General features: G+C 46.0%; 3 protein-coding genes across 21 annotated transcripts; all 3 read left to right on the top strand.

Annotated features, from left to right (window-relative positions):
- Nucleotides 1–344,324: 344,324 nt before the first annotated feature.
- RBM12 (RNA binding motif protein 12) lies at nt 344,325–421,311 on the top strand. Of its 4 annotated transcripts, none has more exons than XM_086932326.1 (4): nt 344,325–344,381; nt 362,420–362,518; nt 363,747–363,802; nt 414,241–421,311. In XM_086932326.1, the coding sequence occupies exon 4, from the start codon at nt 414,266–414,268 to the stop codon at nt 418,082–418,084; it is 3,819 nt and encodes a 1,272-aa protein (XP_086788452.1). In that variant the 5' UTR covers nt 344,325–344,381; nt 362,420–362,518; nt 363,747–363,802; nt 414,241–414,265; the 3' UTR covers nt 418,085–421,311. The 4 variants fall into 4 exon arrangements, with proteins under 4 accessions (XP_086788452.1, XP_086788450.1, XP_086788453.1 ...); XM_086932324.1 differs by having other exon boundaries at nt 363,715–363,802; XM_086932327.1 differs by lacking the exon at nt 362,420–362,518.
- CPNE1 (copine 1) lies at nt 344,325–1,006,896 on the top strand. Of its 16 annotated transcripts, none has more exons than XM_086932338.1 (19): nt 344,325–344,381; nt 362,420–362,518; nt 363,747–363,802; nt 628,481–628,538; nt 636,640–636,768; nt 673,911–674,090; nt 721,527–721,601; nt 736,789–736,860; nt 739,365–739,448; nt 770,682–770,771; nt 786,770–786,868; nt 789,568–789,654; nt 789,742–789,801; nt 801,292–801,425; nt 817,189–817,243; nt 817,323–817,374; nt 867,208–867,341; nt 945,741–945,977; nt 1,005,852–1,006,896. In XM_086932338.1, the coding sequence occupies exons 5-19, from the start codon at nt 636,640–636,642 to the stop codon at nt 1,005,963–1,005,965; spliced, it is 1,602 nt and encodes a 533-aa protein (XP_086788464.1). In that variant the 5' UTR covers nt 344,325–344,381; nt 362,420–362,518; nt 363,747–363,802; nt 628,481–628,538; the 3' UTR covers nt 1,005,966–1,006,896. The 16 variants fall into 16 exon arrangements, with proteins under 16 accessions (XP_086788464.1, XP_086788458.1, XP_086788456.1 ...); XM_086932332.1 differs by lacking the exon at nt 628,481–628,538 and adding an exon at nt 414,241–414,386; XM_086932330.1 differs by lacking the exon at nt 628,481–628,538 and adding an exon at nt 414,241–414,386 and having other exon boundaries at nt 363,715–363,802.
- Nucleotides 697,229–704,760, top strand: LOC147705873 (uncharacterized). Its single transcript, XM_086932344.1, has 5 exons — nt 697,229–697,324; nt 699,502–699,597; nt 700,430–700,525; nt 701,487–701,582; nt 702,850–704,760. The coding sequence occupies exon 5, from the start codon at nt 702,853–702,855 to the stop codon at nt 704,266–704,268; it is 1,416 nt and encodes a 471-aa protein (XP_086788470.1). The 5' UTR covers nt 697,229–697,324; nt 699,502–699,597; nt 700,430–700,525; nt 701,487–701,582; nt 702,850–702,852; the 3' UTR covers nt 704,269–704,760.
- Nucleotides 1,006,897–1,153,433: the final 146,537 nt, after the last annotated feature.

The raw sequence follows: 1,153,433 nt of genomic DNA, 5'->3' as shown, positions 1-1,153,433 counted from the left end.
CAAGAGGAAGACGCCCACTGACTTGGCCCAAGCCCTACAGGCCTGTCTCCCTCGAACCTGCGAAATCCTGGTGTGTCCTGCAGCCAGCAACCTCAAAAGCCCCAGAGGACCTGCCTACCTTCACTTCCAAAGACTGCTCATGTGAACACCGGAGACCGCAAATCCAGCCCACACTGTACCCGCCGAAACCGGCCCAAGCTAGAGTGGAAAAACACCACGAAGAGGTCACCCCGGCGAACCTGACCCAAGATCTGGCGACCCCTGACCTGCCTCCAGCCGACACCTGCAGCCTAAATCCAGAAGCCCCACTGACCGCGGCCCGAAGATCCGACCCCAAAACGCACCCCTGCACCCGACGTCCCACGGCCTTAGGTGCCCAAATCAACGGTGCCTAACCAACCCTTAACTTCCCAACTTACTTCTCGAGGTGGTGGTCGCACCCAGAAGTCCTTCTTCTCCCTGCCTGCAGTGCTTTTGCAAACCGGAGGTTCTCCATTGAAAACAACAGGGCGCCCGACGTCGAAACAGCACTCTGCACCCGGCCGCCTCTGTGCCACTGAGGGTGCACCTTTTGTGCTACTTTGTTTCCCCATTTGCCCTGACCTAAACCCTAGGAGCTTGCTCCCACAACCCAGTGGCCTGCTTTCCAGCAGCCACCAACCGGAGGCCCCCTATACCCCATTGGATAACATTGGGCCTCAACACTCTGCACCCGGCGGCCCTAGTGCCGCTGAGGGTGCAACAAGAGTGCATCACTGACCCTGGGGGACCCCTGAGTCTAACCCCAGAACCTTAACTTCCACAGTTGATAAAATACCTGTGAACCGATAACCTGTTTTTCCTCCATAGGATAACATTGACAATTTGCGTTTTGAAATCTAAAAGTACAATTCCTATTGCATTTTCAAACTGTTGTACAATCAGCAACTTATTACTGTAAAGTATTTAAAGCTTACCTGTGCCAGGCTTGGTTGGTTCAAAAAATAAAACAACAGTATATATTTTTATACAAAAACACTTGGCTTAGAGTTCAGTTCTTGAGTGTGTGAATTCATTTGCTGACTGAGTGTGTACATCAAATGCTTAACACTGTCCTCAGATACTGCCTTACTGCTCGACCACGAATAGAGAGTAAGGTTCTATCTAACTTTAACCTCTGCCTACCTCTGGGGTCACCCGGACTCCATACACACTATACCTGATTGATTGATTGAAATCCTTTATTCGGCATTACAACAACACCATAAAAGTACAGATTAAGAAATTCATAATAACATTTCATTAATAGATAAGATAAAAAGGTGAGTACATATGGAGCCAGTTTCCTACAATGCCCTTCACCTAATTTTTGTTGTTCTGCTGTCTAATTATATATAAAATATCCTATTTTTCTTTTTATTGGAGTGGAACTTTTATTCTGTCATGTTTGACTTATTGGCTGTTTTGGTACTGATACATGCTTTAGACTTGTTTTCCTCACTGCTCTGTACACAGCTTTTCGGGACTGAGCTATGGTTTGATTTAAGAAACCTAAGTGTTCCTGATCCATCAAGTTCCTGAAGGAAGCTGGACATGATCTGAATAAACAAAGAATAATTATGTTTTATCAGGTAAAGTGCAGTAAGAAACTGGCACAGAGGAAGGACAACCGGGGGTAAGACACAACAGTGGTGCAGGAGTCAAAAGCTGGTGCAAACTTGATCATAGCCCAAAAAGCTGGAACAATTTCCAACGTTGCCAGGCTATATCTGAAATGAGGCATCTTTTAATACTGTCTGTCAGCTGTGGCTTATAAGTAGGGCTCCTGGTTTTATGGTATTTATTTTTTTGACATTTCCGTCTGTATTTATTCATATTTCTCTTTTTTCTAATGTTATTTGTATTTATCCATATTTATTTGAGGTTTGGTGAGCAAATGAAGTTGAAACTAGTATATTTCCACGTTTTTTAACCAATAAATATGCATTCATATTTGAACGCCTGATAGGTGTCCAGTAATAGGAACACACACAGAAGATAAATCAATGCATTTATATGAAAACATGACATTTTTCGTATTAAGGTTGTGCATATCTACTGCTGTTTTAGCCTCTTTACTGAAATTCTGTTTTTTAACCCCTTATCTATTAATTTGCCCAGCTATTGGCCTGACAGGCATGACTGGCAGCATTTAGGATCTCTGGGGGGAAAAAAGCCAATTTCCATTTGTATCCATATTTAAAAATAAATATAGACAAGAAAATGCTTTTCTGTCTTTGGTTATCTGAAAAAATCAGCAAAAACGGAAAACAGGGAGCCTTACTCATAAGTAATAATGAAAGCAACATTGCACAGAAATCAAAGATGTTACCAGAGGGGAGCGTGGCTAGCAGCCAAACAAGATGCCCGCGTAGCCGAAGGGCTCCGAGGACAGTATAGTCCTTCACATTAATCCGAGCATTAATCCACGATTTATCAAGACTCTAGAGGCTTGAGCTGAGGTCCGGAGCCGAGCGGTGACGACCGGTAAAAATCCGGAAAGAAATTGAAGCCAGGAGACGGCAGTAACAGTACGTGACCAGTGGCGGCCTACCCCGGGAGTTGAAACCAGGGAGTAAAGTAGACGGAGGCCCGGAGACGAGGTGAGGGTGCGGCAGAGAGCAGCGACCAACAGGCCAGCACCGCAGGACACACGGCGCTGCGGCCAAAACAGATCACCGGGGAAGCGGAGATGACCAGAGCCGCGGACACAGACACGAGGCATTTGACGCGAATGTGATGGGACCCAGAGAAGCTGAGCGTAGATTGCACCTTGTCGAGCCGCCAAACCGACCGACCTGTGGAGACCTTCGGCGAGTGCCGTTTTGAAAATTAGCGTTGCACCCATACCGCAGGTGAAGAGGAGCGGTCTGCTGTCCCCACACGGCCTCGCAGTAATCAGTGGGGGAGGGGCGCAGTCGAAGAACGGGACACAGGCGCAGGGAGGCTCAGAAAGCTGTGACCGGGAGCCCAAAACTGCGGGAAACTACCATACTCACCAGCACCAGTGACACTGAGGCCCGAAACCCCCTGCGCCTGCAGGAGAGCTGAATAATTTGTGGGAGAGTTGCGCCCCCCCCCCCCTTCCCCACAAGAGGCGACATTCTGGCTGCAGGTTGCACCGGCTGGCAGTGCATGTGGTGAAAGCGAGAGAGGCGCTTCAGGCGGAACAGGTGCAGCCGGCTAAGGGCGGACATAAACAGCGAACTGGTACACACTGAGATCTCTTCTACGGGGAAGTGCACACATCCTGTCCCCACTACCTGAAGGGCAGGGGTCAATGTAACACCCTTCACACAGCCCATCATAAGATCATTACGCGAGGGAGAGGCTACCACTACATAGCAACCTGCCCGGTCCACCTTCGTTGGCGCCATGGCGGGAACGGGCGCACGGAACCAAATGACGCAAGCCAAGCTAGACAAATATGCCTACGATAAAGGTTCCCAGCCACAACCGGAGGGGCGCACATCCACGGGCAAAGGGGCGGACGGCGAGGGAACGAAGAAGACCGACATCACCCTACTACACGCGGACTTTCACAAGATGGCGGACAGGGTCAAGGAAGTGGAAATAGTCACCAAATCGCTAGTGGTGGGATACTTCGGAACTGCAGACAGCCATCTCCCGCTTAGAGACGGAAAACAAGCGACTCACGGATAAAACTCGACGACCAAGAAGGACGCTCGCGACCCAACAACGTACGCATTCTAGGTATTCCAGAGAATGAAGGCAAACAAGCAATGGACCTCTACGTGAAAGAACTAGTGAAGACGAGACTGCAACCCAAGGGACTCTCCAGCTTCTTCTCGGTGGAAAGAACTCATAGGGTCCCCGGTGGCAGGCCAAAACCGGGTGCACCCCCGAGACCAGTACACGCCAGATTGTTCAACTTCAGAGACAGGGATATAATCCTGCAAACGGCGGGAATCTCACCTTCAATACGGATTCAAAACTCCACCATTACCTTCTTTCCGGACTATACAGCAGCGGTCTCTCGGCGTAGACGAAGTTTTCTGGAGCTCAAAAAAATGTTGAGATCACAGGACCTGCCTTACTCCATGTTATTCCCCACAAAGCTCAGGGTAGTAGCTGACGGGAAAACATGGTTCTTTGAGACCCCAGAAGCAGCACACGACTGGCTCAAAGGATGGAGACCAGTGAGTAACGCCAGGCGTGGGAACAGGACGTACCGCCGCCGCGAGCGAGAGGAACTCAAGATGCCCAGAGGTTGAACACTCATCAGAACTGGTAGCGGAGGATGAACATCATGAATAGCGCCAACACACATGTGTCTCCCGGTACTTTCATTATGCATATGGACATTCACGGTCAAACCTGCATGGGACACTGGACTGAGGCGGGCCTTGGAGGGCAGGAAGAACTGCTGCTCCCATTGGACCCTTTACCCCTGACAAGCAAGTAACATGGTTGGGGATGGGAAGAAGCACTCTGCTAAGTTGGGGTGGCGGGCGGTTGTGAGTCCGTTTGGCAGGGAGGGAAGGAGGGACCAGGGGGGGGGGGGGGAGGGTAAAATTCGTAGATGATTTACTGTTGATATATTCACTGCTAAGTTGGGGATGCGGGCAGTTGCAAGTCCGTTCAGCAGAGAGACTGAGAGGGGGGGTGGAAGGGAGGGCGATGTTACTAGTTTCTGGTTCCTTGAGATTATAGCAGAATGCGGCAGCACAGACACATCATGCGCCCGGGTAATGGGCAGGTACATTAATGTCTTGACACAGCGGCGACTCCTCTTACCTAAACAAGTCACTCATGGCGCTAAACTCACAGCTTAATAACGCAAGTGCAACAACACAAGAGACCTCAGTGGCACCCCTACGGATTGTCACATGGAATGTAAGGGGATTAGGTGACAAAATAAAGAGGGGACTGGTACTCCAGGCCTTAAAAAGACAGGGCCCAGCACTAGTACTCTTACAAGAGACACACCTCACAGGACAAGCATGCAAGGCTCTAGACAGATTGGGCTACAAAATGGCAGCACACTCAGAATTCTCCTCGGGATCGAGGGGAACAGGTATTCTGGTAAAGAAAACCTCTCCACTCATAATCTTACAGAGTAAGGTAGATGACCAGGGTCGTTTTGCGGCGATACAGGAACAATGGGAGGGCAGACTCCTGAATATAATATCAGTCTATATACCGCCAGCGCTCTAATCAGTGGCACTGCCTGCACTGGGTGAGTTCATCCTATCCCTACCAGACGGAGACCTTATTATAGGAGGAGACTTCAATACAATAGTGGACACTAATGTAGACAGGTTCCCGGCTCAACCTCGGACGACCGGGCCTTCCTGGATCCAGGGCTTCCTAGAGGCAATGGGGCTGGTAGATGTTTGGAGACTCAGGCACCCTGCAGCTTGCCAGTACACATATCACTCTGCGGTATACAACAGTCTATCCCGAATAGATTACTTCCTGATGTTGGGCACTAGGCTGCAAAACATCGAGGAGGTGGAGATAAAGCCCAGGCGCACCTCGGATCACTCCCCGGTCCTACTAACTCTCTCTTGCCGGGAAAAAGCTCGTAGGAGGATATATCCTATCTACCCTAACTATCTTAAAATTCCCAGTATTAAGAAGGAACTCAAAAACGCAACCACACATTATTTTAAAGAAAACACAACATCAGTAGAATCACCGTCAATAGTCTGGGAAGCGTATAAGACAGTCCTTAGGGGACAAGCAATAGCCTCAATTACTGGATACAAGTGGGCACGACAGAGGGAGCTGGCTGAGTTGGAATTAGCCCTACAAGCAGCAGACACGGCACACATGGCAGACCCCACAACGGAAACGGCACAAACTGAGCGTACGTCAGCAACAATATAGGGACCACCTCAAAAACCAAACTGTCGAGAACATCACGGCAACAGCACACAAAATATACGATGTGGGAGTCAAAGCAGGTAAAATGATGGCTTGGTTGGACAAAAGAGGGGAGAGATCCAGGGGTATACAACAGCTTTGGACACAGGAGGGGACTCTCCTCACACATCCGGAAGAGATAGTACACACACTGGCAGAATATTTCAGAGAAGTCTACACTCCAAATCGAGAAATATCGGAGGCTGCTGCAATGGACTCACTCAGACACATAGAAATACAGATGCTTACACCTGCAGCAGCCTTAGAACTGGAGGCAGACCTAACGACTGAAGAAGTCCAAGCAGCAATCCGTTCGGTCCAGTCAGGAAAAGCCCTGGGCCCCAACGGAATTCCCAAAGAATGGTACAAGCTTATGACCGAGACGATTACACACCCCTGCTAGCAATGTATAACAAAAGTTTAGAAAATACGGACCACCCGAAGGATCAACGACTCGCTACAATAGTGGCGTTCCCAAAACCCAGTAAACCCCCAACAGAATGCACCTCCTACCGCCCAATCTCGCTGCTAAACACCGAAGCCAAAATTCTAGCGAAACTATTGGCGAATCGATTAATGCCCCACCTCCCACAGTTGATTCTCCCGGATCAGTCAGGTTTCATGCCTAATAGGAACACAGCCCTCAATCTTAGGCGCGTGCAAGGGGTGTTCGCACGGGCTTCGACATTATCAGAACCAACGGTGATACTTTCATTAGATGCGAAAATGGCGTTTGACATGGTGGAATGGCAATATCTGTTTGCTGTCCTGTCCCATATGGGTTTTGGTCCTAAATTTAGAGCTTGGATACGACTCTTGTACACAAACCCGTTGGCCCAAGTTACAGCTAACGGCTACACATCTCGTGAAATACGACTGGCAAGAGGGATGTGCCAGGGGTGTCCCCTGTCACCGTTGCTATTTGCAATGGTACTAGAACCATTGGCAACGTTAATTAGGGCAACCCCGCTTTTGAAAGGGGTCAGCTGGAAGGAGGGATGGGAAGACCGTCTCTCGCTTTATGCGGACAACATGTTAATATACCTGACAGACCCAGAACGCAGTATTCCAGAACTCCTTACAATTTGCGACACACTCAGGAGAGTGTCGGGGTACATAATAAATTGGTCCAAATCAGTACTCAACACTCTGAAAGGCCCAGAGCCCTCATTACACGGTGAATGCCTGCTTGTGCGAGCAGGGGACTCCTTCAAGTATTTAGGAATTCACATTACCAGGGAAGCGACGGACTTCTTTGCAAAGAATCTGGCTCCACCTCTGAAGCGTTTGAGGCGGGATGTCACACACTGGGCATCTCTGCCCCTGACACTTCTGGGGAGGGCAGCATTGTATAAAATGATGGCATTGCCAAGATTTCTTTACGCTCTTGACAATACGCCCTACCCGGTTCCATCCAGGTATTTCAAACAAATAGCAGCACAAGTCTCGACCCTTCTATGGGGCAACCGCCCAGCACGTATAGCGCAAATCAAGCTACATAGAGATTGGTATGACGGCAGCATAGCGCTACCCAAACTACAACTCTATTACTGGGCAGCACAACTTAAAACCCTCAATCACTGGATCCACGCACCCCAAGATGACCCAGCGTATAGGGTGGATAGGGCACAGTTGGATACAGACAACATACTAGCCGCGCTCTATAACAAGAGAATCGCCTCGAAACTGGAGGGGCCCACAAAACAAACGGTCGCTTTATGGTACACAGCACAAGCAAAACTAGGTTGGAAAGGGGTTATAACTAAACTTACCCCACTCTGGGACACCAGGGCTTTGGGACTCTTGAGGCGAAGTAAGGGCTTTGCACAGTGGGATAGTATTGGCATTTCCACAGTGGGGGACTTATGGGATAAAGGGACGGTGATCCCGTTCACCCAGCTTCAACAACAATATGAACTGGGCCCGACCCAAACTTATAGGTACATACAAATCAGGCATGCATTGTTAACAGCACTCCCACCAGACACTGATGTTCCGGAGGCATCCCCGCTAGAAGACCGTTTACTTACTGATTATATGTAAAAACGCTCTACATCACTCACGTATCGCAAGCTAATCAACAACTTACCGGACCCTACATCCACACTAAGGGCGAAGTGGGCGGCAGACATAGGGGACATGGACGATACAGAATGGATAGAGGCGCTGGCGTCACCTAAGGAAGTGGGAATTTCAGCCAAGCTCAGATTGGTGCAGCTTAAATCCTACATCATATATACTACACCAGAACCACCATACTACACAAGTTGCAAAGGACACAGCATCCATTTTGTCTTCGAGGGTGTGGGGAGGAAGGTACCTTCTTCCACACTATATGGGAATGCCCGGTTATAGTAGAATATTGGAGACAGGTGTTTCGTACTGTATCACAGACGTTGGAAGTATCCCTTCTGCCAGAGCCGAGAAAATGTCTCTAAAATATACGGGACCCCAATGATCTTACTCGCCTAGGGCAGACGTGGGTCCCGCTAAGCCTCATGATTGCTAATAGAGCTATAGCGCAGAAATGGGGTGTGGCAGACCCGCCCACATTAGCAACATGGTGTAGGTACATAAATCTGGCAATGATTACAGAGCGCTCAGTGTACGAAACCAGGGGTAACCCGCGCAAATGGAACAAAATCTGGTCATCCTGGAATATATTCCGAGGAGAAATATGTGAACCGTTGTCGGAATCTAGTACAGATAGTTCAGACGACGAAGTAGAAGAGGAAGAGGGGTCGGATTAGCTACGAGAAATTGTGTGACTGAAACCCAGAACATAATGTACTGCTGTGGAGGACAGAAATGTATACTCAAATGTGTTTTACTGTATGGATGTATAACTGCTGTCTAATAATTGTCATGATTGTCAAGACAAAGTTTGATTTAATAAAAACATTTTTAAAAAAAGATGTTACCAGAGTACATTCCTTCTGCCACAAATCTGCTTGCCACAGTATGCCATGAGAATTGCAAACATCGCTGCACAGAGAAGGCTGAAGCCTTGCACTAGGTTACTAATACTTGCATTACATGATATTTTAAAGGAACCTTGCTAAGAAGAGCAATTATACCCTCTCTTTAGAGTGAGATTAAAGAGCGTAATCCTAGGATAATATGACAATTAACCTTGAGCCGTCCATGGGGAGAAGTAGACTTTAGAAATCACCTTCAAGTTGAGATTCATGGAAATAAGGTACAGGCCGAAGTGTATGTTTAGCTCCGCTAGCTCAATCAGTGCACTCTTCTATACCAAAGCCATCTTATCTTTTTTTTAAATGTCAGTCTTAGTTCCATATCTCTTAAACTGAGACGTCAAACAGTTTACATAGTGTAAATTTTGGCCTTTTATTGTCTTCCTTTTTAGCCGAAGGCTAACTTTTTATTCATTTTATTACCGGTGGTCAAAAGCAGGTTTTAAGACCACGTGTGATGATCTACTGCGTCGGTTGAATCAGGATAGTCACCCCTCATTTTGACTCTCTCAAAGAAACATTTGCATGCCCTGTTCTCTAAAACAGCAACAGTTTTGAAAGACTCCAACAAACTGGAGGACCGCCGTCGTAGAGGAAATCTAAGACATGTTGGTTTGCCGGAAGGCTCTGAAAAAGACGTTAACTTGTGTGCAGAGGTCCAAGAATCCTGGATTCTGAAAATACTGGGTATAATTTATGAAAAATTACTGTCAATAGAGAGGGCACACAGAATCACCTCAGGGAAATTTGCAGAAAGGGTTACAAATTCCAGGAAAAACCTAAGACCAATGATCCCCAGACCCCTACGTTACTGGCTAACAGAGATTTAAAAAACCTACTTCAAATAAGGAAAGTGCAACATATCCAGTGGAATGACTCCAGAATCAACATTGCCCATGACTCTTGTAAAGAAACAGTTGCTCGCAGGAAAGGAGTTCTTGACCAACGGAACAGTTTAACTGACTTACTTATTGATTTCTCTTTTATTGGTCCTGCAAGATTTAACATAGTTCAGAAAGGAAAGTCAATAATTTTCAACTAAACGGTGGATCTTTGAGTTTATCTCACAATCTCACTTCAATCGGCTATTGAGACCTAATTGCTTTGCCGTCGGTATGCTTCTCATGCGTTCTCCATGTAAAACAGTGCTGTGCACCAGTGTCCTATGAAGGACGTAAAATTGACCTCTTAGGTTATTTTGAAGATGTCACAGAATTCAAAAACAGGCGCATTTATGGCAAATGTATGTTGCTGTACACAGATTAAACATACTTGGGTGGTTTCACCAAGGTATGTTTAAGATGATGCTATGCCCAGGTGCCAAAGAACAGGCCCTGGCCATTCGCGATTACACACATGTTGAAAATTGGCTTAACAATTATCCAAAAGTATTTTAGGAGAATTGGGAAAAATAAAAGGTTTCAAACATAAAATAAAGGTTAGAAATTATGCTACTTTAGTGAAACATAAAATCAGAGTGTACCTTTTAGCGTAAGGGAGGATTTAGAGAAAGAGCTGGTGTCAATCCACAAAAAGAGGAGTGATTGAGCCCATCGAATCCTTGGATTGGGCATCCCCCTTAGTCATAGCACGTAAGAAAAACAATGAATTGAGGATCTGCATTGACCTGCGCAGCCTGAACAAAGTCATCTGGGTGGACTCTCACCCCTTACCCAACATCTCTGAAATGCTGGGTGTAGTAGCTGGAGCAAAAATGTTCACAAAACTTGATCTAGCATCTGCATACCACCAGGTAGAATTAGACAGAGACTTGCATCATCTCATAGCATTTAACTCACCATCTGGCATGTTTAAATTTGGTCATATGCCATTTGGCCTAGCCTCAGCAGCTTCGGTCTTTCAAAAGCTCATTGTCAACCTACTCAAACGTATCCAAAACGTAGCAATCTTCCAGGAGGATGTTCTCATATTTGCTGCTAAGGACACGGTGTAGTGCTAAAACGCAAAAAATGCGTGTTCTTAAAAGATTCTGTGGAATATTTAGGTCACACAATCTCAAGCGCTGGGGTCACACCTGGACCAAATCTTGTCCAGGCTATAGCAGATGCCACTGCTCCTAAAGACAAAATTGGGGTGAAGTCCCTGCTAGGTCTGACCGAGATTTATTCACGATTCGCCCCATATCCAATTTACTTAAACATGAAACTGAGTTTGTGTGGGATGATGATTGTATTCAAGCATTTTCCTGGCTCAAAGAAAAACTGTGCACTGTCAAAGCCTTAAAACCGTTTGAACCCTCTGTGCCGTGCATTTTGACAGTGGATGCCAGTTAATATGGACTGGGTGCTGTTTTGACCCAGGAGCTAGGGCCCCAAGAACATACTATTGGCTTCGCTTCATGGGTGTTGAGGCACTCAGAATCACACTATTCTGTAATAGAAAAGGAACTACTGGCATGCTGGTGGGGTATTGAAAAGTTCAAGTGCTACTTGTGGGGCAGGAAATTTACTTTAAAAACTGACCACAAACCATTAGTCGCCATATTGGGGAACACCAACCACCACAACACCACGTCACGCATAGCCCACAAACTGCTTCAATTACATTTTGAAGTTATACACATTGCGGGTGGAAAGAACGTCCGTGCGGATGCTCTATAACGTTTGCCTCCTGCTCCCAATGCATCGGTTCTGGGCGAAGACCACGATGATGATGAGCATGAGGACTGCATAATTGCCAGTGTAGAGTTACAAAACGTGTGCTCGGTGACTGAAAGCAGCTGGTATGCTGCCATGGACTCTGATGAAACATTGAACGCTGTTAAACTATACATTACACAAGGGTGGCCAAGAGAAAAAAAAGTAGATCCTGATCTTCAGCCTTTTGTACAAATCAGCGATGAATTGTCCTTAGAAAATGACCTTGTCTTCAGGTTAGACAAAATAATTCCCCCGAACAGCATTAGGAAAACGCTGTTAAGTAAGGCCCACGAGGGACACCTGGGAGCCACTCTCACTAAACAGAGAATTAGAGAGTACTTTTGGTGGCCACAAATGGACAGAGACATTGACACTCTTACTCTAGTAATAGAATGCGCCATTTGTGCTACTAGCGATAGTTGTCTCCATATTGCTAATCCTCCTCTCACCCCAGTACCCCTTCCAGAAAACCCATGGGAGAAGTTGGGTATCGATGTTATTAGGACCATTCCACACCTTACCCCCTCAGAGCAAATTTGATATTGTCCTAGTAGACTATTATTCAAAATGACCCGAAGTCAAATTTGTACCAAAAGCTGACTCAAAAGCGATTGAGTTAATGAAATAAATCTTCATGAGGGAGGGGTTTCCCAAAACTATTATCTCAGACAATGGTGTACAGTTTGTCTCATCCGATGTTGAAGATTTTCTCAAAGATTCTTCCATCTCTCATCTGAAAAGCTCACTTTACCATCCCCAGACCAATGGGCTGGTGGAGAGACTCAACAGAGTCATAGGGGATTGTATAAGGTGGGCCATACAACATAACAGAGTCATACCTGCTGCCGCGAGAACTATGTTATGGTTTTACAGGACTACTCCCCACTCCTCCACGGGTGCCTCCCTGTTTGAATTGCTCAGAGGTAGGAAGCCATCCACCGAATTCACTCCTGCGTGGATGTCTAAATGGTTCAAAAAGAAAGAATCGTGCAAAGAGCTAGATGTAAGGGTTAGGAACAAAGTTATTGATGTGCAAAACAAGCAAAAAATGTATTTTGATCAAAGAAAACCGCCTCGGAGCGGAAGTTTGCTGTAGGTGACCTAGTGAAAATAAAGAAACAAAATTTTGTGAAGAAGGGGACGTCCAAACCTGTTGTCATTGACAAAGGAAGTGCTGTACGTGTCAGTGGGTGTAACTGGTGGAACATGAACAAGATTGTAAAAGTCAATGACGAATTTGGTGTGAGACCAAGTGTAAATACTGAGGTGGACTTGTCTCGTACTTCTGTATCTGAATACTGGGATGTTGATGCTTCAATGTGCCCTCTGGCTTCATCTAGGAGAAGTTCAAGAGTGAACAGATTGCCGGCCAGGTACAGGTGATCTCTTTCACTCTTTTTGCCTACCTATTTCAGGTTTTATCGTTGTTCTTCTTTTCTGCTTTCTTTCTCTCTCTCGCTCTCTCTTTCGTGCTCGCTCTTCCTCTCCATCTTTCCCGTCCCTCCTTCTTTTTCCTCTCCTCCAGTCCTTTTAGTAAAGGAGATATATGTAGTGTTCTTCCCTCGCGCGAGGACTGTGTTGTGCTTGTGCTCCTTACCTCGCGCTGCCAGTTGGCACGCGAGGAGCCGTTGTATTATGACAGTTTGGAATCCGAAAGTTGATGCCACCGCTCTTCGCCAGGCACGCAGGCTTTATGTAGCCTGTGGGAACTTTTTATCTTAACGAATAAACCAACTAAGCCACAACTCTTGCCACCTGTGATTACTACAATATGTTAATTACAGAAGATGGATTATGACTAAATCTATATTTGTTGTTGCATTCAAGGGATCTCTACAGTCTGACTCTGACCACTGCCTTGTTTTAGCACACTGACTCCCAGAGGAAGCTCACCAGAGGCAGAGAGCATAACCACACGCTCCAACAGCACTAGCGGCAAGTAGGGCCGTCGCCACACTTCCTGCACCAAGAGGCTCATTAATCAGCTTGCAGTCACCCGGTGCACGGGATGTACACCGGAGGCAGAGGGGCAGGACCACAAACCCTAACAGCATTAGCGGCAAGGAGGGCTGCTGCCGTACTTTCTGCGCCAGAAAGCGAATTAATCAGCCTGCATTCAACTGCTGCTACTAGGGATGCGCCCAGGTCGCTCCCGGACACGGCCTAGGGCCTGCCTGTGCCAGGAGAGGCTGGGCTCGGCCTCCCTCTTGGGTCTGGGATTCTGAGGAACTTGCCTGAAATTGGTGTTCCACACAGCGAGGTGATGTTTAATGCTTAGCTGCTAGGGAAAGAGCAAGAATGAAGGGGGCAGTGTTATCCCACGTCCCTTTATTTTTATTGATACTATGCTGGAAAGAGTTGTTGGGAATGCTTCCAATGAAATAGATCTAGCAGAGCGAAGATTAACATTGGACTTTTGGATGTTAACAACGCCATTGGTTGACGGTGAAAGCTTGGCCAGTAAAGCCAAGTCCAAGGAGGTAGAGTTTTTACAGACAAATGCCCTCTTTTCAAATACAAGCACAGTACTGGGTGTTTGTAGCAAGTCTAATTCATCACATCCTGCGATATTATCGGAGGACCCTTCCGCAGCCATTGCTGTAGCCGTAAAAAGAAATGGTCCCTGGTAAGCAGGCGACAGCAAAGAGGAAACAGCCAAGTCGAGCGGTTATTAATAACAACCAACTTCTTTCCTGTACAGTTCGTACCAGCCCCTCAGACTCATCCTCAACTATTGTCTCATACTCAAGCCCTGGGTAGTCAGGCTACCGATGGCTCATCCGCTGACTCTTCACTCCTTGAATTATTCTGTGCTAGATTTAGTAATATTCTTAATGAAAAACTCAAACCACTGCTGGAACTCCTGGATAGCCTGGAGAAGTGTTTGGGTGCAGTTAAAACTAGCCCACCAATAAAAATTTTACAAAAATAAAAATTTTACAAAAAAAAAAAACTAGCCCACCGCTGATGGTTGCTGGCAGAGGAGAGGGCCACACAGCTGACGACTTTCCCCCACAACCAACGTCCAGCGGGGTGTTTTCCAGTGGTCACGGTAGTCATTGAGTGAGACTGTGAGACGCCAATAAGCACTGCCTAATGTCACTGCCGGCCTTTTTCAGGTCACACCTGTCTGAGTGGGGGCTTAAGGATGAAATAAATGAGAGGCTAGGCTGCAGCCATGGAGGGAAGAGGTCACCGTGCTGCTGCCCCGCCCACACTGATAGAATTCTGCGCCTGCTCGGCGCGTTTCTATTGAACGGGCGGGGCTGTGACGGAACCACTCCGTCACAAGCTCAGCGCGCCCGTGACTCGTGACGAAGTGGTTCCATCACGAGCATGGCGGCGTCGTGCGGCCCCCGTAGGGCCGCGGCGGAATTACCGCCGTGGCCAAGGGGTTAAAGCACCCAAGCTGTTTTCAATCAGCGAGGCTGCACTGCGTCATCAGAGGGCAGTGATTTAGAGTGTTGAAACCACCGGGGGCGAGAGCTGAAATCAGGTAAGCCCTCTTAGTCCTGCGCCGGCCGGCACATTGGCACATGCGCTCCAGCACATGTGCCTGGTTATGCCTGACCCTCACACAGAGCGAGGGTCACAAGAGGAATGAATTTAAAGTTTTTAAAAATAAATAAGACATCGCAATTGAGGCCGAAATTGAAACGGGCGGACCCCGCCCGAATAAGCGAACCGCCACAAGGCCTTAGGCAATGCCGCCCAGGGCTTTTTTGCCTACAACATTTTGAGAATGAACATGTGGCTTGGAGGGTATCAAAGTTCTTGAAAAAGGTTCTTCAGAAAAGGAAAAGAATGATACTTTAGGAACTGTAGGCCATTTTTAACGAGGGGAAGTGGGTTCTGATACGTGTACCTATTTTATAAAGTGTAAATTTTTATGTTTTGCGAACTTGCAATTTTAGTGCCATTGTAATCAATGAATTTTAAGAATTTAATAATAATAATGGTAATGTTAATTTAATGTTTTTATGACTGTCATTATCATGGTCGATTAAAGCTTTTTGATTAATTGATTGATTGATTGATAACCGAAGATTTTTAAGTACTGTATTGTGGATTTTTATTGTTTTTGGTCTTGTCTTAAGTATATAAAAATATTGGATCTTTTTCTAAACTGGTGTGGTGTCCTTTTGTAGTGCTTACACTGTATTACTGTTGGTTATGTGCAAATGCTTTACACACTGCTTCTAAGATAAGCCTGACTGCTCGTGCCAAGCTACCAAGGGGGTGAGCAGGGGTTATTTTAGGCGTGTAACTCTCTTTTCCTGACTAGAGTGGTGGTCTCTGCCCAACTTTGGCACATGCCCTAGTTGACCAAAAATCCTATTTCTAACAATGCTTCTTTGGATAACTCCTTTTTACCACATTTGGCGACTGAGAACCTTCGCCCACCGACCGATGCACGCACCCACGCCGACCTGGATCCTTTCCTTTTCCTAACTTTTACAGCTTTGTTATTGCTTCGTTGTTTCGACCGCCTCCTGAGCCCTGATTGGATATGTGAATCAAGTGCTCGGGAAATGCTTTATCGTCATCAAAACCAGCGAAGGGTGTGTACCTTCTTCCACACCCTGATTGGTTCCTGCAGTCAGGCCCCTGGGAGGCGCTTTCATCCTATCGGAGACAACGAAGGGCGTCTTCCTCTGCCTGCACATCGATCGGCTCCACAAACCAGCACCTCCAATGAGAGCCCATTAAGGGTGTGTTTATTCCCTGCTTGCCGGTTGGTCACAGCTCAACCCAGCAACACGCTGTGAACCAGTTAAGGCAGGTCAGCAAGGGCAAGTCTCTCCTGAGGGCACCCTCCTCAACTCTCAGTTTATCCCTAAAACACGCTGTGAGCTGACTTTTGTGCTGTGCCTTTCCAGTTATACAGGTACTTTATTTACTTATTTACTAGCAAGCAAGCAAGCACATGTCTGGAAACAGTGCTTGGAGCTCCAAGGTACTGTCATTTTTCATTATTCTGAGCAACATTTGTTATAATACCTCAGTTTAATTAATATAATCTGTTCCCCACCAAATCACACAGCCCCCACCATTGTTATCTTCTCTTGGTAAAACCTCGGATTAAATGGGCACATTGGTTAAATCTTTTTGAAAATCATCTTGTAGCCATTGACGCGGCTGGTTATTCCCCAGAACGCAAATTAGCACTACTATATGGCAATATAGGACTTGCTGCACAACAAATTTTTGATAACCTTCCGCATGTAGTACGTCCTTGTGGCCAATCTGGGGATAGTCCTTGGAATGTTTACTTAGAATCTATTGAAAGGTTGCGTAACCAAGCATCATTTTAGAGAGACATAAATTTGTCAGAAGTAAACAACTTGCAGATGAAGGGACTGAGGAGTATGTTTCATCCCTTAGATTTTAGCTGCAACATGTGACTTTGGAGCAAATGTTGACATTTACATTCATGGTCAGTTCATTTTTAACTGTGTGTCAAGGAAAATTCAAGAACACCTCCTTAGCTGTCGCAACCCAACACTCTATGAAGTACTAGACATAGCTATGAATATTGCGAGGTCACTCATTTCATCAAAAGCATTAAACCCTGCACCTTTAGTCAATTCAGTTTCTGATACTTCATCAAACTTTGAAAGGGACAATTTGTCTGCGGTTTACTACAAGAGCAGATTCAATATGCAAAGAGTGTTTACCTAGAGATCCCAGTCATTTTGTTACTGTTGTGGCTCAAAGAATCACATAAACAAATTCGCAGCTTGCCCAGCCCTGGGTAAACGTTGCGAATCTTGCAAAAAAACAGGTTATTTTCAGGCAGTTTTCAGAAGTAGCAAGAATCCCTTAGGAATCAACAATGTGAAAAAAGAAATCAACGCTTGCACTGATTCCATCAGTAATGTACTTTAAACTATTGTATGTAACCTAGTATCTACAACAGTAAAAGGTCCCAATTGTGAAATTGTAATTGATGAACTTTCTTCACAGGTCATGGCGGCCTCTGGTTCACCAATCCCCATTCTGCGTGATTCAACATTCTGCGTGATTTAACATTCTTTGAATTATGGGGTAGTAACAAAGCGCTTCTCACAAAGGATGTCAGTCAATTGACTTTTGGAGGGAAACCTATTGATATGTTGGGGGTTTTCATGGCAGATGTACAGTGCCTAGGTAGAACAATACGAACCAAGGTTTATGTAGCCATCAAGGGTAAAAATATTGTTGGATGGCAGGGTCTAGCCAAGATGGGTATTTATCTGGTTCCTGGTTCTGATAACCCCATCAGGCTAGGAGAAATTCCAGTTACGGTGCGTACTGTAGAAGAATCATTGGACAGGATTGTAGACAAACACAAAGACCTTTTTGCAGACAAAATGGGCACTGTCGAAGGGTTTGTTGACCAGATTAAACTCTAACTTAAACCAAAACCTGTTGTACACAAGGTGGGTTCAATTCACCTCTCTGTTAGAGAAGAATTAAAACTACTTTTTAAAAATGTGTGTACCCAAGGCATAATAGAATCCACAGAATCATCACAGAGGATTGTTCCAATTTTAGTCACACGTGAAAAATCAGAGAGATTCGTCTATGTGCCAACTTGAGGTCTCTCAATGCCAACATTTTAATTGACTGCCATCCCCTCCCAAGAATCTAAGAGATCCTGGCCAATTTGGGGGTGCTATATAGTTTTCAGTCATTGATCTAAGATCTGCTTACCATCAAATTGCCTTGGATCCTGAGTCCTGGAAACTCACAGCTTTTATTACACCTTTTGGTGCTTTACAAGTACCTTAGACATCCCTTTGGACTGGTATTAGCTGCCAGTGTATTTCAGAAGCTCATGGATGTCTTATTTGCTGACATGCAGGGCTTGCAAACTTACCAGGATGACATCTTGATCTTTGCCAATTCATTGGAGGAGCATAATGTCATCTTGGAAAGCGTACTCTCCATCCTCACACTCAAAGGCATGACTGTTAGAAGAGATAAGTGCAAATTCGCTACACAAGAGCTGGAATACGTAGGGCACACCATTTCTGGGTCTCAGATTAAACCCAAATTATCCTTGATTAGTGCCATCAAAGATGCCAGTCCTCCTACAGATCGTGATGCACTTTGTTCATTTCTAGGGTTCACAAAATATTACGCAAGCTTTGTTTCAGGCTATGCCCAGGCAGTAGAACCACTTAGAATGCTGGTCAGGAAAGGTCAGAAATTTGAATGGTCTGATCAAATGCATAATGCTTTTGGCAAGGTCAAGGATTTGATTATACCAGTGTAGTGTAGTTCCTATATTCTCAAAAGGCTCTGCGGATTGGAATAGTGTATCCTGTAGTTTAGACGTAGGACTGAAGTCAACTAGGTCTCTACCGAATATACTAAACTTAATAGTGTGTGTGCCAACTAGCTCAGAGGTCACTAGAAACTTTCTCGAATAAACAAGAAGGGATTAGTTTCTGACAACCGCTTAAAACATGACAACTTTGTTTCCCAAGAATAAGAAATATATCTCTAGAGTCGTGGAAACAATAGATAGTTATTTCACTCAGTCAATCGTGCATGCTTCGTTTCACCAGAGGTGCAGAGAAATAGAGAGACTGGCGTTTTCAATAAAAAGGGTATTTATTGAACAGTCTTCTTTCTCAAGCATAAGAAATGAACTGCTGCAATTGTAATACTTGCTGTAAACTACAGAGCATATAATACGAAGAGTATTATAAAATAGTACTGTAAAAGCATGATATGGTTTCTAAGCCATAAGATACCTAAAATGCATAAAATACATACAGTGATAAATAATGACTAAAAGTACTCAACTGGTGCTTCTAAAATATGCCTCCCCCTGAGCTCAGTATCCAGCCAAGAGGTCGTCGCGACGGACCGAGCGGGGCCTCCTCCATTCCTGAGCAAGGTTCCAGGAGAGGTGAGGTACACTCCCTGTACAATTCGGATGTAAGAGACACCAGTTGATACAGAGGAAATCGAGAATTGATTTATACACTCATATCCTTTAATTGATTTATTTTTTCAGTTTTACAATGCAGTAGCAAACTTTGAGAACTGTGACCCTGGCGAAAGCCTTGGGATATAGTCCCTCTTGGCTGAAACATGTTGGTCCTGTATAGGCAGTTATAGGGTTAGACTGCTTTTTTTGCACTGTTTTTACTGAGGAAGAGTACAAGTTTCAATAAAGTTTCCTTCATTGATCTTCTACCCTCTTTTAACTCACTACACTTTTTAGTTGTTGCACTGCACTAGATCCCATCTTGATCTCAGTCTCATGGTCACTGCAATGATTGAGGGTGCGACCCAGATGAGTATGAGGAATGGATTAGTCTCGATGATCAAGAGGCACACCATCCCTATTCGGATGACCAAATGAGAATATTTGGTCTACATTCAATTTTGATGGGAATCCAATATTTCTCTGGATGGGTCTGATCAACAATCAAAGTGGGTCCAATTGGTGAAGTTTGTTTCCTAACACATTGAATGGTAGTAAGATTATTCTAATACCACAAGTACTAACTCACTTATGCAGGAGATTTGTGTAGATTTGGAGCACCAATAGCTCCTTTTTAGACCTCCAGTGTGTTTTTTGTTACTAGGTTTGCAGTTTAGGGGACTTCATTCTGGGTAGGTCTTTAAATATTTCCCTCAGACCCTTCTTCTCACCATAGGTTATTTAATAATTGCCCAGTCTTTATCAGATTACCCTTTCATCTTTGCTTGCCCATCAAATAAAGGAGATGGATTTCTGATACTCCATCCAACCTGGATTGGATCCTAACATAACATAACACGTAATTTGAATGCACACACTCACTCAAGTGTATTTCCGCGTTCAATAATAGATCTTCATTGTTACCACAACTTACTACTTATTATCACTAAGGGAACTCGCATCCCAAGCAATATATAGAAGCTCTTCCATTGCTGTCCCTTTGTTATACAGCCTAGAAGGTGATGAATCCTACTAGAATGATTATATTTCCAAGTTTTGGGGCCTGAAAGTCTGCAATATCACTTTTCATGTTAAAAGCCTTAGAGTGGATCCTCTACTTCCTCACCAGCCAAACCCAGAGAGTCAGGCTCCCACTTTCTCCTCGGAACAGATAGAGATCAGTTGCGGAGTCCCTCAAGGCTCCTCTCTGAGCCCCACCATCTTCAACATCTACATGGCCCCACTTACAGCCATCATCAGAAACCACAGACTCAACATCATCTCCTACGCCCACGACACCAAGCTGAATCCCTCCCTCACTGATGAACCTACAGTCGCCAAGAACAACTTCCACAAAGGGATGAAGACAGTAGCCGCCTGGATGAAGGGCAGCTGCCTCAAACTCAACTCCGACAAATTCAGTAGTCCTCATCCTGGGCTCCATTCCCTCTGCCTTGGACGACTCCTGGTGGCCCACAGCGCTCAGAACCCCCACCCACACCCATCGACCACACAAGCAACCAGGGCATCATCCTCGACTCCTTGCTCTCAATGAACCGTCAAATCAATGCTGTCTCATCCTCCTACTTCAACAATCTCTGCCTGCTTTGGAAGATTTTCAAGTTGATCACCACTGGGTGCAGGAGAACGGTCAACCAGGAGCACAACAGCAGCAAGCTTGACTACGGCAACACACTCTAAGCCAGCACCACTCAAAAACTACAAAAGAAATTTCAGAGCATCCAGAACGCCTACACCAGACTTATCCTGGACTTCCCCCGTCGAAGCCACATCTCCGGTCACCTGAGAGACGTACACTGGCTCCTGATCAACAAAATAATCACCTTCAAGCTCCTCACGCATGCCTACAAAGTTCATGGGTGTTTCCAGTATTTCTAATTTTAGGCCTAAACGTCTACCTTCCAAGAACTGAAAATAGATTCACTTCTACAAATTTTCACAAAGACCAATCCATATTTATGGTCTTTAGACATCAATTTAAGTCTGAATGTATACAAACCTAATTTGTGCTCTCCTACTCAACACTCAACACACAGTGGGTGAAGGCAAATTTCCTTTCTCTCTTCTGTCCAGCCAAGTCAAAATAACCCTTACTCAAGAAGCCAGATCTCGACCCATACCTCCAAAACTTCTGACAATTAAGGAAACTACCCTTCCTGGTAGAAAAAAACAGTTTAAAAAAGTGGCTGGACAACTGCTGATCCATATTTCCTCCGCAACATATTAAACAACGCCTAATGGGCACCCTTCAAATGCTAGACGTCCTCAAAATCATGGATGGATGTGAAGCATGCCTAGTTGGATCTGTTGTCAGTGTTGGACACCAGTATCACGCATTCTGCCTGAATATTTTTCCGCTCACGTGGGTATAGGACGGAAGGTGCTAAAGTGGCTTAAATACTTCCTGATGACAAGATCAAAATGTGTGGAACTCATATCATTCAAATCTTCCTCTAACCGATGATCTGTGGAGTACTGCAAGGTTCACTTCTATCTCTGCACCTATTTAACATCTGTCTGGACCCTGCCTGCGATAGTCAAAGGTCACAACTGTATCTCAAAGTCTCAAACTCATCAAATGTAACAGCCCTGAGAAAACGTCTTGGAGAAGCTAATTGACTGGCTGTCTGCTTCCCTCTAAAACTAAAGTCTAACAAAACCGAATTCTTACTTCTTTACCGCATCTTCTTCCCCAGACCAGTTAAAAATGGCTCAACATTATCTTTCCTCTTGGTATTACACCTTCGCTAGCTCCATTTGCTAATTCTGTAGGTTTAACCATTGATCTGTCTTTCTACCTGAATGAACTTGCAGATAAAGTGGTAAAACATATCAAATTCACCTTTTTAAGAACATTAGGGACACTATCTTCCTTCTGTCTTTAGATTAGCAATCTGAGTCCCAGATCTTTCCCACCTAGACTGGGACAATACTTTTCTAGTTGGGTTTCCAATAACCGCTATCATGCCTGTGTCTGATTTCTAATACAGAAACAAACTAATAACATCAACCAATCCTAACACAACTTTACTAGATACCTTTAGAAACACACACCAACTACAAATTAGCATGCATAACATGTAAGGCTCTGGGGGCTTGGCTAGAGCGCCGATGGTGGAGGTCGCCTGAGCATAGTGGGGTGACAGCAACACCGGCTGTCCGGGCGGCCGACAGCATTTGAGGACCATCCGAGCGAAGCCCATCGGAGACGCTGCCCGGTCTGGCCCCTGGAGCGCGAGTGACGCAGTGACGGGGAAAGCGGAGAGGGCCGACCGGAGCCCCATCGGACCCCTGATAGACTTGGCCTCCGCCGCTCTGAGACTCGAGCGAGCTGTTCCGCCCCTCCGGGCGCTGCGGGGCGATCTTGTGGTCCCCCGGGGGGACGCTTCCTGCGAAGCCCGTGTGGGAAGGTTGGCACTGGGCCCCGGGGGTGAATCTGCCCTGCCACAGCATATGGGCGCGTGCTGGGGGCCCACGCCGAAGGAGTGCCCTGAAGGGTGCGTCGAGACCGCTGTGGACACGCTGCAGGATTACTGGGTCCGGAGCAGAGGGCTGGAGGCCTGACGAAGCGGCGAGAGAGATCGGCCTGACCCTTGGGGCCTATGTGGGCCAACGTGGGAGACGGAGGAGGCCTGCAGCGCTAGAGACAACGGTGGAGGTGGAGCGAAGGGGCCGTGGTCCACTGCAGGTCGGTGACGGCCCTTCCCCCCCCTTTCCCCACCCGCCCGAGTCCAACCCATGGGGGATTGAAGTCATCCCACGCCTGGGCTCCCGACAGCGCAATCCGCCATAGGGACGATCCAGGAGGGCCCGGAACACGTGGTAATCAAGGTGGGCACCACTGCTAACCGGACCAAACACCCCCAATGGATCCTCCACGAACCCGGCGACAAGAAGTAGTAGATTCCGGATACGGCTGGGTGCGGAGTGGCTCGGGGTGGCGCTGTCCTGACTCGACGTCCCCGGAGCACGAGTGAAGTGACCTGGCGGTTGGACCCCCCACCGCTTTACCTGGAGCTGGCTAGAGGGAGGCCGTGGAGGAAACTTGTTGAAGTGCGCCGACTGACAATCTGAAGTGGGGCTTGTCGAGGCTTGGTTGCCGTTTCCCAACTGGCCGCTCGCCCGGATCAGCATCGGACGCCACGGATACCATGGGGAAGCCAAAAGGTGCCAAGGGCAGCGGCAGGCTACTTCGGATGCGGAGACGCCAGGCAAAGGGGACCAATTGGACCCGGAGACGTCGCGGGACCCGCACCTCCAACACCAATTAGACAAGATCCTGGCGGCGATAACGGATACAAGATCGGCGCTCCAACAGGATATAGCACAAGTCGCGACAAGCCTAGGATTGCTCAGGGCCGACCACGGTAAGCTCTCGGACAGAGTCAAGGAGGTGGAGAGCTCGGTTAGTACTCTGGAACCGGCGCAAAAATCACTCTCTGCTGCCATGAAAGATGTTTTGAACCGGATTGACGCACTGGAGAAGAGGGCAGAAGACGCGGAAGGCCGCAATAGATGGAACAACATCCGAATAGTGGGGCTGCCGGAAAACATTGAAGGTGGGGACATGGTTGGTTATCTGGAAGAGTGGCTCCGGACGGTGGTGGCGCCAGAGGGGCTATCCTCATTTTCCACCCTGGAACGAGCGCATAGGGTCCCATCCAGGCCGCCGCAGCAGGGCCGACCCCCACGCCCAGTGGTTGCGCGGCTGTTGCACTTCCGGGACAGAGACTTACTTCTTAACAATGCCAGACTGAACGGTCCCTTCCAGGTGGAGAACAGTAGAGTCAATATCTTCCCGGATTATACCTATGAGACCCAGCGCAAGAGAGCCTCTTTCCTAGCGATAAAGCGAGAACTGAGAAGCGAGAGTATACAGTACTCCTTACTGTTCCCGGCGAGGCTCCGAATAATACTGGACGGCACGACCAAATTTTTTTGACACCGCTGACGAAGCGTGTAGTTGGTTGGAACTATATAGAGCTGGCAAGGATGGCCCTGGATCACTTTTCCCAACGGGTCCAGAAGAGAGGCCGCGGCGGAGATCTAGGAGGATCTGAAATGGCCGTAGTAGACTTGGACGGCCCTCGGCTCTGGAGACAACGGCGGAACGGCGAGGGGTTTTGGAGGTGGTGTCCAGTATGTCGGGGTCTCAAGGAGGGCCCATAATGGAGGACACGGAGCCTGGCGGTGGGGAAGACCGCACGGACACAGAGGACTGTGAGACTGACAGTGTGCACCTGCCAACGATTACCCCGGAGACGGCAGAAGGACTGCTGGATGGACAAGGGTGATTCCGGGTGAGCCGATTTCAATAAAGGAACGAACAATGGGAGTGGGGGTGGTGTTTAACGGGGGGTGATTGCTAACCTGATGATGGAAGGGTTGAGGGGTAAGACCTGAAATGACACTGTGCTAATATGGCTCGATCGCACTTAAGTAGCTCGGGCACAAGGCGGCTTCCTGCCGGTGCTCGACCCCCAAATTGCCCTTAAGGCAAGCCTGCGGTGACTACCGTCAGGATAGTCTACGTTTCTATGGGGACAGTTTGGATGGGAACTAGATCACGATCTTTGGGTCCTGTTCTGGGGAGGGCGGGGGTGGAGGAGAGGGCTGGGGATGTTATGTTGTTGTTGGGGGGTGGGTACGCCATCGGTGCAGGGCAACTACAGTGTTTGGATCGCATAGAGCTCGGGTGGAGGAGAAGGAGCAGGACATTATGGGACAATGGTTGAACTATCTAACTTAAAATGTATTACCTGGAACGTGCGCGGGCTGCATACTATGTCGAGGCGACACAAGGTACATGCTTACTTAGTGCGCAGAGGAGTGCAAATAGCACTGTTGCAGGAAACACACCTCACGAAAGCAGAGGGACTGGCATTGCAGCACAGATGGAGGGGACAACTATACAACAGCACATACTCAGCTTATGCTTGAGGAGCGTTGATTTGGATAAGAGCTGGGGTCCCTCTCCAGGTGAAAAAACACACAGTAGATCCGGAAGGGCAGTTTGTGGCCATAGCGGGTAAATTGGGAGGTAAAGACATAAACATCTGCAGCATTTACGCGCCTAATGTTGACCAATTAGCCTTCTTCGCGACAATGTCGGGTTCCTTGGCCCACTATCTAGTGAGGCCACTCCTGATGGGAGGGGACTTTAACTGGGTGGTGGACATAGAGCTCGATAGATCGCACCTCCCTCTAGCGGATTCCCCAACATGCCGAATTGCCAAGGGTAGACTAGAATGGCAAACTAAATGGGGACTGACGGTCATCTGGCGAGCTCAACACCCGCACACCCAGGATTACTCTAATTTCTCGGGCATGCACGAATTACACGTGAGGCTGGATGGGATCTTGTGTTCTGCGGAGATGATACCCGCGGCCACAAGATCTGAATACTTGGCAAGGACGATCTCCGACCACAACCCTCTATTGGCCGACTTCAGGTGGTTCCCGGGCACCTCCTGTGTTCCAACCTGGAGATTGCGCCCTGAAATGTTAGAAGACCCAATATTCCGAAGGGAACTGGAAGAAAGGATCACTGATTATTTCACTGAGAATGAAGGCACGACTGAGGAGAGGGCAACAGAGTGGGACACCTTCAAGGTAGTAGTACGACTGCCAAGGTATACTCAAGCTCGCTCCCTCAGATCCAACAATCGTGTTCAGATTGTAGTTCCTAGAGCAAAAATAGTTCGGCTGGGAGGACAAACTTTTTCAGCCAATGTGGCGACACTTTGGAACTCCTTGCCCCCAGCTCTCCAACAGGCTCCCTCCGAATTATGTTTTAGGCGTTTGCTGAAAACCTGGCTATTTGCCCAACCGCGCTAGACGTCACCACTTCCAGTCCACATGGTCAGAACCTACCTTGTTCATCTAGCGCCGGGACACCTCCTTGAGAGGTAGCTGTTCGCGCTTTTACAAAATTCCGTATTATTATTATTATTATTATAGTGAGAGGCTATTGTATAGCTAAGAAGGAGGGGATGCGCAAGGTACTTCTGGAAGACCTCGAAAAGGCGGATCGTAAACTCCGGGAGCTGGAGCTCTTGCGACCCGGTCGCCCGGAGCTGCAACAGCAGACTGCAGCGGCGAAAGAAGCCATAGCGGTCGAAATGTAAAGACTGCGTAGTTTCGACTATAAGGCTTACTTGACCAGGTCGCTCATGGAGGGAGACAAGTCGGGAGCGTTGCTGGCTTGGTTAGCCAACCCCACGAGGCGCAGCTCTCCCACGGTCTCCATGCATGAATCTGGGGGCGTGGAGATCGATACCCAACCCGTAATTCTCCGCTGTTTCATGAACTACTATGAAGATCTCTATCAGAGTAGGCTGATAGCGGATACCGCTCCCATAGATAATTTTTTACGAGAGCTACCCATCCCTAAACTAGAACCCGAACAGGTGAAGGACTTGGGTAAAGATATAGAAATAGGGGAGATCCGTAGTGCCATAAAACTTATGGCACGCAACAAAACCCCAGGACTAGACGGGCTACAAGTAGAATTCTATGCTGCCTATGTGGACTTGTTGGCCCCACGACTACTGATAGTGTACAAAGAGGCGAAAAGGCTGGGGCATCTCCCGGGCACGATGCGCGAGGCGCTGGTGATCCCCCTGCTTAAACCAGACAAAGAGAGCAGTGACCCGGCGTCGTACAGACCATTATCGATGCTCTCAATAGATTACAAAATCTTAAGTAGTATCCTGGCGTCTAGACTACTGTAACACATGGGCACTCTAGTACATAAAGATCAGGCGGGGTTTATTCCCAAACGTAACACCACTATGAATATACGCCGACTAATTCGCCTGCTGAAGGAAGACCACGAGGCGGCCCTTCATCCCATGATACTGTCGATCAAACTGGTAAAGGCGTTTGATAGTCTGGAGTGGGAGTACCTTCGTAAGGCGCTCAGTTGCTACGGGGTAGGAGAGGGCTACTTGCGGTGGACAGCAGTGCTCTACGCTTCTGCGATGGCGAGGGTGAAGTCGGGCCCGCTAATCTCTCAGCAGTACCCGGTGGAGAGAGGAACGAGATAGGGCTGCTCGCTATCGCCATTGCTTTTTGCGCTGGCGGTGGAGCCCCTGGCATTGTCGATCCGCACCGGGGCCCACTACGGAGGGCTGAGGACCTTATCGGGCAACAGTTTATTTCCCTTTATGCCGACGACCTGTTGCTCTTCCTGGAGGATGCCGAGGGGGCCTTGGCTGGTGCCGATGCCGTACTAACTTTCTTTGGTGAAATATCAGGCCTCAGGGTGAACTGGTCAAAAACATGCCTATTCCCAGTTCGTAAGGGAGAACCCCAGCCCGACACACCCAGAGCAATTAGATTGGAACCCAGTTGCCTGAAGTATTTAGGGGTCTACATTTATCACAAACCAGCTGATGTACTGGAGGGTAATATCTCCCGTAGTATTAGAGCGCTGAAGGGCAGTATGTCCTTTTGGGCCACCCTTCCGCTGTCAGTGGCGGGACGAATTGCGCTGCTTAAGATGGTAGCGCTCCCCAGGCTACTTTATTATTTTAGGGCGCTCCCGATTTGGATCCCTCCCGCCATATTCTGGAACTTGAGGTCACTGTTCGTAGCTTTCCTCTGGGGATTATGCCGTCGCAGAGTGGCGCTTACGACTTTGATAAGACCTAAAGCGGAGGGGGGGCTGGCTGTCCCTGACTTCGAAGTGTACTACTTAGCAGCCCAACTGCAGGTCTACACTCAGGAAGTAGCACGGGAGTTCTGGGGTCCCTAGGAGGAGCGGGGACTGGGAAATACCTAGACACGTACTCTCTTACATCGCAATGCAGCAGAGATAGCCCTAAGGGACCTCACACAGGAAGAAAGTACTATTAGATCGTGCTGGAACCGCGCACAGCGTAGAGCAGGAGTAAACCACCCCTATACCCCTGAAATACCACTGGGAATGCTTACAGCATTACCGCATGGTGGGGATTGGTCGCAATTACAAACTTGGGAGGAAGCAGGAATACAATTAATAGGTGATCTATACGAGGACGGGGCGTTGCTGCCCTTCCAGGCAATCTCGGACCGCTTCGACATACCCAGGGGCGATTTTTTGTTACACGCGGCGATCACGAGGGCAATACAGGCGCATTGGAAGAGGGGACTTGAGGAACCGCAGACGACAATGGCATGCCAATATGTCATGATGGCAGCAGGAACGATTAAATCAGTGGCGTGTCTATATTTCAGGATGATTAACGAGAGACTGCCTCCGCTAGAGGCGCTCAAGGCCAAATGGGAAGCGGACATAGGGAGGGAAATTCCAGAGACCACATGGGCCCAGCTGATGCGCCGAACTTGGAAGAGCACGCGCAATGCGCGGTTCCAATTGGTCCACTTCTACATCCTACACCGGGCGTATCTGACCCCAGGAAAGATACAAAAATATTTTGCTTCAGATACTGCGGCCTGCCCTAGATGCCAGGCAAACGGTGCGGAACTGGGCCATATGTTATGGACTTGCCCTGGTCTGACCTCTTATTGGAAAATGATAGGAGATACTCTTAATGAGGTGACAGAACGAACACTGCAGTATGATATGGCAGCGGGGATCCTTCATTGGTTTCCGCATACCCCTAAAACGAAAATCACCAGCAAATTTATAGATATGGGATTGCTCTTAGCGAAACGGGAAATCACGCGACACTGGAAGGCACGAGTGGGTCCAACAGGCGCTAAATGGCGCAGTGAGTTCCTTAAATGGGCTGAGGGAGAGAGCACGTTGAGATATCAGCTAGCGCGGCGGCAGCAGAATGAAAAGGCACTGGAATCTGCGCAAGCATGGGAGGCTTTGGTACAGGCTTTACGCGACCACGACACGCAAAGTGACATAGACAATGAAGGCGACGAGCTGCCTACAACCCCGTAGCACGACAGGTGCAATGCATGTTGCCCCAACTGCTGAGAGAGAGACTCCTGCCTCATGCTTTCTGACATACCAATAATGCACCGATGGCTTCGTAAAAATTTCTTTAGGATCCGGGACTGATGGTTTGCTGCTAGACCTCAGGGGTAGTTTTGCTGGGTTGGTTGGGGTACAAGTTCTTTAAGAAAAGCAGACACAAACCGTTCTTCATAGTCGGTCATGACTAGCAATGCACAGTACACATGTACAACATGGGATTGATATTTGCCGCCCGACCTCCGGGTTGTGGGCTAAATGGTTGTGTAACCATGATACCATAGTCTTGTCGATACCAACGCTGATTGTACTGTGATCGACCAATGTATATCTGTGAATGACTATCTGCAATAAAAACATATTTACAAAAAACAACATGTAAGGCTCTGCCCTCTGGACTTCCTCATTATCACAAGAAGAAACCAGGAGAAAAAGACAGGCAAGTGGCAAATCCCACCTTCTCCTGGAAATCCTGAAAGAAAAGAAGAGCAAGCCTGCAGACCTATATTTAGGAAACAACTCAAAATTTATTTATTCAAGCACCTTCTACGAAATTAAAAAGTCTGTATCCTTCGCTTTACACCCCTCCCCTTACTAATATCTTAACTTTTTGTTTGATGGTACTACAGTTGGTGCTGTTTAACTCCTGGTTATCAGACTAAATCTATCTGCCTGTGTTATGCACTGTTTCATGCGCGCCAATTTTCCCATGGCTAAATCTGTGGTGTCTAAATCCCATAAATAAATATGTTATGTTATGTTATGTTATAACAATTTATTATGCGCACAGCGACTCCAGCAAAGGAGCATCCCGGCGCAGAGACACTAAGCAGTCATAACACAGCATGGAGATAGTGCTACAGAAAGTACTAAAAACAGGGAAGCTAAAATAGGAAGGTTTTTATGGCTCTACGAAACGACAGCAAGTCCTCTATCAGCCGAATTTCAACTGGGAGGGTGTTCGAGATTGACGCGGCTCTCGCCCTGAAGGAACGGCCCCCCATCCTGCTGAGCCTAAATCTGGGGACAACAGCACAGGCCTGCCCTTGAGATCGAAGATTGCGGGTAGGGACATAGAAGGAAATGGAGTTGGCCAGGATCTCGGGGCCTATGCCTCTAAGGATTTTGAAGGTCAGACACAAGACCTTGAAGAGAATACGCTTCCTAACCGGGAGCCAGTGCAGGGAGCGGATGACATGAGACACCGGGCAGGACTTAGGAAGTCCAACAATGGCTCTCGCCGCGGTGTTCTGCACCCGCTGCAGACGGGTTAACTCAGCCTGGTTGGCCCCCGCCAGCAAAGAGCTGGCGTAGTCCAGACGAGAGATGATGGTTGCCTGGACCACAAGCTGTCTGGTAGGGGCGTCGAAGAACTTAAGCACCGGCCTTAACCCTCTTAGGAGACCGAAGCAACAGGCTGCGATTTTTTTGGTGTGCCCTGTAAATGTAAGACCAGCGTCTAACCAGACCCCGAGGTTCTTCACCTCCGACACTGGGGTCGGAGTGGGGCCCAACTCCGAAGGCCACCACTGATCGCCCCAGAGCTCCACTCCCTTCCCGACAACCATAACCTCTGTTTTTGTGGCATTAAGCTGGAGACAGTTACCTGTCAACCAGCTGGCCACCGCCTTCAGTCCGGATTGAAACCTGGGGGCATCCTGTTCCGCATCCCCGCTGAGAGTAACCGCCAGCTGTGTGTCGTCGGCATATGAGACCATGGTTAGGCCCCACTGCCTTGCGACATCAGCCAGCGGTCTCTTGTAGAGATTGAACAGCGTGGGACTCAACGAGGATCCCTGCGGAACCCCCATGGCCAGAGGCTGGAACCTGGACTTGAAGGGAGGGATGGCAACACAGAAGGAGCGGTTGTCTAGGAAGGAGCGGAACCATTGCAGCGCCTGGCCGCCGATACCAATCTCCTCGAGCCGCCTAAGGAGGATGCTGTGCGATACAGTATCGAATGCGGCGCTGAGATCTAACAAAATCAGCGCCGCCGTCTGCCCAGCATCCAACCTTGCACGGAGATGTTCCACCATCACCAGAAGGGCAGTCTCCGTGCTGTGGCCAGCACGGAAGCCATTCTGTGTGGGATCGAGGGCATTGGACCGGGCTAAGTGTTCAGACAGGGCCAGATTGACATGGGCCTCTGTCAACTTAGCTGGCCAGGGCAGCAGCGAGATGGGACGGTAGCTTTCCGGCTTGGACGGGTCAAGAGATGGTTTTTTAATGATCGGAGACACCACCGCCTGCTTCCAGCTGATGGGAACGACCCCAGTCTCTAGGGAGAGATTGACAAGAGAGCGTATAGCCACGCGCCCCACAAAGGTCTGGTCTCGAAAGAGGGCAGGCCTCACTGGATCGGATGGGGACCCAGATTTAACTTGCGTAGCAAGTTTGTCAAACCCTTCCAAGGTGAGGGGGGGAAATGAGAGCAGAGCGGGCTGGTAAGATGTCTCCTTAGGGCTACCCCGCGCTATACCAGTGCTTGGGAAAGTCCGATATATAGACTGGACTTTTCCCAAGAAATAGGAAGCAAGGGATTCACAGTGTGTGACAGAGCTCTCAACCGTTGAGATAGACCGCTTAGACATAAGATCTTTCACCGCCTTGAAGATGGCCTTCGACGGGTTAGTGCTGTTCCGGAATTCCTCGGCATAAAATGCCGCTCGGGCACGACAAATGGCCCGGTGATAGATCTTGACGGACGCGACATATGTTGCTTTTAACTAAACAACCAAACAAACTTTGCTGGTTTGTGTTGACAGAAATGTAGTCCTTTGTGATCATGGGCAAATGGCATTGTTAAATGCTTCAAGGCCACGTTGAAGACTGCTTTGCAAGTTGCCAAGCTCACAGATACCCATGTGTTAAAGCCCAAGAGACTACACAGGCAACCCCCCCCCCACCCCGCCCCAGCAACATGAAAGGAAAATTCTCTGCCCTTGCTCACACACTGGGAGGGGATGGAGCCTACAGTCAGAGCATCAGAAGAAAAATAAGATGAATTAATTGAATGTAAAGTTTTTTTGCACAATTACTTAAAACCTTTTGCAATATATCTTACATCAATAAGAATGAAAAAACACGATTCCTTAAAATCTTTCACAGTGTATCTTACATCTAAAAAAGTTCCCATAAAATTGTAATCAGTTGCAGTTGTGACTAAAATGCTGTTAGTATTAAAAAAAAACATTATGTAAACATCGTTGTGACAGAGTTCCATGTTTCGTTGAAGCTATGCTTTAAACAAATTAACAACAAATCTGTTTTCTATTTAATGACTTGCTGCTATTCAAACTCCGCCGGTGTTGTCAGGACCTTCTTCTTCAATAAGTTTGGTGCACAGCGCGTCCATGTATCTCCTGAATGTGGCCAAGTCTGTCTGTAAAGTGCAAGAAAATAGAACCAAAACTGCTTCTTTCACTGTTAGAACTCCTTTGCATAGCCACATTGGCTTTAGCAGCTTCTGACGACACTGTAACAAGCCGGGGCAGCAGCACATCAAGTGTAGGAGGGATTCTGTTTTAAAAGTGCAAATTCTACAGTTGGTTATAAGATCAAGGGATTTCCATCCAGGATTTAATTCTTTGATTGGAAGGGGCACTAGTCTGGCCCACTGAATATTTTTTAAAGCCTTCCTTCCCAATGCTTGGCTTAGGTAGGGCTGTGTGTTATGGTCCATATATGTTGAGATCAGCCCAGAATGACCTCCTCTCATTTTGTAATGTGCTAGGTCTGTTTTACGTGATAGTTGGTTTGTTGAGTGCAATTTTGATAGCCGGGTAGTTTATGTCCTCTTGACCCCATTTCTGTATTGCCAGATCCAATGTTTCCACCGCTTTCTGCATATAGATTTGCCATGGGTTGGTTGTACCTCCATAGATGGGTTTTAGCATATTCACACTTCCAACGGGGGCCGTCAATGCTTGGTAATAGTATTTCGCCTGCATAACCAGGCATTCTTTTTTTTGTTGCACCAGACCAAATTCAGGCAAATCAGGCTGTTACAAGTATATTTTGGTAGTTTGAATTTGTGTTTGTACACCTGGCATTATGATTTTTTTAACATACTGTCCATTTTGCCAGGGAATGCCTGCTGTGCGTAACCCGCTATTGCCCTTATTTTATATTGTAGTACCTTTCTTATAGGGACTGTTGTTGGCCTGTGCATTTTATCGTGCACTTTTCTCGTAGTGTAAATTGTTGACCAGGGCCGGACTGGGAACCACAACCGGCCCTGGAAAAGTGCTCGTCCGACCAACCACCCCCCTCCCTACTCCGGGGGGTGGGGTTGGCCGTGCCGCCGAGCTCTTTTCCGGGTCCGGTTTTCGGCCGATTTTAGTACAGGGCCAATTTTGCAGCTATGCTACAAAAACGGCCCTGTAACAAAAACGGCCCCCAGGGTGCAAAAACCGTCCCCCACCCGTGCAGCGCACCAGGGGATTGCCCGGTGCCCACTATGGCCAGTCCGGCCCTGTTGTTTACTGTACTTTGGTATTCATTTTATGTAAATGTAAAGTCTCTTTTTCCACAACCGCTGAGCCAAGCACGAAGGTAATATAGGTTTTTCTGGTGAAGATTATCTCTCTACCCACTTTCCATTTAAGCAGTATTTTTTTGTGAAACGCCCGAAGATCATTATTTTGGTCTTGTATGAGTTTATTGTTAGTTAATTTGTCTCGTTGTAGGTGTTTAAGGCATTTAGATCCCTTTGTAGTCCAATTTTAGTGTGATCCTTCACCACTAGATCGTCTGCATATTGTAATATTTGAAACTTGTTAGCTCTGATTTTAGGGCTCGCAAGATGGGCATTATGGAGCATCTTACATAGGTCTGCTGTATATAGGTTAAAAAGTGTGGGGGCGAGAACGTATCCCTGTTTTAGGCACCGGTTTGTGGAGAACTTTTTGTTGTGTGTTATCTGCTAATTTGACTTTGATCCAAGTTTTACTGTATAACGAGATGATGGCATGGAGGAGCCCTGCTGGAATTTGCCAGTTGCGCAATTAGGTCCAGAGCTTGCATTGAGACACCCCATCGAAATCTGCCGAATAGTCTACAAAACAGGCAAAAACTTTTTTTATTTTTTATGTTTGCTTGCTGACTCGGATACGATAAGGCTACTATGTTATCGATTGGTGAGCAGCCTATATGAACCCTATTTGGTATAGGGGGATTTCATCATCTTCGATCCACCTATTCAACTCTGTTAATAGGGTGCTTGATTAGGCTTTCCCTTCGATGTCCAGGAGGGTGACCAATCTGTCGTTTTTTGGTTCTGTGTTGTTTCCTTTCTTGAGTATTGGTTGTAAGAAAGACCCACGTCATAAGCCTGGCACCTTCGTTTGCAATTGACATTCAGTGAATAGGTTGGATATAACTCTACCGAAGTATGCTGGGTCTTCTCTAAACATTGCTCCTGGTAGACCATTAGGTCAAAGGGCCCCGTTTTTTCTCATCTTTTTCATTGTTTTTTCAAAGGCGGGCTGTCTTGGTCTTTGAAAAGAAATGAAATGAAATGAAATGATATGAAAAGGGGTTTTATAAAGCGCTGCAGCTGCCCTGAGGCGTCCAGACGCTAAGACTAAAAAAGTGCCTTAAAAAGGAAAAGAACAAGGATCTAAGTTAATCAAAAAGAAAGGTCTTGAACTGTTTACGAAAGCTCAACAGATTGGGATTAGTTCTCAGAGGCAGGGGGAGAGTATTCCACAACTTAGAGGCGTTATAAGAGAAGGAACAACCTCCTGCTCTAGCTCTCTGAATTCTGGGAACCTTGGCCAAGAATGCAGAAGATGAGCGGAGAGTTTTGTTGGGTAAATAAGGTGAGATCAGGGAATTGCTAATTTCTGGACCCGATTTCCAAAAGGCCTGGTGAGCAATACACAACGATTTAAGCTTAACTCTCTCCCTAATGGGGAGCCAGTGCAGAGCTCTTAACCCAGGCTTTATTGGGTTTCTTCGTGAAATTCCAAGCAATGCTCGAGCTGCACAGTTTTGGGTTCGTTGAAGTTTTTGCAAACTATACTCTGTCACCCCAAGGTACAAGGCATTATTGAAATCAAGTCGGGATTGAATAAGGCCCTGTATGACTATCTGCCTGGCCTCAAAAGGAAGGAGTGGAAGAATCTTTTTATCATCCTAAGGAGGCCAAAGAAGGTTGACGCCACCTTGGTAGCCTGTGTGTTGAAGGTCAATGATTTATCTAACCATACCCCCAGACTTTTGATGTTATCTCTGGGAGTGGGAACTGTGCCCATGTTCGAAGGCCCCATGTCTTCTGATGTGGGCTCTGCTTCGTCGTTTGTACTCTCCATAGGACGTTCCTCTGTGCTACCAGGTTGAATGCAACCTTTGTTTTCTATGTTGATTGTGGAAATGATTCTCAGCCATGCATCAGCAGGGACAGAATTGTGCTGGTCTACTTTGCCATTTTCCAAACAAGCTATATATTGCCAGTGTTGTTTGTGTTTATAGGGCTTTGTTAGCTCATGGATCTTGATCCATTCTTCTCTAGTTTATTCTGTTTGAGTGTCCATAGCAGGTGTTTACGCTCAGTATTAAGTTATTTGTAATTGTCCCTGTTGTTTGCGTGCCAACAATCCTGTGAGATATTTTTGCCTTTTTTAAGTTACGTCTTATATCACTACATTTTATGTTATCATGCTGGATTTGTGTTGTGGATGTCACTTTTGGTTCAAAGTTTACATTGTCGTTTTTGCTGAGAGTTTTTTTCAAGGCAGAGGTCCATGCTCCCCAGTTTTCAACGCTGGGCTAGATACCAGGGTGATTTAAGGATTCGTTATTTACCATCAGCTATTAGTTGGTGGTAAATAACGAATACCTGTGTAAATGCAAATCTGTGCATTTACACCTGTGCCATGTGGCAGACATACATGCCCTTAGGGCATGTATGTGTGGCACATGTGCACACCAGCACTATTCAGGGGTGCAACAGGGTGTCAAAGTGCCACCCTGCCACCCTTGACTCTTTCCCAATTTTACCGAATCGGTATTTACCGATTCGGTAATTGACATTCATTCCTATGGGCCTCAAGGCCCATAGGAATGAATGGCAATTACCGAATCGGTAAATACCGATTCAGTAAATACCAAATCTTAATAATTTGGTATTTTTTACCGACTTTTTATCTACATTGCATTTACCGATTCGAAAATACCGAATCGGTAAAATTTGGTATTTTCGAATTGGTAAATTACAATTACCTACATATGGCCCATAGTCGATCCTCATGCAATTGTTGAATGTAGCTATTCCCGGTTGATTTGGGTCTGAGTTTTTGTATTTATTTTTTTAAAATTTATTTTAGAGTTCTCTATAGCGCGAACAAGACCCATAGGTATCAGAGCGCTTTACATTACATGAGGTAGGTTAGCGATAAAAACTTATATAGTATAAGGATTCATAAAGATAAGAGGTAGGTAATTATACAGCCTTAAGGAGATAATCATATATATATTTACAGTGACATGAGGTAGAGATTAGGTTACAGCTTGGTATCAATGTGTACCGACAGTCCTGGTTCATGGGTCTTATCGTACAGCAGTTATCTCCATTAACGCTGGTGACTTTCTCTCTACTTACAATGATGCTCTGTATTGGAGCATCTATGACTCAGTGTTAGTGATGAGTTGTCTTACCTATGTAAGGAACTTACTCATCAGGAAGATCTTTGCTCCCCTCGTAAATGTTGCTGTGTTTCGAATTTTCCTAATGTTTGGAGGGAGTGAGTTCCAGATTTTGGGGGCTGCTCCTGAGAAAGCTCTATCATAAGTTTTCTTCTTCCTGAAAATGGGTGATCTCAACAACAGCTCCTTGGCAATCCTCGCTAGTCTGCTTCCTCCTGATAATTCAATTTTCTGAGTGAGGTATCTTGGTGTATTGTAGAGGAGCGCTTTGTAGGTGATACATGCTATATTTAGCTGAATTCTGGCTACGTAAGATAGCCACTTTAATGCTTTCAGGTGAGGAGAGATATGGTTGAATTTCCTCGATCCGGTGATGAGTCTTGCCGCTGCATTGAGGCATGCTTTTAGTGGTGCTGTGGAGATTTTTGGTAGACCTGCTAAGGTAGTGCATCCATATTTAATCCTCAAGATAACTAAGGTTTGGACTGCCAGTTGGAGATCCGCCTTAGAGATGAATGGTTTCACTTTTCTAATGTAGTTCAAATGAAAGCAGGCACTTTTTGCCATTGATTTAATGTGGACTTTCATGTCTAGGTTCTCATCCAATGTAATTCCTAGTGATTTTGCTAAATTAACTAAAGTAGGGGTGCAATTTAGCGCTGTCACCAGTTTGTTCAATTCCTTCACTTCTGTATGGTTATTTGGGGGTGAAATTAGTAGGAACTCTGTTTTATGTGCATTAAGCTCCAGATGGTTGTTCGTTAGCCATTGCAATTACATTTTTAAGGCCTCCTTCATTAACTTGATGTCTTCCAGAGACGTGATCTTGATATATATTTGCGTGTCATCTGCATACATGTGATAGGATTTCTTTGAGTTTCAGAGAATTTCTGTAAGAGGTTCGACATACATGTTGAGCAGAGATGGAGATAATGTAGATCCTTGAGGGACTCCAATTGAGTTAGGGCAGGATGTTGAAAGTGATTGGTTGACCAGGAATCTTTGTGTTCTATTCTGAAGGAAGGATTCAAACCATTTCAGAACATTTCCAGACATTCCCATTCTGTCATGGAGCCTGGTCAGTAATGTTTCATGATTTATTGTGTCAAACGCAGATGACAGGTCCATGAGGATTAGTAGGCATGTTCGATTTTGGTCTAGGGCCTGTAGTGTGTCATCGACAATATGAAGGATCGCTGTTTATGTGCTGTGTCCTGTTCTGAATCCTGATTGGCAGTCGTCCAGTAGGGTGAAATTGGTGATGTGTTGGCTCAGTTGACCTTGCACTGTAGTGTAGTTCCTATTTTCCCAATAGGCCCTGCGCATTAGAATAACATAAACAGTAGTAGTATCGTCGTAGAAGTGCGGATCTTCCAGGCCTCTACTGACTATGCTAAACTTAATTGGGTTTGTTACCAACTAGCTCAGAGGTCACTGGACACTTTCTTCTCTGAATAGGAAGTGATCAGCTTCCCTGGTACAGACAAGAAGGGATTCAGTTTTCCAACAACCGTGCAACATGACAACTTTGCTCCTCAGATAAGAGTCAATCTCTAGGGTCGTGTGAAACAATAGACAGTTATTTTACTCAGTCAGTGGTTGTGCAGTTTACTTTCACAATATGTAGAGAATAGAGAGACGGGCGTTGTCAATAAAAGGTAACATTTATTGAACAGTCTTTCTTCTCGTACAAGAGAAATGAATTGCCACAATTGCAAGACTTGTTATTATAAAAAGTACGTACAGTAAGATAAGTATTGCGAAATAATACTGTAAAAGCATTGATATGGTTTCTTAGCCATATAATGGTTTAAAATGAATAAAACATATATACATTCATATATACATTAGGCTAAAATACTCAACTGGTGCTTCTAACTACGCCTACCCCAGTGTACCTGACCTAAGCCTAATACTTGGGAGGGGAGTAAGTAAGTAGCTTTAAGTTAAGTTGGTTTTGCCAAGGTTTGCTTCAAGAATTCTCTCTAAGGGTTTAGTCAACACCATACCTCTGGAATAGAATGATGGAGGTCTGGTATCTCCTACAGGGGGTCGATATCCCAGTCACCCGCAAGGGTAGACTAGAAACGCCGGAGCTGGATTTCTCTGCAGGAGAAAGACAGCATCTCTTCTCAGCGCGTCGAGGAGGAGGAGGAGGGGCAGCGTCCGCGGGCAGCTTGCATCTGCTGGGCTCTTGCAGGGGACGGCTGTTCAGCTCCCAAGTTCACCACACCATCGTTCGCTAGTTAGCAGCGATAGCAGTAGCGATAGCAGCTATGGTATCATCAGCATAACAGCAACTTCAGCAGCAGCGAGACAGCGTTTGCTTAAGACAACGTTGGTAATATTTATACCTGAAAGGTGCCTTGTTTGACGTAAGTTTTTGGACATAAGACGTCAATAAAGATGTCACTAGGAAGTGATCGTCTATCAGTGCTCATTAGAGTTCTATTACTAATCAAAACACAGCAAGCGGGGATTTCCAGGTTGCTGAGTTTTTATCTTGTTGAAGAACTCGGAGTGTTAATCTAGGAATCTCAGATAGTAACTTCTGCTATGTCATTGCACTAATTGGTTGCAAAGGAAGTGGCAGAGAAAGCGATTCTGAAATGTGGCTCTGTTCGTGTGAGGCCAGAGACGAGTTTCTGAATTTGCACTTGAACGGTTATGCCAATATAGGGAATAGATGGATTTATAGCCGAATAGGGGCATAAGGTCACAGTATCGATCAGGGTCCTAGATTAGAACGCGACACCCACTTCACGAATTCATGTCCATCAAATTACTAAAACTAGAGCAATAAGATGCATGTGTAACGTTGCCCACCCCAAAATACATATATGCATTTGAAATAGGCGCATTTGTAATACGTGAAAATTTAGGTACTGTACGTTTTTGAAGCATAGAAATCATTCAAAAATTATAGCATATGAAATCAATGAACGATTATGCAAAAAGAATTACACATGAAATATCTCTGAAACAGAAGAAGGGCGAGATAATTTCATCACATATAAATGCATTGCAGTAAAATTCTGCTAGAGGCTGGTGTAAAGTTATTATGTCTCCAGATGTATATAGAAATAGAAGTTGAAGCTTCTGTTCTTTATGAATAGTTTTACTTTAAGCCAAGAATTTTTCGTGCCAAAAAAGGGTGAATATTAAAAAGTGTTCAATTCAAAAGAATCCTTGCTTGAACGGGGAAATTAGAGTTCCAACGCTTTTAGCAGTTTTTGTTGTTCAAAACTGAAGGCCGAATTCAGAGTTCATGGAACGCTGTGTGTCAGAATGCTTCTCTAAAGTTATTGTTTCTGTTCGGGTGAAAACATCATATCAGACAGGCTCTCAAAGAATTGGTCTACAAAATCAGGTGACAGTTCGACCAAATTCGATAGTGCTGTAACTTGGCAGGTGTGAGAATGATTGCTGTCATCAAAGTCGGGATCAGCAATGCTCACAGAAGGTCGTACCTGGGTGATGTTGCTTTTGTCACTCGCTCCACTGTTACCACCTAGTCGTAGCACAGGAGTCTCAACGAATGCCGTCATCAGGATTGGTAGCCGCTGGGGACAACACAATGCGTGAGCCGTTATCGGACTTAGCAAAGTATCGATATCCATTGGTACTGCTGATGGAAGTGCAAGACAGATGTCCAACATGCATTCATCTCCGCATAGCATACATCGTAGTACAAGTAAGATGCAATTTTGCCATATCGGTCTGAATGAAAGGAACCAGGTCATGTTTAGATCTCTCAGCCTGGCCAATCCAAGGACTCTAGTTATTCTGTCCCGGTAGCGCATTGCTAGGATTGTTTCTTCCATTTCCATAGGAGTCATGTCTGAGCTGTGGCTTGCCATAACGAAGCAAGAGGGTAAAAAATAAAATCCCTGCTACAAGTCCCAAAAATAGGGGTATGCCGCCAAAAACAGAGTGGACAAAATTTGGAACGATTCCCAGAATTGCTCGAAATGGTGTTAGCAGTCCCATAAAAATCGTCTTAAATATACCTGGGATGCCTGTGGCACTAGACATGTTAAGGAGTTGGCTCAACATTTCTACGAAATGCACGGGCAATTTGTTGATAAAAGGTCATGAACCTCCGTAGCTGTCCTTGCAACTAGGAGATCATAAGTCTCTTTTGATGACGTTATGGGCACTGTTGTCTGCAAAAGCACAGACATCATTTTGCTTAAAGTATCAATTCGTATAGAATAGAGATTCAGACGAGGCCTGATGGGAGTCTCTATGTCTCCAGGCCCGCTCTGGAACAATGCTTGCATACAGCATTTGACCATGGAAGTTACGCTTACGAGATAACTTTTCCCTGGCACAAGGCCGCAACATCTGTGATCCGTTCTTAGAATGTAACTCCCATTCGCGAGTTGCATAAAGAAGGGCTCTATCTGTGTTGCAGGTGTGACAAGCTGGTGGCATGAAAGGTTGTTAGAATTACCTTCACAGGCTCCGTGTAAATTAATAGCCTGGCACAAAAGTATACCGCTTAGTGAACGTTTACAGTTTTCACCACTAAGAAATACATTTTTGTCGCTGTCACTATAGCATGAATGTGTGTATGGTAATTTCCATGCTGATTTTACATATCCTTTACCTAATCGTTCATACTGGCCAGTAGGTATGTATTCAAGGCACTTTTTAAATCGGAAAGTTGTTATCGGAATAGGGATAATTCCGTGTATTATCCATTCAATGACAGGACTCTCTGACATTGTCAATGGTAATCTCTCAAGTTTTTCGATGCTCAGGATTGTATAGTCTGCTCCTTTCTGTGCCAAACTGATTTGTTTATCAGTAAGGTTAAAAATGGAAAATAATGACGTTGTGTTGATTAAACGCCAAGGCACATAGCCTGATTTTGCAGCGTCCAGCCTAATTGTACAATAGAACGTAATTGTGACTGGCCATGCTGTAACATTAGCAAGTCTCTGTCTATTATATCAAAGGCAGAGGATACAATATTGTCCAACGAATTTATTCTGGAGGACAGAGTCATTAACCCATTGTCCACTACAGAAAGTGATTTTTCCAAATTAATACGATCAATTTCTCGTATTTTCTCTGCTGTTTCAATTTGTGTGACTTTCCAAGCCTCGTTGTATGCAGCATTGATACTGGTCGCTATGAAACGCTTTTGACACTGTTTGCGTGGTCCCATAACAAAATCGCGCAAATCAGCACCATCTTTAAGTAAAGACAAGTGTTGCTTAATTTCAGCCAGTGTGGATGATCCTAGCCATTCGAGTCAGAGTTTCCCTACACTGTATGTTGTTACTATCCCTGGATGTTGTCTCTGGGAGTATCTAGGGTCTTGTCTGGTCATTTTTAACCCCTGTGTTTTGTTCAGGAATCTATCTTGACAGTTGTTTGTGTCAGTAGGCCAGATTAACCACTTTTTCCAATCAGGATGTGATCTGTTAAAATGTAAAATTTTAGTTACGTCTATCTCAATATCTGTTGTTGCATTATCAGGTATTGGCTTCGGAATAGACGGTTTGTTTAGGTCTTTGATCTTAGCTAGGCCAAGACAGGATGTTTGGTGAATTGTGTCATTTAAAAACATCATTTGTTCTGGTATCATGCAGGTTCTGAATAGTGCTTCTAGACCTTGTACCTGCCAATCTTTCGTACCCCAAATGGTTTTTGTTTCAATGTTATTTTTCCAATAATCAAAACCAAATGTCATAATTTTTTCATAAAATGCTTCAGAATATATTAATTTAGTGTTTGTCAGCATTGTTTTCATTCCTGTTTTATCTAACAGTTTGTAATAAAACGTTTCTGCATCACTGGTGTTAAACCCTGAGAAGTACTTGAATTTCTCATAGAATGTTTTGGAACTGCTTTTAGGTGGTGTAGCACAATGTTCCCATTGATTATACTTAAAAACATTTCTAGGCTGTGCAGATTTATGCAAATAATGATCGCCATAATGTGTGTAACAGAACAACTGTTCATAACTAGACGAACCTTGTAAATAATCATGTTCTGTGAATCTAGCTGACATTACTAAATCAGACATCATGTCATTAATACGGTTAAAGTCCCAATCATCAGAGAATGTACTATGTTTTACAAAGTCACTTAAGGAAACCTTCAGTTGATGAGGATACTTCAGGATTTCGACCGGACCATAGATCTCATAGTCAGTTTTCTCCCAAACTACCCCACCAGGTATTGGAATGGCTGTGACATTTACTGTTGACAGTTCTCTTTTCTTCACGTGGGATGATCTGTGTGGTTTGAGGACTAGGTTGATGTTCTGACTTGCTGTGTCCATTGTACTATATTTCCCCTCAATTAATTTTCCCAAACAAAGTACCATGATGAGCCAAAGCAGGAGGAAAAATACACCTAGACCGAACCAGAACTCTAACCAAGGGGAAATAAGGTAGATTTCCTTCAGTTGATGAAAGAGTTCTGTTGCTTTTTCTTTAAAAGTCATTTTTGTTTCTGGCATCACTTCGGGGTTACTTTGATCCTCGGAAAAGTTGTCGAAGTCGATAAAATAACCAGAGGCAGTTCTGTCAATTGTTGGGATTGTTCTTTCAATCTGTCTTTCGGTAGCACTTTCTGATGCCACATTATTGTAGACTGGTGTTTCTTGACGAACTGTTTCAATCTGTGTCTCAAGTGGCACGAGTTCCATGGCATTATTGCATAGTCCTTCTCTGTGCACTGCAGGCTGATCGAATGTGATTAGTCTTTCAGTTTGAACCTCTTGGATTGTTGCAAGTTTGGGTATTCTGTTGTTTCTTGGGAGTCCACTGGGCCTACTGTTGATTATAGGCCACATGCTTGTGGTTTTACCAGGTCGATTGATGCAACTCTGTTCTCCTTTTTACCAGCAAGGGGCGGTAGTACAACTGATCTTGTTCCGGTGACTGCCAAGACAGGTACTGCTCTTCTGTAAGAAGGCCCAAATTCCTTCTTCACCGCGATTTTTTCTCTGACTAGATCCCCAATCTTTGGAATCCAGACAGGCCTTGCTGGGGCTGTTGCTTGTGGTGCCTCGTCAGTGGTATCTGGCTGTTGCTTTAACTTTATGTTGCTTAAGGATTTTCTTGTTTCATTCAAGTCCTGTAAAACAGCCAAACGATCTTTGATGTCAAAGTCTGTTTTCTTATCTTGTACCACTGATACTTGACTATCTAAGTCCTGAATTCTCATTCTAATTCCGAACAATAGTTTGTATGGGCTGAAACCTTTTAGAGAATTTCTTGGCAAATTGTTAAGGCTGGTTTGGACACTTATTAGATGTTTGACCCACCCAGCGCCTGAACCTAATACCTTCGCTGTTATAGATCGCTTTATGTCTCGGTTTTTTCTTTCTACCACACTATTCCCTTCGGGGTGCGACGGACAAGAATACCGCAACCCAATTCCCATGCTGGCCATGGCCTCCTTATAAGCTCGAGAGCTAAAAGCAGGACCCTGGTCAAAATGGAACGTGGCAATTGCGTATGTGCCGATAAAGACTCGCAGATCTTTTATAACCGTTCTGGCGTCAGCCGAGCGCTAGGGCCACATCCATATGAACCTCGTACAGGAGTCCACTGCTACCATGATATATCTATAGTTGCCGTCCCTTTGTAGGGGACCACAGTGGTCCAGGTAAACACATGCAAATGGTTTATCCGAGATGAGAAGGGGTGTCTGCGCTGGTCGTTTTACTGTTGATACTTTTATCCTTTGGCATATTTCGCATTCTAATACATACTTTTTAGTTTGTATTCTCAAGCGAGGCCACCAATATCTCTGTTTTAATAGTGATATTGTTGCGGAAACGCCAGCGTGTGCAGAAGCAAGCCCTTCGTGTGCCGCTTTGATTAGTCCTAACCTGTGTTCCATGTTTGGAATTACCCTATCCCCCACTCCAGGGATTCGAGCAAAAGGAACATTATTTGTATCTGTTGAATATAAGTACTTTTCTGGAAAGCCTTTTGGGAGTGTTTTCTTATCATTCTTTACTGAGGCACTGACAGCTTGTAGAATATCGCTGTCTATTTTTGTTTGTGACCGAGTTATCGCAACTACGGAAGCCGTTTGCACAGCTGCCTTCGCGGCTTCATCAGCCAATGAATTCCCTGCAACGTGAACGCCATCACGTTGATGACTCAGAGTGTGTATCACGTGAGTCTTTTGTAGTTCTTTCTGTAAAAGAACTACCTGTTCCCAAAGCATTTTATGCTTTATTGTGCCACCTTTTGCATCTTTGAAACCATTTTCCACCCAATTCTGCAAGTATTCATTATAAGATTGTACGCAATAATAAGAATCGCACACTATTAGTGTGGGGAATTCGCGATCGGTATTTTCTAGCGCCATCTTAAATGCTACCAATTCAGCTCGTTGAGCTGAGCAATCTCCTAGAGATTGTGTTTTAGTGACCATTGGTCTAAATTTTCCTTTGTGCCAACGACCTTTAACAATCGCGCACGCAGCACTATAGGCTTGTTTACCCCCAACTGCGGGTTGTGCTGATCCGTCAGTATATATAATACTTCCGTATTCTTCGATAGGCAGGATTTCAATTGGCAGAGGACATTCATATTCATATTGTAAAAATTCCTGTGTTTTTAAGTTAGGATCAAATTCGTAAACTACGTCTGTTGCAGCAAGAGAATTAACCCACTGAATCCATCTCGGATGCAAAGCTTTAGCATTAGGAATGCTTGTTTTAGTTACCGCTTCTAAAGCCGGTATTGGTGTTACGATTATTATTCTTTTACCTTGTGCTAGGGGCCTTTCTTTTGCTACAGCAGTCTGAACCGCAGTTTGAATTTTTTCCGTTGAACTGAATTTTATTTCAGCCTTTGTGTACAAATGTGATTTGTAAGCTATTGGTACCTTTTCTCCCTCATTAGAGGTTAGGTACGTGAATCCGCATCTTCCTGGGATGACTCGGATTACAAGATCGCATGTGTTGTCACATGTATCTAATTTTGTTTTAGCTAACATGTCTGTTTGCAGTGATGTCAACATTTCTGTGTGTTTTTGAGTCCAATTGATTTGTTTAAAATCAGGTTTAATTAGTTTGTAGAGAGGTTTAACCCTCTCTGCGTACTTTAGAATGTATGTTCTTCCGAAATTCAGAAAACCTAGTATGGATTGTAAATTCTTCAGCGTTTTTGGAGCTTGGAGTACAGCGCACTTCTCTAAGAAGTTGTCCGCTAGGCTTTTTCCTTCACTTGATAATTCGTATCCCAAGAATAGTACTGTCAGATGGGCAATTCGAGACTTTTTAAAGTTGAATTTGTAACCCTCTGCTGCGAACCCAAGTATAATGGTGTTCACTCTTTTCAAGTGAGTATCCAAGTCGCCGTCTGTGAGATAGATATCATCTACGTAAGATAATGCCTCATCATCATATATTTGTAGTAACTCTGTTACCCTAGCTGAGAATAGTCCTGTTCTTGAACCCCTGTAGGAGTCGACAGAAATTTTTCTGAGACCCCATTACGGAGAAAGCGGTCAAATACCTGCTTTCTGGTGCAATGTTTTGACCAAAGAAACCATTAGATATGTCTAATGTCGTTTTATATTTTTTCCTAACTATGTTATTCATTAGGGCTGCACTATGCAAGTTTTGTACTGCAAAAGTTTTGCAACATGCATTAAGGTGTCTGTAGTCCAAAACTAGACAATATGAATTGTCTGGCTTGGAGACAGGAAACAAAGGATTGTTCATTTGAGAGGTGCATGTTTCAATCACCCCCTGATATTCAAGTTGATCTAAGATCTCCCTGACTTGTTTTTTAGCTTCTTGCTTAATGGGATACTGCCGTTGGGCAGTTGGTTCATTTTTTAATTGGATTTTGTGAGGAGGTGAGTCCTCATCCCATCCTACATGATTTTTATATAATGCCGGTGCCTGGGCTACTGCCCATTTCCTGGCATAATTATTTTTTTTGTGAATCGGAATGTGATTCGAGAAGGCAGGCATAATCATTTCTTCGCCATGAGGGCACTCCCTGACAAACTCTGGGGGCCAATCTTTATCAGCTAACAGAATATCATAGCCTTTTGAGAGTTTATCCCAAAATAGACCCTTTATTTTCCTAGTCTTATCACCCTCTATACGCAATGTTATTTCATATATCTTATGGGGCTCGCTAAGTCTGGTGTCGGCAGTTTCAACCTGAATGTATTCATTCGTGTCCACTGTCTCCAGATGACTCATCAAGATCTTACGCGCTATACTGATTTCTGCTGCACTGTCTAGCATTGTCTGTGCCCACTCCCCGTTTTTCAACTGTGTCCTCAGTATTCTCGGCATGGTTGATTACTCTAATACTGGCTACCTTCTTTTTTGGAAATTGAGATTTTTTACTCTGAGCAGGTTCCTTGTCTTTGGACTTGGTGTGCTCTCCTGGGTCTGACCGTCCTCTTCTTTCCGATTTCTGCGAAAAAGATCGAGAGGGACGTGTATCAATACTTTGAGATCTATCAGGTTTTTTCAAATTATCCCTATTTCTAAGGTTATATCTTTTCTCAGAGGGCTCCCTCTGGGGAGACTGGTGTTCTCTAGTCGGAGTTCTGTCCCTCCGTCGAGGAGACCTTCCTCTGGACTGGAAAACTTTTTCCTTGGGAGTGGATTGTTTATTTCCATCCCAGCTCTTTTTAGGAGTGTTTAAATTATTTTTAATAAATAATTTTTCAGGGTTTTCGAGCAGTTGGGGCTTCACTGGTTTCCCACCCAAGCTGTCTCTACCTAATTCTTCATAGCATTTCTCTATGATTCTGGCAAGCTCAACTGGCTGATCTGTTATATCTGTTTCCTTCAACTTCTGGCGTATCGCCACAGATGCTGCTTCTCCCTTTATGTTGGCTAATAATATAGCCGAGACCTGCTTGAAGTCTTTCAGTAATTTCATACCAAGAGTTAAGGCAGGTTCTGGACCGTATTCATTTTGAATCTGTCTTAGTACATCTGGTATTACCGCCATAGACGGAACACCATGTGTTTTTGTGTAAATGGAAGCAAAGACTGTACCCCAAGTGTCACAGTCCTCCACGTGTGGTGCGATTCCCATAGGAAGGCAGATGGTCAAGATTCTGTGTTTCTCAATAGGGGTAGTATCCGGAAATACTGCCTCTATTTGAGTGATTTTTTGTGCTAACCAGAAAGGAATTTGTTCCCGTTTTATGGGTGTTTTACCAAGACATGACTGTATGTTCTGTGGTGTAATTTTATTAGTGTTCCCCTGATGAGGGGTCAGCTGTGGTATATTAACAGCTGGTTGGACTGTTGCAGTCCACATTACATATTGGACTAATTGCCTATGTATTTTTATAAGTGTTTTTAGCTGTACTAACAGCTCTTCTTTTGACATTTTTGCAATGTGGTGTGTAGCTGGCTAGAACCGGCCACGTTGCTCCTGGTCTACCTAGTGGACCGAGCCTGGTAATATGATCATTATGTTTTAGGGCGCCATTAAACCAGAGCAGGTGGTCTTGGAATTTTAGTGGGATTTCAGTCTCCTCGAAAGGAGCGTACTCATCCGGTGGTTTCTCTATTTTGTAATAGTGAGACTCTTTTGTTCTAGCCGCTGGAAAGTTTATCCATGAATAGAATACCTCTGTCTGCCGATATTCGTGTGCCTCTATCACGAAAATTACTGTACCACCTTGTGGTGTCAGTCCGTTTTCTATAAGTTTTAAAGTTATAGATTTTCTTAAATGGACCGGGATGTCGATAGCATCCGGGTCAGTCTGTAGGAGACTCGAGTCTTCCTCTATTAGTAGGGTTGCCAGCCTAGCTGCTTCCCTTTCTTCTTCACTGTCTGACATTTTATAAATGCAGGGTTTGCAGAGTAGGTCTCCAAGGAGACAAAGATTAGGTGCACAATATTTTGGAACACTGTATCCTTCAACGTTGAATAAACCAGAGCTTTACATAGGAATCTCTTCCTACTGAGTTCGGGCGGATTTTAACCTTTCACCCACTCCAGACGTCTATTGGAGTATTTACGGAAGAAAGGGGTCTGTGTGAAATATGCACGACTGAGTTACTCTAACGTCTTGCGTTAGTTTATCGCCTTACCAAACGTTGGGCGCCATGTAGTGTAGTTCCTATTTTCCCAATAGGCCCTGCGCATTGGAATAACATAAACAGTAGTATCGACGTAGAAGTGCGGATCTTCCAGGCCTCTACTGACTATGCTAAACTTAATTGGGTTTGTTACCAACTAGCTCAGAGGTCACTGGAAACTTTCTTCTCTGAATAGGAAGTGATCAGCTTCCCTGGTACAGACAAGAAGGGATTCAGTTTTCCAACAACCGTGCAACATGACAACTTTGCTCCTCAGATAAGAGCCAATCTCTAGGGTCGTGTGAAACAATAGACAGGTATTTTACTCAGTCAGTGGTTGTGCAGTTTACTTTCACAATATGTAGAGAATAGAGAGACGGGCGTTGTCTATAAAAGGTAACATTTATTGAACAGTCTTTCTTCTCGTACAAGAGAAATGAATTGCCACAATTGCAAGACTTGTTATTATAAAAAGTACGTACAGTAAGATAAGTATTGCAAAATAATACTGTAAAAGCATTGATATGGTTTCTTAGCCATATAATGGTTTAAAATGAATAAAACATATATACATTCATATATACATTAGGCTAAAATACTCAACTGGTGCTTCTAACTACGCCTACCCCAGTGTACCTGACCTAAGCCTAATACTTGGGAGGGGAGTAAGTAAGTAGCTTTAAGTTAAGTTGGTTTTGCCAAGGTTTGCTTCAAGAATTCTCTCTAAGGGTTTAGTCAACACCATACCTCTGGAACAGAATGGAGGTCTGGTATCTCCTTCAGGGGGTCGATATCCCAGTCACCCGCAAGGGTAGACTAGAAACGCCGGAGCTGGATTTCTCTGCAGGAGAAAGACAGCGTCTCTTCTCAGCGCGTCGAGGAGGAGGAGGAGGGGCAGCGTCCGCGGGCAGCTTGCATCTGCTGGGCTCTTGCAGGGGACAGCTGTTCAGCTCCCAAGTTCACCACACCATCGTTCGCTAGTTAGCAGCGATAGCAGTAGCGATAGCAGCTATGGTATCATCAGCATAACAGCAACTTCAGCAGCAGCGAGACAGCGTTTGCTTAAGGCAACGTTGGTAATATTTATACCTGAAAGGTGCCTTGTTTGACGTAAGTATTTGGACATAAGACGTCAATAAAGATGTCACTAGGAAGTGATCGTCTATCAGTGCTCATTAGAGTTCTATTACTAATCAAAACACAGCAAGCGGGGATTTCCAGGTTGCTGAGTTTTTATCTTGTTGAAGAACTCGGATTGTTAATCTAGGAATCTCAGATAGTAACTTCTGCTATGTCATTGCACTAATTGGTTGCAAAGGAAGTGGCAGAGAAAGCGATTCTGAAATGTGGCTCTGTTCGTGTGAGGCCAGAGACGAGTTTCTGAATATTGCACTTGAACGGTTATGCCAATATAGGGAATAAATGGATTTATAGCCGAATAGGGGCATAAGGTCACAGTATCGATCAGGGTCCTAGATTAGAACGCGACAGCACGCATTTCTCAATTAGTTTGGCAAGTATGGGATATTGGTCACTGGGTGAAAATTATTAGGATCTGCTGGGTCCGCTGTAGGTTTTTGGATGATGGGGACGACTTGACCTGTTTTTAGGCAATCTGGAAGGATCCCTTGGGATAGAGAGGCATTTATTATTTTCGTCCAAATTGGAATCACAATATGGCTGATTTCTTTTAGGCATTTTAAAGGGAGTGGGTCGTTGAAGTGGTTGCTAGGTTTGATATCGCAGAGCGTTTTGGCAATGGTATTCTGGTCATATAATTTGAAGGTATCCCATTGTGCCTTGTTTTTTGCACTATTATAGACCATTTTCGAAGTTGTATCGATCGTTGACGGTGGTTGGTTGGGGAGGTTGTCAGCTGCACTTCTGAGCTCTCTTTTAAGCGTGTTGGCCTTATCGGTGAAAAATGTTGAGAATTCTTCACAGCTTAGTTGCGTTTTTGTAGTCACTTGGGCTGATTTGGCCAGCTTATTGGATTGTTACTTTAAGATTTCGAATGGTTTCTGTGGTCTGTTTTTGGCGTTATCCAATTCTGATCTTATAAATTCCTTTTTGGAGTTGAGGATCTTTTTGTTGTATTTGTTTCGGATTTTTCTGAGGGATTTCAGTTTGGGGGATGATGGGTTTTGTCTCCATTTTTTTTCAGCAAGTCTCAGTTTCCGCCTGTCTTCATTCAGTGTCCCATTAAACCATGGATTTTTAACCTTCTCTGTGACTCTTTTCAGTTTTAGTGGCATGGTGGCGTGGACAATATTCGCTACTGATGTACTGTAGTGATATGTTAGATCATTCACATTCTGCAGGTTGTTAGGTGGATTTAGGTCCCTCTCACATCTTTCTACTAGTAGATCAATATTCAAATCTTTTGTATCTCGAGTCCATTTTTTAAGTTTGATAGGTTGTGTGGTCTTGTTCTTTTTCACTGTGGGTATCAGGAAGGTTATGGCATGGTGATCTGACCAGTCGCACGGAGCAATTGAGAGGATTGAAGTATCATTGTATCTTGATATTATCCAGTCTTTCTGAACTTGTTAAGTGCATCATGTCACTCGTCTTCGTTCCCAGGTGGTGCAGGTTGAAGTCCCCCGCAAATACTTTAGCCGGTAGCAAATATGTGCAAAACATTTCTTCTATTAAGGTGATCATGGATCTTCTAGCCTCCAATTTTGACTGTCCATGGACGTTTAGATTTACGTTTATTATAAGCATTGAAGATCTACTTTCCATGTCCGCTTTCCCCCCCTACTATGAGTGCCTGTAGCATATTTGAGGAAAGATAAGGCATCAGAAGAAAGATTAGATGAAGTCATGGAAAGAGAGCCAAGTTACCTTGTTAGTATCTCATACAAAACTGCCTCAACTCTTCAGCCTCAACTATACTTTGTACCTGACGTCCAAGAGTACATGCTAACTGTCTGCAGAAAAGCTTTCTTTGACTGTCAAGCCTCATTCTACAGAACTCATAATGGAGATCTGTGTGAGCTTCATTGAAAAGTGAAAATGGACACAAATGCCCTTCCATTAGCTATATCTCCTTCCGATTACGTTGTTTTTGGCTAATCCGGCCCTTTTCCCTTGCCCATCTTTTATTGGGTCTAATCAAGTCTAGCCTTTGCTCTGAGAGTGCTCTGGGTGAAAACTAATTTGGCGTCCTATCCCACTTGTCCTTTTTAGTTATTTATGTATTCAGAATGTGGGATGAGTAGGAGGAAGTTGAGGGAGTAAGTTAAAGGAGCATCATGAAAAACAAAAATTTGTAATGCAATTGGTCTTACATTTGCGAGAGTTAGAGCTATTGGCGTTGTAAATGACAATGTCTTTTACCTATGTGCTTTGGTTTGGAGTGTAGTGGATGCATTTGGTGTGGAGTGGAATTATGTGGGTTGTATTGGAATAGTTAGTTGTGGAATTCTGTGGTGGGGAGTATATTTGTGCAGTTGAAATATGCTGCATGGTGAATAGATAGGCGTGAAAGCTGCACGGAATAGATAGAAAGGACAGACAGGGATAGGTAGTTTGTTCAGAAAATGGTGAATTACCTCGAGACAGAAAAGCACAAAGAGTGTGTGAGAAGAGGGAAAAAAGGGAAAAAAGGGAGAACAGGCCAAAGACACATAAAGAGTGAGGGCCTGTGTACACAGAAGATACCGTAAGAAGAGGGTGAGAGTGTGGGCTTGAGAGACGAAAACCTTGAATAGGCACAGGAAATAAATGGTGCTTAGTATGTTTGAGCAGGCAGTATAGGAAAGAGATAGGGAGTGTAAGGGAGGAATGAGAGGGGGCATTAGGATTATGAGATGAGAGGGGTAGTGGCAGTGAGTGTGTGGAAGAGAGTCGACAGGGTTATTGGAAGTGCAAGGGAGAAGTGTGTTGGATTGGAATTGTGTGACATGGAATTGTGTGGCATGGAATTGCTTGGCGTTGTGTAGTGGAAATATGTGGGATATCCGTGACATTCCTTTGAATGTTGTTTCCTAGAATGACTACTTATAGTAAGTTATAAGGAAGAGCAATCATTCACTCTTGTTTCCCAAGCACCTTGTAGCATAGTGGTTTGCTTTGCATAATGTGAAAATAGCTCACCTAGAAAATATTTTCTCACGAGGCACCTCCCATAAGCCAATCAGGTCCAATGAAATAAATAAACCATGAACATCTTTGAAAGATTACATCTCTTTATTAAATATCACCTCAGACCCTATCACAGGAAAATGCTGCACTCATAGAAATACTCACACAAGAATTCCCTCTTGATGCAGTAAGTAATTTCATTGTCCAGCATCCATACATCAGGTAATGTCTGTGTGCTATTAAAGGTGGGGAAAATAATCTATAACAAACTATTTTGCAAGTACTATGTTGCTGTAATTTAATTTTAATCTCCAGGGGAGGTTTGTTAGAAAGCATGACATGATGTGACTCTACTGAGTCTGAGCAAAGGTCTCATGTTACAGTCGCAGCTGGTGCTGGGCAGACCAGTCTGGCAGGGGGAGGGTACCACAAGTACCAGAATGCAAGGGATTGGCTCACGTGGGCACGGGACAGCTCGAGGCGGAGTAGGGCATGAAGAGTGCAAGAAAAAAACAAGTTTTCAGACATCATCATTCATGATACTGCTCCAAAACTCACAGCTGGAAAGAAGCCCAACCAAAGGTTACAACACTGACCTAGTTAATGCCAAGTTGTGTTAAAGTCCAGTAACTCACACACAAGTGCAGTCCCATGTAAGTGCTAAAATACCTCTGCAATCAAATTCAACCTGCAGTCCTGAAGCAACAGAGACGTTGACTTATTTATCCGAGCTAAAATCTACAAGTAAGCTCTTTTAGAGGTGTTACCAACGTTTCAAATACAGCACGCAGGACCTACTTCAGTCCTGATCCCATTATTCCTAATTAGCATCTGTAGGGCTGACACCTGGCAAGTCTGAGGTTCCAACCCACAAGCAAAGCACATAAAAATGGCGCTTATTGCGACTCTACAGGTATAAGAGTAGATTATTTGACAGACTTGCACATTTACCATACTTTAAAAGATGCTTTCATGAGTGCAATCCATTTGTAATCCCTGGGTGTGGCCATGAGTCATATTTAATGGCAGCTGCTGAGCAGGAGGGATCTGCAGATAAATATCAAACAAAGAAGCCCGGATACTGGCATTCCTCAGTACACATGTCACGTTACAACAATTAGGTAAATTAGAGAGGATTTCCTGCACTCCAGCAGAAGGCGCAGCACTTGCCATCTCTTGTTGTTCAAAGTGCTGGGGTTTTTCATTATTTCTCAAGGTGTGGCTTTAGGCTCCGAATATATAGATTCACTTTGTGCTTCTTACTTTTTGAAATATAAAGGTTGGTGTACTGAATTGAATTTTGGATCAGGGCTACATAGTACACATTGAGGTAAGCCTTCACCGCTTGTTTTTAAAGAGTTTCACTTTTTTTTTTTAAAAACATGTTTTTATTGACATTTTGCATTTACAGTGACGTTTTGTATCATGTAGTGATTCATCACATATCCTTGCAGTTATAGCATAATGCATTGTTATTCGTATAGTTATTAGGCACGTTTCTTGTCACTATTGAGGCGTTTCTACAGAGAATTTCTGAACATAACTGTGGTGGAGAAAAACTGGGGGGTTCATGGAATCTTGGGTACAGGTGTTGTATGAGGTCGTAGGGAGGCATATGCCCCGGTGGATAGTGGTTCCGCGTGTTTCTAGAGGCAAAACGGTGGGGGGGGGGGGGCATAGTCGGTCCAGCTCTGGGGTCCGGCTGTCAATTGAGCCATATAACATAGCGCTTAGAAACTAATTACTTTCAATGTGTGCTGCAGGAGGGGGTCTGGTGTCCGTGTTCGCGGCCTGTATCTGCGATTGTGTGTCTTGTGGTGTACGAGGGTATTAAAGAGTTTCACTTTTACAACTTTTCAGCTGTAACACAAACATTAACATGTTCGTGCTTCAGGGTTGCAACTGAATATTGACATGAATGAGTGTATGGGTATCAAGAACAGAAGCATGGTTGAAAGAAGTCGGCTGTTATCAGTAACAGATATCTCTGTGAGTTTTGATTGCTATCAGGAAAGAATGAGTGAGGATGTGTTATCACTTCTGGGCTCATGAGGGAATGGTCCGTCATGGGCACCAGTGCTCCTGTGCTCATGACAGAATCATTCTGTCATGTGCACAAGTCCACAGAATTCCTCTGCTGCCAACTTCAGAGTTTTTCTTTGTTTGTTTTTTGGCCCAGAGTGGTGGAGAGAAACTTCCCCAACCTTATGAGGCATTGATGCACTGAAGTCATTGCATTGAAATTGAAACCGAAATTTAGTTTCAGTTTCAGTGTTTTGGTGCTCGTGCAGCTATCTCATACCCCGCGCACCAAAACACATGGGAGAGTTCTAATTGGAAAAGGGGAAATCTCTCCTTTCCAATGGTACCCCTACCTAGTTAATCCCTGCTGGGGAACACCCCAGTAGGGTGATCCCCAAGCAGGGATCCACCCACTAGCCACCAGGGGGCTGCAGGGCCGGACTGAGAACAGAAACCGGCCCAGGCAAACTGCTCAGCTGGCCCCCCCTGGGGTCAGGGGGAGTGCAGGTTAGCAGTTTGCGACAGCCGGTTTCGGCCGATTTTGTTACCGGGGGCCGACATTGCTGACCCCCGGTAACAAAAACGGCCCCCAAGGGCCCAAAACCGGCCCCACCCTAGCGGCCTACCGGGGAAACGCCCGGTGCCCGCTATGGCCAGTCCGGGCCTGGGGGGGAGTAGCCCCTTGGGCAAGGGCCTTTACAACCCCCATTCGGCACATGGAGTCTTTCTGCCCCCCTGGGGGGCAGACAGCAGCTTTGACACCAGGGATTTTATGTTTAGATCAAGGGTTGGAGCTGCCCAGAATTGACATGCTGGTGCCCCCACCCTTACCCTAAAAAAATGCCAGTCTTTCGGAAGTAGATGGGGGCAATAGCCCCTTATCGCCCATTTTTTTTTATACCTGGAGGGGGGCTGCCCAGGATGGGCATGCCAATGCCCCCACCACGAAGAAATTGCTTCGGCTTTCTCTAGGAGGCAGATTCGGGCATTAGCCCAAGATCTGCACCCCGGGGGGACATAATGCCCAATAAGTACCATGGATTCTATTTTTAAAATACATAGGTGGGAGGTGGCTGCCGAGAATGGGCATGCATGTCAATGCTCCCACCCTACCTAAAAAAATTGGCACAATCTTTCTGTCTCCCTTGGGAGGCAGATAGGGGCAGTAGATGCTGATCTGCCCTCCTGGGCGACAGAGGGCCCACTAGGCACCAGAGATTTTTTTAAATTATATTATACATAGGGGTGTGGGCTGCGCAAAATGGGCCTGCCAATGCCCCCAACCCCTAAAAGATTAGCCACAGTCTTTCTGCCTCCCCCGGGAGGCAGATGGGGGCAATACCCACTGATCAGCACCCTCGGAGACAGAGAGCAGCAGGGCTTTTTTATACGTAGGGGTGGGGGCTGCCCAGAATGGAAGTACCAATGCCCCCAAAAACAGCTACAGTCTTTCTGGCCCTCTTGGGGGAATACTGGGGCAATAGCTTCTGATCTGCCCCCACACCTCCGGGCAGCAGAAAGCCCATTAGGCACTGACCTTTTTTCTGCAATTTGCCTAGCTGTGTATTTTGGACCCTAGTGCAAACAGCACCTAAAAAAACCTAGCACACCTGTACATTTTTTAAAACTAGACACCCAGGGGAATCCAGGATGGGGCGATTTTTGGGTGCCTCCCACCAGGTTCTGTTAGCCAGAATCCCTTGCAAACCTCAAACTTTGTCAGAAAAAAACATTTTCCTCACATTTCTGTGATGGAAAGTTCTGGAATTTGCATGGATCCACAAACTTCCACCCACCCAGCATTCCCTACAAAAGTCTTGCGATATAAATTGTACCTCAGTTGTGTGGTTAGACCTAGTACCCCTAACAGGAAACGGCCCAAAACACAACATGGACACATCACATTTTTCCAGTAAAGCTAACCCTTTTTAGCAATGTGCCTAGCTGTAGATTTTGGACCTTAGCTCTGCCGGCACCTAAGGAAAACTAGCAAACCTATACATTTTGGAAAAATAGACAACCAAGGGAATCCAGGATGTGGGGATTTGTGTGGCTCCCACCAGGTTCTGTTACCCAGAATACCTCGGAAACCTCAAATTTTGTCATAAAAAACACATTTTCCTCACATTTCTGTGAAGGAAAGTTCTGGCATCTGCATGGATCCACAAACGTCTACCCACCCAGCATTCTCCACAAAGTCTTGCGATATAAATGGTACCTCACTTGGGTAGGTAGGCCTAGTACCCATGACAGAAAATGGCCCAAAACGGAATGGGGACACATCACATTCTTCCATTGAAAACTGACCCTTTTTCAACAAAGGGCCTAGCTGTGAATTTTTTATCCTAGCTTTTTTGGAACCTAAGGAACCATAGCAGACCTATACATTTTGGAAAACTAAATACCCGTGGGAATCCAGGATGTGGTGCCCTGTGTGGTTCTAACCAGATTCTGTTACTCAGAATCCCTTGCACACCTCAAACTTTGTCATAAAAAACACATTTTCCTCACATTTCTGTGATGGAAAGTTCTGGAATCTGCATGGATCCCCAAACTTCCACCTACGCAGCATACCCCACAAAATCTTGCGATATAAATGGAACCTCAATTGTGTGGGTAGGCCTAGTACCCATGACAGGAAATGGCCCAAAACGCAACGTGGACACATCACATTCTTCCATTGAAAACTGACCCTTTTTTTCCACAATGTGACTAGCTGTTGATTTTTGACCCTAGCTTTGCCGGAACCTAAGGAAACCTATCAAACCTACAAATGTTTGAAAACCAGACACCCAAGGGAATCCAGGATGTGGTGCCTTGTGTGTCTCTCACTAGGTTCTGTTACCCAGAATCCCTTGCAAACCTCAAACTTTGTGGAAAAAAACATTTTCCTCAAATTTCTGAGCTGGAAAGTTCTGGAATGTAAGGGGAGCGACAAATTACGCCACCCCAGTATTTCCCCAAATCTCCAGATAACAAGCATAACATGACTTTGCAGTTCGGGCTGGACTGTTCCTATGAGGCACAGGGTCAAGACTGATTTGCATATGGCCATGTATGAACTGGGGTGGTGTGGTGAGCAAAATAACGATGGATTAAACCCAGATCTGTGACTGGGGTGAATGTTCTGCCATTGTGCAACATTCCTCCCATCAATTGTTATTTTTGCATTTGTCACCCCGAGTGGGACGGGTATGCTCAGACATGAGACCCGTGCTCTCCATGCCACTGGAATCAAGCTATCCTGGCTGATGATGGCTGATAGCCAGAAACCGGTCCTAGGATGCTTGATTCCGGTCCAGGGAAGGCATGGCTTGGCAGTTCGGGCTGGACTGTTCCCATGAGGCACAGGGTCAAGGCTGATTTGCATATGGCAATGTCTGAACTGGGGTGGTGTGGTGAGCAAAATAACAATGGATTAAACCCAACTCTGTGACTGGGGGTGAATGTTTTGTCATTGTGCAACATTCCGTCCATCAATTGTTGTTTTTGCATTACTTAAATATGTGGCCTCCTGCTGCAAAATACTCGTAGTTTTGGGATCTTACTATCACTCAAATAAGATTTTAATAATACATTGAGTAGAAATAAGGGGCAACTCACAAGTTGGCTCAGGTTGTAAGAGTTAAGGGGGCAGATGTATCAAGGTAATTATTAATCGCAAACGCTGTGATTCGCAAAAAACAGCATTTGCGACAAAAAATTTGCAATTTAGAATGTATGAAGCAAAATGCATAGCAAAATTAAGGAATCGCAAAATTTGCGATTCCTTAATTTTGCGTAAGCATTTAAGGAATCGCAAATTGAGATTTCTTAAATGCTATGCATCAAGCATTTCAAATTAGCGATTTGCCCTTAAGAAATCGCAAATTACCACCAACTTGTAGTTGGTTGTAGTTTGCGAATTCTTTTACAAATGCACTTTTTGGCATTTGTTAAGGTGTCATGTGGCGCTCATACATGCCCTTAGGGCATGTATATGTGCCATATGCGCACACATGTAAATTTCAAGGGTGCAGCAGGGTGTCCTTAAGACACCCTTGCACCCTTGAAATTATTCTCAATTTGCGAGAAGCAAATTGCGAATCGCAAATTGAGAATAACTTCCCATTCCTTCCTATGGGCCTCCTGGCCCATAGAAATGAATGGGAAATTATTCCTTAATTGCGATTAGCAATTTGCTAATCGCATTTAAGGCATTTTAAGAAATCGCTAAAAAATAGCGAATTTTTACATACATACCATTTTGCAATTCTCAAATAGCGATTCTCAAAAAATTGCTATTTGAGAATCGCAAATAGGTATCTTGATACATCTGCGCCAACGTTTTGTAAGTTAAGTCATCAAAGTTAAACACACACACTTTCTCTTTAGTGTTAAATGCACAAGTCTCACACAATTGCAGACCATGAGCAGTCTGCGTGTTACAGGTTGTAATCATAGCAGTACTCAGAGGCGCAACTAGAGACAAATTCCGGGGGGGGGGGGGGGGGCTAAGGCTAAGAAAACATTTCGGGGGGGGGGCTGAATCTTTAAGCAATAGGCAGAGTGGAGCGGCAGGGGCTCTTAGAAAGGGTGAAACAACAGCAAGGCCTCATTAACATGCAAATGGTCTTTTAAAGACCTGTGAAGTGCTCGGGTGCGGCTGTGTGTGTGAATGAATGAATGAATGAAATATTATTTATAATGCGCAACTATGCCCAGTGGGCGTCAAGGCGCCTAAACCAAATAAAAAGCTGTTAGCAGACAGAAACAGAGCCTACTGGTATGCCTTAATAAAGAGCCAAGTTTTCAATGACTTCCTAAAGAGGTCGAGGGAAGGAAGTAGTTTGATTTCAAGGGGGAGTGAATTCCACATCAGAGGTGCCAATATGGAGAAAGCTTTGCTCCCCCATCTAGCCTTCTTGGCTCTGGGAATTACCAGTTGATTAAGCTCGCTGGATCGTAAACATCTGCTCGGAACATATCTGGTGAGTAATGAACCAAGGGCATCAGCCGAGCCTGCAGTTAAAGCCTTATATGTAAGGCAAAGGAGTTTAAAAGTGATCCTTGAGGGAATGGGGAGCCAATGGAGGTTCTTCCTCGCTAGGGTCATGGATGCCAACCAGGGCAAAGCGAGAGCGAACCGCGCTGCAGCGTTCTGTATGACCTGCAAGCGCTGAAGCAGGCCCTTGTTGGCCCCGGCGTATACTGAGTTGCAGTAATCAAGCCTTGAGCCAACAAGGGCAATCACCGCCTGTTTCCGTGCCTGTGGGGACAGATAGTGCACGATCCTTTTCAGGGTCTTGATGACACCCCAACAGGTCGCAACCGTTCTGTTAACCTGTAGCTCCATGGAGAGCTGGGTGTCAAAGATGACGCCTAGGTTCCTGGCAGATTTAGTAGGTATAGGGCAGCTACCTAAAGAAGGAGGCCACCAATCACCTGACCACATGTCCTGGTCCTTGCCAAAGACCAGGACCTCTGTCTTGTCCCCGTTCAACTTTAGGGAGTTGGAGACCATCCACTCTGCAACAAGTTGCATGCAGGCCCTAAAGTTAGAAGCAGTTTCACTAACAGAGTGGGTCAGGGATACCATAATCTGCGTGTCGTCAGCATACGACACTACCTCCATCCCCTGAGATCTTACCAGTCTTGCAAGGGGGGCCACGTAGATGTTGAACAGGGTCGGACTCAATGCCGACCCCTGTGGCACCCCACATTGCAAGGACTTAGCAGGGGAGAGGTATTCACCTAGCATGACACGCTGCTCTCGATGTTGTAAAAAGGAGCTCAGGAGGCTGAGCGCCGGTCCAACTACCCCTGCCTCCCTTAACCTAGATGCTAAAGTCAGGGGAGACAGGGTGTCGAAAGCTGCTGAAAGATCTAGCAGCACCAGTACGGTGGTGAGACCCAAATCTACTTTTCTGCGGATGTTATCCATGACTTTCGTCAAGGCAGACTCCGTGCTATGTAGCTTTCTGAAGCCATGTTGGGACCCGTCCAGGAAGCCAGAGGTGTCAAGGAAGTTTGAAAGATGGAAATTCAAATGGGTCTCCAACATCTTAGCAGGGGCTGGCAGCAGAGAGATGGGTCTGAAGTTCTTCAGCACTGCAGGGTCTAAGGTGGTCTTTTTCAGAAGCGGCTTTACGATGGCTCTCTTCCAGAGTGACGGAAAGATACCCTGTTCCAAGGCTCCATTCATTACCTCAAGCATCGGGGGAAGAATGATCTCTCTGCAGTTCTTAAGTACTTTAAGAGGCACTGGATCAAGAGGGGATGAAGATTTTGTTTTATCCAACAGGCTATTGAGATCTTCTACAGTAAGAGCCGGGAAGTGTTCAAGGGACTGAGGGGAGTCTTTATTCCAGGCTTCCAGTCGTGTAATTTGCGAGGAGTCCTCCGAACTGAGCAAGTTCCTCTGCGACTTTAGGGCTATGTAAATATCGTCTATCTTTTTGTAGAAAAAGTTCGATATGTCATCACATAGCTCCTGGGAAGCAACTACTGGGTCAGGAACCTGAAGAGAGCAAAGGGAGTCTACAATTTTGAAAAGCTCTTTGGAGGATGTTAGAGAACAGGTAAGGTTGGAAAAATAGTCCTGTTTTTCCTTAATGACTCTCTTTTTATACTCCCGTAGTAGACTCTTATAGCTTTCTCTATCTTTGTGATCCCAAGATTTACGCCAGCCACGTTCCTTCTGTCTACATTTTTGTCTGAGAAGCCTCAGATCGGCAGAGAACCAGGGTGCAGATGGCTTCTGTCTAGCTGCAGATTTCAAGGAGGGGGGGGCTAGTTCGTCAACGGCTCTGGTAATGGCATCAGTGAGATCTTGGGCCGATTCGTCCACCTTCTGCTGAGTTGGAATACTGATGTTACGAATAAAAGGGGCAAGAGCCTCCTTAGTGAAATTTTTGAAGCTCCTTTTAGATAGTTTTTTGCCAGTGCCCACCGTAACATCAGGGCAGGGAATGTCTAAAGACAGCGGGACTGCTAGATGGTCAGACCAGGTAATTGGTACCGGTAAACCGACTTCTAGTCTGGAATCGTTGGAAAAAATCCCGTCAAGGATGTGCCCCGCCTGGTGGGTCGGGTGGAGAACTAGTTGGACGAAATCACATGCCTCCAGGGAATTAAACAGAGAGGAAGTATCTTTTGAAGCAGAATCCTCTAAATGGAAATTAATATCGCCCAGAATGGTGAAGTGAGGTCTACCAAAATAGGGTTCTAAAATTCTGAAGAGTTCTGGGCAGAAGTTGGCTCTAGACCCAGGGGGCCTATAGAGTAGGATGCCGGAAAAGGAACTCACCGGAGTGTGCGCAATACAAAAGTATAGTGCCTCAAAGGGATCCGTAGCGACCGATAAGGGTTTTATTGTGCAGGAAAGAGTAGATTTAAAAAGAATGGCTATTCCACCTCCTCTACAACGTTCTCTATCTAACCTTAGGAAGGTGTATCCTTCAGGTATGGCCAAGAGCAAATCATGGCCAGCGGACTCAGAAGCCCAAGTTTCTGTAACAAAGACCCAGTCAGGATTCCTCAAACTGACAAAGTCATGAAATTCGATCCCATGTTTGATCAGAGAGCGAGCATTGACCAAAAAACCCTGTTTGGGTTGGGAGATATGACTGGTGGACTGAGAAGGGATAGTATGGATACGGGCCTGAATAGGACAAGTAAAAGAACTATTGCAAGAGGGACACAGACGGGCCCGGCTCAGGACCTCAGGTCTAAGCCGATGATGGCAACAGAGCGCAGGGGGTCTCAGGGAAAGAAGAGTACCATAAAGGTTCTCCAGTGGTGGGGGAGGATGCGTGCCAGAAAGCCCAGGGTCCAGCCCGTCCTGCAGCGCGTCCTCAGCGCGGACGGGCGCAGACGGGCTGAACTCTGGCGTAACTCCGGCGTCAGTCTGGCGTCCCCGCAGCGCGTATCCGCTGCGCGTCAGCATGGCTCTCTTAAGTATCCGCCTAGCGTCCTCCTGGCGACTAGAGCGCAATACCAGCCAATCAGCGCTAATGCTCGACCATCCCCATCCAAGATGGCGCTAAAAAACGGACCTGCGCCGGGAAGCGGACCCGCCAAACAGCGGTGAGTGTCCCAAAGTTAAATGCAAGTGAGGGCCAGGCGCTGTCAGCGCGAGTTAAAAACAGGGGATAATAACTGAAATCTCAAAGTAAATAAAAAACAAGGTAGTATTAAAAGCGAGCAGCAGCTCGGTTCCTGAGGTGCATTAAGCGCATGCACAGATCACCTGCCAGCTATAGAGGAAGAGCATGAGATTTACCTCTCTTAAATATCCGCCTAGCGTCCTCCTGGCGACTAGAGCGCAATACCAGCCAATCAGCGCTAATGCTCGACCATCCCCATCCAAGATGGCGCTAAAAAACGGACCTGCGCCGGGAAGCGGACCCGCCAAACAGCGGTGAGTGTCCCAAAGTTAAATGCAAGTGAGGGCCAGGCGCTGTCAGCGCGAGTTAAAAACAGGGGATAATAACTGAAATCTCAAAGTAAATAAAAAACAAGGTAGTATTAAAAGCGAGCAGCAGCTCGGTTCCTGAGGTGCATTAAGCGCATGCACAGATCACCTGCCAGCTATAGAGGAAGAGCATGAGATTTACCTCTCTTAAATATCCGCCTAGCGTCCTCCTGGCGACTAGAGCGCAATACCAGCCAATCAGCGCTAATGCTCGACCATCCCCATCCAAGATGGCGCTAAAAAACGGACCTGCGCCGGGAAGCGGACCCGCCAAACAGCGGTGAGTGTCCCAAAGTTAAATGCAAGTGAGGGCCAGGCGCTGTCAGCGCGAGTTAAAAACAGGGGATAATAACTGAAATCTCAAAGTAAATAAAAAACAAGGTAGTATTAAAAGCGAGCAGCAGCTCGGTTCCTGAGGTGCATTAAGCGCATGCACAGATCACCTGCCAGCTATAGAGGAAGAGCATGAGATTTACCTCTCTTAAATATCCGCCTAGCGTCCTCCTGGCGACTAGAGCGCAATACCAGCCAATCAGCGCTAATGCTCGACCATCCCCATCCAAGATGGCGCTAAAAAACGGACCTGCGCCGGGAAGCGGACCCGCCAAACAGCGGTGAGTGTCCCAAAGTTAAATGCAAGTGAGGGCCAGGCGCTGTCAGCGCGAGTTAAAAACAGGGGATAATAACTGAAATCTCAAAGTAAATAAAAAACAAGGTAGTATTAAAAGCGAGCAGCAGCTCGGTTCCTGAGGTGCATTAAGCGCATGCACAGATCACCTGCCAGCTATCTCGGCACTCGGGTAGCTGTCTCATCCCGGGCACACACAGCCACACAGGACGGGGGCGGGGCTGAAGCCCTTTGAGTCCAATGGGTGTTGCGTGCCTGGCAGTACTGATTCACCCTTTCAACCCCACAGTTGAAAGACTCACTTCACATCCCGAACGGTATTTTGCACATAAATAGGTGGTAAGAAAATGTCAGCTCAGTGAGCAGTCTGCAAGTCACTGTTTCGAATCCTTGTAGGGCAGCTTCTTCCTTTCGACAGCACAGTCAAGAGGCTGACTACAAAAGCATGTTGCACAATGGGAAGGTGACAACAATATATCTGACAGGAGCCTGTACATCACAAGTTATAACCCCAACAGATTCTCCCTTTCAACGTCCACGGTGGGGTAAATACGAGCAACTAAGGTGAGTGGGAACATGGTTACACTTTTTATTTACGAAGCTAAAAAAGCTTACACGTGGCAGAAAGTACTGTAAAAATATACCATTCTTTCTAAATAAGGAGCGCATAGCCCAGCTGCAATATATGATCTTGGCAACTCATTTTACGCTCAGCCGTGGTTTCTTATGTAACGTTATCTGCCTACATCGGTAAAGATTGGGGAAAGCAAAAAATCAACATAAAGAGCTTAAAAATCTGAAAATCAACAGTATATGAAGAGAGCAAGAAGATACATGGAGGCTAAAGCAGGAGGCGAGATGAAGAAAGGTGCAAAAGAAAAGGCGAGAAAGGAAGGACGAAAACTGATAAAATTAGATGAGAACATTTATTTCCGGCAGTTGTGCAATGCAATGCTTTTTTAAAAGTACCTGCTATTTACTTTGAAGAGAACAGGTTCAGAATATTTGAGAAATGTAGGAGAGAGGAAACCGGGTGGTGGCACTCTGATGATAAATGCACAAGGGGGTCTTGGGGAAGGGGCAGCCGACTGGAGGGAGGTTCCCCCTACCCCCCCCCCCCCCCCCGGCGATTTGGGAGGGGCTGTGGGGGTGGGGGCGGTTAGATGCAGGAGCGACGGCCATTTTGGGCTTTAGGCTGTTTTTGGCAGGTAGCCCAAGGGGAGCCCAAGCATAAATGCTTTGGGCTCCTGCTCCCAGCCACCATTTTAGGTTTGGTGACCTGATGGCTGGGAGCTTAGGCAGGATTTTTTTCTGTATTTGGGTTTTTAGCGCTAGTTTAATTAGCCTTTAGTGTGCATTAATTGAATTTCGACTTACTGTGGTCGTGGAGGATCATAGAGTGTTGGAAGCGCTTTGTTTGCTCTCTGAGGCTGGTAGAATGGACCTGGTGATCTCCGGGGGGGCGGCGCACCCTTCGTGCCAGGCCTCTGCTGGCGTCACTGCGGCTTGTACATCCCCCAAGAGGCGTCGGGCGTCCCCGGTGAGTGAGAGCGGCCAGTCCCGCATGAGGAAATCGGCCCGCCGGGTAATGGTCGCGATGAGGGCGGGGAGGCCTCTGTTATGTTGGGCGGGTCTGCGCAGTTTGAAGCGGAGAGCGGGATGCAGCTTTCGGCCTTTGGTAGTATTTCCTTTGATGCAGCCCGGCCCGTGAGCAATGCGTGGGGACGGGTGCATCTCATATTGAGGTCGTAAAGCGTGGGGGCCGGCGGGGGAGCAAGAAGCGAACTTCTTCTGCAGCTGCACCAAAATGTGTGAAGGAGCCTGGAGCTTGCGCGAGTGTGCGTGAGGGTGTTCTGGCGCTTGGGGAGGGGCGAAGCAGCTGGGAGGGGGGATTTGAGCTGAGGGGGTGTTTATCTGTGGCTCTGTGTAGCAGCGAGCAGGCTAATTCGGTAGAGGCGTCAGTGGGCTTGTTTACTGTCCCGCAGGGGAGTGTTCTTTCTCTAGCACCGGCCTCTCCTGCGGGTCTTAGTGATGTTGCACAACATTTTGAGGAGAATGAAGAGGGGGATTTAGCCAATGAGGGCAATGTTGGCAGTCCCTTACTGTTTTTGCCACCTGCATCATTTGGTGAGGGGGCATTATCAGTGGGGGGGAGCTCTAGGGGAAATGGTGAGTGGGCTCAGGTAGAGGGTGGAGGGATTGTAAAAAGGGGAGTTTCAGGTTTTGGTGCAGGGCAGGTTAGAGAGAGTTTTTCTTAAGTAATGGTGTTTTTATGAACACACCAGTGAGGGCACTCGTCATGTCTCCTGTTGGAAGTGTTTGGAGTTTTGTTCCTAGTTCATTTGTTGGGGTACAAGGGGATTTGGAGCCAGCAGCTGGTGGGGAGGCTTGGGAGGGATTGGATCATTTTCCTTCTTGGTCAGCAAGAGTTCGGACCGTGATGGGGTGGAACAGTATGATCGGAATGAGTATCTGGGGGGCCGGTTGGATTTCAGTGGGCCAGTTGGGAGGCAACATGGGGAGAGTGTTGTTTCTAGGGTGAGCAGGAGTTGGGGGTCAAGCTTCAGCGGTGCTAGGGTCTATGTTGGATTGGAGTGATGTTGATGAAAGGGGTCGCATTTACCAGTGGTGAGTACAGGCAGGATTGTGCAGTCAGGGCGGGTAAAAAGGCGGTCGGCGGGTCCAGTGGTGTCTAGTTGGCAGGGCCCAGAGTCCGTTTTTTCTATTAGGGGTCCCAGCACATCAGTCCAAACTTTTTCTTTTCACGATTCTGATCAGCGCGGCTCAACAGACTCGGTAGGGCGCGGTTCGGCCCAAATGCGCCGAGGTGAAGGGAGGGTAGAGCCTTGCGCGGCACTTTCCGTACCACCGAGGGATCCCGTTGTGGTCAGCACTCAAAGGACCGGCGCGACCTCGCTGGCCCCAACGATTAGCAGGTCTAGATGGTCTACCTTACCATCAGCTATGGAGCTTCAGAGTCAACCCTTGGGGGAGTACCGGTGGGTACAGTCGGCTCCCCCGCCAGGAGGACGCCCAGAGGCCATGGGGGCCAGTGTTGGTAATACGGGGTCTGGTAGGACCCGTGAGGTTGAATTTGATAATGGGGGCTTCAGGTGGTAGAGCCGATTTTGCTTGATTATGATGAAGACAGCCCTGAGGAAAGGGAATTGCAGGATATGGAGGGGGGAGGGGCTTCTCACGTATCTCATAGTGTTTTACAGGTTGCAGGAGTGGTACATCAGCCAAGAAACAGACAAGAGCACGGCCCCTTGGTGAGGGCTCCTCGGACAAGGGACAGCGTGGAATTATCAGCACGGCGGTCGTAGTCCACTAGAGCAGCCTGTTTAGAGCCAGGTGAGACAGCTCATACACAGGCCAAACCAAAAATGGTGTCTGTGGGGACTGGGGTAGAGGGGGTCGGGGGTGTCGGAGGGGAGACTGCTCAAAGGTAAATATGTTAAGGACACCGGAGTGGGCACTGAGGATGGAACTGTGGCATTGGGCAATAAGGTGGAGAGTGGGACTAATACTGATGCAGCCGGGGGAGTTAAAGAGCCACTTGATAGTAAGGAATTAAAAATTAAGAAACTGCCTTACATGGGGGTAACCAAGCTGTTGGGTGCTCATCTAATGTTGGCAACCAAGGAGCGCATATGGAATGGTGAGTATGTTGAGATATTGAAACTCCTGCACAGGGAGGTCAGGTCTAAGGAAGGTTCTAAGGAGGAGGAGTATGAATTGGCTAAGCGCCCTAAAGTGCCATTGACTATTGAGAACTGGACGGCAGCGTTTTTAATCTATGCAAGTGTATATTGGGAGAAATTCCCGGAGCGCAGCGTGTCTATATTTAAATATATGGATGTGATTCGGAAAGCGCAGATTACGGGAGGAGGTTATGCATGGGTGCAATATGATTAGGAGTTTCGGGCTCGGATGGCATGGGACCCAGAAGCAAAGTGGGGGGAGTTAGATACAGATTTATGGCAGCATACCATGGGAGCGGCTGCATGCGGCAAGACCATTTTTACAGCTAGCGGATTGCCGTTAATTTATCGGCCCTTTCAAGGGAAGCCCACCCAGTGTGGGGTGGGAAGTGGAACGGCTACACAGACTGGAATTGGGGCATGCTGAGATTTCAATAAAGGGCTATGCACAAGGGAGTATTGCAAGTACAGACACGAATGCTCCAAGTGTGGTAAGTGGCATCCCCTTGTTAGCTGTTGGGGAGCTAAATCGCAAGGAGGTCAGCAAGGGCATCAGGCAAGCGCAGGTCATGAATGATGTAATATGTGACATGATCAGCAGTGGATTGCGGGTGCGCGATATATAGTTAGTGCAACTAACTATATATGCAAATTTCAATGGTTTTGTGTGAGTAAAATAAGGTTTTGTAAATGCTAATTCCTAACTATATATGGTCTATAACCTATGGTTTTTTCAGTGAATATATATATATATATATATATATATATATATATATATATATATATATATATATATATATATATATATATATATATATATATATATATATATATATATATATATATATATATATATGTGATGTATATTTGTAGGGCGTCATAACTGTTTTTGAGTCATTGACATATTGTTTACAAATGTTGGTAAAAGATTTAAATGTTATATGTTGTCAGAATATGTCAATGTCATTAATGTGAAATGAAGTACAATGTTTGTTTGATATATATGTTGCTCTAAGAATAGGAGAATTTACTCAACAAAATGAGTAACAAAAGTACTGAAAAAATAGGGTAAATAAATAACCCAACCACAAAAAAGTATATAGTGTGGTTACTGTTTTCAAAAGAAATAGGATCCCAGGTTTTGTTTGCTGGACAGGGATTTCAATAGCAACTGGCTCACTGCGGGGTTAAGTGGGGAGGTTTCATGAGTAATACTAAGATCTTCTGTTTCCATCGTTATTTTGCTCACCACACCACCCCAGTTCAGACATGACCATATGCAAAGCAGTCTTGACCCTATGCCTCATTGGAACAGTCCAGCCCGAAATTCCAAGCCATGTCTTCCCTGGACCAGAATCAAGAATCCTAGGACCGGTTTCTTGCTATCAGCCATCATCAGCCAGGATAGCTTGACTCCAGTGACGTAGTGAGCACGGGACCCACGTCTGGGCATACCCTTCCCACATAGGGCAAACAGCAAAACGTACAAGGTGATGGACGGAATGTTGCACATTGGCAAAACATTCACCCCCAGTCACAGATCTGGGTTTAATCCATCGTTATTTTGCTCACCACGCCACCCCAGTTCTGACATGACCATATTCAAATCAGTCTTGACTCTGTGCCTCATGGGAACAGTCTAGCCCGAACTGCCAAGCCATGTCTTCCCTGGACCAGAATCAAGCATCCTAGCACTGATTTCTTGCTATCAGCCGTCATCAGCCAGGATAGCTTGACTCCAGCGCCGTAGTGAGCACGGGACCCACATCTTGGCATACCCTTCCCACATAGGGCAAACAGGATAGCTTGACTCTAGTGGTGTAGTGAGCAAAACATTCACCCCCAGTCACAGATCTGGGTTTAATCCATTGTTATTTTGCTCACCACACCACCCCAGTTCAGACATGACCATATGCAAAGCAGTCTTGACCCTATGCCTCATTGGAACAGTCCAGCCCGAAATTCCAAGCCATGTCTTCCCTGGACCAGAATCAAGAATCCTAGGACCGGTTTCTTGCTATCAGCCGTCATCAGCCAGGATAGCTTGACTCCAGCGCTGTAGTGAGCACGGGACCCACATCTTGGCATACCCTTCCCACATAGGGCAAACAGGATAGCTTGACTCTAGTGGTGTAGTGAGCAAAACATTCACCCCCAGTCACAGATCTGGGTTTAATCCATTGTTATTTTGCTCACCACACCACCCCAGTTCAGACATGACCATATGCAAAGCAGTCTTGACCCTATGCCTCATTGGAACAGTCCAGCCCGAAATTCCAAGCCATGTCTTCCCTGGACCAGAATCAAGAATCCTAGGACCGGTTTCTTGCTATCAGCCATCATCAGCCAGGATAGCTTGACTCCAGTGACGTAGTGAGCACGGGACCCACGTCTGGGCATACCCTTCCCACATAGGGCAAACAGCAAAACGTACAAGGTGATGGACGGAATGTTGCACATTGGCAAAACATTCACCCCCAGTCACAAATCTGGGTTTAATCCATCGTTATTTTGCTCACCACGCCACCCCAGTTCTGACATGACCATATGCAAATCAGTCTTGACTCTGTGCCTCATGGGAACAGTCTAGCCCGAACTGCCAAGCCATGTCTTCCCTGGACCAGAATCAAGCATCCTAGCACTGGTTTCTTGCTATCAGCCGTCATCAGCCAGGATAGCTTGACTCCAGCGCCATAGTGAGCACGGGACCCACATCTTGGCATACCCTTCCCACATAGGGCAAACAGGATAGCTTGACTCTAGTGGTGTAGTGAGCAAAACATTCACCCCCAGTCACAGATCTGGGTTTAATCCATTGTTATTTTGCTCACCACGCCACCCCAGTTCAGACATGGCCAGATGCAAAACAGTCTTGACCCTGTGCTTCATGGGAACAGTCCAGCCAAGCCATGTCTTCCCTGCACCAGAATCAAGCATCCTAGCACTGGTTTCTGGCTATCAGCCATCATCAGCCAGGATAGCTTGACTCCAGCGGTGTAGTGAGCACGGGACCCACGTTTGGGCATTCCCTTCCACATAGGGCAAACAGCAAAACAGACAAGGTGATGGATGGAATGTTGCACATTGGCAAAACATTCACCCCCAGTCACAGATCTGGGTTTAATCCATTGTTATTTTGCTCACCACGCCACCAAAACGCGTCTTTCCTTGAGCTGAATAAAACAACTTGATTGAGCCAGAACACGGCGTTGTCTTTCCTTTTTTACGAGGTGCTGCATATTTTAAACAGACCTTGTTCTGATGATCCAGGCAACGATGCACCCTCTGTTTTGGAGAAGCGGTGGCAGGTATCGGAGGTGATACAGTTAAGTCCGCCGCCCACCCCCCACCCCCGCACTGTGAACTTGGGAGTAGCAGGATTGCACTTTGTGGAAGGTGTATGACGTGCCTATGGATACCCAGAGCAAAATCCAGGTAGGAAACATCGGCGGAGACAGGGCGGGAAGAGGGGAGCCAGGAATAACTGTTTGTCTGCAAGCATAGTGCGGCGCAGAGTCTGGCGGTTTCTGGCTCCAGCATCGAACTGTAAATATCATTAAATCATGTCAGCTGCTGAAATGAAAGAGAGAGAGGAGGCTGCACTCTCAATTTTTGATGATACCGCTATTCCCGGAAAGCAAACAGGAACTAACATAAGTAAAGAAAAAATCTCAGATGTGACGGCGCGACTGAGGTGTTTAGAGAAACTTAAACGCAGTGAACTGGCCAAGTGGTGGGAATCAAAGTCCCTCCAGAGATATTTGGAGGTGAAAAGGATACCCCGTGGACTCCGTATTATGGTAGCCCCCACTTATGAAGACGCGAACCCCAACATGCTCGCCGAATGGGCGGAGAATAACCAAGAGTCGTCAGGCAGGAAGTTGGCGATCTTGATAAAATATGCAGATATAAATCGTGAAAAGATCATGCAACAAATTGCCCAGATTATAGATATGTTGGTGAAAGAGAGTGACCAAGAACCCATTGAAAAGGTTCTCAATGAAATGAAGGAACGCCTTAAAGAATTGGAGAAAACAATAAGAGAAAGAAAAGCACAAAAATTGTAGAGATCCGCCCTGAGGCTAAGAGATGTCTCCTGAACATCTGGGAGCCCATGGACCTGTCTCCAAAAGGGAAAATCTGGGTGACACTTGGGCAGATGGTGGCAAAGAGAAACATTGCTAGATTGTGGGGTGCCCCCAATCCACCGAAACTGATAGACTGGCAAAGCGACATGGATTGGTGCATGCTGTATGAAAAGACTGTATACGCAGCAAGAGGGTGCCCCTGAAAATGGGGAGAAGTATGGACAAGCTGGAATGAGTTTAGGGGAAACATATGCGAGCCTCCCCATGCCCCACAGACCGGCTCGGAAGACATAGACTGAATTGCTTTCCCTATGATTATAAACGTGAGAAATGTACAAATTGCAGATGTATTACTGGTGCTGTAACAGACTCAAGATTAATGTAACTTACTGGCCGTGTTTGTTTCACTACTTAATAAAAAAGAATTTAAAAAAAAGAAAAGCACAAAAATGTATGAGACAAAAACGACTACGAACGCGGACAGATATACACCTTTGCGAAGAAATTCGATAATCTGCGAAGACAACGGATGAACCCCAAGGGCCAAATGAGATCTGGAGGCCAGTCAGACCTCAGTAGTGTGCAGAGCTCAGAGGTCGACACAGATCTGGAGGAGGCACAAACTCGTCAAAGTGCAGGAATGGCGCCTTTTGTTATAGAAGAGTTTGCTTTTTTAGAGCAGGAGAGGCGATTCAACCAAGACTGCAAGTAACAAATGCCGACACACAAAGAGGAAGAGGCAGAGGCAACAAAGGCGGAAGAGGGCAAAGCAATGCCGGCGCAAGAAAGAAAAAATAGGAATGGAGCCGACCATCGGAGGAGAAGCTACTATAATTAATATGACCAACATTATTGTACTATCACAAAATGAAGAGAACATCCTTAAGCTAGGCCTATCATACTGCCCCCGGCAACATTTGATTATGTGAGAAGTAGAGTGGATGTTTTAAAACTAAAAAACTCATTAGGCAAAATAAATAGTCATATACAGCGCCAAACGTCACCTCAAAGGTTTTTCTTCAGTGGTCCAATTGTTTATTTAATTCGGGTGATGTTTAAATTCGGAAATATAGCGTGCAATTCGGTTCTAAATGAGAAAAAAATGAAGGGCTCAAAATTCTAGCAGCACTATTAATCAAGTCACGTTTTTAAGAAAGAGGTAAATAGCGAAAAATCCCCTTAAGCACAGGAACGCGTATCTTTACCAGTGCCTTGTTATTTACTGTCAGAGCATGCTATGTTCGGGTCAGTTTAGTTGACAATCTAATGAGACAAAAATGGCTTGGGTTAATTATAAAGTTTAGGAGAATGGTCTCAGTTTTAGTTTCTTAGGGCCGCGTATGGCGGATGTGGACATACCTTATTGGCAGCTAAAGACTTCGTGGATTCAGACCGCAGCGATTTCCAAAGAGTTATAATGTTGCCAAGGCGCTACTTTATAGTCGTGTTTGGAGCACGAAAGAGGACTTGAAGCCAAACTTATGGCCGCCATCTTAGACTAGTGCCATATTTGAGGCGCAAAGAAAGATTGGAAAGAGTTTAATTAGTGGCCGCCATCTTTAGCTAGTAGAGGATGCGTTGTTGTTGACAGTGAACCTACCATGGTTAAAACTATATACGAAACAATCAAAAACTACTTTATGACTGTATCCAATTTTGGCATAAATGTTTTATATTTGTAAATGGTTTCACATTCAGCCACAACTCATACAGTACTAATTCGTAGGAGATGGCTACAATTAGATGTTCATACCGAATTACAGCGTAAAAAAATATTAATAATGAAAAATATATAACATCAGTAAAGGGTGACATTGCTTGATTTTTTAAAGTATACTTACAATAAAGTATTTCTAGTACATTTACAATTTCAAAGAAAATAATTTTTGGGGAACAAAATCGGTACACTGCATAAACTTCCAATTAATATACCAATGTATAAAATATACAAAATATGAAAACATACATCGTCTTTATTATCAGACATGAACATATAGTCCGTACACTGTACAAACTTCCAATTAGTATGCTCATCAATAGAATATACAGAGTATACCAACATAAATTATCTTTATTATCCAACATGAATACATGAGATGTTTTCAAGCCTAGACAGTTTCAGCAGGGACCAAGATGTCATATTTATAGTCAAGACTTGAAGGTTTATGTGTTGTATCACCTAGGTGATATAAGATCACATCAGTTTCGATTACGACCTTTATTAGTACGAAGGCAAACATTGATGTTATTTATTTATTGTAGGCAGGCTAAGGCATGCCATTCAGTGGCAGTGTTCAGGCCCTGGTCTATGGTGTCTGCCATGCAAATCGGTTTGCCTTCCCTAAGGGTCAAGTTCCTGTAAACATTGTTTTGTCTCTTAGTGGGTTTAAAGACCTCAATCACCCACCAGATCATGTCATTTTCGATGTGTCCCAAGCGTAGATAGTGTTCCAATAGGGGGGCATTTTCTTTTTTACATCTTATCCTGGACTGGTGTTGGAGGATACGTTTCTTAATAGGCTGAATCATTTTGCCTATATAATGTAGATTGCATGGACATCTGATGCAATAAACCACGTTAGTGGTACTGGAGTTTGAAAAAGATTTTTTGTGAATTTCATATTTTTAATTTTGCAGGTCTTCGTTGTTTCAGTTGTATTACATGCCCTGCATGTATTACATTTATAATGACCAAGGATAGGAACCAATTGGCGCATGTTATCCACCATGTCTTTGCTGTCAATGTTATCATATGCATGGACCAGCCGGTCCTGCAAATTGGCACCTCTTTTAAAAGCAAACATTGGTTTTGGTATCAATTCTGGAACGGCTTAAAGTAACTTCCAATGTTTTAACAGACTTTTCTTGATGTTATTTGTGTTTTACCCAAATGTGGATACACACACAAGTTTTGGTTCTTTCGATCGTTCTTTTAGTAACCAACAGTGCGTCTTGGTCATTATACCAGGCATGTTTCATGTTCCTCTTGAGCAGTTTTGCTGGATAGGCTCTAGACCGAAGTTTGTCTTTCAATTTCTTCGCCTGTATTGATGTGTTTTATCTAGGAACCCGATTCAATATTGTGACCTTATGCCCCTCTACGGCTATAATCAATACATATCTCTATAATGGCATAATATTCAGAGACATATTTTCAGTAAATCGCCTCTGCAGTCCATGACACAGCAGAAGCTACTTCCTTAGATTCCTAGAGAGCACACCGAGTTCTTTCGACACACCAAACCCCCAGCAACCTGGGAAAGCCCCGCTTGCTTTGTTTTGATTTGTAATAGAACTCCTGCGAGCACTGTAAGAACGAATAGTTCTTAGTGACATCTTTATTGACGTCTTATGTCCACAACTTACGTCAAACTCGGCACCTTTCAGGTATAAATATACCAAAGTTGCCTTAAGCAAATACACGGTGGTGATTCTGGAGCAGAGCAGCTAATCTACTTTCCGAGAGCCCAGCAGAAGCGAGAAGCCCACGGACGCTACCCCTCCTGTTTGATGGGCTGAGAAAGACGCTGTCTTTTCTCCTGCCGAGAAAATCCAGCTCTGGCGTTTCCAGCCTACCCTTGCGGGTGACTGGAATAGCGAGGGAGATACCAGACCTCCTACATTCTATTCCCAAGGTACAGTGCTGAATAAACCCTTAGAGAGACTTCTTGAACAGATCCTTGGCAACAAACCTACTTAACTTAAATTGCTACTTACTTACTCCTTCCCACGTATTAGGCTTAGGTCAGGTACACCAGGGTAGGCGTATTTTAGAAGCACCAGTTAAGCACGTTAGCCTATGTATATATCTATATATATTCTATCCATTTTAAAGTGTCTTATGGCTAAGAAACCAAATCAATGCTTTTACAGTATTATTTCATAATACTCCTTTTACACGTACTTTACTTTATAACAAGTCTTGCAATTGTGGCAATTCATTTCTCTTGCATGAGAAGGAAGACTGCTCAATAAATAATATATTTTATTGAAAACGCCTGTCTCTCTATTCTCTGCACCCTGGTGAAACTAAGTATGCACATCTGACTGAGTGAAATAGCTGTCTATTGTTTCACACGACTCTAGAGATTGACTCTTATTCTGAGGGAGCAAAGTTGTCATGTTTATGCGGTTGTCGGAAGCTTAATCCCTTCTTGTCTGAGCCAGGGAAGCTGATCACTTCCTCTTCAGTCAAGAAAGTTTCCAGTGACCTCTGAGCTAGCTGGCGCAAACCTAAATTAAGTCTAACATAGTCAGTAGAGACCTAGAAGACCTCAGTCTTACGTCTAAACTGCTGTTTATGTTATTCCAATGCGCAGGGCCTATAGGGAAAATAGGAACTACACTACATGGCGCCCAACGCTTGGTAAGGCAATAAAACTAACGCAAGACGTTAGAGTAACTCCGTCGTGCTTTTTCACACAGACCCTTTCTCCCGTGAATACTCCAATAGACGTCTGGAGTGGGTGAAAGGTTAAAATCCGCCGGAACTTAGTAGGAAGAGATTCCTATGTAGAGTTTTTGGTTTAGTCAACGTTGAAGGATACAGTGTTGCAAAATATTGTGCACCTAATCTTTGTCTCCTTGAAACCTGATCTGCAACAAAAACCTTTCTGACAGCAAAAATGCCAGACAGTGATGATCATAGGGATGCTGCTATATTAGCAGCCCAACTAATGGAGGATGACACGAGTCTCCTACAGAATGACCGGAATGCTATTTTCATTTCGGTCAACATAAGAAAAACTATACCTTTAAAACTTATAGAAAACGAACTGACATCACGAGGTGGTACAGTCATTTTCGTGATAGAGGCACACGAATATCGGCAGACAGAGGTATTCTATTCATGGATATACTTTCCAGCGGCAAACGCTACAACACACGAGTTCCGCTATTACAAAATAGAGGAACCACCAGAAGAATATACTCCTTTCAAGGATATTGTTCTGGTTTAAAGGCGCCCTAAAACATAATGATCACATCACCAGGCTCGGTCCACTAGGTAGACCAGGAGCAACGTGGCCGGTTCTAGCCAGCTACACACCACATCCAGACATTGATAAAATGTCACGCGAAGAACGTTTAGCACAGCTAAAATTACTGATTAAAATTCACAGACAGTCCAATATGTAATGCGGACAGCAACAGTCCAACCAGCTGTTAATATTCCACAGCTGACCCCTCATCAGGGAAACACAAATAAAATTACACCACAGAACATACATTCATGTCTGGGAAAAACACCCGCAAAACGGGAACAAATTCCATTCTGGTTAGCACAGAAAATAACTCAAATAGAGGCAGTATTCCCGAATACTACCCCTATTGAGAAACACAGAATTCTGACTATTTGCCTTCCAATGGGGTCGCACCACATGTGGAGGACTGTGACACTTTGGGCACAGTCTTTGCTTCCATTTACACAAAAACCCATGGTGTTCCGTCCATGGCGGTAATACCAGATGTGTTAAAACAAATTCAGAATGAATACGGTCCAGAACCTGCTTTAACTCTTGGTATGAAATTACTGAAAGACTTCAAGCAGGTCTCGGCTATATTACTAGCCAACATAAAAGGAGAAGCAGCATCTGTAGCGATCCGCCAAAAATTGAAAGAAACAGATATAACAGATCAACCAATTGAGCTTGCCAGAATCATAGAGAAATGCTATGAAGAACTAGGTAGAGATAGTTTGGGTGGGAAACCAGTAAAACCCCAACTACTTGAAAATCCTGAAAAATTATTTATTAAAAATAATCTAAACACTCCTAAAAAGCTGGGATGGAAATAAACAATCCACTCCCAAAGAAAAAGATCTCCTCAGCGGAGAGAAAGAACTCCGAATCGAGAACACCAGTCTCCCCAAAGGGAGCCCTCTGAAAAAAGATACAACCTTAGAAATAGGGATATTTTGAAAAAGCCTGATAGATATCAAGATATTGATACACGTCCCTCTCGATCTTTTTCGCAGAAATCGGAAAGAAGAGGACGGTCAGAACACAGGGAAGAGCACGCCAAGTCCAAAGACAAGGAACCTGCTCAAAGTAAAAAATTACAATTTCCAAAAAAGAAGGTAGCCAGTCAGGCGCGGTGCGTCCATAGGGGCGTGGGGGCGTAGCCCCCCCGCCCGCCCGCAGCCGCCTGAAGCTCCCTCAGCAACGGCATTAAGTAAACTGAATCAGTTCAGTTTACTTAAGTTCAACTTCAAAGTAAAGACGCCAAGGCAGGCGGGACTCGGGGGAACTGACATTCCAATCATGTCAGTCAGCATGACATCACATCGCCCACCCCCTTCAGAGTCTGAAGGGGGTGGGCGGGGTGGCGTCATGTTGACTGACATGATGATGTCATGTCACCAGGGCAAGCAACACAAGTGCGCATGAGTGGGGATGGAGGGTACATTTTTTACCCGTCCCCACTCAGGCGCACTTGCGTTTGCACTTTTTTGCGCATGCCCATTAGGAGCCCTTTGGGCTCCTAATGGGCGTGCTCTGGGCAAAGAGAAACCTGTGCCCCAAGCGCCAGGATTGGCTGCCAGGGGCTGCCAGTCCCCATTCTTGCATGACGTGGGGCGCCAAGGGGTCGGTGAGCAGAGGTGGCATGGTCCCGGACCGGCGGTGACCTAGGTACGTTTAAAAAAAAAAAATTATATTTAATTCCCCCCACGCGACATCACCCTCTCTCCCCCCCGGCCGCTACTGCCGCCCTGTGATGACCGTAAGTGGTGCCTTTATTTTGGTACCCACCGTCGCATGTGAGGCTCGGGGGATACAATGTTCGTGTAAGAGCGCACCGTTTTCTCACTGATCCCTTGTTTTCTGATTTCAGCCACAAGATGCTTTTCTTTCGTATTTCACATCCGAGGTTATGAACCTGTCTTTAATTCTTCGTGATTGACGTGGGTGACGGGCAGCTGTCACATGAAGGCCCGACTCGACACGCCAAGAGAGCAGCTGAGCCGCAGCCAGGCTTTGGCTCGAGCCTTCGGTGTCTCGTTCACCCCATCTAGGGTCGGACTGTCTGCCTAGACATGCTGTGACCCTTGCAGAAGGGGCACCGAACTTGCACATCACAATGCCTTTAGCTCTGGGCATCTGAAAAGTAGTGCGTTTTTCTAGTATGAGCTGTGGCAGATTCGTTCTACACAACACTCTGGTAAGCCGAGTACCTCAACTGCCCCACAATCTTGATCTGAGAAAGACCTTCGCCCATCTTCGGTGTGTAAGCCCTGGGAAGGAGGCGCGCCTGGCTTGCATGCATAGGAATGTCACCCAGCTGGAGGAGCCCCTCTTGTATCTCCGAACACCCACCTGGAAGGGCCCCTCTTGTATATATATATATATATATATATATAGCGTTGTATGCCATGTGAGTGGTGTCGACGTGCTGTACTAGTACCTGTGAGGCAAAAGCTTTGGGTTTTGAGGCAGTCCGGGGGTCGGGACACGTCGTGTTAGGGGACGGTGGGGGCAATGCAGCCTGTGGAAGTTGATCATTTTAAAACACGTGCAGGGCAGGGTTTGTTCTGTTTACAAGCACAGTTGTACAAGTTAAGGCATCGCGCAAGTCTCAACATGTAAGGCTGCACTGTTAGGACCATGTTATGTCCCTTAGTTAGTTCAAGAACTATTTTCTTTTATTGTATTTCCAATTATTGTGTCTTTGGTATTTGGAATATGAATTGTAATTTACTTTTTAAATGAATTCTGATATGTGATTTTAATAACAGTGTTAATAAATATTGAATATGGACCTTTTGTAACCTCTCTTTGTGGATAATATTGTTTTTGTCAAGTGTTGCATTTAAGTGCATAGGTTGTTTTATTTCAATTGTTTTTTTATTTATGTCCCTTAGTTAGACCTTGCAAAAGCCCCTTGTAGGTTGTTAGAGCTCGCTTGCTCGCCATACTGCAGTACGACAATTTTACGCCCCGCCACTTTTAAAAGTCACCAGCCACCACTGTAGCCAGTATTAAAGTAATCAAACATGCCAAGGATACTGAGGACACAGCTGAAAAACGGAGAGTGGGCACAGAAAATGCTAGACAGCGCAGCAGAAATCAGCATAGCTCGCAAGATCCTGATGAATCATCTGGAGACAGTGGACATGAATGAAGACATTCAAGTGGAAACTGCAGATGCCAGAGGTAGCGAACCTCATAAAAATATACGAAATAACATTGCGTATAGAGGGAGATAAGACTAGGAAAATAAGGGGTCTGTTTTGGGATAACCTCTCAAAAGGTTATGACATCCTGTTAGCCGAGAAAGACTGGCCACCAGAGTTTGTAAGGGAGTGCCCTCATGGCGAAGAAATGATTATGCCTGCCTTCTCAAATCATATTCCAATTCACACTAAATATATATATGCAAGGAAATGGGCAGTAGCCGAAGCACCTGCACTATATAAGAATCATGTAGGATGGGATGAGGACTCTCCTCCTCACAAAATCCAGTTAAAATGTCAACCTACTGCACAAAGGCAGTACCCGATTAAGCAAGAAGCTAAAAAACAAGTCAGGGAGATTTTAGATCAACTTGAATACCAAGGGGTGATTGAAACATGCACCTCCCAAGTGCACAATCCTTTGTTTCCTGTCTCCAAACCAGACGATTCATATTGTCTAGTCTTGGACTACAGACACCTTAACTCATGTCGCAAAACATTTGCGGTACAAAATTCGCACAGTGCGGCACTAATGAATAACATAGTTCGCATAAAATACAAGACAACATTAGACATCTCTAATGGAATCTTTTGTCAAAATATTGCACCAGAAAGTAGGTACTTGACCGCTTTCTTAATAATGGGGTCACAGAAAAAATTTTGTAGACTCCCACAGGGGTTCAAGAACAGCCCAGGATTATTCTCAGCCAGAGTAACAGAGTTTCTACAAATGTATTGATGAGGCATGTATTGATGATGTATCTTATGTCGATGACATCTATCTCACAGACGACGACTTGGATACTCACTTGAAAAGAGTGAACACCATAATACTTGGGTTCGCAGTAGAGGGTTACAAATTCAACTTTAAAAAGTCACGAATTGCCCATCTAACGGTCCTATTTTTAGGTTATGAATTATCAAGTGAAGGCAAAAGCCTAGCAGATAACTTCTTAGAGAAGTGCGCTGTACTCCAAGCACCAAAGACGCTGAAGAACTTACAATCGATTCTAGGCTTCCTGAATTTCGGAAGAACTTACATTCTAAACTATGCAGAGAGAGTTAACCCTCTCTACGAATTAATAAAACCTGATTTTAAACCAATCAACTGGACTCAAAAACACACAGAAATTTTGAGATCACTGCAAACAGACATGTTAGCTAAAACAAAATTAGAAACACGTGACAATACACGCAACCTTGTAATCCGGGTCATCCCAGGAAGATGCGGATTCACGTACCTGACCTCTAATGAGTGAGAAACGGTACCAATAGCTTACAAATCACATTTGTACACAAAAGTAGAAAAAAATTCAGTCTTACAGAAAATACTGTAAAGGCAGTTCAAACTGCTGTAGCAAGAGAACGAGCCCGAGCCCAAGGCAAAAGAATAACTGTTTTCACAGCAGAATCAGCCTTCGAGGCACTATTCAGCCCAGTAAACCTAAAAACAGTGGCACTAGATCCGAAATGGATACAGTGGGAAAATTCTCTGGCGGCAGAAGACGTGACATACTATTTTGTCCCGAACATGAAAAAACGGAATGATTTAAAATATGAAGAAGAATATCCTCTGCCAATCGAAATTCTGCCTCTCCAACAATACTCTTGTATAATCTATACAGACAGATTTGTACAGCATTACAATGTAGATGATAAATCCTACAATGCAGCCTGCGCGATTGTTAAAGGTCGCTGGCTCTGGGGTAAATTCAGACCGAAAGTAACAAAAACTGAATCGCTGAGAAACTGTTTGGCTCAGCGAGCTGGAATCAGATCTTTAAAGATGGCCCTTGAAAATGCAGAACGTGAATTCCCGTCACTAATAGTGTGCGATTCGCATTTCTGCGTCAAATCTTACAATAATGATTTACAGAACTAGGTTCAAAATGATTACAAAGATGACACAGGTGCCACAATCAAACATAAAATGCTTTGGAAACAGGTAGTTCTTTTAAAGAAAGAACTACAAAAGACTCACGTGATACACACTCTGAGTCATCAACGTGATGGCGTTCACGTTGCATGGAATTCATTGGCTGATACAGCCACAGTGGAAGCAACTAAACCGGCTTCCGTAGCCACAAAAAAGTGTTCAGAAAAATACATAGACGTGGAAACCATGCTGGCGGTAAAAACGTCTTCAAAAGGCAACTGTGCAGCACTACCAGTGAACTATCCACTCAATTATACATACGTAATTGATGCAAACTCCGTTCCTTTTGCTCGAATCCCTGGAGTGGGGGATAGGGTAATTCCAAACACGAACCTGAGACTCTTATTAATAGCAGACACACACATGGGTGAAGGTCCAAGGCACAAACAGATGAAGGAATCTCTGACAGAATTACAATCAGAATACTGGTGGCCGGGGATGAGCCTGCAACATTATAAATTTGCAAAGAGCTGTCCAGACTGCAACAGAGACCGCAGTAATGAGCCAACCGGAGTAATGCCATGCCCATTTCTGTAGGTAGCATAGGGCTATCTACACATGAAATCCAGAGGCCTATTAATTACTTTTAAGACTATATTCACTTAAAAATGTGGCCCCAGCGCTCGGCTGACACCAGAACTGTTATAAAAGATTTGCGAGTCTTTATCGCCACATACGCAATTGCCATGCTTCATTCTGACCAGGGTCCTGCTTTTAGCTCTCGAGCTTAGAAGGAGGCCATGACCAGCATGGGCATTGGGTTGCGGTTCTCTTGTCCCTTCCATCCTGAGGGAAACGGGGTTGTGGAAAGAAAAAACCGAGACATAAAGCAATCTATAACGGCAAAGGTATTAGGTTCGGGTGATGGGTGGGTCCAGCATTTAACAAGTGTCCAACGTAGTCTTAATAACTTGCCAAGAAATTCTCTAAAAGGTTGCAGCCCGTACGAACTATTGTTCGGAACTAGAATGTATATTCAGGACTTAGATAGTCATGCTTCAGTGGTAAAAGATAAGAAAAAATGCTTTGACATCAAAGATCGCTTGGCTGTTTTATAGGACTTAAATGAAACAAGAAAAGCCCTGAGCAACATAAAGTTACAACAACAGCCAACAACCACTGAAGACACACCACCTGTCCCAGCAAGACCTGTCTGGATTCCAAAGATTGGGGATCTGGTCAGAGAGAAAATAGCGGTTAAGAAGGAATTTGGGCCTTCTTACAGAAAAGCAGTACCTGTCTTAGCAATCAACGGAACAAGATCAGTGGTACTACCGCCTCTTGCTGGTAAAAAGGAGAACCGAGTTGTATCAATCGACCTGGTAAAACCACAATCATGTGGCCAATAATAAGTAGTAGGCCCAGTGGACTCCCAAGAAATAGCAGAATACCAAAATTTGCTACAATCCAAGAGGTTCAAACTGAGAGATTAATCACATTTGATAAACCTGCAGTGAATAAAAAAGGTCTATACAACAACAATGTCATGCAACTTGTGCCTCTTGAAACCCAAATTGAAACAGTTCGTCATGAAACACCAGTCTACAATGATGTAGCATCAGAATGTGCTAATGAAAGGCACATTGAAAAAACAATTCCAACAATTGACAGAACTGCATCTGGTTACTTCATCAATTTCGATAACTTTTCTGAAGATCAAAGCGAGCCTGAAGTAACGCCAGCAAAAAATACTTTTAAAGACAAAGCAACAGAACTCTTTCATCAACTCAAAGAAGCATACCTAAATGCACCATTGATTGAACATTGGATTGTATCAGGGGTACTCATACTCCTACTATGCCTAATTTTAGTTTTAATTTAAGGAAAATGTATTACAGTACAATGGACACAGCAAGTCAGAACATCAACTTAGTTCTGAAGCCACACAAATCATCTCACATCAAGAAAAGAGAACTATCATCAGTGAATGTTACAGCCATTCCGATACCCGGCGGGGTAGTTTGGGACAAAACAGTTTACGAAATATATGGACCGGTCGAACTCTTGAAATATCCGCATCAGTTTAAGGTTTCATTAAGTGACTTTGTAAAACCAAGTACATTCTCTGATGATTGGGACTTTGAAAGCATAAATAATATGATGTCGGATTTAGTTTTGTCAGCAAAATTTACAGAACATGATTATTTGCAAGGTTCATCGAATTATGAACAGATGTATTGTTTTACCCATTATGCAGACCACTATTTGCATACATCTGATCAACCTAGAAATGTTTTTAAATATAACCAATATGAACATTGTGCTACTCCACCTAAAAGCAGTTCAAAAACATTCTATGAGAAATTCCAATACTTCTCAGGGTTTAACACAAGTGATGCAGAAACATTTTATTATAAACTGATAGATAAAACAGGGACAAAAACCATGCTGACAAATACCAAATTGATATACTCAGAAGCATTTTATGAAAAAATGATTACATTTGGTTTTGATTTCTGGAAAAACAACATTGAAACAAAAACCATCTGGGCTACAAAAGATTGGCAGGTACAAGGCCTAGAAGCATTATTTCGAGCCTGCATGATCCCAGAACAAATAATGTTCTTGAATGACACCATTCAACAAGCAACCTGTCTTGGCCTAGCCAAGATCAAAGACTTAAACAAACCGTCTATTCCAAAGCCAATACCTGATAACACAACCACAGATATTGAGATAGACGTATCACAGATTTTACATCAAAACAGATCACATCCTGATTGGAAAAAGTGGTTAATCTGGCCAACAGACACAAATAAATGTCAGATTCCTGAATAAAATACAGGGGTTAAAAATGACCAGACCAGACCCTAGATATTCCCAGAGACAACTTTCAGGGATAGTAACATCATACAGTGTAGGGAAACTATGTCTTGAAAGGTTACAAACATCTTACGAGGGTCACTGCTCTTCAACACAAATTATCTGGGCATTACTTTACCGTCACGCTGCTGCACGAGTCCTCCTGCCGCCGCCTTCACCATCACTGCGGCCGCTGAGCGGAGGAATCGCACTCCCTCCAACCCCTGCGGCGGGCGCAGGCTGCTCACGTCACCAGAGCGCCAGGAGGCGCTACAAAGGCTCTCAATACCCCGCTTCGCGGGACGCCGGGCGAAGCCCGGGCAAACGGAGGACAGTCTGAGACAGTCCAAGACTGACCGTGACTGGGCTGGGCCAGGTACTTTATCTGTCGTTGTTGAGGTCCGTCAGTGGCATTCTTATAGTAAGACTTACTGTTGCCAATCACTCTTGAGGCCCTTTTGTGCTTTCGTTCCATCGGCAATTGTTATTCTTTGTTTACCCTAGGGTTACTAGTGCAAGCTTGCTACCATTTCACTGTGTGCAACATGTCCAAACAAAAGTCTTCTTCTGTTTCTAATACTATGGACAATTACCTAGTGCAGGTAGTGAGTAAAATCAACAGCACGAGAAGGATATCACTGGGCTTGAGATTTCCACCTAGTACCCTCACACATAGTTCTCTGCCAGAATCAAACCTGGTAGAAGTTCCAATTCAGGTGTATAACAGCGACACTTCGGATATTGTGTTTCCCCCTGATGACAATTCCGAGCAAAACATACCTATTGCCGTTAATCTAGACAATGATTCCTTAGACCAGTCAAACATGATAATAGATAATTCCCCCTCCCCGTGTCCAAGCCTGTAACTAGAGCAGTTAGAGCATGTAGAAAGGGTCAGAGTAAACGTGGTGGGTTACGCTCTAGTAGGAAAAAGACTGCCTCTCCCCCCAAAAATATGGCTACAAAAGAGGCAATCGGGGAGCATGGTGGGAAGGAGATATTGGAGGATGATCAAACTAAAAATCTAGTGAGCATGATTGATTCCAAAATTAAATGCATTATTAAACCGTTGGTAGCTAAAATCGATCAGCTGACAGCAGAGGTAAACAGGCTAGGGGGACTCATAAACAAGTCTGTGGAGGAGGTGGGCAATACACCAATTTTAGCTTCAAACAGAGTTGTACAAACAGTGAATGTCCCAGGGGTTGGGCCAGAGAGTAGGGAAAAAGTGGTAATAAATCTTCCCCCTACCCAGCACCCAGTACCTAACGATGTGCAGGTAACAGCCAACGAAGACCCTCCACTAAAATCTGTTGGGACGGGTATAGAGAAAGGCCAGGTCCAACTCATTGTAGAGTCCTCGCCCCTTGTCCTGGTCTTGGTCAATGTGCCTCCCTTAAACCCGGGTCAAGTGGAATCTACATCCTCCCTGATTAGTAAAGCATTTCACTGGTTATCTAGTAACATGATGATATCCCCATGGGGTAAACAGCAGCTAGCTGGGGAAATTACTATGGCAAGAAGGGTGGACTGGATAGGGAATAGTGTGAAACAATTTAAAGGAGATTGTGTCGTTCTTCATTTTTTAAGTCCAGAAGTACTTCCTGAGGTCCTCAGAAATGTATTTCCTCCACAACGCAGGAGCACTGACATCACCCCGCTAACTCTAGATTTTTTCTATCGTAGAGTTAGCACAGGGAATCCAAGTATACTAAAGACAAAGTGGAACCTGGTGTCAAATAAGTGGGGCAGGGGTCCCCAATCCAGGGAATGGGGTATTAGTCTTGAAAACAGATTTGCAGCACTGTCAGATTTGAATGAATGCGATTGACTTGAGAGGGCAGACAGTGTAGTGTCAAATGAATTAGTTGAGCAAAAAAGAACAGATATTCCCACAGACGAGGGGATTGGTCCTATAAAAGCCATCTCCTCGACCCCTGGGAAATGGGTAGATGATCCAATTATTTTAATAAATAATAACAAGAATAAAAACTCTGAGCCACAGTCGGTCCTCACCTTGGCAGCACCATGTTTTGCTCCTGGTCTAGTAGCATCTTCACCCGAACTACTCAGTTATCACTATAATAATTTAGAATCAGAACCAGGGTTGGAGGATGAAACCCAAGGTACATTACCATCTCATGCCCCCCTAGGTTTAGTAGCAGATGAATTAGATGAGGCAGGGTTGTCTTTTCTTTCCTGGAACATTGCTGGAATTACTAGTAAATTGTCATCACCAGAATGGTGTAACTTTATAGATCAATTTGACACTCTACTGTTCCAGGAAACATGGTCAGTGACCCCAGTACATTATCTAGGGTATCTTAATTTCCAAACCCCAGCTACAAAAAATCCTAAGGGTCGCCCTTCAGGGGGCCTGATAATTTGGGTTCGCCACACATCAACCTAAGGTAACTCTGTATCCAAAAGAAGCGTGGAACAGTGGATATCTACCAAATAGGGGTGTGCTCCATCCCAACGGGACCAGTCAAAGAATACCTACATATTTACAATCGAACTTCAAGATTCTCCTTAGCCAAAACTTTCACAATGTTTATAGTGAATATAAACATCACAGGGTCGCTAGACTAGGTCATTCAACATACTGATTTAACCCATGTTCCATAGTCCTCCCTGTCCATATCCATCTATTTTCTTTAATGTTAGCAGACGATCTACATTGGTCCTTCTTTTTGAACCCTTTATGACCTCCAGTACAAACCATTTCATGTCTTTAGGGCAGTGTGATTGCTGCATAAAGTGTTCTACCAGTGGTGCTGTCAGTACCTTGCACCTAATACGTGATTGATGTTGAGGTATTCTCTTTTTCACTTCTTGTGTGGTTTTTCCAATGTATGTCAAACTGCAGGGACATTGTATACAGTAAATGACGTTCTTCGTCAGACAATTGGAATGGTGTTTCAAAATAACTTGCTTGCCATTTAGCATACAAGATTTTGTCACTGCAGTAGTATCACATGCTACACATTGTCCACATGGATAGTGACCCACAACCGGTGCCAACCCCCATTGGTTATGTATAGTATTGGCACAAGGCTCCCTATAGGTTTTTACCAGATGGTCGCGAAGGTTCCTCGCTCTCTTAAATGCAAATCTAGGGAAACTGAGCTGTGGCTCAACTTTCTGTATCAGATGCCAATTTTTTGATATGATTTTCTTAATCTGGTTAGATTCTGTACCAAAGGTAGTTACACAGGCAATGGCATTTTCAGCCTTATCCTTTCTCTTGTTCTCATCCAAAAGTGCTGTCCGATCAAGTCAAGTCAATAAGTCTTTATTGCGACACAAGTCATAAAAGACATTACAATAAAATAACAATCAATTAAAATATAGAACACTTCATACTTGTTACATCCAAATGTCCTAACGATCAGTAAAAAACAAGGATTAGCTATTTGATCGTACTTTAAACAGGGTGGTCTAGACAGAATTATTATGAAATAATAAATATAATATATCTTAAAAGGTTGAGTAAACCATTTAAAATTGTTATAAAGTTAAAAAACTAATACTTTCATTAAAAAAGGGCGGGATAGGGCGCTACAGTCTATTTTTGCTTAATTTTGTCTCTTTGTATGGCCCACATCCATTTAAAAAACTTTGCAAGTGCAATAACCATGCTATCGGAACAGTCAGTTCTTACAATCCTGAGTGCCTCAGTACCACTGTGGATACCTTTTTGTATGCATATAGGTTTAATCCATTTATGACGTGGAGCTTTATAAGCTGGACATATGAACAGTACATGTGCTAAGGTTTCTGAGTGGGCTGTGCAGAACGGACACTGATGGTGATCTTTACTACTTGACTATTTGCTTGTAAATGTATTAATAGGCAGAGTTCCTACCCTATATTGGTGAAATAGCTTTCTGTCATTAGGGATGGTGATGAGGTCCCAATATCGCTCATATTCAGGGATATGTTTGAGTTCCAGAAAAGCCTTGGTTAATGATGCATCAGTGTTTGATTGAAATTCCCTTTGGATGATGTTAGTCCAATACATCTCTTTAAGAGCCTTTCGTGATGGGAAGGTATTTTCTAATGGATTATCCCAAAGTTGCTCCATTTCCAGGGCTTTATATTGCGACTTGACCTGTTGGAACCATGGTATTTTACCCCCTGTGTCCATGTTTCTGGTTTCGAGAAGTGCCGAAGCATAATGTGTTAGTTTGGGCGTGACCCAAAGCCTCCTCCAGTAAGCCATTGGACGAAAACTCGCTATGTCCTTAATTTTCTGACATCCCAAATCCATATACAAAGGTATTAATGGTGTTGATTTGGGAAGTTTAGTTATCACCGCAAAAATTTGTTTTGTGCATTAGACAGAGCGGAAACATCAGTGACCCCCTATAATTCTGCCCCGTATAACATCGAAGCCCTGACTTTCGTGTCATATATTTTTAAAGCTGGGGCTAGTGGTTGGGTAGCTGATGATCTCAATTCTCTCAAAAGGACACCTGCTAACTGTGCATGTTTCACTGTCAGGTAGGTCATATGTGGCTTCCATTCCAGTCTGGATCCCAAAGTAATACCCAAGTAGCTGAAACTGTCTGTCTGTTCTAAAAGCTCATCATTCATGAATACCGTACCCCTCACTTTCTTGTGTCTATGCATAACCATGAATTTAGTTTTGGACACATTTATGATTAAGCCATGGTCTTTACAAAAGCCCTCAAAGCAACCAATAGCTTTTTGTAGCCCTTCCTGTGTTTTTGAAATTAAAAGGGTGTCGTCTGCAAACATTAGCAGGGGTATTGGGATGCCATTTTGTTTAGGTGCATCTGTATGGGCATCCTTAAAGTAATCAATAACCCTATTTATATATAATGTAAACAGAGTTGGTGCTAAAACGCACCCTTGTCTGACTCCCCTTTCGGTATTAAATTTGTCAGTGACCTGGGCCTGGTTACCCCACCTAACCTGTGCATAATTATCTTGGTGGAATTTGATAGGAATGCAAGAAGTTCTTGTGACATACCTTGATCAAAAAGCACTTGCCACAGCCTTGAACGTGGAACTAAGTCGAAGGCCGATTTCAAATCGACAAATGCTGCATAAAGAGTGCCCCCTCAAGGATAACCCACTTCCAATAAATATTTGAAAATCTAAAAACTTGGTCCACGGTACTGGTGAAGGGTCGAAAGCTGGCCTGTAGGGCTGATATAACCCTGGAATCTTCAACCCATTCCTGGATCCTGTGCAATACCAGCCTTGCCACTACCTTCTGGATGCATGCAATTAGACTAATTGGCCTGTAGTTTGCAGGGTCTGCGCGATCCCCTTTTTTAAAAATTGGAATAATCTCGGCTCCCCTCCAGACATCTGGGATCGGGGAGCCCTTGGAGATTGCGTTCGCCAGCAACTCTATGTATGGCACCCATACCTCTCTGCAATGGAGAAAAAGATCTGCCGGAATTTTATCCAGACTCGGGGCTCTTCCTCTCGGAATAGTGTTTAGAGCGTGCTCCACTTCACTACTACTGAACACTAACGGAGTGGTTCCTACACTGTTTGTTATAAGATCCAAACATTCCCCACTCACCCGTTCGGTGTTTGCAAACTGGGATTTAAAGTGTGATATCCATCTTTCGGGTGGAACTGAGTTTTCGGGCTGTGTTCTATCTGATCCCTTACCCCATTACACTAGGTTCCAGAATCCTATCATGTTTCTGGCCTTACATGCCTCATATAACTCTTCCCAGTATTTGTTATCCCAGCTTTTTTTGCCTCCTGCTGGGTTACTTTGTAGTGTCGCCTCGCATCACGTATACAGAGCCTATTCTTTGTTCTCACAGCCATTGCTAGAGATTTATATGCGGTTCTACATCTTTTGTCAGACCAAGATTCCTGTTTCTTTCTACCTTTGCGTGGACGATGACTTTTTTCCTTTGTAAAACATTTACCAAGATTTAAAAATAAAGTTGTGTGAATATTGACCACCCTGGTCTCGAAATCATTAGTAAGCATGCAACGTTGTAACTCACTAGTTGCATTTATGACCATTTCTTCCATTTCTGGGATGCATTGGCAATTATCCATGCATTGGACCTTGGACTAGAGGCAAAATAGATCTTTTTTTCTTACTACGTTTTATCTTATCAGATATATGATTTGTTCTAACGGGATCCTTTTTTTGGCTAATACAGCTAGTGGGGGGAGTAGGACTCAAGGGCTGCCCTGGAGAGACACATGGTGTGGGGGTACAGTCTCGCAGCAAGAGTGGAACGCTCTCAGGCAAGGTAAGATCTTCAATTCCAGTCTGCGTAGAATCTATGGCTGTTTTGTGTTTCATGTTTTCTAACGAGCGGCGGCGCTCCGCCCTTCGTTCTGCGAGCATAGTCTCTTTTTCTACATCATTAAGTACTTTGGTAAAATAGTTGTCAAGGGTGCCCTTTAGTGGTAAACCTCCCACCTTGTCTGTAGTTGTCTTTTCTGGACTCATACCTGTAGCAGCAGCAGCAGACATATCGATTTTCAGGGGGTTCAAAGTTGGATGCAAGAGAATGGGCCCAGCCCACCCTCAGTCGGCCTCGGACGGCCACAGACGGCCCGCCCTTTGCCCGGGCTTAGCCCGGCACGATCCGCACACGATTCGCGATGCGGGGCTGTCGCAAATTTAAAGCGCCTCCGAGCGCGGGACCAGCAGTGGCGGCTTCCGGTGTCCAGCAAAGCAGGCTGGTAGCTGTAGTCTCCCTCCACTCGGCGGCCGTTTAGGTGACTGACTACGGCGGCGGGAGGGAGACGAGAGTGACAGCGGGAGCGGTGCTCTGCAGCAGGGGCAAGAAACAGCAGGTAGGTTCCTCCTCCGAGATCCTATGAATATCCAGGAGGATTATCAACATTTTATGCACTTTTGGGAGCATATATATTGCCGGGACTGTCGGTGTCTTATTCGTGAGGAAAGCTGCTTCTTTTTCATTCAGCCATCCATTTTCCAAGTCTCGGCAATATATATGCTACCAAAAGTGCATAAAAATGTTGATAATCCTCCTGGACGCCCAATAGTTTCGGGATGCAATTCCATCCTTAAGCCACTTGCCCAGTACTCAGACTACTTCATCAGACCTTTTGCAATAAACCAACCCTCATATATAAGAGACACTACGGCGGTCATTAATACTATTGAAAATCATGAATTTGACCCCCTTACAGAATTATATTCAGTAGGTATATGACATTAAGACTACATGTTATCATAGTTTTTGGGTGAGTGAATATCTTTATCGGTGTGGTGATGAGCAAATATATTTCTCAATGGTACATATCCAACAAAGTTGAAAAAATAATATGCAGTGTATGTGACAGTTGTATATAAATAAGTATACATAAAACTCATTGATTGCATGAATGACTGTATAGATAACAGTATACTTGTAATAGTGATTTCATAACACACTAAGTATGAGTTACTGTCTATATAAATAAATAAAGTGCTATTTGTATAAGTGTGTAGCTGAGTAAATGTAAATAAGATACATTGTTTGCAAAAGTGAGTAGGATGACGGCATAACTGAATAGGATGTGTGCTGGTGTGTAATGTCAATATAGGTATATAGTTAATTAATTAGATGTGTGTGAATCTAGGAATCACTGAGTGGGTTTTTAGATACTTGTATTGCTGTATCAATGGATTCAAATACTGTACTCTGTATTTTACAGTGAGTGATTAAAGGTTATAGTAGTGTATGATGAGGTGTATCTGATTGTCACGTGGATGCTGTCATCAGTGATGTCATTTGAGATGTCATCAGTGATGTCACTGACCATGTCATGAATGATGCAATATTTGACATCATCACCAGTGGATTACGGGCGCGAGAGTTACAGTTAGTACAACTAACCATAAGGGAGGAATTTCAATGGTTTTGTATGAGTGAAATGTCCAGCTAACTAGAACACCCCTGAAACCTATGGTTTTTCAATGAATTTCTAAGGTTTTTCAAATTATTTATTTTTATTTATTTTTATTTAGGTTTTTATAGAGCGCGTAGTCACCCTCGAGTATCCCAGCGCTGAAACCTCGTACTCCTAAGGGGGGGGGGCGAAGGAAACTTCAAGTGGATCAGGGGAAAAGGAGGGTTTTCAGGGACTTCCTAAATCTTAGGAGGTTTGGTTCCGCTCTGAGGTTCGGGGGAAGAGCGTTCCATTTTCTGGCCGTGTTTACCGAGAATCTGCGACCACCAAAGCGGGTTTTCTTCACCCTAGGGACAACGATGAGGTTTCCCTGTTCAGACCGGAGCGCTCTAGGTGGTCTGTATGGGGTGATCCACGTGCTCAGAATGGGGGGTCCAACGTTGTGCAGGGTCTTGTGGGCCAGGCAGAGGGCCTTGAATGCGACTCTTTCCCTCACGGGGAGCCAGTGAAGTTTTCTCAACGCCGGTTTGGCCGATGTTCTTGATGGGGTGTTTGTGAGCAGACGAGCTGCGGCATTTTGGGTTTTTTGTAAAATCTGGTAGGTGGCTTCCGGCGCTCCGAGGTAGATAGCGTTGCTGTAATGTAATGATAATTCCTAACTACAACCTGCCTGAAACCTATGCTTTTTTCAGTGAATTTCAAAGGTTTTTTAAATAATAATTCCTAACTATATCCTGCCTGAAACGTATGGTTTTTTCAGTGAATTTCAAAGGTTTTATAAATGATAATTCCTAATTATAATGTTCATTAAGCATATCTGTTCTTTTTTATCTTTTTTAATTCTCTTCCCAATCTCAAACTAGTAAAAACTGCAAATATCACCACTCTTCAAATGATTCCTTCCGACAACAAAATCGCCACAAACCACTAAAAAAACAGGCAATAGCTCCACTTACCAGTAACAAATTAACATCAACATTTAACTGGTGTAAGGAGGTCAACTCTCTACTGCTTGAATTACACCCAACTCACACCCATATTTAAAGATGAATATGTGATAGAGGTACTAATTATGCACCTCCGACACCCAACAAAATCACATTACCATATCCTCTCACACGCACAATAGCTGAATGTTCAGAGATGTGGCAACCAACTATGTATAAGGGAGTAAATTTGCACATCAACAATAATTTACAGAATCCCAAGTGTACCCGTGATATGCTATGCACAACTCACTATAAAAACAAAAAACTTTTCCATGTGAAAATAAAGTATTGATAACTATAGTGTACTGCACAGTGGACCCAACCATATCATCCCAGACTCTGGGGAATATCTCAGTCATGTAGCTGTGTTGTCACCCCCCCTCTTTCGATTCGATTCAAAATCTTTATTCGGATTTCAGCAAATCCATAAAAGCACAGTTAAAATACAATTCAACATTTTTAGAAATTACAATAGATGTAATAAAGTGCATATCAATACAATTACAAAGTATCATATTTCTCATTATATATAAAGTGCAAAAGAGGTCAACAGTCATGGAAAGTGCAGATAAATCAGGGGCATTCCATAGTTTTACGTACATTAAAAATAACTTTTAAGAAAGTGCTTGTGCGGAATATAAGTTCATCATCCTCTAATTTTAGGAGCATTAAATAGGACTGATTCAAGGAGAGCGGTCTATGTTTTTTAAAATATGGGGCTAAAAACCATTTAATATATTTCATGTAAAACTTGCAATTAAAAAAGAAGTGTAAGTCATTTTGTTTACTGACTTCATCACAAGGACACGGAGTGTTTCCAAATGTGCTATGTCCCAAAGGGAAACAGAGTGAAAACTTAATAGTTCCGGCTCTCATTCGAAAAAGTAAGGATCTTTCCCAATTACACATTGGCAGTATCTGATACAATGGAAGTTGTTGTATAAATAAGCCATTGTTAGTATAGGACACAACAGTTTGTTTCCGCATCTCATCTGACAGTCTCTTTTCATTATAGGTGGCATATAGTTCAATTTGGACTTCCTTTTTATCAATACTCTTGATATGAGATGGGTTATCAAAGAGATTGCCTCTGCCTATGCTATACAAACTTTCCTGTATAGCACAAAGCCATGGGATCCTATTCCATTTATCACAGGCTAGGCACTCCCTCAGGATCTCAGGATATCCTGTGTTAAACTAGCATAGTCATTAGCCCAAATGGCCAGCCAGAATAGTGCAGGCCTTGCAGCAATAAAATCACTGATATACGGTATATTCAACTCTGAGTGACAAATGTACCCCGATGATGAAATGGGGGCCCCCAGCAGTTTCCTACAGAGCTGATTCTCTTCTCTTTGTAGTGTAGGGGTTTTTACTAACCCCCAGATTTCTGCGCCGTATGTTGCCACAGGAGTGCAATCAGCTCCTACCGTGATGGAATTTAGTTGTCTGGCACCAGGCCCACAGGACATAATAAATGATTTGTTAAAATTTACCTTAAGATTCAAGTTCCCCATATAATAAGAAAAATCCCTGACTAGTGCGCGTAGGGCATTAGGTGTTAATCCCATGAGCACAGCGTCATCCGCATACAAAAGACAGGGTAATAAACCTCCTTTAATTTTGGGAACATCTGTGGTGGCCCTCTTCAGGGAATTACTCAGGCCATTTATGTAAATAATAAATAACAGGGGTGCTAAAACGCACCCCTGCCTCACACCTCTTTCAACATTAATTGGCCCGGAAACTGTGCCCTCCATATCAATCCGTACCTGCACCTTTGTATCTTTATGCAGGTAGGCGAGGAGATGTACCAAGGGGGCATCTAGGCCGTAGGACAAAAGAGTCAACCACAATTTTGACCTATTTTCCAGGTCAAATGCGGACGATAAATCCATGAATGCAAGGTAAATGGGCGATGCCTTGGCTATGTTATATTTGCTTATTAAAAGATTTAAATTTAGGCATTGTTCGATAGTCCCAACCTTACATCTAAAACCCATTTGACAACGGTCTAGTACCCCCATTTCCTCGGCCCAGTCGTTAACTCTATTATACAATACCCTACCCAAGATTTTCAGCGTGTTGTCCAGGAGCGAAATGGGCCTATAATTTGCAGGGTCAGATCTTTCGCCCTTTTTATAAATAGGCACAATTATGCTCGTAGACCAGGTCGCAGGTATTGGGACAAACGGGAGACTATTAAAAGTGTTTACAAAAATCGGTCCCCAGAGTTCCGGCTTATGCTTAATTATATCTATTGGGAAGCCATCAGGCCCGGGTGCCTTATTACCAAGGCTCTGGTTAATGGCCACGGTGACTTCCCCCTAGGTAATTTCTAATGATTCCAGTGTTCCAGGGCAATAATCTCCTATGGCAGCTCCCGGGCTAGCGTATATTTTGGAAAAGTGTAATTCCCATTGCTCACTTGCTATAGTACAGCTTGTTGGGGTTAGCTGCTTACCCATGTCCCGCATCTTTTTAACAGCAGGCCAGAAAGTCGTGCTGCTCCCTATTGCAGCAGCAGTTGTTAGAGCCTCCCATTGCTCAGCTAATAAAGCTGCCTTCCTTGATCCTATAGCTGTTTTATAATTTTGTCTAGCAGCCCGTACATCCCTTATACTTCTCGGTTTACAGTTTAGAGCCTTACGAAGGGCTTTGTTAGCTGCTGAACAGTAACAATCGAACCACCTTGGCTCAGAGGCAGTCAATTTAGTGGGGACACTTAGGAGAGTTTTTATAATATAGCAGAGTGTTGCAAAATCTTTTACTATCCTCTGATGATTCCCATCAACAAGAGAACAGGAGTCGACTAGCGGGCCATGATTACTCATAATTGTGTTTATTATTTGACTACTATCTACCCCCCGCCATTTTAATCTTAAATTATTAGTCGAGGCCATAATATCCCTGGCTCCCAAAGTGCAAGCAAAGGCGTTGGAGGAACCTAGACCAATATTTACCTCCAAAGCGTTATGGTCCCCGAAGGCGTTCTCAAGAACCCCAGCCTTCGTGACTCTATCTATTAGGTCAGCAAGAAGGGGAGTAGGCTGGTCCAACATACGCAACTCCAATGTAAGAGTATAAATATGTAGCCTACGCTTTGGGCGTGGTTCACTTCTGCAAAGAGAAAAGACTCTGCCACAGCGAAGGTCCTCACCCTGCCACGTGGCTACCGCCATGACCACGTGCCTCCTCAATACAGGCCCATTACGAACTCAATGCCACAGCACCGTAGACTTATGTCTGCATCGACTACTGCCTTCGATCTACACTGCGGATAGCAGGGTTTACAACTTTAATTCAGCTTTGGATCTACACTACGGACAACATTGAATCAAGCCTTGCTTTCTTTAAGGTAGAGACAATTGTACTCTATGTCTTCCGATTTTGTAAAAGGATGTGACAAAAAGCATTCGTCTATAACTGTGCTGACTACTGCCTTCGATCTACACTGCGGACAGCAGGGTTCACAACTTGAATTCAGCTTTGGATCTACACTACAACAGCATTGAATCAAGCCTTGCTTTATTTAAGGTAGAGACAATTGTACTCTATGTCCTCCGATTTTGTAAAAGGATGTGACAAAAAGCATTCGTCTATAACTGTGCTGACTACTGCCTTCAATCTACGCGGCGGACAGCGGGGTTCACAATTTGAATTCAGCTTTGCATCTACACTATGGACAGCAATGAAGTTAGCATTAATTTATGTAAGGCAGAGACAATTTTGTTAAAGGATGCAACAAAAAGCATTCCTCAATGTCTGTACTGAGTACTGCCTTCAAATGTACACTGCGATCAACAGAGTTCACCACTTGATACCAGAAGCGCATCAGCACTACATACAACATTGAATTAATTCTCGATTTATTTAAGGCAGAGATGATTGTACTGTGTCCTCAGATTTTGTTAAGGTATGTGACAAAAAAGCATTCCTCGATGTCTGTGTCAACTGCTGCCTTTGATCTACACTGCGGACAGCAGGGTTCACAACTTGAATTCAGCTTTCCATCGACACTACGGACAGCATTCAAGTTAGCCCTGATTTATGTAAGGCAGAGACAATTGTACTGTATGTGTTCAGGTTTTGTTAAAAAAAGTGACAAAAATCATTTGTCGATATCTCTGCTGACTACTGCCTTCGATCTACAGTGCGGACAGTAGGGTTCACAACTTGAATTCAGCTTTGAATCTATACTACGAACAGCATGAAATTCAGCCTTGATTTTTTTAAGGTAGAGATAATTGTACTTTATGTCCTCAGGTTTTATTAAAAGATATGACAAAAAGAATTTCTTGATTTCAGTGATGACTACTGCCTTCGATCTACATTGTGAGGGCTCACAATTTAGATAGAATGGCGATTGTACATGACGCATTCCAGTAGGCAAGAGACATTATACCACTGCGACCCCCACGAAATACGAATCATCGCAGAATGCGCACACGCTGAGTTCTCTCGGTACCACTAACTGACTGCACCACAAGTCATCTCTCTGTAGCCTTATTAAGGCAGAATTCACTAGGCAAAAAACATTGCTCCGAGTGCAGCCCCCCTGCACTATGTATTATTGCAGGATACATACAAGCTCAGCGCCAAAGATACTACTTACTCAGTGCACCATAAATCATCGCAAAGAAGAGTGAACAGTTTTATGTCGGAATGGAATTCATGCAGAATCCAATTGACAAAACATATTACTCCAATTACTGTGCCCCCCCAACCACGCATCATCGCAGGATACGTACACGCTAAGCTCCAAAGGTACTAGTAATTCAGTGCCTGAAAAATCATTGTCACGTGGTGTTACTAAGACTGAATTCACAAGACAAAAAACATTACTATCAGTACAGCCTACCAGGAACACTCATCATTGCAGGCTCCACAGAACCTTGTTGTTTCAGGTACCACTAACTCAGTGCAAACCAAACTAAGTATAACACCTATCAAACCTATACAATATCCCTTTAGTATGTTTCCTTCAAAAACTTCTTTTATATCACTTATAGATTTAGTTGAATAATAAAATTCACGCTGAAAGTGCAGAGACACACTTAATGCCAGTCTACACTGCAGACAGCACAGGTCACAATTTGAACTATAATGTCCCTGAAACATACATATTTCAACAATGTATTCTATACAAGTTCTATCTTTCATTTCAATCATGATTACAGATGATGCAGTCCACGCTAAGATCTACACTGAGGACAACAGGGTTTACAACTTGAATTCAGCTTTGTATCTACACTATAGACAGTAGGGAATACAGCCTTGATTTACTTAATGCAGAGACAATTATACTCTTGTGGCACTGCTAGTATGCGCAAGCACCTTTAATCCCTGCATCCGGTGAACTATGTTTACAAAGAATGTAGAACACTGCGCCAAAATGTACCTCCACCACTGGCAATACCAAGTACCACTGGGGCATCACCTTCAACATGGCCACCAGACATAGGTCCCTATTTTGAGAAAGTTAGAATGCACTGCGTGAAATGCAATTGTTTAATTTGTTATGGGGAGCAATCAGTAGACCTAGTTTGCAGATCAATTGATAACCATCGATGGTAGTTTTTTTCCCCCTCAAAGTTCATGCAGTCCAGTATGCAACAGTCAATGTATGGAGTACAGACCGCTCAAACCACGCATCCTCGCAGAGTGAGCACACGCTGAGGACCAGATGTATCACTAACTCAGTGCACCATAAATAATCGCCACGTGGCCTTATTAAGGCAAAATTCAGTTGCCAAAAGACATTCTTACTAGTGCGTTCTGCCTGAACCACGCATCATTGCAGGCTCCACACAAACCGATCCTACTTTAGTGCACCACAACTCATGAACCCTTTACGATAGAATCTTCTGTGTATTTTTTCACATATAGTGCTTCTGCCTTTGCACAGCAGAAGTCATAAACCATTTATGATTGAATATCTGTGTATGATATCATGATTACTATTCTACTTGTTACCAACAGCAGCGTGATAAAATGGAGTCGAGCACACGTGCCCGTACCCACTTCAACTATCTATCTGTGTCTGTGTACTTATTATGTTTGTAAAATGCTGCTCCTGCGCCCTACCACATTATATTGTGCTGTAAACAGCGTAATGAAACCATCTTACCTCTGCCAATACCAAAAACTTCGATTATATAACTTTCTCTCGCTCATTCTACAAATACAAATACTGCAAAGAAACTGTATAGTCAATGTATAAATGTATATTAATTTCTTTTTCTTTTTTTTTTAGCATATTTATATAGCGCGAAGTTGACCTAAAACTATATCAACAATTTACATGACCACCGTATTTACAGTACATTTTCAGGCACGCGTTGATTACATCATTACTCTATAATAACAGGATGTGGACGTGACTCCATGCCTCGAACAATGATTTCCAGCACCAAGTTCGACAATATACCTGAATGACCACATACGTATATGTATTATCTGTCCTTCATGTGCCAAAAACTGCAACCTAAACCTTTCACAGCCCAGTATTACTACTGCTACAACACTCCACTGAATGTACAACAAACATTCATATTCGCAGAAATGCGTCATGTCCACCATCTTTTATGTGTGCATCTTTGGATGACTATAGGGTCAGTGATACCCCGTACCTTCCATGTTAGCCATATTGTGGGACTTTAAAGACATACTGATACGTTTGCGTGTAAGACCCGGGTGACGGCAGCACTACAACATGGACACCCAAATCAGTAGATTTTTCATATAGCGCACAACGGAACCACGCCCATAGCTCCGGAGTCATCATTCACAGCCTCGCGCAGCACTGGCATACGTCAGTCCAGCCCACTCCGCCTACGCTTCCAGGAAAACACAACAACAGTATGTACATGGCCCAGATTTCCATTATAGTGATTTCTTACTACCAGGTCTAGTTGTCAGAACGGCACACACACACTCCTTCATAGCTGGTATACATCCACACCACACCCATCCAGCAAATATGTCACTACACACGTGAACCTACCAATAAAAAAGACGGATCGCACATGCTCTACAAGCGCTGTAATGGCCCGTCCTAGTGGTTCAGATGCCTCATGTAGGCCCGAACCACTGAGCAGGGGGGCCCACCACTACGTGCATGGCCTCGTTGGTCACTGAGTTAGTGGTACCACAATGACTGAGCAGGTGATCAACCTGCAATGATGATGGGAGCACGAGTATGTCCTTTGACATAACTATATCAAGACTCAGCACCATATGTGAGACTTCTTGGTGGCAGAGCTGGACTGAATGATGTAGAAGGTGCAGTGTCCACGTAAAGGTGAGCAGTGAGGTCTGGGTGCGCAGCGGAGGGAGTAGATGGGGTGCAGCAGACTGTATACAAAAAGGCAACACAGCGATTTAGGCGTACGCAGTCCTGTATACCGAATCATATTGCATTTGTATTTTTTTTCCAATAGCAGGAACGTTTTTAAGGTCAAATGTCCGTTGCTCGTGATGACCGAAACCACGTATATCACTGCGCAGCACCTACTTTCACAACCGGATAAAAAACATAACTACTATATTAATTTTTCAAAAATCGAAGCCTATTAAACAAGTTGGAACTGTACAAATAGTTGTTTTTTTAAATGCGGGAGCGAAGGTGTGTGAAAGGGCGATGTAATTCTACTCCACATTGAGATAATCACAAATACCAATCCTAACATCTTTCTTTTACTATCTTTTAGATGTAGAGCTTCAGGGTGCATTATGTCCTGGGACGTGGTGAAAGATACACCGGTGACAGAAAGGTGAGCTGCGAATATTCTTTTCAGTCACTCTTTCACTTCCTCTCTCCTTTGATAAAGAAATGTCGCACAATATTATCTTCCTTTTTATCTAACAGGTTGTGTTTCACAAATTGGCGTCCCCCCCAACACCTCCAAAGCTCAACGTTCGAGGATTCTGCGATGATGCGTGGCCATCGTAACAACGTCTGAGAAGGCTGCTTTGACACGTGGTGCACCTTCTTTGAATCACGCCAATGGCACAAGGTGAGCAAAGAAACTTGTTTCCGAAACAACGAGAAGTCACCTGTGGGCGGAGAGAGTGGGTAGTGTGCAGTAGCTTGACTGCGTAGGAATGTACAATTACCACCGGGCAGTGAGAATAGATAGGTTGCAACAGTCTGAGGGGCAGATTTACAAGCTCCTTGTGCCACTTTTCTATCACTTTTAACATGGGAAAAGTGACGCAAAAGTGGCGCAAGGAGCTTGTAAATCTGCCCCTTAGTGCGCAAGAAAAGGCACTCACCTCCGGACTCTGAGAGCCAATGGGGTGCAACAGTCTGGGTACGCAGTAATGAGAACTCACCGCTATTCAGTGGGAGTGCATGGGGTATAGTACTTTGGGAGAAAAAGAGCGCACAGACACCTCCTTGCAGTGGAAGTTGATGTAATACAGTATCCCAAGTGTACAAAGACATAAAGCAGAAATATACTTGTGCAGTTGTATGTTTTTTGCTAATACTAACTCTATACTATCTTTCAAATCATTAAATTTGATGGTGCACTATGAACCAGCAGGTGCTTGGACACACAACGGAGGCAAAAAGGTGAGCTACGAAAATTTTCTCCAGTATTAACACTACCTCTCCTGCTCCATCTATTACTTTCTCTTTCTCACACTTTTAATGTAGTTTTTTCTCTCTCACTCTCTCTCACATTGTTTCTATTTCTCTTTTAAAGTTATGGACGCTGCTGTACAATCTGCCGATAAAAAAAATCGAGGCTGAATTTAATACAGTCTGCAGTGCAAAACCAAAGCAAAAATCAAGTTGTGAACTCTATTTGCCATAGTGTTTACACAAGGTAAGCAGAGCGGCCTAGATACACAATGCCTCCGATTAAATGCGTTTGAAATAAACAATATTGTCCTGCATAATGACGTGATCTCTCACCTAATTCTTTCTCATCTCTGAATCATTTTAAAAACCTGTTGGTCCATACTGTAAATCTGACGCACTAGGCACTTCCGTACAGACTTGTAAACAATGGGATTCTATCAATGTGAGTGGTAACTAATTGTATATGATTTTGTATATTCTCTAAACTCGTGGATACACTGCAATTTGAAAATCAGGCCTCTCTGCGAGTGGCAGAATGAGGGCAATGTGTGTTTTTAAAATACCCCTCACACACTATGAATCCCATAGTGTCATTCTCCCATCATTGGGGTCTTCCCATCCCTCTACGGGGTGGGGCGTGCTTCGACCTACGAGTGACGCGGGAGCACTCACATTGATAGAATCCCATTGTTTACAAGTCTAGTTCAGGAGGGCGATTCTATCATCTCCTCTACACTTCCCCAATTGATTGTTTGAACTTCCGTACAGACACCTCTTCAACGCGGGCCTATAAGTGAGGTGGAATGTATCAGGCACACTGCAGACGTGCAAATAACCAAATATTACCAAGTGTTACCTTAATTTGTGATCTTTGACCTCATTCAGTCACATCGATCTAATTTTAAACACTTATTTTCATTTTTGTTTTGCAAGTTACCTACCCTCCTTCTATTAGAGTTCATTTCATATTTTGTTTATTATATTGTTATGTTAAAGTTATGTTTCTAGTTATTTTTTCTATATTGTTATCTTGAAGTTACGTTTCAAGTTATTTATTGTTGTTTTAATAAAAGTTAATTTTAAAAAGTATAAACGTCTTCTTTTTCTGATAACATTTCACTATTATTTAGTGTGATAATCATATGCTTAGAAAAACATTAAACAATTAAAAATAGAAATGATGTTTATAACTAGATGTATAATACTGAGGCTAACTCTTTACCAGCTCTTTACCAGAGTCTGTAGCTGCGATTAACTGTTCCTATGGAAATTTTTAAAAACTCCAGCACAGCAACTGTTTGGATTAGCAACATTGTGTGGTGAACTTGTAACCTGTGTGCTCACTTAAGTGTTCCATGAACTGTTACTATGGTAACAGGCAGTAAGCAGTTTGGGGGTATAATTGAAAGGTACTGGCTGTACAGAAACCATTCTATTTACCCAGGATCCTCTACATGACAGATAGGAAAGCAAACTAAGACAGAACACTGTGTAGCAGATTTACAAGCCCATTGCACCACTTTCGCGTCACTTTTCCCATGTTAAAAGGGATGCAATAGTGATGCAAGGGACTTGTATGTACATTACGAGCAAAAGATGTACACAACTCTTCGAATTCTTTATCAATCATAATTAGACAGTGTTGATTCACAATGCACTTCACTAAATACTTTGTGCCTATTTGAATGGGAGACGGGATTGTCGACATTACAAAACTTAGGGGCATATTTACAAGAACGGCTTTAAAATTGTCGCCCCTTTAACGGCAGCAAACTACAACTAAAACAGCGATAATGGACTTCAAAATCCTTTGTTATCTTACAGGAAGAGTTTTACAACATTGCTGTTTGCTTGTAAACTTGGGAGCATATTATCAAGAACAGCATTAACATGTTCTGGTGTAAACCTGGGCTTCGTTTGGAATCCTCACGAATTCTCAAAAGCCTATTATCATTTCTGGGTAATTCTTCCTTGACCTGACGCGTTTCGAGTGTGATTCTCTTTCTCAAAGGTCACTTATAAGTATGCGTGTTACCCTGGGAGTTTTAAATCAAACTGATTGTCAGTTAAATTCTGCCCATTTGTAGGCCGTGCTTAGTGCTCACAATGATTCCTGGGATCTGTAGTCTTGACCCAGTGCAACTCGTTCCCTTTAGTAGGTCCTGCAATACCACCATACAGTTTAATAGCACGAGTTGCACTGGGACAAGACTACAGATCCCAGGAATCATTGTGAGCACTAAGCACGGCCTACAAATGGGCGGAATTTAACTGGCACTCAGTTTGATTTAAAACTCCCTGCGCAGCACGCATACTTACAAGTGACCTTTGAGAAAGATAATCACATTTGAAACGCATCAGATCAAGGACGAATTACCCAGAAATGAGGATGCCAGTTTCCTGCTCTGAAAATAAAAAACACCTGGTTTTCATCTGCTGTTGTGTGCGCTTCTGAAGTTTTTGGGCGTTTGTTGGAAAATATATATATATATATATATATAAAACAAACTCCCAACTGCTCTGGACGCAGTTCAAACGGGCGCAGACCTCCAAAGCAATCACTCCAGTTGAAGGATGAATCATCAGCCAGCACCAAAAAGTATGTTTTCAGCAGTGCATTTATTGAGCAGTAAGTGCAGAGCAAGTGCCCTCCATGACGCGTTTCGCACAACACAACACAAAGGTGGTGCCTCTCAAGTCAGTCAGGACACGAAGGTGATTGCGTTCAGTTATCAAGTTGATTTATTCACGGCAACGCCTTTCGAGCTGGACAGGTCTTTGTCAGGGCCTCATTTGAAAATTGTGCCCTATCGACCACAGAAATAACCTTAACAGTGAGAAACAGAAAAAATACTTTACAGAACATGATAGATGGGATGCTCAAGCACAATAATGAAATGAATAATATATCAATTTATACAAGGTGAATACCTGATGAACTTGAAAACATCAGGTTAACAAAACAACATGTAAAGTAAGGAATATCGAAATACATTCTGATGGATAACTCGTTTGAGATCCGCCAGATTTCTCACCAAAAAATGCCACACGGAAGATTGGTGTGCGAACTGAGGGCTCCTTGTAGAATACATCGGGTAAGTGTGGCGCCAACGGCAGATTAGACCTGACGGCCTCCAGCGCCTAGGGAGGACCCTTACGGGTGATTGTTCACGCTTGACAAATGAAGATTATTAATATGATCTGTCAGGGGAATCGGTGCTGTAGCCTATCGGCACGGGCAGATCCTGTTGTTTGGTTTCTTTTCGAACCAGTGTATGGAGTTGGGAACCAAGCATTGCACTTCTGCATGCATGCATCATCGCATAATTCCTTGAGGCTGATCTGATGGTGACTTCACACTCGGGCCATCCTTTCTCTTGGGGCCACGTGCGCTGTTCTCTGAAACTGTGGAGCAGATTTACAAGCCCCTTGCGCCACTTTTGCGTCACATTTAACATGGGAAAAGTCACGCAAAAGTGGCGCAAGGGGCTTGTAAATGTGCCCCTGTATGCTGTAAACCAGTGGCTGTGCTTTAAACCCAAAATACGTTTGTGACTCAATTTACTTCTATATGACGCTTTTGATAATTGCTTATGCAACTCGTGAGCAGGAAACACTCGGGTCCCAGAAGGAAGAACAGCAATAGATATATAGGTTTAGTGGTTCATACATTTTAAATTTCTGCTAACCCACATAATTGTAAAGGGCTGTGGTGGGCCCTAGGCCCTCATGCTGGCAGGCACTCACGCAGGACACACTGGAGGTCTGGTGCAACTGGCCCAGAGCACGTGCGCTCGGCCTCTTTTATTGGTACTGTGTCACATGACCTGTGACATCAGTGGTGGGTGGGTGTTCAGTGTGAATACAGGCTTCAGCACTAGACTGCTGACTTATGCTGGGCATTACATCCCTCCCCAAATTGGTTAAAAATTAACCCAAACAGAAAAAGTCCGAACACCTGTGGGGGGAAAATAACATTGGACTTGCGCTCTCAAAATGAGTCTCTTTGGCTGCTTGCAAGCCGCAGGCAGTATAGTTCTTGCGGTTTGGATTAACAGTTCTTGGTGGCACGGTTCACAGTTGTTCGGCGGGTTCATTCTTTGTCTGTGCTGTCTGTCCGCTGTTCTCAGCCCTGCATTTTGCTTTGCTCTCTTGGTGACAAATAGTTAAAGAGAGATGGATGACATGGTGGTTGTTCGTCTTCCGGCTTCTTCTCTCCATGCTGGGTGCGTGATGTTTCCGGGCAGGCTTCCGTGTGTTTCTTGGCAGGTGAAAAGAGTAGGTGCGAACATCCCTCTCACTAAGATGCCCCTCTCGCCGGTTTTCTTCTGCCACAAGATGTCCGGGAGGACCTCTTTGCCAGGTTTCCACTGGACTGGTGTTTTTGGTCGCGTTGCTCTACCATAGCCTTCGGGCCGTGAGCAGGGCGCTCCACGAGCCTCACCGATGTGTCCTAGTTCCACCTGAAGGTTGAGTTGTCGACTCTCTTCATTGCTCGCGAGGCTTTCATCCTCTTGGGTCCTGCAGACGTGCTTCAGTAGGTCTGTCTCTCGTGCGGGACTTGCTGCCACCAGAGTCCCTCGAGGTCTCTGGTTCTGGTTTGCCACGGGCTGGTGCGAGGTAGGTCAGGTCCTCAACTTCCAGAGGCTTGAGTAGTCCCGCCATCCAATCTTCCGCTCAAACCCCAGAGGTAGGTGTCGCCAACAGTCTATCTTGCTCTCTTCTGCGTTCGCCATGTGGATGGATGGCTCGTAGGTGGTTGTCTTTGGTCTGCGCTGCCGGTGCTCTTGCCAGGCTTGTCTTCCATTGCACTCAGGTGTTCCAGTGCCTGTCCCTTTTCTTCTTTTCGCAGGGGTGGCTACTTTCTTCTTTTCTTAGTGGCGGCGGCCACTCTGTTCTTTCTTCCCTCTTCTTAACCTGACAGTCGTGCCACTCTGATTACTTCTTCCTTCTTTTCTTCGTAGTGGTGGTGGCCACTCTGTTCCTTCTCCTTTCTTCTTTTCTTCCTTTCTTCGGTGGCGGCATGCCACTCCGATCTTTCTTCTTCTCTTCTCCTCGCGACGTACCCTGGTCCCCTTTTCTTCATCTTCTCTGGCCAGGCTTCCCCATGCAGCGCGCGCACTCTGCACGTGTCTTCCTGGTCTTGTCCTAGTTCTAGGACACTGTCTTCTTGTCACTCACTTCCAGGGTTGGCGTCACGACCTTCACATCTTCTTCCTGTAGCTTTCGTTAGTTTGTGTGGTTGAAGTTCGTGGGTCCAGGTCCTCGGACCGCGCCTTGTCCGAACTTCTTGGACCTCGTGTTGGTCCCTTCTGCCGCGGTCTGGCAGGTAAGATTCGTGGTGCTGAGCTTCTTGGTGCTTGGTGACCATGCTGAGTGGTCATGTTGCTGTTGTGCAGATTCTTCAATGCTACGGGTTGACTGCGCAACCATTTTCTTTTCATCGCAGTTGAGTTGCTTTGGTGCGCATCTGGGTGCGCTCTTCGTGTCTTCTTTGTGACTTGCTGCTTTGGGCTTGTGCTGTCCGCACTGCTGCGCATTTGCATCATGCGCTTTCGCACTTCCTGGTGCTGGGTTCTAGAACCATCGTTGGCTCATGTGGGGTGTTCTTACTTTCGCCATTCTGCTGCAGCGATGGCCTGTTGGCCACCAGGCATCGCTGTCTTCTCTTATGGCACGGCGTAGATGCTTCTGGAGGGTTGCGTCACCACTCCGTTGACGTTCTTCTGGTCTTGCTTCTTCTGTTTGGTTGTCGGTTGCGATTCTTTGGAATGTCCTGCGTGGAGATGCTGCGCTCCTGATGCGCTTCTGGGGCTTCATGCGCGGTTCTTAGGTTCTGTCGCATTCTTGTGCTTCTGGCGCGCTGCTGCGCCATTACCTTTTCTCTTCCTCGGCGGTGTGATGGCTTGTGTACTTCTTTGGATGTGACGGCGAGCAGGTTGCTGTCCTTCGTAGTGTTTTACTGCAGACCTTCCTTGTGCTTTGTGGCGCGTTCCTCTCTTCTTGCGAGTAACCACCTGCCAGCAGGTGGTTCTCTATCAGTCTCTAGGCAGGGGCGTAGGAGACACAAAATTTCTGGGGGGGGACAGGGACAACCTTTTGGACTTTCCAGTGCCCCGATTCAAATCGACCATTGTCTGGGAACCGTACACTCCGTTAAAAGAATGCAATCGCATAGTTTTGTAGTGGAACATTGATAAAGGCAGGCATGTAGTCACAGTTTGCAAGTATGCTTCGATTCACAAAGTAATTAGACCAAATGTGAAAAAACATGTTTTTGAATCTCACATCTTCATGCACATAGCAAACAAAGATGGGACGAAAAAGGAAGAATAAACTGAATGCTCTTACGACATGTGCATGATTGTGAGGGACTGTACATTTTAATTGTGAGGAAGCACATCTTTAACAACTGTCAAAATCAGCAACTGCACCAGTACATGGTGGACCGGATCCGACCTCTCCCCAAGTATTGGTAAAGAAGGCAAACTAGTGGGTCTGTACCAGAGTGCAACAAATGTCTCGTGGTAGTGCTGATCAGAAGAAGCAACATTATTCTGAGGGCCACAAGAAAGGTGGGGAGAAATGTAAAGAAAAGAGTCTTCTGAAGGTCCTCTGAAATCTTTCTCTGGGGGTAAGTCCCATTCCTCTTCCTACTCTAACAAGAAACCTTGGTGCTATTTGTGTAAGGAAAAAGGTAAAAGGGCAAAGGATGCTGATTGCTCTAAGTCTAGCACCAATACTGCTACTACTCCTCCTAAACCTCCTAGTGCCCCTAGCAATAGCACAGGTAGGGCCCCCATGAATTTAGCTGGGTTAACCTTGTGTACTAAAGTGGGCTCTGGCCTAGTCAGGACACCCACTCAGGCTGTTTTAGTCTGTGATGGAAGCACTGAGCTCACCATCCTCATTGTAAAGTCCCACTAACTTGGGCAAATACAGACAACGGCCTCTCATGAATGATCAGGAAGCTGTGACATACAGGGACACAAGGGCCAGTGTCACTATGGTGACAGAAAAATTTGTCTCTACTGAGCAGATTCTACTTGGACAGATTTACCAAGTGACCAATGCTAACAATAGCAGGACAGATCATTCCATGGCAGATGTCAATCTCAGCTGGGGAGGGGTCACTGGCCCAAAGAGAGTTGTGGCATCCCCGACCAACCTTTGTACTTTGTACTGGGCAATCATTTGGAAACTTCAGCTTGGTCTAAAGTAGAGTTCATGACTTATGTAGAAATGATGGGAATTTCAGCCAGTATATTTGCTGCCACTAGAGCTGCGGCCAAGAAGGTAGGCACTGTGGGAGCCCTGTATCCTGTAGAAATGGACCAGCCAGCTCCCAGGAAATGGAGCACCAAGGATAAAGATGTATCCTCCTGTCAGACTTACAATGAGAATCAGCCTCCTCAGGGAGATGTTCTCAGTACTTGTGAAGGAGCTGTACTAGAGGAGCTTGGGCCTGACATGGCAGAGCAACTAGGGTCAGGGGTCTTTCAAGGGAAGACTTCAGTCCGGAGCAGAAGGTCGGTTCCTCTCTTGAACAACTCAGTCATCAAGCTGCTGCTGAGGAAGCAGGACATTTCAGCAGGTCCAACAGGACTTATCAGGAAGAAGGGCTCCTGTTTTCTGTAAGTAGAGACCCCAAGCCTGGTGCTACCAGGATGTTGGCCATACCTATGAAGTTCGGGGGGTTCCTATTGACCCTGGCACACGACATTCCCCTTGCAGAACATCTTGGGCAAAGCAAGACTTGGCGCAAGCGTGTCTCTCACTTTCATTGGCCCCACATGCCTGAGGCACCAGGGAGTTTTGTCAGTCCTGTGTCACCTGCCAAGCAAGTGGTAAGTCAGGTGGCCCTACAAAGGCCCCCTTAATCCAACTGCCAGTGGTTAGGGTTCTCCATGAGAGGGTAGGGATAGACATTGCAGGTCCCTTAAACCCTCCAACTGAATCTCCAGATAGTTTTATCTGGATGTACGTTGTTACAACACATGCTTTTACAACGCATGCCTTTACGACACAACTTTTACAACGCAAGTCGTTACAACGACTTGCCTTGGGGGGTGCTGGATAGTGAATAGTTTAATTTACTATTCCAACTCCAGTCCCCGTGGATAGTAGGGAAGGTGTTGGATAGTAAATTAAAACTATTCCCTATCCTAGAGCGCCCCGCAGCGCAAGTCGTTGTAATGACTTGCGTTGTAATGGTTGCGTCGTTGTAAAAGTTGTGTTCTAAACGCTGTTCCCCGTTTTATCTTAGTGGCTGTAGACCATGCCACAAGATATTCAGAGGCTATTCCCCTTAGGGCCACTACAGCTCCTGCAGCGGCCAGGGCTCTCCTGGGAATCATTTTCTGAGTTGGGTTCCATAAGGAGGTCTTGTCAGATATAAGTACTAACTTCATGTCTAGTAACATCACTGCTATGTTGAAAGAGCGTGGTGTAAACTATAAGTTTTCCACACCTTACCATCCACAGGACAATGGAGTTGTTGAAAGATTCAACAAGACCCTCAAAGGTATGATCATGGGACTCCTAGAAAAGCTGAAGTGAAAATTGGATGTCTTACTAACTACCTGCTCTTTCCCTACAGAGAGGTTCCTCAGAAGGGGTGGGCTACAACCCATTTTAACTTCTGTTTGGACATCCAGTTAGGGGTTCATAATGTATGGTCAAAGAAGGATGGGAGCAACCTCTCAAGCCTCCTAAACACAGTAGACTATGTTCTGGGCCTGCGTTCTCACATGGCTGAGCATAAGAAGGTGGCCAGCAAATACCTTGAGGCCAGCCAGGAGCTTCAGAAAGCTTGACATGACCAAAAGGCTATACTTACTGTTTACCGGCCAGGACAGAAAGTGTGGGTGTTGTGACCTGTGGCCCCAGCAGCTCTCTAAGACAAGTGGAGTGGCCCCAAGTTGACCTAGGTACTCCTAGAAGTCCCCACAGGGTACTTTATGTGTTTCGCTCGAAACCTTTTGTTAACAGGGCCGAAATGAGCTTGCTCATGGCCACTGATGAGGGACAGGAGGAAGAGAGTGATCTTCTCCCTAATCTCCTCTCTCCGGACCCTGTTGACGGATCAGTTGAAGGAGTAGCATTGGCAGACAGCCTCACTGATCAACAGCAAGCTGATTGTAGACAGGTTCTCCGTTTTCTGGTCTCTTTTCTCTGACACCTGTCAAACCACCTGGTGTACCCATGAAGTGGACACAGGTGACAGCATGCCTGTGAAAAGTAAAATATACATACAGCCTGACCATGTCAGAGACTGCATCAGGACAGAGGTCCAAAAGATGCCAGAGTTGGGAGTCATTGAGGCTGGAGATAGCCCTTGTGCTAGTCTTGTAGTCCTTGTACCAAAATCTCATAGCAGGATGGTAAGAAAGAGATGAGTTTTTGTGATGACTATAGAGGTCTCAATACAGTCACTAGGGCTAATGTCCATCCAATTCCAAGGGCAAGTGAACTGATTGGAACTTTGGCCCCACCCAAATATCTCAGTACATTTGACCTGACTGCTGGTTATTTGCAAATCAGACTCAATGAGGATGACAAACCTAAAACAGCATTTTCAACCCCCAATGGACCTTATTAATTTATTGTGATGACTTTTGGTTTCAAAAATGCACCTACCACATTTCAGAGGCTTGTGAATAAAGTATTAACATGTCTGGAAGCTTATAGTGCAGCATATCTAGCATTTAGCTGTCAGAAGGCATTTGACAACCTGAAGCAAGCAATGTGCTCTGCTCCAATTCTGCAAAGTCTATACTACTCCAAACCATTCATTGTCCATATAGATGCTTCTGAGATAGGGATAGGTATAGTATTGTCACTATTTAATGCAGAGGGCTAGGATCAACCTCAGCTTTTATAAGCAGAAAGTTGACCACCAGGGAGAAACGTTGGTCGGCTATTGAGAGGGAGGCCATGCTGTGGACTGGACCTTGAAGAAGTTGAGGCCATACCTGTTTGGCACTCACTTCATTGTTCAGAAAGACCATACGCCCCTCTTATGGCTGAAACAGATGAAGGGTGAAAAACTAAAACTTTTGAGGAGGTCCATTTCCCTACAGGGGATGGACTTTTCAGTGGAACATAGACTTGGGAGTAACAATGTCAACAAAGATGGACTTTCCAGATATTTCCACTATGACAATGAAGTCTCAAATGGAAAAGGTTAGCCTCATCCTTATGTTTGGGGCAGGGGGTATAGGAAAGTGGGATCTGCTTTCATTGTTTTTTCCTGGGGTCAGTGTGTTTTGACTGTAGTCTGCTGGGATCCTACTAATCAGGATGCTAGCAACTGTGCTCTCTGCTCAAAATTGGTTCGCGCAAGTACTTTGGTACATCCACAATTGGCTACTGGTGTAACATTATACGTCGCTAGTATATGCCACTAAGGTATCCAGGACATAGGTACACCAGAGGCTCCAATGGGCTGCAGTATGTATTTTATCACATGTGGTAGACTTGACTACAGGCCTGCCCTTACAGCCTGTGTGAGATAGTACTTGCACCTCTCACAACAGTTATAAGTTCCTTATATCTGAGGTCACTGCACATAAAAATTATGTCACCCCTGTGGTAGGCAGGATGCTTGGTTCCAAATGTGAGGGTGCCCCTACATGAGAAAGACACCCCTACAGGCCCCGGAGTTGATTCTCCAGATTTTGGAAGAGCAATCAGCCATTTTAAGGTATATAGTGGACATCAGTTATTATGAGATGCCTAATTAAATAACGGCTGCACTGAACCGGGTCATGTTTTGTATCAAACGTGTTGGACTCATACCCCAACACTGACTCTGGTGCTAGAAGAGTGATCCCAAGTACTGGAGGCTCCTTAGATGACTTCCCTGTACTTCAAATAACAGCCTTTCAGGGTCTGCCAGCAACCTAGTGCTGCTGACCACAGACACGATTCTGGCCTCCTTCTCTTGGGCTGAACTTGAGCAAGGAATGGTAGAACAATTGGTTTCCTGTCACAGGGAGGTGTGACCACCTCCCAGACAGGACTTATTGTATTAGCCTGGGTTGGGGCGCTTGCCAGTGGCACCAGACTGCTTTGAAGGGCCATATTTCTGCCTGCCTTGCATACTTCTGTTTGAGACAGTCCAGGAACCCCTGGTTTCCACTCTGGTGCAAAACTGGACAAAGAAAAGGGAAGTATCCTCCCCTCTGTCCAGCCCTTCCTCTGGGAGGGAACCATCGAGTCGTTCCAACACTTTCCCTAGGGTACTTAAGGGTGCCCCCGTGGGTAGGTTCTCAGATTCTTCATGGAACAAGACTCACCTCTGAAACCAAGACACTCTTGTTCCGTTTGGGCACTTGGACTTCGTCGGACTTTGACTGGACCTGAGACTGCATCAAGGAAGGATCCTGCTGTTCCTGGTCTCACTGTTCTTCAAGTCTTCAGCGTCGTCTGTGTCGGTGCATCACTAAAGTTCTCCAGAAGGCCTATGGGCATCAAGGACATCCGAAGTAATCTCCCTTGGCATGAAGGAGTTACTCCACTGCATCTGCAGGCACCGCAACAAAGCTGACCGGTCTGCTGCTCCTGTCATCCAATGGACTTCCCGCGGTCCAGCAACACAGGTGGTAGTTCTACAGCCCCTAGAGGCCTGACCTGCCTTCTCTGCAATTTTCAGGACAGTATAGCTCATCAAAGATGTTGGGACCAAACTCATATGCACTGCGATGAATTGTGGTTGCCAAGGCTTGTTGGCTCTGCACTCCAGAGATATTTGGGCTGCAAGACGATTCACCCTCTAGTGCCTCATCCTTCAAAGATCAACACCCTCACTGCATCATCTGCACCGTGGGCCTCCATCTTTTGTGAGCTGCCTGAGGTCCTCTTGCAACTCCTGTGCCTTCGCCATGTGGGTCCTTTTGGGGGTCTTCCTTTGCTTCATTGGGCTCCCCTGCTTGCTCAGGACCTGATCTAACTCTCCTGCACTTGGTGAGTCGCTTGGATCTTACTGACCCCAATGTTTGCATCTTTTAGCTTTCCACGCCATTTGCTGCAACCAAGGCTTGTTGGTCCTCCCGCTAGACACCAACCACCTGAACACCGACACCCAATATGGGACAGCTCGTGCATGGCTCCTGGCCTTCCTCAGCATTTCCTGGTCCTCACAGCTGCAGAAACACGATCACCGTCTTCACTCTTGAACCTCCCACCATCGGTGGGAATTGTGTTTCTGTGCCTCCTGGTCACTTCTGAGTGGCATAGACTCTATCCCCTCTGCTTGCAGGTTCTCTTCTTCAAGAATCCATTATTGGATTCCACCAGACTCCTTCACATGCTTCTTCAGAGGGATCTTATTTGAAGTCTTCCTTTGTCGTCTACGGCAGGTTCCGACATCAATTTACCCCTATGCACCCGGCTTCCCTGGTGCAGGTAACCTGGTTCCTGGGGCATCCATGGGTGGCATGACTCTCCAACCTCCCGAACTTCAAAAGGGTTTCTTTGGGGTCTTCTTGGAAGTGTCCTTCTTCTGTAAAACTACAACCGTGACTTCTCCATTGACTTCCATCGGGCATGTTGCTGTGTTTCTACTCTGCACACAGCCCCTTGAGGTTCCTGGGTACTTACCTTGGGTAGTTCCTTGTGGCTCCATCTCCTATGAGTTTTCTGGTCCAAGTCCTGTTTTCCTTGAAGTTTGCATACCACTTTCTTCGCATATGGTTTGGTCTTCCCCTGGACACCAGTGTAGATTTGTGCTACTTACCTAATTATTTTGAAGTATTCTTGTGTGTATTGTTGCTATCTCTGGGTAGGAGATATTCCAATTTGTTAGTGATTGTGTTGCATAATAAATAGCCTTATTTTATTAATCATTGTGTGCTTCTTTTTCATCTAATCTACACTGTTGATTAATTGTGGTAAAACAAGCTGTTTTACACTCCTTCAAGATAAGCCTGAAGGCTTCTCTCCACAGCTACCTCTTTGAGACCTTCATAGGGTTATCAAAGACCACTAAAATCACCATAAGGGTTGCCTAAGCCAGCCTCCCACAACCGCCAACACCAGTTCTCTAATATACATCTCCCAACAGGGCACAAGTCCTAAAAAAAAAGTGGTGCACTTGAGGCCCAGCAGCTAGTGTAAGCAGCTTCTAAAAACAAGCCCGAGGGCCCTCGCAGGAGCAACCCTCAGATACAGGAGAGGAACAGCACTGGCCTTCACCAGAACGTCCATCACAGAAAATTGAGGCAAAGCACTGTGGCTGAAAACACAGCTCCTGTCTTTTGGTACGTACAAGCCTTCCTTGTCTTGCCTTTATTCATGTCTTTACGTTTTATTGTGAACAGTCTGCTTGTCATTGTTTTTACTTAACAGCCTGCCCCCTTTACACCGCTGTTCTGATCCATGCTGTCTAACTTTACAGTGGTAGACAGTCTGCCTGTGCCTATTTACACTGCTCTCCAGCTACCAGAGACCTATCAGTGTGTCATGGACCCCAGTGAAAGAAAGAAAATGGGCCCTTCAGGCCAGTGGGTCCCAGCAACCCTGTGTGCTGTGTACAGTGTGTGCTGTGTACAGTATGCCCTCATCTCTCGTTACACTACTCTTCTGGTGTACAGCCTACTTGTGTGTCTACACTGCTATCCCTTATATGCAGTCTATTCTTTGACCCTCTTTACACTGCTGTGGCTCGTCTTAATTTAGACTGCTGCTCTGGTCTGCCCTGTACCATTTTTCCGCTACTGTCATGGTGTGTACAGTCTGGTATGGACTTTTTTTATGCCACTTACATGCATATACAGACTGCCATCCGACAAATTCAAGTGGCCAGGATACCAGATGTGGCCTAACGTATAGAGCTTCTGAATTTCCAACTATGCACTCAGGTTAAAGTCCTGGCGTTGGCTCACTATGCTGTGACTCTGGGCAAAGCATTTAATTTCCCCAATGGCTCCGCTGCCATTTTGGTTGTTGTTGTGCTCATAGTGAACCCGCCCCGCCTCCCAGCTGAGCCGCCCTCCCACAGACTACTTCCAGCGCTCCATTACCTCTAAGCGCTGTGACTCGCTCTTAGCTCTCGAGCAGAGTGGTCGCTCCCCAGTGTGTGGTATCGTTGTGCAGCGCTTCCTCGTTATTCTTGCCTGCAATCTGCCTCACTTGCCGCTTTTTGGTCTGCTTGATTTAATTCAGCCGCTTTAGCTCTGTTTTCATTGTAATTATTATCTGCCAGTGTAACTTTGTGTTTGCGCGTTATCCCCCAGCGCTCCGCTGCCATTTTGGTTGTTGTTGTGCTCATAGTGAACCCGCCCCGCCTCCCAGCTGAGCCGCCCTCGCCCCTCCCCCTCCACCATCCATATATGACAGTTACTCCCGCGCGCAGCGTTCACGCACAGCGACCGCGCCCAATTCGCGCTGAAGGTGCGCCAAAGGTAAGCCCGTCTACGCCCGTCCGCGCCCAGCGCCAGACCCCCTGCCCCTCGCGCTGCCCAGCCCTCCCGCATTACCTACGATGCCACCACCCTCCTAGCCCTTAACCCCGGCCGTTCCCCCACCTGCGTCCAAGCCGCTCCTGGACACACCCATGGTCCTTTCTCATGCTACTCCTGCAAATTCATCGGTACCGTCACCAACTCCGCTTTGATCTCACCTAAGGTTCCCGACACCAACCACCTACAATGCATCCTTCTCAACACCCGATCGGTCCACAGGCACGCCATTGACTTATGGAATCTACTAGACACCATCTCCCCGGACGTCGCCTTCCTAACAGAAACATGGATGAACGCTTCCTCCGCCCCAGACATCACCATTGCCATCCCTGAAGAATATAAGATCACACGCAAGGACCGTACCGGCCACACAGGAGGAGGAATCGCTATTGTCCATAAAAAATCTATCCACATCTCAACCAGCTCTGACGTCAATCTCGCCAACTCTGAACACCTTCACTACCAGATCCACATCGACCCCAAGACCACACTCAGAGGCACCCTCCTCTACAGACCACCAGGACCCCGCGCAAAATTCAGTGAAGACATCACGCGCTCCCCTCCAAAGATTACATCCTTCTGGGAGACCTCAACTTTCACCTTGAAAAGAACAACGACCGCAACACCACCACCCTCTTGGACAACCTCGCCAACCTCGGACTTAAAACAACTGGTCACTTCCCCCACCCACATCGCAGGCCACACACTTGACCCTATCTTCACCTCCAGCAACCATGTCTCCTTCAGCCACACCACGGATCTCCTCTGGACTGACCACAGCTGCGTTCACTTCACCTACAACAAGCCGAAACCCATCAACCACCCCCAACCAACTCTGCAAAGAAACTGGAACAAAATCACCATCGACCAGATCTCCTCATCGCTCCTTCTAAACACCCCAGCCCACTCTTCTAACCCAGACCAAGCCGCCACCAACTTCACCCTATGGTTATCCAACAGCGCCGACATCCTAGCACCACTGAAAAAACGTCAAAGCAAACCTGGCAGCAAGAAGGCCTCATGGTTCAACGATGATCTTAAGAAGTCCAAGAAACTCTGCCGCTCCCTTGAAAAGGCCTGGAAAAAAGACCCAACCACTAGCACCAGGGACGCCTTCAAAAACGCCACCCGCACACACCACCAACTAATCCGAAAGGCCAAGAAATCAGCATTCAAGGATCGACTAGACAACAACGCTCACAACAGCAAGGAACTTTTCAACATCGTCAAGGAATTTACCAATCCCTCGGCCAACTCCAACGACATCACCCCCTCTCAAGCCCTCTGCGACTCCCTGGCTTTATTCTTCCACAACAAAATTGCAGACATCCACAACAGCTTCGACAACCAACCCGGAGACCAACCCACCCAACCATATGCTGAACATTCTCCCCCCTTGAACACCCTTAACGACTGGAACCCAATCTCCATTGAGGACACCATCCGCCTGATGAACTCCATCCACTCAGGATCCCCCACAGACCCATGTCCTCACCACATCTTCAACAAAGCAAACTCCGTCATAGCACCGCACCTCCGAGACGTCATCAACTGCTCCTTCAACTCCGCCACCTTCCCGGAAAGCTGGAAACACGCTGAACTCACCGCCCTTCTGAAAAAACCCACAGCGGACCCCACCAAACTCAAAAACCACCGCCCCATCTCGCTCCTTCCTTTCCCGGCCAAAGTCATCGAGAAAGCTGTCAACAACCAGCTCACCGCCTTCCTCGAAGCCAACAAATCCCTCGACTCCTCACAGTCTGGCTTCCGAGCAAAACACAGCACTGAGACCGCCCTCATCGCAGCAACAGACGACATTCGAACTCTACTGGACAATGGAGACACAGTCGCCCTCATCCTCCTCGACCTCTCTGCAGCCTTCGACACAGTCTGCCACAGCACCCTTTTACAACGCCTCAGAAACATCGGAATACAAGGAAAAGCACTTGAATGGATCACCTCGTTCCTCACCGGAAGAACCCAGAGAGTCCGCCTTCCACCATTCAAGTCCGAGGCCACTGAAGTCATCTGTGGCGTACCACAAGGATCCTCACTCAGTCCCACCCTCTTCAACGTATACATGAGCCCCCTCGCGGCAATCGCACGCCAACACAACCTCAACATCATCTCTTAAGCGGATGACACTCAACTAATCCTTTCTCTCACCAATGACCCCAGCACCGCCAAAACTAACCTACACGAAGGAATGAAAGAAGTTGCCGAATGGATGAAACACAGCCGTCTGAAACTGAACTCAGATAAAACAGAAGTCCTCATCTTAGGTACATCCCCCTCTGCGTGGGACGACTCTTGGTGGCCGGAAGCCCTTGGAAAAGCACCCATCCCGACAGACCACGCACGGAACCTAGGCGTTATCCTGGATTCTTCACTTTCAATGAACAGACAAGTCAGCGCCGTCTCCTCATCCTGCTTCAACATTCTTCGCATGCTCAAAAAAACATTTCGCTGGATCCCCACCGAAACAAGAAAAACAGTCACCCATGCTCTGGTCACGAGCCGACTGGACTACGGAAACACCCTCTACGCAGGTACTACCGCTAAACTCCAGAAAAAACTCCAACGAATCCAAAACGCCTCAGCCAGGATCATATTAGACATCCCGCGCAACGAACACATCTCTGGTCACCTGAAAAACCTCCACTGGCTACCCGTCAATAAGAGGATCACTTTCCGACTTCTAACCCACGCACACAAATCACTCTACGATGTCGGACCAGAAAGCCTCAACTCACGACTGTCCTTCTACACCCCCTCCCGCCAACTACGTTCTTCCAGCCAAGCCCTCGCCACTGTACCTCGCATCAACAAGACCACCATGGGAGGTAGATCCTTCTCATACCTGGCAGCTAAAACATGGAACTCACTCCCCACTTACCTTCGCCTTACCCAGAACCACCTAGCATTCAGAAAGCAACTTAAAACGTGGATGTTTGACAAGTAATCCTCCTCCCCTCCCTAAGCGCCTTGAGACCCTCTGGGTATGTAGTGCGCTATATAAATTCTTTGACTTGACTTGACTTGAATCTGACTCGTGTACTATAATCCAGTGTTCACATGAAGCACTGTGAGCCCCTTCGGCCAGGTTTGCGCAAAAAGAAAACTACAAAATTGGATAAAATGGTGGGTGGACACCCTGTGACATGTCTGAGTGCCCAGACTTCCCCCCGCAAGCCAGGACCTCTGTAATACAATCTAGGCTTTCTAGCCACCAGTAGCAGGCCTGCCACCCAGGCGTCGTCTAAGCAGGCAGACTGTTAGGCTATTAGGCAAAATGTTACTGCTAAGAAATCATAGCAACCGATCATATCCTCCCACTCAAGAAGCCACTCTCCATTCATATCACCACTGGGCATCTGTGCTCCTTTGCTTCGTGAAGGTCTGATACACAAGGGCCTAACCTGCTAATTCTTTGTCTTTGTGTCTTATAGAGCATCAGATGTCATTTTTTTGCATTTCATTCTAGAAGTCTCATTGGTTCAAGCACTGTGCACTAGCTGTGCTTCACGTAGCCTGTGTGCCGCACAATGCCTTTCAGCAGTGTGCGCCTAATGCATTCTGGGCACCTCTTCATATTCCTTTACTTTGTGTGACTCTAGCCCAAATAACTTTTTGCTTTCAGGAATGCAGTAAATAGCACATTGTACATCTCATGTGCTTAGAGCGCCATGAGTCTGAGTCCCTTAATAAGCATTACACCAGCATTGTTTTCCCGCATAACTAAAAATAAAAAAGTTTGTTGGGGCATCCAAAAAGATGGTCACACTAGGCGCAACCAACTCTAAAGTCGGCCCTGCAGTCAGCAATCAACAAACTACCTGTCTTGAACTGGAAATGCAGACTGCAAGCAGCGGTGGCAAGGGAGAGGTGTGAAAATATTCCCGTAGCTTTTGCGGCATAACAAAAGGGAAGGTCACAGGTCAAGTACAGGGCCATTAGCACGTCAAAGCACTCCAGCTTTGACATACCAATGGCCCTGCCACAGACAGGAGAGAGCGGGAAAATATTTTATCCCTCGTCCCCCCCACCCTTGTCCGCCGCGTCCCCCCCACTACAAAATCTAGGGGGGATATGTCCCCCGCGTCCCCCACACTTCCTACGCCCATGTCTCTAGGCAACGCTTGTGTGGGTGAATGTATTCCGGGATATCACGAGCTATTTCTTTCTTTTGGAGGCAGAATACGTGACATTGGGGTGGTCTTGCGCTTGGTCCGCTTCATGTTGGCTCCTTGCTGTGGTGACCTACTGCCACTGGGGTGTGTGTTGCACTCAGCTTTGGTCCGGACTGTGTCTCTCACAGCCCTTCTCCACTGTATGGGCTTGCTGATTTGGTTGCCCTTGTCGTCTTCACCGTATGCTAGCTAGTCAGGCTGCCGTCTGTTTTCGTTGAAGTTGCGGTTCCGCTCATTGGCCACTAGATGGCGCTGCTGTGTTTTGCATTGCACTGAAGCGCTCTGTACGGCCCCCAACAGCTTCTTACGAGCTGCGAGTCTTCTGCAGATTTTCCCTGAGCGGGCATGTCTTTGTGGCTGTTCTGCAACTTCCCCTTGAGGAGAGGGCATCTTTATGTCGCGGGACTTCTCACAGGGACTTTATGTCATTCCAGTAAGTTCTTCCCTGCATTTTGAGTGGTGGCACACAGGGCTTCCGTTGCTTTGCTGCATACGTTACTGGGCTACTTCTCTTTTGTGCTCTGCAGCGGCCTCTCGGACTCGTGCGCTGCGCGGGGGTGTGGAAGATATTGGGAAACAACAGTTCCTTGGTAGGGGGTTTGTCTACTGCGGGTCCTGCCTGCCGCTGGTATTCTTTCCTATGGCACTCGCTGGTTTTCCGTTTACCGCGGCAGCTTTCCTTAGTTCACACGCTGCTCGGGGGGAGGTTTTGCCAATGCCGCTCTACACAGCCGTAGGCCACCCGTGGTTTCTTCGCTTCTCCACCCCGCCTGCTTTTCACTTTCCGCTCTAACCTCCACCTCAGCGGCCTCCAGCAGTTCAGCGCTGCGCGGGGTAGGAATGTGCAGGGGTGTCACCGGGCACTGTTAAGCTTTGCTAGTACACATTGTCCACGTTTATTGCGGGTTGGCTCCGCTTTCTTTAATTAAGGGCCCGGTAGCTCTCTTCACGTTGTGGGCTTCTTTCCCCTCGGCCGCAGCAGCTTCAGTTACACCCTGCGCGGCGGGGGTCGCAGCAGGCAGGCCGCGGGTGGGCTCCGCGAGCCTTGATTCAATGACGGGGCAGTAGCGGCCGACACTGCTCGCACTTTTGGGGGCACAGTAAATGTTCGTGGTTCATAGCGGGTGGGCTCCACTTTAGGTGCTTTACAGTTCGGGGCTCACCTTCGGCCGATGGGCCTGTTCTTCCGCGGGTGGGCACCGCGATGGCTTCTTCGTCTTTCTCAGGGAACCGCCACGGCAGGGCGGACTATGGCAGGCTGGAGAGGTGCGGGGTGGGCTCTCGGTCACCTCGTCCTTCTTCTCCAGGCCCGGGGCTCGACACACGCCCCACGGGCCTCTCGGCGGCCGGATCGATTCTTCGCAGGGGGTGCTCTCAGGCGAGAAGCATTCTCTTCCCCTTTTCCTTCTTGTTTTCCATTTAGCTGGCACGCATGGGCACAGCTAAACCCTCGTCGCCAATGTAAAGGGCTGTGGTGGGCCCTAGGCCCTCATGCTGGCAGGCACTCACGCAGGACACACTGGAGGTCTGGTGCAACTGGCCCAGAGCACGTGCGCTCGGCCTCTTTTATTGGTACTGTGTCACATGACCTGTGACATCAGTGGTGGGTGGGTGTTCAGTGTGAATACAGGCTTCAGCACTAGACTGCTGACTTATGCTGGGCATTACAATAATGTCCCTTGAGAATTACATCGAGGTAGGAAGAGTACCTCGCGGCCTCAGGATTCTAATCACTCCCACATATAGAATCCCAACCCCAAATTACTTAAGGAATGGTCGTCACTTATGGCAGCAACTTGTAAAAAAATGTTGGGAATGGGCTTGTTGTCCAAATATGCATCTTTAGAATTAGAGCAAGTGGTGGATGAGCTAGCCAAGCTCAAATCTATTTTAGAACAACAGGAAGAGAAAACGTTAAAAGAATTTCTGGTACATATGGAAAAATGATTTGTTTTACGTGATAAACAGGATTATGGGCAAGGAAGGATTCTCTCGTTTGAGCGCAGGTTTGAGGATGCCTTATGTCAGTACAAACAAGTCGGAGCTCTGAGGCAACAAGAATTGTCCAGTTCCGAATTGGGCTCAGACAACTACTCGGATCTGGATGAACGAAATCTGCAAGGGCGCAGGGAATCCTTTTCTTTCAAACCCCTTGATGAATATAGTTTTTTTTACAGCGAAATCAGACAGTGAGAGGCCGTCCGCCAAGAGGAAGGGGAGGAAGAGGAGAGTCCAAAAAAACAGGGAAAAGACACAAAGAGGGGCAGGAAGCAAAAAAAGAAACAACGCCTTATGGGAAAACAGCAAGGCAGACCAAACGAAAATGAAGGGTGAGACTACTCTGACTGCGGTCAACCTCTCTTCCCACCTTCTGACACCACAAGAGAAATCTGTGTTGGAATTGGGACTAACATTTTGTCCAACTGCAAACCTGGACTATCGCAGAACCAGGGTTGACACTTTCTTGTTCATTTGTAAGCTGAAGTTGGAGACGGTTTTCCTTCAGAATCCGAAAAAATCTAAAAGATCATTGGATTCTGCACTAGCCCTCACACATAACACCACTTCCCAGGATCTGTCATTAGGAGCCATAAGAAGGCTTTCCACTTTGGTCGAGTTGGGAGGCGATTCCAGTAATTGGGCCACGGAGAGGGAGCTGTTAGCATCTATGGATTTGGAACTAGACAGAGTTACCGAAACCCCATTTAGACCCAAATCCCTATGCAATCATGTCACACCACACATTATGATTGATAGCTTCTATGAGGTTGTCGTCAGGGATTTACATTGGATTTGGTGTAAGACCAGACAGTTACGCCAACAGCCGAGCAAAGGACAGAGAGAAGCCCTTAAAACGCTGAGGGACGATCATAATGTGGTCATAAAACCTTCAGACAAGGGTGGAAACGTGGTTCTATGGGATGTCACCAAATACACAAAGGAAGCAAGTAGGGTAATTTAGGAAATTATGAAAGAACAACTATGCAGATGTACCATCAAGCTTTTTGATTAAAAGGACAACTTAACCAGTCTAGTTCAGTTCAGTTTTAAACTTTATTCGGTTATCAGATAAGAACAACCATAAAAGTACAGATAAATCATCACATTTCAAAATATCCTTAAAAACACAATTGAATTAAAACAAAGATAAAAATATGCTCGTCTTATTTCAATTCATTTAGGTGATCCTTTTTCGGAATCTAAAAACAGATTTAAAATATACAGACAAAGATGCGACAGTTAAAATATTATCTAATCTTTGTAATTCTAAAAAAGCAGGGCGACACTGATTACATTCCATGATCTTCAATAAAGGCACAATCCATCTTCTCCTGGGATTTGTGTAAAATCTACAGAAAAAAAGAATATGAATGTCTGACTGCTCAGACAGATCATCACAAGGGCACTTAATAAGTTGTTTACACCAGGTATTCATAACAGGGAAGCTGAGGGATCTAAATAACAGATTTAACCTAAAACGCGTCAATAAGAACCTTACAAAATCACTCATTGGTAATCTGATATAAGGTTGCATGTAGTCTGAGGTCGATATTAATTGATGTGCGACCACAGTTTTTTTTTACATTTCTGTACTAATTCTGAGGTCGCCCAAATACCTCATACATATACCTTAGAGGATTTTCCTAGGAACATGGCTCATACTTGTGGGATCATCATAATATTCCCGGTGGCCTATGTTTGAAAGAAACATCATTACATAGCTTAGCCACCCCACCTTACTAACATTATCTAGGCTCATTGCGTCCCTTAAGATAGAACGATTAAAGGCGCATTCGTCAGTGGTCCAGACCCTGTGCCACAAAATAACCGGAGCGACCTTAATAATATCTTCTAAGTAAGGCTCCCCTAGCTCAGCGTGGCAAACATAAGTTGATACACTGTCTGGAACTGCTAAGAGGAATTTCAAGAAGGTGTTCTCCTCCACCTGCAATGGTTTCGCGTTTACATACCCCCATAATCCTGCGCCGTATATGGCAACTTCCACACAGGTCGCTCTGTACACAGTTAAAAGCTCCCCAATTGTTTTTTTGCCCATCCTTCTACTAAAAGTTTTCAAAGCCATTATAGATTTACAAAACAACAGGCTCCTAGTTTGTATTGCATCATTCCATCGACCTGATTGGTCAAATAGAACTCTGAGGTATGGGAAAGTAGGGGTATGCTCAAGTGGTCCTGAGCCACCATATATTGTTTTTTCCTTTTTGTGTTGCCCACGGCCATAAGTCATACTAAAGGTTTTGGTATGATTAGTTTTCAGGTCTAAGTTGATCATGAAGCCTGTGAAAGTGTTAACCATCTTTTGCATGGCCAGTGGTGTCCTGGCCATCAAGACCGCGTCGTCAGCGTATAAGAGCGCCGGGACGGACCTTTTGCCGACAAGCGGCATGTCCCTACACTCCTCTAACAATAATCTTTCGAGATCATTAATATAGATTGTAAAAAGAAAAGGAGCGAGGTGCAGCCTTGCCGCACTCCTCTTGTGATAGTAAAAGAATCAGTGCACTCTCCATTTTTCCCGTACCTGACTCGAGCAGTAACCCCTGCATAAAGTTCCCTGAGGAAATTAATTATGTTTTTCTCTACCCCTAGGTTCTAAAGAACCAGCCATAGTTTAGAGTTGGTGATGCAGTCAAAAGCTGACGTTAAGTCAACAAAGGTTAAAAACATGCGACCGCCCTTGGCTTTAGCGTATTTTTCTAAAAGTATGTGCAAATTAAGACATTGGTCAATGGTGCCCAGGCCTTTCCTAAAGCAGTATTGAAGTTCGCTGATTATTGAATGTTCATCAGCCCAGGATTGCAATCTGTTTAAAATTACTCGGCCAAAAATCTTGATGGTAGAATCCAATAGTGAAATAGGGCGATAGCATTGGCAGTTCGATCTATCGCCCTTTTTGAATATTGGAACAATAATTGACTCACACCATGAGGGTAGCAAGCCATTAGAGCAGGATGTGTTGAAGAGCTGGGTAAGCAGCGGCCCCCAAAGATCCATGTTGCTCTTATAAAGATCAACTGGAACGCCGTCAGGGCCTGGAGCTTTACCTCCTGCGCTTTATTTTATGCTCACATTTACTTCATTCAGAGCGATACCCAATTCCAATTTAATCCTAGTCCGTGCCGTTTCTGTCCTCACGGCATCCTGAATAGGAACTTGGTCCTGATCACTCTTGGCACAATACAATTCTTCATAATGTTTTACCCACTCAGTGTCAGAGATGGCTATTTCTACCCTGGCCTTTGTTTTATCAGTAAAAAGAGGCACATTTACTACTTTCCAGAAGGCCGCCAAATCTTTGCTCTGGGATGCCTCACACAATGCGTCCCATGCTTCTTTTTTGATGGTATCTTTCCTCTTCTTCAGGGTTTTCTTATAGTCCTTCCTTAAATCCTTAATGAGGTTAATATCTCTTGTAGAGGCATTTAAGGCAAGCTTAAGTTTGGTATAACTCTTAGTGCAGACTGTGTCAACCCAGCTCTATGAATTCTCCTTAAATTTTTTTGTCTCTACCCAAATACTATTTTTAATGTGTTCGGCAATAATCCTAAAATTTGTGATAACTACAAGATCACCCGCATTCTCATCAAGACAAGCTTGGATACTAAAATGACATTTCTTTATTAGTTTAATCAAAAAATCTTCGGGTACCACTTTGCTCCATTTTAGAGTGTAACCATTCTGGCGACTCAGGGCAATATTCCGTACGTGCTCACTTGGTGCACATATCTTGGACCGATCTTTGCCTAGCTTTACGATCTCCAAACTTAAGGGGAAGTGGTCACTTAAAGGATTATCTAGAGTTTTGAACACTTGAACCTCTCCGCCATATCTGGCTGAAATCAATACAAAATCTATGGTGGTATAGGCACCTTGGCATTAAATGTAGGGTGAAATGGGACATCACTACAGCAGATTCTTTTCGCAAAGCCCAAATCTCAAGTAAAGATTATCTCATTTAAATCGTCCCCGCAGGTGGTATGTTCAAAATGACTTAAGCTGGTCACCTTATCCACCATTAAGCCACAGGTACCTTTTTCCCCACGTTTACACAAGGAGCAATTGAAGTCCCCGCCCCAGATGACGCAAACTGCTTTTGTTCTTCCTTCCAGCAAACATTTAATGTCATTACCCAGGGTTTTAAATGTTTCTTCCATAGCTTCCACCAATACATTATTATAAAAGTTGACAATGATCATATGAAGGTCTGAATCGATGACTATCCTAATTATGTGATAATACCTGTTATTAAAGACCATCTCGATCTTGCGACACTTAAACAAGTTCGACTCGTAGGTACACTGTCCCCCTTTAGCCCTACCATGTAGTGAGCTGATTGCCGGTGAATGAAAAGTCTTGAAACCACACAGAAGTAAAGCCTCTATCGACCATGTCTCTTGTAGGCTTACTATGTCGTACTCATTAACCAGATTTACCCAATTGCAATTAGACATTTTTGATTTTAAGCCTGCGATGTTCCAGAACATTATTGACCATATTCCCTTTATGTTTGTGGCATCCACTAAGGTAATGGGTCCAGGAATATCTACTTCATCTACTGTCAGTATATTCACATCATTACCACTGTTGGTCATAATACCTACACATTCCTTGTCAATTTCCCCTGAGCTTGTTCTGCCCAACTATTTCGGGCTCCTTTGATTACCTTTCCCTGAATCAGGCTTTCATTTACAGCAGGGGGGACCGAGTTAACACTATGATAACTAAGCCCCAGTCAGTCCACCCCCTCCAGTCCTTGGAGCGTATCAAAACGATTAAACAAGGGAATGCGGAACTCATTTCTATATGCAGTGATTGGACCTCTTTGATGCATTTCTCTCACATTTAACGGAGCGAAGGACGGGTCAAAAAAAGAGCATGGGTAAAAATAGCTCAAATCAAGACTTTGAATACCACCATCACCTCTATGATCTTGCCAATCACAGATATGCCTTACCACCCTTGTGTCTCTAAAATTTACAATGATACAGTCTCCTCTTAGCTCCTTCACTCTGTGGCCTATCCAACTCACCCTTCGCACAAATAAAATTTCTGCGTGAGTGTTACCCGGGAGTGGTCTATTATTATTAAGCCAAAAAGTAACCTTATTTTTCAATTCACTATGGGTTTCTATTTTACCATTATGAATCTCAGGAACCCCTGTCAATATCATCGTATAAGGGGCTGAGTCAGGCGGTAAATCAATACGAGGGTGCTTAATTTTTTGTTTATCAGCACTTCTAATTCCCTTTTCTATGTTTGTTATTTCCCCAACCCGCTCCGGTGCTACAAAGTCCTTTCCGACTTCCCCCCAGTCTCTTTTGCTCCTTCTGTGGTGGTTGGCTTTGCCCTTTCTACCTCTTTCCTAGTCTTATTGCAGTTTGCTTTTTGTGACCCATTCACTGTATTTGATGTTAAAGGGGCTGTATCTGATGTGATATTATTGGTCTCATGAGCTGTTCTAATTTGTGATGCAGAGCCGGAATTCTGCATACTGGAGGCAAGATTTTCCAATGTATACGAGTTAGCTGTGGCAACCCGTTCTAACTTCCCCAGATTCTCATTTATTACTTGTATTCTTTCAAGTAAAGGTAGCATTAATGACTTCATTATCTGCTCTACTTGTTCCATGAAGCCTTCAGGTATTTGTGATGTTAAGGAGAGTCGCTGAGATGACTGTGAGGTAGGAATGTTTGGGGCTTTAATGGGAAATCGTGGAGGTGCACTATTTAATAATGATTGGGTAGATGTAGCTTGATTCCCCCCTTTGTTGGTTATTTTAATTACTTTCTGGCATTTTCCCTTTTGCAATCCTCCCCCGCGCTTCCTTTTACCAGTTGGTGCTGGGCCTGTTGCTTGTTTTTTAGATTGTAAGTCAGTTGAGACATTGGGAGTACTCATTTCTGAAGGCCTATTTTCTGCTGATAGAGTGCTTTCTTTTGAGGTATTAACTGAAGCACAAACAATAGGCCCAGCAGACCCAATACTCACTTCCGACAGACTGTCACCATTAGATATCTGGGTACATGGCTGATCGGTGTTATAGCTGACATAATAGTGGCCAGCGAAGATCGCTTAGAGTATAGAGGTTCTAATGATAATCGCCTTTCAGTAAGGGCTATTTCATGCTCTAAGATTACTGCAGCTCTAGTTATGAATTGGTCCAAGGTCCCAGTAACGGTCCCCCCAATATGGCCTGGCGAAGCCTTCCTCCCCTTCCCTGATCGTAGCGCCATTTCCCTAAATGTTAAGTGACTTTATCTTATCAAGATTATCTGGAAGCTAGTAATAACAGCGGGATAACTGTAGCCAGATCAAAATACATGCAGTAGTCCAGAAACAATAAATAAAAGTCTCACTTTGGTAACAACACGTTAGGGGGGTGGCCCAGCCCAGCCTCCGCCAGCCTGCGCCGGCCTTAAACGGCCCGCCCTTGTCCCGGGCTTCTCCCGGCGCACAAGAAGTTATGTAGTTAGCTGTGGGCGGCTGTGGGCGGGCCTCGGGCGCAGGTGATGGGAATGCACAGGCTCCTGGGACTTCGAGTCCTTCGGGAGCACTCTCCTCTTACCCCTGGCAATATCCAAGGTAGCCAGAAACATATATGGAGAGTAAGGGATTGCGTCCGTGGATATTGGACGGGGAATACTCCTGAACCCCTGATCATGAATTGCAAAGAACAAATGAAGGAGTATTACCAGATGAGAGGGATGAAGGCTTTCCAAACGTGGAATCAGTGTTCCTTGTTAGTAAACCCCTCACTCACCACCTAGTGGTGACTTGCTTCATCATCGGGGTCCACCCGAGTGGCCTAGCGTCACTTGGGTGTGCTTCGACACCTGAGTTGCAGTGGAGCAGGTTGTGAAGTGTGGATGCAAACAAAAAAAGTTAGAGTGTTAAAAATTGTCCTGGTTTATAACTTTGTATAAGAATTTTAATAAAAAAGCAACTGGACAATATTAAAATGGAGGTGAGATACTGGAAGGGGAGTTACGACCTACGTATCTCAATTATGTGTTGGTCAACATGTTTCTACCAATAGGGGTGATCCCCGGTATTCATCAGGACCAATAAAAGGAAGTGGGAGGTGTGGGTCCCCTAAAAGACGCACCCTGTCCTAAATCCTTTGTCATCCAGAGGAAAAAGTATTCCAATGGGAAGAAACTCCTAAAAATGTAGGGTGTCAGTAAAAAACATGTGGAGAGAAAAAGAAAGGAAAGGAAGTGATTACTATCCTGTAACGTAGTGCAGACTCTTAGTGCATTTTATTGTGCAATCGTACTTACATACCACGGTGGTGTTTGGAAAGAGTGCCTTCTGGAGTTGAGGATGTGCCTTCTGGGGTAGTAGAAGCGTGCTCTTAACGTGGGGGTGAACGCTTCATTGGAGGTTATTAGAAGGCTATAAAAATACTGATTGCTGATACTCTAAGTGCGTGCTAAAATAGCATGCAAGGGGACTATATTTAGTCAAATGGGCTTTTGTGCGCATTTCTTAAGGAAGGAAGAGTTGTGAACTATGCCAAATGACTGCTACTTTTGGCAGGTGAGCTGGAAAATGTCCTATTGGGACTAGTGGCGCTTAAGATTAGAGACAATCTAGACTCACAAACACATAACATGAAGGTTGTCACAAGACGTGACATGTCAGAGGGCAGGCTTACTAGAGGAGTTTTCCTGTTAGGCTTCAACGAGCAGGGGGTAGGTGCTTCACGTAGTACAACATATTCTAAGTAAAAAGATGCATATGCTCATGGATAGGTATACGGAAGCAAACCTAGGTTGTGGCTTGTGGTGGGAAGACAGTTAGATAACTGTCATGGGTAGTATCCTGTGTGGGAGGAAAGGTTACTTACAGTTGGCTGTCGTGGAGAGAGGCTGTTCACCTACGTCTACCGTCCACCGCTCGGCTATGAGAAATGGATGAGCGTGGTTGTTATTTAACTACTAGCTAGCTTCCGGGTGTGGTCAGGTGACCGCTACGGAGACCCGTGAGGGAATGAGTTGTCATAGAGACAGGATGATGCTGCGCATGCGTGGTGTTAGATCTATCAGGGATTACAAATGTAATTACTGCGCATATACTGTGTGGAACTCTGGGAAGGAACGTGGATTGTAGGTACAGTAGTCCTATTTGAGTACAGAGCCCCACGGGTGAAGCAAGTCACCACTAGGTGGTGAGTGAGGGTTTACTAACAAGGAACACCGATTCCACGTTTGGAAAGCCTTCATCCCTCTCATCGGGTAATACTCCTTCATTTGTTCTTTGCAATATCCAAGGTAGGCCTCAGTATCTGCAGAGTCCTCTACAGCGCTCAACAGTGCTCTTCTCTCTCCCCCAGCACTGTTAGCAAAGAAGCGTCAAAGTCCTTAAAAGCGAAGCGGCACCCACGCAGCGTGTGCCGCGAGAAATTATGTAGTGGCTGTGGGCGGCTGTGGGCGGGCCTCTGGCACAGGTGATGGGAATGCAAAGGCTCCTGGGACTTCGAGTCCTTCGGGACCGCTCTCCTCTCACCCTCGGCAATATCCAAGGTAGGCAGCAGTAGCAGCAGAGTCCTCTACAGCGCTCAAAAGCGCACTTCTCTCTCCCCCAGCACTGTTAGCAAAGAAGCGTCAAAGTCCTTAACAGCGATGCAGCACCCCAGTCTAGTTAAATCTTGTTATCAATGTGAATATTAGCTGCATTTTCTCCACCATGGAGCGTGTGGTTAATTAAGCCTCTTGTGGAAATATAAACATGGTGGAGAGCCTCATTCCTTAATAACAAGACTACTTGCTTTTTGTCAAATACCTTAGCTGTAAACGTGTTTGACATCCAGTAGCATTCAAAGTATATATTTTGTAATATCTTTTTTTTACACTTGTTAGTCTACAGTCTGATGGTGTTCTGGCTGTGGGTGTGCTGAGAACCACTAGAAATAGTGAGCTTATTTTGAAAATAAAGTGGTGTTACTGGTCAAGATGGGTTAGAAAATTATGCCGCTGTTTTTGAAGACTGCGAGGTCGCAGGAGAAGCTAATAGAGTTTTATCTGCATGGGTGTGGAGTGGTCATATTTCTTCAGAGCCCCAAATAAGGCATGCCGCGGGGCATATAGGGTGCCCTTAAGGGGAGCCAGTTTAAAGTTTGCGAGGCCATAGAGCATGGTGTTGACACCATCCAGATGCGAGAGAACCACCATTTTGAAGTAGGTTTCTGGAAGAAACTGTTGCTCTTTCTTTAAGAAAGAGAGCAGGTATCAGCATTCTGTGTTTTTTTGGCAATATGCTCCTTGAGAGTGAGTGAGATTCGTGACGAGGCTGAAAGTGACTTGGCTTTCAGTAAAAGTTGCGAAGTTCGAAGCCTTCATGGATAATGTTAATGAGCGAGTGTTATACTTTTTCTTGTTAGTTGTTCTTGGCAAATAACAGGAATTCTGTCTTGGTTGGGCCTGTGAGTTGAAACATTCTGAAAATATTGCATTTTTGCCCAAGTTGGAAATTTAATTCTGATGAGAGCAGGAGTAAAACTTTGTCCAGGGTAGAAAAAGCCCACTCACCTTAAAAGAAATGGCAGTGTGCCGCAAAAGAAATTTCTCGATGGAAAGAAATGTTTTAATAGCAAGAAAATTTGCTGTTGCAGTTCAGACTCTGAACAAATGTGTGTATTTCTTCATACAGAAATGGAATTAACAAAAATGTGCTACCAGTCTGATTTCAATGCCTACTTATGTAAACGTTTGTGAATTCCAGAAAGTCTTTACTCTGAACCAATGCAAGATTGATGTGGGTACGCTTCCATCACTTGTTTACTAAAAAAAAGAAAAAAACTTTTTGTACAGGTTGCCCATGCTGTTTCCCTAATAATTTGGGGAGACACATCGCCTAAGAGGATAGGCGCAACGTTTGGGGGCTGATTGAAGGACTCTGCAGGACTCTGAGGCCCAGGAGACCGCGGGGCCAACACCGGAAGTGAAGTTCCGTCCCCACATCACCGGGGCTTTAACTACTGCTCGCGCCTCCCGCTTTGCGGGAGACGCATCGCCTAAGAGGATAGGCGCAACGTTTGGGGGCTGATTGAAGGACTCTGCAGGACTCTGAGGCCCAGGAGACCGCGGGGCCAACACCGGCAGTGAAGCTCCGCCCCCACATCGTCATATCCTTATAAGCACCAAAGGTTTACCGCCACGCGGGACACGCGCGGGCGGCGCCGGGCTGGGGCCGTCCAAGGACGTACAAGGACGGGACTGGCCACCCCCTTTCTTCTGCTGAGGACAATACCAAGGTGAAGACAACCCATAAAAAGGTACTGTTATTTGGAATTAATTCCCCCGGGCAAAAAACGCACTACAACAGCAGCTTACTCTGCAACTTTGAGGGAGCTAGACTATTCGATTGGGCTCTTGTTGCTTAACTCTATCCCTACCCAGTACTATTGACCCCCTCAGAATGAGTAAAGTGGGGAAAAAAACACAAACCCCAGCAGTTACACGACCAAACACTAGACTGCAAGCGGCAGCACCACAGCCCCTTCCCAGCTTAACAGCAATCAATAAGATGCTACAAAAAATTATTGGGGTTGTGGTCACAGCAATCGAAAATACTGAGAGAAGGTTATCAATAACACCCACTCTATGTTTGCAAAGCCAGGAGGGTGACTGCTCAGTTATTGCAACGGATATCCCGGATCAAAACTCCTACTTAACATCGTCCTATGTACAACTGCCCTCTGGACAGGTGTCTATAGAGACCCCTGTAGTTGTAGAGGATTCACCTATTGTTTTGACTCCCTCCTTCCCTAGGGAAACCCCCACAGTAGGCAAACCACGTCCCAGGAGAAAGAAAGAGAGCCTCCCCAAAAAATTGGGCAAAAAGAACTTGACTAATCACAACCTGGTGACCCCAATAGCTAACACAGCGCATCAGAACTAAGGAATTCCGTGCTGGGTCACTAACATGGTGGCTGACTTGCAAGCATGTCTGGAGCGGACTATTGTTACCCATATTAAACCTTTGGTGTCAAAGCTTGACAGGTTATCCTCTATGCTAAATTATAAGGGAGCAGGGATAACAAAGCCAGTAAATCCCCTGGGAAACTCTGCATCCTTATCTGATTCTGACTGTGGTGGCATGCCCAAAAGTACGTCTAGTGACAGGGTTGCTTTATCAAAAAACACCTCAAAACAGACTAAAAACCCAGTAGCACCAATAACTAATACTGAGTCTACACAGGTTTTACCTCCACTCCCACCTAATAGAAACACACACGGCCAAACCCAATTGACAGTGGGAAACTCCACTGCCAACTCTGATAAAAACTGATTTGAAGCTAAAGGAGGGTAAAAATGAAAGTAAAACTAGTACTCTAACGATCAGGAATGTAAATCCCAAAGCCTCTTCCTGCCGGTTACCAACCATTAATCTACCCCCAGAAGCACAACCATAGGTGGTAGCCCTTACAGGAGTTCCAGTCTAAAGTGATGGGAAAAGAGAAAAGGAGATTGACCTGAAAAATAAGTGCATCCAATGGTTAAGCACAAACAGACCCCTACCCCCAAATGTCTCAGGGGAAATACTGGCAGTTAGAAGAATAGGCTGTATAGGGACCTAAAACAGTGTCAGGAGATGTTGTAATAATACATTTTAGGGACACCTCCGCTGTGGACTACATCTGTAATGCCCCTTTCGCAGATCAAATTCCCAAATATGCCCCTTACATTTGTCATTTTTTTACCCTACCCCCAATTTTAGATTAACTCACCCCAACGGGACTCACTACAATAGGAGAATTCATCCACAACCAGACAGAATGCAATACAGGCCGACATTTGGGGAGGACTTGTTTCCACATAATCCTACACACCTCCTTCAACCCCATTGGAATAGGTTTAGCATGCTGGAGGAGGTAGATTGACTCAAATCGAGGGGGAACTCCCCACCACAAACTACAAATGAAGAGCCCTTTGGGAGATGGGCCGTGGAGGAAAAGGTTACATTCACCTCCATTGGGGATGACTCAACATTTTATTCTTTGAGGAAGGAGGGTACCAGAGAAAAGGGGAACCTGGATACCCCCCTTGTAAATGGAGGGAGGGTAGCACTAGGTTCTGATAAAGCAGTGGAAGGTTGTTTAAAAATAATTTCCTGGAACATAGCCGGGCTAAAAAACAAACTGCTCACACCAGAGTGAATGAATGAATGAATAAAATTTATAACGCGTAAACAATAACCCGAAGGCATCAAGGCGCCTAACAGAACAGATAAAAATAAGAGTGGCATTCTTTCATGGCTGCTCACGATATCTGCCTGATGCAGGAGACCTGGGCAATGGAGGAGAGCAAAAGCCCGGTCTTTGCAACTTATGACATTCTTGCAGTATCTACAGGTAGAGGCCGCCCTTCGGGCGGACTTTCAATATGGATAGGCACCCACTTGGGCATCCAGGCAAAACAAATGCAAACTAACTCCCTAGACGTCCAGTGTGTCCTATTAACTCCTCAAAGTAACTCACAAGTAGCTATAATAAACATCTACTCAAGGCCATTTAAAAAGTGGCAGGAATCAAACACAATTAAAGCACTCGATCACTTTATCCAAGGTTTGGACCCCTCTATTGCGATAATTTTGGGTGGTGATTTCAACTGCCAGTTCGAGCCTCTGTGTAGTATGGAGTTTCGTGAACAAGATGAGGTAGACTTACTCTGGCGTATTCCAGACCCCAAGATCACTCCAGTTAGGGCATGGACACCATTGATGCTCCAGATAAAATCTCTCTCCCTTGCAACGTCTATGCGGGCGTGCAATGGGAGACTAGATCCCGACTGTCCAGGGGTAGTCACCTATAATAGGGCAAACCAATCCTCCATCATTGATTACATCATGATGGAGGCAAAACATTGGGATAGGCTGAAAGAATTCATGGTTGTACCAAGGCATGATAGTGACCATAATGTCTTGGTCTTAACCCTCAAGCCTGGGTCCTTTGGTCTTACAAATCCAGTCCCAGATCCTGCCATGGTGATGACAACTCTCACGGTAACAAACAATAGGAAAAGGATCAAATGGCCCCACTTTGCCAATTCTCCCACTAGCCTCGCAAAAATATACCAGATTGCAATTCCCCGCATAAGCGAGATGGACGAACCGGCCCTTTGCCGGCAACCCGTAGAAATACATACGCAATTAGCTATGACACTAAGGGAGGTGCTCTACCCAGTTAGTAGAAACAAACTAAGCACCCCTAGGTCGCACCCCTGGTTTGACTGCACCTGTAAGAAAGTAAAGAGGGATCTCCTTGCAGCAATAAAATCTAAAGATATTCCATTGAGCAGGGCAACTAGACTGAGGTACAAAAAGGAGATCATCAGGAGCAAGAGAGAGTGGGAGGAAGCTAGGTGGGAAGAGCTGAGACAAGCGCTCCTTTTAAAGGATGCCAAATCATTTTGGGCTATAATTAATGCTGGTACAATAGGGGGGGGGGAGGTTAATTTCCCGGACATAGCTCTCTCAGTATGGGAGGCACACTTCGCAGCTCTTTACACAAGCCCGGAGACTGGTGCTAATGTGTATCAAAGACAGGCCCAGATGTCAGGAGTAGATAGGACCCTTCGGACCTCCCCGGCCCTAGACCCCCGCACGAGTATCGACTGTCGGGGGCCTCGGGCTTGTGTCGTCGGAGGGGCCAGTTGGATGATCGGGAGAGGACTTCCTCTCGAAACCTAGAGAGTATTTCGCTCAAGGAAGTGGAGTCTGCTATCGAAAGATTGCTCCCAAATAAAGCCCCAGGCCTCGATAAATTACCTGGCGACCTCTTTCGCTCCCAGCCCAAAATTTGGACTCCGTATCTTGTAGTCTTGTTTAGTGCGATCCTTTGGGGTTCCAAGTTACCGGAAACTTGGTTGGGAGCTGAGATCGTCCCCATTTATAAGAAGGGCTGCCCATTATCTCCGTCCAACTACAGGCCCATTAGTCTTTTCAAGCCCTGATCTTTGGACTGGGTAAGAGTGGTCTGCTTAATTCAGACACTCTGTTCATCACCACCCCCTTTTTTGAATCGTTTTTGGCCACTATAGGTGTGGCAGGGTATACTCAGACATGAGTCCCTTGCTCACTGCACCATCAGGATTCAAGCAAGCCGGGCCGACGACGGCTGAAATGCCAGAAACCGGTCCCCGGAAGCTTGTCTCCTTTCCGGTGAAGAATTGGCTTGGTAGTTTGGTCTGCCCTGTTCCCATGATGCACTGGGCCAGGGACAGACTCATTTGGATATAGCCAGGTTCTGAGCTGGGATGGTGCAGTGAGCTAAATAACGGTGATGGATCAAGCCCTGATCTTTGGACTGGGTAAGAGTGGTCTGCGTAATTCAGACACTCTGTTCATCACCACCTTCTTTTTGGAATCGTTTTTGGCCACTATAGGTCTGGCAGGGTATACTCAGACATGAGTCCCTTGCTCACTGCACCATCAGGATTCAAGCAAGCCGGGCCGACGACGGCTGAAATGCCAGAAACCGGTCCCCGGAAGCTTGTCTCCTTTCCGGTGAAGAATTGGCTTGGTAGTTTGGTCTGCCCTGTTCCCATGATGCACTGGGCCAGGGACAGACTAATTTGCATATAGCCAGGTTCTGAGCTGGGATGGTGCAGTGAGCGAAATAAAGGTGATGGATCAAGCCCTGATCTTTGGACTGGGTAAGAGTGGTCTGCTTAATTCAGACACTCTGTTCATCACCACCCCCTTTTTTGAATCGTTTTTGGCCACTATAGGTGTGGCAGGGTATACTCAGACATGAGTCCCTTGCTCACTGCACCATCAGGATTCAAGCAAGCCGGGCCGACGACGGCTGAAATGCCAGAAACCGGTCCCCGGAAGCTTGTCTCCTTTCCGGTGAAGAATTGGCTTGGTAGTTTGGTCTGCCCTGTTCCCATGATGCACTGGGCCAGGGACAGACTCATTTGGATATAGCCAGGTTCTGAGCTGGGATGGTGCAGTGAGCTAAATAACGGTGATGGATCAAGCCCTGATCTTTGGACTGGGTAATAGTGGTCTGCTTAATTCAGACACTCTGTTCATCACCACCCCCTTTTTTGAATCGTTTTTGGCCACTATAGGTGTGGCAGGGTATACTCAGACATGAGTCCCTTGCTCACTGCACCATCGTGATTCAAGCAAGCCGGGCCGACGGCGGCTGAAATGCCAGAAACCGGTCCCCGGAAGCTTGTCTCCTTTCCGGTGAAGAATTGGCTTGGTAGTTTGGTCTGCCCTGTTCCCATGATGCACTGGGCCAGGGACAGACTCATTTGCATATAGCCAGGTTCTGAGCTGGGATGGTGCAGTGAGCTAAATAACGGTGATGGATCAAGCCCTGATCTTTGGACTGGGTAAGAGTGGTCTGCTTAATTCAGACACTCTGTTCATCACCACCTTCTTTTTGGAATCGTTTTTGGCCACTATAGGTGTGGCAGGGTATACTCAGACATGAGTCCCTTGCTCACTGCACCATCAGGATTCAAGCAAGCCGGGCCGACGATGGCTGAAATGCCAGAAACCGGTCCCCGGAAGCTTGTCTCCTTTCCGGTGAAGAATTGGCTTGGTAGTTTGGTCTGCCCTGTTCCCATGATGCACTGGGCCAGGGACAGACTAATTTGCATATAGCCAGGTTCTGAGCTGGGATGGTGCAGTGAGCGAAATAAAGGTGATTGATCAAGCCCTGATCTTTGGACTGGGTAAGAGTGGTCTGCTTAATTCAGACACTCTGTTCATCACCACCCCCTTTTTTGAATCGTTTTTGGCCACTATAGGTGTGGCAGGGTATACTCAGACATGAGTCCCTTGCTCACTGCACCATCAGGATTCAAGCAAGCCGGGCCGACGACGGCTGAAATGCCAGAAACCGGTCCCCGGAAGCTTGTCTCCTTTCCGGTGAAGAATTGGCTTGGTAGTTTGGTCTGCCCTGTTCCCATGATGCACTGGGCCAGGGACAGACTAATTTGGATATAGCCAGGTTCTGAGCTGGGATGGTGCAGTGAGCTAAAAAACGGTGATGGATCAAGCCCTGATCTTTGGACTGGGTAAGAGTGGTCTGCTTAATTCAGACACTCTGTTCATCACCACCCCCTTTTTTGAATCGTTTTTGGCCACTATAGGTGTGGCAGGGTATACTCAGACATGAGTCCCTTGCTCACTGCACCATCAGGATTCAAGCAAGCCGGGCCGACGACGGCTGAAATGCCAGAAACCGGTCCCCGGAAGCTTGTCTCCTTTCCGGTGAAGAATTAGCTTGGTAGTTTGGTCTGCCCTGTTCCCATGATGCACTGGGCCAGGGGCAGATTCATTTGCATATAGCCAGGTTCTGAGCTGGGATGGTGCAGTGAGCTAAATAACGGTGATGGATCAAGCCCTGATCTTTGGAATGGATAAGAGTGGTCTGCTTAATTCAGACACTCTGTTCATCACCACCCCCTTTTTTGAACCATTAGTCTTTTAGACACAACGCAAAAACTAATGGGCCGGATTCTACTGGATAGAATATTGGGATGGATAGAGGAACATAAAATACTGACCGCCCTCCAAGCCGGATTTAGATCTGGCATCTCGACCCTGGACCAGATTTTTAGGCTGCAGGTCCTTTTCTGGAAAACTGCAAGAGTAGAGGGTGGCAGCCTCTACCTTATTTTTGTGGACCTGCGGGCCGCCTTCGATCTTGTGCCCAGGGAGAAATTATGGAGGTTACTCGAAGAACTAGGCCTCCCGCCCTACTTACTAGATGTCTTGATTCGACTCCATGCAGGGAATTTCGCCCAGGTCAGGTGTGGAAGGAATGGAGAACTCTCTGCCCGCTTCCCTGTAACTAGGGGTGTATGCCAGGGTTGCGCCCTGGCCCCTACACTCTTCAGCCTCTACGTTAATGGCTTGATAGATGAATTGGATGGAGTCAGGGATAACGATGCCCCGAGATTGGCTACTGGATGGGTGCCCGCTCTGATGTTCGCGGATGACACCTTGTTGTTAACATCAATGGGCATCCAGCGGGTTCTGGATGGGTTTTCAACCTTCTGTGCCGCAAGGGGATTGGAGGTAAACTTGGATAAAACCAAGTTTATGGTTTTCAATCCTCCAAGGCACACCTGCCTGAACCCTGTCTTGAATGGCACCCCGCTTGAGCGGGTGAAAACCTTTGTTTACCTAGGTGCCACGCTAACTGAAGATTTTGACTGGGGTCATCAGGTGTCTAGATCCGCCCTGAGACTTTCACAGATTACAGGGGGATTGGGAAATTCCACAAAACTTCACTATTTAAACCAGTCGCCCCTGTTCTTGAAACTTACAGAGCTCAGACCAGGTCAGCAGCTATGTACGGTGCAGAACTCTGGGGACATAAGACCGCACTGAGTCTTCTAAAGGTTGAGCAAGCTTTCATGAGAAATCTGGTAGGCCTACCCCAAAGCACCCCTCTCATACAGTTGCGGCTAGATATGGGCCTTGAGTCCATCAAAGATCTGATAGCCGCACGACCCCTGCTCTACTGGAGAAGGCTCTGGACTACCGGAGCTTGTTGATTACAGAGCGGAATTATCAGCAGTCTGGGGGCAGCTCAAGAACAAAAATATACCCTGGTTATCCCATGTCAAGGTCCTTCTCTACCAAATCGGCTTGCCGCAACTGTGGGAGTCCCCGGGGGAGAGCTGTCCAAGATTTCAGAGGTCAGAGCTGCTGGCTATTTTGAGAAACCATAGCCTTAACATGTTACACTGCTCGACAACCCTGGGCAGGCTATCAACTAAATTTTTGCAGGTGAAAATTGCACCCAAGAGGGAGGAATTTCTAGATCTAGTGCAGCCTCCTCTTGCGGGAAAATTATATGCCCAACTGAGGCACGGCTGCTTGCCCATTAGGGTGCTGACCTCTAAATGGACTAACTCAAATGAGGGAACCTGCCCAGCCTGTAATAATGGTACAGACAGAAGATATTGTGCATGTCCTGTGCTTCTGCTCGGCGTATAGCAAAATACGGAAATGCTGGTTGGCTCCACTGTGCAGAAACTTGGGACTTAGACAATGTGCACAGGCTTGTAGAGTTTTAACATATGATACCTCCCCTCCTATTGTTTTTGCTGTTTCCCGCTTCCTACATGGTATGTGGCGTAGAAGGACCACCTTTTTGACAAGGACCTAACTGGAGCAATCCCCCTTTATTTCTTTTTTTCTCTCCCTTTTGATAACTTGCTGTTTAATAACTTTTTAACTTCTTGTATTTATGGATTTTATTACTGTGCTTGTATGTATTTTATCTGCACTTTTATGGTCAACGACCGAAATAAAGTTATCAAATGAATGAATGAATAATTTGGTACTGTTTCTCTGTTCTTTTTTTGTTCAATAGTAGAATGCATCAAACAAGTTTTACTAAATGGTGCTTTACAGAAAGATGTTACCCATAAAATTGCTCAGCAGTTTGGCAAAACTTCTAATAGTCTGTTTTTTTTCAGATTGCGAAAAGTGTTTAGGTACACCTTACTTTGAAAATAATTACCAATCTTGCTTCCATTCTTCTGAATGAATTTTCATATAATCAAGTATTTATCTAGGAACAATAGAAATAGCCACTAATTGTTAAGTTTTGCAAATGTGTACTTTAGTTTAATACTGTAACCACTATTGGAAATGCAGGCTGAGATTACATATTACTTCATTTTCCTAAAGTGCTCATCTAATTGTAAAGGTTCTGCAATAATGAACCACTAATACAATTTTGAACATATTTTACAAATGGAAGCATATGTTGCCAGAACAGTAGACAATCCTATTTCCCACAGTCATACCCTGCTGCTGTAAACTTGCAGTCAGAGGGTTTGTGCTGCATGAGATTTGGCCTGCTTGTCCAGAGGACAAAATGAACATGAAAACGTTCAGTGAGCCGCCGCCCGTCCCCTCAAACCCATGCAATATATCCTAATCGTGGTGGGACGAATTCTGCATCCCTAGTAAAAGAGGGTTTAAAAGATTAGTTTAAAACAGCAGCTCTCCCTACCATTCATTATAAAGATATTGTGAGTCTCAGAGGAGTTCTGTGACCATGTAGATGACTGTGTCCGAATGCAGAGTTCCTTTATAAGTTAATGGAGGTGACTAGCAACACTCTTAACCCCTTCCACGCTCATGACGAGCTGGGCTCGTCATGGTGTAGCCTCCTCGCACGCTCATGACGAGCCCAGCTCGTCATGTAACATGGGTTTTTTAAAATCTCAGCATACGGCCGTAATTACCATCGCGCCCATGAGGTTAACTTACAGCAAGAGGGTATTGTACTCTTTATAATACATGGTCACACCATCACTCTTCCCACAAGCTATTTAAAGTCCTTGGTGTCTTTCTCTTTCGTGTGAAAGGGTCTGTATGGTTGCAGACATGAAGAACGAAAGTGGAATCTGGTGTAAAATAAAACACACCAAAGTTAGTAGTGTCTTGCAAATAGAATCAGTTTAATGTGAGGCAGTTTAAAAATAATGTAGTTTAGAATGTGTAGAAACATACATAGTTCAAGTTCAAGTTCAGATATTTGTATAGCGCACTACTCACCCAGAGGGTCTCAAGGTGCTTGGGTGAAGGTGGGTGCATATAGATTTAGCCTTTCCTGTAATAACCCATTAAATCTAAAAAAAAAAACATTCTCACAGGTTTCAAGAAACTTTTGACTATGATATGGAAATTGGACAGAGTTTATAGGTCTCGCCTGCTAGTCTGCATGTGCTGTCTTGCAAGATTTATCACCTTACAGTAGGCTTAGATCCCGCTCTTTGCTAGGCATTGGCTTATTTCATTTTCACACACATTACTTGCTTCTTATTCTTTAGCTTATTTCTTTTACTTCCTCTTTGTGGGTTTGTCCTGGAACAAGGACACATTATTTGTGCCCTTCCACTGCTCATTTTTCAGGCGCTAATATATTTTTTCTTTTTCTTTGAGCATGTTTTTAGCTATTTTCCTCCTGCATCCCTCCTCCCCTGGCACACCCGTATTGCTTTTTCTGCTTCTGCGCTTTGTGTGATGTACTCGCCTTCATGCTTATCCCCCATTTTTAGGTCTCGCCTAGCGTTGCAGTGCATGCGCTGCACGCTTGGCGAGATTTATTCTTAACAAGGACTTTCAGAAGAGGGCTTTAAGCCCCGCCCCTCATTTCCATTGGCTGGCGTCACCGTTTATGCTAAACGGTGGCCTGTCATTGGAAATGAGTGTTTTTGGTTCACGTCCTTTGGCTCCCGATCCGGACTCCTTTGCCTGCTTTGCTGCTGTCGCAAAGCACTTTCTTGTCTTCATGGGGCCATGTGTTTCTAATTAGAAACACATGGCCCCATAAAGACAAGAGAAAAATGCTTGTTTTGAAGGCAAACTTTTGGCAGTGTGTAAAGGGGCGACAGGGGCAGGAGTAACTGAGTCAGAGGCTTTGATTAAGGATTTGAGAGAAGGCTTTATTTTTATATATGCTTTCCGTCTCCGGCTGGTAAGTCTTTCACGTGCAAAAGCTGCAGGGTCCGTCTTGATGGTCTTCGGGGATGCCAGAGTGGTGAGCCAAGGTTTAAAGGTGGGTTACTCCGTCAAGACCGGAAAGCAAAAGAAAGAATAGAGACCGGTATTAGGGGGGAATGTCCGGGTTTTGAGGATTGCGGGGGCCTGGAGTGAGGGAAACCAAGTGACTGAGTGCTTTCTACACGTTAAGTTGCTGTGCTCAAGTGCTCGTGAGGAGGAAAGGGTTTCCAGAGACTGTACACGGATTTACAACTATGTACATGGGGGCTTATGCAAGGCAGGCTGGTTGCGCAGTTCCACCCAACCCGCCACTTTGCCCCGTAATTGTTCAAGCCACACTCCTCCCTTGGGAGTGTGGCGAGGCGACTCGTAAAGTCATTGGCCTCCTGGCTTGCGGGAACGCCTCTGATGTCGTGAGCCAAGTCGGTCTCGTCCTCTTCCTCCTGGGTCTTCTGTTCTTCTCTCCTTCTCCGCTCACCGCCGTTTTCTTCTTCCTCCGGGGAAAAGCCGTCCGCCGATTTCCTGGTTCCTTCTTCTTTTGACAGAGCTGGCGTGATGACGTTCATCAGGGGTGGAGTCTCGTTGGGTTGGATTCCCCAATTAAAGGAACCTTGTCCTTTTTTCTCACCGTAGCTCCATAGGGGCTCTTTATCCTGTTGCCAGTCGTCGTCGAGATCCGGATTGTCATGCTGGTGAGAGGGGATAGAAGCTGGTGGAGGAGGACAACTGACCACCAGTCGCGTAGATGGTCCTGTCCCTCCAAGGAACGTCCCTCCCCGCCACACAGTGGCAAGCTCATTCTCTCTGCCTTGATCCATCGATGCAGCGTGCAAATGCATTTCCATCACCAGGGAAGCCATTGAAGAAAGAAACAATACAGGGAAGGAGAAGAGACAAAAAGCCATAGTGATGGTTCAAGGGGATGCTGTGGCTGGTTATATAGTGATGTTTTGCTGCTGCGAGGTGCTGCAAGGGAGATCAAAAGAATGAAATGGCATAAAGGAGTGGGGGTTCATTTAGTGCTGCGACGCTTCCTGTAGCCGCTGTATGAAAGAGAATCACAATGAGTGGACAGGGTGGATTTGGGCAGCCCTGTGAAGCCATCACTCTGGGCTATGAAAAAGAGAGCTGAATGAGTGGACACGGTGTTGTCGAGGGTTATGTAGCGTTGCATTGTTGCCTCTGTGTGCTGTAAGAAAGAGCAGCGTCAGAGTCTACTTGATAGAGCGAGAGGATTGTTTAGCACTGCAATGCCATCACCAGGTGCTGTAAAAGACGAGAGAGGAGACTGATCGACCTTACTCTCTCCGTCTGGCAAGAATACGTGCCTTTCGCTTCCCCATCCCTTTTCTGTGTGCCTCTTCTAAACTGGTGTGCAGAGCTCTGCTGGCCCCGCTTCCGGCTCTGAGCGCTAGAAATAATTTTTAATACACAGACCGTACAAATGCAATGAGGGTATGTGGGAACAGGACGTGGTACCCACAGCCAAGCCCCCGGGTTCCTTGCCTTCACACACCCTCTCCAAATTATATGTCTTTCAAAGTTGCAAGTGCCTCGGTAGGGTGTGAGCCAAAGGGCACTCTGTGGTTTTAGTTGTTGTAGCTGTGAGTTGTTAATCTCATGGCTTCTCAGACACAGAGGTGTTTCTATTAAGCAACATTTAGAAGACATATTTAATACTCTCTGGCTGCACATTTAGCAGCACTCTCTACGGGTACAGACAGTAGGGACCAGGAACGGACCAGTCTGGGAAAAATACAAGTAGCAAATGGTTCTATAAAATGATCATGTGTTCAACCTGATAGGCGCTGCGATTCTTAACACTTTCATCGATTTCATTGAGTTTGGGGTTGGGGCCGCATATTTAATTGACATCTAAAGGGTCTGTGTGGCTCATAGAGGGCGTCTGTCACCCTCATCCACTTCCGGGAGACCCGTGACCAGAAGGCAGGTGCCTTGTAGCCAACCTCAGAGGCTGCCTTGAGTGCAGGCACTCGGACTCCCTCCCGGGAGCTCGTGGGGTGGTGCTGTCACCCCCAAAGGCCCCTAGGCCTTTGGGGGTCTGCCTCTATCAGACCAGCTTCTAGAGAAGCAGATGGGGATGCTTCTCACTTGCCCATGTGCACAATGTCCATACGAGTATGCGTTGGGCGCCTGAGGGTTGTAGATGCATCTGACCCCTCGTCCCCTATCCTTTCTCTTTTATCTCCTTATCCACCCGCAAGGCCATTTACTCCCCGCTTTTCCTGCATTTTTCAATTTTTTCAACAAAAAAAGTCCCCATTTTTTTGATTTGTATTCATTGATTGCTTTTCGGAACAAGATAACATTACAGTTCAGCTACTTGTCACCCCGCCCCCCACCCACCCCCCTAAACAAAGAGAGGGGTGTATCCAATATATTGGGGGGTTATATCTGTGACAGCCTTCCTTTCGCAGACTTCTTTTGAAACACGATGCCTGGCTCTCGTGGTCTACCCTTCCTTTAGTTCACTTGCCTCCTCGTTTCATCTGTCTCTACCGTCTTCTTCTGAACTTATTCCACTGCTGTTTTTTTCCTCTGTGTGGTCTTTTCTCTGTTCCCTGCTCTCAGTTTAGGGCCATGGATGTGGACAAAAGTCTACAGCTGCTCGAAAAGTTGTACTTCTCTTTGTTTCTTCCTGTTTTTCATTTTTACATTTTGCTCACTTTTTCTACTCTTTTTATGGAACAAATTATAGAAGGTGCATGTGTGTGGTTACGATTTTAGATTTCTCCTTAGCAAAACTCGTAGTTTGATTCCAACCCCACGGTCGTAATCCGTCTTGGCTCCCGGCTCCAGCGCTGCTCGGGAGCTTCATTTGGCGGTTCCCCAGTGGCCCGGGGGCTGTTTCCAACATGCCTCGGAAGCGGAAGGTGCGACGTTCAGCTGGAGAGCGCTTAGATACTTCAGAAGATGCAGGATCGTCCCTGGCGCGACCTCGGGGGGGATCTCGTGTTTGTGAAGCAAAATGGCGGCTGCCGGCGGCTTTGTTCACTGGATCCTGTCGTGCCAGCGGAGGTTGCCACCTGAAGACCTTGGCCTCCCATGTTACACCAGCACTAGAGGTGAGCCGGGCCCCACCGCAACTAACGGGGCGCCCTAGCTGCTCTCCTCAGAGAAGCGCTCCAGTCTGCTCTGCCCCGGGGCTTGCCTGACCCCAAAATGGCAGCGCCTTAGGGACATCGGTGACAGACTTTGAAGCTCGCGATCGGCTGCTGCCTAAGCATAGCCTGAAGAGCTCTCCTCCTGATCCCTCCTCCTGTGCCTCCTCTTGTGCCCATCCAGCGTCGGCGTTGCTGAGGCTCCTCCAGTTGGCCCCAGATGATGTCTGTTGGCTTTGTGGCGTGTTCTCCCCTCCTCCCGGGACTGCCTCCCGTTCTGTGAACAGCTGTTTTGGCGCCTGTGGTCTTTCTTCCCTGACTCCTGGTATCCGGATTGAACTCCTCTGCCCCAGCTCCTCATGGACGATGAGGCTGTGACTTTGCCGCGGACTGCCTTTCTCCCCCCGGACTTGCCCTCTTCCTGGACTTTTGGACCTGGACCTCTGAGTTACCCGCCATTTTCTTTTTATGACTCGCTTCTTCTTCTACCTTTCTCCTCCGCCACTTTAGCGATCTGTGGCCTCCCCCTCTGTCCTAACGACCTTTCTATTGTCTCTCCTGCTGCCTCTGACACACTCCTCGCTGTCTTACTCATTACTATCTGCTTCCCTCTCTGGTTTGTCTCACTTTCCTGCCCTTCTATGTCCCTCCCTTGGTGCTGTGACTGCCTCCCCCCTCTGACCCCACCTAATGGAACTCTGCTTTTCTGTATATAGAGATAACTCTAATCACTAGTACATGCAGTAGACCTTTGTAGTCTCTACCATTCCTATGTGACTCTCATGGACTTCTTTACTTTTTCTTTTGTCCTGGCCGCCATTTTACTGCTGCTCTCTGCCGTTTTTCTCTGGACCCCGACCCGCCATCTTGTCCATTCCCTCGTCTTGTACCCTTCTCCCTCGTTTCCCCCTTGACGATCCTCAAATGTTTCTTCCCTTTTCTGTTTTGCCTTTTCTCCATACCCTTGAATCCCTCCCACCCTCCCTTGGGGCTGTGACTGCATCCCCCCTCTGACCCCACTTAATGGAACGCTGCCTGAGAAAATCTACTATGTGTGTATATATATGTATATAGAGATAACTCTAATCACTAGTATATGCAGTAGACCTTTGTACTCTCTACCATTCCTATGTGACTCTTAGAGTATATCCATTTGTATCCCTTCCCTATGTATATAGAGATAACTTTAATCACTAGTATATGCAGTAGACCGTTGTGCTCTCTACCATTCCTATGTGACTCTTAGAGTATATCCACTTGTATCCCTTCCCCATGTATATAGAGATAACTCTAATCACTAGTATATGCGGTTGACCTTTGTACTACCTACCATTCCTATGTGACTCTTAGAGTATATCCAGTCATATCCCTTCCCTATGTATATAGAGATAACTCTAATCACTAGTATATGCAGTAGACCTTTGTACTATCTACCATTCCTATGTGACTCTTAGAGTATATCCATTTGTATCTCCTCCTTGTGTGACTTTACATCTTGTACATTTGCAATTTTTTCTGTTTGTATCCTTTATGTAACGCATGTAATCCTAAGTCCTTATGTTTCTCAACTTGTTCTTATGTAAAGCGCTCTGACACCATCGGGTAAAGTTCGCGCTATATAAAATCGCATAAATAAATAAATAAAATTGAGTTGAGAGCTACGAATAGACAAATAAAGTAACAAAAGTGATGGTTTTATGTATTTAACGCATGTATGAGATAGATGATTGAATGTGACAAAAGGTGTAAGGACTGAAAGGACTTTAAAGATGTAAAATCGTCGCTCATGCATTCTAAAGGAAGACTGTTCGAAGAGGAATTACCACGTAAACAGCCCATTGAGTGACAGTGACACTAAAATACTGATGTGGGTGGGTCCAAGGTGTGATTGACAAGTTTCTAGCCAATGACTGAAGAGGGCTCACAGAAGAAAGAGAATGGCTTGAAGTGGGTCACCCATCGCACTTTGTGTATGGAGTAGAAGAAGGGGCTTCACCGGACCTAAGGGCAAGCATTTGTGGTACAATGGGTCTCGCATTTGTGCGAGTTTGGGCTGTTGGCATTGTAAGTGACAGAGCCTCTTATTTATGTTTTAAAAATGAAGGCAAAAATTGGGGGCATTGTTATTTGCAATGTCGGTGGCTCGGGCTCGCGTGGGTGCGAGGCCTATTGCGTTTCAAATGCTTCTTCTAGCTTGTGTGCTGCTCCCCCAGCTTCATGTTGTGCTGTCCCATTCTTTCCCCTGCTCCACATTACTCTCATTTAGCTTCTCCCAACCACATCCCCCATATTGCGAAAACCAACTGTCCATCCATCTTTGTGGCTTCTTCTGCCTTTTGTGATTCTAACTCTCCTCCCCATGTTGCTTCTACCAACCCCCCCCCCTATTTATTTACTGATCTAACTCAGACCGGTAAACAGAAAGAAACCGTGGCATTTTGTAGGCACTCACCTACCAAAAAACTGTTTTTAGCTGTGCTGCCCAGCATCGATAGCATGGCTAAAACCATCAGCAAAGCCAGTAGGGCCCAAAACCGATGTATTAGTTTTGCCAGTGCTTGTTTTATAGAGGGATTTCAGGCTCACATGTGTTATCAGCCAAATGTGGGCCTCTCTTATCCTAGTGTTGGTCATCAAGGCATGAAGAGCTTTGCTTTTTGTTCTTAAAAGGAATAGCCAACAATCGAAGCATTACTTAAAATGGCGATAAATCAGTGTGTGTAGACTTGTACTGCGCTTTTATTTTCCTATGAAAGTAAACTGCATTTTTCATTCGTAGTGATATGTTAGTGAAAAAACGTTCCTGGGTCGCCTAAGTTGATCATTTTATCAACCACCGTATGACGTTAATATAGAAATTATTATTTTTCTGATTTGTGAAGGTGTTTTGCCTCACGTTGTAATGCAAGTGTTTTGCTGTTATTTGATTTTCATTTTGAGTATTTTTCCCTATTAATTTTGTATTGGAAATGTAGTAGGGGCAGTATATATATTTTGTTATTTGTTATATATTTTTAGTTGTTTTTGGTTAATTAAATTATACTGCTCAGCCATGAGCAACTCCTGTTGGTGGACGCCAGGGAGACTTTGTAATCGAGGACAATTAGTCCTTTTAAATGTTAGGTCTGCTGTGCAAGCAGTTATTTTTCTATCCAAATCCCTTTCTACCATTTCATAAGGGTAATGTGTGGTTAAGTCAAATGTGCAAGTTGTTCAGATCCTGTATAATTAAGTAATGCTAAGAGAGTCCTGTTCGGGCATATGCTGTAATGAAATGAATGTGCTCCAAGCTCAACTGAAATTTCAACATAAAGATCCCATAGTAAAATTGTTTGTTAAATTACTTTAGCTGAATGTAACAGTCTGTACCTAACTTTAATGCTCCCAGATCGCTCTTTCATCACATGCAGATAAGTGCAGCCTCATGCTTCATAATAATGGCCCGAAAATCAAATGTTTGCTTCTCTCTTAGAAAATATGGCCTGCCACTGTTCTTTTGTTTTCTGTACAGAGTCCACTTTATTATGCATGGTTTTCTAGCAACGTATTCTTAAAATGGCTTGCTGCATTGAACGCAAAAACCACAGTTGATGGACAGAATGCAGACCATTGTCATACATTCACCCCAGTACAGAGATCTGGGCCTAAATCCATCGTTTCTTTTTAACTCCACCCCCCCAGTTCAGACGGGCTGGACTGTTCCCATGAGGCACAGGGTTAAGGCTGATTTGCATATGGCCATGTCTGAACTGGTGTGGTGTGGAGTGCAAAAAAACGATGGATTTAGGCCCAGATCTCTGTACTGGGGTGAATGTATGACATTGTTCTGCATTCTGTCCATCAACTGTTGTTTTGCTGTTTGTCACCCCGAGTGGGATGGGTATGCTCAGACTTGAGTCCCATGCTCTCCACACAAAGCATGGGCGGATTTTGCGGATCCACGATCTGCGGATTCGCGGATCCGCAAAATCCGCGAATTTGCGGATTCGTGGATTTTGCGGATTTTCTTAATGGGGGGTCTTCTGTGTGGCCTTGACACCGCTCACGATTGTTTTTGGGCTGATGAATGAATCACTGAATTTTAGCTTCAACTAGTTCCAGCGACCATGTGTGTGTTACTATGCAATCACCCCAAAGGGCGCAGGGGTCCCTTGAGTGAGCTGTCCATCATAGTGGGTAAATGGCGGGAAGACGGTGCACACCGCGAGTGTGTGAGCGGGGCCAAACGGGCGGGGCTTCCATGCGAGTTCACATGCCTCTTGTGTGTATAAGAGGTCAGAGACCGATCAGAGCAGCAGATCAAGAGAAATAAGCTCCTGGTCACAGGAATAGCACGAGGATTGCGCTCGTGAAAGTCAAGGATGCAAAGGCCTCTATCCAGCATCACAGCTGATTTTCGACTATAGATTTGGGAGGAAGGCACACCTGCCCAGCCTCGACGACGCTCCCTTGAGTGAGCTGTCCATCCATCATATTCCTTTAACTATTTTAGGATGGCGCCGGCAAGCTGCCAGCGCCATCCTAAAATAGTTACTAAATTAGCTTCACTAATAGATAAAATAAAGCAGGTGCTCGAGCACCTGCTTTATTTTATCTTTTAGTGTTTCCTGTGCTTCCTGTTGAAGCTAACTTAGTAACTATTTTAGGATGGCGCTGGCAGCTTGCCGGCACCATCCTAAAGTAGTTACAACAACTTCAAGCTTGAAGGCTTGAACTTTTGCCCCCGAATCTGCCGCTCGCGGATTCGCGGATTTTCGGTAAATTCGCAGGAGTTCGCGGATTGCGGATTTACCGAAAATCCGCGAAATCCGCGAGCGGAACGGATTTTGCGCTCACGCTTACTCCACACCACTGGAGTCAAGCTATCCTGGCTGATGACGGCTGATAGCAAGAAACCAGTGCAAGGATGCTTGATTCTGGTCCTGGGAAGACATGGCTTGGCAGTTCGGGCTGGACTGTTCCCATGAGGCACATGGTCAGACTGATTTGCATATGGCCATGTCTGAACTGGGGTGGCTGAGTGAGCTAAAGAATGGTGATGGATTAAACCCAGATCAGTTGACTGGGGGTGAGTGTTTAATTTGCTCAAACGCTCCGTCCATCATCCCCTTTTGTTTCGCTTTGTTCGCCCTAAGTTGGCAGGGTATGCTCAGACGTGAGTCCCTTGCTCACTTGGCCACTGGATTCAAGATAGCCTGGCTGATGAGGATTATGAATCCGAAACCGGTCCCAGGATGCTTGTTTCCGGGGAAGTTAATCCTCCAACTTAAAACACGCCATGGGGCACGTTTGCACAGTAGTGAAGGGAGGGGGCGGGGCCTGAGTTCACATATGTGCAAACACGTCCTCTGGCGCGGTTTAAGTTGGTGACTTAATTCATTTTCAATACTGGGGGTCCCTGGGGGGCCAACTAGCCCACCAGGTACCTCAAGTAAGCGCCACGGAGCTGCATTGCAGAGTGTTGTAAAAAGGGGCGTGGCCTCAGAACACCTCTCTGCAAAGCAGCCCCTGGAGCATACTAGAGGTACTTGGTGGACTAGTTGGCACCCAGGGGACCTCAGGATTCAAGGGCGCTAAATCATGCAACTTAAAACGCGCCACAGGACGTGTTTGCACACATGTCACCTCAGGCCCCGCCCCCTTCCTTCACCACTGTACAAATATTCCTGTAAAATCAGTCGATTTACGAATTCTGATTACTCACCTGTTATCAGGAGAGAACTCAGTGCAGCATCTTTTAGCCCAGCATACCCTGAAAAGTAATTCTAAGCATACTTACAGTAACTTGTATTTCCTTCCATACGGATCCATTGTGTGGTTTTCAGCAGAAAAGTTTCTAAGTGTTGATTTTTGAAACGTACAAATATTCCTGTAAAATCAGCCAAACTACGAATTCCGATTTACTCACCTGTTATTAGGAGAGAACCCAGTGCTGCATCTTTTAGCCCAGCACTGACCCTGAAAAGTAATTCTAAGCATACTTACCAGTAACTTGTATTTCCTTCCTTAGGAATCCATTGTGTGGTTTTCACAAGAAAAGTTTCTAAGTGTCTATTTTCACAAACTAAAAATATTCCTTAAAAATTGCCTGTATGACTTAAACGCATTCTTTCGACTGTTTACAGGAGATGCACCCGTGCTGGAACCAGGATCCACCACTGAGTAAGAAAAAGTTAACACTACTTACCTGATAAGTGAATTTCCTCCCATAGGATAACATTGGTGATTCTATGTGAAAAAGTTTCTAAGTGTTATCTTTTAAAATACAATAAAATTCCTTAAAAATCACTACTGTTACCAAAACGCTTTTACTCAACTGTTTACGGGTGATGTCTCAGGACTGAATTTAGGGTCCAGTCCTGTGGTTAGAAAAGTAATCCAAAAAGCAATTAATTACATTTAACTAGAAATTCACATTGACCTCAATTTTGCATTGTGTTTGAAATTGAGTTGCCCATTGCAACAACTGTAACTACTGTACTTAAAAGTCTATTGCGTATTTGCAAACTATTTAAACTAAAGTAATCCATTCTGAGAAAGTATATTTTGTAATGTAATGTATATAGTAATTATAAAGTAATTTAAAAAATAAAATATCTAAAAATAAACTGTTTAAAAAAATGTAAAAAATCAGTATAAAAAAATAGAAATAACAATAAATACATTTAAAAATTGTCATTTACAAAACCTTTGAAATTCACTGAAAAAACATAGGTTTCAGACATGTTATAGATAGAAATTAGCATTTAAAAAACCTTAGAAATTCACTGAAAAAACCATAGGTTTTAGGGATGTTATAGTTAGTTGGACATTTCACTCGTACAAAACCATTGAAATTCACACGTTATAGTTAGTTGTACTAACTCAATCAACAAAGCTTTATTCGAGGATTATACTCATAAAAGCACAAACATACATTTAAAATACATCATTTTTCAAAAAGAAATTATTTCCTGACTGTACAATAGGTATTAAAACGGTTATACAAACATACATTTATGATACATGAATAAAAAATAATTATTTCCTGATTGTACAATAAGTGTTAAAACGGTTGTCCAAACATAAACAACAATCAAAAAATCTTTGATGCATAATTGGACAGAAGCCACAAGAAATACCCCTCTCAATTTGCTTTAAATGATTGCCCTCCGTCTGATAGACCATTCCCACCCCAAGTACTTTGCTGTTGCTATAACAACAGGCATATCGGTAGAAGTACAAAATATTCGTAAGGCATCAACACCCCTGAGTATCCCTAGGTTTCTACAGAGAGGGGCTAGCCAGACTTTTCTCGGGATAGTATAAACTTTACATAAAAATAGAAAGTGGCCTATGCTTTCTTTTGCTGCACCGCAGGCTGAGCAGCAAGAGGTGGAGGAGCTCCTCCACCTACCTGTCAGTGATCTCAAGGGAAGGGCACCTGATCTTAACTGGAAGAAGAGCTTCCTATCCCCAGGATTAGTGATGCTGTCCCAATATGGTTCCAAGGCAGGATATAGTTTAATTACCACGAACCGTCCCGTCATGGAATCGGATCTGGTTCTACTCCAAAGTCTTCCAGCTACCCAATCCCAATATAAATCTTTAATCATAGCTTTACTTGGGAATTGTTCCCCAGAGGGGTTGTCCCATAGGTTTAGAAGGCCAAGATCGCCCAAGGCAGTCCTAAGATTTTTTAGCCAAACTATCTTATGGAAGGTATCAGCATTAATTATGGCTGAGAACCCCTCTGCATAATGCCGGATCTCCAGAGTAGTCCAGAGGCGTCTCCACTAGAGAATTGGACGCAACCTCGCTAGGTCACCAACTGATCTTCTCCCTAGATCCAGACCGAGTGGAATTAATGGTGTACTCTGCGGGAGTCCAGTAATTCCCCTCAGAAACCTATTCTCAGATATCTGCAAAGGGAGGAGCTTCCCAAAGCCCCATAGCTCAGCCCCGTAGAGGGCGGACCCAAGAGCCTTGGCGTCATATACTGCCAAGACTGGTTTTATGGGCTTGGACTTGGATTTTTTATGTTCCACCCGGAGTGCCCCCGAGATCTGTTGGTGCCTCAGGACTGCCTTTTCTATATGCTGCGACCATCTTGAGTCATTCACAATCTGTATCCCAAGATAGGTAAATGCAGTAACCACCTCTAGCTGGCAGTTGTTCAGAAATATTCTTGGCCGGGGTCTACGTTTTGGTGCAAAGGCCATCAGCTTAGTCTTACCCACGTTCACCTCCAGGCCATGCTCCCCGCAAAAGAGATCAAAAATTTTCAAGGCTCTCTGCAGACCCGCTGGAGTCTTGGATAAAATTAGCGTATCGTCGGCGAACATCAGGATCGGAATCCTGAGGCCCGCCAACGAAGGCGCGTCTACACTAGCATCCAGCATCTGAGCCACTATCCCATTGATGAATAGGGAGAAAAGCAGGGGAGCCATTGCACACCCCTGTCGCACTCCACGTTCGATCGGGAAGTCAACAGAGGATTCACCATTTATTCCCCATTGCACTTTGGCAAAATTACACTCATGTAGTCTCATTATCAGAGTGAGTAGCTCTGCCGGAAGACCCATTTCGCTCAGAACTGCCCAGAGCTTTCTCCTTGGGACCAGGTCGAAGGCAGCCCGCAGGTCGACAAAAGCAACATACAGGCTGCCCTCGCCAAGCACCACCGTCCCCCACTGTAACAGAACAAAGCGAAACACCTGGTCAACTGTTCTAGTCGGCCGCCGAAAACCAGCCTGTTAAGGGGACAGGGCATTGTTCTCGTCAACCCAATCCATCAATTTGTTTACCACCATCCTCCCTACCACTTTTTGGATAGTGGCGATCAGGCTTATCGGCCTGTAATTACCCGGAAGAGACCGATCCCCTTTTTTATATATGGGTATGATAATAGTTCCCCTCCACAAATCGGGGACAGCCGTTCCCTTCGCAATAGCATTTCCCAAGAGGAATATATATCTAACCCACCTCTCTTTATCATTGATAAAAACATCTGAAGGTATACCATCTAAACCCGGGGGCCCTTCCCCCGGGGGCAGTGCATATTGCAATTTCAGTTTCTTTGAGGGTGAATAGATTTCCAATGGGAAATACAGCTGCAATTGCCTCCACATCCCTGAACTGTACAGTCTCAGCGTACTGGGGTTTAAAGTAATCAACCCAAGTGCCCTTAGCGACGTTGTTATCGCGTTTGTCTGGAGTTCCGCCTCTACCCCACTTGACGATATTCCAGAATAACCTGGAATCCTTGGCCCCCGAAGCCTCCTTGAGTTCGGACCAGTGTTGTTCATCCCATGTTTTTTTTGCTAAAGATAGGCTGGCCTTATAATACTTCCTAGCGCCACTAATCACTGCCCTATCCCTAGTCTGTATTGCTCTGCCCAAACTTAACCTGGCTTCCCTGCACTGATGATTAAACCACCTAGCTAATTTTGGTGGTTGTTTACTGTTTGCCTTGCGGGTCCTCAGGAAGTGCGGTTTTAGGAGGGAGAAGAATTTGTCATGTATATCGGTTATTTCCCTAGACCCTGGAATTATTGAGTTTGCATCCTCCATTGCGGTGATTGCTGTGTCCACCTCAGAAGTTATGAATGCCATAGATTCTACATTAGCCAATACACTCGGCCAGTTTAGTCTGCGCATATCATTAGCCATAACAGGCAGTGGACCGTCAATCGGTTGGAGATTCCCTGTTGAGACCGCCCACCAGTTATGAGTCACACAGAGAGGGTTATGGTCACTCTCCAATCTGCCCTTAATTTCCATATCACATACCAACGGCCACAAGTTTAGGCTACAAAGGACATAATCAATCCGACTACGGCTACGGCCATTGTCGAATGTACATGCACCTCCCATATCACTCTTCGTTCGCCCATTTAGAGCTCTTAGTCCCTGTTCCAGACAGATGGCATTAAGTTGTATTATGTATTTTGTCCACCGCCTGACCGGGGCCAGATTTAACATTGGAATGCCCCATTGCGTGTCTTCCTCTCGCCCCAAGGGATCATCGGAGCTATCTAACAGTTCGAAGTTCCTGTTTAGATCACCAGCTACTACAACTTTGTTTCCCAAGGACTGCTTTTCCAGGGAAGTGGACAAAACCTCTAGGGTGGGTGAGTTCCCTATGATGCTTCCCCTGGCATAGATATTATAAATGTCTAGCCCACCCCAGTGATCTGATACCATTCTTATCATTTGGATATCCTTGCAGCCCAAGTCCACCAATTTAATTGTTGTGTGTAGGCATTGCCGTGCCCAAATTGTGAGACCTCCCATAGGTCGGCCCTTACCACCTCTACTAGCCGGAATTGCAAAGTTTAAATAGCCAGGAAAGAATATAGGGTCGCAGGCCCATGTCTCTTGAAATAGACTTACATCAAACCCATTGATGAAGTCTATCCAGTTTTGGGATTCCAGCTTGTTACTCAACCCCGCGATGTTCCATGAGACCATCTTGCCTGTAGAGTAACCATCTACAGGATCTACTACTAAAGGGGGCGCCCCAGAGTGGCATGATAGAGTTACAGCATGCCCCTCCCCATCTGAATTGTTGTCCTCGTTGTTGTTCACAACCACCTGAGTCCCAGCAATATTAGTTATATTTGCATCCTCATTTTCGAATACCCCATGAATTGGGATAAACTCCCCACACACTGCCACAAGATTCACGGTTTCCAGATTAGTACTAGTTTTAGTTGGCTCAACATTTTCAATTGGCAATAAATTTGATTTTAATTTCCCACACATATCCCAAGGGTTCATACTTTCCCAATTATTCATAATGTAATTGAAATTAAATTCATCATAGCCCGAACCCTGGTAATTTTTTACATTTGGTCAATTAACCCACCCCGGATCAGCCATCAACTCAAAACGATTATACGTTGGTACATTATAATAGTTTCCCTGTTGGCAAGGTACAATGATAGGGACAGATCCTGGAGAGGGGAAATTATAATGACAACCTGCTTCAGGGGCTATGCCAAATAGGCTGCCTGCTGGTCTAGGGTAGAAGAATGTTAGGTCAACAACACCAATCCCAGCACTCTTTGTGCCCAAATGTTGCCTTGTAATTAAGCGTACCACATTAGAATATTTAACATGAATAACTATGCAATCCCCCTCCAAACGCTTAGTAGTACAACCTACCCAGTCAGTCCTTCTTACTCCAATAATCAACCCATCCACTTCCCTGGGCAATGGTCTGTTGATCCTTAACCAGTGCATAACGTTAGTGAGAATGGCAACAAAAGGGTAGCAATCCGGAGGTAAATTCATAGGTGGTATCCTACGGGGCACTCTCGTGGGTAGTGTATCGTGGAGACTAGGGGCAGGAACAACAGGGTTGATTGTTGAGGTGCTCAGTGGGACTTGGGGGTTATTCGGCACAGGATTTCCAATTTTGGATCTATCTTTGGCACCCGTAGCCGCAGTGGCAAGGCACTTTTTGGGTTGAGAAATATTATTACTTGAGTGGTCTGATGAGTGGGAATCAGTCTTAGGGATTTGTCCCATTGATTGTGGCTTCTTTATGATAGTAACTACAGGGGAGAGGGGCACAGCGACAGATACGCTGGTTGCCGGCCCGCTCGGTTTTTGATAGTTGTTACCATCCCCCGTCCTAAGATGATTCTTAATCAGAGATTTGGCGGAGAAAAAATTATCAAGGGTAGCCTGCTCGAAATGGTCTAGTCGATCGGCTAATCTTTTGATTCGTTCTCCAATAGGAGTCAGCAAGGACCTCAGCAATTTCTCCAACTGTGGGAGCAGGGGTAGAGCAGGAGGTGAAATCTCTGCCAATCCACTCGCTAAAGGGTTATTAGACTTAAATATCGGACTAGCCGGAATGACTCCATCGTTGGCAGTCTCGACCCCATCAGGGCCAGCCCCCTTAGGCTCACAAGGAGTACACAAACCAGTTCCGAGTTTCCTTATTTTCTTGGGATGTTTGGGAAGACAACTCTTCCTTGTGGCAGTGCATCTTTTTATTTTTATACACAATTTATTAGATACCACATGAAGTGGTGCTATCGAATGGGCAGTGTTTTCCTCACTAATGGGTGAATCAGTTGGTATAGTGGGCAAAACAGGAGCCTTACTAGTCATATCGACCGCCACAGGGATTTTAGTCCTCGGGCCAGGTGACTTGGAAGAGGTATGAGGCTTTTCAATTACCACTGGCAGGTTTAAGGATGACAGAGGGGGAACCAATGCTGGAAAACCCAAAGGCGGCCTTTACTCCAAGGGGATTTTAAGGAGTTCAATAGATAGCCTACGCTCAGCGCGTCGCTCCGCCAATGAAATCTCTTTGTCGATGTCTCGAGTAGCCCGATTAAAATATTTATCTAGGGGACCCATAGTTGTTAGTCTCGCCACAGACTGGAGGGGACTCTGGGCAGGGGTAGTTGAGGGGGAGGGCATTCTTTATCGGCAATACAAATAAAAACAATATAAACCCTGAACAAGATTTCGCATAACACAGGGGCAAACTGTGATAATGGACCATAGGTTAAATAGAACAAAATGACAGTAGGGCTTACTAATTAATACAGTGTCCATATAGCAATAGTGCAGTGACAGAGAATGGGCCCAGCCCAGCCTCCTGCAGCCCCTGACGGCCACAGACGGTCCCGCCCTTGTCCCGACGCCCTCCCGCGCAGCGGTGATATGTCTTACTTTTATTGGATTTGGACCAGTTGGAGGTGGGCTTTTACTGGCGTCCGATGCTCAGGGGGCGTGGCTAGCAGGGAGAGCAGGCCAGGTGTTTTAGATTGGCCAGCAGGGACTCCTGGGAGATGGAGTCCCCGCACTTGCTCGCAGCCCTGCTCTGCCCCTTTACACCCTGATGAGGATCACAAGTGAAGCCAAAGTCCTTTCCTCGATGCGGGACCCGCGAAGCGGGTACTGCGAGTCGTTGCGCTGCAGAAGTCCAGAAAGCAAATTCCCCAGGTTTGGGGATCCAGGGACGCACAGAGCAACCCAGCAGAAGGATTCACGGCACAAGAAACACAGAAGCAGAGGTACTAACTATAACTCGCGCACCCTCAATCCACTGCTGATGATGTCACATATTACATCATTCATGAAATGGTCAGTGACATCACTGATGATATCACTGATGACACATCATCGGCATGGACATTCCACCAGTGCCACAAATAACTTATAGGAAAGCTAGGTCCCTTAGAGACAAACTGGTGCACAGCCATCTGGATAATCTGGCTGCCAAACCTAACACTCTAGCCGAAATGAAAGGCTTTTTCCAGTGTGGAAATTGCAAGGCCTGTGCCTTTAGCAAGAGAGTGTTGGGTTTTGAGGTTCCAGGACTGAAAGAACGGAAAACCATAAATAAGTTCATAACATGCCAAACAACACATGTAGTTTATTGTCTAACTTTCCCCTGCAAACTAAAATACATAGGAAGCACCAAACATTGTGTTAAAGTAAAAGTCTTGGAACACATGCGGGCGATTGTAAACAAGGACATGAGCTACCCAGTGGTAGGACACTTTGCCATCAAACATCAAAGTAATAAAGATCTACTCCAATTTTTTGGACTAAACCATGTACCCCAGCATGTGAGAGGAGGGGATAAGGTACTGAAACTTAAAAGATAGGAATCTAGATTCATAATAGATTTACAAACTAAGAGTCCTAAAGGTCTAAACAGCGGAGAGGAACTGGCAGTTCACCTAGGGAGCTAGGATATTCCAGTCTTACAGCCATCCTTTAGACATGTCTAATAACATGTGTTTTTCAGAAATTTGGCAATAGGAGCGATGTGCCGATAGACGGCGTAATTTGAGAGGTCAATAGGCGGTTCCAGACATAGGAATAGCCATTTGCCGATCCACGGCTAGATCTTGAGTAAGTGATGTGCATGAAAGCCGTCTGTTGCATTAATATTATGCAAGTTTGGATAACGTAAATATAGTTGTATATTGTGGAAATAGCGATGTATATATAATTTATTTGTATATTGTATATTGAGGCTTTTTCACATTACAAGATGACGCTCACCATGCAATAATGGTGAGTAGTCCTACCTCACTTTTGCATCTGTCACTCGTGGTTTTAAATAAACGCTGCCTCAGTTCACATGTTGTAAACACACTAAAGAAGGGAGAAACCCGAAACACGTTTGTGAAGCGTTGAAAATAAACTAACATCTGATAACAATCCCGCGAGTGCTGCTACTTTCTTCCCGGCTGGGAGAGGGTGTTTTGGAGCAGGATATTGACATGGAGCACCACCGTGCAAGCGGCACCCACCTACGAGTGTTCCATTGTTGGAAAGGCGCAGAGGAGCGAGAATCTATTTCAATGGAGGCACCGCCCTGGATGTGGATCCGGCGACGAAGCAGGCAATACGGAGAAACCCCGGACAGCTGTCAACAAGAAATTGATTCAGAAGACAGTCGGGTAAGCCGCATGCCTTTCTACGCCGCATACTCATTTAAACAAGAACTATTCAGGGCTAGGTGAGGGGACGTTATCAGATACAGTTTGAACTTTGACGGAGACTGGGACCGGTACTCCTTTGCTAAACACCAATATGTTTAGCGAATCAGCGCGTGAGGAGGCAGCCGCTGACATGTTTAAAAAGAAAAAGAATGGCGCAACACGTATCCATACCGCAGAAAGTTCTACGAACGAGAGATACAAAAGTGGTGGGAGGCAAACTCTCTCCAAAACTACATGGAAGTGGAGAGAGTCCCACGCAGTCTGCGCATCTACACTGAGCCCGCTTACGAGAACCCAGACCCTCGTTTATTGGAAGAGTGGACCAAACACACTGCCTCATACTGCAAAGGAAGCCTTGAATTATTTGTGAAATTCGCCTGGAGCAATAGAGCAAAGACCTTAGATGAAATACAAGCATTGGAGAATGAGATTACTGGTAATGCAGACAAAAGCAAACAGGAGGAATTAAGGGAGAAAATGAAAAAAAGACTGCAACAGTACGAGATAAAAATTCGCCAAAGGAAAGAAGAAACATTTGATTGTGATGAGAAGGATTACTCTATGGGGCGGATATTAACATTTGCTAAAAAGTTTGATGGTCCCAGAAAGGAACTATTGAAGAAAAAGTAAAACCCAATGCAAACACCAACAAGGATTTAAACCTCAGAATCTGAGGCAACCGAAAATGAACTTTCCGTAGAAGACACGGCTGGCCCCTCAGGGAATCAGAAGAAAACTCCTTTTCACAAGGAATTCGACTTAATCCGGCTGTCATGGCTGAGGAGGGAAAAGACCAAACCCCCGAACAGGACAACGGCAAACAAGAAGAGGTGGTTGGAAAAGGAAAGGGAAGAGGCAACATACCAGCAAGAGTGACCAGAAACAAGAGGGGAGGCAGGTGGGGAACGAGATGGACACCCTTAGGATAGACCTCTTTAAATTCACTAGAAAACTTAAGCTGCACAAATATTTCAAAATGAAACCAACAATCAAAGAAACTAGACAAATGAAAGGAAAGATCAAAGAAACTGATTTATTGCCCTTAGATGACCTGACGACCCTTGAATTATTAGAAGAACTGAGACAAGGAGAAGAAATACTTGAAGATCCTAATAAAGATACAATGACCCAAAGAACCAGAAATTTGGGAATTGACCAAGAGGCCCCGTGCAGTGACTTTAAACCTGCTTTCCAATTCCTGCCGCAAATGCCCCAGGATGCAATCGACATCTTTTCGGAGGCATTAATTAAAGACCTAGTAAAATTCAGTGAAAAAGGAAGCCAAAGAACCAGGAAAGGGAATTTGACAAAAGCTCAGTCAACAGCTTTAAAGGGGCTACAAAAGGATCCACTAATTTATCAGACATGGAAGTGGATTTCCTGTAGATCAAATTGAGTTTCTTCCCCACTGTATCTCCAATGACAGGATCCCCTGTCACCAGGTTCCAGTTACGGGAGAAGATCTTCTAATCTCTTTGAATTGTCGATTGTATGTGACAATGACCCCGGGTTGCTCTGATGGGATTTCCTCATAATTACATCTTCAGATGCTCTAGATGTGAGGGCCTGTGTTCTGATAATGTTATTTGAACGATTTATTGCTTTCTGTATGGTGGCCTCTGAATAACCTCTAGCCAGAAAACGCCGTTTACTCGCTTCCTGGGCTTTAGAGCATTCCAATTCAGTACTACAGATCCTTTTGATGCGCAGCATCTCCCCAAAGGGGATGCTGCGTATCAGACGGTGGGGGTGCTGACTGGCCGCATGTAGGACAGTATTACCTGCCGTCGGCTTCCTGTGTAGTCTTGTAGCCATCCCACTATTATCTGCATATATCTCTATGTCAAGAAAAAAGGCAGAAGTTTTACTGATTGTGGATGTGAACTCTAAGTTTAAATCATTGATGTCTAGTTGTTCCACAAAAGATTGAGCCTCCTGTAAGGATCCCTGCCAGATCAGGAACAGGTCATCTATATATTGTAGATTATAGGGGGACATGCTTTTGCATGGTTGTTAGGTGTTGTCCCATGAGGACCTGTTCCTCCCACCAACCAATGTGCAAGCACGCTAGGCTAGGGGAAAAACAGGCCTCCATAGCTACCCCCCTGACCTGTTGATATACCTGGTTGTTGAATAGAAAATAGTTTTGCTCTAAACAAATCCTGATCATAGATAACAACATTTTGTTATAAACAGAGAAATTAATGGCACGTTTGTTTAAGTAGAAGTTGACTGCCTTAATTCCATCATTGTGTCTTATAGAGGTGTATAGTGAAGATACATCTAATGTGATGAGCAAACACTCAGAATTCCACCTCACATTCTGCAATTTACGATTAAAATCCGATGAGTCCTGTACATATGATTTCAAACTTTTAACACTGTCCTGCAAGAAATATATATATATATCATTACCACCTCTTCCTCTGCTTGAAGAATTGGAGTCGCACTTCACTAGGCTCACGCACACTTGTTTATTTAATTACAGATTTGGCAGTCCTGACGTGTTTCGTTGATCACTCAACTTTTTCAAAGGTGTGCCGCACGCTGTCTCCCAGTTACGGTCCTACAACAAATGCCGTTTTAATTTCAAAACCTTTGTTGGGTTGTCCCTCTGGTGGGTGGGTTCTAATCCCGGCATGCTGGAACCTGTAGTCCTTGTAAGTAGGGAGTTTAGAACCCTCTGGTGGGTGGTGCATTTTAAAATTTTATTCTCAGTGTCCCCGTGTTGTTGAGCCGATGTGCCCCGTTTCAGTCCCTTTGCAGGATGAATCAGGAGTCATACCGGAGCCAGTCTCCGGTGGCAGCCACTTCCCCTTATCCGCTTCTGCGAGGTAACAAATTCGGTTCTTGTCAGGGAAAATAAAGGCGCTCTCGCTGACTGTGCATAACTCCCGCGGCTGAACCACGCCGTTTGAATATCATTACCACCTCTTCCTCTGCTTGAAAAATTGGAGTCGCACTTCACTGGGCTCACACACACTTGTTTATGTAATTACAGATTTGGCATATATATATATATATATATATAGTTCAGCTCCAACTCTTCAGGAAATCCCAAATTTCTGAAATTTTGTCTGTACAATAATATCTTCCTGTTCCAAACACAGTATGATAGGCAAAAGAGCGGGACGGCGATGGGAACCCTTTTTCCCCCCGAGGTACGCAAATTTATTTGTCGGCTGGTGGGAGAAGCAGGTGGCCTGGGCCGACGAGAATCAGCAATGGTCTCATCAATAATTGTGTGGCACCGTTATATTGACGACCATTTTATTCTTTGGAAAGGTCCTAAACCGGACGCAGAAGCATACATTCAACAGTTGAACAATAATGATGTTAATTTACACTTCAGTGGTACCATCAGTGACAGAGAGGTCGATTTTTTGGATCTAAAAGTTTTCATCCAGGATGACAAAATATGCACATCTTTATTTCGAAAAGTGACTGCTGGGAATTCTACCTTAGAAGCCAGCAGTTGTCATCCGAAACCTCTTATCAGCAGTATCCCATATGGGGAGTTACTGCGGTTAAAGAGGAACTGCACACTTGAAACAGATTTTGAAAGTGTAGCACATGAGTCCATGAAAAGATTTAGATCAAGAGGGTATTCAGATGGTACACTAAAACTAGCCTATGATAGAGTCCTCAAAATTCCAAGACAAAGCCTATTTAAAGAACAGAGTAGAGCTAGCAATACAGAGGATCACACTCCTCGTTTTATTACAACTTTTTCGAGAGATTCACCGCTCATCCATTGAACTATTGTTCGTAATTGGAACATTTTAAAAAGTGAAGGAGTAATTGGAAAGGATCTATCATGTTACCCTAAAATCACCTACAGAAGAAATAGATCACTGAAAGATCTCCTTGTACATAGTCATTTTGACTCTGTACCCAGGACACCAGACTTGGGAACCTTACAGGGTTTTTCCCATGTTAACACTGTAAAGCCTGTAAAGCTAGTCCCTAAGTCATTTCCTATCAAATACCAGGAACAACCAGAGTCAGACGCATAAACAAATTTTTGACTTGCACAAGTCCATTCTGTGTTTATTGCTTAGAGTGTCCGTGCAAACTTCAGTACATTGGAAGTTCAATTCATCCAGTAAAAAAACAGATACTCGAGCATGCCAGAACCATCCAACATAATGACCCGAACTACCCCGTTGCAAGACACTTCGCTCAAAAACAACAGAGGGACCGAAACCTTTTAAAGTTCTTTTGTCTAGATCAAGTTCCCATTAAAGGGGTGGTAACAGAGAGTTACAATTGCGGAGATTGAAATCTAGATTTATTATTGATCTCCAAACCAAGACCCCGTGAGGGCTTAACACTGAAGAGGAATTAGCCATACACTTAGGATCATGATCAGACATAACTTGCTCTACAGTATTTTTCAATTGCTAAAATTAATGTGAATCGATTCGAATCATAAACAGTACAATGAAATTTATAATTGTTAACTGATAACTATTTATTTTGAAATCATGTATGGTCAGAAATTGGTACATAAAAAATGGCCATGCAGGGCTTAATAACTTTCTGTTGTTAAAATGTAATGGTCATCACAACAATGTGGTAGAAATGTATTTAATTGTAACACACTCTAAGATGGCCGCTGCAATCACATAATGACCTGTAATCCTTCTTGAATGTTAATTACTGAGAGGATGTGACATCGTTTTGAATTACGAGTGTAACTTTATTTAAGAATGTTAAAACACACTAGACAAATGGCAGTAGAAAAAAGCGCGATGCTGAAACGCGTCCTGTTTTTTGTTGGTACACGAGAATAAACCGTAGAAATCTGAGCCTTGGAGTGCGACCCATTCTTTTACTGCTGTAAGAGAAAAACCGAGCGATAATATATATATATATATATATATATATATATATATATATATATATATATATATATATTTCAGCTCCAACTCTTCAGGGAATCCCAAAGGAAGACAGCACTCGTGGGGGCATGTTCCGTCAATTTATTAAACAGAACGCTGGCACTCAGTAAACAGACGTGTTTCGGCAACGGCCTGCATCTATGTTTACTGAAAGGGCCGAGAACCATGTTATTTAAACAAAGCACTTCTGTTAACAACACAAAGGAAGGACTGCCGCGCAATCATGACATAGCTCCAAAAGCACAACTTGGGAGTGCCATTTTGAAATGTCCGCACTGCATGATTGAACATCCTGTTAAATAGAAAATAAAACACACATGATGTTTAAATTACCTCAACCAAAACTTTAAGTTACACGACGATAAATATATAACCACTATTGACGTTGTACATTGAAAATTCATTAATCGCGCCGGTAATCATGAAAAAATAGACCTGGCAGGCAAAAAATGTAGGAAACAGTTCATACACTATATACAATACAAGAAGAAGAAAAGCAAAAGGTAAAAAAAGTAAAATAAAGAAAAAGAGAAAAAGGAAACCATCATGTAAACAATATAACATCCTGTCATTATGTACACCCTGTCATTATATACACAAGCTGCTAGTAGGTACCAATCCATCATTCTCCTAAATGGATCGCAAGCTCCTCACTACTGTTGAGCCCCTGCAGTACCTTTGTCTGAAGGTCAATTATAAAACGTGACTCCAACCTCCTTAGCCTCAGTATCCTGTCCCTACCCCGTGGGTTGCTTGGCACATGGTCAAGGCAGACGTAGCTAAGTAAATCCCTGTTGCGGTGATGTTTCTTATCAAAATGCCGCGCAACTGGGTAAGCCTCATCCCCATTCGCTATTGCCAGCATATGTTCCAATATCCTGATTTTAGTAGGATGGATCGGGCTGCCTTCGTAACGCAGGCCGCACAGGCAAGTGAGACAATACACCGTATAGGGGGCGGTGCAAGTCAGAAACTTCTTGATGCTTCTCCGAGTACCTACTGAAGGAATTTCATAAGAAAGGACCCTCTTGCTTCCCCATCAGGCCTTCCATTTCCCACAGGAGAAAAATCCATTCATCGACCCAAAGGCCGATTCTGGAGTATCCACAAGATGACTATGGACAATGTCATTTTTCAATGATCTTGCCTTCCTGAACGTAACAAGGGGGTTGGATGGAAGATCCCTCCCTATTACATTATCAGTCTGCAAAATGTGACAGTTTTTTCTCATGATTTTTTTCAAATCATTTGCATTCCTCGAATAAGTGGTTATGAGGCGAAATTTACTATCGCCTTTCTTTGGGTCAATGGTCTGCTCATCCTTGCTCCCCAAGAGCCCTTCTCTCTCCAGAGAATTGGCCCTACTGTACGCCTCATTTAGGACTTGCTGGTTATATCCACATATCTTAAAGCGCCTAATGCTGTCCCCAGCAGCCACCTGAAATTCTTTATCATCTGAGCTATTCCTCTTAATTCTGAGTAGGTCCCCATATGGGATACTTCTCCCCAGATTAATCGGATGACTGCTGAAGGCATGCAGGACAGAATTACCTGCAGTCGCCTTCCGATAAATCCTAGTATTCAGGTGCCCTCCTTCCACATAGATGTTAATATCAAGATAATTCACTGATTCAGAGCTCACTTCTCCTGTGAACTTTAAATTGACATCATTTTTATTCAGGACCCAAATGAAGTCCAGAGATGTCTCTGATGACCCATTCCAAACAATGAACAGGTCAGAGATAAAACGGTACCAGCCAACCACCCAGTCAGTCAACTCTTTGTTAGCTACACCCCAGGCCACCTGCTCCTCCCACCAGCCCACAAACAAGTTTGAGTAGCTGGGGGCGAAGCAGGTGCCCATGGCTGTACCTGAGATCTGTCTAAACATCTGTGTTTGAAAGTGAAAAATGTTGTTATACAAGCAAAATTTAGCAAATTCCGATATCAAACAACTGTGTTCCATACACTTCAAAGGACGCTTATCCAAGAAGTATTTCATGGCCATCAGGCCGTCTTGGTGTGCTATGGAAGTATACAAGCTTGTAATGTCAAGGACCATCAGTTTATAGCCTTCTTCCCACTGTATAGACGCGATATGGCCCAGCAGATCATTAGTGTCTCTGATGTACGATTTCAAAACTTTAACATGAGGTAGAAGAAAGAAGTCCACATAAATCGACATTTGTTCAGTCAAGCTTACTTGCGAGGCCACTATGGGCCTCCCAGGTGGTTCCAACTTATTCTTGTGCACCTTTGGCAGATGTAATGGGTGTTTCTGCTGCCGTTTGCACGTGTATCTTCGTCCATAAGCTCCTTTCTTGGATTATAATATTTTCTAGAAAAGGTCAAAACTCTCCCCTGGGCATAATCATCTTTGTCCCGATCAAATTTACTCTGTTTCCGTTGTTTGATTTTCTCTTCATATGATTTCAATCGTTTTTTTGTTTGTTCCTTAAATTCTTGTATTCTTGTTTGATTTTCCTCCTTTTTCAGCATGTCCTCCATTTCCTTAATGTCATGAAGAGCCTTGTCTCGGTCACTCCAAGCAGATTTCACCAAAATATGCAGCATCCCTCTACATGACTGTGCAGTGTGCCCCGCCCATTCATCCAATAACAGAGGGTCTGGGGATTCATAAGCCTGTTATTCCGATGCCGACCAGCCCAACACCGCAGGAGTGAAGAACGTCCCAATCCTCTACCCTTGCTGTGACCCCCAACACCCGCGATCAAAACGGGTGATGGAGAACACGACACCGGGAGAAGGTGGGTAAAAAAACAAGGGAACCCAAGGTCTTGGGGAACACAGCTCGTCTCCTCTGGTTTCTTGGCAGCTGACAACTTGACTCAGACGAGACCGCTATAAATGAAAAAAGGGGACAAGATTAAACACACCCCTACTAATATTACCGGTGCCAAGTACACACACGAACCACCGACCTCCCTGCTTACCCCAGTTAACAAACGGGAGTGGCCTGATACGAAACAGGATTTCTTCCACCGCAATCGTAATGGTTGTTTCTTGCGTAACCCCAGACCAACCACGCCCCCTCGGGAAACACCGACAATGTCAAAGGGGGTGGAATACACAATCATAAGACAAAAAGGGACAGGGGAAAAAAGGCATCAAGGGAATTCGAAAGACACCTAAAAAAACCCTGGAATCTAAAAAGAACACGAAGGTAGCACAAAAAACGGCCGTTTTTCAGCTCCTTCAGGAAACCACCCAAACAACGTACAACAAGATGGTTTGGATACAAAAAAGGGGTAAATAACGGGACGATAGAACTCATAGGAAACACAGCTGCGAATCCCAGAACGTCACCGAAGATCAAAAATAGGTCCCCAATAAGGGTTCAGTAATGCCCAATGGAATAAGAAACAGGGTAATAGGGAAAAAAGGGGATCAACACCCAGCACTTGAAAAGACCGCTGGAACAGAGCTCGAAGGAAAGGGAACAAGGTAGAACAACAGGAACAGGAAACACACGGCAAGGGACCATAGTAGAAACCAAGCACCTGTTTCCTGTTGGCAGCCTCCTTTTAAAGCGAGCCCTAGGGAGCATCCATAAATTTGCATATGCACTTGGCACTTTAAGCTAAAACCAATGAACGGGGAACTAGACAGAAGGCACCAGGCCCCCCTGAACCCCAACAGTACCCCCCCCCCTGAAAGCCTTCATACTGGCCTAGGTTTCCCAGGGTGCAGGCGATGAAACAGACGAACCAACCGGGCACCATGCACCCTACTCGCCGGAACCCAAGAACGGTCCTCTGGGGGATAACCCATCCAGTCAATAAGGTAATACAGCCGTCCCTTCATCCGCTTGGAATCCAATACAGTTTTAACCTCGTACTCCACGTTATCATCAATCAACACAGGAGGAGGAGGTGGCAACTCTTGAGATGTGATGACATACGGTTTCAACAAAGAGGTATGAAAGACAGGATGAATACTATACTCAGCCGGTAAAGTCAACCTAATCGCAACTGGATTCACCACCTTCTGGGCAGGAAAGGGACCCACAAACCGAGGCTGTAACTTTCTTGGACCCGGCAACTTCAGATTCTTCGTTGCTAGCCAAACCCTATACCCAACTGCATACAGAGGAGCTGGCCGTCTATGCCTGTCTGTCTGTACCTTCATGGCCTTCTTGGACTCAATTAGTTGCTGTTGGGCTTTCTTCCAGATTTCAATCAAACCCCTACTCAGGGAATCCACTGCTGGCACCCTCTCAGATGGCTGAATAGGAATTGTCTTGGGATGGAACCCCATCGTACAATAAAACGGTGACATGCCTAGAGCTGAGTGCATGCTGTTATTATATGCGAACTCAGCCACAGGAAGAGCTTGTACCCAACTGCCCGTCAGTGACGTTAGCAAACAGCGCAAATACTGCTCCATACTTTGATTGGTGCGTTCTGTTTGCTTTGTGGATGGTAAGCTGTTGATAAACGTACCTCCATCTTTAATGACCGACACAGGGCAGTCCAAAAATGTGAAACAAACTGTGCCCCTCTATCTGAAACGATGGCAGTAGGCACCCCATGCAATCGGATCACTTGGGCCATAAACACATCAGCCAATTCTCTGGACGTAGGTAACCCTGGCAAGGGAACGAAGTGTGCCGTTTTAGTGAATAGATCCACTGCAACTAAAATGGCCGTAAACCATGAATCGAGCGGCAAATCGGTCACAAAGTCCATACTGACCGTATGCCAGGGGGAGGGAGGCACTGGCAAAGGGTGCAACAACCCAGATGGAGACATGTGCGAGGACTTACTAACAGCACACACCGGGCAAGAGGCCACAAATACCTGTACATCATGGGCCAGAGATTTCCACCAAAACCAACGCATACACAGCTCTTTGGTCTTATTGACCCCAGGATGCCCAACCAAGGACGATGAATGACAATATGTAAGAACCAGTGTACGCAACTCAGGGGGCACAAACAACTTCTTTGCCTGATACAATAACCCATCCTTTAACGTAAACCCAGGTTCCGACAGCCACGGAGCCAGATCCAACTGTTTCATTTCATCCTGCACTTTAACCATAAAGTCATCTATGGAGGCACAACCAACGATCTTATCACTGGGGATCGTAAAACGAGACTCCTCTGCCCTCCCACCCTGTGACGGATCCGCATAAATCCGAGATAATGCATCAGACTTTCCCTGTTGAGCAGCTGGCCTATACGTGATGGTAAAATCGTATTCATTAAAATATAGCACCCATCTAATTTGTCTGGGATAAGCATGGGCGGAAAATCCGTTCCGCTTGGGGATTTTGCGGATTTTCGGTAAATTTGCAATCCGCGAACTCTCGCGAATGTACCGAAAATCCGCAAATTCGCACGCAGCGGATTTTTTTTCTTGGTGATACAATATTGCGGCGTGCGGCGTTCACTTACCGTCATTCAGCGTTTGCCGAGTTGTTTTTCTCGATATTTTGCGAGTGCTGCGCCATTTTGGATCTTGCTGCGGGATCCCGCGGGAGTTTGGCGACACATCGCGAGAGTTCGCAATTGCGAACATGTAGGTGCGGCGGGCAGCAACAATCTCGCACTCGCGAAATTACAAAATTTGCAATTCTGCACAAGAAATCCACTAGCAAGCAGCATAGACCTTCTGAAAATGATGATTTTTATCAGAATAACTCCTCAGGTTGACATTTGCCTGCACTTTTTTGGATTTGAGGGTTTTTGACTTTCTTTGGATCACTTTTGGATTAGAAATCAACTTTCACAAGTAAGTTTGTTTGGGGCATTACAGTTGCTGTTCTGCAGAAAAACGAGTTTTGCAAAACTGAAAGCACTCAGCAGGTGCAAAAGTTCACTCATCATTAGTAACCATTCCCTGTAGTACTTCCTGAGGGGCCCCTCCAGAGTTCAGTTGCCTATGTTTGTTAGGGGCATTACAGTTGCTGTTCTGCAGAAAAACGAGTTTTGCAAAACTGAAAGCACTCAGCAGGTGCAAAAGTTCAAACTCATCATTAGTAACCATTCCCTGTAGTGCTTCCTGACTGGGGCCCCTCCAGAGTTCAGTTGCTAGTTGCAACAATTCTATGACCCTGCTCTGACCCTCACAGCAGGCTCATAGAATAGCTACAAGTAGGCCACAAAGGTCCTGGAAAAAAAAATTGCACTGCAACAGAAAACAAATTACAGATAAGGAAGCAGGTGCCAGACTGGAATTTTAAAACAGTGACACATTAATAAATCAGCCCCAAATTAATTCATGTCAGTTGAAGCAGGACAGGTGTGCTTGCTTTTCACCCCCATAATCTACAGTGATGAACCAGAGGGTGGCATTGATGTACCAGAGGGTGGCATGGGTGAAACAGGGTGGCAGTGGTGAAACAGAGGGTGCTGTGAACCTGTGATGATGAACCAGACGTAGAAACAACATAGTCGCGACCGTTGCGAGCCGACAAGTACGTCCGCAATTGCGAACTGGTACAAAACCCTCGCGAACTGGCAGAAACCCTTGTGAACACAAAAAAAATCCGCAAATTCGTGAGAATTCGCGGATTTTGCGGATTGCGAGTTCGCAAATACGCAAATTCGCGAACGCCAGATTTGCTAAATTCGCCCATGCTTAGTCTGGGAGTCAAAGCCCTGGCGGACCGGAAGAACTCCAAGTTCTTATGATCCATATAGATAGTAATGTGGTGACGAGCCCCCCAAAGGTAATGGCGCCATTCCTCAAAAGACAGCTTTATGGCCAATAACTCCCTCTCGGCTACCGTATAATTCTGCTCAGCCGGTAGTAGTTTCTTTGAAAAGAACGCAATTGGATGTATCAATCCAGATTCACTGTCACGCTGAGACAACACGCCCCCAACTGCTAGCTGGGACGCATCCGACTCTACATAAAACGGAAGGGTAGGATCAGAATGCATCAACACAGGAGCAGATGTAAAAAGCCTGATTAAACGTTCCAAAGCCAACTGTGCTGCAGGTGTCCAATCAAACACCACTCCCTTCTTCAACAATGATGTCATAGGCGAAACAATATCAGAGAAATGACAGATAAAACGCCTGTAGAAGTTGGCGAAACCAAGTAGCACCTGTACATCCTTAACACATGTGGGTGTGGGCCAGTTGACAATAGCTTCAATCTTCCGGGGATCCATCTTAATACCATCCGCAGAAATCAAGAATCCCAAAAACTCAACATGTGTCGCACCAAATGTGCATTTATCCAGCTTGACAAATAAACGGTGTTCCAACAACTTAGACAAAACCTGCGAAACATGAGCATCATGTTCCTCAAAGGACTGGGAAAAAACCAAAATGTCATCAATGTAAACAATCACAATGATATCCAAAAACTCACGCAAAACCTCATTAATAAAAAACTGAAAAGCAGCAGGGGCGTTACACAAACCAAAAGGCATAACACAATACTCAAGCAAACCAAACTTGGTACGGAACACCGTTTTCCATTCGTCGCCCTCTCGGACGCGAACGAGATGGTAAGCACCTCTTAAATCAAGCTTTGTGAACACCTTGGCATGTCGCAGCTGATCTAACAACACCGGTATGAGAGGTAATGGGTACTTGTTCTTTATTGTGACTTTATTCAACGCTCTGTAGTCCACGCAAGCGCGAAGATCACCCTCCTTCTTCGGTATAAAAAATATGGAGGATGATACAGGCGAAGAAGAAGGTCGGATAAACGCATTCTTTAACATCTCATCTAAATATTGCCGTAGATGTTTCTCCTCCGGCTCCGACAACGCATAAACCCTACTACAGGGCAATATGGCCCCCAGAACCAAATCAATACAGCAATCAAAAGCCCTGTGTGGTGGCAAAACACACGCCTGATCCTTATCAAACACCTCCTTGTATGCCACAAACGAAGGAGGCAAACTGTTCTGAACGCAATCACTCGCTGCACAAGACAACGGAGACACCCAATCAGTCGCCTCACAATAACAGTGAAGAAGGCAATACTCCGAATCGAGCGTGACCAACCTCAGCGCCCAATTGATTCTGGGATTATGGGCCTGTAACCAGGGCACCCCGAGTACCACCCCAAAAGCTGGTGCGGCTATCAGATCGAAACAGACTGTCTCAGAATGCCCATTATCGAATGTCATCAACAGAGGTTCGGTTTGTCGAACAATCGACCCAGAGGTTAGCTCTGTGCCGTCAATAGCCCTCACAGGTTCAGTTTGTCTTTTCATCACACACAGAACCATCAACTTCTCGGCCAACCTGATATCCATAAACTTCCCTGTGGCCCCACAATCTAATAACACCGACAAGGAAGCTATACCAGTAGATGATTAAGCGAAGCAAGCCGACACCGTGAAATGATGCGGGACTTTTTGAACCGCCCCTTGTACATCATATGGATTACAATATTCACTCTCAAGGACAGAAGGCCTCTCACACCCCCTTCCCACGAAAGCCAGAGCCTTATTCACCGGTATCTGGGACGATTTCACTGGACACTCTCGAGCGAAGTGGCCACCCCTCCCACAGTACAAACACAACTGCAACAACCGCCTCCGCTCCTTTTCCTCCTTGGATAAGGGACCCCGCACCCCACCCAATGGCATAGGTTCGGGATCGGTCTTCAAACCCTCATTTTCAGATATTTCTCTCTTGGTTACAGTTGTCTTTGGGGGTTGAAACCTGATCTTTTCCCCTTTTCTTTCACTCATTCGATGGTTGAGTTTTACAACCAAATCGATTAACTCAACACAATCTTCGGGGGTGTCTACAACCTGTGAGACAGTATCTTTCAAGTCCTCGCACAAGCCCTGATAAAATAAAGAGGTTCTCTTTGCCATGGGCCATTGTGTCTCTGCTACTAAGCGATTAAAGGTAGCCACATAACCCAGAAAATCCTGCTGTAGCTTTAACAATTCAACATCGCTTGCCTGCATGAACGCATGCTTAGCAAACAGACTATGCATCTGGAGCTTGAAGGCCGGAAAACTACTTAACACAGCGTCATTGTTTTTGACTAAGGGGACCGCCCAACCAGCAGCAGTACCCGAAAGATATGACATCACAAACGCTACCTTAGTAGTATTGTCAGGAAAAGCGGTTGGTCGACACATGAAGTGCAAATGGCACTGGTTCATAAAGATAGCATATCTGCTACTGTCCCCGGAAAACCTCTCTGGAGCTGCTAGAGGCACCGGCACAGGAGTGTTCACTGTAACAGACAAAGGAGAAGGAGACCCACTCTGCCCCCCACTCCTCTCATATTTAAATGTGGCTGGTTGAATCAAGGGGGGCCTAGCCTTTACTGAGGGATCCCTCCCTCTTCTCTTGGTGCTTTCCTTCACCTCACTCAGTGTCACCCGTAACTCATGATTCTCCTGACGCAGGGATTGGACTTCCCCCTGCATGAGTTCTAAGACCTGCATAAATTCCCGCATAGAAGAAGCCCCCCCGCTGCCTCCTCAACCATTCTTCACTCAGGCAGCATATTAATTCGTGGGCTTGGTTTTCTGTTCTGATGCCGACCAGCCCAACACCGCAGGAGTGAAGAACGTCCCAATCCTCTACCCTCGCCGTGAACCCCAACACCTGTGATCAAAACGGCTGGTGGAGAACACCACACCGGGAGAAGGTGGGTAACAAAATAAGGGAACCCAAGGTCTTGGGGAACACAGCTCGTCTCCTCTGGCTTCTTGGCAGCTGACAACTTGACTCAGACGAGACCGCTATAAATGAAAAAAGGGGAGAATATTAAACACACCCCTACTAATATTACCAGTGCCAAGTACACACATGAACCACCGACCTCCCTGCTTACCCCAGTTAACAAACGGGAGTGGCCTGATACGAAACAGGATTTCTTCCACCGCAATCGTATTGGTTGTTTCTTGCGTGACCCCAGACCAACCACGCCCCCTCGGGAAACACCGAGAATGTCAAAGGGGGTGGAATACACAATCATAAGACAAAATGGGACAGGGGAAAAAGGCATCAAGGGAATTCGAAAGACACCTAAAAAAAACCTGGAATCTAAAAAGAACACGAAGGTAGCACAAAAAACGGCCGTTTTTCAGCTTCTTCGTGAAACCACCCAAACAACGTACAACAAGATGGTTTGGATGCAAAAAAGGGCTAAAAAACGGGACGCTAGAACTCATAGGAAACGCAGCCGCGAATCCCAGACGTCACAAAAGATCAAAAACAGGTCCCCAATAAGGGTTCAGTAATGCCCAATGGAATAAGAAACAGGGAAATAGGGAAAAAAGGGGATCAACACCCAGCACTTGAAAAGACCGCTGGAACAGAGCTCGAAGGAAAGGGAACAAGGTAGAAGGGAACAAGGTAGAACAACAGGAACAGGAAACACACGGCAAGGGACCATAGTAGAAACCAAGCACCTGTTTCCTGTTGGCAGCCACCTTTTAAAGCGAGCCCTAGGGAGCATCCATAAATTTGCATATGCACTTGGCACTTTAAGCTAAAACCAATGAACGGGGAACTAGACAGAAGGCACCAGGCCCCCCTGAACCCCAACACCTGTATTGTATTGTATTGTATTGTCATTTATATAGCGCGGTTGCTGCCCAATGGGCGTACAGTATAAGTTCTAAGTCCCCTGGTGACCCTATTGACTTCAATGTAGTTCTGTAGTGTTTTTGAGTGAGTATATATATATATATATACTAGGTGATCAAGGCCGCTTGGACGGCCGTAACGTGTCTTGACAATGTGGGATTAAAACAAAATAATGCTAGAGCACAAGTTGGTCTACACCTGTGATTTTCGTGCCTAAACGAAAGAATGTGCGAGTTGTTGCATATATATATATATATATATATATATATATATATATATAGATATAGCTGTAAAGCGGAATAAAGCATCTTACTTTGGATTGATTCACGGTGTCAGCGCCTTCTTTGAAACAAAAGTTTGGACTGGTACTTGATATTCAGGATTCACCCTCCTGGGAATCCTCACGCTGACCCTCCTCGTTTTGGCTGCGCTGTGTTACCAGGAATCGAGTGGTTTTCGCTTTCTAGAAGAAAGATACACAGCACCCCCCGAAACCGACATCTGGGACCTGAATACACTGGTTACTTGCACGGAGCTGCTCTGCCGGGATTCTGCGATCTCTGGAGGGTAATTGCATTCTTCAGGTAAGACGGTGAGTGCAGTGTGTAACAGTAAGCAGGCCACGCAGGGGTTTATGGGAGAGGTAGTCCCATAGTGCAAGACTAACACGGGCAGTGAATTTACAAAGTGACATTTTCAAATTCCGATTATGGCAGAGGAGTGGGTTAAGGAACAAGAAGAGGCAGCTCTGGACATTTTTAATGATGCAGACACAACCGCATCAGCCGCAATGAGATCCACAACCCAGAACTCTGAGCCTGTACTGGATGATGTGAAAAAATTAACAATGGAACTAGAGAAACTGCGCAAAAGAGAAGTCTCTAAATGGTGGGAGTGCAAATCTCTGAAAAGGTATCTGGATGTGGGGCGAGTGCCTAGAGGACTCAGGTTCCTAGTATCCCCCAAGATTGAAAACACAGACACGGCAATGTTACAAGACTGGGCAGATAACAGCGCGCAGTCGTCGCAAAATATGTTGAATATCCTAATCAAATATGCGGCCAGTGACAGAGAAAAAATCTTACAGAGAATAGCGGAAATTTACAAGGAACTAGAATCACGAGAAAACCAGGAAGAGATACAAAAAATAATGAAAGAAATTAAAGCAAAGGTAACAAAATATGGAATAAAAGAGAGGAAAGTGATAAAGTTCCAAAGAGATAGAAATGATTACCTAAATAGAAGAATATACACGTTTGAGAAGACATTTGACAATATAAGACTCCAATAACTGTCAGTAACGGCGAGCAATCCAACTACAAATGTAGAACAGAGCGAAACAGAATGGAGCTCGGAGTTAGAATTAGACGTGGAAAGCAATGTAAGTGGCAACATGAGAGGCCGAGTACCCACCCCAATGCAGGAATTTTCTTTTTTATGCATGGAGCGTATGACGACCCTTCGCCCACGACTGCCACGCCAGGAGTGGGTAAAAGGAAAACAACAGAATCAAAAACAAAAAGCAGATGCAGAAAAAACAGACGCTGGGGAAAAAAACAGCACAAAAACAAACAAAGGGACAATACAGACTAAACAGACGCCGATAAATAAAAGCATTAACATTGATAACACAGTAATCAATCTGACTAACATGGAACTAACAACAAAAGAAAGAAAAATGTTATCGCTTGGACTTACATATTGCACGCAAACTAACTTTGACTACGCACAAACAAGGATCAACCTGCTCCAGTTTGTGCGCAAACTAAAATTGCAAAAATATTTCATCAACACGAATAAAAAGAGCATGGAAACACCAAAAGGCATAGAACAGTTTGGGGCTCTGACCACAGCTGACATGGGGATACTCAGAGACATGACAGTTTTGGAGCAAGAGAATCTAATAAGCCAAATCTCTCCAAGTGAGGGAGCTGCAAGATCAGAATTGGATATATATCAAACCATATGCACACCATTCAAGCCCAAATCGGTTTTCTTGCCTATGTTACCAAAGGAAAGCCTGGATCTTTTCGCTGACAATGTGATTAAGGACTTAAAAACACTGTCACTCCTGAGCACCAGGGACTTTACCACTCACAACCATAACCAAAGAGTGGAGTACAACAACTTAATTTTAAAAATACAAGCAAGACCAGACATCGCAGTGAGGTGGTCGGATAAAGGGGGAAACATAGACCTGTGGCCACTCACACTGTACAATAACGAGGCACTCTCACAACTACAGGACCAGGAATGCTACAATCGAATCAGCCCAACACATATTGTGGGGATCCAGGAAAAGTACCACAATGAACTACATCGCTGGAAAGGAATGGGCCTCATCAGCAAGCCAGAGTTTGACTTTCTCAAAAATGACTACCCCAGAACCCCCCTACTATACTTGATACCTAAGGTGCACAAGAACGCAGAACAGCCTCCCGGGAGACCAATAATTTCGGCCATAGGGAGCCTGTTCGAAAATACAAGTATTTTCATTGACCACTTTTTACAACCTCTAGTGCGTAAATTAACAGCTTTCATAAGAGACAGTGGGGACTTTATGCGCAAAATGTATGATTTTGATTGGAGCGAAGATTATCCATTCATGACCCTTGATGTGCAATCATTGTACACTAGTATCAGACACAATGATGGGCTAAGAGCTCTGCAACACTATTTAGGCAGAAGACCAATATCCTTACACCAACACACCTGTATGTTACTAGAGATGACCGCATGGTGTCTTAAAAATAACACATTTATCTTCAACAGGCTACATTACAAACAAACACAAGGTTCAGCCATGGGTACTTGTTACTCCCCCAGCTATGCTAATTTGCATATGGGCTGGTGGGAGGAGCAGGTATTGGGGGTCAAACATCAACAGCAAATGACAAACAATGTGGTAGTTTACAAAAGGTTAATAGATGATATTTTTATTCTATGGAAAGGGTCAAGTGAGAGTGCAAAACCCTTTGCATCAGAGATTAATGAGAACTCCTTGAACATAAGCCCTTACCATCGATGATGTACAAACACTTCATTTGGTTCATGAATTGGCTGGGGTGGAGAGATTGATTGAAGACCCGTATATCAACCTTGCTAATACTGACATTGATTTAGAAATGGGTGCTAATACAAGTTTTAAACCCAATCAGTATTTATACCACAAATTAACAATGACGCCATCAGCTGTTTTGAAAAAAGTATGATTAATGAGTTGCAGAAACTTGAGGCACACACATCTTATGCGAGATCTAATTTGACTAAATCTCATAAAGTTGCACTGAAGGAATTGGAGACTAATACTAACATATTCATTAAGAAATCAGATAAAGGCGTCAACGTCGTGATTTGGCCATTGCATATTTATCTCAAAGAAGGCAATAAACAACTGTCCGATAAGGACAGATATTGTATTTCCTCTAAAGAGTGAAGTCAGGCTCCCAGGTGGATCCCTGCCCTCCCAGGGTTTTCAAGCTGGCTATGTCAGGGATAGAGGAGGATGTTCTTACTCTTCTAAACAGGTCACTGGAGACTGGACAGGTCCCGATCACTCTCAAAGAGGCCCGTCAGATTCTGCTGCTTAAGAAGCCTGGGGCGGATGTCAAAAATTTAAAGAACTTTAGGCCTATTTCCCAACTACCTTTTTTAGCTAAGGTTTTGGAGCAGCATCTTCTGACGCACCTCTCGAAACATCTGGAGACAAATGATCTGTTAGAGCTGAATTAGGCTGGCTTCCGGGCATATCACAGCACAGAGTTGGTGATGCTGTCCATTTTGGATGAATTAAGATGCAGAGCAGACAAAAAGACCCCCGGTGCCCTGGTGCTGCTTGACCTCTCCGCGGCATTTGACACGGTGTGTCATAGTAAATTGCTGACGCGTTTGAGAGATCTGGGCATCGGGGGGGACCGCACTAGGCTGGCTAACTTCATTCCTGCAGGAAAGATCGCAGAGGGTTCAGTTGTCAGACCTAGTATCAACTGTAGCGGCTATTACCTGTGGAGTTCCGCAAGGTTCCCCTCTCTCACCACTCCTATTTAATATTTATTTGCAGCCACTGATTTCAGCTCTTAATCAGATGGAATGTCAGATATACAACTATGCCGACGACACACAGATTGTCATTCAAATCGAGGATTCGCCAGGAGCGCAAGCCAGGCTGCACAACATCTTAAAATACACGATTAACTGGATGTCCGCCAACTCCTTGAAGATTAATCCAGATAAAACCGAGGTGCTGCCTATTACCATCTCTGGCAACCCTTGGAACAATCGTTTCTGGCCCAAGGAGTTCGGCAGAACTCCAGTACCGGCAGTCGTGGTGAAAAGTCTGGGCATCCACATTGATGGCGAAGTGTAGCTCACTGGTTAGAGCAGGCAGACCCTGAAGCAGAGGTCAGACCCGGGACCAGGGTTCAATTCCCGACGCGGCAGGGTCTTGAGCTCAAATGTCCATGGACTCGATAATTCTCGCTTCGGTGCCTGACCTAATCATGGGTTCACACTCTGCAACTCTGGGCATTAAGCTTGCTTAATCTCCACAACGGCCCCCCCGCGGCGGGATGCCTGGCTTTCACCTTGGGGATGCCCTGTAGGGGCTATCTCACAGGGAAAAAGCCAGGACGGGTTCCCAAGGCAAGCGCGGAGATACTCCTTCGGGGGTCGATTCAGGCGCTATATAAGAAACATAATAATAATAATAATAATAATAATAATAATAATGGCAATCTGTCTATGAAGAAGCAAGTGTCAGTGGTGGGCACATGTGTCGGCTTTCTTAGGCAACTTCGGAAAATCTCCCAACTGTTGTCTTTCTCTACTTTGAGGAGCGCGGTGTCCGCTATGATCTTAGGACAGCTGGATTGCGGTAACGCTCTTTATGTAGGGTTTCCCCAGCAACAACTTTCAAGACTGCAAACAGTTATGAACGATGCAGCCAGATTGATCTTTAAGAAGCCCAGGAGTACACATGCTTCGCCCCTCCTGCGCCAACTACAATGGCTCCCTATCAGACAGAGAGCAATGTTTAAAGGTCTGTGTATTTCACACAAGGCAGTATATGGCAATGCGCCCAGTTATATTAAAGCCCGACTGTCTTGCTACACTCCTGGTAGGGCGTTACGCTCATCAGAGGCTACTCTTTTGGTCAGCCCACGTTTCCGCCTGTCCACTTTGGCCGGACGTGCTTTTTCGACTATGCTTCCTGCAGTGTGGAATAAATTGCCATCTAACCCCCGCAAGGAGTCTAATCTATTGCCGTTTCGTCGGATGCTAAAAACGGTGCTCTTTCAAGAAGCATGGGGCGTGATGCAAGTTGGTTGCCTGTCTTGTAATGTCCGGTGTTTACCTTGAACAAGCGCTTAGAGACCCCCGGGTGATAACGCGCTATACAAATTGAAATAAATAAATAAAGGGGAATACGATAAAACTGTCAAAGAAGTGTTTGCAAAATTGACAGGATGGAAAGATAGAAATCTGTTGAGTCAAAATGAATTCTAATTTTTAGTGTGTAAGGATCCCAAAATTCCAGTACTGTATCTCCTCCCCAAGATTCACAAAAACACCACAAAACCACCAGGGAGACCTATAGTGTCAACACGGTACTGCGTGCTCGGCAACACATCTAGTTATGTGGATAATTTTTTGTAGCCGTTGGTCCAAGCACTACCATCTTTTGTGAAAGATACTAGTGATTTTTTAAGATCTATCAAAAACATTAGGTGGGATGATAATTATTTGCTTATGAGTATGGATGTCAGCAGTCTCTACACATGCATCCCCCAAGATCTGGTTATTTCAGCATGTAGGTTTTTCTTGAAAAACAGATCCTTATAGTTTCTTTCCCACACCAATATGATTCTTGACATGATCCAGTTATGCCTGAGCAATAACTTCTTTCTATTTGACAACAAAATGTACAGACAAATCCAGGGAGCGGCGATGGGAACCTGGTTCGCCCCTAGCTTTGCAGGATTGTACCCCGGCTGGTGGGAGGAGCAGGTTGTCAATAAGACCAGACAATTTTCTGACCAAGTCGTCCTCTGTTTGAGGTACATCAACAATATATTTTATGTCTGGAAAGGTACTGAGGTACAGACATGTGAGTTTGTTGATGTTCTCAATCAAAATGATCTGAACCTGCATTTTACATGTGAAACCAGTAAGAGCACTATTGAATTTCTTGATCTCAAACTTGAGATCAATGACAATAAAATCAGCAGCAGGTTGTTCAGAAAGGCGACGCCAGGCAATAGTCTGCTGCACGCCAGCAGTTGCCACCCTAAAAACCTTATTCGCAGCATTCCCTTAGGCGAACTATTGAGAGCCAAGAGGAATTGCAGCACGGATGAGAGTTAACAAAATGAAAAAATGTTTATGAGCAATAGATTCCTGGCACGTGGATACAACAAAACTCTCATTACAGTAGCCACTGATAAAGTTGAGAAACTTAACAGGGAGGAGTTATTGTTTCACGATGATACTATTAATGGAGAGAATAAAGAGCCAATTAGGTTCATCACCAAATACAACAGCCAAGCCTGGGAGGTCAGAAAGAGTCTAAAAAAGTTTTGGGAGGTGCTCAGAAATTATGTTGACCTGAGAGAATATGTGGGGGAATATACGTCTCTCACATTCAGAAAACCACTATCATTACGAGAAAGTTTGAGCTGGAATATGCTGCCAGGCAATCTGAAACATAATGATATTCAGGGGTTTTTCACATGTAATCAATGTAAGGCTTGTAGGTTCAGTACTAGATGTAAATCAATCAAACTCTGCAACGACAAGGCTACCTTTACGATAAAAAAACATGTTAACTACAACACTGAATATGCAGTTTATGCATTAAGGTACCCATGCAACAGACTTTATATCGGTAGCACCATCATTAAAGGAAAAAAGAGTGTTAGAACATCTCAGGGCAATAAAGAAAAAAATGACAAAACGTATCCTGTCGCCCGACACTTTAGTGAGCATCACAACCAAAATGCTAACCTTCTAAGATTCTGTGTCCTCAACTGTGTTCCATCTAGGTCAAGGGGTGGGGAATAGAACCATAGAACTTAGGAGGTTAGAATTTAGAATGATTTTCAAATACAACACTCTAGTACCTAAGGGGCTCAATCTTGATGAGGAAATGTCCGTACATTTATGATGTTCTCTTGTTTATGAATCTATGTATATTTGGTCTCCTGCACTGTCTTTTAAGATTTTGTATTCAGTTTGAATTTTGGTTGGTGCACTTTTTAATTGGTTTTAATAGCATCTTTGTTTTTTACAGATGATGAGTGGGTATGATGAGAAGCATGAATTTGAATTTTCTTGCACATTCTGACTGGTTGAATACAATATTTTGGCTCACTTGAGCATGACCTCTTTATGATTTATTTCTGACAAGGTGTCAGTATGCATGTTTTCTGCCGCTGTAGACAACATTGGCCCACTTGGGGCGTTAAGTTTGTCATTCATTTGATTATGTATTTGACCACATGATTCATTGTTGATTTAGCTCACTAGGGCTTAATAACATATGCCTATAGAAGTATGTAGGTTTCATTAGTTTGGAAACCATACACAAATGATTCTAGCCCACTAGGGCATGACTAAAGCAATGCACTATGTATAATATTCATTGAACAGCAATACTGATTCAAGCGCTCATTAGTTTCTGGCTGCCTATATTTGTATTTTGCACTAATACTTATTAAGGGATACATTGTGATCGGTGGTCAATAGAATGTATAATTGAACTTTACAGGGTTTTGAAACATATGCGAAGGTGAACTTCCATGTAACACAACAGCGCAATAATGGAGCGTTTTTAGGGCTCGGGCCTACGTCACACTGCGTAGCAGTGTGGGTGGAGCCCAAGAGTCATTTTCTGAGGGTCCCCGAAAACCTACCTAACAAATTCCTGGATGCTCGTGATTTTTCGTCCTTATTTTTGCCAGCTGCATGGCAATTGGGCTTTGCGTGCGTGTGTTTTTAGAAGAGAGCACGCAATAGGCCATAGGCGGTAGAGTAGCTCTGCCTATGGCATATTGTGTGCGGTCACGCGCACCAGAAGGCCGTATTTCTTCAATTACCAGCTGTCAGGGGCTGCGGTAATTGAAGACAGATGCTGGGCGCACTTTTCTTTTTTTAATCCATTTCACGGAGCTCTCCCTGTCAGCGCCTCTTCTCTGTGTGTACGCTTTCTCCATCGCTGGTGTGCTGCGCATGCCCTGGAAACATTTTAATAATGGCCCTTAGTTCAGCATTCCAGTTTTGTGTCTGAAATTAACGTTTTAAAGTTTAATTTATGCCTGTCAACAAATAATGACCGCGGATGAGAGCCGGCTCGTAATGCAGGGTACTCGGTTTCAAGGTGTTGCCATGGAAACTGTGCTTTATTGCATTTTCTCCACTTGATTTAGGATATTTGACAATCACAGCAACTATGTGCTTGTCTTCCCAAATTACGATATTTTAAAACACAAGGGGTCGGCTGGGAAAATCAGATTGCGTCTCTCAGTAGCTGTGAAAAAAAACCCCAGACACAATGACTGTATTTTGTTTAACACAGACCTTTTGTGAGACGCTTATGTCTCAGAAGGTGCCGGAGAGTTGGAAAATGTAATCAGTGGCCTTCCTGGCAATGGTTTGTCCTGCCTGTACCTGTGTTTATTGTGCCATCTATCTTTTATGATCACTGGGACTTTAGCTTGAAACAGCATTTTCTTTAACTGGAGGCATGTTTCCTCTACGCTGTTTATTGCGTGGGAAACATTGCTCCGTAAAGCTGCCCTACATTTCCAATTGAGCAGAGGCCTGTAACCGAATACAGCAACAGCATGTCTGTGTTTATTCAGGATGGAGAGTAAAAAATACCCCTGCTCATGTAACATTAATCACTTCGCTGGTGTTCAGCTGAGGTCCCGGGGCGTCCCAGTAGTGGCGCAGGTCTGGCTTTTATTAGAGCAGTCTACACAAAACCATCGAAAAATGCCTGCTCAGCAGTTCACGTCTACTGCCACACATGGTACCCGCTGGGAACACTGCTTTTTAGACAGCATCAGCACACATATGATGCTTACACAACTGCTCCCTTCTATCAGAGGAGCAGAGGCCGATGTACCCCACCGCAGACGCCACCCCCCAAAGTCAGCAGGGCCCACTTCGTATATTCTTCTTTACTCACAGACACAACAAAGATACGTGCTTTTAGATGCAGATCACATACCTACAGTCACCCAGGACGCAGACTGACAGACACGTACTCTTACACATACATGCACATGGACCGACAAACATACAATCACGCATACGCAAAAAATCAACACATATCCAGACACATAAACACAGTTCAACATGCATGATGCATATATGCAGATGTGTACATAGGCAACACACAGATGCACATTTACACATAAACAGCACACATGCACACAGTCACAGACAACACACCGGCACACACTTACAGACAGACTGGGGAGTGCGGAGTGACAGTGAGTGCAGAGTGAGTGCGAGAGTGACAGTGAGTGCAGAGTGAGTGCGAGAGTGTCAGTGAGTGCAGAGTGAGTGCAGAGTAACAGTGAGTGCAGAGTGAGTGCAGAATGACAGTGAGCGCAGAGTGACAGTGAGTGCAGAGTGAGTGCGAGTGACAGTGAGTGCAGAGTGAGTGCGAGTGACAGTGGGTGCAGAGTGAGTGTGAGTGCAGACTGAGTGCAGAGTGAGTGTGTGCAGAGTGAGTGCGAGAGCGACAGTGAGTGCAGAGTGAGTGCGAGAGTGACAGTGAGTGCAGAGTGAGTGCGAGAGTGTCACGCCTGCCAGTTCTCCGATCGGATCGCGCTGTACATCACGGATGGCCGACATGAAACATGCATGTGCGAGGGGAACGGACTAGAGCCAAAAGCCTGACTTCCCCCAACTCTGGGCTTCGCGTTCTAGTGTTTCAGTGTTTCCGATTGAACACGTCACTTCCGTAGTAGCCATTTCCGTTGTGTCTGAGCCGTCCGTGCTACGGCATCCTCTGCTCCCTAGCTCTTTTCCTGATCCTGTTTTGAAGTCGGCTGCTTTCCAAGCGGTCCTTGGCTGTTTTGTCTAGTACACGTGCTGGTGTATCATATTCGCCCCCCGTCCTCCTGAGTCCCATATCGGAACTTCATTTACTTTCCAGCAGTGGACGGAACCGATTTAAGAATCTTTCTCCCTCCTGAGCCGGCTGTCTTCTCTCCGGTCCTGATGGGGTCCTTGGCCTGGGTTTTGCGGTTCAGCCCGTCGGCCGGGCACTCTTTGTTCCGCCGGCCGGCCGGACTTGCGGATTGTAGGCATGGGATCGCTCTGAGGGATTGTGGGAGTTGTTGTCCACCAGGACCTTTATCCCCTTTTTTTTGTTTTTTTATTTGGACTCACTGGCGTCTTGTTGGAGGCTGGCAATCGTTACAGTGCATGGGCATGAAGAACGGGTAAAGCGCTATTAGCGCCACATTTCTTACTATTACCCTGCAACAACATTGTGAATTCTTATATTTGGTTTATTACATTTACAGATGAGATATAGATCATTCATATTGCCTCAATCTTGACAGTCAGAACCCCTATCTATTGCACTGCATGGTAAGAGATTATATTTACAGTTCTTGCATACTCTTTAAGCAACCAAAAGGTATAACGTCCTTTACTATTGTAGATAGGCGTTGAGTCTGCAAACATTTGCTGGTTCAGTATTGCGGCATATGTCATTTCAATCAGTATACTGATGAACCCTCTCACTGTCTTTTAGGTAAGAATAGGAGTCTTGGGTTGCAATGATTGTTATCTATCTGTTGTTGATTTGCATTAATCTAACCCATTCCTTTTAGTGCCTGTCTCCACCCTGAGGGATACCAGCCCGAAGAGTCCTGTTTTCTTCCCTGCCTTTCCTTGTGTTGTTCCCTCCTTTCCCTCCATACCACCATTGTGTTCTAGTGCTTGATAGACGCAATAGGTGCAGGGGGGGAAAGGGCTGGTCTTGTCAGCGGTTCCTGGCACTTCTGTGGAAACGACGCTTGGATCCTTACAGAACGCGAAGCCTGAGTTGTTATTTCCACCCGAGTGCCATGACCCAAGTAACGTTGGAAGATTTGGCCAATATGTTGGGGAATCTCCAATTACAGACCCAAGCCTTGGCCACTAGAGTGGATGCTCTACAGAGAGAGAGACAGAGAGACACTACTGGGGGAGGAGCAGTTCCCAGCGCTTCTGCCCCGATGATACATATCTCTACTCCCCAGACAGTCCCTTTAGCCCCTCCAGAGCGTTTTTTTGGTGATACTTCCAAATTTGCGGCTTTTATCAGCCAATGTCAGTTACACTTTATGTGTAAGGCTAGCTGCTTTCCAACCGATCAGTCCAAGGTGGCTTTTGTTATATCATACTTGGGAGGGTCAGCCGCCAATTGGGCAATACCTTTAATAGAGAGGAATGACCCTCTGTTACAGGACTACACTACCTTTAGGGGTGAGTTAAAGAAACTCTTTGACAGACATACATTCACACATTCCGCAGATTCTGAGGTATTGTCCCTAAAACAAGGAAATAAAGACCTTTCAGCTTATATTACCACATTCCAAAGATTAGTAGCAGAAGCAGGGTGGCCAGATGAAAAACGCAGTGCCCTGTTCTATCGGGGGTTGCGTGACGACCTCAAAGATGCTTTGTCCCAGGTAGTAGATCCGCCGGACAGTTGTCCGGAGCTTATTGATTTTGTTGTAAAACTGGACCACCGTATACACGAGAGAAAGAGAGAAAGAGGGCGCTCAAAGTACAAACCTTACGTGACTCAAAAAAGAACAGAAGTTGAGAAACCCTTAGATGAGGCAGAACCAATGCAGATAGGGACAATAAAGGGTCAGTTAAGCTCAGAGGAAAGGCGAAGAGATAATAAGCTATGTCTTTATTGTGGTAAAAATGGCCATTTTCTGAGAACTTGTCCCATTAAACCCACTCAACCTAAGAAAGAGGGAAACTAGAGAGCCCGACACCTTGTGAGGCTGAGGTTTCGGGTAGTTCCGGTTTAATAGTCTCTTCCCTTGATATAAAGTCGGATCTGCCGAGTCATTTCTTTGTACCTGCCCGCTTAACTTATGGTAATCGAACCGTCGATGTCCACATTATGCTGGATTCTGGTGCGACGGGTAATTTTATGGACAAGGCTTGGGCAGTTCAACATTTCATAGAACTAAAACCCAAAGAAGCTTGGGAAAGGGTCACTACAATCGATGGCAGTCTGTTAAACTCAGGACCCATAACCCATGAAACTGCAAGACTACACTTAGGTCTATTACAAGGACATCAAGAACACTTAACGTTTGATCTCATACAGTCCCCTCAGTTCCCTGTTTTACTTGGACTGCCCTGGCTTCGCACACATAACCCTCATGTAGATTGGATTAAGAACACCCTAGAGTTCAAATCAGAGAGTTTTAAGGAACATATGGTAGGGGTCATGTGTGAAAAGGAGGCAGACGACATTTTAATCCCCTCTGAAATGTCTGCATTGCCTACAGAGTATTCTGAGTATCAGGCTATTTTTGACGAGGTGGAAGCCACGAGTATCCCACCTCATAGACCATACGATTGCCGCATTGATATCCAGGTCGGGCTAAAATACCATGTAGCAGAATATATTTACTCACGCAGAAAGAGAACCTGTATTTACGAGAGTATCTCGATAACATGCTCAGGATCGGATTCATTCGACCCTCTCGTTCTCCTGCCTCTTCTTCTCTCTTCTTTATACCGAAACGAGAGGGAGGTTTGAGGTGCTGCATTGATTACAGGGCTTTAAATGGAGTTACCATTAAGAACAGATACCCTCTTCCTTTGATTTCCTCCCTCCTTGACCAAGTAAAGAATGCCACCGTTTTCACCAAATTAGATCTAAGAGGGGCCTACCATCTGGTGAGAGTCAGGGAGGGAGACGAATGGAAGACGGCCTTTTGTACCAAATATGGTCTATATGAGTATCTTGTGATGCAGTTTGGGCTCTGTAACGCCCCTGCAGTGTTTCAGTACTTCATCAACGAGGTGTGAAGAGAGTTCTTGGATGACTGTGTCATCGCATACATTGATGATTTACTCATATTCTCTCCCTCCATAGAAAAACACAAGGGACATGTTCGAAAAGGTTTTTCAGAAGCTGAATGACAATACCCTCTATTGCAAATTAGAGAAGTGTTTGTTTCATGTTTCTGAGGTAGCATTTCTTGGTTTCATTGTATCCTCTACCGGGTTACGTATGGATCCTAAAAAGGTACAAGCAGTTCATAGATGGCCTACCCCAAGGTGCGTAAAGGAGGTACAGAGCCTTTTGTGGTTTGCTAACTTTTATCGTCGTTTTATCGACGGTTTCTCAAAGGTAGTAGTCCCTATTACTGCCTTGCTAAAGAAGGGAGTCCCATTCCGACGGTCCCAAGAAGCGGACAAAGCTTTCACAGCTTTGAAGGAGGCGTTCACTCAAGCCCCTATCTTACGGCATCCTGATCCACAGTATCCTTATCTGGTGGAAGCGGACGCTTCCGAAGTGGCAGTGGGAGGTGTGCTTTCCCAAGCAGATCCAGAGACAGGGATATATCATCCGGTGGCTTTCTTTTCACATAAACTCAGCCCAGCTAAGATAAATTCTTGCATCGGAGACAAAGAATTACTGGCCATCAAAAAGGCCTTTGAAGAGTGGAGGCTGTATCTGTTGGGGGCTAATCATACGGTGACTGTGTTGACGGATCACCGTAACCTGCAGTTCTTGAAATCCGCTAGAGCGCTGTCTATGAGACAGCTTAGGTGGACCCAGTTCTTTAGTGATTATGATTTTATCATCATGTACAGGGCAGGGCGCAAGAATGGCAAAGCAGACGCTTTGTCTCGGTTGGGAAGATCAGTTCGGAAGAAGAGTTCACAGACAGAGTAAGGAGAGAACAGGGGTCAGAGAAGATGAAGGAAATCACACAAACTCATGAGGCCATTATGGTGGGGGAATTCTACTATGTTAATTGTGGACTGGTTCTTCCCTCTGCCGAGTTACAAAGCGTAGCACTCGACTGGTGTCATTCCCATCAGCTAGCTGGACATCCGGGATACAAGAAGACCATAGAAACATTGAGGAGGTATTTCTGGTGGCCCGGGATGGGAAAGGACACTAAGATTTACATTCAGATGTGTTACGTCTGTGCCCAGAGCAAGGTCTCCCACCAAAACCCAGTGGGATTGCTACATCCCTTACCTACCCCTCCGAGTCCATGGCACACAGTTTCCTTGGACTTTATAGTGGAATTGCCCCTCACAGTCAAGGGTCACAATACATTATTGGTAGTGGTTGACACGTTTACAATGTTGGCACATTTCATACCATTGACAGGACTCCCCACTGCTAAAACATGAGCCGCAGTCTTTTTACAACAAGTGGTTAGGTTACATGGGCTTCCTTCTGTTTTAATAACAGACAGAGGCACCCAATTCGTTTCCAGATTCTGGCAAGGCATGTGTGCTCCCTTATCCATTGACGTGAGGCTTTCATCCGGTCATCACCCCCAGACGGATGGACAGACAGAGAGGGTCAACCAATGTTTCGAACAATACATCAGAAGTCAGGCACTACGGACAGTAACAGAGTGGGATGAATTGGTTTGGTTGGCAGAAATGGCGTATAATACCAGTCATCATGCATCCATGGATTTCACTCCCTTCTTCTGTACTTATGGGTATCATCCAAGACTCATCCCTAACTTCTCCTCCACGATCCCTTCCACATCCCTTTGCTCCACCCCAGCAGCCAGTGATCTCATACAAGAAATACAACGCAACCATGAGCTCGCACAACACAATTTGGAGCAGGCTAAGACCAAGTACAAGAAAGGAGCTGATCTCCATAGACGTCAAGAGCTCCAGTATGTACAGGGAGACGTTGTATGGCTATCATCCAAACACATAAACATGAAGGGAGCCTGTAAATTCAAACCACGATATATAGGCCCGTATAAATCCTGTTGCCATGAAGCTAGACCTCCCCACATCCATGAGAATACATCCTGTATTCCACGTATCACTACTCAAATCTGTAGAACCTTGCACTAGGTTACCAGTTTCTTCCCTGCCTTTCCTTGTTTTGTTCCCTCCTTTCCCTCCATACCACCATTGTGTTCTAGTGCTTGTTAGAAGTAATAGGTGCAGGGGGAAGGGCTGGTCTTGTCAGCGGTTCCTGGCACTCCTGTGGAAACTACGCTTGGATCCTTACAGAGAGTGACAGTGAGAGTGCAGAGTGACAGTGAGTGCAGAGTGAGTGCAGAGTGACAGTGAGTGCAGAGTGAGTGTGAGTGACAGTGAGTGCAGAGTGAGTGTGAGTGCAGACTGAGTGCCGAGTGAGTGTGTGCAGAGTGAGTGCGAGAGCGACAGTGAGTGCAGAGTGAGTGCAAGAGTGACAGTGAGTGCAGAGTAAGTGCGAGAGTGACAGTGAGTGCAGAGTGAGTGCGAGAGTGACAGTGAGTGCAGAGGGAGTGCGAAAGTGACAGTGAGAGTGCAGAGTGACAGTGAGTGCGTGCGAGAGTGACAGTGAGTGCAGAGTGAGTGCGAGAGTGACAGTGAGTGCAGAGTGAGTGCGAGAGTGACAGTGAGAATGCAGAGTAACAGTGAGTGCAGAGTGAGTGCAGAGTGACAGTGAGTGCAGAGTGACAGTGAGTGCAGAGTGAGTGCAGAGTATTGTGGTATACTTTTATAGCGCAAACCTGTCACCACCAAGGGCATCCTGGCGCTTTGACTCATGATCCGGCAAAATTCAGCAGCTCAACCAATCCTGGGAAAGAGGTAAGTTTTCAGCGCCTTTCTAAAGGCTAAAAGATCCTCAAGACTTCTCAGGGAAATGGGCAGAGAGTTCCAGAGTTTGGCCGCCGCCACTCTGAACGAACGGCCACCCATCCTCACTCTCTGGAAGCGCGGGACTATAAGTAACCTGGATGAAGAGGAGCGTAGAGCTCGGGATGGAAGATACCAGGCAAACATTCGCCGCAATGGAATTGGGCCCAGACCATGAATAGCCCTGAACACAATACACGCTGCTTTATAGCGGACGCGTAGGTGAACCGGCAGCCAATGAAGTTCCTGTAGCGCTGCCGTAGAAGAGCTATGGTAGGGGCGGGAAAGGCGAGTTTGGCAGCCAGATTTTGCACCCTTTGAAGCTTGCCCAGAAGTGTTACCGGGGCCTCCAGAAGTAGTGCGTTGCAATAGTCGGCCGACTTAGGATGGTACTTCGCACTACTTCTGGTCTGGCTTGCTCAGGGAGGAGGGGTAAAACCTTGCGCAGCATACGGATCAACATCATGCACGTTGAGGTGGTCTTATTTACGTGCAGATCTAGCTGCAGGTTGGGCCCAAAAGTGACGCCCAGATTACGTGCCGATTGTGCGGCTGACACGTCTCTGAAAAGGACGGGGGCCAGAAGTCGTCTGGGAGATCTCGGGGAACTCGGTCATTGGAGCAGTACAGGACCTCTGTCTTGGTTCCATTGAACTGTAACGAGTTCAAACGGAGCCATTCCGCTGTAGCCTGCATGCACCGGTGGAAAATCTCCACTGGGACTGCATCCTGTCCCTCCAGCGAAAAGACCAGCTGGGTATCATCCGCATAATTAAATGCGGAGATCCCAAAAGATTTAATAAGCTGGACTAGAGGGCGGAGGTAGATATTAAAGAGTATAGGGCTGATGGCTGAGCCCTGAGGCGCAGAGTGAGTGCGAAAGTGAGTACAGAGTGAGTGCATTTTTTGATGTTCTGTGGTCACTACACGGCAGTAAGGACGAAATACCTGATCCCTATTTTAAAAGAGGCAGGGTTCATCCAGGTAAAGCCAGCACTCCAGTTTTTACAGTTATTGCAGACCCCTAGGATTATGTTCCATGTTGCCAGTTTCCTAGTGGGGGCTGTTAGGATCAAGAAGAGGAAGATGACCAATAATTCTCCTAACATGGTTCTTTAGTGGATGAAATTAAATACTGTTAAATACTGTTTATATTATAGGGAATGCTTACTTTATGAAATTGATATGTGTAAATGCAATATGTATGTGATTATGTTGTCCTACCTAACTGACCTCTTTTTATAGTATTTTAATGTATTTTAACATGTATTTATAAAGGAAAATATTTTTATACCTTTTTTGTAAATATATAGATTGTGTAAATTAATCATGATTTTATTCTGTATCAATTATGTCTCTTTGATTGTGTGAATATTTGTATAGTGCTATTGTCTTTTTATGATATTGATTTATCGAAATAAAGTATTTTGACTGACTGAATGACTGACTTTCGAGAGTGACTGAGTGCAGAGTGAGTGTGAGATTAGTGAGTGCAGAGTAGAGTGAGTGCGAGTGACAGTGAGTGCAGAGTGAGTGCGAGAGTGACAGTGAGTGCAGAGTGAGTGTGAGTGCAGAGTGAGTGTGAGTGCAGAGTGAGTACAAGAGCAACAGTGAGTGCAGAGTGAGGGCGAGAGCGACAGCGAGTGCGAGAGCGAGAGTGAGTGCAGAGTGAGTGCAGAGTGAGAGTGAGTGCAAAGTGAGAATGAGTGCAGAGTGAGAGTGAGTGCAAAGTGAGTGCAAAGTGAGTCCAGAATGAGTGTAGAGTAAGAGTGAGTGCAGAGTGAGAGTGAGTGCAGAGTGAGTGAGTGCAGAGTGAGTGCAGAATAAGTGCAGACTGAGAGTGAGTGCAGAATAAGAGAGAGTGCAGAGTGAGTGCAGAGTGCAGAGTGACTGCAGAGTGAGAGTGAGTGAGTGCAGAGTGTGAGTGAGTGCAGAGTGTGTGCAGAATGAGTGCAGAGTGAGGGCAGAGTGCTGAGTGCAAAGTGAGTGCAGAGGCAGAGTGAGTGCAGAGTGAGTGCAGGTGCACAGTGAGTGAGTGCAGAGTGAGTGCAGGTGCTGAGTGCAGAGAGATTGAGTGCAGAAAGAGTGCAGAGTACAGAGTGAGTGCAGAGTCAGTGCAGAGTCAGTGCACAGTGAGTGCAGGTGCAGAGTGAGTGCAGAGTGAGTGTGAGTACAGAGTGAATGCAGAGTGAGTGCAGAATGAGTGTGAGTGCAGAGTGAGTGTAGAGTGAGTGCAGGTGCAGAGTGAGTGCAGAGTGAGTACAGGTGCAGAGTGAGTGCAGAGTGAGTGCGAGTGCAGAATGACTGCAGAGTGAGTGTGTCTGCAGAGTGACAGTGAGTGCAGAGTAGAGTGAGTGCGAGTGACAGTGAGTGCAAAGTGAGTGCGAAAGCGACAGTGAGAGCGAGAGTGAGTGCAGAGTGAGTGCAGAATGAGAGTGAGTGCAGAGTGAGAGTAAGTGCAGAGTGAGAGTGAGAGTGAGTGCAGAGTGAGAGTGAGTGCAGAGTGAGAGTGAGTGCAGAGTGTGAGTGAGTGCAGAGTGACAGAAGTGAGTGCAGAATAAGTGCAGAGTGAAAGTGAGTGCAGAGTGACAGTGAGTGCAGAGTGAGTTAGTGCAGAGTGAGTGCAGAATGAGAGTGAGTGCAGAGTGAGAGTGAGTGCAGAGTGAGTGCAGAGTGAGTCCAGAATTAGAGTGAGTGCAGAGTGAGAGTGAGTGCAGAGTGAGAGTGAATGCAAAGTGAGTGCAGAGTGAGTCCAGAATGAGCGTAGTGTAAGAGTGAGTGCAGAGTGAGAGTGAGTGCAGAGTGAGTGAGTACAGAGTGAGTGCAGAATAAGTGCAGAGTGAGTGCAGAGTGCTGAGTGCAGAGTGAGTGCAGAGTGAGTGCAGGTGCACAGTGAGTGAGTGAGTGCAGAGTGAGTGCAGGTGCAGAGTGCAGAGAGATTGAGTGCAGAAAGAGTGCAGAGTACAGAGTCAGTGCAGAGTCAGTGCACAGTGAGTGCAGGTGCAGAGTGAGTGTGAGTGCAGAGTGAGTGCAGAGTGAGTGCAGAATGAGTGTGAGTGCAGAGTGAGTGTAGAGTGAGTGCAGGTGCAGAGTGAGTACAGGTGCAGAGTGCGTGCGAGTGCAGAATGACTGCAGAGTGAGTGTGACTGCAGAGTGACTGCAGCGTAAGTGTGACTGCAGAGTGATTGCAGAGTGAGTGTGACTGGAGAGTGAGTGTAGAGTGAGTGCAGGTGCAGAGTGAGTGCAGAGTGAGTGCAGGTGCAGAGTGAGTACGAGTGCAATATGACTGCAGAGTTAGTGTGACTGCAGAGTGACTGCAGCGTGAGTATGACTGCAGAGTGAGTGTGACTGGAGAGTGACTGCAGAGTGAGTGTGACTGCAGACTGACTGCAGAGTGAGTGTGACTGCAGAGTAACAGTGACTGCAGAGTGACAGTGACTGCAGTGTGTGAGTGTGCAGGGTAAACAGTGTGTGAGTGTGCAGGGTGCACAGTGTGTGAGTGTGCAGGATGAAGTGTGTGATTTTGCAGGGTGAACAGTGTGAGTGTGCAGGGTGAGCAGTGTGTGAGTGTGTAGGGGCAGTGTGTGAGTGTGCAGGAAATGAACATTCAAACTAATTCCACCACACACATACATAACACCGCACACACACATACACCACACACACCACTCTCTCACCACCACACACTCATCACCACTCACCACCACACACTCACTACCACACACTCACCCTCACAGACTCACCCCCACAGACTCACCACCACACACTCACCACCACACACTCACCACCACACACCACCAGCTGTCAGTGCACGCTTTCACCAGGCACAAACACCACCAGCCATCAATGCACACTTTCACCAAGCACAAACACCACCAGGCGTCAGTGCAGGCTTCCACAGTGCACACTTTCACCAGTCACACACAACACCAGCCGTCAGTGCACTCTTTCACCAAACAAACACACCACCAGCCATCTTTGCACGCTTTTACCAGGCCCACACACCACCAGCCATCCGTGCACGCTTCCACCAGGCACACACACCTCCAGCCGGCAGTGCACGCTTCCACCAAGCACACACACCACCAGCCATCAGTGCACATTTTCTACAGGCGCACACACACCACCAGCCATCAGTACACACATCAATTGTTAACGCATCCACAATTAACTATTGTAGCAATCGCAGTATGGTGCACTTTACTTTAACAAAAACCACAGTTGATGGACAGAATGCAGAACAATGTCATACATTCACCCCAGTACAGAGATCTGGGCCCAAATCCATCGTTTTTTTGCACTCCACACCACCCCTGTTCAGACATGACCATATGCAAATCAGTCTGACCCTGTGCCTCATGGGAACAGTCCAGCCCGAACTGCCAAGCCATGCCTTCCCTGGACCGGAAATAAGCTTCCGAGGACCGGTTTCTGGCATTCCAGCCGTCTTCAGCCCGGCTTGCTTGAATCCAGTGGTGTGGAGTGCATGGGACTCACGTCTGAGCATACCCAACTGTGGTTTTTGCACTTTACTTTTAAACATACTCATCTAAAGCACAGCATGCCACCATTGCTACAATTCCAATCCAACCCACATAATTTCACTACACACCACATGCATGCATTCCATAACACATGGCGAAAAGACATTGCCATTTACAATGCCATTAGCTCAAACTTAAATAAATCAGAGACCTATTGCATTTCTAATGCTTGTTTGCTTCTAATGCTGTTATAATTGATTGTGAGGTATTAGCCTTTTATCAACATGCTTTTGAATGATTACGTGTGCTTTGATTAATGCCACTACAACTTTATTAGATAAGATGATGAGCAACAATATTTTTGCTATGTTAATTGCAAGTAACTAGCACTGGTGCTTTAAATGAAACTGACGATGCACTTTTTCTTGCCCGTGACAAAGGAGTAAAGTAAACTCCAAAACGCGTCGAACCTAGTGTTGTCAATAAATACGCTTCTGAATTGTGGCCACGGCTCCTTTGTTTGTTTCCTGCTTTAATCGACGAGCCACGCATTGGATTTGAGGTGGATGTATATATATATATATCCTCGCTCCACCTGCACCAACTCACGCACTCTTGAATGGGTGCTGTCATGCGGGGGGTGCTCCCGCCAATATTGCGCAACTCGTCTCTTCTCTTCATGTAGAAAAGACACAGCACTCACGGGGGAGAGTCAGTAGATTTTATTTTCGACTCTCAAATGCACCAGACGTGTTTCGGCAGTCGCCTTCCTCGATGGTACGAGGGCGCGCCAGAAACGGCCATTTTTAATATTTACATCGTGACCACACTTCCTGTTTGTCCAACATAGACATCAACATAGGACCAATGCATGTATTCAATGGTGGCGCCATCAGTAAGATATACTTAATAAATCAGTTATACAATCAATTTTACCCAAAAAAACATCCATTTAGACACTTATTTACACATTTATTCTTCCATCGACCTTTAGATATACATATAAAAAAAATATATATATTTTTCAGAAAGACACACATTCACTGGATGATGTCATCAGTGATGTCATCAGGGATGTCATCAGTGATGTCATGAGTGATGTCACTGACCATGTCATGAGTGATATAATATGTGACGTCATCAGCAGTGCATTGCGGGCGAGCAAGTTATAGTTAGCTGAGCTAACTATAGCAGAGGAATTTCTAAGGTTTTGTGTGAGAGAAATGTTCAGCTAACTATAACGTGTGAAACCTATGGTTTTTCAATGAATTTGCATGGTTTTTTAAATGCTATTTCCTAACTATAAAACTATAACGTGTGTGAAACCTATGTTTTTTTCAGTGAATTTCATAGGTTTTGTAAATGATATTTTACTAATGTATTAATTATTATGTCTTTCTTTTTATACTAATTTCCTATATTTCTAATATAAATATTTATATTTATTTTATTTTTAGGTTATATTTCATATTCTTATTATAAAATAATAACAAAACTAAATTGCAAAGTAGTTTTAGGATGAATTATTACATGACGTCGGTTGCAAGTATAACACAGCTCCAGCAATTCTCTTGGGGCCCTTTGCTCACAATGCTGTATCAATCCTTACACCTGCTTGAAGCATGTGCAAGGTTTTGACGCATCATAAGCTCAAAAGTCACTGAATAAAATGTTATACATTTCACTCAGTCACTTTTAGGAGGCCTTGCTGCACCCCCTTCTGCACAAGAAACCCTCTTCCGGTGCAGCGCTTCACAATGTAATACACCCCCCAGATGCATCACATTGTTAATACCACACACCATGGCACATCTTTTGCACCACTGCTGTGTCACAAAAGTGACACAACGGCTGTGTAAAAGAGGCACAAGGGGATTGTAAATCCACCCCTAAGACATACAAATTTATCCAGGCACTTTCACCAGCATATGATACATTCAAGTGCTTCGGACATACTACAGTATACTATAGATAAACACCTTACAGATTTATGCTGTAGCAGTTCCTTATAGTTCTGCACTTTCACATTCTCCATACACTAGTAACATATTCATTCATTTATTTATGAACTACACATTCATTCTGACAAACATTTACACACTAACATAGAAATATAGTTCTTTCTTTGACCAGTGAAGGTAGTTCTAAAAAGAACTGTTTTTTTGTTTTGTATTTTTTTTTGCGTTTTCTCAACAAATTCCAAGCGGAACAAAAGAATGAAAAAAAGAACAACTAATGTCGAGGACAGTAATGATCCTGCATCCTACGATTCATCAAGTCTATAGACTGTTCCCCATAACATAAAATGTTATCGCAATAAATGCATAGAATTTTAACTTTAGCAAAGTCAGAATCAATATGTGGGTGTGGACTGCTTGCTGAAAATCCTGCTGCCGCAGTTGATGTGCTTGGTGTAGCAGCAGGTGGGTTCTCGTGCAACGTCCGTCTTGCAGCTCGAGCAAAGTACTTGGGGTGCAAATTCTTTACGCGGCGCACCATATTTGCTGTGCCAAAGGAGTATTTTTTACATGGATCACCCCTTGAAAGAGTTGTTTCGCAAATTTTACAGGTTACTTTTGGAGCATTAACCTTTTTTTGACCTTCAGGAAAAGTGAAAAACTTCCAAATTAGAGCTTCTTTCCTCTTCTTTGGAGGTTCTTCAGGAATGAAATCTCCCTCTGAAGAACTGCTGGAAGATGACTCCATTGCTGTTATTATTGTGATCTTCCTTCTATTTGAGAAGATTCTCAGAACAAATGTTTCTTCTTAGAAAGTCAAAGTCGAATAATTATATTGGGACGGAACTTTCAACAGTTGCAATAGGAAAAGTTATGAACCAATCAAATCCCTACTTTTTAAGTCACATGGCTTTGCGTACGCTTATGATGCGCTTGCGCAACTCTTTCAATATGAGTACGCATGATGTTCTACCGCGATTTGTGTCATTCTTTTTAAAAGTAATATATGATTATTACAAGTATTAAAAAAATTCATAGTTATCCCAAATGTCTGCCCTTAGTATATACATTAAATACATACATGTTTTAAACCAAGTAGAAACATTGCCCTCTTTCGCATACAGAACGCTGTACATGACGTCACACCGAAGCTTTAATGCGACGCGTAACGTCAAAGCATATTCGTACTGAATGCGCGGGTACACGCTGAGTATGATAAGCAGTACAAACTATGGTGCGATCACCTTTCAGTGACAAATCAGAGCTCAGGGTGCGCTAAGGAGAATGATTAGAAGTGCTGACTCATTGCAGATCCGATACTAGGCCTGCCTCTGCGTACATTATAACACCGCCCCCATCTCTCTCTGTTGTTAATTGTTAGTACACACACTCATACTTGCACATGCGCGGTGCACGCCCGCCCACACTACACACATGCCACCACCAAGCATGCTTGCTATCATTTCGCTTGGAAACCAATACATTAGTCAATATGATAACCCCCGGGGCCATCATTCTTGCAGACTGCGAAAACTCGAATATCGGCCCAGGGCTTAGTTTGGTCAGCCCCCGCGGTTCCAATATAATGCGGGCACTGACGTGAGCACGCTTTCTTTTGCCTGCCTCTGCTGCGATGACACACAGACTGTCGAAAACACCCCAGACTCCGCGAAACCACAGCCTTTCAAGACACGACAAAAGACGACAAAAACAAAGGTAAGAGAAGACGTCACAACATCAGCCTCCACTGTAGATTGTATATGCATAATACTATTTTTTTATCCTTCATATGGCTTTCCTACCCCTCAATGGTTTTAAATTGTACTTACATAATTGAAATATTTCTTTATAAGTCACGAGGTCCTATACACCTCTAAGCTTAAAAATTGTGCGTGCATACATTTCTGTGTCGTATTTCTGTACTACGCCATGTGCTTAGGCCTCTATTATTATTAATTGTGCGTCCATGATAGTTTTTTTTTCTGCGTCACAAGGTCGTCCCAGGCCTCTATTAACTTATTGATCTTCCTTTGTTTGCTGGAGCTGCAACAGTCTTAACTACGGAATATTAGGAACCCACATTAAAATTAACTTTTGATAGTAGTTACGCAACTCAGTTTACGATGACTAATCAAAATGTCCTTTTGTTTCCTTCAGCAAACATTGTTCAGAAGCAACCACGGCCTATCGATCAACAGCAATGGAATTCTCTGCAACTTATTGAATATACTTTGACGTATAGAAGCAGAGTTCAAGTGGAGTGGTGAACTCCGGTGGCCGCACTCTTTATACAAGGAAAGCACAGCAGCCTAGATCTACAAAGTCTTCATAGGAATGCATTAGAAATAAGTCGCCTTAATGGGCGTCAGTAACGCAGTAGGCACTACCATATAGACACCACTTGAACGCGGCACTATAATAACTGAAATATACCAGGTACACTGCACTCGTAAAACTGTAGTGTTAGCTTTATTTGTGAAACGAGAGAGGGCCATATTATCAAGCCTGGGCGACAAAATTATCGCCACTTTATCGGCAGGAAAGTGGCAATAATGGGTTTGATAATATGCTCTATGGAATTCCAATCGAAGCTCATGTTAGATGTGAAGGACATCCGACATGAGCTTCGATTGGAATTCCATAGAGCATATTATCAAACCCATTATCACCACTTTAGCGACACTTTCCTGCTGATAAAGTGGCGATAATTTTGTCGCCCAGACTTGATATTATGCCCCAGAGTGCGTACTGTACAGCAGCTTCTTTTTAAATTCTATCATTACCTTCGAGCAGTGACAACAGATAGGTTACAACAGTCTGACAAACAGATCTACAACCTTATTACGCCACTTTTGAGTCACTTTTAACATGGTTAAAGTGATGCAAGGAAAAAATCTCAACTCCAGACTCTGCGACACAGTTTTAATGTTGTTTTCTCTCTCACTCTCTGTGACATAATTTCTCATTCTCTTTCTCTCTTAAACTTAAACACTACTGTCTGCTTAAGCATGTAGAAGAATTGTTGAAATCAAGTTGTCAATCCAACTGCCTGAAGTGTTTGGCCGCAAGGTTTATACAACGGTAAGCACAGAGGCCTAGATCTACAAATCCTCCATAGGAATACATTAGAAATAATTCGGCATAAAGGGTGTTAGTAACGCAGTAGGCACTTCCATATAGACACCACTTGAATGCGGCACTATAACAAGTAAAATGTACCAGGTACATTGCACTCGTAAAACAGTAGTGTAACTTTTATTTATGAAATGAGAGAGAGCCATATTATCAAACCTTGGCAACAAAATTATCGCCACTTTATCGCAGAAAATTGCCGTTAAAGTGGCCATAATAGGTTTGATAATATGCTCTATGGAATTCCAATCGAAGCTCATGTTAGATGTGAAGGACATCTAACATGAGCTTCGATTAGAATTCCATAGAGCATATTATCAAACCCATTATCGCCAGTTTAGCAACACTTTCCTGTCAATATAGTGGCGATAATTGTGTTGCCCAGGCTTGATATTATGGCCCAGAGTTTTAATGTTTTCTCTCTCTCTCACTCTCTGACATCATTTCTCTTTCTCTCTTAAACTTAGACACTGCGGTCTGCTTGGACGTGTAGAAGAATTGTTGAAGTGAAGTTGTAAAGTCTACTTCCTTATGTGTTTTGCCGCAAGGTTTATACAACGGTAAGCACAGAGGCCTAGATCTACAAATCCTTTATAGGAATGCTTTCGAAATAATTCGGCATAACGGGCATTAGTAACGCAGTAGGCACTTCCATATAGACACCACTTGAACCCGGCACTATAACAAGTAAAATTTACCAGGTACACTGCACTCGTAAAACTGTAGTGTTAGCTTTATTTGTGAAACGAGAGAGGGCCATATTACCAAACCTTGGCGACAAAATTATCGCCACTTTACGGGCAGCAAACTGCTGCTAAAGTGGCTATAATGGGTTTGATCTATAATTACCGCCGAGCAATGACAACTGATAGGTTACAACAGTCTGACAAACAGATCCACAACCTTATTACGCCACTTTTGAGTTTTGAGTCACTGTGAGGAAGTACTCACCGATACGGTCCCGTGGGCCGATAATATCCAACGGACTTCAAAGACAACAACACCCGATCCGGATCCATGTCGTCTTTTCCTCTCCCTACAGAAAGCTGAGAGGCAGAACCCGGATGAGGACGGCGGCAACCCCGGAAGTGGAAAACGGGGTCCAATGAAAGCGAAGCACTGCGTGGACAGAGGCAGGTTTTGGAACAAAGGAGAAGAGTGGGAGAAGACGTCGGGTGAGGTGACGCTAGCAGAGAAGTGGAACCGGAACCGAGAAGACTGCGAGGAGAAACCCAGGAGCGGAGAAACCCAGGACGAGGAAGCGGAAGAGCCCTGGAGTGAGGAGTGGTGGATCCCACCGGAGGATGCTGAAGAGCGGCCGCGGACCAAGGAAAGTTTGCGGCAGGAGTCGGAGCCTTCGGGGGAACACCATTTGATTCCAAAGACGAAGAGCCAGGACCATTGCCAAATACTGAAGAGGATTCCCAGGAAGAAGACTATTGTGACGCCTGAACATCTGTTTTACCTGACCCTACACTTGTTCAAAATAAACCTTTGCCTGTTCGCAAACTTATTCAGCCTCCTCGCCTGTATATTAGACCCGCACTCCCACAGTCACTTTAATGTTTAAAGTATTTTATTGAAAGAGTACACAGATAAGAAAGGCATTCAAGCAATGACATTTGTGCTGTAACCCCAGGAGCCCATCTTCAAGATAATGCTACGTGTCCCGCAAATGCAGTAGAGGCTGCGTGAGCTCCGTTTCCATCCACATCACATTAAATAACACCCAGAGGTAGAAATGAAGTCTCTGTACCCTTTCCCCTTTAAAGAAACAGTTCCCCCCCAACTACCCCCACCCCCCCTTGCCCCACTACCCCCCTCCCAGTACCCCGTCCAGTGTCTTATCTAGCTAAACCTTCTGAGCTCAGCCCACACCCCTATCCCCTAGCCCTATCCAGCCTGTGGTTATTAAGCGGTGAAGTCCAGCGGCGGTGTCAGTCTCAAGAGCCTCAGGTACCTCGGACAGGTTAGTTCCCTGAACTCAGTGGCCAGTAGTGCATGAAAGGGCTGCCACAACTCCTCGAATTGATCTACTTCCCCGGCCATCATCAGTGATAATTTCTCCATGCCCAGGACATGCCATAATCTATGTAGCCATCCCGTGATGGATGGAACAGTGGTAGTCCGCCAGTGTATTAGAATGTTCTGAACGGCGGAGCCCAGTGCTATAGCAATTTGTCTACCCCTGTGAGATTTTAGTGGATACATCAGCCCGTTAGGCAAGTCCAACAGGACGTATGCTGGGAAGCGGGGCAACTCTATCTCAAAGTGGGTGTCGATCTCATCTAGCACCTCCTTCCAATAAAGGCTCAACAACGGGCACTCCCACAGGACATGTGTCAGTGTACCAGGTTGCCCACACTCCCGCCAACAGGTATTATCAATATGTCTATCCATCTCATGCAACCGCTCCGGAGTGTAATACCAGTATGTAGACACTTTAGTGAATGTTTCAGTCAGTCCTATATGGTATGCAGAGTGTTGTGCGCGGTATGAAATCTGGTCCCACTCTTTAGGGCTCAGTGTTCTTCCCAGCTCCCTGTTCCAGCGTTCCCTACCTGGGCTATGAAAGTGTGTGGGGGGAGGCTGTAACATTTTATAAAGATCCGTGATGAGCTTAGTATCCGAGGCTCGCGTCACTAACCACTTCTCGTACGGCAATAATTTCCTGTCTGCCAGCTCACGCACCTGTAGCGCATCCTATTTGTCTCAGCCAAACCATACTCCTTCTTGAGAGTCTGGAAAGGGAGAACTCCGTCCGGCCCGTACACATGGAAGAGGGTCCTGCAACCGGCAGCACGCCAGTGTGCAAAAGCTCCCTGGGTAATCCCCGGCGTGAAGTCCGGGTTGTCTGCAATAGGTGTGAACGGAGAGGGGAACGTGGTAAGCTCATGTGCATTGCTAGTAGCATCCCACACCCTCAGCGGAACCCGCATTACAAAAGACGTGTAGAGATTCGGGGGGCGATGAGCCCTACACAGAAAGGGCACCTCTTGTAAGGGACGGCCCGCCACCGCCTGATCCTGGAACAACCAGTGCTTGTCCGACTCCCATCGGATCCATTCGACCAGGTATCTCAGCTGCGCCGCTTGAAAATATTTGCGTAAATCTGGGACCCCCAGTCCCCCCGATTCCGGTGCCAACGTAGAGAGAACCCTCCTCATCCTAGGCTTGCGGCCTTGCCAAATAAAACGGGACAGAGCCGACTGTGTCTGCTTGAGCCAGCCTTTAGGCGGCTGCAACGGTAGGGCCCGGAATAGATATAAGATCTGTGGGAGGACCGTCATTTTAACCGCTGCCACTCTCCCGAGCCACGATATCAAGCCCTTACTCCACCTTCCCAGTTCCTCCTTAATCTTTCCAGTCAAAGCCGTATAATTGGCTGTCACCATGGCCTGCAATGTGGGTGCCAACAGGATACCCAAGTACTGGACCTGGTGGGCCGACCATTGCATGGGGAAGAGGCCCTGCAACTCCCGTCGTGTTGCAGGAGTCAGGGAGATGTCCAGTGCTGTTGATTTACCCATATTCATTTTGAATCCAGCCACCTGTGAAAAAGCTTCCAATTTGTCAATGCACGCAGGCAGAGCACGCCTCGGCTCCTCTAACGTCAGAATCACATCGTCCGCATAGAGGCTGACCGTGTGAATATATCCTCCCATCCTCACTCCAATCGCGTCCGGGTTCTGCCGGATTCTCTGGGCGAAGGGCTCCATGTTCATAGTGAAAAGGAGTGGGGACAGTGGGCAGCCCTGTCTGGTGCCCCGTTCAATGCAAAACCTTTGAGAGCTACAGCCATTCACCCGCACCACCGCCGACGGGAACCGGTAGCAATTAAAAACCAGGGTGCGAAATTTTTCACCAATGCCCATCCTCGCCATAACCCGTTCCAAATTGGGCCAGTGCACCCGGTCGAACGCCTTTTCAGCATCAACCGATAGGAGCATTCTTTCTCCAGGAATCCGGGAAGCCTTCTCCAGAATATGTACTACCCTCTTGGTGTTATCCACTGTCTGTCTCTCGGGGACAAAGCCAGCCTGGTCCGACTCCACCAGACCCGGCAAATGGAACGCTAGGCGCGCCGCCAGAATTCCCGTATAAAGTTTTAAATCCACGTTCAAAAGGGAGATCGGACGGTACGAGCTGCATTGGGTTCGGTCCTTCCCTGGTTTAAGTATGACCGATACTGTGGCCTGCAGGAGATACGGTGGGATCGCCCCTGGTTCGGAGAAGGAATTAAACCATTTAGTCAGTATAGGGGCCAACGTGGCGCTGAACGTCCTGTAGAAGAACGCTGTGTAGCCGTCCGGGCCAGGGGCCTTACCATGTTTAAGCCTGGAGATGGCAGCAATCACCTCCTCGACCCATTTCTCCCTTTCGAGATATTCCGTTTGAGATGTTTCTAGGGACGGAAGGGTGACTGAGTCCAGGTAGTCCTCCGACTCCTGCGCCATCAGGCTCTCCCCAGTGTATAATTCCACATAAAAGCGACGGAAGGCCTCGGCTATCTGAACATCCTCCGCGACCAGCCCGTCATTTTCAGTAAGCGTGCTGAACTCTGTCTCTAGATATCACTATGATTATACTTGCAATTTTCTCAGAAACTATTAAACGGATTTACACCATTTAACAGAAAGCACAATCTGCGAACAGAACTCTACCTCTCTGCCAAATTTCGTGTAATTCTGTTCAGCCGTTCGGGCTGTAGCCCTGGCTAAAGGTCCCTATGAAAAATAGCATGGGGAAAACACGTTTTGGGACCCCCTTTTTTCTTGGCCCCCCACTTGACGAATCACCCCCAAACTTTCAGGGAATGAGCGGAACCGAGCAGGCCATTTTCTTGGAGAAATTCACGTAGATTCGTCCACCAGCGCCAAAGTTATTCTAAATAGAATGTTGTGGATTTCCTATGGAAACTAGGTCCTAACTATAACTAGCTACTGGCGACCGCCAGTAGGAAATATATATTAGAGTATATATGAATGAATGAAATTATTTGTAGAGCGCACGATGGCCAAAACGGCTTCCTGGCGCTGAGAGCTCTAAAGAACAGAACAGACAGGGCCAGGAGGTTTAGCGAGGGTAGGCCAGGGCAAACAGAAAAGTTTTGAGCGCTTTACGGAAGTGTGAAAAAATAGGGATAGAACGCATAGAGAGAGGAAGGGAGTTCCAGAACCGGGGTGCAAGAACAGAAAATCTAGTTCCACCAGTGCGAGATTTGTGGAAACGGGGAACAGTGAGGAGGGCAGAAGAGGATGAACGGAGAGTGCGGGCAGGGGTGTGAAGGGAAATCAGAGAATTGATGAAAGCCGGTGCAGAGTGATCAAGGGTCCGATAAACAAGGCACCCTAGCTTGAACAAAGATCTCTGCAGGATGGGTAACCAGTGGAGGGATTTGAGGACAGGAGTGATGTGATGGGTTTTGGGCAAGTGAAAGATGAGACGGGCAGCCTGATTTTGGATAGCTTGAAGGCGGCGGGTTTCGTAGGCAGGAATGCCTGCGAACAAGCTATTGCCATAATCAAGGCGGGAAGTGATGAGGGCAGAAATAATGATTTTAAGAGAGTCAAGAGAAAAGAAGCGGGAGATTTTCCGGATCATCCGGAGGGAGAGGAAACAGGAGGACACCACGGCACTGACCTGGCCATGCATGGACAGGTCCTGACTGACCTTGATTCCCAATGTTTTGACGGAGGGAACCGGGGTGGGAGGGGGGCCAAGAATAGGGGGCCAGAAGGCGGGGGACCAAGGGCTGGATGAGCCGCCAGTCAGGACAAGCTCAGTCTTATCTGGATTGAGCTTGAGGTGGCAGTCAGGACAAGCTCAGTCTTATCTGGATTGAGCTTGAGGTGGTTGGCGCTCATCCACCCAGAAATAAAGACCATGGTGGAGTGGAAGAAAGATAGGGAGTGAGAAGAAGAAGAAAGATCAAAGACGAGCTGGAGGTCATCTGCGTAGTTATACACAGAGACCCCCAGCTCAAGGAGGGAAGAGATAAGAGGATGGATGTAAAGATTGAAAAGAAGGGGAGAAAGGGAGGAGCCTTGGGGGACCCCACAGGGCACCGGGAGGGGGAGAGCGGAAAAGCCGGGGAGGTGAACAGCTTGAGAACGTCCTGTCAAAAAGGACGTGATCCAAGAAAGGGCAGGGCCTCGTATGCCCGCTGCGCTGACACGGTCCAAAAGAATGTTATGGTCGACCGTGTCAAACGCAGCGGAGAGGTCGAGGAGAATCAAAGCTTGGGGAGAGTTGACGTCGGCCTTGGCTTTGAGCTCGTCAAGGACGGCTAGCACCACGGTTTCGGTCGAATGACCCGAGCGGAAACCTGCTTGGTGAGAAGCAAGGAGTTGGTTCTGTTCGACATAAGAAGAGAGACAGGAGGTGACGTAAGATTCCAGAATTTTAGCAAGATAGGGAAGAAGAGAGATGGGTCTGAAGTTAGAAGGGAGAGAAGGATCAAGACCAGGTTTTTTAAGAATGGGGGAAACAATAGCAGATTTAAATGAAGAAGGGACCAATCCGGTGGAAAAAGAGGCATTGAGGAGGGAAAGAGGGGTAGCAGGACAGGAAGAGAAGAGAGTTTTAAGAATGCGGGCAGGGGCACAGTCAGTGGGAGAGCCAGACTTGGTTTTAGTGAGCAGAGCTAAGAAAGAGTCCAAAGAGATGGACGGGAAAGAGGAAAAGGAAGATTTGGGCGCAGAGGGGACAGAGAGAAGTGGAGTAAAAGGAGTAACAGAAATGTTGGATTTAATTTTAACAATCTTCTCGATAAAGAAGTTGTTTAACGAAGAGCAGAGGGCCTGGGAGGGAGTAAAGTGAGGGCAAGCACGATCAGAGGTGGCCAAATTGTTGACCAAGGAGAAAATTTCTTTGGATTTGTTGGCCGAAAGAGTTACTTGTTTGGAGAAATACTTGGTCTTTGTGGCCAGAATGGCCTTCTTGTACTCTTTAAGAAGAGATTTGTATTTGGCCTTGAGGTCGGGGCAGTAGCTACGGCGCCAAAGGCGCTCCGAGCGTCTAAGTTCCAATTTGAGGATCTTGAGCTCCGAGTTAAACCAACGGTGAGCCTCATGAGGGCGAATGGACTTGACTAACTTGAGGGGGGCTACTAAATCGCATGCAGAAGATAGCCAGTTGCCAACTGCAGCGGCCTGTGAGTCAAGAGAAATGCCAGTAAGGTCGGGGGGAGAAGAATCAAGGGAGTGAGAGAGGGAAGACAAGTCAGCACGATTCCAGCTACGTGAGAAAACATTCTTGGGACGAGGGGGTTTGTAAGGGGGACCAATGTTGATGGTGAAGGAAATGAGAAAATGATCGGACCAGGTACAAGGGAGGATGCTGGGGGGGGAAACTATGTCCTGGGATGACCAGACTTGGTCCAGAATGTGTCCAAGATTGTGGGTAGGGACCAGTACATGAGACTTAAGGTTGAGACATGAGAGAGTGGCCGTGAAGTCCTTGGACGCTGAGTCCTCCCTGGGGTCGCCAGGCCAGTAATTAAAGTCACCTAGCCGGAGGACAGAGGAGTTGTTAACTACAAGCGTAGCGAGGAGTTCCTGCAGGGAGGCCACAAACAGGGGCATGCTCAGGGGAGGGCGATAGACAAGGACGACAGTGAGAGGTGCGGAAAGATTAGAGGAGCGGGCGACCAGAAAGTCCACCCCAGCTATAGATGATTGGGAAAGAAGCTGGAATTGAATAGTAGATCGAACAATCATAGCGACACCCCCCGGTCTTGCCCACGGGGCGGTCAGCCCGGAGGGCATAATAAGAATCGGGGAGGATGGCAAGAATGTCAGGGAGAGAAGCCTCAGAAAACCAAGTTTCCGTTAAGAACAGAATATCTGGGGAGTCAGTGGTTAGAAGGTTAAACAGTTCAAGTTGGTGCTTGCCTGCCGAGCGAGTGTTGAGGAGATAGGCAGAAGCAGTGTGAGGGGGTGATGAGGGTCCAGTGAGGGGAGATCCGGAGTCCAGCACAGGCAAGGGAGGAGTGGGGCGTGGAGACACAACACGGTCTGAGTGGGGGACATAGATATTTAATGCAACAAGATGCTGCATGAGGGTATGGGGAAGAGGCCCATCAGCGGAGCAAGCGAGGAGTTGTGCAGGCGTGTATGACAACGAAGGGGCAGGGGGTGTGGCCCCTGGTCCCGGCCCGTCGCGGACGGGCGCAGACGGGCTTAACTTAGGCGCAACTTCGGCGCGCCTTCGTCGCGCCCGCTGCGCTCGTCCGCTGCGCGGCCGGGATAGTAGTGCCATAAGTAGGGGACCAGAAGTAGCAGGGCGTGGCAGGGGGTGGAGGGACAGAGGAGCTGCCCCGCCAACCAGAGAGCAGCCCAAGATGGTCGCCACGCCCGTCCCCGCCCTCGTGACCTGCCCGTCAGAGGGGGAGGGAACGCTCAGCGTGGGGCGCTCTGGCGGCGGCAGACAAGGGAATCCCAAGAGGACAAGGGGTGCGCGATGTCCTCAGCGCAGCCCCTGAAGCAATGAGGCAAGTGAATAAAAGTGTCCAGGCACTGATTAAAAGTAAAGTTGCGCCGCGCCTCGGCAGCGTTGTTGCTCCCGGCGAAGCCTCGGGAGGTCTGGCAGTTCAATAGAGCTAGGGCGGGACTCGCCCGACAGGAAGAAATTGCCAGGGGGGGAGGGACAGAGGAGCTGCCCCGCCAACCAGAGAGCAGCCCAAGATGGTCGCCACGCCCGTCCCCGCCCTCGTGACCTGCCCGTCAGAGGGGGAGGGAACGCTCAGCGTGGGGCGCTCTGGCGGCGGCAGACAAGGGAATCCCAAGAGGACAAGGGGTGCGCGATGTCCTCAGCGCAGCCCCTGAAGCAATGAGGCAAGTGAATAAAAGTGTCCAGGCACTGATTAAAAGTAAAGTTGCGCCGCGCCTCGGCAGCGTTGTTGCTCCCGGCGAAGCCTCGGGAGGTCTGGCAGTTCAATAGAGCTAGGGCGGGACTCGCCCGACAGGAAGAAATTGCCAGGGGGGGAGGGACAGAGGAGCTGCCCCGCCAACCAGAGAGCAGCCCAAGATGGTCGCCACGCCCGTCCCCGCCCTCGTGACCTGCCCGTCAGAGGGGGAGGGAACGCTCAGCGTGGGGCGCTCTGGCGGCGGCAGACAAGGGAATCCCAAGAGGACAAGGGGTGCGCGATGTCCTCAGCGCAGCCCCTGAAGCAATGAGGCAAGTGAATAAAAGTGTCCAGGCACTGATTAAAAGTAAAGTTGCGCCGCGCCTCGGCAGCGTTGTTGCTCCCGGCGAAGCCTCGGGAGGTCTGGCAGTTCAATAGAGCTATATATATATACACACATTCCTCTGGTGTGCTTCGCACCCCCACGAAAAAAAACACCTTTTTTAAGGGGTGGGGAGGGATCGCCTCATGTCGATTTTCTTTTATATTTATAAAAAATATATATCATCTCCTTGAGGGAGCAAAACAGCATTCTTTTTTTAAATGTGTGCCCCCGAGAGAGGGGGAGTCGACTTGTTACCATGAGGGTCATCCTCCCTCCCAACAAAGATCTCTGGTGATCTAGTGGCTTCCTGATTGTGGATTCCCAGCACAACCACGATCCACAGCTAGGAAACAGTTTCAGGCCTTATTTGAAAGGGGAGACTCTCCTCTTTCATACAAACCTCCATGAAACCTGAGGAGGCCATTTTCTGCTCTTTTTGCCCACCGTAGTGGAGGGAGCGCTTATCTGCTCCTTCCTCCAGCACAGTTGGGGAAACTGTGGTCAGCACCCTGACGTCACAGATGGGTGGTGGGACGGCGAGGGTTTATGGGGAAGTAATTCTGTGTCACCCCAGCGCTTTTCTTTAAATAATAGACTCCTCTAGTGCTCAAACTGGAGGATCCCTGAATACATCCCCCCATCCCCAGATGCAACACCAACAATGGGGAGGGTGTGCGTGTGTGGGGATAAGGGCTGGTCTGGGAACCAAAACCAGCCCTGGCAAGGAGCTCGGCTGGCCCCGCTGGGAGTGGCCGAGCTGTTTGTCAGGGCCGGTTTCGGACGATTTTGTTACTGAGGTCGATTTTGCAGCTATGCTGCAAAAACGACCCTGTAACAAAAACGGCCCCCAGGGGCCCAAAATAGCCCCCGCCCCACCCTGGCGGCCCACCGGGAAACGCCTAGTGCCCGCTATGGCCAATCCGGCCCTGGTGGGAGTGTGCGGGTGTCAGCCATTGACCAACACCACACTGAAGGGATTAATATCGCCAGTTTCCATAGTTTGCTTTTGCACTACACGTTCTACTCCGTAAAAGTCTTTAAACCACAAAGAGACAAAGTTCCCATTGGTTAGATGACAGATCACACTGCTCTAATTGCACACTCTTGTAGTCTGTAGGAAAATCGTCCTAATGCTTCGTTATTCCAAATACAAATCAACAAAATTGACAATTATGCCGAAATATTCCAACATAATTAATCATTAACAGGGGCTGGGCTATCCAGTGTCTTCTCCTAACTGTCCAGGCAGCCAGAATATCCAGGCAGCCAGAATATAACTGGCCACTGCCATATAAATCGCTAGATAATCGTTCTATAGCAAAGTGGACGTGCTTTAGTGCAAGTTACAGTTGAGAACTGCTTAAACGATGGTACAAGCCATTAGGAGTGTAAATACTTATTTTTTTGTACAAAACAGAAAAAGGTGTGTTAATGTACTCTCGTCCTCCAAATTTACCATCACAGTGATCGGTCCCAAATCGGTTGGTAGCAAACTTACCCAAATATACTCTGGTAGGCAAAGTGCCCAAGCGGAACTCTAAATACAAAGGATGGCATGCATCAGGGGAAATTTCATTACGATATTTTTCCATATTCAATGTGTTAAGGTCTGGGCCTGCCAATGCGCTTGCGCATTGCTGGCGAGACATATAGAGGGACACCAGCAAATCCTACCAAGAGGTTTTTGGAGTGCGGATTGCGCCCAGTGCATGTGAGGCATTCAAGCGCGAAGCTTCGCCAGCGCGTGCTCGGCCTCACTTCCAGCTCCCCCTCTTACTTTTGTTATCGCTCACACCCCATATGCTCGTTCCCTCCCAGACTTCAAAGGAACGCCGCTCCCCTGCTCCCCCGCCCCCCCCCCCCCCCAGCAATGCCGAGAGCTTGTTCCTCTTTCTAGCCATTTCTGTCCCACTCTAATTATCTATGGCTTTCCCTGTCGGCCTCTGCCTCTCCTTGCCTATGCCCATGTGTGTCTGTCTTTGCATGTACGTCAGTTCCTGTTTTTGTCTACCTCCTTCTAAACTCTGCCTCCATGCCCCTGCCTGTCTCTTTCTTTCTCTGACTCTGTAGGTCTCTGCCAACTCTGTATCTGCAAATCTGTTATTTCCTTCTCTGTTTTTGCATCTGTCTGTTGCTGTTGGGATCTTTCTATGGCTGATTGTTAGTTTCTGTCTCTGTTGTACTTGTCTGATTCTGCTTATCTCATTCGGCCTTGTCTGGCTCTTTCTATGCCTCTGTCTGTCACCATCTCTCTGCCAACCATTCCCTGTCTCTCTCTCTGTCTTTGCCTCCATTTCTGCATGTTTGTCACTTTCTCACTCTGTCTTCCTCTGTTACAGCCTTCCTGTCGCCGCCTGCCTCTGTCTCTTAGTTCTTTTAGTGTGCGGCCCTGCCTGGGTATCTTTGCTTCTGTCGGCCTCTGTCTCTCCATGGCCGTCACCCCCCTCTCTCCGCCCTGTCACGGGTCTCTAAGCTCCGTCTCGTGCCCATTAGCGCCAGGCTCGACTAGAAGGACACCTGGGCCTTTGATGGCGCCTGATGGCGGCGGAGATACCGGGCCCGTATCTGCGGCTCTGACATTCACAGCTATCTGTGCTCCCTCCATCACTGGAGCGCATCTCCCCTAATCCCTTCAGCCTGGCGGCGCTGCTCCCCGGCTACCTTGTCGCACTTTCATACCTCTCTTTCCTCTGCAGTCACTTTCATCTCTCTTCCTTCCTCTGCCCCTGATGGTTCTTTCTCCTCCGTCGGCTGTTCCTTACCCCAGTTTCCCTTCCTCCTCTCCTCTCCTCTCCTATTTCTTTATCTAAGCCCCTTGTATTCTCTTCTCCACCTCTCCATCACTCCTTTCCTTTCTTCCACCATAAATTACCCTTCCCCCGGCGCTCTCCTTCCAGCTTCTATCCCTCCCTTCTCCCCGCCTCACCCCTTCTTCATATTGGTGTCTCTTTTCCGCCTCTCTATCTCCACACCATGTCTCCTCTTCCTTCTTCCGCTCCCATCCTGTCTCATTCTATTTTCCCCTCACCACCTCTTGTTTCTTGTGCTGATGGAACTCCCTCACAATCCTTCTTGGCTGCTTTCTCCTTTTCCTTATTTTCCTCCTTTCTCTCCCTTACTTTCCCTTCTCCCCATCCTTTCTGCCATTGTTTCTTCTTATCTTGTTCCTTCTTTCTTTGAAATGTATAATTTCTTCCTCCGCTGATAGGTTATCTTTCTTTGAATGAAATTCTCAGTTCGAAAAGCGTGGTTACCTCAGCCTCAAACCAAGCTCCTCATATATTGCTGATCATTTTAAGGTTGCATCCCCCATCAGATCTACTGCCCAATCTTCCAGCAATATGAGGATATTTTAATTCTGACGCAATTTTTTTCTCTTTTCAGTGTACAAATGGTAAAATATATAGCCTTACAAACCATCTTTTAAGCAGCCTCCTTTGACTCCTCTTCGTGCTTTTCATAGCAAGTCTGTATGCTTGCATTAAAAAATAGTAATCATATAGCACGTTTCTCATGTATTCTCTGTCACCCTGAGATTTTCTTCAGTCTCATGTAGTCATTGGTTCATCCAGCATTTTGAGACTTGCCATTTCTTACCACATTCAACACCCTACTCCTTGTTACCGCCTCCATCAAATTCTTTTGTACATATTATTTTATAGTTTACTATCGAATGTTTTTGCCTTTTCTTTTCCCACTATCTCTTGTCTGTCCCCGTCTTCGTTTCTTTCCCCTTCTTTTTTTTTCAGTTTAGTAAAGTTTTATTTTGTTTAAGAATAAAAGTACAGCATAATATAACAGCATGACAAAAATCAGAACCAATATGGAAGAACAATGAGAGATAGATGGAGAGGAAAAATGGTTCAGATAAAATATGAAAAGGAAGAAAATGGAAGAAAGAGAGAAAGAGAAGAAAAGAAAAGAAAAAAGAGGGGAAGAGAGAAAGAGGGAGGGAGGGTTAGGGAGGGGGATAAGAGGATAGGAAGGTAGAGAAAGGCAGCCAGGTAAGGTCAGACTTAATTTTTAAAGTGACAGAAGAAGAAGAAGCAATTGCAATTCTGTGCTCATCACATATGAAATTCCACCATGTATGCACAGACAATTTAGTATTATCCTTCCAACAAGACAAAATTACTTTGAAAGCAGTTGCAATGAAAAGATCAAATAATTTAGCACTATATGAATGTAAGTCTAGAACATCAGATAGGGAACCTAAAAAAACGTGTAGCGATGAGAATGGTTCAGAAAAATGAAAAATATGCATGCAATAATCCCAGACTGAGCTCCAAAAGGTAAGAACAGAGGGGCAATCAAACAAGAGGTGTTTGAGTGTGCCAGGGTGAGAAGAACAGGACCAACAAAGGGGGAGGATGAAGGGGAGAATTTAGTTATGCTTACAGGGGTAATAAGAGCTCTATGGTATAGAAAAAAAAGTGATTGAGTAATTCGAGCTGAAATCGAAGTCTTAAACAATTTACATCATAAGCGATCCCAAACATCAACAGATAACGAGAAAGATAAATCAGTTTCCCAAACAATTTCAGTAATGGTTTTAGGTCTAAGACCAACATTATCTAATAATAGTTTATAAATTAGAGCAGCTTTGGGGATTTGTTGAGTAAACAAAGGATATAGAGGAGTAGAAGGAGTAAGGGAAGGAAGGAGATCAAAAGTAGGAAGGGTAGATAAATGAGATAAAATGGCAGAAGTAATAATGTCATATTCTTTGCGAAAATGTACAGGTAAATCAAACATGGTTTGCATTACAGAAAATGAAATAATGGAGGAATCAGAGAAAAATTGGTATACAAACATAATATCCTTTTCTTTCCAATACTTGAAATAAAAAGATTTACCCTTGTACTTAAGATATTTGTTATACCATACACTAGAGGAGAGAAAACATTGTAAGGGGGATGAATCTTTCGAGAATACCGTGTGCAGTAGAGTATGTGAGTATTTCAGTACAGGGTGAGTAGTCATGAATGAACAATTTGACATAAAAAGAGATTGTTGGAAAGTAAAATCTTTTAACAAGGATCGTTCCACTTCAATCCATCTGGGCAGAGGGGTATCATTGAAATTGAAAGCCAATGAGAAAGCTTGTTTTATTAAAAAGGCAGAGTGGTATGACTGAAAGTCAGGAAAGCGAACCCCACCTTCAGATTTCGGGCGTATAAGTTTATGTAAAGCAATACGAGGTCTTTTATTATTCCACAGAAATTTGGAGCAGATGGAGTTCAGCCGGTTGAAATATAATTTAGGGATTTTCACAGGGAGCATGGAGACAGTGTACAAAATATGTGGGGAAATCATCATTTTAATAGTGTCTAAACAACCCCACCATGAAAGGAAAAGGGGAGACCATGATTGAAGAAGTGATTGAATTTTTTGAGTAAGAGAGGTAAAGGTCAGTTTAAGTGTTTCACCTAAGGTAGAGGAGAACCAAATACCCAAGTATTTAATCTTGGAGGGACACCAGGCAAAATCAGTTGATGCAAACATATATTGGTAACAGGATGAGTTTAAGGGTAGGACCTCTGTTTTAGAGAGATTAAGCTTATAGCCAGAAACAGAGGAGTATAAGCGGACTTCTTCTAAAAATGGAGGAAGGGAAGAAACAGGATTAGCCATGTAAACCAGGACATCATCGGCATAGGCCGAAATTTTTGTCTCAATCGATGACAATTTGAACCCATTAATTAAGGGGTTAGAGCGGATTTTAATGAGGAAGGGTTCAAGGCAAAGAATAAAAAGTAAAGGGGAAAGGGGGCAGCCTTGTCTCGTTCCTCTGGATAAGGGAAAAAAATTTGAGAATTGATTATTAACAAAAACACTTGCACGAGGAGCAGAATATAGTAGTTTAACTAAAGAAATGAAAGAGGGACCAAACCCAAACCATTGTAATGATTTAAACATGAAATTCCAATTAATACGGTCAAACGCTTTCTCAGCGTCCAGGGATAAGGCAGCTAGGGGGGCTTTAAATCGTTTACTGTGTGAAATAATATTGGCAAAAACACGGGCATTGTCAGCAGCAAGTCTACCTTTCACAAAACCAACCTGATCAGTGCTGATTAGCAGAGGGATAAGGGATTCAAGGCGGGCCGCTAAAATTTTGGCAAAAATTTTACAATCGTAATTAATGAGGGAGATGGGACGAAAGTTTTTACAAAGGGAATGGTCTTTGTCAGGCTTGGGGATTATGATTATTAGGGCATCCAAAAAGGATCCAGAGGCTTTGGCATTAGTAATAAAGGAGTTGAAAAGTTGTAAAAGATGAGGAACAAAAATAGAGTGCATGGTGGAGTAAAATTCAATTGGGAGACCATCTGGGCCAGGGGCTTTCGATTTCTTTAGGGAAGTAATTGCCTTGAGAATTTCCTGAGGAGTAATTTCAGTTTCTAGTTGAAGGAATTCAGTAGGGAGAGATGGGGGAGGGGGTAGGTCTTTGAAAAAACGGGAGAAGTCATCATCATCAGGATGTGTATCATCAGTATATAGGAGTTTATAGTAGTTATGGAATACTTGTGCAATATCCTCATCAGAAGAAACCAGTGTGTTGGTTACTTCGTTGAGAATGGGGCCAATTGATTTTCGTTCAGATTTAATTTTGAGATAATTTGCTAGCATTTTTCCGGCTTTATTCTGACCCCCATGAAATTTAGATTTAATCTTCAAAAGGGTGTTACAAGCTTCAACCGTGGCAATTTGATTGAGGTCAGATTTGGCTTTGATAAGTTGGAGGATAGCGTCAGGATTCTTGGAAGAAAAGTAAGAGTGTTCTAGGGTCTTGATGTTGGAGAGTTGGGCGATATATTTAGCGCGGTTGAGTTTCTTTTTTTTAGATACATAAGAAATTGTGAAACCACGTAAGGCAGCTTTAAAGGCATCCCAATTATTCGAAACTGACGTGTCATTAGGTAAATTGAGGGAAAAGTATTCAGAGATGAAATCTTTAACTTTAGACATAAAAACAGAATCGGAGAGAAGGAAAGTGTTAAATTTCCATCGATTAAAAGAGGAGGAGGTTTGGGTTAGGTCAAAAGTGGCATAAACAGGTGCATGGTCCGACAAAAAAATAGAACCAATTTCGGACTTCTGAATCGCAGGGAGAAGGGATTTGCTGACTAGAATATAGTCGATTCTGGACCTGGTGTGGTGAACATTGGAGTAAAATATATATTCGAGTGAGTTCGGATTGCATGTTTCCACACATCGAAAAGGGGACGCGAGGCAATGGCTGATTGAAAGGATTTATGTGTCTTATCAGGCTGGAATTTGGAGGAAGATAGTCTATCTGAAAAGGGATCTAACCATTGGTTAAGGTCACCAGCTATGATAATGTTAGGGCAGTCAATGGAGGAGATGAGGATTTTGATGTCAGACCAAAATTTAGGATCTGGTCGGACAGGCCCATAAATATTTAGGAGCACCATCGTTTTGTTTTGTATAACCACTTTTGACATAACCCAGCGACCTTCATCATCCGATTGAGAAGAGAGAATTTGAACATCCAAACCTTTACGAAATAGTATAGCAACACCACCTTTTTTATCAACAGCAGGAGAAAATACAACTTGACCCACCCAAGCCCTCTTAAGTTTCAACGATTCAACATCTGTACAATGAGTCTCTTGGAGAAAAGCAATCTGAGCATTTAACTTGGATAAGTGGGACAGTACCTTTTGACGTTTAACAGGGTTTCCAAGACCACGGACATTCCACGTTACAAAATTACACATGATGGGAGGCAAGGTAGGAGAATAACATCTGGGTCCAATACACTGCGGGTGAACAACTACAAGGAGAGACAGTGGAGACAAACATGTTAGAAATGAGAATCAAATACAGAATATGAACAAAGGCAAGGAAAATCGGATAAAGATAGAGAAACAGTAGACGAATGAGCATTTCAAGCATAAGGAAAAGAGAAGGGGAGCAATGAAAAGTACGGGAGGTAACAAGAAGAAAGAAAGATAGGTATACAAAAAAGAGCACGGAACATAAATGAACAAGGGGAAAACATGCATGGCCTGTGAAAAGAAGAAAAAGAGAAGAAAGAAAAAAAAGGAGAAAGATAACAAACAGATCAGGGCAAAGAAGCCAGATCTGAGAGAAAAGAGAATACCGAGACATTAGGAGCATGGAGACGCCGGCGAAGGCGCCAACCCCACAGAGCGAGGAAAACGCGGGAATATAGATAGTAGATAAACAAAAAGAAGAGAAGTCGTAGTAAAGAATTACAGGGAGGAGATCAGGACAAGGCCACAACAGTCGTCAAGACATAAGATAAGTGAATGCAGGAAATAGAAAAGAATTATTTTCAGTCATTGGTGTCCATAGTGGAAGCAGAAGCAGAGACTTTTTGGAGATACTCTCGAAGCTTCAGAGGATCATCAAATGTGCGGGAACGACCATTGTGAGTTATTTTGCAGAGACAATGATGTAGGATTCCATATTGAATGTTCAAGTCCCTCATACGTGGTCGCAGATTGAGGAACTCCTTGCGACGTGCATTTGTGGCGTTTGATAAGTCCTGGGCAATAAAGATGGTATGGCCCGACCAAATGAGGCGACGTTTTAGTCTTGCAGCTTTAAGAACAGTCATCAATTCGGTGAATTCAAGAAAAAGCAGGATAATACCTCTAGGTTTGGTCGGGTTGGACGTGGGACGGCCCAAACGGTGAGCACGCTGTATGTTTAGAGGAGTAGATTCTGGTTGGAGTTCCAAAAGTTCATAGAGGAATTTGCGGACGAAGGACACCATGTCGGCCCCCTCAAGGGACTCCGGAACACCATAAATACGGAGGTTATTCCTCCTGTTACGATTTTCAAGGTCCTCTGTGTGAAGTTTCAACTGCTGTATCTCCTTTTCAAGAATAGGAATTTTCGTAGATACATCCTGGACGTCACTGATGCGTTGATCTAGTTGCAGAACTTTGTTCTCCATGACAACCCATCGATCTTCTATCTGCTTGAGCTTCTCGTTAGTTGCCAACATAAATGGTTGTAAGCCACAAACCTCTTCTAGAATGGAATCCAGCACAGGGTTCGGAGAGGTGCGAATTGGAGATGGAGGGTCATTCTTAAGGCGTTTCGGTTTGGTACCGGTGACAGACGATCTCGCATGACCCGCGTCCTGAGACATGATGCCAGCAGAGGGGCAAACTAGGAGGACCGCAGGGATGGAAGCCACATCGCAATAGCCAAAAAGTTGAGACCCTATATGTATAGCTAGAAGAGGCGCTGGAAGGAAGAGGTCCTATAAGAGGTAATAAGGAGCAATGGAGAAGCAATACCTCAAACTCACAGGACGTGCGTCGAAATAGAGCGAAAATCAATTCAATACGCAGTCAAAAAAACCATCCAGGAATATGGCAGTATAGAAACAGCAAAGCGTCCATAGTAAATGAGACCCAAGGGGATCAATTGATATTCCACAGAGGATTGTGAGCAGATGAGAGGAAGTTGTTAAACATTGCGCCGGAAACACCACAAAATGGCCGCCGCTATGCAGTATTAATATAATTAGAAGCTATGAAGAGAACTGTAGCGCCAAAAGTCATGGAGGTAGAGTAGGAGCATAATGGGTGTTCCCTACAACATACCTTATCAGAATATGTCCATTGGTTGCAGCAGGAGGACAATAAACGGCTGTTGAGGCGGCAAAGATGAAAGGAAAAACGGAACGCGAGCTCGGCGGCACAAAATGGCAGCCGCTCGCGTCCCGCAGCAGTCGAGGAATATTCAGCGGTAAAAGTTGTTGATAGCGGCAATTAGGAGAGCCGCTGCATCGCGCAACACACGGGGACCATGTTCCGCCGTGCAGGGATGCGTTTTGCTGGTCTCCGTATGCGAGGAAAGTATCGGGAAAACAGCTGCAATTCCCGCGTCGTCACGGAGCTCACGGAGGCAGCGCCATTACTCGCCGGCGCGTAACTTCTTTCCCCTTCTTATTTCGATTTTGCTGCAAAGAAATTTGCTCCAGGGCACCAACTTTCCTGCATGTTTCTTCAGAGCAGCAGGTCAAACCCATAACTTTTTTAGGATCATATTTCAAAATGTGTGCTGTAAAAACTCATTTTGGATCATTTACCAAAAAAAGGACATTCTCGTGGTAATCTTCAGGCCCTAACTGGAGGCGCTCAAGCTCGTTGCCCGCATGGACTAACATGGTAAAATCTGGGGTTCCAATTCTTTACCAGGCTATGTTTAGCTGTCAAGTCTTGCGAAATAAATTAAAACAGCACGGATGCTGACTTTTTTTTGCTGGTGCACTCTTATAACACGTAATCGCGGTTATACTTCAGTTAAGTGCTTATCTGGATAAACGGAGTATTACACAGGTCATATATTATTTTATAGTTTACTATCGAATGTTTTTGCCTTTTCTTTTCCCAATAACTCTGGTCTGCCCCCGTACCCCCCGTCTTCGTTTCTTTCCCCTTCTTATTCTTTCCCTCATTTTAGCATTTAGCACTTGCCCATGCTTAGTGTTCCTTGTTTGGTGAAGAGCTCGGTTACGTCACAGAGCTCTCTCCTTGCAGCTTGCAGACATACTGCCTGTTGCGCCCTCCCTGCCCGTCCTACTCACATTCCCTTTGCCGCGGCATCAGACCTCAAAGCAATCAGCTCCCAAGCCGCTGCCTCCCATCAGACTTCAAAGGAATGTGCTCCCGCGCCCCCGCCACAGCAAACACAGCCTCAACCTTACTTTCCCATTTGGTGTACTCTAACACTGTTCTCATGATGTTTCCGTTGTTGTGATGTGGTGGTGTGTGCACTGAACAGTCTTGGTTGCTGCAATGCCCGTTCGTATATTGCTCCCACTCGCTTTTCTGTGAACCATCCCTTTTACGATCTGTCACAGTGCATCCCTGATCTATTGCGTCCCAAGCCGCTCCCCCGCCCCCCTCCGAGAGCTTCAAATGCACAACAATTGTCGTGCTTTCACTCGCTCCCTTTCTCCTCCCACGCCACATAATTACACTGCACTCAATGCAACATACACTCCAAATACCACTCAGTGCCACATAATTACACACCACACAATTACACTCTACTGAATACAACATACACTACACACAATACCACTCAGTGCCACATAATTATATGCTACATAATTACACTGCACTCAATGCAACATACACTCCAGATACCACTCAGTGCCACATAATTACACTGCACTCAATGCAACATACACTCCAGATACCACTCAGTGCCACATAATTACACTGCACTCAATGCAACATACACTCCAAATACCACTCAGTGCCACACAATTACACACCACATAATTACACTACACTCAATGCAACATACACACCAAAACCCACTCAGTGCCACACAATTACCCGCCACATAATTACACAGCTCTCAATGCAACATACAGTCCAAATACCACTCAGTGCCACATAGTTATTTGCAACGCTCGCAGCCGTGGGGGGTGCCGCTCGCAGCCGTGGGGCAAAGTGGATTGTGACCCTGTTTACTTTGCTTTTTAACTCCTGGGACATTTCATTTTAAACAAACATTGCCGGACCTTCGCTGATTTAGGGACAGAGGACCAGAGGAACTGTTGCCGAACTTACTGTGGTAGCGGGACTGCGAGGACCAGCAGTTTGTGCGGGAGCACATCGGCCGCACCTGGGTCCTCTTCCCGCCCCCTTTTGCCCATTATATAGTCAATCACTGACCCGCGTACCGCGGGAAGCGCGCCGGGCGAATCCCGGGCCAAGGGCGGGCCCCGTTTTAGCCCGTTTGAGCACGGTTGAGACCGGACCGGGCCATTCCCCTTGGCTCCTCTCTTTCACCACCTCCTCTTTATTCCGTTCCCGCTTTAAGGATCATGGCTACAAGAGAGACGAGGAGCAAAACCCTACAGGCTGGTGCCCATCCAACAGGTACTCTGGACAAATATTTCGTCAAAGCTGGTTCTTTTTTAACTGATGAAATTTCTATACTGGAAAGACGTATTTCTCAAGAGATTGAATGGGTTAGAAGATCTACCATAGGTACAATAGCGCATGCTAGATCTCCCGTGAATGGACACGATCAAACGGACAATGAAAGACGGGGCAATGGGGCGATAGGCTCGTCCGCTATATCAATTGCGACTTCGCTACAGAGGGATAACGAACCCCTAGGCACTGAACACAAATGACCATTAACCCCACCCCCTGCCCAATTGCATCTTACCCCTCCCTCTCCCTCCATCGCACCAATACTCCAATTAATGAAACTCCCAACGCTAGAGAGAGTCATCTAAAACGGGGAGTCAGGGAAGGAGCAGTACCTAAAAGGAAGATAGGGGCCCAAAATCCAGTGGGTCGCAAGGCAAAAGTTCCTAAGCATAATACCCTGAGGGAGGCTAACACCTTGGAACACAGTGAAACTGCACCCCTACCCCCTAATGACACCACGATAGCATCCCTAAACACTCCACCTATGCGAGTTTCCGAGCAGGTAATTTCTGGTCTAACAACCAGGGAAGGAGGTGCTATCACCATCGCCAATATTGGCGCCTTCCTGAATTCACTTCTTAGCCCCTTAGAAGCCCGTCTAACTAGGATCGAAGCTAGGCTGTCATCTATAGAAAAAACATCAGCATTAATTGTTGACGGTCTCAAAACAGATAACAAGGCTGGCAGGGGGTGGGGCACATCCAATAATAAGAGGGGGCTAACAACTGTAAGTTCTACCAAGGATGGTACAATAGTCTCAAACAACTCACAGCCACAGCCGCTTACCATTCACCCTGTTACCTCCCTCCCGAAGGAAGGTGCAACTATAATCATTCCTCCTGAGTCTAACACTAAATCTAAGCAGGGTGTGGTTGATAAAAACAAATAAGATCATGTCTATCGACCTCCCCCCAGAGGCTAGCCCATTTGTAGTTATCCTTGCAGGCACACCGGAACTAAAACCAGAGATTAAAGAATCTGTCGCCTCACTAAAAAATAAAGGGGGTAATTGGCTCAGCCTAAACAGACTCCTTCCCCTAGGAGTAGCGAGTGAGGTACTTATGGTAAGAAGAGTCCCCTGGCTAGGTAACACAAAGAAATCTATTAAAGGGGATTGTGTCCTAATAAATTTCAGGGACCCTAGGACCGTATCTCACATATGTGGGTGGCCATATCGTGATCTGGGAACATCCATCCAGTCCTTACCCCTATCCTTCTTTTACCCCCCTTGGTGTAACACTCCGGAGGAGGAGGGCTGGGATTCAGTTCCCATGAGAGGCAGAGGTCAAGGAAGCCGGGAGAGAGGGGCATTCTACCGTCCGATAGCGCAGGAGACCAACTATCCCACACTGTATAACAGGTTTAGCTGTCTGGACATGATTGATTGACTCCACCCATCAAGGAGGGGGTTGATCCATCACCTACACAGGGTAGAACAGGCGGGGAAGACTACCCCTCCTAGTCGAAGCATCTCTCACACCCCAGGGATTAAGTCCCGTGTAGTATTACAGCACGACAATGAAACTCACTCTCCTACACTTGGGTCATCATCCAGAGATATGCAATTTTCAGCTAGACGGGGATTTAATCCATAATGTAACGTTGCCAGCTAGCTTAATCGGCCAGGAGAGCTCCCCATTTTCCTCTTCCAATCCCGAACAACCTGGGCCACTATCTCGAAATATACAATCCTCAGCTAGAATGGGGGTACCAAACCTAACTCCATCACTGCTGATTAACCCTTTCGGCCAGGGGGCTAATTCAAGTTCCAATTCTTATCCCAAATCAGCTTCGGTAAAGATACTCTCTTGGAACCTGGCCGGTCTGGGAAACAAGCTCTATTCAACAGATTGGAGCACATTCATAGATCTAAAAGATATATGTATGTTCCAAGAAACCTGGACAAGAGAGGAACACACCCGCCCTGGTTTTGCAGTATTTTCCATCCCTGCACGATGGGGGGGGGCAGGGGGCGTCCCTCTGGCGGCCTCGCCACCTGGGTGGCAACCCACCTGGGTTGCAAGGCAATATCTTATCCCACAGCTTCCGAGGACGTCCAGTGCGTCCTCTTGGAATGGTCTAATTCCATTAAACTTGCAGTAGTAAATGTCTACTCTAGCTGGTAAACATCACCAGAGAGTCAAGTACCATTGAGGAACTTTCCACTTTCCTCAATGACATCCCCAAGGATATGCCTTTTGTGGTGGGGGGCGACTTGAACTGCCACTTTGAGCCACTCTCGGGATTACTAGATGGACCGATAATGGAGGAGGATGCGCTCTGGCTAGTGCCTCCCACGGCGGCTCCTCCCCCCAGAGCTTGGACACCTTTGGCAGTTCAGATCACCGCCATAACCCTCAAACACGCTATTAGGGCTTGTAATGGGCATCTGAATTCCGATATCTTCCCTAAATGTACATACAACAAAGTTGGGATGGAGTCGAGATTGGACTATATTCTAGTCCAACTGTCCTCCTGGTCCAAAATCAAGGACTTTAGGGTGATAGAAAGGGACGACAGTGACCACAATGCGCTTGAATTAGAATACTTTCTCCCTGGTCTAGCCAATGAACAAAGGGCTGGTGAAGACGCGAGAGCTATAGGGTTGTGCCTGACAAATAACAGACGCAGAGTGAGGTGGGAAAAACTAGCCGCTAACCCTGGAAAAGTTTCAAAGTTGTATCGCTATGTTATCCCCATACTAGAAAAGGTGTGCGCACTAGTGGTACAATCTAATGTCCCTGAGACGCATAAAAAACTCTGGTCCGCTCACGAGGACCTTATCAAGAATACTGCTGAAGTCCTCTTTGCCACAGCAAAAACTGGGGGCAGCATGCACCAATGCCCAAAGTGGTACAACGCTGCCTGCCGAAAGGCTAAAGCAGATCTAATGATTTCCTTAAAGCAGGGTAACAATAGATCCGCAATACAGGCAAAGAGAAGGGACTACAAGCGCCTGACCACTCATGCCAAAGCAGAATGGGACCAGGAGAAATGGGAGAATCTCACCGTCACACTAGCAGTAAGGGACTCCCGCAAATTCTGGCGAATTGTAAACAAGGGGTCCGGTGAGCTACTCTCGGCTATCGAACCTAATATCTCAGCCAGGGTTTGGCAAGAACACTTTCAAGCCCTTTACACGGGAGCTGAGGCGGATCTAGACGGGGCCATAACTAATCTACTGTCAAACAGCGGTCCGCATCCAGAAGGGAACCTTTTTGTAGAGGAAGAGGTCCGGGCTGCTATCTCAGGGCTGGCATCTGGCAAAGCTCCAGGCCTGGATGGGCTCCCGTGCGACCTCTTCAAACAAGAGCTAGACGTATAGGCTCCCTATCTCCTGACGATCTTTAATGCTGTATTGGGGGGCATGGAGGTGCCCTGTACTTGGCTGGGTGCAGAGATTGTCCCTATATATAAGAAGGGCTCTCCTCTGCTCCCAGCCAACTACAGGCCCATCAGTCTCATCAATATGCCACAGAAGCTATTCGGGAGACTGATACTAGATCGCCTCCAAGATTGGATTGAAGAGTTTTCTATTCTGAGCCCTTACCAGGCGGTAAGGGCTCAGACCTGCGGTCTTTGTAGACCTGCGTGCCGCCTTCGATTTGGTGCCAAGACATAAACTGTGGTCTGTGCTGGCGGAGATGGGCATTCCATCCGACATCCTGAATATCTTGATAAGACTTCATCAAGAAAACTTTGCAAGGGTTAGGTGTGGCAGGAATGGGATCCTCTCACCAAGATTCCCCGTTGGCAGAGGGGTGAGACAGGGCTGTGTGCTTGCACCTACCCTGTTTTGCCACTTTGTCAACGGGGTAATCGCCCATCTAACCAGGATTAAGGGCATCTACGCCCAAGGCTCAATGGCAGCAGGGTGCCCGCTATCATGTTTGCGGACGACACCCTGCTGCTGTCCAAATCCCTGACGGGGATACAACGAGTCCTGGACGGTTTTGTGGAATTTTGTGGGGAGCGGGGGCTGGGGATCAATGCTTTGAAAACCAAGTATATGATCTTCAACCCCCCATCCTCAACTCGCCCCAACCCAATTATAGGCACATCGAGATTAGAGAGGGTCCACACATTCGAGTATCTAGGGGTGACCCTCAATCAAAACATGACCTGGGACACTCACTGAACAAAGGCCAACCTTAAATTGGCGCAGCTCACAGGTGGTATCGCCAGGATATCAAATAGAGCGACCTACAAACCCCTCGGCCAGCGCTTGAGATATATAAAATGCAGGCGTGGGGGGCAGTCATACATGGCGGAGAATTGTGGGGGTATACACCGGCATTAAATCTGATGATTACAGAAAACAAGTTCATCAGGCAGCTGGCAGCTTTACCTTCCAGCACCCCGCTCCTCCCCTTAGACTCGATTTGGGGCTTAGATCAATAGAGGAAGAATTGGGTTTAAAACCATTATCATTTTGGCGGCGACTTTGGACTACTCCAGAGCTCTTGTCATATAGGATGGAGTTGAATGAGATCTTAAGCTTGCCAAATGCAAATAAAACTCCATGGTTAAAATATATAAAAACTACATGCGAGAACCTGGGAAGGCCTGAGCTATGGTCAGACTCTGAAAATGCTTGTAGCAAGGTTACACGCAAGCATTTATCCAGGGAATATTATGATTTAAAATTAAATACTTCACTAGGGAACGTGCGGTTGGGGTCCTTATCTAGGCCATTTATTCAATTTAAAGACTCTTATCTTTTTGAACATGCCCTAGATGACATTTTCCCAACCTTGACTAGGAAATTCTTTTTACAGTGGAGGTATGGCAATCGTCCCCTTAGAGCATTTACAAGTTCTTGGCCTCCCTCTCCCTCCGCTGAGCAATGTCCCGCATGTCCATCCCAAGTAGAAAATGAAATACACGTTGCATTTTTCTGTAAAGCTTATAAAAAACCGAGAAAGTATTGGCTTCTTCCTCTCCTTAAAAACCTAGGTTTCAGGCAATGCATCCCAGCCTATAGAATACTAAAAACGGACTTATCACCCCCAACTGTGTTTGCGATAGCCAAATTCTTAACTGCTATGTAGCACACGCATACTCGCTACATACAGAACTCTTTTATAGACTCGGTACTGGCCTCATAATTACTTTTTGTACAGACCAGGTCAATTGGAATGATTTGTAATGGCTTTTACCATTCCCTAGAAATGTGATTTTCCATAGTATGTAGCTGTCGGATTTGCACCCTGCACTAGCACTTTTAAACCTGTACAACAAGATGACAATTGTAATTATCCCTTTTAACTTCTTTTTTATGTATATGTATCATATCATGAATGTTTTAAATCAATGATGTATGTCTTTTATGATCCAAGTGATCGAAATAAAGATTGAAATTAATGAATATATGCAACATAATTACACTTCACTCAATGCAACATACACTCCAAATACCACTCAGTGCCACATAATTACACACCACATAATTAAACTCTACTGAATGCAACACACACTTCACACAATACCACTCAGTGCCACATAATTATATGCTACATAATTACACTGCACTCACTGCAACATACACTCCAAACAATACCACTCAGTGCCACATAATTACACGCCACACAATTACACTCTACTGAATACAACATACACTACACACAATACCACTCAGTGCCACATAATTATATGCTACATATTTACACTGCGCTCAACGCAACATACACTCCAAATACCACTCAATGCCACATAATTACATGCCACATAATTACACTGCACTCAATGCAACATACATTCCAAATACCACTCAGTACCACATAATTACACTGCACTCAATGCAACATACACTCCAAATCCCACTCAGTGCCACATAATTACACGCCACATAATTACACAGCTCTCAATGCAACATACACTCCAAATCCCACTCAGTGCCACATAATTACACGCCACATAATTACACAGCTCTCAATGCAACATGCACTCCAAATACCACTCAGTGCCACATAATTACACACCACATAATTACACTCTACTGAATGCAACACACACTTCACACAATACCACTCAGTGCCACATAATTATATGCTACATAATTACACTGCACTCAATGCAACATACACTCCAAACAATAACACTCAGTGCCACATAATTACACGCCACACAATTACACTCTACTGAATACAACATACACTACACACAATACCACGCAGTGCCACATAATTATATGCTACATAATTACACTGAGCTCAACGCAACATACACTCCAAATACCACTCAGTGCCACATAATTACACGCCACATAATTACACTGCACTCAATGCAACATACACTCCAAATACCACTCAGTGCCACATTACACATCCCATAGTGACACTGCACTCAATGTAACATACACTCCAAATACCACTCAGTGCCACATAATTACACACCACATAATTACACTGCACTCAATGCAACATACACTCCAAATACCACTCAGTGTCACATAATTACACGCCACGGAGGCGGGGCTTGCAGCCGGCAAAAATGGTCGCAGCCTAGTGAGGCTCCCGACCCCCTGCCCGCTAATCCGCCCTTTTATCCTTCAGCAGACCTGGGATCCCCACCAAACCTCGGGGGGAACCCAGAGAAAGCTCCTGTGCCTTCTCCGGGTCTAGAAAGCGACTAGCTGCAGCCGCGGAGAAGGGACGACCTGGAGACGGAGCTCCGCTCTCCCGGAGCATAAGATGGCGGCGATCCCGTAACTTGCGAAGTGCCGCTTCACACTTAGCCGGCCAGCCCGCCCCTGAGGATTGCCAGCGGGGACTACTCTGCTGTGTGGTGCAGACCGGAGGACTACGCGACTGCAGCGGGACCCCTCATTCGGAGCCCTGCCTACCGCCGCTTCGCAACCCCAGCGAGGCCCCTCCCCCCCCCCCCCCCCCCGCCTGGAGCGGATCAGCCCGACACCCCGGCTACGGAGGCCTGCGGCGGCCGGAGGCGCGGTGAGTGAATAACGCTGCCATCCCCGGCCCCCCCCGGTCATCTGGACGCCTCGGGACCGCGGGGGCACAGGCCACGAGTGGCGGCCCTGTCGTGGGTCCGCGAACACCGCCCCTCCCCACCCGTGCATATATTGACTAGGGGACACAGTCTTTGATGGCCTGGAGTGCCTGGAGACAGGGGAGTGCGGGCAAACGTCAGACATTGGACTGCCTAAGGGGTGCGAGCCACCGGCGTGGCTCACTGGAGCTAGAACCTGCTAAAACGCGACGAGGCCCCCATCTGAGATCCCAGGGCTGGCCCTACTGACGGAGCAACGCCTGTGGGGCGCCTAAGACCCTCTGCCTTGCGCCTGATCTCCACCCATCATTACAGGGGCCCGAGCCACCCCAGTGGGGACAACAGGGAACTGGCAGTACTGTGGGTCGCTCTGAGGGAGCCCCCCCTTTGTCCCAGCCTCCGGAGTTTGAGTGCCAGAGAAGACACATAGGCTTGCACGCCTGGACCGCTGCCTTGCCCCCTGTACACACCACCTCGGGCGCTTCCCACTAGTAGGAGAGCGTTGAGGCCGACATTCTCTAGCAGCCACGAGGAGTACTTTGGGGTACGACGCTGGGTGTTGTCTGCGAGGAGCGACAAGAGGAGGAGAGCTCGATACCCGGGAAGCTTGGGAGATCGGAGGTCCTGAACGTGAGTCTGTCACTACTCCTGTGTTTACCGACCTATTGGCCCCTACTATCTACGAGCGACTTACCTTTGCTGGGACGAGCGCCAATCATCGCTCTCAGCGCTGCACTGCCCTGGTCTGTGAATAATAGCCCAAGATGGGGAAACCTAGAGGCCCGAAGGGAGAGGGGGGCGCTGGCACGGAGGCTCCGGACGACACATCGCCGACCCCACCGGATCTCCAGCAGATGCAGGACCGGATTCTAGAAGCCATCACCGCCACAAAAGACGCCCTGCACCAAGACACAGCACAAGTAGCCACGAGCTTTGGGCTCTTGTGGGCGGATCATGGCAAACTATCGGACAGAGTGAAAACTACGGAATTGGCCCTGAAGGAGCTGGTACCTGCACACAAATCAGTCGAAGGACGGCTAACGGACGCTCTGGACAGAATACAGGCCCTCGAGCGGCGAGCAGAGGATGCGGAAAACCGTAGCAGACGCAACAACGTGCGCCTTGTGGGCCTTCCGGAAAATAAAGAAGGCCAGGACATTGTGGGCTACCTGACCACTTGGCTACAGAAAGACGTGGCACCTGAGGGACTCTCCCCCTTCTTTACCATCGAAAGGGCTCACCGGGTACCAGCCAAACCACCCAGTCCGGGACAATCGCCCCGGCCTGTCGTAATTAAGCTGCTACACTACAAGGACAGGGACTGGTTGCTGCAGAGAGCGAGAACGGCGGGCCCCTTCCAAGTGGACAATTGTAGCGTGACGCTGTTCCCGGATTACACCTTTGAGACCCAAAAACTTTGTGCCTCTTTCTTATCCATCAAAAAGGAACTGAGGACAGAGGGCCTGCAGTACTCGCTACTTTTTACGGCCAGGCTGCAGGTGATAGTGGACGAGAAATCCCTGTTTTTTCCTTCTTCAGCGGAGGCGTGGGCCTGGTGGGACACATACAAAGCCGGAACGGATGGAGCACGTATGAGAGAGGAGGATGCGCGGCTGCAGCATCCACTGCGAAGATCTCGGAGGGTGAGGGGCCGTAAACGGAAGACTGGAAAACCAACGGTCTCGCAGACGGAGAGCGAACGGAAGGCTGCACTACAGGCGGTAATTGACGTGTCGGGTGCTGTTCTGACTCAATCGGATCGAGCCTCGGGGTCTGAGGCTCGAGCAATTGACTCTGAAACGGAACTATCGGAATTTGGCGGCGCAAAGGGCCCGGAGGTCACGCCGCAAACGTCGGGAGAGATTGTTGAAGGCTGAGGAGGCTCTGTCAACCCGGTACTACCCTTTGCTGGCGGGACTTGGCTGATCTACAGGCCGGCGAAGGCAGATCTTGGACGATAATGTTGTGAGTAACACTATTTTGAGGGCAGGGGGATGGGAACGGAGGTCCCAAAAACCCGTAGCCGACCCGCGCCTCTTAAGGCCCATAAGGCCTCCGCAGTGCAGACTGCGGATTAGTAGGGTAGTTGGGCAAGGTTGCCCGCACATGGTTTGGGTGGGAGTGACTCTAGCACAGTTAGGTCCTGTCCTGGGGGAGGGAGGGGAACCCAAGGCAGTTGGGGTCGCCAGAGGTACAGTTGTGGGAGGGGGGAGGGGAGTTGTTGTTACGGCGGGGAGGGAATGTGTCATCATGAGTGATCGGGGGAACAGACATAAGGCACAGAACCACGCTATGTGGAACAATGACTAATGTGGGATCGATAAAATGTGTGACTTGGAACGTGAGGGGGCTGCACACCATGTCCAGACGACACAAGATACACACCTATCTGGTTCGCGGAGGGGTTCATATAGCACTGCTGCAAGAGACACACTTGACGAAACAGGAGGGGATAGCGCTGCAGCGTAGATGGAGGGGACACTTGTTAAATACTACATATTCGGCATTCGCTAGGGGAGCCTTGATTTGGGTAAGGGCGGGCACCCCGTTCCAAGTTACTCGACAGGTGGTGGATCCGGAAGGAAGGTTTGTGGCAGTGGAGGGTATCCTTAGAGGGCGTCACATAGTGCTTTGCAGCGTGTATGCGCCCAATGTGGACCAGGCTGCGTATTATGCGCGGCTCTCCGGGACATTGGCTAGTTATCTAGCAGGCCCTGTTCTGTTGGGGGGAGACCATAATTCAGTAATTGATGTTGACCTGGACAGATCACACCCCCCGCTCCACGCTTCCCCAGTACGCAGACTGGCGAAATGCAGATTGGACTGGCAGGGACAATGGGGGTTAACTGATGCTTGGCGCACGCAACACCCACTAGAGCGAGATTACTCATTCCACTCTGGTCTCCACGACCTCCACGTTCGTATAGACGCCTTTTTATGCTCTCCGATGGTGCTCCCTGCGGTCGCCCGTACTGAATACCTAGCGCGTATGATCTCGGACCATAACCCTTTATTACTAACGCTCGACTGGATGACTGACATCTCTAAGGTCCCGACGTGGCAGCTTCGCCCGGATACGTTGGATGACCCGCCGTTCCGCGAGGCCCTGGGGGACAGAATTGAGCAGTATTTCGCGGAGAACGAAGGGTCCACCAATTCCAGAGCCACGGAATGGGACGCCCTTAAGGTGGTGGTCCGCGGGCATTGCATTGGAAAATTTGCGGGGGCCCGCAGGACATTGTTAGATGACTTGGACAGGGCGGAACGCAAGCTGCGCGAGATTGAACGTGCGCGCCTGGACCGGCCTGACCTCCAGGAAGATCTCTGTGCAGCAAGAGAGGCGATGGCAGCAGAACTGGAACGGCTCCGCAGTTATGACTACAAGGCGTATTTGGTGAAAACGCACGCTGAAGGAGATAAAGCGGGAAATCTGCTGGCTTGGCTGGCCAACCCCACCAGTCACCCGATTCTGGCCATCTCAGATGGAGAAGGCAACATGTGCACCACGCAACTGGCGATCCTGAGTAGCTTCAGGACCTATTATGAACAACTATATAGGTGCGACCTCGGCGATAAGGAGAGGGATGTAGCTGCTTTCCTAGAGGACCTACAGCTGCCGCGTTTAGACCAAGACCAGGCGAAAGCCTTGGGAGGCCCAATAGAATTAACGGAAATCAGAGGGGCGATAAAGCATATGGCCCGAAATAAAACCCCGGGCCTGGACGGATTGCCGATCGAATTCTATGGGCGATATATCGAACAACTAGGCCCGCGACTTCAAATTATTTATGCTGAAGCTAAGCTTAAGGGACGGCTACCGTCCTCAATGCGTGAAGCATTGAGGATCCCCCTATTGAAACCGAGGAGAGAGAGCACTAGTACTGCATCCTACCGACCGCTATCAATGCTGACCACCGATTATAAAATCCTGAGCACGGTGTTAGCGAACAGGCTGTTACAGCACATGCAGACTCTGGTCCATGCTGACCAGTCCGGGTTCATCCCCAAGCGAAACACCAGTCACAATATTAGGAGACTGACCCGTCTGTTGTGCAGCCCCTCACCAGAGGCGAGGGCTCCCTTGGTATTGGCAGTGGATATAGAGAAGGCGTTTGATAGTCTGGAATGGGACTACCTTTATAGAGTACTGCGGTCCTTTGGGCTCGGGGAGGACTACATACGATGGACGACAGTAATATATACTGAGGCGAAAGCGAGGGTGAGGGTGGGCACCCTGATATCGGATCAATTTGAAGTGCTTCGTGGCACCAGGCAGGGCTGCGCGCTATCTCCACTGCTGTTTGCCCTAGCGATAGAACCTCTAGCGGCGATGGCTAGAAGGGGCGCTTACTATGGGGGACTGGCCCACAGCGGGGCTTACCATTTCATCTCGCTGTACGCGGATGACCTCCTTCTTTTCCTGGAAGATGCCGACGAGGCGCTGTCGGGGGCGGAACAGCTCCTGGAACGCTTTGGAGAGATATCAGGCCTGAGAGTTAACTGGGCCAAGACCTGCCTGTTTCCTCTGCGTAAGCACGAGACCCAGCCCTTCCTCCGGCCTTTACTTAGATGAGAACCCAGTTGCCTGGAATACCTAGGTGTGCATGTCTCCCATGAAGAGGTGGACATGCTGGAAGGGAACGTCGGCCGATGCATACGAGCCCTGAGGGGCAATATGTCCTTCTGGGCCACTCTCCCGCTGTCGGTCACAGGCCGCATATCACTGCTCAAGATGATAGCCTTGCCCCGACTGTTGTATTACTTCCGGACCCTGCCTATTTGGGTCCCTGCCGCGTTTTCCCGACAGCTGCGAACAATGACTATCGCCTTCCTGTGGGGCACGGGTAGGCGGAGGGTGGCACTGTCTACGCTGATCCGCCCGAAGGATGAGGGCGGCCTGGCTGTCCCAGATTTTGAGCTCTATTACTTAGCGGCCCAGCTCCAAACCCTAACGCAAGAAATAGCGAGGGTCTACCGCAGCCCAGAACAGTTCAGAGACAGCGGCATCCCCAGACATGTGCTTGCCTTCATTGCCCTGAGGCAGAGGTTGCCATTGAGAGACCTGACCGTAGAGGAGCGAACTCTCCGCTTGTGCTGGAACCGCTCGGCGAAACGCGCGGGGACTAAATGTCCATATGCGCCCGAGATCCCCCTCGTCATGGTGACGGCGCTCCCGCATGGGGGAGACTGGTCACACTTACAGGGCTGGGAGGAGGCGGGGCTGCAAGTGGTGGGAGACTTGTTTGAGGATGGGGCATTGGTCCCATATCAGACGCTACAGGAACGCTTCGACCTCCCACGAGGCGACTATTTATTGCATGCGGCAGTGGTGCGAGCTATACAGGGACATTGGGGCATGGGGCTCACAGAGCCGCCGGTAGCCCAGGCCTGCCAGTACATTATGATGTCGGCAGGCACTTACAAGGCAGTTACATGCTTATACTCGAGGATGCTGAGGGAAACACTGCAGCCGCTGACTACTCTGAAGACCAAATGGGAATCAGATTTGCAGATGGAGATCCCGGATACCACGTGGTTGCAACTGGTGGGACGAGCTAGAAAGAGCACGAGGAACGCTTGTTTCCAGCTCATTCATTTCTATATCCTCCACAGAGCCTACCTTACCCCGGGCAACATACAGAAATACTTTGGAGCGGAGGAGGCCGCCTGCCCACGCTGCAATACAATGGGGGCGGATCTAACTCACATGCTCAGAGAATGCCCCCACCTGAAGAGCTACTGGAGAGAGGTCGGCGACACCTTGAATGAGGCCGCGGATAGAGTCCTCCAATATACTACAGCGGTCAGCATTCTGCACTGGTTTCCGCACACGCCAAAAAATAAGATGTCGAGTAGGTTCGTTGACATGGGTCTCCTCTTAGCCAAACGAGAACTGACAAGGGGATGGAAATCCAAAACGAGCCCGACACACCGCAGATGGCTCGCTGAGTTTCTAAAGTGGGCGGCGAGCGAGAGCACGGTTAGATACCAGTTGGCACGCAGGAGGGCAGACGAGCGGGCCCTGGAGGCAGCTATGGAGTGGGAACTCTTAGTGCAAGCACTGCGAGATAGCGCAATAGAGGAGGAGGAGGATGAACGGGAAGGGGCGACTGCTGCCACTGATGATCACGGGACAACAGCACCAACACCAATCACACACACACAGTAGATAACTACAGACATCTGATTGCAATCATACAGCCTGATCCCTAACCGGGAACGATTGGTGACACTAGGGAGGGAGGGCGAGCTTTTGTGGGGGGGGGGGGAGGGATCCCTTACCAGTACAATCATTGGGATGTTTAGTTGTAGATACAACGGGTGGGATGGACTTGGGAAAAAATTTAAAGCAGACAGTGGAACCCCCCCATGCACTGTACAGTGACCTCCGACTGTGAAGATTGCACCGTCCTGTGACTTTGCCGCCCGACTTCCGGGATGTGGGCTGAACGGCTGTGTATGCAGAATGCGGACTTACAATTGAAGGGGGCCTTCCATACTGATGACAATTATGCGATTGATATATTCTGTGATTTGATCTGCAATAAAAATTGTTTACAAAAAAAAAAATTACACGCCACATAATTACACTGTACTCAATGCAACATACACTCCAAATACCACTCAGTGCCACATAATTACACGCCACATAGTTACACTGCACTCAATCCAACATACACTCAAAATACCACTCAGTGCCACATAATTACACACCACATAATTACACTTCACTCAATGCAACATACACTCCAAATACCACTCAGTGCCACATAATTACACACCACATAATTAAACTCTACTGAATGCAACACACACTTCACACAATACCACTCAGTGCCACATAATTATATGCTACATAATTACACTGCACTCACTGCAACATACACTCCAAACAATACCAGTCAGTGCCACATAATTACACGCCACACAATTACACTCTACTGAATACAACATACACTACACACAATACCACTCAGTGCCACATAATTATATGCTACATAATTACACTGCGCTTAACGCAACATACACTCCAAATACCACTCAGTGCCACATAATTACATGCCACATAATTACACTGCACTCAACACAACATACACTCCAAATACCACTCAGTGCCACACAATTACCACAATTACACACCACATAATACACTATACTCAATGCAACATACACTCCAAATCCCACTCAGTGCCACATAATTACACGCCACATAATTACACAGCTCTCAATGCAACATACACTCCAAATACCACTCAGTGCCACATAGTTATATGCAACATAATTACACTGCACTCAATGCAACATGCACTCCAAATACCACTAAGTGCCACATAATTACACACCACATAATTACACTCTACTGAATGCAACACACACTTCACACAATACCACTCAGTGCCACATAATTATATGCTACATAATTACACTGCACTCAATGCAACATACACTCCAAACAATAACACTCAGTGCCACATAATTACACGCCACACAATTACACTCTACTGAATACAACATACCCTACACACAATACCACGCAGTGCCACATAATTATAAGCTACATAATTACACTGAGCTCAACGCAACATACACTCCAAATACCACTCAGTGCCACATAATTACACGCCACATAATTACACTGCACTCAATGCAACATACACTCCAAATACCACTCAGTGCCACATTACACATCACATAGTGACACTGCACTCAATGCAACATACACTCCAAATACCACTCAGTGCCACATTACACATCCCATAGTGACACTGCAGTCAATGTAACATACACTCCAAATACCACTCAGTGCCACATAATTACACGCCACATAATTACACTGCACTCAATGCAACATACACTCCAAATACCACTCAGTGTCACATAATTACACGCCACATAATTACACTGCACTCAATGCAACATACACTCCAAATACCACTCAGTGCCACATAATTACACGCCACATAGTTACACTGCACTCAATCCAACATACACTCAAAATACCACTCAGTGCCACATAATTACACACCACATAATTACACTGCTCTCAATGCAACATACACTCCAAATACCACTCAGTGCCACATTACACATCACATAGTGACACTGCACTCAATGTAACATACACTCCAAATACCACTCAGTGCAACATAATTACAGGCCACATAATTACACTGCACTCAATGCAACATACACTCCAAATACCACTCAGTGTCACATAATTACACGCCACATAATTACACCACTCAATGCAACATACACTCCAAATACCACTCAGTGCCACATAATTACACGCCACATAGTTACACTGCACTCAATCCAACATACACTCAAATTACCACTCAGTGCCACATAATTACACGCCACATAATTACACTGCACTCAATGCAACATACACTCCAAATACCACTCAGTGCCACATAATTACACGCCACATAGTTACACTGCACTCAATCCAACATACACTCAAAATACCACTCAGTGCCACATAATTACACACCACATAATTACACTGCTCTCAATGCAACATACACTCCAAATACCACTCAGTGCCACATAATTACACACCACATAATTACACTATCTATCTATCGCCCTCACTCTATCTATCTATCTATCTATCTATCTATCTATCTATCTATCTATATCTATCTATCTATCTATCTATCTATCTATCTATCTATCTATCACCTCACTCCATCTATCTATCTCCCTCACTCTATCGCCCTCTATCTATCTATCTATCTATCTATCTATCTATCTATCTATCTATCTATCTATCTATCTATCCATCACCCTCACTCCATCTATCTATCGCCCTCACTCTATCTATCGCCCTCCCTCTAGCTATCTATCGCACTCCCTTTATCTATCGCCCTCCCTCTAGCTATCTATCGCCCTCCCTCTATCTATCGCACTCACTCCATCTATCGCATCACCACAGCATCACTCAGCACCACCACAGCATCACTCAGGGGCACCACAACATCACTATGCACTACCACAGCATCACTGAACGCCACAGCATCACTCATCGCCACCACAATATCACTCAGCGCCACCACAGCATCAATCTGTGCAACCATTCAACAACAACTGGTTCAAATATGTTCTCTCAATGTTTCAAGCTTTATTACAAATGTCACAAAAAGATGTTAATATTTCACTTCTGTTCTTGGATTTTCGTCACAATAAAATACACTGAACATAATCTTTACAAAAGTTATTTACAAAAGTTTAAGCTATTGCCATTATAAATTACATTAACTTTTATTTAAGTATTAATTATTAAAAGAAAATAAAAGCCATTGTTATTTGTAATATCAATACATCTAAGTCACATAAATACAACACATATTGCATTACAAATGCTATAGGTGTCACATTTGCGAACGTTACAACTATTGGCATTGTAAATGACAAAGCTATTAAATTCTCTATTTTCAAAACCAACACATAAATAAAAAATGTGTCATTTACAATACCAATAGCTCAAACTTTCCTAATGCGAGACCTATTGCATTGCAAATGCTTGTTTTACTTGCAAGTAATTAACAGTCAATGGAGGAATTGGGCCTATCCATTGCGGAACTTCAACTTCCAACTCATTCAGGTGTCGTTTACCAGTCGTTGATGAAGTCAGAGTTCACTCAGGCATCTCTTAACATAGCCAGGGCTTATGCTGGAAGTTGTCTGGTGTCCATGCTTCCGTAACCACTTTCACGTTTAACGCCCCACGGCTGTTACAATATAAACATAGCCAGTACAAGACAGCTGCTAGGGCAATAGTGTCTGACATAGGCACCAAACCCCATTCTAGATATAGTGGAAAAAGTGGATTGCCTGGACCCAAGTTGAAAAGGAATTTCAGAAATTAATTTTATGTTTTTTGCAATTGATTGCTGTCACTGTATCCCCAGAGCTCTGTGATATATACTGCTCCTGCTACTGCTTTTGCCGGTAAACTTGTAAGATGGCATTCAGGGCATGACAGACGATTTTATATTTAATTCGCTGGATGTCATTTGCTTGGCGCTGCAAGGTATTGGTTGCCTTTTCAATATGGTCACGCCAACTCAGTTTGTTGGTAAAACGAATACCCAAGTAGATGCAGCTCTTCATGGTTTCTAGCACCTGAACCGCTAACCTTGCAGATTTTCTTGAGGGCGGAGCAGTTCAAACTTTTGTGAACCACTGCTATAGATTGATAACGCATACTTTTTATCTGCTATTTTATGTTTTTCTCTTTTTAGCTTATTGTTTCAGAAGGTTAAATATACCGGATTCCACTTCTATGACCGTAGCCCATTATAATTTCTGGGTTTAATAAAAATGTGGTCACTACAATAAAGCAGTATTACAATGTCGTTGTGGGAGAGCCACTGAAAACTCGAGCCTGAAGCCTGGCTCAGCTCAAGGGCCTGTTGGAACCTCGAGCCCATACAAGCCTGCAATATTTCATGTGACTTCTGCATGCCTTCCTTTATCCATGAAATGTCATTACAGCCAGAGCTGCCGATTGTGGCCGATAGGGTTGAGTCTGGGTGGGCAGTAAGTCAAGATCATGCAGATCATGGTTTCAAAGTGCCCCTTTATTCTTCCTCCAGGTTCACCCATGGCATGTAGCGACTCACTGGCATGAAGGTTGAACCTCAATTCACTCTTGCCATTTGAACCTTCTTCCAGCCTTCGCCCCCCTGTGCGAGTCAGAAATCAAATCATTACAATGGACTATACAAACATCAATATCCCCTAAGAACAGTCTCATGCTACATCCCCTCCCCCATATATTTTTTAACCCCCCCCCCAAAAAAAATAAACGAAAATAACTCACTTTAAAAAACTATTCTAATACACAACCCCTAAATCCTGTAAATGGACACTTAATACTTTACAAAGGTATTGAACCTTTTGGGAATTTTTAGGACTCTGTGACTAGTCTCCTCTCTCATGCCAGAGACCCCTGAACCAGACCCACTAGAACTTGCAGCACTTATTCCAACCCTCTGTCTGACACAGTTCTGCTTGTCCAATCCTAATCCTCCGAACCGCACTGTGAGAAGTTAGCCTGGCAATAGATGTCCACTAGTTCTAGTGGGCACCTTGCACTAGTCTATTCGACCCTTATTGATGGTGGTTGTAAAGTCAACTTATAGAAAGCTATCCTAGTGGTAGCATGAACCAGCGTGCTTCAGGCTAAGACTTCAGTAGGCGAGTTAAGCAAGTTGTTTTACCTTATATAATCACATGAATACCAAATGAAAGGACACCACACAAGGTATATATCAAATATATATGTATTTAATCTAAACACAACCCCTCTACACTCTTTATGAGGTCAGAGGTAAAAATACAATACAAGTCACACAGTTAATATACGATAAGTTGCACAGTATACATTTTGCCCTAGGGGCCTCACAAACCATATACTAAGAAAGTGGTATAAGTACCACGTGAGAGTTAGAAAGCAGGCCTAGGGCCTATAGAATCGCTGGGGCTTCACTAAACAACCAAAGGTTAGGAAGTAGGAGACCCACGGGAGCCACGTGCAGTGTCTAAACACAGGCGTGGGTTCCCATTGACTTTCTATGGGGTTCGTAAAAGTTACAAAGTTACAGTTTAAGGACACTTCCGGATGGACTAGGATGGAACCCTTTTAAACTAGGACACTTCGAGAGTCAAGACCCACGGGAGCACCGGAGTACTCGTGTTACCTCACCCAGGGAAGCTTGGTGCATACGTGTCTTTTTGTGTCGGGTTTCGTTGTCGTTTTCTATGAAGAGCTGCAAAGAAGTGCTGCAGGCGACCAAAGGAAAAGTGTCCGGGTGGATCCAAGGGTGGATCGGAGATGTGAAGAACCTGAAAGCAGAGGGGACAGAGTCTGGGTCACTAGCCAGTGACCAGGAAGGAACCAGGAAGGAACCAGGTGATGTCGGGTGCTTTAAGGTGAGGAAGGTGAGTTTGTCTCTTCAGCCACGAGGTCCAGGAGGCATCGACGATGAACAGGAGCTGGATTCAAACTGTCCGACAATGGATCTACATGACTGCAGCTTCGGTATCCGGATTGGACCCAACAAGCATTGGCAACCTCAACCCATGCAGGATGTCAAGATTGGCTCTGTTGCAGACCAGCAAGGTCTGTGGCGCTTCTTCTTTTTAGGGAAGCTGGAGCAAGCCTCGAGCAACCATGATCGCAAGTTAGATTCAAGATGGCATCTTCAGGGGGCTCACTAGCTAACCGGCAAGGAACCGGGAAGACATGTCAAGCACAAATGTAAAAGCGGGGCCCACGGGACACTCGCGGAGTGTGGGGGCCTGAGCTTTAAAGTGCAAATGGTGCTTGGGGCTGGGGCTTCTCGTACCCCAATGCACAACTTACTGAGGCTTCAGGAAAGGAGTGCAGGTAGCAAAATGCAGGATGTCCAAGATGTCGAGTCCCACGTCTCTCATGTCCACCACGGGTCTCAGCTTTGCTGTGGATGTGGATCGGAGGTCAGAGAAGTCCAGAAGTCCAGTTCTTGAGTCACAGAGTCTTCGGGTTCCGACAAGAGCCTTGGAACTGCAGACTGGCAAAGTTGTTGTTGGTGCCTGTTTGCACAGGGTGGTCACTCCTTGACCACAAGGGGGATGTCTTCCGACTTCCAGTCAGAATGGAATGTCAAAGGTCCAAGGTATGTCTTTCAAAGATTTGTCCAGGATAATCTAAAGTCCCAGAGACACAGCTCCTATTCCAATACTAAGAAAGGGGGCTGGATTACCTGACTAGGTCTCTCCTATGGGTGGACCTGAGAAGGGGGTGGTTACACCCCTTTCCCTTTGTCCAGTTTCGCGCCAGAGCTGGGGCTGGAGTGCCCCAGCAACTGGTTTGAACCGAGCTATGCATGGAGCACCTTGTGTGCCCCAGGCAGTGTCTAGATGCATGCACTGAATGCAGCCCTCCCTGCCCCAATACACAAAACCCCTGTCTGGGGAGGTGCAGGCACCCCTCTGGACAGGAAACCTACTGTCCAGGCCTCACCTGCCGGAGTTTTGTCCAGCAACAGGAGGTCAGACTCGTGTCTGTGGCAGCAGCATCCATTTTGTGATGCTGAGGCTCTGTTTAACTTTAACCAGGTAAAGCAGTAACTTACATGTCTTTTCCCTCTAGAAGGGTGGAATGCTACCCCTGCCACCAGAATTGGTGGGGGGGGGTAGTATTCCAAAGTGTTTGACACCTTACACGACATGTTTTGATAAAGCCAAACCAAAGTTAGCATTAACCGCGAGGATTATAATGCACTTAAGAGAATATGGTATGGCTATGTCCTAGAACAGTTATAAGGAGATGGTTATAAGGAGATGGTTCCGAAAGCTGTAGAGGGGCTCAGCTCATGCCAGAGCAGCCTCTCACATAAAACCAAGCACTCTGCCTCCAGGATTGTCGAGGCCTACCATAGGAGTGGCTTATCGGTGTATATGTGTCTATATGTAAAGGTAGATATAGGTATACTATATCTAAGTAAGGGGTGATTACACCACCTTACCCAGGCTGTGTGAACAGACCTGTGGTGTCAGTTTGGAAGGCAAACCAGGGGTGGCATAATACATGCTGCAGCCAGTGGTAGGCCTAGGATGCACCTATGCCCTGGGTACCTAGGGTTACACTATACAGGGGCTCACAAGGGTGACCCAGTAACCAATCTGGTATGCACCTAAAGTGCATGGTATCAATTTAGAGAGAGAACAGCTAAGCTGAGGGTCTGATTAGCAGGCCCACAGCCACACTAAAGTCGAAAAACCAGAGAATCACAGCAAAAGGTGGGGGTGACCATAGGAAGCAGACCCTACTCTCCTACACAACCCCGCCCCCCCTAAACGCAGGGACATTAAACTAACCTTGACAAGTTGAGTCTTCATGTTCTAAGTGGAAATATCTGGAGAGTCCATCTGCATTGGCATGGTCAGTCCCAGGTCATGTTCCACTGTAAAGTCCATCCCCTGTAGGGAAATGAACCACCTAAGCAGTTTGGGATTTTCATCCTTCATCTGATTTAGCCACAAGAGGGGCGTATGGTCTGTCTGAATCATGAAGTGAGTACCAAACAAGTATGGCATCAGCTTCTTCAGGGCCCAAACCACAGCAAAGGCCTCCCTCTCAATAGCTGACCAATGTTTCTCTCTAGGGGTCAGCCTTCTGCTAATAAAAGCTACTGGCTGGTCTTGACCATCTTTATTCAGTTGTGAAAGCACAGCACCTACCCCCAACTCAGAAGCATCTATTTGGACAATGAATTCTTTAGAGTAGTCTGGACTTTGCTGAATAGGAGCAGTGCACATGGCCTGCTTCAGGTCATCAAATGCCTTTTGACAGCTTACTGTCCACTGAACTTTCTTTGGCATGTTCTTGGAAGTTAAGGCATTCAGGGGTGTCACTATGGAACAATATGTGATTAATCAAAGAGGACTAGCTTAAGTTGACCAAAGTGTTACAGTACTCAAATTATTTCTGTCACGGGCACCTTGTTGGTGTATTCATGAAGCACTCACCCACCACCCTAGTTGGTGGCATGCTTCATCATCGGGCCCACCTAGTGACACCTAGTATGTCCCGGGTGTGCTACGATGCCTGGTTACAGCGGAGATGGTATATTGCTAAGAGTGCAGTGAGGTTGGGTGAGTTGTGATTTAAAATGGCTTGGTGGTGGTCCCAGTACCCGAGGGTAAATAAAATTTTAATAACTGGGCCGTCACCAGCGGTTAAAAGTAAGGCTACAGGACGCGTGAGGGTGGCGAGTTACTGCCCCCTGCGTCCTTCAGATGGTCGACATGTTTCAGCCAGTGCCTTAGAGTATTCTGGCTTTCCTCAGGACCGTTTTTTAAAAAGGTGTGGTGTAATAAAACAGACTTAGTGTTGTGGTACAGACTAAGGCGTTTTTCTATATGTGAGAGGGGGATTCCCTTCTCATGCATACCTGTACAAACAAACATTAAGAACAAGGACAAAACATTTACAGAGAGAGTCAGTAGTCAATTTAGACATATGGTCAACAATGCTTAGGTGGTTAGTAAACTGACCAATCATTTCATCACCCAGGGACACACTCCCAATGACCTGACCTGGACCATCATCGAACAGCTACCGGAACTGGCAGTGGATAATGAGAAGAAATTACTCAGCAAGGAACAACGTTGGATATATCGCCTATCCACCCAAACCAATGGCCTCAACGACGCCATACCGTGGAATTCAGTCACACCCTAGACCTACACTAGTCACAATTACCTCGCCTGTGTACAGTGGTCAGTCCCCCGTGCCATAGTCCCTCTGTACATAGACATTACTTTTAACAGGCAGACTGTCCCCAGTGTCCACTTCATGAGTGCACCAGGTAGTCTGACTTGGAGTCAGAGAAAACATATGTCTGTAGGACTGTAGAACGTGTCTGCAGTCCTGCTGCTGTTGATCAGTGAGGCTGCCTGCCAAGGCTACACCATCAACTGAACCATCCTCAGGGTTCTGAGAAAGCAGGTCTGGGAGAGGGTCACTCTCTTCCTCCTGTCCCTCATCTGTAGCCATGAGCAAGCCCATGTCTGCCCTATCAACATATGGTTTCAATCTGTTGACATGAAGCACCCTGTGTGGGCTCCTGGTAGTTCCAAGATCAACCAAAGAGGTGACTTCTCCCTTCTGCTCAAAAATAGTGTGGGGTCCACTCCACTTGTCTTGGAGAGATGCTGAGCCACAGGATCCAACACCCACACTTTCTGTCCTGGCTGGTAAACAGTCAGCACAGCCTTTTGGTCATGCCAGGCCTTTTGCAATTCCTGACTAGCCTCAAGGTTTTTAGATGCCTTTTTCTTGCCATCCTGGAGCGGAGACCAAATACATAATCCACAATGTCCTGTTTGGGAGGTTTGAGAGTTAACTCCCATCCCTCCTTCACCAGACACAGGGGTCCTCTTACAGGATGCTTAAACAGAAGTTCAAAATGGATGTAGCCAACCCCCTTCTGTGGGACCTCTCTGTTAGCAAACAAAAGGCAGGGCAGCAGGATGTCCCATCTCCACCTAAGCTTTTCAGGGAGACCCTTAATCATGCTCTTTAAGGTCTTGTTGAATCTCTTAACTAGACCATTGCACTGTGGATGATTGGGTGTGGTGAACTTGTAGTTCACTCCACACTCCTTCCACATAGCAGTCAAATATCTTGACATAAAGTTTGAACCTCTGTCTGAGACAACCTCCTTCGGAAAAACAACTCTTGAGAAAACTCCCAGGAGGGCTCTTGCCACAACAGGTGCTGTTGTGGTCCTTAGGGGAATAGCTTCTGGATATCTGGTGGCATGATCCACTATCACCAGAATAAATCTGTGTCCAGAGGCTGTTTGAGGATCCGTTGGTCCAACAATGTCAATCCCAACACGTTCAAAGGGAACACCCACTACAGGTAGTGGTATTAGGGGGGCCTTTGTGGTGCCACCTGATTTGCCACTGGCTTGGCAGGTGACACAGGAGCGACAAAACTCCTTGGTATCTTCTGACATGTGAGGCCAGTGAAAGTGAGGAACACGCCTGTCCCAAGTCTTGTTCTGGCCAAGATGTCCTGCAAGGGGAATATCATGGGCTAGTGTGAGAAGGAAGCCCCTGAATGCCAAAGGTATGACTAATCTCCTGGAAGCTCCAGACTTGGGGTCTCTAGCCTCTGAATACAGGAGCCCATCATCCCAATATGGATCCCACTAGCATTCCCAGCAGCCTCAGCAGCAGCTTGCTATCTGAGGGGCAGTCTAACTGCACCTACCTCAGATCTGCTCTGGGGGGGTCCCCCTTTCCCAAGTAACTCAACCTGATCAGGCTCAAGCTCTTCTAGGACAGTTCCCTCCTGGGTCTCACTATCAGCTTCCTGTGAATGCTGATCCTCTTCCTGAGGCAAGCGGGAAGGCACTGCTTTAACCCTACTGCTTCTCCTCCTGGTAGGCAACTGGTCCATTGTTCCAGAATCCAGTGCCAGTTCAGTGTTGCTATTTTTGACCTGTGACCTAGTCACAGCAAAGACATGTGCTGATATCCCTAACATTTCTGCATGGGTCCTATACTCCACTTCAGCCCAAGCTGAAGTCTCCAGGTCATTTCCAAGCAAGCATTCTACAGGGAGGTCTGAGCTAAGCACAACCTTTTTGAGGCCAGTTACCCCTCCCCAGGAGAAATTAACAATTGCCATACTGTGAGTTGTAGTGACATTGCTAGCATTGGTCACTAGGTAATTTTCACCTGGTATGACCTGTCCAGGGTCCACAACGCCAGGTGACACCATTGTGACACTAGCACATGTGTCCCTGTAGGCCTGAGCCACTTTGTAATTAATTAAATGAGTTTGTCTGTACTTGCCCAAGTAATTGGGTCTCACAGTAGAGGACATGGCTATGTCCTCATCACAGATAAAAACAGCTTGAGTTGGTATTCTGACTGGGCCAGAATCCATCTCAGTTCTCAGGGTTAACCCTACTACACCCTTCTGTTGAGAACCACCACTTGGAGCTGGACTAGGGGGGGGGGCAGTTGCCTTAGGGGCAATGGTGGCTGGAGCTGTCTCCTTCTTGGTGCAATCACTGGTCCAGTGAGTATTACTTTTACAACATTTGCACCATGGTTTCTTTGGGCCTTCTTACTTCTTAGATTGGTGGGAACCCCCACCATTAGAAGCTTTTTGGGGACCTTGAGAATACTTTTGGTCTTTTGCTTTCTCCCCACCCTTTTGGTCTTGCTTCTTCTGATCACCACCTTGGTTCTGTACCTTCTGCTTCACCCTGGTTCTGACCCATTTGTCTGCCTTCTTTCCCAATTCTTGGTCAGATCAGAGTCAACCAGGTGCTGATGCAATAACTGGTTCTGACAGTTGTTAAGGATTTGTTCTCTCTTAATCAAATTATACAATCCTGTATAGTCAGTGACTTTACTGCCCAGTAACCAGCCCTCCAGAGCCTTAGTTGCACAATCTACAAAATCAGTCCAGTCCTGAGTCTGTGTCTTTTGGGTATCCCTGAACAGCAACCTGTACTGCTCAGTGGTTAGGCCAAATCCATCTATCAGAGCACTCTTCAGGACATAGCAATTGTCAGCATCCTGTTTATTAATCTGTCAGGAACTTATCTCTGCCTTTATCTGAAAAGGAGAGCCACAAGATTGCTGCCCACTGACTTTGGGGAACCTGATGTACTTTGCAAGCCCTCTCCAAAGCAGTTATCCATTTGTGGATGTCATCCCCAATCTGATAGGGTGGGACAATCGTGTTCAGGCTTCTATGGTCATGAGACCTTTCCCTATCTCTATGAATTCTGCTGCCACCACTGGGCTCTAGCCCACTTACCTTTTCCTCTCTTTCAAGAGCCAGGGTCTCTTTTGCAAGGGCAATTTCTTGCCTCTTGACCCTAAGCTTGACTTCTTTCATCCTAGCTTTGTGCTCTCTCCTCTGAGAGGAAGTCATCCTCCTCAGAGCAGAGGCACTGAACCCTACTGAGGAATCAGAACCACTGGACAGTGATCTGCGCCTTCTGTTTCCACTGTTAGGCCTATTTGGAAGGTTAGGGGGGCCTACCATGGCCCTCTGCACCTCCAGACAGTCCTGTGTTGCCCAGGTCAGTGTCATCAACTGCATCCTGGTCATCATCCTCATCAGAGACCAATGGATCTTCTCCAGTGGTATTTCCCTCTGTTGAGAGATGCCCCCCTCTCTACCCATTGGTTACCTGGGTCTGATGCATTCTCTACATCATGAGCCACTAAGATATCTACCAGGTGGTTAAAGGTTGAACTCTGTCCTTGTCTCAACTTTCTGACTGCACACAGGCTTCTCAGTTCATGAAAAGTGAATGAGTCATACTTAGAAGGCACCCTCTGGGTTACTTCTTGAAGAGGTCCATTAGGGCCTGCTTCCAAGGACATTTTCTAGTGAGGTGTGGTGTGTGCACCTACCTACACTAAATGGTTTCCTACTAGAACCTCTCTAAGAGTTGTAGTCAGGGTGTGCTAAGCCCTTACCACCTACAACTACTAAGTTCAGTAGAACTTATGTATGTAAGACTTGATGTAAATGTACCTACAGGTACCTTGATATGATCTTTCAGATGCTATTACAAGATTATTCGGTAAAACAAATTGCAAGCTCTTATCCCAACCGCTGCACACCAATGTGAGAAGTTAGCCTGGCAAATGATGTCCACTAGTTCTAGTGGGTACCTTGCACCAGTCTAATCGACCCTTATTGATGGTGGTTGTAAAGTCAACCTTATAGAAAGCTATCCTAGTGGTAGCATGAACCAGCAGTCTTGAGGGTAAGAGTTCAGTAGGCAGTTAAGCAAGTTGTTTTACTATATATAATCCCTTGAATACCAAATAAAAGAACACTACACAAGGTATATATCAAATATATATGTATTTCTCCTCAGGAGATGACGACGCAGGGACTCCATCCATGCATCCTCTGGTAGCGGCGATAAACGAGATGGAGCAGGAGGCAGACAAAGAGATCGGGGTCTCCCAAGGCGACCTCCACGACTCTCATTCTTGAAGCTGGGACTGTCGGGACTATGGAGGGACTGGCTCTTGTCCGGTCTGCATGCAAGTAGACACATTCCCCCCTTATCCCCTTTGGGTTACTGTTCTTTGGGGTAGCTTGCTCTCCTATAGACAGCTACAGCTGAGGGGATCGCAGCACGTCCCTGGGAATTTTGTCCTGGGACTAGCTGGCTAGGGGGGTTTTGGGGTGGGTGACGGACCGCCTCTGCCCGTAAGTCCTGTAAGTAGCTGTAGGCTGAGATGGGGCGGACGGGGGGAGGAGGTGGGGTGGGGGGAGTTGGGGTAAGGGACAACAGTTTGATGTTTGGGGTTCAGAGGGGAAAGGCAGGTGATGTTTTCCGTTCTCCTGTGGGAGGGGGGAGTTGGGGAGGGACAGGATTGTTTGCAGCATGTCTCACTACTCACATATGCCTACGAACTGACTGCCCTGTGCATTCACCCCTTACATACCACCGGCCTCGAGATAGGAACCGCTGATGACAAGCTCAATGGGGTAGGAACAGACCACGGGTGGGGTTAGGATCCTCACATGGAACGTTAACGGCCTTGGCTGTAAGATTAAACAGGGGTTAGTGCATAACTCGGTGAAGAGGGCTGGGGCTGACGTTATACTACTCCAAGAAACACACATGCAGGGCACCAAATGCGCCTTCCTCGCTAGGCGACAGTACAGAGTCCTCGCACATGCAATGTTCACATCAGGATCAAGGGGAGTAGCAATTTTGATTAGGAAGCACCCGCCATTTCAGGTGACCCAGACATGGTTAGATCCCCAGGGGACGTGTGTAGGAGTGAGTGGACACTGGAGGAGACAGGAATACACGTTTCTGTCGGTCTATGCACCACCCAAACTTCAGGCTGCCACACTCAGAGCTATCACTGACATCCTCTTACAAACATCGGACACGGTCCAAGTACTAGGGGTGACTTTAACGATGTCATGAAACCAGCGATGGACAGGTCGGGAGACAGAGATAGGGCTACGACACCCACCTTGCTAGCAAGGACAATGGCGGCCCTGGGACTGGTGGATACTTGGAGGTGGCTCCATCCGGAGGCACGAGTCTATTTGTTCTTCTCTGGGGGTATAAAGTATACTCCTGGCTAGATTATATATTTATGGCCCAATAGGAACAGCAGGTCACTGACACGGTTGAATACCAGGCGTGGGGCGTCTCGGACCATTCAGCGCTTTTGGCTAGGATAGGGGGCGAGGGAGAACACAAGATGCGCCATGTGGCGTCTAGTGAACTTGCAAAATGGAGTCATTTTACGCAGTCTACGGGCTGACGTGAAAGTGTATGTCGCGGAGAATGAGGGGACAGTCTCCTCCCAGGTAATGTTGTGGGAAGCACTTAAGCGGTCCTGAGGGACAGAGCTCAGAATAGGATAGCAGCGGTAAGGAGGAAGGAGGGGGAAGAGGCTCGACGGCTGGAAACCCAGATTCTAGCCTTGGAACAGAAACATTAGATTGAGAGGGATCAGGGGGCCCTCAGACAACTCTTGGACGTTCAACACCAATATAGACATCTGGTAACAGGGGAGGCATGGCGCAGGCCCTGGCGACGCTCCACCGTCTATACAAAGTTTGTGATAAGTCCGGGAGACTGCTGGCATGGCTTAGTAGAAAAGAAAGAGATGCGAGGTGGATGGAGAAGGTAGGGGACGGGCAGGGAGGCTGGATACGGACGGACGAACGTATAGCGGAGTCTTTTGCGAAATACTACCGAGCCTTCTATGAGGCTAGAGATCTGGGGTCGCAGGAGGACGCGCTGCAATACATGAGCCATATTGAGCTCCTGAACCTTGCGTTGGACGCAGATATTACGATTGACGAAGTTCGGGAGACCCTGGGTAAACTCCGGGCGGGGAAATCGCCAGGCCCCAATGGTTTCTCGGCGGAATTTTTCAAGAAAACGGCTGACCTATTGTCCCGCCATTTATTGGGCCTCTTCGAGGACGCAGTGGCAGAGGGTGAGTTGCCGCTGGATTTGCGTCAAGCAATTATTGTCCCAATATACAAGGAGGGTAAACCCCCTGAGGATTGCGCATCGTATAGGCCCATCTCGCTCTTAAATGTGGAGGCGAAACTCCTTGCAACGATCTTGGCTCTCCGCCTCCGGGGGGTGATCATGGGCCTGGGGCACTTGGACCAAACCGGTTTTCTACCGGATAGGGCGACCAGATACAACCTTAGACGGACACATAACTGGCTAATGGAAGTTTGTCATAGGGAGGAGCCACACTTGTTTTTGTCACTCGACGCAGAAAAAGCGTTTGATGCCGTACATTGGTCCTTTTTAGAAGGAGTGTTGATTCGATTCGGCTTTGGTCCCAAGTATAGGCAGTGGGTGAGACTGCTCTACACCGATCCCAGGGCAAGGGTGAGGGTCAACGAGGTGCTGTTGGAGGACTTCCCCATACGGCGGGGCACCAGGCAAGGGTGCCCCTTGTCTCCGTTGCTATTTGCACTGACCATAGAGGTGATGGCTTGCGCGGTCCGACAAAATGTGGAAATCAGGGGGTGCCGACTGATGCAGGGAGACACACTAGAGGAGAAGAGCTCCTTATATGCAGACAATGTTCTCCTGTATGTCTCCCATCCGGCTAGTACGATCCCAGCGATGTTTACTGAACTAGCACGGTACGGTGCCAGAGCTGGTTACCAGATAAACTGGCATAAATTGATTCTCTATAATCCCACAGGGGATGGAAGGTGGCCCACTCTTCCGGGGAGGCTTCAGACGACTGGAGAGGGTATTGTGTATTTAGGGATTTTTATAACGATGGACAGCACACTGTCCTACGTCAGGAATGTCAAACGCGTACTGAATAACTTTGCAGAGGATGCGGTAAGGTGGCAACTGCTCCCGCTTACACTGCTGGGCCGCGCGGCCATGTTTAAAATGATATCGCTTCCTAGATTTCTATACGCTTTCCAGAATGAGTATTTTCCCCTCAAGCAACGGGTCTTCCAAGTTATTCATGCGGAGTTGAGGGCCTTCCTGTGGCTGGGAAAAAAGCCCCGGATAGCATTACCGACTCTACAGAGACATCAATATGACGGGGGAATATCGCTGCCTAACATAGAAGCGTATTACTGGGCAGAACACCTGGCCCCTATAAATGAGGGGATATATGCCTCGGCATCCCATCCCACTTATGCATTAGAGCGACACGCGATGGAGAGACACACATTCTTACACTACCTATACGGCGGCAAGGGGGGCAACAGATTGCTTCCACCCACAAGAGTCACGCTGGGGGCCTGGACAAGGGCAACAACGGTCACAGGGTGGAGTGGTAAACCGACAAAGCAAACCCCCCTATGGAAATGTGCCTGGCTAAAAGTACTGAATAAGTTGAAGGGCTTCCGGCACTGGGATGTCATAGGCATCTCTACGTTAGGCGATGTGATGAATAAGGGTGAATTGCAGTCATTTGCAGCATTGCGAAAGGAATATGGGCTCCACCACACGCAACAATATAAGTACATGCAATTGAAACATGCCTGGAGGGCGAAGAGAGCTTTGACAGAGACACTTCCTGAGTATGCCCCGTTGGAGGGACGTCTTCTACAAGAACTCATCCTAATAGGGCAGTATCTCTGACCTATAGTACGATAATGAATAACCTGCCGGATGGCCTGGGGAAACTTAGGGCCATATGGTAACGAGACGTGGGGGAAATGGATGAAGTGGATTGGGGCACGGTCCTGATGCACCCGAGGGAAGTAGCCATTAAATCACGCTTAAGGCTCATCCAATTCAATGTCCTCCCCAGAACCTACTTTGATAGGGCTCGAATGCATAGAATAGGGAGGGCGACTGAACCATGCTGCCTGCGGTGTGGGCATGAGGAGGGAGACTTCTTCCACACACTCTGGTCTTGCACGAGTATACAAGTCTTCTGGGGGGAGGTGCTTGGAGAGCTGGGAGAAGTGCAAGAAATTACCCTGCAGGCCGACCCTAAGCTGGTCCTCTTTGGCATGACGAATGATGTGGACTTGCCACGCCCGTAGTTGATATTCCTGGTGTTGCCCTGGTAGTCGCTAAGAGGGATGTGGCCAGGAAATGGGGGGCCCCAGAGCTACCCCAGTTGGAGGAATGGCAGAGGGGTATGGGCCTATGCATGGCGGCTGAGAGGGTCAAATACAAGGCGAGGGGGTGCCCTAAAAAATGTAAGAGTATGGGGCAAGTGGTGTCAATACCATGGACTAGATGGTGGACTCTGACCTGCACGACAGGTGTAGGCCCCTGATCGCCACAGCTAGGTTGAAGGTGCAGTGCTGCAGAACTGACCTCCAATGGTTTCGGTTAGGAGAGCAGGTGGTAGAAAGGATTTCAGTAGATTATGTTGGGAATGCGTGGTGGTGGGGAGGGGGCAAGGGGCTGAAGAGTGGGATATGATGTGTAATAATGACATGCTGGTTATGTGGTTGCATTGCGGAAAAGTTAATAAAAATATATTTTTTTAAAATATATACATATGTATTTAATCTAAACACAACCCCTCTGCACCCTTTATGAGCAAACCGGGCTGAAGACGGCTGTAATGCCAGAAACCGGTCCTCGGACGCTTGTTTCCGGTCCAGGAAAGGTATGGCTTGGCAGTTCGGGCTGGACTGTTCCCATGAGGCACAGGGTCAGACTGATTTGCATATAGCCATGTCTGAACTGGGGTGGTGTGGAGTACAAAAAAACGATGGATTTAGACCCAGATCTCTGTACTGGGGTGAATGTATGACATTGTTCTGCATTCTGTCCATCAACTGTGGTTTTTGCATTTGTCACCCCGAGTGGGATGGGTATGCTCAGACGTGAGTCCCATGCTCTCCACACCACAGGATTCAAGCAAGCCGGGCTGAAGATGGCTGGAATGCCAGAAACCGGTCCTCGGAAGCTTGTTTCCGGTCCAGGGAAGGCATGGCTTGGCAGTTCGGGCTGGACTGTTCCCATGAGGCACAGGGTCAAACTGATTTGCATATAGCCATGTCTGAACTGGGGTGGTGTGGAGTGCAGAAAAACGATGGATTTAGGCCCAGATCGCTGTACTGGGGTGAATGTATGACATTGTTCTGCATTCTGTACATCAACTGTGGTTTTTGCATTTGTCACCCCGAGTGGGATGGGTATGCTCAGAAGTGTGTCCCATGCTCTCCACACCACTGGATTCAAGCAAGCCGGGCTGAAGACGGCTGGAATGCCTGAAACCACTCCTCAGAAGCTTGTTTCCGGTCTAGGGAAGGCATGGCTTGGCAGTTCGGGCTGGACTGTTCCCATGAAGCACAGGGTCAGACTGATTTGCATATAGCCATGTCTGAACTGGGGTGGTGTGGAGTGCAAAAAAACAATGGATTTAGGCCCAGATCTCTGTACTGGGGTGAATATATGGCAGAGTTCTGCATTCTGTCCATCGACTGTGGTTTTTGCATTTGTCACCCCGAGTGGGATGGGCATGCTCAGAAGTGTGTCCCATGCTCTCCACACCACTGGATTCAAGCAAGCCGGGCTGAAGACGGCTGAAGACGGCCAGAATGCCTGAAACCGGTCCTCGGAAGCTTGTTTCCGGTCCAGGGAAGGCATGGCTTGGCAGTTCGGGCTGGACTGTTCCCATGAGGCACAGGGTCAGACTGATTTGCATATAGCCATGTCTGAACTGGGGTGGTGTGGAGTGCAAAAAACAATGGATTTAGGCCCAGATCTCTGTACTGGGGTGAATGTATGGCAGAGTTCTGCATTCTGTCCATCAACTGTGGTTTTTGCATTTGTCACCCCGAGTGGGATGGGTATGCTCAGAAGTGTGTCCCATGCTGTCCACACCACTGGATTCAAGCAAGCCGGGCTGAAGACGGCCAGAATGCCTGAAACCGGTCCTCGGAAGCTTGTTTCCGGTCCAGGGAAGGCATGGCTTGGCAGTTCGGGCTGGACTGTTCCCATGAGGCACAGGGTCAAACTGATTTGCATATAGCCATGTCTGAACTGGGGTGGTGTCGAGTGCAGAAAAACGATGGATTTAGGCCCAGATCTCTGTACTGGGGTGAATGTATGACATTGTTCTGCATTCTGTCCATCAACTGTGGTTTTTGCATTTGTCACCCCGAGTGGGATGGGTATGCTAAGACGTGAGTCCAATGCTCTCCAGACCACTGGATTCAAGCAAGCCGGGCTGAAGACGGCTGGAATGCCAGAAACCGGTCCTCGGAAGCTTGTTTCCGGTCCACGGAATGCATGGCTTGGCAGTTCGGGCAGGACTGCTCCCATGAGGCACAGGGTCAGACTGATTTGCATATAGCCATGTCTGAACTGGGGTGGTGTGGAGTGCAAAAAAACAATAGATTTAGGCCCAGATCTCTGTACTGGGGTGAATGTATGACATTGTTCTGCATTCTGTCCATCAACTGTGGTTTTTGCATTTGTCACCCCGAGTGGGATGGGTATGCTCAGACGGGAGTCCCATGCTCTCCACACCACTGGATTCAAGCAAGCCGGGCTGAAGACGGCTGGAATGCCAGAAACTGGTCCTCGGAAGCTTGTTTCCGGTCGAAGGAAGGCATGGCTTGGCAGTTCGGGCTGGACTGTTCCCATGAGGCACAGGGTCAGACTGATTTGCATATAGCCATGTCTGAACTGGGGTGGTGTGGAGTGCAAAAAAACGATGGATTTAGGCCCAGATCTCTGTACTGGGGTGAATGTATGACATTGTTCTGCATTCTGTCCATCAACTGTGGTTTTTGCATTTGTCACCCCGAGTGGGATGGGTATGCTCAGACGTGAGTCCCATGCTCTCCACACCACTGGATTCAAGCAAGCCGGGCTGAAGACTGCTGGAATGCCCGAATCCAGTCCTCGGAAGCTTGTTTCCGGTCCAGGGAAGGCATGGCTTTGCAGTTCGGACTGGACTGTTCCCATGTGGCAGAGGGTCAGACTGATTTGCATATAGCCATGTCTGAACTGGGGTGGTGTGGAGTGCAAAAAAACGATAGATTTAGGCCCAAATCTCTGTACTGGGGTGAATGTATGACATTGTTCTGCATTCTGTCCATCAACTGTGGTTTTTGCATTTGTCACCCCGAGTGGGATGGGTATGCTCAGACGTTAGTCCCATGCTCTCCACACCACTGGATTCAAGCAAGCCGGGCTGAAGACGGCTGGAATGCCCGAAACCAGTCCTCGGAAGCTTGTTTCCGGTCCAGGGAAGGCATGGCTTTGCAGTTCCGACTGGACTGTTCCCATGTGGCACAGGGTCAGACTGATTTGCATATAGCCATGTCTGAACTGGGGTGGTGTGGAGTGCAAAAAAACAATGGATTTAGGCCCAGATCTCTGTACTGGGGTGAATGTATGAGATTGTTCTGCATTCTGTCCATCAACTGTGGTTTTTACCTTTATGAGGTCAGAGGTAAAAATACAATACACAAGTCACACAGTTAATATACGATAAGTTGCACAGTATACGTTATACCCTAGGGGCCTCACAAACCATATACTAAGAAAGTGATATAAGTACCACATTAGAGTTAGAAATCAGGCCTAGGCCCTGTAGAATCGCTGGGGCTACACTAAACAACAATAGGTTAGGAAGTAGGAGAGCCACGGGAGCAGCGTGCAGTGTCTAAACACAGGCGCGGGTTCCCATTGACTTTCCATGGGGTTCGTAAAAGTTACAAAGTTACAGTTTAAGGACACTTCCGGATGGACTAGGATGGAACCCTTTTAAACTAGGACACTTCGAGAGTCAAGACCCACGGGAGCACCGGAGTACTCGTGTTACCTCACCCAGGGAAGCCGGGTGCATAGTGTCTTTTCGTGTCGGGTTTCGTCGTCGTTTTCTATAAAGAGCTGCAAAGAAGTGCTGCAGGCGACCAGAGCAAAAGTGTCCCGGTCGATTCAAGGGTGGATCAGAGATGTGAAGAACCTGAAAGCAGAGGGGACAGAGTCTGGGTCTCTAGCCAGTGACCAGGAAGGAACCAGGAAGGAGCCAGGTGATGTCTGGTGCTTTAAGGTAAATAGGGTGAGTTTGTCTCTTCAACCACAAGGTCCAGGAGGCATCGACGATGACCAGGAGCTGGATTCCAGCTGTCCCACAATGGATCTAGATGACTGCAGCATCAGTATCTGGACTGGACCCAACAAGCCTTGGCAACCGCAACCCACACAGGATGTCAAGATTGGCTCTGTTGCAGACCAGCAAGGGCTGTGGCACTTCTTCTTTTTAGGGAAGCTGGAGCAAGCCTGGAGCATCCAGGATCGCATGTTAGATTCAAGATGGCATCTTCAGGGGGCTCACTAGCCAACGAGCAAGGAACTGGGAAGATGCATCAAGCATAAATGTAAAGGTGGGGCCCATGGGACACTCGCAGAGTGTGGGGGCCTGAGCTTCAGTGCAAATGGTGCTCGGTGCTGGGGCTTCTCATAGCCCAATGCACAACTTACTGAGGCTTCAGGAAAGGAGTGCAGGTAGCAAAATACAGGATATCCAAGATGTCCGATCTCACATCTCTTGTGTCTGTAGGAGAGTAGGGTCTGCAGTCCTATGGTCACCCCAGATTTTTGCTTTTTGCTTCACTGGTTTACGACTTCCCCTGGCGGTGGGCCTGCTAATCAGACCCACAGCCTAGCTGTTCTCTCTCTAAATTGACATCCATGTACTTTAGGTGCATTTACCAATTGGTATTGGGTCACTCTTGTAAGTCCCTGTACAGTGTACCATAGGTACCCAGGGCATAAGTGATCCCAAGGCCTACCAGGGGCTGCAGCATGTATTATGCCACCCCTGGCTGGCCATCCAAAACTGACACAACTGGCTGATCAATCAGCTGGGGGAAAGGTGGTGTAGTCACCCTTTGCTTTAGATATAGTATACCTATATCTAACCCTAAAATGGACACATATACTCCTATAAGTCACTCCTATGGCAGGCCTTAACAATCCTGGAGGCAGAGTGCTTGGAATTATGTGAGATAGTGCTCTGGCATGAGCTGAGCCTGTCTACAGCTTTCGGAACCAAGTCCTTTAGCTGTTTCCATGATAACGCTATATCATATACTCTTAAGTGCATTATAATCCTCGCGGTTATTGCTAACTTTGGCATAGCATTATCAAAACATGTTGAGTAAGGTGTCATACGAATTGGAATACTACCCCCTCGCCAGTTCTGGCGATGGGGGTAGCATTCCACCCTTTTAGAGGGACACGACATGTATGTAACTGTGAACCCCGGTTAAAGTTAACTCGAGCCTCAGCATCGCAAAATGGATGCTGCCACCACAGACACAAGTCTGACTTCCTGCTGCTGGGAGTCCTTCCAGTGAGGGAGGCCTGGACAAAGGGTTTCCTGCCTTGGGAGGTGCTAGCACCACCCCAGACAGGATTTTGTGGATTAGGTAGGACAGGCCTGAAAGGAATGAGACATGCCTGGGGCACACAAGGTGCCCTGTGCATACACCGGTTCAAACCAGTTGCTGGGGCACTCCAGGCCCAGCTCTGGCAGGAAACCCGACAAAGGCTAGGGGGTGTAATCACCCCCCGTTCTGGTCCCACCCATTGGAGGGACCTAGTCATAGTACAGCCCCCTTTAGGAGAATAAAGGTAAGAGCTGGTCCCATTCCAAATTAGATTAATCCTGATTTGAAACTCTATAAGAAGAAACTCTGGACTTCGACGTTCTGCTCCACAGAAGACTGAAGATATCTCCCTTGTGGCCAAGGAATGACCACCCTGCACAAGCAGGCACCATCAAGCGTTCCAGCGGTTCACTTTGTCATCTTCCCTGGTGGATCCAGACTTCAGAGCCTGACGAGACCCGGACTTCCAGACCTCTCCGACCTCTACCTACATCTGCAGCACAGCTGAGATCCGTGGGTACGACGAGACACGTGGGACCGGCCATCTTGGAGAAACTGCACTTCGCTTCCAGCACGACTTCAGAGGCATCCTCGATGAAGTGCTTTGGGGAATGAGAAGCCCCAGCCCCGAGCAGCTCCTGCACAGAAGATCAGCCCTCCAGCATCCACGAGATCTGCGTGGGGCCCTTTTGCTTGATTGCTGCTCGACGCGTTGTCTGGTCACTTGCCGGCTGGCTAGTGGCCTCCTAGACGACGATTCACAACATCAATACCGCTGGTCTGGTTGCTCCAGACTGGCCCTTGCTTCCCTGTAAAGGAGAAGCACCCCGGATCCTACTGGTCCACACCAGACGTCTTCTCCACTCACCACATGGGTTACCTTTGCCAAGACCTGTTGACGCCGAATCCGGAACCAACACCGCCAACAGCGAGAGGCTGCGTGGGACAGCTGGTGCCTCCATCCTGGTCGTCCAAGACACCTCCTGGTCCACGTGGCTGCAGAGTCAAGCGTCTACTCTTCACCTGATCGCGACTACAGCATCTGGTTCCTTTCGGGTTCAACTCCAGCCACTGGCTAGTGACTGTGAACATTGTCCCCTCTGCTTTCAGGTCTTCATCTTCCTCGATCCACCCTTGGGTCGTTACGGACACCTTCCTTCTGGCCGCCTGCAGCATCTTTTCTTCCAGGCTCCATAAACTTCAACGAGGAAACCCGACACACTTTGACACCTATGCACCCGCAGCCCGTGGGTGAGGTAATGAGAGCATTTCGATGCTCAAGGGTAGATTAACTCTCCTAGTGTCCAGATTTCCAGTCGTTTTAGTCCTAGTTAGTCGGAACTGTCTAATACTTACCTTTTAGTAATTCGTACTGTCCATTGACTTTGTTACGCATCTCGCGTGTGAGTTCACACTCTGCACAAGCGTTCCGTGGGCCTCCTGCTACTTACCTAAGGTTAGGGCAGTGTAGTCCCAACGATCCTACAGCCTCTGGACAGCTCCTTTCCTTCCATCGATTACCTCATACCACTTGTTTAGTATATGGTTTGTTGCGCCCCTAGGGCAACATTGTAACTGGTGCAACTTAACGTATTTCTCTTAAGAGTCTTGTCATGTGCTTAGCCCTCTGACCTCATAAAGAGTTCAGAGGTGTATGTTAGTTAATAAATATCTTGTTTATGTTCATAACTACCTGTGTGGTGTCCTTTTATTTGGTATTCAAGGGGTTATATGTGGTAAAACAGCTAGCTTCACATGCCAAAAGAGTTTAGCCTAAAGACTGCTTTGTCCATGCTACCATTAGGATAGCTGGTCTATAAGGTTGACTTACAACCAATCACCATAAGGGTTGTTTGGACTGATACAAGGTGATCACTAGAACTAGTGAGCATTATCAGGCCAACTTCTCACATTGATGGCAGCGGTGGGATTTGAGCTTGCTGTTGTTTTTACCAAATATAATCTTGAGATATAATTTGAAAGATTACATATGGTACCATAGGTACAAATAACAAAGCTTAGAAATACTCTGAGTTCTACTGAACCAGCTGTTGTAGTAGAAAGGGAGTAGCACACCCTGACTACAACTCTTAGCAAGGGATCAGTAGGAAAACTCATAGTGTAGGTAAGTGCACCACTTACACCTCACTAGAAAGCATGTCTACCACAGGAGAGAACACAATGGCTCCCCCTGTGATTAGTGACCCTCCACAGGTCCTGTCCAGATATGCAGCCCTCAGCTTCCAGGAGATGAGACAATTGTGTACCTCCAGGAAACTGAAACAGGGTTCTAACCCTACCCTTCCTTTGCTGTTAGGTCTCTTAGAGACATATGATGCTAGAAGGGCTTCTAATCCAGGCCCCTCTGATCCTACATATGGAAGCATGCCCCCCTTAGAAGGTGACCCTGAGTCTAACCTCCCTGAAACAGAAGATGTAGATGGTGAGGAAGATGGGGACTCCTCTGATGGAGAGGTAGACAATGGTCAGGCTATAGTCAGCAGACTTACCAGGGCCAACTTAAGCCTACATGAGAATGGTACTGGGGGAGCCCCAGGCCCATCCACAAGCAGGCCTAACCTTGGGAAAAGACGCGTTACGTCTCGCTCCAGAGGCTCTAACAGATATATTCACACCCATGTCTCTCAGGCATCTTCTCAGAGAGGGATGACTTCCCCTCAGAGAAGAGAACATGAAGCAAAGATGAAGGAAGTGAATCTGAGGACTGAAAGGGAAGAACTTGCCCTGGCCAAAGAGAAACTTGCCTTTGCCAGAGAGCAGAAATTGAGTGGGTTAGAACCCACTGGTGGCAGCATTATCCCTAGAGATAAAGACAGGGGTTTTGATAATAGACACCTGAGTAAAATAGTGCCCTCCTATAAGGTAGGAGATGACAGCCACAAATGGACGACTGATCTGGAGAGGGCCTGCAAAGTACAGCAGGTACCCCAGAGTCAGTGGGCAGCTATATTGTGGCTCTCCTTTGAAGGTAAAGGTAGAGATAAGCTCCTCACTGTTAGAGATGAGGATGCTAATGATTACCAAGTCCTGAAAAATGCACTGATTGATGGGTTTGGCTTAACAACTGAACAGTACAGGTTGATGTTCAGAGACACCCAGAAAACTCAGTCTCAGGATTGGACTGACTTTGTTGATTGTGCCACCAAGGCTTTGGAAGGCTGGTTACTGGGAAGTAAAGTTACTGATTACACAGGATTGTATAATCTAATTATGAGAGAGCAAATCTTAAATAATTGTCAGAACCAGTTGTTGCATCAGCACTTGATTGACTCAGATCTGACCTCTCCCCAAGAATTGGGAAAGAAGGCAGACAGATGAGTCAGGACAAGGGTCAAGCAGCAGAACCAGAACCAGGGTGGTGGCCAGAAGAAAGCAGACCAAAAGGGTAATCAGAATCAGCAAAGTGACCAGAAGTCTTCAACAGGGCCCCAACAATCTAAAGAGGGTGGGTCCCAGAATTCCCAAAAGAAGAAGACTGAAGGCCCAAGAAAACCATGGTGCCAATACCGTAAAAGTAAGACTCACTGGTTTAGTGAGTGCACCAAGAAAGGCACAGCTCCTACCACTACTGCCCCTAAGGCACCTGCACCCCTGTGACGGGGGACAGGTGTCGGAACCTCAGACTACTGCAGAATGGTGGACAGCCACACCTCTTTTACCGTGCCCCTTGTCCCCACAGAATACTCCTGCGTCATGGACCGAAGAGGACGAGTCAGTCTGGATCCCGATCAGTAGTTGAGACGGTCCCTTTAAAACTTCGGAGCAAGAAAACGAGTCTCCACCCCCTGAGAGCGTAACAGCGTCAAAAGCCGGAAGGACAGAAACCTCGACGGACAGCGTTTCCCCAGGAGTGGAGGTACACGTGGAAGACGACGGGAGTTACCAGGACTCGGACCAGAAGGAGAACGACACGCCTGGAGGCCAACGGTTCCACGCTTCGCCCCGCCACGTTCCCACGGGAGGAGCGTGGCTCCAAGAGGTACGGGGCCGGGTAGCGGGTTGGGTCGGGCGGAGGAAACAGCAGTGATTTTCCTGTAGAAAAGCCTTACACCCTCTGCCCTGCACGAGCACTCCCTTTTCCCCACCTTTTAGGGGTAGACTTAATTAGTGCACGAGCTCACGGCGGTTCTTCCCTCACTCCCGGTCCCTTGAGAAGTATCACTCCATTTCTGTGTCCTGACCCTCGTTTCCTTTTCTTTGCCGGTACCGGAGTGGAACCAAAAGACGACGCCCGGTGTGGAATACGGCCACCTGAAGTCCCGAAGCCAAAGAATCGACGCAAGAGAAAAATACATTTCTTTGCTTAATTCCCAGGACTGTGTTTCATGAAAAAAACTTACATCCCAATAAAGCCTTCGTTAAAACCGTTACTGAAGGCGCCTGTGTTCCTCTTTTCATCAGCTCCAAATGTAGAGCCGACAGTACCCAGTTCAAATCCCAACGTTCCGATCCCCTCTGGACAACCCCCTAGTACAGTTAGTAGTGGTAGTGCACCCCCCAAGACTATAGTTGGGTTAACCCTGGGAACTGAGGGGGGTTCTGACTTAGTCAGGATACCTACTCAGGCTGTTCTTGTTTATACTGGGGACATGGATATGACCCCTACTGTAAGTCCCAGTACTCTGGGCAAGTACAGGCAAACGCATTTAATCAATGGAAAAATGGCTCAGGCCTACAGGGACACTTGTGCCAGTGTCACTATGGCGACACCAAACTTTGTGGACCCTGATCAGGTAATACTAGGTTCAGACTACCTAGTGACCAATGCTAGCAATGTCACTACCAATCACAGTATGGCAGTTGTTAATTTCTCCTGGTGAGGGGTAACTGGCCTCAAAAGGGTTGTAGTTCGTTCAGACCTCCCTGTGGACTGTCTGTTGGGCAATGATTTGGAATCCTCCTTTTGGTCAGATGTGGAGTATAGGACTCATGTGGAAATGTTAGGTTTGTCAGCACATGTCCTTGCTGTGACCAGGTCACAGGCCAAGAAATGCCCAGCTGAACAAGTGCTGGATCCTGGAACAACGGACCAGACACTACCCAAGAGAAAGAGCAGTAGGGTTAAGGCAATGCCTTCCCCCCTACCTCAAGGTGAGGATCAGCCCTCTCAGGAGGCTGACCCAAAGACCCCAGAAGGAACTGTCCTAGAAGAGCTTGAACCTGAACAGGTTGAGTTTCTTGGGACAGGGCGACCTTCCAGGGCAGACTTGAGGCAGGCACAGTTAGACTGTTCCTCTCTTGAACCCCTCAGACAGCAGGCTGCTGCTGAGGCTGCAGGGAATGCTACAGGTACCCACAAGGTGTACTGGGATGATGGACTCCTATACTCTGAGGCAAGAGACCCCAAGCCTGGTGCTACTAGGAGGTTGGTCATCCCCTTGTCTCTGAGAGGTTTCCTTCTTACCTTAGCCCATGAGATTCCCCTTGCAGGTCACTTAGGCCAGAACAAGACTTGGGAAAGACTTGTCCCACACTTTCACTGGCCTCATGTCTGAAGACACCAAAGAGTTTTGTCGCTCATGTGTCACCTGTCAAGCCAGTGGCAAATCAGGTGGCACAACAAAGGCCCCCCTATACCACTACCTGTGGTGGGGGTACCCTTTGAAAGAGTGGGGATTGACATTGTTGGACCAATGGACCCCCCAACAGCATCTGGGCACAGATTTATACTGGTGGTAGTGGATCATGCCACCAGGTATCCAGAAGCTATTCCCCTTAGGACCACTACAGCTCCTGTTGTGGACAGGGCCCTACTTGCAGTTTTCTCCAGAGTGGGGTTTCCTAAGGAGGTTGTCTCTGACAGAGGTACAAACTTCATGTCAGGATACTTGACTGCAATGTGGAAGGAGTGTGGTGTAAATTACAAATTCACCACCCCCTATCATCCACAGTGCAATGGGCTTGTGGAGAGATTCAACAAGACCCTAAAAGGGATGATAAAAGGGTTACCTGAAAAGCTTAGGCGAAGATGGGACATCCTTTTACCCTGCTCTCTGTTTGCTTACAGAGAGGTCCCACAGAAAGGGGTTGGCTACAGCCCTTTTGAGCTTCTATTTGGGCATCCTGTAAGAGGACCCCTATGTCTTGTGAAGGAAGGATGGGAGTTACCTCTCAAAAAGCCTAAGCTTGACATAGTGGACTATGTACTTGGTCTCCGTTCCAGGATGGCAGAGTACACGGAGAAGGCATCTAAAAACCTTGAGGCCAGCCAAGAACTTCAAAAAGCTTGGCATGACCAAAAGGCTGTCCTTACTGTTTACCAGCCTGGACAGAAGGTGTGGGTGTTGGAGCCAGTGGCCCCAACAGCTCTCCAAGACAAATGGTCTGGACCCCATACCATCATTGAACAAAAGGGAGAGGTCACCTACCTGGTGGACCTTGGAACTCCCAGGAGCCCTCACAGAGTACTTCATGTGAACAGGCTCAAGGCATCTGTTGACAGGGAGGACATGGGCTTGCTCATGGCACAGATGAGGGACAGGAGGAAGAGAGTGACCCTCTCCCAGACCTGCTCACTCAGAACCCTGATGATGGATCAGTAGGTGGTGTGGTCTTTTCTGACAGCCTCTCTGAGCATCAGCAACAGGTTCTTCAATCCTTTAGACAAATGTTCTCTCTGACACCCAGTCAGACAAACTGGTGCACCCATGAGATGGACACTGGTGACAGTCTGCCTATAAAGAGTAAAATCTACAGGCAACCTGACCACGTCAGGGACTGCATTAAGAAAGAAGTAAAAAAGATGTTGGAATTGGGAGTCATTGAACCCTCAGAGAGCCCTTGGGCTAGTCCTGTAGTTCTAGTGCCAAAACCTCACACCCAGGATGGTAAGAGAGACATGAGGTTTTGTGTAGACTACAGGGGTCTCAATGCTGTCACTAAGACAGATGCCCATCCAATACCTAGAGCAGATGATCTCATAGATAAATTGGCTTCTGCCAAATTCTTGAGTACATTTGACCTGACAGCTGGTTATTGGCAAATCAGGTTAGCTGGGGATGCCAAGGCCAAAACAGCATTTTCTACCCCAGGAGGTCATTACCAGTTTGTGGTGATGCCCTTTGGTTTGAAAAATGCACCTGCCACTTTTCAAAGGTTGGTGAACCAAGTTCTCACTGGGTTGGATGACTTTTGTGCAGCATATCTAGATGATATTGCTGTCTTTAGCTCCACCTGGGAGGATCACCTGATCCACCTGAGGAAAGTTTTGGAGGCCCTGCAAAAGGCAGGCCTCACTATCAAGGCTACTAAGTGCCAGATAGGGCAGAGTCAGGTTGTGTACCTGGGCCACCTTGTAGGTGGAGGCCAGGTTCAACCATTGGAGAGCAAGATACAGGCCATAAAGGACTGGGCTCTTCCAACGACCCAGACACAGGTCAGAGCTTTCTTGGGCCTGTCTGGTTACTACAGGAAATTTGTCAGACATTATGGGACAATTGTGACCCCTCTCAATGACCTGACAAGTAACAAAATGCCAAAGAAAGTTCAGTGGACGGTTAGCTGTCAAAAGGCATTTGATGACCTAAAGCAGGCCATGTGCACTGCACCTATTCTCAAGAGTCCAGACTACTCCAAAACTTTCACTGTCCAAACAAATGCTTCTGAGTTGGGTGTGGGAGCTGTTCTATCTCAACTAAATAATGATGGTCATGACCAGCCCATTGCTTTTATAAGCAGAAGGCTGACCCTAGAGAGAAACGTTGGTCAGCTATTGAGAGGGAGGCCTTTGCTGTGGTTTGGGCCCTGAAGAAGTTGAGGCCATACTTATTTGGAACTCACTTCAAGATTCAGACAGACCATAAGCCCCTCTTGTGGCTAAATCAAATGAAGGGTGAAAAACCCAAACTTCTTAGGTGGTCCATTTCCCTACAGGGGATGAACTTTACAGTGGAGCACAGATCAGGGACTGACCATGGCAATGCAGATGGTCTCTCCTTGTATTTTCACTTAGAACAGGAAGACTCACCTGGTCAAGGTTAGTTTAATGTCCCTAGGTTTGGGTGGGGGGGGGGGGTTATGTAGGAGAGTATGGTCTGCAATCCTATGGTCACCCCAGATGTTTGCTTTTTGCTTCACTGGTTTACGACTTCCCCTGGCTGAGCGCCGGCTAATCAGACCCACAGCCGAGCTGTTCTCTCTCTAAATTGACATCCATGTACTTTAGGTGCATTTACCAATTGGTATTGGGTCACTCTTGTAAGTCCTTGTACAGTGTACCATAGGTACCCAGGGCATAAGTGAACCCAAGGCCTACCAGGGGCTGCAGCATGTATTATGCCACCCGTGGCTGGTCATCCAAAACTGACACAACTGGCTGATCAATCAGCTGGGGCAAGGTGGTGTAGTCACCCTTTGCTTTAGATATAGTATACCTATATCTAACCCTAAAATGGACACATATACTCCTATAAGTCACTCCTATGGCAGGCCTTAACAATCCTGGGGGCAGAGTGCTTAGAATTATGTGAGATAGTGCTCTGGCATGAGCTGAGCCTGTCTACAGCTTTCGGAACCAAGGGCCAGATGTAGGTAATTTCCATTTACGGATTCATAAATACCGACTCATACCAAATCGGTATTCCTGAATCGGTAAATGGTATGTAGGTAAAAAGTCGGTGTAAGATACCGATTCGGTATGACTCGGTAACCCAAATCGGTAATTACCGATTCGGAAAAACCCGAGTCGGTAAATACCGAGTCGGAGAAACGCAAGCATCCCTATGTGCCTCATGGCCCGTAGGAATGAATGGGATTCACTGAATCGGAAAAATCCGAATCGGTTTTTACCGATTCGGAATTTACTGATTCGGTAATTACCGAATCTGGAGTTTGAAACACGCCATGTGAGCCTGCCAACCAATCAGGGACAGCCTACACACCCCACAACCAAGGCCCTGTGAATCCAACCAATCAGATTGAAGCACCCCACCCCAGTACCTGGGAGTGGCCACACCCATGCAGGTGCAAACCAACAGAACAAACAATTCTGCATAGGTGAGAGGAGCAGAGCATCCACAGGCAAGCAGAGTGACAGAATGGAGACACATGAAGGCCAAAAGGATGGTGGGGAGAGAAAAAGGAAGATCAAGTTTAGCCCAGAGGAACTACAGGTGGCTGTTGAAGAAATAGTAAGCCACTACAGCCAAATTGTCGGGAGACAGGCTCTGCATGTTGCAGAGACTGTGAAGAGGAACATTTGGATTGCAATACAGGCCAAAGTAAATGCCATTGGTGTGACCCACCGGGAGATTGAGGACATAAAAAAGAGGTGGTATGACCTGCGCATCGTGACAAAGAAAAAGATTTCTGCCCAGAAAATGGATGCTGGTGTGACTGGAGGTGGCAGGAGCAAAGCACCAAAGCTGACACCGATTGAGGAGCTAGTGGAAACCACCATGGAGCCAGAATTCATCCATGGGATAGGAGACCTGGATAGCACAGCAAAAGCTACCAAGAAACAAGGTAAGAGGCATGTACCCTTATCCACCCCCATCAACCTGACCCCGTACCCCACTGTGTACAAACATCACACTGCATAACAGCTCAGACTTGGTGGCAGTAATGCATCATGGTAGACGTAGTCATGTATACATAGATGCAAAGTACACAACACATGACTCAGCAAGGCATGCCACACACATCACCAAACAAGCAATGTGCACTGTGCAAAGGTGTGCAGACTATTTAATTAAGAACTACACACAGATGAACAACAACATTGACCCTATGTCAATTTCATTTCACAGGAGAGTCATCACGCAGTTCAGCACCACCAAGGGAGGAGAGGGCACCAGCAACTAAGAGAGGGGAGAAAGAGAAGAGAAAAACTTGTCACAGCGCTGTTGATGGAGGCAACGACACCACCCAGGAGGCCTCATCTCCAGACCGACCCACAACACCTGTCCCACTGTCCCCTCTGTTGTTTGGATCTCCTGACCTGTCAAACACACCCATAGCAATGTCCAGGGGGTCCATGCCGGGAGGGGAAAGTAGGCATGCGGAGCCCCCGCAGAGGATCCTGCAGACCTCTGAATATGAGGATGAGGATGATGTCCCCCAAAGAGTGCACCAGTGGCTGACAGGCCAAGACCACCGATTGCAGGAGACTCTGCGCGCACCAGTGTCCTTGGCAGGAGGGCACGTGAGGGTGGGGAGAGGCAGGAAGGGGAGAGCGTCTTCTGTGGCCTGGAGGGCACAATGGTGAAAGTACAGGGCCAGCAGGCCAAATCACTGCTAGCCATGCATAGGCAGGTTCGCTGCATGAACATCAAAATGTCCAACATGGACAAGGGCACAGGCCACATAGCATCGAGTCTGGAGCAAATTTCAAAGGGGATCACACACATCTCCACATACATGGGAGTACTGTCGGATAAGTTGGACAGGGATCATCTACAGCGTGGCAGGGAACGACAGTATATGCGCCAACAAACAAAGGCCATGAATAGGTTTGCAACTAATACAGCACTACTTTGCAGACGCTCTATTTCCATGCAGGATGCAATAGTGCACTGCTGCACAGACTTGACACGGGGCATGGGAAGAGTGACCTCTGCGATGGAGCAGATGCTCAACACCAACACAGGCAATGCTGGTGACACGGGTGTGGAGGAGACAGAGGGGTCAACCAGCAGGAGAGGCTCCAGCACACCTGTACCAGAGGTGCGCAGGAGCGGCAGGCACAGCCATGCTGAGTCAGGCACCAGCAGGGAATCAGAAGGACAGGCACAAAAATCCCGCAATGTAGTGTGTGGACGCAAGCACTGACCTATGTGGCAGATTGACTCAACTGCACACAGAGACGGAAACTGAGCAGGAGCAGCCAGAGACTTTGACTTAGATTCATGGATCCTCTTCGGATGTGACAATGATGATGTAGTGCTGATTAAACTACACTTGTCATAAAATATACCTGTGTATGTGTCATACATTACCTAGAAATATCGTCGTGTTATTTCTGTCCGTCTCAATCTACCATCTAGTGCTGCTGGTCCTGTTGCCTGGGGCTCTGCATGTTCTTGGTCGTCATCTATGTTCTCGTCATGTGTCAACTCCACCTCTGTGCCTTCCTTGGTATCAAGATTGTGCAAAATGGCACAGGTCACTATTATCTTGCAACACAGGATGGGGGTGTACTGTCGTGCACCTCCACTTTTGTGGAGGCAACGGAACCTGCTCTTGAGGAGTCCAAATGTTCGCTCCACTACGTTGCGAGTGGACCTGTGTGCCACATTGTTGAGTTGAGGTACGGTGTCAGCACAAAGGAACGCAGGGCATATGCACGATCACCTGGGAGAGAATGAGAGGTACATGAGTTACATTCACATTGCACATTTAGTTGACATCCATTTCAGGGTGTGTAACACTTTTTTACTTAGCAGATATCCATCTCCAAAATCTCATTAAGTAGCCGTGTGTATAATCCGCTGTTCTGGAATATGTAGGAGTCGTGCGTGCTCCCTGGGAATTTTGCAACTATGTCGGTGATGATGTTCCCTGCATTGCATATAACCTGCACATTGATGGAGTGCGTAGACTTATGGTTTCTGTATATGTGTTCGGTGGCTGCAGGTGGGCATAGGGGAATGTGGGTGCCATCAATGCAGCCTATCACATGTGGGAAGTGTGCCAGTCCATAGAAGTCTGTTTTAGTTTTAGCAAGTTACGCAGGTGTGTCAGGGAACTGGATGTAATGTCCCATTCTCTGCGTCATGACATCCAGGAACTTCCCGAAAAAACGGGACAGACAGCTCTGGGATACACCTCCTACTGCAGCTATCACACTCTGGTAGCTCCCAGAGGCCAGCAGGTGTATGCTACACAGCACCTGGACATGGGGTGGGATGGCCTGGGCCCTGGGTATTGGGGGATCCAGGTATGGGTGGAGGTCCCTTATTAGGTCCATGATGGTTGTGGGGTGCAGCCTGTACCTCTGGAGTATCTCAGGCTCAGTCAATTGGAACAGAGTGATCCTCTGCCTGTACACCTGCTCCTCCCTTTGCCATACCCTCAGACCTGCAGCCTGTAGCCTTCGCCTCCTCGCAATCACATAGAGTGCCGCCATTTTGCCAACACTGTTGCATTTTGGGCCCTTTTTTATAGCATGCACATGGTTACCACCTGCTTTCAGTCCATGGTAAATACCGACTCTTAAATACCGATTTTCAATGAATTCGGTATTTTTGGCCTTTCCTACATCTCGATGGGCATTTTTTCCGATTTCTTATTTACCGATTCGGTGAATAAGAACTCGGTAAATAACGTATCGGTAAATTACGAATCAGTAAATATGTATTTGGTAAATACAGAATCGGTATTTTACCGATTCATATTTAACGAATCTGTATTTTTTTGACACCTACATCTCTTTTTCGCTATACCGGTCGGTAACGGCCGATTTTACCGATTTTAGGCCGTTACCGACCGGTATTTGGCTACCTACATCTGACCACAAGTCCTTTAGCTGCTCCATGATAACGCTATACCATATACTCTTAAGTGCATTATAATCCTCGCGTTTTTTGCTAACTTTGGCATAGCATTATCAAAACATGTCGAATAAGGTGTCATACGAATTGGAATACTACCCCCTCACCAGTTCTGGCAACGGGGGTATCATTCCACCCTTATAGAGGGACACGTCATGTATGTAACTGTGAACCCCGGTTAAAGTTAAATCGAGCCTCAGCATCACAAAATGGATGCTGCCACCACAGACACAAGTCTGACCTCCTGCTGCTGGGAGTCCTTACAGTGAGGGAGGCCTGGACAAAGGGTTTCCTGCCTTGGGAGGTGCTAGCACCACCCCAGACAGGATTTTGTGTATTAGGTAGGACAGGCCTGAAAGGAATGAGACATGCCTGGGGCACACAAGGTGCCCTGTGCATACACCGGTTCAAACCAGTTGCTGGGGCACTCCAGCCCCAGCTCTGGCGCAAAACCGGACAAAGGATAGTGGGTGTAACCACCCCCCTTCCTGGTCCCACCCATAGGAAGGACCTAGTTATAGTACAGCTCCCTTTAGGATAATAAAGGTAGGAGCTGGTCCCATTGCAAATTAGATTAATCCTGATTTGAAACTCTACAAGAAGAAACTCTGGACTTCGACGTTCTGCTCCACAGAAGACTGAAGAAATCTCCCTTGTGGCCAAGGAGTGACCACCCTGAACAAGCAGGCACCATCACGCGTTCCAGCGGTTCACTTTGTCGTCTTCCCTGGTGGATCCAGACTTCAGAGCCCGACGAGACCCGGACTTCCAGACCTCTCCGACCTCTACCTACATCTGCAGCACAGCTGAGATCCGTGGGTGCGACGAGACACGTGGGACCGGCCATCTTGGAGAAACTGCACTTCGCTTCCAGCACGACTTCAGAGGCATCCTCGACAAAGTGCTTTGGGGATTGAGAAGCCCCAGCCCCGAGCAGCTCCTGCACAGAAGATCAGTCCTCCAGCATCCACGAGATCTGCGTGGGGCCCTTTTGCTTGATTGCTGCTCGACGCGTTGTCTGGTCACTTGCCAGCTGGCTAGTGGCTTCCTAGACGACGATCCACGACATCAACACCGCTGGTCTGGTTGCTCCAGACTGGCCTTTGCTTCCCTGCAAAGGAGAAGCACCCCGGACCCTCCTGGTCCGCACCAGACGTCTTCTCCACTCACCGCGTGGGTTGCCTTTGCCAAGGCCTGTTGACGCCGAATCCGGAACCAACACCGCCAACAGCAAGAGCCTGCATGGGACAGCTCGTGCCTCCCTCCTGGTCATCCAAGACACCTCCTGGTCCACGTGGCTGCAGAGTCAAGCGTCCACTCTTCACCTGATCGCGACGACAGCATCTGGTTCCTTTCTGGTTCCACTCCAGCCACTGGCTAGTGACTGTGAACATTGTCCCCTCTGCTTTCAGGTCTTCATCTTCCTCGATCCACCCATGGGTCACTCCGGACATGTTCCTTCTGGCCGCCTGCAGCATCTCTTCTTCTAGGCTCCATAGACTTTAACGCGGAAACCCGACACACTTTGACACCTATGCACCCGCAGCCCGTGGGTCAGGTAACGAGAGCATTTCGGTGCTAAAGGGTAGATTAACTCTCCTAGTGTCCAGATTTTCAGTCGTTTTAGTCCTAGTTAGTCGGAATTGTCTAATACTTACCTTTTCGTAATTTGTACTGTCCATTGACTTTTTCTACGCATCTCGCGTGTGAGTTCACACTCTGCACACGGGTTCCGTGGGCCTCCTACTACTTACCTAAGGTTAGGGTAGTGTAGTCCCAATGATCCTACAGCCTCTGGACAGCTCCTTTCCTTCCATCGATTACCTTATACCACTTGTTTAGCATATGGTTTGTTGCGCCCCTAGGGCAACATTGTAAATTGTGCAACTTAACGTATTTTTCTTAAGAGTCTTGTCATGTGCTTAGCCCTCTGACCTCATAAAGAGTTCAGAGGTGTATGTTAGTTAATACATATCTTGTTTATTTTCATAACTACCTGTGTGGTGTCCTTTCATTTGGTATTCAAGGGGTTATATGTGGTAAAACAGCTGGCTTCATATGCCAAAAGAGTTTAGCCTAAAGACTGCTTTATCCATGCCACCATTAGGATAGCTGGTCTATAAAGTTGACTTACAACCAATCACCATAAGGGTTGTTTGGACTACTACAAGGTGATCACTAGAACTAGTGAGCATCATACATCAGGCCAATTTCTCACAGTGTCCGCCACGGGTCTCAGCTTTGCTGTGAATATGGATTGGGGTCAGAGAAGTCTGGAAGTCTAGTTCTTGAGTCGCAGAGTCTTCAGGTTCCGACGGGAGCCTTGAAACTGCAGTCCAGCAAAGTTGCTGTTGATGCCTGTTTGCACAGGGTGGTCACTCCTTGACCACAGGGGAGATGTCTTCTGTCTTCCAGTCAGAATGGAATGTCGAAGGTCCAAGATATGTCTTTCAAAGATTGTCCAGGATAATCTAAAGTCCCAAGGACACAGCTCCTATACTTATACTAAGAAAGAGGGCTGGATTACCTGACTAGGTCCCTCCTATGGGTGAACCTGAGAAGGGTTGGTTACACCCCTTTCCCTTTGTCCTGTTTCGTGCCGTGCCAGAGCTGGGGCTGGAGTGCCCCAGCAACTGGTTTGAACCGGGCGATGCATGGAGCACCTTGTGTGCCCCAGGCAGTGTCTAGATGTATTCACTGAATGCAGCCCTCCCTTCCCCAATACACAAAACCCATGTCTGTTGAGGTTCCAGCACCTCCCTGGACAGGAAACCTATTGTCCAGGCCTCCCCTGTCGGAGTTTCGTCCAGCAACAGGAGGTCAGACTTGTGTCTGTGGCAGCAGCATCCATTTTGTGATGCTGAGGCTCTGTTTAACTTTAACTGGATAAAGCAGTAACTTACATGTCTTTTCCCTCTAGAAGGGTGGAAAGCTACCCCCGCCGCCAGAATTGGCGGGGGTAGTATTCCAAAGTGTTTGACACCTTACATGACATGTTTTGATAAAGCCAAACCAAAGTTAGCATTAACCGCGAGGATTATAATGCACTTAAGAGTATATGGTATGGCTATATTGTTGAACAGCTATAAGGAGATGGTTCCGAAAGCTGCAGAGGGGCTCATCTCATGCCAGAGCACCCTCTCACATAAAACCAAGCACTCTGCCTCCGGGATTATCGAGGCCAACCATAGGAGTGGCGTATAGGTGTAAATGTGTCTATATGTAAAGGTAGATGTGGGTATACTATATCTAAGTAAGGGGTGATTACACCACCTTACCCAGGCTGTGTGAACAGACCTGTGCTGTCAGTTTGGAAGGCAAACCAGGGGTGGCACAATACATGCTGCAGCCCCTGGTAGGCCTAGGGTGCACCTATGCCCTGGGTACCTAGGGTACACTATAAAGGGGCTCACAAGGGTGACCCAGTAACCAATCTGGTATGCACCTAAAGTGCATGGTATCAATTTAGAGAGAGAACAGCTGGACTGTGGGTCTGAGTAGCAGGCCCACAGCCACACTAAAGTCGAAAAACCAGAGAATCACAGCAAAAAGTGGGGGTGACCATAGGAAGCAAACCCTACTCTCCTACACACACTTTCTCTGCTTTACAATATCAGCTTGATCCAGTGTCACCTTTACCAGCTGTCTCTTGTTCCCTCAACCTTTACCAAGAACAAAAGCTGCTCCTCTACTAACTTTACTTGCTTGCACTGGGCCTGAAAACTTAGATTCACTTTTTTAACCTTAAGAGGTTTCCTAATTAAAACCCAGTCCCCCAAAGAAACATCCTTGTGCCCACAACATAAGTCTTCTCGTCAAAATTATTTTTCATAGGATTTGCTTCACAACCACTTTAGATGATACACTTTCACACCTTGACTTATTATCTACAGTCACTGTTTTCATTTTACCTAACCATGATGGGAATAAAGGTGTGTGCACCTCCCTACCCCTTAACAGAGCAAACTGAGTAGCCCCCGTGGTGAAGAGTGGCGACGTGTTATAATTCTACACCTTCTGCTCAATGAACTCCCGTACGTCCCGACCAGACACAATGGCAGTTTGTATACCCTCTTTCATCACTTTATTGCCCCACTTAACTAAGCCATTCGAACTAGGTGAGTACAATGCCACTTTAAGATGCTTTATATCCAGCATAGTCATGAATTTGCACATCTTTTCTGACACAAAATGAGTCCCATTAGCAGTGACTATACCTTTAGGCGCAACCTCCATTAAAAAATGTTTTTTAAGAACTCAATAGTATTATCAGTATCTGGTGACTCCAAAAATGTATAAAACATCCATTTCGAGAAATAATCTACAGCTAATATCAAATATTTCTTCTCTGATGGTAAAACTGTCTATCGCCCAGAGAAAGCCAAACTAATTTTTTTCCTTGCGCACTTGGATAATAGATTGGGTGGAATGGTGTTTGTATAGTTTTCCAGTGTTCATCCTACATTAAACATTCCATGCACTTATCAATCATCATTTTAGTTTGATTATCAATAGCAGGCCACCAATAGTGCTGCTTCACTTTCATACTAGTGTAGTTTCTATATCCCGGATAGGCTCTGCGCATTGGAAAAATATACACTATAGTTTTGACATAGGACTGAGGTCAGTATGTCTCTAACGAGTACATTAAACTTAATTACTTGTGTGTGCCAGCTAACTCAGAGGTCACTAGAAACTTTCTCGAATAAACAAGAAGGGATTCGTTTCTGACAACCGCATAAACATGACAATTTTGTTTCCCTTGGAATCGGAACAGTCTCAGAATCGTGGAAACAATAGATAACAGTTTCACTCAGTTAATCGTGCATGCTTTGTTTCTACAGAGTTACACAGAAATAGATAGATGGGCCTGTCAATAAAAAGGGTTTATTGAACAGTCTTATTTCTCGTGCTACAATCGTAAGACAGAATGCGAAGTATACTATGTACAGCATTAGTAGTAAGATAAAATAATACTGCAATAGCATGGTTTGTAGCTATTACAGATATTCATAAAATACAGACATAAATAACAAAGGCTAAAATGTGAATACTCATCTGATGCTTCTAGCTAGTTCTACCCCAGTGTACCTAACCTAAGTGTTGTACAAGGTAAGAAGTAGGTGCTGTTTGTCTACAGTCTAGTTTAGCTAAAGTTTAGATTGGTGTTGCCAAGATTTGCCAAAAGTCCCTCTAGGTTCTAGTCTGCTCCATACCTTAGAATGAGAGAGGTTGGAATCTCTTTCCGGGTCTCGATCTCTAACACCCCGCAGGGGGACTCAGAAACACTGGAGCTGGATTCTCTGCAAGGCGGATGACAGCATCTGGTCAGTGCGTCAGGCGGGGACTCGATCACCTTCCGAATTTGCTGTGGCGAACCGCGTCGTGCAAGTATGTAGCTGGACCGTACCGTGCACCGTAGTTTGCCAAGGCAAGTGAAGGTATATTTATACCTTGAAGGTGTTTAGGAATGCCAGTATTGACGTAAAAGTCGAGCATAGTAACGTCATGAATGAACCCCTAATAAATAGATGTTCATGAATAATACATTAGTTCTTTGGAGAAATCAACATCCAAGCAAGGGGAAGTCCTAAAGGCTTAAGAGTCTTGTTTTCCAAGACCTCGTTGTGACGTAGTTGGACGGATGTAGGTGACCATGCCTGTATTTGGTTAGCATGGATAATGCCTTAACAAGGGTAGGATTTCTATGCCTAAATATGGCCAATGCGAATTGTATCTTATGGGCCATATGTATCAAGCCTTTTGCGATTCGTTAAGGCCGAAATTCGCATAATTTCGGCCTTAGCGAATCGCAAACCGCCTTTTTTCCGATTTTAAAATGTATGAAAAATTTGCAAAATAAGGAATCTCAAAAATTGCGATTCCTTATTTTGCTTAAGCATTTAAGGAATCGCAATTTTGCGATTCCTTAAATGCTATGTATGAAGCTTTTCAAAATTGCGAATTCAGGTTTAGAAATCGCAAATTACCACCAACTTGTAGTTGGTGGTAATTTGCGATTTCTTGTAAATATGCACAATTGTGCATTTGTGAGGGTGGCATATGACGAACATACATGCCCATTGGGCATGTATGTGCGCCATATGCACACACATGTAATTTTCAGGAGTGCAGCAGGGTGTCCTTGAGACACCCCTGCACCCTTGAAATAAGTCTCAAATTGCGTTTACAAATTGCGAATTCGCAAATTGAGAATTATTTCACAGTCATTTCTATGGGACTCCTGGCCTATAGAAATGAATGGGAAATTATTCCTTATTTGCGAATTCACAAATAAGGAATAATTGGAAATCGCTAATAAATAGCGATTTTCCACATACATACCATTTTGCGATTTCTAAATAGCGATTCCTTAAAAATCGCTATTTAGAAATCGCAAATGGTGATGATGATACATATGGCCCCAAATAAGGTCATGAATCGGGAAACAGATATAAGGTATCTAAATCAACAAACAACACCCACTCCACTTTCGTATGAACGACATTACTAAATCCTAAACATATCTAAATTAGAGTTTCGCATGATTTGCTAAAACATGTTTAAAAAACATATTTCTAAAAATGCATTAAAAGTGTTGCTATGCATAAAAAATGCAATGTGCTGTACATATTAAAGCAATGTATCATTCTAAGCATATATTGGCAGTAAAATCTAAATGAATGAACATATGTATGTATACATATGATGAAATGGCTCGTAAATACAGAAGAACAAGCATTGGCATAGCCAATAGGTCTCACTTTTGGGACTGTACAAGTATTTAGTGATGCAGCACAATTTCCTTGGTGCAACAACATTAACTGTTGCATGTCCCAAAGGCGAGACCTATTGGCTATGCCAAAGGAAAAGGAGGCCCAGTGAAATGAGACAACTGCCTTGGATCAAACACTTTGATCATGCAGGGAAGCCGGGATTCATCCCGAATTTCCAGTTTGCGCATTTAAGTCCACTAGAAGGGTATCATCATCTCTCTCTCCTGTTTTCCATCAAAGGTTCAGACAATCTTTATTTTTATTTTTTTGAGGCACCACTTCGGTATACTAGGTTAGTAAATAGACGTATTACATGTTAAAGCAATTTGAAATAAGACCCCTTTCTCAAAATGGTGAATGTGGGAGGAAGGGCAGCAGAAACCATATGAAGGCTCTGCTAATTTAAGACTTGAGGTCCTGGAGCGGATGCAAAGCCCGGCATTTGGCTCGAGCCGTCCATGACATGCCCAGCTCTAGTGAAACCCGGTATAATTACAATGGGGGAGGGTGCGGGACAGCTGAATGAGGGAAGCGCATGACTCCTCTGGCCCTGGGCAACTGAAGTAAAAGGATTAGAAAGGCCACACATGCCATGGAACTGCAGCTAGGTGCTGTCAATTACATGGACGTTTCCCCTTCGGGGGCTACAAGTGACCTCATAGACAATTCCATACATGCTGGCGATAGCACAGTAATAAGGGAAACTTTTGGTGGCCTCTATCCAATCATGTCTTTACACAAAAAGGCTAAAATTGCCGCTTTACAAAAGAAACGGGTGCCCCTGTGCACTGTGAATTTCTTGACTGGTGACCGACAGCAAGCACAAGACTCACATCGTTAATCAGAGTGCAGGCCTCAGTGTCTGGGATGCACGTTTTTGTACATTCCGCAGGCCAGCCCCGGGCAGCGTGATCATAACAGCACAATTACAGGTTTTCAACAGAACATACCTAAAGGACGGCTCCAGAAATCTGTAAATGGATCATTCCGGACTGAAGGGTCACACGTCTGGGGCGCTTCTCTTCAGACGGGCTGTCTGTTAGCTTCCTTGGCCCTGCAGGGCATGGAAGAGGCAAATGAAACTGACAAAGAGGGAGGTGGACTGCAAGCAGAGGAGCCTGAATACAGAAATAAAAACACAGATGGCAGCTGTGCACATGCACGCGCTCATGAACGCAAGCTGGAGGCCAGCAAAACTCTCTGGTGGCACTTTTAACCCCTTCGCTGCTCATGACGAGCTCAGCTCGTCATGAGGCACGGTTGAGCTGTGCTTATGACGAGCTGAGCTCGTCATGAATAGAGGCAACTCTGTGATTCCAGCACTGGGGGGGAAAACCCCTAGCAGCCAAGGTATTAAAAGCCACTTACTAAATGTCTCGAAGAGACAGCATGCGCTGTCTCAGGCGAGACCTAAAAAGGGCCAAAACCATTTCATGTCAGATTACATAAATCAATTGTTGTTGAAAAGGTGACATATTGTCTCCTGAAGTTTTTAAAATAATACTGTTCTCTATGAATAGTTCTACTATAAGCAGATTACAGTGCCAAAAATGAAAAATACAAATGTGGAGAAAAAATATTAATCATAGTTAGTCCTTGTTTTGAAAAATGAAAGTCAAATTTAGAGTTTCTTAGTACACTGTGTTCTAGATCAAAAGTCAGTGTATGGGGATGGAGAAAACATGAAAACTTCTAATCCTGTAGACAAAAAGTCATCTTTTTTTGTAGGTGAAAGTTGGATTACCTCGTTTAGAAGACTAATCGCACATAGATGAGAAGCATTGCCTTCAGCATTGGTCGCATCAGCAATGTTCCTATCGGATGTTACCTGCGTGCCTGTTGTTTACTCTCGTACCTCAGCAGTTGCAATTTGCGTCTGTGAGATCTCAATGAATGCCGTCATCAGAATTGGTAGCCACTGGGGACAACACAGAGCATGGGCCGATACGAGGCCAGCAGAGTATCGACATCCGTTGGCATGACTGATGGGAGTGTTAGACAGATGTCTAGCGTGCATTCTTCACCGCAAAGCAGGCAGCGTAGAACAGGTAAGATGCAATCTTGCCAGATTGGTCTGAATGACAAAAACCATGTGGTATTTAATTCTCATAGACGAGGTAAACCCAAAATTTGGACGATGCGCTCACAACACTTCATCTCCAGTAGAGCTCTCTCCACAATGAATTGGGTGTCGCTGGTGATTTGGCTTGCCATATCGTAGCAGTAGGAATAAAACCAGGATCCCTGCAAAGAGTGCTAAAAGGAACGGCAGTCCGCCAAACACAGAGTGCACAAAGTTTGGAATTATTCTGAGGACTGCTTGAAAAGGTGCTAACAGTCCTGAACAAACGTTCTTAAATACATGTAGAATACCGCTTGTATCAGACATGTTTAAGTTACGTTCCAATATTTCTGAAAAATGTATAGGGTAGTTTGTATTCAAAAGGGCATGTATCTCGGCAGAAGTCATTGCAACTTGTAGATCATAGGTTTCCTTAGCCGAGGTCAGTGGCACAGTTTGTTGCAAAAGAATGGCTTTCATTCTGCTTAGAGTATCAATTCGTATAAAAGAGATGTTCAGTGAAGGCCATAAAGACGACTCCCTGGCTGCCTGTATTCGTGGAAACAAGACTTGCATACAGCAAGTGACCCTGGATGTAACTGTTACCAGATATGGGATACCTGGCAACATGCCACAGCAGCTTGGATCATTCAACATATGTAACTTCCATTTGAAAGTAGTCCAAAAATGTGATTAATCACTGCAGCTGGTGAGCCTTGCAGGTGACAGGAGGTTTGTAGTGGAATCATCACAGGCTCCGTGTAAATTAATTCCCTGACAAAGAAGAGAACTGCTCAGTGCGTTTTTACAGATTGTACCGCTAAGAAACACTTCACGACCCCCACTCCAACATCTATGTGTGTAAGGTAAATCCCAAGATGTCTTGATGTATTCTTTACACAACCTTTCATATTTGCCTGCTGGTATATGTTTTAGGCAATACTGAAAATGGAAAGTTGTAACAGGCAGAGTAATTGTACCATGTATGATCCACTCAATAACTGGTTTTTCTGCCACGGTGAATGGTAATTTTTCCAGTTTTCAATGCTCAGCACCGTATAGTCTGCTCCCCTTTGTGCCAGTTTGATCTGTTTATCAGTGAGATTGAATTCTGTAAACAGTGACATAGTGTTGATTAAACGCCAAGGCACATAGCCTGCACGCAGGTTTTGTAGCGTCCAGCCTAATAGCATGATAGAACGTAATTGAGACTGTGGGCCAGAGCAACCATTTTTTCTATTGTGGATCTGCTCTGTTGTAATGGAAAATATTATGTACGTAGACCTCCCCCCGTGTAGTGCTATTACTTGCAGGTATAGGTATGGTCGGTGTGTTGATGTCTTTGATCTTGGCTTACCCAAGGCAAGACGTTTGTTGGACAGTGTCATTCAAAAACATAATTTGCTCAGGGGTGATACAGGCTCTAAACAAAGCTTCTAGCCCCTGAACTTGCCAATCTTTTGTACCCCAAACAGATTTTGTCTCAATGTTGTCTTTCTAAAAGTCAAAACCCTGTCTTGATAGTTGAGCATTAAAGGCTGCAGAATAAATCTGTTTTGTATTCTTTAGCATATTTTTCGTTCCTGTCTTGTTCACATTCTTAAAGTAAAACAATTCTGGATTTGATAAGTTGAACCCCAAAAAATATGGAAATGTTATTGCAAAATTTTTGAACTAGCCTTAGGAGGTGTAGGACAATGTTCCCATTAGATATACATTAATACATTTCTAGGTGACACAGATTTATGCAAGAATTGATGACCATAATGGATATAACAATACATTTGTTCATAGTCTGATGAACCCTCTAAATATTCATGATTTGTGAATACTGCAGACATTTCTAGATCAGACATCATGTTATTAACAGTCTCAAAGTCCCAATCATCAGAAAAGGTACTAGAGGTAATAAAGTCACTTAATGAAATTTTAAATAAGTGTGGAATCTTCAAATGCTCCGACGGGCCAAAAATGTCATATTCAGTTCTGTCCCAAACTATACCATCTGGTATACGTACGGCTGTGATGTTCACTGCTGACAATTCTCTGGCTTCACTATGGGATGATTTGTGTGGCTGGAGAAGTAAGCTCACTTTTTTACTTGCTTTATCCATTTGAATATATCTTCCACTTATCAGAATACCCAGAGTTATTACCAGAGCTAACCAAAGTAGAAAGAAGAATATTACCAAAACAATCCATATTCCAATCCAAGTTGAAACCAGATAAGTCTTTTTCAGGTTATGAAAAAAGTCTGTTGCTTGTTCTTTGAAAGTTCTTTGTGCTGGCGTCGTTTCAGGTTCGCTGGGATCCTCAGAAAACGTATCAAAGTTAATGAAATAGCCAGAGGCAGTTCTGTCAATGGTTAGAATTGCACCAGGATTCGTTGAAATCGCTGGAACCACTTGATCACTTGTTACTTTGTTGTGGACAGGTGTATCAGGACAAACTATTATTTGGGCCTCAAGAGGGATGAGTTCGATAGCTTTGTTGCTTAGCCCTTCTTTTCTCACTGTAGAATCTTCAAAGGTGATGAGTCTCTCAGTTTGAACCTCTTGGATTGTAGCTATCGGAGTGCGTCTGCTACATTGTCGGAGTCCACTTGGCCTACTGCTTAGTATCGGTCACATAGTGTGGTTTGATCAGGTCGATGGACACAAATCTTTTCTCTTTTTTACCAGCAAGGGGCGGCAGAAGTACTGTTTTTGATCCGTGGATTGCTAGGACAGGTACTGGTTGTCGATAAGAAGGCCCAAATTCCTTCTTGTCCGCGATCTTTTCTCTGACTAGATCCTCAAGCTTTGGGATCCAGACAGGCCTTGATGGGATGGCTGTTTTTTCCCCAATGGTGGTTGACTTCAGGAACACATTGCTTTGTTTCGATCTTAGTTCATTGAAGTCCTGTAAAACAGCCAAACGATCTTTGATATCAACCTTTTTTTTTCCCACCACTGTGCCTTTCATGTCAAGGTCCGGAATCAACATTCTAGTTCCAAATAGGACTTCATATGGAGGGACACCCCCTAGAGAACATATTGGCAAATTGTTTAATGATCGTTGGACCCCATAAAGATGTTTGACCCACCCATCACCCAAACCTAATACCCTAGCTGTTATTGACTGCTTTATGTCCCGTTTTTTTCTTTCCACAACAGAATTTCCCTCAGGATGGAATGGAGAAGAATACCGCAATGCTACGCCCAAACTGGCGGTGGCTTCTTTGTAAGCTCAAGAGCTAAACACAGGGTCCTGGTCAGAGTGTAGTGTGCCTATTGTGTATGTGCCGATAAAGACTCGCAAATCTTTCATAACAGTTTGAGCGTCAGCCGAGCGCTGAGGCAACATCTAAAAGAACCTTGAACACGAGTCCACTGCGACCATGATATATTTATAGTTACCATCCCTTTAAAAGGGACCGCAGTGGTCCAGGTAAATGCAAGCTAATGGTTTATCTGAAATTAACAGGGGCGTCTGCGCAGGACGTTTCACAGTAGAGACTTTCATCTGCTGGCAAATTTCACAATCCAAAAATAGTTTCAGATCTGTTTCCTAATATCTGGCCACCAGTATCTCTGTTTTAATAACGACACTGTGGCGGAAACACCTGCATGAGCAGAGGTGAGCCCTTGATGTGCTGCTAGGATTAGTCCTAATCTATGTTCCATGTTTGGAATTACCCTATCCCCCGCTCCAGGGATTCGAGCAAACGGAACATTGTTCGCATCAGTTACATATGAGTCTATGAGTGGAAACCCTTTTGGTAACGTTGCACCGCTGCCTTTGCTTGAAGCATTGACAGCCATAATTATTTCACTGTCTATTTTTGTTTTTGAACGAGTGATTGCAGCTATGGAAGCCGTTTGCACCCCTTTTGCGGCTTCATCAGCCAATTAATTCCCTTCAACATGAACGCCATCACGTTGATGACTCAGCATGTGTATCACATGAGTGTTTTGTAGTCTGTTTCGCAACTGAACTACTTGATCCCAAAACGTTTTATGCTTGATTGTGCCACCTTTTGCATCTTTGAAACCGTTTTGAAGCCAATTCTGTAAATATTCATTATATGATTGAACACAGTAAAAGGAATCGCACACTATGAGTGTGGGGAATTCGCGATCCGTATTTTCAAGTGCCATTATGAATGCTTGTAGTTCAGCTCGCTGAGCTGTACAATCTCCTAGAGATTGCGTTTTTGTGACCATTGGTCTGAGTTTGCCATCGCACATACGACCTTTAACGATCATGCATGCTGTAGTATAAGCTGGCTTATCTCCCGTAGTGGGTTGTGCAGAACCGTCAGTATAAATTATAAATTCGTACTGATCAAGAGGGAGAATTTCAGCAGGCAGAGGACATTTGTGTTTGTACTGCAGGAATGCTTGTGTTTTCAAATAAGGATCAAAAACATTCACCATCAGTTGCAGCAAGAGAATTAACCCATTGTGTCCATCTTGGATGTAAAGATTTTGCATTCGGAATGCTAGCTATTGTAAATGCCTCTTAGGCTGGTACAGGGGTTACGACCATAATGAGATTCCCCTGTGCTAGGGCTCTTTCTTTTGCTACATCGGTTTTAACTGCTGTCAGAATTCTTTCTGTTGATGTAAATTTCATTTCTCCTTGCGTATACAAATGTAATTTGCATGCAATTGGTATCTTTTCACCTTCGTTAAAAGTTAAGTAGGTGAATCCGTATTGACCCAGAATGATTTGGATCACTAAGTTGAGTACGTTTACGCGTGTTTGTAAGAAACCATTTGAAATATCTAATGGGTTTTATATTTTTTACGCACAATGTGCATTTTGCACTGCAAATGTTTTACAACAAGAGTTTAGGTGTCTGTAGTCCAAAACTAGACGACATGTATTGTCTGGTTTGGAAACAGGAAACCAAGGATTGTTCTTTGATGAGGTGCATGTTTCAATCACCCCTTGGTATTCAAGTTGATCTAAGATCTCCCTGACCTCTTTTTTAGCTTCTTGCTTAATTGGATACTGCCTTTGTGCAGTTGGTTGATTTTTTAACTAGATTTTATGATGAGGTGAGTCCTCATCCCATCCTACATGATTTTTTGTATAATGCTGGGGCTTGGGCAACTGCCCATTTCCTGGCATAAGTATATTTTTAATGTACTGGAACATGATTGGAGAAGTCTGGCATAATGATGTCTTCGCCATGTGGGCACTCTCTAACAAATTCCGGTGGCCAGTCCTGTTCAGCTAGAAGTATATCATAACCTTTTGAAAGTTGCTCCCAAAAGAGTGGTCTCACTTTTCTTAGTATGTCTCCTTCCATCCAAAGTGTTATTTCATATAACCTTTGTGGAGAACTAACCCTGGTGTCTGCAGTTTCAACTTGAATGTCTTCTTTCAGCTCCACTGTCTCCAGAAGTCTCTTCAGGTTCTGGCGAGCTATTGTTATTTCTGCTGCGCTGTCCAACATTGTCTGAGCCCATTCTCCGTTCTGAGCTGTGTTCTCAGAATCCTCTGCATGTCTGATCTTTAGACCTGCTACTTTCTTCTTGGAGAATTGAGGTTTTGGTTTGTTTTTCTGAATGTGTTGATCGTCTTTGGACTTCATGAGTTTTTCTTTTTGATCTGACCGTCCTCTTCTTTTGGATGTCTGTGACGATATCTGAAAGGCACGGGGGGAACGTGTATCAGTATCTTGATACCTGTCAGGTTTTCTCAAATTATCCCTATTCCTGCGGTTATACCTCCTTTCAGAGGACTCCTTTTGAGGAGACCTACCTCGGGATTGAGAATCTTCTCTTTTGAATGTTGTTTGTTATTTTCCCACTTCTTTTTAGAAGGGGTAGGATTGGTTTTAGTAAAGGCCTTTTCAGGACTTTCAGATAGTTGTGGTTTAACTGGTTTCCCACCCAAACTGTCTCTGCCTAATTCTTCATAGGGTTTTTCAATTATTCTGGCTAGTTCTTGTGGTAGTTCCGTTACATCAAATTCCCTTAATTTCTGGCGGATTGCCCCTGATGCTGCTTCTCCTTAAATATTAGATAATATAATTGTTCAGACCTGGTTAAAAATTTTCAGTAATTTCATATCTAAATTCAGAACAGGCTCTGCCCCGTATTCGTTTTGAATCTGTTTCAGGACGTCAGGTATTACCGCCATAGACGGAACACCATATGTTTTTGTGTAGGTAGCAGCAAAGACTGTTCCCCAAGTGGTGCAGTCTTCCAGATGTGGTGTTATCCCCATTGGTAAACAGAATGTTAGAATTCTATGTTTCTCATAAGGGCTGGTATTAGGAAATAGCGCTTCGATTTGAGTAATTTTTTGAGCATCCAGAACAGAATTTGTTCACGTTTTGTGGGCATTTTACCCATGACTGCATATAAAGTCTGTGGAGTGATTTTTAGTGTATTCCCCTGGTGAGAGGTTTGTTTTGGAATAACTATTGGAGGTTGAACTGTAAAAGTCTGCATGATATATTGGACCAATTGTCTGTAGATTTTGATTAACTCTTTGAGTTGAGCAAGTAATTCTACGTCTGTCATGTCTTCGATTTCACGATGAGGTGTTTAACCTGTTAAAACCGGCTATGTTGCTCCTGGTCTACCTAGTGGACCGAGCCTGGTAATGTGATTTAAATGTTTTAGGGCGCCTTTAAACCAGAGCTCATGCTCCTGGTATGTGAGTGGAATTTCAATATCCTCGAAAGGAATATATTCCTCTGGTGGATCATCTTCTTTGTAGAAGTGAAACCTTTTAGTTAGTTACTGGATGTGATTCAGGGAATACTATCCATGAGTAGAATACCTCTGTCTGGTGAGATTCATGTGCCTCTATCACAAAAACTGCTTTACCACCTCTTGGTGTTAGGCCATGTTTTATAAGTTTTAGAGTGATGGCTCTCCTTAAATTTGGAGGAATGATCATAGCATTGTCATCAGTTTCATTAAAACCTGTATAATTTAAAGCTGGTGCGGCTTGGTCGCCTGCAGCTCCACCGGTGCAGGTGCTGTTGTCGCTATCCGACATTGTTTAATGAAAAATGCAGAGCAAGTTTCAAGGGAACAAAGATAAGGTGCAAAATATTTTGGAACACTGTATCCTTCAACATTGAACAAACCAAAAAAGCTAATACATAGGATTTTTCGTCCTACTCAGCTATGGCGGATATTATCCCTACTCATTCCAGACGTCTTATGGAGTATTATGAGTAGGGGTCTCTGAGAAAAGCACGACTGAGTTACTTCAGTAGCGTTAAATTAGTGCATTACCAAACCGTTGGGCGCCATGTAGTGTAGTTCCTATATCCCTGATAGGCTATGCGCATTGGAATAATATACACTATAGTTTTGACATAGGACTGAGGTCAGTATGTCTCTATCGAGTACATTCAACTTAATTATTTGTGTGTGCCAGCTAACTCAGAGGTCACTAGAAACTTTCTTGAATAAACAAGAAGGGATTCGTTTCTGACAACCGCATAAACATGACAACTTTGTTTCCCTTAGAATCCGAACAGTCTCAGAATCGTGGAAACAATAGATAACAGTTTCACTCAGTCAATCGTGCATGCTTCGTTTCTACAGAGTTACACAGATATAGATAGACGGGTGTTTCAATAAAAAGGGTTTATTGAACAGTCTTATTTCTCGTGCAAGAGATATGAACTGCTACAATCGTAAGACAGAATGTGAAGTATAATACGTACAGCGTTAGCAGTAAGATAATGTAATACTGCAATAGCATGGTTTGTAGCTATTACAGATATTCATAAAACACAGACATAAATAACACAGGCTAAAATGTGAATACTCATCTGATGCTTCTAGCTAGTTCTACCCCAGTGTACCTAACCTAAGTGTAGTATGAGGTAAGAAGTAGGTGTTGTTTGTCTATAGTCTAGTTTAGCTATAGTTGAAATTGGTGGTGCCAAGATTTGCCAAAAGTCCCTCTAGGTTCTAGTCTGCTCCATACCTTAGAATAAGAGAGGTTGGAATATCTTTCTGGGTCTCGATCTCTAACACCCCGCAAGGGGAGTCAGAAACACTGGAGCTGGATTCTCTGCGAGGAGGATGACAGCGTCTTGTAAGTGCGTCAGGCGGGGGACTCAATCTCCTTCCGAACTTGCCGTGGCGAACTGCGTTGTGTAAGTATGCAGCTGGACCGTACCGTGCACCGTAGTTTGACAAGGCAAGTGAAGGCATATTTATTCCATGAAGGTGTTTAGGAAATCCAGTATTGATGTAAAGGTCGGGCATAGGAACATCTTGAATGAACCCCTAAGGGATAGATGTTCATGCATAATAAATGCGTCCTTGAAAGAATCACGATGCAAGCAAGGGGAAGTCCTAAAGGCTTAAGAGTCTGATTTTCCCAAGAACTCGTTGTGACGTAGCTGGAAGGATGTAGGTGACCATGCCTGTATTTGGTTGGTCTGGATAGTGCCTAAATAAGGGTAGGATTTCTATGCCTAAATATGGGCAATGCGAATTGTGCCTATATAAGGTCATAAATCGGGAAACCTATATACGGTATCCAAATCGACACACAACACTAGTCTTTGTAAACCTTGATGTGCTTCCCTTATGATTGCCCCACACAAATCAGAAGAAGAGATGAACCAATCACCCCCATTACTACCTTGTTTTACACAGATAACTCCTCAGCTATTTGTGCAAAAATGTTCAAGTCACTGCTTAAACATCTCGTCTCTGGCCACTTATGGGTAGTGTACTCTTCAACTCCAAAGACATGGGATAATAATCACTAAAGCACATTTTATGTACAGTAAAAACCACAGACTGTGAATTAAAATAATGAGACAACGCAATAAAATCAATTAAAGTGCCTTGGGCTCTCCCAACATATGTTACTAAATTGGAAACTTCTGTTTCAGTAAAATCAACAGTTCAAAAAAGCGAACATTTTGACAACAGTGAATTAAAAATATTCTTGCAAGGATTATGATAAAAATTACAACCACCGTCCGTGTTCCCAGCCAATAAATGACATGCACTATAAAGTCCATGTTTATCTCCTCTATGTGTCTTGATAATGCAATTTCAAGTTCGTGCGCAATACTAATATTTGTGGTGTTGAAGTTGTTATGATAACAATGTACAACAACCAATGTCAGATTTTTCCTATATAGAATGTTAATGAGCTGGAAATGTGGTGACTCTAGTTGGATTTTTCCTAGTCTACCATTCAGTGTCATTGAGACCAGAGTTAATAATCCTCCTTTTTTATGTCCACTTAGGGGAACTTTGGCTGGAGTATGAATAGAATAAAAACCATGTATAAGTACAATATCACACATCCAAGTTTCCTGTAGACATACTATGCTGTATTTTTCAATGAAGGCAACCTATTCTTCGGATCCCAATTTATTCGGCAATCCAGCAATATTCCAAAAGAGACTGCATTGGCTGGTTGTGTTTTTATGGGTAATATACTCTCGCTATACAACTTGGAGCTGAAAGACAACCATCTAGGGGATTCGGCTCACCGGAAAGAGTGGGGCTAACTGTCTTAAGCATAGTAGGAGGAATTAAATTGTCCAGACCGCGCACATGGACAGAAGGTAAATCTGTTTGCACCTTGTTGGTAAAAGTTAATAGAGGGTTCACTATAGAATCAGGATAATTTACACCACTGTACTCAGGCAAAGGAAAAGATGTTAGATTATACACCCCCCACGCCTGAGCATGAGGCAGTGTATATATTAAATCTAAATTATTAACACCAAGCCCCCCAAAAGCCTGAAAATTCAGTCAATCCACCTACTCTAAGGGAAAAGAATTATTAAAAGTTGGGATAGCGAATACAGGCAGCGTTTTGTCAAGTAAGGGTACAGGCTCAAGACCTCTGTTTATCTACGGCTTATAAAAGAGCCCGTGTGGTACTGCTACAATAGTGTCCCTCACGTTGTTATTCCCAGACAGCCTATCCATTAACCAGTGTGCTAAAGACCTGTCCATCAAATTTACAACAATGCCTTCACCTGTTTCGATTTTTACTTGTGAGCCCACCCATGAAACACGTTCAACATTAATAATGTTATGATGCAAGACATCACTTCCAGACTAATCCACTGTTTTTGCTAACTAATGTACTGTTTTGTTCTTAAGTTGCTTCCAGACTTCTTCCTTATTGGTTGGCAGAGATGGAACATTTTTTAGGACAATAACATATGGAGTGGCTTCAGGGGGAAGATGAAGTGATCACTCGATGTCTTTCCAATGACCGGCTGTACGTGTGTTATTATAACTATCGGTAGAATTGGGTCCACCAAGCTCCCTTCGCACAGATATTGTGCCTGCCTGGCCACCATCTGTCCTGTGGGCGTCTGCTATTGGTGGTTTTGCTAATTGTGTTGCAGTCTGTTAAGTAGTGGAGTTACAGTATTTTGCTGGGGGTGCCAAAAGAGGAGGTGCCACATAAGGTGTGTCAAAATTTGAGTTAGAATTAGATTTAGAGGCAGTGTCCGGGCTCGAAGTTATCTTGGAAACACTAGAATCAATTAATATTTTTAAAGACACATCAATACTATTTAATACCCCTACTAGAGGTTTGAGAATCGAGATAATAACAATGTCTAGTGAACTAGTAAGATGTATGAGTGGCACAGAATCTCCTTGTGGCTGAGTGTCCTTGGAGCCCATAACTGTATCAGTAGCTTTAGTCCTTGCTGCTCTGCTTGGGGGGTGCACTGCAGTTTTCTTTCGTGTTACCATGTGCACTGCGTCTTTCTTGGCCTTACCACGTGCCTTAGATTGTTTTGATAAAGGAGTGTATAGAGTGCCAAAAACCCCCGTTGGGTGGAGCTAATATTCCCTGCATCCCTACATGTGTCGTGCCGTCCAATGCTGGGACTCCTATTCTTTGATCACCACCATCACCAATGCTCTCCATTACTCAATCATTCTCATGATCTGTCTCCGTTGGTGAACCATTACGTAGAGCTCTTTGTGTTGCCCCCAGTCTCTCCGCCATTGACTTAATTTCACTAGTTATTGCCCACATTGCTGTAGTTAGAAAACTGGTGACTGAGAAAGTTAAGGGGCGAGCCTTTGAAGAAGTCATAAGAGTTTCGCGCTTTCCCATCTCCTTACCTCTTGGCGGGGTATTTCAGGAGCGCTGACTATAGAGTGGCGGCGACCCTTGTGTTCTGATGTGCTTGTGTCTCGCCAAGGGACCTGGCCCAGCCCAGAATCGTCCAGTCGCGGACGGGCGCAGACACACTGCGTTGGCGCCTCCTGGCGCTGGTAATGCTGGGAGGTGTAGTCCCGTAGCCGGCCTGCCGGTCTAGGGCAAAGTGACGAGTGGCAAAAGTGACATTGTGCTTTCCAGTCCTTTTACTGACAGAGAAGGTCTTTGGAGTATATGATTTCCAGGTGGCTTACTTCCAGATCTAGGGTCTCCATTATCTTTATCTTTCCTTTATTATGGTCTGCCATGAGGGAAATTGCCTGTCCCCTAATGACTGGCTTATAGGCCTCCCACAGGGTGAGGGGAGGGATGAGACTGAATACTCATTTTCCTCAAAATAATTTTTGGTGGTAGCAGTAGGCCCTTTCAGATCTTAGGGTACTTGAGGTAGCCTGGGTAAATGGGGAATATGCAGCATTGGGCCAGGGAATTTAGGGTGTATTTGGCCAAGACTGGGAGTGATCCGAGATGCCCCTTGCTAAATGATGGATCTCACTGAGCTTCCCAACTGTGTCTGCTAGCGTGAGTATATAATCAATTCTAGAGAGGCTGTTTTGTGCGCCTAAGTAGAAGGTATACTGCTGTGCCTGTGGGAAATGGAAGCGCCAGACATCTACTTAACCCAGCGCCTCTAACAAGTCAGGTAGACAGGATGTCGTTCAGTGTACTTGTCTAGAGGGCATGCAATCTACTAGGTCATTTAAGGTGGTGTTAAAGTCAGCTCCTACTATTAATTCACCCTCTGGAAGCTTACGAAGAAATGCAAACAGCGCCGGGAAGGCAATTGAATGCACTGTTGGGGGGATGTATACAGTAACGATTTTGAATTGTCGCCCTTCCCACTGGCTTGTGACTACAGCAAATCACCCCTGGTCATCTATCCACGTTTGTTGGCTAATAATTGGAATTTTTTTTTTAATCAGGATCCCTACCCTTCGCTTTACATATTGGGCCAGATGTAGGTATCCAAATACCGGTCGGTAACGGACGAAAAACCGATTTTCGGCCGTTACCGACTGGTAATTGGATACTGAGATGTAGGGCATCTTAAAATAAAGATCCGGTGATTTTACTGAATCTGTAATTTTACCTATTTGGTAAAATTACTGATTCGGTAAAATTACTGAATCTGTATTTTAAGATGTAGGTGGCACTGTCAACAGTGCCACAGGGCTTTAAGGATTCGTTATTTACCACCAACTATTAGTTGGTGGTAAATAACGAATACCTGTGTATATGCAAATTTGTGCATGTACACATACATGCCCCTAAGGGCATGTATGTGTGCCACATGGCACACAAGCCCTACTCAGTGGAGAAACAGGGTGTCAAAGTGACACCCTGCCACCCTTGAATTATTCGGTATTTACCGAATCGGACCTTCATTCCTATGGGCCTACAGGCCCATAGGAATGAATGGCAATTACCGAATCGGTAAATACCGATTCGGTAATTACCGAATCTTACAGATTCAGTAAAAAATACCGAAAATGTACCTACATCAGATACAAATCGGTAAAATTCGATATTTTAGAATCGGTAAAAATGATTTACCTACATCTAGCCCATTGTTCCTATCAGGTGGCTCTCCTGAAGCAGGGCCACTGCTGGTGCCGGATATTTGAGGTATTGTAGCACAAGACCCCTCTTCAATGTATCCCTAGGACCATTCATATTCCATGAAAGGAGATGTCAGTGCGGGGTACTTGGTGGGTGAAAATGTGACCTGATCACTTAAGGTGGGTATCTGTGCCATTGAAGTCTACTAGAGCAGTGAGATTTAGCTGGATTGCGAGGTAATATATGTCAAGTCACGTATTTGGTCAATGTTAAACAATTACAACTACAAATACAATAATTTTGTGACCCTCCCTTTCTTCCCACCTCTCGCCCTGCCTCCCTGCATGACGGATTTAAAACTACCCACCTCCCCAACAGTGCAGAGCACCTGGTACCCCAACCCCAATACCTCTGCCAGGGGAGAATTTCCAGTATCCTCCCATGTCCATCCCCTCTCAAAAAAGGCACATATCTGGCGATAAGTGATAAGTCTCGATCAAAACCTATAGATGGAAAAATGATCAGAGCCGATAATATGGCATATAAATCTGGATCAACTCCTTCAGTAATTCTAGGGCGATGTTAGTTTATCATAATTGCTTGTGCATGTTGTGCGTCACCTTGAGTTCCCCGGGCCATCTGCTCCAGTCATAGATGCTGCCTTGCCTGTATCCAAATTTTCCAGCTGTTAATTGGTGCCTGTCTTGCTTTTTCCCAGACTTTCTGTGGTTCGTAACTTGGCGCCAGCCTTCGAGCCACTCCTGGTCCTCCTCCGGCAACGTGAAAAACCATGCCTGCCCCTCCGCTTCGATTCTCAGTTTTGCGGGAAAGAGCACTGAATACTCAAATTCACAGTTTCTCAGTTTCTTCTTTATTTCTAAGAAACTGAGTTGTATTTTGTGACTGTCACCGTGTAGTCCAGGAATAAGGTTACTGTACTGTGTTTGAAGCGTAAAGGTGGAGATGCCGAGCCGTGTGTAGGATAAAGTCCTGATCACGGAAATTGAAGATGTGGGCCACCGAGAAGTATTGTGAAAGACTCCTTGGTTGCAAGTGGCTCTGGATGAGGTCCTCCACAAATAGGTCGGTCGCCGGTCCTTCTGCTCTTTCGGGAACCCTGATGATCCTAACATTGTTGCGTCTCGAGCGATCTTCATATTCGTCTAACTTTGTGGCCATCGTCTTGCTTTCAGTTTGTAGTTGCTTCACTTGGCGTTTCAGAGTTTCTGTATCGTCGCGAAGGGCCGCTGTGGTAGTTTCCACTTCTGTCACTCTTGTGTTCATATTTTTAAGGTCTGCTCAGACCAGTGCAATTTCTACAGAAACGCAACCGATGTGTGAATCTAGGGACGTGTGCACCCTATTCAGGGCGGCAGTGATATCTTGTAGTGTGACCTCTTTTACCTCCGCCACAGGGTGGTCTACGGCCTGCGTGGGAGCCAGGTCTGCCCCCTCCGATTGTTCTTTGGCCCATGTAAACGTACACAATTTTGTTTGGTGCATGTTGCATGGGCCTTTCCCCCTGTCATTTTGGCTCCAACGCTATCCAGCGTAGTCTGAGGCGGATGCTAGGTAGTACTGACTGCCTGCCTGTGTGGTTAGCCACCCCACGCAGCCTTTCGGTTTTCCCACTACTAGTTGGTGATGCCAAGGCCCTGCGTGACGGCAGATAATGGATGAAAACCCTTCACTAGTTGACCAGTCTCCTCCTCTGCAACCTCGTTGCTCACAACTGGGAGGGGGAGGAAGGGGGAGGGGGCGATTTTGATGTGTCCGGCGCTCTGCATGTGTTGCTCTGCGATGCACTGTGTTTCCTTCTGTACGACGTCTGGGGGACCTTTTTGTTTGACTACTCGTCTTCCTGCTAGTCGCTGTGGCTGGGCCCCATTGATACATCCTGGCTACATTTAGTGGATGCCCATAATGCTGTTGCCGGCAGAGGTAACTATTCAGGCCCACTGGGGACCTGGAGTTGGGTATGCCACCACCACCCAGTCCAACCCCCCCCCCGCAAAGCCCCCAACAACTCACCCATTTCCCCTCCCCCCCGGACCAAAACCAAACCCAAAATCAAAATCAAACAAATATACTTAGCAGTCCCATTGGATAGTCCCAGAGCGGTGCAGAGCACGGAACAGTCACTGGGAAGGGGACGGGAGACTCCAGGTGGGACTCCCAAGGCCTCGGTCCGGGGTGTCTTCTCACAAAGTACCACCATACCCACGGAACCTGAGTACACGGGCCCCTCCGGTGCCCTCTTGCCATTAGCCCGCAGATCAGGCCGCCCCGGAGCTCTGCTGCGAAGACATCAATGTCGCTGAAGCGACGGAAGCCACCGCCTCTCCTCTCTCCTGCAGGCTGGTTGCTCGGTCAGGCCGACCGCGATCCGACGCCGGCCCCACTCTATGCCAAGAGGAGGAACGATGCCGCCTCCTCCTCGAAGGGCTGCCCGCCCCTGAGGCCGGAGACTCATCCTCGATGCCCAGAAGTTCCTTCGCCACCTGTAGGGAGCGGATCTGCGCCAGCTTATTCTGCCACCGGAAGACTATGCGGAAGGGATGGCCCCATGAGTAAGGAATGTTGTGGTTCCTCAAAAAGGCCGTCACTGGTCTAAACTCCCGTCGTTTCTGAAGGGTCGTTGCCGCCAAGTCCTGATAGAGCTGCGGCCGGTGCTCACGGAACTGCAGATTTGGAACGTCTCGCGCCTTTCTGAGGATCCTCTCCTTTAGCTGAAAATCATGTACACAGACTAATATATCAGGGAGCGGCCCTCCGCGGTAGACCGACTCTGTGGACTCTATCCATCCGGATCTCATGCACATCCTCCTCGCCCAGGATCTGAAGGAAAAGCTCTTGCACATAGCCACGCAGGTCACCCGCTTCGCCATCCCACGGCACCGCTCGTATGCGAATGTTGTTCCTACGAGAACGGTTCTCTAAGTCTTCTGCATGGGATTGTAGGTCCAAGTTCTGTTCTGTGAGCCTCAGCACGTCCTGCTGCAATTGGTGGACGTCGTTTGCCATGCTGAGATCGTGATCCTCCAACGTGGCCACTCTCTCCCCGAGTCCGTCCACGTCCCTCCGCACCTCCCGGAGATCAGACGTCAGCTGCGCTCGGAGGTCGGAAATATCCTCCTTAATAGACTTAAAGAGATCAGTCATGAAAGCTTTGGTGACAGGAGCCTCATCATCAGACCTCTTAGGAGAGGAGCTCGGGCCAGGGGATGCCGGCTGCTGGGTGCTCTTGGGTTGGCCGTCCTTACCGGGCTTCCCTTTGCGCGAAACGGTAGACATTGCGGCCCCTTTTCGACTTTTTGGGAGACACCACGAATGGCACCCCCCCACCACAGGACAGAGCCTCGTCAAAGCAACCGCCTCACTTCCTCGGTGCGGACTCAGACCCCCGGGTGCTATCCCCGTCTTCCACAGGGGGCCAGGTAGACCGGGCTCAGCGGATACGGCCTCCCCGGCTCCAGCCCCCCCACCAATACCAGGGGTGCGATCGTACCTTCAGCCACAAGCGGCGAGAAGCTCAAAAGTCTAGGAGGCCGTCCTTCCCCCGGGGCCCCCAGTTCAGGCGTCCACAACGACCAGCCAGGCCTCACTCCGATGGCTACTCAGCCCCACACTCCAGTCCGGCCCAGCTCGCCCCTACGAGCCAGCAGCGTCCCAGCCACCAAGGGGGGTGTGGGGGTGGGGGGGACCAAGCTCGTCCAAGGATCTCTTCTGCGGCGCCAGCCGCTCTCACGCGGAGCAGGGGTCCGTCCTCATGGCCCCCGCAGTGCCTGTGCCATTGCCTCCTTTTCTGTAGCGCCCCGTATCGGCTCCCCGCTGCAGCGTCGCACAATTCCTGGGGGCCAAGTGCTCGCGCTGCCGAATCCCCCTGCCCTCGCCGGCAGCAGCCGGGCCTGACCCGATCAGGTGCGTGAGGGTCCAAGCAGGAGGCTGCGGCACTCACCGCTTCAGTCGCGCCGCTGCCCACTCCTCCAGGGGTCGTCTGCACCCCCCTGGGGGTCGTCCTGGCGCCAGTCCACTGTCAGGGTCTCAGTGTGGCAGCGCGGGCCCCCGGAGCGGCCTCGAGTAGTCCTCCGGCCGCGCGGCAGCTCCTCCAGGCCGCAGGCAGTAAGCCCCGCCTCCTCCCTGGAACCAAAGGACGCGGCGTCCACCGGGCACTCCGTCGCCGCCGCTGGGTCTCCGCAGCACCCCACGGCTGTCCCAGGTCACTCCCTCCGGCCTCCAATCTCCACACGCCTCCAGGGCCCTCTGTTCCGCCGGCCTGTTCCACAACTCGCCGCGCCTGACTGGTCACGGTTACTGCTTCCGGCACCGCAATCTCGGGTCCCGACACCGCCGGGCGCCGCACCACCGCTGATCACCGCTCCCAGGGGACACCGGAGCGACCAGAGAGCCCAAAGGGACGCCCGGGGCAGCTGCTTAACAAGGCTTTGTAGGGCCCGGCGCCGGAGGGGACTTGAAGCACGTCCTACTCCGCCGCCATCTTGGCCACGCCCCCTTTTTTTTTTATCCTCACAAAGCATTTCTAATTTTATATCCCTCTGTTTGTCCCTGATTCACTCGATCTGTCTTTTTCCTCCAGGCTCTCACTCAGTTCTCCTTAAAGTGTTCCTTTTCATCCCCAAGTTTTCCATTTTATATACCCCCTTCCTCTCACCCTAGTTCTTCAATTTCCCTCTTTTATGCTCACGCGCTCAGTTTCTTTCTTGATATTTCTCTCTGCTCCCTCCCTCCACATACTCCTCTGCAGCCCACCCCGAGGACGCGGGACGCACATACAGGCACAAACACAAGCACAGACAGACACGACCAGAGAGATATACACACACAAACTTGCAAAGGCAGAGACACGCATAATGACTCATTGTAGGAGAGTAGGGTCTGCAATCCTATGGTCACCCCAGATTTTTGCTTTTTGCTTCACTGGTTTACGACTTTCCCTGGCTGTGGGCCTGCTAATCAGACCCACAGCCTCGCTGTTCTCTCTCTAAATTGACATCCATGTACTTTAGGTGCATTTACCAATTGGTATTGGGTCACTCTTGTAAGTCCTTGTACAGTGTACCATAGGTACCCAGGGCATAAGTGAACCCAAGGCCTACCAGGGACTGCAGCATGTATTATGCAACCCCTGGCTGGCCATCCAAATCTGACACAACTGGCTGATCAATCAGCTGGGGCAAGGTGGTGTAAGCGCCCTATGCTTTAGATATAGTATACCTATATCTAAACCTAAAATGGACACATATACTCCTATAAGTCACTCCTATGGCAGGCCTTAACAATCCTGGAGGCAGAGTGCTTGGAATTATGTGAGATGGTGCTCTAGCATGAGCTGAGCCTGTCTGCAGCTTTCGGAACCAAGTCCTTTAGCTGTTTCCATGATAACGCTATACCATATACTCTTAAGTGCATTATAATCCTCGCGGTTATTGCTAACCTTGGCATAGCATTATCAAAACATGTCGAGTAAGTTGTCATAGGAATTGGAATACTACCCCCTCGCCAATTCTGGCAAAGGGGGTAGCATTCCACCCTTTTAGAGGGACACGACATGTATGTAACTGTGAACCCCGGTTAAAGTTAACTCGAGCCTCAGCATCACAAAAGGGATGCTGCCACCACAGACACAAGTCTGACCTCCTGCTGCTGGGAGTCCTTCCTGCAAGGGAGGCTTGGACAAAGGGTTTCCTGCCTTGGGAGGTGCTAACACCACCCCAGACAGGATTTTTTGTATTAGGTAGGACAGGCCTGAACGGAATGAGACATGCCTGGGGCACACAAGGTGCCCTGTGCATACACCGACTCAAACCAGTTGCTGGGGCACTCCAGCCCCAGCTCTGGCGCGAAACCGGACAAAGGATAGGGGGTGTAATCACCCCCCTTCCTGGTTCCACCCATAGGAGGGACCTAGTGATTGTACAGCCCCCTTTAGGAGAATAAAGGTAGGAGCTGGTCCCATTCCAAACTAGACTATCCTGAATTGATTTTACAAGAAGAAACTCTGGACTTCGACGTTCTGCTCCACAGAAGACTGAAGATCCTACAGCCTCTGGATAGCTCCATTCCTTCTATCGACTTCCTTATACCACTTGTTTAGTATATGGTTTGTTGCGCCCCTAGGGCAACATTGTAACTCGTGCAACTTAACGTATTTCTCTTAAGAGTCTTGTCATGTGCTTAGCCCTCTGACCTCATAAAGAGTTCAGAGGTGTATGTTAGTTAATAAATATCTTGTTTATTTTCATAACTAACTGTGTGGTGTCCTTTCACTTGGTATTCAAGGGGTTATATGTGGTAAAACAGCTGGCTTCACATGCCAAAAGAGTTTAGCCTAAGACTGCTTTGTCCATGCTACCATTAGGATAGCTGGTCTATAAGGTTGACTTACAACCAATCACCATAAGGGTTGTTTGGACTGATACAAGGGCATCACTAGAACTAATGAGCATCATATATCAGGCCAACTTCTCACACTCATTACCCCACAAACTCAATCCAGATTAAGCACAAGCACAATGCATACACAAACACAGGCACACGCACCGGCATACACTCCCACAAACACACCCATGATATATACACAAACACAGGCACACATACACATTCAGTGTTGATGCTCAATGGTTATTGCATTTCCCTAAAACCATAATAGGTGAGAGAAGTAAGCAATGAGACATACATTTAATTGACCAAGTTGCAAGAAGGTAGCCAATAGAAGAACGCAGGTTTCTTTCTGACCTCTGCTTATGCAGCCAACTCAAAACCAGGGTCAATACAAGAATGTACGAGCCGAAATAATTTTTTTTCAATCCATAAATTGATCTTGTGGCCAGATACATTAAAATCGCATCTGTAATATAATGCGGAAATATTTTGTACTGGATGCACTAATGATGCATAGACAACACAATTATTTCACTCCGCCCCAGTTATAGGGAAAATCCTGTTTTACGACAACAGGTCTGCAACAGACTGTGTGTGTGAAAGACTGTGTGTGTGTGAGAGACTGTGTGTGTGAGAGAGACTGTGTGTGTGTGACACTGTGTGTGTGTGACATTGTGTGTGTGTGAGACACTGTGTGTGAGACACTGTCACTCTCTACTACTCTCTACTACACTCTACTCACTCTCTACTACTCACTCTCTATTACACTCTACTACTCACTCTCTACTACTCTTCTACTGACTCTCTACTACTCTCAACTACACTCTACTACACACTACTCACTCTACTACTCACTCTCCACTACTCTCTACTACTCTCTACTACTCACTCTCTACTACACTCTACTACACACTCTCTACTACTTTACTACTCTCTACTACACACTCTGTACTACAAACTCTCTACTCTACTACTCACTCTCTACTACTCATTCTAGTACTCTCTATTTATCTATTTTATTTATTTGTTTATTTCGAGAGTTTTATATTTCGCTACTGGACCCGAGGGTATCAGAGCGCTTTACAAGGTCGATATACATACACGAAATAGATCACAGTGTGTAATAATCATGAAAATTCCAAAACATTACATTCACTTGGAAAGGAGGTAGCCAAGTATGATGGCATAGCCGCGTGCAAATAACCATGGAGGATAAGAGTGGGGAGGGGAGGGAAGGAGAATGAAAAGAGGATGGAGGGTATAGAGAGTAGGGGAAATAGGAGTAGAGAGGAGGTTAGAGAGGTGAGAAAAGGGGTGGGGTGATGGGAAAGCAGGGGGGTAGAAGTCGGACAGCACTCAAATCAGCGTCTTTAGGTGCCCCAGTATTTGTCGAGAAGAAGTGATTTGAGCCTTTTTTTGAAGAGAGGGTAGGAGGGGTTGCAACAGAGATCTTTGGGGAGACAGTTCCAGATCGTAGGGGCATTACCCGAGAATGCTCGGGATTGGGCTTTTTTGCATTTGAGTTTGGGAGGGATTAGGACTAGGGAGTTTGTGCTCCTAAGGGACCTAGAGCACCCAGCTTTTTGTAGTTTGTCAGCCAGATAAGAGGGGGTGTTAAGGTGGAGGGATTTGTACGCAATACATGCAATTTTCGATTGGGAGCCAGTTGAGGTTTTTAACGACAGGAGAGATGTGGTCGAATTTTTTACAATCGGAGATAAGTCTGGCAGCGAGGTTGAGAACACAATTAATCGGTGCCAGGTGTATTTTAGGAGTGCCAGAGAGTATTGAGTTACCATAATCAATTTTAGACAGGACAAGTGATTGGACAACGATTCTAAAGTCAACAGCAGGAATAAAAGGTTTTATGCCCACATGCATCAAACTACTTTTTTGCGATTCCTAATTTGCGAAAATTACCGAATTGCAAATTACGAATCGCAAAATGGTATGCATCATTTTTTTCGCAATTTTTTTGCGATTCGGTAAATATCGCAATTTTTACTGAATCGCAAGAAAATTGCGATTTTCTCATTGCGAATTCGCATTTTGATGCATACCAATGAGGACACACCCAGGAAGCCAGTACACTAATTACACACAGCTGAAGCCCAGTTCAAACTGCAGGAGTGGCTGTTGGCAGTTGGAGCTCTGCTTGCAGCTACAGGAGGAGTGTGTTTGGTGTGGTCTTGAAGGAGTAATGGCTACTGAAAGTGCTGTGGAAGACCTGCATGCCAGAAAACGAAAATTAAAGTTTAGTGACCAGGAACTTGAAATATTAATAGAAGAGGTCACTCTGAGGCATGATCAGCTTTTTGGCAAGGATTCCTTGAAGGTCCCCGAAGGAGTGAAGAGAAGACTGTGGCTGGCCATTCAATCAAAAGTGAATGCTGTGGGGGTTGCCCACAGAGACATAACAAATCTACAAAAACGCTGGTATGATTTACGCAGCCGTGCGAAGGACAAAATTGCGACCAGGATTAAAAGTGCAAACAAAACAGGTGGAGGACCCCAAAGGATAAACCAAACACCCCACTGGAGGACATGGTTGAGGGGACCCTGCTCACTGAAGCAGTGGTAGGAGTGACCAACATAGACACCTCAGAACAGCCTGGTACTTCACAAGGTAAGTGTGTAATTTTTTTTTTAGCACTGTAAATATGTCACAGATACTTGCCTTTGGATTCAACCTCTAATGATATAAGTTATCCCCAGCATCTACTCTCAAACACACACAAAAAGGGTCATAGTAATTGCTAAGATTCTGCATTGAAGCATTGCATTGTGGGAGATGTAGTTGTTGGGAACATTTATAAATCAAAGTTTATGAAGTAAATGATTTCTAAATACTAAATCAGTCATAGCATATGTGAATTCACGAATTTCTTCTCACACAACATGTTTATTTTGATTCACAAATGTAATTTTGCACAATTAGAAGGTAATTCACAGACATTTTTAAAAGTAAACTATACATATATTTTCCATTTGTAGATTTTCTGAAAGAGAGTGAAAGCATGGATTTGGACAACACAGTTAATACTGACATAGAGGAAATGTAAGTCCAAAATGAAAATATATCATCACCAGCAGTTGTTAAAAAAAAACTAGTAAAAGGGTTCAGCAACTGCAAGACTCTGATACTGATGAAGACATGAATACACATGCACATTTGCAGCAAGCTGCTGGAAGTAATGTTAAGAAAAATGTAAATCAACGCAGCAGACTGCAACAATTTTTCAGAAGAAGGTCACGTCCTGCAAACCAGAGACAATCCTCACAAGATGAGTGCCAGGCCAGTGTAGTGGAGAAGAAGCTCCTCAAAGTCCAAAGGCTGCAAGGCAAAGATATCAGGGTCATGAAGGGCCAACTAAACCACATTAATAACAACATCAGCACCATGAGTGACAGCCTTGTGAGAATGACTTATTTGATGGAAAATGCACATATGGCCACAAGTACTAAACTGGAGCGCATGGCAACAGCCATGGAAAGAATGTGTGACGCAATAGAGGCACAGAACATTGCTAATGCCAATAGACACTTAAGATTATTTTCAAGCATACACACTTATACCAGAGCAATACATCGCTTGTGCAATACCAATGCAAAAATGATATCAACTACACTGTGCATGCAAAAGGATTTAAGGAAATGTTGCAATGCCCTGTCTGAAAGAATGCTTCCCAACACAACTTCCAAGGATGTAATGCAGGAAGACATGAGTGTGCTTCCATTAATACATGGGGACAATGCAAATGAAGGTGCTGATGCAAGTTCTGCATCCAAATCAGAAACAATGGTTGGACGACGCAGCAAAAGACATGTCACACTGCAAAGCAACACATCTTCAGCTCTGAGGAATACTAAAAGCAAAGCTTTAGGTGTGAGAGGGAGGAAATAAATGGATAGACTATTGAAGGATTGACAATTTGCCAATATTGGCCTGACACAGCTGAAAATTTAAAGCTACATGTTGATTTCATTTCTATATCTTTTGCTTTCATGTTACCTTGGTTTTGCATTATTACTCTTTTCATTATGATTAAAAGTCAATCTGCATTACTGGATATAACCTGGCTTCTTACCTCTTTTAAAAATAATGCTCTGTGATTTCTGCTCGCCTTCGCCTTCCTTCAGCTGCATCTGGTCCACGCATTCTTGCATGTGGTTGTTGTGGCTTGTTGTCATTGTTTGGGAGAATGTCATCTACATCCAGTTCCAAGCCTCTCCGTGTGGCAATGTTGTGCAGGATGGCACATGTCGCTACTATTTTGTAGCACACATCAGGGCGATATTGCAGTGCTCCACCAGTTTTGTGCAGTATCCGGAACCTAGACTTCATGACCCCAAAGGTCCGCTCAACTACATTTCTAGTGGAAATATGGGCATGGTTGTAGTTTTGCTGTTTACGGGTTGTTGGATTGAGGTATGGTGTAAGTATATATGATCTCACACCATATGCACTGTCTCCTATGGGTGTGTAAAAAAATAGAATGGAAGTTAAGTTATCATGCAACAGAATGTGATTGAAATGTACTTTGAAAAAAAGAGCATTATTTACCAATCAAATATCCATCTCCAAATTCACCAGACAACAGTCGCCCATGGATTGCATTATGTTTGAAAATGTAGTAGTCATGGGCACTCCCAGGGTAACTTGCAACTAAGTCTGTGATTATTGTTTTGGAATTACAAATTACTTGGATGTTTAAAGAGTGATAATTGTTTCTGTTGCGAAAAATATACTCATTTGTAGATGGGGGACAGATGGGAATATGGGTTCCATCTATGCAACCTATAACATGAGGGAAATTAGCCATGTTATAGAAGTCCAACTTTGTTTCCAACAACTCTTGTGGATTTCTAGGGAAATAAATGTGATGCTGTATCCTTAGAAGCATTGTATTCAGGAAATCATGGAAAAATCTAGAAAGTGCACTCTGTGAAACCCCCCCAGCAATTGCTATTACTCCCTGGAAGGAACCTGAGGCTAGAAGGTGTAGACAACATAAGACCTGCACATGGATGGGTATGGCTAGGGTCCTACGTGTTTCTCTGCGTAAAATTGGGTCTCATTCAGCAATGAGATCTATTATGGAGTCAGCATTCAGCCTATACTTGTCATATATTTCTGCCTGTGTCTGACCAAACAAAGTGATGCGCAATCTAAATATCCTTTCACTAAGCATCCTCCTTCTCCTTCCTGCTGCTCTCAACCTCCAGCGACGTGCCAGGACAATGACTGCTGCCATCCTCAAAGAGGTCTACTGCAACTGTGGAACCCCTTAAGTACCCTACTAATTGATATCACATGTTTCCCTTCCCCAAAAAAAATTTACCACCTGCTCCCAGTACTTCTAAAATTAGGAATTCCTAAATGCGATTCCTTGAAAAATCGCAAATAGCGATTTTTGATGCATACACTTTTTTGGGTTTTTTTGCGATTCCTTAAAATTGCGACTTTTTAAGGAATCGCAAACACAATTGCGAATTCGCAAAATGCGAAATTTACAATTATTCTTGATGCATCTCAAAAACAGAAATTGCATTCGCAAACGGCCGATTTTTGCGATTCGCACCGTTTGCGAATGCAATTCTGCTTGATGCATGTGGGCATTAGTTTCTTGAAGTGGTGAAGGATGAAAAGGGCACTTTTGCTAGCATTTTTAATGTGTGGGATGAGGTTCAGGTTTAGATCAATACATATGCCTAGGGATTTGACAGAGTTCGAGGTGGAGAGGGGGCAGTTGAGAGCTGTGATATCATTGATCCAGAATTGAATAGGGAGAGAGTTGCTCTTGGGACTAAATAGGATGATTTAAGTTTTTTTAGGGTTCAGTTTGAGATGGTTGAGGTGGAACCAGGCTTGAACTTTACTCAATGTGTCGTTAAGGTGAAGGATGTCATTGTGGGATTTGATCTCGTAGTAGAGTTGGGTGTCGTCGGCATAGCGGTGGTAGGATATTTTGGCTTCTTTGAGAATGAGGGTGAGTGGTTCCATGAATAGGTTGAATAGTGTGGACGAGAGGATAGAGCCTTGGGGAACGCCAAGTGAGACCGGTTGGGGTTTGGAGAGGCATTGAATGAGCTTAATTTGTTGGGATCTGTTTTGAAGAACGAGGAGAACCAATCGAGTACGGTGCCCTCAACACCAAATCGAATTTTAAGGGTGTTAAGGAGTGTGGGATGGTGTACAGTATTGAATGCTGCTGAAAGGTCAAGAAGGATTAGCAGAGAGGATTCACCTCTGTCCAGAGAGCGGTGAATGTCATCAGTAATATTGAGCATGGCCGTTTCAGTACTGCATCCTTTTCTGAAGCCTAATTGGAACATGTCAAGGAGATTGAAAGAGATTATATGGTTATCAAGTTGGGAAAGGACACATTTTTCCAGGGCTTTTGAGAGGAAGGGAAGGTTAGAGATGGGGCGAAGGTTGTTGAGGTCATTGGGGTCCGCAGCGGCGTTTTTGAGGATGGGAGAGATTTGACCTAATTGAAGGGAGGCAGGAACACAACCCGTTGAGAGAGAGGAGTTGATGATGTTGGTCCAAAGCCAGGCAATGGTGTGTTTGAATTCTTGGACCAGGGGAGAGGGGAGAGGGTCTATAGTGTGAGAGGATGGTTTGAGTTTAGAGATGATATTGATGATAGCTGTTTCAGAGACAGGGGAGAATTCGCTCCAGGAGGCATTGTTTTTAGTATGGTGGTGTATGACAGAGGAGTCTGGGAGGGGGGATACTGCGAGTGGTTGGAAGATGTCATGAAACGGGGTAAAAGAGAGCGAGCTATTGCTATGAATGTTAGGGAGGAGGTGATGTTTGAGGGGAGGTTGAGGTGAGAGGGGGTTGGCGGCAAAGGAAAGTTCGATCGCGTTGACTTTGTTGGAGAAGAAGCTTGCTATTTCTTCACATCTTTCAATAGTGGATAGTATTTTGGGAGGGCCAGAGGAGGTTTGTTTTTTAACAATGTTAAAGAGGGGGGGCGTGGCCAGGCGCCGGCACAGATGTCCGCCTAAATCCCGAGCCCTGCCGAGACCGGAGCTGCCCCAGTAAATATCCGTCCTGAATCCTGGCCAGGGCGCCTCTCCATCTGCGCCCTGACCCCCTAACAGGTGGTGCACTCGACCGGAGCAAAAACAGGAGCTCCGTGACCCAGTACAGCCGAATCGCGGCCGAATCTCTAGCCGCGGCAGGCCTGGGGCTGTCTGCCTGGAGCCCACGGCTGGAGACCAGCACACTCGAGGCCCCGGCTTAGGGCCTAATCTCGTCCTTGCGGCTGGAAGGGGGCCGCTGGCCCATTGAACATCCTGCAGACGCGGCGCCCGGGCCGCGCCTTTGTTGACCACCCAGTGGGGCTTGATGAGGCGCGCCTTTGTTGACCACCCAGTGGGGCTTGATGAGGTGCGGAGGAGGGAGGGGGCGTGCGCTGGCCCCCCGGGAGCACCGAACTTCATCCATTCAGCACCATTTTGCAGACAGCAAGGCGGTTGAGTCCCCGCGGTGGTGCAGTAGACGGACCGGCAACATTGGACGGCACCGGCCGGGTCCTGCTGGAGTGCCCCGAGGGGAGGTGGCCCCTGCAACGTGAGGCCGGACGTGGTCGGCCCTACCCATGGGCATTGGCACTAGTGGAGGTTAGGAGGCCTGAAGACGGTGTGGGGCCTGAGAACACGCCATATACATCCAGGGGCGGCGGGGTGGACCTGGGCCCCTAATGAAACAATTCCCTGGAATGGTGACGCGCGGTATCAGGAGAAGATTGGTCTGGGCCTGTTGGAGATAGGGCAAGGACATCCTTGGTCGAGTTTGGCATGTTGGGACCTGGTGGTGGTGAGCTCACCGACGCAAGATTGTTTATAGCAGGCGGGCCGGGGTCCTACCGGCCGCAAGAGGGCACACGAAAAAGGTGGCAGGAACGCCAGACACCCCAGCTGTCGTCCCTCGCTCCCTTGGACCAGGCGGTTAGCCGCGGGGGCACCGCCTGCTCACCATGAGGCCCAAAGGAGGTGTGCCCACCCAGACGAACGGGCTGGACAAGTACGCAGTGCCACTGAGTCAGGGACAGTCGGGAGCGGCGGGCAGGGATCAGACGGGCCAGACGGAACCATCCCTGACCTCAATAATGGCCGCAATTCAAATGCTAGGTACAAACCTTGAAACGAAAATGGACAAAATTTCCATCGAGGTGAACCTGCTTCACACAGATCTGGGTAATACTACAGACAGATCCAAATCCAACGAGACGGACATTAAAATGTTGCAGGCCGCTGAAAAACGGCTGGAAGGTCGGATCAACGAACTTGTGCACCAACACCGCCAAATGGCCCTCCGCCTCAAGGATCAAGAAGGGAGGGCCCGAAGAAGCAACATCTGCGTGGTGGGTGTGCTGGAGGGAACGGAGGGGCACAGTGTGGAACTGTTTCTCGAGGACTTGATCCTCCAACATCTGAAGCCTAAATGCTTGTCAACATTTTTTACGATTGAACGGGCCCACCAGGCACCGGTCCCCAAGCCTAAGCCGGGGGCTCCGCCCAGGACGATAATAGCCAAAATATTGAACTATAGGGATCGCGATGCTATCCTACAGCTGGCAAGGCAGCAAGGCGATCTGTAGTATGAGAGGGCCACCATCCGCTTCTTTCCCGCCTTCACACTGCAGGTCCAGCAGGAACAACGATCATTCTTGGGAGTGAAAGCGGCGCTACGTGACCGGGGCATAAAATACATGATGTTTTTCCCAGCCAAGCTAAAGATCATTGTGGGAGACAGGTCCCTATTCTTTACCACGCCGGCGGCGGTTCAGGAATGGATTGACACAGCGGCACCGGCTCCCCGAGAGCGGCAGGACCAGGATGCATGGCGAGGGGCTCGGGGCCCATCCCCCGGGTCCGTTACGGACAAATCGGAAGGGGACGCACAAAGCCAGCGATCGTGGCGCTCCAGATCAGCAAGTACCCGAGGGGACTCTAGCCAGGATGCGGCTGCACGCTGAAGACTTTCATCGCGGAACCATGCCTAGCTGAACTGTAACGTATATTGTCGCTGTGATGTCTCCGTTTTTTAAAAACTTTTTTAACTTAATGTAGGGAAGGTATTGACACTCGCCTAATGACTCCGGAACTTTGCTGTCGGTTTGTGGTGCTCCGTGACTGGAGGGACTTTCTAGTCTGGGGGCAGTGAGGATAAGGCGGCTGGAGTTGGGGCCGGCACACGTTCTCCCTAACAGAGTTTCCTCGGGAGGGGGCGGTTCCTCACTCCTGAGCTGGGGTTGGGCGACAGGCGCTCTGCTAATTGGGGCAGTGGGGAGTTTGAAACCTACAGAGCAGGGAGCAGGGTGGGGGGTCTGTTTTGGGGGAGGATATGAGTCCAGTTGGGCTAGGAAGGGACGGAAATGTGGAGTTGTGTGGGGATGGGGGGGGAGGTGAGTTGGAGGGGGAATGAGTGAGGTGGGGGGGAGGGAGGCAAGGGGTCGGGCAACTGGGGGTGACAAGGGTTGGGGGGTGAAGAGTTGTGGGGAGTTGGGGAGGGGGGGGCACTGTTTGTTTGGTCGCACTGGAGAGGCTCTGAGAATGTCCAGCGGCGTGCAGGGATCCTAGGGTCTATGCAAAATCTGCATTGTGAATATGGTTAACACATGGGACAAAAGCCTCAAGATACTAAGTTGGAACGTTAATGGGCTGGGGGACAAGCTGACACGCACCATGGTACTGCAGTTCGTTAAACGCCACCGGCATGATGCGGTCCTGTTACAGGAGACTCATCTGTTGGGCAACACCTGTCATGCCCTCAATAGATATGGCTACGTTTTGGCAGTCCATTCTGACTTTACCACGGGGTCCCGGGGTGTGGGTATCCTTCTCCGGGGCGCCTTCCCCTTCCTTCCTGACCACACTGACTCGGACCCACAGGGTCGCTTTGACACAGTTTCGGGTAGATGGGAGGGACACAGGCTTACCCTGGTGTCTACATACGTCCCGCCAAGGCTCCAGTCACAGGCGTTCACTGATTTTAGTAAACTCCTTCTATCCCTCCCGGAGGGGCAGCTATTCATAGGGGGGACTTTAATGCGGTAGTCTCAGGTACACTGTATCGGCACCCGACCAGGGATATACCACTGGGGCAGAGAAGGTTGGGGGAGTTCCTAGAAACGTTTGGCCTCACAGACGTCTGGCGTCTGACACACCCCACGGACACACAATACACTTTCTTTTCGGGGCCGCACCACTCTTTTTCCCGTCTGGATCAAATCCTTACTCCCTTGCACCGAGACACAACAGTGCGCACGGCGACTCATCTGGCAAGAGGTATCTCTGACCACTCGCCGGTAATGGCTCACCATACAGTGGGCAGTAAGCGGGAGGGGTGCGTGGCGCCTATTAACGCCTGCTATCTCCGCAATGAGGACATCCGTAAGACTTTGACCCGCTCAATAGCCAATTACTTCGATAGCAACGACGGTTCAGTAGACTCGGTAATCACATTGTGGGAGGCCTTTAAAACGGTCCTCAGAGGAGAGGCCCTATTGGTGATAGCTCGTCAACGTAAAGAGAAGGTGACGCAGCTGGTGGCTATCGAGGCCGACCTGGGGAAGCTGGAAGAGGTGGCACGCGTTGAGGACACGCCCGGGGCGCGTCATCGGCTGGCCTTGAAAACCGCAGAGTATCAGGCCGTGGTCACGGAGGCAGCAAAAAAGATGGCTGCCACTAGAGATGGTAAGATCTATGACCAGGGTGACAAGGCGGGTAAGCTCCTTGCGTGGCTCGACAAAAAGCAGCAGGCGAGTAGGGTAGTGGCTGAGATTCGGACAGCGGGCGGCAATGTAGTTACTGAACCACAGGACATAGACATTGAGTTTGCCCGTCACTTCCAGGAAGTCTATAGTAGAGCGTCTGACCGCCCGTAGGAAGATTCGGTCGCACTATTAGCGGATCTTAAGATGCTGGCCCTCTCCGAAGTGGAGCGAGACCTCTTGGAGGCCCCACTCACAACGGTGGAAATGGAACGTGCTATCGGGGATCTTCGTCCCGGTAAGGCAATGGGGCCCAACGGCCTTGAGGTAATTTGAATTTTTATGGTCAGTTGTGTCCCCTAACGTGTACCCCACCGTCTCCATGTACGAGCTTAAAGTGCATGTAACTTCCCTCCTCGACCAGCTATGAAGACGCAAATACATTTGCGTCCAACGTTAACATGTCCTCTTTCAGATCCACCATGAATGGATTGATAATTCAGTTCCTAAGTATGCCGTGCCACCGTCTTTACATGGTGCACTTTCACGTTTTCCTAGCCCTGCAGAGCTAGGCCCTGATTTCTGCCATCGAGCCCTTTCTGCTCTCTGCCTCCTGAAAGCTGCAACGTGGGATAAATCCCTGACCTCTGTCCTACTCCCTGCGTGGCGAGCGGTGCCTGGCTTGGCCTGCTTGCCTGCCAAAGACAGTATTTTGCCTTCGAGTTATCAGTATAGCCGAGCTCAGCTCCTCGAAAACACATTCCAGTCTAGCAGAGTAGATAAACAATCCCCGGCTGCAGAGTAAAGGGCCCGGCCTTTCTGTCTCCATACAAGTAATTCATTGCTCCCGTTACCATGGTAGGCCCATGGCCCCTCGCATTACACGCAGACACGTAGTCGCATATGCACACATTAATAGTCAGTATAGAGTAGCCTCTGCCCAAGAGACCTTTCCTTCTAGATAATATAGTTCCCCAAACACAAGATATTAGATATGATTTAGGAACAAGTCGATCTGACATGCCAGACTTCTGTCTCTTCCTCTAGTGCTAAATGTCAAGTCCCCTGCACCCTCCAGCCTCACGTCAGACATACGTCATGCCGCTGCGCGCGCATCCTTGCTACAGATTTCTGCTGACATTGCAAGATTCCACTATGTATCCACCCACTTGTGACACTTTCATGTGACGTTTCTAGCACACACCTCCGTGTACGCCCTAGTGCACGCCTTTTGATTACGTATTGTTACGCACATGTGTTCTTATCTCGTTTCTCTCAGCTGTTACGCCTTCTGTATCCATCACCACTATATGCATTGACTATATATATTGTACTCTGTTAATAAAGTATTGTCTATCCCTTCCTGAACCTTAGTGGTGAAAGGAACATGATACCTGGTTCGAACCATTCCATTCTTTGGAATAAACCCCTTATAACTCAGACTCCACGGACTCTGCCTCTTATTTCTGATTGAGCTATTTTTTTGAACTTTACCGCATAGAAATTCCGACGGTAAATATTTATTTACCACATTAATTTGGCGCCCGAATAGGGACCCCTCCCCCACCTTACGCACCGGCGGTACGTTGCAGGCCTAGCCCCCTGCCACAGCCGTGACGGACAATTACGCGTACCCGCAGGATTTCCTGTATCTCCCTCAGGCCAACGGAGGTGACTGAGACTGCGATCGACACCCAGACGAGGCGGTAAGGAGTGCGGAGGATCCCGACCAGAGCCCAGCCGAGAGAGCAAGGTCCGAGGTGTTCAGAGGCCCACCAGTTCCGAAGTACCTACGTCACGAGTCGAGTCGAGTCCAGTCCGGTCCAGTCCAGACGAGTTTCCGAGGCCTTCCGTTCCGTGCTTCCCGGTGAGTACCGTTGCTGGGGACGCATCTAGACGGGTGCATTACTATGTATCCGGTCAAGACGGGTTTGGGTACACAGACCCGGTCTGCACTGTTTTAGCAGTGTATCTGTACTGTTTAGCAGTATATCAAGTAATTCATGTCTTCAACGGTTCGATTTTGTTTTCGTTATAGAATTCAAGCATAGTCAATATGTGTTCAAAGTGTTTTTATGTGATTAATGTCGTGGTATGAGTGACTGTTTGATATACATTACTGTGTTTCCTGTGTAAAAATTGTGTTCAAGTTCAAGTTAGTGTCAAGTGTCAAGATAGCAAGATGCCATTGTTCTCAAAGTTAAGACAGTTAGGAACTAGGAAAGGGATACTAGAGGAAGCGATTCCTATCCCACCTAGGGACACTCCAGGAAATTTTATGTACCATAAACACGGCTTAGATGCCATACTATATCTAGATTTATGGGTCGATTATACTAAGAACCTAGACGAGAAATATAGATGGCCCGTTACGGGGACATGGGATGCAGATTGCATCATGAGAGTAGAAGAAGCGCTATGGAAAAAGAAAGCCAGACAATCTCAGAAAGACGCCATAGAATTGTGGCGTAAGGAATCTCATAGACGTACAGAGAAAGAATTCAGAAAAGCAGAAAAACATAGAGAAGATTCAGACAAAGCCCGAGAAAACGTACTAGTTGAAGAAGGGATACAAGTTAAAGCAGAACAAGTAGACCGACAACGAAACACTCTTGTGAATGGTATGTATCCTCTTCTGGCCGAGGGTTTACCTAAGGCCACTCCGGAAATACCGAAAGATCTGCCCCCTCCATTGGTTCCGACTAAATTACGTCACAAGACCGCAGCAGATATTTTCCTTTCTTCCTATCAAGACGATGTAGCTCCTTCATATACTTCTGCACCTGCCCATGTACCCGCACCACCTGCACCTGCTGACATCTCCCTACCCCCACAGCATCAGCCCCCAGGTCCGCAACAGCAGATTCCTCCAGGTCCGCTACCCACACCCATTCCCGTTGTCCCCCCCGGCATCCAACAACTGCATCCATTAAATCCTTTTGGGACTGGCGTGGTCCAGGACCCAACCCAGCTACAGCAAGTACAGCCAGGTTATGCTCAAGCCTCCGGTTCAGGAGGAGCTACGGGAGGTTATCAAACACCCCCACAGATACACCGAGTTACGATGAGAAATTTAGCAAAGGCGCGGACACCGAAAGGTGTTCCGGCCGAACTACTTAGAAGAGAACTTACAGACTGCAGATATGACTCAGTGCCTGGTACGTCAGGCCCCATGTTATTAGCGTCCATCCGTTTGAGACGCGTTATAGACTATTTGATGCTACTACCAGGAATGCCAGAACATCTAGACAAATTGTATTATTTTATTAGAACAGGAGAAGGACCGGAGTCTGTTGCTGAAGCCATGTCACGTCAGAAAGTTGAGACTAAAGGTTTAATAATGCGATTTTTGGTTAATTGTTTAATAAGAGAACAAGATCAGGCAGGCTTTCCGCAAGGTGAGATGGATAGACTGATTAAATGGAGCCAGAATATGTCGGAGGGTAAACATGATAGGGAGAAACAAGTACATCATATGGTTAAAAAGATCCGCAAAGAAATAATAGATATACATGCCGAGCGAGCACCTGACGAAGATCTTGAATTAGACGATCCAACTTCCTCGCAAGAGGAGGAGGAAACAGAGGATCTAGCAGAAACTTCGCAACAGTCAGACAAAGGGACAATAGCATATGTAGGTAAGGGAAAATACCTTAAGAAAAGAATACGTCCAGAAACCAAAAGACTTTTTCTCTCTGCTATATCAAATCCGAATTCTCCTGAACATATGTTTCAGGCTACCGATAAAATACTTCAAGACCGAATGGGGTACCATGTACTCAATTCCATGGATGAACAAGAACTAGCCCGGTCTGCAGTACAATGGGCTGACAATTCTAGCACATATAATGATGATGCAGTAGCGCAGACGTTTTTGAACCTCTCCCCGGATGAACAGAAATTAGCTGGAATATACATGATTCAGCATCTCATTACGTTGTTCAAAGGCCAACATTCTGATCCAGGTCCCTTACCGGATATATTAATAGAGCTACTCTCGAATAGATGGAGAGGTCTAGGTACTGATTTAATTAAAGAAATTCTAGAGTATAGACATAAATATAGTGCCTTCCTGAAACTGCAGTTTATTTCAGCTCCACCACCCCCAGAAAGAAAAATGTTTTACTTTGACAGACAGAATCCCTTACGGGAAGTACATCCGGTCAGAAAAGACGATAACACACTAGAACGTGTATTCGTATACACACCCATCACTAAAATGGAATTATTGGAGATGAAGAAAATAGTGCCCAGTCATGATAAAGACCCTGCAGGTTTTCACCGAGAAATTAAAGCTATGTTACTCATGGGCGATTACACGTATTCAGATATTATGAAAATGTTAAAGGTACTGTTGCCTGCTGGAATTTACGAGAAACTAAAGGAGAAAGAATGGGAGGTGGGAGACAAAAAGATTGATTGGGCTGCATTAGAAGTCGAAGAAAAAGGTCGTACCCCAGGGTTAGGCCTTGGGGAGAAAGCTAAAGCATTACCAGGTTTATTAGTACAGGTTTTGCCTAGACTGTTAGCGACTAAAAAGGAAGACTGGGACGCAATCTCAGCCTGTAAGCAGAAACACGATGAAGACACTAGCGATTTTTATTCTAGATTCGAGAAATGTTTTATTATTAACAGTGGCCTGAAAACAAGTAGCGAGTCATACCCACACCTTTTTGTATCAAAATTAGTCGAGAATTCTCTGCCTCAAGTTAAGAACCGTGTTTTGAAGGTCGAAAGCACATGGCAAGCAAATACGCCTTCCCAAATGTTACAAATGCTACAGTATCACCAGAATAGAATTAGAGAAGAACAAGATCACGAACAGAGACGTATGAAAGATACGAAAATAAAATTTTAGTTGCTCAGTCAGTTCCAGCTGACGGTCAGAAAAGGGGTATGACACAGTCAAATAATACGGCAGCTCCCGTTAAAGGGACATGCAATTATTGTAAACAGCCAGGTCACTATGTAAATGAATGTACAGTTCTGAAACATAATATAGCAACAGGAAAAACTAAAGAGAGACCACGTCAGCCTAGACAGGATCAGGTCCAGCAACATATTCCCCAGAACGTACAGCCTATGTCCGCTCCACAACAGACAGTACAGACAGTAGCGGTACCACATCCACAGCCCATTGCCGCGACACAGCAAGTTTCACAGCAGATGTACCAGTATGCACAATCTGATTACCCCGATTATCAGCGATATTCATGAAACAGCCTAGAGAGGGAGGTTGGCTTGCCTCTCATTGAAGTTCCTGTAGATCAAGAGGGTCCTTATGTACATAGTCAAGTATTAGGAAAGGATAGAAAGTTTTTGATTGACACAGGGGCAAGTCGAACAACAATAAGTCACGACGAGGTTCCAGGGGCACCCCTCTCAGGCTCACAGAATGTTTCCCTTGGATTTTCAGGACAGCCTATTGTTAATGAAGTATCGAAACCTGTTTCCCTAGAAGTTGGTCCATTGTCACGTACCACAGACCTATTGCTCACGAAATCATGTCCAGAAAACTTGTTAGGTATCAAGACGCTAAAGGCCCTAGGAGCAGTGATATGTTGTTGTCCGGAAGGAGTTAGACTGTTTTTACGTGACTTTAAGGGTCACTATGTATTACGTGATTTTGATGCCAGATTGGAAAATGTACCAGAACATTTGTGGGCGAAAGGCCCAACTGATGTAGGTTGTATGCACATTACACCATATCGAGTTACACTCAAGCCAGGAGCTGTATTACCCCGAATCCGACAATACAAGTTACCACCTGATGCTGTAGTGGCTTTACTGAAAATCTTTGAAGAGCTCATTGCACAAGGAGTGGTTGTCGAAACCGACTCCAATCTATGTAATTCCCCTATCATTCCGATTCTTAAACGTACTGATCCGAATGCACCTCCAGTATATCGGTTGGTGATTGATTTACGAGAATTAAATAAATGCATTGTACCACAGTATCCTGTGGTCCCAGACATCTCATCATTATTGACTGCTATTGATTCAGAGGCGACGTTCTTTACTGTAATTGATCTCAAGAACGCCTTCTTCAGTGTCCCCATTGATCCGGAAAGCCAATATCTTTTCGGATTCTGTTTAAATGGCCGTAGCTTCAAATTTGCACGCGCACCTCAAGGATTCACAGAAAGCCCCAGCATCTACAGCCAAGCATTGAAAAGACAACTTGACAGTATTCACATGCCAGTTAACACTGCCCTACTCCAGTACGTCGATGATCTGTTGATCACCGCCCGGAGTGAACGAGAATGTGAGCAAGCATCACTGACAGTTTTGTATTTTCTGGCTGACAAGGGACACAAGGTGTCCCCTTCGAAGCTACAATTCTGTGTTCAGCAAGTGGTGTACCTTGGGCACTTGCTGTCCAAGAGGGGGAGACAGCTAACACCTGACCGCATTCAGTTAATTGCACACTTACCGCAACCCAAGACACAAAAGGAAGTGCGGGCCTTCATTGGCCTCACTTCTTACTGCAGACAATGGATTCCCCAGTACGCATTCCTAGCCAAGCCACTTATACAGTTGACAACACAGGAGGCAGCGACTTCGACTGTCCTCCCTTGGACTCAGGAACACACACAGGCTTTTGATGAATTAAAGAAAGCATTATGTCAGGCACCAGTTTTAGCGACACCATGTTACAGCAAACCTTTTACACTTTTCGTTACAGAACGTGATGGCACAGCATTATCTGTCCTCACACAAGACCAAGCAGGTTCACATAAGCTGTGTGCTTATTTTTCGAGTACATTAGACCCAGTAGCCCAGGCCCTGCCTGCGTGCTTAAAATCAGTTGCAGCGACAGCCCTAGCAATCAGACAAAGTGATTCCATAGTGTTGGGGCACCCCCTGACAGTACAAGTTCCACACTCTGTGGAAGTTCTTTTAAACAGAACACAGACTCAACACTTGACTATAGCACGACTGACAGGTTATGAATTGACATTGTTCCAGCCCCACATAGAAATCAGACGCTGCAATATACTCAATCCTGCCACATTGTTACCCTCGAACACAACAGATCCAGCTCCACATGACTGTATAGAAATCATTAACGCAGTAACAAAGCCCCGACGAGACTTGACAGATGTTGCACTAACTAACCCAGACCTGACACTTTACCTGGATGGTTCATGTATGAGAACAAGTACAGGAGAATTAGTGGCTGCATATGCAGTGACCACTGAAACTGAAGTTAAAGAAACACACCGTATTGATACACTGTCTGCTCAAGCTGCAGAGCTCGTTGCTCTGACTCGAGCCTGTATAGTAGCCAAGAACAGGAACGTTAATATATACACAGATTCACGTTATGCATTTGGAGTCGTACATGACTTCGGTGTACTCTGGCAGGAAAGAGGTTTCTTGACCTCTCACGGGGCCAAGATCCAACATGGTCCCCTCATTCAAGCACTGTTAGAAGCAATACATCTGCCATCAGCCATAGCTATCATGAAGTGCAAGGCACATACTAAAGTTACAGATATTATTTCCCAGGGTAACGACCTGGCCGATCGAACCGCGAAACATACAGCTCTGACTCACACACATGCAGCTGATATGACAAAGACAATAGTTCCGACACCGACACATTGCATGACAGTTAAGGATCCCGCACTAGATGTAATTGACATACAGACACATGCTACTCCAGACGAAATAAAGAAATGGACTGAACTAGGAGGGATCCAGACAGACCAGGGATGGATGACGAAGGGAAAAGCCACATGGTTTCTCCCCGACTCTATGGTTCAAGTTATGATTAACACCGCACACAGCCCAGCACACTTAGGAGAAAAAGCCATGTTAGACAGTTTACAGAATCTCTGGTACAACAAACATTTACGAGCAGCAGCAAAACAGAAAGTGCGTACTTGCATGATCTGTTGTCAGTTCAACCCAGGCAAAAGCATTCTGGTAGAGCAAGGTGGATTCAATCCTCCCGATCACCCTTTTGAAGTCCTCCAGATGGATTATATCCAGATGGAACGATGTCGAGGATTCAAATATGTCCTCGTAGTTGTGTGTGCACTTTCCCGTTGGACAGAAGCATATCCAGTCCCAGATTACACTGCTCCGACCACTGCCAAACAGTTAGTTCGTGAATTCTTCCCACGGTACGGTTTGCCTCGTGTCGTGTACTCCGATAACGGTCAGCCATTCTCGTCCGAGCTAATGAAGCAGGTATCACTCCTGCTAGGATATCAGGGGAAGTTCCACTGCGTCCGACATCCCGAGGCAGCAGGTCTCGTGGAACGCCACAATCAGACACTGAAAACACGTCTTGCTAAGATTTGTGCCGACAAAGGGGTAGACTGGATAGTCGCCTTACCAGTTGCATTGTTTTACATGAGAATGGTAGCTCACTCTAGAACAGGGCTATCCCCGTACGAGGTGGTCTTTGGTAGGCCACCGAATATGTGGGGGACGTCTCTGCCCCGTAAGATAACTGATGTTGACTGTAATATGCTGACAGATTACCTTGCTTCCTTGATGTCTGCACTACAATCATGTCGTTCACAGGTGGCTGCAGCCTTTCCCGACAACACCGAGGTGAAGCCACACAAGATTGTTCCGGGGGACCTCGTCTTTGTGAGAAACTTCGACAGGAAAAGCCCGCTGGAGCCCAGATGGAAGCAGCCGAAGTTGGTGTTATTAACTACAAGGACTGCCGTCAAGCTTGAAGGGAGGAAGGGCTGGCTCCACTCAAGCCATATAAAAAAAGTTCACGGACTATTGCCAGACTCTTCCTCCCCCTCTGAGGACTGCCCAGATTCCAGTGACTCTAAACCCCCCCTGTTAGAGAAAACTCTGTCTCAAGAATACAAAATGAAATTAAGGTCTAGCAAGTCAGACAGTTTAATTGTTTAAGTCCTCCCCTAGGTGAAGCGGTTAGACAGGTTCCTGACATGTACAAGTTAGACCCCGATAGAGAGAGAGATAGACGGAAACAGATCAAGAAACAGAAACATTGTAAATCTCTCCGGAGTTATTTCGTCATTACGTTATTGATTATGTTTTTTCTGAGTCTTATGGTTATTGGTATCAGTGTATTACTGCATATGTTCCTTCCTATTGCACACTTTACTCTTAATAACACAGCAGAGCACACGTTCAGTGAACTGCCTCCACATGAAGTATCTTACAGACTTGCGCTGCGCAACAATACATTCATCAGTATGTTACACCATTCCCATCAGACCAGCAATGCTACAAATTGTTGGATATGTGGCCGACTCCCTCCCTATCAGAAATACAAGGGAACTCTGCCCCTCTTCCCGTATCCGTTTACGCATAATGGTTCCTGTGGTGCCTGGTTCAGCTTGATTAATTCTGTAGACACCGATTCCATAGTTTACCAAGGCAATTGGGTATGGGGAAATCTGAACACAGTCATGCACCAAGCATGTTTCCCAGACAAGGATGGTCTCCCACAAAGGACAGGGACCGATCTAGAAAATGAAGTATATGGATTAGGTAATTATACACTTAACCTCATGATTCTGAATGTCCAATCTGAAACCGAACTCGACTTGCCCTCTATGTCAGTGTTACCCGTTAAAGGTGAATTATGTGTCAGAAAGACTGGTTCAATACACTTAGGTCATAGTGAATGTACTACTGTGATCGAATTCAGTGATAAGGGCAAGTCCACATTCAAAGCCTCCCGTCATTCCTATTTTGTTTGTGGTCATACCGCATACATACGTTTACCCCTAGATTGGGATGGTACTTGTTACATTGCATTCCTACTGCCCCCTGTTTTTCTAGCCCCTCCTGATTACCATAGAAATCCTCAGCTTATACAGACTAGACACAAGAGAGAACTCCCAATTGTAGATCAGACTGAAACAGCATGGGAACAATATACAGATTTCAATAGAGGATTCTTTTTCTTTTTAGGACCTGTCTCGAATAGTAAATTGATACGGAAATTGACCAGAACCCTTGAAGCAGTAGTGAACGAAACTACTGCCGCCCTAGGTAACTTAACGCAGGAACAGTCTGCTATAAGACTTGTCGTTCTTCAAAATCGTCTCGTCCTTGACGTCATCCTGGCCGATAGGGGCGGGGCTTGTAGAGTCATCGGATCGAGTTGCTGTGTTTTCATTCCAGAAAATGCACCGTCAGTATATAGAGCTATATCCCGTCTTCATAAGATCGCTAATCAGATTCATCAGGATCCAGGCACCTGGACTTGGTCCGGTTGGTTCTGGAGTACGATAACAGCCTGGGGATGGAAGCTACTTTCTTTCCTAGGGATTATATTGGCCATAGTATTCAGTTGATGTCTCTGCATTCAATGTGGGCCAGCGATATGTGGCCTGTGTGCCACAGCCTGCATTCCCCGTTCAAGTTCACGTTCTGCATCCCGCCTGAGAAAGGATGAGCAAATTATGTTATATGAACAGATAGATGGATTAATGAAGATTGATATATCATGAAGGGTCCGTAGGGGACAAGGAGGGAATGAGGTAATTTGAATTTTTATGGTCAGTTGTGTCACCTAACGTGTACCCCACTGTCTCCATGTACGAGCTTAAAGTGCATGTAACTTCCCTCCTCGACCAGCTATGAAGACGCAAATACATTTGCGTCCAACGTTAACATGTCCTCTTTCAGATCCACCATGAATGGATTGATAATTCAGTTCCTAAGTATGCCGTGCCACCGTCTTTACATGGTGCACTTTCACGTTTTCCTAGCCCTGCAGAGCTAGGCCCTGATTTCTACCATCGAGCCCTTTCTGCTCTCTGCCTCCTGAAAGCTGCAACGTGGGATACAGCCCTGACCTCTGTCCTACTCCCTGCGTGGCGAGCGGTGCCCGGCTTGGCCTGCTTGCCTGCCAAAGACAGTATTTTGCCTTCGAGTTATCAGTATAGCCGAGCTCAGCTCCTCGAAAACACATTCCAGTCTAGCAGAGTAGATAAACAATCCCCGGCTGCAGAGTAAAGGGCCCGGCCTTTCTGTCTCCATACAAGTAATTCATTGCTCCCGTTACCATGGTAGGCCCATGGCCCCTCGCATTACACGCAGACACGTAGTCGCATATGCACACATTAATAGTCAGTATAGAGTAGCCTCTGCCCAAGAGACCTTTCCTTCTAGATAATATAGTTCCCCAAACACAAGATATTAGATATGATTTAGGAACAAGTCGATCTGACATGCCAGACTTCTGTCTCTTCCTCTAGTGCTAAATGTCAAGTCCCCTGCACCCTCCAGCCTCACGTCAGACATACGTCATGCCGCTGCACGCGCATCCTTGCTACAGATTTCTGCTGACATTGCAAGATTCCACTATGTATCCACCCACTTGTGACACTTTCATGTGACGTTTCTAGCACACACCTCCGTGTACGCCCTAGTGCACGCCTTTTGATTACGTATTGTTACGCACATGTGTTCTTATCTCGTTTCTCTCAGCTGTTACGCCTTCTGTATCCATCACCACTATATGCATTGACTATATATATTGTACTCTGTTAATAAAGTATTGTCTATCCCTTCCTGAACCTTAGTGGTGAAAGGAACATGATACCTGGTTCGAACCATTCGATTCTTTGGAATAAACCCCTTATAACTCAGACTCCACGGACTCTGCCTCTTATTTCTGATTGAGCTATTTTTTTGAACTTTACCGCATAGAAATTCCGACGGTAAATATTTATTTACCACAGCCTTCCGATTGAGCTATACAAGCTCAAACCTGATGGCATCAGCTCCTACCTTAAGCGCATGTTCGACAAAAGCAAGTCCAGGGGGGTAATGCCCCGCGACCAAAGAATAGCAACTATAGTGGCGATTCCTAAAGAGGGGAAGCCTAGGGAGCTGTGTGCCTCATATAGGCCTATCTCCCTGTTAAACGCGGACCTAAAATATTAGCGAAAATCCTGGCTAACAGGCTCCAACCGGTTCTCACCACACTGGTCCATCCGGACCAATCAGGTTTCATGCCCCACCCTAATACTGCACTCAATCTCCGTCGACTGAACGGGGTGTTGGGAAGATGCCATAAGATACGCAAAGATGCATTAGTGGTATCGCTCGATGCCACAATGGCCTTTGACACCCTTGAATGGCCATATATGATGGCGGTCCTTCGTAAACTGGGTTTCGGTCCTAGCTTTATCTCCTGGGTACGACTCCTCTACTCAGACCCGCTTGCCCAGGTGGTCGTAAACAATAAGGTCTCAGAGGCCTTCACGCTGGAAAGAGGGACACGCCAGGGGTGCCCGCTTTGCCGCTTTTGTTTCCCCTTTCCCTTGAGCCGCTGGCCACTTGGATCAGACAAGACGTGTCTCTGAAAGGGCTTCGGTGGGCCGACGGTTGGGAGGACAGGATCTCCCTGTATGCCGATGACATCCTCCTTTATCTCTCGCAGCCCCGGAAATCGCTGATCGTAGCCATGGACATTTTTACTAATTTTGGCAAGAACTCGGGGTACAGTATCAATTGGAGTAAATCCCTAATGTATGTCCTTCACGGAACCACCCCCATACCTCCTCGCGACTGTCCCATAAGGGTGGTCACCGAGGGCTTCACATATCTGGGCATTTTCATGTCTAAGTACAAGGACACTATGTATGATAGGAATCTGCTACCACCCCTTCAAAGGCTCAAGCGTGGTTCCGCCGCCTGGCAGAGGCTCCCGGTCTCCCTGCTGGGCCGGGCCGCACTATTTAAAATGATGGCTCTGCCCCGATTTCTCTACGCCCTGCAGAACTATCCGGATTTAGTCCCATCTTCGTACTTCACGGCTATTGAGGCGGTGCAGAGGAACCTCCTGTGGTCCGGTGCTCCCAGGATAGCTGTTCAATAACTGACTCTGGGGTGGTACGATGGAGGGATAGCCTTACCTGACATCCGCAGGTACTACTGGGCCGCGCATCTATCGGCCATTAATCAAGGTACATACTGCGACTGGACCGACCCAGGCTATGGCATGGACAGGTGGCTCTTACCAGGGGGGAATTATGAAGCAGCGTTATATTCAAGGCCAGGCAAACACGCACTAACGGGCCCACCCGCCACACAGTACAAGTGTGGCACATTGTCCAACGCAAAACGAAAACGGGCTGGCACGACACGCTTACCATGGCCATCCCGCTCTGGGTTTCTGAACGACTTGGCCTCCTGGGTCGTACCAAGGGGTTCCGGAACTGGAACCTTATAGGTATCTCCCGGATTGGGGATTTATGGGACTCTGGCGGGGTCAAGTCCTTCTCATTCCTACAATCAACCTATGAGCTAGAGGACACTGAATACTTCAGGTACCTCCAAGTTCGCCATTCGTTGCAAAACAACATCCCACAGGGAACGATGCCCCCACAGGCATCCCCCCAGGAGGGTAGACTTTTGGATGGTCATATACCGGAACACGCAATCTCACTCACCTACAAAAAACTGATAAACAATCTTCCCGATTTACTCCTGGGCCTTAGAGGGAGGTGGGAGGCGGACGGTTGGGAAATTGATGAGGAGGAGTGGAGGTGTGCGCTGGCCTCCCCTAAGGAGGTGGCTATCTCATCCAGGCTGCAGCTCATCCAACTTAAAATATTACACAGAGTCTACATTTCTAACACCAGGTTGAAAAGGATGGGTAGGAGTGAGGATGACAGGTGTAGGAGGGGATGCGGAATGGTAGGCGCCTTCTTTCACATGCTCTAGGAGTGCCCACTGCTGCAGGCATACTGGATGAAGGTGGTGCGATGTATGCAAGATGTTTGGGAGGTGGAGCTGCGCCCAGAAGCGAAATTATGTATACTGAACATTTGGGAGCCAACGGACTTACCAGCTAAAGGCAGGCTCTGGACCACGCTCGGCCAGATGGTAGCTAAGAGCAACATTGCAAGACTCTGGGGGGGCAATCACGCCTCCACGACCCGCTGAATGGAAACGAGACATGGACTGGTGCATGTTGCAAGAGAGGAGAGTATATCTAGCCCGGGGGTGCCCCAAGAAATGGGGGAAGGTCTGGGACAAATGGAACGACTACAGAGGCGGCATATGTGAACCCTCCAGCCTAGACGAGCGGTACTTGAGGTAGAAATTTGAATGTCTGTATGCACTATGGTCCTATTGTCATGACACTGCTGTAGCCCTGCGGCCTTGTGGGATCTACTGTACGCCTCTGTAGCCTTATGTGTGACCATGTTGGCCACTGTTGGTCTTCACTCAATAAAAAGATTTATTAAAAAAAAAAAAAAAAAAACCAATGTTAATGAGTTCTCTGGGGCGGTTTCTAGCATGATCTAACTGCGTACGAAGATAGGAGGCTTTTTCATTGAAGATGTGTTTTTGTATTGAGCCCTAGCATTTCTCAGAAGCACCAAATTGTCAGTGGTGGGATGATTCCTCCAGGTACGTTCTGAGTGCCCGTCTTTCCATGTTAAGGTCCGAGTTGAACCAGGATTTTGTTTGTATTTAATAGGGGCAATTTGATCCAGGGCATCACGAATCGAATTGGTGTAGTGGTCTGTAAGGTCATTAGTGCTATGTGAGAGAGGGGGGAGAAGTAAGCGAGAGTTAATGGTGGATTCCAATTCTCCCGGCGGAATGAGGTGAAGTTTACACACTCTCTACTACACACTCTCTACTAAACACTCACTACTCTCTACTACACCCTCTTACTACACCCTCTCTACTACTCTACTACTCACTCTACTACTCTCTACTACTCACTCTACTATACACTCTACTACACACTCACTACTCTAGTCTCTACTACACACTCTCTACTCTACTACTCTCTACTACACACTCTACTACACACTACACACACTCTCTACTACACACTTACTACTCTCTATTACACTCTACTACACACTCTCTACTACACACTACTACCTTCTACTATTCTCTACTACTCACCCTCTACTTCACACTCTACTACACACTCTCTACTACACTCTACTACACACTCTATTATACACTCACTACTCTCTATTACACACTCTCTACTACACACTCATTACTACGCACTCACTACTCTCTACTACACACGCTCTACTACACACACTCTACTACTCACTCTCAATCCTACTCACTACTCACACTCACTACTCTCAACTATTCTCTACTATTCACTCTCTATTACACACTCTACTACACACTCTCTACTATTCTCTACTACTCACTTTCTACTACACACTCTCTACTACACACTCTCTACTACTCACTCTCTACTACTCATTGTACTATTCTCTACTACACACTACTACACACTCCAGTACACACTCACTACTACACACTACTCTCTACTGTTCTCTAGTACTCACTCTCTACTACACACTCTCTACCACTCTACTACTCACTCTCTACCACTCACTCTCAACTACTCTACTACTCACTCTCTACTACTCTCTACTACACACTCTCTACTACATACTCTCTACTACACACTCTCTACTACACACTCTCTACTACACTCTACTACACACTGCTACACACTCTCTACTACTCTCTATTATTATCTACTAATCACTCTCTACTACACACACGTGGTGAATCTCTGTTGAATCCCTGCTGCTGCCGTTGTTGCCGTACCGAAGTCGCCACGTTTTTCGCACATGCGCGCTTTTTCCCGGTGCCTGGAGCCGCGAAACGCTCGGCGAAACGCCTGGCTTGTTGCGGGTGTTTGGAACCAAGAAGAACCAAGGGGTGAGACTGACGAGCGCTACAAGGGGCCTCAGGGTGAAGATTGGATGCACCCAGCCCTAAGGAAGGAGCGTTCCGGGAATCTGGCTCCTCTGCGATCAGCGCAGCTACTGTAGCCTTCGAAGGACAGTGCAGCCTTGAAGGGCATAATCCAAGGGCACATAAGGCAAAAGAGGCCACTATAGCCAGTTTTGGGCATTAAAGACTTGACGCTTTTTATGTCAAGTGTGTTGGAAGAAGTACGGCTTGGCAGTCAGCTAGGTGGTTCAACAGAGGTAAGTGGTTTAAATTTGATAAATCTTAATGGTTTTACGGTTTGTTAGGGGCTAAGAGTTTGATATTAGGGGCATGTGGTCTAAAAAAGACTATTTGGCTGACTAAAGGGTGGTCCAGCTCCTGACAAGAAAAAGTATCGCTCATAGTTGATTTTGGACTCAGTCTCCAAGTAGAAGCCATCAAGGGAAGGGGATGGCTCCAAAAGGGCTTAAAGCGTCCAAGGAACCCCAAGTGTTAGAAGAGTTGACACAAGAATCTACCGTGGAGCACAGAGCAACAAGGGCAAGTACTAAAAGCCGGAAAGTAAGGGCCAAAAAAATGTTGGCGAGAAGCACGATAAAGAAACTCCTAGGGGAGGACGCACAAGTTTCTCAAGCTAAAAAAGGTGCAGCTGACTCTAAATCACTGAAGGACTTTGTTGGTAAACATTTTAGAAAAATATGCTCGCCAAGAAGGTCTGCAGACCTCGGTCAACAGTCTAAGGATGGATCTTTGGTCTGCAGGGATGATCTACCGGCCCATCTGGAGGCATCTGAGGTGGGTCAAACCCCGTTTGATCCTATAAATCTGGAGCAAAGTGAGTTAAGCCTTCAGCCTCGCCTCTCCTCATCGCCACAGATTTTTTCAGAACAACAGGAGCACGACACCTACAGTGAGGAGCCAAGTATATCTTGGGACAAGGCCCCGGGTATAAATCTAAGTACAAAAACGGATAAGAGCCAAATTAAGAGCCAATACCTTCCAGACTCCCCCTCAACTGAAAAACAAGAGGGACCTGGCCAAAATCTTACATTAGACTTTAATATCTCTGCAACCCAGGCGTCCTCAATGTTGGATATAATGGTGCTCAACCAGAAAACTCTGCAAGGCTTATTGGAAGTAACTATGCTAAATAACGATATTTTAAATTCTCAAAAAGAACAACTGCAAAAGGTAGTGGGGGAATTGCAAAGCATTAGGGGACAAATGCCTGCAATGACAAGAACCATCTGCGAGGATCTCCAAAAAGCACAATGCAGACGCTATGACACCCACGGATCAAACAAATATTTATATCTCTAAATGGCCGATACTGATAAAAAAAAGGGGGCATTATCTAGGTTATAGCACATGGAATCGCAGGTGCCAAAAAATAAAGAAAGTCCCAAAAAGGAGGAGGCAAAAACCTGTAAAACCTGTATTACCTAGGGTTATTGATAATAGTATAGATTCTACTCTCTTGGAGCAGAGTGCCCTTAAATTAGGAGCAGGGAAGGGGAAAAGATTGGTCTCCAAAAATATAGGACAGCTTAGTACTGCGACTGGAGTAAGGGGAACAAGAGAGCTACCGGAGAAGTTATCCTCCCGTTACGGCCCAAATATTATATTGCCGGGTAGAAACTCTGAAAAAGGGAATGGCCAAAGATTTCAGTCCCCAAGGGGAAAACAGGTGGACCCTAGAATTGCAAGAGGTAGGAGTCAACAAAGGTCAGAGCAAGTGGGCCCCGTAACCTCTAAGGTGTTAAACGAGGCAGAGGGCAATAAGTGGTTATTCTTTGAACCCGTTCAGCAATTACAGCGGGGGAAAAGAATAAGAAAGGTAGTGCCCTTGAATAGGTCCCAACTTCTGTTCTCATTCTCGAAATGCCCGAGTTTGAGAGGAATCGGTTCAAAAGATCTGCGCCAAGTGGGTTTTAGAGTTAACCCAGAAGGGAAGGAAATTACCAGGGTGTTAGTGTATTCAAAATTGGTAAAAATTGCAATAGAAAATGCAGGGGGCGAAATGACAAAGGAAGGGATAAGACTAATCCCGGAGGGAGACCAAGTAGGGTGCAGTAAATTGGGTACGGGCTTCCTAAATTACCATGCAGGGTTGGAGAAGTGTCAGGTAAAATTGGCTGAGGGGTTGGTAGAAGGTAATCTGAAGATAATTGTTAATAATTCATAAATCTCTGATATATGGGGTAATTGGAGTCATGTGAGTAGCCCTACTGGCCCCTTTCGACGACCTAGCGGGGAAGTTGATAACCTAAGTGATGTGGAGTAGGAAGTTGGGTTGTCGCATGGCCTTAGAATAGTATCTTGGAATGTAAATGGCATTGGAGACGTGATAAAACAAGGGAGTATAAGCACTTTAATTCAGATGTATGATATGATTTGTCTCCAAGAAACATGGCTATGCGACAAAACCCCTACTCTTGATGGTTATATCCAACTCCACCTCCCGGTGCGGAAAAAAAGCTTTGGACGCCCAGCTGGAGGGTTGATGATATTGTTGTCTTCTAGTAAGTTGAAAGACGCAATAAAACTAAGTGCCAATTGTAAATGACTTTTGGCATGTAGAGTACTCCTAAATGTTAAAGAAAAAAAACTTGAAAACGTTGTGCTTATAAATGTGTATATGCAATGGGGGTCTCCAGATGAATATGGGGTAGAGCTGAAGCTTTTCATAAAAGATGAGGACTATCTGACTGAAAAGTATGACTCCGATATTATTCTTATGATGGGTGATTTTAACCATAAATTGAACCCCTCTAAGCAGACCCCCCAGGATATTGCGGCATGGATTAGCAAATTTAGCGGCACAAATATGGAAATTTAGCGGCACAAAAGTGGAAATTTAGCGGCATTTTTGCGGCACTTTATTTTACTCATTATCATTCATTTTCAGCCTTAAATCAATAGAAAATGTTTTAGCAGAGTATTAACTTTAAAATAGGGATGTTTAAAGTTCTGCCTGGCTTGACAGCTTACTGTTTGAAGGTTTTTCTTACAAGATGTGACTGACCACAATGCCATTGGGGAACATCAACTCGTCTATCGTCTATTTTACTAACAACAACCTCACGAAACCCCATTTTACTGCTGAAAACAAGCACATCGGTTATTTGGAAGAATTTTTTCTACATAAATCTGAGAGTAGTGAGGATAACGTATACATACTGTTGTTAAACTTCCCTCAGGAAGCATCTAGAAGTGAGGCAACTTTTAGTGACAGTACATTTCTGGAAGTAAACACACTGGTGAATACTCGCTTTCTTATCTTTCATTATTTTTTTTTGGCTCTAAAGGCCTTGTGACAGCGAACTTCATGCAGGCATGTGCCGAGTGGAAGGGCATTTCCCAGCTCTTCCGTTTTTTATGAAACTCTGCTGCAGAAATCTTTTTTTAATCACAGGCACACATCCTTGTGAAAAAAGAGCCTAATCACGAGGTTGGAAATGCACTCCTTGCAAGGGTTAGAGCCCACTGGATGAGGCGCTGTCTACATAAGTGATGTGAACATACCAAGAATGTTTTATCCAGTTCTATTTAGGGCGAATTTTGACGAAAGGGATTAGAGTGCTTTAAATGAGCATTTAGTTATATTACACAAGATCAGATTTGTACTTAAAAATGTGTATAGGCACGGGGAGATGAACTGAATTGCCTAGAATCACGGGCTGTTGAGCAGACCCCGAGACGTCTAAATCCAGCATTTCCGACCATTAGGCCACATCCTCTCTCCCGAATATTTATACGGGGTGAACCAACTTTCTTCTCTGTGACTGGCTTGTCCTTGCATTGCTGCAATATGCAATCCTATTAGCTGTTTGCCCTGGTGCGCTGCTGGGGGTGGAGGAAAGGCGTGACCCTGTTCAGCTCTGTCCATCCTTGACTTCTTACAGCTCCTCCAAGCCAGGATAGAAGTCCTTTCACCCCCACTGCCATTTACAGCCCGCTCCTCCCAAAAGGTCAAAAGAAGCTATTTTGTGTACTCCTACGCCCAGCCGCACCCGAGTACTTCACTGGTTTTTAGAAGACCATCTGCATGTTAATGAGTCTTTGTTGTTATTTCACCCCTCGTAAGAGCCCCTGCAGCTCGACTCTGCTGATTGCTTGGAAATGCTCTAGTCGCGCCTCTGACCCCATGTGCCTTTTCGCCTGCTTCTCTCCTCTACCTTATCTCTAATGCTGTATGGAAACACGTAGTGACGTGCGTGTTTGCGTACATCCATTAAGAAGACACTGTTTTTTTAAAATAGCAACAGGGACACTCTTTTCGCGACCGAAATGGTAAATATCGCGGCCATCGCGCATTTCCGCTGATTTCGCGATTTTTTCGTGAATTGCGAAATCGCGATAAGCTGGAGGGTTTGTCTAAGTCTGACCCAAGGCATCTAGAAATTATGTAAGTCTATGATATAAGCATGGCAACCTTCCCAGACAGTGTTTCCTCACAGCAAGATTTAAGTTTAGTAAACCATCTAGCCACAAAGGGTCTATTTTGTTTAAATGGCAGGTCAGAAACGGATTGCCCTGCGAAGAAATCATTTAAGATAGGTGCGCAGAACTCCCTGATTGACTCTGTCTTTACGCATGCCTGGAATTTTGCCTTATTAAGGGTTTTATGGTTTCTCAAATGGGAATTAGTGACCATAATTTACTCCAGTTTGAGATACAGGATGTGGTGTTAACTAAGGGACAGACTGTAATTACCCAAAATGTAGAGTACCCGAGACGGGCTACCACCAGATTAACGGACAAGTATATAGAAAAGGTGCTGAAATTTCAACAGAGGTTAGTTCTGGAGAGCCCACGAGGGCAGAAACTGGATTGGTTTGAGAGAAAAATCGATCAGGTGGTGCATTGTCTCCAAGTGGAATTAAAAAAAGCAAAAGCAGGTGTAATAAACCAACAAAATCCACGGGCTGGGCAATTAAAATGTTTTTCAGCTGTATGCCTAGCAAAGAAGAGGGAAATAAGGAGATAAGTACGTATCCTTAAAGTTAATTATAATTTGCCTGGATCGTTAAACTTGATAAAACTGAAAAGGGAATACAAAAGGTTAATTACTGATTCAAAAAGAGCTTATAAAGAAAAATGTTGGACAAATCTCCTGGAAGCTATTGAATCAAAGAATAGTCACCAGTTCTGGCAATTAATAAAAGGAGCGGCTGGACATACGATGGGGGCAATGAATTGTGTAGTGGGAGAGGCTGTATGGGCGGAGTATCTAAGGGAATTATACAGTCCCAGAAGTGACAGGGTTATAGACGAGCCTATGAATTGGATAGATTTGGTAGGGGACTTAAAAGCAGACTTTTCAGAAACAAATGTTAGTAAAACAATAGGAAGTATAAATCTGACAAGGGCGGCCGGCCCCGATAACCTCCCTGCAATAATATTGAAAACCCAGCCTCAATGGCGGGCAACATTTTTATCTCAGATGTTTTTATGGATCTTAGAGCCGGGAAAAATACTGAGTAATTGGAGGGGGGCAGTAATTCGCCCAGTCCACAAGAAGGGTGTTATGGATGACCCTAAAAATTATAGATTGATTAATCTTCTAGATATCGGGGAAAAAGTGTTTACGAAGATAATACTAGGAAGATTAAAAGAATGGGTTGAGGACTGTGCAATCGTGCCAATAGAACAAGGGGGGGTTCAAAGACGGCCATTCGACAAATGATTATTGTCTAGCATTGTGGGCCGTCGCACGGAAGTCAGTCGAGAAAAATGGGAAGCTGTATTGCTGCTTTGTTGACTTATGTGCGACATTCGACCTAGTGGATTGGAAATGCCTGTGGGAAACCCTTAGAAAGAATAAAATTCCAGATGTGCTCCTTGCTTTAATAAAAGAGCTACATACTGAGAACTGGGCTCAGATTATTACGGATAAGGAAGGGTCCTTAACTCCCAAAATACGAATTGGAAATGGTCTTAGACAAGTATGTGTGCTGGCGCAGCTCTTGTTTGCCATTTTTCTTGCTGACCTTCCAAAGACCTTAGAGAGTGATAGAAGCTCCAGCCCTAAAATGAATGGATTAAAATTATCATGTCTGCTTTACGCAGATGACTTGGTGGTTTTTGACCAGGCGGCGATGGGCCTTCAAAGGAAATTAAATGTCTTCCAAGAATACTGTATGTTAAAGTCCCTAACTGTAAACATGGATAAAACTAAAATCTTGTGTTTTGGAAAAAGAGACTTAAGTTTTAGTTGGTATCTAGGCCCCTTAAAACTGGAGGTAGTAAAAGAATATAAATACCTTGGGGTCTGGTTGAAAGCTCTTTAAAGTGGCAAGCACACTTGACAGGCCAGAAAGCAAAAGCTTTCATTTCAGTGTGTGGGCTGAAAAGATTTAATAGTGAGTTTTGTGACATGTCACATAGACCAGTGCTACAGGCGTTTAATGCAATGATCCCTCCTCAAGCCTTGTATGGTTCTTTAGTACTTTGGCTTGGCGGCAAAGATAATTGGGACGTTGAGGAGGGTAAATACCTGAAATCCCTACTCTCGCTTCCCAGCTCAGCAATGGTCCCGGCAATAAGATTAGAGCTAGGTACGACTTCATGGAGTGTACAGACCCAAATAAATGTATTAAGGTTGTGGAGTCGACAGGACCCGGGGGTGCAGAAGGTTACATACATGTCGTGTCCCTCTAGAAGGGTGGAACGCTAACCCCGTCGCCAGAATTGGCGAAGGGTTAGTATTCCAATTCGTATGACACCTTACTCGACATGTTTTGATAAAGCAATACCAGAGATAGCATTTAACCGCGAGGATTATAATGCACTTAAGAGTATATGGTATGCGTTATCATGGAACAGCTATTAGGACTTGGTTCCGCAAGCTGCAAACGGGCTCAGCTCATGCCAGAGCACCATTTCACACGATTCCAAGCACTCTGCCTTCAGGATTGTCAAGGCCTGCCATAGGAGTGACTGATAGGAATCTGTGTGTCCATTTTTAGGGTTAGATATAGGTATACTATATCTAAAGCAAAGGGTGAGTACACCACCTTGCCCCAGCTGTCGTGCAGCCAGTTGTGTCAGATTTAGATGGCCATCCAGGGGTGGCATAATACATGCTTCAGCCCCTGGTAGGCCCTGGGTACACCTATGCCCTGAGTTACAGGGTCTGATAAGGTGGCCCAGTCCCAATTGGATAATGCACCTAAGGTACACATGTCAATTTAGTGAGAGAACAGCTAGGCTGTGGGTCTGATTGGCAGGCCCACAGCCAGAGAAAGTCGTAAACCAGTGAAACAAAAGCAAAAAATCTGGGTGATCATAGGATTGCAGACCCTACTCTCCTACAAGGAATATTACAAATTTGGAAAACGAGCTCAAACCACTGGAAGTTGACAGTGCCTGGAAGAGACTAACTGATGGTCTCTCCTCTGTAGGTCATTGGTTTACTAACCTAGGTAAAAGTCTTTTGAGTAAAATACTATTGCCAATCATGGGCATTAGTATAGTAGTGTTTCTTATATTCATTTGTTGTAAATGTCGCAAACATCAGAAAAAGTATACTGTGTATAAGAGAGGAGTGAAGAGGAATGTGGATGAATTAGAACTGGAGGAACTGAATAATCAAATTTATAAAAAGATGAAAAATTCTCACCCTAATAAATAAACGAAAGAAAAGATGAATCGAATGATTGAGGAGATTGAGATGGAAGACATGTGACAAGTTGGCATCTGGTTCCATTTATAGTGATGATAGTAAATATCATCAAAGAGGGGATTGATGGAGCAAGTATTCGCATGTGACGCGACTTGCTTGTATCGAAAACCTCAAATAACATTAATAAGTTAATTTAACATGTTTGTCTTACTAGTAATTGCACTTTTACACTACACGGGGGTGTCCCAGCGACGCTTGCCTATGTGTTTACTAATAGTAATGAAGCTTACTAATAATATGGTTTCTGCTTTGCTGGAATCTAGTCTGTGCATGCGTCGGTCATACCCACGTGATGTGACGCACTCGCAGTTCTGGAGGGAACTTGTCGCTCATGCGCAGTATTGCTAAAATGGCCGCTTTGTTTTTCACATGCTCCGTGCTTGCACTGCTGCTTTGGCAAAGCTGTTTATTCTGCTTAACTCCTAATGCTATAGTTATTATAAAGTAAGAGATGTAGTACAGCCATTCACGGTATACAGTGTATTAATTTAGTTTTTGCTTCTTTTCATGTACCATCCTCGGGGGGGGGGCCTGGGAAGCGTTGCCACTCCATCTTGAAGCCCGAATAGAACCAGTCATGTGACGGCGGAAAAGAAAGTCATGCAGCAGTGGAACCCAGCCAGCTGGCAGCCAGAGCCAAGATGCTCCTGGGAACCTGCACTCCGACCTAGCTGAAGAAGCTGACTTGTACCTGCAATTGCTACACATATATAAGATTTTTTTGTGTACCCCATTGTCTGCTGAAACCTCTCTTGCCATGGGAACTGGAATGTAAGGGGTGGGTTCAAAAATGAATATTAAGTCTGAGAAAGTCTAAATTTTAGGAGGTACCATGACCTAACCTCCTCCCTTGCCCAATCAGAAATTAGGAAACCTTTCACTTGCAACATTTGTGGGTGGTATATTGATCCGAAAACAGTATAATTAGCCTAGGTTTAGCTAGAGAAATTGTCCGAATAGCTGACCTGTTACTGACCCAACGAACTCTATAGGTGACTGATACAGAGAGCTGCGGTACACTCTGTCCGTAATTTCCACAGACTCAGTCGGAGTTTGGGAAACCTTAAGTGCTGGCGAAGCACTTTGCTGGGAGATTCGAAAAACCCAATCTGGGTTATTGGCAGAATCCTTGCAGAGAGGGGGTAGCGCAGGCGTTGCATCCGAAGCTGCAGGTGTTGGTCGTACCCTTTGGTGAGCCCAGTCCTGATCCAAATCTTGAGGTTATCCTGTCCTGACTGTCCATGAGCTGTACCTACTAGCCTACTGGCAGCCTAAGTCCTTGAGGGTCCTTTCCCGCCATTTCCAACCGACCCGTGGCCAGGGTTGGTCTTCATTCTGTCCTAGGTAAATATAAAATTCTGTGGGTGTTTGTCTATCTAAGCTTCTCTTCCCTTGTCCCGAATAAAGCAAATTGCCTATTGGCCTTTACCCTGTTTTTCTCTACAATAAGATTTTTGTGCAAGCTGGTGTATTAGCATGTTCCATTCTCTCCCTACCTTTAGACAATTTCTGAATCATATGCATATATAGTTTGTTCCATTCTTACCCTCCCATTAGTGAATAAGAACATCTGGACGAACCAAATAAAGTTTCGTTTCTTATAGACAGTTAGAGATAACTGAAAGTCTGCTCTGACTAGTATGTTTCCTTTTCTTACCCGCCTTTAGTGAAGTTATGAAAGTCTGTTGATCAAAATTTAGCGTGTTCCTTATTTTTCCCTTCCTTCTATTTCCAAATTTCTAAATGTTTCTTACTTTAATTCATTGTTATACTATCTTCTTAATCCTAGTGATAGATAGTTTGATTTGTATTAACCTGTGGCTCATGGAAACTGAAGAAAACAATACTAGATAAAGGTTTTTGAACCTTCCTGCGTTTGTGGTTATTATAAAGAGTACAGAGAAATTGAAATGGTATATGGTATTCGTGTTGTCTACTTTCTCCACAGCTAGCTCCTAGATCCATTGTGATCTTAGGTACCTGAGACGAGGATTGGTAAGTCGTGTACACGGAAATAAACAGAAAGAAACCGAACTGCTGATAGTAGAGTGTGGGTTACCTGATTAAAGTATTACGAAAAATATTTTATGGGCCCTAGTGTGCATATTTGGTAACAATGTTGGTCGGGTGACCTGCGCGCTCTATCACTACTCACTCTACTACTCTCTACTACACACTCACTACTCTATACGATTCTCTACTACTCACTCTCTACTTCACACTCTCTACTATTCTCTACAACTCACTCTCTACTACACACTCTCTACTATTCTCTACTACTCACTCTCTACTACACACTCTTTACTACACACTAATACACACTCTCTACTATTCTATACTACTCACTCTCTACTACTCACTCTCTACTACACACTCTCTACTACAGTCTCTCTACTACACACTCACTACTCTTTACTACACACTCTCTACTAAACACGCTCTACTACACATACTCTATTACTCACTCTGCTACTCACTACTACACACTCTCTACTACACACTCTCTACTACAGTCTCTCTACTACACACTCACTACTCTTTACTACACACTCTCTACTAAACACGCTCTACTACACATACTCTATTACTCACTCTGCTACTCACTACTACACACTCTCTACTACTCACTCTCTACTACTCAGTCTCAACTACTCTCTCCTACACTCTCTACTGTACTACACACTCTTTACTACTCACTCTCTACTACTCTCTCTCTACTATACACTCTCTACTAAACACGTTCTACTACACACACTCTACTACTCACTCTGCTACTGACTACTACACACCCACTACTCTCTACTATTCTCCACTTCACACTCTCTACTACACACTCTCTACTACTCACTCTCTACTACTCTCTCCTACACACTCTCTACTGTACTACACTCTCTTTACTACTCACTCTCTCCTACTCTCTACTACACACTCTTTAATACACTCAACTCTCTACGATGCTCTACTCTCTACTACACACTCTACTCCACACTCTCTACTACACACACTCTACTACTCACTCTGCTACACAATCTACTACACACTCACTACTCTCTACTATTCTCTACTGCTCACTCTCTACTACTCACTCTCTACTACACACTCTTTACCATTCTCTACTACTCACTCTATATTACACACTCTCTACTACACACTCTCTACTACTCACTTTCTACTACACAGGCTCTACTCTCTACCTCTCTCTCTACCTCTACCTCTCTGCCCCTCTCTACGCACACACACACACACACACACACATATATATATATGCATTTATAGATATGTATGTGTATATATATATACATACATATAAACATCTGCATATGTATATAAATACATGCATACATATATATATATATGAAATACATGGTGTGATCAAGGGCTGCTCAGCCCGAAACGCGTCACTGCTGGAAACTGGTTGAAATAGAAACAAACTTGCCTCAACTGAGTGGTCCGTCCTCCTTCTTCGCCGGCGCTGCTGGAGGTGGTTTGGAGTATTGTGTGGAATATATGCATACATATGCATGTTATGTACATGAAAGTTTGAAAAATACTAACAAAAGCAAAGCTAAAAAAACACCTAATTACAAACAGAATTGCTTTAACTTAAACGAGGGCGAGACCTATTGCATTTTCAATGCTTTTTTTAGGACTTATGCCCTGTTTCTTACACTATTTAGTGTCAAGAAGAGGTCTTTGCAGGTTCTTTAAACAACACATGGCTGACATTTTTAGGTCTCGCCTAGACGAAAGCAAAAAGCGAAGCTTTTTGCTGTCTAGGGTGAGACAACTTATGTAATCACTTTCGGGGGAATGTGGACAGCAGACTGTCACGAGCAGACTGTCACGAGCGTCTCCTGCCGGAGATTCTACCTCGTGAGCGCGCACGTCGCCGTGCCTCATTTTCCCATTCTGAAACCAAGCCACACTCACGCATGCGCACATACACACACTTCATACACACACACACGCACCCCCCCATAAACAGACACACGCACCCCCCCTTAAACAGACACACGCACGCACGCACGCACGCACAGACACACTCAAACAGACACACGCGCGTACAACCCCACCCTCAACCCCACTCACCGGGCTCCTCTCCCCTTACGCATGTGAAGGCACTGTGCTAGAAGGTGCGCTGTCTAAAATCACCGCCGCCTCCCCCAGGGGCATTGTATGTAAATTAAAACTTGCCTCCCCGTAAACACCGCCGCAGCCCAGGAAGTTCGGTAGCCTCACAAATCCCGAGCGCAGCTCCTCTGACGTCAGACGAGGAGCCGCGCTGGGATTGGTGCCCGTGGGGCCGTTGCCTGGCAACGGAAGTGTCGTCGACGCCGGGCGGGAGGGGCTTCTTTGCGTAACACATCACATAATCTCCCTGTGTTTACAAGAAAATAAATATTTCCTTGTTTCTTTTGTTAACAATTGTAATTAATTGAACCAATAAACAAATACTCGGAGGATGGGGGACCGCACCCGCCTTGACTGAGGAGCCCTCTGCGTTCCCTGTCAGGAGAATCGGGTGCGAGCCCCTGGCCTGCGGTGACACCTCCTTTGCAGCCCCAGGGCCCACCTCCGCCAAGCCATATCCTCGGCCCGCTTTGACTCGTCGGACCGCTCGAGCTGCTACTTCAGGCCGGTGTCCCACAACTAGGCTCATTGGCAGCTGCAGGGGCAGCGGGACGGCGTCTTCCTGGTGTGGGACTCGTCCACGTGCCCCGGAGACTACATGCTGTCCGAGTCCGAGAACTTGCAAGTCTCCCACTACATCATCAACTCGCTGCTGCCTTCGAGGCGCTTCAAGATCGGCAACCAGGAGTTCGACAATCTGCTGGCGCTGCTCGAGTTCTACAAGATCGACTACCTGGACACCACCGTGCTGACCGAGCCGGACACCAGGTAACACCCGGACTGGGTGGGGGTGTGGGCAGGTAGCGTTTGTGAAGGGCTGGCAGGGTGGCGGGATCCACAATAGGGCAGCCAGCGGTAATCGTAATGGTAGTTACGGAGCGTGAACTACCCCTTGCCGAGGCGTTATCAGATGACCCCTTGTCACTAACGATGCCAGGAGTTCGACAATCTGCCGGCGTTGCTCGAGTTCTACAAGATCGACTACCTGGACACCACCGTGCTGACCGAGCCGGACGCCAGGTAACACCCGGACTGGGTGGGGGTGTGGGCAGGTAGCGTTTGTGAAGGGCTGGCAGGGTGGCGGGATCCACAATAGGGCAGCCAGCGGTAATCGTAATGGTAGTTACGGAGCGTGAACTACCCCTTGCCGAGGCGTTATCAGATGACCCCTTGTCACTAACGATGCAGTTTTCAAATCCTGAGCGTTGGTTCGTTTGGGTCAGTACAACGGGCCCGGGACTGCTGCTCCCAGAATGCATTGTGTAAAACAGTCCAGGACAGGAGCTGTGTTCTCGGTGGCTGTCATCTGGTAGCCTTAGGTACGTTTAAGTTGTTTGTGGGTGTCATTTAACTGTTTAGCGCTTTTAGGTAAGGGGGGGGGGTCTCGAGTACAGACCGAGATGGAGCATGACACTAATAGTTTGAAGCAAATTTTCCCTTAGCATTTTGAGTCCGTAAAGAACCAACCAGGTGACAACCGGGAAATGGGAAGGGAATCTCTGTTTGGTTAAAATCAGAACATCCAGGCGTAAGGTTGGTGTATGCTAGGAGAACGAGTCTCCGTCACCATGGCCCCATCAGATAGCTTGGCCATCACAAGGAGGATCTCACGCCCTCCATTGCTTAGAGGATTCGTAAGACAACTTGTCTCTTCCGGTGCCGTTTTGTGAGCGCTCGTTGTCCTGTTTTCAGAGCTCGTTGTGGTCCGGGGGACCGGTCACTGCCCCACACCGTCCACCGGGGGAGAAGAAAGCCGCAAAAACACAGAGGTGAAGGAAACAGAAACACGGATAGGAGTCGACGAAGAAACAGGCCCGTACTGGCGAGCAGAAAACACCAAAGAATGAATTAAATACAAACAACAGGGATAAAAAAATAATGGCATGTTCGCATGTATTTGCATTTAAGAATCAGCTCCGACACCCACTACGCAAAAACGTATCTTATGCAATTATAAATTTTTATAACACATAGGGGTGTGGGATAATCACTCGCCTCCAGCGGGTGAGGCACGGGGTCTGTGAAATGTGGGAGACTTCACAATCTGAGGGGCACCCCATTTTACGTAACTTTACGCCACTGAGCAAGGCGGCCCTTTTTGTCCACACTGCAGTAGCTGACGTTAGGGGCAAGCGGGTCGGGTTGCAAGGCCCTAGGCCCATGCTTCTCAAATCTTTCCATACACTTTTAAATTGCCACTTCACGGCATGACATAGCAATGCGGTGGGGTGACTCGACAGTGGCACAGCATGATTAACCTGTCTCAAAAAAGCTTTCAAGATGTGGCCACACCCACTGCCTATTCCACCTGGACAGCAGAAAAACTGAGTCCCACAGCCTGTAAGGCGTTTGCTTAGAGCGCGGGATCCTTTCACTGCTGCCGAACAGCATGCATGGTCCGGACATTGTAATTAAGTTTAATGTTGCTAGCCATCTGGGTATTACTGAAGCAGGTTACAACATTTACACAACACAAGCCAAGCTTGTGATCTCCAGCATATTCATTTTTTTATTTCCATTTAATGCTCTTTGGAACAAAAATTTTATATTACTTGTGTGTATTACCACTGGCCAGAATTTCAAAGACTTATATTCACGCAGGTGAAATAATACTATTGTGATTAGGGCCGATTTTTGGAGTCTGACTGTTTATTTCCCCCTGTTACATGTGGTATAATTTTAAGCAAATGATTGGCGTGGCAGATATGATGTAAGGCGCCCACTGCCCCAAATGAAATCACATGAAGTGGTATATCACAACTTCTGGACTAAGAGGTGTGGTTCTTCAATTTTTTTATCCAGTACCCCCGGTAATGCCTGGCTCCTGTTGTCACACAGGGGATGCAGCTACCCTTCCTCCTTCTGTTCCGGGGACCTGCAGCTTCCAGCTCCCCCCTCCTAACATCAAGCCCCGTTTTTATTACCGAATCACATGCTCATGCTGCTGCCTGGTTTGTCTACATGCACACAGGCAGAATCACTCGGTACAAAATGGCTCCTGTTCACTCGTCAGTACGGTCTTGCGCCGCCCCACCTTCCCCCTGCCAAATAAATTCATTCCAAATACTGCTTATTTTCATATCAGACTGACTTCTCACATCTGGGATAGCAGGGGCACCTTCCACAGTGATTAGTGCTTCACAAAAAATAATTCTCGGCCAGCGCTCAGAAGCCTTGAAGCTTTGATTGAATGACACTGCAGTTTGATGCCCCGCTCGTCTTTGATGCTATGCGTTCCAGACACTGATTTTATTAAGACTCACTTGGAGCTCTAAACTGTCACTTGATCTTTCTTTGGGTCATTTCGTTTGCCCGAAAGGACTAACATATCTGTGAAACCCTCTTCTTTTATAGTTTGAGCATCGTCTTCGTTTAGCAGGATAACATTATATATTTGAAAATACAAATATCCGGGAAGAGCAGAGAGCAAATCTCCGCGATGTTGGGCATTCTCCTATCATAAAGGAAGCGTGTTGGTGGGACCTGTGGCATCTAACGCATCATTTAACCCTATATGCGTGGGCACCTACCACAATAATGTATAGGATGAGTTTGTTCCGTTCCCGTTTTTAATTTGATGTAAAACTCAAATCACTGCACACTCTCTACTACACACTCTCTACTACAGTCACTACTCTCTACTACACACTCCCTACTACAGTCACTACTCCTACTACACATTCTGCTACACACTCTCTGCTACAGTCACTACTCTCTGCTACGCACTTTACTCTCTACTACACACTCTACTACACACTCTACTACACACTCTCTACTACACACTTGTAACCAGGGCACGGGGTCTAGACAGGAAGAGGGACCACCTTTAATGATGTTCGACCCCCCCCTCTTGTCTCCGCAGCCTCCCCTAAATCCTGGATGGTCGTCACTTGAAAGGTATAGTTGCGACGAGGAGGAGGAGGACGGTTGGGGGCCCTTTAAGTGGACCGAAACCCTGATGGAGGAGGAGCCTCGCGAGCAGGTAAAAGGAGGCACCGATAATCCACAGGTGTGTTTTTTCACCGGAGGAGCGGACAGAGTGCAGGAGAGCGGAGAGGCGGGAAGCAGCGAGTCGGACTGGAGAGAAGAAGAGAGGCGGTTACAGGAGGAAAAGTGGATCGGAAGCGAGAGGTGGTTGAGCGAGGAGAACATTGTGGAAACCGAGAGCCTGGAGACCTGGCAGCTGTCAGCGGAATCGGCGGATCAAGAATCCTCGAGAGCGGAGGCTGACGCCGAGAGCGCCGGGAAAGCAGAGACGGGACCAGCAACGCCTGGAGGCCATCCCCACGAGCCGCCCAGCCGTACGCCAGGAGGAGTACGGCTAGCCGAGGTACGTGAGAGATTCCTGGGGTGGTGGAGGCGTAAAGGCCGTCGTCCTACTTAGTTAAATATTGTAGAGACCAACTGTTTACCCTGCTTGATCGGGCACGAGACTTGCACAGACACGAGTATAGATATAGAAGCACCGTGTGTTCCCCTCACGTCCCTCACAACCCTCTTCCCCACTCAAATAACGTTCTTGTAACGCCGACGCATTCACTTGTCCTCTCCTCTTTTTCCCTTCTCGGCGGCCGGCGAGGGCGAGCACTACGGAGCCTCCAGAGCATAGCAGCAGGAGGAGGAGCCCCGTCAGGAGGAAGGAGGAGGGAGTGCGGCGAAAGACCCGTCAAGAAAGGAGCCGATCCCCCAGAAAGGGAGCCACAAGGAAAACCTGTACAGATGAACTGTATGCGAAAATAAAATCCTCTACTACTAGAACACGTCTCTTGCCTATTCCTAGCCCCGCCGTAACAACACTCTACTACACACTCTCTACTACAGTCACTACTCTCTACTACACACTGTACTACACACTCTCTACTACACACTCTACTACAGTCACTACTCTCTACTACACACTCTCTACACACTCACTACTACAGCCACTACTCTCTTCTACACACTCTATACTACACACTCTCTACTACACACTATCTACTACAGTCACTACTCTCTACTACACACTCTACATTATACACTCTACATTACACACTCTCTACTACACACTCTACTACACACTCTGCTACACACACGCTCTACTACACAATCTACTACACACCCTCACTTACTCTCTACTACACATTCTCTACTACTCTACTACACACTCACTACTTTCTACTACACTCTACTACAGACTCTCCACTCTCTACTCCACACTCTCTACTTCAATCTCTCTACTTCAATCTCTCTACTTCAATCTATCTACTTCACATTCTGTATTACACACTCTCTACTACACACTCACTACTCTCTACTACACACTCTTTACTACACACTCTACTACACACTCTCCTACACGCTCTACTACACACTCACCACTCTACTACACACTCACTACTCTCTACTGCTCACTCTCTACTACACACTCTCTACTACACACTCTAGTACACACTCTAGTACACACTCACTACTCTACTACACACTCTACTACTCACTACTCTCTCTACTCACTCTCTACTACTCACTCTCTACTACAGTCACTACTCTCTACTACACTCACTACTACACACTCTACTACACACTCACTACTCTACTACACACTCACTACTCTCTAATACACACTCTCTACTACACACTCTACTACTCACTTACTACTCTCTACTCACTACTACTCACTCTACTACTCACTCTCTACTGCTCATGACAATGCCATTTATTTATCTGTTTCCAAAACCAACACATAAATAAAACATTTGTCATTTACAATGCCAAAAGCGCTAACTTTTGCAAAGGCGAGACCGTTGCATTGTAAATGCTTGTTCTTTTGGCAACTCTACTTCCTATTCCTTTTCATAAAGTGCATTCCCACAATACATCAGTAAATGTAAGATACAAATATAAGGAATAGGCATAGTGGGGGTCCAGGGGGTACTGGAACCAGAACTTAAAACTATGCCTTCGTAACCAGTTTACAAATGTACGTAAATTGTCTTTAAAAACCTGTGAAAAACTTGGGCTTGCCAGAGATAAGACTCCAGACACTGCACAAAAACAGCGGAGCCCACAGCTGCTCGAGCTGCAGCAACCCAGGCTTAAGACCGATGAGTGGGGGCGGGCTGATGCTCCTTTAGCTCAATGGGCGTTGCGCGCTTGGGTCTCCCCGTTAATTTTCTGGCTCGCCCATCATGTGCTCCATTACATTGTGTGCTCAAAGAGCATTGCCATGGATAGGAGGAATGCAAATGCCTGGCCTCACAATGGCGCATCTTTTGACTTCGCTCCACCCACACAGGGTAGTCACACCGCCCACCTGACTTGAGCTTAGTTCTCCTGACGTCATTCCCTGGCTCTTTTCTGCTGGGCTCTCGTTGGCAGCCATTTTGTGTGTTGCCGGAGCAGAGCTAGTGTCGTCGCTCGATTGTCTGAGCAGGGACCCGCGGTAAGAGCGGGTGGGATGAAACGGGAGCCCTTTTTTTGTTTGCCGTTTTCCAACCTTCGGCTACTTTTGCCGCTCAAAATGTGTGATGCAGGGAACGAATAGAGCTTAACCGGGCCGATCTAATACAAAGGTGGTGGTGAAGACGTGGTTAAAAACTGTGTGTGGCAGGGGGGAGTGTGAGTGGGCGTAATGGGCGCATCGTGAGTATGCCCGACAAGAAAATGGAGTTTGAATCGCACGAGGTTTCATCAGGAAGCGGTAACAGCCGTCTTTTGGCAAACCTGGAGCGACAGCACTTATGTAGTAAGGGTATGAGGCCAAGGGTGCGGCATGAAGGGAGGTGCACGGTGGTGCAGGCAAGCAGGGCACACCGGCCGCAGCAAGGTAAAAAATCGGACCTATTATTTAACTTATTGGATGGTGTAGGTAATGAAGAACCTGCAAGCTGCTTTAGGGAAGCTTTCGTCCTGAATATGGTGCAAATGGCTAAGGGCCTAGCCAGGAGATCCTCGACAGCTTGATAGAAGTTTAGTTTTTCCACTTACATGTCGTGAAATGAATTTGAAGGCTGCTGGTATTTGTTTTGGGCCCTCTAGGTAACCTTTGAAGGTAATCGCTCTTTCATTCATGTGCTTGCTAATGTTTTTGTTCCTTACAAACGTTATCTATTTCTTTGCCGTACATTACACTTTTTTTTCCTTCCCTGCTGGGTGGGAATTTCGCTTACTAATTCCGCAACGTAGGTGCTATTTTGACGGTTCAAGTTGTAAACACGGTCTTCGAGTATGTGCTTAGCAAAGTGCAATATGTAATGTAACGTTTTGGTTCCCGATTATTCTAGAATAAAATAACTATTCTGGTTATACCGAATGACTTATAGATTTTTTTGGCCTTACGAGTGAATACAACGCGGATTTCCGTTTTTTTACCTAAAACTAAGAAACCGCCAAAATGCGATTGGGTGGCAAGCCAGCTATTTAGTTTTGAGTATTTGTGGTTTAGTATCCCCCGTGATATTAACAATCCTCTGTATAGAGATGACTGACATATATAATTTATAACCTCTTATTAACATGATAAATGGAGGAAGACCTGAATTGTCCCCCCCCCCTAACCCCATTATTGTTTTACTTTTGGTTGCTACCCTTTCCTGTTTACGTTGTAGACGAGGCAACGCTTCAGTAGTTACATCTGATATGCAGTTAACCAATATTTGGAGTTGTACTTATTTTTCTTTATTGATAGTTTTCAATCATTGTGACAGCGATATGTTGATTTTCTCGGTTACTGTCGTGGACGTTCAGAGCCTTAGTCTGCGACAGGATGTAATTTAGTCCAGAATCAGAGGTGTACCTGCACCTTTTGCCACACTATAACTACCACAGTGGTGGTGCTAGGGAGGAGGAGGTCTCTATGCTGGGACCCGGAGGGAGGGGGACCACCGCCTACAAAACTCGTGCCGCCCTCCATGCTACTCAACTGTCCAGGATGTGGCTTTACAGCAGGACTGCCGGCTCTGGAACTGGGGCGCCTAGTTTGAGACCCGGCGTCTGCTCCAAATCCTGTAATGGTAGGCAAATCATGACTGACTCGTAATACTTTGTTTGATTAATAAAAATCATTACAATGATGGACATACAACGATAAAAACGCGCCAGTCAATTATTAAACTATTTACACATGCAGGACAAATACAAAGGAACATTAACTGAGTTTGTGTCTTTGCTTACATCATTGCCTTGCTCTTGGTACAGCCCTATAATCCATTAATAGCGTCACAAGAAAATAGCGGGTAATGGAGCAATATATTTAACAATAAGTAATTGTTTAAAACCTAATCGGCACCTGTTTCTGGTGAAGAATTGGCTTGGTAGTTTAGTCTGCCCTGTTCCCATGATGCACTGGGCCAGGGACAGACTGATTTGCATATAGCCAGGTTCTGAGCTGGGATGGTGCAGTGAGATAAATAACGGTGATGGATCAAGCCCTGATCTTTGGACTGGGTAAGAGTGGTCTGCTTAATTCAGACACTCTGTTCATCACCACCCCCTTTTCTGAATCGTTTTTGGCCACTGTAGGTGTGGCAGGGTATACTCAGACATGAGTCCCTTTCTCACTGCACCATCAGGATTCAAGCAAGCCGGGCCGAAGACGGCTGAAATGCCAGAAACTGGTCCCCGGTAGCTTGTCTCCTTTCTGGTGAAGAATTGGCTTGGTAGTTTAGTCTGCCCTGTTCCCATGATGCACTGGGCCAGGGACAGACTGATTTGCATATAGCCAGGTTCTGAGCTGGGATGGTGCAGTGAGATAAATAACGGTGATGGATCAAGCCCTGATCTTTGGACTGGGTAAGAGTGGTCTGCTTAATTCAGACACTCTGTTCATCACCACCCCCTTTTCTGAATAGTTTGAGACCCGGCGTCTGCTCCAAATCCTGTAATGGTAGGCAAATCATGACTGACTCGTAATACTTTGTTTGATTTAATAAAAATCATTACAATGATGGACATACAACGATAAAAACGCGCCAGTCAATTATTAAACTATTTACACATGCAGGACAAATACAAAGGAACATTAACTGAGTTTGTGTCTTTGCTTGCATCATTGCCTTGCTCTTGGTACAGCCCTATAATCCATTAATAGCGTCACAAGAAAATAGCGGGTAATGGAGCAATATATTTAACAATAAGTAATTGTTTAAAACCTAATCGGCACCTGTTAAGAATCGTCATAATCTCGGAGTTCAGGCTCCTTAAATGTGGACAGCAGTTAAACCAGAGATCCTTATGGTTAAGACACAGGTAAAACTGTAATAATTCATTTTAGTTTTAACATCATGCTAAAATGAGTGTCAGGCACTAGTCGATACTAAAATACTACTAACAATTCCACTAATGGGTGCAGTTGCATTTATAAGTAGGTAAATCCCTGCAAAAGATGGTAAAGGTTTTGCGATCACTCAAGACAGTAGCAAGGGGGCACCTGCAAAATACAGCTATCAAGCAATAGAATATAGTAACAAGTTAACGCAGTTTGCTTAGTGCTGCCTGGTGCAAATGAACTATCGAATCACTAGCTCTCACAGATTGTAAGCCTTTTACTGTTGCGACAAATTTAGTGAACCAAATTAAGCATTGGATTATCTGGGTTCATAGAGGTAATGATGGCTTGTTGACGGGAGTGAACCCCAAGTTTCTTCTGTTCACCCCGTAGCATAATCTTTCGGTTGTTAATGAGTCTAGGGCAGAGGTCTTCAAACTTTTTGATGCTGAGACCCCCTTGTAAAACCTTTTTAGGCGTAAGGACCCCCTTCCGACAAAAGTTTCTAGAAACTGGTACTCCTCTTAATCAACTTTTGAAACCATAAATGCGCCTGTTAGACCTCATCACATCCCTCCATCATTCATCCACCCACACTTTCACACATCCATCCACCCACCCTTTCATCCATCCATTTACCCATCATTCATCCACCCATCTTTTTACACATCCATCCATCATTCATCCAACCACCCTTTCATCCATCCATCCTTCATCCGTCCACCCTTACTTTCTTCCATCCATACATCTATCCTTCACCAATCTATCCTTCATCCATCCACCCTATCATCCTTCCATCCATACATCCATCATTCATCTATCCACCCTTTCATCCATCCATTCACCCTTCATTCATCCACCCATCTTTTTACACATCCATCCATCATCCGTCCACCCTTTCATTCTTCAATCCATACATCTATCCTTCATCCATCCACCCTTTCATCCATACATCCATCATTCATCCATCCACCCTTTCATTCATCCATCCACTCATCATTCATCCACCCACCTTTTCTGTGCCTCTCTCATGGGGGGGGGGGGGGTCAGTATCTCTCTGCGTCGTCGTCCTTCTTCTTTCCCGCTCATGGGAGGGCATCTCTGTGCCTCCCTGCTGGGGGCGGGGGACGTGTCATGGGATTCACAGCTCCAGGTGCGCAACATCCATTGAACTCAAAGGGCTAAACTACAGCCACTACCCCAGCCCCCCCCTCCCCTCCCCCAGCTCCCCCCAGCTCGTGTTTGTGAGCCTGGCTGAAACAGCTTCAGGGACACACACACAGTCACACCCAAGTACTTGACAGGTCTTTAAAAGACCTTTTACTTGTTAATGAGGCGTTGATGTTTTTCACACCTCGGTGTGAATTAGGCCTCGCCGTGAGCACCCTCCATCAGCCAGGAACTGCACTCTGCGACCCCCTTTCCAGGACTCCACGACCCCCCTGGGGGTCGCGCCCCACAGATTGAAGACTGCTGGTCTAGGGCAAAGGCATACCCAGTGTTGAATCGTTTACTTACTGCTCCCACACCCCTTGCAGGTTATATTGTTGTTTGTACAGCGCCAACCTGGTAGTTGGTACAGAAAGGGCTTGTCTCCCGTTCTGAGGGCCAACAATCTTTTCTCCCAGTGCACTGCATAGGTACATGACTAGTATGGCACCACAACCTCTGCCTTAAACCCTGATATAACTGTCCAGGCGTGCTTACGCTGAGCGAGTTGTGCTCTGTCTGAACGGTAGGACCAGGAACGGACATTCCTTCTGATGTGCATTTTAAGGATCTACTGGGATGGGTTAGAACCCCAGATTTCTTATGCTTCCAGGAGTTTTAAGTCTTGTAGGTCATATCAGTATGATCGCCCGAGCTGACTGGTTGATATTTCTTGCCACAATATAGCCTCAAAGCTTCCTTCTCTGAGCGTGCGTAGCTTGTTATACAACTTGATGAATGCTGCAGCCCCCACCACTCGATGATCTTGGAGATCAAACTCCAGTCTTATTTGGGAAGGGGATTAGGTTTTCGGAAGACTCAAAACTAGCTTAAACATTCTTATTGTTCTGTTCACAAGACTGTTATCTTTCCCCAACCATAGGAGAGATCATTGAGAATTTTTACCTTCATCACGCTTATTAGAGGAGTCAAGCTTGGGCCAGATAGCTGCTTTGCAAGGTTGGTGAGGCTACATGGATTGTCAGAGCTTATGCCTGTACCTCGTCTGTGTTTTAGGAACATGTCCCTTCTGTCCACATGGACCCCTGTCAATACTTTTACCATTGTACTGCCATCGGCCGCCGTGATATTTCCTTGACCCATATGTGATTGCCTTTGTCTTTAAAAGGGCTCAGTTCCAGCTACTCTTCGGTGGTGTAGAGAGATAGCTGATGGAGTAGTCTCAGCAGGCCTACCCTGGTGTGACTGAGCAAGAGAAGATTGTCTGTATATAGTAGGTTAGTGATTCTAGTCCCAGCGAGTTTTGGGGGATAAGAGTTGACGTCTTGAAATACATGTGATTAGATCTAAAATGATGAGATTAAAAAGAAGAGGCGCCTAAACACAATCTTGTTTTACTCCATGCAAGGTTTTTATCTTCCTGGAGACATGGGATCCATCTTCAAGTTTTTTACGGATCCATGTGTTTGTATGTAGCTGGATTATAGCTTGTAGGAGCACAGGTGGAATCCCCCATTTCTGCAATTTGGACCATAGTTTACCACTTGGCACACAATCAAAGGCGGCCTTTAAATCAACAAAACAGTGAATCAGCATTCCTGAGGCCACCGCTTTATCCAACAGGACTGATATTGCAAGCAAGTTTGTAATGGTTCCTGATTTTGCCACAAATCCCCTCTGGTTAAAAGGTATGAGATGTTTTTTTGTGGCCCAAAGCAACAGGTCTTGAAGGATCAACTTAGCATAATATTTAGATTCAACATCTAGAAGGGTAAACATCCTGTCGTTTTTGGGGTCTGACCTCTTCCACTTTTATAGATTCAATATAAAATAGCCCTGCAGCAAGATTCTGGTATGAGTCGATTTATCCAGCAGTAGCTGAATAAGGGTGCCAGATGTTTGGCCCAATAAGGGTGCCAGATGTTTGGCCCAAGAGTCAATGTCTTTTTTTTTTTTTTTTTTTGTACTGAGTCTGGGGAAAACCATTTGGCCTAGGAGCTCCGTCTGAGCAGCCCTTGGTTATAATAAATTCTGTTCTGGAAATTAGGCCTTCTGGTGTATTGGGTCCCTGTTGAGGAGGCACTTCTTGCTGGGACAGTGATTTGATGACGATTACCAATGTTGTCCTGATGTTCAATTCTACGAGTTGCTCAGATGTCCCAGCTTGGATTATACCAAGGGGAAACTGCGATTGACTGGTTAGTCTGAAGAGCCAACTTTTGTGGTTTAACCAGTGAACCACCTTCTGTTTTTTTGAAGTGGGTCGTTAAAAAAGATACCTATTCGTCTTCGCGAATATTTGCACTACATTGTCCTCCCTGTTTATTTATTTTCCCGTTGACAAGAGACCAAAAAGACTTGGAGTTATGGTTTTTACTCTTGTATACCAATTTTATTCAGAACTGCTCAAAGCTTTTTTTATTCTCTAGAAAGATTGCTTATCAAAATGTCTTTTGGGCATGGTTCTATGTGTTGAGTGGGTGGTCATTCCCTGGATGCCTCTGCTTGTTTAAGTGTGGAATTACGTAGGGATTTTAGTTAATTTCCACAGTTGTTGTTATCTATTTTGATTTTTCAGGTAATACATGGACATTTTTTGAGCAGTTGACCAGAGAAAAGCTCCCATGATGTAGTGAGCGGAATGTCGTCGACACTCCTTATGCCTTGCAGTGCTCTACATATTCACTACAAATCACTTGTTCTACCTGTGCCTAAAAAAAATCTGTTCTTTGTGCTGGTGTAAAGCGCTACAAGGCTCTTGAGCTGGGTTCGTGCTACATTAAAAATTCAGATGGGGTCAGCAAGACTACTGTTTTTTGTGTGTCTCGTTGTGGGGTAGCGTGCAGTAACTTGAATTGAGTGCATTGCTTACTCCTTTTCATTGGAGGCGTTTATAGTTATTTATGTTTTAAAATATTGGCTTGGTTGCTCTGTAGGGCTGCTCACTGCCAATATTAATTTCCCGATTTCAGTCAAGCAGAAAACATGGGCGTTAATGGGCCCATATTGTGTGGCAATCGAAGTTGGTGATCCCAGTGTTTGCTGCTGTAGGAGGCTTTCAGGTTGAAAAGATTTGTTTCTTGGTCTAATTCATTTGTTCACTTTTGCGTGTTGTAATCATGAATTTTCAAATTGTGTAAATTATATATGATACTGTTGCCTTTTATGATCGCCGTTGTCATTTCTTTGTGGCGCTAGCATTTAAGTTAGATAGTATATTAGTTGCAAGTGGTGAGGATAGGTGTATACGAATATGGAAACCCCATGCATATATAAATGGCTTTATCACATTGACAATAACTTGGATGTTTTTAGCGCTACACGCATTTCCTAATGTATTGTATGGACTTTGGTGCTGATTTGCCTATTGGTATGTCAGAATTCAAGTTGAATTGCCCTTTCTTTGATCTCGAAAATGCAAACTGCGATATAAAACAAACACTATTGTTTTGATTAGGTACATTTTTAGGGTACATTTGATTGTTTAAATCTTTGAGATACCGTGGGTGGAGGTGACTTGTCTCATTACTTTAGTCGGGTGCTCAGTTTGCATATGTTATGTTTGCGCTCCTTTAAGTCATAGGGAACCGGCATTTAGCAACTACGGATGAGTTAGTTTTGCATACTGTCTCGCCAATGATACTTAAGTTAGAGCATTCAATAAGCAGAATTAATTATAGTGGCAAAAACAAACTTGTGTTCCACCCTAACTTTTTATAAATTTCTTTAATGTTGGTGTTTAAGTTCAGACTATTCTGTGGTGCCGTTAACTCCAAAAACAAAACCACTAAAAGTAAATGCGGTGATGTAGTTATACATTTAGATGTGATTGGTATTGTTGCCCTACTTTGGAAGAATCTGTGAAGTACTCCCTCTGCCTTTCCAGTGGGCATGATTTACAACCATATGACTTCTAAGTTCATTGTCTTTTAATAATGCGTAAGTATATTTAAACATCCAAGTTATCTCCACGTGGTTAAGAAAGTTGTTTGCTAAAGCAACAAAACAGTCATGCTGGTGTTGAAATTCATGTTTGTGTGCAACTTTGACACTCAACTCTTTTTAGTAATGGTAAAATAAATGATACCTTACAAAGTCTAGTTAATTTGCTGTTTCTTAACCTAACATAGTTTACAGAAAATTTTTATTTTTTATTTTAAACGTGTTCGGGTTTAGTTAGCTGACTGAGTTTGTGATTAGAATTAATTTGATTGCATTTGAAGCACTCCTTTAATATGTATCTTAATCCTGCTTCTTTGTGTAACCAGTCCGTATTGGACCATTTTTCCGACTTTGTAATTTAATTTGTCTTCTGTTTAAATATACACTAATCGTTCTAGATAACTTTTCTAAATGTGTAAATTCACAAAGGCAACCCTATATGCCCATCCATGGTGACTAGGGTCAGTATCTTACATGCGCGGTGCCCCGTCTGACTCGTTCAACCTTTACCAAGTTTTGGTGAGTCCACTTGTCAATGTCATGTCATTTTAACCCAGTATTAACTTATTAATTGAAATGTGAATAAAAGCCAGGACTAATGTAAATTACTGTCACTAGTATGGATTTACAGTTCAAATGCAGAGGTCAGTAACTGAACAATGGTACAGGCGACGACTCAGTGCTCAAATAGGTGAACAAACATATATAACCAGGGCCACTGGAATAATGTGTTATGGTTGATTAAATTATGCGACACTTGTTAAAACTGTCTGGGCTTAGATTGCACCTCATTAGTTCTGGTTGAACACCTAAATATAGTCATTAGCAAGAGAATAGTCACTAGTTAAGTTTTGTAAAGCGAGTTCCGCTGCACGACATGTCGCTGCGCTTTAAGTAACTTTAAAACAGTTTGAGCTAAAAGCCATCTTGTTTGTTAAAATGTATGGCCTGTGTGGCGAATGTGCAAAACCATTACTATGAAAATTGCCTCACAATTGCATACGTCCAGTGACCCTGTATATAACCCATTCAAAAAACACTGCAACTCCTCTGGTCCTGTACATAATTTAAAGATATAAATATTAGGATGCTGTGGATCTATCCTCTGTTTCCATTGATTATAATGAATCTGGGAACCGATTGGGGGTGGGGGGGATTATTGCGACGTTTCGACCTTTTGATACATGAAGGGGTCTCTTTAGGACCAAGTCATCTGGCTAAACCGTTAATATGTGAGTACTGTCTACTCCGCAGAAAAAACACAATACATCTTTTAATTGGCTTGGCTTCGTGCGCTACTTCCAAAGCAGTGAGGCAACCTCTCAATCTCTTCGAATTAGTAAATCTTGTTGTGCTTCATCCGCCTCAAAATAAGCTGTTACTGGTGTACTCTCCAAAACTTTTTAAAGGGCGTCCCGCTATTCAAAATTTGAGCACGGAAATCTGATCCATGCAAAAAAAAAATTGGGTCACACAAACATCAGAAATCCAGCCACTAGTAATCATTTGTGCCTCTGCGTCCTCGGACTGGCATTTGTCCCAGCCAAAATGTCCTCTATCTGATAGTCAACTGTTCATTTTTCACCGGAATCGAAGAATCCAGAAAAGGATTACTCTTATGGAAAAAGGGCATTGTCTAACTGTACTAGGTCTTTTCCCAGACATTTAAGGACACACCTGTTATCCTTCCCAGCTTGCCTCGTGCTGAAATCATTGTGGTGCTCAGTATTGTACAAGCTAAATTGCTGACTTTAGCCCCTGGATTCCAATTTAGCTTTAGCATTTAGATTGTTAATCAGTATATCGGACATGGTACTAAGAAAAGAGACAAACTCCAGAATGTTGTCCAGTACTTTTCCAGTCATGTTCCAACTCATTCCCATCACTACCTGGTTCAGTTGTGTACATTTTTTGCAAAGATGATTGTTCTTGGCACACTACTGGCAAAGGCCTGTTGTCTTCTTTTGCACATCTTCATCTATGTCTACTAGTGCCCTGTCTTCTAATGTACCACTGCTTTTTGGACATGGCAGTTGGGAACAGGTGGAGCTCCCCAGGGTCTGAGTAACATGGTCATATTTCTTCTGGCCCTTAATTAGTCCTGGTGAGCCTGTAGTATGGACTTTAAGGGCCAATTGTGGAGACTGGAAGGCAGTGGATCAGGGCTTTGCAGATGCAAGAGTATAAAGACTTGAATGGCTGTTCATAAATTACGTTCTGAGGGGATTGATTTCACTTTATTAGGAAGAGTGCTGTTAAAAGGGAGACTTGTCTTTTGGCCTCTATGTAGATGTTGAAGATGACCGTAGACCAGAAGGAACCATGGCACACTGTAATTGATCAGGGTCTTCTGCCCATATGAACAAACTGGTGTCCCTGTATAGGAGGAAGAGTCTGTAAAGGATGTTCCCAGGGATCTGTGTTGAAGGCAACTAAGACATTCAGAAATATGAAATGGCTAGGTTCATCTTTATTTGTGGTTAAGAGGGAGTCGCCGACTATTTTTAAGGTGTTATTTTGAAGATGGCCAGAGATGGTTTTTCTTGTGACATTGCCCTTAAAGGGCAAGTGAGCGTTGCTCTGGCAGTTGTCTTGGTCATCAGGATCTAATAAGAATTTTACTGGAGTACAGGAACTGCCATGTTGTGAGTACTTCAGAGAGGACACCTTTAGTCAGCGAGATGTTGAGGGCGTTAAGTTGGGGCAAGGGCTAAATTTAAGGTTTTCGGGCAATACATCACATGTGGTGGCTTTGAGGGAATGGGGGCGTTCAAGTCTCTTGAGACCGGTTTGAAAAGCATGGTCGTTGTGGAATGCAGTGCAGTGGAATATGTAAGGGGAATGATTTTCCATCACGGTATGTAATGGCATTAAACTTATAAAAGAAAATGTTATTGGCATGTGAATTATGATTAGTACGTAATTAGTGTAGCTTCATTCTGATTTTTGATGGGGTTCTGTGCATAAAAATTGTGAATGGGAATTTGTCACCCAAGTAGTAACTGATGTTGCCTCATTGGTTCCTGTACCAATATGTGCTCCATATCATGATCAGACGTTTCGTAAAACATTCCCGCTCACACCGATGTAAAGTGTTCAGTTTCACATTTTGTAAATTAAATGCTTTTCCGCTTTTTTTTTTTAACTCTTTAGTTTTACTTTATTTCTATCTGCTTTTTGTGTAGTACGTTTCACCACAAAGTCCGCCCATTTAAAAAAATGTACAACCTGTTTTTGTTGCAGATGGCGGTGGACCAGCAATGTAGACTTTGTTGCTTTCTGTGTACCCTAAATTGACGGGCACCGGACCTAGGTTACAAACTGACTGAAATTCAGCCACATACATTTTTTGCCTTCTCTGTATCATGCCTGGAGTAGATATGGGAGGCATCTTATGCTAACTAAATTTGTATTTCCTATACAGTCTTTGAAAAGGTCATAACCACATTTGAGTAATTTCATGCAGTTTTACATGTTGCCTGCAGCACAAAGATTGTTGTAATTAAATGTGGTGCACTGGTGTACCAAATCATTGCCCACATGCTCTTGAGACAGCTACTAAGACTATTGTCTTCAGTACTAACTTTTCACAATTGGAATCATAAACTTGGCGATTTCTTGTTTAAAAAAAAATGTGTATATATATTTAAAGAGAATAGACCTTTGGGCAAACTCCTCCTGTAGGATGGAACAGTTTAGTGTGATCTGTTTGGGGGTTTATTGCCCTATACTCGTTTTAGTTGTCCCCAATCTTACAGGAAGCATCATAGCTCCTCCAGTGTTGCTTTTCTGATAATGTTGATCCTGTCTTTCAGACTGTAGGTTTCTTATGATCCATAGTGTTGAAGGTTAATGGGTGGTCTAGAAGCATCCGTGCTCCATGATTTACTTGTCATAGCTTTTCTTGTGTGTTATTACAATTTTTTCTATGGGGAATTAGCTTCATTGAGAAGATGCTTGTTTCCTGTAGAAGTGCCAGCTACTGCTTTCAGAATCCTTATTAAAATGGTGGGTGGGGTAGATATAGGTCATGAATTGGGTCGCTTGATGTGGGTCTTGTTTTTTTTGTTGCTTTAATAGGGAGGGCTTGAAAAAATGATGTCGCTTTTGCCCATTATCCAGGCTTGCATTAATGATGCTTGATGTCTGCTCTGTGATATCTCTAATTAGTTGAACTTGCCCTGTGCCTCTGAATGATCTGGATGGCTCCATCTTGTTGTTCTTCTCTTAAAAAAATATAAACTTAAATGTCTTGATTTTCTGTCAGGCCCAGGAAGTTACATTGCTCTTACGTGTGTGTGTGTGTGTGTGTGTGTGTGTGTTTATATAAGTCAATGTTCAGAGGGTAACTTTTCTGATTCAATGGACTTCTAACCAGTAGTTTTTCCATTATGCTTTCTTTTGCTTCATTTAAGCAAATGGTGTGGTGAACCAGTCCGGTCTGTTTTTATGATCAGAGGAACTTTACTTTACCATCGTTGCACAAAGCAGCCTAGGTGCCTTGCTAATTTTGAATGGGATTTTTTCCCACAATAGTCTGCAATTTAAGTGATGTCAAGATGGCTGGCTGGGTAAAGGAGGCTAGGCTGTTGATGTGTCAGTAGAAGGGTCCTTTGTGTTTTGCAGGAAACGCAGACTATCACTCTGGGTAAGGAGTAGCTGTTAAAGTGCCAGTTGCTCATCTGTACATGTCACAACATCCACAATCAGCACAGTTTGTTCTCCTGTATATTTTGGTGGCTGTATTTGGCAAAGATGTACACCTAATGTAAATTTAGGAGCTCTGACTCTCCCATTGCCCGCAAATTGATGGTGTAGTGTCATAAAATGCTCATATCATCTAAAAGACAGTTTTTCATTCTGTTCGAAAAGCATTCCAGTGTGTCAGATCCTTCTTCAAAGATCAGTGGCTACTGATCAAGTCAGGAATTTACACCTCCCAAAAAGTAGCACTAGGCTGTTGTACACTGGGTGCAGTTAATGCTAGAATTGGTTCTGGATATCAAATGTATGCGGGCAACACCGAATAAATAGTTAATCTAAGCAACGATCCCAAGGAATCTGCTGTCGTTTTTTCAGTAATCCATCACAGTGCTTTGACATATTTAAAAAGCTCCCACTACTGAAGCTCTGCTAATGACACAGAGTATTCTTTTAAACTCTTTATTACAGCTCTATTTGTGTTCATGTGGTTCTATCACCTCACTCTAAAATTGGTGTATGTCTTTTGTTTGTTCTATTCGCTCTTATTCAGCCCTGTAGATAAAAAATGCCATTTCTAACTAGTATATCTTGTAGCTGTGGTTTTGCTGTCCTGTCTGTTTGTTGTGTGTTTTTTATTTGGGTCTTAAAGCAAGACCCAAACATTGCAGATAATAAACTAAACTAAACTTTAAATACGTCTCTCTTCTACTTTGAATAATTCTCACTCCTTAAATGTTTTAGAGCGTAAAGAATGAAAGGCGGAATATAGCATAGCGCAACTATGCACCAAGCACGAACCCAGAGTCCAGTAATTAACCCCGCCAGAACAAAAGGATATGGATGAAGACCATGAGGACCATTTGGGTCAATACATGGGCTAGTCAGCGGTGCTGGGTCGATGGAGCCGGATGTGTGTCCATTACAGAACCACCACTCACCCTCCCATTAATTCAGTAAAGTTTGTAGATCTTTGTGGTCAGGATCAACAAATACAAATCCTTAAAACTGTGTGATGCCAACAAAGGGGGGGGGGGGGATACTGGCATCCTACCTAAAACAGAACCGTAAGGGTATTAGCTCTCTCAAAGACCAGCACAACATTCTTCACTCCAACCCTGATAAAATAATTTAAATCCTTAAGGATTTCTACATTTCTTTTTATAAAGAAGACGGTCTTCCCGTCAGACGGCAGACCTTACCTTGAAGAATCAGTCCTTCCATCTGTCTCGGACCAGGACAAACTATTACTGAGTACACCAATAACAATGGAGGAGTTAAATAGTGCTAATGACTCACTTAAACTTAACAACGGTCCAGATGGTTTCAATGCGAAGTTCTATGAAACATTTGCCCTGCACTTTCATCTACTCTCCTGGCCCTATTCAGTCACTTCTCAGACACAGGATCCATTACCGGTTCAACAAGCGAGGACCATATCGTGGTTTTCCCAAAAGAGGGCAAGGATCCTTTGTCGGTGAAAAATTATAGACCAATTTCATTAATAAACTTGGACCCAAAAATCTACGCAAAAATATTGTGTAAAAGACTTGAACCATTGCTGCCGTCTTTAACCCCTTCCACGCTGATGACGAGCTGGGCTCGTCATGGCGTAGCCTCCTCGCACGCTGATGACGAGCCCAGCTCGTCACGTAACATGTGTTTTAGAAAATCTCAGCGTATGAGCGGAATTCCGCTAGCGCGCATGAGGTTAATTAATCACTCTCAGGTGAGCTTTATGAAAAACACTCTCAAGCGATATCACCCGTCTTCTTTGTCACATCATTGAGAAAGTAAAACTTGCATCTTTGGACACTGTAGCCATCACCCTTGACACAGAGAAGGCCATAGATTTCAGGGGTGCTCCCTTTACTCATCTCTATTCATTTTGACACTAGAACCATTACTACTCCGCATTGTGGCCAACCCAGATATAGCTAGAGTTTCTTTCAATAACACAAAATAAAAGTAGCCGCATATGCGGACGATATACTTATCCTGTCCGAAGATTCATTCTACTCCATACCGACCTTACTAAAATCAGTAGAGGATTATGCTTGTGTGTCCGCATAAAAACTTTATAAAAACAAGTCTGAAATCATGGGTCTGTATAACCTTTGTTCTAGTGATCTGTTAACATTCACAGGTCTAGCTTCGCAACCCCACTACATTGAATACCTTGGTCTAGAATTCAATGCAGACTTGTTAGAATCGCACTGCCACAATGAAAAACTAACAGAAAAAAAATAAAGCTGTTTGAGGGCTGGAATCTCAAATTTATCTCTTGGTGGAGGGGGGTCTTACCGAGACAATCAAAATGATTATCACACCAATTTTCAACTATCTGATCAGTATGCTACCCCTTGTTATATAGGAGGAGTTCCATCACAAGCTGGACAAAATTTTAACAAAATTACTATGGCAAAACAAACCAGCGAGAATTTCTCAAGAAATTACATTTACCTGTCCACCTAGGCGGTGTTAACATGGCAGATAAAAAAAAATTACCTGCATTCCTAGCCTCACCCCCTGATTCCACTCCCTCCTGGCTACTAGTTGAAAAAGAATTACTTGGTGTACTTCACCCTATTGCGCTTTTAGCCTGTAACATATTAACCCTGGAAAATACGAGAGCTCTGACAAAAATGATGAACTTCTAGAGACCCGTCTCATTCATTCCAACATGATATCCCTATGGAACAACACAAAGACCAAAATCTAAGGGAAATCCATATTCTGAAAATCGTGGGCATCAAAAGGCATCCACTTCCCAAGTCATGTGGGCTCTTTGAGTGCCCCTCTCTCCTTCAGAGGATTTAAACAGCACTACAACCTCTCAGACACACTGACTTTTATGACTTTCTTAAACTCAAAGCCCGCCTGTCCAAATAAATCCCCCTGATAAAGATCCCTCCATCATCAAGACAATAATGGCCTTTAACAAATCAGGCCACCAAGCCTCTAAGTTCTATCCCCTCTTATTTAAATCCACATCCTTCATGAAAGCTCTATTAGAAAAATGGAATAGCCACATAACCATCTCCACAGATAACTGGGAACCTATTTGAACCTAGTCGTTTCCCACATGATCTCCCCAGCAAGCTCTCCCAGACTAAATATTCGCTTCTGCATACATCATTTTGGACTCAGTCAAGGTTTAACAAACGTCTCTTAAAGATAACCCCCTGTTAGAACTGTAATGCTGCAACAGGGGACTTCTGTCATGTTCTATTCTACGGCAGCAAGGTTTCCTCATTTGAGACAGTGTGTTAGACTTCATCTACACGATTTGTGGGGTCCGCCCTAATAAGGACTTTCTATCACTAATTCAAGGATTTTTAGATCCTCAAATCCAAACACCGAATGATAGATTTCTAGTGCCCATTTGGCAGACATCGGCATGTAAATCGATAGTAGCCAACTGGAAAAATACAGCTGCCTCCTCCTGTAGGACCTGGCTCAACTTTATCTCTTTCTTAAGCGGTGCAGATGATATCTCTTTTCAGAACTCCCCACGGAAATGGCAAAATAACGGTATGGTAAACTCTGGACACTTACTTCTCTATGACAAACCCTCCCTGAAACCCTCACTTTCCTATGATCTGTGTTCCCACTTAATATCTTTGTAACCTTATGTTCTTCAAGATGGGTCATCCACGCGCCTACACATGCTTGTCACTGGTAAATGTTATTCTCTGGTTGACTGTTGGAAACTCTTCCTAATATTGGACGGCATGGGTCCATCACTGAACCACTTCATAATTTTCCTTCTGGTTTATTTTGTATATTTGCTCTATGTATTTTCTATATTGTTTTTGCCTAGCAGTAGAGAATTTCTCAACTAGGTTTCTGGGTTCAACTCTGTGTGGCATTTGTTTTGCCTTGTTTTGTCTGTTGAAAACCTAATAAAAAAACCTTTCAACAAAAAAAAGTTAATAAAGAGAATCAGTTGCTGCATTTGCAAGCATTGTGCAAGACTAGAGTTGTTGCAAGAAGATGCTACGCTTCACCTTAAAGCACATACGTTTTCAAAAGGAGCAACAACACAAAAAACAAGCATTTGCAATACAAAAGGTCTCGCATTTACTAGAGTTTAAGCTCTAACTTTCCTGAATGCGAGACCTATTTCATTGCGAAGAAGCAGCCATCATTGTCCTAGCTGCTTGGAAAATGAAAGCACACACGGCGTCCTGAATAGAAGAAAGGATGTTGTCCCTGCAGTAGAGCAAAACCCATTTAAAGAAAATAGTGCTTTTGAATTAAATAAAACATACTGTGTCACAACAGCAGTAGAAGGGCCAGTCGCCATGGGAGGTTTCAAATGAAGACACAGCCGTACTAAGGAGGGCCTAACAAAACCATTAAGGAATAAGAAGCCAGCATTTACAGCAGGCAACGCCACAAGCCGAATATGGGCGGAGATTCAAATCCCTAACAATACCACATGCCTCTATGCTCGACCTAAACAGGGAGTACTTGTTATAATGTGAATGGGGTTCAAAACTGATTAACAGACCTGCCAGCATACAAAACTATATTACACAAAACGATATTACTGTGTGAGAAGGGGGCATGGCCTAGAAGGCGGTTTGGCCTCATGCTATGAGGCAATATGCCTCCTTCCCACACCAACCCCCTTTCCCCCCCCCCCCAAAAAAAGCTTGCTGATGATGCCACTGATGTCCTGTGGTATTTTCAGTCTTTAATTGACAATAGCAGCCCAGAGCCTCCAAAAATGAGCTGGAAAAGCACTGTGTAGTGGTTTTAAGTTAGTCTTTCATGCCAGCATGTGAAATCGGCTCCTCAGCAGGTGACCGTGTGAAGGGAGCCAATATCACGTGTTGGCCGAGTGTGGGTTGGCAGGTCCAGGTTAAGCATATTTTAAGTACACTATTTCAAGTCAAATGCCATTTCTCCAATTCTATATGCATACAGCCATTTGTTTGGTTTTTAAAGTTGCATGTAGCTCTATCAACCTATCCAAAATGGGTAGTTCCCATTGTTTCTATGGTCTTGCTTGATAGCTCAGTTGTCGCCAGAATCAATAGGATATGGTCTTTGGATTTGGCGAACAAGCTTGTATACCTTTTTATCGGTATTTGAAATGGATTACGTGAAAGTCGGATGTATTGGAATGATTCTTGGGTGATTTTGTAAATTTGTTGTGAGCGCGCGAGTTTAATACTTTTGCAGTACATGATATTGGTTTGCATATTGATATCGGTATCGCTCGTGTAGTGTGTTACTGTGAAAACAATTAAAATGTGATGGACGTTTCATCCAGCTATATCGACACCCATTTCCCATTTTGCAAGACACTAATTGTTCACAACTTCCTTTTTTTATTTAGATTTTAGGAACTGTTTCTCAAATACTTTCTTTTGTATGTCTGTTCTATTAAGGCAAAGGACTGTTTGAAAAATTGCTAATCCTGGCCGCAGATCGCAAAGTTTTCTTTGTTGAAATTGGTCATGAGAGACAGCTAAATGGGGCTCAAAAAGGTTGGTTTTTATTAAGTGTTAAAACATGCATGCATAACGCCGTTAAATGTATGTTGGGTTCCGATTGTAACCAATTTTTGATTTGGTTTTGAATGTGCAACGTTGTCAGTATATGCTATTTGGTTTATTCTGATCATCGCTTGTATTTAAATGACTTGAAATGTCAATGATCGTCACATCTTGTTTAGTTAATGTAAGAGTTTTTAATAAAACACTTTCGCTTGTCCCTAAAATGTTGATTTTTATTTAGCGGTAGCTTAGCATGTGCTTTGTTAGAAGAATTATTTGATCGTCAAAAACAAAGCTTTGAATATGTGTATATAATGAACATGTTTTTATGGAGATCCTAAATATTGCCTACTGCAGTGAATGCTTGGGTGGGGAAAACCTGTCAATACTGCATTTTTTTTAAATGATTGTATCTAACCCTTGAAAAAACTACGGTTTTAGGGTCAGTTCTTTTAAGTTTTTCAATGGTTTGGTGATCTATTAAAATTGCTAAGTTGCACTTCTCAGAAATATCTTGTATCTCATTTTCACCTAAACGATTGATTGAATAATCCAAAAGTGGACTGTCTTAAGTAGGGGGGAAGTTTTTCTGTGGCACACCTGGTTTGTCATAAAGTATATTACGTAAATGTTTGCCATCTGATGAACATCTACATTGTGATTATACATGGAATTTCTCTGTAACGCTCTTTAAAGTTACTGTCGTACCCTATACTATATTTATGCTAAAATGTTTGACCGCAGATGTTGCGATTGGCGTTTGAGATTGAATTTATTATATTGCCTGTAATACCTGCCCTCAAGCAGCATTAAGTGATGTTTCTTTGTTGATTGAATACATATGAGAAAAGCCATGATTTTGTTTGGAGTTTAGAAAACCAACCACAAGAGCATCGAGTATTTAGGATCCCTTACACAATAGTATGCAAATGGGTTAACTGTAGGTTAAAAGTACTTAAGGTGCTTGTTGGTGCACATTCGAGAATACATTTAAGGCAATCTTGTGCTTACTTATTGCTTCACTATCTTGTTGCTTTAGCATTAAAAGCCTCATTCTTGGTTGAATCTTTTCAAAGTTTTATTTTCAAGTGTTTGTGTGATTCAACCTGAATTATTTCATCGTACATCATCCATGACTGTTAATGTTGCCTGCATTGATTTTTGCCTCCATTTATTCTCTATTGCAGTCTTAAACTTGGTTTTAATTGGTTGCCCACAGGATTGACTTGGGTGTCCTCTCCTACTTGTTAAGGAAACATCTATTGGTTTTTACAGGTAAGACGCCTTGTGTTGAAGGTCTGTTTAGTCTACATTTAAATATAGACTAAACTGGCTTTACTAATGTTCCTAAAAATAGCTTTGTTGTGCCTTGTTAGATGTTCGTTTTTCTCTCCTTGATTTGCTTACAAACATCAATTATCTCTGAATTGGAAGCCATTTTATTTGGTGGCACTTAATTACAAATGTTCAACTTTTCTGACCGCCACCTAGAAAAGTACACATCCACTTTGCCTCTGGTGTGTGTTTAGATGTCATGTAAATGTGATGTTACAAGATGTACACATTTTTTGTTTTTTGATAATCCGAGAAGCAGATTAGGTTTAGTCTCTTCTGGGCCATAGCATTTCAACATCAATTATGTCCTCACCTAAAATCCCCTGTTGCTGAATGCTTCGTTTTATAGTTATTTGGTTTTGTAAGCTATCTTTTTATGTTAGCATAGCCTTTTTAACCCCTTCGATGCGGCCGCGATTCCCCATGTGTGCTGTAAACAGCACGAACAGGGGCGGGCCGTGACGAACCCCAGCCGTCATCAGCACACGAGCACCGTAGGCATGACGGCTGGGGTTCGTCATTAGCATGGAAGGGGTTACTTTCATGGCTCATCTTTAACATGCTTCTATAAGTTTGCAGTTCATAGAAACCTTTCTGCTTTTATATGGCTTAACATGTAAAGGTGCAGCCACTTCTAACATACCATGTCATGCATGTTTAGTGAGGCATCTTGTCAGCTGATAAACATAGCTCAGAACTTCGTCATCTACTCCATGTAACAGTAACACGCGGAAACCCTTTTTTGCCGATTGTGCAATGATTCTCTAGATCATTTATTCCAATGCGGCTGAATGCCAAAAAGAAAGCATATTGACATATTTGAATGCATTTGAACATTTTAAAGCTGTCTGAGTATATCTTTTATTCTTTTACGATTCTACTAGACTTGAAAAACGTCCTGAACCACTCAACAATTCAAATTATAATCCTGATCTTTATGCAGACTTTCAAGGTCTGTATGCTTGTATTTGCCTGTGTTAACAGGATATGCAAAGCATGCTTTGGTGTGTATGCCCATTTGCTGCTTAAGAATTTGGATAGATATAGAATAGAGAAAGTGTGCACACAGGTGATTTTGGAGTTGTGGTATACATTCTTGAAAGGGTAGCACGCCTATTTTAATAAATTCTGTGCTTGCTCTCATTTTTTGTTTTTGATCCTGGTGGATATTTCTTGCGGATTGCCTTTGTAAGGTAATTGTGGGCTTACCAAAGTGCTGTTGTCTGATCAACACATGGAAATAGTAGGAGCTTACATTTTTTGCATTAATGCCTAGTGTTGTTCTTTATGATTTGGTCAGGTGTTCTTTCTTTGCACAGGTAGGAAATCTCATTTGGCCAGAAAGGGGTTTGGTACAAAGATAGTATTTTTATTTATGACCACATTCATGAGATGTTACTGGAGCAGGTAAACAAAGTTTGAGTCTTTTGAATGGTATCTTCTTGGGGAAGTGAACTTCTGCCGCTGTTCTCAGGTCTATCCCAGTTAAGAAGCCACCAGTTTCCCACACGTTTTGATTTTATCTCATGCATTCCTACTCAATGTTGCCTAATGTAATATCTGTCCCCCTAGCCTCAAGCCTGCTACTATGTTTCACCAGTATCCGCTTACTCTGTCCTGTTTATCTGTTCAGCCACCCCGCTATACCGAAGGACCCTCACCGTAGGTTTCTTTTAAATGCTGAAGAGCAAAATACAGGCTTTTTGATGTGGCGACCGAGAAGCACGGAGAGTAATCTTTGAATGTGTATCTAATAGTTTTTGTTAGCTACAATGGTCTTTTGCTATGCCAGCCTAGCCCCATCCCACCTTTTTCCAGTTTTCATAAGGCATTTGAGTTTCTTGTCATATGCGATTTTGGTTGCTAATCAAAATCTTCTGAATGGTGCTTCTCATTTCCAGTTGGTAAGGCACCATGCCATTTTCTGGCCCCAGTTGGTAAGGCACCATGCCATTTTCTGGCCTGTAACATGTTTGTTTTTCCTCAACACATGTTTGCACTGTTAACTTTTTTGACAACCTTGACAGTCGGGCAATTGGACACTGATGTAAGTGATTTGTTGCATCTATCATCCTAATTTCCACTCAAAAGTTGATGTAATATTTAGACTGTCGAAATATATCCTGAGATTTTATTTTCCCCACGAGGAAGAGGGCCCTCAAGTCTGTATTGTTACTCATGGCATTAAGTGCAGACACTTTGATCTGTTCTAATGAGTTTTGAATGAGTGACTGTGGTTGATCTTTAACCAACAATGGTCGGTTTCACTTTTGAAGGTCTTAGATTTCGCAAAAGGGCTACACGCTGTCTGGACCTCTTGAGCTCCATGGAAAAATCTGATCGGAAGAATAAAGTTGTAGCCTGGTTCTATAGTCCTTTGTTTAGAAAATATTACCTCTTGTCTTTGTGAAAAGTTTTTCACTAATGAAATGTACATTTTTGAAGGGGTAAAGACAAGTTTGTTAGTGTAGTGAGCGGTTGTGAGCGGTATGTTCCTGGGGAAGTGCCTGAACCTTTACATTACTCATTGACTCACTCTTGAGTATTAGACAAACATAACATAAATCAACGAGAAATTGTCTTTCTTGGGAGTTGTCTTGCTTTGTTTTGAGTATAAATATTCAGCTTTTTCTGTAAATTGTTGCCTCATGTTTTGTGGGCCATTGAATTAAAGGCTAGTATCTGTATTTTAACCCCTTCGAGGCTGATGACGAGCTGGGCTCGTCATGGTGTAGCCTCCTCAAACACTGATGACGAGCCCAGCTCGTCATGAACAATGGGAATCCAGAGGATCCAGCACAGGGGGGGAAAACGCATAGCAGCCATGGAGTTAACATGTAAAAATGAAGTGAAAGGTTCAATGACTGATATTGCTATAGTTCAAACTGACTACAGTAGCTTGAACAGACAACTAGAGGACACCAGTGTTGAGAGTATGTATTTTAAAGGTACGGGACAATTTATAAGGAGGTTGTTTTTATAAGCATGCAGACCTCTTTAGCTGATTTATTTTTTTGAAGACCCATTGTAGAGAGAACTGATCATTAAAGTGGGTGTTGGTCAGCCCATTGCTTATAATTGGTTGCCTTTCTTGTAACTTGGCTTTCCTTCATCTTGGTGTTTCTCTCCCCTGCAGCATATCTTCTTTACCTTCCTTTGGAATGCATGATTTATACCCTTCCACTGCTACATTTAGAGTACTGTTCTTTTTATGTTGTTTTTAACACTCTTATAGACTGCTTCTGTTTTTTAGGTCTCGCCTACGCAGCGCGCATGCGCTGCATAGGAGACCTTCAGGAATCTATTCGCTTTTGTGCCTCAAAACGTGCATGCTTGCATTGCTTTCAATGGCAATGTGTGCACGTTTGCCGATTCCCTGACTGGTTCGAGTTTTGGTGACAATCTGTTTGTAATTAACTTTCAAACAGATGGTGCCCCTGCTGCTCCTGCACGGGAAACGCTTTGAGGGTCTTCATTTTTTTTTTTGCTCGTTTTATTTTTCTTGTTTTCTATTTACGTAGAAGGGCTTAATTTGTTGCAGTTTCTTCTAATTCACGTTTGCTTTCCCGGCAACGTTGCATATTTCATTCGCAGGAAAATACCGGCTGGCCCTTGTCTGTGAAATATTTCAGCATGTATTGAATTGAGTGTTTTATTTATTCTCCATTCCCTTCCCTCTGCCCCTTTAAGTAGCACTTTGATTCCGTAGGATACGGTGGAGCACCAGCCCCTGCCAGTGGGGGTCTCGCTGCTGAAAGTAGTGCCAGCTGCATGCATTTCTCATAACCAGCCCCCTCCTGCTGGGCCGGCTTCTCTCCTGCCTGTGACAGCCCCAATGCCGGTTTTTCCTGAACATGCTTCTTTTCGGCTTTCCCCATCTCACCTATCTTTTTGCCAGCTCTTTAAAGCTCCCTCCTCCTAGTTTTTCTCTCCGCATTCATCCCTGTCGTCTATTTGAGTTCCTTTTCCTCATTCTTTCAGCTCTTCTCACTTAAACCACCTCTTACTCCTTCCTCGCAGCGCCTGTTCACCCTGCTGGTGTCCTCTTTGTCCTGTCCTTTCCCTCCCAGTCACCCTTGGTCCCTGATCCTCTGTTCTTTGCTTCTACCATAGCTTCCCTCCCTCTGTGGCGAGCTCCCCTTCTTCTCATACCCAGTCCAGTTTCTTCTGTCCTTAAGCCGGCCATCTCTGCTCTTTCCAAGCTCTTCTGCTCAATCCCAAACATCTCCTGTCTACTTACCCTATCTCATCTTCTTACACCCCAAACTCCCCTCCTTTCATCTTTCCTGCCAAGGCTGGTCTCCTCACAGCTAGCTCCTGTCCCTCAGTTCCTTGTCCCTCAGTTCCTTGTCCCTTAGGCTGACAAAGCCTATAATCCTGGCTTGTTGTAGGTGTACTATAAGTTGTATTATATATCTGGGTGCAATGAGAGAAAAGAAGCAGTAAAATACCAATTAAGTGGAGCTCTATGCTAAGCACAATTTTTTAGTTGACATTTTTAAGCCACACCCTTAATTACATTGACCACGCCCCTTTGAGAGACACCTCCCCCTGTTTTTTCATCCCACTTAAAGCCCCGGGTATGGCACCATAGCATAACGATAAGAACAAGATAACTTGTCCTATTTTTAGAATTTTGCCTCGTCCCATATCCTGAGACTTCTTACAAACCTTCTTTTCACAACTAGAGAGCAGGCAGACCTAAATTTGTAGCCATGGCTGCAGACCGTGTTAGCTGTCTAAAAGATCCCACGTCGTCAGTTCTTCAAGAAAGTACAAATAAAAAGTTCTGAAAAAGGACAGGCTTTGGGGCACAACAATTCAGACATTGGCTTGCATGTATTTTTCATGTATTACCTTTGCTTGAATAGGCTGTCCCTCCAAACAGTGGCATTTTGTGGGAGCTTTCTTCATACCATTTGTGTTACCATTAAGCAGCGCATTTATAGTTTGGTCGAGAGGGCACTCCGTTGCAGCAGTGACAGAGCACCCTCTCGCCCAAGCACACAGTTCACCTGCCCAATTTTAGAGGTGGGCAGACCTTAAGTATGGTGACAACGAAGCAGACTCCAGCTCCATTGCCAGCATACTCCTTCGACAGCTCAGTGGGCCACCGGAGGTTAGCCATCTGACTGCCCCCCAGATTTAGAGTTGGCAGTCAGATGGGTTTTTCTTGCTCTGTGACTGACAGTACTTTTTTTTTTTAACTGACAACCGCACCATGGGAGAACAAGCATAGGCAATAGGTCTCGCCCTTGGGACCTTATAAGTGTTTAGTTATCCAGCACAATCTCCTTGGTGCAACAACATCAAATGTTGCATGGCTAAACACTTATAAGGTCCCAAAGGCGAGACCTATTGGCTATGCGAGTGCTTGTTTTACTTTCATTCTCGCTCCCCTTCGTGCTGCTTCTCCTTCACATTCTTGCATCCATGAGTTTTTTTTGTTGTTGTCGTTTACTATGTTTTTCCATACATTAGAGGAGCCTAGACACCTACCATGCCGCACGTTTACCTTAGAGTGCTTTTTCAGACCAGTAATTCATTTTCGTGCTCCTAGATAGGCAAAAGCCGCCCTGGGATAGTATTAAAAAAATACTGCAAACTAAATGGCTCCTGTGTCATGACCTAAGTTTCTGTGGTGACACTTGCCCTTCTTAGCACCAGAATGCCTACCTACGTATGAGTTGGCACCATGCACATGTACACCATAAATTCTTTTTTTCCCATGCTGAACAGCTCTGGCAGTTGGTGTTCACTGGCAGTATATCCAAAACAATCAGTTACTTTGGCAACTTCTTTACCCAAAACCAGTGTTCTTAAAACTTTTCTGATGCTAGATCTCCCCCCCCCCCAAACCCCCCCCCTCCCTACACACACACCCTTATCTGATAACCATGTAAAGTGTGCCCAGCAGTGTATAAAGAACAGGCAGGAAAAGTAACGCATAGTCTCCCCCCATCCTACCCCTACAAAGAGCACTCGGCAGAAGTACAAACTTAACTCATACATACTTATTAGTCAGGACACACTGAGGAATGGTGCAGGGTTCCATAATGCACAAAGAATAGGTACAGCATGGCCTGGAGCAGTGCAGGAAGGGGCATATCTATCATTAATTCAGCAGGTACCATTGCATTAGAACCATTGAGTTTGAGGGACCCAGTCGACTCCAGTTATGAGTGTTGTATGAATGTCCATCTGATGAGATGTTGGCCCTTGTAGCCAGCCAGCCAGCCCTGTCCCTTTGGTTAAACCTATTGTAACTCAAGCTAAACCTCAGTCAGACATATTCTAGTTCCCATTCCACCTCCGAGACTGTCAATCCTAAAGCATCTCCCACCTCCGTGCTTCAGAACCCTCATGGCATTTCGCTGACGTGTAGTCTGACTGCATGCAGTCTGTCAGCCCACTGTAATGGACTCCTGTCTTACAAGCACTCTTCAATTTTCCCTGGATTATCATTAATAATGCTACAGGCCAGTGACTGCACTAGACCCTTAATTTGCCAGGTTAGCCTCCAGAACCCTTGTGGCCTAATCTACTGGCTGACCTGTCACCATGCACTGAAGAACTTTCGCTGATTGAATGTTTTCTGACTGCCAAATATTTTCAAAGCATCTTTTTGCTTCCTTAGACTCTCCTTTTTAGCCTTGAGAATTGTCCATCTGTTCCACCCGTATTAATTTAGGTTACTTTACGCTAGTTCCTTACCTTTTTGCGTTGGCCACTGCGTGCCAATCTGCCCGTAGCCCTGGAAGCCAGTGATTGCACATGCACCTTCTTTTAAAGTGCATGCTGGCTCTAGACATACTGATCTGCTGCTCCTTGCAGAGTCTGGACTTTGAACAATTTTCAATGGGGTAGTGATGTCCCCATTTTCCCATACGCACATTTTTAGGTCTAGCCTAGAGTCGGCACATGCGCTGCTCTGCGAGGTATGCTGTGATCCCCCTGGGGATGTTTGAACATGCCCCGCTTTTTAGATTAGTTGCTTGGTCTGCCTTTACCAATTCGATTACTTTGGTTGGTGAACAGTCTGTTTGTCCCACCTTGTGGCTCTGGCGACTGCCTCTGCTACCTGGATCATTTCAGGTGTGGCAATTTGTTTTGTTTCAGTGCACTACTTTCTTTACTCTCCATGCAGCCCGTTTTTTAGGTCTAGGACCGAAGGCTGCGCTTGCGCAGTCTCCGGGAGGAGATTTAATGATTTGGAGTACGGGGACTTGAACCCGCCTCTCTCCTCCTCTCTCCTCCATTGGCTGGCTTCCTAAATGGAGGCCAACCACTGGAGGAGACAGGCGTCACTCCAATAAAGCCCCGTCTCTTTCGGATTCGGGGGCGTATTTTTTGCGTTCTTTAGACTGTGACGTCACCCAGAACGCCAAAACCCGCACCGAATCCGAAATTTTCGGAATTGAGGCCGCAAAGTCATTCCAAAGACCTTTGAGGGGAGGACAGAGGGGCCGGTGCTGGTTGGGACATTTTTGGAGTCGAGGTGATTTTTCCCTGCTGTCCTCGGGTGTTTTTAGAGAGCTCCACGCCGTGTTTTGATGGTTCGCCGAGGTTGACCGGATGAGGAAGCCCGAGTTTCTGCCTCTCTGTCGCCTGGAGCTCGGAAGGGGAGGAGGGGGGAGTGCAGGGCGGCAGAGGAGGGCAGCCAGCGCCGCCGGAGGACGCCGCTTCATGAGGCGAGGGAGCCCGCGCTGTACTTGTGCGTCTCCCCGGGTCGGGGTCAGCCCTCATGTTGTTCATCAATACAGGTAGAGCGGGCGAGGGGGCCGGTGGAAGGAGGGCAGCCGGAGCCTTGGTGAAGAGAGACTGGGAAAGGCAGCACAAGTGGAGCTGGGGGAAGGAGGGTGGCTGAGGAGGTGAACTGCGCAGGCTGGGAGAAAGGAAGGGGAGCCAGGGTGGGTAGTGCCGGAGAGGGAGACCCAGACAGACTTGCTGCGTAGCTCGGAGGCTCCCGCACTCCCGCCGGCTTGGCAGCAAGTCTCCTCAGTCATCTGTGGTGCGGGCTCTCGCGCTTCCTTTTGCAAGACTCGTCAGATGTCCGCGGCCTGGGCTCTTGCGGTGTCAGCAGCCCGGGCTCTCGTGCCGCTGACAGACTCCCGGGGGCTCCGCACCACTGACACACCCAGCTTCTCGCGCCGGCGGCTGAGAGGAGCTACTGCAGCCCGCCCAGCCCTGGGGAACGGCTCCTATCCTAAGAAGTTGTTCATTGGGTAATGTCTTGCTTTAAACATTTTATAAACGATCTGTTATGTTGCTTAAAAAAAAATCAGAAATAGATAAAATAAATGCCAGAGTTGTTTAGTAATACCCCTCTACTTAACTATGTGGTAAATAGCAGGGTCTCAAAGAACTACTCTTGCAGGTGTTTCTTTTCAAGTTGCGGCAATTCAGTTTTACTCTCCAAAATTAAGGATAACGTGCCTGACCTGGAATTACTATATTTTACTCTGGATTTCCTTCATCTTGGGGTGTTCACGCATTTAGTTACTACCTGCGCTAAGCATGTGGTAAATGTCTGCAGGTGCCTATTTGGTTTGAAGGTGGTGGGCAGGGATGGCCTTTGAGGGGCTGTCTGCTCTGCTGGAAGCATTGATTGCTCCACCCATAGTCCTGGAAAGTGTTTGCAATGTCCCAACAGGGACTCTGTCTGCAACTTCTTACCACTCTCCCAATCCCGTATTTTTTTCAGGTACAGAACTCCACCAGAGGTTCTCATTTTCTGGACCTGGTTATTTAGAGTGCCAAAACATCAAACCACCCGGGAGTTGTCTAGAGTGTTATCCTTTCAAGGATGCTGCTCCAGACAATTCAGAAGTATCAAATTATGTAGTTGGTATGGTGTTTAACTAGATTATCCTGAAGAACTGTTGAGTTGTATATTTACTTTTGCATACACATAAATCCCCCTCATACATATACAGGTATGCATACACACAAAACGTTGTTCTAAAGTTTCAGGGCAGATATTTTTTTGCAGTCATCGCAATTTTACTTTAAAAAAAAGTTTTATTTCTATTGGCCTTTTACCCTGTTTAACCATCTGGGCTTGCAGTCCATAGTTTAAAGACCGTTGCTAAAAAATTTCTCTTGTCTAATTTAGAACTGGTTTTCCTGAACATTTCTTCCTCTCCTATTTCAGGGAATGTCTTAATTCGAGTGGATTCCAACCCAGAATATTTTGCATAGCTTCCAAGCCACACTAAGAACACAACAAAAAGTTACACAGCAAGAATAGTTGCTAATCAGATAAACAACTGGCTTGACTCCACCTGACTAGAGAACCTGTCCTCTTGGCCTTTAACATGCCCTTGTTGTAGCATGTATTTCAAAGTAGTTAGGCAGGTTATTATGACAGTGAATCTACCTACTAAGAAGGTATTCAGATCCCTGCTTTCAAACCACTCCTAACTTTCCCCAATCTAATGCTAAGTAGCTTACCCAGACTGTTAAATAACCACTTTCTCTGATATAGAAAAAGAGGTTATGCTGGAAGCATTCTATATTGTCCAAGTGACAGTCTTATTAGGACTTTGGCCGAGAGCAGTTGCAGTGACCAAAACATCAAAACCTGTACCTCCTGAAGAGCAGTCGCAGCCTGCAGGTGGAAAAATATAAAATACATTCAAACATCTCTCCCACTTCTACCACCTCCTTTTGCCAGTCTCTCTCGTCTGGAGATATTTAGTCTTTGTATGTGGCAGCGTTTGAAGGCTTGTCCTCTTGTATCTCAGTGGCTTCTTTAGTCGAAGGGCGTCGTTTCGAGTAGCTCCTCCAATTTGAATAACAAAACAGCAGATACCCCCCTCACATTGTGGTATTGGATACCAACTTTCCCAAAGGCTATTTGGGAATTCATTTGCAAACCTGGATGTATGTGTTGTGTTGGTATAAAGTTACATGTTTATATTGTCTTATTCATATAAAGACAAATCATACAATCACTGGCTAGATGGCCCCAGTGTTGTAGAATGTAGACTAATGCAATGGATTGCTTTTTTGATGGATTCAATACATTATTTTGGTCGACTGCCAGAATTCAGGTATTTGGGTACTTCTGCCATCTTATTCAATTAGGTTGATTCATCTTTGATCTAGTCAGTGCATTCACTTGGACACCTCAGTTTTTGATATTCCTGTAGTACCCGTGTAGCACCTGCATCATGAAGACTAAGCTACCTGGCTTTGTCATTTTGAAAAGCCCTGATAAAGATGTTTTCCAGACCTGAAGCCTTTTGCAGCTTTATCTTTGAGTCGAACTTGGTATGCTCGCTGAATTTTCTGATCATCTTCGCCACTGTAAATCGTGGAGTAAAAAGCTCAATTCTTAACACTTTCAAAATTTTTTATTTTTAGGTCTCGCAGATCTAACGCTTAAGCGCGCATGCACTTCTCACTCTGCGAGGCTTATTGTGATCAATACTTTCGGAAGGGCACTTGAAGCCCTGCCCATCTTTTTGATTCGCTGGTGTGATCCTCCATGCTAAACGCTGGCTCACTTTCGAAAAGGAGGCTTCCTAGTATCTCCTTGTTACTGCCCTGCCCACTTTTGGCCCCACCCATCTGGACTGAATGTTTTACTTGCAAAGTTATACGTTCGGCATTGTATACTCGGTTAGCACTATTTTCTTTCACTGCTCAGCAGCCCTATCGGTGGCTGGCTGCAGTGCGTGTGGCTCGCTGTCTGAGGTGCGCTGTGAGCGTCTGTTCTTAATTTATGGTGTTTTTTTCTTGTTGTTGAAACGCCAAAAATAAGCTTCCCCCGGGCATACTTTGCCACAATTAACAGCCGTCACACGACTAAGAGCGGCGACCCGCCTGACTCCTTGCAGGCGGTTGCACTCTCCTCTGAACGTGGGGGCTGTATTTAACTTTACACTGCCAGCTCACAAAGGGTAGCGTGACAAAATGCTCACCAGTCTGGCAATCCTCCTGGAACCGGGCAATGTAGCTTCTTCTTTTCTCTGGAGTGGCTGTGGCGTTCTTATAAACAATAATCCAATGGTGCTTCTTCCACTACTCTTGGACACTTCTTCGCGCGATAGTGCTGACTGCTGCATGCGACGTCCATAATGCCTGAAGTGGAAACCTGTGCAGTGAGTAGGGTGAGGCTACGAGTACACTAGTGGCAGAGCATGCTGGCTATGCCTGCTGATTCCCCCCCCCCCCCCTGTAAATAGTTTAGATCAGTGTGTTTTTAACCAGTCTGTGTGTACTTAAAGGAACAAATTTGCTGTGAATGATCTATTAGACTATTGTAGACTTTTTCATAAATCTGTAAAACTTTGTCTCTTTTCCAATATTAATAATTTCAGACTCTTATCCTTCTGCGGGCAAGAATATGAGCCCAACTGACTTCTTAGTCATTACCATAGTTTTGACAACAATTTGAAGTATTGGTGATCAGTGTTATTATGGCAGCACCCGCACTTTTAACATCCCATGCGTTTAATGCTAAAGTGCGGGTGCCGCCATTGTAACTAAAGTAAATAAATAGTGGGTAACACGCACGCTTCCTGACGATGGAAGATGCACCCAGTAAGTTTTTCCTGATGGTGAGCGTGGCTCCACAAGTCTACTCAGTGTCTTGCAAACACGCACATCACCATACTTCAACATCTCTGTGGGGGAAAAGAGATGGTTTTCATTCTACCAAAACATTATTTTAACTTTCTTCCACATAAAGCGCTGATTCTCCTCCTTAGGTGTTGGCCCACGCTTACAGTGCTTTGTAAATAGCGGGAGGTCGGAAACCCTTCATCTGAGGCATGCTATGGCATTTCTACATATGAAATGGCATCCTGGATTTGACATATTCATAATTAGGGGGGCTCATTGAGCAAAACATAATCCAAATCAGTAGGCTGTTTTATTTAACAGTTTATATGGCTCCTTTACCCAGGGGCAAAAGCAATAAAAAACATGACCAGGTAAGATTAAAAGTTATTGTAACACATTAGTTATTCACTTGTCTTTAATGAGTTTTTCCTACTGCAAACACGACATGCTTTCCTGAAATGTGCTTTAACTTTCTGGGCAGCCGGGACAATGGGGGCCGCTTCCTTGAATAGGTCTTGCATTCACAAGAGTTTGAGCTATTGGCATTGCAAAAGAAAATGCCTTTTATTTGTGTTAATTAGCAAAACCGATCAATGGAAGGCATTGTCATTTACAGTGCCAATAGCTTAAACTCTCCCAAATGCGAGACCTATTGCATTGCAAATGCTTGTTGTGGTAGTATTCATTATTTTGTCATTTTAGCACTTGGTAACAGGTGCTGGGAAAAGAGTTCACCGTATTAGTACCAATTTAACACCCAAATACAGCTATGTGCACCTTAAGGATGACCAGTTATCCTTTGCGAAAAGTCTCACGGTGTACAGGAACCAGAGTGGCCATATTTTTTGTAACTCTTGACCTATTGAGTTATCAACAATTTTTTTTTAACCTGGAGCTTATGCATCATACTTTGATTTCGTTGCAAATGCAGCCAATAGATAATTATGCAAAAACCACCGCTGCCACAGAATTGCATCAGCCCAGTGGCCCTAGCTACAGAATAGAATGCCAGAAATAAGCTCCTCTAAGGGGTGAAGGAGGATGGGGTAATTAGTAACCGGGACAGAGAAATGTGTGGAAGGGAATAAAGGTTAGGATAAGATCGAGAGAGATCTAAAGAAAGTTAAAAATATTTTCGCAAATAAGTTATAGTAATGTTAAAGTTAAGTGTTTAAATTGGTTTAAAACATACCATTTTATTTCTACTAATTTATGACAAATAACTGCATTTTTGTGTTTCCAGCAAGACACCTGGTCACTTTGACACAATATTGTTCACTTTATAATGAATGTTTCTTTTCCTTCTCAAAGCTTCTCTATTCTATGCAGAGTGTATGTAGAGGTGGTGTTGGTTAAAATAATGCGGAGAGCTGATCTATGGTCCCTAACTCCTAACTCCCTACACACTGGCTTCAACCATTTAACTCTAGCCTGCTTGTAAGCTTTACATGCAAACAAAAAGTGGCCAAGAGATTCTTCCAGACATGGGCAACCTGGGCATTTTAGATCATGTTCCCTCCTAACCTTCCACCCTTCCATACATTTTTTGAGGGGAAGGATACCATACCTTAATTTCAGGAACAAAGTTCTATCTCGAGGAGTCTGGATGAAATCCAGAAATGGCTCTAACTTTCCAAGGAGCTTGTGTTCAAAAGATTTGTTTGTTAAGGGACCCCAGTTTGGATTGTGCAAGACCTTGGCCTCTACCCACTCCCAATATAGTTTTTTTACAGTTTGTTTGGGTGGGGGGGATTGTGAGGCCCAGGATCCACTCAGACCTATAGATACCACAAGCTTCTTTAGATTGTTTAGCCACTTTATTGGAAACATTCAAACTAATTAGCTCGTCCAACACTAAAGCATATTTTGCTAATTCAGGGATCCTTATTTAGTTTTCCTTCCTGCTAATGTCCTTTTACAGCCATTGTACTTTATTGCTGTTGGCTTTTAGGGCCCGGGCTAAAATGTTGTGTTCCCGTATAGTATATATGAGTGCCCTTGCCAGTGAATTCGTAATATTTTGTCCTCCTAAAACTATTCTCTCGGGTGTGTGACTCAACCTAGTTTCTTGTTAGATATGTTTCTTGGATTTATGAATTTACCTCGGTCTGGAACAATCCTACAGGCATGGATTACATTAGTGTTTTCTGTACCAATTGTTGAAATTGGACTTTTGAGCTACAGTGCGTTGAATTATTTTTTTGAGAAAGCAAAGTTTGAAGGACATAACGTTGGTCCACGTGTTGTCACCTTTGTATCTTTGTATGTCTGTAAAAACTTTTATGGTCTAGCTGGTTGAATACCTATTGTATACTTCACCAATACTTAGTGAGCTTTGCGTCAGCCCATTGCTTAAGATTTATTGGCTTTTTTGCCACTCATTTGCTTGTTTCTTATTCGATGTATTGCTTTTCACTTCTGTTGGTCTCCTCAACATAATGTCTTTGGATCCTTGTGATTTATATGACTTGTAGCTTTCCACAGCTCACATTAAACAAGTACTTCTTTCTTTTCCTTTATGTACTCCATGTGAGTGCATATGTTTCCTTTCTGTGACTTGTGCTGCTACCTCCTCACATTCCTTCCTTCCTTACTGCACTCTACTGGTGGCGCGAACAGAGATCAGAAAAAATTTGACATCAGCGCATGGTTGTGCGTCACTGCAGGGCAACATGGCGCCACTCATCGACATGTGAGGGAATGAAAAATTTCCTAGCTAACGTACAGGAAAGTTTCAATTCTATTAAGGAGGCGGAGGCGAGGATTAGGCTATTCTTTCTCGTTTATTTCCACTCCAGCAGCCATAAAAGGTATAAACAGTAATAACAAAACCACATTTCCCATGAACATCAGGGAAATTGGAAACAGAAAAAGTCTCGCACATTGACCAATCCCAGGTCGTGGCTCCTCATAACTTCCCCTTCTGGTACTCCATCTTCCTCTTTCTTCCTGCGACACTGCCACAAGAATAAAACCATCATTCCTGCTTGCCTGCTTCCGCACCTACGGCACAAGAAGACCGGGTAAGGCATCAAGAAATGAACCATGCACTTCATGGGCAATAGCACTGTGTAACATTGAACGACATAATTGCATTCTAGATCTTCAACAATTGAGATGCGACATGAGAATCAACATGCAACGCATTCATGTAGGAAACTGCATTAAAGACTTTACTTACTGACCCAACGTAGAGTTCTGGGAGGGTTCGAAGAAGACAGGGTGGGCTAATCCTCGCCTCCGCCTCCTTAATAGAATTGAAACTTTCCTGTACGTTAGCTAGGAAATTTTTCATTCTATGTCAGGAGCGGAGGCTTCTGATTAGGCTAGTTCAAAGCTTGTCGACTACCACAGAAGCCAGCGAGGGCACCGGTTTAAAGTAAAACCTTTTAAAAGTAGAGTCTGACGACCAGTCGGCCGCCTTCATAATGTCCTCCAGGCGAGCCCCCAGGGAAAACGCCTTAGATGCCATGGCCCCTCTGACCGAATGGGCACCAAACCGAGAAGTATCTATGCCGGCTTCCTGCATAACCCAGCGCACCCAGCGCGCAATAGTGGATGAAACCGCTCCATGTGGCTTAGTAAGAGCAATGAACAATTGTTTGACGCCCTGTGGGCGTATATCAACAGTAGCTACTTCGTAGGCCTTTAAAGCCCGAACCACACATAGCTTTGGAGCGTCTGGGAAAGCAGGATACGAAATCGAACGAGAGTCACACTTAGTACGTCTCGAAAGAAGGAAGGTCACCCCATCCGGGGACAAAATGCGACCCGTAAGGTCCAAGGCTCTAACATCCGAGACCCTACGACAGGAAATCAGACAAAGCAACATTGCCAACTTGGCTGAAATTTGTTTCCTGGATAAGTATCTATTAGACGGCCAGCCCTGAAACAGGTTAAGAACCTTATTGACATCCCACAGAGTCGAGTAGCGAGGTTGCGGCGGGACCGCAAGTCTCACCCCCCGCAGCAACTTACAAACCAGGGGGTCTTCGCCTACGGGCTTCCCATCAACTGGAATGTGGCCCGCCGAGATGGCCGAACGAAAGGTGTTAATAGACCTGTAAGCCAGGCCCTCCCTTGACAGGGAAGCTAAGAAGTTAAGGATGTGGACAACGTCCGCCCCCATAGGATCAATTTGGAGTCGCAGACACCAACCACTCCACCTAGCCCATGCGGACCGGTATCGCTTGTTGGTGCTGTCTGCCCAGGATTTGGCCAACAGCGCCGCAGCGTCCTCCGAAAGTCCCGGGACTTGCCAGCGTCTCCTGTAACCCGCCAGGCCATCAGGCACAAGCTGCCTGTGGACAGGAGGTGGTGAGGGTTCCCCTGAGGATTCCTGAGGAGATCTGGAACGCGGGGTAGAGGGATTGGAGAATCCCAAGAAAGTTCCATCAGAGCTGGAAACCAGACTTGCGACTTCCAGATCGGGGTGATCACCACCAGGTCCGCTCGTTGCCTCCGCACTTGGGTAGACAACCTCATGATCATCGAGAAGGGGGGAAACGCATAGCCGTTCTCCTTGCCCCAGTCCTGCAAGAAGGCATCGGTCGCCGCCGCTTCCGGGTCCGGGCGCCAACTGAAGTAGCGCTCCAGTTGAGCGTCCAGCCTCGAGGCAAAAAGGTCCACCGAAAACGGACCCCATCTGTCCCTGATCGCTTCGAACACATCCGGGCGAAGTTGCCACAGGCTCGTGTCCCTCCAGTGACGGGACCACCAATCCGCCACCAGATTGGCAGAGCCGGGGAGATGTTCCGCCGACAACGAAATCTCGTGAGCTAGGCAGTATTCCCAAAGGGAACGGGCCAGGTCGGACAACGCCTTGGACCTGGTCCCTCCTAGATGATTGATGTAGCGCACGGCCGCCACATTGTCCATCTTCAGGAGGACACAACATCGGAGCTTCTCTTTCGTCCAGCACCGCACCGCGAAGGAGCCCGCCATTAGTTCCAGGCAATTGATGTGCAGGCCTAATTCTGCGGGCGACCACGCGCCGCCTGTAGAGACAGCGCCGCAACGCGCTCCCCATCCAAGGCCACTTGCATCGGACTCTATCACCAAATCCGGTTGCGATCCGAAGATGGCTCGCCCGTTCCAGGCGTCCATATGATCGATCCACCACCGAAGCTCCGTTCTCGCTTCTTCCGTGAGTGGAACGACCTGTGAATAAGTCAAACCCCTGCGAAGATGAAGGGCCTTGAGGCGCTGAAGGGCCCGGTAATGGAGGGGCCCCGGAAAAATCGGACGATGACAGGAGGCCGACCACTCTGGCCAGGTGGCGCAACTGGATCGTGGGACGCGCCAGGGTACGTCTCAGTTCGTGCCTGATCTTGGACAGTTTCCGAGAGGGAAGGGACAAGGTGGCTTCCACCGAGTTGATCATAAAGCCCAGAAACTGCATGTTCGTGCCGGGGTCAGGTCCGATTTGGCTGGATTGATAATGAACCCCAAGGACTCCAATAGGGTCACTGTTCTCTGGAGGTGGGCCAGTAGCACCCGTGGGCGTTGGTGTAGAAGGAGCATATCGTCTAGGTAAATTATTAGACGGATGCCCTCCATGCGCAAGCGCTCCACCACAGGTTTTAGCACCTTGGTGAAGCACCACGGCGCTGACGATAGTCCGAAAGGAAGGGAGACAAACTCAAACCTGGTGGCCCCAACGAAATTGCAGAAAGCGCCGGTGAGGGGCAAAAATGGGAATCGTGAGGTAGGCATCCTTCAGGTCCAAACGGACCATCCAGTCCCCCTCCTGGAGCAGGTCTCTTAGAAGATGGATGCCCTCCATCTTGAAATGGCGGTAGACTAGCCAGCCATTGAACTCCTTGAGGTTTATCACTGGGCGATAACCGCCGTCCTGCTTCTCTACAAGGAAAATGTTGCTCAGAAAACCCCCAGGGTGCCAGTGTGTCTGTATGATCGCCCCCTTGCAAAGAAGGTCCGCCACCTCCCCGTCTATGAGGGAAACCTGGTCTGGCGTAAAACTGATGGGTTTGGGAAGAATCTGTTGCTTGGGGAGCCCTGCATATTCGATGTGAAAACCTTTGACGGTCTGTAAGACCCAAGCGTCTGAGGTAATGGAAGACCATGCATGTAAAAAGTATTGGAGTCTGCCCCCCACTCTCAGACCCGACACACTCTGAAGTCTCACCTCTTGAGCCATTGTAGCCGCCGTCACCACGTCCTCTTCCACCACGGCGGCGGGTGCCACCTCTCGTCTGATAAAAGTTGCCGAACTTGTCGGGATCCTGATATTGGCCTCGATGGGACTCGCCCTGCCTATTGGGGCCTCTGGTGTAAGACCTGTCAGACGAGCGGCCCCTGCCTCGGCTGGCTGCTCCAAAAACACGGGGGGAGAAGATTCTCTTCACTGATGACTGGGCCTTGTCGAGGGAGTTAAAGGTGTTAACAAATTTTCCCAATTCCTTGACGAAGGGGTCGCCGAATAGGTTTCCTTCCGCCATAGGGCCTGCCTCGGAGGTTGCCAGTTCTCCCAGTTTTGGGTCGATTTTGATCAGGATTGACCTCCTCCGCTCCGTAGATATGGCCACGTTCGCGTTCCCCAAGAAAATTACTGCTCTCTGCGCCCAGCCAGACAGAATTTCTGGGGAGATCAGTGAACCAGAGGCTTTGGCGTCCTCCGCCATGTCGAGGATTTTCGCCAGGGGACCTGCCGCATCCAAGAGCTTATCTTGGCAGGCTCTCCACGATCGGTCGATACCCTTCTTGGGATCTTTGACGAATTTTGTGAGAAACGTAGACATCTTAGGGTCGATGTCCGGTGTTATCGCAACTTTGCCCTCCAATGATGGGCGCGGGCATTCGGCCCTGAGACAGCTACGCACTTCCTGGTCAATTGATTTGCGCAGCCTGGCCGCCATGTATGCCGCCACCTTGGGCGCGGGGACCCATTGAGATGAGCGTGGGTGGAGAAGCTCATCAGGGTTGAGCATATCAGAACTAGGGTCCGGAAGGGAGGGTTGAGTGGTCTGTGCAGAGGACCACAAATTATCGGGCTCCCCATCCCCGTCTGAGGTGTGCGGAGACTCGCCGGGGTCAGCAATATCCCCGTCACCATGACCATCCCCTGCAGTAGCAGTCGGAATCGCCTTCGAGGTGGAAGGGGCGTCGGAGGTCTTAGCCTCCAGGAAGGCCTTCTTGAGGCGCGAGAAAGCGTCCGTGTCCACCCCCGTGTCAACAGAGCGTTTCCTCTTGGGGTCCGGCACAGAGGTGGGAGCTTGGGCCGGGGGGGTAGGGTCCTGTCGCCCTAGGGCATCCGCCCCATGTCCAGAGGGTTGGCATTGGGCTTGAAGCTGTTCAATCCTTTTTTCTAAGGGTTCGACAACCCGCGTCACCGCCTTCCACAAGGAGGAATCCATGACCTTACAGAAATGGTCGTCCACCGGCAGGTAGATAACCTGCTCCTCCTCTTCTTCCGCATAGTACTCGTCGTACTCCATGTAGGTAGTATAGGGATTGAGGTGGGTCAAGCCCGGATAGAAAAGTACTTCCCGCAGTCGCGGGGTCAAAACAAATGGAGTCGGGACCCACCAGCCTCAGTTATGAGGCACACAAAACTGCCCGGGCCGGTCCCAAATCGAAGCAACAACCTTACCCGCAACGCGGGTGTTCAGGCTCCGGGCAGGGCTCTGTAAAATCAATTGCCGACAGCGCTGCCCACAGAACCCGCCGAACTTCCCTCACTACGCGCGAGACGTTGGGACGCTTTGTTGACGGAAGGTACGAAGCGCACTCAACGACTCGCGCGATGCGGGGGGTCAAGCTCCTCAGAGCGGCAGCACAGGCGCGCGGTCCCCTAGCGGCCGGAGGCCGCCCGCGCACAGAGCAGAAACGAATATCACCGCGAAAGGAGCGGCGAACGCTCCCGCGGCTCACTCAGTCGCCCCACGTAACCCAACGCGGTAGACTGCGAACTATAAGCATAAAATGAACGAATGTTCCAACAATCAGTAAAAAGCACAAGAAACAAAAGGCACTCATCTGTCTGCTGCTGGAGCAGCGAAGAAAGAGGAAGATAGAGTACCAGAAGGGGAAGTTATGAGGAGCCACGACCTGGGATTGGTCAATGTGCGAGACTTTTTCTGTTTCCAATTTCCCTGATGTTCATGGGAAATGTGGTTTTGTAATTACTGTTTATACCTTTTTTATGGCTGCTGGAGTGGAAATAAACGAGAAAGAACAGCCTAATCAGAAGCCTCCGCTCCTGACATAGAATTGCTTTAAAACAATCTCTAGATTCAGTCTTTCCTCTGAAGATTAACAAGATGAGCTATCTGTGGTTAGGTAGAGGGAGGGTATTACCAAAGGTACCTGGACGTTTTTAAAGACTAAAAATCGTGAATTCAGTTTATTTTCCTGATCTATCATACGCTGCGTATGCTTTGTGACAATATTTTGAATTTTTATTTAATTTTTTAACCATGCTTTTAAAACCAGCATTGGCAAACAAGTAGCAAAGTATTCCTAGTTACTGGAAGACAGGAGTACAGTAATATTGTCCTACATTTCTGTGCAGAGAAAGTCAGTATGAAATAATCAGATTTGGTGGACCCAACTGCGGCTTTCATTTATTTTACTTATCTGTGGTTGGTGAGGATAAGGAGCATTTGCAACTGACCTGTGAAGTGTCAGTCCTAAATCTACTCACCCGCTAGCTATTTTTAGGAACTAAAGGCCCGGTCTGGTGAGGGATTCTAGCTGATCAAGAACAGGTGTTCTCATAACAAATTGAATAAACAAAGATGCCTTTAAATCCTGTTACATTTGCTGTGGCTTCAGAGATTAAGATCAGATGTCTGTTTGTCTACTTGCAAATTATTCCTTATTCTATTCTTGAGAACTTGCTTACAAATTCCTTTAACTTTGCAGTCAGAAAAAAAAGTTAAGGGTCCTGTGACAATCCTGCTATGTGCAAACAAAGGCTATAGGATGCCTTTTCTTTAACCGCTTCGCCGCGGCGGCTTTTCCCGCTGTGCGCGGCAATTTCAAAATTACCGCGTTACGTGACGAGCTGGCCTTGTCATCCGCGCAGGACAGGTAAGCGCGATGACGAGCCCAGCTCGTCAATAGCCCCGAAGGGGTTAAACAAAAAAATATTTTAAATACCTTGTTAATGAACTATACAAATATTTTAAAATATATTTCATTAGTTGGGAAAGCACTTTTTAAAAATTGTTGTGTGATATAAACGGATATTTGAATAAGATCAAAATACATTACGTTGTAATGTGAAAATGATAAATATTTGCTGATATACAATTTCCCCATTTATCATTTGTAAGCTACAGTTTTATCTGTAAAACTGCACACCATGAACAGAGTGGCAAATGAGGGGTCATGGTTAGCCCGTATGTGGGCTACATTTTTATTATACACTGAGCAAATGTTGAGTATATAAACTCAAAATAAGAGTTTTTGTACAGCAGACATGCTAAACTCACATATTTAAAGGTGCTCTCATATTTAGCAATGACTAAAGGAGACTCGAAATCAAGTATTTGCCTAGGTTCATACAGTTAGCAAGTATAACTCTTCAATACCTTGACGCACAGCACCCTGGGTAATGTGCTGCATGGCTAAACCCTTATACCGTCCAAACTGCAATACCTGCTGGCTATGCTAATGCCTGTTTTACATATTGCTGAGCATTTGCTATGCAATATGGCTTAAAGTAATAAAAGAAACAAATGAAAAGCTCTATGACACGGACAGTGTTGGCAACTTTATCGCTTTAAAAAAAATTATAAGATGTTTCACAGCAGCTCAACTGGTGGATGATAGTTTTTGCAAAGACGACACCCAGTAGCTTTGCCAATGCTTGCTAATTCAGGGACTAGTAGTGTGCTTTAAATGAAACCATTCCATGCATTTATTGTGGTTTCTTTGTGGTCGAGATATTAATATGCGTCGGGTATGATCATTAGTGGTGGCTATGCAAGCTCATACAAACGATTGGTTGGATTACCAGAGGAGCTAGAGAAGATAAGGTAGACCTACAATAATGAAGATTAAGAAAAATGTATATGCAACTTAAAGTACACTGACATGGGTCATGCCGTGGGTGAAGTAAGGAGAGTTTTAAAAAAAAAAAAATATTTTTTTTTCTTAAAGAAAGGGGCATCAGTAGGATGTTTTAATTTAGAGATACTTTTTCATGCAGGGTTTAGAAATGCAGAGGAAGCTTTTTGAAAGGGAATGTAGCATAATACCGAACTGTAGATTTTTTTTTTTTACATAGATTGCTATATTAAATTCTTTTGATAGGCACTATCGAAACCGGTGAATGGTCTGTGTAGACAGCGGTGGAGTGGTTGCATAGCAGTGCAAAGACCGATAATCAGCTCTGGGACATGAAGCGTAAAGTAATGGCTGAATGCATAGGCAAATGTCGAGTGCTTTAGGCTAACCTCAAAAGAAGCACCAGCCTAGTAATAAAAGCAACTGACGAGAATAATCTAGTGTAAACCATGCATATATTGGCGTATGCAGTAACTTTGGTGGGGAGAGTCACGGATACCCCATTGGCTAATCCCCACCGCACTTAACTGGGATCCTAGCTGTGACACTCCTCATGTTTCTGCCCCCGCTTCAAGTAGTGTTAGCCGCCCCACCACATTTTTTTTAACTTTCCAATTTAGCGTCTTACAGAAGCAATCCAAATTACATGAGTTTCTTTCGGGTTGTTCCTTGCGCTTTTCATAAACACATGTCCCAGTACCACCCCCGCCCCCTCACCAAAATGTCTTTTTCTGACGCACTCTCATACACGTTATGTGATCTGTCTATTAAATACGGCTTTACGAATGGGCGATGTGGTTCAAGTTTTAGTGTTGGGTTGCTTAAATAGTGTACAAATATTTTTTTAAATAGTGTGTTCCTTTCAGGGTTGTTGTTGCCTGTGGTGTCCATTAACAAACGTCACTAGGAGCAGCTTTCTACCCTCTACTAACTTACATATAGGACCTTCCTTATCCTTATTTAACCAGGAAGGTGATTATTTTTGCTCTGAAGAAGGTCCAGGACCCGAATGGGCCGTTATTTTACGGACAAACATGTGAGCTCTAGGGTCCTAGGACCGTCGCCTCCTGACTACTATACTTTTTAGGCCTCGCACCTGCGTTGCAGTGCGCAGCATTGCTCGTACAGCGAAAGACCTCTTGTATGGGGTTTCAAAACGGACCTAGGAATCGCACACGCTCATGCGTGTGCTCTTCCTTTTGGCCCATGCTATTGGCCTTTGCGTGCGCATTGCTCCGCCCAGGGCCTATTGTCTATTACGTGCACCGCTGCCATGTGGTTTCAACTGTCGTGCCCAGATACGGGCGCGATAATTGAAACCACATGGCTCGCAGTGGCGCGTGCACCACTCGTGATCCATTTCACAGAAAAGTAAATAAATGAAAGAAGGATAGAGGTTGTGAACCATTTCTTCAAGTAGTTGGGGCTGTGTACACCTTTACGTCCGTGCCTGCAATCCCTAAATATATATTTTTTAATGTTGGATTGTTCGGTGTGCAATTTCTAAAGGGCACTTCTGGAGTGGTTCTTAACTTGAGCAAGAAGTAAAACCGGTCCACCTTGTGGTTGTTGCCCGGAGCTGCTGGCTGACGGTGAACTTTGTTCCACGCTGCAGGACATGTGGAAGGGACACCTCCGCCAAACGATAGTTTCTTTTCTCCTCTAGGGATTGGCCGCATTGTCGTGCCTTGCCACTGTCCCTGCCACAGCCGGCAGCCCTCGCCCTCCCAGGTCTCTTCCCGGCCCGGATGTGGAGCTGCTTTTAACCCCTTGGGCGCGATTCTGCGCGGGCGATTTAGAGTGGGCTGGTTCATGACGGCCCCCAGCCGTCATCAGCACATGCCCACCGTGATGCATGACGGCCGGGGGCCGTCAGCATGGAAGGGGTTAAAGGAGGTGCAGGACGCTTGGAGCTCCGGCAGTGCTATAACCTCACAGCTCTCCGACAGCCCCACTGAGGCGCAGCAATGTCGGACCAGGCCCCCTTCGATACAGACGTCATGACCCTGACCCGCTTCATGATGCAGGCGGGCAGGAAGGCCAAGGGGGCGGGAGAGATGACCCAGCTGCTCAACTCTGCACGGCTGTCAACGCCATCTCCTTAGCCGTCCGTGAAGTGGGGCTCGCGCACCTGTAAGTGGACCCCTCTGCTCAAGCCTGACCTGTTCAGGGCACACACTCTGCACAACCTCACACAAAGCATGCACGTTCACTCAGGGTGCACATCCACACACAGGCTGTCTTTCTCTGTACCACATCCCTACATGCATGTTCACACTCCGTCTCACGCCCAGCTCTCACGCAGAAAACGCACTCTCTTTGACACACACACCTACAAATAGACAGTGACAGATACAAATGATAAGTGCACCTACAAACGGTCACCTAAGACTTGGAAACTGCCTGTCCCTCCCTCTCCTCCACACGCATTCATACATGAACACAGACAGTCGCAAAGGGACGCAATAACAATCACACACAAAAAGACACACACACACCCCACGCACATACAGCTAAAACACATATTATACAAATACATTTATTAAGGAACGCTCACTATCTTTCTCAAGCACATACACTTTGCACAAGGTTTTAAGCGGGGCGGGTCCTGCCAGGTCTGCCACCCAGCAGGAATTAAAAACAGACTATCAAAACGTGTCCTTATCGGTACAAGCAAAAACACAGTGATCGAGTCCTTAACAATGATGGTTAAAAACCTTAAGGTATTTTTTCTAGCTGTGACTCTGTAGTTTTTTGATGCAAGGTGTGACTTGTATAGAGCATACTGTGAAGTGGGGCATGTCTAGTTGAGATCAGGGTGTGGATGGGTGTTTATGAAGGACACACTTTAATGCTTTGAAGTTGAGGCAGAAGAAAGTGAGTTTCCCGCAGTGCCTCTCTGGGGGTCATAAAGGTGTACAGCCTATATGCTCATCCAGTCATTGTCCTCTCTGCTGAGCAAACAATAAATGTCACTTGTGTGCCTTTTGTAACTGTAGGAAAATATGTGAAGGGGGGTACTTAACTATTCAAATATGGCCAGTGGCAAAGGAAACAAAATACTGTGTTTACAGTTTCGTGGGTGTGTTGTGTGTGGATATGTGAGTGGAAGAGTTGAAAGGAGATACATGCAGATGGAGATGGGCATAGGTGACTAACAGAGTGCAAGACTCTAGGGGAAAGTGCCCTAAAGGGGATAACAGGAGTGACTGGAAAACGTAGAAGAATCACTACCCCTTCTACACAGACCGTAGTAATGCTTAATCTACTGTCCCATATTTCCACCATTGAAACATTTCCAATTCTAAATATTCACAACAGTCTTAGTTATTCAGATGTGCATTTGCACTAAGTTGAAAAAGAGCTAACATTCTGCATTGTCAATAGTTATCTACAATTGGACTTAATTTATCAGTGCTTGGTGGGGGGGGGCGTGCATTGCAAAGCTGACCACTGACATAACTGGTAGCATGCAGCAGAGAAGGTGAAGAGAAAGGAGCGTTCAAACAAGGATGTACTCTAGTGAGGAAATATATTTCTTTTAATTGTTTGCTATGAGGAAATAGCAGAAGAATCATACCTTTTTGTTCAGAGAAGAGAGTGGGATAAAATGGTGTCTCTCATTACTCATATTCCTGGAAATCCTTTGCGGTTAGAACATTGTGTGGTGCCTTGGATTGTGACTTTGTTTATCTTTGTTAAAATTTCTTTATTGATTTTAAGATGGACATATCACACAACAATGGCATACATTCCATAAACCCTATGTAGGCTACAAGTTCAGTTTTACCCATCTTGCAAGTTCAATAAATCCATCGTCCATTTTAAGACAAACCAAGCATTTGCAATGCAATAGGTCTGGCATTACTGAATGTTTTAGCTATTGGTGTTGCATTATTAGCAATGCCAATAGCTCAAGCTTTTATAATAATGCGAGAGCGATTGCCTTGCAAATGCTTGTTCTACTTTTTTAATATCCCCTACGGTTCTGCTAATAAATTGATACCAGGAACCACAGGAGTTGTTTTAATCTTTAAACCCCCTGGCCTTATTCTTAGTGCTCCCTGAAATATGGTTGAGCCCACCCTGCCCTTTAGGAGTCGGGGTGAACAAGATGATGAAGCATGGCACTACTAGAGTGTATGAGGGTTATTTAACACAAAGGATTTGCTTCCTTTACCACTATTAAGTGGCTGACACCCGTTGTGGTCATTTCCCCAACCGTTTTTAGGATACTTAGTGACATTAAAGCACTAAATCACCAAACGGAAGAAGAACGCCACAAAACACAAATGAAATCCAGCACCAATTTATAAAAATATATTCTATATTAATTTTTAGACACCATGTGAGCAAAATATAACAGAGGGCTCAAAGGATATTTATATTTGTAGGCACAGTGTAAATCTTGGCTTTTCAGTCCAAAGTGCAAGTGAGCATTGATAGCTGCAGTGTAAACTTTTTAAAAGTACTCTGACTGGGAGACCAATTCGGGAGGGACAATAAGGAGTTACTGGCCACCAAAGCAGTCCCCAGTCCAGTTCCACACCTAAAACAAGAACCACCATGTACTTCAATAGTGGTTCTGGCGCTCTGGATACAAGATGCTGAAAGCTACTGTGGGTGCTGCTCTGTCAACTGGGTACAAGCAGGTTAAACCAACTAACTTGAAGACCTGAGAGGTCAACAAATTCGGCCAATAGGTCGGTGAATGGGGAATGGTTGGCAGACACGTCACAAATAAATATTCAAAGTTAAATTGCTCAGACCATAGTAAACACCTTAGAAACATGCACCCGATTTTTAAATGTTATGTACGAAACATGCCCAGACGTACAGCAAGTACTTTATTACAAAGAAATCATTATGCCAGTAGTGCAGCTAAAGATGTTACATTTAAGAATTGTTAATTTGTCAATCTACCCGAAATTGTCTACTTTAATCTATTGACCCCAGCAGATGAAATGCAGGTTTTGTTCTATTTCATTTTGAGGCCTCACCTTGAACAGTTTTTCAGGTTTGCCAACCTCATGTAATAAAATATAAATAAATGCATTCATCTACACTTTTGTAATACCTTTGGTCACCACTCCATTTGTTGGACTGTTATTCACATTGTCCTCAACCCTCCACAGCATATAGCAGTCACCATACATCAACCGTTGACTCTTGAAATGTGAAAGAAGGCATTTCGACTGACCTCCTTCACATATGTGTAAAAAAACACACTTTAGTGCCAGGGTTGGACCATGCTGCTTTTTCCTTTTATACATATTGCAAACAACTTGCGACTATATAAAGGCGTCCTGTTACTCCCCCCCCACCCCCATGCTAGACAATCAGATTTGTTGGATTTGTCAGTGCTTGTTCTTAGTTGAGCTTGTCGCTCTTTTGTCTTATGAAGTGTTGTAGAGTCTGTATCAGAGGAGGTTGTCAGAGTAAGTAATCAGCTGAAGCAGTCGTTTAGCCAAACGGCTTGTAAATGAGTTCTTAGGTAAGATATTGCTGGTTAAATGGAACTCAATTCGCTACAGAAATAGTGTTCGAGGCATATGAGCTGCAGATCACACACTATGCATAGATCGCCATCTGGTGTTGGGCCCGGATGTTTGCAGTTTGTTATTGTCTTGGAAAAGTCTATGGAAGTCACGAGATAGGTGACTCCTCCTTTGGACAATAGTGCGCATGGGCATAGACTCCATCTTCAGATTGTTTTTTTCTGCCATCGGGCTCGAATGTGTTCCACGCGTTCCAGTCCGGTATCGTTACAGAGTTAACTTTTGACGCGCAATCCTTACCCAGTTCTTCGGTATTGTCTCTATCGCGTTTCCCTTTCAACGCGCATCTCCACAAACCTTTACTTTGGTTCCAGTCGTCGAAGCAGGCCTTCGTGGCTCATGGAAAGTGCTCCCTTCAAGAAATGTCCTCAATGTGGAGCCAAGTTCCCACACGCTGATCTGAATGAGGTGTGTAACCTCTGCCTTTCACCTGAACACGAGGGCAACGACTGTCCGGCTATTGCCTCTTTCTGGTCTCCAAGAAGCATGGATCGATCATAGACATCCATACTGGACGACATCTTCCAGGAAGGCATCGATGTACCGGAGCAGATGGAAGAAGGCACCTTCAGCGGGGCAGACGCTGAGAACTCCGACGTCTAAGACATCATTCCGGGGCAGTGGGTTGTAAGCACGGAGGTTAGTCGGGTGGGGCTGCCTTTCGATTACGGACTGCATTAACGTGAGGTGTGGGCTTCGAAGTCCGGGATAAGACCTGAGGGCATCGGGGGTGAGGCTCTGTGGCATCGCGGCCCCCCCCTCTCCTGGGTTACAACTGGACGGCGCCCACAGCAGCGGAGGCAGCGGCCTACCCCCAGTACTATTAGCACAAAAGGTGACATTATGAACTGTCACGGAGATAAACGCGCAGGCGCACCTGGATATAACAAACAGTGCGGGGTTGGTCTTGCCATCGTCAAGGGCCCAACTGCTCCATGAACTGGTAAAGGCAGTGACCTGGTGTGATACCGATCAGCGACTGAGGAACGCTACAGAGCCTAGGATCCTTACATCCAATACATAACGAACGAGTGGGTCGCGGTAGCGACGCTGTGGTAAGGGGGACTGGTAGCCGTACGCGGCGAACACACGAGGGGTGGAAGTGCATCTACATCAAACTTGTTACTGGGCCCCCCCCGACCCATCTCTGCTAAACCCTGCTCCAGCGGGTAGGCGCTATAATAGACTGAAAGATGAGCGGCAGAGGGCCCCCCGCATAAATCAACAAAGCAAGCTGGATAAATTCACATACACTAAAGTTCCCTCCACTGCCAGACACTATAAGTCAGGAGGGGATGAAAAAGGAGGACGAGGGAGGTCCCAAGGTGACGTTCGAAGATATTATGGAGGCCTCCACTAAGTGCAAACAACGGTGGGTTCCATCTCAACTGGTGTCACGTTCTTGAGAGCTGATGTTCAGAAAATGTCAGCTAGTGACGGAGGTGGAGCAGGTGACGACCGTCATTTCCAAAGACTCTGCAACCCTGATAAAGAAGGTAGAACGTTTGGAGGCAGAGAATAAGCATATGGCAGAGAAACTGGATGATCAGGAAGGTCGCTCCCGTCGCAACAATGTTCGCATTGCAGGGCTTCCGGAATCGGAAGGGGGCCCTGCAATAGACCTATACATCGAAAAACTCATAAAAATGTCCATGCAACCGAAGGGACTCTCGACATTCTTTTCGGTGGAGAGGGCGCATAGGGTACCGGGTGGCAGACCGAAGCTGGATGCCCCCTCCCCGCCCTATGTGTGCCCGCATCTTACATTTTCGTGACCGAGACGCCGTTCTCCAGACGGCCAGGGTGGCACCGCCTATTAGTGTGCAGAATTCTCAGATCTCATTCTTTCCGGATTACACGGCAGCAGTCTCGGGACGCCGCAGAAGCTTCTTCGAGATCAAAAAGGCACTGAGAGCCCGCAAACTATCTTACTCCATGCTTTTCCCTGCAAGGCTCCGGGTAGTGGCTGAGGATAAAACCTGGTACTTCGACAAGCCGGAGTAGGCCGCTAACTGGTTGGAGGGGTGGAGAACGTAAGGAAAGCCTGGAAGGACACAGAGGGGGCAGAGACGTCGGGAACGAAAAGGAGACTCTGAGGCCGCGGAGCAAAAGGGAGTGGACGAGGAACAATCGCAGACAGAATCAGGAGAATGAACTCTTTTCACTACCGACGCCTCCATGTGGGATAGATATGCTCTGTTTGAACTTTTCAGCCCACTCCTGCATCGTAACAGTGGTGACTTCACCTTGCTTTAATGACCGCAATGGAAATGCTGATACATAAGGACTCTGGGACATGGGGATTGAATGGTCTGCCTCAGACTTTCCACCCCAGCACATGCAAGTAAAGTTTTGGGAACGAGTATTTGAGCACTCTGCGAAGTTGGGGTGGTGGGCAGTTTAGGGTTCGCGCGGCAGGGAGGGGGGTGGCGTGGTGGGATTGTTTTTTAGTTTGTTGAATTTACTATATGTTCTTGTTTTGTATGACGATGGTTATGCAGTACTAGCGTTCACAGGGACACACAGGTGTTCCACTTTGTCACACATCACTGAGATTACCAGACCTGCTGTCTACCACAATGGGAGACTAAATGCAGAGTGACACAATGGGGGGGGGGGGGCACCACAATGATACCATCCCTCAGGGTGCTTACGTGGACTGGGTGACAAAATCAAACATGGTCTGGTTTTACAATATATTAAGAAAGAAGGTCCGGCAGTAATATTGCTGCAAGAGACGCATCTTACGGGCACGTCCACAAAAGCAATGGATAGATGGGCATATAAAATGGTGGTACACTCTTAATTCACGTCCAGCTCTAGAGGGGTGGGCAAATTAATTAAAAAAAAAATTTCCCCTAATAATACATACAAGAGCTTGTCCTGCTCAAGCTGTCTCCAGAAGAAGCGCACACTAGAGGCGATTGACTGTAGAGGAGATACAGGTAGCTATCCGGGCACTACAATCGGGCAAAGCGGTGGGGCCAAACGGTGTGCCGATCGAATTGTACAAAAAGATGGCAGATACCATTGCGCCCCATTTGCTAAAAATGTTCACTTACAGTCTGCAGGCGGGGGAGCTGCCACTAGACCAACGTACGGCCACCATAGTGACTATCTTGAAGCCTGGAAAACCGTCAGATGTCTGTGCCTCGTATCGGCCTAACCCCCTTATAAATGCTGAGGCTAAAATCCTCGCAAAGTGCTAGCGCTCCGACTGATGCCACATTTGACAAAACTCGTACATCCGGACCAGTTGGGCTTCATGCCGGGCAGGAGCACAGCGCTGAACCTCAGAAGGTTGCATGGGGTGCTTGCGCGCTCTGCATATTTGCAGGAGCCGGCGGTGGTGCTGTTGTTGGATGCACATATGGCAGCTGATATAGTGCACTGGCCCGATCTATTTGCAACATTGCGCCATTTGGGATTCGGTCTGAAGTTTTGTTCCTGGGTCCGGTTGCTCTATACTAAACCTATGGCACATGTAGCCGCAAACGGCCACATATCTGCTGACTTTCCCTTGGAAAGAGGTACACGCCAAGGCTGCCCCCTATCACCACTACTATTCGCACTGGTGCTAGAGCCGCTTGCGGCATGGGTGCGATGGGAACCAACGATAAAAGGTCTCAAGTGGACAGCCACTTGGGAAGATCGTATCTCACTATATGCTGATGACATCCTGTTGTATCTGTCCTCCCCTACACGCTCCATTAACACCCTTCTAGATGTATGTACATTGTATGGGCGGGCATCGGGATACACTATTAACTGGTCCAAGTCCATCATGTACGTACTACACGGCCCAACACCGCGTCTCCCTGATAGTTGCCCGCTGCAAGTGACGGAACAAAAGTTCAAATACTTAGAGGTGAACATTACAACTGACCCAGGAATTTTTTACGACAAATCTACAGCCACCACTTGACCGTCTCAAAAGAGACATACGTCATTAGGAAACACTACCAATAACCTTACTGGGGAAGGCAGCACTTTTTAAAATGATGGCTTTGCCCGATTTTTATACATCCTAGAAAACACACCATATACAGTGGCACCCTCCTACTTTAGGACAATTGCAGCGCAGGTATCAAAATTGCTGTGGAGTAATAAACCGGCACGTATTGCGCAGACAAAGCTGGTGCGCAGCTGGTATGATGGCGGAATAGCACTCCCTGATTTACACCTTTATTATTGTGCAGCGCAGCTGAAGGTAATTAATCAGTGGGTCAACTTTCCACGTTCGGACACAGCACTTCAGGCAGATGGAGCGCAATTGGGCGTGGAGCATATGTTGGCTCCACTCTATGAAAAATAACTATTGACGCGGTTTGGACCACTACGACATACCCTCGGTCTATGGCATACGGCTCAGGCGCGACTAGGATGGCGAGGAGTAATAACTCCACTCACACCATTATGGGATACAAGACGACTGAGGAAACTCAGACAAAGTAAGGGTTTCGACCAATGGGACGCCATCGGGATATCCACTGTTGGCGACATGTGGGGAAAGGGGGAGGTGATTTCCTTCGAGCAATTAAGGCAAACATATGGAATGGCCCCCTCAGAATGATTCAGATAGACACAAATACGGCATGCCTTGATGGCAGTACTGCTGGCAGATTCAGAGGTCCCAGAAGCATCCCCCTTGGAGGACAGACTATTGACAGACTACATGCCGAAGAAGGCTATTTCTCTCACCTATCGCAAACTGCTAAATAATTTGCTTGACCCAATGGGACACCTAAGGGATAAATGGACCCATGATCTTGGCGAAATGGATGACACAGAGTGGCAGGAAGCATTAGAATCCCCAAGGGAGGTGGGTATACCCTCAAGACTCAGCTTGGTGCAATTACGCATATTACATCGCTCCTATTACACTAGACACACCCTACATAAGATAGGGACGGTGGAGCATCCCATCTGCCTGAGGGGTTGGGGAGAAGGTACCTTTCACCATACCAAATGGGATTGCCCCAGGATAGCGGAATTTTGGGCTATAGTGCTGCGGACCATTTCACAGGTTGGGGGGGGGGGGGGGGGGGGGGGTCTCACTACTGGTGGCGCCTAAGCGCTGTTTATTAAATATATGGGAACCAAACGACCTCGCGCGCATCGGGCAAAGCTGGGTTACATTGGGCATGATGATTGCCAGAAGAAATATAGCACAGAGATGGGGAGGGACGGAGGTGCTGACCCTAGTGGCATGGAGCAAGGACATGGATGCAGCCATGATTGCGGAGAGAGTGATCTATAGTAACAGGGGTTGCCCTAAAAAATGGAATACTTCGGTGGGGGTGTGGAATAAGTACAGGGGTGAGCTTTATGATCCACTATCGGACCAAGAAGACAGTGAGTCGGAGAAGGTCTAGTGGCCCAAGACTGCATAAAGGACAGCGGGTCTCGGTTATAAGAATGCATAGTTTAGAACTGGATAAAATTACAAACCTATATGTTAACACTGTGAGATGCTGTACTGCATGTTTTAGTCGCAAATCCTTGAAATGTATGATTAACATAAAAATGAAGAAAAAGTGGAAGGAAAAAAAATTACTCCAAAGACTGCCACATAAGCATTTGGACTCAAAAATCGGCACGAAACACCACCCTTCCGAGGAACAGCTTTTTGAATCTGATCCTACACAAAAAACTCAGGAAATAGATCCAGAAACAGGTAATTTTAGGATTAGTCCTTCCAACAAAAGGAAAATGGACAAACCTACAGTCTCCACTTTCCTTAAAGAAAAGACATTTCCACCTCTCCTTCCAGGATCCCTTCTCCACCTCCTCCACAATACATTTCTCCTATTCCATCTCCAAAACCTATACAATCTCCTCCACCTCTAGATACTGATCATACAAGTAGTGACGAAGGAGATAATGAACCTCCACAAGCCTATTTATTACATCCCAAATGATCCATGGGAAAATGATGGCACACCTGATGTACCACAGGAGGATGTCTCCATCTACACCATCCCCTCTAGAAGACACTATAGGTTTCACTCGGCTAGTACAAAGGGCTGCTCAATACCACGGGGTAAACTTCTACAAAGACCCCATAGAAGAAGACTTACCTGTGGACACTTTTTTATAACCTCCCAAAGGTCCACCTCTATTATAGCAATGCTAAAAGGGGTAATTAAACACGCTCCCGGAGTCTTTAAAGACCTAGTTAGAGTTAGTCATTAACCCTAGAATAGAGAAGTGGTTTAGATTCCCTAGTTTCCAATGCCAGAAAAAGAAAAAAACTCTCAAACATCAGGTGATGCTCCACCGCCTGACAAAGAATCAAAACTATTGGACGCATCTGCCAAAAGAACAGCCTCCCAAGCAGCCAACATATGGAGGATTGCCAACACACAGGCGTTAGCCAGATATGATAGGGCGCACTATGACGAGCTAGAGTCTCTATTAAAACACCTTCCAGATGAATATAAGGCAAAATCCCATGATCTTATACAGGAAGGTAAAATAATAACTAATACCTCCATTTGCTGTGCTCTAGATGCCGCAGATACAGCCTCCCGAACCATAAACACCAGTGTCCTTTTACGCAGACATGCCTGGCTAAGGATATCCGGATTTAAACAAGAGGTTAAAACTACCATACTGAACCAGCCCTTTGACGAAAAACATTTTATTTGGACCCGAGGTGGATTCATCTTTAGAAAAGATAAAAAAAGAAACTGACACTGCCAAATCAATGGGAGCCTTTCAATCGCAAGCTCCCAGAAGTTCCTTTAGTCTTTCCGCTTATGGGGCGCATCTAGAGACTTTAACACAGATAATGCCTCCACTTCATACAAAAGTCCCACTCAAACCTCCTCTACCAGAGGTTATTACAGAGGAGGCTACAGGGGCAATAACATCAAAGGTAGGGGCAAAACTACCAATACTCGTACGGCCACTACCTCAAAACAATGACTTCCCGTCGCTCCCCCCGGACCATTCTACTCCAGTCGGGGGCGATTAACCCAGTTCCTACCTGTCTGGAACAATATCGCCACAGACAGGTGGGTGAGACAAATTATCTAATCTGGTTGTTGCCTAGAGCTCACTGAAACTCCCCCAATATACTACCCAGACAGCCTCCAATGTCAGCAGAACATTTAGCGCTTCTAAAACAAGAGGTGCTTTCCCTAATGCACAAACCTGCAATAGAGCCAGTTTCCCTTCAGCATCAAAACACAGGAGTTTACTCCCTGTATTTTCTGATTTCAAAGAAGACTGGAACCCTGAGGCCCATATTAGACCTCCGACCATTAAACCTATACATACAATCGGATCATTTCCGCATGGTCACTCCAACAAATCCTTTCCCCTAATCAAACAAGATGATTTCTTTGCCACTTAAGATCTCAAGGACGCCTACTTTCACATTCTCATTTACCCAGCTCACAGTAAATATCTTCGGTTTGTAGTGGACAGACTGCACTATCAATTCAAAGTTCTCCCATTTGGAGTTACCACAGCACCAAGAGTATTCACAAAATGTCTAGCAGTGGTAGCAGCCCATTTAAGAAGACAACAGATTCATGTCTTCCCATACTCCATGTGTATGTCATACATTGACCACAATACAACTATTCTAAGACTTGGGGTTTACAATAAATCCCCCAAAGTCTCACCTCCAACCATCCCAGAACCAACAATATTTGGGTGCCACAATAGACCCCTCCAAAAGGCCTTGCATATCCCAATCCAGCCAGGATAGCAAGCATGCAGGCCCTTATAACAAAGTTCAACCGCAACACTCGCTACCAGCTCGAGTTTTTATGCAACTAATGGGGATGATGGCCTCTTGCATATTCATAGTACCCCACGCAAGACTCCAGATGCGCCCCTTACAGTACTGCTTGGCACGTCAGTGGAACCAAGCTCAAGGTAAGCTAACAGATCTGGTGTTGGATGGACGCACACATCACTCTCTTCAGTGATGGAACACCCAAAACCTTTCCAGAGGGCAACCGTTCCTAGAACCGGTTCCACAAATCGTTTTAACAGCAGACGCATCGCTCATCGGCTTGGGAGCTAATCTACTACATCACACCATACAGGGCAGGTGGAAACCACAACAAAAGCTACTCCACATCAATCACTTGGAGTTACTAGCAATATTTCTGGCATTCAAAGCATTGCAGAAACGCGTATCAAACAAAGCTTTTTTTAGTCCGGACGGACAATAGAACAGCGATGTATTATCTACAAAAGCAAGGGGGGTGGGGGGGAGACACCCTCTATAGCTCTCAACTAGCTCAGAGCATATGGAGATGGGCAATACCATATTCCTGTTAGCCCAACATCTTCCAGGACTACAGAATCAGATGGCAGATCTGTTAAGTCGTCAGATGCAACAAATCCACGAGTGGGAAATTCATCCACAAGTCCTTCAACCATTTTTCCAAATGTGGGGGCATCTAGAGATAGATCTCTTAGCCACACATTCAAACCAAAATGCCCAAGCTTCGCCGCCAGATATCCACACCCATTGTCCAAAGGCAACGCGATATGATGGATGAACTGGTCAGGCCGATTTGCCTACGCTTTTCCGCGTCTCCCACTCATTCCATTAGCGGTACGCAAGCTGCAACAGTCAATAACACTGATCCTAGTTGCTCCAACATGGGCCAGACCACCATGGTACACAACCTTGCTGGAACTAGCTGTAGTTCCCCACCAAAAACTACATCTGTCCCCACAACTTTTAACCCAGAACCATTTTTTTTTTTGTAAGACGTTTATTAGTGATTCATAGAGCAGTACATATAGCTAAGCCTACAACCCTTGAGGCCGGCTGCAACATTGCGATGTTTTGTAAAAGAAATGAAAACCGAAGAAGGCATATTCCTCCGACGACCATAACATCATGTGAAATGTCATTATTACATCGTCCGTATCACATATGCTCATAGATCAATCGTGCATTTAAGTGACGTCTTGTTTTATCTTTTTATAAGTAAAAAAAAAATGTAACTCTTTAAACTTAACAGTTCGTAGCAGCGTGTCCCAACTTGGTGGCTGAGTCGTCTAGTAGCAATCCGGCGTCCGCCGTACTGAGACTCATAGTCTTCACTGACAGACCCTGCATGCGTGTCATTGTTGTAGGAGTATGTAGTACTCGTGTTCGGTCTATCTGTGTCTCTGTGCACGCCACCGCCTCAGAGCGTCAAAACCCCTCCGACCATCAGTGCAGTGGGTGTTGTGATATGTGGATAAGCAGCATAGCCTGATCTTATGTTGGGGAGACGCGTCGTGCTTCAAGTCTCACAACTGTCCGGGCATCTGAGCGTGTCTCCCAGGTGTGGCGCTCGTGTAAGAAAAAGCTATGTGTGAAACAGGATACCAAAAACAAATAACCGGGGAATATATGCGGGGGGGAGTGGGGTGGAAGAGTGCACATGAGGGGGCTGCGCCCTGAGTGGGGACTAGGTGGTTATTGTTTCATGTCATAGACAATTGTTACTTCGTGTGGCCGGACCTGCGGCTCACGTGTCGGGCGCATGTTGCATTCAGTGCTCAATGCGACAGGGGGGGGGGGGTTCATCCTCCTATAATCTGCAAGCACCGCATTTCCAGCGTTCCGAGCATGTGCGTCGTGTAGGGGCCGTGTTGTCCGTGTCTATGGTATCCACATCTTCTCCACCTGTGGGTTCCCATATGTGGCGATCCCTAAGTGAGCCCTCTGGCCGTGCCCTCCTTCTGGAGGGAGCTCAGGATGTCATCCCAAAGCTGCGCGATCTGAAATTTTCGTAAGCCCGCTATCTCCTCTCGGTGTAGTGCCATGCTTTCCGCCCTAGCCCAGTTGGTGAAGGAAGCGTACCAGTATTTAGGGATTGGTGGTTCTGTCCTTTTCCAGTGTTTAGTGATTAGTCGCTTGGCAGTGATAAGGCCTAAGTCCCAGAACCTGGCTTTCATTTTATTGAGTTTGTTTCTTTTGTACAATCCCAGGATGCAAGCCTCCCATGTGTGTGGCAACCCTGAGCCGGTGCTGCTTGTCAGGAGCGAATGCACCTCTCCCCAGTATAAGGCTAGAGAAGGGCAATGCCAGAGCATGTGCAAAATATCCACGCCTAGCAGGCTGCATCTGGGGCAGGTGGTGGTGTTAATCATGAAATACCTGTTGATTTTGTCTGGTGATAAATATGCCTGATGCAGTATGTAATATTGGATTGTCCGGAAGCGGGAGTTACGCGGGACGTTCACAGGGCTGGCTAGGATCATGGTCCACTCTTTGTCCGTCCATTCCCTCCCTCTGAGGGCCGCCCACTTGTCCCGTATCGGTTGTGTGGACCGTTGCGTGTGCATGAGTAAGGCCTGCGCCAGCCAGTGGACAATATGGGAACCGTTGCCCATTACATGCAGGTATTGCATTAGGTGGTGTATCGGCGGTTCTTCCTGGATATCGCCCCAAGACTCCGTATATGCCCGCAGTATAGACGCATGTAGCAGGAACTGCCCCGCCGGCAGACCCGTACCCTCCGTCAGTTCCACAAATGGTAGCATAACCCCGTCCGCATAGAGGTCACCCATGGTTTCCACCCCAGCCGTGGTCCAGCTCTCTAGAGCTCGCAGTGTCACTGTTCCGCTCCTCCTGGGGGTCCCCAGCAGGGGAAGCGCGGGCGTAGGGTTTGACTTCCCGGGTCAGCCGTAGGCTACGGAGGAAGCATTTTCGGGCCACAGCCATGTGCATTGGCAGTGGGCGGGGTCCCTTAGTTAAGGGGTGGAACAATGCACACACCTGTGTGTGTCCATACATAAGTAGCGGTGGCTGTGTCATCTAAGTGTGTGCCGCTCAGCCAGTGTGTTACCCATTGTAGCTGTGCTGCCAGATAATACAGCTCTAGGTTCGGGACTGCCGGCCCCCCTTCTGCATTTGGGGAGTAGAGTTTGGCCAGAGCCACTCGGGGGCGCCCTGTGTTCCAGATTAGGTTGCGTACCATTGATTCTAGGTCACGGAATATTTTTGTAGGAACATACAATGGGACATTGGCGAAGTGATAGAGCAGCCTGGGCAATGCTATCTTTTTGGCTAGTGCTACCCTACTGGGCACATTCAGAGGGACTGTCTTCCAGATGGTCATCTGGGCTCGCAGCGAGGATATAGCGCACACAAGGTTGCCCTCCGATATGTTCTGCGTGTCCCTGTAAATGTGCATCCCGAGGTATTTAAATGTAGTGGGATACCATGTGAGTCTGGTGCCCCCAAGGCGTACGTCGCACTCCTGCGTGTCCAGGCTGAACAAGTATACTCCGGACTTCACCCAATTCGCCTTGAGCCCCGACATTTCTTCAAATGACTGGAAAATTTCGGACAGTGTACCCGGCACAGCTGTGAGGTCTCGCACATACAGAAGCAAACCGTCTGCGTAGAGCGAGACTATATGTACACAGTCAGCCAGCGGGATCCCCAAACTTTTAACCCAGAAACATGGAGAGATCACACACCCAGATCCAGCACAGGTCAACCTAGCGATCTGGCTCCTGAAATATTAGTTAGGATGCATACATTTTCCACCTGATTGTGTGGATGTAATCAAAGAAGCTAGACACCCCACCATTAGAGCCTGCTTTGCAGCCATGTGGAAAAGATTTGTGATATACTGTACCAATAACACAATCAATCCTCTAAATGTCTATTCAAAACATCATATGTTACCTACTACATCTTCAAAAGTGTAATCTAGCTTAGACATCAATCAGGTTACATCTTGCTGCCATAGCAGCCTACCTGCAAAACAGACAACATCTCTCATTATTCAGAGTACCTGCCATTAAAGCATTTATGGAAGGCCTCAAAAGAATAATCCCTCCCAGGGTACCACCTACTCCAGTAAAGAATCTAAACATCGTCCTCACTAGGTTAATGGGTCCTCCCTTTAAACCTCTGCATAAATGTGAGCCTCAATTTCTTACATGGAAAGTTGTTTTCCTTGTAGCTATCACATCTCTCAGAAGAGTCCGTGAGCTACAGGCACTAACTATTCAAGCACCATTTTTTACAACTCCATAACCAAGTGGTTCTTAGAACCAACCCTAAATTCCTTCCTAAGGTTATTACTCCCTTCCATCTCAACCAATCTGTAGAATTGCCAGTCTTCTCGCAACCGCAAAAAGTAGCAGAAAGAGCTCTTCATACTTTAGACTTAAAAAGAGCCCTTGTGTACCAAATTGAAAGAACAAAACCTTTCGTAAAACAAAATAACTTTTTATTCCCTTTTTACCACCACATAAAGGCACTCCCATATCAAAGTCTGGAATTGCAAGGTGGATTGTCAAATGTATACAAAGTTGCTATCACAAAGCAAAACGTACACTTTATATTCCCCCTGAAGCTCATTCTACTCGCAAAATAGGGGCTTCCATGGCATTTTTAGGAAACATTCCCTTAGAGGATCTCTGCAAAGTAGCCAGATGGGCTACACCGCGCACATTCACAACACACTATTGTATTGATGTGCAAGCAAAACTAGTGTGGGCCAAGCTGTACTCAAAACACTATTTCAAACTACGGCATCAGATACTGGTTGTCACCGCTAAAGGGACAGTACTGCTATGCAATCTATGCATAGTGTGTGATCTGCAGCTCATATGCCTCGAACAGAAATTCTACTTACCAGTATGGATCTTGGCATGTAGAGCTGCAGATTCACACACGCCCACCCACCTCCCTGGCTACCTTATCTGTTCCAGTATTATCTTATTTAGATAAAACGTACATGGACATCTTTCTGTTCTCACAAAACCATCATTTCCCTTCTTGGTAAAAAAACAACCCGTAGATGGAGTTGATGCCCATGCGCACTATTGTCAAAAGGAGAAGTCACCTATTTTGTGACTTCAAAGACTTTTCCAAGACAATAACAAACCGCAATTATCTGGCCCAACACCAGATGGTTATCTATGCTTAGTGTGTGAATCTGCAGCTGTACATGCCAAGAACAGATGCATAGAGGTACGTAGCATTTTCCTTTTCTTGTCTCCTAGCCTTTGAACAGCATTAGTGTGCGTCCTTTACATGAGGGTTTGATGTGCTGAAAAGAAAAGTACATGGTGTTGCACACAACTTTACACTTCTGGGATTTACTACTTCATGCATTTATCTGGCTTCGCTAGAGAGCTTTTTGAAGAATTCTGTGAAATCATAAAATGGTGGTTACAGCAGTAGACTGCCCTCAAAGATATTTACCTGCACATTATCTTAAATGCAACTTCCCTGGCGATGATTGGGCGTCTGATCGTCGCCGATGGGGGGGGGGGGGGGGGGTCGTCAAACCAAGGGATGGCCAGCGTCTGTGTCCTCAGTTTAAATGCCACAAAATTGATTAAAACAGCAATCATTGGTTTAGCTCTATTGGGTAGAACCCAATCAGCCTGAGGAATAAGCAAAAAAAACTGGAGACTGGAGCTGAAGAGCTGGGCAGAGGCGGAGCCTCCAGAGGGCTCCAGCAGCGGAAGCAGCAGCAAGCACTGAATGGAGCTCTTGCCCCCACAGGACAGCACGGGCACCCCCTCAAGAGCAGGCACCACACGCTGGGGGGAGACATGGAACATCAGCTGCTGCGCTGCGAGGTGGAAACCATCCGAAGGGCTTACCTGGGCCAGCACCCCCTGAACGACAGAGTGCTGCAGATCATGCTGAAGGCGGAGGAGAGCTGCCCGCGGTCGGCCTCTTACTTTAGTGCGTGCAGCGTGAAGTGCAGCCCTACAAGCGGAAGATCGTGGCCACCTTGGAGCAAGGATTGCACGTGCCACTTGACTGCCACCCAGGTCGCATCAACCCTGCCCCCCACAAACCAGCAGAGTAACATTATAAACACACACTTATGGTAGGGACGCCGCTGAACTTTGACGTGGGGCAGCCCCTATGCGCCTCTCCTTATAATCTGACCCCCTTATTAAGAGTGATGGTCAAACCTGGGCTCTCCATCAGCTGAGACCCAGCCATTTTGACTGATGCCCGGTGGAGCTACCTTGCGTGCTAAAGGGGAGATGGGCTATGGATTCCCTCCTTGGCCATCACCTACCCAGCCGGTCATTGGGCAGACTCTCCTGCGTCTCTCCTGACCTTCTCTCTCCTTCACCCTACCCCCTACCTCACCAATCCTTACTCATATTTCCCACCCTGTTAATCCACTGGACTTTCTTATGTGAACTTTCCCGTGTCCGTTGAGACCTAGCTATTGGACTAATGCCTGATGGAGCTGCGTTGTTTAGCTAAAGGGGAAACTGGCTGTGAATTCCCTCCTCGGACGTCACCTATCCAGTCGGTCTTTGGGCAGACTTCCCTTAGTCTCTCCTGCCGGCTTTTCCCTCATCCTCCCCCCTTCACACACACCCCTCCTCCCTACTTCTTTCACCTTTTCCCTCTTTCAATGTGTTGACGTAATGTGTAATTATCATTTTTTGTAATATTTTGTAACTGAATATAAAGAGCACTGATACCTATGGTACTAGGCAGCACTATATAAAACTCTAAAATAAATAAAAATTACCTGTAATAGAGGATTTGGGGGAATCTGGGGGGGGAGCGCGACATGCTAGCTTTTAAGATTTCAACTGTAGCACAGGCAGTGATCCTTATCTGTGTGGAGAGGCAAAATTAGAACAATGTTTTACCTCCCTTCACAAACGTGGTCACAACTGCTTTCAAGTGAGACACCATTAGACTGGTTGTTGGCCCCACAGAATCTTCTACTCGTCCTGGAATCATGTACCTAGCCAGCCTCTTTAACTAAAAGCATTGGCCAAGTCAGTTGGTCTTGCCTATGTGATAGCTTTTGGCTTTGGATGTCGATTGGCCATGTCCTACAGCAGTGTAGCTGCTATACTTGGTCCTGCTCCAGGTAAAGATAGCAAATGAGTGACACCGAAAACAACTACTGGTATGCTGTGGTTGGGTAGTAAACCCACCAAATTCTGATCCAGAAGTCTCGCAGCACTGCGCATGCGCTGTGTAGATGGGACCCAAACAGCAGGCAAGCTGAGCAGACACATTTGTGAAGAAAGCTGTTACGGTTTGCATAAGCACCTCCATAATTTTTGGTTCGAGCTATGAAGTATATCAAATGTGAATCTGATTATCATAGTGTCAGACAGTAAATGTGCAGTATTGACTCCTGATATGTAAAAAGTGGGTTGATGGAGAATGCCCTTTTAATGATTAGGTTTAACAGATGGTTGCACACTTTTTCACTGATCCCAGCAGTTGGCAGAATATTGTGCAAGTTGCAGTTTGAGGCTGCCATGTATCTAAGTCAAAGTAAAGATATCACAGTATTGTAAAGTCAGAATTATTTGTGAGTCCGTTAAATAAAATCAGACTCCTAGGTGTCCCGTTATAACAACCAAACGAAGTCTAATTGACAAAGCGCACAGAAGATCCTTGTCCTAGAAAATGAATTTATCTGATTTTAGCATTTTTTTAAATTGAGAAGGGTAAAGTTGAACAAAGTAGATATCAGCAAAATAAAATTATGACCAAGATGTACAAATGAATTTGAACACACAATTCATAACCAACGTCAGCTCCTGGATATGACAAAGCAAATATTATCCAAAAATCAATAAATATTGCTTCAGAAAAACAATTTTTCTTGGAGTTGGCGGGACTGTCGACGTTTCGGTCTTGGTTGCTCCAGTCAGTTAGACTGGATATACAACCTTATATTGTAATCGCAAAAAGACACAGGTTGACCTTGAGTCCAATTTGGCAATGGAAAACAGCTTGGAGATCACTGGCAATAGGAAACAGCGTCCAAATCACTGGTCGTATCAAACAGAAAATGTCAGAATAGTGAAGCCAGCAATGGGTCTTCCTATATTCTTCAAAATTGGAGAACTGCGTGAAAATCACTGGCAGTAGACCACAGCGTACAAATCACTGGTCGTGTCAGACAACTGAAATGCCAGTAATGAAGCCAGCAATGGAAGTTCAGCCGTGTTGCTTCAAGGCAACACAGCTGAACTCCCGTCGCATGAGATTGCTGATCAGTCCACTGTCTCTTTCGCTTGAGAACCTTAATCAGCCATACATCATTTGATATATGTGTTTAATTTGAAGTCCTTTCCACCATTGAAGAATATAGGAAGACTCATTGCTGGCTTCATTATTCCGACATTTCAGTTTCTACGACTAGGATCTTCTGTGTGCTTTGTTTTTGTTTTTCTTATGTGCTTTGTCAATTAGACTATTTGGTTGTCCTAACGGGACACCTAGGAGTCTGATTTTATTTAACTGACTCACAAATAATTCTGAATTTACAATACTGTGAAAACAAGTGAAATCCCTTGTAGATATCTTTACTTTGACTGATTTTATTGCCCAAGCCTACAAGGGTATATGGGTTCACCATTTTTCTTTAAACGCCATGTATCTAAAGCATTAGCAAGGTTTGTTTGGTACATCAATATATCAATATTGCAGCACATTTGTCTTTGTTGACAATATGGTTTACTTCAGATGATGCAGCATTGTGTGTCTACAGACTTGCAGAACTTTGAACTTGACTGCATTGAAGATAATTTTAATTAGTATAGTGTGTAACCCAACCTTTAAATGGATTGACAGTATGGAGGGAAGGCACAAGACCATCCACCAGTTTTTCCTGTTAAATGCCACTTATTGTTAAGACTTGGGAAGCTAGGACCTAAGCACTCCCCTTAATACATTTGGCAGTGATATTATCCTCCTAGTTCTCCAGTCTTTGTCTAGATTTCAGATGCAAACCTTTTATACTTCTGTTAAGATAATTTGCTATGAAATAAAATCAGAAATGAAGAGATTGAGTTGGTGCTTGTTGAAACCTCTTGCTGTAATGTTTGGACTGTGTCATTAAGGTACACTGGTAATTTCTGTACACAAATGACTGTTCATTTGCTGTAAAATGAAACCAAATGTATTTAAGTATTTTCTGGCCCTTTTAAAATGTGGTGAGACTTCCAGCAGGTTTTGAGACGAAACCAATGTGGGAATCCAGTGTAACTGGTAAGTAACTTCTCACTTTCCGGTTCTGACCTTGGTGTGAAATAAACCTGATTCAGATTATCCGAGAACAATTTGTTAGGGCACTGCTTTACCTCATGCTGTTGTGTGGACTCAAATGTTTTTATTCTCGTGGTTTCAGCGAGCACTATGCATTGGTAACCTCCTGCTGTCCCCGTAGTTCTGTTTAGTGCTCACTAGGACTAGGCTTTCAGTTGTGCCCGTCGCATCACAGGGAGCAGTGTTGACCATGTGTTCAAAGGAACGCCAGTAGTACACACTTCTTCAGTCTTGCCTTCCTTTGCCTTGTCAACCAACCTTCAGAGTAGTTTCTATCAGTGCTTTCAGATTAACAGGCCTCCTTTGCAGTCAACCAATCTTGTTTTAGATCTCGCCTGAGCCAGCGCGCATGCGCTGCTCTGCGAGGCTTATTGCAAGGACTTCCAACTCCTACAGCTTTGCTCGTGTTTTTTTTTTTGCTACCACGTATTTGATTGGCCATTTGCGTAAGGCTTCCATAAAAGAGAGCATACAAATGGCCAAAGGCTTGGGTATGTCCCGCCTTATCTTTAAATATCCCCTCCCACAGCCTGTGTGTCTCGGGAGTGAGCAGAGGCGCCATATGTTTCCAATTATCGTGCCAGCGCTTGTTTACATTTGCCTGTCTCGCGTTCGCGTTGATTGGAAACAGATGGCACTTTTGCTGCATTCCGTATTTTCCTAGGCCTTAAAAGGAGTGAAGTATTTTTAAGTGCACACCACCCGGGGAATGGATGGAGTATCTGCAAGTGCAGGTAAGAAATCACATCTTTTTAAAATGACTGATTACTCTGCCCAGTTATGCAAAGGTCGTGTGATTGATAAAATACTCCACTGAGGGAATGCTGTTTCCTTCGGCATCGATGCTCCCGCTAATGGCGCATCTACAGCTGTTTGAGGAGTCGCGCTTAAATGAAGGCAACCAACCTATAGAATTCTTTTAGGCACCTAATGTGTAATCAGAGGACGTTCGCACCCCTCCCCTTTCGGTACTGACGGGCTGTAGGCGAGCAGTCTGCAGGTCAAAGTGCTGCAGTGGAATATGGGACAACAGTTTTTAGCTCACCGACTTCAAAGGCGGCTGATAATGTTTGCCATGGGTGACCGAGTTCTGGGCGCGCCGTGTGCCTTATTGCCTCACAGGAGTCGTCCCAGGGTGTTGTCATCACTGGCTTGGTTCCGTTCTCCGCCCCCTCACCCAGTTTCGTCATGCTGCTCTGCGTTTTACCTGCTGTTGGTCTGTACAGCTTGTTTTTAACCTTCAGCCCAGGTCAGCCCCGTCCTTCATGCTGCACATGTGCTGCTGCCAACTCCTCACCCAGTCTCGTCCTGCTGCTCCGTATTTTACCTGCTGTATCTCTTTACAGCATGTTGTTAACCTTCAACTCAAGGCAGCCGCTTCCTTCATGTGGCTTTAATTTCATCTGCTGTAGCTCTTTACAGCATGTTCAGCTCAGATCAGCCGCTTCCTTCATGCAGCTCCGCATTTTACCTGCAGTAGCTCTTTACAGCATGTTGACACTCAATCCAGGGCAGCTGCTTCTTTCATGCTGTACAGGTGCTGCTGCTCCTGTACCCAGTTTCCTTGTTTTCAAATTTCACGGTTAGCGTCTTTATTTAGCAGAGACCGATTTGGGGCCGTCTGAACCGGCGCCTTGATGCAAGCGTTTCAAGGCGAAGAGTTAATCTGGTTTGACGAGTTTAGTGCATCGCTTCAATAATCTGTCTGGAACACATGTCACATGACTGAATTCCAATGGGACTCTCCCGACCTTTCAAGATCAATTTATTGAGGAATAATTTTGAGAATATCTTAATGTTACAAGCTAAGCCTTGTAATACAGTGCCTCTTTCTAGTTCCTAGGACCAGTGTCCTGCATTGTGAAAAAGTCCCAAAGGCGAGACCTATTGGCTATGCCAATGCTTGTTGTATTTGGGCGACATCTGTGAAATGAGTCTTAATGTTAAGGGTTAATAGGCAGTTTTGTCCAAGTGTGCAGGCGATTTTTTTTTTTTTAATTTAATTTTTTTTATTTTGTTAAGCAGAACGGGTATAAACGGGTTTGCTCCATATACATTTTGGAGATATAATACTTGACCAACAGTTGGATAGGCAGTGGTAAGTGTAGCTAGGATCGTGTCAGGGCAATGTTGTGCCTGTGTGTTATGCAGTTATGTTGATATGTCAGTGTAGTAAAAGGGAGCATGTTAAACTTGTAGCACTACAAACCAGAACTTTCTAATGGTTCACTAGCCTGTATTTGGATTGTTAACTGCTAGAAAGGGTACCTTATTGGTCTGCTCCAAATTACTGGAGTTGAGGGGGCGTTTTGGTGGGTTAGGAGACAGCATCTCTCGCATTAATCTCTCAGTAGTGGTCTAGTACGAGTGTAGGGGTTTGCCCAGCCGGCATTGTAAAATTCATTAGTACCTCTATCCACTCGTCTGCCAGTGGGGGTCGTTGGAGGCCTCTGGCCTACTTTGTCTTAATGGCTGCTCGCTCAGAAGTTAAGCATTTTTCCACCTCTGCTTTCAAGTGCAGGTATGTGGGGCCTTCCACAGACTTGGTGTTATGCAGGCTATGCTGAGGTCAAGGACCACAATTTTGTTCCCAGCCATGTACTCTGGCCGCCTGGTGTACTGACCCACCCAAAAGGCAAAGTGCAGCCATATGCATATCTCTCCTACGAAGAGTTCTTTCAAGGTCTACCTTAACCTGCAGTGAAAACTAGGTCTGTGATGTGTAGATCTGAAATTTCTTCCCCTGACGTCTCTACTTCTTCATGGAAAGGTGATGCTGCAGCATACAGTAAAAAGGCATTGTAGTGTTATTTTTAAACTAGTGGAGCATAATTGGTGCATATGCAGGAGATGCTACTTATGTCCTCCATCGCTAGAACTCAACACTCTGCTTTAGTGTGTCCCTAAAACAGGGGTGTATACTGATAACGTAAACTGCATAGTTTTTTCTAAACGAGAACCGTAGGGTATCAGACTGGAAATTGAGCAGGATTTTTTATGTTTTAAACAAACACATTTTGTAATGTCCAAAATAATTATATTTGTGTAGAGTGTGCTGCATTGTATTATCAATTTGCACTAGACTGATTTTGCTGTTTTGTGCTGTTTATTGGAATGGTAATTATTTTACTGCACATTTTAATTAGTTTTAATCCCATCAGACTCGGATTCGCATACAATTTAAAGTGTCCTTTTTTAGAAAAATATTTTCACTTCAGGACATGCTCTGCCTTACACACAATTTTAATTTACTCTTCTCTAGATTACGGTTTTACAAGTAAAATACAGGACTCAGTATGGTAGAAACCCCTGTCCCTCAATTATTTTGGAGAGGCTAACATCGCCATACTTTAGAATTACTTGACTGACTTATTCCTCTGTTGTAGATAAAGTGATAGATTAATTTTATTGCCTTATAGCCTGCCGTAGCGGACTATACCGGCTATTAAAGGCCTGTTCCAGCGATCGGCTCGGGCCTTTACCAAGGAACCGGGACTTTAATAGATGGTATATCCCAGCTACGAAGGGCTATAAGGCTATTAGAGCATTCTGCCACTAGAAGGCATAAAGTTCTAACAAATAAAACAAAGACTTAAGGAAGCGAGAGGGGATTGAACCCCTTCAGGCTCCCTGAAGCCTTTGTTCACAGCCACATCTGGGAACAAAGAAATATTGGAATGTTGGAGCTCTGGGCTTATACTAGCCATTTTAAGCTTGAAGCACTCCAGTGTATTTTAATGGAGCTCCCAACATTCCAATGTTCCAATATGTATTAAACATTTTTACTCCGTTTTAAAGTGCCAGTGCTCCTTTGGGGTGCCTTTGTATTAAATATGGAAAGCTTTGAAATGTCTTTAGTAAATCCCAGACTCTGTATCTGGCACATATGCTGTAGCCAATAAATCGTCCATGACCACATCTTCCTGATTTGGGGCACCGTACTTAACTATGTTTTAAAAAATATTTTCTTTTAACGATTGAACCAAGAAAATACTTAAACAGTCATTAACATGCGAGATACAGGTTCTCTTCGGATTGCCTTGTTTTATTTACTATAATTGAGTTCCCACAAGGTAGCCATTCAATAATGTACACTGTTTTGCCTCCTTCAAAGGTTAAGTCTATTTATATCATATTAGGCACCACATGCCATAGCTGCTGTACTGGGAGGATGTATCCTACAGTGTAGTAAAGGTTGCATTGTTTACAGTACCTGTTCTGAAGATCAAGGGTGGTGGTTGACAACTAGGGGTTTTCTCTGACTATTCTCTGAGAATTTGACTGCCTCATGGTAACCCAGCATCCTGAGCATGAAAATAGTCTGCATTGCTGCAGAGAGGATGCTACAGTAATGTCATATCAGTGACTGTACTTTAACCATTTTTAAGATTCACTGCAGTCTAAACTACCAGTGCATTGCATTTCAACTGAGTCTCTGCGCAGAGTGCCTTTTGGCCCCAGAATGCCTGCTGAACTCATGATGTTGCGTTCAGTCCGTTTTCTGGTACTGTTAGTTTCTTATCGGTTTGTCCTAAACGTTTTTAGATAGTCACCTAAACAGATTAGTGTGTTAATTTGTCAACTGCAGAATCTTTATAAGATCTAGTGACGGGTTGAAGTTGCAGGAGCGCTGACTTTATCTGCTATCCTTTGTGATTTGAAGAAATAAACTGTCATGTCTTGGTGAATGGTAATATTAATACTTTTAGAAGAACCTAGACACAGTTAACTAGTAAATTCATCACTGTTCAGAAGGAAGAATAGTTAAGCCTTGTTTATAGAAGTCTCGACTTTCTAGGTACCTTATGATTGTATTTCCCTCATGATAAATGAATTAGAAAGGTTAGCCTACATAGCTATTAGCTCAGTTGAGTGACTCAAATATGTTTTGGACAGTTGATGTTTATGTGCATTGAGAAACATTTCACTAAAGCAATGTACCTGAGAAATAGTGGTTTCAAATTCACCTTGCTTGAAAATACAATCTCATACTATATGGTACTTTTTGTTAACTTATCCCAGTTACTTTATTTTTCCTTTAAAACTGTATTTTTCGGAGAATTCTCTAAAGACAACTGAACTCTGGTTAGCAACATAAATGCAATCTTAATAAGGAAGGTCTTGCATTATGTCCGGATATTTTTAGCTGGTGAGAAGAGACTTTAGATATCCAAAGCCTTTCAAATTGCAAATCGTGTTTTTCCTGAGTTGATAGGAAGTAAACATTTATTTCATACCTCATGGACAAGGGGACAGACTGCATTACATTTTTACTGTGAACATCTGTTGCCAGTATCGGAGCCAAAATACGCACATTAATTTTGAGTTTCAACTGATCGTAATTGGCAACATGCAATGTATTGAAACGGCCTCCAAACGTTGACTACATTCTAAGAAAGTAAGTGTTATTTACAACTGGAGCTTATATTAGTCTTGGTTTTCACATGTGTGGGTGCTGCCTTTTTTGGGCATTTCTGCTTTATGTTCACTACCTGTTTTGTCCTTATTTAATGTGCAATGAGAGTAGTTCTACTTTGGCTGTCAGTGGATTGTAAATGTTAAATTTGATGTCATACGAATATTTTCAAATGGATCAGTCTCATTGGATTCCAGTTCAACTCTACTTGTATTAAGAGGCAGTATCAAGATTCCACTAACGGATAGAGCTACAGTTCACTATGCAATATGGGATGGGAGTAGTTCTTTGATCATTGACAACAGCCTTGCTCCCCGACTGCTTATTCCTCTTCTCTGTCTCCTAATGTTGGTACATGAAATAGGAGTCTATTTAACATTTCTCCAGAATCTCCAGAATGTGCAGAGTACGAGAAAGTTGATGTCAAATGGTTTAATTTGTTAATTTTTGTGTTACTTGAAAGATTTCATAAGTGAAAAGCTTTAAATATTACATTCAGAAGTAAAATTGCACAAGTGTTTCCTATAGGAAGTCATGCCTTCATACTCCCATGCCATACAACATGCCAGCCTTGTATTTAAAGGATCAATAATGAACTTTAAAAATACTATGTAATACTTTTTGGTGAAAAAATAAATGTGTGTACTAACAGGTTCTGATTTGTAATGTTTTGGATGTCTTAAAGTGTCTGGGTTTTTCATGGTATTCAGAATGGTAGTCTGACATAGACGTTGCCTTTTTTCGTCTGCAGGTGTGTATTGTTGATTCTGCTCAACATGGCTGTGGTCATCCGTTTGCAAGGCCTGCCAATTGTGGCGGGGACCATGGACATCCGCCACTTCTTCTCCGGATTGACAATACCAGATGGGGGCGTGCATATTGTGGGGGGTGAACAGGGTGAGGCTTTCATCGTTTTTGCCACCGATGAAGATGCAAGGCTTGGTATGATGCGTACTGGTGGTAACATTAAAGGCTCAAAAGTATCATTATTGCTTAGCAGTAAAACTGAGATGCAGAATATGATTGAACTTAGTCGTAGGCGTTTTGAAACCGCAAACTTGGATATTACCCCAGCAAATACTAACCGGTCAGGCCCCCCTCCTAGTTCTGCTATGAGTGGTAGGCCGAACATCTCTACCACAGCGCCTACCTTCAATAGTCCTGCTCCAAGCATAGTTACAGCAGCTACTTCTGTGCATGAAAGTAGTAAAAATGTACCCACGTTTTCTACTGCAAGTATGGGAACTGCCCCTCCGAATCTTGGACCAACGTTTTGCAGCCCAACATTCAGTACAACTATGCCCAGCACAGCAACTCCAATGAACACAGTACCACCACCACCTATTCCTCCAATGTCTTCAATGCCAACACTTCCAACAATGCCTTCTATTCCATCAATGTCTGTTCCGCCACCAGTAACGACCTTGCCTCCTGTTCCTCCAGTCCCTCCAATTCCTCCAGTTGCACCTGTTCCCCCAATGGCACCTATTCCACCCCTGTCCGCAATGCCTCCCATGAACCCACCACCAGTTCCACCAATTCCTACTGGGATGAATGGCTCAGGAAATATGATGAGCATGAACAGTAATCTAAACCCAATGTTTTTGGGGCAGATGAATCCTGCAACCCCAATGCAAGGGCCAGCAAATCCTACAACCCCAATGCAGATGAACTCCCAGAATACTATAAAACCCCTTCTGGCAAATCCTGATGACTTCTATGTATGCCTTCATGGGCTGCCTTTTCCTCCACTTGAAACGGATGTGAAAGAGTTTTTCCATGGGCTTCGTGTAGATTCTGTAGTTATGGTTAAGGATCATATGGGCCGCCTTACTGGCAGTGGACTTGTTAAGTTCTTTACACCACAAGATTCATTTGAAGCTTTGAAGAGAAATAGATTGATGTTGGGTCAACGTTTTGTTGAAGTCACACCAGCTACAGAAAGGCAGTGGGTAGCTGCTGGAGGTCACATTTTCTTAAAGCAACCTGTGGGACATTCTGGGCACCCGCTCCCTCCTCCACATTTGTTATCAAGGTCAAAATCTCCCAGTGGACGTAGAAGGTCCCGATCACGATCCCCACATGAACAAGGCTATTGTGTCTATTTGAAAGGCCTCCCTTTCGATATAGAGAAAAGGAAAATTGCAGATTTCTTCAAAACTCTAGATATCATAGAAGAAAGTATCTACATTGCTTGTGGACCCAATGGCAAAACAACTGGTGAAGGTTTTGCCGAATTCAGAAATGAGGCAGACCATAAAGCAGCATTGAATCGCCATAAGCAATACATGGGAAGTCGATTTATACAAGTTCACCCTATACCTAAAAAGAGTATGCTAGAAAAAATAGATCTAATTCAAAAGAGACACCAGAATGCCAGTTACCATGATCAGAAAGATTTGTTTTTATCTATGGATCTGGACAGAAAAGTACCTAAAGTACATGCACATCTCTGGAATCTTCCTTTTAATGTCAATAAAGCTGATATTATTCCATTTTTGAGTATGGAAGGAATTGTTGTGGAAGATAAGTTGATTCAGATACTTTCTGATAGCAATGGACAAGGTTTAGGACAAGCACTAATTAGATTTAAGTCTGAGGAAGACGCTCACAAGGCTGAACGACTACATCGTAAAAAAATGAGTGGGAGGGATGTATTTTTGCATTTAATAAGTTTAGAAGAAAAACAAGAAATTGAGATGAACCCACCAGTGCAAGGAAAGAAAGGGCTAAAAGTGCTGCTGCCGATATATCCTCCATTAACTGATGTCCTCGGTGGTGGTGGTGGTGATGATCGCTCTTTCCCAAGTGGTAGCTCAAAAGATGCAAACAATGGTCCTCCCTTTAACTTTCCTGGTAATTTTAATAGTTCATCCGGCAATTATGGTCCACCTCACCCGCCTCCTGGAATTGGTAGTGGATTTGGTGAAACCAGGCCATTAATGTCTGCTATTGTAAGTAGTAGTTTATCAACTTCAGGAATGGACACTAAAGGCTTTGGAAGTGGTCAGATGTCAGCTAGTGGTTCATCCAACTTTACCGGTGGTCCATCGTTTGAAAGGGGGCACTCAACATTTGTGAGTGGGTCTTTAAAGTTTGGTAGTGGATCTTCTAATTTGCCTTCAAAATTTGGAGGTGGGTCTTCTAATGTTCTTTCAAATTTTGGTAATGCACCATCAAATTTTGGAGGTGTCCCTCCAAATACACCAAAGTTTGGAAGTGGACCCCCAAATGCACCCTCTAATTTTGGAAGTGGTCCCCCGAATGTGCCATCGAACTTTGGTGGACCCCCAACTGCACCCTCCAACTTTGGAGGTGGGCCTCCAAATTCAGCCTCTAACTTTGGAGCAGGCCCACCTAGCGCCCCCTCAAACTTTGCTAGTGGTCATCCAAATGCACACTCCAACTTTAGTGGTGGTCCCCCAACTGGACCATCTAATTTTGGAGGGGGACCCCCAGTTGCACAGTCTAACTTTAGTGGTGGGCCACCAAATGCAGCATCTAACTTTAGTGGTGGGCCCCATAATGTGCCATCAAACTTTGGTGGAGGGCCACCAAATGCACCCTCTAACTTTAGTAGTGGGCCCCCTAATGCATCTTCCAACTTTGGGAGTGGGCCCCCTAATGCACCCTCCAACTTTGGGAGTGGACCTCCTAATGCTCCTTCCAACTTTGGGAGTGGTCCCCCAAATGCACCTTCCAACTTTGGAAGCGGGCCCCCTAATGCGGCCTCTGGCTTTGGAAGTGGCCCTCCGAATACACCTTCAAATTTTGCAGGTGGCCCTCCCAATGCACCATCCAACTTTGGAAGCGGGCCCCCCAATGTACCATCCAACTTTGGAAGCACCCCCCCAAATGCACCAACCAACTTTGGAAGCGCACCTCCTAGTGCATCTTCCAACTTTGGAAGTGGGCCCCCTAATACACCTTCCAACTTTACAAGCGGTCCCTCAAATGCTCCTTCTGGTTTTGGAAGTGCACCTTCAAGCACTCAGTCTAATTTTGGGAGTGGACCTTCAAATGCACCCTCTAACTTTGGAAGCGGGTCTTCAAATGCGCCCTCTACGTTTGGTAGAGGACCTTCAAACGCATCATCTAATTTCGGAAGTGGACCCTCAAATGCTTCCAACTTCGGAAGTGGACCTCCAAATTTCGGAAGTGGGCCTCCGAATTTTGGAAATGGGCCTGGTAACTTAAATGCCCCTCCAAGTCTGAGCAGTGGCCCCCCAAGTCTGAGCAGTGGGCCACCAAGTTTGAGCAGTGGTCCTGCACTGTTGAATGCACCTCCAAGTTTTGGCCCAGGGAGTCAGCATGTTAGTGGGCCACCAGGTTTTGGGACATCCTCTGGAAAACCAGGCCCAACTGTCATTAAAGTTCAAAATATGCCGTTTACTGTTTCAGTTGATGAAATTTTAGATTTTTTTTATGGTTATCAGCTAATCCCGGGTTCAGTATGTTTAAAATATAGCGAGAAAGGCATGTCCACTGGTGAGGCAATGGTTGCATTCGAATCTCGTGATGAAGCTATGGCAGCAGTAGTAGATCTCAATGACAGGCCTATTGGTTCGAGAAAGGTAAAACTTGTTTTAGGGTAGCTCTTCTTGTTTTAGGTTTGTAGCCAAAAAAATGTTATTCCATCAAGGCTAGTTTTCTTATTCAAACTTGTATATCATTCGGATTTTTTTTGCAGAATGATGTAAATGTCTTCGAGATAGCTGCAAAACTGAGACTGCAGTCCACATACAATTGATGATCTGTAAAGTTAAACCAGAGGTTTTTGGGTAGTTCAGTGTGAAATGCAAATTGACACTATGAGGAAATATCATGGGGTTGATTGACAACAAAGACAGTTATTTCATACTTCTATCCTGATGGTGTTATTTTCAGACTATTGTAATCTAAGTTTATACTTCCTTTTTGGGTAAAAGTTACGTTAATTTTTCAAAGTCGTTTTATTTTCTAAAAACGTTTGTATGTCTGTTAAATGTACTTTTTATTTTGTTCTTTTAAGCCTTTTTACTGTACAGGATTATAACTGCAATGACTTCATTTGTGTTTTGAAAAACGTTTTTGTAAATTTCAACTGTGGAGGATAATTTTTGACATTTATCGTGTCACAAATATTTGTTTAGTAAATGTATGTTTTTTGCTAGTATATGAATGTGAACCTGGCACAAGTTAAGTGACTGTGAGAAACTGCTTGCTTTTTGTCTCACTTAAGCTTACATTGTGTGTAATATCACTGTATATTCGGAGTAAACTCAACTGATTTTGTTGCAGTAGAACTTCATTGACCGTGGCATTCTGCTATCCTTTTCTACCCTACTGTTCACAGAAGGCACTTGTGTATTTGGCTAAAGGCTTGCTTTTTAAGACAACCCCAGTGTTTCATATGGTATTGTAGCTGTTTTTTATATATATATATAATTGCTCATTAAATTAATCAGCAATCTGGTCCAATTTTCTCATTGCTAATAACTTTTTAGTGCTAGATTGTGCGTAACTTTGTGATCGCTATTGCCATTGTGATGAGTGGTGGGAAGCATGAGCTGCTAGTTTCATGGATGAGTTGGCCAGTGACAGCTCTGTAAAATGTCCACTTATAGGGATTAGCCGGATTAGATTTTACTTTTATTTGTACCCAGACAGCCCCTGCACGGTTTCTGGAGAAGATATTCTAGGGCGTTTTGGGAGATGTACTCTAAGCAAATATGTATTGATCCGAAATTTATTTTCATCTTCGTTCTTTAATGTACTTTCTTGGCACCCTGTAGTACCTTGAAGTTGGAATCCGAAAAGGAATGGTCAATCTTTAAGCATGTTATCTGAAAGCTTTTATGAATGGAATTCTTATTTTTTTGCTTCACTTTGAAATCTCTGGCTTCCTTCAAACTGGCAGGAAAAATCTGATGTTGCTAATATCAAAATGACAACTCTGAATTTTTATGCTCCTTCCATTACAATGTGTATTTTTTGTGTTGAACATGGTTGGGCACTTAAACAATCAATTAACCAATGAAACCAGCAGCAAGAGCTTCTCATCCTAATGGGAAATTTCTGTACAAATACGATCTGCAGTTTATTACAATGCAGGAAAATATCCTTTTATGGAAGGATTTTACAGAATGCGTTGTAGTTATTGTTGAATTGCTCATATTTTTGTAAATTAAGAGCATGGAAAATGCTACATTTAGAAATGTAATGATTGTAAATATTGTTAAATGAAGCCTTCTGTAAATAAACATTTCCCACAGGAAGAGAATTTGGACACGTAGGCCTCATTTTCTATGTTATGTGAAATATTTTTTTATGTTTTTCTCCTCTTGTTCTTTTGAGCAGACCGTATGGTATCCTGGAGTCAGGTCATAATTGAAGATGGAATTAATGATTAGACAGTTTCCTTCTTGCCTTGTATTCATTAACAATACGTATGCTATACTGCATATTTCATCCGTTTAACACTGTGGAAACTAGACCTTGTAATTGAACGAAATGCCTTGATCTAAGTAGAATGTTTGACTTTCTGCTACAGTTCTTCGGTTTATGTTCAAATGACCCCTTTCCTTCAAACCCCCTGTTGTGAATTCAGCTATAGCCCAATGTTGCATATGTTCTTGGGTCATACAGAATATTAGAAAATGACCCTATTGATTAATAAGACCGATAAACACTCTGCCTTACTCACTGCCTGCATTTGTGCAAACGTTAATCCATTTTCTGCAGCATATTATTTTTTTATTTTGGAGTTTCTGGGCATTTTTCACCGCAGATATTTGGTAATCAAACGGGGCCCTCTGACTTTTTTTTAATGTTGCTGATTATCTAATAGACCGGAACTGATTTTGTGATTAGTCTAGTGGTTTGTTTTAATTGAAGGTATACAAGAGTGTTCTATGCTAGTTATTGAAATATCAACACTAGTAAGCATTTGAATAATTTCCATTATTTGGTTTTAACGCATTGACAACACTTTCCTTGACCTGTTTGAATGGCAGACCTAGCAAAATACTTGGGTTTACTGTAACCTAGTTCACTGCTTTATATATTGCAAGTAATAAGATGCGATTTCCCCTGTCCAGTTAAACGTTGTGGTGATTTGTCTACAGCAACCTGCTGTTGCAACATTCCACCTACTGAATATCGTTTGTTTACAACCACTCTTTTTTGGATAATAAATAATTCTGAATGCATTGAATTATCTTTAATGTGCGACTTAAAGCTAGTTCATGAAACTTAGGCCGTCTATTAAACATTTTAACAAAAATTGCAGTACCTTATTTAAATGTGTTGACCAATTTATTTTATTTATCTTTAGTTGTGCAGCTGTGGAAAAACTTAATTTCACTGACGTGTTCATTGTTAAGAGCATGTTTCATTTTAGACGTAACGTGATGAAGCTGTGCTTTATTAGTCTAGATTTTGTGAACATGGTACATGATGTGAGAAGGGAAACGAAAATATATATTTTTTTGTTACAAAGATAAGTGAGTGTCTAATACGAGCATTATTAAAAATGCTAGAAACAATGCTGTGAAATCTAAAACAGACTTTTGGATGTTCCAGAGTAACTTAAGCTTTTTTTACTCACTTCATTATACTCATCCAGTATTATGCTTTATCAGTGCAGTCTCAGCAAAATTGATTTGCAGCCATCTTCCTTTACCAATATGCTATTGTATCAGAGGAGAATTGTGTTGGTGGTACTTATAGGTTTGAATCTACAGTGAAATATATATTGGATTGTTTTACCTTTGTGCTATGTATATACATTCTTTATAATACTCAGTTTGATAAACATTGTTAAATAAACCTGTCACATAAAGCAACTGTAATTGGCTGATTATTTGAATTATTCAGTGACATGCTATAACATTTTTTTTTTAAGTTTGTTATATGGGTGCTGCACGGCATGCATATGTCAAAGCCTAATGTACATGCAGTGGCCCAATATGAGGGAAGTAGAATAGCTGTTAGCTTTGCAATTGCAACTGCCAGCGTCTTGAATTAAGATTGGAAATTAACTAGGGCATGAGTTAAACGGCGTCTGATCATTTCTTCGGTGAAGCATTAGAAAGCACTGAAGTCCTCTCATTAATCATTCAAGTCAGGGAGTCATTGCCTAACCATGGCTTATCGAGTTTCTTACATTTTATCACCACCTAACCATCACACGAAGAGGTGTCATTGGGTGCGTCCCGCACTGTCCCAAACTTGGTGCACGTCAACCTTTGCTTTTCTTAGGCACAACACCATGTGCCTCCTGCTGCAGTCTTGCTTGTGTCTATTGGCTACATATAAGTTGAATCGACTCCAAGCAAATGAGTATGTGGAGGTCTGTTGGTTTGTGTGCTGGTATGTTTGAGTGTGTGAGACCTACAGTAGGCAAATTTAGAGAATAGGCCAGTGTATCATTAACTGTACCTATTATCCAAAACAATTTATCGAAATTATTAGCACAGTTTAAGTGCCTCTTGCATTAAATTATTTGCAGTGTGTTGGACTTTACCTAATATGTTAGGAGTTTTACTTGAAATAGATGCTAATTTGAAAAGGCATTTTTATCAATTTCAGTTTTTAATTGTTTACAACTGGTCAGTCATGCAGTGCTCGATTTCAAAAAATATTCTTTCCTTTCGTTGGAACGTTGGTACAGTATACTCTTACCAACACTTAACATTTTTCTAACTTGTTGGAAGCATTGTCTATCGCTTCAAAAAACAAAAATGATCCTTCCAATGTGGCTTTGTCCTCCTCCCTGCACAAGTGAACTTTTTCAATTTACACTGTGCTTTAACTGAAAACTAAAATCTACTTTCACTAGTTAGTGGACAACATGAAAGGCATGAGACTGACCCCTAATTTCCCTATAATGTATGCCCTTTCCAGACCTTTTTTTTTTTTTTAGTCGGACCTAAACCGCTTTAGGTAGATTGATCTCATTTAATCCGATTCATAAATAATGTGTATGTATGTGTGTGTATATATATATATATATATAATCTGTGTGTATATATATATCTGTGTATATATATATATATATATATATATATCTGTGTATATATATATATCTGTGTGTGTATATATGTCTGTGTGTGTGTATGTATATGTATATATATATATATATATATATATATATATATATATACACACACACACACAAGCAGAGTGGCTCTAGGTCATCCCTCTTGTCCGTTTTTTGATATTTTGCTTTCACCAGCAACGGGGGGCAACAGGTCTGCCCACATCAGCTAATGCCGCTCTCGCACTGCCAAGTAGCATCATTTTGCCTGATAATGTGCATATCTACCTACAAAACGTGCAGTTTATTGCTAGGGCTAATGGGCAAACGGGCAGATATATCCATGAAAGGTTTTGCGATTTTCCAAATAGCGATTTTTAGAGCATCACTATTTCAGAATCGCAAAACAAGATTTAATGAAAAAAATCGCAAATATTTTGCAATTCACTCGTATTCCTTAATTGCGAGTCGCAAATTGCGAGTCACAATTAAGGAATCCCTTCCCACTCATTCCTATGGGCCAAGAGTCCCCCAGGAATGAATGGAAAGTGTGCGCGCAAATTGAGGGTACCTAATTTCAAGGGTGCAAGGGTTCCAAAAGGACACCCAGTTGCACCCCTGAAATATGCATGTGTGCACATGTGGCGCACATACATACCGAAGGGCATGTATGTGTGCCACATGTCACTTAGAAAAAAGCACTTTTTTTCAAAGAATTCCTAAAGTGCCACCACCTGTAAGTTGGTGGTAATTTGCGATTTCTTTTGCCAAATTCGCACAACTTAGCTGCTTTCTACATCGCAATTTGCGATTCCTTAAATGCAATCGCACAATAGAGAATTGCAAATTTTGCAATTCTCTAATTTGCAATGCCCTTTTGGGATGAAACATCCCAAAAGGCCTTTTCCTGTTCACAAACGGGCAGATTCTGAGAATCTGCCCCAAAGTCTTTAGTTTGCGAATTTGAAAAAGATATATATATTTTTGTTTTTTAGTGACACCTGTTTCTAAAGCATGACTTTACGTTTCTGTAATTCAAAGCCAATGGTACCTTAGTTTCACCAATAAAAATATTTTCCTGTGATGTACATTTAAACGAGATGGTTTCTAAAATGTCTATGAAGCACTCAATAGTAAAATGATATGCTATGATTAACATTTTTTTGGAAAGCATAAGACCATCATGTGTAGGTAGCAGCATGTTTTTTTTCTTTGTGGTATGCTTGCAGTAAATCACACCAGCTTGTCTAGACGAGACATAATAGCTTTGCCAGTGCGTGTTTTAACTTGCTTTTATCCTGGTTAGTTAATTCACAACAGCCTTTGGTGTTTCAGAGCTATGGACAAGAATAAGGCCTAGATAGACAGATAGAACTGCCCAACCGCCCCCTGGTAAGGTTCTCACGACTTTTTACAGGAGCGTTCTCTTCAGCCCAACTTATTTGTTTTTAAACTTATGCTAAGACTTGGGAGGAAAGAACCGGAAATGGGCTTTAATGTATTAACAAGCATTTGCAATGCAATAGGTCTCGCATTAATTAAGTTTGAGCTATTGGCGTTGCTAAATATTGCAACTCCAATTGCAACAAAATTCTATTAAAGGAAGGCCAAATTTTTTTAAATTTATTTTTGTAGCAATGGTGGCATGCTGCGCTTTAGATTAATATGTTTAAAAGTAAAGTGCGCCATACTGCGATTGCTACAATAGTTAATTGTGGATGCGCTAACAATTGATGTGTGCACTGATGGCTGGTGGTGTGTGTGCCTGGTGGAATTGTGCACTGCCAGCTGGTGGTGTGTGTCTGGTGGAAGCGTGCACTGACGGCTGGTGGTGTGTGTGCCTGGTGAAAGCGTGCACGGACGGCTGGTGGTGTGTGTGTCTGGTGAAAGTGTGTACTGAAGGTGTGGTTGTGTGTGTGGTTGTGTGTGTGTGTGGTTGTGTGTGGTTGTGTGTGTGGTTGTGTGTGTGGTTGTGTGTGTGTGTGTGGTTGTGTGTGTGGTTGTGGGTATACAGCTTTTGCTGAATGCGTAAGTTGTGTGCAACATGTAAGGTTGCAGCTGCCACCACAACATACACGGATTCAAAGGCATCCAAAACTCGTGAAATGTGCCCAGTCAATGTATTGTTGAACATGCTGTTTTGCCAGTGACTCATTTGCTTGCAAATGCATGGTATGCAAAGGCACCCACATGACCGTATGTCTTTTCAGCAACCATCCCAAGTGACAGCGGTCCACAGCCTTCTCCTGCAGCACGCCAGCTGTATGCACAGGGCTTGCCAGAGTGCAGATATTGAGATTTCGAAGGTAGCCTTACGAAATGTGGGTATAGTGACAGATTCATTTGGATGTGTCTGCAATTAGACAGTACTTGTGTCCTGTTTGGACTGTAACATATAACATATTTCCCTTTAGTATGGATACAGTGTACTTTGCTATTTTATAAACATCTAAGCTGCTGTCGCTCAGCTTCAATACGCTGCACGAAAGAAGTCAACGCTCGTTCTGCTTGAGATCAGTTTGGTACGAAACTTTGTTTACAATCAAGGAATGCTTTATAAATGGGACAGGTTACAATGGGAGAGGGGCCACAGTCCCGAGCAAACTGTTTACAAGAAAAAACAAGATGGAAAAAATAGCAATAATCGTGAAAAAGGAAAAAGACAGATTGCGAAAGTGAGAAAAGGACCTACGAGTAAAAAAAAGTTGGTATAGACAAAAAACTGGTGAGGATAAGAAAACCGAGAGAGAAGATAAAGAGGCCACAGTCCCGAGCAAACCGTTTACAAGAAAAAAAAAGCTAGTATTTAACAAACATTCGGAGTGGCAAAAATGAAAATAAACAAACATATAGCTCAAATATTGTCAGTCAGTCAAAATACACAATGACGGAACACCTCAGCCAGAACAGAAAAAGTTGAGCAGGCCTAGTACCAACAGGAAAATATTAAACAACTTTTCAACATATCTCTATGAAATAAAGAAAAGCATAATGTAAAGTCCTGGTACAATGATCTTCAATCAGGGTTGCACAAAGTTACAAACCGCATCCTCCACACCTTACAGGGTGGCTCATTTCAAAATTTGACGTATACAACGCCATCAGGTCGCTTAGTGCACAGCACCTGAAACGTTGATAAATAAAGTATAAATGCAACAAATGATACAAGCATACACAGTGTGGAATAAAGTCATACTACACGGTTGAGAAAGCAATGATTATTAACGTAAAGTACAAACTCTGCAGTTTACCTGTGCGGTCGGTATGGACTAGAACCAGGAAAAATCGGTGCTGAACATCCCTGGTAAAAAGAACGCTTGCACGCCATTTCAGAGTACATCGAAAACACTACCAGAACTGCGGCGGGGAGCAATAATCACACGGAAAGGTACCAGAAGCGTGGCAGGGGTTTAGTTTCACTTCCCAACAAAGCTTTAAAACGTCACGTTGAGAAGTCAATGGAAAGTAGATGCACGCCGATTTAAACGAGTCATCCACTTGAAAATAAATAAAACACATCTACGCCTACGGAGCAGTGGATGTATCATTAAAGCGCTCTCCTTCAAACGTAGTTGTTATTATGTCCCAGGCGGAAGTCAGGCAGGCAGGCCGGGGGCGGGACGTGAAGACACACCGGAAGCCCGGGCGGGCTCCCGTGAGGTGAGAGCCTCGCACGCACAGAAGGATGAGACCGCCGCCGCCTGTAACGAGCCCTCGCCTGGAGAAGAGTACCGGTGAGTGGGGGCCTTTGCTGAGCTGCGAGGGCGGGGGGCATGTGTGTGTGCGTGGGGCGGCGGGGGGCTGTGTATGTGTGTGAGCGTGCGTGTGTGTATGTGTCTTGGAGTCTGTGTGTATGCGTGTGTGTATGCGTGTGTGGTGACTGCAGGGGGGGGGGAGTGTGTGTGTGTGTGTGCGAGCGAGTGTCTGTCTGTGTGTATGCGCATGCATGTGTGTATGTGTGGGGATGTGCACGGTGAATGTGGACGGAGCCGACATGTGGACGGAGCCGACGTGCGCGTGCACAAATCCACAGGCTAAAGCGCGTGGCACCCTCTTGTCCTAATCCCCCAGAAGTCGATCACTATAGTTGTCGAACTGGACTGGAGCATCCTACGGATGCTAGTCCAGCTCGACCTAAAAATAAATCTACAATAAAGCAGCACATGGCGTCTGTCATAACCCTTACTCCGTAACAGAAGTAATGCTTCTGACCGAACTGCATCAGAAGCTTTGATTTCTCAGGTGCTTATTGGCTTTGTTGGGTAACTCTATCATAGAGCAGGTATCGTTATAAAAATAATATATTAAAAGAAGCACAGGGGCCCGGTCTGTGCTGCACGTGTTCCCTCTGTTTAATTTTGCTAATCAAATGAGCCAGATATGACTGTCGTTGCTGTACTTTGTGTTCTCCCTTGTCAAAGACTAGAGTACACCACCCCACGTCATAAAAGATATCATTTGTTCTGAGAGAGGCAGATCTGTTACTGATACACTAGAATTTCTGCTTGTCATTTTGTGCGTGCACCAGCTTCGCCGTAGGCCATTTATCTTTCACACTAGAGTTGACCATTGAAGGGCCCTCTAGTCCATTCCAGTGAAGTGGCACTGGTTCAGTCTAGAGTCTTGGGGAGCAAGAAGAGTTATTGTGGATTGTCATAGCCTTGCAGTCCTTAGGGATCACAGTTGAGCATTGCTGCCCCGAGGCCATGATCTCTCCTTGTCTGGGAAAAAAATCTTGGCTGTTTGGGACTGTATCTGAAGAGACAATTAGTTATATATGCCTTACCGTAGATTTACCCCCTGGCCTCCGACTGAATCCAGAGAATTTTTTGTCAGCAGTACTCCTACGCATCGAAAGCTGGCGTTGGTTGCCTCTGCACTCATAGCTTGCCTCGCAGGGATGACGACACTGTAGCTACTTTGACGCCGCCCTTGCACGCTGACGTCCGTTCTTTCTTTTTCTGCACCAGCCAGAGCAGATCTGGAGAGAGTGGTTCCTCCAGTCATTTTTTCACTGATTTCTTTTGCCCACTTTTGTCGACTCTGTTTTGAGTCTTTGACTCTTGGTGCACGTCAGGGACGCCCAGTTTCAATGCTTGCGGTTCTTGCCAAAAACTGATGTCTGACGGATCCGCACCGTGTGTACCTGGGGTGCCTGGAACGCGATCATGAGCCCAAGTCTTATTCCGACTGCTTGCGGGAGCGCTCCTTAAAGCTTCCAGACACATGGCAGTCAGCTCTGCACAGTTCGAGGTCTCGTTCGCACGGGAGGTCGAGGGACCACCACCCTGCATGCTAAGTTTGTGTCTGCTCCAAGTCCACCCCCCCGCCCTCCTTTCCGGGACCCGAGCGACCCCTGCTAAGCATCAAAGCTTTTGAGAAGCGATGCATGTCATCTTTTGGGCAGCCCAACTCCGCTTGGGGGCTCTGGGCCTTCGCCGGCGGCTTAAGCACCGCAGGGTTCACCGATGCGGGTTGTGTCCCAAGCTGGTGTCTACCCCAGCCTCCAACACATACTGGACATTGAGCCCAATCAGGCGCTGAATTTTACATTAGTGCTCCTGTTCCACCCTGTTTCTTTTAGACCAGATTGACAACCAGAGGATGGTGAGGACGACTGGAAGCGGTCTGGAGACCCTTAAACTGACCAGTTGGAATATGATCCAGACTGGCGACAGGAGTTTGGGGATGCCAGTGGTTTGTACACTTCTCCAGATCTTGGCATTTTGTCTCCCCCTACCGTGGCTATGGAGGAGGGAGCTTCGTATACAGTGGTGTTGCGTAGGGCTGCTGAGGCTCACAACTTCTAGCTACCTACGGTGGCAGTCAGGACTAACCACCTGATGATATAGGTGCTTCAACCGGCAGCGAGCTCTACGGAGCACCTGCTGCAGTTTAATGAAGCCCTCACAACATCCTTTTGGGCACCTGGTCCAGGCTCAACACCGGGGCTCCTGTGGATAGGATGATGCCAGACGCCACCGCCCGGCTACCGGCGACCCCTCTTTCCTTTCCCAAAACCCCTCCTCTGAGAGCTTTGGCTGTTCAAGCCTCGACATCCAAAGGTGCATTCCCTACCGCTCCACCTGATAGGAATCCAAAAAGCTGGACCATCTTGGGAAGATATTTTTTTCCTACAGCTTGGAACTGGGGTTGGTAAACACTGCATGTCTGCTGGGCCGTTACACCCACTCTGTGTGGGATACGGTAGCGCAGGTGCTGCCCTAGTGCCCGGGCCATACTCTCCTGTACAGTTGCTGAGGGGAAAGACCCAGCTAAGTTTACCATTCGCTGTGGGCTGGACACAGCTGGCTCGCTAGGCAGGACGAGTTTAACGTTGTTAGACCTTCGACGCTACGCCTGGCTGAGGTCGACTGGTTTTTCATCGGATGTTAAGGCTACCCTAATGGACATGCCCTTTGATGGCTGTCTCATGTTCTGCGACAAACCAAACGAGCTAGAGTGCTTCAAGGACTCTTGTGCTACAGCCAAGTCCTTGGGCCTCTCCACCACCCGCCCTGCAGAATCTGCTATTCAAACATTTTGTGGCTACAGAAGGGGTGCCCCACCACTTTCCGCCCAGAGCATCAGGCCGGCGTAAGCTGTTCAGCCCCTGCGTGGCTGGGGACGTGGGACCCACCGCGGTGGGTGTGGGGTACAGTGAGGGGCCAGTCCACTACGACCCCCTCTGCAGCAGCCTCCAAACCCTCCTAGTCCGACCTTCCAGGGCCGGTAATCACCGTGGGCGGCAGGATTCGCCATCATCTCCCCCACTAGTGCACCATCATGTCCGACAGGTGGGTTTTACCGATAGTCCGAAGGGGTTACTCCCTCCCCTCAGAGACTACCCCTCCATCCATGCCACCGGAGGATCATCTGTTCCTCCTCCAACAGGAAATTCCGGCTCTCCTTGCCAAGAGAGTCATTGAGTGAGTTCCTGCCCCAGAAGTAGGTAGTAGTTGCTATTCCGACTACTTTCTGGTGCCCAAGAAGGACAAATGCCTGTGTCTAATCTTGCTTCTCAGGCACCTCAACTGCTTCCTCCAGAAGGAGAAGTTCAAAATGTTGACCCTGGCTCAGATCCTGTCTGCCCTCGACCCTGGAGACTGGATGGTAGCGTTGGACTTGCAGGACTCTTATTTTCACGTCCCCGTCCTGCCAGCGTTACCTGTGGTTCATGGTGTCCCAGGAGCAGGTTAAGTTTACTGTTCTCCCCTTTGGCCTTACCAGTGCCCTCGGGTGTTCACAAATGTGATGGCGGTGATTGCAGACGCAGATCAAGGGGTTCCGTTCTTCTCCTATCTCGACGACTGGCTGTTAAAGGCAGGTTCGCCCCAGGCTGTAGTCTTCCCACCTCCAGACTATGGCTTACCTCCTGCATTCGCTGGGGTACACAATCCTCTGGCCGAAGTCACACCCGATTCTCTCTCAGAAGCTCCTTTTCATTGGAGCTGTTCTGGACACAATGCATTTTCGGGTTTATCCTCCCGAGCAGCGAGTCCAGGATATTTGGGCTGTGATTCCGATCTTTCAGCCTCTATCCCGGGTTTTGGTCAGAATTACCCGGAGGCTGCTGGGCCTCATTGCCTCCTGCATGTCGATCGTGCCAGGTAGCATAAATTGGCTCTACAGTGGGACCTGAAGTTCCAGTGGGCGCAGCATATGGGGAATGTCAGATTGGGTCCAGATCTCGGAGGGCACAGCACGTCTATTGCTGAGATCAGAGGCCTCTGGTCCGAGCTCCATATCAACCTTCTGGAGCTCTGGGTGATTCGTTTTGCGATAACACATTCCTACCCTTTTTCCATCGAAGGGTAGTGCAGGTGTTCACGGACACCACCCCCCCCCATGTGGTACTGCAACAAACAGGGCGGGGTTGTGGACCCTATGTCAAGAGGCTCTCCATCTCTCGACATGGCTTGAACATCAGGGCATGTCACTGGTTGTTCAACACCTGGCAGGTTCACTGAACACCAGGGCAGATGATCGCCGCCGCAGGTGCATGGCGTTTTCACTTGGACGTGGCGAAAGGTCTCTTTCAGCAGTGGGGATAGCCTTTGTTAGATCTGTTCGCCACCGAAGGGAATGTGCAATGTCCGCAATTTTGCGAGTTAGGATTTCCAAGGCGGCACTAGCTAGGCGACACTTTTTGTTGCAAGTGGAGTTGCGGTCTTTTATACGCCTTTCCGCCTATACCACTTTTGCCCAGAGTTCTGAAGAAGATGCAGCGCAACCGGGCCTCCAGTCATCCTTGTGGCTCTGGATTGGGCACAAAGAGTCTGGTATCCCGAGCTGTTACACATGGCCACCAATCCTCCGATCCGACTGCCTCCTTGGGAGGATCTTCTGTCGCAGCAGTAGGGGGAGGTCCTCCACCCGAACCTGTACAGCCTCCATCTCCTTTTCTGCAGATTGAGCTGCGTCAGTTGAACACCTTTTCTACCTTCCTCCCGAAGTCTGTGATGTTACCTTGTAGCCAGGCGTCGCTCCACTAAGACTGTATACACCTGCAGATGGAACGAATTTGCGGCATGGTGCACAGCAAAGGCTGTGGATCCCCTTTCTGCCCCTCTTTTGGAGGTTCTCTTGTTCCTCCTGTCTTTGGCCCAGCAGGGCTCCGGTTTGGGCACTCTGAAAAGCTAGCTCTCAGCCATTACAGCTTTTCTTAGGCTTCCTGATCAACCTTTTTTAACTCTCTTCCTTAAGGGTATAACTCCTCTTTTTTCCTCCTATTGCCTCCGTATTGCCTCATTGAGACTTGAACTTGGTTCTTAACTTGAGTGCGCTTCCTTTGGGCCACTTCATAACTGTCCTCTCAGACTTCTTACTCTAAAGACTGCTTTTTGGGTTGCCTTCAAAAAGCTCTTTCTTCAAAATCTCCTTTTCTGGCCGTTCATCCGGACAAGGTCGTCCTCAGAACTAGACCTTCCTTTCTTCCCAAGGTGTTTACTACTTTCCACATTGGTCAAACCATCACTTTGCCCACCTTCTTTCCGCATCCTTCGGAGGAGGAATAGAGTCTCCAATGTCTGTGTCCAAAACGTGCGTTTTCATATATTTGGATCACACCAAGCAATACTGGGTGTTAGCTACGAGGGTGCCAAAAAAAGTCAGGCCGTGCACAAACGGACCATCTCTAGGTGGGTTGTTTTGTGCATTAAAGCTTGCTATTGCACCAGGGCGACGGCAGCGACTATTGCTTGGGATGGGGGTGTCCCCCTCAATGACGTCTATCAGGCAGCTATGTGGGCATCTCTGCACACGTTCACAAACCATTACTGCCTGGATAGCAAAGTACGGAGAGTCTGCTTCTTTGGCCGTTCTGTTCTCCAAGACTTTATGGTGTGAATTTGGTTCGCAGACCCACCTCCGGGGTTGGTATTGCTGGGGTATCTATTCTAAGGTAAGGAATCTATAACTAATTGTTTCTTTCAGATGAACAAGTTACTTGCCTTCGGTGCCGATATATATGGAAGAGACGTAGATTAGTTATAGATTCCTTACTGACCCACCCATCCTCCCCATTCTACTAACTGACTTCTAACGTCAGGGAATCCTTTTCAGGGCCCTAACTTTGTGCACCAGTGGTCCGTGTCTTGCATGGCTCTGCGCTTCTGGCGTGGAATGTGATGTAAAAGAACTGACGTCGGCGCGCGAGGGCGGCGTCTAAGTAGGTATCACGATGTCATCCTGGCGACCGCGACGCCAATGGCAAATGCAGAGCTGACCGACACAACCTTTCGACACACAGGGGTACTGCTGACAAAAAATTCTCCGGATCCAGTCAGATGCCTGGAGGTAAATCTATGTTAAGAATCTATAACTAATCTAGGTCTCTTATAGATATATTGTTACCAAAGGTAAGTAACTTGTTCTTTCCTCTGAAAAGATTAGCCTCTAGCCGTAGCGCTTCTACTACTAGGCAAGAACTACAATGCTATTTTACCTTGCTTTGAATGTCAATTGAGGTGGAACTATCAAAGTGTACAGTACAGAAAAGTCTTTGGCCACAGCCCATATTTTATATTGCAGTGAAAGATCAAAGGCAGGATTAAAAATTGTGCATGCCCATTAAACTCACAACAACCCCTTCCCTCTTTCCCCCTTCCACCTAGAAAGCAACGTTGACTAACGTGGGATAGCCAAATATTTCAGTCATTCAAAAGGATGGGAGATGAAGCTTATAAGAAAGTTATTTGAGGCTCATGACACGAGTTCCAAAGTATTAAAAGGTCGCCTTGTCAGTTTGTCACTCTTAAGGTGTCACTATCTTACAAAGAAGTGATTGTTTTATGTTTGTAACGGGTATAGGTAATGAAGACAATGGGTGTAATCTGATAGACTTCTAGCCGCATATTCTTGATTTCTTACTGTTGAATTTCCTCAAGCTTCGGACTGGATCTGAAGATTATTTGTGAGCAGTACACCTTCATGCTGGTAGGTGACATTGATATGCTCTGTGTGCATTGTCCAAGCCTGAAGTAATGTTGCTCTATCTATATAGGCACCACCCAGGTGCACTGAAGTCGGTGTCTTTTCTGTGCCACTATGTGCTGATCTGAGAGAAGAGACTCCTCTGACATGCCTTCGGACCCCATGGGGTTAGGAAGGTCCCTTTCTGATTTTGCTCTGGCTCTAGTGGACCTCGAGGATCCATACCTAGACCAGCACCTTTGTACCACCCTGACCTTCCCTGGCACTGGTGCTCACAGAACCCACTGGCGACGGCATAACCATTGTTATCACCAGACTTCGACACGAAGCCGGATAAGTCACCTGACGCAGACTGCCTCCTAGATCGGAGCCTGAGCTCTATTCTTTCAGGCTAGGCCTTAGGGAAGACTGAAAGGGGGTCACTAGACTCTTATAGAATACCAGTCCTATGAGGAAGAGCAAAATATGTACTGGTGTAAGGAACTGAGTGAAGCCAGTTGCCTGGATACGTTTCCAAATGCTGGTCTGCTTTCCCCCCCCTCTAATGTGGCTACGTAGAAGGGAGCTTCCAGTGCAATGGTGGTGTGGAGAGCGGCTGAGGTCCTTGACTTTCAGCTTCCCTCAGTGGCAGCCAAGACTAACATCTTGACCGGTTCTGCAACCGGGAGTCTCCAGGTCTGAACTGCTACTCCTGTTCATTGATGCCCTCACTAAGGCACTTTTGGGTACCTGACCCAAACTTAGAACGGGGGCGCCTGTGAAAAAGGATTGCCTGCTGCGGGCACTCCGCACCTATGGACCCAAATTTTCTACCCCGAGAGCTTGGTGGTCCAAGCCTCAAATGACCATGGCTCCAAACAGTTGCCGTTAGCAGCCATGCCATGCTGGTGACTACCTTTTCAGGACATGTCCAAACTTCCCTTGGGTACATGCCATTCAATGGATCCCCTCTCAGTGGAGACAATGGCAGTTCGACACTCAAGTACTCTCACTCCACAGCCAGGTGCCCACCAATCTGCCTTTCAGTCCTTTCGTGGCTACTGAAGGAGCCTCTGGCTGCGCCACTTCTCACCCAGCAATTGTGCCATTCAATGCTTCCCATCCCTTGCATGGACGATGGCGCAGTACCCACCAACCTCATTGGTCATATGGCCTGTGGTCTGGTCAGTCTGCCTCCACCTCTGACTGCAACAACCACCAAAGGCTCCCAGTCTGCCCGTTTACCATTATGGGCACTCAGTTGACAACTGGATTCGTCATGACCGGACCCATTGGCAGTCCATAAGATCGGACGAGTGAGGTTTGCAGTCGTACTAAGGCGCTACTCCCTCCTGTTCAAGACGATCTCCTCCCACGTCACCATCTTCCAACGGAGGATTGTCTGTCTTTTCTCTGCGAGGATGTCACAGCTGTTTGCCAATGAAGCTAGTTCAAGTGCCAGATGTCGGCTGTGATTGCTATTCCCGCTACTTTCTGGAATGCTCACATTGGCTCAGGTCTTGTCTGCTCTGGACCCCCAGGCAACTCGATGGTGGTGTTGGACTTACAGGACGCCTTTTCATATTCCCATCCTGCCTACTGGCGTAATTTGCGTTTTACGGTAAACCACAAGCATTTTCTGATCTTGGCCTTACCAAAGTCACTCGGGTGATCACCATAGTGTTGGCGGTGGTTGGAGCTTATCTTCGGAGATCATGGGTGCCGGTTTTCCCCAATCTCGAAGACTGGCTGCTGAAGGTGTGCTTGCCCCAGGCTGTTGTCTCCCACCTCCAGACTATGGCGAATGTTCTATATTTGATGGGGTTCACTGTCAACGTGCCTAAGCCATTCCTGACTCCCTCGGATGCATATTTTCCTCAAATCTGTTCTGGACAAAGTGCAGTTTAGGGCTTATCCTCCTGAGCGGTGAGGCTAGCATATTCTGGCTATGATACCAATATTTAAGCCTCTATCCTGGGTTTTGGTGAGATTGACTCGGAGGCTGCTGGTCCTCATGGTCTCCTGCGTCCTGCTGGAGACTTATGTCAGTTGCCATATGCAGGCTCTGCAGTGGGACCTGAAGTTTCAGTTGGTGAAACATCGGGCTAATCTCTCGGACATGGTCCAGACCACAGAGGAACCTGCGAAAAATCTGCAGTGCAGTGTTAACTAACAGATTTGGGCAGAGGCAGACCCCATTTCCTTCCCCAACCAGATCTGACAGTGGTGAGAGATGCGTCCCGCTTGGCTAGGGAGGCCACCTGGTAGAAGTGGAGATCAGAGGACTTTGTTTTCTGGCTTAATCGGACTCCACATGGGTATGCTGGAGCTTCGTGGGATCCAACTGACATTTCACGCCTTTTCACCTTCCCAGCAGCTGAAAGCTATTGTAGGTGTTAACGGACAGCACTGCTGTCATGTAAAAACTGCAACAAACAGGGTGGTGTGGGGTCATAGACCCTTTGTCAATTGGCCCTATGCCTCTGGAAATGGCTCGAAGAGCAGAGCAAATCCCTGGTGGTTAAACGCCTGGTGGGCTCTCTGGATGCCAAAGCAGACAAACTCGGCCAAAGATGCATACAGATCCTGATTGATGTCTCCTCCTAGACTTGGCGCTAAGTCTTTCAGCCATGGGGAGACCCCTTGGGAAGATCTGTTCACCTCCGCTGAGAACATACAATGTCAGCAGTTCTGCTCCCTGGAGTTTCCAAGTCCGCTCTTGTTCAGAGAGACTCTTCGTCTCGAATGGAGTTCAGGTCCCTGCATGCCTTCACGCTGGTGCCACTCCTGCCTGGAGTTCTCAAGAATATCAAACGGTCGGGTCCAATTCGTCTTTGCTGCTTTGGACTGGACACAGAGTATGGTATTCTGAGCTACGGAGCATGGCCATTAAGCCTCTGATCACCTGACACCTATACCCCCCACCTGATGAGGAAGGTTTATGCCTGCTGTTGTAAAATATTTGAGGCCATGATGTGAAGAAAAACATGAGCCCCTTTTGGCTCCCCTTTCTGAAGTCTCACTCTTCATTCTTTCTCTTACCCTGCAGGGCTCTGCTTTGGGCACTGGTGAGGTTGCCTGACCAACATTCTTTGTTCAAGTCCCCCTATTTTGCTTAGGCTTCTTAAAGGTCTTACTCATATCTTTCCTCCACCATTTATTATGCCTTAGTAGGACCTTAATTTAGTTGTGACTTTTTTAATGTGTACTCCTTTGAGCCGCTCTACAATTGTAGCTGTCACGCTCACACAGAATCTCTAATAAAAGAGAGAGGGACCCTCTACCAAAGGGATGGGGTACCAACTGTTGACTTTGTCAAAAAAGTAATTCCCTTTGGCCACACTTATCAACACGACATAGAAAACAACTGACAATGCAGACAAACTAAAGAGCAGTGCAGTAAAAACCCAATTTCTGAAACAGCAAATAAATTACCAGATGTACAAGTTTATTAAAATATCATTAAAAACCAAGTAAAATTAGATATAGTCAAAATCAAGGGAAAACAGACAATAAAGGGAACATACAATATTCACAGTTCATCATATAAGTTCCTACAGTTCTAAAAGAAGGAGGAATTCAATAAGGTTATATTCAGTAACAATCAGAATAGTCCTTAGCTAGTCATATGAATTCTCTCCCCCAATTCTCAACGCGTTTCGACGGGCAGGTAGAATTGCAGCCGTCTTCTTCAGGAGAGTTATTAGCTGTATTCCCCAGAGATACTATGGTTCAAAAGAGAAATAGATGTCATCATCGATTTCTAAACTTTAGACAAAAAATTATACATGAGGATACAATCCATCTGCTAGCCAGAACTTGAAAGTCTAAACCACCGCTCAATACAATATAACACCTTACATCGACATTTACATAGTAGACATTACAACACATATATAAATCATATTATTGCAGTTCATCACATTTTCCATAATAAACAGTTCATCATGTAATCAATAAAAAACTGTGATCGCGACATAGTGTATGTTTTAAGCCACCTTTACGTTTGACCATTAGCCACACATGAGTGGCCAAAGAGCACATTTCTATATATAATATAATTCATTATTAATACTCTGTTGCCACATCAGGCACAATTATTAGTAATGGTGATTGCGAGTCCAACTTGGCTTAGGTTGTTTATCTCCTGGATTTTATGTTTGACCAGGCTAACCCCCAAATGCTCGGTTAGTACTGACCTTTAGAATAGGCGAAGAAGAACAGATAGCTTCCGCTTGGTATAAAACAGGCAATTTTCTTTTCTGAGCCAAGTATGCGTATAGACTGAAAAAAATGTGTAGAGAGTACATCTTAGAAGCCCTCCTTGTTTTCAGATGGCTGATGACTAAAAGCGAGCTGGAGTATTAGCTTGCTCAGTAAATGGTCGTCTCCTACGGACCTGACGTATCAAATACAGTTGCTAAAGCATTCAGTTACGGCCGCCTATAGAGTTCAATTTTTTAGAAAAACTCTAGAAAATACACACATCCGATACTTACAACTAGTATTTCCTATATGTTCCTCTCATTAGTTCTTTAGGTTTGAACCCAACTACCGTTCTTCATAGGGTTATACCTCCTAGAATAAAGCAAATATCTCACTATAAGTTTTCTTACGTAGCCGGACAACATAAAGAAGAGATAGACCCACTATGCTACTTACGAATGAAATCTTGCAGTATTATCTTCTAAGATGTACTCTCTACACATTTTTTTCAGTCTATACGCATACTTGGCTCAGAAAAGAAAATTGCCTGTTTTATACCAAGCGGAAGCTATCTGTTCTTCTTCGCCTATTCTAAAGGTCAGTACTAACCGAGCATTTGGGGGTTAGCCTGGTCAAACATAAAATCCAGGAGATAAACAACCTAAGCCAAGTTGGACTCGCAATCACCATTACTAATAATTGTGCCTGATGTGGCAACAGAGTATTAATAATGAATTATATTATATATAGAAATGTGCTCTTTGGCCACTCATGTGTGGCTAATGGTCAAACGTAAAGGTGGCTTAAAACATACACTATGTCGCGATCACAGTTTTTTATTGATTACATGATGAACTGTTTATTATGGAAAATGTGATGAACTGCAATAATATGATTTATATATGTGTTGTAATGTCTACTATGTAAATGTCGATGTAAGGTGTTATATTGTATTGAGCGGTGGTTTAGACTTTCAAGTTCTGGCTAGCAGATGGATTGTATCCTCATGTATAATTTTTTGTCTAAAGTTTAGAAATCGATGATGACATCTATTTCTCTTTTGAACCATAGTATCTCTGGGGAATACAGCTAATAACTCTCCTGAAGAAGACGGCTGCAATTCTACCTGCCCGTCGAAACGCGTTGAGAATTGGGGGAGAGAATTCATATGACTAGCTAAGGACTATTCTGATTGTTACTGAATATAACCTTATTGAATTCCTCCTTCTTTTAGAACTGTAGGAACTTATATGATGAACTGTGAATATTGTATGTTCCCTTTATTGTCTGTTTTCCCTTGATTTTGACTATCTAATTTTACTTGGTTTTTAATGATATTTTAATAAACTTGTACATCTGGTAATTTATTTGCTGTTTCAGAAATTGGGTTTTTACTGCACTGCTCTTTAGTTTGTCTGCATTGTCAGTTGTTTTCTATGTCGTGTTGATAAGTGTGGCCAAAGGGAATTACTTTTTTGACAACGCTCACACAGAAAACAGCCTTCCTTGTGAAAATTTCTTCTGCTTGTCGAGTGAGCGAGCTGCAGGCTTTATCTAAGCGGCCTTATCTCTCAATATACCCTTAAAAACTGGTGCTTTGTGCATGTGCCTCCTTTACACCAAAAGTGGTCATGTAGTGTCATTTAGACCATTCAATCACCCTGGCTACTTTTTATGCATCCTCGCATCCCATTAAAGAAGAGGACTGACTCCACCGACTGGGCCCAAAAAGAGCGTTGTCCTTCTACTTTGACAAGACCTGAGAGATCTGGGTGGAGGACCAACTCTCCGTGGGGTATGTAGCTGCGAGGAAAGGTTTTGTGGTGCAAAAGGGAACCATCTCTCAATGGGTCGTACTGTGCATCAAAATCTTCTACGCATGGGTCAAGAAGCAACCTTCTGAAGGTTTGCGAGCTCATTCCACCATAGCTAAAGCTGCGACCACTGCGTTAGCATGTGGAGTTCCGGTCCTGGATATCTGCTGGCCAGCAATGTGGACTTCACGGCACACTTTTACCAAACCTGGTTTGAACCGTCAAGTCTGCTGCGATGGGCACTTTGCCCTTTTGGTTCTGCAGGACTTTCTCGTTTGAAATTAGTTTGTATAGATGCCCAAGAAATACCTTCCCTGGAAGAGGGTCTTCAAAGGTAAAGGTTATGCTGCTTAAAGTCTGTCAAATGAACAAGTTACTTGACTTGGGTAACGCCTCAGCAGGTATCTAGCTGCAGATTCTTTACAGCCTCACCCATCCTCCCTGCTCTGCAATCTGATTTCTAGGAATACAGGTGACCCCTTTTCAGAGCCCTAGTTTTGACACACCAGTTGTTGGTGTTCTTCATGGCTCTGCGCTTCTGGCATCCAGTTGTGAAAAGAAAAAACTTCGGCATACCCAGATGGCACCTTTATAGGTATCGCATCATCAGTTCCGGTGCAGCTGCCGGAAGCGGAGCTGATCGACGCCACCTACCACCGAGTAGTACTACTCACAAAGTCTTCTGGATCTAGTCTTCATGTCTGGGGAAATTCAAAGGTAAGTAATCTGCAGCTAGTTATAGTTTCTACCAGAGAAGGAGTTACCGAAGGTAAGTAATTTGTTCTTCAGCTGGTAAGGAGTGTGTACTTTTTCCTTTCGCTGGAGGGGGAGAAACACAGCATCAGTAGTTATGGGAGTGCCTACTAAATCCTCCTTCTTAGCTCTGACACTGTGCGTTCAGTCAGTTTAACCCCATGCTGTAAATACACCATAGATAAGAAAATGTGTTTACATGCCAGTGGCCCCACTGCCTTTTGGTTAAGCCAAGCCTGATTCACAGCCTTTAGAAAATGTCTAGAGGTTTGTTATGGAGCACCAATGTTCCATGCTAACTAAATGTTTGCCAGTGTGCTTGTGGTGTTTTGTTTTAAAAAAAAAATGCAAAAATCAGGTGTACTCCAGAAAAAGAATGCTTGTTCTTGTGTATGCAGAAGCAGGACACGGTTCTGCCACTATAAAGACTTCTCCCAAGTGTGTGCCTAAATTCAGTTGCTTGCACGTACACCACTTAAAATTCTGTTCATCTATTGCTTGCTTTTTTGTTTGAAGATGTCATGTTTATGGACTTTGTCCCTTGGACTGAGGGGAATGTACTGTACACCACATAACTTAATGTTTGACCTTGTCTTCATATGACTGCCAGCGATCTATGAGTCATCTGAATTCTTCATCAAGGAGACAAGAAGGACTGAAGTCCCCATCAATCGACCAAGCTGTGCAAGACTAGCCTGAAATAAAAAATACACGCCTTTGACAACACGTGTGTTAACTAATTTTTTGTCTGAAGAATCTATACAGACATTTTCCCGTCTTTGAGACCCTATACCCTCCCCCTTGCTGCTGGTTTACCAAAGATTCTGAATCCTGGGCCATAAAAAAGAATCTCAAGTCAGCCATTCAATCCCCTCCAGTTCTGCTAAACTGACAGAGGAGATGTGGGTCTTTTTATTAGTTTTAAAAAAAAAGCTTTTTAAAGTACTTTGTGCTGAAGCTGAATGCAGTTGCTTTTTTAAACGAGTTTCTAAAATATACTGGTATATTACTCCTTTATGTACACAAACAAGGAAAAAGCTTTACACTAACTAATGTCCATAGCATTTGGGAGTATGTTCTGATCTCACAAAAGAAACCTCATAGGCTGTGGTATATTATGGATATCAGTCAGCCAGATGATGATCACTGTTGAAGTTTGAACTTGCACAGCAGTATCGGTCAGGCTGACAATTGTAAAATCAATAAGCGAATTGATCCTCTTTGTTTGGATAGTCCCATTTGGTGACCTGCATGGGGTAAATCTCTTTAGCTGTCTTCAAAGTCAGTTTGATATTGCAGATTTAGATTTTGTCCGTATGTTTTTCTTTTAAACATCCCATCATAGAAATTATCCTAGAAATTGTAAGTGCTCACTACAGATGATGATGGATTATGTGGCAAATGCAGCAAATCTTTAACTATGCTAAAATCACTGCTGCCGCACAATCTCCAACTTCCATTGGCTCTTGGTATAATAGCTGTAATGCATGGGTTGAAACTTTATTGCACGGCGTTAGAGGAAAATCATACTATATTTCATGGGATGCTGAAAACTTGGCATTTACACCTGCATGTAACTGGTGGTAGCTAAACATCATTAATAATAATTAAAACATACATGCGTTTTTTTAAGTCTTTCACCGTCTGGTAGCTACGTATAAAATCGCGCAGCTTCAATGAATAATTAATACATTTTTTAAAGTTGTTACTCAGTGGGAAATGCACTTTAATAAAATATGAAACCTCTATTAGTTAATGCAATGCAAAAGTCTGTGTGAAACCAGAGAGCCACAGAATGAAATTGGGGTTGGTGCAGTGGAGAATATTGACGTGTGTATTTTAATTGCTATGAGGTCACAGCCTGTGAAAAGAAAGCACTGGGAATATGCAAGTCATTATTTTATACTTGCATTACACACAGTATAAGATAGGCCGACACAAAATGTGCAAAATGTTTTACGATAAAATGGTGCTTCCAAAATATACGGGCAGCTTCTAAAATATAGGAGCTTATTTATAAGCCCTTTGCGCTGCCGGTGTGCCATTTTTGTTATGCTGCTCTGGCTGGGCAGAGAGCAGAACCAGATCTACGTGACCACTCAAAGCCACATTGCAGGACTTTTAAGGGCTGCCTATATATGGTGTAAGGCAACGCAGCACAATCTGTGCATTGCTTTACACTGCGTAAGGGGGGCACATTCCAGGGGTGTTGCGGTTGGTTTTCCCATGGGGTTTGACACATTACCAGATTTACAAAGATATGTAAACCTGAGGATGTGTCAAACCTGTACGCTGCCCCAGGGAATGCACAATGAGGAGAAATCTTTATTTCTCTTCAATTGTTTCCTCTTTCTATGTGTAGCACACACAAAAAGAGGAAAAGGCCTCCACGGGTTGTTATTGTGCAGGAAGGCGTGCCTTCTTGCCTAAAAACAATCCTGCTAACAATGCAGACATCCTTGCACCCTGGTGAAAGGGTGCCTGCGTTGGCGCTAGGCACCAAATTGTGCACCGGCGAAATGACAGGAGTGCACTATATCTTATGAATACAGTCCATTCCTGGCCTTTTGAATTGAAATAGGGCAGCGCATCAAAAAATACTTGGTGAGCTACAGTACACCATGTCATTGTAAATGAGAACCATAGATTTTCGTAAATTCCAGACCCTATGCAATGCATAACTGTCCTTCAACTCATTCTCAGGGATAGTAAGTGCTATACAAATACAACAATTAAAGCAAGCAGTTCACAGCTTAGTTAACCCTGCGCACTACCACTCAAAACCCTTAAAGTTATTTGATCAATTAACTGCAACAGCGTTCTCCTGTCCGGAGAAATAAAAGACAGGAGGACAGCTAAACTCACCTTTCTGCCATTGTACTGCTAGCCTGAAAGAAATGTAAGTTAATCTGCAAATCCTTTACATTTGCAGATTAACTCGTTGTGCACGTTTGCATTTCTTTCAGACCAGCAACACACGTCCATCTGGCTTCCATTTCCCAGCTCTAGAGAGTCTCTGAAAAACACCCCAGGGAAAACATTTTATCTTCTGGTGACCGTCTGGAATGTTTATTTCCAAATGAGGAGCGCGGCCCACTTCCCATTCCTCCACGGCCCACCTGGGGGTCGTGCCCCACAGATTGAAGACCTCTGCTCTAGAGTAATCACTATTTTTGTTTTCTTCTGTTTCCATTCTCCCAAATTTGATAGTACTTCAAATCGGCCTAAAGGTTGCTAATAAGTGTATAATAAAAACTACTCTGTATCGCTGTAGTTCTACTTTACCAAACACTGTCCCCTAATCTACAAATACGTGAGACCTTTGAACTAGGCTTAATATAATTAACGAGTACACGGGCATATTCCCAGCACAGTTCATTCATCTTTATGATTTTATAAAGGTTACATGGCTAAATAATTTAAATCACCACTTTGTCTATTACTGTAGCTGATCAAACACTACTTGGTCCGAAGTCCTGTCTTTGGTTTAACATGGTTACAATAAAGATCGTTGAAAATAAAAACCTTCCGACAAATCCCAATTAATTCTAAAGAGTCCCAAAATCACAAAATTGTTTTCTTTTTAACCTGTAAATAGTGTGGCACTCTACGCTGTTGATAATGGGTTGGTGGAAGTGTTCTTTGGCTATTGTTTCAAGAATCTTGCTGGTTATCTTGCACTAATACAGGACCATGCCAAATGCCAGGAGTATCAGAAGTAACATTAGGCACCCTTTCACCATATTACATAATTCAAAGTGATATTATTTAAGCTCCAAATTAACAAACGCTTTCTGTCAATAAAACAAGAATGGTTGAGGCCAGAGTTGCAGGAGGTCTGGTTCTAACATTACACAGTTTAGCTTGATACTGTACTTTTAGCTTGAAAAAGTCTGAATAAACGTCTTGCTAAAATTCAAATCTAACAATTTCCAGAGACCCTGATATGAAGCTCTGTTTGTTTCTCACACACGTGCTAAGGCTGGGCACATTGTTTGAGCATTTGAAGTCTTCCAACTCCTTAATGCCAGGTTCTCAAAGCTGTCTCAGAACGTATCGCAGCCATCTAAGATGTTGCATGACGAGGAGAGAGCTGGAGAGCGCTGTATTCCGAGAAATGGCATTTTTTTCCCCTTTCCTTAGCGCTGGTGCTGATTTCAGTAGCTGTGTGCCAGGCACACACATTGACGCCATAGTGCTAGGGTGCGTGCTTGTGTAGCATAGGTTTTGTACAGGAAGGACACCTTTCCTGTGCAACACACTATACCTAGACTTGTAAAAGCTTTTCCTACTTTGTGTGTTGCACAGTGCAGCACGCATGCAAAGTCGGGAAGGCCTGGAGAAATGGCCCAGGAATATGCAACTGGGGAATTTGGATAGGTCTGTCAATTTGTGTTAATGGCGACTAAGATCCCTGCCCAGTGTTCTTCAATCTTGGGACACTGTCATAGGAGGTGTGTGTGTGTGTGTGTGTGTGTGTGTGTGTGTGTGTGCGCCCTGTTGTCCACATTGTTGCCAGCAGAGCCTGCCTTCTCTGGGATATCAGTTAGCCACTCTTGCCAGTGTGTAATACCAGTATTGAGCTATTTTTTTTTTTTTTTTTAAAACCTTTATTATAAAAGAGCACACAGCTATTCAGCCTAACATCCCGGAGGCAAGGCAGCATAGACTCAGGAGGAGAATAGTGCAAGACGATTTACATCAGGACATTGCAGGTTGTTTTTTTAATTTTTTAATAACAAGAGAACTAAACCAAGAAAAGAAACGCCAAAGGGCGCGTAAGATTGGCAATGGAGCAACAGAGACGTAAAGGAGTCGGCCAGAGGCGGGGGAGGACAGGTAGAGGTTCAATAATAGAATGAATGGTAGGATAGGGAGGGGGGGGGGAAGGAAAGAGAAGGAGAATTACAAACATCATAAAACAGTTGGTGTCACAGGTTACGGTGATAGGTGTTCGTCCAGGGGGACAGGTTCCGGCGGCAAGCACACATCGCCCCTGTATGCATTCCATGCCCCCCACACTTTATTCCATGTCTGAGGCCTCCCCCTGGCAACATAAACCGTCTTTTCTCTAAACATGCACCAATCCATGTTGGCTTTCCATTGTACCACCAGGGGGGCTGTAGCAGCACCCCACTTTTGAGCAATATCGCGCTTAGCAACCATATTGCCCAATGTCACCCAACGAGTCTGCGCCGTGTTGTGGTAAGACGGTTCCCAAACGTTAAGGAGACACCTCCGCGCCTCTGCAGCCAACACAACCCCAGTCACCTCTCCCATGATCCGGTGCACTCTCGCCCAGTAGGGGGCAATGATGGGGCATTCCCACAGAATATGTAAAAAGGTTGCGAGAGCACCACAACCCCGACGACAAAGGCCATCGGGCGAGAATCCCATATGCAAGAGCCGAGGGCCGGTGACATACACCCGGTGAAGGATTTTGAAATGTACCAGTCGGAGACGTGAGGAGATAGCAACCTCCTTAGGGGAGGACACTGCACTCTGCCAGTCCTAGTCGTCAAGTTCCAGGCCGTCCGCCGTCCATTGATCTCGCAAGCACAGGAGGAGATCAGTTCGGACATTGATCAATTTCTTATAGGACAGGGAAATAGCACTGTCAGGCATATGGCCATCCAGAATCCTGTCCACCAAGGGGGAGCTTTCGGGGATCTCACCCTCCGCCGGCTTGGCAGAGATCAACGCGTGTCTCAGCTGGGCGTAGCGGAAAAACTCCGATCCGCCCAAGTGATATTCGTCCTGCAATTGAGGAAAGGTCTTAACTTCGCCCTTAATAACCATATCGTCCACCCTGGAGATACCGATGAGATCCCATTTGTCAAAGCCCTTGGTATGCCACAGCCTGCCCAAGATATCAGTCGTACAGTGGGGTAAACCTAGTCAGCCTGCTCTGCCAACCCTGCGCTTTGGTAATCGTCCGCCAAACGTGAACCGCAGCCTTGGTCGGGCCTGATAGGCGCCGATCAAAGGATCTGGAATACAGGGCACGATAGTAGTTGCCACCGCGTAAAAGCCACCTGTCCATTGCGTAGCCTGGGCTATCCACAGGGCCATAAAAACCGTGGTTGATAGCAGTGAGTTGAGAGGACCAGTAGTACCGATGTATATCCGGTAGGGCGATGCCTCCGTCGTACCACGGCAATGTGAGCTTCTGGATGGCGACACGAGGTCGACCCTTCCAGAGCAAGGCGCGTTGCAAGCTCTCGATCTCTCGAAAATAGCGGGCCGGAACCGGGTCCTGAGTGTTCTGTAAAGCATACAGAAATCTGGGCAAGGACATCATTTTAAACAATGCTGCCCGGCCCAGGAGAGAAAGCGGGAGCCTGCGCCAACTATCCACGTCTCTCCGTAACCGCTGAAGAGGGGGAAGGAGATTGTGATCGTATCGTGCCTTAGAACTACCAGATATGTATATTCCCAGGTACTTAAAGCCCTGTCCGGCCATCTGGATATTGCAGCCTTTGGGGAGGCGCGGTGTGTCTCCCTGTAGGATGTAAAGGGAAGACTTGGCCCAGTTGATGACCAGGCCAGAGTGGCGTCCAAACAGCCTGAGAACATCGCATGCCACAATGAGCGACTTGCAGGGGGAAGTAAGGTAGAGCAGAATGTCATCTGCGTACAGGGAAACTCTATCTTCAAAGCCCGGGGCCCAGGTTATACCATGTAAGTCCGGGTGTACACGTAGCATGGCCGCAAGCGGCTCCAAAGCCAGAGCAAACAGGAGAGGTGACAGGGGGCAACCCTGCCTGGTACCTCGGTGAAGGGCAAAGGACGCCGACACGCGGCCATTGACTGTGACATTAGCCAGCGGGCAAGCGTAAAGGAGTTGCACCCAACTCAGAAAGACCGGTCCAAATCCCAGCTTTGCCAGCACCGCCCAAAGATAACTCCACTCAAGGAAGTCAAAAGCCATCGTGGCGTCGAGAGAAGCAAGTACCGCTGGTTCCTCTAGGGTGTGAGCTCTGGCCATAACACCATGAAGCCGACGCAGATTGAGGGCAGTATTACGGCGGGGAATAAAACCCGACTGGTCTGGGTGCACCAAATCACTAATGACTCCAACCAACCGATTGGCAAGCAGCTTGGCTAGGATCTTAGGTTCCACATTGAGGAGAGAGATGGGGCGATAGGACCGACACACGTCTCTCGGTTTACCCTCTTTGTGAATAACCACGATGGTGGCCAACCTCTGATCTAAGGGGAGGAGACCCTCTTCCCGTGCCTTCAAAAACATAGTCCGCAGGTGCGGGGATACCACATCCGGTCGAATTTTGTATAACTCGACCGGGATACCATTGGGGCCAGTCGCTTTACCCGACCTTAAAGCACGGATCGCCAAGGCGACCTCGTCAGCGGATATGTCTCGATCTAAGTCGGCACGGTCCTCTTCAGAAAGACAGGGAAGGTCAATTGTCGAGAGGAACGCAGCCGAGTCAGCCTCGGAGCGGTCTGAGTTGGAAGTGTAGACACCCCGGAAATAATCAGCAAACGACTCGGCAATGGCACTCTGGTCCGTGACGGCTACCCCGTCGTCGCCCAGAATCTCAGGCACCACACGGCTAGCCATCTCGCGCCTGTCTAGCCAAGCCAGCAGCTTCCCGTCTTTGTCCCCAACGTCGTAGATATGACCTTGCTGTTCCTTGGCCAGGGTAAGGGCAGCGTTCGTGGCGAGATCATGGTACTCTGCTTGTTTAAGGGAAAGGTCATGCAAAAGAGAGGGGTCGGGATCGGGTCCCAACCGGGACTCGAGGCGCAAAACCTCGTCCTCAACACACGCGAGGTCGGCATCTCTGACTCGCCTGGCCTCCGCGATGAGAGCAAGAGCCTCACCCCTCAACACAGTCTTGAATGCCTCCCATAAGGTGAGAGCCGAGCCAACCGAGCCCACATTCTCCGAGAAATAGAGGTCGATGGCCTTAGCAAGAAGTGCACGAGTCCTGGGATTACGAAAATACCATGGGTTAACCGCCACCGGACGGTCAGACAGGACGATGTTAAAATCAAACGAGACCCACAACGGGGAGTGGTCGGAAATACCCCGTGCCAGAAAACGGGCCTCAGACACGGCAGACGCATGTGCAGCTAGGGTAAGAACGTAGTCTATACGGGAGAGACTACCATGGGCACCCGAAAGGAAAGAGAATTGGCGGAGCACTGGATGTAGTAATCGCCAAGTGTCCACCAGACCCATGGAATCAAGAAAGGAAGGCAACCACAGTTGGGAACTGCGGAGATCTCTAGGGGGTTGGCGGTCCAGGGAACCAGAGCAGACTGAATTGAAGTCACCCCCCATTATCAATAGGCCAGCGGGCAAGGACAAAATGGCGCCACCAAGGTCTTGGAAGGTACTAGATTGCAGGCCCGGGGGAACATAAACCGAAAGTAGCGCTAGGGAACGCCCTTCCCATCTCCCCGCCACTGCAGCGTAGCGCCCCCTCAAATCACCACCCCTCTCTTAACACGGTCACCCAACCCATTAACATTCCAACTGATCACTTTTAATCTCCTACCCCCATCATCCCGCAACCCGTCCCACCCAACCCCAGCCAGCCCAACCATCAAGTAAACAGCAGTAAACACGATCCATTGCCTGAAGGAAAGATAAGAGAAAGAACGAACAAACAAATAAACTTGCATAGTTGCACCCCCCACCCTGCACCCCTGCATCAGACTAAAAAGCCCCCCCAACCAGCAGTGTGCCTGTCGCCCCAGAAACTACTCTACAAAAAGAGAGACCCAGAGGAGTAAGGAATCTCCGCGAACACCTCCCGCCACCCTCCATGGAACGACAGGAAAGTCAACAGGGTCAATTACGAAACAATACCCAACAGTCTCGTGAAGCAGGATCATCAAATGTCGGTGTCCCCACAATAGAGCCAAGTCTTATAGATCCGGGCCACCAGCCGCACCTCCATCTTGTTCATCTTGAGCGTCCCGACGCGGCGACAAAGTGTCCAACCATTCACTCACATTCTCGGCAAAAGTATTGAGCTATTGTGAGGAGCATTTCTCTACTAGTGGTGTTGAGGGCAGATGTTCGCGCCCAGTGTAGGATGTTACTCCACTCTTGGAGAAAGGGCCTGGCGGGAGAAGGGAAAGGGTGCAAAGGCTGCATCAAGAACGCATGTATGTCAGACAGCAGTTTCTTGTCAGAGCTCCTCATAATGAGCCACTTCTCAAAAGGCAGTAGGTGTCTGCCGGCGTGAGGTTGCATCCACAGCCGAGTGACCCAATGTGCTACTGCCAAGTATTGCCATTTCGGCAAGATTGGGAGTTGATGGTATTTCTGTAGTTTGGCGAAATCCATGAACCTGTCCGTGTCAAATAGGTCTCCCACCTGTTTGCAATTGGCATCCTGCCATTCCTTAAATCCAGAGCCCTCCAATGCAGGGGGAAGTCCGGGTTGCCTATCTGCGGGGATATCGGAGTGGAGAGGTTTTGTCTTGGCTGTACCTTGTCCCAGACTCCCTTTGCTGATGTTGTAACTGGGGAAATAAATACGCCCATCGGTTATTTGGGCTTGGGCAGCCACTGCACTTTCCAGATGTGCATTCCTGCTTTGGCTTGGTCCATAAAATACCAGTGTTTTGGGTGAGCGTCCGGGACCACTCTGCCATGTATCGCAATGGGCTGCCTGGTAATACTTGCTGGCGTTGGGGATCCCCAATTCCCCCTCCGCCACTGGAAGTAAGGCTCGTGACCTAGACATTGTCGCCCTTTTATCTTCCCAGATGAAGTCCCAAATAAGGGTCTGCAGCTTGTCCAGTATTCGCGCGGTAGGCTGGAGCGGTACGTAGATAAACCTTGGTAATAACGTCATTTTGATGGCTGCCAGCCTCCCCAACAGGGATACGTTCTGCGGCTTCCATTTAGTGAGCGAGTCATGGCCAGTAAGTTCCCATAATTATATTCTGCAATAGCCTTGATTGTAGAAAGTATTTGTAAGCCCAAATCTGGGATTCCACCATTTGCCCACTTGAATGGAAACTTTTCGGGAGGTGGATTCACTCAGGTTCCTGCAACATCTGATCTAGAATCAGGGATTTCTGTGGATTAATTTTGAAACCAGATGCTTGCCCAAATTCCGAGAGCTCTGCCATGATGGCCGGCAGTGAGTCTGACGGTTTCGTGACAGTCAGGAGCATGTTGTCTGCGTATAGTATCATCTTATGTTACCTCCCTCCCATCTGAATCCCAGTCACCCTTGCATTACCCCATACACGTTCTGCTAAAGGCTCCATGTAAAGCACAAATAGGAGGGGTTACAGGGGGTAGCCCTGCCTGGTTCATCGCTCTATGGGGAAGGTGAGGATGGTATGCAGTTTATGCTGATGTGGAGCTGCATAGCACGCCTGCACCCAACATCTGAATCGGGTGCCGAGGCCCACATGTCAAGTACCCAGTAGAGGTAAGGCCAGTGCATTTGGTCAAACGCTTTCTCTGCGTCAATCGTTAACATCAGTGCTGGTGTCTATGAGCGCTGCTTTTTATCCAGGAGGTGGCATAGCCTCTTTTTGTTATCACTAAAATTGTTCTACGGGATGAACCCGGCTCTGTCCCGCTCGATTAGTCCTTGAACATACGGAGCCAAACTGAGCGCCAGCACACTAGTAAAAATCTTTGCATCTATGTTCAGTAATGAGATTGGGCAGTAGGATGCTCAATTTCTGAGTTATTTGCCTTGCTTGAGGATTACTGTGATGGTGGCCTTGTGCATTGTTTCTGGTAGTGTCCCCTGTGTTAATGGATTTGAATAGGTGTGCAAGTATCAGTGGTAGGCGGGCAGCAAAGGTTTTGTAGAATTCCCCTCCAAAGCCGTCGGGGCCAGGTGCTTTATGGGAAACATCATTAACTACGAAGGCAGTACTACGCATAACGTTTACAACGAGGCACTTACCACGTAAACGTCTTTCCAACGCGTATGCCTTCAACGATGTCTCTACCACGAACAAAAAAAAAACGTAGGATTAAAAAGGGGGGTTGGGGGGGGGGGGGTGTCTCCCCCCCCCCCCAATAAAAAACGATCCTGACGTGCCGAAGAAAACAGCGTCTTAAGAGAGGAAGCGGAATAAACTTCCGCTTCCTCTTTACGACGTAAGAGCGACGTAGTAAAGATGATGAGGGGAAAACGAATTCCGTGGTAACGCATGCGTGGAAAAGGCATGCGTTGCAACGGAATTCGTGGTAACGTCATATAACCGTGCTTTATGGGGTTGCAGCTTAAGTATGACAGTGAGGACTTCCTGTACTGTGATGTTCTTCTGTAAGGCAGTATACACTGGCACATCTACTTCAGTTGAATAAACCCAGGACAGATATATCTCTATCTCTGCATCCTGTAAGCTGATAGACTGTGTAGAGGGCCCTATAGAATTCTCCGAAGGGGTCCGCAATGCCTTTGTCTGGTGAAAGCGTAACTGCCATTCCCGCATTTTTCAGGTATCCGTCGGTCTAGCACCTATCCCTACAGTCTGTGTGCTAACATGCGTCCTGCATTGTTGCCTCCTGCATAGTATTTCTTACACCGTTGCAGGAAAGCGTACTATGCCCTCCCTAGATCTATGGCTCGTAGCTGTTTTCGTGCTTTCATCAGTTGATGCACCATCAAGGTTCCTGTTCGGCGTGCGCTGCCTCCATTAGCTACCCAATTCAACCTATTTTCTGTCCCAATCCCACCTGGAGACGAACCACCTTTGGTAACTGAAACAAAAATGACTTTACTTAGAACCTCAAACCAATGCTGCTTGAAGCACAAATACAATTTATCTGCTTCTGTAACTGCCACAAATATCTTGGAAAAATTGAATTTCTTGCTCCAGTACTGGTTTCTAATGTTTTGGAAACTAAATACTTTTGGATATTTTGCATGTAGTCCCTCGTTCAGGAAACAAAATGGTATTATTAAAATAAATTACTGTTTGCTTTCCCAAAAGTTACCAATATAAAGGCATACAGATAAGAGAGTACAATTTAAATGGCTACAAAGATAGCCTGCATTTAGATGAATGGTGTGGTAGTGAGTAACGTAAGACAGGGAAGAGCATCCAGTGACTAATTTAGGATTTTTATGATGTCGCCTGTTTCAAATTACCATATTAACAACTGATAAAAGGGCTCTCTGTACTGGGTGCTGTTCACTGAACTCCAAGTCAAGCGCAAGGCCACTGGAATTATGTGATTGTGCGGCAGCAGCGTTTTTCGTATAGTTATGGATTAACCGCATGTGTCACAATCCATCATCTGCTACATAATCTGCAAATTTTAACATAAAAAAATTTGTTCCTAGCTCAACAGTTTGAAAGACTCTGAAAACGCAACAAGTATTACTTGCAGTGGAAGGCCTTTTGAAAGGTTGATTGGTCACCTTTCTGTCTTTTCCTCCCGAATAAACGTTATTGATTTTTGGTAAAGTTACATAATCAAAATAGTGTAGGAGTCTCCGTTTAATACATAGAATCATTTTCCATTCTTCAACCTCTGCAAACATGATAAAATAGACAGGAAGTTCAACTTCAACACAGATGAATCATGTTTTGCAGGCCCAAACTGAACACAAATAAGTAAGCAGGATTTCAGGATGATGGCAATAATAGTAACAACTGAGCAATAATAGTAACAACTGAGCATTATTGATGATGAGGCAAACCATGGTCTACAAAACCCTGAAACCGGAAAAAAAAGTTTAAAAAAGTCCCTATAGCATAAGGGGTGACATAATCCTCTCATCTAGGAAACTTTCTGCTTTTTGCTATATGGGAGTGCTAAACCGCTGTTGAGTTGCAACCTGTGTCCACACAGTGTTAACAAATGTCAGAGACAAAATAATGAAGTAATGCGATCACAAAATGTGCAACAGTATGCCGCATAATTTAATCATCCCTGTCGCATAATCTGGCAATCTCCTGCCGCTTAATTCCAGTGGTCCTCGCTAGGGGCAACATCAACACTTTGCTCAGTCTGCCCCACTTTGTGAAGTTTTTAAATATTTCTCAGTGGCATCTAAGTGCTTCAGTACCTCGACGGGGTTTGGGTAAGTTCCATAAATACTGAACAATATAATTTTCAGGCATTGTACTTTCTTTGTGCAGAATGCAGGAGGGACTGCAGCAAATGTAGCCACCTGGTTGGTTTTCTAATGTCCCGTTCGGTACAAAAAAAGTACAATCACTTAAACCCAGTATTTTTAGCCCTTATCTGTCCAACTTCAAACAGGAAATATAAATAGACTATTTTCTGCGGTATCCCAGACGGAGTTAACAATGCCTTCCAATAAATTAAGGCAAACCAAGGCAGAAAAGTTGTGTTACTAATGAGTGTGTTCCGTTTTGTTTACAGTCCTATTTACTTTCGTTCCCTTGCACCAAAGAAAATGGCTTGAATGGTTTCCCTGGAAAGGTGGCGACCCTAATTGCAGCTTCTACTTGCCAACAGCCCTGTCAATACACACTGTCACTTCCCAGTTGTGCCCCTTGTGATGTCTTTTAAAAGCAGCACATATCACACTATACCGTGCAGTTACGGCAGGAGGCAGACCTTAGTTGGGAAAGTACCTCTGTGCAGTTCACATCCCCAGGCTAATAGTATAATGGGTGGTTTAAATTAAACCCGCCTGCTGGGTCCTTGGGAAGCCCCCATGTGTGCTTTGCACGCCCAGACTATTGTGCAGCTTTCTCCTACCACGGGTCCAGCACCTCTGGTATTCATTTCCCAAATGGGCTGCTTTATCTTTCTCGCAGAGCGTCAAGGGACACTCTGCCTTTCACAGGGATAGTCTTATAGAATGACGACCTGCTAGCAATAGGCAGGGGCTCAATTTTTTTTAAAGTTTCAAAAGTATGTTTATTTAACCCTTTAATTGCTGCCGTCGGCCAACGGTCGTCACGAGCACTACCTCCCCAGTGCTGCGCACGACCGTTGGCTGACGGGCCAGCTTTCGTTCTCCGAACGTTCAGCACTGGGCGCTGAACGTTCGACGCTGGGAACGGGTTAAGAGTAACAGTTAATCAACAATACTTCGAACAAATAATCAATTGAAGAAAAAGACTGAAAAGAAAAAATATTTATATATATATATATATATAATTGAAAAAAAGAGCTCATTGGATAATATGCAACACTAAAGGTAAAGGTCTAGTTCATGTTAGATTTAGCATATAATGAAAAAAAAGAAAATTCAAAGTTATTTGAATGTGATCGTGCATACATTGTCAAACAAGCATTTGAAATGCAATCGGTCTCGCCTTCCGGGACCTTATATGTATTTAGCCATTCAGCACATTAGCCTGGGTGCTGAAGCATCTACTGTTCTTTAACATGGAGGGAAAGTAAGCACCAAACTGCGTGACACGCCAGGTATGGAAACACATGGAGAGAAATATTGCCTTTTAGCGGAAAATGGTATAGCCCAAAGCTCTGTTTTTAATATAAAATATGGGCCTTAGGTGGTCATATCACTAAAAATACAAGATTTGAAAAAATTGTTTACGGGTGCTCGTGGAACACAATTTCTATGGACTTATCTATTCTGGTATTTTACTGACCTCTACTGTTCGTTTTCTATCAAGACCGTTAAATAGAGGCAGTTGAACAGTAAAAAAAGTTCCTAAGCGGAAGCAGACAAGTCCTAGGGCTGATCTCCCGAGCCCACAAAATACATACACATATAAGTATATACAAGAGTTCTCAAATGCTTGACCTAAAAAAAGCCCTGAGGGAATGTGCAATGCAAGCCATACCAGTGTGGCAGGAGCCCAGGGGTCGAAGTTTCGACCCTCAAATGATGGCCATGCCACTGAGCCATCGGCATAAAATACAGTTGGTTACCTGCATGGTACACGTGCAGTAGGCATATTAACCCCCCCCACACACACACTTTTTATTATGAGTCAAAACTGCCACTAGACAACACTCTGATCTCTCTCCAGCAGGTACATTATTCACCGGATTTAACATGACATTTTTATATTGCCTGAAAATTGCTGTACATACAAGGAATGTGCAGCAGGTGCTGTTGAACCCATGACACAGTTCAAAAAGCACATGTTCCACCGTCCTAAATCTGACTGCCTACTGATGAACTTTTAATATGGCTTTCCAATGATACCTGTCCTTTCTTCCAGAGCATATAAAGATGTTATTGTCCAGCTCATCAGTATTCTGACAATGCATGTTTAATTGGTAGGTAGTTTCGAGCGCAGACTCCCCCTGCTGCTAAGCAGAAGGAGCTAGACTGTAAGAAAGGCAGCAGATAAAGGTACTGATGGGATCTACTTGCTAAAGCATCCAGTTGTAATGGGCGAGTTTGTGCACTGGTTTTATTTGATGGATTAACCCGTTCGATGCTGATGACGGAACCGCTCCGTCATCAGCTGCGGTTGGGCTGTGCTGATGACGGAGCGGTTCCGTCATGGCCCTGCTGCCGCGCCTGCGCGGCGCTGATTTTGCGCCTGCGCGGTGCGTTCTATTGAGCGGGGCGGGCCATGACGGAACCGCTCCGTCACGAGCACAGCTCAACCGCGGCTGGTGACGGAGCGGTTCTGTCACCAGCATGCGGCCGCCGCGCCCTGTTAGCGCTGCGGCGGAATAGCCGCCGCAGCGAAAGAGTTAAAGTGTGTCCGACTATTGGTCTCTGCTGTTGCTGAGTGGGGAAATGAAAGAAATATAACGGGTCTTTGCTCAGGAAGCACAGTGAAACCTGTTATTGATCGAAACTGTATTCACTGTGCAGCACTCGCCTTGCAATAAACTTTTCTTCGGAAATGAAGGATGGATGCTGCAATGAGATTTTTCATTTCCTGGAAGCGTAGCAGGAGTGCACTTAAAAGGGGGCTGCTCTGAGAGGGAGCCTAAAGGCTGGGGCCACGTGAACTGTCATGTGTGACAGATGACATCACTCTCCGGCTGAGGTGTCTGCCATTTTTTGATTTTTCAGGATAGTGAGGATTCCGAAACTTACTGAGCAATATAGAAACAGAAGAAGGTCTTCAAGGAACGTCGCTTTCAGCTGTGTGTAAATATCGTAGCCATCTTTGAGATCTGCAAAGGTTAAGACAATGTCTAACCGTATGTAAGGGAAAGAGAATTAGTGCTGTTAAAGTGAGGCTCCGCTCATTGTCTGCACTCACTTTGGAAAAAATTCTCAAGTTCGGTAATTTTCCTAACACAAAGCGATAATCATTCAATAAGTAGTATATTTTAAAATTACTATTCTCTTCTGAAATGCCAATTACAAAATATATAATGTGCTTTCAGAACTTACTAGGTATTGTACCCTTGGGGTGTCTACTTAACTGTTCAATCAGCTCTGATTTAGCCTTGTGCTCTCAACTGCGGCCACACATATATTATTAGGGTGTAGCAGGACCGTAACTTAATTTGTGTAAATATACTATAAATGGAACAAACACCATGATCCCAAAAACAACCAGTTGGAGTGGCGACAATATGGAAGTTGAGTCCCCAAGGGTGAGAACTGAAATTAAACAAGCATTTGCAATGCAAGAGTACTCATTTATGCAAGACCTTGAATTGAGTGCGGGTGGGCGTGATTAAGGCACGAACAGGAGTGGGAGGGAGCGGGAGAGAAGGCACGGACAGCAGGAGGGGTGGCAGAACACAAAGTAGTTCTCAGGAAATATGCAGTAAAGGGGCCGATAGCCATGGAAGGAGACATGGCTGGCATACGGAGGGACTAGCAGTCTCTAAACCAATCAGAAGGCAGCATTTAGAAAGGCCAAAGCCACAAGCCAATGAAAAAGTGGGCGGGTCTACCCTCACCTATATTGTATACTGCATGCTTCGTAAAGCGAGAAGCGCATTCGCTGCACCACTAGACGAGACCTAAAAAGGATATTAAACAATATTAATACAAGGTAAAGGAAGTCAAAGCTTAGCAACTTCTTATAATGAAGGTTGGGGAAAAAGATTTTTTTGCACTACTATCTGAGAATTGTGTGATAGGAGACCATAAGTGTAATAGTTTAGTGGCAAGCGAAATTGGATACACAAGAGTCGTATCCAGTCAGTGATTATGGCAAATAGCATACCACCAGGCAAGATAAGACAGTCTGGAGGTGACTCCTTAACTTAGACCACATTTTATTCCAGAGGGAAATAGGCCAATCAACATCTAGATCAGTTTCCCAAGAAAGTTCTAGTTTAGATTTATCTGTTTATAGTAGATTGTGTTAGGCAAGAGTAAATAGAAGAATCCTTGGGGTGTACACGTAGAAAGCTATTCCAAATATCAGGAGATGGGGAGGAATTAGAGGATGTTTGAAAACTGACCACATGTGTTTGAGGTCGCGGTTTGTAAGGTCATAAACTTATGTTTGAAAGAATTCGGAAGGTGATACAGGTCCTGTACTTCCGTAAATTGAAGGGGTATATGCCTTTGTCAAATAATTGATGTACCCAGATTAAGCCTCTACTTTTCCATAGTTTCAATATATAGGTTTATTTTTAATTAATACAAGTTTATTATTCCAAATTGTGGAATTAAAGAGTGTTGGTTATGGGGAAGTAACGAAAGAGTGGTCTGTAATAATTTACACAAATGTTTAATTACTGGTGTGTAGTTTTTTTTGCAGCTTGCGGGTGAAAGAAAGATATTCTTGAAATGAGAATGGTGCTATAAATGAGGCTTAAAGGTCAACCCATAGCGGGCTGTTTGGCGATTGGCCAGAGAGCCAATGCGATAGATGTTTTAGTTGAAATGCTTTGTGATCAACTAGGAAAATTAACTCCCGATTTCAATTGCATTCATTTTTGTAATGCTATCCGCGGTTTTTCGTTATTCCATAGGAATGTTGTGAGTATGGAATTAATCTTTTGGAAGTATTTGGCTGATCTAGGCAGCGGTATGTTAGAAATAATATAAAGAACTATAGGGATGAGCATTTTATTCGTGTCTAAACGACCCAACTAAGAGATAAAGCGGATGCCACCTTGTAGCGATAATAACATTTATCTATACATTTATCCATATTAAGAGATATAGACGTGATAATGGAGGGAGAAAACCAAAGTCCGAGATATTTTATGTTTCGAATTCCATGCAAACTTGGAGGCCTGAAAGTCTTCTTTAAACGTGTATTTGGTAAAGGCATAATCGCACACTTGTCAGTATTTATTTTATACCCTGATACCAAGCCATGAGCTTCAACTTCCTGTAAGAATGCAGGGAGTGAGGATTGCGGTTGAGAAAGGAAGACCAATACATCATCTGCATAGGCTAATTTAATACGTTGGGACTCCGATGTAAAACCCATAATAGAGTGATTGTCTTATACGGGAAATAAAAGGTTCCAATGCTAAATTAACAATCATTTGCAATGCAATAGGTCTCGCATTTACACGAGTTTGAGCTATTGGCATTTTAAATGACAATGCCTTTTTATTTGTGTTTTGATTTTTAAAACCTAAATAAAAGGCATTATTTACAATGCAAATAGCTGAAACTCTCACAAAAAGCGACACCTATAGCATTGCAAATGCTTGTTCTTATTTCCCTTCAGTTTTCTTTGTTTTCTAACATGTGATTATGAAATAGTTATTCTGAAACCTCATTGTAATAAATGTCAAATGAAAACTGCGATTAGTTCTTGAACGTCCCAGATTTAATTTGCAAGAAAGTCAATAGTTAAGTAAGGATGCTTTTGCACCAAAAAAGGGAACTTGGCAATACTACTTCAAGGAAACTACTGTTTTAAACCAAGGAACACTCAATTGCCCGAAGCCAGCGCTTGACCAGACGTCTATTTAATGCCAAGAGAATCCGATCATCATGTGAGCAACTTAAAAGTAAAGAAAGCAACAAGAAGTAAAAATTAGAAAATCTTACTCTTTTTTTTTTTTAATTTTTTTTTTTATTTAGGATGGTCTATTACTCTTCTAAACTAGAGTATGCTAGATGGGGTGAATATCCTGTCATTCCAGTGACGGAAAGCTATTGTATGTCTGAGAGGAGCCACCCCTGCGGTGCTCGCATCTTTTTATTTGGCTGTAAAGAGGAGACCACTCAAAATGTCTCATCGCAGCCTGCAGTGAGTAGGGTTACAGGAGGCATGTGAAGAAGCCACCCCCATCCTTCTTTCCCTTTAAAATTTGTCACTAGTACAACTTTGTGACGCATCCCCTAAGCCAGGCCCAGTGTCATTGTTCTTTGGATATTGTCACGTTAAATTATTTTACCAGTATTAAAAATATTTATTATTGAAGAAATTAGGTCATGAGACTCCCAAGCATGGGTGCATCATATTTCTAGTCCTTTAATGAAGACTCCTTCCCGCCACTTATCTGTTTCCCTCTGTCATCGTGTGATGCTAAAAGCCCTTAATATTAGTTTTACTGCTGAACAAACACGTCTGGGTTAAGACTGACTAGATCAGATTGGAACTCAGCAGCTTTACAGACCATGGGGCAGGCAGAGCCCTTCAGTAAGAGCTGTTGAAAGATGCCAGCTTGGACTTTGAAAAGTCGGTGCCCTTGCACTAACAGCGGGGGTAGGGGGGGATGGTGTGGGCATCAGCGTAGTCAATCAGGGGTTGCCATCATTAGACAGCAGCTGACCTGTCTCCGGGGCTGGGTCAGGTTCTTCTAAATGACCGGGAGCCCTCCACTGCACGGATGATGGCGCCAGACTTTGTCATTACACTGTCTCTTTGGCCATCTGTCATTGGTGTGTGAATGGTGTGACCGCCGCCATTAAAGTAGTTCGAATGGCATGTTTCTCTCCATCAGATCTGTTTTCGAAGTATTCAGGTGTAAGCTAGGAAAATGAAATGAACAATAAAATAACCCGAGATCAGTCTCTGGAAATAACATGGAGTCGGAAAAGTCGGCAGTAGAACGTTTTTGAATTTTTTTGCCTTCAATAAGAAAACATTAACAAGTGATCGTGCCTGTGGCACGCTACTCACCACTGTGCTCTTTCAGGAACCAACATGCCCTGGGACAGTTGTGAGGAGGGCGGGGGCTGTCCGCGCATGTGCTCCATTCCACTTTCGTTGTGAGGAGCGAGCCCCGGCGCCAAAGCGGAAGACCCGGGTCCCAGGAGGGGGCCCGGGTGAAGACCAGCGGAAACCACTGCGGGGCTCCCATGCCTAAGGGGAGAGCCCCACTGTGGCTGCAGTAGAAGCCCTGGGTCAGAAATGGCATCGGATGAGGCCGTCCCAAGTGCAGGGCTCCCATGAGTGAGGGAAGCCCCGCGTATGCCAGGTAATGCGTGTGTGTGTACGCGTTCATAACTTGCTTGTCGGGGGGGGGGGGGGGGGGGGGGGGAGGGGAAGGCGGCATGGCATGTGTGCGCGCGCGGGGGTTCGACGGCTTGTGTGTGCCTGTGCGTGTTTGTGCGCGCGGGGAGGGGGGGGGGGCGGCGCGGCGGCGTTTGTGTGCTCGTGTGCGTGTGTGACTGTGTGTCTGTCTGCGTGCGCGCTCCATTGTGACTGGCATCAGCATGCCGGAATCGGAGCGCGTGTTCACGTGCGTGACCTCATCCAATTCCGGCATGCTGCCCGTGCACAGCTGTTGTCTCCTCTTGGCTCCTTGTAAGCTGAGGCGACGACAATAGGGTGTTGCAGCGACATCGCTTCGCGATCGTCGCAGGTGCAAGACCTAAAAAGGAAAGGAATAAAGGGCACCTTTGACAAACAACTCTGTGATGAGTAAAGTAAGGAGATACAAGGCCATTGGATGAAATGGCGGTCTTGGGTTCTAAATAGAGTAAGGCGATTAGGGAAATAATTTTTGGGCCAAAACCAAGCCATTTAAGGGCATGAAAGATAAATGGCCATGAGATTCTATCGAAGACTTTCTCCTCATCAAGAGCATTGCGGCTAGTGAGTTTGAGTGGTGAGACATATTGGAAAGTATGTTGAAGAATAATCTCGTGTTGTCTGTAATATTACGACCTTTAACAAAACCTGATTGTTCCTTACCAAGCAGTGAAGGAAGATGCGGTTCCAATCGCATAGCTAATGCTTTTGAAAAGATTTTATAATCTATGTTAACTAACGAAATAGGTCGATAATTTTTGCAATATCTGGAGTCCTTGCCCTCCTTTGGTATTAAACATATCAATGCCTCTAAAAATGAGCCTGATGAACCGCAAGAAGCGGTGAAAGAAGAAATGAGTACGTAAATATGGGATAAGTAGTTGGGCAAAATATAAGAAATTCAACTGTGAATCCATCAGGACATGGAGTCTTCTCTTTTTTTGAGAGTCTTGAGTGCAGCTAGTAATTAATCTTGTGTAATGTCCGACTCCAAAGTGTCTAAACTAGAGAAGGGGTTATCTTTCTGAATATTGGAAAAATATTGAGATATAGTTTTATCGGAAGGTATGTTTTCTGGTGTATAGAAATTCATAGAAATGTACAAATTCTTGAATCTCGGAATCCTTATGTTTTGGAGTATTATTGTTAGCTATAATGAAATCAATGTGAAGTCCGTTTTGCTTAATCTTAAAATAATTTGCTGATAATTTGCCTGATTTATTTTGGCCACCGTAGTATTTCGCACTTGTCTTTAATAAAAATAGAGAGGCACTCTTGGTGGAAGATTTATTAAAAGCAATCTTTGCATTTAGAAGATCTTCAAGACTGGTTTTTTTTTTTTTTTTTAGAAGTGCAGAAGGCATGTTCTAATGTTTTAATTTTGGTAAGAAGGGTATTATGGATTAATTTAAAAAATTTACGTTTATTTGATGAATATCTAATACAATTTTGGGAATTAGCTTTCAAAGCGTCACATACTGTGCTGAAGGAAAGACTGTCGGTCTGAATAATTTGAAAAAAATTGTGAATAAAAGTGGTGCAAGAGGCTTTAAAATTAGGGTCAAGAAGTAAAGCGTTGCTAAAACACCATTTTCTAGAGGGTGTAGTTTGTTGGAGGATATCTAAATGAATTATGAGAGGAGCGTGATCAGAGATGAGGATGGGTCCTATATCTGGCAAGAGCAAAGTTTGGGATATATTGCTATTAATGAAAATATGATCAATACTGGATTGTCTCATGTGGTGGAGAAAAAAGGGAATATTCTCTCAAAGACTGGTTGCAGAGTCCCCAGGCGTCAACCAGATTTCTTTGTTCTATGGCTCGTAAGAAGGCTTTGAGCGACTTGTTTGGGATGAAAAACTTTAGAGTTTCGATCAAGGAAGGGATCAACTACTTGGTTGTAATCGCCTGCAAAAATAAGATTGTCTGTGGGGTGTTTTAAGAATATTTGAGATAAGTAGGTCCAAAGGAGGCCTCTCCTATGGTAGGGGCATATATGTTAAATATGGAAATGGAAGTTTTTCCTATCAAGAGATTAGTAAGTAACCATCTACCTACGTTGTCTGGTTCCTGTGAAATGAGTTTAACATTAAGCGCTTTATTACATAAGGTTATGACGCCATTTCTTTTGCCATTTCCCAGTGCGAAAGACATCACCCACCCAATTCCTCTTCAGTTTTAATGATTTGGTTTCAGTGAGATGTGATTCCTGTATTAGAGCTATGTTCGCATCCATTTTAGCCAAGTGGGAAAGAACTTGTTGCCATTTAATAGGGGAATTTAAGCCTCTGACATTCCAAGTGACAATTTTTAGGAACATGTATAAAACAAATAAGAGGAAAATTCAGCTGAACCAGAACAGCATATACATTTAAAAAAGGAAGACTTATAGTAAATACAGAATATAAAATTATGAAAAACATTCGGTAAATAGGACTAACAGATGAAGCATGTAATAAACGTAAAAAGAACTGTAAAGGTCATGTGAATTAATTTTATAATCAGTACGAAGACGAGAAACAGAACAATCGGTTTGAGAGAAGAGCAATAAGAAGGAAAGAAGAGGAACAAGGTTGGAACATGAGACATGGGAGAGGAACATTTATGGTAAAGAGAGAGAAAAGGAGATATAATAGAGATGAACTGTAAAGGATAGGAAAAGAAGGATCCTATTTACATAGAAGTCAAAACAATGGAAGGATGATAGGGGGGAGGGGCACACGGAGCGATGATGTACCCCGACTCTAAGAGGTAAGGCGGGGGAAATCCCGGGATAAGAATACAGACAAGACGAAAGCAGACCAGGCACATAAGACTGGAACCTGTGTGGAAAGAAAAAAGTGGTTAATATAATCTAGCTAGAATGATATTTCATATCTTGAGAACAAATGTTACAGGGTCATATCCTTGAATGAAAAAGAAATTTGATGGAAGCAAACAGAAAACCGTAGCAGAAACCATTCTGTACTTGTACAAGTAGAACAACAAATTAAAAATGTAGATCTTGTTTAAGTGTGCCATCAAAGAAGAGTTATTTAAAACGAGTATTGGAGATGTCCATTCGCTTTGGGCATTGTGCGTTCGAGAAACTCTTCAGTTTTGCAGCGTAAATCTTTTTGGATTCACTATGCTGTGCATTATTCCGCGGTCTAGTGGTTGGGTCTGGAATCGTAGTCTTTTCCTTTTTTTTTTTTTTCTTTCCCCGTAGCCCATGTGGGCGTCTATGTCCCACCTTTTGGTGTACTTCCTGTGACGTCGGCACGCTTCCTGCGGAAGCCCCCACCTTTGGGTGACCTCTTCAGATTCTTTTTCCCGCCGTTGGGCCTGGATAGTTCCCCGAGGGGCTCCAGAGCTTTGGAGGAAAGAAGAAGCAGAAAAGACTAATTTTGTACGAAAAAGATTGAGAAAACGACGAGGAACAACACCATCAAGCCGGGACGACGACGAAGGAGGAGTTCGAGAACTTCGACGTCCAACGGAGAATGCGCACACAGGGGGCCCCCTGAGCGCAAGAAATGGACAAGACACCTTTTAAATTCTGCCGTAACTGCCACCGCAAATACGCGCAGAAGGACCAGCACCTGGTTTGTAACCTCTGCCTACCAGTCGACCACGAGAGCAAGGACTGCTGCGCCTTCACACCGAAGACTCTCCGGGTTAGAGAGCGACAGAGAAGAGCCAACTACAACATGCAAAGCAAGGGAAAACCGCCGTCTCTTTGGGACCTGGGGCTTGAGCGACGAGGACGTCGTCGCTGGAGAAGACTACGACTACACTGTTGTAGAGACCGATAAGAAGACTTCTAAAGAGGTAGGAGAGTCGACGACCCCTAAAGCCCTGACAGACCCTCGAAAGTCTGAGTCAGACTCTCAAAAAACAGAGTAAGTCCTCGAAGGGAGCACTGGCGCCGAAAGTCTCGACGGCCGCAGCTGCATCCAAGGACAAACAGCCCAGCGGATCCTTGTTAAAGGACTCCCAGGCGGCGAAGACTGGCGAAAAGTCGTGGTCATCGATGCACGTCCCCGAAAGGGGTCGATTGACTTCGAAAGACCCGAAGGTCGCTTCAGAGTCGACAAAGGACCCGAAGGCCATTTCGACATCGACGTATATGTTGAAGAGATAAGCCGAACCGACGCCAAACAGGCCACCGAACTGGAGTGAAAAAGACTGTTCGAGGCCGAAATGGATAACATCCTGCAAAGAAAGGAATTTGACGAAAAGATGAAGAGGTTCGCGATTCCGCCGAAGCCAAAGACTGTGATGGTTGAAATAGAAGATGAGGAGGGCGAGGACTTAGACACCGAAGGGTTGCCGAAAAGTCCCGATACCCGGGACCATCCAGAGGAAGAAGCCTCCTACGAGGAATACGATCAGCGGACAACCCTCAGCTCTGCATCCTCGGGGACACAGGACCTGTAGTGGCAGGACCTTGACACCGGAAGCCCAGAAGAGGCCGTGAACACGTACCTTTCGAGGCCTTTGCCGCCAGATGACATGGGGTCTACAATATGGTCATCAAGAACGTGGCAACGGCTTTTGGAGTCCAGCTAAATGAGGAAAAACCAAAAGCAGACTTGCTCCTGGCCACTCTGCTCCCCACACAAACTAGGAGCCAGTACCTCCCCATGCTTGAGTGTCATGGCACAGGGGAAAGAGACGTTCAAGGAACCGGCAACATGCAGGTCCGTCACGCCTAGGACGGAGAAGAAATATAAACACTCCCTACATCCGAGGATCAGTTACAGCAGACTCCATTATTGCGGCGACCGCCAGGAAATGTGCCAACATCAGGGCCGCCACCAGACAAGGAGAGCAGGAGGATGGACCTAACTGGGAGAAAGATGGAAAGAAATGCTGCAATGCACTGGCCCATGGCAAACACAAACACCCTGCTTAACAGGCACCAGTACCAAATTCTGGACGAGATCGGACAGCTGATCAAGCACCTCCCAGACGAGTACCAACAAAGAGCTGCACACCTTGTGGTGGAGGGAAAAATGCGGCAAACTCTTGCCTCAAAACAGCCTTGGATGGAGCTTTAATGTCCAGCAGACTGATTATGATGGGAATCATGGAGAGAAGGCAGGCCTGGCTCAGAATCTCAGGCTTCAAACCAGAGGTACATCAGAACATTCTAAGCACCCCATTCAATGGGGCGACACTGTTTAAGGCGTCGGTGGATGAAAAGCTCACCCAGCTCAAAATAGAAAATGAAACTGCAAGGTCCATGGGGGCCTTACAATTCAGGGGGATGAAAAGGGGTACCACGTCATGGAGACCGGACGGAAGAGGGGGAAACCAGCCAGGAACGTCACACCAGACATTCCAACAGTCCCACCAGGGTGACAGCCAAACACAACAGAGGCATCAAAAACAAACCTGGCACTACCAGCAAAAGGGCCAGTCCTTTCTCGGGAGGGAGAACTGACGTGGACAAAATAAGAGGGGGCGAACAACCCACCTCAAAGTGACTGTCACGCAATAAGTGCCCACCCATGCAACATCTCCCAGGGTGGAGCACAACAAGACCAACAGATGGTTACACGGACCAAGCATCAACGAACATGTAACACCAGTAGGAGGCAGTCGAAGTCATTTCTTCCGGGAGTGGATTAGATAACCACAGACAAATGGATACTCAACATCATACAGTACAGATACTGCTTAGAATTGGAAAAGACACAGTCAAACAGGAAACCAAAAAAGAGGGCGCAGTCAGGAATGGAGCTAGAGCTACTTCAAACGGAAGCAAAGGAACTCCTCTAAAAGGAGGCCATCGAACCAGTACCATATGGAGAAGGGGACAAAGGAGTGTACTCGACCTACTTCCTGGTACCAGAGGTAGACTAAACACTGAGACCCATCCTGGACCTAAGGTTCTTAAACCAGTACATTAAAAGCACAAGTTAAAGATGACGTCCCTACAAGAGGTCATTCCTCAGATAAGGGAAGGAGACTTCATGGCCACCATAGTCCTCAAAGATGCCTACCTGCACATCCCAATGAAAAGGCAGCACAAATATCTACTGAGATTTACCATCAACAAAGATCACTACCAGTTCACAACCCTAGCATTCGGACTAAGATCCGCACCAAGGGTCTTCACCAAGGGCCTCGCAGCAGTGGCAGCGCACCTAAGGAGGGAAAGGATCCATGTATACCCTTACCTAGACGACTGGCTAAAAAAGGCAAGTTCACACAGGACATGCAAAGAACACGCACAGCACGTGACCAGTACACTGGTGTGCCTGGAATTCTCCATTCACTAGAGGAAATCCTCAGTGGACCTAGAGCAAGTAAAAATCTTCCTAGGAGCACAGATCAACACCATACAGATCAAGGTGTTTTCAGCGACAAGACAACACTGGCCCTGCTGAAGGAGACTTGCGTCTACCAGAAGGGGCGAGCTCTGACAGTGAGGACAGCGAGCAAGGTCATGGGCATGATGGTCTTCTGCATACATCTGGAACCAAATTTACTGCTCCACATGAGACCATTCCAGGAATGGCTGCAAGAACAATGGTCACAAGCTACAATAAATTGGGAAGATCTAGTGGTTGTAACGCACGCAGTGCAGGTGGAGATGTCGCGGTGGAACAAGGAGAACATAATAGAAGGGAAGCCTTTAACACCACCAACCCAAACGGTGACCATCACCACAGACTCATCCCAGAAGGGATGGGGAGCACACATGAGCAAGCTCCGGGGTGAGGGGTCTGTGGACTCCAGTGGATGCGGTCAAACACATCAACTACCTGGAACTAAAGACAGTGTTCCTCGCCCTGATAGCCTTCAGACAAAACTACAAATATTCTACATCAACATGCAGGGAGGAACACAATCAGCCCCGCTATCGAACCTAGCACAGGAGATATGGAGATGGGCCATCCCACTCAAAATAGACCTGCTAGCCAATCACCTACCAGGGAAGGACAATGTGGAAGCTGACTGGCACAGCACAGACATTGGCATCCCACGAGTGGGAGCTCAATACACAGGAAAAGCAAAGGCTATTCAGAAGGTGGGGAACACAGACAATGGACCGATTTGCAACACACCAGAATGCAAAATGCAGAGACTTCGCATCCAGGCAACCAGGGGAAGGATCCCTGGGGAATGCCCTATGGATAAGCTGGTCGAAAACATTTGCTTACGCTTTTCCCCCGATACCACTGATACAGAGTACTCAACAAGTGCAGATCCAGCAACATGACTCTGTTCTTGGTGGCGCCCCAGTGGGCAAGACAGACCTGGTACTCGCAGATAACGGAAATGGTGCAGGGTGCACCCACAAGTTCAGGAAAAGGAAGGACTTGCACTCCATGCAAAACGGGAAGTACTACACCCAGAGAGCCTCAGCCTAGCAGCATGGCTCCTGAAGACATAGTTAGCACACCTAAAGTTACCTGAGAGCACCCTACATATACTACGAGAGGCAAGGAGACCTAGCACACGAAGGTGCTATGTGGCAAAATGGAAGAGGTTTACAAAATGGTGCAGCAAGAAAAAGCTACACAAGAAGATGAAAAGGGAATCAACAGTTGCTTAGATATCTCGCGCACCTGCTGAAGGCAAAACTTTGTTCATCCTCGCTAAGAGTACACCTAGCAGTGATAGTAGCCTACACATGAGGAGAAACAGGGAAGAGTTTCTTTACATCACAGATAGTAAAGAGATTCCTGGACGGGGCAAAGAGGATCGCACCACCAAAGAGGATGCTGCCACCGGCAATGAACCTTAATTTAGTCCTAACAGAGCTCATGAAAGCGCCCTTTGAACCCATTCATAAGGCCTCCCCACAAATGCTGACAATGAAAACAGCCTTCTTGGTGGTGATCACCTCGCTGCGCACGGTGAGCGAACTGCAGGCGCTAACGCTACATGAACCCTACATCCAAATACACAATGATAGGGTGGTGATGAGAACTGACCCACACTTTATGCCAAAGGTGGTGTCAAGGTTCCACATCAACCAGACAGTACAAATACCAAGCTTCTTTCAGAAACCGGCCACAAGCGCAGAGAGGACACTGCACACTCTGGACGCAAGAAGGCCATTAATGCACTACAAAGAAAGCACCAAGGAGCACAGGAAAACAAAGCAGTTCTTTGTGTCCTACGCAAGCAGTGTCCTGGATAGACCAGTAACAAAGGGAACCATCGCACGATAGATCGCACAAACTATACAATTCTGCCATAGACAGGCAGACCAAGAACTAGCACAGGCCCACTCTACCAGGAAAAAAGGAGCAACAATAGCCTTCCTGGCTAACACACCCATTCAAGACATATGCCTGGCGGCGACATGGGCTTCAGTGCACACGTTCTCTAAGCACTACTGTGTGGATATACAAATGAACAAGGAAGCACAAGTAGGACAGAAGGTGCTTCAACATATATTCAACAACCAACGCTAATCTTCCACCCAGTCGCCACAAACCTAACAAAGCGCTGCAAAGTCTATGCATAGCATAGTGAATCCAGAGATTCACGCTGCAAAACGAATAGTATCTTACCTGTCGGTGTAGTTTTGCAGCTTGAAGATCTTTCTGGATTCACTAGCGAACCCACCCACCTCCGCCAGAAAGATGAGGCTGGAGAAGCAGGTGGTAATACAAGGATAATACAGAAACGGACACCATGAAAGAAAAAGCGGGAAATTACTTACTTGGAAAGGAAATAGAGAACATTGCCAAAGGATTGGCAAACCGAAAACAAAACAAGAAAAAAGAATCCGAAGATGGCGCCCAAAGGTGGGAGCTTCTGCAGGAAGCGTGCCGACATCACAGGAAGTACACCAAAAGATGGGACGTCAACGCCCACCTGGGCTATGAAAAAAAAAGAAAGGAAAGACTGCGATTCCGGACCTAACCACTAGACTGCGGAATAATGCACAGCATATGAATACAGAAAGATCTTCAAGCTGCAAAACTACACCGACAGGTAAACTATTTGTTTTGTTGGATCTTCATAGGTTATTGTTATTGTTAAGTGTCCTTAAACGAACAGGGGTGGAACAATCAAAAATGTGCTCCTATAGAACGTAATCCTGACCGCATAACCAGGAACTCCTTATGTCTATCCACTGTGGATTTAGCATAGTCCTGTGAAAAGAACAGTTGATGGCCTGAGAATGAAATGCGTTTCAGGAGTTTAGCTGCTGATACCTACAGGAGGTCTGCCTAGTCTAGAAAATATAGTATGACACCTTTTGGTCTTTTCGTACTTGATGATGGTAAATGCGGTGGACCCAGTCTATGAGCACGTTGTATATTAAGAGTGGTGTCCTCTGGTAGTGTTGGTAAGAGTTTTTGAAGAAAAGGAGATGGGATCTGACCCCTCTGCTCCTTCCGATAATCCATAAATACGGAGGTTGTTGCGCCTGTTCTTATTTTCAAGGTTTTCAACTTGTTTTTGCAGGGATGTAATCTGAGAGTGAAAAACATCCTCTTTTGGAGAGTGATGTATTGAGATTATCAACATTGTGTTCAACTTTAGTGACTCTTTCTTCCAATTTTTCCGAGCCATCTGTTAGGATTTGTATCTTGGAATTTGTCTCCTCAACTTATGGTCTTAAGACTCGGATTTCCTCTAGAAGAAGATCCATGGAAACAGTATTGCTTTGGTTGAGAAGGGGGATCCTTTTTAAGACACTTAGTTGTTGCTTTGTTTAGAGTAGAGGAACCAGTAGCCGTAGCTGAAGTAGTAGGTGTTTTGAGCGTTGGTGATAGTCCTCCATCTGAAAAGAATTCATAGTGACTTTGAGCAGACAATAAATCTGTGAGTCTTAGAAATTTGTGGTGAAGATATTCTTTTTAACCTGCCCATACATGGGGAAGAGTCTAAGCCCTTAAACAGGAGGCACTTTGAAGCTACAAAATGTACCTAAATGAATAGTTCCAATAGGAATAATTGAAGAAATCGCTGTCAACATTTAGCAGAGGCTTGTCATATCCTAGAAACTAGATAATAGATCTAGAGCAATAAGAGAACACCTAAAGAAAAAGGTTCTGTTATAACACTGCAACCGACAGGTTGAGCATTAGAGAGGTATAGAGGGTGCGCTAAGTGTTAGAGGGAAGTAGAGATTCACTTAATTTCTTAGCTTTCAAGTCACGATAGTTCTTGGTTTAGGGCTCTACTATCAATAAAGCAATACAGGCTTTGAAAGAAAAACAGCGTGTGTTGAAAGCGCATGAATTGACAGATAACTCGTCACTCAGGGATGGTTGTAATGTATCTTTCACCTTCAGACATTAGAGTACTGTTATGGTTGCTATTGATGCAATGAGGATATGGGAGGATTATTATGTAGTGAGATAAAGGCAGGATAAACTCACTTTTCATGCTAAAGTAAAATTGCTGATCATTCATTTTTCTGTCTGTGATAGCGCTTTGCAGGCCATGAAGCGCAAAGTGCGTAAAAAAGCCCTTCTCAGTGCGCATAGAGAAGTAAGTTGGTGCGCTCCATTTATATGAGGGTCATGCAGTAAATAAATGAGGAGGAACAATGCACTTTGAAAACAGGTGAGAGGAAGCCTCTTGCCTTTTTAGCACATATAAGTCGACCTTCAATTGGCTTGTTTTCAGATGAATGAGAAACCATGTCCTCTGTGGAGGACGAAGTGCGCAACGCAGACCTCACTCAGCGCTTGGGCAGGTTCAAAATGGCGGCTGCTTTAAAATCCACGGAGAGCGCATTAAAGAAAATAAAGACTACGCGAGTTACCATGCAGACAAAGCAGGTAAGCTTGCAGTGTCAGAGTTCTGACCCATGCCGCTTCATTTTGGTGCTTCTTTCTTCGGAATTAACTGGAGAAAAGCCTGTGGACCGTCCCGTCACCTCAGGCGAGTCATGGGAGAGCCGCCATCTTCCTCGGGCGCTAGCCACGCCCTCCCTAGGCAGGGGCTCTCCTAATCCATCCATCCAGCAATCTGCACGCTTTCAGATTAATTCTGAGCGCTCGTGAAAGCTGTGAACACCTTGGAGAAAAAATAGTTTGGTAAGCCATGTGCATTAGTAGATCTCCTTTCCTCGTATCCAGTTTGCTTCAGCAGATCTCATTTAAGAAGTCCCAATGCTTAAAAATCATACTACTTGGTGTCACAAATGTTGGTGAAAATTGTCTCCTCATCCCAAGCCATGAGATCTTAAATGATGAGTCTCCTTCAGAAGTGCAATCAAGGCAACACCAACTTGTAATGAGTTTCAAATCAGTAGTTGGAATTGTTGCAAAAAGGTGGAAGGAACAGTGGCAAGCTTTCCAGAGCGTGATCTATGATTAGATTCAAAATGTATATGTTTGGTTGGCAAGGCTGGTTATTGGGTCCAATCGGATTTGCTTGGCACAGATTCTGGTGAACTGTTGTTGATGCTTTGGTTTGTATGAAGCCTGCATACCCTTTCTATGTATGAAGGATTTCCATATGTATGGGGTGGGTATGTAAGTGGAATTATCGGCAATGTGCTTGTGGATTCAGTAGAACCATTATTTTAATATAATTTGCACATGTTTTTGTGACCTTGAGAAGGACTTTAATTTTTTAATCTTTGACGGGAAACATAGAGGAGCTTGTCTAATCTTCATGCTGTTCTGAAGAATTTCCAGAGTGCGATTCTATCAAAATACAGAAATATTTGCTGCAGTTTAGTTAGGATTCAGTTTATAAGTACCCTCTTAGAAGTCAGGTGAGGCTTCCTCTTTAAGAAAAAACGCCAGTGCTCTCGTCCATGCTCGCAAGACGTCTTTTTTTTTTTTTTGTGTTAAAAGGTTTTTTATTAGGAGCTGCAAGAAATACAACAGTACAAAAGACCAGTTCAAGAACTTACGTACAGTGCTATAATGAAATCATAAAAAAGAATTATAAACTTTGCTACTGGTTACGTAAATTGCATTCTGTAATACAGGCAAGTCCAGATAAAAACAAAGGGTCCACACATATTGTCTAATAGGCAGATGTAGACGAGTTGCGTCCAAAGTTACACGATGACTTGTTTAACATGACCATTATCACATGACATGACCTGAGGAGAAAAGAACACCAACATTGGATAGCAGAGGCATCATGAGCTAAGCATTTGTGTAGATCTACCCTGTATACAAAGGAAGGATGCACGTGACAGCTATGCAAGACGTCTTTAAATGTGATTTCAGACTGCCTAATGTTGTACCTTTATGCATTTTCACAAAACGGATTTCTAATGAGAGATTGTTAAATCTCATCAAAGGGTTAATACAGAAAAGGGCCTGTATCTAGGTCAGTGAGGCCTGAAGTTGTCCTGAAATATCAGGCCTAAAGTATAGCCATTTAGACAATTTTTATTCAAGGAGTAAACTTCATCGGCATGTTCAAACAGAAGGAGATTTTTATAGACCAGATGTTGTAAGTGTGCTGCTTCAGGGAAAAGGGTTCTGAAGAACACGGATTACAAAAACTGACCTTCCTGCCTGTAATTTCTCGTAGCTTGTAAATTACCTCTGCACTTCATCTTCTTTGCTGTTGTCCATCATCTGGAACCGAGAAAGAAGTGAGAATCTCATTTCATAAATAAAATGGGAAACTTATGTTCCTCTCACATTTAACTTTTTTTCTTTTTCACTTGCTCAAAATTACCTTTTTTCATCAGATGCAATTCCACCTGCAATAGTAAGGGTCCTGAATGGAAATAGATGAGCAATAAGGTGCTACGTTTCTCTTGAAGATGACTGGGTTGATCCTGTTAGTACTGCTCTACTACTAATGACCCACAGTCCTGGGTGTGCCTTCGCACTGATGTACACCAGCGGGCAACATTGACCTTCAAGAACCAGATTTCCAGTTTCATAATCGAGACGAGGTTCTCTTTCCTAGAAGCCCTTTTTAGGTTTGCCTGAACAGCCCACATTAGCTGTCAACGTTTAACAAAACCAGCTTAAAACTGGCTTAGAGCCCGCCCATTACTTACAGTTGGTTGGCTTTTATGTCCCTCTGGTTTCCTGGTTTCTGATTGGTGCCTTCCCCTCCTTCCTCCCAGGGCTTAGGTGTTGTCTGCTGTGGAGCATAGACCTAGTCCAGCTTCCTGTCTGTCTTTTCCTGTCTGTCCTCAGGCTCCTGTAGGTGCTTTTGACTTACACTCCATAAGAGTGCATTTGTCTACAGCCTCTCCGTGCTCTTGACTCGCCCCCTCCTCCCATTTTCTGATGCGCTGCTGTTCCCTTCCGCCTCCCCCACACCAAATGGCATTACCTGCAGTTAAGGTAAGATTTGTACCTATATATTCATGCTGCTCAAACTTGTGTTTATGGTTTATAAATGCAAAGTTTTCATTAATAGGCAGAATTGCTCGGGAATTGCTGTGAGCTTGGCTTGCTCTGCTGACAGTGGTTCTAGTATAAAAATGCACATATTAGCAACGTTTAAGAATTTGAGACTACCTAGAATGCACCCAGAATGCTGTCTAAATATATGCAGATAGTCGCAGTAGCCTGAAAGCAAGATTGATGATTATTTGCTTTCAAAATAAAATGCACACAAAAATCATAGCAAATGGAAGAAAAGCATTTTGCTAAACTATGCAATGTTAGATACCATTTATTTGAGGCCTTATTCAGTAAAATGTAACTGATCCATGCTATTATCCCCCAAAACTATTAATAATAGAAAATTAGCGTGAACCCCTTTTCAGCAAGATTATGAGACATTAAAATGAGATTTGGCAAAGACAAGGTGTCTGGCACAGATTGCCACATTTTGGTTTTGACAATGCATGTTTGGTTTTGATTAGGTGTTTATAAAACTTTGTGGGGGCCGCGGGGACCTCAGCAATGTAACTAAAACATTAGCTAGAAGCACAAATGTTTTTGATATCTAGGACACTGTCAATCCATTTTTTGTAAAACATGTTTATTGGCATTTAAGAGTATTACATTTATCACATCTTTAATTTCCGATTGTGTTGGCGCACAAGTGACCCCGCACGGGGTCACACACTGTCAATCCATGGCACTAAAGCAAACTACTTTGTGTGGCGATATGTTCCTTGTTGGAAGCAGTGATAGTAATGCAAAGTCTGACTCTTCACAGTAACCGCATCTACAACAACTCCATCATTTCCTTTATGCAAATATTGAATTAATTGTGCCTTTGATAAAAGCAAACAAACATCCAGTTAATTCTTTGGCAGGGGAGAGTATTTTCCATACAGATTAAGTGCTGATTTCTGTGCAGGCGATCTTGCCCAGTGATTCACTAGATGGCATTTCTTAGAATGCAAAACTTTCCGCAACTTCATAATGCTAAATCTGTGGTTGCTTGTAATTTTTCTGTACTGGCCGCCCTAGCATTCTGCCTGGAGTACTTCATGAAAAACAGAATGCTTTAGGCCAAAAAATTACAATCACAATGTCTTTCAACTCTGGGGGAAAACCTCATCAAGATCTTTGTGAAAAACCAAAAATGTAAAATGGCACAGTTACATGATATCTGATTCTGGCCCTTCTGATAAACTGGTCAATGATGTAGATCTTCTTCGTTTGTTATGCCATTCCACTGATCCCTAAAGTGGTCAAGCTAAAACCGCTGTTACAAGAATGATCTAAATTGACCAGAGTGACCTGGCCAAAGATATTTCGCAAATCTCCACTATTTCAGACAGCTGAGCAATAGATTGCTATGTATACCTGACCGGCACTCCAGGTCACAATTACGGATCTTTGGAAGAAAGAGGGGCCCCTTTAACCCAAAGGAATGGGGCACTGTACCGTGAAAAAAGATTAAATCCCTTTGAGTAGATTAATACAATCTAACTGTCAAACCATCAGCTTACCACATATAGATCCGGTATTACACTTATTCAACTCATTTATCCACCAAACAAAAGATTGAACCATATGAAGCTAGGAATAAAGTTAACACAAAAATTTAAAAATTACACATTCATTTATTAATCAAAGTATTATCAGTAAAAATGACAACGCAGTCAATGTACATTATCTCATAGATAATGAAAAAAAGTTTGTTTAAAAATTGTTATACAGCACACATTAAAAAGAGAATAAAGATAACAAATACAATGTGTCTTTAGAATTTACACATCCGTCATAGAGCAATATCTGAAGCATGAAGCTCAGTAGTTTGTGATTAGTACTCTCAAGCCAAGCCTGTGTTGACGGATTGTGTACTTAAATTGGGCGTTGACGCTTTTCGATGGAGGAATTTATAGGTCAATCTTTTTCAAGACAAATGTATAGACTCTCTGCACTTGTTAAACAAATTTGTAGGGTCACCTATTTATAGTAGGAGAATGACACCTTTCATACTCTAGTCCGTCTTTGACTCGAAATGTCTGGTTAAACCACCCACGATCGGTTTGAATGTCCCCGCAATGTAACTTCGTACTATGCCTCAAATCTTTAGCGAGTGTCCTGGTTAAAATTATAACAAATCCAGAAAGCCAAGGTTTATAATGTTGCTCGCGCCGCGGAAGAATTTGGCAGTATAATCACCCCATTAGAAAAAAGCACTGCTAGTTCGAAGCTGATTATGAAGCTTGCTCCCAGTCGGCCTCCGCTTTTACAGTGGGATTAAAAAGTCGTCCTGCCTATCTTCACTTTAATAATTAGGGTCGAATTTCTTAAATCAGTGAGCGCTTCCGCGTGGGTTGTCTCCTGGGAATAATGAGTGTCTACGGATCCCATACTGCCACCTTTAATCTTTGAGTCTGGTAATTTGTCTCCTGAATTAGCCTAATATCTGTTATATTTGTGGTAGATCTTTATTTTTTTCAATAATAAAACTTATGCCATTCTATAGTTAAATATTTCCCTTACCAAGCTATGCATTTGGGGCAATGCAATTTTTTTTTCTTTTAATGAAGTATCTTTCCTAGTTGCCATCGCTTTTGCACACAGGGTTGAGATCTAGACCTTAAACTCCTGTTAAGCTGTTGAGTAGTTCTTTGGTACTGCATTGTCTTACCTTCTTCTCCAAAGTATTGCTTGATTTCCCCCGCCAACTCCTTCCACTACTGCATCCTTGACTTGAGTAATACTGGAAAAAAGTCAATCACTCTAACTAGAGAGTGAAGGCCTAAAAATAACTGCCTTCTAATCTTAACAATTCTTTTGAGATTCTTGACACACGAGAATCTGTCCGGAATATTTAAACTGTGAGTGATTCTAAAAAGGGCCAAAGTAGCTGCCTTCCCCATGTCCAGCAATCTTTAGTCTTTATTGGAAAATATCTTTCTTTTGGTAGCAAACTATGCAGCAGGATATTCAAGTAAGTTGCTGTAGATTGTGCTCTATGCAAGTGCTAAGTAACTAATAAACTATAAATGTTAAATAAAAAAAGTGCATAATATTCATAGCAGACTCATGCACGAAGGAATCTTTTTGCTCTTGGAGATCTAGATGCATTTGCTGGTCCTTGAAGAGTTCCTTTCCTCATGTGAGTTTGCGGACACAGATACTGGGTATCCCCAAACCCAATGATATCATACAACCGTAGAGCTCTGGCCGGACGATTGTCATTCTAGCTAATCCTATATTTTGCATAGGTAACATGGTAACATGTTCAGATTATATTCTAGCCCAAATAGAGGATTAAGAGTTATTTCAAAACTGGTTTAAAGTATTTTACACACTGCTGGCCAGCCTCTTGGGCTATGTTGCACCAAGTCTTTTTTTCATTTAAAAAAGTTTTTTTTTTTTTGAGAGATTGCTGGAATACAGAGGTATGGGTGATATCTAAGTAGTAGTATATTTATGGGCATCAACTTCTGTGGGAGCATTGAAATACTAGCCCCAGCAATATTTCAGCCGGTCTCCCCTGGAAGTGCATCAAAGGCTGGTCTCCACTTGGAGGCCGTAGCTCCAGCAACGCAGCTACATTGTCATCCCAGTTCAGAACAGGTCTATTGCTGCTGATGCTGGTACGCAGCTTGATCACAATTGGGGTGGGATGAAGGTGATGCTGAGACAGAGCAGATTCCTCATGGCAGTGCCTATTGTGGAGGATAGGCGAGTTTTAGAATGATCCATTGTTTTGAAGGAGTGTGCATGGCCGCCTATTAGCAGTACAGTTACATTTGCATATCATTTCCACCCATTCACCTAGTCACTAGTTAACCTTTGATTGTTTCAGAGAATGAAATGAAATATCACAAGCAAAAATGATATTTATTTCCCTCAAATTTTTTACATAGTTGCCAAATTGCTCACTGTAGAGTTAAGGCCACCTTCCTGTCCTGGCTTTTCTTGCACTGCAGTGTCCTGGACACATGTCCACCCCTCTGAAGTCCATCTCCAGCAGAGTAATGCACCCTGTTGATGCACAAAATTCGGAGTGCTCCTGCCGGGGAACTCAGGATGTGAATCTCCAGTGTGGAAAGTAATGGGTCTTTAAGAAGTGTTTAAATAGGGACCAGAACTGCCCAATGCACCCATGACTCCCAGCCTCCGACTACTTCATGAAAAACAATATTGCACTGAAATTTGCTTCCAATAATATATTTTGGTGTAGGCAAGCGCAAGCTGGTGAGGGGGACTAAAATTATTGGCTGAGAAATGGCCTCTGAGATTCATGTAAAGCTTAGTTCTTAGTCTGACTTCTACGGTCAAATGGCATGCTTTCTATTAGATCCTCTCCTACGGGCGGGTGTAATGCACCTGATGGTTCACCGAGCATCTGAGAATAGATCATTAGACAAGTATTGAAAGAATGAGCATGGTGAATGAGACTAGATTGACCGCAGCTGATACATGACTATCAAAAGGGGCTCACTATTCAATCGAAATCTTAGAATTGGTCTACTTATTGAAAGGTTTTCTGTAGCTCTCTAAATTCAAGGATCTTGATATCCCTTATCTGGAATGTCATTCACTTGCAACTGCTCTGCAACTCTCACAGATTCTATATAGTTACCAAATCTGAATTAGATGCTTGCTTCCGAAAAACATTACTGCCAGTACATCTGCAGTGAAGAATATTCCCTCTATTACACCATCTCTTACAAAATCATTTATGATCGGACCTTGTATTGGATAGATTGGCCTTTAATATAGAATGTGTCGTCCTGATATTTTCAAGGCTGTTGGTTTGTCTGCCTTTACAGCAACATCATCCATAACTCACTCATCGCTACTCGCACATTGCTAACTTCCCTTTAAAACTGCTACCTACCTTTCCCTCCTGAGACGGAAGCCGGGAGGTCTCTCTACTATTCTTTGGCATTTTTAAACCTAGCGTGTTTGACTTTCATGCTTGTCAATTTTATTTTTGTCTTGTGCAGCTTGTGCTCGCGCTTGTGTTATAAGCGTGCCTGAGCCAAGCGCTGCCTGCCTTAGACTTCCCAGCGCTTGTAAGCGCTTCGCCCTGCTCCCTCTCCCTTGCTTGGGACTGTAGACCGCCCTCGGCTGAGTGTTGACGCCGAGGGCTGGGATCTCATTTCGGCCGCCATCTTGGGGGTAGGACTCTCCGCCCTCGCGCTCTAGTAGCGCTATAAAAAGCTCCCCTCTTCCTCTGCGCAGCGGACGCGGACTGCGGACCTGCGCCGGACCTGCGCCGGACCTGCGCCGGACCTGCGCCGGACCTGCGCCGGACCTGCGCCGGACCTGCGCCGGACCTGCGCCGGACCTGCGCCGGACCTGCGCCGGACCTGCGCCGGACCTGCGCCGGACCTGCGCCGGACCTGCGCCGGACCTGCGCCGGACCTGCGCCGGACCTGCGCCGGACCTGCGCCGGACCTGCGCCGGACCTGCGCCGGACCTGCGCCGGAGTCCTGCCCGTCTGCGCCCGTCAGCGTCCCGGAGGCGTTTGGCGTGGCAGGTACTTCTGGCCATTATGCTTTCCTACTCCGCTCAGGAGCTCTACTCTTTGCGTGACGGGGATGCGGCCTGTCACTCAGTCTTTCCTGGCCGACATAGGGGTAAATAGAAGTGCCCTGTCTGTAAATGGCATCCTACTCGCAATCTCCCTTCCTCCCGCTCTATTAAGGACTGTAGCATTAAACATCTTTGTCTACTCCTTAATACGAGGTCGTTGCATCGACACACTCAAGAGATTTTTGATCTCCTCTCTACGACCAGTCCTACTTGTCTGATGCTCACTGAGACATGGCTCAATGAGTCCTCCCACCCGGACATCACGGCAGCCATTCCCTCTGACTATATCATCCATCGACAAGATAGAGACAAGGGAAGAGGGGGAGGAGTCGCCCTGGTTGTGAAAAAATCTTTTCCGTGCACGGTCACGCACACAAATACCATCGTAGGGGCTGACTCTCTTGCCTTCACCATCTCCCTATCGCCTCAGCAAGCGCTGAAGGGTCTTGTTGTTTACAGACCTCCGGGCCCTGTGGGATCTTTTTTTGATGATCTCCAGCAGGTTCTGTCGGTCCTTGTTTTAAGATCGGAGCGGTGTATACTGGCTGGAGATTTTAACTTCCATATGGATGATCACCAAGACCAGGATGCTATCAAGCTGTTGGATATTACATCTACCCTGGGCCTTTCCCCCTATCTCTTTGGCCCGACCCATGATAAAGGCCACACACTTGACCAGGTCTTCTCCACCTCACCTATTATGGCTGTAACACTTTTACCAGTCTTATGGTCTGACCATTGTCTCGTTCATTTTGAAATATCATCTACTACGAATTCAACTGTCAGTGCCACGAGACAGCAGGGTAGCAGCTATAGGGCGTTCCATCGGGCGACACCGGATCTGCTAGTGCAGGCTCTGGTGGACCACCCCATGTCTCATACGGGTGATCTGGAGAAAGACCTGGAGAGCCTGCAATCCTGGCTTCTTGCTAGATTAAATGAGCTCGCCCCACTACAGCCAGCCAGGTCTGCCATCCAACGGATCTCGGCCCCTTGGTTTACGGAGGAATTGGCCCATCACCGTAGGCAATGCAAAGTCGCAGAGCGGGCTTGGAGAGCCCAGTACAAGCCTGAGGCCAAACAAATCTATAAAACCATGATGAAATCCTGTCATGATTTAATACTTCAGGGCAATAAATGCTATTTTGCCAAAAGGATTGAAGATGCGGCAAACTCCTGCAAGGAGATTTTCTCAATTGTTCGAGAATTTACCAGCCCGCGCTCAATCTCAGCTCAGGACGCTCCGGCGGAGACCTGGGCCAACACCATTGCTAATTTTTTTACCACCAAAATTAGGCAAATTCAGGATTCCTTTCCTTTGAGACCTATAGATGACCCGTCAACTCTGCCGATTGAGACAACTCTCCTGTCGTCTCCAGGCCCAGTTCTGCTAGACTTCCCGCCCCTTTCGGTTTCCGCATCCTTAGCCTTGATGAGGAACCTTAAATCGGGCTCACCGCTAGATCCCTGTCCAGCAAAATTCTTAGCGAGAATGGCAGATGCCGTTATCCCCATAGCCAATCCCATTCTCAACCTTTCCCTGAGTCAGGGATTTCTGCCTCAGTCTTGGAAACAGGCCATGGTTATCCCTCTTATCAAGAAGCCTAACCTGGACCCAGAAGTGCCCTCCAACTATAGGCCAATCTCGCTCCTTCCAGCACTTACCAAAATCCTAGAGAAACACGTTCATAGCGTGCTATCTAACTCCCTGGAGTCAAACGAGCTACTCCATGAATCCCAATCGGGCTTTCGCTCCAACTTAAGCACCGAGACGGCGCTTCTGGAAGTTTCTGAGATTGTGAAGGAGGTGCTGGATACCGGAGGCAGGGTGATGTTAGTTATGCTAGACCTGTCGGCGGCGTTTGACACCGTCCCCCATGAGGATCTCCTCACTAGACTACATGACATCGGTCTAGGGGGGACGGTGCTCAACTGGTTTCGTTCCTTCTTAGCCAACCGCCGGCAGACGGTCTGGGTCCCACCTGGATCTGCCGAAATGCCGCCATTGGGAGTCGGAGTGCCTCAGGGCTCTGTACTGAGCCCCACTCTATTTAACATCCTTATGACCCCTCTGGCGACATTGGCAGAGTCCTATGGGGCCCGGATCGTCTCTTATGCTGACGACACCCAGCTTCTGTTCACCTGCCGTAAGAGCGAAGAGTTCGATGGAGAAAGTATCCGTGAGTGCCTTGGGGCTGTTTTTAATTGGTTCCAACTCAACAGCCTCAAGTGCAACTCGGATAAATCCGAGATACTATTCTTTGGATGCCCATCGGAACCAGATTGGCATGGTTGGTGGCCTGCTGACATGTTCCCTCCAGCTCAGTCATCTAAATGGGCTAAGAACCTGGGAGTCAAAATTGACAATGAGCTTTCGCTCAAATCCCAGGTCTCTACTCTTACGGGAACGTGTTTCGGGATCCTCAGGATGCTGCGTAAGTTCCTTTCCCTTCTAGCTGAGGAACATCGGAGGATAACTGTCCAGGCACTTATAGGATCCAGATTGGATTATGCAAATGTTCTATATCTGGGTCTGCCAGAATATCTTCAGCGTATGCAGGTGACCCAGAACGCTGCAGCTCGAGCGATTTTTGGCCTGCATCGCCGCACTAGTGCCTCCAACCTTCTTCTATCCCTCCATTGGCTTCCTGTACGGAAGAGGATACTGTTCAAAGCCATGACCCTAGCCCATAAGGCCCTGCATGGTAATGGTGCAAAATATCTCCAGAAGAGGCTGGACTTCTACCGACCTACACGATCCCTTAAATCGGAACCATTGGCTCTGGCAAGGGTGCCACGTATCAAAAGGGCTCGACTAGGCGGCCGGTCCTTCAGATTTCTTGCCCCTCAGCTATGGAACTCTCTACCGGTGTCCTTCCGGACTACTTCGAACTTGCTTGCCTTTAGGAAAGACTTAAAAACTTGGCTGTTCTCTGGTTAGTCCGCTTCCCCTCTTTAGGTTCCTGTCTTTTTACTGTTATGTTTTCCAGCTCTTTCTTTTGGTCTGGAGCACAAGGCGCCGGGACACTCCTTTGGAGTAGCCGTTGCGCTATAAAAGTCCCATTTTAACATAACATAACAAAATAGATGAATGACCACTAGCTATATCTGAATAGCAAAAACAAATCCTCACTTGTGCTGACAGGGAATCTGCACTGCTACATGGCCAGTGGCACTTAAGTCCTACCCTTTTTGACCAGTGAGGCCACAAACCTTGGTTCCATCATAGACCCAATACTCTCATAGGGCAACTAGGTAATGAGATCATTATCCCACTTTGATGATCCAGGCAGTATAAGCATCCATCTCTCTGGTACACTACCGAATAGACAATGGCGGTGGCGTGTACTTTTGGACTCCTTTGTCTTAAATGTATCCAACGTTCAGCACTAGGTTACTCCTCCAGCTCCAACCATGGTACTTCTTCTTTGGGCCACATGTTTTGTGTTCCAAGTAGCCATTAAGATCCAATTTAAGGTGCTGTGTGTTGCTCAGCAGCGTCAGTGATTATCACGCTATGTTTTGAAAACAAAAGCTGACAAAATTCAACAAGCGAATGTCGGAGCAAATGCAGCTTTACTGTTCGTCACACCCAGGTTCCGAAAATGTTTATTGGGTGGCACTTCTTTCACTGGTTGGAACACTCTTATTTGCTTCAATTAAAAAATGACAGACTATCCTTCAGCCCAGAAATAAATAACATTGTTGTCTCACTGTCTGTTAAAACCTTTGCAGACAACACGATCATTCTGCAACTTAAATTGAATTACTTCTAATTCATGTCCCAACAGGCCAGTCTGCATATAGTACTTGGACTTGTATTGATCATTTATGATTAAATCCGTACACGTCCTTGCATCCATCTACCACCACCTTGGACCGAGTAGTACAATCTCTTTGAACTATGACTATTGCATATCTGATCTGGAACTTTCAACTGTGCTAGACGGCTTGTCCAACTCCTCTTGCACCTAAGTAGGCTAATAAGTTATTCATACAAACTGTCAGCTGGCGCATAATCGGACAAGGCAACCAAACAAACTCAATCTTTCTCTATTTTGGACAACATAAACACACCTGCATCAGTTTATCCAGTGCAGCTCTATATCTCATTCAGAGAATGAAAAGGCAGTTTGTTTTCACTCGAAACGGCCCTGTGTTATCCTCAACATGCAAGCCTGCATATGCGTAGTCTAGTCTCAGCAATGGGGTTGGAACTCCTCTCAGGACTACAAGCACTACACCAATAGTTTCCATATAGACTTTTTTCCTTCCATTCACATAACCAATTATGCTTACAGGCTTCAGTTTCCATAGCGCTATGAATCCAATATGCAGCACTCGCGGTACAAGAACTTTTCGTTATTGCAAACTTTGCTGTGCACCCAATTTGTACAAAGAATGCATAGCGCTGCAGCTCCACACCAATAACCGCAGCATGCAATAAAATGCCAACGCCATTAAATACTCCCTGGTGCCATCCTCAACAGTTTGATAATTTTATCTTTTGGAAAGAACGGGCAGATTCTTAAGCCCTGCCAGGAAACTGGTGTGTCCCTTGATACCAGTCTGACTCTCGAAATGTACGTTCCTCCTTGAAGTAAACCTATTGCTGAAGTGGAACAGTCTCTGGAACTTGTGGTACATCTGAGACTGAAGGCTGTCTTAATTTGCAGTTGCTTTAGCTATTAATGACTTGTACTTTGGTAGACCACGTAGGTAATGGGTTACCTTCCCTGAGGTAACTTTGTTTTACAGCAGTACATTTTGTGAATTAAATGCCTGTTACAGCCTGACCATTAAACAACTAATTTCAACAGTCATAGAAGCCACAGCCATCTCTAAAGAAACTTTATTGCAGTTACAATATAGTAAATGCAGATTGAGTGGACCAGTTTAGTAGCTGGAAAGTCAAATACTACACCCTAATCCCCAGAGACATGGGTACAATCATGGAGACTTTTTACCTTCCTAGTGAGATCCCTTGCGAGGTCTCTTCCTAGTGAGGTCCCTTGTCATGTTAACCCACCACCATCTACACAGCCTACTGCAACCAGTTTTTTCAGTGGTGTGAATTGGAATGCGTCATCTCTTAAGCTTGTCTTGTGGTTTGCTCAGCTGTCTGGCAGCTATAAATTTGTCTTGCTGACAAACCTTCCCTATTAAAATTGCGGGAAGTGGATTGTTTTCTAAAAGATTTCACTTGGTTTATTCTCTGTGGGATTTGAATCTTGTTTTGACTTTTTCAGTTACCTCTTTTTTTTTTTAGGTCGAGCCTAGACGAAAGCAAAGCGAAGCTTTGCTGTCTAGGCTCGACACTAATGTCGCCACTTTCAGGGGAATGTGGACAGCAGACTGTCACGAGCGAGCGTCTCCTGCTGGAGATTCTACCTCGTGACCGCGCACGTCGCCGTGCCTCATTTTGCCATTCTCAAACCAAGCCACACTCACGCATGCGCACATACACACACTGCATACACACACACACGCACCCCCCTTAAACAGACACATGCTGCATACACACACGCACCCCCCTTAAACAGACAGACACACGCACGCACAGACACACTCAAACAGACACACGCGCGTACACCCCCACCCTCAACCCCACTCACCGGGCTCCTCTCCCCTTACGCATGTGAAGGCACTGTGCTAGAAGGTGCCTGTCTGAAATCACCGCCGCCTCCCACAGCGGCATTGTATGTCAATTATAAGTTGGCTCCCCGTAAACACCGCCGCAGCCCGGGAACTTCGTTAGCCTCACAAATCCCGAGCGCAGCTCCTCTGACGTCAGACGAGGAGCCGCGCTGGGATTGGTGCCGGTGGGGCCGTTGCCTGGCAACGGAAGTGCCGTCGACGCCGGGCGGGAGGGGCTTCTTCGCTCCTCACCCGGGCAGCGCCTGCAAGGATGTAACACATCACATAATCTCCCCGTGCTTACAAGAAAATAAATATTTCCTTGTGTAATATTACTGTTGCTCACCGTTACCTTCGGGTCGAGGTTGCGGTATATAAAACTGCCCCCAAAAAACATAATACGCGATGGTGCAGGACAGGACAGGTGCATTGCGTGTGCACATGGCGCTCGGACAGCCCATGTGCGCGCTCACGGCGTCTTTCAGACAGCCGATGTGCACCCGCAGCTTCTCTTCTCTTGCGATCTCGGCACTTTTGCGAGCTCCCCCACGCCTTCACTTTTGCGAGCGAGGCTCGCCTCTCTGCTAAGGCGTGTCACCCGTGCCAGCGCTCAGCGTGCCTGCTGCCTCCTCAGCACAGCCTGCTCCTGTGCCTTCGTATACAGAGCCCCTCAGACGCAGCACTCGCTCCTTGCCTCCTCACTCGGTCCGGGGAGCCTAAGCCCACGTGGCACTGAACTTCATCGCCGGGCAAGGGACCCCAAGCCTCAGGTCGCTGTGAACCAACCCGGCGCGCCCTGCTGCCGAGCCCCGTGATGGAGGAGACTGACCTGCTTTGGGAGCGGCTCGGGCCATCAAAGTAAGTGCTGCTCTGGCTTTCGCTTTCCCTCCCGTCTTTTCAGTTGTCGTCATGTGTTGACATCAGTTCTCGCCCTCCTCCCGATGTCCGCATTGCAAATGCTTGTTTTCATCGTATGAAGCTTGGCTCACTGTTAATGCTTTAAGCCTGGGGCCTTAACTCATAAATGCCTCTGAGGTCAAATGTCATGAAGGTTTGTGTTTTTTAATGAGTTACTATGGCCGTATTTGGCATCTTGTACAGCGCTTGTTGAACTTGTTTCAGCATACCATCGGCAGGATCCTGCGTGAAAGGCTCTGCTCTCTTCAGAGCGGTTGAGGCTTGTCCGTTATCAGGACAGCACAGGCTTACAGACCTGGTCCAAGTTTTAAATATCAGTGAATTAATCTATTTTCTCCTTTAGCAAATTGTTCGACAACGCAGCATAAGATTGAGCTCCTAATCGGACACGATTGCGACCCAGATCTCCACACATTATCAGCTCTCCTCTGCTCTCAGTCGTGAGCCTAGAGGCCCCACATTAAACTCTGATTGTTCATAAATCATAATCCCTTAAAAGGGCCTCGAATGTAGGTGTTGTGTACACTGAAATAAGTAATTTAGTAGCAGCCTCATTGCAGAACATCTTGCCGCTGTTTAAATCTTCTGCTTGCAGTGTACTGCAAGAGATTAATGGAATGCAATGTACTGAAGGATTTATTATTGTGAATTCACGAGCCCCCGCTCAAAGACCCCCTTTAATATATGGATTTTTTTCAATTTAGCGTATAAGAAAAGTAGCGCCTAGATTGCACGAAATAATCGCTTGTCCAAATCTATTGGATGACTGAGAATACATAACGATATGGTGCAGCATGCTCACTGTGCAACATCGACTCGTGTGCCTGTTGGTAATTGAGCATTTGTGCGCCTGCCACGCTTCTCTAGCTACTTAAGCCCGGTGCCAGTCCTAAAATGAGTATGATGGCACAATGCCGCATTAAAAAGAAATACATTGGGACAGTCCATCGAGATCTCGCCTGTGTAGTTCTGTTTCCCAGCTGTTGAAGAAATCACAATTTCTACTCGTTGCAACTTGAACTAAATGGTATTTTTCCGCCCAAAATGTCTTTTAGCGCTATAAACAATCGATGTTACATTTACCCTATTTGTGGATAATTATTTATCGACCTCGGAAGGATGAGGGGCTGCATCGATATTTCCTGGTTTTGAGCTCCTGACAAACGGCTCCCTAGGGTGTAGGCAGGCAGGCAGGGTTTAACTCAGTGCTGCAGTGTGAAGGCTGTTGATTATATATTCCTTCTTGTTTTGATATTCCAGCGATTACGCCTTTGCCTTCAGCGTCATCAATTTATGGTTGGTACTCCCCACGCCACTGTTTACGCAGATTGGAGGACTTATTTGTTTGATAATTTTCGTTTTCCCATTTTCCCTCTCTTTTTGCAAACTAGAGATGCCTCGTGCATCTTGACTGGTGAAGAGAATGGGTTAAGGCCTTGTTCATCAGCTTTGGGTTTCCCTTGTTGGGAAAGAAACTCTGGATAGGGATAGCAGTGCATGAACATTCTTAGGTTTAAGAGTAATAACGACAGTCGAATAATTGTGATGGCCTTTTTAGCTGGATGTCATTTGGTCCCATGGTTGTACATGCGAGGCAACAAACAGTCCGCATCTAGTCCAAGTAGATATAAGAAAGAAACAGTGGGGTAAAATGTAAAGTGTTTCCAATCGGATTTGGTGTGCTGCTTTTGTTTTCTTATAACCTAACCGGCTTCAAGCCACAAATAACGATGAACACCCAGAAGACGACATTATCTCTGTTTGTGACATGTCTGGAGAGTGGCGGAGAAGGATTTGTTTGAACAGGGTGCCTGAGTACTGACGCTGACACGCAGTGCAGTGTAGAAGCCCTACTTCCTTTTACGGAGGCAAGTAGGCAGGGCACAGAAGTCATGCAGGGACCACTCAAAAACTCTCTTGTATGAGTTACAACAACACACGCAAACTCTCTCTTTCTCTTTCTTAGAGGAGTTACAAACACCCCCACAAGACAACCTCACTCGTTTTCATGGTACAACACACACACACATTAACAATGTCTCTGGTTTATGTGTTACAAACACATGCACACTCTTATAGTAGGTACTACCACATAAACACCCTCTCCTTGGTGGTACAACCCACACTCTCATAGGTGGTACAACCACATGCAGACACTCTCTCAAGGAGGTACTACCATATACACCTGCAAAACTCCATCATATGAGTAACAATCACGCACACTCTGTCTCTCTCTTACAAGAGTTACAACCAACCACACAACCATGTTCTCGTATGAGTTACAACCAAACACACCCTCATAGGATTTTCAACCACATACAACTGTGCTGTGTTTCCCCGTTATAGGTGTTACAACCACACGCACACAAATATACTCTCATACGAGATGCAAACACACATCCAGACACACACACAACTCTTGCAGGATGTACAACTGTATATTTGGGCTCAGGGTGCATAAGTGGCATCAAACCTTTTCAAACTGTAATTTCAGTGAGGTTGGATATTTTCATTTACCTGGAGTCACTTCGGGCCTCCTCAGGTCATTCTTGAAATAAGGCATCCTGTCCAGTCACCTTGCATAGCAAACATTTATCTCCGAATTGCCAAGATACTCGGCTCTCCTGCATTTTTCCATGCAGTAATGCAGCTACTTAGAGAGTTTACCGTAATGTTTGGGAAGACTGCAATTACTTATGGGTGAGTATTCGCGCTTTATAAGATTACTGATTGATTTACTACCTTTGGTTCGCAAAGTGTTGAGCATGTTATGTTAAAACCAGGACTTCCATTCCCTTTTTGATAGAATCTTTTTCAAAGTTTATAAATATGTGCATTAGAGAAAGAAACAAAATGGTACATCAGCATCTGGATATATATATATTTTTTTGAAGCCGCAGGAGTGTAGAGCCCCTCAAAAAGCCCTGGACCTGGGCAAGAATGACTCTTCTGCCCCACTGCCTGCAAACCATCCCCTTTCTGGTAGGCCTAGACCTTAGTGATCTTGGATAGGAAACTATTGTGTATGTAGGGCTTAGGTTATATTTGTAATCGTAGAATGTTTGTAAAGTGCAAAACACATCTAAACAAGCATTTGCAATGCAATAGGTCTAGTATTTGCGAGAGTTTAACATATTGGCATTGTAATTGACAATGCCTTTTATTTACGTTTTATAAACCAACACATAAATAAAAGGCATTGCCATTTACAATGCCAATGGCTCAAACTCTAACAACTGCGAGACCTATTGCATTGCAAATGCTTGTTTGAGGCAGTAATCAGCGGACTGGCACAGCGAATTATTCTGAAAACATTGTTGCTGCTGATTATTTGTGCTCAGAGGGTCGTAAAACTTCATAACTTGTTAGTTCAACCGCCCCTCAATATCCCACCTTGGTATGTTGATCCTTCTCAACCACCCTTCCAGTCATCTTTTTTTTTTATCTGAATCAACCAAGGAGGTGAAACGTCTGCTTAGATTGGACCCAGTATTGTACTGTAGTTGATGGGCAGCTTTTTGTGGGCTTTGGTGCAAAAAATGGCAAGGTTCTATTTCTTTTACCTATTGAATCAAAAAACAACCAATACAAACAATCAACACTCCAATGTTTTGTATCTTATACAAATTGTTATTGAAATAGAACGGTTAGTTCTAAGGGAACAGTGCTCACTGCACTCAGGGCTTTTATCCTGTTAGACACTTAGTTTGAGTTGAGTTGCACGTGCTGTCAACACGTTGCAGCAGTGTTGCACCAATGCAGAAAAGGTTCATGAAAATAAAGTAGTAGTTGAAAGTATACGTTTAAGTTAGGTTGAACAAACGCTCTTTACATTTAATATTATAAATAATTGAAGAACTTTTCATAACAATCCATGAACTGGATCAAGAGATATTCAACTTGAAAAACGAATTGGAAAGAAGAATGGAAAGGTTGATGCAAATAAAGTAATAGTTAAAAGTATACATTTAAGTTAGGTGTGCTCCCCCACACTTTCATCAGGTTGACAACATTGGAGGTTGCACCCAAGGAGTAAATGTCATTTGACCCGATAACAAGTATCATATCAAACCTGGCCACCACCCTAGCTTATACTAATGAACAAGCCACGGACATCTATGCATTGATACAAGAGGTGAAATTATCTGATTCCCAACGAGGGTCCATTACCCAACAATTGAAACAACTTGAATACCTAACTCGACGATAATTAATCCAGAGTCTTCATGCATCTACTTTGGTGCAATATCATAGAGCTAAAAGAATACCACAGGGACTTCGGCTATCCATCAGACCTATGTTATCCAGATTTCACTTAAATCTGGCATTCAAGGACAAAATGGTTTAATATTTTGAACAAATGCTCTTAGGATTTAATATTACTAATAATTGAAGAACTCTCCAAAACAATCCATGAACGGGATCAAGAGATATTGAACTTGAAAAACGAATTGAAAAGAAGAATGGAAACTACAACCTGGACAACCACTTTGGAAGATCTTGATCAAAAGTTCGAACGGTACAGCAAGGAGTTGCAAGGCAGGATCTGGAAGTACCCTAGGGATACCATCGACTACAAACTTAATGAGGTGTATACTTGGACCAAAATATATACCTTTAGGTGTTTATATGAGCAAAAAAAATATATATTCTTCCGATGAGTGTGGCAACCGACCAGGATACTGCACTCAAAGACCACCGGTATCCAAGTCAACTTTTCCACCATGGGGCCGTTTACAATATCAGTTGTGACAGGGGTCTTCCAAATACCCACACCATCTGCCACATCATTTTTCATCACAGGCACCGGCTCAGGGGCATCACCCAATACCGAGCACAACAAAAACATCAGAATCAACCCCAAAACCAGGCGAGGACAAGTTGGGAAAAACGCTATGCAGTGGTAAGAGCATAGTCTAATAATCAATATATCATTGGTTTCCTTGTCTAAACAACAAATCGAAGTACTTAATAAAGGCGTGCCATTTGTGCCTACTTCAACCACTACATGATTGGAAACAGGTTGCATTTTACAAATTCATGCGTAAATTACGTCTCGGACACTACTTCACCAATGTTATGGAGGCGACCAGTGATTACCAAGAGGACACCGGAACTGTTTAAACCCAAAAGCAAGTATCAGGCACCAGTTTCACATAAAATACTAGACTCTTTTGATCACACAATAATAAACGATTTATCGAACTTAAACTACAAAAAATTGAAGAGCAACATTTTGACTGAATATGATGAAAGGACAATTTGATTGATGGCGAATAACATCACATTGACCTTGAAACCAGCTGATAAAGGAGGAGCATTAGTTGTCATGGATAGCACATATTACGTTCAAAAAGTTAATGAACACGTTTTGAATGACACTACGTATTTGGCACTTGACAGTGATCCTACTATCAAATTACAATGCATTTTACAACCTATCCTCAATGAAGCTGAAGAGATGGATTTTATAGATGCACAACTCCTATCATATCTGGTCACCAACAATCCACGCAGACCCAGGATCTGCATGATCCTCAAAATACATAAAAATCCAAGAGATCCTCCATGTCGACCAATAGTCTCTGGTTTCACCTTTGATCCATGAGGGAGGTATCTGGATCACTATTTTTAAACATTTGTTCAGAACTGGTGTACATACACTAGAGATACAACGGATTTCCTACACAAACTGCATAACATACAACCTTGCATTCAAGCTCACTGGATACTGTGCACAATAGATGTTACAGCTCTATTTACAGCTATAGCTCATTCCGAAGGACTGGAAGCTGCTTAATGGGCGTTATTTAAAATGCAGGAAGTTGGGACAGACAAGGTATTTTTGTTAACTCTTATATTTTTGTCTACGCAACAGCTATTTCAAGTGGCAATGATATTTCTATGCCCAATTAACCGGAGCACCAATGAGCTTTTCTGGAGCGCCGGCGTATGGCAATATTTTTATGGCGAAATTTTAACATGATTTTATTCTAAATGACAATTGGATATCGGGTATAGCACAATACTACATATACATTGATGCTATATTTTTGGTCTCGACTCAATCTGAAAAGGATTTGGAACATCTGATACAACAATTGAACACTAGGAATCCCAGAATCCAATTCACGCACACCATAAACAGATCACCTATTTGGAAGTCCTAGTGTCTAAAGATTCAATCGGCACTGGATTAAAGACCGAGATTTACACAAAGCCAACTGACAGGAACAGTACGCTTAATTTCTTAAGTTTCCACCCGAAGAGTCTCATTTCCAATTTACCGTTTTCGCAATTCCTCCGAATTAAACGGATTTGTTCAGGACCTGATACAGCGACAGTCAAGCTTAACGAATACAAACAGATTTACCTGGAGGAGATCTTGCAGAAAAGCATGTCTAGAGTATCTAGCAAAGATTGGATGTAATTATTAGAAAAGTCTGCCATCACAAAGAAAGACACACCAATATTAGTCTCTACATATGCTACATGTAACAATCAAATAAAAAGGGTTCTTAACAATAGATGGGAACTTATTCAGAACTAACTAGATTTTAAGGGCATTTTCAACATCAAACTAATATTTTCCTATACAAGAGGCAGGAATCTTCAAGAATTGATGACTTCTTCAGAAAGACCCCCAGTAAATAGGAACCACAAGGGCACAGCTAAATGCTTTAATTGTATCCATTGCAATAATATAATAGTTGGAGACACACTCTCACATCCCGTCTCAGGCAAAAGTATAAAATTAAGACATACTTTAGATAGTAATACGATTAATGTCATTTATTGTCTGAAATGTCCATGTGGGAAGGCCTATGTAGGCAAAACAGAGCAAATATAAATTCAGATTAATAGAACATAAAAGCACTATACTTACTGGCAATAAAACCTCCAGCGTAGCAGTTCATTGGCAGGAAGCAAAACACACAATCACACAGTTAAGAGGCCAAATTATTGAAGTAGTCTAACAGATTGAGGGCGTTAACAGTAAGAAATTACTACAACGCAAGGTGTGTTGGAAACATTTCTTGGACACTCTAGCCCCAAAAGGGTTAATGATAGAATGTACAGTAGTGTATGCGGAACCCCGCAGATACATCCCCTGGTGAGGCACACCAATATGGATCACAAGAAGTGGTTCAACTTTCGTTTGTAGGTTTGTGTTTATTTCATTTGCGTAGTTTTTTTCAGATTATTCATTTTAGGGTGTTTCAATCTGATATTAACAGCATATCAGAAGACAACGAGTGTTGATAAGCGTTAACACATGAACTTTTAGACTCCAATGCATTTCGGGCTTGAATGCCCTTGGTCACGGAGAGCTGAGGAGGAAGAAAACAAAAAGAGCGACTGTAAGGGGCCAGGTGGTAACTATACGGGTCGGAGAATATGTACTGGTGCTATGGTGTGTGGGCTGTCAAACAAATTAAAGTGCTCGAGGCTAAAGTGAGGTAAAGGGTATGTGAGGGAAGTATTACCGCCGGTGAGGAGGTCTATGTCTAAGAAATATACTCTCGGTATAAAGTAAAGTCTTACTTCAAAGTTACGCGTGGCGTGCAAAGACGTTGTCTGTCGGTCATCCGTTCGTTGTCTCATGTGCTCGTGAAACAAGCCGCTACATATTTACGTGAACAGCGATGACGGACTAGCGCCCGGTAGATACGGGGGCCATTTTGGAGTGGTGAAAACTATGATACAGTGCATAAGGTGCTGGTTAAAAGGTACATGCGAAGTAAAAAGGGTTAAAAAGAAAAGGAATATAAGAGAACAGAGAAGCAGCTGAACATTTACATCATAAACAGTGTTATAGGTAACAGCTTAATTCAGTGCGATCATTAAGCCCATGGGGCTTTAATGTTTGTAGAAGGTATATCCATTCAAGTTCTCTCTTTAATAACAATTTCGTATTGTCAATGCCTTCTTTCTTGGGTACAATCTCCAAAATTATGAATTTCAATTGAGCGATGGTATGGCGTGCATCCACAAAATGCATGGCAATATTGGACTTTTCCGTTCTCAGTCTGATGTTCGACTTGTGTTCTTTGAGACGAGTTTTAATTTTGCGTTCAGTTTTGCCAACGTATAGTTTGCCACACGGGCATTTCAGAGCATAAATCAAGTTGGTGGAATCGCAAGTGGCATCAACTTGGAGTATGATGTTGTGTCCTTTCATGGGGTGTTGTATCTTATTGCCTTTAATCACACTATTGCAGTGATTGCAGTTCAAGCACGGCTGAGTGCCACGATGACGTTTGGGTGACTCTGTGGGTCTGGCCAAAATTTCTTTAATGTTTCGACTCCTAGTGTGAGCAAATATGGGCAGTTCATTGAAGATGCCCTGGAAATCAGGTTCATTCTGCAGTATTGGCCAATGTTTCCATATGATCTTTTTATATGCTGCACTCGCTGTGGAGAATTTAGACACAAGTACCATGCGTTGCTCTGTGTTTTTATGAGTCTTAGCCAGGCTGTCCTGCCTGGATATGTTGGCTACGCGAGATTGTGCATCTTGAAGAACAGTGTCGGGGTAGCCACGTGCCCGAAATCTATCTGACATTTCCATGATGCGTTTGTCAACCATTGTTTCGTCAGATACGATGCGCTTGACGCGCAGCATTTGAGAGTAAGGAAGATGTTTTTTCAGAGAGCCTTGGTGGAAACTGGCAAAGTGGAGGGCATTGTTACGATCTGTGCTCTTTCTATGAAGATCAGTGACTAATCCATCAGGGGTGTTCTTGATGTGGACATCTAGGAAAGCGATGTCAGTTTCACTGATTTGCCATGTCAGATTGATGCGAGGATCTTTAGTGTTGACTTCCTTAAGAAGATTGTGAAGAGATTCTTAAGTATCTGCCCATAAGAAAAATAGGTCATCAATGTACCGTAAGTATAGTTTCGTGTGTTTTAGGAAACTTGAATTGGTGTACAGATATTTTGTTTCAAAGTTCTCCATGTATATATTAGCGTATGACGGGGCAGCGCAGTTTCCCATCGCCATTCCGGAGAGTTGCAAAAACCACTGGTTATCAACTTTAAAGTAGCTGTGGTACAAGATGAATATCATTAATTCCATGAGGAACGTTTGCATGTGTGGATCAATGTCACTTTTGAGTAAGATCTGTTCAATTGCTTCAATTCCCCCCGCATGGGGTATTGACGTGTATAGTGAACTCACGTCAGCTGTGCAGAACACTAGAGGTTCATGACTAGAAGTTTGAATACTGGATAGTTTCAGGAGAAAGTCTGTGGTGTCTTTGATATGACTCAATGATTGGATGACTAGGGGTTGCAAGTATTTATCTAAGAATTTTCCAGTAGTTTCATGAATCGATCGTTGGGTGGACACTATCGGTCTAAATGGAGGGTCCATGAGATTTTTGTGGATTTTAGGACACATGTAAATTGTCGGGCTTTTGGGATGTTCCAGTATGAGATAATTTTTCGTGCGTTCTTCTATCACGCCTGATTGGTGTGCTTTATTGACAAGTTCTTTGAGTTGATTTTGGTACTCGTTAGTGGGATTGTAATCCAGGGCCATATAGGTAGTGGTATCTTGGATATGTTCCTGAAGTTTGTGTATGTACATTTCACTATCGAGTATGACCAAGGCGCCGCCTTTGTCGGCTTTGGTAAGCTTTATACTCGGGTTATTAGCAAGTGACTTGAGAGTATCTCAGTCTTTGTTGGTTAAATTGTGGGTTTTTCTGGGTACCTTGAAGTTGATTCTTGCTAGATCTTTGCGAACAAGCGTTTCAAACAGGTCGATGCACTTGTGACTAGTTGGTGCTTGATAAGTACTTGGGGGTCGTAGACCTTTAAGTTCGTCATCTTTAACAGTAGTTGATGGAGGTAATGTATTATCAAAAAAATGTCTTAATCTCAATTTGCGGGTAAACTTAAAGGTGCTAACTTCAAGTTCCAAGAGATTTGTGGGTGTCGTGGGGATGAATGACGTTCCTTTTTCCAAAAGATTCATTTGATGATTGGAAATCTTAGTTTTGGAAATGTTGATTACGAGGCTACTTTCCTTGGTTTCAGGTCTTTTTTGGCAACTGTACTCCTTGTGGCCGGTGGACTTTTGTCTCTTTCTTTTGACCTTGCTCCGCCTGAGTCTTCGGGAGGATCTGGGCTGATCTCTAAAAAAGGAGAAGAACTAGATGTAGTTTGTTCTTCACTAGTGCTGGGTGCACTAGCGCTAGCACTAGCACTAGCCTGTTTATTGGGTGGATTTCTGGTATTCGGAGGTCTTCTTGATGGACGAGTGGTCGAGTCGGTGTCAGATGAGGAAGTGTCCGTTTGAGGGTTAAATGGTCGGTTGCGGCGTCTTTGGGCATAGACGTCAGCCCATGAGTAAACCTCATCCAGCTTGTAGTCAAGCGTGTCACGGCGGAACTTCCTAACTTTACGTTCATGAATTTCTTTCTGGTATTTATCAAGTATGACTTTGGTTTCATCAAGCATGGTTGTGAGTTCCTCGGGCGTCAGTAAATTCTTGATTTCATTGTCGATTTCTTTCATTTCCACTTCCAATTCCTTAAGGATACCAGCTAGTTCTTCTACAATTAATAGTATCAGGTCGAGACTACATTTGTTCAATATTCCATTCCATTTCTCCAAGAAGGTTTTGGAATTTTTGCAGAGTGACGTCTTTAATGCGATGCGTAGTCCGCGTGGGATCCTGAGTGCCCGGTGATAACGCAACAATGTGCTCGCATGGAGCTTCTAGTTTATATGTCGTTTGGATAAGTAAATTAGCTGCTTCACACATTGCTCCTTGTTCCTAGTGGTGGTGGAGGGGCTGATGTCTTCCTCGATCAGCGAGTAGATTCGTTCTCTCTCTGATTCATCGTAGGCTAACGTGTGTGCTCTGGCTTCTGTACTTTTACTAATGTCGTCAAATTGCATGGTTAACGTGTGCTACCCCGCCGTTGGCGGAAATGCGAATTAACAAATGTTTCGTCAGATACGATGCGCTTGACGCGCAGCATTTTAGAGTAAGGAAGATGTTTTTTCTGAGAGCCTTGGTGGAAACTGGCAAAGTGGAGGGCATTGTTACGATCTGTGCTCTTTCTATGAAGATCAGTGACTAATCCATCAGGGGTGTTCTTGATGTGGACATATAGGAATAACGCATAACACCACCCTTTGAGTGCACCCAGAACTTTGAAGCCTCATTTTGAACTATCCCAATCTCGTTGTGCACCCTCCCACCTCCACTATTTGTTAATGATAGAATGGAAATGTGCTGTTTTCTATGAATTGTACTGGCTATACCATGAAGCTATTAATCTCTTATATTGAAATGTTTACATGTAACAAGAGCCCTTACACTATTCGTTATTTAATACACCTTTCCTTTCTCACTCTTTTTCACTTTGGTTTTTCCATCATGATCTGCTTTTATCTTTCCATGTGCAGATTTTATGTCCATGATTGGGCACCTTGGATACAATAGTCATAATCTGTTAAAGCTGATACCGGATCTATATTGCATATTCAGCACGCACAGTCTATAGGCGATAGTCTTTTTTTCATTTAATCTAAAGATTTCTACCTTCTTGCGGTCAGCTTAATCTATTTCTCCCAACGCTCCACATTTTGAGGGTTAATGTTATTGCATGCCCTTTATTTCTTAGTTTGAGCGAGCAGCATTGGTACATTCGGAATTGCCCGAACGCCTTTAGGTGAGTCCCTTACTTTTCTCAATTCAGATCCTAACGCAAACACGCTTTTCTCCTTAAACACATCTTGTTGACTGCACATACATATACTTTATATTTTCCTAGGAACACAAGGATTTCTCGTTGCTACATTTCCCTTTTAAACACATTGTGGATTACACTGACTGAGGTACGATCAAATTCATTTTCTCTTTCACTTAATATTGGTACCTAGACACCATCCATTCTTAATGTGGTATTCTTATCCCTACAGGGTACAGTTTTTCCGTTTTAATACAGGTACGCTATCCTGTTCCTCTCTTCATTGTAGTTCACCCAGCATTCCATTTCACATTTTTGCGGTGATCTATCCACAGGGTATATACCACTCCTCGCATGTCTTTCATTCTCCTTTCTTTATTGATAACTTTAAGCTGGTCACTTGCCATGATTTTTTTATTTCTCACTTTGTTCACGTTTCATGCATTTTTAACACTTTCTTTTCACTTCGGGAAACAAGCTCATTTCATACCACGAATCAAAATGTGAGCATATTCATCACTTGTTGGGCTAAAGGGCTCGCTTCATGCATAATTAGTTAATATATGAATGTATAATTTGATATTTGTTTTATTTCATAACACTCCCCTCAGGAAGGGACTGCAGAGTCCCAAAATGCATCGGGCTTCGTATTAAAATTATGACACTGTTAATAGGTTAGCAACTCCATGTACACAGTTTTTCTGGTATTGTAAACCACAACAGTAATTTCTATGTTTTCCTTGTTAAGCATCAAACATAAAACATGAGATGATGTGTTCCATATGATTGATTAATGAATAACAATCTGTATAAAGTACAAAACATTGGAGTGTTGATTGTTCGTATTGTTTGTTTTTGGATTCGATAGGTTAAAGAAATAGAAATGTCAGTTCTAAGGGAACAGTGCTTTCTGAACCCATACTGCCCAGTGACAGACCTGTTCCTAGTTGCCTATTCCTCTTTTGCCATGTATCCCCTATACCAGATTTGGTATTCTCTGAATGGCGAGCAGCACATCTCTGAAAAAGAGCTCTCCCATATATTTACTGTGACCCAATATGTGGTTATCTCCATTATGCCTGGGGGGACTTGTCCCGATACAGTGGACCTAATAATTAATTATTCAATCATACCTGGAGCACCATAACTCCATTTTACCCCTTTGCCAGTAGTGCAGGAATTAAAAGGTGGACTGCCTACTGTATAACATGATGGGTAGCATGAGTTATGGTGTACCCTGGGTACCAAGCAATAAATCTGTAACTGTACTCGTACATGGAGATGTACCGAGAGTAGAACTCTAATGTGATTGTTTGTGTCCTGCATCACCAGAGACTAAACATCGACCGAGTCATGATGACCCCCGCCCCTTCCCTTATAAGGGTAGGTAATAAATAGAATAATACTTTGCACATCTGTATGTATGGTTTAAGCCGGGCTATTTTTAGTTTTCTCCAGTGCTGTCGCTTGTGAGATCTATTGTCACTTAAAAAAATCTAAAAAGTGATTGTAGCGCGCCCCAGTACTAACCATTGGTTTGCTTTCTGGTCACACATTTATTTTGTTTTTATTGGTCAGCGGCAGCTGGTTGCCTTTGTTGTCATGCTCCAGACGGCTTTGGTGGGGGGATGTTGGCTTTCTTTGAATTTGACAGACTAGCAAGCTCAGGCAGCTTCACTCACTTAAAAGCTGGACCTAGTTTTGGGTGATAGGCAGGAGAGTACGTCTATCACAAGTTTAGAAGTGGCAAAGGAGGTAAAGGGTTCACTAAATAGGGCCAGGTATGAGGCTCGCCTATCCAATTCTAGAAACTGAGGAGAACTGGGAGGGGGTGCGGGGCATTATAGCAGGCTGAGGAAGACCGGGTTTGTTAAACTGTGTACTAGTGATAGTGTAGCGCACAGATTCCTTCCAAACTGGAGCCCAGGACCCAAAAACTCCTGTAAAGTGTTCCCAAAACTAGCCCCACAAAAAGGTTTTGAGGGTGAGGACTTCCTGAAGAATAAGGTGACTAAATGGATACGGCATGGGGGTCTCTAGTTGGCAGAGGTAGTTGCAGAGGACGGCCCGGGACCAGGGTTCGATTCCCGGCGCGGCAGGTTTCTGGACCAGGGTCAGCGGACTCAATAATTCTCTCGCCTCGGTGCCCACTCTGATCAGCGATCACACTCGGCAACTCTGGGCATTAGCTTGCCTCATCTTCACTAACGGCCCCACCAGACCTGGGATGCCTGGTCTCACCCTGGAGATACCCATTAAGGGACCATCTCTCAGGGAAGCCAGGAAGGGTTTCGCAGCGGTCGAAGCGCCTTGGGACCCTACGGGTAAGTAGTGCGCTATATAAATGCCTATACATACATACATACCTTTGTCCAAATAGAGACCCTTCTTCCTAGTCAGGATAAGGGAGTTGCACTCCTGAAATAACCCCAGCTCACCCCCTTGGTAGCTTGGCACGAGCAGTCAAGCTTATCTTCAAGGCAGTGTGTAAAGCATTTGCACATAACCAACAGTAATGAAGTGTAAGCACTACAAAAGGACACCACACCAGTTTAGAAAAATATCCAATATTTAAATACTTAAGGCCAGATCAAAAACGATAAAAATCCACAATACAGTACTTAAAATTTTTCGGTTATCAAAAAAACTTGAAAGACGGTTCCTTGATGTCGATAGCTCCGTCCGGGCTATCACGGTGTGGTGTGCAAATAAATCCAAACAGTTCTGGCAGACCCGGCGTCGCGGGCCAGCTACGGTGTCGGGAAGACCTGCAAACAGTATCTTCTGGAAATGCAGGGTGTCAGCCGCCTCTCGTTGAGCTTCAGAAAGCACAGCATCTTTAGATTCTGAGTTCAGGCATACTAAACTTTATTTTCCTACCTAGTTCCCAGGGCCAGTTATGTTTATAAGATGTTAAAAACAAACCCCCCATTCCGTACTATGGGTAACGGGTAGCCTTGCAATAGTGAAAAACGAAATTGGTAGTAGTTAACTACCAGGACATGCCCCACACAGCAGCTTGGGCCTACCTTAGGGGTGACTGACATGTTAGAAAAGGTAATGTTAGGGCTTGGCAAGCGGGGGCACTTGCCATGCATACATGACAGTAGTAGACTGCATACAGGCTCTGCAATGGCAGGCCGGAGTTACATTTACGGGCTGTTTGGCTGGGTGGCACAATCCAGTGCTGCAGCCCACCAACGGCATTTGATTTACCTGCCCTGGCACACGCAGTCCACTTTACTAGGGACTGACACATAACTCAAACAGGCCAATCATGGAAACACTAATCCACAGCACATTTTACCACAGGAGCACTTTCACTATACCACTGATCAGCAGTGAGAAAAGTGTGCAGAAACAGTAAGCCAGCACAGAGTTAAAACCGAGAGGTCAGAAAGCAAAAACTCAGGGGAAACACGCCAAAACATGCCAAGTCTTAACACAATTGTAATTTTGTTGATTCGCCTGCATGAAGAAAATTTCATCCGGTTTTGCCGGGGTCTCCAATGTCAGCATACTGAAACAATCCCTGCCAATATAGGTGTGTCAAGGTAGTGTTCTGGCCCCAACACTTTTTCCCTATTTATTAATAGTGTTGTACAATTTCTTGCAGTAATGCTTTAGTGGTTTGGGGAGGGGGGTTGTTGCTAGTAAAACTCCCTTTCGCAGATGAGACACTGCTGGCGTCTAAAACACCTGGAGGGTTACAACGGCTTCTAAACCGCTTCCAAGAATTGTGTGATGGCAGAAGTTTAATAATAAATGTAGCCAAAACTAAGTTTATGGTCCTGAACCCTCATAAATCTTATTGTGGTGGTCCTTGGCTTGCAGGAATGCAGCTCGAGAGAGTTAGCAACTTTATTATCTAGGCCTAAAGTTATCAGACAATTTGTCATCTCTAAGATGGTTCTGAAGCATAAACAGTTGACTTGGATTTTTGGAAGAGAACATTGCTGTCCTCCATTAAGCTGATTGGGCCGACTTTGGAAGTATACTAAGCAAAAGTTGCGAGTTCTGTGATGGGTGGTGGAGCAGAATTATGGGGTATGGAACATGTAAAGGATATTACCAGCTTAGAATTTAAAATTTCTTAGGAGCCTAGGAATGTTACCCCAGAGTATTCCCCTTTCCCCCCTTATGTTAGATATGGGCAGACATTCTTTTCCCTTCTAAGCAAGATTGCACCAGTTGCTGTTTTCGCTAAGGATCAAGTCGACTCCTGAATTATTTACATATGCACGTACTTTGTAGGATGTAAAATGCAGTTGGCTAAAAGGAGTTACCATTGGGCTGGGGTATATCTGAGAAGTTATCGACCCAACTTCGTTGCCCCAGAAATATGAAGTGAAGGATGCATACTGGCAGTGGGTAATTCAGGGGTAATTTAGCAGTAGGGGTAGAGGGAAGCGTACCCTAGATTTTATGACCCTTAAACTGGATCGCTCTCTGGGAGGTTATTTGGACTTTACAGAACATCCCAGGGACAAGAAACTATATATCCAGTTCAGGTTTGGCACTCTGCCCCTGCATGATTTACTAGAAAATTAAGTAATAGTATTGAGGCCACATGCAGTTTCCCTGGTTGTAAAAATTGACAAGTGACTTTAGATCATGTAATGTTTGCATGTTCATTGTATATGTTGCCAAGGAAAAATTGGCTCACTCCGATCTTCAACCAGCTGGGAACAGACAATTAAAGAATTACATTAAGGATTTTTAAGTTCGATGCTAGACTATTGTTTGCATGTGTGGTGGCAAAGCGCCTGGGCCAAATGTGGGGCATTTGAGGCGGGGCCCAGAACGTGAATAATTGACTGCATGAAATAATTTACATAAGTTTCAGGATCCCCAGTATCTAAGGGAGTTTGTTTACCTTGCATGTATTTGATGTATCCTGTATTTTATTGTTTAAATCTTTTTATTGAATATATAGCAGACAGAAATTCAAGACCCTCAGCTCCCATACATGAAGCGGGAGAAACAGTAAATATCTAATTCAGTGTTGCCATCGGCAAAGGGCATGGAGCCTGTCTGCCAATGAGGTGCTAAGACAATGAGTAAGAGCAAAGAAAAAGGGCCCAACAACACCCCCCTCCCCCACCCGCCCATTTCCTCCCTAACCCACCCCTCGTCCACTAGGAAGTGAAAAGGAAAGGGGAACATGGGGGAGACCAATACAGAGGTCGATGGTGAAGTCACGGGCCCTTCTGGGAGCAACATTGGGATTCGGAGTGTCAGAGGCGGAGCAATTGCAAATACCAGGGGCAGGTCAGTTCCCTGAATTCCGGTGTCAGTAATGTCAGGAATGGTCGCCATAACTCTGGGAATTCCGTCCCTCTACCAGCTAGTGTCAGTGTGAGTTTCTCCATGCCCAACACCATCCAGAGTCTCTGGAGCCAGCCCGTATGTGATGGGAGTTTGGTGGACCTCCAATGAACCAAAATGTTTTGTGTGGCTGCCCCGAGGGCAATGGCAATCAGCCTGCCTCTCCGGGATTTAAGTGGAAATGTCAGAATTAGGTAAACTAAGTAGGATGTAGGAGGGGAATCGTGGAAGCGGTGTGTCAAGGTGCGAGTCCACTTCGTCTAATATCGGAGTCCAGTAGGGTCACAGGTGACTGCAATCCCACAGAACATGCACCAGGGTGCCCACCTCTCCACAACCTCTCCAGCATAGGTCACTCCTGCGCGAGAGGTAACTGGTGCAGTCGCTCCGGTGTGTAATACCAATACGTGACGATTTTTGTTAATGTTTCCGCGAGACCAGCATGGTAAGCTGAATGCCGTGCCCTGTAATATATGCCCTCCCATTCCTTGTGTGTGAAAGACCTCCCTATATCCCGCTCCCAACGTACTCGACCTGCATTATATATATGTGTGGTGTGAGCAAGCAGTTGTTTATACAGATCTGAGAATTTTCTTGTCGGAGGTACTGGTCACCAACCATTTTTCATAGTGGGTCAGAAAGCGCTGTGCTTGTGGTCTGACCGAGGGTGCAGAGCCCAGTGGCGTAACTGTAGATACTCCAAGCGGCCTTTTTCCGGAATGTCGTAATGCTCCCTGATCTGTGGAAATGGGATGATGCCATTTAAATCAAAGTGGTGCCTTAAGGCCCTGCAGGGGGAGACGCGCCATACTTGAAATGCACGTGCGTTCATGCCTGGATAAAAATCGGGGTTGTCACATAGTGGGGTCATCGGAGAAGGGAAGGAGGTCAACTGCGCAGAGACAGCAGTGTGGTCCCAGGCCTCCATGATAGTACCAGTGAAGCAGGAGGCATATAGATTAGGAGGAAAGGAATTCCCTGTAAAGGTCTGCCCGCTATTGCTTGATCTTGGAAGAGCCAGAGCTTCTCTGACACCAACCTTTGCCATTCCACCAGGTATCGTATTTGAGCAGCATAAAAGTAGGTTTGGAGGTCCGGCACTATCACTCCACCCTGTTCTGGTGGTAAAACCGTAATCCGATGATGGAACCGAGGTTTGCGACCATTCCAAATAAAGCGCAAGAGCTCCGCCTGGGTCTGTTGTATCCAACCCACCGGGGGTCAGAGAGGGAGAGTTTTGGTCTGTAAGAGAATCGTAATTTTAATGGCCGCGATCCCACCCAACCATGACATCGTGCAGTGTTTCCACCGTCTGAGCTCTGTGCATATAAGTGTGCGTAGGAGTGAGTAGTTTGTGTCAGCAATGCACTAAAGAGACTGTGCGAGGTGAATGCCCAAATAGGGGATTGTCGTGGCCGCCCAGTGCACTGGGAATTCCTCCTTCAAAAAGGCCAGGGTCTGAAAGGGAAAGGTTCAGCGCCATGGATTTTTCCACATTGCTCTTAAACCTTGAGCCCCTTCCAAACGCGTCCAGTTCAACTAGGAGGGTACGAAGAGCTGTGACCGGCTCTGACCGGGAGAGAAGAATGTCGTCCGCTTAGAGACTAATAGTATGGACGTCCCTGCTGAACTTAATCCTGGTGATAAGAGTGTTTCCGAATCCTGAGAGCTAGAGGCTCCATATAGAGCGCAAAGAGAAGAGGCGACAGGTGGCATCCCTGCCGCGTACCCCTGCTGATAGAGAAGCGGGAGGACGCGCAACCATTTACGCGAACCGTTGCCATGGGTAGCCGATAACAATTCAGGATCCGGGTCATAAATTTCTCCCCAAACCCGGCGGCCACCAGGACCATCTCTAGGTCGGACCAGTGCACTCTGTCAAAAGCCTTTTTTTCGTCAATGGCTAAGAGCATACATTTTCCCTAGGTGTGGGATGCCTTCTCTATCAAGTGGAGGACTCGTTTGGTATTGTCGCTGGTTTGCCTCTGTGATATGAATCCAGCCTGGTCAGGCTCAAAAAGAAGAGCCATGTATGGTGCCAGCCGTGTCGCCAGGATACTGGTGTACAATTTAAGGTCCATATTTAAAAGTGAGATAGGCCGGTACGCTCCACATGTCGCTGCATCCTTCCACGTCTTTGGGATAACCACGAACACCGCCTCCAGCATTTCCCACGGGATGTTACCCGTGTGCTCAAATGTGTTGTAGAGGCCTGTTAATATAGGAGCTAGTTGAGAACAGAATGATTTATAGAAAGCGGCTGTGTAGCCATCGGGGCCAGGCGACTTAACCAGCTTGAGGCAGGAGATCGCCGAAACGACCTCTTCAGTTTGTATGGGCCTGTCCAGGAAGGTGGCCCGTCATTCAGTAAGAGCTGGCATCCCTGCCGCAGCAAGATCATCTGCACTATGGTGAGCGTCTAAACTGTCCCCCGAGTACAGTTCTACATAAAAATCCCTAAACTTTTCCGCGATGGCACCATCGTCCAGGACCGTTTCTCCTCCAGTCGCACGGATGCCCTGCACTCTCTGGCATTGTCTTTTCTCCCTCAGTTTGTTGGCCAGGATGCGGCCACATTTATCTCCCCCAGTGTAATAAGAATGGCGGAGCCTGAGGGCTGCAAACTCAGACCTGTCTTGATCCAGCGCTACAAGTTGTTTCCGCTCGGCGCATAACTGTCGCCATGCACGGTGAGCCTCGGTACGTTGGTGCAGCTGCTCAAGCTCTCGCACCTTCTGTGTGAATTCCGCCCTTTTCTGGCTCCGTTCCCAATTCTGGGCAGAGGAAACTGCGATGAATTTGCCCAGTAAGACCGCTTTTAATGCTGTCCAATGGATCGCTAAAGAGGTATCCGGGTTGGCGTTGTGAGATAAGTGAGATATCTCTTTCTGAATCTGTTCAACCATGAGTGCTGGTGTAAAAGAGTGTCTCGCAGATGCCATTGTCTCAAAGGGCTGGAGGAACGCAGGAGACAGAAGGTAGCCAAGACCGGGGAGTGGTCTGACAATGACGCCATCAGGATTTCAGTGGCAGTGGCTTGAAGGGATGTGGAGCAGAGAAAATAGAGCCGTGCGAATGTCTTGTGAGCCCCAGAAAAGGTGTAGCCGCGAGTGTGTGGGTGAAAGTGGTGCCACATTTCAAAGAGCCCCAGGTCTCTCATGTGTTTGGTCTGCCCCCGGGAGAACCCCAACCTGTGTCCTCCATTGGCAGGAGCGATCCAACTCGTTATCCAGTACTAGATTAAGGTCCCCCCCCCAAGCAGTAGGTGGCGGTCCGATGCAGCCGTCGCCTCGCAGAGGGCAGTGCGTAAGAAGTTGACTTGCCCCTCGTTGGGAGCATAGATGGAACCGATAACTAGAGTCATGCCCCCCAGGGAGAATTGGTAGGTAAGGAGACGGCCTTTTATCTCCACCTCCTTCTGAATCACTTTACCGGGGAACGAACGAGAAACCAAAATGGCCACTCCTGCGGTCTTAGAAGTGCTAGAGGAGAACAGCTGTGTGGGGAAGTGTTTGGATCGCAGCCTTTGATGATCTTTGGTGAGGAGGTGTCTCCTGGAGGAGGCAGATGTCTGCCTTGGAATGTTCCAGGTAATTGAGCATCGTTCTTAGTTTGATCGGGTTGTTCCGACCCTTCACATTGAGGGTCAGGACCTTAAGTGTCACCTGTAATTAGCGGGGTAGGAAGCGGCCCAGGGGCTATACCCACCGTCCCATACTATGGGCGAAAGAAGAAAGGACCATGTCGCATCAGGTCCTGAATGGGGACACCGTGGAGGAGGGCCAAGGGAAAGTGGAAGAGGGACCCCTACCCTGAAAAGAAAACCCCACAACCATGTCTGGAAGCAAAACTAATAACAAAAACCAATTCCAATCTGGAAAACACAGTTCACAGTACAGTGTTCGTCTTCCCCGGGAATCCGGGAAGTTGTCATGGTGGGACTTAGAATGTAGTCCAGAATGGCGGTCCGGAACCACCCGCCATCCACCACGGATCAGCCAACCTCCTACCAAGAACAAAAGGAAGACCGCGTAGTACATCTTCATTCCACGTCCAAACTAGGCCCTACAAGGGTGTCAGCGGCGACGGTAAGAGCCTCCTGCTGTCCCTGCTCTGACTCGGTTTCCGGAACCTGCGTCGTCTCCGTGGTCTCTGCCATCCAGATTGGGAAGTCCAAGGCCCCGATTAGCGTCCCCCTGTCCTTCTTCCTGGGGCACCGCTAGACCCAGCAGCTGACAAGCCTCAGTAAGCGAGCGCATCTGGTGTTGCCTGACCTTGACGCAAAAGATAAGCCGAAATGGGTGCCTCCAGGAATATGTGTGATCTGTTGTCGGAGGTGCTCCGTGACCGGGCAGAACTGCCTTCTAAGTTGCAGCGTAATTAGAGCAAGGTCTTGGTATAGCACTGGAGAGCAGCCTTGATTGGAGATAGGGTGCATGGTACGTGCCTTAGCCAATATTGCTTAGTTTGTTTTATAGTCTTGCAGACAGACCAGGATGTCCGCTGGTGGAGCGTTGGGTGCACGAGGCGGGCCGACTCTATGTGCTCTGTCCAGGATAATGGGGAAGTCCGCCGGGGCGCCCAGGATGTGTCTGAACAGGCCCTCTGTGAAGGCGAAGATATCCCTGGTCTCGTCAGACGCTTTCACCCCTCGGATCCTGATGTTATGCCTTCGAGACCCGTTTTCCAGATCTTCTAGATGGACCTGCATATCAAGATGATGATCTTGCAGACATATTATTTCCTGCTGCAGAGCATTCAGCTCTGTCGACGCAGCATCACTTCTTCCCTCCAGAGTGGCCACCCTCTCCCCCACGCTGTCCACATCTCTGAATTTCCCGCATTTCAGCATTCAGTTCTGTTTTGACAGATTGTGTGTAGGACCGGAAGGTATTGAAAAGCGACTCCATAAATGACTTTGTGATGGGGGTGTCTCCCACCTCCGCACGGGGTTGCATAGTCACCAGCGGCGCCGAGGGGTTCGGGGTCCTGGGGGTGGAGGAGGTCTGTTAAAAAAGTTCTTTTAGCGACTTCGGCTTCCTCGTCCTGGCCGTGGACTTAGTCCTCAGGGCGCCAACGCTGTTTCAGGAGTGGGGTGGGGACTACCCAAACCTCTCCGCTGCGAAGTGTGCAGCCAGAGCAGATCCAGACTAGGTCCAAGGGAATCCACTCTCACCACAGTCCACTATGTGGGCCCGCTGTCTCCCCTCTGTGAAAGCGATGGCCCTGGAGCGATTGGCCAGGCACCCTCCACTCACTTCCCAGCCCCTTTTGTTGACGTTAGACCAGGGGTCCCCAGGGCGCTTAATCTTTGCCAGGCTCTCCGGAAAACTCCCCGTGGACCGCCGATAGATGCACCTCCAGCCCAAGGCCCCCGGTACAGTCACCACAGGCGTGCTCCGAAGCCTCTGGGTCACCGCCACTTCCCGGCCTCACACGAGGCTGCTGGGCGCCTGGCTCCGCCCTCTCATTCCTCACCCCCAGGACTAGGCCTCGCAAGCCACCAGAGTGCTCCACCTGGCTTGCACTGCGTGTCTTGGTCAGTCCTGCCTTCGGGCCGCCTTTCATGTCCCTGATCCCACCGCCGTGGGTGCACTCGCTGGGCCCCAGTCTATGCCCCGGTGTCGCTAATGGGGACCACCGGCGTGATCTCTCCTTCTGGTGCTTTGGTCTGGGGTGATGGCCGCCCTCTCCCTGGACCCACCGCCGAGGTCCAAACGATGCTCCAGGGGTCCAGCCGCCCCCCGTGTCCAATGTCCTTTACGCCGACTCACCGATTTCTGAAGCTGTCGGGCCGCGTCCTCCGTTGTGGCGGGCCCCCCGCTGGGCAGAGACCGCTAATTCAGCTTCGCAACGGCCGCCCCGCCAGCTGTGGGAAGTGCTTTCACCGGCCCCCCGGGAGCAATGGGAGACCATCCCGGGTCACCGATTCCGGCCCCTCCGCTGGCCCGCAGCGCCCCGGTGCTCACTTTGGAATTAGGCCCGCACACGGGCCGCTTGCCTCAGCAGACCCTTTCACGATCTGCCCCTGTCTGTGGGGCCTGCTTCAGGTCTCAGCAGTCCGTCGCCTCCGGTGCCCACAGGAGTCTAGCGGCGGAGCCCCCGGAGCTATCGGGACTAGGGGGGCTCGAAGGCACACTCGCACCAGTTCCGGACGGTCGGCGGGTAGCCAAGAAGCTAATTGCCGCTATGTGTGGTGGACGACAAGCGGGAGCTCCGCAAGTTGCTCCCTACCTCGCCGCCATCTTGGCCACGCCCCTGTATCCTGTATTTTGATGTATTCTGCTGTGGCTTTACCACCACTATACTGTATACACATTTTTTTATTTGATTACCATAATGTAATAACGCAGGGCGCCATCAGTGTGGAAGTTAACAAGGGTTAAACCCAGCATATCGATTGATAATATTTTATTGTATGAAGGATTATTGGGTATAGCCATTATTTTAAATAACTTTGTTAGTTATTTTATGTATTTTTATTCATTTAATACGAAGCAGCATATCGTAACGGTAGTATCTCAAGGAAAAATGTTCAGCAATATTGTCTATTTTATTAGGCCTGTGATTATCGGCACTTTATTGTATTATTCAAACGCCATAATCTGTATATTGTAAGCAAATTTTTATGGTGAAATTTCGAAATAAATTATTTACAATAATATGGTATTACCATTCGATTATGCTTCAGACTGTGGTAACTTTGTACGAGCAAGTTGCTTATCACATTGGAGGGAGGATGGCTTTGTCAGGATAAAAAGACCAATTGAACCTGTAATGGAACAATATTCAGTCTGTGCACTGTTTTCATGGTGTAGAAGCCTTGTTTGTTTAGATTTTCTCCAACTTCCTTGAAAATACAGTTAAGCCATACTTTTTTGGTATCTTACATTTATTGTTGATTAAAACTTAAGAATAAAAAGTTTAGAAATTCTATAAAAATATTTCAGTCCAAGCTACAATTTTTAATAAAAATTGCAGAACATTTATAAAATATTCAATAAATGGGTAAAGGACCATATATCCTGTTTTCTTGAAGTTTCTCAATTGTTAATCCGTTTTATGGTCTAGCGTAGGCAGTGCGTATGCGTTGTCTTCAAGATATGGTGTATTCACTCTATGGCTTTTGGACACGCCTAGCGCTTTTCATTGGTTTTTAACTCTGGCTTCTGACATTTCTTTGCTGTCGTAGGTGAATGCTTACGTTTGTCCCACCTATTGGCTTATTTGCTCCCGTTCCTGAGACTACCCCTGCTACATGGATTCTTTCGCTAACGGCTATATGTTTAGTTTGAGTGCACTCTTTAAAAATGTATTCATTTAGCTATGGTTGCAATTTTGGCTGTCGTCCATCGTGTTCCCAGGATCAGCATGGCACGCTGCTCTCTAACTTTAAGTATGGCGGCCTCGCCTTTCTTTTGTTCTGAACTGCGCAGGTCACCTACTTCTTTTTTTGTTTAATTTTAAGAGACTAACATATTTTGACGCTGAGCCAGTTTCACGTCTGCCAGTTTCATGAGCGCCAGGCTTTAGCTACTTGTTTTATTGTGTGAACGCTGCTGCACCTTCTGCTTTCACCCAATTCAGTCTCTACCACTGTATTAAGCACTGATTTTTGAAGCCCACGTGGGCATGCCCCATCTTTTGACTAGGACTCCTGAACTTACTGTTTCAGCAGCCCCACTCTTCAAGCACGTTAAATCTTGTTTGCATAAACAACGCCTTCATCCACTTCCCATTGGCAGCTTGTGTGAGACGGGTTGTGCTTTACCATCCTTCCCTGCTCTGGCCCTTCAGCACCCAGCTACTCTCATGGAGAACCTTATCTAGAACTGCTGGTTTCGGGAGCCAGCATCCTGTGGCCGGGGCAGACCTGGGGACCTGGAGGTGTAGAAGGTCTTCTGCCAGCGTAGGTCTGCCTATCAGGATATTCTTCTCTTCAGGAGTGGTAGGTGCGCATGTGCCACCCTAGGTTCGCACCATAGGTCGGCAACCATAGTATAGTATTGCCAGCGTATTAAAAGCTTCAAACATGCTATTTACTATGGAACCACTCCAAATATTGTATTTGCTTGCAGTTGATTTTACTTAGCACTTTGTATCCCTCACAAGGTACAGAAGTCCTGTCAGTAGACGTGCAGCATGTTATGCTCTGCATTATGCCATACTAACAGGTATTTAGTCTTAGTGTAGACTGCAACCATGTTACAGACTGATTGCAGTTCAGATAATTGAGCACAGGATACACTGCAGTCTTAAGGGCTGTAGTACCACTGCATCTTCAGTGCACCATACGCAGGTACATTCTGTAAAATATTATGAGCTCTGGATACACCACAGTGTAAGGAAAGAAGTATCACTATCTTCATTCAGTGCCAATTCACTGTATGCAGTACATTACTTGGAAGCCATAAGTACATTACTTGGAAGCCATAAGCATAGGCTACAGAGTGGGAGAGGGTACAGTACCACCTAATCTTCATTCCAATGCACTTTGTGCATGTAGATTACTTTTAACATTTCTCGTTTCATATAGACTTTAAAAAAAACTTTCATTTATGGCAAGATGTGGTGTGTGTGGGGGGGGGGGGATAATATGCTGCATGAGTAAACATTTATAAGGTCCCAAAGGCGAGACTTATTGTCTGTCAATGCTTGTTTTTATATGTATTCTTGCTTAAACCAGACAGAACATACAGCACATCAACGTTTGTTTGCATTATTCTTGCCTGATATGTGTAATAATGCATAATCAACTTGTCACGTTTTCCCAAGTTTGAAGACATCAGATGGTCAGATTTATTGTTGAATGGCAACGGAAAATCCTGCAGAAAACGAAGAAAGTACTAAACCTATAGAAAATTCAACCAGACATTCTCTCCACCATAGTGTTTTCACAGTGGAGGGAATTCCTTCGATGGATTTCTCTACAATTTTTTACTGCTAATCGAAAAAAGACCATGAGACAAAAAAATAAATTCACTGAACGTCTGTATGATGCTTTCCTTGCTAACTTTAATCAAACTGTACAGAAACTCTGAAGGAAGTCTCCCAAATCCTCCAGTAGCAAGTATCCCTCAACCTGTAGAGTAAATTATGTTTAGGATTTAGCGTCTATTTTAAACAAATCTTTATAGGTCCCGATTACAAATGTAGGTGCTATTTAGTGTCCCTCCTAAATAATCTTATGTTTTTTATCGGGTGCTACACATTTCTCTTGTTAGGAGTTTGAGGAATAACATTTGGATTTTGGTGTTTAACGCACCAAAATCTGCATGGCACAGCAAATAACATACATATCTACTCTGGTAAACTTTGACAGGTTTGACCTGCTGTAATGTAATGAAGCTTGAGGTATTTAATGCATCGGATAATGATCGGATGCGTCGCATTCCTTCAACGTCATAATTCCGGCCCATGCGAAATTGGGGTTTACTCATGGATTTAACTGACCCACTCTTAGTAATGCACCAACTATGTGAATTCAGTTTAGCATTTAAAATGTCTGCAACGTGTTGTGTTCTCAGACTCCAACAATGTTTTCTATAAAAAATGAGCCAGTATCCAGTAGTTACCTGATGAGTATGAGTTTCAGATTTTTTGTTGAACTAAATTACATTTTAATATTTATGCTGCTGATCTATGTCAAATTTCAGGCAGCAATGGTAGAAAGTAAGTGTTTCAAAGATGTATTTCAATACGTTGGATTGGAGGGACCGTGCATAGGTGACACCAAGTTTTACTTCTCCTGAGTGCCCACTTGTTCTCTGCCTCTGCTGATGGCATGAGGAACAAGACTGTTGCTTTTGAGGCAGGCAAAAGGATCAGCTGCCTGTTGGACCATTCAGTCAGCACTGGGATGCTGCTACAGCTGCGCTAAGCGTGACTGACCATGAACACTCGAGGCTGCTGGCATGAGGGGTGCTGGGAGCAGGAGCTTGTGGAGGGAAGGCCTGCATGCAAGTCTTGGGGCACTTCTTGTCATTTGAGGAACAAGCATTGGCATAGCCAATAGGTCTCGCCTTTAGGGACTTATAAGTGTTTAGCCAGAGCTATTGACTTTGCCAATTTCTTTAACTGTGCTGTAGAGCAGTGTGGCTGCTGTGCAGCATGCTGAAAAGTTATAATAAAGTGTCAGAAGCATTTTTGTTACCTTGTATATGACCAAGAAGGCATTATGTACAACTGAACTGTCAGATTGTGCTTCGCAGAATCCAGACGCGACCAGCAATGGTCCACCTCCTGATAACACCAACACCCCACAGTATTTGTACAGGGTGTTCGAGGGATCAGGTGAGGGAAGGGAAAGGTAAGGAACAGCGTGGGACGAATGGGATTTGTAACGATAAAAGAAAGATATATATATATATATATATATATATATATATATATATATATATATATATATATATATATATACAATAAATAAAATCTACTCTTTAATTCTCACTAATCCCCTTCTTATATACCTGTTAAGATGCTTTGTCTTTTCCTTTAGAAAACCACCCCCTTTCCAAGTTATGTAGTTCCTTAACAGTCCCAACAAAACATGACTCACGCAGATTAGAGCCGGAGACTTCATATAATCAAAATACTATTCCCAGAACACATTCATACATACCAAGGATTCGTACGCTGTGTATCTAATCAAGAAGAAACAAAGTCAATTACCAGCAACCTCTCTATTATGTTGAGAGAAAAGAAAAAAGTAACTCCACAATATCCAGAACGATCATTGATACAGCAACAGTACAGGCTAAAATGTCAGCTCAGATGAAGTTGTTCAACACACCCAGCGCTGCTTTAGATCAAAGTATAGTTCCAGAAAGAGTTATCAAATAGTAGAACCGAGCACAATCCTGGACCTCCAAACCCAATTCAGAACCAAGTTACAAGAAAAGACTCCTGTCTCTCTAAAGGTAACGCGTGGTTCGGAAATTATCCACCGCGCTCCATTGTACTCCAACAGAGACTCCAGTCTCTTAACGGTAGCGCGTAACCCGAATAGTCACCGTGCTCCATTATTTACAAGCCTCAAGAGACTCACTGCTCTGAACGGTAACGCTTGGTTAGAACCGCACCACAGCGCTCCGTTGTTAATCTCGAAAAGAGATAAAGAAATCCTTGCTCGTTCAACCACGACACAAGGAAAAGAAAACCAACAGATAGATGGCAATGTGCAGCATACCTGGTTACTGCTACATTCCGCTCAATAACAAACTCTTTAGTGTCAGCCGACACTAAAGCTACAGGGGTACTCACAAATAGTCTCAATCCTGGTATAAGACGGCTCCAGCCAAAAGCCAACCGCACGCCAAACTAGACGATGCAGGAACAAGTTTCCGAATCAGAATTACGCACGCTAACGTCAGCGTCATGACAACTGAAATACTTCCTATCACCAAGGCTCATGGGAATTGTTTCCTCTAGGCAGGCTCCGCTATGGATATTCCTGACACGAACGACCATATTAAAAAAAAGTATTTCCAAAAAAAATGTCCTCCGTTTTCTTTTTGCAATGCTGGCAACTTGTTTCTGCCTATTTCAATGGTTGTTTGTTAAAACTTTTTTTTGAGGGGGCATGAACAATCGGAGGGTCAAGGTTGGGAACTAGTACCTGTATTATAATACTAGCAGCGGCCAGACGCTAGGTGAGAATCGACAGATGCCAGATTCCGAGAGCAGGCTGAGGTGGTGCTGAGTGATGCTGAGGTGGTAGGGGTAGGGGGGGTGGTGGTGGTGACTGGTGACTGGTGCGAAGACTATGCTGAATGATACTCCGGTCTTGCTGAGTGATGTGGTGGTGTACTATTGCAAAGACTATGCTGAGTGATAATGACGTGGTGCTGAGTGATAATGATGTGGTGCTAAGTGATAATGATGTGATGCTGTGGTGGCGCTGAGTGATGCTGCTGTGACATTGTCTTTGCTAGTGACAGTGGTTAAGAACTCCCTCGAAATATGCACGAGTGAAAAACTAAGGCTGATATTTTGAAGCATCTACTAAATCACAAAGTGAGGGGCCCCCCGGGGGTAGGATGTGAGGCAGATCTGCGGGGGAGAGGACAGTAAGTAGCTTAAAGAAGAAGGTAGATCTGCCCCGTGTTTGATCAGGTATAGGCTCAGTAAGAGTCCAGAATCTTCAAAAGTCACCCATTTTAGCGCTCACCAATTACTCAAGACCGCATACAATTTAAGCAGAAGCACTTTTATAGAAAATATATCATTTTTATTCTTGATTGATTCATATATTTTTATACATAACATAATTGTACAAACTCATTTTTTTGAAAAATTATAAGATAAAAACATCTATAAATATACACAACCCGTCATCCTTCCAACATTCAAACTTCAACAAATTCATACATCGCAACCAATCATACTCATACAAGGCTCATTCAAACATTCTGCTCAGATGGACTTTGAGGTAAATTGCTCTGAGAACATCCTGAATATTCCTCTCAGCCATAGGCCGGGGATAGATCGTACAATGTTCAGGGGAGATGGTTGCACGAGTGAAAAACTAAGGCTGATATTTTGAAGCACACCGCTAACGTTACCTTGCCTTGTGGGATAATAAAAAATAAATTAAGTGTGCAAACCACATAGTGAATGGTTAATAAAAAAAAAGGGCCGTGCACGAGTGAATAAATAATGCGGATATTTTAAAGCACACGCCACCGCGTGCTTGTCACAGTAAAAGAACCAGCAGAAAAAGAAGCTGTAAATCAACTGTTTAGTGTGCGAAGAAGTTTGGCAAGTGCAATAATTTGTTGTTGGGTAGCTTTGTGTGCGTGTTTAAAATGTCCAGGAAGCATTCAAAACAAGGAGGCAAGTCTGGCATGTGGTGTGTGATGTGTGCGGGCTGTAAGGGTGCCCGCGAGTGGTGCGCTTAATGAGCCAGGATGAGAGAGGAAAACCAGATGGCGCATGTGCGCGTACCGGTGCACGTAACCGCATGCTTTAGGCCACACAAGCACAAGCGTGTGGTCAGCTTTTTGATGCCCCCTTACTAAAGTCTAGCCAGAGCACATGCGTGCTGTCTCAGGCGAAACCTAAAAAGGCGAGAAGTTGCCAGCAGAATGACTGCAGAGAGCCGCTTCTCAACCAGGTGCATGAGTCATTGCCTTCTTCACTTGTGACATTTCCAGGAGCGGCTTGCATTGATGGGCATTTGCCTTCTCGTTTCTTGATTTCTGGTTAAAAGTTATACTAGTAGAGAATAATAAACGGTTATTCAATATTTGCATAGTTTAAAAAACAAACATTTGGCTGCGAATTATTGTCCAGCATCAGCCCGAAGTAGTGAATGTCTGACTGGTAAAGGTGCATAACGGCACCTCCAGGTCTGGTGAAGTTCCAGGCCTGACTTACCTTAGTCTACCCTCTTTGATTATGTCACCTTTAAAAGTGGCCCGGGATGATTTAGGCTTCAGTCGTGCAGTGCCCAAGGCTACATGTAATTCAGGCTGTGAACTCTCCCTCCTTGTCAAAGCGTGGGGTTAAGAGCATCCTTGTCATCATCCCTCTCACTGATCAGATTGGATAGAGTGGGTTGAAAAACTAAGATGCCTGGAAGCTGGGACATGCGCATGGTGTAAGCATTGAGCAGGCTCCAGCTTAAAGTTTCCTGCTGCCGTGATTGAGGTGGGAGGTAACTGGATACATGCCTAGAATTGGCAATCTAGAAGCAGGGGGCAGCCCTTCACAGGAAGCTAAAGGCAATTAAATAAGTAAAAATGTAACGTTTGTTTGCGAAGTGTGTGTGTGAGTGAAAATGTGACTTAGAACTTGAGTGAGTGCGAGTTGAGTAGGAGTGATGTTTAGTGTGAAGAACTGTGTGTGGGTGTCAAGGAGGTATATTTTAGTTCGATTCTGGGCCTGGTGTACTGGAAGTAATTCTTTACTTACAAAGGCACCAATTTTAAATGCTGGCGATGGTATACAGCAGTAATTCTTTGAACGTGGGACCCCATAACTGGTGCTGGCAACCTGAGCAATACTTGCCATCTGGGCCGGTACGATCAAAAGCAGTTTCTAGCTTATTTGAGATGGCAAAAGGCAACCATAACAAAATACGGACCACCCCCGCCCCCTCACCACCCCATCACCAGCCACCACTCGACATTTCCTTCTACCCCATGAAATTAAACCCCTTGTGGATAAAAAACCAAAGCATTTGTCTGTACATCACGAATGATATCTCTAGAATTTGTGTCATACAGTCTGTGATCTCAGTATACATTAGGGTAGATTTCTTTTTGGACATGTTAATGAGATGCACTGAGATGTAGGGTATTGCAGAACCTTACAGTAGTCTGGGTTGTCTGCTGTGTTCTAGGCATTGCCTCTAAATGCCACAATCTGATTTTCTGCTACCTGTGTTTTCTGGTTACCTGTGGGATCGGTGAAGTTGTGGTTTCTTCCACATTGCTGTAAAGAAGGGGTATAGCATTGAGCCCAATATAGCACCCCTGAGTCTGAAATCCCCTGGATTTTGACTTGTCGACTCTTGACTCTGGTCAGATCTTTCCTTGTGCAAATGGTCTTCCCTTTCGCCTGCCCATTCTCAGTTGTTTGAAGCCAGAAGTGTACAGGAGACATAAATAAGTGTATTTGCCCATGCAATATCTAGCACATTTTTGAGCAACTAGTTGTTTTACAGTTTTCTCCATTCACACTTAAGTTATTCTGACCATTGCCTATCACAGGCTTTCTGGTTTAAAGGTGATGTGGCTTATAAGGGGCCGAACTCTTTTGCTGTCTCAAATTTCACATCATCCATTTCGTAGGGTTGTAAGTAATTTGATAAGGCCCCTCCGTTTGAGTCCAATGGAGGCATGTTGTGTTCCTGAAAGTCCTCAGAAGAAAGTAAAATGGTGAAATGTATTCAAGTTATGCACTGTCCTCTTTTTTGTGCTATTTATCCTCTTATGTTCTTGCTTTGTAATCCGTTTAAGCAGAGATGTGAACTTTGCTACATTTGTTGTACATGCACTTGTGTTAATCAATTTTCAGACCTATGCCATTTGACATAGATTGATAGTCACAATAATTACATTTATTCACAAAAATAACATACCTTTGTTTTTCCATAGATAAGTTAATATGGTTTTCTGGTGCCCCTTGTTGCTGTCAATGATTAGGACCCTGATTTAGGCATCCTGTTTGCATTAAACAATCCAAAGATGGAACTGAACTTATTTTATCAACAAATATGTTGCGCAGATTTGTTTTGCAGCTTTTGTGCTATGATCCTAGTTGTCAGTTGTTTGAGAATCACATTGATTGAAATGTTCATAGAGATGTTTTCATTTCTAAAAGTCTGTTTCAAAATACCTTTATATTGTAGTGTGCTTTACTTCGCATGCATTCTGTTAAACCAGCCTAAAAAAGACTAACATGCACAAGAGAAGAGAAAGATGAGCAAAAGAGATCCAGTTCCAAGGAGCAGAAAGAAACAGTAGTTCAGAGAAATGGAGAGATGAAAATAGTCTGTCAAATTTCAAATGTCAGCAGTGGATCTCCATACAAATACATTTGTTCTTATTAACTTCTCCACGCACATACTTTTATTTAGTAATGTGTTGAGAAATAAAAAATGAACAATTTTTTGTTTTGATCTACCAACGGAAGAAAAAAAACTCAGTAGCAAAACTGGCAACACAAGTTATCGCAGCAATTCATGGGGTGACCTCATTGGTTTCCCTTATTGCAACGGATGCTGTACCCAAATTAGATCACCTGAGGAGCCGGACAGAACTAAAGGAATGTTGCTTCAAAAGCATACACTGAATATGCAAAGTCTACCTAAATAAAATAGTTGGCTATCTTAGCTAGAGTATGTTCCAAGAACATCTATACTTTGTTTGCCATCATGTGAGAAGAGTGGCGTAGAAGAGAGTACCATTGAACAAATCTTAAATAGGATGGACATATGCTGTTGGCGTAGAAACTCTCATCCTTAATCTAATACGAAGATTTTGATGTGTTTGGGGTTTTAATTTTTGTCTGAATTTGGAAAAAAAAAACTGTATTCCATTAGGGAATAGCCATCCCCACCACATTGTCTTATGTGAAGCATCAATTCATTCAAAACCTCGGAGTACAGATGGACAGATTTTTGCCCACTTTTCTGGCTTATCTTCTGTGGATGTACTCAGCTGTCTCCGTAACATTCTGTAGTGTGCATCCGAAGCCTACTTTAAGCCAAGGTAACATAAAATGTTCAAAGCCCTGCCCTTCAAATGGTCACCAGGATGGATTGGTGCCAGAAAAACCTTCTTCTGCACAGGATCTAGTATACTGTATTTGCGTACACTGAAGAATGATGATGATACTCAAAGGTTTTATTCCAAGTACCCAATTTGATATGAGGTATAGGATTTAAGCCATTTGGAATGCAGAGCACTGTAGTTGTTAGGTATGAGGACATGTAGATGTACAGTTATCGCTGTTAAATACAGGAACAGATGTAGTTGTTTACATTCCAGTGTCAGTTGATATCCATTTACATACATTCTGAAAGTTTAAAACATTTTGGATTTATTTTACAATGCATAATATTTGTCAGAAAACTGTTAGTGGGACGTTGGGACATGCAGGGGGTTCTGCGACTATAGATGGGGGATCAGAGGTGGGCAGTGACCATAGGGTCTCTTTTATACCAACTGGTTCCGCCTCTGTCGTCCCGGCTATCCCCCTGATAGTCCCATTGGTGTGTAAAATTTCCTCTTGGAATATTGCTGGTATTATATCTAAAATCGCCTATTCAATCTGGTGGGATTTCATTAAGACACAAGATATGCTCTGTTTTCAAGAAACCTGGAGTCTTGATCCGGTCCATTTAAATGGCTTCAGGACCTTCCATACTCGAGCTGTGGCCGTTTTACATGGAAGAGCAAAGGGTGGTTTGAGTATTTATTTGTCTAATAAACTGGACCTTGTAAGAGTAACTGAGCCCATTAGACATTTATTTTCAACTTCTAGTACTTGTCTTGGCTTCTGATACTCAGATTGCTCTTGTTAACCTATATAACAATATTCCTCCTGGCGATGTATCTATTGTTTTGAGTAAATTGACCAAAGCACTGTTTTTGCAGGAAAAGGCCTATAGACATAAACTGATGATACTCTTGTTTGGGGATTTTAATTGTACTCTGTGCACTATGATGAAGGATAATAGGTGTGGAATAACTCAGGATGATGGCTTGGGCCATTTACACTATAATCACTCCCTTCTAGGGGAACAATTTAATAATTTGTTAGCGAAATTTGACTTGGGATTTGCAAATTAATTTTGTACTTTACCATCTGTCCCTTCAACATTCCACGGAAGGGGCTATACTACAACCATGATTATGCTATTGTCTCTAACAAATGTGGTGGTAGAATCTATTCCTTTAATGTCTCCGACATCACATTAAGTGACCACTTTCCGCTCTGTGTGGTCATCCAGCTGCCATCAACGTCCACTCTGATAAAGAAAGCGACAGCGTGGACGCAAATCTAGCAATTGGTAGCGTTAATGGATATACGTTAAAATGAACCAGGCAGAAATAATTAAATTAGTGGTTGGTAAATATCTACATGAAATAATGACTTGTTTAAGGGTTGGATCTCCCCCTGAAATGCTTTTTGCTTCCTTCTAGACGATTTCGAATGAAATTAAGTCCTCCCTTGTGAGACAATTTAAAAACCATAAGCAGAAGGGAGGTTGGTTCGATTCTAAGTGCACCAGGGCTTATGCTCTCCTAAAGAAGGAATTGCACAAGAAACCCAGGTGCATTGGGGAGGTTGTTAGACTTAGGAAGGAATATAAAACAGCAATAAAGGATAGGAAGTATACGCTGAGAGCTGAAGCCTGGGAATCTCTGCATTTAGCTTCCACCAGGAACGATAGTGTGGGTTTCTGGAAAATCATCAGAACTCCCTTTCTTACTGATGAGGATGGTTCGAAGTTGGAAATTGCAATTCCGAATCTGAACGGATTAGGCATTTTTCTAGAGTGTATGAGAGTGAAGGTCAAGTGGGATCTGTGACACCTCACTCTAAATATCCTACTTCTAGAAATTTGTGTTTTACCCTGGAGGAAGTTGAAAAAGCCCTGTGTGTAAGCCAGGGTGGTAAGGCACCTGGCCCAGATGGTGTTCCCCATAGACATTTTTAAGACCACCCCTTCTTTGTGGGGCCCTCTTCTGGTCCAGCTGCTTAATAGTTCCTATTTACAAAAAAAGGGGAACAGACAAGATCCGGGTTGTTACAGGCCCATTTCCCTCTTAGATTCCTTTACCAAAATAGCGGGTTGAATAATTTTGGACCGACTTTTGATGTGGACAGAAGAAAAATCTATTTCATCTGATCTCCAGTATGGCTTCCGTTCTGGTCTAGGGACAGTGGAACAGGGTTTAAACCTACTAATGCTGGTCGGTAAATATACAAGTGCGAGGAAGGGCAATCTGTTCTTGGCCTTCGTTGACCTCTCTGCCGCATTTGACTGTGTTCCACTCCAAACTGTGGATCTTACTGGGACAACTTGGGGTTGAAGAAAATATTATTTATTATCTTAAACGTTTTTATCGCAACGCTTCAGTCCGCGTTTGCTTTGGCCTAAAGGGGGAACGCACCGATAAAATTCCAATCTGGAGTGGGGTCAGACAGGGCTGTGTCCTGGCCCCTTTTCTTTTTAACTTGTATATTAATGGATTGGAAGAAGCTCTGTGCAATACGTCTGGATCCCCCAGAAGTAGCTGGCCGCCCCATCCCAGCGCTCCTGTACGCTGACGACGCTGTTATGTCACATACTCAAGTGGTATTACAGCGTGTGGTAGTTAGCTTTTTCCACTTCATGAATGAGCTGGGTCTAATAGTTAATACGACCAAAACTTTTACTATGTATTGCGGCAGGCCCTGCAAACCTAAGAGGGCCATATTTGCCCCAGTATTGGAACTTTCATAGATTCCCATGCTTTGTATCATTCCCCGTTGTCGGAATGGGAGCCTCGGTAAATAGAAAATACCTTAGTAGTAAGCACAAAGTGAAAAAATAGGCCTAGGCCTCATCTCATTTTGTAGCTTATCCACCTCTTTTTGTAAAAGAGACCAAACTTTTGCAGTAGCCAATCAGAGCAGCCTCACCCCATAGAACCTTCCTGAGAGAAGCTCAGAGCCTCAGATTTTCTACCGCACGTTGTGCAAGGGAGTCTCCATTGAGCTCTGCTCAGTTTCTTCAATTCTAAACTACTTTTTTCAACAACTTGGATTTCTTTCAGTCATGTCTGACAAGGAGAAAAAGCCCTTTTTAGAGCCTGTGATACTTGCTCCAAGAAGAGGTTGTTTGTCGATGAAAAACATATGGACTGTATATACTGCCTGTATCCGGACCATAAAGCCACGAACTGCCAGGTTTGCAGACCCTTCTCCTCGAAGACCTTGAGGGACAGGGAAGGACGTCTCCTCACATGGCTTCAGAAGATGAAGGACCGTAAAGACATTGTGTCTTCAGACAGTGAGGGCTCCTCGTCGATGGTGTCATCTAAGAAATCTCAGAAGAGGGGTAGGTCTCCCCCTTCTACTTCAGGCGAGTCCCTTCACAAGGCCTTACCAGGGACCTCTGATAGGTATGACAGGCCTGCTTCCCAAAAATCTCCTCACCACGGTGAAAAGGAGAGGCAGGGTAAGCCTGAGGAGTCACAACCCTCAAAAAAGGTGAAAAAGGTTACTACTATCTCTTCACCTCCCTCTGAGAAGGATAGAGAGGTTAAGAAGCCTTCAACTTCAACACAGGAGGTCATTTCGGACAAAAAACAGCGGTCGTCGACGGTGAAAACCACTGGTACGTCGACGACTTCTGTAAAAAAGGATGTCTCTGTGAAAGTAGCCTCGTCGACGGGCTCGTCGACGGCGGCGGCGACGACGGCGCCTTCACCGTCGACGGTATTCAAGACACCTGATGCCTGTTCGTCGTCGACGAAGATCACCTTCTCCACGTCGACGACTATGACGACAAGGATTGCTTCGACGGCGATGACGAGGACGACGTCGACGACGACCGTGTCGACGACTCCTGTAACTATGATGCTGACGACGAGTTTATCGACGATCACGTCGACGCTCCTTCCATCGTCGACGACGAGTTTCTGCTCGTCGACGACGCAATCCTCGACGACGAGGGATGTATCTTCGTCTGCGCTTCCGTCAACGACACAGTCCTTTAAAGAGTTGCCGTCGACGACTGACTCATCTGAAAAACCTGTTTTTTCGCGCAGAAGGAAGCGGATAACACCAGAGATGACGTCTCCGCGACAGGTTCAAAAACTTCCACCTAGTCTTCTGTTGGATGACGACTCTGATGAAGAGACTTTTCGCGAGTTCGGACAAGCGTATAGCCCTTCTGACCTACAGGTTAAGGTTCAGGATGTTAGTTCTGAGGAAGGAGAGATGGAACACCAACACTATGTTCCTGAACATTACTATGGGGAAGAGGACACAACTAGCAGGCAAATGCCCTTGCAGAAGCCTTCACGTCAGTCGCAAGAAGGGATGGTGGCGATGCCATCCAGTCTGATCACAGATCTACAACTTATGTTGCAGGACTACCGGAGGCGTTTCCCTACTCCCCAAGAAGCTCAACGAGTGCGTCCTCCTACGCCTCAATCGTTACAGCCTGTGGCAGTACACTCTTTGCCTCCAAAAGAGCGTACCACTGCGCCTGAAGAGCACCCACAAGAAGTAGTGCAGGTGCATGATACGGATGATGATACTGCCTTGTTTGATGCGGACCGACAGGTGGATCCTGACCAAGACCAGCAAGTGGATTGGAGTCCAAATGACCCTCGTGATCCGGACGTCGCAGATCCAGATAACGCTACCTCACCTCCAGCGGACGTTGGAGGTTTTCACAACCTGATGGAACGGGCTTCCAAGAGGTTTGGTCTCCCAGTGACCACGGTTCAGTCCGAATGTTATTTATATGATTTCAAGGAACCATTCAGGAAATCAGTAGGTTACATACCAATCATTGAACATGTTTGGTCTGAGGGCCTGAAGGCTATGCATAACCCGGCCACAGTCCTCCCGGTGCTACCAAGACTGGAGAAAAAGTACAAAGCACCAGATGGCAGTCCGGCGTGTCTGCTGGGTCAACCAAAACCGGACTCAGTCATTTCTCAGGCCGCCCAGAGCAAATCTAAAAATCCATCCACGCCGCTAACTACACTACCAGAAAAGGAGGGCAGGCGCCTTGACAATGTGGGTAAAAGATTCTCCGCAATGGCCAGTCTTCTTGTTAGGGCGGCTAATGCTTTGGCAATTCTGGGACGTTACGATCGCCAGATGTGGTGCGACCTTTCTCCGTTTGTGGAGGAATTACAGGATTCCTCTAAAGAAGAAGTGAAGAAGATATTGCTGGAGGGTGAGCGGGCCTCTTCGGAGGTCATTGACTGTGCTATGGATATAGCAACCACAGCATTTCGAGCGCAAGCCGGTTCGGCTGTTCTCAGACGCCAAGGATTGTTAAGGGCCACATGGTTCAGACAGGAGGTGCAGAATAAAATTTTGGATCTGCCATACGACGGAGAAATGCTGTTTGGCAAACGCCCTACAGGGCATAAAAAAGGACACTGATACAGCCAAGTCCTTAGGAACATTGCAATATCGCAAAGTACCCTTCAGAGGAGCAAGAGGTAGAGGATTCTCCACCTATAGAGGAGGCAATCAGAATCGCTACTCTTTGGGCTCACAATCTAGCCAGACATATAAACCTCAATACACTCAGAGGGGTTCTTTCTCTCGCCAACAGCCAAGAGGACGGCAAGGGCAGCAAAGGAGAGAACACCAGGAAACAATAGCGGCCAGGTGGCTCTTTCCACTGTTCCTGTTCCCTCATTAACACCAGTGGGGGGCAGGATTGCCCATTGCCTCAACAACTGGATGGTCATTACATCAGACCAGTGGGTCCTACAGATCATCAAAGAAGGACACACGTTTGAGTTTCAAGACCTTCCTCCAACAAGAGCTCCAGACGCCTTTCCTCCCAAACATCTCAAACTCCTTCGTCTCGAAGCCCACCAACTCTTCACCAAGGGGGCGGTAGAGCCTGTACCCCTCTCCCAGAAGGGGAAAGGATTCTATTCCAGATTCTTCCTGGTTCGGAAGACAAAGGACAAGTGGCGTCCAATTTTAGATCTACGGCAGCTCAACACTTATCTCGTCAAGTTGTCCTTCAGGATGGTCACTCTTCAGGACATCCTCCGCCTTCTCAATCCAGGGGACTACATGGCGACCCTCGATTTGGAAGACGCTTACTTCCACGTTCCTATTCATCCAGCTCACAGGCAATATCTTCGATTTACAGTGGGCAAGAGCCACTTTCAATTCAAAGTACTGCTTGGTCTCCGGTCCGCTCCGCGGATCTTTACAAAGGTTCTGGCTCCGGTAGCAGCCTTTCTCAGGAGACAGGCTATACAAGTCTTTCCATATCTGGACGATTGGCTGCTGAAGGCTCCGTCTTCCCAGGAAGCGTCCAGGGCAGTCACGTCCTGCAAAGAACTGTTCGAGCAACTAGGTCTTCGGCTCAACAGAGAAAAATCAGTTCTACGCCCCTCCAAGACAGAGAGGTTTCTAGGGGCCATCCTGGACACAGAGTGTTACCTAGCCTTTCCTTCGGAGGAACGCCAAAGCAAGCTGATTTGTTCAGCCCGCCTTCTTCAAACTCGAAAGTCGCTGACAGTTCGCAAGTACAAATCGCTTCTTGGATCGATTTCATCCTGCATACCATTGGTTCCACACTGCAGGCTCAGGATGCGTCCACTGCAGGAACAGTTGGACAAACAATGGCGTCAGGTCACAGGCTCCTTCGACGACAGGATTGTCATTACCCCAGAAATGAGAAAGGCAAGCGGCTGGTGGTTGCTGAAAGACAATCTTTCCAGGGGTTTATCGTTCCAACTTCCTCCATCTCCCATAGTTTTGACAACAGATGCTTCCATGGAGGGATGGGGAGCGGTCCTCCAGGAGCTTAAGGTCAGTGGCCATTGGAGTCCAGTCCAGGTCAAGTTCCACATCAACCTCCTGGAACTTCTCGCTATCCGTCTGGCTCTACAAGCTTTCCTTCCGAGGATCCGCGACCGTGCAGTGCTGGTTCGTACAGACAACACCACAGCCATGCACTACATAAACAAGCAAGGCGGAACAAGAACCTCCACCCTCTCGAGGGAAGCCCAGACACTTTGGAATTGGGTAATCCAGAACAATATCACCCTTTCAGTGGAACATCTAGCGGGGACACTCAATGTCAAAGCGGACGCTTTGAGTCGCCAAAGGACTGTCTCACAAGAGTGGGAACTGCAGCAGACCATTCTGGAGGAACTCTTTGCACGATGGGGAACACCATCCATCGACCTGTTTGCAACTCCCCAGAACGCCAAATGCCAGTCCTTCGCAAGCAGGGTTCACCATCGGGAATCCTTGGGGAATGCTCTTTTGATTGCTTGGTCCGGCGCCTTTGTTTACGCCTTTCCTCCCATTCCGCTGATCCAGAGATTGATCAGCAAGCTCAAGGTGGAACCGTGCAGGATGATTCTGATCGCACTAGCATGGCCCAGACAGTTTTGGTACTCAGAACTTCTCCTCCTCTCCCAGGATCAGCCAGTTCTCCTGCATCCTGTTCCAACACTGTTGACAATGGCTCACGGACAAGTTCTACATCCGGACTTGAAGTCTCTGCGATTAACAGCGTGGCTCCTGAGTTCCGAGAGTTCCAAGGTTTAAATCTCTCAGGAGAATGTAGGGACATTTTGGCCCAGGCCCGAGCGCCTAGTACCAACAAGACCTATCGGGCTAAGTGGAAAAGATTCTGTGTTTGGTGTCAGAAGGAAGGTCTACATCCATATACTTCTGCACCGCACCAACTCTTACCCTACATCCTTTCTCTGGCAAAATCTGGATTGGCTCAGTCTTCTGTAAAGGTACGTCTAGCGGCCATTTCTAGATTCAGACGCTCATCATCAGGTCCTTCCCTGTGGTCAGCAAGGATTATCAAACAATTCCTGAAGGGTTTATTCAGGGTCTTTCCTCCAGTCCGGCCTCCACCACCAGCCTGGCATTTGAATCTAGTCTTGTCATATCTCATGAAAGCCCCTTTTGAGCCTATTCATAAGACTGACCTTAAGTTTCTTTCGTGGAAACTGGCTCTTCTCTTGGCCCTGACATCGGCTAGAAGAGTTAGTGAACTCCAGGCTTTCACAATTGAGGAACCTTTTCTACAGTTCAAGAATAATGTTCTCATCCTAAGAACAAATCCTAAATTTATCCCGAAGGTGCCCTCAGAATTTCATCTAAATGAGCCAGTGGTCTTAAAATAGTTCTTTCCACAACCTTCCACACCAGCGGAAAGAACTTTGCACTCTTTGGACATTCACAGATGCCTGAAATTCTACTTGGAGCGAACAAAACAGTTCAGAAAATCTTCACAGCTTTTTGTTTCATTCAGTGCTCCTCGCAAGGGGTGTCCAGTTTCTAAACCCTGTATTTCCCGCTGGATTTCCAGTGCTATACATTTTTGCCACCAAGCAGCTGGAAAACCACTTCAGCGAGCAGTTCGTGCTCACTCTACAAGATCAATGGCTTCATCGACGGCTCTAATCGCAGGTGTCCCAATCAAGGACATTTGTAGAGCGGCGACATGGAGCAGTGTCCACACCTTCACTCGCCACTACTGCTTGGATTCTTCTGTGAAAGAGGATGCAGCAGTGGGCCAGGCGGTTTTGAGGAACCTTTTCCAATAAGTCGGTAAGCTTTCCTTACTATCCCGCCTTCCTGTTTGCATATTTTGTATTACTTGTTATTATTGTGCTTTATGATTCTAATGTGTATCTGGTTTTCTTATCAGAAGTATGTGTGACATTTTCAGGTACACAAATTACAAAATATGCTTTTTCTATTTACTGCTGGTTATTCTGATACAAAGCATGGGAATCTATGAAAGTTCCAATACTGGGGCAAGAAAACAAGTTACTTACCTGTAACTTTGGTTCCCCAGTATTAGTAACTTTCATAGATTCCCATGCGCCCACCCGCCTCCCCTGGGAAAGCTCAGTCTTATTGTCTTGTGAGATGGCTGTTCACAACGGCTACGAAAATCTGAGGCTCTGAGCTTCTCTCAGGAAGGTTCTATGGGGTGAGGCTGCTCTGATTGGCTACTGCAAAAGTTTGGTCTCTTTTACAAAAAGAGGTGGATAAGCTACAAAATGAGATGAGGCCTAAGCCTATTTTTTCACTTTGTGCTTACTACTAAGGTATTTTCTATTTACCGAGGCTCCCATTCCGACGACTGGGAATGATACAAAGCATGGGAATCTATGAAAGTTACCAATACTGGGGAACCAAAGTTACAGGTAAGTAACTTGTTTTCTTATAGCAGGACAGAAGCTTGAATCAACCAGGCAGTTCTCATATCTTGGGATACTCTTCACTCAGAGCGAGTCGTGGTCGCAGGCTGTGTTAGCTAAAAAAACTTGCGATGATTCATTCAACGGCCGCTCTTAAGACTTTTTCAAGAAAATTAGGCACTAGACCACCTGTGGAGCTAATTAAGATCTACTAAGCTAAATGTGTGGCTGGTGCTATTTATGGCAGTGGGGTATGGTGCTTTGCCGGCCCCTCGCCTATTCAGGTAGTAGAGAACTCCTTCTTAAAGTTTATCCTTGCAGTTCCCAAGAGTACCCCTAATTATAACTGTCATGCAGAGCTGGGTCTTGCTTTCATATCTGACCTAATTAAGCTGGTGCCTGTGCTGCTATGGCACAGGCTGTGGACACAAGAAGCTACACAGCATAATAGAGACATCTTGACAGATATTTTAAAATTAGATGGAGCCATGAGGATACCGTGGCTGAGATATGTTTGTAACTTTTTAAAAGGCATTGGAAAAGAGGAATATTTTTTAAATCCTATTCATATCTCAGCTATCTCATGTAAAGACTTGAAGAGGGAGGGCTTAGCCTTCCTGGATTCTTTAAGAGTTGCAACTGAGACTTTAAAACCTTCTGTTCTGCAACATCAATTGATATTAACGACTTTTAATATTCAGCCCTATTTAATCTATGTGCTAGACAATTATGAAAGATTCTTATTGTCTCGCTTTAGATTTGGAATCTTCCATAGACTGGTTAGTTTCCCTATAGAAAATAACTGGATGCACAATTTACCTCCCTGTCCCTGTGATGGCATTTCACCTCCGAGTACTATCCATGTCTTTCTATTCTGTAAATTTTACGATTTGATAAGACATAATGTTCTTTTACCATTCTTGAGAGAAGTGGGCCATCGTCAATGTCGTATGGCTGTTTAACATTCAATGTCTTGATAATCATCTGTGTGTCGCAATAACTACATTATTCTTGAAAAATGTGATGCGCAGTAGGAAAAGTATGATTACCTAAATGACCTTTAAAAGTCAAAACATTATGGAATGTGAATCCCCTGCAATTGATGAATTTTTTTTCGTTTGTACGAGAAAGATAAACTGTATAATGTATTTTTAGGTCTCGCGACCTATCAATGCGTGCAAGCGCATTGAGCGGAGCGAGAATTCAAGTGCTCGAAATCCTCGTCAAACCAAGGGCTTCTTGGTGCGGTTTTCTTTAAGTTCACGTGAATCACGTGACAAAACAAGCACGCACATCAGCCTCCCTCCCTCCTAATTGCATTTTTTAACGGCCGCACAGCACATCAAAGGGCTTCGCCCAGCGTGCGCTCTGCGGCATCTCCTCCCCTAATTAATCATGGCTGGCCGGCCGTACTTTGTTTCCCGGCCGCTCTTGCGCGCGCACCACTCGCGTCTTTTTTTTAAATTGTTTTCGCGTCCGCCCCCATCCGGCTTCCCTCCGCATCTCCTCCCCTCGCTCGCATTCCCACCCCCATCCGTGCTTGTTTTTATTTATTGCATTGCAGACAGGAAATGGAACTTCACTCAGTGGTTCACCACGGAGGTCACCGACTTTGCCCATAGCTTTTTCTGCACATTTCTGAGTTGGCCTCTCTATAAGGCTGTCTGCCCTCTTCTGAACGGTCTTTGGGTCTTGTAATATCTGGACTGTCCGCTCTCCATCATGCCCTGTGACACATTCAGGGGGTGATCACTTGTGGTGAATGCAGCTTCATTTCCTCTCTCTCTAGCTGCCCTCAAGACCTAGGCACCCCCGCCACGGGGCCTTACTCTTCCCTGCTGGGTCCATGCCAGTGAATGTTGTCGCACTCACACTGGTATGTAGAGGAGCTCCTGACACGGACACCTCACCTCGACCATGCAGCCTCTGCAAGGCTCCGAGCCAGGCAGCTTCACAGCGTGACCGGAGCGGCCTACATTCCAGAGTCAGGCAGGGCATGTCAATGTTCCAAGCTGCACGTATGACAGCTTGAGCTTCCTCAGCCTTCCGGTGCCCACCCTACAGCATCGGGCCGCGCAGCTGCAGTGACTTCCTTGCTCACGCTGTTGCCTTGGGACCATCAACAACAATTAAATAACAATGCTAATATTAGTAATGACCTCACTAACTGACGCAGTGATCTCAAGCTGTCCTACGTCATAAGTGTGTGAATTAGCTGTTCCTGTTTTCACTTTGAATGGTTTTATATACCGTCTGTATTTGTAATGCAAAATCAAAACTGGAAGTGCCACAGTAACTTGTTTAGTACGCTACTTGTTACCCCCAATGTGCTGATTCGCAGAACTGTAAATTATAGTTTTTATTATTCCCAAAAAGGGCAGTCTAAATATCGACCTTGAGATGAAGAAAGGCAGAGTGAACCCCACTTACGGTCAAAAACTGCAACCAGCAGGCTTTTTATGCCGATATTAACTATTGGTGCTTAACTCACGAAGCTATTCCTCCAGTTCCTTAAAGACACTCACTCTACATATATTTATTTGAAAAGTTTTATAACGCGCATACATGCCCCAAAGGGCTATCGGAGTGTTGTACAACAGACGTACGTTAGCATGAGTACAGTACAATAGAATATCAACACTTGCCCTACATCCCCACTCTTCATTTCCAGAGGCATCCCCTACTCCTCCCTCTTACATCACCCATCCTTACTAGAAGCTTCATCCCCAATCCTTCCCCCACACATGAGAACACGATCCTCATTGTTACGTACTGCAGCACTCCCTCCACACTGTCTCCTCGACATCACATCCTTACTTACAGCTGCACCGCTCCTCTGGTACATCTCCTATCTCATCGCCCCCCTGGGCCCACTCCCTTACAGCTGTTGAGTCGTCACTACTCATCTTCTCTCCAAGTCACCACGCATGCGCATAACTCACGGTTTGCCAGTGTGCCTTTTACTAACTGTGCCAGAATTTACACCTCCTAGCATCTCCTAATGCAAACATCCTTAAAGACATTCCTGCAGTCTGCATTTACTCACATCGTGTACACTACAAACACGACCGTCTAAATTAATCCCCCAAATTAAGAACCGACAGATTTGCACTCTCCTTACAATTCAAATTTTCAATTCATTACATAAGCCATCTGCTTCAAAAGACATATCGACCCGCACCCTAATAATACTGGCCCCCTGAGGCTCCTCTTGCAATAACTTAAAAGCACCCCCACCTTCGTCCACCGAAGAGAATAGCTCATGTACGTGTGCAAAAGGAACACGGAGATGTGAACTACAAGGAGTTCACTTTCTCGTAAGCTTTCGTTAACTAACATTATTTAAAGGAAAGACGAACCCCCGGTGTAATTGCATGTTTACATAAATGTCCATAACGCAATAACACTGATTAACCCCTTCCCTGCTGGCCCGATTCCGCCCCCGTGCGGTAAACAAACGAACAGACGGGGGTCGGGCCATGACGAACCCCAGCCGTCATCAGCACACGAGCACCGTAGTGCATGACGGCTGGGGTTCGTCACCAGCATGGAAGGGGTTAAACAAAATATATACTCGCACATATGCATATATATTGTTACACACTGTCACCACCACACCACTCAGGGACACCACCACACCACCACACCACTCAGGGACGACACCACCACACCACTCAGGGACGACACCACCACACCACTCAGGGACGACACCACCACACCACTCAGGGACACCACCACACCACTCAGGGACACCACCACACCACTCAGGGACACCACCACAACCCTCAGGGACACCACCACAACCCTCAGGGACACCACCACAGCCCTCAGGGACACCAACACGGCCCTTAGGGACACCAACACAGCACTCGGGGTCACCACCACATCACTGATGTACACCACAAAATCAATCAGGGACACCACCACATCACTCGGGGACACCACCACACTACTCGGGGACACCACCACACCACTCGGGGACACCACCACACCACTCTGGGACCACCACATCACTCTGGGACACCACCACATCACTCTGGGACTCCACCACATCACTCAGCACCACAACAGCACTGTCCTTGCTGGCTAACAAGCAGCATTCCCATGGCCAATAGGACTCGCATTAGGAAAGTGTAAGCAATTGGCTTTGTAAATAACAATGCTATTAATTTATATATTTTCAGTGCCAACACATATTAAAAAAATAATTATCTTTTACAATACCAATAGCCCACACTTTCCTAATGCGAGACCTATTGGCAACGCCAGTGCTTGTTCTTTAAGATTTTAATGAACTGTTTTTGTGTACTTTTATGATTGCTTTTTAACAATCGAATAAAGTTATATTTGATTTGATTGCAATTCTTTTTCCATTGTCATTTTCAATGGCAGGCGGCTCTCCAATATGTCATTTTGTTTATATTACAAACACTCTCGGCTACTTACTCATAGCATATTACTGCATTCAACAAATCCAAATAGAGTTTTACTGTTAATAAGATGCGAGGTAAACTAAATATGAATTCTGTCTTGTGTCCAATGTTTTTAGTTATTTCCTTTGAAGATGCACTAAAGCAGAGTTTTGATGAACTATCAGGGTGGTGTATTTCTGATAGATGCTGCGTAGAAATCCCAGGTTTTAGGCATGTTTCCCGAGATGGATTTCGATAGTGTGGCTCCTTCTCTGGTTATATGATGTGTAGAACCTCAGGAGACCTAACGTTTTTGCTTACCCACAATCCTTATGTGCTACTATCGTTGTGTGGCTCTGCTGGTGGATATTCGTATTTATTATATAGTACTTGACTTCTTACTACAACATAATAGCCCATACCTGAGCATTTCATATTATTTTTAAGTAGAACATGTTTTTTGGATGGTGGCACAGGAGAATGTTCCTTATATTTTTAAATATCAGAGACTTTGTTAAAGAATTTGCCAGATGACTATCTGTATTAAAGATTATGTATTGTTGAAAATGCCAACAGGGTTGGTTTTCCTATAGAACTATGTTTAGTGAAAGAATTTAAATTCTGGTCTTAATACATGTTCTTTTTGTAGCAAAGGCTTAGCTCAAAAATGTGCTGGGATACAGAGGAATTCATTTTTAGCTCAATTATGACTAGGCTTTAGGCCTGGTCACTGTAAATGAGGCTTAAATATCAGATTTACGATGCCAAGCTTGACTGTTGGTATGTGGTTCTCATGTAGGGTGATCAGGTTTTGAAAACTAAAAACCGGGACCTTCTACAATCAGAGGCAGGACTACAATTATGCATCAACTGGGGGGGCAGAGAATGGCCTAATTTGCAGTGGTCACCACCACAGGCAACACAGCACCATTGGTAATTAAATGCAACGTATACACACAGTATCCTCTGCTAATTAAATAGCTTTTTTTACTAAGTACAGCTAACTTGCCTCCCACTGTATTTACTCAACCCTCTCTACTGTGACGTGCTAAATTTTCTAAAATTAGCTTCTACAGATGGTGAAAAACCATGACTCCTGGAATGCTTGGTAACTGTGCGCATGGTGATATGCTTGTTTGATTATTGTCATCCATAACATCCAACCAACTTCACTTTGATTTCATCTGTTCAGAAGACACTTGTCCAGAAGTCTTGCATCCTGGTTCCAGCGCAAGAATACCTGTGGTAAACAGAATATAGTGGAATATCATTATGATCCAGCACTGCAAACTAAGGTTGCCACCTTTGTGTGGGGTGGGGGGAAATATAACGGCAATACTCTGACTGCGTTCTCAAATTAAGTGGCAATGTAGTAGGTTTTAAACAGGGGCGTAGGAGACACTAAAATTCTGGGGGGGACAGGGACAACCTTGTGGACTTTCCAGTGACCCTATACAAACCACCGCCTGTTAAACAAATACAATTGCATACTTTCGAAGTGAAATATTAAGAAAAGCAGGCATGTTGTAACAATTTCATTTATGCTTTATTTACATTCATATAGTAATCAGACCGAATGTTAAACATGTATATGAATCATCTTGATGCACCAATCAAACATAGGTGGCTGATTTAGGGTAGGGGCGTCGTGTTTGCAAGTGCATTATGATTTGAAAAGTACCTGCTGATGCATTCCTGGTCTCCAGCAATTTTCAGGCAACAATAAACATGTGAAGATAACTTTGGTGATTGTTGTTTATTGAGAGAGATCGAAGGTTTGTCTAGTGGAAGTTTTGACTCTTGGTAAGGTAGATACAGTGGGGTAATATGCCTGCTGCAAAGAACGTGTACCACGCAGATCACCAAATGTTTATCATGTAAATAGGTCAGTGAGTTACTGCTTTTGTCTGAGAGATTCTTTTGGTATTTGCAGTTTATAAGTTAAAATCCTAACATTGAACAGTGAGCTATTGACCGTCATCAAAGAACTGCATGAAAAATTCAAGGTATAGATTAGAATGTTATGATTTTTCCCCAGTATTTCCTTATCCGAATGTTGGAAAAGGGGTTCATTAGGATAGAAATCAATTCTGATTATTAAAGAGAACCCCCCAACCATGGTGTTAAATTCTGACTTTGTGCTTCTTTAGTGTTGCAAAGCCATCCTGTGCCCTGGGCACTCCCCAACGTTTTTCTGACTGGTACTGGTGGTACCTGACTCTGACTGACCCTGGCCTCTGCCTGAACAGGCCCAGGGCCAGTGCTATTCTGAAAGAGACACTTAAAGATACTGTGAAAACACCTACATACACTAGGGTGCACTATGGGTTAGGGTACCCTTATGATTGGCATGACCTCGCCTATAAGGCCCTAGTACATAATGGGGCAGGGAGATTAGAACTACCTTTAAGTCCCTAGAATATATTAGGGCATGGCAGTTTAGAGGCCGGCAGCCCTTTCTGCGTTTGCATGTGTGCACTGCTGAAGCCTGAGGTCAGTTTAAAAGTAGCCCTGTGTTGTAGGACTGCTTTTAAAATGCAAATTGTGCTCAAACTCGACTTTTGGGTTTGGGAACTTATAAATTGATCAAATACAATACTGGGGCAAAATTAAGTTAAGTGGAAAAAAAATTCCACTTAACTATGGCTGTATCATATTTGCCACATAATAAATCATCTGCTGCATAATTTAACGATTTGACCCAAAACAATTTTGTAGCTCAAACGGTTCAAAAATTACTAAAAGAAATGCGACTTATGTTGCTGTGAAGTGTATGGCCCTTTGCAAAGGTTGACTGGTCACCTTTCCCTGTGCTGCATTTGTATGTTACACAAGTACTAATGAGGGAAAAGCTTTGCAGAGGCTGTTAGTATGTATAAATATGTTAAAATAATAAAGTATCATAAAATGCACCGCATTACGCTGCAGCCTTTTTATTGTTGCATCATTTAGTCAACACTGCAACATAATTTTGGCCTATTTGCTGCAAAACTCCAATGGCCCGAAAGAAGGCTGCACATGTTAAAAGTGTTTGTGCATAAAGCAGAGACCCTTCAGTTTGCAAACTTGGGGGCTGATTATGAAGGCAGGCGGACTTCAGTCCGTCTGCCATCGAATCGGGGAATGGGACCGCTGGCCTTCAAGGTGGCGGCCCGACGATAGGCATTACAATGCAACCGCCACTATGGCGTTCGCAGTGCCTATCTTTTACATTGTAGCACGTGCTGCTGGCTGCATCATCTGCCGCAATGTAAAAACGTACATGTCAATCAATCAATCATAGCATTTGTAAAGCGCACTACATACCTGTGAAGGTCTCAAGGCGCTTGGGGGGGCTGCTACTGTTCGAAGAGCCAGGTCTTGAGGAGTCTCTTGAAGGTTAGAAGATCTTCGGTTTGTCGTAGGCCGATGGGGAGGGTGTTCCATGTCTTGGTGGCGAGGTGGGAAAATGATCTGCCACCGGTGGTCACTCTTCTGGTGTGGGGACTATGGCGAGGGCGTGGTGAGCAGAGCTGGCGGGCGGGGGTGTAGAAGCAGAGTCATCCGAGGTACGCCGGTCCGGTGTCGTTGAGTGCCTTCTGTGCATGGGTGAGGAGCTTCAAGGTTATCCTCTTGTTGATGGGGAGCCAATGCAGGTCTTTCAGGTGGGGTGTGATGTGGCTGCGGCGGGGTACGTTGAGGATCAGTCGTGCGGAGGCATTCTGGATGTGTTGCAGTTGTGACAGGAGTTTTGCCGGGGCTCCTGTGTAGAGTGCGTTGCCATAGCCCAGTCTACTGCTGACGAGGGCTTGGGTGACAGTCCTTCTAGTTTCGGTGGGGATCCACTTGAAGATCCTGCGAAGCATGCGGACGGTAATGAAGCAGGTGGAGGAGACGGCGTTGACCTACTTTGTCATGGAGAGTGGGGGGTCGAGGATGATCTCTAGGTTTCGTGCGTGGTTGGTGGGTGCTCCTAGTGCCGTTGGCTACCAGGAGTCGTCCCAGGCAGATGGGGTTGAGCCGAAAATGAGGATCTCTGTCTTGTCAGAGTTCAGCTTCAGTCGGCTGTCCCTCATCCAGTCGGCGACAGCCTTCATTCCTTCGTGGAAGTTGGTTTTGGCATTGTGGAGGTCCTTGGTGAGCAAGAGGATCAGCTGGGTATTGTCGGCTTAGGAGATGATGTTTAGGTCGTGCTGTCAGGCGGCGTGGGCGAGTGGTGCCATGTAGATGTTGAACAGCGTTGGGCTGAGGGATGAGCCTTGGGGTACGCCGCAGATTATCTCTGTGGTTTTGGAGCGGAAGGGGAGGCGGACGCTCTGTCAGGTCTCATGTCTGGGGGCTGAGGGTAAAGGGGCCCGCTATGGGCCTCCAATGTCCCTTTCCGCCAAATTTTCCATGGCGGGTGAACTGCCATGGATAGGCTGGCGGGTAAGGGGTATCGTAAGCCCTACTGTGGTGCCTGGTAGGCACCACCAGCATTGTAGGAACCAAGAGCCCTTCCGCCGCACTGGCGGGCTCAAGGAGCCAGTAAGGTGCGTGGCGGTTGGTCTTTCCGACCGCCAGGAAAGCACCCGCCATTGTGATATGGTTGGCGTTGATGCAGTCACCGATGGCAGTGGGACCGCCATTGTCGGGGTGACATGGCAGTTCCACCTTCATTATAATCACCCCCGAAGTTTGGTGTGCATGCAAATCCTACATTGCCAACCCCTGGTAAGTTGCACCACTACTGCTGAAAAAGGCCAATGGAGGTACCAATGGGTGCGGTGGACTGGCTTCAAGGATCTTGTGACTTCAGTTACTGTCGATTAACCCCTTCGCTGCTCATGACGAGCTCAGCTCGTCATGCAGTACACTGGTCGTGTGCTCATGACGAGCTCAGCTCGTCATGAACCATGGGATATAACAATTTCCAGCACAGGAGAGGAATCAGCTTAGCAGTCATGTGGTTAAGGGTGTGCTTCTTTGTATGCCTGCTCGCAAGACTGGAGGTGAACTGCAACTGCAGTATGGATGGTGGTGGACAGGCCTTCTAGGTTAACTCACTTGCCACCGTTGGGGTCCACCTGGGGGCTTCTAAGGTCTATCAGGCCTTCTAAGGTGTAGCATCGGAATGAGCTCTCGGGAGTGCGGTCTGGTGGACTGGTCATGAAGGCTGAAAATGGTGCTCCAGTTCCGAATTCAGCAGCCCTAGCCAGAGTGCCATATCCTCTCCCACACTTAACACCATAGTGCCCCACTGAGAGAAACTTGCACTGCCTTCAGCTACAACACAATTGTGCTGTAACTAAATTCAAATTATGCACTAGACAAGAGTAAAATGCTGCCTGGAAAAAAAAAAAGAATAACACCCTGAAAAAACAAACACTCATAAGGAATGCAAGAATAAGCAAATCATGTGAAATGTATTCAGGAACAACATGGTTACCGTAACAGTTTTAAACTCATTATTCAGAAATCAGTAAGTGATTTTGCCTGAAAAATTCAGGACATGGCTACAGGACCAGGAAGGGACCCGTTTCAATGTTCATCGCTTATATCCTTTCAAAATGTAAGCAGTTCGGTAAAAAAAATCACATCCCTGAACACAGAGCTGCCGTACACATTTTGTAAGCTAAAATAATTAACACCTTGGCTGCTGTGACTTTTCCCCTCCTGTGCTAAAATTGCTTGAATACTGTAGTTTCATGACGCGCTCAGCCCGTCATAAGCACAGCTCAACTGTGCCTCATGACGAGCTGAGCTCATCATGAGCATCGAAAGGGTTAAAACAGTTGAAAACGATCATATTAAACATTTTCACTCCACTCATCAATCAGGTATTGCAGTCCCTTTAGAAATTGTGCACTTCCCGTGGGAAAACAATGTTGATCAAAGAAAGAAGAAAAAAAGAAAGTAGCGCTTTCACTGGCAAACTCTGTAATGTGTGTGGGTGTAAATAACAATCTGGCCTGTCTGCTGGCCACTCTGTATTGCTTAATTTAGGTATTTCATTTTTTTTCTCTCCGTCCCGAGGGTTTTCTTTGGAATTATAAAACGGCCAGTAAATGAGGAAATATCCAGCCAGTGTCCGCCTATTTTGGATCCATTTAACAGAGAAACAAATAAAGAAAAGGAGATGCAAGAGAAAGTAATAAGAGCTCTTGAAATCTGCTCTTCCAAGGCCTCCGAGCCTTCCTGCAGCATAACAAAGGGCAGAGGGCGGGTGGCCTCTGATTCCAGGCAGGTAAAGTACAGGGCAATTAGGTAGCGATTTCGTGTGCTAATGGCCCTGCTGAATAACAGAAGGGAGAGGGTTTTAGTTTTTAGTTTAGTTTATAGTTTATTGCACAGTTAATTAAAACCAATGTGATACAGTGACACGCAATAAGGAAGTTAAAATGCTCAAGAAGGGAGAGGGGAAATTATTTTGTACCCTCGTCCCCCAAACCCTTGTCCCCGTGCCCCCCCCTCCAAAATCTGGGGGGGACATGTCCCCCACACTTCCTACGCCCATGGTTTTAAATGCCGTTGGAGTGCATACAGACATGTAGCCATCAACACAAACCGCTCAGGAGGGCAATAGCCTGTTGTAACTCCTGTACAACCAAAAAATTTTTACATCGAGAAATCACCCAACCTAGTTTGACCTTTCACCGTAAAACACGCTTTTCCTTCAGGATCGTACTTATTCACTTATCGTTCAGTCACTGAAATGAGTCAAGCTGCTGGTATTTGTTTCAAAGCAGTCCAGTAACAAGGCAAAGAGAATACTTATAATCTGGGGCCAATATAATCCTTTCAAAATTGATGGTCTTCTACTTATATAAAAGCTTAGTCAAATTTGCTCTGGGGGCACAAATTGATGGGCATGGTTTGGCGACGGAAAGAGGGTGGGGTGATGAGTTGTGGAATCATGAAAAGCAGTCTGCCCGTCTGCTTAAAAAAAAAAATCGTTTTGTTTTTTAACTGCCGCAAACAAATTAACCAGGAAAAACGTGACCGAAAGTTTGTTGTGGCTCACAAATCGTCTTTATGGTAAGAAGCTATATGTTAACAGTGCATGTTTAGGAGAAACACTAAGTCAGGATTTAAGACGTAACGGTGCGTAGAGCTGTTTGTAATAATAAGACTAATAATTGAGATTCATACTAAATTGGATTACATTTATGTTGGCCTTCCCTGCGAAGAGGTAGAAGTATAGACCTGTCGTCATGCCCCTGTGACAAGGGATCGGAGCAGTCTGGCTTTCATATGTTTTTTTTGTGGCTTCCTTGAGAAGGAACAATCGAGATTTATACTCCCAATTGTAAAACTCAAAATTGGGCAATGTCGCCCTCCTCTACTGTTTTTAAGGGAACTGTGCGATCCACTCACGTGCTTCGCGTTAGCTTCCTTCCTATTGGCTGCCCAAGGAGGAGCGATTAGGTCCTCAGTGCACTTGGCTAATGCAAAAACAGCTATATCCGTGTTAAAATTGCACTTAGTCATCCTAAGAAGGTACATGATTGACTGATGATGCTGTTTTTACATTTATACAATTATTTTTAACCTTTTATGGGATATTGATTTATTTACTATCCACAAGGGGGCAAGATGAAATGGTGCCACTTATTCGCTTTATTAACTTCCAAGATGTATTTGATTGTAACCTGCTTCTTAATTTACTTGTTTTCTTTAATATGTATCTTATATTTCTGTTCTTTTATGATCTGTAGTTTTTAACCGATCGTATAGTGATTGACTAAATACCCAAAGGGACCCTTTTTATAAGTAGCCTTATAATGACAAATTAAAGAAAAAACAAAGGTTATAAACCCCTGCCTTACAGTTGGATGGTGGCTCATAGCACTGTATTAGGACTGCAGTCTATGAACTTCAATTAACAGAATCTTTTCAGAGTAACCCACTAAACTATCTACATGCAATAAAAATCTTTAAAATGTATATATGGTGTTTCTATACGTGCATATTAAACAATGTGCTATGCAGTAGGCACGTTTACAGTCTATCCTATATTGAGTCAAAACTGTGACTAGACAAAATCCTGATCTCTCAGCAACTGCATTAGCCACCTGAGTTCTTACTATTATCCCCTGAAAATTGCAGAGCTCAAAAGGATCTCAGCAGCAGGTGCCTTAACCCTATAAGAAGTTTGAAAATACAACCTCTTTGTGACTAAGCCAAAGACAGATTTACTGTCACTGTCCCTTTTGCCAATTTCTTTCTTGCAGAATAAATAAATGTATATGTCGTCTGTTGGACTCTGCTTTTCATGACTCTGCCTGCATGACTCCACCCTCTTTCCACTGCAACACCTTGACTCCCAATGTATGGGTTATCATAGGATCTTGTTTCCATTTCCAGCACTGTTCGTCATTGAGAAGTAGCTTGAGTCTAGGCCTAACGAGCATAAGTGAGACTTAACGGGAAGCACAGCACTTAATGGCATTGCTTTACCTGTCACTGTTGGTAATCTCTTCTAGGCATTGTGATATTAAGGTACTGTGTGCAATTAAGTCATGATATAGTGAGATTAAGTTGTCCCTGTCGGGATCTGAATGTGTTACTAAAAGGATTTATTTAGACGCGCACAATTTAACCTTTAGGGGTAATTTATTGGTTATTTGGAAAACTGGATAAGTTACTCACTTTTTAGGTCTTGCTTGAGACAGCCCACGCACTTTTGCTTATAAAACCTTTTTGTTTACTTACAGGGAGGCTTGGAGCCTGTCCATTACTTGCCATTGGTTGGCTTCATTGTTAATCTCATTTGCTTTAATCCTTTTAGTCAGTTGATGCAGGCTTAACGCCTCTTTGTTTTTTCTTCCTCCCCTGTAGCATGGATGCCCTTGTGTGTTCTTCCCCTGATCATTAGGTCTCTCCCACATGCTATATCTACAATGTGGCTTCAAGCACCTCCCATCTTTTCAATTAGTTCCTGTTAATGCTCTTAGTAAATGCCTACTTTTGTTAGGTGAATATGCTTAATTAATCCTGCCGTTTGGTGTTTCTGACCCCCCCGCCCCCCCCCCGCCCCCCCAAGGAGCGTGTCCCTGTTAAATGTGCGCGTACTTTTTTTTATCTTTGTGCACACAATTTTTTTGTCTACCTTGGTTCGTGTTGCCTTGTTCTAACCCTTATGACTGCTGTTGCTTTGTCAAATTGAAAGTGCTGCTCAAGGCGGTGATTGACTGCATGAGAATTTCCCCCCTCCTGCTCCCTCAAGTGTCCAGGCTCCTGGGAACTATTACAGATTCCACCCAGGAATCTGAGGCCCTGCTCAGCCCGCAATTAAACTCTATCCCCTGCATGGGTACCCCGGGTGACACTCATACAGCCGTGCATTCTGCTGTCCCACTGCATAGAGCAGCCTCGGGGAACACCACCGCCCAGCCTTTTGTAAAAGCAGTGCCTCACCTCAAGTAACTGCATAGAAGGCTTGGGGCCGGCCGTGCAGGGAAAGCAACATGGGGGTTATCCGGGGACAGAATGTGTGCGACCTTACATCGAGGTGAGTGATGGAAGTGGAACTGGAAACATTTTCAGGGTACCTGCTTGCCTCTTTCCTTCAGGATCAAAAGTAAAACGTAATTCCAACTGCAACAGACTGGGTGTTAATCACCCAGTATTCTATGGCACTTTTCCACAAAGATCTAATGAACAACTAGAGCTCTAACATTTTTTTAATGACAAAATTAGGACACACCTGAAGTCATCTTAATGGTATCAAAGTGCAAAACGTAAAAAATGTTCTTAGAAAATGATCAAAATTAGGTATTTCGTGTCAGAGAAATTATAGTTAATTGTCTAGAAAGCTAAAATGGGGTCACTTTATATTTGCTCTCAAATATCTTCCTCATATGTTTCAGTAGAACATGCTAACATGCAGAGTCAAAAGTGTACTTCCAATAGCAGCAGGAGTCTGTCAGTTACCCACCGAGCCATCAACTGCAGCATCACCACATAATTCTAACAAACTAGAGTACCAACTTTCAAAAAAAGTTCTTAGGTCGGAATAGGAGTAGTTGAAATTAAAGCTTTTCCTAAAGAGCAGGCTGAAGTAAATGAGCACTGAGATGTTCACTTAAGTATGAAACCCGACGGTTAAAAAAGAAAAATAGTTAGACGTGGAAAAGTACTACTGTACTTATGCAGATGTCTATTATTCAGCCTACCTATCTCAATCTCTTAACAGCCTCCTAACTTTATAATGGATATGAATCATTTGCTTTTTATGCATGGTTATAGCGATTGCGACTAATTGTAGCTTTGCAGTTACTCCACACTCACTGGCACATGGAGTCCCTAATGCAGGAGCTCCCATAGTTTTTGTGATTGAAGCGAACACTATCGCTTTGAAGGGATCGAGATCCATTGATATATATTTCACCATCCTGACAGCGTATACAAAACAGGCACCGTGATTCTTCATGGCACAGGTAGCTTTTTATTCCAATAGCAAGGTAAGACGCGTTTCGGCGGTGCAACCGCCTTGTTCCCTGCATTTCACACTCTGCTGTATTACTTCAATATATATACATGTAAATTCTCCCTTGGTTGCCCTAGCAACCGAAAGTCAGCCATAGACATAAAGGAGTGATGTATGGCTGTACTCAATGACATTGTAGTTTAAGAATTTTTCAAATCACAAACAAGTTATAATAAAATGCAAATTATAATTACTACAGTTGAGTTGAGAGATGGCAATCAAAAGTGTTATAAAAATATAAACGAAACAAATGTTTTTCCCAATACGTCTGTTTTCTAAATTGTAATAGCTGGTGTACTAAGCACTGTTACCATCGTGTTCTACTCTCACTGTTGTAATCTGAGACCCCCTTCTACCTGTGACCCGAAACCTTAAGTATAAGGGAGGTACTGGTGTCCCTATTTGCATTCGTACAGCCCTATGTAAGGAATCATATGACCTGTGTGTTTGTGCAAGGGTCGGTTGACTCACGGTAACTGGGTGTGTTACATGAGCGGGGGAGAAGCTGTCCTTGTCATAGGGAGAGTGATTGTCTATTTGGGGCGTCTGTATAATATGCTAGGTGAGTGTACTGGATTGTGAGCGATTCTGCCCAAGTGGGCATAGAAAGTCTTGACCATAAGTATATACATTATATGTAGAGTTTATGGTGGTCAAAATGCCTAGTGGTTAGCAAGGTGTTAAAGAATGGGGAAAAACAAAAAATACAATAGGCGAAAACAATTATAAAAAGAATTGAATATGAAGAAGAAATGAAATGCTAAGAGGACTGGTTCAGTCTTTTAGAGGAGACTTTGTTATAGTCTTTTATAAATGGACATTAAGGGCTTAGTCGGCATTCATCCCATGTGGGATCTTAGAGTAGAGCAGAATAATGTATCTCGACTCCAGCCTTCTCAAGGACAGTTGCCTATCCCCTCCCCTTGGATATTTTGGTACGTTGTCAATGACAAAGTACGTACGGTCTTGGGCCTTTCCTGCATTACTTGAATTAATATGCCGAGCTACCGGGTAGGCTGGGTCATCATAGGTTATGGCTCTCAAGTGTTGCAGTATGCGTATGTGCACTGGGTGTATGGTGCTTCTTATGTAAAGTTTATTACAGGTAAATTGCAATATGTATACTGCAAAGTCAGTTTTGCAATTAAAACTTCCAAGAATAATGTACGGTGTTTGTCTGAATGGCATTTTCACTGATTTTGTATTCACGCCATGCTTACAGGCTTTGCACCTACTACATTTGGTAAATCCTTTTGGTGTTTGTAACCAATTAAGTGGTTTTGCTACAGCTCGTGCATTTTGCACCAGTTGTTGGCGCATGGACTTTGCTCTTCGGAAACTGATCGATGGTACTTTGGGACAGGAAGGGCCCAATACCGGATCATTCCGGACTGAATTCCAGTTTTTGTAGAGTATTTGCTGGAGTCTGGTGTGGTATGCATGGAACCCAGTGATAAGTCTCGGTGTATCAGTTGCCTCTGTTTTTTTTTCTCTTTGCTGATGTCAATTCAATTCAAAGTACATTATTCGGTTTGCTTTATAAGAAACCATAAAAGTTACAAGTTACAAAATACAGTACAAACACAAGATAAAATCGCAAAGTACACGTTATCCTAGTTAAAAACAGTAGTGGTGATTTGACTGCAACATTAACATGATGAGGAGGGCATCATAAAAGGCCATTTAATAATGATAAAAGTAAAGAAAGCCATAGAAACACTGTCAATTTAAAAATCAAGACGTTTTCTAGATTTCATTGCACATTTCAGGAATCCGCCCACAAAAGGGATACAGTCAGGTTCTAATAATTGCAAGTAGAAGAGGGCGGGACGTACTTGTGCAAAATTTAACTTTTTAAAAATAGGTATTAGATAAAAAGTCCTGGGCATTTCATAGTATTTACAAAAGAACATAAAGTGATGCAAATCCTGAGGAGACCTATTGTCGCAGCCACAGGGTGCTAACACTTTCCCTTTGTAACTTCCCCTTGGTACTGCTAATAAAATATGAAAAAGATTTAATCTAAACCTGATAATTAAAAATCGCTAGTATGCTGATACCGGCCATGATAAGTATGGTTCCATGTCTAGGGAGGTTTTAAGCATCAAATGTAACCGCACGCTAGGCTTCAGCAGTTCTTTCTCCTCTTTCCATTGTTTTAATTAAGGTGAAGGAGTATTTTACGAGCGCTACATCCTTTCTGGTGATAACTTCAGGTTTTAATAAGTCCGAACGTCCCAACTCACTGAAACAAGTTTTTAAATATTTAATCCATGAGATTTTGATCATGTGGTCTACGCTCAAAATCTCTTTTAAAAGAATGTGTAAGGCCAAGATGCTTATTGAGCCAACATTGTAGCCCAAAAATGAGGGGGCGCAAGGCCAGGGTGTCACTTATGAAGGGCATACCGGTTTCTTCATGTACTGACAAATTCGCTGTCCCCTTTGGGACGCTCAATGTTTGTTTTAAAAACAAAATTCTGTCACCTGAAGACCATCGAGGCCAGAGTATCCCCAAAAGTCACTCCCATAGCTGGCTATAGATAAGCATTTGGCTCGGTAGATTTTTACCATAGCTGCCACAGTTCGGTTACCCATTTTTGCGGCAAAACCAAATAACGCGGCATTTGCCCTGATGACCTCACCCCCTTTTTTATTTAAAAGTGCAACCCAGTTGAGCCGGTGGTCTAATAGGACACCCAAATAAGAAAAAGTTAAGCAATGTGGCACTCTGACTCCGTTCACCACAAAAGGGTACTGTCTTTTGAAATGCGGCCCTACCTGCATCACATAAGATTTAGTGTTTATGGATAGGTCTCGTTTAGTCATAAATCCATGGAATGCATCAAGTAGGGTTTGTAGCCCTTTTGGGGTGTGGGCCAGGAGGACTGCGTTGTCCGCATATAGCAGGACAGGCAGTCCTCGCCGACCCACATATGGACAATCGGCCCCTGTATCTAGCAATGAACCTTATAGGTCCTTGATATAAAAGTTAAAAAGGAAGGGGGCTAATATGCACCCCTGCCAAACCCCCCTTTCGGTAGCAAAATTCCTGGATACCTTAAGGTCTATGGTGTATCTGATGTAAGCCTTAGTATCTCTATGGAGATCCTTCAAGAAGTCCACTAGATTTCGCTCCACTCCTATGGCCTCCATGGACTGCCACAACTTTCACCGGTTGACGCAATCAAAGGCGGAAGAAAGATCCATGAAGGCCATGTAGATGGTCCCGGAGCGAGCAATGGTGTACTTTCCTAAGATCAAATAGAGATTTAGGCACTGAACCATAGTTGAGTGGCCTGGGCGGAACCCATACTGGATATCCGAGATGATCTCATTCTCCTCCGCCTAGGTGCTCAACCTCTTTAATATGACTCCCCCTATGACCTTTACGACTGAGTCAATCGGGGAGATTGACCTGTAGTTCATGGTACAGTTACGATCCCCCTTCTTGTATACTGGTACGATTGTTGAGACTCCCCAGGATGCTGGGCATCCTTCCTTGGCCGCAGCGTCACCCACTGCGGTCAGGATCAGGGCCCAGAAAGAGGGGTTTGATTTAAAAAGATCCAGGGGAATACCGTCCGGGCCTGGGGCCTTTTTATTTGTGAGGTTATTAATGCCCTCCTCTATTTCGTTCAGAGAACACCACTGCTTCCTTGCCTGGGATCTTATCCGGTAAGTTTAATGGGGTAGACTTGTTTTTAAATATGTTAACAAAGTGGGACACCCATTCATCCTCTGTGATGTTGGAGCCCACTTCTTTGACCCCTTCCGCTAAAAGGTGATTGGTTAATGGTACTCCAAAATCTAGAGCTGCTGGATAGGGTCACAGGATCTAAGAGCTCCCTCCATAGTGCTTCTTTCATTTCCACCTTACGTTTGGCCAGGGCATTTTTATAGTTTTTCTGAAGTGTAATGATCAGGGATCTATCCCTAGGTGTTGTTTTCAAACCTTCCTTAAGTTCTCTTGCAGCTTTTGAGCATAGGCGACAGAACCATTTGGGTTCACTGGACATACTGGTTCTCCCTTGGGCTAGGAACATACCTCCTACTTTAGAAGCAATCCCTTCAAAGGATTTTAAAATTCCTGTAGCTGAAGCTTCATCATGAAGGCAGCAGGAGAATTCTGCCTCACAGATGACCTTGAGTGTATCGTGAAAGAGGGACGGGATTACTTGGCTCCATTTAATCCGCCGCCCCCCATCAGTTGGTTGTAATGTGTTACTATCTTGTGCTGGGCCCTTTTTTCTTCATGATGCTCCCTCCTATAGTCACACAGACAGGGTTATGATTGCTGTGTGCGTTTGGGATTATGGAAAACCCCTGAAGAAGAGGTAAGATGGCTCTAGACAGTAATATATGATCTATAAAGGAGCCATAGCCTCTGCCTTTAAACGTAGGTTCCCTTAGTTTGCTAAGTAGTGGGGCGAAACGCAACGCAGAGGATAAGTCTTGCTCATCAAGCTTGTCATTAAGGGCATTGCCCCGTTTAGTGTGCTCAAAGTGGAGTCACGATATCAGTGGGCAACCCAGTGCCCCCATGGCATTAGACTTGGGGTCACCACAAGGGTGGACATTAAAGTCTCCTACAATGAGCAGATTCTTCATAAAATGACCACGGCCCTGTTTAACATAATTATTCAACTCCGCGATCCCACAACCCTCTTCTTTGTGAACAGCGGTATAGAAGTTTATCACGTGGAGGATGCTATCTTTTTGGCCTAAGGAGATGGCCTGAATGTTTCTATTGTCTGAAGCAATAGCCCTGATGCTACCTCTTAGGGCCAATGATGCAAAGATTGCCAAACCTCCCATGGCTCTGCCGCTGGTTACTCTAGTCGCTGGGACAAAGAAGGCTCTATACCCCTCCAGCGCACTATTGCAATTGACGAGCCACGTCTCTTGGAGACAAATTAACGAGAATTTACTTACTAACTGCTCCCATATGGGGTCTGTAACCTTTCCTGCCAACCCCGCGATGTTCCATGAGAGTACCTTGTGAACTTAGTGATTCTCCTTAGTACCCAAGGTGACCTCCCGTAGAAGGTCAGACAGTATTATTTCAGAAGGGTTTTCTTCCCGAGGCCCATCAGCTAGGATGGAAGCAGATTTATCTAATTTAGCCACCACAGATACGGGCTCCGGCACTAGGCTGTCTACTAAGGGGAGCCTGATTTTGGGTGAAGTGTTACTGTTGGAGAGGTCAGGGGTTACGTTTTTCCCACACAATTACAGTCGTTGAGGCCGGAAAGAACTGCGTATCTATTTGCACCCTCAATAGGCAGGGGAAACCCATATCCACCCCAAATGGATTCCCTTATTGGCCTCGACAATAATCGACCCGTTCCCTGTTGTCCTCTGTAATGGGGTGTCCTGTCATAGTATTCCCCATTCCGGGTATCAAGTCGGACTCTGGTCGCTGTCCTATAGAAGAAACATAAGGGTAGTAGCTCTATACCCTGTCCCCTAGACTCCCCTCCTTGCTCCACTTCCCAGAGTATCCTTTCTACTAATACTGGGCTATTAAAATTTATCACGACGCAGTCGCCATTTCTGGATTTTCTCGTGCTGCCTAGCCAGGACACACGTCGGGCCATGATGACGTTATGCCCTACCGTGTGTGCCTCTAGGGTGTTACGAGACAACCAGTGGGTGACCTTGTTTTTCAGTTGGCTGTATTCCTCTTTAGCTCCCTCAGGGAGAGGTGGGATGTTACCCAGGGATTCCCTTCTCATAGATTCGCATAAATTTTGCTGCCAGTGCTTCCAGGAGTGGAGCGGTAAGGGGTTGACAAGCTTTTCTGGTCAGAGCCTGCCTTGTACCTGTTGCACCGTCCTCTTACTCCGGTAGCCGGAGTACGAGGACGGTGCAACAGGTACAGAAGGGAGTCCCCTCTCACACTTAGAAAAACACCTTAGTCAGTGTAACACATAGCCTGGATTACACTCCTTTTTAAACTGCACTACACTATGTTTTAAAAAGGTCCTGAGGAAAGCCAGATTTAATTTAAGGCACTGACAAACAGGTCGACCAACTGATGGATGTAGGGGGTAGTAACTTGCCTCCCTAAACATCCCTAGCCTTATTTTAACCGCTGACGGGGGCCCAGTTATTAAAATGTAATTTACCCTCTGGTTCTGGGACCCTCGCCAAGCCGTTTAAACTCACACTTCACCTTACACTGCACTCTCAGTAATATACCCGCTCCGCTGTAATCGGGCATTAGGTGTCACTGGGTGGGCCCGATGATGAAGCATGCCACCAACTAGGTTGGTGGGTGAGGGCTTCATGAACTCACCAACGAGGTGCCCATGACAAATCTAACTAGAGTCCTAACAATATTGGTTAAGCTAGTCTCTATTGATAACACATTTTATTTTTTCTGACTGTAGCTCACAGTGCTCTGAAGAAACTGCAAGGTTCCCTGTTACAGCTATGTAAAATCACTAATCAACAAGCATTTGCAATGCAATAAATCTCGCATTTGTCAAAGTCAGATTTTTTGGTTTTGAAAATGTTTTTTTATTTTGTTGTATGCAGTGGTCCCAGCTAAACATGTATTGAGCTGAAAACAAAATAAAAATTTAAATACAACCAGAAAAAATTCACGTTCAGTGTTGGTTTTGAACATGCCTTGTTTTTGGGCAAATTATTTAATCTCCCTGTGACAAATTGTAAGCGTAATAGTACTTTAGATGGGCTGAAAATATGGTGCAGACTGGGCATGATAAGGCAGTTACATATTAGAAACCGCCACTTCTGAACAACCATTAGGGCTGGAGATGTGAGCTATGCAGCATCTTAAAAATGTAGGGATGAAGCCAATTATGTACTAGTGAAATATTAATTTAAAAAAAAAAACGCATTTGTTCCTGTTAGGTAGGGCTGGGGATGTCGCAAGCAACTATAAGTCTGGAGCTGAATAAATTGTGGTGTAGCAGTCAGAGCAGCTGATGTAGGAACTAACTGTTTAAAGTTTTAGTGCTGGCTTTAAATAAATGGCCCAAAACAGCATTTTATCTCCCTATGCCCAACATAATTAAATGTGTCCTTGTGGAACGTAACTAGTGCTTATCTAAAGTGCTCCGATACCTTGTGTGCAAGTTTACGGGATCTAAAACTGCATAAAAAAAATTAGATGTAGGGCTAACATGCACTTAACACGCACTTACATATACGCAGCGTATTGCAAATTCCAGTAAAACGAGTGAATCACAATGAATTGAAAGCGAAATGGTGCTTTTAAGCGAAAGCCTGGGTAACCTCAATCCATTTATTTTGTATGAAATATGCAGAATTTAAAAGCCACGGAGAAAAGGTCACGGCGAGTGTTGGTTTTGAAGACTTAAAGCAATTCAAGATTAACAACCACCTACCCAACAGGCGCATGGACTTCCAGCTAAACACAGGCTGAGTTAAAACAGTGAAAAAATGAAAAAGAATTGCTCCATTACTTTAAATGAGAGTTCACAGGATTAAAAACTGCCAATAAAGTAAACTTAGGTCTAAATATGAAACAGGCACTTATAAAATATTTACATGTTGTACGTAATGTCTCACGGGTGCCGTAAAACGTGAGAGTTACGATAGTTTGTAAGGCAGAATGATGCTTTTAAGCAAAAGCCTTGTTAACCCAAAAATATTCGTTTTCTTGATGGGAGAAATAATCGTTAGTACAGCTCCTCCTGAGGCACACATAGTAAGGGGGTAGAATCATTAGGAGGGTTTGGGTTTACTTACAGCAGTGCAGGCCTGCCTCTGGCAGATTATAAGGGGCCAACACAGACTCCTCAAACAGGGAACCCTCTGGTCCCTGCTTCGGGACAGTTGCAGACCTGGCATATCGGTCATCGGGGCCTCCTCTCTGCCCCATGGTGAAATATGCGAACAGACTTGTCTAATTAGTTCAGCAGCTCTGTGCTTCTCTGGTAACTGGATCAACACGTCACTCCCGTCGCACTAATACTGCACGTTTAAACTGTAAAGCGAAAGACAGGGCGCCACCCAAGTGAGTGACTTAAAACCATCCTATCCTGGTGGGGCACAGTGGCTCCTGGCTGCACAATCTTGTCAAATCGGTCGTCGCCGCTCCTCTCTGCCCCATGATCAGATGGTGAGATCAGGGCGGACTCTTCTAACTGGTTCAGAAGCTCTGCGCTGCTGTAACTGAGTTGCGTAAAGGGAGCGAGATGAAGATGGAAGCAAGCAGATTGCAGACAGTGAAAGTGAAAGCTGTTGTAACTGAGTCGCATAAAGGGAGCGAGATGAAGATGGAAGCAAGCCGATTGCCCAAAGTGAAAGTGACGCCGCAAGCAAAAGACACGCCGTGCGCATGCACAATCTCCTCTCCAGGTAGGCACAGCAAACGAGAGACCGGGAGGGAACAAACATGCCTCCCTTCCAATCAAAAGTGAGGTTTTTGGCGCGTGCCAATGAAAGCCATGGGTGGAATTCCACCCCACTTCCGAAGCAAAACCGACAATAGATCTCGCAAGCTAGCAGCGCTTTCGCTGCTTCGCTAGTCGAGACCTAAAAAATAACACTATAGCTGAACCCGCAGGGAGAATCTGAGCTGCAGGCATCCCACAAACTATAAAATGGTATATCTCTTAAACCTCTCATCCATCACACCGCCAAGTCCTGCGTGCCACTACACAATAACCACACTGCAATGTCTGCTTACACAACATAGAAACGCTTACCGCGTAGTCTCAAAGCAAAGGCAAAAACCCTTCTAAACGACACATCCCAAAGTCCAGTTTGCGATCTGTGTGGGTAAGCCCTTCAGTGCCTCTCACATGGTTGGTAAGTGCTACACAAATACAATTTAACAAACAACAAAGGGATGCTTTTAAAATATTTTTGTGTATTTGGAGTAAGTGTGGTGCAAGTCGGGGGAGAGTGACATTCGGCAATAACAGGCTATGTTTGGTTCCTCGGTCTCTGTCAGCCGTGGTCATATTTATCTCATGGAGGTTACGACCTGCTAGCCAGTAGGCCAGCCATTGCAGTTGACAGGCGTAGCTATATGCCGCCAGGTCTGGGACGCCCATACCTCCTTGTGAGGTCGTAGTTGTAATTTGGCGAGACTTACTAGTCGTCTCCGCGATCCCCAAATCAGCTGTCAACACTGTGTTCAATAATTTAAAGGTGCTCATCGGTATTAGGAGCGGGAGGTTCGTAAAGAAGTATACGAATCTGGGTAAGACCACCATTTTGGAGATAGCTATCCTCCTCGCTATCGACAGCGGCAGGGTGGTCCAAAATTGTATTTGTGTTTTAAGGGTTGTAATCGCCCTGCCCAGGTTGCCATCCAGGAGGTCTCGCGTGTCGCGGTATATTTGTATCGCTAAATATTTGAATGTCGTGGGCGCTACCTGAAACTTATGCAGGGGGAACTGCATCTGAGCATCCCTCACAGCGCCACTAAAAGAATAACCGTAGGATTTGGATTCGTTTATAGTCAGTCCTGACATTTCACCGAATGTTTAAAAAATGTCGGGAATAGGGGCGAGGCTGTCAGACATGTCCCTGATGTATAATATGATGTCGTCCGCATACGCCGACACTACATGTGTTACTTGCTTACGTACTATTCCCCGTGGTGCAGCTAGGGCACGGAGCCTATGCAGTAAAGGCTCTAGTGCCAATATGAAAAGTAGGGGCGATAATAGGCAACCCTGTCGCGTTCCTCTAGCTATCGTGACCTGTCCCGAAATACACCTGTTGGTGCGGACTCGTGCCGTCTGATGCAGGTAAAGGAGGCTTACCCATGACAAATATGCAGGCGGTATGCCAAATTGCGCCAATGCGGCACACCTATAGTCCCATCTCAGGGAGTCAAATGCCTGCTTTAAGTCCATGGAGACACAACCCTCCGCCTCACTTCGCGCGTCATCATGCAACATTTTTTGGCTCAATCTCCTGAGATTGAGCACCGTGCTCCGTCCGGGCACGAAACGGCACTGGTCTGTGTGTATAAGCGTTGGGATATATTGATTCAGTCTCGCTGCTAACAGCTTGCTAAGAATTTTATAGTCCATGTTTAGTGATGACAGCGGTCTATAATTCTGTATATGCAATCCGTCCCTGCCAGGTTTTAAAAGGGAAACTATTAGTGCCTTGAGGGTCGTAGGTGGCAGGGCACTGTCCGCTAGTGATTCTTGGTACAGGAGGTGCAGCTGTGGGGCTAATAAATCAATATACGTGATATAAAACTCAGCCGGTAAGCTGTCCGTCCCAGAGGTTTTATTGCATGGCAAGGCCTTAATTGCCCGTCTGATTTCTGCAGTCGTGACTGGGCGCGCTAGGTCATCTCGCTGCGCGGACCTGGATTGTGGAATAGGTAGATCCTTAATAAAGGAATCAAACACTGTGTTCTGCATCCGTGGGTGTGGGCCGTATAGGTGTGCGTAATAGTCCTTAAAGGCTGTGTTGATGTCCAATTGTGTTGTGGCCGTACCTCCCAACTGATCATGTACCTCCACTATAGGGGTATTTATGGGTGTATTATGCACCATGCGTGTTAGCAGTGGTCACGATCTGTCAGCCTGAGTACGCTGTTTAGACCTGTATTCCCTATAATCCATAATCCGTAGCTCCTCCAGTAGCTCCGCGTGTTGTACATGGGCCTCTTCGAGTTGTGTGAGCTGGTCGTTTGTGCCCGCAGCTTCGCTTTCCACCATCGCCAACTTGCCCTCCACCTCCGTGAGTTTTCCCACTACAGCCTGTCGCATATTTATTTTAATGCATATGACCGCTCCCCTTATAGTCACCTTAAAGGCATCCCATTCTATTTGTCTGGAGCTAGCTGTGCCTGCATTCTCATTAAAGAACGTAGTTATGGCCTCCAAAATAGTTGTTCTGAAGACCGGGTCCTCCAGTACCTCAGTCGGTAAACGCCAGGTTGGGATCGGGGTTGGGATCCTCCCCCATTGCATTGTCATCTCCACTGGGTTGTGGTCTGCGAGTGTCTTCCCCATGTGAATTGCCGAGCTAATGAATCCCAGCAGTGTGACCGAACAGAAAAAGCGATCTATCCTGGTATGTAGTTTGTGTGGTGGTGTAAAACGTATATTGCCTATGTCCTGCGTGTTTGATTCTCCATGCGTCTGTCAGTTCCCAGCATTCTGCCCAATGTGCTAACGCCTCTGCCTGTTTTCTGCTGTCGGCGTTGTGTAGTGGGGGGGAGACCTATGTAGTGAGATATCCAGGACCGCATTGTAGTCTCCCCCTATGATCCATCCGTGTTCAGACCAGTCTGATAGCACTCCGTTAAGGGTGGTGAGGAATTTCGCCTGCTCTGTATTGGGGGCGTAGACGCAGCCCAGTACCACATTATCCCATGCACAAATACATAGTGATCCTCCTTATCTATCCGTTGGTCCATTAATTTAAAGGGAACTGAGTTCTTATCCATATAGCAGCCCCCCTAGAGAAGGCTGAGTATGCGGTGGCAAATAATGGACCCTTCCATTTCTTGTCTAGTTTGGAGCCCTCCGCCTCATTTAGGTGGGGCTCTTGCAGACATGCAATGTTGATCTTTCTCCTGTTCAATTGTGTCAATATTCTATGCCTCTTATGTACCGAGCCCATTCCTCGCACGTTCCAGGTGCAGAACGTATATGTTAGGTGTCGTCATTTTGAGGAGATGGTATTGCGAGTGTCTCCCAGTAAATTAGCTTTGTAGGACAGTACTATACATGAACTGAGTGCTCTAACTATATTAAACTTCCCAACCCTAAGGTCCACCCACATAACCAGAGGGGGACCAAACAGCTGTTACCCAACGTGGGTTAAACAATTAAGCACAACTGTGCCTTAGCCTGGGGGGGGGGGGGGTCCGGCGCACGTGCGCCAAAATAAAAAAACACTGAGGTGCACCCTGTTAGGGCAAATAACCCCCAACCCACATGGGCCCATTACGTCCTCCCCGTATCGTATAACTTCATACGTTAGCACCTTGCGTCGACAGCCTGGATCAGGGGTCTCCAACCTTTTTTGTAGTGGGTGCTACTTCTGGTCAGTGAAAATTGTCGTGAGCTACTAAAGGCCAAGTAACTCGCGCATTTTTTTCGAGAGTCGCCCTACACCCAGTTTCATTGACTTTAAGCCTAATTTTTTCCGAGCCCTTATTGTTTAAAACATAAGGGGCCACACCATCTTTTGCAGTGACACAGCCCCAGGTGGTACTACCTGAAGCAGAAGCTTGTCTTGCTTGGATGCATTCCTGGAAAGTATAATAAGCTATGTGGGATACAAGCCTAAGACCTCCTTTTGTGAACCTCAATCAACTTGTTCATACACTGCAAAAGTTAAACCTGAACATATATTCCTTACCAAATGTGATTTTTTTTTAAACAAATCATTTTAAATATCATTTTCCTTCAATTTATTATGAATGTGGATGACGTGTGAGTCTGCTACAGACTTTTTTGCAGAGAAATGTTGTTAATGTCCATGCAATAGCCATTAAAAGTTTCTGTTGATCGAAACAGAATATCACATATTAGAAATGGGACAGTGTCACAGAGACTATTTGCAGTATTGTTAGTGAGCTGCTGCTGTCATCATAGCTGCCAAGGTAAATTGCCATGTGTGACATTTTCATAATTTCAGTGTAATTATGAGTGACATTTCAACGACTATGAGTGACACTTTCTCACGAGCAAAATCAATCAATCATTGAAGACGAAGGAAAAATATCAATATCAGAAATTACACCAGCCCTGCTAAGTACAACGCATCAAGAGTTGGACTAATGCACACAGCTGCCAAGTCTTTAGCATGCATACCAGTTACATTTTTATGTTTATACTGCTTATTAGTGGTATTTACGTCCTCTATCATGTGTGACACTTTTAATAACATTTTATCAAGAGAAGTTAGAAAGAAAGCGTGTATGGGACAAAATATCAAATCATCCATATATTGAAACACCTAGAATTGATTAGATCAGCAATTCCACCGTAGGAGAGTTTCGGATTTCTAAAGCTGTTGTGCATCAGGTTCCATAGTACTGTGGTTCCTCTATTTTTGTAATTACATTCAAAATCTATTTCATTAATTGCAACAACTAACTGCCCCACCCTCATTAACCTTTAAAACTCCTTACTGCTCTCTTGCCCCCCATCCGCCATCATTGAAATGCCTGCCCAGAGGCCTCCAAATAAACATACCAGGGACAGGGCGGTCAATTATAAGACATCAGAGGAAGCATTAATTGATGACAATAGAGGGCACTACTAGCATCGTTGTCATCAAAGGGGCTAATAAGGCCTAAAAGAGTACAATGGCAAGGCGTCTGTGAGGGCAACCAGACACGAAGATAATATGGTACCAGCGAGGGCAATAAACAGGTACTGGGCATCATAGAGGGCAATAATACAGCATCAGGGAAATGGAGGACCAGAAATATCGACATGATACCTACTTTACTTGGCCGCTGCCCAGTCGCAGATGAGTCCTAATGTTTGTGTGTCCGGGAAGCTGCAGATGGGTGGCACTTCTAGGCAGCTAGGGCTGGCTGCAGCAGGCTGAGCTCAGGCGAGGCCTTGATTCCGGGACCATTTGCCGCCTGGCCCTCTGCCTCCACACAGTGATTGGGTTGCCGCTGTCCTGAAAGTTAAGTGAGGGGCCGCCCAGTGATACTCTCCTGGCAGCCATTTGCGCTAAAATCCTCGGGTCATCAAGTCTTCAAAGCGTCTGTATTTGGTCTTACTATTGAAAACACACATTCCCATCCTTGAATATTGGATATCAACACATGCATAATTTAAATGAGCGTGGCTGTGCTCTGTCAATGACCTGGCCACAGAGGCTATGAAAGAGTTTAAACGAGATCCTAAATTCATAGCGGTTCTGAACAGTGGAACAATTACATTCTTTTTGGGAGTTAGCGAGTACCCATGTGAGATGGTTAACTTAAATGTTACATTCTCAAGTAATGTATGAGTTATTGTACTAGAGGTCCTGCACTCTGGCTGGTTATTACAAATCCTGTATATTTCAATGCGGAGGGAAGAGCTTTTCTTTATCGTGTGCCTTTGGTAAAGAAAACTGAAACTTGGCAACACACTGCTGTCCTGATTTATAGCCCAGATCTGGAAAGCGGGAGAAAAAGATATTATCAGTCTTTCAACAGCCCGTGGCATACCATCGGCCAGGGCGCACAAAGCCAGCTCCAGTCTAGAAAACAATGCATTATGCCGGTGTTTCCTGGCCAGGCCAGTGCTTACTGTGTTTGATCTGCTGCTGCAATATGTTCCAATTGAGGCAGAAAAAGGCAGGTGGTGAGGCTCGTAGCAGTTCAATACTGCTTGCGCCACCTGCATGGTAGCACACTTTCCGGAACACAATCGAGACTGCGGTGCAAAGCTGTGAAAGGCAGGTGGTGTGGACCCCAGCTCAGCAACAGCGTCATCATCTTTTGCCCTGCCCCCACCCCAGCTAAGCTCATTTAGACCAATCTGAGCAGCTGGTTTTGGTGATGGCAGGAAAGGCTTTGAAAATAGGCCTAAGAACAATAAATGACAAGAGTAGGCTACAAAATTGAGACGCAATGCGCGAGCTACTGTTGGGGGTTCGGCGAGCTACCGGTCGCGATCGACCGGTTGGAGACCCATGGTCTGGATATTCAAAAGTCATTCGCCATCTGTGCTGTGATGCGCTGGAAAAGTTGAAGGCTGGTGTCTGATTCCGAAGGCTCCGTGTGTGTGTCATTCAGGTGATCCTTGTCTGTTCGTTCCTGAGCGTCATGGGCCGCCAGGGCTGTTGTGGTCAGGATCGTTTTCTCTGCAACAGTCTCCATCAGGTCCGGTGTTAGGGTTAAGTCGGTGATGTCCGCATCTCGGTTGTGTCCCGGCTGGGGCGTGATCAGCTCCATCCGGTGCGAAGGTCGGTCCCTTTGTGCCGCTGCCAGAGGGGCTTGAGAGGAGGTCGGTGTCAGAGTGACCTCCATCCATTCTGACGCTTCCTCCGGGGTGTCAAAGTAAGTCTTGTGATCGTGTATGACTTTTAGGCGCGCTGGGAAAAGGAGAGCATATTTCAAGTTGTGGTCTTGTAGTGCACGTTTCACTCCTAGGAAGGCTGTTCTAGCTTTCTGGACTGCTGGGGTGAAATCCGGGTATAGTGATACTGTTCTGTTTTTGTATATCATCGGGGCGCTCTCTGGCGGCTTTAAGAAACGTGTCTCTATCCTTGTAGTGAAGTATGCGTGCAATGAAAAGACGTGGGGGCGCTCCCGGCCTGGGTGGTCTCGGAGGTACTCTGTGTGCACGTTCCACACTGTAAAGCAGTGTAAGGCCTGTCGGTGCCACCGCGCTTTTAAGCCAATCTTTCACAAACTTGGTGGGGTTTGATCCCTCGCTGCGCTCCAGAATTCCTAGGATGCGAACATTGTTGCGACGGGAACGTCCTTCCGCGTCGTCCACTCTGTCCCTCAATCCCTTGATCTGGAGCTCCAGGTCCTCAAGTCGCGTGGAATGTTCAGTCTGTTGCGGTATCAGGTCGACGAGTTCCAACTTGTGTGCAGCCACTTTCTCTGCCAACTTATTATGGTCCGCCTTCATGAGGGATAGACCTGTTGACATTGCGTCCATGCGTGTTTCCAGTGCCTCTCAGGAGGCTCTGATCTCGGACAGTAATAGGTCCAGCTTGGCATCCAGAGGGTCGACCCCTGTGGGTGGTGTCACGTCGTTGTTGGATGAGGCTAAGGGGTCCTCTGAGCCGGTGGATGCGTTGCAGCGTCCGCCACAGGGTCCGGCTGTTAAGCCCTATTACGTCCCATGTTGCTTCTCAATGCCCTCTGCGAGGCCTCTTTCGTTGCTGGTGTCACACCGCACACTTGCTTCACTGGGTCACACAGAAACCGGCTTGCAGCAGGTCCTATGGGGGCTCGTGACGGACGCCGGCCGTAATTCAGCGCATTAATTCATGGGTTCACCCCTCCCAGACCACATAGTCACTCACTTGCTGTCCAGGTGTCCGCTCTGACTGGTAGGCCAGTGTCAAGTTCCACGTCAGAGACCGGGGCGCACGGCGGGCGCCACCAATTTTGTGCCGTCATCTGCGGGTATTCCACGTATCTATTCGTGCAAATGTCTTAGGGTGCGCCCCCTCTTGCACAATTAACGTATGCGCGGCTTCTTTTGGCAGACGAGAACAAGCTGTCCTCACTCCTTATGTGGGCATCTGACCGGCGGTCAGTGTCAGCCGCTCTGCTGCCATTTTGCGCTAACCAGTATTGTCCATGAATCATGAGCAGGGCCCCTTTGGGGGCAGCGGTGTAGGGAGGGGGGGGCCTCCCGTGGTGCAGTAGGTGGTAGCCCTATGGAAGTCTTCTCCGCACCCAGTCGTCGCGAACCGATATGTTGCGTAGCCCTTGCGGATACGGCGCAAAATGCTCTTCAGGTCTGGACACTACAGCGTCGCCTTCTGCCCTCTATTCAGGCCATCGGGCCCTCACGCAGGAGTCTCCGCTTCTCCTGCCCTCTTTCCGCGTCTCGCTTTGAGGCCGGGGGGTCGCCCACTCCGTAGCTGCAGGCGTCGCTGGTCTCGGTCCAGGACCAGCATGCAGAGGCCTCAGCGACCGCCCTCCTCCTCGACAGTCCTCCCGGCTCCACCTTTACTGTGGGCCGCGGCTTCCCTCCGGTCTCGGGCGTTCAGGATCGTACTCCTGGTGTGGGCTTGTAGAGTGTTCAGCCCACAATTCCGGACATACACAGTCTTTGTGTGTTCCGCCGCCGACGTGCTGAGGTAGGGGTTCAGTGGTTCCGGGGAAATCAGGCTAATTACACTTTACATCACTCTGTGCGACTCCACTCTACCCTACTTTACACCACCCTATGACACTCCACTCTGTGCCACTCTAATCCTCTCTGTGCCCCTCCACTCTACGACCCTCGGCTTTGCGACCCTCTTGACCCTCCGCTCTACGACCCTTCGACCCTCCGCTCTACGACCCTCCACTCTACGATACTCCACTGCTCTACGACACACTACTCCTCCGCTGTCCGACAATCCACGCCTACACTCTCCGACACTCCACGCCTCCACTCCTCTACTCTGTGCCCCTCCACACCTGCTCTGCCACCCCGTGCTCTGCTCTGCCACCCCGTGCTCTGCTCTGCCACCCCGTGCTCTGCTCTGCCACCCCGTGCTCTGCTCTGCCACCCCGTGCTCTGCTCTGCCACCCCGTGCTCTGCTCTGCCACCCCGTGCTCTGCTCTGCCACCCCGTGCTCTGCTCTGCCACCCCGTGCTCTGCTCTGCCACCCCGTGCCCTGCTCTGCCAACCCTTACCCCACTCTGCTCTACTCCGCTTCCCGCCCGCCCCTTTGACTATACTCTGCCACTCCTCTCTACTCTGCAAACTCCATCTATACCTCTCTACTCCAGTCCACTCTATACTTAACTCTATGCACTGTACCCTACACCACTTCACTCTAGGCACTGCACTTTACCCTACACTATACCCTACACTACTTCACTCTAGGCACTGCACTTTACCCTACACCACTTCACTCCATGCTGAGCATCAAGCGTGTTGATGTACAACATGGCTAAAAGACATTAGCACAGGCATTAGCTTTTACATTGGTGGAACATTTTGACTTTACTGATGCTTCTTCTGTTCACATATGTATTAGATTGTATGTATTTTACTGTAAGCTTGAGATTGTCCAGCAGCTAAAGTTGTCTTTAGGCCACACCTAAAAAGTCCTATAGGAGGAAAAATCCATTTAAAAAAAGTCTTTAAATGCAATGGTGAGAGAATTGAATGTGTACAGGGGTCACTTTTCAGATATAAAATAGTACCTATTGCATTCCAGTGGTGGCAAAAGGATACTGGAAACAGCCCACATAAAATGACCTGATAGCAGATGTGATTTGACGTTGTCTCAAGCGCATGACTGGACGATTCTGAGGCAGTGAAGCTGAGCCAAAACCCTTTTGCCATGAATGGTGCCACAACACTAGAAACTTAAAGATTAACTAAAATAACAAACTAAAGTAAAAGCAAGGCAAGGTATCCTCTGATTTACAAGGACACAAATGAGTATTTTACAAGGGGGTAAATCTCCGCTATCAAAGCAGAGTGACCATCATGCATGCTTCAGACTCGAAACAAAAGGAAAAGGTGGCATTCGAAACAACCATCCTCTGTGTTATTTCTGTAAATGTTTGCCATGGATGTTTTTGCTGGCCATAGGACTCTGTGCACTTTACCCCCTGCTAAACAGTGAAAGCGTTTGCGCTCCTAGTTTCAATTTGACGTAATGGGTATACACCGGATTGGCTCATTTACATTTCCTATACTTCCTAGAATATGGTAAAAAGTGTAAGTTACATGTCACTAGTGGGCTGCAGCACCCCTTGTTCCAACCACTACAGTGACCGAGAAAAGCAGGTTTCCAGGCCCACAACTGTAGCCTGGCTGCACCTGTCAAAAAGAACTTTTGTCAGGCCTAAACCTTTGTTTTAAATATCTTTCGGTCACCCCTAAGGTAGTCCCTATTTCCCACAGTGTACATGGTATTTAAAAGTAGGACACTTAAGTTTGTTTGCCACCTTCTAATTTTGTACTTGCAGCCTCCAGAAAAATATGTAAAGAATTCATTTTTAAAGTTGACCAAAATCCAATTTAATGGTAAAGTCTAATTTTGTCTGTTACAGAAAAGGTACTTTAGAAGAGTTAACTTGAGGCCTCTTGTCCAGATATGTCATCTTGACGTCTCCTGTAGTGAGGTGTGAACTTCTCCCAGGACAGGGTCAATGGGCTTTAGGTGTGGTGAGGTGTTGTCCTTCCTGGACAGGATGGTCTGGGGCTGTCCTCAGACCTTGATTGATTTCAGCAGGGCTTCCCCTGTCACAGGGTCTGACTCCCATTTTGTCCTTCTGCTAAGCCAGGCACCAATCCCAGTGGGAGGGAGAGCTGCCCCAGAACTGGCTTATTTGACCACCGGGTGGTGCTGTGAATGTCCTCCGACATCAGAATGTCAAATCCTGTTGAATGTCACAATCAGCTTTACAGGTCTGCTGGGTTTTACATATAACATTCGAGACACACTTCAAAGGAGGCAAACAGAATGCCAAAACACTTGTGTATCCATGGTTAGGTTGCTAAAAGATCTGCTTTAATTTGACAAGATTCTGTAAAGTTTATTGTGGCAACATGGACTGTCTAAAACTGGATTTTAGTGTTCGATGTGGGAGGACACTAGGATTACCATAGTACACCTTCCTCCCCCACCCCCCTGCACAAGTTTAGTATGGCACAAGACATCAGCCCTCTTGAAAGTGCCCAAATTAGGTAGGGTTAGTCCTGGGAACATTTACCTTGTTAGGGCGTCCTGAGGGGTCCTTCCCACTCAGCAGCTTGTGCTAGGCATAAATGTGGCATCTTAAGTCACCCTCTTCAGAACACTCTTGGCGTACTTCCCATTCAGTAGCTCGTGCTAGGCATAAATGTGGCACCCACTTCAGAACACTCTTGGCTCTTTGGAAGACCAGAGAAGTACTGAACCAGCTATCTTTAACCTGAGAAGAGCCTTGAAGGGTGGATATTCTCTCCCTCTTGTACCGAGGAGAAAGAAGTGGACTCCAAGGATCATAATGCTGACCAACTGTTCAAGCTACAGGGATATAACCTGCTCCTATAGGTTTTTCCTGCAATTGCCCAGCTGAAGAGTGGCAACTGGACCTGGACTGAACTCCACCTGCCACCCTGAGAGTCTCGAAGTGCCTCACCTGAGGACTTAGGGGGCTCTAGTGTCCTGATGTGGTGGATTCGGAGTTATTGAGAGTCAGAAGGTAAAATCTTTGGCCAGGACAAACCTGGCTAGAGTATCCAACCCATGCTTCATTGTAGTCCGCATAAAATTGTGCCTAGGTCCTGCTCTACCATGACCATGGACTATCATTGGCATTTTGGGTTTCTAGGTGCCATTTCTACTTAAAACGTAAAGAAATGCATGTCTCCCGTTCATCTTATTGGATTTTTGTCATTTTGTTTATTAAATTGTTCTCTTACTGTTCTAATTTGTTTTAGGTTTGTTATTGTTTAGCATTTCAACTCTGTTACTGTATGAATACTTTTACCGCTGCCTCCAAGTTAAGCCTGTCTGCTCTATTTTAATTGTGACTTTATTGGTTTACCCTTAGCAGGAGTGTGATTATTACTTGAGGTGGATGCTTAAACCCCCCATCCCCCATAAATCTCATTCATTCTCTCACTCGCCCACCCTTACCTTTCTCTCTGTGAATTAATCCCATGTTCCAGTCATCTGTCTGTAACCTGCATATCACTCATCCCTTAACCGTTCTTGTTCAGTAAATGATGAAATCATGTACAACTCTGCAATGCTGGATCTGTTCTGAAAAATGAAAGATTACACGTATTACCTCCTGTGAGACAACTTGTGCCATGCCAGATTTGTGATAAACTAAGGATTTCCCTGCGTTTACTCGATGTGTACCTGCTTATGCTGATGCTACTCTAGTTGTAATTAACCTTTGAAGGTGCGAGGCTTGCACTGTTTCTGCCTAAGATGCAGCTATTCTTTGAAGAGGGGTCTTTTCACTGCTGTTTACCCATATGATAAAAACCAAAAGATAATGTGAATGCCTTTTCCCTAAGATGGCCAGTCGGAAGCTTCTATTGGACTCGGGGCAAGACTAGTTGTGGTCCCTGACCCAGAGACTCTAATTTTAATCCTAACTTTCCAGCTTGACCAAACTGTGTGACCCAAAGCAATGACTTTTATTCACTCTGATTCCTTTTCAGTGATCACCACATTGGAGGGCCCTTGAAACTGTTTAGGGTGTACTCTGCAAAATCCTCTTGTTTATGGTTTATCAGACCATAATATTGCTCCATATAGGAAAATAAATGGCTTATATAGGAAGAGGCAAAACAACTGACTTTGAAAGTGTCAAAGCAGAAAGGTTGTGCTTTACAAATTTCATTAAAGACTGCTCCTAAGTGATATAATCTACGGTGCTAAAAGTGGAACATTCCCAATAACACTTTTTTAAATGTAAAAGTTAGTACCTCGGCTATACATGAAGTGGCAGTCACAGAAATTAACAGAAGAGGAGGTAGTCCAGGCTGAGCCAAGTGCTGTTGCCTTAGGCCTCCATGGTAATACTTTTTCAGTCAGGATGCAACACAGATAGGGCTGCAGAGAATTGGAGGCCTCAATAGGCACCACCACCCTCTTTGTGTTTATAACGAGGCAGGAGATACTTAGGTAGGTGTGTGGTTTGCGGTCTCGAGGCCTATGCACTTCCACTGCCCACACCCAGTCAGTTGATTGTGTGGCTTGGCAGCATAGACACGGTCTCTTTCATAGTGCAGGCTGTGATTATAACTCGTTCTGGGAAGTATGATGCATACTGACAATCTTTATAATATCCTGTTGTAATGCCTGACACATCCCCCTTCCCCTATTCATGCTGGTGAACAAGCCCTATGAAGCAAGGGTTGCTTCACAATTTTTGATAGGAGATGCATATATTCCTGGGAGAGGTACCTGACCCACAAAGGGGCAATATTTAACCACCAAAAGAAGTTGATATGCCTGTTTGGTCTCTTGTTAACCTTGTGGTAGGGAGACACCATTATAAAACATGTTGCACTTGCCCCCCTTGAATTTTAGTATTGATCCAACATTTGTGAAAAGAGAAAATAAATGTCAACATAATTAAAGTAACCTCACCCAAACTAGGAACCCAATAACTAGGAGGAGACTATACAACCAGTGAACAGAAGTACTCTTGAATGCGTTCTGGTGCAAGATATGGAACCCACTGATTAAGCATACTACACGAGATACCTGAGCATTCACTTTGAGTACATGAATGTATGGTAAATCCATAAGGATCTTGGCTATTTCTTGCAGGAGTTTTGTACTTCCTAAATGTTTGTTTACAAACCTTATATAACAGTTCTTTAACCGCTCTCACTTACTCTTTAATGTGTTGTAACTGTCCTTTATGTTCGAAAGGATCGTGTGAGGTTCTTTCGGCAGCAACTGCCACCTGTCCATAACTTATTTGTGTTAGGGAAGGTTCGCTGCAGCGGTCCATGTTCTATATTAATGGTGTTGTGAAGCTCTGTATCAAACTTTCTACTCCACATAAGAAAAAAAAATTCACATTGCTGATGCTCGTTTTAATGTAAAGGTAAAGAGTAAGTTTATTATGCATAGTTAATTAAAACCAGTGCAAAGCGTATTACAAACAGTAAACATAAAATAAAAAGTAAAAAATAGACATTAAAAAATCATTAAGATTTGTGCATTATCGTCGTTAAAAAGCATACACAGAAAAACCCAGTCTGATTAGCAAGGAGCAATTGTCTTTAAGGCGGGGCAGCGTATTCCTGTGAGTCCTGTGGGCCGCCTACATGTTGTCTGTGTCAATGTTCGGAAGTTTTTTGTTTTGACAATTTTTGCTCGATCATTGCAAGGAACTTAACGTATCTGCAATTCAGTTTCGTGTGCAAAGGGTTCAGGCAGGCGAGAACCGCTTGCCTTCTTGTGCGAGTTCCTAGCTGCTTAAGCTGGGCCTTTAAGAGCTGTTGACGGGCTGGCCGTAGCTCTTCGCAAAGGCAGGTCAGATGAAGTATATCGCCCTTGTCTGTTTTGCAAAACGGACAAACTTCGTGGCCGTTTCTCCTGAGCCATGGTGGAAGATACTCTCCGCTGGGCAGAACCCCTAGTCTATGTTTTAAGAACTTCAGTTTTATTGTCTTAGGATAACCCTGGCTGAAGTAGGGTTGTGGTGTCAGCGTTTTATAGGAGTTTAATGGTGATTTGAGTAAAAGCGTGAACCTTCACAAAATAAGTGAGCAGAGTTTACCCTTGCTTTTATGTGTGAAACAAGGATTTTTTTAATGGAGTGGGCGACTTTGTAAAATTTTGAAAGATAGCTGACAATGACCAGTATAACACAGGCAGCCAGTTTTGGTGTTGGTAGGTTTTCTTCCTATAATCACATGGTTAAAATTAAAAATACAAGCCCCGCAATGCAACAGGTTGTTGGCTGATAAAAAAGAATGATATACTATGTTGTAGTGCCAACGCGCAGAGTTTTGAAATGCAAGTTACATTTTGTTTATCGTTTTCTGCTTTTTTCTGGTAGACAATCGCCACATAAAACAGCCGAGTGGGTGAGAGGGCAGAGATAGCCTTTCAGCTGCAAATGGCAACGTCTCCTGTTAATAGAATAACATTAACACTCCTTGGCATACCAGCTTACTAAAAGGGCCTATTTACCACATATTTTCCAGCATCAAGCTACTGCCTAAAGACCCAGAGAAGAAAAATGACCTTTAACGCCCTCTTCAGACCATCCTTGGAGTTTCGTGTGATTTAGGTGGGCTCACAACACTGCTGTGAAAGTGATTCACCTTGCCTCGAACAAGTTCTGCACAGCCTACAGGTGCTGACTGGCGAAATCCACCAGTGATATAGTACAATACGCAGCACATATACAAAAGCAACCTTTCCACTCATTCAACCGCCACAGCGCATGGGCAGCGGCATAGTCTTACAAACAGCAGAGAAAAACAGCTGCTGAAGCATCCCGCTCTCAGATACAGACCAATGCAACGCCCCAAGCCTGCAGTTTCCCTCGCACACATTGCAAGCACAGTACTGGCAACAGTGCTGCAAGTGTAACCTCATAGAGTAATACACAGTTTCAGGCTTACTCATGGAGCAAAAACACAGCATGGACTGTAACATACCAAGGAACCATTTTGCTCTCCAAATGGAGCATTAACAGCAGGTTAAGTATTCCTAGAGCAGAGACCAAGAAAGCACAATAGTAATGCCAGCTTTCCTCACGCACCACACAAGGTGAAGATAGGTGGCCGATTCCCTGGGCCACAGAACTGATGTGCAGACAGGAGCTTTGCAAGCTTCCTTTAAACAAAACATTCAGCAAAACGTAGCCGGCAAGAGTCCTTCGTACCTAGCAATAATGTAACTATATCCTTCTTCCTCCACCTCTCACCCTCTTCCCTGCTTCCAAGTTGTATCATGGTGAAGCCTGGTGCAAACTCATGCCGCTGTGGTGAGAAAGGAAGTTGGCAAGTGTTGGGATGGCTTGGTGGTTGATAACCTGGATGGGTATTGATAAAATATGCATGAATATGATAGATATGTAGTCTACCCTCCTACGTATAACATAGGTTGAATAGTGACTGCAGCATTGCAAGCTCCAGCAAAACACGCACACAAAGCAACGCAAATTGTTAGGACAAGCCTTACCTACTTATCTCATTAGTCCACAGGAGATTACACAACTAGAGTTCTTCCAACTGGCACAGAAATAGAGAAATATATATTCAATGCACCCCTTTTGTCATGAGGATTGTAATGCTGTTGTTGTATGACTTTATTCGATATAAAAATATCATAAAAGTATAAACAAACCATGTCCATCAAGTAAAACAATCCAGTGATAAAAAGGAACGGTGTCTCAGTCCTACAATAGCTTGATAAAACACAATCGTAATGATGAACAAGTTATACAAAATGTAAAAAAAAGCATAACATCTATACAGATTAAAAACAATTCATATAACCTAGAATCCACAAATCAAGGGGAGACCTTACTACTGATCCTGGTAATGCTATCTATGGGATGACATCCGTGATTGGTAACGAGATGGATGGGAAACTGACACTGATTGGTCTGGGAAGTTTTGTAGGGAATGAGATGAGGGCAAACATCTGTACCTAAGGAAGGAGAGGACAGGAATCTGGGGGTGGGTGGACCACATGAGGGGATGACAGGGCAAAGAACTCTGACAAGAACATTTTTGTAGAGATTAAATTGGCTCGCTTTTTTGATAAAGCACTTTCTCCTGTAGTGAAAGCTTGACCCAGCTATACACCATCGGGCTATGTTCAAGCTACATTCATGCAGGACAAGAACAGTGCAGAAAACATTCTAACAACCAAATGCATAATACAGTCTAGACCGCAGCAGTTCAAGAGTCCCTTATCTTGGAGCATTTTAAAGCTGCCAAGGTAGCAATAAAAATAGACGAAAAGATAAATTGACGTTAATGCTGTACATTACAGATTCACCTTGAATATTCCAGTCCTTTCTGGAGGACGCATGTAGAACATTGGACTAAAGCCTTCATTTAGCAAATTCGAAGCAGTTCATGGAGACGCACAAAGAAAATGTGACAGGACTGAAGGGAACCTCTGAAGTATTGTTTGAAGCCCTACCTGGATTATTGTCTGGGTCTCAGTACCTTACCTGGATTATTGCTACTATTTTGAGGAAGTATTTTAATTATGTTGTTCATGTCTGAAAGCCACATCTAGAGTGCCTTGTTAAATTGTGGAGGTCTCCCCTTGAATAGAGGCATGCATCTGAAATCTAGCATCCTATTCGGAAGGTCTGACCTGGGGAGTTGGCAGTTCAGTAGACATCTGGAGTTCCGGGTGTATAGTTCTGACTGTGTCTTCGGGCATTTGCCTTGTTGTGATTTCACGTTTTAAAACCTTTTTGCAGTCCTGCAGATCTTACCTGGTTTATTGCTGCTGCTTTTGTTTGTGTGTGCTATCTATGGTTTTTGTGCCCATATCTGGAGGACTAATTGACACTTGTGTTCATTTTTTGTGAATTATTGAGTATCTTATCCAGGTCTGTAGACTGTGTCACATAGAGTTTTTAATCTGATTCTGGTAGTCTTGTCTAGAGTGTTCTGCTAGAGAGACCTCATCTACATATCTCTTCGGAAAAAACGTTTTGGAAGGCCTTGGGCTGTTTCTAAACCTTGAGGCCTCATTAGAGGACTGTCTATTCTTAACAAGCATTTGCAATGCAATAGGTCTCGCATTAGGAAAGTTTGAGCTATTGGTATTGTAAATGACAATTTTTCTATTTCTGTGTTGGTTTTGAAAATAGCGAAATTAATAGCTTTGTCATTTACAATGCCAATAGTTATAACTTTCGCAAATGTGACACCTATAGCATTTGTAATGCAATATGTGTTGTATTTACGTGACTTAGATGTATTGATAATACAAATAACAATGGCTTTTAATTTTTTTTAAATATAGATAGAGGGAAGGCGATGGAGTGAGGGAGGGCGATGGAGGGAGGGCGGGCGATAGGGAGGGAGGGCGATAGGGAGGGAGGGCGATGGATAGGTGGTTGTGTGTGGTTGTGTGTGTGTGGTTGGGGGTGTTAGTGTGTTGTGGGTGGGGGGTGTGTGTTGTGGGTGGGGGGGTGTTTGGGGGTTGTGTGTGTGTTTGGTTGTGTGCGCGATGGCTCAGCAAGATCTAAAAAAGTAGACACTACATGTAAATCGTTTTTTCGTTTTTCAATCCGAGATAAAAAATCCAAACTCCAATTCGAGGGATAATTCTTGCTGGGTGAAAATAGAGTACCCTTTCCTCCCTGAAAAAAACGACGAATGGTAGGATTCCTTCGTTGGATACAGTAAAATAATCAGAGTAACAGGAAGGATGACTTCCATAATAAAGCGAGAAGGGCAGACGGACTCAGTGTTGACATTAAAAGAAGGCTCTTGGCAGATGGTCAACGCCTTTAAAAAAAATCCAGGTCAAAGAACGAGATGGGCACTCACAATATGCGACGGGGTTGTATCTGAAGGGAGGCTCTCTTGGAGGGGGAGGGGAGGAGTAGAGCAGATGTGAGCGGTAAAGCTCCATGATTGATACATTTTATTCTGGCACTGCAATAGTGTGCTCATTATTTCTGAAAGACATGCTTCAATATAAATCAAACTAAACTCGAGCATTATCTCAAACACGTAACTTAATTTACCAAGGACTAGTACTCCATGGGACGTTTTCTTCATTGAACATGACGAAAGGGGCTAAGGCTACTGCATTTTCTAGGAAGCCGTGCAGTTCAGAGGGGGCACAACAAAAACAGTGGCGTTCCAGTGCCTAGAAGACAATATCAGCAATTACAGACAGCCAATTTGTGGAAGGCAGCAAGGCCGACACCCCCACGGGCACTGCCTCAAAACATCACACGCTCGACTGGCATTAAAGCGAAGTCCGCGCCATCGTTTCTCGTGGACAGTCGGATTCTACAATAACATAACTATATTAGTGGGGGTGAGGCATTGTATCTCCTAATGACATACATGCCAACATTTCAGAAGAGCAAAGTGGGAGAATTAAAAAAAAAATCGGGAGAATGGGGCACTTAATCGGGTTAACGGCATGTATGGGCTTTGGAAGTGGCTGCTGCAGAATCGGACATTTGAAACGTAAATGCACGTGTTTTTTTAAACTTTCAGATGCACGGGGCGCAATGGCAGGCAGAGAGAGGGTGTTACAAGTGTTGTGCACTGGCCTGGCAGGTTGCTGGCAGTGCATGCACTCCTCCCCCTCCTGTGTGGCAGCCCAGGCTGTAACAGCTTCCCCGCGCACACACAGCCGCCCCAGTACTTCACACGTCTTTAAAAGACCATTGCCTTGTTAATGACGCTTTGTTGGTTTTTCACCCCTTCTAGAGCCCCTGCATCGCCGCTCTGAATATTGCAGGAAGAATTAGCACCTTACACAATACCAAACCCTGTCAGCTAAAACCCCTGAGGAATCGGGTTTTTGCTTGCAGGAATCTGGAGGCGGGAGACTAACCTTGAAATCGGTAGTCTCACGCCTGAATCGGGAGGGTTGGCATGTCTGTAATGAAGAGCTTTTTCTTTGTTTTTCCAATCAAGAGTTAACAAACAAAAAAAAGAAGGCTGTGGCGCCACTGTTGTCTGGATAATAACGTTTGACGTGAAACAATATACATGGGAAACACTGATTTACCTATAGTGGAAGAATGGCATTGCTGCATAAACACGGCAACCGTTGCAGATGACAAATTGTCATGGCATGACCTGAGCCGTGGAATGTATTATCCCGCGATATGCCTCGCTCAGCGTGTCACTTTATTCCCGCTGTGCGTGCGCTTCAGCACCGGTGGCCATGGAGTTTGTATTCCATCTCCTCAAGGCACTCGCATTCAGAGGAATGCGCTCGCTTTAATTTCATGAGGACTGAGCGTCAGTCACCCAAGGCGTGATGGATTAAATAATTAACCAAAATAAGACCTCGAAAATCGGTCTTAGAGGTAAAAAAACAAGCCACCGTAAGATAATTTCCCACCTCTCCAGAGACTGTGGTTGTCCCTGGAAGGAGGGGGGAGAAGGGGAGCTGGTGGCGCTTAATATAGATTAATGCTATAAAAGCGCCAATGTAAAAGATGAAAACATCCGTTCGAACTGATTTTATCACTTCTTTCTCCCTTCAGCTTTTCTTTGGAACCTCAATTTAATATAAAGACCCTAAATGGAAGTCTTTAGCATAATCTGCGGTCATCCTGGAATGTGGTTTGGAATCAGTCCTCACATACCACGTTGAACACCCCTGGTCAAAATAGTTCGTCAGGAGAGGATTTGGCTTAACAGCGAGAGCCGACTCTGAAGCAGGTTCGAGTCACGGCAGACTCTCAAACATACTGTGATTCTGGGCAAATCACTTAATTTTCCCTGGCCTTGAATGTATCCGGCACTAATGCAACTGGTACTCATGTAAAGCGCTCTGATACCTTCGGCTCGAGTTCGTGCTATATAAAACTGCAAAATATAAAAAGAGCAGCAAGGCCAGGACTTGAAATGCTGTGTCTATGATGACATACAGTGAGGTGACCATTCTACCAAAAAGAGGAGTATTATTGTATTTTGAGAGCACACGGTTCCCTTTGGGAAAATGTAGCTGCTTTTAAGCGATAATGCACATTTGAGTAAAACCAACGTTATGCCGAGTGATCAATAATCTTAAGAAATCCTGTTTCGCAAGAGCATGAAGCACGAGTTTAAAGATATCTGCATAAGATACATTTACCTACATTTACATGAAAATCATTTACATATCCTGCTGTCATTCAGAAAACCTGACGTACCCAACCAATGCTGGACACCTCTGTTTAAGGCTATGAACTAAGGTGACCAGATTACTCCACGTATTCACTACTCGGTACTTCCCGTTCTGTATTTTTAACAATCCAGTGTATTTGCGGAATTTCAGTCCTCGCTCACTTCAGTTGATTCAACCGACAGAACACACCTGAAAACGAAACTTTGTAAAAGGAAAGCCAGGAGAGGTGCATTGCGTCTTAAGTGACGTGGGGTCATCAACTGGTAACCTTGGGTCCTGAGGTCACCTTTGAGGAGTTAATATAGAGCCCTCCACCTGCCCAACTAAAGCAATGTAACTCAGATAATTTTAAACAAGCGGCTAAGCTACTAAAGATGACACGAATGCATATTTTCCCATGACGTCATGCATAAGGGGAGTTGACTTTTTAGTAGCTGTCGGCTAGGACCAAGGGTTCCCTTCGTTTATATCGACATATTGTGGTGCTTGCCGTGATCTACATTGTGTTTCATTTCTTTGAAGTATATGTAATGTGATGTGATTTAGTGCCTAGTATGGCATTGTAGGACTTGGGGAAGTTCAGGGATAACTTAGGCTCTGAGTATATTGGGTAGGGGGGTTTGCTGGGAGTATATTGGGGAGAATTTTTGGGGAGAATATTGGCGAGAGGGTGTTGCTGGGAGTATATTGGGCCTATCGTGGTTACTGGGATTATATGGGAAGAGAGGGGTTTGCTGTGAGTGTATTAGTCAGAGAGGACTTGGGCGTGTATGCCATATAGTAGATGATGGGAGCCACTTGGTTAGAAGTTTAGAATCCTAGTGTGGTGATGCAGTCCGATTGAACAGTGACCAGTACAGTGCCCAAGAGGAGTACACGTTTTAGCATACTGATTTTAAGCCAGTATGTTCTTGACTGCCCAGCGTCATTAGTGATAGTTCTTTCTCTGGTCTGCTGATACTGCTTCATTGGAGAAGGGACCATAGGTTGAATAGGCAGAGAGTAAGTGGAGGTTGGGCACGTCATGGAAAGAGGCCACAGAAATCCGTGCATATCGGGAAGAGGCTGGTCATAGCTCATGAAAGGAGAAAAGACAGAGCCGGGGTCGGTCCGAGGCGGGGTGTAACAGTAGCAGACTAAATGGGTCATTTATTTGTAGTTTTGTATAGCTCAAACCTGGTCCAACCGGGTGTGAAACGCTTCACGATTTGCAGTGCTGAAGAAAAGGAGCTGAACAAAAGTAAATGGCGAACAAAAGGAGGACAATTAAAGGTAAAACGAGAGTTAAAGCTATTGATGTTGTAAATGATTAGGCTTTTTAGGCATTTGTTTTGGTTTGGAGGGGATGTATGTGGAGTGCATTGGAATGATGTAGGTTGGTTTGGAATTGTGAGTTGCAGATTTGTGTGGGGTGGAATTGTGTAGGGGGGATTTGTGTAATGGAATTAAGTGGAATGGTGGCATAAGGAGGGCTGCATAATTTGTAATCAGTAGTTGCATATCATTTGTCTCATAATGTAAACAGTGTAACTCTTAACACATCTGTTTGCTGCAATTTAGAAACCATAAACTGTCATATGGCTAAGTGACATTTGTAAAATGCATTACTGAAGACAAACTATCTGCCTTTAAACTACTAACGCTTTGCGATAGCATTTGTGGACGGCTAGATGTGTGTTTTATCACTAAGCGATAGGTGCATGTAGTTGCACAGCTACACATGCAATTACATACTTCCAGAAGCCATCATACGCATGTATACACATTTAAAATTGCACATATACATTGCATTATATTGGCAATTAAGTCAAGGGGTAGATAACCATGGGAAGAGGCACAAAAGAAAGGTTGAAGTATATCTACAGTATGCAGAGAAAGGGGGATAATATTAAATGCCACTTGCAAACCGCAAAGTCTAAATGAATTTCTAAACGTGGCCCCAAGTTTCGTTTGTATTCTCAGAAAAGCAGTAAGGGTACTGGTATGTGCGATTAAAATAAGATAAGTACCATCAAAAATGACTGGGATGTGAAAAGTGCCAGGGGCTATTTTTTGCAGTGATTTTGAAAAAAAGAATGCTTATGATGCGCTCTAAAAGAAGAGATGTACCCAGCTGGGCTTTCTAAACCGCAGTCTGGCTCCTTCTCACTAAGTGTGGCCTTCTAACTGTTCTGCCTAATGCATAGATGCCTCGAAGTAAATGTTCAATCTATGAGGCACTAATCTGCAAACAGGCCCCTACAATCCACCTATGTAAACAGTCCTACCGCACAGATGGGAGACTGGTACCCGCGAAGGCCCAGAAACCCTCAATACGACACAGAGGTGCAATTAGAGCCAAATTTGGGGGGTGGGGAGGCTACTAAAATTTCTGGGGGGAGTAGCTGACTCTTCCAGCAATTTGCAGAGTGGAGATGCAGGTGCTCTAAGAAAGGGTGAAAAATAACAAAGCCTGTTTAACACGTAAATGGTCTTTTAAAGACCTGTGAAGTACTCGGTGCGGCTGCAAGGAGACTGAGTCAGCCCACAGCAGCTCAAAACTGTGTGTGTGTGCTCGAGAAGCTTTCTCAGCCGGGCTGACACACCAAAAGGGGGCGGGGGTCTGAAGCCCTTTGAGCCCAATGGGCGTTGCGCGCCTGATACAACACCACTGTCTCAAGGAACACACACTTTACCGCCTAAAGTCTTCCATGCAGTGTGAAATCTATATGGCGTTTCACTAATTATGATGCTGTTGCTGTGAAGTTCACGATACAGTAATATTTAAATTCATGTTTAAAAAAAGTCTGTACTATATTAAAACATCAGCCTTTTTACCTAAAGGCAGAAAAACAGATGTTCTGTAGTAGGGGATCTCTGTGTATAGTCATAATCTAGTGAATAGTCTCGCTCATAAGCATGGACCCCGGAGCAATGAAAAATCTCTTTAATTGTCAAAAAATGCAGACCTTCAAAGACACTTAAGAGAATTTAAAGACAGATAATGCAGCCTATATCCACAGGTTACACTGTACAGTACTTCAACTAGAAATTCCACCCAAAAAACCACAAACAGCACAGCCTGTCCAGTTTTTCCTCACAGAGAAAACTTCCCTTTTCTCACAAAAGCCTCTAGAATGATAGAGATGAAGGGGTGGACAGACAAGCCCCATAGGCTGCCATTATGTGGCTCAGACAGGGATACTGTGCCTTTAAGAAAACTTTCCAGAACTCTCTCAGTATCCCAGAATACACAGCAGGTACCTTTTGCTTTCAGTTCTTTTTTCCGGCTCCTGCTAGCAGGACCCTGGACATTGAGCTCTCCCTTTTTTGGGTTTATTACAGAATTTTTGCATGTTTAAGTGTTTTCACACGATGTGTTTTGGTGCCCTCTTCCTTTTTCTATCATCTGAGCACTCAAATTTTATCAAATATGCCTGCATTATTTGATAAATGCCCGGAGTGCTCCAGGAAGAAGGCCAAGCTGGATCCACATGGATTGTGTATCCTGTGTCTCCCCTCTATTTTTTTACCTGAGAATTGTGAGATCTGCCAGACATTCTCCACCAGGACCCTGAGAGAGAGAAGGAAGATCAGGCTCCAAGGACTGGAAGAAAGAAGGCTGCAGAGTCAAGGTGGGTCTGGAAAGGCTGGATCTGCCTCCTCTGCACGTGCTGAGGCCTCTGGGGGCCTCCCCAGCGTCAAGAACGCCAGAAAGCGTTGCCGTTCTCAGTCGATCGCATCGACGACGGCGTCGAGAGGCATGACAGCGGTCTGTTCCCCTTCTCCCCAGGGCTCTGGGTCGGGACGACGTCTACGTCGAGGGGACTGATGAGACCACCGTCTAGGTTGCCGCAGAAGAAGACATCTTCGTCGTCCTCTTCGACGTCGAAGATTCCAACCGGCGTCTGCGCTCGCTGCCGAGGCGACACCGCTGTTCGCTGTCTAGGTAGACTCGAAGGTCAGCGTTGAGAAAGAGGTCACCGACGTCGAAGCGGAGACGTTCGACGTCGAGATGACTGTCATCAGCATCGAGACGGCGAAGCCAGTCGTCGAGGCGTAGGTAGTCTATGTCGACGACGTTAGTCGACGTCAAGGAGGCGTTCTTCGACGCCGAGGAGGCGCTCAGCACATAGGAGGAAGAGTTCAGCCTCCAGGAGGTGTTCTGGAGCAACAAGTCCTTCCAGGTCATATGGGGCAAGACGGCAATGTCTGTCACCGACAGGGGGCGCTGCCTCTCGATCGCCTACGCCCAGGAAGAAGAGGACGGCGACACCGGGCTCGGTGTACTCTGAGATGTACTCGCCTCCTAAGCCGAGGTCGCCTACTACTCCTCCTCCTCCACTGCCGAAGGAGCCGCCGCCGCGCACTCCTTCGCCGCCTCCTCTTCCGGTTCCTCCACGTGTACCACCACAGTTACCGCCTCCGGTGCCTCCACGTACACCGCCACTGTTACCTCCTCCTGTGCCGCCACGTGCACCACCAAAGCCTCCGAGGTAGACTTCACCGCCGCACCTTCCAACGCCGCCTAAGGGTGGCACCTCCGCCGAGGTCCCCGGTCAGGCCGCCACAGCAGGTTCCAACACCGGCTGATCCTCCGGCACCTGCGGAACGCCCAAGGCCTAGAAGACCAAGATCTCGCTCCGGACGGAGAGGGAGATCCAGGAGTCGCCTTCTATCATCAACGAGATCCAGACGACGCCATAGGAGGGGTTGGTCTCGGTACAGCACGGGATCGTCCAGTGCGAGGGACTATTCTCGGACCTTATCTGAATCCCCTCAGACGAGGGTATCCCCGGTGGACGATGTGGTGTCCTTTCTGGAGGTCTTGCTGAGGGGTGCTAACAAGCTGGGCATCAAGCTGACGGTGCCCACGACCTCCGTCATCTCCGTCACAAGAAGCACCTGTCTCGGCCTCTATTGCCCTTGGCTCCAGGGTTGGTGGAACCCGCAATGGAGCTCTTTCTCACTCCGGCAGTGACGAAGGCAGTCCCCTCGAGGCTGCAGAAGAAGTACAAGGCACCTGATACGGACCCGGCTTTCCTCCGGACGGATCCCATTCCGGATTCCGTAATAGTGACCGCGGCGAGGCACGCCACCACTCCCATCGTAGAATGTGCCTCCGGACAAGGAGAGTCGCTGGTTGGATTCAGCGGGCAGGAAGGTATGCGGGACGGCTGCTACCTCCATGAAGGCTGCCAGTGCATCAGCACTGTTAAGTCGCTATGATTGGGTACTGTGGGAGTCCCCCCAACAGTTCGCAGACCTTCTCCCTCGGGAGAAGGGTGACTTTATGGAGATTCTGAACGAGGGGTTGCTGGTGTCGAATTAGCTCCCCAGCGCAGCTGCGGACTCGTCGCTCCTGGCAGTCCATGGTTACTGCCATGGTATCAACCAGAGACGCCACGCTTGGCTTAAATTGACATCTTTAAAGCCCGAAGCCGAGCAAAGGGTGGCCAATCTGCCCTTCCCGGGAGAAACCCTCTTCGGGAAGCACGCTGACGACGAGATGTCCCGCATGAAGGCGGAGGCCGAGACTCTGACAGCGGTGGGCTTGGAGAAGCCCAAGGACCAGAAGAAAAACTACCGCCCGTTCCAAAGACTGTACGGGTCGCAAGGTAGAGGGTGAGGACAGCAGTATGGACAGCAACAACAGCAGCAGTTCCAGAGGAAGCCCTTCCAGAAGCGTCAGAAGGGCAGGGGTGGTCAGCAGTCTGCCACCGCATCGAAAGGCCCGGCCGGGTCTCGGCCCTGAGAGGTTACTTCCCCGTCATCCGTTACCCACTCTGGTGGGGGGGGGAAGCGTTCAATATTTTCTGGCAGAGTGCAGAAAAATTACTCAGGACAAGTGGGTGCTGAATATTGTTTGCAATGGATAGTTTTCGGTTCACCAGCCCGCTACCATCAATTTTACCGGTCAACTTTGCTGTTTCCGCTGCGCGAGCTCCAGCGGAGGCCGATATCCTGTTAAGGAGAAGGGCTATAGAAGACGTCCCTCTGTCTCAAAGGGGAAGAAGTCTGTACTCACGGTTCTTTCTGGTTCCCAAGAAGGACAAAAACGAGTTCAGGCCCATTCTGGATTTGCGACACGCAACAGCATGCAAAATTTCTCTGCGAATCCACTTGTTTACATCAGATTTGTCCTCAGCTGCAACGGGGAGATTGGCTATGTGCTATAGACCTACAGGATGCGTACTTCCATTTGTCCATTGCACAGAAACACAGGAAGTTCCTGCGATTCCAAGTCGGCTCCAATCATTATCAGTACACAGTATTGCCATTTGGGCTTAAGTCTGCGCCCAGGACATTTTCGAAGTGCATGGCAGTGGTAGCGGCACACCTGAGGAAGAACAAGGTGTTTGTCTACCCGTACCTGGACGATTGGTTGATCAAGGCCTCCTTCTCGGAAGCTCAAATGCACTTGCGGAGGACGTGCGTTCTTTTGAACAAACTGGGGTTGCACATCAACCTGTCCAAGTCTGTCCCGACTCCGGTCCAGTGCATTCAGTACTTGGGAGCCTCCATCAACACGCTGTCGGCAAGCATGTCTCCTTCGGAGGAAAGACGATTATCACTCCTTCAGAAGGCTCGGGCTCTTATGACCGCTCCATCTACAACAGTGAGGATGGTGTCTTCTCTACTGGGGTCGATGGCCTCCTGTATCTTCCTCACGCCTCACGCACAGCTTCACATGAGACCGCTGCAGGAGTATCTGGAGGATCAGTGGGACCAGAGGAGAGGGAACTGGGACAAGATAAGACTGTCTCTGCATGCTCTACAGTCTCTGAAATGGTGGTGTTCAGCGGAGAATCCTCAAGGGGGTTCCGTTCCACAAGGACTTTCCCACTCAGACTATTGTGACGGATGCTTCTCTCCACGGCTGGGGGGTGCATTCCGGAGACTTACAGGTACAAGGAACGTGGTCCCCGACGGAGTCTACGTATCATATCAATTTCCTGGAACTCAGAGCTGTTCACTTGGCACTGAAGGCCTTTCATCCGTCCTTCCAGACCAACTCTCTGCTTGTACAGACGGATAATACGACCTCAACAAGCAGGCGGGTACGAGATCGCGCACCCTGTCGCAGGAGGCGCAGGCGATCTGGCACTGGCTGCTAGCCAGAGGACTGACGATAACGGCTACCCATCTACCAGGTGTGCAGAATGTTCAAGCGGACGCACTGAGCAGACTGATTCAGGAAAACCACGAATGGGTCATAAACGACTAAGTACTTGGAGAAGTCTTCGCAAGGTGGGGAACTCCAGACGTAGGTCTGTTCGTCACCGCCTAAAACAGCAAATGCTGAGACTTCGCATCCAGGTACTACCAGCAGGGGACGCTGGGGAATGCGCTATGGATCATTTGGTCGAACAGCTTTCTGTACGCTTTTCCACCCATTCCCCTGATTCCAGCGGCGCTCATCAAGCTGTCCCAGTCCAGGGCACAGATGATCCTGATTGCCCCGGAATGGCCCTGGCAGTGGTGGTTCACGGACCTGCTTCACCGGTCTCTCTTTCCTCACATACGGCTGCCGTGCCGGCCGGACCTTCTCACGAAGTTCTGGGGGCAGATGGTGCACCCCAACCTCTCGTCTTTAAGTTTGACGGCATGGCTCCTGAGAGAGTGCAATATGGCCATTTGAATATTCCTGAAGATTGTATGGACATACTGACTGAGGCTAAACGTCATTCCACTAGGACTTCTTATGCTTACAAGTGGAAGATTCTGCATCTGGTGCAAGTCCAGGAACTATGATCCAACGTCATGTAAGGAAGATGTCATCCTACCAGATCTGTTACATTTGGCGCAGTCTGGCCTTAATATTCATTCCATTAAGGTTCATCTCGCTGCATTGACTGCCTACAGGAAATGCCCATCACAGACTTCCTTCTTCCAGATCCCTGTGATCAAAGATTTTTTTTGGAAGGCTTGAAGAAAGTGTTCCCTCCTGTACGACTTCCTTCGCCTTCATGGGAATTGAATGTGGTGCTGTCCAGATTGATGAAGGAGCCTTTTGAACTGATAAGGCTTCGTTGCAGCACCTGTCCTGGAAGGCGGCGTTCCTTGTGGCCATTACATCATCACGCAGGGTGAGTGAAATTCAGGCGTTGTTGCCAAGAACCTTATACTGTATTTCATGCTGCTAAGGTTGTTATGCGTACTCGCCCTAAATTTCTTCCAAAGGTTATCTCTGATTTCCATGTTAACCAGTCCATAACTTTACCTACGTTTTTTCAGAATCCTTCATCTCCAGCGGAAAGGTCTCTATATTCCCTGGATGTTAGGAGGGTGTTGTAATTTTATCTGGATAAAACCAAAGATATTCGGAGGTCGGACCAATTGTTTATCAATTATGGATCAGTCAGGACCGGTCTTGCTACCTCTAAACAGTCCATTTCGAGGTAGATTGTATCCTATATACAATTGTGTTACCAGAAAGCTAATAAGACCTTAGGGGTAAACCGAAGGCTCAATCCACCAGGGGCAAAGTTGCTACGACTGCTTTGCTCCGTAATATTCCCATTGCAGAAATCTGCAAGGCGGCCACTTGGAAGTCGGTCCAAACCTTTGCTAAGCATTACTGTCTAGACACTGATGCCAGGACAGATGCTCAGGTTGGGCAGGCTTTGCTGCGAAATCTGTTAGCACAGTAGTGGTGTTATTTTTCTTATTCTCCACCGCCGCTTTGGTGTGGGGATGGGCTTGCCATTCTATTCACTAGATCAGGACAATACACAGAGATCCCCTACTACAGAAGGAGTGTTTTCTGTCCTGTAACTTCATTTATTTATTTATTTATTTATTTTGTTTATTTTAGAGGTTTTATATAGCGCTGGCTGGACCCGGGGGCATTACATATTGTGAGCCAGAATGTAAAAACACCGGACACAGAAACATAGCAGTATAATATATACACAACAAATACGTCAACATATAGTGGACTTTAGGAGGATAAATATGGGAAGACAAACACCAACTGTGGAGTAAGTTGTAATAATTGCATAGGCACAAAAAATTAAGAAGAGCGATGGGAAGATGGGGAGAAAGGAAAGGGAGGATAGTGGTCAGTTAGGTTGATAAGGAAAGGGAGGGTAGGTCAATACATTGGATGGGGGTTGGGGAGGGATGATGAAGGCTGAGGGTTGACGACGGAAGGGGGTGTGAGGGAATGAGAGGGTGGTAGACAGGGAGGGGGGAGGTGATGAGAGGAAAGGCGGGCAAGGCAGGTCGCAGGGGGGGCGACACGCATCTACGGTCGGACAGAGGTGGCCAGTAAAGGGGAGCAGATAGGGATTAGGGTCCCCAGTATTTATTGAGAAGATGTAGTTTGAGTTCCTTTTTGAAGATAAAATAGGAAGGATTGCATCGAAGTTTAGTAGGCAGGGCATTCCAAATGCAGGGAGCATTGCCGGAAAAGGATCGAGACTGAGTGGATTTCTTTTTCATAAGGGGGGTATAAGAAGGAAGGAGTTAGTGCTTCTCAAGGATCGGGAGCAGCCGGCTTTACTAAGTTTGTTAGTGAGGTAGGATGGTGTGTTCTGATGGAGTTTTGTGTGTAATGCAGTCCGTTCTGTAGTAGGGGTATCTCTGTTATAGTCATAAGTGCCCGCCTTCCTCCCCGGTGGGGAAAGATATTCATGTGAGGAATGCTACAGGTCTGGCATGTTACGCCTTCAAAAAGAACTGAAAGTAAAAGGGACCTGCTGTGCATTCTGGGATACTGAGAGTTCTGGAAAGTTTTCTTAAAGGCACAGTATCCCTGTCTGAGCCACATAATGGCAGCCTATGGGGCTTGTCTGTCCACCCCTTCATCTCTATCATTCTAGAGGCTTTTGTGAGAAAAGGGAAGTTTTCTCTGAGAGGAAAAACTGGACTGGCTGTGCTGTTTGTGTTTTTTTGGTGGAATTTCTAGTTGAAGTACTGGACAGTGTAGCGTGTGGATATAGGCTGCATTATCGGTCTTTAAATTCTCTTAAGTGTCTGTGCAGGTCTGCATTTTTTGACAATTAAAGAGATTATTTTTGATTGCTCCGGGGTCCACGCTCATGAGCTGGACTATTCACTAGATTAGAACTATCACAGAGATACCCCTACTACAGAACTACAGTTCCAGGACAGAAACTACTCCTTCTTTCTACTGTAAACCCAATCTGTGGTTTCTCTTTCAGCACGAAGTATTCACAGACTGGTGCTATAAAAATTATTGAAGAGCGGAGACTGTGCACATGCTTTTAATTGCTGCCTGTTCTTCAAATCAGATTATACTAGGCCTTGGGAAAATGTATGTAATGACCGTGTTCCTCGCAGTAAGCCTACATCCAGCATACCTCGTCCAGAGGCGCTACTGCTGATTTGCATAAATAAAAAAGGTGGTGACAAAGTCCTGCTGAGCGACGCACATGGTGGCCAGTTCGGTCATCACACGATCCAGCGCTTGCAGATAGGAAGAACATAGAACCATCAAGCAATGCTGGGTGAGAGGCGAAGGGGAAGAGAAGTGACTACAGGAAAAGCAACAATAACAAGCGTTAACTGACAGTTTAGGGAAAAGTGCCAAAGCGCACACTGCCAGAACTGGGTGCATCTTAGGACAGGACACCAAAGTTAACCACGTGACAGATGCTGCAGTAATTTAAATAGAGTTCTCAAAGTCTGGTAGTTGCATCTGTGGCTTTATTTATTCTGCCCGATAATGTAACAGCAGTGACACTTTTGAAAGTTTCAGAGGGGCTTGGGCCATGCAGTGGTGGTAAACAGAGCTCCGGTGGGGCAGGGCGATACATGTGAGGAGTGTAGAACTGTGGTGCGATGTCTGGCACAGGTTGAAGCTGAGTAGCAAAAGAGGCGACAAAAGAATGCATGTGCCACTCTAGGTTTTAGTAAGACGTATTGGAAACCATAGAATGGCAGAGGAAAGGCAGCGCTGGTAGAGGGTCTGGGCAACCATGCCAGCATTCCGATTCACGAGCAGATGGTGCTGTTTATGGCCTGCGGAGCATGTGAAGTGGCTGGTGGCAAATGGAATCAGAGCGGCCGCGGTCGCTTTGTTCTCGTCTTGCTTTGTGGGAGGGGTAGAGGGAGCGAATTCTTGTGCACACGTCTGGTTCACATGAACTGTACGCGATCCGCAGTTGGGTAGACTTTTCGAAAGCCCTACTATAAATCTCGCCCACTATCCCTACGGGATGGAGTAGACGAGACCTAAAAATCTTGGAGTGCGGTGTGCATTTCGTGAGACCCTATCCTGGAAAATTGGGTTCCCTATACAAGGTTTTATTTGGAGTGTTTTCCCGTTTTAAAGCTGATCTTAGCCATTGGAGGACTTCAGAAAATGCCAGTTTATTCAGGGGACACTTTTTGGGTAATGTATAATTCAAGGGATTACTGTGTTGTGACCAGTTCTGAAAGCCAGTATTGAAGTAATATGGGAGTGTATTTGTTGATGGGTGTGTTAGTGTGCATGCAGTTCTGAAAGCAAGTGAGAATGGATGTGCGAGTCGGACTCAACCGGTTATTGGCTGAGATCAGCCCAGTAACAGATAGTAAAATCTGAGAATAACACAATATATCCACAGAATGGATATATGGGTCCAATAGAAGTGGAGTTGGTGTTACTCGAATATTCTTCTGAGATGCCCACAGCAGTGAATTTTAGGCCAACTGTTGAAAATTTCTTTTTTTTGTAGACCCTTGTAAAGGGGTACGCAGGGCCTGTGAGTTAAATGATACTAGTGGGCTTGCAGCACTGATTGTGCTTCCCACAGAAGTGGGCTTTCAAACCTGTCTCAGGGCTGCCCTTGCAGGACCTGTGTGCAGCTTACTGCCACTTTGACTTGACATTTAAAACCTGCTTGCCAAGCCTTCAACTCCGTTTTTATTATTACATATAAGCTACCCCTAAGGTAGGACCACGGGTAAGGTACTATGGAAGCAAAAGGTAGGACATGCAGCTTTTTGTTGTGAATGCCCTTGTAGTGACAGCCTATTTTATTTTTCACTACTGTGAGGCCTACCCCTCTCATTGAGTAGAACTGGGAATTCTACGATATTTTAAGCTGTAATTCTTGATCCGAGAGGAGTAGATTTTTGATGTTTCATGTTTAGAGTGATATTGATCAGTCCTATGTACTGGTAAGTTTGGATTTAACTTTACTATTTTAGAAATGCCACTTTTAGAAAGTGGACATTTCTCTGGGTGCCTGACAGCCTGTCTCCAATACACGTCTATGCTGGGCTGGGTGACATCTATATTTGTGCATTTCCTCTAGACAGTCACAATACAGGACACTCAACTGTATCTGCATACTGATAGGTCATCCTGGTTAGGAGAAAGAGGAGGCAGCACTTTACTTGAATAGGTAGTGTCCTGTCTCCACACAAACGTCTGATTTATGCCCCATAGCTAGGCTGGCAGACAGGACAGGACTGGGCTGAAGACCTGTGCACTTCAGAGTTCTTTTGAAAAGTCACCCCCACACCAGAGGCCCTTTTGGGTACAAGTTCTGGGTCTCTGACTAAATCTAATCTAACATTTTTGGACATTTATCCAAACCTTACAGGCTCTACATCTGCACATTGCCGGAAGGACTGCTGTGCTTCCAGGAGGGACTGCTCCTCTAACTGCTGTGTTCGCCCGCTGCTTGCTGAGCTGCAAGAGGGACTGACACTTTGCGACCTGCCTTGCTGTTGGATGCTGCCTACTACATTTTTATTGTTCTACCTTCCAAAGTGCTCTCCAAGGGCGTGTTGGCTTACCCCCTGTTCCACGAAGTCTCAAGGCCATCAAAGACTAAGAATTCTTGCAGTGGGATTCCACTCTATGAGGAGTCTGGCATTAATCCTGCATCTACATCTCTCCTGAGCCGGTTCGCCCTGGCAAAGTGCTCTGCCGCCCCCCTGGGGTTCGACCGAGCTCTTTGTCGGGCTGGTTTTCGGCCGATTTTGTTACAGGGCCGCTTTTGCAGCTATGCTGCAAAAACGGCCCTGTAACAAAAACGGCCCCCTGGGCCCAAAACCGGCTCCCACCCTTGCCGCGCACTGGGGGATTGCCCGGTGCCCTCAACGGCCAGTCCGGGCCTGACTGCTCTGTGGACATTGCGTGCACTGGTTTTCGTCAGCTTGGGGGGTGCAGCTGTTTTGCATCGTCAGGGCTGGCTGTGTTCCATCTCTTTTCGCCAGGAGGTTCAGGCGAAAATCCTAGACATGCCCTATGACGGGGAATCGCTCTTTGGCCAGCATGTGGACGACTCACTTCAAACCATCAAAAAGGACACCGAGACGGTGCATTCCCAATGACGAGAACCCTAGCACTGATAGAATCAAACTCGTTTCTACTGGAAGAGATGGTCTCTGACAGTCAGACCAGTCAAGAAGATAATGGGAATAATGGCATCCCCAAAGTACCACACGTATGGTCACACATTAGACCACTTACGGAGTGGATATAAGGACAAGTAATCACAGGAAGTTGGGATTATCTAGTGGTACTGCAAATGTACAGTGGTGGAACACAGAACATCCCCGTGGGCAAGCCTTTCAAAAACCCAGTTCTCTCAGTGACTACACCATAGATTCATCCCTCACAACTGGGGAGTGCACATGCGGAAACTGAACATCAGAGGCCTGAAGAAGCAGTAAAAGGCATGTAAACATCTTTACACTGAAGACTTTGTTCTTGGCATTGAAAGCTTTCCAAAAGCATGTCATGGGGCAAGTAGTCCAGGTAAATGGACAATAGAACACTGATTCTACCTTAACAAACGGGAGGAACAAAATCACATTTGCTCTCATTTGGTGCAGCACGTATGGACAAGCTAGGCAGACAAGAAAACTCCTCACATGAGTGGGAACTGAAGTAACAAACAGTGGCCAACAGCAACCACGCTGACCTGCGCTCCCAGGCAAGCTGAGACCTGTAGAGGACCCGAGAGACGTAGGACCGGAACTCCTGGACATCCTGCATTTTTACAACTGCACCTGCTTCCCGAGGTATCCTGAAGTTGTGCATTGGGGTATCTGAAGCCCCTGCCCCGAGCACCTTTGCCCCGCTTTGTGCATTTCCGCGCGAGGCTCCTTTGCGGTTCCTAGTCTGTTGGCTAGTGAGCCCCCACAAAGGACAATCTTCGATTCCTTGAGCTTTCCTGGTTGCTCCAGACGTGCTGTGACTCCCCTCCAAAGGAGGAGTCCCTCAGACCTTGCTGGTCTGAACCAAAGCCAATCTCAACATCTTGTGTGGGTTGCTGTTGCCAAGGCTTGTTGGGTCCAATCCGGATTCTGACGCTGCAGCACTTGACATCCTTCGTGGGACAGCTCGAATCCAGCTCCTGGTCGTCGTCAACGCCTCCTGGTCCTCGTGGCTGAAGAGTCCAGCTTCACCTCTATCACCTGAAATCACCCGACATAGGCTGGCATCTTCTTTCCGTCATCCTGGTCACTGGTTAGTGACCCAGACTCTGTCCCCTCTACTTTCAGGTTCTTCACATCTCCGATCCACCCTTGGAGTAACCCGGACACTTTTCCTCTTGTCGCTTGCAGCATTTCTTTGCATTTCTCCATTGGAATCGAGGACGAAACCCGACACCAAAAGACACCTATGCACCCGGTTTCCCTGGTGAGGTAACATGAGTACTCCGGTGCTCCCGTGGGTCTTGACTCTCGAAGTGTCCTAGTCTAAAAGGGTTCCATCGTAGTTCACCTCCAGGTGCCGTTAATCTTTAAAATTGTAACTCGTTCGTTATCTATAAAAAGTCAATGGTGATCCGCGGCTGTGTTTAGACACTGCACGCATCCCCCGAGGGCCTCCTGCGTCCCTACGTTGGGTGGTTCCGGTTGCCCCAGCGGTTCTACAGGCCCTAGGCCTGCTTTATATCCTTTACGTCACTGCTTTCCAAACTCTGTGGCGCGACACGTTACTGTGTCGTGCCTCATGCGTAGGTGTGTCGCGCGATGTGATGTCAGGGGCGGCCGATATAGTGGAGTGCGACTCCAGCCTTTACATTGTGCAAGGCGGAGTAGCAGCGGAGCAGCAGCGAACCCTCGTGGTTAGGAGCTCCATTCAGCTATACCAAGGCTCAGTGGGGGCATTGTCAGTCTCAGCGGCTGTCTCTCATGGATGTGTCTGTGTGTAATGCAACTGATGCTCGTGTAAAGCGCTCTGAGACCTTCCAGTGGAGTTCGTGCTACAGAAGCACGCACATACACAAAACAAGGTAGAAGGAGGAAGAAATGGAGATGAGAGGGGTGTAAATGGAGGGCGATTAAGGTACGGTAGTGCACTCTCCACAAATGCAGGGCACGAGAGGTGAACGCATGAGAAAGGTGGGCAGCACAGCCCGGGCTAGAAAGAGGTGGGCGTGGAAAAGAAGGGAGCGGCATGATAGATGTGCACAGGGGAATCATGGGTAAAGGAACAGTGGTGAGATCCGGGGGCTGGGGGTGGACAGTGCAACCAGGTGTACGTGGACACAAGTGCACCATTATAGAGGGATGCAGGGGAATCAGAGGTGAGCGTGGGTACAAGTGCACCAGGACAAAGGAACACAGGACAATGGGGTTGAAAGGGGCAGTGCAGATCTTGCTAGAGGTGGGCGTGGGCACAAGTGCACAACAATAGAGGGACACTGGAATCATGGGTAAAGAAACATTGGGGAGATCCGAGGGCTTGGGGGGATGGGGATGTTCAGTTCAGCCAGGTGTACGTGGATACAAGTGCACCATTACAGAGGGATGCAGGGGAATCATGGGTAAAGGAAGAGTGGTGAGATCGGGGCAGGGGAGTACAGGGGGCATTCGAGATGTGGCATGGGGGAAAGGAGGGGGTTCAGGACATGTGCCCTCTAGTCTTCGGCAGAGACAGGAGGTGGTCCTGGACGGAGGTCTGCCTGAATGAGAGCTGTAGTGCACCACGAATGGAAAGGCACACATTCTAAGAGCAGCTTCTGAGAAGAGGCCCTGTACTGAAGGATGAGCTCTGGGGGCAGAGGTTTAATAGGAGAGGGGAGGGGGTGAAAGACAGGAGGAGAAATACAACAAGAGGAAGAGAGCCGGGTGATTAAAGTGAGAGAAAACCACGAGAGAAAGCATAAGAATGAGAAGTGGTGGCTCTCACTGCAGTGAGGGCAGTGAATGAAAGCAGTACTTGTAAATCGCAAACGAAATTACCAGCAATCCTCTGACTTCACGGCTTGAGTGGGGTAGGGGTAGATGGGAGAGGGAAACAGAAGACGCACTGAATTCCAGCTCTGGTGTGTGTGTGTGTGGGGCTGTGTGTGTGGTGTGGACCTGTGTGTGTGTGTGGGGTTGTGTGGGGGTGTATGTGTGGGGCGGGGGTTGTATGGGGGGTATGTGTGTGTGGGGGGGTTGTGTATGTGGGGTTGTGGGTGGTTCGGGCTAGCTCACTGCGCTCGCTCGCGTTACCGTGTCCCTGAAAATGTTTTCACAAAATGGTGTGTCACCAACATGAAAAGTTTGGAAAGCTGTGCTTTACGTGGTTCTTATACGACTATTTTAGTATATGGTTTGTGAGGCCCCTAGGGCAAAAGGTATACTGTGCAACTTATTGTATCCTAATCGTTCCTTGTATTGTACTTTTACCTCTGACCTCATAAAGAGTCCAGAGGGTTGTGTTTTGAATAAATACATATATATTGATATATACCTTGTGTGGTGTGCTTTCATTTGGTACTCAAGAGATTATAAATGGTAAAACAACTGGCTTAACTCGTCTCCAAGTCTTAGCCTGAAGGCTGCTCTCCACAGCTACCACTAGGCTAGCTTTCTATAAGGTTGACTTTACAACCTACCATCAATAAAGGTCGTTTGGACTGGTGCAAGGTGCCCACTAGAATAATGGACATCCTATGCCAGGCCATTTTCTCACACACACTATCCATTAAAGACTTCTGCATGAAAGAAACATGGTTTTCTATAGCTTTAAACAGTGCTTAATTTGAGCCTGTGGTTGCTGGTAGGGGGGATAGCACTTATTTTTCTGCATCAGATGTGTACTGAATGCTAAAAAGGGAAAAGTACATAGATAGGAAAGATGATGGAAGAGACGCAAAACTGTCAACCTGAGAAAGTAGGAAACACAAGATTGAGATAAAGGGGCAGGGAGTGTCTGTAGTGGATAGAAGAGGCAGGTGGTGGGTTTTAGGCTATCAGCCTTGGTATTTGATGCACAAATATTTAATTGCACCTGATGTGCCTTTCTGAGTAGAGCTTCGACACCAGCACACGCTTTCACAAATTAAGCACTACATGCACTCAAAATTATTTCATAGACATCCTAGGAAACAAAGCTCAATTGGGACGGAAAACTAAAATACCTGTTTGCATCCTCAAACTCATTTTAATCCAACCTCTTGAGAGAATGATACCACTGCATAATCAATGATTAACATATGAAGCCAGAAAGGATTCACACTGCAAAACGAAATGGTCACCTTTCTGTAAAAGTAGTTATGCAGATTGAAGGATTTTCTTTATCAGATACTTCCCTCACACTTTTCCGGAAATTAGGAGGATTTGAAACGAGAGGCAAAGTAGCAGTAAAGAGAAAGGCAGAGAAGCCACCAGGGAAGAGTCACCATGAAGCCAAAGGGTAAAAAAATCTGAAGATCGCAACCAAACAAACAGATGTCCGGGACACATATCGGCCATCAGACAGAAGGCCAAGAACACCCAAATGGGGGGCGTGGCCAGCGACAATGCGGAGTAGGACGTGCTTCTGCTCTGCTCCCGGCGTCCTGCACAAATCCGACGTCCTAACATTGCCAAATACTTCCAAAAACTAGAAAACCGGGGACCAGAGCAGTTCCGACACTCTTGCAGCCTGCGCCCCCTAAAAATCCTGGCGGCTTAGGGCTGTGATCAACGCCGGAGGGAAACTTTGGCTGGAGCGGCCGTCATTCTACAAGATGGCGGCCGGGACTGCTCCTTCGACCCGAGTGTGACTCTTCCCGGGTCCCGGAGACTTCGGCCTTGGGGTTCTTCCACAGGACTTGAGTCGTAGCCCAGCCGGCGGAGAGGTGACCCCTGCGCCTCCCCTCCCCTCCTCCCGGTAGCTGCTGTGCGGGGAGCCGGGGCTGCGGGTGCCTGCGGAGGCTGAAGGAGGCTTTGACGGAGATCTGCCGCCTGACCGGGGCCTAGGGGCGGAGCGTGCGAAGACTGCAGGGAGACAGCCGCACAGGAGACCTGCGAAACCCGCGGACCGGGAGAGGCAGAGAGCCGGTACTACCCGGGGGCCCCGACTGAGCTCCCTCCCCCCGGGACCAGTGCCTAGATCGCCAACACTGTTGCCGCCAACCCTGGTGGGCCCTACGGCTGGCTGACAAAGGCACTGCACTACCTGTGCTGAAGACCACCCATAACGAAGGGCCCTGGCAACGACCTGCTGCCGGACATTGCAACGTCTTTACTGGTCGGTGAGGGCACGGGTGCCCTCCCCCTTCCAACCACGCCTCCGCCATCGCAGACAAGAGGTGGGTTGCGGCCCCTGCTCGAGCTACTTAGGGCCTACATCTTGAGCCGTTGCTGGCTGCCCACAGACATCGGGGGGGGTGTAACATGCAGGAGAGGAGAAGGCCTCGAGCATCTGGGATGACCCTGAAATACACCATATACAGGTCTGGTCCGCGACAGTGCCTGCTGCCTCGAGGCCCAACCCTGAATGACTGTGCCCCTTTAGGAGAGGCACGTGCCGAGGAGCGCACCTGGGAGCATCTGGGGCCCCTGCTAGGCTTACCAACCGCCTTAGGTGTGCGGGGATCGATCCTTCTGGGCTCCCACGAACAGTATTCCTTGAGGGCCACCCAACGCTGCTACCCACTACCGGTGACGTGTCTAAGAAGGTGGAAAGGCCTGTGGCTGGTGCGGCGGGTACTCGCAGATACGATCCTGCCCCCCAACCCCCCCCCCCCCTCCTGCCCTCGCCTCCCGAACTGTGCCTCGCCTGCAGAGCCCACCGATCTAAGGGTGACTGGGGTGAGCTTCCTCCCCCTCCTCCCCTCCTTTTACTTTCTAGCCAGACCGGGCAGCTCCCTGCCCACGACAGACGACATGGGGAAAAGAGACCCAATGACGAGGCCGGCCAGACAGGAAACCATCGACAGCTATGCCTTGACGCTGTCGCAGAAGGAGGCGACCCCGGTGGCATTTGGCGCACGCACTGACACGGCCATACTTATGGAGGCGATCCAGGCCTCTAGGACAGATATACAAAACTCTAGAGCGGCGCTGGAGACTAAAATAGGTGAGGTGGGTTCTGAGGTCCTCTTGCTGTGTCTAGACTTCCGAAATTTAACGGAGAGGGTGACTGCAACGGAGACCAGACTTGGCAAAGCGGAGCTACAGGCGTCACCCAGACAGCTGCTCTGGAGGGTGGACGATGCCGAAAACAGGGCGAGGCGCAACAACTTACGCTTTGTGGGCTTTAGAGAGGGCATCGAGAAGACTGATGTAGCGGCCTTCCTACGTACCTGGCTGACGTCGATGTTTCCACAGGCCCAATTCTCGAACTGCTTTGTCATTGAAAGAGCACACAGGGCCCTGCTCGTGAAACCTCCGGAGGGGGCACGACTGCGACCGATCATTGCACGCTTCTTTAATTTTGCGGACAGGGACCTCATCCTGAGAGAGGCCAGAAAAAAAGGGGAACTTAGACTGGAAAATGCAAATATCATGATCTTCCCGGACTATAGCCAGGATGTACAGAAACAACTCCGCTCTTATGATGTAGTTAAGGCAAAACTGCGAGATCTGCATATATCCTACATGCTGCTCTTTCCGGCGAAATTGTAAGTGCTGTACAAAGGCAGATCCCACTTCTTCAATCGTCCTGAGGAGGCCTGGCAGTGGCTAGAAGAACGGCCCCTGCTCCGTTTGGCGGAGGAAGAGGGTCGCAGGATCCGCTCTGAAATGGCGGCAACCAACTTACGGAGAAGCCGGCCCAAGGCGCAAAGGTCCCAAATTCCGAGAATGAAAAGATACTCACACTCACCGCCCTGTACGGAGCGCCCCGCGACAGTCAGGGGGGAACGGGGTCGTAATGCGTCTGTGGAGGAGGATCCGAAGCCGGAGTCCAGGTTCAGTTGCCTGGCGCACCATACTGGCGAAGAGGTGGAGAACATTGGAAATGAACATTTGTCTGACTTGGAGGATTCGACGGCTCACTCACTACACCCTCTTGTCGCAGCGATCAGAGAGATGGAACAGGTACCGGCTGGGGGAGCGGACGAACACGACATGGAAACGCAAGATTCCCATTCTTAAGGAAGTACGGAACTGATATCCGAAACAGCAGTACACCGCTGCTGAGGGCACGCAAGTTGCAATCACTACTCTTTTTGTGTTGACTGATACCATTGTTACTTGGTTGCTTTGTTGCCACCTTTAGTGGCCCACGAGGCAAGGGTACCCCATCCCGCTGTTAGCCGGACAGTCGAGTCCCGAGAGACCCGGTGGAAGCAACGGCTGGAGCCCTAGTGTCAACTTAGTTGGGGTTGTTAGTGGGAGGGCGACAGACGTTAACCACCTAAAAGTCCTGTGCTTCATTGGTTGCATGTATGGGATGGCCGGGAGGAGAAGGTGGGGAGGGGGAGGTGGGGGTTGGGGATGTTCAAACAGTTTGGTGGTGGGGAAGTTGGGAGGGAAGGGAAGGGAAACAGTTGGTTGATTAGTCATGTACATGGATGCGACATACTACACTTCTACACCAGGGACCGCCTACATTGTCTTGTTGATACCCCAGAATGGCAAGTGCACTAGCAACACATCCTGCTGACCACTGGAGACTCCATGTCCTGACCTGGAATGTGAATGGCCTTGGTAGTAAGGTTAAAAGAGGACTAGTAAACGCCTATATTAAAAGAATAGGACCAGATGTAACTTTCCTACAAGAAACACACCTTGAGGGTTCTAACTGCTCCTTCATAGCCAGGGGACGCTATAAAGTCCTGGGGCATGCGGGATACACAACTGATTACAGAGGGGTAGCAATCCTTGTAAAGAACACCTCCCCGTTCTGTACCACACACACTTGGGTGGACCCACAGGGGACCTGCGTAGGGGTTCAAGGGACATGGCGTAGACGCACATACATGCTGATATCAGTATACGCACCCCCTCCAAATTGCAGGCCAACACACCTAAGACATTGGCCAACATACTTCTCGACTCAGCTGACACCATTCAAATAGTAGGCGGAGAATTCAATGATGTGATGGATAGAAAGATGGACCGATCGGGGGTGCCACCCCGAGAGAAACCCAGACCCCACTGGCCCAGATGATTACCACTATAGCCTCACTGATGTCTGGAGGTGGTTGCACCCGGGCCAATTGACCTACTCCTTTTTTCTCGGCCGCACATAAGGTATTCTCACGACTAGATTACATATTCATGTCCAGACAGGACTTGACCGTAGATGCTGCTGCAGAGTACAGGGCGAGAGGAATCTCTGACCACTCGCCGCTGCTGGGGAGGGTGGGACAGAACCGAGGGGCGGCAGGGGCTACATGGCGGCTTGATGCTTGGGACCTTAAAAATCCAGCTGTCCTGAGAGGTGTGCGGGTTGATGTGCGGGTGTACATAGCCGAAAATGAGGGATCGGTTGACTCAGAGGTAACCCTGTGGGAAGCCTTGAAACCGGTCATGAGAGACAGATTACTGAATAGACTAGGAGAGGAAAAGAAAAAGCTCCAGGGGGCAGTGGCTGCAGTGGAACGGGCAATAATAGACCTAGAGAGGGAGCATCTGAATACAAGAAGCCCCGCTACCCTACGGAAATTGGTGGATACGCAGCGCCAATACAGAGAACTAGTGACTGATGAGGCTAAGACTCAGAATCTGGCCACCCTCCACCGCCTGTACGACGTAGGAGACAAATCAGGCAAGCTCCTGGCGTGGCTCAGCAGGAAGGAACGGGCAGCGAGATGTGTGGAACATGTTAGGGATGCGGAAGGCAAGCTCGCCAGCGCAGTTACACACATTGCCGAGACTTTCGCTGCTCACTACGAGCGCTTCTACACTGCCAGAGACTTAGGCTCCTGCGAAACTGTGCTTCAATATATGAGTCAGACCGAGCTTCGCTTGTTGGACCCTGAGGCCCTTTAGACGCTTGAGGCTGACATTACGGTAGAGGATATCTCTGTAGCTATCGCTAGACTAAGATCTGGAAAGACACCGGGACCAAATGGTTTCCCGGCAGAATTTTTCAAGTGCACGGCGGACATCCTGGCTCCCCACTTGAGAAACCTCTTCTTGGGAGCGTATCAGGAAGGGAGGCTACCAGCTGACCTCTCCGCGACTACAATCATCATAATCTATAAAGAGGGCAAACCACGAGAGGACTGCGCGTCCTACAGACCCATATCCCTCCTAAATACCGAGGTGAAACTCCTCGCGACCGTCTTGGCATTACGATCGGTGATACCGGACCTGATACACTTATATCGGACCGGCTTCCTACCGGACAGGGCCACTTAGTTCAACCTTAGAAGCACCCACAACTGGCTGCAGGAGGTGAGGGATATAGAGCCACCGCACTGGTTTCTCTCCCTCGATGCAGAGAAAGCCTTTGACGCGGTCCACTGGCCGTTTCTGGAGGGAGTCCTACAAAAATTTGGATTTGGCCCTAAATTTCAGACTTGGGTTCGGCTCCTCTACACCGCACCGCGAGCTAGAGTGAGGGTTAATGGGAGTCTGTCTCTGGAATTCCGGATCCAGAGAGGGACACGACAGGGTTGCCCTCTGTCGCCCCTCCTATTCACACTCACCATCGAGATCCTAGCAGCCAGGGTTCGGCAAAACCCGGAGATCACCGGATTCAAAAGAACCGATACGGAAACGGCCCAGGAGAAGTTGTCCCTTTATACGGATGATGTCCTCCTGTACATCACCAACCCGGAAACCACTGTCCCAGAGCTCTTCCTGAAACTGGAATGCTATTGTAAGCACCGTGGTTATACAATTAACTGGCATAAATCAATCCTGTACGACCCTAGGGGCGGTGACCGCTGGACGACGCTACAACAACAACTAATCACGACAACAACTAATCACGACAACAGAGGGTTTTCAGTACCTGGGGATTTACATCACCCTTTATAGGAAACTCTCGCTTCAGAGAAATATGGAGAGGCTCACGCTGAACTCCACCGCTGACATGGAGAGATGGAGACGCCTACCACTTACACTCTTAGGTCGAGCGGCCATGTATAAAATGATTATTCTTCCCAAATACTTGTACGCCCTACAGAATGAGTACTATTTCCTCCCGGAGACGCTGCTGCGTAAAATCCATTCGGATCTTCGGGCCTTTCTCTGGCTAGGTAAACAACCTAGAATAGCATTGTCCACACTCTAAAGGCACCAATATAGCGGCGGATTCTCACTTCCGAACTTAGAATCCTACTACTGGGCGGAACACATTACCCCAATTAATGAATGGCTACATGCACAGGCAGACCATCCCACATATGCACTAGAACGACATAAATTGTCCTCGCACAATTTACTGCACTACCTATACGGAGGCTCCGCACTACAATCGCTGCTTCCAGCTACTCTTATTACATTACGTGCATGTAACAAGGCCACGAAACATACAGGCTGGGATAAGACACCCACCCGGCAGACGCCACTATGGCACTGCGTGTGGCTAACAACTACATAAACTCAAGGGTTTTAAACGATGGGATGACATCGGAATCTCCACTATCGGCGATGTGATCGCTAAGGGGGAACTGAAATCCTTTCAGGTCCTGAAGGCAGAATTTGGGCTCCAACACTCACAGATCTTCAGGTATACCCAACTACGCCATGCCTGGAGGGCACAAAACATACACTTGTCAGGGCTTCCAGAATATGCACCATTTGAGGGGAGGTTTTTACAAGAACAGATTCAGGGGAAATCGGTCTCACTCACCTACAAAACCTTAACCAACAATAAGCTAGGGGATCTAGCGAAGCTTAGAAATACTTGGGAGAGTGAGGTGGGAGCACTTGATGACCTGGATTGGGACATGGTGTTAATGCATCCCCGAGAGGTGGCGACTAAGTCCAGACTCCGCTTCATTCAGTACAATGTGTTACATAGAACCTATTATGACAGGGTACGACTCCATAAAATGGGAAAAATAGAGGATACTAGATGCCTTTGATGCCACAGGGCACACGGGGATTTTTATCACCTAATATGGACATGTGGGGTAATTCAAACCTATTGGAACCACATGTTACTGGAACTAGAGGAGATATTAGAGGTCCCACTTGCACAGGAGCCCAAGCTGACTTTATTGGGGATGACCAACGACGTGGACCTCCCGCACCCTCTTCTAATTTTCCAGGTTCTAGCCCTAGTGGTGGCCAAAAGAGACATAGCGAGACGATGGGGGTCACCGATTCCCCCGGAATTTGAGGAGTGGAGAAGAGGGCTGGATCTATACATGGCTGCAGAGAGTAATTTATAAATCAAGAGGATGCCCTAGGAAGTTTCGAAAGGTTTGGTCCAGGTGGAGACACTATCATGGCCTGGATGGAGGATTGGGAGCGAGTTGAGCTCCTTATTAGTCTACAAGTTCACACGGGGGACGGAGGGAGGGCCCGGAATGGGACGTTGAGATACCTGTGCATCAAGCAGATTTATTTTGCACCTATATGATGTGACTCGTAACAGCAAATTACGATTGTGGGGGGGCGGGAGTGGGCGTAGAGGGATGAATGTTGCTAATGGCATGACTGTACTGTTGAGATATGAACAAAATGCAAATAAAAATGTTTTTAAAAAAAAAACACCCAAATGGTTGACACTGTTCAGTAACACCAAAAAAGAGGACTAACAGAAGAATACTGACCCAACCAATGGATGGTGGAATAATGCACCATTTCATTTTGATTGATCGCCATTGTTTTTGCTGTATAGTGCAGATTCCTGTTGTGATGTAGGCAATTCTTTCCTTGGTGACTACTTCATTCTTCCAGCTTGCTTTTACCACAGCTGCGCTTTAAGCACTCGTTACAGCTTTGAAATTAAGACCAACCCATTTATCAGGTATTTGAGGTTGATGGTGCCCCTTGATTGCTTGCTTTCATTGGTGATTAAGACCATGACAATGGATCATGGTGTAAATTAACTGAGCTGTGTTTTTTTTTTTGGGGTTGTAGGGTTCTGTGAAGAAGTGGTTGAAGATGGTCATAGACTTTGTACCTTGTTTATTTACAAGAGTGTTCGTTTTTTACGGCAGTTTACATAGATGCATGAGGCTTTAGAGAAAGGGTACAGCAGTTTTGCTTGTATTTTATTTCCCATACCTGAGCTAGTTCTTGCTGCAGCCTTGTTCTAAGCATTGCTTGAGAGCAAGCGTTGCCTGGTTGGCTCGACTTGTCTGAGGTGTATGGGCTTTTGCCTGATGAGCGGATCAGAGGGGTTTGCTGACCGAAATGTTTGCTGGTTCTACACCATATCGGATGCAGTTATTTGTTCTTATTACAATAATATTCTTTAGGTGTTTCAACAGATAAAAGTTTTTGAACACTTTAAAGTTCTTAGCAACCTTTCTTGTTAGTTTTCACCACAAAAGCTTTTAGCTATATGTTGCCAAAGACCTATTGTGGACATTACCTATACTCCATTTTGGATGAGCCTATTGCTCACCTTTTGGCTTTGTTGTCCATGGCATTTGCTTTCATCTTATTCAGTGGCTGTTCTTGTTTTTATCTCTGCTGGTGCCTAGCTTATTTATCATCTTTTTGATTAGATAAGTTGTGCTGTTCCGCAGCCCCACCTCCTGGAATGAATATTTTGTCTCCAGCACTCCATAGGAGTGCACATTGTCCTTCTATATCACCTGTGCGCTGCTTTCCACTCACCTACCTGCCCCCACAAGTTGTTGGTACCCACGCTACTAAACTCGACTGTTTCCACCGCTCCCCTTCTCTTCCAGCTGTTTTGTAAGTTTTAAAAAACATGTTTAGCCCTCTCCACCAAGATCCTCAATTGCTTCCCTCACTCACCCTACTGCCCCCCCCCCCCTTCGTTGGTGTATACTTCATCTCCCCTCGGTTGCTCCCCTCTCCCCGTCTCCCTTTAAAAATATATGTATATATTTTTGAAGGGCCCTGCAGAAGCAATGGGCTACCAGGCCGCTCTTTTTTTTTTTTTTTAAAGGGGGCATGGTGCACTTGTGCATATTTATTTTTAGGTCTCAGCGTGACTTAAGCAGCGCATGCTCTGCTCTCGTCATATGAGGCTTCTAGGAATCGATACGATTCCAGAAGCCTGGCCCCAGCTCCGCCTTCAGCTTTGATTTGTGCACGTCGTTTGGCGTCACAAATTATGCCAAAGGCAGTGCAATGATTGTACTGAATTAGGTAACAAGGGGAGTTAGGCCCAATTGACCAGGTTCTGACTGGGCCGTATATGTAACGGAGGGGGGGGGGGGGGGGGGGGGGGGTGGAGGAGGAGGCCAGGACCGGTGTTGTTTTTTGCGTCTTGAAATTAACGCTAGACCAAACTATTTACTTTCATTTGATCTGGTACTTTATTTCTGTAGTAGGGGATCTCTGTGTATAGTCATAATCTAGTGAATAGTCCCGCCCATGTGCGTGGACCCCGGAGCAATCAAAAATAATCTCTAAAGTGTCGAAAAAATGCAGAACTGCACAGACACTTAAGAGAGAATTTAAAGACATATAATGCAGCCTATAAAAAGGCTACACTGTCCAGTACTTCAGCTAGAAATTCCACCAAAAATCCACAAAAACAGCAAAGCCTGTCCAGATTTTCCTTGTCTTCAGTACAAACCCCTCTGGAAGATAGAGAGGAAGGCATGGACAGACAAGCCCCATAGGCTGCCATTATGTGGCTCAGAACAGGATACTGTGCCTTTAAGAGAACTTTCCAGAACTTCACAGTATCCCAGAATGCCTTGCAGGTCTCCCTTACTTTCAGTTCTTTTTTCCGGCTCCTGCAAGCAGGACCCTGGAGCATTGAGCTCTCCCTGTTCAAGGGTTTTTGTTGGTGTTTTTGCACTAAAATCGTTTTTTGTGTACTTTATCTGTACCTTAAAGCTTTCTTCTTGGTTTGTTGCACCCCTTGGTCGAAATAATGCCTGCATTATTTGATAAATGCCCGGAGTGCTCCAGGAAGAAGGCCAAGACAGATCCCCATGAGGTCTGTATCCTCTGCCTTCCCTCTTCCCACATCCCTGAGGAGTGTGAGATCTGCCAGGGTTTCTCTGGCAGGACCCTGAAAGACAGAAAGAAAATCAGGCTTCAGGGACTAGAAGAAAGGAGACAGAAGACGCAAGGTGGGTCTGGAGGGGCTTCTTCTGCCCATGCTGAGGCCCCTGGGGGGCTCCCCGGGGGCAGGAAGCCCAGCACACGTCCCCATTCTCCGTCTGGGTCGGTGGCACCCTCCAAGACGTCGAGAGGGAAGTCCAAGGCCGGCTCCCCTTCTCCCCAGGGCTCTGGGTCGAGAAAACGTCGACCGTCGACGTCGAGGGACCTACATAGGCCGCCGTCGAACGCGGAGACGGTGTCATCGTCGCTGTCTTCGGCGTCGACGTCGAGCGATCGGCGTCGACAGGAACGGCGTCGACAGGATCGGCGTCGACGCACGCCGCCGAGGCAATACCGTCGATCGCCTTCAAGACACAAGGCTTCATCGTCGTCGAGGGGTTCCTACTCGTCGAGCCCGCCGTCGACGCAGAAGCACTCGCCGGCGAGACGGAGGCGTGCCCCGTCAAGGCGAAGGAGATCGTCGTCAAGGTCGACGTCGAGGCGGTCGCCGTCAAGACGCAAGCGGTCGCCGTCAAGACACAGGAGATCGTCGTCGAGATGGTCCGGGTCGACGTCGAGACACGCGAGTCGCTCGACGCCGAAGAGGAAGAGGCGGTCGATGCCGAAGGGCCGCTCGACGTCGAGGGACCGGCGGTCGACTCCTGAACACCGGTCAACGGTGCCGGATTCCCGTACTAAGCGGCCTGAGGCTGTGGGGGGCTCCCCTCAGCCCAGGAAGGATGGTGGATCACCGGGATCGGGGTACTCGGAGGTTTATACTCCAAAGAAGTCCGTTCCACCTCCTCCTCCGTTACCTAGAGGCCCGCGTCCGAGGATGGCTACACCTCCTCCGTTGCCTCCTCTACCAGAGAAGCCTCCACCGGTTCCACCAAGGTCGGGCTCGTTGCCTCACCTTCCGACCCCTCCCAAGAAGACTCCTAAGTCTAAAGAACCGCGTAAGCCCAAGTCGGCCACCCCGGACAGGCCGGTGGACCGGCCGAAGCCCAGGAGGTCGAAGTCTCGCTCAAGAGGGAGAGAACGATAGAGGACCAGGCGCAGGTCCTCCACTTGTTCCAGACGGCGCCATAGGAGGCATAGATCCAGGACGGATACATCTTCCAGGACTCGCTCCTATTCCCCTACTCTGTCCGATTCCCCGGACACTAGGGTGTCTCCTATCGATGACATCGGTACATTCCAGGATGTTCTCCTGAGGGGGGCCGCGAAGCTGGGTATCACGGTGACGGCTCCTACACCTACGACGTCCGTGATATTCGAGACTTTGCACAAGAAGCACCTGCCTCGCCCTCTGTTGCCCTTGGTTCCGGGACTGGTTGAACCGGCACAAGAACTATTTCTTACGCCTGCGGTGGTTAGGGCCGCCCCTTCTAGGCTTTTGAAGAAATACAGGGCACCGGACTCTGACCCTGCCTTCCTGAGGATGGACCCAGTCCCCGACTCAGTGATAGTTACGGCAGCCAGAAAACAACACTCTACCTCCCCGTCCTCCACCGTGCCTCCGGACAAGGAGAGCCGCTGGATTGATTCGGCGGGAAGGAAAGCATGCGGGACTTCTTCCACCACGATGAAGGCTTCCAGCGACTCTGCATTACTGGGACGATATGACCGGGCGCTTTGGGATTCCATGGAACAGTTCGCGGACCTTGTGCCGCGAGACAGGAAGGAGGACTTTATGGAAATCGTCAAGGAGGGGATGCTGGTTTCGAACCAGGCCATCAGTGCCGCCGCGGATATTTCCTTGTTGGCGGCACATGGCTACTGCCACGGTATCAACCAGCGCCGCCATGCATGGCTCAGGCTTACATCTCTCAAGCCCGAGGCGCAACAGCGAGTGGCCAACCTGCCGTTTTCCGGGGACACGCTCTTCGGAAAACACGCGGATGACGAGATGGCCCGGATGAAGACCGAGGCAGAAACCCTGACGGCAGTGTGCTTGGAAAAGCCCAAGGACAAGAAGCCATACCGCCAGTTCCAACGGCGGTTCGGTTCGCAAGGGAAAGGAAGAGGACAGTCTTCGGGACAACAGCAGCAGCAACAACAGCAGCAGTTCCGAAGACCTTTCCAAAAACGTCAGAGGGGTAGAGGTGGACAGCAGCCCTCTACCGCGAACAAGGGCCCGGCCGGGTCTTGACCCTGAGCGGTTACTTCCCCGTCATCCGTTACCCACTCCGGTGGGTGTAAGCGTTCAATTTTTCCTGGCAGAGTGGAGAAAAATTACTCAGGACAAGTGGGTGCTGAATATTGTTTGCAATGGATACAGTCTTCGGTTCATCAGCCCTTCTCCAGCGATCCCTCCGGTCAGCTCGCAGTATCAGCTGCGCGAGCTCCAGGCGGAGGCCGATATCCTGTTGAGAAAAAGGGCGATAGAAGACGTACCTCTGTCTCAAAGAGGAAGAGGTCTGTACTCCCGGTTCTTTCTGGTTCGCAAAAAGGACAAGAACGAGTTCAGGCCCATTCTGGACTTGCGGCAGGCAAACAAGTGGATTCGCAGAGAAAAGTTTCGCATGTTGTCGTTGCATCAGATTTATCCTCAGTTGCAACAGGGGGACTGGCTTTGTGCCATAGACCTACAAGATGCGTACTTCCACGTGCCCATCGCGCACAAGCACAGGAAGTTTCTGCGATTTCAAGTCGGCACCAATCATTACCAATACACGGTGCTGCCTTTCGGACTGAAGTCTGCACCCAGGACATTCTCGAAGTGCATGGCAGTGGTAGCGGCACACCTACGGAAAGGCAAGGTGTTTGTCTACCCGTACCTGGACGATTGGTTGATCAAGGCCTCCTCCTTCTCAGAAGCTCAGGCAGACTTCCAGAAGACGTGCGTTCTCTTGAAAAAGGTGGGGTTGCACATCAACATGTCCAAGTCTGTCCCGATCCCGGTCCAGTGCATTCAGTACTTGGGAGCCTCTATCAATACGCTGTCAGCAAGCGTGTCTCCTTCGGAGGAGCGACGGAGATCGATCCTTCGGAAGGCTCAGGCTCTTATGACCGTTCCATCTACAACAGTCAGGACGGTGTCTTCTCTACTGGGGTCGATGGCCTCTTGTATCTTCCTCACTCCTCATGCGCGGCTGCACATGAGACCTCTGCAGGAGTGCTTGGAGGGCCAATGGGACCAGAGGAGAGGATCTTGGGACGACAAGATACGACTGTCTCTGCATGCTCTTCAGTCTCTGAAGTGGTGGTGTTCAGCAGAGAATCTCCTCAGAGGGGTTCCCTTCCACAAGGACATTCCTACTCAGACGATCGTGACGGATGCTTCTCTCCAGGGCTGGGGAGCGCATTCGGGGGACTTACAGATCCAAGGCACGTGGTCTCAGACGGAGTCCACGTATCACATCAATTTCCTGGAACTCAGAGCTGTTCACTTGGCGCTGAAGGCCTTTCATCCGTCCTTCCGGACCAACTCTCTGCTTGTACAGACGGACAATACGACCACAATGTATTACCTCAACAAGCAGGGGGGGTCGAGATCGCGCACCCTGTCTCGGGAGGCGCAGACTATCTGGCACTGGCTTCTGGCAAGAGGATTGACGATAACGGCTACCCATCTGCCAGGTGTGCAGAATGTTCAGGCGGACGCACTGAGCAGGCTGATTCAGGAAAACCACGAGTGGGTCATAAACGACGACGTACTAGGAGAAGTCTTCGCAAGGTGGGGGACTCCAGACATAGATCTGTTCGCCACCGCCGAAAACAGCAAATGCCGAGACTTCGCCTCCAGGTACTACCAGCAAGGGACGCTGGGGAATGCACTCTGGATCAACTGGTCGAACAGCTTTGTTTACGCTTTTCCGCCCATTCCCCTGATTCCAGCGGTGCTCATCAAGCTGTCCCGGTCCAGGGCACGGATGATCCTGATTGCCCCGGAATGGCCCAGACAGTGGTGGTTCACGGACCTTCTACACCGGTCCCTCCTTCCGCACGTTCGGTTGCCGTGCAGGCCGGACCTTCTCACGAAGTTCGGGGGGCAGATGGTGCACCCCAACCTCTCGTCCTTGAGTTTGGCGGCATGGCTCCTGAGGTAGTGCAATATGGACATTTGAATCTACCTGAAGATTGTATGGACATACTGAAGGAGTCTAAGAGGCCCTCCACTCGAACGTCCTACGCTTACAAGTGGAAGAGGTTTTGTGTCTTGTGTGTGTCCAGGAACCTGGATCCTACAACGTGCAAGGAAGATGTCATACTTCCCTACCTTCTACATTTGGCGCGATCTGGCCTTAATGTTCGCTCTATTAGGGTTCATCTCGCTGCATTGACTGCCTACAGGAAAAGCCCTTCACAGACTTCCTTCTTTCAGATCCCTGTGATCAAAGACTTTTTGGAAGGCTTGAAGAAAGTGTTCCCTCCTGTCAGGCTTCCATCGCCTTCATGGGAATTGAATGTGGTGCTGTCCAGTTTGATGAAGGAGCCTTTTGAACCCATTCATAAGGCTTCGTTGCAGCACCTATCCTGGAAGGCGGCGTTCCTCGTGGCCATTACATCGGCCTGCAGGGTGAGTGAAATTCAGGCGCTGTGTTGTAATGAACCTTATACTGTATTTCATGCTGCTAAGGTTGTTATGCGGACTCACCCTAAATTTCTTCCCAAGGTTGTTTCTGACTTTCATGTCAACCAAACTATAACTTTGCCTACGTTTTTTCAGAATCCCTCATCTCCAGCGGAACGTTCCTTACATTCCCTGGATGTTCGGAGGGTGTTGAAATTTCATCTGGATAAGACCAAATATGTACGTAGGTCAGACAAATTGTTTATCAATTACGGATCAGTCAGGACGGGTCTTGCGACCTCTAAGCAGTCCATTTCTAGGTGGATTGTGTCCTGCATACAGCTATGTTACCAGAAAGCTAATAAGACCTTAGGAGGTAAGCCTAAGGCTCATTCCACCAGGGGCAAAGCTGCCACGACAGCCTTGCTCCGTAATGTGCCGATTGCAGAAATTTGCAAGGCCGCCACTTGGAAGTCTGTTCATACTTTTGCTAAGCATTACTGTCTGGACGCTGATGCCAGGGCAGATGCTCAGGTGGGACAGGCTTCTCTGCGGAATTTGTTCGCACTATAGTGGTGTTGGTTTCTTTTCTCCACCGCCGCTTTGGTGTAGGGATGGGCTTGCCATTCTATTCACTAGATTATGACTATACACAGAGATCCCCTACTACAGAAGGAGTAGTTTCTTTTCTGTAACTCCAGTTCTGTAGTAGGGGTATCTCTGTTATAGTCATAAGCGCCCGCCCTCCTCCCCGGTGGAGAGATGTTCATGTAAGGAATGCTACAGGTCGGGCGTGTTACGCCTTCAAAAAGAACTGAAAGTAAGGGAGACCTGCAAGGCATTGTGGGATACTGTGAAGTTCTGGAAAGTTCTCTTAAAGGCACAGTATCCTGTTCTGAGCCACATAATGGCAGCCTATGGGGCTTGTCTGTCCATGCCTTCCTCTCTATCTTCCAGAGGGGTTTGTACTGAAGACAAGGAAAATCTGGACAGGCTTTGCGGATTTTTGGTGGAATTTCTAGCTGAAGTACTGGACAGTGTAGCCTTTTTATAGGCTGCATTATATGTCTTTAAATTCTCTCTTAAGTGTCTGTGCAGTTCTGCATTTTTTCGACACTTTAGAGATTATTTTTGATTGCTCCGGGGTCCACGCACATGGGCGGGACTATTCACTAGATTATGACTATAACAGAGATACCCCTACTACAGAACTGGAGTTACAGAAAAGAAACTACTCCTTCTACCATTTCTTCAACTTTTTAAAAATCTTTGTCTCTTTCTGTTTTGAGTATGCAACAAAGTCTATATAACAAAAAAGCTTATGTACATGTGGTTACAAAAACATTAAACATCAATGTGTTTTGAATGCACAATATAAACAAACAGTGAGAAAAAATCAAACAAAACATCCTGTTATCTTAGAAGTCTTGTGTTACCTTTGGCATCTAAATCATATATAGATATTATTTCATAGGCATTCTAAAGATGTTATATATATCCATCCACATTTCAATTACGGAAGAATGAGAGAACACAGGGCAAACATTGGTGTCCAATACATGGGACTTTTCCTCTTATACATAGACCAAAAAAATGAATTCATAATTCCTTCATATTCATATTATATCATAATGAAGCAAACACGTTTCGAGTCTCTGATATTAAATATACGGACTCTCATTAGGGCTCTTGATTTTTGGCAACACTGTTGCTTTTTGAAATTAAGATGTATAAAGAAAAAATGTTTTTTTTAAAAAACCAATCACTTTGTTAAATATTTACTTTCTCTTTAGCTCTGCACACTAATTAGTATACGTGGACAATAGTGTGTTTTTGTCCGTTTAGTTTTCTTTATCTGTGTGGAAGGAGGAACCACATTTTAGAATTGTTTCTTACTATTATTTACATGTGTAGAAGGTTCAGTACAAGATGGCACCATGCAGCTTTAAAAAAGCCTACCGTTTCTTCCAGCCGGCGTTATTTAACTGAGGGCTTCTCTGCCTGTTTATCGTTTCGATAATCAGCTCTCTATGAAGGATGATAGGCCATTAGTTGAACGAAAACTTAAAGCTTTCGCTAATGGATATAATTAAAAAGCTTTTAGCATACCTGGAAGCAGTGTTCACTAGGTAAAGCGGTGAATCTTTCGCGCTACTTAAACTCACGGGACCTTCTAATGAGCTGTAAACAAACAGAACGCTTAGTTTACTATAGCGTTCGTTATGTTATTTAAGCAGTTACTGACCGCGTTGTCCTATTATTTGAAATACAGGCGTAGCTTTGAACGCTTCATGCACAGGCTCTCCGTGTTTAATTTTGAAATATAACAGCGCAACAGTTGGTTTAAACAACATGACAAAACTGGCACGTATATAAAGCACCACAATGCCCTAAATGCACTGCTTTGTTGCACCAAAACTCGCTAGCCCAAATGCATGTAAATGGCATTGAGAACCACAACCCCCATGATTCTAAGTCAGTAGCCATTGATGGGATGCTCCCAATTGGAAATGCGCCACCTCACTTCGAAGAATCAGATGAGAGCTAACAAAATAAGGTAAATCGCCTTCACCCGAGCCCCACTTTTCAGACAAATACAATTTAATACTGCTAGCTATGTCTGACCACGAACCAAAACTCTTTATTTCCGAAAGACGCGCTAATTAGCTGAAGGGCACACGACGAAGATAAGAGCCTGTGCATGAAGCTTTCTGTATATAGACTTTATTGGCTCTTTCTGTTTTGCGTATGCAACAAATGTATACATGCATCAAAGGAAAAACCGGTCGCAAAGGGGCAGATTCTCAGAATCTGCCACTTTGCGACCTGTATTTTTGCATTTGTGGCATCATCCCAAATGCAAAAATCGCAATTTAAGAAATTGCAAAATTGCGATTACTTAAATTGCGATCGCATTTAAGTAATCTCAAATTGAGATTCCTTAAATGCAATGCATCAAAGTAAAAAAAATAGCGATTTCGCTAGTAGGGGGAGCAAATTACCGTGAAGTTAAAATTCATGGTAATTTGCAAAAACTTTAAAAAATGCACTAAAGTGCATTTTTCAAAGTCACATTTTACACACACACATGCCCCTGGGGCATGTGTGTGTGTAAGATTTTCTCATATGCCGATTTCAGGGGTGCAACAGTGTGTCCTTTTGACACCCTGGCACCCTTGAAATTGCATTCTCAATTTGCGATTCTCTAATTGAGAATCGCAAATTGAGAATGTCTTCCCATTCATTCCTATGGGCCTTTAGGCCCATAGGAATGAATGGGGAGGTATTCCTTAATTGCGACTCGCAATTTGCGAGTCGCAATTAAGGAATGTTTAGAAATCGCTATTTTTTTTGCGATTTCTACATACATAGCCTTTTGCTATTCCTTATTAGCAAATCCTTATTTTTTGCTAATAAGGAATCGCAAATGGCATTGTTGATGCATCTATACCAAAGATTTAAAAAAGTTTGCCACCCTGTCTCCTTTGATCCACGCCCAGCGGTATTGGATCTTTTACTGTCGGCAGGAGACAGTGGTATAGCTGCATCAACAATTCCATTTGCGATTCCTTATTAGCGAAAAATAAGGATTCGCTAATAAAGAATAGCAAAGCGCTATGCATGTAGAAATCGCAAAAAAATAGCGATTTCTAAACATTCCTTAATTGCGACTCGCAAGTTGCGAGTCGCAATTAAGGAATACCTCACCATTCATTCCTATGGGCCTAGAGCCCTAAAGGAATGAATGGGAAGACTTTCTCAATTTGCGATTCTCAATTAGTTTTGTTTCTACACGCCTACCTTGATGGCTGAACCAAGACAATGTTGCTGCTCCTTAGTTTCAAAAAGAGAAAGGAAATCTAGCAAGAAAATGACTCTGTAAAGGATTCTACTTCCCCTACAAAGCTCATGCCGTAACTTCTCCACTAGTGAGAAGTGAGCAGTGTGAGCACACACACATCAATGCTCAGCTATTGCCATTGTAAATGACAATGCCATTTATTTATGTTTTCAAAACCAACACATAAATAAAAAAAATTGTCATTTACCATGCCAATAGTCTAAATTTTGCTAAGGCGAGACCGTTGCATTGTAAATGTGTGGGGGGCTCTCTGTGTTTGTTTGTGGGGGGCTCTCTGTGTTTGTTTGTGGGGGGCTCTCTGTGTTTGTTTGTGGGGGGCTCTGTGTTTGTTTGTGGGGGGCTCTGTTTGTTTGTGGGGGGCTCTGTTTGTTTGTGGGGGGCTCTGTTTGTTTGTGGGGGGCTCTGTGTTTGTGGGGGGCTCTCTGTGTGTGTGCGGGGCTCTGTGTGTGTGTGGCTCTCTGTGTGTGTGTGTGTGTGTGTGGCTCTGTGTGTGTGTGGGGGGCTCTGTGTGTGTGTCTGTGGGGCTCTGTGTGTGTGTGTGTGTGTGGCTTTCTGTGTGTGTGGCTCTGTGTCCGCGAATGCTCTACTACTCTCTAATGCTCACCTATTGCCATTGTAAATGACGATACCGTTTTTTTGTTTAAAAAAAAGAAAATGAAAAAAAGTCATGAGCAATGCCAATAGCTCTACCTTTAATAATGCCGAGACCATTGCATTGTAAATGCTTTTAAATTTACCTATTTTGTTCCTACACGCCTACCTTGATGGCTAGATTAACCCCTTCGCTGCGGCGGCTATTCCGGCGCAGCGCTAAGGGGGCGGTTGGGGGGGCCGCGCGGCGCGCCCATGCTGGTGACGGAACCGCTCAGTCACCAGCCTCGGTTGAGCTGTGCTCATGACGGAGCGGTTCCGTCATGGCCCCGCCCGCTCAATAGAACGCGCCGCGCAGGTGCGAAATCAGCGCCGCACAGGCGTGAAATCGGCACCGCGTAGGCGCGAAATCAGCACCGTGTAGTCGCGAAATCAGCGCTGCGCAGGCGCGTCCAGCAGGCCATGACGGAACCGCTCAGTCATCAGCACAGCACTACCGCGGCTGATGATGGAGCGGTTCCGTCAGCGCAGAAGGGGTTAAAACAAAGATTTGTAACTCAGACCATTTGTATACAGTCAAAATGCAGCATTTTTTATCGCTTTCCTGTAGGAAGATATTTAGTCAGAACATTTATAGTAAGACTGCGAGTTGAAATAACATAGTTTCAGCCCACTAATCTGTTAAACGTTGTAGAAACAAGATTCCACTTTACAATGTCATAACTGTGGTCCAGCCTTCCACCAGCGTTATGGTGAAATAACTCTGTTTTGACAAGCAGTGTTCCTTATTTTTAATGTTATAATTAACTTCGAATGTAGTCATTTAAACAATTTATTTTACAGGCAGAAATGTATTATTTTAATATATTATTTTCATACAGTGACACTTTCTCCAGAGTTCTGAAATGAAGGTATTCGAACAAAAATGGGAAAAAACGAACAAGCATTGACAAAACCAGTAAGAATCCAGTTTAAAAGACCAGGTCAATTGGCTTTACTAGTGCTTGATGGCGTTGCCATGTAAAAGCATGCGTCTAGACGCATGCACCCATATGGTCGTCAATTTTGGAATGGGTTTTCTATGAAAGGGAACCCGCCCTAAGGTGGTTCTGATGTGTATTTGTGTATCTTTGTACGCGTGGTTGCTCATGCATCACTACGCAAATCGGCTATGTTGGAATGGCAAATTAAAGGGAGATGGTAAACACAAGTGCCCTAAGACAAATTAAGCGAGTGGCTAACCAGCATTTTGCAGCTGCCTGGCCCTCGTAAAATACATCAGTGGGTGGGGGCCTTGGTAAAAAGGGTGCGGAAACAAAACATGCATCATGCGAGAGCTCAGTAACCAATTTAACAAGCATTAAAAATGCAATAGGTCTCGCCTTTGATTAAGTTAAAGCCATTTGCTTTGCTAATTGTATTGTATAGCAAAGCAATTGGCTTTAACCTAATGAAAGGCGAGACCTATTGCATTTTTAATGCTTGGTATTTTTATAATGCATTTTGTTTTCACTTCAGGCGAACACAAAATGCACAACTCCTACAAGTTAGGCCACAGTTTAAGCGCAAGGCAAAACATATTAAGCCATCAATGGTACACATTCCAAAATGTATGACTATAGTTGCCAGTCCAGTGACAAGTGAATTCCTGGTACAGTAGGAGAAAGGAGCCATCCAGTATCCGCTTACAGACTCAGTCTGCAGGGCATTTGAATCTTGCCCATGGGTCCCACATTTGTTCGTATTTCCGAAGGACTACTCATGTTTTATACACTCGTTTTGTTATTGCTGGGCAGGAGTCCATGCCTCTAACCCATACATGTAGAGGTGGCGCCTGCACATCTCTCTAATTCCTGGCCAGGTTTCTCCTAGCTACGCTATAGCAATGAAGGCATGTGCGGCTCTAGAGCCCCCCACTGTGTCGATTATTGCAAGCAGAATTGTCTTGTGGTCAAAAGCTAGTGGTAATCCCACCACCTGCCCTATCCACTGTTGACCTTGGTACAGTACACTCATACCACTGGGCAGGCCCAAAAAACATGATGAAGGGAACCTGGAGCATGCCCAAACCGTAGACACACAGGGTTCTGAGCACATTCCATGCGCCAGAGGTGTGCCCGAAAGTAATAGATCCGAAGAAAGAACTTAAACTAGATCAAGTGGAAACGCACAGAGATTGCAAGTGTTTTGGAAGACATTTTTGCCTTGACCCTCATACTTCATGGCTCCACATGTCTTTCTCCCACTGCGACCTTAGGCCCCCAGGGGGTCTGGTGTGTTGATAACTAGCAGTTTATATGAATGTGAGATTCCCCCCCATACCCAGCCCATCAGTGACCAGCTTACATTCCAGCACTTTGAATTCCGGGATGGCCCCTAGTCTACTTTTGTAGCCCTCTTGAGCGTGGCACAATTGGAAGTATCTGTAGAATTGAGGAGTGAAAATGTAACTCTGCTGCCAGTTCCTGAAATAAGTAATGTGCCCTTCCCTCCAGACATCTCTGTGCTGAGACGCCAATAAGGTTTCAAAGATGAAACCCTACTAGACCCGCCATCCACGTCCTATGCCACAGGGAAGTCCCCCTGTAAGGGTTCCATACCATTTCATGTGGCGAAGAGCAGAGTAGAGGGGCCTGTGTGTTCGATGGCAATGAACACGGGGTGTCCTGCTGTACAGCATAGAGAGTAAACCATATGGGTGTAGCAAGTTCAGTTCCAGTTCATGGGCTGGGTCCCCTCTATCAGCTCGGAACCAATCATTGATACCGACCAACTGTGAAGCCCAATATTACTGCCTGATGTCCGCCCATACATAACCCTGCCTCGAATAGGGAGAACCAGCACTTCTTTTAGGACACTCTGGATGTTTAACCACCCATAGGAAATTGGTGATATGTGCCTGCAAGTCAAAGAAAGTTTGGTGGTAGTGTATGAGGGTAGTGCTGCAGTACATGTAGAAAACGAGGGAAAGACACAATCTAAAAGAGCGCCCGTGGCCTGCTATGGAGAGCAGCAGCAGCAGTATGGACCACTCCTGTCAGTCCGTGCCCTGGCCGTCAACGGGACTATGTTGAGGTTCCAGTGGCTCGAACTAGTAAGGGCTACTGTCATGACCAAATAGCTGAAAGTGCCTTCCGCAATAGAGGATCCACCTACTCATGGTCCAGCACCCCTGGAATAGGTACCAAGGTCAACTTACCCCAGTTGACTTCCCATAGGCCTCCCCGTACATCTCAAATATTTTGTGCGCCTCGGAAGGGGGTCTCTGGATGAGGAAGAACATATCTGCGAACAGCGAAACATGACCTCCCCACTGACTCTGACCTGGGCTCACATCCGTATACTGTAATGACACCCACCATTGGATTCGGAGGCAATACACATTTTGCGGAAGACCGCCAAAAGCTAAGGCTAATGTACCATATTGAATGTCCGTTCACTATCGACGATAAGGGGTGCAGAGTCATCCACCAGCTCCTCCGAATGAGCAAGCACCAAATGTAAATGACGCAGGCAGTGTCAAATGCCCCTGCCTGGCATAAAGCTTTTTTGGTCCGCGTGTACCATGTACTACTGATTGTGTGACCCACACTACGGATTTATTAGCCTTCAAAATACCCATAATTGTCGTGGCTTGAAGGTCTGGGGCAGCCTCCCACTGGTGTATGCGTCCCAAAAATGCGAGGCAAATTCCAGCGCCATGAGGTTGGACCTCCTTTGTGTCTCGCCCTCCGTAGCTCGGCTAGCACACTGCATGGATGGTTTGCCGTCACCAACCAGTAAATCAGCTTACCCTCCCTATCTCATACACCCTGCCCTGGGCGTGAAGCCAGCTTTGTTTCACTGAGTATAAGGGTTTGTGGCGAAGGTTCAGGCGAGTCTGGGTCAGCGGCTTTTTCCACACTTGAGGCGGGAGCCGAGCGCTAGTGGCGGCTGCTGCGGGGAGAGGTTTAAAAAATAAAAGTAATCACCTTTGCAGCTGCCGCCGCCGTACCCTCTTCTCCATCCTCACTCTGCAGCTAGTAAGGGACTGACTTCGTTCCATGAGGTATCACCCGTCCTCGCTGCTCGTTCAGGCTCACTGCCGCAGTGCACAGACCTTGGGAGCACCACTTTCCAACCACCACTGCCCGGGAATAGACTGGGTCAAGGACAGGCGTCTTCACTCGTTCACTTACTCAGATATATTGCGGCATCAGGATTTGGTCGGATTTACGGGGGCTGGTGGTGGAGATGGGGAGTATGCAACCGCCATCTTGGCCTCACGCCCCCACCCCACCCATGCATATATTTTTTTATTTTGTGCACCAATATGGGAATCTGTCTTCTTGGAAAGTTAAATAACAAGCATTGGCATAGCCAATAGGTCTCGCTTTTGAGACCTTATAAGTATTTAGTTTTGCAGCACAAAATCCCTGGTGCAACAACATCAACTGTTGCATGGCTAAACACTTATAAGGTTCCAAAGGCGAGACCTATTGGCTATGCCAATGCTTGTTGCTTTATGCCATTACAGGATTACATGGTTCTTAACCCCAACCATAAGTTGTAGGTTGATTTTGTTATACGTTATTTTTAATTATAGGGATCGCTGTTATGACATACATTTGCAAAAAAAAACTTTTTCTTGCAAAAACAATATCCAAATACGCATTTTGTGATATGTGCTCCAAACAGAAATGTTATTCCTGCTAACCTGTGTTTCATGAATGTTCACTGGTGTTTGCCCTTGTCTTTGTCCAGATATAACATTTTCAATACACTGGAATAGTGATGCACTTTTAAGTTATTCTACTCTTATTTACTAACTGGAAGTGGGCCAAGTTTCTCAATAAGGACTTAAAGGAGGAAAGAAAATAGAAGGAAAGAAGAAAATAAGAGTAAGAAAAATGAAATCACAAAATGGACGAAATGACAAAAAGTCTAAAAAGCTGTTGAATGAAGAATAAAGAAATGATAGGCAAAGAAGACAAATGGAGACCTAAATCGTAGAAAGGATAGAAAAATATCAAAACAAAAGAGGTAAAGAAAAAGATTAGGGTAAGGAGGTAAGGGACTAGAGAAATGAAGGAAGACTAAAAAAAATAAATAAATAGAATATAAGAAACTGGGAGGGAGAGAGGAAGGAAAATAAAGGGAAAGGAAGGAACTAAACATGTTCATGCAGTTTTGAAGGCTTTTTCAGTACCATTGCACTAAAACGATGTGTCCCCTATTTGCAACTATACATGAGCAAGTACATCTGCATGGACTCGAGTGGAGATTCACAAACATTCGGAGGAGTATGCCAGGAAACCTTTGTAAAACTCTCCAAATCAGGTTTCTGCACCCATGCAAAGTGATAGAACTTTGAATGCAAACTTGTGAACGTTTATGTGATTGTGCCCGAAAATCCTTTACTAGCCATTTTATTTCAGTAGGATACGTACAATCCAATTTTACTGAAGCTGAACATTGCAGGCACTGCCAGTCGTAGGTAGGGCACAGCGCTGTCCTTCACAAAACATTACAAAACATACATGCAATGCATGAAGACGGCAGTGGCACATGCGAAAACGCACCAACAAAGCAAAGTTCCAGTCACGTGATGTGAGGCACGAATAACTCACTGCTCACTATTTACTCTGAAAGAATGTGCATGCAGAGGAAAACCAACATGAGCTTGCGTAAATGGATAACGAGTTCTCAAAAGAGGGACAGTGGTGAAAGGGGCAATAAAGAGGTGCCCATAAGTCAAGGAGGTGTTGACATGAAAGAGCACTTGGAATCTCTGGTTCCTGGAGCATGCTGGGAATATCTATATGGACTCCCACCAACGTCTCTCGGGGACAGATGCTCTTCTCCAATGATCAGTCCAATCAAGTTATAAATAATACCGGGGCTCCGGACATGCTGAGCCAGTTAAGTCAAGTTTTGCAATCACAGTAAATAAAACTGTCCAGTCACCGCCACCATCGAACATCTCAACCAGGCAATTCAAAAGCATGCTTACTGCCCCTAATGAGGGCACAAGTCCTAACCAGCGCTAAAACACTCGGTGCGTGCGTTTGGAAGAGCTACGGCTGAAGGAGGGGGAGCAGGAGGTGAGCCTGCGAGTGGTGTGCGCGCGCATGCACCTGGAAAAGCGATGGCTAAAGGCAGATGGTGCCTGTGCACGTTATTGTGCGCATTACCGCACGCTCGAGGCCAGCAAAAGCGCGTGGTAGAACTTTTAAAAGCCCACTTAGTAAATGTCTCGCCAGACAGCGCATGCGCTGGCACAGGCGAGACCTAAAAAGGAGGCTTGTGTCCTCGTGCATGTGTGGTGACTGTGGGACGGCTGTTACACCTTAACTCATATTTGTGCATGTGTTGGACATCCACCTGCAAACCGCATTGAAAGAGGTACTAAATCTACGTTAGCCAAAGCAAAACTGAAATTAGACACCTACTGGCTTTACAAAAGCTTGTAGGTCTAAGATGAAAAATAATTTATATGTCATTACAGCTGAGATTGCTTTTGCTTTAAATAAACTGATAGGCATACAAGGACGACTGCTGAAAAACCCAATTAGCACATAAATGCAACAAGGCCAAGAAATTAATTTGATTTAACCCACACACCATTGCAGAGCATGACAATCAATATGATACAGTGGCTATGGAACCTATCAATTTGTAACTCCAGCCTTCCTTTTTAGGTCTTGCCTACGCAGCACGCATGCGTTGCACAGGAAGAGACCTTTAGAAATCGATTCAGTTTTTCAGGCAAAAACGTGCACACATTGCATTGCTTTGAATGGCAATGCGTGCACGTTTGGCGATTCCCTTGCATGAGCGAGCTTTAAAACCATCTGTTTGTAATTAACAGATGGTTCCTGCTCGCTCCCACAAGGGAAACAGGCGCAGGTCCTATCCTCTCTCCCCTCCCTCTGCTGCCTCCTCAGCTCCTCGTCAAACTTTTTTGGTCTCGGCCTGGCAAAAGCAGCGCATGCGCTGCTCTCGTCATACGAGGGCTTCTTGGAATCAATACAGATTCCAAAGTTCTCGCAGGCGGTGTTGAAGCCCCGCCCATCTTCCTCATTGGCTGGCGTCATCTTCAATGCAAAACGCTGGTTTCTGATTGTAAAGGAGGCTTCTTAGTCCCTCCTTGTTGCTGCCTTGTCTCCTTATGGCCCCGCCCACCAGGATTGGATCTCTCACTTGCGGCGTTCAACACTCTCCTTTAGCTGGGACGCACTATGTTTTTCATCACAACGCCGAATGCTTGTTTGTATCTGCTCTCACTTTCTCCCAGCATTGCTCCACAGGGCTGCTGCTCAAACACAGCTGGTTATGTCGAAGTGCGGGAAACGGAATGAGAAGCTCAGCTCCCATAATATAAATCTTTCATGCAAATAAATTACTGTTACATTAATACTCTTTCAAGCGTCACACCGACTAGTGGAAGCGTAAAGTGAGGAACTGTACACCTTAAGCAATGGAAGACAGTACCTTAACAGAAGTGTTGTAAACATGAAGTCACTGGGCTTCAGAATTCCGGGATGTCACGTGTAGCATCTAGCTATGTGCCAAAAAGCACATCATAATAAAGGGCATATCTAATTAGTGTCGTACTTTTTAATCAATTATCATCCCGGATCAGTCTGAGACTCGCGCGGGTTACGGACAGGTACAAGTCGCTGTCCAAATTAAGTTGTTTTGGGCGTGCGTCGGGAAAAAGAAGTAGATTAGATCACCAGATTTGATTCTTAAATTCTTTTATTCTTTTATTTTGTATGCATGGGTAAAAAGTACTTTACAGTCCAACCAACGCGTTTCGTTCTCTTACCGAGAACTTCATCAGGGCTTTATTGAATGTAGGATCTCCATAGTTTCCTTACTAGCTGCCTTCTGTGCAAGGAGAATTGTAAAGCGGGATTCAGACGTGTCCCAAGTAACTCTCCTAAGGCAACGTTTGGTATGTCGCTGTCCAACCCGGCAGCGCCAGGAATCCTCCTCACAGCTGGTATGAGTCAGGTGCCCTGTGCTGGCCCGCCATTGGTCGGAGGGGGCACGAAGGATGCGGCTGAACCCCGATTGGCCAGCAGGGTTCAGCTGGCCCCGTGGAGATGTAAGTTTATTCCCACTGCAGCGATTGAGGGGAGAGCTTTGGTTTGACCGCAGAGGCGCTCCGAAACTATACAAAGCTACGAAAGAAGGGAAAATACAAAAAACACAAGAAAGAAACACTAGAAGAACAAGAAATAAGAGCTGCAGTGGAAAATATTTAACCATCTTACCCAGAATAGAAAAGTAAAAAAAGGAGCTGTGAAAAAGGGGGAATCACTGCATATTGGGGAAGAAACCACTTTGATCAGGTAAGGGCAACATTTAGACTGATAACAAGAGATGTGAATAATAATTATTATTGCAGCGCACATTCTAATATACAATGTACACCTTGGTGCTTGAATATCTAGACATGAAACTGGGGGTTGAAAAGTGTAAACAAATGAGTTCTCATGAAATATCTGTTGACTTTGGTGATGGGTGCCAGGAAGTTCATATACAGGGGTGTTAGGCAGGGTGTCCCCTAAACTTTAAGGATCGGCCCAACCCGTCAGGGGGCACCCATTGACCCCAAGACCAATGAAGACTCGAGCCCCTCATCCCATTATGCAAAGGTGTTGAGGGAGAGGAGCATAATTTTGCCTTGCTCCACTGTTCAAAAATGACTAACTGGGTAACTGGGCGGGAGAAGGGGGGGCAAGAAACATGTATAAAGGGCCCCCCCTTCCGACCCTCAAAGCGGCTGCACTTTTTCACCTAGTGATGCGCTTTAGCATTAGTGAGTGCAGGGAATTGCTCCATAATTGTAAATCCTTCCCCGGGGCTATGGTCGTGATTGGCTAAAGCAGGATTTCTACAGTGTGTGACCTTGAAAATGTGCGTAATGTGATGAACTGGGCCTTCACTGGGATGTTCTTTCAGAAGTTGCGAGCTCACCTTCACCGCTCTGGGCTGGCAGCTAAGGTGGGACAGGATCCAGTCAGAAGGGGGATTACCTGACTGAAAGAAAGGGACTTAAAATAAGATTAGGCATTATCCCGAGAGAGTGGAGCGCGTAAGAGCTCACAGGGAGAGGGTGAGAGAAGGGGAAAGGAGAGCGGTAGAGAAAGAAGTAACTGCGCAGATGAGGGAAGGGAGACTAGAGCGAGGAGGTGTGAGGCGAGGGTAGAGTGAGAAAGATGAAGGCAGGTAAAAGAAGATAATGAAGAGCCGGAGCTAGGAAGACAGGACAAAAGAGCACAAGGAAGAGGGTGAGTAGGGAAAGAGATAAAGGCAGGAAGGGAAGTAGAGGGGTGGCGAGTGAGACGGAGTAGGAGACAGCAGTGAGAGGGAAATGGAGGCAAAGGTAGGAGTAGAGCAAAGGAGAGCGGAATAGAACGCGAGGACAGAGTGAGAGAAAAAGGATTGTCAAACACTTAGATCTGAGGGAGAGACAAGAAAAAACAAGCATTGAAAATGCAATAGGTCTCACCTTTGATTAAGTTAAAGCCATTTGCTTTGCTAATGGTTTTGTATAGCAAAGCAAATAATTTTAACTTCATCAAAGGCGAGACCTATTGCATTTTCAATGCTTGTGTTTTTTTTACTTTCAACGAGAGGCGGGCACACTTGTTATTTTTCTCATAGTGCTCATAATGTGGTCCATGATGCCCTCCCTTCCATCGCCCCCGCCAACACAACATTGAGGTTAATAAATTAGTCTGAAATATCTAACACTCTCAGGCTTTAATCGCAGAATAGGCATGCATATTATGAGATACTCTTATAATGAAGGAAACATCAGAAAATGTATATGCTGCTCAACGTGTTTCCTGTAAACTCTACATACAGTTCTGCCATCACATCTAATCTCATCATGTTGTTTATTTGACTGAGGTGAGAGCGTGGGGTGAGGTGGACACGTAAAGTAGAAGTGACGTGCGTTATTTGCTCCTCCCCAAGCGAATATATAACGAGCTCAGAAACCTATGTTTCTGTCCGGCAGCTGATGCAGACAAGTAGCGATTGCGATTACGCCGGTCTCTCCTTAATTTCCCATTTGTTTCCTGCTCAAGCCTCTCGCCTTACTAATTAAGTCTCTATCAGAACTTAATAAAGATGAAATGCGCCAATGATTTTGCACAATTACATAAATAAAGCATGAAGTAGAGGGGCACGAGTTGTCAATAACTATTTCTAGAACATACTCATTTGACTCTTTCGATGGACACCCTGAAGAACACTCGGCCACGTGTTCCGCCATTTGCACTTACGTTTTAGTGGCACCTAATCAGGGAGGGTGACTAACAGCTGCTCTACGCATAGGACATATCAACCTGTTAGAGGCTGTGTGCTCAATATGTGTTAACACAGTGCAAAATGAACTTTCACTCATGTGCCCATTAAAACTTGTCTTATTTGACTTTCACTGGACTATATAAATATGTTCATACCATTTGTTTTTCTGCAAGTTGCAATGATTATGCACGTGCCATTGTTGATTCTGCAAACCTCATCCAGTAGTCAGCCAACTATTTAGTTGACCTAATTTACTTGTTTAATATTGGAGAAAGAAGCTTTGCATAGAATGAGAAATGTATTTAATTTGCATGCATTTATTTGATAAAATGCCCAATCATGTCATGGGGTTATTTGCACACACTGATCTGTACTACAACTATTGAATTTAACCTCGGGAACAGAGTTTTGGATGCTGACCAGTAGTATATAGAAAGGCATTTTTAGGTCTCGCCTAAGAAAGCGTGCATCTACTGTCGCAAGCGATATTGTATACTATAGGCTGCCGGCACCAAATGGTTGAGTCAAAAAAATGCCAGCTTTTTAAAAGTCTAGAACAAAATATGGCAACCACATTTACCCCAAGGAACTGGGTACAATATTAAGTATACAAAAAATATTCCTTGAGGAATTATTTTCATCTAAATTATTACATTGTTTAACATCAGTCCACAGAATGGTTCCGAAAATTTAACCAAATAAAATAAAAACCAAGCTCATATTCTGTTTAAATATAATGCACTTTTTAATTCACTTTTATAAAACCAGAACAATACTGGCACCTCCAGAGAATCCCATCATCTGTCTGTTTCTTTGTACAAGGGGTAAGTGGAAGTGTTGTCACTCCTTTTAACACAAATAGCATTAGCATCTTCTGGAATCCCAACATTCATGGGATATCGTACAAAAAAACCGGAATCAACCATGCTTAAGGTTATAAAGGAAGTAAAGTCGACGTTTCGGGCTTCGATGGCCAAATAGGTCCATGCGGCCATCTTCAGGACTCAGTGTTGTTGAACAAATCACTGTGAATACTTGCATCCTTTAAAGCCAATCCAGACCGATGACTCCAGTCGGAAAAAAACCAAAAGTTGAAAAAATGGGGTTATATCTTCATATATAGCATACACGCTGGCTGACAATGTCCAGTCCAGAATGAGGGTTACCCCATACACCTAGCAGCTCAAACGCCTAGGTAGTCCTCAAGGAATATTTTTTGTATACTTAAGCTTTTCTAAAGTGGCGTTTTCAGAACTGTGATTTCAAATTTGACTTTACCATTAAAGCCATTGGTTGTCTAGTACTGTGGGTCACCCATGTTGTCCCATCACATGTGCACATCTATCTAAAAAGTGAAATGCTGCAGTGCAGGGGTGATTTAATATTTTTCTTTTTTTTTAAAATGTATTTATTGAACAGCATCACATATACATTCAGTCATAAATACTATAACATAATCATCCATATAAGCAGCTTAAAATATATACAAAACAGAAAACAAATACAGGATCCAGAGACGGGAAAATAATATACTAGAAGTATAGGGGGAAAAAAACAGAGGAAAGGAAAACAAAGAAACGAATCAAAAGGCACTATAACATTACTTAAACACAATAGTTTTACCTATATACACTGCTAGGTTAAGTATATTTCATACTAAACAATATAACTCATAATCAAATAGTTCATCCCTTAACCCAGTGCATCCATCTCTCAACCGGTTCCCAAATTTTCTGACCCCGCATTCGAGATCGCGTTCCTTTAGATGAGTATATTGCTGTTTCATGATCATATATAGCCAAAAACCTAGCCAGCCACATTTGGAAGGTTGGGGGATCTGCATCCTTCCAACTAGCCGCTAATAAAATCTTATATACAGTTACACCAATACATAAACATGATTCCTGAGTTTTATTCAATCCAAGTTTATTATCAGAGCCCAGCATGTATAGCATAGCTGAGACCGGGAGCTGGTGTCCAAATAATTCTTCCCAGAATTTATTCAAATCATTTTTAATTGGGGTAAACATCCGGCATCCATAAAACATATGAATTAGATCCGCAGGGCCCTGCGCGCATCTTGTCAAAGATCATCCGATCTTTTACCCCATTTAAATAATTTTACTGGGGTAAAATATAAATTGAAAATCGTTTTATATGGCTGAGCTTTTAAATTTGAAATAATTATCTTTGATATTAATAACAAACTATAATCAATGTCTACATTTGGATCACTAAGCCTAGTGGCCCATGATGATTCTGTATGTTCTATATCATCATTTATTCTTTCTAGAACTGAATCATATATTTTCCCTATTTTTACTGTTTTAATTGTCAGAATATCTAGAATAGGAATAGTTTCATATGAAATCTCAGGAATTTTAGCATTCAGAATCGCTTTAATTTGATAAAATTTAAATTGGTGACTATTGGGAATATCATATTTCTTCTGTATATAAGAAAATTGAAGGTCTGCAACATTTTCGCCTAAATCCAAAACCGTTCTTATACCTGCTTTATTCCATTTCTTGGCCATAATCATCATTTACTAGCCCGGGAAGTAGGAAAGATTACCAAAGGGGACTATATCTATTATGTTTCGGGATTGATAAGAATTTCGAGATCTTTAGCCAGACTTTCCAAGAACTAATAATTATTTTGAATTTTATTTTTTTTAAATAGCTTGGTTCTATTTGTTTTAATAAGAGACCTTGGTGTTTATTCCCTTGAAGCAATTCATATATGGAGGGTATTGCTGGTGATATCGTTCTGGGCTCGGTCGTTTTTGTATAAAGCATGGGAGCCATTTGTTGAAGAAAGACTGCCCAGTGGTACAGTAGAATTTTAGGAAGGGCTAAACCTTCTCTATGCTGTGGTAATGATAGGTATTTAATAGACCTCCTAATTTTCCCGTATTGCCACATAAAAGATGAGATTAATGAGTCTATTGTTTTGAGTGTGCTATCCTCCACTACTAACGGTATTGCTCGAAACAGATAGAAAAGTGTAGGAAAAATATTCATTTTTTACAAAATTACCCCTGCCAATAATAGATAAACGTAAGCTGTCCACTCTCTTAAGATCTTTTCCTATCGTTTTAATTAACGGATTAAAATTCAAATTATTAATCCTTTCAACTTTAGGTGTTAAGCATATCCCTAGATATGTAGCGCTTTCTGCTCTCCTAGAATCATTATAGCTTGTATTCTCAGTGCAGATAATAATTGTTTTGGCTTTATTTAGTGAATAACCTGAAAATGAACCGAATTGTTGAGTTATTGTTTTGATTTGTTCGATTGCCTCCGCGGGGTCAGGTGTTACAATTGCCAGATCATCAGCTAAAACCTTTGTATCGAAATTGCCTATAGAGATGGGTTTAATATCTCTATTATGAAGTAGTTTCCTAATTAGAGGATTAATATTTAAGGCGAAAAGAAGCGGAGAGCAGGGACACCCCTGCCTTGTCCCCCTAGACACCTTTATTGCCTTTGATTCCTTCCCCATAATCTGAAGCCTAGCTCTAGGTTGGCAGTACATAGCTTGAATAGATCTAATAAAGTTGACTCCAAAATTCTTTAAGCGAAGAATAGTCACAAAAACTCCCATGATACCCGATCAAAGGCCTTTTTGGCATTGAGGAGGATCATTGACATCTGGCCCCCCTCTGCAGACAAGAAATCAAATAGCGCGATGGCTCTACGGATGTGATCAATCGTACCCTTACCAGGAATGAAACCGTGTTGCCAGGGGGAGACCAGATGCTCAATCTTTTGCGTATAGTTTGGAATCGGAGTTGATCAGGGAGATAGGTCGGTACGAAGATGGATTCTCGACAGGTTTGTTTTTTTTGTGAAAAATTATTAGATCTGTCTCATTCCAAGAGTCTCGAGTTGTACCCGTTATTTGTATGCCTGTAAAGAGATCTATCAAAAAGGGCAGTATAATTGGACCGAAGATTTTGTCTGGACCGGCTGCCTTTCCAGAAGCAAGACCTGCCAACGCTAGTTGTAACTCAGTGATAGTAATTTGGTTCTCAAGGTCGTGTTTGGATAGATTGTCAAGAGTATTTATTGAGTCCATGTCGCCAATAAATTGATTTACTGCATTAGTAGTTTCGAGTTCAGTTTGTGGGTTATCCTCTGAGTATAGATCTTGGTAATACTGCCGGAACCCTTCAATTATTTCGTGAGGATCAGTATATTGTGTATTATTTATATTTATACAAGGTATCGCGTTGTAAGAGGCCTTCTGACGGGTACGGAGTACCAACTGTTTACCCACTCTCTCCCCGTTTTCATATAAATTGTTTTGATGTGTTTGGAATGTCTCAGCAGAGCGCTTAGTTAACCAATTATTCATTTCAGTTTTGAGAATAATTATCCGGTGAAGGATATGTTTTCCGTCTATACCCTGGGATATCGTTAAAACATGCTCTTCTTCGGCTTGAATTAGATCACGGGTTAACTGTAAGTTTTTAGCTTCTCGCAATTTCTTAATGCGAGAAACGTAGCTTATAGTTTCACCTCTAAGTGCTGCCTTCAAACAATCCCATACAACCAATCTAGAAGCACTATTGATTTATGTTAAAAAAATCTACTACCCATTTTTTGATAAAGCTTACATATTCTTCATTAACCAAAAGTTTCCTATCAAAAGTCTTTTTAGTAACTGGTTTAACAAAGTTGGATATATCTAATGTTAGGACTAGTGGATTGTGATCTGACAGGATCTTTGGGAGTTTTTTAATCTTGGCTTTATTTGTCAGACCCCGTACTACTAAAAAGTAGTCTAATCTCACATATTTGTTATGCGGATATGAGAAATATGTGTAGCCAGGATCGGTATGTTTCTTTAAGTCCCACATATCCGTCAGATCATGACTCTGCATCAACTGGTTAATGGTTCTAAATACCTTAGGTTTTCGACCAACATAAGTATCTTGCCTAAAGTTTCTGCAACCTGGCCCCAATGAAATATTCAAATCGCCACATACTATGAGCGTTTTAGACCAAGATGCAAGCTCTATCTCTAGTTTTTCTATAATTGCGGGTTCATCATAGTTCGAGCCATAGATTGAACAAACGGTTATGCCAGAAGATAGTGTTGCGATAACCCATCTTCCTTGAGGATCTTCTAACTTCCGAGTAGGCTCCCCTAGGTATAATTTGGTAATAATCGCAACTCCACAGATATTAGATGTTTGAGATGTGCAAACACATAGATTGTAACCAAACAATTTTAAAAGATCTTTTATCCCAAGGAAGATGGGTCCCTTGTAGGCAGATTGTCAAAGGAGCCTTGCCTAATAATCTCGCTCAAACGAGTCCGCTTAGTTTTATCATTTCGACCTGCCACGTTCCATGAGCATATTGTTAGCTTCCCCATTGCTGTTTTGGAAGATATTCTATACAGTCCTCTAACATTTTAAGTGGTCTTTCTAAACTGATCTGTATATAGCTTTCTGTTGAATTCCATAAATTTAGTAATATCCTTATTGCTAGCTTAAAACATGTAACTGTGAATTTAATAGTGATGCTGATATCTTTTTGATTTTTCCTTCCACCCCCTTCCCTCAAGACAACCACCCTCCTCCATCCCTCCCCCTCTCTACCATTCCCACCCAAATGAGACAACAGACTCTGTAAGATACTGTAATGATGAGCATGCAGCGTGCGACTCAGGCTCCTTTATCACATCATAATAATTCAAACAGATGCCGAGCTACACATTTACCAACGGAAAAAAAACTTTTAGAAATCAAATCGCTAACTAGTCCACCCTCCTATTTTCCATTCAGAACATCAAAAAACCCCTTAGTAAGCCACCACCCAATCAATAATCCGTATGCATTCACCATACCCCGAAAGTTTATATACAGTAGATCTGTCAGGTATTTTATATATGTTACCTACAGCCTAGTCTAAATAATGTGAGCTTAATTAAAGCTAGAAAGTTCACCATTACTAACGCTTAGGTGATATTTCATCCAGAAATTCTTTGGCTTTTATTTCTGATGTAAAAAACTTAGACTGTCCTTCCCAAATCACTTTTAGTCGAGCAGGATTGTTGAGGCTTGGGCCTTTATATCCTGAAATGGTTTGATTAGTTGGAGCAGCCTCCAGCGTCTTTCCACTGTAGTGTGGCAGAAATCCGGGCGGACAAAATATGACACCTCATTCCTGGTTCTTTTAGCCTCGGGTCGGGCCTTCTCAAACACTAATTGGCGTAGCAAAAAGTTTCCAAAATAAACCAGAATAGCCCGAGGGTACCCCCCGGGTTTCTGTGGATGTTTCATTGTGAGAGGTACTCTATGGGCTCTCTGTATTTCAGCCGCCCAGTTCCAACCAGTTAGTTCGGGGAGAGAGTCACGCAAAAGATCAATAACATACAGTCAGGCGTCCCCCCTCCCCCCACTCCCCCCTTCTTCCCCTTCCGGGACCCCTAAAACTCGTAGGTTATTCCTCCGCTGGCGGTTCTCAAATTCTTCCAGCTTCCACTTAATATCCGTCCGCTGCTCTTCATGGGAATCTATGCGGCCCTGATGGGTAGCCAACTCTTGTTTCATTAGTCGTCATTCGGGACTCCACTTCTGTAAGCCTATCCCCAATGGAGCTACAAGTTTTGGCCAGTTTGCGCTCTACCCCCTGCATTTTACGCGTTGCAGCTTGGTTTTTGCACGCATCTTGCTGTGTTGTGATGTGTAGCGATAGCCTGTAGGATAGTACCTACTGCCGTGGCTGATGTATGCGATTGAGGTTCTAGCCCCTTTTGATCATTGGAGAGAGTTTCACGCGGAGTGTTAAGTGGATTAATTGAATGATCCCATATTAAATCTCTCGAGCCCTGTCTTTTGGCTCTTTTTCTTAGAACAGTCTTAGCTCTGGAATTTGGGGCGTCTGACTGCTCGCTAGGACTTTCATCGTTAGTAGCGGAGATATCATCTTCATCATCCGACCATTCATCCCTCTCGGAGAATGAAAAAAAGTTGCTTGGATCTTTTTCTGCTTCAAGATCCACTATAGCTGTCGAGCCTTCCTCTACCATTAAGCCTGTGGTTTGAGGCTCCTTGCAACAAGTCACCGGGTAAGCTCGACCTCTCAGGAGGGCAGGCTACTCCAATATTGTCAATAGATGGCTCACCTAAACCAACATTATTATCTTGGTTTGCTGCTATCAAATTTGCTTTACAATTAGTTTTAGGTATTGCCGAGATACTCTCCGCTCTCACCTCCGGGGTCATTGACGAATTACCCTCAGCTACAGCGTCCTCCTGACATTGCTCTGGTGTCTCTGCCTCAAGTTCCACGAGGGGGGCGGCTTCATTCTGTATTCCTACTGCTGCGGGAGCTGGCTCATTCTGCCGCTGGTGCCCCGGAACCATTCCATACTGTGTAGCCACCGCGGGATCTAGCTCACTCTGCTGGCGGTGCCCCGGAACAGGAACCGGCTTTCCTGCCTCCCGAAAAAGATCTGCAACTGTAGGGCCGGTAATACAGGAAACAGCGCCCTTTCCCTTGAGGCTAGAGGGATCGGATGGGGGAGCTTTCGATGAGCCAGAGCTTGCACCCAGGACATCCTCTTGTCTCGCCATTCTCTCCGCCCTGGCTTTGGCGGCCGCTGCCACTGGCGCAGGAATCGCCGCCACTGGTTTCATTGTGGTATTTGGAGCCGCTACTATCTTGGGAGCCATGGTCGGATGTTTCAAGCTACTGCTACTGCAGGGGATGTCAGGATCGCGTGTCCAGTACAGGCGAGTGTTTGAGTCCGTTTTTTTTTCTTGAGCTTCTCTAACGTGCGTTAGATCTGCCGAGGGGTAGGCTCTACTCACTAGAGCACAAAGTACCGTCAGTCCAATGTAGGTACTAATGGAGTATATATGCGGGTGCATTCTCAGTACTCTGTGTACATTGCTTTCATCCCAAAATCCATAATAAATATAGAAATATGGTATTGCTTGGTATTGCCTGATAAAGGGAGGCTAGTTAGTTTCCTTAGCTCGGTATTCTAGATGCTCATCGTAGGAGCCTCAGTCTGTGCTGCACTGCGGTCTAGAGCACGACCGCCATCTTGCCTCAACCACCGTCGGGGAGAACCCCTTCCCTTCCCCATTTAATATTTTTCTACTATAAAGCTTTTTTAAGTCTGACTCAAAGGCAGTTACAGCTGTCTTGCCAACCTCATATTGAAAAATACTAGTGTAACTGTAGCTTCATGTAAGAATTTCAATGCTTTTTCATGCGCCTCAAATAGGACCTCTAGGGACGCTTTGGGGAACTACACTTTTACGAGTAAGCTCTCATAGCACTGTGAGGTACTGTGGCTCTGAAAGAATTTTGAGGATGTAATATCTCACTCGATAGGGATCTCTGATTGACAATTTATGGAATTGCAGGGTTGTGGGGGAAACAAAGAATGTGTCTATGTTTTCTGTGTGTGTGTGTATATGTATGTGTATATATGTATGTATGTATGTGTATATATATATATATATATATATATATATATATATATATATACACATACATACACACACATAAATATATGTGTGTATATATATATATATGTATGTAGTTAGGACCTAGTTTCCATAAGAAAAGTGTTTTTTGACTTGCCTGTATCTTTGGTGTTTGAATCTTCATAAATATATATATATATGTGTGTGTGTGTGTGTGTGTGTGTGTATGTGTGTGTATATATATATATATATATATATATATATATATATATATATATAACATCAAGAGTTTGCCTGCAATGAGAGGTCCTCGATTGGTAAGTGTTCATAAGGCATTTATTTGATGGACGAAGAGGCAGACAAAACAGCATGGTGTGGCACAGTGATTAAAAAGTCCATCCGACGCGTTTCGTGCCTGGAGGGCACTTCTTCATGGGATCTGGGCTTTCCATCAGCTCAATGCTACGGCGGTATTGAAGCTGACCTGTATCGTATCCATAACCCTACCCAGAGTGGTCGTGGCCACCCGCGTGGCCTGTTGGTCTCTGTGGTCCCTTTTGTGTTACTACTGTGAGTTGCCGAGCATTTTACTTTTCTCAAAATATGATGGAGGATGTGTACGGCCTTGCAAAACGACAGAACTGACATCACAACCCACTGGGGAAGTTATTTTGAGAAGTGAAATGCTCGACAACTGGATTCCTGAGAGCTGGTTTGAGGGCCGCCCCCTTTTCCCACCACTCTGAAAACATGTCTCCTGGTGCACTACTAGTTGGGGGATGAAGTCTCCTTGGCTCTTGAGGGTCCTCTGGGGCCAACAACTCCTCCTGTTAACTCCAGTAAGTCCCACACAGCAGGATTGTTGAGAGGTTATTGGAGGCCCGCCCCTTTCTTCACCAATCTGTAAACGTGTCTAGTAGGTAAAACAACATAAAAATTCAGTTAAACACAAAGCTTACAGGGTTGTTCTAGTTGGGCTCAGATTTCACTCGTACAAAACCATAGAAATTTAGCAGTTACCTTAGCTAACAATAACTTACGCCCCCGCAATGCACTGCTTATGACGTCACATATTACATCATTCATGACATGGTCAGTGACATCACCGATGACCAATGAAATCACTGATTACATCATCCAAAGAACCGCTCACACCCCCATACAATCTCTAGTACGCCCACTCACCCACTCAGATACCCATTCACAGACCCATACCAGTACTAAATCGACCATACAACTAGCCACACAACCACTCACTCACCCATACATCCATTCACACAGACTTACTCTTCAATACAGCCACTCGCAGACCACCTTACTTAACTAAACACCCACTCAAACAGCTACTCACACATACGGCCACTTACACACCTAGTCATTCACTCATACAGCCATTCAGACACCCACTCACCCATACAGTCACTACACACCCACTTGCGCAGCCATAGAGACATTTACACCGCCACTCACCCACCCAGCTACTCGCACACCCACGTATACACCCATATAGCCACTCAAACACCAATACACAAAAGGATGCATAGGATCACGCAGCCGCATACATACTGTTACACATTGTATCACTCCATAGCGGTGCACCTTGTATACTAATTTATCTTTTGTAGTAGCTTAGTATATATGTTTAACAATCATAAACTCTTAAAGAATACACTCACTAGATGTCATCAATGATGTTCTAGAACATTTCATGAGGCATGTAATTGTCATAGGCAGTGAATTGAGGAGGTGTAAGCTATAGTTAGCTCAGATATCTAGAATTGCTGAAGTTCTCTGCTTTTGTACGAGTGAAATCTGAGCCAAACTATAACGTCCCTGTAACCTTTGTTTTTTTTTTCCAGCGAATATTATAGTGACCATCCCTTAATAACTTTGTACCCGTCAGACGAATGTTCCTAGGTAAATAGCGATGACATGTCATTAGTTGATTGGCTAGTGACTGCCTTCACAAATGTTAATGGCAGCCATCTTGTTTTCGCCTGGAGTTTCCCTGTGTTCTGGGTTACGCTATTCGATGTAGGTACGTTTTAGGATTGCTATTTTTCCCGTACCTACCTATCACCACTTTAGTCAAGTGTTAATAGGTAGGGATAATCATTTATAAGTTTATATATTTGTTGAATAAAAAAATGTGGAGTTTCGTGGGAGTAACGCGGTGCCAAATAAAAAATTGGAAAGACACTTTTTAATGGGTTGCGGGGAGGGTACCTCAGTACTGTTGCGCTAAACATTGTTAAAAAAATAGATATTTTATTTTAAAACTTTATTTTTGAGTTGTACAACAAGTATAATAATATACCCCCCCACAATTGGCATCAATGAACTATTGCATACAGGTTGATGACCTCAATACGGCACATATGTGTACAGGGATCAGCAGGGAAGCCTTTGTCATGGGAAAAGAAAGCAACACAATAAATCAGATGAAGCATATGAACATAAGGAAACTGATGCAACCAGCGAAAAAAAGCATGCAAGTCCATCACACCCCTACCCCCTCCCCCACCCCATCAGTCCCCGAACCCTCCGGCGTAAACAGTTCCTCACTAGTACCCTCCGAGTCACTTAGGGCCAGTCCGGCACTTCACATGATCCTCCAGGCTAACAGGTCTTCCTGCAGCTTCACATCCTACGCGCGCCCTGCTTATGGGTTTCCTCCGCCAGAGACTACTCACGGACATCCCTGAGCCATGCGGAGATCTCCGGGGCCCGCCTCCCCATCCAAGTAATGGCAACCCTACGTCGCGCCAGGACCAACATAAGTTGTAGTAACTTATATGGGAGATTCCTCTTTTTAGGCTTAGGAACCAGTGCCAAGAGACAGTGTAGCAGTAGCAGTTCTATCTTAAGGCCGGTGGCGGCAGATATGTGTACCACCACGTCCATCCAGAAGCTCTTAACCAAGGCGCAGTCCCAGGCCAGATGGAAGAACCCCGCCGCCGGAAATACTTTGTAATGATACCGGGGTCATATATGTGCGATGCATAAAATTAAAGTGTGTGAGCTTGAACCGTGCATTGCATGATACTTTATGTGCGAGGCTCCCTATGCGCTTGCGCTGTCCCTGCTCCAGGGGCGTGCCCAGATCCACCCCATGAGGGCTGGTCCGGCAGGACCGAATCCTGACGCATGGCGGAATAAAGCAAGGTAATCAATCTACGCCCCCTACAGCAGGAGAGGATGACGTTCAGGGTATGTGAAGTCGGGGGCATCTCGGGAAACTGGGGCCATGCCGCCTTCTCTACTTCCTGAAGGCCACGGTAGTGTAAGTGTTGTCCCCCCCCAACCCCCAACCTGTAAGCATCCACAGCCTGCTCAAAGGACAAGAAAGAGTTACCCGGGTAGAGATCAGCCAGGGTTGCGCAGCCTCCCGCCCGCCAATCCCTAAAGGACATGTGCTCCTCCATGGCGACCAAGGGTGCCAAGATCCAGACCGGCAACTCCCTGTGAAAGGGTGCCCGTCGCAATACCCTCTCTACAAACCTCTGCCAGATGCTGGCCGTGTGTCGGACTACATACGGCAGGGACACATCTGCCCCCCCCTTCATCAGTGCGGTCTGTAACGCCCGCTCATCGACCCTACTGGCCAAGAGCTGCATCTCCCAATTGTCCGTTTCCGCAAACCACTGGGCTGCCGGCAGCAGTTTAGTCGCATAATAATACAGGTCAAACCTCTGAGCTTCCAAGCCACCTTCCTCCCAGCTCCGGACCACAGTACGTAGAGCGACCCTACTACGGTGACCCGCCCAAAGCTGAGACGTGAGCAACGAGTCGAGGTTGCGAAATATTTGTGGGGGAATAGGACACAGCAAATTCTGAAGAACATAAAGCGTCCTAGGGAGCATGACCATCTTCGTGACCGCCAACCGCCCCATAAGGGAGAGCGGTAAGGTGTTCCAGAAGGTCACCGAGCTCCGTAAAGACTCAAGCATCCCATCAACGTTTCGGGCCAAGACCTGTGCATCGGTCGAGGCCACCTGTACCCCGAGGTACCGGAACGCCTCCCCCTCCCAACTCAACCCCAGGTCCGGCAGGTCCATCAGTGGTGCCACCCCCCCCCCCCCCTGTATCCCGCCAGAGGAAAGATCAAGGACTTCCCTCGGTTAATCCTCAGCCCGAGGCCTCCCCGAACCGGTCAAGGTGCTGCAATAAAATAGGCAACGAGTCTCGCGGGCCGTTAAATAGAAGAGGGCGTCGTCCGCGTATAAGGACACCACATTACAGGTGTCCCCAACCTGAATACCCCAACGCGCCATCTCTGACCGAATACAAACTGCCAAAGGTTCTATCGCCAGCGCGAAGAGGAGCGGCGAAAGGGGGCACCCCTGTCGCGTCCCCTGACTCAAGCGCCACTCCTCCGAACGTCCCACTCCCAGCCACACTCTGGCACATGGAGCCGTATACAACAAACTGACCCAACTGCAAAAATTGGGGACCAACCCCACCACACGCAGGACCTCCAGTAGTTATCTCTAATCAACGGTGTCAAACGCCTTTGCTATATCAATTGACACTATAACCAAGTGCTCCTCCCTATCTCGGACCTTGTGGAGAATGTGGATCAACCGGCGCAGATTCATGGTGGTGTTAAGTCTCGGAATAAACCCACACTGGTTTGGGTGTATCAAGTGGACCATATGCGGCGCCAACCGGGCCGCCAAGAGTTTGGTCAGAATCTTCGCGTCTGTGTTAATCATTGTAATAGGGCGATAAGAAGCCGGATCATACTTATCCCCTCCAGGCTTCGGAATCAAGCTAATTTCTCCCTGGTTCATACTAGGCGGTAGAGCGCCACTCTCAAAGGCCTCACCATACACCTGCAACAGGAGACGGGCGACAGTGTCCCCAAATGCCCGATAGAATTCTGGGGGGAAACAATCACTCCCAGGTGATTTGGCCCTAGGGAGGCCGGCTATAGCGGCCTTTACCTCTCCTAACGTTAAGGCCGCGTCCAAGTCCTCCTGTGCATCTCCCAAGAGGATCTGAAGGGTCAAGCCCTGGAGGTACGGTACATACGTGTCCTCGGTGATCGCGGGGTCCGCAGTATACACCGCACTCGGGTGGGACCGGAGGAGCCGAAGAATGCCCACCTCAGAGAGCACCATTCGCCCGGCAGGTCCCTGCAGTGCGACTATTCTGTCGGGAGGAGACTCCGGTCTAAGGATCCAGGCCAACATATGGCCTGACTTGTGGCCTTCCCTATGGAGCCTCTGCCTGTATTGGCCCAGTGTGTACTTATCTAGCCTGTCTAAGATGTCATGGACAGCAGCTCGGGCTACCCGTTCCGCCTCCTGTTGTGCGTCATCTGGGTCCGATAAGGTTTGCCGATGCAAGAGATTGTCCTCCGCCTTCTGCATGTCATGAAGAAGCTGCCTCCGGACCTCAAATGTCAGGGCCATACACTCACCCTGCACCACTGCCTTCAAGGCATCCCACAGAGTGGAGTAGGGGATAGAAGCCTCCTCCCAGTTCAGGTCTAAATAATTGGTAAGTGCAGTTTGCACATGGTCCCTCCCCACCGGATCCTTTAAGAGGTCTCTCGGCATCCTCCAGCTCCGAGGGCGGCAGGGCTGACCCTCACAAGTCAACGCGCATGCCACTGGGGAATGGTCTGGCAAGAAGCGAGCCTGATGAGTGATCGTCAATGAGACGGAAGTGTCTGTTTGCTACCAGAACCCTGTCCAACCGGCTATGTGTTTTATGTGTGGGTGCAAAACAAGTGTACAGTTTTTGGGTAGGGTGACGTTAACGCCAAACATCAGTAAACCCTAAGTTCAGCAGCACCTCATTCGCGGCCTCGTGCCCGCGCGAGGTGGGAAGCGATCTAAGTCAGGATCCAGGACACAATTAAAGTCCCCCAATCAAAACAGAGGGGTTTCCAGGTCCGCTACACGGACCTCCTGCAGGGTCCGAAAGTACTCGGGGTCATCTACATTGGGTGCATAGGAGTTCAAAATAGTAATATCCCACCCATAGAGTTTCACCCGCAGGAGCAGGTATCTACCAGATACGTCCGCCTCCATGTACTGAATGGCGAATGGGACCCTGGTTGCCACCCATATGAGTACCCCTCTAGCATACGTGGAAAAGGACGAATGAAATAACTGACCCGCCACTTTTTCCCCAGTTTACGGGCCCCCTCGTCATCTAGATGGGTCTCCTGCAGACACGCAATGGAGACCGCGTGCCTACGGAGGTAGGAAAGGACTCTGTCTTTTAACGCATGTTCCCAGCCCCCTCACATTCCAACTTAAGAACTTATATCCCATGGCCTGCCACCTGGCCCACCTGGGGCCCCTGCTCTACCTCCCGCGACCCTCCCACCCGTGCCCGACCTGCAACACAACTGATGCCGAAAACATAACCCCCCCTAACACTCCCCACGTACCCCCCCCCCCCCCCCCCCCGCCCCCCCCACCCGCGAGCAATCTTCCTGCAACAACCAAACCAGCTAAGATGCCCTTCCCCTGCTGGTGCCAGGACGTACATAGCGACCCCATGTACTCAAACGTTCCAACCACCCCAACAAGAAACGGAAGACCCCCCCCCCCCCTCCCCCTATCAGTCCCCAGCACTTTCAGCCCTTCAGTAAATCATGTGTACCTCTGACTCTTAAATGTTAGTCATGCGGCCACCAAAGACCCCCCCCCCCCTCCGGAAGAGCCCCCCACCCACACAGCCACCCGGGTCCCGTCATGACTCCTAACACCCTTTACAATAATGCGTCCAAGGGGCCCAGCCCTTAAGCAATGATACTCCTTCAGGACTGAGTCTCTACGGCAGGTAATGATTCTCCACGTGTCTCCAGGATCGTGTCGACAGTGGGCGGGACAGCGTCCAGCGGTGGCGGCAGGGTGTCCAGCACCAACACATCGTCCTGTGGGTGATCCGGCCATGCCCCCGGAAGGTCCGTGGCCTCCGTGGGCTCCAAGTGAAGGGCTCCGTCGTCTCCCACAGTGACTCTCCGGCTCTCCGCACTGCCATCGACTTCTGGTGAGTGCCTGCGCTGGGACCATCCTTTCCTCACAGGCCGCGCCCCCCACGTACTATGGATCGACCCCGTTCCTCCGGCGGGAGTGCGTCCCCTCTAATCTCAAGACTCTCCCACACTTCTGCAGGCCCATCGAAGAAGTGTGCCCTTCCTTGGGAGAGGACCTTGAGTCTTGCAGGATACAGTAACATATATTGCAGGTTCATGTCTCGAAGCTTCTGCTTGACTGCTAAGTATGATTTGCTTTGTTCCTGAACCTGGCGGGTGTAGTCCGGGTACACTTACACCCTTGAATTCTCATAGGAGAGGTCCACTGTTTCCCTCGCCACCTTGAGGATGCAGTTCCTATCTTGGTAGTTCAAGATCTTCGCGATGAGGGCTCGCGGCGGAGCACCAGGACGCGGCGGGGGAACCAGGGACCTATGAGCTCGTTCGATTACTAAGACATCAGAGAGTCAGGTAGGACAAAGCGTGGTGCAGATCCAGTGTTCCAGAAAGCGCTCCGCATTCCCCATCTCCGCTCGTTCAGGAATGCCCAGGACTCTAATGTTGCTGAGGCGTGCCCTCCCCTCAGCATCCTCAGCCCTGCGCTCCAGCTCCCCCGTCGAGGCGGTGAGCAGCGTCACCGTTTAAGGGATGCAACCTCCTCCTGCAGTTGGACTATGTTCCCTTCCGCCGCATTAACTTTGTCCGTGACGTTAACGTTACGAAGATCCGCCCTCAGTAGGTTCACATCAATTGAAACCGTCTCTATCTGCAGGTTCCAAAGCAGTGTGGGAGCCCTGTATGGCCTTGAGCAGCTTGGCCCTGGACGGCTCGCCAGAACCCACTGTTGCATTATCCCCCTCGCCCGGGCTAGTCTGACGTGTAATGCGCTGGGAAGGGAGCCGCGGCGTAGTATATTGAGTGATGGTATTACGCTGTGAAGCACGGGCCATCCTGTCCTTGCGCATTGTCCAAGGCACTGCGAACCACGTTTAAGTGTCCCAGCCAGCCCGTGCCAGTAAGCGAGCTCCGGTCCACAGCGATCCCCCGGCAGTCTCCCAGTGCGTGTCCTGCTAGAATCCCACAGAAGTCCGTGTCCCCCCTCACCTCCTCCGCAATCTCCAGCCGGTAGTCACAGCGGAAGGGCCCCGTCTCACAGGCAAGCACCCCAGGAAAACTGCGCTCGGCATGGAGCAGTCCTTCGGAGCACACAGTTCGTCCTCCCGCCGGCTGTGGTGACGTGGCGGGCACGCGTAGCCCAGCAAGCAATGTCCTCTCTTGGGACCGCTCTGTCGTCCCCCACCAGGCAGCAAAACGCCCCTCAGGGAATTATATAACATCCTCCAGGGCCAACGATAGCTATGCGGGGGCCCGGCCTGAAGCGACCAACGCCCCTCACCCCTCGACTCAAGCGTGTGTGTGGGGGGGGGGGGGCGGAATCAGCACCAAAGAGCCAGCCAGAATGCCTCACAACTTCTAGGCCCCCCTCCTGGCCAGGAATCTCACTGTGGCCCCCTGGGGAAAATGGGCCCTGAGCCACGTCCAAGCCACAGAACGGACCCCACCACAGAAGGCCTTGGACCAGTGGTGGGTCCCCCCGCCTCTCCGCTCCTCCGCTCCTGTGGCTCACTGCTGGGCCCCGGTGGGACGGGGTCGCGGACCTCCGTCACCCCACGTCACTCCACTCAACCGGCCGCCAGGGTAGGCCACTGGAACGTCCCGCTTCACATGCACAGCAGGCAGGGGCCGCGAGGAGGACCCCAATGACTGGTAGGGCCCCAACAGCCCCAGCGCACACAGGCCAGGCCACACGCTCCAGGCCCGGTAGCGCTAGGCCCTGCTTCCGCCGTAGCTCCTCTGCGCGGCCGGCAGTCGCCGGTCCCAGGGCTCCGGGCCACACCCCCACCACGGCAAGTCCTCTAAGGCCAGGGGAGCGGAAGGGTGATGTACGCCGCGGCCCAGGAAACGGCTGCGGCCTCAGGCTGCCTCCGACCGCTGATCGCGGGTAGCCCGCAGCACTGGCCTCAGGTAGCGGGCTCGTCGGGCGGCCACCGGGAGGGCCCAGGTCGCGGGTCTCCGCCCACAGGCGCCGCAATTTTCGATGCCGATGGAAGCCTCAGGTGTTCCGGCCAAGAATTCCACGGTAAGATTGGGCCGTGGGCACCAGCATTTGGGCTAAATCGGGATGTATAGGGCAGGCTGGCGGGGAGCCGTGGGAGACTGTCCTGACGGCCATATTGCTAGGACACGCCCCCTTACCCCCCCCCCCCCCCCCGAAAAAAATATATATAGAAAGTTGTAACTATTTTGCTCTACCTATTACCACCTAGATAAAGTGGTAATAGTTAGGGCAATAATACCAAACCATATACTTTCCTACATTGGAAGGCGTAACACAACATGAGGAAGGTGTACTTCGAATACATTAAGATACAAAAATTATAATTAGTTACCTTCACTAGTCAAAAACAAAATCTACACATCATAACATGTAATACTGCTAAATTTAAACAAAATGCAACACCTGGTTTGGGAACAACGCAAAAAATATAACTACATGGCTGTTACACACAGCTATCAACCCATCACATCAACAGTTATAAGCACCATATATCGTAGCATACAGTGAACTGAACACTGCATACTATAGCACAATATAGAAGTATGTTATATATAACTTTACAAATACCCTATTTATATATACAGCCACAAAATTAAAATTTGCATTTAAAAATTCATTTTTTGGAGATATAACATTTTGTTTTGATATAATTGTACTGTACCTTTCATTTGATTTACAAACTCCACTTTACGCCACTGCACTTTACGCTGTTTACAGTATGATTGGCTACTTATGGGGGGGGGGGGCCGAAATATTACTTTGAATCCATCCAGTTAACCTGCAATTTCTGAAAGATCTTTATAAACGCTACCCACTCACAATCCGCTTTTTCTCTCTACTATTTTGCATTTGTGGATGGTGACTTTGAGGTTTGTTAATCTTATTTTTAATTTTTTTTTCAGATGGCTCAGTGTGTGACCAAAGTGCAGTTGTCGATATCATGTGACAATTTGATGGACAAAGATATTGGCTCGAAGTCGGATCCTCTCTGCGTAGTGAGTCAAAGTGTTGGAGATGGGAAATGGGCTGAGGTAAAAAGTTTTAAAGCTACTCTTGAAGCATATAAATACTCAGTGTAGTGGATTTAAAATTGAACTTTTTTTGCCCCATTCTTAACACGATATTTAGGCAATTGTACATATCCTACTATGAGATACGGTAGGCATAGACCATATTTACCAGTGGTTCTTGCCACATACTAGTTTTCATTAGTGAAGAATTTTAAAAGATGTTAAATTTAACTTGGTTGAAAACAAGCATCCGCACATCCAGTAGGGGCGGATTTCATTCGCTAAAGCATGCAGGAGAAAAACATTAAATAGTCACACAGCCTGCTCCTGCTGGCCCCCTTGTGTGTCTCACTCTAAAGTAGTGACTCCTGCTGTTCAATGCAAGCACGGAAGTGGACGCAGGAAGATATACACAATAAAACAATAGATGAGAGATGAATGCACAACTGGGTTGAGCCAAGATGTTATTGACAAAGTCTGAAGCCAATGCTTGAAATGATCTTGTTAAATAAAGCCAGTGGGTGAACGGTGAATACAAAGCCCTTTGTTTGTACATAGATCTGTTTGACAGCTGTGTTGTGGAAACCCCAGACCTAAAAAGTGTTCAGTGCTCTAGCAATCTGGTCAGTTGATTTCTGTGCATTTGTAGGTCTCGTCTGGCGAAAGCAGCGCGCATACGCTGCTCTCGTCACACAAGAGTTGAAGCCCCACCCAACTTTTTAATTGGTTCACGTCATCGCGCATGCAAAACGCTGGCTTCAGATTGTAAAGGAGGTTTTTTAGTCCCTCCTTGTTGCCGCCTTGTCTCCTTTTGGCCCCGCCCACTGGGATTTGATCTTTTACCGGCAGCAGCACACACTGCTTCATTAGTCGGTATGCACTTTTTTTTCCACATTCGGCTTTGGCAAAGTCAGCCACGTGTTTATTTTCCCATCGTGCTTTCACATAGTGAAAGGGCGATGGGAAAATAAACATGCGGCTGCCTTTGCGGAACTGCGCTTGTTTGCTGACCATCCATTCTGCTCCTGAGAAAAGAGGTAATCTAAATCAGGCCTCATCCTTCAAAGCGTTTATCAATAACGATGTTATTGGATTCTGCAGTGAGCCACGTGAGGCTCAAACAGTAATCCGTGTGCAGCCAGCAGAAAGCGCTGCAGAGTCAAAAAGTCGTTGTTTATTTACGCGTCGCTCTGTGCTGTTGGGCTCGAGCTGCGTCCTACAGACCAAGCCAAAATAAACCGAAAACGGTCGGGTGATTTGTGTTCCGTAAAGTCGGATCCCGTCAGGCAGTTAGGGGTGTTTTGGCAAAAGGCTGGTCTCTATTTAGAGTGTCATAGTGGGCCAAAAACTATTTTTGCATCGCGCTTGAGTGAAAGCCCGATGCAAAAAGAAACGGCGGGAATGGTGGGTGCTTGTCTTGTATTGACTCTAAGCATAGCTCCGCCTCCATCGTTCGGCCTGTTAGCTCCGAGGCTTGCTGCGCCCTTAACAAGAATGTATACGCACATCGAAATACTGCAAATAACTGACGAGAATCCATGTTGACAATGTCACATTTGGTTACAACCCACTGTGGTTAGCAAGAGCCTATGACGCCGCCTTTCGGTTGGCTCCACGTTCTAATTTCCATCGCAAAGTACTGCAGGAGCCAGCCACTCTTTTACCCTGCCTAGCCCGAGTAACTGCACCTATACCAGGCTCGGTAGAAGTTTGCCGGATCTTTACCGCTTGCAAACTAAAAATGTCGGAATCCTCGGCACAGGCGGTGAATCAGCCGGAGTTGGCAGCGGTGACGTTGAGGGAGCAGTAATGTCTTGCGAACTAAAGGGGGTTGTGGCAGAAGCTGTCATGACAGAAGCTGTCAAGGGAGTAAAGTGTTTGTAGGTTCACTAAGACTAAGTGGGTTGTCGTAGAATGCTAGATACCTTGTTTCCATTTACGTGATTACAATTAATAGGTCTGTGCCGACCAGTGCTTAATTTGTGCCGGTGCTTTCCGGTGCTTAGCACCGGCACTTACTTTTCAGGGCCGGGTCTACACCAATCTGCACGACTTATTTTAATTAATACCGACTGCTCAGTGACTCGCAATCGGCTCAGAGTGGTTCTGGGTCTCCTGAGTCCCAGTGTGGTTCAGTTCAGTGAAGCCAGTCAGTGTGAATGCGAGCCTGGAGCCGATCAGCTGGAGCAAAGTAATTGCTCACTACATGTATCATTAATCATAATAATGATACTCACCTGACTCTTGGCGTCATCATGGCGGGCGCGGACTTTAGTTCAGACTGTTGTGTTGCTGGTGGTGGGCGGGACTCGGGAGCAGTACTGGGCGGGAGTCAGACAATGATTGGGTCGGATTTGGTTGTGCGCGCTGCACGCAGATTTGTTTCCGCTTGCTACGGCCCTGCACCTCACATGTTAGAGCCAGTCCGATCTAGTCGTGGGCAGGCAGCACAATCACCACCAGGCGACCTATCAATTAAGAAAGTGCCCCGCAGGCAGCCCTGGCCGACCCCGATGAGTGTAAGGAACTGTAAGTAATATATCACAATAGGGCCACGGGGTTACGTTTTTAAAGATGGCCCTCCCTGCCCCAAGTTTCCTCAGCATTCAATTTATGCACAGCACCCTGCCTGGGCTGGCCTGGTGTGGCCCACTAGCGGCCACCGGCGCCGTAGTCCGGTCCGGTACACTTTATTATCACAATAGGGCACGCCGGGCCGGCTGGCTGGTGTTAAAGGCCTTTCCCGGGCCCTGCCTTTGACCTTCGCAGTTTCCTGCGCTCCTCCCCTCCCAAACAGTTTACTGACTGTTTAATAGTGACTTAGTCCTTAGAGGCTTTATCGGGTCAAAGCTGGCGCAGGGAGTTGTTCTGGCCTCGATCTCCCTAGTCCCTGCATGCTTCTGTTCAGCCAAGGCCAGCCGCCCGCCTGGCCCAGGTTAAGTTGTGAAATGCCAGCATGCCGGATGTTGTAGTTGCTGTGCAGCAGGCAGCGTGGCGCGCGCTGATTCTTACCCTGATTGCCCATTGCCACCACAGAGAGTTTATCCATTACTAAAATCCCAACAGAGGCTTTTGGCAGATAATAGAAAGTCGCTCCATTTCACGCATTAAGTGGTCTATACTGCTTTGTGTAGTTCGAAAGGTGCTGCCTATCATGTCCATTAGGCTCTTTACCCTGTGTTTAGGGCGTTCCTGGCAAAGCCCCCCTCCCCCCCCCCCCCCCCCCCCCCCCCCCCGCCTTCCCAAACACCAGTTGCAGGGGAAGGGTAGTGCTTTGAATGAGGGGGTTGGGGCGAATATATGACGTTACAACGAATTCCGTTGCAACGCATGCCTTTACCACGCATGCGTTACAACGGAATTCGTTCACCACGCATAACATTTACCACAATTACTAGCGTGGTGACGTCATAGTCGTTAAGAGAAAGCGGAAGTTTATTTTCCGTTTTCTCTTAAACGACGCTGATACCCGACGTGACTCCAGGTGAGTTTCTTTTTTGGGGGGGAGACCCCCCCAACCCCCCCCCCCCCCTTTTTATTTTTTTACCTTTACCACATATACCTTTACTACAAACCTCGTAGTACAGGTATGCGTGGTAAAGGCTTTCGTGTTAACCACGCATGCGTTGTACTGCATGCGTGGTTAACGATTTCGTTGTAAAGGCTTCGTTGTACTGGCCGTTTCCCGGTTGGGGCGGGCAAATTTATCGAGCCGCTTGCTTGTTGATCGGGTGGTCAGATCTCTGAGTGAGTTAATGGGTGTATTTTTCACCAGGACTTAGGAGGGGCGGGGGGCACTCAGCTCTCGGTAAGTGGAGGCCTATTTTTATTTTTAGCAAAAAATTCCCACACTAAGAAATCATAAGGCCCCTGTGCAGTCTGCACCAAGCCTGTGATGCTGCCAGCCTCGCCTTCTCCAGTCCCTTCTGGCCGGCTCAGCATGCGCACTTTTCAGAAGTGTTGAAGCCTGCACTGCTTTTTTTCTCTTTTTGAAATAAACATCACCCCACCCCCAAGGCCGTCATTCAATCTGGTAGAGCGAAAGCACTACATATTTAACTGCGCAGGTGGTGGTTGCTCTGCCTTGCCACTGTGGCCCTTGCACGCATTTCCATATTATCCCCTTCGGGGCTATTGACGAGCTGGGCTCGTCATCGCGCTTACCTGTCCTGCGCGGATGACAAGGCCAGCTCGTCACGTAACGCGGTAATTTTGAAATTGCCGCGCACAGCGGGAAAAGCCGCCGCGGCGAAGCGGTTAAGTAATGCTTATGGTGCATGCATAAGAATTAAATATTATACTGCCCTGCCTTTCATGCCTCGCTATCAACTTGACACGTATTTACCTATTATTTAATGCATATTCTCTGTGTGGCACATAGCATAAGCTTTAAATAATATGCAAATTCGTGCCTGGACTCCCCAGTATGCAGGAGCCCCTCACTTAGGATATGTAACCCCTCGCTGACTGCCCCTCGACTTGCACACGTGCACAGGGCTCCCTGGGTGCTTCTGTTCTGTGACTTCGAGTTTTGGACCAAGACTGTGTGAGGCTTTCTCCAGGGTCTTCGAGCCACGAGGATATAGGGTGGCTCAGGTAGAGCGGACTGGTGGTGGCGAGTGAACTGCTAAGTTTGCATTGTCAGACCTTAATGTGGGCCATTTCAATGCTTCCTAGCCTGGGCCACAGGTGCTTGAAATAGGGGTGTGGGTGCTGTTTCATCACTCCTAAAATAATCATGGTAGAGTCAAAAGGGGAATGGAAAAGAAAATGCCTTTACTTTATTCTTTTCATCTTGTGAGGTTTGCTGTGGGTGCAAACGGGTCAAATGGCAGGCTATGTCATCTGATAAATGTTTAACATTTTTAAACGGAGAGTGGTATTTACTTTTATTTCTGTACCTCTCAAGTTAGTGGTTTTTGTAAAACGAACTATCAGTAAAAGTCAAGGAACTGCAAAAATATTTCCAAGTGTATCAGCCTTTAAAGAAGTGAAGCACGTTATTTTGTAATTCTGATTTAATAGGATCAAATTTAATTCAGACACCTTACTTGGTGATGTGCAAATTGTAAATAATTTCAGAAGCCCAATTTCTACTTATTATCGTTTGATTGGTACATAGTTTCATTAGTAAATCTGCATGCCAGTGGGAGTTTTGGGCAATTTCAATGGAAAATGTGCACAGCATCTTTAGTAATATGTTTGCAACCATGGTATTAAAATAGCTCCACTGCATACATACCACACCCCCCTGCCGGAAAGGGCAAGGCTAATTTGCTATGCTTGTTCTTTGTGTGATTGGATTTTTCACAATCATATGACTTCAGTGATGGCTTTGTAATTTTAGCCAATTTGTTCCAAAATTGTGCTTTAAATGCACTTTTGATTTAATCTTTTTCAAAATGTTTGCGGGCGGATGAACCTCCTATCAAAATCTTACTTGAGGAAGGCTAGTGCCAGATGAAGATGTGGATGAAGATGTGGGTGGAGCCAATATAGTACGTGGGTGGTACCAATGAAGGGAGTGGGTGGAGCTGGGGGAAGTGGGTGTGGCCTCCGAGAAAAATTTGAGCACCTGGACTTCATATTTTACAAATTAAGCACTGGTGCCGACAGGGAAATATTTAAAGCCCAGAACAGTGCCAACCCAATATTTTGGCGATTTGACCCGACTAATCTAGAGCCATTGGATTTTTGTAGTTAAAGCACTCAATGAGAGTACATGCGTTTTCAAGTTGCCTTGATAGTGTGCTTCTTCTCTGTGTTCCGTAATCCCCTCTCGCTTGTGTGCTACCCTGCATGCTCCACATTTCTCTTTCGTCTGTGTGCTTTTCCCCCCAACTTGCACTTGTCATTCTTGCTTGCCTCTGTCCTCTTCTACTTTGATGTGCTTTTCTTTGATGTGATATTCTGCACCTAACTAAGTTTTTCTCGACCATGTGCATTTCTACCAACCCTTCTATCTGTGTTGCTTTCTCTCGTCTGTGTTCCTCTTTTCCCTCACCATTGCTTGTGTTGCTCTCTCACCCTTGTGCTTCTCAACCACCCACAGATCTTGTGTGCTTTTTGGACCCAGCTCTCCGTAATAGTCTCTCGCCCATAAGTTTCTCTGCCACTTGCTGTGCGTTTTATTTCTCTTGCCTGTGTTTCTCTTCCCACTCCTGTGCTACTGTTGCTCTCTCATCTATGTGCTTCTCTTGACCATGTGCTTTTCAAACACTACCTTCCCTTTTGATTCTCTGCCAGAGCTCTGTGTTCCTCTTTCTTGCCCATGTACATTTCTGCCCCACTCTCTGTATTCCTTTGTCTGTGAGCATCTCTCACCTACGTGCTTCTCCCTTTGCCTTGTTTTCTCATGACTGTCACTGCATTTGTTTCCCTTTTGCCATGCTGCACAGCATCGGCTATGCTGCATACTATTGCTAAAAAAACATTGGTGCGGCATAATACAAGCCCACGTGGAATATCTGTGCTGTCTTAGGTGGCAGTTCAGAGTGCTGGTTAAATGTTGTGTTGAATATTTATGGTGGGTTGCTTAAAGGGGACTTTTTTTTCTTGCTCTGTTAGATGCATTAGAACTATTCTGGCTAATATTTCTTGTTAGATGGAGTAGTTAGAGATGTGTTGATTTTCGCTGTATGTCGAATTGTCCTGTGTGCACGTTTCTAGACCGAAAATGGGGGTCAATCCACGTATTTAGTTGGGAGCATGCACCAGGCAGGTATTATGATAAATATACTTATATCAGATGGCAAAAAACAGTAGCTGTGCGATCCATTAAAGGCGGAGATAGTGTCTACTGCTGAGCTACTCCCACCCCCCACAATACCAAGTTAACAAATAAGACCAATCAAAGTTGGTATCCTGAGCAGAGTCATTGCAACCTTCTAAAAGCCCAGATCTCAATATACTCCTAAATTACATGAAGTGGTATACTCCTGCCCTTTTAACTGTTTCTTCCATACTTTCCACCTTCATTTTGTATAGAATGACACCTCCGTGTTAAACAGTCAAAGTGCAAGCAGCTATGTTTGCAACAGATTGTAACTCTTCTTTTATTGGTTCATAAGCTCAACTCGCAAAGATATGTACCTCAAGAAAAATCGTCCTGCAATCGGCCCCAGATGCATGTTCTTTTTTCTCAGTCTCCAATTCCCAGACTTCATTAGGGCTCTTCATAATTTTTGTAATCCACGTAGCCTAGTGTAAAATGCTTTGACACCAACTGCTTCACTGCAGCTATAAAGCACACACTAGCCTGGTGAAAGTCTCTTGGCACTGTATGACACCCTTTTTAATCGCTCTTAGGAGACAGAATGGTACATTATCTGACCATTAGAGCATCGTAGAAGGGTCATCATGACTCTGTAGCATTGGCAGCTGGCATCTACCAGGATGGGAGGAGGGAGCCGTGCGCGTGGGAAAATATTTTTCAAAACAAGCATTAAAAGTGCAATAGGTCTCGCATGTCATTAAGTTAAAGCCATTTGCTTTGCTATAGAATCCCATTAGCAAAGCAAATGGGATTAACTTAATCAAAGGCGAGACCTATTGCATTTGCAATGCTTGTTTCATCTGTCATGGTCTGTATTGAATGAAGACCTTTTGCATTTGTCTAAAATTCTTCATGAACCTGCAGTTTGTATCACATTGTAGATTAATTTCGCTTTGCACACATTTTCTGCAAAAATAGAGACAAACAAAAAGGAAAATATTGAGCATCATAACATGACAGTCTTGACATGTCCATTTCTCCATTTTGATACTGAAGAATTATTGTGTTCTATTGAATGTTTGCTCATACTATGCAGCCAAAATTGCTCATCCTTATCATATAAGCAGTGGAACTGTGTGTGTGTGTGTATATATGTATGTGTATGTATATATATATATATATATATATATATATCTCGTGTTTGCATATATACATGCATGTATGTGTATCTATATTTGTGTATGTATATGTATGCGAAGAAAGCTTCCGATTGTTTGTGGAAGAAACTCCCGTATTCCGAGTTCTAATAGGGAATGACTCGCACACCAAGGTCTTATTTCGGAAGATTGGTGTATTGATATTCAATGTCAACACGTTTCGGCGCAAGGGTCTTCACAAGGCTTGTGAAGAAGACCCTTGCGGTCGAAACGCATTGCTGTTGAATTTAATACACTAATCTTCTGAAATACAATCTTGGTGTCCGAGTCTTTTTGTATTTGAACTGAGAATACTGGAGTATATATATATATATATATATATATATATATATATATATATATATATATATATATATATATATATATATATATATATATATATATATATATACATACACATACACACACACACACACACGGTGGGAGGAGCTGGTCTTCATGAAACAGTATGCCCACTTATTCTCCAGCAACATAGTAGCATGGTTATGATTCATCAATGACTTCTTTGTTGTTTGGAAGGGGCCAATTCAGAGTGCACAGGATTTTGTTTCAGAGATTAACACAAACAACCTCAATTTAAAGCTTACATGTGACATCAGCCGTGAGACTATCACATTTTTAGATACCAAGGTATATATCGCCCACAAAGGTCTGGCAACAACCCTGTTCTGAAAACCTACTGCGGGCAATTCGGTATTGCGCGCGACAAGTGCCCACCCCCTCACTTAATTAACAACATCCCCTATGGGGAGATGTTGAGAATTAAGAGAATTTGCTGTGAGGAACATGATATGAGGGAAAAGCAAGAACAATGTAAGAATAGATTTTTACAACATGGGTACAAAAACCGTACAATTGAAGCAGCAATATCTAGATCTAGAGCAAGGCAGGACTTATTACAATACAAATCCAAGTCAAATGGAACAACGGGTGCCACCCCGATGGAACCAACTAGATTAATACTGGGGTACTTTGTGAGTAATAAAAATGCCTTTAAAGCTTGGTATCTTAACACATTTGCTCCATTTTCATAGGCAGAGGACAAAAGTTGGTTTGTTTTCCTACTCGCCAGAAGGGCGGGTAGGACCTAAAAACAGCTCGACCTTGTTAAATTTAGCTCGACTATGCGAGCAGTCGAGTGGAATTTTTGAGCCCTGAGGTAGTACTAAACGACCAGTGCATAAAATAATTTTGCAACACACACGTGCTATTGTAAATAAAGACCCCAGTCACCCAGTGGCTAGGCACTTTAAGGAACAACATCAGAGTAACCTCAAACATTTTAAATATTATGTGTTAGACACAGTGACTTTTAATAAAAGGGGTGGCAATAGAGAAGCCAGACTTCGGCGTTTGGAAACTAGATGTTCGAGGCATGTCGGCTGCTGAATTCATATCTGTGCATAGATCGCCGCCTAGTGTTGGGTCCGTTTGATCGCACATTGTTGTCCTGGAAGAGTCTTCGAAGTATCACGAGATAGGTGGCTCCTCCCCTGGACTGCAGTGCGCATGGGCATCGACTCCATCCTCAGATTGTTTTTTTCCGCTATTGGGTTCGGATGTATATTGGTTCACTCTAGTCGGAATCGATATAAACTTTCTTAAGGCCAAAAGGCCTTTGGTTTTTCTTGTCGGTATAGTCTTGCGTTCGGTGCCTGATTCTTCCAGCTCGGTTCCGAGCCGGATTCCATAAAACCGCGTGCTTTCGATGCGGAAGGCCCAGTCGACGCCACAGACCCTATCGACTGATCATCATGGAACGGAGCCCGTTCAAGTGATGTCCCGTGTGTAACTCCAAGTATCCCCACATCGACGTCCACCCGGTGTGCAACAAGTGTCTGTCGCCGGATCACGATGAAGCCAGTTGCATGGCTTGTTCCCGTTTTTTCGATCCAAGAAAAAGCTTAAGCATCGACGCGCTGCGCGCCAGGAGGCCCAGCAGACTGCACCGGCGCCTGTGGACATTTTCGATGCCGGGGATGATGAGGGAGCTGACCGGGAGGTTGGTGAGAACCTGTCGGAGGTCGACTACAACTACAACTACGACGCGGATGCTGAAATGCTCAAAGCGGAAGAAGTCGACGAGGTAGGAGACGACGATGGGGCCTTTGGGGCCATGGAAGATAGCTCGAGCGAAGAGCTAACTCAGACTGACATTGGGGCCGAAACGCTTCAAAAGGCTCAGGTCGAGGGATCGCCACTAGGCCTTACCCAAGATCTTCCAATGGGTTCTACGGCCCCGCCTTCGGGCTCGGCTACGGACATTGCTATTGAGCCGCACCCTGCAAAATCGAAACCGAAAGTGAAAACAACGGTCTCGACGCAAGAGAAAGCACTGGTGCTCCCCCTCGAAACCGAAAGTGCGCATTGCTTTGGTCTGATCGAAGGCCTCGGACCTCTCGGCACCGACTAATCAAAAGGGTGTTGTCGATCCGAAGACACAGGTCAAGGGCGTCGATACGAAGTCTGCCACGCCGAAGACAAAGGTCAAGGCAGTCGAGCCGAGTAAATCGGCGCCGAAGACGGTCGACACCAACAAAGGACTCTGTGATCCGAAAGTTCTCGAGACTCTGCTTCAACAAGACAAGGCCTAGAGCGGCACAACCCACGAGTCCACGTCTAGTGGTGCCTCGAAGCATTCCGTCGACTCGGCGCGGCCGTCCGCTGCTTTCTCCAAGCAGGTGCTGGACTCCCTAAAGCGCATCAAGGAGAAGGCCTCGACTGTTGGGCCAAAAGATCCTCCACCTTCGAAGCCTGTAGATAAACCTCAAAAAGCGTTGACACCCATTCACTTCACGTTGCCGCCAAAAGTGGCGCCGAAGGCTTTCGCCCCTAGGATGGTTGCCAGCGTGCCCGAGAAGGTGCCCTCGGTGCCGAAGTCAACGACAGTGGTCCCGGCCTTAAAGCATCGACAATCTTGGTTGGAAGAACAGCAAGAACATTTTATCGATGCCGAAACAGGCAGACTTTCCCTTCATAAACTGAAAATTGCCCCAGAACAGCCAATGGAGTCCTATAAAATTCCTTTAAAGAAAAAAAAGGATTCCACTTCAACTCCTGTTCTCGTGGAACCACTTTCTCCACATGGCCATGATGTCTCATCCACTTACTCTGATGTGGACGCTGGAGACGGTGATGATGATGATGAGTACAGCTATCCTGTCTTCACTGACCCAGATGATACCAATGAACCCTGGGCAGCTGGTGCTGACCCAGGTGATCCTCACTCTACCCCAGACACTCAACTCTATGCTGTAAAAACGTCGCCGAGAGGATTCAGCGGCGTTTAATGCCCTCATTTAAAGGGCGGCTAAAAATCATGACGTCCAGCTCCATGCTGACCCCATTGAAGTGGACTTTCTTTTTGACACCTTTTCCGTCTCGGAGAGAACTGTCAAGACTCTGACTATGTTGAAGGGTGTCTTGAAACATGCAGGGGAAATCTTTAAGGAGCCTACCAGAGCCAGGGTGGTAAACCCTAGAATTGAGAAGAAGTATAAACCAGCACCTACTGACCCTACTTACATCAAGGGACAGTTGCCTTTGGACTCTCTTGTTGTTTCTAATGCCCGGAAGAGGGCTAATTCACAAACAACGGGTGATGCTTCTCCCCCAGATAAGGAATCTAAGGTGTTTGAGGCATCAGAGAAAAGGGTGGCAGCTCAAGCGGCCAATATCTGGCGCATTTCAAATACACAAGCACTTCTAGCAAGGTATGACAGGGCACACTGACACACTGGAGACCCTGTTGCAGCACCTGCCAGACGAATACAAAGAGGCAGCTGAGATGCTCATCCAAGAGGGGAAGCTAATACCCAATGCTTCTATTAAATGTGCACTGGACGCGGCTGACACCGCGGCCAGAGCTATCAACACTAGTGTCATGCTGAGACGACATGCCTGGCTCAGAATCTCGGGATTTAAGCCAGAGATACAGACCACCATTCTTAATCAGACAGTAAACCCTGATCATCTGTTTGGCCCAGCGGTGGACACCACCTTGGAGAAGATCAAAAAGGACACTGAAACTGCGAAGTCCATGGGGGCCCTGCAGTCCCAGCAGTTCAGGGGTGGTTCTTTTCGTCGCTCAAGCACTAGAGGTGTTTCCAGAGGCTGGCTCTCCCAAACCACACAGTACTATAAAGGCAACACGCAGACCACATACACCAAACAAAGTCGAGGTGGATATCGTGGAAACCGTGCCGAAGGCAGGGGTCGTGGAAACAACAACTCCAGATCCTCTGCCACTAACAAACAGTGACACCTTGTCACTGCCCCCGACCACGCAACACCGGTCGGGGGTAGACTTCAACAGTTCCTGCCAGTCTGGAAATCTATCACCACAGACAGGTGGGTCACACAGCTTATACAGTACGGTTATTGTCTGGAGTTAACATCCACTCCACCCAACATACCCCCAAGACACCGTCCTATGTCCGCCGAGCGTTTGCACTTATTGCAGCAGGAGGTCCTCATCATGCTGCAAAAAGGGGCAATCAAGCTCGTGCCTGTGGAAGAAAGAGGCACAGGAGTTTACTCACTGTACTTCTTCATACCAAAAAAGGACGGGTCCCTCAGACCCATACTGGACCTCGGACCCCTCAATCAGTACATTCTATCGGAGCACTTTCACATGCTGACCCTGCAGCAAGTACTACCGTTGCTTCTCGCAACTTAAGATCTAAAGGATGCCTATTTTCACATTCTGCTGCACCCGTCACACAAAAAATATCTCCGGTTCACCATCCAAAACCAACATTACCAGTTCAAGGTTTTGCCTTTCGGGGTCACCACTGCACCCAGGGTGTTTACGAAGTGCCTGGCGACGGTGGCGGCGCACATAAGGAGATGAAACATTCACGTCTACCCATATCTGGACGACTGGCTCATCCAGGCAAAGTCAGCCCAGCAGTGTGCCGCCCACGTGTCCCACACCATTCAGGTTCAGGTTTTAAAGTCTTTATTTCGATTATTAGCAATCATAAAAGACATATTAAAATACAAAAGAATATAACTGGTTCATTTAAAATATCCAAAGAAAATAATACATATAGAAATTATTTAGACACTCACAGAAATACATAGGTGTACAAACAAAAGAACATTTCTTAACAGGTGAATAAAAACGGAATTAGATTTCAATTGATGAAATAAAGAGACCTGAATATTTTATATAGAATTAAAGAAAATAAAGAAAAACATTGCATTAAAAGGTTAGGATTACAGTTCTAGATTGCGAACAATGAATGCAGATAATGAGACATAGTCGTAGGGTGGTTTAACAATTTCATGCTCAAACTAAACAGATTATGGCAAATTGCAGAACAACCTTTGTACTTGGCGCTAAGGCGTACGATTTTTTAGCCTAAGGAGCCAAGCCCAGCCCAAGTACTTTGCCAAAGCTACCACAAAGAGCTCTGAAGTGTTGGCCCTGAGCACCTGTATGGCTTCCATCGCTGTTTTGAATGGTAAGTTTTGGAACAAGGGTTTTAGCCATTTTTTTCGAGGTGCTCCGTACCTAGGACAGGCAAAAAGGAAGTGGCCTTCTGATTCAATATGACCTGAGCAGCAAGTACAATAAGGTGATATCCCTGTGGACCGTTTGTTCAGAAAGATGTTTAATGGCAAAGCGCCCACTCTAAACTGATGGTACAATTTCTTATCTAGCGGTCGGGATATGACATCACAGTATGGCTCTCTCAGTAGGTCAATTTTGAATGTTAAAATCCTGCCTGTGAGGTCATTTTTGTTGGACAACAGCACTCTTTTTAGGCGGATGGTGGCCCAATATAGAGATTTGAATTCATCTTTGGGTGGGAAGGAATTAGATTGTGGGGATGACCAGAGATGTTCCAAGCCCATGTCTTTCAGAATTGTTTTTACAGCAGTGAGCCATGGTATTTTCCCTGAACCCCTGATAGACCTAACTTCCGACAATTCTTTTGCAAAAAGGAATAGGTCTGGGGATGTCCATATTCGTCTCCACAATGCCACTAACCTAAATCTTGCCATTTCATTAATAGGGGGGGAACCAAGATCCAGGCAGAGGGGGAGCAAGGGTGTAGACTGTGGAAGGCCCACTAGGTTTCGAATGAATCTACATTGAGTTTTGTACAGATTAGACAAGTCCATATGACCCCATAGATCTGCGCCATATAAGATGGCTGTAGAGATTTTAACATCATAGATCTTAAGGGCCGGCAGGACCCGTTTAGTGATTGATTCCTTCTGCTCTTTAACGAGACAACCAGTCAGCCTAGCAAGTTTAAGTTGTTGCATATTGATCTGATCCTTCCATCTTAGGCGGCTATCAAGGGTGACCCCTAGATAGGTCATGGTATCAACCTGTTCAAGGTATACTCCATTCATCTTCACTGAACTCCGGACTGAGTGGTTTTTTGTGAAGACCATAAATTTTGTTTTCCCCACGTTGACTACCAAGTTGTTGATGGCACAGAACTCCTCAAAGCGGTCCAAAGCCCGCTGTAGTCCGCTGCGTGTTTTTGAGAGGATTAGAGTGTCATCTGCGAAGATGAGTAACGGAAACCTCATCCCTGCCAGCATTGGGGCATCAGTGGGGGTATCCAAGAAGAATTTAACAACTTGATCGATAAAAAGGAGGAACAGGGTAGGGGCCAGGACACACCCCTGGCGGACACCTCGGGTTACCGGGAATGTTTCTGTGACTTGTCCCTGACCCCCCCACCTCACCCTCGCAAAGTTGTCCTCATGGAGTTTTATAATAAGGTCCAATAATTCGGGAGGGCATCCCAAGGTTCCCAGCACACCCCATAACCTGTCCCTGGGCACCAGATCAAAGGCGGACTTCAGATCGATGAATGCAGCATAGATGTTACCACCACCTAACCAAACCTCCTTCCAATAGATCAGGCAGAATCTAAAAACCTGATCTATGGTGCTCATTCCCGATCTGAAGCCCACCTGCATGGGGGACAGAATATTCTCCATTTCTATCCAACCCTGGACCCTTCCCAAAACCATGCGCGCCACTATCTTTTGAATCGAATCGATTAAGCTGATAGGGCGGTAGTTTGCTGGAATGGATTTATCACCCTTTTTATAGACTGGAACTATTTCTGCCCCTTTCCAAGATTTCGGGACTGTAGCTCCAAGTTCCAAAGTATTAGCTATTCTAGTGATATACGGGAGCCACAAGGTGGGATTAGATTTAAAAAGATCAGCCGGGATTAGGTCCATACCGGGGGCTTTACCTCGGAGAGTAAGTGCCAATGCCAGCTCAACCTCAGCAACCGTAAAGGTGAGTTTTCCGCTTTCTGGGGTCTGCATGAGTGGATTGCCTAAGGGATTTGTAGTCTCATCGTCCCCAGCTCTAAATTGGGCCGAGTAAAATGTTACCCAATCCTCAAGTGGCACATTATTTCCCGGGGTAGAAGAGTCAATGTTTTTACCCCATTTAACCAGATCCCAAAACCTTTTCTGGTTATTAGAGGATGATGCCTCTAAAAGATCTGACCAGAACTCATCCTCCCACTCCCGTTTGGCTTTACTAAGGGTTTTTTTGTAATGGAGTCTAGCAGCTCTCACTTTAACCATGTCCCGAGATTTAATGGCAGAGATGAGAGCTGTATGTGCCTCTCTACAGTCCTTGTTGTACCATTTTTGGGGCAAAGGATTAGTTTTAGTAGCAGCCTTCCCACATGGTTTGGATAGCATTGTTTTTAACCTGCCAAAACACTTAATATGAACACCCATCACACTATTTACAGCTCCAGTGTCCACCCCCGACATATCTATTTGCAACATTTCATTAAGTGCATTTCCCACTACATCATTGATATTATTTAGTAAACACTCATCTTCCATAACCCGTGACCACTTCAGTCTCCTCCTATCATTGGTAAGTTGGACGTCCCCTGTATAGGTTGCAGATGGTTCCTCCTGTCTATTTAAATCCGGTGTCTTCAACGATAGGGACAGTGGGTTGTGATCACTTTCCGGGCGCTCTAAAACTGCCATGTCAATTAGCAGAGCCCAATGCTCCATGTCCAGTAAAATATAGTCAATGCGGCTTTGCCTCTGGCCATTATCAAAAGTGCAATTTCCCTTCACATCAGAGGCAGAGCGGCCATTACATGCCCGGAACCCATTTTGTAAACAAAAGGCCATCCAGGACACTGCAGCCTCTGTAGCTTTAGCCATCTTCTCCACTTGTAAGTCTGGAATACCCCATACAGAGTCATCTGCCATAGTCCATGTATCTCCCATATCTAGCACGGGTTCTATAGTACAATTTAGATCGCCAGCAAGGATGGTAGTGATACCTCCGTCCATTTTCGTTATCATGTGATCAACAAGGTTCAACAGGGGTGGGCTTCGACCGCCAGGAAGGCCTCTAGCATAGATGTTAATAATGTTCATAACTTGCTTGTTCCCTTTGTTTAATATAATGGATAACAGATCCTGATTCTCCACCGGGAACTCCGTTGGGTAGAAGCCCAGAGATTGTTTCACCCAGATTAGCAAGCCGCCTGCGGCCCGCCCTTTACCTCCTTTGGTTGCGGGTTTGAAAAAGTTGAAATAGCCCAGCTTATGGACAGGTTCCGTTGCCCATGTTTCCTGCAACAGGATAATATCGTAATTGTCCATAAAATTTGACCAATCTGCAGACGCAAGGCGTGCCTTAATACCCGCTATGTTCCAGGACAAAATTTTCAGATGGTCGTTCAAGTTGCCTGGCAGCAGAGAGTGTAGGGGCCGTACAGATCCATGAGCAGCCCCTATATCATCATTAACCACTAGATGCTTAACACAGTCTACCGGGGCAATGATTTTCTCCTCGATCAGGGACCCCTGGGCAACTACGTGTGGTCTAGGGCTGTTTGGCAGACATGTTCGGCCTCCTTCCCCGTCAACTAGATTGGTTAATTGGATTGGGCATACCATGTTATAATCACTGGGCACTTGGACTATCACACTACCAGTCGAAGACTCACTAATGGGATCGTTAAGTCAATCTATAGCTTCCAAGCCAGAAAGGGGGCCAAAATGATTAAAGAGAAAGGGGCGCTGGCAGTCAATCGGGGTCAATACCATGGGATGTCTCGCAGCAGGACCTTTACGAAACGGAGGATAGGATTTAAAGGGTATATGCCTGCGCGGGTAAAAGTAGGATAAATCTAATGTTTGTACATCCCCCTGCCTTGCAAATCTGGGTACTCGTTTAATAGCATCTACCACCCATGAGTCTTTGAACGATATAAGGATACAGTCTCCTTCTAAATCTTTTGCCTCAGGCCCCACCCAATCTACTCTCCTCACATACAATATCTCCGTAGGAGTGGAGGGGGGTAGCGGGCGATTTTTATTCAGCCAAAAGGTGACTTTATTACGAAGGTCACCATAAGATTCCCTTGATCCTGGTTTTAATGGTGCTACGCCTGTCAAGACGATAGTGTGTAAGGCCGCTTCGGGTGGAAGATCAACACTGGGAATGTTTGGCCTTTTACACCCCCCTCCCTGCGACTGGTGGAAGCAGTATTATGAGTTCTTGAAGTACTTGGGGAAGGACGATTTAAATTAGGTTGTGTTAGAGGGCCCATATGTTGATGCCCAACCATATTTTGTTTAGCCTCTGTTTTCGTTTGGGGCTTTAGTACCTGAGTCTGAGAGCTAGCTCCTGATTTAGAAGAGGTGGTAAAAGAAGTATTGGTTTTTTGACCCCCTTTAGCTATGGTGTTATTCATTCCTGTCGTTTTATTGGGGAAATTTTTGCCGTTTTCCATATTCTTACTGGTAACCTTACTGGGTGCCATACTTGGTGCTAGTGTATTAACAGTACCCTTATTATTTGAGCCACACAATGCTTGTAACATTGTATGGTTTGATTGAATCAGACCCTCCATGCTATCGATCTTAGAGGTCATGAGCCTAGTCCGCTCCAGGACTGGTAAAAGTAGTGTTTTAAACATGGCCTCCATTTTTGCCAGCAAAACCTCATCACTATTGAGGCACATGGGACATGTAGTTGAGGAACCCAAAGCCAAAAGTGAGGGGCATAGCATATTGTTAGACACCAAGGGTTTTAGCAGGTTTGGTTGAGGCTCGGACCCCTGGCACCATTCCCCTTGAACTGTATTTGCTTCATTGGGTTTCAGATTTCTTTCCCCTGACATCCTAGAATCCCGTTTTCTCTTTTTAGTATTGGGGGCAGAGTTGGATATAGGTGGATTAGCCTTTTCAACAGGATTAGAGATATTGGATTGATTAAGGAGAGGAGTTCCGGATAACTGGCTAAGATCCTGCTCCTCACTAATCACGGAGTCATTATCCTCCATCCCAATCTCCTGCCTATCTTTGGAATCGTTAATACTAATCCTTTCTTCCGTTATTTTGTCCCTTGTGGTCGGGCTACCCCCAATATTTTCTACATGGACTATTGCGTCCGTAGAGGTGGTATGGACACAATTGAAGGCAGCATGGGGTACAGAGGGTGCCGGGGAGATAGATGTAGCTAAAGCCCCCAGTGAGGATCGTTTTCCACTAATCAGGTCTATTGACAGCCTTTTCTCAACCATGGCAATTTCCTTTTCTAAAATACCAGTGGCCCGTGTGATAAAAGCGTCCAAGGGACCAGAAACGACGCCATTAGATGTATTGATTTGAACAGTACGTTCCTTCCCTGATCTTAATGGCATTTTGGGTGGTCTTCTAGACGTCCAGGGGGAGTGGGCCTAGGCCGGACTCTGCCGTACTCGAACGGCCTCAAACGGCCCGCTCTTAGCCCGGTCTTTGCCCCGGGCTGCGTTCCGCGCTGCGGGAGTGGTGTAACAATATATAGGAGGGCGTGAAGGGCGGGGGGCGGGGCAGCAGGGAGAGCGGACCGGAAGGTCGAAGATGGTCTTGCAGGGACTCCTGGGTACTGGAGTCCCCTGCACGCTCGCAGCCCCGCTGTCCCCACTCACCCGTTGCCCTGCTCTCAGTCCGTCAGCAAATGCCCCAGTGCCTAGCGAGGCGAAGCGGCACCCGCGGAGCGGGTGCGGCGAGTAGTGGAGTGAAGTCCAGAAAATACCGCTGCAGTTCAGGTGAAACAAAGTGCCTCTGTGCTTTTGACCGTGTCCCACAGGAGAAGAGGTGAAGGGAGCTTTTTAAGACCACAGAGGGGCGGGGGGCGGGGCAGCAGGGAGAGCGGACCGGAAGGTCGAAGATGGTCTTGCAGGGACTCCTGGGTACTGGAGTCCCCTGCACGCTCGCAGCCCCGCTGTCCCCACTCACCCGTTGCCCTGCTCTCAGTCCGTCAGCAAATGCCCCAGTGCCTAGCGAGGCGAAGCGGCACCCGCGGAGCGGGTGCGGCGAGTAGTGGAGTGAAGTCCAGAAATTACCGCTGCAGTTCAGGTGAAACAAAGTGCCTCTGTGCTTTTGACCGTGTCCACACCATTCACTTTCTTCACGATCTGGGATTTTCACTGAATTACCCAAAGTCCCACCTGCAACCCGCCCACATACGGCACTATCTGGGTGCGACGATAAACACTCTGGCAGCCACAGCACAGCCAAATTCAGTGAGGGTCAACAGCATTCAATCGCTGATACAAAAATTCAGACCTCAACACTCGCTTCCAGCGCGAGTGTTCATGCAGTCGATAGGCATGATGGCCTCCTGCATCTGACTACATATGCGTCCGCCTCAGGAGTGCTTAGCACGTCAGTGGACTCAGGCTCACGGACAGTTGAAAGACCTAGTGTTGGTGAGCGGTCGGGCGTACAACTCTCTGCATTGGTGGAATCCACGAAACCTTTGCAAGGGACGACCGTTCCAAGAGCCTGTGCCACAGATCATCCTGACGACGGACGCTTCTCTCCAGGGATGGGGAGCTCATGTACTCCATTACACTGTGCAGGGACTATGGACACCACAGCAAAGGAAGATGCACATCAATGTTCTGGAACTGATGGCGATCTTCATGGCACTAAAAGCCTTCAAAGTACATCTGTGCAACAAGGTCGTGTTGATCCGGACGGACAACATGACAACCATGTACTACATTCAGAAGCAGGGTGGAACACACTCTCCACAGTTGTCTCATCTGGCTCAGAGCATGTGGAAGTGGTCCATTCAGAGAAACATCTTCCTCATGGCAGAACACCTCCCAGGCAAGGACAAACAGATGGCGGACCTGCTCAGCAGGTACAGCCACCAAATGCACAAGTGGGAGATACATCCATCAGTACTCCACCCGTACTTCCAAAGGTGGGGTCATCCAGAGATAGACCTGTTCGCCACAAAGGAGAATGCAAAATGCCGAAGCTTTGCCGCCAGGTTTCCACACCCACAGTCTCAAGGCAATGCTATAAGGATGAACTGGTCAGGCAAATTTGCGTACGCTTTTCCCCCAGCACCTCTAATACCACTGGTGGCACGCAAGTTGAAGCAGCACTCGATGACTCTCATCCTGGTTGCTCCGACGTGGGCTCGCCAACCATGGTACACCACGTTTCTGGAACTGTCCGTGGTACCGCATCAAAGGCTGCGCCTCACACCCAGGCTTTTGATGCAGAGCCATGGCGACATTCAGCATCCAGATCCGCAACAGCTCAACCTGGCGATCTGGCTCCTAAAGTCTTTGAATTTGGCTACCTCAACTTACCTCCTGACTGTATGGACATCATCTGGGAGGCAAGGAAGCCCACCACCAGAGCATGCTATGCGGCGAAGTGGAAGCGGTTTGTCATTTATTGTGCAGACCACAACATTAACCCGCTGGATGCATCTATTCAAAACATCATTTGATATCTCTTACATCTGTACAAATGTAATCTGGCCTATGCTTCCATTCATATACATTTATCCGCAGTGGCTGCTTATCTCCAAAACAGACAGCATCTCTCACTTTTCAGGGTGCCTGCCATTAAAGCCTTTCTGGAAGGACTCAAACAAGTCATTCCTCCGCGGACGCCACCAGCTCCGGAGTGGAACCTCAATGTGGTCCTCACCAGGCTGATGGGTCCCCCTTTTGAACCACTGCACTCCTGCGAGATTCAATTCTTGACATGGAAAATGGCTTTCCTTGTAGCGATTACGTCGCTACGACGAGTTAGTGAACTCCAGGCACTAACTATCCAAGAGCCATTTATTCAAATTCATTCTAACAGGGTGGTGCTTCGCACTAACCCTAAATTCCGTCCTAAGGTAGTGTCTAAGTTCCATATCAACCAGACTATAGAACTACCTGTGTTCTTCCAAAATCCATAGTCACTGGCGGAGAGAATGCTCCACACACTTGACGTCAAAAGGGCCCTAATGTATTACATTGATAGGACCAAAGACTTTAGGAAGACTAAACAACTCTTTGTTGCCTTTGCACCACAACACAAAGGTAACCCCATTTCCAAGGCTGGTATAGCCAGGTGGATCGTTAAATGTATTCAGATCTGCTATCTGAAAGCCAAGCGCACTCTCACCATTCCACCACGGGCCCACTCCACCCGAAAGTTGGGGGCCTCCATGGCTTTCCTTGGAAATATTCCTTTGGAAGACATATGTAGAGCAGCCACATGGTCTACCACACACACATTTACAAAACATTACTGTGTTGATGTGCACTCCAAACAGCAGGCAGTTGTAGGGCAGGCTGTTCTAAAAACACTTTTCCAAACTGCTGCAGCTGGCACGGTCGGCCGCCGTTAATGGAAGGACTGCTATGTATTCTATGCACAGATATGAATTCAGCAGCCCACATGCCTCGAACCGAATATGCTACTTACCAGTATGCATCTATTCTTGGCATGTAGGTCTGCTGACATTCATATCGCCCGCCCTCCTCCCTGGCGCCTGTAGCGGCTGCAGCATTCATACATACTTCTAGCATGGTCATCATTCACTGAGTTCCACTCCATCTTGGCCACAATGGCTAAAAACAATCTGAGGATGGAGTCGATGCCCATGCGCACTGTAGTCCAGGGGAGGAGCCACCTATCTCGTGATACTTCGAAGACTCTTCCAGGACAACAATGTGCGATCATCCGGACCCAACACTAGGCGGCGATCTATGCACAGATATGAATGTCAGCAGCCCTACATGCCAAGAACAGATGCATACTGGTAAGTAGCATATTCGATATATTAGAACTGGACACCAAGCCGCCCAAGGGTCTTTATACCTGTGAGGATTTACATACATATCTAGGATAGACACAATTGGCCACTGTTTACTACTATGTCCATGTTATTTAATTTGTATTTCTATATAATATTTATTTGCGTATTTATTTATTCTTGTATTTAAGTGATTAGATATTTACGCTATATTAGATTGTAGGTTGTAGCACAGTCTCGCTGTATAGGGGAATTACTGGGATAAGAACTTTGCCCCTAAAAACCTGGGCAATTGAATAGAGGTCTCCGATAACTTGCATACATTTAATAACTGACTTTGTTGAGAAATATTGTATAACGGGAGGATTTTAGTTCATTTATTGAGATTTTAGGTTGGAATGTTTTTATAACAATTTTATATTGTGTACATCATTTTGTGGGAATCAGTCTATTGATATGTTCTTTTATTAACTACTGTTTTTTTTGGGTCCTCCTCTTATATACTGACTGTGATATATATTGCATTTAGGCACTTTAGGGTAATTCGCATTGACCATACCTATAATACTGGTCATATATATACTATGCTGCTCGCAGTCTCTTTGCACATATGAAACACTTTTGCACTTTTTGCACATTTGCACTTAATTTTCATATGCAAGGGTCTCGTTTTTTAGGATAATGTGGGGTAACCTTTCTTAAGCACTTAGGGCCAGATGTAGGAAGTGAAATTCCGGTCGGTAACGGCCGAAATTACTGAATTACGGAATTAGGCTACTGAGATGTAGGTGCCCAAATTGCTAATTCGGTAATTTACCAATTCGGTATTTTAAGGAATCTGTAAATTACCGATTCCTTAAAATACCGAATCTGTAAATTACCAATGTAGGGAGCACTCAAAGTAGTGCTTTCCCCTTTTTGGGATTCGTTATTTACCACCAACCGGTAAATAAAGAAAAACCCCCAAAAAGCAATTTTATGCAAATTGCCACAGTGCCATGTTGCAGACATACATGCCCTTAGGGCATGTATGTCTGCAACATGGGCACCCATACACAATTGAGGGGTGAAACAGGGTGTTAAAGTGACACCTTGCCACGCTTCAATGTTTCCCCCAATTACCGATTCGGTAATTGACATTTATTCCTATGGGCCTCCAGGCCCATAGGTAATTACCGAAACTTACAGATTCGGTAATTTTTTCTGTAAAATTACCTACATCCCATTTGCCTGTTCTTAAATACCGAATCGGTATGATTCGGTATTTAAGAATCGGTAATCTGGGATTACCTACATCTGGCCCTCAGTCACTTTATCTATACAGCAGTAGGAAATCTTCTGCATTAACCAGGATAATAGAAATATATCCATGATGAAGGGGGTAAGTGGTATTTAGACTGTAATTTATCCCCATACCCTATCATATTGTTTAGAATATTATATAGGATTATACACATATATATATTTATTGAATAGGTAGTTTTCATGTATTTTACTGTATTTTACAGTGATTTGTTTCCTGGATGTTACTGCAAATTGCAATGTCATATGCACATTTTTTTAATGATTTTAGCATTTATGCTGTAATTGATGTGAAATTTTAAAAATGTGTAGTATGTTTTCCATGTCTATAGCTGCTGTACTTTGCACTTTATAAGGAGGTAATGCCGCCATGTGCTGTCATGTGATCAAGGCCGCCTCTTCCGGCCGAAACGCGTCATGGCAACATGGTTATTGCAAAATAAAAATCACTTAGACAAATCTGGGTCTACTCTTGCCTTCTTCATGCAGAAATAGAGAAACAAAGGCAAGCGCGCTGATAAATATGCATATATACATACATCTCCCTCTACCAGAATGAATAAAGTAATTTATTGGCAAGTCATCAGCACTGACGGACACGTTTTGGCTCGTCGCCTTCCTCAATGTCAGTGTAAATCAAATCTTACAGAAGAACCTAAGCAGGTCACGATTGCTTTTATGCATGGATTTGAAATGACGGGCGACCGGATAGCTCTGCTTTAGTCACAGTCATGTGTTCAAGGACCCTCTTTTTGGCTAGGTGTATAGGACTTCCAATATACCTTTTTGAGCAGCGGCATTCTAAACAGAAAAACGTAAATTCTGAATTACAATTCAATAGTTTATTGATTTTCTTGGTTTGCTCCCTGCCAGACCTGGACTATACATTGTAAGATGGCTGCCGTATTTACTGAGCATTCATAAGATTTGTTGCGACTTCTTTTATTTTCATGAAATACATTGCACGTTTACGTACAATTGAATGATTTAAAATTCGAAAAGGTTTGATTTACACTGACATTGAGGAAGGCGATGTGCCGAAACGTGTCTGTCAATGCTGATGAGTTGCCAATAAATTACTTTACTAATTCTGGACTCGGGAGTGCACTTGTTACTGGCTGCACGATTGCAAATGTCGGAGTGTTCTAGTGTATTGCGGCACACCAACGAGTGGCACCCGAGACGGGAGGTGCGTGGAGGGTGGAAGACTTGTGCTTTGATTCATATATATATTTTTTTTTAACTGAAAAAAAACATGTTACAGGGATATTATAGTTAAGCTGACATTTTACTTGTAAAAAACGAGAAATTCAGAAGTTATAGTTAGCTAAGCTAACTATCTCACCCCCCCAATGCACTGCTTATGACCTCACATATTTCATCACTCATGACATGGCTAGTGATATCACTGATGACATCATTATTCGCAAAATCACTAACGCACCCATTCACCCCCCCCATGGAACCTTTCATACAGCCACTTCCACACAACCATTCGCAAACCAGTACTTAGACACCCACTTAATGATTCATAGATCTACACACACATCTACTCACTCACCCTTACAACCACTCATGCACCCAACTCACTAACTCAGTAATACCGCCATTGACCTATCCACTCATACACCCATACAGCCACTCACATGCCGAGTCAGTCACCCATAGAGCTACTCACACTCTTATTCACCCATACAGTCAATAACACAACCACTTATCAACAAAAATGGCTAGAGACACTAACCCACAGATACTAACACGCACACACTCACCCATACAGTCACTCACCCATACAGTCACTCATATGCCCTATCACTCACTTATACTGCCTTTCTCATACCTAGTTACTCACTCATATACTACTGACAATCCAGTCGCTCACCCACACAGCCATACACACTCACTCACCCATACAGCCCCTAACACATGCACTTGTTAACCCATACAGCCACTGACTCACCCATCCATGTAGGTAGTCACATCTACTCAAACAGACAGACACCCATACAGGTACTCGGACAACCAATCACTCTCATACAGCCACTTGTGTACCCACTCACACACCCACTTAGACACTAATTGACACTTCAGACATTCACACAACTAGTCAGTGGATGTATGAGTGCCTGTTTGGATTATTCAATGGGTGTGTGGCTGACTGTAGAAGTGAGGTATTGCGTGTTTCTGAATGTATGGGTGATTGACTGGTTGTGTGGATGTGTGTATCTGTCAGTTGCTGTCTACATGGCTGTATGGGTGTGTGAGTGGGTACATGACTGGCTGTATGGGTGAGTGATTGGTTGTCTGAGCACCTGTATGGGTGTCTGAGGTGTCTGTGTGGGTGGGTGAGGGGATGTGTGACTACCTGTATGGAAGAATGAGTGGCTGAGTCAGTGGATCCGAGTTAGAGTGTGTGAAGGGCTTTATGGGTGAATGTGTGTATTTCTGTCAGTGAGTGAGTGCAAGTGTTAGTGGTATATCGGTGAGTAACCAGGTATGTGAAGGGCACTAGGGCGGAGTGGGATTTATCTGTGACTGTATGGGTGACTTAATGTGGCTGTATGGGTGAGTGTGTGCTTTTGTCAGTGACTGTATAGGTGAGTGAGTATGTATAAGTATCTGTACGAGTAAGTAACTATGGGTTAGTGATTAGGGGTGTCAGTAGCTCTCTGGGTGACACTTGGTGTATAAGTGGCTGAATGGGTGTATGCTTGGATGTCAGTGGCTGTATTAGTAAGTTTGTGGATGTGAAAGTGGCTGTATAAGTGAGTGGATGTGTGTGTTCTATGAATCGGTGAGTAAATGTGCAAGTACTGGTATGGGTGTTTAAATGGGTTTGAGAATGGTAGTCTGTAAGTTGGAGTGAGTGTATGAAAAGTTATGTGGGGATTTGAATTGGTGCCTCCGATTCTGTGGATGATGTCTTCAGTGATGTCACTAACCATGCCATGAGTGATGGAATATGTGAGGTCATAAGCAGTGCATTATGGGGCGCAAGTTAGTTAGCTCAGCTGAATTTCACTGGTTTTGTACCAGTGAAACCTGAGCCTAACTAGAACATCCCTGTAACCTTTGGGTTTTTTCAGTGAATTTCTAAGGTTTTTTAAATGCTAATTCCTAACTATAGCCTCCCTGTAACCTTTGTTTTCTTCAGTGAACTTCTGTGTTTTTTAGAGTAGTAGTTATGTGTTTGCAGAATGGTGGCGATAGGGGGCTGGGCCTCTGACCAGCTCTCAGGAATCCCACTGTGTCGGACTTGAAGGAGGGACCAGGAAGGCTTCTTGGCCTTCAAGGTCCCTCAGAAGTAAAGAGGACTTCATCCCCCAACCAGTAGTGCACCATGAGCCACTTCTACGGAGTGGTAGAGAAAGGGGGCATGGCCTCCGAAGACCTTTTGGCAATCCTGCTGTGTGGGTCTTACTGGAGGTAACAGGAGGGCTTGTTGGTCTCCAAGGACCCTCACGAGCCAAGGGGAATTCATCCCAAACTAGTAGTGCCCCAGGAAACTTGTTTGCAGAGTGCAGGAGAAAGGGTACGTGGCCACCGAAAACCTATCAGCAAACACACTGTGTGGGACTTACTGGAGATAATAGGAGGGATATTTCGGCCTTAAGGACATCTTTGGGGGCCAGCTACCCTTCCTGTTACTTCCACTACGTCCTACACAGCGGGATTGCTGACACCACGTAGCACGCCATGCCCCCTTTATCCACCACTCTGCAAACGCACTACTAGTAGGGAGATGAAGTCCCCATTGCTATTGAGGGTCCTCTAGAGCCTTCTTACTTACTTGGTCAACTACACGCAGGACCTAGGACTCTTAGTCAAACAATCCAAAACATTTAGTATGAAATGTGGGAGTAGGTCAGCGAAGTATCGCAATATGAAAATCAATGGCACAAATATTGGCACTAAAACGACATTCTCGCATTAGGTTATATATTATTTGACAAGGTGGGGTCAATCCATTCCAGGAAGTTACAGTTTAGGAAGTCAACCATGGCCTTGACAACTTTGCCAGGAGATTATCTAAGAGCCCCTCAATGAAATGTACAAATTTACAAAGCTAATTGTGTGTCTTTTGTTACATATGGGGAGGGAGTGTGGAGACATGCTAACTGTTGGGCGTTGCAAACAGTGGAAAATGAGTTGTTTAAATATCTTCTTGCTGTCAACAAGAGCTCCTTGTCCTCAGTTTGTCACACAGAACTTGGAATGGGCTTCTAACATCTCATATTGCTACAACCCATTTTACTATGGCACAAAATCTGGACATCAGATTACACTGGTCTAAACTGTGCCCTCATTAGGGCTTATTCCCTGGCAGTTCTATATTAAATGCATTTTTGGCAATTTTGGGCACCAACACTTTTATGAGAAGCCTGAATCCTTGGAAGCCATTAGAAGACCAGTCCTAAAACTGTAATATCTGAAAGAAACAGGTTAGTATTGGATTCCTAACCTTAGAATATTCCCAGGCGTCAGACTGGATCCGGAAACTTTTGCGTAGCAGTACCCTTGCGCTTCGGTAGGCGTCGTCTGCGGCTCGGGTTCCGTCGTCGTTGGAGCCGGGATGACGTCGCCGGAGTAATTAGACACAGCCCTCGCGCGCTGACGTCAGTTCTTCTTTTTTCCGCGCCAGCAAGCGCCGATCCGGAAAAAGTAGTACCCTTAGTCAATTTTTGACTAACTTTTTCGATCATTTTTGATCATCTTTCGAAGTCTCGACTCTGACGATGCCGGTAGGGATGCCCGGGTTCAAACCCTGCGTCGATTGCACCAGACTGCTGTTGGTTACCGACCCCTATCGCCCGTGCCTTCACTGTCTGGGCCCCGACCACGACGACAAGTCCTGCTCCGACTGCCAGGCCCTGACGTCCAAAGCTAGACGGGAGCGGTCCCGCAAGTGACTTGAGCTCCGGCACTCAGCCCCGCGCCGCTCGAGGTCCCGGTCCGGAAGGAGGTTCAGGAACCGGTTGCGGGGCCGGAGTTACCACAGTACCGGGAGTCATCATCAGTCCTCGGGCTCGAAGTCCTCAGGTAAGAGGCACAAGAAGTCAAAGCGGCGACATAGCTCTTCTGACTAGCGCCCCCCCCGACGCTCGCGCGACGCAGCTGGGGTCGTGGCCTGCTCCATACCCGCCAGTCCTTAGGCAGAACGCAACGCCGGAGGAGATTGAGGCCTTTCTCGTGGCCATGAGGTCGCTCACTCCTCCGTCTGGTTCCGCGGTGCCTTCGGGCCAAGCGGAACCAAAGCAGGCCGGATGCTTCGGCCCCGGAGCCATCGGGTGCTTCAGTCCCGGCGCCGTCGGCGACTTAGGTCACTGCTGCAGGGCCCCGCTGGTTCCGGATCCGGGTCGACCTAACAACCTTGCCGGAGCCGGCCCCCAGGGGGTCTCCTCCGGCGACATCCCAGGACGTCATCCCCGGTCCTACCCTCGATTTGGGTCCGGTGCCGGAGTGGCGCCGCTCGGCGCCGTATTCGACGCCGCTAGGAGATTTTTACTTCTACGAACCGGCCCCATCCTTTGACCCTGAGTATCAGGAGATGGGTGGGGAGGAGGATTGAGAGGGGTCCGAGGACCCTCTATAACGTGAGGGCAGGTGAGCTAAGGGAGGTCAGTGGTCTGGACACTTCGCCAGACACTGGTTTTGTCTTCCCTCCTACCGTGGCTAAGGAGGAGGGAGCTGACTTTAGTGTGGTTCTGACGCGGGCTGCCAAGGCCTTGGGCCTTGAGCTCCCCGTCGTGGCCGTGAGGACTAACCTCCTCACGGAGGTCCTTAAGCCGCAGGCAAGCTCGGCTGAGCCTCTGCTGCTGTTTAATTAAAAGCCTTGTCGGACGTTCTTCTGGGCACTTGGTCCAAGCCCGCTACAGGTCTGCCTGTAGATAGGAACGTGGCCAGGTGCCACCGCCCGACTTCGGGCGACCCTTGCTTCCTGTCCACCCACCCCACCCAGAGAGCCTGGTCATCCAGGCCTTTAACTGCCAGACCGCATTCCCGACGGCTCCCCCCAATCGGGAATCCAAGAGGTACGAACAGTTTGGTAAAAAGATGTTCTCCTCAATTAGTTTCGGGCTGCGGTCAGTCAACACCGCGTGCCTCTTGGGTCATTACACCCACTCTCTGTGGGACACGGTCGCAGACGTGCTGCCACAAAGTCCGGAGGGGGTCTGGACTAAACTCACCCAAGCCCTTGTGGAGGGGCGAGATGCGGCACGGTAACCCATCCGGTGTGGGCTGGATACCATGGACTCGCTGGGCAGAGCGATGGCAGCGACGGTGGCGATTCGTCGCCACACCTGGCTGAGGTCCGCCAACTTTTCGGCTGATGTCCAAAACACCCTTATGGACATGCCGTTTGATGGCCGTCGCCTCTTTGGCGACAAGACAGACAGTACGCTTGAGCGCTTTAAGGACTCCAGGGCTACGGCCAAGTCCTTGGGCCTCTCGGCACCGCACCAGCAAACTGCTGTCTTTCGCTCCTTTCGTGGCCAAGGAAGGGGTGCAGCTACATGTCATGCCAGCCACGGCCCGCAGAGTAACATCCAGCGCGGTGTTGGACGTGGTAACCGCTGTGGCAGCGGTCGGGGACAACTGCGAGGTCAGTCCACACCTAACCCTGCAGCATCCGCCCCAATACCCTCCTAGTCCAAGCTTTCAGGCCCATGTTACGCCAGTGGGGGGCAGGGTTCGCCATCACCTCCTCCACTGGCGCACTGTCACATCGGACAGGTTGGTGCTGCAAATCGTCCGAAGTGGCTACTCCCTCCCCTTCGAGGCGACCCCTCCAGCCATGCCACCGCAGTACCACTGCGTGTCGGGGGATCACTTGAGTCTTCTGCGAGAGGAAGTTATGGCCCTCTTGGCCAAGGGGGCCATCGAGCGCGTTCCTGGGCCAGAAGTAGGGTGTGGTTGTTACTTCCACTACTGTCATCTTGGACCTGCGGAACGTCAACGGCTTCCTCCGAAAGGAGAATTCAAGATGCTGACACTGGCTCAGGTCTTAGCTGCCCTGGACCCGGGAGACTGGATGGTAGCATTAAACTTGCAGGACGCTTATTTCCATTTCCCCGTCCTGCCGGCCCACGCGGTACAAGGTAGGCCACGAGCACTTTGAGTTTACCGTGCTCCCCTTCGGCCTTACCAGCGCCCCACGGGTGTTCACGAGGGTGATGGTGGTGGTCGCAGCTCATCTGCGCAGGTTAAGGGTTTCAGTCTTCCCCTACCTCATCGACTGGTTGTTGAAGGCGGGCTCGCCCCTGACAGTCGTCAGCCACCTCCAGACTACCGCCGACCTCCTGCACCTGCTGGGGTTCTCCATCAATGTGCCGAAGTCACACCTGTGTCCCTCTCAGAAGCTCCTCTTCATCTGAGCGATTCTCGGCTCGGCGCGGTTTCGGGTTTATCCTCTCGAACAGTGGGTTTGGGATATTCAGGCTCTGATTCCGATCTTTCAGCCTTTATCCCGAGTCTCGGTCAGGTTGACGTTGCGAATTCTGGGGCTGATGGCCTCCTGCATCCTTCTGGTGCATCAAGCCCTGTGGCGGATGCGGGCTCTGCAGTGGGACCTGAAGTTTCGGTGGGCCCAGCACCAGGGCAACCTGTCCTACCAAGTCCTGATCTCGGAGGGCACTGTAGGAAGGTGGATATCTGACTATGGTTACCCCCAAACTTTTTGCCTGGTGTTTAGCTGGTTTTTGACATAGTTGGCCTGGGATCCTGCTATTCAGGGCCCCAGGCTGATTTCTCTCTCCTTAAAATGGACTCCATGTACCTTAGGTGCATACACAATTGGAACTGGTTCACCTTATAGGCCCTTGTAACAGTGTACCATAGGTACCCAGGGCATAGGTGTATCCAAGGCCTACCTGGGGCTGCAGCATGTATTGTGCCACCCCTGGCCTGGCCTCCATATTTGACACAACTGGCTGATCACTCAGCTGGGGTAAGTTGGTGTAATCACCTCTTACTTAGATATAGTATCCCTATATCTAACCTTAACTGGACACATGTTAACCTATAAGTCACTCCTATGGCAGGCCTTAAAAATCCTGGAGGCAGAGTGCGTGGTTTTATGTGAGATCGTACTCTAGCATGAGCTGAGCCTGTCTGCAGCTTTCGGAACCAACTCCCTTAGCTGTTCTGGAATATTGCCATACCATATACTCTTAAGTGCATTATAATCCTCGTGGTTATATGCTAACTTTGGTTTGGCTTTATCAAAACATGTCGAGTAAGGTGTCATACGAATTGGAATACTATCCCCTCGACAGTTCTGTCGACGGGGATAGCATTCCACCCTTCTAGAGGGACATGACATGTACATAGCCTTAACCCCGGTTAAAGTTAACCAGAGCCTCAGCATCACAAAATGGATGCTGCCACCACAGACACAAGTCTGACCTCCTGCTGCTGGGAGTCCTTCCAGCGAGGGAGGCTTGGACAAAGGGTTTCCTGCCTTGGGAGGTGAGCACCACCCCAGACAGGATTTTGTGTATTGGGTAGGACCGGGCTGAATAGAATCAGACATGCCCGGGGCACACAAGGTGTCCCCGTGCATAAGCCAGTCCAAACCGGTCCTGGGACTTTCCAGACCCAGGCCTGGCGAGGAGCTGGACAAAGGAAAGGGGGTGTAACCGCCCCCCTTCCTGGTTCCACCCAGAGGAGGGACCTAGCAGGTGATCCACCCCTCAGATTAGGAATAAGAGTGGGAGCAGTGCCAGAGCACCTCAGATCATCCTGAAATCAACTTAAAACTAAGAAGACACCGGACTTCGACATTCTGCTGCACAGAAGACTGAAGAGCATCTCCCTTGTGGCCTAGGAGTGGCCACCCTGTGAACACAGGCATCATCCAGCAACTCGACGTCTGCTTTGCCGCCGCCTCCTGCCCGAGCCCAGAGCTTGATGAGACCCTGACTCCCAGACTTCTCACCGCCCCATCCACAGTCCTTGCACAGAAGGGACCCGTGGAGGCACCGAGAGACGTGGGACTGGACATCTCGGAAGACCCCCGAAAAGCTGACTGCGCAGCACCCGAGGCACGCTCAACGCTGTGCCTTGGGGATTGAGAAGCCCCACAACCGAGCAGCCCTTGCACCGAAGATCAGCCCCCCAGCATCTCCACGATCTGCGTGGGGCCCTTTTGCATCGTGCCACTCGACGCGCCATCCCGGCCACTTGCCACGTGGTCAGCGGCCATGTTGGCGACGAAACCTACAATCTACACTGCGGGTCTGGTTGCCCCAGACTTGCCCTCACTCCTGTAAAAAGGAGCACCCGCTCTGACCTTGCTGGTCCGAGTGATAAGCCTTTTTCACTTCCTGCGTGGCTTGCATTAGCCAAGGCCTGTTTGCTCCGATCAAGTTGCCGACACCGCCATCAGCTAGAGCCTTCGTGGGACAGCTCGTGACCGACGCCTGGACGTCCTTGACCTCTTCGTGTCCAGGTGGCTGCAGAGAGAAGCTACACCTCATCGCCTGTTTGCACCCGACATCGCCTGGTTCCATCCTGGTTCCACGGTAGTCACTGGCTAGTGACTTTGAACATTGTCCCCTCTGCTTTCAGGTCTTCACCACTTCAGATCCACCCTTGGGTCCACCGGAACTCTTCACATCGAGCCGCCTGCAGCATCTTCAGCTCCAAGCACCATCGACCTGCGTGACGAAACCCGACACTACTTAGCACCTGTGCACCCGCTTCCTGTGGGTGAGGTAACTCAGCAACGCCAGTGTTCCTACACTGGTACACACCTCTAGTGTCTGTGTCTAAAGTTTCACTCCTCTAGGTCACTCGGAAGGTTCCTTAATAACTAACTTTGACGCACCATTGACTTAACATTGGTATATGCGTGCACTTTCCGCACTGCACCCGAGTCCCGCGGGCCTTTCCCGACTTCATCACTGTCAGTCCCGAACAGCTCCAGCGATGCCCTAGGCCTACTTCCTTTCAGCTAGGTGGTTCTTATACCACTATTTTAGTGTATGGTTTAGGTGGCCCCTAGGGCTCATCCATATTGTGCAACTTTTGTGTATTTAAACTGCGTTTTGTTTTAACGCATTTGCTTCTGTGCTCATAAAGAGTATAGGGGATTTTGTAGTAAATAAATATATATATATTTTCAATATATATCTGTGTGGTGTCCTTTCATTTGGTATTCAAGGAGATTGTGTATGGTAAAACAGCTTGCTTCACATGCCTTTACAGAGTTTAGCCTAAGACTGCTTTGTCCACACTACTAGGATAGCTGGTCTATAAGGTTGACAACCAATCATCATAAGGGTTGCTTGGCATGGTACAGGTGATCACTAGAAGTAGTGAGCATCATATACCAGGCCAACTTCTCACAGGCACTGCGAGACAGTTGCAGTGGTGGCTCACGGACCACGATTGGGTCAGCGGCAGATCCCTCTCCCTACCCCAACTGGAGCATGTAGTGGTGACGGACGCGTCCCTCCAAGGGTGGGGGGGTCACATGGGAGAAGCGGAGATCAGCAGTCACTCCATACCTCCCCCCAAGAACGCGCACCACCTTTTTGGCATCAACTCGGAAAATTAAACGAGCTAGATGGGGGGGCCGTTCATTCTCTTGGAACTCTGTCTCCTGTTGGAACTCCCTGCCCCTCACTCTAAGTAGCGAACCAGACCTACTCAAGTTTCGCAAAGGTCTGAAAACCTTCCTCTTCCAGTAACCTCTCAGTCTGTTGGCTGCCTCCGCCCACCCGTCCTAAGCGCTACGAGGCCTAGGGTAGAAGTGCGCTTTATAAAACCCCATTTCATTTAATTTAATTTCAGAGGCCTCTGGTCTCCGGCGGAGACCTGACTCCATATCAACCTTCTGGAACTGCGGGCAATTCGTCTTGCACTGAAGGCATTCCTCCCCTCTGTCCGGGGGAGTGTAGTGCAGATGTTCACGGACCACACCACCACCATGTGGTACTCCAGCAAACAGGGCGGGGTGGGGTCGGGGACCCTCTGCCAGGATGCTCTGTGCCTCTGGCAGTGACTAGAACATCAGGGCGTAACCCTGGTGGATCAACACCTGGCAGGTTCACTGAACGCCAGGGCGGACGAACTCAGCCGCTGGTGCATGATGGATCACGAATGGCGTCTGAACTCGGCCGTGGTGCAAGGTCTCTTTCTGCAGTGGGGAGAGCCTTGGTTAGATCTATTCGCCACCGAAGAGCAATCGCAATGTCATCAGTTCTGCGCGTTGAAATTTCCAAAGGCGGCACTCGCTCGGCGACTCTTTTCGTCGCCAGTGGAGCTGCGGTCTGTTGTACGCCTTTCCGCCTATACCACTTCTGCCCAGAGTGCTGAAGAAGATCAGGCGAGACCGGTCCCAAGTCATCCTTGTGGCTCGGGACTGGGCACGAAGGTACTGGTATCCTGTGCTACTCAGCATGTCAGTCGATCCCCCGATTCGTCTCAATGACCTTTCTTTCGCAGCAGCAGGGGACGGTCCTCCACCCGAACCTGTCCAGTCTCCACCTCCATGCGTGGAGAATGAGCGGCAACAGTTGAGGCCATTTGACTTGCCTCCTGAAGTCTGCAATGTAATTCTGGCAGCCAGGCGTCCCTCCACGAAGTCGGTATACGCCTGCAGGTGGAACAAATTTGTGACATGGTGCACAGCAAAGGCTATGGATCCTCTCTCTGCACCCCTTTCTGAGGTTCTCCTCTTTCTTCTTTCTCTTGCCCAGCAGGGCTCTGCTCTGGGCACTATCAAGGGCTATCTTTCTGCCCTTTCCGCCTTATTAAGGCTACCTGATCAGCCTTCTTTGTTCAAGTCCCCAATTGTAAATAGGTTCTTGAAGGGCATCACTCATATTTAACCCCCCCCCTGTTCCTTTTGTGATACTCAGTGGGACTTAAACCTGGTTCTGACTTACCTGATATGCGCTCCCTTTGAGCCACTTCATAACTGTCCCCTTCGTCGTCTTACCCTTAAGACTGCTTTCCTGGTTGCCATCACCTCTGCCAGGAGAGTGAGTGAGCTCCAGGCTCTTTCATCTAAGCCTCCCTTCCTTTCCGTCCATCTGGACAAAGTTGTGTTGCGGACACAACCTCTTTCCTGCCCAAGGTAGTCATGACCTTCCACATCGGGCAGTTCATCACCTTGCCCACCTTCTTTCCGCCTCCGCACCCCTCAGGAGGAAGAGTGGCTCCACCGTCTGGACCCAAAACGTGCGCTTTCATACTATCTGGATCGCACACCCCAGTTCCGGGTGGATGACCAACTCTTTGTTGATTACGTCAGCGCCAAGAAGGGACGGGCGGTGCACAAACAAACCATCTCTCGGTGGGTCGCCTTGTGCATCAATGCATGCTATTCTTTGGCTCAAAAGGAGCCTCCTGTTGGGCTGAGGGCCCATTCCACTCGGTCCATGGCGGCTACTACTGCCCTAAGCCGGGGAGTCCCCTTGCAGGACATCTGTCAGGCAGCTACGTGGGCCTCTCTGCACACGTTCGCAAGACACTACTGCCTGGACAGCCATGTCCGGAGAGATGGCTTCATTGGCCGTTCCGTTCTCCAGGACTTTCTGGTGTGATCATTGGTTCGCAGACCCACCACCGTGGTTAATATTGCTGGGGTATCTATTCTAAGGTAAGGAATCTAATACTAACCTGTTTCTTTCAGATGCACAAGTTACTTACCTTCGGTAACGATATATCTGTAAGAAACAGTAGTTAGTATTAGATTCCTTACCGCCCAACCCATCCGATATCTAGGGTTAAGGTCATCCTTTTTCAGGGCCCTAGTTTCATGGAACCAGTGTTGGTTTTTATCATGGCTCTGCGTTTCTGGCACGGAAAAGCTGTGTATAAGAACAGACGTCAGTGCACGAGGGAGGCGTCTAAGTACTCCGGCGACATCATCCCGGCGCCAACGACACCGACGACTGATGCGGAGCCGCAGACGACGCCTACCGACGTGCAAGGGTACTGCTACGAAAAAGTTTCCGGATCCAGTCTTACGCCATGGGGATATTCTAAGGTAAGGAATCTAATACTAACTACTGTTTCTTACAGATATATCGGTACCGAAGGTAAGTCACTTGTGCGCCTGTCGCATTTCGAAAACCTTAAGCTGTCCAGTGAGCCACTGAAGCCCAGTGTATTAAAGAACCAATCCATGTTGATTATGCATAGTATGCTGTCCTACCTTAAGGTCATATTTAATCCCAGGCACTGGTTTGACCTTACTCACCTCGGAATGGATATTTACCGTCGTCTAACTAGCTGTCCTGTAGTGAACGATTGGTTTGCAACATTAGTAAATTGCCCCTGCGATCATGTGATGATTTAGTGTTCCATGCATGTACCGTTCTTCTGAAAATTATATACTAACCAGAGCAAGCGCTATAGCCTCCCTGTGTTACGGCCCCTTAACTTCCCACAATGTCGCTCTTCTTACTTCTTTTTACAATTTTGGCCTATCATGGAGGTATGCTGTAACATGGCAAGTTTCTTGTTGGCTGTGTTATTGTCCGAAAGAAAGCTTAACTGTAACGGTGCCTATTTGGACTGGGTGATGTTTAACCATAAAAAGGACATTTTAACTTAGTGTAATAATTGTTCTTGTGTCCCATTTTTTTAATTGCGTGGCTTTTATTTTATATCCTGCTCTTATAAAGTTTAAGAGTATATTTTTCTCTTTTAGTTTGTATTGTTGCCAAGACGTAATTAAGTTAGCAGCATCTATTTGTATAAAGTTTTTAAGGTATTTTAATATACGATATTGTGCTTTTATGATTTTTAAATGAAATCGAATAAAGTATTTACTGACATGACAAGAGTAAAAAATGTGTGTGAAGTGTAGTTTGTAATCCAACCACGTTTTCTTTTGTAGTTGACTCGAACTGAAAGAATAAAGAATTGCCAAAAGCCTGAATTCTCCACAAAGCCAGTTCTCGATTACTACTTTGAAAAAGTGCAGAACCTGAAGTTTGGCATCTATGACATCGACAACAAATCTTTCGATTTGAATGACGATGACTACCTTGGAGGGCTTGAATGCACATTGGCTCAGGTACTTTTGTGTACTGATTGCAGAAATTAGTGGGAAAATGTGTGTGTGTGTGGGGGTGCTTAATTCAATTTCTTGTTCTCCAGCATTGAACCTTTTTATTGAGTTGCATGATTGAAGCACTCCCTTTATTCAAACTGGTTATCCCAAGTAATTGAAATAGCAGTAAACAGTTTTAAAATGTCCCTAAATCCAAAACCGTGTTTGGGTTCCTTGAAATGTAATGGCTTTGCACCAAAACCAACTTTGGTCAGTGAGGTGGAGATGTAAAGGTTCACTACACTGCCAGACATAGCTTCAGTAAACACAAATTGGTATTACGGGCCCAGGGAGATAGCCCAACTGTCACTATGGCAGAGAAAGAACAAAAGATATCTCTTCAGGTCCTACTCGGACTGTAGACAAAAGATTTATACAGATGTCTGCATGCACAATCCGTGTATCTATTGTCTTTATCCTTGTCAAAAGGTTTCATGCAGCGACATGTGTAAGACATTTCCCCTGAAGACTGTTAAGGGCAGAGAAAAGAGGCTGACTCCGTCCTCTGGAGTAGAGGACAAATTTCCTTTCAAAAGGGAATGCCCCCTCATCAAGATATGATCGTATGAAAAGTGGTTCTCCGTGCACTAACACAAAGGTGGTGCTAAAAAGGAAGCTTATATAGAACAACAAACAAGGGCTTTGACTCATCTACAGTAAAGCAGAGTCCAATACTAGAATAAACAAAGAGGGTGCCAGTACTGTATCTAATTTCGAAAGTACCAACCCATTTGGGTTCAAAACTAACAAAGAGTTAATTGTTAGTCGAATGTTGAAACATATCAAATATATTTATTTCTTTTTGATAGAAAATGTTTTTAGGTATCACAACCACAAATAACAAAATACTTTTCTTGTATATATATAAAAGACAAAAGATAATAAGAGAAATAACTTAGGGAATAGGACGAACAATCCGTGCAGTGAACAAAAACATCAAATCTTTCAGACATCGGCCATTCTACATTCATACTCACACTCCTTACAAAACATGACAAACACTGCATGTGAAACAAAAAACACATAATGGAGTGAAGAAAGGTCAAAGACAAAGTCAAAAACGATTCAGCAACAACTAAAGACTGTTATTCAAAATACTTAATATCAAAACAGTTCTAAAGCAAGATAGATGTATACATTTCTTTTTTACCATAAACCTAACAAAGAGGGTAGACAAGGTCGACGCGTTTCGAATCGGACCCTTTGTCCGATTCTCATCAGGACCAGGGAATCTGAAAAAGGAAAAAATATTTCCTTTAGTGTGTAGCACTTTTATAGAAAGGAGAATCAGCGAACAAAAATAAAACACAAACATGGCCTCCTACCTGTGTGTGTTCAAAGTTGTGTAAATATCAAGTACAGATGTCTGTGAACGAAGATTAACTTAGGGTTAGTCATTAAGATAGACCTACAGTCGTCTAGTAGAGCAAAAAGGAAGTGTGCGAGAATACCTGCACGTTATCTTTCCTGAGAAACGTGAATCCAAGTTGAAATAATTTGTCAGGGGGCCATCAGCATGAAGAACTCTCTGTGGGGGCTGTGAACACAAAAACAGGCGGAGTACGCCGATTCAAAAATCCTGGAACTCTGGGATGTAAACAAAGATGGGTGGTTTAATGAAAAGGCAAGCTCTGATTACCTGTGAGTCAGAAGGTTGTGTTCAGCCTCGGGTAAATGTGAGCAGCAGATCAGCGAATGGTTGCCGCAGGCTGAAAAATACAATGAAAGCCTGATTGAGCTCTGGGTCTAAGCGACGGGCGCAATAGAGGAAAAACGCTACGTTGGAAAGCTAATTACTTTTTTCAGTTCCTCACGCGGCGTGGACCGGAGCGCCGCTCAATGTTCGTGCACGCCGTGGTTCAGTCACTGTAACCTTCAGAGGGGGGCGGTCAATAAAAACACGGAAGCGCAAAGGTTGAGCTAGGTCACATGAGCACAGATGGGGTTGTGGGAGTTGTAGTTCATGGTTGTCAGAACACGAAGATCATGACATAAAATTTCAGAAAACTCGAGAAACTTCGGACAGTTCGTTCAGTCCATTGATAACTGTATTGAATTTTAAAATGAGGGTTGCCTCGCGTTGACAGAGTTTTGTCTCCATATCGCCTCCCCGCACATCCAGTTCCAATTTGGACAAAACTGTCCATTTTATGTCATGTTCAGTATGTCCTTCTGCAGTCCAATGATTCACAAGCGGTGCATTAGCAACCGCCTTTCTGACTCTCGATTTATGTTGGCTGATACGCTGTCGTATTTCTTGGGATGTTTTGCCAACATACAACTTTTGACAGGGACATAGAATTCCGTAAACAACATTTCTAGATTTACAATTCGTAAACGTGAAATGTCTCCAGAATATGCCATTATACAAGAACACATCTCCCTCAATGGTCTTGTCGCAGCAAATACAAGTGCCACATTTATGGTGGCCACGAATGGGCTGTTTACCCGAGGCTGAACACAACCTTCTGACTCGCAGGTAATCAGCGCTTGCCGTTTCATTAAACCACCCATCTTTGTTTACATCCCCGAGTTCCAGGATTTTTGAATCGGCGTACTCCGCCTGTTTTTGTGTTCACAGCCCTCACAGAGAGTTCTTCATGCTGATGGCCCCCTGACAAATTATTTCAACTTGGATTCACGTTTCTCAGGAAAGATAACGTGCAGGTATTCTCGCACACTTCCTTTTTGCTCTACTAGACGACTGTAGGTCTATCTTAATGACTAACCCTAAGTTAATCTTTGTTCACAGACATCTGTCCTTGATATTTACACAACTTTGAACACACACAGGTAGGAGGCCGTGTTTGTGTTTTATTTTTGGTCGCTGATTCTCCTTTCTATAAAAGTGCTACACACTAAAGGAAATATGTTTTCCTTTTTCAGATTCCCTGGTCCTGATGAGAATCGGACAAAGGGTCCGATTCGAAACGCGTCGACCTTGTGTACCCTCTTCGTTAGGTTTATGGTCAAAAAGAAATGTATATATCTATCTTGCTTTAGAACTGTTTTGATATTAAGTATTTTGAATAACAGTCTTTAGTTGTTGCTGAATCGTTTTTGACTTTGTCTTTGACCTGTCTTCACTCCCTTATGTGTTGTTTTTTGTTTCACATGCACAGTGTTTGTCATGTTTTGTAAGGAGTGTGAGTATGAATGTAGAATGGCCGATGTCTGAAAGATTTGATGTTTTTGTTCACTGCACGGATGAGGGTCGAGAGCGCCACTCTAGATTGTTTCCCTAGCCATAGAAAGGCCCTAAGTTCCTCCTGGATATCCTTGAACACCCTACACTTCATGGGAAAATATTCATTTTGGAAGGCATAGAGGAACCGGGGGAGCGTAATCATTTTAAACATTGCCGCTCTGCCCAGAAGCGTCAGGGTGTAACAGTCTCCATCGCGCTGCGTCTTCTATAAAGTTATGCAGCACGTGTCGGATATTTTTCTCAAAGGAGAGTTCCCTATTGGTCGTGATGAACACCCAGAGGTATTTAAACCCATCTGAGGCCTTTTCCAATCGTTCCGGGAGCGTGTATCTCCCTTCGCGTCCCTGGGGGTCGTAAAGAATAGATTTATGCCAGTTGATTCGAAACCCTGCATATGACCCATACCGGTCAAGTTCTAGGAACTGTACAGGAATGGTGGTTTCCGGGTCTGTGATATACAGCAGGACATCATCGGCATATAGTGAGAGTTTTTCCGTTATGGCGTCTGTCGGTTGTATGCCGAAGCCCCTAATCGCCGTGTTTTGCCGAACAGCACAAGCCATGACTTCTATGGAGAGCGTGACCAGTAACGGGGACAGGGGACAACCTTGCCTGGTGCCCCGCCATATTGGGAAGTCCCTTGAAAGTGTGCCATTAACCCGGACTTTCGCCCTAGGATCATTGTAAAGCAGACGTATCTTCCCTCTGTATTTTGGGCCAAATCTATCTAGCACTCCTTCCAGGAATGGCCAGTGAACTGCATCAAATTAATTTTCGGCATCTAGGGAGAGGAACTAGTGGGGCTCGTCTCTGTTGCATACTTCCATGAGCCAATTATGTGTTCTCCTCAAGTTATACCTGGTCGCCCTCCTGGGGAGAAAACCTGTTTGATCAAGATGCACAAGACCAGGGATCACCCTCCTGAGGCGAAGGGCTAGGATCGTAGCGAAGAGCTTGGCCTCCACGTTAAGGAGGGAAATGGGGGCGGTAAGACGAACAGTCATCCGGGGGCTTGCCTTCTTTATAGATTGGGATAATCGTAGCCTGGCGGAGGTCCAGCGGAAATATCCCATCTGACTCCGCGTCTATAAACAGTCCTAATAAATGGCGGGTCAGGAGATCTGCAGTTTTCTTAAAGAATTCCGCTGGGAAGCCATTTGATCCCGATACCTTCCCCGCCCTGAGCTTAGCCATGGCCACCCTAATCTCTTCTACTGTAATGTCAGCTTCCAGATCTTGACGATCTGCTTCCTCTAGGGCCGGTAAATCTGTATCCGCCATGTAGTGCAAGGCCTCTTCCGTTGTCCCCAACTCTTGTTGTCCCCAACTCTCGTTCCTCATAAAAGGTCTCGTAGTACTCTGCAAAGGCAGATGCTATCTGATCATCCGCTCTAGCCCAGTTACCCCGTCCATCCCTCACCTTCTCTATCCACCTCGCATCCTTCTCCTTTCTACTCAGCCATGCCAGGAGCCGTCTGGACTTATCACCCACATCATAGAGCCGGTGCAGGGTCGCCAGAGCTTGCAGCCTTGCCTCCCCCGTTTGGAGGTGCTCATACTGTACTCGTGTGTCCAGCAGTCGCCTGAGTGTTCCTGGGTCGTTGGTTGTCAAATGTCCCTGTTCTAGCGCAAGCATCTGTGCTTCCAGGGCTAGCACTTCTGCTTGGGTCTTCCTTTTGCCTTCAGCAAGGCGTGCATGTGCCCTGTCACGCATTACTACTTTCCCACAGCTTTACTCTGGAGTCCACCTACCCTTCGTTTTCGGCTATACAGACCTTCAGGTATGCCCGCAAGCCTTTCAGTACGTCTGCATTTTGGAGGTCCCAAGCCGACAGTCGTAGCACCGTGGGTTGGCGATGGTTCCGCCCTCCCACTCTAAGCAGCAGATGCGAATGGTCTGAGATACCTCGGGCCTGGTACTCCGCCACATCCGTATGGCAAAGTTTGTGTCTAGCCATGAAAACAGTAAAGGTGGGAGTACACCTTGTGTACCCCGGAGAAAAAGGAGTATTCCCTACTGGTTGGATGAATCCATCTCCAGGCGTCAACTAGCCCTACCGTGTCCATAGCTGTAAACAGTGGAGTCGGGCGGTAGGCCTATCCTTATCGCCTGTTCTGTCTGCCCTGAGGTCCATAACGTCATTGAAGTCCCCTCCCAGGACCTGGGTGGTGTCGGACGTGTTGAGGAGTATGTCTACAACCCCCTTAAGTGTGGCTGCTTGAAGTTTGGGCGGTGCATACACTGTTATGAGCGTGTATTCCTTCCTCTTCCAGTGGCCTCTCACCCCAACGTATGCCCCTTGTGGATAAATCCAGGTCTGTTATATGCATGGGTGGGTACTTTGTAATCAGGATTGCCACCCCCGTGAGCCTGATGTGAAGCCTGCATGGGCCAGTACTCTATATCGCCCTCTCGCCAGGAAGGCGCAATTCGAGCCTTTCAGGTGCGTTTCTTGAAGTAGCACGACCTCTGCCCCCAACCTCTTCACGTAATCGCTTACTAACCCTCGCTTGATTTTACAACCCATGCCATTAACATTCCAAGTGAGGACCCTTAGGTCATGTAAAGACCCTGCCATCTCTTCACGGGTATCGGTGGCCATGTCGTGTAGTAAAGGTGCTGTGTGGCCAGTGTCTCGGAGACTGGGTTACCAGGTCTCGTGAGTGTGCATTCGACATGACCTCCTTAAACTGGTTCCTTCCCCTCCACCCCCCCCCCCCCACCCCCTTCTCGAACCTACCCCTCCCCTCCCCTGACCATCAACAAAATAACTGCAAACTCCCACAACACCCCCTTCCCCACCTCCCCCATCCGCCAGCCCCTTCTCTGCTGTCAACATCGTTGGGGACTTTAGGGTAGAAAAGGTCTGTCGCCCGCTCTCCGTAAATGCTTAACACCCTATCTCTCGGACAGTAGTCCAAGAGCCGACAGGACTTCCTTTCACCTCAAGATCAGAACAAACCACAAAATACATCAAGCAAGCGTGAAAAGAAAGTTTGTGGGGGGTGTAACAACTTGCGTGTACTCCAGCCGAGCCAAGGAGTTCTTGTCCATAGTACCCCGCATTCAAGAATTGGAGTCCTGGGTAGCGTCCTGGGAGGCCCCACTCTCCCGTGTTGCATCCTGCTCCATCTCTCGGAGCTCAGTCATCAGTGGATGTACGGACTGCGTGTCAGTGCTCTCTTCCTCAGAGGTATTTTCGGTCGTGTCTTCGTCTCCTTCCGACCGAGCCCTTCATTCTAGGCAGCGATATCTGGATCCCGCCGCGCCCCTGGGGACAGGGGAGGCAGACTGTCTCACTTTGCGGGAGTTTTGTGTCCATTTTGGGTAGGGAGTCGTAATGGTCCTTCCGCGAGCCCCGCGGTCTCTGCATCTTCGGTATCTCCCACGAGTTCGCCATTTCCCGGGCTCTGTCAGGCGTCTCTCTCCTCTTCCCCCATCTGTTCCCGCCGCGGGGGCCGCTCCTCTAGCCACTTCCATGCATCATCAGGGTGTGTGAAGAAATACGATTTCTCCCGGTGTTTGACTTTCAGCTTCGCCGGAAAGAGCATTATGTACTGCAAGTTTAAGTCTCTCAACTTCGCCTTCACCGAATCAAAAGGTCGTTGTTTCTGGACTTCTTGGTTGTAATCCGGGAAGATCATGATCACTTCTTTCTCAAACCGGATTTCTCCCTGCTACCGGGCCTCCCTCAAAATAAGATCGCGGTCCGCAAAATTCAGGAAGCGGGCAAAAAGTGGTCAGGGTCTGGCCCCCTCCAGGGGTGTCTCAAGTAGAGCCCTATGAGCCCTCTCTATGATGAAGCAGGTGGAGAAGGGTGCCTTCGGGAAGGTTTTCCGCAGCCACGTATGGAGGAAGGCCGCCGTGATCCCCTCGATTTCTTCGCTAAAACCCACAAAGCGCAGGTTATTGCGGCGTGCCCTGTTCTCGGCATCGTCCACCTTCCAGTGGAGTTGTTTATGCGATGCCTGAAGGTCAGCCATTTCTCTCATCAGCGTGGTGAGTGCATCCTCCGCCTCTCCCAGCCGGGTCTCTGCCGTGGTCACCCTCTCAGTCAGATTGCGAAAATCTTGCCGTAGAAGGGTAACTTCGTATCTCACTTCTCCAATCTTAACCTCAAGGGCGGCCCTTGACTCCTTTATATCATCTCGCGATGCCTGGATGGTGTCCATCAAGAGCGCCGTATCTGAGCGCGGTCCCTGCATGTCCGCCCCCGCCGGATGTGGCGCCGATGCATACCGATCCAAGGTAGCTTGCCTCCGGGTCCGGGCTGTCATTGCCTTCTTTCCCATGAGGGTCCTCCTACCTCTGGCTGGGCCCAGGCCCCTCCACAGGGCGTTGATGTTGCTCCCACCTATTATCCTCTGTTAGCCAAGGAGCCGGTCACCGCTGCGGGGTGGAGGGTGGTTCCCGTCAGCCACTCACCGTCTCATCACAGAGCGTCGGCCCCGGGTTCTGCACGTCAGAGGAGAGAGGATTGTGTCTCCCGGATCAGAGCCCCCTACTTCTGCGGTGCAGGCTTGACAATGGTGTCGGGATCAGGGAAGGTCCAAGGCTAGTCGGGACCTGCTTGTGAATCCGCTGAGGGCTTCCCGCTGTTAGTCCTGCATTTGCATGAGATGAGGGCCGTCAAGTCTGTCAGGACGGCATGTTGGGTTCCTGGCCCCCGTTGTGAGGGACACTGTTGTGGCCGCCCGTCAATGCGGGCCCCTGGAGAGGCTTTGGGGTTCTCTCTCGAGCAGGCTAAGCGCCTTCAGATGGCGCAGTAATGGGGACAATACGGTAGGGCTCTGCAAGACACCCGGCCAAGGTCCCCCAGGTACGGGTCGCAGACCAGCTTCAGGGATCCGCCGCAGTAGGAGCAGTCGCGTTCAGCATGGGAGTGCCCCGCAGCGGGATGGTTCTGAGCCTCCCCACCCCTTGTGGCACAGTGGGGGGGGGGTCTGTGCAGCGGGGAAGGCGCCTCTGGAAGGCCCGGGTTCAGTTTACGGGGCCAGGCCTTGTGACCAGCCGTCTCTCCTCAGTGCTCTCCTCTCCGATGTGCCGGTCGCAGCGGGGCCGGCAAGTCTCCAGGATAGACACCCGTATCGGCAGCTTGTTTTCCCTCTTCGGCCGCCTCCGCACCCAGCGGACCGCGCCTGCCTTTCCAGCCTCGGGGGCTGGCGGGACACGGGATGAGGGGGGGAGGGGGCAGTCCGACTTCCCGGCCACTCAGTTTCTCTTCCGCCACTTCCCCGGCTGGCTCTCAGATTTTGGCCGAGTCTCGGGCGCGTTGACTCAGGGCGCCGCCATCTTGTGAGCCCGGGAGCGGTCTCAGCGGCGTTCCGAACTCTGCAGTTATGTGCCTTATCCTGGCCACTGTTCCTATTTACGGAATACCCCCAGCCGCCTCCGGTTCAGGAGACCTCCCGGTGCAGGAAATTTGGGGTCTATGGAGTGTTGGTGTCGTCGGATCAGGGTAGCTCGGCGGAGCTCACCGGAGGTACAACCTAGTAGGCCATGTTGCTGGCCACGCCCCCCTTTCTAAGACATCTGCATTGTTGATAGCAAATTAAACCTGTCATCCCAGATTGGTGCATTTGTCTCTAAATGCTTATATTTGCTAACAACGATTAGGAAATTATCCAATATTCACCTTGTCAAAGCCTGGTAAACTGTAATTTTGGGCACTGTTCCGGTTGGACTGTGCAAATCTATCCTCCTCATAGGCCTCCATAATAATACATTCCACAGGCTTTAAGCAACTCCATTGGCAGAGGATACTTTTTAAGATATGCTGCACCTCCTTCAAAGCAACCAAGGCCATGGCTCTTTTTTTTTTTTTGACAAGATAATTATGAAACACATGTCTTATATCTTAAGATAACCAAGTCCCAATATTTTAAGAATTCCTAGAATCTGATAGAGAAATGTAGCAGCAGATGCTGTCATGCAATTTCTAGGAATTCCCAGGACCTGCACGTTATGAATGACCTAAACTGAGGGATTGGTGTTCCAACCACTTCCGGACACCCCCACAGGATAGGTCAGCCGTTATACCAGCTAGCTCTACAGTGCCACTACCATCCCATGTATCTTACAGTGATGTAGGTAGTTCTGGCAGCCACTGAACATAACAACCCAGATTACTCGGGGATCGTAAAAAACAGTACAGTACTTTCCGCTCAGTCACTCGTGCTTACTTACTCTCAGAAAATACAAAGGACGGCAAATAGGACGTTTCAATACGTGTTTGATCCCGTAAGCCTTGTGTAAAACATATTTGCTGCAACTATTGGGAGACAGAAGCATGCAAAAGAGATTGCAAGTACCAATATAATAAATAGTAGATACATTTCTCCAGTATTAGGGTGTCTTTCATAGATTCCCATGCTTGGAATATTCCCCGTCGTGGAAGTGGGAGTCCCACGGTAAATAAAATAGCAATATAATCACAATAAAATATGTATGTAAAAACATAGCATATAAAAATACACACTAGAAATAGTTGCAAATACCAGATCATAATTCCCACATCGGAATACATGGCAAGAGAGAAAAAACATTTGTAACATATCCTTGTCATTATGTTAGTCCAAACTACAGCCAATCAGGCGCTAGCACCCCTTCAGAACCTTCACCTCAGAGCTCAGGCCCTCAGATTTTCTACTGCACGTCGTGTGAAGGGAGTCTCCCTGAGCTTGGCTCAGTTATTCTACTACTGGTTTTCCAGTGATTTGTACAATGTCTTCAAGTAAGAAGTCTTTATTTAAACCTTGTTCTTCTTGTGGGAAGTTACGACTCTACTCTGAGGATCCCCACAAGAAGTGTATCTGCTGTCTTTATCCCGACCATGAGGTAGCAAAATGTAAAATCTGTAGGACCTATTCAACTAAGACCCTTAAAGATAGGGAAGGTCGTCTCCTCCTCTGGTTACAAAGGCTAAAAGATAATGATTCAGCTCTTTCTGACGCAGAAAGCCTGGTGTCAGGAACTTCTAAAGCCACCCCAAAACGTAGCAGTATGCAGGATTTGCCCTCTCACTTCTTGAAGAAGAAACTTTCTCCGACTCCTATGGTGTCTCCATCTCCTCCTGCTACGCCTACGAGATCTGACTCTCAGGCGTCTACAGGCTCTTCGCTGCATGTTTCCTCCAAAAAACATGTAAAATCATCGACGGGAGTGTCGACTATCGTCCCAACGTCGAGATCTGCCGTCTCCGGCTCGTCGACGACGACAGTGACGACTACTTCTGCTTCTGGCTCGTCGACGATGGCTGCGTTGACGTCGTCCGTGTCAACGAAGGTATGCCTCCGCTTTAAGACTGTATTGTCGACAATACCTATTGCCTCGTCAGCAAGATCTTCGTCGACGAGAGTTGTTAAGATTGCCTCCTCGTCGACTGGTGACGTCAGCTTCATCGACTACTACCTCGTCGACGGCGGCTCAGTCGACGGTTGCCTATGCCATCGTCGCCGTCTACTTCGACGACTTCGTCGACGATATCATCTTGCTTTGCTTCTTTGCCACTGGTGCTGCTTCCTTCATCCGGGTCTGGTTCTTCCACCTTTGACCCTCTACACCAGCGTCGCCAGGTACCTTTGGACCAGCTCACCGTTCCAAGTGACACGCAGCCTCCATCACCCTTGTTTGCCACAGGTTCTGAGCAGGACTCTGGTTCTGAGGAAGATGTGGATAATTTTCGAGCAGCACAAAGCCCCTCTGAATTGGTTATTAAATGCCAGGACTATGGGGATGACCATGAGGATCCGTATTTTCAAGAAGAGGAACATTCTGTTCAGGTTCCTACAGCGACACTGCCTCCGTCTCTCATCTCCAATCTCTAGCACATGTTGGAAGATTAAAACAGGCATTTCCCGCCATCTCACCAGGGCTCACCGGTGCCTACAGAGCCTGCACCAGCTGTGGCTCCTGCTGCTGCTCCGCTGTCACAACCAGCAGCACCATCTGCTCCATTTTTATCTGGAATGAGGGGGTCAAGTTGACGCAAACGCCTAATTTCATCCAGGCGCAACTTCCGCAGCACCTACTCTACTTTTCGTGGAGGATCCACTCCATAATGCTCCTACAATCAAGGAAATCAGTGATATTCCTCCCAATCACAGCAGTCCTCCCGTCAGCAATCTTCCAAATCCTATCGAGGGAAGTCTTCCTATAGAGGATCCGCTTCCGAAAGACAATAACTTTCCTTCCCCGCTCAAAGTTGGAGGTCGAATCTCTCTTTTCACAATGGTCCTCAATCACCTCGGACCGTTGGGTACTGGACATTGTATCAAAGGGCCATGCCCTGGAGTTCGTCAAATTTCCACCTCACACTCCTCCAACTGGTCCGCCTCCAGCACATCTCAAAGAACTTTTCCAGCAAATTCGTATTATGATCCAAAAAAGTGCCATCGAAGTGGTTCCCAAGTCTCAGAAGGGGATGGGCTTCTTTTCCCGTTTTTTTCCTTATCCTCAAGAAGACAGGCGATTGGCGTCCAATCCTGGATTTACGAGCACTGAACAAGTATCTGAAGTGCCAATCCTTCCGCATGCTAACGCTCGTGGAGATCTTGCGTCTTCCCTCCAAGGACGACTTCATGACCACCATCGACCTCCAGGACGCCTACTTTCATGTGCCAATTCTTCCACAGCATGGGAAGTACTTGCGCTTCTGGGTGGTACGGAGAGACTTTCAGTAGAGTGTTGCCCTTCGGCCTACACTCCGCCCCTCGTGTATTCACAAAAGTCTTGGCTCCAGTGGTGACTTACCTACGACTGCAGGGCGTCCACATTTTTCCATACCTGGGCGATTGCCCCATGAAATCGCAATCCCGCAGCCAGCTGTCTCGGGACACAACTCTGTCAGTATGTATTTCGTTCCATCTGTCTTTCCATTGATGCCGAGAAGTCTCAGATCACCCAGCTCCCTGCCGAAACTTTCTAGGCACCACTCTGGATACGTCACTAGCCAAGGCATTTGTGTCAAGAGCGTCAGCTGAGAATTCTCCGCCTGGTGGCTCTTATTTGTTCAAAATAGTCCGTTTCAGTCCGGATATTGAAGTCATTTCTGGGGATGGCGTCATCCTGCAACTCTCTGATCCCAAATTGCAGGCTATAAAGTCACCCTGTCCAGGAGGAATTGGACAGAGAGTGGCGTCAGGTCACCAGCTCTTTCAACGAGCTGGTCCGAGTAACCGCTCGCATAAGGGCGGCTCTCAAGTGGTGGGCGCAACCGTCCAACATTGCTGCATGGGCTTCTTTCCTCACCACCGCTCCAGAACTTATTCTGACCAGGGGCGCGCCCCTTCAGGGGCTGTTCATAAAGGGCAAGTGGACTCTTGTCTCAACGCTCTTGGCACATCAACAGGCTGGAATTGATGGCCATCTTTCTGCCACTCAAATCGTTCCATCGTCTGATCCAGGGACAATAGGTGCTTATCCAAACGGACAATACCACCAGTATGCACTATGTCAACAAGCAGGGAGGCACGATATCTCCTCTCCTGTCTCGGCTGGCTCAGACGACCTGGGATTGGGTACTTCGTCACCAAATTACCCTGACTGCAGTTCACCTACCAGACATCTCCAACATTCTAGCGGATTCCCTCATCAGGTCCGCGTCTTCAACCCACGACTGGGAGTTAAATCAGCCAACTCTCGGCTCAGTCTTTCGACTATGGGGTTGTCCGTCCTTGGATCTCTTTGCAACCCCGGAGTACTGGAAATGCCCATCCTTACGCAAGTTGGCATCCCCACCACGGATCGTGCGGGAATGCCCTTTTGATGAACTGGTGCGATCTATTTGCCTACGTCTTTCCTCAGATTCCGCTGGTGCCTCGAGTGTTGTGGAAAATGCAGAGACAGCCGTGGCACATTCTCCTGATCGCTCCCAGATGGCCTCGACAAGCGTGGTTCTCGGAGCTGCTGCTCCTCTCACAGTGCGAGCCCATCCTCCTTCATCCTCGAGCAGATCTCCTCACTATGGACAAGGGTCAGATTTGTCATCCGAACCCCTCCTCTCTCAAATTATCGGCCTGGAACCTGAGCACCTTGAATTTGTCCAATTTGAATATTTCGCCAGAATGCAGGGACATTCTTGCCAATGCGAGAGCTCTGTCTACAGTTAAGACTTACAAGCTAAAGTGGAAGAGATTCTTTCACTGGTGCGCAGCTGCCAACATCCATCCCGTTCATTCCACTCTGGCTCAGCTGCTGCCGTTCTTTTTGCAACCAGCTCAATCAGGACTTTCCCATTCCACTTTACGAGTTTGCTTGCCGGCAATTTCTCGTTTCCTTCAGGATGACTCCTCCTCCCTCTGCTCTTCCAGTCATTTGCCAATTTTTCAAAGGACTATTCAGGAAGTTCCCGCCCATTCGGCGTCCTCCTCCTACCTGGTATCTCAATGTTGTTTTGGCACAATTAATGAAGGCGCCATTCGAACCTATCCACAAAACTGATATAAAATTTCTGACCTGGAAGGTGGCCCTTCTCCTGGCTATGACCTCACGACGCGCGAGTGATATTCACGCATTCACCATTAAGCCTCCTTTCCTCCAATTCAAATCGGACTGTGTTGTCCTTCGCACCAACCCAGCGTTTGTGCCTAAGGTGCCCACTGATTTTCACATTAATGAACCTGTTTTCTTAAAAACTTTCTTTGGCAATCCTCAATCTCCGGCAGAGCAACGCTTACATTCACTGGACATTAACACCTTGCCTGCGGCCCCGGTGCTGAACATTCCATTCGCGGGTATGGTCGTGACGGAACCATTCCGTCATCCGCACAGCCCAACCGTGAGGCATGACGGAATGGTTCCGTCACAAGCATCGAAGGGGTTAAAAGATGCCTTAAATTTTACATCAACAGGACGGCACCCTTTCGCAGGTCCGATCAACTGTTCATTGTCTACGGACGCATGCGCAAAGGACGTCCTGTTACCAAGCCAACTAGTGCACGTTGGATTTCTTCATCAATTTCCTTCTGCCATCAGAAAGCCGGCAAGCCTCTTCAAACTTCAGTGAGCGCTCATTCCACCAGGGCGATGTCATCCTCTACTGCCCTGTTTGCCGGCGTACCGCTCCATCCGATTTGCCGAGCAGCCACATGGTCCAGCAGGCACACTTTCACAAGGCATTACTGCCTGGAGGCGATCAACGAAGCTGATACGGCAGTGGGACAAGCGGTGCTTCGCAATCTTTTTAACTAAGGTGAGCCTCTGTATTCCCTCCGCCTTTATGGTTTTCTATGGCTATTGTTATTACTTGCATTATGCATGGCTGATTCATGCCGAAGGCCGACTACTACTGCTCACTATTCTATTCAAGCATGTGAATCTATTAAAGACACCCTAATACTGGAGAAGAAAAATTGTTACTTACCTGTAAACAGGTGGTTCTCCAGTATTGGTGTCTTTCATAGATTAACATGCGACCCACCCACCTCCCCTCAGAGACTCGCTTCTCCTCATAGACTCTTGTGTCACTCCTGTGCTGCGAAAATCTGAGGGCCTGAGCTCTGAGGAGAAGGTTCTGGAGGGGTGATAGCGCCTGATTCGCTGTAGTTTGAACTAACATAATGACAAGGATATGTTACATTTTTTTTTTCTCTCTTGCCATGTATTCCAATGTGGGAATTATGATCTGGTGTTTGCAACTATTTCTAGTGTGTATTTTTGTGTTATGTTTTTACATACATATTTTATTGGGATTTTATTGCTATTTTATTTACCGTGGGACTCCCACTTCGACGAAGGGGAATATTCAAGCATGTGAATATATGAAAGACACCAATACTGGAGAACCACCTGTTTAAAGGTAAGTAACAATTGTTCTTCTACCTTAGTGCTAACATGAACATAAGCAGTTTCGATAAAGACAGTAGCACTTGCATATTCCTAAAATGCACTCCCTAAGTAATTCACCTAAGTGTACCTAACCTTGATCTGTATGTTTAGCGTTTTATCCTAAATCAACAGTTCCTCTTGGATAGGTGGTATCTCCTTCGGTTCAGTTTTTTTATTTTTATTTTCTTAACTCCCACCTTTGCAACATTTTTTTTCTAGGGTACTATATATTTTTTCTTTCTTAGATTCATTAGCCAGGTCCTGCTCCGTCTGATATACCTCACCATTAGATGTTCATATTGGCTACCTGTTTTAGGTCTTCCGGTGTTGACCTCTATTTCGCCTTGTCCTTCTTGTAGGTCAATGTTGTGATCTTGTTTTTCTCTATACTAGCAAGGTTTCTCATACCTGCTCTTTTCCAAACTCATAATATTAGCAGCCTGATTGTGGACTATTCAGTTAGCATTGTTTTCGATGCTATGGCAGTCATTATTTTTCTTAAATGTGTTATGTCCTCCACTCCCTCTATTTTCTCTGTTGTTGGGTTCTCGGCTCGGTCTTGGTGTGTGTGTGTATATGTATGTTCGAGGCATGTGGGCTGCTGAATTCATATCTTGTGCATAGATCGCCGCCTAGTGTTGGGTCCGAATGATTGCACATTGTTGTCCTGGAAGAGTCTTCGAAGTATCACGAGATAGGTGTCTCCTCCCCTGGACTACAGTGCGCATGGGCATCCTCTCCATCTTCAGATTGTTTTTTTCCGCCATTGGGTTCGGATGTACTTTCTTGACTCAAGTTCTGAATCGATATAAAACACTTTTTGCAAGGCCAAAAGGCCTTCGGGCGTCGGTATTGTCTCTCGTTCGGTGCCTAGTACTTGATCCAGTTCTTCGAACAGGACGTCGAAGGCCGCTTGCCTTTTTCGACACCTAAGGCCCCAACAACAATCGACGATGGAACGGAGCCCGTTCAAGAGATGCCCCGTCTGCAACTCCAAATACCCTCACATTGATGTGCACCCAGTGTGCAATAAATGCCTATCTCCGGACCATGATAAGGCCAGCTGCATGGCCTGTTCCAAGTACCGGTCAAAGAAGACACTTCGGCTTCGACGCGTCGCACGAAAGTCGGCGCAGAAAACAGCGCCCTACCCGGAGAACATCTTCAAGGCGGATGACGACGAGGGCGTCTATGAAGAGGATCCTGGCCAGCAGTCGGACCCTGTGTCGGAGCACGACTCCAACTATAACGAAGACGAAGAAGAAGACTACGTCCATGAAGAAGACGTCGTCTAGGTAGAAGACGACGCAGAGGCCATCGGAGCCGTCGATGACGACTCGAGCGATGAGCAAGGCCTACCCGCAGTCGCGGGGCCCAATACTGACACTGTACTCTCTAAGGCTCAGGTAGAGGCATCGCCGGAAGGCCTTAGCCAAGATCTTAACCCGCATTCTGTAGCCCCGCGTCAAGGCCCAGCTGAGAATAGAAATCGAAACCGAAACAGACAGATGCTAAATCGAAACCGAAACTGCTAAAGACAGTCCTCGGATCGACGGCCTTGGATTCGTCGGCTCCAATCAAATCTAAGAGTGTCATCAACCCTTCGGGGTCACAAGTGGGCGTCGGCCCGAAAACCGGGGCGCCGAAGCCTGTCTCTACAGTTAAGCACGTCGTGCTGACGCAGTCGACGTCGACGTCCAAAGATGGCGACACTGGCGAAGGACTCAAGGCTAAGAAGACTATCGATCCGAAGCTTACAGCCTCCAAGCCAATATTGAGCAAGCCCTTCGAGGCGAAGAGTAAACCTGACCCGAAAGAGCATGTCACGTCGAAGCAAAAGAGCGTGCCTGCTGCGCACCGAGAGCTCGAGTCGACGCAGGGCCGCAAGCAAACTAGTGATCAGATGAAGTTGGTCGTATCGAAGACCGCGCCACCCTCAAAGAAGGTCGGTTCGTCTCCAATGTTTACGCCACCAATTAAGTATGGACTGCCCCCGACCGCTCGACCCAAAGCGTTCGAGCCACAAAAGAGCACCAACACGGCCAAAAAAGTGTCGGTGGTTTCGAGGACTCAGCCCGTTGAGGAGGATGTGGTGTTCCAAGCACCCTCTTATGACAATCAGTCAAAACTGTTCATCGACTCGGATTCTGGCAGACTCACCATTTACAAACGGAAAATAATTCCAGAAAATCCTGTAGTCCTACAAAATCCCTCTCAAAAGGAAAAGGGATTCTGCCACCTCACCTGTTTTTTGAACCTGTGGAGTCCTATGGACAAGACTATGCCTATTCTCCCACACGCACCAATGAGGATATGGGGGACGGATACAATGAGGATGACTTTACTTATCCTGTTGACACAGATCAGGAAGAACCTCAACCCTGGACTGACCCTGGTGAGCCACACACCACGCCTGACACTCAGTCCTATACCGTTAAAACCTCGCCTACTGAAAATACTGCTGCGTTTAACGCATTGATTGAAAGGGCAACCAAAAACCATGATGTGGAAATGCATGCTGACCCAGTGGAGGAGGACTTTTTGTTTGATACTTACTCAACTTCAGAAAGATCGGTAAAGACATTGCCTATGCTAAAGGGTGTCCTTAAACACGCTACTGACATTTTCAAGGAGACCACAAGGGCAAGGGTTGTAAACCCAAGGATTGAAAGGAAATACCGGCCTGCGCCTGTGGACCCTACGTACATCAAGGGCCAGCTCCCATTGGACTCCCTCGTGGTGGCTAATGCTCGTAAGAGAGCGAACTCTCAAACAAGTGGTGATGCTCCCCCTCGGGACAAGGAATCCAAAATCTTAGAAGCTTCTGGCAAGCGAGTAGCGGCTCAAGCGGCAAATATTTGGAGGATCTCCAATACACAGGCCCTATTAGCCAGATATGATAGGGCACATTACGACACGTTAGAGCAGCTACTACAACACCTGCCTGATGTTTATAAGGAGGGAGCAGAAATGCTGATACAGGAGGGGAAGTTAACTTCCAATGCATCCATCAAGTGTACGCTCGATGCAGCAGACACCGCAGCTAGGGCCATCAACACAAGTGTGATGCTTAGAAGGCATGCCTGGCTACGCATCTCTGGTTTTAAGCCAGAGATACAAACAACTTTACTCAATCAGCCGGTTAACCCTGACTTTCTCTTTGGTCCTGATGTAGACACGGCCCTTGAAAAAATTAAGAAAGACACAGACAGCAAAATCCATGGGGGCTCTGCAGTCACAACAGTTCAGGGGCGGTTCCTTTCGTCGCTCCGGTAACAGGGGAGCCTCTAGAGGTCAAGCATCACAGCAAGCCCAATACAACAAAGGGGGCACGCAGACCACCTATAACAAGAACAATAGGGGTGGATATCGTGGGAACAGCACCAAAGGCAGAGGACGAGGAAATAATAATGCCAGATCCTCCGCCACCAATAAACAGTGACGTCTTGTCACTGCCCCCAGACCATATAACACCGGTCGGGGGAAGACTTCAGCAGATCCTGCCAGTCTGGGAAGGCATTACCAGAGACAGGTGGGTGAGAGAACTTAGCCAATACGGCTATTGTCTAGAACTAACCTCCACTCCACTCAACATACCCCCAAGGCACCGTCCTATGTCCGCAGAGAAGGTGGTATCGCAGTTCCACATTAATCAAACCATAGAACTGCCCGTTTTTTTCCCAAATCCAGATTCAGTGGCAGACCGAGCACTGCACAGATTAGATGTTAAAAGAGCTCTCCAGTTTTACATAGACAGGACAAAGAATTTCAGGAAAACTAAGCAACTGTTTGTTGCCTTCTCTCCACAACACAAAGGCAACCCCATTTCCAAATCAGGTATAGCAAGATGGATTGTTAAGTGCGTACAGAAATGTTATCAAAAGGCTAAACGCACATTAACAGTTCCCCCAAGAGCGCATTCCACACGCAAGTTAGGGGCATCCATGGCTTTCCTAGGTAACATTCCTCTAGAGGATATATGTAGAGCAGCCACATGGACCACCATACATACATTTACCAAACACTACTGTGTAGATGTACACTCCAAACAGCAAGCTGCTGTAGGACAGGCTGTTCCCAAAACTTTTTCCGACTGCTGCAGCTGGCACGGGCAACCACCGCTAAGGAGGTAACTGCTATTTATTCTATGCACAAGATATGAATTCAGCAGCCCACATGCCTCGAACGGAATATGCTACTTACCAGTATGCATCTGTTCTTGGCATGTAGGGCTGCTGACATTCATATCGCCCGCCCTCCTCCCCGGTGCCTGTTGCAGCTGTAGCACTCAGAATCATTCTCAGGCATGGTCATCACTTACTGTATTACACTCCATCTCTGCCACAATGGCGAAAAACAATCTGAAGATGGAGAGGATGCACATGCGCACTGTAGTCCAGGGAAGGAGCCACCTATCTCGTGATACTTCGAAGACTTTTCCAGGACAACCATGTGCAATCATCCGGACCCAACACTAGGCAGCGATCTATGCACAAGATAGCAGCCCTACATGCCAAGAACAGATGCATACTAGTAAGTAGCATATTCCATATATGTATGTGTGTGTGTATTTATATATATATATATATATATATATATATATATATATATTTATTAAAAAGGTTGCCCTTTGTGAAGCGCCACACGCAGAGGAGTATAAACACACGATGTCATAGGCAGCAAGGTTTCAACAGGCAGCAGGCTTCTCAATTTAGCATACGCGTTTCGAGCCTCTTTGGTGCTCTTGTTCACTGGCAAGTACTGACGGTAGTCGAGTTAATTAAGAACATATTTTATTCAAGTAAGAAGTCCCGCCTCCATGGGCGTCACACAGCAAGCGGTGCGAGCGCTTCATGGGCAGAGGGGACCTGAGCTGCAGCCGGATATTAGCAGAGAACAGCGGGCTGATAATGCTATTCACCTTACAAGGAACTATATTTAAGCTAGAGGCAATGACGGAGTCCACTTGGGTAAAAGAACTGTGAGTCTTGGCAACATTATGGACTACAAATACCAGTATACCTTTGTTTGTGACGCCCACATGGGCGGGACTCAAATTTGCATTAAACAGGATGTTCTTACAAACCAGTCTTGTGCCTCAGTGCTGCCAGTGAACAAGAGCTACAGATAGCTCGAAACGCGTATGGCTTGTTGAAGCGCTTACAGCTTGCTGATACTACTGCTACCTGCGGCATTGTGTGTGTATACTCCGATGTGTGCGGCTTCCCCTAGAGGGCAACCTTTGGTTTGTGTATATATATATATATATATATCCTACTGGCGGTCGCCAGTAGGTAGTTATAGTTAGAATGTTGAGATTTTCTATTGAAAATAATCCTATTGTGAATAACTCTGGCGTCGGTTCTGGAATCTGCCTGAAAATTTCCTCAAATGTGCCTCGCGGCGCCCCGGTCCTTCCCTGAAAGTTTAGGGGGGGATTCGTCAAGCGGGGGCCGAGATAAAAGGGGGGTCCCAAAACGTGTTTTCCCCATATTAATTTCCATAGGGCGGTCGACCTCACTTTTAGCCCGAACGGCTGAATGGATTTCCACCAACCTTGGCAAAATTGTAGGGAGTGGTAGCCCGATGTGCCTTTGCTATGTCTCAAGATATGTGCTCCAGTGGATTTTGAGTAATTTAGGTTAAAAAAATATATATATCTATGGCCGCGCCCCGGTACGCGCACCGGGGAGCGGTCCGGGCGCGCTACGCGACTTGCGCTCGGAAAGCTGATTGGCTCTTGGGTGTCTGTAAACATTCCAAACGGATATATGATGTTACAACGCATACTATTACAACGCATACCGTTACAACGCGGATATTAAAACGCAAAGACTACTACAACGCATGTTATGACAACGAGTACTATTAGAACGCAAAATAGTACTTTAATAGGAAAAGTACCATTACAACGCAACAATTCACAACGTGTACCATTACAACGCATTTATATGTTAAAAAATTACAATGTAAAATAAAACCTGGCACGGGATGCAGGGAAAATAGGGGTTTTGGGTGGGTAAGTGTATTAAAAACGGCATTAAAAACTGCCATATTAACGCAATTTTCATTTATTTATTTATTAAATTATTACTCGAGTATTAATTTTCATTTTTTTTACTAAATTCATACTCACCCTATAAATAAATTCACCAATAAATTTATATTTTTTTATTTTCTTGTAAAATAAAATCTGGCAACGGGATGCAGGGAAAATAGGGGTTTTGGGTGGGTAAGTGTATTAAAAACGGCATTAAAAACTGCCATATTAACGCAATTTTCATTTAATTATTTATTAAATTATTACTCGAGTATTATTTTTCATTATTATTTAATAAATACGCACTCACCCTTCTAAAAAAATTCACCAATAAATATATATTATTTTTTATTTTTGTAAAAAAAAATCTGGCAACGGGATGCAGGGAAAATAGGGGTTTTGGGTGGGTAAGTGTATTAAAAGACGGCATGAAAAACTACCATATTAACGCGAATTCAATTTATTTATTTATTAAATAATTACTCGAGTATTAATTTTGATAGTACAGTACTTTCCACACTATTTAAGTAACTAAAAATGAAAACAATATACCTACTAACTTAGTACGATTCAAAAATATATTGATACATATTGTTTTACATAATATGTCAATATTCGTATAAAAGAAACATATATAGTGTTTTCATGGACGCCATTTTGCTTAAGTATCATACTAATGAGTCCTACTCTTATTTCAATGTTTTCAAACCACAACATATTAACCAAAATGGATGCCAAAACGGCAAAGATTACGGAATATAAAGTTAATGAAATGAATTTTTAAATTATATGTTCTCAGAGAAATAAATGTAAAATTTAATGCGATTTCCACCGCGTATTTTTAAGATTATTTTTGCGATACTACACCAAACTTATAAATAGTAGTGAGGAACCATTTTGAAATTAGTTGATTCTCAACTACCCGAGAGAGCAGACGTAAGATTGCACTCTATGAACTTTTGACCCTATCATCCTATCGATAATACAAAACTATATAATACTACGACTACGAACTATTTACAAGTAAGTAATATGTACGGAAAACGATAACCCCATAAAAAAGAGCCATGTTAATAAAAAAGCTACTATTTTAATTTTAACTATATGTTTTTAAATGGCAATGTTTCAAAAATATGTCTGCTTTTTTTACAAATGAATAGAGATTAATGCGATATTATGTAAATACGTCCTAAATAACATTATACATAAATGTTTAAATTAATAATCTAAAAAACCAGTCGTGCTTCAAATATAATACAGTAGTATTAATAGATTTATAATGTATTATATTTCTTTTAGAAATCGATTCAAAACGGTTACACACAAAATCCGTGTACATTTCATTGTTTTATGAAAGCGACCCGTTTTCGCAAGAAAACATAAGGTAAATCATTAATTGTCTAAAAATTAGTTTATTTTTTAAAAAATGTAAAACGCCGCAGTAGGAGTAAACTGTTCAAAATTTTTTCCCTCACAGACATACTACATATAAATAATTTCTTCATAAAAAAACGGACAGATAAAAAATTACAACTCCGCTTTAAAAGGTAAATTAAATATTTTAAATGAAACTAAACACTACTATTGAAAGGGAAAACATACATCACTTTAAGCAGGTTAAAATAAAATGATGTTTTTTTTAAAAATCTTTCAGAATAGTAGACCAATCCAAGTAAGAAAAAGAAACGAACAGCGAGGGAAAGGACACATTTCGACTATTCAAAATACCTAATCGAAAAGTAAGTTTAAAAAAAATTGCGCAATGTATATATAAATTGTTAATAAGTAATAAATAAAACGAATAATTTCAAACTGTGTAAAAGTCTCAAACTTTACCATCTTGCACCAAATAAAAAAAACTATTGAACATTGCTTCAGTATGAAAAATAGATGTATACATAAAGTGAAGAGAACATAGTAAAGTAAAGTTAAATAAGATGTCTCATGCCTGTGAAAAAAAAAATTAAAATCATTCTCCTCTAAAATTACAAGTCACACATTTTCAAACATACTTTTCTTTGTTTTAGGTCTCCATTAAAACCAAAACTTGACCAACCTCCACGACAACCTACACAAGAAAACCAGAACAAATTTTTTCAGAATAAAGAACCAAAACAATACCAGTAAGTGAAATATACTTTTCAAAATACATACGTAAGACATGCATAAGCAATAATAAATAACACATGTTATATATAATTAAAATTTTGTGAAATGTACAAGTGTAAATTAATATTGCAACTCATGGTAAGTGCTACAGTATAAAAAGTGCTGGATAGTCTACAGGTGTAAATGACTATTCAAACTCCTGGTAAGTGCAACAGTAGGGAAAGTGCTGGATAGTATAGAGGTGTAAATGACTATTCCAACTCCAGGCAAGTGCTACAGTAGGGAAAGTGCTGGATAGTCTAGAGGTGTAAATAATTATTCCAACTCCAGGTAAGTGCTACAGTAAGGAAAGTGCTGGATAGTCTAGAGGTGTAAATTACTATTCCAACTCCAAGCAAGTGCTACAGTAGGGAAAGTGCTGGATAGTCTAGAGGTTTAAATTACTATTCCAACTCCTGGTAAGTGCAACAGTAGGGAAAGTGCTGGATAGTCTAGAGGTGTAAATTACTATTCCAACTCCTTGCAAGTGCTACAGTAGGGAAAGTGCTGGATAGTGTAGAGGTGTAAATTATTATTCCAACTCCAGGCTAGTGGTACAGTAGGGAAAGTGCTGGATAGTCTAAAGGTGTAAATTACTATTCCAACTCCTGATAAGTGCTACAGTAGGGAAAGTGCTGGATAGTGTAGAGGTGTAAATTATTATTCCAACTCCTGGTAAGTGGTACAGTAGGGAAAGTGCTGAATAGTCTAAAGATGTAAATTACTATTCCACCTCCTAATAAGTGCTACAGTAGAGAAAGTGCTGGATAGTCTAGAGGTGTAAATGACTATTCCAATTCCTGGTAAGTGCAACAGTAGGGAAAGTGCTGGATAGTATACAGGTGTAAATGAGTATTCCAACTCCAGGTAAGTGCTACAGTAAGGAAAGTGGTGGATAGTCTAGAGCTGTAAATAATTATTCCAACTCCTGGTAAGTGCTACAGTCGGGAAAGTGCTGGATAGTTTAAAGGTGTAAATGAGTATTCCAACTCCAGGTAAGTGCTACAGTAAGAAAAGTGCTGGATAGTCTAGAGGTGTAAATTACTATTCCAACTCCAAGCAAGTGCTACAGTAGGGAAAGTGCTGGATAGTCTAGAGGTTTAAATTACTATTCCAACTCCTGGTAAGTGCAACAGTAGGGAAAGTGCTGGATAGTCTAGAGGTGTAAATTACTATTCCAACTCCTTGCAAGTGCTACAGTAGGGAAAGTGCTGGATAGTGTAGAGGTGTAAATTATTATTCCAACTCCAGGCTAGTGCTACAGTAGGGAAAGTGCTGGATAGTCTAAAGGTGTAAATTACTATTCCAACTCCTGATAAGTGCTACAGTAGGGAAAGTGCTGGATAGTGTAGAGGTGTAAATTATTATTCCAACTCCTGGTAAGTGGTACAGTAGGGAAAGTGCTGAATAGTCTAAAGATGTAAATTACTATTCCAACTCCTAATAAGTGCTACAGTAGAGAAAGTGCTGGATAGTCTAGAGGTGTAAATGACTATTCCAATTCCTGGTAAGTGCAACAGTAGGGAAAGTGCTGGATAGTATACAGGTGTAAATGAGTATTCCAACTCCAGGTAAGTGCTACAGTAAGGAAAGTGCTGGATAGTCTAGAGCTGTAAATAATTATTCCAACTCCTGGTAAGTGCTACAGTAGGGAAAGTGCTGGATAGTCTAAAGGTGTAAATGAGTATTCCAACTCCAGGTAAGTGCTACAGTAAGGAAAGTGCTGGATAGTCTAGAGGTGTAAATTACTATTCCAACACCAGGCTAGTGCTACAGTAGGGAAAGTGCTGGATAGTCTAGAGGTGTAAATTACTATTCCAACTCCTGGTAAGTGCAACAGTAAGGAAAGTGCTGGATAGTCTAGAGCTGTAAATTATTATTCCAACTCCTGGTAAGTGCAACAGTAGGGAAAGTGCTGGATAGTGTAAAGGTGTAAATTACTATTCCAACTCCTGGCAAGTGCTACAGTAGGGAAAGTGCTGGTTAGTCTAAAGGTGTAAATTACTATTCCTACTCCTGGCAAGTGCTACAGCAGGGAAAGTGCTAAAGTGGACTTCAATATGACACCTCATGCCTGTGAAAAAAACATAAAAATAAGTCTTCTCCAAAAGTATGTATTACACATTTCCATACAAACTTTTCTTTCTTTTAGATCTCCATCCAAACCAAAACTTGACCAACCTCCCGGACAACCAACACCAAAAAACCAAGACATCTTTAATCAAAGTAAAGATCCAAAGCACTAAAAGTAAGTTAAAAACATTTTTCCACATACATATATAACACATGCATATGCAGTAATAAATAACACATGGTATTTATTCAAAAAGGTTACTTAAATGTATAAGTGTAAATAACTATATAAACTCCTGGTAAGTGCAACAGTAGGGAAAGTGCAGGATAGTCTACAGGTGAAAAGTACTATTCCAACTCCTGATAAGTGCTACAGAGCGGAAAGTGCTGGATAGTCTAAAGGTTTAAATTACTATCCCAACTCCTGGTAAGTGCTTCAGTAGGGAAAGTGCTGGATAGTGTAGAGATCTAAATTACTATTCCAACTCCAGGCTAGTGCTACAGTAGGGAAAGTGCTGGATAGTCTAGAGGTGTAAATTACTATTCCAACTCCTGGTAAGTGGTACAGTAGGGAAAGTGCTGAATAGTCTAAAGATGTAAATTACTATTCCAACTCCTAATAAGTGCTACAGTAGAGAAAGTGCTGGATAGTCTAGAGGTGTAAATTACTATTCCAACTCCTGGTAAGTGCAACAGTAAGGAAAGTGCTGGATAGTCTAGAGGTGTAAATTACTATTCCAACTCCTGGCAAGTGCTACAGTAGGGAAAGTGCTGGATATTCTGAAGGTGTAAATTACTATTCCAACTCCTGGTAAGTGCAACAGTAGAGAAAGTGCTGGTTAGTCTAAAGGTGTAAATTACTATTCAAATCCTGGCAAATGCTACAGCAGGGAAAGTGCAAAAGTGAACTTCAATATAATACCTCATGCCTGTGAAAAAAAGTTAGAAATAAGTCTTCTCCAAAAGTATATGTTACACATTTTTAGACAAACTTTTCTTTCTTTTAGATCTCCATCCAAACCAAAACTTGACCAACCTCCAGGACAACAAACACCAAAAAACCAAGACATCTTTAATCAAAGTAAAGATCCAAAGCACTAAAAGTAAGTTAAAAACATTTTTCCACATACATTTTTAATACATGCATATGCAGTAATAAATAACACATGGTATTTTTGCAAAAAGGTTTCTAAAATGTATAAGTGTAAATAACTATATAAACTCCTGGTAAGTGCAACAATATTAAAAGTGCTGGATAGTGTAGAGGTGTAAATGACTATTCCAACTCCTGGCAAGTGCTACAGTAGGGAAAGTGCTGGATAGTCTAGAGGTGTAAATTACTATTCCAACTCCAAGCAAGTGCTAGAGTAGGGAAAGTGCTGGATAGTCTAGAGGTTTAAATTACTATTCCAACTCCTGGTAAGTGCAACAGTAGGGAAAGTGCTGGATAGTCTAGAGGTGTAAATTACTATTCCAACTCCTGGCAAGTGCTACAGTAGGAAAAGTGCTGGATAGTGTAGAGGTGTAAATTATTATTCCAACTCCAGGCTAGTGCTACAGTAGGGAAAGTGCTGGATAGTCTAAAGGTGTAAATTACTATTCCAACTCCTGATAAGTGCTACAGTAGGGAAAGTGCTGGATAGTGTAGAGGTGTAAATTATTATTCCAACTCCAGTCTAGTGCTACAGTAGGGAAAGTGCTGGATAGTCTAAAGGTGTAAATTACTATTCCAACTCCTGATAAGTGCAACAGTAGGGAAAGTGCTGGATACTCTAGAGGTGTAAATTACTATTCCAACTCCTGGCAAGTGCTACAGTAGGGAAAATGCAGGATAGTCTAAAGGTGTAAATTACTATTCCAACTCCTGGTAAGTGCAACAGTAGAGAAAGTGCTGGTTAGTCTAAAGGTGTAAATTACTATTCAAACTCCTGGCAAATGCTACAGCAGGGAAAGTGCAAAAGTGAACTTCAATATAATACCTCATGCCTGTGAAAAAAACTTAGAAATAAGTCTTCTCCAAAAGTATGTGTTACACATTTTTAAACAAACTTTTCTTTCTTTTAGATCTCCATCCAAACTAAAACTTGACCAACCTCCAGGACAACAAACACCAAAAAACCAAGACATCTTTAATCAAAGTAAAGATCCAAAGCACTAAGAGTAAGTTAAAAACATTTTTCCACATACATTTTTAATACATGCATATGCAGTAATAAATAACACATGGTATTTTTGCAAAAAGGTTTCTAAAATGTATAAGTGTAAATAACTATATAAACTCCTGGTAAGTGCAACAATATTAAAAGTGCTGGATAGTGTAGAGGTGTAAATTACTATTCCAACCCCTGGCAAGTGCTACAGTAGGGAAAGTGCTGGATAGTCTAGAGGTGTAAATTACTATTCCAACTCCTGGCAAGTGCTACAGTAGGGAAAGTGCTGGATAGTCTAAAGGTGTAAATTACTATTCCAAATCCTGGCAAGTGCTACAGTAGGAAAAGTGCTGGATAGTGTAGAGGTGTAAATTATTATTCCAACTCCAGGCTAGTGCTACAGTAGGGAAAGTGCTAGATAGTCTAAAGGTTTAAATTACTATCCCAACTCCTGGTAAGTGCTTCAGTAAGGAAAGTGCTGGATAGTCTATAAGTTTAAATTACTATTCCAACTCCTGGCAAGTGCTACAGTAGGGAAAGTGCTGGTTAGTCTAAAGGTGTAAATGAGTATTCCAACTCCTGGTAAGTGCTACAGTACATAAAGTGCTAGATAGTCTAAAGGTTTAAATTACTATCCCAACTCCTGGTAAGTGCTTCAGTAAGGAAAGTGCTGGATAGTCTATAAGTTTAAATTACTATTCCAACTCCTGGCAAGTGCTACAGTAGGGAAAGTGCTGGTTAGTCTAAAGGTGTAAATTACTATTCCAACTCCTGGTAAGTGCAACAGTAGAGAAAGTGCTGGATAGTATAGAGGTGTAAATGACTATTCCAACTCCAGGCAAGTGCTACAGTAGGGAAAGTGCTGGATAGTCTAAAGGTGTAAATTACTATTCCAACTCCTGATAAGTGCAACAGTAGGGAAAGTGCTGGATAGTCTAGAGGTTTAAATTACTATTCCGACTCCTGGTAAGTGCTACAGTAGGGAAAGTGCTGGTTAGTCTAAAGGTGTAAATTACTATTCAAACTCCTGGTAAGTGCAACAGTAGAGAAAGTGCTGGATAGTATAGAGGTGTAAATGACTATTCCAACTCCAGGCAAGTGCTACAGTAGGGAAAGTGCTGGATAGTCTAGAGGTGTAAATTACTAATTCAACTCAAAAAAGTGCTACATTAAGAAAAGTGCAGAATTGAGAGTTTTATAAAAAGAAAAATACATACAAATTTTATGCTTTCCATTTCTATAATTCAAATACTAAAACAATCTTTTCTTCTTTCCAGAAAATGTCTTCACAACAACAAACTGCTAAGTATATTCCGTCCAGGAAAGGGAAACAGTTACTAGCACATCAAGGATACATTTATTGTAAGGATAGGTTAAGTAATCCACGGATTCATTGGAGATGCGTGCAATACCATACAACTCGTTGCAGCGGCAGAGCGGTTACGGTCAATGATATTATTGTAAGAACAACTGACCATAACCACTCTGCCTCTGCAATGGAAGTTGATGTGAGAGAAACTGTGAATGAGATGAAGGCTATTGCAAGCACCTCCAATGAATCCACTGGATCAATTTTAAGACAGGTTGCACAACATGTCCCTACTCATATTGCTAGCAATATCCCTAACGTACATAATTTGCGCAGAATTATACAAAGACAAAAGCAGGCAAGTAATACACAAACAAACACACCTCATACCTTTTCTGATATTATTATTCCTCCTGAACTTACTATTACTTTTTCTAATGAACCTTTCCTCCTGCATGACAACGAAAACCCTCTTAAGCGCATCTTAATTTTTAGTACCCCACGCAACCTTGTTAAACTTGAATCAAGTGAAATTTGGATGATGGATGGGACGTTTAAAAGCACGCCCCATCCATTCACCCAAATTTATACTATTCATGGTAAAATTAATAACAGTGTAATACCCCTAGTATATAGTTTGCTGCCTGATAAGACTTCAGCAACTTACACAGAATTATTAACTGTGATTAAATCTAAAACAAACCAAAGTCCTAGGAAAATTATTATTGATTTTGAATTGAGTATGATCAATGTGATCACCAAACTGTACACGGATACCCAAATTCAAGGGTGTTTTTTCCATTTTTCCCAGGCATTCTGGCGTAAATTACAAAAAACATCCTTAGTTACTGAATACTCAGAGGACAGCAAACTACAAGTCGAATTAAAAAAATTAACTGCTCTTTGTTTTGTCCCTCCCGAAAGTGTAGACGAGTACTACACTGCAATTACAGAATCAGAGTATTATTTAAGTAACGAAGATAAATTGGCACCCATTTTAAATTATATGGAAGACACATGGATTGGACACCTAGGCAGATCGGGTCGCAGGAGGAAGCCACGTTTCCATGTGGAGTGGTGGAACTGTTACTCGAGTTGCCTAGAGGGAGAGGCAAAAACAAATAATGCCATTGAGGGATGGCATAACTCCTTCAACCATTTAATCGGCAAACCCCACCCTAATTTCTATTCATTTCTGGAAACTTTGAAGAAGGAGCAAAGTTTCCAAGAAATGAGACTTTCTCAAACTCTCACTGGTAGTCTAAACTCACGGATTACCCAAAGAACTAAAGATATGTCTGAACGACTATTGGCACTACTACAACAATTTTCGTTGTGTGTGGCTTTAGATTACCTTGAGAATCTAGCTAACATCCTTTCTTTTTAATCTATAATTTACATTACTTTCCTGCTTCTACCAAAATTTAAATATTTTTCTAATTCTAATTCGTCAAAACATTTTTACAAACACATTTTTTAATATTATATGTTGGGTCATATTTCCTCTTTTTTTATAAACAATTTTTTAAAAATAAATCCCTTACATGAGATATTTTTTTTTAATTTTTGAATCACATAAGACTTTAGAAACAATAACTGAAGCAATATTTTCCAAAAGAAATAAATTTTGGTCCTGCATTTTTGAATAATATTAAAGTACATTGCAAAAAAAAATAAAATGCATTTTCAAATTTATCATAAAGTCTTCTTTGAAAACCACACCATAAAATTAATGGTTAAAATATAAATGTATTCGATATATTGATATTTCCATATTTCCTCTTCAATTGATAATTCCTACAACATTTCTCCAAACATAGAAAAATTATTTTTAATTTTTCATGTTATTTTTTAACATTTATATATTCTCTACTCCTCCCAATACAAAAAAAGACAGACTTCGAATTTTTTAAATTCAAATCAATATACATCAGTTATGCCTTTCAAACTACTATACCACAATATCCAAAGGCTCGAATAAACAAAGCAATAATATTTCCGAAATGAATATTAAATAACTGAAATGTAACCAATATAAACAATCAGACAACCAGTGAATCGGAAATAAACCCTACATCATAATCTTCTTAAAATACAAATTTTTTTCGAAAAAGCACCAGGATAACATTGGAAATATCTTTATTCACATTCATATGATATTTTAACCACATAGCAACTAACATTCTCAAGCTCAATATTTACAAACTGTTATATCACTCGAAAATGCATTTTAATAATTTGCATACATAAATACATTATAAAATATTTGTTATACATTTCAAAACCCCTTTTCAGGTTTTTTTACTAAAATTCAACTAATTCTTACTTTAATTATATTTACCGATCTTCCCCACGCCCATCCGACCCAACATCGGCATATTCTATTAATACGAGTAGCGACATGTTGTTTTTTTAAGTTTTTTTTTATTTCGAGCAACCTCTACTTAACTTATCCTTACAATAAATGCATATCTATTATTTAACTTTATTAGTTAGTATTAAATTGTTTTCCTACCTGGACGTAGATCAGCGTCCTGCTGCTTCCTCCTGCTTCCAGCTCCGGATACCCACAAAATGGCCGACGACGCACGCGTATACGTGAAAACGTCAGAATAAGCTGCAACAATAAAGAAAGGACTACTGTACATTGTAATATATTGCAATTTATAAACAAATATTATTTTTAAATATGATTACATGTATATATAAAAATTTAGAAAAATATACATAAAATGTATTAAAAAGTGTTGAATGTATTAATATTTTTTATATGTAATAAAAAGTTATTTATATTTACAAAAACAGATCTCTACGTATTTATTTAATTAAATCTGTATATCTTAACTTTTAAAATATAATGTAAAATATATACTTCCATACTATACCTGTTTTCTTCTTTCTGTTCCGCTTTTTTCCTCCTCTTTCCTTTCGTTTCCTTTCCTTTTATTCCGAGCCGCTCTACATAACTAGTTGTGTCAAGGAAATAAATGAAGGACAAATGTATCCATAGAAAACAATAGTAAAGCGTGGGAACGGAAACTTAAATATAAGTATATCACCAACAAAATCAATTAAAAATTAATTTTTTTAAAAAACAAAATACTTATAAAGTATACCTGTAGAAAACAATTTTTTTAATTTATTAAAAAAATAATAGAAAATAATCTATGACCAAAATATTTTTAAAAACATAAAAAAAAAAATAAATAACATTTAGAAATATATAATAATGTCTAAAATTCAAAATAATTCAAAATTAATATTATATATATATATTTCTAATATATTTATTTCCTTATTTAATTATTAATATATACATACTAATTAATACTTCAATTAAAATAATAATAATATACAAAAATTAAAACAATTGAAAATACAAATAAGAAATAAATATGTTCTAATAATTTTATTTTTTAGTACCCTAAATATTAGTTACTATAATTAAATATACATTCCTACATTTCTATTATACAATATTATAAACAATATTAAATTACAATGAATATATAAATTATTACTATCCAAAAAATTCATTAAACAGATTCCTGAAATCAACTATAAAATTACATACTATATTAAAAGATATTTTTATGTATCAATTTTTATTTTTTTACAAAAATACTTACAAAAATACTTTTCATTAATTAATTATTACTAATAAATTTAAATATATTAATATTACTACAATGTATCCTATACTTTTCTTTTGAATAATACATAATTTTACAATTATTCATTTATTAATTATTAATAATAATAAATTAATATAATTAATATTTTAATATTACTACAATCTGACATAATTTAAAATAATTTAAAAAAATAACATATAAAATAAAATACATATACATATATATATGCGTTGTAAAAGTACCTGCGTTGTAACAGTACCTGCGTTGTAACAGTATAAGTTGTAAAAGTATGCGTTGTAACAGTACCTGCGTTGTAAAAACTGCGTTGTAACAGTACTGCGTTGTAAAAAATGCGTTGTAACAGGTGAATACCATTCCAAACAGTACGGAGCGGCCGCCATATTGTGTCTCGGTAGGATCGAGACACAAGAGGTGGCAAAAACAAAGGGGGAATTGACCTTAAGGGGGCAGAGTAGACCCCCCCTGACCCCATAGGTTTGATGTGGGGGCTATAAAAGGGCCCCGCGGGGCGAAAAAAAATGTAAATTTTTTTCGATTTTTTTTTTTTTTTTTTTTGCGGGGGGAGGGCCCGGTATGCCCACCGGGGAGCGGACGGGGGAGCGTACCATGAAGAAAAAAGAATGACAGAGGTTTTTAAAAATGAAGCCTTATTTAGGTTTCGCCTGGCGTCCGCTGCACAGCAGCATTCGCACAGGCGACATCTTTTGTAAAGAGCATGGTGCTTTGTCACGCCTCTCACTCCCATTGGCTACCTCCATAAATGGAGGCTAGCCATTGGAAGTGAGATCTGCCTGTCATCGTTCGAGGTGATTCGTGGGCGTTTCGGCGATGTTTTTCTCATCCTGCCTCTTTTCTGACGCCATGTGGCGGTGGGCGTGTACTTTATTTTTTTTTTTTGGTCCCGTGATGTTTTCGTCATTTTGGAAAAGCCTTTGGCTGAAGTGGTTGTCTCATGTTGTCTTTGGTTTTACGGTTTTGTTTGTTTTTTGCTGTTGTCTGTACATGCCCGTGTTAATGTTTCTGTTTGCACAGTATGGTCCTAACACGTTTTTTTTTTCCAGAGTATGCGCTCGTGTTTGGCTCGTGGCTTCAGTCGTCTCTTGTGGCCGCCTGTTCATGCCCTTGTCCGCTGGGCTTCTCACACTGTTTTGTTGTGTCGCGTAGCTCTGCGTGTAGGCATCGACTCATGATCGAGGTCGTGGTTTCAAGCCCCACCTTCTGCGGTGGGGATTTGGTGCACGTGGTGTGGCCGAGGAAGGGAACTGGTGTCCCATGTGGGGGCCGTGCAGCAAGGAGCACAGGGATGGTGTCGCTTCCCTAAGAGGCGTCACATCACTGATGGTTGCCGCTTTAGGTCGTTTTCTCCGAGGTTATGGGGAGGCTTGCCCGGGCGGCCCGAGCGTAGATGGCACGAGGTAGTGCTCCGCCTTCTTCATAGGGGACGACGCGTGTGGTCGGTGGGGCGTTCCACCCCCTCATCAAAGCGACTCCCCCCTTCCCCCCACCCATCCCCCCCCCACCCTAAGATGCAGCGATGGCGCAACGTTGTACTGCAAGTAGGGAAGCGTGTGGCCTGAAGGGCAAGTCGTGCAATGGATGGGGTCTGGTGTAGGCAGACCCTTCGGACAGCCAATGTAGAACAGCGACTTCGCAGATTGCATTGATAAAAGACCAGCCTGACATGTGTGCAAGAATGTGAATAGTGCAACGTGGGGGTTGTAGTGCAAGTACTGCAACATGTGGGCTGAGTAAGTAGTGCAACAATCCGGCTGCAGCTTTAGGTAAGAGGCCGGTGAGCAGTAGTGTAAACAGAGGCGTGTGGATAGAGCTGCAGTAGCACATCTGCGAGCTATAATGCAAGTGAGAACACACAGCACGTGTGTTGTGGCTTCAAAACAACTGATGTAATATGTGACGTCATCAGCAGTGCATTGCAGGCGCGCAAGTTATAGTGAGTCCAACTAACTATAACGTTGGAATTTCAATGGTTTTATGCGAGTAAACTTTCCAGCTAACTATAACTGGTGTGAAACCTATGGTTTTTTCAGTGAATTTAATAGGTTTTTAAAATGCTAATTCCTAACTATAACTGGTGTGAAACCTATGGTTTTTTCAGTTATGTATATATATATATATATATCACTTCCTATAGCAATCAGGCCGAGTACCACACTGATTTAATTACTCTGGTACGTGTCATCTATTGAGGTGTGATAGGTATTAGATCCAGGGTCAGTTAGGCCTTCCTGTAGTATGCACATTTTTAAATAATTCATTTTCACTTCTCCACAATGGTTTTTTTATTAAGTTTAGCACTTGCACTTTATATACTAATACTTTTTTGGTGTGACACCTGACTCTGGGCAAGTCCAGTATACAATACTTTATTAGCGACAGCTGGGCAAAATAATGTTATACTGTATGGTAGAGATGCATCAAGTGTAAAGAAGATATCAGTGCTTTAGTGGCTTAAAATTTATTCTTATGAGACACGTGATTTTAGGGTGTTATTGGACCCATTTTGTCCTATATTTATTCTATCTTTGGAATCTAATTGCATTTTTGCACAAGAGTCAATGTTTACATGACGTTGCAGTACTTTCACTTATTTATTATAAGCATTTGTGCAGTAAAAAAATCTGGAAAGCAAATTTTGATGTCATTTCTCTCTTGGATAGGGAAATGTATAGAGATTTATTATTGTTGTACTGTAGTTCGTTTACATACTATTTTGTGATATTTGCACATGACCATTATTAGCATTCAAGCAGGAATAAGTGGTGATAAATGTTCAGTGTTGCACAGTAGTCATATGTTTACTCTAGTGTGCAGGCGCAATTTGTATAAAACATCTCATCAGACTGACCGTAATAGATTTGGTCAGTAGATAGTAAGATACATAAAACAATATGTAGTATTAATGAAATGAGCCGCAGAATAACTTCTGGGTACCATAACTATCTCTACTTCTCAGCTGATAGTTATTCTGAGGCCGCCAACAACACAAAAAAATATCTATTGTTAAATTCTTTGGCAATTTTTTGTGTATGATAGAAACAAAGTGAATGAGATTAATGTGTAATCATTTTAGAAAACACTGACCAGAGTGCACACATTCAAATGTATAGTATTTTTTCTGTTATTTGATCACGTGGTTAGCACAATGCATATTTAAAAATATGGCGAGCTTTACCTGGCTATCTGTGAGCAAAGACGTTCCAGTCCGAAACGCGTCAGATTGGAAGCTCTAAATAAAAACAACAACAATGCATAATTCTGGGAGGATTCGCGTTCTCTGTTCGCCACACGTACTGCGGAAGTGCGGCGATTTCCAGTGTTTGTTATATATTTATATATGTGTATATATATATATATATATATATATATATATATATTTGCAAGTCTCTGTTGTGATGACTTTCTTGACAGGGCTTACGTGTAAGCTTATGTAACTGTGCCTTTCATTATGTTCCAGTGGGACCTTAACTTGGTTGTTGCATTTGCATTTGTTTATCCCTTCTACCTCTGTGCCTTCTACATTTTAGATGGTCCCAGAGTTGATACCTTATCTCTAGGAGTGTTTTCTCCGAACAAGTTAGTCTATACCAATACTTGGTGTTTCACAATATTTCTGTTTGAAGCATTAATCGATGCTTTCTCCAGCGTGCATGCGTCCTGAAATCCCCCTTTTCCTGTGTTTCTCAGGGCACGTTTGGATCACATAATTGTTTTCTATGGCAATGAGCTATGGCTCAATGGCACTGACTGTTGACTCTGGTCCCTCAGCCCTACCTCTTGACTGGGAGTGAATGTTTTGATTTGTTCTGCATTCTGTCCATCAATTGTGTCTTTTGCTTTCTCGCCCTAGGTGCGCCGGGTATGCCCAGACGTGGGTCCCGGGCTCACTCTGCACTGGGACTAGGATGCTTGTTTCCGGTCCAGGGAGGACCTGGCTTGGCAGTTCGGGCTGGACTGTTCCCAGGGGGCACAGGGTCAAGACTAATTTGCATAGGGCCAGGTCTAAACTGGGGTGGCATGGTGACCAAAAGAATAATGGATTTAACCCAGATCTCTTGACTGGGGTGAATGTTTTGAATTTAGTCTTTTGCCCTAAGCCCTACGTGACCATGGCTCGGATACCCACCAAGGAAGCTATGTAGCATTTGTTTTTATGGATTGTTTTGCAGTGGTTGCTTGATAAGTCTACTTAACTGATTCTGGCTCAGTTTTTATATTGTCAAGAAACTGCTGATGGAACGAGTTTGCTACCAAGTATTACTAATGTACCATAATGTATGAGTGCATCAATCTCCTCCAAGGATAAGGTCCAGCTGACATCAGAGAAGGTGTTGAGAAAAGAACAACCTGTGCAGAAAATGGCTCAAAAATCCAGCTTCACTGACCGTAGTGCAGCGTAAATCTTTGACTTTAGTCATCGCTGGGTCTTCTTGGACAGTCCTAGACGCTTTCCCAATCGACAATGGTATCACCAGCAAAGTTATCAGGCAGTGTCCTGCCGATTACAACATGGTCAACGGTGACCAAACCCTTGCAATGATGGCAAGAATCTCTTCGCTGACACTGGACAGCAACTCCAGCTGCATAATATGTTAAGAAGAGCACTCCTTCAAAGGCACTTGTACCATTGATGACAGAAGTACCCTTTTTTCAAGTTTTGGAAACCGCCTATTGAGATCTGTTTGAAGGTTTCTGCTCAATTGCTAGCATATGTCTTGATTCTGAGCTACAGGTTGAATTTCGTGACTAAGACTAAAGCCTCAGACTTGACATATAGATCACACAGTTGGAGTTGCTCTGCGTTCCATTAGTCAAGGAGAAGGCTTATGAAGAGGGACAAAGGAAGTGTAGACTGTCAGCAAGACTTACTTTTGAGCCCCAAAAATTTCCCATCTGAAGATAGCTCAAGAGACTAGGAGCCTATGTATGAATGAAAGTGCCAGTTATGTAAATTTACAGTAATGCAGACTGTGATTAATTTGAGCCGGTAGTTGCCAGTGGTGCCCACCAGCACTCAATTTGGAGACTGCCACTGATTTTTCTGCATAAGACATTTACCCTGAGCAAGAGAGGAAAAAACACTCAGTGGAAAGACTGAGGAAGAGAAAGATGGAAAATCTGCCACGAAAGGAGAAAGTAGGAACCTGCAAGAGGGAGATAAAGGGCCAGGGAGTGTATGGTAGTAGATTAGAGGCTAGAGGTGGATTCAAACATATGCTGCTTTGGTATTCTTTTCACCAACATCTAATAGCACTGCCTGCAGCCTTCTAAGGACTGCTTTGGACACCAGCGCTCATTTGTTTACAAATTAAGGACTGAATGGAGGTGCCAGTTGCCTTCCTGTCTAAGTTGCAACAGAAGATGCAAACTTTCCAAAGGCTGATTCCTGAACTATAGCATTTCTATTCTCCGCAATATCCTCTCTCATTGCGGCCGCCACTACCACAGTCACTTCCACCACCTGTGTCATGCCCATTGACACTGCCCAGCCTTTGACATGTCTGTCAATGCCATCCCTTTTGCCATCTGAGGACAAGCTGTAGGTTGACTCTCAAGATAGGGATCAGGATTCAGAGCTTCTTGAGGAGGAATTTGAGGTTGTGGAATAACAACAAGACACTGCTGGTGAAAGCCAAGATGAGAAGGAATTGAGTGATTTTATTCTACCCAAGGAAGGCTAGAAGATGCATCCACAACCAGACTCAATCGGACATTGCCTGCTTTCAAGACCAGCAAAGAAGTTAGATCTTCCAATATCCTTAGTGAAGCAGCAGTGCTTCTTATGTTTTAAAGAACAGCCCAGAAACACAACTCATTCCATTCCTAACCTAGATCCCATGTTGGAGGAAGGGTTAAAACCCATGCGAACGCTTGTCACGGTCCAAGTGGTGGCACCACACCTCGAAAATAAATACAGAGCACCGACGTCTGCACTTCGTTTTATTGGCCATGCCAGGCTGTATTCTATTATTGTGGCAGTTGCTCAGTGATGGCTAAAGAATCGTATAATTCCAGCATCTGCTCCTCGGGATAGAGATGGGAGATATATTGGATACTTGTACCCCAGAGTCCGCTCTGTGGTGGTGACGTCTATCAAAGCAGCAAATGCTTTCTTGATCCTCTGCTGCTACAACTGTCAAATGTTGCACAGCATTCAATCACTCATTGACTTCATTCCCGAACTCTGGAGAGAAGAGGCTTAATCCACTGTGAAGGAAGGTGCAATTGCAGCAGCTTTCATTATAGACATGCCAATTGATGTCTCAAATAGGGGTTTCTGTCTTCTTACAGGAGCAGTGGTACTGAGAAGATAATGTGGTTCAGGTCTATGTCATTCTCTCCCAAGGTGCAGGTTGATGGACAAACCTTTTTGGCTAGCACCTGAACGACACGTTGGCAAAATATAAAACCAGATACTGATGCAGGACTCTCTAGGAGTCCTTCAAGACAGCTGCACAACTTCCACACCTTTTCATGGCTTTCTCAGGCCTACAGAGGAGGCTACAACCAGTACAGGAGTGAAGGATGACAATATTACCTATTCCCACCATCCCCGTTCTGAGAAGCAGATACGTGCAAGGTTCGTCTTATAACCACAGGGCAACATGAAGTCCATCACAAATCGGCGAGAATAATAAAGCACTGCTCAGTCACACTACCAAAATAATCAAAAGCAAGCCTTACTTTCTAACCATGCCATCCTGACACTACCCCCTGTAAAGAATTCAACCTGTGCAGGCCAGAATTTCTGATTTGGCTATTGCAAAGACACAAATTACTTGGATTTCTGGATACTCCAAATCATGCAATCCAGGCTCAACCTGGAATATCTAGAAACATCTTCCAGTCATCCATCCAAGAAGGAGCATCTTCAGCACTTTAGAACTTGGAACAAGAAATTATTTTCCTTTTGCGAATTCCACTGATTCAGTTCAAGATCCATGTCAGGCGCTACTGAAAATACCATGGTCCTCCACCATGACCCGGAATCACTCATCCGGACAGCTTGATTCCTGACAATTTACAGTTCTGTCATCTTGACATCCTAGCTGATTGTGGAGCAGTATTGGCACATTGACAAGGATTTGCCACACCAGAGACTTATAACACTTAATGAAAGTGCTTCTGAATGTGGTCCCAGGGACAAGGGTTAATCCTATACTTATGCAACCAATTAAATATCCCTATACCTGGACCAGAAAAGCCTTGAATGCTCATCAGTTTGTGTTCACTTATTGGCTGCAATCTCAAAGTTGGCGATGCATCATCATTCTCCCAAAGAAACATGAAGCAATTTAAGAAGATCCTTTCTGAGGGTTTTCTGTTGTGCTGCTGTATTGTGCTCAGTTAGTTGGTGCGGCCTCCTTTTCAGCCAATTCATATGGAACTTCTGAACTACATCTCATGGAATACTGCCCTCTTGCTAGCTGTCATCTGAGCTAAGAGTTAGGGAGGTGTAAACATTTAGCATAAACGAGCTGTGAGAGTGAATTAATTTGGCGGAGAACGATAGTTTACCACAAGTAACAAAGATTATAGCCTGTCCGGCCAAGGAAGAGGTTTCAATCATTTTAATCTGAGCTTAACACCTGGTAGCTATTGTTTTCATCCTTTAGAAATTCCAAAACAGTTAACAAACCTAAAACATAACACAAAAAAACACTCCAATTTATTAAAAGAAAGAGAAATCCAACAAATTTTATCCAAAACGTCAAAAATCCAATAAGGAGAACCAGAGATTAAATTTGAAAAGATTTAAGTGAAAAAGCACAGAGAATAACTAAAATGCCTATAGAAAACACTGTTTGTGGGTGACTGGGGACCTAGGTGCGATTTTAGCCTGACCACAAAGGAGTTCGCTTTGGATACATAAAGCAAGTTTGTCCTGTTGAAAGATTTTACCTTCTGACTTCGTCTCTAAAATGGAAGTCAAATTTCTCCAGCAGGACAAGGTTGCCAACTGTATCTGAGGAAGTTTTCTGAAGCCAAATAGCCGTTGGATGAGGCCTCCCTGAAGTAGTTAGGCTTGGTGTGGAAAAGCTCAGAGAGAAGTTCAAATTTTGCGCCCAGGGAATCCTCTTGATGGTGGGATACTATCTGATAGAGACATCTAGCCGCAGATTCCTTACCTGTGAACTTCAAGGCGTCAGGCTGAATCCTGAAGATTTTTGATAGCTGTTCTCCAGCGCGCCGTTGGAGTGATGTGGTAGGCGTCGTGTTCGGTGACGTCCGATTAGTCAATATAACGGCCACTCCGGCCCGCCGATCTTCTGAAGATAGCTACCCCTGGTCACTTTTTGACAGTTTTTTCGACCTTCTGACTCCTCCTTTTTGTGTTAGGATGTCCAGTAGGAAGACTTTAGGTTTCAAGCTGTGCGGCACCTGTCACACCTGGTGTGTCTGGTGCCTAGAGAGTGACCACAACAGGTAGTCTTGCTCCGAATGCCAGGCCATGGATCCGGAGGCTTTAAAGGAGCAGTCCCTGAAGCTATTCGTGGCCCGGCATGCACCAGGGGGGTCGCCTCATCCATCCTGGCCCCATTCTCAGTTGAGAGGAAGGTCTGAGCTTCCCTCTGTAGGCTCGAAGTTTATTTCGTCTGGTACGAGGCTCCACAAGAAGCACATGAAGTTAAAGCGTGCTTCGCCTTCGCATGGCTACACCAGAGGAGCCTTGGCGTTTTAGGCCCTGTTCAGCGGAGCAGGCACCTAGGTCGACTCCGCGTCCACCTCCCTTTGCGGGAATAGGAGCGACCTCCGCTCAACTTCAGGAATTTTATTATTCCATGTGTGTTGTGTTTAGGCATCTGACCCTGCTCGCACGCTTTAGGGCCCCCCAGGTGAAGGCGATCCCGTGGGTCCCACGCCTTCGGCTACGACCACGGCCTCCTGTCGGCAGACTGGATGGTAGCGTTGGACTTGCAGTATGCCTATTACTGAATTCCCGTCCTGTCGGCCCATCGTCGCTACCTGCGGTTTACATTGGACCAGGAGCACTTTTAGTTTGTTGTGTTCCCCTTTGACCTCACCAGTGACCCACGAGTGTTAACCAGGGTGATGGCGATATTCGCAGCTCATCTGCGGAGATCAGTGGTTCCAGTCTTCTCCTATCTCGACGACTGCTAGTTGGAGGCGGGCTCCTCCCAAGCAGTCTTTTCCCATCTCCAGACTACGGCGAACCTCTTGCACTTGCTGGGGTTCACTATCAACATGCTAAAGTTACACTGGACTCCCTCGAAGACGCTCTTCATCGTAGCAGGTCTGGACACGGTGCAGTTTCGGGCTTATTCTACTGAGCAGCAAGTCCAGGATATTCGGGCTAGGATGCTGATATTTCAACCTCTATCCTAGATTTCAGTAAAAATTACTGAGGCTGTTGGGACTGATGGCCTCTTGCATCCTTCTTGTGGGCCATGGGAGATGGCACATGCGAGCCCTGCTGTGGGACCTGAAGCTCCAATGAGCGCAGCATCGGGGAATTCTCACTGACTTGGTCCAGATCGTGGAGGGCACTGCGAAAGACCTGCAGTGGTGGCTATCAAACCACAATTGGGTCAAAGGCCGACCCCTCTCCCTTCACCATCTACACCTCACAGTAGTAATGGATGCGTCCCTTCTGGGATGGGGCGGCCATCTGGGAGAGGTGGAGATCCGAGGACTCTGGTCTCTGGCAGAGGGCCGGCTCCATATAATCCTGTTAGAGTTTTGGGCGATCTGACTAGCATTAAAAGCCTTTCTGCCATCCATCAAAGGGAGGCTAGTACATGGCACCGCTCGCCAACATCGTCCGATCGCACAACCTCAACATCGTCTTACGTCTACGATACCCAGCTGATCCTCTCACTCACCAAGGACCACACCACTGCCAAACTAACCTCCACAAAGGAATGAAGGCCGTCGCCGAATAGATGAAGAACAGTCGCCTGAAGCTAAACTCAAACAAGACAGAGGTCCTCATCCACGGCTCCACTCCCTCCGCCTGGGACAACTCTTGGTGGCCGGCCACACTGGGAGCCACACTGACACCCACCGACCACGCATGCAACCTGGGCTTCATCCTGGACTCATCGCTCTAAATGACCCAGCAAGTCAACGCCGTCTCCTCCTGCTTCAACACCCTCCGCATGCTTCGCACGATCTACAGATGGATCCCCACCGGAACCAGAATCACCCAGGCCCTCGTCAGCAGCAGACTGGACTACGGCAACGCCTTCTACGCAGGAACCACGGCCAAACTCGAGAAAAGAACACAACGCATACAGAACGCCTCTGCACGCCTCATCCTAGACATCCCCCGCCACACCCACATCACTGCCCACCTGAGAGATCTGTACTGGCTCCCAGTCAACAATAGGATCACCTTCAAGCTCCTCACCCACGCTCCCAAAGCACTCCATAACACCGGACCAGCATATCTCAACAAATGTCTCCCCTTCTACACCCCGAACCGCCAGCTTCAATCCGCTGACCTCGCCCTCGCCACGGTTCCATGCATCCACAGGGTGACCACAGGTGGCAGATCATTTTCCTACCTCGCAGACATGGAACACCCTCCCCACCCACCTGCAACAGACGAGGACCTGCTGACCTTCAGAAGACGTCTCAAGACCTGGCTGTTCGAGTGGTAGCTGCACACCCCATCAATGAGCATTGATCCTCTGATCAGGCTGCCCCTTCAGGAAGACCTCCAGCCGCAGCAGCCAAACCTGCCCACTCTCCGCCTCCTTGCATGGAGATTTAGCGGCGACAGCTGACCGCTTTCGATCGTATTCCCAAAGTTTGTGAGGTTATTCTGGCAGCCAGGCATCCCTCCACGAAGTTGGTTAATGCCCTCCGATGGTCCAATTTTTTAAAAATATTGTACAGAACGGTCTATATACCCTCTATCTGCATTTGTATCTAATATCCTCCTGTTCATACTTTCCTTGGCCCAGCAGGGCTCTGCTCTGAGCACCTTGATGGGCTATCTTTCGGCCCTTTCCTCTTTTAGTCATTTACCTGATCAGCCTTCTATTTTCAAATCCCCTCTGGTTCAGAAACTTTTGAAGGGGTTAACCCACTGGTTCTCCCCCAACCCCCCTTCACCCTTTATTATGAGGCTTTGGGACCTTAATTTGTTTCTCACCTTTCAGATGTGTTCACTGTTTGAGCCACTGCACAACTTCCCTCTACTGCTGCTCACCATAAAAACAGCCTTCTTAGTGGCACTAACCTCTGCCAGGCGAGCGAATTGCACGCACTGTTGTCACAGCCTCCTTACCTGGCTATCTTTCCGGATAAAGTGGTGCTCCGCAAAAGGGCTTCTTTTCTACCTAGGGTGGTAACACCCTTTCATATGGGTAAGTTGGTTACTCTACCCACTTTCTATGCACTTCCGCACCCTTCCGAGGAAGAGGAGTATCTCCATCGTCTGGACCCAAAAAGTGTAGTATTGTTCTACCTCTTATCGAATCAAAGAGTTCCGGGTGGATGACCAACTCTTTATAGGGTACGTGATCGCAAAGAAAGGGCGTGCTGTCCAAATGAGGACTATATACCGCTGGGTTATCCTCTGTATTAAAATCTGTTTCGCCTTGGCAAAGAAGGATCCTCCTTAAGGGCTTATAGCCAATTCCACCAGGGCAAAAGTTGCCACCACGGCTCTCCAGCATGGGGTTCCCGTTTCAGATATCTGCCTTGGGGCCACATGGGCATTACTGCACATGTTTGCCAGACGCTACTCTCTGGATTCCCAGGTTCTCAGAGAAGGCCCGTTTGGTCCCTCTGTCTTGCAGGACTTTCTGGTCTAAACCTTTCCGCAGTCCCTCCTCTGGAGATTGCATTGCTTAGGTATCTGTTCAAAGGTAAGGAATCTGTGGCTAGATGTCTCTATCAGATGGACAGGTTTACTTTCAGTAAAGCCTTATCTGGTAGAGACATGATCAAGCCGCAGATTCCTTGCCGACCCATTCATCCTCCCTGCGCTGCAGATTGGTGTTTAGGGTCGAGGGCTTTTCCCTTTCAGGGGCCTCGTTGCCATTTTTAACACACCACGATCAGTCACTTAATGGCTCCGTGCTTTACGTGTGGAAAGTCATGAAAAGTACTGACGTCAGCGCTCCAGAGTGGCAGTTATATTGATGACGCGGAAGTCACAACGACTAACACAACGCCTATGCTGTCACGCAGTGTCGGCTGACACCACCTACAGGCGCGTAGAGGTGCTGCTATCAAAAATCTTCTGGATCCAACCTGACGCCTGGGAGGTAAGGAATCTGTGCTAGATCATATCTCTACCAGATAAGGTGTTACCAAAGGTAAGTAACTTATCCTTTTGTGCCTTAGTCCAGTTAAAATTTCTTCGTTCTGGCCGGGTCCCTTTATTGACACTCAAAAACCTCCAGCATGGCAATGCTGCATGCTGTATCTGGGAAGGTTGTACTGAAGTACAATATGCTTCCTGCAAGGGTCTGTTGAACAGGTTTTTGGAGTGACAGAAAGGTCCGAGCAGGACCAACTTAATTGTATTACCCATTGGGGCCACCATTGGGGCCACCTTTGGGCGAACTGACTTGGAAGGTTAGTCCTGGTCCCCCGGAGCCCAAAATGATTACAAGTTCCACTATTTCATAGGTTGTTAGAGAAGTCCAGCTGGATACAGTCAAGAGTCCCAGGACATCTGGGAAAGCACTTCGTGATTAGTTTGGAGCTAGGCCACGTTTGAGGGAAGTTGCTCCCAAACATGCATCCCCAATGCAAATTCTCACAAATGTTTGTTTTACTTGCACAGCAGGAAAGGATTAACTGATCTGCACTAAAAACCAGAAGATGGTTATTGGTTCAACTTAGTTTTTGGGAGTGAATTGAAGTACTTCCACTGACCACATTTTGAAGCCCTATGGTGACATTGTGAGGCTGCAGTCCCTGATGTCTAGACTTCAGGAGGCTTCTGGCCTTTCCGTGTCATGATGACTAAAGAAGACAGTCTGTGACCGCCTCTCCTCATCCATAAAAAAAAGTGAGTGGAAGATGCCCCTTTCCTGGCTTGAGAGAGAAAAAGATCCTATACTGATGCTTGCCCTCACTGCTCACAAAAGGAAAATGACACCCTTTATTATTCACATAAGATGACCTACAAAATGACATCTTTGTTGATAGTACATATTGCATCATAATCAAGGCTTCCAGTTTTCCGTTTTTCCTGATCTTTACAGATAAATGCAGACACAAAACAATGTGTTTACTATCTGTATTTATTTTTATTTGTGATCCCTAACAGGATACCTGTTGGGGATCACAAGGTACCTATCAATGCTTTCTTTATCTTGATGTAGGGATTTTCACTAACCCCTCTAGTTCAATGTACCACATTTAGACTCTATGCCCAGACCCTTTGACACTTTTGTGTTCTACATGCTATGTGCTGATTGACTGCTGTACATGTGTTCTCCAACCCGAAAGCCCAGTTTGAAATGGGAGAATAAATACAGGTAGCAAATGTACTTTTGACATGGGACAGTTTGAAACCATGAAAGGTGAGATTTTTAAGGTAAGTGTACCCCCCCCCCCCCGAGATGTTTCGCCACCCCCTGTGGTTGTGCCCCACAGATTGAAGAACATCTGATCTAGTTGCTTTGGATTGGGTAACTATAGTTTGGTAGCCAAAACCTCTGGGCATGAGCATCTGCCTACGATCAGACGGTTGCTTCAGCAGCCTGGCAGAACCCACATAATCTGCACCTCCATTTGTGGAGATTGAGTGAAGGCAGTTGACTGCATTCATCTTGCTCCTGAGGCTGTGAATGCCATCCTTGTTGCCAGGCGTCCCAAGACACACTGTCTAGGGTGGCCCGTGGGCCAAGTTTGTAGCCTGGTGTGGCACCAGCAATAGTGATCAATTACAGACCAATCTATTGGATGTCTTATTGGTTTTATTCTAGACTTTGCAAGGTTATGCATTGGGCACCGTTAAATGTTATTTGTCGGCCCTTACAGCTTTGTACTTTTACAGGACAAGCGGTCTTTGTTCAAATCACCTGTTGTGATGAGGTTTCTAAAAGGTTTGACTTGGGAGTGTCATCCCAAACCCTTCGTGATACTACAGTGGAATCCTAATTTGGTTCTCACTTTCCACATGTGCATGCCATTCGAACCCATGCACAGCTGTCCTCTCTTGCCTGACTCTGAAGACTGTCTCTCCGGTTGCAGTGATTCAGCTTGTTGCATGAGTGAACTCCAAGCGGTCTTGGTACAGCTGCCTTACACAACCATTTTCCTAGAGAAAGTGGTACTGAGGACCAAGGTGGCCTTTTTGCCTAAAGTTGTGACTGCATTCATGTTGGACAATCCATCACTCTCCCTGTGTTCTTGGTGTCGCCTCGCCCCTCAAAGTAGAGGAGACTTCATGGCCTCTCAGCTCTGTAAAATGGTCTCTTTTCCAATCTAAAAAGGTCCTCATTAGAAAACTGCACACTGGTACCTCTGATTGTAGGCTCCATGTCCAAGGGTAGAGACAGAGTAAGATCGAAACAGACATTGATTTGCACGGGTGGCACTTATGTGCTGCTCCATCGTCCTTTCTAGGGCAGGACTAAGACAACATGGAGCTGCATGGTACCACCTACTGGCCTGCTTCAGCAATGCTGTTTAAATGTTCCAGATTCAGTCTGTTGTCTGTAGATAGTCTAAATGTGATGCATCTCCAGTTAGACTAGTTGCCAGAAAGAGCGTTATTAAAGGCAAGTAACTTGTTCAAATTGTTGTTTTTTGTTTGCTTGACTGGAATTTGAAAATAATTTCATGAACCTCATAGATCAAAGTCATGGTAGAAAGAGTGCTAGAAATTGGGGATAGAGAGCAAGTTGTTTAAGCATATTTTCACACATGATACCTTATTAATTGTTGTCTGTACACTTTGGATTCTAAAGGGTGCCACCCTGACAACCTTTCCCCCTGCAGACCTTCTCGAGACAATTCTTGTTTCTCTATTCCATAGATTGTTTCCAGTCAAAAATTGACCAGACCGCTGGAGCTTAAGAAGGGAAAACCTGCAGGAAAGGGAAGTATTACAGTAAGTGTCATTCGTACTGTACGATTTCATGTGTTTGATTTTATTGTAATGTTTGAAATTCTTTCATGTTGACGATAAAATATATTCACTTTACATGGATATTTTTGTTTCAGTTCAGCTTATTGGATCTAGCATTGTTAAGTTATTTGCTTTCTGGATGCTATAGCTGTGTGATACCATCCCACAGGTCTCTGCTGGAGAGGTTTACAAACCTCTTAACAAATAAAGCATGTATTGGTCATCTAGTTGGAGTGGGAGGGAAATAGTTAGGGTTTGCCCACAGACAACCTTAGCTGTTTGCTGTTAAAGACCTTTCTTTCCAGCCCATTAAAATGTGTACTTAAAGTGAATTTTGGCTTGGCTTCTTGCTTTTGATTACATTACTTTTTTGTCTATGTAGTTTCCATCCTTTATTTTAATGCTTAACCACCCTATTCTTTTTGTCACACCTTTAGAGCTTTTCTTATTACAATGTGCCGATTAGTTGACCTGTGCCATTTTACTACCCACATTCACTGACCTAGAGTTCTTTTTCATTCAGCACCCCAGGAAGAGTGCATGTGTTTATTTGCTCCCTCTCAATGGTTCCCCGAACCTTACATTTTCATTCCCCCCATACAATGCTTCTCTCGCCCATTGCTTACCCCACCCATCCCCGTCCTGCTGGTCTTTTTTTCATTAATCACCTTTCCTCTGTAATATCCCCTCCCAGATATAAATCCATTGCACCCCAGCCCCTCCCTACCATTTGTTTTCGGTTTTGCCTTGCTTAACTGCACCTCACTCCCCACCCCACTCCTCCAATGTTCTCCTGTCCCTTGCGTACCGTTCTTGTTTTTTTGGGGGGGAGATTACTGCTGCAATGTGCTGCGGGACTATTCCTTTCCTTATGTGAACGTTTGTACACTTGCACACCTTTTTTAATCTACAGCGAAAAGGTTGGCGTCTGTCATCTTGGAACTTTAAAAAGAAAAAAAAAAAGCTTAATGGCTGCTGCATTATGATGCACAAGTGAAAAAGTATAAGGCTTTGTCAATGCCACTTAAGATTCCTGTTGGCACACCATAGTAGTCTCCCTACGCACTCTTTTCACTCCAAAGTATAACCCATACCCGTGCAGCCTCTCCACATGGGCTTCTGCACCATTCCAGTGTTACGTGGCACCATTGTACTTGAAGACTATGTTGATTTATATAATACACTGCTTTTTGTAGGTACTAATATTCATTTGTTCGGAGAACAGCAAAATGCAATATTTTAAAAAGCAGAGCACACAAACTCAGTTTGTTCTTTGATCTGTCGCAACTCGAAGACATTTTCAGAATATGGGGCACATTATAGCAAATGAGCCTTTAGTCGGATACATAGATCTTGATGTCCTTTGTCACCTCATCAAAAAAGTACTTTTGCACTAGGCATATGGTCTTAAAATGTTCTTGGATATGACCTCGGCTACATAGACTTATCTGTTCCCTGAGAAGTTGTACCATCTTAGTTTGAGTATGGGCTGTAAGCTTCATCTCTCAACGTTCAGATAGAAACCCTGGCATTTGAAATCCCCTTCCCATCTGCTTCCTTCTTAGGTTTTGGCTCGCGTAGGCTGCGCACAGGCGCAGTCTCGCTGGCGAGATTTAATGACTCTGAGTAGCGAGGGTAAACCCCACCCCTCTTCTCCATTGGCTTGCCTCCTAACCTGCGGCCAGCAATTGGAGATGAAGTCTCAGTTACGTCATTCTCTCCATCTAAGCCAAGGCCTTTTCGGATTGGTGGGCGTGTTTTTTAGGTTTGCTCTACCCTCTTCTCCATTGGCTGGAATGGTAAACAACCGTCAAACACGCCCGTTGTTTACATTCCAGCCAATGGAGAAGAGGGGAGAAAGAAAAACATGCCCCCCAGTCTGAAAAGGACAGGGCTTAGTTCCTTCGTGTTTACCTCATCCTCGTCGCCTTCTCTCCCCCCACCCATCTTCTCACCTCTCTCCTCCTCTCCTTTATCCTGGGATCTTCCCCTCCTGTCCCGGCCAGTGCGCTCCCTGGCTGCCGCTGCTGCTGGGCTCTTCTCTGAGCGGGTGCCCACCCTGCTTTACCTTACGACTCGAGATGGAGCCTACCCCTCATTTGCCCAGTGTCACCGTCGCCGGCCCGAGCCCCCAAGAACGCGGAAACCGGAAGTCAGGCCGTGGAGTGCCTGATGTGGGGCGGGACTTCCGCTGCCCTGAGGGAAGCCCGCGCCCACGAGAGCCCGAGAGAAGCCAGAAGCCAGCGGGAGCCCACCCCGCTCTCCGGTTGCCAAGGAGAAGTGAGCCGGTGTCCGGGGAAGCAACCTGTCCGGCAGCGGGGCTCCCATGCGCTGAGGGGAGCCCCGCGAGTGCTGCGGTCGCAGGCCAATAGAGGCGGAGGGGCCCGAGGCACCGGGTCGGTGCCTGCCCCCGCCTCCGAAGAAGACGAGCAGCTAACTGAGTACCTCCAGGGGAGGAGAGGCTCCAAGGAGAAGCGCAGTCTCCGGAGAGCTGCCCAGTAAATCGAGACCGGCTGGGGAGGGGGCTCCATGTGTTCCGGAGTGCTGCTGGAGCAGGGCAGCGTGACCCTACCTCTGTCCTGAGCAGGCCCGCCGTTGTGGGCCGCTCCAGCATTGGGGGGCACATTTGTTTATTCATAGAGCCTGGCGTGGATGTACTGGGGGCATATTCCATTTTCGGGCGCCAGTGTTCTTCCTCTGCCTCCTGTGTTTCCCCCTGTTAACCAATGGCTAGTGCCATCTTTCCTACATCATAGCCATACTCTGCAGGGAAACATCCTTTACAACGAAACCTTTACAACGCACGACCATTACGACACAACTTTTACAACGCAAGTCATTGCAACGAATTGCGCTGGAGGGCGCTCTAGGATAGGGAATAGTTTAATTATTATCCAACACCTTCCCTACTATCCACGGGGACTGGAGTTGGAATAGTAAATTAAACTATTCACTATCCAGCGCCCCCCAACGCAAGTCATTGTAACGACTTGCGTTGTAAAAGTTGCGTCGTAATGGCATGTGTTGTAATGACATACATCCTACTCTGCAATATACCTACCACTGTCCTCATAACCACATGCCCTTTTGATGCCTCCCTTGCTATCCAGACTGTGTTTTTCAAAACCGCATTGAACCCAGCTGTGGCTCTTTTACCTCTTTATACCTTTTGCATTTTCTTCTTCACCTGTGCCACCAACCCTGGCCTTTTTTAATCCTTCCGGGATTGTAGTGTTTGCTCTCTTTGCGCCCTTTGACACCCTATTGCTCTAACCTAGTGTACCCCCTCCTACTGCGTTTCCGTACACCTGATGAAATTGCCGTTAGCCCATCTGGTGTCCCATTCATTAGACACCTCCACCATTGTTATCTGAGCCTATGCTTAGTGTACCACCTTCTCAGTCACACCACAGGAAGGGGAACTGTTTGTCATTATCCTTCCATACTGCCAACATACTCCCTACCCCGCCATTTACTCCTCGATGCCTTTGTCTGTCATTGCATTGTAAGGTCTGCAAGACACGCGGACTAAAAGAATGGGGCAGTTACAAAAGCACATTGTAGTGAAGGTCCTATTGTATTCGGCCAGTTTACTGGTGTGAGGTTTAGTTTTTCAATTTTTATAGATTATTTCCTCTGGTGTGGATAGCTCCCTATTAGGAGTGTACCTTGCTGCTTCCGCTTCTTAGCCCCGAGCCATATGTTTGCCTTGAAATGATAATGCATTATTCTCTCAGACTCTGCGTGAGTCGCAGAGACCTGCTCAATGGCCATGAGATAATCCGAACAGGCAAGAGGCTCGGCCCACTTGGGGGCGGGTGGCTCCTGGTTGTTTTTGTTTATGGTTGAGTGTGTGTCAGGCAAGCATGAGGCAGCTGTACGAGGAGAAGGGCGGCAGTCACTGCTAGGAAGCACCTGCTGGTACTAAGTATTATTTCTAAACCTGCTGTATGTCAGAAGGGTTGCATTCGGAAGCGTGTTATAACGTTAAGGTCCTGTGATACGATTTTGTATTTTCAGAAAACTCATCCAGACAAATTGTAGAGAGCGACCGTAGATAGTATATTGTGCACATTTGTTTGTAAACGTTAACAATAACATTTGTACAATCTGTGAAACACTGGATAGTATTTTTGCTAGATCTATTGCTACTGGTACAATGGAACTGCGGTTTGCATAATTTGCCTGCATGGAGGAGAGCGATAGAGTAGCTAGCCAGGTCTAACAACCAACAGGAGAAATAGGCCTGTACGGTACGGTATAGTGTGGCTCTGCGTGTGTGTGTGTGGCTCTGTGTGTGTGTGTGTGGCTCTGTGTGTGTGGCTCTGTGTGTGTGTGTGGCTCTGTGTGGCTCTGTGTGTGTGGCTCTGTGTGGCTCTGTGTGTGTGGCTCTGTGTGGCTCTGTGTGTGTGGCTCTGTGTGTGTGGCTCTGTGTGTGTGGCTCTGTGTGTGTGGCTCTGTGTGTGTGGCTCTGTGTGTGTGGCTCTGTGTGTGTGGCTCTGTGTGTGTGGCTCTGTGTGTGTGGCTCTGTGTGTGTGGCTCTGTGTGTGTGGCTCTGTGTGTGTGGCTCTGTGTGTGCGTGGCTCTGTGTGTGCGTGGCTCTGTGTGTGCGTGGCTCTGTGTGTGCGTGGCTCTGTGTGTGTGTGGCTCTGTGTGTGCGTGGCTCTGTGTGTGTGTGGCTCTGTGTGTGCGTGGCTCTGTGTGTGTGTGTGTGGCTCTGTGTGTGTGTGTGGCTCTGTGTGTGTGTGTGTGTGTGTGTGGCTCTGTGTGTGTGTGGCTCTGTGTGTGTGTGTGGCTCTGTGTGTGTGTGTGGCTCTGTGTGTGTGTGTGGCTCTGTGTGTGTGGCTCTGTGTGTGTGTGTGGCTCTGTGTGTGTGTGTGTGGCTCTGTGTGTGTGTGTGTGTGGCTCTGCGTGTGTGTGTGTGGCTCTGTGTGTGTGTGTGTGTGGCTCTGTGTGTGTGTGTGTGCGCGTGGCTCTGTGTGTGTGTGTGTGTGCGCGTGGCTCTGTGTGTCTGTGTGTGTGCGTGGCTCTGTGTGTGTGCGTGGCTCTGTGTGTGTGCGTGGCTCTGTGTGTGTGCGTGGCTCTGTGTGTGTGTGTGCGTGGCTCTGTGTGTGTGTGTGCGTGGCTCTGTGTGTGTGTGTGTGCGTGGCTCTGTGTGTGTGTGTGTGCGTGGCTCTGTGTGTGTGTGTGCGTGGCTCTGTGTGTGTGTGTGTGTGTGTGTGTGTGGCTCTGTGTGTGTGCGTGGCTCTGTGTGTGTGTGTGCGTGGCTCTGTGTGTGTGTGCGTGGCTCTGTGTGTGTGTGCGTGGCTCTGTGTGTGCGTGGCTCTGTGTGTGTGTGCGTGGCTCTGTGTGTGTGTGCGTGGCTCTGTGTGTGTGTGCGTGGCTCTGTGTGTGTGTGTGTGTGGCTCTGTGTGTGTGTGTGTGTGTGGCTCTGTGTGTGGCTCTGTGTGTGTGGCTCTGTGTGTGTGGCTCTGTGTGTGTGGCTCTGTGTGTGTGGCTCTGTGTGTGTGGCTCTGTGTGTGTGGCTCTGTGTGTGTGGCTCTGTGTGTGTGGCTCTGTGTGTGTGGCTCTGTGTGTGTGGCTCTGTGTGTGTGTGGCTCTGTGTCTGTGTGTGTGTGTGGCTCTGTGTGTGTGTGTGGCTCTGTGTGTGTGTGTGTGTGTGGCTCTGTGTGTGTGTGTGGCTCTGTGTGTGTGTGTGGCTCTGTGTGTGTGTGGGGCTCTGTGTGTGTGTGGGGCTCTGTGTGTGTGTGGGGCTCTGTGTGTGTGTGGGGCTCTGTGTGTGTGTGTGTGTGTGGCTCTGTGTGTGTGTGGCTCTGTGTGTGTGTGGCTCTGTGTTTGTGTGTGGCTCTGTGTTTGTGTGTGGTTCTGTGTGTGTGTGTGGCTCTGTGTGTGTGTGTGGCTCTGTGTGTGTGTGTGGCTCTGTGTGTGTGTGTGGCTCTGTGTGTGTGTGTGTGGCTCTGTGTGTGTGTGTGTGGCTCTGTGTGTGTGTGGCTCTGTGTGTGTGGCTCTGTGTGTGTGTGTGTGGCTGTGTGTGTGTGTGGCTCTGTGTGTGTGGCTCTGTGTGTGTGGCTGTGTGTGTGTGTGGCTCTGTGTGTGTGGCTGTGTGTGTGTGTGGCTCTGTGTGTGTGTGTGTGTGTGTGGCTCTGTGTGTGTGTGTGTGTGTGTGGCTCTGTGTGTGTGTGTGTGTGGCTCTGTGTGTGTGTGTGTGTGGCTCTGTGTGTGTGTGTGTGTGTGGCTGCGTGTGTGTGTGTGTGTGTGTGTGTGTGTGTGTGTGTGTGTGTGGCTCTGTGTGTGTGGCTCTGTGTGTGTGGCTCTGTGTGTGTGGCTCTGTGTGTGTGTGGCTCTGTGTGTGTGTGTGTGGCTGTGTGTGTGTGTGTGTGTGTGGCTCTGTGTGTGTGTGTGTGTGTGTGGCTCTGTGTGTGTGGCTCTGTGTGTGTGGCTCTGTGTGTGTGGCTCTGTGTGTGTGGCTCTGTGTGTGTGGCTCTGTGTGTGTGGCTCTGTGTGTGTGGCTCTGTGTGTGTGTGGCTCTGTGTGTGTGTGTGTGGCTGTGTGTGTGTGTGTGTGTGTGGCTCTGTGTGTGTGTGTGTGTGTGGCTCTGTGTGTGTGTGTGTGGCTCTGTGTGTGTGTGTGTGGCTCTGTGTGTGTGTGTGTGGCTCTGTGTGTGTGTGTGTGGCTGTGTGTGTGTGTGTGGCTCTGTGTGTGTGTGGCTCTGTGTGTGTGTGTGTGTGTGTGTGTGTGTGGCTCTGTGTGTGTGTGTGTGTGTGGCTCTGTGTGTGTGTGTGTGTGTGGCTCTGTGTGTGTGTGTGTGTGTGGCTCTGTGTGTATGTGTGTGTGTGGCTCTGTGTGTGTGTGTGTGTGTGGCTCTGTGTGTGTGTCTCTGTGTGTGTGCGTGGCTCTGTGTGTGTGTGTGGCTCTGTGTGTGTGTCTCTGTGTGTGTGCGTGGCTCTGTGTGTGTGTCTCTGTGTGTGTGCGTGGCTCTGTGTGTGTGTCTCTGTGTGTGTGCGTGGCTCTGTGTGTGTGTGTGGCTCTGTGTGTGTGTGGCTCTCTGTGTGTGTGTGTGGCTCTGTGTGTGTGTGTGTGTGTGTGGCTCTGTGTGGCTCTGTGTGTGTGTGTGTGTGTGTGGCTCTGTGTGTGTGGGGCTGTGTGTGTGGGGGGGGCTCTGTGTGTGTGGGGCTGTGTGTGTGGGTGGGCTCTGTGTGTGGGGGCTCTGTGTGTGGGGGGGCTCTGTGTGGGGGGGGGCTCTGTGTGGGATGGGGCTCTGTGTGGGGGTGGGCTCTGTGTGTGTGTGGGGGGGGGCTCTGTGTGTGGGGGGGGCTCTGTGTGTGGGGGGGGGCTCTGTGTGGGGGGGCTCTGTGTGTGTGGGGGGGGGGCTCTGTGTGGGGGGGCTCTGTGTGTGTGTGTGGGGGGCTCTGTGTGTGTGTGTGGGGGGGGGCTCTGTGTGTGTGTGTGTGGGGGGGCTCTGTGTGTGTGTGGGGGGGGCTCTGTGTGTGTGGGGGGCTGTAGTAAGTTGGTCCAGGCAAGTAGGTATATTTTAAGATGTATTTATTAAGATGTTAAGTTAGTCAAGATATAGTCAAAGTCTAACCCCACCAGGAGCAGCCAGCAGGTAGCTCAGCCCCATCTTAACTGTCAAAAGTCCCCCAGCATCACTCAACATTCTGTGTTACATCACAGCACTGAACATTCTACTGGGTGTTATTAAAATGGTAGAAACATACATTAGGAGACACTACTTACAGATTATAACATATCTCCTTTCCTTTGAAGGCAAACAGAAAATTTCAGAACTAAGAGACTAGAAGAGAAAAGTATACATACCCATCAATACCCATTGACACATCTACTGGCCAGGCAAATGTGTCAGAAAGCACAATAAAGCATGTGGAGTTGAAATAAGAAGAATAGAAAAGATCATTCTCATACATTTCCTAAGCAAATCAAAACTATAGAAAACGTCATACAATTCCTAAGCAAATCAAAACTCAAGAAAACGTTAGATTGATATACTATATTCTCTTCTCCTCTTCTTCATAAGAGTAAAAAGGAAAGAACAGCTCAACAACCACCCCACACATAACTAACTCAAAAAAAGAGCAAGTAAGGACGAAGGACGTCGAGAGAAAAATAGACAAGCTGAATGAAAGCATAAGAAAGAACAGATAGTGACTTTTCATACTATTCAATAAACTGTAACAATATAAGGATTAAATAAACATTGAGTAAATAGAAGTTGAAGCTCATATAGATAACCTGGATAAATAAAGGTAGAAAAAGGGATAGAGAACCCAAACCGCTAATAAAACATTGAAATGTTGACCGGAATATATCTATATCAACAACAAAATAGAATATTGAAAATAGTAGTTATTGATAAGAAGAAATCCATCTCCACAACCTAAAGGCTGAAAATTGAAAACCAGTGAGTAAATAACAAGAAAATAACCTCACCAAAATCATAATTGAATATACATTGAAACTGGAAAAACTCGAGATACTCTGTGCGTCGAGTTACACGCATGCATGTAACTTGACAATTGAGAAAATAGATATACAGCACACATGCATAAATTTCGAAAAGTTAAAAATTTAGAACACATGCACATAACTTGAAAATCGAATTGAAATGTACATTCCTAACTACGAAACATTGTACATATGCACATGCATAGATAATTGAAAAAATAGAACACCTGCAGGTAAGTTGAATAATAAATTGAAAGCATTTCAAACGAATGCATGTACAACTATTACACGCTTTTCTTGTTGCACAAAATGAAAATGATAAAACACAGCACCATAATAAAACTTTGAAATAGTGTAACCTAAAAAAACATGTTCTGATGAAATGCAACATTTGAGTGCTAAGAAACAGTACTAAAGTGCAGTATTAATATATATTTACACCAATTGCGGAACCAAGTCCTAATAGCTGTTCCATGATAACGCGTACCATATACTCTTAAGTGCATTATAATCCTCGCGGTTATTTGCTTTCTTTGGTATTGCTTGATCAAAACATGTCGAGTAAGGTCATACGAATTGGAATACTAACCCCTCGCCAATTCTGGCGACCGGGTTAGCATTCCACCCTTCTAGAGGGACACGACATGTAGGTAACTGTGAACCCCGGTTAAAGTTAACTCGAGCCTCAGCATCACAAAATGGATGCTGCCACCACAGACACAAGTCTGACCTCCTGCTGCTGGGAGTCCTTCCAGCGAGGAGAGCTTGGACAAAGGGTTTCCTGTCCGGGGCGGTGCTAGCACCATCCCAGACAGGGTTTTGTGTATCCCAGGTAGGCAGGGCTCAGGAGGAAGGTGACTGCAAGTGGCACCCCGGTGCTCACTATGCATCTGCCGGTTTGAACCAGTTCCAGGGGCACACCAGCCCCTGAGCTGGGGAAAGTCCGGACAAGGGAGAGGGGTGTAACCACCCCCCTCCTGGTCCCACCCATGGGCAGGACCTAGTCGCGTGCCAGCCCCTTTCTTTAGAATAAAGGTAGGAGCGGGCCCCCTTCCCAAATTAGATCATCTTTGAATCCTGAAACTACTTTCTACGAAAGGAACTCTCGACTTCTTCTCAAGATTTCTCCCTTGTGACTAAGGAGTAGTCACCCTGCATCAGCAGGCACCAACTAAGTATCTTGCGGTTTGCTGCACGTCCTTCCTCCGGAACCAGACCGACCAGCACGACGAGACCCGGACTCCCTGCCATCTCTGACCTCTACCTACCTCTACAGCACAGCTGAGAACCGTGGGTGCGACGAGACCAGAGGAACCGGCTATCATCAGAACCAGCACAACACTGATCCAGCACGACCGCCGAGGGACCCTCGAGTGGGTGCACTGGGGTAAGAGAAGCCCCAACCCCAAGCAGCACGAGCACCGAAGTCCAGCCCCCCAGCATCCACCAGATCTGCGTGGGGCCCTTTTGCTCCTGTGTCGCTTGCCACGTTGTCCGGTCACTTGCCCGTTGGCTAGTGACCCCCCAGACGACGTCCTACGTTTTTCACCGCTGGTCTAGCTCCTCTAGACTAGCCCTTGTCTCCTCTTGAAGGGGAACTGCCTCTGACCCTCCTGGTCCACTCCAGACGCCATTTTGTGTCGCCACGTGGGCTTGCCTTAGCCAAGGCTTGTTGCCTCCTTCAACGGATCCAGCATCGCCAGCAGCAGACATCCGACGTGGGACAGCTCGCAGACCTCTAGCCTGGCCGACATCAGCGCCCTGGTCCGTGCAGCAGCAGAATCCAGTGTCACCTCTTCACCTGGCTGAGTGACCTCGACCGGTGCCATCCTGGTGCCCACCTAATCACTGGCTAGTGATTCAGAACTCGGTCCCCTCTGCTTACAGGTATCCTTCTTCACTGATCCATCCTTGGATCAGCCCGGAACATCTTCACTGGCCGCCTGCCAGCAACTTTCACTTCAGGCTCCTGGTTAATCAACGAGGATTCCTGACGTCACTTGAACCCTATGCAGCCGCAGCCCCTGGGCTAGGTAAACCGAGTACCACGGTGCTCCAGCGTAGGACCACTCTCTAAGTGTCTAGATCCACTTTCGTTTTTGACCTACCTAGTCTGGTTCGCCCGAGAACACTAACTTTGCATTTACTAGCCTCCATAGACTTTGTCCCGCATTGCGCGTAAGAGTTTCCACTCTGCACACGAAGTTCCTAGGCCTGGGATAGGTACTTAGGACTTGCTCCATACAGGCATTTGTGCACCGTGCAACAGATCTTAAAATTGATGCGCTGCCGTATGGGAAGCCAGTGCAGTTCTTTCAGCAAGGGCTTAGAAGGAGTCCTGGCAGGTACACCCATGACCAGTCTTGCTGCCGTATTCTGGACTACCTGCAAGCGGCCTACTGCATCTGCGTTAGCTAATGTTAGCAGGCCGTTACAGTAGTCCAGGCGACTGGTTACCAAGGCCTGTACAAGTGTCTTTCTACATGTGGCAGGAAGAAAAGGAAAGACGCGCCTAAGTAGACCAATGGTGTGAAAACACAGACCCGCAATGTAGTTTGTGTGTTCTTTCAGGGTCAATTTTTGATCCAGCTTCACTCCGAGATTTTTAACGTGAGGTTTGGGTGCAGGTACTGGGCCGAGATCGAGTGGCCACCAGTCAGGGGACCAAAGGATACTTGCTTTGCCAAAGAGCAAGACCTCTGTTTTTGTTACATTACACTGGAGGCAGTTCCTCGCCATCCAGTGTGACACCGCTCTCATACCCTCAGCGAAGTTCTCCTTGGTTTTGGGGCCAAGGGAGCTGAAAGGGTAGAGGAGCTGGGTGTCGTCAGCGTAGGAAACCGGTATGAACCTATATTTTCGCACAATCTCAGCAAGGGGGGCCACATAGACATTAAACAATGTGGGGCTAAGGCATGAGCCCTGTGGCACCCCCTTCGTGAGCCCCCTTGAGATGGAGTGAAAGGGGCCCAGGCTGATAGATTGCGATCTCCCGGAAAGGAAACTCTCCAACCAAGATAGTACTACGCCTCCGATTCCTACTCCCTGCAACCGGTTCAGCAGGGTGTTATGAGATACGGTATCGAAGGCTGCGGACAGGTCCAACAGCACTAGAATCATGGAGCCCCCTCTATCTTGTGACATTTTGATCTGATCTGTCACAGAGAGAAGGGCCGATTCAGTGCTGTGGTTGGGCCTGAATCCAGATTGGGATTGGTCCAGGCCCCCTGTCGCTTCGATGAAGTTGGAAAGAGTGGTGTTAACATGCTTCTCTGCCAGCTTGCTGATGAAAGGAAGGAGAGAAATCGGGCGAAGGTTGGAGAGTGCTGACCAGGGCAAGGTGGAATTTTTACGTATGGGGTTCACTACCGCTTCCTTCCAGGCGAGTGGGAGCTGACCTTTGGCAAAAGACAGGTTGAGTAGTTTCTGAATATGAGGACCTAGTATCTCAATTAACGGGGAGATGAATTTAGCTGGGATCAGATCCGTGGGAGAACCAGACTTAGTTTGGTTGATAAGTGTGGTCAGGTCCTTAGTGGTTATTTCTGGAATATCCAAAAGAGTTTTTCCAGAAATCAATTGTGGGGAGGTTTCCGGGACCTCAGTTCCCAAGGTGTCTGAGACTGTAGTGATCTTTTTATATATTCCCTCTATTTTGTCCTCAAAGAACTGGGATATTTCGTCGCATAGTTCTTGGGTGAAGGTGTCAGGGCTTTCACATACTTCAGGGCTGGTGAAATTTTGAATGATTTTAAATAACTCTCTAGTGGAGTTGCCAGCCTCTGCAATCTGAGTGGTCAGACTTGTTTTTCTTGCTTTTTTAATATTTTTATAATAGGAGGACATAGCCTCCAGATAGCGGCTCTTATCTTCCCTATTACCCGTACGTCTCCAGAATTTTTCCAGTTTTCTGCATCTCTTCTTTTCTGTTTTGAGAGCTTCCGTATACCATGTTTCCCTTTTCGCTATGGTGGGTTTTTTAGCAGTTTTCTGAGGGGCTAGAGAGTCGATAGCTGTCATCAGAGTGGAGTTGAACATGGAGAGGGCAGTATCGATGTTATCGAGATTGGTGAGTAGAGGCTGTTCCCATGTTTGAGTAAGTTTGGGAAGAGTGATTTTGTGCCATGACCTACGTTTAATAGAGTGAGTAGCCGGGCGGTTTATGGAATTAGATAAGTGTGGTATGGAGAAGTCAATCAGTTTATGGTCCGACCAATTAATATGCCTGGGGGGATGGCAGTGGACATTAGGTTGTGTAGTAAGGATCAGGTCCAAAGTGTGACCACCCGAATGAGTGGGGCCACTATTTCTAGGATGTAGCCCTAGCAAGGCAAGATCTGTAAGGAATGCATTGGTATCCTGATGATCAACAGTGTCAATATGAAAATTAAAATCTCCAAGTAAAATGAAGTTTTCATTGGCTTTCAAATGGGGGGCTAATAATTCAGTGAGGGCAAGGGAGAAACCAGCATTGGGTCCAGGTGGACGGTAGTCTAGGGCTCCTTTCCATTGTGTTTTTGGATTTATTTTTAAATGAAAGATGAGTACTTCCATAGTAGGGAGCATCACTTGTTCTAGGACTCTAATGTTCAGAGTATCTCTGTATATGATAGCGATTCCGCCTCCCACCTTCACAGGGCGGTCAAGGCGAAGAATTTTATATCCCATAGGTATCCCTAGGGTAATGGTGGGGATAGTGTGGGGTTTCAGCCATGTTTCAGTTAAGAAACATATCTTAGGTTGAGTATTGTGGATAGTGTCCCATAGTTCTATACAGTGTTTAGGGAGTGATCTGACATTTAGCAAAAAGCTATCCCAGCTTCCCTGAACATCTGTGTTCTCTGTGGGCTGTCCAGAGATGATATGGGAAGACGTGGCTTGAAAACCGCATTTAATACAAGAGAAGGGACCCTCAGGACACATGAGCGTTTTGTTTTTACAGCAATATTGTCGAAGAGGTTGTAATGCCCTGAGAGTATGTGGAGCATACCTAATGCAAGGAGTGGGTAAGGCTTGGTCCATAGTGGCAAGGAGAGTGGCCCCTGGCCCCGTCCAGTCGCGGACGGGCGCAGACGGGCTGACTCTGGCGTGACTCCGGCGCTGAGGAGGCGCGTCCGCAAACGCAACCGCTAGCGCGGAGAACGACCGTTTCCTTAAGTACAGGAGACTGGAGCGCTCTCACCGCTCTCGCCCCCTCACCCAATATGGCCGCCGTAGAATCTGTTTACTCTGCACCTCGATCTTCAGCCCTAAAGTCGTCTGGGATCGTCAAAACAAGGCGAAAAGGGTGCCAAGTGGGTGCCAGGTGTGCTGAGTGCAAGCAGTGTGGAAATTCAGCAATTTAGAAATAAAATTCGGCGTTTTTTAAAAGAACAAACACGTTGCACGCAGTAGCTCTAAATTGCTCCTAGCGTGTTCTGAGAACAAACAAAGTATTGGCAAGGCGCTGGATGCATCTGTTCTTGGCATGTAGAGCTGTTAATATTCATATCGCCCACCTCCCCGGTGCCTGTCGCAGCTGTAGCATTCACTATTACTTTTTAGCATGGTCATCACTTACTGTATCATACTCCATCTCTGCCACAATGGCGAAAAACAATCTGAAGATGGATAGGATGCCCATGCGCACTGTAGTCCAGAGGAGGAGCCACCTATCTTGTGATACTTCGAAGACTCTTCCAGGACAACAATGTGCAATCATCCGGACCCAACACTAGGCGGTGATCTATGCACAGATATGAATGTCTTCGGCCTTCTTTTTGAGCCTGTCCCGACTGTTGATGTTTATAGTTTCCATAGCTATGTCGGTCAAAAACCGGCTTACGCAAGGGACGACATTGTTAGGAGTGGTTTTACAAGAGCTATTATGAGCAGTTCCGGGCCTGCTGGGGTCCCGGGTTTTGTTTGCTGCTAGGAGACTTACAATATGTAGTTATTAAGAAGTTTGGACTGTGTTTAGGAAGGAAATAAATAGTAGGTGGAATATTTGGATGGCGGACGTGAAAATGATTATTTTGCTATAACTTAGATGTTCTAGATTCGTTTTGAATTCAAAGCGGTGGACAGTGTCTTTCATAGAACTTGTGATGGGTTCACGAATTATTGCGTGCCCTGCGAAAAGCACTTTTGCGAGCACAGCACTGCAAATACTTCGGGCGTCTGTGATTTGTTTCGCTTTTCGAAATGCAGCTTGAAAGCATTTTAGTTGTAATTGGTGTACATTTTGGGACTGCGCTGTCGGTTACGGACCATTCCTTTGTAGGATGCATGTAAGGTAGCTGAAGTCTAGGATGGCATAGACAATTTGTTTTTAACTTTTTTCTCAGAGTTGTAAATGTATCAAGTGGGTTAGGATGTGTAAAGCTTGACCGATTCTGGTGTGTGCTAATACTGTCATTTGCTGTCAAGGAAGGTGACAGGCTGGTTTGAGAAGAGGGGCAAAGGAGCTCAAAGTATGTGAGTGAACCACATAGTTTGAGGATTACTGAGTGGAATCTGTGCTTGCTAGAGAAGGATATTGGGCAAGTTGTCACCAAAGTGTGGAGGTGGCACATGAATGTTAATAGCAACTGTGTTTTGGCTACTTCTATGTCAGTTCATTGGAAATCGATTGCTTAACTGTACCAGAGGTTCATAATAAAATTGTAAATAGTTTCTTGTTCATATTACACTGACAAATGTACTTTTGTATTTCTTTTGATAACAGATTTTTGCGGAGGAAATAAAGGATACCAGAATTGTCATATTTGAAATTGAAGCTCGGAATCTAGACAACAAGGTAAATGTTATGATTGTGTATTATGTTTAAAAAAAAAAAAAAAATTCTTTTATTAGCTCAGTCAATCCAATGCAAATACTGTACCCAATAACAAATTCGAACAGTTAGCCATCGTCCCATAAATGTCATAAAACAGCAGTAATCCCGTATCAAGGGACCATTGTGTGCAGAATATTACAGTAGGAAAAATCGCCCGTTAATCCTACTCCTCCAAATATATGCTCCACTCCCCATGGTAGCCAATGTAGCCTATCCCTCAGATTCCTGTCGAACGTTTGCAGAGACCTCCTCAATCTCCCTGAACTTTGTAAGGATCCCCGACCACGTTTGCACATTCTCCTCTGCGTGGTCATCCCTCCTACACTGATGGAGCTGCACCTCTTAGGCTACTATCCAGTCCGTAACATGTTTTATCCATCCCTGTTCCCTGGTGCTAGCGAGATCATCCATGAGATGGCAACCCTCCGTTTTGCGCAGGTTCACTTGTATAAATATCTACTTCATTTTCCTACTCTTGCGTTTTCTGACGTCCCCAAGAGACAGGTGGCCGGGTCCACATCCACTTCGATACCCTCAATACACTCCAGTTGTCGGACCACTAAATCCCAATAAGCATGCACAGAAGGGTAGTGCCAGGCTAAATGAAGGAAGGTTGTAGGTCCGCTCTGACACCGGTGGTATCCGGCAGTTTTGGTGAGGTCTGTAATATGGACAGGCCTTGAAAAATCATAAAAATGTTACAAGACCTGCAGGTCTAATGACTTAAATAATCTACTTGACCTATTTGTAATGCTCTTAACCCATAAACTTGTTTGAAATGATGTGAACGTGGGCAACTATTTTAATTCATTCAACCACCATTTTCTTCTTTATAACATTTGAGAGCACCTTTAAATGAGAGAGTTCATTTGTATGATTTAATAGACTAATTTTTTTCTCCATATATAATACAAATCTAGACAAAGGATACACATAACCCCTGACTTGCCTCTTAGTTCATTAACAGGCAGGAATGTTTCTCAAATCCTGTTTAAAAACTATTACTTAAAAAAACAAGCATTTACAATGCAATGGTTTCGCCTTTTGAAAAGTTAGAGCTATTGGCATTGTAAATGACAACATTTGTATTTGTGTTGGTTTTGAAAACAGATAAATAAATGGCATTGTCATTTACAATGCCAATGGCTTAATCTCTCGCAAATGGAAGACCTATTGCATTTGCAATGCAATTGGTCGCATATTTACGTGAGTATGAGCTATTGACATTGCAATTAACAATGCGTTTTACTTGTTTCAAAAACAAAAACATAAATAAAAGGTGGCACATACATATATATATAAATGCATACACATACACATGTTCTCTCAGATTGTCATTGAAAAACATGGAGCAGAAGAAAGAAAAACAACCTTCCTTTTTTGTTGCATTAAATAGCTGCTTGAATTAAGCTCCTTGACTTGACCTAAAAGACTTCGCCGGGGCTGCTGGCTCTGGTAGAACTGGACTGCGTAATGTATAATAGTCGAGTTTCTATGTTCTTTATTTATAATCGGCAACTGGGTGCGTCACAAGCTGCCGATTACAAAGAAATTAGAGACAGACGAATATACATGAATTACAGAATCCCAGATATAGCTAGATATATCTTTTTCAAGCAGCATGCTTCATTTCTTGAACCTTTTAGTAGTTTAGTACAATAGGTGCATTTTGTTCAACTTGTCTTTGAAACAGCCTAGCCTAAAAAATCCCCCTGAGGCTTGCCTCGTGGCTGTGTAAACACCATCCAAAGTGTATTTTCTCTAAGTTAACTGCTGATGCTGCAAAATGTTGCGTAAATTGTTTTCTCTTAAAATTTGAAATGATAGGAGTTGGTAGAATTTAACAGGGCAGTTGGCAGCAGGATACTAGGACCATCACGGAAGCTCAGTGGAGGGGCTGATACTCCAGCCCCTCTCAAACTTCCAAGAACCACCTTCCCCCCTTTGTTCCCCATCCTGACACTGCTCAGTGTTCCGAATTTCCCTCAAATGAAAACCTTGAACAGTTTGTGCCAGGGTACCTTCTCTGAATTCTCCCAAAGACACTTGCCTTGTGAAATGGATCTAACTCCCCGGCAGTGGTGGGTCCATCATAAGTTCCCTCAGGTGCACTCGCTCTCTGCAGCAGCAGGGACCAACGTGAGCCCCCTCATGGTCCGCTCTGTCTACTGTGGCGGGATCCAATCTGGTGACCAAAAGTACCCGCTAAGCTATTCTCACCAAGAGTTCAAAGGACCATGTGCTTTTGAGGAGAACATTAACACTTGCTTCTTGGATTGCCTCTTGGTTGGGCTTCTAGTTCAGGCCCTTGCAATTATTGTTTTTTCCTTCCTATTTAGTAAATATGAACAATCCAGCCTTTTTACTTTGCTTCTTTTCATTCATGGTTTTGCAGAAATAAACGTAATGATGCTTTAACTGCGTATGTGATATTTTCCATTCATTGCTTATTTTTCCCCCCCTAGGATTTTCTAGGGAAATCGGATCCTTTTTTGGAATTTTTCAAGCAAGGAGATGATGGGTCTTGGCAGCTCGTTTACAGATCAGAGGTAATTTTTGATGGTGACTTGATCTATCAGTATTTTTGTGTGTGCTTGTATGTTTGGTATTCTGCTATCAAACCGTGTATGGAAGTAGTAGCAAAAGGTTGCTATCATTGGTAAGAAACTTATTATCTATTTAGTAGCTATCTTTTTCCCCGTCCCTCTTCCCTGGTCGGCCCGGATTATATGAGCACTGTGTACCCACTGTGTGGCTGTAGAGTTGGGGATAATCCGAGTAGTGTCCTTCACTGACATGCCCCCTCATTCTTTGTGGCACGTCAGGTGTTCTGAGATTTTAAATGGCATGTACAAAAAGCTCAGTAGAATGCAAAACCGTGGCACATTTACAGTGTTTGGTATGTTTTCACATTGAAATATTTCTTTAATTTTATTTACTACTGTAAAATATTGAGTAGGAAACGTACAGAAGAAAGTCAAAAGTAGTGTTCTGGAAATTATAAATTAGAACTTGTTTGGTGTGTTGTAAGAATTTGGCGTAGAGACCAGTATAACAAACATTTTAATCACTTGTGTTGTGGCATGGAGTGAAAATAGTTGTGGTTCTATACAATGTTTCCTATATACATGCTATAAATGCAGATTTTATTATTTGTAATTACGGTCCTGTAAGAAAGTGAGTTTCTGTTGCAGTACCCCCACTTTTTGCCTGATACCTGATGCACTTTTCTGTGGTGTGCCCTGGGTCCCTGCCAATCAGGTACCCAGGGCCTGTGTGTTCGAGGCATGTGGGCTGCTGAATTCATATCTGTGCATAGATCGCCGCCTAGTGTTGGGTCCGGATGATTGCACATTGTTGTCCTGGAAGAGTCTTCGAAGTATCACGAGATAGGTGGCTCCTCCCCTGGACTACAGTGCGCATGGGCATTGACTCCATCCCCAGATTGTTTTTTTCCGCCATTGGGTTCGGATGTGTTTCGGTTCCCTCTGTCGGAATCGATAGTTGTTTAACTTACTTTGCTCGAGACCAAAAGGTCTTTAGGACTCGCGTCGGTATTGTCTATCGTTCGGGTTCATTTGCTTCATCGACTCCGAACCATCCCTACCCTTCCGCGTGCTTTCGGCGCGGACGGGCCTACACGATGCTCCAACCGACTTCATCATGGAACGAAGTCCATTTAAGAGGTGCCCGGTGTGTGCCTCGAAGTAACCACATATCGACGTGCACCCAGTGTGCAATAAGTGCTTGTCGCCGGACCACGACTAGGCCAAGTGTATGGCCTGCTCCAAGTTCCGGTCGAAAAAGACACTCAAGCTCCGCCGAGCTGCAAGACTGCAGGCCCAGCGATCGACACCCCCTCCGACGGACATCTTCGAGGAGGATGTCGGCGACGACACTATCCAGGATATCACAGAATCTAACCCGACGTCGGAGGTCGAGGAAGACTACGACGCGGAAGACGAGGATTTCGAGGAAGTCGTCGAGGAGGTAGGGGACGACGACGGGGCCATTGCCACCGTAGAGGATAGCTCGGAAGAGGAGCTTCCTCACACTGACTCCGGGGCCAGCCCCCATTCTAAGGCCCAGGCCGAGGGATCGCCTTCGGGCCTTACCCAAAGCCTTGATTCCCGTCCCACGGCTCCGCCTTCCGGCCCGGCCACGGACATTGATACGGCACCGCTCACGGTACAAAAACCGAAAGTGAAACCATCGGTCTCGACGCCAGACGTATCGAAACCGAAAGCGCAAGTCGCACTGGTCGGCTCGAAGACTTCGGAGGCCTCGGCGCCGAAGAAATCCAAGATGGCCGTCGAGCTCAAGAGCCACGCCAAAATGGCCGACCCGAAGACTACGGCGTCGAAGCCGAAGGTAAAAACGGCCGACGCGGCTGCGTCGGCACCGAAGTTGGTCGACGCACTGAAAAGTCGCATCGATACCAAGAAGGTCGACGACCATAAGAAGGCCACGAAGAAGCGGCAGGACGACCCCCAAGTCTCTCACTGCCCGCTTCCACTCGACAAGGCCAAGGGGGGAGCTGCGTCAGCTCCGAAGACTGCTTCCTTGGTCGCCGTCCCAAAACCAGCTTCAGAAGACTCTCTCGAGCCGGTGCGTCCCTCCGCCTCGTTCACCAAGAAGGTCACGGAGTCCCTTCAGCGTATTAGGGAGGGGGCCGCAGCAGTCGAGCCGAAGGACACTGTGCCGCCCAAGCCTCTACAAAAACCGGCGAAGGCGCCAACGCTGATTCTGTTCACGTTGCCGCCAAAGACGGCGCCGAAGGCTTTCACAGCAAAACCTGGGGCCGGAGTGCCCTTGAAGTTATCTTCGACGCCGAAGGCATCGTTGGTGGTTCCAAGCCCGCGCCACCAACCACTGGCAGAAGAGGAGCGTCGAGAAGTGATCATCGACGCCAACACAGGCAAGCTCTCTCTCCTTAAACGGAAGATCACCCCTGAGCCAGCTTTGGAACATTTCCAAATCCCACTTAAGAAAAAGTTGGACTCTGCTGGTGCCTCTGCCCCTATGGAGCCTGCATCACCACAAAGCCATGAACTATCACCCACTCATTCTAATGTCGAGGAGGGTGATGGAAACGAAGAGGATGAGTATGCCTATCCAGTTTACTCAGACCCAGAAGATGTGACTGAGCCTTGGTCTGCTGGTGGCGACCCTGGGGACCCTCTTCGGGACAGGAGCCTCAGCTTTTTTCAGCAAAAACTTCCCCAACAGAGGACTCTGCGGCTTTCAATGCACTAATTGAAAGGGCGGCAGCCAATCATGACGTCGATCTCCATGCTGACCCAGTAGACGTCGATTTTCTTTTTGACACCTTTTCAGTCGCTGAAAAAACTGTAAAGACATTGCCAATGCTAAAAGGGGTGTTGAAACATGCGCCAGAGGTCTTCAAGGAGCCCACCCGAGCAAGAGTCATCAACCCTCGTATCGAAAAGAAGTACAAGGCAGCGCCCACTGATCCAACATACATCAAAGGACAGTTGCCTCTGGATTCCTTGGTTGTCTCCAATGCACGCAAAAGAGCCAACTCACAGACTACGGGTGATGCTCCTCCCCCAGACAAGGAATCAAAAGTATTTGAGGCTTCGGGGAAACGTGTTGCTGCGCAGGCAGCCAACATATGGCGCATATCCAACACACAGGCGCTACTTGCGCGTTACGACAGGGCACACTACGACACTCTAGAGACCCTTCTACAGCACTTGCCAGATCAATATAAGGAGGCAGCAGAAATGCTGATACAGGAGGGGAAGCTTATCACCAATGCTTCAATTAAGTGCGCTCTGGATGTGGCTGACACCGCCTCAAGAGCAATAAACACTAGCGTTCTACTGCGTAGACATGCATGGCTCAGAATATCCGGTTTCAAACCAGACATTCAGACTACCATCCTGAACCAAACTGTCAATCCAGACCACCTGTTTGGCCCAGAAGTTGATACCACCCTCGAAAAAATGAAAAAGGACACCGACACTGCTAAGTCTATGGGTGCCTTGCAGTCCCAGCAGTTTCGGGGTGGTTCCTTTCGTCGCTCCAATGATAGAGGCACCTCGAGGGGTCAAGCGTCACAGTCCACGCAATTCTATGAGTAACACCCAACCCTCCTATACCAACAAGGGTCGGGGTGGATACCGTGGCAACAACGTCAAAGGCAGAGGACGTGGTAATAACAGCTCCAGGTCCTCCACCGCCAGCAAACAGTGACGCCTTGTCACTGCCCCCGACCACGCAACACCGGTCGGGGGGAGACTCCAGCAGTTCCTGCCCGTGTGGAAGTCCATCACCACGGACAGGTGGGTCAGATCTCTTATCCAATATGGTTATTGTCTGGAGCTCACATCCACTCCACCCAACATACCCCCAAAGAGCCGTCCTATGTCCGGCGAGCACTTGCACTTGTTGCAGCAGGAAGTCAACGTCATGCTGCAAAAAGGAGCATTAGAGCTCGTGCCCCTGCAGGAAAGGGGTACAGGAGTTTACTCCCTGTACTTTCTGATTCCAAAGAAGGACGGATCCCTCAGGCCCATCCTAGACCTCAGACCTCTCAACTTTTACATTCTGTCAGAACATTTTCATATGCTCACGCTGCAGCAGGTTCTCCCACTGCTTCAGCAAGGGGACTTCTTGGCAACTCTGGACCTCAAGGATGCGTACTTTCACATTCCACTGCATCCTTCACACAGAAAGTACCTCAGGTTCACCATTCAAAACCAGCACTACCAGTTCAAGATTTTGCCTTTCGGGGTCACCACAGCGCCCAGGGTCTTCACAAAGTGCCTAGCAACGGTGGCGGCGCATCTGAGACGTCAGAACATCCACGTCTACCCCTATCTGGACGACTGGCTCATTCAAGCGAAGTCGGCCCAGCAGTGCGCCGACCACGTGTCCCACACCATTCACCTTCTGCACGATCTGGGGTTCTCACTGAATTACCCAAAGTCCCATCTCCAGCCCGCCTACATACGGCAGTATCTGGGTGCGACCATAAACACTCTGGCGGCCACTGCGCAGCCGAATTCAGTGAGAGTCAACAGCATTCAGTCGCTGATCCAAAGATTCAGACCTCAACACTCGCTTCCAGCAAGAGTGTTCATGCAGTTGATAGGCATGATGGCCTCCTGCATCTCCATAGTCCCACACGCGAGACTACATATGCGTCCGCTTCAGGAATGCTTAGCACGTCAGTGGACTCAGGCTCACGGGCAGTTGAAAGACCTAGTGTTGGTGAGCGGTCGGGCATACAACTCTCTGCATTGGTGGAATCCACAAAACCTTTGCAAGGGCCGACCGTTTCAAGAGCCTGTGCCGCAGATCATCCTAACAACGGACGCCTCTCTCCAGGGATGGGGAGCGCATGTACTCCAATACACAGTGCAGGGACTATGGACACTACAGCAAAAGAAGATGCACATCAATGTACTGGAACTGATGGCGATCTTCATGGCCTTAAAGGCATTCAAAGTACATCTGTGCAACAAGGTTGTGTTGATCCGGACAGACAACATGACGGCCATGTACTACATTCAGAAACAGGGGGGCACACACTCTCCGCAGCTGTCTCATCTGGCTCTGAGCATGTGGAAGTGGGCCATTCAGAGGAACATTTTCCTCATGGCAGAACATCTCCCAGGCAAGGACAATCAGATGGCGGACCTGCTCAGCAGGCACAGCCACCAAATGCACGAGTGGGAGATACATCCATCAGTACTCCAACCGTACTTCCAAAGGTGGGGTCATCCAGAGATAGACCTGTTCGCCACAAGGGAGAACGCAAAATGCCAAAGCTTCGCCGCCAGGTTCCCACACCCGCAATCGCAGGGCAATGCGATATGGAAGAACTGGTCAGGCAGATTTGCGTACGCTTTTCCCCCAGCACCTCTGATACCGCTGGTGGCGAGCAAGCTCAGGCAGCACTCGATGACTCTCATCCTAGTTGCTCCAACGTGGGCTCGCCAACCATGGTACACCACGTTTCTGGAACTTTCCGTGGTACCGCATCAAAGGCTTCATCTCACACCCAGCCTTCTGACGCAGAGCCATGGCGACATTCAGCACCCAGATCCGCAACAGCTCAACCTGGCGATCTGGCTCCTGAGGTCCTAGAGTTTGGCTACCTTAACCTTCCTCCCAATTGCATGGACATCATTCGGGAGGCAAGAAAGCCCACTACTAGAGCATGTTATGCGGCTAAATGGAAGCGGTTTGTCATCTATTGCGCAAACCACAACATTAATCCACTAGATGCTTCCATTCAGAACATCATCTGTTACCTGTTCCATCTATACCAGTGTAATCTGGCATATACTTCCATCCGCATTCACCTGTCTGCGATGGCCGCATACCTCCAGAATAGACAGCACCTTTCACTTTTCAAGGTGCCTGCTATCAAAGCATTTCTGGAAGGACTCAAAAGGGTCATTCCGCCACGGACTCCACCATCTCCAGAATGGAACCTCAATGTGGTTCTTACAAGACTGATGGGTCCTCCCTTTGAGCCACTACATTCTTGCGAACTTCAGTTCTTGACTTGGAAAGTGGCTTTCCTGGTAGCAATTACATCGCTACGGAGGGTTAGTGAGCTGCAGGCCCTCACAATCCAAGAGCCTTTCTTCCAGGTTCATTCAAACAGGGTAGTGCTCCGCACTAACCCTAAATTTCTACCCAAGGTTGTGTCTCAGTTCCACATCAACCAAACCATTGAGTTGCCGGTGTTCTTTCAAAAACCAGAGTCACTGGCGGAGCGGATGCTCCACACCCTTGACGTTAAACGGGCCCTAATGTATTACATTGATAGGACCAAGGATTTTAGAAAGACTAAGCAGCTTTTTGTTGCCTTTCCGCCACATCACAAAGGTAACCCTATTTCCAAGGCTGGTATTGCTAGGTGGATCGTGAAATGTATTCAGATCTGCTATGCAAAGGCAAAACGCACTCTTACAATTCCACCAAGAGCCCACTCCACCAGGAAGTTGGGGGCCTCTATGGCTTTCCTTGGAAACATTCCCTTAGAGGACATCTGTAGAGCAGCCACATGGTCTACCACACATACATTTACTAAGCATTACTGTGTAGACGTGCACTCCAAACAGCAGGCAGCTGTAGGGCAGGCTGTTCTCAAGACACTTTTCCAAACTGCTGCAGCTGGCACGGGCGGCCGCCGCTAATGGAGGGACTGCTATGTATTCCATGCACAGATATGAATTCAGCAGCCCACATGCCTCGAACTGCAAATGCTACTTACCAGTATGCATCTGTTCTTGGCATGTAGGGCTGCTGACATTCATATCGCCCGCCCTCCTCCCCGGCGCCTGTAGCAGCTGCAGTGTTCACATATCATTTCATGGCATGGTCATCATTCACTGAGTTTCACTCCATCTTGGCCACAATGGCTAAAAACAATCTGGGGATGGAGTCGATGCCCATGCGCACTGTTGTCCAGGGGAGGAGCCACCTATCTCGTGATACTTCGAAGACTCTTCCAGGACAACAATGTGCAATCATCCGGACCCAACACTAGGCGGCGATCTATGCACAGATATGAATGTCAGCAGCCCTACATGCCAAGAACAGATGCATACTGGTAAGTAGCATTTGCATCCTTCCCTAAAAACTATACTAAAGCCTAAACCCATTTGGCATCTCTGGCCACATGTCAGCCCCTAGTAAATGGTACCATAGGTACCCAGGGCATTGTGACCAGAGATGATCCCTAAGGGCTGCAGCACTTATTGTGCCACCCTTAGGGGCCCGGTACCTTGACCCCCACACACTGCCTTTGCAGGTTGAGTATCTAGATGCAGAACTAAGCAAAGAGTAGACATGACACACATCCCTGTGTGCCATTCCCACAAACCCACTGCCCTGGCATACATCAGCCACCCCTCTAGCTGGGTGCCCTATGCCACTGGTGTGGGCACAGTTGCATGAGCCCTGTGCCCCTACAGTACCCAGGGCCATTCCTGGGCACTGTAAGTGCAGTGATGCCATTAAGAGTATATGGGGCTGGGAGGTTGTCATTACGAACTCCACAGCACCATAATGGCTACACTGACAAGTTTGATATCAAAGTTCTCAGCACAATAAACCCACACTGATGCTAGTGTGGGATTTAAAGATAAAATGCAGTACAGAGGGCATCTTAGAGATGCCCCCTAAAACCTAACCTACAATCCACGTCTTGTCTGAGAGGCTGCCACACAGCAGACATGTTACTGGACCCCTGAGTGAAGAGCTCCCGCTCTCCTGGTCCTGCAACAATGCACATCCTGGGACGAGGTGCCAAGCCTCCTCCCCCAGGATGGACAGGGGAGGTTTTAAAGGCATTCCGCTTTTGTGAGCTTCTCCAGACCACTTGCTATACTCAGCAACTGACCCCCACTCTGGCGGGACGACTCGCGGGAAACCTTACGTCAGAAAGGGGGGTGTTGCAGCCTGTGCCAACTCCACCCGTCCGGTGGGAGAGACAAGGTGATGCACGACCCCAGGCTCTGGCCATCTTGAAGATGGGGAGCCCTGCCCAATCACAATTAGGCTCCTGCCCCCCTCCCACAGGAGAGGAGCAGGCTAGGGGGATGTACCCACCCCAGGACAGGGACCCATTGGTCTCTGCCCTTGCCCTACCTGTAACACCCCATAATTTAGTATTTTAGGGGCACCCTGAACCTTTTTTCACAGATCCAGATTCCGGAACAAGAAACAAGAAAACCTGCTGTGCTGCTGCTAAAAAAAGGGAGACACCAACTGATTTGGCCCCAGCCCTACCAGCCTGTCGACCCTCGAACCTGCTCCTGCTAAACCCCGGCATCTCCAGTGGTCAGCAACCTCAGAAACCCCGGAGGTCTTGACTGCCTTGTGACTCTTGACTCCCTAGGTCTCCCACGAGCAGTGGTACTGCTCAAAGCAAGTAACAAGCCCTGGCATCAGCCCGGAACCGCGCACCCTGCACACTCTGCACCCGCCAAGCCTGGCCTGTGCTGGAGTGAATCAAGACCCTGAGGACGTCCCCCCGGCGATTCTGACTTGGAATCCAGTGCCCAAGGACCCTCGTCGAACCCCTCTGACCGCGACCAGCAGGGGGTAAGATTTCCCAACCTCAAAAGACACCCCTGCACCCGGCGCCCCACGGCCCCCTGTGCCCAACTCCTGGGTGCCTACCTACCCTCCAAGATCCCAACTTACCCCTCGAAGTAGTGGTCGCTCCAGAAGATCCTCCGTCCCAAGCCTGCAGCCTTTGTTCCCTTTTCAAGATCCTCATTGAGTAACATTGGGCGCCTGACGGCTCAAAAGCACTCTGCACCCAGCAACCTGAGTGCCCCTGGCAGTGCAACCTGTACCCTATCCTACTTCCCCATTTTCCCTGAGCAAGTGACCAGGAGCCCAGCTCCCACAGCGTGTTGCCTGCTAGCCAGCAGCCAGCAGCCACCAACCGAAGGCCCCTTGCCTCTCATTGGATAACATTGGGCCTAACTCCCTCTGCACTCGGCTGCCCCTGTGCCGCTGAGGGTGTACCAACTGTATCTACCTGACCCTGGGGGACCCCTGAGTCTATGCCCAGAACCTTAACATCACCAGTCGAGTACTCGCCTGAAAACCGATGATTCACTTTCCTGCCATAGGATAACATTGACTGGTTTGACTTGAAAAATCTTTTAAGTGTGAAGTTTTGAAACTTTAAAATATTCATCTAAAATCAGCCGAATAACGAATTTCGAATTACTCATCTGTGATCAGGAGAGAAGCCAGTACTGTACCTTGTAGCCCAGTACTGAACCGCAAAAGAAGTCACAACCGTGGTTACTAGAAATTTAAATTTCGTCCATAGGAAACCATTGACTGTTTTTCTGTGAAATTTCTTCGAAGTGTCTACTTTTGAAAATTACAAATATTCCTTAAAAATCGTACCAACTACTAAAACGTAATTACTTACCAGTCTTGGGTAGAGACCCCAGTGCTGAAGCTAGGTGCCAAGTACTGGATTACAAAAGTAACAAGAACCTACTTTACCTGTGCTTTCAATTTCCTTCCATTGGATAACATTGCTGGTTTTTCACTGAAAAGTTTCTTAGTGTCAACTTTTAAAATACCTTTATAAATCATTGCAATAACTAAAGTTTTTACTAAACTGTTTTCAGCTTAGACCCCAGGACTGAATCTAGGATCTAGTCCTGGAGTTACAAAATTAATCGACTGCATTTATGTTGAAAATCCCATTGAACTCAATGTTAAATTGTGTTTAGAATTGTGTTGCTACTGCAACCATTGTACCTATTGTGTTTACAAAGTTTATTGCCTCTTTGCAAAGTTATTACATGAGACTATCCATATCGAGAAAAGTATATTTTGATAACTGTTGGTTCTAAAAATAAAACACTGATATCTTTTGATATAAAGACAATTGGCCTGGAGTTCAGTCCTTGAGTGTATTAAACCCTTTGCTGACTGAGTGTGTACAACAAATGCTTTACACTGTCCTCTGGTACTGCCTTACTGCTCGACCAAGCTACCACTTTAGAGAGTAAGGTCAGACCTGACTTTAACCTCTGTTATACCTCTGGGGATTGTGGACTCTATACACACTGTACCTTACTTTGGTCCAGTGTATATATAGAGCCACTTTCTCACAAGTCCTCAGCCCACTGGCTTTCTGTAGGTCAACATTGGAGTAGCTAAATTGACCACCTGCTTAAACCTAGAAAGGTATTGTTAGCACCATGTCATCTACTGAGCTCCACCACATTCTCCTTAATTTCCAAAGGCTCCCCTGCTACACTGAGCTCTCACAGGCTCTCCCCATGCCCATCACAGAGTTTCTGCAGGCTCCCTCCTATTCTTGGCTCCTGCAGTTATCCAGTATTGGGGTATCTTTCATAGATTTGCATGCCTGAATCATTCCCCGTCGCCGAGGCGGGAGTCCCACGGTAATTCTATATACAAAACCAGTGCCTTATAATAATCTGTAGTAGGCTGACAAGACTATAGGCCCCAAAAGGCCCAACACTTAGCAGCCTATCTACCTCATTTTATGAAAAGGACTGAAAAGTAGTCCCAACCAATCAGCTGACAGCACCCTCTAGAACCTTCCCTGCAGAGGCAGTTCTCCTCAGATTTTCACCTCACGTCGTGTGGAAGGGAGTCTCCCTGAGTGCCTACTCAATTTTCTACTTTTCTCTTCAGAATGTCTGAGAAGAAAGCTCTTTTCAAGGCCTGCAGGACTTGTGATAAGAAGAGGGTCCATGTAGATGATCAGCACAAGGACTGCATCTACTGCCTGCATCCCTCTCACATTGTGAAGGATTGCAGGATTTGCTGCACCTTCCCTGCCAAAACTATCAGGGACAGGGAGGCAAGGGTTCAACTTTGGCTTAAATCATCTTCCACAGATGATGAGGACAAAGCTTCAACATCCAGCAAAAGAGCCAGATCCAGAGATAGCTCTTCTCCTGAGAGGAAAAAACAACACAAATCTCATGGAGTGTCTGAACCCTCAAGGAGGTCATCCTCTCCTCCTATTGAATCTCCAGTTTCTCCGCCTTCAGGGTCTTCATCTAAAACTGTGTGAGAAGACACCAGAGAGAGTCTTTGCCTGGGTTTTACTCACAGTCTCCTTGACTTCTGCCCTCTCAAGCTCTTCTGTGACGGTTATCAGCTAAGATTTCCTCTAAGAAATTTTGAGGGGTTAAGAACGCGAAATCATCGTCGACGAAGAGCCTGTCAACGACTAAAATCTCATCGACGAAAAGCCAGTCAACGACTGGATCTTCTAAGAAGAACCCATCGACGACGCCCCCGTCAACGGCAGCGCCATCAATGACGGCCTCGTCGACGACGGCCCTGTCGACGAAAAGTCCATCTACAGTACCACCGTCGACTATTCCATCGACGACGGCACTTCCACCAAAGAGCCAGCTGCCTTTGGTGCAGCTTGTCAAGACGCCTAAATCCACAAAGAGTCCAGTTATCACCAAGACTTCACCAACAAGACCCTGGCCTGTTTTACCTCATGTGTCTCATGTCTCACCTGTGGCCTATACTCCTTTTCAGATCAAGACCTATCATAGGCAAGACTACTCTAATATTTCTCCACTGCGACCATCACAGATTTTAGAAACCTATGTGGAGGAGGAGGATTCTGAGGAGGATGACGGAGATAATGAGGGTCCCTTTGGGATTGCACGCCATCCATCCGAATTGCATATAAAATGCCAGGATGAAGAGGACGAAGAAGATATTCCAAAACATTACTATCAAGAGGAGTTGTCTACACCTTTCTATAGACAGCCACACATACCTCCACGTTCGGAGGAGACAAGTCATCTCCCTCCTTCGTTGATACAGGATTTGCAAGCCATGTTGGCAGACTATCGCCAAAGGTTCCGACCCACACCGTCCACGCCAATTGTACCTCCGGTACCACCGGACGTACCTGCCTCTCCTCCACTGCAGCCTCCAGTGTCACCTAGACACACTCCAGAACCAGCATCACAAGACTTCCTCTTCGGATGAAGAGGGAAGAGAGAAAGGTGAGCTGCCTCAAGACAACACACCGGCAGATCCGTGGGATGATTACGTAATACCCATGCCTTTGCCTCCTTTGCCACAACCCTCTGATTCTCCGCCGGAGGACATGGCAGCTTTCATAATATCATGCAAAGGGCTGCTACAAGGTTTGAACTGCCAGTCACCATTGAACAGTCGGACTGCTTTTTACACGATTTTAAAGAGGGATATAGGAGGATTACCAGGGCCATACCCATTATTGACTTTATTTGGCAGGAAGGTCTTAAAATTATGAAGACACCTGCTTCCATCCCTGCAGTACTTCTCGTATTGAGAAAAAGTACAAGCACCGCCAGAAACTCCATCCTGTTTGGTAGGCCACCCACGTCCGGACTCTGTGATATCCCAAGCTGCTCAACAGAGGTCCAAAAATCCATCCACTCCAATCTCTCCGCCGCCGGACAAAGAGGGCAGAAGATTGGACCTAATAGGCAAGAAGTTTTACATCAATGCTGCATCCTCTATCAAGGCGGCAAATTCTCTTGCGATTCTTGCCCGCTACGACCGACAGATGTGGTCGGAGCGGTCTGAATTCATTGAATTTATACCGGAGGTTCGTCAACAAGAGGCACGTAAGATACTGCTTGAAGGAGAGAGGGCGCCTTCAGAAATAATAGATTGCGCCCTAGACAGCGCAAATACTAATTTCCGTCAGTTAGCGGGTGCTGCGGTGCTCAGACGCCAGAGCTGGCTCAGAGCCACCTCCCTCAGACCTGCGGTGCAGACAAAGATCCTCGATATGGCTTACGACAGGGACTCACTCTTCGGTAAGCACATAGATGATGCCTTGCTCGCCATCAAAACAGATACTGACACCGCAAAATCGTTTGGTAACCTGCAATACAAGCGAGGCTCTTTTAGAGGAGCAAGGGGTCGTGGATTTTCTTCCAGAGGAAGTTACCATAATCAACAGAACAGGCAATACCAATCGCAGTACAAACCACCGTATTACCAGTCATCATACCGACAGTCTACCTCCAGTAATTTCTCTCGTCCGGGAGGGAGTCGAAGAGCAAACAATCAAGGACGAGATGCAAACAAACGGCAATGAGCTAGGTCGGACGCCAGTCCAATATCCTTTCCTCCCTGTGGGCGCGAAGATCTCTGCCTTTTACCATCAATGGCGGAACATCACCTCGAACCGGTGGGTCCTCGACTTAGTGGAAAGAGGACACACTTTGGAGTTCTTAAACAAACCACCTACGACCCCGCCCAAGGGTCCCCCCTCCCTCGTCTTCACTCATTGTTCAAAGAGGCCTTGAACATGTTTCGCAAGAATGCGATAGAGAAGGGTCCAATCTCGCAGAAAGGAAGAGGATTCTACTCTCGCTTCTTCCTAATAAAGTCTGGAGAGTGGCGCCCAATTCTGGATCAGCGCAAGCTCAACAAATTCTTGAAGAAACAGAGCTTTTGCATGGTGACATTGGCAGATGTGCTAAATTGTCTCAACGAAGGAGATTTTATGGCTTCTCTGGACTTGGAAGACGCTTACTTCCATATCCCTATACACCCCAAACATCGCAAATACCTTCGATTCACCGTGGCTGGCTTCCACTTTCAATTCAAGGTGCTTCCATTCGGGCTGAAGTCGGCACCAAGAATATTCACCAAATGCTTGCCCCCAGTTTTTGCTGCGTTGAGGTCCCAGGGGAAACGGGTCTTCCCATACCTCGACGATTGGCTGCTCAAAGGACCATTGAAACAGATCACAAGACAGGCGGTCAGAAGCGCCATTCATCTATTCTCAAGTCTAGGGCTCACTCTAAATGCAAGGAAGTCACATTTGCAGCCCCTACATGTGTTAACCTTTCTGGGAGCCTCACTGGACACTCAAAAGTGCAAAGCATTCTTGTCTCAGCAACGTCAGGACAGACTCAGAAGACCGGCAAGACAGATCTCAGCAAAAAAGTCACTTTCTGTCCGGACATATGTATCTCTTCTAGGGATGTGCTCCTCAGCGATCAACCTAGTTCCCTTTGCAAGACAGGATGAGGCCACTGCAAGAGGGATTGCAACAGCACTGGCAACAAATAGGAGGATCTTTTGACGATCGCATAAAAGTGACACCCAGAATGAGGCAAGCTCTCCAATGGTGGTCGTAAGAAAGCAATCTGTCTCCGGGCCTCATGTTTCTTCAAACTATCCCGGAGTTCATTCTGGCTACGGATGCATCAATGGAGGGATGGGGAGGCCATCTTCAGGACCTCCAGATTCAAGGCAGATGGTCTCATCAGTATCGTCAGAAACACATCAACAGTCTCGAATTAAGAACTATTTTCCTTTCTCTGCAAGCGTTCCTTCCGAGAATTGCAAATTCTTCAGTACTGGTGCGTACGGACAATACCACCAGCATGTTTTACATAAACAAGCAAGGGGGAACAAGATCTCTATCCCTATCGCAGGAAGGCTCCCCTGCTACACTGAGCTCTCCCCATGCCCATCACAGAGTTTTTGCAGGCTCCCTCCCATTCTTGGCTCCTGCAGATTCCATCTGTCATAGATCTCCTCCTTGCAAAGCTCTTACACTTACACACACACACACACACACTTACACACACTTACACACACTTACACACTTACACACACTTACACACACACTTACACACACTTACAAACACACACTTACACACACACACTTACACACACACTTACACACACACTTACACACACACCCACTTACACACACACTTACACACACACCCACTTACACACCCACTTACACACACACTTACACACACACACTTACACACACACTTACACACACACTTACACACACTTACACACACTTACACACACACACACACACACACTTACACACACACACTTACACACACACACACTTACACACACTTACACACACACACACACTTACACACACACACACACTTACACACACACACTTACACACACACACACTTACACACACACTTGCACACACACACACACACACACACTTACACACACTTGCACACACACTTGCACACACACTTGCACACACACTTGCACACACACGCACACTTACGCACACTTACACACACACACTTACACACACACACACTTACACACACACACACTTACACACACACACACTTACACACACACACACTCTCACACACACTTACACACACACACTTACACACACACACACTTACACACACACACTTACACACACACACTTACACTTACACACACACACTTACACTTACACACACACACACACACACACACACACACACACACACACACTTACACACACACACACACACACATACACACACACACACACTTACACACACACACTTACACACACACTTACACACACACTTACACACCCACACACACACACACACTTACACGCACACACTTACACACACACACTTACACACACACACACTTACACACACACACACTTAAACACACACACTTAAACACACACACTTACACACACACACTTACACACGCACACACACACTTGCACACACACACTTGCACACACACACTTGCACACACGCACTTGCACACACGCACTTGCACACACGCACTTGCACACACGCACTTGCACACACGCACTTACACACTTACACACACACACACACACTCACACACACACACTTACACACACACTTACACACACACACACACTTACACTTTCCCCTTTCCCCCGTGGGCTCTTGCAGGTTCATGGCACCCCCCACTTGAGTGAGCAATTAGACCATGTCCCACACTCAGTTAACACTCCGGCTCCCCACCACTGTTTGTCAGCCCTGCAAAGTACCACATATCAGGCGTTGGACTACTCGTTTCAGTGTGGTGGTCTACATCAACGCACTGAAATGAAAAGTCGTGCATTATAGCGCCTCCTCTGCTGTCAAAGTGGGAGCGCTGGTAATTCACCATTCCTGAATGGATTTTAGCTGGAGTGGCAGCGCAAGGTCTCCATGCGCACTGCCTCCACCTGCTGGCTTGGGGGTAGCCCAGCGGCTTGCAGAGGTGTCGCTTGTACAATGTAACTGATAATTGTATTCACCCATGGCATTACAGGTACAAGGACGTCTGGAGTCACTGTGTCCAATATCTACTGCAGAGACAGTGTGGTCTGGACAGGAGTTGTCAGACACACACTTTAATAGGCGGGTCACGCCGTGGGCGTCTGGTCTTGAAAATGTTTTGCCTGATGGCAGCAGTCATGACAGCGCAGCGGGAGCCCAGAGCACACCAGCTGACCTCCGGGTCAGCCTGGTGTTGCCGCAGTGGGGCTAGGAGAGTCGTTTGAGTCATTGCGGCTATTTGCTGCCAGGCGCATTACCGAATGCCGCTCGCTGCAGACAAGTAAATGCCTGCAATGATGTTACTATCCTAGTTGCTTATGCTGCTAATTATACATAATAAAATTAGCTTTCTGGCGCACGGTCAGTCATCATTCTTCGTCTGCTGTCACGCCTGTCTCAGTTGGAGGGTGACCAACCATCTGTACATTTCACGGCCAGTCCATAATTTTCGCCTTCTGTCCATTGTCCGTGACAATATCTTTAACGGAAGGTTATTTTTCCGTAATTCTGCTGACTTTGGGTGAGAGACAATCATTTTGTGGCTTAACTCTCCAACGGTTGCCCAAGACTTCTGTGGAGAACCTAGGATTGGCTTGAAAGCCTTCAGCCAATCCTATTTCTCGCTGCAGGACTGTTCTCATGGGCCCTGATGCTTCAGGGCCAATGAGAACAGATTTAGGGCACCATCCTTACATTACTTTAGTACGTGTAGAAGCACGCTTTCGGTTTTGGTTTTGTGTTTATAGGGTCTGACTCCTGCTTTTTTGGGAGAGTGATGTCGTTTGCTAGGCCTGCAGACTCCGATAAGAGGAATGCTTGTTATCGAGATGAAGGGATACTGGGCCGAAGTGAATGACTTCAGTCACTGTCTTTCCCCAATTACAACGAGTCACGAGTTATTGGGCCCAAAATTCGGGGAAGTCATGCTGAATATGGAATTACCAAGTTCAGTTTCACATGTTTCCCGATTCGTGTCCTTGTGTCTGCACATTCAACAGAAACACATTTTTTTACCGTTTGCATTTCTGCACCCAGTATAGCTGGAATCTGGAGAACAATATCCTGTCCAACATGAAATGGGTCCTTTAGTTTTCCTGAGAGCAGGAGGAAAATATCGTATCAATATCACTGCATATTGATCAGCACATGTTTATGATTAAAGAAACCTCATCAACGGTTTTGTCTCTAAAGGTGAAGATGTTCCGCCTAGCTGTGAATAAATGCCTCGGTTTGTCATTTATCAGTTACTGAGCAGATGATAGTTTGTCTGGATTTAAAAACATTATTTTAAAAAACCTGTTCCGGTAGGCACCTCTCGGCTCTAGTAGAATTCACTGCCACTTGGATTTGGTTGGGTGAAAGTATTTGATGGCATTTTGCAGATCTGTTTCTGTAGGAGTTTCTGTAGGAGTCTCAACTAACTTTCTTACCTTTTCTGTCACTTTTTCACCTGTCTTCCACCTCTTATAACCCCTTGGCGGTCTCTTTCGCTCTAGTCTTAATATCAGGTCCATACCTCTCTTCTTTCCTCCTTCCTGCCTCTCCCCAAGCTGTATTTTTCAAACCTCTGTTTTCTTATCACCAGTTTCTCTTTTTCTTTCTCTCGCACTATAAACGACATAACCTGTCTGTCACTTTATCGCCACACTCTCAATTGTCTCCCTTCTTTCATCTGTACTTTTCGCATGTCTTCCACCCCACTTTTCCAGCGGTCTTTATAACCCGTCTCTTTATCACACCTCTCTAAAACTTGTCTCTCCTCTCTTCGGCATCTGCCTCTGTGTATATCACAACTGTCATCCCATATCGCCAATTTTCCCCTCTCTGATTCTTGGATTTCTTTGTCACCTGTCTATGTGTATATCGCCAATCGCTGTCACCTGCTCATTCTTTTTCCTGTGTCCATATTTCATTTACACCTGTCGCCCTTCTCTTATGTATTTAATCTCTCTCTATCACACCCCTATCTTTCAGTCTCTCGTCTGTCTCTCGAGTGTCCTCTTCATGCTCTTCCTTCTTAATTTTCCCCTCATAGTTTTTCTCTTTAACCCATTTCTCTCTCTGCTGTACTCTTTATTTCTTGCTCCCTTCACGTGCTCAGGGGGTGGAGAAGTGACAGAAACTACTACCTTTTAGTAGGGTTGGTTCCACTTTCTGAAATAAATCATTGCTTTGCAAGTGTGTAGCTTGGCTTACAACCGGCTACTGGTTAGAACTTTCATGGCTTTACTTTCAAATGATGTAGCTGAAAGGTACAGAAAGTAGACAAGGGTCATTAGACCTTTGTATCACTCCTGTTTCTGACACCACCCTTACTCCGCTGATACCAGGGGGTCACCGTTTTACCCATAAATGATGCCCATGACAAAATCTTGAAAGTACAAGAACACTTCTCCAGCAAATTCTATGCCAAGGAATTTGCTCTCCAGGTTTCCAAGTACTGTGGGTGGGAGTGTTGATCTCATGGCTATTTCCTTTAGCAACATCAAAGTTTTATCATTTTGGTGTGTAGCTTGGCTTACAACCGGCTACTGGTTAGAACTTTCATGGCTTTACTTTCAAATGATGTAGCTGAAAGGTACAGAAAGTAGACAAGGGTCATTAGACCTTTGTATCACTCCTGTTTCTGACACCACCCTTACTCCGCTGATACCAGGGGGTCACCGTTTTACTCATAAATGATGCCCATGACAAAATCTTGAAAGTACAAGAACACTTCTCCAGCAAATTCTATGCCAAGGAATTTGCTCTCCAGGTTTCCAAGTACTGTGGGTGGGAGTGTTGATCTCATGGCTATTTCCTTTAGCAACATCAAAGTTTTATCATTTTGGCCAAATGCAAGTCAAATAAGGTTGTGTTCCTGGTTGAGAACCGTGGACAAAGACAGTCAGAACTCTCTGGGAGGTGGCTACACAGAAAAAAATGAAAGTCCCTCAGAACTTCTGATGAATCCTATTCTCCGTTCTCCACTGTCTGGTCGTATGTGCAGAGATGTGGAGACCAGAGTACAGTGGAGCCAGACAACAGTTCCTAAGAATGGAGAGTCTTGTGAGCTTGCACAAATGAGACACTTCAGGGCTGAGTGGTCGTGATTCACGCCCTTTTGGTGCCCAGCCCGTAATATACTATTGCGCGACTTCCTTCGTAATGTCTGCTAAACTTATCCTGTGTCCTGAATGTTGACCCTTTGTCCTGAATTTTTACACTCACCGTCCTGAATTTACAACCATGCCAGTTGATCACCCTACTCAGTTGCACGGTAGTACTAATTCGTTTTGGGTCGGGTGAGCCGCCACCACTCTGATGCCCAGTGCCGGTCCAACTTTACTTTCCTGCAGCTCCGAGCGTCTGCCGTCACTTCAGCAAAGTATGTAGTGTACCAAAGAAAGTGTAATCAACAGAAGTCGCCGCCGGAACCACGTGGGCTGGCGCCTGCTTTATAGATTTCGTTTCCTACGCAATTAGTGTATGCGGCGCATGCCACACGGTTCAGGCGGCCGCTGGAGTCAGAACCATCGATTTCTTCACCTTCACGTGACCCCTAATTGGTCATTAAAGTAGGGCTGTGTGTATGGGGTGCAGCGTGGCAGGTGTGCCTCCACAACCATTTACATGGCTGCTCACTCTGGTGGGCTGACGCTGCTGCACCAGCACCCGGACAGCTTGGTTTCGCCAGCCCTAAACCGTTCCCGTCAATTTATGCTGGATGGTACTGGTGGCCCGAGCCGAAAGCACGTTGACTAAAGGCAGGTCGTCAGCTGCCTGCCCTTCACCCCTGACCCAGCAGAGAGGCCCTAGAAGTCCAGGCACAGTGTCAGGTGAGTGCTTAAAATAAAGCAGTTTGATTCCTCAAACAGTCAAGAAAATTATTGTAAGAACACGGCCTGCTCCTCAGAAAATATGACTCCACTGTTGTACTGTTTTGATGTTCTATTAAATTGTATCATTGATCGTTCGCTTCCTATTAGGCACCGGCCAGACTCCTTGAACAATAACTATTTATTTCTTAAATTACAATCCCATTATTTCATGAATCGTGTGTAGAAAAAACGTAGTGCTCCTGAAGGTGATTACATATTGGCTTTAATTGATGAAATTATGTGAAAGTTCCTGACAACACAGATGTATTATTTTTAAAAGATATAGTAAAGCTGGCATTAGCTGAGTTGCGAAGTTGTTTGCTTTTTAAAGGACCTTAATACAAAAGAATTGCTTCCTGATGACACATTTATTCTTTTTGAGAGGTTTTGTAAAGTAGCTACCAGCTAAGCCAGGACGTGTGTGCTTTTAAAAGTTCCTATTTGGATGTTCACAGCGCTCTCTGTCACAGACTGGGACCATGTAGCACTAAAAATACATAAGTCACTGTTCTCCACTGCATCAACCAAGATTACATTATGTGGCTCTCTGGATCTGTGCATTAACTAGTAGAGGTGCCACCCATAGATCCTGTACAGACTCTTGTTAGTGCCCTTCCCCTTCTGGTGCTTTGCAGCAGTTTCAAGATCTTCTTAGTTTCTCTCTGCTCCAGTGGGTAATTTTGGATATTTGTTTCCTTCATATTCATTGCTTAATTTTTGCTAATAATTACACTGAAAATATGAAAATGCCACACAACAATCCGAAACCTTGGCAGCTATGGTTTGTAGACTAAATCTCCCACTTTAAGTAGCGCAGGAAGACTCCCCCTTTCTATCAGCTATTCCCCCCCCCCACCCCTCCTCAATGAGCTCTCATAGGCTGATCCATTGCCCCTGAACAGTGCTTCCTCCCCCTACACTTTCCATGCCAGTGGAGTCAAGCTATCCTGGCTGATAAGGGATAAAACCCCGAAGTCAGTACTAGGATGCTTGTTTCCAGTCCAGGGATGACCTGGCTTGGCTATTAGTGCTGGACTGTTCTCATTGGGCGCAGGGTCAATACTGATTTGTATAAGGCTGGGTTCAACTTGAAATGGCATGGGGAGCAAAAAAACGATGGATTTGGGCCCAGGTCCCTGTACTGGGGTGAATGTATGACATTGTTCTGCATTCTGTCCATCAATTGGTCTTTTGCACAGGTATTTTAGACAATTTCCCAAGAACTCTTCATGGATGGTGCAGAAACTCCAGTGTGATAGAAGATATAAATGATACCCAGCATAGAGCTTTTAGAGTTCATAACTACAATGCAAATGCGAAGGGGCTTGCAGATTCTCACAGGCTTTCTCCTTGCTAAGCTCTTGTTTGCTCTCTGAGCTCCTGCATATTCCTTCCCCCCCCTCAAGGAAGTTTCACATGCTCTCCTCAGTGAGCTCTCCGACGAACACTAACCCCCATTTTAGGCAACTATTGCGGGCTGCCTTACTCCTGAGTCCTTCCTCGTGCCACATTTAAGTGAGCTCTCGGAGTGCTTGCTCGTGCCACAATTAAGTGAGCTCTTGCAAATTTGTCCCCTCCCCAATCCATACTCCCAGCTCTTGCATGATTCCACTGCTACCTCAATACTCTGCTCTTGAACTTCTTAATATGTTGAAAGATTTGAGTGCCAAAAGATTCTGGTTGTTGATTTGAACCATGATGGTGCCTTTATTGTACATGTTGATAGCGAGCTTTCTGGCTGTAGCTCGAAAAATTTTGGTATTTAGTCTGTGACTCCCATAGATTCTGAGGTCTTTATCACAGTGAGATTTGGAATGAATGAGTCCAGGCTTATGTGAGAACAGGTGTGGGATGTTCGTTTTAGTAACCATCGGTTCGAGGCATATGAGCCACCTAGTGTTTGCCCGGATGTTTGCAGTTTGTTGTTGCCCTGAAAAGTTCTTTGGAAGTCACGAGATAGGTGACTCCTCCTTTGGACCACATTGCGCATGGGCATCAGCTTTTTTCCGCCATCGGGCTTGGATGTGTTTCCTGTGTTTCGGTTTGGAACCAATTTTCCTTCGGCGCGCAATCTTCACCCAGTTTGACGGTATTGTTTGGATCGCTCTCCATCAACGCGATTCTTCACCACTTCCAAGTCTTCCATTCCGGTCGTCGATTAAGGCCTTCGGGCATACCTAGGCCTTACTTCCTGGCTCATGGAAAGGACGCCATTCAAAAAGTGTCCTCAATGTGGGTCGAAGTTTCCCCACACCGACCTACATGAAGTGTGCAACCTTTGCCTCTCACCGGAGCACAAGGCCAAAGACTGTTCCGCTTGTGCCTCATTCTGCTCCAAGCAGACGATCCGGGACCGACGAGCTCGAAGAACTATGGCTCGCTCGTCAGCTTCCATCCCAGACATCTTCGAAGAGGGCATCGACGTGCCAGAACACCAGCACGCTGAAGAGAGTACCAGCTCCTCAGATGCCGAAGACTCAGATGTCGAGGAAGTCACTCCAGCTCAACGGGTCGTAAGTAAGATCGACAACCCCCAACCCTTCCACGACACTCTCCAAAAAGGCTTCGGGCACGCCCTCAACTTCGGGCCCGTGTGCACACCGAGAGACTGGTTCCAAGGCCCCGCCTTCAGGCAGCTCGGGGTCGTGCCAGCCTATCCCCGGTGCCGATCCTATACCGACACCAAAGAAAAAGCCATCTTTCTCAACCACGCCGACCGTTGCTCCGACACCTAAGCACACGGCGCCGAAGACAGGCAGCGGCTTTCCGAGCATTATGTCCGATGCCCGGTGGAGCTGCTCGGTTCAGCTATTGAGATCGGCCTTGGTTCATCCCCTTGACCGTCACCTACCCAACTGGACTTTGGGCACAGTTTCTCCCCGTCTCCCTGTCTCACCCATTCCAGCCTTATCGTTCTTCTGTAACTCTGCTTTTTCCTTATTTCCTTATCTCCTATCTATCTATCTATTTATCTATCTATCTGACAATGCCTATCCTGACAGCGGAGTCTGAGCACTATGTCCGACGCCCGGTGGAGCTGCTCTGTTCAGCTATTGAGGAGATCGGCCTTGGTTCATCCCCTTGACCGTCACCTGCCCAGCAGGACTTTGGGCACAGTTTCCTCCCCGTCTTCCTATATTCACCCATTCCCCCCTCATCTGTAACTCTACTTTTTCCTGGTCTTTCTATCTATCTATCTAACCGATACCAGATGGAGCTACCGTGAGCGCTATAGGGATGATTGGCTGTAGATTCCCACCTCGGCTGTCACCTACCTAGTCGGTCATTGGGCATACCGTCCCTTCATCTCTCATACCTCCACCCCCTCTTCCTCTCCCTTCTCACTCCCCCTTTCCGCTCTGTTTTGTCTCTCCCTCTCGCTCTTTAAGGTGTCGCAAATATTTAATGTAACTTGTAATTGTTATCATTGTTGTAACATTGTTGATCCCATATGTAAAGCGCTCTGATACCTACGGGTCTAGCCAGCGCTATAAAAAACTCTTTAAATAAAGATGCCGAAACAGCACTCGAGCCGACTAAAAAACTGCCTAAAGCTCAAGAACACGCTTCGGAAACCGAAAAAACACCCGGAACTGAAGAAGCAGGTTTCGGTAAAGGACATTTCAAAAGGGCACACTTCTAAACCAAAAGATCCAAAACCAGCTACCGACTCTGTGCCGAAAAAACCTACGGAGCCAAAATCCTTGACGCCGAAGGATTTGCCCTATTCAGAGGAACTTTTCACACCTGATCCTAACCAAAAAACTCTTGTAAAGAATCCTTAGACTGGTCACTTGACTTTCAACTCCAAGAAGAGAACACTTGAGGCGCCAGCACCTCCTCCTCCTCCAAAGAAGAGACATTGCAACCTCTCCAGTAAGGGTCCCTTCTCCACCACCTCCCAATATTGTTCCTCCACCTCACCATTCACCTACACCATCCCCTAATCCAGGCGATGATGCAGACATAGACTCTGATGACACAGGTGGGTGTGCACATGACCCTGCTGGGACCAATAGTCCCCCTCAGTCACCTAATCTATGGGAAGATTACAACATTCCTGATGTGCCTCATGTCCCACAAGACGTATATACCCTTCTAGACCTTCCCCACCAGAGGACACTATAGGGTTTAACCTAATAGTCCAAAGAGCTGCCCAAAATCATGGGGTGGACTTACACACTGATGCAGTGGAGGAAGATTTCCTACTAGACACTTTTGATAACACACAAAGGTCTACCGCCATTTTGCCAATGCTTAAGGGTGTCATTAAGCACGCAACAGAAGTTTTTAAGGATCCTGTCAGGGCTAAGGTCCTTAATCCTCGCATTGAGAAAAAATATAAAGCTGCCCCTACAGATCGAGTCTATATTAAAGCTCCAGCACCATTAGATTCTTTAGTAGTGTCTAATGCAAGTAAACGTGCTAATTCTCAGACATCAGGTGGGGCCTCACCACCAGACAAAGGATCTAAGCTACTTGACGCCTCCGGCAAAAGAACAGCATCACAAGCAGCTAATATCTGGCGCATTGCCAATACCCAAGCGTTGCTGGCCAGATATGACAGAGCACATTATGATGAACTAGAGTCCATAATGCAGCATCTACCAGACAAATACCAAAATAGGGCCAATGAACTTATACAGGAAGGTTAAAATATTACTAATACTTCCATGCGTTGTGCCCTAGATGCTGCAGATACCGCCTCAAGGGCAATCAATACCAGCACCCTACTACGTAGACATGCTTGGCTTCGTATTTCAGGTTTTAAACCTGAGGTACAAAACTCCATCCTTAATCAGCCATTTAATGAGACACATTTATTTGGCCCAAATGTTGACGTGTCTTTAGAAAAGATGAAAAAAGACACTAATGCAGCAAAATCTATGGAAGCCTTGCAGCAGCAAGCTCCCAGACGTTCTTTTCGCTGCTCATTAGACTGAGGCAACACTAGAGGCTACTCCTCAAAGTCCCTCCACTTTTTACAAGACCCCTAGCCAATCCACATTCACTAAGAGCTACCAGAGAGGGGGTTACAGGGGTAACAACAACAAATACAGAGGCAAAACCAACAACTCCCGCTCTGCCTCTGCCCCTACCCAATGACTTTCCTCCCCTTCCCCCCCAACATTCCACTCCTGTGGGGGGGAAGACTGCAACAATTCCTTCCTGCCTGGACCAACATCACATCAGACAGGTGGGTGCGACAAATTATTCAGTCAGGTTACTGTCTAGAACAAACATCTACCCCCAAACATACCACCCAAACAGCGTCCAATGTCACAAGAACATCTATCACTGTTAAAGCAAGTAGTATCTCTGCTACAAAAAAGTGCAATAGAACCCTTTCCTCTGCACCAACAAAACAAGGGGGTTTACTCTCTATATTTTCTAATCCCAAAAAAGGACGTCTCTCTAAGGCCTATTCTAGACCTCAGACCGCTATTATTTATTTATTTATTTAAACTTATAATGCACACAGCTACCCGCAGTGGGGTTCCCGGCGCTCAGGGACAGATGAAAGAAGAACTAACATGCTGATTTTACTGATAAGTAGCTTCTAATCACTGCTGAAAAAGCCAAGTTTTGAGTCCCTTGCGGAAACGAAAAAGATTGGTTTCCGTCTTTAGGGTCACAGGAAGAGCATTCCAGAATTTAGGACCCAGATGGGAAAAGGAGCCGCCTCCCATTTTTGCTAGCCTAAATCTGGGAACGGAAAAATCACCATTCCCTGAGGATCGCAGAATTCGACTTGGCTTGTAGGCCTGAACTAGGCCCTGAAGATAATTGGGGGCTGAGCCTTGTTTGATTTTAAAGACGTGACAAAGGGCTTTGAATTTATTTCGGCTCGTGATTTTGAACCAGTGAAGGTCAGGAAGTGCAAGAGAGGCGGATGTTCTCCTAGGGACATTGCGAAGGAGCCGGGCAGCCGCATTCTGAACAATCTGGAGTTTCTTTATAGTTGTCAGATCGGCTCCAAGATAGAGGACGTTACCATAATCCAGGCGTGAAACAACCAACGCCTGGACTACGGTTCTTTGTGTGGAAGGGAACCCGAGGTTGCGTACTACAGTGGCGGGCTGAGGGGTAGATCCCATATCCTTGGGCCAATGGTGGGGGCCCCAGAGATCCTTACCCTTGCCCAGTATCAGAACCTCGGTCTTGTCACCGTTTAATTTCAAGAAATTGCACTTCATCCAATCGGAGACTCGGGTAAGACCTACTTTCAAAGCAGAGGTTTCATTGCCCTTCTTGTTAGAAAGAGAAAAGATAATTTGTGTGTCGGCGTAGGAGTATAAAGTGAGACCGGCTTCCTCCACAATAGTGGCCAGGCGTCTCACATAAATATTAAATAGTAAAGGACTAAGTACAGACCCCTGGGGGACGCCGTACGCCGATGGACAAATTATAGAAGAGGCAGAGATGACCTGAAAAGTACGGGCACTTAAAAAAGAGGCCATCCAGGCTAGAGCAGCACCCTCCACTCCCAGGGACTGAAGAGTCGCAAGAAGGATGGAATGAGACAGTGTCGAACGCCGCTCTCAAATCAAGAAGAATGAGAGCGGATGTTTCTCCCCGATCGACACTGTGTCGCAGACTCTAGGTAACTCCTAGAAGTGTGGTTTCGGTGGAATGATGTGCTCTAAAGCCTGACTGAGACGGATGTAAAAATCCCAAGCTCTCAACAAGAAGGGTTAATTGCGTATTAATATGTCTTTCCAGGATCTTTGAAAGAACGAGAAGCAATGAGATTGGCCTGAAGTTAGATAAGTTGGCAACATCAGCTCCAGCCTTTTTCAGTAAAGGAACAATCATAGCATGCTTCCACTCCTGTGGGACATGTGACTCAGATAGTGAGGAATTGAGAAGTTGCTTTAGCACGCGGCGTGGACCAAGATAGAGTTGTTTTAAAATTTTGGCCGGTACCGGGTCGCATGGGGAGCCAGATTTGATGCTATTCAGGCAGGAAAAAAAGGAAGCATCGTCGAAAGGTGACCAATTTGTAAGTTTAGCTGTCAGAGAAGGCAGACAATCTGGGGTCAATGCTGGCTCTGGCAGCAACGCATCATCAGATTTAGGGGGACTCAGTGAGTCGTAGATACGTTCCACTTTTGCTATAAAAAATTCTGCAATTGAATTGCATTGAGCCTCGTCTAGGGCAGAGGGGGGCAGTACCAAGTCCGCTCTTTAGTTTTTTCACAACAGAGAAAAGAGTACGAGGACAATTTTGGGCGTTCGTGACCGTATTAGCAACATAGGCGTCTCTGGCCATTTTGCATTGGTTATGGTAGTCTCTGAGGACTTCCTTATAGGCCACTTTACGGGAAACTGAGTAAGAACGTCTCCATTTCCTTACAGTTGAATCTCGTACGCTTTAAATCGTCAGAAAACCAGGGTGCGGGAGGTCGATGAAGTGAGGAGTTCTTAAGTGTCAAGGGGAGGAATTCATCAACAGCAGTGCTCAACCATTTGGATACTGCTATATTCAACAAGGATAAAGACGTATCAATGTTCGGTAGGGTATCCGTCAAATGCATATTGAAATCAGTTATGTCGAGCTTGCTCCACCGACGTATGCACTCATCCTTACTGCTATTATCACTACTCATGATTTTAGTCCGGGGTAAGACAAAATATAAGGCATAGTGGTCCGACCATTCCAGGGGACAGGCGGAGGGTGAACATTCAAATGAGAGGTTAGAGAACAGGGTCCAATAAATGTGCTGCAGAATGTGTTGGCCCTGAGTTACAATATGTTAAGAGCTTCCAGCTCGGATAAGAACAGTTTACTGACACTGCATTGAGCGTCATCAAAATGAAGGTTCAAGTCGCCAAGGATGGTAAATTTGGCAGCCTTCAAAGATAGAGGAGCAATGGTGTCTGCGAAGGACGTCGTCCAGGCATTGGAATTCCCGGGAGGGCGATAAATCCGAAGACCTGACCGAGTAAACTGGGGGCTAATAGCTAACTTGAAATGTCCAGCTTCACATCCGAGCAGAGGGAAGGCATCAAAAGTACATGTATAATTAGATTTAAAAATTATCGCAATACCACCTCCTTTACCAGTATCTCTGTCCTTCCTAACCATTACATAGTCTTCGGGAATAGCCATGGCAATATCTGGCCCGAGGTCTCGTGTAGCCAGGTTTCCGTAAGGAACGCGGCATCGGGTCTTTCATCAACTAAAGTCATGGATATTATTCTTATGTTTAGGAAGTGACCTACAATTTATACTCCAGAACTGGAGTTTGGGGCAGGTAGGAGGAGATTTAAAACCCCTTGTTCTGCCCATAGGTTTACCCCGTTTATGAGATAGTTTCATTTGGTTACACATAGACATCCGGCCCATGGAGAAACCACAATGAGTGCAGTTGAAATTATGGATCAGCAGAGTACAGGTTGTGCAGTGTGCAGATGGAAGGTATCTAAGCCGTTTTAACTCCTCCCCAGTATAAGTGATGGCAATACCGTGGTGAGCAGAGGCAACTAAGACAGGATCAGAGTCGGTAGCCCCTAGGCCCGTCCTGGCTTGGACGGGCGTAGACGGGCTTACCTCTGGCGGCCATTGGCACGCACGCTGTGCGCCTGCATTCAGAAGTGCTTAAATAGAATGTGGTAAGTGCCCCAGTAATTCTAGCACGCTACCCAAGATGGCGTCTTGGGAGCGTCTCAAGGCCCTGGTCCCTCACCCAAGATGGCGGTCGGGGGCAGACACAGAGCGAGTCTCACCGAAGTGGTGAGTGGTGTTATAAGTTTTAAAGTGCAGGAGTGCGGTTAGAGAAAATCACAAAAGTTTTGAGCAGCAAAGTCAAGAAATAAAAAGGAATGTGCAGATTTCGCGATTTAAAATTTAAAAATGTGCAAGATGTAAGAACGAGCAGCGTTTCAGCAAGTTCAAACATATACATACAGTCAGACCATTTTCACATGGTCACACTCCAACAAGTCCTTCTGCTCCTGTCAGAAAACAACTTCCTTGCTACTTTAGATCTCAAGGACGCATACTTCCACATTCCCATTCACAATTCTCACAGGAAGTATATTAGATTTGTGATAAACGGGCAAAACTATCAATTCAAAGTACTCCCATTCGGAGTCACAACAGCGCCAAGAGTATTCACCAAGTGCTTAGCAGTAGTGGCAGCGCATTTACGAAGACAGCACATCCATGTCTTCCTGTACCTCGACAACTGGCTCATAACAGCCATCTCATACAACCGATGCGCGGAACACACTCATGCCACGATACAGCTGCTCCACAAATTGGGGTTCACAATAAACCACGCCAAGTCCCATCTACTACCATCCAAGTTACAAAAGTACCACGGTGCTACAATAAATACCTCAACAGCGCTATCTTATCCTACTCCAGCAAGGATAGCCAGCATGCAAACTCTTCTCACAAAGTTTCAGCTACAACACTCCCTTCATGCACCAGTGTTCATGCAACTCATAGGGATGATGGCCTCCTGCATTTTTATAGTGCCCAATGCAAGACTTCAAATGCGTCGGTTACAAGAATGCTTATCACGTCAATTGAACCAGGCTCAAGGTCAATTAACAGACCTTGTGTTGGTAGACGGTTGGACTCATCGCTCTTTGCAGTGGTGGAACACCAAAAATCTTTCCAAGGGACGACCGTTCCTAGAGCCAGTTCCTCACATAATCTTGACTGCAGACGCATCGCTCTCCGGCTGGGGAGCCCACCTACTGCAACACACCATGCAAGGCAGGTAGACACCGCAACAATCATCTGGAGTTACTAGCAATATTCCTAGCACTAAAAGCTTTCCAACAGCAAGTATCAACCAAAGCTGTGTTAGTCCGCACAGACAACATGACAGCCATGTATTACATACTGAAGCAGGGAGGCACACAATCCCTGCCGCTCTCTCAACTAGCACAGGACATATGACGGTGGGCTATACCTCAAAACATATTCCTTTTAGTCCAGCATATTCCAGGAGTACAAAATGCCATAGCGGATCTGTTAAGTCGTCAAACACAACAGACCCACAAGTGATAACTTTATATACAAGTTTTTCAGCTATTCTTTCAGATGTGGGGACAACCTCACATAGACCTATTTGCCACCCACAAACGCCAAATGCCCAAGCTTCGCCGCCAGATATCCACACCCACTACCCAAAGGCAATGCGATATGGATGAACTGTTCAAACATATTTGCGTACGCTTTTCCACCTCTACCACTCATGCCACTAGTAGTATGCAAGGCAGTTCGGGCTGGAGTGTTCCCATGAGGCACAGGGTCAGACTGATTTGCATATGGCCATGTCTGAACTGGGGTGGCGGAGTGAGCTAAAGAACGGTGATGGATTAAACCCAGATCAGTTGACTGGGGGTGAGTGTTTGTATTGTCAACGCTCCGTCTATCATCCCCTTTGTTTTTTTGTTTTTGTTTTGATTGATAAACAGAGGAATTGAGGTTACCGTGAAAAAACTGTTCAAAGCCCTGTGTAAGAGCGTGGTTCATGCTCTGGGAAACACTTCCCACTCTCAAAATCTGCCAAGACACTGACCACCTGATATGTGTCATTACATATAATCCTAAATCCAATAAGTCAAAAACATTATTCAAAGGTACTGGAAACTTTTGATCCCTCTTAGAATACCAAAATCTGTTTTCTTGAAAAAAAAGCTAATAACCTTTCTCATCACATAGTGAAGGCAGCACGTCCAAGTGAACAAAAGAGAGTTGCGTAAAATGCTAGAGATGCCGCCAGTCATCGGTCACTATAGGGGCCAGAATTGCACTTCATGCGCTTTCTCCTCTGATACCAAAATCATTACATTGAATGGCAAAACAATCAAGTGAGATTTTCCGATTGTAACACCAAAAATGTAGTCCTCTACATAAAATGTCCATGTGACTTACATACATTGGACAGACCGCCCAGGTGAGAACCTTGCAGATGAGCTACCAGAGCAATGTCCTGGGCCTACTGCTGTTTTCTTCTCTACTTTGCTGCTGTTGAAGTACAGAAGAAATAAGCCCTCACTGCTTTTTGTGGTATCAATGGCTATATTCCATGCCTGTTGCTGTCACATCTGTTTTCCTGAGCTCAGTGCTGTTGCCTGCCGCATTCACTGTCAAATGTATGCCCCATTTGTCCACCTTTTACCACTAATTTTTATAACAAGCTTAGGCTGTGAAACGAGAGGTTGTGCTTCTACTTGCTAATAAAGATCTTCAAATGTTAGCCTTTACCGATCTGAGTGTTTATAATTTATATATATAAATATATATGTTATAAATAATACTTTTTTTTCACCCTTGCAGGTCATTAAGAATAATCTCAACCCTTGCTGGAAGAAGTTCAGTGTTCCATTGCATACTTTCTGTAGTGCAGACTTCAATAAACCCATCAAGGTAAGTGCGAAAGTTAATCTTCACAGTTTACTTTGTAAATCAATGTTTAATTTAATGTCCGTGACAAGTGAAAGGATTTTCGGAATATTTCGGCCACCATCTTTGATTGTGTGCCCTACCATCTTATGATGCTAGACTTATTTTCTCTTAACCTTTATTTTGTGGGATAACCACAACCTGAGTCCCGAGATGAGCAGACTACACTTTTTAGGCAGTCAGTGGTTTGTTCCAAGCGACTAGAGGATATTCTTTTTTCATGAAGTGTTCACAGAGACTGCTTCAGTTTCATAGTTATGAGTTCTTCTTTTCACTTCAGTAGAAAATAAGCCCAAGCCATAACATTAATGAAAAGTGAAAGTTTTTTTAAAATCCTCAAAGTACCCAAATATGTGACTGCCCTTGGTGCTGCCACAGGTATCAGCCTCCAGACATATGAAACACTAGAAAATTGGAGGGGGACCTGAAAAAAGACAACATTGGATTGGACTCCTTTGTGTCCCCTATCCCCACACACATAATGTGTATTTTGAGAGCTTTCTTGTGACTTCAGAGCCACATGTTAAAGGATATCGTGCATTGTAAAAATGGTCATCCACAGACCTTTATATAACGCTCACCAGACTGGGAAAACAAATGTTCGGTAAAGTTGAATATCATTCAAATCCCCCAAAGAAAGACACTTCCCACTAATGCTACTGTGGGCTGTGTTTGATCTCTGCGTTTGAGTTGTTATTAATGTGCCATACAAATTAGTTTTGCAGCATGCATCTTTTATAGGTTCACAAACTCTCCATAATACACTCATGCAGTGGTTGGTTTTGGAATACAATTTTGTGTTTGCCAGTAAAATATATTACTGTGGTGTTTATCAAAGATATGTTTGGAAACACTCATCTTGACGTGGATCCAAATTCTACAAATACCTGCCTAGTAGTTGCTATATTCAGCTGTTTTTCTTGTAGTCTAGTTTACAGTTTTGAACTTATCATTGTTTAATACCTAGACAGTAAAAACATGGATGAGAAACACTGCACTTTTCACGCCACAGGATAGCGCTCCGGGCAGTATTTGTAGACCGTGAGAATGTTGGTAAGAAAGAGAAACAAATCACAAAGCCCCAAAATACATTTCTCATGATTAGGGGTGAGATTTGATAAACTGTCATTGGACATTTTTTCCATTCCCAGAAATCTGATGTTCACATCTCATGCATACGCACCATCATGCCCTTGACCGAATGAAGACGATCTTGAAAAGCAGTCTGAACCAAGGCTGTACAATCCAGTGCCCTATGCATGCAACCTGGACTCGCAAACACATTTAGTCTTCAGTTGGTTTGATAGATGACGGGCAGTGAGTCGCAACTCTTTTTTTCTAGACTGCTTCAGTGGAAGCGCTTGGACCTTGATTTTTAGGTCTCGACTACAGCAATGCTTGTTTGTCGATGCTAGTAAGGCTTTCAAAAGTCTACCCAAAACTGTGTATCGGATACAGTTCATGTGAGCCAGGCACGTGCACATTGCCAGCCACATCCCACACCATTTGTATGAGCCTCGGCATCAGACTTCAAAGGAAGCCGCTCCCCCGCCACCCAATGCTGTTCCCCAGCCCCCCCCACACCACGCAATGCCGAGAGCTTGTTTTGTTTTGCTGAGCAGCGCTGCCTCACTAAAGTGTCTAAGCCGCTCCCCCGCCACGCAATGCAGAGAGCTTTTTTATTTTAAATCTCCCACGTCCCTGTCCTAAAACGTTGGCATGTATGGATAAGGAGCGCAACAGTCACTCTTCACTTAAGTAACCACATTTTACTTTGTTCTTTTATCCTGGTTTCGGTTTCTTTTGACAAGTACATTGCGCTTGTACTCCGTATCGCCTACGGCAAAACAGATTACTGAATCCTGCGTGCTTCACGATAGACAGGCTCTTTATTGGTGTCGTGCCTGATGCGTTTTGCCCATAAGTCGCACCCGTACTGTCTTGTTTTACGGCAGTGTGGCTGCCTGTGCATGAAACTGAATGCCCGGCGCTTCTACTTCGCTTAACTGGGTAAAGAAAGATTCTGAGCCTCAACCCCTCTTTTTCGGAGCGAACCATGGATGTGGGCGAGCTGCTGAACTACCAGGTTAATTGGGAGGGCGAGAGACGCTTCTGCGGGACCGGCTGAATGACTCTACTGGAGTAGTACATTTTATTTTGTTTCAGATTTATATAGAGCTTACTTGGCCGAAGGATTTGAGCCATAATAAGTGAACCATGGTGCAGGGGTGGCTCTAGGCTCATGGCAGCCCTGGGCAGGGAGCGTAGGTAGGGGGCCCCGGAAGAGGGAATCCGGGCGGGGCAGATTGCGGAGGCCAGTGAAGAGGGGGGGGGGGGGGTCAGTGTGTTTGGAAGTGGAATAGAGCCGGAGGCCGCAAAATCCCTGCCAGGGGCTGCCACGCAAATATGTATCCATCCTCAGAGGATTATTATATTAATGCTATATATTGGCGCGGTGGCCCCTGGGGTTTGGTGGCCCTGTGCAGGTGCACAGCTTGCACATGCCTACGGCCGCCCCTGCATGGTGTGTGTGTCTGAGCGAAGGCATGGGCTCTTTCTGAGGCACAATAATATGTTCAAGGCATGTGGGCTGCTAAATTCATATCTTGTGCATAGATCTCCGCCTAGTGTTGGGTCCGGATGATTGCACCTTGTTGTCCTGGAAGAGTCTTTGAAGTATCACGAGATAGTTGGCTCCTCCCCTGGACTACAGTGCGCATGGGCATCCTCTCCATCCTCAGATTGTTTTTTCCGCCATTGGGTTCGGATGTGTTCCGTGACTCTCGTTCGGAACCTATAGGAAAAACTTGTTTTCTTCAGGCCAAAAGGCCTCTTTAAGCGTCGGTATTGTACTTCGTTCGGTTCTGAGTTACCTTATCCGGTTTCCCGGATACTTGAGCACGTGTGCTCCCAGCTTTTTAGGCCTGATCGAAGATTGACATCGACGATGGATTTCCAGGCCCCGTTTAAACGTTGCCCGGTCTGTAACGCGAAGTACCCTCTCTCAGACGTGCACCCTGTGTGCAACAGATGTCTGTCTCCAGACCACGATGAGGAGAGTTGCTTGGCCTGTTCGAAATTCAGGTCGGAAGAGGCGCTCGCTCTTCGACGTGAGGCGAGACTACCGGCGCAGAGAGCGTCGGATGTGGAGGATACCTTCGAGACTGGGGACGACGAGGGCGTCCAAGAGGAGGAACCGGAGCACTTCTCCGACCCGGCCTCCTGTCAAGAATCTTACTACGGAGAAGAGGTAGACGATGAGAACATCGAAGACGATGAAGCAGTCGAGGTAAGAGACAACGGTATGGCCATTGGAGCCGCAGAGGGCGGCTCCAGCGATGAGCAAGACCCACCCGAAACTTCGGGGTTCGAAAGTGACACTGTCTTGTCAAAGGCTCAGGTCGAAGCATCGCTGGAAGGCCTTAGCCAAGATCTTTAAACTTATTCTACAGCCCCGCAACTTGGCCCGGCTAAGAATATTTCAGAGCCTTCGGTGGGTGCGCATTCGAAAACGAAACTGACTAAAGACAAATCGAAACTGAAACTGGTCAAACAAGTATTCGTTTCGCACAGCCTCGTTCCATCGGATCCTAAGAAGGCTCGGAGTGTCATTGCCCCTTCGGGGTCTCAAAAGGGTGCCAACCCGAAGATCGGTGCATCCAAGAAAGTGCCAAAGGCCCAAAGAGACGGAGCGACGTCATCTAAGGCTGCCCTCGGGGGCGTGGACACTGAAGACGGACTTGTCACAGCCGCCCCTCAGTCCGAATGCATACAAGTTGATGCTGGTGAAGGTTCTCGAAGACAAGCACAAAATGGCCGCGTTGGAACGTGACGCATCAAGCCGCGGCCATTTTGGGAATCCCAGCGCAACACCTGGCTCGAGGTTGGCGATGGCCGTGAAAAAAGTCAAACAGCCATCGGGGCCTCCACCTATAGTTTTTGGACTGCCTCCGACTGCAAGACCTAAAACGTCTAAGCCGGCACAGGGCACCGACACTGGTAACATCATGTCCAAACTTCAGGGAACGACCGCCACTCCTGAAGGCGTCTGTTCCACTCCACCTTCTTCTGAAAGCTCAAAGAAGTTGTACATTGACTCTGCAACCGGAAGACTCACCCTTTTCAAACGGAAGATCTTGCCGGAAAAGCCAATGGAATCATGTCAAATTCCACTTAAAAGGAATAGAGACTCTCCTTCCTCGCCAGTTCTTTTCGAGTCCGTTGGGCCCTATGGACAAGCCTTTACACATTCCCCCACACGCACTGAGGATGGTGGGGGGGATTGCCAGAATGATGAGCAATTCAACTATCCCGATGAATCTAATCAGGATGACTCGCAAGATGTGCTCGACGATCAAGGCGCGGCGGACTCCCAGTCTTACCAAGTAAAGACAGCCCCCGAAAAGGATACCGCCGTTGCTCAGTCAGGGGGATTTCCTGGCAACTCTGGATCTGAAGGATGCTTATTTCCACATACCTATACATCAGGCACACAGGAAATACCTCAGGTTCACTATACAGAACAAGCATTACCAGTTCAAGGTACTACCCTTTGGAGTGACCACTGCTTCCAGAGTGTTCACCAAGTGCTTGGCGACAGTGGCGGCGCACCATCGGAGACAACACATTCATGTCTATCCTTACCCGGACGACTGGCTTGTGCAAGCGAAGTCGGCCCAGCAGTGCGTCAGCCACGTGTCCCGCACGATTCATCTTCTGCACAGTTTGGGATTTTCTCTGAACTATCCCAAGTCGCATCTTCAACCCACTCGAGTACAGCAATACTTGGGAGCGACGTTGGACACTGTGACGGCTACAGCCCAGCCAAACTCACTGCGAACCGACAGCATGCAACTGCTGATTCGCAAATTCAGGCAACACTCGCTTCAGGCGCGAGTGTTTTTGCAGTTGATAGGCATGATGGCCTCCTGCATCTTCATAGTCCAGCACACGAGACTGCATATGCGTCCGCTCCAAGAGTGTTTAGCACGACAGTGGAATCAGGCTCAAGGACAGTTAAAAGACCTAGTGTTGGTGACCGTTTGTGCGTACAACTCACTGCATTGGTGGAATCCACGCAACCTTTGCAAGGGACGACCGTTCCAAGAGCCTGTACCACAAATAGTGCTCACGCCGGACGCATCCCTCCTGGGGTGGGGGGTGCATCTCCTTCATTATACAGTGCAGGGGCTATGGTCGGATCAACAGAAGAAGATGCACATCAATCTGCTGGAATTGATGACAATCTTCATGGCACTGAAGGCTTTCAAGATACATCTGTGCAACAAGGTCGTGCCATGTATTCCATTCAGAAGCAGGGAGGTACCCACTCTCCCCAGTTGTCACACTTGGCTCAGAGCATGTGGAAGTGGGCCATTCAGAGGAACATTTTCCTCATGGCGGAGCACCTCCCGGGCCAGGACAACCAGATGGCGGATCTGCTCAGCAGGCACAGCCATCAGGTGCACGAGTGGGAGATTCATCCCTCGGTGCAGAGAATGAATAGCATGGTAGAGAGAGAGGGAGCCCTACCTCACAACTAGTTTCGGTGTAGGTGCCTGTCAACCATAGGAGTAAGTAATGCACCCACAAAGATGCCGGGACTTTCAGGAGGTGCAAGCACACAGTACCACTCAGCTTATCATTGGCACTATAGGTAATAAAAGCCTAACAACACAAACAAATACATTCATAACCTTTATTCTAATGGCCAATGCTGAAAGCACTCAAGTGGCTGCTGAGCAGTGAGGAAAGGAAGTGCTGGTGCTGTCTTTGATGGGGTTCACAATAACTGATTACTGTTGAAATCTGCTTGCTTAGACTCTTGGGGATTGTAGTCTGTTAAAGATGCTCCAAATCAGAATCAGTGTGTTGTCTGAGATATGACTGGTGGAGCTCTTCATTTTCCAAAGAATAAGATTGGGTGGTGATTGTCAATTCGTTTGAACCAATCCTTGATTTGCTATTGTATCTACAGTACGCCTTGAATGCCTACAGGGTCTCGAATCTGGATTTCCTGGGAATTTTCCATTGTGATCGCACTCCAATTATTGGACTATCTACTCTTGTGGCTGTCTGCTCAGTCTTTTTGGTGTCCTGAGGAAGACCCGTCCTAAACGCATTACAATCTGCGCATTCTCCAGGGGTCGAAACATCGACATTATTACTATACTTGTCCACATGGTGTCCTTGACCCTACTATGAAATCATTATTGGGTCTGGTATTCATGTGGAAAAATTAAGGACTGGACAAAAATATCGAATTAAACCTCTCCTTTGATTGTAATGTATATAGTGCACCACTGATTTCACTTGTCACTTTGTAACTTATTTTTCACTATATTCACGATTGTACCATTGTATTTGTGACAGCCATATCAATTTATTTGGTAAATAACTAAAGAAGTAAACAAATATTATTTTTGGGCAAAAACAAATTCAGTTTTTTCTATTCTAAATATTCTATTGCCTTGTTTGAAATGTCTTTACATTTGTGGCTGTATATATTGTGATATCTCTCTCTCTATATATATATATATATATCATAGATCTAAGCAATTGTATCTACCTGACAGAACCTACTTGTTATTTATATCGTGAATACCCAGGTTCTGAGGGACACATGGTCACCCCATTGACTCTAATGGATACAGATTGAGCACATCTGGAACAATCCTGTTTTGTCCATCATTTGGTACCAGGGTGTACAGTTCAGTGGGCCGATGCCTCAGCTGCTCAAGTTCCAGCATCCCAAAAAAGTAACCCATAAAACTCTATAAACCCAAAAAACCACCACCCAGCAACAAGGACACCCACTTCAGTGAAGTCACTGGTGCAGTTCTAAAACGCATGTATTGTCCAGCTGGTTTCTATATTATTCAAAAGGACTGATGATGTATGTAGTGGACCAGCACCCACATTGGAGGCCCGGACAGTACCTACATTTTTTACTCCTATGTCTTTTACGTTAATGGTTACAGCCACAATGTGTCCGTAGTATGGCCTTCCACTGAATCCAGTTTCTTGCCACTGGAAACTGGACTTTAAATCTTAACTATGACTTTAAATGGCATAGAAGTCATGACAGAAGATTGATTCTTGCTTTTTGTGGATTTGGATGACCTCCTTTACCAACAGAACTAATCTCCACACTGTAGAGAGCGGCTTAACCGCTGGTCCTTCTAGGACAGATAACGGGGAATGTAAGCATATTCCAGACAAGGGATGAGCTGAGGGTGGTCAAGTCTAATTTTCCAATAAGACATGCAACATTACAGCTCCATGACCCAGATGCAGCTTTTGGAACTTGCTTCTTGTGGGCTGCAGCAGGCTTGTAGCTTTTGTGCAGACTTGCTCCCTGAAGGCCTTCTTCACATAGATTCTCCACCCAACGCGACCTTCTCTTCCAGGTATCAGGTTGGCTCCGCCTGAGAGGGGTAGCACAGTTATTCATGCAGCCCGATGAACTCTCGATCTCTCTTTGTGTCACATCAGCAAGGTTTTATTCAGGATTCCCAGACTTCTACCCAGTTTGGTGGTATAACACCCAAAGTGCTTGTTCAAGTAGGACAATATGTATCCTCCTTTGAACATTAAGGAGGCCAGGGCATACGAGAGTTCTCTTCCAGGGGATCCTCATCAATAGTCATAAGCATTAGAATATTCCCGCCCATGCGCGGGACCCCGGAAACAATATATTATATGTGCCCCACATATACATATACATATATATATAAATATATATATATAAAAATAAGCAATTGCAGCCAAATAAAACAGTAGAGCTGGAATATGCTGTGAAGAATTTCCACCATACATGTGTATTAGCATTAGAAACATGATAAACAACACCAATGCTTGTTTAGAAACTGTTTTAATGCTTAGAAAACAGCAGAAATTCTTATAAGACACTGTAAGCATATACAGCTCCCAGGCTGCATTGCAAATACCCAGTCTAAAAAGACTGAAAAGCTAACCCTGTGGCTGCATGTACCAAAACTGACGCTGTGCCTTTAAGGCACCTCTGCCCCTAGCTTCCCATCATGCCTCAGGGGTTACAGTTAGGTCAGTTGTTCTTTCCGGCTCCTTCAGGAAGGACCCTGGATACACAGCTCCACAGTTTTTCTGCCTTTTTCAGTCAGAAAAGCTTCTAAAGAACATTTTTTTGATTTACTTTGACTTTTTACATCAGGGTCAAGTAAATAACTGCTTAGCAGTCGAATTTTTGTGAGGTTTTTCCTGTCAGGATGCCTTCATTATTCGATGATTGCCCTTCTTGTGGCCACAAGAAGGCAAAAACGGACTCTCATGAGGTCTGTATTTTATGCTTGCCAGAAGATCATGATCCAAAGGACTGTTCTCATTGTCAAAACCTGTCTGACAGAACTTTAAAAGACAGGGAGAGGAACAGGCTCTATGGTTTGGCCCAAAGATCCATGAGGGGAAGATCTACAGAGAGGAAGAGTTCAAAGAGACCCAGAACTCCCTCCAAAGGCAAGTCAGAGCGTCCATCGACCTCAGCGCCGGGCTCGGCGCTGAAAAAACAACATCTGATGGAAAAATCGAAAGATAAAGCTCCGTCGACGTTGGGACCGGCGTCGACGAGGAAATCGTCGTCGAAAAGAAAATCACCGACGACGAAGAAAGCTCCGCCGTCGTCAACTAGGCGGCGATCGGCGTCGAGAGAAGCCACGAGATCTCCGTCGACGAGAAGATCGACGTCAAGACGTAAGTCAACTCCGCCGCCGTCAACCAGGCGACGGTCGGCGTCGAGAGACAGAATACACTCGCCGTCGTCCCAACGTCGACAGGCTTCGAAGAGTGTGACACCTCCGCCGAAGTCTCCACGGAGGCGCTCGGCGTCGAGGAGCAAGAGCCCCCTCGGACGATCGTCGTCGAGGAAGGGATCATCGTCGAAGACGTGTCGGCGCTCGACGTCGAGGATGTCCGATCCTCCGCCGTCGCCACATGCCAGGTCGACATCAAGGGCTTCGTCGACGACAGGACGTCGAAGGCCATCTCCGTCGCCGACAGACCAACGTCGGTCGACGTCGAGACCTCCGTCGACGGCAGGGCAACGCCGTTCGACGTCGAGACCTCCGTCGACGGCAGGGCAACGCCGCTCGCCGTCGAGACCTCCGTCGACGGCAGGGCAACGCTGTTCGACGTCGAGACCTCCGTCGAAGGCGGGACGACGCTGTTCGACGTCGAGGGAGAAGACACCGTCAGCGGCTCGACATCACAGGTCGACGTCGAGAGAACACGGGTCGTCATCGAGGCGTTCGACGTCGAAAATTATCACTCCGTCGACGCCGCAGAGGCGTCCAACGTCAAGGGAAAGACTTCTAAGACGTCCGCCAACACCGGTGAGACGAAAATCCCCTTCAGTGCCTTCGACTATTTTGGTGACCCAATCGGCTTCTCACCATTCCTCCTCAAGGGCCTCTAGCTCATCGAGGTCCACTTCCAGGAGTAGAAGTCCGTTGCCCCAGCGAAAGATAACACTCTCGCCAAGATGGTATGCTCCTTTGCACACGTGGAAGGATTCTGGAGCGACGGAGAGGCTGCACAGATATGTAAGCCCACTCCACAGGTCACCTCTTCAGAGACTGGTAGAAGAGGCAGACAGACAGAGTCCTATCAGGCACCAATCACGCTCTCGGGAGAGGAGAGCGGAAAGGTCGCATACCCCCAGGGTCTCCCGATCACCGCGGAGAGAGCATCCCAGATCTCAAACGCCGAGAAGGGAGAAACGAACTGAGAGGTCGAGATCTCCACGAAGGGAGCGTCGGAGAGAATCACGTTCTCCTCGAAGGGAAGACCGACCGAGAAGATCGCCAGTGAGGAAGGTAAAATCTCACCACAGGAGAAGGAGAACACCATCAACCTCCTCCTCATCTTCTTCAAGATCTTCTAAAGGGGATTACTCCCCAACGCTGGCAGACAGCCCTCACTCCAGAGCTTCCCCGCTTGACGACGTCAACACATACCTAGACGTTCTTCAAAGGGGCGCTCAAAAACTTCAAATAGAAATGGCTGTTCCAGAAGTTTCCACTACTGTAATTTTTGAGACCCTTCGGCACAAATCATATTCACGGCCTTTGCTCCCATTGGTTCCAGGGATAATGGACCCAATCAAGGAGGTCTTCCTCACGCCAGCGGCAATCAGGGCGGTTCCGGCACGTATCCAGAAAAAGTATAGGCCGGCCGACTCGGATCCAATCTTTGTTAAAGGGGAGCCTGCGGCGGACTCTGTTATCGTAGCCTCAGCTAGGAAGAATCACGCAGTCGCACCCTCTTCTTCAGTTCCTCCTGACAAGGACAGCAAGACCCAAGATTCTTGGGGACGCAGAGTGTGCAGCACAGCAGCTTCATCACTGAAAGTCTCTAGTGCCTCAGCACTTCTCGGCAGATATGATAGAGCACTGTGGGACTCCATGGAACGATTCAAAGAGAAATTGCCCAAGGAGGACCAGAAGGACTTTGAGGAAACAGTGACGGAGGGCTGTTTGGTGGCAAACCAAATGATCAGTTCGTCCGCAGATAACGCACTCCTAGCAGGACATGCCTACTCGCATGGGGTTTGCGCGAGAAGATCTTCTTGGTTGCGGTTGACGGGTCTCAAACCAGATGCCCAGCAACGCATCCTCAATCTGCCCTTCTCAGGATCTTCACTCTTTGGGGAGCATGCCGATCAGGAAATGACCCGCATGAAAACCGAATTGGACACGGTGAAGGCGGTTGGTCTGGAAAAGAAGAAAGAGCCGTTCAAGCGACGCTTCAAGACCAACAAGAACCGGGGAGGCCAACAGAGGGTTCAAACCCCTCAATGGTCTCAGAACAAGCCACAAGGGAAGACACAATACAGAGGAGGAAAATCAGGCAGAGGCAGAGGCGGACATCATCAGTCCTCTGCCACGCCCAGAGGAGGCAAGGCCTGAGCAGTGGCTTCCTCTGGCGCCGTTACCCACTCCAGTGGGAGGAAGTGCTTCGCAACACCTGGAAGAGTGGGTCAGCATCACAAAAGATCAGTGGGTGCTGAATATACTGCGCAATGGATATGCGCTACGTTTCCGGAAGAGACCACAACCGATTCCTCCAAAAAAGACTCGCTCGTACCATCTAAACCTCCTCAAAAGGGAGGTGAGCGTCCTCTTGCAGAAAAACGCAATCGAAGAGGTACCCCCATCCCAAAGGGGGAGAGGAGTGTACTCAAGGTATTTTCTAGTCCCCAAAAGAGACCAAGAGGACAAGTTCAGACCGATTCTAGATCTTCGGACCCTCAACAAAGTGGTGGTCAAAGAGAAGTTTCGCATGCTGGCACTTCATCAGATACGTCCTCATCTACAAAGTGGAGATTGGATGTGTTCGGTGGATTTACAGGACGCGTACTTCCACATTCCTATCACACCAGGTCATCGGAAGTACTTGAGGTTTCTGGTAGGAAACAAGCATTACCAGTACAAAGTACTTCCGTTCGGTCTGAAATCCGCACCAAGGGTGTTCACCAAGTGCATGGCAGTGGTAGCGGCATGTCTACACAAAAAAGGTCTTTTTGTGTACCCATATCTGGACGACTGGCTCCTGAAGAGCCAGTCCCCTCATCAAGCCACCAAAGACTGTCGTCTGTGTCTTCAACAACTACACAGGCTTGGGCTCCACGTGAACACAGAAAAGTCAGTCCTGCATCCCACGCAAACCATCCACTATCTGGGAGCAGTCCTAGACACAAATTTAGGAAGAGCGTTTCCTTCGCAGGAGAGACTATCTTCCATGGGGCAGAAATGCAGAAAGTTACTTCAGTCTCCTCGTCCAAAGGTGCGAGAAGTAGCGTCTCTACTGGGCTCCATGGCGTCCTGCATCTTCCTAATTCCAAACGCCAGGTTGAGGATGCGTCCTCTTCAAGAGTCTGTGGAAGACCAGTGGGACCAAGCGACTGGAGATTGGGAGGATCGAATCATCCTATCTCAAGCAGCACTGTCCTCAATACAGTGGTGGACTCGCCCTCGGAATGTCTTGCAGGGAGTCCCTTTTCAGCAGCCTCTTCCTTCGATGTCTGTGATAACGGACGCATCTCTGGAAGGTTGGGGTGCTCACATGGGTCGTCTTCAGATTCAGGGTCGCTGGTCGACCAACCTTCAGACATACCATATCAACATGCTGGAACTTCGAGCAGTACATCTGGCGCTCAAAGCGTTCCTTCCAGCAATCACAACGGACAAGATCTTGGTTCAGACGGACAACACTACAACAATGTTCTATCTGAACAAGCAGGGAGGAACACGGTCTCGCCCTCTGTCTCAGGAGGCCCAAGCCATATGGCACTGGCTTCTGGCTCGGGGACTGTCGGTGGTGGCAGTACACCTTCCAGGCGAGCTAAACACAAAGGCGGACGCACTCAGCAGGCACTTCGAAGATCAGCCAGACTGGGTGCTAAACGACGAAGTAGTCGAAGAACTCTTCCGTTGCTGGGGCCGTCCAGACATAGATTTATTCGCGGACGACGAAAACGCCAAATGCCACGCCTTCGCGTCCAGGTTCCACCGACCAGGGACACAAGGGAACGCTCTCCTGCTGGAGTGGACAGGAATGTTCGCCTATGCGTTTCCTCCTCTGGCTCTGATTCCGAAGGTGGTGGCCAAGCTCATCAGATCGAGCATGGACATGATCCTAGTTGCTCCGGATTGGCCGCGACAATGGTGGTATCCAGACCTATTACATCTGTCGCTGTGTCCACACAGACGTCTGCCATGCAGACCAGACCTGTTGAGCAAAATGAACGGGAGGATCCTGCATCCCAACCTCCCGTCACTGAACCTGACTGCATGGCTCCTGAGGTCTTGCAATACGGACACTTAAATCTGCCTCCAGAATGTATGAATATTTTAAAAGAGGCAAAGAGGCCTTCCACTAGGGCGTCTTATGCATTCAAGTGGAAGAGATTTTTCATTTGGTGTAGGGACCATGGCTTTGATCCCACCACAGGACAAGAAGAGGTAGTCCTCCCTTACCTCCTTTACTTAGCGACATCAGGGTTGAAATACGCTTCTATCAGGGTTCACCTATCTGCCATAGTAGCGTACAGAAAATCACCTACACAAACGTCGTTTTTTCAGGTCCCAGTGGTTAAGGATTTCCTTCAGGGATTGAAGAAGGTCTATCCCCCTGTGAGAAATCCTTCTCCTCCCTGGGAGTTGAACCTGGTTCTCTCCAGGCTGATGTCTGCACCGTTTGAACCTATACACAAGGCCTCCTTGCAGCATCTCACTTGGAAGGCGGCCTTCTTGGTGGCATTAACCTCTGCTCGCAGGGTTAGCGAGATTCAAGCACTCTGCACCAAGGAACCCTACACGGTGTTTCACCACAACAGAGTGGTAATGAGAGCTCACCCCTCTTTCCTTCCAAAAGTGGTATCGGATTTTCATATAAACCAAACGATTACCCTTCCTTCGTTCTTTCCTAACCCATCGACCCCAGCTGAGAGGTCGTTGCACTCGTTAGATCTTAAACGGGTGCTAAAGTTTTACCTAGAAAGAACAAAGGGCACCAGAAAGACAGACCAACTCTTTGTCAATTATGGGTCAATGAGGACCGGGTTTGCAGCAGCCAAGAGGTCCATCTCCAGATGGATTGTCATGTATCAAACTAGCATACCAGCTGGCTGGCAAACCTTTGTTACAATCACCCAAAGCTCATTCCACTAGAGGGAAGGCAGCCACAACAGCATTTTTACATGACATTCCCATGTCAGAAATTTGCAAGGCTGCGACATGGAAATCAGTCCATACCTTTACAAGGCATTATTGCCTAGAGTCTGATTCCAGAGCGGATTCTCAAGTAGGGCAAGCCTCCTTGAGAAACCTATTTGGGTAGAATAAGGCCTACTGTTTGGGCCTACGAATGTGAATGTTACCTGTTGATTCCTTTGCCCGCAGGGATGAGGTGAGGCTCGCTACTCTATTCTAATGCTTATGACTATTGATGAGGATCCCCTGGAAGAGAAGGATTAGTTACTTACCTGTAATCCTAGTTCTCTTCCAGGGGTATCCTCATCAAAGTCATAAGCAACCCTCCCGCCTCCCCGGGCAAAGGACTTTGTTTATTAAGTAGGAGATGTTTTAACCTGTTATTACCATGGTTTTGTTTTCAGTCTCCGAAAAGAGCAACTGACCTAACTGTAACCCCTGAGGCATGATGGGAAGCTAGGGGCAGAGGTGCCTTAAAGGCACAGCGTCAGTTTTGGTACATGCAGCCACAGGGTTAGCTTTTCAGTCTTTTTAGACTGGGTATTTGCAATGCAGCCTGGGAGCTGTATATGCTTACAGTGTCTTATAAGAATTTCTGCTGTTTTCTAAGCATTAAAACAGTTTCTAAACAAGCATTGGTGTTGTTTATCATGTTTCTAATGCTAATACACATGTATGGTGGAAATTCTTCACAGCATATTCCAGCTCTACTGTTTTATTTGGCTGCAATTGCTTATTTTTATATATATATATTTATATATATATGTATATGTATATGTGGGGCACATATAATATATTGTTTCCGGGGTCCCGCGCATGGGCGGGAATATTCTAATGCTTATGACTTTGATGAGGATACCCCTGGAAGAGAACTAGGATTACAGGTAAGTAACTAATCCATCTCCCTTATTCAAAACGTTAAACACACCTCCAGTCCTGGAAAAAATGGATTTTTCTTATCTTTGAGATTTTCTGAGTTATGAAGCCAGGACCAATTTACATCACTAACTGCCAAAGTCACAACAGCACCCTTATTCCACACGTAACTTTTCCCACTTGGATAGCTATCAAAAATATCTATGTAAGAAACCATATTTTGAATATACATTTCTTTTTTTCTAACTTCAAGTATCTGATGTACCACAGCAGTATTTTCCAACGAGGATGCTCCTCCTGGATAGTTATTGACTTGTGTGTAGAAAGGCTTTCAGGGTCTCCTCTAACTGCACTCTCACCAACAGCTACCTCAGAGTGGCCGATCCCCGCTTCCCCTTCTTGCCTGTGGTTCTGACTTTAAAGCAACGATCGTTACCTGCCTCCGAGCTAAATAATGCTATTTGCACACGAGTGTGCCAGCACCAATCACTTCCCTTTGTCCTTCACCAAGTCCGTTGTCTTTTGTAAGTTTCATTCCTTTAATAACATTTTCAGACTGAAGACCTCACTTCGCTGTTGACCTATGTGTACAGTAGGATGTAAAATGATGAATGTTCACACATTAAGTCCGAATATGTCTCCAATGTAATTAATTCTTTATGATAGGCGCGAAATTTAAAGAATTAATGCTAAATATTATTTAATACCACTGTCTTTAGCTCATTTAATGGCTGCCATGTATCATATTTTAGACCGTAAATTATTCAAAAGGCACCTGTGAAATTGATCGACACCTGACAAAGAAAATATTTGACTTGCGTTTTCTGTCTCTGATAATGGGTAAAAAACTGTTAGTTGACCTAGTAAAACATGTTTTGTTTATTTTGTAAGGAAAATACCCCCAGTATATATTACGCAACATTGGACATTTGGTTGTGCTTTTAGAAAGCATAATATTATACCAAAATGCATTTTTTGTATGTTTACCTGTATTGAATATTAATCAGAAAGTGTTATGTTTATGAATTTTCTAAGGGTTTGTGCGTAGAAATATGACTTTCCTTGAACATTTTAAATGTAATCCTCTTATGTTTATTCGCCATCGCCTAGACATTTGTTTTGCTTGCTCACTGTTTGCAGTTACTTCCTGTTGGGCTTACATTCAGTGTCTGTTCTGCTGTCAGGTTACAGTTAGTGATATGGATGACAGCACCAGTTCAGATTTGATAGGGGAGTTCTCATGTACCACCGTCAAGCTGCTTGAAGCCAAAGACCAAGTGGTGAGCTATTGTTATTTTCCTCCATTAAATGTCTCTCCGTTGCCTGCTGTCTTTTTTTCAGGTGCATTGTACTGATTATGATAGCGATGGGTCACATGACTTGATAGGCACATTTGAAACTAACTTGTCTCAGCTGCAGAAAGCAAGTGGAAGCTCGCCGGTGAGCTGTTTCTTTTTCGTTTTTCATCTGTTTTAGCAAATGAATAGCTAATTACTGCTTGCTTTGAAATTCTGCTACCTCAATGTTTGTCTTGGCTCATGCTTTTAATTGCATTATGAATATTTAACATTCACAATTAAAATAGTTAAATCGGTTTTAATGTTAACTTGTTCCATCATACCAAACCTGCTTTCAAAAAATACTAACTGAGTATCCACTAGAGTCTGTAACTCCATAATCAATGGCATGGCCTTAAGACTAAACCTGTGGAATTACCCTTTTAATTATTTGATTCAGTGCATGCCCGGTGATGGTGGGGTATTTTAAATGCAGGCTTTTTTGTAAAAATGTTACAATGTATTTGTGAGTTTTGGAGCCCACATGAAGGTGAAAAGGACTGCTTAAACAGAACACTGCGGGTCAGCTTATACTAGGGTTCATAGTCACTGATGTTTCCTTTATATTGGACTATTCTGAGTAAAATGAACACTAATCGCCCTTTGGAGCTTTGGCAGCAAGACCGAAAAGGATCAACACTAACCATGGTAACATAGTTAGGTAGCTGACCAATTATTCCCAGCTAATTTTCTTAACCCTGCTCAGTGTGTGCAATGGCCCATCCCAAAAAACTTAAATAGTTTTTCTCCAAAATAAACAGTACTGTAAATAGTAACTTATTACCAAATATCATCAACAACGTAACTAAAACACAAACTAAAGTATTTAGAAGAAGAAATTAAATAGGCCCAACATATGCACTGCGAGCAATTGGCGAGTCTTAATTTTTTGTAAGGTACAATGACCAGAAAGATAATTTTGCAAATGGAGTCTCCGGTTGCTCACGATTCTGGTTATATGTATGGTTTCTATGGAACTTCTTTTAGATACTTTAGTTGATGTGTTCTTTGTAAATTGCTGATGATTTTTAGTATACAAGTTACCATTTATATTACGTATTTCTGTAAATCCTCATTTGTGTTTTTTCATTGTTTGCATTTTTGTAAATAATGCTAAAAGGGCAGTGACTTTTAGTATTAGTCTCATCCATATTTGGCAGTACCTTTTTGATTTGATCTTTCTTAACAGAGGTTTTTTGAAAAGCTTTAAAAGCTATCTTTTAATCTATTTTTGTGATGCAAGTATTATTAACAGAGAGCCAGAAGTAACAGAAGTATAGGTTTTACTTTCATTGGTTTAGAATGAAACACCAGTGCACAACCATCTGACAGTAACTTTCATTTAAAAACCTACTCGAACAGTGGTCACCTCTGCTATGTCTCATTAAGTTTCATATACGCATAGTACAAGAAATTGTGTGAAGTTTTACAATAAATGGTCCCAAAAGGAAGACATACTCAGATTGTGAGAGTTGGATATAAGGCACAAACGCAATGAACCGTTTACTATAATAAATTGAATATTGGACTTAGCTTTGACATATATAGGTCAAGGGATATGTTTGCTTTTTACAGCAAAATGCCACAGGAACAAAACACCCCGATGACTTTCTATAACCCTAAAATGTTTCATAGGACTGCATCATTTAATGAATAATGCTAAAATCCAATGCATGATCACCCTTTGAATTTGCCAAGCGTTGGGTGATTTTAAAAATATTGCTCTGTTCAGAAAGTCTGTCTTTGTATAGAGCAGTGATCTGCTGGTTAATGCCCTTGCCAGTGAAGGTCTGCACATTTTATTGCAAGTATTACTCTGTGTTTAAATCGTATACTGCAAAGCAACACAACCTTTTTATTCGACTTAGTTACTCAGGATGATTTAGTGTAGTGCATTATTTGTTGTACACTATGAAGACAACATGCTTAAGACCACAAAAGGGTAGGCGGATTTTTTTCTCTCCTTAAATGTCTTCCAAAGTCCTTTGACTGTCTACAGTTGCTAAACAACATTGAAAACATTTGCTGTTGAGTTATTGAGAATTTGAAATATAATGCTGCAGTGCCCATTTAGATGATATTGGCACATAGCTCCTTTAGTTTAATTAGTACATGTGGCAAACGGGAGCACAATATATTTAACCAGCGTGTGATCTGCAAAGCATATATCTTCAATTATAAAGTATTTAAATCCAATGTTTACGCAACAAAAACAAATCTTATTTAAATGCAAAGATCAAAATATTATACATTTCCACATAAATTGGACAGCCAGTAATGACTATAGCCAACAATTGTTTGTGGCTCACAAGTTTTTTGTATATACTGTAAGGCTTTCCTCTGAACTTGTGTTAATATTATTATATGCTAGTTGGGTTACTGACTGGATGGATTGTAGCAAAGTAGGTCCATAGGACTTACCACTATCTCTCTATAAATCCTGACTGCTTTACATTTTGGTGGTATCATATTACCTTTTAAGGCAATGCTTGGCCTGGAGCTAATGGTTTCACTGTATTTTATTTTAATTTGATTTCTTGCCCTTATCAAAATCCCAATTCACAATTTGTCATTTTAGAATCGCAACAATTTTACTTGCTGTTGTTTTATCCCACTAAAACTTGCTAGGGAGCCATCATAAATAGTCAAAGGCAAAAAGGAAATTCATAGAATGAAGAAACTAAAACTGTTGCACTTTTAACCGGAATTTACTAATTCTTGCTTTTGGGGTTTCCAATCTGTGTTTGTGGCATCTGGAGCGTAACACTTATTTGCTTTACTCAAATACGTTTCTTTTTGCAGGTTGAGTTTGACTGTATTCACCCTGAGAAGAAGAAAAAAAAGAAAAGCTACAAAAATTCAGGAATTGTTCGAGTGAAATCCTGCAAGGTATTGATTGTTTTCTGGTACTCGTTTATTTGGACATATTTCAACTTCCTGACTATGTTCTAACTTGTGCTTTTTGGTCTGTTGCAGATTGAAACTGAATATTCCTTTTTAGATTTTGTCATGGGCGGCTGCCAGATCAACTTCACGGTAAGATTTTTTATGTTGGTAAAAATGTTTGGATGTGGTGGAACCAATTTATTTACAATTCAGATGTGCTTAGATGCATGTAATGTTTGATGAAGCGTGCTATTCTTTCTGTTTTCTTAAACAACTCTGATTGTGTTCTTGCTGTATAAGTAATTCCCACTAATCTGCTGCAGTTCTTCATAGCTAAAAATATGCATAAACAGGATTTCAAAAACATTTGCTTGTATTCACATTATGTAAAAGGTCTTTTGCTGTTTCCCTTTTCTTTTAACCAGGTTGTTTTGAGGCTGTCACTAACATGGCAGTGGAAATCGGAGGCCCACGATCCAGTTATTGCCCTTCTGTTCATAAGAGCCTTCCGTATGCTTTCCCTGCTTTAATTTTTCGGTGTTTCTGCTTTCTTGTGCATGCTCTGTCTTTACGCCAGCCTTGCATGATTTTTTAAGTGTTGTGTTTGTGTGTGCAAAATACTTTATAATTTCAAATGCATTTCTTGTTCTAGGTTTTGATCATTTTAACTCCAAGAATATTTGAACAACAGTGTGGTAATAGCTTTGTTGTCAATGAGCAGGGCTTCAAAAAGCATGACACCCAAAGCAGGCAAAATCAAAACCTCCATGAAAGATATTTTAGTTTAGTTGTTGACAACATGAAAGCTGTTGAATCAAAACATTGGTTTAATAAGTCCGTAACCTTGTAGAGTCTTCTTGGGGATTTGGATAGTGAACTTTTGTAGCCCATTGAGACTAACCTTCCAGTTATTCTTTTTATGTTCATCATTGAGATAAAGATTGCACCATGAATTTATGGAAGATACAAGTGCTGGAAAACATTTTCATTTCACTAGCCAGTAAATCTCCAACATTGGATTTTCCTTATATTATGGATCCCTTTCCACACTCCGCATTTGGTGCATTTAATTTTATGCGCCTGGGTACTCCTCTTTGACTTCCGTGCATTATTCTAAGCGTGACATAAATATAATGCGCCATATGAGAGAAGTTTGGCCTTGGTAAAATGGCTAAGCTAACTTGTCATGTAGTCTGTCTCTCGCCCATTTCTGACTTAATACTAGCAGCATTCTCTACGTGCCAGGGAATCCTACTTCTCATCATCCTGTTTGCCACAATCCTGTTTCTCAGTGTCCTTGTATATTTTCTTCTTGGCACTGGCCTGTGTAGCATTTTCGCTCCCTTTATATTTACATTCCTCATGGATTAGTACTAAGCTATAAAATCTATCTTCTCAAGAGAGCACAGAATATTTTCAGTTGGAATTTGAGTCTTGGGGATAACGGGATAACATTGCCAAAACAAGCATTTACAATGCAATGGTTTCGGCATTGTTAAAGTTAGACCTATTGGCATTGCTCATGACATTATTTTTATTTGTTTTTCTTTTTAAAACAAAGGAGGAAGAGAAACAGATACACACACAGGCAGAGGAAACACACACAAACTTCAACAAGCACACCTTTCAACATATGGGTTCACATGCACCAACGTTGGCATAAGGACCGCGCTCATGCACGTAAAAGCATTTCAAAATCCCAAACAACCCCAACACAGTAGTAAAACAACCAATGCAAGCGTGCATTCCGTAGCACACATTACGTGCAGGCACACACCATAGCACTGACGCCACACACACTGGTAAAAGTGAACTCGTGCTTGCAGGTGGCACCCACCGGCACTCATTTGTCAGGAGCGAACCTTACTTTTCCTCAGCATACATTTATCCACAGTAAGAGAGAGAGATATACAAAAAGAGCAAACAAGAGGAAGAGGGGTAAAAAAGTTATAAAAGGGTTAATCAGGAATGAAAAGAACAGGAAAGAGTGAGATGAAGAGGCAGGGGGCAGCTGGTGGATTAAAGAGGCCCGAGGTATACAGCGCCCGACCTCTGATAGAGCCGTCCGTGAGCTTATGAATATGTCTGGGTCCAAACTGGGATGACGTGGCGAGCAAAATAACAATGGATTAAACCCAGATTTGTGACTGGGGGTCCGAAGAGTTTCAGTGCTCCAACCATCATCTCCGGGTGTTTGCTTTGTTCGCCCTAAGTTGGCAGGGCTTTCCCAGACGTGGATCCCTTACTCACTCTGCCATTGGATTCAAGCTATCCTGGCTGAGGGGTGTTAGCACCAAACTTGTCCCAGGATGCTTGTTTCCGGTCCAGGGAAGATCTGGCTTGGCAGTTCGTGCTGGACTGTGTTCCCACGAAGGGACCGGGTCAAGACTGATTTGCATATGGATGGGTCTGAACTGGGTGTGGCAAAGCAAGCTAAATAACGATGATAGATTCAACCCAGATCTTTTACTGGGGGTGAGTGTCTGAAAAGTTTCACCGCTCCGTCCATCTCCTTGTGTTTGCCTAACACTGATCTGTGAATGAGGGTGAGAGTTTGAAAACTTTGAACACACTGTCCATTATTTTATTTTGTGATGTTGCTTGTGGACCATGCCAGCTGGCACATGCAGGTGTTAAGAGAGACTGCTAAAGACGTGCAGTGGTGGCTGCTGGTCCATAGTTGAACCAGCGGCACACCCGATCATGACAGATGCATCGTTACTGAGTTGAAGGGGTCATCTGGGAGAGGTAGAGCTCAGGATTCTCTTCTCCAGCAGAAGCTCGCCTCCACATCAATTTGTGATTCTCTCTGGGGACTGATGGTGTGCTTACAGACAATAGGACTGCCATGCGGTACTGCAATAGAGTAGTGTGGAGTTGTGGGCTTGATGACAGCAGGCTCTACGTCTCTTAAGAGGCTGACAACTCTGCAACTCCTTAACCCAACCTCCATTTCCACGAACCGGTGCACCTGTTTGAGAACAAGATTCATTCAAGTGACACTAATGGAACTGGTTAAAAATGATTGACCAACAACAGGCTCCACCTCTCAGGACTACTGCCTGCTCCATTCACTCCGTCCTTCGTCAGGTGGGCTTGTAGGTAGCTTGATCACCCGATCACTGTGAACGCAGGTTGCACATAACACTAATTTTCACTTTTCCTCCAATTAAATATTTTTCAAGATCATTTAAGATAAATAGTTCCCTTTTATAAAATGTGTTTGAGAAAGAGACTAAGCTGTAGAAAAAGACTTAACTGTTAAGAAAATCTAGCCAATCTTAGGCAGAAACATCCACAGGTAACGTGGATTGCAATAACGTTTGTTTGTTATGCTGAGTTGTGTTAGCAGTTGGTAATCCTGTCAATACAACGATTGAATAATGCTGAAGCCCAGATAGAGATTGGTGAGCTAGATATGGGATCACAGCCACTGTTTGAACCTTTAATGACCAAAGCGTGCCAATCAGATAGCAAATTATCATTTCATTTGTAGCTCCAATATTGTCTTACACTAAGTTGTTTTGCTTCTTTTATAACATCCGTACGGTTTTGAGGGCAGATGGGGTCGGGATATAGGACTGTAGGTAATGAGCTAATGACTTGATTTTTTTTTTTGATCAAATTTATTTTTATTGGGTTCAATCAAGCAGTGCAATACAACATGCAATTCAATAAGACTTCACATTACTTCCCCCTCTCGTTGCGGCTCGGATACCCAGAGTTCCGGGCTCCCTCGACGGCCGTTGTGCGTCCATGTAAGCGTGTACATGGGGAACCTGAATGGTCATTGAGAGCTAGAACCTCGTTATTCCCGTCCTACCCTTGACCCGCCCTAACCCCAACTACCCTTCCCCTCCCAAGCCCAGCCGCCCCATCCCCCCACCCCTCGGTGTGTTTAAATTCGCCAAAGTCTGAAGGGGCCTAGGCTAGGCCTAATGTGTCTCCTCGCCCGTCTTGTCGCGGAATTCGTCCGATAGTCTGAGCACCCTGAGGTATTTAGGGCATGTGAGCTCCGTGAATTCTTGGGTAAGCAGGGTGAGTAGTGGATGCCATATGTCTTTGAATGTGTCAGACGTTTGTGTAAGTGATGCTTGAATCCTTTCCATCCCCATTATGTACCATAATCGATGCAACCACCCCGTGTGTGTGTGGGTTTCCTCGGCGTGCCCCATAAAGAGAGTATGTGCTGTGTTGCGGCTCCCAGTGCCAGTCCCATCTGTTTTCCCCTGATGGATTTGAGGGGGAACGTAAGTTTGTTGGGGAGGCCGAGGATTGTGTATGCAGGGAAGCGGGGGAGTTCTGTCTCGAAATGTGTGTCTACGTCCTTGAGCACTCCCTCCCAGTAGTCTTGCACTTCCGCGCATTCCCATAGTATGTGGATCATGGTCCCACTTTGTCCGCACCCCCTCCAACATGTCTGGTCTCGCCGTGGATTCCCCTGGTGTAAGCGTTCCGGTGTCAGATGCCAGTAATAGGCCACTTTCACCTCCGATTCCTTGCTGCCTGTGTTTCTAGCTGTGTGGTGTGCCCGGTAGTATATTTCCTGCCACTCTTTGTCAGAAAGTGTCCGTCCTAATTCCTTCTCCCACCTCCTCTGACCCGCTGATCTCGTTGTAAGCGGGGTGGGGGCTAGTATTTTATATAGGTCTGAGATGGCCTTTGTGTCCTTGGATTTAGTGAGGAGCCATTTCTCGAACGGGATGAGGGCCCGATCTACTAGAGGTTCTACGTCTTTGTGTGAGCCAGTGCCTTAGCTGAAAGTACTGGAAGCGATGTGGCTTGTCCAGTCCATATTGCTCTGTCATCGTGTCTAACGTCATGAAGCCTTTCAAGTCGAACAAGTGTCCCGTGGAGCAGTGTTCTATTTGTCGCCACTGGCGAAAGGAGCCAGGGACCATCCCAGGTGGGAACGCCTGGTTATCCAACAGGGGAGTCATTGGTGACGGAAAGGATGTCAGACCCTTATGGGCCGCCACTGCGTCCCATTCCTGGAGAAGCGTTTTGGTGATGGGCGACTTCTTAAGGTAGGTTGGCCTGTCCGGCCGTGACAGGAAGGGGACCCTCCACAGCGGCATACCCGCCATCGCTCTGTCCTGAAAAAGCCAACATTTTTCTGATAATGGCCAGGACCATTCCAGGAGATCTCATCTGTGCTGCTTGAAAATAGCGCTTCAAATCAGGCACCCCTAGTCCCCCTTCCTCTGTCGTTCCAGTAACCAAATCGCGCCGCAGTCTGGGGCGTTTGTTTGCCCAGACGAACCGTAATATGGTGTCTTGTAACTTTTTAAGCATGCCCAAGGGGGGGGTGACCGGAATGGTCTGAAACAGGTAGAGTATCTTTGGCAGCAGAGTCATCTTGACAGCGGCAACGCGGCCCAGCCATGAGAGCGGTTGTAGCCGCCATCTTGATACGTCTCCTTGTATGCGTGTCTGGCTGTGGAGGGAGTTAGCTCTATTCCCAGATAGGGAATAGTAGTGTGCACGGCCAATTCCCCTATGGGGAGCGTTCCTCTGTGGGCCTGGCGTGTATTACTGCCCAACGGGAGAATGACGGATTTACCCACATTCATCTTAATGCCAGAGACCGCCCGAACCGTTCCATCTCCGTCAGGAATGCTGGAATAGAGATCCTGGGGCTGTCCAGTGCCACCAAGATGTCGTCCGCATAGAGACTAATGGTCTGCTCCTCCCCTCCGATTTTGACGCCTAAGATATTTCTATTCCGAACGTGCTGGGCAAACGGCTCGATATAGAGGGCGAACAGAAGAGGAGAGAGCGGGCAGCCCTGTCGTGTGCCCCGCTGAATTTCGAATGAGTCGGAGCTAGTCCCATTGACTTTGACCGTTGCTCTTGGGGACTCGTAACAGCTGGCCACCCAGGCTCGGAACCTATCTCCTAGGCTGAATCTCGCCAGGGTGTTATTCATATATTGCCAATCCACCCTGTCGAACACTTTTTCAGCGTCCACTGACAGTAAAGCCGCGTCGGAGGCGTTAAAGTGTGCCTTGTCTATGACATGCATCAGACGTTTAGTGTTGTCCGCTCCCTGCCTGGTGGGTACAAAGCCCGCTTGATCCGGTTCTATAATTCCCGGTAAGCAGGGGGCGAGTCGTGTCGCCAAGATCCCGATGAACAACTTCAGGTCCACGTTAAGGAGTGATATCGGCCTGTATGCCGCACATTTAGTTTATCTTTACCTGGTTTTGGCAAAACAATAATGTCGGCCTCCAGCATCTCCCTCGGGATTGAACCTGGGCCTTGAAAGGAGTTAAAAAGTTTTGTCAAAACCGGTGCTAATAGAGGGCAGAACTTTTTATAGAGGCCGGCCGAGAAGCCATCTGGCCCAGGTGCTTTTAGCGGTTTAAGTCTCGCTATCGCCGGTATTACCTTATCTAGGCGTATCGGGGCTTCCAATGCTTGGGCGCTAACCTCATTTATGGCCGTAACGTCTGCGGTCTCCAGGTACTCAGACCCCTGTCCGCGATCCACATCCGGGTCTGCCGTGTAGAGCTTGGCATAGAAGGCCCTAAAGGCCTTTGCTATATGTTCATCCTCCGTATCCTCGTCCCCACCCTCCTCGTGAATGAGAGGGATCCTAGAGCGGATTGTTTTAGCTTTCAGTTTGCTAGCCAACAGGCGGCCGGTCTTGTCCCCCCCCCCCCCCCCCACATAATATGTGTGGCGGAGGCAGAGTTCAGCATACTCCGCCCGGTCCAAAGCTGTGCTCTGGCCGCCTTCAGTTTCCGCCAGATTCTCGGGGCCCCCGTTCGGCAGTGAACCCTTTCCAGTGACGGCACTTGTTCCGCCAGTTCCCTGCGTCGTTCTTTGCGTTCGTTGTCTGCCGCGGTAATTGCCATTATTCTCCCCCCCCCCCCCCCTCAAAACCGCTTTGAGCGCTCCCCAGACTGTCGCCTGGCTCACCTCCCCCGTGTCGTTCCTGCTTAAGTACTCGGTGATACATTGGGACAGTTGCTTCGTGACCTCTTTGCGAGTGAGTATATTTTCCCTAAGGCGCCATCTGCCCCTGTGGGGACGCGTGTGCGGGACCTTCAGTCGGAGGACTACTGCGTCGTGGTCTGACAGTGCTGCCGGGGTGACTTCCACCCCTTCCACCATGGGAGTCAGGTCAGTGGATCCAATAAAGTGGTCCAATCTGGCATATGTGTGGTGCATGTGAGAGTAAAAAGTGTACCCTGTAGCTATGTGGTGTTTCACGCGCCATACATCAACCAACCCCCTATCTGCAAGCCATTGTGCCCCGGCTGTGGAGAGGGCCCCTGTGTCACCAAATCGTCGCCCCGATCTATCCACCTCATTGTTCATGACCAAGTTCAGGTCTCCCCCTAGCAATATGTGTCTGGTGTCCCCGGTTAGTGCCTCGGAGAGCGCCCCCTTAAGAAAGGCCTCTTGCTTGGAATTAGGTGCATAGAGTAACCCCACCGTGAACATCATAGCACCAATCTGCACTGTGTGGACCAGCAATCTGCCCTTGATTTCCGTCACCTTGTCCCCTAGCCGTCCCTTAAAATGCTTTGCCACTAGAATGTGGCTACCCCTGCCTTTTCCTCATTAGTGGAGGAGTAGTATTGGTGCGGGAAGGCCCTAGATTTCATACGATGCCAGTCCTTGGCCAGCAAATGAGTCTCCTAGAGAAGACAAATGTCCGCCCCTGAATTTTCCAGGAAAGAAAGGAGTGTCCTCCTTTTAACTGGGTTGTTGAGCCCCTTTACGTTAAGGGTGAGAATTTGGACGAGCCCCTCAACCATTGGGTAATGGGTGCGCTACCTGCTGATCTTGCGGCCTAGCGCCGCCCCATATCCTCTTATGTAACCCCTGATCAAATCGAACACACCGAGACCCTGGTCTCCCCTCCACCCACCCCACCCCCCCTGCCCCAACCCCAACTGTGAAACCCCAACTGGTGAACATTGTCCCAGGCCTCTCCTCCAACAGTCCAGGCCTGTGGTTCATTTTCTGGTAGTGGGAAAGCGTGTCCATGGCGAGCCTCAGGCTCTCCGTCCCGCCCCCCCCGGCAGTGCTATATAGAGGCTATGTTGCCCCTCCTCTCTATTGTGCTCAATGGCCGGCGTTAGTGTCCTTAGAAATCTCCTTTATAGCTGCTTCGTGTTCGTGCGCCATGGTCTCGGGATCCGGCCCGAACCCCTTCTTGGGCGAACGTCTGCGTCTCACTTGTTGCCATTCATCGCTCATCCGTTGTGAGGAGCTCGGTTGGGACGACCGTCGACCTGATTCGTACTCGGGAGCGTCTTCCTTATGTGGGATGCCCAGAACCTTGCACGTGTCTTTAAGTGAACGGAGCTGGTGGAGGGACCCTTTCCACTTAAAAATCAGTCTAAAGGGGTGGCCCCAGGAGTATGGGACCCCATTGTCCCTTAGGAAGGTAGTCGCCTTCTTGAATGCCCGCCTCTTTTGCAGGGTTATCGCAGACAGGCCTTGGAAAAGCTCCGGTGTGTGATCCCTGAAGGTGATGGGCTTCTGTTGACGAGCCGTCTTCAAGATACGTTCCTTGAGGGGATAGTCTGGCAGGAAAGCCAGAATGTCCGGCGGAGGGGCAGGCAACCGGCGCACCAGGCCCACCCTATGGGCCCTATTTATACGGATGTCACAATCTGCGCTTTCCCCTAGTATTTCGCGGAACATATCTTGCAGGTACGCCGTGATGTCTCCTCCTTCCGCTTTGGGTGGTACGTTGCGGACTCGTATGTTGCGTCTGGAGCGGTTCTCCAGGTCCTCTGTGTGTGTCTGAAGGTCCATTTGCTGTTCATGGAGCCTGATGATTTCTTGTTGAAGGAGTTCCACCTCCCCGCACCTGGACTGCTCCGAGTTTTCAACTGCCGCCACCCTTTCCCCTAGGTCATCTATGTCTCGCCGTAGTTCTTTATAGCCTCCCGCCATATCCTGCCTCAGAGTTTGAATGTCCTCCCTCAGAGATGTGAACAGGCTTTCCATGAATGATTTTGTTGCCGGGGCCTCCCCTTCGTCCTTGTCTTTGTCTTGTGGATGAGCTTGTGGTGCCGGCTTGTCGGGGCTCCCCCTTTTGTGACCCTTTGGAGAGCATCTCATGGATGGTGCGCCCTCCCCTGCGGTTTGTGGAGGCCATGTTTGGTGTACCGCTGTTGAAGGGCAGCCCCGTCTCCTGTATCGACCCTCCGCTGGTCTGCGATGGAGCAGTGGTATCCCCACGGGTGTCGGCCGTTCGGTGGGGATGAGGCTCTAGTCCCACCTATTCCTGTCGTGCCAGTGGGTGATGTCCGATGGGGTCCGGCTTCTCCTTCTTGTCCCCGCGTCCACTCCGCGATGGCCTAGGCCCCATTGCTGTACTCCGCGTTGTCCCGGGGATTTGAGTGGGGGTTCTCTTGTCTATCTGTGCCTCCCTGTTCGCACGTGGCACCACTGGCCTGATGGTTTCCAGCTCGCCCCACCAGTCCTTGCACGTGGCTTGTCAGGCCTCCCTTCGGGTCCCTGCTGTGTCAGCGTTTGCTGCCGGGGGCTCGAAGTGTGCCCCCGAGGGTTGCTGCGCTTCCCTCTGTGCACCCTGCCTCGTCGCTTCGTTTTCCCTTGTTGGTCCGTTATCCTCGGCCTACAATCTCCCACTCAGTGTGTGGCTTGGGCCTTCTATGCGTCTCGCTGTCAGCTTTCTCTCCTCGGGAGGGCCGCGCAATTGGGCCTGCCGCTGAGGTAACCGCTGTGTGCCCCTGGCACCCGCTCTGCAGTAGCTGTCTCTTGTCGCCGGGACCTCCGCCGCCTTTTGCCGCTTGCCCTGGCTCGTCTCTCGGTCCTCCACCGCTAGGCCCCGCCGAGAGCCGCAGATGGCGGTCGGGTCTCGTCAGCACCGGGGGCTCGACGGCCGCCCCCCGAGTTGTCTCCCGCACTTGTTCAGGCTGCCCTTGCCTCACCTTCCGTGCTCTGGGCTGGCGCTGGGCTGCTCCGGTCGTCCCGGTCCCGGCCTCTGGCGTTGCTATTCGCCGGTTGGCGCCACCTTCCGCTACGCGGGCCGCTGCGCAAGCTATCGCGGCTAACCGTTGGCGGTCTGGCCTCCTCTGCTCCGGAGGCTCGATAGCCGCCCCCCGAGTCGCCTCTCTCACCAGGTCCGGCTACCCACACCTTACCTCTGTATCCCGGTTGGGCGCTGGGCTGCAACGGTCGTCCTGGTCCCGGCCTCCGGTGCTGCTACTCGCTGGTTGGCGCTGATTGGCGCCGCCGTCCTCTCCGCCGACCGCTGTGCCGGCTATCTCGGCTCGCCCACCCTGGGCTCCGCCGAGTCCCTGGTCAGCCTGGGTTCGCCCGTCTTGGTGCGGGGTTTCCGCCTCCCCGCCACACAGGGCGGCCCGCGGCGCTGCGTCCTCCGGCTGCTGGTAGGGGTGTTCGGCGTCCGCCAGATCGTCTCTCTGCCCTCGACCAGCGTAAATAAAGTCAGGCTCAGTGCTGGATCGCCTCCAGCGGCACCAAATCGTCAGAGGTGGGGAAATGCCGCGAAAATGTCGCCTTGGGGGTTTGGGACGAGGAGCCTCAGACGGTTGCGACTGCTCAGGCCGCCATCTTGGCCACGCCCCTAATTACTTGATTTTGAATCTAGCAGAGTTAACCTGCTTTGTGCGTAGCACTTGTGCAGCGAAGGTCAGTGTGCCAGATTGATTTGGTCACAGTTAGGGCTGAACACTTAACGCTCACGATTATAAGGAAGAGATTTATTGCTAAGAAATTTTGAAATCTGCCACCAAGCATTAAAAAAAATGTCTGGAAGCTGAGGTTTTGAGGGTGCTAATCTGCTTTAGAGGTTCCTAGAAGATGCAGTTGTCATTCAACTCTATTCAAGTATCTGAAAATATGTACAGAATTTGTGGCTGGAAGCTACATGGCTGTCTAAATATCTCTAGATAAATATTTCCAGATGGGCTACCATTGCAGGTCCCCTTACAGAATAAGCTAAAGGTAGACTTGGAAATCAATCTTTTACCTTTAGATAAAAGACGCTGTACATTACGTGTTCCTATTTGGATATGGAGCAATATAATCCGGAGCTCCCGATTACGTATCACACATGTTTGTTGTGAGGCTCTGGTAGCCAATAATTCTTAATAAAAATAAAGGACATGTTGGGCAGGATAGAGAGGATTAAGACGGCAAAGATAAGAGATGGGTCACACTTTTCAGTAAAGGGGTGTATGAATAAAGCAAATGGGGGGGAAAAAAATGTCAAAAGAAGAATCCAGAGAGCCCAAAGCAAATAAAGAGTAACTCAAAGTAACTACAGCGTGAAAAGAAAAAAAGCTAGGAAACATTGTGGTAAAGCATGCAATATGTGTGATTTTTTTTTTCTTCGAACCATGAACTTCTCTACACTCTCTGGAGAAATGTAGACTGCACCTCGAACATTTTTTGCTTATCTAGTAGCTTTGGAATCTGTTAATTTATTTGAGTTTTAATAAAAACAGATCTTTAGAATACATTGATGTGATAAAAAAAAAGCACATTCCTGTGACAGTTCCTTTCAGGGTTTTTTAAAGACTGTATTCTTAGAGTATCTTATGTTTAGACTGGATTCATTCAGAGTTGGGTTGGGGGTTGTGTACTTGAGGTACTAAATGCGGCTCTCATGTGCTTATCTTTTAACAGGTGGGCATAGATTTCACTGGTTCCAATGGAGATCCCAAATCGCAAGACTCTCTCCATTTTATCAGTCCAAACGGAGTCAATGAATACCTAACTGCCCTTTGGTGTGTGGGGAACGTCATCCAGGATTATGACACGTAAAGATTTCAAAATTTTACTTCCATGTGAAATATTTGTATTGCTGTGATCGCTTTATTTTTTCAGGTGGTCTCTTGAGATTTAGGGTAGTGCAGGAGAGGGGTTGTATGTATAGAGTGGTACGCAAGTGATTAAAAGAGTTCAGTGAGGTCATCATGTTTCATGTCTCAGTACTTATAGGGTCGGTGGCATTTCATCAGGACCAGGTTAATACCTACCCTACAGAGGATTGAAGACCAAGAGGTAGCCTAGGGTTTAAAATCTAGTTAGGTTAATACTGTACCTGCTGTGGTGCAGGATAGGAGATCCAATCCAGGAGCTGAGTCAGTGATACCCTTTAGGTAAGGCAGAGGACTGCGCCTTGCTGCATGGAGTAAAAGTGGACCTTGTGGTATATTAGTCAGGACTTGCCCTCCTCTGCCGACTTGCAGGCACCCGAGGCATGAAACACTCAACACTCTCTGAAGATATCAGTACATTATTACCTATGATAGCTCTGTTGGTTTTACTGTGTCAAGGGAACCACCGCTCCATTAAAATAATGTTTTTGGGGATCCCATGGACTCTTAATCACTTGCCCACCACCCTAAACATAAAACCGCTTACTTGCACTTGTCATGCAGCTTAAGATCAAAAGATCTCTGGTAAAGAGCCCCCATTGAGGCTCCCGTCTGGCATTGCAGCGCCAGCCCGTCTAGAAGCACCCTATGATGAAGCATGACACCATTTCAGGTGTGTGAGAGCACTTAAATCTGATCACTTGGATTCTCATCCTCAGGACCCCTCTGATCATCCCATCGGATCCACCTGCTAGTGCTCTCCCATCCCCTCCAATGAGGAACTGCACCACTCTTAAAAAAAATTCTACTTAAAAGCATGGCTGCTGGACCTGTCTAAACCGCACCTTGTCCATCCCTTGTTTCTATTCTTATCAGATCCCCATTACATGAGCATTATGCCTGATCACAATCCTTTAGCTTGCAACTCCTGTACCTCTTTGCATCTGAAAACCATCAGACAGCGGAAAGCCTAGGTGTTTCTAGCTCCAATCTTAAGGAGACTTAAAAAACAGCACCTCTCCCCTCCTTCAGGTAACAACCTCTACCAAGTCGTGATCCTTCAAAGGGTCCTCTCAGATAAAAACATGACACCCCTTTTCTTCCGAGAGGAAATAGTCCTGCCCCCGGGGAGATAGTCTTTACAACGCTGTTCTTATAACGGGATGCCTTTGCCACGCAGTGCCTTTACCATGCATGGCTTAACCATGAATTTGCCTTTACCACACAGTGGTATGTGTGTGTGTGTGTGTGTATATATATATATATATATATATTTTCTAGCAAAGAGGCTTCAAAAATGAAGACGCCACACACCACTTGAAGATGATTACTTAACTTATTTATTTTCCTGTAGGTTCCCCACCTAGGCGTTTCGGACCTAGACGGTCCCTGGTCATGGTTAACAAACATTTATCCAGTATTATGGGTGTCTTTCATAGATTCACATGCCTGAATCATTCCCCGTCGTTGAGACGGGAGTCTCCGGTACATAGGAAAGTAATGTCCTATAGACATACATGGAGAAAAGTAGGCCTAAGGGCCTTGCCTTAGTAGCCTATCTATGTCCTTTTGTAAAAAAGGACCAAACTCCAGAAGGTAGCCAATCAGCTACCACCTCCCTCTAGAACCTTCCTATCAGGAGCCTCAGTCTCTCAGATTTTCTACCGCACGTTGTGCTAGGGAGTCTCCACCTGAGTTCTCCTCAGGTTTCCTAGTTTAATCTTTTCTTCTCAGAAATTGGATATTTCCTTCATAAATACACCATGGCTGATAAACAGAAGAAGGGTCTCTTCAGAGCTTGCTCTTCTTGTGGTAAGAAGAGGCTCCACGTCGATGAGTATGAAACCTGCTTATACTGTCTTTATCCAGACCATTCTCCTAAAGAGTGTAGAATTTGTAGAACACTCTACAAAAACACTAAAAGACAGAGATGGCCGGCTGTTCCTCTGGTTGAACAGACTGAAAACCAGAGACAACCTGGAGTCTTCAGAGGACGGTGAGATGGCTTCAGTTTCATCTAAATTATCCTTGAAGAGGCCAAGGATAGCTTCCCCTAGCCCTACAGACATTCCTCCTAAAAAGACTGCCAAAAAGTCTTCTGAGGCAAGATCTACAACGTCTGACAAGGAGGTTCCTGCCTTCAGGAAGCCTGCGCCGCTGTTGTCGACAACTATTTCGTCGACGTTTACCTCAGCGCTGAATAAGACTGTGTCTACAGTCTGTTTCTACATCGACGACGGTGTCGACGACGATGGCGTCGTCAGCATTCTCATCGACGACGACTACTCCATCGTCGACGGCGGGTAAGCCTGTGTCGTTGATTATCCTCATTACAAAGCCCTCGACGAAGATCCCGTCGACGTAGACGACGACAGCGTCGACGACGAAGCCAAAACCGTCGACGCAGTAGACGAAGACACCCGCGTCAACCGGCGTGCCATCGTCTAAGACACCGACGACGGTGAAGACATAGTTGACGACTAAGACCTCGTCGACGAGTGCACCATCAACGACTGTGCCGTCGACGAAGGTGCCGTCGACGAGGATACCGTCGGCAAACACCATTGACGACGAAGACATCGTCGACAAGCGCACCATCAACGACAGAACCGTCGACGACGCCATCGTCGACTCTATAGAAACAATCTGACTTGATTTCTCCATTGTCAGCTGCCAGTCAGCCGCCTCCGAAAAAGAGCACGAGACACCCAATAACCCCTGACTTAATGTCTCCAAGTAGGGTGCAAAAGTTACCCCCGTCACGTCTATTGCAGGACGAGGAATCAGACGAAGACCAGTACGGACAGGCCACCAGTCCTTCAGATCTCATAATAAAGTGCCAAAGCACCGATGAAGATGGCGATGAGGTGGTTTATACAGAAGAGACTGAACATTTGCATGTCCAGCGGACGTCACACCTATGGTATGCCTTCCGGGGTTCAGACTTACGGTTCTTGATCCAAGACTACAAGCAGCGCTTTCCTGAACCAACCACTGCCCCATCAATGGAAGTAAATCCAGCTACATCTGGACCGACACCATCCTCATGACCTAGACCATCACCTTTGGTGATCCGTCAGGAAAGAGAACCAGTGCACAATGTCCCGTCTTCTGACGAAGAACCAGAAGAGGGAGAGGTTCGGGACGACCAGTCCGACCATAGGGACGATGAGGACTACATCGCTCCATCTCCGGCCACACCTGAACCCATTACCTCGGACTCACTGCCCGTGGACATTGGCGGATTTCACAATTTAGTGGAGAGAGCGGCCACGAGATTCCATTTGACAATGGAATCCCATGAAACGGACTGCTTCCTATATGATTTAAAGACCCGGTTAGGAAAATAACCAGATCTATTCCTATCATTGGGCACATATGGGAACAGGGAAAACAGCTAATGCAAACACCAGCCTCGGTCTCTGCAGTGGTACCATGGCTGGACAAGAAGTATAAGGCACCAACAACAGCACCAGCCTGCCTTTCTGGGCATCCCTAGCCAGATTCTGTGGTTACCCAGGCAGCACAAAAGAACTTGTCCACCGGACAAGGAGGGCAGGAAGCTTGACAGTATTGGCAAACGCTTTTCCACCACGTCGGCCATGACTGTGAAAGTGGCTAATTCCATTGCGCTACTAGGCCGCTACAATAGGCAATTGTGGGAGGATATTGCCCCGTATCTGGCGGAACTACCAGATAATTTGAAAGAGGAAGTTCAATCACTCCTTAAGGAGGGCCAAACATCGGCATCGGAACTTATCGATTGTGCTGTAGATGTTGCAATGACCGGCTTCAGACAGCTAGCAGGGGCAGCGGTCTTGCGAAGGCAGGGGTGGCTTAAAGCTATATCCTTTCGCCAAGAGGTCCAAACTAAGGTACTGGACATGCCCTACGACGGCCAGAACCTTTTTGGGGAGAAAATCGATGAGGCCCTACAAACGATCAAAAAAGATACGGACACGGCACGAGCGCTGGGCACATTGCAGTTTAAGAACCAGTCCTTTCGAGGAAGATGGGGTAGAGGTCAATCCTCTTACAGAGGTTCTTATCAGAGCAAATCCTCAAACTCCTATAACCAAGGCCGATCGCAATATCAACAGCGACATCACCAACAAGGTCGCCAGACCTCGTATGGAAGGTCCAACTACAGGGGAAAAAACCACTGGCGGACGCCAATGACCTTTCCACAAGCCAGTCCGTCCACAATCTCATTTTTTCAAACTTGGAGGAAAACTGACACACTTCCTCGAAAATTGGAGATCAATTACAACGGATCGGTGGGTGCTCCATTTGATATAATTCGGACATTCGTTGGAATTCAATTAGATTCCCCCAACAACTCCTCCTCGCAAGCTTCAACACCGGCGTTTACGATTACTCCTTCAAGAGGTCTCTTCAATGGTAAAGAAAGGAGCGATAGAGCGAGTACCAACAGCTCACAGAGGAAAGGAATTATATTTCCGCTTCTTTCAAATACAAAAGAAAGGGAAGAAATGCAGGCCCATCCTAGACCTCAGGGCACTCAACACATTCTTGAAGAGTCAATCGTCCCGTATGGTGACTATCCAGGAGATCTTGGGGTCACTAGAGGAAGGAGACTTTATGACGTCTTTAGACCTGCAAGACGCATATTACCACATCCCTATTCACAAAGGCCACAGGAGATTCCTCAGATTTGCAGTGGCAGGTCGGCACTATCAAGTCTGTGTCCTCCCATTCGGCCTCAAGTCGGCACCCCGGATTTTCACCAAGTGCCTCTCTCCAGTGGCAGCCTTCCTACGACAGCAGGGACACCAATTCTTCCCATACCTGGACGACTGACTGGTAAAAGCACCATCTATAAAAGGCGCAGCCAAGTCCTCCAGCGCCTGTCTCAATTTTTTCCCGGAACCTGGTCTGACGCTCAATCACGAGAAGTCAACATTACAGCCATCCTGAGTTCTTAACCTTCTCGTGGCGACAGTGTATACGGAATGTTCAAAAGTATTCCCATCTCAGGAAAGGAAGCACAAGCTTATCACTCTGGCCACCGTAGTGGCCTCGAGAAAAACTTTGCTGGTCCGTACTTTCAAGTCCCTCCTGGGGATGATGTCCTCGTGTATCCTGCTTATTCCACACTGTCGGCTCAGAATGCGCCCTCTGCAGGAGGCCTTGACCAGGCAATGGACTCGAAGCACAGGCTCTTTCGAGGATCGCATTGTGATAACTCAGCAAATGACCAAGGCCTTGCTCTGGTGGAGGTCGCCCAAAAACCTCTCGCAAGGGCTACCATTCCTGCTGCCTGCAGCTCCACACGTGATAACTACGGATGCCTCCCTAGAGGGCTGGGGAGCGGTCCTTCAAGAGTTGCAGATCAGCGGCAAGTGGACGGACCAGGAAAAGCAGCTCCATATCAACATACTAGAGCTGCGGGCAGTTTTTCTATCTCTGCAGGCTTTCCTACCGCGCATCAAGAACTCCCCAGGGCTTGTCAGGACCGACTACACTAAGACAATGCACTTCTTGAACAAACAGGGAGGAACGCGTTCGCTCACATTATCTCGCGAATCGCAGAAAATCTGGAACTGGCTTGTGCTCCACAGTATCACACTGTCAGCTGAGTATGTCCCAGGCAAGGACAACGTCATAGCAGATGCTCTAAGCAGACATCCCACGAATGGGAGCTAGAACAAAAAGTGCTGGATCACATCTTTTCGGAATGGGGAAGACCGCAGATCGACCTTTTTGCCACCTGGGAGAACGCCAAATGCCGCAACTTCGCAAGCTGGCATCCCCAATTGCGGTCCCTCGGAAATGCATTTTCCATCGCATGGCGCAACGTGTTTGCGTACGCATTTCCGCCATTTCCCCTGATACCAAGAGTCCTCCGAAAAATTAAGACAGAGCCCTGCACCCTGATTCTGATTGCCCCGTTCTGGCCGAGGCAGCATTGGTTCACGGACCTCCATCGCCTCTCAGTCCAACCGCCAATCCGTCTGGGCCAACATCCGTCCCTGCTCACGATGTCCAACGGCCAAGTACAGCACCCAAATCTGAAATCTCTCAGATTATCGGATTGGCTCCTGAGTACCGAGAGTTCTGCCAACTAGACATTCCGCAGGAGTGCAAAGATGTCCTCGCAAGAGCAGAGAGCACAAACAAGACCTATTCGTTAAAATGGAAACACTTTTGCATTTGGTGTAAGGACAAAGGTCTACATCCCTTTCAGGCTACTCCGGAGCAGTTACTACCATATCTGCTAACACCTGGCACAGGCGGGACTTGCGCATGCCTCTATCAGAGTACATTTGGCAGCAATCTCTCGCTTTACAAGAACTTCAAAAGGACCCTCTCTCTGGTCACACAGTTTAATAAAACAATTCCTTAAGGGGCTTTACAGATCATTTCCTCGTTCACGGAGAGTTCCACCAACATGGCATCTCAATGTGATCCTCAACCAATTGATGAAACACCCTTTCGAGCCCATTCACAGGGCAGATGTCAAATACATCTCCTGGAAAACGGCCCTTCTATTGGCCCTGACCTCAGCAAAAAGGGTCAGCGAACTACAGGCTCTTTCCATACAAAATCCCTTCATGCAGTTCAAGGAAGACAGAGTGGTTTTAAGAACTAATCCTCGATTTATTCCGAAGGTCCTGTCGGACTTCCATTTAAATGAACCTCTAGTCCTCCGATCATTCTTCCCAAATACCAGCACTGCAGCTGAAAAATCCCTGCACTCTTTGGACCTGAAGAGGTGTCTTAAATTTTACCTCGACAAGACAAAACATTTTAGGAAAACGAACCAGCTTTTCATCGCTTTCAGTAGACCTAGAAAAGGCATGCCGCTTTCCAAGCAAAGTATTTCACGATGGATATCTTCGGCAATTGCCTTTTGCCACGACAAAGCCGGACGACCGTTGCAATCCAAAGATTCTACAAGAGCTGTGTCCACATCAGCAGCGCTCTTTGTTGGGGTGCCAATATTGGACATTTGCAGGGCAGCGACCTGGAAGTCGCCGCATACCTTCACCAGGCACTACTGCCTAGATACGGAACTGATGCAGGATGCAGCAGTGGGCCAGGCTGTGCTTCGCCATCTATTCCAGTGAGGTGAGCCTTCCTCCTTCCCGCCATCCTTCGCTGGCATGCACATTTATTTACTTATTTCTTGTTACTTGTTGATGGCTCTTAGTCGCATGATATGTATTATCTCAGACTGCTGTATGCTGTTCCATCAGAAATGTGCATAATGTATTGCTTGCTACTCTGATTCAGGCATGTGAATCTATGAAAGACACCCATAATACTGAATAAGAAATGCGTTACTTACCTGTAACTGCAGTTATACAGTATTGGTGTCTTTCATAGATTCACATGCAACCCTCCCGCCTCCCCTGGAAGGACTCACTTCTTTCTCTAACAAGTATTACGCCTACCTAGCTTGGTGCGTACGAAAATCTGAGAGACTGAGGCTCCTGACAGGAAGGTTCTAGAGGGAGGTGGTAGCTGATTGGCTACCTTCTGGAGTTTGGTCCTTTTTACAAAAGGACATAGATAGGCTACTAAGGCAAGGCCCTTAGGCCTACTTTTCTCTATGTATGTCTATAGGACATTACTTTTCTATGTACCGGAGACTCCCGTCTCGACGACGGGGAATGATTCAGGCATGTGAATCTATGAAAGACACCAATACTGGATAACTGCAGTTACAGGTAAGTAACGCATTTCTTCTTTCCCAAATCCTGGGCAGGAGCCACCCCGTGTTCATTCTGTATTTGTTTTAACACCTCTGGCAAGACTGACATACATGGAGTACCATGTGTAACGGTATAGGGGGCAGCAAAGCCTCTGCAGTCGCCTATTACGGGAACCATTCCATGGGGTAAGCACATAGTCAATATTCTGTGCTTGTCTTGTGGTCCCGAAAGGGAAAAAACTGCTTCAATTTGATCAATAATTTTTTTTGATGGTGATCCAAAAAGGAATGCCCTCATGATTTGCGGTAATTCTTGCCCAAAACTGAATGAGCAATCACAGAACTAATGGTTGCCTGCAACAGAACTTGCCATGCCAGGCTGGCCCTTGCAAGGATAGCCAGCAAGGTGCGCAAAACATATAGAGTTAAGCGTCTATTTAGTCTAACTAGACCAGTGTACAATTGTTGTAGCTCATTAACATTGAGATTCTGTAAATTAGGGAATAATGTATAATCCGCCATCGCCGGCCAGGTGGCACCCTCATTACTAAGGGGGCCCATGCGTGCAGGAGCAAGTACTTGTATAAGGGCGCCTCAGAACCAGTTTTAATGTTCCCAATCTGAAAGTGGAATGTGTAAGAGCAGATATGCTATAAATGCTTGTAGTGGATTAACATTTGTGCATTCATGAAGTGTGCCTGTATTAGCATCCACAGCTGGAAAATCGACCCAAGAATAAAAGAATTCTAAGTGATGGCCATCGTGGGCTTCAACCACGATGCTAGTCACTGCCTAGGCCAAGGCCATGCAAAGTTACATGTGCAAAGACTGCAGGTCAGCAATTGGCATACGCTGTGGCTGTGCCATTATTAAAATGTTAATGGAAACAAAGTGCAAATAGAAATGTGGGAAATCCTTTTAAAGGTTCACACTTGAATAACCGACAGAAAAAATGAGTACTTCCTAAAATACTGTGGAGGATATATCCCCCCCGACACCACTGATGTCTCCGGTGGTAGGTGTAAGTGTACTATGGGCACGCACAGGAGATCTACTGAATAAGTACCAGACCATTTTAGTGGTGTCATGTTGCTGGGATTCTGCTTGGAAGCAGAGCTGTTCCTTGGGAGAACAGGACGTCAGAATGTAGGGACTGAGTCTTTACCATGTCAGTACCTGTAGGCTCAAATCTGACTAGCACACAGTGCCTCACCTGAGCCCCATTCTCGTCCTGTTTTGCTTTTGGCTTGCTGCGATTTTGTTGTTTGTTGTTGTGCGTCCCAGCCCGGCTCTCCACCCCGCTCCCGCCTCCCCACCCCGCTCCCGCCTCCCAGCTGCTCCTCCCTCCCACAAAGTGTAGGCTCTACCCTTCCAGAACTAGCGCTGTGACCGTCCTGAGCTTCTCAGAAGCGGTCGCTCCCCTCGCTGCTCCCTGCTCAATCATCTGGTATTGTAACGCTTACTGCCAGACTGCTATCCATCACGCATTGCTTGCACTGTTTGAATATTGTGTTATCGTAGCGCTTACTGCCAGACTGCTATCTATCACGCATTGCTCGCACTGTTTGAATATTGTGTTATCGTAGCGCTTTACTGCTAGAACGTGCTAGACCTGCTAGACCGTGCTTTGTGTATTACTAGCTTTGCCTGCTCAGATTATTATTGCCTGACTGTGCTGCCCAGTTCATAGCGCTTAATAAGGTTGTGCCCCAATCTCATCCTGTTTCGCTTTTGGCTTGCTGCCATTTTGTTGTTTGTTGTTGTGCCTCCCAGCCCGGCTCTCCACCCCGCTCCCGCCTCCCAGCTGCTCCTCCCTCGCTCCGCCCCCCTCCACTATCCACTTCTGTCTGACACACTTGCGCGCAGCGTTCACGCGCAGCGGACGCGCCCTATGCACGCCGAAGGTGCGCCAAAGGTAAGCCCATTTACGCCTGGACCGCGCCCAGCGCCAGACCCCCTGGCCCTTGCAAAATCCACTCCACCCGCATAACGTACAACGCCGCTACCCTCTCTGCACTTAACCCCGGCCGACTCCCCAACTGCTACCAAGCCGCCCCAGGTCACACCCATGGATCTTTCACCTGCCACTCCTGCAAGTTCGACTGCATCAAGACCCACAGCAAATCAATCAATCAATCAATCAGTGACACTTATATAGCGCGCTAACTACCCGTAGGGTCTCAAGGCGCTGGGGGGGGGAGGGGGGCGGGTGCCGCTACTGCTCGAACAACCAGGTCTTCAGCTTCTTCCTGAAGGAGAGGTGGTCTTGGGTCAGGCGCAGGTCGGTCGGGAGGGAGTTCCAGGTCTTGGCGGCCAGGTAGGAGAAGGACCTTCCTCCCGTAGTCGCTCTTCGGATGCGGGGGACGGCGGCGAGGGCGTGGTTGGCTGATCGGAGGTGGCGATTGGGAGCGTAGAAGTTGATTCGGCTGTTGAGGTAGCTCGGGCCCTGGTCGTGTAGGGCTTTGTGTGCGTGGGTGAGGAGGCGGAAGGTGATTCTTTTGTTGACGGGGAGCCAGTGGAGGTCTCTCAGATGTCCGGTGATGTGGCTGGTTCGTGGGATGTCGAAATCAACAGACTCCAAACAGAGCTCCAACACTAACCACCTGAAGTGCATCCTGCTCAACACCCGCTCAGTCCACAGACACGCCATTGAACTTTGGAACCTACTCGACACCACATCGACGGACGTCGCCTTTCTTACAGAAACCTGGATGAATACCTCAACAACGCCCGACATCGCCATAGCCATCCCGGACGGCTACAAAATCATCTGAAAGGACCGCATTAAGCAAACAGGAGGAGGAATCGCCATCGTCCACAAGAACACAATCCACATCACAACCAGCTCCGATGACAACCTCACAACCGCCGAACACCTTCACTTCCAGATTCACACCGACCCTAAGACCACACTTGGAGGCACCCTCCTCTATAGACCACCCGGACCCTGCATACAATTCAGCGAAGACATCACTGACTTCATCAGCCCTCACGCCCTCCCCTCTGAGGACTACATTCTACAGGTAGACCTCAACTTCCACATGGAAAAGAACAACAGCAACACCACCACCCTCTTGGACAACCTCGCCAATCTCGGACTCAAACAACTTGTTGACACCCCCACCCCCTATGCCGGGCACACGCTCGACCCAATCTTCACCTCCAGCAAGCACATCTCCTTTAATCACACCACAGCTCTCCATTGGACGGACCACAGCTGCGTTCACTTCAACTTCAAAAAGACTACGACCCACAACCAATTCCACGGAGAAACAGGAACAAAATTACCACCGACTAGCTCTTCACATCGCTTCACCAAAACCCTCCTGCAAAATCGGACCCAAACCAAGCAGCCACCAACCTCACACAATGGATCACCCACAGCGCTGACGAATTAGCACCCTTGAAAAACCATCAAATCAAGCAAGGCAGCAAAAAAGCCCCCTGGTTTAATGATGACCTTAAGAAATCCAAGAAGATCTGCCGCACCCTCGAGAAAGCCTGGCGAAAAAACCCAACCACTGACAACCTGGCCACCTTCAAGATCGCCACCCGCAAACACCACCAAGTGATCCGATCCACAAAGAAATCATCATTCAAGGATCGACTCGACAACAACGCCCACAACAGCAAAGAACTATTCAACATCGTCAAAGAGTTTACCAACCCCACCGCCGGTACCGACGACATCACTCCCTCCCAAGACCTCTGCGACTCTCTAGCCTCGTTCTTCCACAACAAAATCGCTGACATACATAACAGCTTTGGAGACCAGTTCACCCCACCCACCTCCGAACTTGAACCCCCCTCCAACTACCTTCGCGCCTGGAACCCAATCACCACTGAAGACATCATCCGCCTGATGAACACCATTCACTCAGGGTCACCAACCGACCCATGTCCCCACCACATTTTCAACAAAGCAGACTCCATTATCGCACTCCATCTCCGAGACGTCATCAACTGCTCCCTCAACTCCGCTACCTTCCCGGAAAGCTAAAAACATGCCGAACTCAGCGCCCTCTTGAAGAAACCTACAGCAGACCCCACTGAACTCAAGAACTACCGCCCCATCTCGCTCCTCCCATTCCCTGCCAAAGTCATTGAGAAAGCCGTCAACAGTCAACTCGCCGCTTTCATCGAATCCAACAAATCCCTCAACCCTTCACAGTCCGGCTTCCGAGCCAAACACAGCACCGAGACCGCCCTCATCGCAGCAACAGACGACATTCGAACCCTACTGGACAACGGAGAAACAGCTGCCTTCATCCTACTTGACCTCTCCGCAGCCTTCGACACAGTATGTCATAGCACCCTTATACAACACCTCAGCAACGTCGGAATACAAGGAAAAGCATTGGACTGGATAATCTCGTTCCTCGCTGGAAGAACCCAGAGAGTCCGCCTCCCCCCTTTCAGATCAGAGGCCACCGAAGTCATCTGCGGCGTACCCCAAGGATCTTCACTCAGTCCCACCCTCTTCAACGTATACATGAGTCCCCTCGCATCCATTGCGCGCCAACACAACCTCAACATTATCTCCTACGCAGACGACACCCAGCTGATCCTCTCCCTCACCAAAGACCCAAACACTGCCAAAACCAACCTACACAAAGGGATGAAAGAAGTAGCTGAGTGGATGAAGAACAGCCGTCTAAAACTGAACTCAGACAAAACGGAAGTCCTCATCTTAGGATCATCCCCCTCCGCCTGGGACGACTCATGGTGGCCACTGGCCCTGGGAACCTCACCCATACCAATGGACCACGCACGTAACCTGGGCTTCATTCTGGACTCCTCCCTCACGATGACCAGACAAGTCAACGCCGTCTCGTCATCATGCTTCAACATCCTACGCATGCTCAAAAAAATCTTCAGTTGGATCCCCACCGAAACAAGAAAGACAGTCACCCATGCACTGGTCACAAGTCGACTGGACTACGGAAACACCCTTACGCCGGAACCACAGCCAAACTACAGAAAAAACTCCAACGCATCCAAAACGCCTCAGCCAGACTCATCCTTGACATTCCCCGCCAAGCTCACATTTCAGGTCACCTGAAAGACCTCCACTGGCTCCCCGTCAACAAGAGAATAACGTTCCGCCTTCTCACCCACGCACACAAAGCCCTCTACGACCTAGGACCCGAATACCTCCACACGCGCCTGTCCTTTTACACCCCCACCCGCCAACTTCGATCGTCCAATCAAGCCCTCTCCACAATTCCACGCATCCAAAGATCCACCATCGGGGGGGGGGGGAATCCTTCTCCTACTTAGCGGCCAAGACCTGGAATTCTCTCCCCACCCACCTCTGCCTTACACCGAACCCCCTCCTTCAGAAAACAACTAAAAACTTGGATATTTGATAAGTAAAGCTCCCTCAAGCGCCTTGAGACCCTCTGGGTGAGTAGTGCGCTATACAAATTTAAACTTGACTTGACTCCTAACCTTTCCAGAGTAACAAAGGATTTTGGCAAACCTTGAACATGAACCTCTAGTCCCCAAAGGAACCATGGAAACAGATCATCACCTTTCGTTTTCCCCTCATGCATGTCCATAGTAAACAAAGGAAAGGCACAAAAAAAGTTTACAATAAATATATTGAAACTACCATAGTCTATTTCGAAGCAGGTGTGCTGGGATAAGTAACCAAATACATATGAGCAATGTAATCAACATAACTAGCAGGCTGTATACATGAACAACCCAACCATGGCAACTAATATATCTATCTAGGTCTACCTTCACTATATGAGCCCAGGGATAGATTAGTGATATTAGTGATCTCTGGATAAGCAACGGACCCCATACCTGGTGTGTGTAGTTAGGTGGTGCGGAGTTCTCCTACCCCCGACGGGGGGAAAGAAACACTGCCGGAAAACTGCAGCTGTGTTACGGTGTTATGTCTAAAAACGTTAGGAAATGTTGCTGACTGGGCACAAGAAAACAGTACACCATTTTGTTTAACAGTGTGCGAAATGTTCAGACTGAATCCCAAGAGTTACTAAATAACAATTATTATGCGCAGCGTATTTCTAAGATAATTACACAAAAACAAATGCATTATGTGTGGCTTTTCAAAGCAAAGGGCGTTTCTCTTTTGGAAAGTAGCATTTCTAGTCGTTATCACTTCACTGAGGCATGTTAGTGAGCTCCTGGCACTAATTTTAGATGAACCTTCCTTCCAAATTGACCGAGATATAGTTGTACTTCACACCAACCCCAAATTTCTCCCAAAGGTGGTCTCTCGGTTCCACCATAATCAATCCATTGATCTTCTATTTTTTTTCCCTCAAACTGAGTCAGTTACTTAACGGACTTTACATACATTAGATGTTAAACAATCCACCTTTATTATGTTGACCGAACTAAAACTTTTAGGAAAACATAGCAATTTTTTGTTGCCTACTCCAGACCCCATAAATGCAAAGCCCTTTTTAAATCATGCATTGCTAGGTGGATTGTTAAATGCATACAACCTTGGTATGCGAAAGCCAAAAGAACATCAACTGTCCCTCCTAGAGCTCACTCCACTCGTAAAAAGGAGCCTCTATGGCTTTCCTTGGGAACATTCCTATACTGACATTTGTAAAGCAGCTACATGGTCCACCCCACATACTTTTACAAAACATTACTGTGTGGATATACTGGCACGACAAGTAAGCAAGCCAGTGTTGGCCAGGCAGTTTAAGTACACTTTTCAAACCATTTCAATTTCTGCAGGCTAACCACAGCTTTTTTAAGGGAGGACTGCTTTACAGTCGGTGCACAGCATGTGTATCTGCAGCCACACATGCCTTGAATGGCAAATGTTACTTACAGCCTTACATGCCAAGAACAGATGCTTACTGGATAAGTAATATTTTCCTTCAAGTGGATACTCTAACTGCAGATTCATCACTGCCCACCGCCTCATCACTGCCCTCCGCCTCCCTGTTGTGTGGAATAGTCACTTCCATAAAAAAATACCAAACTTGAAGATGTGCACACACTTCTGATTACTGTTGGATGCCACACTAGAAAGTGCAGACGGCATCAAGAAAGAAGCTGACATTGACATAAAAGGAGTGCCACTTCTATGCAACTCCATTGTTACTTTCAGGGCAGAATTAAGTTAGTGTGGAGCTGCATGGCGCTACCTAGCAGTGTACGGGAGCAGTGTGGTTTAAATCTTCCAGATCCAGTCTGCCGCCTAGGGATATTCTAAAGGTGAGGAATCTGTGATTAAATGGTGTATCCAAAATGTTGCGAAAAGTAAGTAACTTGTTTTTCTTGCAAGTCCATGTGTCACCTAAGAAGTCTGTATTACTCCTCCCCATCATAAAGTATTTAAGTATAACAACTAAATCGCCATACCTACGTGCCCACAGTGCCCACCTAACATATACTGCCCAACTGGGCCTGCTGTTTACAATCACCACAGCGTTCACACCCATTCCCTGATTGATAGATTAACATAGGGGGGGTGTTTAAGGGTATCAAGCATGCCTACTTTAAGGGTTGAAGACCAGTCTTATCTTATAAGTAAAAGACTCAAACAAATCATTTGAAATTGAGTATTAGACTGTTATCCTGACTGGCCTGATGCCGAGAAGACATTTAAATGATCTGTAACTCAATTCTAGCGTATTATGCCTCTGTGGGAAAGAACTAGAGGAACAAACACTCCTCAACCCAGTTAGGCCTTTACCTTATACTCAGTGAAACTAATAAAAAAAGAGAATGTTCCTTGATAAAAATCTGCATACCCGAAAGGTTCTCTTCTATTGTGAAGTGAAAACCCCAATTGAGGTCTGTGGTAGTATAGATGATCACTGAGATTATTTCAGTTGCACTTGGCAATTTTTCACCATCTTTAGAATTATTTTTCCTCACAATAACATTTCAACTGCTTGGTGCAAATGAGGTTCATTTCATTGTGGTGTTTCTTTTTGTGGACTGAAACAGTCTAGTAGCAGTAAGATTAACAATAATGAAGTTCATATGTCTTTGTTCATGTGTGTGCTTTCCCTTTCTTTGTAGTGATAAACAATTCCCTGCATTTGGATTTGGTGCTCAGGTCCCTCCAAACTGGCAGGTAACATATTTTCTAGTCCTCCCTAAAACTTCTAAATGTACTTATTTTTTTCTTGATATTTGATATTTTTTTTTTATAGGTATCGCATGAATTTGCCCTGAACTTTAATTCAACTAACCCCTATTGTCTTGGTAAGTAGTAGAATCTGATTTCTTTTCCTAAGTGAGTAGTTCAGATTGTGTAGCCGTATTGCTGCATGTACATGTTGCTTGCATGTGACTGAGGATTGGCCACCTCCCAGGTTATCAGGAGACCGTCCCGCCCTCACTATTCTAACTGAGAATGTCTAGCCACTCACTCTGCCATCTTGCACTGGGACAGACGGTGAGAGATGCACCTGTACTCATAATAGGTGCCCAGTGACCTCATTACGCCCCATAGGCCAACCTCAGCAAGGAATCTAGGCCATTGTCATTACTTGCTCTACAAATGTGGTGTTCTCCATCATTGACCATACATACCCTCCCTATGCCGCCTCTTCATTCCGATGACCTATGATCCCTTGCTATTTCAATTTCCCTCATTACACACTTTTAATATTGCTCCTTCCTGAGTAATCCACTCCACCATTTGTAACCTTTCTTCCTTCTGCTTTTCTTAGCATTTCCCTGTCTCTCAAATTGCCCACCTCACCTGCCCTCATCTTAACCTGCTTTTTCTTCCAACTACTATGTTACCATTTCTGCTCCCACATCCAACTTATCGCCTCAACTTTATCATGTTACCTCTATCCTCTTACCTCTGTTCACCCTCATAGAAAATACCATGCCTCCCTTCTCCCTCCTGGCTCTCTTCACCCTTGTCTGCGGGATCCCACCTAGGACGTTTAACTTGCCTAAACCCCCAGAAACTTTCATTCCAAAAGCCTGCTTTCCAGTTTGCTCTACTCAAATTAAAAGAAGTTTAATTTGGGGCATTGAAGCACACCATAAGAACAATCCTAAAATACCATGATGGACAAAAATGCAGGGACATTTTGTTGTGTAAGTCAAATGTGCAAATTGTCAGAGGGCGTTGTTTTTTTCTTTGAGTTTTATATAGCTCCACTAGACCCGAGACTGCGGGTATCAGAGCGTTTTACATAGCATCAGTTTTGTTACAGAAGAACACATTTTTGTTAGGCACGGGGGGAGATAAGTGTGGAAATCTGTGGTTATCTGTGCTTAATCTGTTTTTTGCTCCAAATAAAATCACAGGGATAGTTTTCCTGTGCTTTTAAAGACATTTGTGTTTATTTCCCTACTTATTCCTTCATATAGTCAAATATTCCTCCCTTCTTTCTTGCTCCTAACGCCTTTCATTAGGTCCTTTCTTTAAATGTATTCTTCCAAGTAACTTCATTATTTCACCTCCCTCCCTGATTTCACAGTAGTCAAACCCCTCTTTTCAGCAGTCTAGTCCACACCATGACAAGCAAGTAAATGGATAGAGATATGTTTGCACTGCATTATGATTTGATTGTAGTAGATAAAACGTTGTTGGTAGGCATTTAACACACTTTCCTGCTCTTATAATTAGATGATTGTCCAAGATCAGCTGAATAATGATTTTCAACGTAGCAAATGTGCAAACAAAATATTTATTTATTGTGGAGTGCTTGGTGCTCTGTTATTGCAGGCCTACATTCCACTGAATGGTTCTTTTACTCAAGATAACAAGAAAGAACTGGGCTAATAAATGTTTTTTACTGTCTGATCTGGGCCTATTCCTTGTCCACCTGGTCAAAAGGGAGAGGACTGCTATGAAATTCATATTAATAGTGGGATCCATAGGGACTTCGGTGACAGCAAAGTGTTCTACTGTATGAAGAAGCAGGTGAAGTAGTAAAGAAACCTGCAGGATACATTGGATAATTTGTCTGCACAGATCACACCGTGAATGAAGTTTAGTTAAGGGAATTTGTGTTTATTTGAAACCCAGCACAAGTACATTATAGTATTAATTTTTATGAATCGTGCACATATTTCTTTATTTGCATGCATTGTGGCACTGTGTTCATGCTGAGAATGTGTGAGAATTGCACAAGGCACTTAACCTTTGGGTTCTTTGCAGCATGCAATGTTCTAGGGCATTTTCCATCGTGCAGTAAAAGCAGTAAAGAAAAGGCACTGCTCAGAATTTTTCTATCACATGTAATCCCAGTGGTTTGTACAAGTGAGGTTGCGAAGTGTTAAGCCTTGTTTCAGCAAGCTTCATTTTGACTTGGAGAAAGTAGGAATAAGAGCTGAACTTGGTGATCCTGGAGCTGTTTAATGAATGTCTTTAATGTGCAGGCTCTGAAGGGTCTTTTGAATCTGCTTTTCTTGAAATTTCGCTGTCTGCTGCAAATACTAGGAAACACAGAACAGTGAAAGAATCTTCGTGTTTCTAAGATGTATTGTCATATCATATATTGACTCTTACGTTTTCAGAGTACTTTTAGTTGATGGGCTAGAAGCAATATAATTTCAGCAATACTTGTGCATAAATCCCGTCAAGCCTGTGCATGGGCATTGAAGATATTCATTAAATAGCTTCTGATGATGCTGTGAGGCCTTGTGGCTCATATAGGCATGCTTTTCTGATAGATACATCTGCCAGTGGATTCCTCACCTTGTGAATATCCCCTTGCATCAGCAACATTCGGAAATTCTTTTTGTAGCTTCGTGCCGACGTTGTCGACGTCATAGAGGCACGGCATCGCGCGCGACTCCGCTGACGTCACCGACACCATAATAGTCCCACGCTGGCGTGGTGACATTAGTTCCCTTTTTTCCGCGTCGTCAACGGTTTCGGGAAATCTCTGTAGCTGTTGGTAACTTTGTTACTGTTTTCTCGATTTTCCTGCTTTGCATCTCTAGCGATGTCGACTAAGAAGACGGGTTCAAGCCTTGTAGATAGTGTGGCAAAATGATGTCAATCACGGACCCGCACGAGGATTGTATCTGGTGTTTGAGTTCGGACCATGATGTCGACTGCTGCTCTTCATGTAGAAAAATGAACCCGAAGGCGCTTCGTGATAGGGAGACCAAGCTTCTGATGGCGAAGTTGAGAGGTAGTAAAGAAAAGAAGACTTCGAGATCACGTTCGAGAAGGGCGAGGTAGAGGTCGCGATCAAGACCCCGTACGTCGCCTTCGAAGTCTTCATCCGATCATGCTTCGAAGTCTTAGAAGAAACATAAGAAACGAAGGCATGAGTCTCGACATCACTCCGGTAAGGATTCGGACTCGAGACCGAAGTCGCCTAAGAGGAAGCATGGAAAGGATTTTATTTCTCCATCACCGGAAGTCTTGTATCCAGAAGGTGAGCCTTTGGAGTTGCGGGCTCATTCACCGACTCCTGTTCCGAATCCATCTCCGGCACCGTCCTAGGCTCGAGAGGATGAAGAGGTCCCTTTGGATGAGGGTTCAGTACCTGTGGAAGAAGAGGCAAATCCGGAACCTCTGAAGAGTCAGTCTGAGGGTTCTCACCCTCCTTTCCCGGCCGCAGGTCAAGACCCTTCGGCATTTTTAAATGCTATATAAGGTGTCTTTTTGCAGAGCATGCTACCCCTCTGGTGCACCTTCGGGTCCTATGGGTACTCTGGCTTTTAATTTAGGAGTTCCCCACTCCTAAGCTCCAGCTCCTTTTATGCCGGCTCCGACGCCGCCTTAGCAGTACTCGGCTCCGCCGAGGTCGTCGACACTGATACCGAAGTCGCCTGCCCCGGGTCAACCTCGTGAACAGCGCCCTGGGCCTACAGATTCGATCCCGACGTCGATTCCGGCTCAGTCGGAGTCGTTCACGGATCCAGCGGCGCGGCTGTTGAAGGAGAGATCTAGGAGGGATGCTCAACGCCTCATGGAAGAACAAAGATATAGGGAGGCTGAGGCTGAGATGGAAGAAGGTGAGCTTCAGGATGATTGTTTTGAAGATCTAGCAGAGGCTAGTGGTCTGGAGTTTTCTCCTGAATGGGAGCTGCCATATGTGTCTGATGCCCCTTCAAAGGATGTTAGGCCATACCACATGGTCATGAGGAAGGCTGCATAACTTTTGAATTTAACTTTGCCTACGGTCGAATTTAAATCTAATTTTCTGACTGAGGTTCTCCATTCCCCAAGTTCTGAAATTGAGCCGTTGCTCCCTTTTAATGAGGCTTTAACTGAGCCTATTTTTGAAGTTTGGAACAAGCCTCTAACAGCTCCTGCAGTGTCTAAAAGTGTTTCAAGGAGGTATAGAGTTGCACCTGGGGACCCTGAATTTTTAACGTTGCATCCTTTGCCTGAAAGTCTGGTCATTCAGGCAGCCTGTTCTAAAAAGACTTTGGGCGCATTCCCTCAAGTGCCTTGGGAAAAGGAAGCCAAGAAACAGGACCAGACTGCGAAGAAGTCCTTTTCTTCAGCAAGTATGGCTTTAAAGTCAACTAATGCCACTTGCCTTATGGGGAGATACATTCATGCCCTTATGGATTTGCTGCGTCTGTTTGTTCCTAAAATTCCTGATGACAACAGGAAGGATTTTGAGGAAGTGTTGACTGATGCACAGGCGGCTGCACGCCAGGTGATCCAGAGTGGGCTGGACACTGCTGCTTCGGTTGCTCGCATCATGGGAACCGCTGTTGCCTCTAGAAGATCTGCCTGGCTGAAGTCATCTGACTTTTCGGCAGACGTTCAGGCTGCATTATTGGATATGCCTTTTGACGGTGTTGGACTTTTGGAAAAAAAGCTGACGCAGCCTTAGAAAGATTTAAGGACAGTAAGGCTACTGACAAATCTTTGGGGCTGCAGACCAGGGATTCATCTATCAAAAGGTATAGAGGGTTTGGACCTTCTTCTTTTCGCCCCTACCGGCAAGGGCAACAGCAGCAATAGCAGCAGCAGCAAAATCCCCTGTACAGGTTTTACAGGGGTAAGCAAAGAGCTCGTCCTAGAGGACGTCAAGCCTCCTCCTCCTCCACCTATTCCAACCCCCCAGCCACAGAAAAGCAACCCTAGATCCGCCATTCAGGATCATGCAGGTCCTGTAGGGGGTCGGCTTACCTATTTTCTACGGGATTGGGAATAGTTACATCAGATCTTTGGGTTCTCAATCTCGTAGAAAATGGGAATGCTCTTCCCTTTCGGGAATTCCCTCCAAATTACCTTCCTTGCCAAGGTTTTTGCACGAAGGAACACCTGTTACTCCTGCAGGAGGAAGTCCAGACACTGTTAATAAAGGGTGCGATAGAGTTGGTTCCAGAGCAAGAAAGGGGTCAGGGATGCTACTCCCGGTATTTCCTGATACCCAAGAAGGATGGCAGGCTTCGTCCAATCCTGTATCTCAGGATCTTGAACCTTTACCTGAAACAGGAGAAGTTCAAGATGCTCACCCTTGCACAGGTTCTTCAGGCGCTGATGGAAGAAGACTGGATGGTGTCAATAGATCTGCAGGATGCATATTTTCACATCCCTATCCTGCAGTCGCACAGGAAGTATCTCCGTTTTACGGTGGGTTCACAGCACTACCAGTTGGTGGTCCTACCGTTTGATCTTACTACTGTGCCTCGAGTTTTCACCTAGGTGATGGCTGTGGTGGCGGCGCATCTCAGAAGATCGGGGATACCGGTATTCCCGTATCTGGACAATTGGCTGATCAAAGCAGAGTCTCCAGAGATAGTGCTCAATCATCTGCAAGAAACAACTCCGTTTTTACACTGGTTCGGTTTTTCGATAAATGTACCCAAATCTCACCTGGTGCCCTCCCAGCGCAACCTGTTCATAGGTGCGGTACTGGACACAACTGTGTGTCGGGCATTCCCTCCACCTCAAAGGATTCGCGACATACAGGAGATGATTCCTTTATTTCACAATGGAGTGGTCGTTCCAGTCCTGAAGGTCCTTCACCTGCTTGGTCTGATGGCTTCCTGCATTCTGTTGGTCAACCATGCACGCTGGCACATGAGGGCGCTCCAGTAGTGCCTCCGCAGGCAGCACAACGGAGATCTCAGGGAGTCTGTGAGGATCTCCAGAGAAACTGCAGCGGATCTGACTTGGTGGGGAGTGGAAGGCAACCTGTCTCAAGGAATGCCTTTTCAGCTGCCTCCATCGGTGGCCACAGTGATAACGGATGCATCCACTCTAGGGTGGAGTGCTCATCTGGGGGATCTGGTAGTCACGGGTCTTTCGTCTCCAGAGGAAAGGTTGCTTCACATCAACCTTTTGGAATTGCGGGCGATACGTTTGGCATTCAAGGCCTTCCTCCCTTCCCTTTCCGGTCGGTCGATTCAGGTCCTGACAGACAACACCACCGCGATGTGGTATTTCAACAAGCAGGGAGGAGTAGAGTCGCAGTGTCTCTGCAGAGAGGCTCTGCGTCTCTGGTCCTGGGTTCAGGACCATCAGATTTGTCTGATGGCAAATCATCTGGCCGGGGTTCTGAACGTGCGTGCAGACAGTCTGTCAGCAGTTCTCGGCTGACCACGAGTGGAGGCTTCATCCGGAGGTGGTTCGTCACGTCTTTCAGACGTGGGGGACTCCTTGGGTGGACCTGTTCGCCACTCGCGAGAATGCTCACTGCCTGTCATTCTGCAGCCTCCAGTATCCGATGCAGGGAGCCTTGGGGGACACCTTTCAGTTGAGTTGGGACTCATGGTGCCTTTACGCGTTTCCTCCCATACCCTTGATTCCTCAGGTTCTGAGGAAGATTCGCCAAGACCGGGCCCAAGTTATATTGGTCGTCCCGGATTGGCCAAGATGGGTGTGGTACACAGATCTTCTCCACCTCTCCTCGTGCCCGCCGCTCCGTCTCCCTTTCAGGGCAGGTTCTACACCCCCACCTCCAGACCTTACACCTTCATGCCTGGAGATTGAACCAGGCAACCTGAATTCCTTTTCTCTCCCACACGATGTGGTGGATGTCATTCTTTCGGCCAGGCGTGACTCCATTAAATCTGTCTATTCGTACAGGTGGTCTTAATTTGTCTCTTGTTGTGGAGAGAAATCTGTTGACCCTTTGAAGGCTCGTTTGTCTGATATACTACAGTTTGCTCTTTCTTTGGTGCAGCAAGGGTTTGCTGTGGCTACAGTCAATGGTTATCTTTCGGCATTGTCGGCATTTCTCAGTTTGCCGTATCAGCCGTCAAATCTCCTGTGGTCTTAAGTTTTCTGAAGGGTCTCACTAATAAATTCCCTCCTACTCCCTTTATTGTGCCTCAATGGGACTTAAATCTTGTCTTAACCTACTTGACGGGTTCTCCCTTTGAACCCTTGCACAAGTGTCCCATGAGACTTTTGTCTTTTAAGACTGTCTTCCTGGTCGCAATTACCTCGGCAAGGAGGATAAGTGAGCTTCGAGCTCTTAGTTCAAAGCCCCCATTCTTGACCATTCATGCTGAACGAATGGTTCTTAGGACCAGGGCTGCTTTTCTGCCTAAGGTGGTAACTCCCTTCCATCTAGGACAGTCTATTACCCTTCCTACCTTCTATCCTCCCCCTCACCCTTCCAAGGAGGAGGAGAGACTACACCGTCTGGACCCTAAGAGGGCGGTGAGCTTTTATCTCGATAGGACTAAAGACTATTGTGTGGATGACCAGCTCTTTGTTGGATTTACTGGCAGCAAGAAAGGAAGAGCGGTGCACAAGCGCACTCTTTCAAGATGGATTATTCTATGCACCAAGATCTGCTACTCCTTGGCGGGTAAGGACCCTCCAGAGGCTATAAGAGCTCACTCTACTAGAGCAAAGTCTTCCACCTCTGCTTTGTCTAGAGGTGTGCCTGTTGAGGATATTTGCAGAGCTGCGACTTGGGCCTCCCTCCACACTTTTGCAAAGCATTACTGCTTGGATGCTGAGGTGAGGAGGGACGGCCACTTTGAGCGCTCTGTCCTCCAGGATTTTCTGGTATAGGAGAGTGGACACCCTCCTCCGGGAGTGGGGACTGCTGTGGGACTCTATTCACAAGGTGAGCAATCCACTGGAAGATGTATCTATCAGAAGAACAAGTTACTTACCTTCGGTAACGCCTTGTCTGGTAGATACAGTATCTGCCTGTGGATTCCTCACTGACCCACCTGCCTCCCCGTTGTCCACTCTTCTATACCAGAGTTACTGTAATGTAATGTAAATATATTTTATTGTCAAAGGAATGTGTTATTTCAATTGCTTTCCTACATTTGCTTCACACAGTGTGTTATCTTGACATTTGTGTACTGTGTATATTTCTACTGTCCTTGGTCCATCCGTGTGCCTCGAAGGCACGGAAAAAAGGGCGGAACGGATGTGATCACGCCGGCGTGGGCCTATTATGGTGTCGGTGACGTCAGCGGAGTCGCGCGCGATGCCGTGTCTCTGACGTCGTCGGCCCGAAGCTACAAAAAATTTCCGAATGTTGCTGACGCAAGTGGATATTCACAAGGTGAGGAATCCACAGGCCGATACTGTATCTACCAGAAAAAGCGTTACCGAAGGTAAGTAACTTGTTCTTCAGATCAACATGAAGTAAACCAGGGAACAGGAGTGGTGGGTGCATTGTTTTATGGGAATTAATTGATTCATGAGGTATCCACATGTACAATGATCTTTATTACCACAATATTGATACCAGAGTTTGAGAAAGCGAAGCTCTCAGTGAAAGAGGATGATATCAAGCACCTGCCGCTTGCCCTGGGTTGAGACACTGCTCAAATTTAGCTGCAAATCTTGCGGGCCGCTACATGCTTCAGCTAGGCTCACAAAACAGGAGTGAAGTAGTTTCTAGGAATCCAGGAACCTTGCGAATAATCACAAGGGCATAATAAGTAGCTGACCATGGCCTGAATAGGTCATAGAGGGAGCAACGAAAGAGCTTAGAAGTAAGACTGAAGTTAAAGAAAAATTGTAATACAGACTGGTACCAAACTAATCACTGGGGCGTTATAGTAATAGCCAAATTAAGGACAAAAAACTGTTCAATCACAACAAAGTCCATCCAGATGGGTCAAGATTCTTTCTTTCGTCCATAAACAAACGAGAAGACGTAGAGGTGAGTCTTCAAAAAACCTTTATGTTCGAGGCATATGAGCTGCAGATTACACACTATGCATAGATGGCCACCTAGTGTTGGGTCTGGATGTTTGCAGTTTGTTTTGTTGTAGAAAAGTCTTTCGGAGTCACGGGATAGGTGACTCCTCCTTAGGATGATACTGCCCATGGGCATCGGCTCCATCCCCAGATACTTTTTTTCCGCCACCGGGCTCGGATGTGTTTCCAGAGCTCCATGTTGGAACCGATTTCCTTCGGCGCGCAATCCTCACCAAACTACAAAACTTAGTTTCGAACGCTTTCCAGTTGACGCTAATCTTCACACATCGAGGATCTCGATTCCGGTCGTCGTCGACGGCCTTCGGGCCTATCTAGGCCTCAACTCCAGCTCATGGAAACGACGCCATTTAAGAAGTGTCCTCAATGTGGGTCGAAGTTTCCCCACACCGACCTGCATGAGGTGTGTAACGTCTGTGTCTCACCGTAGCACGAGGCGAAAGACTGTTCAGCTTGTGCCTCTTTCCGCTCCAAAAAGACTATCCAGGAGCCTCTTTCCGCTCCAAAAAGACTATCCAGGACCGAAGAGCGAGGAGAACAATGGCTCAAAGATCTTCAGCTCTTATTCCGGACGACATCTTCGAGGAAGGCGTCAACGTCCTAGAACAGCACAACAGCAGCTTCGAGGCAGAAGATTCCGATGTCGAGGACATCACTCCAGCGCAGCGGGTCGTAAGTAAGACCGTCGACCCCGACCCCTCCTCGACACAGAAGGCCCCGGTCACACCCTCTCCCTCCAGCTCGGGTGCACACCGACAAACTGCTTCTACTGCCCCACCTTCGAGCCCGGCTAAGAAGCTAACCAAGCCTTCAGGCGACTCGAGCTCGAGTCGACCTTCACACGGTGCCGGCGCGCACACACCAGCACCGAAAAAGACAACGGCCTCGACAGCCAAGCCCTCTTTTGGCCCTTAAGCTTTTTTCGGTTCTGAGTTTTTAAAGGTGCCGAAGGAGTGGTGGTGTGCTTCGGCGCCGAAACCCAGACTGGAACCAAGCAAGCCCACTTCGGATTCCAAGACACCACCGGAACCGAAAAAATCATCGGATCCGAAAAGATCGGATCCAAAAACTGTGCCGGAACTGAAAAAACACTCTGAACCGAAAAAAACTTCAGGGCCGAAAAAGAGGGCTGCCTCCCCAGTGAAAGACATTGCCAAGAAACCAAAACTGGCTATCTCGGTGCACAAGACTCCCTCCTCAACAAATGATCAACCCCCTGCTGTGGATTTATCCTGCCCAGACCCTGCTCAAAAGACTATGGCGAAAGGACCCAGTCACTGGACACTTATTTTTGGCTCCAAAAAGCGACCACCGGACACACCAGCTTTAGCTCCGCATTCAAAGAAGGACATGGCTACCTCTCCCTTAAGACCGCCTTCCCCTTCTCCCTCGCCTGTACCATCACTACCACCACATCATTCTCCAGCATCCCCTATTACACCACACAGGGATGATAGCTCTGACGATATGGGGGGGGGGGGGGGGGGGGTAACACACCTGATCCAGCAACGCCCACAGTATCCCCAGACCCGTGGGACAATTATACCACCCCAGATGTCCCAAATGTCCCTCAGGATGACATATACCCTTCAAGGCCTTCCCCACCAGAAGACACTATAGGGTTTATTGAATTAATTCACAGGGCTGCACATTATCATGGGGTAGATATTTATACAGACCCTGTTGAGGAAGACTTCCTGATGGATCATTCGATAATTCACAAAGGTCTTCATCCATCTTGCCCATGCTCAAAGGAGTGATCAAGCATGCTCCTGAAGTCTTCAAAGACCCAGTCAGAACTCGGGTCATTAACGCTCGGATAGAGAAAAAATATATAGCTGCCCCATCAGACCCAGCATATATAAAAGGCCCAGTACCACTAGACTCACTTGTAGTTTCCAACACACGCAAGAGAGCAAACTCGCAAACATCCGGTGAGGCTGCACCACCAGACAAAGAGTCTAAGCTACTTGACGCATCGGGCAAAAGAACAGCGTCCCAAGCAGCAAACATGTGGCATATCGCCAATACACAGGCACTGTTAGCCAGATAGGACAGGGCACATTCCGATGAGCTAGAGTCACTTATGAGACACCTCCCTGACAAGTACGAGGATAGAGCAAACAAGCTCATCCAGGAGGGTAAGAACATCACAAACACCTCCATTAGGTGTGCCCTTGACGCAGCAGACACGGCCTCTAGGGCAGTTAACACCAGTGTCCTGCTACACAGACACGCCTGGCTGCGCATATCAGGGTTCAAACCCGAGGTACAAAGCACCATTCCTAACCAACCCTATGACGAACAACACCTATTTGGACCCGAGGTAGATGTATCAGAGAAAATGAAGAAAGATACAGACACCGCCAAATCTATGGGAGCCCTGCAGTCGCAGGCTCCCAGACGTACATTCTGTCGCTCAAACTATCGAGGTGCCACCAGGGGATACACCTCAGACACCGCTACTACCTCGTACAAAGCCCTTAGACAGTCTACCTACAGTAAAGGCTACTAAAGGGGTGGGTACAGGGGTAACAATAACAAAGACCGAGGCAAAAATAACAACTCACGCTCTGCCTCTACCCCTGCCCAATGACTCCCTTCCCCTTCCCTCGTCTCATTCCAATCCTGTCGGGGGAAGACTTCAACAGTACCTGCCAGCCTGGGAAAACATCACAACAGACAGGTGGGTGCTCCAAATAATCCAATCAGGTTATTGTCTGGAACTAACTTCTACCCCCCCCCCCCCCCCCCCCCCCCCCCCCCCCCCCCCCCCAAGATGCCACCCAAGCAACGTCCAATGTCACAGGAACACTTTGTGTTGCTCAGACAGGAGGTAATATCTCTCCTGCAGAAAAGTGCAATAGAAATAGTTCTAGAGCATCAGAAAAAACAGAGGAGTATATTCCCTATATTTCCTAATACCAAAGAAGGAAGGATCTCTAAAACCCATCCTAGACCTCAGACCTCTAAAGCTCTACATACAGTCGGATCATTTTCATTTGGTCACACTACAACAGGTCCTCCCGTTACTGGTGCTAAACGACTTCCTTGTCACTCTAGATCTCAAGGACGCCTACTTCCATATTCCCATCCACGCAGCACACAGAAAATATCTCAGATTTGTGCTAGACAGACAACACTACCAGTTCAAAGTGCTCCCGTTCGGGGTCACAGCAGCGCCAAGGGTGTTTACCAAATGCCTAGCAGTAGTAGCAGCACATCTAAGAAGACCACACATTCACGTCTTCCCATATCTAGACTGGCTCATAAAAGCCAGCTCATACAGACAGTGTGTGCAAAACACTCAAGCTACTATTCAACTGCTTCACAAATTGGGATTCACAGTAAATGACGTCAAATCGCATCTGCAACCCTCGCACATACAACAATATCTCAGCGCTACAATAAACACCCAATTAACACTAGCTTATCCATCTCCAGCCAGGATAGCAAGTGTACAAAATTCAAACCACAACACTCGCTACCAGCTCGAGTGTTCATGCAACTCATAGGAATGATGGCATCTTGCATATCTGAAGTACCTCACGCAAGATTGCAAATGCGTCCACTTCAGGAGTGCCTAGCACGCCAATGGAATCAGGCTCAAGGTCACTTAACAGACCTAGTGTTGGTAGACGGTCGGACTCATCGTTCTCTGCAATGGTGGAACACCAAAAACCTTTCCAAGGGACGATTGTTTCTAGAGCCAATTCCCCAAGTAGTCATGACAGCAGACTCATCGCTCTCCGGCTGGGGAGCCCATCTCCTGCATCACACCATGCAGGGCAGGTTGACACCGCAACAAAAGTTACTCCATATCAATCAGTTGGAGTTGCTAGCTGTGTTTCTAGCTCTGAAAGCATTTCAAACCCAAGTGTCAGGCAAAGCTGTCTTTGTCCGCACAGACAATATCACAGCTATGTACTACATAAACAAACAATGGGGGACACACTCTCTGCAGCTCTGTTAGCACAGCAGATATGGGGATGGGCATACCGCTTAAAATCTTACTCTTAGCCCAACACGTCCCATGAGTACAAAACACTATCGCAGATCTGAAAGTCGACAAACACAGCAGATCCACGAGTGGGAACTTCATCCGCAAGTTCTTCATCCGTTCTTCCAAAAGTGGGGACAACCTCAGATAGACCTATTTGCCACCCACGAAAACGCAAAATGCCCAAACTTTGCCGCCAGATACCCACACCCATTTTCCAAAAGCAATACAATATGGATGAACTGGTCAAGACTATTTGCGTACGCTTTTCCTCCTCGCCCACTACTTCCGTTAGTGGTGCGCAAACTACAACAACATTCCCGGACACTCATTCTGGTCCCTCCAACTGGGGCCAGACAACCATGGTACACCACGCTGCTGCAAATGTCTGTGGTGCCACATCAAAAACTAAATCTATCTCCACGCCTACTAACGCAGAACCATGTAGAGATCAGACACCCGGACCCAGCTCAGCTCAACCTAGCGATCTGGCTCCTGAGGTCATAGTTTGGTTACCTCAACCTTCCTCCAGAATGCATGAACATCATTAAAGAAGCTAGACGTCCCACTACCAGAGCATGTTATGCTGCTAAGTGGAAACGCTTTGTCATATACTGCCAAAACAACCAAATAGATCCCTTGGACGGGTCTATCCAACACATCATAGGATATCTACTACACCTTCAAAAGTGTAACTTAGCCTATACGTCTATCAGACTGCACCTTGCTGCCATTGCAGCATACTTACTAAACAGACAACACCTGTCACTTTTTAGAGTACCAGATATTAAAGCTTTCATGGAAGGACTCAAAAGAATAATTCCTCCCAGAACGCCACCAGCACCAGTGTGGAACCTGAACATTGTTCTTACAAGGTTAATGGGTCCTCCATTTGAACCATTACATAAATGTGAATTGCAATTCCTAACTTGTAAAGTAGCTTTCCTAGTGGCAATCACTTCTCTTAGAAGGGTTAGTGAACTACAAGCATTTACCATTCAAGAACCCTTTTTGCAAATGCATCATAACAAAGTGGTTCTTCGTACTAATCCAAAATTCCTGCCTAAAGTCATTTCACCGTTCCATCTTAATAAATCCGTTGAGCTGCCCGTATTCTTCTCGCAGCCTCAAACAGTCGCAGAAAGAGCTCTACACACCTTAGACGTTAAAAGAGCTCTGCTGTACTATATCGAAAGAACACAATCGTTTCGTAAAACAAAACCACTTTTTGTGTCTTTCTCAACGTCACATAAAGGCAACCCTATATCAAAATCAGGGATCGTCAGATGAATAGTTAAATGCATACAAATTTGTTTACCAAAAAGCAAAACGCATGTTAACAATTCCTCCAAAAGCCCACTCAACAAGAAAGATAGGGGCTTCAATGGCATTCTTAGGGAATATCCCCTTAGATGACATATGCAGAGCAGCTACATGGCTTACACCGCACACATTCACAAAGCATTATTGTGTAGATGTGCAAACTAAACAACAAGCCACTGTGGGCCATGCTGTATTAAAAACACTGTTTCAAACAACTGCAACAGATACGGGTGGTTGCTGCTAGGTGTGGGTACTGCTATACAATCTATGCATAGTGTGTAATCTGCAGCTCATATGCCTCGAACGGAAAATGCTACTTACCAGTATGCATCTGTTCTTGGCATGTAGAGCTGCAGAGTTGCACGCGCCCACCCGGCTACCTTTATCTGTTCAAGTATTATCTTAATTAGATACAAATCACATGGACATCACTACTTCTTGTACAGCTCCATGACTTCCCTAATGGGGAAAACAATCTGGGGATGGAGCCGATGCCCTTGCGCAGTATCATCCTAGGGAGGAGACACCTATCCCGTGACTCCGAAAGACTTTTCTACAACAAAACAAACTGCAAACATCCGGGCCCAACACTAGGTGGCCATCTATGCATAGTGTGTAACTCTGCAGCTCTACATGCCAAGAACAGATGCATACTGGTAAGTAGCATTTTCCTCTTCACAAACTAGAAACATCCAGCCCAACCATCTCGTTTCACCTGCATCAGGGCTGTGAAGCAAATACATACAAAACTTATTTTTTTAACACCGATAAAATATTTGCTATTATACAATCCCATTTTAGACTCCCTCTATGCCTATAAATGTCCTATTACAATTATTTTGAGATTTGGCACCCATCTAGAAAAAACCCTCACCCATTGTAAGTGAATAATCTCACAAAAAATCCACTAGGCTGAGGCCAAAGTAGGTTTAGATCCTCGGAAAAAGAAATGAACATTAAAAATGAGTTCCATTACTTTCTATGAAGTTGGAATGGATTGGCCATGGTGATTTGATACTAAAGAATGACTTGGGATAATGTTCGAGCCATAGTATAAGGATTTTGGTAGCACTCCCTATTATAATTCTTTTTACAGTACAAGGCTTGTGAGCAATTGGGTCTTTTTGGGGTGCAGTGCTGAATAGAAAAATTTGAGTTAGCTCTTGTCTGGTCATAGACAGCCTACAGTTTGGTTTATGTGTCTTGTAATAAGGCTGAAGTTATACTATTTGAGCCATAGGGTGCCATAATGGTAAAAGAATAGCAAAATCTGGTATTTTCCCGTTTCTTCTGAAAATAAATATTCCCTCTTGGTGTTTTATCAGGAAAAATTAGCTTTTGACGGAAAACCAGAAACCCTAGTGATAATCCAACCAGTTGACACTTATGTGATTAATCAGGGAGTGAATTTCCATGTTTAATATCTAAGGTTCGAAATGTTTAAACAGTGTAACTAGTCAAAGGCAATGTTATGACAAAGCGGTCCTACTATGTAGTTTGGACTTTTTTGGTGTTTTGTCATATAAAGGCAGGGTGCTCTTGGAAGTGCAACCATTGAAAACACAATAATAAATAGCCATTAAGTCAAATATTACACTGGTCAATAGTTGGTATTTAAGCAAACTCTTAATTCAAGTCTGATAATGCCCTTTGCCTGCTTATGTTGTCGAAGGCTAATGGTCCGGACTGAGCTTTTTTTTATACTTCTTTTTTTTTCATTTGAAAATCATGACAATTAGTCGCAATGAGCTGGCAATAAATCACAATTACAGTGAGTAATGCAGCACAGGCACAGTGGTATTCAAAATTTCTAGTAATTTATATAATACCTGTAAGCAGCACAGAGGTACAGAGGCGCGTTTATAATCATTCTGCTAAGAGTTCAGTGTCTCCATCAACCACTTTATTTTTCTGATTACTGAATGCAGAAATGACCCCGCACCTCAAGACCCCTTCTGGGGTGGATTTATCCTAAAATTGTTTGTAAGGGTTAATGCATGATGGTCACTATCAAGTCTACCTACCACTTCTATAATTATTATATGTGGCAATAACTTCATGCCTACAAGAAACTAATCAATATGACTCTCATATCTTGGTCTATTAAAGGTCATTTTAGCTAAACAATCGGAGGGTGTGCTCCGGGGACAATATCTGACAAGCTTTTGAAGACCAGCGTACTGTAAGCAAATCCAGCTGGGAATACCCCACCAACTATAACAATCTGCAATCTATCCAAATGGTTGTCAATCTGGGATTTAATGTATTAAAATAACCTGCTACCAGAAGAAAATCCCTCTCTATGTGCACTATAATTGACGCCTCAAGGATATTAACAACCACCTACTCAACTGGTCTAGGGTTCACTCTATTATAAACATTAAAAATGTTTAAAACCATACCAGACGATAATGTAAGTGCCACTGCTATCACATCTAGTGAGTCAATATAAATATTCTTAATTTGACAATGTAGAGAATTGTTAATCCAAATCCCTAACCCACTCTGCTCCATTCGAGGTCCCGGTCGCGAGGGACCGGTCGCGGAGCCACCATCATTCGGGTTCCAAGTCTTCAAAGTCTTCGCACTCTGGGTCGGGTAAGTCAAAGCCTAAGAAGAAGTCAAAGAAGCACCGTTTCTCTTTGACTTCTTACTGTCGACTTGGGACTGTGGTCCGTAAACACCGCATGTCTCTTGGGCCGTTATTCCCACTCAGTGTGGGATACGGTGGCGCAAGTGCTGCCTCAGTGTCCAGAGGAGGCCCGGTAAGTGCTCTTCCAGGCTGTTGCTGCCGGGAGGGATGCAGCAAAGTTTGCGATACGTTGTGGGCTGGATTCCACCGACTGTGTGGGCAGAACCATTTCAACGTTGGTAGCGCTTTGTCTGGATGAGGTTGACTGATTTTTCAGGGGATGTCCAGAACACCTTGATGGGCATGCCCTTTGATAGCCGTCGCCTTTTTGGCAACAAAGCAGACAACGCTCTAGAGCGTTTCAAGGACTCACAGGCTACGGCCAAGTCCTTGGGCCACTCCACTAGCCATGCGCAGTCTGCCTTTCTCCCCTTGTGTGAATACAGAAGGGGCGCCCACTACGTCCCGCCCAGAGTCACAGGTCGCAGCAAGTTACCAACCTTCTTGCAGCCGGGGACGTGGAAACAACTGCTGTGGTTCCAGGGACCAGCGGGCGGGCCAGTCCACCAACACCCCTCTGCAGCAGCCTCCAAACCCTCTTAGTCCGACCTTTCAGGCCCATCAAACGCCAGTGGGCATCCGGATTCGCTATCACCTCCCCCACCGGTGCACCATGACGTCTGACAGGTGGGTTTTGCAAACAGTCCGAAGGGGCTACTCCCTCCCATTTGAGACTACCCCTCCAGCCATGCCACCAAGATACCACCGTATGTCGGAGGATCATCTGGCACTTCTCCAGGAGGAAGTTACGGCTCTCTTGGCCAAGGGAGCCATTAAGCGCATTTCTGTCCCAGAAGGTCTTGGTTGTTACTCCCACTACTTTCTGGTCCCCAAGAAGGACAAGGACCTGCATCCTATCTTGGATCTCAGGGACATCCACCGGTTCCTACGGAAGGAGTAGTTGAAAATGTTAAAGCTAGCTCAGGTCTTGTCTGCCTTCGACCCGGAAGATTGGATGGTAGCTTTAGACTTGCAGAGCGCTTATTTTCCCATCCCTGTCCTGCTGGCCCACCGGCGTTACCTACAGTTCACGGTAGGCCACAAGCAATTTCAGTTCACCGTGCTCCCCTTTGGCCTTACCAGCGTCCCTCGGGTGTTCACAAAAGTGATGGCGGTGGGCGCAGCTCATCTGCGCAGATCAGGGGTTCGTCTTCCCGTATCTCGACGACTGGCTATTGAAGGCGGGCTCGCCCCAGGCAGTCGCCTACAGCCGACCTCCTGCATTCTCTGGGGTTCTCCATCAAAGTTCCGAAGTCACACCTGATTCCCTCTCAGAAGCTTCTCTTCATCGGAGCGGTTCTGGACTCTACGCAGTTTCGGGTCTATCCTCCCGAACAGCGAGTCAGGGATATTCGGGCTATGATTCCGATCCTTCAGCCTCTATCCTGGGTTTTGGTCAGAATGACTCTGAGGCTGCTGGGACTCATGGCGAGAGACTTGGTTAGATCTATTCGCCACTGAGAACGCACAATGTCAGAAATTGTGCGCGTTGGAATTTCTAAGGCGGCACTCGCTAGGCGATGCTTTTCGTTGCGAGTGGAGTAGCAGTCTGTTGTACGCCTTTACGCCTATACCGCTTCTGCCCCCAGTGCTGAAGAAGACGAGGCTCGACCTGGCCCAAGTCATTCTTGTGGCTCCGGATTGGGCACGAAGAGTCTGGTATCCCGAGCTGCTCAACATGGCCATCGATCCTCAGATCAGACTTCCTCGTCGGGAGGATCTTCTGTCGTAGCAGCAGGGGACGGTCCTCCACCCGAACCTGTCCAGCCTCCACCTCCTTGCGTGGAGATTGAGCAGCAGCAGTTGACGTCTTTCGAACTGCCTCCTGAAGTCTGTGATGTAATCTTGGCAGCCAGGCGTCCCTCCACTAAAACTGTATACTCCTGCCGGTGAAACAAGTTTGTGGCATGGTGCACAGCAAAGGCTGTGGATCCCATTTCTGCACCTCTTTTTGAGGTTCTCTTGTTTCTTCTCTCTTTGGCCCAGCAGGGCTCTGCTCTGGGCACTATCAAGGGCTATCTTTCGGCCATCTCTGCCTTTCTTCGGCTGCCTGATCAAGCTTCTCTTTAGAAGTCCCCTGTAGTTAATCATTTCTTGAAAGGCTTAACGCATCTCTTTCCTCCAATCCCCTTCGTTATGCTTCAGTGAGACTTGAACCTTGTTCTTAACTATTAAATGAGCGCTCCCTTTGAGCTGCTTCACAATTCCCCTTTAAGACTCTTAAAAATGCGTTCTTGGTATCCGTCACTTCTGCTAGAAGGGTGAGTGAGCTCCAGGCCCTTTCTTCCACACCTCCTTTCCGGTCTGTTCATCCAGACAAGGTGGTTCTCAGGGACCTGTCCTTCCTTCCTTCCTAAGGTGGTCACAGCCTTCCACATCGGGCAGACCATTACTCTGCCCCCTTCTTTCCACCTCCGCATCCTTAGAAAGAGGAGAGGCTCCACAACCTGGGCCCAAAACGCGTGCCCTCTTTCTATCTGGATCACACAAATTGGTTCCAGGTGGATGACCAACTCTTTGTTGGCTACGTGGGTGCCAAGAAAGGGAAGGCCGTACACAAGCCAACCATTTCTCGATGGGTTGTTTTGTGTAACAAAATATGCTATTCTCTGGCTAAAAAGGAGCCTCCTGTGGGGCTACACGCCCATTCCACCAGGGTGAAAGCGGCCACTACTGCCTTGGGAAGAGGAGTTCCTCTGCATGACACCTGTCGGTCAGCTACCTGGGCATCGCTGCACACGTTCACCAAACACCACTGCTTGGACAGCCAAGTCAAGAGAGACTGCTTCTTTGGCCGTTCTGTTCTCCAGCACTTTCTGGTGTGATATTGGTTCGCAAACCCACCACCAGGGTTGGTAGTGCTGGGGATCTATTCTAAGGTAAGGAATCTATAACTAACGTGTTTCTTTCAGATGAACAAGTTACTTACCTTCGGTAACAATTTATCTGTAAGAAACATTAGTTAGTTATAGATTCCTTACCGCCCCACCCATCCTCCCCGTTCTACAAACTGATTTCTAGGGTTAAGGATATCCTTTCAGGGCCCTAGTTATGTGCACCAGTGGTCCGTGTCTTGCATGGCTCTGCTTTTCTGGCACGGAAAGTCTTGTATAGAACTGACAGCACGCGAGGGCGACATCTAAGTAGCAACCGCAACGTCATCCCTGCGACGTGGCGCCAACGACAGACGCGGAGCTGTCCGACGCCACCTTCCGACGCGCAGAGGTACTGCTGACGAAAAACCTTCTGGATCCAGTCTGATGCCTGGGGGTAATTCTGAAGTAAGGAATCTATAACTAACTAAGGATTTGTACAGATATAACGTTACAGAACGTAAGTAACTTGTTCATCAGTAGTAGCCGAGTGCGAAACCAGTCCAGGAATGGGCCCAACTCCGGTGGTGGTACTAGCACCAGTTTCCGGATTCCGATATGTCATTTCAATTTGGATTTTTGCCTGGGATATTATTCTAACCTCCATTGTCATTAGACCATCTCCTGTATGCCTATGGGAGAAAAGGACCTAGACCCTGTCCTGTTCTTCGTTTGGACTTGACAGGCACCCACCACAATCTTTGTGCACCCACAATATCACTTCCTGTGATGGAATGACACTGGCAAGCAGCCCTAAACCAGTGAATAACTTTGTTTGAGTGACTCATTATGTTCCTTACCACCATCGGGCAACCTGGGCATTGTTGTAAGAAGAAATTGTGCCTGTATTCCCCTGTTGGTTTGATACATAAAAACCATTTCTCACCACTCCCCTTGGATAGGGAAAGTGAGTGTACACATCATTCCCCCTGACATCATGGCAAGCATTCCCATGATGAGAGCTATACTTGGGCTTTGGGGGTACAAATGGCTGATAAATGGAGGTGAGGTTTCCCTATGCAATGATTTAAAGTACGACTTAGTATGATTTATAGGTACATGTGGATCCACCCTCTTATCAATTCTCCAGAGACAATAGTGCTAGTCCTCATCTTCTCCTTCTCCTCTAGGCTCACTACCACCTTTATGAGGGACGCTATCTTGTCCCATAACTCCCTTACAACACCCTTTAAACAGCAAAGCATAAAATAACATTCCGGTGTAGGGGTTCAGGAGGTATCACTACTGGATTCTTCGCTTACATCAACATCAGGGCAGAGAATAAAAAAAATGATTCCGACATTCAATTGCTGCTTCATTAATATCTGCTACAGGTGTTTCAGACTCAAATGATAAAGGGTCAGCTTGTGTTACCTCAGACGATAAAACCTGCCTACTCTTGTGTTTGAAAAACGTCTTGAGAATCTGTTTGGGAGGCCTAGCTGGAGGGGAATTGCCGCTAGCAGCTGTAGCAGGGTTTATCAATATGGCCCAACACACAGTTCCCAGTGGCAGATATCCGTTTTCTTTTTTGGCTTTTAAGGATAAAGGCGCCCCTTCCCCTGCTTTTGTCTTTTCCATTGTAATATTCCAGTGGGGTCTTTGTAAAAAACAAATACTGTAGGAGTTACAAAAAGGGAAAACTGGGTACAACAAACGCTGGCTTCTACTGCGGTCAAAGTAACAAGGATGGCAACAGAAGACAATGGGGGCTTAAAAAAATTAACCTGCAATATGGCACAGTACCTCAGATGTAGGGCCCCTTTGCCAAGAACCAAAGGGGTTGGCCCAGCCCAGTATTGCCCAGCCGTGGACGAGAACTAACGGGCCCACCCGTGGCCCGGTAGAGAACCTCACGCTTTGACACCAAATTAGAGCACCACAAGTCAACTGGCAGCGATGCAGGGACTGCCTCTTAGGGACCTGGTGAGTGTTGGGCAATGAAGTCCTGCCCCAAAGAGTGCTGCTGGAACCCTCTCCACATTCAGCTCCCTGCCAGGGCCACAGCAATAGATTTCATCCAGTGCGGCCGCTCAGTGGGTTCAGCAGGGCAGCTGACAGGCCAGATGATCTCATAGCACCACTAATCGGCGCCCACCGCTCTCCTTACTTGGGCTAGGTATCTGCCACCAGGCACATCATGCGCCGGCACACCCTTGTCACACGCTCTGATAGGTTTTTTTCCGGTTCCCAGCATGCTGCTCTCCTGTGGCTATCTCTAGTCATTTTTGCCTCAATCACAGAGCTTGGGTTGCCTGCAGGATGGTCTCCAATAGCTCCGGTCTGCACCGCAAAGCACATTCTACATTTGTTTTTCGGGACCCGTCTGGTTTCAGCTTCTCTCTTCGCAGCACAGTGCAGGATAAATGGCATACTTCCCCAGCCATGATGTCTGAATCGCCGACAGTCGTTCAGTGGAGCCTCTAGAATGTGGTGCAGGATCCGACTCCAGGGACGGAGCTAACCAAGCTAATCAAAAGCGCACAAGATGCCACAGTGGAACTCACCCTGCAATGCACATGCTCCCCAATCCTGGAGAAACAAATCTCCCTACTTGAAATTTTGGGGGAGGTACTGGAGGACCTCAAAGCGACAAACAAGATAAAAAAAATAAGTACCGAGTTAATCACGAGAGAACGAACATCCTCCTGCAAAGATACTGTCAATCAAAGCAACAAAGCCCAGAGCGGAAGATCATGGACACGCCCACTTAGACAATCGGCCACCCCCGCAATGGGCAGCCGTCTAAGGGAAGGCAAGGCAACAAGGTATCCGCCTGACACAAGTAACAAACTAAAGATCGGGCGGGAAGCAACCTGGCTGTCTCCCTGCAAAATCATCCACATAAAAATGAGGATAACCAACTCACTGACACAACAGGAAACCGAAAAAAACAAGATCAGTGGAACTTAGCAGAGAAACATCCCCAGCGAGCGAGGTGCTTGTAGCACAGGATACCAACAGCAAACAAGAACAAAGTCCAAGCACTGAGACCCAAGGGGCCAAAATTGTGGCAACACCCCTGGATCGTTCACCGAATACAAATGCGAAAAACCACCCAGAGGAAGACGCCCCAAAATACACCACAATCGGTCTTGACGAAAAAGAGGACAAGGGCAGCACAACAGCCACTTGCATCCAGGGCCTAGGATACATGCAGGGTATCCTAGGACTCACGGACTCACCATAGCCGCACACAGGGGAAAGGTCACTCATGAAATAAAGGCATGCCTCTCACCAAGCCTGGATGCCCCGTGCCACCCCTCCCTCAACAAGCATGGTCCGAAACAGCAGGACTTACCGCCCTCCAATCCCCCTGGACTATGGTGCATCCTACAACCCACACATTGTGGAGGGGCACAAAAGTCACGGGAGGGGGTCACTTGGTTTAATAAGGACTGTCAAACAGCAGGGGAGCGACCGACCTCCCTCACAAGCCCCTGGACCATGGCACATCCTACACACTATGGAGGAGCTCAAAAGGTACGGGGGTCACCTGGTCCTGGAAGTAACACTGTAGACTAACCAGCCTCCAACGTCCACCAAGCCTGCGGGGCTTCAACCCACACAATGCCTGCGGGGTGGGATGCCCAAGAAAACCACACAAAAGAGCTAACAAGCATCACCCTGCTCCACCCAAAATATCTCTCGCGAGGACATGAAGACTTCTTAAACCGAGGGAACATACTTAGACTCCTCGGACAGATGCCCACTCTAGCCGGAGTTCTACCAGCTAAAATAGAATCAGTCCAGTTTATCAGCCACGCCCCCTGGCAGGGTAGCTACTCACCTGGAAATCATCCGAAATCGCCCCAAAAATAATCAACTAAAGCAAACAATTCATGGCCTGGGGGATCATAGTGGAAACTTACTCCGAACTTGGGAACCCTCAACCCCTAGCAATGGCAGACAGCACTCAGACAGCAAAACAGATGTCCACATCTGTACCCTACTCTGTCCTCCGGGAACGCGATAGGTGCCCCCCAAAGAGGACCATCTTAGATAAAGGCCTGACCCATACACTTGTCCACAGATTCAGTCAGGAGAGGAGCCAATGTGGAACAAATAGTGGTGGGGTGCGAGATCAATCTATCAACAACAGATTGAACTAAAGCCACAGAGATTAGACTGAACCAGACAGAATCCAACTTAAGACTCTACTCGTGGAATATCCATGGTCTGAAGGACATGATTAGTGACCCTAAAACACTTGGGCATCAGAACCAATATCAATTCCGGGATTTATTAATGCCCTGTCCCGCCCACCAAAGACGCAAAATGTGCCCAATTTAAAGGCAGCTTAGGAATATATCTATCAACAGCACTTAAAAGTGAGGAGCAACAGCACAACAACAGAACTTGACAGACGCTAAATATTGCATCTAACTCTAGCAACCAATGGAACAGGGCCTCATACTGATCAACATCTACATGCCACCAGCATAAATAGATTATGGGGAGCTAATAAAACACATCAAACTGAAAGGACATCACCCAGGCACCCCATTAATAGTGCCGGGCCTTCAACATGAAGTTGCTAGGACGCTCCATCAGTAGCTAAGTCATTGAGGAACAGGAGTGGATTATCCCCAAACAAATTCAAATCAGCAGAGGGAGAAAGGATCAAATTGGCCTAACCCTTGTCTGGAAACTAGAGCTTCTGGGGAGGCTTGTTCTGAATGATGCACCAACAGAAAAATACCCCCAGCCCTCTTGTTGCACTCTCAATCTGGAAGCCCACTAATAGATTACACCTTGGTATCTCTTCCCCTATTACACTCAGTGTTTGTTTAAAATAGGCTCAAGGTCCGAAAGTGTCCTACCCCAGGAGATGGACTTTTCCATAATCCTCTAGGAGAACAGGTGCACAGAAGGTATAGGGTCTATTGATCCAATCAAATTAAAAATAATTAAATGGAAGCTTGGCACCGGAGGGAATACACTCTACAGCTCCATGGCACAGCCAAAGATAAATGGGAGGTAATACACACTGCTACACAACACAATTCTCCGCGAAAGTAAACCCAGCAAAGGAGTGGTATGGACAAATCAATCAGAATAGTTAGAAACTATTCGAGACTGGCGCACTAAAACAACTAAAATGGAAAGTTGTTAAAACTCTACGAGCAGTCCGTTGCTTCCCACTCAACGAATCAAATGCTGCCAACTTGAAGGCAGCCAAACAGCACTTTGGGCAATGTGGTCCATCAAGAGGGAAAATACAGAGACCTTCTGGGCAAAGCTCATCTGGGACCTCAAGCACAACAATTAAGCAAGTCCTGGTCTCAGTGAACGCTTTCAAAAACCTACTCACTTGAGGCAAGGTTCAGAAGTCCCGTAAATCACCTGGGCCACTTTCCTGCACGCCCACTTTAATCCACAAGCAGGTCCAGATACAGTCATGCACAACTCTGGGGGCTTAACACCTAGGACTGCACCTCAGAGCGGACCTGAGGAGGGAGCCAGGCTCCTACAGCATCTTCACAATCAAGCCCGATGAGGTGCAGCGACAGATAACCAAGGGGCAGAACACCAGGCAGTGCCCCTGGCCCAAATAGCGCCCCCCAGGCAATTTATAAGAGACCCGACCAAATGAGCCAAAGCTGTGATGCCACTTTTCAATTTCACCTTAGCTGGGGGATCAATTTCCTCAATTTCTCCCATCTTTATTAGAGGAAACAAACTTGAACCAGGAAACTACAGGCTGATAGCCCTGATTGATAATAAGGAAAAATACTACACTGGGGTCCTACTTGAGCACCTAAGCGACTGGGCCAACTTGAATTCCATCATCCCTTTAAAACAAACAGGCGTCACCAGAAAATCCGATATCACAACAAACATGAGGGCCCTGTCTCTTATATTCGACCCTCCAAAATCTCAAAGCTCCCCCTTTATCTTTGCAACATTGATTACTAAGTTGCCTTCGACTGAGTGGACCATGACAAGCTCTGGGAAAAACTGAAGAACTGGCAAATCCCCTCACACCTCCTGAAGCAATAGAAAAAATATACTCTAATACCTGGGTCAGAATAAAATTGGGGAGTAGAGGCAACCTTTCAAGGGCCATTGTAACAACTGGGCTCAAACAGTGGTGTGTGCTGACTCCAATGCTATTCAGTTTATTTCTTGCGGACCTCTGCTGCCCAATCTTCTATAAGCTGATCATGTTACTAAGTGGAACTCTGGTTGGGATGCAATGCCTCATGGGAGCGACTGAGGCCTGCGCCAACGCGAATGGGCTAAAAGTAAACAGTAAAAAAACAAAATAATGATCTTTGCTGCAAAGTCTCTTAAGGGGAAGGTCAGCTGCTGCCTTGATGGGAGCAGGATTGATGAAACTTGCTATAAGTACCTCTGTCTCCTATTCTACAATAACGGCTCCTTCAAGTCACACGAGGAGTAAATCAAAAGGCAAGGGATCGCTCTTGCAGCTTGCCTTGCGGCCATATTTTAGAATCTGAACGGGCACTCTTGCAGCCTGATTCTTGAAATTGCCAGAGCGAAAGTGATCCTCACCCTGGCCTACGGCAGCGAGGTACTTCGATGCAGAGACATGCAGGTCTTGGACAAGACAGTAGTCCTTTTATACAGGCACATATTCAGACACCCCAAAACACCTCACCAGCCCAGATCGGGCTGGAGTTTGGCCTAACAAAGTAGCTCCATGCCAGACGCACAGCCTTTTTAATCTTTCTCCTCAAGCTCAAAAATTTAGGGGAAAACTCCATCAACCTTTAAATCTGGGAGGCGAGCACAAAGAAACCACACACGCTAGCCCATGAACATCTCCACAAAACTATTGACTTGTTAGGACTGGTTGATCTTTGGATGGCTGCAGTAAGCCACGATCGATTCAAAATTAAAATCCACTGAAATGTCTGCCTCTGTAGAAGTCAGGGCAGCCCTAGCAAAAGTCTCCCACGCAATGGTCATAGTAAACAGCTATAAGACCCTGAGATCCCAGCAGTACCTGGGGAAAGCTTTAAACCTAGGATAAAAAGCAAATTTGTCTTTCCTCTTGGGCAATTTACTTTCACAGCCTCACAACATACCCTGGTTGAGACCAAAAGGGCACATGAACTGCAGGCTTTTTGGCCTCACAACCGAAATCCTCCTCTGTGCTGTTTGCCTATTCGAGACCACTCTAGACATATAGCAAACTGGCTGCGCCCTCAATAGAATCTGCTAGGGTTGCACACCTGCAGGGAAGCCGCTCTGGCCTGCCTTGAATTCCTCAGACCAGAGATCAATTTCTCAAACTATAAAGTACCTCCAAGGCATAGAGAGGGCCATCAGAAAGGCAGCAGGCACGCAATCTTCTGTGGTCACAAACCAACCCACTGCCCCAGTAACCTGACCCTCAGCTCATATCAACAGGAAAACAGCCCCTCATTATCTTGTCACCATAACAAAATAAGGCCTCCTGTATTATGCATAAGCTGGCATAAATTCAGTAATACAATTTCAAATATTTACAAAATGACACCTAGTAAAACAATACGCATTCCCTATGAAAAGGGCCTGACAATGGTTCTCACAGTGCATATTATCAACCCAGTGTTTGTTGGACTAGATAACGAACACCAAAATATTTGCCTACTACCATAGTCTGTGAAATCCTGGGTATCAGAATATCTCTCTACAGCTTTAGCACATATTAATGGCAATCTATCCATAAAGGCGTTTTGGCTTTAACAATCTCTATTGACAAAAATGTGCCTGGCTTACTGCCTTTGTCGAAAATTTGATAATTAAACAGATCAGACCAATGACATTTGACAAATCATCCCAGTGAACCAACCCAGCGTATTACCTTTATCATTGCTTGTCACCATAGTCATCTCGGGACTACTATATTCTATGTAAGCTTTCCCTCAAGACAGCCTTCAGGCATACATTCAGAAAATTATAAATATATACTAAATTACAAATGCGAAACAGTAGTCAACCGCTCCAAAGAGGGTCAATGAGGACTTTCAAAGTGAAACCAGCAGGTTCTTTTTGAAAGGGTCAAAGCCAGTACCAAAATCTTTGCCTAATACAATAATCTATGAGAATCCATGTAACACAAGCCTGGTCTACGGGTTTTAACACAGTTGAATAGCAGTGGCGGCTGGTTACATTTGAAAGTGGTGAGGCGTATATACTGCGCTGTGGAGAGCAAGCGCCAAGCGTAGAGAGCCAGCCCGAACCAACTACAATAGGTTGGGGTGGTTCTTTCCCTAGAATTTGTTTTTAAAAGAGTGGACAAATGGTGCATTTTTAAGCACATTTGAAAAAATGGTGGTTTGCCAAACACATCTCTGGGAGTAGCCAGACAAGTCTCTTTGCACTTGCACTGATACATCACTCTCCCTGCATTCACATAGGCACACTACTCACCCTGCAGTCATAGACCCATTACTCACCCTTCCCTGACATATCACTAAGCCTGCATTCACCCACCCACATCACTCACCCTGGACTCACACAGGCACACTGCTCAACCTGCATTCACACAGACATCACTCGGCCTTCGCTGCACTGCACTCAAGATGCACACTATTTTGCTCTCCCAACATTCACAAAAGTAGACTGCTCACCCTGCACTCAGAGGGGCACACCACTCATCCAGTTTATATTCACACCACTCAACCCTCACTCATGAGGGCATACAGCTCATCCAGTGTACTCAAACAACCACACTACTAGTACTCACTCTGCGCTCACACACTCACCTTTCACTGTTGGATGCAATCGATACACACCCAATAACAGAGACCGGTTTCAACCCCCCCACACACAAGCCGCACTTCTTGGACCCCCGCTGGGTGTCTAGTTTTCAGAACAGTGTGGCTTTAGTAGGTTTCCCTAGATGTCGGACGATCCGAGGGCCAAAACCGCAGGTGCCCTTGTAAAACCAGGTCTTTTTGTGATCGATAATTTTGAAGTCTCCACAGTACTTTTCGGGACATATTTTGTCGCGGGAACTAGTTCTACCCATACAAGTGAGGTCCAATTTTTATCAGGAGACTGTGGGGAATGCTGGGTGTGTGAAAGTTTGTGGCTCCCTTCAGATTCCAGACCTTTCCATCACAGAACTGTGATAAAAATAACAAGGTTTGAGGTTTGCAAGGAATTCTGAGTAACCAGATCTGGTGAGAGCCACAGAAGTCACAGCATCCTGGATTCTCCTGGGGGTCTAGTTTTCAAAAATGTACAGGTTTTCAAGGTTTTCCTAGGTTCAGGCTGAGCTAATGTCCAAAATCCACAGCTAGGCTCATTGTGAAAAAAAGTGTCCGGTTTCACTAGAAAAATGTGATGTCTTCAAGTTGTGTTTTGGGCCCTTTCCTGTCACGGGAACTAGGCTTACCCACACAAGTCAGGCACCATTTTTCTCGGGACTCTTGGTGGAATGCTGGGTAGGTGGAAGTACGTGGCTTCCCTCAGATTCCAGAACTTTCCATCACAGAAATGTGAAGCAATTTGTTTACTTTTACAAAGTTTGAAGTTTGTAAGGGATTCTGGGTAACAGAATCTGATGAGAGCCACACTAGTCACCCCATCCTGGATTCCCCTGGGTGTCTAGTTATGAGTAATTTACAGGTTTGCTAGGATTCCCTGGGTGCAGGCTGAGCTAGGGTCTAATATCCACAGCTAGGCACATTGCCAAAAAAGCGTCTGTTTTCACTGGGAAAATGTGATGTGTCCGCGTTGCGTTTTGGGCTGTTATCTGTTGAGGGCACTAGGCCTACCCACACAAGTGAGGTACCATTTGTATTGGGAGACTTGGGGGAATGCTGGGTTGGTGGAGGTTTGTGGCTCCCCGCAGATTCCAGAACTTTACATCACAGAAATGTGAGGAAAATGTTTGAATTTTTTTAACAGAGTTTTATGTATGCAAGGGATTCTGGGTAACAGAACCTGATGAGAGCCACACAAGTCACTCCATCCTGGATTCCCCTGGGGGTCGAGTTTAAAAAAAACTACAGGTTAGCTAGGTTTCCCTAGATGCCGGCTGAGTTAGTTCTCAAAATCCACAGTTAAGTACATTGCAAAAGTGTGAGTTTTCACTGGCAAAATTTGGTTTGTCCTCGTTGCATTTTGAGCAGTTTCCTGTCGCGTCCACGTCCTACCCACACAAATGAGGTACCATTTGTATCTGGAGACTTCGGGGAACACAGAATAGTAAAACAATAGTTATTGCCAATTGACTTTCTATGCTTTTCTGCCTTCCAAAAGTGAGCAATGTGTAAAAAAGAAGTCATTTTTTAAAAATGCCCTCCAATACACATTAGTATGGGTACTCACAACATTCAGAGATGTGCAAATACCACTGCTTCTTAACTCCATATTTTATTCCCCTTTTGAAAATACATAGGTTTTTTTTTTTTATATAATCCTCATTTTGCGATTGTATGTATAAGGAGTTTCGGGAATCTGTTATTTCAACGTTCTCTACCTTCACTGCCCCGTGTATCTCGGACTAGGTTGGGGAGTATCCCTTTCAGTGTTGATTATAAACAGATTTCTCGTTTATCCTTTATCATTACCAATAATTCTGTTTTTTGTAAAGGAGGGGTGCTAGCCATCCTGGCTACTCAGCAGAACTTACTCCACCCGAATTATTGTCATCGCTTTAATCATTGGATGTAGTTAGCGGTTCTTACTGAGGTATTAGCTCGGTGTTTGGAAGTGTTTTTCCCATATTTCCCAGAAATTTGACTTTTTACTTATGTTCCCTTTCCTATCCAATTTATTCGTTGTTAGTATAGAGTTCAGCCACTTTGCGTGCAAAGGAGGAGCTTGTTTAATCCAGTTTATACAAATCTCTCTCCTTGCCAGTAGTATTAGTACAAATAGCTTTTCCTGATTTTTTGTCAAAATACTTATCTCCATTTCCCTTGTAGGATGGATCCCAAAGATAATGAAGGTAATACTTACATCTATTTGATGACCCAAGACCATAGTTATTGTCTTACCGACTTCGTGCCAGAAAGTTGTGAGTAGAGGGCATTCTTGGAACATATGAATATTCGCCTTCTCCAATCTACATTTGGGGCAAGATTTTATGTTAGCTCCTTTAAATTTCGATAGTCTTTTTGGGGTTCAATAAGACCTATGGACTGTAAATAAGTGATTTATTTTCAGGGCTGCTGCTTTCAGACTAGACCAGCAAGTTTCTAAAGATTTTTTCCAAAGAGTATGAAGGTCTAATTCGGGCACATCTTTCCTCCAAGTTGTTTCCGGGACTGGGCAGTCTTCCTCTCCAGCCTCTACAAGGGCCCAGTACCATTTCAATATTTCTTTTTTTATTGTTGAGGATTTTATCATTTCTTTCTCTAAACTTTCATTTCCCGTTTTTTTTCCGTTAAAGATTTGGTCCAGCTAGCCAGCTGGTAGAACTTGAACTTAGATAGATTGTAGTTAGTAACTAAAGAAACTTGGTCCCACGTAATTATGGCGTTCTCTTTTAGGAGTTGCCCCCAAGTTTCGATTCCAACTACTTTTAGTGGTAAAGCCAGAGAGTCTTTTAGGCAGTCAGGTGTGCCCGGGGAGTCCCATAGTGGTGCCATATTACTATAGTAAGGTATATTTACTGTGTTTCTAATTTGGTACCACAATTTTGCGGCATTGTATAAGATCTTTAGTTTTATTTTCTTAAAGAATTTTGGATGGCCGAATTTGAATAAGAAATTATCAACTTTGCCTGTCATATTCTGTAAGTAACCTGGGTAAAATTGATATTTTCTTAGTAAGGGTCTCATGTTCTTAAAATGAAAAGCCCTGTAATATTCAAAGAGATCTGAACTCGCTATTCCTCCTTGATCTTTCTTCCTCCTTAGTTTGCTCCATGCTATTCTCGTGCTTTTAGATGCCCAAATGAAGCTGGCTAGTTCACCTTGGATTTTCTTCAATGAGTTTTTCTGGAATTCCAGGGGAATGGTGTTAAATAAATATGTGAACTTCGGTGGAATTGACATTTTTAAGATGTTCGATCTTCCCAGAAAGGTTAAGGGTAGCCCGCCCCACACTTTAAGTAGTCTTCTTGTTTCTACAAGCACTCTATTCAAGTTTAGTTGTGGAATTTTCTCCAGCTCTTTGACCAGGATAATCCCCAAATATTTTATTTTGTTTCTGGAGTATGTAGTATTGGGTTGTGTATTCCAACTCATGGCTTCAGTTTTTTTTTGATTTGTTAGGTATCCGTATACATTGCCAAACTTAGAAATCGTGTCGCCTATTGCGTTGGAGAAATTGTCATAGTTATCTGTGAATATCAAGTCATCTGCATATAGTGCCACTTTCTTTGACCACATATGATAGCTGAAAGGAGATATTGAAGTATGTTTTCTCAGGGAACAAGCCAGTGGCTCGATGTAGAGATTAAAAATGAGAGGGGATAAAGGACACCCCTGTCTTGTCCCCCTTTGTATTTCAATGTTGCTGGTGAGTGATCCATTGATTAATATTTTCGCTCTTGGTTTTTTATAAATTTCTTTTATCATGCAACCGAACCTTGTCCCTAGGTTTTATTTTTTGATGGTTTGTTTTAAAAAGGCCCAGTTTACTCTATTGAATGCTTGGCAGCATCGAAGGTGATTATGGTTAGCAGCATTTTTTCACAGATGGCTATGTCAATTGTTGAAAAAAGTTCATGTGTTATTTCGTGAAGTTGTCTGCCTTTTGTAAAACCTTTCTGATCAGGATGGATTAGTTTTGGTATTACTGTGTGGATAGTCTCCTTGCTATGACCTGCATGAAGATTTTGTAGTCACAGTTTAACAATGATATAGGCCTGTAGGATTCAGTGTTTCGGATTTTTTCCTGCTTTTAATATGATACTGATCGTGGCATCATTCCAGAAATCAGGAATGTTTTCCTGGTCCATATATACTTTATTCATTAGATCTGTTAAGTGAACTACTACTGAATCTTTCAGTTCTAAGTAAAATTTGTTTGGCAAAGCATCCGGGCCAGCAGCTTTACCCCCTTTCAAATTCTTTATCGCCGCTCTTACTTCCTCGACTTTGATTTAGTTATTTAATTCATTCTCCTCCTCCTTTGTTAGTGATGGTAGTGAGATGGTATCTAAATATTTACTGATTTGCTCGTCAGTTGGGTTTATATCTTCTTTATATAGTATGGAAAAAAATGATGCGAACTCCTGTTTCATCACAGAGTTATCAGAGCTCAATATCATTTGGTTGTTCTCAATACAGGATATTGTGTTTCTTGTCTGATCTGTTTTGGTTCTCCACGCCAGCATTTTTCCACATCCTTCCCCATACTCGTGATTTGACAGTTTGCTTGCTTCCCATTTTTTCCTCACTATATTTTCCAGATAATCGGTTAGTTTCTCCTTGAGTTGTAGGACCTTTTTTTCCAATTGATATTTAATTTTTGCGGTGGTTCCTGTCATAGTTTGCTCTTCTAATTTATTAATGTTGTTTCCATATTTCTAATTTCCTGCTTCTTGATTTTAGATTTGTAAGCGCCCAAGCTTAGCAGCTTCCCCCTAGCCACCGCCTTATAAATGTAAATGTAAATGTATAGGCATTTATATAGCGCACTACTTACCCGGAGGGTCCCAAGGCGCTTCGACCGCTGCGAAACCCTTCCTGGCTTCCCTGAGAGATGGTCCCTTAATGGGTATCTCCAGGGTGAGACCAGGCATCCCCGGCGGTCTGGTGGGGCCGTTAGTGAAGATGAGGCAAGCTAATGCCCAGAGTTGCCGAGTGTGATCGCTGATCAGAGTGGGCACCGAGGCGAGAGAATTATCGAGTCCGCTGACCCTGGTCCAGAAACCTGCCGCGCCGGGAATCGAACCCTGGTCCCGGGCCGTCCTCTGCTTTCGGGTCTGCCGCCTCTAACCAGTGAGCCACACTACTGTCCCATATAATTTGTTTTGATGTTCCAATTCGATTCTCCTCAAAGAGGATATCAGAGACCATTATTCGTTCTTCGATGCTTTGTGGGTCAGACAATATAGTCCGATCAACTGTCCATCTTGGCGGTTGGTAGTTATTTGTAATATTTAGAGATAGTTGGACTGCGGAATGATCGGATAAATGCGCTGGAATGTGTTCAATGCTACTGATATTTTCTGATAAGCTCTTATTTACCAAGAAGAAGTCAATCCTGGAACTATGGCCCAGCTTTTTATTATGATATGTGAATGGTTACTTGTTGTCCCCCTTTTTGTTTCCAGATGTCTGTCAAATCTAAATCTTTTTTATATACTCCTAGCCATTCCCTCATCTTAGGAAGGTTCACATGTTTACTATGTGGTGATCTATCCATTTTTGGGTCCAATAGAATGTTAAAATCGCCACCTAGGATTATGGGGCCGGAGATAGATAGAAGCTCCGAGTACAATTTTTGCAATGGGAGAGGATCGTCCAAATTGGGGCCATAGTATCCAGCTATGGATAAGATATTGTTATCTCATCTTACTCTGGTAATGGCCCATCTTCCGTTACTGTCTACTGCCTGATATTCGATTGTTGCTTTAAGAGATTTCTTAATGAGGATTGCTGCTCCTTTGATATTACAGTTTTGTTTAGTACAAACACAGACGTTCACCCAGTTTAGTTTTTTTCCAATTTGATCCCACTCCGTGCTCAAGAGAGGAGTCTCTTGTAGTATAATTATTTCACTGTTGGACTCCTTCAAGTATTCAAAGATTCTATTCCTCCTATTAGTCGTTCTATGGCCGTTGACATTCCATGAGAGAATATTAACTTTTTTTCCCGATTTGTCGTCATTTGTTTATATATTCTGGATTGAGATGAATTATGTATTTCCCGATAACTCCATTTTTGTTAGTTGTAGAGGACATTTTTTTCTCTTTTTTTCCCTATTTTGCTCCCCAGCCGTGTACTAGTTTTATTTTGCAATAGTTCTTTTTTGTGATGATTAGTTTTCCCCACCCTGAGGAAGCCTCCCTTCTTATTCTTCACCCTTTTCGAGCTCCTGTTTCACCTAGAAAAATAAAAATTTCCCCTTGTTTTTTCCCCCTTTTTTTTTCTTTAGTTCTCCATTTATTTCTCCATTTGTATTTGATCCTTGATCTGTTCAATAAAAGTTTCTACTTCTCTGGGGTCTCTTATATTGTGCATCTTATTTCGCCACATGATTCGGAGAGCTGCAGGGAACTTCATTTAGACTGTGGCTCCTAGGGATTTTAGTTCCTGCATAAACTGCCCCAACTTCCATTGTCTGTCCTGTGTAGCTTTGGACATATCGGAACGGATTCTGAAAGTCCAGTTATCTTTTTTTGAGTGTTCCATTTTTCAACCCTTCACTTAGAATTTTTTCTTTTAGGGTATATGTCTTAAAATTAATTAAGATTTTCCGCGGTGACCTTCTTTCTTTACTTTTTCCGAAGGGGTCTCTGTGGACTCTCTGAATGTCTTCCGACAAGTTAATCTCCTTGGTCCAGGAAAAAAAATCTTCTAGGAGAGAGATAATGAAGTTTTTGATGTCCGACCCTTCCAAATTTTCCGGAACATTTAGGATTCTTAAGTTATTTTTTCCTGCTTGGTTCTCCAGCGATTCTAGTTTCTCTTTAATAATCCTATCAAAGTCCTTTAATGATCTTATATCTTTATGGTTCATGTCAAATTTTTTGCTGAGGGACTCTACTGTAGCTTCCATCACAGTGACTCTTTCACCTAGGATATTTAATTTCTGGTCTAGGTTTTCACACATTTCTTGAATTTGTTTTGATTTGCATCGGACACTGTGAACCTCTCCTTCATTTCATTCATCATTCTGCCCATGAATTTCTTCCATCAGATGTTCAGTCTGTTTAAATGTAAAATCAGTCCCTAGGTCCTCTCTGATCGCTTCAGGCTGTTCTGAACTGTGCGGGACGTCTGTACTCGGTGTTAACTCAACTTTAGGACCTTAGTGGGATTCCTCCCTATTTGCGACTGCGTTATCCTTTGCCATTTCCATTTCGTCAGCCATTAGGGGAGTCAGTTTTCCGATTTTGCTTAGTCATAGGTCCAAGTGTTCGCTCTTATCTTGTTGCACGCTTTCTTTACCCCTGATTTGGACCAGTTGTTGGACTCTAAAGAAAGATTTTAAGGAGGGGGTGACTTTTATCTTTTGCTCTGTTAAAGGCCTTTCTTGCTCCTTGGCTTTTGCTGCTCTGGTCTTTATATTCTGTGAGATGCTGAGTTTGGGGGCCGTTCTGTTTTCTTTTTGTAATCTTTGGGATTACAATCTGCTTCGTTGGCGGGAGGTTTTGTTTTAAGAATTGTCTATTTCTGAGGCAGTAGAAGGTTTTTGTTTTGTCGATGTTCTCACAGTAAAGCTGTTTGTCTTTAACCACCTCTACTTTCTCTGCCTCCTGGGTATTTGGTGTAGTGATTGCCCCACTGATTGTACCCCCAATTCTTACTTCCTCCTTGCCTCTTTCTACGATGTTATCTTGCCCAGTTCCAGTTGCAGACCCCAAACTAGAAACAAGCATTTACAATGCAACGGTTTCGCCTTTGCAAAAGTTAGAGCTATTAGCATTGTAAATGACAACATTTTTATGTGTTGGTTTTGAAAACAGATAAATAAATGGCATTGTCATTTACAATGCCAATAGCTTAATCTCTCGCAAATGCCACACACACACACACACACACAGAGCCCCCCCACACACACACAGAGCCCCCCCCCACACACACCCACACAGAGCCTCCCCACACACACAGAGCCCCCCACACACAGAGCCTCCCCCACACACCCACACAGAGCCCCCGCACACACTGTGAGCCCCCCCCCCCCACACACTGCGAGCCCCCCCACATCAATAGAACAGCAGGTGTGCTGGCATGGAGGCACAGGGGTCTGCAGGGCCTACTGCACCTCAAACACTACTGCCTTTTTACTACCAAATCAGGGGAGTATGCCCATTTTCCAGATTCTATTGGGTACAAGGGCATCCTTGCTGTGCCACTTCGGGCAGCCCAAACACATTCAAATGGCCAACATTTTACCTTCTTGCATCAGCAACAATTACTATCCGACTAATAATCCGGTGTGGCATGCTGGGGTTGTTTGCTGTCACGTTCACAATGAAATGGGGCATCAAGATTGGAAGTGTCACTGGTGGCTTTGTGCAATGATAACCAAGCCCAGGAAATGAAGCAAAAGCATAAGTATTATTGTATGACCAAATGTAAGCCTGGGCAGTGTTTGCCTATTCTCTGCGATTAGTGAATGCTGAATAACTGAGAAATGGAAGAATTAATTAACATCCTCATTGTGTAAGAAATATGTGGCAAATGTCAGAATGAAAAGGCCCACAGTCCATGTGCATACGAACCACGAGGTCATCGTGAAGCAATTGTGGCTTTATAACAACCACTGTTGTAATGCATTCAACTTCCATTTTCCGCATGCGCCCAAGATGTTTTATTTGCTATTTTACAGTGACGTCATTACTATGTTGTGGACTCGTAACGATCCTCTTGCGTGCATGCAATGGTAACGATCCTCTTGCGTTCATGCAATGCTTAATTTGAGCTGGTGGTTTCTGTGCTAGGCACTGGCACATAATTGTGAACATCAGCACGTATGACTGTCAGCCACATGGTGGCGCTGCCTGTGTAATTTCGAGATACACAGAGTAACAACTGTTTATGTATTCAATATATATTAAAAAGATTCATTTCTGCTGCCCAAGCCATTCCTATAGCTTTGGTGCCTGTAAATGTTTGAACTATCACATTTGTAGGAGTGTTAGGGTTAATAGTTGTGCAGGTATTGTTGGCAGTGCTGGCTGGGGCAATGTGTGGTTAAAGCTGCAGTGGCCACCGGACAAGGGCCATGGCGCACATTGTATTCCTAATTAAGCACTACGTGCTTGCCTGCTCTATCCCTCATGCAGAATAGCCAGGTACGCAGTGCTGGTGTTTCTACTGAAAGTGTAACAAATCAGCCCTACTGTGAAGTCAAAACCCATCTCTGTGATGCAAAATGCACCTTCTTGCGTTGTCTCATGCTAGCTCTCCCGAGATTCTTATGTAAATTCCACTGCTCGTGCACTGTGACAAATTACCTCGCACTAGCACTTCTGTTATACAAGAACATTAGAGTTATTGTGATGTCATAACTTGCCCTCCATGTCGCCTTAGTTCACAATTGTGACATCATAATAGCCCTCCCTTTAAGAAGAAATAGTGTAAGTACCGTGATGCCATGCTGCACTGCTGTGATGCCCAGGCCCCCCGTTCTACTGCACTGTGGCAAGCTACACCGCACTGGTGCGGCCACCCAGTAGGATGGTAGAGCTATTGTGATCTCAGATCGCGCATTTGTGACGTCACACGTGACCTTTTTGGAAGTCCAGATGCCAGGACCTGCTGGCCCTTATTCTAAGTACCCCCCCTGCACTCGGGCAAGCTACACTGCATCAGCACTTACGCTGAACATGAATGGTAGAGTTACTGTGATGTCACGGCTCACTATCTGCGACGTCAAAAACCCAGTTAAGGTGATAGAATAATGGATTATGTACTCATTGACACCTTCCCCCAAAGAGGAATGAAAGTTACTGAGATGTCACTATCCACTTCCTATGACGTCATGATGACCCACCCTGAATCGCCCCGTGCCCCTTGCACTCGACTTTAAGAACTGTCCAGCTTGCAAGTTTCCGAGCTCTCCGTTACTCGTTCGTGACATCATTGTGCCCGACTTTGTGATGGTCAATGGCCGCACTGTGATTTTAGAATGCTGGAACTGTGGCGTCATCCTGCTCCCACTTTGATGTCATCATAACACCCCTTCACGCAACCTGTTCTTGCGACTAGTGGCTCTTCTGACAGTGACCGTATCAGACATATTGAGTGTGTAACCAGTGACAGTTCAGAATGCCGGAGTCATCCTCCTACCCTCGTCCCGCGGTCACCTCCCCTCTCTTACCTTTGCCGCTCCCTCCCTCCCGTTCCTTCCCACCTCTGCCACCCTGCGGCCCCGGCTCTCCACACAGGCGCTGCGACTAGAGAAAGACCCAGTTAATTCCAGCCTAAACAGCCGAGTGTGTGTATTTATAAAAGCCCGATAAGCGCTCCTGGCCTGCTGCTGTCTGGGCGGGGGAGGCTCACTGGAAACCGATCAGTCTCACTCGGGCATTGGAGTGCTTATCCAGACCCGGGCCGGGAGGGCGGGGTGATGGAGAGTGGAGAGGGGCCTGCCGGCGATCCCGAGGTCTGTGCGCACGTCGGGGGAAAGCAGCCTTCGAGGGGAGGCCCTCAGACACCTACATTTGGAGGCCCCTTCCCACGGATCTTTGCGTAAGAAAGCGGCCTGATCAGGTGTCTACATAATACCCCATGCATTTATGAGTAAAAAGGGACGTGACTACCGTGAGGTCTCCTGACTTCTGGCTGTGAGGGTCCCGGTGCACACGGCAGGGTCTAGAAGACTCCTCGCTGCCTGGAACCCCCTGCAGTGGGATGCGTGCACACCGAGGCTGCCCCAGAGCAGGGGGTTAGCGGGGGTAGGGGGTCTGGAAGGCCCTCGCAGGCTCGAAAGCCGTGCCGTGGCATCACTTCACGACGAGTCGGGCCTCTACCAGACTCCTCTAAACCCTTTCCAAATACAAATTTCCTTCCGCACTGTTATCAGCTGGGCACCTGAAAACACTCAACGGAGAGTGAAAGGGGAGGGGGGGCGGGAACGGGCACACTGGGAGGGGGGCGGAACGGACACATGGGGAGGGGGCGGAACAGACACACGGACAGCGGGAGGGGGGGCGGGAAACAGAGCTCACGAGCCAAAGTACATAACAGCTCACACGACACGGCGGAACTTTAAAGGAAACAAAAAAAAGAAATTATATTTAAAAAAAATGCTCCTTACCTGATCGCCTTGTGGGAACTCGAATCTTGCAGCCAACTCCAACAACAAACACTTGTAAAAAAGACGAAAACAGGCCGACTCAAAAAAAAAAAAAATAACACACACCCACCGCCATGATGACGACATCGCAGAGGCGGAGAGCGAAAAAATCGCGGGAACGCCCCCGAATCTGGTCCGGCCTTGACGGACAGATCCGGCTCCCAATGGCTAGCCTCCATTTATGGAGCTAGCCAATGGGAGCCGGGGGACGTTCCTGAGCCAATATATGTAAACAATAGATTTCGCCTGCGCGATTTGCTTGCGCAGATCGCCAGGTCGAAACCTAAAAACCCGTTGTGGTGTATCTTGAGTCACACTTTGATAATTTTTTATGCTGTATTGGTTGCATACTGTGATTAAATCAGGAGCAACAGATCCCCCATCTCCTTCCACCCCTTACCTTGATCATGGGCGTGTAGGTCTTCCTCCCAGGTTCTTGTTCCTGTCTGGTGTTTTGATGTTTTGCCCTGCTGGAACTCCTTTTATAGTTTCTTTGGCAATTGTTTTTTGTCTCCTCTTTCACCTCTGAGACACTAGGCAGACCTCGGCGCCTCCCCGCTGCCACTGACTCCTCTCCTACCCGGCTCATCTGACTTTCCACTGCTGCTGCTATTACCAGGGGCACTAGGGGGGTTTACTATTGAGTCTGGAAACCCTCTTTGACCGCTCGAAAATGCGGCGATTCTGCTCTCCAAGTCCGTGTTGCCGCTCACGCTGCCAAAAGTGCTGTCGCTGCCCAAGCCACCCCGGAACAGGAAAGAGATCCTTCCCAGTGCTCTCAGGTAGCTTCTGCTCACCTCCTGCGCTGCCGCCCAGGTTCCAGTGTGCGGCGTCTCGTCCGCTTCGGCGGTGTATCGGCAAGAGGAAAGCCGCATCCCGTGAGTCTCCCAATCGATCAACCAAGCTATGTAGGATCAATCCTTCATGTGCTAGTAAGTACCTGGCTCACACGTGGGAAAATTAAAGAAGAAAAAGCATTCTGCAGATAGTCGCGCTGCAGTGATTTTCAGAGCTCACGACTGAGCGTCTTAGCCGTCCTCCATCTTCCTCTATAGGTTTTCTTTTTACCTATTTTTCACTTTTTATATTTTACTAAATTAATTGATGTATACCCAGTACACAATGAAACACCATTGCAAGGCGCAGCTGTTATTGGCTCTGAGTACCTCCGGTTCTTGGTGATTCTACAAGTCCTATATATCTCTGCAACCAGAAGGGTCCAGCTGACATAACAGGATATTGGTTTTAAAAATCTGCCATACTTGGAAGGAGTTAGTTTTTTTCCACTCAATTTCAATATGATTTTTTTCAACTGTACAACTAACTGGTTGAAAGTACCGAAAATAGGAAGAATGCGCTGTCCCAGTAAAGTGCCAAAACTTTTTAGAAAATTTTGGTTTCCGGACAAAAGGCTGCCTGTTCCTGAATGCTCAAAAAGGGAAGGAGGACCCGACACAGACTTATAGGGGACTGGGGGGAAAAACAGTTTTTAAAAGGAAGCACAAGGTCCCCAAACAAATGGAGAAACTGAGGGTGTGTCCAATACTAATGAGTGTTCACAGGGGCACACCTATTTTATAAAAGGCAGCATACCATCAATTGGGCGGGAAAGGTACAGGCGTTTATGTTTAATAATTATCTCCTTTTGTTATTTAACTTTGGTGTCTATTGATTATAGCAGTATTTCAGAATACCGTGTTGTTGTCCAGTTTGAGCATATCTTTAGAAGTTAAACATAAACGCCTGTACCTTTACCTTTCCCGCCCAATTGATGGTATGCTGCCTTTTATAAAATAGGTGTGCCCCTGTGAACACTCATTAGTATTGGACACCCCCTCAGTTTGTCCATTTGTTTGGGGACCTTGTGCTTCCTTTTAAAAACTGTTCCTGAATGCTGACAAGATGGCGATTTTAGCACTGCATTGAGCATTGATACCATTTGCAGAGAAAAAACTGATACTTTCTTCTGCAGCACATTTTTCCCCTAGGTACCTTTGGAATCCTCAGGATATTGAAAGAAAAGGACCCTAAGCAGGAACTACCCCAAATACTCCAAACAAAGGCTTAGCATGGCGGGGGGAGGGGGGGCTTGTCTAGCAGCAAAGTGGTTCACCATAAATATGTCTGGCCTACTGCCTTTGTTGTAACCTTTCATATTAAACTGATCAGGCCTTCAGCATTGTCTGGTCACCATAACCAACTCAGTCCTCCCTTATGTATCTAGCCTTTCCCATTGAATTGAATTGAATTGAATTGAATAAAATTTATATCGCGCAAACAATAAACCGAAGGCATCAAGGCGCCTAACAAAACAGATCAAAAAAGTAGTCGCTACATCACTACAGATACGCTTGCACAAAGAGATGTGTTTTCAAAGCACTTCTGAATGCCTGAAGAGTGGGTAGGGATCTTATTTCCAGCGGGAATGCATTCCACCACTTGGGCGCCAGAGTGGAGAAAGCCCTGCCACCCCATTTCGCTCTCCTAAAACGGGGGACAGATAGCAGGAGTCTGCCAGAGGATCGCAGATCCCTAGAGGGAGTGTAGCGGGACAGGATGGATCCTACACCAGTGGAACTGTTTCTAGCCAAAGCCCTGTAGGTCATGCATAGGGTCTTAAAGTGAATACGGTCCTCGACAGGAAGCCAATGTAGCAGCATTCTGGCCGCTGTGGCTGAGGTGCGTTTAGGAAAATCCAGGACAAACCTGGCAGCGGCATTCTGGACTACTTGCAAGCGCTGTAGTAGACTCTTATTCATTCCCGCATACAGCGCATTACAGTAGTCCATCCTGGAGCCGATGAGGGCAACAGCAAGCTGTTTTTTTGCCTGTAGGGATAAGTAATGCCTGATCCTCCTCAAGACATGAATAATGCCCCAGCAGGTGGAGATGGTTCTGCTGACCTGCTTACCCATGTCAAGGGCAGGATCAATCATAACCCCGAGATTTTTTGCAGAAGAGGTAGGGGTGGGACAGGCTCCTAATGAGTCTGACCACCAGCAGGATGACCATACGTCATCTTTCCCTCCAAACACCATCACCTCCGTCTTCTCTCCGTTTAATTTCAGCGAATTAAGGATCATCCATTTACCGACTGCCTCCATACAAGATCTAAAATTGGAGGCAGTCGGGACGCTAGACTGGGAGAGAGAGACAAGGATCTGGGTGTCATCCGCATAGGAAACTATCTCCATTCCATAAGATCTAATAAGCCCGGCAAGTGGGGTCACATAGATGTTAAATAGGGTCGGACTAAGGGCCGACCCCTGGGGGACCCCACATTGCACAGGAAGGGATGGAGATAGGTACTCCCCCAACTTCACTCTTTGCACTCGGTGATTGAGGAAAGAAGTGAGTAGATCTAGAGCTGCACCTTGCACCCCTTTCTCCCTCAGCCGAGATGTTAATACTGAGGGAGAAAGGGTATCAAAGGCCGCCGTCAGGTCTAGAAGGATCAGCAGGGCAGTCTGGCCCTCATCAACGCGAGTGCGGATATTATCCAACACTATGGTGAGGGCCGACTCAGTGCTGTGTTCCCTCCTGAAGCCATGTTGAGAGGAGTCAAGACAGTCCGAGCTCTCTACAAAAGCGGCAAGATGCGTATTAAGATGCACTTCTAACATCTTTGCTGGAGCTGGAAGTAGTGAAATGGGCCGGAAGTTTTTTAAGACCGACGGATCCAGGGAGGCCTTTTTTAAAAAGAGGTTTTACCACCGCACTTTTCCAAACATTTAAAGTGTACTTCAAGCAGTCGCTTCAGTAGAAGCATACACCTTCTGTCTAATCAAAATCACTACTCAAGGAAATCCCACATTTCAGAGCAGCCAAAGTGCCTCTCTCAGTTGTGCTTCTTAAAGCTTTGTTTCTGTTTCACATACGGTCTGTGATTGCTGTGCTGTCAAGCCAGACCTATAAAGAGAACATTCACATTGGGCATTTCTTGAAGGACTGGTTCACTTTAACCTGAATCCTCTAGGCCACCCACCTCCAACCTATCTCCAGATGATATTCTCCATCATGTAATATGTAACGTAAGTGTAAGTATCTGTAAACTAGTGGTAAATTAATAATGTTTTTTTGCAGCTACATAACCGTAGGGGGGGTGCTGATGCCAATACATGTATATCTGTATGAAACTTCTGAATTTCGTGACCCCTAACTACAGATTACTTACACCCACTCAACGCATGGGATTGCCATGTACCCGTGGCATACGAGAAAACCTACAATAGCTTTGCCAATGCTTTTTGTTGATGCTGTGCAGCATCTGCAAAGAACACAATGTTTTATTGCAGATGCTGTAACCATAGGCAAAAAAGATTTAAAAATGTAAGGCTCAGGGTAATGATGGATTTGGACACATAAATCAAAGCACATGCTTGCATTATGACACTATGTGGGCCAAGCATAATAGATATAACCACCCGAGTTATGTTGTAGCTTTTTTTTCCTTTTTAGGTCGAGCTGATGTGGCATTCATGCGAAGCATGAATGCATCAGCTCGACAACTTATGCTGCCCGTATTTAGGAGAGTGGACAGCAATCAGACGCGCGCTTTCCCATTGTCAGATTTCACCTCGGGAGCGCGCGTCTGATAGCTGCGCATGCGCAGTGCAAGCCCTGGCTCTCACACAGACACAGGCAGCCCCCACCCCTCTGCATGCACGCACGCACACACACAGGCGCAAGCCCTCGCTCACACACAGACACAGGCAGCCCCCACCCCTCTGCATGCACGCACGCACACACACACAGGCGCGCGCATGCACACGCAGGCACACTATCCCCTGCCTCGCATTCTCTCAATCACACACAGTCACGCATGCGCACACACATGCACACACACGCGCACACACGCACGCACACACGCGCGCACACACTCCCGCCCCCTCCCCTCCCCCACCCCACAGGCATACACACAGGCACGCACGGACTTCACATTAGCCCTGGGCCCCACTCACCGACTGCGCTCTTCCGGCGGGGCTCCTCTCGCGCTCCGCTCCTCACGGCGCGGCGCGTCTCGTCTCCTCTTCTTAATCGGGGCTCCCTCAGGTCAGAGGAGCCCCGCAACAGGCGCCACACTCCTCCTTCTCCCAGGACCGGCAGGGCGCTTCATGCGCCGGCGTCTCACGGACCTCAGGAGGCGGGACATCCGGTCGGCCGCGAGCGGATTGGCCGGCCGGCCAAGAGCTTCCGGGTCGCCGCGGGTCTCGTGTCTCTTCCGCCTTGTTTGTTTTTTCGATTGAGTTGTTCACGTTTAGGTGCAGTCGAGTTCTTTTACTGTTCCACGCTGGGTCAGGTGCTACATCTTACCTCATAACCGGTCTGTTCTCAATTTCAGGTAGCGTTAGCTTTTCACATGAAAACAATATGGTAGGTGCCCACATGGTCATCTCCAATGCTTTTGTAACATAACTAGAATCCTGCAACGGCTCGAGGTATGTGGCAATATTCACTAAATTATTCGCCATGGAAGGCCATATTATTTAATTAAGTTATGCGCCAGTTTGTGTCTCACTAATGTTTGGTGTTTTTTTGACATTTTAGCACACTTGTACAAAAATGATAGTATTATAAAATATGTAAAAGAAAAGACTAGTTTAAATTTTAAATCAACATTACATGTGCACACAACAATGGCACCTGCCGCCCGCAGCCCTGTCCCGCCCTCGGAAATGCTTTGTCTTAATCAGCCTGTTTCGTTATCCTATTCAAGTTGTAAACGTGATTACTTTTTCTCCCGAATTTCTGTTCTTAGTCAGAAAGTGAAAAACACGCGCTTGTTGGCTGCTAGTAGCCTGACTCCCTTGGCAACAGCTTTACTAATGCCATAAGTCACGCTGTAGCTATAATACATGTGCGACTTGGAGATTTTATTTTTTATTTCGGTTGCTGCTATTTAATGAGGTGACTTTTTAAATGGACCGAATTGGTGGAAAGAACATGTTGTCTCGAAGCCCCCTGTAACTCTCCTGCACACCAATTACAACCAACGCCGTCCATCTTCTGTGCATCATGCTGGTACCAATGCGTTTTGCACCAGTAAAGATATGTAAAAAGTGTCGCATTTACGCCAGTCTCACACTCACACACACCCTCACCCACCCTCACGCTCACACCCACCCTCACGCTCACACCCACCCTCACGCTCACCCACCCTCACGCTCACCCCCCCTCACGCTCACCCCCCCTCACGCTCACCCCCCTCACGCTCACCCCCCCTCACGCTCACCCCCCCTCACGCTCACCCCCCCTCACGCTCACCCCCCCTCACGCTCACCCCCCCTCACGCTCACCCCCCCCCTCACGCTCACCCCCCTCACGCTCACCCCCCTCACGCTCACCCCCCTCACGCTCACCCCCTCACCCTCACCTGCTCCCCTCTCACGCTCCCCTCTCACGCTCCCCTCTCACGCTCCCCTCTCACGCTCCCCTCTCACGCTCCCCCCTCACGCTCCCCCCCTCACGCTCCCCCCCTCACACTCCCCCCTCACACTCCCCCCTCACGCTCATCCCCCTCACGCTCATCCCCCTCACGCTCATCCCCCTCACGCTCACCCCCCTCACGCTCATACCCCCTCACGCTCATACCCCCTCACGCTCCTACCCCCTCACGCTCCTACCCCCTCACGCTCCTACCCCCTCACGCTCCTACCCCCTCACGCTCCTACCCCCTCACGCTCCTACCCCCTCACGCTCCTACCCCCTCACGCTCCTACCCCCTCACGCTCCTACCCCCTCACGCTCCTACCCCCTCACGCTCACACCCCCTCACGCTCACACCCCCTCAAGCTCACACCCCCTCAAGCTCACACCCCCTCAAGCTCACACCCCCTCATCCTCACACCCCTCATCCTCACACCCCCTCAAGCTCACACCCCCTCATCCTCACACCCCTCATCCTCACACCCCCTCACCCTCACCCCACAACCCTTTTACCCTCACTCACCCACCTACACCCTCACACCCCCTCATCCTCACAACCCTCTCACCCTCACAACCCTCTCACCCTCACTCACCCACCCTCACCCTCTTAAAATAACTTTTATTTAAGTATTTAAAGAAATTAAAAGCCATTATTTGTAATATCAATACATGTAAGTCACGTAAATACAACACATATTGCATTACAAATGCTATAGGTGTCACATTTGCGAAAGTTATAACTATTGGCAATGTAAATGCAAAGCTATTAATTTCGCTATTTTCAAAAACAAAAACTAAATAAAAAATTTGTCATTTACAATACCAATAGCTCAAACTTTCCTAATGCGAGACCTATTGCATTGCAAATGCTTGTTTTAAAAGAATTTACCATTCCAAGATGGTGAAAGTCCATCTCGGAGCAGTACATTTAAAATGTTTGAAAAGTGTTCAAAGGCACTCTATTAGTAAAATACAAAAAATAATAATAAATAAAGAAAAATGTTAAAAGATTAACAAGAAGGGGTAGGGGACCAACAGTGAAGCGGTAAGAGTCGTGGGAGGGTTAAAAAGTGAATGCAGCTGAGCTGGAGCAAGGGGGACGCATTTGGAAGATCAGGTTAGTGGAGCAATCAGCACGGTACAGGAGAGCAAAAAGGAGGAGGACAGCAACTGAGGAGTTTGGCAGGTGGATTTAAAAAATAAAAAACGCTGTGAAGGGTGGGAAAAGCAACAGATGAGCTGGGTGAAGAAGCTTCACAGACTGCTCGAGCAGAGGGATTTGAAAAGGGAAAAAACATCATAAGGGGAAAGAGCAAGAAAAGACACACACACCTATTGATTGCAGAGCTAAAAAGAAACAAGCATTTACAATGCAGTGGTTTCGCCTTTCGAAAAGTTAGAGCTATTGGCATTGTAAATGACAAAATTTGTATTTGTGTTGGTTTTGAAAACAGATAAATAAATGGCATTGTCATTTACATTGCCATTAGCTTAATCTCTCGCAAATGTGAGACCTATTGTACCCTACGGACGAGCTCAGCAGACAGCAATTACTACCACACACACACCCAGAGCCACACACACCCGGAGCCACACACACACACCCAGAGCCACACACACACACCCAGAGCCAGCCACACACACACACACACCCAGAGCCACACACACACACACCCAGAGCCACACACACACACACCCAGAGCCACACACACCCAGAGCCACACACACACACCCACCCAGAGCCACACACACACACACTCAGGAGAGCAAGCACAGCCAGGGGGCAGGGAAGCAAGTACAGCCAGGGGGCAGGGAAGCAAGCACGGCCATGTTTCCAGTGCTTGGCTATTCTGAACAAACCATTGGTATCCGGCCTGCCACTCAAACGAAAACAACTCCCAGAATACCTTAAATAGCTAAATGAAACCTCAGAAGTAGAAACATTATGTCCTGACTACACGAGAGAGGCTACAATTGTAACTGCGAGGGACAAATACCACTGAACTGGGAAGAATCTTGGAGAGCGCCGGGGCAGGGCTTCCCACTGAGTTTGGACTGCAATGGGGAGTTAACCATGACAAGTACCATGACAACCATGACAAGTTCAGGCAGAATACACCATTGCAATGTAATTGAATCTGTTTCCGACAACCATTTGGCTAAACTTGGCCAAAGCAGTAGATTGGCAGTGAGGACTTTCATCACTCATGCGCTGTGCCCAACAAGTTAACCGGGACTTCAGCGCCGATCCGACGCTAAAGAAACAATGCTCACCTCGGTCTTACTTGGCGGCCATGACAAGGTCAGGCACAGTTAGTTGATTGAGACAACAGCTGGGTCTGGTCTCCGCTTCAATCCGCTGTGCTCAGCCGCTCTTAGTCACACCAAATCAGCTGATTACGCGCTTACCAAAGTCGCTCGGTTCATTTCACTTGCTGTTGAACAGACTGACTTCTCTCGTCCTCAGTTGCAGCCGCCATTTCAAGATCAAAGCGCCGTAGCGCCTCAGTTCCCAGCGTGCCAATTAGCAAAGGTTGTAGTCCTTTAAAAATACTTTTCCCCGCGTTTCTGCTACTTTTAGCAAGTTTGGGGCAGGGTGTACGCTTCGTAGCGCTCCTGTGTGCTCCGAACGGGAGAAATGGACGGCCCCTACCAATGCTCACGCATCTAGCGTGAGCAACCGTACGTGGCGTACAGCTTCGCAATGAGGATCGAAGCATACGGGTCTTTTCAAGGGGGGGGGGGGGGGGCGGAAGCGTACAGTTTACCAGGCAATATGAAGCGCGCAGTTTATAATCCGGCAGAGTACAGTGGGAGCGTACGATTCTTTTTAAAGGCTGTCCAGATGGGCAGGATGGTGCGCACAGGTTACAGGTGAGCTGCCAAGCGTACATTTAGGTTTCCTGAAGCGCAGTCTTTTCGATGCGCACCGTACCGGCAAGATGTCACGCACAGTATAGGGCGCAAAGTGTCAGCCGACAACCAACAGACACGAAGAACAGTAACAGCCATAACGTTGCAAACGGCCTTGCCAATCAGCGGGCGTGTTGGCAAGCAGGTGGGGGGGGGGGGGGTAAAATAAGGGCTCAAGGCCCTGAGTTAGCATACAACCCCCCCACTGTTACTATTTTATTTTACACATTAGTTCTTCGACAAGACAGCTAAAAGACGTCCGTAGGTAAAATCTTTAAAAAAAAAACGTTTTCCATAAATCACGGTTGTGTGTGTGTGTGTGTGTATAGCACAAATACTAAACCAATACCAGGGCGCAGAGATTGTACTAAGCACATCAAAGACTGTGTTTTTTTATATTACCAACTGAAAATCTACTTTACTCTAGAAAATTGCTATTTCGTTACTATGGTGTAACTGATTGCCACAAAAATGTATTTGCTTGATTTGAATGTTCTTAAGTATGTGACAGCAGCATTTCCAGCCGCGACCTTCAGCATATTTCAACGGGAAATGCATTTTTTTGTATCTGCTTTCCACATTTTATTTCAAGTGCAATTTAGTTATCCTCTCCTTGCATTGACAAGAAAAGAAATAATTCCTGTGTGTATCAAAGGGTAAAATGTCAGCAGTACATTCGTCATTTAGATCATACTTTTGTACAGCAAGTTCTTAAGTGTTTTGTTTGCTTGATGTCCATCTCGTCTTGCATGCAATAGGTAATCTCTTAAGTGATGAGATACCCTATAAATGTAAGTTACCACTCTGAAGTAATCAACAAACTGTTGTTTAACAGGTGTGCAAGGAATTGTGGATTCTTATCGACAAGCCTTGCCGCAGGTGCGCCTTTATGGACCAACTAATTTCTCTCCCATAATAAACCATGTTTCAAGATTTGCAGTTGCTGCTGCCCAACAAGGAACTGCTTCTGTAAGTTGTTTGTTTTCTTCCATATCCAGACTAATGTGTTTCAGTGCTTATACCACTTACAGTTAGTTTATAAAAATTGCTGAATAGCCCTTAAATAAAATTACAGCTAAAAAGACTGATTGCAATGCAAAATGTTAATACCACTGAAATTACCTAGTTATGGTGAACTCCTAACTCGTGCCCCGACGGGCGCTGCTTATTACTGCAGGAGAGACGTTTATATTCATAAATGCAAGCTTTGCTCTTTTGAACAGTTGGGTGTGTTTTGGGTGGGGTAACGGGTTGTTTAGGGGCATCCAGCTCATAGCACAACACACACACACATACTGTATTTATGCACTCTGGATAAAGCATAGTCAGACGGGAGTCCCTTAAAACACCATTGAGATCTGGAAACAGTAGAACTGTTTTGAGGCCTGTAAAAAACGCTCTATTCACAAATACTTTACTGGCAACAACATTTTTGCTTAGTTCATTCTAGTCACTTGTAAACAAATGTAATACTGCTTTACTGAATTTAAGTCTATGGATAATATCTTGGAGAATTACCAGCACAGTTCTGTAGCTCTCTATCCCCTTTGCTAGCTGTTCTGCTGCGTTATTGACTGTAGACCGTTTTAATTAGTTTACCCACCTCCCCTATTTTTGGCCAAAGATCAAAAACAAAGTTCTGTGATAATCTGGTGTATTTCTTTCTTGTGTGTTCGGTCTGCAGCCATAAGTCCCAAAAATGTATTTTTTGTTTCCTACAATAAGCTTAAATCTCAAGATGGTAGATTAAGTAGATGGTATAGTGTGGAAAGTTTAGAAACCGGAGCCTCATGCTTGTTCAGCTTTATCCTTTTTCCACTTATAGCTTTGTTGAGGCCCTCCAGCTTTGCCTCTACTCCTGCAATCTGGCCATTACATACTTCCACTTTACTCTGCAGGGCCTCGTTAGATGCCTTGACACCTGTTGGCCCTTTGAAGAGTAAAAAAAAGATCTGTATGTGATGGATCAATAAACCTAGCTGGTGGGAAAGGGGGTCTACTAATTGAGTGTGACACAACCCTGTTTAAAGAAAAGACCATTCTTTTCTTGAGTCCCCTCACTCACCAAGGGTTGGCCCTAGGTGACGTGCTTCATCATGACGTAGCAAAGATTCAAAATAGACTGACAAATCCAAAGAACCACAGAATCCTAAGAAGAAGACGGCTTGGAAATGCGATAATTAAAAGACTGGATGCGGACAAAAATTCAACAAAATAAGAGCTAAAATTCACAATCTAGAGCTACAATCCACAATCTGGAGCTGCGATTAAGAACAACCCCCAAAAGAAAGCACCCAGAAAAACAGACAGTGTACTCCACCTTTCAGAATAGAGACTCAAAATGAAAATCAGAAATTAAACAAACAAAGTGACGTAAATAATTAATTTACTCTCTTAATTTATATGCAAGTAAGTACTTAATCAATAATAACTCAGATCGGAAGAAAGAGACAGAGTCCGTGGTGTTAGAGTTCTTAGGGGTTTTATTCCTTAAAAAGGAATGGTCATGGCCAGGATATCATGTTCTGACCACCACAGGGGTGTCAGAAGGGATAGAGCGCTACATTTTATTAACAGTTCATAGCTTATATACTTATTTTACACCATTGGAAACAGTATAGAAGGCGTAACAGCTGAGAGAAGACAAGATAACAGTATACACGTGGTACAAGTGCGTAATCAAGAGGCGTGAACTAGAGGTGTGTGCTAGAAACGTCACAGGTAGGTGTCACAAAAGGGGTGGCACTAACAGAAAATGTTGCAATGTCAGCAGAAATCGGAAGCTTGGATGCGCGCGCAGCTGCATGACGTGTGATTGACGTGAAGCTGGAGGGTGCAGGGGACTTGACATTTACACTGACGGAAAGAGACAGAAGTCTGGCATGTCAGATCAACTTGTGCTTCTATCATATCTGGTATCTGATGTTTAGGAACTAAGCTATCTGAGCGGAAAGGTTTCTAGGGCAGAAGCTATTCTATACTTGCTGTGAATGCGTGTATAAGCGCCTGAGTGTCTGTATGAGAAGCGTGGGGGCATGGGCCTTCCATGGGAGCATGGCAACCGAGGCTATGAATTACTTGAATTACTTGCATAGAGACAGGCCGGCCCTTTGGCTCTGCAGCTGAGGAAGGATGTTTACTGAAACTAGCAGGCAGGAATGTATTTTCGGGGAGGGAAACAGATAACACGAAGGTTGTAGTCGATCTTGGCAGGCAGCAGGCTGAGCTGAGCGCGAGGGGCCGCGCTGAAAGTAAGTCAGAGTTCACGGGTACAGAGGCAGCCTGAGCAGAGGCCCTCGGAGTCAGAAGCCAGAAAAGAGGCTCGGTGGCAGAGATTCAGGGGCCTACTCAGCCAGAGCTGAAAAACGTAGAAGTACACTACAAAAAGACGTTGGCATAGCATACTTAGGAACAGACCATTCAACCCATTCATGGTGGGTCTGAAAGAGGACATGTTAACGTTGGACGCAAATGTATTTGCGTCTTCATAGCTGGTACAGGAGGGAAGTTACATGCACTTTAACTCGTACATGGAAACGGTGGGGTACGCGCTAGGGAACACATCTTGACCATAAAATTTATATTTCCTCATTCCCTCCTTGTTCCCTAGGGACCCTTCATGATATATTAATCATCATAAATTGATCAGTTTGTTCTTGCAACATCATTTGCTCATCTTTCTTTCTTTGACGGTTTGAGAGGAAACTGGAATGTTCAATGCATGATGTGGCACACAGTCCACATATCGCCGGCCCACACTGTAGGCACAGGCAGCAGCTGAATACTATGACAAGGCCGAAACCTAGGAAGGATAGGATCTTCCATCCCCAGGCTGTTAACGTTGTCCAGAACCAACCGGACCAAGTCCAGGTACCTGGATTCTGATGTATCTGATTTGCAATTTTATGCAGACGGGTAATGGCTTGATAGACAGATGGTGCATTTTGTGGAATGAAAACACAGCAACTTGACCCGATGACCTTACAGGCTCCACCTCTATCTGCCAAGATGACGTCAATAACAAGACGATTTTGAAGGACAACAACCCGCATAGCAGATTGCTCCTCTGTTAAGTTACGTAAGGCGGAGGCAGTTTCATGTACTACAGCTTCAGGTGTTCTAGTTAATCTACGTATTAATTTACTGTTTTGGACAGGTCCTAGAAAGAAAAAGAATCCTTTATTAAAATCAGTGTACTGTTCCCATGCCGTTTCTGTGTAGTCGACAAGTGGAATATCTCTTCTGGGTCTATTCTTTACTAGATTCGTATTTCTATGGTAATCAGGGGGAGCTAGAAAAACAGGTGGCAGTAGGAATGCAATATAACAGGTACCATCCCAATCCGGAGGCAAACGTATGTATGCGGTATGACCACAAACAAAATAGGAGTGACTGATAGCTTTGAAGGACGATTTACCACGGTCACTGAATTCGACCACAGTAGTGCATTTACTATGACCTAAGTGTACTGAACCTTTCTTTCGGACACATAATTCACCAGTGACTGGTAATACTAGCATATGGGGCAGAACTGGTGCAGCTTCGGATTCAACAGTAAGGATCATAAGGCTAATTGTGTAGTTACCTAATCCATACACTTCATTTTCTAGATCAGTTCCTATTCGAGTAGGGAGTCCCTCCTTATCAGGGTAACAGACGTCGAGCAGGACTAAGTTCAAGTTTCCCCAAACCCAGCCTCCATCGAAAACAGCAATATCAGGATCTAAGGAATTAATTATTTTAAACCATGCCCCACAAGAGCCATTGTGAGTGAACGGGTACGGAAAGAGGGGCAGAGCTCCCTTGTAATTCTGGTAGGGAGGGAGTCGGCCACATATCCAGCAATCTGTAGCATTGTTCGTCTGATGGGAGTGGTGTAACATACTAATGAATGTATTGTTGCGCAGCGCAAGTCTGTAAGAGAGTTCGTGTGCCGGTAATTCACTAAAAGTGTGTTCAGCAGAGACATTGTAAACAGATTGTTCACGCCTGAAAATAGGCCAATAGATAGGTAGCAGAATGCTGGCAATAATAATTAGAATACTTAGAAAAAACATTATTAACAACGTCACTATACAGTGACTACGCAGTGATTTGCAGTATGTATTTCTTTTGACTTGTCTCTCTCTCTCTCTATCTCGATCTAGGGGATACATGTCAGAAACTATTTAACCGATTCACCTAGGGGAGGACTTAAACAATTAAACTGTCTGACTTGCTAGATCGGAGTTTCATACGGTATTCTTCTTGGGGAGTCTTTTCTCGTTCGGATACTGTAAAGTCTTTTCCCTCAACACAGTCTTTGGTGGGGGTGGACGAGTCTCGGTCAGGTTTCAGTCCACAAAATTTCTTCACATGACTCGTGTGGACCCACCCCTTTCTCCCCTCAATCTTCACGGCGGTCCTCGTGGTGAGAAGGACGGTCTTCGGAGATTTCCAGCGGGGCTCCAGCGGACCTTTCCGGTCGAAATTCCGGACGAGTACCAGGTCCCCAGGACGGACCTCGTGCGGCTTTACATCAGTGTTGTCAGGGAAGGCTGCGGCAACCTGTGAACGACATGATTGGAGTGCAGACATCAAGGAGGCAAGGTAATCTGTCAACATATTACAATCGACATCAGTGATTTTCTTCGGAATGGGCGTCCCCCACATATTCGGTGGTCTGCCAAAAACCACTTCGTACGGGGATAGCCCTGATCTCGAGTGGGCGACCATCCTCATGTAGAATAGTGCCACGGGCAGGGCGACTATCCAGTCGACCCCTTTCTCCTGACATATCTTGGCAAGGCGGATTTTTAGTGTCTGATTATGCCTTTCTACAAGGCCTGCTGCTTCAGGATGTCGGACACAATGGAATTTCCACTGGTAACCTAACAGTAAAGAAACCTGCTTCATTAACTCGGATGAGAATGGCTGTCCATTATCTGAATACACGACACGGGGCAAACCGTACCGGGGGAAGAATTCACGAACCAACTGTCTGGCAGTGGTCGGAGCAGTGTAGTCTGGAACTGGGTATGCTTCGGTCCAACGGGACAGAGCACAGACAATTACAAGGACATACTTGAATCCTCGACAACTGTTCATCTGGATATAATCCATCTGGAGGACTTCAAAAGGGTGATCGGGAGGATGAAATCCACCTTGCTCTACAGGGACGCTTTTACCTGGATTGAACTGACAACAGATCATGCAAGTACGCACTTTCTGTTTTGCTGCTGCTCGTAAGTGTTTATTGCTCCAGAGATTTTGTAAACTGTCTAACATCGCTTTCTCTCCTAGATGTGCCGGACTATGTGCTGTATTAATCATGACTTGAACCATAGAGTCAGGGAGAAACCATGTAGATTTTCCCTTCGTCATCCAACCTTGATCTGTCTGGATCCCTCCTAGTTCAGTCCATTTCTTTATTTCATCTGGGGTAGCGTGTGTCTGGATATCGATTACGTCTAGGGTGGGATCTCTAACTGCCATACACCTTGTCGGTACTATTGTCTTTGTCACATCAGTAATCTGGGTGTGAGTCAGTGCTGTATGTTTTGCTGTCTGGTCTGCCAGGTCGTTACCCTAGGAAACAGAATCTGTAACTTTAGTATGTGCTTTACACTTCATGACTGATATGCCCGAGGGCAAATGTATTGCTTCTAACAGTGCTTGAATGAGGGGACCATGTTGGATCTTGGCCCCATGAGAGGTCAGGAAACCTCGTTCTTGCCAGAGGACTCCGAAGTCGTGTACAACTCCGAATGCATAACGTGAATCAGTGTATATGTTAACATTTCTGTTCTTGGCTAGAATACAAGCTCAGGTCAGAGCGATGAGCTCTGCTGCTTGAGCAGACAGTGTGTCAATACGATGTGTTTCTTTAACTTTAGTTTCAGTGGTCACGGCATACGCGGCCACTAATTCTCCTGTACTTGTTCTCATGCATGAACCATCCACATAAAGTGTCAGGTCTGGATTTGTCAGTGGGACATCTGTTAAGTCTCGTCGTGGTTTTGTTACTGCATTAATGATTTCGATACAATCATGCTGGGCTGGATCTGTCATAATTGTAGGTAACAGTGTTGCGGGGTTCAGGATACTGCAGCGTCTGATTTCTATGTGTGGCTGGAATAGTGTTAATTCATAACCTGTCAGTCGTGCTATAGTTAAGTGCTGAGTCTGGGTTCTGTTTAACAAAACCTCTACAGAATGTGGTACTTGAACTGTTAACTGATGACCTAAAACAATTGAATCACTTTGTCTTATTGCTAATGCTGTTGCTGCTACTGACTTTAAGCACGCAGGGAGTGCCTGGGCTACTGAATCCAATGTACTAGAAAAATAAGCGCAAGGCTTATGTGAACCTGCTTGATCTTGAGTGAGGACAGACAACGCTGTACCATCACGTTCTGTAACGAAAAGTGTAAACGGTTTGCTGTAACATGGTGTCGCTAAGACTGGTGCTTGGCATAATGCTTTCTTTAATTCTTCAAAAGCTTGTGTGTGTGTTCCTGAGTCCAAGGGAGGGCAGTCGAAGTTGCTGCCTCCTGTGTCGTTAACTGGATGAGTGGTTTAGCTAGAAATGCATATTGAGGAATCCATTGTCTGCAGTATGAGGTGAGGCCTATGAAGGCCCGCACTTCCTTTTGTGTCTGGGGTTGCGGCATATTTACAATTAACTGAATGCGATCGGGAGTGAGTTGTCTCCCCACTTTGGACAGCAAGTGACCCAAGTACACAACTTGCTGAACACAGAATTGTAGCTTCGAAGGGGACACCTTGTGCCCCTTGTCGGCCAGGAAATGTAAAACTGTCAATGATGCTTTTTCACATTCGGGCTCACTTCGTGCGGTGATCAGTAGATCATTGACGTATTGCAGTAAAGCGGTGTTAACTGGCATTTGAATACAATCTAGTTGTCTTTTCAGTGCTTGACTATAGATGCTGGGGCTTTCTGTGAATCCTTGAGGTGCGCGTGAAAATTTGAAGCTGCGTCCATTTAAACTGAATCCGAAGAGATATTGGCTCTCTGGATCAATAGGCACGCTGAAGAAGGCGTTCTTGAGATCAATTACAGTAAAGAACGTTGCTTCTGAATCAATAGCAGTCAATAGGGATGAGATATCTGGGACCACAGGGTACTGTGGAATAATGCATTTATTTAATTCTCGAAGATCAATTACCAGCCGATATACTGGCGGTGCATTGGGATCAGTACGTTTAAGAATCGGAATGATGGGTGAGTTACAGACATTGGAGTCGGTCTCGACGACCACTCCTTGGGTAATGAGCTCGTCAATGATTTTCAGTAAAGCCACTACAGCATCGGGTGGTAACTTGTATTGTCTGATTCGGGGTAATACAACACCTGCCTTGAGTGTAACACGGTATGGTGTAATGTGCATACAGCCTACATCGGTTGGGCCTCTTGCCCACAAGTAATCTGGTACATTTTTCAATCTGACATCGAATTCTCGCAAAACATAATGACCCTTGAAATCCCGTAGAAAGAGTCTAACTCCCTCCGGGGAACAGCATATTATAGCTCCTAGAGCCTTCAATGTCTTAATTCCGAACAGATTTTCTGGACATGATTTTGTAAGTAACAAGTCTGTAACACGTGATAACGGACCCACAGCCAGGGGAACTGGTTCTGATACCTCATTTACAATAGGCTGTCCTGAAAAACCAAGGGAAACATTCTGTGAGCCTGAGAGGGGTGCCCCTGGGACTTCATCATGGCTGATCGTAGTGCGACTTGCCCCTGTGTCAATTAAAAACTTTCTGTCTTTTCCCAATACTTGACTGTGTACATAAGGACCTTCTTGATCTACAGGAATCTCAATAAGAGGCAAGCCACCTTCCCTCTCTAGGCTGTTTCATGTATATCGGGAATATTCGGGATAAGCGGACTGGGCATACTGGTACATCTGTTGTGAAACTTGCTGAGATGCGGCAATGGGCTGTGGCTGTGGTATCGCTACTGTCTGTGCTGGAGTCGAAGAAGCATGCATAGGCTGTGTATTCTGTGTATTCTGCGAAGACTGATGCTGGTTATGGTCTTGTCTAGGCGGATGCGGTCTTTCTTTAGTTTTACCTGTCGCTATGTTATGTTTCAGGACTGGACATTCATGTACGTAATGACCTGGCTGCTTGCAATAATTGCATGTCCCTTTAACGGGAGCTGCGGTGTGACCTGTCTGGGTCGTACCCTTTCTGTGACTGTCGGCTGGGACCGTCTGTGCTACTAACATTTTCATCTTCGTGTCTTTCATACGTTTCTGTTCCTGATCTTGTTCTTCTCTAATTCTGTTCTGATGGTATTGTAACATCTGTAACATCTGTGATGGCGTGTTCGCTTGCCATGTACTCTCGACCTTGTATACACGGTTTTTAACTAACGGTAGGGAATTCTCCACTAACTTTGATACAAAAAGATGCGGGTACGACTCGCTACTTGGCTTGAGGCCACTATTAATAATGAAACATTTCTCGAATCTTGAATAGAAGTCACTAGTATCTTCATCATGTTTCTGTTTACAGGACGAGATGGCGTCCCAATCTTCCTTTCTAGTTGTCAATAATCTGGGCAGAACCTGTACTATCAAACCTGGTAATGCTTTAGTTTTGTCCCCAAGGCCTAACCCCGGGACCCGTTTTCTTTCTTCGTCCTCTATTTCTGCCCATGCAATCTTGGTGTCCCCCACCTCCCATTCCTTTTCTTTTAATTTCTCGAAGATACCCGTGGGCAACAGTACTTTTAACATTTTCATAATGTCATCATATGTGAAATCCCCCATCAGTAACATGTCTTTAAGCTCTCTGTGAAAACCTGCAGGGTCTTTATCATGACACGGTACTAGTTTCTTCATTTCTAACAGTTCTAACTTAGTCAGAGGCGTGTGTACATACACGCGTTTCAAGACACGATCCTCACCCATAACAGGGTGCACTTCTCGTAAGGGGTTCTGACTTTCAACGCCACTCAGGCGTTGCATGTGATACATTTTCCTTTCTGGGGGCGGGGCGGGAACATATTCAGAGCTTACAAAAGTATTATATCTGTGTCGTTGTTCTAGAATTATTTGAATTAATTTGGTGCTTAAGCCTCTCCATCTGTCCATGAGTAGTGCTTCTAGTGTTTCGTGTAAGGGACCTGGATCAGAATAATGTTTTCTGTATTTGATGAGGAGGTGCTGAATCATGTATACACTTGCTAATTTCTGTTCGTCGGGGGAGAGGTTCAGAAATGTCTGTGCCACCGTGTCATCGTTATATATGTCTGCATTTTCGGCCCATGATACGGCTGATCGGGCTAGTTCTTGTTCATCCATAGAATTGAGTACGTGGTACCCAACTCGATCTCGAAGCCTTTTATCAGTTTCCTGGAACTGATGCTCAGCAGAATTCGGATTTGTCAAGGCAGAGAAGAAAACTCTCTTGCTTTCTGGACGGACGCCCTTCCTAAGGTAAGTTCCCTTACCTACATATGCTATGGTACCTGCAGTCTTTTCTGGTTCTTCAGATTCTTCTTCCTCCTCAGAGGAAGCTTTGTCTTTCTCTTTTTGGTGTACCTCTATTACTGTTTTTCTTATTTTTCTGTACATAGTGGCTATGCAATTCTGTTTGTCATGTTTTCCATCGGCTATATTTTGACCCCACTTGTTCAGTGCATCTAATTCACTCTGATCTGTTCCAGGCCTATCTCGTTCTCTTATTAGACAATTTATGAAAAATCGTAGTATCTGTGCTTGTATGTCAACTTTCTGGTTTTCCATGGCATTCTTGATACTGTCAGGGTCTTTCCCTGTCTGAACAAACTCGTATATTCTGTCTAGACGGTCCTTCATTCCTACATAGCTTAGCAAGATATCAGTAGCAGATCTTAACCGTAGTGATGCCAATATCATTAGATCGTCTTTACCGGGTACTGGATCGTATCTACAAACTGAAATGTTTTCCTTGAATGCGTCCAAACGGGATAGGTGAGGAGACCTGGACGTGAGGGGACTCTGTATATCTCTGATATTTAATCTGTGTGTCAATGGCGGAGTCCGAGGACCCGCGGTCGCACCCCCTGAAGCGGAGGCTTGGATATCATCTCTGTGTGCAGTCTGTATTTGAGTCTGTCTTTTAGTAGGATCTGGTGGACGTGATTTCGGTAGGTCTGTTTTGAGTGCAGGAAGCGGCGGGGCTGGCGGAACAGGGGAGGTCTGTTGTGGTACTGGCGAAGCATGATCTTGGGGCGGGGTGCCACCCCCGTCCCCGTCAGTAGGCAGGGCACGAACAGGCAGGTTGGTGTAAGCTGGAGCTACATCTTCTAGGTAGGAATTCAGGAATATATCTTTAGTAGTCTTATGCATTACTTTAGTTGGAACCAGTGGTGGCGGCAGATTTTTCGGTATTTCTGAAATGGCGTCAGGTGTACCCTCGGCCATAAGATACATGCCGTTTACTTGGCTATTTCGGATGCGATCTATTTGTTCTGTTTTTACTCGGATTCCTTCGGTAACTAGTTCATTTTCTTGAGCTCTGTCTGATTCTTTAAGCCTGTCTTCTCTGCGGAGCGCTCTTTCAGCACGTTTATGTGATTCCTTACGCCAAAATTCTATGGCGTCTTTCTGAGCTTGTCTGGCTTTCTTTTTCCGTAATGCCTCTTCTACCTTTATGATGCACTCGGCATCCCATGTTCCATTAACTGGCCATCTGTGTCTTTCGTCTAGGTGCTTTGTATAATCGGTCCATAATTCTAGGTACAATATGGCATCTATGCCATGCTTATTATACATAAAGTTACCTGGAGTGTCCCTAGGGGGGATAGGAATTTCTTCTTCTAACATCCCTTTCCTAGTTCCTATCTGCTTTAACTTGTTGAAGAACGGCATTGTGCCTACTTGATACTGAAATGCGCGATCCTTGATACTTAATTCTGAATATAACTAGTTATACAAGAAAACACAATAATGCACATAAAAACAGTCACATTCATACCACGACATTAATCACATGAAAAGACATTTGAGACATAGATGACTACCCCCTATACCGGATGTACTGCTAAACAGTACAGATACACTGGTGTAACAGTGCAAATATTCAGAAATTCGGAATACTAGATATACTGCTAAACAGTACAGATACACTGCCTAAAAACAGTGCAGACCGGACTTGTGTACCCAAACCCGTCTAGATACGTCCCAGCAATGGTACTCACCGGGAAGCACGGAAACAGAAGGCCTCGGAAAACTCGACTGGACTCGACTCGTTACTTCGGAAAACTTCGGGAAACTTCGGAAAACTTCGGAAACCTGGTGGGCCTCTTGACACCTCGGACCTTGTTTCTTTCGGCTAGGCTCTGGTCGGGATCCTCCGCACTCCTCACCGCCTCGTCTGGGCACTGATCGCAGTCCTCGTCACCTCCGTGGGTCAGAGGGAGATGCAGGAAATCCTGCCGGTACGCGTATGGTCCATCTAACTGATGGCAGGGGACAGAGCTTGCAATGCGCCAACCGGCGCGTGAGGTGGGGGAGGGGTCCCTATTCGGGCGCCAAATGACGTAAATAATTAATTTACTCTCTTAATTTCTAGGCAAGTAAGTACTTAATCAATAATAACTCAGATCGGAAGAAAGAGACAGAGTCCGTGGTGTTAGAGTTCTTAGGGGTTTTATTCCTTAAAAAGGAATGGTCATGGCCAGGATATCATGTTCTGACCACCACAGGGGTGTCAGAAGGGATAGAGCGCTACATTTTATTAACAGTACATAGCTTATATACTTATTTTACACCATTGGAAACAGTATAGAAGGCGTAACAGCTGAGAGAAGACAAGATAACAGTATACACGTGGTACAAGTGCGTAATCAAGAGGCGTGAACTAGAGGTGTGTGCTAGAAACGTCACAGGTAGGTGTCACAAAAGGGGTGGCACTAACAGAAAATGTTGCAATGTCAGCAGAAATCGGAAGCTTGGATGCGCGCGCAGCTGCATGACGTGTGATTGACGTGAAGCTGGAGGGTGCAGGGGACTTGACATTTACACTGACGGAAAGAGACAGAAGTCTGGCATGTCAGATCAACTTGTGCTTCTATCATATCTGGTATCTGATGTTTAGGAACTAAGCTATCTGGGCGGAAAGGTTTCTAGGGCAGAAGCTATTCTATACTTGCTGTGAATGCGTGTATAAGCGCCTGAGTGTCTGTATGAGAAGCGTGGGGGCATGGGCCTTCCATGGGAGCATGGCAACCGAGGCTATGAATTACTTGAATTACTTGCATAGAGACAGGCCGGCCCTTTGGCTCTGCAGCTGAGGAAGGATGTTTACTGAAACTAGCAGGCAGGAATGTATTTTCGGGGAGGGAAACAGATAACACGAAGGTTGTAGTCGATCTTGGCAGGCAGCAGGCTGAGCTGAGCGCGAGGGGCCGCGCTGAAAGTAAGTCAGAGTTCACGGGTACAGAGGCAGCCTGAGCAGAGGCCCTCGGAGTCAGAAGCCAGAAAAGAGGCTCGGTGGCAGAGATTCAGGGGCCTACTCAGCCAGAGCTGAAAAACGTAGAAGTACACTACAAAAAGACGTTGGCATAGCATACTTAGGAACGGACCATTCAACCCATTCATGGTGGGTCTGAAAGAGGACATGTTAACGTTGGACGCAAATGTATTTGCGTCTTCATAGCTGGTACAGGAGGGAAGTTACATGCACTTTAACTCGTACATGGAAACGGTGGGGTACGCGCTAGGGAACACATCTTGACCATAAAATTTATATTTCCTCACAAGCTGGCTGCGAGGCTTCCAGCCTGGTTAAAAAAACAGACAGCAGAAGTGTCCTACAACAGGAAAACGACAACAGCCCTGAGGAAGATATTCTTTGTAAATATACAGGTCCTATCCTGAAGGTCGAAACGCGTCGGCACATCACCCCACCAATTCACTTACCCATCCACAACCTAAGATCAAGAGTATCACTATTGCAGAGGCAACGGAAGTAAAAAAAAGAGATTATTGGTACAACCAACACACAGTGGTTGGAACTTGGAGAAGAAATCCAAAGGTGTTCTCTGTTATTCATATCCATCACTTTTTTTACCTGGACCACAGAAAAAGAGAAAAATATAGGTTAAGTAGTGGACATCCCGATAAATAAGGACTATATATAGTAGGATGTTATGGCACTAATGTAATGTCATGGTGAAAATGTTTGTTGTTTGATCATGCACTGTAGATAATCTATTTTCACATTTGTATATCAAGCTATAAGTATGTATAAGGTTATAGTGTATAATATGTTTGAATAATACATACCAAACGAATGAGAAAATGAAAAGAAAATTTTGAAGTAAAACTATATTTTTTTTTTAAATAAAGTTTTTTTAAAATATATATTGTGTATGTTTACAAACGCTACAAATATGTTTGCTCACCGACCCATGTGATAAGAAAAACATAGAAGAGACTAGTTCATTGACTGAACACTACAGGTAGGAAAGATTAAGGTCCTACTTCGGAAAGAAAAGTATGAACAAATGGTACTAGAGGCAACCTGTTATAATCTTCATTGGGGCCATCGCAAACTTCTACTGTTTGGCGCGTGCTGCAACTTCCAACATTCCAGAGGTGCGCTCCCAACAGCCCCCCCACCCCCCCTCTCTATCCGCCCTTCCCAGGTTTGGTGGCGACCTGGGCCCAGATGGGGGCATATGCAGCGGGTCTTCAGGCCTCCCTTGGGTCCTCTCCCATTCCTGGGGCATCCACTTCTTGTGGGGTCCCCGGCGGGTTCGCTCCCAGTACCAATTAAGCCTTTGCCCCCCCAGGAACGTTGGAGATGTGGTGTCAGGGCACGGCCAGGTTGGGCCCCCCTCTACGGTCCACATGGAGGCGTTATGGCGCAGCCCACCCGGGTCCCCCTCTACCACTCACGGCGCCTCTGCCGTGCTGCATAGCCCCTCTGGGCTCCCTGTGGCACTGCAGGTGGTTACCGGTGCTCATAGCCCTTCCTTGAGCACACCCCGGCTTCTGGGCAGGTAGACGCTTGTCCGGAGCCAGGTCAGCGCTGCACCGGTGCGTGGAGGCTCAGCTCCGCCTCGGCTTCTTTCCTCGGAGTCAAAGCCTGTCTTGGATGAGGCGGAGTCGGCGCGAAAGGCTTTCCTCGCCAGCTCCCGCGCCTTCTTCTTCAGAAGGGGAGCTTGTCAAAGTTTTGGCGCCGACTCTATGCCAGATGCAGCAGAGTCGGCTACTGACAAAGCACGATCTGCGCCGAAGCACGTCGTTTTGACGCCGTGTCGACGCCGAGTTGTGGACTCTTCTCTAGAGGCCTCTGGAGAGTTTGGCGTCGCAAGGCGCCGCAATAGGTTTTGTTGCCAGTGCCCCCGATTGGAATTTGAGGAGCATTCTCAGGAGCTCCCAGAACCGGTAGGCTCTTCGCCTCCTCAGGAGCCCCATCAGGATCCTCATTCTTCCATGGGGCTCCCTTACGTGGGGCATTGGTTGCACCCTCAGTGTCTCGGGAGGGTCAGCTTAGAACCCTCCCCCACAGATGAGCTGTTTTCCCCCCGTGGAGGGCTACCGACGCTGGTGCGGCTTTTTTGCGAGTGGTCTCATTAGCCACCCACATTTTAAACATGCAACCCCCCTCTGCTCCTTTGCCTCTGGACCCCTTGCTTGAGGTTCTGCACCGTGGGTCCGGAAATGTGGAACAGCTTCTGCCCTTTGCGGCTTCACTTTATGATGCCCTTTTCGGTACCTGGGTGTGGCCTGCTTCAGGTGACCCGGTGGCTCGTTCGGTTTTGCTCTGCCACCTTACAGCTCGGTTTGTCTTTTTGTGCACCCTGATGCCCAGTGCTTTATGTTGCAGACTGCCTTTCCTTCTCTGCCCCCACTAACTCTTCCTCCCTCTCAGGAGTCCAGATGGTTTGAGGCATGGGGTATGAACATCTTTGCATCCACTAGTGCTGCCCTACGGTCCTTCAGTGAGTACAGTTTGTTTTGGGTCAGGCTACCTCTGCCCTATGGAACTCTGCAGAGTCCTTGCTTTCTGCCACCTTTGAAGGCGCTCGTGTTGACTCCTTCACCTCCTTAGGGATGCCACGACCTTGCCGAATTCACAACTCTCCCTGCCTTAGATACTGTTGATTCTTTGGGCCGAGCTATGGCGGGCTCTGTTGCCTTAAGGCGTCACGCTTGGTTGCGAGACAGCGTCTTACCTGAAAAAATCCGGGAGCAACTGATTGACTTGCCCTTTGGTGGGGTTTTGCTGTTTGATGCTCACGCCTAGTCGGCGGTTCACCAGCGCCTTGCAGGCTTTCGTCCTCCCACTTAGGTCTTCTTAGACTATCTTCCGGTGTGGTTCCTTTTCATTTTGCATCCTTAACAGATACACTCTGTGTTAGCCATGGGCAGTGAGCCTTACGTCTTTTTTATGTGATATGGGGTGGTTACCCTTTTATTGGCATCCCTTGGATGTGTTTTCCTTTAAGCTGCCTGTTGGCCTGGTGTGGCTGTGTCCCACAGGTTGCTGTGTCTGGTCCTCTGACTGTGGTTCTGAGCAGGTGCCTCAGCTCAGTAATGTCTTCCGGCTCGGAGCTCAAGTTCATGAGTTCTATTCTTGCTGCGCTCTTTGGCTTGGCTTATTGCCCTAATTATTGCCCGTTGTTTGGGGTATGCATACTCCATGTGGGGTACTTGTATGCTATTATATAGCTTTGCTTATCTCGCCTGGGGTTCCTGTGGTCTCCATGCGTCGCTTGGTGGTCAGTTGTACGGTGCTCTGTTTTTCCCTGGTACCATCTGCTTACGCTATGGTCATCCACCTTGGGAGGTTTCATGGTCTCCTCTTAAAAAACGGCTCCTACCTGCCTATACTGTACTAGGTATGCTCCGGTATGGACATGTTCCTGCTCCTGGCTAGTGCTGCCTCTACATTTTATATGTTATATCTTCCTGTATACATGCCGGTGGCCTGGCATTCCTCTTCCTATGCCGCCACCTCTTGTCGAGGCTGCGAAGTCTGGACCAATATCTCCATGTGTGGCGGAGCTTCTCTAAGTGGTTGCGAGATGCGCATACGGTCCTCCTTGCTTCTGCTTATTTGAGTGATTTCCCAAATTGACAAATGCTCCCTTTTTCGTGTTCGAAGCTGTACGTGTCTTTGACGTGTTGGTCTCGGATTCTGAGACTCTTTCCACCATTCGTTAACTTGGTGTTTTTGGCCTCTTCCTTCGGATAAGCCATTTTTCCAAATGATCACCTGCTCTTGTTAAAATACGCCTCCGGGGCAGTTCTGCTGGTGGCAGTGGTCATTGGCTACTGCCCCTTAGTCTATATAGTGGGTTGTTTCTCACTTTGGTTTCATACTGCCCGGTTGGGCGTTCTTATGCTTCTTGTGTAGGCCTCTTTAAGGTTTTATGGCTTTTTGCTGGCTGCGTATTTTACCGGCCTCAGCGGTTCAGAATTAATGCTAATTGGCCCTAATTTCCCTTTTTTTGGGTTGGGTGTGCACTTGGCGTGTTTCTTGTCCCGCCGGCTATCCCCAAAGAATTGCTTAGGTTCTAGCTCTTGCCCTTGGACTTTTGACACCGGCTCCTTCGACTTCCTTCTATAGGCTAATCTGTTCGGCTCCGGTTGCATCTCTTCAAGTTCATTTCAAGCTTGGGTCGGTGTACTCCTCGTGCACCATTAGGCGGAGAGTGGGCTTTATTCAGCTGTCAAGTGTGGTCCAGCTCTACGGACGACACTTGACCGTGAAAAATCCTCAATGGTTTCTCACTGTCAAGTGTCGTCCGTAGTGCTGGGACGCCTGAGGGCAGCTATCGCGCTTTATAAATGAGCTTTTCATGTCATTTCATTTCATTCATTTCATTTCATTTATTTCATTTTCTTCCTCTCTCTCTCTGCTCTGGTATAGGGCTACCTGTCATTTTTTATATGGGTATGGTATAGCACCATTCTGGCATTTTTTAGGATATATTTTATCCTGTTATTTCCGCTCTTTTGAGCTGCTTGGGTTGCTTTCTGGCCACAGCTTCCGCCCCACTCTGTTGCAGGATCGGATGCTTGGCATTTTGTTGTTCTGTCCCACACCCACCTCCCTTTTGGGGTATGGCTGTGGTATCTATTCTAAATTAAGGAATCTGCGGTTAGATATCTATATCAGATGTACGCGTTACTTACTTTCGGTAACGATGTATCTGGTAGAGACGTTGTCTAGCCGCAGACTCCTTAACGCCCACCCAGCCATCCCGTTCTGCAAGGACCTTGCCAAGTGGTGTTCTCCACTGGCCTATTTCAGTTGCTATTGGTTTTTCTCTCACGGGTGCTTGCGTTGTTGCGCCCCTTTGAGAATTGCCATATGCAGCTAATTCCCTCCAAGGGGCTTTTTTTCCTTTGAGTTACCTTCACCAGGAGATTCATTTTCTTCTCCTGTTGCCTTCCATTCCTCCCGCCTTCTCTATTGACTCCGGGTTCTATCTCCTCTATAGTCGTATTCTTTGGGGATCTGTGGAGCTCTATTTCACACTTCCATTGCTATAGCGGAAGTGCCAGTCTTTTCTTACCTTCCTGTAATGGACTGTTGTTCTTCTGTGCTCCGTTCTTGCTGGACAGCACAGTTCTACATGGTAATGGCAGTCTATTTCTGTCTGTTGAGATATTCTTCCTTGTTGCACTTGGGGAATGGTCTTCGCTCCATTGCGGGGTTCTTTTCTCACAGCTTTTTCACTTATATATAGGCAGTGTCTAGTTCTGTCTTTTACAATGGTGTCTTGCACCATCCTCCTTTATTCATATATTTTCATCCCTCACATACTGTTCCCATACTTTCACAGTTTTTGTTGGTGGCTCCCCGTTGTGCTGCGGAAAAGTTTCTCCGAAGAAAACTGACGTCAGCGCGCCGGGAGGGACTTATTTGACCTAGCTTACTCACGTACGTGGATGGCGTCGGGGCGGGGTCGTGTGGCGTCGTATCCCGGCACGCAGAGGTGCGGCTGCAAAACAATTCTGGATCCAGTCTGACTGCTCGGGATATTCTAAGTTAAGGAATCTGCTGCTAGACAACGTCTCTACCAGATACATCGTTACGGAAGGTAAGTAACTCGTACATCTTGTATTCTGATCTTACTGTTCACCAAATGCATTTCAGACCCTACAGGCTGTGTAGATCTCACGGTGTCCTACGTTGTGCTTTAGTATTGTTTTTTTATTTACTTTGGCCTGCGCGTGAGCAGTGCCAGTGAGAGTGCGCACGTTAGGACTCGGAAATGGTCTCTCTCGTCTGGACGAACTGTCCGGCCTGGTTATCGGTGCTGCTTGACTGAGCCAGCCTCCTGCTGCTACTGGAGCTCCGGAGGCTGTGCTGTCCTTCGCACCGGCGACCCCCAGGGCCCATCCGACTGCCCTTCTTGGGAAACGTGCTCCAGATCAGCCTTGGGGACCCATTGCAGATCTTTGCTGAGGCAAGTCTTCACAATATACTTAAAGCGAATCAGGTAGATCGGTGGGTTAGTGTGCTGGCTGCAGAACTCTGTGGGTAACCGCAGGAAATATGTTATTGTAATCCTGTCAATCCACTGCTCCTATTTTAGGAGCTTCCTTTTTCTTTGTCCTTATGCTTTATACACAAGAGCTCGTGTTTTATTTAACTTGTTTGTTTCCTCCCACCAGTCCGATCCTCTTGCTTCTATTCCTTCGCAGATCGGCTTTATTATACACCTCCTTAACAGCCCTCACGTTTCTGTTCCGTTTTGTAACTTTGCTCATGGTGTCCCATTATTGAAAAAAAAGTTGAAATGGAAACCGGCATTCTGAAATGTACCAAGGATTTTAAAATGACTCCACAAGGCATGTTGTTTATCAAGCCAGCGCCACCCACAAGTCCTCTTATGATTTTTCTTTAACTTTCATTTAATTTTCACTCTCCCAGCTCCCTCACCATGCCCCTTTCATTTAAACATATTTGCAAGCTTCTGGCCAGTGAGTCACAAAAGACCACACTACAGCTCAAGCACACAAAAAGGCCAGTTGTTCGGGACTGGGCACGCGCCCTGGAAATGGCCAGGCCAAGGAGCAGCTGAGGGAGCTGGCCTCAGGCAGTTTTTGCTTGGACACTTTGTTCTAGTTTCTTCAAGAGTTGCTCATTGTGTGCTCTTGCCAAAATAATTTAGTTCACCAAAAACGTTATTCTTCATTATTGCGCAAGAAAGTGCTTTAAAATATGTGAGTTCAGAATACAGTGCAGTGTGCTCGTGCCAAAAAGTTTTATTTCACCAAAACCTTTTTCTTAGTTTTCGTGCATGAAAGTGCTTTCAAATATGCGAGTTCAGAATACAGTGCATAGACTTTTATACCTGACTTTAAGCCTTGCTGAACAGAGACTGTACTGCTATTCAACATGTCTAAAAGACATTGACCTTGACAACGCCAGTAGCTCCAGATTTTTTTAGACCTTTTGACTCTGCCAATGCTTGGGTTTTTTGTTTGTTTCAGCACTCCATCAAAGTGCATGTGTTTTCTAGCTTTCTCCAGTGTGCCTTTTCCCGTACTCACAACACCCATGACCTCTCCATTTTGCTCCCCCAAGCTCATTTACATTGATGAAGTACATCAGATAACCAGTTTCTGGACGCCTACTCCTGCTGATCATCAACTAACTTCCTAACTCGCTAGGCAGCTTAACTTCTGTTCTGAGAATACAGCCCAGATGCTAGAGGTGGGCGAGCCAACAAATTAACAGGGAGAGCAGAGCCGAGCCAAGGGTCTGGCTTGGAACTTGGAGCCCGTGCACGAGCTGAGCTCTTAATTTGTGTTATGTATTTCATACGAAAAAACACGTAAAATATGATAGTCTCTTCAAAGTTCAAAAATGGTATTTCTTTAAACATGTGGTAGCTTTGACATTACGTAAAAACGTATTAAACTTGATAGTTTTGTACAACTGGTATTCTGAGCTCATATATTCTAAAGTGCTTTCATACGCGATCATGAAATAAAAGAGTTTTGATTAAATAAAATATTTGCCTAAGATCACACAATTTAAGCAGGGATGCCCCGACTTAGCAGGGTTTTCCAGTTTGTCATTCCCTATGGTAAGGCTTTGTTTTTACTTCTTGGTGCATTCTGCAATTTTTATAATGTAGCGTTAACTCAACCCAAAAGTATTCAATTGCTTTACATGAGCACCAGTTAAATTAAACAAGCATTGGCATAGCCAATAGGTCTCGCCTTTGGGACATTATAAGTGTTTAATTATGCAGCAAAATTTCCTTGGTGCAACATCTACGGTTGCATGGCTAAACACTTATAATGTCCCAAAGGCGAGAGCTATTGACTGTGCCAATGCTTGTTGTCCTTGGTCGCAGGTGCAGATTTGGTTTAAAAAACATCTTCAGGACTGCTTAGGTCTTTGCCATGGTATAATTTTAGATCCCCTTACCCACCTGGCAAGCGTGAGTGCTTCAAGACTATTATAAGCCTGGAAGAGTTGAGGGTATTGGTTTTTCTTTATCCAGGATCAATGTGGTTGACTTTGTGTTTGAAGGGTGGTTGGTGAATGCATTTTTCTAGTGTACTTCACTCCTCCACCCCTGCCCCTCTTGATTGAGAAGTCTCTGTTTAACGCATAACAACAGAGGGACGTTTTTAAACTCCCAATGTGCGGTGTTACCGATTCACATCAACAGCAGGGATCCCGTCTACAGACTGTTGAGGCGTGTGGGAAAAGGGGTGGAGCATAGCCAGCCGACCCATCAATCCCATGAAGGTTCAGATGTACTTTTGAAATATCGGTATATGAAGACACACTGAACAGGTTATGTTTTCATTGCCGGTATTTCACTTTAACTAGACTTTCTAGTTAAAGTGAAATATCTTCTCATTGAGTTTGATATCTTTTATTTCAAGAGCATAAATGGAGCACCATACAGCCGACGTGTTTCGTCCCAACAGGGGACTTCTTCAGGGCTTATGTTGAAAAATGACAGCTTCAAAGGTGATGACTACCAGAAGTTGATGAAATAATGGCAACATGAGTGGCGAAAAGCTTGTCTCTAATAAAGGATAAAAGATCCAAATGATCCCGTAAGTGAATTCGCTGTACTTCAAAATAGAGAGCAATGTATGCTAATACGTCCAACCAGAGTACGTCGGGTAACAATTGATAAGAGTCTATCTATAATCCAAAATAACTAGTAAGTCCAGAGGAAGCCTGAGGACGCATCGCGGTCGTCACGGGGAACCCTTTTGGATTTTCGCCGAACGGTCCTATCATAGACCGCCTGTGGCATCGAATCTATAGCTGTATTTTTCTGATTTCGTGACATATTGGACTTGCTAGGTATTTTGGATTATAGATAGACTCTTATCAATTGTTACCCGACGTACTCTGGTTGGACGTATTAGAATACATTGCTCTCTATTTTGAAGTACAGCGGATTCACCTACGGGATCATTTAGGTCTTTTATCCCTTATTAACCCCTTCAGCACTGATGACAAAGCCAGCTCGTCATGGGCGTTACCTGCGCTACGCGGATGACGAGCTGGCTTTGTCACAAACCGCGCGATTTTCAAATTTCAGCGCACAGCGGGAAAACCCGCTAGCGCGGTAGAGGTTAAAGGAGAAAAGCTTTTCGCCACTCATGTTGCCATTTTTTCATCAACTTCGGGTAGTCATCACCTTTAAAGCTGTCATTTTTCAACATAAGCCCTAAAGAAGTCCCCTGTTGGGACGAAACGAGTCGGTTGTATGGTGCTCCATTTATGCTCTTGAAATAAAAGATATCAAATTGAGGAATATCATCCTTCGTGACTCATCGAATATTCTATATCGTATGCCATATGTTGTGGTGCACCTTTGCTGTTGTGATTAATGTTTTGAGTTCCTGAGGGAATAGGCACTGTTGTGGTGGGTGCTAATCAGTGTGCACATGACTCCCCATCTGAAAATTAGGGGTTTTAATTCATATGTGGGGTTATTGTTAGTTAGGTGCTGTTCAGAAGAAGGTTCCACTGTTGGGTCTCTGTTTTTCTAAACAGTCTCATTGAGTGTTAGTCACTGGATTTATGAAAATACGTAGGAGAGGAGAAGATATAGGTTTACTCCATTATTGGAACTTTAATAGATTCACATGCCTGAATTATTCCCCGTCGTCGAGACGGGAGTCTCCGGTATATAAACAAGCAATGCATAGCAGTATAGCAAACTGAAAAAAGGCCTAGGCCCATTTTCCTCTTGCAACCGATAGCCTTTGTTATGTAAAAAAGGCCCAAACTTTTCCCTGAAACAATCAGCTGTCCTCACCCTCTAGAACACTCCTGAGAGAACCTCTTGCCCCTCAGATTTTCGCTCACTTATGCATACCAAAACTTGTTGTGCCAAATCCGAGGTGAGCCTCTCAGGGGAGGAGGGTGGGTGCATGCGAATCTATGAAAGCTTCCAATACTGGAGAACTACAGTTACAGGTAAGTAACTTGTTTTCTTTCTCCAGTATTGGAACTTTCATAGATTCACATGCCTGAATTAGAATAGTGAGCAGTAACATTACAAAGCACTTTTGTTCCTTACATTTCAACCTTGTGAAACACAACCTGTGCATTATAAAGTTTGGTACAGTACCATAAATGTGACTTTGTAAACAAGTCAATAGGATGTTTTTTTATTGTCTTAAAGGAGGTGGTCCCACTCGCCTTAACCCACCAAACTGTGTTGATGCTTTGTTAAATTTGTGCAGCACAGAACAACATTCTGACAAAGAACTTGTGTTTTTGTTATGTTTCTATGTATTCTCACGAATTAACATTTTTATGACAAATGGTATTGTCTTTTCAGAGTCTTTTCCAATTTTCGCATCACCAAATCTGTTTGACCTATGTTTTTAAGAATTTTGTTTTAACATGCAATTTGATTTATACTTCACTGAATGTTTTTTATTAAACTGAATTTATAAGTGTTTTGATATCCTGCTAATCAGTGCTCCCTTTAGAACTGTCTCTATGAATGTGAGTGGAGTGGTTGAAAGATAAGTGCATTTAAAGGCTATTACATACTTTATATTTAAAACGTTTATTTGTTCACCAAAAGCCTTCTTCAGGGTTTCCTAATTGTCTGAAGAACTTAAAATAGAGTTGCTTGAACTTGTATCAGCCTTCCTCCGGGGGTTCCAGTATCTCAAATTTTTAACTGAAAACTTTCATTGTTTCGATCAGAGACTACTACTTCTTGTTGCCACTCATGCTTTTGGTTTTTACACGGTAACAGCCCTTCAGTCTGACCCTTGCTTTGAAACTCAACTTTAGACCTTTCAGGTTCTTCAGAACTTTCACGGATATGAAATTTCACAAGTTCATATACATTGTTTGCTTCACCAGTTTAAAAATGTTTACTCCCCTCTGGATCAGCGCTATGAAATTGGTTTTCAAGTTCACTTTCAGCTTGACCTGGTGGATCTGTGGCTGATTCAGTGATTATTTTTACCACTTTCTGCTTTCACCCCTTTGTGTGTGCAGAGTGACTGCGTCATTCCAGCACACTTATCCGCGGTGTTGGTCGTCATTATCACTCAATTGGGTCAACGCCACCTCTCCAGTTTTTCCCGATGTGCATCCAGAGCACTATCCGATATCCAGAATTCAGACTGTGGCAGGTGATGTCCTTTGTCGCTTCTTTTGCCACAGTCACCTGATGATAGACCGATTTCACTATATTGGCCAGATGTTTGTAATCTATCACAATGTCATCAGTTATGAAAACCAATGCAGCTGAAGGAATGTAGTTTCATTGTTCGTCCCATAACCTCACGGACGATAAACCACTCTTACTGTCAGGCATATCTCTTATGCTTATGAAAAGAGGACTAAGTGCATCAGTCCATTTTAAACCAGATGAAGTACACAGTTTGGCTAATTTGTTCTAGAGAGTTTTGTTAGCTGTCTCAACCTGAACATTGAAGATAACAACAATGGAACCTTGGATTTATCTGAAATGCCAGCCAAATTATTTGCAAAACTTTATTTGAAATGAGTACCACGATCTGATGCAAATGAAGATGAATACCAAATCTGGATATTAATTACCTCAACAGCTGTTTAGCAACTGTAAGGCTATCTGATCGCTGGGTAGGGTAGGCTTCTACCCATTTAGAAAACAAGCAGACAATGACGAAGATGTATTTTAAACCATTGTATGCTGTCATTTCAACAAAGTCTGCTTGTCATGTAAATGGGCCTACTGATTAGCCAATATGATTAATCACAGTTAACATCATCTTTCCCTGATTATTTTGTTGTCATACCAAACAACTCACACGTATATCCTCAGCTAGGTTTCTGAATCCTGTATTTTCCCAACTTTTTCTAAACACACATTATGCTGTCCCTACCTGCATATGTCTGTCCGTGTTGGTGTGTACCCATTGGGTACAACATTGTATTAAGGAGATCGTACTTAATTTCAGCATTAACATATAAATCCTGTTAATTTTTATTATAGCTCAATTTCTCTCTCCATTTTCTCATAATCTGGTGCTTCATCCAAAGATCTCTCAATTCACCTAAAGAAGTCTGAATTGAACTATCAAATAAACAATTGAAATTGTTCAAGTTACTCAATCTTATTCGGTTTAAAAAAACATAAAATATACAATATTATACTATCCATACATTAACAAAAACATATATATTTTTAAAAGAACATACAACCGCACCCCTAATCTTCTGATTACAATCCGTATTCTCCTAGTTTGTTTTAAGAGTGGATAAGTTAATAAAAAAATAACGGATACAAGAAATGTAAATGGTAAAAGTAAACTTTAATACTGATGCTTGTATAATTTCCTATCATTTTGATGATGTTGGATCAGGCAGTAATTAATAAAGTGCAAGAAAGTGCTTATACATACTCAAACAGTATACAATGTTAAAATCATCTTAAAATAGCAGCAGCAGTTGATTTAGAATTTCAAGCCTTTTCCTTTGCGTATTAAATTAACTGCAAAAAAGTATCAGCTTACACTAAAACAATTATCTGATAGAGACGTCTAGCCGCAGATTCCTTATCTTAGAATATCACCCAGGCGTCAGAATGGATCCGGAAAACTTTCCGCAGCAGCACCTCTGCGTGCCGGGGGCGGCGCCGCACGACTCCGCCCTGACGTCATCCGCGGGCGTGACGTCAGGGGAGCCATATATGTTTACTCCATCCCCATCCTACCCGTGATGCTGGGGCCTGCTCTTCTCGTTCCCTGCTGGGGACGGGCGTCTGGCTGTCATCTCCTCCGTATCCCCCCCCTTTCTGGTTGCCGGAGCGACCCGAGCCCAAATGGAGGCTGATTCTGAAGCACTCCGCTCTTATTTTGGGTCACCCCCTCTCCCTGGTGGGCCTTCGGGTCCTATAGAGGTGGAAGGCACTCATGTCTGGTCTTCGCCGGCGGATTCGTCCTCGGCTCCGGCTGTGTGCATAGACTTTGATTCTGGAGCTGATTCGACGCTGGCGGGACACGACCCAGTCGGTCCTCAGAGTCGTCCGTCTGGCCCACCCCGTCCGTCTCCGTATAGCCCTCAGCGGCTCCCTGCGTCGACGTCGGAGGCGGCTCCAGATTAGACGCCCTGTTCCCCACATGTTGCAATGGGGTTGACGCCCGTACCAACGCCCCCGGTGCTGGCGCCCACAACTCCTATCTTTTGGGAGGTTGATATTCTTGACTCCATGGAAGTCCATGCGGTGCCGCCGCCTACGCCTCCTCTTATGCCACACGCTGATGCTCTTCTGGACTCCCCTGATGTGAGGCCGTTTCGGCCCATGGTGCAGATACCTTGTGTGGCTTGGATTCCGGATCAGCCTCCGGGACCTCCACTATTGCTGTCTAGGGAACAGGCTAGTCTCTAGCCCTCCCCTACAGAAGGGTTATTATCGCCTCACCATATAGCAACTAAAGCTAGTGCTGCCTACGCACAGGTTATTCACAGGGCGGCTGCTTCTTTGTTTTCATCCCCCTGTCGTTCTTCTGCCTTCTGATCCTTTGTTAGATCTTCTCCTCATGGAGCCGGTTGAAGTGGAGCCTTTGCTGCCCCTTGGGGCATCCTTGTTTGACATCATGCTGGGCACATGGGCAAGGCCTTCCTCGGGTGACCCTGTTGATTGGGCCATAGCTCGTCGACATCATCCTGCCCCTAATGATCCTCTCTGTCTGTCCCTTCATCCTAGGGCTCAGGGCCAAGTTGTCCAGGTAGCCTTTGACTTAGTCTTCCTCCGCACTGCCTCTGTTGCCTCCCACCAGTGAGTCCAGGTGGCTAGATGCATGTGGTCACCAGCTTTTCGCCTCTGCCAGTGCTGGCATCCACCCCTTGAATACAGCTTGCGTGTTCGCACCTGTATCCTCTTCCGTTTGGGACTTGGTCGAGGCTCTTCTACCTTCAATTCCAGAAGGCCCGCGGGTTGAATTAATCCACCTTCTGCATGATGGCAGGGGATTGGCACAATTCTTCCTCCACTCGTCTCTTGACGCCACTGACTCAGTGGGACAAGCTCTTGCTCGGTCGGTGGATTTGCTCCACCATGCTTGGCTGCGTGACATTCGTTTCCAGGATAATGTGCGGGATGCTTTTAGGGGATCTGCCTTTCAATAGTGTGGCCCTTTTTGATAGCCACTCAGATTCAGCAGTCTCCCGCCTCATGTCAGTGCTACCATGATTCTTGGGGCACACCCTTTTTGCCTTCTCAGTATTCTTTATTCTGCGTAGGCGGTGTTGCCTTGTTGTTCTGATTGTGTACATGTCCCGGTACTGTGCGTAGCACCCGGATATGTGTATGCGGTGGTTCTGCCATCTCAGTATGCCTTACGTGCAGCCGGACCGCTGGTTGTCTTTCTTTTCTGTCCTCTGAATGTGTGCCTAGCCCAAGAGGACTTCCCTTCACAGGAGTTGACACTTACCCTCTGTGGGGTATTTATAGGCTATTCAGTGACTGCCTTAGCCTTGGTATGTTCCTATGGAGTTTTTTCGCCACAATCTTGCTGTGCACTTCGTTTTTTACACCGTTCTGCGATCCTGACGTTTGTATGGCTCCATTGCACCTCCGGTGCAATTGGCTCTGGTAATCCTTGACTGCTTCAGTATGAGTTCCTTACAGTATGGCTTCTGCCCCGCCTGTATTCACGAGGGCGCTTTTAGCGTTGCTGTGATCCTCTTGCCCTTCTTGCTGCTCTTCTTTTGCCAGTCACTATCTTAGGGCCTTGTTCTGTTCAGTTTAGGCGCAGTTCTCACCACTGACGCCCTATCTTCATTTTGCTCCAAGATACAACCATTATGTGGTATGCTTCTTAGTGTTGATGCAACCTTGGAATGCACCCTGGTATGATTGGTATCATAGGGTGTTTGTGTTGATTCTTCCACTTCTGTGGTGCTGGTTCTCCCCTCCTCTTTCAAGGGCTGGGGTAAACAATATTTTCATACTTCAGCCCTTACTGGGCTGGTCTTTCTACTGTACCTTGTCTTGTGCCCTCGTTTTCTGGACACTTATACAACAGGAATTTTTACACATTTCACTGCTGCTTTCCGCAAAGGTGTTTTACACACTTCTGCTTGGATTCCTGCTGTACCACTCTCAAGGGGAGTGTTCTCTTTAGGATACTCGCTTCTTGAGTTCTTGGAACATTCGATTGGTCCTGACTGTTTCTGACTGTCGTGTCTAGCTCCGTTTCTACCTCTATCTTACGGGGGACCGTTGCTCCTCCCGGGTGAAGGGCTGACTTGGCTTACTAGTTAGGACATTGTTCTGTCCACTTCTGCTTCATCATAACTGTTGGCACATTTGGCGTCTTCTGTGTTATGCTTCATTTCTAGGCATATTTATTTGCCTCTATATCTGCTGTGCTGTTTCACAGCTGTATCTTGCTGTCAACGCTACTTCATTCGGTGTCCATGGTCATTGACCCGGTTTTTTTATTTATTTATTTTTATTTTGTGCTTTTTTATATATCGTTGACTTTACCCGAAGGTGTCGGAGTGCTTCACTATAGGAACAGTGATGATACATGAGGAGAAAATTACAAGTGAACAAATTACAAAAGCAAACGTTAAGTTACATGATGCAAAAGTGACAATTGTGAGCAAACAAAATACAAGAGGTAGCAAACGGTACATTACAGGAGGAAAAAGTGACGTGCAAGTTACAAAAGCGTACAAAGTACAAGTAGAGGTATAATACTGCAATAAATGGCAGACACTCAAACACAAGAACAAATGTTACGTAGGCAATGGTGGCACTTGTGCAAGTATCTAAAGCAAACAAAATGTAAGAGGTAGCAAACAGTGTGTTACAAGAGAAAAGTGACATGTGCATGTTACAAAAGAGTACCAAACACAGGTAGAAGGATAATACTGCAATAAATGGCAGACACTCAAACCACAAGAACACACTAGTCATGGAGAGTAGAGTTTCCTATAATGGAAGGTCTTCCTTCAGATAATATAGAGGGCGTGAATTAAATTTGGAAATGTCTTTGAAGAAGGAGAACTTTGAGGTCAGTTTTGAAGGCCTGGGGGGGAGGTGGTGTTCCGGAGCTGAGGCGGAAGTGAGTTCCAGATTCTCACTGCGTTTTTAAGCCATCGATCTTTCCTTCTTGAAAGTAGGAGGTTCAAGCAGTAAATTTTCCGCTTTACTTGATGGATTAGAGCCTCCAGAGAGTTTCAGTTTATTCGCCAGGTAGCGAGGAGAGGAGGAGTGCAAGGCTTTGTGTGTGATACAGGCAGTCTTGTAGATAGATCTTGCCTCGATGGGAAGCCAGCGAAGGGTGTGATGTGGTTGCTTCTTTTGGCCCCATAAATGAAACCAGCTTCTGAATGGATATCATATTTAAGGGGGGACAGGTGGGATTTGGGGAGGCCAGTAAGAAGAGAATTGCAGTAGTCCAGTCTCGAGAGAACCAGCGATTGGACCAGGGTTTTAAGGTCTTGCTGTGGGAAGAAGCGACGTTCCCCAAAGAAGGCGCAGTTGGTATCGAGCAGACTTTGCAATGGAATTGATGTGGGAGATTAGATTGAGTTTTTTGTTGAGTATGACACCAAGGGATTTTGCGCTGTCGACAATGATAGGCTTGTTGCTAAGTAGATTCATCTGACCCATCCATGATTGAACTGGGGGATCAGTTGATGAGTTGACATCCAGTTTTGAATGGAGTCGAGAGTAGAGCTTAGGATGGAGAAATTGTGAGTGGAGGCAACCTTGAGGTAGATTTGCTACTGGTGCAATCCTACAGGAGATTTCTTGCTCTACTTCTTGTGGTTCTACCGTCCGCACGGTATGCTTCTGTTTCGTCCAGTCTTCCACTTGATTATCATTCTTACTTTTTTTGGTGCTTCTGATGGGTCCGTCAGCCCTTTCCCATGCCTCATGACAGAGTGACTCTCCAACGGCGTGTCTTCAGTTTCTACAACCACTGACTCTTTTTGTTCATGGGTCGACATCCTGCCAATATGGTCCTACGTATTGGCTGGTACAGGATTCAACAGTGTTTTTTCCTCGGTTGTGCACACTGGACCAGTATGTGTGGACTCTGTCATACAAGTGGTCCTCCCTGGTTTTGTTTACGGTCAGCACATCAGATGCTGCGGATCCATCAGTCCCTGGGGTTCAGTGCCACTTCTTGCGAAGTCATGAACTTTCTCTTTCACACAGACATATCTAGCGTATGTTTCTTCCCCTTACCCGGTATACATACAGGGGTTTTTATGCTGTTCTTTGACAGCTTGTAGTACCTTTGCCTCCCAATGTTTTTCGCTCTTCTGAGCTTCATGGTCTAGTGTGGCTGCGCTGGTTGTGGTCCCCTCCGTGGGTCGTCACCTTGTTGACTATGTTGCCTCGGTAACGTATTGGGGTTCAGTCGCAGACCCGCCTCCTCTATGGGTATGGCTTTGGTATCTATTCTAAGTTAAGGAATCTGTGGCTATACGTCTCTATCAGCTGAACTAATTACTTACCTTCGGTAACAATGTATCTGGTAGAGACCTAGTCTAGCTGCATATTCCTTAATGCCCGACCTTTTCAGGTTGGGCTTTGTACGCTCGCCTCCCTCCGGGTGGCTTGATCCTTCTGCAGGGTGACGCTTTCACTTCACTCCAACACAGGATGCTAATACTTCGCCCAGGCTCATAATTGGGCAGTATGCTCATGTCATGTTTCCTTTCCAACCCTACGCTATGGGGTGTACAGTGTGGGTTATATTCGTGTTTTTCCCCACCCCCTGCTCTCCCCTTTTCTAGTGCCTTGGGGTCTCTTAGCACCCCGTGCTCTATTGGTTTGCAGTCTATTGGCTCTGCCGCAATTTATAGGTCTCTTCTTGGGGATACGTCTCTTTCTGGTGACGTCTTCTGGTCAATTGTCTGACTCCTGTGTTCCGGATTTGTTGTCCTTCACAGTTATACATTAAGGTTGCAGACTTACTGTCATTTGCCATGATGTTGTTTACATCTTCATTAACTCCAAGTGTGGTTGGCCTTCATTTTTGCATGGTTGCTTCCCAGAGCGGTGCTCTGCTCTTTTCCTTTACTAGTTTGCAATATACAGTGCCTGGCACTTTCCTTTATGGTGCTGTTTTTCACCATTCCATGGCCTTTCATTATTTTTGCACACTGTTCCTATGTTCTAAACAGTTTTTTGGTGGTTGCTCTGCATTGTGGCACGGAAAAGTTTCTCCACCGAAAACAGCGCGCCGGGGAGGGGAGGTAAATGGCTCAGCTGACGTCACGTCCGTGTGCGACGTCAGGGTAGAGCCGTGCGGCGCCGCCCCCGGTGCGCAGAGGTGCTTCTGCGGAAAGTTTTCCGGAACCATCTGACGCCTGGGGGATATTCTAAGTTAAGGAATCTGCGGCTAGACTATGTCTCTACCAGATACATTGTTACCGAAGGTAAGTAACTCATTCTTCTGGGATGTATCAGTTTTAAAAATCCTAATAGCTCCCAATTGTGACCTTATTACCAGGTTCAGACAAATAGTTTGAATCCATTTTTTCCTGGGAATGATGTACGCTGGGCAAAAGAATAACAGGTGTGAATCATTTTCCACGGCATTGGGTTGACATAAGGCCCAATAGACTTCCCGATCATCACTGGTATTGCGTAACCATTTGCCTGTGTTGCAATTGACCTGTAAGATGTCGAAGTGAAGCTTCATGTATAGGGACTGGGCCAAATATTATTGGACTTCATTTAAGTATTGCTCAAATAAAGGGAGCAGGTTTGTTAATAAGAACTGAGAGGTTAGCCTACCTAGTCGTACTGATCGCTACCTCACATGCTACCGGTTGCTCACTAGTGCCATATATGTCTATCGTAGCCTATTGTTTGCCATGCCAATACTGGTTCCAGTATTTCCTTAGTATTTTATTCCCAGTTGTATATTGTATACTCTGTAAGCTGCACCCATCTCTCCTTTATCCTTATGATGCACTGATTGCTACCTCATATATATGTTATTCAGTCCTGTTCTGTAAGCTGCACCCATTCACTTTCTATCCCTGGATTACACCGACGCTACTTCTTACATTCTGGTTATTTTTTCTGGCCATTCACCAGTGTCACTCTGATTCCATTTAATTGATTGTTACCTCCTATATCTTGTACATTTGGTAAGCTGCGCCCACTCAATGTATGTTCCTGGACTGCACCGATTGCTACCTGTTATATTTGACCACTCACTAGTGTCTCTCCTGTGCCATGTAACCTACAGGTGACAGTTGTTCTTTGTATAAGTGTATCCTCCCATACCTCCCTATTCAGCCAGCCCAACATGGAGCTCATCTGCAAGCACACATATAGAATCAACTACCCATCCACTCTCACCAAAAAAGCCGCTAAACGCTTTAAACACAATTTCCTGAGGTCCCACCCTGAAACCCCCTTTGCCGACACCTACTTCTCACCAGTCAATGGAGCCCTGAACATTGATATCATCTTCCACACCCCACGCAGAGCTCAATGGAAAAAAGCGTTCCTCACCCTACTCAGTCTCCACCACCAGGAAAACCGCTCATGGTCTAACTCTCTCCATCACACCATCCCAACTCTTCCCTGGCAGAACCACCATTGCTATTTACAATAACGGGATTGTCCTAATTCAATCCACAGACAAGAATCTGGAACTACTAGACAACCTGTTCCCCAAGTTCAAAGAGCACCTTTCCAAGCCGCGGACCTCCACCCATGACTCCTCCAGCACTATCACTCCTGACGTCACAGCCCTCACCCACAACCCCTCTAACCTAGCTCAGCATCAGAACGACACACACCTTACCTCTACCCCTAGCACCCTAGTCAATCACCCACCTGCTGTTACCACCCCACACACCTCACTCACAGTCACAAATCGCTCCCCCTCATACACTAGCCCCCCTCTAACACTAACCCTTTGACCCCCTCACATAACACCACCACTCCCATTCCTCTCTCCCCTAACATAACAACTCCCACCCACAGCCCCTCTAACTTAGATCAGTACCAGAACGACACGCATAGCGACAAATCCCACCCTTTGTCCCCCCCCACTCTGTCCCCACTACCTCCCGCTAATTAACGAAGCAGAGCACACCACACCTATTATGATAACTCCCCCTCCCCATGACAGGACCATCCCCAGCCCCATCTCCCCCCCCCACTCTAAGCCCTCACTACCCTTCAGGCTCCCCCATCACCACCAACATACACTCCACTTCCACCCCGCTCTCGCCGCCCGCTACCAATGCCCTCCTATACGCCACCAACCTCCGCCGTACCTCATCCACTCCCATCGCCCTCATACCCTCTCTCCTCCCTAACACCAACCCGTACGCCGACACCACGAAACTCTGCGGGAACACCAACCCACCCCCCCACTCGCACGATAATACCCAGGTCAGCCACTCACCCACGACTCGCACCCACACTTATCCCACGCTGGACAAGATTATGTCCTCCCTCCTCCAGCTCAAAGAAGACATTCACACCATCAAAGAGCTACTCATCACACCCCCCAGACACACCTCACTCACCACCACCCCCCCTCTCAACTTGCCCTACACCCGGCCTAATGACGCTTCCAAGCTACACCCATCACACAGGACAGCGATCCACGCCCACAATCGCAACAACCGCACCCGTCGCCCACACTGGACAGCGATCCCTGTCCACAATCGCAACAACCACCCCTGTCGCACATGCAACCCTCTGTCGGATACCGACACTCTCACCCTCCTCCGCTCCTACGACCCTGCTGCCATCAACCACCCAACCGCCTCGCACCTCCCCATTCCCACAATTCACTCAAATCCCTGTAGACCCTCCACACTAAACAGAATCTCCGTCTCGAATAACCTTCGGTTAGTCCCCCTCTCTCTAGTACCCTCTACCTCCACTGACACACCCAGTCTTAAATGCACTCTCCTAACTTGCAGATCGGCCTCTAGACACTCCTCCGCCATCGCCGACCTAATCCTAACATTGGACCTTGACCTAATCATCTTGACTGAAACATGGCTAACTGAATCTTCCACACCTATAATGGACATTCTGGTTCCTCCCAACTACCACATCATTAGGCTTGACAGGTCTGGCAAGATAGGTGGTGGAATCGCATGCATATACAGGAACAACCTTGCTGTTATGAAAGTCTCCGCATCGTCCCTACCCTCCCCAACTTCCTACGAATACATCTGCTTCGATATTATATGCAACAGCCCGACCCACGAGAAAGGCTCTATCCTCGACCTTATCGTTGCCAAAGAGGAAGCTATCCAACTTGAGTCTATCCAACCATGTGACTGGTCAGACCATCATATTGTCACATTCTTCATCAACGAAAAAGTCAAACTCAACACGGGTCAACCCTCCAGACTTAAAGTATGGAAAAGAAATCTGAAAAAACTCAACCCATACTCCCTACCCCCGAACAGCCGCGACCTCCTGCTCCCTCCTACGGGCGCTACAGATGTCCAATCCTTGACTGACCACTATCTCAACGCCATGACCTCAATAATTAATGAGGCTGCTCCCATACAGCTAAAAAGAGTCTCCGCTAAAATCTCCAATCCATGGTACGACGGGAGTCTCAATGAAGATAGACGAGCCATGCGAATGGCAGAGCGCACCTGGAGAACAACTCCCTCTGCACTGCACTGCACCTGAAAATCCTGAAGAAAAGGAGAAACGCCTACTTCAGGAAAATAAAGCGCTCAAAAGCAAACTACTAAAGCCTCCAGCTCGACCAAGCAAAAAACCGCCCAAGAAAACTGTTTGAGCTAATCAGAACACAAGCCAAGGAACAACCCCAACCTCTAAGTACTTCATGCGAAGCTCCCTCCTGTGAAGACTTCGCCGCTTATTTACCCAAAAAACTGACAACATAAAGAGTGATCTCCGCACTGACGCAAACCTCTTCGCCACACCCAATTGCATAACACCCTCCGAACTAAAAAACAATGCTACATGGTCTTCCTTCGACACCTACTCCGAAGAAGAAATAGGCAAACTGCTCAGCACCTTGAAACCTTCCAATCACCTCACGGATCCCCTCCCTGCTAATGCTGTCAAAGATTTCACCCCATTGCTCCTACCACTCTGGACTAAAATTATCAACAGCTCGCTCCAACAAGGAACCTTCCCAGACTCCCTCAAAGTTGGACAAGTCACACCTTTACTAAAGAAACCCACCGCCGACCCATCCGACCTGAACAACTACCGTCCCATTACCAATATTCCCACTCTCGCCAAACTATTGGAAAAATGCGCACAACTGCAACTGACTAAACACATTGATCAGTTTGATCTCCTCAACCCGCATCAATCAGGCTTCCGAGCGGGACACAGTACGGAAACGGCTATGACCCACATAATTGACGACGCCCTTCAAATCCTAGATCAAAATGATACCTGCCTCCTCATCCTTCTTGATCTCTCTTCAGTACTCGACACTGTTAAACATGAGAATCTACTCGATCTTTTGAACACAAGAATGGGTATATCTGGGACTGTTCTCAAGTGGTTCTCCTCCTTTCTACATAACAGGACGCAGAAATTCAAGAGTAACAGCCTGATGTCCTCGCCAATACCTGTTTCGTTAGGCGTCCCCCAAGGATCCTCCCTATCACCAACTTTGTTCAACCTAGTTATGGAACCTCTCACCACCTTACTACAAGCATCCAATGTGCTCTTTCACATGTACGCAGATGACACTCAACTATATCTCAAATTACAATCCCCCAATGACATTTCACTCCTGAACTCAACGATCAGAAACACCCAATCCTGGCTTGCCAATAATCATCTCAAACTCAATGCTCTGAAAACAGAGTTCCTTCTGATCTCATCTCCCGCGAAAATCTCTACCACTCAAACCTGGCTTAAACAGCTAACTGCACTCAATGTCCAGCCTACCTTAGTGGATTCAGCAAAATCTCTAGGCATAACTCTTGACTCCAATCTCAACATGCAGCATCATATCAGCAAGGCTACTAAAGGAGCGAACTTCCAAATCAACACCCTGAGGAAACTTAAACCCTTCCTGCCAGCCAAAGACTTCCAAACTGCAGTACAAGCACTAGTAATCCCGCGAATTGAATACGGCAGTATCGCCCTCTGCGGTCTCCCGATAACTACTACTGCACCCTTAAGAGCTTCTCTAAACGCTGCAGCGAGACTCATCACGGGGTCAAAAAAACACTTGCATATCTCCCCTGACTTGAAATCCTTGAACTGGCTGCCGTTTGAAGCCAGAATACATCTGAAAATAGCCTGCATGACACACAAGGCTGTACACCTGAGCTCCCCCGGATACCTCACTCAGAAGCTGTCAATCTCTGGCGGCTCTAGAAACACTAGAGGCACAAACAATCTTCTGCTAAAACCTCGAAGATTCCGGAAGGAAAAAACCTATAAACGCTCTTTCTCAGGAATGGCACCCAGGATCTGGAACTCACTCCCTCCTGAAACCAGTCTCATCTCCTCCTTCACACTTTTTAAGAAAGAAGTAAAAGCTATTCTCATGGCCAAATACACTTGACCTATTAATGTTGAGCTGTAAAGATTCTGCACCGATCTGTATTATTCTGTTCGATTCCTATGACTATGTGTTGTACCTGTACTATTGGCTTACCTGACTATCTTTGCACACATTGATCTGTAATATTTGCTTTATTGTTGTATCGTTGCTACTTTACTCCTTAATGACCTGCTTTTCATTCTCTTGTTGGTATTCCCTGCATTGTAAAGCGCTCTGCTATCTGCAAGGATCTTGTTCGCGCTATATCAAACTTTCAAAATAAATAAAATAAAAATAGTTTCGTACAGTGATGAATCCTGTTTTGCATATATATCTCCAATAAGGCTTTTCAAGATCTTCTTTGAAATATGTTTAATGAGCTGGGAGCATCCCGGAAATAGTTTAGACCTAGTTTACAGAACCATAGGCGCACATGTCTAATCCACTGCAATGTTGTTTGTTCATCTAATCTTAATCTCAATTAGCCCCTCTTTGTAATTTATAAGTTCTTCTGTGGTCCACATGCGGACCCAGAATAACAGAGTTCTCAGTATGGCCTGTTGGTCTATGCATTTTATATTAAGCTCCTGCATGATCGGAATCATGGGTGCACGTACAGGCAGGCGTAATAACATCCTTAAGAACTTAGGGCCAGATGTATGTAGCTAGCAATTTGCGATTCTCTAATTGCGAATCACAAGGATTCACTATTAAGAAATTGCAAAATGCAATATATGAAGGTGTATAGTACACCTTTTGCGATTCCTAAGGGGCCACAAATGACCTTCCTCATGAATATTAACGAGGTAGGTTCCAAATTGCGACCCCTTAGGAATCGCAAAAATCATGGGGATGCTGCATCTGAAAAGCAATTTTTGCAATTCTGCCCTTTTGCAATCTCAAAAATGTTTGATACATCTGACCCTTATTTTCCTCGCCTAAAAACATGTTCCATCTTGTTACCCCACAGAGCTCTGCGCCATACAGTGTTGTGGATTGTGCTCTATATTTATAAACCTCGAGAGCCGGAAACACGGCCTTGGTTACACTATTCTGATGTTTCTTCAATATTGGCATGGAATTTTGGATCAAGATAGCCTTGCTTTAATGTAGATGTGGATACCATGTCAATTTAGAGTTTAGAGTAATACCAAAGCAGTTTAGCACATATTCTAACTTTTGATTTTGGACTGTAATGTTTTTCTTAAAAGTTTTATGTGGTCTTATTGCCATGTATTTTGTTTTGTTATAATTTATTTCAAGGCCCTTTAATATGCAATATTCGTTATAAGAATTGAACAGATTTTGCAGTCCCATTGGAGTTTGTGATATCAAGATTGTATCATCAGTGAATAGCAGAGCCTGCACTGGCTCCTCTCCCAACTTTGGTGAGTCATGTTTACAACCCTGGAGATGCCTCACTACATCATTTACAAATAGTGAGAAAAGGGTGGGAGCCAATAAACATCCCTGCTTTACTCCTCTCCTTATAGGGATCGCCTCTGTAAGTTCACCCCTGGCTCCCCATCTGACCTTTTCATTGTGGTCTTCATCCAATCGAACCATCTGTGTCAGAAGGTCTTCGGGGACTCCCTGAGTTTCGAGGGAATCTCAAAAGGAAATCCTAAGGATGAAATCGAATGCAGCCTTCAAATCTATAAATGTTATGTACAGGTGTCCTTTCATTAGGTTTGTGTATTTCCATCCCACACAAAGAATTCTAAAGACCTGATCTATTCTGCTTGTGCTCGCTCTGAACCCAGCTTGGTACTGTGTTAAAATGGTGTTACCCTCTATCCAGTTGTTGAGTTTGGTTAAGATCTGTTTTGGGTAAATCATTTGCAAGGCATCTATTAGGCTTGTAGACCTATAATTAACAGGGTTTTTTTCGGTTTCTTTTTTTAAAAATTGGGTTTATTTCAGCCCCTTTCCATGACTCTGGTAACGTGGCTCCAGCTGCCACAGCATTACAAAGGTTTACGTAAGATGCTCATACTGTTTTGTCATGTATTAATAGCGTGCCGGGAAGTTTAGCAGGACCATCGGCTTTCCCTGGTTTGATGGTGTCTATTGCCGCCATTGTGTCTTATAGGCTAAAATAAGGGACGGTATTTGAACTGCGCTGGGCAGTTACTGAGGGACATGTTGCCTTTGTTAAAAAAAAACTATGTGTACGTTAGGTAATAACCTCTGAGTATAGTGACGTAAAATGAACATGCCGTGTGTCTGGGTCCAGAAAGAGATCCCGGCTAGGGGTTCCGGTTTTGTTGTCCTTAAATAATAATTTCCAGAACTCTGCATGATTCTTATTCTTAGCTGCAGTGATCAAGTAATTCCAAATGCAGTCATCGTAAGCCCTTTTTGTGTCCATTAATAGTTTTTTGTACTTGGCCCTTCTGTCCCTGATTGCTTCGGTATCATTCGCTTGTGCAGCCACTAGTAATTCACTTTTAGCGTTGCGACAGTCATTATTGTATCAATGGTTATATGAAGGGCAATTAGTCGCTCTAGCTGACTCATGTTCTCTGGGGATTTTGCTCAATATCGGTTTCAATTTATCTACAATTTATTCATTTATTATGAGTTTTATATAGCGCTGGCCAGACCCAGAGGTATCGGAGCGCTTTACATGAGGATCAGAGAGTTACATGTTACAAAATTACAACAGTTACAGGAGCGAAGAATAAACAAAAGGAGAAAAACAGTGATTAGACAATAACAAGAGGTATTAACGCATAAGCTGGAAAGGGGAGGTAGCAACAGGATCGGGGAGGGAGGAGGCGGGAGAGGGAAGGAAACACAACGGGGTGACTAGGAAAAAATATGTCCATAATGCGATTGATCTGCACGATGGGAATGTCCTGTGTGGGTATACCAATATAAGGTTGTAGGACATCGGAACATTTTTTATAGATCTTCGTCCTACCCTAGTCATTTCCTGCAATAGATGGCCATTTCAGAGCTCATTTGTTGCGAACTATTGGATCAATTAGATTTCTAACTTTAGCATTACTTCCCAGGGTCCAACTTTCAAAAAGAGATGCCACCATTTTTAAGCACAATGGAAAGTGATTGCTATCATCTATAGTCAACAAAAAGAGAGAAGACCCCACAAGTTCCAGGGAACAGGGTGCTAAAGACAACAGGTATAAAGAGGATCCCTGGAAAGCGCAATTCATTCACTCCTTCATACTAGAGGTAATCACTGGTCATAAACTATTTTATACCGTTCACAGACTTTTTTATTTAAAAAAAAACACATAAATAGATAAAACACAATACATTTCATAATAAATTTTGTCATTAAAAACAAGGAGAATAACATTTCATACAGTAAAATAAAAAACAAACAAAATTGCAAACTAATTAATCACTATATGCTAATAAATCAACACAAGGAGTAGCACATTTGCAGATGTCAACAAATCCTAACTACCTTAATCCCAACTAGATCTAAGAAAAATAATACCGCTTACGTGTATCCAAAATGAAACGAAACGGAACCCCCAAGAGTCAAAAACAACCGTTTCCGGTCCTGATTGTAAGATTCATGAAGCCCTTATGATGTTTTTGGAACAAATCTCGTTTTTTACTTTTGATCTTTTTCCAGAGATTTACTGGGCTTGAATTCTATAAACAAGAAAAAATGCGTCGACGCGTTTCGGTGTCACTGCCTTTGGATATCGGCACACCTTCCTCAGGACAAAATTCGAAGTCCCTTGGGGTTACAATCATGTGTCCTTCCTGTATGTAAGAAAAGGATTGGTTCAATGCATTTTAAGAGCATTTCTAATTAAGAGAAAAGAGCATACCTATTTTTATGATGTTGCTGTTACTACATACATTATACTATATATCTTAATTAAAATGCAAGGCATCAGAACCGCATTGGACTAAGTCCTCGATAAATGTCTCTGGAATATACGCGGTCTGGAAAAGTAAAGTATTATTGTTTGCAAAGGTTTTAAATATAGGGCTAAGGCGTGTAAGGGCCTGCTGATGCAAGCTCTCTATAGACACAAAACAGCTACGTGTATATGAAATTTTCTACTGTGTTACCGTGAAAGGAAGATTTCTTTGCCTTGGCTTCTAATCAGATTCAAGTATGGTTTCTGATCTATAAAGAAATAGACCTTCTTGAAGGTCAGTAATAATATGAATGAATGGTTTGCATGAGTGTCTGAGTGTATTCATACCAAACTGGTCATTAACTAGGTTATAACGGGGGGTGGAGAAGAATGAGGCATTAGGGACACGAGGGCCAGCCTTTAGGATCCCAGTGTTTAATGTATAAACAAACGGAATATAATGTGAAAATGTATATACCTTGCATTTTAATTAAGATATATAGTATAATGTATGTAGTAACAGCAACATCATAAAAATAGGTATGCTCTTTTCTCTTAATTAGAAATGCTCTTAAAATGCATTGAACCAATCCTTTTCTTACATACAGGAAGGACACATGATTGTAACCCCAAGGGATTTCGAATTTTGTCCTGAGGAAGGTGTGCCGATATCCAAAGGCAGTGACACCGAAACGCGACGACGCATTTTTTCTTGTTTATAGAATTCAAGCCCAGTAAATCTCTGGTAAAAGATCAAAAGTAAAAAACGAGATTTGTTCCAAAAACATCATAAGGGCTTCATGAATCTTACAATCAGGACCGGAAACGGTTGTTTTTGACTCTTGGGGGTTCCGTTTCGTTTCATTTTGGATACACATAAGTGGTATTATTTTCCTTAGATCTAGTTGGGATTAAGGTAGTTAGGATTTGTTGACATCTGCAAATGTGCTACTCCTTGTGTTGATTTATTAGCATATAGTGATTAATTAGTTTGCAATTTTGTTTGTTTTTTATTTTACTGTATGAAATGTTATTCTCCTTGTTTTTAATGACAAAATTTATTATGTAATGTATTGTGTTTTATCTATTTATGTGTTTTTTTTAATTAAAAAGTCTGTGAACGGTATAAAATAGTTTATGACCGGTGATTACCTCTAGTATGAAGGAGTGAATGAATTGCGCTTTCCAGGGATCCTCTTTATACCTGCTATCATCTATAGCCTCTACTTTTAAATCAATTACGTTACTCCATGAATTGACACTAACCATTATGTAGTCAATTCTGCTCTTAGAGTAACCTCTTTTAAACGTGTAGGCACTTGGTCTGTCTGAGGGCACCCTACCTTTACAGGCCCTCAGTCCCTGCCCAAACAAGTCTAATAATTGGGCTACTGCAGTTGTTCAAGGCACAGAAGTACTGGCCTCCAAAGGCGGGACACCGCTAGCCATGTCCTCTTCCTCCAGAATGGTTTCTAACCTGACAAAAGGTTCAAACTTATAGTTAAAATCTCCACCTACAATTACTGTTGTCCAATAAATCTTTCACTGGTGATTCCATACTTGCAGGTCTTGGTCTATCATAAATATTTATTATATAGATCTCTGCTTTATTGTGTTATTTTACTTTTACCCCCAGTATATCCAATGATTTTAATTCCAACAGAGTTACTTCAACCTTGAAGGTAATTGTTGTCCATAGGACTAGACCACCTGATGGTCTACCTCTCATTGAGGGAACATAGTTAACACTAAAACTTGTGTTGAACATACAAAGTGTGCATGACTGTTTGGCCGGTCTAAAACGGCCGCCCAACATTCATGCACACTTTACACAGTGCAACCCCATTCCTCCCCCTTCTCTGAGAGCAGAGCAGACCCGCCCGCCAAACTGCTGCAGCGTGAACAAAAAAAAAATAATGTTCATTTATACATACATGGATTTAACTATTTATATATTAATTCATTTAATTAATTCATTACTTTACACTAATACATCTGAAAGACACGTTAGTGATAGATTCCTTACCTTAGAATATCCCCAGGCGACAGACTGGATCCGGAAACTTTTGCGTCGCAGTACCCTTGCGCGTCGGTAGGCGTCGTCTGCGGCTCCGCGTCGTGGGCTCCGTGATGACGTCGTCGGAGTACTTAGACGCCGCCTCCGCCTGCTGACGCCAGTTCTTCTTTTTTCCGCGCCAGCCAGCACAGATCTGGAAAAAGCAGTAACCCTAGTCAATTTTTGACTAACTTTTTGGGATCATTTTTCGAAGTCTTGCGACTCCGATCGGTGCCGTAGGGATGCCTGGTTTCAAGTACTGCGAGGATTGTGACCGCACGATGTCGGTCACGGATCCTCACCACCTGTGCCTAACTTGTCTAGGCGTCTACCACGACGACGAGGCCTGCTTCGACTGCCGGGCCCTCTCTTCGAAAGCCAGGCGGGAGCGGTCCTGCAGGCGACTCGAACTCCGGCAGTAGGCCCGCGCCGCGTGAGGTCCCGGTCCCACGGGAGGTCGAGGGACAGGTCGCGGGGACGGAGCCACCACAGCTCCGGGAGTCGGCACCACTCCTCCGGGTCGAAGTCGTCGTCCGGTAAGAAGCACAAGAAGTCGAAGAAACGTCATTGCTCTTCTGTCTCCCCCCGACGCTCGCGCGATGCGGCCGGGGGTTCGGGTGACACCGCCCACGCGGCTCCTTCGGAGTCGCGGGCGTCACGACCCGCCCCACACCCTCCAGTCCCTGGGCGAGACGCGACGCCGGAGGAGATCGAGCGCTTTGTGGTAAATTAAATTTACTTATTACCTCATTTCTGAATTTCTATGCTTAATAAATCATAATTTCTTGTCAATGCAAAGCGAGGAGTCAGTGGTGCTCAAATGAAGGAGGAGGAGACCAATAACTCGAGTTAAGGGGAGCGCTTCCAGCACCAAGCGGGCACAGGAGCAATCTCTCAAGTCCCTCTCTTGAAGTGGGGGTTTATTTTTAACAGCAGAACATTTTATACAGTCTTGGTCATGAGGCAAAATAGAGGAACAAACAGGTCGTGGCAGATAGAGGAACAAAGATCAGAGCAGAGTGTGAAGAAATGGGGGTGTGTCTTAGGCTTCGTGAGGGGACTTGCGATGTGAAATAGTCTGACAGTTGGAAGGGGGAGGCTTCCTCATTTGGGGTTTGTGCTCGTGCTTCATGTCAGAAACATGAACCATCTTGTGTAAAACAGGAACTATCTTGCTGGTTCTGGGAATTGGCGGAACCACGAGAGTCAAAAAGAGGAACTATCTTGTGTAAAACAGAGACCATCTGCTCTCTGGCTTGCAGTAACTATTTCTTAAAACAGGAACTATCTGCTGGTTCTGGGAATTGGCTGAAGCACAGGAAGGGGTGGTCAATGAACTAAGATGCCAGGTGCAGGGTGTCGTAAAGTTAAGAACAGGAACTATCTGCTGCTGGTTCCCAGAATTGGCAGAACCACAGAAATGTGTGTGTTCACAGTGTACAACCTTGTGCTTCCTCTATTAGTTGGTGTGGTTTCAGGGCCTAACCTCGTGCTTCCTCTTTCAGTTGGGGGTGGTCACAGGGCAGTTGGTGTGACAGGCTGAGTTACCAACAATGGACAGGATGTGGCTGAGTCTCTGGCACAACTGGGGGAAGGCACGCAGGCAGGCTTCTTGGAATTGGCTCGACCACAAGGAGCAGGGGGTTGTGCAAGATTCAATGGGGATGTGAAGGACAGTTTTCAGACAAGTTGCTGAGAGCATGTCACACACAAAATGGGTGCTTGTCTGAATGAGAAAAATGGCTGTCGGGCAGAAACAGGGAAATGATGGGGCACAATTGTCAATTTTATTTCCACATTCCCTCCTTGCTCCAGAGTGTACTTACATTATATCTCAATTTGCATGAGATCTATACATTCTTGTAGCATAATTCTTTCCCTTTCTCTCTGCTGGACAAGTGGTTTAGGAATGCAGTTTGCAGCGCATAGACCGCACAGGGCAGGACCACATTGGATGCAAAGGCAGCATCCAGTTATTATCAGGAATATTATACCTGCTGCTGACAGCAGTTGCCATCCCCAGGACGATATTATCTTCCAGAACCAGTCGGACCACGTCCAAGAGCCAGGTTCTTGATGTAAACTTACGGCTATCTTGTGTAATTTTGTTATGGCCGTGTATACAGATGAGGAATCGTCAGGAATAAATATACAGCAGCTAGAGCCTATAATTTTACAGGCTCCGCCTCTGTCAGCCAGGATGATGTCAAGGACAAGGCGATTTTGGAGAGTAACCAATCGTATGGCGGACTGCTCCTGGGTTAAGCTCCCCAGGGCAGATGCCGTCTGGTTTACAACAGCCTCTAAGGTCCTTGTCAACCTGCGTATAAGCTTGCTGTTCTGTACAGGGCCAACAAAGAAGAAGAACCCTTTGTTAAAATCTGTATACTGTTCCCATGAGGTTTCTGTTTGGTCAACCAAGGAGGTATCGATCGTTCTTTTATGTCTGACATGGGGCACTAGGAGGTCTCGGTGGTAAGTGGATGGGGCCACAAAGACAGGGGGTAACAGGAATGCTATATAGCAAGTCCCCCCCCAGTTCAAGGGCAGCTGCACATAGGCCGTTTGGCCACAGACGAAATAAGTATGGCGAGATGCTAGAAATGAGGACTTTCCTCTGTCTTCAAAACTTATAGTGGTATGACCGTCACTGTGTCCTAATGGAACAGAGCCATTATTCTGGATGCACAGGTGTCCTTTTACTGGTGAGACCGAGATGGAAGGGGGACCAGCATTCTTTTTAGGTTTGGTATTTAACATCTTGTAGGACATGGTCATGTTCCCTTGCTTGTATTCTTCACTTTCTAGGACTGTACCTATCGCCTGAGAATTTCCATCCTCATTTGGGTAACAGGCAGCATTAAGTACCTTGTTTAAGTCCCCCCAAGGCCACCCATTCTTGCATGAATTATTTCCGTCAGGGCAGGAGGTGGGGGTAGTATCGTCAGCTGTTATTAGGGCGAACCAGGCTTCACAAGTTCCATTATAAGAGAATGGGAAGGGGAAAAGAGGCATCCCTCCCTTTTTCTGATGAGGTGGGAGGCGGCCACATATTCAGCAATTTGTGCTATTGCTGGCCTGATGAGTGTAGTGTAACATCTGTATAAAGGTATTGTTTTGCAAGGCTAGTCTATGGGCTTGTTCATGAGGGGGTAGGTCGTGATAGGTGTGTTCCTGAGTGCTGTTGGGTGCATGAGAGGTGTGTTGTGTTGGAGGAAAAACAGTGTGGAGAATCCAACCAAGACACATCATAACTGCCATGAGGAAAAATAATACTGTCAAACATATAATAGGACCATTATGTCTTTTTCTAGAGTTCATTTTTTCTTTCTCCCACATAGGCAAGGTGTTAAAATCCATTCCCATGCTCCAACCGCTTCACCACGGGACCGACGCCCAATGGACTTAATTAGCCAGAGTCCGAATGGCAGACCTTAACTTTGATTTGTAGTCCTGTTGTGGGGTTAGTTCCAAAGGCAATAAAGATTGTTCAGTCACAATGTCAGTGGGATTGGCAGGGCCATCAGCAACAGTGTCTTTTTGTCCAAAATGTTTCCGGCAGTAGCTTGCGTGGAGCCAGCCCTTCCTGCCCTCGACCTTCACTGCTGTCCGTGTTAGTAGTACGAGTCTTGGCTTCTTCCACCTGGGCTGGAGGGGACTGGTCCGGTCGAAGTTCCTCACGAGGACCCAGTCCCCGGGTCGGATGGTGTGTTCTTCCGGGTTGGTTTTGTCAGGGAAGGTGGCAGCAACCTGAGAACGACAAGATTGGAGTGCAGACATCAAGGAAGCCAGGTAGTCAGTCAGCATAGTACTGTCAACATCAGTTATTCTTTTAGGCCTTTGCGTACCCCACATATTTGGTGGTCTGCCAAAGACCACTTCATATGGAGATAAGCCAGTTCTGGAATGGGCTACCATACGCATGTAGAAGAGGGCAACCGGTAAGGCTACCATCCAGTCCACGCCTTTGTCAGTGCATATCTTGCCAATTTTGTCTTCAAAGTTTGGTTGTGCCTTTCTATTAGACCTGCTGCCTGAGGATGTCTTACACAGTGAAACTTCCAAGTGTACCCTAACAGAAGAGACACTTGCTTCATGAGTTCAGAGGAAAAAGGTTGGCCGTTATCTGAGTAGATGACACGGGGCAACCCATACCTTGGGAAAAACTCTCTAACTAATTGTTTAGCAGTTGTCGTTGCAGTGTAATCTGGGACGGGATAGGCTTCTGTCCATCTGGTCAGAGCACACACTACAACTAGCACATACTTGTGACCTCTACATCTCTCCATCTGGATATAGTTCATCTGGAGAACTTCAAATGGATGGTCAGGGGGTTGGAATCCTCCCTGTTCCACCTTTGTGCCTTTTCCTGGGTTGAACTGATTACAAATCATGCACGTTTTAACTTTTTGATTGGCTGCAGTTCTCAAATGTTTGTTGTGCCATATATTCTGGTAGCTGTCTAACATTGCTTTTTCTCCCAGATGCGCTGGTCCATGTATGGTGTTTACCATAACCTGTACCATGGCATCCGGTAGAAACCATACTGCTCTTTCAGGTGTCATCCAGCCTTGATCTGTAAGGATCCCTCCTTTTTCCTTCCATTCTAGCAGTTCCTGTGGTGTGGCGTGACTTTGGACATCCTGGATGTCAGAAAAGGGGTCTCTTATTGTATATTGGCGGTGTGGTATACTTAATTCTGTGTTTGCTGCTAACTTGGCTGCACTGTCTGCAGAATCATTTCCTTTGGATATTTCATCTGTTCCTTTTGTGTGCGCTTTACATTTTAGCACTGCAATTTGCTCTGGTAACTGACTGGCCTCTAAGAGGGCAGTGATGAGTGTAGCATGCTGTATTCTGGACCCATGTGATGTGAGAAATCCTCTCTCTTTCCACAATGTACCAAAGTTGTGTACAACTCCAAAGGCATATTGTGAATCAGTGTAGATGTTAACTGAATTTCCTTTTGCTAAGTGACATGCTCATGTTAGGGCTATGAGTTCTGCTGCCTGTGCCGACAGTATCTCTATCTTGTGTGCTTCTAAAGTGTCTGTACCATTTGTGACTGCATAGGCTGCTGCTAATTCTCCTGTGGGGAGTCTCATACATGAACCATCAACAAAGAGTGTCATTTCTGCCTTAGCAAGGGGAGTATCTTGTAAATCTGGTCTTGGTTTGGTCACTAAATCAATTATGTCAATACAATCGTGAATTTCTTCAGCAGGAGAGTTCAGTGGCAACAGTGTTGCTGGGTTTAAAATGTTGCAGCGTCTACTCTCAATGTGTGGCTGAAAAATTGTCATCTCATATCCGGTGAGTCTGGCTATTGTCAGATGCTGTGTTTGTGTTCTGTTTAACAGAAGTTCTACAGCGTGTGGGACCTGAACTATCAGATGATGTCCCAATACAATAGAATCGCTTTGTCTAATAGCTTGTGCAGTAGCTGCTACTGATTTTAGACATGCAGGCAATGCTTGTGCTACTGGATCTAATGTGCTTGAAAAATAACCACATGGTTTGTTTGTCTGCTTGAAGTTGGGTCAGAACTGATAGTGCTGTACCTGAGTTTTCTGTTACAAATAATGTAAAATCTTTAGTGTAATTAGGTGTTGCCAGCACTGGGGCTTGACACATAGCTTTTTTAAGAGACTGAAAGGCTTGCGTGTGTTCATCTGTCCAGGGTAATTGTGGAGTAGCGCCAGCTTCGAGTGTGGTCAGCTGCACTAACGGTTTGGAAATGAGTGCAAATTGTGGGATCCACTGTCTACAATGAGGTGAGACCAACAAAGGCTCGAACTTGTTTCTGTGTTGTTGGTTGTGGTATTTGTAGTATGAGCTGGATGCGTTCCTGTGTAACCTGCCTACCCTCCTTTGACAGCAAGTGCCCTAAGTATGCCACTTGCTGTAAACAAAATTGGAGCTTACCAGGGGAAACTTTATGGCCATTTGCAGCTAGGAATTCTAGTACTAGTAGTGATGCTTCAGCACGTGCTGCGTCAGATCTGGCCGTAATGAGGATATCATCAACATATTGTTGTATGGCTGTATCCGTGGGCATTTGAACAGTATCTAGTTGGCTTTTTAATGCTTGGCTATATACGCTTGGACTCTCTGTGAAACCTTGAGGAGCTCTTGTGAATTGGAAACTTCGTCCTTGTAAGGAGAAGCCAAAAAGGTATTGACTGTCTGGGTGAATAGGTATGCTAAAGAATGCGTTTTTCAAGTCAATGACTGAAAAATGCGTTGCTTCCGCATCTATGGCTGTGAGTAGGGTGGAGATGTCTGGAACCACAGGGTGTTGTGGAACAACACATTTATTGAGCTCTCTCAAATCCACCACTAGTCTGTAGACAGGTGGTGTTCCTGGTTCCACTTTTTATGGACTGGTAAAACAGGGAAATTGCAAATGTTAGAAGTTGTTTCTTTAATCATACCTGAATTTATTAGGTCCTGAATAATTAACATTAATGCTTGTTCAGCCTGAGGTGGAATTTTGTATTGCCTTATGCGTGGTAGTTGGGCTCCCTCTTTCAGTGTAACCTTGTGAGGTGTTATTTCCATACATCCTACTGTGGTGGAATCAGTGGCCCAAAGGGTGTGTGGCAAATCTTTCAAACGCTCATCTAATTCTCTACTTGTGTAGTGGCCCTTGAAATCTCGCAGAAATAGTCTGACATCTGTAGGTGAGCAAACAATGACAGCTCCTAATTCTTTCAATGTTTTTATACCAAGCAAGTTTTCTGGACATGATTTTGTCAATATAAGATCTGTAGTTGTCGTGAGGGGACCAACCTGCAAGGGCAGTGGTTTTGACGTGGCGTTTGTCACAGGTTGTCCCGAGAAACCCAGAGAAATACTTTTTGAACCAGAGAGAAGCCTCTGGGACCTCTTGATGGCTTATTGTTGTTTTACTGGCCCCAGTGTCTAGTAGAAATTTCCTATCCTCCCCAAGAAGTCGGACCTCTATAAATGGACCTGTCTGATCTACTGGAATGGGGATTAGGGGCAGTTTGTCATCTTCTCTCTCTGGGCAACATCATGAGAAATCTGGGTAATATTCAGTGTAGTCGCTGTCTATAATGTTCATTTGGGCCATTTGTGTTGTCGGTGGAACTGAAGGTTTTGAACTGTCTTGGGAAACATTCTGTTTTGGCTGATATGGGCGTGGCTGGGTCTTACCAGTAGCCAAATTGTGCTTTAAGACTGGGCAATCTTTAACAAAGTGTCCCATCTTCTTGCAATAATTACAAGTGCTTTTTATATTTGTCTGGCTACTTGGTGTCTGTTGACGCTGGGGTGCAGTTTGGGCTACTAATGCTTTCATCTTTGTGTCTTTCATGCGTTTCTTATCATTTTCTTCTTCATCCCTAATGCGATTCTGGTGATATTGTACCATTTGTAACACCTGTGGAGGTGTATGTTCTTGCCAGGTACTTTCTACTTTTTGTACTCTGTCCTTAATGGCTGGCAAGGCGTTCTCTACTAATTTGGAAACAAACAGATGAGGGTAAGCTTCACATGTCGGCGTAAGGCCGCTATTTACCGCAAAACATTTTTCAAGTCTGGTGTAATAATCTCCTATGTCTTCACCATGTTTTTGTTTGCAGGAGGAAATGGCATCCCAGTCCTCCTTTTTCACTGTTAGTAGCTGTGGTAGCACCTTTAAAATAGTGCCAGGAAGTGCTTTTAGTCTGTCTCCTATACCTTGACCTGCTACTCTAGTATTTTCGTCATTCTGAAGTTCAGTCCATCTAATGTGTTCACCTGCTACTTCCCAATCCTTTTCTCTTAGTTTGTCATATATACCTGATGGCAACAATAATTCCAGAATTGCAGTGATATCAGGAAGAGTATATGTTCCCATCATTAATACATCTCCTAATTCCTTAAATAATCCAGCAGGATCCTTTGAGTGGGAGGGAACCATCTCTTTCATCCTTAGTAACTCAAGTTTTGTCAAGGGTACATAAATGAAGACGCGTTGTAGCGCTCCATTTGTCAGTTTCTGGGGTGGACCTCTCTCATGGGGAACTGGCGTGTTTGAGGAAGTCTATTAGTTGATCCACACGTATTATGGGGAGATCTATATCCAGTCACTTTCTGGTATTTCTGTCTGAAATCTATAAATGTGTTGAGAAAAACTGAACTATTGTGGAGGAACATGTTATCAGCACAGTCAGACAGAAAATCTTCGAGTCTTGGATCATGTTTAAAATGAGTGTCATTGAGTGTGATGAGATGTTGTACCATGTAGAGACTTGCTAATCTTTGATGTGAGCGTGGTAATGCTAGAAAAAGCTAGGCTATGAGATCATTGTCATATATCTTATATTGAGAGACCCATAGTCGCAGTTCTGGCTATTTCCTCCTCCTCCGGTGTAAGCGGAGGTTCCTGGTCTAACCAGTAGTCTAATGCATTTGATGTATTTTCAAATAACTCATCTGGAGATGACCGTTCAGCGTGACCTTGGAGGAATGTAGGCGGGGGTGTTCGTGAATTAGGGGCGGAAGAACGAACGGGTAGGGCTTTTTCAGTAGGTTCAGTAATTTCCTCCTCAAGTTTCTTATTCTCTTCATTTGTTTGCAAGTTTTGCAGAATACGGGTCACGTTACGGGTGAACCTGTCTAGTGCATCATTTATAAGTTCTAGACTAGTGTGGTTGGATGCGGAATCTAATAAGTAAAAAAGTGAAACTGGTACATTTCTTTCCTCTGCTTGTATGTGTTTTATGAAACAGCAAAGGAGGAACCTATACATGTGCATTTTTACAGGGTGTGATCTTCTTGTGGTCATAGCGTTAATGGCTTGTGAGTTCTCTCCAGGACGAAGAAACTCAGAGGCCGCTTGAAGAAACGTGTCAATTGCTGGTAGATGTCTTATTTCTTCCCAGGAGTCATGAAGTATTTTACTTATTCGGCCCGCCTCCCCTGTGTTGCTCGGAGTCGGGTCATAGGGGCAGTCGGGAATTGTTTTACCTGGGTCTGGACCTACGGCACCCCCTTCTAGAGTGAGGTGGTGCGTTATGTTGTAAAAGGGGTGGCGGAGGCAGAGGGTGTTGAATTACTGGAACCTCATATGGAGGTGGAGTATCTAAAAGGAAATTGGTGAAAGTATCCTCTGGTAGTGGGGCTGTAGGCTGTGCTGATGCAATGTTAAGGTTTTCAGGTGCAGATGGCAATACAGGATAAAAACCAGTAGAAATGGCTGATTGTTCCCTTTTAGTCCTTTCACTAACTACTTCTTTCCCTATTTCTTGTAACTGTTCTTTCTTGGCCTGCTCTGACATTATCTTACCCTTTTCAACTTGATGCAATTCCTTCTGTTGCCTCCTATGGGCTTCTTTTCTCCATAACTCTACTGAGTCACTCTGTGACTGGCGGACTCTTTTTCTTCCATAACTGTTCCTCTAATTTCATAATACACTCCGTATCAAAACTACAATTTTCAGGCCATCTATATCTGAGTTCTAGGTCTTTAGTATATTCTACCCATAGATCACAATAAATAAGTGCACCGACTCCATGTTTTGCATACATGAAGTGTCCTGGAGTATCCCGAGGAGGAAGGGGAATTTCCTTCTCAAGAATACTCCTTTTGGTTGCCATCTTACGTATTTTCGAGAGACTTTCAAAGATTTTAGAAGTGAGAAAAACACAAACAGAACAAATATCTTTACCGTACCCACGAAAGAGGTGAGTCCGTCTTTTATACTAGTTTAGTAGTCCTCACAAAATAAGTGAGAAACCCACAAAAACATGTATCTTTACCGTGCCCACAAGGTAGTGAGTCCGTCTTTTATACTAGTTTTAGTAGTCCTCACCAAAGATAGGTGAGAAACCAACAAAACGCGTATCTTTACCGCCCCCACAAAAGCTGTGGGTACGTCTTTATACTTTTCAGCAGTACTCACCGAAAAATAACTGGAAGGCCTCTTGAAGATTTTGGAAAAACGCGGCGCGCAGTTTCAAGGTGGGATTTGTAGAATCTCGGACTCGTCTGCTTCGCAGGTTGGGCTTTGGTTCAGGATGTTCCGCTATTTCCTCACCGCCTCGTGTGGATGCTGGGCCGCAGTCGGTCCCCCTCTTCGCCTTAAGGGAGTTAGCGGGAATTCCCCGCGTTGTGCACTTTTGAAGTCCGTCAACAGTCAGGAGGGGACAGTACCGGGTCCAATATCGCCGGCGCGTGGGGGAAAGGGAATGTCCCTGTTCCGGGCGCCAATTAATGTGGTAAATTAAATTTACTTATTACCTCATTTCTGAATTTCTATGCTTAATAAATCATAATTTCTTGTCAATGCAAAGCGAGGAGTCCGTGGTGCTCAAATGAAGGAGGAGGAGACCAATAACTCGAGTGAAGGGGAGCGCTTCCAGCACCAAGCGGGCACAGGAGCAATCTCTCAAGTCCCTCTCTTGAAGTGGGGGTTTATTTTTAACAGCAGAACATTTTATACAGTCTTGGTCATGAGGCAAAATAGAGGAACAAACAGGTCGTGGCAGATAGGGGAACAAAGATCAGAGCAGAGTGTGAAGAAATGGGGGTGTGTCTTAGGCTTCGTGAGGAGACTTGCGATGTGAAATAGTCTGACAGTTGGAAGGGGGAGGCTTCCTCATTTGGGGTTTGTGCTCGTGCTTCATGTCAGAAACATAAACCATCTTGTGTAAAACAGGAACTATCTTGCTGGTTCTGGGAATTGGCTGAACCACAAGAGTCAAAAAGAGGAACTATCTTGTGTAAAACAGAGACCATCTGCTCTCTGGCTTGCAGTAACTATTTCTTAAAACAGGAACTATCTGCTGGTTCTGGGAATTGGCTAAAGCACAGGAAGGGGTGGTCAATGAACTAAGATGCCAGGTGCAGGGTGTCTTACAGTTAAGAACAGGAACTATCTGCTGCTGGTTCCCAGAATTGGCAGAACCACAGAAATGTGTGTGTTCACAGTGTACAACCTTGTGCTTCCTCTATTAGTTGGTGTGGTTTCAGGGCCTAACCTCGTGCTTCCTCTTTCAGTTGGGGGTGGTCACAGGGCAGTTGGTGTGACAGGCTGAGTTACCAACAATGGACAGGATGTGGCTGAGTCTCTGGCACAACTGGGGGAAGGCACGCAGGCAGGCTTCTTGGAATTGGCTCGACCACAAGGAGCAGGGGGTTGTGCAAGATTCAATGGGGATGTGAAGGACAGTTTTCAGACAAGTTGCTGAGAGCATGTCACACACAAAATGGGTGCTTGTCTGAATGAGAAAAATGGCTGTCAGGCAGAAACAGGGAAATGATGGGGCACAATTGTCAATTTTATTTCCACAGCTTCCTCATGGCCATGAGGTCCCTTTCTCCTCCGACGGGCTCCGCGGCGCCTTCGGGCCCAGCGGACCCGTCTGAGGGCCCTTGCGGGTCGGGGGCTTCGGCCCCGATGCCGCTGGCGCCACAGGGCCTTACGGTCCCGACACGGCCGGCGCCTTCGGGCCCGGTGTCGCAAGGTCAAGCGGTCCCGGTGCCTTCGGGCCCGGTGTCGCGGGACCCCACTGGACCTCCTTCGGGCTCTGGATCGTCACCGGTGGACCTTACGACCCCCCCCCCCCCCCCCCCGGCATCGGTCTGTCTGGTGTCACCCCCGGCGCCGTCCTCGGGCGGCGCCGGCCCCGATGCCTCCTTTGCTCCTGTTCCGGCGTCGGAACGGCGCCGCTTTCGACGCCGTTTGGAGATTTTCACTTCTACGAACAGGCCCCATTGATTGACAACCCTGAGTATCAGGAGATGGGTGATGAGGAGGATTGGGAGGGGTCTGAGGACCCTCTGACCAAGGAGTGTCAGTCTCAGAAGGACTGGGCAGGAGACCTTGGGGAGGCCAGTGGCCTGGACACCTCTCCAGTCACTGGTTTTGTCTCCCCTCCTACCGTGGCTTCGGAGGAGGGGGCAACATATAGTGTGGTGTTGACGAGGGCTGCCAAGGCCTTGTGCCTTGAGCTCCCCGTCGCGACCGTGAGGACTAACCTCCTCACTGAGGTCCTTAAACCGCAGTCAAGCTCGGCCGAGCCTCTGCTGCCTTTTAATGAGGCCTTGACGGACGTTCTTTTGGGCACTTGGTTCAGGCCCGCTACGGGTTCGCCTGTAGATAGGAATGTGGCCAGACGCCACCGCCCGGCCCCGGGCGACCCATGTTTCCTGTCCACCCACCCCACCTCCGAGAGTCTGGTCATCCAGGCCTCCAATTCCCACACCGCATTCCTGTCGGCTCCGCCGGACAGGGAATCCAAGAGGTATGAGAATTTTGGAAAGAAAATGTTCTCCTCCCTTAGTTTGGGACTGCGGTCTAACAACACCGCATGCCTCTTGGGCCGCTACACCCACTCTCTGTGGAGACGGTTGCGGAAGTGCTGCCAGAGTGTCCGTTGGAGGTACGGGCCAAACTCGTACAACAGATAGTACCGTGGTTACTTATAGGTTATCTGGCGCTAAGGATTCAGATTCGCACTCAATATCAATAGTTATGTATTTGTACGGTGCTCAAAGGTATGGAAAACCACATAAATTCCATAAACCGAGAGACAAGTCCCTCACCACAAGAGTTCTCTAACTCCCAAGCACACGTAATTATACCAGCTTATTACAACTTATTCAGACCAGATATGTAACTTTTTAGACACAAAAGCACAAGTAAGTCAATAAATTTAAATTCCAGGTCAGCTTCTTGTCTTGTTTTCAATTTTGATTTTTCTTCAAACAGCACCACAGCCAACGAGTTTCGTCGCTTACAAGTAGTGGCTCCTGCGACTTTCTCAAGGCTGCATAGAATAAACATACAAAAGGGCTATATAATATTACAACAACTTCTCCGGACAATTTAGTGTCCCCAACCACAATAGTGAATGCCAATTCACCAGGACCATTCACCAGTTGTGACATATCAAATTAGTTAACCATCATTCAAATTCTATTTACGGTGGAAATAAGTGATTCCAGTATGGTTCAGGATATCTCAACCTTACTCCCCTAAAAGAGCCAAGGAGACCAGTAGTGAAAGCGAATAGGTCAGAGTGTGAATACAGAATTGCTCGCAATAAGGTAATCCTAATTAGTAAGCAAGTATTTTCATGCATGTTAGAGGAAAGGAGAGCATGAGGTATTATAGGTTTAAAACTAATGGTATTGATTATTATTTATCCATAAAATAATCGAGAAATACCTAGTTGTTTCCGTTTGCGTGCTCTGTGGAGAACAAAATTCCACGTTACAAATGATAAAATTATATGAAGCTTATCTATTATCTATAGATATTGGTCATTGTCAAGGCACCTACTTTAAGTGTGGTGATAATTGCAACCCACACGTGGGTTCCAAGTGTCCAAAATCGTGTCCGTATTGATGTTCTTACACTCCGTGTTAGGTTTTCATGAAGTATTTCTGTAGTAAAAAAAGTCATTTTGTTTATCAATATTTTAATTCTAAAGCGTCCCAAATTAGTTATTCGTATTAAAGAGCATCTGCAATAATTGTCTCTATGAAACGTAAATAAAGAGACAGTGACGACAAGGCATCAATTGTAATGCTAAAATTTAGCGTTCGAAAATCAGGTAGAGAATGAACCCATAACGTTCTGTGGATTCTACCATAATTAAGGCTTTAAATACCTGCGTCTCAATATAATCTAAACTCTGCATATACCATATAGCACAACTTTCCACACTTGTTTCTATTACATAGTACATGAAAGCCCATTTACCATAGTATTGAGGGCAACATGTCTCTTAGTTCCAAACCAAACAAATTGGTATATCGAAATTGACTAGTTAGGTGCCGAGAACAGAACCGTAGAATTTTAACATGAGTTCTTATTACCTTGTAATGCAGCTAGAGTAACTCGGTTTCGGTGTATTTCCTCGCCATATCTGTTCCGCGTACGCGGTAAAACAAGTCGATCCGTTTCTAAATCCTATTGGCTCTCCTATGAAACTGTCTGTGATTGGTTGAATCTTACGTGAAAATTAAGAAAGGACTGTGCATACATCATTTTAAGAGAGCTAGGGAAATATCTAGAACCAAAACAACTTTTCCTCCACAATACAGTTAACACTACACATATACAGAGAGATAGGCCATTTTTACAGATGTTGCATACAGTGTTCTTAATACTATCAAATATTCATTTATACACTCCGTAAAATACAAATGCCTATTTACATCATTGTGACAACATTTATTGCAACAATATTTATCTGTTGTCACCCAAAAAATAATGTAGCTCATGATCAATATTTAAACCGCATTCTATGCTACGCATTTTCAATATCCACATTGCTTCTCTTCTGCGTAGCATAAGTTCCCTATTTCCCCCTCTTGGGTGTCTTTGTATATGATCTATCTCATAGTATTCAAAACGTCTATTAGATGTTTGTAGTGTACAGATCGACAAACTTGGCCAAGCCCTTGTGGAGGGCCGAGATGCAGCCAAGTATTCTATCCGGTGTGGGCTGGATACCACCGACTCGCTAGGCAGACCGATGGCAACGACGGTGGCAGTGAGACGTCACGCCTGGCTGAGGTCCGCCAACTTTTCGGCAGATGTCCAAAACACTCTGATGGACATGCCGTTCGATGGCCATCGCCTTTTTGGCGACAAGGCAGACCATGCGCTTGAGCGCTTTAAGGACTCCAGGGCTACGGCGAAGTCCTTGGGCCTCTCGGCCCGCGCCAGCAAACGGGTGCCTTTCGCTCCTTTCGTGGCCATGGAAGGGGCGCCCCCACACGTGCTGCCAGCCACACGCCGGAGACTAACATCCAGCGCGGTGGCGGACGTGGAAATCGCCGTGGAGGCGGTCAGGGACAGCAGCGAGGCGAGTCCACACCTTCCCCCGCAGCATCCGCCTCTAAACCCTCCTAGTCCGTGCTTCTCGGCCCATGTGACGCCAGTGGGGGGCAGGGTTCGCCATCACCACTCTCACTGGCGCACTGTCACTTCGGACAGGTGGATGCTGCAGATCGTCCGGAGGGGCTACTCCCTCCCCTTCGAGACGACCCCTCAAGCCATGCCATTGCAACACCACCGCGTATCGGGGGATCACTTGCGGCTTCTACAGGAGGAAGTTTCTACTCCCACTAATTTCTGGTACCCAAGAAGGGCAAAGGGGCCTATGCCCTATCTTGGACCTACGGAACGTCAACGGCTTCCTCCGGAAGGAGAAGTTCAAGATGCTGACTCTGGCTCAGGTCTTAGCTGCCCTGGACCCAGGAGACTGGATGGTAGCGTTGGACTTGCAGGACGTTTATTTCCATATCCCTGTCCTGCCGGCCCACCGGCGTTACCTGCGGTTCACAGTAGGCCTCGAGCACTTTGTTTACCGTGCTCCCCTTCGGCCTTACCAGCGCCCCACGGGTGTTCACGAAGGTGATGGCGGTGGTCGCAGCTCATCTGCGCCGGTTAGGGGTCTGTCTTCCCCTACCTAGACGACTGGTTGTTTAAGGCGGGCTCGCCCCAGTCAGTCGTCCAACACCTCCAGACGACGGCAGACCTCTTGCACCAGCTGGGGTTCTCCATCAATATGCAGAAGTCACACCTGTGCCCCTCTCAGAAGCTTTTTTTCCTCGGAGCGGTTCTCGACTCTGCGCAGTTTTGGGTTTACCCACCCGAGCAGAGGGTCCGGGATATACAGGCTCTGATTCCAATCTTCCAGCCTTTGTCCCGGGTTTCGGTCAGGTTGACGCTGCGGCTTCTGGGGCTAATGGCTTCCTGCATCCTTCTGGTGCATCACGCCCGGTGGCGGATGCGGGCTCTGCAGTGGGACCTGATCTTTCAGTGGGCCCAGCATCAGGGCAACCTGTCTGACCATGTCCTGATCTCGTAGGGCACTGCCAGACAGTAGCAGTGGTGGCTCACGGACCGCGATTGGGTCAGCGGCAGATCCCTCTCCCTTCCCCAACCGGAGCACGTAGTTGTGACGGACGCGTCCCTCCAGGGCTGGGGAGGCCACATGGGAGAGGCGGAGATCAGAGGCCTCTGGTCTCCGGTGGAGTCCCGGCTCCATATCAACCTTTTGGAGCTGCGGGCGATTAGTCTAGCACTGAAGGCATTCCTCCCCTCTGTCTGGGGAAGTGTAGTGCAGGTGTTCACGAACAACACCACCGCCATGTGGTACTGCAACAAACAGGGCGGAGTGGGGTCATGGACCCTCTGCCAAGAGGCTCTGCGCCTCTGGCAATGGCTGGAACATCAGGGCGTGACTCTGGTGGTTCAACACCTGGAAGGTTCTCTGAACGCCAGGGCGGACGAACTCAGCCGCTGGTGCATGATGGATCACGAATGGCGTCTGATCTCTGACGTGGCGCAAGGTCTCTTTCTGCAGTGGGGAGAACCTTGGTTAGATCTATTCGCACCGAAGAGAACGCGCAATGTCATCAGTTCTGCGCGTTGGAATTTCCAAGGCGGCACTCGCTCGGAGACGCTTTTCGTCGCGAGTGGAGTTGCGGTCTGTTGTACGCCTTTCCGCCTAAACCACTTCTGCCCAGAGTGCTGAAGATCATCAGGCGCGACCGGGCACAAGTCATCCTTGTGGCTCCGGACTGGGCACGAAGGTACTGGTATCCCGAGCTACTCAGTATGTCAGTCGATCCCCCGGTTCGGCTGCCTCTTAAGGAGGACCTTCTGTCGCAGCAGCAGGGGACGGTCCTCCACCTTAACCTGTCCAGTCTCCACCTCCATGCTTGGAGATTGAGCGGCGACAGTTGAGGCCATTTGACTTGCCTCCTGAAGTTTGTAACATCATTCTGGCAGCCAGGCGTCCCTCCACAAAGTCGGTATACGCCTGTAGGTGGAACAGATTTGTGGCATGGTGCACAGCAAAGGCTGTGGATCCCCTCAATGCCCCTCTTTCTGAGGTTCTTCTCTTCCTTCTCTCTCTTGCCCAGCAGGGCTCTGCTCTGGGCACTATCAAGGGCTACCTTTCTGCTCTTTCAGCCTTTCTGAGGCTGCCTGATCAACCTTCTTTTTTCTAGTCCCCTATCGTTAATCGATTCCTGAAAGGCATCACGCTTACGTACCCTCCTGTGCCCTTTGTGATGCCTCAGAGGGACTTGAACTTGGTTCTTACATTTCTGATGTGCGCCCCCTTCGAGCCCCTCCACAACTGTCCTCTTCGCCTTCTTACTTTGAAGACTGCCTTCCTGGTAGCCATCACCTCTGCCACGAGAGTGAGTGAGCTCCAGGCTCTATCTTGTAAACCTCCCTTCCTTTCAGTCCATCTGGATAAGGTGTTACGGACAAGGCCCTCCTTCCTGCCCAAGGTAGTCACGGCCTTCCACATTGGGCAATCTATCACCCTGCGCACCTTCTTACCGCCTCCGCATCCCTCGAGAGAGGAAGAGAGGCTACACCGTCTGGACCCAAAACGTGCGCTCTCATTTTATTTGGATCGCACACGCCAGTTCCGGGTGGATGACCAACTCTTTGTTGGTTACGTGGGCGCTAAGAAGGGGAAATCGGTGCACAAGCGGACCATCTCGCGGTGGATCATCCAGGCGTGTTACTCCTTGGCTAAGAAGGAACCCCCTGTGGGGCTGAGGGCTCATTCCACTCGAGCCACAGTGACTAAAACTGCTTTGGGCCGAGGTGTGCCCTTGCAGGACATTTGCCAGGCGGCTACGTGGGACTCACTTCACACGTTTGCACGACATTATTGCCTGGACAGTCAAGTCCGGAGGGATGGCTTCTTAGGCCGTTCCGTCCTCCAGGACTTTCTGGTGTGATTATTGGTTCGCAGACCCACCACCGGGGTTGGTATTGCTGGGGTATCTATTCTAAGGTAAGGAATCTATCACTAACGTGTCTCTTTAAGATGCACAAGTTACTAGTTGTGTAACGATATATCTGTAAGAGACATTAGTTAGTGATAGATTCCTTACCGACCCACCCATCCTCCCCGTTCTGCGAACCGATATCTAGCGTTAAGATCATCCCCTTTCAGGGTCCTAGTTTCATGGCACCAGAGTTGGTTTTTGGCATAGCTCTGCGTTTCTGGCGTGGAAAAACTGTCTAAGAACTGACGTCAGCACGCGGAGGCGGCGTCTAAGTACTCCGACGTCATCACGGCGCCCACGACGGACGCGGAGCCGCAGACGCCGCCTACCGACGCGCAAGGGTACTGCTACGCAAAAGTTTCCGGATCCAGTCTGACGCCTGGGGATTTTTCTAAGGTAAGGAAGCTATCACTAACTAATGTCTCTTACAGATATATCGTTACACAAGTAGCAACTTGTGCATCAGTGCCATGTCGGACTCTTACATCCATTGGACCTTTTAAAACCGCACACCCTTCACCCCAAGCACACAATCTTTTTTTTTTTTTTTTACTCAACCAACTTTTACGCATTCATTCTGCATTCATCACCCCAACTAAAACATCAAGAATACCTCTGGTTCTAGCAATCCCAGAGTTAACATATTCTCAACAATGTATTATTGATAAGTTACCTTCCATAATAATGTACATAGCGGTTTTTCATCACATTTGCATATTCACATCCTATAAATTCTTTCAGTGTTCTTCTCAATAATTTTGAAATAGTTTTATTATAATCAAATCTGTTAGGTCTCTAGTACTGTGCCGACGTGTGTTTCGGTGTGAGACTCCTCTTCAGACATACACCCCCTTCAGGGCACAAGGCAGGTACTCGTCATTTACGAATGTGCAAAGGGGAACGTTGAAGAGGATCGTAAACCACCTAAGACAATAAGTAAGACAATAGTTTAAATAAATGTGGCTACTGGGCTCAAAAAATGTTCTACATTAATTTAAAATAGACCATACCTTTTTTGGTAGCAGCCTTGTTATGTATATAGATATTGATTTGTTCAAGTTTGGGGTCAAATTTATTCTCAGATAATTTTGTGTATGTACTCTACATTTGCGTAACTTTAGGCTGCTGTGGAGCAAAGACTTCAGTTTGCGCTGTGGAGGATTGATTCGTATTAGACAGGAGAGAATTTTTTTTCTTTTTTTTTTCTCGAAGTTACCCCCTTTTCTGGTGGAGACTGTATAACCGCAGATTCCTCACCAACCCTCCCATCCTTTCTGTTCTGTGGAATAGTCTAATGCACCCCATAATAAGATTCCTAGTCTGGAAGTCTGCACACTGCCATACTCTGCACAAAAAAACTAAAGTCTGAGCTCGGAGATGGCGCATATATGGAGCTCTGACGTGGGATCCGGGGTGCGTCTGATCGAGTGTGGAGCCACGCAGTGCCACCTGACGGCGCAAGAGGAAATTGCCAGCAGAAAGTTTCCCAATCCAGTCTAATGCTTGGGGAAATTCACAAGTTGAGGCTCATTCTATTTCTGCTTTTTTCTTTAGCCAAAAGGTCACAAGAGTGCAACAATGAGATTAATAAAACTAATAAGGAGTACCACACACTTGTGTTACTTGGTCCATTGTATAGTAATTATACAGTAAGGCCAAGAACAATGGAGACTTGCATTAAGGCTAAAAATACCTAACTTTGGTCCTGTATACAGGAACAATGTAATGCAGAAAAAGTACATTCCTAACAGTACAATGAAAATATCCAGCAAAGAAAGAGAGGAAGGTATTATGACAACACTCTATTAATGAGGTCACCTAAGCTTAAAATATTCTATCCAAGACTATTGTGACCAACAATCCTTTTGAAACCACTGCACTTCTGATAGGTCCTCAGTACCTTGGTATAGGAGGAATTCTGCCTTGAAACGAACATCAGATGTCTGTACTTTGCAAAAGAATAAAACACGTTTATTACATGTCATAATAGGTCTGCTGATTAAAGTAATTCTATTTTTTCTAACAAAATCACCCATCCTCTGTTTGAGGTTGTGAGGTTGAAAAGAAAAACAGATGAGCATCACGCACACAAACGTCTTTTTAAACCAGGTGTCATAAAGCTCTTCTCAGAGGACAAATCCAGGCGAAAGGGCCTTTTGTGCTGTCAGGAAGGGTCCGCAGCAAATGAGATGCTGTAAGAGAAAAACAAGTTGTTCTTTCCAACTCCTCGTAGACAACGGTTATAAAAACTTGAATCCATTACACCTTTAATCTACAAAATTGTTAAATGTAAGTAACTTTTTCTTATCAAGTAATGCATACGTGGGCTCGGATATGGCAATGATGCATCTTGTCAGCAAACACTAAATGTCAATAAAATACTCCATTTGCAAGACCACTGTGGACCGTCCGTTAAAATCCTGTCTGATGAGAATGTCTGAGTAAATAATGCCTTAACGATGCCTCACGTGAGTCAGATCTTTCATTTATCTTCCAACTCAGAAATGTAATCTTAACACCTTAGAACAAAGCTGATCATAATTGTCTCTTTGCTCCAATTGGATCTGCTTCTAAGGAGAAGCAATCCGTATTGAGGCACAGACAATTTACCTCAAATGCATATTTTCTGTGAGTTATTTTGTTCCTAGAGCTCGATCTGGAACTCTTAGGAAGCACTTGGACATTTTTGTCATGCAAAACTAAATGTCACAACTTGAAGACTGGGAGTGCTCGATGTCTGCATATTCCCTAGTCGTCTTAATAGTTATTCTGCTCCTTATTTTGATACATTTTGATGAAAATGGTAGAGGGTGTAATAAAATGTGTGAAAAACATTTTCAAAATTAGTTTGTTTGAAACGCTGTGAAGGGGTTAAATGCTTGAAGTTGACTGCCTTTGTAGTGTGATGAACTTTGTTCCCCAGATGCCTTAGGACCATGGATATAGGTGGAGTTTCCAGGTGAAAGGGGCTAAGGGGCACATGCATCAAGCCTGCATTTTGCGTTTCCCAAATAGCGAATTTTACCGATTTGCTATTTGGGAATCGCAAAATGCTATGCATGTATGAATCGCAAAAGAATTCGCGATTCCTTAACATTACCTAATAGCAATTCGAAAATTGTAAATCACTATTCGGTAATGTGACTCCATTCATTCCGATGGCCCTACAGGCCCATAAGAATGAATGGTATTGCATTCGGTAATTGTGATTACCAAATTCGTTATCTCAGATAGCGAATGCAAATCCAAGGATGCCCTGGGGGCCTAAGCCCCCAACCCCCCGAAGCACCCCACCAAAAAAGGCAAGTGTGCATGCATATGTAAAGCACACACATGCCCTAAAGGCATGTGTGCGCTAAATGGCACGTTGAAAAATGCTTGAGTTTGATGGTAATTAGCATTTCCTAAATGCACAGTTCGCATTTAGGAAAGGCTACATGCATCAGCATTAGGGAATCGCAAATTGCAATTCCCTAAATGCATTCACAATCTAGGTAATCGCAAATTATTGTGATTACCTAAATTGTAGATGCCAAAACCTACATGCATAGTAAAAGGCCTTGTTCGAGGCATATGGGCTGCATACCACACACTATTGCATTAGCTCATTATCTGGTGGTGGGCCCGGATGATTACACTTTGTTGTTGTCTTGGAAGAGTCTTTGTCTGTTGGATGACTCCTCCCTTAGATCGTAGTGCACATTGGCATCAACACCATCTTCAGATTGTTTTTTTCCGCCATCAGGCTCGGATGTGTTCATCGTTCGGTCCCGTTACCGATCTCTTTTTGAATTCATAAATCAATCATAATACCATCTGCATCGTCTTAGACAGTGATTCCGGGTACCCGTGTCAAAGAAAGGCTTCACTTCTCGGTTCTAGCGTTCGTCTGGGCCGTCTGGTCCAACTGCGCCATTGGGCCTTTGGCTCATGGAAAGAACACCCTTCAAGAAGTGCTTTCGGTGTGGACACAAATTCCCTCACACCGATCTTCATGAGGTTTGCAATCTGTGCTTATCTCCAGAGCACGAGAGTCGAGACTGTGAGGCCTGCGCTTTGTTCCGGTCCAAGAAAACCATCAGGGACCGTCGAGCTCGAATAGTAATGGCGCAGTCCTCTTCATCGACACCAGACCTCATCATAGACGAGGCTCCAATAGAAGTAGGCGCCGAAGAACAGCAGCACGAAGACATTGCTTCCGAAGCAGAGGATTCAGCTTCTGGAGCCGAGGATCAATCCGAAGATGACGATCTTCCAGCTGGTCAACAGGTCGTGAGTACAAGCGTCGACACTGTTCACCCCACCATACCGGGACAGGCTTCGGTTCCACCTCCGGGTCCAGGTGCACACTGACCAAAACCTTCCGACGCCCCGCCTTCTGGATCAGCAGCGAAGAATATAAAAAAGCCTCCAGTCGACTCCGGCTCGAGTCAGTCTGTCGGTCCCGAAAAGCAGAAGGTCCTTAAGCCAAAATTAACACCGGCACCGAAACATCCATCTGTACCGAAAGCGATCGAGCCGAAAGCAAGTTCGGCACCGAAAGAGGGTCCCAAAGCTACCGAACCAAAGACCACCCCGGTTCCGAAAAAAGTGGACCAGAAGACTGTTCCGGTACTGAAACATACTTGGCTCCGAGGGTAGATGAGTCCAAACATACCCCAGGAATAAAAATTTCGGATCCAAAGAGCACGGATCCTAAGAAAAAAACAAGATAACAAGTCTTCGGAACCGAAACCAAAACCTGCTCCAAAGACAATAGACACTGTAAAAACTAAGCATTTTGGCCCCAAACCAGATAAATAGGAGCCGAAAAAGTATTTTCCAGTAGAAGAGCTTTTCCAACTGGACCCAAAGCAAAAGACTCTTCATATTAATCCAAAGACTGGACATACCACTACAGTGCCTGAAAAGAAGAAATTGGACTATCCTAAACCATCCTCTAAAAAAGCATGCTTAAACTTCCCCATAAAGATTCCTTCACCAGAAGTAGAAATACCAATAGATATTTCTCCTGTACATTCACCATCTAGTACACATAGTCTTATACCACAAGATGAGGCAGGAGGTAGAGAGTGAACATCACATAGACGACATTAATGACCCAGATGATATTCCTGGGCCATCAGGTGACCCATGGGAAGATTATAATGCACCAGATCTGCCACAAGACAATACATACACATCTATGCCATGTCCCCCAGATGACACTATTGGGTTTACGCAGCTCATTCATAGAGCAGCCACTTTCCATGGAGTAGACTGGCACACAGATCCAGTGGAAGAAGACTTCCTAATGGACACACTATTGTTGTCACATAAGATCACAACCACACTTCCAATTCTTAGTGGAGTGGTGAGAAATGGACCCAAAATATTTAAAGACCCAGTCGGAGCCAGGGTAATTAACCCCAGACTGGAAACAAAAAGTACAAAGCGGCTCCAACTGATCCAGCATACATTAAAGGACAGTTGCCATTGGACTCACTGTAGTGTCAATTGCGAGAAAGAGCTAACTCGCAGACAACAGGGGATGCTCAATCCCCTGACAAAGAGTCTAAGCTTTTAGATGCTTCAGGAAAACGCACCATCTTACGAGCAGCCAATGTCTGGAGGATTGCTAACACTCAAGCTATGTTAGCAAGATATGATAGAGCCCATTATGATGAGTTAGTCACTCATGCAACACTTGGCAGAACAATATAAGACCAGGGCTTCTGACCTAATACAAGAAGGCAAGGTTATTACAAATACCTCCATACTAGACACTGCAGACACAGCCTCTAGAGCAATAAATACAGGGGTACTGTTGCGTAGACCTGCACGGCTACGCATCTCTGGGTTCAAACCAGAAGTACAAGCCAGTATCTTAAACCAGCCATTTGACCAGCAACACCTTTTCGGTCCAACAGTCGATAGTGCACTAGAAAAGATGAAAAAAGATAGATACTGCAAAATCCATGGGAGCTTTACAAACGCAAGCCCATAGACCTTCCTTTTGTCACTCCTCATATAGGGGCGTCTCTAAGGGTTTCCAAACTGACAATACCTCCTTCTTACAAAGCGCCCAACCAAACCTCGCCCAGTAAGGAATATTATAGAGGAGGGTATAGAGGAAACAATAATAAGGGCAGAGGTAGAGGCAACAACAATCGCAACGCCTCTACTCCCAAACAGTGAATTCCCTTCCATCCCCCCAGACCATTCCACTCCTGTCGGGGGGAGATTACAACAGTTCCTACCTGTCTGGAACTCCATCACCACAGACAGGTGGGTAAGACAAATAATTTAGTCAGGTTATTGCCTGGAGCTCACTTCCACTCCTCCAACAGTACCACCAAGGCAGCATCCCATGTCACAAGAACACCTCATACTACTAAGGCAAGAGGTGGCATCTCTACTGCAAAAGAATGCAATAGAAGCAGTCCCAAAACAACATCAAAACACAGGAGTTTATTCTCTATACTTTCTCATACCCAAAAAGGACGGGTCCCTCAGACCTATTCTAGATCTAAGGCCCCTAAACCTGTACATACAATCAGACCACTTTCCTATGGTCACACTACAACAGGTTCTACCGTTGCTAAAGAAAGGCGATTTCCTTGCCACATTAGATCTCAAGGGCGCCTACTTCCACATTCCCATCCATCAATCGCACAGTAAGTACCTACGGTTCATACTAGAAGGTCAACACTACCAATTAAAGGTACTTCCTTTCAGAGTAACTAAAGCACCTCAACTGTTCACAATGTGTCTAGCAGTAGTAGCAGCACACATAAGAAGGGACACCATTCATGTCTTCCCATATCTGGATGACTGGTTAATAAAATCCAAGCCATACAACCAATGTGTACAGCACACACATCAAACATTCTGTCTGCTACACAAATTGGGATTCACAGTAAAAAGAAGTCACATCTCAAACCGACCCTGTCTCAGCAGTATCTAGGTGCCACAATAGATACCTCCAACGCAATAGCGTACCCCAACCCAACAAGAATACAAAGTATGCAGGATCTTATCTAAAGATTCCAGCCACAACACTCATTACCAGCTCGAGTGTTCATGCAACTAATAGGAATGATGGCATCTTGCATTTTCATAGTACCACACGCAAGACTACAAATGCGCCCCATACAAGAGTGCTTGGCAAGTCAGTGGAATCAGGCTCAGCAACAAATAACAGATCTGGTGGTGGTAGACGACCGCACATATCACTCTCTGCAATGGTGGAACACCAAAAACCTTTCCAAGGGCCGGCCGTTTATAGAACCTGTTCCACAAATAATACTAACCACAGACGCATCTCACAGGATGGGGAGCGCATTTACAAAGACAAACAGTACAGGGTACATGGACACTGCAACAAACTACTCCACATAAATCATCTGGAGTTACTAGCAATTTTTCTAGCGCTAAAATAGTTTCAGCACTACCTATCGAACAAAGCTGTACTAGTCCGGACGGACAATATGACAGCAATGTACTATATTCAAAAACAAGGAGGAAAACACTCCCTACAGCTCTCCCGGCTGGCGCAGAGCATTTGGGGGTGGGCCATTCCTCAGAACATTTTTCTGTTAGCAGAACATCTACCAGGAGTTCACAATAAAGTTGCAGATCTGTTAAGTCATCAGAGACAACAGATACATGAATGGGAACTTCATCATCAAGTTCTTCAGCCATTTTTTCAAAAGTGGGGTCAAGGGGGCGTGGCCAAGATGGCGGTGTGAGTGGACGTGTCTCCAGGAGCTCCCGCCGCCGGCTGTCTTCATAGCACCTTGTAACTCTTCAATCCCCCGTTGGTGGGCCCCGGCAGAGAGCGCTTGCCGCCAGGAGGGGTTGGAGTGCGGTGGAACGAGCGGTGCGACGTGGGGGACACCCGGATCCGAGAGAGTAGTCACCGTGAGCGAGGCCGGGCTTGGCCTAGCGGAGCGGAGCCGCGGGGCGTGGCCTAGAGCCCCGACGGGGACGTCCGGCTGAGAGGTGCCTCGGGCGGCAACAGACTACGAGAAGCCCGGCAGATACAGTGGGTCCGGCCCGCGCATTAACAGCGCGAGGCCTCTGGGGCAGTACTGTCCAGGGGCTGCTGCGGACCCACGAGCGGACGGCCGCTGTGGCTGGGGCCGAGGGGGGGACGTCCGGCGGCAGACGTACGGGCGGCCGGGTGCGGTGAGCCCGCCTGCAGAGCACGGAGGTCGGAGCACGGACCCCAGGTCCCCCAAACTGAGGTGAGGTGCAGCGTGAGAGGAACACTTGCAGGCGGAGGCTGGGATAATCTGCGTGCCAGGTGCAGCAACGCAGTGGGAGTTGCAGAGGACTTGAGCGGGGACACCCGGCTCGCACTGGCGGGATCGGCGCGGTCTGTGGCACCTTTGGGCGGGCGTCCGCCATTTTCAGCAGTGCGCTGGTTCATCCTGGCGAGCGCGGACTGCCCCTTGAGTCGCCTGGGGGCTCCTACTTGGCCCCAACGCTACGAGCAGAGAGCGGAGGTGTTGCGCTCAGTGGGCAGCTAGAGGCCCGTGCCAGGATAGGAGCAGTTGTACGCCGGTGACGATTGCCCCGGACCAGCAACGGGGGCCCAGAGGAGCGGACAGAGGCAAAGAGGCGTCCTATCGCCACTGGGGGGGGGGGGGGACCCGGGGGTTCCATCGAGGGGCCTCGGTGGGACCCCTCGAATAATTGACAGCCCCCTGCACGCTCGTTGTCAGAGCCCACATTGTCAAGCAGTATTGGTGGTGTCCGGGCCGGAGGGGCCCGGAAGGACATGTCCTCGGGGAGAGTCCAGAAAGACCGGACCATCAAAGAGCTATTCACTCCCAGTGCGATGGGGAAGCGGACAGACACCGCCACGTCCGGCCACCGGGTTGGCGCGGAAAAGAAGGCCACAGACTCTCCGCCCTTGGGAAAGGCGGACCTCGAGGAGCCCGTCACCAGATCCTATCTGGAATCCCTCTTCACTGGCCTGCGAGAAGACATCCACGCTTTGAAGAGAGAGCTGCAGGAGGAAATACGGGAAGACCGCCGCGACACCGACGCCATAGCGTGGCGGATCTGGAGACCAAAAGTGATGGGCGGGATGTGGAGATAGAGGCGCTGCGGCAGGAGATCGTCCGCATACATGACCAACAGGTGGACCTCCAATCTCATGCCGAGGATTTGGAGAACCGCTTCCGGCCGCATAACATCAGTATTCGGGAAGTGAAGCAGTCGCCCGACACGGACGACCTCTTCCACTTTACCCAGGGCCTCTTTAACCATATTTTGGGCCGGCCTGTGGACTCCACTCTTCGGCTGGACAGGGCCCACCGGACGGGCCCACCTAGAGCTAACGCAGCCCACCCGGCCGACATTCTGGTTTGCGTGTAGGACTTCCGAACGAAAGAAGAGCTCCTTAGCAAAGCGCGCCAGATGGGAATAATCTCCTTTGGAACCCACTTGCCGACTCTGTATCAGGACCTCGCTGCCATCACCCTGGAGAAGCGACGGACCTTCAGGCCGATCACGGCAGAACTGCGAAAGCGCAGCATTTACTATAGCTGGGGTCATCCCTTTCGCCTGGTGTTCAGGCTGGACAACAACGTTCACCAGTTGCGATCTCTCAGGGACGCATGCAGTTTGCTGGGTCTTGATGAGCCGACGGAAGACGACGACCCCCCCGGAGGGAGTGCAGCCGGCACGGACGCCCCTGGACAGTGGAAACAGCAACAGCGACGGCGCAAACCGAGGCGCCCGGCCGCGACGGAGATCGAGGAGGGTCGGCAGGCGGCCGTAGAAACTGTAGCGCTGGGGCTGGCGAAGATCGACAGTGGATGACCACCGAAGTGGCGGCGCTAAGGCTTTGATGAGAAAGAAGGGGCTGGGGCCAATCGCGGCGGGGGCGGAGGCAGTGGACTCCGACACATTCCCCCGATAGTGACCCTAATTCTTCATCTACGACTGTGGATGATGGACGGGACTATTCTTTGTATCCTTCAAGTTTGGGAAAAGGGAGGTTGGAGGGGCGTTTGGTCAAGGAAGGGGGGGAGGGATTGTATTGCTTTGTTGCCCAGTTGGGAGTGGGGGGGTCTCTGAGTTGGGTTGTAGGGGAGGGCGCAGGATGGCTGAGGGGAGTGGGGGTGGGATTGTGGTCCATGGTCGGAAGGTGGTGTGGTCTGCTTGCTTTCCAAAAGACAGGCTGGTGGACGATGGAGGAGGTTTTAGGACCCTCCGGGCGGGTCGGTCGGGGCATGATTGCATGGCTACAAATCTGTCTTACCCCCGTAGATGACTCGAACTGACGTGGTGGTTCTCACTTTGAATGTGAGAGGGCTGAACAATACAGTAAAACGCAAAGCGGTCCTACTACTCCTAGAGCAATCCCAGGCGGATATCTGCCTCTTGCAGGAGACACACCTCTTAGCTGAGGACTGCCATCGTCTCCAATCTAGCAAGTTCCCACTTCAGCTTTTCTCTTCAGGCCCAGATAAAAAGGCAATATTGGTAGCACGCAAATTCAGGGGCAAAGTACTGGGTAAAATTGCTGAAATCAAGGGCAGATTACTGGTCTACAGGTTCGCAATAGGGAACCTGATCTACACGATTGGCTCGATCTATGGGCCTAATGATGGCCAAGAAAAGCTTCTGCACACAGCGCTCACCGACGCTACAGCCTCAACGGACCGCCACCTTCTGTTGGGAGGGGATCTGAACCTAGTCCTTGACAACTCACTGGACCGGTCCTGTCAACGCACAAGCCAAGTGGGTGCCTTGTCGGCAGCAGGCCTGGCCCGACTGAGGGAACTGGGCTTAGTGGATGCATGGCGCGAGCTTCACCCTGGTGAGAGACTACACGCACTTTTCAGCTGCACATAAAACATGCGCGACTAGATTACCTGCTTGTCTCTACTGCGGCTCAGTCACTTATCACCGATGCCGAGATTGGCACGACGTCGCTTTCAGATCACGCCCCGGTCTCGGTCACTGTTGCTGGGCCGGTGGCGCAGCGCGCCGGCAGGGTATGCGGACTTCGGGAATCATTACTATACAAGAAAGAGGCACTCTCCAGAATTCAGGGAGCAATAAAGGACTACTTGTCCCACAGTAGTAATGAGGACACCGCGCTGGCTACTCAAGAGGGATGAGCTTACCCAAAAGACCAGGGAATTGGAGCAAATGCATAGGAGGACAGGTGCCCCGAGAATATGGCGCCAACTGAAGATGGCCCGTCAGCAGCTGGCGGCGTTAGATCTCGACAGGGGCGGAGTATGCAGCTTTAAGACTGAAACACGCATATTACACTGGGGGAGATAGATGCGGGCGTCTCTTGGCGCACAAGTTACGCACAATCACCCAGAAACGGGAGGTTAAGGAACTGAAGGGGAAGGATGGGGCACGCGTCACTGGAGACCGGGCAATAGCAGGGGCCTTCAGAGACTTCTATGCCGCTCTCTATGAGGCTGTCCCTCCTGACCCGGAGGCAGAAACCGCCTTCCTGGAGGCGATCCTGTTACCGGTTCTAACACAAGAGCAAGCTGATAGCCTAGAGAAGGACATCCGCCCGGAAGAGGTTATTTCGGCTATTTCCCGACTCAAGCTCGGCAAAGCACCTGGTCCGGACGGATTTCCAGCATGCTTCTATAAAACCTTCTGTGCCCAGCTGGCTCCGCTGCTTGCCAGACTCTTTACCTCGTTCTCAGTGGAGGGTGCGGTTACCAGGGATTTACTTGATGCCTCCATTGCGGTTATACCTAAACCGGGCAAGGATCACACAGACTGTGGGGCATATAGGCCCATTTCCCTTTTAAATGTCGATCTCAAGCTCTATACAGGGATCCTCGCCTCTAGACTGGGCCCGTGCATGGGTGGACTAATTGACCCGGATCAGTCCGGCTTCATTCCGGAGCGTCAGACCTCCGATAATACTAAACGGGCCCTTCACCTTATAGAGAAAGCCTCCCGTACACAGGGCGAATACATGATGCTGGCCATCGACGCCGAGAAGGCATTTGATAGAGTGCACTGGCCCTATCTGGAGAGGGTGTTGGTGAAGGCAGGCATGGGACCCACGTTTCGAACCAGGGTAATGAACTGCTATAAGTTCCCTTCTGCTACAGTCCGGGTTAATGGTTCCTCCTCTCCGCGGTTCGAGATCGAGAGAGGCACCAGGCAGGGATGCCCGCTATTTCCTCTATTATTTGCCCTTTCTATGGAGCCACTGGCACAGTTAATCCGCACGGACCCAGAGATAAAGCGGATTAGGTTTGGGGGCGATGTCCATACCATAAGCCTATACGCAGATGATGTCCTGTTGTCCCTTGCCGACCCCCGGAGCTCGCTTCCCGCCTGCATGGACGTTCTTTCCAGGTTTGGCAGTGTATCAGGCTTTAAGGTTAACATGACAAAGTCGGTAGCGCTAGATTTGTCCCTAAACCCGAGCACGAGCGCTGAGTTACGGGATAGGTTTCCCCTGCAATGGGCGGAGGATGCGGTCCCATATCTCAGTATACAACTGGCCCCCTCGCTACAGACCACTGTGGAGGTCAATTACTCCCACTTAAGACAGAAGGTCAGACAGGAGTTGGGACAGTGGAAATATTATCCGCTGTCGTGGCTCGGCAGGGTGGCAGCGATTAAGATGACAATTCTCCCTCGGATATTTTACATCTTTCGCACTACCCCTTACTCCACCTAGAGGCTGGATTAAATTGATGCAGTCGGAGCTCTCACAATTTATATGGAATGGAAGGAAGCCCACGCTTCCCTTCATATGTAATTTTGGGGCTTCCCAACACATTGACCTATCCTTTAAAATCACGAAGGAGACGCTTGATGGCCATCGCGCTGGGCTCGGCGCTACAAAACATTCTGGCACACTGGCGCTCTGCGCAAATTCCTACGTATCAGGGTTGGCTCCACCGCCTGTGGATGGTCCTGGGCATGGAGAGGATTTCCTTGTACAGAGCAGGAGAGGGGGCCAAGTATGCTGAGCTGTGGCAGCCATTTCTAGCCCTCCTGTCCTCGGAGTTTGTGGAGGTGACCTGCCCAGGGTATCTTAGATTGCTGAGGCTAACGGAGATTGATCAGGAGGGGAAGGGCAATAGACCTGCCTGTTAGGTTGGTGGGAGCGGAGGTGGCACAAGGAAGAATGAGACCATGGACCACACGGGGAAGGAATGGGGAGGGAAAGAGGGGCCGGGACGGAGGGGGTTGGGGCTAGGTGGGGATTGGGGTGTTGGGCAGTGGGGGTTAGGTTTGTTGGAAAGGGGGGAGGGGGGAGTTCTGTTGTGCAAAACCTGGGTCAGTCAACAGAAATTCATCGCACCTTGAACGGGTCAGGGACCGCGCGGGCAAAGGAAAGTGCGGGTCAGCAGATGGGGTAACGGTGATCACGAAATAGCACTGCACTGTTTAAAACGCGGCCGGCCCTTGTTGGGTTGTAGGCGGCTTGCTGTGTATAACCATGATCTTGCGAATACAGCGCCATATTGTATGCCCTTCTGCTATATCTGAACCCTAACATTCAACAAAATTGCTTGGAGCTAGCTTACAAATGTTTTGTGCCCGTATTGTGTTGACATGCCCAATAAAAGATATTTAATACTAAAAGTGGGGTCAACCTGAGATAGATCTGTTTGCTACACACCACAACTCCAAATGCCCAAGCTTCGCCGCCAGATACCCACGCCCATTATCCAAAGGCAATGCGGTATGGATGAACTGGTCAAACAAATTTGCCTACGCTTTTCCACCTCTCCCACTAATTCCATTAGTGGTACGCAAACTACAGCAACATTATCTCATATTGATTCTCATAGCACCAACGTGGGCTAGACAACCCTGGTACACCACGCTACTAGAGCTCTCAGTAGTACCACATCACAAATTAAAACTCTCCCCACATCTACTGACGCAGAACCATGGAGAGATTATGCATCCAAACACAATGCAGCTCAATCTAGCGATTTGGCTCCTGAGGTCTTAGAATTTGGATACCTAAATTTACCACCTGATTGCATGAATGTCATAAAAGAAGCAAGACGACCTACCACTAGAGCATGTTATGCAGCTAAGTGGAAAAGGTTTGTTATATATTGCACAAATAACATCAACCCCTTAGATGTTTCCATACAAAACATCCTATGCTACCTGTTACATCTGCAAAGATCTAACTTAGCGTACTCCTCAATCAGGTTACATCTTGCTGCTATAGCAGCATATCTTCAAAACAGACAACATTTGTCATTGTTTAGAGTACCTGCAATCAAAGCGTTAATGGAAGGACTCAAAAGAATAATTCCTCCCAGAATACCACCCTCTCCAGTATGGAATTTAAATATTGTTCTCACAAGACTTATGGGTCCTCCTTTCGAACCCTTACATAAGTGTGAGTTACAGTTCCTTACATGGAAAGTTGCTTTTTTAGTAGCTGTTACCTCACTTAGAAGAGTAAATGAGATCCAGGCATTAACAATGCAAGAACCATTTATACAACTTCATCACAATAAAGTGGTTCTTAAAACAAATCCAAAGTTTCTGCCAAAGGTCATTTCACCTTTCCACCTCAACCAATCTATTGAGATACCAGTATTTTTCCCCAACCACAAACAGTTGCAGAAAGAGCTCTACATACATTAGATGTAAAAAGAGCCCTTCTCTTCTAAATTGATAGGACAAAACCATTTCGTAAAACTAAACAACTATTTGTGTCCTTTTCTCCTCCACATAAAGGCAATCCTATTTCAAAAGCAGGCCTTGCAAGATTAATTGTTAAGTGCATTCAAAATTTGTTACCAAAAAGCAAAACTCGCTCTATCCATTATTATTATTATTATTATTATTATTATTATTATTATTATTATTATTATTATTATGTTTCTTATATAGCGCCTGAATCGACCCCCGAAGGGGTATCTCCGCGCTTGCCTTGGGAACCCGTCCTGGCTTTTCCCTGTGAGATAGCCCCTACAGGGCATCCCCAAGGTGAAAGCCAGGCATCCCGCCGCGGGGGGCCGTTGTGGAGATTAAGCAAGCTTAATGCCCAGAGTTGCAGAGTGTGAACCCATGATTAGGTCAGGCACCGAAGCGAGAATTATCGAGTCCATGGACATTTGAGCTCAAGACCCTGCCGCGTCGGGAATTGAACCCTGGTCCCGGGTCTGACCTCTGCTTCAGGGTCTGCCTGCTCTAACCAGTGAGCCACACTTCTCCACATTCCCCCTAGGGCTCATTCTACACGTAAATTAGGGGCATCTATGGCATTCCTAGGAAATATACATCTGTAGAGCAGCTACATGGTCTACTCCGCACACATTTACAAAACACTACTGTGTAGATGTGCAGGCAAAACAACAAGCAAGTGTGGGCCAGGCTGTACTCAAACATATTTCAAACTACTGCAACAGATGCGGGTGGTCACCGCTAAGGGAGAAACTGCTGTGGAATCTATGCAATAGTGTGTGGTCTGCAGCCCATATGCCTCGAACGAAAATGCGAATTACCAGTATGCATCTGTTCTTGGCATGTAGGGCTGCAGAACCACACACGCCCACCCACCTCCCCGGCTACCTGTCTGTTCCAGTACTATCTTATTTAGATACACAACACATGGTCATCTTTATCTGTACTCCTACAACTCCATCATTTGCCCAATGGCGAAAACAATCTGAAGGTGGAGTTGATGCCCATGCGCACTACGATCTAAGGGAGGAGTCATCCAACAGACATAGACTCTTCAAAGACAACAACAAAGTGTAATCATCCGGGCCCACCACCAGATGGTGATCTAATGCAATAGTGTGTGGTTTTGCAGTCCTACATGCCAAGAACAGATGCATACTGGTAAGTCGCATTTTCCTTTCAATTTGCAAACGGGCCTATTCGCAGAATCGCCCCTTTTGCAGACAGTAAATTGCTTGATGCATGCCAGTAGAACTTATGTTGGTTGATGCTGCCCTTAGTGACAATTTTGTAACCCCAGGTTCTGTGTAGAGAAATAATTACTTTCTAACATTTTCTAAAATGCAATTATCAATTTTGAATAAGCTATATTCAGTGGAAGGTGGCAGATTGACTTTGACCAGGTAGGCTGCTTGGTTGTTGCCCACTAATGTATTGCTTTGGTTTTTAATGAGGGTTGCATTGTTCAAAGATTCTAGTTGAAGCTGCAAAAAGAGCTCATGCTCATGCTCAGCGGCACGGGCACCTGCAGCCCCCTTATTCTGCCAAAGACCATTGAACACTTGTAAGACATGGGAGATGCAGTGGCTCCTCCACACGTTCTGCGAGGGGGTGGGGCTCGTCATTTTACATTACACCACTGCATATGCTACTCTGGCGACCATCTGGTCCAGTGATGTCACTACTGTATAATTAAGCTGTCTGCTTTAGCAGAACTGTTTTTGGAACTAGAACAAACCCCCCTCACCGCAGGTATTGGTATTTCACTGCAATTTTGTTGGTAGCCTTTCAGCGTTGCTTCTAGTGAGAAGCTTCATGCAATAAGGTACATTCCTGTTGGAGAGCTTGGTTGACAAGAGGTGAATATACTCCGAGATGCACCCCTGTTTGTGAAACCCACTAAGCAATGTTATTGGCTTTAATCTTGTGAGAATGAGTAGTTGAACCTCAGTCTTATAACACAACACTCTACTCTTATTGATTATAACATTTCAGAACAGCTGTCTTAGGATGAGAAAATATGAACTAGTTTTGAAGCTGTGAAGTGTTTGAAAGTAACCTGTAAGCTATAGCTAGGAAATACATAAACTAATGAACATCATAAAGTAAGGACTCACATATCTTTAGTTCAAAGAACACCAGATTCATGGCAGCATGGGTTTTCAAGAAAGATCATGCGAAATAAAATGTATTACTATGTATAAAGTTATTTTAGTCAGATTTGTAGAGCATGCATATCTCCTGTGAGGGTATCCTGTCACCTGAGATGGAGGTGACTGTTGCCATAGTTGAGCCAGCTGTTGACGAGGACCTGAGTGACGGATCTGCAGGTGTCAAGTGGGAGTAATTTCAGAACTTTCATTAGCAGTTTGAGGGTGTGGATGCAAGTTGATGCGACCACGTTGAGATGGTTGGAGATTCGGCTGTTGATTACTGTATTTAATAAAAATATACCAAACTAAAATGTGAAATATTAGTGCACAAATGGTTCCGAAAAGGATAGCACTTTAGGCAAATATAATTTTAACTGTATAGTTCATCGTTAAATATATTGTACTTGGCTAGAATGTTTCCATATATAGAGATAACATAACGTAGACTGAGATCTCAAGTAAATTTGGTAAATTTCGCTTGAAAATGAGTTTGTTTTCGTTTCTTCAGTGGATCTTATGATTTACTACTACTTCTGAACATTGAGTCTATCTCCTCTATAACTCTTGGCTACGTCATGACATCTCATTGATTCATGGGAAGACTCTTGGAAATTGTAAAAATGAGACACGGAAAAATACGGCAGGCCTCACCTGCGGGCTCAAAAAGAAAGGAAGATTTAAGTGACAATTGGAAAAGTAGTTTTGTTTTGTATTGTGGGTACAAATCTTATTTTCACAACCACTGTGTAACGGGGTTGTTTAGGGATGGTTAGTCTTTCAAATTAGATTTTGGTCATCAGTACTGGGTCTCGTCATCTTAAGAGCAATAATACTTTTTAAGTGGAATTCAAGGTGTCAGATGGTTAGTTAGGTGTACAGCATCTTTTGGGAGAGCCGTGCAACAGAATTAATGTTAGTATACTTAAAGTTTGTTCAGGCAACTGTGAAGCTATACAAAGTGAATACAATCTGTACATTTATAACAAATTACAATACTCTTGAATTGATTATTTTAAAAAATGAACTATTGAGCTAGAATATGGATACAGTCACAAATATCGATTTTAGGATTTCTGAAATAGGTAAGATTTAGACCAGATTTCCCAGTTATCTCTTACCATTGACTTTTTCTAAACCCATCCTCTTATTTTTTATTTTTATGAAGCTGTGCGCCTTTACACAACCAATTTGGTAGTGTTTTCTGCTGCTTTTAACACAGTCGACTAGAGATGCGATTTGTTATGACCCATTTGTGTTTCTGAATTCCTCGCAAAGTGAGTTGAGCAAGTCCCTTCAATCACCAGAGTTCCATTACATTATTAAGGAACTCTGCCTTCTGCCTTGTTACTCTATATGATCACGGAAGTTCTCAGTGACTTGCAATATCCTTGTAATATATGACAAGGGCTATGTATTCCATATATATTCTATGGGGAAGGAAGGTAGTATCAACTTGAACCAAGACCAGCAGATGTAAAAAGGTTGGGGCTCAGAGCAGCAGGCAGAGAAATGTGGATGGGTCATATGTTCCGGGGCAATACTAAACCAGTGCTAATCTATATAACATTTTCTTGCAATTCCTCTGCACATTCTCGGTGTTCGGATATCATGGGAACTGGGAAAAAGAAATCTGATGATCTCCGGGTCAAGCAACGAGATCATATCTTAGTAGGATTCTGTATAGTTCATATAGCTTTCAGGAGTGGATAATCTTGTACATGTCAGAGTGACATGGCTGACTTTATTGAACATTGAATCCTGCACCTGAATATTTAGAGAGATGAAAATGGGTCAAATGGTAAAGGAAATGTAGTAGCTAAATGTCTGCGAAGCATCACACAGATCTTGGATATAACATGGAAAAAGACGACGTAATATATTATTACTTCCTTTTCAGCAATATTTTGTGCTGCTAATTCTGACGGATGGTGAGATCACGGATTTGGACCTTACTAGGCAGGCCATCGTTAATGCATCCAAGCTGCCCATGTCTATTATTATCATTGGTGTCGGAAATGCTGATTTCAAAGCCATGGAATTCCTGGATGCTGATAATGGAGTTTTGAAGTCTGCAACAGGAGAAGCGGCTGTACGAGACATAGTGCAGTTTGTACCTTTCAGGCAGTTCAAAAATGTAAGTTGAAATGTATCTTTTTTGAATCCTCGTGTCTGAAGTAAAGCTGACCACAATGTGGCAAGTAATGATGTAGCACATACACTACTTTAACTTCTATTATCATTATCTGCTGTATACTTTTCAGTTTCTATTCATTTTCCTATTACCTTCTCATATCCCTTGTGGTACTTGTTTTCACTAGTATTCTGAAGCTGTTTTGTAGCATTCAGTAATTACATCAAACAAATATGGGAAATAACGAGGATACTAGGTTGAGCAGGAGGTGCTGTTTTATTTCACATATTAAAATGCTTGGAATGATGTTGAACATTGAATTTGGGATTTTTGAGCACACTTTTGATAATGAGATTCTCACTCTGGGTATTGCTTTGAACTAGAAACAGTGGCTCCATCCACTATAATATGGTAGGTGCAGTGCGCATACCGACTTCATAAAGAAAAATAATACTCTGAACTCTACACTGAGGATTATTGTTGACGATACCATCAGATTTCATTATAGTCCTATTGACTGGCAAATTTATAGGCGTACTTCTGAAGCCAGTGAGATTTCATGATGGTATCTGGCTCACCACTCTTAACTATGTTAACTCACCTGAAACACCTTCTTTTCATGTATTTTCTTCATCACGTTTTGGGAAGCAGTAGAAGCAAGGGACGCCTGAAAGTTAGACCTGTCGTGGTTTCCGCCATCTTTTTGCCTCTTCCTCTTGTGTTTGTGATGTTATGCTGGGCTTCGTTTTTGCTGGGTTATGTACTCTTGGCTCTTTACTACTGATAATCAGTGCTAAATTGCAAGTGCTGCATGTGTACATTGTAATTCTGATTGGTTTTTCACAATTGCCATACTTTATTTACTGGTATGTCCTTAGTATAGTGCACTGTGTGCGCCCAGGGCCTGTAAACCAAATGCTACTAGTAGACCTGCAGCACCGATTGAGCCACCCACATGAGTAGCCCTGTAAACCTGTCCCAGGCCTGAGATTGCAGTGTCTATGAGTGCAGTTTGACAATGCCATATTGACCTGGCAAGTGCACCCCCTTGCCAGGCCCTAATCTTCCCTTTTGCTACATGTAAGGCATGCCTAAGGTACCCCCATGATCAGGGTGGGGTGTATGTGAAAGGTAGGACATGTACTGGTGTGTTTGACATGTCCTGATAGTGAAATACTGCCAATTTCTTTTTTCACTATTGCAAGGGCTAGCTCTCTCATAGGCTATCATTGGAGCTGCCTTGTTTATATTTTACAAGTGTAGCTTTGAACTGGGAACAGCTAGAGATTTGGAGTCTGGGCTCCGTGCGTTCAGAATTAAAAAAACTTAGTAAAGATGGTTTTTAAAATGTGAGTTTTAAATGCCACTTTTACAAAGTGGGCATTTTCTCGTTTACCCATCCTGTGCCTCTGCCTGCCTGTGGAAACAACGTTTGGTTTAGACTAACAGGGGCGTATTTGTGCATTCACTCTAGACATTCACAAACAGGAAGTTGGTGTGCCCTGACGGGTCTTCCTGAGCTACAGTTGTGGGAGAAGTTTTCACCTGTATAGGATTGTGCCTGGCTTCTCACAATGCTGTCTCCCCCCATCCCCCCCCGAAGTGTGATTGAAGCAAAGACCAGACAAAACCTTGTGCCTACTAATACAACCCTTTGAAGAATGCCTACTTCAAAGGCCAAGAGGGGTATAAGTATTGGACCTAAAACCCCAGACTTTTATAACACTTCTGGATCAAGAGGTAACTCTCCCAAGGAGAAGAACTAAAGAGCTATCAGGAGGAGTACTGCCCCTTTGCTGTGTGTTGATTTGCTGTGTTGGGCTGCAGTTGCTGCTTCTACTTTAAAGAAGAAAACGGCTGGTCTTCTGCTTGTGAAGTTTCTCCAATGGCTTGTGCATGCTTGCCTCCAGTTAAGAAGTCTCAGGGCTATCAAAGACTTCACCTGCAGCATTCCTGAACTCCATCACTGGGAGTTCTGACCTGCTAAGTGGTGCCAATTCCAGTTCTGGGCCCTTGAGGTTGTTCCTGCTGCACAAATCTGCTTGAAACCATCAAATGTTTATTTTTTCACAACCAATTGTATTCATTTTGGAAGGTACAGAGTGGCCAGAGTCCTGCAGAGACAGTACATATATTAAATACGACAAATAGTACTTAGTTGTAACAAGCGAAAACAACCTGCCCTGCAGAACACCAGGCAGAAAGTGTACCAAACAGAACCATCAAAATTAATGAATTTCACTTCCAATGCCTGTTTTTCTAACGCAGGAAATACCAAAACTGGGTTTTGGCTTCTACACAGTAAGGCTAAGCCCAATCTAACAAAATAGCAAAACAAAGGCCAATACTGAACCTATTATCAAATGCTTAGATGAAAACCTCTATGAATGAAACATGTCGGTCCGTTTTTTACTAACGTCACTAGTTATTTATTTATTTCACACTAGTTATACATTTCAATTTTAGATATTTTTTGAAAGATATTTATGCATGTACAAAACACTTACACATATCAAAGAAACAATAAATTTACATATTTACACATATCTACAAGTGGCACATCCTACCTACAACATTCAGGGGATGACATTATCAAAAGTCTAAGTAACTACCAGTACCATAATGCATCATTACAATGTGATTATGACTTCCTGGTATATAATGATGAAACTAAGGAGGGACAAATGTTTGTAACCGTGATCAAGATCTAAGGATTGAAACGCGTTGGTTATAGACAGCATGTTGTAATGACATGCTGTTGAAAATAATCCTGCTAGAAATATAATCCTGGTGGAGTGCGAGTTTACTTTGGTGGTGAACGTTTGTTAAACAGGGAAAGCCCGTCCTTGCAGCTCGCACCAGCTGTGCAAAGTTGTGCCTTTTTATTTTGGTGGAATATATATATATATATATATATATATATATCTATATATATATATATATATATATATATATATATATATCCAAAGTGCCTGTGGCATTTAGGAGGTCACACGACAAAAACTCGCCAAACGGCTTTTGGTGCTGCCCACTGCAATCCTCATTTATATATTTACAAGCCAACGCGTTTCAGGGTTTCAACACCCCTTCCTCATGGGCTGCCGCATATGAACAACTGAGTCTCGCATCATTATTGTCAGCAATATTTATTGATGTCCCCGCCTTACACTGGGCGTGTGCTTCATGGGAATTTGATGCATGCTGGAACATATAGTTCTTGATTGCGAGTTAAAAGTTCATTACTTTGTTCTTTATGCATTCAGGCTAAATTTATTTATATCCTTAGTAGGTTCAGAGTCTTTTAGCCGGCATCATTAGCTGCAGAGTCTCTGTGCTGCCACGTTTTAGTTTGTACGAAAAAACGACAGCTTCACTTACTGGAAACTTGTGTCTGCTCCAAGAAGTGATGGTGCTCCTCCCCACGGCCAGGCTGCCGCGTGAAATCTTTATTGAAAACCAAAGTGCCTGTGGCATTTAGGAGGTCACACGACAGAAACTCGGCAAACGGCTTTTGGTGCTGCCCGCTGCAATCCTCATTTATATATTTACAAGCCAACGCGTTTCAGGGTTTCAACACCCCTTCCTCATGGGCTGCCGCATATGAACAACTGAGTCTCGCATCATTATTGTCAGCGATCTTTATTGAAGTCCCTGCCTTACACTGGGCGTGTGCTTCATGGGAATTTGATGCATGCTGGAACATATAGTTCTTGATTGCGAGTTAAAAGTTCATTACTTTGTTCTTTATGCATTCAGGCTAAATTTATTTATATCCTTAGTAGGTTCAGAGTCTTTTAGCCGGCATCATTAGCTGCAGAGTCTCTGTGCTGGCACGATTTAGTTTGTACGAAAAAACGACAGCCTCACTTACTGGAAACTTGTGTCTGCTCCAAGAAGTGATGGTGCTCCTCCCCACGGCCAGGCCGCCGTGTGAAATCTTTATTGAAAACCAAAGTGCCTGTACAATTTAGGAGGTCACACGACAGAAACTCGCCAAACGGCTTTTGGTGCTGCCCGCTGCAATCCTCATTTATATATTTACAAGCCAACGCGTTTCAGGGTTTCAACACCCCTTCCTCATGGGCTGCCGCATATGAACAACTGAGTCTCGCATCATTATTGTCAGCGATCTTTATTGATGTCCCCGCCTTACACTGGGCATGTGCTTCATGGGAATTTGATGCATGCTGGACCATATAGTTCTGTTGTGTGACCTAAATGCCACAGGCACTTTGGTTTTCTATATATATATATATATATATATATATATATATATATATATATATATATATATATATATATATATAATCCATTCCATCCTTTAGTCCTGGAATAAAGCCTTGATGTAAGATATGGAAGGTGGTCTCAATCAAACTGAGTGTTCACTCTGCCCTCATGAGCACAATAACATCTAATTTAAATTCGAAAGCAGGCCACTAGATGGGAATGGAATCGCTAACACTTGCCTCCTTTATTACAGTAATAGGGAAAATAGCATATTGTTGGACAAAAACTACTCCCTCTGCAAAGGAAAAGTAGTAAGGTTTGGTTTGATTGGTTCAGTGCAGAATGTTACTCCCTCAAGAAAGATCTCTCACTGGAATTGAAATGTGCAGAACATCATTAGATTCTGGAACACATTTCTGGACTTAAGAAGAAAATAACAAATTTTTTATGCAAAAAATGCAAATGTACAAGCAACGGCATGAAACATTTTATTAGATTCTGCAAAATCAAATGATTCCAAGCAGTTTTATAAGGTAGTTTAGCTGAGGTAAAATGAGTGTGGCCAAAAGATTGAGTACTGTATTGGCTCACTTTACAAAGTTAGATAAGATCTTGATTCAGCCCAGTGTGTCTGATGACATGTGTTGGTTGCATCTGTAGTTTGCACCTTTTTTATCCCTCAGGTAGCAAGAGGGAGCCATAAGACAACTTAAGTCTAATAAAGCCCCTGGTTCCGATATGGTCCCATTGGACATTTGTTTAGCTGACTCGGATTTCAGTGGCTAGCGCTACGGTGCTGCACTTAGGCAAACTGTATTCCACAGTCCTGGCACATCTAAATGGGTTCCCCTGCATAAAAAAAGGCCATTGTACTGACTCTGCAACTTAGGCCCATCTCCGTTTTGGATGAGGTTGGGAAATATTTGGGTGGGCACTCTTAAATCATCTGTTGGGTTGGTATTAACTAACTGACTGGCATATTTTAGAAAGGGGATTGGCACTATAGAGCAGCCATTTTGCCTACATCTTGTATCTATTGAATATGTGACGATTAAAAAATACCCACTTTACCTCGGGTTCAATGACCTAAGATCAGCCTTTGATCTGGGATGCATACCAATGCTCTGGATTACTCTCCGGCTGCTGGGTGATGGAGTCCCTCACCCTTCGCAGTGCTGCTATTCTTGATGGAAGAGTCTGTGCATGTTATGATTTGCAAATTTCTTAGGTTCTGAAGGGCAAAATGGCTGTATATTGACTTAAAGAAAACTAAGGTCATGGTAATGAAAACAGGTATACAGGTAAAGAGATCATTTGAGATAAAGGGGTAATTGTTAGAAAAGGTTCACCAATTCAATTATCTTGGCATGTTTTCACCATTCACTTTGTCGGCAGATCCACTTAGAAAAATCTGCAGTTAATTTTAGTGCGTGCTGCAATGCTGCCCTTCGATTCTCTAAAAGAATAGGCAGCCTGCTGATACTGGCCATTTTTATGGTTTACAGGCAGAAATCTCAAGCAGCAGCTCTCGAAGATGCTGAGATCTGGGGCTACCATAAAGGTAGGTACCCAAAATTGTTGTAAATAATTTTCTGGACACTCTACCTGATAGACTTCTATCCGCAGATTCTTTACCTATGAATTGCCCAGGTGTCAGACTGGATCCGGAAGATGTTTTGTGAACAGTAACTCTCGGCGCCTGTAGGTGGCGTTGTTTGCCTCTGTGTCCGTCGGCATCACCCAGTCTGGAAGTGACGTCCGCGGCACCTATATAGCTACCACCCAGGTATGCTTATATCAGTTCTTTTCTTTCCGTGACGGCCAGCACTGATCGGGAAAGAGCTACCCATCAGTGACTGGATGACTGGATTTTTTCGACGTTTAATTGGGCATTTTTTAGATTTGTCTTCCTGGTGTGTAGGATGTCATCTAAAGAAGCAGGATTCACGCCCTGTGTAGCCTGTAATCGGCCAATGACTGTGACGTACCCACACCTTGTCTACTTGTGGTGTCTGGAGCACAACATAGTCGTACTCCGATTGTAGTGCAAAGAATCTGAATGCCTTGCGGGAGTGATTCCTCAAGCTCATGGCTGCCCAGCGTGCAACTGCGCGTCATTCAAGGTCTTATTCAAGAGGAAGGTCTCGATAGGGCTTGCAGAGTCCAAGGTCATCGTCCCACTCCAAATCCTCTGGACATTCGGATAAGCTTAGGCCTAAGAAGAAGAAATCAAAGAGGTCTTTGACTTTCCCTCGGCCGACAAGATGTGACTTCAACATTCAAGGCCGGGCTCAGTGGTTGTGCCTGTGCCGTTTCCACGCCCCCTCGATTTTCCGGGAGCCGGATCGACCCCTCACATCTGAAGGAATTTTACGAGGCCATGTGCCTCATCTTTGGGTGGCACAACCCCGCTGGCGCACGTTCAGGCCCTGCAGGGTCAGAGCGGTCCCCCTTCTGGTTCCATACTGGTGGCTCTGCCCCGGCTTCAGTCAGACCCCCTTCATCCATTCCCGGATCTGGACCGGCGCCAGTCTTACCAATTTGACCTTCCCCGTTGCTGTTCCCGACGCCCCGGTTGCCCACAGGCAGCACCATCCCCATTCTGATCCTCGACTATGATAAGGAGCCGGATTGGCATCACCCGACGCTGGCTGGAGCCTTGTAGCCTAGATCTGAACCTGAGCCCTATTCCCTTAGGTTACGACTCAGGAAGAATGGGAAGAGTCGCTGGATCCCGGCGAATGGCAGCTATATCAGGAAGACACTAACATGGACTGATGTGAGGAACTGGGTGAAGCCAGTGGACTGGATACCACTCCATATACTGGTCTGCTTTCTCCCCTACCGTGGATATATAGGAGGGAGCGTCATATTCAGTGGTGGTGCTGAGAGCAGCTGGGGCCCTTGACCTCAGTTGCCCTCGGTGGCAGTCAACACAAACATCTTGACACAGGTGCTTCACTGGGAGTCTCCACATCCAAACCGCTGCTCCCACTCAATGACGCCTTCACTGACTCCTTTTGGTAACTTGGTCCAAATCCAACACAGGTGCTCCTGTGAATAGGAAGATTGCCTGCCGCCACTGTCCTGCTCCAGAAGACCCAAACTTCCTCACTCAACACTCCACCCCGGAGAGCTTGACGGCCCAATCATCAACATCCTATGGCGCCTTCCCTGCCGTTTCCACAGATGGGCAATCCAAGAGGTTGGAGTCCTTGGGGAAGAAGACGTTTTCTTCTGCAGCCTAGCATTGCGGTCTGTGCACACTAAATGCCTTTTGGGACATGGTTTTGCAAGTGCTGCCACAGGTCCTGGAGGCAGCCCCGATTGTACTCTCTGACTGCTGCCGATGGAAGAGATGCAGCAAAGTTCGCTATCTGCTGTGGACTTGACAGGATCGACTCAGTGGGCAAAGCAGATTTATCCACAGTGGCCCTAAGGTGCCCTGCCTGGTTGAGGACGACAAGCTTTTCGGGGTATGTCCAGGTATCCCCTACGGACAAGCCCTTCAAAGGCAACTTTGTCTTCAGAGACGAGGTGGATTCAGCACTGGAGTGCTTCAAGGACAGCCTGGCTACAGCTTAGACCTTTGGCCTTTTGATGGCCTCACACACCCCCTCACCCCGATCCACCTTTTGTGGCTATGGGAGGGGCTTCCAACTGTACCAATTACCTCCCAGCCATCAACCTGCACATGTTTCCCCAGCTTCTGCATGGGTTGGGTAGCCAGCAGTCTTATCAGTCCATCACACCCCTGGCAGCTGCGGCCACCAAACTCTCCTAAACTGCCCATTTACCACCATGGGCATCCAGTTGGCAGCAGGTTTTACCATTGCCTGTCCCACTGGCACTCCATTACATCAGAAAGGTAGGTTTTGCTAATTGTCGAAAAGGGCTACTCCCTCCCCTTCGTGACAACCCCTCCCTCCATGCCACCAACTCACTACTGGCTGATGGAGGATCATTTGTCCCTTCTCTGCTAAGAAGTCATGGCTCTCTTGGCCAAGGGAGCCGCAGAGAGGGTTCTGGTACCATAAGAAAGCTGTGGTTGCTATTCCTGGAAATTTCTGGTTCCCTAAAAGGAGAAAGGGATTCGTCCTTTTTTAGATCTACGAGCCCTCTACTACTTCTTCAAGAGGAAAAGTTCAAAAAGCTCATGTTGGCTCAGGATTTGTCTGCACTGGACCAAGGAGACTGGATGGTAGCATTGGACTTGCAGGACACCTACTTTCACATCCACGTCCTGCCTACCCATTGGCACAATCTGTGGTTTAGGGTAGGCCACAAGCATTTTCAGTTTGCCATCCTCCCTTTTGGTCTTACCAGCGCCCCTAGTGTGTTCACCAAGGTGATGGTGGTGGCTGCAGCTCATCTGTGAAGCTCAGGGGTACCAGTCTTCCTCTATTTTGATAACAAGCTGTAGGAGGCAGGCTCGCCCCAGGCTGCCACCTTCCACCTCTCGCCTGCAGACTACGGCGCTCCTCCTGCCTTCGCTTGCGTTCACTATCATTATGCCGAAGTTATACCTGACTTCCTCAAAGACGCTTGCTTCGTTCGGAGCTGTTCTGGACACAGTGTAAATTCCGGCTTATCCTCCCGAGCGCCGAGTCCAGGATATTAAGGCTATGCTACCGATATTTCAGCCTCTATCCTGGGTTTTGGTGAGACTGACTCTGAGGCTACTGGGCCTCATGGCATCCTGCTTGTGATACATGCCCGTTGGCATATGCGGGCTCTGCAGTGGGACCTGAAGTTCCAGTGGACGCAGCAACAAGAAAATCTCTCCAATATGGTCCAGATGTTGGAGGGAACTGCGATAGATCTGCACAGTAGTGACCGATGCGTCACTCCTGGAATGGAGTGGCGATCTTGGAGAGGTGGAGATGAGAGGATTCTGGTCTCTGGTGGAACTGGACGCCACAGCAACCTGCTAGAACTCTGAGTGATCTGACTGGCATTTAGGTACTTTCTACGCTCCGTAAAGGGAAGCTGATACAAATGTTTATAGACCACATCACTGCCATGTGGTATTGCAATAAACACGGTGGGGTTGTGGACCCTTTATCAAGATGCCTTGTGCTCTGGACATAGCTGGAACAACAAGGCATATCACTTGTGGTTCAAAAGAGGGCGGGCTCTCTGAACACCAGAGCAGACAAACTCAGCCATCAATGCCTAGCGGATCACAAATGGCATCTCCATCCAGAGGTGGCTCAAGGTCTCTTTAAGCAGTGGGGAGAGCCATGAATAGATCTGTTCATCTCTGTCAAGAACATGCAATATCTGATCTGAAAGAAACAGGTTAGTGTTAGATTCCTTACCTTAGACTATCCCCAGGCGTCAGACTGGATTCGGAAAGTTTTGCGTACCAGTAGCCCTGCGCGTCGGTAGGCCTAGTCTACGGCTCCGCGTCCGTCGTCTGCGTCATTGGCGCCGGGATGACGTCGTCAGAGTACTTACACGCCGCCCTCGCACGCTGACGTTAGTTCTTCTTTTTTCCGCGCCAGCAAGCACATATCCGGAAAAAGCAGTACTCCTTAGTCACTTTTTGACTAACTTTTTCGATCTTTTTGATCCTGTTTCGAGTCATAAGACTATCGGTGCCGGTAGGGATGCCCGGGTTCAAGCCCTGTGCCGATTGCTACCGACTGATGTCGGTTACCGACCCCCATCGCCGGTGCCAGTATTGCCTTGGGGCCGACCATGACGACAAGTCGTGCCCCAACTGCCGGGCCTGGACGTCGAAGGCTAGGCGGAAGCGGTCCTGTAAGCGCCTCGAGCTCCGGCAGTCGGCCCCATGCCGTTCACGGTCCAGGTAGAGGAGGAGGTCAAAGGACCGGTCTCGGGGCCACAGTCATCGAAGCTCGGCGAGTCCACACCAATCGTCGGGCTCCAAGTCCTCAGGTAAGAGGCGCAATAAGTCGAGACATCGCTCTTCTGACTCCCCCTGACGCTCACGCAATCGAGCCGGGGGTTCCACCGTAGCCGCAGGGGGCGCTGCCAGCTCCACACCCGCCGGCCACTAGGCTGAACGCGACACCGGAGGAGATCGATGCCTTCCTCATGGCCATGAGGTCGCTCTCTCCTCGGTCGGGTCCCGCTGAGGCTTATTCATGCCCAGCGGCCCCGACAGGGAGCCCAAGCGGGCCGGGTGATTCGGCGCCATCGACGACTTCGGTCCTGACGTCGCAGGGTCCCACCGGATCCGGGTTGCCGCTGGTCGACCTTACGACCCCACCGCCGGCACAGACCCCCAGGGTGTCGCCCCGACGCTGTCCCCGGATGACAACGTCTCCGGTCCGGATCCGGCATCGCTCGACGCTAAGAGAAGAGCAATTCTTCTATGATCCGGCCCCATCCTTTGCACCTGACTATCAGGAGATGGGAGGCGAGGGGGATTGGGAGGGGTCTGAGGACCCTCTGGCACGAGAGTGCCAGTTGTATCAGGACTGGACAGTGGATCTAGGGGAGACCAGTGGTTTGGACACTTCGTCCGACACTGGCTTTGTCTCCCCTCCTACTGTGGCTACAGAGGAGGGGGCTGCTCCCAGCTTGGTGCTGGCGAGGGCGGCCATGGCCTTGGGTCTTGAGCTCCCCGTCACGGCCGTGAGGACTAACCTCCTCACCGAAGTCCTTAAACCGCAGGCAAGCTCTTCGGAGCCTCTACTGCTGTTTAATGAGGCCCTTACTGACGTTCTGTTGGGCACTTGGTCCAGGCCCGCTACAGGTCCTCCTGTAGATCGGAACGTGGCCAGGCGCCACCGCCCGGCCCCGGGCGACCCTTGCTTCCTGTCCACCCACCCCAACCCCGAGAGCATGGTTATCCAGGCCTCTAACTCCCAAACCGCATTCCCGACTGCACCACCTGATCGGGAATCCAAAAGGTAAGAAGCTGTTCTCACTTAGTTTGGGGTTGCGGTCGGTCAACACTGCTTGTCTTTTGGGCCGTTATACCCACTCTCTGTGGAACACTGTCGCGGACGTGCTGCCAGCTTGCCCGGAGGAGACCCGGGTCAAACTCGCTCAAGCGCTTACGGAAGGGCAGGATGCAGCACGGTATTCTATCCAATGTGGGCTGGATACCACAGACTTGCTGGGCAGGGCGATTTTCACGACAGTGGTGGTTCGCCGCCAAGCCTGGCTGAGGTCTGCCAACTTTTCGTCTGATGTCCAGAATTCCCCTCATGGACATGCCGTTTGATTGCAGTCGCCTCTTTGGCGACAAGGCAGACAGTGCGCTTGAGCGTTTCAAGGACTCCAGGGCTATGGCCAAGTCCTTGGGCCTGTCGGGCCAGCGCCAGCAAACTTCTGCCTTTCGCTCCTTTCGTGGCCAAGGAAGGGGCGCCCCCCTCATGTTCTGCCAGCCACGGGCCGCAGACTTACATCCAGCGCGGCGGCGGTTGTGGTAACCGCGGGGCCGTGCCAGGGGACAGCGGCGAGGCCAGTCCAAATTCACCCCGCAGCATCCGCCTCAAAGCCTTCCTAGTCCGAGCTTTCAGGCCCATTCGACGCCAGTGGGGGGCAGGGTTCGCCATCACCTCCTCCACTGGCGCTCCATCACACCGGACAGGTGGGTGCTGCAAATCGTCCGAAGGGGCTACTCTCTCCCCTTCGAGGCGACTCCTCCAGCCATGCCACAGTGGTACCACCGCATGTCGGGGGATCACTTGTAACTTCTGCAAGAGGAAGTTACAGCCCTCTTGGGCAAGAGGGCCAACAAGCGTGTTCCTGGGCCAGAAGTAGGGTGTGGTTGTTACACCCACTACTTTCTGGTACCCAAGAAGGGCAAAGGGGGCCTACGCCCTATCTTGGACCTGCGAAAAGTCAAGGGCTGACTTTGGCTCAGGTCTTAGCTGCCCTAGACCCAGAAGACTGGATGGTAGCGTTGGACTTTATGGATGTGTATTTCCACATCCCCGTCTTGCCTGCCCACCGGCGTTACCTGCGGTTCACGGTAGGCCACGAGCACATCCAGTTTACCTATGCTCCCCTTTGACCTTACCAGCGCCCCTTGGGTGTTCACGAAAAAGATGGCGGTGGTTGCAGCTCATCTGCGCAGATTAGGGGTGTCAGTCTTCCCCTATATCGACGACTGTTTGTTGAAGGCGGGCTCGCTCCAGACTACGGCCGACCTCCTGCACCTGCTGGGGTTCTCCATCAATGTGCCGAAGGCACACCTGTGTCCCTCTCAGAAGCTCCTCTTCATCGGAGCGGTTCTGGACTCTGTGCAGTTTCGGGTTTACCCTCCCGAACAGCGGGTTTGGGATATTCAGGCTCTGATTCTGATCTTTTGACCTTTATCCAGAGTCTCGGTCAGGTTGACGCTGCGGCTTCTGAGGCTGATGGCCTCGTGCATCCTTCTGGTGCATCACGCCAGGTGGCGGATGCGGGCTCTGCAGTGGGACCTGAAGTTTCAGTGGGCCCAGCATCAGGGCAACCCGTCCGACCACATCCTGATCTCGGAGGGCACTGCGAGACAGTTGCAGTGGTGGCTCATGGACCGCGATTGGGTCAACGGCAGATCCCTCTCCCTACCCCAACCGGGGCACGTAGTAGTGACGGATGCGTCCCTCCTGGGCTGGGGGCCCACATGGGAGAGGCGGAGATCAGAGGCCTCTGGTCTCCGGCGGAGTCCCGGCTCCAGATCAACCTTCTGGAGCTGCGGGCGATCCAACTTGCACTGAAGGCATTCCTTCCATCTGTCCAGGGAAGTGTAGTGCAGGTGTTCATGGACAACACCACCGCCATATGATACTGCAACAAACAGGGTGGGGTGGGGTTGTGGACCCTTTGTCAGGAGGCTCTGTGCCACTGGCAATGGCTGGAACACCAGGGCATCACCCTGGTGGTTCAACACCTGGCAGGTTCCCTGAATTCCAGTGCGGACAAACTCAGCCGCCGTTGCATGATGGATCACGAATGCCGTCTGAACTCGTAAGTGGCGCAATTCTTGGTTAGATCTATTCGCCACCGAAGAGAATGCGCAATGTTATCAGTTCTGCGTGTTGGAATTTCCAAGGCGGCACTCGCTCGGAGACTCTTTTCGTCGCGAGTGGAGCTGTGGTCTATTGTACGCCTTTCCGCCTATACCACTTCTGCCCAGAGAGCTGAAGAAGATCAGGCGCAACCGGGCCCAAATCATCCTTGTGGCTCCAGACTGGGCACATAGATACTGGTATCCTGAGCTACTCCGCATGTCAGTCGATCCACCGATTCGTCTGCCTCTTCAGGAGGACCTTCTGTCGCAGGAGCAGGGGACGGTCCTCCACCTGAACCTGACCAAAACGCGGGATCCGGCTCCCCCCGCCGTCCCCCGTAAGGTAGAGAGGTCATTGCGTTCATGGAGAGTCCCAGTTAGTCACTCGGATGTCTGGGTCGTCCCAACCAGTGCCTCTTCCGCCGAAGCCAAAGCATCTTGTTGGCCTTTTGCTATATCCGATTATTAGGCTTCCGGGCTCTGCGGAGTCGGCCTTGTTGCCGCCACCCAGAGGGTGAGACCTGAGGTAGTGCTCCGTTGATCGTAAAAGTCGCTCGGAAGCGCCAATCCCAAGAGCTGGCAATATTCAGCATGTGAGCGTAGCTGATGGAGCTTCCCATTAAGTCTGAATATGAGGTGCAATTGATGGCCCCATGAGTACTGAATGCCTTGCTGCCTAAGGTGCTCGGTCACCGGCCGGAACTGCTGGCAGCGCTGCAAGGTGATCAAAGCTAAATCCTGATACAAAACAGGGGTGTCCTTTGTATGAAATTGGATGCAGAGATCTGGCCTTGGAGAGAATGTCTTCTTTAGTTTTGAAGTCCTGCAAGCAGACTAAGATTTCCGCCAGGGGAGTGGTGGGTGCGCGCGGCGGACCCACACAATGTGCCCTGTCTAAGACAATGTCTGTGTCAGCTGGGACCGCCAGGATGTGACGAAAGAGACCCACAGTGAAGGCGAAGAGATCCTTAGTGTCATTTGAGGCTTTCACTCCCCTAATCCTGATTTTATGTCTGCGTGACCTGTTTTCAAGGTCTTCGAGGTGCACTTGCGTGTCCATCTGCTGATCCTGGAGGCGGAGTCTCTCCTGTTGGAGCATATTGATTTCAGTTGTGGTGGCGTCGCTTTTGTCTTCAAATGTGGCAACACGTTCCCCCACCTCATCGACATCTTTTCGAATGTCTTTTATTTCTGCTGTTAAATCCGCTTTCACCGTTTGCAGATCAGATCTGAGGATGTTGAAGAGCGATTCCAGAAACGCCTTCGTGATAGGCTCGTCTCCCTTGCCAGGAGACTGCTGCGGGCCGCCATTTTAGTTGAGACACATGCCAAGTCAGTGATAGTGTGATCTGCCAAAGATGTCTTTCAGGGATTTTTGCTTCCTTGTTCTAGCCGAGGTCATACTCTCATAGGATCTGGGGTAGAGGTCAACCAGTGGGAGTTCCGCGGCTGCAGGAGCAGCCATCTGTCGGCCCCAGTAGCGCTAGTCCAGGCTGTCCGTTCGCTGTTTTGAAGTTAGGTCTGGCTCTATGTGATGGCAAGTGATGACTAGCCGTGTTTCACGTGTTCTATGATGCTGCCCAAGGGATGGGAATGTGCTTGCATGCGGAAGAGTGGTGGGATGTTCGGGGTCAACACAATGCGGAAGGTGTCCGGGCATCGCGTGCCATGAACAGTGGCAGGGGCAGGCAGCAAGGGGGGTGTCCCCCCCCCCCCCCCCCCCCCCCCCCCCCCTCTTGATGTGTCTCTGCCAATTCCAATACCGGGTATCCAAGCCAAGGGCACTCCGCTGGCCAAGACCGCTAATAGGGTTGTGAGTCCCAACGGGGAGGAAGGTGCCACCCGGCTCGAGGAATCCAGGCAAGTATTGCGGCTCCACTATGGAAAGGCCTGGCACAGTCGACTACAGGGTAGGCATGCAATTGTCCCAGAGCGAGAGAGGACGCTCGCTATACAAGGCCGGTCGGTTTCGCTGCTAATGACTGAAGCCACAGACGTGCAGTGCATCCAGGGGGATTCCCACTTCCTCGAGCTACCACCCCCCACAGTGTTGGTCCCGACTCCCACTCCAGCGTGTGGCTTACGTGACCCGGGCAGTCACGGGGATTAACCCTGTATGGGTTCTTCCGCGCTCTTCTGTTTCCAACTCAGGGGCAGGCCCGGACTGGCCGATGAGGGCACCGGGCAATTCCCCGGTGGGCCGCATGGTTGGGGGCCGGTTTTGGGCCCCTGGGCCCCTGGGGCCGTTTTTGTCACAGGGCCGTTATGCTGCAAAAACGGCCCTGTAACAAAAACGGCCGAAAACCGGCCCTGTCACAGAGCGTGGTGGCACCTCTCCCCCCTCCCCTCTCCTCCCGGAGGGGGGGGAGGGGGGCCGGCGAGCACTTTGCCAGGGCCGGTTCTGGTTCCCAGTCCGGCCCTGCTCAGGGGTGCATGCCCCTCCTCGCTTCGGTGCCGAGGATGCAGTACGCCCCCCCCCCCCCTTTAATGGCTGCCTTAATTGCGCACTCAATTCCTCCTGCTGCAAGAAGAGTGCTCTGTGCCTAATTCCGGGATCTCCCCCGTAGTCGGCCTGCTATCTGCGCCACCAATTGTTCACCAGGCTTGAGCCCAGGGTCCGCAATGGCGCCAGGTCCGGAACGCTGTCACAGGAGCAGTCCAAGGGCGCCTCACAACTGCACCGCCGGCCACGGTCAAGCCCGCAGCGGCAATCAGGGTGCTGAGCCAGTCGTGGCAATCGGGGTGTTCGGCCAGCGCTACACTGACCTCCAGCATTGCCCGCCCGTTAAGGCGGCAGTGGTCCCAGCAGCGGGATACAGCCCCGACGACTCCAGTGCGGGCGCCGCTTGAGCGGGACCTTCACCTCTGTGCGGGCCTCGCGGGACAGGCCGCTCCCACTTCCGCTCAGCTCAACATCGGATATTCGACCTCCGTCGTACTTCGTCCGGGAAATCGAGGGCTGCAGCGGCTCAGGGAGGCTCTACAGAGCAGAAATCAGTCTTCACTGCTCTCGTAGGGGCTTTACAACGCTAATCAACCAAAGTTCTTTTTGAACGTTATGTTAGTTTTTTCTGTCAAACCAACAAAATTACCTTATTTCTTCCCAGATACTCAAACTGCAGGTGGTAGATCCGAACACAGACATAAGATGTTAGGAAACATGCAAATTCAGCAACACTAAATACCTCCTTCCAGGTTTTGGGCAACACGGGGTGGTACCATCACAAAAGCAGCATTGCCAGATGGATAGTAAAGTGTATTAAGTATTTTTAAAATTAGATAAATGGCACCTCTTCTATATGTCAAGAGCTCATTTAACCAGAAAGAAAGCATAAACACTGCCTTTCGTTGAAAAAATGTCCTTGCTGTAGAGCAGCTACATGGAGTTCCATTTCCATAACTTTTGACTTATTTATTTATTAGATTTGACTTATCGCTTCATAGCTAAATATTCAAGGCAGATGGAGGGTAGAGCCTGCAAAGAAACACAAAAACTGTAGTTTACATTACAACCACCATGAGGTCCACAAAATAATTGCTGCATGTTCTTTAAATAGAAGTTGCTGCTGTCTAAACCAGGTAGAAACTCTTAAGCACAGTTTGTTTTTATAAACCTTGTAAATTGGTATGAGAAGTTATTGGTTATAACTGACCTGATTTATTCTGCATGTTGTATTCAGTCCATTTATATTACTCTAGACAACTGGGGATGAAGCCACAGTTAAAGTAGTTTGAGTTTTTAGGAGCTGCAAAGATTGTTTCAATAAATAACTTTCATAAAAAAACACATAAATAGGCTATTAATAGAAGCTGGCTATTTTGATAGGCTGGATTGCAGGATATTAACCACTTCTCATAGCAGCCCTTCACTATCCTATCCAGCATTAATGAAATTTGAGCTCACTCCTGCCCGTTTGTTGAAATTCATTGACTTCTCTTTAGAGTTACCATGAAATTGAAACTTCAGTCTCTCCTTTTAAGGAGTGTTCTTGGAGTGTGTAAAATGGGTCAAATAACACTTCTCTTAAATAATTTTTTATCTCCAGACCCAGGAGATCCTAATATTTTTCACCTGTGATTTTGTAGAGCGTTTCTTGTCAATTCTTGGAAAAATAATCTTTAGTGTTGCTTGGAAAATACAACTAGGGCAGTTGGCAAAGGGCAAACTCCTTGACAATTTCTAGTCTAGCTTTAGTTAGTTGCTTTACTGAAACAACCATTTTTTTAAATTACTGATATGGTTCAACCTATGGTGATTCATGACTTCTGAGATTGTGTGAAGTTGGCCTGGTATATGATGATCACTATTCTAGTGAGCACCGTGCACCAGTCCAAACAACCCTTATGGTGATTGGTTGTAAGTCAACCTTATAGACCAGCTATCCTAGTGGTAGCATGGACAAAAGCAGTCTTAGGCTAAACTCAAGAGGGCATGTGAAGCCAGCTGTTTTACCATATGCAATCCTTTTAAATACCAAATGAAAGGACACCACACAAGTTATATATTACAAAATATATGTATTTATTTCTAGAATAATCCGCTATACTCTTTATGAGCACAGAAGCACAAGCGTTAAACAAAGTACACAGTATAACATACAATAAGCTGCACAATTATGGATAGGCCAGGTGGCCACTCAAACCATATATTAAACAAGCATTTGCAATGCAATAGGTCTCGCATTAGGAAAGTTTGAGCTATTAGTATTGTAAATGACACATTTTTTATTTATGTGTTGGTTTTTAAAATAGCAAACTTAATAGCTTTGTTGTTTACAATGCCAATAGTTTTAACTTTCGCAAATGTGACACTTATAGCATTTGTAATGCAATATGTGTTGTATTTACGTGACTTAGATGTATTGATATTTCAAATAACAATGGCTTTTACATTTTTTAATAATTAATACTTAAATAAAAGTTATTGTTATTTATAATAGCAATAGCTTAAACTTTTGTTAAAAAAATGTGTGAAGATTATGTAAATTGTATTTTCTTGTAACGAAAATCCAAGAACAGATCTGCCTGAAATGCGACTTATCAAGATCACAAATAAGGAATAAAACGGGGAGTAACATGTTTAAAAGGATTGGGTCCGTCCTTACCTGCATCAATCGGGCCAATCAGAAGTGAAAAAGTCAGCCAAAGAGTCATTATATTCCTCACTTATGGAGCTGCTCAACCATAACAAACAGAAGCAGATTTGCAAACAATCTGCCTGTGATATTAATTCCTTCACAGAGCGGAGACGGCCTATCATGGAGAGCAGTGCAGGCGGTGGATCCAAACAAGGTCCCGGTGTTGGCAGCACGGTGGTCACTCCCACCATGTAAATGAACTGCAAATCTAGGACTATGTGACGTCAGAACGTGACGTTATTAGCACTATCTTAATTTTCACATCGCACTCCACCACAAGAGTATGCAGTTGATTTATAGCAGATGCTACTATGAGCAATGTGATTGTGAGTGATGTGCATGTTATCCAACATGGGAGTACGGCGGACTTAGTCTGCCATTCCGAGGTCACTAACAGGTTAAACGTAAATCTCTTCAATGAGCGCATTAACCCACTGAGCTACTTTTCCAACTAAACTACTATAATCCTCTCCTGCTGAGGTGTGTGAATGTTTGCCAGTCACTGAAATAAGACTGACACCGTGTAAAGGCGCGGTTTCGTGATTTGTGCACAATTGTGGGGGTGCAGCCAAGACACACATTTGCGAGGCACAATCCATGCATTATGTTGCGTCATGTCTCCGGGCACCCTCAAACCTGAGCCGTGCACGACGATTCCACCGGACAGTTGGCCTGCCACTCACTCGGAACAATGTCACCCGTCCAGCCTGGCAGCTGTACAAACTAATGACGAACTGTAAACTACTGTGTTTTAAACATTTACTCGCAACAACACGCTAGCCCCGCATCTTTTCTAACACTAACAAGCACTGATGAGACGATTGGCATAGGATGTGAATCAAACAGAAACGGTAAAGATTTAACAGTAAGAGTTGGGGGGGGGGGGTACGTAAAAGTACGTTTTGAATGGAACAGAGGTGTTTATTGAAATTTAAGCACACTTTTCAAGCATGAAAATGAAAAGGGTTCAAGTGACTAAGAAGCAGCACCCTGTCTTTAAAAAACAATGATTTTATGAAACTAGAGCTAAAAGCCTTGTGGTTTCTTTTCGCACTTTAGAAATTCAGAGCTTTATCATATCACACCGCCACCGTGCCTTTTCCAAAATTCACTCTCTCAAAGCTGTTTCTTAATCCTCTCTCGCCGTGCAATTCACGGCAATACAAAGATGGGTAACTGCGCTGCACATGTCCAGTAAACTGAAAAATTTCACCATTTATTCGGCGATACCTAGTTTTTGATGAACTTTACTGTGGATGTGGAAGCTCTGACTCAAGCTAGACCCAGACTCCTCTCTGTGCTGCAGCCTCTTGCAGACTGGCAAGACGCGAAGTCTGCCTTGGCTGCTTATCGGCTGCTGCACTGCCCCCTTCACGTGCACACCCGCAGGCGGCCAATCAGAGCGCAGCTCGCGCTCCTGCCAGGCAATCAGGCCGCGGCTCGCCTGCAATCTCCAGATCCTGGGAGCGTGATCGGGTTTACAGGCTGGACGTCCAGTTGTGATTGAAAGGACGAGCTCGCGGGTGGGGGAGGTTGTTCGTGTGCGACCTGAGCAGGGAACGGCGTACGTTATTTAAACAACTACCGGAAGACTGAAGGGAAAGTAAGAATGAGGCGGAGGCGGCGGCGGGGGGGGTGTCGGGTCTCTATGTGTGTGTGTAAGTGTAAGTGCGTGTGCGCGCGCGTGTGTGTGTGTGTCTCTGTGTGCATGCACGTGCGTTAGGCTGACTTGCTGTTGCTGGGAATGTGGACGGAGCCGACGTGCGCGTGCACGAGGTCAAATCCAGCGGAAAAGCGTGTGGCACCCTCTTGTCCTAATCCCCCCGAAGTCGATGACTATAGTTGTCGAACTTGGACAGCATCCTACGGATGCTAGTCCAGCTCGACCTAAAAAGTGGTATAAGTACCACGTCACGAACAATGGTAAGGCCTAGGGCCTTGGGAATCGCTGGGCCTACACTGGAGTAACGAAGGTTAGGACACAGGAGGCCCACAGGATGCGGGTGCAGTGTCTATAGGCAACTGCGTTTACCATACAAGTCAATGGTGGTTAAAATCAGAAAGTTATAAGTTTAGGAGACTTCCGACTGGACTAGAACTTAGCCACTTGAAACTAGGACACTAGGGATGTAAATCACTACAGGGGCACCGAGTACCCTCGTTACCTCACCCACAGGAAGCGGGTGCATAGGTGCCAAAACGCGTTGGGTTTCTTCGTGAAGTTCTATGGAGCCTGGAGGAAAAGATCCTGCAGGTGGCCAGGAGAGAAGAGTCCGGTTGGATCCAAGGGTGGATCGAAGATGTAGAGTACCTGTCCAGTTTCACGCCAGAGCTGGGGCTGGAGTGCCCCAGCACCGGTTTGAACTGGACTGTGCATGGGACACCTTGTGCGCCCCAGGCAGCGTCTAGTTTCATTCAGCCCTCCCTGCCCCAATCCACTATCTCCTGTCTGGGGTGGTATAACGCCTCCCTGTGACAGGATATCATTTGTCCAGGCCTCCCCTGCCGGAGTTTCGGTCAGTAGCAGGAGGCCAGACTTGTGTCGGTGGCAGCAGCATCCATTTTGTGATGCGGAGGCTCTGGTTAGATTTAACCGCGTTTAAGCAAAGTAACATGTCTTCTCCCTCTAGAAGAGTGGAATTCTACCCCCGTCGCCAGAACTGACGAGGGGGTAGTATTCCAAAGCGTATGACACCTTACACGACATGTTTTGATAAAGCCAAACCAAAGTTAGCAAGTAACCACGAGGATTATAATGCACTTAAGAGTATATGGTATGGCAATATCCCAGAACAGCTAAGGGACTTGGTTCCGAAAGCTGCAGACAGGCTCAGCTCATGCTAGAGCACCAGCTCACATAAAACCACGCACTCTGCCTCCAGGATTTTTAAGGCCTGCCATAGGAGTGACTTATAGGTGTATATGTGTCCAGATATAAGTTTAGATATAGGTATACTATATCTAAGCATGGGGTGATTACACCACCTTGCCCCAGCTGAGTGATCAGCCAGTTGTGTCATTTTGGATGGCCAGCCAGGGGTGGCAAAATATATGCTGCAGCCCCTGGTAGGCCTTGGATGCACCTATGCCCTGGGTACCTATAGTACACTTTACAGGGGCTGATAAGGTGACCCAATATCCAGGTGGAGATGTACCTAGGGTACATGGAGTCCATTTTAAAGAGAGAGCAGATAGCCTGGGGCCCTGATTAGCAGGGTCCCAGGCCAACTAAGTCGAAAACCAGCTAAACACTAGGCAAAAATTCTGGGGTAACCATAGTCGGGTATCCACCTTCCTACAGATATAAAGATGTTTGACACTGATAAATGTATTTTAATCCATGCACTAAAATAACACCCGGGTTTTGAAAGCCGTGTACCAGATTGGTTTGAGTACATATCTGGTCATTTGCAGATGATCAAATTGACAGCTCCTTTTTCAGTCCTACTCTTGTACCACAAGGAGTTCCTAAAGATTCTGTTTTACCCCAATGTTCTTTTTAATCTGTATATCGACCCTCTGGGTGCCAAATTACCTCTATATGAAAGCACCCACTCCAGCGGTTATTGCTGTAGTATCCCTGACTATGGACAACATTCAATCCCTGATAACCTCTCTACATCTCAGATTCATCCCTAGCAAAACAAATGTCCTACTAGTTTTCCGCCAGCATTGCACGACCCAGTTCAGAAATGGCTAAATTCCACCAACATCCTACAGTGCATCAAAGCCATCATTAGGATTTAGGCTTGATGATCAACCCAACCTCTGCAAACAAATTAACAACATGGCCAGCAACATCACGTATTGGTTGAGATTAATTGGTGGGAATAAACCTTGCCTACTGGAACAGGATCCCAAGAATTTTGTCTAAGCAGTGGAACTACAAATACTGGACTCTCTAGCATTCCTATACCGCCCCCGCCCCCTTGTGTCTCTTTAAATCTTTATTGCACAGAGGACCACACCCAGTCTTGGAGATTGACTAATGTGCTTACATTACTCCTGTTCTAGAATGTCTAAGCTGGTTCCTTATTGATCGTATGTGTTATCACAAACCTGTTTGCTGTTTACATAAACATTTACACTGTAATCACTACCACTGTATGGTGAAAGTGCTGAAGATCCCATAAGAGCTTGCCAATTTAGCAACTCAGATGCTCTACTTCTTGAAGCTGATCTTCAGCAAAAAAAGGTACCCTGAATCAGTCATTTTTCTATCAGTTTAATCACTTTCTGAAACTCTTCTGCCTACGCATCGCCTCTATATCTGCTTTCAGAAGAGAACTGAAACCTTTTATTCTTGCACACCACTTACCTTGATTCACTGTCTAGCACCTTCTCTTTTTTACTCCAGGCTGATTATCGCAAGATCGCCGACATCCACAACAGTTTCGGCGCTCCATCCACGCACCCAACCGTCGAACCAACGCACCCCACCGCTACCCTCCGCACCTGGACCACGGTGACCACCAAAGACACAGCCCGCACAATGAACACCATCCACTCCGGATCTCCAACCGACCCCTGCCCCCACCACGTCTCCAACAAGGCCGACTCCACCATCGCACCCCAACTCCGGGACGTCATCAACACCTCCTTCAACACCGCCACCTTCCCGGAGAGCTGGAAGCCTACCGAGCTCAGCGCCCTACTGAAGAAACCAACAGCGAACCCCACCGACCTCAAAAACTTCCGCCCCATCTCACTCCTCCCTTTTCCTGCCAAAGTCATCGAGAAGATCGTCAACAGACAGCTTGCCGCCTTCCTCGAGACGAACGGATCCCTCGACCCCTCGCAGTCCGGTTTCAGAGCCAACCACAGCACCGAGACCGCCCTCATCGCAGCCACCGACGACATCGGAGCCCTGCTCGACAACAGGGAAACAGCGGCACTCATCCTACTGGACCTCTCTGCAGCGTTCGACACTGTCTGCCACCGCACCCTAGTCCACCGCCTCAGCAACATCGGCATCCAACAGAAGGCACTGGAGTGGATCATCTCGTTCCTCGCCGGAAGAACACAGAGAGTCCGCCTCCCCCCGTTTCGATCCGAGGCCACCAAAGTCATCTGCGGCGTCCCGCAAGGATCATCACTCAGCCCCACCCTCTTCAACGTCTACATGAGACCTCTTGCTGCCATCGCACGCCAACACAACCTCAATATCATCTCCTACGCCGACGACACCCAGCTGATCCTCTCCCTCACCAGAGACCCCGACACCGCCAGAACCAGCCTACACGAAGGGATGAAAGACGTCGCCGAATGGATGAACAGCCGCCTGAAACTGAACTCAGACAAGACAGAAGTCCTCATCCTGGGACCATCGCCCTCCGCCTGGGACGACTCCTGGTGGCCCCCAGCCCTGGGCACTGCTCCCAAGCCAACAGACCACGCACGCAACCTGGTCTTCATCCTGGACCCCTCCCTCTCGATGACCAGACAAGTCAACGCCGTCTCCTCATCATGCTTCCACACCCTTCGCATGCTTCGCAAGATCTTCCGATGGATCCGGACCGAAACCAGGAAGACGGTCACCCAGGCCCTCGTCACCAGCCGACTGGACTACGGAAACACCCTCTACGCCGGAACCACAGCCAAGCTACAGAATAGACTCCAACGCATCCAGAACGCCTCCGCCCGACTCATCCTGGACATCCCCCGACGCAGCCACATCTCCGGCCACCGGAAGGACCTGCACTGGCTCCCCGTCAACAAGAGGATCACGTTCAGGCTCCTCACCCACGCACACAAGTCTCTCCACGACCTGGGGCCCAAGTACCTCAACGACCGCCTGGCCTTCTACACGCCCACCCGCCAGCTACGGTCTACTAGCCTCGCCCTCGCCGCCGTACCACGCATCCGAAGAGCCACCGCCGGAGGCAGATCCTTCTCCTACCTGGTGGCCAAGACATGGAACTCCCTCCCCATCCACCTTCGGCTGACCCAGGACCACTTCGCCTTCAGGAGACAACTCAAGACCTGGCTGTTCGAGCAGTAGCGGACCCCTTCCCCCAAGCGCCTTGAGACCCTTCCGGGTGAGTAGTGCGCTATACAAGTGTTATGATTGATTGATTATCTACTTGAATGTTTAATTATATTATTTGTGAATTGTGCCATACCTAACTATACTCTGTATTATAGACTGGTTAATATTGGATTGATAACCTACTTTTAGTATATGTTAACTAATTTTGCATTCACTTGCATGTGTTATTGGACTTGGTCTCTTTACTTGCTCGGAAATGTCTGTGTGATCCTTCTTTGACCGGTTAACCTTTAGTTAAGAGCCTTGATGGTATCGGACCTTGTATGTGCTGTTTAAGATCTCTCACTTGGATAAATTAACATGGTCTTAAAGGCAATCATACCTTTTTTGTTATGTACAAACAACCATTTTTATGAATGTTGTTTCAAAAGTGTTAAAACTGGATTGCTTACATTTTATATGCACATTTTATTATCTACCTTTTTTAAGGATTTGTAAGTCCTAGTGCTACCATCTTCCCTGTGTCAGTCATGTGTTCACTGCTAACCCACACCCTAGGTGTGGTTCTTTCTTTGCACAGCTTCTTGTATTTACCCTTATGCCTATGATGTACAAAAGGAATCTCGCAACCAAGAGACAAAAAAAGAATAGTTGTTCCTCATAAGGATGAGAATCTTTCTTTCCTCATTCTTGTTTTTTCAAAATAAATCTATCTTAAAATATTTTGGGAAAACATGTAGGCAATATTTTATTTATTGCAGTCTGTTTTGTTATTTTTAACGTTTAGCTACACAACACAATATTTTGAAATTGTTTTGGGGAGTACTAATACCTCACCATAAAATTAAACATGATGGATTTGGATTCCACTGTTAGCAATCTTTTTCTACGCCCTTGCTATGGCTTTCCACATACAAAAGCAAAACCTCCTTTGAAACCAACTCTGCAAATGCAGCTAGATGGTCAAGCTCATTGCCCCGGACTTTCATATCTGTCCAAGTCTATTAACGCGTTGCTGTCTAGTAAAGTCTTACATGTTACTCTCCTATCTGATATGCTATCCATGTAAAACTTCATTCCAATGGTTAGTCCTACATGCAGGTTCCTCACCTGTACAATTCAAGGCATCAGACTGGATCCAGAAAACTTCAAAGCTCTTAAATCTGAGAGAAACAGGTTAGTATTAGATTCCTTACCTTAGAATATCCCCAGGCGTCAGTCTGGATCCGGAAACTTTTGCGTAGCAGTACCCCTGCGCGTCGGTAGGCGTCGTCTGCAGGCGTCCCCTGCGGCTCCGCGTCCGGCGTCGTGCGCCGTGATGACGTCGCTGGAGTATTTAGACGCCGCCTCCGCGCGCTGACGTCAGTTCTTCTTTTTTCCGCGCCAGTAAGCACAGATCCGAAGAGCAGTACTCCGGTCTTTTGACCAAGTTTTGTAAACTTCTTTATACTTTTTGGTGCCGGTAGGATGCCCGGTTTCAAGAATTGTGACGGTTGTGACCGCACGATGTCGGTCACGGACCATCACCGACTCTGCCTCCGGTGCCTGGGCCACGACGTGGACGCCTGCTTCGATTGCCGGGCCTTGACAAATAAGGCTAGGCGGGAGCGGTCCCGCAAGCTGCTCGAGCTCCGGGTGTCGGCCCGGCGTCGAGAGCGGTCCCGGTCCGGCCGGAGGTCCAGGGAGCGTTCGAGGGAGCGGTCGCGGAGCCGTGCCAAGCGCTCCGGAAGTCGTCACCATTCGTCTGGTTCCTCAGGTAGGAAGCACAAGAAGTCGGGGCGTCGTCATCGTACCTCCGACTCCCCCCCGACGCTCGCGCGACGCGGCCGGGGGTTCGGGTGACCCCACCCCCGCGGCTCCGCGAGAGTCGCTGGCGCGGCCTGCTCCATACCCTCCGGTCCCTGGGCTAGGCGCGACGCCCGAGGAGATTGAGGCGTTCCTCATGGCCATGAGGGCGCTCACTCCTCCGACGGGGCCTACGCGCCTTCGGGCCCAGTGCTACCGCCCGGGGGCCCTAGCGGTTCGGGTGTCCCTGCCTCGACGCCATCGGGTGCTCCGGCCCCGGTGCCGCCGACGGCTCCGACTCCGGCGCCGCAGGGGCCTTCGGGGTCGACGCCGGCTGGTCTACCGGCCTCTCCGGCGCCGATTCCATCGGGGTTACCCCCGACGCCGTCCCCGCGCGGCGCCGGTTCTCCGGTGCCGGCTCCGGGCGGCATCGTCCCCATGCCCTCCCCGAATCCGGACGCGTAGTCGGACCGGCGTCGCTCGACGCCGATGGGGCCTGTGAACCCAGAGGAGCCGGTCTACATTGTGGACTCCGAATATGGAGATGATGTAGAGTACGGAGAGGGTTGGGAGGGGTCTGAGGACCCTCTGTCACGTGAGTGTCAGTACGACGTGGACTGGACAGGTGATTTGGGTGATGCCAGTGGTCTGGACGACTCTCCTAACCCTGGCTTTGTCTCGCCTCCTACCGTGGCGTCGGAGGAGGGGGCTGCTTATTCAGTGGTGTTGATGAGGGCTGCCAAGGCCTTACACCTTGCGCTCCCCGTCGCGGCCGTGAGGCCTAAAATCCTCACTGAGGTCTTCAAACCGCAGTCATGCCCACAGGAGCCACTGCTGCTGTTTAACGAAGCCTTGTCGGACGTTCTTTTGGGCACGTGGTCCAGGCCCTCTTCAGGTTCGCCTGTTGATAGGAACGTGGCCAGACTCCACCGTCCGTGCCCGGACGACCCCAAGTTCCTGTCCACCCATCCCACCCCTGAGAGTCTGGTGATCCAGGCCTCGACTTCCCAGACCGCATTCCCGTCGGCCCCGCCCGTCCGGGAATCTAAGAGGTACGACCAGTATGGCAAGAAGGTCTTCTCGTCCCTGAGTTTGGGACTGCGGTCTTGCAACACCGCTTGCCTCTTGGGCAGCTACACCCACTCTGTGTGGGATACGGTCGCGGAACTGCTGCCAGAATGCCCCATGGAGGTGCGGGCGAAGCTCGGCAAGGCTGTGGCTGAGGGCCGAGACGCAGCAAAATATTCCATACGGTGTGGTCTTGATACGACCGACTCGCTGGGCAGAGCGATGTCCACGACGGTGGCGATTCGTCGCCACGGCTGGCTGAGATCCGCCAACTTTAAGGCAGATGTCCAGAATGCCTTGATGGACATGCCGTTTGATGGACATGCCGTTTGATGGCTGTCGCCTGTTTGGTGACAAGGCGGACCACGCGCTGGAGCGCTTCAAGGACTCCAGGGTCACGGCCAAGTCCTTGGGTCTCCCGACCTAGCGCCAGCAAACGGGTTCGTTTCGCTCCTTTCGTGGCCAAGGAAGGGGCGTCCCCACACGTGCTGCCAGCCACGCGCCGCAACAATCTTTTCAACGCGGTGGCGGCCGTGGAAACCGCCGTGGAGGCGGTCGGGGTCAACGGCGGGGTCAGACCACACCTCCCCCCGCAGCATCAGCCTCCAAATCCTCCTAGTCCGTGCTTTCAGGCCCATGTGACGCCAGTGGGTGGCAGGGTTCGCCATCACCACGCCCGCTGGCGCGCAATCACATCGGACAGGTGGGTGCTGCAACTCGTCCGAAGGGGCTACTCCCTCCCCTTCGAGACCAATCCTCCAGCCATGCCACCGCAGAACCACCGTGTGTCGGGGGACCACTTGACACAGAGGAAGTTACGGCCCTCTTGGCCAAGGGGGCCATCGAGCGTGTTCCTGGGCCAGAAGTAGGGCGTGGTTGCTATTCCCACTACTTTCTGGTGCCCAAGAAGGACAAAGGGGGCCTACGTCCTATCTTGGATCTACGGAACGTCAACGGCTTCCTCCGGAAGGAGAAGTTCAAGATGTTGACATTAGCTCAGGTCTTGGCTGCTGTAGACCCGCAAGACTGGATGGTAGCGTTGGACTTGCAGGATGCGTATTTTCACATCCCCGTCCTGCCGGCCCACCGGCGTTACCTGCGGTTCACGGTAGGCCAGGAGCACTTTCAGTTTATCGTGCTCCCCTTCGGCCTTATTTATTTATTTATTTATTTGCAAGCTTGTACCGCGCTGGGAATCGACTCCCTGGGGAGTATCTCCGCGCCTTTGGCGTCATCAGAAAGCAAATAGCCCTGTCATGTGTTTATTTAATGTTCAACCAAAATCAATAGTTAAACAGGAAAGTTTTTAATTTTTTCCTGAAGGATCAGCCTTACCAGCGCCCCACGGGTGTTCACAAAGGTGATGGCGGTGGTCGCAGCCCATCTGCGCAGGTTAGGGGTTTCAGTCTTCCCCTACCTAGACGACTGGTTGTTGAAGGCGGGCTCGCCCCAGACAGTCGTCCACCACCTTCAGATGACGGCAGACCTCTTGCACGAGCTGGGGTTCTCCATCAATGTGCCGAAATCACACCTGTGTCCCTCTCAAAAGCTCCTTTTCATCGGAGCGGTTCTGGACTCGGCGCAGTTTCGGGTTTATCCTCCGGAACGGCGGGTCCGGGATATACAGGCTTTTATTCCCATCTTTCAGCCGCTATCCCGGGTTTCGGTCAGGTTGACGCTGCGGCTGCTGGGGCTGATGGCTTCCTGCATCCTTCTGGTGCATCACGCCCGGTGGCGGATACGGGCTCTGCAGTGGGACCTGAAGTTTCAGTGGGCCCAGCATCAGGGCAACTTGTCCGACCACGTCTTGATCTCGGAGGGCACTGCGAGACAACTGCAGTGGTGGCTTACGGACCGCGATTGGGTCAGAGGCAGATCCCTCTCCCTTCCCCAACCGGAGCACGTTGTCGTGACGGACACGTCCCTCCAGGGCTGGGGAGGCCACTTGGGAGAGGCGGAGATCAGAGGCATCTGGTCTCCGGCGGAGTCCCGGCTCCATATAAACCTGTTGGAGCTACGGGCGATTCGTCTAGCACTGAAGGCATTCCTCCCCTTTGTCAATGGGAGTGTAGTGCAAGTGTTCCCTGGACCCTTCAAACAGGCCGAGGTGGTTGCCATTCTAAAGAAACCCTCGGCAGACCCTTCTATTATGAGTAACTATCGCCCAATTTCCCTTCTCCCTTTTCTCAGCAAGGTTTTAGAGTCGCACGTCACTCAGATTTTTAGTTCTTTTGTGGAAGACTCTAGTGTACTGGACCCCCAGCATGCTGGATTTAGACCCGCGCACTCAACAGAAGCCGTCATTCTTTCTGTTATGGAGGAACTGCACAGGGGAGCGGACGCTAACATCTGCCAGGCTCTGGTCCTCCTGGATTTGTCGGCCGCCTTTGACACGGTCGACCATGATATTCTGGTCGACCGTGTCGGGGAGGCAGGCATCCAGGGTTCCGCCCTGGACTGGGTCCGCTCCTTTCTGACCCAACGCCATCAAGCTGTCAGACTATCCCAGTTCTCTGCTTCCCAGGTTAAACTTACCTGTGGTGTCCCACAAGGTTCTTCTTTATCCCCCCTCCTTTTTAATTTGTATCTCTCCCCACTTATTCGCGCCCTCCGACAGTTTAATGTCACAGCGTTCAATTACGCTGATGACATACAACTAATTTTCAACATTGATTCCTCTGCTGATTCCATTTCTACTTTTCAAAACACCCTCTGCTTCATTAGCAATTGGATGAGCTCAAACCATCTGAAGCTCAACCCCGACAAGACCGAGCTGGTTCTTGTCGGGGGTTCTTCCAACCCTTGGGACTCTTCCTTCTGGCCGGTCAGCCTCGGCAGTCCACCCCGCCCTGCCAACTGTGCCAAAAGTCTGTGAGTCGTCATCAGCAGCGACCTCTCTGACGCCCCAGATTAGCGCGGTAGTCTCCTCCAGCCATTTTCAATTAAGGAAAATTAGGAAAATCTCCCGGCTACTTACTTCTGAGGCCCTTACACTGGCCCTGCTTGCGCTAGTAATATCGAGGATTGACTACGCCAACGCGCTCTATGTTGGCATTCCAGCCTACCAACTTAGGCGGCTCCAGCTGATTCAGAATCAGGCTGCCCGCCTGATCCACTCCCTCCCAAGAGATCAACACGTCCGCCCCTTCCTAAAAAGCCTCCATTGGCTTCCGGTAGCTGCCCGCTGCAAGTTTAAGCTGGGCTGCATCATCTTCAAATCCCTTGCCGGCCAGGGCCCCCTCTTTATTTCTTCCCTCCTTCAACCCTACGTCCCCCCTCGCACTCTCCGGTCTTCCCAACTGGCCTTGTTATCCACTCCTAGATACAAGAGGAAGAAACACGGCGGGCTCAAGTTCTCCTTCCTGGCCCCCACCTTTTGGAATTCCCTCCCTCTGCCTCTCAGATTGTCTACTCCGTATCCCAAATTCAGATCTTCCCTCAAAACTCTTCTTTTTACTGAATCCTACAAATAAATGGTCTCTGTTGCTCCCTCATCTGCTCTCTTCATTATGGCGCCAAGAAACCTAATGGTGTTAGTTGCGCCTTACAAATTTGTTTAACATAACATAACATAACAACACCACCGCCATGTGGTACTGCAACAAGCAGGGCGTGGTGGGGTCGTGGACCCTTTGCCAGGAGGCTCTGCGTCTCTGGCAATGGCTGGAACGTCAGGGCGTGACTCTGACGGTTCAACACCTGGCAGGTTCTCTGAACGCCAGGGCGGACGAACTCAGCCGTCGGTGCTCGATGGATCACGAATGGCGTCTGAACTCGGCCGTGGCGCAAGGCCTCTTTCTGCAATGGGGAGAGCCTTGGTTAGATCTATTCGCCACAGAAGAGAACGCGCAATGTCATCAGTTCTGCGCGTTGGAGTTTCCAAGACGGCACTCGCACGGCGACGCCTTTCGGCGCGAGTGGAGTTGCGGTCTGTTATACGCCTTTCCGCCTATACCACTTCTGCCCAGAGTGCTGAAGAAGATCAGGCGCGACCGGGCCCAAGTTATCCTTGTGGCTCCGGACTGGGCTCGAAGGTACTGGTATCCCGAGCTACTCAGCATGTCAGTCGGTCCCCCGATCCGCCTGCCCCTTCAGGAGGACCTTCTGTCGCAGCAGCAGGGGACGGTCCTCCACCCGAACCTGTCCAGTCTCCACCTCCATGCTTGGAGATTGAGCTGCGACAGTTGAGGCCATTTGACTTGCCTCCTGAAGTCTGTGATGTCATTCTGGCAGCCAGGCGTCCCTCCACAAAGTCGGTATACGCCTGTCGGTGGAACAGATTTGTGGCATGGTGCACAGCAAAGGCTGTGGACCCTCTTTCTGCCCCTCTTTCCGAGGTTCTTCTTTTTCTTCTCTCTCTTGCCCAGCAGGGCTCTGCTCTGGGCACTGTCAAGGGCTATCTTTCGGCACTTTCAGCCTTTCTAAGGCTTCCTGATCAGCCTTCTTTGTTCAAGTCCCCTGTTGTAACGAGATTCTTGAAGGGCATCACACACATGTATCCGCCTGTTCTGTTTGTGATGCCTCAGTGGGACTTGAACCTAGTTCTGACCTTCTTGATGTGTGCTCCCTTTGAGCCACTTCATTCCTGTCCTCTCCGTCTCCTGACTTTAAAGACGGCTTTCCTGGTTGCCATCACCTCTGCCAGGAGAGTGAGTGAGCTCCAGGCTCTTTCTGTCAAACCTCCCTTCCTGTCCATTCATCCAGACAAGGTGGTTCTGAGAACTAGACCTTCTTTCCTGCCCAAAGTTGTCTCTGCTTTTCACATCGGGCAGTCCATCACCCTCCCTTCCTTCTTCCCGCCTCCGCATCCTTCAAGGATGAAGAGCGGCTCCATCGTCTGGACCCAAAACGTGCACTTTCATTTTATATGGATCGCACACGCCAGTTCCGGGTGGATGACCAACTGTTTGTTGGCTACGTGGGTGCGAAGAAGGGACGGTCGGTCCATAAACGGACCATCTCTCGATGGGTCGTTCTCTGCATCAAAGCATGCTACTCTTTGACTCGGAAGGAGCCTCCTGTTGGGCTGATGGCCCATTCCACTCGGGCCACGGCGGCTACTACTGCCCTGGGCCTGGGGTCCCCTTGCAGGACATTTGCCAGGCGGCTACGTGGGCCTTGCTGCATACCTTAGCGAGGCACTACTGCCTGGACAGTCAAGTCCGGAGGGATGGCTTCTTTGGCCGTTCGGTCCTCCAGGACTTTCTGGTGTAGGATTGTATTGGTTCGCAGACCCACCACCGGGGTTGGTATTGCTGGGGTATCTATTCTAAGGTAAGGAATCTAATACTAACCTGTTTCTTTCAGATGAACAAGTTACTTACCTTCGGTAACGATATATCTGTAAGAAACAGTAGTTAGTATTAGATTCCTTAACGCCCCACCCGTCCTCCCCGTTCTGCGAACTGATACCTAGGGTTAAGGACATCCCTTTCAGGGCCCTAGTTTCAAATGGCACCAGTGTTGGTTCTCACATGGCTCTGCGTGTTCTGGCGCGGAAAAGCTGTGTACAAAGAACTGACGTCAGCGCGCGGAGGCGGCGTCTATATACTCCGACGACGGACGCGGAGCCGCAGGGGACGCCTGCAGACAACGCCTACCGACGCGCAGGGGTACTGCTACGCAAAAGTTTCCGGATCCAGACTGACGCCTGGGGATATTCTAAGGTAAGGAATCTAATACTAACTACTGTTTCTTACAGATATATCGTTACCGAAGGTAAGTAACTTATTCGTTGGCAGTAGAGGCCTCTGGTCTTGGTCGATGCCAGAAGTGACATCAGGCTGCGTTACTGAGGCCATAAAGCCCCCACCCAGTGCAACAACCTTAGTTCCCTTTTTTTCGTACCTTCGACACTGATCTGAAGCTTCGCTCTGAGGAGTTTCTTCTCCCAAGAAATCGGCATTCAAACCCTGCAGGGATTGTGAGGGATCTTTGTCCATTATGGACCTCACACTTTTTGACTTTAGTGCCTGGGGTCAGACCATGAATACCGGGCCTGTGTTTCTTGCTTCAGCATGGAACCTGAGGGCATAAAAGAACAGGAAATTAAGCTATTAATGGCCAGGGCCAGAAAGGACCATCAGCACCACAAACTGTTGAGGAATCACTCTAGGTCTCCATCCTCCTTAGCGGGCAAGAAAAAGAAGACACATCAGAAGTCAAAGACACACTTCAAAGTAAGTCTCCCCTTGCTGTTTGTCTCCTACAGAACCTTCGTCCTCTGAGCCGGAGTTTATCAACTTGACCCTGTTGGCTCCTCCTCGATGCAGTTCTGCTCCAACAGTGGACTCTGCTCCGTAGCAACCTTCTATTCTTCTGGAGCCTTTGGCTTCGATACCTCCACTGCCCAAGATTCCAATGTCTGCGACAGTTTTTCCTGTGTTCCCGACCTCTTTGTTGGACCTAGCGGTGTTCCTTAAAGCTACGTATTCCACCTTCTCAAAGGCATCATTGCAGATTGGTGTCCCTTCAGAGCTAGCAACCGTCTGCCTGTTCCCATTGTTCATGCCATTCCATCTGATGCCTTTCAGCACCGCTCCAACGAATCTGCTACCAATTCCGCATTGTTTTGACCGAGCACTCTGGTACATGGTTTCTCAGCAGTTGATGCCGTGGACTGCATCATCATCACCACCACCTCCACCTCCGGTAGGTGGTGCTGTCTGTCGCAGCCCAGCCTAGCCCCTCAGAATATATTCCCTAGAGATGCTCAATGACTTTTGGAGGAGAGAGTATAGAAACAGTCTCATTTGATTGCTTTGATCTGGATTTTGCATTTATAAAGAGCAAACTGTCAATACAGAAGGAGCATTCTGACGCTAGGCGTAGTAGAGGATGAGATGAAGCCGTATGGGCCCTATATAAGGATCCAGTTTTTAAGTGCCTTCCTGAAATGTGTCTCGGTTTCTGACATCCTCATGTGCGTTGACAAAAGGTTCCAAGCTTTAGTTCCTAATGCAGCCACTGTTTTACTTCCCTTTGTTTTGTGCTTAAAGTTGGGAGGTTTGAGAAGCTTTGCTGATGATAATCTCAAGGTTCTGGATGTAGTGAATTCTGGCTGAGAGATACGTTGGGCCTAGATTTTGTGCGGCTCTAAAAGTAATTAGGAGAATCTTAAATTGGATTCTCTTGTGTAGTGGGAGCCAGTGGAGGGTTTTAGGTGCTGAGGACCTTTAATCAATCAATCAAAGCATTTATATAGCGCGCTACTCACCCGGAGGGTCTCAAGGCGCTTGGGGGAGGGGGTCTACTACCCCTCGAACAGCCAGGTCTTGAGTTGCTTCCTGAAGGAGAGGTGATCTTGGGTCAGGCGGAGGTGGATGGGGAGGGAGTTCCAAGTCTTGGCTGCCAGGTAGGAGAAGGATCTTCCTCCCATGGTGGCGCTTTGGATGCGTGGGACGGCGGCGAGGGTGTGGCTGGTTGATCGTAGCTAACAGGTGGGAGTGTAGAAGGTCAGGCGGTTGTTGAGGTACCTGGGGCCCAGGTCGTGGAGGGCCTTGTGTGCGTGGACGAGGAGTCTGAATGTGATTCTCTTGCTGACGGGGAGCCAGTGCAGGTCTCTCAGATGTCCGGAGATGTGGCTTTGTCGGTGGATGTCCAGGATGAGACGCGCGTTGGCGTTCTGTATGCGTAGTCTTTTCTGTAGTATAGCTGTGGTTCCGGTGTAGAGGGTGTTTCCGTAGTCCAGTCGGCTGGTGACTAGTGCCTGGGGACCTTCGTAGTAGTTTCAGGACTAGGCGGGCCACAGCATGTTGTACCACCTGTAGTCTTTTCAGTGTTTGTTTGTTGGCTCCCGCCAGGAGGCTGTTGCAGTAATCCAGGCGCAATAAGATCAGTGCCACCGCCACTGTTTTCCTGGCAATTAGGGGAATGAAGTCAAATAATTTTCTTAATGAGGTTAAAGCAGGTCCCCGCCGCCGTCACTGCGTGTGGTCGGAAAGAGAGCTGTGTCGAATTGTACTCTTAGGTTTTTTTCTACCTTAACAGTGGTGGGTGGTGGTGTCGTGCCCTCTGGCCACCAAACATTCGTCTGAAAGGGATTATTTTTCCCTATTAGTAAAATCTCTGTTTTGTCGGTGTTACACCTGAGGTGGTTGTTCCGCGTCCAATGAATGACCTCGGCTAGGCAGAGTTTAAAATTGGAATCTTTGTCTCATGATATTTTTGGTTTGGGCTCTGACTTGAAAGATCTCATTACCCTCCTTGGAGACCTTGAGGATGATACCTATGAATTTCAAGAACTGTTCTCCGCCAACGGCATAGACACATTCCCAAATTTCGCAATGGACTTCCTCACTGGTTCAGCAACGCCAGAATTGGTCTCTGCATATGGCGATTTTGAAAGTTAGCAAAGTCTTGGATTTATAACTGTACCACAGAAACCAAGACTAATGTTCTCACAGCGATCCTTTCGGCACCTTCTTCAAACACCGTGACCCCTTCTTCCCTTTAGTGAGTCTACTTTAGAGCCCAATTTGGCGGCATGGGCGAAACCTTCTTCGACTCCTATGGTCTCCTGTCTTGCAGTTCACCAGTATTACCCAGCTTCAGGTAACCCAGCGTTCCTTTCGGCCCTTCCATCATCGGAGAGACTTGCGGTTCAAGCCTCCTCTTCCAGGAGCCAATCATGGCAGTGCTTTTCAAGCAGCTCCTGTCTTGAGGCATGGGACAACAATGCTTTTTCCGCAGGGACTATGGCCTTGAAGTCCCTTAACATTAACTGCCTTCTGTGCAAGTGCAATCAGGCCTTGTTGGATATGGACCAGATGTTCTTGCCACATGTTCTGGATTACATGAAAGGCCATTTCCAGGAGCTCATCATTCTCAAATGTCAGAATGACTCGCGCTGTATTATAAAATCTGGGATTACCATCACAGATTCCGTAGCCTGTGCAATAGCCACTGCAGTAACCATTTGTAGGCATGCTTGGCTCCACACATCTAACTTTTTGTAGATGTCCAGGCAAATCTTATGGACCTTCCTTTTGATGGAGTACGACTCTTTGGTGACAAGGCTGATTAAACTTTTGAGTGTTTTAAAACCAGCAAGAGCACTAGGCACTTTTCCTGCAAACCCCACATCTGACCAAAAACTACAGCAAGTTTTGTCACTTCGCAGCTTCTCAAAAGGGTCTTCCTTTTTTTCCAAACCCCACAATAGCTGCATCCAGTTGTCAGACTATACAGAGGCAGAAACCGGGCAAAGGGGCACAGATCCGCCTTGCAACCCCCCTCCTCCTTAACCGCATGCCAGGAAAGCAGATGTCATTTACTTCCCAAGTTCCCCTAGAGCCTGTGCCAGGGCAGGTGTTTCATTTTCTTCCAGCCTGGAAGGACATTACTTCAGACAACTGGGTCCTTTAAGTCATAGAAAAGGGGTACAGTGGAGTTAGTGCAAGAGCCGGAAAGTGGCCAGGGATGTTACGCATATTACTTCCTGGTGCCCCAAGAAAGATGGCAGTCTATGTCCCACCCTGGACTTCAGGGACCTGTTCATGATTCGTACCTTAATTTAAGTTCTACCTGTGTTGTAGCATTGAGATTAGATGGTGTCGCTTGACCAGCAGTATGCTTATTTCCACACCTCTATCCTGCGGTCAGATCAGAAGTACTAGCGATTTTTGGTGGGTTCTGTGCATTACCAGTTTGCAGTGCTTAAATTTGGAGTATCATCTGCAACCTCAAGTCTTCACGAAGGTGATGACAATGGTTGTGGCTCATCTCAGAAAGTTGGATATCCCTATTTTCCCTTACCTGGGTGGCTGGCTAATCAAAGCTAGTTCACTAGACGTGGTGTTGCCCTGTTTACAGTCAACAGCATCTGGGTTTCTCCAACAACAAGCCTAATTTCACTCTGTGGCCTTCCTACAACTCCAGTTCTTCGGTACTGGACACCACCCTGTCCCATGCCTTTCCTCCACCTCTGAGGGTAATTGACATCCAGGAAATGGTTCCATCCTTTCATCAAGGTGCAAGAGTCCCAGTTCTTAGAGTCCTCATATTACTAGGTTTGCAGACTTCCTACATTCTCATAGTCACACATGCACGTTGACACATGAGGGCATTACAGTGGTGCCTCAGCAGGCAGTGGCTCCAGTACAGGGGAGCAACCTGTTTGACTCTATCATAATCCCCCCCAGCGCTACAGCAGAGTTTGTGTAGTGTTGAATAAGGTGAACCTGAGCTCCTGAATGGCCTTCACTCCCTCTTTGACTGTGTGTGGAGAGCTAATCTGGAAAACAGAGGCCTCTGTTCCCCAGAAGAGCAGATTCTTCACATCAACCGCTGGAACTGCAGGTGATTCGGCTAGCGATCAAGTCCTTCTTCCTCACTATCCAAAATCGGTCTATCAAGATCTTGACTGACAACATGATAGTGATGTTATGTGAACAAACAAGTGGGCATAAGGTCTTAACTTCTTTGCCTGGAAGTGTTGAGTTTGTGGGCTTGGACACACTCAAGGGATTTGGCTCACCACCAATCACCTAGTGGGATCTCTGTATGTCAGGGCCGACAGCCTGAGCTAGCATCTTGCTGGTCACGAGTGGCATCTTCTACTGGAGGTAGTCTAGGCTATCCTAGCCCAGTTGGGGCACTCCTCAGATTGACTTGTTCGCCTCCTTGGAAAGTGCTCATTGCTAGCAATTCTGCGCCCTCCAGTATCCGTTGAGAGGAGCCTTGGGGGACGGTTTTCAGTTGAGATGGAATTTTCAGCAGTGTTGGACCTCGCCATTTCTGCAGGTTTATCCCCAAACCTTTTGTCCCTAGTGAAGTGCACTACATATCCCCAGGGCGTGTAAATTAAATGCTACTAGTGGGATTGGAGCACAGATTGTGCCACCCACTTAAGAAGCCTTTTAAACATAGCTCAGGCCTGCCATTGCGGAGCCTCTGTATCCAGTTTTAAACTACATTGTCAACCTGGCAAAGTATACCTTTTGCCAGGCCCAAACCTTCCATTTTAATAAATGTCAGTACTAGGGGAGGCTCTGGACAGCCCAGAGGGCAGGGTGCAGTGTATTTGAAAATTTTTGACATGTACCTTTAAGAATTACATGTCCTGGTAGTGCAAAACTCATAAATGTGTTTTTCATTACGGCATCTCTCCCATAGGTTAACATTGGAGTTGCCTTATTACATTTTATAAGTGTAATTTCCAAATAGGAAGAGATAAGCAGTTCATGTTTGGTGTGTCTGGAATGGCAATTTAAAATCCTAACTTATGGAGTCAGATTTTAAGTTACATTTCTGAACGTGTCACTCTTGGAAAGTTCACATTTTCTTACCTTTGCTATTTGGTACCTGCAGCCTGTCTCTGGTCACATGACTGGGTGTAACTCACAGCTTGTGTAAGCGCTCCGCAGTCGAGCATGCTTGGGAAGCCATGTCAAGTCCCTTAGGGGTCTACAGGCAGCTGCCCAATCCATGTGGAACCAGTGCTTCTCGTGCACTCGGGCCACTCGTTCCGAAATGTATCGGAGATGGGCCATCCAGTAATATTTGAGGAGGTTGGGGCATGCCAATCCCCCCCATCTCTGGGGAGCTTCAAGACAGAATTGGATAGCCTCCGGTGTTTCCCACCCCAGATAGTTGCATATGTACTGTTGGAGATCAAAGATCGCCTCGTGTGGGGTGGGGTTGGCAGTGTCTGTAACATGTAAACTATTTTGGGCAGGATGGATATTTTGACGGCGTGGAGGCACTCCTTTTTTTTAAATTTTTTTTTTTATTACTGAGAATTCATATGGTATCGGAAAAAACAAATATCATACAGGATAATCAGTTCATGATACAAAAAGTTCTTATTTTTGTAAACAGTGGTCCCATGCATTATTAGGATGCAAACAAATAGCAATATAGACACAATGGATACTATATTGGTTTTGGACATGTCCAGCCGGACAGAGGTCTCAATCTTTTTACTTATTCACTAGGAATACACAATAATTTCCTTCAACAATTCTTCATTGCGGGGCACAGGCCTTTACCCTACCACATACAAATTGGCATGGTGAAAGATATCACAAACAGAAAAACACAAGGCTTTTAGGCAACAATACTTCAGATTTCTGTGGATGAAAATGCAACAGAAATTCCAGTTACATCATTACGCACATATAACACTAGGTGTTCATTATAGGTATATGGTGTACATAAAGGTCGACGGCGTTTCGATCCCACTATCTAATCATGGGGATCATCATCAGGACATTAATAATGCCTAAACAATATATACCTTTGTAGCCTCGAAAAAATAACCAAGAGAAAAGAAAATGAAAACATAGTATTACTAAGTTGGCACATAGGTAAGAGAGAAAGAATTTTATGATTTGGCAATGAGTTCTCAGGTGATGATTTAAAGTGCTCCGTATGGGTGACTGATCTTAAAAATTCGAACGTTCAGACTATCACCTCGTAGGATTACCACGAGTGATGGTGTGCAAGTAAACTAACTGTGATTGGGGAAATTACTAAATATGTGCAGGATACATAAAACAACGTGAGTAATTGAGTAAGTTCCTCATCTCACCCAATTGGATATATTAAAAGGTAAGTTAAAATCGGGGACAGAATGATCGTTTGTTAGACCAAGCAACGCGGTAACTGTAAAAGGGGGGCCAGGTGCAGATTACTAATTTAGCGCGTTCAGCAAGTGTGTTAGTGCTAGTCGGTATAAGTCGTAATGGAAGAGATGGCTTACCAATAACAGCCACTCTGTGGATATCGGGCAAGGCAGTAGCAAGTAGACGGAGATCACAATGGTCTTGGTAACCTATAGGTAAATAATCATGTGAGTCAGACTGTTTTACGTGACAATGGCGTCACTAAGTCCTAATGCCAAGGGAGCTCTTCTTACCAACAATCGGGTCGTCAGATCGCGTCTGCAATGTGCTCGATCGCGTAGGAAGGAAGATCGCCCTCAAGGGATATAAGTAAGCGGATCATGTAAAAGCGTTCATTCCTCTAATTATCAAATCTTACATCAAGTAAGGCTGGACGGGGTAGTACCTTACCAGGTTAGTCGGGTGATGTATCTCCCTCGTGGTGCTATGGCAAGGTAACGCGGAATTAGTTTATAGGGAGTTCGCCATTGGATGCCGGTTCCCTGGAATCATAGGGATAAATGACGGACTCGTTGGAGGCCATCTTGGGAGTCCCGATAATCATGGAAAGTGTTCGACTAAAGGCTAAACAGTGAAAAGCAAAAGACAGACTACCAGTTGGTACTGTTCTCCCGCGGTCAAACAATGAATCGATGCCAGGGAAAAGCGTCTTCCTTAGTGCTTTAAAGTGAGCCGATTCAGTGCTCATACACGACAAGGACATAAAGGACAGACAATTTAAAAACATTCCCAAAGATTCATAAATGGGAAAATACAGTCAAAACAAAAAACTGTTTTTCTTAGAAGTGAAGTAAAAAGAAGAAAGAAGAAAATAAAGGGAATAGAACTGTGTACTGTACCATCATACTACATGATAAAGTAAATACCTTAATTATCAGAAAAATACATTTTATACTGAGTTCATATCAGATTGGTCCATCATAATTTAGGCTAAAGTGGCTGAGAAATCCACTTCCTAAGTTCATATCAATTTAGTCCAGTCCTCTTGTAGATTCAGTCCTGAAGACCTACTATCAGTACGCAGGATCCATTTTAGTTCCTCCTTGTTAAGTATTTTGTTCAAGTCGCCGCCTCTTGGGGGTATAATCACCTGGCTGATCACAGTCCATCTGTTGTCATTTTCACTGTGTCCTTTATCAATGAAATGTTCAACCAAAGGAGCGTTGGTGGTTTTACATCTGATCCGGCTCCTATGTTGGGAAATCCGCAGTTTGATTTTTTTGTTTGGTCTGTCCCACATATATCATGTCACACGGGCATAGAATGGCGTAGACCAAATTACAGCTGTTACAGTTCGTAAAAGTGTTCAGCACATTCTTTACATCTTTGTACACAAATTCTTTACCTTCAATGCAAAAATCACAGACCACACATGTTCCACATTTAGAATGGCCCTTCAGAGGAGGAAGTGACCAGAGGTCGTTCAAGGTAGTATTTGTAGATCTAGGGCAGGGAAGAGCTGCCTGACAAGTTGGTCTCTCAAATTCTTTTTTTTTTTAAAGCAAATGTTGGGGTTTCCAAATCAAGGGTACCTGAGTTAAGAATGTGCCAGTTTTGTTTAATGCTTTTTTGGATTTTGTTGGACACAAAACAAAAAGTGGTAACAAAAACCAGTTTGTCTGAAGGTTTTTTGGGGCGAAGTTCTAGCAGGGTATCTCGTGGACAGTACCAGGCCCTCTTCATAGCATTTTCAATCAAACGTTTTGGGTAGCCTCTGAATCTCAATTTAGCTGAAAGTGTATTTGCTTCCAAAAAGTAATCTGATTTAAGGAAGCAATTTCTCCTTATTCTTAAAAATTGGGAGTAGGGCAGACTGTCCCTTAGGGCTCTCGGGTGGCAACTATTATAACTAAGCAAAGTATTCCTCTCAGTTGGCTTTCGGAATAGAGACGTGAATAGCAACCCATCCTTATGTTGAATATGTAGGTCAAGGAAGGGAATACTGGTTTTGCTATAGTTTAGAGTGAAAGTTAAACTGTTACAATTGTTATTCAGTCAATGTAAAAAGAATGTAAGTCCTTCCAGTCTATATAACGTTTCCATTTAAGCACCACTTGGTGGAACGGATTGGTAGATGGAAGAATGGTTGAACACTCGAGCCAGTCCATATACAGAATAGCCAGAGTGGGAGCAAAAATTGCTTCCATGGAAGTTCCCTTAACTTGTTGAAAATACTCACTATCGAACATAAAAAAAGTTTAGAGTGAGACAAATTTCTAGCAGTTGTATAATAAAAAAGAGTAGGTACTTCATGGGGACGAGGGCGGCCATTCAGAATGTTTTCCATAACAAGGAGGGATTCTCTTTGCGGTTTGTTTGTATAAAGGGACTGTACGCCCAATGTACACCGTCTCGTTTTCAGGATTATAGGGATGATTTTCTATCAGGTTTATCATATACATACTATCCCTAACATAACAGTTGGTGATAGGTACAAAATCCCCAAGAAAAAAGTTGACATGATGACCAAGTGGTTCCAACACAGACCCGCAACCAGATACAATTGGTCGGCCCGGAGGATTGTCGAGCCGCTTATGAATCTTTGGGAGGGTATAAATAACCGGGGTTCTTGGGTAGTCTACATTAAGAAAGTTAAACTCATGTTTACTAAGGAAACCAATTTCAAGTGCCTCTGTGGTTGTTTAATCAGGCCTTGCAACTCCTTAGTGGGGTTAGTTTGAAGTCTACAGTAGTGATCTGTGTTGGATACTTGACGAGAGAGTTCAGATTTATAGTTGTCAATATTCTGTAGAACAATCCCACCACCCTTATCCGCAAGTTTTATGATAAGGCTGTCATTATCTTGTAGTGATGAAATCGCTAACTTTTCCTCTAGTGTGATGTTATAAGGAATAAACAAGTGGGATTTGGCCAGATTCATGGTTTCCTTGAGTATGACTTTCTCAAATGTTAAAAAACTTCTTTAGGAATCATGTTGGAGGTAGGAGAAAAGTAGACGGAGGTCTAAATGGTGTGAAAGTGGTCTTTAAAGGCGATGGGTTCTGATCAAAAAATGCTTGTAATCTGATTTTTCTGAAAAAACCCAGAAACTCAGATTGGAGGTGAAGAAATTTAGGGTAAGTGGCAGGGACAAATGATAAACCCTTACTGAGGAGTGAGATTTCCTGGGAGGATAAATTATGCTTGGATAAGTTGTACACAGGGATGGCAAGATCCATATTATCAGTGTCAGTTACCACTGGTAAAACTTGTTTCTGGTTTGTGTCTCTCCTGGAGGGTTGTACCATCTCGATTGTTGTTTTATCCAACCTCGTTTGGGTTGCTCTCCACCACCTCGTGCTAAAAAATGAGGGTTAGAATTCCTTGTGAAGGTACTTGGGCCTTCACCAGTATCCGAATTATCAGAAGAATCAGCGGAGGAATCCGTGAATCCTACAACTGTATTCCTACAAACCCTATAAACTACTTCCGCGTTACCTTGCCATAGCACCACGAGGGAGATACATTACCCGACTAACCTGGTAAGGTACTACCCCGTCCTGCCTTACTTGATGTAAGATTTGATAATTAGAGGAATTAACGCTTTTACATGCTCCGCTTACTTATATCCCTTGAGGGCGATCTTCCGTCCTACGCGATCGAGCACATTGCAGACGCGATCTGACGACCCGATTGTTGGTAAGAAGAGCTCCCTTGGCATTAGAACTTAGTGACGCCATTGTCACGTGAAACAGTCTGACTCACATGATTATTTACCTACAGGTTACCGAGACCATTGTGATCTCTGTCTACTTGCTACTGCCTTGCCCGATATCCACAGAGTGGCTGTTATTGGTAAGCCATCTCATCCATTACGACTTATACCGACTAGCACTAACCCCACTTGCAGAACGCGCTAAATTAGTAATCTGCACCTTGCCCCCCTTTTACAGTTATCGCGTTGCTTGGTCTAACACACCATCATTCTGTCCCCGATTTTAACTTACCTTTTAATATATCCAATCTGAAAGAAACAGGTTAGTATTAGATTCCTTACCTTAGAATATCCCCAGGCGTCAGTCTGGATCCGGAAACTTTTGCGTAGCAGTACCCCTGCGCGTCGGTAGGCGTCGTCTGCAGGCGTCCCCTGCGGCTCCGCGTCCGTCGTCGGCGTCGTGCGCCGTGATGAAGTCGCTGGAGTATATAGACGCCGCCTCCGCGCGCTGACGTCAGTACTTCTTTTTTCCGCGCCAGTTAGCGCAGATCCGAGAAGTGCAGTACTCCGGTCTTTTGACCAAGTTTTTTGATCTTTGATCCTTTTTGAACTCTCTTACGGTGCCGGTAGGATGCCCGGTTTTAAGAACTGTGACGACTGTGACCGTACGATGTTGGTCACAGACCATCACCGACTCTGCCTCCGGTGCCTGGGCCCCGACCACGACGTGGGCGCCTGCGTCGATTGCCGGGCCTTGACGAATAAAGCTAGACGGGAGCGGTCCCGCAAGCTGCTCGAGTTCCTGGTGTCGGACCCGCGTCGAGAGCGGTCCCGGTCCGGCCGGAGGTCAAGGGAGCGATCGAGGGAGCGGTCGCGGAGCCGTCAAGAGCGCTCCGGAGTCGTCACCATTCATCTGGTTCCTCAGGTAGGAAGCACAAGAAGTCGGGGCATCGTCATCGTACCCCCGACTCCCCCCGAAGCTCGCGCAATGCGGCCGGGGGTTCGGGTGGCCCCACCCCCGCGGCTCTGCGTGAGTCGCCGACGCGGCCTGCTCCATACTCTGCGGTCCCTGGGCAAGGCGAGTCGCCCGAGGAGATAGAGGCGTTCCTCATGGCCATGAGGGCCCTGTCTCCTCCGACGGGTTCCGCGGTGCCTTCGGGCCCTGTGGTCCCGTCCGGGGGCCCTAGCGGTTCGGGTGATCCTGCCTCGACGCCGTCGGGTGCTCCGGCCCCGGCGCCGCCGACGGCTCCGACCCCGGCGCCGCAGGGTCCCTCAGGGTCGACGCCGGCTGGTCAACTGGCCTCTCCGGCGCCGATTCCATCAGGGCAACCCCTGGCGCCGCCCCCGCGCGGTGCCGGTTCTCCGACGCCGGCTCCGGGCGGCGCCGCCCCCATTCCCTCTCCGACGCCGGACGCGGAGTCGGACCGGCATCGTCCGACGCCGGGCTCGACGCCGATGGGGCCTGTGAACCCAGAGGAGCCGGTCTACATTGTTGATTCCGAATATGGTGAAGATGTAGATTACGGAGAGGAGTGGGAGGGGTCTGAGGACCCTCTGACACGTGAGTGTCAGTACGACGTGGACTGGACGGGTGACTTGGGTGACGCCAGTGGTCTGGACGACTCCCCCAACCCTGGCTTTGTCTTGTCTCCTACCGTGGCTTCGGAGGAGGAGGCAGCTTATTCAGTGGTGTTGATGAGGGCTGCCAAGGCTCTAAACCTTGTGCTCCCCGTCACGGCCGTGAGGACTAACATCCTCACTGAGGTCCTCAAACCGCAGTCATGCCCACAGGAGCCGCTGCTGCCGTTCAACGAGGCCTTAACTGACGTTCTTTTGGGCACGTGGTCCAGGCCCGCTTCAGGTTCGCCTGTTGACAGGAACGTGGTTAGACGCCACCGTCCGTGTTCGGATGACCCCAAGTGCCTGTTCACCCATCCCACCCCTGAGAGTCTGGTGATCCAGGCCTCAACTTCCCAGACCGCATTCCCGTCGGCCCCGCCCGACAGGGAATCTAAGAGGTACGACCAGTATGGCAAAAAGGTCTTTTCGTCCTTGAGTCTGGGACTGCGGTCTTGCAACACCGCGTGCCTCTTGGGCCGCTACACCCACTCTCTGTGGGATACGGTCGCGGACCTGCTGCCTGAATGCCGGCCGGAGGTACGGGCTAAGCTCGGCAAGGCTATGATTGAAGGCCGAGACGCAGCAAGGTACTTCATCAGGTGTGGTCTTGATATGACCGACTCACTGGGCAGAGCGATGTCCACGGCGGTGGCGATTCGTCACAACACCTGGCTGAGATCCGCCAACTTCTCGGCAGATGTCCAGAATGCATTGATGGACATGCCGTTTGATGGCAGTCGCCTGTTTGCGACAAAGCGGACCACGCGCTGGAGCGCTTCAAGGACTTCACGGCCAAGTCCTTGGGTCTCTCGACCCAGCGCCAGCAAACGGGTTCGTTTCGCTCCTTTCGTGGCCAAGGAAGGGGCGGTCCCACACGTGCTGCCAGCCACGCGCCGCAACAGACTCATCAAACCGGTGGCGGCCGTGGAAACCGCCGGGGTGGCGGTCGGGGACAGCGGCGAGGTCAGACCACACCTTCCCCCGCAGCGTCCGCCACTAAATCATCCTAGTCCGTGCTTTCAGGCCCATGTGACGCCGGTGGGTGGAAGGGTTCGCCATCACCTCTCCCACTGGCGCACGATAACATCAGACAGGTGGGTGCTGCAGCTGGTCCGAAGGGGCTACTCCCTCCCCTTCGAGACCACTCCTCCAGCCATGCCGCCGCAGAACCACCGTGTGTCGGGGGACCACTTGACACTTCTGCAGGAGGAAGTTACGGCCCTCTTGGCCAAGGGGGGCAATCGAGCGCGTTCCTGGGCCAGAAGTAAGACGTGGTTGCTATTCCCACTACTTTCTGGTACCCAAGAAGGACAAAGGGGGCCTACGTCCTATCTTGGATCTAAGGAGCGTCAACAGCTTCCTCCGGAAGGAGAAGTTCAAGATGTTGACTTTGGCTCAGGTCTTGGCTGCTCTCGACCCGCAAGACTGGATGGTAGCGTTGGACTTGCAGGATGCGTATTTTCACATCCCCGTCCTGCCGGCCCACCGGCGTTACCTGCGGTTCACGGTAGGCCACGAGCACTTTCAGTTTATCGTGCTCCCCTTCGGCCTTACCAGCGCCCCACGGGTGTTCACAAAGGTGATGGCGGTGGTCGCAGCCCATCTGCGCAGGTTAGGGGTTTCAGTCTTCCCCTACCTAGACGACTGGTTGTTGAAGGCGGGCTCGCCCCAGACAGTCGTCCACCACCTTCAGATGACGGCAGACCTCCTGCACAAGCTGGGGTTTTCCATCAATGTGCCGAAATCACACCTGTGTCCCTCTCAAAAGCTCCTTTTCATCGGAGCGGTTCTCGACTCGGCGCAGTTTCGGGTTTATCCACCGGAACGGCGGGTCCAGGATATACAGGCTTTGATTCCCATCTTTCAGCCGTTATCCCGGGTTTCGGTCAGGTTGACGCTGCGGCTGCTGGGACTGATGGGCTCTGCAGTGGGACCTGAAGTTTCAGTGGGCCCAGCATCAGGGCAACCTGTCCGACCATGTCTTGATCTCAGAGGACACTGCAAGACAACTGCAGTGGTGGCTTACGGACCGCGATTGGGTCAGAGGCAGATCCCTCTCCCTTCCCCAACCGGAGCACGTTGTTGTGACGGACGCGTCCCTCCAGGGCTGGGGAGGCCACCTGGGAGAGGTAGAGATCAGAGGCACCTGGTCTCCGGCGGAGTCCCAGCTCCATATCAACTTGTTGGAGCTCCGGGCAATTCCTTTGGCACTGAAGGCATTCCTCCCCTTTGTCAACGGGAGTGTAGTGCAGGTGTTCACGGACAACACCACCGCCATGTGGTACTGCAACAAGCAGGGCGGGGTGGGGTCGTGGACCCTTTGCCAGGAGGCTCTGCGCCTCTGGCAATGGCTGGAACGTCAGGGCGTGACTCTGACGGTTCAACACCTGGTAGGTTCTCTGAACGCCAGGGCGGACGAACTCAGCCGTCGGTGCTCGATGGATCACGAATGCCGTCTGAACTCGGACGTGGCGCAAGGCCTCTTTCGGCAATGGGGAGAGCCTTGGTTAGATCTATTCGCCACAGAAGAGTACGCGCAATGTCATCAGTTCTGCGCGTTGGAGTTTCCAAGACTGCACTCGCACGGCAACGCCTTTCGGCGCGAGTGGAGTTGCGGTCTGTTATACGCCTTTCCGCCTATACCACTTCTGCCCAGAGTGCTGAAGAAGATCAGGCGCGACAGGGCCCAAGTCCTCCTTGTGGCTCCGGACTGGGCTCGAAGGTACTGGTATCCCGAGCTACTCAGCAAGTCAGTCGGTCCCCCGATCCGCCTGCCCCTTCAGGAGGGACCTTCTGTCGCAGCAGCAGGGGACGGTCCTCCACCCGAACCTGTCCAGGCTCCACCTCCATGCGTGGAGATTGAGCGGCGACAGTTGAGGCCATTTGACTTGCCTCCTGAAATCTGTGATGTGATTCTGGCAGCCAGGCGTTCCTCCACGAAATCGGTATACGCCTGTCGGTGGAACAAATTTGTGGCATGGTGCACAGCAAAGGCTGTGGATCCTCTTTCTGCCCCTCTTTCTGAGGTTCTTCTCTTCCTTCTTTCTCTTGCCCAGCAGGGCTCTGCTCTGGGCACTATCAAGGGCTCGTTATACAAGAAAAGTGGGGTGTTTAGGGGGAAATCTTTATTGACCTAGCATTGCTACGATCCCTACATGTAGTACAACTAACTATACGTAGACAATGGGTCAGGGATAATTAAAGCTGTCTGAGAAAACTGTATATTAATCGGGATACAATCCAGGAACCCAAGGTATTCGTGGTGAAAAATTGTGTTCCCATCAGATACCCAACCCGTGCCGCCCTGCATCATTTGGGATCCTTCACCCGAAGGAAGTGGAAACATGTCCACTGTGGATTAGGCGGATTGTAGCCTAATCTTCTAGGAGGATACTGAGATGTGATGAAGGAAAAGTTGGTAACAGGGGGTAAGCTGACTAGCAGTGCAAAGGAATAAACGTGCCAAGTGCTAAGAAATTAGATAAATGAATTAATATTGGGTTGCAGGAGTGGAAAAAGAATTTAATAGGATCCTACCCACACCCAAAGTTAAAAAACAGTGCAAAGTAGTATAACAAATGACTACTTAGATGTAAACGAGGTCGACATGTTTCTGCAGCGTGATAGGGTCAAGCGATCCCTTTCTGCTTCTTCAGGACCTTAACAAAAATGCTACTGCTGGTGTGTAAGACTTAATGATTTATAATATAAATTCATATCACCTGAGATCGCCCATGGAGATAATCCAGATGGTCATGTGTGTGAGAAGGTGGCCTGATATGCAGTGCTCACTATTCTAGTGAACACTATGTATCAGTCCAGCAACCCTTATTGATGATTGGTTGTAAGTCAACCTTATAGACCAGCTATCCTAGTAGCATGGATACGAGCAGTCTAAGGCTAAAGACTCGAGAGGGCGTGTTAAGCCAGCTGTTTACCACACATATACCCCTTGAACACCAAGTGAAAGGACACCACACAAGTGTTATGAAAATAAACAGTTATTTATTAAAGATCACAACAGCCCTGTACTCTTTATGAGGACAGGGTACTAAGCACAAACCAAAACTCTTACAAAAATACTTAAGTTAGCACAGTATATACAAATGCCCGAGGGGCACGGAAAACCATATACTCTAAAAGTGGAATGTGAAATTCCTAGCAGGTAAGTACAGTACTAATAGCTTTTTGAATCGCTAGGACTTGACTAGGGAATCGTTAGATTACTTCTAGGAGGCCTAGGGGACTCGGGTGCAGTGTGTGCACTCTCACGCGAGATGCGGACAAAAGTCTATGGTAGCTAGGAATTAGAAAGTTAGTGTTCTCGGGCGAACCCGACCTGGTAGGGAGAAAACGAAAGTAGATTCTGACCCTTGGATAGTGAGGCTATGCTGGGGCACCGAAATGCCGAAGTTACCTAGCCCAGGGGCTGCAGCTGCATAGGTCTGAAAAGACGTCGGGAATCCTCGTAGACGGACCAGGAGCCGGAAGAAAAGATGCTGGCCGGTGACCAGTGAAGAAAGTTCAGTTGGATCCAAGCCTGGATCTCGAAGATAGATGACACCTGAAAGCAGAGGGGACCAAGTTCGAGACTACTAGCCAGTAGTCAGTGGGCACCAGGAGGGCACCGGATGGTAGCCACCTCGACAAGGTGAGTGGGTGACGCTGTAGCTCGAAGATCTCGCGGACCAGGAGGCGTTGTCGGCGACCAGGATGGAGGATCGAGCTGTCCCACGAAGATAGAAGCTGTCGGCGTCGCTGGACCCAGGATTGGGCAACAAAGCCTTGGCAAATTCAAGCCCACGCGGTGGACTCAAAATGGCGTCTGGAGTGGACCAGGAGGGTCCGGGGTGCCTCTCTTCAAGAAGGAAGCAAGGGCCAGTCTGGAGCAACCAGACCAGCAGTCGTGAAGTCGTCGGGCGTCGTTCAGAAGGCCACAAGCCAGCCGGCTAGTAGCCAAACAACGCGGTGCACAGCAAACAGCAGAAGGGCCCCACGCAGATCGTGGAGATGCAGGGAGGCTGACCTTGGGTGCTGGAGCTGCGCAGGGTCGGGGCTTCTCGGACCCCAAAGCACTCACCAGTGGAGGACACGGTGGGCTTGCAGTAAAGATGTCGTGCAGTCTTGGCGATCGTCGGTCCCTCGAGGTCTCGTCGCACTCACGGTTCTCAGCTTTGCTGTAGAGGTGAGTAGAGGTCAGAAGTGCCAGGGAAGCCGGGTCTCGTCGAGCTGGGTCGTCAGATTCGTGATGAAGGACTTGCAGCAGACCGCAGTGTTCTTTAGGATGGTGCCCGCTTGATGCAGGGTGACTACTCCTTAGCCACAAGGGAGAATCTTGAAGAAGAAATCGTGAAGTCCTTTCGAAGAAAGTGGTATCTTGATTCCAAAGATGATCTAATTTGAACAGGGGGCCCGCTCCTATCTTTATACTAAAAAAGGGGGCTGACCCGGTGACTAGGTCCTGCCTATGGGTGGAACCAGGAGGGGGGTGGTTACACCCCTCTCCCCTGCCGGACTTCCCCAGGCCAGGGGCTGGTGTGCCCCTGGAACTGGTTCTGACTGGCCTATGCGTAGTGAGCACCGGGGTGCCACTCAGCAGTCACCTTCCTGAAAAGCCCTGCCTACCCAGGATACACAAAACCATGTCTGGGACGGTGCTAGCACCGCCCCTGACAGGAAACCCTTTGTCCAGGCTCCCCTCACTGGGAGGACTCCCAGCTGCAGGGGGTCAGACTCGTGTCTGTGGTGGCAGCATCCATTTTGTGGAGCTGAGGCTTCAGTTAACTTTAACCGGGGTTCACAGTTACATACATGTCGTGTCCCTCTAGAAGGGTGGAATGCTAACCCCGTCGCCAGAATTGGCGAGGGGTTAGTATTCCAATTCGTATGACACCTTACTCGCCATGTTTTGATAAAGCAATACCAAAGATAGCATTTAACCGCGAGGATTATAATGCACTTAAGAGTATATGGTATGCAATATCATGGAACAGCTATTAGGACTTGATTCCGCAAGCTGCAGACAGGCTCAGCTCATGCCAGAGCACCATCTCACATGATTCCAAGCACTCTGCCTTCAGGATTGTCAAGGCCTGCCATAGGAGTGACTGATAGGAATCTGTGTGTCCATTTTAGGGTTAGGTATAGGTATACTACACCTACAGCAAAGGGTGATTACACGACTTTGCCCCAGCTGTCATGCAGCCAGTTGTGTCAAATTTAGGAGGCCAGCCAGGGGTGGCATAATACATGCTGCAGCCCCTGGCAGCCCTGGGTACACCCATGCCCTGAGTTACAGGGTCTGATAGGGTGGCCCAGTACCAATTGGCAATGTACCTAGGGTACATGGAATCCATTTTAAAGAGAGAGCAGTAGGCCTGGGGTCCTGATTGGCAGGGTCCCAGGTCGACTATGTCCAAAACCAGCTAAAACACAGGGCAAAAAGTTGGGGGCAACCATAGTCAGGATGTACCTTCCTACAATGTGATCATGTGAAACAGACAAACACACAAAAAGATGTATATACAGTTAATAACGATAGCTTGAAAGGAAAAAATGGAAAAAATAAATGTCTCGTGTGGACATGAAGCATGTCAAATGATATTGATCAATAGTTGCTTAATAGTCAACTTAGTTGCTCAAAACAATATAAGGATATAAACAGGATAATACTATACCCACTCACCCACTGTTTGGGGAATAAGCTCTCCACCTCACCCGGCTACAGATCAGGTAGAAATGGAGCACCGCTCTATTGAGATAAAAAGAGAAGAAATACTATAGAAAGAGGAAGAGCCATAGAGCTAGTGAGTAGACACCCCTGTCTCAGCAGGGTCATACATTTCTGTACAATGAACCATGATCTATTATAGCAATCGTCAACGCCTACACTGCGCTGCTTACAAACTAAAATAAAAATAAGCGAGGTGGCATGTATCGGCGTTTTTTAAAAGAGACAAACACCTATGCAAATTGTTACATTACATGCACCTTCGTTCTGCTGAAACTTTTGAAACACTTGCGCTGAGCTAGTGAGCCATGCGAGAGGTTAAGTAAAACGCCATCTGAGTCCCAGGCCAGTTTATAAATAAACCGGAGATACGCCTTGTGTGGTAAGCGCTAAGGATCTCAAATCCGACCAAAACAAAATATCGCCGCTATATGCAAACCAAAGTGGCAAAGCAACCAATACCCGCCAGTTGTACGCTGTATGCGCACTCGATCTAAACCGTGAACCTAATCCCCTTCTAGTGAGCTTACCTGTCCGTCGGTACTCCTGACATCCGTCTAGGCTGTCATGTGGGAGGTACCGGGACGGACAGGAAGCCGGGGTTTTAAACTATGTTGACGAGCTGAGGTGTGGATCATGTGACCGCAAGTAGAGAAGGGCTGCAGGGAAATGTAGTCTATCATACTTGTATAGTCCATCACATCAACTGAAATGGAGGAAATCCTATGATGGTCTGTCGCCCGTGAGCTTATTTTATATCTATGGTATTAGTAGTGGAGGACTGACCCGATTTATCTGGTCTAGTCAGGTAAGAAATCAAAATAGAGCGATTAGAGCAAACTATTAGGGAAATACCTCGGGCTAGGCTGTAGTCCGATCCTGTAGTTTAGCGTGTTACACGCAGCGCAGGACTGCTGGGAAAAGTAGTTTCAATGTGCGTTTGTTCCCGCGATGTTTAAAGGTGGACCCTAGAATGGTTCCCATCTCTGGTCTTTATCTGTGGCAACACTAAAATATTTGACAATCTTTCGTATTTATCTGTGGTGACAGTGTTTATTCAAAAATTGCTAACACAATTTATGAAAAAAGTTATTGACCCCCCTAAACACCCCCCTTTTCTTGTTTAACGTGTTCTAGAGCAGTCATTCGATTGCGGGTGTCACATTATTTCTACGACTCAATTGGGTTGAAAGGGAGGTATCTTGATCGAGTAGAGGAGCCATTGTAGTATAATACTAGACACAAATAAATAGCATTTATGGCCACGAATTTAGGCCTAGCGTTCGATGAAAATGAGATCCAGACACTACTCTCGGAGAATCCCAGCATGCTGGACATGCTACCTACCACCTCTACTATTCCAGAGGATGGCTGGACAAAAGTACTCATTCTAAAAAAGAATTTAGCCAGAGTTAGTGTACATGGAATAGTTATGGCAGACTATCTAAGAAGCAACTGTGCCCCGAGTGGCCTCATTGTGGGGAATGTCCCTCGTCTTTTTTTAGACGATAAGGAGTTCCTCCATGACTGGTCACTTATAGCGTGGAAGTGCACACGCGACTGGTTAGTGCTTATAATAAGAACAGCGAAAAAGACAGCAGACAAAATTCTGGTGGAGATCCAGGTCTTAGAGGGTCAGTTAAAAACAACTATTTCATCAAGTAAACTATTCACCAAACATCAAGAGGATGGAAATAAATCTAGTAAAGAGTTTAGAGACTCAATATTATTTACTAAACTAGAGAAATTCAAAAAGGACCTGGCTAAATTCGCGATGGATAAGGTTTATCCGTATACCAGCGATAACTTCTTTCTCTCTATTTTGATTTCTTACCTGACTAGACCAGATAAATCGGGCCAGTCCTCCACTACTAATACCATAGATATAAAATAAGCTCACGGGCGACAGACCATCATAGGATTTCCTCCATTTCAGTTGATGTGATGGACTATACAAGTATGATAGACTACATTTCCCTGCAGCCCTTCGCTACTTGCGGTCACATGATCCACACCTCAGCTCGTCAACATAGTTTAAAACCCCGGCTTCCTGTCCGTCCCGGTACCTCCCACATGACAGCCTAGACGGATGTCAGGAGTACAGACGGACAGGTAAGCTCACTAGAAGGGGATTAGGTTCACGGTTTAGATCGAGTGCGCATACAGCGTACAACTGGCGGGTATTGGTTGCTTTGCCACTTTGGTTTTCCATATAGCGGCGATATTTTGTTTTGGTCGGATTTGAGATCCTTAGCGCTTACCACACAAGGCGTATCTCCGGTTTATTTATAAACTGGCCCTGGACTCAGATGGCGTTTTACTTAACCTCTCGCATGGCCCACTAGCTCAGCGCAAGTGTTTCAAAAGTTTCAGCAGAACGAAGGTGCATGTAATGTAACAATTTGCATAGGTGTTTGTCTCTTTTAAAAAACGCCGATACATGCCACCTCGCTTATTTTTATTTTAGTTTGTTAGCAGCGCAGTGTAGGCGTTGACGATTGCTATAATAGATCATGGTTCATTGTACAGAAATGTATGACCCTTCTGAGACAGGGGTGTCTACTCACTAGCTCTATGGCTCTTCCTCTTTCTATAGTATTTCTTCTCTTTTTATCTCAATAGAGCGGTGCTCCATTTCTACCTGAGCTGTAGCCGGGTGAGGTGGAGAGCTTATTCCCCAAACAGTGGGTGAGTGGGTATAGTATTATCCTGTTTATATCCTCATATTGTTTTGAGCAACTAAGTTGACTATTAAGCAACTATTGATCAATATCATTTGACATGCTTCATGTCCACAGGAGACATTTATTTTTTCCATTTTTTCCTTTCAAGCTATCGTTAACTGTATGTATATCTTTTTGTGTGTTTGTCTGTTTCACATGATCACATGACCATCTGGATTATCTCCATGGGCGATCTCAGGTGATATGAATTTATATTATAAATCATTAAGTCTTACACACCAGCAGTAGCATTTTTGTTAAGGTCCTGAAGAAGCAGAAAGGGATCGCTTGACCCTATCACGCTGCAGAAACATGTCGACCTCGTTTACATCTAAGTAGTCATTTGTTATACTACTTTGCACTGTTTTTTAACTTTGGGTGTGGGTAGGATCCTATTAAATTCTTTTTCCACTCCTGCAACCCAATATTAATTCATTTATCTAATTTCTTAGCACTTGGCACGTTTATTCCTTTGCACTGCTAGTCAGCTTACCCCCTGTTACCAACTTTTCCTTCATCACATCTCAGTATCCTCCTAGAAGATTAGGCTACAATCCACCTAATCCACAGTGGACATGTTTCCACTTCCTTCGGGTGAAGGATCCCAAATGATGTAGGGCGGCACAGGTTGGGTATCTGATGGGAACACAATTTTTCACCACGAATACCTTGGGTTCCTGGATTGTATCCCGATTAATATACAGTTTTCTCAGATAGCTTTAATTATCCCTGACCCATTGTCTACGTATAGTTAGTTGCACTATCAAGGGCTACCTTTCTGCACTTTCAGCCTTTCTGAGGCTGCCTGATCAACCTTCTTTGTTCAAGTCCCCCATTGTAACAAGATTCTTGAAGGGCATCACACACATGTATCCACCTGTTCCGTTTGTGATGCCTCAGTGGGACTTGAACCTGGTTCTAACCTTCTTGATGTGTGCTCCCTTTGAGCCCCTTCATTCCTGTCCTCTCCGTCTCCTGACTTTAAAGACGGCTTTCCTGGTTGCCATCACCTCAGCCAGGAGAGTGAGTGAGCTCCAGGCTCTTTCTGTCAAACCTCCTTTCCTGTCCATTCATCCTGACAAGGTGGTTTTGAGAACTAGACCTTCTTTCCTGCCCAAGGTTGTCTCTGCTTTTCACATCGGGCAGTCCATCACCCTCCCTTCCTTCTTCCCGCCTCCGCATCCTTCAAAGGATGAAGAGCGGCTCCATCGCCTGGACCCAAAACGTGCGCTTTCATTTTATATGGATCGCACACGCCAGTTCCGGGTGGATGACCAACTGTTTGTTGGCTACGTGGGTGCGGAGAAGGGACGGGCGGTGCATAAACGGACCATCTCTCGGTGGGTCGTTCTGTGCATCAAAGCGTGCTACTCTTTTTCTCGGAAGGAGCCTCCTGTTGGGCTAAGGGCCCATTCCACTCGGGCCACGGCGACTACTACTGCCCTGGTCCGGGGAGTCCCTTTGCAGGACATTTGCCAGGCGGCTACGTGGGCCTCGCTGCACACCTTTGCGAGGCACTACTGCCTGGAAAGTCAAGTCCGGAGGGATGGCTTCTTTGGCCGTTCGGTCCCCCAGGACTTTCTGGTGTAGGATTGTATTGGTTCGCAGACCCACCACCGGGGTTGGTATTGCTGGGGTATCTATTCTAAGGTAAGGATTCTAATACTAACCTGTTTCTTTCAGATGAACAAGTTACTTACCTTCGGTAACGATATATCTGTAAGAAACAGTAGTTAGTATTAGATTCCTTACCGCCCCACCCATCCTCCCCGTTCTGCGAACGGATACCTAGGGTTAAGGACATCCCTTTCAGGGCCCTAGTTTCAAATGGCACCAGTGTTGGTTCTCACATGGCTCTGCGTGTTCTGGCGCGGAAAAGCTGTGTACAAAGAACTGACGTCAGCGCGCGGAGGCGGCGTCTATATACTCCAGCGACGTCATCACGGCGCACGACGCCGACTACGGACACGGAGCCGCAGGGGACGCCTGCAGACGACGCCTACCGACGCGCAGGGATGCTGCTACGCAAAAGTTTCCGGATCCAGACTGACGCCTGGGGATATTCTAAGGTAAGGAATCTAATACTAACTACTGTTTCTTACAGATATATCGTTACCGAAGGTAAGTGACTTGTTCATTGGGTGAGATAAGGAACTTACTCAATTACTCACGTCGTTTTATGTTTCCTGCACATATTTAGTAATTTCACCAATCACAGTTACTTCACTTGCACACCATCGCTCGTTGTGGTAATCCTACGGGGTGATCTGCATGTTCGAATTTTTAAGATGTCACCCGTACGGAGCACTTTAAATCATCACCTGTGAGCACTCATTGCCAAATCATAAAATTCTTTCTCTTACCTATGTGCCAACTTAGTAATACTAAGTTTTCCTTTTCTTTTCTCTTTTTCCTTGGTTATTTTTTCCAGGCTACAAAGGTATATATTGTTTAGGTATTATCAATGTCCTGATGATGATCCCCATGATTAGATAGTGGGATCGAAAGGCCGTCGACCTTTATGTACACCATATACCTATAATGAACAACTAGTGTTATATGTGTTTAATGGTGTAATTGGAATTTCTGTTGCATTTTCATCCACAGGAATCTGAAGTAGTGTTGCCTAAAAGCCTTGTGTTTTTCTGTTTGTGATATCTTTCACCATGCCAATTTGTATGTGGTAGGGTACAGGCCTGTGCCCCGCAACGAAGAATTGTTGAAGGAAATTCTTGTGTATTCCTTGAGAATAAGTAAAAAGATTGAGACCTCTGTCCGGCTGGACATGTCCAAAACCAATATAGTATCCATTGCGCCTATATTGCTATTTGTTTGTATCCTAATAATGCATGGGACCACTGTTGTTTTCAAAAATATGTTCCCCGAGGTCCTTTGCTGACTCGTAAGGGTGCCCTTGTTGAGATTTAAATATACAAAAAGTTCTTAGACATACTAGCAAGTCAGGTTATATAATAATACAATTCATTAAAAGTACATACCAAGAAAAGGAGATACCCCTACAAGACTTATATCAATACATAAGCAAATAAATAGCCAGATAAGAGATACAAGGGGGGAGGCATTTCAGGTATTTACCAATGATCCATACGTTATTACTAGGGGGATTTACAAACATGGACATCAGGTCTACGCAACCCGACTCTGATTGATTGTTTATAACCGACCCTCCCTCCACTTTCAATGGAGCCCATATTTTGCAACCAAAATCATGCAACTTCCTACCCTTGTGCAGATACAGGGTTGATTTGATGTTATGAATAGCAAGAAGCCTAGTCAGCCACATTTGAAACGTTTGGATCTTTCAATGCAGCTGGCAGCAAGATACGTAATACAGCGACAGACAAGAAAATGAATGCCTCAGCTTCTCTACTATTGAGACCCGAATTACTATCGCTCCCGAGAATCATCACTGTCGCAGATAGACTGATCTTAGAGCCTAGCAGCCCCTCCAGGAATTTCTCAATCTCGGTTTTAATCACTAAGCTCTCCAGTCAGGACACCTGTAGCAGCTTCTATTAGTGCAGGTTGTCTAGGATGGAGCGTCATTATTCTGGCAAGTTGACGAGGGTCCAAGTTCTCACCGTTTTGATTTCCCCCTTAAAAGTTGTACTCTACGCCTGTTAACTTTCAAAACTGTGTTTCAAATAGCTATCACTTCTGGTAAATGGCTCTTTCCATCCTGATAAGTTGATGTTGCAAACCTGGGCTGCTTCCTAGGGTGGTGACCCCTTTACATCTCAGTAAACCCATCACACTTTCAACATTTTATCCTTGGCCCCCCCCGCACCCCAATCCTACCAACGAGGAGGAACGTTTGCATCTGTTGGATCCTATGCTAGCTGCTAATTACTACTTGGACCCCACCAAGGACTTTCCTCTAGATGACCAGCTCCTTGTTGGTATTGTGGTGGCAAAACAGGTAAGGTGGTGGAAAATTGATCAAGACCTTCTACATCTTAGCCAAGAGAGAACCTATAGAATGGATCAAGGCCAGAACCACCAGCGCTAAGTCTACCTCTTCTTCCTGTCAGGAGGTTTCCTAGTGCAGAAATTAGTATGGTGGTGATGTGGCTGTACTTGCACACCTTCCCCAAACACTACTGCCTGGATTCTAAGATGTACAGCGATGGGCACTTCGTCAGATCCATTTTCAAGATTTCAACCTATAACTATCCATCTTGCTGGTGGTTACCTGCAATTTCCTCACTGACCCACTCGCTTCCCAATTTGATGGATGCTCAAATTATATCTTTTGGTACTGCACTTCTAGCTCTGTCTTCTCGCCCGAAGCCTGGGAAAAAATGTATGAACCTTATATTTTTGCAGCAGAACAGTGCTTTTTATGCTGCCTGATGTCACTCTGGTGTCAACTGAGACAGGTGCCCTCTACTGGTGACTGAGAGCTTTGACTTTTTCTGGATCCAGTCTGTTGCCATGGGATTGTTCTACAGGTGAGGATTCTGTAGGTAGAGTATCCACCAGGAAAATTTTTACCGCAGGCAAGTAACCTTTTCAACGGCTACTTTACACACCACAGTGCCTTGGAAAAATACAGACTGAAGAGGATGAAGAGGTATTGAGCACTGTGGGTCTGTGTTACATTGAATCATTTTAGACAGAGGTGCACCTCACCATCCCCCGCCGCATTTTCCTTATCAAAGCACTTTCTTCCCTGAAACCCTGTCCTCAGTTCACCTCTAGCTTCCTTTCCATTTTGTGACCACTACCGGTTTAGAGTGAAACCAGACCACCAGCCTTGGATGGGTGTGCATGTTATTGTTTTAAACTGTGAAAAACACACCTCTATCCAGTGCCTGGTTTCCTTTTTCATGGGTTAATTCTTGATTAAGCTGTGCTATAAAAATGCAATAAAGCAATTTCCTAGTAATTTTCCCTATTTCACCTGCCATCTTTATTTACACATTGGTGTTGGTGGTAGATCCATTACAAAAAAGGGACTACTCCACTTGTATTCCTGTGTATCATTTCTGTATTCTTTCTGTAAATCGCATGATTTAAAGCCATATGAATTGGAGGAAAAGGATACAGGAGCTTCTCTTGCATTTGAATTTCAGTTGGTGTGCATAGATTGTTTTCTAGCTGTTGGTGGGTTGGAAGCTGGCACAATGACAAACGTGGACCTGCCACGACTAATGACATTGATTAAATACTATCACTAGATGTGCCTTGGCATCAGGGCTTTTCAGGTGTGTGTTTTTTCCCCTTTTTTTAAGAACAGAGGTTTTGTTAATGAACCTAGGTGACAAATGTTTCTTAGTTCAAGACCTTGCTAACCAAATTTGTTCTCGTCTTTACAGGCTCCCAAAGAAGCTCTCTCTCAGGCTGTGCTGGCTGAAGTCCCCAAACAGCTGGTTACGTATTTCAAGCTCCTTGGATTGACGCCTCTTAAGCAGCCACAGACAACAGTATAATTTGTGCCTTGCTGATAATGACAAGACCAGACACCATCTAGCTCTGGCATGAGAGAAACCTACATTATGCTGATTTAAATGTATCTTCAGTTTATGCACATCATGAAACCTAAAAAAAAGTAATGTTGAAAACACTTTAGTAAAATCAGTGCCAACAAATTCTTTTAAATAGTTACATGCTAGGTAGGCATAGTAGTTGCCCTACATAGATAGTCCACATATCCTATTGTTTTCCTTGTATTGCTCTCTTGTGCGTTTACAGAGTGGTGATAGATGCTTCATGTGGTACAGCAGCAGCAGTCAGTTCAAAGGGATGGTCAAACTGGGGAGACCAAGTTGAAGCAGTAATTGGAAATTAAGGAATTATCAAGTAACGTGTATGAAGTAGCATTTGCAACCACGGGTACCAGACAGGTCTGTGTCTGAATGTAATTGTTTGGAATGGTATGCTAAATGCCACTCTCTGGGACAATCGTAACGCCCAAGGTGTGCGTCTAATGTCGAATCCATATAGACTATACATGTGTGTGATCAGCAATTATGAGCGTATTGAATTGTTTCTAATGTCTTGATTGTCACAATAAGCAACCATTTTTTATTGCAGGCCAAATATTCCTCTTTAGTACTGTGCCTAATAATCATGTGTTAAGTTAATATGAATGCACCAGTTCATACCTGATGACCAAAGTTCCTGGAACAATCCCTCTATGGACTGAAAAGGATTAAAAAAAATTGAGACCAACTTGCTCATGCCTTTAAGAAACAAGCAAGGGTTGTAATTGAGGCATGTAACATGAAGTTTATAAAATAGCCAATGTAAACAGTAAATATAAAATGTACTGCTTGTACCAAGTGCTGTATCTAAATCATTCAAAATGTTGGAAGGAATAGATATTTTCATTAAATTCAATTTTGGAAAAAAAACACTTTATACAATCAGCATCCAGTCATTCTTGTTCAAATTGAAATATTGTATGCAACCCCTTCTTATCTACTAATGTGTGTGCGCAGTCATGATTTTTTTGCAGGTATGAAATATCAGTTTTTGTAGTTCCCCTTTCATTACAGTTGCTTGAAGTCGAACAGGTATGAAACTGATTTGGATCAACATAACAAAGATGTGGATATTACTGGGAAGTCAAAATGGGAGAAATTGACTTTCTTTCCATTAAACATATATTGATCATTTTTAAAGCAGGTTTGCTTAGACTGAAATCGACTTCACTGTGGCATTTCTCCTTAATACAAGCACATATCAAGGAGGTACTCTTGTTCGACATACTTGTTGAGTGCCTTTGGCAAGCTTAAACTGCATACTTTGAAGAAACCCTGGAGACTGAGTAAAGACCACATTAAACTGTGGGGATCTACAAAGAAAATATGTAAGATCATAAAATATTTCAAACTGGTATACAAAATCCAAAGGTGGACATTGCAAAAGACACATTCAAAAAAGAGAAAGCATATTATATACAACACATAATTTCCCAAAACAAATATTTGGAATCAATGAATGTGGTCCTTAAAAAGGGTCTCTAAAAAGATCATGTTAACACCTCTCACCAACATTCTGCAAAACTCAAGTAATATTATGCATTACAAAAGATGTTAAGACAATTGGAGAACATGCAAATTTGTATAACATACATAAACTGACACCTTCATTGCGGACCATGCGCATAGTTCCTGATTAAGGAATGAATAAAGACCCTATTCTTGCTTATGATAGAAAGTGTAAATGCATTGATTAGGACAGTATCCGTTCCAATGACAAAAAAATCAGTAAATAGACCACCCTCCAAAATCAGGGCTAAGGCTCACATCCCACTAAACTGACATGCCATATCCATCCTCCGCTTAAAAACAAAAATTGTACCGTTTGCTATAGTAGCTCTCCCACAATAGTGCTGGATTACTGTATTGCCGACATTGCTATCACAACATCTGCCTTGTGTGGCATCAAACTTTTCTGCTCCCAAAACTCCGCAAAGTATTCTGTGCATTAAAGGGTCACCCATGTTATGTGGGAATTCTCTGTGATGCACACCATTGCTGTAGCTACGCATTCTGCCCTCTGCCGTTGGCACTGAAATTCTTCCATGATGACCATGGAAAAACTGTGAACACTATTCACTTCACCATCTTATTCTCCTCGCAGGGGACACAGCTGAGACGAGGTTAGCTCCTTATCAGCGGTGGTTCGTAACCAAGATCCTACTCCTGCTTACCAGAACCATTTCATTATAAGCTAAACCCCTCCAGATCACATATGTTGGAGCACAAACGAAACACCCAAAAAATAGCTCCTTCAAAAGGACTTGTTAACAAATTAAAGCCTAAAGAACACAGGTCCTAAAAATATCTTCAACTGCCCACTGGTCAAACAAAGGGCAATACATCAGGTACACTACAGGAAGCTGAGTCCTAATGAGTAGGATTATTCAAAAACTACCCAACAACAAACCAAAACAATCATGAAGTCCAGATTGGCAACAGTTGTGGAATGACATCCCACTCCAACTTTGACACAAACGAATACCCATCTGCAGTTCAGAAAGAAAATAACAGCCACCCTTCCAGAGACACATTCTCTAATGCCTCTATACATCCAATAGACACAACCAGTATGCATCTTACTCTTGCCACTGTTAATATAAATGTCTGGCTTTATCTCAGTGGGCACTCTTGTCTTGGCACTAGACAAGATTCAAATTTGCAGATATATACATCTGTTACCCTATTTCAGGATTTGCCTCTGACCATTTTGTTTTTGAGTGAAAAGGTTATACGATTATTCTGCATCTAGGTTATCTATTTTGCTGGTGGGACTAGTAATACTCTTAGGTCAGTAGTACATGTATCATGATTAGTTTGCATTATTTGTAAGCAGATGTGTGTGTAGACTAGTGAAAGAAGCTAGCTGGATTGAACGTTTCCCATTTGCGATTTTCTGTTAATTTACATCCTGGTGTCTGATGTTTGCAATATGTGTTGCAAGATCCACGTAATAAACTGATCTCTTTTGCTTGTGCCACAAATAAATATTGTTGCAATATGCAACCAGTTTGGAGTGTAGTCCAAGATCACAAAACCCTTACAAGCGCAATGCCTCAGTTTGTAATTAAAATGTTTATAATCCAATACATAATTAATATGAACTTTCCCAAATGCAACCTTTCTGAGCTCCTCCTCGATTCATACTTCACATCTCGGTGGCTTTTGACTCATTGTCACAAAGCCAGTAGCATCGACCAAACAGTCTAAAACTTAGTTTTTTTTTCATATGCAATAGGTATATCGAGATGCCTCTTGGACATTTGACATGTATATGTAACACTGACTCAGAGGGTATACTTTAAACACCCATTCTCGAATCCTGTAAGAAATTGGGTTGTTGGTTGGCTGGGATGCTAGCCCTGGTCAAGCAGCAACTACAGTCATTGTTAGGGTGAAGTCACAAGCAAACCCCAAATTAACCTTTGCTCAACTCTGGTAGCTTGGCACAGAGCCTTACCTGGAGGCTATGTGCAAAGTATTTGTGCAACATTTCAAACAGTAACACAATGAAAACACACCACAAAAGGATCCCACAGCAATAAAACAATGCCAAAATTACAAACATCCAATCAGTAGAACAGGAGTTAAGGTTTTTTAAAGGTTTAAGTGTAAAATAGCACCAACCGCTGCTATCTGGTCGTGTGGGGCCGGGAGAAGATCACAATATCAGATTGACCGCGATGGAGCATGTGTCGGATACAGGGACCAGGTTAGTCCCTCTAGAAAATGACCTTCTTGGTTTAGCATCAAGTCCTGTTCGCTGGTGGTGGAGGCCACTCAGCGAAGCGTCGCGATGGCCGTCATAGCAGCACAAAGAGCAGACTGGGTGTCACATGAGGCCATCGCTGTAGCACCAAGATCCTATTGGCATTGCAGATTGTCGGGTTGGTGCTTCAGTGTCACTCCACACAAGTGGTCAATGCTGTAGACTGCAGGCTCAGGGTGATGGAACTTGACGTCATGCGTGCAAGTGACAAAGATTTGGCACTACAGGGCCTATTTGTAGTTGGGAAGAGTCCAAAGACTTCAATTCAGTCTCTCTAAGGCCACACCAAGGTTGTTCATTGTTACTGTATTGGGGTTAGGTAACAGGTGCCCGTCAGGTGGTCAAGACTCATACCTTTTTCCACACATGGGTAAAAAAGTATCCCACATGGTCCCAAAGGGATTGAGAGGGAGGGGTGTCCCAAAAACAAATCCGAAGCAAACATGGCAACTACTATGGCGTCATTAGCGAAAGGTCCGAGGGTACTGACCCTATATGTTAAGGGCCTAAATAACCCGACTGCCTTTTACAGGAAACTCATTTCCTATGTTAAGGACTGGAAGAGACTTAAATCTGAGCCTTCCCACACAGTTCTCGTTGACACTAGATGGTGGAGGTGGCGCTACTGTTCTCACGCTCTTTTCATGGAAAAGTGGGAATGAACGTAACAGAGATTAAGGGCCGCCTCTTGGGATACCGTATACACTTGGGCTCCCATTCCATAACTCTAGGGCCCAGCTACACTCCTAACGAGGGAGAGGAACAGTTTTTTACAAGGGGCCATAGCAGACATCACTACCACACAAGACAGATGGTTGGTGCTAAGAGGAGATCAAAACCTGCTATTTCATAATGATTTAAACCGGTCGACCCAGCAGCAGGGGAGATTAATCCAGGGGGACCCTATGGTTGCAGGAATTGGTCTGAGAGATCTGTGGCGGGGAAGCCACCCAGACTCAAGCTATTACACCTTCTACTCTCACGCATATAAATGCTACACCTGGCTTGATTACTTCCTGGGTTCTAGAGAGGTCCAGGCTGCAACATGCTCAGTGGAGATTAAATCCCGCTCCCTATCCGATCATTCAGTGGTCCTGTTGGGCCTCATTCAAGGCGAAGAGTCTAGTGAGTGGCACTTTAAAGAAAACCTACTCCGCAGACCAGATGTAGTCCAACTGATAGGGTGATTAGGGACTACTTAGGAGTAAACAATACCTCTGAGACCTTGATAGTGACGGTGTGGGTCGCAATGAAAGCAGTAATCAGAAGGGAGTTGATCACCATCTCTGTGGCAGACAACAAAGCCAGGCGAGACAAGCGCACTCAATTACATAATCCGGTGCGGGAACTCCAACGCATCCCTCACCGCACTGGGGTGCCCTGAGTTTGGTGAGAACGGGAAGCAGTTAGCTGGCCTGGATCTAGATAGCGCTGAGTACTCAATGCTACACCTCAAACATGCCTTTTATGTAGGGGGGAGTACAAGTGTGGGAGAATGCTAGCAAATGATGTGGTGGAAGCATTGATAACAAAAGGGACAGTGATCCAGGGGGATGGGGCTGTGGCAGCTTTCTGAAGGACGCTAAGGTGACAAGCTTAACTGTGGTGCAGGCCTGGATAACCCAATCCGAATCATGGAAGTAATAGCTGCAATCTAGGTTGAGGTGCATAAATCCCCGGCCCAGATGACTTCCTTGCTAGTTTTTTAAAGCCTGTTGCAACTCTATGGCCCCTCTCCTCACTAGAGTGTTCCACGCGATTACGAGCTCAGCAAAACTACCTCCTTCAATGACGGAGGCCTCCGTGGGGTCATAGCGAAGGCAGGCATAGATAAGAGATGATGCAGGTCCTACTGACCCAAATCACTCCTGAACGTAGACGCAAAATTGTTCGCAGGGATCTGGCGGCTCGCCTCGCCCCTCTCATGCCCAGACTGGTCGATCCGGATCAGTCCGGTTTCATTCCTAGCAGACAGTGCTCAGATAACACCAAATGCATCCCTCACTTTATTGTCAAGGCGTCCCGCTCCCAGCTCGAGGCGATGCTTTTTTCCATCGACACGGAGAAGGCTTTTGACTGCGTACAGTATTGCCCTCCTCTTGACCGGGTTATTTAGGTCCTTAACGTATAGGGCCTTATCTAGCAGCGATATTGAATTGCTTTGGAATAGAGGATAGGTTCTACTCATGGGTCTGAGCGGGTATGGGCGGCTGAGGGCTTCAGTCAGGGTCAAAGGTAGAGGCTCAGAGAGCTTCATAATTAGACCGGGATATGCTTTGGGGGAGAGGAGCACCTCATCACTCTATTTGCGGACAATGTCATTGCCTCCCTTGATAAACCTCAAGAGGCCCTACCAAGCTTTTTAGAGAAGGTTGGGAGTTTTGGGGCAGTCTCAGGATTCCAAATAAATTTTGCCAAATCACAGGCATTAATCCGAACGGCTTGGAGGACACAAAGGAGTATCTCACCTGGGCCTTTTCAATCCGATGGGAGCGGGGCATCTCGTATCTGGATATTCATCTCGCATCGACCATTCATAAGGTTGTGACCCTTAAATACCAGTAATTGGTTCAAAGGGTGAAGTCTGATCTGGCTCGATGGCAACCATACTCGCTCTCGTGGCTGGGACTAGTTGCTGCATTGAAGATGACAGCCCTTCCCAGAATTCTATATGCATTTCTGGCATTGCCTTTCTGGCCCCCACTGGGAAAGCTTCAATCCCTGCAGAGAGCCTTTCAAAACTTTTTTAGGGTGGGCCAGAGCTCCCGAATATGGCATGAGCTTACCTGGCAAGCTCCGATGGAAGGCGGCCTTGCTGTTCCATGCATCCTACACAATTTTCAAGCCGCGCAGCTTAGGTTTCTGGTAGAATGGATGCTTTCGGAACCAGAAAAGAGATGGCTGTTCATGGACAGGGCGTTAGTGGGAACATTCCTGTGGAAGACTGGTCTGGTGGCTCAGTGGACTAATGCATCCACTGCAGGGGCCTGTGTTCGACCTTGTGGTCTCCGCTCCAAATCCCTACAGGTCCACTCAGCCTTTCAACCATCTGAGGTCAGATAAAATGAATACCATTGAGTTGGGTTACAATAAACATCTGTTATTCAGCACCAAGATACCCTGTCTGGGTTTAACGTGTACTTTACAAATACTCATTTTATGTTTCATGTTTAGATCCCCTTTTTGAGTCTATCCCACTGCCCTGTCAACCTCTACCTGTCTGCAATTACTGCGTCCACGCTCTGGGTCTGGGATGCTGTGGCTATAAGGGGGAGGGCCTCTCGTCATTCCCCTCCCCACTTACTCCAGTGGCAGAGAACCTGGACTTCACCCTGGGAATGAATTTTGTTGCGTTTAGCGTGTGGCAGAAGCTGGGATTAAAATAGATAGGCCACTTTTTTGAGGGAGAAGGTCCCATACAGTTCGACACCCTGAGGGCCGACTATGCAATCCCTGAGGGAGAGAGATTCTGGTACCCCCAAATTAGGCACTGGTTGATGCAGCCAGAGATGCGAATCTGCGCAGCTCCACCTGACTAGATTTGAGAGGTGGCTTCTTAGCAAGGAATCGGACAGACGCCTTCTTTCCGACCTATAAAAGATGCTGCATACAGCGTCCAATGCATCCAGTATAGGGACTGTGATGAAAATCGTTACATACTGGTATTTAACTCCAGTTCGCCTTCACAGAGGAAACCCCAAGCGAGGAGACCTATATTGGAGATGAAGTGACTTCCCTCAGACATTAGTGCACGTTCTCTGTGAGTTCCCCAGACACTCAATTCTAGGAGGAGATGTTGTTAGATATTGATACATATTTCAACACTCAGCTTAGACGGTTCCCTACATATGTTGTGCTGGACCTCCCCAACCCGCTGACTTATCCACTTAAATCCAAAAGGGGTAGACATATTACGCTGGCGTTGGGGGCAGCACACCACTCAATACTGGAATTCTGGGGCAGAGGCAAGGTCCTGACTAGACAGACTTGGCTCCACAGCATCTAGCACTTGGAATGGAGAGGCTTTCATCAACACAAGTTACATGGGCATACATTCCGGGATATCTGCCAACCATTCATTACACTTCTCTCCCAGGAATTTACATAGCTTACCTGCCCTAGATATCTAAATTTGCTGTGCTTGACTGAGCCACCCCCATTCCTCATCTGAGGTGGACCTCTGAAGGAATACAGGTTGCAAATCTATGGTGGTAATTTCAACGGGCACCCTGGGGTAGGGGGGTAGGGAGGGGGTTTCAGGGGAAAGTTTTTTATTATAAGTTGCACAAACAACTGACAGTGGCTGGATATAAATATATATATTTTTTGCGGATATTTTTCACGCTTGGCCAGTAGCGTGATACGGAGGCACCCGCATTACAAGTTGGCCACAGACTCAGCTGGCTGCTGCTGCTTCAGCAGGTTTTTCTTTTCCGAGGGATCGGATGTACCGTGGCACGCCTCTTCAATCCTGGATGGCAGTGGGCGGCGAAACGTAAGGCAGGCTGCATTTCACTCCTGCCGCTGCCTACAGGTCGCCGGGAGCGAGGGGTTGATGCGGTATGCGGGGACTCGAGAAGACGTCACAAGAATCAAGTTTGCAGATAACAGACATTGCCAACACTAGGATGAGCCCTGCACTCCGCTATTCCATTGTGAGCGTTATTTTCCCTCGGCAACACCTACCTGGATACTGCATTCTGGGACCAGTAGTTCCGATGAACTGCGGTGGGGTGAGCCTAACATCAGAAGGGGTCGGAGCAGATCCCCACGAATGGGGAAGTGGCAGGACATACTAATTAGGGTGTTTCCAATGTCTCCTGATTATTCAAAGGCATCTGAGGAAGGCAGATGGAACTCCCGAAATACATTATGCCATATTCTTGTATTAAATGCGTCTTCAAGCTGTTCCCAGTGTGAGGCTTCCGCTCTTTTCCTTGGGGAGGCGTTTTGGTGGATGGATATATATATATATATCATCGCTCCAAGTGCCCAAGGGTCGGGGATGCACGCAGGCAACAATTGACATCCTGCCCTCCATTACACCTGGACTGCCATGCCGACGCGTTTCGGAAAATGGTTCCTTCTTCATGGGCTTGTGGCACAGAAATACGCTGCTTAGTATCACGCTTCTATTTATTAGAAACACCTTTACATTGGCTAACGTGATCAGTCTCTCGCCTTCTGATAGGCTGTATTACAGAGTCCTAGGCGTGTGGCCTTCTGGGAGATGTATTTCTCCAGTGCAGCGATCTCAGTCTTAGCCAATGTAAAGGTGTTTCTAATAAATAGAAGCGTGATACTAAGCAGCGTATTTTTGTGCCACAAGCCCATGAAGAAGGAACCATTTTCCGAAACGCGTCGGCATGGCAGTCCAGGTGTAATGGAGGGCAGGATGTCAATTGTTGCCTGCGTGCATCCCCGACCCTTGGGCACTTAGAGCGATGATTTATAACGGCAGCCTACGCCGTGGGGATTGCACCGTTGCCTTAACAGCGGACACTGAGCTGGGAACATGCCCAGCACAACTGTGAGTCTACAACACCGAGGATTGATACTCTCCTTACCTTGGAGCCCATTTGAGGGCAAGTAAAGACTGAGATCGCTGCACTGTAGAAATACATCTCCCAGAAGGCCACACACCTAGGACTCTGTAATACAGCCTATCAGAAGGCGAGACACTGATCACGTTAGCCAATGTAAAGGTGTTTCTAATAAATAGAAGCGTGATACTAAGCAGCGTTTTTTTGTGCCACAAGCCCATGAAGAAGGAACCATTTTCCGAAACGCGTCGGCATGGCAGTCCAGGTGTAATGGAGGGCAGGATGTCAATTGTTGCCTGCGTGCAGCCCCGACCCTTGGGCACTTGGAGCAATTTTTTATATATATATATATATATATATATATATATATATATATATATATGATATATATATATAGTGACGCTATGGCAGCAGATGATAGCTCTCTTCCTATGCTTATTTTTGCAACAATATAAAATAAATTTAAGCATAAGGCCACACCAAGGTTCCAGGACCTGAGGGGCACCACTTAGGGCCAGAGGCTTGCTTCAGCTAGATCTGGGTGCAGGTGTTGGGGAGCCTGTTATGTTCCTGTGGCTCAGAACTTGAGGTTGCTCTGGAGTCGCTTTGGGAGTCCTGGGTACATGAGGTGCACTTCCAGTTCTTCTGACCCAGGCAGCAGTCCCTTCAGAACAGCAGAATGGCAGTCCTTTCTGCAGCACAGCAGGCCTTCCTGGCAGAGTATCTACAGGTCCAGAAGTGTACTGAAGAGTTGGTGTCGAGGTTCAGTATATATATCCAGTTTTGCCTTTGTAGTGAGGAAGAAGCTTTTAGAGGTTTACCTTTAAAGTCCCCAGGTATCCTCACTTCCCCGTCCTAGCTCCTGAATAACTACAGAAGGTATGCAGTCCTTTGTGTGGAGGCTGGACACAGCCTATTCAAGTGTAAGTAGGACTGACTCAGCTCCACCCTCCCATCCTGCCAGTGATGGCCCACCCAGGCACACATAAGCTCTCTATTGTGCGTGGCTGTCTAAGAGGAATACACAAAGCCCAACTGCCAGCTACACCCAGACATGGGATCGGGGACAGGCACTAAATTGCTACGGCAGGAAAATGTCCATTTTCTAAAAGTGGCATTTTCAAAATTGGAATTTAAAATTTGACACCACCATAAGTTAGGATTTCTTAATTCATTTTCAAAGACGCCAAACATGAAGGGATTGTCTGTTTCCATTTGGAAATTAAAGGGTATTAAATGTAAGAAATCCTATCTCACACCCTAACTAACCTCTGCATGGAACCCCTTAAACTCATCCTGAAACAAGCTGAATCTGCCTACAATCTTCATGCAGATGACACCCAACATTAAAGTCCTGTCAGCTAATAACTTCCAGCACTTAAAAATATGCTCTTTCCACCATACATTCCTAGCTGACCAGCTCAACCCCAATAAAACCAAACTCCTTTTCATCCTACCAAAAGATAAGTCCTATCCTATCCACATCTGGCATGACAACCTCACTGCTTTAAACTGAAAACTAATCATCTCCAACTCTGTTAAATCTCAAGGGATTACACTTGACAAAGACCTGAACATGAAAGAACATATTGCTCAGCAAAAAGTGCCTTTTACATGCTTAAGCACCTTAAAAATAATCCCCCCTGAAAACTTAGACCGTGGTGCAATTCTTAGTCTACTCCAAGCTGGACTACGGCAATAAAGCTATAACGGGCTCCCCCAAATCATACCTCTTCCTTTTGAAAGCTACACTTAACACAGCAGCCAGTCGCTTTGCCAAATCACTCCCACACTCAGGAGCCTCAACTTGCTACCAGTCGAGGCGTGGTGTATGTTCAAAACTGACTGCATAACCCAGAAAGCTTTATAAGCTAAAAAGCCATGCAACCTTGCTGACAAACTAAAAAATGCTGGCCAACTCACCCCCAGTCAAAGTTTCAGAGCTCCGTCCTGTTGCAGGGATTCTGCTCAGACACAGAACTGTGCACAGAGATCCAGGACCTCAGTGAATTGTGGTGGACCAAAAAACTCACCTCAGTACCTAGAAACCCTAACCGACTAGCATCAGTTTCACATTAGCTCTTCGTCCTATAGCAAAGGAACCAATGATTAGACAACCCAGAACATGTGACTTAGGTTATACTCCGGAATGGTGGGACTCAAGAACACTCTTTCCTTCGTTATTCTTATACCAGTCCACAACAGGAGTAAAAGAGACAAGGGAAAGGTTAAAATATTAATTTTAACGACTTGCTTGAATAATACACAAAAGGAGAAATCATTACAATTATGGTGAAAACTGGTCTTATAGCGCCTAGTATATCACCCTCCCTAGCTAGGAATTATGTTTTATAAAATAAAGAAGGTCTCTTAGGCTTGAATAGGGGACTCCATACCTCCAATATTAGCAGGAGTGAATCACATCAGGATCTGCAAAAGCTCTTTCTCTCTGGGAATCTGATTTCCTCCAAGTGCCTGAAACTATGCCTACAGAGCAATATTAAAGGCGCCAGAGTCTGTTGGCTGCAGCTGCATGTATGTTCTCTCTAAAACGTGAGCCGATCAGCTTGAACAGCATCTATCTTCTTATGATAACCTTGGAGGCTTTAGCACTCTCTGTGCAGACTAGGGTCGCGATGTAAGTCTAGGGATGTGGAAAACAAGCCATTCTCATGTGAAGTAATTCACGCAGCCTAACTTACAACAGCTATATGCAGTGTTGTGTGCAAAAAGCAGCAAACGGTAAAATGGCATTTAAACTTCTAATAAGCCTATGCTAACATAGCAATGTTCGCAAACAAGGCCCAGCCCTCACTACACCCTCTTGATCGGAGAACTAACAAGAAGGGGGCAATTTTAGAATGCAGAGTTCAAGTTCGAATGAGACAGAACCAAGTCCAAAATGTTTCCAAACTGGATAATTGGGAGTAAATTCCGAATTAATAACCACAAAAAAATTCTAAACCCAACAGGGGTATATTGTGTTGGACACTTGTAACGAGTAGAGAAAAAAAATTAAGAAAAATTATGAGTCCAGTACATATCTATGAAGCAGAAAAAAAATGTCCTTTCAATCCAACAGCATATAGGCACAGTACGTTGCTACTGCATCCAACAGGAAGTTGTTGTTATCGTCAGTGAACATCTCAGCCATCTAATTCAGTAATGGAAATGAACACACATTTTCTTCAACAGCCGGAGCCTCTAGCACCATCAGAGGACAACTCGGGTGTTCTTCGAAATAACTGCGTGCCAAAAAGTCATGGGCTGCAGTCCATATATTCCAATTACCTAGGACTCAATGAGCCGCTGCGCAGGCCATAATTCCGACACCAGTAAAGTCTAGTTCATGAGCAACTACGGGACTCATTAGTAGATCATAATCCGGGTTTGGAGACACCATATTGCAGAGACACATATCCAGAGCACATTCAAAACTGCAATCCAGGCAATTGAAGACAGGCTGCACACACGTAAAGTACGAAAACCGGAAAGATAATCCATACGCCACGCTCAATGTAGCCAGAGGTAGCGATCCCTAGTTTTCAAGCATCCGGTTCCGAAGTTGGAGCCGCCGGGGCAGGTTGTCGTGTAACACAGGTGGTGCAGCCATTTTTAGTTTTAAATGGTTTTTTATTGGGCCAAGGTAAAGCATAGTAAAGCATCGTAATACAGAGTGCATGCGACCCGCAAACCAGTTGCAGTTCGTAACTAACGCCCATTTAGTGCTAAGACAGAATTGGCATAAGAAACAGGCATTCAGCAGTAGTAGGGTGATGCAAATGAGACTCATGACATGCTTTTGTGGCCAACAATTTAGAATTAACCAACCCCGCAAAACCCCCCCTACCCCCCAACCAATCTCCCGCCCTCCACCCCAACCAGTGTGCCATATGTTCGAGGCCCAATGACTATGAATCGGAGAGAGACCCGTACTGCAAACCCTTGAGGTAATTAGGTGTCTATCGCCGTGTCTGTGAGACGCAACAGCCGTAAGTACTTTGGACACGTAATTTCATTAAATTCTTTGGACAGCAGCGAGATGAAAGGTTGCCAGACTTTTTGAAACGTGGCTGCAGAGCGAGAGAGTAGCCTGGATACGCTCCATGCCCAGGGTGAACACCAACACCAGGGACGCCTTCAAAAACGCCACCCGCATACACCACCAACTAATCCGATCTGCCAAGAAAGCCGCTTTCAAAGACCGACTAGAGAACAACGCCCACAACAGCAAGGAATTATTCAACATCGTCAAAGAGTTCACCAACCCCTCAGCCAACTCCAACGACATCACCCCCTCTCAAGCCCTCTGCGACTCCCTAGCTTCGTTCTTCCACAACAAAATCGCAGACATCCACAACAGCTTCGACAACCAACCCGGAGTCCAACCCACCCAACATTCTGCAGGACCTTCACCCCCCTTGAACATCCTTAATGACTGGAACCCAATCTCCACTGAGGACACCATCCGCCTGATGAATTCCATCCACTCAGGATCCCCCACAGACCCATGCCCTCTCCACATCTTCAACAAAGCTGATTCCATCATAGCACCACACCTCCGAGACGTCATCAACTGCTCCCTCAACTCCGCCACCTTCCCAGAAAGCTGGAAACACGCCGAACTTAGCGCTCTTCTGAAAAAACCCACAGCTGACTCCACCGAACTCAAACTACCGCCCCATCTCGCTCCTTCCATTCCCGGCCAAAGTCATCGAGAAAGCTGTCAACAACCAGCTCGCCGCCTTCCTCAAAACCAACAAATCCCTCGACCCCTCACAGTCCGGCTTCCGAGCCAAACACAGCACAGAGACCGCCCTCATCGCAGCAACAGACGACATTCGAACTCTACTGGACAATGGAGACACAGTCGCCCTCATCCTCCTTGACCTCTCCGCAGGCTTCGACACAGTCTGCCATCGCACCCTTCTACAGCGCCTTAGAAACATCGGAATCCAAGGAAAAGCACTGGACTGGATCACCTCGTTCCTCACTGGAAGAACCCAAAGAGTCCGCCTCCCACCATTCAAGTCAGAGGCCACTGAAGTCATCTGCGGCGTACCACAAGGATCCTCACTCAGCCCCACCCTCTTCAACGTATACATGAGCCCCCTCGCAGCCATCGCACGCCAACACAACCTCAACATCATCTCCTACGCTGATGACACCCAACTGATCCTCTCACTCACCAAAGACCCTAACACCGCCAAAACCAACCTACATGAAGGAATGAAAGAAGTAGCCGAGTGGATGAAGCACAGCCGTCTGAAACTGAACTCAGACAAAACAGAAGTCCTTATCTTAGGTACCTCCCCCTCCGCCTGGGATGACTCTTGGTGGCCAGAGGCCCTTGGAAAAGCACCCATCCCGACGGACCACGCACGGAACCTGGGCGTCATCCTGGACTCCTCACTCTCGATGACCAGACAGGTCAGCGCCGTCTCATCATCTTGCTTCAACATTCTTCGCATGCTCAAAAAAACTTTTCGCTGGATCCCCACTGAAACCAGAAAAACGGTCACCCATGCTCTGGTTACAAGCCGCCTGGACTACGGAAACACCCTATACGCCGGCATCACCGCAAAACTCCAGAAAAAACGCATCCAGAACGCATCAGCCAGACTCATACTAGACATCCCGCGTAAAGACCACATCTCCAGTCACCTGAAAAATCTTCACTGGCTCCCCGTCAATAAGAGGATTACCTTCCGTCTCCTGACCCACGCACACAAAGCACTCTACGATCTTGGACCCGAATGCCTCAACACACGTCTCTCCTTCTACACCCCCCCCCCCCCCGCCAGCTGCGATCTTCCAACCTAGCCCTTGCTGCCGTACCTCGCATCAACAAAACCACCATGGGAGGTAGATCCTTCTCCTACCTGGCAGCTAAGACCTGGAACTCACTTCCCACTCACCTTCGCCTCACTCAGAACCACCTAGCATTCAGAAAACAACTTAAAACTTGGATATTCGACAGGTAATTCCCCACCCTCCTCAAGCGCCTGAGACCCTCTGGGTATATAGCGCGCTATATAAATATCTTGACTTGACTTGACTTGACTTGTGTGGGTGGGTTTGGATGCGGACCCCCAGAGTGAGAGGATATGTTGCGTGGCGGCTTGCATGGCAATGCCCATCTGTCGGCCACGGACCGATTTCAGGGGGAAGGTGAGTGCATTGGGAAGCCCCAAGATGGCATATGCGGGGAAGCGAGGTATCTCTGTGTCAAAGGTCACGTCAATGTCATCTAAAACAGAGTTCCAATAGTCTCTGACCTCCCTGCAGTCCCAGAGGATGTGAGTCATAGTGCCTTTTTCCCCACACCCCCTCCAACACAGGTCGCTTCTAGAGGGGTTACCTTTATGAAGTCTGACTGGGGTGAGGTGCCAATAGGTTGCCAGTTTCACGGCCGTCTCTCTGCCCGCCGTGTTGCGTGTGGTGTGGGATGCTCTGTAGTATACCTGGCCCCATTCCTTAAATGACAATGGTCTGCCTATCTCGGATTCCCATCTTTTCTGTCCAGCTGTCTTGTGCGAATCTATTGGAGGCGTAAGCATTTTGTATATATCATAGATGAGGCGGCGATCTGTGTCTCTAGTCAGGAGGCATTTCTCGAAAGGAGTCATGGGCCGTCCCACCAAAGTGACAGTCGCCGGGTCAGTGAGCCAGTGTCGCAATTGAAAGTATTAGAAAAGATGGGGGTCGGTGACGTCATAGTTTAGTTTAATGGTGGAGAAGGGGAGGAAGCCCTGTAGATCAAAAAGATCTGCGCATCTGGATGTCGTGCCTCGCCATTGCGTGAAAGCTCGGGGATCGTTACCCGGAGGGAAGTCCGGGTTGTCTAGTAGTGGGGTAAATGGAGAGGGAAAAGTAGTGAGGCCGCGTCTAGTGGCCACCGCGTCCCACACCTTGGTGACTGTGCGAGTTATGGGAGAGTTGGTGAGGTAAGTCGGTCTGTGCTTTGTAGGCGAAAAGGGAATCGCCCACAGGGAGCGCTGGGCCATGGCTCTGTCCTGAAATAGCCATCTCTTCTCTGACTCCGGCCTGTACCACTCCACTAGATAGCGGAGCTGTGTGGCGTGAAAATACTGTAGTAAATTGGGGATGCCCAGGCCTCCCTCGTCCGTGCTCCGGTGAGCTAGCTGTTTGTTAAGTCGCGCCCGTTTTCCCTCCTAGATAAAGTGGTGCAGTGCTGCTTGAAGGTCGGGGATGGTGCCTTTCGGGGGGATTATTGGGAGAGTCTGGAAGACATATAGGATTTTGGGCAAGGCTGACATTTTCACCGCCGCCACTCTGCCCAGGAGAGACAGAGGCTGCTTAGACCAGCGCGTGAGATCTGCCTTGATCTGGGCGGCGAGAGATTTGTAGTTCAGAACCGCGGTCAATGCGGTCGAGTGGGTAAGGGTGACCCCCAGGTAAGGGAGCTCCGAAGTGACCCGGAGGTCACAGCCGAAGGCAGAGGTTGGAGAGTTCGTGTGGGCGTTGCCTCCTAGCGGCAAAATGAGGGACTTACCCCTATTGATCTTGAAACCTGCGACTGTGCCGAATGCGTCCAGCTCTCCTAGGAAGGCTGGTATCGAGTGGGTGGGCTGGGCAAGAGCAACTATGATATCATCAGCGTACAAGCTAATGGTGTGTGGTTCACCCCCGAACGTGATTCCGGTAATGTCCGGATTATTTCGGACTTTCTGCGCCAATGGTTCGATGTAAAGGGCAAATAAAAGAGGAGATAATGGGCAGCCCTGTCTCGTCCCGCGCTGGATCTCGAAGGGGTCCGAGCGAGTACCACCCAGTCGGACCCGGGCCTGCGGTCGGTGATAGCAGCTGGCTATCCAGGATCGAAAGCGGTCTCCAAGACCGAAGCGAAGTAACACCTGCTGTAAGTAAGCCCAGTCAACGCGGTCGAAGGCCTTCTCCGCGTCAATGGCCACAAGTGCCGCGTCGGAATCCTGGAAGTGTGTTTTATCTATTAGATGCAGCATTCGCTTGGTGTTGTCCCTACATTGGCGGTTGGGCACGAAGCCCGATTGGTCCGGTTCCAGGATACCGGGTAGTAGTGAGCCCAAACGGGCTGCCAGCACCCCAGTGAAGAGCTTGAGATCCAAATTCAGTAAGGAAATCGGACGGAATGCCGAGCAGTGAGTCGGTGCTTTGCCCGGTTTGGGCAGGACGATTACCTCAGCTGCCAGCATGTCCGGGGGGATAGAGCCTGGGCCCTCAAAGGAATTGAAGAGTCGAGTAAGGACCGGGGCCACGAGGTGACTGAATGTCTTATAAAAACCCGCTGAGAAGCCATCCGGGCCCGTGGATTTCAATGGGCGAAGCTTGGATATGGCCGCGGTTACCTCATCCATTCTGATGGGGGCATCCAACATGTTCGCGCTGGATTGGGACAGTTCTGTGATGGCCGCCGAGGACAGGTATGAATCCACCTCCCTGAGGGGCGGTGTATCAGCCTTGTACAATGAGGCATAGTAGGTGCGGAATTCGTTAGCTATCTGGGAGTCCTCAGTGAGAGTGTTCCCCGCCCCGTCATGTGAGGTCTGTGATGTTGGCGCGGTGGGTTTTGGCTTTGAGGGCGCTGGCTAGTAAGCGCCCAGTCTTGTTGCCCCCGACGTAGTATGTATGTCGGAGGCGAAGTGCGGCAAACTCTGCCCTATCTGTGTCAAGGGAGGCCAGTTGGGCCCTGGCCGCCTTCAGCTGTCGCCAGACACGGGGGGCGCCTGTGCGACTGTGGACCCTTTCAAGTTCCTCGACCTGAGTAGTGAGTTCGGACCTTTTTTCCCTACGATCCCTAGCTTCCCCCGCGACAATAGCGATGAGCTCCCCACGGACCACCGATTTTTGGGCGCCCCATAGGGGGGGCAAGGATACCTCAGGCGTGTCATTATTTGTTAGATAATCAGTGATGCAAGTGTTGAGGCGCTCGCGGACCGCTGGTCGCTGCAGCATGGTTTCCCGAAGTCGCCATGTACCGCGGGGACGGAGGGTGACAGGGACAGTAAGAGTCAGCTCCACAGCATCATGGTCTGAGAGCGCTGCGGGGACAATGTCAACACTGGATACCCTGGGCAGCAGCTCAGACGAGCCTACGAAATGGACCAGTCTGGCGTAGGTGTGGTGGACATGGGAGTAGAAGGTATATTGTGTCGTGTTTGGGTGTATTGTGCGCCATAGGTCTACTAGGCCCCGTTCCTGCATCCAGTCCGCCCCAGCGGTGGTGATAGCGCCTGTATCCCCGTATCGGTGTCCAGATCTGTCTTTGGTGGTGTCCATGACTAGATTAAGGTCCCCCCCCGATAAGTATGAGTGAGTCAGGTGATTGAAGGGATTCAGAAAGAGCATTTCTCAAAAAGGCTTCCTGCCCAGTATTGGGAGCATAAGCTGACCCGACTGTGAGGTGTAGGTCGCCAAGTTGAAAGGAGTGAGCGAGAAGGCGGCCTTTAACTTCCCCTGATTTAGTCCCCACATTCCCCTTAAAGTGCCTAGAGATCAGGATGGCAACCTCCGCTTTCTTGGTAGGGAGGGAAGAGAAAAACTGCTGGGGAAAGGCACGTGAGCGTAGTCTATGCCAGTCCTTGGGTAGCAGGTGGGTCTCCTGGAGTAGGCACAGATCCGCTCTGGAGTGTTCCAGATAGGAAAGTATCGCTCGCCTCTTAATAGGGTTATTTAGGCCTTTGACATTAAGTGTTAGTATCTTTAGTGTGGGATTAACCATTATTGAAGAGGACGGGTGTAAAAGCGTTGACACGAGTTTGTGTACATGGCTTGGATGCATAGTGTTGTGAAGACGGCGGTGGGCTGAGCCCAAGCAGTAGGGCAACAAAGTCGAGTCTCAACAGTTCAGCAACAGTTAAACCCCCCCGGCACACTGGTTCCCCCCCAACTCCCCCCGAAACCATCCTCCCTCCCCCCCGTCGTGTCCAAAACTGTTCTCCATGAGGTAAGGATGTAAGCAACTGTTCCCCCCCAACTCCCGTTCCCACCCGGTGTCCCAACGCCCACGAGTATAGTCCCAGTCCTGTCGGTTCGCACAGGGCTGTGGCGAAGTCTTCCATTCGGGTCGTGGTTTGTGGCGGACACTTCGGCTCCCCGCCCGAAACCCAACCCTCATCCAGGAGGGAATAAAGCTAAAGGTGATCTCCCGAGCTTTGCCATCGTCAGCCTGAGGAAGAAGTTTCTTTGGCCACCTCCGCCACAGCCGTGGCGCACTCCTGAGTGATAGTAGAGGCATCTGGTTTTAGGGGCCGGGAGGGCGATCGTCTTCGACGCACCGTCTGCCATCCATTGTCTGGGGGTCCGTTGATCGGGCTCATGGTCGGGTCATCTACTTCGTGCTCAAGGCCCAGGAGGGCACATGTGTCCTTGAGCGAGCGCAGCTGGTATAGTTTCCCTTCCCATTTGAAAATGAGGCGAAACGGGTGTCCCCAAGAATATGGAGTCTCGTGCTGCCTGCTGGAAATCAGTCACTTTACGGAATTCCTTGCGCTTCTGCCGGCTGATGGCGGACAGGTCTTTGTAGAGAGCAATGGGGTGGCCCTGGAATTGAAGAGGTTGGGCTCGCCTCCCTGAGGATTCGCTCCTTTAGGGGAAAGTCGGGTAGAAAGGCCAATATGTCCGGTGGGGGTGCCGAGGACCGCCTGGGTAGTCCCACCCTGTGGGCTCTGTCAATGCGTATCTCGAAGTCCGCCGATTCGCCCAGAACTGACCGGAAGAGAGTCTGCAGATAGCCCATGATGTCAGACCCCTCTGATTTTTGAGGGACCCCCCGGACCCGTATGTTCCGACAGGAACGGTTCTCGAGATCCTCCGTGTGGGTCTGGAGGTCCATTTGCTGGTCAGTGAGACGCACAATTTCCTGCTGGAGGAGGGTAATTTCCATGCTCCTGGACTGGTCAGCCTCCTCCACCGCGGCCACTCGCTCCCCTATGCCCTCTACTTCTCGTCGGAGCTCCCGGACCTCCGCCGCCATTTCTTGTTTCAGAGATCGAAAATCATCTCTCAAGGTGTTAAAGAGGCTTTCTAGGAAAGTCTTGGTGATGGGTGAGTGGTCTTAAGTAGGAGCAGTTGTCGGTTTCGTGGTCTGGGGGGAAGGAGGGTCCTTTCCTGGCTTGGACTGGGTTTTGGCCAGAAGCTCCGGGAGAGTCTGCGACCCTTTCTTTGATCTTTGCCCCGCCATGTCGCCTGTATGGACGTAACAAGTCCTGGTGTAGGGGTGCAGGAGATGAAGCGTGGTCGTGCCACCTGTGGGCTTCGGCGGCTAGTGCTTGGGGAGGAATTGGCCAATGATGCGCACTGTCTCTCGTCGGGCAGGCAGGATCCCCGAAGGTCCAGTCAGGGAGGCAGTCGGCTGTGGGGCTATGTGGCAGGTAGTTTCCCAAGGAGGTAGTGAAGATGTCAGGGGTCAACCCCCGCGGTGGCCCCTCCTGGCGACAATCAGGGCAAACTTGGGGATGGGGGCCTATTAGAGTCAATCGCCGGGGCCGAGCGTGCCCCCCGAGGTTCGGTATCGTGCCCCCTCCTCGCTCCGCACCTGCGTGGTTCCCTGTGGTCCGCGACTGTGTGCCGGCCCGTGCTCTCTTCAACCACCTGGTCTACTCCTGCAGGGTGCGACCCCCGTGGGCCAGGGTATTGGCAGGGCACAGTGGCTGCGCTGGTGTGGGTGCCCCGGTGTCTCGCAGCCCGTCCCCCTGGTGGCGCCGGTAGGCCCGAAGCCGGGGGGTTGAGTTTGAGGATGCCTGGCTGGCACTTGCTGCACCGCCAGCCAGGTCGCTGAGCGGGGGCCCTCCACAGGCGGCGGGGGCGGCCCCGGGTCCTCTTCGGTGTGGGCCCGTGGGCGCTGCAGTAGGGCACAGAGGCTGTGACCGGGCAGGGCGCCGGAGCAGCGTCGGCAGCGGGAGGAGTGTGCGCCGGCTCCTACCGGGCCCCCGCAGCCGCCACAGTTCGGGTGCCTGGTGTCCACCCAGCCGGGACCTTGGTGGATGGCCCCCCCCCCGAGGGCCAGTCGAGTGTGTGGTGGGGGAGCCGTCGCAGTGGGAGGCCTCTGCTGTGTTCAGCGGCGCGGGGCTCCAGGCGGGCAGGTCTCTCAGGGCGCGTGTAGGCCCAAAAGCCGGGGGGTCAATTTTCGCGACTCCCGGCTATCACCCGGCCCCGTCGCCGGACGCTCCGCCGGGGGTGGTCCGCAGGCAGGAGTCGGGGGCTGCCCAGATGCTCACAGGTGTTCCGAAGCCTCGGCAGGTCGCGGGTCCCCCCCCCGGGACTCCGGTGGCAATGCGCGCTGGAACCTAATGGGCCGCGGCAGGCGCCATGTTGCGGCCGCGGCTTGTAAACTTCGGCCCCCTCGAGCTCCGGCACCGCTCCAGCGGCAGGATGCGAACACCGGACGGCCCAGGAGGAAGCTGGTCGTATTGCTAGCCGGTGTGGGCGCCGTAGGGAGATCAGGCTAATGAAAAGGGCGAAGTGTGGCTGGATCGGGCAGGGAGCCTCCGGGACCTGCGACCGATCACGCCGCCATCTTAGCCACGCCCCCGGTGCAGCACTCCAGCAGCCAGGGCAAGAATTAATGGAAAATGGCAAAGTGGCTGGAAAAAATAGAATGAAAAAATGCCGGGATCACACCAAATATAGTTTGAAATGAAGTCACAATGCCAGAACTTACTACTTTAAAAAAAAGTGCACCAAGCCCGTGGTCGATGAGGCATTGAATATAGTGTGAATCAATGCTCCAAAATGCAGGGGCAGATCAGTATACAGAAGGGCATCTACCTCCGTACGAGTGTTAGCCAAGTGAAAGACGAATGTTTCACGTGCGACTTCTTTTTGAGACAAAAGAGCCCTTATTCGACACATCTTGTTGAACTCTGCTTTCAAGGTCGGAATGAAAGGCCAGATGGATATATCGAGCCTCCCATGCGGGGGAGGGAACAGAACATTTTTAAAACAGGCTACACATTGGGAGACAGTCACAATGTACGGAATCCCTGCCAGCATACCACAGCAATCTTAATTATTTAAAAGCAAATAACTACCGTTTGCTAACAACGTGAAAGTCGGTGTAATAGCCGGGGCGGGTGTACCTTTTAAAATACAGGCCAAATTAGGGGCGTCCGAATTACCGTGCAATTTTATATTCCGACAGACCAATGAGAGATCGGGTGTCGAAGTGCAATCTTCACCTTTCAAGTAAACCTCCTTTCCTTCCCTCAAGCACTTATAGGTAAAGGGAAGAGACCAAACTTCATGGAGATATGCGCTACCTAATGGTTCATATCTGCCTATGGCATAATGCTTCATGCACGCTTCGAATTGAAACCGGGGAAAAGGTAGCGTTATTAACCCATGAATAAGCCAAACTGCAGAATTTGTTTCGGCCACAGAAAACGGTAAAGGTTCTAACTTTTCAATATGCAATAGTGAAAATGTTGCATCTTTCGTTGACCTAAATTGTTGTTTAACAGTCAAATTAAATGGTAAAAATAGCGAAAAAGTGTTCATGTAGTCCCAAGACACTTTCCCAGCCTTCAACATTTGTAAAGTCCATGCAAACTGCATAATGGAATGCAATTGATTCTGACCATGGTACAAACTGAGACATCATCTTGCACAATATCAACGACAGAAGAAACAATATTATCTAATGTGTAAATCCGGGAAGAAAGTGTGTTATTGCTATTATCTACAGCTGCAATCACTTTTCCTAAATTAGCTTGATCAATAGCCCTTAACCTAGAAGCAGCTTCAACCTGGGACAATTTCCACACTTCGTTGTAAATAGCATATGTCCATCTTTTGGATTTGCCAGTTGCAGGATATTGTACAAAGTCATTCAAGTCAACGTCGTCAGTCAATTTAGACAAATGGAGTTAAACTGACGATAAAGTGGATTGTTTGAGCCAGTTCTCGCATAGCTTGCCCACAGAATAGGTAGTGACAGAATGTCACTCTCAAAACGTGGATCCACCCTAATGTGTGTATAGCCAGGGGCCTAACTCAGAAAACGATGCTGGCATGAATCTGCGCTTTTTGCCATAACAACCAACCTTGGGGATCCAAACTGGAAATGTTAAAGGATGAATTTTGTAAAAGTCTGTAAATCACTAAGGGACCTACTGGTGTGATTGTTCCATTTGGGGTATTCTCCCAAATCAGGAATAGAAGGAGCATTTAATTTTTTTTAGACTTAGTCAATCCAAAGCAGGAGGTTAGTGAAATAGTCGAATTCAGAAACAACATACGGTTCGGGATGAGACATGCACAATGCAAAGCCTCCGTGCCTTGCCAATTTTTAGAACCCCAAACAGATTTAATATCAATAGTATTATTCCACAGCTCATAACCTCCTATTACTAATTGGTCGATAAAGGACTTTGAATACAATCATTTTGTGTGGGTGTGTCTAACCCTGGAAGAGGACTTCTCAGTCATCCTAAAATAAAACGCATTAGGATTTGATTGATTAAAATCAGTCAAATAAGTGAATCTTTTGAAAAGTTTTCGAGCTGCCTTCAACAGGAGCAGGACAATGTTCCCATTGTGTGTAATTAACAACATTTCTAAATGTGTTTGCTCATAATGTTGGTAGAAAAATAAGTCAGCATAATTTGCAGAATCTAAGTACAAATGTTCAGCATCAAAGGCAGCATAATATTTCAAATCAGAAAATAAAGCCTCTACAGCTTGGGCGTCCCAATCATCAGAGCGTATATTTTGTTTAACCACATCCCCCATTGAAACACGAAGTACATTAGGGACATTAATAACCTCTGTGGGTCCATGGATTTGAAATTTTACAGCATCCCATACTATCCCATCTAAGACAGGCCAAGCAATGATATTCACAAAAGTCTGGTCCCTCTTCATTCTGTGTGATGAGGAGTGGGGTGCCAAAGTTTCATCAATTAGTCTAATTGTAGATCTTTCCTTAACATAGTGTCCATTCACAAGACGGAAAAAATACACCACAAATCCAATGGACATACATTAAAAAATTGAAAAAGCACCAGCCAAATGGAAGTCCAAGGGGGAATTCAAAAATGTTTCTTAAACCAAACCGCAAAAATCGAAACTTTTGAGGGGGACTTTGATGTGGTAGAGTCGGAGTCAAACAAAAAACGTGACTGGTTAGCCACACAGGTCTGTAAATTGGGCATTGATAAGTCTGTGGGGTAAGTGTACTCCGTTTCATCAAGGGGATCACCAGCCAGTGGATTCAATAAAGGATTCGTAACTGCATTCATCTCAATGGCAACATCAGGCCTGGTGTTTGTTGCCAGGGCCAAAACAGAGTTTCTCAGCATAGCTGGACAAGAGGCCGCAGGTGTCCTACTAAGAAGAATCGGCCACTCTGTAGTTTGACATTGTCAATGGAGATGTACCTTTTTCCCTTACGACCAGGAAGTGTAGGTAAAATGACTGTTCTTGTACCCTGCACACCAAGCACAGGAACTGGAGCACGATATGAGGGGCCGAACTCCTTGTTCTCGACCTTCTCTCGGACCAATTCACCAACTCTGGGTAGCCAGCCAACTACCGGAATCTGCAGCACAGCATCAGTTGTGGAGGGCAAGTGTTCCTTTGCAAGACTGTCTCTGGTCTTTTGTAGATTCTGTAAAACAGTACAATGTTCATCTACTTCAAAGGGTGCGGCTGACGCCGCCAGGTCTATACCCTCAAGGTCCGGAGCAAACATTTTGATGCCAAAGAGCATTTCGTATGGGGTCCGCCCACCCAGAGACCTTCTAGGGAGATTATTAGGTGCGTGTTGCACGCTATTGAGATAGGCTAGCCAGTTCAGGCCTGTACCTAAAACTCTAGCTGTCAAGGATTGCTTTCAGTCACGGTTCATCCGCTCTACAACACTATTGCCCTCAGGCCTGTATGGAGATGAAAGTTTGACTTGGACCCCCAATGAATGCATGGCATCCTTGTACGCCTTGGAGGCGAATGCTGGACCCTGGTCCGAGTGAAAGGTACCACATGCAAAAAATCCCCAAAAGACACGCCAATCCCTTACGACAGTTTGAGAATCGGCACTCCTTTGGGGCCACACCCACACAAAGCGTGTGCACAAATCAACTGCAACTAAGATGTATTTTGTTTATTTGATCCATGGATTGTGATATAAGAGATGTGCATTTGTTTTTTATTGTTTGTTTTGTCTATTTCAGATTTGTATTGATTTTTTGTCTTTATTCTTATGTTTTGTATTTAAAAATGTAATTAAAACAAATTTTAAAAAAAACGTAAGATGTACTTATACGCAGTATCAGAAGAGAAAGGACCAAGCACAACCAAGTGGTTTATTAGATATATACAACTGTGTCTGGCCTGGGCGTGCAGCAGTAGAATGTTTAATCTGCTGGCAAATGTCACTATGAAGGACATAATCACACGTTTGTACAATCCGCACCACCAGTAACGCTGTTGTAAAAGAGATACAGTTGCAGAGAGGCCGGCATGAGCGGATGCCATTCCCTCATGAGCGGCTGTTATAAGTGTGGACCTGCGGTCTGCGTTGGGACTCAATCTGTCACCAACGTCGTTAATTCTCATATAAGGAACTTTATCAGGACTTAAATGATGAGAGTATTTGGAAGGGAAACCTCTAGGGTAATTACTTCCCTTCTCTGTTGCTGTAATAGCTGGCAAGATGTCCTCCTCAATCTTTCTTTTGGAAGGTGTAACTGCTGCAACTACATATGTCGCTACTGCGGTCTTTACTGCTTTATCAGCAAGACTATTGCCAACAGCGTGAACTCCAACGTGCTGATGACCAAGAGTATGAATCACAAATGAGTGGCAGCCGTTCTTTAATCTCAGCTTCTCGAACCCAGATCATTTTGTTTTTTATTGTGCTACCTTTGGAATCACTATAGTCATTGTAAGACTGAACGCAGTAGTAAGAGTCACTTACAATGATAGTAGTCACACTAGGATCAGCGTACCCAGTGCAAGCATCAGAGCACGGAGCTCTGCCAAGTGGGCGGTACAGTCCCCTAATGTCTGTGTATGCACAAAATCGGACTTAAATTCTCCATTCACCATAGTACCCACCACTATTGCGCAGGCCGAAGAATATGTATGCTTTGAATCAGTCGCCGGTTGTGCCGAACTGTCAGTATAAATGATACAATAGAAATCCTCCAGCGGGCACGTGGTCAGTGGAGCCGGATGAACGAATTCATACTGCAAATACTCCTGAGTCTGCAAAGAGGAATCGAAAATGAGAGTGACATCCGGAGACGTCAAGGACGTAGCACATTGTATCCACCGGGGTGCAAAGATGTTGAATTTTTTCACAGTGAAAAACCGAAGTTCAGCCGAAGTGTACAAGTGTGAATTGTAAGCGATAGCGACTGTCACCCTCATTAAAAGTCAGGTACGTAAAACCCACCGCCCAAGGTGCGATTCTTATCACCAGGATGGTGCGGTTATCACAAGTCTAAGAATTTAGATTCCAGAAGATCATCCTGCAAAGATTGCAAGATGGCTGAATGTGCAGGCAGCCAGCACGATTTTTTGAAAGTCAGTTGTATCAAAGCATAAAGAGGCTTGATACGCTGGGCATATTCGGGAATGTAAGTACTCCCGAAGTTCAAAAAGCCCAATAAAGATTGTAGTTTCTTCAGTGTTGTAGGAGCGCGCAGCTGTGCGCATTTCTCCAGGAAGTGAGGTGCTAAACCTCGACCTTCATTGTTGAGATCATAGCCCAGGAACAACACTGTACTCTGCAATGTGAGATTTTACAAAGTTTAATTTGTAACCGAAGTAGCAAACCAACATGATAAGGTCAAAGCGACACAGATGCAGCCATAATTCGTCATCTGTGAGATAAATGTCATCCACATACGAACATGCATCTGGGTCGAGTCTCTCCAAAAGAGAGACAATGCGGGCGGCAAAGACGCCTGGACGGTTCTTGTAGCCCATAGCCAATCTTTCGAACTGTCTTTGTTTGCCACCGCGGATAAAAGCTGTCCATTGACTACTTATAGAAGACAGATTATCGCTGAAAAAGCCATTGGATATGTCAAGCTTGGTCTTGAACCTTTTACGCACAAGACTATCCACAAGGACAGAACTGTGAGTGTTCTGTACCGCGCTGGTCCAACAATGAGAGTTCAAATGCCAGTAATCCAATACTAAACAGTACGAGCCATCAGGCTTGGTCACAGGAAAAAGAGGGTTATTCATCGGAGACACACACGTTTCAATCACACCTTGATATTCCAATTGTTCATGGATTTTAGCCACGGGAGCTTTCGCTTCACGCCGCATGGGGTATTGGGGTTGAGGCTGTGGCATTAACCACAATGGTATCTCATATTAGGGGAAAATTTGTCCCAGCCACAGTGAGTACGGTACAAAACCCAGTCTTCTGCAAAATGCAGAGCCTGCTCCTCAGGCACCATGTGCCCGAAACTTGGGGGGGATCACCTCCTCCCCCTGCGGAGCGGCCAAAACAAAAGGCAGGGGCCAGGCGGTCTCCGCCAATAAAATGTCGTAGGTAGTTAGATTCTCCCAAAATACCCCTTTTATAGTACGTTGTATGTCGCCTTCAATTAAAAAAACGATTTCATAGTCTTTCAGGGGGAGCCACTCTACTGTCAGTTGTCTCTACAGCAACATACGTGTCAGTTGCTGTCACCTTCAGAAGTGGACGCAATGCTTCCCGCGCTATGGTAATTTCCGCCATGCTGTCTAATGGCGTCCGCAACCATGTCCGGTTCCGAAGCTGTGTTCTCACTATCCGTGGCATATCGTGCTATTAAAGCTGCAACTTTCTTTTTCTGAAACTGGGGTCTTTGACGTGAAGAGTCGTCCTGCTTGTCTTTACCGTCGTCTTGCGGGGCTGCTCTTGTTTGGCACCCAGACCTCTGTCGCAGTCTCCTCTACCTGTGAGTGAGACCTATGTTTCCTGCAAAGTGCGAGGAGAACGTTGATCAGGAACCTGAAAACGATCAGGTGACTTAATAGAAGTGTGGACGCGCAAATCATATGTGCGCTCAGCAGGGGCTGGTATTGGTGAAGCAGGAAGGGACCCTTGTTTCTGTTGCTCCTATTTTTTATTCTTATTCCAATTCTGCTTTGGAACATTGGGGCGTTCATCTTTGTCGGACTTCGCCGCCTGTGTCTGCTTCTGCGCTGCTTTGGCAAAAGGCTTAACACCCAAACTATTACGCCAATGGTCTTATAAGCCGCCGTAACAATTTTCAGTAACTGACTGGGTTTATCGGCATCGGGGACATTGCGCAAAGCATTAAACACCTGAAAGCTCACCGCATCCCCCTTGACATTAGCAAGGATGACATCGGAAACTATGTCAAAGGCTCCCAAGAGTCTCATTCCCAATTCAGCAGCCGCCTCCGCTCCGTGTTCATTTTGAACACGCTTAATGATGGAGGGTAGGACAGCCATGGACAGAGTGCCGAAGCACTTAGCATAGGCCGTCGCAAAAATCTTGCCCCAGATTTCACAATCGGGAACCTCCGGTATCAAGTCTTTCTGTTAACTAATGGTGAGAATCCTGTGTTTTTTAACAGGAGTTGTGTTAGGCAATACAGCTTCCAGTTGGTCAAATTTCTCAGCAAGCCAAATAGGCATATCATCCTTATCTTGGGGGGCGCTTGCCCATAACCAAATTAACCATGACTGGATTCATTTTGATCCTGTCCGGTCCAACTGGACGCACCGCCGCGCCAGGTGCCCCCACCTGGACATTGCGGGTCACATATTGTACCAGAGCCCCGTGCACTCTAACCAAAGAAGTATAGAGCACACGCAACTCCTCAATAGTGACTGTGTTGTAACGCGGATGCGGTGTGTAGCCGGCCACGTTGCCCCTGGAATTGACAAAGGGCCCAACCGAACCGTAGTTAAGGATTGGGGAAGGGCGCCATCAAACCAAACGCGATGCCGCCAAGCATTAATAGGAATTCCAGTGTCCTATATGGGGTGTAATGTAGAGGGACTGCTGTGGGTGTATAAATGTGAAACAGACCAGAATTCGCATCAACAGCAAGAAAGGTGAGCCATGAGTAGAAGAGCTCAAATGGGTATGCTGCCTCATCACTCACCACAAAAACAACCACCAAGCCATCCACTGTGACGCCATACATCTGCAAATGATTGCGGACGGCCACCCTACTATGCTGTGGGATGTCAACGTCAGCCATAAGGACACGGAAAAGAACAAGAACAAAGCAAATGTAATGTAGCACATAGATTTAACCGTCACCACTGTTAACCGGAAACAGTGAGGGGGTCGTGGACTGATATAAGCACTACTCAAGAGTCTCAAAATAGGACCACAATGTTGGGTGTGCCATGTTGCAGGGAATCTGCTCAGACACAGAACTGTGCACAGAGACCCAGGACCTCAGTGAAGTGTGGTGGACCAAAAAACTCACCTCAGTACCTAGAACCCCTAACTGACTAGCATCAGTGTCACATTAGCTCTTCGTCCTATAGCAAAGGAACAAATGATTAGACAACCCAGAGCATGCGACTTAGGTTATACTCAGGAATGGTGGGTATCAAGAACACTCTTTTGTTTGTTATTCTCATACCAGTCCACAACAGGAGTAAAAGAGACACAGGAAAAGTTAAAATGTTTATTTTAACCACGTGCTCTAAGATGCAGTATTCTTGCTAACTCAAGCAGACATATGATTAGAAATAATATGATCAGCATTGTTACAATTCCATGAAACACAAAAGGAGAAATCATATTACAATGATGGTGAAAACAGGTCTTATAGCGCCTAGTATATCACCCTCCCTAGCTAGGAACTATGTTTTATAAAATATAGACGGTCTCCTAGGCTTGAATGGGGGACCCCATACCTCCAAGATCCGCAGGAGTGAAGCACATCAGGATCTGCAAAAGCTCTTTCTCTCTTGGAATCGGGATTTTCTCCATGTGCCTGAAATCATGCCTACAGTGCAATATTAAAGGCGCCAGAATCTCAGTTGGCTGCAGCTGCATGTATATTATGTCTAAAACGTGAGCCGATCAGCCCGAACAACAGCTACCTTGTTATGATAACCTTGGAGGCATTAGCACTCACTGTGCAGATTAGGGTCAGGATGTAAGTCTAGGGATGCCGAAAACCAGACATTCTCATGTGAAGTAATTCACGCAGCATAACTTACAACAATAGCTATATGTAGTGTTGTGTGCAAAAAGCAGCAAAAGGTAAAATGGCGTTTAAACTTCTAATACGCATATACTAACATAGCAATGTGCGCAAACAAGGCCCAGCCTTCACTACACTCCATCATCTCCTTGTGTTTGCTTTGTTCGCCCTTAGTTGGCAGGGTATTCTCAGACATGGAACGGTCCCTTGCTCATTTTGCCACTGGATTCAAGCTAGTCTGGCTGATGAGGGGTGTTACCCCAAAACCGGTCCCAGGAGCCTTGTTTCTGGGCCAGAGAGCCTCAGCCTGGTGGCATGGCTCCTGAAGAACTAGAGTTTGCACACCTTCAGCTACCGGCGAGCACAGTGGCAGTGCTCAGGTAGGCAAGAAGGCCGACCACAAGGAAATGCTACGTAGCAAATTGGAAGGGATTCTCAGAATGGTGCATTAGGGAAAAATTGCAAAGGAAAATCAGAAGGGAGTCAACAGTGCTAAAATACTTAACACATCTACTGCAAAGCAAACAAAGCTACACATCCCTAGGGGTACACTTCGCGGCGATTGTGGCTTACACTAGAGGAGAAACGGGGAAAAGTTTCTTCACCTCCCAAGTCGTAAAGAGATTTCCAGAAGAGGCGAAGAGGATCGCACTTCCAAACAGAATGCCAGCACCAGCATGGAACCTCAACGTAGTGCTGACCCAATTGATGAAGGCACTATTCAAGCCCATGCACAAGGTTACACTGCACATTCTCACACTAAATACAGCCTTCTTAGAAGCCTTCACATCACTACGGAGAGTAAGTGAGTTGCAGGCGCTAACACTTCAAGAGCCCTACCTGCAGATACGCAGTGATAGGATTGTAATGAGAACAGACCCACACTTCATGCCAAAGGTGGTGTCTCAGTTCCACACCAACCAAACAATCCAAATACCTAGCTTTTTCCCGAAACCAACCACAAGCACAGAGTGCTGCACACGCTGGACGACAGGAGGGCGGTCATGCACTATATAGAAAGGACAAAGGAGTGCAGAAAGACAAAGCAACTCTTTGTTTTCTTCGCAAGCAATTTTTTGGGACGACCAGTTACCAAAAATACCATTGCACGATGGATTGCACAAACCATTCAACTATGCCACAAACAAGCTGGGCAACAGTTACAAGGAGCAGCTCATGCTCACACAACAAGGAAGAAAGGAGCTACAATTGCGTTTCTAGCTAACACACAGATTCAAGACATTTGCCAAGCTGCAACATGGTCTTCAGCGCACACGTTTACTAAGCACTACTGTGTGGATTTCCAAATGAACAAAGAAGCGCAAGTGGGACAGAAGCTCTTACAACACATTTTCAATAACCAGTGCTCATCTTCCACCAAGCCACCACAATAAGAACAAACCGCTACAAAGTCTATGCACAGCATAGTGAATCCAGAAATATTCATGCTGCAAAATGTACCTGTCTGTGTAGGTTTGCAGCTTGAAGACATTCTGGATTCACTAGCGAACCCACCCTCCTCCGCCAGAAAGATGAGACAGGAGAAAAGGGATTAAAGATGAACAAGACTTAGAAAATAAGAGGAAAAACAATAATAACACAAGAAAAGAAATCCTAAGATGGCGACCAAAGTTGGGAGCTTCTGGAGGAAGCACGTCGATGTCACGCAGGGCACCAAATGGTGGTATGTCGACACCAACCTGGGCCACGAAAAAAGACTACAATTCCGGACCCAACCACTAGATGGTGGAATAATGCACAGCATAGTGAATCCAGAAAATCTTTAAGCTGCAAAACTACACCCGGGCCATTGGTTCTGTATAGAGGAGGCGGATTCAAGACAAAAATGTAGGACCGAAACCCTGTTTTTCTAAGACTGCAAACAAAAAGGGCCATTCCAGCATATCAAAAGCTATTTTGGCGTCTAGCGAGACCACCAGGGCACTCTCTTGGATGGTATGTGCCCTCTCCAGTACTCCGTTGACGCGTCTCAGGTTTAGCGCAGTACTTCTACCCACATAAAGCCTGACTGATTGGGGCGTATCAGCGAGCTCAGGATCGGGGTTAAACTATTTGCCAGTAACTTTGCCAGAATCTTAACTTCAGCGTTTAACCGGGAAATTTGCCTGTAGGATGAACAGCGGTATGAAGACACGCCTCTCGATCTCTGGCCCGATTATCTACTCCACATAATGGCATGTTATTTCTGATCTTGTTTTATATTAATAACAGGACTATCATTTCCTGTCCTGTAGTTCAATCGTTGTTCTTGCGCAACATAATTTGAACTACAAATCCCATCACATGCAGTTCAATTTCTTCTTCGCGCGATCACTCAAACTACAACTCCCATCTGTTGTAGCTCGATCTAGATCTCGCGGTAACACGTGTTTAGAAGCATTGACGACAATACTCCGCGCAATGTAAACAAACTCCTTTCAGCGGCCGCGAGAGACTCATGAAGCGGTTCTCTAAAATGTGAGTTTTTTTAAATGAGACCACCATATGCGTTCGTTTTTGCCGCGTTTCAGCTGCTATTCCTCGCTAGAGGCGTGTCTTCATAGCGCGCTCTGATAGGGACACAACATCAGATGCACCTATATAGGAAGCTTTACTCCTCTCAAACGTTGCCTCCCCCAACCTCAGACAAAGCTCGGGGCAACGACGGAGAGGTGAGTGTTACCTTCGTAATATGGGGTTCAGATATATTGGGAACCTTAGCTTATATCACCACAGAGAGATACTTATCCACAACATGTAATTTCAGTGCTTGTGGGGAAGCTTAGCAATGAGACTGGCTGTCTGAAAGTAAAACTGAGGATAAGATTCAGATAGGGGCTCCAAACAAGTAGATAAGCTTAGTTTTGTTTTACTTACTCTTGATTTGAACTGCCTTTTTCTTATCCCCCAGAGCGTGGCCTCCCTTACTCTGAGTTTGGTCCAGGTGAGGTGAGGTATTTTCCCCTGTCAATAAGGGTGAGTACGGAACCTTTATGCTCCTTTTTTCTAATTGATTTATATTGTTATATATCCTATGCATTTACACCATTTTGCACTTTTTAGGTGATTCACACACCAGCTGACATGGAGGAATAGGAAGATATATCCTTTAAAGATGTCACTGTGATTTGATTTCTTTCTTGTTTTTGAGTGTGGTTTGCACTTGCAGTAGCAAAAGTCTTTAAGAACAGAGGCGCTGATGAAAGCCAAGGGAGTTTTTTCCCCTATTTGGCAGAAACATGTTGGCCCCTAAGCAGTCATTTGTTTATACTGTGTTTTTGCGCTGTTCTGGTTTTTAAATAGAAAGAGACTCACAGCCATTAAAGTTTCCTTACTGTGTGTTCTCTATTCCTTTTTAACTTCACTTTTTCCTACACCTTCACCCTTTGCACTGGACTTTGTACCATTTGGTGATCCCACGCATGGTCAACAAGCGAATGTGGGCTTGACCCCAGTCCTGCCAGGTGGTTCTGGAAGTAGTCTCATTGACCTAGAGACACACCAGTCCGGCCCTGTGGATGACCAGATGAGAAAATCCAGATCACCAACAAGATTTTGATGGTAATCCATCTCTGGATCTTGGGTCTCACCTATTTTTTGCTGGTGGTTACATGCGTCGGATTGTTTAACTTTATACAAAAACCATTTTGTTATTCAACTAACACTCTGTAGACTTTATACTGTGTATGGTTTCGGAAACACACTAGTTTCTTGTTAGACCCCCAGGTTTCTGTGTGGTTATAGATTGTATATTAGGGGATGATAACCTGGGCAGGTCTTTAAACTTCCCTTAGACCCTACAACCCCCGGTTTTGTATTCATAAATCAATTAATCCATGGTGTTAATACATTTGAAAAACCTTTTTGTTTGGTAAATTATAATTAGGCTTTCCTGTTTTCAGTTTCTATTTTTGGTAAATTCTGGTGGTGTTTTTTCAGTGTTTTCCAGTGATTTCCATACCTCAAAAAAACAGTGCTTTTCAGTGTTTACTCATTTTCGCGCCATAAAAAACAACTGAAACAGTGTTTTGCCGGTGTTTATCGAACGCTTTGCGTATATGATTGCTTTTTCAATTTTTCTTCAGAAATTGTATACTGCTTTATATTTCAGAAGCTTACTAAAGTCATGAAATACTTTCCATTGTTCTATGATTCTGCAGCTCAGATTTAACAAGCATTTACAATGCAATAGTTCTCGCATTTATGCGAGTTTAAGCTATTGGCATTGTAAATGACAAAGCCTTTTATTTATGTTTTGTAAACAAAAATAAAAGGCATTGTTATTTGCAATCCTGTGCTCGAAGGCATTGTCCTCATCTTATCATCCAGCTCCATCTCACGAGTAGTCTTCGCCCTTTTGTATGCTGGTCCACCCTCTCCCATGGTCACTTTTTGTTCTATTTAGAAGGGGTAGGACTTGTCCCCTCCTCTCTTTCTTCTGACTCTACTGATGCTCACCCATACCATCCCCAGAGTCATCCTCCTCACACCAGGAGCAGCCCTAACCCTGCAGCGAGTGCCTTCCTTTTCCTTTTTGGACCAGACTGTAGGTTCTAGGTTGGTGTCTGTAGGAACCATGCTGCCCTGTGGCAGCTAGCCTAAGATGCCTCAGTAACTGGATGAGAGGTAAGGAGTGTCTGAGCCAGGACGGATCTGATGCCTCCCTGGACATTTAAGCCAGCTGAGCAAGGAGTGAGCCTGAACAAAGAGCAGGAGGTGGAGCCATGAGTCAGGGTGCTCCATGGGACTGGAGCTGGGGTAGGAACCAGGGGGCGGGCTGTGTCCTTCAGTGGGTAAGCCACTCGAATGTAAACAAGAGGTGGAACTGTTACCTCAAGAGGAGTGGTTAACTTTGAGAGGTTCGTCATTTACTCAGTTGTTATGACAAAACTTCACTTTTTTTTTAAGTTGCAAAATTATGCATTTCAGAGCCTGATGCTTGTTTATCTATGCACATTCATAAAAGTGGAAATAAGCGCTCCATTGGAAAATTCAGTTTTCGTTTGATTTGAAGTTCTTTAGTTTTGAAAACACTTCTGAGTTTGTGGATTCAGAATAGTGTGTCATTCTTAGGTCTTGCCGTTCCACACCTTTAGCTATTTGTGTCAAAAGACCTGGCGTGTACTATACTAATACTTACAGTAGACTTTGGGGCGACCCTTTGCTGATTATTGGTTGGCTTTTTTGTCAATCTCATTTGTGTGTTTTTGTTCAGTGGCTTTCCTCCTTCTTTTGTTTGTCCCCTGGACCACAGATTCCTTACCATGTGTTTGATTGTATGACTAGCAGTGCCTAATTTGTAAAGTATTCAGTGCCAGGGAACTGACCAGGGGGCCACTGCAGCTTGCACCACCCATCGCCCTTGTCATTGCTGGCAAAATTCATGCATGTGTTGTTTGCAAGCTGTTGAGAATACCAAACATTCATTATAGCTGTAATTTCCAAGTTTTAACCCGTCAGATTATTTTGTGTAGTCTCATATTCTGCAATGTGGTGGTGCCCAGCTGACCTAGGGGGGGGGGCTGCTGTTGGATATCTTTATTTCATTCATGTCACTCACAGATTTGGTAAAAAAAAACATGGTGTGTGCTATACAAGCAAATTGTGCTGGTGATGGATAACAAGCACTTTAAACTCCAGGATCATGATCACTGAGGTGTCTCTACTATCCCAATATTTTGGGAAATACTGCTCTGCATTTGTTTGTCTGTAAATGATGCAACTCTTCCATCAGATTCTAACCTGCAAATGCCCAGTGATCAGGTGAAACAATTATAAATGTGATCTGCACATGTTTCAGTGTGCACACACATTTCAGTGACTGGTGGAAAACTGGCTGTTATAAAGGTGCTGACTGAAACTGTCAGATGGAGTGGATATTTGTGCTCATGCTTCAATCGCATTTATTTAAAGTTAAAGTCTGTGCTGTTTTCCTCTCCTCTTTTATTTCGATCGCAAGACTGATAGACAGTGCAGATGCTCTCCCGCCCAATCTCACTCTTAAAAAAAAATGTGTTTTTCTTTTTTGGAGGCTGCAGTTTGCTCTTTCTCTTTAGTGCTCTCACACATATCTTGTGACTTTCCAAATCCGTTATCGTGTAGAGGTAAAATAAGAGAAAAAGAAATGGCATCTAGGTCCTGACACGTACCTCCGCATACCTGTCTAGGTGCCGTCTCTTTCTCCAGTGCCCGTCCCCCGGCACACAGTTGTTTATTAACGTCTGTAAATGGTCTTTTTAAAGACCTGTGAAGTACTCGGGTGTGGCCGTCATAATCATATCAGACTTGGTGCTATCAAAAGAAACGTTGCCACTTATTTGCACAGCCTCCGAACCCAGAGCTGCAGCACCCTATCCACGAAATGTATATTCCGATGGCAGACTTCTGGGACTTGTCACTTTGGTGTTCAGGTCACCAATTTCTGTTTTCTGTATGATTTTGAAATTTTCTGGCCTCTTTGCAATGCCACATTTTTGCAGTGGGGAAACTTTATTTTCAGCGTGTTATTACTTTATTAGTGTGCAATATATGAAAGGTTGCAGAACATAAATTGCCTTTTCTTCTTAACCTGATAATGTGTTTGATTATAAAATACTAGTATAAATAATGTTTAATAAATAACATGTTATTCCCCTTTAGGCAGAATGTTCTAGAGGTCTTTCAAATATTCCAGCAAAGCTGCCATGACGTAGATCACGCATGATTAAGGCGTCTGTCTCCTCTAAGCAGTAACCCCATGTCATAGCTGATAAACATTATTAAATGGCTAAGTCTCTTGCTCGGAACCCAGAAATAGTGACCATCTAAGGGAGTCCAAAGTACTTTTCAGGGGTCTGCGTTTCTCAGAAGACACATATTGCAGTATGTTTAAGCTGCTTTGTAGGTTACGGGTTTAGGATACTTCTGGTGTAGTAGATAGTTGGTGCAGAGCTTTATGTATCTACAATTATCCTCTAGAATTTAGTATGGGCTACTTGTTATGAGTGCGCCTACGAAAAGCCCCCAGGGCGTTCATGGGACAAGACGGTGAAAGTGTGTGGTGAGTGGCAGCGCAACACCTTCATTACACCATCTGCCACAATCACATCATACTTGGTGCTACATAAAGAAACTTTACCCCTCATTTGTACAGCCTCCGAACACAGGGTTGCAGGCCTGTGTAATGCGCCACGCTCAGCATGCAAGATTTAAAAAAAAATGGTGAAAGAACGTGTGGTATCCCTGAAGTGGATGCCGCATTCTTCTATAAAGTTATATTTTTAAAAAGCTTTGCCCAAAAACAAAAGCAGTGCCATGAGTGCTGTGGGCTCTATACCAAAAGCAGTGGGCACGCTGCAAATACAAACAATGAACTGCAATGATAGTGTTAGAGCCTAGAAACTAAAATTCTTTATAAATGATGACACAATCCACTATCACACTTACCAATCAATACCAGGCCCATAAACATAGAGAGTGAGGTGAATGGATCATATGTTATTTATGACTTTATGCAATAAACTATCTACAATAAACAAGACCAGCTTGTCATTTTAAAAAGTTTATTAAAACATATTTAAGAAAACTTAGGTTTGGAACTTTATTAAGCAAGCATTAGAAAAAGTCATATAAGTTTTATTCAGCATTTAATAAAGAGATAATATTATTCATTAGCAGAAATAAGTGAAAAGGAAGAGCATTTCCAAAACCTAACTATCTCTCAGTCGCTACCCTCATCGCCTGAAAACAAAGTCTTAAAAGTTACATTTCTTACGTGTAATCATCGGACAGCAGAACACGTCCTTCTGGAATCAAGAGCGTAAGCCAAAAGTTTGCAGCTAACGCCTATTCTTATACCCTAAAATAAGCTGAGCTAACTATTTTTCACATTCCAACAGCTGAATTCTGGCTCTCCATTGGCTGAATCACCTCACGCCACAGTAAACTGTGACATCTTCCACCACGAGACCAGGCTTTACACAAAGTCATTGTTCATGCACAGAATCCTGGCAACAGTTCCTTAGTCCGCTACAATTTGTAGCAAAAATGTTCAAGCAATACAAAATCTTGTCACGTCTCTTCCTTTTAGCCTTGAGCCTGTCAGCTCTGAGCTCTCCATGGCACATCCAAACCCACTCCACAGAGTTGACTTTAGCAGATCATTTTTTGAAGCTTTCATAATAAAAGGCTTTTCTTCCACTTCAGAATAAACTTTCTCCTGTGGCTTAGCATCAGCAGGCCTTTTCTGCGCTGCTTCTGATTGCGTCACTGCGCCACTTTCAGCTTGAATCACTTTTTCAGAAAACTATTATTTAAACAAACACAAAAGAATAATTAATTCAGGTAAAACAAACCCTTCTGTTACCCACCCTTTCCCTGCTAGTAATTAACCCATTAATAAATGACAACTAGCAGAAGCAAACAAATAAAGCAGCGGTTTGATGTCAGCAAGCGTAGATTCCAAAGCAGTGGTGCGGTCCGTTAGTTTCCAATGATCTGCATGCAGATGAGTGAGGACAATAGCTACCTTATCAATTTTGGATTCCAGGGAGGTGTGGGTCTGATTGATGGTTTCTTCCAGCTGTTCCATTGCAGCAAGCACCTCATCTAGCTTGCTTGCAGTTTGACCCCTCCTTCGCCATCTTGTCCAACTTGGGCTTGGACGGCGGCGGTATGGTCTGCGCTCCTCCTGTTCTGATCCGCGCTCGGGTACCACCCGACATCAGGTGCAGAGTCTATTCACCTATGCTGCTTTGCGCCAAGGGAAATCTCAACAAAGCACCACCAGGTCTTGAGTAGCACCGTGGTCCCCTCCTCAGCACCAACAGGCCGCAACCAGCAGACACTCAACGGCTCTTGGCCGAGGCAGTGGGGTCCTGTCCACCACTCTCCAACATCCTCCCCGCAGCTCGGTCGCCAACCACAGAACTCAGCTGCCCAGGTCTCAGCAGGCAAAGGTGTATTAGTGCACTTTGTGGCAGGAGATCATGCTAGGCCAGGGTTGGTGGCGCATCCATCAGTGGGCATCAACAAACTCACTCCTCGGGGACCACCCAGGTAGAGCATGCAGGATGTGTCAGATGTGATTTGTCTGTGCAGCAATGTGTCTGTACCGACCGTGCAGTGACCGCTAGGATGGCTGTATAAGATTCACCGTTGCTCTTGGTTACTGCGGTCCATACAGCAAGATCACGCCCCGGCTCCTGCACGGCAACGGACTTGGAGGAGCAGCAGTCTTGTGGGTTCTCTGCAGCCGATATAGTGAGGTTGGAGGGTTCCAAGGTGGTATCACGCAGCTCCCTTGGAGGCGATAGCAGGGTACCTCACCTAGGTCAATTGCAGATGAGGCTCAGTACAGCAACACAACCGCCAGTGCCACCCACATTTGCAGTATGATGATGCCCACTAGTGCAGGTGCTGAGCACTGGCGTGCAACAGGTATTCTCTTGGGAGTGGGGCCCCTTATCCCAAGGTTGGGCCGCAGAGGCAACGATAACAGTGGCGGCCTGAGCGGCGCACCTCGCAGTGTCACTCCACCCTCACCACGGTGGGGAGCAGGTGGGTCGCAGGTTTCACAGACCTCCTCAGTCCAACAGTTCAGCGGGGGGGGAGGAGCTACGCTACCAACTAAGATGGCCGATTAGGCGCCCGGCTCCGCTGACTTCCGTTTCCAGCCGGATGATCCTGCAACTTATCCTGATTTTATGCCCGACCTCCAGGGAGATGAAGCCTTGCTGAATCGTTTGGTCCAATCCCCAGACCTTTGTCGCCAGAATTGACTGAGTTATGTCGTCTTTTGGATCCTGGTCTATCGCAGCTTGTAAGCCGGGCCTCGAGTTTGAGCCCATCCGGGACTTAGTTGAACAACATCGGTCGTGGGACTACGGCGGGGTCCGTTCTCAACAGTGGAAGTCTCCATGTCTGATTTAGATGGCGATCGAAGTAGTTTTCTTGATGTTGTCGGACAATTGAACTGAGACGTCTGTGGAGGTTTGGGGACTCCTGGCCCGGGGACCCGGTTAGACATTGCCGGGGTCCGCCGGGGTGGGGCCCTCGCTCGCTGTCCAGGGCCATTTTGTGTACAGGACGCCCTCAGTTGCGATCTGCTCCACTCTGTCATTGCCCCCCCGGGAGTACCAGGCTTTTCGGGGATTGCCACTATGATTGTTAACCGAAGAGCGGAGGCGGGTCTGACGAATGAAGAGCCGACATTGCGAACCGTGTTGGCCGCCATCATGGAGCTACAGGCGCATATTGAATCTCGACTCGATAATATGCTTGCTGATGGACCACGACTACCAATATCGACGGTTCCTGTGCGGTCTGGGATGACCAATGATGACCGCCCAGGGCAAAGCGATCTGGTGCAGCCCTTGAGTTGTGTACCGACAGAGAGTATCGAACTTGGTCCCCCGGAGAGTTGGTCGCACCCGCCATTGTTGTCGCCTGGGGTAGTTTCACTTGGCTTCTTTATCCTGGAGTTTTCCATCGGAGCCGACTGGATTACCACAACATCTCTGCCTCCCCGTCTGCTTTGCTGCTTCCGCGGAGGGAACATCACTGGGACAGGGTGCCGACGATAGAAGGCCTATTGATGATCGTGACTGGTAATGACTTTGTTTTTTGGGCTCTCTGTGAACTATCCTCTGCGGTACTCTTCTCGTATCCTGGATCTACAATGACTGCGGTGCTGCTGCCGGATGGTGTTTGCGTGCAAGATCGGAAGGGCTAAGGATGAGACTGTTTCGATGGGTTTGATTTTGGGGCTTTGTTGGACATGGGACTTGGATCTGGGTATTAGAGTGAGCGCGGGCAGGGTTTAGTGATCCCCCTGTATTTCTACTGTCATATCTCCTGGTATTATCTGAGCTATCGCAGGGGTGGTTGGTGTCCGGCAGGGGAGAAGGAGACCGGGTGCTCATACGCTTCCTCCTCCTCCACTTCTTCCTTCTTTTTGGGTCTTAGTTAATTGGGGCGACAGGCACGCTGCTAGGGGGGTTAGGCTGTAGCCAACTGCAGGGGTGCAAGGTGGGCGGTTGGGGGAGGGGGTTGTTTTGCCTTTATTTTGTTTCTATGGCCTTTTTCTTCCTTTCCTTTTCTTTCCTTTGATTAGTATAGTTGTCGAAATGTTCTGATTGATATCGTATATCCGTATTGGGTGCTCTTGCTTCTTCATTATCCTGATCTTTGGGTGGGGGGGCTCCGAGGACTGGCGCTTAATGTAGACTGTGTATTGTATGGTTTTATATCCTGAATAGTATGCTTTAACGCCAGTGTCTCAATCATAGCTGTTCCTAATCTGCATATCCTGTTTCTCTGCCTAGCCACCTTATTAGTATCTTCGATTGTGTGGCACCCGATACGTTGATTTAGTTAATTTAAAAAATGAAACCTCCATTCCATTCTGTGACTAATTATGCATTCAATACGAACTTTATCCTGAATCACTGCCGGGCCTTAGGGATGTCGGCTGAAGAGATGTGGCATATTACAATATATTTGCTCCTACATTGATTATTGGCCGGCCCCTGTGGTTGTAGGCCCATGCCTGTAATGTTGTTGACTCGAACAATAAAGGTTTAAAAAAAAAAAACAGACAGTTCAGCGAGGACTTTAGCCGCAACATGCTCCTCACCTCCAGCAGCATGCGGGGGGGCGGAAGTGGATGACCAGCTGCAGCTACCAGTCTGCCGGCGGGGGACCCACCCACCGCAACCACTCCGCAACCACTCCGCGATCACAGCGGCGGTGCGATCAGCTCAGGCAGCGCCCCCTATCAGCCCGTTAGCGGGAGGCACTCACCATGATCACGCTGCATGGTCAGCGGCATCTCAATCGGGCCATATAGTGTCTGCCCACGCCGTGCCTCCTCAGTTACCACATTGTCTGACAGCCGAGCTGGGTGAAATCAAAGCCTGGAGTCGCGCAGGCAGCATCGCAGGGATTTCAAGTGCACTCTGCCCTTAATCAGCAGGAAACCACACGGTAGGGGGCGAGCACTTACAGTGCTGCATCAGGGGTCGAAGGTCGTCAACAGCAGCCCTGCAGCAAGGGCAACGGCCACACAGGCAATCCAGACGCTGCCGCACATGGCGCCCCTCTCGCGATGCGGCGAGCAATGATCAGATCAGGTTTGCATAGGCTGGGGCGGGTGGGCGACACAACGGGGGCCCCATCCACAACGCATCACACATCGGCAGGCGTTTAGACAGGAGCCACACCCAAAGTTGTTTACTGTCCGTTTATTGGAACTGCGCCATTTTTCGTGGCCTTGTGGGCGGAGCCAGACCCCAGGCTCGCGTAGCTGAAGCCGACCTCACCGGGTCCATACAGCGGGCGACCTCACCAGTTCGGGAGTCACACAGCGGGGCCTGGGCGAGTCCAAAGCAATATCGATGCACTAGGATTGCGTCCAGCGTATGCTTCGCTTGGTTGGAGCCTTCATTAGCGATTACATCCGGAGATATCGGCCTGTTTAGGGGAGCCTCCTGCAGAGCTCTACCCAAACAATGTCTGCCTCCATTGCAGTCGTAGCCACGTCCCCCATCAGGTGTCTTTTTGATGTCTATATCAGAGTGACTTTCACAGGCTCTTGGAAAAATAATGACCTAAAATATCTGTGTCAAAGGCAGACATGTTAATTATTTTGCAAAAATACAGAAAATGGAGCCTCGGCCTACTTAAAATGGAGTTAGTCCTTATAATCTTTACACCATATCCAACCCCCATTAGTCCACCAAAGTACCTGCACATAGGTATCATGTAGCCCTAGCCAGGATAATTATCAGATTTTCAGGACCAGGTCAAATGCAACTTTGAGATTTACAAAACCTACATATGAGTTTTCTTTATGGATGGACACCAACCTCCAATATATTAGAGCAAAGTGGGGCCTCATTCGGATTTCAGTCGGAAAGCCTCCAAATCCTGGTCAGAGGCTTTCCGACCGACATCCATAGTTTAAACTCTGACCTCCTTATTACAAAGAAGGTGGATGAAGTTTAAAACTTCCAGTTAATCTCACTGGCTTCCGATGGGCTTAAGAAGCCCATTGGGCAGTTGAAAACTGATCAAAATCTTTCGGACGGTGTTTCAGTCGTTGATATTATGACGTATGTTTCAGACAGGCTATCTGGCTTTCTGACGTAGAAAGCCTGACGGAAAGCAAATTAGGGGGGCGCCTCGCAGTGCCTCCTTCTATCTGCGGCCTACCATTGTGGGCCGGGGGCCACTATGGTGCTCCCCTGTAAATCCTTGCACCTTGTGGCAGGCACAGTGAGGTACCTGCCACTCGGTGAAGGGATTTATAGTAACTCCCATTTCTCTATGGGAGCTTGTGCTGCGTCCGGTTTCTGACCGCCTCACAAGCTCCCATAGGGAAATGGGAGTTTGCGACCACACTATGTGCGGTCGTATCATAATTGGGGTGTTGGACCTCGGACCCGAGGTCAGTTGGTTCCGAAGCCACAAAGATCTCGGTCGGAGGCAACTCCGACCAACGTCATAATCAGGCCCTTGGTCTACGGTACTAATCTTAGTGTGAAATATAGCTTGAAGAGTGGATAAAATATAGTTGTCATTCATCCTCTCCTTCATTTTACAAAGCATTGTCTAGTGAAAATCTTCTGTAAATGATCAGGTAGACTGATAGGTTTAAAGACTGACGGATAATTTTCATTCACTTGTTTGTGTATGGGGATGATCTGTCTCCTTCCGGGTATCAGGCATAGTTGCTTCAAATGTTATAGCATTTGATAACAATTTGACATGTGGTGCCCAGATATTAGCTTCCGCATGATATAGATTGGCAGAAAAACTTGATGTGAGTTACATTCTTGTTCTTGGGCTAAATACAGCTTACTTGTATGGCCATATAACCGACTTGACATTATTAACGACTACAGGCAAGGGAATATTTGATATTTGATTGGCCCAGTTCCAATGTCAGAATGTCTTTTATTGTTATGGACTCTGCATTGTGGTAGTAGTTTGTAATATGTTTAATATTTGATAGTATTTTGAGTTTTTTAAGGTTATGTATTTTTTACAGTAGCTTATAATGTAATTGTTTACATTTTATTGTGCAATGTGGATTTTTATTATATTTATTGTGTATTGATTAATTTCATTTTTTGATACTTAAATTATATTTGTAATTGCCTCCATCAACATTTCAGAGTTACATTTTATTCAATATGTATTCAATATGTTTTTTTTAATTGCGTCGATTTAGTTAAAGTGCCCCTGAATTTATAATTTGTAATAATATAATTAATTTTGTCACCAACTTTGGAGAAGCAATATTAAATGAATTCCTTTAAAGTCCCACATTTTCTCTAATGTGGCTGTAAGGTGTTTAGATATACTAAGTGACTGGAGTCACAATAGTAAATCTAAACACCTTACAGTCCAACACTTTCCCCACTGTGGTAAGGTTTGAAACGGCAATGGTAAATCTGGCAGTCCAACACTTTCCCCACGGTAGCTACTTTTGAAGTGGGATAAGTGAATCTAATTTCCCCAAAGTCAAACAGCTTTCTCAATGTGGCTAGGTTTGGATTGGGCAAGCTGAATATCACCCCACCCCCAAGTTTGGAGTGGAAAAAGTAAATCTAACCCCCAATGGTCCAACCCTTTCCCTAACTTGGATAGCTTTGGACTGGGAATAGCAAATCTTAACTCTCATGTAGTCCATCACTTTCCCAATTTGGCCATGTTTGGATTTGGAATACTAAATGTAATTTCCTGCCAAACCCCATGAAGACTAAATATGGGGTTGGAATATTAAATATAACCCCCTTTGGAGTCCAACATGTTTACCAATGTCACTTGGTTTGGAGAGGCAATACTGAAACATCCCTACTACCACAGTTGTGCACTTTCCCCATAGTGGGTTGGTTTGGAGTGTGAATATTAAATCTAACTCTCCCAAAGTCAAGCACTTTCCCAAATGTGGCTACGTTTGGAGTGAGGATACTAAATAACATTTCCCACCCCCAAAGTATGACACTTTCCCCAATGTAGATTCATTTGGAATAGTAGTAGCAAATCTGATGCCCACAGAGTCCAGCACTTTCAAAAATGTGACTACGTTTGGAGTGGAAATTGTGAATCTCACCCCCAGAGAACAACACTTTGCCGAAAGAGGCTACGTTTGGAATGGGAATAACAAATCTACCCCCCCCCCCCCAAGCCAATCATTTTCTTCAATGTGACTACGTTTTGAAAGGAATATTAAATGTAACCCCCAACCAAAGATTAACACTGTTCCCAATGTTGCTAAATTAGGGATGTGAAAAGTAAATCTACCCCATACACCCAATCCAACACTTTACCCAATATGGCTAGGTTTGGAGGGGAAGGTGTTCCCCTCAAAGTATAACACTTTCTCCAAAGTGGTTAAAATTAGAGTAGGAATAGTGACTCTGACACCCCAGAGTCCAATAATTTCTCTAGTGTGGCTATGTTTAGAGTGAGAATAGTAACTATAGCCTCTCCAATGTGTAATACTTACCTCAATTAGGCTGTTTGTATTTAAAGTAGTTAGCATTTATTTCCTCAAAGTAAAAAAAAACTACATTTCTATGACTGTTTGTTTTATGATCTTTCATCTAAAAATAATGCATTATTATTATACTAATACATATTTTGACATTGCTTATGTAATCTAATTATATACATATGCATTTTTGTTTTAATTTAGTCATATAGGTTTGTTGGAAACTTTTTGTATTTATCTTTATATATATATTTGACACATTTTTATTGTTTATATGTTTGTTATATATTAATAAACTTTGTGTTGATTTTTCAGTATTTGCTAATGTATAATTATATTACTATGTATAGCATTTTTTAATTATTGTTCAGATTTTTCAACAATGTAGTTATAGTTTGACTTTAAGTCTGTAGATTGGTTGTTCCTCGTTGCGGGTCTCCAATGCAGGTAAGAACAATTTCTATCTATCTTGGGTAGAGAAATGTGGCAGATAGTTTGTTAATTCGACTTGTTGTAGGTTAGTATAGCATAGCTTTACGGTTTGAGTTAGTTTAGGGCTTTGTCATAGTTTTGCAATGCGCCTCATTAACCAATATTTGATATTTATGTATAGTGCAGGTCTGTATGTTATATTTTTATTCTCTTGTAGAAGTAATTACTTGTGTTTTAAAAAAAATTGTTTGTTTTGTTTGTTTTGAGTGTGAGTTTGGTGTTTGATTCTTGACAGAGTTTTTATTGCTATTTCGCAAAACGTATTTTTTTGATTTTGGTTGTCTTTGTTTATAAGAGGAATAAGTTGGGATTTTTTTCCTGCTATATAATTTATTCTTATTTTTTTTTATACAGATTTCATGGAACAGGTATTTTTATATGTTTGAATTTGATGCAATACATATCTTTAAATGTATTTTAGTTTTGCATTGATATTTAGGCCCTATTCATTTCAATATTTTTGACGAAATATTATTTTGAATTTGGGTATATTGGTGTCAATGGAAGACTTCTACAAAATTGTGAGTATAATTTGTTTGTTTTTTTATTTTGGGTGGAATTGCTATATTGTAATGTGTTTTTATATTATACGTTTAACTGCATGACATTTTATATGGCTCTTGAAGTGGTGTTTTATTAATTTGTTTAGTGTATGCTAGTTTGCATTTGTTTATTATGTGGCTCTTTGAAATCCCATTTTTTAATAAATAATAAGTGATTTATTTTGTCACTCTGAGTTTTGTGTTTTTAAAAATGTTAATATTTTTAGAGTGCTAAAATTAAGTTCATATTTGCATTGTTTCAGAGGCTGTTTCTTATTCAATAGTTTAAAGTAAATGTTTATTTTGATGCTATTTGTGTATGGTTCTTCTAGAGAAGTATTCTGGCTACTGTTTTGAGATTTGGTAGACCTTGATTGCTAGGAAATAAAAACACTTTGCTTGCTAGCATTTCGTGCATTTGTTTGATCTGTTTTGATATTTTTTGCTTAATTTATGTTAGAGGTTGCTCTATTTATAGCTCTTGGTAGCTGTGTTCTTTTTTTAATATTTATAGGAAATGGTGGGTGGATCAGTGTGTATCAACTTTACTTGTAAGTTATTCGTTAATTGAAACCATTACACCGATAACAAAATCACAGAAATTAATTAACAATACAACATTATGCAAACATTCTTATCATTTGCATAATGGTGTCTCATTTGTTTGCATTAAAGAGGTGTTAAAATAGGAATAACATGCTAGAGTGCTAATAAAGGGTAACATTCGCTGTACGAATTTGCAAAATACATCATGTTCACATTTTCCAAAACAATCTTGTCAATTCAATAAGGGAAACATTAAAATTAGATTATAATGCTAGCATATCATTAAGGGGTAATGCTCATTGTCCAATTGTGCAGATACATCAGTTTGGCTATTTATGAAAATAACAGAGCTCTAGGATGACCGTCTTGGGCTGACTCCATTGAATTATTCAGATTCCTTTATTGAGGGTCCTTTAAAGAGTACTATAGGCCAATAGAGGCACTCTTATGAAAGATGACATTAGATAAGTAAATATCAATTATGCAAGTTATGAAAAGCCATGACGTATAAAATATAATTGCATTACCTCAGCGGATTAGATTAACACTGTTAGCACCAGAAAGGATGCATACATATGATATTGCTGCGTCATTTAAGAATGGTTCATACTCCTTCAATTTTTGTGCTGCATGAATTAAAATTTGTAATGAAACGATAATTCAGGACTGTGCCCATCGGTTTAAATCAATCAATGACTGCCTGTCTGCCTCGTTGGTTCAATAGTGCTCTCAGCAAGTTTGTGCGTTCCCTCATGAGGCCTGGAGAAAAGATGGTCCACATTCTCCTCAGCCGCATGATACAGTCTGCATATGCATAGTTCTTTTTCCGAAGGCAGGGTATGTTGTGAGTGTGACTTGGAAGAAGACCAAAATGGTACAATGAATGACTCTTTTAACCGCATGGACCATCCGGCGTCCAAGTATGGCAATATAACTGTCTAGGTGTGTGATCTGTTGGATAGAGACTCTTTATCAATGACCACAGACATCTTTTAATTATCATCAATGGCTGTACTTAGATAGTGAGCAGCTGGTGCACCTGAATTATTTTGTATTTCATACCAGAGTTTTTTTTCAGTCGGTTGTCCAGTATGGATTTTATTCTTTGCCAGATTTTAATATACGTCCCCTTTCTGGCAAGTTGTTGGTCTTCTTGGCCAAACTAGAGTCTAATCTGGGCATGGGATGCGTTAAGGGAGAGACGAAAAAAGAGGAACCTATAGGTTTATGCGAAGATCGCGTTCAAAGTCATGGCAAATTTCCACGTAAGACCTCGCTCCAATATGATAGACTTGGAACAAGTCTTTCACTATTACCTTCAGCAGTAGAATGAAAGTTGGGCCATTCAGGGATCTCCTTAATGTTTTAAATGGTCAAGTGGCTTCTTTCACATGATGTGCCACCCTTTCATGGCTTTGTTTGTTTTTACCTCTTGTAAGATTATACTTTCATATACATTCCACCATGGAATTTGAAACTTGGATTGTAAATCTGCATCCTGATCAATGCAGGTGGCCAACTCAAGTGTCCTCAAAATAGTCCATTAGTGGTGAATGTTTGTGTTTCGTTTGTTGGTACAGTGGTGATTCTATTAGCATGCCATATTATTTTTCACCTCTATGACAGGCACATCGGTTCAAGCTATTAACATTTTCATTTCATAAGCAAATTCAGAGTTCCTATCATAATCTGGGCTAACTGTTGATTTCTCTAGGTGCTTCCAAATAGTATGGTTAAAATGGCAATAGCACTCATGTATGGCTGTGTTTGAGTACCATTTTAAAATAGAGCATATCATGTATTATTAAAAGTCTCTAATGATTTTTAGTGGGTTGTAATTGTTTGTTTTTTGTTTTGATATTGTCAAGAGATCCTTGTAGGTTGCACTTTTTTATTGCTAGCAGTGTATATATTAATGAGACATTTTGTTCTGGTACTCACCAAGTATTTTATATATCTGTGAAAAGGGTGAGGGAAACAATTTAAACGTCCCATGTAAATGTAAATTGATACTTGTATAGCGCACTACTCACCCACAAGGGTCTCAAGGCGCTTGTACGAATACCGCTGAGGAACCCATCCTGGCTTTCCCTGTGAGGCGTCCACTCCAGGGCACCCCCAAGGTGGAGGCCAGGCATCCGTAGCGTTGTGGGGGCTGTTGTGGAGATTAAGCAAGCTATTGCCCAGAGTTGCAGAGTGGGACTCCATGATTGGAATAGGCACTGAGGCGAGAATTATCAGGTCAGTGGAATTTTGAGCCCAAAACCCGCCAAGGCGGGGAATTGAACCCTGGTCCCGGGCTAGATCTCTGCATCAGGGTCTGCCGCTCTAATCATTGAGCCACACTTCTCCTCCAGCATGTACTTTGGCACAGTGTTAGGGTTAGTATTTGTAGTATTCTACTTTTGGCACTGTGTTAGGTTTAGTAGGTTAGTGTTTGCTGTGACTTTAATTGTCATATATTAAGAACTCTTGGTTAGTGTGTGCTACTTTTACATTTTCAGGCATTTCTATTTCTTGATATGTCCTGGGTGCTCTTGGGATTTACCTTTCTATCTTCTAGTCTTTTTGGGTTTGATATAGCTGGGAGCTGCCCTGTGGCTTCCTCGGGAACTTGGAGAATTGTGGCTTCAAAGATAGTTTCAACAGGTGCTTGCTGGTCTTAAGTCCTGTATTACATTTCTAACTTGTACCTCTGGGCATTTGTGGGTAGATTATGTTCCCTTAAATTCTCTACTATATATTTTTTTGCGATGTCTCTACTGTAGCATTCACTGGAATAATATTTAGTGTATTTCCAATGTTTTCTTTCAATATAAGTGATTTCTTTAATATAGGTGTAACCCTTATAGTTTAAGAGAGGTTTTCTCTGTTTGAAGTTATATATGCTGCAGTTTCTGACTAAGCCTGGGTGGAGTTCGCGGAGTTCCAGGTAGCTGTACTCCGCTAAGTGACCAATACCTCTGCGGCACTACGCGTAGTTCCACGAGTGAAGGAGTATGTTAGGGTCATACCATTCACGGTGATTTTAAGTGCTGGGTGTTTGTCCCGTGCTGTAAAATCATTGTGAACCACACCATGCGCAGCATAAGAGGGTGCAGCCTCCTTTCTCCTGCTCAAGTGTATTTTTTACTTGAGCTGCAGCTTTCTCTACGGAAACGGAAGGTTTCTCAATGCGAGTGGTCGCGACCTGCCCCAACCACTCGCATTGAGAAATCCGACCGCCTGCGTTGAGGAATCTCGCCAGGAGTTTGATTTTCCTCGCTTGGACTCGCTAAGTAGGCCTTGCCGAGGCAGAGCAAGTAAAAAATCTCACCGGTAGGTGGGTTTTCCTTGCTCAAGCTTGCCAACGAGCGCAGAGTGCTGAAAACTCTGCAAACTCTGTGAACAGAGCAGAGTTCACCCCCCAGGATTATTTCTGACATATCTGTGGGCTGTAGGATCATGAAATATGTATTTATATAATCTGTATTATATTTCATGTATATTAATAATTATATATATATATGCTTGTATAAGTGTAAGTTTTACATTATATACTTACATTTTCAACTTTTCTTTTTTTAATGTTTTGTTAGTTTTTTAGTGTGTTGGTGGTTACTTTTTTTTTTTTTTTTTTACTGCAAAGGATGTGTATTTGTTACTTTAGTTTAAAGTTATTTTATAGGTTTTACTATGTCATTCATGGTTTTTTCTTGTAAAAAGAGACTTGCACTTTTTAGAATATTTGCTGGTTTTATTCATTATACTTTCGTTTTGGTGATATTCTTCTATTGGGGCGTGGTCTGCCAAGATGGACGAGTAGACATGTCTACCAGTGCTCCCGCTGACATACCTGAAATCCGGTAGCATCCTGAGTGCGGGAGAGCAGCTGAGGGAGGTTGCCCGACTGAAAATGTGCTCCTCCTGAGGACCGGAGGCGGGCAATGGTCCCTTCGGGGGTAGTTGTTCTGCAGCAGCTGTATCAGAGTGGAGAGACCCGCAGCTGCAGTGTATCAGCACGGTGTAACCGTAACCGCGAGAGACCTTGGACCTGCATGGAGGAGAGGATCCATGTTGAAGACCTCACGATTATATGTTGAGGCGGCGATCTTTGCCACGAGGACTCCTGAATCCCGGGAGACAGTCTGTCCTGGGCGAGGCTGAGACAGACGCCCCTTTGCAGGTGATACCGGGCAGTGAGGCTGCGTGTCTGCGAAGCACCAGGCAACGGCACCCCGTGGCGGGGTAGATACTAGCGGTATGCGCTCTAATGGCTGAGGAGGCCCTTACACATGTGGGACTTGCGGGGAGGCGCGGTGCATCCATTGGGGCGTGCGGCCGTAGCCCCCCGCCCGCAGCAGCTCCCTCGGCGTCTTTGAACTTAAGTAAACTCTCAGTTTACTTAAGTTCAAAGACGCCGAGAGAGAACTGACAATCATGTTAGTCAGCATGACGTCAGACCGCCCACCGGCGGTCCGACGTCATGTTGATTGACATGATTGTCACCAGGGGCAGCAGGCAGCACCACAAATGCGCAAGAGTGGGGAAGGAGGGTGAATTTTTAGCCCTTGCCCACTCATGTGCACTTGTATTTTCACTGGGTTGCGCATGCCCATTAGGAGCCCCTCAGTCTCCTAATGGGCGTGCGGCGGGTGATTAGTAGCCGTGCCCTAAGCCAATCCTGGTGCTGCTGGCAGTGCCAGGATTGGCTGAGAGAGGCAGGCTGCCAGTCAACTCCAGTACGGTTTGTAAAGGCGCCAAGCCAGGGGAGCAGAGGTGGCCCGGACTGGCTAAGTTAAGTTTTACTTTAATATTTGATTCCTCGCACTGAACCCCGCGCAACAAACGGACTACACTTCTGAGGCATTCCTGCGCAGAAGGTTATGTTGCTTAGCTGCCAGGGTGGCGGCAAGTGCGAGGGTGTGATGGTGACGGGGCAGCATGCGCCTCGAGGCAGCACCCTCTGCGCTCTGTCAATGAGGCAGGCCTGGCCGTCCACAATGTTCAACTGGCACCTCTCCTTCACCCTCGGACTGGGGGCTCCCTGGAAAAAAGATACCGTCTGTTTTGTACACGAACAACCAGTCCACTTTCTGGGTTTCAGACGTGGAAGTATTCACATAGCACACAGTACTAGATTGGGCCCGTTTCTAAGCGTTTCTGGTTGTGGTATATACAATTAATGCAGGCTGACCGACTCGTCCCCGCAGGGGACCCTCATAAGAGGGCGGCCCCCTTAGTGCCACAAGATGGCACACTGGACAGCCTAGTGTCTAGGGTCCCTTCGGGGAAGGCACATCATTTCCGGCCAGGGTGGGGGGCAGGACGGAATTATATATGGCTCCACCTCCCACTTGGCGGCCTCTTTGGCCTTTCACCCTGATGCTGTTTGGACGTGCCCAGGATTTAATGCGAATCACGGTGAGTGCACGATTACATACCCCCCCCTCTTTCCCCTTCTGGGGGTTGCAGCTGGGCCGGGCGGCCTGCGTAGTTGCAGGCCGCTGTTGGGGGGGAGGTTGCGGCTGATGCCGCCTGGGTAAGGGGGTAGATATTAGGCTGCCCGGGTCCTGGGGACCCTCTGGGCATGGATGTTTTAAAGGAGGGAGAGCAGCTGTGCCCGATCATCCTCATCATCTTTTCTCAATTTTGGGTCGTGGTCAGCACCCGGTGCACTTTGAGAGGAACACGACGGCAGGGGAGCAGCGTGCGGCTTTGTGGCACCACCAGTCGGGTGGCTTTCTGTTAGTGGCTCGTCTCGTGGCCAGTTTCGAGCGAGGTGAGGGGAAGCAACCCAACGTGGCCTAGGAACTTACACCAAAAGTGGTACAGCATGACTCGCCCTACCTGGAACTTGGAAGGGGGGTTAGCCAGTGGATCACGGGTCGTCTGCTACCTCGGGCCCACTGGCTTGGTCGCGGAGGGGGGGGAGGGGGTTTGAGCAACCTCGGGCAACGTATGCATTCAGGGAAGGACCTGCATCCGGGACGCGAGGCGGTGTTTCGTTGTTGGTCGGGTGGTCGGGCCGCCCCCCCCTCTCTGGGATCACGGAGCAGAAGTAAAATGGCGCCCACGTGCAGCAGCTTCTCCTCCCCCCCAGGCCTCGTGTAGCATCATGACGCCCCCCGCCCCTCTTCTTTGTCACACGGGATTCACGGGTCAACAGCGGACACCCTCGCTAGTTTTATTACATGCGTTGGTTTTGTCGCTTGATCAGACAAGCGTGACGTTAGCGCATAACAGACGGGCTTTCTCCCGCTCACATATCCCCGGCATGTTTTTCGCAAGCAAAGCCTTGGTTTTACGGGGCTGTCCGTTCCCTATGGATAATATGTCTTAATGTTTCCCGATGCAGTTACTAAGTTCGGGGTTGGGGCGGGTTATGAGGGGCCACTGTTGCACTACTCCCCCGCCCTCTACCACTTGGAATCCCTTGTAGGGGACCCAGCCGGATCCAATGGAATCGGGCAGACCTTACCAATTTTAAATAAGCCTCTTGGGACAGCACTTGTTTTGGTTATATTTTAGGTTCCCTGAAGATAAGGGCAAGGCGAAGGAGAGGTAATATGACGGCAGCCATGCATGCCGACTTCGGGGCAAGGACAGTGTTCGAGGCTAGGCCTGGTTTGGGGTTAGGAGGCTTCATCAACCGTTGCTTTATGCCTCGTAGTAAGCGGAGAGCTATCACTTCAAGGGGCTCACACTGATCTCTCCAAGTCGGGGGAGCTGTAATTTCATTTTAATTTGTGCGGTATCACATGGTATCACCTTTGTTGGTAACTGTTGTCGATTAGATGAACCGTAACATACCTAGCTGTTAACCTGCAAATATCCTCAAAGGTTGGTCAGTTTGTTATGCAATAATTCTATTTTCTTGAGATGTGCTTGGCTAACATTTGTGTACTTGCAGAAGGTGTTTGCCATACCATTGGTGCTCCGGAAGATTGGCCAAATCAAACGCCGGAACGGGGACGGGGCCAACGGCGGGGAAACAGAAGGCGCCACGGCTCTGAGGTACAGGGCACAGCCAGGGGAAATTTTTTTAAATTTGTCTTTTTCATTTTCAGAGTGAAGAGACAATATCTTTGGGTCAAAGGCACAAGCAGCATTGCAGATAAGAGCACGAGCATAGAGGATTTAAGAGCAGGTATGGGTCTGGGGACAGGAGGCAATGGGGGAGCAAGGGAGTTCGCTGGCCAATATTGGGCATCTAAAGACTGGAAGAGGAACAGCTATGTGGAGCATAACATACGCCATGGTTTTCCGCTAATGTTTGTTTTCTCATCCTAGCTCCCATTCTTCCTCGCTCGCAGAGGATTACACGCACCGTTTAGCGCACTTCACACACTACGTTCACTTACGCCGCAATGCGATAGTAAGTATATGGGGAGATGGGGTCACGCAACCTCGAAAGAGCTGGGGACTGAAATGCCAGCCGTAGTTTTCTACACAGTGTATCCTGTTGCTGATCCATGTATTTTCTTCCCAGATTGGCGTTCCGTGTGACAGCAGAAGTCAGCATGGACAGCCAGTGCTCCCCCTCACTTTTTCCGGAGACATCCCAAGTGGAGGACTCGTTGCCGGGTACCTACCAAGACGCACAATGGGCGGACTTTATCGAGATGGCCAAGGTTAAGGGCCTAGCGTGGGCGACCAGCATTGTGAATGTCCCCGAGCCGGAAGACTCTGGGATTATCGGCGATTCGCCCCCTTCAGAACTACAGCCCAGCGCTGATGCGGCCCCATCAAGACCCAAGCGGGTTCGCAAGCCCACGATCATGGATTTCCCTAAATATCCTCTACCGCCACCTAGAAGCAGAACTGTGATGACCCCCAAGGAGGGCACAACACAGATGGCGGTACCCCCGCCTTCAGTGCTGGTCACCCCAAAGGACAGCCACGCTGTCTAAGGTAATTACACTACTAGGCATGACTTGGCTAAAATGATGGACACTATGAACACTTTCATGTTACGATTCCAAGCAGGGTCATTGGGTTCCAGCCCGGCACAATTGGGCAGCAGTGTAAGTGAAAATGAGAGGGCCGCACTAACAGTGGCAAGTGTGTGGTCCACAGGTCAGCCATCGGGACAGTTGGGGGCTACGGCGGCGGTGGGTATTCCGGTAAATATCAGTTCTGTTGGGCCTATTTCGGTGCCTACACTTGTCTCTCTCCCACCTTCAAAGTCCAGCCCGGTCCCGCCAGCAGCGAGCAGTAGCGCAGGGGTCACTCCTGCAGTGATCACTTCACCCACACCCACTCCCCTCTTGGTACACAACGTTACAACCGCCCCGCTGCTGTCTTAGCGATGCTCTTTGGCTTGGCAGGTGCCACAGGCAGCCAAAGAAGGGATTTGGAGGCGGGATTTCATAGACATTTTCACCCTGCTCATGTTGGGTCAGGACCCCAGGAAGATAGGAGCTAAGGAGGACAAAAAAAAGGTCAAATACCAACCCTGGCCAGAAAAGAACATTATATGTCAACAAAGGGAGAGGTAGGGAGAATCAAGGACACTCTCTTAATCCCCGGTTAAATATCAAACAACAAAAGAAGAGAGGTCTGGTCAGTCACAAGGCTGCCAGGAATATGGAGCAAAAGATAAGAGGGTTTTAACACAGTCACTCTGATTGAGTAGGAAGGCCCTCACACACCGACCTGGTCAGTGTCATGCTTCATCATCGGGCCCCACCGAAGAGACCGAGTGTCTCTTCGGTGTGCTGCGACGCCAGAAAGACTGCGGAGCTGGTCGTGTGGGGAGGACGTGTTGTGAAAAATAGAGATTAAGAGTGCCTAACAGGGTATCAAAAAAACTTTAATGAGTGATCCCTAAGACACGTGTAGGTGGTATATGTGTCTGAATTTAAGTGCCAAGGTTTGTTAGGATTTGGTTAAATTCAGCTAAATACCACGTGGTTAAATTAATCAGTCAACATGTTTCTGCCGTACTAGTGGTATGTATTCACCAAGGCATTCTTCAGGACTATACCCCGGCGGTATGGACACTCTAATAGTCCACCCTAACCTGGGGACGTGAAAGTGAAAAAAGGAAAAGTGAAAAAAGTGCTTAAAAATTAGAAGAGCAAATGCTCATTCTGAAAAAACCCCAAATTCAGGGGTGTATCAGCACCTGTAAGAGAGAATATACAGACAAACAGATATAGACATACATACGATTAGTATATGCTAGAGTAAACTTATCATAGTGCTCCTAAGATGGTGGCAAACTTTTGTGTGCACACAATAAATGATATCTTATGCACCATCCAAGTAGCCCTTGGGGATGTTGTAGTATTATACACTAGGAGGTGGAGTGCTAAAGGTGGTTTAAAACTACAATTGTAGAGGGGGGAGTAAAAACACGATGTGAATTCTCCATGAGGAGGGATCAATTTGACCAAATGGTCGGTGACCCCCCTAAGGTGGTAAATATGGAGGGTATCTCACTTTAAAATAAGGCGCTACTAGCACCATGGGTCTCGGGAGGAGGATTGGAGCGCGCCTGGCACATCCTAGGAAAGGAAAGAGTTAAATGTCATAGCAACCTAAGCATACAGGTACTTAGCTTATGGTGATCGTAAAAGTCGTTCCGCTGAGGATGCAGACTCACGCCCTCAGCGCTCTCAACCCGCTTCTCAACCTGCAAGAATCCTCAAAACCGGACCCCGACGATGGAGAGCGGGGCCGGTAAATGCGTTTAAAAGCGCTGTGTTCTTCGTTTCAGCGCGCGATTCCGGGTTGGGCGTGTCTCGCTCAAAGCGAGGCTTGAGGCGCACACGCTTATGTGGGCGGGGTGCGCTTCGGTATCGAAGCGAGGCTTGGAGTAGCAAGCCTATCCTTGGGCTTTACATGTTAGGGATTAGCACGCTAACGGTTGCTGAGGCAACAAAAAGCGCTCGTTTCCTCGCGCCAGTGATAGTAGTAGAAATTCAGATGTTGAGATGGGCGAATACCTTTAAATTTTAGAAAGATTAGCACTGCTATGATTAAGGGGATAATTGTAAGGCATTAGGGGTAAAATGCGCAGACTGTAGGGGAAAAAATTTCACAAGCATCTGTGTTTTGCTGTCAGACATGGTTCAATAATAAAGCATTGTTGGTGAAAATGCATAGGTAGTAGAAATGCACCGGTTATTCAGTATTCAGAGCACGTCTATTCAGATCACCTTTATATTTCGTTTTCAGATACAGTTTCAGACATAGGAGGCTGGAAGCCAGGGGGTTCATGATAGGACTGTGTTCCAGGGGATATCGTCGTTGAGGCCATTGGTATTTGTCCCCAGACGATATACCCAGCGCTGTTCCTTTTCGAACAGTGTGTTTTGTACATTCCTAGTACCATCGATCGCTTCAATGACAGTCCACCTCATATCATTGGTAGTGTGATTTTTATCCAGAAAATGGCGACTCAGTTTCGTTGTTGCTTTTTTGCACCTTATGTTGCTCCGGTGCTCGCAGATACGTTGTTTTACCTTTCTAGTGGTCATACCTACGTAACGGAGCTGGCAAGGACAGGTGATGAGGTAGATCACATTGATCGAGTTGCAATTGGTGTGTTCACGTTGGGTCCACACTTTACCTTCTTCCAGTGCCAGTGTTTTAGTAGCTTGTGTTAAGTGACACACACTACAATCCGAGCAGGGGTAGTGCCCGGTAATTTTTGGGAGACCCCATGATGTCGTCACTGACGGTGTCGTGTTTTGTGGTTTCTCTTTTGGGCGGGTGTGGACCAGGGCATCTCTTAAACTGCGTCCCTTTTTGAATGAAAAAAGGGGTTTTTCCCAATCCCTTTTCAAGGTTTTTACAATATTCCAATGTTTGTTTATGCTCTTTTTCATGATGTTTGAGAGACTGCTGTATGTGGTGACACAGGTGAGTGGAATCTGTTCTGGATTGTTAGTTCTTTCTTCAAGGAGTGCCTCCCTTGGTTGATTTTTAGCTCTTTTGAATCCTTTGTTGAGGGTAGATGTCGGGTAGCCTCTATATTTTAGTTTTTCCGTGAGGTTGATTGATTGATCTTTGAAGTCTGTGGTCGTACTGCAGTTCCTTCTTAGCCTGAGGTATTGTCCGTAAGGGAGGTTTTCCTTCAGCGGACGCGGATGGAAGCTGCTAAATTCCAGGAGGTTATTCTTTGCGGTTGGTTTGTTATGGGTTTTAGTGGTGAGCGTCGTTCCACTAATTGAGATGACCACATCTAAGAACACGATGTCTGTTTTGCTTGTGGTGTTGGTAAACCTTAGGTTGTGGTCTAGGGTGTTGATCCATGTGAGGAAATTTTCCAGGTCAATATTACTACCATTCCAGATGAGCAAAATGTCGTCAATGTAATGAATGAAGCAGCATTTCTGAACAACACGAGTAGTGTTATACCCTACTTTTATACGTTGCTGAAAATGCACAAGAACAAATTACCACCACCTGGACGCCCAATCGTCTCAGGAATCGGTTCGCTTCTAGAGCCTTTATCACAATTCTGTGATCACGTTCTAAAACCATTGGTACAGTCTACACCGACCTACCTTAAGGACACAAAAAGTTTGTTGCGTCTGCTAGCAGAGATTACATTCCCTGAAAACTCGATCACCCTTGTGACATTAGATGTGGAAAGCCTCTACACAAGTATTCCACAGGACGACACAATCGAGGTCCTTACTAAGGTACTTGATTCAACTGCCTGGCAATACCAGACACCGAAAAAGTTAATTATTGAGTGTGCCACCATAGCATTGAAAGAGAACTTTTTCTCATTCAAAGACCAACTGTACCTACAATGCTCTGGTACATCCATGGGCAGTACTTTTGCGCCAAGCGTGGCGGGGTTGTATGTAGCAGACTTTGAAGCCAAGCATATTCTACCACCCAATGCAACCTTTTTTTCGTTAATGCTTCTGTGGAAGCGTTACATTGACGACATTTTGCTCATCTGGAATGGTAGTAATATTGACCTGGAAAATTTCCTCACATGGATCAACACCCTAGACCACAACCTAAGGTTTACCAACACCACAAGCAAAACAGACATCGTGTTCTTAGATGTGGTCATCTCAATTAGTGGAACGACACTCACCACTAAAACCCATAACAAACCAACCGCAAAGAATAACCTCCTGGAATTTAGCAGCTTCCATCCGCGTCCGCTGAAGGAAAACCTCCCTTACGGACAATACCTCAGGCTAAGAAGGAACTGCAGTACGACCACAGACTTCAAAGATCAATCAATCAACCTCACGGAAAAACTAAAATATAGAGGCTACCCGACATCTACCCTCAACAAAGGATTCAAAAGAGCTAAAAATCAACCAAGGGAGGCACTCCTTGAAGAAAGAACTAACAATCCAGAACAGATTCCACTCACCTGTGTCACCACATACAGCAGTCTCTCAAACATCATGAAAAAGAGCATAAACAAACATTGGAATATTGTAAAAACCTTGAAAAGGGATTGGGAAAAACCCCTTTTTTCATTCAAAAAGGGACGCAGTTTAAGAGATGCCCTGGTCCACACCCGCCCAAAAGAGAAACCACAAAACACGACACCGTCAGTGACGACATCATGGGGTCTCCCAAAAATTACCGGGCACTACCCCTGCTCGGATTGTAGTGTGTGTCACTTAACACAAGCTACTAAAACACTGGCACTGGAAGAAGGTAAAGTGTGGACCCAACGTGAACACACCAATTGCAACTCGATCAATGTGATCTACCTCATCACCTGTCCTTGCCAGCTCCGTTACGTAGGTATGACCACTAGAAAGGTAAAACAACGTATCTGCGAGCACCGGAGCAACATAAGGTGCAAAAAAGCAACAACGAAACTGAGTCGCCATTTTCTGGATAAAAATCACACTACCAATGATATGAGGTGGACTGTCATTGAAGCGATCGATGGTACTAGGAATGTACAAAACAGACTGTTCGAAAAGGAACAGCGCTGGGTATATCGTCTGGGGACAAATACCAATGGCCTCAACGACGATATCCCCTGGAACACAGTCCTATCATGAACCCCCTGGCTTCCAGCCTCCTATGTCTGAAACTGTATCTGAAAACGAAATATAAAGATGATCTGAATAGACGTGCTCTGAATACTGAATAACCGGTGCATTTCTACTACCTATGCATTTTCACCAACAATGCTTTATTATTGAACCATGTCTGACAGCAAAACACAGATGCTTGTGAAATTTTTTCCCCTACAGTCTGCGCATTTTACCCCTAATGCCTTACAATTATCCCCTTAATCATAGCAGTGCTAATCTTTCTAAAATTTAAAGGTATTCGCCCATCTCAACATCTGAATTTCTACTACTATCACTGGCGCGAGGAAACGAGCGCTTTTTGTTGCCTCAGCAACCGTTAGCGTGCTAATCCCTAACATGTAAAGCCCAAGGATAGGCTCGCTACTCCAAGCCTCGCTTCGATACCGAAGCGCACCCCGCCCACATGGGCGTGTGCGCCTCAAGCCTCGCTTTGAGCGAGACACGCCCAACCCGGAATCGCGCGCTGAAACGAAAAACACAGCGCTTTTAAACGCATTTACCGGCCCCGCTCTCCATCGTCGGGGTCCGGTTTTGAGGATTCTTGCAGGTTGAGAAGCGGGTTGAGAGCGCTGAGGGCATGAGTCTGCATCCTCAGCGGAACGACTTTTACGATCACCATAAGCTAAGTACCTGTATGCTTAGGTTGCAATGACATTTAACTCTTTCCTTTCCTAGGATGTGCCAGGCGCGCTCCAATCCTCCTCCCGAGACCCATGGTGCTAGTAGCGCCTTATTTTAAAGTGAGATACCCTCCATATTTACCACCTTAGGGGGGTCACCGACCATTTGGTCAAATTGATCCCTCCTCATGGAGAATTCACATCGTGTTTTTACTCCCCCCTCTACAATTGTAGTTTTAAACCACCTTTAGCACTCCACCTCCTAGTGTATAATACTACAACATCCCCAAGGGCTACTTGGATGGTGCATAAGATATCATTTATTGTGTGCACACAAAAGTTTGCCACCATCTTAGGAGCACTATGATAAGTTTACTCTAGCATATACTAATCGTATGTATGTCTATATCTGTTTGTCTGTATATTCTCTCTTACAGGTGCTGATACACCCCTGAATTTGGGTTTTTTTCAGAATGAGCATTTGCTCTTCTAATTTTTAAGCACTTTTTTCACTTTTCCTTTTTTCACTTTCACGTCCCCAGGTTAGGGTGGACTATTAGAGTGTCCATACCGCCGGGGTATAGTCCTGAAGAATGCCTTGGTGAATACATACCACTAGTACGGCAGAAACATGTTGACTGATTAATTTAACAACGTGGTATTTAGCTGAATTTAACCAAATCCTAACAAACCTTGGCACTTAAATTCAGACACATATACCACCTACACGTGTCTTAGGGATCACTCATTAAAGTTTTTTTGATACCCTGTTAGGCACTCTTAATCTCTATTTTTCACAACACGTCCTCCCCACACGACCAGCTCCGCAGTCTTTCTGGCGTCGCAGCACACCGAAGAGACACTCGGTCTCTTCGGTGGGGCCCGATGATGAAGCATGACACTGACCAGGTCGGTGTGTGAGGGCCTTCCTACTCATTCAGAGTGACTGTGTTAAAACCCTCTTATCTTTTGCTCCATATTCCTGGCAGCCTTGTGACTGACCAGACCTCTCTTCTTTTGTTTGTCAGAAAAGAACATTGCCAACTGGCTGGAAGCCATTACTATTCTAGCTTCAGTCACCATGGAAAAATTCCCAGAGCAGGGCCCGGGGTTAGTTCAGTATTCTCGTACCATCCACAATGAGGCCATGAAATGGGGAGGAATTGGATGGATGAACTACGATAGGGAGTTTAGGAGGAAGATGTCTCAGTGCCCGGAAATGAGCTGGGATCAAAAAGAAGTGCAGCTCTGGATGGAACATATGGGTGCCCGGGCGCAACAGAACACTGGCCCCCAAGTTAATTCTCAAGGGGGGCAGGCTTCTCATGGGGAGTTCTTTCTTTCTAGTGCAAGGGGCAAACATGCATTTCGCGGGGCTCGCAGAGGGGGGAACATAGTGGTGGTTTCAGGAGGTCCCCCCAGGGACATGACGCCTGTTTAACAATGGGTCATGCTCCTGGGGTAAGACGTGCTAGTTCCAGAACACATGTCACACATGTGGGGGGCCTCACCCAGCAGCTTCCTGCCAATCCAAGCAGGGCTCACAGCCAGCTGGCAAAGTTGGGCAACAGAGTTGAGCCTGACAGTATGCCGTTAGCTAGAGTACCCCCCCCCCCCCGCATCCACCTCCTGCCCCTGCTCAACATCTGGTCTTTGACAGCGTCTCAGTCCAATCAGAGTTTTTGTCCTCTGTGGTACTTTCTCCCGGGCAATCTTCCATAGGCTGTTCCCCGGTAAGCCTGGACAACATTACGCCTCTTCTTAGACGATATCTCAACTTGACAGCCGTTTGCTGCTGTTTGGGTTTCATGAAGGCTTTAGGATCCCCTACGTGGGTGCCCTGGGCTGCCAAGAAGCTGACAACCTTTGATCAGCGAGAGATCAACCGGAAGTATTTCGGGCAAAGGTAGAGAAGGAGAGGTCTTTGGGCCGGGTGGGGGACTATTCTTGCATCCCTCGTTAGAAAACTTTGTGGTCTCGCTCCTGGGGGTGGTGCCTAAGAAAGAACCAGGTGCTTTCAGATTAATTCATCATCTCTCGTACCCAGAAAGGGCTTCTGTTAACCATGGATTGGAGGAGGGCACATGCTCTGTGTCTTATTGTACTCTGGACGTGGCATTGGACCTAGTCAGGAGGGCGGGCAGAGGGGCCTGGTTAGCTAAGGCAGATATAGAATCTGCTTTCTGGTTACTACCAGTCCACCCGAGCAGCCATCACCTGCTGGGTTTCAAGCTAGACGGCAAGTAGTATTATGACAAATGCATGCCCATGGGTTGCGCCGTGTCATGTGCGTATTTCGAAGCATTCAGTTGTTTCTTACAATGGGCCCTTCAAGACACCCACGGGTGGAAGGGGTGACTCATTACCTAGACGACTTCTTGTTTATCGGGCGTGACGGCACACAGCATTGTATGCAGGCCCTTGCAGATTTTGAACAACTAACTGGTCATTGAGGGGTCCCTCTCGCTCCAGGTAAGACGGTGGGTCCAGTGCAGGTTTTAACTTTCCTGAGCATCGAGATTGAAACCATTGCGGGGGAGTCCAGATTACCATCAGACAAAGTTCACGGCCTTGCGACTCAAATTAAAACCTTGGCTGGGCAAGACAGGGCCTCTCTGGAATACATACAAAGCATTATGGGGAAATTGAACTTTGCAGCTAGAGTCATCCCAGCGAGTAGGGTGTTTGCCAGGAGACTGGCCAGGGCCACCGCCAAAGTCACTAAGAAACACCACTTCGTAAAACTGAGTAAAGGCATGCAACATGACCTGGCCATGTGGGCGGAGTTCCTGGCCAACTTCAATGGTTCAGTTATTTGGAGGGCACCCTGGGCTGGCAGTCCTGGCCTAGCTCTATACACTGACGCTTCAGGTAGGCAAGGTTTTGGGGCCATTTTGGACATGGAATGGTGCGCAGAAAAATGGCCCAATGCCTGGCACAAGAAAAAAGTTACGGCTAAGATCACAGTGCTAGAGTTGTTCCCCATTGTTTTCTGCGTTTCACTTGTGGCCAGCAGTGCTGACAGCCAAAAGGGTCCTTTTATGGTCAGAAAACTCTCAATCTGCAAGTTGCCCCCTGGTTTTGTGCCTCCTAAGGGAGCTTATTCGGGCGTGTCTGTTCAATAATGTTGAATGCAGGGGGCGTCACATTCAGGGTACACAGAATATTGAGGCTGATACTCTCTCTCATTTTCAGTGGTGCAGATTCCGGGAAGCATGGCCGAGAGCGAGAGAGGAGGATTGGGGGAGCTGTCATTTGCACCAAAGACAAACAATAGATACAGGGCCTGCGTTCAGAAATTCTGTTCTACAGTGGGAGCATGGGAAAACTCTATGTGCCAATATTTTTTACATTTAGTGTATTTAGTGAAGTATGATATTTGTTTATTCATGCATTGAACCAACGGTCTTATGTTTTGTGTATAAAAATTAATTTACCAATGCATTTTTGATAATTGGCTGATTTTACTGTCACAAAATTCCCTTCCATCACACTATCCTCACCTAATCACTTCCTCCTTCCCCCTGGGGCAGTATACAACCGATTATGATATGTAATCAATGTTCAGTATATCTAATATACCAAGTCCCATTGTGAATAAAACAATGTGGATACATTCATTGTTTCTGTAAAAAGAAAAATTCGAATTATATATACTTTGCTACACTCGCGCTGGGACCCCTACCTCTCAGTACCTATATGACCCAGGTCCCAGTGACTATGTTTGGGTAAACCCCCCTATCTATATACTTCATCGAGCAGGCGCTGGTCTGCGAGGTTTCTTTTATCTATCCAATTCGATTGTCTCTAGCACACCATGGTTGAAAGAAAACGTCTTTCATACTCTGAGGATTATATTGACAAACTCTTGGAAAACCCGGATAACATCTTCTTTTCGACTAACATTCCAACCATAGACTTTACCTTGAAAGATAAAATATCACGTTTAGAGCGGCTGGAGAAGAAACTGGTCCGAACTAGGTGGCATGGTCACCTTCTGACAAGATATCTCAAGGAGAACATCATCCCAGTGTGTTTACAAATCAAGATAGAACCGGCCATCTTCATAGAAGTGCCTAAATTCAAAGAGGGATTCAGTCACGTTGCCAACAACTGCTCCCGTCATTGGATGGTTCTCGGTGTGGGAACCGCCGCAGAACAGGTCCAAGTTATCACCGCAGAAATCAAAACATTGAAAGCAGAGATAGCAGCCGATGCCAACTTTGCGAGTGCCAAGGACCCCTTAAGCAATTTGGAGGCATCCCTCAAGGATTTTGATCTGCCTACCCAGAATCGTAAATTGGAGAAATTGGCTCGGGAGATACGTCTGTATGACAAGAAAAAAACGTACCCATACCTGCAGGAGGATTATTTCCGCCAGGATAATCAAGGGCGTTTCACGAACAGAGGACGTGGGGTATACAGAGGAAGACGGAATTATCACACCTTCTCGGATTCATCATACAGCTCGGAGGGCGAACAAGAACAAGCAGGTCCGAGTCACTTTTACAACCATCAAGACTACGGATATCAACAACACCAATACAACCCTTTTTTAGGACAACGCCAAGGATCATCGCGTCCACCCCGCGGTAGGGGCAACAATTGGCCACGCGGCCAACAACGCGGCCCTCAACAGAACACGAGCAATTGGGATGGAGGTCGTGGACAAACCCAGAAACCAGTACACTTCCAGACGGAACAACATGGTGAGAGGGTAACTCGCAACAAAATGTACCGGTGGTAAATACTACAGAGGCCCCTAGTCCCGTTGTTAACATATCTCAACATAATTTGAGTAATGATGAACTCAAAGTATTGAGTAAAGGGTTATCTTATGTTCCAACTAATAAACCGGACAATTTCACTGTTCGAACTGAACTCTTCAAATTCTTTCGCTAAGTTCGGCTCAAATATTTTTTCCGCAATTCGGGATCCCAACCAAATCCATCCCTTACGGGTCTGAGAATACCTTCCACATTTGTTCCGCATGCTAGCACTATGTCACACAAAATTCTAGCTTATGAGGCTGTGGTCTGGAGAGACGTGCAACAACTTCTAAGTGACAAATCATACACCAGGTACAACATAAGTAAAACTGAAAAGGCGGCACTTCAATCACTCGCCGAAACAACGAAGTTGTGATTAAGCCAGCGGACAAGGGCGGTGCCATTGTGGTCCAAGATGAATCTAACTACGAATCCGAAATTCTTCGTCAACTAAATATGATGGTGTGAGCTACCAACAACTGCGATCACATCCTTCAAAAGCCATCGCTTTGGAAATTCTGGAGTTGACACAAGCCGGCCTCGATCAGTGTTTCCTATTTGAGAACGAGTTCCTTTTCCTCAATCAAAAACATCCTCGACTGGCCACCATCTACACCATACCCAAAATTCACAAAAGCATGGTGGACCCACCTGGACGTACCATTGTTTCAGGGTGTGGCTCTATACTCGAGCCTCTTGGCAAATACATTGACTTCTTGTACCTATATGACCCAGGTCCCAGTGACTATGTTTGGGTAAACCCCCCTATCTATATACTTCATCGGAAAAGTGGAGCAGATTCGAAAAATGTACCTGTAGTGCATTACGACAGCGCCTTCACATGGAGGGGGACAAAACTGGGGCCTCGCGTGCCTGAACGGGAGTTGCCCACGACAACTGTATTACAGATTAAGGATGGTACTAAGGAAATAGTGTTGTCAGTGTCAAACCACTTTATTCGATTATTTAAAATCATACAAGTATGCTATACATATACAAAATGTTAAAACTATTTGTTAAAAATATATTATACAAGGTAAAAAAACAGTACAAAATCATTTAAAATTCATTAACAGTCAATTCCAGGTTTATAGCCATTGATTAGTATACATAGTCATTATATTAAGAGGACTGAATTTCTTGTGCAGCTTTCTGTCTAACCCTCCTATTTCTAGCAGACGCAGCAAGGAAGCTGGCAACACAAAACATGATTTCTGGGGATTCCAACAGTTGTAAAAACAATAAAGCAGGTTTACACTGGATAAAATTCATCTTTTTCAGTAATGGAAGAATAAACCTTTTCCTGGCATCATGGTACAAAGGACAAAAGATCATAAAGTGCAAGGTGTCTTGGGGGGAGAAATCATCACATTTGCACGGAGCAGCATCCTCGGGTCTACTTCAGCCCTGCAAATCCCAAAGTAACGTATGTATTTGGTTGAACCGGAATCTTGTAAATAGCCATCTATGAAAAGAATTAGTCACTATGGACAAGTAGGGAGACATCGCTAATGACAAAGTAACCAGAACATGGCCCCTCACCGATGGTTTACATAATTCTACTGCTTCCCGCTCTGCCTCCCTTAGCTTAGTGAAATTGGTTTTTACCCACGCTAAGTCAGCCTAACATAGAGATTCTGGATTGAAAAAAATCTCTGGGCGCCCCATATACACAGCTAACATTTTTATATAGGACAACCACTGGATTTCCTTCATATTTTCTAAGTTGATACAGTCCTTTAGAATCTTGTGGTTTAGGGAAAGGTTCGAATTCAACCAAATTTTGATCCATAGCAGGATTGGGGCTATTTTAATTATATCTACTATATAACCTATCCCCAACTCAAGATGGACAGAGTGGGTAGCTGTGGATTGCGGAAGGCCTAGAAGGGACCGTAAAAATGTATTTTCTTCTGTTTGGATGGGGTCGGGTTTGGTAAACCCCTATATTGCTGCCCCATGCCTTGCGATAGATAAGGTCTTGGCTTTATAAATTGCCAATATCGCCTCATAGGGTTTCCCCCCCAATCTTTTAGCGAATCCTAACACTGCAGCTAAAGAACTTCTCACTGCGTTGACCTTTATTGAGAGCTGTGGGGACCTTGATCCCCTATCATCAAAAACTACTCCCAAATAGGTAAATACCTTTACTCTGGTGATTTCTTCAATGCCACAGTAAAAGGTCTTATCTTTATTTTTTGAGACACCCAACGACATAACATGAGATTTGCCATTGTTTACCACCAGATCCAGGCTTTTCATAAAATCCCCAAAAGAGTCCAGCAATCTTTGTAGGCCCAGCGGGGTCCTTACTAATAAGACAGCGTCGTCCGCATAAAGGAGCACCAAAATCGGTGTTCCTCCCATGCGTGGGATGTCAGGAGTCACTGTTAACAGATTTACCTACAACGAGTTTACATACAGCGTAAACAACATGGGGGCCAAGATGCATCCCTGGCGCACCCCTCTACCAGACTTAAAACTTGACGTGCATTTCCCCTCATTCGTCATCCTAATTGAGGCATTTAGGTCTTTATGCAACTCGGCCAGAAAGTACACAAGGGGCCGATCAAGGCCCATCTCCAGGAGCATTGTCCACAGCCTTGACCTATTAACTAGATCAAAGGCCGTGGACAAGTCCATAAAGCCCAGAAAAATAGAGCCCCTAGCCGCCTTCGTGTATTTAGCTATAATTAGGTGTAGGTTCAGACATTGGTCCTCCATGCTCCTCCCCGATCTAAAGCCATACTGGGCGTCGGACAGTATGTTATTGTCCGAGGCCCACCCTGTTATCCTTGCTAGAATAACCTTCCCTAGAATTTTTATGGAGGAATCTAGCAAGGATATAGGCCTATAGCATCTAGGGTCTCCCCTTTGACCCTTCTTAAACACTGGAATTATTATTGATCGAGACCATGACTTAGGGAATCCTACACAGGCCGAGGTGTTAAAGACATTAGTCAAGATATTTGCCGAGTACATAGGGTTTGCCTTGTACATATCTGAGGGTACCCCATCAGGGCCTGGTGCCTTTCGTCCTGCTGTGCCCTCAATTGCTTTAACAACTTCCGCTAAGTAAAACCTTACTGGCATAACAGGAGGTTCTGAGGCTGGGGCCACAAAGGTTTCCAGCTCTAGATGACTTCCATACATTTTTTCAAAGTGGCTCAACCAGTCCTCCTCTGCAATATTTACTTCTAAGACAGTATTTTGAGTACAGGAAAACAGGGGGGTATTAATAATAGACCAGAACTTGGCACTATCTTTTAGGGTTGCTTTATCCATAAGCTCAGCCCATGCATCGTGTTTAATTTCATTTTTCCTTTCCTGGACTACTCTTGAATACTCTCTTCTGAGCTGGGCAACCAGAACTTTGTTCCTAGGTTGATCCTGAAGAGCTTTTTTGAGGAGGTTATGCGTTTTAGTGCATTTGTGGTCGAACCAGCCCATTACCGGTTTATTTTTTGCTGGTCGACTTTTGGACGTAAGTTCTTTAGCCACTTGGGAGCAGATAGCTTCGTATGAAGTTATTTAATCCTCCCCATTAGAGAGGGGATCTCCACAGATGTTTAAATCTGGGCAGCCTTAACGGTGATGGTATGGAAAAACTCCTCTGGTACAACCTTACTCCAATTTAACCTCCTCCCCTGATCTTTGGCTTTAACCTCGACTACAGCCCGTGGCGGAACAGTTTTATTTAAAAGAAAAAAACCATTTACTAACTCAATCACCACTGGATTGTGATCACTAAAAGAAGAAGGTATAGCATTATAAGAGATTACGTATTTTAAAAAGTCCTGAGGAGAGAAATAAGTAGTCAATTATTGTTTCACAATCCCTGCCTATATACGTGGCAACATGGGTACTTTTGTCAAAAAACCCTGCTTCAAACAAATCGTTATTAGACAGGAGTTTCTCCAGTGCTTCCCCCTTGTGATTATGCTCGAAATGCTGCGGGGATGTGAAATCTGGCCCATCATTATCAATTAATAGACAATTCTGGCTACATAAATGCACATTAAAGTCGCCCAACAAGATATATTGGCAAAAAGTGGTTTGCTTTACATTATAAGTTTAAAATATCTGTCAACCAAACCAAATGTTCACTTGGGGAATCCCCTTGCTACGAATTATAGCAGTTCTCTAGGATTAATTTGGTATTATTTGTGAGACTTAGTTCCAGGATAAGAAAATTGTGGAAGGCACAATCTACCCTTTTAACTTTCCCCCTTACATTCACAGATACTAATAGCACAAGGCCCCCTCTATCTCTCCCTGCTGACAATCTCAGTGCAGGAACAAAATGCGAGGTGAAGCCATCCATCCAAAAGTCACAGTCCTTATCCCATGTCTCTTGGAGAGCCACAATGTCATGTTGTTTAACAAAATTTAACCAATTGCTATCATCTTTCTTGGAACGCAGGCCAGCAACGTTCCAACTTAACATCTTAACCGTTTCCCCCTCGACATTGCACATAGTTACGGGGTTACAGTGAGTAATGAGAGGAGTCAATGTAGGGTGATCAGGTACCAAGGGAACCAGGTCTGGGGGAAACTCTTCTCCTGGGCCCTCACAAACCTCTCGTCAGTCGCACAGCTCTAAACCAGAGAGTGCATCAAATCTGCTATTTGACAATATTAGGCCCATATTTAAAATAATTCTCTCCACCGGGTCCCTGCAATGAGCCTGGCGTCTGAGCCATGACAGGTGTATATGGTCTCATTCTCGCACTATGTGGGGGCGCTCTAGGGAGGTGATTATAGAAGAACCCAAGAGGGCGCACACAAATACTATTGGCATCGTACGACATGGAGGCTGCCCTTAACAAAACTGTAGCCACATGTTGTGGGTGTCTAAAATTTACAATTATGCAGTCCCCATTACACGTCTTTCTAGAGGGGCCATTCCATTTTGCTCTTCAGTTGTTATAATGTCAGAGGCAAATTTTATAGGGAAACCACACCTCCTGTTTAACCACGACACAGTTTTGTTTTTGAGGGAATCATGCGATTCCTCGGGTGTCTGGGCTGAATGCATATTATGGGGTGAAACATTGGTTAAGACAACTACGTAGGGGGTACACTCCGAGGAAGGTTTATAAATCTACTTCTCCTAGCAAAATTGTTTCTAGATGTAACATCAGGCCCTATTGTCGGTCGTGTAACTACACTCACTGCAGTGGTAGGGGCCGTAATAACTGGGTCAGTTCTAGTTATGTGCTGGGTGGATTGCTGCTGATTTTCAGCTCTGACTTCCTGCTCAGCCCCACCTGTGCCCTTCCCAGCAGGTTTAGTACTGTCAGCCGCTGCTAATTGTTTGGCTATCAGCCCTCCTAGCCTCTTTACTTCGGCAGTAACACTGTCGAGTTTGCGCACTAGGGGTTGGACATACTGTTCAAATTTTGCTTCGAACTTGGCTTCCAGAGAGCGAAGTAATTGGGCAAATTGGTCTGACTTATTTTGTTAGCCACATTACTTTCATCCTGTACTATGATAGACTCATCAGTGTTGTTCTTTGCTGGTAAGGGGGTATCTACCCTTCTTTTTGAATGCTTCCCCCCCCCTTTTGCTTTGTTGTTTCCTGCAGGTTCTGACAGGTCTAGAGATAGACAGTGCTTCCTCATTGTCAATGCTTACTATGTTTAAATCTACTAGAGGAGGCTCAGTGTGAACCTGGGCTGCCACTGTGGTAACCACAGTGGGATCCATTTCAGGGGTAGCAACCTCTAGGGGATTCTCCAAAGGGATCGGGGGATCTTGGGCAGAATCGGGTGGGCTACCCTTACCTAGAGAGGCCCTCCTATCATTATTGATTTTATTTACCATCTTCACCAGGTAGTTATCAATAGGGCCTACCCCCTATGTGAATTTCTCCTTTGTGGCACTTGGCATGGTTTATCCTATTTCCAGGATTAGTAGTACTGGGGGGAAATAAAACCGAATATGTGTCCAAAGCTGTGCAAAGGGGAAATCAAAACAAAAAGAAGTGGTTAAGAAACAATCTAACGTGTGAACACTTTACCAGATATCTATGTCCTGAATCTCCAAAGGTCCCGACACAATTTGGCCAGAGTATATGGCCCAGCCCTGCCTCTTCCTGTCTATGACTGTCATAGACTGTCCCGCCCTTGTCCCGGGCTTCTCCCGGGCTGCTCCTGCGCGCTCCCGCGACGCAGGGAGTAGCGCTGCTCTTTATGCGCCTCCTGGCGCGAAATTGCGGTGCGCAGCTTCCGGCCGCTGAGGGTGCTGGGAAATGTAGTCCCACCAGTTCTGCTCTCCACACTGCGGCGGCACTCGAGTGGCAGGGAGTGCGGCGGCGGGAGGCAGGCTGGAACGTCGGTCCTGAGGTGTCCTTCGGGGATCTGGGTCCACAAGTAAGGGCGCGGCAACACCCCTGTAGATTTGACAATCTCCCCTGCTCTGCCGGGAGTAGCGCTGCTCTTTATGCGCCTCCTGGCGTGAAATTGTGGTGCGCGGCTTCCGGCCGCTGAGGGTGCTGGGAAATGTAGTCCTACCAGTTCTGCTCTCCACACTGCGGCGGCACTCGAGTGGCAGGGAGTGCGGCGGCGGGAGGCAGGCTGGAACGTCGGTCCGGAGGTGTCCTTCGGCGATCTGGGTCCACAAGTAAGGGTGCGGCAACACCCCTGTAGATTTGACAATCTCCCCAGCTCTGTCGGGAGTAGCGCTGCTCTTTATGCGCCTCCTGGCTCGGAATTGCGGTGCGCGGCTTCCGGACGCTTAGGGTGCTGAGAAATGAAGTCCCACCAGTTTTGCTCTCCACACTGCGGCGGCACTCGAGTGGCAGGGAGTGCGGCGGCGGGAGGCAGGCTGGAACATCCGTCCTGAGGTGTCCTTCGGCGATCTGGGTCCACAAGTAAGGGCGCGGCAACACCCCTGTAGATTTGACAATCTCCCCCGCTCTGCCGGGAGTAGCGCTGCTCTTTATGCGCCTCCTGGCGCGAAATTGCGGTGCGCGGCTTCCGGCCGCTGAGGGTGCTGGGAAATGTAGTCCCACCAGTTCTGCTCTCCACACTGCGGCGGCACTCGAGTGGCAGGGAGTGCGGCGGCGGGAGGCAGGCTGGAACGTCCGTCCTGAGGTGTCCTTCTGCCATCTGGGTCCACAAGTAAGGGCGCGGCAACACCCCTGTAGATTTGACAATTCTCAAAGTCCTGATGCCACATCTAGCCGACGTGTAAACACACCAAGGGAGGTCACACAGGACTTCCTGACTTCTGTGGTTATACCCAGACTGGTACCAGGGGCAGCAGCTGCGCTGGATGCCCCGATCACCTAGGAAAAACTCTTGGCGTCCATTCAGCGTCTTAAGCACGCGAAGAGCCCCGGGAGTGTTGGCCTGCCGAAGGAGTTATATCAACGGGGCCCGCTTTGCTCGCCGACCTACTCATAGAGATGTATAGAGAGGCACTAGAGGTTCTCTCCCTACTGGTCTCCAAGCGGGAGGCAATGGTGGCGATGACAGAAAAACCTGATAGGGATCCCTTACTAGCTGGCTTCTACAGTCCGATCTCGCTTCTGAATTTAGATGCAAAAATCCTCAATGGAATCCTGGTGGCCCATCGTCTTCCACATATACCTCACCTTATACACACGGACCAGTCCGGGTTTGTCCCGAGGCGTAGTACCACTCATAATCTGCATTGCCTGGTGCATGTCTGGCATGCCCTGTGCTTCATGGAGGAGAAGTATGCCCTGGCATTGCTCGACATAGAGCATGCCTTCGGGTCAGTGGTTTGAGTTTTAATCGGGTAACCGGTGCACTTCCTCTAATCAGTGAATTATAACTTTTATTTAGGACCTATACCATTGACTTACCAATCCACGTCATCGGTACCTAAAAGTCCTAAGGGATGAAGGGTGTTAGAATAATAGGTAAGATAACATTTGCACTCATATAATAACCACAGACTCGGGAAGTTTTAAAATCTTTGTCTTAGTTTCTTAAATGATCATGATCCAAAGATTAAACACCAACAGACTTTTAATTATGAAGATCAAAATTAATGTGTAACTATGCAAAAGATATATTACACTGAACATTTAGCAATAAGGGAAGGCAAGAAAAGGAACATGCTATGTAATCAAAACGATTGGCATTTAACAACAAGGGAAAGGTAAGAAAAGGGAATACGTAATCAAGACTGTCTAAAGATTTTAACCATAGGGGAGGGTAAGAAAAGGGAACGTATGTAATCAAAACTTTGACGGTAGGAAGGGTAAAGAGAAAGAAATGATACTATATTTACCTAGAAAGGTGTGAAGACCAAACCTGGCCACAGGCTGGACAAACGACGTAAACCCCAAAAGTTGCAGTCGCCAGTAGGCTTGCAGGTGCAGGTTCAGAATCAGGACAGATAAAGCCAAATTGGATCAGGACAGGACCACCAAAGGTTAAGACCGGCACCTGCAGTTCAGTTGCAACACCTGCGCTACTCCCTCTCTGCAGCTAACAGCCAGAACCCCGATTGGGTTATCGATTTCACCGACAAAGTGCTTCGCCAGCACTTCAGCTTCCCGGAACTCCGATTGGGTTGTCGAATATTCTGACAGAGTACTCCACAGCCCTCTGCTCTTGGTCACCTATTGAGTGCGTTGGGTCAGTGACAGGTCAGCTATTCGGACAAGTCGGACAAATTAACTAGCTAAGCCTACCCTAGTTATATTTTTCAGGTCAGTGTACCACCCCCCAATGTTGCAAGTGTAAGGATCCCCAATTTTATTTGGCAAAGAATGAGGAGAGGTCATCACACCATACCAAAATGAAACTTTTCTTGATGATATTCAAATTAACGTTCCCGCCCATCAATTTATTTTTCTCATGACATCTTTATTCCACCTAGCAGTGAATGTATCAATAATGATTACAATGTAGTCCATATTTTAGTTTAGCTTCGCAGAGGTCAGAAGTTGACTTTCCCAGGAACATCTTCTAGAAAGTCATGAGTTGGCCGGGTTTCACTGCCAGTGCTTCGGGGTTTGTATTTCTTCTGCGCAGACGCAGTTTCTTTCAATATGGAGTTCAGCGATAGGTGTCAGGCCCAAAACGATTTACATGTAAGAATAGAAAAGAAACAGTTTGAGAACACAGAACTAAATGAATGCACTGTATACCACTTATCTCTACTCTATTCCCATTACTTTATATTTAACTTTTGTGTTAATATTAAGCAGAATGAACAGCTCAGCAAAGGCAGCTGAGCAAGCTTCATGCATGTGGTTACACAGAGCAGCCATTTTAGTTCTAGTGCGCAGAAGTGAAAGTTCCCCCCCCAAGCGAAAGATACGTCATGTCACGCGAGTATGACAGACGCATGTGCAGAAGGAAATCCCGCGTAGCAGCAGCCATTTTATTTGCAAGCGGATTAACATTAGTAAAAGCACATATGCAAGCTTCCCTCAGATGTTGTGTAATGCGATATTAATAAAACAAACATGTTGATTAGTATATTAACGTTATGTCGAGAGAACTGAGTACAAGCAAGTCACGTTACATGCGTATCCTTGCTCCATCACTTACATAGTCGTTTATATTCCGTTAAAATAGTTATATGGGTGGAATTTTCTACCAAACACGCCATAATGGACTCCATATTTTCTTGAACTATTTTTGTGCTAAAACTCGCAGGATACATTTTTTCCTACCTGACCCTCATCCCATTTATGTTTGTACACCCTATATTTACAGGGTTTTTACTAGCCTTTGACTCAAGAGTAATACATACAGCGTTATGATCACGGAGGCAGATGGGGATTATTTTATTGTCCGAGACAAGGGGTACAGCGTTTGCTGATACTAAAAACCAATCGATGGGGCTCCCACAGGCCCCTCCAATAAATGTTGGGATGATTTTACTGGAGGTTGGAAGCGTCTCACTTAAAATGTCTATGTTACACTTTACTATAGAAGTGTTCAAGGCATTTCCCAAACAAGTGGGTTTAAAATGGGCCCTATCAACACACTCACCCACCAGCAGGCCACACATGTGACTATCTCCTAGAGAACATAGTGTAATGTTAAAATCCCCCACTCATATCATTATCACTCTCTTATTCAGATGAAGATAAAACATATGAAAAAATGTATCTAGGTCATCAATTATATTACACACCTTTTGATAAAAATTTTTATTGCAAACGTTTATCAGCAGAATATCAAATTTCCCCCTTAGTGAAATCTGTGGTCCAAAAACTGCTGGGAGGACCATTTAAGTAATACATTGACCTTTAAAATGTTAACATATACAAAAGTAGCAAGCCCCCCAGTGGCCTTCCTGCTGGTGCAGCAAGTGCTGGTTGAACTAAAGGGAGAAAACTGTCTATATGAAAAGGATTAGTCATCCAAATCTCCTGGGCACAGAATATGTCAAAAGATGAGACAAAATGTATCCAATCTGGGTTTGTTATCTCTAAATAAATACCCTCAGTGTTCCATGCGGCCATGATCAAACCTTTTAAATGAGCTTTTGTTTTTCCCTGTGGTTCAATTGCTGTGTTTCGATTCCCAGGGCCATGGACATAAGTGGCTGGGCCAGATGCCTCTGGCATATGAGTGTCCCCAGGTGGGCCCAAGAGTAGAAATTACATACCCTTCTCTGGTTCCACAATATGCCGTGTTTGATGTTTAGGTGGGTGATCACACAATCTCTAGAGCTGCTGGAAATGACATGATCAGCCCTACAATCAATGGACAGTAGCGGTGTGATAACTCTTCCCTGAGTAATATCACTCATTGCCTTTAAGTCTAGTAATGGCTATGAATCTATTAACGCCAAGACCTGGAAGTCTGGGTGCCACCTAATACTGTTGGTAAAAGAAACCCAAAGGTATAATTTTTATAGGGCCTGATTTCTTCATGCCAGCCCTGGCAATTGCTATAACTTCCCCTACTGCCCTTGGTTTCGACAATTTATGACAACAGTGTCCTTGAACCAAATGACTCCTTGTGAAACCATCTCTTACATTTTATTGTACCTATTGTTGACAACCACAACACAAACACCTGAAATAGGACATTCTCCCTACTGATCGCTACCTAGTTCGTGAACCCCCTTGCCTAACCCCTACTTGGGTACTGTCTCACACATGACAAAACTCACGCTAGCCTCACTATGTCCCTATAATGATAAAATACGGATTCGATGTGGAGGTTTGGAGAGAATTACTTGTTTATTGATGTTTTACCATTGTCTGTACATAGGATATGTGTCTATATTTACTATATTACAAGACTGGACGTTCCATCATGATATCCGTACAATACATCCTATGCAAACTTTTACGTCTTCAATTATGTGCTTAACATACGACCTCACGGTCGACCTACGTAACAATGTCAAAAACGAAAACCGTTCATGTTTAACCAGTTCGCAATTCCTAATGCCACTTGAATTCGTAGCCTTTCTGCAAATCCTTCGCCCTTTGTTTTTCTTTCTATTTCTATTTATTTAGTTATTTATTTGTTATCATTTACTATCGCATTTGTAGCTGTATTTCAAGTCATGCTAATCTGTAATTTTCTATTTGTACATCTATGTTCTTGCTTGTTTTTCCTTGATGTTTAAATAAAAAATATTTGAAATAAACAACAGTGTCACCTGGGAATTGTTTTTCAATGGGCCGATGCCCCCCACCCTGCGAACACAAATAATCTCATTAAACAGACCTCATCGGCCACTCATTTTATTATTCAGCCGGTATGCCACCTTATTTTTCAGTGCCAATGTTGACTCTGCTGAGTGGCAGCTGGAGGGAGATTAATCACAGGAAGAGGTGCTATTTTAACTGGACAACTATTTTGAATCTCCTCAGGTGGTATCGATGAAATCAGGTACCTACCACCCAAAGTTCGGAAGCTGCCCCATAGGCTACCTGTAGTATCTTGGTTATTATGTTTTACATGTTATCCACTGCTCCTCCAGTGGAATCCTCTTGAGATGATGGAACTTTGAATGTTGGTGTATGAAATGCACAGTTGGAGAAAGGCTGAGCGCCTTGCTGGCTGCTCCTGGTGGGGCTGAATACTATTGTACTTTTCTTGTTTATGCCCTCATTATGTTTTCAGCTGCAGACTGCAATGTATTCTCCTGTTTGCTTCGTGATTTGCCAACCTCAATTCTGTGCTCTGACAACCACGTTCCTCTATGAGCAATAACGTTTTTTTATTGTCTCCAACATGAAGCAAAGAGAATCTCGGATTGAAAGAATTCTTTGCCTTCAACATGTCACCAGGGGATATACAAGGTACTTTTCTTTCTTTCTCATTATAGACGCTGTGCAGCATTTGATTCTACGCTCTCCAGGTTGAAGACTGACAGAACAGTGGTTAAGAGGTTTGCCGGAGTGTTAGTCTCTTAACACCATGTGTTGTGACTCATTTTTAGGTCTCGCCTGCCGATGCACTTGCGCATTCGAGCTGGCGAGAGTATAGGGGCTTTCCCAGAGTTTAACCAGACTGGCGATTTGATGCAGTGCATGTGCGCTTTTAGCTCAATGCGCAAGCGCAATGAGTTAAAATGCGCGTGCACAGCATCAAATCTCCAGCCATCGCCATCTGTTCCCCAGCTTGGTGCCGCCAGCACCTCCCCTCTCTCTCCCCGCACACAGCCTTACTCGCATTTCTCCTCCCCCTCCCCAGCCGCCAGCACCTCCCCTCTCTCTCCCCGCACACAGCCTTACTCGCATTTTTCCTCCACCTCCCCAGCTGCCAGCACCTCCCCTCTCTCTCCCCGCACACAGCCTGATCAACCCCCCTTCACATACAACTGTGCTTTGCCGTCACAACCTACAACATTACACCACGTAGATACCAACGTTCATGCCTCATTAGATACCAGTGGTCCACTCCCCATCACCAATCTCCCTGAGTTCACCCCAAATTACCGAACAAGACAGCAACCATCACCTCTGTCTCTTCTCGCCACCCCAAGCCCATCCGTGTAATTGTTACCCGCCCATTTCTTCTGCAGCCCTCCTTTCTGCTGATCTCCCTCTGCTGTACTCAGTGAGGGATACACCATTGAACCGACTTCCCCCTCCCCCACCGGGGCTTCTCCTCTCTTAACCCTCCTCTTACCCGTTTCCTATTACTAAGGACTTTCCTTACTTCCCGGCCCATTCTTGTACCTTTATATTCAGGCTAGTTTGTTTAATTCCACTCCCTCCCTTACCCAGCCTGCAGTGCCCGAGTAAGCTCCTCACCCTATGCTGCCCGTCCCCGGCTCTCTCCCACGCCCGCAGTCGGCGTTGCTTCCGCTTCTCCTCTGAGGCGTTGGTTCCCTTCAAACAAGATGGCGGATCCCGGTGTCACCCTGGCCACGTCAGTGTCAGTCTCGCACGTTCGACGCTGGGTAGAAACAACTCTCTACTGCCACCCCCGCTGGCTCAGTTGCAGGCTCTGCAGCCTTCCGTATGTCACGATGTAATTTCAAATATGCCCGCTTTTTTCCCGCATTGATGCTATCGTATTCGTTGCAGTCCTCTCTATTCTGAACTCTCGTTCATCAGTTAAACACTCTTACACAGGGTTTTCCACATTGCTCTATTGCGCTGTGACTTCATTGCATGCCCTAGCTTGATCGTACTAATATTATTTACGTGAATCACATGTGTCTCAATGGAATGTTCAAAGTAGACTAGCATTTTACTGTTAACTGAAGTTCAGTGCCACTAGAGCTTGTGGAACCATTAACTTTATAGAGTGACCCACACCGGAGCTGATCGGATTTCCGCTTTGCACTAAGAGCCAGTATAATTATATATTTAATATTTCAGTACCCAGGTCATCTTGTTTTCGTGTGGCTTGAGTTATATGTATTATTATGAGGTATCGGCAGCGTTTACACACTTCCCTACAGATGAGATCAAATCTTAAGTCTGTAAACAGCATTCTGTTCCCCAGCGTGGTGCCTCCAGCAGCTCTTCAAAGGTATCTGCTCCGCCCCCTGCGCTCTGCCTCAGGCATTTCTCCTCCCCTAATTATTCACGGCCGGCCGGCCGTACTTTAACTTTCACGGCCGCCAGGCCTTGTCTCCTTTTATTTTAACTTTTTTTTTTAATTGTTCTTTTCGTCTCCTCGTACTGAATTCCTTTTGTCTCACTTTCTTTCTTACTTTCTCTGTCTTCCCTTCTCTGTCTTCCCTTAATTTGCTTTTTCTGTCCGTCTTTCTCTCCATCTTTTCTTCCCTAGTTCCACTTTCTCTCCCCTTCTTTATTACTCCTTTTCTTGCTTTAGATTTACCTGTCTAATTTAATCTTTCTCTTCCCATCTGTGCCTCTTGCTTTCACTCCTTTTCCCTCGCCCTTTCCCTGTTTTCATGTCCATCATTTTGCCCCTCTCCCTATACCTGTAACATAGACAGTTTATGTGCAGATATACGTTTTATACTTCACCTATTTCGTGTAGGAGCTACACGAAAGGGCACACGGTAGTTGAGATCATGGGGTCACATTACTTCCAGACCCAAGCTGCTTTCTCTTCCACCACCGATGTTTACCGTTCAAGTACTTTACTATCGTGAAATATTGCCTACAAATGGGAATTGCGTTATTGTTTTTGTGAGCTCGTTTCTCCCTCTCCCCATCTCCCCCTCTGCCTGCTCTCCTCTCTCTCTCTCTCTCCCTCTCTCCCTCCCCTCTCTCTCCCCTCCTTCCTTCGCTCTCGTCCTCCCCCTCTCTTCTTACCCTCCCTCTCCCTTTCCCTCTCTCCCTTTCCCTCACTTCCTTCTCTCCCTTTCCCTCTCTCCCTTTCCCTCTCTCCCTTTCCCTCACTTCCCTCTCCCTTTCCCTCACTTCCCTCTCCCTCACTTCCCTCTCCCTCACTTCCCTCTCCTCTCTCCCCGTCTCTCTCCACTCTCCCCCTCTCTCTCTCTCCTCTCTCCTTCTCTTTACCCTCTCCCTGCTCTCCTTTTTCTCCCTCTCACCATCTCCCACTCAGCACCACCACAGCATCACTCAGCACCACCACAGCATCACTCAGCACCACTCAGCACCACCACAGCACCACCACAGTATCACTCAGCACCACCACAGCACCACACTGCACCACCACAGCACCACACTGCACCACCACAGCACCACACTGCACCACCACAGCACCACTCTGCACCACCACAGCACCACCACAGCATCACTCAGCAACACCACAGCATCACTCAGCACCACCCCAGCATCACTCAGCACCACCACAGCACCACCACAGCACCACTCAGCATCACCACATCATCACTCAGCGCCACCCCGGCATCACTCAGCACCACCACATTATCACTCAGCACCACCACATTATCACTCTGCTCCACCGCAGCATCACTCAGCACCACCACAGCACCACTCAACACCACCCCAGCATCACTCAGCACCACCCCAGCATCACTCAGCACCACTCCAGCATCACTCAGCACCACCACAGCATCACTCAGCGCAACCACAGCATCACTCAGCGCAACCACAGCATCACTCAGCGCAACCACAGCATCACTCAGCGCAACCACAGCATCACTCAGCGCAACCACAGCATCACTCAGCGCAACCACAGCATCACTCAGCGCAACAACAGCATCACTCAGCGCAACTACAGCATCACTCAGCGCAACCACAGCATCACTCAGCACCACCACAGCATCACTGGTTCAAATATGTTGTTTCAATGTTTCAAGCAGTTTTCAAGCTTACAAGCTTTATTACAAATCACAAAAAGATGTTGATTTTTCACTTCTGTTCTTGGATTTTCAACACAATAAAAAAACACTGAACATAATCTTCACAAAAGTTATTTACAAAACTTAAAGCTATTGACATTACAAATTAAATTAATTATTTAAGTATTAATTATTTAAAAAAAGTAAAAGCCATTGTTATTTGTAATATCAATACATCTAAGTCACGTAAATACAAAACATGTTGCATTACAAATGCTATAGGTGTCACATTTGCGAAAGTTATAACTATTGGCATTGTAAATGACAAAGCTATTAATTTAGCTATTTTCAAAAACAACACATAAATTTAAAAAAAGTCATTTATAAGACCAATAGGTCAAACTTTCCTAATGCGGGACCTATTGCATTTCCAACGCTTGTTTCTTCGTTGTGACTCAAAGCATGTTTGTTGTTTTCTCGAGTGCATCGTGGTATTTTTCAAAATGTTGTATTCTTGTTCTTCATGCTTCTTTTCATTCACTGGTCTACGCTGCCATCTAGTGTCAAGCTATAAGTTGTCTGGAATTCTTTTACATGCAAAGTGTAATCTGAAGTTGCAAGCTCTGTGTTCAATGCCTCACTGTTCTGTAGGTTTTTGGTAATTTTAAATATCCCTTCTATGAGCATTTTCTTCCTAGGATGGAGTAGAGCTTTTCTGTAGACATTGTGGTGTACATGCTCACACACATTTTGATTTCCTTACGTTAGAGATGAGTTTTAAACGTTTTTTCCTCTGAGTTTTAACTATAATTACTCAGTAAATGGTGCACAATAATTTTTGTGTTGTACAGTGCACATTTTACCTCTTGGTTCATACGTTGCCATGATTTAGTCCCGCATTTTCAATGCAGAATGTCTCCTGACCCCTCCGTGAGGTGTGTTTGACCACTCCGTGAGGTGTGTCTGTTGGGTCTCTCCCATTCTCTTATGCATACATATTGACCTCCAGTCGAGGTGCTACCTGTTACGTTTACATTTTTACTCTACATTGGGTGTCTAAGGTTTTACCTTCACACAGTGCACAATCTGTACCCAACTCGAGGCGTCTCGCAAGCGTTTTAGTCCCGTCATTACAGTGCACATTGTTCTTACCTCCACATGAGGTGTCTCGCAAGGGTTTGTGTCCTGCTACTCTAGTGCACAACGTTGACCTCTCCATGAGGTATTTATCTCTTTTGTTTTGGTGCACACCTATCTAGGTTTACACGTTGCGTGGCTTTTGTCCCGCATTTACAATGCACAATCTCTTGACCTCTCCGGAGGTATGTTTGTTGGGTCTCCCCATCATCTTGTGCATAACATGGTACCTCTGGTCGAGGTGCGTCCGTACACGGACATGACTTTACACATGTCAATATATATTTATACCTTCACTACAGTGCACGTTGTTACCTTACTTAAGGTGTCTAGTGTGGGTTGAATGTTTTATTTCTACAGTGCACAACAATTTGATGTTCTCTTGTTATTACCTCTGCACATTAATATTTTACCCTCTTGGGTGTATAATTTGGGTTTTTACCTTTTAACTATACTGCAGTGGTCCATTTAAGACTGGACGTTTTTCTATTCTGTTTTCTTTTTCTTTCACAAAACGGTAGCCCAGTACTTTTCTATTTTATTTAAAACTCAAATGATTATAATAGGATGGAGAAGGAGTTTTATATTGTATTTCTCTTCTTCTCTGTCATTTTTGTTTCTCCTGATGCTTACTTTGTAGGACGAAAAGCTTTTATCTTTACCGCAGTGCAATCATACTATCTAGAGCTTTGGTTGGGCAGAATACTGCCTTTTCAGTTGTGATGTCTTATTGTACAACACATTTTCATTCCCTGTTCATAGAGTTTTTTATTTAATTTAGGGGCTGTTTTCTATTTTTGTACCTTGTATTGGAATGGCTATCTAGTGTTTTTCCGGCAGTTTCTTCTTATATGTATAAATAATATGGATTTATTTTGTTTAATAATGTGTTTTACAAAAATATATTATTATTATTAATATTATTATTATTATTATTATTATTATTATATTGTATTGCTATCTTTATTGGTTATATTTTTGTTTTTGCTGTTTGAGTTGTGTGTCATTGGTTTTATTGTGTCAATATTGTAAAGTTCTTATTTTTGTTTTCAGTAATGTTCTATCAAGGTTTTTTTGGTATGTTATTTGTGTCACAATCTTTTTGCACTCTATATTCTGCCACAGAAGCATCTCACTTACCTATTGTACTCTGTAAAATTATCACATTGTGTTCATGTAATAACACCTGAAGAAGCAGATTTGGGCCAGCCTCTTTCAGCCATTGGTGTGTGTCTGTCAATCACAGTTTGGTTCAATTCACTGGCCTGTAGACAATATGGGTCACTGTAAGAAATTAGGTTACAGGCTGAAGGTGGTACTCAAACAGGAATCACAACCCTTGTCAGGACGGTCACAAGCAAATCCCTAAATAACCTGTTCTCCACCCTCTGGTAGCTTGACACAGATTGCACCAAAAAGCACAAACTGCAAGCCATGGATATCCTGTAGACAATATGGGTCACTGTAAGAAATTAGGTTACAGGCTGAAGGTGGTACTCAAACAGGAATCACAACCCTTGTCAGGACGGTCACAAGCAAATCCCTAAATAACCTGTTCTCCACCCTCTGGTAGCTTGACACAGATTGCACACAAACTGCAAGCCATGGATATCTGTGCGTGCTAGACTAGGATAAAGTCACAAGTGTGGGCCGACTAGGATGGAGCGCGGGCCGGCTACAGGGACCCAGGTGGGTCTGCTGAACTAGAGTAATTTAAATCCTGGTTGGGAAGAGTTGCAGAGTTTGATGTTGAGGATGTGTCATGCAGCCGAGGCGATGTGAGGTCTGGATTGGAGATGGATCCTGCATTTTCGATTCCGAGGAGCAGCAAAGCTGCATTATGAAGTCCTCTATTGTCGTCGAGAATGCTGTCAGGGATGTGCCACAGCAGGCTAAGAAGGAAATGCAAAGTCCTTTCACAGGGAAAGTCCATGCTGCAGAGAAGATGTATTGGTTCTGCTCAGGGTTGCACCGCGCAGCAGAGTAGCTGCTTTGGTTCTGCTGAGTCCACAGATGGGCCGGCAGAACATCTTCAGACCCATTTTCAAGGGTCCAGGACTGGGGTGGCACCACTTGGCAGGGTAGGATACCCCGATGGCAGAGTCCAGGTGTTGCGTCCAAGGTTTTTGGAAGCCTGTTATGTCCCTGAGGCTTCTGATCAGCAGGCCAACTAACTAGCCACTGGAGTCACTCTGGGACATTGGGTTTAGAGATGTAGGTCTAGTCCTTCTCACCCAGGAAGAGGCAGCAGGGCAGCAAAGCAGGGCAACTGTTCAGGGCAGCAGTCCAGCAGAGTGGCAGTCCTTCCTGGCAGAGTCCACAATTTCAGAATGCACTGAAGAGTTGGTGTTTGAAGTCCTATATTTATACCTGGTGCCCACTTTGAAGAGAGAGAAGCTTCCAGAGGATTTTACCCCCACCCCCCAGAGGTGATTGGAATTTCCTGCCTCCCTGCCCTGGCCCTAGATTGTATGGGATCACAATAGACTGGTGTCAAACCCCTTTGTGAGAGTGCCCAGACGGAGCCTTTGTGATGTGCAAGTGTGGTAAGTGACAGCTCCTACCCCTCGTTAACTTAGAGTGGTGCATTCTGCCAACACTTAGCTTCCTTTTGTCTCACTGTCTGGGAAACAATACACAAAGACCAACTACCAACTACAACTAGTCATGTGACCCAAGGTACAGGCAGCAGACATCAAATACATTGGGACAAGAAAATCCCATCTTTCTAAAAGTGACATTTTCAGAATTGTGATTAAAAATACAACTTCATCAGTGAAGAGGGCTTTTAATTACAATTCATTAGACACCAACCTTTAACTGTCTACCTTCTCCCAATTGGAAGTTACAAAACATATTAAATGTAATGGGGTAACACCAATATTATCCTATGGGAGAAGTAGACCTTGCAGTAGTGAAAAATGAATTTAGGAGTTTTTCACTACTTGGATATGTACAACTTAAAAGTACTTGTCTAGCATTTTCAATACACTACACTCTGCACTATGGACTGTGTAGGGCCTACCTTAGGGGTGACTAGTATGTATTAAAAAGGGAGGTTTGAGGCTAGCAAGAGGTCTATCTTGCTAGGTCAAAATGGCAATTTACAACTGCACACAAACACGCACCAATGGCAGACCTGAGACATGTTCAGAAGGGCTACTTAACACTACACTATCAAATCCATGACCATCACTAGTACCACTATTACCACTACTGCTACTATCATCACTAACATCATCATTACTACTCCCATGACTGCTATTGCCATTACCATCTCTACTTACTGCCACGACTATCACCACCACCACTACTAACACCATAACCACTTATACTAGTACTACAACCATCACCACTCCTACCGCCACAACGTTCTTGAGTGGCTGTGTAAGAGCATTGTGCGCCATTGTGTGCCAATTTTGGTAATCTGATGGGAGCTAACTTAATCCCGCTGGCTGACTCCCCAAGTGCATAAGTTCAAGAATCGCGTGGTCAATGCAAAAATATCTAAAAAGCCTGTACTTTTCTGTATGAATGACTACTTCCAATTGGACTCTCCGGCAACCCAGACTTTTACATTTGGAAATCTAAAGGATCCACTTGACTGCATTGGCGGCTTGCACAGGTAACGCTGTGGGGCGCGGCGGGGGCAGAGCTGGGTGGGGGGGTAGTGGAGTGTGACATACGACGGTAAAGTGGAGAGTAAAGAAATAAATAAAAGCACTTTATTTGCGCTCTCAGCATGCTTTTATTAATTGGTGCTGCCTCCATTTTTTCTTCAATTTGTGTCTCTGAGTTTCCAGTGAGACTCAACTGCAGCAGGTCTCTGAGGGGAATTGCACAGGACTCTTATTACTCTGTGGACACTGTGTTTGAAGCGCTTAACGTATAGTCAGCTGCAGTATCATTAGCCTTTAGCGCTAGGCATGTAATTAAAGTAACAGGACCCGTATACCAGAAGATGAATTAAAAGAGGCAGGTCTTCAATAGTTTCTTAATTAAATGCAGTAATGGATTGGCACATTCTCATCAAATCAGGTAGCGCATTACAAAGTTTAGAACCAAGATTAGAAAAATATTTCCTGCCCCGCCCGAGTTCTTCTGATCCTGGCATCTGCACAAATAATATGGTTAATAAAACTGAGAGATCTGCTGGGATGGTAGTGTGTCAGCAAAGATCTTAGATACCAAGGACCTACATTTGACATGACTTTATGCATGTAGCACAGTGCTTTCAAAAGGATCCGCTTTTCTACCCAGTAACCCCATTACCAACTATGAAGTAATAATAAAAAACTTGGTCAACTGCTTGAAAGGTAATGGGAACATTCCTTTCATAAGGGACTCTGCTTCAAGTCTACACCCAGAAAGATGGCCCCTCGATCAATGCTTATTGCCAGGAGTTGAAAAGGAAGATACGGTATATGAAACATGCCAACGTCCCACACATTGACTTTAGCTCTTATTCTGAAATTTACAAGAAATACAAAGCAGTCAAAGCAGAACAAAAGGTTATTTTACAAAAGGAATCGAGATGAAATGAAGGTGGTAATCTCTACTAGTGATGTGCAGAAATTTGGGAAACATTGTGAGTTTAGGGATTCAAGGTAGGGACATAATAACAGGAAGTATGGTATCTGAAGAAGGTTGGATGGACCAATGAATGCAGGCAGTGGCGGCTCGCACAGGCAACGCTGAGGGGTGGTGGCGGGGGCAGGGCTGGGGGGTAGTGGAGTGTGACATACGACGGGAAAGTGGAGAGTAAAGAAATAAATGAATAAAAGCACTCGGTGATGCTGCGAGAGCAAAGTAAGTGCTCTTATTTAATTCTTTACTCTCCACTTTCCCATTGTATGTCACAGTCCACTATCTCCCCACCCAGCCCCGCCCCACAGCGTTACCTGTGCGAGCCGCAAGTGTATGGAGAGGAAGATGTAATTAAGGAGATTTCTCCAGTTGACACAGTGTCCCTCCCTATTCTCTGAATCCTCAGTTAAGAGATACAATCACGCAAATAAAGTTTACCAGATCTACCGGTGTTGCGCTGCGGGCCATGGCTCAGCCCGTGGTGCTGCCCGCTTCATCATCAGGGCTGCGGTGCAGCCTGTGACGCCCCCCACAGCGCCTCCTTCTTGGGCGTGGCACTACACGGCTGCTCGCTGTTTCAGCATCACGGTTACACTCTGCGATGCTTATTGTAAATGCTTATGTCTAATCGGGCATGCCGCAGCCCCACGTGGTGGCCTGTTACTGCTCATTAATACACAGTAGGAACACTGCCGCTCCAATCTTGGAGCTGCGGCTTCTAGTACTTCTATGGGGCATATTTTCACTCGCCTTTTGTTTTGCACATTTCACTGAGGCTTCCAGTATATTCTCCTGGTGACATCGTGTTACTTCTTCTGCTTCCCATGAGTCTTCTGCTTCCCATGAGTCTTGTTTCCCAGAGGGCCTTGGGAAGGTTCTTTGTTTTACCCTTTCCAAGATGGCGCCCTTACCCATTCCTTATGTTTCCTTTTCCCTATCCAAGATGGCTACTGCTTAGTTCCTGTAACCTCACTTCCTGTTACATCACTTCCTACATGCAAAGTTTATGGCTTGGCACGTAGTTTTAAATGACAAGTCGAAGTGTCAGTAAAATGCACACACAGGCACTGCAGTGGCTGGCCTGAGACAGGTTTGAAAGGCTACTTCTGTGGTTGGTATATTCTGTGCTGCAGCCCGCTTGTACCATTTAACTTACAGGTCATAGATATATGGTATACCACTTACAAGGGACCTAAAAGTAAATAAATATGACAATCAGATATACTCCAACTGCACACATGTTTAGGGAAGTAGCACATGCACTTTACCACTGATTAGCAGTGGTAAAGTGCTGAGGGTCCTAAGGCCAACAAAAAGAGTTTAGCAAAAAGAGGAGGAAGGCAAGACACTTGGGCTGATACATTGGTGGGAGGGCATGTCACCTACATGGTGTACAGTCATATACCCTGCCATGAGTGCCCATCTGCGAATATTTGGTAACCTGGGTTTTTAGAGTTGTGGCCACACCCTCATGTTAATCTAGCTTGTGCAAAGGCCTAGACTTGTCCCTTGATATGAATATGGATCTGGACCTGGATGAGCAAATCACGTGCGCTTTCCGTAATGACAGGAGCCTACTGTCCCTGTCACAGGTTCAAGCTTGTAGTATGGTGGTAGCAGCATACTGGGTTTTAGCAGTCCTGTTGTCTAGAGAACTTTTTATATGTATCACAGGAGTGTCAAACACTTCAGTGAGCGAATATCCCTAATGAATGTGTGTGTGCGGATGCATGCATGTGATCTGCGTGTTACACACATTATTCACGTCTATGTGAACCAAAGTGAATGAGGCATGCATGTCATGGGTTGCTCCTCCGCTAAGGCAGAGGAGCATCGCCCCACTATTTTTCACATTGAAAGATAGGAAAAACAAAATAATAACTTGACGTTACTATCATTTTATTTGGTCCTGCTGCAGCGTCTTGGCGGGCGGAGCTGATCTGCGCTGCTCTCAGAGAAGAGGGAGAAGTGGTGGGCACTATGTAAGTGCACATGAATGTTTGGACGACTCTCTCGGGATTGGCCAAACATTCATGCACACTTTTCATGCCCCAGCTCCCATTCCCTTGCTGAGCACCAAACCAGTCCTGACAAGCATGGGCGTCCGCAAGGAGGGGCAAGGAGGGGCGCTTGCCCCCCCCCTGGATCTCTGGTCTGGTGCGTGCCATACTGGTGCAGCCATCCGAAATGTTGGTTATGTTTGGACTGGCACTTTAGATGATCATATAATGACACTAAATGTCCTTTGGATGACACAACCTGGGCACTTAATTGCCAGGCTACTCCGTATTATACCCACAGAGCTCAGGGTGGCACTTCAAGGGTATTCTATTCAATTGAACAGATTTATTGTACAATTTCTAAAATAGCTGACCTTGGATCTGGTGTGACAACTGCCACGTCATCTGCATATGCAAGCGTTTTATACTCATGTCCATGAAATCCAATCGGGAGAATATTTAGATTTCCCTCTAATCTTCTCAAAAGGGGGTCTAAATATAGGGCGAAGAGTAATGGTGAAGCCGGGCAACCCTGTCTTGTACCTCGCTTTATACTTATGCTCTCCGTATACCCTCTGTTTATCCTTACCTTAGCTGTTGGGTTTAAATATAGCGCTTTAATAGCCTTTATGTAGCCTATACCTATCCCAAACCATCCCAAGACTTTCCACAGATAGCTCCAGGAGACCCTGTCAAAGGCCTTTTCTGCGTCCAAAAAGATAGCCGAGGCAGGGTCTCCTGCAGCGCCCGCAGCATCCAAAATGGTAACCATCCTCCTTGTGTGTTCCGTGGTCCCTTTACCTGGAATGAAGCCATGCTGTGTTGTGTATACCAGCCCCTCAATTACCCTGCTAAGTCTAAGTGAAAGGGCCTTAGAATATATTTTTGCATCCGCATTCATGAGCGTGATTGGCCTATATGAGCCAGGGTCCAGATGTGATTTATTCTTTTTCAGGATAACTACAATACTTGCTCCGGCCCATGATTGTGGTATATTTTCCCCCATCTGTGCATGCCTTAAAATTTCTAACATATCAATCCCCAGCGCGTCCCAGAAAGTCTTATAAAATTCTGCCGGAATTTGGTCGGGCCCTGCGGCCTTCCCAGAAGGGAGTTTCATTACCGCATTATATATTTCGCCCAGTGTTAATGGTAGGTCCATAGCCTCTTTATCCTCTAACATCAATTCTTTATGAGGGATTCCTGCCAAGTAATCCTCTATCACCTCCACCCCAGTTCTCAAGTCTTGATCATACAGTTCTGAGTAAAATTCCCTAAACACCTCCCTCACATCTTCCACCTTAGTTACAACATTCCCTCCTTTATTCTTAATTTCTTTGATTTCCCCGGCTGCCAGATCTTGTCTGATACAAACTGCTAGCAAATGTCCAACCCTTTCATTAAATTCGTAACATTTTTCTTTTTTTGCTAAGTAATTGCTCGCTGCTTTGTTTGCCAATCTTTCACCAGTCTCTGCCTTTTTCAGCTCTATTTCTAATAAGATCTGCTCGAGGGGTTCTCGACTCATGACCGCCTGAATAAGTTGTTGTTCTAACTTCATTAAGTCTTGTAGCCTACTAGTCAGTTCCAGTTTCTCTTTCTTACTCCTATGCAAAGTATAAGCCAGTGTTTCCCCCCTTATCCCTGCCTTAAATGCGTCCCAAACCATACCTGTAGATGCCGTACCTCTATTTACCTCCCAGAATTGTCTAATCCATACCTTCATTCTACTGACATAATCGGGTTCCTTAAGTAGCCTCCTTTCGAATGTCCAGTTATATTCTTTATGACATGCGTTACAATTCTGGGATATAGAGAGCACCAATGGATTGTGGTCCGAGAAGACCCGGGGTAACATTTCAATTTTCACTTCTGATACTAAGGGACTCAAAACTAAGAAATAATCCAGTCTTGCTATACTCTTGTGGGGAGCTGAGTAGAAGGTACTACCTGACCCTGCAGGGTTATATGCTAACCAAACATCTACCAGTGCGTTGTTATACATTAAATTAGCAATAGCCCTTCTTGTTCTTCTCTTCCGGTCTCCCAACATCCCCCCTCCCGTCATACCCAACCCTGACAGACCATTGATATTAAAATCCCCACAAAAGATTACTGGTTCTGGCCATAAAGCCAATTCCGTGTCTAAGAAATCAAATAATTCAGGTTCGTCTTCATTCGAGCCATAAACAGAAACAATTGTGTATCTACCTCCAGATGTTATTTCTCCCTCTACCATTACCCATCTACCTTCAGTGTCTACCTTCTTCCTCTTTACTAGCACAAAACCTTTTTTTGCAAGAATAGCGACTCCCTTTGACTTAACATCTTGCTGTGTATATGCTAAAACGTCATATCCTAGCTGATCCATAAGGTATTTATCTTTTCCTCTCACATGTGTCTCCTGAAGACAGATAACATCCAATTTTAGTAGTCTACACATGGCCGCTACTTTCTGCCTTTTCCCGCCATCATTCAACCCACAAATATTAATGGTAGCAAGTCTTATTGCCATTTGATTTTGAAATAGGTCCCACAATCACTCTCCTCAAATCTTTTTGTTGCCACCTGGTTGTGCCTACAAACCTTCATACTTTGTGCTGTACATACCCTTACCTCCTGTCCGCCACCTTCCCCACCCCCCCTCCCTCAACCCCCCCTTTCCCCCCCTCCCCTTGCTAACCCCCCCCCTGTTACAGGCAAATAGGTCAATCTTGACCTATGTGTGGCTGCTCTCTACTGTAGTGTCGCCTCCTTCTCCCGCCCAAGTTACTCACATTAAGACATCCTATGCTGGTTCCGATTCCCTACTTTTCCTACCTTTCTGATTCTCTGTAATCTCTGCGAGGTATTCGCCTGCCTTTACTTCCGAAAAAAACATTCTGGTGCGTCCCCCTGTGATAACTTTTAGCTTAGATGGATACATCAGATATGCCTCAGAGCCCTGACGTTGGAACGGAGTGATAAGCTGCCTAAGTTTCCACCTCCTTTCCACCATTGTATGACAAAAGTCAGGTCTAGTAAAAAAAGTAATTCCTTCAACTGACTTTTTCCTATCTGGTCTTGCAGTCTCCATAATTTCCTGCCTGGCCAAGAAGTTACCAAAAAAAACCAACATCGCCCTAGGTAAACCATTCTGATTAGTTCCTCTTCCTCCCTTCTGCGTTAGCGGAAATCTGTGCGCTCTCTGTACTTCCAGCTCCCATAGCCACTGCGCCTCTGGGTATGCGTCTTTTAATAATTTAATCATAAACCCCCTTGGGTCCTTCCCTTCCAGCCCTTCCTCTAAGCCCAAAAAGCGTAAGTTGTTCCGCCTTTGGCGATTTTCGAAATCTTCCAGTTTCCATTGTAAGTCCTCGATCACTTTTCCTTGCTCTGTTCTTGCATTCTGCCAGTCCGTGACTTCATCCTCCAGTCTTCCAGTCCTCTCTTCTACTTGTTCCACCCTGCCTTCCACCTCCACATATTTCCTATTCATTTTCCTAATGCTCGCTTGAATTTTCTTGGTGTCTTGTCTCGCTCTTCTACTTTCTAGGCGAGCCTCTAGGTGCATTTGTTTAAGCATGGAAAACATTCCGTCCAAAGTCGCTTGAGGTGGGATATCAGATGCGTCTTGAGGTGCATTTAAAGGATAGTTCTCAGGTGCGTCACCCAGGTCCTGTTCCTGATACATTTTGGCGGTGCTACCATAATCCCATAACAGCTTCCTATTTGTACTTGACGCAGCTCTATCTAAGTCTCTTTCTCGCCTTATCATAGTTCTTCTTCTTTTCTTTTGAGTTTCCTTACTTCTATGCTCACTAGAAAGAGATTCTTCTGATTCAGTTCCTGATAAGAGATCTGTTATACTGCCCTCCTCCTCTGACCCCAACAGGGAAGAGTCTGAGCCCTCAGTCACTGAGTAGAATTTTTCCGCCTCCGGGGAACGTACTCTCCTTCCTTTAGCCCCCTTTGTTGTGCGGCTCTCTAGGCTTCTCATACTTCCCCAATTAGACTGTGCCATGTCAATTTTATCTGTAGGTGTGAGTGCCACATTTACTTCCATAAGTGCTTCAAGCATTAGGGCATTATTGTTATTCACTGGAGCTGCCAACTCCTCTAGCTGCCCCTTGCCAGGCTTACCGGTGCTACTTGATGCCATTGTCTCTGTATCTGCATCCCCGCCTCTGTTCCTGTCCTCGCCAGCCTTCGCAGCGGTCTCCTCTCCCTGCGCGGCTCCCGCTGCTCCTGCTTGATGCGTACACGGCCCTGGAATCGATCTTTTCCCTTTCTTTAGTGGATTTCTCTCCTCTCTTAGCTTGCATCTTTTGGGCAGTAGATGCTGTAGATGCTACGGCTCGCTTGTTCAGAGTGGCTTTTGGGATCGCGCCAGTGCGTTGTGACATCCTCAAGCCTGCAGTGATACCATATACCAGCACTCTCCTGAAAGATTCGCCGTAATAGAATCTCAGGGTTGAGATCACCTTCCGCAATATCTTGGTACCAGTAGATTCCTTGATGCCTTCTTTACTGCAGGAAACTCCCCGGAAATTCAGCATATTTTACCCTTCCATCCAGCCTCGTAGTCCATGGGTCCAGGAGAAGGAGTAGGTGCGACTGCTCTCTACAGCAGCATAGCGGCCATCTTGCCCTTCTAGGCTTGATTTCCAGCAGCTCTAGGCTTGATTTCCAGCAAGAGGCTGCACATTTTGGTATGTTCGCAGGGTACTCGTTAAACAAAGGTAAAACTCAAATAATACAGAACTGGGTAAACTATCAGGATATAAGAACAGCACCCGAAGTTACATATTTAGGGGTGAAGATTACAGCTGATTTAGACAGTTTAGTAGAAATCAACATGCGCCCGCTACTGGAAAAAATTAAAACAAATACGGAAAGAATGAATAATCTACATCTGACCCTAATGGGCCGAATTAACGTTATTAAAATGGTAACATTCCCCAAAGTTTTGTATTTATTTAGATCCATACCGTTATTTTTTGACACTTTATGGTTTAACAAGTTAGAAGCGATCCTGAATAAATTTATTTGGGTTAAAGGGAAAACAAGGAGAGCATATAGGCACTTAACTGTAGGAAGGGAAAAAGGAGGTTGGGGAGCACCGGATTTCAGGCTTTATTATTGGGCAGCAGTACTACAATATAGCAGGGTGTTATTAGGTGGGGGAGGGTCAGAACATTTAATGGGAATCAATGTAGGATTAGCCAATGTCTATATGATACTTTTGGGTGAGGAGGCTGAGAATGGGCTCTTAAATACAACTGACTTCACGTATTTTAAACACACGAGATTCAAGACCTTGGAAGCAGTATATAGGGTGTGGAAAGGAGTGGCCAAAAAATTTGGCTTAGGCAGATACAATAATTATACAAGATTATATACAAACTGTTCTCTACCGAGGGAGATCTTTAAGGATGCCACTATGTATGATTGGTATAACAAAGGCATAGTGAAGATAGGGAACCTACTGGATAGTCAGGGTAATATGATACAGTTTGGGTTGCTTAAAACGAAATTTGGTTTAGAGCAAAATAGCTTTTTCAAATATCTTCAAACCAGGAGCTTCTTAACACAAAAGCAAGGTGGCACGGCAGGGATGGGACAATGCAAGTTCATGGAATATATAGGAACAACTAATAAATGCACGATAAGACAATTATATGCTGAATTGAAAGAAAACAAATCAGATGAAAGGGCGAAATACTCGCAGAAATGGATGGAAAAACTGGGGGTAGGCTCAGAAACTTTTCAGGAGTCATTGGATTTGGGTAGAACAGTGTTATGCTCGGCAACCCTTCAATCACAGCATTTCAAAACAGTGTTCTCACTCTATCATACCCCGGCTAGGATCGCCCAGTGGGGTGGGACAACGGGAACAACATGCCCTCGGTGCAACGCGAATGGGGCAGACATTGTACACATGTTCTCGCAATGTCCACAATTGTTTACTCTGAAAACGGCCATCGAAGAATTTTTTGATAAAACACTGAGGATTAAAATTAAACTTGAAGATAAATTAGTTATTTTAGGGGTGGCCGATACGGTAGAAGCTATGCCAGTAGAGTTTATTTTTGTTTCAATTGCAGTTTTTCGTATTTGCATAGCAAGGAATTGGCTGAATAAGACTCCACCACTATTTTCGGATTGGATAGCCAGCCTTCTCACTATATACAACTTAGAAAAAGCAATATACGCCAGGAAAGGCAGAAGGGCTAAAGCATTAGGCGATATAATATGGCAACCTATTACGAGGTGGAAAAGTAGTAGGACAAACCTTGTATAGCATAAGAAAGTGTGATATATAATTAATTCCTGCATTTGTATGTTTCCTTTCCCTTTCTTTGATGTTCTGAATATGGTTTGGAGCTGGGTAGTATGTAGTTTACAAGTTGTGTATACTTACTCTATTCTTCTTTATGTTTTTCTTTATGTTTTAATGTATTGGAATGTATAGATAAATGTATATAGAACCACCAGAGGAAATGGAATGTGCTGTAAACATATGTTGGATTACTTGGAAAAAAAAATTCTTGAAAAATTTAATAAATATTAAAAAAAAAAAAAAAAAAATGAACAGATTTATTGTAACTTCCTCCAGGCATATAATGGCACGTGTGTGCTGGTACTCTGAATTTGAAGGCTATTTTATTGAGGTGTGTACAATGGACCACTCTGACCTCACTGCCAAAGAGAGCTCTTGGGTCGGCCCATCAGAGAGTTTTGTGAAGCAAAGTGGAGAAAGCCCTGTCGCACAGGCCCTGTTTAGGTTCACTCCCTGCTCATGTGGATGGAAACACAGCTACCCCAGACGATTCCTCGTTGTCTGAAACAACACAGCCGAATTGTCAGTGAAAAATAAACTTTTTCATTTGAAAAAAAAAAATTACAGGTGAACTCGGAACGGCCCAAAGTGAGTCGTTTCCGTTTTCATCGTATAGTTTGTTAATTTTTAGAGTGCTAAGAACATTGTGGTGTTCTGGAGTCTGCAAGGTGAAATCTGCCAGGGCACCTCGCCCTTCCTTCCGAGATCAGTAAATGAACGGACATAAAATGTGACATTGTGGCATCTGTTATGTACACCGCTAAGAAACTGCAGAAGTGAAGTATGCAGCGCTACTACAAAATGAAGCAGAGAAGCATCTGAACTGGACTCTGTCTCGAATCCGGTAGCACAGCCATAATCTTTTGCTACATTTCAACCACTCTTTTAGGTTGAGCCTACCAAACAGTGCAGTTGCAAAAGACATATTTTGGACTTACCAAGAAAATACAGGTGCTTGCAGCGGGCCCCACTGCTTACCATTTGTTGACCTCACTGTCACTCAATTGTCTACTTCTTATTTGATGGCTTTTCATGCCCCAGCTTGTCAACATTGTGTTTGTCCCTCCCATAGAGCAAGCCTCTTTACCATCTTTCTGTTTGGCTAACTAAGCTGTCTAGCTTGTGATTTTCTCCCACCCTCCTCCTTGCTCTCTCTGCCATGTGCTTGCACTACCCCTACCCTATCCCTCCTCCTCCCACAGGAGTCAGCATGGTTGCCGCATGTGGTCCTGTGGGACTCCTGCTTGAATGGAACAAACATATAACAAGCATTGGCAAAGCCAACAGGTCTCACCTTTGGGGATTTTATAAGTGTTTAGTTATCCAGCACAATATCCTGGGTGCAACAACATCAACGGTTGCATAGCTAAACTATTATAAGGTCCCAAAGGCGAGACCTATTGGCTATGCCAATTCTTGTTTAGTTAATATTTCTTCCCATGACTCATGTCATTGGTAACTGAGCGCTATGGTACTACAAATGACATTTAGCATAGCGCTCAGCTACCAATCACATGGGACAGCCATCAGGAGGCTCCGGCGGCATTGCAGACAGGCGAGACTGGCAGCACTGTCATTGGGTAGCTGAGCACTACCAATGATAGCGGACTACCACATCACCTACTAATTGCCTGACATGATGCAAATTGAGAGCTGGACCAATCATGGTCCAACTCTGACCGGCCCCAGCAAGTGCACATTGCGCAAGCTCCTCTCCAGTCAGACAGAGAGAGTTCAGAGAGAGAAGCAGCCTCTCTGTCCTGCGCTTTGTGTTCAGATATAACAATAGATTAATTTAAAACTATTTAAAACTTGAAGTTTTAGGGCTTTTTGACAGCCTGTATGTTTTACAGCAAGCCCTGCCTGGTTTTGTTGAATTTCTGAAATGTGTTGGAAAACAGAAGGAGACTTTTAGGAGAGGAGGGTAAAAATCAGGGCAGAAAGAGTCAGAAAAATGGGGGTGAGGAAGGAAAATGCAGTAAAAAAAAACAAAGCAGAAGCAGGAAAAAACAGTCAGAACAATGGGGGAGACTAAGGAAAAAGCAGTAAAAAAATGACAAATGCAGGTGAAAGCAGTCAGAAAAACGGGGGAGTGGAAAGGAAGGAAAAGCAGTAAAAAGAAGGTAAAAGCATGAGAAAAATGAAAGGAGGAAGCAATAAAAAAAACGGGACAAACGCAGGAGAATGGAGAAAGCAGTCAGAAAAACAGGGGGAGATGTTAACATTTTGCCCCCCCTGGAAAAATTTCTGCGGACGCCCATGCTGACAAGACCCATTATACTGTCTGGGTCGAAACGCCGTCGACGCCCCCAGAAAACGAACCCTACGAACAGTGCCTATGATTCTTGATAGCCATTGTTACAAACTGTTGTGTTCATTATTAATTGTGGTCGTTTTCTTGTACTATTCTTCCTTTTAGAAACCTTATATGTCACTCCTGTTTGTATTAGTTTTGTAATAATTGTTGTACCTCCTTGGTTCTTATTTTACACTTTGGGTCACTTTGCACTTAATTTTGTAACACTAGAATATTTATTGATTGTTGAAAAAGTATGAAAAAATCAAACAAAGAAACATAAAATTCAATGATGATATGGAATCTTCCGTGTAGAGTCGTTTGTCTGTCGGATACCCTCCTTCAACCCTTTAATTGTTATTAATTAACATATACTGTATTGACTATCAGTCTTACATTAATTGTGCCACTGAACCGTTATTAAAACGTTTGCCTGCCATGCTCCTGGCTCGGAACCAGTCACTATTGTTGAAGCAGACAATTTGAGGTACTGCCCAAGTGTACCCAAGCAGATTGCCCAAAAACTCTGCTGTTGCAGCTGTGGCATTTTCCCGAGTGCCCACGTTGTGTCTGCCATTGAAGAAAGACTACTGCCAAACTGTGATATTTCCTAAGTGTTCCTGAACCTACTGTGCTGCTTCATCCCATGGCAATAAGCCACAGGAGTGCCTACCTCAGCGTCAATGAAAGAGAGAAGACCCCACTTGTTCCAGGGAACAGGGTACTCAAGACTAATAAAGCCAGAAAGGGAAATCCCTGGAAACCGCAATATATCCTTATTCACACCATTCTTTCATACCAATATATGATATATTGGTATGAAAGAATGAAAGAATGGTGTGAATAATGATATATTGCGGTTTCCTGGGATTTCCCTTTCTGGCTTTATGTGCCTACCTCTGCCACAGAGCAGCCAGCCGACGCACGCACCTGTGACTGGCATGTCTTCTCTCCAGGAGGGAGGACCAGGACTGAAGTGCAGTAGGCCGGAGCTAGGCCAGCTCCGAACATGGATGTGTTTGTGAGATAGCTCTTGAGAGACTGAGTCGATGCTATTGCCTACCAAAGAGCAGGGAGCATGGCACCTGTGCTGAAGACCCACACCAAGATACCTTTAAGATTAGGGACCTGAGCTAAGGGAGGGCGACAGAGTAGGCATCCTCACTGTGAGGTAGTAGTCCGGCACACAAGACTTTGACTACCTGATACCTTTTGAAGTCTGTAATATTGAGTTTTATTGTACATTAACTCAATATTACTTATATTATCTTTTACAAAGATAAGCCTTGGGCTGAATTATCAAGTTGATGTACTTTGGGTGTCTGTTGAGTGTTGAGCTGAGTGCAGCTTAGGTCGGTTATGATGACACAGTGTCCTCATCATGTTAACTTGTAACTTGCATAAGCATTGCTCATGGGATTTATAATTGATTTGCACAGGATTTATTCGTTATGTTCTCATATCATTTCAATTATTATTTTCATAATGTTTTATGTTTAGTTTTAGCAGAATGGACTGTAAATTTCATTAACTTTAGTTAGCCAATGCACATTTAAACTTGACATGAGGGGGCCCAGGTGCACTTTCATCTTGAAATAAACATTGTATTTCTGTTTGCTGTGTATAACACTTTGGGCCCCATTAGGATGGTGAGCGGATTGCCCCCGCAAGTGCAACAGTTCAAATTTATTAGGTCACCAAAGCTAAAGGAATGGCTGGTGAGGCAGGTATTAGTATTTTTTATGTACATTGTATTAAAAAAAAAAACGTTGTTGTGCTCATTCCTAAATTAAATGAGCAGCGCCACCATGTGGAGGAGTGTCATACATGCGATGATGACAATTAAGTGCCGGAAACCAATTAAGTGACGGTGCCACGCACTGGAAGCCACCAGCTCAAATTAAGCACTACTCCATGTGCTCATTAAAATTATTCCTCTCTGCTAGCTTTTTTTTAAGATCATAGAGAAGCAATTAGTTAATTTGGACCGAAACTTTAACACATGGAAGTATATGCAGAAAGTGGTATGGAGAAAACAGCGCAGCATACAGGAGAATAGGGACGGGGTGGGGTTCTTGCTGATAGCTTCATAGAGACTATGAAACCGTAGACCTGTTATTAGGTGTCCAATATTGTCAATTTATATAGCCGGAATGTGGGGCTTCTTCTATAAAGCGTCGTATTTGTAACATTATTTATGTGGTTTTCTGGCATAAGGAGTTCATCATGGGCTTGGTTGAACTCAGTCCTGCCTCTTCACAAAAACTTGTATTGTTCTTTTAAAAGAATTTGGTGCTAGACCTGGAAAGAAGCAGGTAGTAGCAATCAGATCGCTAAAAGTTCAATGCCAGTGCGAAGAGGAGGGGGAAAGTGTGTTATGCTTCATAAATGTACCCCAATATAGGCTTGGGTAGTCACCTAACCTTTCACCTACATTTTCCCTATCATTGTACTACATAACGGATTTCGTACTGACCTTTTACCTAGTTAGGTACTGCATAAATGTTGGGTGGTTTTCTCCGAAAACTAGCCTAATTTATTATGCATGAGGCTAATTTATTATGCATCAGGATTCTCAGAATCACAGCAGGACTACCATCTTCTGCATCTTTTGCATAATAACTAAGTATGACGGTCGTCCCTTTCCTCATCCTCTGCTGACACGACACAGCAAGGTAGAACCCCTAAGGGTACCTTTTGGGTATATAAATACCATATCTTTGCTGGGGCAGGCAGAGGAGAAAGGCTTCCATGCTGACACGCTGACATGAGATGCTGAAGCTCCTGCATGCAGACACTCCAGCACGCGCTGGTCTGACATCCCTCGCAGGGTGTTCATCTCGAGACCAAGAAGGGGTCCTACAGTTTCTCACTTCAGGTAATGGGGTTGGCTTCATCCTCGGGGAATTCTTGGCTATACACTTACATGCATGCTAGATACATTTAGGTACATCTAGTTAGGGTTAGCATTGTAGGAGTACGCATTATTACTGTCATGTATCTATATACCTACATATATCTATTGTTTTAGCAGGATGGTAGAAATCTACAGTCTATTTACTCTTTTGCTGCTTCTAACTGTTTATATCTGTTTCTGTCTTATGGTTGTTGCAGCGCACATTTTTTACACTAGAATAACTCTGGCTCTATCGTTTATTCTGTGTATCTCTCTAAGGCAAAGTGAGCACGAGTGACTGAGAAAAAAGTACTGTACTGTTTTCATGATCCCTGGGGGAGTTAGGGTTGTCATGCTCGATAGTTGCCAGAAACTATTCTCTCCTTGGTAAGAGGGGTTAATAGTGGCACTGTGAGCTACCTGATATACAGGCAGACATATTCAGTAGGGGTGTCTAGAGTCAGTCTGGACACCAGTCCCACAGTTTATGTTATCTAAACCCGCAGATCTTATTTAGATTTATAGGAAATACATGACAAGTGGGCAGCCCTGTTGAGTGCCTCTCTTAAAAGAGATAGGATCAGATACTCTGCCCATTCGGACAGTATATAGTACTCTAATCATCTGAGTCATTTTCGGACCTAGACCCATTTTGAGCAGCCCAGTGAACATGTATTCCCAATCACACATTTGAAACACTTTCTCCAAATCTAGAACTAGGTATGCAGCGTGCTGCCAGTGCGTTGGGGCTTAGTCTAGAAGGCAGTCATTAAAAAACAATTGTGTAAAATTTAAATACTTTTACATTTTCTGTAAAATTTTAGGAGCATTAGATTGGGTTTATAGGGGATAAGGGTGGGTAGTAATTCAAGAATGTTGGTTAAAATAAATTTTTATTAAAAACATTTATGAAAGATATATTTTTTAATAAACAAATGTAATTTTTTTTTAAATGTTGAATTTTTTGAGGTGTTACTGTTTTGATGTAAATTGTGTGAAATATTCTAGAAATATTTTTCAACGAAATATTTTAAAAAATATATGATTTGTTTATTTGAAAATTTAAAGTAAAAATTAGATAATTCTGAATTTTTAAATATTTAAAAATATATGTCAGAATTTAATATTTATATTTGTTTATTTTATGAGAAGGGGTGTTTCAAATGTTTCATTATAATTCTTTAAATAATTATGTGTAATAATTTTTTTTATTTGCAATTTGATTATTTTAAAGAAATAATTGACTAATTTTTTAAAAAGTTGTGTTAAATTTTTAATTTTGTTAAACAAAATGTAAATGTAGAAATTATGTGGTTTAAAAGAATGTTTTATTTGTCTGTATTTGTAATTTTTCTTATTAAGTAGTATTTGTCATTTTGTAGGGGTGGAGTTAGGAATAGGACATTTTTTAGGGTTTATTATCCCGCACTTTCCATGAGTTAAATTGGTTTTGAAGTTGGAATAGTAATTTATTGGGGTTTATTATCCAGCACTTTCCCTGAGTTTAGATGGTTTTGGAGTTGGAATAGTAATGTATTATGGTTTATTATCCAGCACTTTCCCTGAGTTTAGTTGGTTTTGGAATAGTAATTTATTATGGTTTATTATCCAGCACTTTCCATGAGTTTAGTAGGTTTTGAAGTTGGAATAGTTGTTTATTATGGTTTATTATCCAGCACTTTCCCTGAGTTTAGTTGGTTTTGTAGTTGGAATAGTAATTTATTATGGTTTATTATCCAGCACTTTCCCTGAGTTTAGTTGGTTTTAGAGTTGGAATAGTAATATTTTTGGGATTATTATCGAGCACTTTCCCTGAGTTTAGTTGGTTTTGAATTTGGAATAGTAATTTCTCGGGGTTTATTATCCAACACTTTCCCTGAGTTTAGTATGTTTTGAAGTCAGGAATAGTAATTTTTTATGGTTTACTTTGTGTTTTGTTTTAGAGTTTATATGCACATTGAAATAAAAAGGAGAAGTATGTTAGGGAGCCATTACAAAGTCCACCCGCCACCGTAACGGGGCTGACCATCAGAGGTGCGGTGGTCCCGCTATGCCACTCAGTATCCTCCCCCAACCCTGGTAGTCGCATCCTGCATATTATGCATTGTGGCGGGCGGTGCTGTCAGCAGCACCCGCCGCAATGCACAATATTGCATGTTGTGTATTGGCATGCACAATGTGACAGGCACCACGCGGTGCCTGACACCTTGTATATGCCAATGAAGGGGGTACCATAGGTACCCCCGAAATGCACCCCCCACACCCTAACACCCTGGTCAAAGAGCGCCTGCCTTTCCATGATCAATGAGCGATAATAGGAACATACTATTTGTTCCTTCTTAAGAACGATAACTGAATAAGACTTAGAATACAAATACCTTGACACATGCAACATATTTGAATTATGCATGTAGGTAGTTCGGATGAACTAATGTACAATATTGTAAATGGGATAATATATTTTACATTATTACAGATCTGGATTGATTGCCATTTAACAAGAAAGCGATTGCAAAACATTCTCTTGTTGATTGCCATAATATTCCCAAAGCAATCTTTTAAGTAAGTTTTACAAAGAGGTTTTATTTTTTTTTCACTTTGGCTCTTTAAATTCTCTACTAAGACACTCTTGGGAGCTGTGCTAAAAATCTATCACATTGACTATTACTTGAGCATTCACTTTTTCGGGTACTAACGAATTCACTTATTCTATATATTTTTTTATTTTTCTACACGGGTGATATAGATTATTAAAAGAATGATTTTTATACTTTATACACTGTAAATTTAAAAGATCTAGGGGGCTACAATAGCAATTTCTACAGTCCTGAAGATGGTCGAATAGACAGCCCATCGACCAACACATCGACAACTACACTTATTTGTTGTATCATATCTGTATAGGCAACACTTATGTGTTGTATTCTCTTGTTTTGCCTTATCGTAATTCCAGAAAAAAGTGTACACAATTGTTACTGAGAAGCCTGATGAATAACTGTTTTAACATATAACTTCATGTTTTATTGTGTGCTTGTCAAATTCCGGTACCCCTTGATTTTTCAATACAATAACATTTATTTTTGTAGTGCACACCCGTGTTTAGAAAAATTATTATCATTTTACTAATTTGTTTTATGTATTCTTCTGACAAAAGCGGATGTTTTCATATGTATAGGAAACCTAGAATTATAAGAGTTGCTTTATTAACAAATGAAACTAAAAGTAATTCCTTTGCAAACATATTATGAAAGTTTGCAAAAAATAAAACAATATTAATAACGAAAATTAATCTTACAAGCAAATCCCTTGTTGGCACACTTACCTGTTTACTTTATAGCACCCAAGCCGTCAAGGGTTTATTGGGCTACCCATTGCAGTTTTCATTTCCTTTCCATGGGGGCATCGCTGCCATGGAAAGGGCAATTTCTGCATGCATTATAATATGGATGACGGTGCCTACAAGGCACCGCCACCATATTAACTGCATTTTCCGCCTGGCCGGCAATCCGACCGGTGGAAAAGTGGTGGACGGTCTTTGCATCTGCCGCGGTGCCCCTCGCCTTACTAATATGGCGGGGGTGTCACAGGGACATTTAGCGGGTGGATCACCACCACCGGGCCGGCGGTTGGCACTGCCGGCTCAGCGGTGGCAATCCGCCCATGATCATAATTGGCCCCATAGTTCTCATTGTGAACATTTTTATTTGCAAACACGTGTTTTTATTGGTTTACAACTAAATTGTTTTCATTTGGTTTTGTTATACAATTTATCACAATATTAAAAACATGATTCAGAAATGTTGATGTTCAGAATTAATATATAAAATATAATATATTTTTAACATACATTTTTATGTACAATTGTAAAATTTAAAATATATTTTAACATAGATATTTATTTTTTTAACAGTTTTGAAAAATAGTACATTTTTTTTAAGTATGGGCATGTAATAGTAAAGTAAATGTATTTTTAGTTCTTTATTTATAAACAGTTGTATTTTTATTTAAATTTTTAAGACAAAAAGAAAACATTTGTAAACCTTTTTTTACATGTAATACATTTTTATATAATTTTATTTAGCAAATTCATATTGCGTACATTTTAATATTTAATATATTGAATATTATGTGTAATAAAATAATTAATATTTTACATAATTTACAATTTTGCTAACAAATATATTTTTTAACATATAATTTTTAACTAAACTTTTTCATGTTCGTTGCACATTTACAGTATATGAAACATACATTTTAATATATATAAAATATTATATTTTTGGTTTTTCGCTGATATAGGGCCTCATTACGATGGCGAACGGACTTCATTCCGTCCGCCATTATTTTGGATTTGGGACCAGCCGCCTATGAGGCGGCCTCCCCACAATCCCAATTACGATGCGACCACCACCACGGCAGTCGCATCAACTATATTTTGCATTGTGGCGGGGATGTGGTCAGAGGCCCACGCTGCCATCCACAATATAGGATGCAAACTCATCCCTGTACTACATGGCAGGCACCATGTGGTGCCTGCCACATGGTGCATGGATATGTAGGGGGCACCTGTGGTGCCCCCCAGGGTACATGCCCCTGCAATTAAGGGGGTCCCACTACGAGCCCCCAGATCTGTTTCCGCCAGCCATTTTGCGGCAGATAGACCACCGCAGTACGACCACAGGAAAGGGATATCATGATTCCTACAGCAGTGCCTTGCAGGCACCACCGCATTTCAGGGCTGTGCCTTTGGTCCGACGGGCAGTCAGATTTGATCCACCCGTCTGGACCATGGCGATCGGTCTTTCCGACTGCCACGCTTCCCCCACGATTTCCACCGTCATCATAATATGGCGGGGGGAAATCACACTGCAATGGCGGAGAGACTGCCATCGAGAGCCTTTTGGTGGCGGTCCCTCCGCCATCGTAATGAGGCCCATAATATTTAATTATATATGTGACAAATTTTCGTATATTTTTGTAACATTTGTAAAAACTTTTTACAATAAATAAAAATATACATTTAATTTTGTTTTTTTATATTATTTCTCCATTTTTGTCTATGGGGAGTCAGTCTTTTTTTCATTTTTATTATGCGGCCATTTTCTCCCCATTAACTCACTTTTCTGTCTATCTGTTTCGTTTATTGATCATTTTGGAAGACGGAACCTTGCGGTTAGGAGCGGTGTTTCGTTGGTTAAGATAAGTTTCATTTAATTTACTTTTAAGGTAGTTTTAGAGTAGGGGCAAGGTAGCATTTGTGTAATTAGATTTCTTAAGACGTTATTTGTTCGTTTTTAGTGTAGTTAGGTGTTGTTTCGGTACTTTACTGTTTTATGTGTTTGACGTACTGTTGGATAGAAGTAGTGTTATGTTGTGTTAGTTATGTGTTTAATTCTGTTATCTTACATTTAATGTTGATATTAATGTGTGTGGGTTTGTACATATTACTGTGGGAGGTGTTTTTTTTTTTCCTTACAGGTTTTCCTTTTTGTAAACGGATGATGCTAACAACGGTTTATGTTTTTTTGAAAGGAAAATATATTCTGTTTTTTTTAAACATGTTCCTTCACATTTCCTTTTATTTTTCGTGTTTGTTGGCGCTTTTTTTTTAAGCTACTTTTTGGGTTTTGGAGGGTTTCGTTATTGAGTTGACTGGTTTGTTGGAGCTTTCTTTTCAACAGTAAAATGTTTGCATTTTTTAAAACTAATTTTCGGGTTGTATTATTGAGAGGATTGTCTCATTGAAGCCTTTTTTCTAAAGTTGTATTTTTGCATTTTTTTGGGCCATTATTTTCGAATGGATTTGTCTTTCGATTTATTTTTTCGTTTTTGAGGATCTTCTACTGCGACAAAACAAAGTTATTTTTTATTAGTATGGGTGGGAAAGGTTTTTGGTTACATTGGTTTGTTTGTTTCTTTTTTTATTTTAGTAATTATATTATGTCATATATATATAACGTCTAAACCCAGAAAAGAAAAAAAAGAAAAAGAACAGAAGGCCCATAGAACCAAAAGGAAAAAACAAAAAAAAACCCTGTCCACCCCCCACCCTGCACCCCTGCAGCTGGCTACGGCCTAACCCCCCCAGCAGTGTGCCTGCCGCCCAGTAAAAGGAGTCCCGAAATATAGAGAGTAAGAAAAGAATCCTAATCTATAACTCTCAGTAAATAAAGAAGAGTGGGGAGGAGCCCACCACCTGTCCCCCGGCCCCATCATCCCGCAAGTTCAACAACAGCACAGAGTAAAAAGCCTGGTGATATTAAGCAGGACAATCAGGATAAATTGGAGATGCAAAATCAACATACATCGCAGTCAAAGGCAGCGACACACCACCCACAAGCCCAGGTCAGCAACAGGAGACCCCCAGACCATAAGAATAAATGTTCACTCCTGGCCCGTTCTCTCTCCGCCACCACTGCTAACCACGGAAACCCAAAGAGTCCAGGGAAACGTGTACGATAGTCACATTGTACTCCGCCTTTCAGACCTGTGTATGATTCGGTCGTAAACAAGAGCTACGAATCGGATCCGGGAAAACCAAATCCGATTCGGAGGCCTTCCAAAGGACATCGGAATCAGGCCCTTAGAGTAGATTTTCGTAGGTATCTCCAGATAGTTTGGTTGAAGTGGCAATAGCAACCTTGCATTGCAGTGTGTGGGTATATTTTTTAAATTGACTGATTCATTGCTTGTTCAAAGTCAATGATTATTTTTTGTGGAAAGAAGTTGGTGATGTATTATTTTAGTATTATAAGGAGCTCTACGTAGGTGGTGTTTTGCTTAATAGGGAATAGTGAGTATATGAAGGGATGCTAGTGTCTTCATATTCGCAGTTGATGGTATATAGTTGGTAAAAAGGCTTGGGGCAAACTTTGAATCTGCCATCTATCATCCATGTTTCGCAGTTTCTACGTTTCTGTAAGTTGTTGTTGGTTGCAAAGATAATTTGTTTTTCATGACTGTTATTGTCATGAAGAAGAAATTTTTCATTGTTGTGGATGATGATGTATTCTGTTTCTGTAAAAGTTTGGGGGTGGGTGGTGTTTGAGCTGTAGCTCTTTTATTTCTGCAATTAATCTTTTTAAAGTGGGGATGGATGGTTGTTGTCCAGTGACATGTTCAGGAACCCTAGTTAACCCCTTTTTTTAGTATTTAAGTCGTGGTCTGTTGGGAGCTGGTACTTGCTTCCCCGATTGTTTCTAAAGCATCTCTGACCTCGATTTCAGTCACATTGGGGGGATGGTTGTGTTCTGTGACATTAACTACATATGTTTCTACTGTAGTGGTTCTCCCATAGCAAGAATTGGAGTAATATTTACTACATTTCCAATGGGTTTTGTTTCCTGTTTCTTGTTCTTGCAAATAAGTGTAGCCCATGTAGCACAAAAGTAGTTTTCCCTTTTGTGAAGCTATGAAATTTGCACCTTCTGACATTTTTTGCCTATCTGTGAATATTTGTGTTTCTCTCTCTCTCTCTCTGTATGTATATATATATATATATATATATATATATATATATATCTGCAAATACCTCGCAGCAGCGCTCCTCACAAAGAGACACGAGGCAAGGACCAACTTTTTCTTAGCATTCTTTTATTCAGCCATCAGATAGTGTGTCATGACGCGTTTCGGCCTTCCCAGCGGCCTTGGTCACATGGCGATACAAATTTGCTTTTGCCCTTTTAAAGTGATAACGTGCAGTCACATGTCAATGATGATGGACATAGAAAAAATACTATATGTATAAATACATTTGCCTGTACTTTCTCATAATACCAATACAGAGGTGAATTAATAACTGTATAAATACATAATTAATCACAATTTGCATACTGTATCAAAAGGATTATAAATGTACATATATAATGCAACTTCAGTTTAATATACGAAGAGTATTATCAGGTTAACACTTGATAGTGTATTACTGCCTAAATGCCTACAACTCTTCAAGATGGAAATGAGAAAAGGTATACCATGTAGTCCATCAAATCTATTAGCAAATGTTGTGCGATAAAGTGTGCTCACCCGTGTGTATTAAATTATAATGCAAAATTATATTAATAATCACCACTATTAAATAATAGTAGTGAAAAGAAGATCCAAAAGAGGGAAAACCTGATTTAATCTCTAAGGACCTATTAAAAGAAAAAAGAAGAAATGAATACATGACGAGAATTGAACCAGCCAATTAAGACTCAGAGGAAGAAAATGCACTGCCTAGACTTTTTTAGGGAGTGCTATTAATTCATTCTTACCTATTGCCATATTATTGCACCTAATTTAAAGTGGCTTTGTGTCAAATGGAGAAATTAAATATAATATCTTCATCTAAAGTGACATCGTGCAGTCAAAGTGCAAATACAGCTAAAGTGGCTGGTGCTGGAGGTTTGTAAAGTACTGAGGTAGAGGAGGGGAATTTTGCTTCCATGTTCAAGACAAGATATTATCATACATAATCAATGTTGCACATTTAGAAAAAATATATAACACCATAAAAACACAATCTAAAAACGAGGGAATCGGTAACATGACTAAGATCAGCTATCACATCAAAAATCAGGATAAAAGACATTACCCTAATGATTAAAACGACGGCTAAAATCAATCAATTCATATATATACACACACACCCAATTATTGTACACTCAATATATAAATTATGCATAGTATATTACAATATAGACATAAATATGTAAACAAAGTGCACGGTGCGGACCAACTCCTCCTATGATTCAGACTATGGTTATACCGTGGTAATTACTATATGGCTACAGAATGACATTGTCATGAAGTGGTCATAAGTATGTGTGGAGGTCCTCTGTGGTATTGAGACCTCCCGGCCACTTTGAATTAAACTCTAAAATATACTTGGTTTCAAGCCTGCGCATACACGCCTCCCTGTCGCCTCCTCTTCTGGTAAGCGGGACGGACTCAATTGCAAAATATTTGAGACACTGAGGCTTACTATTGTGACATGCCTCAAAGTGTCTGGCCACTGGATAACTCTGGTCCTTATTTGAAATGGCGCGCAAATGTTGTAGAATACGCTTATGGATTTGCAGTTTGCTGCTACCAATATATTTTAGCTTGCAGTCGCATTCCAGTATATACACACAGTACTCCGTTCTACAGGTTAGGTGTTGTTTTATATCCCTAGTAGTTCTTGGGATTACTGTTGTAAATTTCTTGGTGTTGACACCATGTTGGCAGGCTTTGCAGGCCAAGCATTTGTAGAAACCCCTGCTGGAGGGTCTCCATGGCTCCTTGCCTATATAGTCTTGACTATTTTTTGAGAGGATGGAGCCCATACTAAAGCTTTTACGAAAAGTAATAGATGGATTAGGGGGCATCACATCACCAATCATGGGGTCATCTTTTACAAAGTGCCAGTTTCTTCTGACGATACTTCTAAGTTCTTTCTCTTGTTTGGAGTAGGTCAGAATGAGTCTAACTTCATTGACATTATCACTTTGTGTCTCTTTTTTGGTCAACAAATCACCTCTTTCTTTTACCCTGGATTTCTTTATAGCAGTGTTGACTGTTTTGGCAGTATAACCCCTATCTACAAATCTTTGAAAACTTTCCTGTTGTCTTATAATCATGTCTTCGTAGTTACTGCAAATACGGCGGATGCGTAGCATCTCGCCGTAGGGTATAGATTTGATTAGATGTTGGGGATGAGCACTCGTGGCATGTAAAAGAGTGTTACCTGCCGTCGGTTTTCTAAAAAGAGTACTGGTAATGACATTATTACATATAAAAACCTGTACATCTAAAAATGTCACCGATTCCCTGCTTACATCAGAGGTAAAATGCAAATTAAGATCATTGTCATTGATTTCATGTATGAACTTAAAAACACTTTCCTCGGAACCACGCCATACAATAAAAAGGTCATCAATAAATCTGAGCCAACAAGTGATGTTAGTGGTGCAATATTCTTCAAATTTGCGCAGTAGGACCAGTTCCTCCCACCACCCCATAAAGAGGCACGCATAACTAGGGGAGAAACTGGCCCCCATTGCTACACCTTGAACTTGTTGGTACATTTGTCCGTTAAAAATAAAGAAGTTATTGTTGAGGCAGAATGTTAGCATTTCTAAAAGCATTTTGGTGTGTTGGGCCAGTTCCATGGGCCTGCGGCTAAGGTAATACTCACATGCACGCAGGCCATCTTTGTGCTTTATACATGTGTATAATGAACTGACGTCCAACGTTATCAACAACAGGTCAGGGCTCCATGCTATATCCTCCAATTTTCGCAGAAAGTCACTGGAGTCTTGTACATATGACTTTAAGGACTTCATGTGTGGCTTATATATATATATTTTCGTACGAAAATCCGGATCCAGGATTACTGAAAGACTGGGCAGAATATACTGCGGAGTCCGCGAAAGGAATGGTGCGTATTTTAATCAAATACGCATGGAGCGACAGAGAGAAATGTCTTAAAGAAATAGCGGACATTGAAGAACTAATAGCAAAAGAAAAAGACTCCGAGGAAAAAGAAGAATTAAGGGACGCCATCAACAAAAGGATTAAGGATTATGAACTAACCATTCGAAAAAGAAAGCAATCTAAATTCCTCAGAGACGAGCAAGATTATCTCACAGGAAGAATCCTCACATTCGCGAAAAAGTTTGATGCCACTAGAAAACGCCTGGCACAGACGAATGCAACACCAGCCAATGAGGACACTGAGGAATCGGAGGTCTCGGAAGGAGAACAAACAGAGAGCATCAGAGGGAAAACCATGACAACTGAAATTACTGAGGATCCTTTTTTCGACGAGTTCGAGGTAATCAAAGAAACTCGTCTTCGCCCCCAACAGAGAAATCATCCACCAGCACCTCAAAAAAACCAAAGAGGAGGACGCGTAGGGGCAAGAGGAGCAAGAGGTGGGGGCCAACAAGCGGCAGCATCTCCGAGGGTAACCAGGAGCGGCTTGAACCGCAGAAGATAATTGACAAACAAGAGAATAACATCATCAACTTGTCGAAAAGAATACTAACAGATGATGAAACTTCAATTCTCAAAAAAGGCCTAAGTTTTTGTCCAGCTAGTGACTTTGATTCAGTAAAAGTACTGGTCGATTTATTCAAATACATAAGGAAACTCAAATTCAAGAAAATCTTTCTCTTGAACCCTAAAAGTGACCTCATAGAACAAAATCTCGTGGAACAAAGAGAAGATCTAAACGAAACCCAAACATGCGAAGAACTAGCTGACTTACTCTTGACTCCAACACAAGACACTGTAGTTAACATCACATCAGCAGTAACACCATCAGTAAACAACACCACGCAAAAACGTGATCCTAGTAATAAGAAAAATAAGTCAAAAAAATTGCCAGTCACGAACTATGATGCTATAGACCTTTTTAACGAAGCAGTGTTGGATGACCTAGATAAAATCTCATCTGGAAAAAAGAAGAAAATGAATCAGGAAACATCTAACATAACAAAAAGAGAATGGCAAGCAATCAGGACACTGAAAGAAGACACGACAATTGAAATCAAACCTTCTGATAAAGGAGGGAACATTGTGATCTTCGACCGAGAACACTATCTGGCAGAGGCACACAGACAATTAAAAGACAAAGAATGTTATACCCCCATACAAAGATCTGAGTATAACAAAAGCATTTTGACTTTTCACGGCATGTTAGACAATTGGCAGAAAGAAGGTATGCTAACCATGGATGAATACCTCTTTCTAAAATGTGAAGCGCCGATTGTACCTACATTCTACCACCTGCTGAAGGTGCATAAACATGCCAAAAAGCCTCCTGGACGTCCAATAGTGTCCTCTATTGGCAGCCTTCTCGAAAACACCTCCAGATTTGTAGACTCTTATCTTGCTCCCTTCGTTAAAAACCTTCCGTCCTATCTGAAAGACACACAAGACTTTCTGAGCATCATGGACAACATCACATGGGACTCTGGAATGTTGTTAATCACATTAGATGTGGTTAATCTTTATACCTGCATCAACCATGAGCAGGGCCTTTTGGCCGTGAAATGGTTTTTAGACCAAAAACCAGAACATTTCCGTAACCATAACAACATGATTTTGTCTATGATTAGATTTTGCTTGTTTAATAACATTTTCTTATTTGATGGGATCATGTATAACCAAAAACGAGGAACCTCGATGGGTTCGTGCTTCTCCCCCAGTTATGCGAACTTATTCGTAGGCTGGTGGGAGAAGCACGAGGCATGGAGTGATTCCAACCATGAATGGACAGAAAAAATCCTGATGTGGACGAGGTACATAGACGACCTGTTCATAATCTGGCAAGGAGATCGCCAGTCAGCAGAAGAGTATATTTCTACCCTAAATACCAACACTCTCAACTTGAGATTTACCAGCACAATCAGTACCTGTAGCATCAATTACCTTGACCTCGAAATCTTTGTACATAATAACATCCTGCAAACCCGCCTGTACAGAAAACCTACCGCGGGCAATGCGGTCTTGCATGCCAGGTCATACCATCCAAAAAGTCTTGTTAAAAATGTACCATACGGCGAATTTTTACGCCTAAAGAGAAATTGTTCTCTTGAACAAGACTACAACCAGGCAATAACTGAAGCTCAGGGGAGATTTGAGAGTATGGGATACAACAGGAATATTCTTAAACAAACCAGTATAAAAGCCTCAGGAATAAATAGGAGGGATCTCCTTGTTCCCAAACAGAAAACTGAGACACCTGATGAGGTCCGTATGATAACGGAATTTAACACCAAATCAGATGAAATAGTGAATATTTTTCAGAGACACTGGCATATACTAACTGCTGACAGGGTCTTAAAGAAAAATCTGCCAAAAAGGCCCTTAATCACTTACAGAAGATGCCCGTCTTAGGCAGATCACCTGGTCCATAGCCACTTTAGATCCTTGGCCCAACCCATCAAAATTTCAAAATCGACTGGTTTCTTCCCCTGTCTTAAATGTAAGGCATGCAAATTCAGTAGTAAAATATCGGAATATCCTAACCGCACAGGCGACAACAAACCCAATATCAAAATCAGACAGTTGCTCAATTGCAACTCAGAATACACTGTATATTGCCTCACCTGTCCTTGCAAGCTGCGATACATCGGCAGCACAATTAAACCAGCGAAACTAAGAATTCTTGAACACATGCGGGCAATTACAAATCAAGATAAATCGTATCCTGTTGCCTGACACTTTGCTGAGTACCATCAAAGCAAGTGGGATAAACTTAGTTTCTATTGCATCGATCAGGCCCCAAAATCAGAACGAGGGGGTGACAGGGACAAGGCCCTACGTATTCTGGAGTCTAAACACATTATTAGTTTAAAAACTACGACCCCGTGGGGCTTGAACAATAATGAAGAACTTTGGGTTCACCTATAATCTGTAAATCGCCTGAAATGTTTGGCTAAGATGGTATGAGAAAGAGCTGAAACTTTATAACATCTCCATCTTTTCCAACAAATTTGTCATGCCTGAAAAGCACTGTTGCACTGATGATAAAAATTGCCCATTCAGGGCTGAATAACGAACATAAAGCATATTGAAAAGAACAATTGTGGGACACATTTCAATTGCTAAATACATGAATTTTTGCTGTGTAAATGTATTGATATAGAAAACATATTTTTATAACATAACGTTAATGTTTTTAATGAGCACTATGCACTTTCACATTATTCGCCGTTTTTTTAAGCCTAAGACTCTAATGTAACATGTACATTACAAGATGGCCGCCAAATTGTCATATAGGAAATGTCTTTCTTCTATGTTTAGGACATACATAGCGGGCCAATGGCTTTAAAATGGCGATTTGATTTTTTCACTAACGTTACACTGACGAAGCCTGCAAAGGCGAAACGCGTCTGTAAGGGGTGAAGGGGGTCTTTGGTGTAATAAAATCGGGTAATTGGATACCAGTGTGCCAGCCTATCTTTTTCTGACACCTTTATGGGACAACAGAAACGTGCAGCTATATATATATATATATATATATATATATATATATATATCTATATATCATAAGATTTTGAAGAGTACACGTTTGTATAATTATTACATTGGAAAATAAACTTACATTTGTCTCGCTTTAATTTACTTGATGGATACTTTGCAATTTCCCTTTACTGACTTACTGTATTCCAGGTTTTCCAGGCTTCCTGGGTGAGAGCAGCGAGCAGAGGGAGGCGAAGGAGTGGAGCGGACAAGCGGGAGGCCCCTGCATCTGCCCCAGCATTGTCATCTGGCTGGCCGGTGGGCGGGGGGGGTGTTGCCTGCCCAAGCACAAGCCCGAGCTCAACCCTCTGCCAATGAGAGAGGAGGCTGGTGAAGGTGAGCGGAGCGGTGTAGGCGCAGGCAGTGTAGCCATGGACAGTGAAGGTGGTGTAGCGGCGGTGCGGGCGGTCTCCTGCTGCTCACCCGCCAGCCTACCACCCAGCCAACTAACCTTCCAGTTGATTTGCTCTGCTCTGCATCTCTCTCAGAGACCACGGTAGCAGCCCGGTACTTCAGCCGCGTATTGACGGGGGCACCGCATATTGACAGGAGCTGCGGGAACGGCCTGGCAGCCACAGGAGCCGCAGCGCAAAGCCGCGAAAACTCACCCAGGCAGAGGCAGGAGCCGCGTCATCCAACTGGCAGGGGTGAGAGGCGGTGAGAAGCGGCAGCAGTGGTGAGGGTTATTCCCCCGCAGCAGCCGCAAGCTCTAACCAGCCAATGCCAGTGCCAGTGGCGGATAGCTGTACAGTGGCGGTGAGAGGCTGCTAGAGGTCGTCACAGGCTGTTGAGTGAGAGAGTGCTGAGGCTGGGAGGACCTCCGTGCTGTGGCCGCAAGGCCCACCCAACAGGAGCTGATAACAGCCATTCTAGCAGCACAACAGCGGCAGGTGCTGGGGATTACCAACCTCTCTTCAAACAGTGACACCAACACCATCAGGAAGACAATCCCCAGACCCAGTACGCCAGGCCTGTTTGAGGGTCCTGGGATCTGCTCAAAAGACAGAACGCGCTCAGAACGCGCCCCAAAGCACAAGACTGGGCAAGAACAAGCATCTCAGGACCATTATAATCATCTGACAGACCAAGTCTTGATAAGGCACAATAGATTTATGCTCTGATCGTAACCGGAGCAAGGCATGGATAATGGTGGACAGACACTGACCTGCCCTAAAGAGCTGCCTACTCAGTGGAAGCAGAGTGCAGGGGGAGTGTTGACCACCAACAGATAAAGCACCATAAAGCGCACGCACTGTGAACAGTGCCACCTCACTTTCCAACCAAGCCCAGGTCGCCCAGGCATCCGCAGCATGACATGAGGTCGGGCCGAGTATGGGAGACTGGGGGTCCTAAGATCTCAGGGTGCAGAAGAAAGGACAGGGCTGGTCCCTCCACAGATCAGCACAGCGACGATCTTGCTCCAATCTCGACAGAAGGTGGCCCAATTGCTGGCGGGTCGTTGAAAGAGAAACCTATAGTCCCCCCAAATTCAACCGAATATTTACACAAAATTTAGTTTCATAAAAGACATTGGCGCCGCTTTCTACTCAAGCAATGCCACTGTGAAAGGTCTTCAGTCTCCTTTACGACCAGCCCAAGCATCAGTCCTGACACCTGCACCAGGGCAGAGAATACAGTCAACTCACCAAAGCCAGCGGAAACAGCAAATAACAGCACAAGTCAATTGTCAAGCTACAGCCCAATCCACTGAGATATCTACAACATCCTCATAATTATCTTCAACTACACCTATAATCACATCTTTGACTGTGGAATATATCAATGAAGTTCCTCATAATAAAACAATACAGAATAATACTCAGAATAATTCAGCAGTTGATTCCCCTTCAACTAGTCCCTCTGTTGTGTGGCATTTTAAGCTCTGAGTAAATTTTCCCGGTTCATGCCCTTATAAAGGTACAATTCACATTGCCCTTATATAGGCATAGAAATCAAGCGCTTCTTTAGGCATAGCCCATGCTACCCAAATACAGGCATGGCTACTTCCACCTGTACCAAACGTCACAATGTTTCTTGGAAAACCAGCTTAAGTAGTCGGGGACTACCTCTTGCTTGAATATTGATTTGTCCAAGAACTCAGTTACTTTACAAAGAACAACTGTTCCCTAGGGGTTCTTTCCTGACATTCATATGTCCGACCTTACGTCAAACTATGGCATTCCTAAACACCTTCAAGGTATAAATATACCTTCACTTGCTCTACCAAGATACGGTGGTTCGGAGCAGTTCGAAGACCTACTTGCCCAACGCAGCTCGCTACAGCAAGTGCAGAAGGAAGCCGACTCTCCAGCTGACGCACTGATCAGGAAGCTACCTTTCTCCTGCCGAGAATCCAGCTCCAGTGTTTCCGGCTCCCCTTGCGGGGTGTTGGGAAATCGAGTCCTGAGACAGAGATACCAGACCTCCTTCATTCTGACCGAGGTATGGAGCTGATTAGAACCTAGAGAAACCTTTGGTAGATTCTTGGCAAAAACTAAACCTATGCTACACAATACTTACTTCTTCCCTCTTACTAGACTTAGGTTAGGTACATTGGGGTAGGCCTATTTTAAAAGCACCAGTTGAGTATTTTAGTCAATGTTATTTATGTATGTATTTTTATATGGCTTAGAAACCATACAATGCTCTGACAGTATTATTTAATATTACTGTTTACGCTGTACGCATTATACTTTACAGTCTGCCAAACGATTGTAGCAGTTCACTTCTCTTGCATGAGAAAGAAGACTGTTCAATAAACCCTTTTTATTGAAAATGCCCGTCTCTCTATTTCTCTGCAACTCTGTAGAAACAAAGCATGCACGATTGACTCAGTGAAATACTTATCCATTGTTTCCGCGACTCTGAGAGATATATTCTTATTCTTGGGAAAAAAAGTTGTCGTGTTTATGCGGTTGTCAGAAACGAATCCCTTCTTGTGTATTCAAGAAAGTTTCTAGTGACTTCTGAGTTAGCTGGCACACACACAATTAAGTTTAGTATATTCAATAGAGACCTTGTTGACCTCAGTCCTACGTCTAAACAATAGGATATATTATTCCAATGCGCAGAGCCTATTGGGAATATAGGAACTACAATCCACCTTAGGCAGCCCCACGGCGCAGCACAGGAGCAGAATAAGCAGTTTACAGGAGACTCGCTATCCCCTGGAGGAATCCAATCATATTCTGCCTCATAAATCTCTGCAAGCAGAAGCCCAGCATCGAATAACTGCAGCCAACTCAATAACTGAATCAACACCAATTATATCATCAGGAGCACTCCAGACAGCGCAAGCACTGCCGACTTCAACAGGAGTAGGCCATACATTAGCAAAGGAAAAGGAACACCAGATCAACCGGAGCAAGCTGGCTGGGCTAGACTCATCTAGCCTAGACGATAAGCAGACCAAACACCACTCCCTAAAGACAGCCGAAGGATTCACCATTGGACCTCAGGATCTAAACTCACCTAGAGGCGTCATGAATAATGTAGCTCAATTAGCCAAGTCAGCCCTGTGACGACTCCCCCGCCAGCTAATCTAAAATCTCCAAAGCAGGACGAAGGAAGGGCCGTCCTATCCTATTTAGGAACACAAGAATGGGAGGACATGCTGGCAGCATATTCCCCAGACCAACAGGTGGGACCTCTCACGGAGGAGTTGAAGCACCTGCACCCATCTGTAGCAGACAATCAGCTCTTGTGGGGTAAGAAGGAAATGGGCCCCAAGGTGCGGGGAGACTCAAATCGCATGATGGGAGCGCTTGGGCCTCCCTCCTTAAAACCATGCAATTGACTGTGGAGGCGCTACAATATCAATCAGACAAGATGGATATATAGGTCTCTTTACTAAACACTTTGGCAGTATTTACAGCAGGGATTGACGAAAAAAACTGGGGGCCCTGAATGCACTAATAAGAAGGGCACAAACAGAGACATACCTTCATTGCAGGTGCAGCTAAATTGTGGACAAGCTGGCAACCCTTCTGACTATGCTTTCCACTGTGCTCAACGAGATGAAGTACAAATCAACCTGCTCCGCCAGCGCTAGTTGCTCCACTAACGGCTCCACTGCACCCCGACAGCTGACAGCAATTCAAAGCAGCTCTGTAAAGGCACTAAAACCGAGACACAACATAGAGTGTGTATCATTGGCAGCGGTGATCCATCTAAGACAGCTTTAGTCACTCCAACTGAGACAAAAACCAAGGCCAAATAACTCCACCAGCAGAAAAGAAAAGGTTGGAATCATAAACTACTCCTACTTAACCAAGAAGCCACGTTTTCAATCTTCAACAAACAATGCCCTACTCAGTAACCGCATTAAAAGAGGGGGACAAGCAAGATAATGATCTGGCTCAAATTTAACATCCGTCAAGACACAGCAGTACCCTCCTGTTCCCACATCCTTGGAGGGCCTCCAGCAGGAACAGAGGATAAGATTTTAAAGCAAGCTGAGGTGGCCCCAGTGTCTGAAAGAGACAAAGTCGCCTCCAGTTCAGCTCTCGAACCTCTGCTACAAACCACCAGCTCCAACTCAAACTGGCCCGCTGGGCTTGTTGATCATCAAAATATTATGACCCTAGCAAAGGATAGCAACCGGGAGCCCACCTCGCAGGAAACGGGGCAAGTCTCTACTGTCTCTCCAGCTGGAAATGACCAAGCATCATCAAGAATTATCTGTACAATCCAGACAGTGGCAACCTCATTGGAAGTGACGCAAATGAGGACAGCCCTGGACCAACTGCCTCAGGCTTCTCAAAACTGGCTACAACAGAGCCAACCATGATCTTCAACTGCAATAGTAAATATGGAAAGAGATCCTAATTCCAGCAAAACAGTTGTGCAATCAGATCAGAACAAGCCTCATCTGCTGATACAACAAAACCCCGCATCCAAATGGCCAGGCCACTCGAAATCAACACTAATCCCTCAAATGACCTGCCATCCGCCCGCAGTACACATTGCTCAAACAAGAGTACATCTCAAAAGGATGCCACGATTTGTTGAACAAGGGCAACGTACTAAAATTACTACGGGCCATACCTACCCTAGCAGACCTAAACACAACAGACTTACTTGCAATAGAGTTTCTTACATCAGAAAACCCAGCCAAGCCAGAAATAACAAGGGCACTGTGGAAAACAGACGCAATAGCCCAGAGAGTATTAAATCATCACCTCACCTTCAAAGACTGGGGAATCCAAGTCACCATCTTCCAGCCCACCCAGCTCCGCTATCAAACTTGAGCCCAAGGACAGATACCAAGGGCTGTCCAAGGCCCTCAACTTCTGTGTTAAGAGGGGAACTTGGCTACTCTGCGCCATGAAGGGCTTTCAATCAAGGTGCACAACATGGATCTCTTAGGGCTGAAATGTCACGCTGTTGCAACTCCTGGCATGCTGATCCAATTATAAGAACTATAACCCTTGACACAGCAACTCAATGACATCATGACTATCTAGACCTCAGCAATAGTAGACAAAAAGTACCTGTGATACTTCTCTACTCTTGGAATGTTAACGGCTTGGCTTAGAAAATTCAAGACCCAGAATTTCTGCAATATCTGAATAACTTTGATATTATTATGTTACAGGAAACATGGCTCATGGAACCACTACACATACACGCGTGTCTCTGCTTTGATTTTCCAGCCGTTAGAAGTATTAAAACGGGACATTCTTCAGGGGGGCTGGCAGCATACATCTCCACAAAATCCATACCAACAGTGGTGGTAACAGGCCCGGAGACAGATGTAGCTTTGGAGGTCAAACTTACTCTCTTCCTGGCAGGGGTACAAAATGAAGTAACTCTTTTTAATGCATACATCCACCCAAAAAGGACAGCAAGTGACTCAGCAAATTTAACAAATCAGATAACTTCTCACCTTGGCAGTGCCAAAATTCCAAACCTTATATTATCGGGAGACTTGAATCAATACCTAATGGGATCATCCAAAGCAAAGGAAGTTTGCCTCCAATCCTCAAATTACAAAATACCAACACAAGGAATCTTTATGCACAGGAGGCCTAACAGGGAAAACAGATTCCTTTTGGAAGAATTAGAACATCTAAATCTTAGGGCCCTTAACAGAAGAACAGCCGGCAAAATTCCTCCAGTGGCAAGCTACTACACTGAACTAACAAGCTCCCTTTTAGACTACTCATTTGTCAGTCTCTCGCTGTTTATGCATGTAACAGGTTTTAGAATGGGCGATAAGTGGGACAGCGATACTTGTCCACAAGAGACTATTCTAGCGGCAACTGCTCCGTCTAGCATTCATCCTGCTCCACACTTAGACTCAAGCTTTACGATAAATTCTAAGAGGATCAAGTACACGGCAGAAAGTATAGAGTCCTTAACAGATACAGCAATCAATCTTTTACTCGCTCAACCATTCGAAAATAACCTGATATATACCTGAGAATGCTTCACCATCAACCTCAGCAATTTAAAAGCTATGGTCCTAAAAACGAGGAGTTCTCCGGTGCCTGCACAAGAGAAAAAGATAACCAAGGCAGAAAAAAGCGCAAATAAAAGCCCTTAAGAGAATGAGAAATGGCTCCATAAGATCTTTGCGTCACGATCCAGGGAATATACTACTCCTTTCTTCCCTGCGGCTACAAAGAACTACACTAAAGAAGCTGAAATGGAACATCAACAATAATAGAGAGAAAATATGAGTGGTACCCCTTAACAAAGATCAAGGTAAGTAGGGTTAACCAACCAATGTAAAAAGGAGAGATTCCCTTGAACAGAAATGAAATTTATAAAACTTTATGGAAGAAAACAATTACAAGATTCCCGTATATAAAAAAAGACCACAATTTAATGGTCATACAGTAATTAAAAAAGTGGACGGTTAAAAGACCACTTGACACAGATTTTTAAAACAATGAAAACAATAAAAAAACAATAAAAAAACCTGACATTCAATATTGACCAGCAAAATTGATACATGAAGACAGAAAACAGTAAGACATTAAACTCGTACAATACTAAGCGTATATTCAAACTCTATTTCTGACACCAATGTTATGTACACAACAATACAGTGTATCAACAAGGATATCCAAGTTGAGAATTATACTGAAGAGTGCGTCGACGCGTTTCGGTGGTTTCTCACAATTCTATCCACCTTTGTCAAGACTACAATTGATATGTCGTAGTACAGGGGTCAATATAATCTCCCTAAAGAATGGATACACAATGGATTAGAGTGGATACATCATAATTCCAGATTGTTAGAATTGTTTTAATTTCCTACAGTTGAAAGGATAACAATACAAAAATAATTACATAAGTGAAAGCCTTCCTAATACATTACAGTTGGTCGAACATTTGTGTTTGTTGTTACATGTGGCAATCCAAAAACAATCCGATATAGCCTGAATACCAAGTTCCTTTACAAACAATCACAATACAACATTCGTTTCAAATGTATACACTTCTATGTTTCTGGGAATTGACTAGTCCGCTAATTTCTCTTTACCTATCATTTTCAAAGGCCTCGATTGGCTTGTGAGGAGGAATCTTTTTTTCTCACTTTTATAGACCTCTAGAAAAAAGGGGACTATTACATTTCACTCCTGTTAACTCTTCCTCTTATTAACAAATTTAACAGAAAACATCTAGTTGTATTTAGCTTGATATTTATAGGCGTTTGAAGTTGCTGTTTATATTTGGCAGATATAAAGACCAGGGATTATGACCTGCATCCCATGTTTTTGGTAGAAGTGTATACATTTGAAACGAATGTTATAGCTTATTAGAAAATGTATTGTGATTGTTTGTAAAGGAACTTGGTATTCAGGCTATATCGGATTGTTTTTGGATTGCCACATGTAACAACAAACACAAATGTACGACCAACTGTAATGTATTAGGAAGGCTTTCACTTATGTAATTATTTTTGAATTATTTTTGTATTGTTATCCTTTCAACTGTAGGAAATTAAAACAATTCTAACAATCTGGAATTATGATGTATCCACTCTAATCCATTCTTTAGGGAGATTATATTGACCCCTGTACTACGACAGATATCAATTGTAGTCTTGACAAAGGTGGATAGAATTGTGAGAAACCACCGAAACGCATCGACGCACTCTTCAGTATAATTCTCGACTCGGATATCCTTGTTGATACACTGGATTGTTGTGTACATAACATTGGTGTCAGAAATAGAGTTTGAATATACCCTTAGTATTGTACGAGTTTAATGTCTTACTGTTTTCTGTCTTCATGTATCAATTTTGCTGGTCAATATTGAATGTCAGGTTTTTTATTGTTTTTTTATTGTTTTCATTGTTTTAAAAATCTGTGTCAAGGTCTTTTAACCGTCCACTTTTTTAATTACTGTATGATCAATAAATGGTGGTCTTTTTTTATACACGTGAATCTTGTAATTGTTTTCGTCCATAAAGTTTTATAAATTTCATTTCTGTTCAAGGGAATCTCTCCTTTTTACACACATCAACAATAATCACAAACAGGACTTCTGGGCAAAACTCTTGTACAACTTAAAGCATAACGCCAGTGATCGCTTTTGGAAATCAGTAAACACAATTATCTACCCACATCATGGGAACGTAACTCCCACATTTTGGAGGAAACCTGGGCAAGCCACTTAAACTCCCACTTTAACAGTCAAAGCAATAGCCTGCCCAAATTGGAGCAGAGCAGAGTAGACACGGACTGTTATGATACCAACACCGGAAGTAGGGAAAGAGGCATCAACAATGTCACTGACTTTTCCACTGCCACCCAATCAATGTCAAGTGACACATCCAAACCTCCTGTGTTAATCCACCATCAGGAGGAAAGGTCAAACAACACTGGGCATCTAACAATCAAGTAACAGATCAGGAAGGGAAGAAAGGATGGAGCGCCGGGCCCAAACGGAATCCCGCCTGCAGTCTTCAAACAAAGGCCGGAAGAATGGGCACAAATACTCCTTCAATTATTTCTGAATGTTAGACGACTGGGCACCATTCTAGACTCATGGAAAGGTTCAACGATCATTCCGATCCACAAAAACGGCAGTAAGGCCTTGCCAGCCAATTATCGGTGAGCCGCACTGATTGATAATGAGGCCAAATATTTTGCGGGAACACTGCTAGACGAATTAACAATCTGGGCAGAAAATAATGATATTATCCCGCTAAATCAGAGAGGATTCTGAAAAAAACTCTGCCACGATTTCTAACATCCTGGCACTCTCTCTGATAATGAATACAATAAAATCGAGGAAAACACAGCTGCATGTCTGTCTTATCGACTTCAGTGCCACATTTGACAACGTGGAGAGAAAAAAACTGGAATAAGCTAGCCAGATGAGGCATTCCAAACACACTTTTATCAATGATAATGCTTTTACATACCGACACCTGGATACAGGTAAAATTAGGATCCGGGTCTCATCTGTCAAGAAAAATTAAAACAACGAAAGGACTTAAACAGGGCTGCGTGCTGGCACCTATTTTATTTAACTTATTCATGGCAGATTTACCACAGACACGTAACACATGTAACTCCCACGCGCCCAGACTGGGGGACACCACCTTGTCCAGCTTACTATACGCGGACGACATAGCCCTGCTTAGCCATACGGTAGTTGGCTTGCAACATCTTCTTAATGGACTGCAGGTCTACGCAGAAGAAAACAGCCTGACAATAAACTTAAACAAAACCGGGACCATGACAAATAACAGCAACTGAAAAAGAGGTACTTATGGCACCTGGGCAGCACACATATTGAATCAGCTGAGTCTTATAAGTATTTGGGTGTCTACTTTGATATAGAAGGATCATTTAACTGCCAACAAGAAGAGATCAAAAGGAAAGGAACGATCCTTGCCAAACTACTGTGTCCCATGCTGAGCCCTCTTCTAACGGTAGCACGGGCTAAAATTCTACCTACAATCACCTATTGTAGCGAAGCTCTGCGAGGAAGAGATACCAATCTTTTGGACAAAACACTTGTAAAACCATACAGAACTATGTTTAGCCTCCTGAACTACACCTCCCTGGTACAATTTAGATTGGAGTTTGGCCTGTTAAAGCAAACCTGGGCCAGATATGGAGCATACATCAACTGTTGGAACGAAATTAGAAAATCAACCCCTAATTCACTAAACCACCTCCTGTGGCAAGATCTCCCACAGAGGGAGAATTCACCCACAAGATTGTATCTTCAGGAGGCACTGGCAAATACACAGGTTTATCTCCCCTATGGAATACACAGTGCCATTACTTCACTATGAAGAAACTAGTCTGGAAGTCACTGAAAAAACAGACATTGGTGGAGGACAAAGCTGCTTTTTCATCCTGAATACATGTCTGGATGACCCTGAATTCTTACAAGATTCTAGCCCCGCAGCAATATTTTAACCTGGGCTATCCAAAAGCAAAGAAATTAAATTTCCTAAAGCTACGACTCTGAGGGATACCATGCACACAGCATCTTCAACCATGGAAAAGGATGCAGACTTTTACAGCTTACAGTTTGTGCAAAAACTGCCAGGACGATATCATCCTCACCATTTGTTCTTGCACAGAGATGCTTTAAGAAAGGAGCCAGCTGCAAAAAATCCCCTTTAATCAAAGGGGAATTCGGACAAGGAGGCAAGTAGTTTTGGCTTGCTTCGACCCATCATCATCTCAATTGAACTGCAGACTAGTCAGATTTCTTGAAGCGGCCAGAGCAAAAATGCCAAACTGTCACTAAAGCTGTTTTGGGGCAAAGGAGACTTATCTATTTTTACAGGGGTACTAACAATCGCTGCAATGATCGATCAACTTATATTGACTGCTCTCGCATGTTTAAATCTTCATTTTTTAACTTGTAAGGAACAGAAGCGTTTTTTATTTTAACTATGCTGAAATGTTTTTATTGCAAATTAATATTTTACATATGGTTTTATTTTACGCATGCATTGCATTGGTTTTAAGTAACTCTGCAAAATAAACTAAAACTGATGGGTATTTTATCTATTGTCGTGGTTTATGCACTTGTTTTTTTCTGTTGTTTTAAGAGCAAAAAATTATTTTTATTAGTGTTACATTTAATTTTATTATTTTGTTTATTTAGTTTCTACTTTTATTTAGTTTAGAAAAAAATACTTACTATTACTAGTTGAAGTTTATTTTGTTGGTTGTATGATGAAGTTTGTAGAAGCTGTGGAGATAAAAGTATTTGTTAGTTAGATTTGGTGTTTGATTCATTTTATTGTTGTTTTATTAGTTTGCTTTATCTGTTGGTTAATTTATATACTTAGTTTTATGTTTTTCTTTATTGCTAATTTTGTACTTGTTTTAGAAGTTAATATTTGTTTTCAGTTTTTTTGGGTGAAGTTATAATGAAGTGTAATCTGTGAAACATAAAAGAAAACATTATATTTTTAATCTGATTATTTCGATTATTTAGTGTCTATTTTTATTTATTTGTAAAAAGTAGAAATAGACTTACTCTTTTTAATTGATGAAGTGTCTTTCTTTATTGTTCTGGTTTTGTTGACTTTTATAGAAGCTCTTAGAGAAGTATTTGTGAGCTGTGTTTTGCTTTTTTATTCAATTTATTACTTTTAAATTCTTTACTTTATTTGTTTAAGTTATACACTTTGTGATATATTTTTTATAAATTTGATTTTATTGCTGTTGTGTCTGTAAATCTTTGTGTTGAATTTTTTTAGGTGTGTGTTTTGTGAAGTTTAATCTGTGATATGTAAAGGAAAACATGTTATCAGTTTAGTTAATTATTATTTGATAGCTAATTTTATTGATTTTGTTACAAAGTTTTGTTCTTACCTTTATTGAGTGATTTTTCAGACTAGTTGTTTGTGTAGTTGTTTTTTGTTCGCTGTTCCTCCATGTTTGCCTGTTGTACAGTACATTTTGTGTTACTTAATTGATTGTTTTTATAGTGTTTATTTAATTAGAGTTTTCTATTGGTTTGTGTTTGTGTAGTTTAAATGTATTGGTCAAGTTAGCTTTTTTGAATTTTTTTGCTCTTTCCTTTTAATTTTTTTTAATATTTATTATGTTTATTTAATGTTTTTTCTTGTTTATTGTTATTCAAATGTATATGTAGTTAAATGTGATATATATTTTTATATATGATATATATTTATATTTATTTTTGGTAGTTGTAATATATTTTTCAATTTGTATTGTTTGTGTGTTTGCTTTAGTATTTTTAGTGCATTTGTTTTATTTAATGTTAATTGTAATTATTGTTATTGTTCATTTAAAATATTTGGTATGTGTTATTTCATTATATTATTGCAAATAGTATGGACGCATCCTGCGCATAGCTTTTCACCGGCTCATCTCCTTTGTGTTCTAAAAGACTGACCTTGGTTCCCAGACCTGCGTGTGCTTTCCGTTCTCCATCCGCCGCTGCAGAACAACAGCAGCCGCCGAGTGAGGGAGAGCGATAGGGCGCCAAACTACACCACCCAGCTGCCCTTGCACCGGGACCGGAAGGGAGGCGGACAATCAGCGCGCCAGGCGGCGCTTAAAAACAAGCCTCCACATCCGCGTCGCGGGAGCGCGCAGGAGCGCCGGGCGAAGCCCGGGCAAAGGGTGGGCCCTCTACGGCCCTCCAAGGCCAGAAGAGGCTGGGCTGGGCCACCCCCCTAATTGCTGCGTTACACTAAAGAAGGTACTCTCAATTTCTTGATATCATTTGATGCCCAAATTCTATTCTTATATGTGGGTGGATTGTCCATAGTCCCTTCTTAATACCACCTATTCTCTAGGTGCTACTTATTCCTTTCGCTCTCTGAGCAATATGAGGAAGATTACGAAATCGACCAGGATGCCTACTTTAAGGTCAAGTACTAAACAGAAGGCGGCCGCACCTCAACCAGTCCCTACACTTACTGCTATTGACATAATGTTGCAGCAGACTATAGGGGCAGTATCAACCGCTATAGCCAATACAGAAAGGAGGATGTCCTTACCACCTACAATATTTGTCCATGACTCACAAGATGCAGCTACTGATCCTTTGGTAACCACCATAGATGCCACTGACGATTTAGACCTGAGCCTTGGTGTTACCTCTTCCTTTGCTGAACTCCCGTGTGCCCAGCCTCCAACTGAGCTAACAGGGGACACAGAAACCCCCCAGCCCAACTTGAGCATTCCTCGGGATGGGGAGAAGTCGAACCTAAGCAACCTAATGCCAAAAAAACCTAGCAACGCCTCAGCACACAAGAAGAAAAAAAGGGCCAAAACTCTATGCAAAATCATAATCTTGTTACCCCAATTCCCAATCTCACATCAGGAATACCTTGCTGGGTAGCAAATATGGTAGCTGATCTCAAGGCAGACCTTGAAGATACGATCATTGCCCACATTAAACCACTTATGTCAAAAATAGACAGATTGACGTCCTTAATTAACAACAAAGGGATGGGTCATACTAGGCAAACTGCAAAGGACAGTACACCAACCAAAGGGGGGACAAAAGGGGGTACTGTTAACAACATCCCAAATGATAAGGTCACTACAGTTAACCAACCTTTACTTAATAAATCAAAGGATGCAAAACAAAATAATATTCTGCCTGGGAAGAAAGCTCCTGCATCCTTGAATCCTAGTGTACCTACTACCACCTCACAAGCCCAATCGAAGCAAGGACAAGGAATGGGTAACACCTCACCTTTAACAGACAAAACTGGTCAACATTCTCAAAAGGGAACAAGCACAAATAGAGCCCAAGTAAATAACCTAGCAGAGAAGACAAGGTTGAAACGCTTTAGGACAATTAATCTCCCGCCAGAAGCCCTTCCCTTCGTGGTTGTATTAACAGGAGTGCCACCTATGAAGGAGGGAAAAAGAGAAACACAAATTGAACTAAAGAATAAATGCGTACAATGGTTACAGCTAAACAGACCCTTACCCCCTAACATCTCTGGAGAAATACTAACAGTTAGACGAGGGGAATGGATAGGTAGAAGCGTCAAAACAATAGCAGGGGACATCATAACCATTAACTTTAGAGATATGGCCGCGGTAGAATACATATGTAACGCACCCCCCGTGGAACCAACACACAGATTCACCCCTTACATCTCTCATACTTTTATCCATCAATGCACCAAAGGCAAATCTCAAGAAACAGAACTCCTATGAGCAGGGCATACCAGCAAGTTCCCCAGGAAAGATTTCTACAATGTCAATCCCCCTGGCAAGGCACCCCTAATTCCGATCCCTTTTTATCCCAGTACGCACACTGGAATAGGTTTTGCGCACTGTATGAGGTGGATTGACTCAACCTTGAGGAAACTAATACTCCGCCACCAGTTGCGAAGCTAGACGTGGAAGGGAACATCCTAATGGAAACTCCAACTACAAGCCCCCTCCCTATCCCTACATCAATGTCTAGTCATGCCCAGGCCATACCTTTAATAGTGACTATGCGTCCAAGTGAAGTTCTGGGTCCTCAAAAGAGCAATGGTCACGATCCCAAGGGTGCACTAACGATCCTTAGTTGGAATCTAGCAGGTATCCATCGCAAATTGGCGTCGCCTGAGTGGAACTCTCTAGTGGAGGCGCACAATATCTGCTTGTTTCAGGAGACCTGGAGCTTAGAACCACTCCACCGAGTTGGTTACGTCACATTCTTTGTGCCTGCGGAAAAACATACGAACGGGAAGGGACGTCCTTCAGGGGGCCTGCTTACTTGGGTTAGCATCTCTCTTAACTGTCGCAAAAATCTAAACAGATCAATAGCACAGATATTCTAGGACTTTCTTTAAAAGGTCCTCGCAGGGGGCTCACATTGGATCTGTTTAACATATATGTCAGTGGCACCAAACATGGGTCTATGTCCCCGACTGTAACCACCCTTGAAGCAGAATTAAGAGATAAAACTGAGGGTGCCCAAATCCTAGTTTGCGGGTGACTTTAATTGCACTTATGAACCACTTTCCTTAGATGACATCCTGGACCTGGGCGAGGATGACACTAGAAGGGGTATTCCGGCACTAACTATTCCACCGATTAAAAGATGGTCTCATAGTGTGATCCAGTTAAATGCTCTGACACTGGAGTTTGGCCTAAGAGCTGCAAATGGCCGTACACCATCTGACCCCCTGGGTGCTGCTACATATAATAGAGTTAATCACACCTCGATGATCGATTATATTTTGATAGATCTTATGCTATGGGGATTGGTCCAGGATATGGCAGCCTTATCCACGGTAGAAAGCGACCATAATCCGCTTTCTCTTTCTTTAACAAATCCCTGGCCCAATAAATCAACTGTAGAGCCCTCCAAATATGTCCATAAAATTTCTGTCTCCACTTGCGGGAGACGTCTAAAGTGGAACCAAATCGCTACTGATGAGGCTAAACTTAAATCAATTAATGAATTACTTGTGACCTCACAAATGGAACTAGATACTATTAATCCAGCCCTGGAAATAGGTAGGGTGACATCTATTTTTGAAGATACACTTAGGTTCATAGGGGACATTTTCCAGAAAAAGAGGTGCGTGGGAAGGAATGCGGTATCCCGGAGTTCTAGGGGTAAGCATGACTGGTATACACTGCATGCAGACATGCCAAATCCTTCCTGATTGAGGCTGTCAAAAGCAAATTACAACCTCAGATACAGGAAGCCAGGAAAGAGTACAAGCGAACACTGGCAAGAGCAAAAAAGGAGTGGGAAGAACACTTCTGGTGTACTTTAAAAGAGGCAAGTGTTAGGAAAGATTCAATGTGCTTCTGGGACACAATCAGAACCAGAAACAGACCAGATAGTGACCTCATAACTTGCAACATCACTAGCCAAGAGTGGGTTAACCACTTCTCTAAATTATACACTTGGCAACCTGATTACAACATTCCAGATATATCCAAGGTAGACCAGGGATGGGAAGTGGCTTCAATTATGACCCAAAAGGACTGGGATGTAGATCCAATAGACTTAGACTTCTCAATAAAAGAAGTAGAATATGCCATTAGTACCATTATGCCCCGAAAGGCACCTGGGCCGGATGGTATTCCAGGGGATCTTTTGCGTTCAGACATTACGTCATGGGGGAAACTTATCCATCGTTTACTTTTTGCCATCTGTAGGGGTGCACCTGTTCCCACATCCTGGAAAGGGGGGGAGGTCGTCCCTATTTTCAAAAAAGGTGCTAGGGACGACCCATCTAATTACAGGCCTATAAGTTTGCTGGACATAAGCCAAAAGGTAGCCGGAAAGGTACTGTTGATTAGAATACAAGATGATAATAACATCCTCTCCGACTACCAGGCAGGATTTAGAGCAGGCACTGGAACAATTGAACAAGCCTTTAGATTGATGTTAGTGTACTGGAAGGTGGTGGTCATAGGCAAAGGCAAAGGCAGTCTCTATCTCACATTTATCGATTTAAAGACTGCCTTTGACCTCGTACCTAGGGAGACCCTCTGGAGAGTCCTTATTGACATGGGGATACCACACTACATTTTATCATTACTTATAAGGCTCCACAACAATAGCTTTGCCCAGATTAGGTGGGGTACAGGGGGAGAAAAAACCATCAGCATTCCAGTGGAGAGAGGGGTTCGCCAGGGATGTGTTCTAGCTCCCACCCTTTTCTCTTTGTACATCAATGGAGTGGTTGAGCACCTGCTGAAAGACCCTTCGGATGAACCTTCCCTGGCGGGGGAGCGTATCCCCACCCTTCTTTTTGCTGACGACACGCTCCTCCTGTCCAAATCCCCAATGGGCCTCCAAAAACCTCTTAACAACTTCCAGACCTTTTGCGTGGAACGGGCCTGGTAATCTGATAAAACGAAATATCTTGTGATGAATCCCCCCAAAAAACCTGTACGCCCTCTAAGCTGAATGGTGTACATTTGGGGATGGTAGACGTATTTGATTACCTAGGCATCCGTTTGTCGCATAATATGCAGTGGGCCCCCCACTTAGATAATATGTTGCTAGCCCATAAGAGGGTAACTGGGGCCCTTTTGAAGGAACAACATTCTTGTGTCATAAGACCTATAGCCCCTGTCATTGACATCTACATAGCAAAGGGAGTTAGCTCTGCTCTGTATGGGGCAGAGCTATGGGGCTCATGCAAAATTAACGAATTGTCAAGATCTGAAAGGGAGTTTTACAGGGCAATCATGTCACTCCCCCATGGCACTCCCATAACTCCACTAATGCTTGATCTAGGTTGTTGATCAATTGAAGACCTAGCAAAGTTCCGACCCCTACTTCTATGGGCCCGGTTGTGGCGAGTTCCGGAGCTCGCGAACTATGCGAAAGGGCTCTCTGAAATAATGTCTTCACCAGGATGGTATAAAATCAAATGGCTAAGAGACATGAGATCCCTTCTGTGTGACTTGGGCTTAAGCGAAGCCTGGATAAATAAGGCATCTCCACCTAAGGCAGTACTCAAGAGCTTGTACTGGAGTTGGATTCTGAGCAAAAGGAGTACTGATCGTACACTGGGCAGATTGACGGAGGACTTCTTGAGATTCAAGGACTTACCAATTCGGGAACTCGATTTAGACATTATTGAGAAGCCATTGGATAGGTGCCTTTATTTCAAATTTAGAACTGGAACCCTTCCTCTTCACTCCTTTACATCCCGGTGGAAACCGCCTGCTCAGACCACAGAGTTCTGCCCCTCATGTCCACTCAAACAGGAGTCAGTGGCACATTTTATGTTTGAGTGCCAGGAGTATGCCCAGCCAAGAAGAAAATGGCTCAAGCAACTGTGCCGCTTGCTGGGGACTAGACAACACGTTGAGGCACTGCGCATTTTAATGTCAGACCCACGTCCACTGTATGTTTGCACCCTCTCAAAATTTTTATCGTGGGCCTGGCGCATTAGAAGCAAAAGGCTTAAAGAAATTGTTTAATTATTTTTTAATCCAACTCCTATGATATGCTTCTTTTAGCAAAAAAGTAAGATTTTTTAAAGTTTAATATAATTAATTTGCTGTATTTCTCGCTCCAATCAAATGAATTTGTGTATTTTTTTATTATGAAGCTTTTATGATAATTTTTATCGAAATAAAGCCTTTTTGACCTGACCTGCAAATAGTATATTTCATGTTTAAATTTTATTTTCAATATCGTTTATAGGTATTTTATAGATGTTTGTGTTGTTGATATTGTTTATATCGATGTTTTTGTGTTTCATTTTATTTTCAATGTTTTCAATATTTTTGTGTTCTTTATTTCTGTTGTCAGTATTTTTGTCATCGAGATTTTATTAAATTACATTTTTATCGATGTTTGTGGTATTTCTGTTTTGTATATTGTGTGTTGATATTTAGCATACAATATTGTTGACTCAATATTTTTGTTGTTCCAGGTCTTGTAGTGAGTCTTCAATATGATCTAGGTCCCTCACTAGGGTCTTGATTGCTCTGATCATTAAATGCATACATCGAGCTCATATTACCTATCTTAAAGGCATCTCTTTCAGCTTGTCACGCGGAGGCCATGTCTCTGTTCTCTTAAAAATGCTGTGTGATAGTATCTCCGAGCTGTCTCCGAAGGGAAACAGGCTTTACAATGTGGGCTGAGACACGTGTGCTGTTTCAACACAAGCGGAACAACGCTTGTCTGAGCCACATATATGCCTTGACCACGCATATGCTTTGCCCACGCATATGCCTTGATCAGTCAGTCAGTGTTTTAGATGTGCAGAACAGGATCAGGATGGATTGGGAGAGGAAGCTCTGGGATGCAGTCTTGTAAGTGGGGCGGGAGCTGGGTTTTGGTGGGGTATTTTGTTGTGGCAAGGGGTCAGTTTTAGGGCTCAGGGCGGAGGGCTGTGATAGTTTTTAGACCTGGGTTTTGGGCTCAGAGCAGGGGAAAGGGGCAGTTTTCAGAAATGGGAGTCATTTTTAGGGCTCCGGGTGGGGGGCTGTGGTCGCGATGGTTTTTTGGGCAGGGGCTGGGCTTTAAGGCTCAGCATTGGGAAATGGGGTAGTTGTAATGGCTGGGTGAATTGCAGTGATGGGGTATCGTGTGTTAGGGTGCAGGACGGACGGGCTTGGATGACCACTTTACAATAGATACCCCTTTAGCAATCCTACTTTTACAACACATTTGTTGTAAAGGCATGCGTGATAAAGACATGGCCGTAGTTCAGACCGCGATGTTTAGGCATGTGTAGTTTATGCATGCATGGTTGCATCATGCAACCATCCGCGAACGACAGTGTCCTCTAGAGATGAGGGTTGAAGCCTCCAGATAGGGACTTGTGGCCTGTACCTCCCCAGTAAATGACCAGTGTGTAACACAGTGTGCCAACTGCTCAACATTACGCAGAGTTGGGGTGTGTGGTAGCGGGGCTAGGACCTGTCTAAATTAACTACTAGGTTACTGTTAAAACCACCACCAATGATCCATTGTAGGTGTGATCAATGTATGTGAAGGGATGAGAGGTGTGCTAGAATGTCAGATTGCCCCGTATTTGGTGAGGAGACACTGCCAAGAGAACAGGTAGACTATTGAGTAATTCTCAACAAAAACATATCACTCCTCTTTGTCTATGAGTGTTGCAATAGGTTTAAAGAGGACCATAAGTTTCAACCATATCAGTGTTCCTCTAGCAAAATGTGAGTGATCCGTGCAGAAGCAAAGACCTTTCCACCCCTTCTGGAGGTCTGTCCGGTTGCGACAGGGGTGTTTCTTGCAAGAAGGCAATATGGGTGTTCCTACATTTAATAAAGGATTAAATATTCTTTAGTTCTTGGGAGAGCTCCTACCTCGCACATTTCTTTCTAGAACGTTAGCCTAGTTATTGTCTAGTCAAAGGGAGAGTATATAGGTAAAACTCTGTTAGAGTGCTTCCTAGACTATAATATGGACTTTCCCGGTCTACAACCATAAACTCTCTGTTGTATGGCAAAAGGATGGAGGAAAACCAGGCCTCGTTGCGAACTATACCCAACTCTCTGCCCCAAAGCTGCAAAATAACATATGGTCACCCAGAAAAAGGTGGTAAACTGAACAATTTTATTCAACCATAAGCCCTGCCAGGACAAATCGGCCCAGCAGTGGAAAACAGTAAAAAGTATTAATGTGACTTTGGAGGCCTGCTTTACCTTGTAGATGTGAAGGAGTGTGAGCTGGTATGGGGGAGATGAGTTATCACAATACACCAAGCACTCTCAGAGGGTAAAAATGATAGAGCAATTCTAAACAGGGAGTGGTTCAAATGTCCAAAAAAGGGCATGACTCTAAGTTGTTTGTCAAGTAAAAGGCACAAATTATAGGAATTGAAAGTAGTTAATTGAAATAACATCCCCTGGATGCAGGTTTGTAGTTGAACTAAATCATTTGTTGCAGGGGTAGCTCCTCTGCTAAGGATTCATCCCACTGCCTTTCAGCACTGCAAAAAAGGAAAACTAAAATGATAACACAAGGTTATCGTTTTATTTTTCCGTACTAAGGCAGTTTTGCAGGCGGGGCTGGGCAGCGCAGGGGGGAGGAGTGGAGGATCTAGGCCCGTCATAGGTGAGGTGATCTAATTGTTAGGCCTTTCTCAGAATCAGTTCTTTGTCACAGAAATTAAAGATTTTGGTGACTATTGGCTTAGGTGGAACACCTGGTGGTGGCTATTGGGTCGGGACCCTGGGAGCTTGTTTGACCACAAAGAGGGTGGAGAGACCCTCAGGGACTACGTATTTTGACAGCCAATCTTGGATGAAGGAGAAAAAGTCATTGGCCTCCGAGCCTTCCGGGAGGCCAACACTTCAAACATTGTTGCGGTGAAAGCAGCCCTACGTCTGTCCTTCCAGAAAACCAACCCTCACCAGGAGAACAGATATGTTTGGGGTTGTAGTGCTTGCAATTAAGTTTTATTGTCCTTGACTCATTCCGCAAGTTTGCGATGATCAGCATGTAGGAGGCTAAGTTCTGTAGAAAGGGTGTTGACCTTATTCTCCAGCTCCTTTCTGGGGTCTGTGATGGCCTGCAGTATTAAATACAGTATCCTATAGTGTTTTTGTAACAACTCCATACCCCCAACATTCCAAGTAATCATATTTTATTTGTGTGGATCAGCCAATATCAATTAACAACAACAAGCAGTTAATATCAGAGACTTTTCAGCAATTGACAATCATATGCTCATTAAGTGTGTATGACGATGCCATATATCTATAAACAGGAACATAAAGAGAAACAAACCCGAAATGCAAGATCCAGAGAAGACACCTTGTTTGACCAGAACTGTAAAAGAAACCAATCAACAACAAAACATCTCCTGCAGTCGCCCTTGGGGTACATAGCAAATAGCCTATAGGTTTATCTCAGATAAGGTATGTAATTCAACTTGAGACTGCTATTATCCCAGGCCTGGAATCCGGTAAAGTATATAAGTAGGGAGCACCACCTTCAAGGAAGCCGCCCTGAAGAGCATGCCCCGTAAAGTTGTAGACAGTAAATATATGAAAAGTTAAATCATGTGGCTAGGCCATAACCTATTAGGTATTAATTAATCAATGTCTAAATGATGGAGAATGATACAAGTAGGTCTGAAATTAACGACCATTAATTAGCCAGGGAATGTCGGGCTGTATGAGCAAGTTACAACATGAATAGCACTGTGGAGAGGTATGCAGCGTTTAGAACGCAAGTATTACAACGGAATACCTTTACAACGCGGTTGTAACAACGAAAGTTGTTACCACGCATTGCACTGGGGGGCGCTCAAGGATAGTAAATGATTTAATTTACTATCCCAACACCTTCCCTACTATCCACGGGGACTGGTGTTGGAATAGTAAATTAAATTGTTCAATTTTGCGCCCCCCCCAGCGCAATGCGTGGTAACAACTTTCGTTGTTACGAACGCGTTGTAAAGGTACGCGTTGTAAATGTATGCGTTCTAACGTCATACATCCCTGTGGAGAATGGAGAACCGCCCTCCCATTTGAAAAAGGAATAAAGAGTTCCAACAGATTCTGGAGGTGCGAGACTCCATGTCTCCTGCACATTGGCAAGAGTAGCGCCCAATGAACAAAGTACTTGCATATCGCTCAGCCCAACAGGTCATTAGCCATCTGTGGTGTAAATGAAGGGACCAACACAGACCTGCCCCCAGACTCGGAGTCAGACGAGCTGTCTGATGACAAACAAAGGTTGATAAGCTGTTGGTTCAGACATTGGAAAAGCCAGACAGTAGTGCAGCCTTCTGACCCTCCCGGGCCTGTTGTGGTGATGAAAATGTACCCTTCCGTGTGTTGTTGAGTGCCCTCTATTATCGGTTTCGGAGTGGTCATTGTTGTTTAGGTGTCCCAGATTGTGTTGTGTCGGGTCTCAGAGAGTTAGGTAAATCTGTCTCCATCCAATCCCTCACCAGGTCAGGGGCATCAAAGAAGTGAGTCTTCTGACTGTGAATCACCCTGAGCCTGGCTGAGGACAGTAGGGTGAACTTAAGTCGCACAGTGCAAAGATGTTGCTCACTTCTTGCAAGGAGGGTCTTTTGCGTTGGACAGCCAGCGTGTAATCCAGAAAGATGGAAATATGAGAATTATCCATGAAGATCGATGTATTTTCTTGCGCACTTTGGAGGAGCACATCCTTGTCTTTGTAATTTAGGATGCGGGCTGCGAATGGGCATGGCTGGGCGCCCAGGGCTGGTTTCTTGGTAGGTGCCCTTTCCACCGTGAACAGTTCGGACAGGCCCATCTGAGCTACCTTGTTACAGAGTTAATCCTCAATGTACTGTGTGGCGTTAGGGCCCTCAACCCCTTCCTTTACACCAATAATCCTGACATTGTTACAGTGTGCTCGCCCATCCACATCTTCTGTCCGTTTCTGTAGAGTTGCAACTTGACACTGAAGGAGCATCATGGTGGCAGGTTGTGGTGAGGGCCATTTCATTCGATTTTACTCTGCTGCTTAACTTTTTATAGTCATCCTGAGCAGGCTGAAGTCCACGGTAAGGGCACCTAATCATTGTTCGATGGCCAGTCTAAAGTCTCTAATCTCTTGTAATATGATATTTAGGTTATCCATCGATGAGCTCAGTACTGTTGGTGATATGCACTCCTCCAGTGCCATCAAAGTGGAACAGTCAAATGTCACAGACTGTGCGCAAGAGTGTTCTGGCGGGTCCAAAGTTTTAGCCCTTGTGTGTCCCATTGCACTTAATGTTAGGAGTAGGTAGTCTGGGGTCAACAAAGAATAATGTCCTGGCCACGTTGTGGTGTATAAACTGAGCTCAGCCGCCTTTTACCACCACAGTGCCACCACTGTCTTTAGGACCTCTCCCTGCTTTATCCAGCAGCCCGCTCTGAAGCGCTCTGTGCTACACGTGGTAGGCACATTCAATAACCCAACGAGTAGTCAGTAGATTCAACTATCCTTCCAGAGCTGTGGGTTCCAATAGCACACTAGGTCAGTCCATATGGCGCTTGCAGGGTGCCAACTAATCCATTTACAGGAAAGCTGCTACAGTCCATGCAGAGAAGCAGGCCATAGGCAGGGGAGTGATCCTATTCAGGTCTTCTCTATGCATTATAGTTTCCGCCTAGGTGAGCACGCGTCACCTGGCAGGGAAGGAGACGTGGTGAGATGGCTCGCCAGATCTCGGAGCGAGACAGGCCTCAGGCGTCCCAGGATTACACCCAGCAGAGCCCACAAGAGTCCAGCTTTAGGAGTATGGGCAGGATTGGGCTGTCTGCTTCCCTAACAGCACCACTACAGGCTTCAAGATCTCAGTTAGCTTGCCCAGGTACAGTGGGATATAGGAGAGCTGAAGCTTCGGGCAAATGGCCCTTCCAAGCAGCTGGGTGGAACTGGCTGTAGCAACCCAGAGCAGAGGGTTAATGGAGCTGTGGCGCCGCATGGCCTCACCTCATAGCAAACAGGAGGAACCACCCTTGAAGCCGCCTGGCTCCCAGTTGTCATCTTGGTAGTCGCCCGGGCAGCGTAGGCCGTTGTCACCACCCTGGGGCACAGCTCAGCCACACAACGCAGCCACACAACGCAGGTCCCCAGGCCGACACTGTTGGAAGGGCACCTTGGATGCAGACTAGGGCTATGACCTCATCTCCGGTCTGCCACTTAGGTTATCCAGGCGCCAGTGCCAGCAGCAATCTGGAGTACAGCTGACACATCAGGTCTCTGGCCCGGCCCACAGTCTGCAGCGCCAACATCCCGAAATGGATCAGGCCCGGCAGAGCAGGCTGAGTCTCCACACCACCAGGCCCAATGTCATGGAGGACTATTATCTACGTTGTTTTGTTCGCCGGGCTCAGGGGTCGGGGTGATCATTGTCCGGGGGCCACCCAGGCCACATCATGGTTATAGGATGTCTCGGTGGTGAATTGAATAGAGTAGATAACCAGGAATCCTTCTGAATTCATCAGTGGTGCTTTTTGCTACTCCCAGCACTGACATTGTACTAAGTTGAGGAGCTATAATTAGGCGTGTGTAATTAGGTTTAGTATGGTGATGCGAACACCTGCATTAAAATGTGTTAGTCTAACCCCTGATGCGTGGTACTAGGCAGGACTGCGTCGGCCTGAAGCCGACATCCAGACGCAGCAGGTAGGCCACAATACTTGCGAGGGTTGGCCAGGGGAGGGGTGATACTGGACCCGGGAAGCTGCAGGAACACCGCCTCAGGGCGTTAAAGTGGTGTTTAGTGAGATATCCGTGAGGGTGATGCCCCATACAGTTGCCTTGGTAGCAGGATCAGCGAGGATTATGCAGACTGTCGGAAAAGTTACTTGGAGGAGCTCGCCATCTTGTGACACCTAACCATGCCCCTCCAACTATGTCAAAGATAAGTCAGGAACTTCACAATTGTAACACGAAATGCCAAAAATTGGACAAGAATGTGCTGGCAGGGCTTTAAGTGCGTCGGGTCCTGCCGTTGCTTGGTACTGGGAAGGGTCCCTATCTAGCCCTCACCCTCAGGGTGAAAAAAAAATCTTACCCCTGCAGCAGTGCCGCCCTTCACTGCCTTTTATGTAAGTTCAAAAGACTCGTTCTAGTTATTTCACTCTCTCATCATTTCAGAACTGAAGCATTTTCAATATTATATACAACAAAACCATAGCTGCTGCTTATTTATCTTATGCAACTAACAACCACTGACAAAGACAATAGTCTTGGCTTGTTGTAGGTGTAATGTTACCTGTTGTAATTATATACCTGGATGCAATGGCAAAACAGCAAAACACCAGTCCGGTGGCACACTGTGCTAAGCACAGATTTTTAGCTTACTTGTTCTTAAGCCACGCCCTTAATTACATCAGCCACACCCCTTTGAGAGACACCCAGTTTTTTATCCCACTTAAAGCCCTGTGTGCTGGTATAACAAGGGAAACAGCCATTACAACGCAACTTTTACAACGCATTACTTTTACAACGCAACTTTTACAACGCAAGTACCTTTACAATGCATGTTTTTACAACGCATGCTATTACAATGCAAGTGCTGTTACAACGCATGCTTTTACATCGTAATTATGTGATTTTTTGTTAAATTAATTTTATAAAAATATTTTTGCTTTTGTTTTTTTTTTTAAATATATATTACTTTTTTAAAAATATTTAATGTTTTATGTATTTTATAAAAATGTATTGATTATTTTTTAATGAAGTATTTAAGAAGTATTTAATAAAAAAATATTATTTTTGTTTCTATTTTTTAATTTTTTTAATATAATACTAATATTTTAAATATAAGTACTTAATTAATACTTTATAATATTTTTTGAATTAATAAAATTTACATGTTTTATACATATTAAGTAAGTATTTTTTGTAAATATATAATATTAAATAAAAAAATTATTTAGATTTTGAAAAGTTTTAATATGATTGTATTAGTTAAAGAAATATTTTTATTTTAATTGGATAGTATTTTTTGTTATTAATTTTATTTTTTTAAGGTATTTCAATTTAAAATTAATTTTTAAGTAAAATTAAATATAAAGTAAGATTATTTATGGTTTTTTATTTCTTTACTTTGATATAACTTTGTAGAGAGATTTTAAAAAAATGTTTTTATTTAAATATTACAAAAATATATATATATATACACTTATTATTTAAAAATACTGAAATGTTTTTTTAAGTATTTTAGAAAATTGTTTTATATTTTTTTATTAAAAGGGTTTCATTAAGTAAGCAAAGTTTGTTTTTTTCCCACGTTTTAACATTGTTTTCTATGGCGTGATTTGTCCTTCTTTTATTTCAATACCTTCTCCATTGCAACCCACGTTATACTTTTGAAAGTCCTAGAAAAGCAGGAAATAGGCAGAAGTTCATGGAAATACAATCAGCATTAAGGTAAGTGAAAATAATAATAATTTATTTAAGTTAATTAATGTTTTAAAAGGTATACTAAAGAAAAGCAAAAAATACAAAGAAAGAGAATTTATTGTTTTCAAATATCTTTTTATTTAAAAAAATTTAATAAAAAATAGAAAATTTTATTTCATATAATACATATTTTTAATAATTATTCTAAACATGATTATTTTAAATAAATAATTTACATTTCAAAAATAATAACTTTGTTTAATAGTCCTTTTATTATCTTAGTTGCTTTGGATCACGTCGTCACGTTAACGTCGACGCAAGCGGCCATTTTGAACAGCATCGATTGGAGGAAGCAGCTGGAAGCTGATCTGCGCACAAGTAAGAAACTTAAAATACTTTTATATTAGTTAAAATAAACATTGTGGATATATATATTGCTACGTAAGGATAAGGAGAGGTTGCTTATGTAAAATATGATGTTTTAGATGTATATTCAACATGTCGCCGATCATATTAATTGAATATGCCTTTGTCGGGTCGTATTTTGAGAAGGGGAAACGGATAAGTTATTTAAAATAAGTAATACTTCTTTGTTATAATACATTTTGAACGTAAATAAGTTTGCTGTAAAAGAAATGTATAGATTTAATGAAATAGTTTGGAAATAAAAGAAGACAGTATCGTTAGTTGTCACAAAAGTGGGTTTTTGGTTTTATCGAGTATTTTACATACTGGTTTTTGTGTTACTTTTCCAAAATTGATTTTTAAAATTTGTTGGTTTAGTAGGAGATTTTTTTGGATAATTCGTTTGGTGTTCAGATTTTTATGTTAATTTTTGGAGAAAAAAAAGGTTGCTTAGCGAGAAAATTTGGAGGTAGGAAATGAAAAAAAACAAGTAATGTTTTAGTTAGCGAGAAAAAAAGGAGTTAGAAAAATTTGGATATTTTATATGGTCTTCCACTTTCAGGTTGAGATGTATTTGAATGTGATTTTTAAATTTTAAAAATGTTTGTACTGTTGATTCACTGATTATGATAATGTAAAAAAAAAAAAAATTTACATTATTTTTTATTACAAAAATGGGACACTTGAATTTAAAAAATAGTTGGATTTAAATATGATAGATTTGTTGAAATAAAAATATTTCTTGTTTAAACAAGATAGATTTTGTGGGGTAATTTCAAATAATTGATAGATGAATGGTTTGCATGAGTTCAATAAAAAAAAACAGTAGCACATACAGAAATAATACCAAAAAATAATTTTGAATTAAGTAGTGGATAGGGTGAATAGAAGTAATTTAATGTTACGTTCAAAATGTTTTCACAAAGTCATTTAAAAAATAACATATTGAAAAATACTAAATATTAAAAAATGCAATTTTATTTTCAAGATGATGATATGATGGCGAAATTTTCCTTGGAGTTGTAGGAGTTGGAACAGATTCTATCTTGTATGGAGTTTCTCTTTGTTGATTTGATGAGTTGGTGGTGTGCTGTGGTGGCAGCTTTGTAGGCAGAGCGAGCTTCCAGGGTTTTGTAGTTACCCCAAGTCTTCTCCTGTCATCGGCAAGAGCGCTTGGATTCTTGGAGCTATTTGGTGAACCAGTTGGCTTTCTTATTGAGTCATCTCATGATGATCTGGAGGGAGGCTAGAGCGTTGTGGCAGTTGGCGATCCATTGGTGGAGGTTGCTCGCCAATGTGTTAGCATCTGTCGTAGTTGGGGGGTTGCAGTTGAGGGCTGAGGTGAGGTGTTCTACGGAGACTTTGTTCCAGCTTCTGCATGGGGGTGGTGAGTGCTCTTGTGTGTGGTGGGTTTCGAGAAAGAGAAATGGATGTAGTGATGGTCTGTCCAGAGTGGTTCAGTGGTGTGGCTGAAGTGAATGTTGTTTCCTCCGGAAAACATGGGGTTGAGTGTGTGTCCTTCTGTGTGTGTGGGAGTGGAGATGAGTTGCTTCAGTCCTGTGTTGGTGAGGTTCTCCAGGAGGTTGGTTGTATTGGGATCGCTGTAGTTGTCTAGGTGGAAGTTCAAGTGTCCGAGTAATATGTAGTCAGTGGAGGCGAGGGCGTGGGGAGCGATGTGGTCTGGATGACATTGGCGAAGATGGTGCGGGGTCCAGGAGGTCTCTAGGCGAGTGTTCCGCAGATGGTCGTTCTAGGGTTGGGCTGGATATGGAATTGGATGTGTTCCATGAGGGGCGAGGCATCGTCCGAGTAGGTGGTTGTGAGTCGGAGGGAGCTTTTGTGGATGATCGCAAGGCCTCCTCCTGGGTGGTTGGGGCAGATTCTCCTCAGGATCTTATATCCATCGCGGATGTCGGTTGCGATGTCGGGTGCGGAGCTGGCGTGGGTCCATGTCTCTGTGAGAAAGGCGACATCTGGCGAGTGAGTGTCGAGGAGGTCCCAGATTTCTACGGCGTGTCTGTGCATGGAACGTACTTTGAGGATACAGTTCAGTGGCTTGTGTGCGGTGGCGTCCAGTGGGTTGGGGGTGGCTGCCTGGGTCTGGTGGTGGGTGCAGGTGCGGCAGCAGAATCCGCAGGAGATCGGGCCCTGGGTGTTGCTCTGTGTCGAGAGCTGGCCGTTGTTTTTCATCCAGGGTTGAATGCATGGAGAGTGCTGTGGTCGTAGCGGCGGGGGTTTGGGTCCCTTGCGCTGGTCACTGTCCAGTCGCAGACAGGCTTGCCTTTGGCACACCATCGGCGTACCAGCGGTGCACCCACTGCACACAATTGGCAGCAGCGACAATTAAGTTGGGGTCAGGGGGAGGGTGAGCAGCTGTCTGGTGGAAACTAGAGCACGCAGGAGAAAGGGGCCGTGAGGCAGCAACGGCGGGAAACAGAAGATGACAGGGAAAGGCAACAAAGAAAAAGACAAACAAGAAAAGGCAAGAACACAATAGAGAACAAGCATTTACAATGCAATGGTCTCGGCATTATTAAAGGTAGAGCTATTGGCATTGCTCATGACATTTTTTTTTTATCATAAATAAATGGCATTGTCATTTACATTGCCAATAGCTTAATTGTTAAATAAATGGCATTGTCATTCACAATGCCAATAGCTTAATAGCTCGCAAATGCATGACCTATTGCGTTTACCCCCACACAGAGCCACACACACAAAGCCACCCACACACACATACAGAGCCACCCACACACACATACAGAGCCACCCACACAGAGCCACAGACACACACACAGAGCCACACACACACACACACAGAGCCCCACACACAGCCACACACCCGACCCCTCTTGCCAGTGGCTGTATAAACATTGTCCGGCTATCGCGCTGGGTCCGCTTCACTTCAGGAGTGCTTCGGGATGCCGGGGGTGTTTCCTTTGTTCCGCTGCTCGGAGCTGGTGGTCGCCATCTTGCAGGTGGAAGGTCTGATAAAGTTAGGATTTAATTCAGGCACAATTGACAGTTTTTAGACGCTGTCTGTAAGTCCTCGGATTCTATAAATGCTCGGATTCCAGAATTTGGCAACATTGGGGAATTTAAGCCGCATTTGCAGGCTTTTTGAGGTCGGGGAATGCGGGTTCGACACGGAGCTTCGGTTCAGGCGGCCCCGCTTTTCAAAAGTTATTTTACTGTGTGGTACCGAGTTTATTAATCACACTTTTGCAACCCTTAAAGTGGCAGTGACAAAGTGGGCTGGCTGTTTAAAGAGTTCAGCAATCAAGCCTTTCTCGTAAGAACAATATAATGTAAAACAAAAAATAAATAAAAACGTACCTGCCGCAAAGGTCCGAAATTTTCGGAATCGGGGGCGTGTTTTTTGCTGAGTGAAGGATGACGTCACAGATAGGAAGAACGTAAAAAACACGCCCCCGAATCCGACGGGGTTTAAAGGGAGTGACGCCCCTCTCCTCCAATGGCTGGCCAGCATTTACTAGGCCAGCCAATGGAGAAGAGGGGCGGGTTCCAAGCCCCCTTTAAGAAACATTAAATCTCGGGCTCCGCCCACTGCTATGCAGTGCGACGGTCCTCGACCTAAACAGAAAAGGAAAAAAAGAAAAAGATGACAGACACAGAGCGGCCTAGCCGAAAAGCAGGCTCTTCCACTAGACCACCAGGGATGAGGCGCAGGCAGGAGCCTGCGGGTGGAGGAGGGCTGCAAACACCTACCTGAAGCTCAAGTCGGCACTGATGACAGTGCCCTAACGGTGGAGCTGCGCGGGGAGAGCAGTGACTCCAACCAGGAGGTCAGAGTAACCCCGGGCAGGTAACTCTGCTCTGCCAGCAGAGTTTCCAGAATTTTGCCTACTCCGCGCTCTGTTGTGAACGCGGAGTTTATGCAAAACTCCGACTCCCTGGCAGAGCCGAGTTATCCGGCCCCTCCACCCGCCCTGATTAATCATAATTTTTTTACAAGGCTCTTACCTGCTGTGGCTTCCTCCTCCTCGCCATGGCACGAGCAAGACGTACAACATAGGGGAGTCCAATAGTCCAGGATGGCGAGGACGAGGAAGGAGAGCGGCCATAGCAAGGAGGAGGCAGCCACAGCAGGTAAGTGCCTCTTTTGAAAAATTATACCTAAATAGGGAAAAAAAATTCTAACTCCGCGGAACTCCGCCTAGAGGTACTACACCTACTCCACCCAGGCTTAGGTCAGAGGTCTTCTGCACATTCTGGAACAAAGCCGCCTTATCAGTCCTCATACCATTTTTAATCTTTGGTTTTTTTTTTATAAACAGAGTTAAATGTTGGAAGAAGGGCCACGGGAGTTATGTGGCGATCATAGGCCAAATTGTACATCTGGGTTTTACATCTTATGCAGCAAGTAATACACTATGGAGAATTATCTGTGCATGAATACGATGCTATTTTTATATTTCAACACACTTGAATACAAAATAGATACTGGCTCCCTATAAAATACAAGGGTTTCTTGAGAAAGAAAACTATAAACGTTCAGCATATCCTATTTTACGTATGTTATCCGATTAGTAGTGGGTGGGAATATAGAGAGCCCATTGGTCATGGTACCATATACTATTCAAAAGTTTATACACAGAAAAGTTGATGATATTGGCTGCCATGAAAGCAAATAATTAACATTTGTATTAATGCTATATAGTCTAGCCCCCAGAGTAAAATAGTATTATTTAAAACATACAATATAACATTCAGCAGAAGACAAGCTTAGATATAAACACTCCTTGTAGAAGAAGAAAAAAATGCAAGCCTCTTTCATTCTAAACATCCCAGTTATGGCTTAAAACTGATTTCCTGTTTTGGGTTTAGCATGTGTTTATATTAGACAACGCATGGAAGCAAATAATTCCATAAAAAAATATTTTTCAGATTGTTTTGTATACTAATATATATATTATGTTAAGTGTTCACTGAGAGGCAATGAAACAGGCTGTGATAGTTCTGAACTCTTAGTGCCTCTTAATAGAGCAGTTGCTTTGGAAGGCCGTTTGGGGTGCAAGATGATTTTGCAGGAAATACGCCAGACATTTTGAAGACAATCACGGAATCGTTCTGCCTTGTTTTCAATATATAGGACATTAGTAGTCAATGGAATGATATGTTGTTGTATAGAGAACGGTGTATGAAAAAATAGTATAAAGGAAACACTTTGTTAAATTTCGAATAAAACTAAAAAGAAGCAAGGTGGGGGCTTTTTAGGACGGAAGCGGGTAAGAGGGCGGGGCGCGCGCGCCTGCCAGAGAGACCGGTTTTGGTGGCCGCGCTGTACATTCCAGGAGAAGGGCTGGTATTTCCGGGTGGTGCTTTTACGCAATCGGTGGGTGTGGTGAGAAAATAAATGAACTGCCTTCAGCCACCTCTGTTTAATCATTCCCTAAATACGTATCTTGAAGAGTGCAGTTCCTTGGGCGCCGTCAATCACCCGCGTATATCAATATTCTAACCGTCTGAAAGGGGTGAGGCCCCTTTGATGCCTTGAATCAAAATGTTCATGGGCTAAACACGTGCACAATCCGACTCTAGCTCCTTGCCTCAGACAAAATGCAAGTAAGCAACTGTCAGGTGTGTCTACAACAAAAGAGGCTAACCCTCCTGGGAACTGTGTGAGGAGAAGCACCCACCCCTGGGGTGGGCGTGGACGGAGGGGGTGGGGTCTCGCACTCCTGGAGTCAGACCCTTCACTTCCCTCATGTAGTAACTTGGTTGAAGGGCAGGTATGTGACATACAACCTTTAACATGCTCTGATTGTGATGGGATACACTGGTCTTCAACACGCTTGTAAATACAAGATCAAGAGAATAGCATACTTGAAGGGGGGGGTGAAATAAGAGAGTATTAAAGGAAACAAAGACAGGAGGGATGGCTAAGGCAAGGGTGCAGGGATGAAGAGACGGATGGGTGGGATAAT

Source organism: Lissotriton vulgaris, chromosome 7 (genome assembly GCF_964263255.1).
Source record: "Lissotriton vulgaris chromosome 7, aLisVul1.2, whole genome shotgun sequence".
NCBI lineage: Eukaryota > Metazoa > Chordata > Amphibia > Caudata > Salamandridae > Lissotriton > Lissotriton vulgaris.
This window is presented reverse-complemented; position numbering and strand designations above follow the sequence as displayed.

Coding starts and splice junctions, on each gene's coding strand:
- RBM12 (XM_086932327.1), top strand. CDS start 414,266: ATGGCTGTGGTCATCCGTTTGCAAGGCCTGCCAATTGTGGCGGGGACC.
- LOC147705873 (XM_086932344.1), top strand. CDS start 702,853: ATGTCTTCACAACAACAAACTGCTAAGTATATTCCGTCCAGGAAAGGG.
- CPNE1 (XM_086932328.1), top strand. CDS start 344,712: ATGAAGGGAGGTGCACGGTGGTGCAGGCAAGCAGGGCACACCGGCCGC. Junction 786,869..789,567: donor AAGCAAGTGGAAGCTCGCCG/GTGAGCTGTTTC, acceptor TTCTTTTTGCAG/GTTGAGTTTGACTGTATTCA. Junction 867,342..945,740: donor CCCAACAAGGAACTGCTTCT/GTAAGTTGTTTG, acceptor CTTCCTTTTCAG/CAATATTTTGTGCTGCTAAT.